The sequence below is a fragment of the Temnothorax americanus genome, unplaced genomic scaffold (genome assembly GCF_048541705.1).
Source record: "Temnothorax americanus isolate GAGA-0224 unplaced genomic scaffold, ASM4854170v1 Scaffold28, whole genome shotgun sequence".
NCBI lineage: Eukaryota > Metazoa > Arthropoda > Insecta > Hymenoptera > Formicidae > Temnothorax > Temnothorax americanus.
The window spans coordinates 2,071,140-2,959,770 of NW_027509421.1; the positions used below are offsets into that span (position 1 = coordinate 2,071,140).

General features: G+C 38.2%; 19 protein-coding genes and 3 long non-coding RNA genes across 56 annotated transcripts; 14 read left to right on the forward strand and 8 right to left on the reverse strand.

Moving 5' to 3' along the window:
- The first annotated feature begins 253 nt into the window (after positions 1–253).
- LOC143899646 (uncharacterized) lies at positions 254–249,397 on the forward strand. Of its 3 annotated transcripts, none has more exons than XM_077410063.1 (12): positions 254–271; positions 60,749–60,810; positions 131,594–131,754; positions 185,524–185,662; positions 187,428–187,492; positions 190,976–191,227; positions 197,385–197,708; positions 205,370–205,667; positions 208,384–208,529; positions 244,417–245,385; positions 246,624–246,872; positions 248,263–249,397. In XM_077410063.1, exons 3-12 carry the CDS (start codon positions 131,667–131,669, stop codon positions 248,352–248,354), a joined length of 2,622 nt encoding a protein of 873 aa, XP_077266189.1. In that variant the 5' UTR covers positions 254–271; positions 60,749–60,810; positions 131,594–131,666; the 3' UTR covers positions 248,355–249,397. The 3 variants fall into 3 exon arrangements, with proteins under 3 accessions (XP_077266189.1, XP_077266187.1, XP_077266188.1); XM_077410061.1 differs by lacking the exon at positions 254–271 and adding an exon at positions 7,780–8,815 and having other exon boundaries at positions 60,749–60,826; XM_077410062.1 differs by lacking the exon at positions 254–271 and adding an exon at positions 7,780–8,815.
- On the reverse strand, positions 110,405–294,419 carry LOC143899659 (uncharacterized). 2 transcript variants are annotated; one of them, XR_013257565.1, is made up of 5 exons: positions 294,278–294,419; positions 141,466–141,651; positions 134,009–134,301; positions 132,668–132,828; positions 110,405–111,486 (listed from the first exon to the last, which is right to left on the reverse strand). It is a non-coding gene; the product is annotated as an uncharacterized LOC143899659 (long non-coding RNA). The 2 variants fall into 2 exon arrangements; XR_013257564.1 differs by lacking the exons at positions 110,405–111,486; positions 132,668–132,828; positions 134,009–134,301 and adding an exon at positions 136,502–139,935.
- On the forward strand, positions 272,482–294,390 carry Ctns (lysosomal cystine transporter cystinosin). Of its 4 annotated transcripts, none has more exons than XM_077410080.1 (11): positions 272,482–272,630; positions 273,136–273,461; positions 273,910–274,009; positions 288,927–288,978; positions 289,071–289,161; positions 289,656–289,847; positions 290,626–290,866; positions 291,070–291,189; positions 291,276–291,564; positions 291,677–291,779; positions 292,352–293,003. In XM_077410080.1, the coding sequence occupies exons 4-11, from the start codon at positions 288,939–288,941 to the stop codon at positions 292,392–292,394; spliced, it is 1,119 nt and encodes a 372-aa protein (XP_077266206.1). In that variant the 5' UTR covers positions 272,482–272,630; positions 273,136–273,461; positions 273,910–274,009; positions 288,927–288,938; the 3' UTR covers positions 292,395–293,003. The 4 variants fall into 4 exon arrangements, with proteins under 4 accessions (XP_077266206.1, XP_077266207.1, XP_077266204.1 ...); XM_077410081.1 differs by having other exon boundaries at positions 291,868–292,418; XM_077410078.1 differs by lacking the exon at positions 292,352–293,003 and adding an exon at positions 294,045–294,390 and having other exon boundaries at positions 272,483–272,630.
- On the forward strand, positions 294,150–296,216 carry Mrpl55 (mitochondrial ribosomal protein L55). 3 transcript variants are annotated; one of them, XM_077410085.1, is made up of 2 exons: positions 294,150–294,685; positions 295,484–296,216. In XM_077410085.1, exon 2 carries the CDS (start codon positions 295,485–295,487, stop codon positions 295,812–295,814), a length of 330 nt encoding a protein of 109 aa, XP_077266211.1. In that variant the 5' UTR covers positions 294,150–294,685; position 295,484; the 3' UTR covers positions 295,815–296,216. The 3 variants fall into 3 exon arrangements, with proteins under 3 accessions (XP_077266211.1, XP_077266213.1, XP_077266212.1); XM_077410087.1 differs by lacking the exon at positions 294,150–294,685 and adding an exon at positions 294,718–295,023; XM_077410086.1 differs by lacking the exon at positions 294,150–294,685 and adding an exon at positions 295,078–295,347.
- A 3,318-nt stretch (positions 296,217–299,534) lies between these two features.
- On the forward strand, positions 299,535–324,032 carry LOC143899644 (uncharacterized). 2 transcript variants are annotated; one of them, XM_077410059.1, is made up of 8 exons: positions 299,535–300,826; positions 317,049–317,289; positions 317,701–317,900; positions 318,251–318,454; positions 320,120–320,347; positions 320,447–320,772; positions 321,064–321,198; positions 321,500–324,032. In XM_077410059.1, exons 1-8 carry the CDS (start codon positions 300,772–300,774, stop codon positions 323,444–323,446), a joined length of 3,336 nt encoding a protein of 1,111 aa, XP_077266185.1. In that variant the 5' UTR covers positions 299,535–300,771; the 3' UTR covers positions 323,447–324,032. The 2 variants fall into 2 exon arrangements, with proteins under 2 accessions (XP_077266185.1, XP_077266184.1); XM_077410058.1 differs by having other exon boundaries at positions 299,536–300,826; positions 317,046–317,289.
- A 263-nt stretch (positions 324,033–324,295) lies between these two features.
- On the reverse strand, positions 324,296–353,757 carry Cdi (serine/threonine kinase). The gene is made up of 5 exons (XM_077410060.1): positions 351,719–353,757; positions 334,992–335,113; positions 328,872–329,418; positions 328,080–328,619; positions 324,296–327,919 (listed from the first exon to the last, which is right to left on the reverse strand). Exons 1-5 carry the CDS (start codon positions 353,021–353,023, stop codon positions 327,407–327,409), a joined length of 3,027 nt encoding a protein of 1,008 aa, XP_077266186.1. The 5' UTR covers positions 353,024–353,757; the 3' UTR covers positions 324,296–327,406.
- A 6,936-nt stretch (positions 353,758–360,693) lies between these two features.
- Positions 360,694–484,703, reverse strand: LOC143899657 (uncharacterized). Of its 8 annotated transcripts, none has more exons than XR_013257559.1 (4): positions 480,481–480,947; positions 480,179–480,268; positions 479,812–479,861; positions 360,694–361,480 (listed from the first exon to the last, which is right to left on the reverse strand). It is a non-coding gene; the product is annotated as an uncharacterized LOC143899657 (long non-coding RNA). The 8 variants fall into 8 exon arrangements; XR_013257557.1 differs by lacking the exon at positions 480,481–480,947 and adding an exon at positions 484,562–484,703 and having other exon boundaries at positions 360,695–361,480; XR_013257560.1 differs by lacking the exon at positions 360,694–361,480 and adding an exon at positions 369,224–370,920 and having other exon boundaries at positions 480,481–480,948.
- Positions 361,333–364,314, forward strand: Ns1 (Nucleostemin 1). Of its 3 annotated transcripts, none has more exons than XM_077410065.1 (8): positions 361,333–361,547; positions 361,783–361,887; positions 361,969–362,330; positions 362,433–362,820; positions 363,072–363,423; positions 363,500–363,722; positions 363,812–363,983; positions 364,063–364,314. In XM_077410065.1, exons 1-8 carry the CDS (start codon positions 361,535–361,537, stop codon positions 364,152–364,154), a joined length of 1,707 nt encoding a protein of 568 aa, XP_077266191.1. In that variant the 5' UTR covers positions 361,333–361,534; the 3' UTR covers positions 364,155–364,314. The 3 variants fall into 3 exon arrangements, with proteins under 3 accessions (XP_077266191.1, XP_077266192.1, XP_077266190.1); XM_077410066.1 differs by lacking the exon at positions 361,333–361,547 and having other exon boundaries at positions 361,751–361,887; positions 361,969–362,180; positions 362,259–362,330; XM_077410064.1 differs by lacking the exon at positions 361,333–361,547 and having other exon boundaries at positions 361,751–361,887.
- LOC143899643 (fatty acid synthase-like) lies at positions 371,199–391,876 on the forward strand. Its single transcript, XM_077410057.1, has 21 exons — positions 371,199–371,336; positions 374,935–375,039; positions 375,143–375,336; positions 375,689–375,936; positions 376,170–376,401; positions 377,715–378,133; positions 378,301–378,594; positions 378,948–379,155; positions 380,494–380,654; positions 380,812–381,129; positions 381,241–381,734; positions 382,135–382,439; positions 382,726–383,124; positions 383,192–384,216; positions 384,283–384,521; positions 384,743–385,436; positions 386,668–387,496; positions 388,466–388,941; positions 389,088–389,342; positions 389,760–390,011; positions 390,105–391,876. Exons 3-21 carry the CDS (start codon positions 375,174–375,176, stop codon positions 390,237–390,239), a joined length of 7,146 nt encoding a protein of 2,381 aa, XP_077266183.1. The 5' UTR covers positions 371,199–371,336; positions 374,935–375,039; positions 375,143–375,173; the 3' UTR covers positions 390,240–391,876.
- Positions 394,828–401,573, reverse strand: LOC143899650 (uncharacterized). Of its 3 annotated transcripts, none has more exons than XM_077410075.1 (9): positions 400,417–401,573; positions 399,886–400,005; positions 397,645–397,762; positions 397,253–397,520; positions 397,048–397,164; positions 396,872–396,962; positions 396,575–396,720; positions 395,834–395,966; positions 394,828–395,748 (listed from the first exon to the last, which is right to left on the reverse strand). In XM_077410075.1, exons 1-9 carry the CDS (start codon positions 400,582–400,584, stop codon positions 395,695–395,697), a joined length of 1,215 nt encoding a protein of 404 aa, XP_077266201.1. In that variant the 5' UTR covers positions 400,585–401,573; the 3' UTR covers positions 394,828–395,694. The 3 variants fall into 3 exon arrangements, with proteins under 3 accessions (XP_077266201.1, XP_077266202.1, XP_077266203.1); XM_077410076.1 differs by having other exon boundaries at positions 396,589–396,720; positions 400,417–400,667; XM_077410077.1 differs by lacking the exon at positions 397,253–397,520 and having other exon boundaries at positions 397,048–397,252.
- Positions 403,846–406,758, forward strand: LOC143899654 (uncharacterized). Its single transcript, XM_077410083.1, has 4 exons — positions 403,846–404,331; positions 404,567–404,748; positions 405,296–405,456; positions 405,922–406,758. The coding sequence occupies exons 1-4, from the start codon at positions 404,034–404,036 to the stop codon at positions 406,121–406,123; spliced, it is 843 nt and encodes a 280-aa protein (XP_077266209.1). The 5' UTR covers positions 403,846–404,033; the 3' UTR covers positions 406,124–406,758.
- Positions 409,598–412,608, forward strand: LOC143899655 (uncharacterized). The gene is made up of 4 exons (XM_077410084.1): positions 409,598–409,802; positions 410,013–410,194; positions 410,677–410,840; positions 411,197–412,608. Exons 1-4 carry the CDS (start codon positions 409,619–409,621, stop codon positions 411,393–411,395), a joined length of 729 nt encoding a protein of 242 aa, XP_077266210.1. The 5' UTR covers positions 409,598–409,618; the 3' UTR covers positions 411,396–412,608.
- On the forward strand, positions 414,392–490,062 carry Ccap-r (Crustacean cardioactive peptide receptor). 8 transcript variants are annotated; one of them, XM_077410072.1, is made up of 9 exons: positions 414,393–414,531; positions 414,601–415,113; positions 423,034–423,607; positions 465,994–466,129; positions 471,682–471,879; positions 474,309–474,403; positions 474,709–474,961; positions 484,594–484,774; positions 485,139–490,062. In XM_077410072.1, exons 3-9 carry the CDS (start codon positions 423,422–423,424, stop codon positions 485,332–485,334), a joined length of 1,245 nt encoding a protein of 414 aa, XP_077266198.1. In that variant the 5' UTR covers positions 414,393–414,531; positions 414,601–415,113; positions 423,034–423,421; the 3' UTR covers positions 485,335–490,062. The 8 variants fall into 8 exon arrangements, with proteins under 8 accessions (XP_077266200.1, XP_077266198.1, XP_077266193.1 ...); XM_077410074.1 differs by having other exon boundaries at positions 414,392–415,113; positions 485,149–490,062; XM_077410067.1 differs by having other exon boundaries at positions 414,394–415,113.
- A 3,061-nt stretch (positions 490,063–493,123) lies between these two features.
- On the forward strand, positions 493,124–499,155 carry LOC143899584 (uncharacterized). Its single transcript, XM_077409953.1, has 6 exons — positions 493,124–493,379; positions 493,533–493,626; positions 494,212–494,369; positions 495,835–496,036; positions 497,347–497,429; positions 498,924–499,155. Exons 1-6 carry the CDS (start codon positions 493,207–493,209, stop codon positions 499,153–499,155), a joined length of 942 nt encoding a protein of 313 aa, XP_077266079.1. The 5' UTR covers positions 493,124–493,206.
- A 3,339-nt stretch (positions 499,156–502,494) lies between these two features.
- Positions 502,495–511,319, forward strand: Prd1 (pleckstrin homology domain-containing protein pruning defect 1). The gene is made up of 9 exons (XM_077409955.1): positions 502,495–502,942; positions 504,814–505,009; positions 505,421–505,608; positions 506,087–506,281; positions 506,371–508,074; positions 508,171–508,395; positions 508,618–509,199; positions 509,300–509,419; positions 509,495–511,319. Exons 1-9 carry the CDS (start codon positions 502,595–502,597, stop codon positions 509,609–509,611), a joined length of 3,675 nt encoding a protein of 1,224 aa, XP_077266081.1. The 5' UTR covers positions 502,495–502,594; the 3' UTR covers positions 509,612–511,319.
- On the reverse strand, positions 511,306–513,374 carry Mrpl47 (mitochondrial ribosomal protein L47). The gene is made up of 5 exons (XM_077409956.1): positions 513,148–513,374; positions 512,605–512,772; positions 512,312–512,526; positions 512,028–512,187; positions 511,306–511,920 (listed from the first exon to the last, which is right to left on the reverse strand). Exons 1-5 carry the CDS (start codon positions 513,357–513,359, stop codon positions 511,779–511,781), a joined length of 897 nt encoding a protein of 298 aa, XP_077266082.1. The 5' UTR covers positions 513,360–513,374; the 3' UTR covers positions 511,306–511,778.
- Positions 513,375–515,260: 1,886 nt separating this feature from the next.
- On the forward strand, positions 515,261–522,642 carry LOC143899579 (ATP-dependent DNA helicase Q5). Of its 3 annotated transcripts, none has more exons than XM_077409947.1 (16): positions 515,261–515,731; positions 516,000–516,050; positions 517,028–517,468; positions 518,223–518,347; positions 518,491–518,655; positions 518,834–519,010; positions 519,089–519,268; positions 519,337–519,442; positions 519,522–519,633; positions 519,708–519,935; positions 520,181–520,375; positions 520,477–520,597; positions 520,663–520,752; positions 520,835–521,026; positions 521,238–522,360; positions 522,451–522,642. In XM_077409947.1, exons 3-16 carry the CDS (start codon positions 517,381–517,383, stop codon positions 522,498–522,500), a joined length of 2,952 nt encoding a protein of 983 aa, XP_077266073.1. In that variant the 5' UTR covers positions 515,261–515,731; positions 516,000–516,050; positions 517,028–517,380; the 3' UTR covers positions 522,501–522,642. The 3 variants fall into 3 exon arrangements, with proteins under 3 accessions (XP_077266073.1, XP_077266074.1, XP_077266075.1); XM_077409948.1 differs by having other exon boundaries at positions 517,095–517,468; XM_077409949.1 differs by lacking the exon at positions 520,835–521,026 and having other exon boundaries at positions 516,000–517,468.
- A 130-nt stretch (positions 522,643–522,772) lies between these two features.
- Positions 522,773–563,219, reverse strand: LOC143899580 (scavenger receptor class B member 1). Of its 2 annotated transcripts, XM_077409951.1 has the most exons (9): positions 563,035–563,219; positions 561,316–561,462; positions 536,796–537,051; positions 535,208–535,349; positions 528,990–529,190; positions 528,406–528,630; positions 527,658–527,820; positions 526,641–526,885; positions 522,773–526,407 (listed from the first exon to the last, which is right to left on the reverse strand). In XM_077409951.1, exons 1-9 carry the CDS (start codon positions 563,060–563,062, stop codon positions 526,105–526,107), a joined length of 1,710 nt encoding a protein of 569 aa, XP_077266077.1. In that variant the 5' UTR covers positions 563,063–563,219; the 3' UTR covers positions 522,773–526,104. The 2 variants fall into 2 exon arrangements, with proteins under 2 accessions (XP_077266077.1, XP_077266076.1); XM_077409950.1 differs by lacking the exons at positions 561,316–561,462; positions 563,035–563,219 and adding an exon at positions 549,638–550,549.
- A 5,271-nt stretch (positions 563,220–568,490) lies between these two features.
- LOC143899677 (uncharacterized) lies at positions 568,491–572,165 on the forward strand. The gene has a single exon (XM_077410137.1). The coding sequence runs from the start codon at positions 568,633–568,635 to the stop codon at positions 571,993–571,995; it is 3,363 nt and encodes a 1,120-aa protein (XP_077266263.1). The 5' UTR covers positions 568,491–568,632; the 3' UTR covers positions 571,996–572,165.
- A 128-nt stretch (positions 572,166–572,293) lies between these two features.
- Positions 572,294–577,337, forward strand: LOC143899678 (uncharacterized). The gene is made up of 2 exons (XM_077410138.1): positions 572,294–574,396; positions 574,881–577,337. Exons 1-2 carry the CDS (start codon positions 572,627–572,629, stop codon positions 576,450–576,452), a joined length of 3,342 nt encoding a protein of 1,113 aa, XP_077266264.1. The 5' UTR covers positions 572,294–572,626; the 3' UTR covers positions 576,453–577,337.
- A 265-nt stretch (positions 577,338–577,602) lies between these two features.
- Fas3 (fasciclin 3) lies at positions 577,603–709,279 on the reverse strand. Of its 5 annotated transcripts, XM_077409941.1 has the most exons (12): positions 709,237–709,279; positions 605,405–605,725; positions 604,359–604,493; positions 603,750–603,932; positions 603,266–603,450; positions 600,538–600,679; positions 599,581–599,631; positions 598,296–598,409; positions 583,391–583,421; positions 583,058–583,138; positions 579,898–580,072; positions 577,603–579,190 (listed from the first exon to the last, which is right to left on the reverse strand). In XM_077409941.1, exons 1-12 carry the CDS (start codon positions 709,262–709,264, stop codon positions 578,996–578,998), a joined length of 1,641 nt encoding a protein of 546 aa, XP_077266067.1. In that variant the 5' UTR covers positions 709,265–709,279; the 3' UTR covers positions 577,603–578,995. The 5 variants fall into 5 exon arrangements, with proteins under 5 accessions (XP_077266067.1, XP_077266068.1, XP_077266070.1 ...); XM_077409942.1 differs by lacking the exon at positions 599,581–599,631; XM_077409944.1 differs by lacking the exon at positions 583,058–583,138.
- A 55,237-nt stretch (positions 709,280–764,516) lies between these two features.
- Positions 764,517–855,465, reverse strand: LOC143899578 (uncharacterized). The gene is made up of 4 exons (XR_013257544.1): positions 855,365–855,465; positions 851,003–851,118; positions 788,546–788,617; positions 764,517–765,555 (listed from the first exon to the last, which is right to left on the reverse strand). It is a non-coding gene; the product is annotated as an uncharacterized LOC143899578 (long non-coding RNA).
- Between the last annotated feature and the right edge of the window lie 33,166 nt (positions 855,466–888,631).

Below are 888,631 nucleotides of genomic sequence, written 5' to 3' on the forward strand. Positions count from 1 at the left end.
CTCTTATTCGCACGGTAATGTTACTCGCACGATTTTTCGAGCAAGTTAATGCGGAAATATAGAGCCGCGATTGTTTCTTGTATCCTAGCGTTTTAAAGTCAGATATATTAAAATGACGTTTTAAAAATTTAACGGGCGCGATATTTACTTGAAGTATTATTTACTTATCGATTATATCTCTTGGACACTTCTTTAATGTAAAAATATTTTTATGTTGCAGATCAACGCAGGACGCAGAGTTACCTCCCCGCTATTGCGCATCTTTCGGCCGGTGAGTTATTTTTTCATTTCAATGTCGAGACAACTCTGTAAAAGTATATTACAAATAAACTAAGATAATATAATCCATTGCTTTGAAATGGATGGACTCCCTCTCTCTAGAGCCTAGAAAATATATATATACTTTTATAATTTGTAATCCTCTCCCTGCCGACTTTTTATTTACACAACGTAAATGGGACCGCAGTTTCTCCGATATTCTGATTGATAATTGATAACTATAAAATCACGGTTCGGTATGCTCAGTCGAGCTCTTACTCCGTTAAATTTGCACTACTTATCAAATTATACTCAAGCTTGAATTATTTTTATATTTCTATAGGTCGCTACTGCTCCTACTTAATATATTCGTTTATTTAATTAAAACAATGTCAATTTAATTAAACTAATGGAGTTAAAGTAATACTGTTTTGTATTAAAATATACATTTCGATACACAAGGCGGTTAAAAATAACAAAGTATTATTTTACTCAAGTTATTGATTTAAAAATTTTATTCTTTAATATTCAATAGTCTGTCCGACTTTTTGTTACTGTTCGAATCTGCGTTACCGAAAACAGCGTAATTGTAAGCTAAAATTATATTTGAAAAATACGTTAGACCAGTTTAAGGAAGTTGAAGAATTCTTTTCAAAGCTGAAATAATTTTACATGTAAATTTCGTGCGTTATCATAAACAATACGTTGAAAATAGAGACAGTCGTGATATATATAATCGCGTTCAACGAACGGATCACTCTTCGACGAGCAATTTTTCAGACACGCATTTTTCCCCCAATTTCTTACGTACCGTGTTTACGAGAATACTTTATTATTATTCTACAAACGGAATTCCATCTACGGATAGTCAGGTCCGTTTGATTGACGTACACGATTGATTGATATTTTATGCAGCATTTTATACAGTTCGTCAAGAATAGATTATATACTACAGCGTACCGCGATACGCACCGAGTATACACGCGCTGAAATACAACGCGACGCGTTAATAATGCACCGCGAATCTGTTCCGCGCTTTTGTCCGCGTTCTGCGTTCACGGTTAGAAAAACTAAGGTAGATCAGCAAATGTGTTCAGGTTTAATTGGACCATACGAACGCGTAATTGGTAGACAACATACTGTTACGTATCAGTATTATGGTATACGTGTAACAAGCGTATAGTATCGAAGGGAAATATAGCGGATCACGTCGCGGAATATAGGAACTGATCGATATGTATACCTACGCCTCTCGGTCAGCACGTCACAGTAGGATAACGGAAAGTATAATAGTAATAGGAAACACACATGTACATTGGCAAGAATCAAATTACGTCCTCCGGATTTTCTCGAGAAAATCCACGAAAATGGCGGGTGATACCGTTCGAATTACAGGGACGGGAAGGGCGAGGGGGAGCGATATTATTTACCGATAATTTACTGCGGTCGTGTTATCCTCTTGCCCATCCTGCGGCTGGATATATAGGGACAGATTGATATATCCACAAAGCACCCGTTGGGAATGTTGTCTATTTCGTCTTACGCCTATATCGTGTGTATCGAGAGGACCGCGTATATATACGTATTGCGAGAATGATATAGGGTATAGCAGATACACGCGTCGTGTATACACGTATTATCAACGTATTTTGCACCAGAGATTCAAAGTCGGTTTCCAATAAGATCAGATTTCTACGACACCCCGACGCGAAGATCTCCGTGTTCGATGGTAATGAAAATGTCGCATAAAATACATTTCTTTGTGGCAGCTTTTGCTCATCCAATTAATCAAACGATTTAATTAGTTTTACTAAATATTAAATTATATTAAATTTTGTCTTATTGGTTTAGAATTAGAGATGATAACATTTCTTATTTAGGGAAAAAATGAGAATATGCATTTTTGCTTCGAGAAATAGTATGTTAATTAAATGTGCGAATTATATCTTGAAAGATGTCGTTATTGCTAATAAATGAATATAAATAAAGGAATCCGAGAAATCAGTGGGATTAAATTTGTTGGATTGAAACGAAATCGACACGTATGTGAATTCGGTGTTGGTGGGGTCGTTTTCGCGATAATTTTTTTTGTCTTACAATTAGTCGTATATTTGGACGGCAGGCGATCCCAGAATTGCACGTGCACTCGTATGCGTTGCGTTAAGACACACAGCTGCGATTCATATCGATATGGTGAAATCAGTATTCAGCTAGGCAGTGACATACCATATCGCGTGCAACGTGACACACGCGACAAATAGCTAACACGGCCGTGTTTCGTTCGGATGTACCTTTATTCACGCTATGTGGCATGTTTGAGGGATATTTACAACGCATGAGACGCAAATTGCACGGCCGTGTACTTATACAATGCCGTAAGACGATGCATTTTCGCTGGTGGCAAATCCGCGAACGTTAAGTAGCGTATATTCTTAACGAGACGAGCGTGAACTTGTCTGGATATTTAGAATTGCCGCGAATAATAAAAAATCGGAAAAATTAATCACGAAATATCAGTTCTCGGCAACCGTAAAAACACTTAAAAGAGATCTTAATTTTTTATATAATTATTATTATTAAATATAGAGCTGTATTTAATTTGATATGATGATATGAAGAATTTGAAGAATATTAATTAATTAGTGGGCTTGACTCGTTTTTTACAGTTTTTTTAGCTTTTTTTCTTCGAACTTCTTTGAATTTTATAATATTTGCAAGAAAAATAATGTTTCGAAAGCTCTGTATCTATTTCCAATTATATATTTAACGACTTATAAACAGTTTTTTCAATTTTAGTCAGTGTAAATCGGGGTGTAAATATAGTCACTTTAATTTGCATTGTTTAAATAAAAACTAAAGACATTACGTTTTTTATATTTAATCTTCGTATTTTTAGTTCAGTTAAATGGCAGATAGAGTTGTAGAAAATTTAATGAAAAAGTCAATATAGTTGAAAAGTTATTAAGAAATAATTATTTCCTCTTCTTTTTTTAATCCGTATGATTGATCGGTAATTGAGCGGTGAGATAAAAAATTAGTTAACTCACGGTGTGACTATATCTTTTTAATTTGTCACTAATTTAATTACTTAAGTTATATTTATGTAGAGTTAATTTAAAAAACTCGATAATGAGAAAATTTATTGAACGTAAGACTTTTTATCGACTGAATAAAAAATTATGTAGAAATTTATAAATCTAATTATAAATTTATAATTAGAATGCGAAAATTCGTAAAGTTTCACGTAAACCTTCTTTTAATTGTACAACGACGCGGTAATTTATAGGGAAAAATTCGTAAAACGGATTTGCTGTCTAGGATCTCTAAGGACGATGTATCTCGATGCGATCCGGTATCCCTGCTGGCCGTGTGCGTTGTAAATCGATCTTTGCATGTTTGCGTTTGCCGCGTATCGAGCACTTGCAGACAGTTCTCGATTCGTCGCGGTTAATGCATTCCCGTGAACTAGCGTGTAAATCAAATTCGCACAAAGCGAGAACCGATTTTGCCGCTCGCAATACGAACGGTTCTTGCTCGGCGCGCTTTTGATTTACGCGCGGCTTCGGATTTACACGGTATAGTTTTCGGGCACGCACTAACCGTCGGAGCCCCGAGTCTGGGGGAACCTGTACCAGCAACATCGCGTGCAGTTTTCACCCCCCGAGTACGTAGGTGAGAAAGTACGTGTGCGCAGGTGCACGCGCGCGCTCACGCTCGCCGCTGTGCGAGGATCCGGCCGCATGCGCGCGTGCACTTACACGTGCGTGCCGTATACGTGTACGGGTTACGTGCGGCGTATGTCGATGGGTTGCGGTTCGACGTTCGACTCCGGTGGCTACCGGATAGGCCGCCGTTATTATCCGTAACTCGCGTTGCGGTGAGAACGGAGCGAACGCGCCCGAGAACCCTTCACTTGAGAAATCCACGTCCGCGACGATCTTCGTTCCTTATTGAGACCGGTCGCGTTGTTGAAGAAACGAAACCGCCTTTTGGCACTGAATGAATGATGTCTTAATCAGTGATATGCAAAAGCTTGAAAATCACGATTATCGCGTTGAAACCTGCGAGTTTTGCCACTCAAAAATGTTTTAGAAATACCTTTATTGCTGCACTGAAAATTACGAAGTCGCAAATTTTATGATTTCTTTTTATCAGACATTTCTTTTTATCTTGTATATTTTTTTTCTGCATTTTTAAATTAAATTGAGAAAGATGATATTTGTATTTTAGCTTCCGCAGCGTTTCTTTATGAGATTGTGCGTATTATTGTAATTTAAATAAGTGATATATCACGTGGGAAAGCAGTCTTTCCGAGAAATAAGCTCAGTCATGGAATCAAAAATGATGCCAAAATATACAATGCGTGTCCGAGGCTCCCGTATCGGTATTCGGAAGTGAGCGATTGAATTAAATTCCTCGTTGAGTGCTTCCGCGATATAAGATATGCGCTCGGGTTTTTTTTTTTGGAGAAGGGGGTCCCGGGTCTAACGTGAAATATTTTACTATTCGACGGAGGGCTCTCGTCCCTTTTCATCGTATTCTTGGGGAAAACTGATAAAAGGATCTGGAAGAATATGGAGGACGGGGGTCGGCTCGTAGAGAAAAAGAGGGGACTCTCGGTTTAGGGTTTAGGGTGGGCTTTCGCGTATCCGCGGTAAAGCTTCGACGGTGCGCCGTGGAAACGATCGGATTACCATTTTTTAGCGCCCACCACCCACTCAGCGAGAAAGCGCGGTCCCTCCCTCTTTCTCTCTCTTTTTCTCTCTCTTTCTCATCCACCAACAAGTAATTCCGTGTTTTCAATCTTGGCGAATGACGCGGAAAGAACTCCGAGCGCCACTTCCGCGCCGGGTGAACAGTCGTTCGGTTTCTGAGACAAATGTCGTTGGACCATAAACTAAATTAGCACTCTGCGCTGAAACGAAATAAATGTCTAGCCTGATGTCGTTGAAATCTCAGCTGTTTACGAACTTGTGCCCAAGACAGATAAACTATCAGGTTCGATTTAAGTCTATCGTATATTAGCAATGTGAAGTGAAACCAAGTGAAACGTGTTTAAAAGTCGGAGTGCAAAAGAGAAGGTAGGAGAATTTTAAATGTAAGTAAATAAGGGCTGTTATGAGAGGATTACGTCAAATGACTGCGGTCTCTGAAATATTTAGATGAGCTTTTTGATAAAAGAATCTTGATAATAAACGAAGCATAAGCATTCAAATATACATATTATACCTGTGATCTTGTCTATGTTATATTACTTGGGATAAATTCTAATTTGAACTTAAATATACAATTATTTAACGGTTTTGCACGGAGAAATATTATGTTATTTATTTTTATTATTGTGTTATTTATAAAAATCAAAAATAAAAATGAGCAAGAAAGAATTCGATTGATATATATAGACTAACAGTTATTAAATATATACTGGTATTAATCAATAATTTATTAAATAGACACAGTTATATATAATACATAACTATGCGGGATCATATTAATGCGCGTTTCTATTGCGCGAGAGATGCTGTAAAATACGACTTGCGAAATATTCTTTATACATTCCTCAACATCATTCGTGGCTCGTTGCAGCAGTACAATTTGATTCTAAGAATTTTCCTACGAAATACCAAGGATAGATGTTAGCAACAGACGGGATGATTTTTAGTCTTTCTTGTTGCTGTTCGAGGATGCGGTCGACAACATTCGAGACATGGCTCTTCGAGAACCTTTATGAAAACGTGGCAAAGCATACCTGGCCTGAAAAGGCCAGAGATTGCCCGGCGCGATCAGGTATGCCGAGAATGGACTGCAATTCTGCGGAGTGAGAGGGTAACGTTTTCGAGGGAAAGGGATGATGCTTTCTCGAGCTATCTCGATATCTTTCCCATATCGAACGCTGATATAGTTCTCTTTCCTGCGCGGGGAACATCGGGAAAACCAAAAGCGCACATAATAAGGTGTAACACATTTGTGCCTGACATTTAAAACCCTACTGCGACAATGTGCCGACAGAGAATTTCGAGCCCCTTTAGTATAACATCATTTCGTAGCGTAATCTTCTCTTAACTCGCGATTTTTATAGGTTTGGGGTCAAATTTAGTTCTGTAAAATAGAGCGGTACTTGTCGTATTTTTTAAAAATCTATTGCCATTTTTTTAGTATACTCAACTTAAAAAGGAAATAACTTTACTGATGAACATTATAAATAGTTATTTTCAAAAAAACCTTTTTTATCGCAAAAGGTGCGTCGTGCAACGCGTTTGGTCATACGATTTCTACATGTCAAATGAATAAATCTTGATGTTCATGTTAGATGTGTGCAGCGATATTGGAAAACGTTGTTGGAAACTGGAAAATTATTTTTTCATGTAACGTTTTTTTTATAACGCCCCGACTTTTAGGAATACATTTTTGAAACAATTTAGCGCCTAACACAAATAAAAAATGAAAAATTAGATAAAAATGTTAAAAGCCATCTATTAAAATTGTTCATCTCGCGGATGGATAAACTTTCATGAGAGGTAATAATTTAACGTGGTAAATAGTAGAGATAGTAAATGCGTAAATGTATACACAAGTATACGCTCACGCTTACGCAACAGCTTTTATCGCGCATGTTATCGATTAACATTATTATTTATCTATTTCCGCCGGTTTCATGAACATAACAAACGCATGATAGAATCCCCCCATTTATATAGAAATAACTGATAATAGGGAATAATATTTATCTACTACCGCTATAATAATCTGTACCATTGGGTGATATCTCTAAGAAAAAGCCAGTATTATCATTTAATTTACTTAAAACTTATTTTTGCAAAATTTTGAGGAGAATTGTTAAAGATATTTCAAAAAATGAAATTTAATCGATCTTTGTTTACGAGAGATATTTATATCGTACAAATAATGCAGTTATTTTGTGTAGTTATAACATTTTTTCTCTTCTTCCTCGCTTTCCAAATTAATCGTATAAGTTTTGAATTACCGATAAATTCAGTTATGGATAAATCTTAAATATTTTAAAATTTTTTGTTTTAATTGACAAGTTTACTGTTTAAAACTGGAGCATAACATAATATAAATGTACGCAAAATATTTGCGACTGTTTCAATAAAAAATCTATTAGTTCTATTGAATATATCGAGATAAACCATTTTCCGCGGGAAGATTCTTCTGTACATTTTTACAGTGCACATATTTATTTAAAAAATTTTATTGTCATATATAATTGTCATATATAACTGTCATATATAATTTGTACGATTTAAATTGCAATTATATTCACATCTACCAATTTGCGATGAGAAGATCAGCTGCATCAAGGGATGTTGGTTCGCGGGATCCGAAGATCCAGCCCGGAGTACGGCACTGGGCGCGGTAGGGCAGAAGAACGAACGGTGCCGTGAGGGGAGGTAGGTCGCGCGCGACAAGGGTGGGAAAGCCGAAGCGTGGCTCCTCCGGGTGGGGGAAGACGGTACCTCGAGCGAGTACGCGGGCCTGTCGAACGCCCCACCGCTCAGTCCGACCCGGACGTTCGAGCGAGACGCGTTCGTCTTCCGTGTTACGTACACACACCAACCGTACGCACGTTGTTGTGACCCTTCCTCGCTCCTCGTTCGCGCCCGTATTCGTACACTCCGAGTCCCAGTTACCGCCGACCTGTGTGCTCGCACAAACGCATAAATTTAAATACACGCACGGGGACGGGAGAGGAGGGAGTAGAGTACTCCGAAACGATCTCGTAGTACACGCGGTACACGCGGTACACCCCCCTCGGAGCGCGAACGGAGCGCGCGTTCGCTCACTCGAAGCGTAGACGGGATATTTAAACGTGTTGTTCGCGGGGGGGAAGGAAAAGGAGGATACACGGGGGAGGGAGGGAGAGAAAGCGAAGAAAAAGCTCTCTCTGGGCCGCCTCGCCGCCGGCTTTCCACGGCCACGAATCGATACCACGCGACCGTCGTCGTCGTCGTCGACGTCGCCGCCGCCGCTGCCGCTGCCGCTGTCGCTGCCGCCGCCGCCGCCGTCGCCGTCGCCGCGTCGGTCGTTCCTCTCTCTCTCCCTCTCTCGCGAACGCGTAAGCTCTCTCTCTCCTTTTGTTCCTCTGCCTTCTTCCCTCCTCGTTCCTCTCGGTCCGGAGAAAGCGGAAGTACGCGCGCCTCTTCCGCGAGCAACGCGGAAAAAACGCGCGCGTTCAGAAGGACGGCGCTCGTCGACGGGTGTATCCTCACGACGCGACGTCTCGAGGTGTGCGGCATAGCTGGAAGCCGTCTCCCTGGAAAGGGATAACGGCTTTAGTGCTCGTCTATTTGCCCGGAAGTCTGTTCCCGGAAAGCGATATTGTTTTTCCTCGGACAAGGACAGGGATCACCCGCGACGAGAATCTGCAGCAGGATCGCCGGTGTAAACTTGTATAAGTGGCGGTTCAGTGACACGTGACGTTGTCTGTTCTCCGCTCTCTTTGGTGTTCTCCGCTCTCTCGGTGTGTTCTATGACGAACAAGTAACGCTGCCGGTGTGTCGACAACTGATTGTCTCCACGCCTCGTCGTCGTACAAGTAAGGAAAAATTAATGCTTCTCTTCTTTTTGTCACTTTCGTCTGTATTAGTTATCTATTTACATCGCGCGGCATTCTCGGACCGAATTCAGAAGCGAGCGAGAGTGAGCTTTCGTCGCCGAAAACGCCCCCCGCAGGCTCTCCCATCGTCGACTTTCGGAGATTATACGTCTGAATTATCGCGCTTGTAAATTAAACGCTTGGCCGCTGACCAAATTGCCGACACCGCTAATTTAACACCATGGCTTCGTTGCAGCGCTCGCTTACCCCGTTCTCTCGTTAGATTCGTTGATCGCGAGGTATTCGCGCGAACGTCGCGTGCTCCGATACCGCCCACGATCGCGGTAGTACTTAGCGACGCGAGTCGATCGCGCTAATTAACTTCTCGCCGTAATCTCCCCTCGAATAACTCGGCTGTTAATGTTCTGTGATGGTGTGTTGACACTATACTATAACACTTAAAGAACTGCAAAACTCTCTCTCTCTCTAGTTTAGAGGAATATTGATGTCGAAATTTCGTTTAACAAGACGGCACGTCAAGTTGATATATTCTTTGTTAATTATCTTAATATTAGTTTTGTTATTAACACTATTTCTGCTATTTTATTATGATTATATCTTTGGATACGACAGTAGAATCCATGCAATTATTTGGGAGTTGGTCGCAATTTTTTTCTTTTTAATGAATTGTATGTGCTATATATTTTAACGTATTTTTAGTATAAATTATTTTGCGTTTTAATTTTTGGCGATTTGCAGAAATTATATATATAACAACATTAACATATATAATTCATAATTATAATAACGGCTAATATTTTTCCTCCATTCACTTTGTGAATATACATATTTTTGTGTATTCATATTATATCTTTTCCAAATTTGCGCTTTTAATTTCCAACACCAGTCACGCAATGTATCGTTATTCATTTGCGCACGAATTTATAAGCATGCTTTTCGGTCCCAATAATAACGAACGTATAATTAATCGAAACTTTTAACGTCGAACGAGTTTTTACACATCGAAAACATTTAAACGTCGAAATTTTACACATGGTCTCTTGTATTCCTTTATATGTATTTTATAATTCGCGATCGCATGCAAGATCCGTTTCCGAAAACCTGTATTTGCCCAGGTTCAACGTCCTGAAAAATCTCTTGACACACTAATGAAAATCGTGCGTCGGGGGAAACGCGTTTATTTCCATTGTCAAAAAATTAATCGTCTTTAAAGGGTCTAATGTTAGAAATGCGCCGACGAAACGGACAAAGCGAGCAGTCGTCAAACGAGAGAACTCGTGCGGGTACATTCTCCATTCTGGTATAATTTATGCCCCCGACATACCGGACGCGACGACCGACGCGGACTGTCTCTAATATATTTCGGAGAGTCTCTTTATATTCTCAAAGATGATCCGTCGACCGTGTTAACTCTTTAACAGGCAGTTTGCTTTGTTCAGTGTTTATAGCGTATATTAAACGACAAAGATGAATTGCATAGCCATTGTTATTGCCATGCACTGTTCTTTTTTTAACACAATAATCCCAGATTGTTTTATTTATTTTTGAATTAATTTTTTATTTTATCGTTAATGTTGAATTTTATCTTCATTTTTAACAAAAGTGAGCGTTTAGCTTGAAAACACAGCAAAATTTGGATTAACTGGTGTAAATCACTGGCTTTTGTGTTAATATTTTAAATGGGGAGAGAGGATTTAATTATAAAAATTTTTATATCTTGTAATTACATGTATAACAATATTATAAAAAAATCTCGATTACACGCTCGACGAAACTCCATATCATTTTATAACGCGTATCATTTTAGTAATGATGTATATTTATTATTTATTTTCTGAACGTTTCATTAATAACAATCTTGGCGTAAATTATTAATTTTATGTTTATAACTCTAATGACATTTTCATATAATTTTCAATTTTAATGGCAGTATTGAATATCACTCTCATTGCGACTGATCGTATCCGTATCGGTTAAAACTGTAACATATATTGATGCTGAGATAATAAGAGAGCGCCGTTTCTGTGGGAAAAATTCGAACGGTTCATGGAATCGAGTGTCGCTCTGCGTAAATAAATGATCGAGGATGAAAAGCCGGGGAGGAAAGTACACAATAACAAACCTATAATTTTCCTCGCTTGCCTATAGAGCCGGCGCGTCATAGAACCGGTGCGACAGATATTACCGTCGCTACTGTCGTTCCCTCTTCTCTCGAAAGGGGGAACCGAGAGGGGGGGATATAAGTGTACATTCCGCTCATTATTGTTCGTTGAATTAATTACGAATTTATGAAGGAAGTTGCAAAAGAAACGGGAAATTCTTGGCTCGATGCTCACGCGCGCTCGAATACGAGGCTAGATAAATGTCCGCTCGTCGGAAGCATCAGGAATTCGGCGAGCAGATACAAGTGTACGTCTTATTCTTACTTCCTTCCCTTCCTTTCTCTGGCGTCCAAACTTCCCTCGAGAATGATATACGTATACACGTCGAGGTATATGAAGCTTGCGGTGCGCGGAGTTGATGTCCTCATACTTTAGCCGCCGTTTAATACGGGAGCATGTTATTGTACCTTCGGAGTTCTTGCTGGGAGATCCGACAACTTTGTTTTCAAGGATTGTCCGAGATACCTATGGATTAAGACGCGGTGAATATCGTTTAAAGCGATATCAAGAGACTTAAGGGAGATGAGACGACGATGAATACGGCTTTTCGGTCTTCCAGTAATGCCTGTAACGCTAATAAAATATAAAATGATTACTTAATTTGAGTACACGTTTATTTTTGTGCGTAGTTGAGAAAAGTAGCGAGTAAAGTAAAATTAAGTAAATAAAATATTCAATATACAAAATGTTTCGTCACTATCAAGTGTGGAAATTTTGCTAGTTAATGAAAATATATTGTTGAATTATTAGTATAAGGGAAATTCTAATGGTCGTACCGCTCTGTTCGAAAACGATTTTTCTGCCAAAACAGCTACGCTTGAGAACTTGTGGGCGGTACTCGCGCGTAAAGATGTTCTCGCCTTACTCCAATATACCTTCGCCAAAATACCTTTGGAAAGGGGTTCCCTTCTGCCGTTGCCGTAAAACAGAAAATCTCACCGGCTGCCTTGAGCGGCCCCGATCGATCGTAACCTTCGCAACGTCATGTACACCCTTTCCCTTCTCTCTGTAAACCCTAGAAAAAGACATCGGTTCGACTTATAGACCCATACGGTTCCCCGAGCGATGACTGCGCGGGTGCATGGCCGCGTACGCTTATTTAAATACCAAATAGACCGTTCTCCGCACGGCGAATCCCGTGGTCTGTGATTTTCGTGCCGCTCCATCGTTGTCGTCGTCGTCGTCGTCGTCGGAGGGTTGGGATCGTTGCCGCGTCGTCGAGGGTGTCTTGGGGGAAGGGCTGCTTGGACGTGCCCTCAAACGAGGCATAAAATCGGAGATGAGTCTCGTCGCGGATGCGAGTCGACCTGTCTAGCAAGAGCGAGAGCAAGAGAGGGGGGCGAGAAAGAGCGAGAGAGAGAGAGAGAGAGAGAGAGAGAGAGAGGGAGAGAGAGAAAGGAAGGGTCGCGAAACTGTTTCGAGCTCCATGGGGCGCATTAATCAATGCAGAAGAATAGCCCCTGTTCGCTCTGCCCACCCCTTTTGTCCTCCGTTCTGTTGTTAGTGCGTATAATCGCGAACGTATATATTTTGTCTACGAACGCGAATACCGGGCGCTTCTGGGGACCGGCGACATCGGGGATGAAAGAATTACCATACAGAGCGCGCGGCTATCGTCATTTTTTTCACCTGTAAATCTCTGCTAGCAGCTTGGAGTTGATCTCTTTTTGCGATGAAAATTTGATTACGGATATTAGCTGCTTGCGCAACTTTTTAATTTGCGATATTAAGTCCCCTGGCAACTGACTTTCAAAGTAAGATTCTTAATTAAGGTAAAGTGCATTTGCAACTAATGGAAGAATAAGATTTTCTACTTGCACTTTCGAAAATTCATCGCTTGTAACTCGAGCACTATTATAACAGTTTAACATTTTCTTTGAGGAAAGATTCAAAATGTTCCAAAGATTTGTAGATGAAAAGACGTTGGTTTATTTTTTTTTATAAACAGTTAAAAATAATAATTTCAATTTAAAGTTACTCGGAATAACAGTATAAAATTAAATATCGTTTCTCTAAAAAAATAAGTTCGAAGTTTTAAAGAGGTAAAATTTAAAGAAGATACTGAGAATATTTACGCGCTATTTTTTCTTTCTTTTGCTGCAGGGATGCTATTGAAATATTATAAAAATATCTTCAATATCATTTTACGACTTTATATTTCTCTCTGATTCAACTTTTCGCTTTTATTACTCTCTCGGTCACAGAAGTAATTCGCGGTACACCAAGGCGAATGCTTATGAATTAAAAGGAAGCTCCATCGAGTCACTTCTAAAGAATCAATCGACATTGTCCTACTCTCAGTAGAATCTGGAGAGAACTATAGTGCGTTTTCCAACAAGCGACACAAGTCGACACAAACGTCGCGTTTTATCTTTTTTTTAGCATTCAACGAGTAACAAAGACAGAACGACATTTGTGTCGACTTGTGTCGTTTGTTGGAAAACGCGCATAATGTCGCGCTCGATAAAAAGTGATGCGGTCGTATGCAAAATTTCGCCTCGTTTCTTTTCCCTCTCCCCATGACGGGATGCCGCTTACCGCGCGAAACGAGCCACACGATGATGACGATAACTGTAGGGTGATTTTTTTACGTCTCTGTTTTCCTCTCGGTCCCGCGACGCCTCTCGGTGCCCTTTCACCTTCCTCCTCGGGAAAGCCGACGTACGAATTAATAAACGTTCCCGACCGTTGCTGCGGGATTAAAGTATCTTCTCCCGAAGGGGTGGATTCCGCCGACGACGAATCCACAGGAGGGCGACGCGGCCAGATTGGCCGCGAGAATTAATCACTCGTCCAATCTGCGCGAAATCACGCCGTGTAATCGCTCGCCCGGGTTCGTTATTAACGCTCGGAGCGCTATAAAGCGCCCGCGTTGTATTGTAGTTTCGTCGGTATAGTTTGGCGGAAACGACGGCAAATCGAATGTTTCGATTAATTGGTGCCGATCGACCTTTTGGCTTTTTACTCGCGCCCCGATGTTCTTTGGAATGGAACGTTGCTAAGACGCTGTTTCGTTACCATCGAATCGACACCATCTTACTTTCGATCGCGTATCTTAGCGACTTCGCTAAGCAAGAGCAAACTTAGCAAACCGTATCGTTTCGTTCCTGTAAAAAATGGCAGGAAGAGGTACTGAAGTGAGACTTTTCATTTTTATTTTTTTCTCAGCTATATTTTTATTTTTAAACTATTTTTAAGGTAGAATTTTTTATGAAAGAAAGAAAGAGAAATATGTTAGTTTTTAGTATCTTTTTTTTGGATTATGACTGATTATAAAGATATCATAAAAATAGAATCTAGGCATAAACAAGAATATCCTTCATTTTTTTATATAAAAGAATAAAACAGATAGCCTCTCACATTTGTGATTTTAATTCGAAGCAACGCGCATGTTTCGTGACGTGCAGCGGGGTAAATACTCGCGGGTATAAACGTCAGACAAAAGCGCGAACGTGGAGTAGCGTCAGTAGCAGGACTCCATTTCGGACGGGGGAATTCTAGAGGGACAAAGAGGATAACATTAGAGTCCTTCACGGTGAAGGAGCGCATGAGGGAAAGAAACGGATCGGACGCGAGACGCGAGAAAAAGGAAGGAAGGCGGACTAAGACTGATAAGACCTCGTTATGGATTCCGGCGGCGTACCGGGCAGGACGTCCTCATTGCCCGAAGTGTCCTGCAAGATACGAAATAATGTCGGCGCGCACACGAGCACGCGGAAACGCGAGGATAACTTATCCCGTCTACGCCCCATGGAATTTCTCCTATCTGCCTCTCGAAACTCGTATCTCCGTTTCCGTGACTCATCTCTCTCGCTTCCAATCTCCTACTCTCGGGACAAATCTCGTTCCGGAATCGTGACTATCCTTCCGAAAGTAGCGTATATCTGGGCGCGATTAGGTCCACGGACTTCCGAGGGAACGTTTGAAAAAATATTGCAAGACATTTCGTTCGCGAGAAATATTCCTTCTTGTTACGTTATATGCGACTGTCGTGTAGCGCCGCGAGAATCTTTCAGCGCGATAACATCACAGATGCGAGACGAAAATACTTAAATTTCATTAATTATTATTATTTTTTTTATTAATAATTCCGATTAATAATTGCCAGCACTGCTTTTTCGCCAATAATGTTAATGTTTTTGACATTTTAAAGAAATAATTATAATGGTTTAATTATGTATTCTGTATATTTGTATTATTAGCAGCAAATGAGATTAATTAAACTGAAGAAACATTGGAATTAATTATTGTTTTTACTCTTTTATTAATGTCGATTTTTTAAATAAATACGGGATTTTTTTCAAGTGTACAAATGGTTTGTCAAAGATTCTAAATATAACGAAAATCATATTTTTAATTGGTATCAAAACAGTTCTTTTGGAAGCGTTTCAGACACTAGAAATAAACTTAAAATAATTTTAGTAAATAAAAATTTGAACTACAATTGAACTGCGGCGATAAATGGAACCGTGTATCTGTGTTTAGAGGCAGTATAAAAACGTGATACGATGCTGTATTGTGGATGCGACCGCGCTCGCAACAATGGTAGAAGATTTACGGTGCCCTCTAAGCGCGTGATTATTTCTCGGTGGGGATACTCGTGACGAGGGTCGGGTCGAAGACATCTTCCGGGGAAAACATTCGGCTGTACCGGAACTTTATTAGGCGCCGCGTCTTATTTCTCCGCGACGGACCACCACCGTCTGCATAGTTCTGCGAAGAATTTCGCAGCACTCTCGCTGAGGCAACACTTTGGAAACTAGGTTCCTCGTGGCAGAGAAATATCCCGCGTTAAGGAAAACCAGTGTGCGAATATGATGTAAAAATGACAGGTGCGGTTGCGATCTTATGACGTATGCTCATAAGTTTAGAAGTAATTTTATGCTGCTGTTGCGCCAAATAGTATACGAGCCAAATTTTAACTTTACACCCACTTTCCACAATATTTTTCGAAATGACGATAAACGTAAAAATTGTGTGCAATATAAAACGTTTTTCTATATAATCTGCAGTTAAATACCGTAATTGATACTGTATATAACCGACTGAATATTATTTACAGAATATTAAATACAGTAATTGTATTTAACACTGATTATTATATAGAGAGAGAAATGAAGAAAATTATTTGAAATATATTTATTATTCTTAATAATGAATTTTTATGCAAGATCGATATTTTAATATCTCTTGTCAATATTAATTGATTAATTATTACAGAAAGTTTATTTGGGTTTCATTTTCCACATTTTATTTGCAAATTAATATTTTAATATTTTACAAATTTTAATATTAGCACAGTGTACTCAAACATCGAATTGGAAATTATTAATATCTCTTTAAAAACACATGCAATACAAATACTTTCGTGAAAATTAATTTTCTTTTAAAAAATGATTCGTGCATGCAATTTTCCGAACTGAAATGTATTATATTTTATTTCAAATCTATCTTTACTGTTGGAACAAATATATATATATTTTCTTTTTTTCTTCGTTACAATTAAACAAAACTGCTCCTGAAGAGATTAACGGCCGCGGATATTGGAAAGAGCATGTTTCTCTAGCTTTATAATAACATTGCTGCGGTATACGCGTGCATCATGCATGCGGCTGTTTCTCGAAGCTACGAAAGTTCGCATCGCTCACCGTGGACGATTTCACCGACGGTCAGACCGGAACTTCTTACGCCTGATGCTTGTTACATCCGTTTGACGGTGGGTGGAGAGAAGGACCGACCGACGTGGAAGGATGGGAGGAAGGGGGAGGACCGAGGACGAGAATCTCGCGAGTAGCTCCCGCGACCAGGACTTGACTCGCACCGATGAAAAATTCAAGTCGACGATAACTCGCCCGTTGCATTTTTCATAGCGCCGCGAAACTTTCTTATCCGTCGCTTATATCCGGTGTCGTTCTCGACCCGTACCGGCGGCCACGTGCCTCTGGAGGCTGATAAAGGTATATGCGCTCGCGCGCGTTTGTTCGTTCGTTCGTTGCACTTCCGCCTTGATACCGTCTTTTGTCGTTTTTTTCTTTCTCTTTCCTTTCTTTCTCTTTTTCCTCCGCCTTCTTTCGTATCTATAGGATTATTCGGCGAACCGAAATTTCCTAGCGTCTATCGTCGGAAGAGTTCATTTCTCTTATGCACGCGTATATCGCGCTGCTGCGGTACTGTAAATGACGTGTCGAAGAATTTTCGCAGTCACCGGGAGAAAATTGATCTGCGATTCCTGCATTTGCGTAAAGTTTTATATTTCAATTCGTTATTGTTGGATAAAAATGCAGTGCGTGAAATCTTAGATGCGTTGTTTGTTGAAGGGTTAAATAAGCTCGAAAAAATTTTTAGAATAAGTACGCACCACGCGCTTCATAGTAGTTCTCTCTCTTTCTCTCTCGCACACGCTCGCACTGCAAATTTCACTGTTTGTGCGTTCGATCTGTTCGAAATCGCACGCGTTACTAAATACGGATTTTTTTTCGAATTGTCTCTCAGCGGCGCGTGCCCGGAGCGGTCCTTTTGCACAACTTCCGTCGTTCTCATTCGATAGATGATATGTGCCAGCAGCGACGCAAATAGACATGTCGCCCGGTTTTAGTTGGAACGATTCACTCGCGCGAGACGTCCTCGTGATGACAGTTCGACGTGTTACATCCGGGCGTCCCCTTTTTCACTATAATTCCGTATCTCGGCGTCGCGCGCACCGCGCCGCGCCGCGCGGGAAAGCGATGAAAAATGTGAAAAACGAAAAGTCCTTTCACATGATGTCGCGTAACTTTCGTGTAACGTTATGTAACTGCGAGATCTCGTCCCCGGCGTCGTTCGCACTCGAATCGGAGATATTCCCTTTACGACGTGATCATAACGTCGCATTAGGTTTTCCGATACTTTTTTCTATTATATTTCTGACAAGGACAGTCTCTTTGTTTGTCGAAAAATTGATGAAAGATTCTGCAAACAAAAGCTAAATTTTAAATGTGGATATGAAACTGTGTTCTCTTCTTGAGCTCCGAGTTTTATTTAAATTGATTGATTATCTCATTGCATGATTTTAATTATGCTGTATATATTTTCCCCTGACTTTAGATATATATCACTTAGAAGAGATTTAAAAAATTAAAAATGATAGATGGGGAATTGAATTTCAATTTATACCCACACGGGATTAATTTAAACTTTAAAATAGATTTGCATGGATAAAAGCATATAAGCAGTAAAATGGTAGCACTCGCAACGATAAAGTTTAGATTCCAAAAATATATATAAGAATTTAGTTTATGATATCTTTTTTTTATGTTTTTATTGGAGTAATAAAACTTGTTTTTTTTTTATCAGAAATTGTTTAAAAGAAAAGGAATTATCTTTTGTATTAATATATAATCTATATATACTATTTTCTTTTAGCATATCACGAAGAACAAAAATAATAATAATTATAAAGCCAATCCCTGAATTCAAAGATTAGGAAATCTAATTTTGCTCACAGACAGGATTTCCCTTAATTCACTTATTTCTGACAGAAAATATTTCATATCGGAAAACTCTCTCTCTCGCTCTCTCTCTCCTTCCTTTCTCCCCCTCGCACATTTTTATCCGATAGCGTATGCAAGCGAGCTGCTTCTCTCAGTCTCGGAGATTCACTGCGCGTCAGATGGAATCTTTCCGAAAACTCCTCTCGAAGAGAGATAGGGCGCCGTCGATTTCGGATTCAGCCGGTGCGTATATTTATCGCGCGTCCCGGCGCGATTAACTCTTAGAGAAAGTGGATCTTAGCTGCTTTTGCGATTAAATATGCACGATTTCAGACGAATATAAAGTAGCGGTGAGAGTGGCGAGGGTCGCGCCGTGGGCCGTTACGTTAGCGATAGGCGCATCACTCCCGACTTTTTAGCTTAGGGTTCAAGAGCGAAACCATCTCGCGATCCGCAGGAGCGGCAACGAGTTTGCTTATATATATTTCTCGAGAGCTCGTAGACGTTCCGCTTTCGCTTATGAAGTCTGATCGTGTGAGATCGCTTCTTGTCTCTTTATTGTGGATTCACCTTTCTAGGGTGCGAAGAGGGTCCTACTTAAATGAGTTTCTGAAGCAGTTGTTATGAAACGACACCGGTGTCAGGTATTCGACACTACCGAGGGCGAAGGAGATACGACTGCTTAATTGAAATTTAGACGGGGGCACGAAAGTTCCCCAGGTAGGCAGATGATTGTGTAGGTTACGCCGCCGAGTTTCGTCTTTTTTCTCTTTCCCCATCATATTATTTATGATTGCTAAATATATTGTTTTAACGTGCGCGTTTTTTTTAAATTAAATTAGAGCGCGACGTTCTATCCGCTTTATTTCCGAAATTTTTATTTTAGAAATTGTTCAGATATGTGTGTTTTACACATCTATCTCTAAAATAAAATCTCTTGACGTCAGCCTTATTATTTGTTTGGTGATATTGATAATTATATAGAAAATCATTTTTTATTTAAGTTTAAAATGATTGACATATGCATATTATGAACTTTTTAACTTGCTGATGTTACTAAGAAGAAGATCGTCGTTCTTGCTCTTCTAATATAAGATAGGACAAGTGAAGGCGCTTCGTTACGTTTGAGCTTTGTAAAGAGCCGCCAGCTCCTTTTATATGAGAACTAGTTTCACTTTGAATCAGGCACTGATATGTAAACTGTATTTCACGACGGGCTTCATTATGTGTCGCATACGCGACAGCCGGAATTATATTGATATAATAACGTAACGGGTCTAATTATTGGGGAATAATTCAACGATCTGTAATAATAATTACTGTAACGCCGTTGTAGCAATATTCACGAAGAGAGAAGGCAGGCAGTGTAGTATTAATCAGTCAGGATGCTGTTGGGAGGTCCGCATTATTACGTACATACACACAGGATAGGAATTATATATCTACGTGTTAATTCAATAACCGCTGCTTTAGTTGACCAACAAAAATAGACCACTCAACATTAATGGCGTAAATTATTACGAATAGCAAATGTTCGCTGTATTAAATCAATCATTTAGATATTCAAAAACTTGAAAAGTACGAGGTCCGAAAACTAAACAATATTTTATCTATTACAAAATAACACAGAAAAGAAATGTGATCCTTTACAACATATATGATTAAGCATGGCATTATTTAAATTGAAGTATGTATCATTAGTATATAATAGATGGGAAAATGTGTGTGTGTGTGCGTTTCTCTTTCATTAATTTTCTCCAAATTCTAATCTCATGACATATATGTATAAAATATGTACAACCATCACGGATCATATAATACTTTCAAATTTTTTATCATTAAAGGCTTGAATTAGTCTTTTCTTCTGCTTATGCTGGGGCTCTTTTTGTAATCTTAGCTGGACGAGATTTTAAAGTATAAGCGTACGATCATGCATCATTATGAGATGGCAAACGATCCTCGGTTCATACAATCCAGAATAAATACCGGTTTCGCACCTGCTCGAGGGTTACGAGATGGAAAAGAACGAGGTGGAATGTGGGGAACGCGCAGACCTCATCGTTGAGGGGATCGCCGAAAAATCTCGATCCCTCATCCAACTCATTAAGGATACGGCATGACGTAGGGCGTTCACCTAATTTAAATATTTCCCCTCGGTCCCTCAGGGGTCCCGAGAGTTTTCTAATTTAACCGCGGCGGCGCGGCGGTGGCGGTTCGCGTCTGTCGTCCAACCAACCTCTCCCTCGTTCGTCGCGCGCTCATACCCCGGGACTCGTTAAAGTCCATTAAGCGGTGAAGAAAAGACGGGCGGGCGAGGAAGAAAAAGGAGAAGTATCGCAGGTGCCGGCTCTTACGGAGACGCAGGTGCTGCCAGGCATCCGCTCTGACGTTCGCGTAAGATTGCATCGGGCATCGTGTATGTCTCGCGCGTCATCCCGTGACTTTTTTTTAACTTTGCGATTTTCTGCAGCGCTTCGCCTCTTGTCATTCTACGATGAATCTGAAGTTCAGCAAATTGGAATTTCGCGCCACGAAGCATTATTTAAAAACGAAAAAATATATTAAAAAATAAAATGGTTAGAATATATTATCTTTTCTAATATTTTATGTAGGAATATACAAGTTCACACTACTTGGCACACAACAAGACAATTTATTTAATTACGACACACTTTTATGTCATACGTACAATTTTGAAGCTTTAATACTAATAAATAAAATTATTCGATTATTTTATTTAGTTGATTCGCCATTTCCATGGCAGAATACGTATAATATATTCAGATGAGTTATCCCATTTTGGAATGACAGAGAGAGATAGACGAGAAACCATATAATGGTTCGCTTCGTAACGATTTCTGGCCAAAAATAGCTGGAATTTAATGAAGATATTGAGTGTCCAGACAATTCATTTCGAGTGCGCTCCCGATCGACGGAAACGAAAATGTTGGCACATATTCTCCGATTTCTTTAATAATAACAATCATTCGTATAATATATAGTGCAGCTTTGAAACAACAAGTTTTTGACTCTATATAGATTATACTTAGACTTAGAAAAGAAATATCTAATAGCAAGAAAACTATTAATTTTTTATAATTATTCATTTTCTTCTCTAATTTTTATACATTCTGTGCAAAAATATATAAAATATTATACATAGTAGTTAAAATCGTAATTGATCATAAAAGCATATTCGAAGTTTGATCATAATCGTTCATCAAATCTCTTTTATGAGCTGTCGAAAGCAAGCGTGAGGGTCACCCCATGAGTGTTTCCAAGTTAATTCCCCTTTTTTCTTCCCGAAGTAGTCAATACGAAGATTAATATTGGCGATCGCAAGTCGTGGTGACCGCGTTTTTAGCCACGAATATCTGCATGTTTCGCGCGCCATCCGTTTTGTCAGTCTCTTCAATCTATCGCGGCATTTTCGAAATTTCGTCCGCGCGTCCCCTTCATGCGCGAGAATTTCGTCGCGTCATCCTCGCACAAACGAGCGCGGTTTCTCCGTACACGGTGAGCGTGGCGCACAATGGCCGCGCGCGGTCGTGCAAAATACTATGTGTACAAGGCGCGGAAATGCGGCGGGTGGAAGGAAGCAGATTCCATTTGCGGCTAAATGACTGATGCGCCCGCGTGTTGCGCGTCACGTTATGACTCTGGACGTGCGATGATATATCGCCGTAACCATCGCGTACACGCTCGCGAGCGGGCAAGCGCGCGGGTATAACGCGCGGACGTGTGCGTTACACGTGGCGCGCGGGTGTGATGCCGGTGCCGCCGCGGTGTGTGCGTTAACGCGTACATTTACGGGTAAACCACGAGCTCGCAGGACCGTAACAAGAAGCTCGCATTTCGGAGCGTTTAATCATGCTGAAGTATTTCGAAGAGTTTAATGAAGACAGATTAGGTATGATATTGTTTATTCGGAAATGCGCGCGACGATTAATGCGGGAATTTAGGCGCGGCTGCATGGGTAATTAAAAGGAATTTAGGCGTAGATAGAACCAGATGGATGATTTTCCATTTAGATTTTTCAAAACGATAAAATATCATTCAAAGCGATATTCATCACGTCATGTATGAAATTAAGCGTTTCGTAAAATTCAAGGTTTAAAAGCAGCTGGTTAAAAATTTATATGTTTGAAAATTGTGTATTTATTTCGAATTAATTGGACATTATGTAAAAAAAAAATCAATTTTCTCAGCTCTAATAATTTTAAAGAAAACGTCGATTAGACTTAAAAAAGTCTTTTGTGTTTTTTCACCATGTACTTTTGCAATACAACGAGCTCTGCCAGAATTTCAGTAAATGAGATTCCATTTTACGAGGCCGGTTAAGGGTTAATAAACATAAAATCTTGGCCACCACTGTATAGATTGGACAGTTTTCGTATCGTGTGCGTCGCGATGTAGCGCAACACAAATGCTCCGGGTTGCATTATGAAATTCATGAAAGTAGTTGTATCGTGTCGGGGGTCGGTCCGCGCCTCATATCGCGCAGACTGCGGGGAGTTTGGTCTACGATATCGACGACGTACGGTGTTGGCTCTCGCTGTTGACCGGAAGACCCCCGGTATACGACGGTGGCCGGTGTATATACACACGTAAGAGACGCGCAATTTGAATATCGGTCTCGGTAGTGGTGCATCACAGCGAGATTACTCCATTATACCTCATAGACAATGAAAACCGCTTACGTGGCCGTAAATGGCTTCGTCTATACCGCGAGAAGACAGCCCTACCGCGCCGGTTTTCGCCCTCTGGCTCTTTAACCTTACGCCGCGTTCTCTTTCACCGTCGCTTTGCCTCCCTTGTGCTTCTTACACACACATTTGCTCCTCTCTTACATGTCTTCACTTATCCTATTTTTTCGCCCTGCCATTTCTGGTTTTATTTGTTGTTTGAACATATACTTCGTGCGACAAACCGGCGCGATAAAGTTATTTATATTATTTTATTTAATAGCTTTCTCTTGCTCTCTCTCACGATATAATTATCTTATCTTATACTATTAGTTCTTTTATACACATATGCATCTAATTTTTTATGCACAGTGTGAATAATAAAGACGTGTGCTTTATTCACTTTATTGTAAAATGAAGATTAATAGAAATCATGGTATAGTTTGCGTGAATTTTTATTTGCGCTTATCAATTTATTAAAGATTATATATTCGATATATATAATGACAAATAATTGATTTTTAAACGCTGTTGATTGCAGTTTACATATACACATCAATATTACATGTCAATTTGTACATCTAATAATCTAGTATTACACGCGAAGCTGTATTAATATTTTAATTGATTATTATTTCATATTAACATTCTATAATTATATCTCCACGACGAAATAAATTGTAGCCATGTAACCATATGAACAAATATATAGAACAAATAACAATATATTGTATTATTTACCATGGAGTTTGTGTCAATAACAGCAGCATTGTAAAATTTTAATAAAATTTTTCTCGAGTCAGGTTCGAAAAAATCGTTTAAAGCAGTTTCCTTGTATATATCTGGACTCACAATCAGAACATGGTTGTCAAGTGCTTAAACGTCACATACATATATGCATCTGCGTGCGTATACACCATACATATATGCGCCTATATATTCTTTTGTGGTTCCCACGAGTTTCGTTTTACCGTGTCGAATAAATCGTGCCTTGTCCCATTCTTGAACGGCGGTCGCTCTTTCATCTAACGACGTTCTCTCGCCGAGCCCGCCGCGCTCCGCGGTCTCCCGCTTTAACCACCCTCTCTCCCTTCTTGTCGTATATTCTCTTTCTCATCGATCGTCTCTCGTCAAAGCTTCCCTTCCCCATCCGCCCTAACATCGTTACGATATCGTCGCGTGCTCCCAAGACACGTTCGACACGGGTTTGGAGTTGTTCGAAGGTGTCTGGAGCGGGGGCGAGCGGCGAAGGGACGGAAGAACAACGGTAATCGGGGGTGGGAGCGGTTGTAATCGTGCGGGGATGCGACCGCACCCCTCGACGATGTAGCCTTGGTGTGCGATTGATGTGACACACACGCTAGCTTCACGATGACGGCTTAAATACGCCTTCTCCTTTAATTGAATCGACGTTAAATTTCGTATCAAACGTAGGAGGAAGAGATACAAAGCTACGAGAGGTTTATTTGATCTAAATAACTTTCGCACTTGATTATGAATTATACGTAGAATATTATAAGAAGAGAGATTAGGAAGATACGACGTAATAGTTGAACAATTCTAAACTAACTTGTCCTCCTTTCTGAATGATTTTTATTGGGCTGAATCTGTTTGTTTTTGAGCGGTAACGTTTCGAAAAAGAGAGCGGTCGTATGCATCTTTGACCGGACTGCTCGTGAATCGTTGATTAGGGTTCGCGATATTTCGACGTGCCCGACGTGGAAGATCGAGAGAGCGTGTCGCAAACTGCAAGTCCCGAAACACGCGTCGCTACTCTCAATCTGCCTCGCAACGAACGGAGAAACGTGCCGCCGTTAAATTTTGTACGTAATTTGCGGCTACCCTTCTACACACGCTGTCGGCCGATGCACGGCATAGATCTTCCGGTGACCTCGCACAACGAATGCTGTCCGGCCTAAAGCTATATCTTTGTGGAGATAATTCGCTTTCACTGCGACTCTTTTTTTATAAAAAAGCTTGCTTATATAGGAATAGAATTATTATTGAATTTTAATCAATTTTTATCATAGTCTATTCTTTTAATGTTTTTTTATTGCATATTTTATGTAAAATAAATGTATTTTCATTACATAAACGTGATATAAAATGAATTTTAAAATGTTTGCAAATGGTTGACATTTCAAGATTCAATATATATATAGTCTGATATTCTTTATTAAGATTGAAGTAGTGAAATATCGAAAATTACGTGAGTTAATTAAATTTAATCAATTTTGATTAAGTGGATTTATTCTTCATTTGTCTGGATTTTCGATTTCTAAACTTTTGCGTTTTATGACTTCTCACGTTGCCTGTCGCGGCAACTTTTGTATCAATAATCAAGACGTTTCTTCGTTACTTTGAATTTATTGTCCCGATGTCTCATATTTTTTTCTTATTCAAAAGTACACGCTGCTTTCCGATTCACCTCGTGAATTTTTCGATATTGCCTTGAGATATAAGTACTTATATTCTTGGCCTATATCATTGTAATGGCAGTTTTGACATTAATAATCAAAGCGTGTCTTTGTCCACCCTCATAAATTCGCTGTCGTTTTTTACTTATTCAAAAGTCCTCGCTTGCTTTCTGATTCACCCCCCTGGACGGAGATGCTGCGCGGAGGTGTACGCCACTGCGCGGACGTGGCGGCTGCACGGGGGTCGTCCTGGTTGTCCGTTCTCCTGCCGAGTGCACGGGCCGGCGCGGTGCGACTCGGCGTCCTTCTGGAATATTAATATGACGCGAAATATTATAAGCCACGACAGTCGACGTCGTGGGAATACTAAATATTATCCCGCAGAAGCTCCGGTTGGCTGGCCGGCCGGTTCTACTACTCCCGCCGCGTGGTGGCTGTATTTTGCTCCTGGCAGCAGCCCGCAGGACATGCAGCGGTCACGAAACGCGGTGATAAACTGGCTTTCGCGCGTCACGACGCCTCGATGTGGCCGCAAAAAGCGTGCGTGCGAGCGAGCGAGCGAGCATCTCACGAACCCGATCCCGCAGCTTCCGCTGCAATTCTCGATCAAGCGATCCTAACTTCAGCTCGCCGCGAAACGGCACGGCGCTTTTTGCGCTTGTCATTTGCGCGGGGATGTGATTTATCGTCCGTATTTTCCAAGCCAAGCTCAGGGCACGGAGAGCACCGAACGAATCCTTCGTCTCTTTTTACTGTTCGGTTGTTCGTATCGCCCGGTTTCGTATATTATATCTGCTATAACGATGATTTCGATTTTGCAGAAATTAGATACTTTACTCGCGCACGGGTTGTAGCGGTGAGTGAAACTGTGCTTTAAACAGAGTTGTTCCGTGAATTAATTATAATTAATTCTATATTTCGCTTTTTTGTACACCGGAAAAAATGTAAATCAGATGATTACGTATTGAGAAAAAAATTAAGATTTTATTTTAGATTTTAAATTGCAATTATAATATATTTTTTAAATACTTAGCAGCGATATAATATCACAATTCGTTACATATGCTTACGGAGTAATCATATCGGTATTTTAAGCAGAAACTTCGTTTCTAATTTTCTTTAATGACTAGAAGCTATTATAGGTGATAGATTTGATAAATATAATGCTTTTTCACGACGCATTTTTATATTCACTTGTAACTGAAACTCTGAAAGAGTAGCTCTGACATGTTGCTTAGCATAATGACATGAATACGACGTACGACCCCGAACATTGATCCGTACGACGAGATAATCGGCAATAACGTTACGCGGGCAAGATGACAGAATGGGCGCGTAAGTTAGGCTGACGCGCTAACGCGACATTTATTGGACGGCGGTCGCTATCGTTGTGCATACCTCGGTTAACAGGTCGTTTTCTTTAATGGCCAGATAAACCGACGAACAAGTGATTATTGCCCTGCCTTCTCGCAGCCACCAGCGCCAAGGATAAGGCGCAAGGCGCGTCGACGCTTTTATCGATCGTTTCGTGTTTAGTGTGCACGCGATTTTTATATTTTCTTCAAATACCCTCGATTAACATCGTTATAAATGATAATTCCTTTGTTTTTCGCAGCAAACGTGACATAATACGCAATTGTTATATTAGTGAGATATTTTTTGTTACGAGAATAACGTAGAATTTTACGAAAGTTGTCCCGAAATATACAAAATTATGGATTTCGAGTATTCTTTTTCTTCAATATCTTTCGAAATATCTCTCGTATTACAATATTATTTATTACACATATTAAATATATCTTTGTATCATTAAAAATTATTGAACTGATATATTCAGAGATCCCTCTTGTGCTGGAATATATTTAGCATCGGAGATGCTCCCGTAATATTTTCCATGTATTTGTTCCATAATCTGTGGCACTCATAAATTCGCAATGTACTATAAGCGTCGAGATGAAATTTCCCTCCGATTTTTGGCGCGAGGAAGAGGGTAGTTCGCCGCTTGTGTGGGGGCAGATAGAAGAATCGTACGACGTGTCATAATTTATGCTTCGCCGTTCCCGGTTACCCGCGTTAGATTTAACGAAAGAATAAAGTAAGATAACGAATTTGACGACACGAATCGGAATTTACTGAAGATTTCGCCGCGATAATTTAGATTTGATTATCAAAATCACCTAATTCTTCCTTATACTTTAATCGATTTCCCGACGCTGTCTTTTTTATCCACGCTATAGCATCGTTGTGAAGATATAAAAGTCACGCCAGCATGATGTATGGGTGAAATATTTACAGTCTTGTAAAAAAAAGCGTGGAGGTATGTTCCGTGATGAATCTGAATCTATATGTAGCTTGTTCCGCAACTTAGTTATGTCTTATCTGTGCTCAGTTCGCCGTAATAAAATTATGAGGACTAACAAGATCGATTTACTCCCGCTAACTGATGAACGTTCATGCTTTATTAATGGACGCATAAGGTTCATGCTTTATTAATAGGTGCAGATAGATATGAGATACATTACGAGAACTATCAAAAAGAAAGAGAAAAGAGACTTTAGTTTATCTACATTTCTCTGTGCAGATAAATATATATTAGAGAGTTTACTAGCTAAAAGACATTTTCTCCACGGGAAATTTTCTTTGTTTTTAAGTCTTTTAAAAACATGTGATTTTACGTTACTTTATATTTTCCTTACACGAGAAGAAGGGTCAAAGCACATAACATGGCGTAGCGATATACGACGGTCGTAGTCCCCGACCTGACAGATCAGAATACGCCAAAGCTTGTGCGTTACTTACGTCCACGACTATACGACTGTCATATGTACTTTGGCCCTAACCCAGTGCAATACTTGATAAAGCTGCTATAAAGCAAAATATTTTTTTAAAATTATATTGTTTAGATTGTGACCACAAGATGATCAATGCGGGAGATACAAGTAAAGGAAAACAATACACGAACGTGAGAAGAAAATTTGAGACGATCATTAATATCGCTGACCACGCGGGTGTCTGGTAACGACATTTACTCGGAAAAATTTCAAAGAAAATAACACGAAGGAATGAATTTTCGACGTATCTTTCCCGATTTAACGAATTCAATTATTGGAATCGCGCGCATACTACGATTACATCAGATTCTCTGACGAAGTCCGAGCTGAGTGTTTCTCTATCGAAAATTTGATGAGAAACCTAATAATAGAGCCGTGCGGGTAGACAAATGAGTTACATAAAATTAGAATTTTTTAAAATTAGAACGTACGTTTCGAAGTTGCTTTTTTAACGAAAAACTTCGTAAGGCGTAATTTGTCATACGCGTAATTTGTGCTCCGACCGTGCGCGCGATTATTCCGATCAAATAACACACTTTATCTCGAAATTGTCGAGCGGGTGGAAATATTATTGGGCGAGCGGGACGATTTTCATCGCTCGCGCGCAAATTGTAACGTCGCGGCGTCGCCAAGTGCACGAAACTTCGGAGCGTAGGAGCGTGTTATGCAAGACGCGGCGAGAGGGACGTGTTGGTTGGAAAGAAGCTAGCATTGGCGGCATCAGGAACGGCGGGTGCTGGTCGTTAGGTAGCGCCGTAGTAAAATTAATTACGCCTCGAAACTGTCTTAATTAAAAATGTGTTCGCCGTCCGTCGGCCTCGCTCGCTCTCCGTCGCCGCCCCTCTACCCCTTTGTCCCGCTTGTGCCTTAACCTCCGTCACCTTTCGTTCTCTTCCCACCCTCCCTTCCGACCAGCGTAATATTCAGCCGCCGCCGCCGCCGCCGCCTCGACTTGGTTCTTGGTTCCCATCAAGGGCGAAGATCACCCTCGCCCCGCCGCCGCGCCGTTATACCTCGTGTTCCCGCCGTTGCAACCCTTATTACCTACTCGGTCGCGAGCATAAGCGTACCGCCATGAATATTATGTCATTATGCAATCTCGCGGCGCATGCAACGCGTCGCCGTGTCGTGTGCCTCCACGCGGCTGCATCTTGCGCCGACGACGCGTTGCACCATTTCGCCATTACCCACCGCGCGATGTAGTTGCCAGGTATTTAGGGTTGGTTTTCCGTGTTTACTATGACGCTCTTGAGTTGAGGCGCTTGTGAACCGGTGAGTACCTTTAAATCCACGTGCGTTTGCGCTATATGAGCGCCGTGCACCTCGGGTTACATTACTTTCTTCGCGCGCAACAGTTACGCGAAATCCTCTGCTTAATGTATACTTTCCAATTCTGTGGAAAATATATACATATATATACGTATATAAAATATAGAATTTAGAATTATATGTTGAAATCCCTGTATTTATATTACTTCTTAGAATTTATTATGTATTACAATTTTACTTTTAATGAATATTATTATAGTATTTTTTTGACGTGTCTTGAATCATTAGTTTTAAAATAAAGAGAGATCCTAATGAGATTAAAGAAAATATGTCGAACGCAAACGGCGATGCATTCTTTTTGATACGACAGACCTTGATTGGACTTACGAGGAAAGTACCTTCTAGCAGAAATTACCGTAATCGCTGGCGCGGTTGTTTAAAAAAAAAAAGCGCTTGCGCAAATCTTTTTTTCGTGGCGCAGAGGCAAAGTCACGCGTCCATGAGAACGTGACCACGAGATCCGCGATAACATTGTGACCACGCGAACCACCCATGCGGTGCTCGAAGCTCTTGCGTTTAACGCCTCAATTGAAGGTATAATTTTTCAACTACGATCGCGAAAACTTGAAGCCGCACTGAGTTTTCGTTATAATAGAGTCTACATATTTTCAATCCGAACACGGAAAGGCGCGCCCCAACGTTTCACCCGTAATTAACGCGGCGCCGTTAATCATGCAATTTAGCGTGCGACAATTGCTTATATTTGCGGAATTATGATCTTTCGGCGAGCGCACTCGATGCAAAAGCGCTGCAGTTGCCGGTGGATTTGCGCGCGAGAAAATGCTTGCCGCCAAATTCCGCGAACAAATAGTGTTATTCATCGTGAGCGAATTATATCATAATTTGCACTTCGGGCATTTAAATCGTAATTTTCACAGCTAATTCCTCCGGCGTAATGATAATGTATGTATTTGATGTGGCTGTAAATATAGAACGACCCGCGTTTAAACGAGGGCGCGGATGTAATTTATTCATTTAAATTAGACTCTCGCAAACACGAGCATGCCAGAATTAATTGGAAAGTACGGATACCCGGCGATAGTTACGTTCCCGAAATTACGCTCTCTGATGCGCCAACTTAGTTGCAAGCCTTTTGCGTTTTCGAGACCAAAATAATTGTCTGAACAGTCGATCGTACCGAAACGCGCAGATGATGTTGACGTATAAAAGCTCATACAATGCTGGAATTCACTGTATTAAAGGTTTTTCCTACGTCGTGGAAAGCGCAATTAAGAAAACATGAAACATGCACATAAAAACTTAGCATTACATTAAATTAAATATCATAAACGCAAAAAATAAGAAAACGTTAAAGTCTTTCAAATATTTTTATTTTATCGATAATCTGGAAACGAGAAATTTTAGAAGATTTATATAGTGATCGACTTTTGATAAGCTTACAGTTAGTACATTTCGATACTTTTTCAGATTTTAGTCAATCTAAATTATAAAAATACATGTATAGATAATTTAATATAACATTAATATATGAAGACCAATGATTCTGACGTAATTATTTTTTTGTCGTATTACCGAATTAATCGACTCAAGTTTTGAGATAATCACACAGAAGCTGGATCAAGCTTTTGCTGTCGAACATATGAATGGTAGAAAACCCGAAAATATGCGTTTATCTTTGTTTATCATTATTGCGTTCCTATATTTTCCAACTGCATTTTTCCGCAAGGGCAATGCACACAGCTATTATATTTCCCGCTATGACGATAAAGGGAGAATTCACACACACACACACACACACACACACACACACACACACACACACACACACACACACACACACACACACACACACACACACACACACACACACACACACACACACACACACACACACGCACACGCACACGCACACGCACACGCACACGCACACGCACACGCACACGCACACGCACACGCACACGCACACGCACACGCACACGCACACGCACACGCACACCCACACGCACACGCACACGCACACGCACACGCACACGCACACGCACACGCACACGCACACGCACACGCACACGCACACGCACACGCACACGCACACGCACACGCACACGCACACGCACACGCACACGCACACGCACACGCACACGCACACGCACACGCACACGCACACGCACACGCACACGCACACGCACACGCACACACACACACACACACACACACACACACACACACACACACACACACACACACACAACAACACACACACACACACATCCGACTTCCACTTCAAATATAGATGTAAAAACGCTAATAAATTAGAATTTACCGAAATAAAATTCATACAACCATTTTCAATATCGCGGAAAACGAGGCGAATGTAATTCTACATTCCAGGCCGAATCATATTATTTCTTCTTTTTACAATTGCAATAGCACATTTCGTAATAAATGAATTTCATAACATATCTGAAATAGTAACTTATTTTTGGCAAAGTGTAATATATTATTCAACTACTTTGCGGTACCCCTCTCAACCTTTAAATAATATTATCTTGAAATTGATTTAAAAAATTTATCCGCTAAAGAGTGGAGGATTTTAAAAGAGATTAGTGGCTAATACTTAAATGTATACTTAATATCCGAGTGAGGCTTTTAGGATGTGAGGCTTTGGATGAATAATTCTCATTATTTCCTACTAAAATCTTGGCTATATATTTAGCATTTTTTTTTAAAGATATATAGTTTTAATACATAATATATATGTACAGTTACTATACAAATACATAAAATCTTTTGCACCAAAATGCTACGAATAATGCTACGTGTTACGGTAGCATCGTGATATCGTTCAATTTTGCTTTCGTGCCAATCGAAGCTTCGTGGCAAATGGTAGTTTCCACAAAAGGCACGTCCATAATCCAATATTTCTGACAAGAAGGGAAGAGGGAGCCTATACGTGCACGCAGCGATTATCGGCTCGTATACTAAGCAGGTTTTAGCCTAAGGCGCAGCAGTCGTTACGCAACGCGGCTTATTTAACCGCGAACATCATTATCGCCACTCCGAATACCGTGGGAGAAGGAGGAGGCAGAGGGGTAAACATAGGTGTTCCCATGCACCGAAGGGGGCGTAGGCGAGGGGCACGCAACGGCGTGCTATGGAGATTTAAATTGTGCATGAGTGACTTTTGCCACGAATTTCCAGGTCGTTTCGGGCCACTTATGGCACCTCGTGCCATAGCTCGCGCACGAACGGCGCTCCATCGCCTCGATCAAAGTGGGAGGAAGAGAGAAAGAGTGGATCTATGCATGCACAACGGATGGAGTCGCGCCGCATTTCTGAATTATTGCCTCGGGCGCGTACTCGTCTTTTGTCGCAGATGCAGAGAGCGCGAAAAGATCTCGCGAAATATCTCGAGGAGGATGGAGGGATTGATGTATCGAGAGTCCGTTCCTCTCCCTCGATAATACGCTCTATAGCGAGAAATGTTCGCTCTCGTGTGACAAATCTCGTACACCTCTCACCTCACCAGATTTGCGTGGCACGACGTGTAGTCGCGCGATTCCGCCTGAATTACGACGACGCGATCCCAGCTGAAACGCCATTCCGGGCCTAAACGGAGAATATCGCCATTTAATCCTTTAACCTCTGGCGCGACAATTTGCGGAAATACGATCGTACACGGCACATGCAGGTACCCCGATTTTTCACTGTTAGATTTTTTGCGAACGCTCGAGTGTTTTATTCTGCCCGTTTCTGCTCCCTAAAGAGCACGCATTAAATTGCGTGAAAGTTTTAAATTCGAAATTTGACGTTTATGCGATACAACATTAATACCTAAATAAATAAAACACGAAAAATCACATCGTGATAAATGCATTTAAATATCTTGTTGTTATAGTTTCTTACGTATAGCATTATTTTGACGTTATATTTTCTCCGTCCCTAATCTTCGTCTTTTGCGCTTGAAACACGCTTTACATCGCTCATCATCTTTCACAGTCGGATTGCCACTCGAGAATGCAAGTTGCAGGCACTCGCGCGATCAATGGTATAGGTACTCGCATAGAAGGGGATCGCCGCGCCGCGGGCAATCGTATTGCCCGTCGGAGTGGACCATTAGCATCGTTATACTTCGAAAATGTAAAGGAACCCGACATTGTGTGCTTACATGCATGCGCCATGGATATGCGATTCACGCAGTTGCAAGAAAATATCCGTAGGAGCAAATATCGGATGACCTGGTATTTCGGTTTCGTATAGTTTTATGGCAAATCATAAAATTTCTCACATTCGATCATCGTTATTGTTACGTATACGCATTTTTACCTCTAGTACCTTGTGTCGTTGTTATTAATTTGGGTGTTTTCTCATTGTTTGCTCCCATATCTCTGTAGCTTAAATTATCGGAATCATTTTTAATTTTTAACGCTCCAAAATTGAATTCAGTCGTAAACAGACGGTCATAAAAAATGGAATTCTACCACGTTCTATCGTAAAATATTCGCGATTAATATTGAGGAAGGAAACCATCATGCGAGCAAGAAGGCTTTATCTTATAAGTAAATATTCTCTAGGTGCATTCGTGAGCTCTGTTGCTTTTATATCTCGTTATTCATTTCGTTATATGTCATAATCTGAACACCATTTGCTATTCGATAAGATCTTACGACGTCCGCCGAATCGGAAATGGAGTCCCTTTACGACAGTAACATGCGATTCGCGCGCGCATCTCTGTCGCCCCGCCGCTCCGGTGCATACGCCGCGTACGCACGTGAATAATAATAAAAATATCGCGCGCGCATCGTACATGTCGTATAAACTGCAGTCGGTTGGCGAATCCCGATATGGTCTCTCTCCAAATGCGCGACACAAAACGCAAGTACGAAACTCGCGGGATATCGTATTACGCCGCCTTTTGTTTTATGCAGAGTGTGGTGTCTCCCCGCGCGAGTCACCGACGTCCGGTGCAGCGCGCGCGGTGCATTTCGTACATGTGGGGGGGGGGGCAGGAGGGGACAGTCGCGTTTTCCCTCCGCGATAGCGCCAGCCTGCGAATTACCTTTTCTGGCTGCCGCCGACTTTTTTTTTCATGCCCGCGAAACCGTGTGACGTGACGGTATTAGGCGTTGGTAACATTAATAAGTACGGTCACAATGGCGAAAGAAATTGTGGCACAGTTTTTGCCGGATAAAAGTCGAGATAAAAGACGTGTCCTACGCGGAAGAGACTGCCATTGTTCCACCGCTATACAAATTACCCAAAGCAACTTGGAGGAGAGTTTATCGATGGACTTTTTCATAACGGAAATTGGACGGGCATTTTCATCGTATCGATCGCAGCGCTCCTTCACATTGGATATATTAAAATCTTCCGCGGTTGGATGTTTATCAAAGTTGATTTCAAATTAATTGAAGGGAAAAAGTTTTATTACTTTTATACAAGAGCGCGCGAAGTTAATTATTTTTTATTTTAAGTATACATATCCACGACGTCCGCGAAATATTTGTTTAGGAAAATTTGTGCCGTCTTACGAAACTCTATTTATTTGCTCGCTGGCACATTCAAGTATCACCCACCACGCCCTAAACATCGAGTCGCGGGGGGGAGGGGGGGAAGCGGATCCTCGCTCGCGCGAGCGTGCAACTCGCGTCGGCTCCGCTCACGGCCAATTCCCGGATTAGTCGCGGCCGAATTAATCCCCCGTTCGCGAAGTATGCACGAACGATTCGATCATGCAGCGATGCGAGATCCCGAAATCTCTCCGTGGCAGAGTTCGTGCTTTCGACGTCCGTTGGCAAGGGATGGCTCGGCAATGGGGGTTTGCAGCGGTGGCGGCGGCAACGGAGGCGGAGGAGGTGATGCGGAAGGTCGACGAACGCGGGAGCGCGCAGGGGGGGAAGTGTATGCCGGCAATGCGTACCTGTCAAGAGCAGAGACTCACCCCCCCCGCGCGCGCTCTCGCTCGTTCGCTTACCTGCTTGCGCTCTCGTTTCACCTGGCGCGCACGAAACGTCCGCTCGCGTGTCGTTCAAGCGTATACCGCGCGCTGGTACTCTCGCGCCGCGACGAACGCGCACGGGGTTGCATAACCGGTCACTCTCTCCCTCACCTACTTCCCTTTAAAAGACAAAACGGATTACGCTGCAATTCGTCCAACCAGAAGACTCGCCCTCGTCGTGTTTGCCTCGTCCCCCCCCCCTTTTTGAATTTCTCTTCACGTTATCGAGAAACGGCTGTTTGGCACGTTTTTCCTGGATGATATATCGGACAAACGCGAAATCATAACGAGCGATTTTACTCGAAAGCTAATAACAATTCGAGTTTAATAGCAATCGATACTTGATTATAATAATGTCGGGCGTACAAGTGCCCTTTCACGTGCGGTCGGTTTTATGAGGTGACGGGAATAAAATTGGGGCGAACTGCGGTTCAGAATTTCGCGCGGTAGATATACTTATTTTTGCCAGGCACACGGCGCGTAAACAATGCGCTGTCATCACCCGTAAATCCGATAAATATTAAAGAGCAATACATAAAAGTCTCTACTTGCATGCAAATGTGGGGTGTACGAGTGTGAAACGTGTCGTAGAGGATATATACAGTTGCGCGTACTCGCGCAATCGACTTGCACATTGCTCCGGGTGTATGCCGAAACGAGATTGATCGTTACGATTAACCTTTTGTAAAGCGAGATAAAAGAGCCCTTCAGACTCGGGCTTCAGAGTTTCCCAGAAATGTATGAAAATTGAAACCGCGAAATATGCAAAACAGTGTAAATCCATTATATATAACTATATCATTCGTTAAGTTTATAGCTCTCCCCAAATATTATTGTATAAATCCACAGTTCCCTTGGTAAGATGCTTCTTCAAAATATCAGTACACACCCGATATTGTTTCAATAACAATATCGGATATTTTTGATTCTGAAACAATCCGCGCGCCAATATCCTGTCAGGACCGGGTACTTCTCAATCGCTAACGTTATAAACGATGGCTCTCTGTCAGCAATAAAGTAACGCTCATCCACACGACACAACTGGCGCCAGCAATAAACCTTCGCCGCATACGAGATCGCGCGCGACTATTTCGTTATTCCCTCGGATTTCACCAGGCTTTCTCATAGCGCGCCAAGTCGGTTGGAGGAAGAATTAAGTCACTCACACGAGCGTCTGACCGAGGGTCTTGTTCGATAATCCGGCGGCGTCCGGTATACGAAACGAGAGTCGGTTATTGTTTCCGTCTCCTAACCGGTCTATTCGGGAAACGCGTACCGTGGGGATCGACAGATTTCTTCTTTCGCGCCAAGAGACAGAAAACATGTCCATCGTGCGAGGCTTCTGCACGAGAGTCTCGTTCGCGTCCTCGGGAGAGAGCGAGAGAGAGAGCGAGAGAGTCGAAACCGTCGACATGGCGAAGGGAGGAGGGATGGAGAAGGCGGCGAAGGAACGTCGATAGAAAGAGAGAGAGAGAGAGAGAGAGAGAGAGAGAGAGAGAGAGAGAGAGAGAGAGAGAGAGACGGTATCGGGAAATTTCTGAAATACCGTGGCCCGTGAAATGCACTCGCTCTGCATTCGTACTCGGTCTCTTCTCTCCCCGCGAGGCGGTGGTGGATGCGCGCTCGCACGCGCATCGACGCTTTCTGTGCTATTACGTTTGTAGGCATCCTAATACGGTGTGTAAACAAAAAACGCGTCAGGCAATACCTGAGCGAAGTTTCCAATTCGAAGGAAAGATTTTTATTAATTTTAGATTGTAATTTTTGTTCCGCTACTTGCAGTTTCTGCACTCGCTATTCACGTAAAATTTAATCCTTCGCGTTCTAGCATTTTGAGATAAAAAATGTATCGCGCATATAGAAGGTGCGCAAACTCGAGATTTATATTTTAAAAAATTCAGTAAGGACATCCATTAAAAACACTGCGTTCAAATATTTCTTTTCGCAAATCTTTTAATTATTTGTAGACCATAAGAAGCTTTTGACACCAGCTTGCGGTTGTCAATGCGTTGTTTAGGGCGTGAACGTCGATGTCACCGTGCGGGGTCTTCTGCGAATTGATACAGGCCTAAAGCTGGTAGGGTATATTAATCTGGGTATTACGAGACATTCTGTATTTGAGAGAGTTATCAAAGAGGGTATTAGAGGACTGGAGTTACACCCTTCCTTTCGCTCCGATAAGTACCATTCGCCCTTCCTGTTTCTTATCCGCAAGTTTTCTCAACTATCTCTAATACTAAAAATAAACACACGAATTAAAATTGTTACACAAATATTTCTTTTGAATTTATTTAATGATCAGTTATTATCTAAACAATTTTTATTAATAAAATTAATTAAAAAAAATAAAAATGTTACAAATGATTTCTCTCAACATTTTAGCTATATTTTTAGCAAATGTTTGAGTATACAAAATGTTATGCGACCCTCGCAGATCTCTGTCCGCGATATTATCAGACGCGGATTTTTGGAGCCAATGGTTTGTCCGTAGTCCGTATTCACCGTATAACCGGCGACATCATTCCGCGTGGTTGAGATATATCGGAAATTCGTGAGGTATCGCGGTCTGGCGCGTAGAAGAGAAAAGGGAGAGAGATTTAATGTTGGAGGAGACGAAGATTGGGGTGATAGCCTCGAAAGTTTTTCAGACGCGCTCTCGCACGCACGCACGTTACGTGTGTATTGGTAGGTCGGGACGATCTGCCGACGCACAACTGTTGGCGTTCGGTGGTGGACGATAACGGTAATCCAATTTTTCGGAATAATATTTGTCTTGAAGATCGACGACTAACATCGTGCGACGCTGATGTATACACGTGCGTATTCGTGTGTGCGTGTGCGCACGCACATGTGCGCGCTGTATGAAGCGTTCCATTCCATTCCATTCGTGACGTCTCTCATCTTTTCGTCTATATTCTGTGACGTTCGGAAGCCGAGTTGAGAAGAATAGCAATCGTCGCAGATGTCGAGACACTAATAATTACGGAGATATCTGCAGGCATTGAGACGATTTGGTAAAATTTCGCGAACATAAATCAAGAAATCAGAGATACAAGTAAATTTGTTTCTTAATTAATTTATCAATTTGCATTTACATCGAAGTTAATTGAGTTCAATTCTTGATTATCAAATTAATTTATACGCTAGCATGTTTATAAATTACACGAATAGAATAAGACCAGACATATTAAAAATAGGTTTAATTTATAAATCATGTTTTCTTTATTGTTGCAATAGTTAAGATAAATTTTTGGTAAAAGTATGAAATGTAGAGATGGAGGGAATGAGAGAAATGCATTTACATATAGAATAACTAGCTCTTCGCGTGATGGATTAAATGAAATAACTTGGAAATACATGATGCTTGCAGAAACGCTTTTAGATATTTTTCTATACGGAATATTATTTTACGTAATAGTTTAATACTGACGAGACTTTTTATTGATAGAAATTTATCATGAACGCAAAGAGTAATTTTCTACTGACGCGCATAGAGAAATGGAAGAGGAAAGAAATTTATAGATTTTTGCGCAGCCAGTCAACAAGTCAAAAATAGTTGGTCTGCCGTTTTCTTGGTTCGGTGCTCTCACGATGTGATAGATGGCCATTCTCGGACGCATTTCGCGGTCCTATCTCAAACAGTTTGGCGAAGCATTGAGAGGAATAATACGCTCCGCCATCGAATTTTTCATGAGATTGACGATGGCGGAAACGAAGAACATTTTTCTCCGGACTAGCATATGTAGAGGTACATGTACATAAAAATATAAAGAAAATGTCAATTCTAATCCATGAAACATTTCAGAAATATATATACGTGTCATAAATCTCTTAAAAAACGTAACGTACAATTAGGAAAATGTGCTTCTTTTATGTAACGGAAATAGAATATATATTCACACACACACGCACACACACACACGCACACACACACACACACACACGTACAGAATTGATCATTTATGACGTAATAAGTAAAAAATAGAACTAATTCTTTTAATATATGTACATATATATATATATATATTGTTTCAAAGTTTTACATTTAGATTTACATAACCTTCACTATATATATTATATGTCAGCCATAGCATGTGTATACGTTTTAAATATAGCGTTAAATATTTTTTAGCGAACGATCGCGGGCTTGTCTGTTGACAAAAATGTATAGCACTTCGGTCGATGTTCGCCTTTGGTGCCGATTTCTCGCTTCTCAGCTCGTACGCGAACTTCCCGAATAAAATTATCGTTAGGGAATTCGTCAACCGATAGAACCGACGACAAACGGGCAAAGTCGAGTGTTAAGTCAGTTTCTCGCCTTCAGTGAGTTTCCGTGAGTGCGCTACGCGATTTGCATACAAAGACGGGAATTCACACCAATCTTCGTGACCCAGGACCCTTCGTGATCCTGTATGTCAGACGAAGCGGGATGTCGTTTTGGTCGTACATCGATTTTAAAGAGATGTTTTTATTGTGACCGGCACGAATCGGCTGCGCGGCATTATTTTTGGTCGATGGTACTTAGCTACGAAAGTGATTTTATCCGATCAAATAAAACAAGAATTTTGTATATATGCATATATTATATTATATATTACATTCCTTAAATGCCCCGTGGGGTCCAGCGGACCCCAGACCTTTTACAATGATATATTTTTAAATGTTCTTGCCAAAAATGGAGCTCATGCTCCCATTGATGATAGTTGAGTGCGTGACCTACTCGCGCGTTTGTACACTTAGCAGTACTCAGTTTACTTAATTTTTTATACTATGTTGAAATTGAAATTTTAACTATATAAGCATTTTATTCTCTTTTCTAAGCCTTGAACAACATTGAAAAAAATTTTTATAACTAAAGATCAAAAAATCAATGAGTAAGGAGACATTTTTCATACTGGGGTCTTTTAGACCCCTCATGTCATTTACGAGATTCTTGAGAGGTGTGGCATTTAAGGGATATATATATATATATATATGTATGTATATAAAGTATATGTGTGTGTGTGTGTGTGTGTGTGTGTGTGTGTGTGTATATTGATATTAAGAAGAATTTTATGCGCGCGCATAATATGAAAGCATCGATATTTCGTTAATTCAAGCAGTACTTAATAAATGGAAAAATGTTAAAATCTGTGACTCAAATGGTTATACTAATAAAAATTCTTTAAAAATTAGTCCAGTTAATATTTGTCCAGCTAGCGACACTATGACATTCATTTCAATTTACTTGGTAAGATTTGTCTCGTCATATTCATTTGACTTGTGTGTGAGTAAAGCTTTATCAATATTTTTAGTCTCATAAATTACTCTCGAGTTATAAATTTAGTAAAAGAAAACGATAAAGAGTTTCGCAACAATTAATGGACATATGAGAACACCTATAATATGAAACGTTATGAAATTTGTTTATTATAAACATCAAGACTAACGGCTCTAAAATGTACCTCATTAATTCATGCAGCCTCCACATGACATGTACGTTAATTTCCTGTTTGCTGAGTAATTATGTAAGTAGCGTAAATGGCACATGTACATACGAAAGGATAAACAATTTGGAGGAAACAATGCGTTAAACTCATATATTTTCGTACCGTTTTTTTTTAAATTGCAAAATTAATAACGCAATTCCCATCAAGCGGTTCGCTCAGGGATCTTGTAAATTTCGATAAACAGCAGTTCGTATTTTTTTTTGCAACATTACATTTTTATGAAAATTGATTATCCATCAGTTGTGTTTTTAAACCATTCGGGGATTTTTTTTTGTCATGCAAATATATAGGTCTTTTCGATAATATAAGAAAGGAAATTTATGAAACTGTTCAGGACGAAAAATATATATAGTTAAAATACGAATAACGGTCGATCGGGAAACCCTTCGAAGTCCTTGAATTCTTGTGATACATTCGCTTCGACATTTCTCCAATCTGCGGAGGATCCCTCCTACGCATTCGCGCGCCATGTTAGGAGCGACCCCCGGTAGTAGTGCCAGAGGAAAAATCGGATCCGGTACGTGCTCGGCCAAGTTTGCGCGCGCATTTTTGCGGACGTGTGTGCGTAAAGGGAAAAAAGGACGGCGAGAGATTTTCAACGGAGGGACGCGCTCCGTCGCCGTTCGCAGAGTCTCGCAGAACGAAAAGACACGCTCGACTAATTTTCCCGATGCGCTCGGCTGGTCGATCGACGTCGATTTCGAGTGGGCGGGAACTCGTAACTTTTACGGGAGCGCGGCCCGCGTCGGAGAAACGGCCGAGATGGAGGAGGGGACGTTTGAATTCATGACTGTCGTAAATATGTTAATACTTCGTAGCCACCCCCGTTGTTGAGAGAGGGTGATTTTCGAAGACGCGGGGGCATCTTTTCTATGGGTATATTTCTTATCCTGAGAGGCATTGTGGACGGGGCGAATTGCATCGTCAATATAACGCCGCGGAACATCGGAAACTTCTTATGAAGTTCGGTATTTGTTGCACCTATTCAACGCGCGCTCATCAGAGTGATGCGCTCTTTGCATTGTTGCTGATTTATGTGACTTTTTTCTGCGATATACCGAGCATGTTTATGGTGCGGTATCAATTACAGTTGAAAGCCATTATGGTTCTTGCATTACATATCAATTGCTGCTACGACGCATAAATGTGAATTACAGTGAACGTGATTAACGTGAATAATAAGCGAGAGCAATAATAAAGATTTATGTAGTAATTAATTGACGCATTAATAAAGGATCGGGGTAGGAGGGATTCGCGAGAAATGAATATTTCTCGATTACAAGTAATGTGCAATTATTCATGTTAATTGATGGTTAATGGCGGTTAATACAAAATTGTGTTGCTGTCCTAAATTTGGCCGTTGGGTCCTAATGGATTTCGATTAGCGATCAATCCATTAGACGTATGCTTTTTTTTTTTTTCATTTCCATCTCGCGAATCATTCGTACGTCCGACGCCCATCAAGTCGATTTGCGTAATGTAATACATTACACCCTGCATAATGGTTTTGACGTGGACAATCTAAACTCTCTGGATGCTCGCAGCTATTTCTAACGATTGATAGAGCTGTAATTGTATTGGCCGTGCCTACAAATAACGTGCTTGTACCGCTAATACACTTTAGGACTATGGATTTAATGGCCCGTATTCTGAACGGATCGCTTACAAGAGCAGTAGCAGTTATTAGCGGCAGGTCATTAGACGGTTTGCGAGGCCAACGGCCGACAGGTTCGCTGAACATGGTCGTTTATAATCGTTAGGCTGCACATTGGTGCTAATCGAATGTCGAGATAATAGCACGTCGAGGCGAATGAAAAATCTCCAAAATTTGGTCGACCGCGCGAATAATTCGATTGTTATATTACTGATTGATATAGTAATATTAGTATAGCAAATAATAATTATTGGAAATATTCTCTTAACAGAGGCATACAAATTCTATGCGCCCTATATCCTTCCCTATTGATGCATATTATGATTATGATTGATCCTAATTGATCAACACTTATCTGTTTATATTCTACAACGGATGATAAACACTATCAAAATATTATCGTATTTTCAGTATTGTTACGCTTTTGGTTTTGAATGATCGTATTAATTATCGCGTTATCAGAGCCGTGAAAACGGTTTTCAAAATATCATTCTATTTCACGATAAATATGTGAGTATTTAAACGATATCCTTGTTTATTTTATGCAGTTATCTCTCGCGCGTAAACTTCAAAGGAGCCGCTAAACGAGGTGGCATAGTATAATGAACGACGGTGTTATATCTTTAGCATTTAATCAAAGTGCAGTTCGGTCGCCATCTCCGGTCGCTGTACCTGCAGAACCACACACCGTCGCCACAATAACATCGATTTTCCGTAATGCGAGATACCGGCGTCTTTGATACACCTTCTTTTTTCCTTCATCCTCCACGATGACGGATCACCCTTTGTAACAACATACCGAGTAAACAACGTTCCTGTTTTTATGCGCACATACACTCGCGGATGTCGCTCCTACGTATAAAAATAGTACTTTTATCTTGGCAGATAGTTTGTGTCCAGAGAAGTCTTTAAATACGATCATCGAATAAATTATGGTTTTTGTTAGTACTTATACATATATATATCATTCGACGGAATTAAACAGGCCGCGGCCACATTTACATTTGATTAAGGATGTTTTTTTAATTTTAAGGCTGTCGTCATATGATTGGCAGATATATGATAAAATTTATATTATTTTTATTTGAAATTTATTCACGCCGGAAAGCGGAGCACGTTGTGATGCAGCTAGATAAATTAATCTAAACATGCATCTAAATTATACTACCAAGCTTAATTAACCTAAATTTCATCTACGTTACGCAACAGTTAATTATATCTTATCTCTCGAGCACGTGTTATACGATCAAATTAAGTTTTTTCGAGTACAGATTTTTCACTTATTATTATACATTACTGTAGATGTATTTGTACATTTCTTCTCAGTTTAGTTTTAAATCTTTTTAGCTTTAAATTTCGTGACTATAAAAGTAAAAACCTTTGCATTTTAAAGGGTTAATTACACGTGTATTATACGTATGTGTATACATATATGTATATAAATTGGAGTGAGTTATATACATATACGAAAGATATATTTATAGGAATATACGTAGGTTTACTCAGAGTAACGCGAGAGTTAGTAGTAGTTGGCGAAAAAGAAGGAATGACGGAGCGTACTCTTTCATCTCCATAGCAAATATTGGATCGTCGGATATATACTGAAGATTTTGGATATTGCTGGCAGTGCTGGCACAACATCCTCCGGCGTAGCTCTCGGTGTTCCAAGCATGCGATAGAATCAACAACGTTATAAGGTTGACCTCTTATTTTATTACGCCCAACGAGGGACAACGAAAGTGTCAATAATCACGATTTGACCAGGTGCGGGGAAAACATTATTTTTTTTTTATTTCAGGCTGATTCATAAAACTAAAAAATCTGAAAATTTTCAATTTCGACATTCTCATCGATTCTGCGCCTAAAAAATGAAATGATCTGAAAACTCCTCATGGAACTCATAAAAATAGGAACAGCGACAGTTCTGGAGCATAACCCGTATATTGTTATAATATTATTGTATAATCAATTACAAACTTATTGTTGTCTACTAAATATTGTTTTGCTGAAAATGAGATCTATTACGAGTATACGTAACGAGCATATGTATTGAATATGTAGTTATTTCTAGTTGAACGATTAATTTGGTAATTATTTGCGATATCACTTGATTTGTAACGCACCATTGTCGGCTAATTAAGTTCTCTCGTTAAAATATCGTATATCTGTTTCGTGTGACATGGCCGCGGCTTAAGTCGAATAATTAATATTTGGCAACCGGCTGCGTTAGTATTTATACGTGTGTGTCGGTGCGTTAATTAGTCCAATTTAATAGGGAATCACGCTTGTTAGCGGCGCTGTATCGTTGGTAATCGATTATTTTTTCACGCGTGCACAAATAATACGTTCGATACCGTCATTTGAACAATGGTGATTGCGCGCGCTGGTCTATATATAATTATATTAATACCCGCCGTACCCTTCGCTCGTTACGCATTCATTTTCAGCAAGCTGATGTAACGCAATACCGTGTATCGCCGATATTGTTCGATCTGCACAATTAACGTAAAATATTACACTTGCCCCCGTAGTGAGTGCGGCGATTTTAGTCATGGAATTTATGCCCGTGATAGCTCGAAGGTCCATTTCGCAGAACGCGGGCAAATAACAATCGAAGTCTTTCTTCTTTCTTCTTCCTTCTGCGCGGCTCTCTATATATCTACATTATGAAACAATTGATGGTTTGTTTGCTTTCTATTGTTTTCTGATTGGCTTGACAATCATTTTTGAATTATTAATGCGACGTGCCTTACTTTATTCACACATAATCAATTAGAGCTTTAACGCTCAGGAATTCCTTCGAGTGATTCTCTTCGACAACGCGCGGCATAATTCCGCGGCTTTGCTATCCGGCAAATACACTTTCCGCACAGTTGAATAAAATCAATGTCATTAGCAGGAGATCTCTCTCCGGTGAGCCGGAAGAATCGATAACTTACGTTCGCGCGTCATTCTACGTTCGCTCTCACATTCAGAATGCGCGAAGTGCATCCTGCAAATAATTCTCTTTTCTCCGTTTTGTTACTCGAGAGAGACCCTCGTTCTTCCTCCGGCGGTTTTTCTCCACGTCTGAGGGTTCAACACCCCGTCCCAAGAAACGCCCTTGCACTCTCGTGAGTGTCCGGCCGCGGCACGTGACACGATGCAGAAATGCACTTTCGAGCGTGTCCCCCTCCAGTAAATTGCAAATTGATTTCTCTCGTAGTCATTGTCCGGCCTACGCGCCGATTCCGCACGAGTAAATCCACGGCGTGGCGCAAAACACAAGTGTCGTCATTCAAGCTCGATAATTTATCGGCTTTACGGTCGGAATGAAGGCGCGCGCGTGCTTCGTAAAGTCGGAGAAATGACGCAATGTTAGAACTGTCGGGAACTGCATTTATTCCCTCAAGAAACGTTCTGTCAGATATGATTTGTCTGTGCGTTAGCGTGGAAACGTTTTCATTGAAATATTGCGCGACTGTTTGTTTTAACGTTTTCACCGTTATTGTTACTCGCTGTGGGAAAACGCGCGGTGAAATGGCATTGACATTTTTGAACGTGAACGGTAAATATTTGCGGCTAAATGTATGCGCACAATTACTATTAATTCGAGACTTTTCCATCCGCATATTCAACGTTGTCGCCGTGTGTGTCGCGCGCATTGTGCAACTTTAATTTTTCCAATAAATGATTTTTTGGATTACACGGATCACTCTTTGTAATGACATTTTATGTAAAATCGTTTCTGTTTACCCGTGGTTTAAAAACAGTTCTCGTCCCGCGATGGTGATATCGAGTCTACCCGTGGTTACCCGAGAGACGTGAATAATGAATCTTTAAATGGCGTGACTCGAGCTAGGGACTCTTTGATATTCGAGTAAATCGTACCTGCGCTCGAGAGCAGACAAAAGCGAGAAAATAAACGATCCTTAGAGCGACGTCGTTAAAATTATTCCTTAAAGTGCGCCGCAAGAAATTCGACAAAATCGGCAGTGGAAATATCAATGATGGTGAACTTGAGTCTCGTCAAACATAGATGAATAAAATAGCTTCTTGAAGTGCCGCGAAAGGAGACGGAAAGAGAAACGAGAAGAAAAAAAGAGAATGCCGGAGTGAGAGGGGTGGAAAGGGAGAAGCGAGAGAGAGAGAGAGAGAGAGAGAGAGAGAGAGAGAGAGAGAGAGAGAGAAATGTGGAAGTCCGAGAGAAATATGTTCTCGTCTACCGAGAGCACATCGCGAGACACGAACGATTACCGAATTTTTGGTGTAAAAGCGGAATACGAGCATCGATCATCTGGCGAGAACGTAATAATTTAAACGGCCGAATGAGCGTAGAGCGACAGTCGCATTTTTTATCCCCTGTCAGAAAATACGACTCTAAGCACGATCCTCTTCTCCGTTTTCGGGACACCTGTCTGTTCCGTGTTTTCAAGAGAAACGGCGCTGCAAAATCGGCAAATTTAAACGGAACATTTCAGTATGACGAACTATCATCTGTTTAATTTTTTATAATAACTAAACTCTTTATTTATATACAAAGCGGCAGTAATTTACATTATTTTATATTGAACAAATTAATCGGTGCAAAAAGAAAAATATATTTTTATAGCATAAAATGTTATATGTGATTTAACAATCGGAGTCGATGTTTTAACAAGTTATTTTCGTCTAGAATTTTAGTTTTACTTGCATTAGCAGAAATTCTATGTGGCAGGCTCCCCATGATGTCGAGTTGGAATTTTTCCGGCTTATTTTATTTCTTGCCATTTTATTTTGATCCAGGCTCACAAATAGGCCACATGTAGATTATGTATAGTGGTACATTTTACAAATTTATGAAGTCCAGCGTGAGGTCTGCGACAGCTTTCGGTCATGTATGGCCGGCCGACGAAAGAACGAGAGAAGGACGAAAAAGAGAAAAAATCGGAAGAGAGAGAGAGAGAGAGAGAGAGAGAGAGAGAGAGAGAGAGAGAGAGAGAGAGAGAGAGATGGGGGCTAGAAAATAAGAGAAGGGAATGGAGTGCGGTATGAAAATATAAGGTGGGATGTAAAGACTATGATTTCTGGGGCTTTTGTTCTTTCATCTCGTTCTCCTGCGCTCTCGCGTATGAGAAAATCCACAGGCTTAATGGTCTCGTTTATTATTTCTTATACCTCGGCCGTCGTCCTCTCTGTGAGAGTCCGGCCAAAAAGTCAGCCACTTCCCACCCTCTTCTCACGTTTTTTCAACTTTCAGTCTTTTAAGCGGTCTTTCTCTCTCTCCCCCTTTTACCATCTTTATGATGTATATCAATTGAAAAATGGGCTTCGCAACTTATACGTCGAAGTATTTTATGTGTCCCAGGTTGTCCCCCGCGGTGTATTATATGTAATTTTCTTTCGAACGATTAATCATAAACTCGTCTGAAGACCGCGAAACACGTATGGTTGTTTTAAGAAGGGTTTCTTTCGAGGAAATAAAAATTGAGCTACGGGTAAAAGATTAGAACAGGTAACGGGAGAGTGTAAGACAATTTTTCGGACTGCTTGACACCCCTTGCGAATAACGCGAGCGAGAAATTTTCTGCGCAATTACAGATTTTTGCCTCATTTATTTAACTAGATGCACATGACACATTTACATTTTTGAATTACACCGCGCATAAACACGGCAAGCTTGGGCGGCGTAGTGGACGTAAAATATGATGCTCTCACGTCGTGTAGAACAGACCGCGCGCACGACGGCGGCGCCGCCTTTAAATTTCAGTTCAGGGATCGAAGAGTTTTCGTGAAATCAAGCGAACGATTTTGCAGTATGCAAATACAAACCGTGGAGGATGTACGTGCTAGCCGAATTTAGGAGAACAAAAGGGAAGGTGAAAGGGAGAGAGAGAGAGAGAGCTCAAGAAAGAGACAGGGATGACCAATGTAGAACAAAGAGCAAGAGAGAAGCGGGACAAGAGCAGGTTGGCGGTGGGAGGAGGCGCAGAATAAGGTGCTTTGAAAAATGGGGTCGTATATAAAGCATTCTCACTCATATCGTATCTCTTCTTTCTCACGTCCCTTCAACAACGCGTTCGCACACATATTCGCACCGACGTCTTTTCAACCCTTTCCTCCAGCTCGGGTGTCTTCATAGCGATAACGGGAAAGAGGGAAGGAAGGGGAGAGTCGGGGAGAGAGACGCCGATTTTTAATTTTCGCGAGATTTTCATACCGGTAGAAGACTACCCTTTTGTCGCCTCTAAGAAGGATCGCGCGACGTCGGATTCTTGCGAGACGGAATAATATGCCCGGTCTAGGCCGGGTTTTCTTGGGAGAGAGAAAGAGAGAGAGAGAGAGAGAGAGAGAGAGAGAGAGAGAGAGAGAGAGAGAGAGAGACAGGGTCATAATAGTCTGGTTTCTCCGTTGCGGGATGCTTTTGCCGTATATTGTTTGCAAAGCATGTCGTAAGATGCTCGGCGCACGATGAGAAACTGTCGTGGTCGCGAACACGATCGATACGCGGTCTGACGCGTGAATCCCGTTTGATAACGTTATTATAAAGCATACAGCTGTGTTCCAGAGACTTATCGAGCAATGATATTGTTTGGTTCATATAAGACTAAAACTAATAAACTACGTTTTTATTTACTTTTCAATTAAATCAAAGCCGATTTTTAGTTTTCAACAAATTTGTTCTTATTCTCTCTTATAATGTAACGTCAAAAATTTTTTAGAATATAAATTACAAAGGTGAGATACAAACAAAGGAAAATTTACATTTTAATATATTTTCCATTAATAATTTAATTTATTTGATTTGATTTAATTTAATTAAATTAATTTTCCATTATTTTTGCAATTTGGCGTTCAGTCATGAAAATATTTAAGTTTGGACATGAAAAACTTTTACTATGACCTGAAATTTTGACGTAAAAAAAAGAATTTTTTCCAAATAAAATGTATAGATGGAATATTATTCGCTAGATCTGGAGCATTTTGTATAAATTGAAAAATCACAAAACATTGCTCAATACATTTTAATGCGCGACGTGCTTGCCGGATACGACGTTTGAAGGATCAGGGCAAGGTTTTGTTTTCTTTCTCATGCTCGATTCAGTACGGCAGCATCCGTCAATGCGCCTGTGGTTGAGATCCGAGCACGAGTCTGAAGTTTTTTTTATTCCCAGTTTTGTTATTTAATGCGCCTGAAAATGTGACTTTGCAGAAAGCATTGTAGGTAATATAATATAAGCGCGGTGTAATAAAATAGAATATATAGCTACAATAAAATATTACCAGCATGCTCAAAGCGTGGAATAAATGGAACTCATATTAAAATGTATATAATACTAAAGTGGTGCACGCGAAACTGAGTTTTCTTATTAATATACAAAATACTGCTGGCATATTAACCAAATGTTGGGGTTGAAATCATTTATAGATTTCTATCGTTTTTTTCGTTCTTTCCCACGAAATCAAATAGTCAGAAGAATGGCATGTATATATACACGTTTTACAAGAAGGTATCTTACATAGTATTATAGTACAGAGCTTCACGTAATCTAATGTCCGAATTTTAGTCTGTGATTTCTCACTGTCGGCTCGACTTGATAAGACGCTCACGATAAGACGTACGCTTCGAGGCTGCACGTTTCAAAGTCACTCGATGGAAACGTCAGGAGTCACATTGAAACGTCTTTTCTCCTTGAAACGTCAATTAACGTTAATCACCTGTGTGATTATCGGCGGAAGAGGAGGGCGGAGATTTCGTTAGCAGCGTTTCCTGAAATTGTCTTGGTATTCATCTTACGCATCGCGATGGATGAGCATCTAGATTTTAGTTAAAATGAGGATATTTTTAGAAACGAGTTCATTTCGAGCATATATTTCATTAGAATAAGGAAATGTTCACTGATTTGTGTGTTGCAAGATTCGGTCAGATAGAACAACGGTGATTATAATTATTGTAATTACTTAAAATATACTTGAAAATATATAATTTGATATAGAAAATTTTGTACCATTCCAGAAAAGTTGTTTTCTTGACATAGTTTTTTTTTATATTGCATAACTACATTTAGTTTGCGGCGAGGACTTTTTTCTTTATGTAAATATCATGTAATGTGCGCAACACATTAAGCGTCGTACTATGTTCGCTCAACGAGGAAAATAGTTATTCTAAGAGCCCGTGCCGTATATCTCGCTAGTCAGACAAGAGCTAAGGAGGCTGCGCAACGATCCATTCAGAAAATACGCGACACCGTAGTGCTTACGGTAGCAGCGCTTATAAACCAGCAACGCCAACCGCATTACCGCCTTGCCATCTCGAGACATGCGCATTTCCCAACGGCGGCGGCGTCTCGTCTTAAAGAAAATGAAGGACGTGATTTATTAACGCTCTCCAAAGTTACCGCTTAGGCGCCATAATGGCATCGTCGCAATTATTCTAAATCAGAGTTGCTCAGCGAAACGCTCCTTTCGCTTCTCCCAGACTCCCAGGTATGCGCCGCTACGTTTAAATCTACGTGAGATTTAACAACGAGTTAAAAGATCGCCACGATACGTCAAAAAATTTGCAATGATTCGTGAATCCACTTAATGTCGATTTCTATAATACATAATTGTTACAAATGTTTCATTATTTTCTCTTTTATTCTAATCTACAATTTTTGAAATCTATTTCTTAAGCCGATTTTTATTTAATCTTAGATGATATTAAGATATTTCCTAATTCCAGAAAAGGTAGTTACTTCAAGGTAATATTTAAACTTGCAATATTGAAATTCGATAATGAACGGGTTAAGCGTTCGAGTTATACGCGCTCGGAAAGTTTCGGCGCGTAAGGACGCGTTGAATGCGCGCCAGTTCGTAAGTTCTCGTTTTGACTGGGGCACGTGTCTCGTTACCACGGAGGAGGGGAGGGGGCGGGGGGCGGGGTGGATCGTCGTCGTCGACACGCTCTCGTATCCGTATTCGTCGATAACTCCGAGAAGCGTGGACGTGACTTAAATCGCGAATCCCCTCGTCGCCGATGATTTTGCAGTTCGCGGATAAAGGGCGGCCTCGCCCTTGGATTTGAAAGGGCGCGCGCGCCTTCTCTATCCATAGCTTGCGCGCGACTGCGAAAGAGCGTGCGACGGTTCACGACGCTTGCACCTGTCGACCCTCCGTTTAATAACTTAAGCCTATTAGCAGCGAGTGCCTTCGGTCTTGTCCCCGCAAGAGAGAGAGAGAGAGAGAAAGCAAGTGAAAGAGAGAGAGGCATAGTCCCCCCCTTTTCGTCTTCTCTTCTTTTTTCGCGGTAACCACGCAAACACTACTTTCTTCCGGTTGGGCCGCGGGAAAATACTCAATTGCTCTCTCCACTCCGTTTTTCTCGCTCGGCGCTTATTAGCATCCGGAGCGCAAATTATTCGTCGGCTGTTATTACCGCTCCCCCCTCCCTCCCGCTTTGGTCTTGGTGTCGCCGGGAATGTCTCCCGCGATTACCCGGATTATTATCATTATTTAAAGAATGTTTCGCTCTTTCTTTCTTGGCAACCACACGCGGATATTACTCTACATCTTGTGTTACTCTACGCCTTTACTCTCTGATGTTTCTTGCTGGCGCATCAGCCAAATGTATAATTTATTCTTTTTTTTCTTTTGTGACGAAAAACGTGTTTGCGGAAGAAAAGAACAAAAGTTTAACTTGAACCACATCTTTGTATATTATCTTTTATACTATCTTATTCTACACGGAAAAATATAATGCTATGACAGCATTAGATTTAATTGGAAGTAATCGTGTTAATTCAATAACAGTATTAATCTTTTTTACAAGAATTAAGTAAATGAATTGATTTGACTGAGCTTTGATTATGTCGAAATCTTGTAAAATTCTTAAAAATTTGTCTTTTTTATAAAAAATAAATGCACGTTAAATTTATGTGTATAATTAAACGTTATAAGATGTATTACCAAAAATCTTATCGAGCACACACAGGCCCTATAAAGAGCAGAACTTTCTTTCTAAATCGACTGTTATTTTTATAGTGTTGAAATTTTCGCTGTATATTACATCTTTTTAGGTAAATTTTTAAATCTTTTCGTCGATTTTCCATGTACACGATTGAGACCTTTATCATACGTCATCATATTTCATTTATAATGGAAAAGAAAAATGAATTGCGAATTATATACAACGCTAGTAAATTAGATGCTAGAAAAGATTTATCAAAAAGCTATTTCACATTTTCCGGAATTGCCACCATTTTTTTGGCGCGCGAACATTATTCTTTTCGGTGGTAACGCAGTCTGGGGAAAAATCATTGTTCCCTTTTCTCTTCTTTTCTCTTCGTGTACCGCGTTGATTAGCATTTGCGTAGTAATTTACTTTTGTGCTTCCACCACATACGCTCACTACACACGTCCACTCGCTTTTTTTTCTTTTTCTCGTTTCTTTTTTATGAATATTCGTCATCGTTAGTTAAATTATTATCGTTTTATGACTATACATTTCTGTCATAGTTCCAGTACGCTGTATATTCGAGGTGCCAGCTTTTTTTTAACCTTGGCATGCATGGAACATGTTAAAAAGCGATATTTTTTGTCTCTTAATACACTCTGTACGTTGGTTTCTGTATTTGCGAGTATAATTAAAAGATAATTAAAATATATGTCGCGGCATTGCCGCGAATGAAAAAATGTTGTTAGATATATATATACGGTTTACTGCAATTCTCTATATGAAACTGAAGAAAAGTATCGCTGCGTGGGAAACATTTTTACGGCAGAAACATAGCTCTGATTAAATCTCGAAGTCGTCAGATTGACGGATGCGGTAAACGCACTCGAAGAACCTTATTCCCCGTAACAGCTACGAAAGCATTTCTCCCTCAAGCTTTAAGCTCACCGGGATGGAGAATCGTCGCGGAACTCTCACGTGATAAGGCGATTACTCTTTTTATTTTTTCTGCTAAATTTATGCCATCAGCGCCGCGCCGCCGGCAGCAACAATATTTTCATTGTGCCACCGGCAGAAAAGCAATTATCGTGCGGCGCGCGCTTTCTTGGCGCCCGGGCTACAAAGCGGATAAGGATCTCGGCGCTGATTTCCGGCGCGGGAAGGGTTTTACGGTCTGTCCCGCTAATTGGAACGGGTGCTTTCTCTCGCGGATGTTAAACACGACGGGTAATGGTTTCTTACGCGCGAGACTACACGATCTTGGTAATACGCTCTATTGACATTCGTGCTGTTTAAATGCGATTTCCCTCTGTGACATTTCTCGTGTCGAGACGTAACCATCCGCCGGCGTTAATATAATGTAATAATGTAATAAATAAAGTAAAATCTTATTTTTTACGTTTCCGTGCGAAAATGGCTGGATGAATTCTCATCAAATTCTGCGTGTGCGTTCCGAAATTATATACATTTGCGTTACGCGTACACTTTATACATTTCTGCACGTAATTCTTTTTCTTTTCATAAAAGTCGCGCGTTACTTCTGCATCGTTTTAAATGTGTAACGTGCGCATGAAGTGCGAAGGCAGACCTATTGTTGAACGATTTGACTGAAGTGAGGAGGTTTAAAATTCTCTTTGATGTTTAATTACTCTTTTTTCTTTTTTTAAGCATCTTTCTTCTTTTCTTCTTAGAAGTTACTGCAATTTCGTGAACGAATTAAAATTTTGAATAACGTTATTAAAGTTTCCAATTATGTTAATTTTTCGAAGTTGCCGATTTTTCAGTTTTTTGAGATGGAAGACATCTTGTAGACAGTTGACGATTCCTTTCCGAGTAGTACGGCTTATTAAAAATAGAACAAATGCGAAGGGCGAGTTACCGTTGCTAGTTAAAAATAAAACATCGTCTTCTTTTCGCGAAGTAGCGCGCGAAACGGGTAATTTGCACGTAGAGATATATAACACCAGCTCGGCAGCATTGACAATAGGACGAACTGGATTATGTATATCTTGTAACAGAGACGCATCCGCGACGGCATGAAATTTACGACGGGCATGCCGACGCCGACGCCGACGCCGACGCCGACGCCGGGTGGATTTTATTTTTGTTCGCGCTTGTAACTAGGAATTTATTCCGGATTTCATCCGTTCTGGCCGGCTGCGCCTCGGAACAACGTGGAGTTAGCGGCGTGTGTATGCGTGTATATGTACGGGAGTACAATCGAATTATCAGCAACCATGGGGAAATCCTTTAATACCGGCACACGAATTTACCCTTCCCGATCGATTAATTCCCTATGAAATCACCGGCCATCCTCGTCGCGGATTAGGTCTCGGTACAGGCGCATCCACGTACACACATACGCACACAGAATACTTGCAGGCGGCAGCACATCATCATCGTGTGCTCGGGCCTGTACGCACGATGCATGCGGAACCTCGATGCAAAATTAACGAAGAAGTCCGCGCGCCCGAAACCGAAGGGACGATGCATCCTGCATAATCTCGTTTCACTCGCGCCGTCCTACATATCCACTCGCTTTTGGCTCGGGACTCGGAGGCCCGGTTTAATGAAGTTATAACATTCAATGAGAAGTTATGTGCGCGATCGCGGGGAATTTGTTTCGCGCGGTAACCGGTTCCGGCCGGTCTCGCGGATATTTGATTATCCGCTTCCGCGTTGGCCATATACTGGGAATTCGCGCTGCGGGAGAATATATATAACTCGGGCTTGTCCCAGACGTCGAGCGCTCTGAACCGCAGCCGCAGGAAGTCGAGTCAGCCCCAGACAAGAATGACGATTGTTTTAGTGTAGGTAGGTGAGATCGATGGTGCTCCAATTGCGCGATCGAGCATTGAAGGGACTTTGCGAAACTATAAGTTCTCAGAGGGATGTGGGTGAATAAAACATATACATTTAAGAATATTTTCTCAATAGAATTTAACAAAGTCGAGGTAAAATCTAAAGTGAAAACCAGTTAACAATTAAATACGAATATTTAAATGTCCCGATCGAGATTTCATTTTGATCTCATCGATTTAGGTCGTCTCGGCATCAAGAATATCTCCGCGGCATCAAGAATATCTCATTAATTTAAAACAACGTTAATTTCGATTCCTTCGGAAAAGTTTCGGTGACTTTACGAGAGCGTTATACGTTATACGTGACGACTCGGAGAATAAAATCGGTCATTTCATTTGTTATAAAATCCCCAGTGATATTGAGAAGTTCGGAAATAAACCCGGAAAATTTACAACGCTGGATACAGCGCGAATAATTAAACGAATCGGCTGGCCCCGCGCAGTCGTAAAGGAAGAACGTTATCGCGTCTATTCGGGCAGAAGTCGTGGAAAGATCAACGGGAGAGAGCGTGGGGAGAGGCGAGAGCGAAACGGAACGTCCGTATTTGTGCCATAACTGCACGCTAGGCGCTACATAAATGTGGATATGCATGTTGTGTGTATGTATACATATGCGTGTGTGCGCACTTGTGGCTCCACGAAGAAAACAAGGAGAGAGAGAGAGAGAGAGAGACCTTCTACCAAGATAAATTCGCGCGATTAAGGACAAAAGAAACGATAGCGGGTGGACGATAGGACGAGGAAGGGGGAAAAAGGGTAGGGTGATCGAAAGAAGAGAAAGTCGAGTTAGAACCGGAGCAGAAGAAGAGCGTCCGATGCTCAGGCTAAAGCCGAAACGCGAAAAAGGAGCATGCAAGATGAAGAGATAGAGAGAAAGGCAGTGCAACGAGACTCGAGGAGGAAGAGCGAAGAGGAAGAAGCGAGGGGTGGCGAGTAAATAAAATATTCAGGAAACCCGGAGCCCCGGGCGTTCGGTCGTGGATGCCGAGGGTGTCTGCTCCAAGTGGTGGTCGGGAACCGCCAGGCGCCCGAGGTGGAGGGAGAGGGGTCCGGGGTTGGGAACTGGTCGGACGCTCATAGACTCGGTGGGGCTGAAAGTTCGGCGGGATAAACGGACCGGTCCAGACGGAGCGGAGAGAGCCGCTCGCCGCGACCGCGTATAAAGGAGAGGAAGAGAACACGGGCCCGAGCTTGGTTTTATCCCGTGGGATTTGGCGTTGCCCGAGGCGGGAAGGGGGGAACGAAAGAGGGGTATACGTGTTTACGTGCGTCGTGTGCGGCGTTCGAGCAGCGAACGGTTGCACCTGCGGTTCGAGACCATCTTGCTCTTACCTCCGCATCTCCCGGATCGTCCGACGCCTCGCGGGGCTCAGCTTCTCGCTCCCCGGCACACTCTCTCGACTCTGTAATGGAAATTGGGCATACACGTTCTGTGTAGCTTATACGGAGAAGTCAAACTCTATGGTAACGGCACGTGCAAGTTTTATGTCTATTAATGACGCGACGAATATTTTTTTTCGCTATCTCCGTAATTCTCTGAAGGCTTTTTAAGTTTTTTTAGTGAGAATATTATTTGGCTAAACAGTGTATGAACTTTAAAAAAATTATAATTTAATCAACAATCTTTTATTGCTTTTAATATATTAGGAAGAATGGAAAAGCGAGGAATTAGTAAGATATTAATTAAAATTAGTAAAATATATTGTCACTTGTAAGTAATCAATCACATATTACTGATCAGTTTTGTTACTAAGAAAAAACTATTTTTGAAATATTTAAATGAATCAAATGCATTAAATTTGGCGCTAGCGACATATCGGTCAATTCCATGATCTCGAGTTCGCATCTGCGGCAGGATTTCTTGACTTCGAATTTCACGCCAAGCTGCCGGCTTAAAGCACCTCGACACGCTGCTCAGCCATCTTCGATCCTGCATCTCCCTTCGACTTCGTCCTCTTACATAAACACCGAGAGAGAATCGCGGAGTAGAACGCCGGAATGACGATCTTTCAAGAGAAACAAGGTACTTCGGCACCGTGGTTCCGAAGCTACCGACGGAAGATCAACAGAACTTAATGAAACATTAATCGAAAACGCACAGATTAGATACGCTTGCAAATCTTCCTGCAAGTGCCAGAATCATCCTCGCAGTAAGACATCGAAATCTCTAGATTTAACGTGTCAATAAATATGCTGAATATATTATGTCGGTGTTAATTAGATTTAATGATCAATTAAATTGGAAGTAGCTGCTACAGGATGTACGTCGTTGGGTTTTAGATACTATATACAAATTATTTTTGACGCTTTCAGTTGCGGTCAATTTCTCGATATACATCACGACGGAATAAGGAAGATTGATCTTGCGAAGAGAATCAAATCGAGAGAAATCAAATCTTTTATTACTCGGCGATTACTTACATTTGCGAAGAGATTGAATCCCGGTTATGCATGCGGTATATAAATCTTCATTGTAAAGGGGGCGGTCTGTGTAAATGTAAATCACATACGTTCTGTTTTCGCCTCTAAAATATGCAACTATTTCGTGAAATCGCTTTTGGGCCAGCTCCGAGTAAATATTGTATTGGAATGGCATGGCGAGAAGAGTATTGCGGTCTCTCGTGAGCAACTTTGTTCGACGTTCGAGTTTCCGACTCGAGCCATGACTCTTGATGCAACCGCACGATCTCGTTTGTGGTCACGAGTGGGATCTAAATTAATGGATTGGAGCGCAGTACATTTTCTTGTAAAGGACAGAATGGTGGAGCTATTGATCTTAAGAAAATCGCGACTCCGTATATATATCTCTCTTGTGTACTTTTATTCTCTACATCCATTTGCTTCATTAACTTGAGTCAATTAACCAACTTTATCTTATTTAAATTATAAACATGATACGATTAACGATATTGCTGTAGCGACACAACGACCCCTAACAATTCGAAGTCATTTTTTAATGCGCTCGTCGCGGATACTTGCTTGATTTTCGTGGGAAAGATAGAAATAATTTCGTTTTATCGCGCAAGAGTGCGTTTGAAGTGGCGCACATTTTCTCATGCGTGAGAAGGTATAGCATTTCCGACGGACTTAAAAAGAGCGCCGCCGACCGTGGAATAATTCGACGACCTCGACATACCGTACGATAATCCGCCGTGTCACGCGGCGCAGGGGGATGAAAAGGTGAAAGTACCGGGGTAGAGACAACGCGAAAGGGGTGAGGCGGAGTATAGGCACACCGTATATACAGCGAGGATTATAGTAAGCCGTGCCGCGCTCCGAAATTTATTTCGTTCTCCATTAATAACGGCACTCCGGAGGCCCGAAAGGGCCAGCGTATACCAGCACCCTTTCGCCACGCGACACTCATTACTATACCATCGCCCAGGGTGGTGCTTCGTTCCCCGAACCTGCCCGTTCACTTTTGAGACTTATTGTTAGACGATTATCGAAAACGATTTTGTCCTGTAATTTCGCACGAATGTAATTCTTAATAAGTTTTCTTTTTGCGAATAATTGTTTTTCGAATTGCGCTAAAAGTGTTGAAAATATTTTTACATCCCAATCGCATAAAATTTTTTTGTCAGCGCTTTCTTTTGACCCTATTTTCTTTAAAGAAAGCTTTTATATATACATATATACATTGAACTTTAACAATGTAAGATATTATTTTTCAAGATGATCTGAAAAGTTTTCGTGGTCGTGATTCGTTGTCGATTTGTTGGCAACGTCGTTATCTCGCTCGTTAATAATCCGATCGACGATCGGCTTCATTTTCAGTGGCGCAAATACTTCTCGAAAACGATCTCGTTAGCGTGTGCCGATCGTTTCGCGTTTCCGCAATCGAGGTATCGCGGTCAACGTCGCTCGTTAGAAGCGCTTTTGCTTCTCGAGTAACGTTCAATCGTCTAATTAGCCCGTCTACTCAGCTAGGATGCTGAGGAGTACTCGAGGCGGCATCAACCGCATTTTCGATCAATATGTCTCGGTACTCATCCAAGTAATTTACTTTCTGTATACCGACGATGATTGCGCGCGACTCATTGTCCGCGCGAGCGGAGCGATTTCGCGTTACGCAGTCCTTATCTACCAGCCGAACTAGTACGTATCTTCGAGAGGCAACCCCGGAGAGAGGGATGACGCATTAGGGACGGTATAGGACAATGGAGAAACGCGAGAGTTCAAGTTGTTGAACTGTAATGCCGATCGCAATGTGTTGTGGTGGCGAGCGTGGTATATATGAGAGGCGTTGATTGCGATTACTCTCGCGGGTAATTATGCAACATGGTACGCCCGCGAAATGCAAACGCTCCTTTATCGTTGCTCTGTTACAGCCAATCCATGCATCGCGTATCTCTGGAGTGATAATAACTCGGCGCGTATAGCGAGTGGCTTAAGTTCTAACCGATACGGTTCCTGGCTTCGTTTGGGAATGTACATGGGTATTAACGGATTTACCTATCTACTGATTAGCTATAAGTATCTTAACTAAATGTGTTTCCGCGATTGTGACGCTTACATTTGGCTTCGAACAACATCTTTGGGAAATGTATGCCAGCATTCCGCAACGCTTGCAATTCCAACGTTCTTCAGCGGAGAACGTGCGCGTAATTCATACGATTGAAATTGCAATTAAACGTTTGAGGGAAAGAAAGTTTAATCCTGCCCATAACGTTTAGTTTCATAACAGATTAATAAAACATAAGATTCCATAATTCTCAGTTTTCAGAGGTTTAGAACGTGAATGCTTCTTACATATATTAAAGCTCTGCGATCGTTGGCTAAAGCGATTAACTCGGTCAATTCCGGTTGTATTATCACTTTTCAAGTATCTCAATGGAACTAGTTCATTCGGCAGCTTACGCCTCGTTAGTACCGAATAGGCAGCAGCATTATGAAGCAGAACGCTTCAGTGGAATTAAGTGTTTGCAGTCATTCAGAATGCATTCATTCGATCTTGATTAAGTAGTAGAATGAATAATACTACATATGGTATTGAAATATAAAAGTTGAATAGATGAGGCTTAAAGGAGTAGGGATTTAAAAGGAAGAAATATATATATATAAGCTTTGCAAAAAGAGATTTTTCAACAAACCGTGTTGCTTAGAAGTCGGATTTGTACACGATATTGATATTTATGACAATAACATGAGATATTTCTTGTTTCAGTGTAGGAGAGCCGGTTGCGGAAGAAAGTTACGTCCGACGAATCGAATTCACGGTGCAAATTGGTGCGTTGGGAAACAGGTATTTATAATAATAGAGTGTAATAGCAAACGTGCAATTTGCATGCTGCACGTTATGGGCAGCGAGAATGCGAGGCATAATGTATAAACTTTAATTACGTCGCTTCAACTCGAAATTAGAATTGTACTTAAGTTTTAATTGGATCGATTGTCATTGTTGCAGTAAGGCAAAGTTGTGCATCATGATTGGCTTTTCAATTTTAGAGCACTCCAATTGCGTTTATATTTCACCGAAACTATTATGCAGTTAGCGGAGTTTATAATAAACGTAATAAAGTTATACGAAATGCCGGCTCGCCTTAAAGCGTCTCGTAACGTTATCGCGCCGAAAAAAAGTAACCGTCATGAAAATCGTAGACTTCGCAAACTGAGACGTATAGCAGCGTCTCTCTCGTCTGCGAAGAAATTTCCTACATTTTTCACACGCGCCAACACCATTCTGCGCTCACGTTGGTTTCCGTCTGCATGCGGAAAGATCGCGCAAGGCATCAGAAAGACGTGTTTCATTTTTCGATCTAAGAATAGGAGACTATTTTGAAGCCGTACCGATTTTTCTATTTGCGCGAGAGAAAAAATGTCCAAGAAAAAACGCGTTTTCGCTTCTATCCAGCTACGTTCATAAAACTAGAGATAACTGTATCTCTAAAAAGGTGATTACTGATCTAGCCAAATAAAATAAAAGCGATATAGCTATTTTTATTTTCAAATAAACTCCTCACTATTATTTCGTGCGTTAAGCACACGGGAGGGCCTAACACTTCGCTTCGAGAATCAACGATCGATTATATTGCATTTTTCTATTCACGCGCAATGCGGAAAGATTCGCGGTTCGTTTAGCGATCGATACTGCTAGGTACCGTGCGATTTTATCGTCGAAATCAGAGGCGCACTTTCGGTCGCTTTCGCATAACGCGATCGCCAGAAACGTGCCGCCGTAAAATACCGCGAGAACGCCGAGCTGTCTTACGTTATTGCACATGACGGACGTGTTTCGCCTGGCGTTCTTGCGGCATCGCCGCTTCACGGACCGACAGATGCACACTTGCGTAGATATTGTCTCGTGTCTGAAGCAGCTGGCCGGGAATATTGAAATATTAATAGAATATCGATGAGGCGGAAGGTACGGCGCGAAGCGGCAGAGCGGGAGAGCCGCCAAAATTCGGTTACGGCGGCTCGCCGCGGGCTGGCCAGTCCGCAAAATTTCGGACCGTGACGATTATATGACCGACAACCGTTCTGCATAGACTACGCGCCATGGCGCATTTCGATCAAGCCGCATTACAGCTCTCTTTCTCTCTCTTTCTCTCTCTCTCTTTTTCTCTCTTTCTCTCTCTCTCTCTCTCTTTTTTTCTTTATCTATCTATCTATCTCTAATCGGATTTTTTAGACAGACGCACACTTGTTGCGAGAGCATTGTTCGCGGCAGACTATGCGGAACACCGACGGCGACGGAGGGCTAGAATGCAAATCAGGTCGTCGCTCGCGGCACTCCGATTAGCGCGGACGATCGATCGAGCGGGTTTTAATTATTAAACGCGCGTTTAGATCGCCCGTGAATAGTCCGTACATATCATCGCGGGAGAACCTTCCAAGTGCTGTTTGTTTGCGAAGAGCACACTTTGCATTCACGTTATGACGGCGTTCGGAGGCTAAAGAGGAAGGTGATGAATTCGTGAAATCCGCTTGCACAATGTTAAGTAGCGTGAAAAAAAATGGTTTTTCTATATAAAATTCTTTTATAGAACTAGTCCAAGTTTTACGGCATAATTAATGATTGCTGCGATTGATAATGACGAGAGGGCTGTAATTAATGGTCGGCTATGATGAAATATCGAAAAAATTGAACATTGTGACGCGAATAATGTTTCTTGTACATATATTATGTATAATACGTTCTAACGTCGGGGATTATCGCGAATGTCGGGAGAGACTGCTGCTTGGACACCATGTACGCTCGCTGATCAGCAAGCGTGAACAATGCGCAGATGGTGCGATTTCCGTCAATGGATAATCTTGTTGATTTCACAAGATACTAGCGTAATCGCGCCGTGCACATTGCAGACGGGAGAGGACTCTATTGGATTCGGCTATATCCTTTGTTTCCCCCGACTCGCGCGCATATCCTCGGGACAAAGAACCAACTGTTACTACTTTTTACAAGTGCCTTTAAAGATCCTAAACCTATTACTTTGCACTTGTAAAACCATTACTGTCTCTACATCCAAGAAAACATCGTGCCCAATGAAATTTTTTCTCGGAAAAATTCGTCTCTAAATTAGTCGAAGAATTTTTCGACATCGTGTACATTATTGCCAATATTTTGTTACAGATATTTTATTACGTGGAAATTACTGCAAATGAGCAGGATATATATTTTTTGGTAAGCATAATTGTTGGAACGTGCTCACACAATTCACAAACTTCACTCTCCCATCACGAGCATAATTTTTCTACATTCAAACTTGCATTTAAAATGCAGATTTATGGTAAAATCCGTGTATAAAAAGAAAGACGTAGATGCAACCTGATTATCTCGATTTACTTAATTCCATTAACGATTTGCCTCTATTCAGACTATGTAATCTAAATTATAACGTAGAATGAAAAAATAGAGTCGGCACTACGTCCTGTAATTCGGACGAAAGAAGTAATAATATCGAGAATATCTAATAAAAATTAAAAAAATAAAGGGAATAAGGAAGAATAAATTTTGACAAGCACGTACGTACTTATAGGGCGCATAGATATATGTATAGGATGTTTATCCATTATAAATCGTTTCTTATTAAATACGCACGCGCTTCGTTAGTTTTCCAAAGAACTGTCGCCTAAAATTTTCACAACCGCCGCCACCCGCATCGCTGTAGCGGCCGCGGCGGCACGGCGTCTTCCGCAAACGCGCGAACGTCCCGCTCGCTCTTCCTTCTCCGCCACCCCATCGTCACCCCCGAGAGACCTCGATGGAGAATCCTCTCTCGCCGTCGACTCGTGGCGAAACTCGCTCGGCATTCGGCGTCACCGTCTTGAATGGTGACAAACGGCATGCACCGCGGAACACACAATCGCGCCGTGGTGGCTGCGACTGCAGGTACGACCGATGGCGCGGGGGGTAGACGTTGCGGGCGGGAAGAGGAGGGTGCGGAGGCTGACTGCAGCGCGCGAGCAATGCGGCTGTGCACCCCGGTAGCGACGTACAGTTGACAGAAGCGCTTACGGAGGCGAGAGATCGTATAGTATGTTTGCTTCTCTCTCTCTCTCTCTCTCTCTCTCTCTCTCTCTCTCTCTCTCTCTCTTTCTCTCTCTCTCTCTCTCTCTCTCTCTCTCTCTCTCTCTCTCTCTCTCTTTCTCCCTTCCCCCTTTTCTTTCTCCTCTCTTTATCTCTCTCTCTCTCTCCCCTTCCCTCTCTGTTTCTCTTTCTCCTCTCTCTCCTTCTGTCGCTCTTTCTATCTACATCCCTCTTTGCTCCGTTCGCATTCGCTTCGTTTCCACGCTCGTGCGTGCTTGCGTGCGTGCAATGCGTGCGCGCATTCAAGCGCATGTACTACGGGGTGGCGGGTGTGTGTACGGGTCGATTCGTGCGAACGCCCGTACGCGTAAATTGCAGGAGTAAACGCGTGTGCAAGCTGCAAATTCTTAAGAAAATTACATCGTAAGGTAATAAACGCGCGCGGCGTATCTTTTACAGCTTTGTCTGTCTTTGTTTCGAGATTCGATATATTACTCGATGTTTTTTTTTATTCCTTTATACTTTTTTGTCCACATTGACAACCAGACCGATCCATTTCACATCGCGGTTGCAACAAACAAACAAGAGAAACATATGAAAAATGAGATGGCTGAAAAGCAGTAGTGTAATGAAAAGTAAGGAGTAATGGACGAGACAGGCATTTCAAGAGGGATCAGGGTATAATATGAAAGAAAATAATATTTCTTCAGTGACATATCGTTTTATTCGCGTATGTACATAAGTAATGTGGATTCACATTCATAGTTCGCTCCGGCTGTAAAACTCGGCAACTATAATATCAGTTTAATCGGGAACGCTTTCGCGGATTGGCGAAATTCGTTTATCAAGCATATACAGGCATTGCAATTCCCGACGCGTAATTTTTATTAATTAAAACTTTTGGCGAGATAAATTGCGAAATGCTTAAGCACAAGTAGTAATAAAACGTTGCGGTTGATGCTAATGAAACACGCAGTGGAACAAACATTCATAATAAGCGAGCGGTAGCCGCCCAAAACAGAGCGCAGCGGACGTTGTACTTGTTACTTTTGCGACGGTATATCGCGAAATGTATTTTACTAGTCGGAAGATATTAAATATTTTGGTCCTTTACCGTTCTAGGACGTAACCTGTAATTTTTCTATATAACGAGCTACCGGGAGCACGCACTCTCGCGGACTCCACTTTCGAGGATGTTACCAGAATTATATTTTTTTTATGCGTAATTAAATCTTTCAGAATTTGCTCAAGGATATCGTTTAAAACTCCGTGTTATTGAAACATTTTTTTATGTAGTGCGATGGCAAAGTATAAAATGGTATTACGGTGGCGTGATAATTGCGTTAACAACGGATATATAATTCATGTCGTTTTATCTACATTCTGCGCAAATATTCAACTGTAGGAAAACCGCAAATATTAGCGTGATAATTAAATATAATTTATAATTTTACTGTCGTCAAGTACTACAGTGATTGGAAGATCGCGTTACGAGTCAAAATTTAACTAAAGTCCAATTTGTTTTGATTGAGTTCAATCAGATTTATATTTATTTGGAAAGAAAATGTTATTAAATTCTACTGCTAACTGCAGTATTGTTGAATCGACAGAGAATTATCACATTCAAAATTTATTAATTTTGGAAGAACTCACCATTTGTATAATACGTAACAAGAATATATAGATAAGTCGTTTTATTTTCGACCCAACTGGCCAATTGAAACAAGATTGCACATATAGATATTCTTCAATTTGATAAAAATAATTAATTAAAAATACTGTAAAATAATAAGCTAAATATATAATAAACAAATATTTACTATACAAAAATTCAACTGGCAAATACTTTCTCCGTATAGCCTTTTATTTTTTGCAATCGTTTTATATTAAAATTTAAAATACGTTGAAACTTATTTTGCTATACTTAATATTCTCCTTGCTATAACCTTTTTTTGAACCGTCATTATCACCGACGTACCCGAGCGCGAATAGCAATTCCAAAGCGAGCCGAGTAAAACTATAAATCGGACTCGACTGAATCGGATGAAATCCAACACCGTTCGAAGTACAGGAGTTTCTAAGCATCCAGTTCTCTTTCTGTTCCGCATCTCCGTTTCCCCCTTTGCTCTCTTTGCGCGTTTGCGGGTGCGCGTGCAAGCCGGAATGGTGATCAGTCCGCAGATGTCTTTGCATGCATACGCATATCCCTGGGGAAGAGTATGCGCACGTACGTATGCGTGCGTATGTGCATGCGTGTGGGCATTGGGTTTTGCGTGTGCGTACGCGAAGAGAGAGGGAGGGAGGGAGGGACAGAGAGAAAGAGAGAGAGAGAGAGAGAGAAAGGCTACAGAGCAGAGCGCGGAGCCCCGAAGCATAGTCTCGACTCGACTCGAGCGGCTGAATCGATCCACCAGCCTTCTCCTGTACGCTCTCTGCGCCCCCAGAACCAGAGCGCCGAACGAACGAACACCTACCGTCCCGCACCGAACGCCCAACCCCTTTCTCTCTGTCTCGTTCTCTTTCTCGTCTGGCTTTCACACCATTTCCCGTCTACCTTTCCCTCTCTCTCTCTCTCTCTCTCTCTCTCTCTCTCTCTCTCTCTCTCTCTCTCTCTCTCTCTTCCTCTCTCGCGGCGCCAAACCATCGACCAACCTATAGTCACGCGAACGCCCGGTTTCAAAAATGCTCGGCTCTCGGCGCCGTACGCGCGAACCTCTTTGGTATTTCTCTTCCCTTGGCTCCGTTTCTCTTCCGCACTCGATCCTCCCGAAACTCGTTCGAAGAATTTTCGCGGCTGGCTAGCCCCTACGCCTATGAGTGTTTCTTCGAGTTCACTTCTATTAGTCTTGTCCGAGATCCGAACGAGCGAATAGTAAAATTATTTCCTTGCGCGTCAGTTGGTTGTAAAAACATGTACGAATGTTTGCATTAGATTTACAGACTCAAGATGAAGTTTAATACATGGAACTGTATGTCTTTAATGATTTTTAATTGTTTGATATTTTGAGGATGTTTTTTTATGCAAGAGCAATCATTGTCTTTCATTGATCGTTTTTTCATTGTTGTTACTATTTTTAATTAGAATTTTTTCCTACGTGTCTATTAACTTTCGTCAAATCCAATAATTTTAAAGCAAATAAAGAAATGATAACTTTCGAGGAAATTTTTACTATTTCTGGAAAAAATGTAAAAGGTTAGAATAATCCCTCCCATCTTGCTCGTGTCATGAGAGATATAAAATAGCCCCATACTTGATCCGCCTGAGAAAATACCGATGCTGGAAGCATATTTAGCTATTATACGCGGAATGGAAATATTCGCGCAGAGAAAATTTTTTTTATTGAATATTACTTTCGCGAAAAAGCTCGCAGAGTATTATTAGCATACCCCGGTCATGCGAGTTCTGCATACTCGGTCGGTGCTATTAACATAATCCAGTTAACTGAGACATTGTAATAAAAAGCACTTAATTGTAACGCTGAATGAGACCAACCTTTCCACGAAAGCAAATTGTTGCTTCATTTGTCCGTTTGTTGTTTGAGATGCATCAGTCTCACGAACGTAATCAGTTACGTCGCTTATTGCAATTTACGCAAACAAGGAGGATTATGCTAATTACCGTGTAATCGTAGCACAGGACACGTTAATGAAAACATATTTCTTGATAACAGCATTTTATTATTCAGAAAATGTGCACTTAATCGTGCAGTGCTTTCGGATGTATATCACAGATGTAGAAAGGACGATACATTTAAAAATTATCACATCGATATATCAAAGGCAACAAATGGCAAATTACGAATTAATAATGAATATTTAACAAAAATTTAAACAATAATATTTAGTATGGAAAATGTAATCACAAGTAGAGAGTTGACGTAAAAATAGTTTAAACTAATATTAGTTTACGCATAACGTAACGTTTGATGCTTACATTTCTGATTGACTTAAAAAAATTTTCTATAATTATCTTATAAATCCACGTACCGTGGAAACGTTAAAACGTGAAATCAGTTCGTAAAATATAATCAGTTTAATTTGACGAAACCACTTTCTATCAATGTTGGCGGTGTGATTTGCGTCGCAATCTGTCTATGCGCGTGTATCGAATTGCATGTGCATTTGCAAATTGTATACATACCCGGGTGTGTGTACGAACAGACGATAACTATGCGGTGCAGCTATACGGCTAGGATATTAGTTAACATATTAGTGAAACACATTACGTATACAATATATATTACATATTGCATGTGTCCCAGATTTACGGCAACTCCTATTATTGACGGAATCTGGATCAATTTCAGGCATATACATAGATATAACCTTTCCTTCGATGGATAAACAATAATTATAATATACAATTATTTAATACATAACGTTTAAAATTATATAATTTCTATACCTTAGAAAAGATGAAAGTAAAATCATTTTTCTTATCGTAAATTTCTTATCAAAGCCAAATTGTCCTTATTGATAAGACTTTATTCGTATTCACATGTCCTCCTTTGTGTTGATGCATAAATCTTTATATCTTAATAAATAGCTGCACAAGTGACTTTGATCGGAGATACGGATAGTTTGTAATAGACAGTTGCGAAAGTCGTTAACTGCTTAGCCGGCGCTGCTATTATTAACGGACGCTGTTATTGATATACTATAATCATTGCTATTTGACAAAAAAGTTGAAGCAATAAAACGGAAATTATATTTTCGACGATTTTATTGAATCACGTGTAGAGTTATAACGTCATATGATAACGCCACACACGCATTCATCGATTCAATTACGCGCGTATGTCATGGAGGCACCACCCCTCGGTGTTGTCCCTCTCTACACCGGTGATTTGTGTCCCTCGTCCGTCTACGTGCGTGTCTCGGGCGCCGCGTGTGCATTTGCAAATTGTATATATACACCTCCGTGTGTGTATATACGTGTACACGGCGACTCGGTATTTGTGTTTGAGCATACCTAGACGCGGGCGTACGCGTGCGCTTACCATGCCCCTCTGGCTGGCTCCGTTGCGGATATAGGGTGGTTAATGGAGAAATTCAGCCCGCAACGGAAACTGTGATATACTCTCGTTTCTCCGGTCCCGCCGCCCGTAATCGTAGCCGGTCGCCTTCTCTATTTAGAGTCTATTTGATGTGGATCGCGCCAGCGCGAGCGACAGTCGCCTGGGATACGTCTCTCTCTCCTCTAGCCGGACAGGGCCAATTTGAAACTTTGCCGGGCTATATACCGGGTAAGGGATCGAATCTTGGCCGGTGATACTGTGTTTGGATCGTACCAGGTTTGCCTTACGGATCGCGCCCGTTCCATGTTCGAGTTTCGCATCGGTCTCGCTCGCGGTGCATCAGCCATCGGGAATTCGAGCAGAAATAAAGACTGATGGTTTGCCGGGATTCGCGTTTGACGATCGTATCGGAAGAAGAGCGAGGTCTTCGTGGTGTTTTCCTTTCTTCTTTTGTGATATTCCGCATGTAACTCAAGATTTTCTGAAAACATGAAAAATATTTTTAATGACAAATATGTCATTGGAAGAGTGCAATACAAAAACGATTTAAACACATATAAGAAAATTATTAAGATTTTAATTTGCGATATCGTAATGAGAAAAAGTATTCGATTGAATCGATTTTAATGGAAATGTGTGAAAAGTTCCGCTATTTTAGAAAAATCAATATAACTGAAAGATACAAATAAACGTGCAAATGTTTACGAATATAAAAGTGTTAGATTTGATATATTTTTCAAACCTTCGAAAGAGAGTAGGATTGACGAAAGCGTTTTTGTATCGCGGGAAAAGTGATGGAAAAAAAAAAAAAAAAAAAAAAAACGAAATCGAGGGTGTACGCAGGACGCGTCGGGTCGATTCTCGTATCTTCGCTCTCCCAGCGTGTCCATTTTAATCTGTTCAATTCCGTGATTTGTGACCTCTCTAATCCTCCCTTACTCACAAGCGACGTATCTACCGATATAAATAAACTACGGATTTTCCTGTCGATTTCGCGAAGCCGTATAACATCGTTCGAAGACTACAGATACTAGTGCTGACGTTAACTTTCCCTGAATTCGATTTGCGAGTCGTCACGCATTTCATTGCATAAGATTCGAATAAACTTTTATGGTTCAATCAAAAGTGCGATTCACACTTTTAATTTATATATATAATTATTTTACATATATTATCACATAAAACAACGCTAATAATCGCAAATTGCAAACGCTTCCTGTTTTAAATATTTTAAATGTAAGAAAGGACACGTTCTTGATGCTACTTTTTCGACTCTGTGTGAGTATAATGAATATATTTGCAATCTGCAGAAACGGAGGAGTGGACTGCTATGTTAGTAGCCTAATCGAGCTTAAAAACACGCTGTGCAACAAAACACTCTTAAAAATGTCGTATAAGATTCGGTGAAATTGCAGTTATTAAACGTCAATTTTATAACAGCTATACACTTACTAAACTACAAATCTTATAAATCCCTTAGAAAGAGAGACGCTATTTAAGATTTAGTCACGCTACCGTCGTAAAAAAAAGTGCTTTATTCACCATTGCTCGCAGACGTGTTGCAGCGAGCCGGTGGTAAAATACACGCGTCGTTCCTGTTTTCTTTCATCGTATCGCAGAGCGTTTGTTCTATGAATTGCAGCGTGCAAACTTTCGCGATAAGGAGCGTTCGTATAAATTAAGAACTTTTTATGCAGAGCGACCGAAACTTAGCGAGCTCTTATACCGTATTCGAGCAATTTTGGAGTCAATACTTCCCGAGTCATCTGTCGCAAGTTTCAAATTTACAATATTAAATTTCGCCGGCAGTTAATCTCTGCTCAGATACGAATAAGGATATTTTATATTATCGACTGTTATCTGATACGAATAATGATTTGATCTCGAGAATGAAGCTTCTGAAACGTCTTCTCTTATTCGTACGGCAGATACGTATTTGTCCACGTCATTATCTGCGTAATGTCGTAATAACGGCCATTTCCGCGTGCACGAGTGGCGTCGCACACGTGTTCTCGTGTGCGTGAATCTACGAGTTCACGAATGGCGATTCCCATACACACGCGTGACATGAGAATCGTAGTAGTCCATGAACGGGCTTTCATTGCCGGGCGGTATCTAATATAGGCTAGGTTTGCATCGGTGCATAATGACTAGAACGATTGAAGCGAACTGAATATCGGCGGCACTCCACGCCAGCGGCGTGCATGTACGTTTATGGGACAATCGATGATGTATTAACGTCATAGGCGCGCCTCTGCCGACACACGAGAGGGGGGTGGGAGGGTTTTCGTACCTATTTCGCCAGCTACGGGCATTCATCCGCTTGATACAGACAGCCGCTCGTATACGCGCCAATTTGTCACGATGTCAATCCCGCCGTTGTTAAGAAACGCGCGGCGGATTATTCCGTGTCGATGCGCCCGCGGGACATCGCGATATTCGCTGCCATTTCGCTGAAAAATCGGATTAAACTTCTTTTGGAGGAACAATCAAAATTTTTCACTATTTCTATTTTTATTATTTACTCGCTGACAAATAAAACCGAGAATGACAGAATAAACGACTATATATATTGACGGTTTCTGAATTAGATTATTGTTAGTTTCGTGATACCAATGATGATTTATCGGATAATAATCGGCAATGCACATCTGCTTCAACGACAAGGCGGTAAATATGAACAGAAGCAGCTTCATGGAACATTGCGTTTAGGACTAAGATGTTCATGAAATGTACCGCGTTTCACGATAAGCCTGCGACATATAAGACAGATATACACGAGGACCACAAACAGGACCGGGAACGTCGAATCGATAGCCATTCGAGGAGAACAGATGAGACAACCGGGCGTCGACATCGGATATCAGCGAGGGTGGATATGGAGGGAGTCCGATCGACGGGCCCCTTGGCCTAAATTTCATAGAACTTGAGAGACCCAGGGACCAGTTTTTATACCGTACATTGCCTCTTTTTCGTTCTACGCTCTTGAGCATATTTTTGCACTCCTGACGGTAGCAGCATGTTGAGATGCATTTCACTTGTGTGGTGCTCGGACACGCGGAAGAGCATCCATCATGTGTTCGTATGTATGTAGGTTAGACGTGGGTGGTAGCGAGGATTGCCGAACCCGTATGTCGAATCGATGTGTGCGCTCGAGGATAAGAGCATTCGGATATCGGCGACGCGCGCGGTGAGCTAAGTGCCAGACCTATCGAATCGCGGCGATAGTCGTGCATGTATCTAAGATCATCGTATCTTTACATTTAAAGGAACGTTGTAAGAGAAATTTTATACATGGCTAGTTTTACATGACTATAGATAGAAATAAGCGTCCAAATTGCGCGTAAAGAGTAGCACTTCAAAAGAACGGTTTTGCTGAAATATCTGAAAATTTAGCTAGATACTGGTCTGAAAATAATTTTGTTACACCATCAAAATAATTATGTAGAACAGTTAAACTGATTGCTAAAATGTCAAAATTTTTTACAGCGTTATCAATAATTTTGATGGTGCAGCAAAATTAATTTTAGATCTGTACATTTAGCTACATTTTTAGATACTCTAGTAAAATTGTTCTTGCATTTTTTAAATTTTAATTTGTGACCGTTAATCGGCAGAACTCTTTTTATAAACTGTAAGGAATTTTTAATCTTTTTAAAATAAAACGGGAAGTTTTATCAGAACTATACGAAATTTTAATGTGGGGTGCTAACTTCACACACGCGTCCAAATTAGCGAAACTGAATCGATCGTTTGAGAAAAAATGTAGGTCGTAAGCGATTTTTCAGGCAGAAGAAGAGATGGTTGCAATTGCTTTTAGCATGCCGTTGCACAAAAATTATTGCAGATGTTATCTCGAGATACTTTGGCATCGCGGATATATAGTTTGCCGTTATAACTTAATAATTGTGTGAACTGAGGAGACACATCTAACGAATGTTACATGATAAGACTGATTTTTCCATGTTCTCCTTGAAGTGGCCGATTCAATTATCCTTTTGGAAGCGGAAATTGAAAGTAGGCTGAATCTCCCCCCGCCCTCGGACGTTCTACGTACGTCATGATTTCTCGAGCCCGTTGATTTCATTCTCACGACGATCGTGCGAGGGGCCAATTAGGGACTCGCAGTGACTCTTTACGGAGGATAAACGCTCGGACGATTTAACTCGCAATAATAAGGACCGGCTCGTACCGGCTCGTATAATAGCCGCTGATTTAGCGCTATTTTGACGCGCCGCCGCACGCCCGGCATAATCGCGCGGCTTGCGATTTTTGAATCCGCGCGAACGTGCGGCGCCGGCAAATTAACCCTCTCGCGATATTCACGTAAACCAAACCCGTCACTCGCACTCTACCCGAAGGCTCTCTCTCCCATCTAACCCCCTACCTCGCTCCACCAGTTTTCCGCCGGCGAGTCGAGGTAAATGCTGAGTATTTAGGATTCGCGAGCTTCGCCGTGTAAACCGAGGCGAAGCTCGAGTCGTGTAAATATTTGATTCCTAAGTCCCGATGAAACACCAACTCCCCCGCACGCTCTCGCGCGTCCCTCACTCGCCCACGGCTCGCTCGACCGGATTATTAACACGATTATTACACGAGCAAATACAACGTGGGAGCGTTGTGTTGTGTTGCATTGAACAACGAGACGTGAGGTGAAATGATCCGCGCGTGAGAGTATAATTAACGCCGTGGCTGAAAGATACGGTCGGAATTGCGAAAGCGTGATCCTATATTACGTGTAATTTACACTGTGCGGAGAGAGAAGTGCTCCGTTTAAAATGAACATTTGATCGCGTTGCATTTTCGCGGAGATGGATGTACGCCTTGTTAGTCCCAATAAACGTGACGTGCCACTTTCCTTGACGCGATGCTTAATCGAAAACCACTCGGTATTTATACTCGTGCTCTCCCTCATCTGGCTCTCCCCCAATTCGCAGGAGGTAAGAAACTTGTCAGAATCTCGCTTCTCTCTCACTCTCCCTCTCTCTCTCTCTCTCTTTCTCTCTCTCTCTCTCTCTCTCTCTCTCTCTCTCTTTCTCTCTCTATCTCGGCCGCTTTCAGCGACTCCTTCGTGAATTCATCATCGCCGAACTTATATGATTAAAACCGTTAGGGCCCGCAAACTCTCGGCGGTCGCGTTTCGTCGTCCCCTTAATCATATCTATTTTACACTATCATCGAATCTGTTCGAGGGGGGGGGGAGAATGGATGTAGGGCCTAAACCCTCCGTCTCTCGAGGAGCACGCAATCGGTTCCGCACGAAGACGCGTTGAACGACAGAATGAAAACGGGATGGGACAGGATATGGCGTGGCGGTTTCAGTCGATGCGAATGTCTCTCCGTCTCTCTCTGTCTCTCTCTCTCTCTCTTCTCAATTTTCTCTGTCTGCCTCTCTTCCTCCCCCTTTCTCCCCGAATGCGTTAAACCGAATTAAACAAACACGGCCGCCGCCACTGCGGCGTCCTACGGCGTATAACATATTTCAGAGTCGGCCCTGCGTTAGTTCATCCTCCTACCACTCCGCACACTCGGCTTGATTATTTTCTACCCCTTGCCCGGTCACCCTATGCGTCCGCGGTATATGGACGACGGCACACACACACACACACACACACACATACACACAATCTCGTTCTCTTTGTTATCTAAATGAAAGCGTTGCGTCGTTACGCGAGTGCATACCATTTGATATCTGTATATTCTTTTATGTCTAAACAACGCTTTTAGCCTCGTGAAAAGAGTTTAATGAGAGATTTATGATAACATTTGTGCGTTTATCGAGAAACATGATGAATACGAACCGGATTAAATATTAGCCGATAAATTTAATGACTTTTTGATAATCTTGTCGAAAAGACAATAACCATTGTGGTCGTTAACGGAAAGTATAATATATAATACCGTGATTTTTTAATGAAATTTTCGCTTTTGACGTTTTAACACATTGACACTCTAATGAATCATATAGAGTATATAGACTATTCCAAACGCTATATAGTCTTTTAGATGCAAATACTGTCGGAGATAGATGATGACTTTTAATATTGAGATTTTAATATCATATATATATATATATATATATATATATATATATATATATATATTATATACATTTTATAGATATATTAGAGAATCTTTTGAACAAATTAAAAATATATTTTTTGATTATTTTAAAGTTTATTGTAGAACTTTATTTTATTTTAAGAAAAATTTGATTTAGTAATGTCGAATTTTGATTTAATTCAATATTATTAATATATGATTATATATACGTTAATCAACATTTTTTGAAATATTATACGATTTAATTTGACCACGTATTTTAATGCATTTTAACAAATAAAAAATCGGTGAAAATACTTGATGTGCTAAGTTGTTTGTAATTTTTCCGACATAAAGGTACAAATTTCAGTAGATTTGGTTCGCTACACGCTTATAGGATTCTGCATGCTATAAGTAAGGAGTAACTTCCGCATCGCAACGGCCACCGGCGGTAAACTAACATTAAACGAATACTACCGAGTTGCGATCTCCACCGTAGGCAATACGTTTTATAGCCGATTTTGCGAAACTAACGCATCGTTCGCCCCTTGTGTACCGCGTGCGGATGCGTTAATACCATACTCCCGGCTAACCCTCGCGGTTGAATGCGCCCAGCTAAAAGCTACCACCACTACCACCACCAGCAACGCCGCCGCCATTCATCCAGACGCGCGCTTTCTATCCCCTGCTCTTTCCCGCGCGCGTTACTCTCCCTCGAGCTCTACTCTATCGAATAGCCGCGTCCTCTCGTTTCCCCCTTTTCCACTCCCTCCGACCCTCGCGCGACCTCTCGAGAGTACAATAGATTCCTGTAACTACCCCTATCTACGGCACGAATCGAATGCCTGTTTGTGTATTCGAGTGCACGGTTATTTGACGGACACCGAGATGATGTACACACAGAGATTCACCGTGCCCGTAATCCGCGTGTGTGTGTGTGTATGTGGCCGCACACCGCGGTAGGTATCAGCGTGCGACACGGTGTAGTGGCAAAGAGACGACTCTTAAATTACCATTTTCGCGTTAAGAACTCGCGAGAGAGGTCTCCACGTAGATCACACGTGTATACCGATCATTCGTTTGTTCAGGCCACTCGAGCCAATTTTCGAGAAGCATAAAATTACAAAGGGAAGAGACAAAGAGTGGAGAGAGAAAGAGTCGCAATATAAAACGAATTTCACTTTGATCGCTGTTGCTCTACATCGAACGAGCTTGTGTACGATACTGCAGCGACAATTTCTAAGAAGTGGATCAATTACACGACACACCAGCGGCTTCGGCAAAATGCCCATCAGATTTTATACTGCAGATTTTCACGAGGCTAATTTCATGGTCGCTGCAACAACACCCAGGTCCGTTTAACGTCGGTATTACGGGATGACGGAAACTTCACCTCCACGCAGTGACGGCAGGCGACGGCCAATTACAACATAAAGTTACGGGGCGGGACGTATACCATGTGCCAGTTGCAACGACGGAACTAAACAACTTGACCCGATTCCACTTTGATATTCGCATATATGCAACGGCTCTTTCATAAGCCTCGATTTGTGTGCCATTAGCGCCGTAAATTAATCCATCTCGATCTGCGGCAAGACAAAAAAAAATGTCCGCTACAACCCTGTTTTAAATGGTCAACGCGCTTAAGAGAGTAAATCGATTTAACTCGTTATTTCATAAGAACAATCTATTAAGTAGTTCTTAACTTAATTGTGCTGCCGGGACATTTGACCCTTCTGGATAACGAGCGAAGAGTCATTAAAAGGAGGAGAACTCTAATTGTAACTTAAGTTTACTTGCAAGTTGTACACTTGCCTTCTCGAAGAAAAAACGAAGAAAATGATAATTTATTCAATAGTCACGAATTTAGCCGTATCACGATTAAATTTTAATATTATTGAGAGGACAATGGAAAGTGCTATTTAACTTTCTTTAAATATGCTATTATTTAAATCAATTAGCTTAGTATATACATTAAGATTCTAAACAATATTTTATCAAAAACGTACTAAAAATTCTAAAAATAAAAGAAAAATTAAGAAATTTAAGAAACGAAGGAAATGGTTTTTTAATAGTCACGAGTTTATTTATATAGCGTTTAAATATTAATTTCCAGGAAAACAAAAAGTGCTAGATTTAATTTCCTTCAAGTTTGCTATTTAATTCAGGTAACTACAGTTAGCTACATATTAAGATTCTAGATAATATTTTATCAAACGCATTGAAAATGCTAGGAATAAAATTTAAGAGAAATTATGAAAAATAATTAATAATTAATTATTTAATATTTAACAGCAAAAGAGAGAGAGGGGCATGTCAGTTAATAATATTAGAGACATTTAAGTCCGCGTTTTACTATGATTAATCATCGATTTGCATGGTACTATCGAGTTCTCTAAATGCAAACTTATCGCATTATTCAATCTTCTGTCATAGTTACTTTTATAGACTCCTCGCCTGCCGGTGAATTCGAGTTTTTGGTGTGCGTTGCAGCCGTACCATCTATCTATCCCGCTTTCCCGCGCAGCTTTCCCTCCCCTTTTATACTCGTTTCTTTGCCTTTCATCCCTTTTACGCACAGCTGTGCATTTCATCTTCTCTAAGTCTTGTACCCTGACATATCGAATGCTATACTTACGAGCCTTATTAAAACATTCTGTTTGATGGAAGCTTTGTATTTCTCCATCTTTCTCTTCCTTTCCCTATAAGATCATTTTATTATTATATTCGAGATTCTTAATGTCACATCGCTTATAAATACTAAGATTCGTTTATTGGCACAGGAATATTATTTGCTTTTTTATTTCACTTGCATAATTTTTGTTTTGAAATTAACGTTATAGAAATTAAAATTGTCCATTTTTAGATACGTTAATAAAGACCGTCATTCTGTATATTGAGCTGTTCGAATTGCTTTTTTTATTTGAAACAACGTGCGAACCAAATTAATCCCACTTGCAGCACCTTAAATCAAAGCGATTCATGGTGGTTGCAACCTGAAAAGAGTAATTGGAAGGTTCGATGTCTAATATGACTGGCCTATACCTATATAAAATTAAACAATTCCGATCGGAACTACACACGTCTCTCGCGTGTAGCGAAACTAAATTTATGGAGAATTAAATATATGGATCGTCAAATGTTTATTTATTAATTTTTGTCGTTGCAAAGATAAATTTCAAAAATTGTTAGTTTTTTCAATACATCATTCTGTTAGCTTAACGATAAATGAAATTACATCTCAATTTTGTTACAACGTAAGTTACCGCGTTTGTGTGATTTAAGCTTCTGAACTGTGAAAACTGTTATAGTCGTGATTCTCGTATCTATATCTTTTTATACTGAAGCCTCGCGCAGTCTACTCTATATACGTATTAGATATCCGTATTAAGTCCATAAAGTCCACAGTAAGCAACGCAACTTTCTTTCATATTTTCGCAACTCAACTGGTCGCTGGCTTATGTGGAAGCCATCGATAACGAAACGTCAAACTTTTAATATCCTATCCATCGAGATGTCGACATACAGGCCGCGCGATGGCCTCGGTATTGATTATTCTGCATTATAGCAAGACTATGGGGATATCATATCCGTTCGTTAAAAATGACGTGAAAAGAACAAGTGGGTATATCGGCTTGCTGCTGCTGCTGCCGCTGCTGCTGCTGCTTCGAGAGCGAGCCACTCGGGCGTGGGAATGAAAATAAAAGTGTGTATTATCGAGCAGCCCCTGTCTCTATCGGCGGTACAGTAAAAGCTCGAATAATGGAGGGAATAAAAGTAAATAAAGATCGGTGGAGGACGCGGATGAAGGTATATCACGAAAATCGAGGCTGACGAATAGCTATATAAAAGTTCTTGAGAATTATTGGCGGTAACCTATTGACGAAGAAAACGTGATCGATTTGTTATAAGCCACTGTACATTTTTGCACATCAATCAGTCCACTTCTAAAAAAGGTACGTCAAGTCGATACTCGAATCTATATCGAATCTATCGTTTATCGTTGTCGCTTTTCCGCGATGCCGATTGGTTCTCTCGCTGCGCTTACTTCTTGAGCAGCTGTAATCGTATATTTTGACAGTTGTGTGTGTATCGAAGGGTTAATAACGTAACAGTAATAGTATAATATATATGTTAAAGCTTAATAGCGCGTGCGAAGCGCGCGTCTGTGATATCTAGTTTATACATAGGCGACTTGATAAATTCAAATTAATGTCATTTAGTTATTGTTTCTACGCAGATTAATATATATAATGATGGTCTTCTCTTTTAATTAATTTCTATAGTTGAATAATTTTCAAAGGATTTATATGTATTATAATCATATTTTACATATATACACATATTTTGAAATGTAATTAGTCAAAGTAGCATAAGTACTCGCGCGCGCTTTTCGTCACGAATTATGTTACAAACAACTGGAACGCGGTCGAAGGCGTTTCGCCGGTATTTTTCACGTCGTTCTTCTCTGTATCTTCTGTTTGTTTTGTTTTCGCGCTCTTCAGTCAGTCAAGCGCGAGCGCAAATCGCTTGCAAAAAATGGCCTTAATGCTTCGTGTTTTAAAATTAAACTAAGGTTAACGAACCGATCGCAGACGCGATGCTCGGTTGATTTAATCTTCCCGATTTGCTTACGCTCGAAGAGACCCTTGTCCTGCAAGACGGTCTACGTGAAAGAAAAATAAATAAAATACGTAAGATGTCACAAACAGCGGACGAGCGCGGACATTTTCGATGGCCGCGATATGCACGAGTGGTGTAATATTTATAGGATATGAAAAATATAATAGAATCAAAGTACTAGACGTGTATTACGACTATTTAAAAAATAGACAGCGATTATTCGTAATTATATGATTAAATATAAATTATAATTTTTATACTTGAACCGTTAAGTCAACAAACACGAAAGAGTTCACATAAAGCAGGCTTTAAGGTGAAAACATTTTTCATGTATATTAATTCTCCATGACCGATCGGCATGCTGTTCAAACAAAGAATGTTTTTATGCGTACATCGAATCGTGATTTTTCTAAAATGAAGCAAATGTAAAAAAATCGGAAAGCCACGGGGGGGATTGTCACTTAACCCCCCCAGTGTTTTTTTTTATTTTGAAATTGAATTGGTACGGGACAAACGGAAACGAAATAAACTGGCCTCACTTTCACGCTCGCCCGCGGATGTTGTGGCGTTGTTTACAAAATAAATAATACTATATACATATGTGTGCATATGTGTCGGGCCTCTAGCGTGACGGGGTGTTTTTGCAACGAAAAACCATCACTGATTTTTGCAGTTTTCCGAGGTCGGGCTTGGTCAACGATCGATTTCACACGACGGCGGTTCTCTTATTTACAGCATAAATTTTTATTTTTTGGCCTCGAAATAAACCTTGTAATAAGCAATTACTTGAATCGCATCGAATTACCGATTGGAATTAACTCTTGCGACAGATATTAATTGGACACTAATTAAAATTCACAAAATCACGTGATCACGCTTCACATTCTGGATTTTGCTAAAACAATTAGTATTTCAATATTTTTTATTAGATGCTTTCACATTTTATTTATTTTATGATGTACAATCTCGATTGCATTTAACGATAAAAATAGAAATATATGACGGTTACACATGCATAAAAATACGGGAAAAAATTATAGAAAAAAATAATGGAAATGAGGTAAAGAATATATGTATACTATATGTACAATATTATGTTGCGTTTTATATTGCTAATAGAATTAAATTGCACGTGTTTCGAGTGTTTAGTTTCTATAAAGTATCCGTTAAAAGAAAGTTTTTTTTATAAAGGACAATTAAATTATTTTAAATTTATTTCAACACGTAATTCAAGAGTCAAGATAATATTCTGCATGGTGATCACGTATATACAAGCATAAATTTATTTACATTAATAAATATTTTCTTGGCTATATTTTCTCTTGACGTTATATAACAAATACAAACATTAATTAATTAATATCTGCCGTTAAATTTTGGGAGTAATTTATATATTTTTTAAATCTTAATATGCATATACGTATGTGTATATATATGTATAATTTGTTTTATTTACAAAACGTGGGACATGGCTTTAAAAGCTCTACCCTCCAATATCAAACAAACTTAAATGAAATTTATAGAAAATGTATTTATACGTAATTCAATGTGCCTAATGTTTATTATTAGCTCTTTTTGAAACAAGCTGCGCTATAAAATGTATAGTTGTATATGCTGGATAACAAATTATTTTATAGACTAAGAGGTATTTATGATGATTTGTAAATATAATAATTGATTAAGAACGAGCCTTAGTGCAGCGCACTCAGTGTGCACTAGTGCAAGCGCCCGAATTCGCTATAAGTCATCATGGATTTTAGCGAACAGCAATAATGTTAGCACGACTCGAGCCTTGCTTTGATTTCTACGTAACTATGCACGGTGTTGCGATAGGAGAAGGAAATATATTCGATAGGATAAGCAGCGACTACGAGTGTATAATGGTGACTGGAAGCCCAGTGGGGTGTCGATTCGAAGGAGGAGGAATTCGCCCAAAGCAATCCGAACCCCTGCCGAACCCATGTAACAGATTCACTTACCTATTCGCCCCTACGTTTCCAGTCTCGCTTTTACCCCCTCGGAATCCTTCGCGAAACGCATCAGTGACGCTCAAATTGTCTCACTATTGCGCCAATGGAAGTCACATCGGGCACATTTGTCGTGAAAAGAAGATCTTTAACTTTTATTTAGCATAATTTTTTTTAACTTTCTCTCTCTCTTTCTCTCTCTCTCTCTCTCTCTCTCTCTCTCTCTCTTCAAACGAGTGTTACATTGTATTATTTTCAATATTTACTTTTTGCTCGTGTTCAGATATGTCAATATATTGCATGAAATTTTATATTTAAGTTTTTTGGTGTGCTTTTTTATTTAACAATATGCCATCATGTAAGAACTTTTGAAATTTTTTATAGAATTATTATTGAAAATTATAACAAACTTATAGCAATTGAAGATTGTACTCCCTGTAGCAATTTGATTTAAAAACGATTAGCGAAAGAACTGGAAATTGTGAACCACTGTCCTAGGCGCATGTCGAAAGAGACAGGCAGATGCGAGAGAAAGCGTAGTGAGAGTGAATGAAGACGTTGAAGATAGCGTGAAGGTGGTGAAGATAGAATAAAGATGATGGAATTCAAGGTTCACAGCCCGTGAATCGGATGCAGCCTCGGGATGTCGCTTGTAACGTGATGCGTGTAATGTAAGGAGGATGCGTCCTGTATATTTAAGATATATATATATATATATATATATATATATATATATATATTTAAGAAAAACGGAACGAAAGAGGTAAGAAGAATAAAAACGAGAACTAAACAAAAAGGGATCAATGTGAGAAATTGGGAAAGAAAAGAAACCAAAAGCGAAATGTATCGCGGGCAGCAGCAGCAATGGAACGAAGAGAGAAAATAATCCACGTACGAAGTGCGAATGTCAGAGATGGGACACGGAGAAATGAGAGCGACTGTCGTTCCGTTCAAAAGAGAGAGAGAGAGAGAGAGAGAGAGAGAGAGAGAGAGAGAGAGAGAGAGAGAGAGAAGGAAACAGAAAAAGAGAAAGAGGAATGAGACCGCGACAAAGGGAATGCGCGAGAGGGAAAAAGAAAGTTGCGGGGAGGGGGGGGCAATACGATGTAAGCAAAGATGTGATGAGAGAGCGCAACGGTGAGAACGAAATGCGATGCGAAAGAGAGGGAGAGAAAAAGAGCGAGCGCGAACTGATGCGTGTAAGGAGCAAAGGGAATGAAAGAGAGCCCGAGTGCGAGAGTGCGAAGACGTGATGCGGGGGCGGAAAGTGCGAGCGGGAAGCGGGGACGGGATGGGAAAGAGCGAGAAGCGTGGTAAGAGACCTGGGAGAGAGGTATTCGACCCTCTATAGGGAAATATCCATAATGCGCATTTGCAATTTCAATGCCTCGCCGAACCCCGCCAAGTTGCCGAAGCGCAAGCCAGCAGCCTCAACCCTTCGTGCCAATCCGGAGCATCGCGGTTCTTCCCTCGTTCATTCCCTTCCTCTCCCGTTCTCTCCGTCGTGTCCCGGGTTTCCGCGTTCTTCCCTCCCCCTTCCCCTCCCTTTTACTCCTGCGCGTCCGCCTTCACCGCTGTCGCCTCCATCGCGGAATCCCATAACGCCTCGAGCAACCTCTTATGTGCAACAACCAAATCCACATACTCGAACGCGTCGCGCTTCCCTCCCGCGCGATCAAATAGATTCCGTCCGTGTGTCGTCCTCCGGACTTTTGTTTTCCGATTTTTTCGCGATTGTCAAGCATTGGTGTCTTCGCCACCTTATCGCCACCCGCTCTCGTGGCGGATTGGTACCGCGCTTTCGAATAAACTGAAAATTGACATCGTCGGAATATCGACGGTGCACGATAGAGACGTAATTCGTTTGTCGAGGCATATCTAAATGTACACGGTAAAGTGTGCGACACACTGTCTCCGTTCGCCAGTTAAATGATCGTGGATGAAAGTGGCGGAGCTCGTGGAACGGAGAGCTCGAGACGGAACTCCCCTGCTTAGCATGCCGAGGAACCGTAGAATGTTTCGGAAGCCAAATATATATGGGGATTATCGTAACGTGGTACGGTGATAATAATAACTATAACAATAATCTTACTTGTGCCTGAAGTACTAACCGCAATTGTTGCGGGAGAGTAACGTTACTGGCTGAATTTTATCCCAGCTTTACATTGAGCCGAACTGTAAGCTCTAAAGGCGGAACTGCAGCATGCAGCGGCACAACTTCCGTATATTGTTCAACAGTTATGATTAATAAACAGGGAGCGAGTATACCGTGACCGAAATCATCGGTTTCGCGAAATGAAACACGTAGTCCGCAAGCATTATCCAGAAATGTTTTACGATCGCGTTGGCAACCAATCCACGTCACTCAACAATAGCTTCTTTAATTATCAGCTTTGTTAATTCATACAGTTCAAAACTGCCTCTCTATTTTCTAATTAGGTATATATTCTTTATTTACAAGCATTTATTTTTACATCGAAAAAGCAACAGCATTTGCGTTGCACTTTATTTATACGGCCCTATATACATGGGTCGAAATATTGAACTTACAAAGTAATAAACAACTGGCATCTGGTCGATATGGCCGACTATTCCTTCCCCTAAACCAGGCGCGTCAAATTCAGCTTTTACAGGACGAGAAAGTAAAGTTGGACCGCACCCTATATACATTCGAACTTTCCAATATTTTTCCCGACGCATATCGCGTCGTCGTGCCCAGTAAAATATCGACGCGTTTTGCGACAACGGAGCGAGGGCGGCATATTTATGACCGGGCAGCTCTACTTATATTAGTCGATATGATTAATACCTAAAGAATCGTATAGGCGCGATGACTAAAACGAGCGGCCGGAGCAGTCGGATCGAGATGGACGGGTTAGCTGTGCGGGAGTTAAAACGGGACGTGGGACGCGAAGATGAGATTCGCGCGCGCGTAAACGACACATGACGGACAAAACGGAGCCGCCGAGCGGGCAGACAGCTAGGTAGCCGCGAGAGACATGAGACCACTTCACGAAGTGGCACGTAACACGCGCGCCGACCATTTCGTATGGCCGGGCGGCGGGAGGTCGATAAATCTGACGTCGAGTGAAATATTGCTTTCTTCGAAATCCCTCACAGCACCGATTCCGGCTCACGCTCCCGCACACCTCTACCCTCCTTTTCCGCGCCTCCTGCCTCTCGTTCGTCCCCCCTTCGCATTTCTCTGTCTTTCTCGCTTTCTTCTCTTCTGTATTTCTTTTTTTTTTCGTTTCTTTTTTCCGCTGTGTTTCCGCTTCTCGGCTATATAGCTTCTATCTTTATCTCTCTCTCTCTCTCTCTTTGATCCGACACACATCTCTGTCTCTTGCCTCGTTTCCGTATTCTTTCCCTTTGGTTTCTTTATCTATCATGTTCTCTCGCATTTCATTTTTTTTCTTTCTCTTTATCTTTCTCTTTCTCGTTCTCATTTTCTCTTTTCTTTCTCTCTCTCTTTCTCTCTCTCTTTCTGTCCTTTCATGTGACACACGAAAAACGCATAACGACAGGACGAGAAAGGGGAAAATAAATTCCAGGGAGTGAAAAGTAACGACTGCGATATGAAGCTCGGGGTGAATTTTATTCTCTCGCCTCTTACAATAACTCTCCGCTAGCTTTCCTTCTCCCTCTCATTCCACTTCTATCTTTTCTTCGTATTTCGTTGAAAGCTGCCGATACATTTATCGTCGAATATTTATTAGCTGCTGGTTATTATTAGTATGTGTATAGGATACTAAAAACGCGCGTGGCCGCACGCCCTTGGGATCCCGCCAGGATATTGTCTAACCGCAAATCCAATTATTCAGCTAACGAAGTAGATAATATGATAAAACCTTTCGAGACACCGGTCTCTGCGTATAACATGCAAATGTAACTTCCGCCCACTGACGCGAATTATTTATCTTTCTCTCTTAAAGTTTTTCAAAGAAGAGTCCCTTTGTTAATTGAGTTTAAAAAGTTGCTAAAGGAAGAACCGCGTGAAATATATGTCTGATGATACTCTCAATTTTATTTTAAGATTAGTCAATATAATCTGAAGAAAGTTATGCTCTAGTAAATTGCATACTGCACGTTATTCTATATAGCAAGTGACTGTCAGTAAGCGATAAATATTATCTCCATTAAATTAACATAAGTCTCTTACGTGCTACATTAAAGCATTTTTTAATATAGTTTTGAATGTTCCATGCTTAATCGGATTAAATGGATTACAAAAAATATGAATATTCAAGGGTTTACTCACGGCGACGCGTTATAGCGTTTGATATTTGTGCTAATGAAATGGCAATTACTAAATCGCGATTGAACAATATGCAGGGATAATTTGTTTTCCCAAACATTTACATATTTTTCTTGTCGGTGCCTGATGAATTTTCCTCAGTCGACGCAGCTGCCGCGATTCGTTACTAATTGTATCCTGCGCGACTCGTTGCCGCGAGCACGTGCCACTAATTAGCTTTTATGCCATAAAGCAGCTATATTTTATGGCCCCAGTAATTCCGACGCGAATTTTCAGCACTAATTACCGCGCGAGGCGGCACAAATCCACAATTGTGTCTGATTACATACGGTAAGGTTTTCCCTTTTAGCCCTTCCGTTTGTGTACGCGGATATACGTATGTACGGCGTGCATACGCATGTCGCGTCGCTACACTATTGTTCATAATTGGAATGCCCTCTAATCGTTTACATTTTCCCGACGAAATCAATTTACTCGTGCACGCCTGATGTGGAGCAAAATAAAGTTTTTATCGTCAAGCGGTCCTTCGAACTCGGCGAGATTAGCATCTCATTTTCATTTCAATATAATCGATAGAATTTTGACTCTTTTGTTCCCCCCTTCCTTTTTAAAAGAGTTTTCTAATTTTAGAAATAGTGATTTGGCGATGAAATTTAAAAGTAAAAATAAAGATGTGACTATCAAAACTTTACGTTTACATTTTGTTAAATAATCAACTTCGATGCGTTGATATTTATTATGGAAATGTATATAATAGGAAACAATTTAATAAGATTTCGTATATGGATGTGTATTAATTTCATAGGTAAATTAGATTTTTAATTAATTAATTTAGATTATTTACACGTTGGAAGATTGTACGTGAAATATTTTCTCACTCATAGATTTGTAAATATAATCCGCATTCAGCATAAGAATGACCGTGTAATTGCCAGCGATTACATTGTACGCGTATCTTTATTTTACATATCACTCTGAATTTACAACTGGATTCTTCGATCTGCGTAAATCGTTCGATCTGCAAACGCGAAACGAATTAGGTATGTAAATCCGCCGGGACTTACTGTATGTTTGGGAGCGCGAACTTGCGTTAGCGGTAGTGATACCTCAGCACCTCTAGAGCTGCCTGTGGACTAGGAGGTGGAAAGTTTCACCGAAGGGCGATCGATAAGAAAGAGTTATTAACGGCGTTTCACGACGACTACAAACTCGTCGTCGGCGGGAAAGTTAAAACATTGCGGTTACTATACGCACGATTGATAATGGAAACGTTATTAATTGCTTCGCCGTCGTCGAGCCGTCGACGTTCGGGCTTACCATATGGCACTGATTAATTACTCTGACCGATATCGGTAGAGAGAGAGCCCGTGTTCGCCCCGTGTACTTTGCCGAACGGGATTAAGTTGGCAGTGCCAATAGTACCGTACAAATTGCTCGTTCTTCCGAGCCCGCGCTGTGTTTTACCTTTAATTGCGCCGGTATCGCTCCGCGCTGTTTATTCGGGAATAACAACTTCGCCGCGGATCGCGGAATCGAAAGCGCGCTCGCGCCCGCGCGACGCCCGCACGCTATTACGAACGTTATACTGCGTTATACTTAAGAACCGCGAACGAGTAAGTAGTTGGCCCGACGATATGCTCCAAGTAGCGAGTAGCGGAAAGAGCCGATTTGTGTCTTTCTATATGCAGTGACTCTCGACCGTTATTATGGAACGTTTTACCGGTTATTACAAAAGTTGGCGAAATTCTCATTTACGAACTTCGGGAACTTTACGACAGGCAGTTTCGTTAACGGGATAGGACACACGTTGTCGCATGCACACCCTCAGAAAAGATTTCTACATACAATGCTATTACTCTTGAATCTATCATAAAATAGGATCGAAATAGGGCCAATCATATTTAGTATTGAAACAATAATATTTTAGTCTTAACTAGAAAATTTCTTAAGTCTAGAATAAAATAATCTTGATACTATCCCTCTTAACTTTCTCAGAAAGATGCAGATATTTGTGACAATCCTATAATATTCTTGATTCAAGAATAGACGAATCTGAAAGAAATCTTATTCTATTCTTGTATGAAAAGAATTAAAAAAACAATGTTTTCTTTTTAATTTTTAAATGGTTCTTATTTTTTTTCTAATATTTTTATAGTTTAACTTGACTTGAGATTAAATCAATAATTCCTATTCTCGATCTTTTCTCGAATAAAATAAGATTGACTTAATAATCTTGAGACAAGAATAACATATATAAATTTAAGCTTATATATATGTTATTCTTGTCTCAAGATTATTAAGTCAATCTTATTTTATTCGAGAGAAGAGAATAGGAATTATTGATTTAATCTCAATATTGTTTTATTTTTATACTACTTCAGATTGTGATGAGATTAAACATGTCAAGAATATTTTTTGTCTTGTTATTAGAAATCTTTTCTGAGGTACACACGCGTGCGCGCGCGCACGAGTTACAATGTTATTAATAAATTATAGTTACGTGCTTCGTCGATCGAAATTAGGTGTACGTAATAGCAGCACGCAAAAATACGAGGGCGGGAGCCGAAAAAGGAAAAAAATAAAAAGAATCGATCGCGCCTTTGGACCTACCCGAACCCTTTGTGTGATCTTCTCTTCTCGTGGAAGGCTTTAAAAGAACTTAAAGGACTTTAAGGTATAGGACGAGGATGGAATTCGTGAGGCTCTCGACGATCATCTCATTATTGTCGCTAATTTAATATCCCCGACTGGCAGGGTGGAAACGAGAGCAGCGACGCGAGCAAACGGCGCAGCGGGTCGAGAGAGCAGGAAAGGAAACATCTGACTTGTTAATTTTTCCCCCGCATAAATTTCAGTCGACTCGCGAGCTTTTAATTGATTCGGCCGAGGCCTCACTGACAGAATGGTTGCCGCCTCCCTCTCTCCATCCGTCCGTACAACACTCGACGATCTCGTTTTTCATCATCGATCGGTGGTTTCTCAAAGTCATGATGACCGCATTCTTGCTCTTGTTACGCCGACACGACGAGCGTGCGGGGAATTAATCGATTCTGCGTGTCGCTCTAATCTTACGGGAATTCCTGCGCCATGTTTTTTAAATTAAATATACGTCACATTAGGCGCGTAAAAATGGTATGTTGAGGAAGGGATTTAATCAGATGATTGATATGTCAATTCGGGCAATAGAGTTTTTAGAGATATACATAGATATGTGCAAGCATCGCTTTGAAAAAATCTTTTGAAGACACATTTGACATATTTCATCGTGATACTATTTGTGTACGTATCATTTATACTGTTATATATGAAATTCACAAGTTTGTAATATTGCAGTTTTTTTATTTTTACAAATATTATCGGGTTTTTGCACATAAATGAGGGTCTATATTTTTCATATCAAATGAAATATGATCAATTGATGTGACACAAATTATGGGTCAAAGAATATTTATGTTTAAAGTTAGAGCTTAAGGCGATAATAATGACCTGATTTACAAAAATTGAAAGGAAATAAACTGACTGTAAAAATTATTTTAAAACTGCAGTATCTTATTTTCGCGAAAACAAACTTTTATGAGATAGAAGTACATGTTGCATTTCGAGTATTTTTATTTTTGGCATCAAATTGAATAACGAAATGGTTTAATTATAATATCTGTGTAAACTGATTTATACTTGAAATAATAATATTACCTTGACAGTTCTATTTCTATTATATTTGACTATAAAATGAACTACATAATTATACGAATCAATTAGACAATTACTATCTTTTAGGATTTATGCGTGTTTCAAATTGGAGCAATTTTAACGTTTATTTCTAGTCTGAAAATATGCGCGATCGTACATTCGACGTTCCCTTTAAAACAAATTAAAATTTATTTGCGCAAAATAGGTTAGTCCATTGCTGCATTGGACACTGTTGCCCATTTTTAACGTTTTATAAATTTTACTCATGTTTTATGTGTACATATATGGGAAAGTATTAATGAAAAAATCATTTTTCATACATTTTATTGATTATAAGAGGAGAGCACATTTAAATCTAGACATATAAATAACAAATTTTGATGGAACATACTAAAGTTACATATATGTATATGATTCGTGATATCATAAAGCGTTGATAAAATTATTACGGTTATTAAACGAGCCAATTTATTGCGACCGTGCCTGCGCTTCAGACTCCTCTCTCTTGTGATGAGGTTATTATTTTTCCGCCAATATGAGTGGCGCACGGTACGGAAAGAACTCTTCAGGCACCACGAAGGATACGAAGAGGGTTCAGTAAGTCTAATTAGAGCGTGGCACCGAGTATTGGGAGGGTGACAAAATGAGTGGAGAGAACTAGTCGAGGGGTGTAGAAAAGAAAAGAGCACGGTAGATTCGAAATATGCAGCGGTACGCTTATTCAACTCTTTCGCGGGCGCATTCTTTGCACGCGTTCTATTTTTCTCGAGAGTATTACGGTCTACCGAGCTTGAAATTTCGAATTCCTCGTGGTCCTTGAAATATGTAAATAGGTTCTGTGCGGGGTCTCAAAAACTTGCTCTTTTTTTAACTCGGTACGACATCGTCTGTCGATTGCCATTTTCGTATAAATATCTGTATTGAAAATAATCTTCCGCGTTCCCACTCATGCTAGAATCGACCACGCTACGTCATGCTATACGTCAAATGACAAACATATATAATCATTTCATATAAATTCGACGATGCATTTTTTATTAGAATATATTTCTATATTATTTAATAATGAAGAAATATATCATTACATATAACACACATTGAGGAAATTTTAAATATAAAAGAACAAAATAATTCACATTTTTTCATATTTTATTCTTTATTGATGAAACATGTATTATTAAATTAATTAATTAAGTAATTAACAAAAACATTAAGAAAATTGCATAGTGGGTATGAGAAAGGTAAATGAGAAACCTAGGTCAAAACATTATTTATAAACGTACACATTTTTTTCACATTTAACATTTTACTAACCACATAATACGGATAGACACGTAGAAAGAAGTTTCGTTCTCGTGTGTCGTGAGCATACGCGATGAAAATTGAAACACCGCCGTGTTATACAGTCGCCGACCGACGCGACATTATTACTTGCGTTATCGAGTTCATTAAAATTAAAATTAAAATTAAACGCGGCGTGACTGTTATTTTGGGAAATAAAAAGAAAACGACGATGCCGCGTTCGGTCGAGCGCAGTCGGCTTGTGCTGCGCGCGCGATTATACCGTTTTCGCGCGCCGCGCGAGGCTGCGAAAATATCGGGTCGAAATATCTTTTGGGGCAAAAAAGTTACGAGTTTTCAATTAAGCGTGTCTACATTGTTCGCTAGTTCATTATGTATTGATCGATCCGCACCGTTTGCTCGCCGTTACCGCCCGTTATAAACTTTTCAATTTGCGAATGAACGGCGAAATATTACCCGGCACATAGACGCGATAGGGGAGAAGAAAAAAAGGAGAGGGGGCGCTCTCCTCCTCTCTTACCTAGTAAAAGGGACTCTCCCAAGAGTAACGTCGAACGAATACCTCTTGCTTCCCGGCCCCCGCAACCTGTCTAGGCGTCAAAAAAGCTGAAGAGGAGGCGGAGGATCAAGAAATAGTAGGGAAAAGGGCAATTCGTTTTCATTACCCGTCCCACCGTAGCAACAACTTCGATGCTGCCCGTAACGCACAAATTTACATCAACCTCTCGCCTTAGTATCTCTCGCTATCTTGTCCTGGCGAGAAGCGCGTAGGAAGCGAAGACGGAAGGCGAGAAGAACGCAGGAGAGCGCGCCGGGGGCTGCTGATTTCTTTTTATCAGTCTGCCGTAACTTTGATATCGTCCTTTGCACGAGCTTCATTTATTAACGAGCTTGAGAATATTCGCCCGTCCAGGCCAGGTTGTCCGGGCATAATCAAGGGATAATTTCATTAGTCTGAATTATGAATTTCTATTAATGCTTCTGACGAAGTCTATCTTGACGCGCAATCTCTCTTCGGCCCCCCGAGTCACGCTTATACTCGGCTCATTATCGGAATTTATGAGGCGTAAAAGTATCTCCACAAAGAGGACTCGCGTGACGGGTCCAGTCGAAAATAGGAAAGATACGCGAATGTTTATTTATCCGCGCATAGACGTGTACGACGGTGTCAAAAGCGAGATTAAAAAATATTAATAGACAACGTCACGGTGTCTCGCGTAGCGTCGGCCGCACCGTAATCGGAAAAATGATCGCATTAGGCTCAATTAGTTTTCCATTTAGCGTCGGCGAGTTTCAGCGGGGATTGGGAGGGGTGCGGGGGGAAGTGCAAAACACACCGAGGCTTTTCGACAAACGAGACTTTCGGTGTGTCTACCTGAGTAGACGCGCGGACCCTCCGTGTTTCGTTCCGCGGGAACGTGTCTGCACGGCCGGGGTGGAGGATGGAAAAGGGCGGGCCGTGGAAGAAGAGCGATTCGTTTTCATTACCAGGGCCGCAGCAGCGAGTTCCAACGGATCGGTAGGAGGTTGCTCTCCGGGTATGGCGGCGGCCGGGGGGTGGTTTGCTAGATGGCTGGGGCGACTAGATGGCTGCCTAGCTCGTCGGCTGGCTGACTGGCTGGAGCGGTCCACGGGAAAATTCCACTTGGCGAGTAAGTACGGGAAGAACGCGAGGTTGCAGTAGCGGAGGATATCAACGGAGTTCCGCAGGGATACGTGTGTTTCGTGCGCGTCCGTGCGACTGTGCGCGTGTAGACACGCTGCGAAGCTACGCGTGGCTCTCTCTCTCTCTCTCTCTCTCTCTCTCTCTCTCTCTCTCTCTCTCTCTCTCGACGTGTGGGAGGTGGGATCGGAGAGGGATTACACCTAAACGAACGCGGCAATGTCGACGAGGCAGCGGTTGAGGCAGTGGTTTCCAAATCATCCCGACTTCCTCTCTCTTTCTCTTGGGAGATCTTTAATCAGATTTAAATATTTTCGCGCGGAGTGTCCAAACTGCGCGCGGCGAGATGGCAGGTGAATGTTGGATTTCGAAATTGTCGGCGGTTACTTGATTAAAAGATTGAGCGTGCGAAATATATTATTTCTATATAGTTAAATCGCGTCTCGCGCTTACTTAACAATTACGCGTGTCACTGCGAATTCAAATTCATTCAATCGGTTGGTTATAATGAAAATGAAAGTCGATTGACATTGTCGCATTAATTATGTACGAGCAAGAAGCTTTACGAGATTTGCTATTCCAAATCGCGCTCAGATCGTCCGCTAGTAATTGCACTCTACACATTCTTGCTAATAACACATGTGTGATAGTATTTATATTATGCAAATTTGTATTCATTCGCATGTTTTGCGCGTACAATATCAAAATTATTATCACGCAGACGAAGCATTTATACGTAATTCTGAAATATTGAGACCGTAATTCGCGCTACAGTGGCGCGTGAATTACGCGAAGAACATTACTGTGAATAACAAATTTTACATCTGCAAGAAAACATTATTACGCATTAGTACTTTCGTTGCGTGCAATTTTAGACGTGCGAAATTTATAAGACTCGCGATACGCATAATTATGCGGATTCGAGTTATAATACGCACGGCTCATAATCGTCCGAACTCTCGCGCGCCGGATTCTGAAAACCACTGCTGTACAGGGTGGTAGCCACAGTTCAAGCGTACCTCTGGTAATCCTACAGTCCGACCGTCAGCGAGAGGTGGGCCAGCGTTGGAGAGGGTCGGGAGTTCGCAGTCACGGGGGTGTAAGTGCTGTTTCGTGTACGACCAGCCCCGCCACCCACCCCACCTTGGCAGACCTCCTCCCGCACCCTCTCCGAGGGAGAGCCATAGAGAACCAGTGGAGTGAAACAGCCACGCACGCACACACACAGTTTCTCTCTTTCTTGTTCTCTCTCTCTCTCTCTCTCTCTCTCTCTCTCTCTCTCTTCGCTTCTCAACGATCTCGCGTTAGGTACCGACGACGAGAATAGTTTGCGAAGGCAGCCCTTTCTTCCTTTCTTGAACAAGCGCGACTTCGGACCCGCCCTTCCTTCGTGATTGTTCCTTCATCTTTCTGCTTTTGCTGCACTTCAAGGACGCGCCGCGCCGTCCGCTTCTATACATCCCTCCTTCAGTCTTCTGTCCTCATTTTATGTTTTCGACCAGGACCGGAGGTGATTACTCGCGTACAACGTCGAGAGGTTTTTGTCCTCCGGGAACGATACTGAAATCGCTACTTCTTTGAGCTTTTATTTCAGTTTATTGATATTTTGCTTTTGTTCTCTTCTTTTTCCCCGCTTCATGTCTTTTGATCCAAACCGGATATTTACGTCGGTTACCTAAAGTTGCCTCCCTCGAGAAGATTAGAGGCTACGTCGTCGGTGATTCTGCCACCGTGATTAATTCCCTTCACGCACCTTTGAAAATAACTCCGTATCCCTTTTCGGGTAAATGAAATTGAAACCTCTCTTTATTCGAGCGTTATTTATCACGTTTATTTTTCTGTTGCCTCTCCTCTGAAATCCCACTTAATATCTTATCTCACAACAACTGTGCCTTTCCGCTAATCGATATTCTCTTATTGCCGCAGACCATTCCTGTTTTCACTTTTGGCAGAGCATCAGGAGCGATAACTCATTCGGGACGTAAGCCAGCACTCGACCGCTAGAGATATGTTTGAACTTTGCAATAGAATGAAAGTGGTGATCGATATGTTTGTCGAGTGTGCGCGAGTACGTTGGAGTCTTCCCACAAAGGGACTGTTTCTATTCCCGGAGTGGCGATTGTTTCCGCGTCCCTTCATATATGTTTCAGAAAATCATAAATGAGGGGTGGCTGTTGGCTAAAAGCTATAGGATGATATTCCGTGTAATCGCCGCCGTGTATAGGAAGGGAGCAATTTTTAACACATCGCTCTCTCTCCCGTAACGAGAACGATCACCGCGGTAAATCCGCATCTCACCCTCGGAACATTTCCCCCCTTCTTGCGTTGTTTTTATCCGACCGAGCGAAGCGATAACGGACGAGAGAAACGTAAAAGTCATCTTTGCCGAGCGGTTCTGATCTTTTCCAGCGATACGCCCGACCGCCGCGCTGGCGAGATACCCTCGATAGATCCGGTTTGCGCTCGTCGAGTTTTCTTCCTTACGGACTTTTCGAATAAAACACTTGCGACAACTTGGCGTTCGGTTCCGTGGGACAAATGCCGTGAGTTACTTCTCCGGCGGAGTATTTTCGTCGTTCGGGGTGAACGAGAAAATTGTTACTCGCGGTCGTCGATGGACGCGCGAGTAAGCGTTTATAGAGTTTTCCACCTTTTTTGCTCCATTTCCTCTTGTCGACTCCTTATCTGAACGACAAATGTTACTGCCGTTTTTAACGCACGCAATGTATCCGCATTTAGCACAGTATCAAATTAAGCGTCGTAATTTTCATAGCAGTCAATAATTTAGCTGTTCGGCCAACAAGACTATGGCAATTACTTACTTTCCATTCACAAATCAGTTCTAATAAATCTAAAAATTTCTTTTGTCGTTGACTTCTTCCATACAATCAAAATAGTTACTTATTTTAACGTAAATTATATAATGTAATTAAGTTTATATAATATAATTAAATATTTATTTCAATATTTAGAAATATTTTATAAAATTTAGAGTATGTTATTATTATTTTAATAATAAAATAATAATAAAATAAAATATTATTTTTTTTAATACATACGGAATTTTTTAACAATCTAATTTATAGACTGAAAGTAATAGTAACACATGATTACACGCCTACTGTGTACATGAATCGGTATTGGTATAAAGGACGATCCGGTCTCATCCGAGTTCGCCAAATGTCAGTAAACCGGAGAATCAATTCGTAGTCGAGTTAATAGCAGGTTACGATGGTCTAATTCTAGGTAAGGGCAAGCGTGGTAAATCCATGGTGAACATCCGGCAGTCCAAACTCCAAAATGTGAGACTTGGGGGCCGGGAGGAGGGTAATCGGATCATGCACCGGGTGTTCGCTTTGAGAGAGTCTTTAATGATCACACTAGAATCAAGCTGTTAGTGCCACATGGGGAGAAGGCAATACGCATAATGGTTCGAGGAATATCGACATTAGCACGAAGAAAAAAAAGGCTAACTTAAACATTATTAGCGAGGCCGTTCTGAGGTGTTAGAAAGTCGCGTGAAAACTCTTTCTAAACGAAGAATTTTCAATTCTTTTTTTTATTTAAACGGCAAACGAATTTTCAGTTAGCGATTGACTCTATTCGTGGCGGAATAAATTACGTTATCTTCGTACGAGCATTTATTTTCTTTTATCGTTTTATTTCTACCATTTTTTCCCGTGATTTGATTAAGCTCGACTTATTCCATCGTAATTTTGGCAAACCCGCGTCAATCTCACCGGAATATCGGTTTTATTTTCTTTTCAAACAGTGCTTTTCGTATATATATTTCACATTAGATCTATATTTCGATTTGTTGGACAAAGCTGTTCAATATGAAAATAACTTCAAAAGCTGCGCGGCAAAAATCTTTCTAGAAATATTGTAAATAAAATTCTATCCTGGCAAAATGTAATCCAGAAAAGTAGTCTAAAGTAAATTGCAATCTATGTTGAATGTTTTCCAAATTGACACGCTACGTTTTATCAAGGAAACGCAATGAATTTTTTAATTCAGGAACAAGAACCTCAAACTTATCAATCACTTACATACCGCGTAATTATGTTCATCATATTATGTATGACGACTAAAGAAACATTAACGCTTAACATATTAAAGTTTACTAGTCATGCAGTTATTGGTCATGCAGTTGAATAAGGCGTTAGTGATATTTGTATATGATATTCGTATATTATCATATATCATGTCGAATATATATTTAGATTACGCGGCAAGAGTTTATCACTGGCGAAGTTGTGCAAACGCGCGTAATGGAGAACACGCAGGACACATTTATCCTCCCTTTTTTTACCTTTTTTTTTTTTTTTTTTTATATAGCAATTGACGTTTAGGGTAGTTTTATTTACGACAGCTATACATTCCTGGAGCTTAAAGCTCCCCCGTCTATATAGACGTTATCGCTTTGCTAGCTCCGCATTTAAAACCATGGCGTGTTTCTATGCGTGCCTCGACTACGGGATTTGATGTCAAAGTTATATCCAGGACGTTAACGAGACGTATGTACGAGCCAAACGATTGCCTACGTGGCGTTCACCTAGTAATTTAAGCTAACTTCCGTGTTATTTATCGGCTTCGCCATACGTATGCATTTTGATTTCCCCGCACACAGCGGGGCTCGCGTATCCGCTGATTTCATTGCCCTCCATTAATCAAGTTACGATCACGGTACTCTGCGAAGGTACGTTTTCTTCTTCATTACGTTGCGAAATAGAGAGGGAAAGAGAGAGAGAGAGAGAGAGAGAGAGAGAGAGAGAGAGAGAGAGAGAGAGAGACAGAGAAAGAAAGAGAGATGAATATAAATACTGGTAGAAACGTTAGATAAGTTATTAACCTCGACCCACGTTATTTCGTCGAGAGCTCGCGCGAAGACGAGCTTAACGCGTTTCGCTGCTGTATAATCACGTTCTTGGTGCAGCGCGAGTATAAAAACCGAGCGTGATATAAAGTAATTTTCCCTCTATGAGCCTATAGAACTTTTTCTTTTTAATATCAGAGAACCGGTCTTAACTACGGCATTACGCTGTGAGAGAAATTCTGCGAAATTTTTTTCCACTTCGCATATACAGGTGTACGTATCGTCGTTTTCGAACATGAACAGTACGTCATCCAAAAGGGGCTGGATGGGAGCGAGCGGGGGGAAGGGATCGAGGGGGCAGTTTGCGAAAAGTTAAAATTAATAATATCAAACGTCAAAGGCTCGGCAAAGGAGTCTGAGCTTCAGCTCCGAAAAGAATTGCGCGAGTTCTTCGAGTAACTTGGTAAAGTCGGAAAACTTGAGTCGATTCATTAGCTCTTGCCGCAAATTCGCGGTGGTCGTCAGGTGGACATTCATCGAAGGGTTTAAATCGCGTCGGGTTAAAATCCCCCGCCCTTCCCCGCATGCCGCCACCGCCGCCGCCACACCGCCACCGCGCCGCCCGCGCCCGCTGCGGTTCCGCATCGCGCGCGTCCTCCGGGGAACGGGTGGGAGGGCAGCGGATTAAGTCGGGTTCGGTGATAAGTGGTCGCGGTACCCGGTCGGAAACTCTAATTAATACCTCGACGCTTCGTTTGAGCCCGTGACTTACGGGCCTGTCGACCGGGCGCGGAATTACGACCGAACTACTGCGGCGCGCGCGGCGCAGGCGGCTCCTGCCGTTGTCCTTCAGGGGCGCGGCGCGGTCATTTGTTATCGTGAGAGAAGGCCTGGAGGGAACGTCAGGAACCGGGCGAACGGGCTGAACGCGGGCACCGAGTTTGCCGCCTTCGGCACGCCAGGATTCAATCGACATACGCTGAACGCTGAACGCCGCCGCCGCCGCCGCCGCCGCGCCGCCGCCTGATGTCGGGCTTAACGAGTCGACGAGTAATATCGATGAGCTGGTTACGTTAATTGTACGACGGGCGATGCTGTTACCTTCCGGCGAGAGAATCGTGGGAACGTGAGGATTTGCAGCCCGAGAGCCGTGAATTTTTGGCGATCGCGAATCCCTAAAATCACATCGTGCGAATTATACCGGCTTGGAGTGAAAATTGATAATGTTCGATAAAATATTCATGTATACGCAAATGTGTGTTACGTTTTTTATTACAATGTTAGATACAAACGATAAAATCTCACTTACAATGAAGACTTATTTAATGTTCCTGAAATTCTGAAGCTGCACGTAAAAGATGATATTATATTATAAGATGCAGAAAACTTATATTTAGGAGAATAAGGAAATCAGGAATTACACGTATACATAAAAAATTTTCTTTTCATTTTCCTTTAGAGAAAGTGTAAAAAGCGCGGATTCAGATTAATAGACTAGGCGAAGACGGAGAGCAGTATTATGAGCCGCGTGAAGAAGAATGAGTTTCCGTAAGATTTCTCCAATAGTTCGAACTATTTCGTTCCTGGCGCGAGAGAACGGATAGAACACGGCGGATCCTTTACTTTCTCGAATTATCCCTCTTTCCTTCGAAGTAGACTAAAAAGAAAGAAATTAAAAAGAACCATTGTCGCCATCGCGCTGTACGCACTTGCGTTTTATTACGTCCGCCTGAAAATATTCGCGCGGAGCGAATAAAAAATGATCCTCCGCGTTTACTCTCTCGCTTCTCGTCCCCAAACTCCGCTTTTATCGTCGCGCCTTTTCTTTCTTTTTTTTTTCATGCTCCACTTGCCGCGAAATTCCGAGCGACCGAGCGAGTGTCCGTTCGCCGTAATAGACGTCGCGCCCGGCATACAGCTGCATCGCGGCGGCGACGACGACGCCTCGCAAATGGCTCATTGTAATGGAAGAAAAGACGACAAACGCCGCTGAATAAAGAGCACGGTCAGAAGTGGATGGACAAAGTCACGCGAACCCTCCCCGACGCGACGTGTTGAGTGCGCGCGCGAGATGGGGTAGGAAAGAGGAGGGAGGGAGGGTGCACTCCTGGAAAAAATTTCCATCGCTTCGCGCGGCGGCGTTCGTCGTCTCTCACGGCCGCCCACTATTTTCTCCATCCAGCCTGTCTACCGCGGACCACCCTCGCCCGCGCCCGCCCGTTTTTTTTTCTCCCACCTCGCCGCGGCTTCGAAGTTTTCGTAATCAGATGCGCGCCGTAATTTAATTCTACGCAGGAAGGGAATAAAAAAGCGCCATCCGCAAGAGAGCGCGCGTAATAAGTTGATGGCGGGCCGCGTTAAACAAACGGACAATTTGATCATACATTTTCTTTTCTTCCCGTATCTTCCTTATTACGCTGGCTTTTTTTGCGCATTCAGTTTTGGCTTCCTGACGCGCGCGAGCGCGATATGTTACCGCGTAGATAATTGAAGGGTTAAAATTTGCGTCGGTCCTTTTTTTGACGATGAAGATAATCGTATATGTATATTATATATAGGTAAGACTAAACGCAACGGGTGAGCAAGTGGAAATGCTGCAAGCACGATAAATACGTCGGAGTCGCGCGATACTTTTTCTCTTCGTTGTCATTTCTTTTTTTTTTTTTACTCCGTCCTGGCCTGTCCCGTCGTTACTATAGCAAAATACCGTCAGCCAATTCAGCATCCAACTTCCACGACGCTGAAGAATCGTATTCCAGCGAAGTTCCATAAATAACGTTCTAACGAAAAAAATGGAGGAAGTAAAGAAAAAAACGACGGTGGAAAAGCGAAGGCAGGCGGCGAGAGCTAGTGAAGATCGTTTATGCGAACCAGCGAAGGGCCGTAAAAAATGTCTTCTTTTCTTCTGTCGTTATAGTCATAAGTCTCCTTATACTTACTTCGCTTACTCCCTTTTATTTCCACATTTTTTTTATTTTCTTTATTTTGGCTTTATTTTCGCGAGCCGCAGAGCATTTTACATTTAATTAACTTGATTTTTATCGACTCGCGCTCTCTTTTTCGATCGTAGATACTTTTTCTCCTTGTTTCTTGTTTGTAAGATAAACTTTTGTTTCCGAGAACGCTTTAAAACATCGGAAGCGATCGAAAGAAAAAATTTTTATTGAAAGAGATGAGCAAGAATAATTTCTATCGGGGAAAGTAGAGATTAACGATAGAAATTTACCCCTTCGATCAATCCATCTTTGGCATTTATTTATTCTTATCTTCATTATCACTTTTTACAAATTCATACTCGCAAATAAAATTCTTTTCCGTTTCTATTATTCATTACGAAACTGGTATACGTATAAACAGTACGTTTTGCTTCGATGATAGTGGAACGATCGCTCACAGATAGACACGGTGTAAAAAGACGGAAGTGATTGGAGCATAATCCCCCCCCCCCCCCCCCGAAGCCTGCAAGCGAAATTGTTCGAACGCCGTGGCCTCAGTGTCCGCTTTCTCAGAAGCCGCTTGGCCTCCCGACCTGGCTGGCACAAGATCCAGAGGTGGCGGTTAAATGCGGCCTGCCGATTAAGACGTCGATAAATAATATTAATTGCCGGCCAACCCCAGACCGAAACCGCCTCCCACGGTCGAAAGGGACGGTCGAAGCGGGGGGGAGGAGGCGACGTGTTGCGTTTAATCAATACCCACGTAATGCTGCGGATGGATGATGGCGGTGGCGGCGGCGGCGGCGGCGGAGGTTGCCGATGGTGGTAGTGACGGAGAGTGGCGAATGGTTGTCGAGGGGGGTGGCGCGGGCGACAGCGGCCGCGGCGGCGGCGGGTTATAGTAGTGGTGCCGGTGATGGTGGTGGTAGTGTGGTGCCGGTAGTGGCTGCTAGCGATGGTGTTGCTGTAAGTTTATTACGTAAGGCAGGTCTACTCGACACGGCGAACGCAGCCGGGCCGCTCCGAGTTGTGTAATTAAAATTAATAATTCCACGACCTCGATGCAGCCTCGTCAGACGACTCTATTTACCACCCCCCCCCCCCACGCCCGCCCGTTCGCTCACCGCGACTTCATACCTTCCCATCGTTCTTCTCGCACTCTCTCTCTCTCTCTCTCTCTCTCTCTCTTACTCTTACTCTCCCTTTGCGCAGCCTCCATTTACCGCACCCTTCTTCTTAATGCTCCTGATCGCCCGAACTCGTGTCGAAATCTCCTCTCGGAACGGGACGCGGCGTGCCGGATAATGATGCAGATGCACTTAACGCGATGATAACTATACCAGGATGATAATGAATTTTATCGTTCTCCGAGGGAGATTGTTTGCGGACTTTTATTACATAGGTTTTTAGGCGTGGCAATTATCCCGCTCGCAATGGACGTCGCGGCCGAGGCTTTTTCCCCTTCGTTACATTCATGTAAAGTGATGTAACTGTTACAGAGTTCGCGATGATGAAAGAGAGTACGTAGAATGGCCCAGAAGAACGAAGCGCTTTTTCTGAAATACAAAAATGCTGCAGGTGATATTAAAAAAGAAAATAACAATTGTTCTATAACGTCAAAATATAAATACTTATCGATATATATATTATGTATATCATATTTTTGTCACACATATTGAAAAGATAAAAGCTTTATATTCTACGTTATAAATTATGATCTGTATATTCATGTTCTATATACTTAGAGCTCTAAGTGTTTTCAGAAATGCAGATTCGGCATCAGTTAAATTATTAATTGAGTTCACGTAAATGCATTTAAGTTTATTTAAAGATCACATTAGATCGCATTTTAGCGCCACTACACTGCAAATCCAAATGTGTTATCTTAACCAAAGTTCTTTTACACATTTCTTACCGTTTTAAATTACGTCATTTGACACAATTGAACGTATTAACTTTTAATTTAATACGATTAAACGTACGTGTTACTTTAACACGCAACGAAACATGTGAAACGAGTTTCGGTCAATTGTGTCATTTTTAGACGTTTATGCGTGTAGAAATAACACACTTGGATCTATAGTACACGTACTATATCAATACCGAACATATCATCCTATATATTTTGTGTTTTCGCGTGGAGATGATAGATATGCTAATTGATGCGATATTTATGAATAATCTTTCCGCTTTGCATAATTTACTGATTCGAAATAGCAGTTTACGGAACGCTTTATTACTCTGTCGAGAGGAGCGAACGGAGACACTTGGCGATCGTTCGATGGACCGCAAATCGCCGCGTTCTACGTTATCTCTATGCTGCGAGCATTTTATTCGCGGGTCACGCGAAACGGGCGGGCACGATTATAAACCTTTAGACGTGTTCGCCCGGTTCGTTTCTTCCACAGTCGTCCCTCGTTATTCCGCCCGCCGTGTCGTAAATTCGTCGCGTATATACGTGCGTTACGCGCACATACCGCCGCACATTCGCGGGTCCTAGCAGCGATTTCACGGCTGATGAATGCACTCGAGACGAGTATACTAGAGCAGGAACGAGCACTCGCACCCCCGACGACGACGACGACGACGGCGACGGCGACGCGAGCTTGAAAGCACTCCAGCGAACGCTTTCTTTTTCCGTCAGCAGCGACGCAACGACAACGACAACTAGCGCAGTAATGGAGTGACAATTGCACTCTGGGATGGATTTTAGTCAATGGATGTCGGGCGCGATGTGCCGTGGCGAACAGACTAGCAGTGTGGATATTGCGAGGTGCAACTTCGCTTCGTGACAGCTGCAAGTTGCGAGTTGCATCGATTGCAAATGCAGTTTAAAACTCGCTAATTTTAGTTTAAAATTAAGAAATATCGTAAATAGTAATTTTTTTACTAGTTTATAAATATTTATTTTTTAAATCCAAAAATTTGCCTCTAAAGGGTCACATTGTAGTTACCAATCATTCCGTCTGATTTACGCAAGTATTTGACTCGTTAATACTATTATATATCATAATAGTATAACAAGGTTTTAAGCTAAGTAATATAGTAAAACTTTAAATAAAATATTTCAACGCACGCCATCGTTGCCAAATATTTTCAATCGTCGATTCTGTTGCGTCGTATTTTATTAATCGTAAGTTATCACTAGATACGGTTAACTGTGTTTTAATGAGAATTATTTACATAATTAGCCGAAGTGTATTGCGAAAATGTATCTTTCGCCTTTCTTTTGCCTATAATACGATCGGTAAGAAGCAAGGACTCGTACGTGAACCATAAAAAGTGAACAGGCATGGGCAGGCGCACCGAGCCATTTATTGGCGTCTGTACACGCCGTGTTATCGCCAATAAATGATTTTACGAGCATTTATCGCGATACTTTACCCGCACCCTCGTTGTGTCAGTCGACGCGGCTGGTCTCGCCAAAACAAGCAATCCGTTATTAGCGATTTTCGTAAAGTAACCGTACAGCAAGTCCAGTTTGAGCAATACGATATTTTACTCCTACTCGTACCGAGACATTTCCGCTTATCGTCGAATCGCATCGTATTTCCTTCTTTTGATAGTTACCATCGCGACAAAAAATCCCCGTCTGTTCGCGGGAATGACAAGAAGGCGATCCCGCAACGACCTACATACGAAAATATTTCAAGGATATTTTTCAATGTGATTAAACGACCGGATGCTGAAGACGCTCGTTATTAAAAAGGAAACAGGGAATCATCTTACAATGTTAATCACTCGCGAAGATCTAAAAATGACCGTCTCCCCGATTCCCTCCTCTTTGTAGAAGTCGGGCGATTGAAAAGTGCATTAATTAACGAGAAATGTCTGGTGAGCGGAAAAATGAATGAGCGAGATGGCATTACACAGAGGAGAATTATTTTCAATAAATTTCAACGATCGCTAAATACTTTCGTCGTAGACTCGAGAAAAAAGAGACGAGGACATACTGAGGAATTTTTTACGACACACGAATAAGTGACGGCTGAATATTTAACGCGTGAGCAAAGTGATTTATTGATAAGTTAAGTTCATTGGATCGCACCTTGAATAATATAATATTGCTGTGAAGAGATATTATCGATCCATCCATGAATAACGTGAAAATAATCTCGACGAAAACAGAGTTGATTTCTACATAAAGTTAGCTCTTAAATAACTTTGAAAAATCCTCAATAATCTCAAAGTATAAGATTGTGTACCTGCAAAACTGTAATAACAATAGTAACAAACTTTTGTTCAAACTGACAGTTGTATTTACATTCGGAAATGCAACGTTTCGAAATTTTGACCGGCAAGCTGTATAATAACACGTTTGAAAATACGAGATATAAATATAGAAACACGTCGCGATAAATTGTCGTCTTTCACAATAATTCTAGGGAAAAATTAAGTTCGGATCATACGCGGATGAACAACCGTTGCGTTTATCTTTCACGGAACACCCTGTACACCCCGCGTATACGTGTGCGCAAACTCGTTTCCGCTTGCATCATCGTTCTCGCCTTACCGGCGCGACTTGCACGCGAAAGTTCGGGTTGAAATATTAATTGGTCGTGCTGCGCTGTGTAAATCTATGTATACACCTGCCGGGATCAGGAAAGCCGCGGGAGGAGAGAGAGAGAGAGAGAGAGAGAGAGAGAGAGAGAGAGAGAGGGAGACAGAGAAGGACCGCCGCGAATGGGAGGACACCGGGCGAAATAATTCATTATGTTCTGGGACACAATATGGCCCATCCGAAACAATGGCATTGCAGATGAGAGAAAGTGGCAGAATAATTTGCAAAAATGGAATTCTGCTGGTGGTCGACGGGCGTTGGTATGCGTATCGCATAAACGTCGGGACGGCGAACATCGGGGCATAAGGCTGAGAATAATTGCGATTCGCTGTACGGTCTTGCTTGACGAATGAAATTCCATGGTCGAAATAAAATTCCAAATTTGCAGGCGTGGACGCCGCGTTGCACCCCTTCCCTTCCTCTCCCCTGCCTCCCCCCTTTTCTCTCGGGGCACATTGCGGTTCAACTATTAAGTTATTCATAATTGCACCCTAATTGCAACACATTCAGTATGCGTTGAATTTCATTCTGCGCATTCAACTCGAGAGATCTCCGTGAATTAGTGCGCTAATTTAAAGCGAAAATTTAGCGTGATTAGCAATTTTGTATAGCGTTATCATATCGCGCTGTTACACAACGCCGCTTTTGGAACTTACATTTTATCTCAAAATGTTCCCTACTTTTCGAAAAATATGTTTAGAGGAATAATATCATTCATATAAATAATTTCAAGATACGATGTCAAAAAAGCAAAAAATACTATTGGCAAAACGCGAGGTATTTTGTCCATGCGACAGACTTGTTCATAGGAAGAAAGAATTCATAACACTTTTTCTATATTATTAGTATATTTTATTTACAGTTGCAAAATTTAAAGAAAACGGTATGATATTTGTGCTTTGAAGATGACAGGCGGACGAACAGAAAGAATGAAGGAAGGAGAGAAAGCGGGATGCTCGGGAGAGCGAAACGATATAGCCGGAGAAACAAGGAAGAGCGCGGTATGTAGGGAGGATTGAAAGCCATTGAAAGGGGAGGGATGGCGAAAATGAACACTAAATCAGCCGCGAGGGGCTGTAAAATCATTAGCGCTAATAACCGAAGGTTCGAAAGAGAACGACGGTTCCCGATATTCAATTATGTTTCTGCGGTTTGCACGCGAGAAAGGTGAGACGGTTTATCTCTGCTATTGACATTTCAGCTTCGATCGGCTGTACTCACGTCTCGTTATACCTCGCGCGGGCATTCGACACTCATAAAAATTATCGAGGCGCGCGGTTGAGCTCGTGCCCGGATGATTTATCGCTTTCCGATGGCTGGCCGATGATAATGACGGTCTATTATACAGGCGGCAGCTGGAAAATGCGAGCGATCTTCGCACGCGCTTTATGCTCTGTCGCGTAAGTATGACGCACGGGGCGCGGCGCGATCGTGTCACGACGTCTCGTTTCAGTATTTGTGTCAAACGCGTCGCAAGAAGTCTCGTTTCTCATCTTCTGATTTCTTCTATTTCCGTAATGTATCTTTTATTATGCGAAGGCAGTACGCCTGGAGCATTTATTTTTGGAGCAATCTAAAAGAAACGTTTCGATATTAAGAGATAAATATTATATAGAATTAACGCGCGAAACTGTTACAAAATTCTATATCAATTTGAGGACGTTCATGAATTTATTATTCGGATTTTATACTACAATAATATACACATTTAGCAAACCATATAGATATTTTTATACACTTGCAATTATCTGGAAAAGTTACATTTGTTAAGCAATGAATATTTTTGTTTTATATATTATTTAAGTTTATGTATATATATATATATATATATATATATATATATATATATATATTTAACAGATTAACAGAATTTTAACAATATTAGGCTGTTAGATATCTATAGAAACTATTGGAGAGTACAAAATGGAGAATATTTTTTGGTACTGGACGAGAAAGAATTTATAGTTTAAAATACTGTGTAAAACAAGTACTTTCGCTTTTGGATTATATTAATTAATCATAGTGATGCACATGAATTAACTTCAATCACATGCATAGTGGACAGCCTAATTTCTGCTTTTGACGTTACGCTGTTATAGAAAATCAATGATCTGAAATTTGGGCTAACGTCGGGGAGCAATATGTTCTCTGTCGTAAAAATAATACGCTGGGATTAATGTTGCACCGACAACGATAATGTGAGTGTAAAATTTTCAAAACGATAATATATCCATTAAGTATGCGATTAAGTTCTGCGAATTCGTCTAATGTTGGTCAATCATCACTCATCGTGCATTTCGATTATCAACCTCTGTGTGCCTCCTTCCTCTGTTCTTTTCATCTCTGCCGTCGGCTTTCGCGAGTCGGTTGCAATTAGCACGCTCAACTTCGACAGTTTAATTAAGCGGTCTTTGACTCGTATTCCCGCGATTCGGGGGCTTAAGCCCGATCTTAGACTAGTTTAATTGTGAACTTTCGCCATTACTCTCCAACGTTATGCTTGGCGTTGATCGACGCGATGTAAGGTTCAAACGATAATGCACGCCGAAATGCTAAATATCTTGCGGAAGAACATTTCTCACACAACACTTTTTGAGCATTTATAGTGACATTATCTCGCTCCCAATTGCACACTTTATTTGATTTAACAATTACATTTGAATCTATTTGTTCATATTTATTATGTAACATGAAATTTGCACGTAAGAGTTCCACAATCATTTATTACCATTATTAGGTCTAAGAACAGTTTAAGGTAGAATCGGAAAGTCGGTTGAGGGTATCGTAGTTTACGCGATAATATTAAGCTATTAAAGTCCACTATAGCAACTTTACATTTTTTGGCGTGATGCTCATAATTGCAGGCATTTTCCATAAAATATATCGATCTAGGGTGTTTTATGTGCCAGAACAACAAAATCTTATAAAAAATTAATGGATTGATATCACGCACACAAATTAAGCAAGCGGAGTTTGATATAACGTTGGAAAAACGTTAGTTTAGAAATTACAAAATATTCACACGAATGTCGGAACGTTTGGTATCGAAATTTTATTCTCTCACATGATTATTGCAAGTTGGTCTGTAAGGTATATGTATGTTTGAGAAATAAAAACTACGCTTTTTTGCACGACGCACTCGTGCAAAACCATACAGTGGTCAAACCAAATCTAAGAAAAGAAGCGCAACTCTCGCGAGGCTGTTAACAGTATTCCATGCTCGATCGGCAAAGTGCCTAAGTTTACGTATTTGCGGTAGACCCGCGAAGCTGGGAATAGTTATCAAACGCCGAGGTTATTGCGCGCGCGCCGCACCTGCAGCCTGTCTGCAACTTGGCGGCGCGGCGTGCAATGACGCGAGAAGGGTGTTGAGTCTTTGTTTCCGGAATAATTAATCTCGACGAGTGTCAACGGGGGAATACCACCGAGTCTCCGAGCAACTTCCTTCAATGTCTCGATGTCACTGTAGTTAGTCGTTTTCTTCTGGAACGACCGACTGCATTATAGTATCCGCGAAAGTCGAGTATCCTCAATTGGATCCTTTTACGCGAAATCCTCACTCGATCAATATAAAAACGAATCTCTCAACTAATATGTATTATTAAGGTTTACACATTTTCCGTTTTTTTCTTATCATCCAGAAAATTTCTCTATGAAATAATCAATCTTCTGCAGAGGTTTTTGTAATTCAAAGTGAGATGAATAAGCTATAAAACAGACAGCATGAATAATGAAATAAATTCACTATCCTAATAAACCATTTTAATCTTATATATTAATCTGGCTTTTGAATTATTGAAAGGTATAAATATCTGACACAATATACCGTGTCCCCTCGCATTCATCTTAATTAATAATTTCAATCATTTTCAAAAAACGTTTGCCTCTGTCACTTGAGAAGCGCGACTCTCTCTCTCTCTCTCGTTCTTGTCGAAAAAGCTCATCCCCGCTCGCTAAATCGTCCGCGTGATGAAATTTTGTCGTTGTTCAAAATTAATAATCATCCGAGTTTCTCCCCGCCACCCCGCCGCGCGCTCACATTCGTGCGCTTATTCCACAAAACAAACATTCCGCGCGTCTGCCAACGGACACGCGCATTAATTCCAGTAATTCCAGCAATTAATCGTGCATCGAGGACGCGTAGCGTAATTAATAACGAGCGTTTGTCGCCGACGAAAGGTCGCTGTGGAGCCTAAACGTGTGGTGGCGCAGTCGACGACGACGGCGAGCGAGCGACGGGAATGTTAGGCTGCCGGGAACTCCAGGCCGCAGCACCCACCGAAAACTTATGGCTCGGCAGGACGTGTAATTTCCTGTCTACTAGACCGACTTTACGCCCTCTCCCCTTACTTGTGCTATGCCCCTCTCTTTCGCTCCCCCTTGAATTTTCTTGCCCGTGGAACGACGATCATTCTACAATCGCGACGTGTATGCGCGCCGACGCGACGCTTACAAGCTCCCTTTCTCTTTGTTCCCTTTCTTTTTTTAGACCGCGATAATTCCTGCGGGAACCAACGAGCTTATTAAGCGCTCGAGTATGCGCATCCTCATGCCGTGCCACTTTCTTTTAACTCGACGGGCCTCGCGTCTCTTAAATTAATGGCACTCATGAATCAGACACGATACGCGAGCGCGAACGTCACACAAGCGAGCGACTTTCCAGACCACATCTGAGAATTACGATATTGCGAAATGACACATGATTTTAATATTTCATACCGATGACGAGACGGGTGGAAGATAAAAATCGGTAAAAATAACATTATCGAGTTTTCAAAATCACTTATACTTGTAGCATAATTATCTCGAGAAGTACGTCCTTAATAATAAAATAATAATTGAGCCGTACCTCGTGCATTGCTCTTCGGAGGACCGATATTTATTAAATATCGTACACCGCCGGGGGGGGGGGGGTTCATAAAACAAACCGCAAAGTTTCCAACCCGATTTTAAGAAGAATTAAAAAGTCAATGAAGCATGCAATGCACATAAATTATGCATGAACCATAGAGTTTCATACTTAATAGCATAACAGCAAAGTTAGTAATAGGATAATAGCGAAGTTACTTTAGAGATACGAAAATGACATTTTACGTCGTCGCACAATATTTATCATTCTTACTAAACAGCTTATGGTAAGACTCTCTGTACCGTGTAAAGCCAGAAAATTTTTCAACGTTATTATTTGTTATTTGTAATGCCCTTTGGAGTGAAACTTCTCGCGAGAAGCTTACAATCGCGAGTATCAAGCTTGATTCGATGCCGGGGGTCTCTATACGCTTCTCGTAGCCTTCTAAAAATTAATGAAGCTCATGCGTCATTACACGATACCTGAGTCTCGTAACTCGACTGTGGGTTAGATCATTCGGGAAACACGCGGGATCGGCGGAATGCAATTACTCCGGCGCAGCGGAGGAGGAAACGTTTGACGAAAGCAGAAAAATACGGACAGGAAATGAGGTTAAACCATGTATATATACGCGCGAGATTTTTATTATTGCACGCGCCCCGCGCATGCATACGTGATGTCGTTTAAAGTTAGTTTACATTTAAATTTCGTCGATCGCCTGCCCGTTTTCCAAATTTGATACAGTTCTCATCTCGTAACGCGCGTATGTAAAATAGTGATAACGGCAAGCATATTTTTCGATCGGTACACGGCAGAGGCATTATATTATTTTATTTCGCGCGAGTTTTTGTGCGGGGCGCGAGACGCGACCCGAACAACAAATACCGACCTGCATCGCCGAGAGAGAGACGCAGTGTCTGCGCGACGTAATTATGTACTGAGGAGTTGCAAGACTTGCAAGAGTTGCAAGAGGAAGAAACAATCTCGCTCCAAGATCGATGACGTCGCTTGTTCCTTTCTCTCTGTTTCCATTTTTCAGGCCACGTTATCTTGTCGCGCGTATAGCACCGTGAAAACTGTGTAGCTCGTATCGCACGACGAATGCCTTCCATGTTTTAGACAAACTTCTTTCCCCCCCATCTCCCCCATTATGCGAGAGTCGCGTTCGTTAGCGTTCGCATTTTTCAGCTTTTAAAAGATTAAGATAATCTCGCGCTCTACAACACCGGCGAGCGCTTTTTTTTTCAACGCGAAGACGTTATATATACTTTTACGATGTACGCGGATGATAAAATATTTCTACGGCGATTGAGAGGGGCCAATCGTTCGGAATTGGCCATTTGAAAGATTTCCGGATGTACAATATAATGTCACAGAAAGCGTCAACAACGCGCAGATAATGATTTATTTGTTATAATTTCTCGCAAGCGCTATCTACTCGCGCCGCTTGAACATGCAAAATGTCAACAAGCCGGGGCACGGATTCAACGTTTACGTTGTCGCATGCGACGAGCGGAGATTTGGCCGGCGCGGCGGGCGGCAAGCCGGCAGTTCGAGCTTCGACTTGCTACTAATCAGCTTAATTTGTAACTTGTAAAACACACAAGCTGGGTCCGCGGTCCTTAACGAAGTTATCCCTTGTTAGGCATCCGCTTCTCTCCTCCTTCCAGATCTCGCCGGCTCGGTCGTGGCCCGCACGTTCACCCGACTCTGGCAAAAACAGAAAAAATATATATAGAAAAAAGCTGCTCGGACATGTTGCTCGGAACAAAATTGCTACCGGGCGTTGCCGCCGACACATGGCCATCGTGACGGTTTTTAAAAATTTTTACCGCCATTATTTTTCCATTGCTCTGGTCGAAACGTCACCGTGCTGCCGCGCGCCGCCGCGCCGCTATTCTCCCTTTCTCTCTCTGTTGCTGCTCGGGAAATTTTCCCTCCAAAAATTGATTTTGTGTTACGTGTCTGTCTTCATCGTTGTTCAAGCATTGAAAGTTACACGCTACACAAAGAACAAACTAATTCATTTTTCAACGCGCCGCGCACAGGTTTTCGAAAACGAGCAAGCCGCGTCGCGCCGGGGCTTCGGCTCTATCGCAACGCGATGAAACGCGGGAGATTCGACGGCACATGGAAACCCGTTCGTCGGAAATGTTTCCCACGTTTTGGAAACATATAGGCCTGGAGAAGAGATTACGTTTATTTCAACGAGCACCACTCCAACTTGTAGCGACGCGATTCAGCAGCATATAGTTTGGGAATAATTCAGCCGTAACTGCTATGATAGCTCCTACGATTTAGTCGCTCGTGAAATGGAATGAAAATAGGTTTGTAGATTTAGTATTTTTGTTGCAATATGATTTTTTTAAAACTTATTTCGTCAGAATATATGTGCCTCGTGATCCGTAATTTTACAAAAAGATTTATTAAAACACGCGTTAATTTTTGACCGAAGCAAATCTTAAAAATAATAACGCCGCTCCTAACTTTCGCGACGTAAACAATCGTCGCAATTTTTAATACTGATTGCAAAAAACAAATATTATTTCTTATATATCCATATATATATATATGTATATATATACATATATAAGGTATATTTATTATTTCTAAGATATCTCTTGATATTTGTGCACATGTTTGTCCTGTCACAGGTTGAGAAGTTTAATATTTCACTAGTCATGTGAGAGCCGTTTGTCACATAAACGCGCACGAACATACATTGCGTGGTCACGACGCGACGAAAGGGGCGATTATTCGCGTCACGTCCGGCCACAAAATTCGGCTTCTCGGCGTTTGTTTAAGATAATGGACAGTCGGTAAAAAGTTTTCCAGCCAAAAACGACTCTACCCTCGTGAAGTCGTTAACAAAAAGCGGACGAGCTCTCCCGGAACTTCGTTAACGAACGCGGAGGGACAGGTATACGTCGTAAGCTCCGCGTAAGTCGTCGCAGAAAATAATGACGTGCGAGGGCGGCTGGGAAGTGATTTCCGCAGGAACTACAAGAGACGAATTTAATCCGCTGCAATTATATGCACCAACATCGGTGTGGTCGCGGGGAGGACATGACTCCGTGCCAGAATTTACCTCGGGGACGAGCGCTTCAAGGTGCTCCCTCGAGCACGCGGGATGTAATTTCGATCTCCGGAATAAAGTAGACTGATTCTCGCAGTAACCGAAAAACTGCTCCATCTGTTATATGTCTGGCAGCCGGCGCGCGGCGCCGGTAAAAAATCGACGAGGTGACTCTAAGAATATCAACTTAACAGCGCTTCGACGTTCCTCTTTCGTGAATCTCTTTAAATAAAACTCCATGAATATTGTTTATGCTTGTATTAAAATTTTTTAAAGTGTATCATGTAGCATTGTTTTCTATTTATATAGGAAATGAAGTTTGTACTTCGTCGAATGTCATAACTTTAATATCGAAGAAGAGAAAAAAAGGAAAGAAAATAGAGGTTTTTTAAAATATGTTTCTTTCCAACACTCTACGATAGTTTCGAAATTAGACAACTGAAAATTATATACCTATCTCAGAAAATTAGATGTCTTAATGTCTTGAAAATTCTCTTCCAATTGCTTATTCTTCACGAGCTAGGTATTTTTTACATATTCAAATATAGTACACTGTATAATTTCAGAAATATTAAGTCCTAGAAAGATAAATATAAATATGATTTATATGTATCAGAATATGTTAATTACACATATATATATGTTTATTTTATTATCAAGTTTTCTTAGTTGAAAAAGGTTCCTAAAATAATTCTTATAGATATTTTAAACTTGCATAATATGGAATGATTAAATTCATTTCAAATGTCTTACGATTTATTGACTGAAAAATATGATTCAAAGTATACGATAAAAAATACAGAGTTCATGTTATTAATATTCATTAATTAGATAAGTTGATTATAATTTTAATGATCCTTGACTCCGTTTTCTACGAGAAAATATCATCGCAAGAAATTTCTATTTTATAAGCTTTATTTATATATTTGTATTTCTGAATTCTATATAAGGAAGCGATACAGCAAAAACTTTCGGGAAAAATATGAAGGAATTCGTTTTACGTTAACGTCAATTGATATTTTTCTTCATCGAGAAATGCGTTGATACAGCGATCAACGAAGACGAATACTCGCGAAATTTTGCTTTCGCGAAGCGTCCAGTATATCGAACTTTCTTCCTTCTGTCATCGCTTCTGGTTCTCACACGTACGCAGTTATGAAACAGTGATTTCGGAAGTACGGTACTTAATTCCGTCCAGTGTAACGGTCACTTTGATTTACGAAGATCGTTTCGCGCCGCGCGCCCAGGACGAAAGTCGATTGGGATTCGATCTTATTCCAAAACTCATTTCGCTCAGCAGGCGTACTCGGCTCGATTTACGACTTCGTCTCGTGGATCCGAAGTAATCGTCGGATCCATTTCTCTGGAGTCGACGAGTACTCCGTCACGGGGTTCTCAAAGTCTCGCGGCTTTCGGTTTTCACCCCCCTTCTTACTTTTCCTTCTCCTTACTCCCCTCTCCCTTTCCTCCCCCGATTTCCCCTCACGCGGCCGAATCGCGTCGGTATCCTCCCGTGATTCACGTACGAAGACTTTTTTACGTGACTGCCCGACCATCCGTCCGTTAAATTTCCTCATCCAATTAAATTCGATCGTCATTAAATTTCGTTAGATACGTGCCGTTAGCTTCGCGGCCGTCTCGGCTGAAATTCAATTACTTCCATTATCGAAGTTTTTGGGCGCTCCCTTACGCTCGCAGTATCAAACTTTGCCGATCGCACAGCGAAATGTTACTAACGCGATGCCCCGAATCTCTATGTGTGATTCCTCGATCTTCTTCCGATACTTCCCACGTCCTATTCGTCGGCAACGTTGTGTTTAACTGGTTTAACACAACACGAATTTCTTGCGAATTTCCAAACGAGATTTTCAACCGCGAATCATGAATATTATATTAACGTCAAAACAGATTATTCATTAAATAACATGAAATCGGTATCGTTCTAATGTTACAAATTAATATCTCATCTCATTACACGTTCAAAATTAATCGCTAAATTTTATGGCAATATAAACTCTCCGTATCTTGGGAAAATATTTCGATCCGGTTTTGCTGAATGGATTGATTTTAATTAAATTTAAATTAAACTTTCTTTTCTCTGATCGCGTTGCGATTTTGAATTTAAATTTAAAACACGTTTACCTTTCGCTGCCACGATAATCGTGCGGAGGATAGTGCAAAAAACACCACATTTTTTTAAACAATATGTATTTTTCTCTTCATTGTGAACATAAAATTGCTTTCTTGCAGTTTTCAGCGCTCTCCGATATTCCTTATATCAATGAAATGTTATTTTCCCTTTTGTAAAACCTTCAATCCCAGCTGTATCTACGGCGTGTGTACGGAATTGCGGAGTCGATCTCTCCGCTTTAGGTTTCGAAATGTGTATACACCGAAGCTGCTTTTTCTCCTCCGCGAGCGAGAGACGACGGACGAGCAACGCTCGCGCCAGCCTCCGCTGCACGGCCATTGTTTACAGTTGCATCCTCCCGCGCAGTTGCACCCCCGGTGCAGCGTCGATATTCACATTGATCAGATTTTGCTCCCTTCTTGGAATGCGTGCGCGGGCGTGTGCGTCGACCCGAACCAACTGCGGTTCGCAGCCGCGATTTCGATTTTTTGTCGTCGCCTATACGCCGTGAGTAGCGGTACCCGTCCATGTAATCCACCCTTGTTGCGAGCTTGCGGTCGTATGTACATATATATACGTTGTGTTTGTGTCCCGGCTACGAAGTTTACCTTCTTGCAGCCGAACGAAGTTATAGGTCGGATTACCACGCTCGACTAACACGAGTTTCAACGACAATTTGCTCGCCAACTTGGATCGCTCGATTTGACACCGCTTCGACGTCTCGCGTTTTTTTTCCCCTACAACACGTACCCGGGAGACTCCTTCATAGTTTCTATCGTGAAATATCTTACGTATAAATTTCGATTGAATACTTCAATTAACTATAATTAATGTGATGCGAGATGTCGATATTGTCGAGTCACTTGGATTTTTCAAGGGTCTTAGGTGTGCTGCAAAAAGCTGACACTGAATGACAATTTCTGTAATAACTATACGAGATTGGGGGACATAGAATTTTGATGCCATTTCGTTCAACAATTTGGATCACCATACTTTTGCATCGATTGGACAAAAACGCGATTTTTCGAGCTGGAATATTGCTTTAATTGAGATCGCGATCGCGTGAAATTACTCAAACCATGAAATTCAGTGAATCTTTACGTTTTCGATATATAGGCTCTCGCGATATCTGTATGACCCCACCGCGCTCCCAATGAATTCGATTCGAAATCCGATTTTTTGTAATGAATCCATTCAGTCGAGCGATTTGATGAATAAAATTCCTAGAGTGCTGCGCGATCAGCATGCCTTTGAATTGGGAGTTTGAATTCGATGGTTTTAGTAACGACTTATTTTTAAAACCGAGCGCAGCGAAATTTTATACATATATATATATATATATATATATATATATATATGTTATCAATTAACGGTAATGTTGATCTGTGAAAGGGAGCAATCGACAATTGTCGGCTATCTGACGTTTTTTCAACACTTTGAAGTTAATACCCGCAGCATATTCTTCAAGAGTAACAATGGCACGGCAATCACGAGAAAATTGAATAAAACTTTATATAATTTACGCATACTTTTAAGCAAGCAAAACGTGTGAGGGAAGAGAATATTTTAATTGTAACGAATTAAAAGAAAACAGATTGTTCTATCAACTAACGAACTTAATTGTACCCCATATATAACTTCATAAAATCTTCTTTAAGTAAAATAGGTTCGAAACTTCTTCCTTTACGAGCATTACTCACTTTAGAAACTTAAAACTTAAAACTAGTTCATGTAGAAACAGTGACCACCGAGCAGGATAAATTTTCTCTCCAGTTAGCCAATATTTTGTCGCCCGAGAAAATAATATCATATGTACGCCTTTAATACACTTCAATAACGTCTTAATATCTTAAAATAACTCAACTTTATTTACAGTTATTATCGCGCGCGCATTTGTCACGTATATGAATAAATAAGACAACAGTTTTATAGTCGAAATAGATAAGTTTTGTATTATTCCTTAAACAATATGATAGATTTTGATTAATTTGTTGCGATAAATACACGGGAGCCCCTGAATTGAGAGAGAATTCTTGGTATCTCAGTTTCGCATCATATCTCTCTCTTGTTTAACTAAAATAACTAAATGACAGTTACGCGAAAGTCCGGTGACAATAAAAGCGATAGTCGGTCTTACAGGAATAAATACAGGATTCTCCGTATATATGTATGAGGCTCGACGGAAGAGAAAATTTTGCGGTGCACAACGTATAAGTTCGCACGTCCTCGACTACCATTGGACGGAGAGTACCTAGTCACTTTTCCACGGAGTCAGCAGGTCGTTCGATGCGGTCCGGAGAACGAAGTGGGTATTCCCCGCGAGAAAACCTATAAAATCGGCTTACTTCGATACAACCCGCTTCCGACCTCCGCCTCCGTCTCTCCATCTCCGGCCACGGTGTCCGCGCCGGATGTCTTCGTGTGCGGAAGGCTTAGGTCAAAGTCCCTAGGTTTCGTTTTATAAAACAGCACCGCGCGGCGGTTGATGGACTCGAAAAAAACTTGACCGGAGGCTCGATCGCGTCATCCATTGCTGATATCAGTCTCGCTATCGAATTGTAAAGTTTGGCATTTTAATAATTTTCAAGGATTTATTTCAAGGAAAATTTTCATTTTCACCTCTCACTTCTTTCCCATCGTTTTATCCGCTTATTACGCGGTATTATTTTTGGTATATTTCATCGAAATAAAAAAATTCAAATTTTTATTAGCGAATATCCATATAACCATCTCAAAAATCGCGAATGTATTGATTTATGGATTTATTTATTACACGTCAGCCGCAAATTTAAAATCATGTTCTGCCAAGTCATAGATAATTTATTGCTGCATATGCATGCGATCGATAAATAAATCATCAGAAGTGAAAGATGCAGCGAAAGATCCCCAGTATCTGTCTGCGTCCGCTTTGTTTCGTAACGCGAGGCGGTCGCTATCGAGCACCAGCTGGAAATCGGCTTACACGTTCTCCCATCGATCCTTTTCCCCGTCTCGAGCGCGGGCGAAAGGCAAAGCTCTCTTCGTGATTTCCTGCAGGATACCTCGAGCGCGGTTGGTAACCGCAATTTCGACCGCGTGCAAGAGGACTAAAGACGAGGCGAAAAGGATCTACGGAGCGTGGTCTGGTTTGCGGGACAGGACGAACTCGCGGAGAGCGAAAGAGGAAGAGAGAGAGAGAGAGAGAGGGAGAGGGGAGAGAGAGAGAGAGAGAGAGAGAGAGAGAGAGAGAGAGAGAGAGAGAGAGAGAGAGAGAGAGAGAGAGAGAGAGAGAGAGAGAGAGAGAGAGAGAATGTGTGTATATGTGTGTGTGGTGTGTCCGATTTCTGCGGTAGGGTGGAATCGGTGAGAGAGCTGAAAAAGCTGGAAAAGCACGAGAGAGACACAGACTGGAGACTGAGGACGATGAGAAGCGGCGGCGAGAGGCGGTGGACCCCATTGTTGACTCCTAATTCCACTTCGACGCCTAATTAAGTCAGCGCGCTGATTCTCTTTCGAGCCCCGAGGCGATGGCGAAAAGTCCCGCACAAGAAAAGATCGAAAGAGACGGAAAATTGGGTGCGGAGGAAAAATATAAAACTTATTACTTTTGCCGCGCCGAATGATGCTGACCCGCGAGTTCTGGCCGAGTGCGAGAGAAACTTTTTTTTAGAAAGATAATTTTTAACATTTATAGAGAGATAAATGCTTATTATTAAATGATTCGATTATTAAAATCATTTGACGTACGTTTCTAATTCAACCGTGTAAATGTATAATTAAAGAACGACGAGTGCCATCGATAAATAATCGATAAATAATCGATCGCACAACTAAATGGCAGATTACCTCTTTCTGAATGAGGATATATCCTAATACAATCCGCATTCCGCATTGAATGAATCACACTTTTATCGATTATTATATTTAAAAATTCAGATATTTTATTCCTCATGATTAAGAATAACGGTGAGCAAAATATTTTTTTGTTATTTGCAACAAATTCGTCTCGTGATCTGATTAATGTTCCGTACTTTCATTTTGACGTCTGATTAAGTCAGTGGGTTATTTCTCTTGACTACCTTCCGAGTCGATGGCGTTAGGAAGGTGCCGGGCGGACGGAAAGAGACGGAAAATTGGATAGGGAGAAACTGCGGAACTCGTTACATTTACTGACACGAAGTGCCGGGCTAGTAACACGAATGTTGTTGGAAACTTCGGAAGTTCCTGGAATGTTTTGCGCTATTTCTACATAGGTAGTTACATAATTCTCGCAGTTTGATGCATATTCGCGCGTCTTGCGTAGCACTACCCCGCGTCTCTCTCCCCCCGAAGTTTTTATCCTTCACCATACATTAAGCTTTAAATCCGATAGCGGGCGAGAGCGCGTGTCGGGCAGTGCTCTTATCTCGCCACTGATCGCTTTCGGGTAGCGGTATACGTTTTTAACGGCCTCGTAACATTATTATTTTCTAATTTTAGCCGTCTGCCGGTCAAATTAGAAAGTTGATTAGAACATTTGGAAACCAATCCCGGTTTCCGAAGCTTGATACAAGCTGAAACGATCTGCTTTAACAGAAACGCGCGGATGCAGCTTTTTTTAAATATAATATAAAAGTTTCATGTTTTTATTGACGCGACTGTTTCTCTTTAAAAATGCATAGTGTTAAATATATTACAAATGCGACAGCGGAAATTTTCAGAGTTTTACTTTTTACTTTAATGGAACGGCCGCCCGGCTGTATTTTTCTCAATGTAATACAAAAAATCAATATGTAGAGCATAAAAGCTTTTATTAGATCTATAAATAAGTATTGGTGATAAATGTCCTGGATGTTGTTTCTCTGTGATATTAATAGCTCTCTCGCTATTGATCCGGAACCTTTTTTCCTCCGCGAGCGTTGCCCCCGTTGCTACCGATCCACCGAATATGCGATGCCGGCGGATGCATGCTGCAGGATCGATCGTGAGATATGATTTTACGACGGCGAGCCGGGAGAGAGAGGTCCGCTCGCGCGGTGGCATTCGAACAGTCGTGGATCGTAATTCGAATCGGACGTCGTATCAGCCCGGAGCGTATTCCAATCCGCAAACCGAGAGGTACCGAGCAAGAACGGCCAAGGACGATGGCAACTGAATCCCCATGCTCGCCCGAGCCAGACGTCGAAATCAGCTTACGCCTACGCAAATCAGGCTTTGTAGATTGTGGAGCGGCGCGAAAAAGAGTGCGATGTCCCAATTTACAACGGGCTCATGCCGGATATTTGCAATGATTTTCCCGTATTCTCGCGGCATCGCGAAACTTTGATTCCGTTTCGCCGCGGCAGATCGGTATATGCTCGAGGATTGCCCGCGTGAGATTTGGAAGAAATCTTGAATCGTCTGATATATTTTAAGAATATATAGCGCTTCGAAATAGCCGACTACGTGTTAGCTATTCGTCGTTTTTATTACTCCTGATGAATGTATAAGCTAGCTTAAAGAACGATTTACGGATCTCGTTACACATGATCGGCTTTATCTCCAGTTTCGCATTCTATTGGCTTGTAACGCTTATAACGAGAAATCTGCATGAGTTTACAATTCTACCGCGACTATTTCTAAAAATCGAGTTCGGCGAACATTTTGCAAAATTTTCACGGTTATCGCCGCGATGGAAAGCGGCGATTCTGCCGTAGAGGTGTTCACGTGGAAACAGGAGGAAGCTGCAAGACGAAGAGCTAGAGTTTCCTGGAACGATATCCGCGCTGGCATCGATCGCGCCAATTGTTGTAGCCAGATAGTTTACGATAGACCAAACCCTAAGAAGCTGAGCCAGTATCAGAGCACGATTATAGACGTGTAATTAGCGTTTTTAGCGTAAGATTATTGATTCTCATTTATTCAAACTTTTTGAAAGAACAATTAATAATGGAGGAGCGTAAAAATGTAAAAAAAAAAGAAGAATATAAATAGAGAAAAAGAAAAAAGGAAAATAATATGACAAGATATATGATAGAGAGACGAGGGGGAAAGAAAATGAATCGATCCGGAAAAGGAAGGGTTTGACGGGTTTTGGGGAAAACGAAAAGTGGAAAAACGGATGAAAACGAGGAAGCATCGAGATTTATTGAGAAATCGAAGAGTTCCCGGCGACGCCTGTGGCGACGAAATCAATGGTGCCGACGTCATCGTCGCCGTCGTCGCCGCCGCCGTCGTTACCGTCGTATCCGAGCATAACGTCGCGTCGCTCCCGTTGGAAATGCTATATAAGATCTGGACCTAAAGGAGATAACACCCCGTGAAAGGGATTCACCGAGATTAACCTTCCGGACAGATAAGGATTTCGAGTCTCGGCCGATAAAGCTACCCTCCACGCCAACGTCCATCCGTCTTGGACAACTGGTATCAGTTTCCGAGACAGTATCCGTATTACCGGACTTGTGGTTGTTGATGGCCGTGGGTCCGTGCAAGAAATCGGGGAATCGTTAATGATGGAAGTCAGACCGCAAGATAATTGGCGGTCGGAGTCGCCGATATATACGTCGCCGGTAAGGTGGTGAGAATTAATGAGACTCGCGCAAACGAACCTGAGTAAAGTCGTATTTGACTGTCGGGCGATCGATCTTCCGGGTTATCGCGTCGCCTGGATCGCCGCCGCGGCGTTTATAGATGCGCCGCGGGAATTGGGAAGAAGTTTGGAAACATCAGAGACGCGTCGGAGAATAATATGCTGCTGAGAGGACCGTGTCGAGAGATGGACGGGGGATACGGCGTAGGAAAGTACGGGGCCATCGTCGCTATATGAATTCTTTATCGCACATGTGCGGGCATAAATAATAGACAGTAACATCTGCAACTGCGCGACGATCATGCCGAACTTTTTGCTTATTTAAACATCCACATGCGCGATATATCATATATATGGTTTTTTTAAATAAAATTATAAAATGTTTCTTCGTAATAATTAATATGGCTATAATAAGATATTATGTAGGACAACTTCGCGAATTTCCTGCAATACCTCTCATACTTTTGATACTTATTAATTAAAAGGATAACGTTATACTTGGATCATTTTATATATATCAAGCGATTCTCTCTGATGTCAGCACAAAGCTCGAACCTTATTTCTGAGGCTTCTTATGGGGGGGGGGGGGGAAATGCAGCTATCGATAAAATCGTCTCTTCCGGTCAGTTCAGTCTTCAATATCCGGAATACAGCGAACGCTACTTCCTCGAAAATGTCCAGATTAAACCTTCTTAATTATCGACGACGTCGATCGATCGTGGGGCCATTAATAACATTAGATGCGGTTCGCGATAAGTCAGTCGAGAGATCGACTTTTTTTTACCCTCTCGATAGAACGGTAACGATCGTTAAGACGTTGCTGCAATTAATCTTGGCGATCTTGCACGGTAACATTCTAATTTCATGGGGAAAAGGGCGGTCCCCGGACAACGCGGGTGGATGTTCCGACTTATCCCGACAAGAGATTGTGCAATTGTAAATTCGTCCTAGATGATAACCAGCATTTAGAATTGTAGCTATAGTCGCGTTCGAAAAGGGAACGATGCTTTTCGTATATGCTGTCTGCTTTCGCGAATCTATAGTTAATTGGTGCCGAAACTTCCGCATTCCAATTAAGGATGCGAGTGTCACGACAGAAGCCCACGACGCGTCTCCGTCTACCGACTTACAATTTCCAGAGACAATATTAACGTTGCAGAGTCGGACGACAACGACGACGACAACGACGACGAGGACGATGACGATTACGATGCAGCACGGTGCAATATAGGCAAAAGTGGCTCGTGATTTGTTAAACGCGCAGAAATATGGAGGACCCCGTGCCTCCCGTGCTGGAGGCCGGTGAGTAGTTTTCGCTATCGATCGCGCGCGGAAACTAGCACAGCATTTGATCAATATGAACCACTCTCCGCATCGCTCCCTGACAAATTCGACCGCCGTTTTTATTATTACTGCGAACGTGCAGGATCACGAAAGGCGCTTGACTGGCGGCCGAACTCGCTGGTTCGTTTATCTTATAGTTGAACGAGTTATGACGTCGGTATATGGCAATATATATGAGGGGCGGCTATTCCATTAGTTTTATAAAGTTTTACCAAGTTTGGGAAATTGGACGGGGAGAGAATATCCTTCTCCCTTTATGAAACTCGAAGTTAAAATTATAAGCGTAACATCTGCATATATAATATGTAATGTGGTTAAACGATGGAGGAATAATAGTGATATATTCTGAACTTGATATTCTGAATATTTGACAAAATAATGACAATAAAATGTTAATTATCCAAAACGACGATTGCGAGAATATTTCATTTGCGGCAAATATAATTTTCATATTACACTAAAAAAAAAGACTGGTAGATATATCTAAACATATTTCGTTCGGAAGAATTGCAAAAATTATGTGCTATATAGATATAATCTTCAATATTTCCCTTAATATCGTAATTCAAATAGTATAAGAAGGGAAGATATATTATAACTATCATAAGCCGCTTAATATCTGCGTCTCGCGGAAACTAGATCTCAAGAACTTTGTTTTCGGTTTGATTTTACATGAGAGGTCACGCTCCCTTTCTCGGATTTGTGTATCCAATTATACCTGCATTTCGGGATCGTGCGTGCGTTCCCGTATATAGCTAAACAAGCTGATTGCCGCACGACATCGCGGTCAATCCCTGGCGAGAACGCGAGAACGCCAACGTTCGGACGAGCGGCGCAATATGCGATCCCGAAGAGACGTTTGTTAAATGACTCGGCGCACCGCGCGCAGACGGATGATGGATGAGGGGATGCGCCCGGGGTTTCTTCGCCGGTAATTCTGAAAAACGGCGCCGCCCTTACGCGGAATCCAATAAAACGAATTGGCGTGCCGTACCCGTACAACTTCGATCGGGACGGAAATAAAGGATCGAGATAAAAGCCGCCTTTGACGAGGCGGGTAAGCTGATCGAGCGCGCGCGAGTCTGCCTCTCCGAGACGGTCAACCATCATTTTTACCACCGACTGTATATCCGTCAACGACCGCGAGACGTCGAGTCGAGTTGTCGATTCTTAGGTTTTCGTGCTTTCAATATACTTGAAACTGATATTGAAACGGAGAGATCGCTTAATTTCGATTTTATTGGACAGTTTAGCCCGATGACATTTTACCATTTCTGTTTGACAGGCAATACAGAGTGTAAGTGTAATATAGGTGAAATATTTGAGGTGGATTCAGGATCTGGTAAAAAAGAAGCGTCTATACAAATATGTGTATTTAGAAAAATGTTTATTTATTTTTTAAATTTATTTAAAAGAGCGAACGCGGAATTAATTTATAATAAGTGCCATGCTTATCAGATTATGTTAAAGCGGATGTGGCTGTCTTTTATCATGGTAGTACCATAATATTACATTAGTCTTGCAATGATATGTATTGCAGTGAATTTAACAATAACGTGTGCATTGTTTCGATTCTGCGTTGAATCCAATAATCACTTTCTCGCCATTGTACTCTGCAATATTTCGCGCAATAATTACATAATATATCCTATGAGTTACTAGTTACGTATTATTATAGAATATTATAATATTATGCTTTAATTTGTCAAAATTGGCGACCATTTTACATTGGTGTACGATAGTGCAAGAGTGCGCATACAGTGCAAGAAAGCGTTACGAAAATCCAATTTTTCCATGGATTTTATATACTTCGAGGATGTGTCACTAAATGCATCAACGCGTAGCAGTTGATTTCCTCGCGCGTTCCGACCCCTATATTGACGCGTCTTTCAATAAAACGAAATGATTTCTTGCTCAAGGAATATATCGTGGTCGAATTCGACGACAGCGGGGCACGTACGAAGCAGCGCCGTTGTGCCCGCAAATTCGCGAGGCATTTCTTAAGCTACCAGGATTTTTACTTCCTTGCGCGCGGCGTGGCGTGCGAGCGTGAGTCCAAGCCGCAGGAATACAATCACCACGACGTCCATTTTCGTGAATTAGATTTCCGTCTACGTCAACGGGGCCTTCTTTTTGTTTTGCCGCGCGCGCATGAAAGAACACTTCGGTTGAAAAGTAGAAGAGGAAATGGCGCGCGCGCTTCCGCGTATCCCCCCCTCCCCCTCCCCCTAAATGCGACGGCAAGACCTGGAGAGCAATTCTCTTGACAATTTGGCCTGGCGGTTCGCCAGCCGAGACCAGTCGATTCAACTAATCTAAGTTGCTTAGCACGACTTCGTTCGATTCGCCTCACCACACACCGCCGCCGCCGACGCCGCCAACACCACCCTCGTGGCCTCTCTCGAAGACTTCGGCTTATAGCTTCCCGTGTCGAAACCACCCCTGCTCCACCGTCGGCTCTCCTCTCGCTGGCTGTCGAGGGAGCGCGTACGAGAAACACGGATTTTCGCGCGTTTCCGCTTAACTACATACGTGTTCGGCGTTTATCGCGTACCCGAAATTGAGGAATATATATCTGTTTTAATTATCAAAGAGAGAGAAGGCGAGATATGTGTCAATTACAACGCGATAACAATTGGAACACAATAGTCCAGTCATTCTGTCATTCTGAATTTCCGGAACAAGAAAAATATATTTATTAAATGTTCTTGACTCTGGTATACTACCGTTTTGTATGCTTCCGACGTAGGTTTCTCGGTTTCTCTAGGAAGCTTTCCAGTCGCTCCAGACCAACAACGCGTCTTACAAATAGAATAAGTTTGCAACCGAACCTTCGGGAGAGTCCTATATATACCTTGCGAGACGCCACCGTAACTCGCCCGAGAACGCCGTTTTTTACGACATAATTGGTTAGCGCGCGGAATTGGTTTCGTATCTCGTTCGTCAGAATCCAGGGAACTTTATATAGCGCCCTCGCGACGCCGTGCATGACCCGATTTCTGATGTACGCCTGTTAATTCCCTGTCCGAATCAGCGCGGAGGAACGCAAAGGGATGTTTGAGAAGAAGCTTTAGTAGCGATTACACGTGTAAGTATAATCCAGTCGCTCTTGGCACGTTGTAAGTTAGCTTGTTTCTCGTTAAGTATCGATTAGAGAAAAGGCATATATATATATATATATATATATATATATATATATATATATATATATATCAACCGCGTCTATATTCCAACGATTCAGTATATATATTTCAAAAATAAGATTACGTTGTTATTATTATTATTCGTCAATTTGTCTTTAAAGCCCCCGAAATTGGATTCTCCTATACCACGGTTAGAGAAGGGTTGCGAGAGAGTTAGCGTCGTATCGGACTCTCGCAATTTGCACAGTCGATCCAGGAATTTCTGGCCGCTCTCCGCGGTGCCGCGCCGCCGTCCCTTTATACGCGTATTGGTGGATGGAGCGGATAGAGCGAGCGGTGGTATGCTTCCAACTATAACTTGATATCTCTTCGTCCCGCAGCGCCGTTATCGCCAGGGATGTACACGTACCATCGAGGGAGGTAAGACTACCTTCCCTCGCGCTAACTGCTTGACAAACTAAGTTAACGTTTCTTACGATGTAATTGGCTCCACACGGCAGCGGAGAATCGCATACCTCGCGTCGCCGGTCTAGTACGAGGGACGAGAGAGAGATAGGGGATGCTGCGGGAATCACGAGACGCGACGGAATCGTCCTTGTGATGTGTCCGGGCGTCGATGCCGGGAGGAATTCTCCCGGTGGTACAAAACAACGTGATAAAAGAGGAAGGGAAGCGCGTGCGGTAAATTGTACGTTTATTTGCGCCGGGATCCGGGCGGTGTGCGAGAAGACGACGAGGAGGAATAATTACGGAGGTCGAGAATGCGCGCGCGTGTTAACGATTGGAAGGCGAGAAATCACGATCGAGACGATTGCGACTCGCGACAATTTTTAAATTGCTTCGACCTCGGGAGAACTCGCGTCACGAAACACACGCCTCTCGCTTTAAATCTTCCGCGATACCGTTACGATCGTTGTAACGTCTTACAATACGCAGCGTGTCATTATCTTCACGTAATCTGGATCCAAACAATGTCTCGTCGAAATTAAGCAATTATATACAATTATTTTTGTAGACATGTTTTATACTTACTTAATACATGATTTAAATGGTTTCATCTCGATTCGCGTTTTCTCGCGTTTATCTTCCATAAGAGGAAGGCGCTATTTTTATGAAGCACGGTGAAAAATATCACCGAGCGGAAGCAAGGGGTCGCATACTGGAAATATAAGTTCACACAACTCACTCTGCGCGAGGCTTCGCGATCGTATCTTTTTTCAGTTCATGGAAGTACGGCGGTCCAGCCTCATCGTCGTCGAATCGTCCATCAAAGTTCCGACCAAGTTTGCGTCCCGCGTCACAATATTGTCGCTTTTTCCCTCCATTTCCCGCTCCTTCCCTTTCTCGATTCTTCCTTTTCCCAACAAGGGAGAGAATCTGGGATCTACTACGCCTACGGGGTAAACCAGTGCGATTCTATTCCCTCTTTCCCTCGCTTCTTCATCCTTCCATCTTCGTCGAGAACTGCCTCTTTTTTTTGTCTTACCTCAACTTCTCCCGTTTTTATCCCTTCCCCTCGCGCGCGCACACACACACACACACACACACACACACACACACACATATTGATTCTTTTTTCTCTTCATCTATACGCTTCGGCGATAATAACCGGCGAACCAACGGCGCAAATCTTCAATCTCGTCTGGCAAATGGCCGATCTCGAGGCGCGCGGTGCTTTCGCCAGACGGGACAAAAGAAGAAGAGGTCCTTCCATATATGTCCGTATAGCTGTGAGCCGCGGAAATTTTCCGCTGGATAAGCCCACATTGTTTGTCCGCATGGAGCTTCTCCTGCGCGTTATTTTCTTCCTTTTTATTTATCTTTTTTTTTAGCGCACATTGCCGTTCCTCATTGCCGTTCGACATCGTTTACTCACCGCCCCGCGTTCCGGTAAGAATCTGCGCGGAGAAGGGAGATTTATAAGCGATGACACGTGAAAGTGGTCCATTTGCATCTCGCAGGCCGCTGAGCGTGGCAGCGCGTATCGATTGCGCGTGAAACATTTTCCTCGATTTTTAAGATGCGCCCGCCCGCTATTTCATACCCGCGATCCTTATAGAAAGTTCGCAGTGGACAAATTGAGGCTCTTTTTGAGCGAATAATACGCGGTGTCATATCGGGCAGCTTTCGGGAGAAAAGAAATTTCAAGATTTTTCAAAGAGATTTCACGACTTCGAATATAAGGTAGATCTTTATTCTACACTCTTCCCGTGTGTACACGGCGCAAGATATAAAAGATACACTGTAATATTTCGAGTAATATATGTCGATTTATCGCGCGGAAAAGTTAACATGGGAAGAAATATCTACGGTAAAGAATTTTGCATTACTCGGCGAAGTATTCGCTGCACAACGAGGGTTTATTTAGACGCTCTCTTCACTCTCTTCACGAATTCTTCTAGGTCTCCGTTTCCAATTTCTCGCATCGTCCTCGACAATATCATCGCAATCGCGTCGCGCCAATATTGCAATCTCTTAGGTTCGAGGAATACAATTTGTGCGATCAATAAGGGAAACCGTCAAAGCGGAGGCTTTCCCGCGCGAGCGAAGCTGGCTTTAAAACGACAAGGATGTTCCGTGGGAAGAAACAATGTTGTTGGATGGTCTTATCTCTCAACCTGTTATTCTTTGTCTTCTAAACATACGACACTGCAGGTAAAACGTTGAACCAACATTGTAAATTTTTGGTGTGTTGTTTGGAAGCCGACTAGATCCTAGAATCCACCTGTATTGTCACGTAAAACGAGAGGAAAAAGATGTTGAGCGTTTAAAATGTCGCGGGTGTATCGGAACCTCGATCGGAACTGTTAGCATATCTAGCGAAAGATGAAGCTTCGGCAATTTTCTGATGTGCGCTTTTTATCAGGTATTTGATAGATAGATTCAAATATTTTACACAATACTTTTTTTTAATCTTTCCATCTATCTTTCACGATGGATGAATTGACCATAAATATTTACGTCATTTACGAGATAAAGTCAGATATTTTTTAATTGACATTTTTTAACGTTAAGAGATATCATTTATGAACACGAAATTATTATTCGATGTATGCAATCAGTAAATAAAAGCAAGAATTTTTACGTATATTTCTATTTGTGCTGCATCATGCTGTATCGAATATTTTGTTTTTTTCTTTTTCCGTCATTTTTTATCAAATATACAATATAGCATGAATTTTTCACAAGACGAAATCTTTTCTCTAATCTTGGTCGTTTTCTTCCATCTTGTTTGTTGTACCACGATGAAAGAGTGTCTCAATTTTCATGTTCATTTTTGACGCATAATGTCGGGGGAAAAGCTGGAAATGCAATGGTAATGACTTGTCGCGAGTTGCGGTTTAAATTCGTTGTGCTTCGAAAGCCATACATTTTTTTTCCGCGCAAATATTACGACAGCGAGAGAAAGAGAGAGAGATCAGCTCTCTGAAATGAAATTAACTTTCCATTTCCAAGTTCCACCTTCAGTTTCCCCGTTTGAGGTTCTGGCAGATGTTATCTCAAATTTTAATTGAACTTTATTATCGTATTAATTATTCGCTGCATTAGTTAGTAAGAAAATAATTTATGTCGCGCGCTTCGGATGTCAGAATTAGTTACTCGGAAAACGATTCCTATTTGACTTGGGATATTATTCAGACTATCTTTCTTTCTCTCTCATTTTCTCGTGATATACGTTGAGTGACATATTCAATTTTTTTTATATACAAAGATGATACGATACAAAGTAAATATTATTTTTTTCCGGTAATTAGCGTCGATCTACATATAATATTTGCTTTAATTGCCGGAAGATTACTCGATCGCGCTTTCGACGATATCGGTATTGGATATTTACCCGCTATGATATCTCAAAGCGAAAGCAAAATATGGAGCGCATATTTTGATATCGTCCTGCGTCAAAGCTACAAATCTAACGTCTACTCGAAATCGATCAAACGCTTATAAGTTGCGAGGAGAACTAAAAAGGATCTTTAAATTCCGCGGTGAACGCATCGTCGTGAAAGCGCCGCGCGATATACAGCGAGCTGCAGTAACCGTCGGTAGCCATGGCGAAAAAAGAGAACTCGACATGAAAAAGCTCGTGGTACCCAAATAAAATTGTTCGCCTGTAATCGAGTCCTTGAGAGGAAAAGCTGCGTCGTGGAAAACCTCGAAACGCCAATATTCGTCGGTTGTGCATACGTCGCGTTTTCCTTACAAAACTGCCTACGTAGAAAATCTCCAGACGTACGGAAAAATATTATATACGATTGATATCACGCTTAATTAAATCTTCGTTTAATCTTAATTTTTGATTAAATTTCTGGATATTACGTGGAAAAAATTTTAATCTTTGATATTAAATAATTTAATACGCTATATAATGTTACACTCTTAAATTTTTCCAATAAGAAAATTTGTCGAAGGATTTAGCCCGTAAAGATACACGTTGAATGTCTTAACTCCTATATAAACTGAGCATATATAAACGCATGTGTATATCCATTAAATATCCCACGCAATTCACCGTCGTGCCATATGCTGTTTTTCGCGGAGAACCGCACAAAAGTCAACGTGGCGCAAATGGCGTTGCCGCGTAAAAAGCTCGAGTGTCAGGCTGGCTGGCACTTACGTTGCGACGACGGTGACGAATTCGCGGTGACGGGGATACAACGCGTCAGCGGGATCCGCGGGCGAGAGAAGAGACGACGGGGGCGCGGCGCGCGGGCAGCGCGTCTCATGCGCGTGCACCACCGGGGAGAATACGGGCGAATTTAATTTCTACGTAACATTACACCTTAGGAGCCTTATACCAGCGCCATTGTGCGCCTCCGGGGGCGGCCGCGGAGAGACACTCGATCGCAGGACTCCATTTGCGGTTTAGCATAATGGAAACCCAACGCGCCCCGGGGGCCGTCCGCGTCCCCTGTCCCCCGACGTCTCCCGACCCGTCTTGTCCCGCCTTCCGGGTCTACTTCGTTCTCGTATTTTCCACCGTTGTTTGCGACCAACGTAAGAATGGGGGCGAAAAATAAGTAAACCGAGGAAACACGGCGAGGAAAGATAACCCCGCGTGTTGCGTGTTCTCGTTGGCGTGTACCCATTCAACGCCAAACACGGACCGTTGGCCATTTACGTGCGAAAGAATGGAATCTCGTTCCGCTTCTCGGCTGAAGAAGGCAAATCTCGGTTGACGTCTATTCAAAGTGTGACTTCGCATGCAGAATGCAGACACTGTTCCCGATAAAAAAAGGATAGATCCATCCACGTCTGATATCTCAGATGTTTTATCGATTAACCATTATCACACCGCGCGGATAAAAATGCCACGCGGTGTTCAGTTATATAGCACTACCTTTTTCACCGCTAAGCTACCTTACGCTAATGACACTGGTCGTTTCAGTTCCGAGATATATTTATCACGACGTAACGAGTGTCAGAAATGTCGTCGAAATCACCCCGCGTAAATGCGCGTCTGCCGCGGCTCCCGATGGCTCTCCCCGTCATTCGTCTGACGGGGAAGCGCCGCGCGGCTCTTTGCGAGACTCATTTTCGTTGACGAAACCGAGCCCGAGTCTCGCGTCTCTTATATTCCTTATCTTTTATTCTTACAGGGAGGCTGTGATGAGGGAAGTCGGCTAAGAGGAGCCCGTGTCGCGCAAGCGCCGGTAGAGGAGTATAGGAAAGATGCCGCTTTCCTCGAGAGTCTTATTAAGCCCGCTGCTGCTTCTAATCATCGCAGGAAGCACCGGCGCCTTCAGCTCCCGCCAAGGAGGTAAGAAACCTTCGTCTTGAACGACGTTTTGTGCCGGCGGGTAGACAATGACGATGATACCGACGAAAACGACGACAACCACGACGACGACGACGACGACGATGACAGCGACGGCGACGATGGTCGTTACGAATTCCGCCTTTTCGTGGCTACGACGAATTTCCACGAGAATAGTCGCGCGGTTTTACTCTTTCTTCCCCTCCCCCCTCCCTTCCTCTGTAAAACTCGTCGCTAGACATACCCGTTGTATTCTCGGAGTTTTTGAGACAGCGCATATTTCCGTCCCAACGGAGCATCCGACTGTCAATTTCACGCTATTTGCACATTCGCCGACAAGCGTGAAAATACGTTATCGCACGTTATTCTTTCGTTTATTTCATGCATCCCTCTCTCCGACAATCAGAAGGTTTCGCTCGATGCATTTTCGGTATAATACAGGAATACTTTTAACAAGAGGTTCGAGAGCGCGGTTTGATTTCGCATTTCAGTTTTTGAACTATTCAGAAGAGATGCAAGTTACATTAAGTGACTTTATCTATTTAGAGAGGAGCTCTATCTCTCTCTCTCTCTCTTCGGATATATTTGAAGCACTGTATGCTATATATATATACACACAGATATGCGGATCGATTTTTATACATTTTTCTTCGAAAACATGCGAATCCGGATGAAATCACAGTGCGCGACGTAAGGTAAACCACCTGCAGCGAATATTTGGCGCGGCGTATGTTTCAGCAGAAAGAGGAAACATATTGCATTTCCGATCTTTTAGCCACTTGTAACTTTGCACGTACGTGGACTTATTTCGAGGATCGTACTCGCGGTTACTCAGCCTCTCGCGTATGTTGACAAAAGGATATGCGCGTGTATGTGCACCACTCGGGACAACGATATAAGCAAAATATTTCCACACCTTTCATCTTCAGCCGGTATCATCCATTTCTCTCATCTTCTCTCTCTTTCTCTCCCTCGATCTCTCTATATGTTTCTCGTCTTCGTCCTGGCCATGTCTCTTCTCTGGCTGCATTTGTAGAGAGAACGCCTCTTAGTGACCATTTCCTAGATTAAGGTCACCTGGAAAGCAAATAGTTGTTAGGAGAACGTAGACACAGAGAGCGAGTGAGAGAGTGAGGGAGGGATAGACGAGGAGAGGAACTTGGAGTAGTCTCACGGACCGACGAACTTCCGGTGTATATACGTATCCTGGAAAACTATTATGCGCGCAGGTCCGCTGCATCCGAGAGAAACTCGACGCAATAGAATGTACGAGCGAGCGCTGGACAAATTGTCGTACGATCCTTGCGACTCGCCAATGACGGTAAATCCTTCGTCGCACTTCGTAGAATGCGTTCGATCGATACGATATATATACTGGATCAGTGGTTTTCAACCTTTTTCATGATATAAGTTCTCTCTCTCTCTCTCCCTCTCTCTTTCTCTCTTTCGGGTGATAAATATACTTTCCAGGCGCAATCGTTAATTCTAACGTTCCGCCATTCATAGTATTCTACATGCGCGTGCGAATTAAAAATGTGTCCCCCATTCTTTTAATTACGGTATAGCTTTTGTCTAATAGGTAATCGTTTAAAGAAAGATAGTGAATTATGCATTGCAGTATTTAAAATGGAATATCGCAATAAAGAATCTTTGAGAATTTTTATCCGAACATCAATTTACTTGACATACAGAAAATTCTGACCGAATAGTTACGTCTCTCGCAACTCGTCGTCACAGATCTTGTGAATTTTTAATTTAAGAGATTTTTATCGCCGTAATTAAAATTGTCAGGTAGACGTTGGAAAATTATATTTGCGTTGTCCGGGCACGATCGCCCGGAGGAAAATTTAGAAATCTCTGACTGCCAAACTTCGTAAAATCGTAAAACGCAACTCACATATGTTTTTTTTCATATTTGTTTGGCTATAAATTTAAGTAAACTTCGCCTCCAGTGTTTGCTTTTAAATTGTTGTACGAAAACATGGAAATACACCTGCAATCGTTGTTTGACATCTCAAATAGCTCTGAAAATATTTGCCCGTTATAATTTTTGGCGATGTTGAAAATCACTCTTTTCTCTCGGTTGAGAGAAATATTGAATCTAAAAAGAACGCGCGCGTGAATCTCATGCACTTCTCGAGATTGATTTACAATATTGAAGAAATAGAACGAAATGTTGATTACGCGGATAGACGGACAAATAGATTTTGAAAGTCTTCGAAAACACCACCGAGAACTTTACCAAATTTGTCTTAACCTTTGTCATCATTTCGGTCGTTTCACGTTGACATGTCTCGCCAGCAGTGATCAGTAAACTGATGGGTATGCGCACACATTTCATCTCACATTTGCGAATACCAACGTCACGATTTCCCGCGATTTCCTAGAAAACTTATCCGACTTATATTCGATTCGATTCCGCATTCGGATCAGAATCCTCCGTGGCCACTTTCGCGAGCAGAGGGCAGAGGGCGAACAATCTTGATTAACTTGAAATTTATGCTCCCTCGAATCGACGTTGACATCCGACGGCAAATTCGTGCTTCCTAGCTATAGGAGAGAAAGAAAACAATATGGTCAGAGAAGAATTTGATTGTTCTAATCGTGACGCAAACAAGATTATCTGATCGAATTTTAACGGAGGCCTCGCGTGATCTCCGGCGACGAGCCGAAGCGGCTTTGTCGCTCGACGAGCGCTCGTAGATACTCGTACTGCGGACGTATACGTTCGAGCGTGTTTCCGTTCAGCTTAACGAGACAACGTGGCGACGATGACAACGACGACGACGACGACGACGAAGACGGCGACGTAGACGATCTCAAGTGACGAATTTACAGCGTATAAACACGTTGTCCTATAGTTATATCTCGCTCGTGCTTTCGCGCGGAACCTCCTTTTTTATTACATTTTCCCTCTCGCTATTTGTCGCCTTTTTCTCCGTCGTTTGACGCCGCTGCCTTATCTTAATATTAGCATATTTAAGCGAACTCGCACGCGTTCCGCTGTGATTACTTTCGAGTATCATAAAGGTCGCTTAACGGAAGGAGATTTTATATATCGATGGAATAGATTCAATAGATACTCGACGTCGTTAAGTATATTACGAAATATTATCACGTAAATCCTGATAGAATAAAGTGTAAAGCTAAAAAATTATAATATTTTTTTTTTAAACTTAGCAGATTGTACTTAGGAATGAATTTATATATTTGGGAATTTTTACGTAATTTTCTCAATTTTGTTTCAGTTCTATATATACGAAACTTTAGCATATTCCGAAGAAAGCTCGTGAATTCAGGCACATAAAATTTAGAATTTCCACTTTAGGTATTTTCATATACTTTCTTACAATACTTAAGTGTCTGCCTTCTGCAAAATTTACACTGCAAAATTTTTTTAATGATCTTATCTATAACTATATGCGATTTCGTGATGCACGAATTTAATATTTTGCAAGAAAATGAATAACGAGAAAGAAGATTCTTGGTGCCAGCACGTCTAACGTCAAAAGATTAAGCTATTTCTTCTAATAGCACGAAGTGCGCTGGCTTCAGATTTAAGGGTAGAAAACGAAACGAAGCGAATTATAATCGCGACGAGGTAATTGATAATTATCGCGGACGTAAATCGCTCGCGGGTCGGCGACGATGTGATAATTTTGGTCGCGGCGGAAAATACACACACACACTCTCTCTCTCTCTTTCTCTCTCTCTCTCTCTCTCTCTCTCTCTCTCTCTCTCTCGAGATAAAGCGGTTTGCGCCGCGGGCGACGTGGTGGGCCCCCGCATACAGAGAAGTACAAGTATACAATTAAGCGAATATCACGGCCAGCATCCTCGGAAAAGCTCCGTTTGTCCGTCGCGACAGGCCCCACGACCCCGCTTTGATCTCGCTCTGGGTACCAGAAGGCGAGACGTTGCCACGACGCGACGAACGGCGCACGGCGCACGGCGCATATCCCGTTAACGAGATCGCTAGAGCGCGGCCCTTGCATCTCAAGCGCGACAAAGGGCGAAGGGAACGGGAGAAAAAAGGAAGGGAAAATGGGAGGGATTGGGCCATACCCGACCAAGTCGCACGTTTCGCGTCACATTTCGAACTTCACCGTCCGCTTTCTCCTTCCTTTTCCCCGACTTACTTTTATTTCTTTCTTTTTTTTTCTTTTTCTTCCTCCTCTTTCTCCTGCTCTTTTCGCGACGGTTTCTTTCCCTATCTGCCAGTTTTCCGCGCTCCTGACTTCCCCTCTCTTTTGCCCATGCATTCGCCAAAGTATGTTGTCAGATAAAATTCCACGGCGAGCGAAGTCCCAGAACGCGCGGAGTTCACGTAACCGCGGAGACGATAAGACGATGGATGTTGCGAAATTTCAGAATAAGAAAGACAAGAGAAATGTATTTCTTCCCCCTATCTCTCGCCACACCTCACTGCTGCTTCTTGTTCCTCCAGCCGATACATTTTTTATTCTCGCGGACGCTGTTTGCTTCGTATATGCGATTTTTCCCCGATCTTCTTGAAAGATAAACGCCTGTCTTCTTGACAAGCCCTTCTTTATTTATCCTTGATATATAGAAACTTACCTCATCAAAAATTGCAGAGAATACGACACCGCATTTTCTGATCACCGACACGAACTGTCCAAGTTAAAGAGTACTGGGAATATCTTAGGATAGTTTTCTCCCAGGATGACTATCGAACCCGATCAAATATACAATTTTCTGTTAAATATAATATATTTGCAAGAAGTGCGAGTACAAACTTATTAACAATTTAATTTCATGGAATACTAACACTGTATAATAACTCATTAAAATTAGGAAACATAGGGATAACAAATTATAATTAAAAATCATAATTATTATAATGCGCATTAGGGAAACATGTAATATAATGATAATAAATCTAATTAAGTTAATGTTCGCATTATGCTGTGCGTCAATATAGTTTGCGCTACGCATGATACGTTATGATAAAATGGATGGTATATGTTATGCGCTTCTAGATAGAAACGTAATATATTGATCATTGAATAATTACAAATTATTAATATGCCAATCGTTAATTAGAAATCACGCATTATTGATATTCAGACATATAATTACAAGTTACAGATTATTATTAGATAAATCTACAATTATAAACTATAGATCAATAAGATATGAAAATCTATTAATTTTGCAAATTTTGAACTAGAAAGAATTTTTTTAATACAATACATCTCTGAAAATGATCAGCAGTCACGTACAAATAGCTAAAGCGTTTAATTGTATTGTTAATTATTGATTTTTGTATAATTTATAAGACAGAAAATATTGTAAATTATTTTTTAGATAATTAATCGATATATATATATAGTTCACGTTTCATGATAATTCAAATTTTGCAACCTGTCTCAACTTCAATTAGTAGCGTAACATATATTAAACGACGCTGGAGATAGGCGTGTTACACGAGAATTATGTCTATCGCAAAGAAAGACAGGGATATAATAAAACTGATAAAAGTGACGAGCCAAGGGGCTTACGACATACATATTTCAGGTAAAATTTAACGTGGGTACCGACCCGTCATCATTCACTTACATCCGCCGTGTCGCTGCTGTAACAGCTGCCTGATCCCGGATACCAAAATTTTCGTGTTTCTCGTTCGGTCGAGGAAACCGACGGGCGGGGGTAAGATAAAGAATGGGGACAGAGACACAGGGGGAGCGGGAGCACGAACCAGAAACATTTAATTCTGTTTGCGGCGTAGAGTGACGCCTGTGCCAGAATAGAAGATCGGAGACAAATGGTGTCGCATACTTAGCGGGCACTTGATTGTGACAAACTATCGCGTGGACACGAGCATGTTGCGCACACACACGCTGGCCATGGATATGGCTTGTATGCACACGCATGTAGCCACGCAATCGCGCGAAACATCCTGCTGATGCTGGAGATGGTTTAGCTTCGGTGAGCATTTGCATTCGTAGGAATCCGGGAACGGTGCCCCGGTGGCCCTTTCCTCCTTTCCCCGTCTCGACGGCGCGGTTTTCACCAGGCATCGCGGCATCGGCTACGATCTACTTGCCCGTTGAAAACTTTTTTACTTCCGAAGCGAAACGTTCCGCTCTCGAAACGTACTACTTGCCGAAAACTATATGCGAATATACGCTAACACCGAGCTGTCTTGAGAACTTCTCTAAGCTGAATAATAAATGTTGAAATTTTTGCTATTGAATGTATGGCATTGAATGTATATTATTGCGTATTTTTTGCATAATATAAAAGATAAATATATGCTATTAATCCACCAGTACTATACTAAGGTGAAAAATAGCGTGATTACGAAGATGGAGTTTATAAAACCGGCCCTAATCTAAGAGCTCAAGTCGTAATAACATGTAATTTTAAAAATATTTTAAATTAAATTAAATTATTTTAAATTTGGCTCTTGGAAATTATATCAAATCATATCAACAAAATCGGAGTTGGGTCTGAAATTTATAACTTTTTTTATTATAATGATAAAGCAGTGAAAAAATAATACTATATTTATTTCCTTGAGGTTTGTCATAATAACGTCCGTCTTAATAACGCGTAATTAAAATATTGCACGGCGGTTGGGTACTTGATATGTATGGATTTTATTTCATAAAGATAAAATTCGGAAAGAGATTCGGAAGACCAGCATTACGTTCGATTATTACGTTCGTCACACCGGATCGAAACGAACGGCCGTAAAGCGCGTTATTGTGCCATTCGGTGAGACGTGGAATTATTATTCTTGTTTTTTCTCATACGGCAATAAAAAGACCAGTTATACGCCCGGCTTCGACGAGATTACGTATCGCGATAAATACCGTCCACTTGTTTTACGCCATGCAATACAAAATTCGTAGATTATTGCTTCGTATTACGCGACTCGCCTTTATTGCACGTGTTAATTCCTTTTTTTGCTATATAGCCTGTATGCGTCGGCGCTAATAATTCTTCCCTTTGCTCAGCCTCTCTCGTGTGCGCGTTTTGTTGTTTCGGGAATCGTGAACCAGAGCGAGCTTTATCCAACGCGCTTCCGAAATTTTCGAGGAATAAACAACGATTTTAAACAGTGGCACAATGTTTTTGCTGTCCGAGGGGACAAAACGCAGAGATGCTTGATGGAAAACAAAAGTTTTGGAGTAAAATCCCTTTCTAAAATGGTCGATCTGAAAGTCTAAAAAAGAAAAGTCTAATTTACTATGTATAACATGCACTGATATAACACTTTATCCACCTTTATTGTTATATTTATTAGCAGAAACACGTACAAAAAAATCTCTAAAAAGTTTTACGCAGATTAATTATATCATCCACGTCAATTACTGTGTATTTTCCATACATATTAGTGAGACATCTGATAAACGATAAATAAACGAATGTGAGGAGTACAACTTATCGATCCTAAAATTCTTGTTTATCATAATTCGGTTTTAATATGATTTTTTTTTATTAAGCGGTCTGATAGATCATGCCATGGCGTACTTTCTTTGTAAACTTTTTGAATTTTTGCAATATCTTCAAAATTGAAGAAAATATAGTACACGAAAGTGTGCTGTGACGTCATACTTTATATAAGAAATGATGTCATACCTTTTGCCGTCATCAAAGAAACTTTAGCAAGCTATAACTTTCTCAAATTTAAGTTTTTTTTTAAATTCAAAAAGTACTAAAAATCGGCTTAGAGTCTCTACATTAATTATGGATACCGCGTAATAAAAAAAAATGGTAAAACCGAATTGAATTATAATAAAAATTCATGTTTGGAACGCGAAATTGTAAAACTATGGAATAAAATGCACGTAAGGCATAAATATGGAATGCGTTGAACGTTTGTGTCACGATTTAGCATTTATTAGATAATTTCAAATTGAAAATCTTTAGTTGCAGTTATTACAGAGTGTCTCGGTAGTCTAATTTCTTTTCTGTACGGTTCCGTGAAAAATTATTGCGATCAGTAATACGGGCAAAATCAAATGAAAGAATTCTCGACCGAGTTGTTTCGTTCTTTGGAGCAGTGCCAGCGATCATTTGCCTCTTCGCCCTTTTTCTCCATTAAAAAAAGATATCACGGCGAAGGGATCGTTCGACCCAAAAATACAAGAAAAATCGGGCCATCTGTCCGGTTCACGAGGAAAAAGAAAAAGGGCTGATTTTGCCATTCGCCATCTAGAAAAAGAGTACCGCGTAAAATTCCCAAATTCTTTTTCGACACATAGTCATCAGATACGATGTACTTCAACGATATTACAATTAAGGGGAAAGCCCAACGTTCTATGTATAACATGATACATCACTTTATAGCTCAACTATTATTATATTTATTTATAGCAAAAGCACGTACACACAAAGAAATGTCTCTAAAAAGTTTTACACCAGATTAACCATCCACGTTAATTGCTGGTGTATTTTCCACACGTACATCCGTTAAGTAACGATAAATAAACAAGGAAAGACCGCGCGAACGTAAAGTTCTACGCAGGGGTACGTTAATTGCGCGAGGGAATATATAGGAGGTAGGGCGAGAGGTAGGGGCGATACGAATGCGAGGCGTATACGGCTCGGCAGTGTCGTATTTAAAAATCCCCGATAATTACCCTTCATTAATGGCAGCGGACCTGTCTCGCAGGCTCCGCTAATTATTATTGTATTTATCGCGCAGCTCGGACGCGACGGGACGAGTTTTTAATTTGCCCAGCCATGCGCGCACGCTTTCGCACATCGGGTCGGCCCGTGCTTTTTATTTTCGTGCTCCTTGTTTCCCCCCGCGCCGCCGCCGACGCCGCCACAGTCCCGCTATTTTTTTTTTTTTTTTTTTTTTTTTTTGCGCCCATTTAGCGAGGGAATTTGTCGGACGGTGAAATATCTCTTTTGTTCGGCGATGCGACAGGCGGTTCTCGATTATTTCGCCATCGGGTCGCACGCGCCGCGACGCGACGCGACGCGACGCGTCGCTTCGGTATTTTGCATCCGTCGCTCGGCATGAGGAAAATCGCCACTCCGAATCGCGGAAATGTTCGCTGCCGCATGCTGATCCGTTTTTGCCAAAAATACTTTTGCCTCCGAGCTAATAAAATCGACTGAAAATTATAAGGAAGTTCGGCCATTCCATCGGCAATGGAATAAAACCGAAGGGCGGATTTTCCGTCCGAATTTTTCCGACCAACTCATCCTTGTGAGATGAAAAGAGCTCATTATTTCGTAATGTGGCACAAAAATTTATGTGTAATAATTTTTTCGCGGGCTATTTAAAATAATAAGAAAATTATTTCTTCAAAATTCAAAATCTTTGACAACCACATTTTACAACTTTTGTAAATATATAATAGATCACTAAAAAATTATGTATTATAGTAGTTTAGTAGTAACAGAATTACGCTGTGTGATAACGATAGAACAATTATGATTAATTATCGAGTATTCAATTACCATTACAAAAATAGAGCTTATTAATATAAGTGAAACTTTAATAAGTTTTAAAATTGAACGTTCCTTAATTACACTATTACACGCTATTACACGTATTGAATTTCTATAAGAATGGCCGTCAATTAGACGATCACTTATCACGGAGATTCCGTGGACTAAAATAAGCCAGCAATTAAAGAGTAAAATATCGTGTTTACGTAAATATATAATCACCGAATAATCGGAGATACTCTCAGGTAAATTCTCTCGAAACCCATTCCCGATACTTGCCGTTTGGAGAAGCGCTCCGCTAATTGTTTTAAGCCGTGTAATATCTGTGTTCGCGGCGCAGTCCCTCCGGCGGAAACGACGTGGCGCTTCGTAATGCAATGAATTCGCATCGATCTTCCCTCGGCGTGCATTCTGCAGTCCGCGGGGCGGTGCACGGGCCGGACGCAGAGCGCTACGCTGCAACGGCTGCAACACACCGCGGCCGCCCGGATCAATTCAAATTTGCATTATTGCCGAGAAGCCGGGCGGGCGATACACCGGTCGATCCGACACCTAATACTGGTAATTCCGGTTTATTAGGTTGAACCGCATTAGGTTTCCGGTTTATTAGGTCGATCCCGAGGCCCATGTCCAGCGCATTACCCCGGGCGATCATTCATCGATACGATCTAACCCCCGCCTCCATGTTTAATCGAATAATCCTGATCGGCATTGTTGCGCGGCCGCGTCATCGGGAAATGACGCGCGAAACTGTATATTTAAGATCTCGCTTTCACGCGCGCGAATCCCAATCTCCGCCCTTGCTTATCAACATTTTGATAACCCGACGATTCCGCGATCAAGTATGGAGATGGCCACGAGATTAATACGGTAAATTAATAAAATTTCCAATTACTGATGTATTTTATATTATTATTAGGGACAATAAACTCTATATGCGTATCTGCCGTGTTATATTGAGGAATCACGCGAAACTTATGCCCACATGTTTATCAAAGTGAATGAATTATTTGGTCATAACAGAAATGGATCGGACAATAATCGACATGCGCATCAATAACAGAAAAAAAGATAATAGTGTTCGAGATTCAATGAGTTATTCCCTCTTTCTCCACTTTTCTATCCGTGGTACAAGTTGTTAAATAATTCTCGGGGTTTTGAGAGGGTTAATATACTCTCGGTGTGACTACATGTGCCGTGTGAGATTACTCCAAGTTTCTCCGACAAGATCGACGACGGAACTTGAATAAATGGCGCCGCGTATTGTAATTTACATGTATATCGCTTTACGAATAACTGGGCTACACATAAAGTTTGTACGAAAGGAGAGGGCCGGAGGACAAAAATTCACTCACGAATTACGATTTGATAATAAGAAGATAGAAAATACAATTACCTGTCGAAGAATTACGTCGGAAGTATTAAAATCTCGTTAACTTGTAGTTTTATAAAGTGAAATTACGATAGGGTTATATTTTCCGCGCTACGAAATTAAGCTCTCGAGATCTCAAAATCCTATCGATGAGGTTCGTCATCTTTTCATCTAACGGGTTTGTCATTGATTCGATTAGGGCTTATGTTTCTGACGAGGATTTGAATAAATCCTATCTCATTAACATGCCTGCGAATGACATATTGTGCAGAATGCGGGCCGCGGATGACGTAATTGATGTTATATAATATCGGTAATCGGAGGGAGAGCTCATTTCACTGGCAAAACAGCCGAAATATAACGCTTCAGAAATCTCATTCGGTCCTATTAAATTAATCTTCCAGAAAAGCTGCAATATCTTATTGCATAACAGTTCTAATTGTTAAGCCTTTAAACCGAAATTTTAGATTGTTAAATTCGACTGTTCCTTTGCTTTGTTAAAAAATCTTGACTGATATAGAAGATAAAATCAATAATTTATTTTATTATTTATTATTTTATTATAGGTATACATTACACGTTATGTTTGCACTTTATATTAAATGCATTTATTGGAGATAAACTAGATCTTTCCATGATTTATATTTTATTTGAACTTTTATTTTTAACTCTACATTTTTATAATCAAGTCATTTTTATTTAATTAGAATTCTTCTTTATATTTTGAGTTGTCGGTAGAACAACACGTCGAAGTATTCAACGACGTTATAGCCTATTGGAAACTTCCGTCTTCCGGATCTACAATAATGAAAGCAAACCTTTTCATTTCGCGATTATCGTTCCATTACAACATTATCGGTCTATTAGCCGGGATGAAGCATTAAAACGATTATCTGGATCTATCGATCGGCGGCTAGTTAGTTGGCTGTTCCTTCCGCAAGTAGCTTCCACGGCAGAAGGTCAACGGCTGGGGAGAAAGTAATTTCTTGGCCAATAAACGGCAATGGGGGGATGCGGACGCGAAGAGGGGAAAAAACAACGGGGAGGGAAACCGCGCGGGTAAGAAGGGGTAAACTAAGCGGCAAGCGCGACGAAACGAGGGAGACTTTTTTTTTTTAACCTCTGCCTTCCTCCTGCGCAGTCAAGATTCTTCCGGCGAAAAGATCGACTGTCGTTCATCATCCATGCGGGAAGAGGAAATTCGATCGAAGACATAAACGCAACAGCATGAAGGCGAATGTATGTCGCGACAGAGATATTTTATGCAGTTAAACGCTCTCAAAAGCGGAATTCTTTGGCTGTTTTGATCAATAACGCCTATCAATTTTTCTCTAATGGATATGCTTTTCTATTCATGTTCATCGAGCATGAAATTACAACATTAATTTGTTGAGATTCGATTAATTATATATTTCACATGGATGGCATATATTGCGTCTGTTCGAGAGAAGACGGGCGAAATAATCTTTCTGTGCATGGATGCTTGAAAGCGTTCGAGATAAGTGTCTTATTTATACAATTAAATTCATTAGTGAAGTTTATAAATTTGCAGTTTTTCGATTTTATATATGTTTGATAACATAAATAGCTTTACGCGTGTTACATAAATGCAATTCTTTTTCACGTACCTAATCGTAAATATTAAAACAGTTGAATAGCTACGACATTCTGAAAAAGTCGAGCTTTTTTGCCTGGCTTCCACCGCTGTTCGAAGTAGCGTCACGGACATTCGAACGCGCGTGCGGACTCACGATTAGATCTGTTTTCTCAGCCGCGAAATGAGCGTCCTATATGCCAGGTCTAAATTTACGGATCGCCGACGCGACGCGCCGCGCGTTCTCTGTCCTTTTAGTCTTAAGCTCTCGGTTCAGCGGTTGTCTCCGCGTGTTTTCCTGGACATTCGGTAATTTTGGCACCCGGTAACAATAACGAGACGTCGTCGCACCACGACCAACACGTCGCGGTCCGTTTTAGATTCCCAGACGTGCGTTCGCTCGCTCTCTTTCTGCATCTGCTTCTCCTTCGTCCTTTTTCTACCTCGCTCTCCCATCTCTCACCGCCGCGCCGTGAGCTCCGGAGAGCACGCGGCCGATGTTTCACTATCGAACACGTGCGTTATATATCGTATGCACTTGGATTAACCTGACATTACGGACGCCACGAGAATAGAATGCATCTATCTAACTATCCATCCACGTTCTCACACGTATACAACAACGTGGAACGTTTCCGACGAAATAGAAAAAATATCGAATTTTGCAAATCATTTTATAAAGTAATTTGTCATCGATATCGAATGTACAAATGCCTGATACAAGTATACACAGGTTTGAATATAAATCATTGAAGTTAAATATAAATTTATTTGCATTTGCTAAAATCTATTTTTTGATCAGCGAAATACGCGATGCGAACGAGTGAAAATCTACTTAGCCGCTAATGGGTACCTTTTAAAATATATATACACATTGGTTTTTGTATTCATCATTTATCTCATTCAATTTTCAAACATTCAATTTTTATTTTTTTTAAGCGTCAATACATGAGCCATTTTTTAACGGGTATAAGTCCACTAAAGAGGACAAAAAAGTGTAAATAAAAATACAAAAATCTATAGAAGAAATAAGCTTTAACTCATCTTTTTTTCAAAATTGGACTTATATGTATTATAAAAAAAAAGAGATTTACATATATATATTTTTTAATAATCATAATTGTGCCAATCTCGTTCTGCGTTTCGCATGCAAATAACATTTACACGTTAATGCACGTGAGTCATGTTCTCTCTCTCTCTCGTCGCGGCTATATTCTCCGCTATTCCCGGCCGTCAGCAACAATACGATGTCGCATCGTTGAGCGGCGTGGCTCGTTTTAGATTCCGTGAGACGCCAGGCTTTTCTTTTTGCTCCTAACAGCCCGTATTTAAGCCGATCTCGTTAGCTGTGCCCTTACGTGTCTAAATACGACGGCTGCGACGACGCAACGAGCGACCTTTCTTTCTTTCTTTCTTCTTTTTCTTTTGTCCGACGACAATCGTTTCGCGCGCGCCGCTTTATAACAATTTAATTACTCGTTGTTCGAAAGCGCGATACGTTAATTACGGCCGATCGGTCGCTCGCGTTTCGGCCGAATACGCGCGTTTTTAATTACGCTGCCGCACGCCGCGCGCCGGAGCGTCGCTACGCGTTGCGTTATTTGTTACGTTATTATCATATTATCGGCATTCATGCATATGCAAAACGCGTATATAATGTCTCTCTCTTATTTATGAAGTGCCGATTAATTAATTGTTCTTACTTTTACGCGTACTAGCGGACTAGCAAAATCGATTTATAACAATCGACATCTACATTTTGTGAAAAAGACAACGATCTGAAAATTCATATCAATCAGCAGACTCGTTACGTTTATATCATAATTTCACCTTTATCGACTTTGCGCGTGTCACGTATTACAAGTTTGTTACATGTTCGTGTTATGAAAAAAATTAGTGAGAATAAATGTCGTTAATAATTTTCCGACATGTCGCTCATATTTATCCGTATTTATCGTAAAATGTAACTTAATTTATCTTCCCTTTAACATACGTTTCATCTAGATTGCACATCTTCCTTTGTCGAGAGAGAACGGCAGTATAAAGGCGCCGGTTCCGTTTCTTACTTTTCACGGTGGTCTTTTTCAGACGGAATCGGGATGAGCAAAAGACGTACTCTATAACTGTGGAACGGAGGCGCGCGACTAATACGCGTTCCGTGCGTTTACGGGTGACTATTATTAGTCTTAATAGACCATGTGTCACAAGTGGAAGCGTCTCGCCGCGGCCGTCCTTTACTCGCGAGTCTCTGTCGCCGTTAAGAACAATGGCAAAGGAATAAGCTTCGAAGGGTCGTGTGCAAGTCTTGAGCGAGCTCCTCTCGAATCGTTAATCCCCGCGGCAGTCGCGTGGATTACATTTGTAAACCTTGCAGTAGTAGCGTGGATTACATTTGTAATCCAGGTAAAACCTTTCAGCCAAGTCTCATTTTTTTTTCTTTCCTCCTTTTACTTTTTCTGTCTTTTTTTCTCGCTTCGTTACGTATGGCTCAAGTTAAGAGAGGGATTAATTTCATCGCCAACGAAGATCTTGTACCTCGATTGTGCTTGAATTAAACGTATTTCAGTATAGAACAGAAATGGATATCGGTTACCATTGTAGCTCTCTCCGCCATCGAAAAATAATCGGGTTTCGACTACTTTCAATAAGTCTTATTTGATACAGAAATACTTCAGCGAGATATTTCACAATCAATCTTTATCGAAGCCTTTTCTATGCATCCATCGTGTTATAATCTAATTGCGCGTGTGTAGAAATAACAAGAGAATAATTAAAATTCAAACAAAGCGTACGAAAAAAAAAATTGAGAGTTGGTGACAAAATTAAAAAAGTCTAGTGAAAACAAGCGCGCACAGGTCTCTGGGAATCAGAGCGATTTCTGGCGCGAACGGCCAGGAAATGGAAAAGGAGGAAACGGAGATTGAAAAAAAGGGCGACTTTGTCGCCAATCGCGCGTTTTCGAATTCTCGCCCGAGTTATATGCCTATTTTCTTTCAACGCTCTTATCTCGTCGACATTCCTGACTGGTTTTTCCTCGCGCGGGCTCTTTTGACGTCCCGATATCGCGCGCGCATTGACACAAGTGCCAAAAAAAGGAACATCTTCATTTTTCTGCGATATGATACATCGCACGATGACTTTTCGAGGGCCCACCAAAATCGTGATTTATGTTATCGGTTACCAACAAGAGAGAAGAGAAAAAGAGAAGCGAATAAAAAGCTTGTGTCACGGATAATAATGGCGTTATATAAATATAATGTTAATGTCTCGTCAAGACCTTCGGTCATCGCCCTCTCGCTCAATCGTTGGAATACATTAATTATATTGTTATTCAACAAAAATGCGAAATTACGCATTTACGTCGAAATACCTGCCTGCAATTATTTTACGAGATTTCGCGAGTGAGAATTCGAGGCCGTTTCTCCGTTGAGCCGCGACGAATTGAACCGAACGTGACAAGCCGTGGCGAAATTTTGTCCCGCTCCCCCGTTTCTGTTCCTCTACCCTCATTTGTACAGTACACGAGCTTCAACCCTTTGCTAACCCGCGCGCGATCGCGCGGCGGTCGCGTTTTCACCGTTCGCATCTCCTTTCGTCGAAATTTATTACGGCCGAGCGCGCGACCCGCTTTAGTGCGGGGGCGTTTCGCCACCGTCGTCGTCGTCGTTGTCGTCGTCCTCCCTTACAGGACGCCGTCCCACCCCCGGCGCAGCGTCTCGCGCTCTCTACCCCCGTCTCTTTTTTTTATCCTTCCGCCGCCAGGACCGCCGCTCCCCTGCCGTTTCCTTCGGCTCTACGAGCCGCTCGGCGCGGATTACAACGTGTAAAAGGGTGGCGTCGGTCTGGGGGGGGGGGGGGCAGCGGGATACGGGGCCGCGCCGCGCCGCGATGGGAAACGCTCCCAGGGGCTCGACGGGCGATAAATAATCAGATTAATGAAAAATATTTCCTGCCGCACGCGCGGGGAGGAGCGGGGCGTCTGCGCTCGAGTGCACTTACGTATAACGCCCGTTCGTTATCCTGTGTGCGTGCGCGGGGTAGAAAGGGGATGGACGGACGACGGTTAGCGGGTGGGTTTATTTGCAGAAGCGTTACGTGGCGTAATTTCGTCGGGAAATTGCGAGTTGCCTCGGCATCGGAGGAATTTAGAAATAATACGGGACTTTGTATTTTATACACGCGTCCTTTGTCGCGCGCGTGCGCGCGCGTGTGTGCTGTGTGTGAGTGTGTTTTGAGTGTGACGGATGGTCGATTTAGATTCGCGACACAGTTTCGCCGTACAACAATATGTATAAAGTAAACATGCAGAATAAGACCGCGCGGGTATCGCTGGAATCTATGTAAAAATAATTTAAAGGTTTTATGCTTTTATCTCGATGTTTATTGTGACACGAAATCGCTGAGGCAGATTCAGATTTTTGCATATTTCACACATTTCCATACTGATAGCGATGAAAGACTGAATTTAGTGAAAATTTTATAGCTTTAAAATTAACGAAAAGATAACAAGGGAAAAAAGGACTCGAAGGAAAAAAAAGTTACGTTATTTTCATTTTATAATGAAGATAGATCGCGCAGTTTTACATCGCGGTAATTTAATCGTGCTAAAATTGGTAAAAACATATAATTGACAAGAAATATTATTTCGGTATAATAACCGACAAGTAATTTATTTTATATACTCTATATATAATTTTCTCCTTTTTTAATTTATAATTTAATTTATAAAAAGGAGTAATCCATGACGCAATTATCCTCGAAATTTGTGTGTGATATAAATTTCCCGCAGTAAATGCAATAAAGCAGACGTGATGTTACAAGCTGAAAATATCTTAGAAGTTTTGTACATCTCGGTATTTTATGACGGGGAAACGGTCGCTTTACATCCGTGCCATAATTCTGTCACGTTAAAATGAATGTAACGAAGAGATATATCTGTTACCATCGTGACTGCCGTGTTTCAGCAATTGCATACGAGCAAGAAGAGCCAACCCCGTAGATTGCCTCTTCTTCGTTATTTTAATATACTTCTATCTAAATTGCAAATAGACGTTAACAATCCGCGGTATCAAATTACTCCCCCAGCATTTGCATACATTGTTTTACTTTCCCCCAAGGAAAATTATACAATTATCCGGGAGCGCGTGTAATATTTTTCAACCGGTGATTCAATTTTAGATAAATAATGTTTTGTATATCCTTTCGGTCCATATTGAAAACCGGACTATTCCCCCGGACCGAGTTATCTCGGTTAATTATAGAGTGAATTTAATTGGATTCGTCAAGCTTTATTTCTTTCACCGCAAACCGATCCGGGAGCGAAAACGCAGGCGATAACCGTCGCGCAACCCGTGCAGAATTTGTCGGTGCGGTAAAAAACGCGCGCGCGCGTGTACGCCCGACGCACGTACACATTCGCGCCTTTGTCGAGCAAAAGTTTTTAATTAATCGTCTGTGACCGAAGTTTTTGATTGTACTAACAGCGCCGCGGCCGGCCGAGGTGAATAAGCGTTCATTCGACGCATTTGAATAATACCTCCGCTCTGGTCTCGCGTATTTTCTGCCGCCGCGGTTTAACCCATCGCAATATACTTGTGATTTATAAATTCCGCCCGTCGAATTTACGCGATTGTTACACGCGTGATATTGGTTTATTGGTAACCGGTCGATTGGTACCGAATTGTACGTGAACATCGGTTTTTCCGCGGTACAGATGTCAAAGCGTCGAAAATCCGAATAATTAAGAACTGAGAATAGAGAAAATTCGTGCTTCGCTATAAAGAAAGGCGAATTCCGAATTAAGTCACAGCAGTTCACGATTAAATTAATGATTTTGCTCGTATACAGAAAATTGCAATTTTTTGCAAGTTTTTTTGCGCTTTTATTATCTCCGATAAAAATTATGCATGCGCGCTTAAAATATGAATTCGCTGAAATTATATACCCGTCTCTGATTTTACGTAAATATTTTTGTTAATACGGGCGCACTTTTATTCGTAACGACGTCACGAGCGGATGCGTCTCTTATTTGCATCATTGCGCCCGCATGCAGGAGTCGTATGTTGCGGCGGAAGTGCACCCCGCGTGTATACGTAAAGATCGCCGCATGTATATTTCCCGGCTCCCGCGTTTTATTCCTCGTTCGACCGTAACGAAGGACCGTAACGAATCTAAACCGCGCACATCCTTGTCAACCGGGTCTCGTTAGAAAGTCCGAGAAGACGGCGCTTATTCACGGGACTGGAAAATCGGGAAAAGCTTCCCGGGGTCAAGTGGAATGGATTGCGCTCGCTGACCAACTTGCGCCAACGGCGCGGTCGTAAAAGGTGGACGTGTGATTAGTTTTTGCAACAGTGGACGGCGAATGAATTTAATTCTCTAGATGCCGAAGCGCTATCTCGCGCGGTGGAACAATCCCGAAATGCGTATTGCATGTAATTCTTTGAAGTACTCGGGCGCTTTGAGACGCCACTTGATAGCGCAATTGAAAGAGATACCAAATCGTATAATGATCTTGGGAGAATTTCAAGGAAGGCTAAAGTCTGCACACAACTCGTAAATTTTCTATTTTAAGATCTATTATTGTAAGATTCGTTGCGAAATACCATCTATATATATAAAATATCTTCTGTCTGTATATAGAGAAGACATTCGTTATCTGTTAATTCGCGAGACTGGTATATGTATATAGCATCTCGCAGCAGAATCCGAAATCGTCGTTATTTTCGTTTCGGTATTTCAAAGGAGTCTTACTACTGTTCAGTTCCCATTTCAAGCTCCGTACATCTTGCACCAGGTCTTAAATTCACGTTAAATTTCGTTAAGCTCCACCCGAACGGGCGCACTCAACCCGCTATTCAATATTTCAGTGCAATTAGGTGGCAATACGCCTTCGCCGTACGGTGAATTATTCAGGAAAACTCCAGAGTGAAAATAAACCGACGGTCCTGCGGGGGCTCCGAGGGCCCGCCGCCCGGCAGGGGATCATCCATTACTTAGCGCGCGTTAACGCACTTTGCCTGTAAAACGCACCGCGCGCCCGCGCGCGCGCGCTCGTCATCGTTGACGTTAATCGAGATCGAACTAGGGTCACGGTGCCGTCCCCTTAGGAATACGTAACGAGTTCGCAGCGGAATGTGTATTCACCTACGTTATTAATCGGCCGTCCGGTGCCATTACGTTGTTGACAACGTTTGAGGGCGGCGCTCCGCCGCGCCGGCGCCGCGGCGTTAACTTTCCAATGATCGAGAGATGGGGATCCGCAAGAAGATTAAAGCCTCGCGAAAATCTTACTTTAAATGGGACAATAGTTTTCAACATTTTTTGACTTTTTATCATTGAACTTTATTAGAAGCGAACTTGCAGAAGAGCATGCGGATCTCACAGATTCGAACTCGATGGATCGAAGATTTTGTAATGATCTGATTACGTTATACATCAGCCATAGTTTTCACGTGTTTTCTTCCAATTACAATGAAAAGAAAATATTATTGTTCACTTTGGTATTATGATACTGATAGATTTGGCATGTAAGCAACACAAAATCTTTTTCCTCTTAATTTAATCTCGAACTTTAATGTTATATACGATTTTAATTCCGCGACATTTTCGGGATTGTTCGTAAGACACTCCCGCCGTCGCGAGACTACAAAACTGCAGACGAAAATAAATCATGATGCATTTCCCAGAAGGGAAGTGAGATGTAGTATATTCATTATAAAAGTGTAATTAATCACGAATGTTCCGTGCTATTAAAAAAAAAAGAAGAAGAAAAGAGACGGAAAAAATGGAAACATCAGGGGCAGCGGGATTCACGCGCCACTCAGCGGGAATAAATATATATTCTGTCCATTCGGCCAGCACAATTTTCCTCTCATCATTCTTGCCGACAAGAGAAGGAGGACGACGGGGGGCGGGGGCCACTGACGTAGTATTAGTCCTCGCGATCTATCACTTAGCGCGAAGCAGGAGTACTACGCCGCGTGCCCGTCTTTCGTCCCCGCGGGACTTTTACAATCGGGATCCTTCTTTCACTTCGACCCCTTCCACTCCAGTCGGTTTTTTCTCATCCTCGTCACCGACGCGGCGCGGCGCGAACTGGATGTATGGCTCGTGATTGCGGAGTGATTGTACGTATGTACACGCGCGCACACACTCAGAGGCGAAGAGAATGCTCGGTGTCCCGGGGGAGTGTGGCCGATGTGGTGTCCCGTGAGAAAAACTTTGCAGGGTGATCTCTTAGTATACGCACACGCAGGCACGCATCGAACCCTGTGTTGCCTTTTTTCACTCGGTGCCTCGATCCGTCGTCGATGTATCAATTCCGTCGAACGTTTAACCGAGAAGAAGATACAACGTAGTCTCGTGAGGCGCGAAAATGGAAAAAGATCAGCGAGTCAAAGGAAGAAAAAGCAAATACGCACACGTGAGCAATGATGAGTCGTATATTATTATAGCCCCTTCGATTGCATGATAACGACAAATGGGCGAGATATCGATTTTTCGAACTGCCAGTGACACCGATAAAAGAATTAAACTAGATAAATTGCAGATAATGTACATATATATATATAGAGTTTAATTTTTATCATATATGCATATATAAAATAAAAATTAAATCTATATTAGTTTATTTAGTTTAAAAATTATATAATATAAGTATTTAATGATTTTAATTTAATGATATACATATATCGCCACAGAGATGAGATTAACACTTTGCACGTTATTTGATTTCGCCGATATCGGGGACATATACCTAGAGATTTTTTCTGTTTTTATACCGATTACGGCAATTAAACGTATTCGTTCGATCGCGTTTGTAGCGAGTCGTCCCTATCTCGCGCCTATAAAATCCGAGCTCACTTTATGTTTCGCGCGCTCGTTTCCCCATTCTTCGTAAGCGCAAGACACGGTCCTCTCCACACTGTGTGCGCAGTGCGAGATACTTCCGCTCTGATGTTTTAATAGAACGCTCCGTTCGGGTAATCCGCCGTCGTTCTTACGTACGAGCGGTCACGCGGGCGGACCGACCGACGGCTCGGCATAATTACGCGCTTTAATTGTTTAATTAATCCTGACGACGTTTTAGGTGTTTTATCTGGATGCTCGTTAGGCGAAGCAAGGCACCGTGCGCGTTTGCTTCTGTATAATGCACGAGAACGCGTATACGTATATACAATGCCATATATGTATGTACAAAAGTCAAAATGACCGCATATACGAGCTATGTATGTAAATTTTCGAGCCCGGTACGTAATCTTGCAGAAAGCATTAATAAATTTGTCGTTCTCCAAACTGGATTTGTTTGCAGGACCACATGCTGCTTTCTCTCTTTCTCTCTTTCTCTCTCTCTCTCTCTCTCTCTCTCTCTCTCTCTCTTCCTTTTTTTTTCTTTTTTTTTCTGTCCGTTTATTTATACCACATACGTGACCGCGAGCGAGCTCTCGTAAAACAAACAAGATGAAAAATGACACACCATCGATACGCATGGCTTTTAAAAATGCGAAAGAAGCCGGCGGGTGTTTCTATTAAAAATAATATTGGAAATGAAAAGAACAATAATATCATAATTCAATTGTCAGTAAAATATTACGACGTATAAAATATATATTGTTCCAAATTACTGCTTATTGAAGAATAAATTTCGTAATTTCCTTTCGCCACTCAACTGTAACAATAATTGAGGGAGATCGAGACATTCTACTTTTAATTCACGACTGGCTGAATTCTAACAATAAACAATTTTTAGCGATGTCTCGCACAACAGGTAGAATTTAGCTAACGCTGCCGCGGCAAATGCTAAGCGTATACGCGAGGCAAACGCGCGCGGCGCTTTTGTCCAATAAGTCGCTTCTATCTCCCGAGCGCATTAACGAGGACGAGAAGCCGGAGAAATTGGGATTACCTTTATGCGCATCCCCGTGCCTCTGGCATGGCGGGGCGACGCTTTATTACGGACGCAGAAGCTACATAATTATCGTAATTATGATAATCGCGATAATAATCGGCCACCGGTCGTGTTGCACCGCGCCGCGCCGCGTCGTCGTGCATGCGCAATGATCGCGCACACTACGTGTGTCGGCTAAAGTTAACGTTATATCCCTGCCGCGTTCGGAGGAGAATTAAAACTCGCGGACGCTAATGACCCGATCAATGAGTCGCGGAAAACCGGGGGAGAGCACGTCGTTTCTATATGCGGATTGCGCGAGACAAAAGAAAGATCAACGCAAGTCGATCAAATAGAGAAATTCCGAATTCTAAATTGTATTCGGATCGGAATTTCGCAGACAATTATAATCTGCGCCATATTAGTTTGTGCTAATTGAAAATGACTTTAATTTCTTTTTGTTCGTTTTTCGATATTTTCCGTCTCTTAAATTCTGTCTAGCTACATTGAGAGTAATATAGAGTTCTTTAACCTTCTTAAGCTTTTTAATTTTCCATATCAAACAGCTTGGCAGTTAAGAAATTTGTTTAAGCGAAGAATTCACCTTGGGCTATTTTAACAAGCAGTGCGCTGAGAGAAGTCAATTAAAAATTTCTCCCGTAGAAATTTCTAAAGTGTATCATTAGTATTATCCACACGCGTACACGCACACACACGCACACATACACATGTAAATATATATGTATAAAATGTCTGACATAGATATTATCCGGCGCAAGAATTTAAGCTTATATAAATCCTGCAACGCGACGCGCTAACGCGATCCTCACAATTAGGAACTAAACTGTACCAGGTTTCACACAATCCTATTTACATGTCCGCATTATTCATTAGGGAAAGCAAGATACATAGCCATTAATGACTTTATCACCGCCCGGGAGGAACTGCAGTATTTCCGGCGCGCGCGGCGAACGAGCATCGTGAGATTTAATCGGGAGGGTATTTTATGGTCCGCACTGTCAACGTGAAAAATGATTACGTATATACGTTATATTACTTCGCTACGAGATCAAGATTTATGTAACTTATTGAGAGAGATTTTTGGAGGAATTTTCCGGTGAAATAGCATTTTAACGATCGTTACGCACCACATGTCTCTTAAATTCTATACTTACAGCCGATTTACTTGTTTTGTATACGAAGCTACTTTAGAGCTTCAAAGAGCTTCGAAAAGTTGTACGTCGTGAAATATATCTCATTATTACGCGCAATGAGTAATTATTTTGAAGACACGAAGAGAGGGAATAAGTAATTCCTAACAATTATTTATAATTGTTCCTTAAATAATATGCCCTGCAGAGGATATTGTGAGATGATTATACACGTATAATCTTTGCGTAAACAATTCTCATATCCCGCTTATTCCCTTGCTTATATCTCTTTGTTTCTTTGACTGTAATCGATGTTGCTTCTACGCCATTATAATCCGCAACTACTCACGTAATGAATCACGAGTCGCCAAAGGCAATTTCAGTTGCTTTAGATTTAGAGCTTTTGCCCGTCGGTGATGAGGTCGCCGGGGAATCAAAGGGTCTAGGATCGATCTCGCCGCAGGTTCGCCTCTTATTTACGCCGCGCTGGTAAAATCAAAACGGGCGTATTGTCATATAAATAAAACCGAAGTTTATTAAATTGTAAGCGCCGACACGCGGGCGATAACAAGCGCGCGCCATCGGGATATGCCGTTAAAATATTGTTGCAATTGGCACGAATATTTGCCATCGAAAAGCACATTCTGACGGGCGCAATAATTGGATCCGCACGATGCAAATCGACCCCGCAGGTGCTCGTCGTTACACTGGAAGTAATCCTAACGTTAAATATAGATAAAACTCGTAATATACCTTTGCCGCGTAATCAATGCCAAATATGTGACGACAATACAGGTCGGTACGCCTCTATCAGTTTAATTCGCATTTTTCATTCTTGGGTGATGGCGCAAATTATTTTTTCGCATCTTATATCGTATATACGAGCAACTAAATATAAGGATAAAAAATATGGGAGTAAAGGAATTTTTATCGGATTATCCAAAAGCTTGAATTCCACTTTTAATTCAAGCGGCGGTGCATATATTCTAAAAAAAAAATATATATATATGAAATATATGAAACATTCTTCCTTTATCGTATGGGGGAGCGTAAATTTTCCGAATTATTGAGAAATACATCGACACGAAAATTATCATTCGACGCGATATTAACAAACAAAGTGCTTAATCGGTAGAGATGCATTGGAGTGACAACGGCATAAAGGGGTTGAGCGAGATACATGGGGCGCGCGTGTGGCGCATTTGTCGATTGCTCGTTACATGATGTAGCGAGCGTTAGTAACGCATTCAGCGTTAATGGTAGCGGCTATTTTTCCAGCAGCAGCGCGTCAATATTCGGGCGAGTCGACGGCGACGGTTGATCTATGGGCGACGATTGATTACGAGGTCGCCTATAGAGGCTCGCGTGCTGGACGCCCGCGATGGGCATTCGTTCCTCGAGTGATGCACCCGCGCGATCATTCCCGCGTCGATTCGACTGGCATGGCATGGGCCCCGAGTGCCATGCCGGGGCACACACTACCAGCGCGCGGCGTATCGAGAGTGCGGCGCGCTTAAAGAGGAACATCCGCGCGAATTTGTCGCTCGAGAGCGACGGATCGAGGAATCGAGGGACGGGACTTCGTATCTCCGACTTTGCCGGGCGGGGATTGTTCACGCGAGTCAGTTATTGCGCGGACGTGCGTCGCAGGAAGTTGAGTCACTCGGTTGAGTCTAATGCAGTTCTACAGAGGCATTTCTCTCTCTCTCTCTCTCTCTCTCTCTCTCTCTCTCTCTCTCTCTCTCTCTCTCTCTCTCTCTCTCTCTCTCTCTCTCCCTCTCTCTCTCTCTCTCTCCCCCCCCCTCTCTCTCTCTCTCTCTCTCTCTCTCTCTCTCTTTCGAAACGAGTGGCTTCAGAGATTTTCCCCGAAGGATCATCCTGGGACATTTAATGGACTCGGAACAAAAGCGAGCTAAGTCCATAATTTACACGGTCTACTTTATCTAAAACTCTTCGCGTTTTAAAGAAAACATTATATGGATTTGGCCTACTTTTTATTTCAAACTTTTCGTTGAAGGCATTTTGCTCATATCTACTCCCCTTTGAACTTCACAGTTTTTAAATGCGATAACATTCAGCGATCACTAAGGCAAGCATTCTCAAATTTTACGACCTCGTTAATATATTTTCTAGTATTATATCAAAATACAGAAAGCGCTTGCATATTCAATCAAAACGATGTTTAAAATATATGTCAGGTGCCCTCATTTGCCCGGGCATATAAAATGTATGCAGCGAATACATTTTATATGTCGATCGTACCAGAGTATAATTAATAATTCACTTTTTGTTTATTTATTTTTCATGTGCGTTATTCCTTCGCTGGAAATAACGTATTCAAGGTGATCGTCAGCAACCAAGCGAGAGCTGCTTTACGTTTACCAAACGCGATGATTCCACACACGCTTGCACGCGTCATCGTGTGCCAGCCTCCGATCTCTGATATTGTTATCCGCTGCACGCGCGTGCATCGAATCGGGCTCGTCGCTGAAGAGAGTCACGATCGATAGCGGGTTCCGCCACGAATTCGACGGAGGAAAATAGGTCGAACACGGCGCGGTTAGACTGATATACCGCTTAGTTTCGACAAGTAATCCAATATGTTAACGCATTTCGCACTCGTACCGCCGACCCCGATAAGTGAACGAAGACAGAGCGCTCCCTTCTTCCGAGTTTGAAATTCATGAAGAAATTCGTCATATCGCTTACGGTCCGCCCTCCCCGGAACCGTTTCTTCGTGCGTGACATTTTTCACACGGTATAACTTCTGTGTTCCCCCGGTGCCCACGGTGAAATATATGATGAAACTCGATGGCCGGCGCAACGCGGCGGTGTAATCTAATTTGCTTTATTGCGAACATCCTCCGCGAGCAAGTCCGGAACATACAAAGGTAAAATGGACTACACCGTCATCATTGGGATATTGAATTGCGTTGTACACGCATAATCGATACCATTTTTCAGGCATCGCCGCGTAATTGAACGACGAGCTTACAAGCCCGACAGCCTGCATTAAATTGCGACGCGACGTAACCCACCGATGTCGTGCATGCGCGCCGACTAATCATTTGCAAACACGATGCACTTCGCGGTACATGCTTTTGTTATTGCGATATCGCGCGCTGTATAACCGTTCGTTTTTCCGCCCGCGTTTCCTGTATCCTAGAGTGATTGGAGAAGTGGCGTTTCCACGCGATATCGATTAGCGTCCATCCACGTAACCATCTACAGCTACAGCACAGTTCAAGAAGGTTCTGACTAGCGGGGCACTCCACCAGATTACATTATCATTGTCTTGCTTAAATTTTTCATTAAGATTGCTATATACGCTCTTTGCTACATAAAATCACATTACGATTTTTAATTTATTCTACTACGCGCTACTGGTGATTTTTATCAATTAACGTTTCCATCAGGACAATCGTAAAAGCCGTTTTGAAAAGCTGTCATGTATTACGTGCTGTAGTAGAGGATTCGATAGGAAAAGTACAAGGTCTCTATTTTAAAAACATTTCATTTAATTTTAGAGCACAAAACCTATTAATCCTATTCACATCAGTAACACTTATATATTGACAACAAGATTAAAGCAGAAAGATACACGGAAAGAACGGTTTTGCTGAAGTATCTAAAAAAGCTAGATACAGATCCGAAAATAATTTTTTTGCGCCATTAAAATAATTATGTAGAACACTCAAACTGACTGCTAAAATGTCAAATTTTTTTATAGCATTATCATCATACTTTAGCGACCTAATTATTGTGATGGTGCAAAATTATTTTCAGATCTGTATCTAGCTAAATTTTTAAATACTTCAGCAAAACCGTTCTTTCCGTGTATCTATATATATATCGAATACGGAATAAGATCCAGTTATAATTATAGTTGTGATATTTTTCTATTTAATTTTCACACAGATTTTTTTCTGTAAATTCATACTTATAAACCGTCATATCTTCTTGAATAATACCCGCAAATATAAAAACTGATAAATTTTGTAAATGTATGAGAGACAAAATTAAAATACGGCACGGAAATTGCCAGGGTAACTTTATTACTCATCCTCTCGTAACGCGAGAATTAAAATACTGATATCTACTTTGTGCTTATCCGCGAAACGAAATTTCGCTCTTTTTCTTATCGCCATACGCCGTGCATGGAAAATTACATTGTAAGTCGCCGCGGTATTGTTATACGGTCGATGGAATAATTCGAATTATACAGACTTGAACTATTATGGCTCTCTTGGCCAGAATTGATTACCGCGCGGTTGAGTTAATACACGATGTAATTATGACGTTAAACTGTTAATTTTTTAAATGGTCGATAACATCAGCATGCCAATCAGGGTTTGATTAATTAATTATCGCGCCTCGGTGTTATATACGTCGATCTATATCGACGAAACGTTTGCCAGTATTACGAACGGGTTGTCAGGAGAAAAAGCGAGCCGTGGCGTGGCAAAAAAAAAGACGTCTCGTTCGCAGTTCGATGGACAGAATCGCTCTGCTGGAAATACCTTTGTCGATGTCAATAAACAGTTCGTTAATAATCAATCGTTTGTCGGAGCGATTAACGCGCGTTCATATTATAATCAGCGCTTTAAACTGCACGAGCAAATTTCTATGTAAATATATTATTTATCCACTTATCTGTTAAACGAACGAGCGCGGCAAGAGAGAGCTGATATCGTAATGAGTGTTCAAGAAAGCATTAAATAAACAGCCGATAGGAGCGGCATGCGTTTTGCGTTTAGCAAAAAATATACCTAACCGAAATAACAAATATGCAAATGTGATACAATTTACAAGTTATATACGGCAAAGTTGTATTTTCAGCACGTTGAACTTACGTTGTATAATAAACCGATAAGTATACGTGAGAGTAAATGCTTAAATTGTATTTTTTTCATAAATTTTTTCTTTAACTGTATTACTTTAATTAATGATTTATTGTATTTAATTAAAAATGTTCTGTCGAGTTTTCCGAAATGCATATAGGCATATACGTGCGAATGTTACATGAGTATACGTAAACTATTCATCGATTATTACGAGGTAAAATTTAATGCAACTCAATAAACTATTCAATAGCTTTGCCAAAAATAAAAGAACGCTAATAACATTGTGTGAATTCATATGAGAGATAATGGATTGTTCGTATTATGTTATCGATCTCTCGATAACTCAATTTACAGCGTACCCATGAATAATTCATCTAATTTCTAACGGAGAAACAAGCACTTTTTTTTACATCGTTAATAAATTACGTCGTAAAAAAAAGTATTCTCACAACTGCGGCCAATTTGGGTTGAAAAAATATTCCCGAGATCTCGCAAATTCAGCTGATGCAGAATCAAAGATTGAAAGCGGTCAATTTCGGTTTTTTACATTTTCGGAATTCGCGAGCAAACGAAAATAACGTCTATGTTTGTCCGTGATAATGAAAGCGACGATCGCGCGCACATTTTTCCACATCTGCAGTTTCGAAAATTGAAACTTGCCGAAAATTATGGCGGCTCCGCGTGCGCTGATCAGAATATATCGTGAATAATAATGATCGCGCGCTTGACCACGAACAATGAACTGACAGTTCGGGGGAAGCTTGTTCCGCATCGGGAAACTTTTCCTTTGTCATCGGGATGTCGCTTCGAGTAGCAAGCGTTCGTGCCGGTCGAAAGCAAATCCGTGTTCCTACACTTTCCAATATGAAGGGACGCGGGATAGCCGCATACCTGGAAACGGCGAAACAGTAACCGCGCGATTCACGAAAGTTAGATTACGCGAGTCGATATTCCCTTTCGCGGTATTATCCAGTGCTGCGTCATGTTTTTTCGTTTCTCTCGAAACGTCGCGAAGGCATTTCGGAAATGCCGGTCTTCGGGATCTTTGGAAACGAACGAACGAATAACGAACGGAAGTAGAATCGGTCTTTTCCGGAATGATGATTCCGGGCGCGAGCAGCAGCCGAAAATGTGATTAATCGGTGGGCGAGAATTAGTTCGGCCGTCCGAAAGCCGCGGTTACCTTAGCATCGATCCTCGTCCGCGCGAAGCTTCAACGGCTTTCAGAGTTATTCGCGGACGTTGAGAGCAAATTCGTGTTTTGGCGTTTCTGCGTTTTCGAGTGCGACTCTCTCGCTGCCGTAGTAGCCGAGGCACCGAACAGTATGCAACGTTGAAGGGGAAGCCACGATTTGTTTTCGTTAATGTAGCCCGACCGTTACGGAAGTCTACGAAGTCTTCAGACCTTCATCGAGGCTGTTTGTATTTGTAACTGCAGAACTGCATTGTGCTTCGTTAAAATGAGACTTTGATCTTGAAACAAGAAGGAATCGAGGATTCTTGAGTTTTGCTGCGGTACTGAATGGAAGTCTAAATAATCTAATCTTTAAAAATGTTGAAAAATTAGTATCTATATTAATATTTTTAGTATAATGGTAGTACTTTTAATTAATATTATATTTTACTATGCTCTCTATCAGATTTAACGGTAAAACGTCGTTTAAATTTGAATTGTGGGATAATATTCGGAAAGGAATTAGCATTTCATTAGCTAATCCGATGGATTGATGGTTTCCATATCTCAATCGAGCGGTAGTTACTTTTTGCTCTTCGTATTTGGCCACATTTCGTTTCCGGATAATTAGTGATTTCATGCGCCGGCGGAATAACTTTAGAAAAAGCACCTAAAACGCGAACGTCAGAACCCGCGTTTGCTCCCGAAATGTAGAAATAACTCCGAAAACGATTGCAGTTTCCACACGGTCGAAGAGATGATGGCAAGCAGAGATCGTGTTCCCTGGCCAGTGCTCAGTTCCGGCACAGTTTACGAGTTTCTCTCGTCCAATAAAAGGTGTACGCACACACGTACACCTCGAAACAGGGCGAAGGAAGGAAAGAGAGCTAGGTAAAGAGAGAAGAATGATAAGAGTCTCGCTCGACAATTTGAGGAAAACTCACTATCTACCTCCGTTCTTTCTCTCTCTCGTCTTTTCTCCATTCTCTCTTTCGTCCTTATCCTTCGTCAGACATTTGCATTTCTTTTTGAGTACCTACATGATTTTTATCTTTACCGCGGAAAGCCTGATGTGATTGATGTAACTTTAGATTTAATATCATTATTTCGCAGTACGTTACATCAGAATTATAGAGAGAGAGAGCACAGATACATTAAATTTTTAAATATTCGGATATTTAAATACTTTATATCAGCAATTTGATACTCGAATTTATTTTAATCATTCGAATAATGCAACTATGGTCAATTATTTGCAGCTTTCGATTTATAGGATGGAGATATGAAAATGTACAATATATAAATTACAATATGTCCCTTCCTAATACATGCACAGATACGTCTCAAGTTTTCAATTAAATTAATCTAACTTATCGGTATGCTGTGTCAATCATCCGAATCAGTATTCAGACAATAATGTTCCGATTCTGTACAGTTGCGAATCGCGGGTTGCATCGAGCGAGTCGCAAAATTATTACGCTATATATCGAATGTTGGCGTTTTGTATTCCGTTTTCTCGCCGAAAGCACTTTCCGGCATTCGCGAAACCGAAACCATCGCTACAACTGGCATTATCGATAAATCACGATGACATTTCGCAAAAACTGATCCCTACCCACCGTCCCGATTGAGAGTCTAAATAACCGCGCTAAACGATTTAGCGGCTCGCGTGATTTCCAAATATTTGCGCATCGATCATGCGGCGGTGCACGCAATACAGGTGAATTAACATTTCCGCGTCCGTTTCCCGGGGGCTTTCCCATCTCCTAACCCAGACGCTCTCTCAGCTTGGTCGGGCTTCATTTTCCAAATGGACCAAACTCGCGGCTCGTTCGTCAGGAGTTGCGAGTTGGCGCTTTCGCACGACAGGAGGAGAAAAAGAAAAAAAAATAGAGAGAGAACGGCCGGAATGTTGTATAATGCCTCGGGATAATCAAAAATTGCGGAACCCCACGTTGTAATTAAACATGATTGAAGTTAATAAAATTTTGATGTTTTTTTACCTATTTATTTTCGTGATAATTATGACTAAAGAATTATTAATTTTAAAATTGTTATTAATTATGGTTAAAATTCATTATTTATTAAAAATAATTGAATAATAAAAACATTAAAACATTATAACGTTATAAAATTATGTAAGATTATTTGTGGAAAGTAATTGTAACAAATTTGAATAGAAACATAGAAAAAAAATTGAAAATCCGAGGAAATACTATGTTGATCATTTCATTTAAACCAATTTATCCTTGTAATTTTTGCACGTCATTATAATTTCTTTGAGAAATGAAATAATAACGGGAGGTATAAAAATGCTTTGTGAATAGCGTAATATAGCGTTCCGTACGTTATTTCTGTTACGCAATTGCAAATTGAAATATGGAAACTAGGCGCGTATAAAGCCACCTATTCAATTCCAACTAAATGGCTCAAGAAGATAAAAGTGGGGATTATAGAATTTATCGCTTCTCCTGGAGTACATTCAAAAGCCCTCAAAACGAAACCGCTGGTAACTTTTAATGTCCCATCGGGCGTAAATGTAACTTTTTGGCCGAAAAAGATTTACGACGGAATTTATGACGGGCAACGACGCATCTCGCATCGCAAAATGGGCTACTTTGTATCCGTTACTTCGTATTTCGATGGTCCGATTAACTTTTCGGAGTAAAAATCCTCGCTGGACACGCGAGTCGCGCATGGCTGGAAGTTTGTTAGAAACAGGCGGAATCATTAATTGCGAACACAATAATGCGCATCGAGCCGTACGGAACGGAAGAAAATGTTTTCACGATCCTCGAGGACCATCGTGAAAGGAAACGTTAACACTTTTCAATAGGGGATAAGGGGAAGCCCCAATTAAAAAGTTGAAATCGCCATCCGTCGGTCGATACTTGTGAAATAAAATGCGAAGTGCTAATAGAAAAGTTGAAAATGTGCCGGTATTTCTAATTAATGGTCATATATAGCTGCTGGAGTTTTTGTTAAAAATTGAAATAAAAAAATTTTTTTTTAAAGAGAAAATAAAGAAAGGAATGTGTGTGTGTGTGTGTGTGTGTGTGTGTGTGTGTGTGTGTGTGTGTGTGTGTGTGTGTGTGTGTGTGTGTGTGTGTGTGTGTGTGTGTGTGTGTGTGTGTGTGTGTGTGTGTGTGTGTGTGTGTGTGTGTGTGTGTGTGTGTGTGTGTGTGTGTGTGTGTGTGTGTGTGTGTGTGTCAATGCGCGAATAGTTTTCAAATTGGTCGATTAAATGAAAGAGTTGTACGAAATAAAGTTTTTTATTTAAATTCTTTGATGAATAAAAAACAGTCGAATGTAGAAATTTGATGATCAATGTTCGACGGGTTAAAAGTCCGGCATTTCGCCGTATATGAAACGCGTATATTATCTCGCTTGTATACACTAACAATAATAAGTCATTAATTGATTCGCTTCTTGATAGCGTTATATTAGCGAACAAAACAGCATCTTTGGAATAGATCTCAAGCTTGGTCTTTTTATGGATGATTAGTTACAGTTATGAAAGCGTTATCTGCTGAAGTCTATGATAGTAGACTAGACTATGAAATCCGATAAGTTATTTGTGAAATAGAACAAGAATTTCAATATATAGAACGTGAAGAAAGACCGAGAGAGAGAGGAGGGGAGAGGGAGGGAAGAAAACGGAGGGGAGAGAGAGAGACTTTCCGATAGCTCTGATCGTCCGAAAGTAATATTCGAGGATAAATTAGTCCCTTCGGAAAATTCACGTCGCTAAAAGGGTCGGCTTCGTTGACGTTCTGCCTTATTAACCGGCGGTGGGTATATTATTTGCCGAAACAATGCCCGCTCTGTCTCGCCCTAATTGACATATCGGACCGGTGGATTGTTCAAATTACGGGAGCAAAAGTTTGCGCACACGTGTGTGCACAAGGAGGTCCAGGAGGGAAAAACCCGCAGGAGCGAAGGGCAGGCGGGAAAGAGGGAGAGGAGGGGAGGGAGGGGCCGGCCCTAGGACTTAATTAGTCAAAGCCCTTGCTAGCTTACTCGCAAGTGCCTCATTAGGGTCGATGTCGCGTTTCGTAATTGGAACGCGCGTCGCGACTAATTACGCGCGGGCTGCACACCAGGGGGGAAGGGGGGAAGGATGAAGGTGCACGACCGAAGGGGCGAAACTTAAAGAAAGTTCTGCCTCCCCGCTGTCTCCGATACGTCTCAACGTTTTTGAATTTCTTCCCATTTCCTCTCCCCACGATCCGCGATAAATTCTACTTTGCTTAAATTTAAAAGAATTCTCTTATGCGAAACTTGGAAGAAGAAAAAGCGCGTATATCATACTCGCGGAGGAGGAAAGACTTCTTTGGTCAGGAAGATCGATTTTAAGCTTTTACATTTGTACTATATTATATATATATATAGGACGCGCTTCCCCTTCGCATCCTTTATACGTTCCGGTAAAGTTTTGCGATTTAAATCAGACAACGATTTCACGGCATCTTAATGGAAATCGTAACAATAATTTTACCCGAAAGTTTTTACGAACTCGCAAAACTTACACGACGAATCGCGGCGTTCCTATCGTTTCGAGTTTTTCAAAATTTTCCCTGAATTTGATTTTTGAAATGTAGCAGTGTTATTTCAACGATGTAGCATCGAACTTCTTCGTATAGTTTCTCTGTTTGCAGGTAACAGCGAATCGATTCTTTTTCACAGCTCTCTCTTAAATTATCCTCTATTTAAAGATGTTACGGTACACCAACAGCATATGTGATATCGCGACGCACGTTGATATCCTGTACTATAGGCGATGTCTATAGGAGAGCGTATGAAATAGGAGGAAAGTATGGAAGAGTTACAATACAGAGGCGCGGTAAAACATTTGTATTCAGTGTATAGTTTCTGAAACAGAGTGATTCACTTTGTTGTAAAATGGGAACGCAAGTAATATCGCACTTACTATTCGACGCAGTCGTCGAAACTTTTTGAACTATACCGTTCTCGCTCGCGTATATAAGGTATTAGCCGCTCGGTCTTGCCTTTCACAATTGTACGTGAAAAATGAGACAAGTTTTTAATGCAAGTGTCAATGCAGTTATTTGCCTCGAAGTATAAACAACATGACGCAAAATAATTGCGACCTTCCGTTCTCTCGCGACGTCGCAAGTTACGAGCTAACTTTTTGCCAGCGCCTGAAAACTCGAAGAGAGATCTGACGAAGGATTTTACCAAGAGTGGCAAAGTCGAAAAGATACACCGCTTTATTATTTTTGCAATTACGCGAAACGCTTAACGTTTCCTCAACTAATTACGTATATATATATTCACGGTTGCACTTTGAATTGCGGTCATTCGCGACTACGGAGACTGCAATTTGTCAAATTACACGTCGTCGACGCAAATCCCACTCATTTATTGACTTTCGACGCCGGCGCCGAGAAGCCCATCTTCGCGTGCAGTGGAATTACCTTTTCGACATGGATATTCACGCGAGGCCATCGTTACCCTCGTTCGGCGGTCTTTAATTATTCCCGGATTGAATGGCTTTTTAAGGATGTTACCGCATTTCAGCTGGAATTTTCCCATCACGAATAAGAGCCGCATTCTTCGATCTGCGCAACTTTCTTCGGGAATGTCAACGTACGCCGAGACACGTCCTAACTTCCGTAGAAACGACGTTAAGGAATGCGAAAATATGTCCGAGTAATTTACGTGAAATGCAGGTAAATAAGCAAACAAAGAAAAGTTCTCCCGTGCGATACCTATAGATGATACGCGCGCATTCATTCAAGAACGACAGCGACTAAAGTTCGCAGGCAGTTTGTATGCGCATACAGAAAACTACGCGTATAAATATAGCCGCAGTGTTGCGGAACAATGGCCATTCTTTTCACATAGGGATTCCTTGACCAAGTTGGAGTATCGATTGTTCCTCGATAAAAGTATCGAAACGTAGGTGTAGTTTCCAAGTCCGCGGAAGAAATTGTGAATAAAATCGACGAAGAAATAGACGAATAAAACAGAGTAACGGACTGCTCAAGGTGGTCTCTTTAATTGTAATTTTACTTTAATTTAAATTGCAGTCATCTGAAAAAATAATTTTAAAAATAAGATGTCTAAATTTTTTTTAACGAGAAATTATCGGGTCAAAACTGACCAAAAAATCGTTGTTATGTATGTATTAAAGAAAAAGAGAGGCAGTTAGGAGTCACAAAATACATATAGACACCACGCAGTATACATTTACGTAATTGAATTTGCAAGTATCAGCGTGTCTTATAATTGAATAGGCAATTTCCCGAGAGCTTACATCGCCAGTACTTTGAAACTAGTATGCGCACCACCTCTGAGGAACATCCTCGAAGCCCTTCAAGGAATTCGAGATCTTAGACAACTTTCTGTAAAGGGCGATATAACTAAGGGTGGGACCACCGTGGTATTTTATTACTCAAACGTGGAGGGAAAGTGGCAGCTGCCGTAGACTCGTATATTACCCTACATGACGTTATTAACCTGTACGAAAATTTACGAATGATAATATCAGCGTTTCACGGGCGAGAGGGCTTTCGGCGAAACGATGACTTTATTTTATTCCTTCGAGTTCTGGAAACAGCGGATGATAATTAGATATGATGTTACGCGAACGCGCGACTGTATCGCGAGGAGGGAGAAAGAGGAGAGAGAAACAATTTTTTAAATAAATTACGTTTAAAATGCAATTTTGCACGCGTGTGTCGCGCGGAGACAGTTGTAAATTATATTAAAAAATTTGCGTTTCTCATTTTCCCGCATACGCCGTATCTATTTTAATGTTGCGCGCTTTCTCTCTTGATTCAATATCTCGCCGCCATAAAGCTAAACTCTAAGTATACAGCCGAGCGCGTTGTTGCCCGCGACAGTTGTTGCGCCGGCAAGTGCTACTCATAGCGTGCCTCGGTCGGGTTGTATCAGGATTCACAGCAATTTTCGCTGATTGCGAACTGTTTCACGGATGCGCGTACACCTGCAACTTGCTATTAACAGTTGAACTCGCGCGAAAATTGGCACGAGTAACGCGCTATTGAACGCCCGGCTATATAGTAGCCATATACGAGGCCGATCCGGGCAGGTTTGCAGGTATATACAGTTGAAAGCGTTATTTGTAGGCACTGGCCAGCTTGACAAATGCTAACATCAATCTGTATTACAAGATCAAAGAGGCCATTCGGTCCTCTAACGAAATCGTTTCCGTGATCTATCCAATTATTTGCAATTTATCGCGGTGAAGCTAAACGCAACGGCGCAAAGAATGTAACTGGTGCAATAAAGAAATTAATTGTATATTTTATGTGAGAGGCACATGACTATCATGTTGCATTTTTACGTATAGCGAACCACCATTATTTCATATATATGTACTTTTTTGTTGAAATTATTTTGCACTTTCGCAATTCACCGATATAGTCGATAGCCGTAACAATAACCTTATTACATTTATCACAATAAATGTTGGAATAAATGATAAATAAAGCTTAATAAAATGCGCCGCAGTAGGTAAATGAGAATATAATTGAAAGTATAATTTGCATAATTAAAATTGAAAGAATGTTACCGCGCGGCATATCTTGCGCGGACGTAACAACACACACCAAGCATCATATATTTTAATTAAATCCCTTTTTCAAATTTATACCGTTGCGGTAGCATTGTTCCGCGCGTATACGCCATATTAAACTGAAGTAGCGGTCTAATTAAATTAACACGCGTGCCACACACCGCGGACAGCGGCACAGGACACCGCTCGTGGGGCCTCGAGTTCTTTATGGTATCCATAACACAGCTAATAAACTGCCATTAATAGCGCAACACTTCGGCCAAGTATCCACGCAGCCCTTTGCGGAATTCGAGAACTCCTGCCGGACAATTCTCTCTCTCTCTCTCTCTCTCTCTCTCTCTCTCTCTCTCTCTCTCTCTCTCTCTCTCTTTCTCTCTCTCTCCCCCGGTAGGGTCAATATCATCGCGGAAGGGTTCTCTCGCCGGCATTTTATTGCTCAAATAAGAGTCGTCGGGAGTGGGAGGAATGAAGGACGAGAACGGAGACGGGATCCTTGGAGAATAAAAAATCGATGGGCCGGCCCCGTCCCGAGAGCCCTGCGCGCGTACATTTGAACAACGGTAATCCGCAGTCGAATGGCAGACATTCTGACGGATGACGATCGCGCGATGAATTGTACGAGGAGCGTGTCCCGCGCGCTGGAAAACTGCAAGCGAAACGCTTTTGTCGAACACTCCACAGCCGTCCCTAAAGCTCTGGACGTATCATTGGATTGAATTGTCGGTCGGGACGAATTAACATTTCCTCTTTGTCGAAGTCGCGCGCTCGGCGCGATTATTATTAACTAAGCTGTGTAATTATTAACTAACTGACAAAACGTTATCCGCGGTTAAAGCACTCAAAGCTAAATGGGACATTTCGCGATCGTGTCATTACGCAAATTATTACTTTCAAAGTAATGACACACTTTAATGTCCGCTTGATCATCCTGCTCTACAATCCTAGTAATTTTGTTGTACAATGGTACCTTCTTCGTTCAAATGTATTATTATTGTTATTGAAATTGTTAGAATTAATTGTAATTGTAAGAATTGCCACGAAAATTGTGATAAAAATAATTATTACAATTTATGCTTAAAACAATTATTTTGTCGAGCGAAACATTTTACTTCAATTCTATAGGTTTTTGGATAAAATAATTTTCTGTAATGTATTTTTTATTATTACAGATTACAGAATAATTGTCTTATGTCGAATGACAATGTTTTGCCCGAAGCGATATATATAGTCTTTAATCTCACAATTCGCCATTGCTATTCTGTCATTGTTATTAACACCTGTACTATCGTGCAATACGAGCTATAGCGAGAGCAATCGATCTATTTCGTGTATATACCACGGTAGGACCCATCTTTCATGAAAATGACGGTGTAAATCACGCTATCGGCTATTAAAACAAGTATTGTAGTAGAAACGTCCGTTTATAATCGACCCTCCCCGGTTTAAATATACTTATTTCTTATCACCGAGGCGATGTTCCACCTCGCGAACGTGACAGGACTTTAATAAAATATTGCAGCGCGCGAAACCGCAGCGCGAACGAAAGCGCGCTCGAATGCTGAAATAAAGGCTCGCGGCCCGAAGAATAGAGACGCGTGGTCGCGGGGGAAGGGAGAGAGAGAGAGGGAAAGAGATGCTCCGGGGGATGAGATAAATTGAAAGAGCTCTCGAAGTTGTCAACCTCCACCGCTGGTCGATTCTCGCCAACTTCGCCGACCACATTTCTCTGTCTCCGCATTCTGCAATAACGCGTTCCGCATGTATCTGTGGTATCTGTGTATGTGCTATGGGTGCGTATACATGGCTGGTAGGTGTGTATCTATACATAGCGGTGTACACAATATTCACGTAGGCGCGGGTATCCGCGTGTACAAACGCACAGCCACCGAGCGTACAGTTTTCGCCGCGCGCCCGGGCGGTTCGGTTATTTATTTATTTATTTATTCAGAACGGCTCGAACGCTCGTCACTTCATGAATACAATATTAGGCGCTTCCGCGGCTGTATTTCCGAAGATTCCGCAGAAATCTTCCATTCCCTCTGTCAGACTTTGCACGAATTAAGTCTTATACAAATCTCCTCGGCGTCTTTCTCTCTCTTAAAGTACAGTCGTCGAAATTAGTAGAAGGTTAACACACGTTCTATCCTTTGCAAGATAAAATATTTTTCTTTTGAACTTTTTTTTAGTTTAAAAACTTTATTCTCAAAATTCACGAGTAATTGAAAATTGCAACAACGCTTAAAATATTTTATTAAATTTAGCTGTTTTAAATCGAAAGAGAGCGGAATTACGTCGTATCTGCTGTTTTATTAGCGAGAATAAATTATAACAACGGTTATCGATTTTATCGGGATTTTATATGAAATTATATAATCCTTTGCACAATAGATAATTAAATATTGCACAAGATTTGGATATGTATTCAAGCATTCACACACAATAATTAAAGAGAAACACTAACATATTCAAAGATATTCTCAAAAAAGTCCATCTTCGATCCTGAATCGTTAAGAAAATAATTCATTTTTATTATAAATAATTATATTGTAGGTATAACCGATATAGACCTTTTTTATTTAACATTTTTGTACTTGAGCAAAACTTAATTGTATTTGTAAGATAGCACTTTTCGGATATTTTTTCGATATATTTATTGAATATTCTTTCTTCCATTTTTTACATCTTGTTTTTTAAATATTGCGGGTTTACTCCAAATCACTGCACATATCACCCGCATTGCGGTATAGATACATATATATTATATAGTCGTAGCGCATTGTCGAAACCTGTCAATTCTTCAGGCATTTATACCCGCGACTGTACCAATTTTCTCGCTCTCGCGAATGCCTCTGGGATAAAGTTTGTGCGGGTGCAAAGTCAAGCGGCTTTTCTTGAATTCCATAACGAAATCCGTTCTTACCACTCCTCAGGCGGAAACTTCGCAATTCCGACTTCGATGACATCGCCGCGGGACGCCCGCGTTCATGATGCGTTCCACGTGCGTAAATAAAATTTACAAATAAAAAAACGAGCATTGCTACAAATGTTGATAGACGCGGATATTCAGTTTTTATAATCCGAAAAAAATAGCGCAAAGCGATACCGACTTTTGAAATAATTTATAGAATTAAAAGCAAATCGCGCTTTCCGAGTATTTGAAATCAAGGATCAAACAGTTATTTGCTTATCCGTCGAGGGGTAGAACTCATTGTCAATATACGCGATACGGCGTTCTCCTTTAAAACCGCGATTCGTCATCGCATTCAATTTGCCGTCGCTCGATATTACTTCGATTTACATTACGCGGTCGCGTCGTTTTTTAATATTTTGCCCGTAAAACGCTTCGAAGAAACCAAATCCGGTAACTAATTCAAGAGAGATGCAAAAAGGCCGAGTTGTCCCGGGGAGAGACGATCCTCTGTTGACCTTCGAAATGAGTTTAACCCGAGGGTGAGGCAACCTGATTGCTACGTCGATTGCGGGCAGTATAATGAAAATTCTTGCATTATCGGTCTCGAAGGACAGTTAAAAAAAAAAAAAAAAAAAAAACAGACTGAAACTGCACTTTGTCTGGATATTTCTGATCTTATTGCTTCTACAGATGCCGACAGATTTAGAGCACGATAAAGATTTAAAGTTGAATTGACGATGAGCGTTAATTCAGAATATCCAGATGAGTAATCGGCAGAAAAAGGAAAATTTATACCTTTAAGATTGCATCGAATATTTAGTTGCGTATAATTGTATAGAATTGGGTCTTTTCTTAATTGATATTCTTTTGCGGCTGTCTTGGCAAAAAGCTTTGTTGTGACTCCGATAACGATAATCAATCGAGGGAGGTCGAAGAATATGTGATCTGCCTATTTTTTTCAGCACAAACATCAGGCATTAATTGACGTATGTGTTTAACTCCATACTTTGAACTTTATTTGCATATTGAAGTATGGAGTTAAATACACGTTTATCGCGTGTTTAATCGATTTTATCTAAAATATAGCGTTTTACCAAAAGAAAACGCTAATTGAGAAAAGTTACTAAAATTCGCAAAAAAAAGTTTTTCTATCTCTTAAATTCCCCGTATAATTCTTCAACTCGACAACAAAATGCACTCTTTCGCAAAGAAAAAAATTGAAAAACTTTAAAATTAAGAAAAACCCCAATTCTCTAAATAATTATTATATTAGTTGTTTTCACAGACAGAACACTTGAAATAAAAAAGGAAAACTGATCGAAATTGGCAACAATTGATCATAGCCGTCCCAATTATATTTATCTAGCTTTCCATGCACACGCGCGCTCTGACGAAGACATAGATTGACGAAGAAATCGGCAATAGAATTAATTCGCGAAAATCCGGGCGCAACTTACAGATCACAGCCGCGCAAGTGAAATAGCGCCAGGGAAATAAAGCGACACTATATAAAATTTTGTTTCCGCGAAAGGAGCGTTGCAAGAAGTCGTTCGAAGTCCCGCACTTGCATTGTACTTCGCACTTGGCGCACGAATATGAAAACCGTGGGAGATTTTCGCAGCCCGCGAGAAAACTCATCTTTAGAGGTATTTACTTGCCGAAATTTCGCGTGTGGGCGTTTCGCCGACGGTATATATAGCTTCGGCGTCCCGCGAGGATATACGACGAATATAGAAGAGGAAATATATCTTCTTCGGTGTATGATTAATCAATATAAAATTTATAAAATTAATATATATTAATAAAAATGTTACGCGCTATATAACGTAACATTGCAAATAATGTGTGCGGATAATACGCGAGTGAGCAACGAAAAATATTTCCTGTTAGGAGCCTTAATAATTTCTCTCTCGAGGAAAATCGTATGACATATCGCGCGGCATGATTTTAATGCCCGCGAAAGAAGAAGGATAAAGAGGTTGTAATCTTATACGCTTTTGCTAATACATCATGCAATATTTCTTTCTCAGGACGGCAAAGTACATGAAATATGACGTACGTGCTTTCAACGTGCCTTTTTTCTTCTTCAAGATTACATCTTGCGCGTACTTGTAAAAATTTCTGAAAGTTAAATTAGTGTACGTGTCAAATCTGTATTATATATTTCTTTTATGTATGAAACATTTTATTATGAAATTTCTCTCAATTATATTAATCATTACATGTCGAGTCAATTACTACAGACGCAGGATAGAAATATATATGTGTATATGTAAAACTCAATTTTTTTTAAAATTATTTTCTGTATTATTTTCCCGCACGCAATGTAGCGAGCGGCCAACGTTTTTTAACGCGAATGGAAAGGGATATGGAGAGAGGAGAGACACAGAAGAGAGATAAAATTGGAGACTTTGAATATTTCGCCCTTGGGAGCAGTGGCCATTTTACGCGCGCCATTTCAATCTGTGACGTCGTCATCGAGAACGAGCGCGCGTTGTCCCTCCCTCTCTCGCGTGCTCTCGATATAGAGGAGAGAGAACTTCATTTTTTTTTAATCCTTTTTTCTTTCTTTCTTCAACGATTCGTCCCGTCGGAGTCGGAGTCGCGAGCGCGCGCGCGCGCACACGCTGAAAATTAAAGCGGCGATTATCGAATTTCCTTTTCCGCGCCATATCGCACCGAACGGATTGATATAATAAGCCATACGTTTAACTGAGGTGTTTGTGACAAATACCAAAATTTTTCGACCGACGAACGTTCGTTAAAATCTCGCACTGAGGTTAATATCGTAAAATCGCGATCACGGCTGTCAGATAAAAAAAAATAATGAACGCGGCGATACAATATGTATTACGTTACTCGATAAATTATTAAATTTCTTTTTACGTAAAATGCAAAATCGCGCATTCGCATTCGCACATATCCGCGCGATCTCGTCACTGTCAAATAAAAAATAATGCGCGCAGTGACACGAACTGTATTTTACGTTACTAAATTATCGAATTTCTAAATAAAGATATCACACAGGGCTTTTTGAGCCCTTTTCGCGCGACAATTTTATGAAATATGCTTCGGCAGTATATAGTTTAAGGCACGTACTGAAAACGATGAGAGCGCGCTCGTCAATATTCTGTAACCCCGATTATCGGCAAATGTCTCGCGCGGCCCATTGACACGCGCCGTATCGGCGGACAAAAAAGTGACTGACGTTTCTCGATTGGTAGCTGCGAACGCAGAAGTAATCTGCACGTTCGGCTTTTGCTGCGGAGTTAAGTGTTGACGCCGTGCGTCGCGGCAACGCGTTTCGGTCCGGCCCATTAAGCATTTCACGATACATTAACATCAAGCGGTTTCAAGTTGATTATCACGATATATACTGATTCCCGAAATTTGAAAGCGATCGCGCGATGTGTGAGGATATGGATCGCGCACCCGGGAAAGCAGAGATTTCATAATTCGGTTGAGACAGAATTAAATCGTTGATCCAGCCATTAATCGATTGTTCCGCAACGAGAATTTGACGGATGATGGAATTAGAGCAGGATTTATTTTTAACGTTGGCAATAAACAGTTTTAGCAAATTGAATTTCAGGACTTTAAGTAAACGATGGAAAATCGCTAATATTAATTTTAAATAAACGATTTCCGCTTCATGAAAGTTTTAGTCTGTAACGCAGCTACCAAAATACTTTCTCCACTTGGAAAACATCTAGAGAAACTGCTTAATTTGAGATATTACTTGTATTTATAATAAAAAAGCTCTTATATATTCTTTGTAGAGATTAACTTTTTCAATATGTGGCAACAAGATTCCATTTGTTCGTACGTCATATCGGCGAGTACATTAGTTATCTCCAACTAAATGCACGATAAAGAGAGTGCGTGGTAAAAGAAAGCAAGGCTGCGATGAAGAAAGCTGCAAGCGCAGCAATATCAACTTTCGTTCTCGTAAAACTTTCCAACTGTGACGCTTGACAGCTGTCAATGAAAGGGCGAGGACGGTCGCGGTTTTCCACCCTCGGTCACCCTCGCTCTCATTCCAGGGACTGTCAAAGTGTCAAGAATCCGCGTTGCCATTCTTCGCCCCCTTTCCCTTTCAATAAAGATAATCAGCTGTTATGCGACACGGCGCGATGTTAATCACAATGGTAATGCGGCTATTTTACTACCAAGTTTGAAGTTTCTCGACTGGACTTTCCTATTAGCGAGATATAATTAATAAACTTGCAAAATCATCGTATATTCTCATTAACTCAACTTTTGAAGTTATAAAATATTATTTGTGGACGCTTTCTATTTTTTTTCCTCGGAATATATTAACAATTGTCGATATTTGTGTAAATTTTAAATGTATAAAGCTATATAAAGTCGCCTATTTTTAAAACAATCCTAATTGTCGCGAGCAGTGTAGAATTGTTGACGCGCGTATCTTGCTTTCGGAATTTTTGCTCAGTTACGCGAAATTAATACTGCTTTCAGAGGTCTATCGGACGTTTCGAATCGCTTCGCGTAAGCTCGATACTTGTAGATTGTCTCGCTATGATTGCAAACGCGCTCGACAAAAAGCGGATTGCCGCGTTATCTGCAGCGAGAATCGATGCCCGGCAAAATTGTTGGGACACTTGGACAGTTATTCAGTTAAAGTACGGGGGGATACGCAATGTTAAATTTCTCCGAGCACCGAGTGCGTACGTGCTAATTACTCGCGCGCGGGGGGAGGGGGGGGACGAACGCGATTAATACCCGGCCATCCATTAAAACGTGCTCGCGCAAATCTATATTCGGCCGAGCGAATATTTTTTTTTTGCTGTTACCGATCGTGTGCCCGCGTTTCCGTCCGAGCGGCAGATTTTTCCGTTACGCCGACAACGAGGACAATAACGAGATTACGTTACGTTCGATTACGCGCGGCGTTACCCGCGTGTCGTCTTCCCATTCGCGCGTATATCGGTTTTTTTTTTCCCGCAGCAATTTTCCAATATTTCCAACGCGAAATTCGTATCAGATGCAAAACTCCAACAAAGTCATACGCAACAAAAATACTTGTGGCGCGGACGCGTTGCTTGCTTGTCCGTCGGGCATGGCGCGCGCGCGCGCGCGGAACAAAAATCTGTATCATCAGAAATAACCGCGGTGATTGTGCTCGTTTGGCAATATCCGCGCGCTCGATCTTTGTCCTCTGCACACCAACGTTTTGAGAGAAGAATTTTGTATTGGCCTTTTGAAAACTGTGCCGGTGACTGACATTCATATATGTATCTTTTACAAGCTGAAATATTGCTTTATTGAGAAATTTTTAAGGGAATAGGTATTGCACGCTTAGCGCGCGCAGAAATAAACTTTTTTATCTCTCTTAGTTATCCGGATTTTTTAAATTGCCTCGAGTCTTTTTCATAACGCGAATACGTTTTTCGTTTGGGTTGCTCTGTATATAGATACGAATAACGAATAGATTAAAACCGGTGTATAGCTGAAGTATTTATAATTGACGCGCAACGCAGCTATCGTGCGCGTAATCGTACGTTAGGTCACGCGTTCCTGTCTTAATCAAGGAAATTTCGCGTCCGGTCGCACGACGGTCGCTTTATCGAAATAAGGGGGCGCGTAACATCGGCGTACGTTGTCGCGAACCATTTCGGAGGGTGACTTATGGCCTCGCGGGGGTCGTTTACTTCCACGTCGAAAGGGGGAGAAGACACGGAGAGAACGGGCGAGAGGAGACAGCGCGAAGGTAATTTAGCATCCATGTGAAAACGCATCTCCTTAAGTTCGCCCGATATACGGAACGTTCTTGCTCTTGTGTTTCGCGGCAGCTCTCTTTATCGATTTCCACAGCTGCACACCTTATTAGGTCCAGCTTTCGATTGTGAATCAAGAGATATCTGGGCGAGATATCCGTTCCTTTTCCGTACCGATAAATTTTAAGTTGTCATTTAATTCAACGAAATTATCAAAGGAATTTTTATTGCGATTTCACCGTACTCGCAATATCTCTCTGCTCCTCTTGGAAAATATCTTGCTTACCCATTAATCTCCGGCATGCTGACGTACATCTTTTTCGAGAAATATATTGCGATCTCTCGCAAGCTTCGTTATCCCGGCGCTGCAAAAGGATAAGTACGGGAAATGTAATGTCCGAGGGCGCATATTTGCAACGTATAACATACATACATTATGCGTTTTAAAAACTTTTTGACGTACATCCGCGTATATCCCGGTCGATATGCAAATTCATTTAGAAAAGGTAATTTGTATAAACAAAGTTAATATTTAGATAACGTGCACGCTAACGGGGATTATTTGGTAGCTGCATTTAAAACATAAAAATATACGTTTAATATTCGAGTTAGCTTTTTCAAATCAACTGAACTCCGTAAAACGGATAAAAAGCGTTGTAAAGGCGATGTTATAAGGGGATTATATGAAGAAATTCAACCTTTATACAGTCTCAATTAGATTCCTTTTTCAGATATTCAGCAAACTCAATTTCCCTACATTCGAACGAAGGAATTTTAAATAGCTTCGACTAATTAAGAGTATTATCATCTTCCACGTCGTGGACAGGGACAAGGGCAATCTTTTGCAATAAACGAGATCACTTCCGGCGCCGTGATTCTTCTCATTACTGTAGCAATTATTCTTGTCGCTATTGTCCTTATTATCGTTGTCCAATTGGACGACACGGGTCATTTCGGGGTGAAAATTATACAGGCTCGCGAGGGATCGTTACCCGCGCACGGCTACGGAACGAGGAGGAGCGTGGGGGGGAAGGAGAGGGAGGGGAGATGGAGATGGAGAACACAGTGGAAGAGGGCAGGGTGGGTAAGGAGGTCGCGACGAAAGTAATGACTCGTCCGTGAGAATAAAGCCCACATAATTTTGCGTTTCTCAAATCCGCGCTCGCGCGCTACTGCGGGCCATTCGGATCGTTTAACGAAAAATAATGTCGGGCGTCGGTGTCGAGAAGTAGGTCGTCGCCCGGCCGCCAACGTTGTCGGGTAACAATCGCGATATTCGAGCCGAAAAGAGCGTCGTCCGTCATTCTTTGTATTCGATGTAACGATGTGACTCGTGTGCGAGCGAGCGACGACGGGGTTTAAATCGCGGTTGTTCGAAGAGGATCTGTCGATTGTGTCGAGAAGAGCGTTCACTTCCTGTCGATACGTATCTCTGAAAAATAAACGAAAGCGGCAATGTCTTTATTCATATAAAAGGTGCACGCGCGTATAAAGGACGCGCGATACGAGACGTCACGTCGGGTCCGGGTGAAATTTCGGTGATAAAAATTCCTCGACAAACTCGACTCGTCTGCCTTTACAAGCGAAACCTACCGCGCCCTGTGTACGCACACACATATATTTAAATGGAATAATAATTAAATTATATACGTGTGTAATATGGAGACGTAAAATATTTCAACAAACAACGGAGACCAGCGGAAGAGTTTCTTACGCGACAAAATTTCTTGCACGATAAATTCCTAATTTTGCTAATTTCCACGCGCGGGAATTCCAACTCCGTCACTGTCGCTATAATAATACACGGCGATTGTTCTTATGCTTATCGCTTACGGGAGCAACGTCGTCGAAACACGGTTATTTGTCAACGAAATTATGTCGCGCACGCGTAACGTTTTGTCGGCAAACGTGCGCTGTTTTGAGGGGTGAATTACCGGTTCGTGCGCGAGGGATCATTGTACGCGCACAAAAGCAGGGTGCGGTAACCATTGGACGGTGCGGCGTGTAGAGAGGGGTGTCTCGGGATCTCCGGAGGGAGTAGAGGGGAGATAGAAAGTAATGTCCTGTCTGTGAGAATAAAGCCCACTTAATTGCGTGTCGAGCACACATAAGAACGTTTCTCAACTTCTCGCCGCTACAGCGATCGTAACTTACGCGGTAAGTAACGTCGTCCGAATCTGGAGGGACTCGAATAAGCTCGCGTGATGACCCCGAAAACAGAGAACAATGGCATTTCGAGAATAGTACGCGTAATACGTACGCCGCGGGAAAGCCATGAATAACGTTGGACCGTCAGGATTTAATTAACTTGCCAAAAGAACGTCGAAAAAAGGTATTTCCTTATTTTTATCTAAAAAGGCTGTTTTGAGTTATAAAATTACTTAATTCTATTGATCGCGTATTTTTGCGTGATATAGGTATGGCACGATCCTTTGAATATAAATGCTCGATAAAAATAAGTGAAATGTATTACCGAAAACTAATATTGTAAAGAGATTTATACGTCCATTTTTAGTTATTTATTTTTGCAATTTTTAATTTTATTATTCACTTGTCATAAATTTTGTTCGAAAATCTCATCGCTTTTATCAATTTCAAAAGAGTATAGCTTTCTTATAAAATATTTCATTCTCTATCTTGTTAATAGTAATTTATATCAATCCCATGCTATATAACCGAGAAGACCTGAATAATTCTGTGAGAGATATTTTTCGTGAACGATCGCTTTAACTTTAAAGCGAGGGAGCTCTGATTCTGTAGCTTCGTCGCGCGTATAAAGCACATTCTTATCGGCGTTAGGCTATAAATAGAGACTCTGCTACCTGCTATCCAAGAATCACTAATAATCAAAAGTAACGATACGGCGTTATTTATTACGACGAAAGTTTTATCGTTATTTCATCCGCAAGTTAGCCTACTCACAATCTCTATTCATCCTCCCTCCCTTATTTTCTTTGCTATCGATAAAGTGTTCTACATCACGGTATTTCAAAACTGTAGCATATCCCGACCAAAATGTTATAACTATAATATTTCAAACACAATGAACAGATTTAACAAACAACGATCTCAAGTAGTGCAATAATTTTCTTTTTTATTATCTATTAGAATATAAATTTGCAACGTGCGGTTTATTATACAAACTAAAAGTTCTAATCAAATAAATGTAATTAAATAAATTGTCATAATTCGATTCCTTGTTATTACGATTTATTCAGCGACATATAAATCTGCAGAGATCATCCACGAAACTGAGAAGATCATCTCGACCATTTTTTTTTACGCGGCTATATTCGCGAAAACGAAGGAAAAGTGAAATCATAGAACGTTCGATACAACACGAGAATTGCAGTGTCGATTCATTCCCTTACTGCTCGAAGACGAGATACTCCGTACGTCATGGTAACCGAGATATGTGTAGAGGTACACATATCGCGGTTATGGATTTCAATTTACCGATATCCCAGGCTAGATCGACACGCGTATATCGACGCCGATATCGATTTTGTCCACTCGGTCGGAGTTTTCCTAATACCGAAACCGGCGGATACATGTAACCCGGGCATGAAGCATAAATATAAAATTTCAGGGCATTCCATTTCGCCGGTGTGGTCGAAAAGCTCCCGCTCTCGCCCCTTTCTCCATTCCACCGCCATTCTCCGGCATGGAAAATCTTTTGTTGTGCTAGATTGACCGAGAGCTCGCGCTCGCGTGTCTCGATTTATCCGCCCTCGCGATCGGAAGAAGCTTTGTTAGCGCGTCACCACCACTTTTAATTGCTCTTTAAAACCCGTAACGTTCAAAGCCGAAGATTTTGGCGGAAAATCAAAACCGCTTTTATAAGCGATGAGATTAATTGATTGGCGATATACAGACGTGAGCTATAGAGACGTTTTGATTTTTAAAAATTGATTATTATTGCAAACAGCGGGCAAAACGATTTAAAAACAGTTTAATAACAAAAAGGCTAATCGAAAAAATTCACGTAATTGTTAGATTGTTAGGCTCGTTTTATGTAATGCAAAGAGTAATGTGATAAGTAGGCCAACAATACGAGCTAAATAAAAGAATGTTATAAACTAATATGATAATCAACACATAAATATAAAGAATTGATAATATAGAAAATCACTGTGTACATTTCGGCTTTACTTAGCCTTCTTCAGCATCAAATTCTTAGAAATATAAATTAATTTAAATAATAATTATAACGGGAAAAATTAGAACGGCGAATATTATTTGTCGTTCGTTCGTTAAATAGATGGTAAATAGAATTGAAGAGTTGTAAGAATAATATTTAAAAGAAAAGTTTCTATGAAATTCACGTAACGTTCGAAACCTGAACAGCAAGCTCGAGTTATATCCGCTGCTTTTTTGCCCCAGCTCTTTTCCCGCGGTTTCCCTTCATTCTCCTCTTCCTCTCTCGCGATGGTGCTCCATCATAGTGGGCGGCTGGTGCGAACTGTGATTACGGATTTCGAGTCTCGCCCGTGGATTTTATAGCCCTAGCGCGACTCGCGGGATCTCACCCCTCGCGGGTACATGGCGTCGCGTTCCTCGACCTTCGGGAGTCCTTCTCTCTCATTTCTCTCTCTTTCCCCCTTTCCCTCTTTCTCTCACCCTTCCGCTCGTCGCGCCCGGGGAACGAGGCAACGTGCGGCATACGAACCGCGTGCAAATAAATAAATGCTTGGGGTGGCCGCCGCCGACGTTAAAACGCCGATTGGCGAGGGAGATGAATGCGAAAGAAAGCAGCTGACGAATTCTGGGCCTCCCCCCCCCCCGCGCGCGTCGTATCGATCTCCATTTCGCTAAACGCACCTGTACCCGTCGTTCTTGAGTGTTCGATGATTTTTTCATCGCGTATAATCAATCTCTCCTTTGACCCTCCAATTACTTCTGTTTGCTATATGAATGATGCAAAATAAACAGCGAGCGACGGTGCCAGGTTAATCCCGTATGTTCGTTTGTTGTAAAATACATACGTAAAATTTGTTTTACGGATATGAATGTTTTGCCGTCGTAAAACGCTGTTGTTTTAATAAAATACATTTCTCTTTTCTCTTATTTTTTGCGAATACTCTATATTTATGTGTTGTAAACACGAGATCCAGAGATAAAAATTGACAAATTGTTAAATGCAGTTTGCAAAAATTAGAGAGTCAATTCTCTCGAGGAATCATATTTTGGAAGAGAGTGAATGGCAGGATTTCTGGACAACTTTCATGCAGCAAGAGCAACGAAACACGCGGTGGATCTTCGCGCGCGCGCCTTGGCTTTCTCGTTTATTTTTATATAAAAGCCTTTTTAAACTCATTAAGAAACGCGGTCTCTCTCTCTCTCTGTTTCCTTTGTACAGAATAAAGAAGAGGAGCGTTATGTAAGTTATGTTTGTGCAAACTATAATAAAACCTCGAAGACTTAACGTGTCCAACGACCATTCGTGCGCGCGCGGAAACGAGGAAGGGAGGATACTTTAAAAGGGCAATCTCAACATTCAGCGCGGGGAATTTGTTCGCGCCTTGTTATTACAAATGGCTAGTCAAAATTTGCGTTAGCCGGGCAGAGCTTCGTTCTTGATGGGCCGACTATTTACCCCACGGTCGGGTAAACCATTCAACCAACATTTAACAGTCTCTCCCCCTTAAACAGCTAAAAAAAACCTCTCTTCAATTAGACGAATCAACATCGTGAGTCAACTTTGGGGAAACCATAACAGTCTTGTCCCGTTACAGGGACTCCTGCTAAAATTTCCCTTTGTTACCGCCGCGCGAATCCTTGCGAAAATATTTATCTGTGTTGAATTACTTTCACGCCGCGCCGTGCGCCAAGTTTCGCGTCCGCCTTTCAATTACGCTCGCCGTTACCTAATTAAGTGCATTAAACGATGTCACGGTTATTCGATACGTCTTCACGCGACATTTACTCTTCTTTCCACACTTTTACCTGAAAACTATATATTACGTGAAAATCGTACAGTGTACCTTTGTATAAAAGTTATTATTAGTAAATACATGTAAATTATTGCGTAAATCAAAATTATGAGACTATTAGTTTTAGCGATTTGGTTAGTGCTGCCTTATACATGTAAAGGGAGTTTAGGCAGTTACATCTGATAGGATATTAACGAAGAATACCTCTGCAAGCGAATCGGTGCGGTTCTATGTATAATAAAGTTAAGCTATTAAATTAATATCTGATGTAAATTACATCGGACATACATAGAATGGTAATTCGAATCGAAGGTGAGATGAAGACATTACGCGATATTCCAAGAAACGATTGCTACTAGATTAATGGAGATTGTATGTAGTAATTTCCTTGGAAAATGTGAAATCATAATTATTCGATTAGATTACCATTTAAGTTCGTACACAATTCATGAGATATGACTCGTTAAACATATTACATACATGTATAATATATGTAATGATATAATATGCCTATAATAATATAATTGTTATACATATAATATGTATAACCATTCACATGCGCGCATGTGTAATTACACACACATACACACACAAATTACTGATATAAAGCACTGATTATATCAAGTTTATCGTTCGAAAAAAATAATGCGTTTTATACACTGAGAAAAAAGTTGTTAACTTGACTAAATATTTTCAACTGATTATAATTTTTTTTATTGAAGTATTCAAGTATTTGGGTCAATTTACGTCATGTTAGATTTAATATGTCGTATTTAATTAAAATACATAAATATTTTAATTAAAAAAATAATAACCAGTTGAAAATATTTAGTCAAGTTAACAACTTTTGTTTTTCATTGTCAGTGTATAGAATTATAGGAAAGCGATAAGTATCGTATACGTGAAGGAAAGCAAGGATACATCCGTCATTCCTATTTCGTAATTTTCACCTCATGTTTGGTCCAGACATCATCTTGTATCGCTCGTTCCTCGAAAATGGATTCCTATTCTGCCTCGTCGAGCTCAAAAATACGCCTCGCTATAGCGAATACCCCGTTTCTACGTTCGTTTTCGGTATAGGTGAACCTACGCACTGGAGAACGAGGCACGAGGGACTCCTCTGGATTTCGATTATCGTCGATAACTCGGCTGGATGTATCCCTTCCATACTAGCAGTAGTTTCCGGAAATTCGCCTCGCCCTCGGGATTATCCCGCCTCTGCAGGAATTCCCATCTCGCTACCGACGCTGTGTCTCCCCGATCTCTCTTTCTTTCTCTCAACTTTCTCTCCACTCATCTACCCCTGAATTTCTCTTTTCTCTCTTTTTCTCTTTTTTGATATTTCTACTCCTTTTCCTTCTTATCTTTGGCCTCGGATTCGATTTGTCCTGAATTACTTCATTGGACATATTACATCTCTTCGTTTCTTCTCGTATGGCGTATAGCACGACGATCAGATACATCTCGCCAAAAGTAGAGATATTAAGTAAGAATTTTGAAAATGTGAAGATTATCATATTGCGCGAATACCTGTTGATTTTATCGCGCATGATTTTTAGATTTTTCGTCAAAAATTGAAGCCACTTTCAATAATTAAATTTTTAAATTCGCGTTTGAGATTCAACGTAGATTTTCACGAAATAAGGCCTTGGCATATATATAGAAAAACTTAAGCAGTAAAACGTTAGCAGTAAGAAAACCAACAGTTTGGATTTGTTATCACTGAGAAAAAAATGTTTTGGATTTTAATAAATATTAGTTTGCATACAACTGTGACTCCATTTATCAAAATAAAGAAAATTTTCTTTTTTATTAGTACAGTGAATACACATATAGGAAAGCGCCATATTATGAGATAGGATCCTAATATGAGATGGCGGGGTTTTTTCATGATATAATAAAAAGGAAAATTTTCTTCATTTTAGTAAATAGAGTCACATGCAAACTAATATTTACTAAAATCCAGACCATTTTTTTTCTCAGTGTACCGCTTACGTTATGCTTTAAGTTCTTCACTGTGATTGGCTGATTCGCTTACTGCTTAAGTTTTTTGTGTGCCACGACCCTAAATAATGATGATGAAAAATGTAACGCGCACACATTATTTAGCATATTAAACGCGTCGTGAAACAATTTATAAACCTTGATCTACCTTTTGCCGTTTCAGAATGCTTGTTTCCAGCGAGGTGGGAAGGCACGTGGTTCCAAAGTGGCGTGAGGCAATCAATATTAATATCCAAGAACGAATTATCCACCAAGGGCAGGTGTCTGCACAACGAAGGTGACAAGTTTCTCCTGGTAGATCAGTAAGTAATCCAATTCATTTTTTTCCCTATTTCACGAAATTATATCTGTTATATGAAGTACTTGAAACGAGATTGTAAATGCTTTTGAAAACTTCATATAGGATTATTTTGAAAACAGAATATTTTATTGTGATTTTCTATTGTATATCGACTTATCTTTAGATAACAAATAATAGAATAAAGCACGCTTTTCTACCGAAAATGAAAGATTAAATTAGATTATCTGGATCTTCATTGTTAACAATTGAAAGTATTCTTTGTCTTTGGATATAAAAATTTATAGGTTGTTATTTTCGTTCTCGAATTACACCGTAATAAATAACCAAAAGCAATAAAGGATTAAAATAAATTTTGAACTAATCCAATATCGGTTTCTTCGAGTATCGAAACAAAATAAAAAAGTTATCGATATTATTTATTTACTCGTAACGTGTTCATTTTAACCTCTTTGTGTATCGCAAGCAATTGTAGCGAGACAATTTCTACTCTGAAAATTTCTACCGAGCTATTTCTATATAGGATTCAGATAACATATACAGTTCGTGTATTCAACCGATCAAAGCTTTAGCTGCTGAAGCTAATATGGCGAAATCAGTCGACCGAATAACCCGGATCCCTTTTTTTTTTTTTTATCACGAGTAGCGGTTTATTCAATTCTGTAAAATTGGCTATATCGTTTTAAAAACGTGCAGCTATATACCTTGAGACTTGTTTTAGTTCAAAGAAATTCGATACTTAAGATAATACACAGAAGAAAAAGAAGTGTCAAATCAACACCGATATACTTGTATATACGCAAGAATGTATAATATATCTTGAAATGAGATGATATTGCGTTAAATGAAGAAAATGTGCTTAAATAAAGTCATTTATATCATATTATATAGTAGTATATTAAACAAAGTTTTATATAGTTCGACCAAGAAAAATTAGTTAAAATAAAAAGTTAAAATTCTTATAAGATTATATATATTCTTGCGTACAAGTATATCAGTGTTAATTTGACACTTCTTTTTTTCTGTGTATAAGAAGATAAACCTGTCATCATGTTATACCTTGAATCTTTCATTTAAAATTAAATAATGCTTATTTAAGTAAACTGCATGCTTTTATCAAAAGATAAAAATTGTGCCACGCGGTCTGTATCGTTGACAACGGTAGACACGATTTTTTTGCGATAGCTGAATGCAATCTCTTCTCTCGAAAACGCAAAGAAAAGACGCGGTCCAGAGACGTAATGAGTCTAATGAAGCCTCGACGGAAGCCGAGCTTTTGTTTCGCCGTGTAATGCTCGTGTCACACGAGCCAGCTCTCCAAGTTTTTTGCGAAGATCACTATCAGACTTGTAAAAAAAGTTGCAAAAGAAACGCGCCGTGAGAGACACGATAGCAAAAATTGAACGTCACCGCATCCTTTTAATGTAACAAAATTATACACAATTAAAATACAACGAAACTGTAGTAATGTTGACGTAAACAATTATAAAATTCGCGTTGATTATTGATTAGCAATTACGAAAATCAGATGCTTTTAGTTCTATAAGTAACGACTATTTTTTCCATTCTATGGAGAAGTATTGTTGATGGTTGGTTGCGATTTTCGCTTACATTTTTGACAATTAAAAATGTATTATTCAAATCGTTCCATTTTACATGTCTGATTTCAACACGAGAACGGAATCAAATAGGATAACGTTCTCTTATCGAGGCAACGTGAAATGAAACATGAATTAAGGCAGACCGCCTCGTTCAATTTTCTGTTTCAGGAAATCATGCTACCGTTGCGTCGTCATTCACGAGAAGCATTCCAACGTTCTGCAGTACAAAGAGAGTAAGTACGAAAAAGTACCTAAAAATAAACGCGCCACGTGCGCGGCACGGTGTCGTCATTATTTCGCCGGGTCGATAAAACGATTCGCCGGTGGCCCTCGAAGAGCCGGTTCGTTCATTAGAATGCCGATAATTAAAAGCTGACGCGATGACGGGGTGGGGGAGGGAAGGGAGAATGCCGAGAGTGAGTCGTAGCGTCTGAAATTATTCTTGGACGGGAGACTTAACGATTTTCCGTGTCGTTGTGACGAACGACGGGCGCGATGAACGCCGGAGACATTTAGAAGAAGCCGTTGCGCGAAAACGGTTTCGCTAATTCCGTTCCGCGAGTACCAATCTCGTTTACTGTATAAAAGGCGATCGAGAACAACCCTCCTCTTCCTCACCGCTATGAATATTCGTTTTCTATCTACCTCGTTAATGTGTTCATCCGAGCGAGAAGCGAACTCGCCGAAACATGATAATAATTCCTAACGAAAACGCTGCCGTACTTATTTCACACTCTGCACGTTTGCGCCGGATTGAAGTGCGCTGCGCCTACCAGTTTTCCGGTTAGCGACTGCCGACGCTAATGCAAGTCTCCCTGCAGATTTCTATATGTTAAATAGTTACAAATGGAATAATTATTCAGCTTCATCTAATACTAATTGAAGAAACAATATGGTAACCGTTTTTCTCTTTCGAGCTATACAATCAGTTCCCGCTTTTGCGCAATTATTCTTAAACTTAACTTAATCTTTCAACCTAATCTACGATTCATACATTATACACATTACACTTGGGAAAAGTTTTACAATAATGTAATTTACTCAACATTTTTTAAAGTTTTTGGATTTATTTATTAAATCGGAAGAATTAAATTTTAAACCATTTGTGACGAAAAATTCGCTCCATCTAATTCTAATAATTGAAAAAACAATAGTAACCGTTTTTCTCTTTCAAGCTACGATCAGTTCCCACTTCTGCATAATTCTCAATCCTAACTAATCTTTCATCTTAATGTATACGATTCATATACATTATGCTTAGAAAAAGTTTTACAATAATGTAATTTATTTTTTTAATTAACATTTTTTGAAGTTCCCCTAATTTTTGGATTTACCTATTAAATCGAAAGAATTAAATTAAACTGCATTATATGTAAGATATGTACGAAAAATTCGACAATCTGTATTACACGCAGAGAGAAAAACTCGCAGTGCGGAAACCAGTTATTTTTTATGAGAAACCGCAATTACGCGACGTCGCGAGCTATAATTATTGAACTTTCCGGAGATTGCGACGTAGTTGACTAGTTTCGGTACAACAATTTTGAACAATTCAGAAATGTATCTCCCCCTTGCAGTTTTATCGATTATCGAGCGCGACGATACGAGCCCCAAGAAGTAACCCGAAGTTTCGCCCACCGGATGCGATATAGGGATAGCGCGGGCTACTACTGCCCACGTCCGACTCGCGCAGCTCGGGGTTAGCGAGGAGAAAAAAGCGTATATATAGGTCAACATGTACGAGCGGAAAAAGCGCGACAGCGTCCGCGCTGTGGATCCGCCTCCTACGTCTCGCGTCGGCATTTTTCGACGATTTGTCAAAGTCCTCTCTCCCCCTCTCCTCCTCCCCCGTTTTTCTTCTCTCTTCTCGTCGTTTTATCGGGCTTTAATCTGCATAGTGTCACGCCGCGGGTATACCGTCGCTCGCAGACTGCCTTCGTTGAGCACAGTTTGTCGTCGGGGAAAAATGGGAGAACGGAGACGAAACGCACGCCGCTACTCTCCTATATCCTTCCGGCGCGGCGCGAATCCAGAGGTAACTCAGTTGCGAAACGTCAAAAGCGCGGATGAATGAAACGTCGAAGCGAACGCAATATTTCCACATACGACGTATATTTTATTAAAGAAACGCGAATTTCGCTCGTGTGCGGCGCCAAGGAGAGACTCCATCTTCGCCGTACGTGTCGATAGATACAGGACTTTCTCCATATTCAATAAGTGTGGCGTGCACAATTGAATAAATATCACACGCGACGTACCGTTAATTCGACACCTGAATCTTTTATTTTAGCAACACATCTGTCGCTGCTAAAATATATATTACTAAATAAAATATAATAAATATTTTTTTTTGCCGAAACTAAAGTTGGCGTACGTTACGAATTTCGAACAATTTCGAACAAAAAATCCGTCGAAAAATATTAAAATTATAAGAGAAGCTTCAAGAGATCTGAAAACTCGGGGTTGCCGCCAATAAAGAGGTAGACCGGAGACAAAAGTCTTTTGCTCGATTTTTCGCTGGCCGCGGGTAACACCTGCGTGCAGAAAAGTTAAGTCTCTTTGTGAAGCGAAGTCTTTCGCGGAAGCTTCCGCCGCTTTCCTGCCTACCGGCGCGGCGCGGCGGGGGCCGCGGGGAAAGAAATCGGAGGGAAATATCCTCGGTTAAACTTCCACCGCGGGTATATGAACTTGCTACTCAGGAAAGATTCGTCATCGTCCAACTCGACCTGCTTCTTCCTCTCTTCCGCCTCCTCGTCCTCCCCGTCCTCCGCGTCACCGGCGATATAAGAACTTTCCGTTACCCCGGCAAAATTTTTATTAACGTCGTGATTCCCCGGAGGATAGTCCCCCCCGTAAAAAGAGATGTAACTGCGATTATCGTTGGCTCGCTCGAAAAATGATACGTATACGCGCCGTAGCGAGAGATTTGTTGCCGCGGAAAACTTTTCCGTGGGCGAAGTGAAGCAAGTAATGGGAAATAGGACGACTTGTAGGGGCTTTTATTTACTTTACGCTGGTACGAGTGATACGTTATCATCAGCGAAATCCGATAACGGCAATATTGCGTTCGAGAAAATTGAAGTTTTCACGATGTTACACGGGAGTCCTAATCGTAATCTCTCGAGTCGATCGTAACAGTATCCCGTCTATAGAATTCCTATGGACTCTCTTGGCCGAATACGAATGCGGCTAAAAATACAAGCTCCGAATATGTCATCTAGGTGCATTTGTCGCAGAAAATAACATCGCCTACTTTTTGTATAACTATCGAAGAAAATGATAATCGTAAGAGATAATTGGATTTTTGTCATGAATTATTCCCAAGTGGTTTGTCTTCTGACACGGAAAATTATGACTTTATACCGCCGTGCCTGGCGATAACGTTTAAAACAAACGCGCTAAATATATTTAACGTATCTCTCATTTATAATACATAAATTTTGGGTCTTTTCATTGAATTATTTAACATACCTACTTCTGTCACTCTCAACGCCGCGGTTTAATGCACGATGTCACATTTCCGGGTAACGAATATATACGTTTCGGGAAAATTTGGGTCGCTGATATGAAACACCGGCCGGATATAAGAATTATTATTAATGTAGGATATATTGTGTGTGTGGTGTGTGTGTGTGTGTGTGTGTGTGTGCGCGCGCGCGCGTGCGAGATAACGCAACCGGGACGCGCATTTAATCTCAATTAATTTTCTCTTGCAGCTTTTTGCCACAATAGGAACTCTCTGGCGTCTCTCTGCTCGTATATTACGGGGGATGCGCTGCTATACTCCATGTTCCGCGAGGAAGCGCCCCCCGTCGCGTGCCCTTTTCGCGGCCCCATGACCTTTTCGTACAACCGCGGCCACGGCACGTGCTCGAACCCGCCGAGCAACGTCGACACCTGTACAGATGACAGCAGACTTCTCTTCAAATATCAAGCCTGCCCCGACGTACCCGCTTCGGAGAGCGCAGGTAAGATACTCCTCGGTTTATCGGAAAGTGTTGTCTGCGTTTTAAGCAGTGTGTCTACAATGAGAATTTAAAACGTAAAATTTAAGCTTAAGCCTTAAGCCGTAAGAAATTGATCAATCACGGTCGAATGTGAGAAGGATACTCGACTGTGATTGGTCAATTTCTTATGGCTTAAGGCTTTTATCGAAATTTCGGAAAAACTTAAGACTTATTAAGCTTAAATTTTATGCCTTAAATTCTCATTGTAGACTTTACAAAAAAAAAGCGCAAAGTGCAGCCAAAGGAAAAATCCATGCACAATTTCTAATTCGTCTAAAAAACAAGCTACAAATTATTGTTCGGCCTCTGAAAGACAGAAAAAGTGTGAGTAGTAGCGTGATACCAAGCTTTTTCTTTTTTCTTTCCTCGCGTATTATTTTTCACCTACGTATTCTTTGACAAATCTGGCGTGCATTTCGTTTCAACAAAAATATTACCCATAGCTTTTCCGTTATATATATATATATATATATATATATATTTCAAAGATTAAAAGTCTCTGTGTTTTTCATAAGCTTCACACTTTCATACTATTGAAAACACGAATATACATGTAAATTTTTTGTAAAATTTAGTTTACAACATGTGTACGCTTTGCAACACATTCAGGATGCGTCGAAGCATTTGTTACTACGAATTATGCAAAACGCGATAATCGTATTATTGCAAAATTATGCAAATACAGGTTTTATAATCTTTACGGTTCTTTGTCAACTGCGTGCGATACTTTACATAATTCGTCGTAACGTAATAAATGTTACGACGTGAAATTCTACTTGCCTTCCATGCAGAAAATACTCTATATTTTTGTATTATTAGCATCAGCTTTAATTTACCTGTAAGTTTATTTTTAGAAAATTGAAATTAAGAGGTCCATTAGTTATCGAGGCAGATCTTTGTTTAGCGTATGTATATATCTACTGTTCAATTGGTACAGTTTAATTTGAGTAGTGCAACTTATTAGTTCGATTGATACCTCATACGCGAGCATGCAGTCACTTCAGCGACTCCGGTAGACAGGCCTGGCTATCACCGGTTTGTATATCTTGCGCGCTTCAATTAAACGCTCGTTATTCGATGGATTTGCATTTAATAGCGCGGCACAGCGAGATTAAATTTGTAGTCAATACGGGGTTTATATGTCTATTTTTGACCGACGTGTGTTCAGTTTAATATATTGCGGTATAATCGATACCGCCGATAATCCGTTTCGAAGCAACGGTAGCGTTGTCAATTATACCAAGTTACATTGCAAAATGTGTGGGCAGCGTCTAAATATTCATCAATCCCGTCGATTCTGGGGGCTGCTATTAGGGGCCGTTATCACCGGCCAGATGATAGGGGATAATAGAATAGAATATTCATTTCTCTCCGCGAATGTCCTTTTGATTTAATAATTTACCGCGAAAATTAACAAGATACTCGAGTTTGACGAAGTCAAAGTCAAGATTTGTTCATAAAATTGTGTGTTTTACAAAACGATTTGCATTTATATACGTACACTGCAATTATGTGTATTTCGAGAAAAACATCAATGTACGCATAATTTTCGTTTCGTGTACAACGTAGTTTCTATTTTATCGCAAAATCATAAAATACGAATAATTTTTTTCCAACAAAAAATTCATGCTTCTTGCTCGTCTACAAAGGGAATAATAAATTTTTATTATTAATCAAAGAGTGTTGTGATCCATCACGCTATGTAGAAGAGAATTCAATGCTGCAATTTGGGGAAGCCATCGATTTTATAAAACTTTGGAATATCTGCGTATATATCGTTGATAACAGGGCGGATTAAAAGAGTCTATGCACATCATGTAAATACGGTGGACGATGTGAATAAAAGAACCGACCGGCGTTCGTGTGCGGCTTTTATATCCTGCATTTTCTTCCATTTTCCTCATCGCGTTTGATCGGATTTACTTTCGATGCGCTTTGGTCCCGCGTTTTCAAACACCCACTAAAATGGAAACGGTTTTGTTCGAAATCTAACCGACGAATCGCACCTTTAACTAGCGCACTTTGCGGGGGAGGAGGGGGGAAAAAGTGATTGCGAGTCGGTCAGGCGGCAGATTTTTCAAAATTAAATCGACGCAGGGGTATTACAGTTCTTTTATCCCGAATCCCACTATTCACGCGAAAAGGGACGTCGTTAACGCCTTTCGGTTCCCCAGCCCCGACAACCTGTTGAGAAACCGATTTATTGAGCGATGTATCATCATTGACGAGCGCACAGCGCGGAATAGATAAATTTTTATCCACTCGTTTGAAATTTTTTATAATTCGATGTAGCGATTTAAGCGTCTCGCGTAGAGAATCGGTTTTCATCGTTCAACTGGTATGGTGTTTCCGAATTTTGTGACAAGTAATTTTTATTTCCGTAACTAACGAACAAACATGCCACCTTTGTTCACTGTCGAATCGATTTCATTAAAAAAAAAAGAAAGGCACAACGCGTATTTGTATAATTATTCAAATTTTGTAACGCTGGAGACAAATATTGTTACCAATAGTTTTCAGAAAATTTGATATTTAACCCTCGTTGGTCAAAGTATCCTCCCAACCATCTTTTAAACATCTGCATGCTGTTTAAAAACTAACAGGTTAAGTGGTTCGCAAAAAATTCTAGAATTAAAGTTTAAACATTGTAGAATGTATTAAAAATTAACTTTTGAGTGGCATCACGTTCAAAAAAATCTTATAAAGAAATGTTCAAAAAAGAAGTGTAACCACCGAGGGTTAAAAATTCATCACTGTTATTTTCGATTCCTCTAATAAATCCAATAAATGATTGCAAATAGTTTACAACTTTATATTATTGATCAGTCGGGTTGCCTATTCATCTTTCAACGCGTGGCTGACACTGACGTTTCAGCGGAAAAATCCGAGTCTTCGAAGAAACGCGAAGGAAAAAAGGCGATGGTGATAGCACAGAAGTAGAAGCACCTGGAAAAATTCAGGAACGGGTCTTTTTTCCAAGCGTTACTCTCAAATTACTTGGAGATCAAAAAACCGACTCTCCGCGGCGCGGCGGGCGGTCGAGCGAGAAGATAAAAAGGTGAAGAGGCGCCGGTCGCGAGGGCAGTGAAAGAGCGAGCCGCGGCGAGAAAGAGCCTTGGAAAAAGGGAAGGCAGACTTTCGCGCGCGCGAGATGTGATTTAGATACGCGGCCCCCGGGATCCCACCGCTTCCTCTATTCCGCGCTCTAGAAGGGACTAAAGGCCGGAAGAAAAGGATGGAGGAAGCGAGAGAGAGCGCGAGAATGGTCGAAATGGCAAAGCGGAATAACTGAACGAGCGGAGCTTGAAACGATAACATCTCTCGCTCTTTGCGCGGTCTTTCGGGCTGTACGTCGAAGTCCGGTTCCGAACCGATAATTGTCGGTCTCGTCGGTCGCGTCGAGGAAGCCGAGGGATCTCTCTAGCGGCGACAGAGCTCGGACAGAATCCCGGGTATCGTTTTTCACACGGAAATCTCCTCCGAGCTCTCGCTCTCGCCAAGTCGATCGCTCGCTCGCTCGCTCGCTCGCCGCACCGTCAGGTCGCTTTCCGCGCTTCTTCCTCGTTCATTCGTCTTCCTCCGATCATCCCTTTCCGTCTGTCGTTGAATGCCCCGGCTCTCCTAATGGCGCTTTAAAGAGCGCTCTGGGAAGAGCGTCTTTACGGCGACAAGCGTGGTCGACGGCGCGTCGCGCGCGTCCGCGGTCGCCGCGCCCGAAACATTTTTGTCGCGAATAGCCTCGGCTATATACAGAGCGATACTCTCGTACCCTCTGCACACGCTCCCTCGGATCTATCGGATCTTTCAACCGCCGGTCCTTTTTGACGAGTTTTAGGTCAGCGTTTTCTTAGCGGGAATTTGTATACTGAAATAGTTTCCCATCCTACGTACAAAATAAGACTTCGCTGGCTTCCAGAGGAAAAAAGAAGACGCTTAAGTCAAAGCAAAAAAGCTTTTCTTTGCTTATCGCGCATGTTATGTGATGCACAGTTGAATCCGTGGACTCTCTTGTATGTTACAAAATTTAAAACCTAATACGGTGTAACGCGTCAAAGAAAATGAAAGATGACTTTTTGAAAAAGTTGACTTCTTTTTCAGTAACATGAGTCGATATCTCGAGAAACAATCTTCTAATAGATAAATCTAGTAGAAATTAATTAGTGCGGCGTTTTAAATTAGCAGATATACAGCGATTATTCGACTCTCGTGATGAAGCAATATATCCCTTTCATCTATTTTCCCCGTCAACCATGAATTGCTACGTTTTCATTAAAACTGCACACGGCGAATAAAAAATCCAGCGGCGAAGTGAAAATGGATATCGAAGTATGGCCGACGGGCAACGGTCAGTAATCGCGGTAACGTTTTTCACGTGGAAATCATGGCGGTGGTCCGTTTACGATCGCTGGAGGACGTTCGCTCGCTCACTCGCTGCCGTCCGGACGTTCCTCGCCTCTCTCGTCTGATCGCCGCTTTTTCTCGAACCGTTTGCATTGGCTCATTCCTTCAATGGCGTGTTTTCAGGAGCGCTATCGAAATCCTCTTTACGAGGCGGTGCTTCTAGCCACTGCGAATGGCTGATAATGGGGGCACGTCGAAAGAGTTTACTTCAACGATTTGCCAAATCGAACGTTAAGTTTTAGCCGCGATGTATATCGATATTTTCGAGCTAGAGCGCGATTAATATATGTATTTCGATGAGGCAAATCAGCGATGGTTAGGAGGCATCATTTCTGTTTCACTCGCGCATAATATTGCTGCGCAACTTTAATTTTAATCGATAAAAATAAAAAAAGATCTTAGAGCCGCAACTAGGTGTTCGTGTCGATGTTAATGCGAATTAAATTTCACAAACGTTTCGGTCCGTGTTCAGACCGTCTTCAGTGTAGTACAATGAAACATAGTTACAATGAAACGGTAATTAAAAATTACAGAAGCACGCAAAAACGCAATCTTCTAAAACACAAAAGTTCTCTCCGTGTGGGCACGTCGTATTAAATACATCGACACGAACACCTGGTTCTGGCTCTAAAGCGTTTTATTTTATTTTTATTGATTTTTAATTTTTGAGCCTCTTTATATTTAATTTTCATATTATTATCGGTATGTAGAATTTACTTTGTCGAAAAAAGTAAATAGAAACAGTGAGACCCCAGCAATTGTGATGCGAATTCTATGATGATATCATTCCCAATCGTTTGCTGCAGATACTGTAAAGTTTCCGCACTATCCAAAGGTACAAATGTTACGGAAGATTTTGCCCCGACAGCCGCTTTCAAGCAATAGAATCGTTAAGCAAGCGTCATTGAGAGCTCTCCCCTTTCGATTCTTTAGCGAATGGTCTCGCACCCAACGTATACGGAGTCGCTCTCACAGAATAAAACTTTGGGACGTATATCGAGCCGAAGCTACGGCGGCCGTTCCTGAGAACGAGTCTAGCGTGTAAAACGCTTCGAAACTTCGAAAGCATGTTTATAGCGCGCTCCGCGCGCGTCAAACTCAAATTCATTTAATTTTGTTGCTCCAGACAGTTTAAACATAGGAGCGCGCGCAGTTTCAGGCCGCAACCGTGCTTCACCATTATCTTGTAACACGCTTCGAAACGTTAAATGCACTCTCGAAGTTTCAAATGCTTTACGCACGCTTTCTGCGCCCGTGCGCGCTGTAAGAGCACACGGTGCTCTCGGATCTATAAGCAGATCTTAACACATCGGGGCGCCGTTGACAATTTGCTAGTTTCGCACGTAGAGACTTCGCCGATATCGCGCTCGCAGAGGATTAAAGAAACGCCGGTAGGTCCGCTCGGTAGTTGTTTCGAGAGTTTTTAAGTAGCCGCTTTATTAATAGATAACGAAGAAAGATCGGTTCTCGAGGATTGTTTGTAGAAATTACTGTTCGAGAAACGGTTCGCCAGTATTGTTCGGATTTTGTGAGACATTCCGATACATATCGCCATCCGAGAAGGCGTTGAAAGACGTTCCGATCTTGCTACTCGTGCGGTCTCGCGCACTATGCCACGCGAATGCTATACGGTTTTGCGGAAATTTGCGCTCGCTCGAAACTAACCGTTAGCTCCCGATGGTTTGCTCAAGATGGTATTCTCTTTCGCGCGTTTCAGTGGAGGAGCTGGAATGCCTGGCCACCTGGAAGGAAGGCAGCAGCCGTTACTTAGTCGGCCGTCTGCATCACGGCCACGCGTCCAGCAACGAGGATCGATACCGGTGCTTTGTCTACGAGAAGGCAGGGCAGCAGACGGTGCAGAGTAACCTGAACAGGGCGGCCATGGGCATGGGCACCATGGACCACGAAGTCGCTTTGCCGGCCGGCGGGCCGGTGCCCGAGGGCACCGCCGAGGTGTACCGGGTGGCGCAGAGCGGCGACGCGACGTGCAATGGTCTGTTCAGTCCTATGGAGGGTTCCCGAACGATGACCCTGAGGAAAGGTGAGTCCCGGTAAAGCCTTGACAAATCGAATTTTCATCTGTCATTCGATGACTTGTTGACCTATTTCTGCTTTCACCGCGCGTTGTAAAATGTGCGGTATGTGCACTAAATGCGTTTGCAGTTATTTTATTTCGTAGGTTTATTTGCGAAATAAAATAACTGCAAATTTTAGAATTGTTAGATCCCAAAACTGATATAACAGTAACTTTTTTAATTTTTTATTCTGAAGCGATGGCATGTAAGCGTTGAACTCGTCTAGTTCAAACAGTCGCTGTTTCTATGTTTATGATCCGATTGTATCAAGAAATATTCGAAGTCAGTGTGTAAAAATAGATATCCGATTTTCATTTATCAGTTGACGTATTCCAAATTAATCTGAGTAGCAAAATTACTATTTTCTGACATGAGTGTTTTTATTTAATTCATCTCTGACGTTGACGTCGAATATTAAAAACAGAATTATTAAGATAGATTGACCAAGGAAAATATTCAGAGAGACTTATCTGTTCTTACTTACACATACAATTAGACAAATCATAAAATGGGCACAAATCGATATGTATAAGAAAATAGATCCATAAAAAAATTGTAAGTGTCCGTACTAAAAATCTAAAATGGAGCAAATTTGCAAACAACGTCGGAATAATAAATCATTTAAAATAATAATTATATTTCAAAGTGTAATGCAAATGGCTACAGGGACGTCTTAATCTCGCTCATTCGTTTCTTTGTCATCCACAAAAGCCTCGCCTCACCAAAAAGCAGTCTTTCAAAATGAACTCCTATTTACTACCGCGCGCGCTTATTTCTATATCACGGACTATTTTTTTTTTAGTGGGTCGCCGTTATTGTATTTTTATTTTACATTAGCGATTTGCTACAATACCTAATAGAAATTTAAATCGCCATCGAATAACCATAGCTGCGCCCTGCGATGAAGATTTCGCGCGGTAGCATAGACATTATAGCGGATGAAAAAGAGCTATGGTTGTTAAAAAAAAAGATTTAATTATCGTAAGATATTGCGCACGGTAATAAATCGTATCAGCGATTTGCAATCTCCCGTTCAGTTGTGTGATTCGTCGTTAAATTTGTTTCATTTGCATCGTACTCGTAAATTTTAATTATTACAGTGTAAATACGTGCTTGACGAGGATTCCCATTGGGACGCGGACGTTTCAATTTATCGTTATTTTTTATCTGGTCGAATTTTTAAAATTTTTTTGTACGATCGTCGCCGCCCGCGCGCGCGTCGTTACATCCCCCCAATGCCGCGATGCATGTTGCATATAACGATCTCGCGCTTCCCACGTGACGTCTTAAGTGAAATGTCCGCAGCACTCAACAACATTAAATTACAACTTGTGCAAAATGCGAGCGGCGGAATGCGGTGGCGGTAACGTGAGCGTATACTTTTAAAGAATTGCTAATCAACGCGCGTACGGGTTTTTCCATTCCATGAATAAGAAGAGCGTGTTTGCACTACGTCTGGCGGGGTCGTGTTCTACATCTCCCGTCCCTCCCATCCCTTACCCCGCTCGCGCATTTCCGTCTTACTCGCTTTTCATCTCGGGGCTCGCAATCCCATTTCGCTCCGTTAATGGATTCATATATAATTACCGGGGCTTCACGCTCTTGCATTACGCTTGATAAATATCATTGCGAAAGGAAAGATATGAAATTCTCGGACGATGAAAGCGGGCTTTAAAACCCGTGGAGCGCCCGTGGGAGGGCCCGGCGTCGATCGGCAACACCATCCCCCCTCGCCCCCCCTCTCACGCTTGGCCGGGCGTACGTTTTTCCGTTCTGCGATTTTCCGGATGCCCGGCCGCGCTCTGGAGGATAAATAACGTTGGATTAAACAAACATCTCGTAATACCCGCTCTCTCCACTCCCGGTAGTCTTTTGATCCGAAATGTACACGCGGATATTTCGCAGTCGTAAATATCCCGTGTTTTCTTAATTTCGTCCCCGTTGTACGTCCGGGAGGGTCAAGCCGCGATACTCGGGCGGGCGTAATAATGAATCGCGGGCCGTGATGTTATCGCGATATCCGCCGAAATTATCGCGCGGGGACAAAAGCGGCCCCGGTGATAAACAGGGTTCGGACGTTACCGTCGCCGCGCTTATATCTGAGGCATGATCGTTAAAATCGGTGGGGGTGCGAGTGGTTGCGCGTACACGCGCGTACATACACACGCGTCACACGCGGCCGAGCAACGGCTATACAGCTATTTCCTATCCGGTAGTGAACGTCACCGAAAAATAACCGATCCTCTATTGTTATTGCCGCGTAACAGCCAATCTCTCGCATGCCGCACCTCGCGCGCAGCGCGGTGCCATTATGATGGCACGTGAGTTGACGTTTTGTTACGTTTAGTTATGCTGTATTGTTGAATGGACAGAGGTGGCGTAGCGCCCGATTATGCTTAGATTTATTCAAGTGATACGAGAAAGATTTTTATATTTATTAGGCAAACATGCATTTAATTAGAATGAGTTCTGAATAATAATTTCTATCAAACCCCTTTCTTCAAAAATTTCAAAATTTTCATGTCGCATTATAAATAATTTATATAATAATTGACGCCAAAATACAGGCGGTGAACATTGGATACTCACGAGTAAAATGGGAAGCATGGCAGTGAGTTCTGAAGGAGATCGATGGTAACGCTATTAATGCTATTATTTGCATGATAAAGCTCACGTGACGCGATAATAGGGTTTCCCGCAAGCGATGACAAATCCCGAGCCCCGATGATGAATCGCAGAGCCGTCTCTCGTTTGTCTCTTCTCTTTTTAGACTTGTTTCTTGCAAAACGAAACTGGCACTCGCGCGCAGGCACGCGCTAATCGAACGTGTCAACACGCGCGCGCCCGGCTTCGCTCCGCGAGTAAGAAGAGCATATTTGCACGACTTTTCCGCGCTCGCGTTTTATTTTTCCCGCCCTGGTCCATCCGTCCCCCCCTTCCCCCTTCTGACGTCTCCATCCCTTACCGTCCCGTGCTCTTGAGTTTGCAAACCTGTATCTTGCTTCGCGCACAGTCTCGCAACACTCCGGTGGATTTTCGCGATCCTCCCGCGCCATCTCTTCGGGGCGCGCATCCATCAGTGTTTCCTTTTCTCCTCTCTCTCTCTCTCTCTCTCTCTCTCTCTCTCTCTTTCTCCGCCTCTTTGCCGCGCTCATCGCGCGCCTCTCCAATTGCCACTTTCTTCGGCAAATCGTTTTAAGTCGAGCGGGAGTCACCGACACGCGCATAAAACTCACCGAAGAAAAGAAGAAGAGAGAAGGCGCGGGGTGGGGGAGAGGAAAGGAAGGAAGAGGGTCGGGAAAGAGGGAGGCTCAAGGACGCAGTCAGAGACAAGCCTTGGAGGGATGCTTGTAAGCTTCGCCGCCGTTAATATTACGATCCGCGTCTAGGAAAAAGCGCGAGGTAAAGGCGGAAGGGCAGCCAGGTGAAGGGACGCGGAAAAATGGATTAACATTGAACCTCTTTCCCGCCTTCACCCTTCAAGCCTTCGCCTGGGCTCCTTTTGTTCCACTTCGCTCCCAGTATCTCTTCGCGCACGTATCTCGCCCTCATCTTCCGACACTCGCGAGCCCCTATTAACCGCGGTCCGCAGCCTCGGTCGAGATCCGAAGTTTGTTCAATTAGCTCGGCATCTACTTCGCCAGAGTAAATATCTGGGGAAAACTGCGAGACTGCGACCCGAGATACTCAGACCGGTTGCTCGGGGGTTGGAAGAAGAGTCAAGTAGTTAGGCGAACGGGGAAGGACAAATTGCTCTAATTATCCGATCGAAAAATTTCAGGAATAACGTTATTTCGAATCGTTATGAAAAGTGAAAAATATATTGACGTTATTATTAACAGTAAATTAAGAAGATAATACAACACGCATTTTGTAGTATAAATGAAAAATGTGTTATAGATCTATATATTATACAAATTGGACAAACATTAAAAACGGTATAACTTCATAATCTTTTGTTAAATTGTGTGGATTATTTAAATAAATGGTACACTGAAACGAAGAAGGGAAAATGAAAAATATAAGTCGCTAAAGAGTCGTAACATATACTTTTATCTTCCTAGAATAGAGATTCAATTAGAGACTAAATTTTAAAAATTTATTTGAGTAAAAATTATTAAAATGAAAACGAGTATAGAAGGATGTAAATGTTAGAAAAGTAATGAATGACAAAAAAGTCTAGGATCAGGTCGGAAGACCTGACTATAGACGTATTAGTTCATTTTGCGATTGTGCGCGATTTATATTTCGCTCTGTTCCATCTCGGATTGTCAGCGCGGCCGAATCGCTTTAACCCAATTCGGTCACATCTACAAAAGAATATTGTGGATAGTACAAATGTTCAAGCGTTTGTCAAACGCGATTGCCAGTAACGGTATAAATGTAATATTCGCACACGACGAAATCGACGTAATTCCTCGCACGTGCGTACGCGTACATCCACTCCATTATTAATTCGTATATAAATTTATAATCATGACATCACGCATATTCCACCGAATTACCGTCGCTTTATCTGCATTACAATTATTTGTAATTCGCTCAAAATTGCACGTAGGCTCGATTCAGAGCGGTTAAATTCATTCGGCCTATAGTCCCCCATCGCGCCGACATGTTCCAGGGCCAATTTTGGAAACTTAATTGCCAACGGGTTTTAACGTCGCCGTCTGCCTTTTAATTTTAAATGAACGCGATTCTAGATTAAACGATCGGGATGCCCGATATGAAGATCTCTAATAGAACAAGACCCCTTAAAATTGGGGTGTTTTTCTTTATAAAAAAAAAAAAAAAAAAAAAACTAAGCCATAGATTGAACAAATTTTATGACAAGCACTAGATTATTGTATTGAGAGTAGCTGTAAAAAATTTCATGCAAATCGGTCCACTATATAGTCTCCGAGATATTTCTGGTATCGATTTTTAAAACACTATTTCGGGAAAATAGCTGCCAGGACCTCATTTTTTGACATTTTTTATTGAAATTTTCAGGAGATGTTCTCAAAAGACTACTTTATAAGATATGTATATTTATTTTAAAAAAATATCAAGAGACACGGTAGTGTCTCGCGTCAAATATACGCGAAGCGAGACCGCACCGTGACTCTTTGACGCGACGCGACGAGTTGCGAGCACTCGATATAATTTTACCACAATAAAAATTCATTAATTTCGACCTAGTTTTAGGCCTGTCAAACGTAAGTAACCTTAAAATGAAAATAATCGCGCAAATGTAGGGCATTATTACGTGATTATTACACGAGATTACGTTTCGCCGTATGATACTGTCAAAAGGGCACACAGCGGGGAGGCCACGTACTATTTGTACTTTATCGTTTTCTGCAATTAATCTAAAAGGAACGAAACTGGGGCAATATACGTAATTTGTATTTGTAGTATAAATCATTTGATGGGAATTTAAACGCGTTTCACCGAAAGAGCGTGATGTAGGTCACCGGCACATGTGATATGTAATATCGTACCTTTTGTTTTTGTTTTTTTGCGCGATACGCAATTTAAAAATTTCACGTCACGTCTTTTTCACTTTCACGTTGTGCTGTTAAGGTGGTTCTTTCGTGAGAACAAGTATTAGATAAGTACCTAAAATTGATACATGTTAAATATACAGTAATAAGGAACATGTGTACGAAAAATCAAGTGAGGTTACCGACACTTTACAAGAAATAAGTCGTTCTAAATTTGCATTCGCGGATCGTGCCATTGTCATTCTATCCTTATTTACATCTATAATGAACGAGAAAGATAGAACGATGCAAATCGCCACGGCCGAGGTTTTCAACGAATAATACATGTACTTAGCGATCAGATGAATACATTATTCATGTCTTAAAATATTCCCTGAAGTTTCCGGATTTCGTACATACCTTGAAAATAAGGGCTTGCCGAATGTTTTGCTCTGATATATGAGGTTAAATAAGTAGTGGATATTGCTTTACTCGTACTGTCATGCCTGACCTAACCTAACGCGAGTCCAACCGCACTACTATTGTGATATTTTTTTAATTAGTAAATAATTAAATACGATTAACGCGTGCGTGTAAAATCATGTTATATTATTATAATTATTGGAATGCTGTGTGTAATGTTTGTTTTCAATTACCTCATGACGGACTGTTACTTGACTAGCTGGGTCCGCGAAAGAACCACCTTAAATGAATAAATTACGTACGTAATAGTTTATCCTGACGTCCAATGAAAAAAAAATACGGACCAATCAATAAATATATATCAACGAATAAAATTTAAAAAAAATAATAATAAAACGGGGGAAACATCGACGCGAATCTACAAATCAACAACTTTATCAACGTTATTAATTTCTAGCGCGACGTGACTGAAACGAACGAATAAAATAATGACGATAATAACAGCGTGATCGTTCCTAATCTTAAAGGAAACGGGCGAAAAGACACGGCTCGACGTTTACGATCGCGGGAATTTGTATCTTGGCCGTGGGGCATCGCGCGAACGTGCTTATCGAGCCGCCGAGTCGTTGAATTATTTCCATTCATTGCCGCGCCGCGTGCAACAATGCCTTTATATGCCATAAAACCGACCGTACGCTCCGCGCGCGCTCCGTCAACCCGCTCGGTCGACCTTTCGCCCTCGACCGTATACCCCTCCGCGCGCCGTGAGCCACTCGACGCGAATCGGGTGACCTCTTCTCGGTGACGCTTCGGTTTTACGTTTTACTCGGACCGGAAGTGGGACGGCTGTGGCGTATGACACACGGAGGGGGTTGGTGCCATCGTCAGTGCACTCGCTATTGTGGGATGAAAACGAAACGGACGGCGCGGGGCGGCGGGGGGAGGGGGAGGCTGCTGGATAGGCGTATTCGTTGGACCGCGCGATATCCGTTATACGATTCTGCTCCACTGTCGGGGGAGTATCGACATCGTCGGTTTATCGACTGTCGTTCCACGATATACGAAGGACTTTACGGCGAGCGGCCGTGGAGCCTGCGGAATTTTTCGGACGGTGCCCGCGGTGCTCTCGGCCGACCGGCATATCGGTTCGACGTAGCCGTGCCGTTGACGTCGAAGCCGCGGCCTTTACGGACGACGAGCCCGATATATGTGATGGGACGCGTAACGATCGTCTGGAGAATCATTCGTTTTACGAGAATCGTGCGGGGAGAGGTTCCGAGTGAAGCCGCCTTTGACCTAACCTAACGCCCCGATAGAATTCTCTGGTTAACGAGGAAACGCGAGGCTGGGTCGCGTGTTGCTAACGAGGAAATCTAATCAGTTTTTCGTTAGTCGAAAAATTCGCACATTCAAATATAAGAGAGTTTTCTCAGTAAACTCTCTTACCGCCCCGGTAAGAGTGTTTTAGCATAGATGGATGCAGACATTTGATCCTAGAATTATAATAATTTCTTGATCGTTATAAGTGTATGTCCTTAAATCGCGTCAAGAACGATGAAGCGTCTTGCGTCGAAATATTCTAGAGATAATAAGTCTGTTTCTCGATTTTCAGTCTGTTCTACTTGTCCGAAATAGAATTGACTTCACAACGCGATACGGTGTGGCTATATTTCTTACTTGTGATTTGTGATCAGATGCAAAAGCGCGTTAAACGACTGAAAACGTGGTGTTTCCTATTTCAGTCTCGTCCCCGGGCGAATGTCGATTCCCAAATTGGCTGACTGGACACTCGAGCGGCGGACTGACCTGGCACACTCTGGACCTCGGCAGATCCTACACGTTTCATTCGCGAAACGCGTCTCTGCATGTCGCCAGACCAAACACGACTTCGTCGAGTTTCGAAGGCGGGTCCATGGACCTGCAATACGTGCCCGGGCCGGAGGATCAGGACGTGAAGATCCTTTGCAACAGCATAAAGCAGTCGAATGGCGCGCAGACCATGACGACGATGACGCTGGTGGCACACTTCACTGTCGGCTGGTAAGATTGTCTTATTTCTGTGTATGTCTCATTTATTCTGCTTTACAATTGTACATTTTATATATGTGAGTATTTATATTGAGGAATTATTTAGTTTTTATAATCTTTAAGAGCGAAAAAAGCGAGGATGTGTTTATAATTTATTTTTATTCAAATATTATTTTTTTAATTATAAAAATACACGCCGCATGTGTGTGTATGTGTGTGTGGAAGATGTGAAGTTAGCGTATCATTTTGTGGAAATTCGTAAAGTGCTGAGAGTTCTGGCTTTATTTTTAATAGTTCTATACTTCTTTATAGGTTAGACAAATAATTCTGATCATTAAAACACAAAAAATGCCTCAAGACAAACTGAGATGCCGGTTCTCGCTGAGACGTAGCGTCTCACTTTATCATACAGGAGTTTTCTTAACATCATTGCTAGATTTTAAAAGATTTACACAAGTTCTACATAAGTTCTGAAAAGTTCTGGCGATAAATATTGTTTTTTTAATTTTAAATGATTTTTATCACTCGAGGGGGGAATGGACAATAATTTCAATTATTCTAAAAGAGTTCTCGTGCAGTTCTGAAAGTATTTAAACATTTTACATAGAGATCTGAAAATAAATATTATTTTTGAATTTTTTAAACAATTTTTATCACCCGACAAAGGCGCCCTTACATGAATAAACGTGAACGATTTTCGAAAATTCTATATATTCATTATATCTCTAGTCTCTACTATTATATAAAAGGGAAAAGTTTGTACTGTTGTTCGGGGTAATCTTAGAAACTATTGGACCGATTTTGAAAGTATTATATATGAAGTAGGGGTAGAATTTCCCGGGGAGTGCTATAGGGTGTATAGTTTTTCGTTACCAATCTTTATTGGAACCGGTATCTGAAATTTTTTCAATTTTTCGGGAAATAATTGACGAATTTTAAAGAATTGTATTTAAAACAGGGGTAGAATTTTTTAATAAAGGGGTTATCGATTTTGGCTTTAAAAAATCTACGTAATTGGTCTGATTTTTGCAAATTTTAAGATAAGCTAATTTTTTTATGGATAGAATATTATTATATTGAATTTGGCGAGAATCGGTGATTACCGATTTTATTCCTTGGTTTTTTAATTGAAAAATCGAGGTTCTGTATACATCGCGAGCGAGCCATCTCAAAATTCCCGAAAAAACGCCTGGGTAAACCAAGTGATGATGTCGCTGATCGGTAAGTGAAATATCGGAAAAGCGGAAATGACTCAATAGAGTGTGAAATTCGAGTAGAAAAAGACCGGTTACGACATGTTTAATCCAAGGAAATATTTATGCGGTCCGATTTGAAATTATACAAGCATTTAGTTATGATTCAAATTACGAATATCAATTTTATCCGAGTGTAATAATTGGGAAAATGGATGCAATATATGTGATCATTGTCAAGTAAAAAAGTTTAAAACTTAAACACCTAGAATGTGTTATTCATGCAGAAAAGTTAAACTACCATCTTTAAATCAACCACCCGACACACTCCTTATGTTTGTCCACAATAAGGATATTGAAACACAAATGAAGTCGTTTCAAGAAAAACGACTCCCGGGCGAAGCCCGGGTAACTAGCTAATAATAGAATATGTCTCATGTAGTTCTGAACGTATTTTACCATATTATTCTGAGTTCTGACAAGAAATCTTATTTTTTAATAATTTGGATCGCTCGAGAAATGCAACGCTAGGAGGAGCATGGAGGTGAAACATGGAGGTAATATTCGAGAGTTCTATTCATTGTAAAAGGTTTCTCTCGTAGTTCTGTATTTAATCATTTTATAAAGAGTTTGCAAGAAATGTTATTTTGTATTTTTTAAATAATTTTGATCGCTCGAGAAATGCACTGCTAGATGCATGAAGGTGAAACGCTGGTCGATATTCGAGACTTCTATTCACTATAAAATATTTTCCGTGCAGTTTTGAACGTATTTAATTTTCTAAAGTTCTGGCGATAAATATTTATTTCTCATTTTTTAATAATTTTTTGATTGATCGAGAAATCCAATGCTATAGGAGTATGGAGGTGAGACGAGGGAGCTGGTCGATATTCGAGTTTCATTTATCATAAAATATTTTTCTGACACTTCTGAACTATTTGACAATTTTATAAAGAGTTTGTAGCACAAAATGTTATTTTTTAAGAATAATTACAACTATTTAGAATCGGTCAGCATTCCACCTCTGTCCCCATAAAAATAAATTCCTCGAGTGATAAAGATCATAAAAAAAACAAGATTGCCATAATTCTTTCCAGATCTTATATAGTGCTATAAATCTTTTGAAATCTAGCAATGAATGTTACGAAAAACGCCGTGGGGCAAAGTGAGACGCTGCGTGAATCTTTGTGAGAGAGACATTTTTTGTGCTTTAATGACCAAGACTATTTGTCTAACCTATAGAGAACTCCACAAAATGATACGCCAACTTCACAAACACACACACATAGAAGATAAGACATGAAGAGAGTTTATGAATAATTATTTAAATAATAAAAAAAAGAAATTGTCGCACGGAAAAAAGTTTTACGGGAGAATCGATTCACGTTCACGAAATCGCGATGATACTTCGTAATTCTAATCCGTATCCGCTCGTCCGTAAATATCTGTTCGGATATCTACAGTGGTCGCGATTAAAGCGACAGGAATATGCTCGCCCCGATCTTTACGGATCTTCGCGCCCTTCTTTTTTCCAGTCGGAGCGGTTTTATGTGCATGACATTCTACCGAAGAGACGGCCACGTGATCGAGCTGCAAACGGGGAGCGCGGTATCTAGACCGGAAGAAGCATGCAGCCCGCCCCATTTTCTGCAGCACAGTACGCCTTTTCTCACCTTAGTCAGTGAGTACAATTCTTCTTTGTCTCCCCCTGTACGTTGCGTTTTCCGATTTTCGCGATGTGTCTCGTCGACGAAAGTTCGGCGCCGCTAGTCTCACGTTACCGAGACATGCGATGCATTTTTTAGCGTTTTCACGTGAAAGTATTGCGATTGTTTGCGATCTGCCGAAATTACATCGACGGAACTCGCGACGTTATCTCCGACCGAAAAACCCGAAGACCTCTTATAAGGCGGTCACATTTAGCGCGAGAGGTACGAAACGATACGGGTCTCGGTTATCAATTCCAACGACAAGTACGAAGCAATTGCTAAACTATCGGATTAACATAGACACGATAAACCTTATCATCGTGCGAGGAACCCTTTCGCGATATCGGATCCGCTTGATTTTTTTTTTGCGTGGCTATGGGGTCTTATCTGATCCACGTAAAGACGACCGGGAACGAATCACTGGCGGGGAAAAGAACGAAGTCGAGACCCTGGATGGCGGAAGGGGAGGCAAAGAGAAAAAAAAAGGAGTTGCCAAGTAAAAACTACCCGCACTGCCGATAAACCCGAGAAAACTCCAACTTCGCGGAGGAAAAAGTTTTCGCGCGGCATGGCACGAGGATTTAGAGCGCCGACACTAGGAGGCGGCTGGATCAGAGCGGGAAAGAGGAAACGAGATGGTCGGAGGATGGGCCAGGAGAAAAGAGAAGCTGAAAGAAAGGAAAAGAAGAAGAAGAAGAAGAAGAAGAAGAAAGAAGAAACGGGATGAGAAAATCGGGAATTGGTCGGGCTCGGACGATTTGTCAAAATCCCGCGAACGACTTATAAGTTACACCGTATCGTTGGCCGGTCTGGAACGCGGCGGCGCCGCGGCGCCGCGGCGCTAAGTCATTTTCGTTCGTTTATCGTTGCTCGCGTGCGAGCTGCGAGCTCGCGCTCGCGCGTCGGCCGTAAGAGATCGGGAGATCCGGGCGCCTCGAGAAATTCAATTTGCCGGGGAACGCCTTGCGAGGCGCGTCACGGAAACCCGTTTAGTCTGACAAGTTCGTGATTGAACAGCGTATTTTCTTATCATTTAGCGGCAAGTGGCTTGGCCGTTTGCCGTTTGTCCCGGCGCGGCGCGACCCGACCCGATTGCCCGCGCCCCAGGGAGCGATATCGTGTTCGACATATAAAAAGCGGCGGCAATTATTGCGATCGCGCCGCAACGGATTAATATTGTCTACGTGTCTACGAGTAGGTAGGGTATATATCGGGGCCTGCGAATTTGTTGTCTCTCTCTCCCTCCCTCCCTCTCTCTCTCTCTCTCTCTCTCTCTCTCTCTCTCTCTCTCTCTCTCTCTCTCTCTCGCTATCTCTCTCTCCGTCTCTCCGCTCCCCGCGGAGCAGTCTCGCATCCTTTGCCGATCCAACCACTGTATCGGCTGATACGAATGCAGCCCGCGCTGTTTCTCTACATTCGGGTCGAGCTCGACAAAATATCGCCGTCTCCGCAAAGAAGAAAGCTGCCAACCTCCTATACCCCCTTCCCACGGACGAGCGACCACCTTTCTAAACTTCCCTCCGACCGCCGACCCCCTTTCTTTTCCCCTCCTCCGCTTCATTCTTCCTGTCTCGCGTCTCACACCCGCCATCTTCTCGGAATACGATCGGTTCCCGTGGGCCAGAGTTGTAATCCCACGGGAGTTATTGGATTCGGCTTGATCCACTGGTCGTTCATCCCCCCTCCCCCACCGCCGCTCCCTCCTCTGTCTTCTTAGATCCTCTTTTTTCCTACTTTATCCTTCGCTCCGTATCAAAAAGCTCGATCCGTCGATTCGCGCGCGGAACGGAAAAACTGCAATCCTCATTCGGGGACCAATGGGGTTGTACGTTCGGCGACTTTCGGCAATGAATTGGGGGGGAATATCGGATAAACGAAAACACGCCGCCATTAACGGTACTATAATAATACACAAACAAGATAGCGGCGTTTCGCCGATAAAAATCACGATGAACGATAAATTGATGGGGAATGCAGGCTTACTTGCGATTTCGAGCCGCGATAAATGGCGCGAAATAAATATAATGGAATATAAATTAACGCTGCAAAAGTTAATAACGCGCATCAGGGTTATTGGATTCGAGATCATCGGCGGTAATTAACGAGCTGTAATTCTCGGCTGTACGTGCGTTATCACACGCGAGCGTGACGAGTATGTGTGTGTGTGTGTGTGTATAAAAATCGAATAAGCTCCTTTGAATTATTGACAAATGTCGGTTAATAATACAGAAATGTCATTTTCGAAATTCGAAAACGATACGTAGATTAGTTTTCAATTATACATTAGATCCATTCCCGCTTAGAAATCCTTCTCCCTTTCTCCTTTATTCGCCTCCCTTTTCCGATTAAAATGCCACTTTGTTAAATCTCACACTCACTTACGTATAACGTTTCAATAAAATGTCAAGATCGCTTTCTCCTTTGCGAAAGCGTATCCGTCAACGATTGGTTGAAATTTATCGATGATGACTCGACTCGGCGAAATTTACAGCGAATTATTTCTTAAATTAAAGATGAAACGTTCGATTCGTACTCGACCTGTCTACGATCTTGCCGCCGGTATCTTTCGCGATTTTTTCATAATTCAAGGGAAATATTGACTTCGATTTAATTCACTGCTCGTTCGCAGTTATCTCTCGTGGTTATCCTTCTCGCGGCGGGAAAAAGCATCGAAAAGCTCAATCCGCCGCTTCGCAAGAAGCAAGGAGCTATTCTCCGGACTGAGTCACGTATACGGTTCTCCGGGGAGCCGGCTCTCTACGAGAACGAAGGATAAGTATTTATCATTCCACGCACGCGGTGCACGAAATTTACAATTCAGATGTAAAAAGAAGCGGCCTCCGGAGTTTCGTATTAAAGATTGCAATCGCAATCGCATAAACAATGACGTGGCGTAATATCACGATAATACATATAAACAGCGAACTAGCGCAAAGAACAACAAGAGAGGAAAGGTAGAGATATTGAAAGATTATTTTCCTCTCTAAATTATATTGCATTGCGTACAATACAAAAGAATTTTGAAAAGGATCTCGCATGATTCTCATGAAAAACAACTGACAGTTTTCGGTCACTTTGCTTCAATTTGTGATATATTGTAGTTTTTGCGTCCCTGATGAAGAGTTTTAGTCAATAAGATTTTTAAATGCCCATAATTCAAAAACTAATCAGAAAGTTGACGAAAGAAACATAAGAGAACCACAATAAATCATAAATTCAAGCAAATTGACCAAAAACGTTTTTCTCATCAGAATCGTGCGGATTCCTCAATATAGATGTAATCGTAAAACACAGTTCGAGTATTTTATAATAAGAAAAAACGAAAAATATGTAAAACTTGTCACCGAGTTAGAATTTATCTTTAAACACACGTTATTAAAGTAATATAATACTCTTCTTGGTTGAAGTTTATTTGTGATAAAAAAATTAGAGCAACTTTTGTGGTACGACAAAAAATTTCAACAATATAACAGCTGGTTTTCTATTATATACATAACCACGTCCAATTAATTCTATATGTACCCTCAGAGTGAATTTGCTCTGTTTTATCGTTCAACATTGAATGAACGGTAAACGATCAATGTATAAAAATTCATTTTGACTCTCTCGCCATGCCAGTCAATATGCGGATCGAACGATTGATCATTCATTCACGAGCGAAAAGCTCTCCATCTTCTTCTCTTCCTCTTCTCTCTCTTTCTCTCTCTGATCCAACCAAAGCTGCCGCTCTACCATCCCACCTTCATAAGCTATATAATGTCCAACGCCGCAATAAAGTAGACCATCTACGAGCTATCCGTCTTTTTTCTTACCTTGCGAGATTCTCATTCCATCTCCCTCTCCCCATCTCTCTCCCCCTATCCCGAACGGGTTTTCCTCTAAACTTTTATGACCACTCACGGAGAGAATGGAGAACGGCGAGGACGACGATAGAGAAAGGCGGCGGCGACATTGGTATTCCGTTGACGTTCGCGAATTACACCCCGAAGATAGACTCGTCGGTGGTGCACATCGAGAAATTTTCACGAGACAGTACGAAGTTAAGGGAGGTATAGCAAAGGGAGAGCCGCGGATTGATCGCGCGAAAGTCTGTCGGATAAATGCTGGCGATACTGAGTGCCAAAAGCGGCGAGAAAATCGTAACAGACTGACAATGAGAATAGAAAAGACTACTTTGTATGAAGTAAAATAGCTTTCGTGAAGCGTAAAACATTATAAATGATTATAATTGCGATATACCAGCACCGTCTTTAAATTATTTTAAAACCGTGTGAATTATCTTTTACAAAATATTTCTATAAGACCCGAAATTAAAATTTATTCAAGCAAAATGGCAGTAAAATTAATTTAGTTACGTCCTAGAGAGGAGAATTGGGAAAATAGTATTCCGAAGAGACATATTTAAGAAGAATTGTTGCAATACAACGATCGCTTTCGATACAATGCCAAAGTATTTTTTTATGATGTTCTCTTCCGAATAAATTTTTGCCACGAGACTGATTTTGAGCGTTTATTGTTTGTACACGTATTGCGTGACCATGTTCGCTCGAACCTCGGCTAAGTATTCGATGACGTGCGGGACGCGTACAATCGTTGAGATCCTCGGCGAATGGAAAGGTCGGGTAAATTTCAGCTACTAAGCGAGGAGGGAAGCCGCGATCGCCTTAAGATTCCAACGACGACGGTGGAAATTTCGGTTCCGCGTGGTAAATGGCCGGGGAACCGAGTCGCGAACTGGGTTAGCGAAACCGCGTTGTAACGGACTATGTAAGCGTACCTGAGACACCGGCCATAACGAGCTGGAATCCCTGAGCAATTAAGCCGCACCAGCACGCCAGGCGTTTCTCCGTCTCGTCTTCGTACCGCCGCAACATTGCCGAGTCAGGTTACCAATGAGCTTCCCCGGTTTGTAAATAAATAACCCGAACTATAACGCAATGAACCTGAATGCAATGTTAATGGAAGTAAATTAATTCTGCCCCTGAACTATATGCCTGGATTTTTTACTCGCGTAGAAATTGCCTGAGTTTGGTTTTCTTTGACAACTCATACAAGACACCTCATTGTCTATATACGGTTAATATAAAAACATAAGTATAGTATAAGTAAGTACGTATATGTATTTAGAAAAACGTGTACATTCTCCGCAATTGTTTTCGATCGATGTTAACGGGGCGTGTACGCAAGATAAGATAACGATCGGTTAGGGCCTCGGCGTTGATAAAAAATTCTGCTTGATATATACCGAAAGTTACACGAATACAAGGTACGAGTCGCAAAGTTTCGACAATGTCACGCCATCGAGATCCGATTTGGGGTTCTGTATTAGCTTTCGACGAGTTGCGTCACGAAACGCAATCGAGATCTCGCGTGTCCGCCAGAAAACAAGAGAACTTCAAAAGCTTGTCCGTTACTTATTTATGCAAAGAGGTAATAACTCTTCGTAATTTGGCCGGGTTAATTGCAAATTCGATAATCAAAAGATTCAGAATTAATTCTCTCCCCAGCTTGACTCTAGAAAAATTAACTAAACTTTCGAAACGAAGTTTTTTCTATCTAAATAAAAAATATAGGATTATATTGTAAATAAAGGTACGTTAATTTCACGTTTTGTGAAAATCGATTCTACGCATTCTCCTCCCGCGGCGTATTCATTCAAGAGACGATATCACGAGCATGGTTAATTTTCCAACGCTTGCATGCGATGGTGGATAAATTTTGCCGACTTTCGTCGGCGTATGAAAAAAGTGACAAATTAAGTATATTTACGTGTATTACACGCAGCCCGGCCAAAAGCGCCGCGGTTAAAAATCTCTTTGACGCGGTTTAAAAGCGGGAGCGCGAAGATACAGCGGTTCGCGGGAATCGCGGGGAAAGAAAAAAGGAAATGTCCAGAAAACACAAGAACCACGCGGGAGAGGAGGTCCGGCAACGCGGGGAAATATGAGATAGGATGAAGCGACGCGTGCGAGGGATGGGGCGGAGAAGAACGGGGACATTGGAAGGGAGAAAGAGTAGAGAGCTTTATACGGGAGACTATTATGGTCGGATAGCTAAACGGTGCACAGAGCAGCGCGGCGCGCGCGGTCAGCCGTTGAATATATTATATTTTTAAATCACGAATATATATACACGGCCGGGGGTGGCGTACCGAAACACACATGCACCATGCATACGCGACCCGTATGCGCGCCCTGTACGTGCTTATAAGCCGCACATCCCGTATACATCCACATCAGCCACGTCGGTACGTGTCGTACATCGCGAGGCGTATACATACACGGTACCTAATGTCCGTGCGCCAACACGCGTGCACCCGTGCGGCCATAAACACGCGCGCGATTGCTCGCTCGCGCGACATGCACGCCCGCACACACGTCCGTCGCCGCGTGCAAGTGCAAGCGCCGGATTACACGATCGCTTCGCGTACAGGACGGCCCCGGCGAGGGGTGGTCGTCGCCGACGTTGGCGTTTGATGAAGTAATTTGAAGTTGTAACCGTTCAATTTTCATCTCGCCAGACATAACGTAATGCGGAACGTGTAAACGCGGGACTCGGGACTCGTATAGTTTGCGCGAAACACGCGAATCTTTCAAAATCTTGAGTACGTTTCTCGAAACTCGGTATTTTTCTGCTAATGTCTCCTTGCCGTCTGATTTTCCATTCAAGAAATACGAGGGAAGGATTTCTTTTCGAAGATTTTTTTAAATTAAAAAATTTTTATGATAAATATGAAGTTGTTTTAAGAGCCATGAAATTTTTTAAGTACTTGATGTTTTTATAGGATTTTTGCCAATCAGTCTGAAGGTTATATATTATAAAATAAGAATGTCTTGCCATGATGTTTCAATCTCATCTGCATAATCGCGTAATAGTAATAACATTTATTGTCATCACTTTATTATTATCATCAATTCTTTAAGATGATGAAGAAAAGATCGCGACTCATAGAAGAAAACATAAAGTGAAATACGAAAGACGAAATATAAAATACAAAAGAGATAACAAAAGATGTCACATTGTAAAAGTAAATATATATGCAATAGGTTGATCAACCAGAACGCTCCGACGGATGTATTTATACGATTATATGTTGCCCGGTCCTTTGAGAATTTGCTCCGGTTTTCCCACTGGAACGTCCTGTATACCGCTGATGTTACACGAGCCACGTAGAGGAACGTGCTCGTTGTCAGGATCAAGTTGATTAAGGCTTGACGTGGGACTTGATAGAATCGACCTACTGATTATCCCCGCGCGCAACAAAAATTGGGGCTTACGAAAGGGAACGACGCGCGTTCGTGCTCGCGGGTAAGCGATTTTCCCGGAAATTTCTTTGTCTTTCTCGAAGTGAGAATCGGAAAATGGTATGAGATAATACGGAAAAAGGAAAAGCGGTCCGCACTGATGTCGGATGACGACGGACTTTCATTTAAAGAATCGTAAATTTGCGGGAGAGACTCACAATCGCGCGCGAAGAATTTCGGTAACGAAATATCAAGGGAACGAGCTAACGGAAGCGTTAAATGAGAGGCGCGCGTTTTCTCATTCTTCTTTTTTTCTTTTTAATCTGAGACAACGGCATTTTTCTCCAAAAGATTCGCGTTCCTCAATTTACCGAAATAATTTGCGAATAACTTGCGCCTCTCTTTACATCCTCGGTTTACCGTTCAACACGAACTCTATACGTCTTTTTGTCCAGAATTTCGTGCAAGTACTTTTGTGCAAGTACTTTCGTGCAAGTACTTTTGTTTCGCGCTGCGTAACGCTATATACACGTGTACCGTTGAGTAGCAAGATTTTAATTACGAGTTACGATTATAAGAATTTATTATTGCCGTGCGTGTTACGTCGTTTAGTAGACGGCCATAAAATAGTGGGCTAAATGTATGCGATATTATTCGCGATTTATGCGAGCATAATTACAGCGGAACGTGAATGGGGAGCGAACAGTCTAAACCGAGCTGTATTAAGAGAAAAGTCTGAATTTACGTGAAATTATTTTCACGCACCGTGTTAGTCTTCTCGTGATATATAATCCGATGTACTAATATAATTTAAAAAATTCATCACACATTGTCACACAAGGATTTTCTAATGAGGAAAAAAGTAAAGTCGTTGAATTAATTACAGGAATGTTTAAGTAAAATGATTAGAACCATACAAGATACACCTTTAATTAACTTCAGCTAGCTTTAAATCACATTTTTTATGAAAGACAAAGACAGATCTGTTTTCTCTCCAGCTTGGAATTTCTTCCATCTAATTTTCGCTCACGATATAAATTTCCTTGGAATTATAATTTAATATAAATAGTAATAATGTAATATAAATTTTTAATGAAATCCATGCACCTATTTCGCTGGTAACAAATAAACGTCCGGATATAAAATTGCGCGTCGTCGCAGAGCAATAACGGTCGCTTGCTTTCGAAAACGGAAAGGCACAAAGATGGAAAATGAAAAGAGAGTCTCCCGCTTTGTCAGATAACGAAAAGCCAGGTCGCCTCGCCCGTTTGCAATTTGCCGGCGCTCTCGGAACGACCTCCTCGGCCGGTTCTAACGTTAACAAATGTCAGATGCTCGTGTCTACCTCGCTAAACACGCCGAGTGGCCGCGGCGCGGCAAAAGCCAAAGCAAGAGCAAGAGCAAGAGCGCCCGGAAGCGAGCGTGACCTCTACGCGGTGGCGTTTAAAGTGTATACGCCTCTCGGGCTGCCGACCTCAACGCTCGTTTTCAGGGGTTCGCGATTAACCTCGTTAAAGCTCGGAACGATCGTAAACGTCTGGGCCAGCGCGAGTTATCGTACTCCCTGCGCTCCGCGGGACACCCGTGACCTTTCCCTCCCTCTTCCCCCCCCACCCTCACTCCCTCACCCTCTCCTCCCACGCTTTCTGGGGACGAAAAGTGCGAGGAAAGAGAGCGGATAATCTCTGGCGGTAATAGCCGGAGTCGTTGGAATTTTGTCCGAGAGGAATCCTCGCTCCTCGGTCCAAGTATAGTCCCGGGCGAGGAGCGAGAGGGGTGGGATCTCCGGGAGTTGCGGCGTGCTGCGAGAGAGGACCCTGTAATTCGCCCGGGTTCTCTTTTATTGGATTCCTTGACACCGCCCGGCGGAACTCGCGCTCCGCGTCCGCCGGCATTTATACACATCCGAGGAAACACAGCCGGCTCGCATTAAGCTCGAGGAAAGTCCGCGTCGAATGCGCCGAGCATTTGAATACAAGCGATGTGACGCGACGAGCAGCAATGCGGCGGCGGGGAGTAATTTCGCGAGAGGCTGCAAAACTGCTGTCTCCGCTGCTCGGAACATATCTTCCGGTCGGTCTAGGTGTCGCGTCCAGATGAAGAATCCGAAATACTCGCGATCGCGATTTGCGCGGCCGAGCAACGTAAATCCCAACGTAACAGACACGCGCGATGAGCTTTTCACTCGTTTAACATTTTTAAGATGCTGCCGCGCGCGCGAGCTTCGAGCTTCCGGCGAAAAAGAGTCGTGAATCGTGAGGGAAGGGGTGAGTCTGTCGGTTCACGTTTTCACGCGTGTTCTTTTTTCTCGTTTCGTTTTTTTTTTTGCGCGCGTTTGCGTGACTCCACCGTGATGAATTATGAGGCATAACCTCGGGAGACACGGTGGCACGATGCATATGACCTATATTTCACGTTCTTACTACGAAACGTGCGATATCGTGCGGCGTCCGTGTCATGGTAGCGCGATCTAACTTGGCCCAACTTAAGCCTCGCATCAAGCCGAAAACTAGAGGCACTAAATATTTTTATGTATATTCATTTTTTACACATTTTTTTATATTCTTGAACAGAGCAAGCTATATATTTTTAAAGACCCAGCTTGGCCTACTTTCGACTCAACGTCAGAAAAGAAAAATATAAAATATCTTTTTTATCTATCTAGCGTTTATTTTTTAAAAACATGATTTAGCGCATCTCATACTTTTTATTGGTGTGTGTGTCGATTTACTTGTTTTAATCATCTCTATGTAATTCTGAATGAGAAATTGCATTAATGACACATATTGGCAATTACAAGATAAAAAATAGCGAAAAGATTCGTTTTATCATATTATTATAAGATTATTCGATTATTCGTGAACGAAAGTTACTGTTTAATAATTACTATATATATGGCTCTAAATAATGAATGGCACGATAATTAATTTCTTACGTATTCTAACGAAATAAATATTCCTTTTTTTACGCCGGAACGACATTTATCCGAGCAAACTTCTTTTAAATCCCATCTTTTGTGTCCAAGTTGTTCTCGTTTTGAGTTATTAGTATAACTCCACGTACATTTATATTAAATCCGGAAGCTCGCCAGCCGACCAACAATGCTGTTTGCTTCCGCTCACCAATCGCGGAACTTTTAAGATAGAGAAAAGAGCAAGGAGCAGCTGGGGGAGATAAAAAAAAGAAGTTATATCGATTTTCTTTTGAAAGCTGTTGTGCCTTTAAAGTGTTTCCTTAGAAATCAAGGAAATATGTTTTCTTACATTTAGCCGTCTCCGATTTTATCGTAATAAACTTCAGTATACTTTATTAATCAATCGTGAGCATTTCTTTTTACTTCAAAAACACATCATAACAAGTGCCTTAATTTAACTTCTAAACTCGTGTTTAAAAAACAAAAATATAGTATCAATAAATTTCCCGTGGAAGATACTTAATTAAAAGTAACACTGTGCAAAAACTGTTTCAGAAAGAGTTGCATCGAGCAACATAGATTTGAAACCGCGCGGTAATTGTGTTGACAATTATTTCGTTAAATGCTTCACAAAAACGTTACGCAGTTCTTTACTGCACAAATACATCGCTTCTTTTCTACTATTGAGACAATAAAAATTTTGTAATAACACCAAAAGAGCGCAGCTTTTAGTGCCAATTTAGTGGACAACTGCTGCGACGAAACTGGCTTTCTTACATTTGCTCGCGCGACTATACCGGGTCAAGAATTAAATACGACATACATAAAAGAGTTAGGGTTTAGTATCTCTCCGGAACGGTCCGAAGACCGTTTTAACTCTTCGACACGACCGGCAATAAACTCTTACGCCGTGATGGCGTAGCGGCGGGACGGCGTGGAAGTGAATTTAGAAAAGCTTTTCGAGCTCTTCGGGCGAAAAGAGCGCGGGGGAGGGTCGCGCGGGTGGCGAAAGAAAAGGGAGGAGAAAGTGGAAGCGCCGCCCAGCCAGACTCATTTTTCATAAGTTCGAAAAACACACCCGGGGCAGTCGGTGCGTAAATTTGAATTTCTCCGCGACTGCAGCCGAATGGGATAAGACGGGGCGCGCGGCGCGGGGTGACGGACGTTCCTTCGAGTACGCTCGGATGGTAGTCTGGAAGTGCCATCGAGCATATGACGCGGAATTTCGAGGGACTCCTTTTTTGCCCCGCCCGACTTCCGCCCCGCCCGACTTTCCTTTCTTTTTCGTCGCGGACCCGCGACGTCGTCGTCCCCCGGAAGCCGGAGCCGGAGTTGCGCGTTCCGGGAAACTTCGCCTCTCCTCGTTCGTCCGGAAATGGCGCGACGAAACGAACACGGGAGAACGCGCGCACGTGGTCACGGTGGCACGGCTGAACGGCATAACGCACCCGCGCCAGTAATTACATTGGACGATCGATTGTCCTCGAAACGCCGCCACCGCGAAACCCAAACGCGAGCGGGCGCAAAACGACGGGCGCTTAAGATGAAAAAAGTTTCCCATTACCATTCCATAGAGCGAAAAAGAGTTGAAAGTTAAAGAACTCGAAAACACGCCTGAAGGGCGTGAGTCCGTTTTATTAAATTTTTCTAGGAGAGATAAGTAACTCATTTAAAGGAGGAATCCTCATCCCTTTGTAGAGGGCGGATCCGACTTAATTGGCTACAAAAGTAAGTTGGCATATTGCTGATAATTTTCAGTGCTTTTCTGTGAAGAAGGATTATAATTTAGCCGTAAATAGAAATTCCGCTCTTGGAAGAGCGTTGCTTTTTAAATGATTGACGAAAGAACGTCGGCAACGTGCGAATTTATCCCCGTAGCGCACGAAAATTGTGGTCGCTTCTATAAACAGTAAACTTTTATTATTTTTGTAATTCTTCTTCATAACGTATGCTTCGAATAATATTAATGATGAAAATTGATTGAAAATTAAGAAGGAAAAGGGAAAATTGTGAGCGAATTATGAGATTGCAGTATTAAGAATTAACACTGCGGGGGAACAATAAATTTGCTGAGCGCATTAAAATGTATCACATTGAAATATTCTTATCTTTTCGTAAAAAAATATCATGACTTTAAATAGATAAAATTTTTAGCGCGAAAGGATAAATTATAGTATTTGAGTAAAAAAATACGCATTCGGCATTGAATGGCGCAAAAATGTTTCATGCATAATTTTCTTTTAGAAAAGAATAGTACCTACCTAAACTATCAGGGAAAAGACAAATTTTATGAAAATGTATCAATGATATCCTCTAATCTTCCGTTACAATAGCTCGATTACTGTTACCAACGCGACGCGGCAATGACTCTCAGACTTTGATTTCGTGTCTAGGCAGTCGTCCAAAGTACCTACTAATTAAATCGAATAGTTCACACTCTGGATCCTCACTCTCATTGTTAGGCCCAGACTTTCCGTCAGCATCTTCGCGTCCGAGCGGAAGACCACTAATGGCCGACTCTTGTTGGCAGACGTACAATTTCGGGCCTCCGTCGGTTCCATGCATTTTGCCGCCTCATCCAGTCGTGTCCAGAAATCTAGAGACTATGATTGCCGCGCCGCGCCGGTGGGGATCGGTTCGATATTAGCGCGATGACATCTCGAGCTATTACACCACGAGAGAGCGTGTTACATCGAATTTTAGCGTGCCTCCGTCGACGACGCCCGGTGTATATATGTGTATATGTACGCCTCGCATTACGGATGCAACCGACTCGCCTCGTAATTGGTGATTTTGGATCGTTTCCAATCAAGGGGGGTGGGGTGCATCACTCCGTAGCCGGTACACACCGCGGTAACGCCCACACTTATGTGACGGTGGTAAGATATGCGCCAATCGGCGAACATGCCCTGCTAATTGCCAGACTGGTTCCAATTCAGCGAAGCACATGCGACTCGAGAATCCGGCGACAACAACGATATGACGTCGCATATATAAATGATTACATGGGATTTTAAATAGAGCCGTTCCCGTTATGCAAAGTTTACCGGAGGTGAAGTTAATAAATCACTTTTTAGATACAAAATGAAAAGGGGATTTGAATTCCATAAATCTTTATATAAATGCATCCGCTGTCAATAGCCGCATCAAGTTTCAAGAATGTAAATAAAAAATCGACCATTTTTACCGCATATAAAAATATAAGAACTATGATAATCTGCTGTTACACATAGAACTTTTTCTATCATAGAACGTTCTATTACACGAACAGCTTTAATGAATTGACGTCTTCCTTTTTACGAATACTTCAGCAAGAGGTATTAAATAATATCTAATGACAGAAAAAAATTTCAGTGACAGAACGGCAGAGCAACTAAAAATATCACGGTCGTATATTAACGCGCCAATTTTCCGCGAGAAAATTCGATTTCCCGTAATCGGATCGATTAGAATTCCTTCTCCGGGGAATTCGCGCGCATTGCGCAATTCCGAAAAATAAACTTTGAAAGTAATCAAACAAGCATGAATTCCGCGAGGGACATCGAGCGATAGTCAACTATAGTAGAACTGGTGAGATTTGGAAGTTCGCCAGTGCACCGACACGGTTTTCGACGAACGTTGGCGGCGGCGCGAACTTTGTTTCCGAGTTTTGATGCGCGTTGTAAATTGCTCGGATCTCGTACTATGGATCTTTCTATGGTACGACACGCTCGAGTACGCGAGCTTTCTCTCCGCTGTTACAGAGAGAGAAAGAGAGAGAGAGAGAGAGAGAGAGAGAGAGAGAGAGAGAGAGAGAGAAAAGGGAATGTTTTTGTTTTCCGATCGTTAATCGTCCAACACGCTACTCGCGCCGCGGCCGTATATCGCGGTCATATCGTAAGAAACTCGCATGCGCTGATGAAAGTTGAAACGTTTTTTGTTTTCTCCTCTTTTTTTCTTTTCTCTTTCTCTTCTCTCTCTTTCTCACTCTCCGCCCTCCGTTCTTCAATCCAAGTCTCGGGTTTCGCGCGACGTTTTCAATAGCGCGAACGTGGCGCGAGTTAACGTTAGGAATAATGCGATCGGCAATATTTCCGCGCATTCACGGGCGTTGGAAATCTTCGAGGAATAAGGAACGGCCGGGGCACGTTCGCGAATGGCGATTGCACACAATGCGCCCACGTAGGCGCAGCAATCCCTCAACTTGTCACTTACGTTCCGCTTGTAACGGGCGGTCGTTCCCGTTCTCGCAACCCCCCTCATCCTCGCTCCCCCGCCGTCCCAACTTTTACGTCAGCCCCTTCATTCTTATGGCAGACGATGGCTCTTTTCATCCGGCGAGGCATTTTATTCGAGAAACTCGTCGACGTCGATGACGAGAACGACGGAGAATATACGGTTAGGAAGGACAAGTTGACCTTCGACCTTTGTAAAACTTCGGACGATTCATCCACGTAAGCTTGTCTAAAAAGATTGCATCTTTAACGCTGCGTTTAATAATATGATCTCGCGTAAAGCTGTTTGCAAAATGTATATCGAGTATTTTAATTTTTCTTGTATAAACTTTGTTGTTTTATTACAATCTATTGTCCTACAGATTGTAATAAAATATGCGCGAGAGATGAACGAAACTGTAATCTGTCGTAAAAAACCAAAGAATAAATAAATAAATAAATAAACTTTATTAACGGGTAATAAACCCTTTAGCGTCTTAAATTACGAGAGTAGATGAGAAAGATTTCGTTTAAAAGTTGATGCAGAGCCACCAAAGTCAACCTTATTGGAGAAAGAAAAGAAGCTTCTTTTATATATATATATATATATATATATATATATATATATTGAAGCTTGTTATTTTACAGTCTATTTTATATTTGTATATTAACTTATTAAGTTATTATTAATTGGGCATTATTGCCGCAAGTGGTCCAGAGAGATTTGCGTCTTCGTAAATGGAAGTAACTCGCGAAGCATCGGCAGAGCTAATCGGCACCAATTTCAATTGTTTTGAGCAAATTGGGCAATTTTCGTTACGATCGATACGGTTATTTCCTGCGCGAGTTTAGGCTCGTAAACTAACATTGAATGTGTTTGATAATCGCTACTATGATTATTAATGATCAGCGCGCGCAAAGTTCTCGGGCAAGTAATAACAGGAAGCACGTCGAATTTGATAGTCGCCACGGGTTCGTTAATTATAAATACTGATAGTCGATAATTAGAAGCGATTTCCCCGCGATAACCCGGCCGCGTCCGTTCGGCCAGTACGTCCAGTCATTATGGCGAATTCCATAATCATGTAATATCTAAAATTATACTCGCCGGAGTTTTCGCACTGGCGCGCGCGCATGAGCGGCGCGCGCATTAGCAAATTGGCGGTTAAATAATTAAATAATGCGGTACGGCGACACGTGATCATTTTAATACAAAATCATCATCGCGGAAATTGTCCTTCTCGTCATCATTCGCCGCGACACTGTGCTCCGGGTCGCGCTTCGAATTTAATTATAACTTCCATCGCGCCCGCGCGCGCGCGCGAGCGCGCAACCGCGGCGCAAATTTAATGCCGCTGTTAAATCACTCCGCAATAAACTGTTCTTCCACTCGCGCTCGCTATCAGCAGCGGCCCTGCGTCCGCATATTTGTATTTATCTCACGAGGATCTACGGAAGACTTCTTCGACGATGACATTTTCTCGGTCGCATTTCAGATAATGACTTTATTTCGTTATACGTTTGTAATCGTCTGATCTCGCGACATAGAATCTCGGAAGCCGTGGAACGTTTAAAAGCACTTATTGAACTTATATACCCGTACCGATTTAATTCCCGGATACACACGCGAGATATAGAAACGTCACGTGCAACGAACTCGTTTTTTTTTTTAATGCGGAAATTTCCGTTCCAGAAAACGCTCCTCTATGAACCGCGCACTGTTTTTAAATCGATTTTACCTCCTCCCTTTAATATATTCATTGAATTATCTTCCGCGCGCTTTATTTTCGTCCTTTGCTCCTACTGTGGCAAGATAGAAACGCGCATGCTACATTGGGATTACAGAATACAAAATGCCGTAATAGGATACAATAGATAATTAACATACTCATTTGCTTTACCGAGATGCACGCGAGCGCTCAAGGCGTACTTCTCGCATGTGCAAGCCGTATAATACTCGCCGTAAATATTAACTGCGCAACTGAAAACCATTCAATCTTGCGAATCTACGCGATATTTTGTTTCATCAAGTTACTTACTGTACGATACTACGCGATCATATATATATTACATAATTTCTATTTAAGAATCAAAAGTTTTCACACATTTATATACTTATAATATATCGTTCGTTTAATACAAATATTGGAGAATGCCGTTAATAAATTAATTTAATAAATCTTCATGTATAAATTACAAAAAAAATCTGTGGGGAATCTTATATAGACTGACAATTAATTTTAAATTTTTATTTAAATTTTGATTTACTTATTAAAATTTGAAGTTATACACACTAACATAAGTTACTTGGAATTACATGACGGAAAATAAAAATCCTACAGTCTACTCTCAAATGTTAAAGTTTCATTTGTTAAAAAAGTTTAATTCCGACTTCATCAGGAATTTATAAATGAAAAAATAAATAATTTCTGAGATACTCTGTCATATGTATAACGCGCAAAGATAGACTGACAGGTTTCATTTTTCTCTTTGCATTTTCTGTGTCAATCAAAATTCAATGTCTGAAATGTAACTGTAATGCTGATTTGCATGCTAATTTTGACATTTATACCACGTTGCTTGTATCATCTATGTTTAACTCGCATCTCTTAAATCTCTGACATATAGAATCGCATTTTCTTTTCATTCGTGTCGTAATTCCGATACCGTTGTGGAAACGGCCAGTCTGATTTAATCATACCGCGACTACTGTCGAGATGCGTATCCAAGTAGAAACGGACGGCAATGTCAGACAGAAATGCCTTTGGCGATCGTTAACTGGAAATGACGCGATGTACCAATAAGACGAATATAGGAGCACTAACGTTCAAGTCTAGCTATTTAATTCTAATTGTGAATAGCGTAGATGGATATGAGTTGAATATTTGAGAAAATTGAATTTTTTGGGGTCCAGGTATAGACATAATTCAAAAATACCGACATTTACTAAAAATATTGCTATATATATATATAACAGAATATCTTAATGGAATATGCTGCTGTGTTAGAAATGAGAAGAGTAGAGATATTAAAAATACGTAAATTTTCACAGTTAAAATAAGAAGGTGGGAAAAAATGAAATATTTTATATTATGATCACGAAAAAGGAATAGCAAGATGTATACACCGAAAATACACGAGCTAAAATTTGTTTCGTCAGATAGCAGGATTTGGCTTATCGCAGCAAGGGGAGATTTATCACGGATTTCTAATCACTTACGATGGTCATGCGACAGAAGATGATAAACTCTCTCTCTCTCTCTCTCTCTCTCTCTCTCTCTCTCTCTCTCTCTCTCTCTCTCTCTCTCTCTCTCTCTCTCTCTCTCTCTCTCTCTCTCTCTCTCTCTCTCTCTCTCTCTCGCTCTCGGCCGTGTCCCTCGATTGATAATCGTCTCCTCAGATTACGACTCTCGATTCTCTCTCTCTCCCTCTCTCCCTCTCTCTCTGCCGACTTCTCGAGAGCGAAGGTGAGAGGCGAGTTAATTTGAGGAAACTTGGGAACGAAGCACGGCCTCTAGACTATGAAGCAATGTCGGCGTCGGGAGCGGATATGACGAAGAGGACCGCGCGCGCCTCCTCGTGTCTGACTTCTCGATCGGACGCGAGACACGTGACCGACGTAGCTAATCATAACGGCGTACTCCGGCTAAATTAAAGGAAAACAATTGTCGTGTTGTAACCGCTGGCCAGATCTAAAGCGGAGTATCTCGCGTTTCGGTGTCAATTTTGCGAAAAGGGCTGGGGGAAAGGCACTTATGCACAGTAGTACGTGCGTACACTTTCGCGAGCGCGAATGCGAGTCGCGACACGAAGGAAACCAGCCGGTCCTGACGATGGAAAAACGTTTTCCCCTCGCTGCTCCGGCTCGCGATGAAATAACGAGACACGGCTGCCCGACGGCTGACGTGTATTCAGTTCTCGGCGCGTGTCTCGTGTCTTTAGGAAATTCCGGCAAATTGCCTCGTGATAAGAGCACGTAGAGAGATAATCGAAACCATATACACTCGCGCGGTCGAGAAACCTAAGGCGGATAATCCCCGTTACCGGCGTCCGTTACCGTTTGCTTAAGTCCTATATAGTCCTATATCCGCTGTACTTCGCTACGTCGGGGCTGCTTGAAAATTTTACTTAATCGATTTTTTACCGTCTAAGTGAGATAAAATACGACAAGTGTTCACACCGCGCGCGTCCGGTGTTCTGGAGTCCAAAACTTTCATCGCGAATTTTGAACCTCTGGAACGAACAACAAGGAATGTATATCAGTCATACTTTCTTTCGTACTCGGGAAATAAGCAGGTAATGCGTTATGTGCGTCGAAGGAGGAAGAATATTTTGCGATATTGTACGAGACGTTTAAATGACTGTTGCGGAATAACTCGCAGCATTCGAGATACAGCGGCGAACGAGATGTAATTTCGACGCGGAAAATCCTTGTCACCCCGCCGCGACACAACGCGATGGGAAACGGAGTTAGGGAGAAAAATAACGTCGCTAGGGAAGAACGGCATCGCGCGATATTTGCAAGTGAAACTCGAATCAAATGCAGGAAGTAGAAATGAGAAACATAATTTTGTTGCGAAGGATCCTCGGTAAGCGCCCGGTCGTAACAAGAATTTTCTCAAGGAAAATAAGGATATGTCCGCGAGCGGTTAACAACGCCGCGTAATTTGCAAGGCAGATTCCGATGGCATATACGCCGAGTGAGAATGAAAAACGTAAGTTTGTTACGTTTGCCGAAGGAATACGCAAATGAGTTGTGTTGCTTCGGAAGAGAAAAACGTAGACGCGCTTTCTCCGCTTGTTTCTTTTTTCTCGAACGTAATTACGAATTAGCGCGCCATCATATAGTAATCTTTTGAACGCGATTGCGAGCGGGAACATGTATGTATGCGATTATGGACGTAAAAGTCAATTTTTTTTACATAACTCGTATGAAAATTTTGAAAAATAGCACATTCAAATCCTACTTGAAATACAAAAATTTTTATCTATTTCCATGTAACGAAAAATATATTGTCATATCTTGTATTTATATTTTAAATTTAATCAGAACATTTTTCTGAGACAATGAGCTTTAAAACTTTGCGACAAGTTTGGAATTTTATCAATCATATTGATATTCTAAAAATGAGATGTTAACATCATTGTTAACTTTACAGGAGTAAAAACCTAAAAATCATGGAATGTTTCTTATATTATACGTTAATAACCACGTGGAAATGCGAATCGCTGAGAAATGCATCCCGAATACTTTCTCGCGTGAGGAAGGTTTGCTCGCGTCGTCCAGGGGCTACTTCGCCTACGTTCCGTGAAATCCGAAGAATCTCCTGGATGCGGTGGAGGATGCGGGACCCGCGGGCGACGACGGGTATATACGTCGCGCGAAATTTGCAAGCAAATTGCCAATTCTCAGACGGCCCATGGACACGGTCGGCTGGCGCGCGCGCGTCGATAGAACCGGGGCGAGCCACCTGCGACCTGTCTGCCAGGAGCCCAGGAGCACATCTCGTGGACGTACGCGACCTGAAAATCTATCACACGTCCGAACGCGACAAGATCCGATATACTCGAGGAGTATACTGACAAGGGCTTAATCGGCTGCTTGATTTTCCGGAACCCGGTACGACAGTCTGAGTTTCGTACGATCCGATAGAATGGGGTTGCCGCTTGCCGCGAATTTCGCAGGTTACGTTTCTGATGGAGTCATTAATGCCGTCTGTTTAGTATCAATTACAAGAACCGAGTTTCAACAAATGCTCGAAAAATCACGCTAATTTTACGAGTATGAATTTTCTAAACTTGTGATTTATCGTTTCTAAATGTAACGTCAACATTTGAAAGATCGAAAGCAGGAAATGACGTTTTTTATGATATCTCTGTATCGGAAAAATACAAGGGAATAATTGCAAAGTATGCGATTTTGAGATATTTATATAAGGGAGATAAGCTACAGAGAATGCAGTAAATAGAATCAATAACGTTTTCAAATATGAACATTTGAAGAACATAAAACGCGCAGGAAGAGTTTGCGCTATAATCAAATATTAACGTAATTTCATTTTAATTAACAGTTTCAAAATGTATTCGTATTATTTGAGATAAGAAATATTTACATGTAAACACCAAAGTGCGCGTTTTATTTTGCAAGCAATTTTGCATCCTTAATTTATAAAATGCAAAGAATCCATTTTGTATCGCACTGAAAAAGCATACGACAAAAGCTCCTTTCAATTAGCAAATACTTAAGTACCTTCTAAAGGCGCGTCGTCGCGCGCGCGCGCATTGGTATATACCGTCTTTATACACGTCGAAAGATTCTTCATTAACTCGAAGTGAGATCCTCTTTCATTCTGTGCCTCCTCCTGCAGACGGTCGTAAAGTGTCTTAAGATCGGCAGGGATCTGAATGCCAAGCTTCTCGGAGTATCGAAAGAGGTCCAACGAAAGAATGAACGATGGCTCTCAAAATATACATACTTTTTTCCCAATAGTATTTATCTAAAAAGTTTTCAAAAACAATCCGAAAAATCAGAGAAATTTGAGAATAAACTTTTTTCTCAATATTACTTATATACTTATAAAACCAATATATAATAATAATATATATGTATATATATATATTACCGATATATAATTTAATATAATAATACATGTATATGCATCCACACTCTCATATAACTCTCATATAACTCTCTTTTATCGATAAAAGCGCATTTATTTGTGAAATGTTACATATACTATAGCATTTTAGAAATAAAAGCGCGTTTATCGCTAAAAGAGAGTCGAGAATATGAGCCTAAGAGTATAATTATTCAATTATTATGCTCATATTCTCGACTCTCTTTTAGCGATAAACGCGCTTTTATTCTTGCATTAAGAATTATAACTAAGAAGTCGCATTGCAACACATTGTCGCGGGACGACAAATACAAATAGTTACATCGTGAGCGAACAAAACAGCAGTCGCGATGCAAGAAGGGGAACAAAACGACGCAACGTATTAAAGTGTCGGAAACCTTAACGAAGAACGGGAAGCGATACACAAGAAACAGAGACGCAGACCAGAGACATGAGCTCGGACGGGCGGGGGGTAGTATCCATGGTTTGGTGGGCGAAAAAGCTTGCCGGAGGCGGAAAGCCAAGGAGAAAGGGACGAAGAAAGAAGGAGGAGAAGAAAAAAAAGCGACGAAGGAAGAAGGAGGCAGCTGAAGAAAAAGAAAAGCTGAGAGGGTGGAGGTGGTGGGAAGAAGCGAAGTGTGTATTATAGGGATGGGGGCAACGAAGCCGAACGACGCGCGTCTCTCAGTGTGTGTGAGCGAAACGGACTGCAAAAACCGAAACTGCAAGATGTGCAACTGCTGCCGAGCTCTCCTCGGGTGGACGAACGCAGGGATTGCCGGCGACGTCAGCGGAAGGTCCATCCCGAGCCGGCCAAGGCTTCCAACCCTTTTTTTCTCCCGTGGATCTCGTCCAACTTGAGCTCGAAAGGGAGCTTAAGAGAGAGAGACCGATCCTCGTCCGTGCCATGCCCACCGAGGGTTCTTTTGAAAGTGCAGGGAATCCGGTGAGAGACACCGAGAGGAGGATATCCCAAGCGTTCCGGCGCGGCGCGGCGGCGCGGCGTCTTGATAGCGAGATTTTCGTACCGATCGTTTGTGTGTGAACCGCGCTGCGGCACCGCGATTTTAGGGAATCGATAATTCAGGAAAACTGGGAACGGTAACGACCGCGTGTCCAAGAAAGCGTATAATTTTTAGGCGGGCCGCCTTTAGCAGCGGCGACGATGTTTATGGCTTTACGAAAGTTCGCGCGAGGATATCCATTGCGCCCGAGTACGTTGGATCGAGCGCACCGTATAGTAAATAATGAAACTTGGAATTTTTTTTATAGGTACGACATTCACCGAACGTGATCCAGTGAGATGAAAAAATTTAGATACCCTACTTATACGAGAGATTAAGGCGGCGGAGGACTGTCGATAACATGAAATGTTCGTTCGGCGGAAAAAGAATATATAATAATTTCTGAAAGCACATCTCAGCGTCACGGAAACATCTTGCATCACACTCTCGATGAAACGGAACACGAGTCTATTAAAGACTATTAATATTTCAGAGCGATAATAACGACATCAACCATTTTCGCCGTTATCGCAGAAATCTATTTCCAATTACTACTCGCCAATTAACGACTCTCGCCCGCCTTTACAACGCGCGATATCGGTTAGCCTCTAAAACACTCAATACTTTTCATCCCCTTAAACGGCACAAAGCACACGATCCTTCCATCTTTTCCATCCTGGCCTTACCTCATTCCCTCGCGTATTTCTGCCGGAATAAACTTCCCTCTATTTCGTTCGCACCCTCCTATCGTCGTACTCGCGCTTCCGCCGACGCGTTCTCCCGCCCCTAACCTCCTCTTCTTATTCCTCTCCTTCACCTCTCTTCTTCGTTCTCACCCTCGTATATTGATTACATAAGCTACCGAATATACTAACTCAGCTAAAAACGTCCTCTACCCCCGTGTGCCTCTCCTACCCTCACGTCGCGCCCATCCTCCCCCCCCCACTCCGAAATGTCGTTTATGCCGGGACCATCTCCCCGGCTGCATCGTCATAGTCAAATGACTGCGGGAGGGAAAGGGCTGCAGTGCATTAACGACGATTTTACGAATCCTCAGCACGATCGACGAAGCGGACTATCGCAATCACATCGCGCAGCGCGATAAAGGTGGTCATCGATTACACGTACTTGTGCCTTGTGCCGCACGTACCCCCGCACATAAGATGCATACATAATGTTGACCGGAAAGCTCTACGAGTCCGGGTTCTCTTATCGAGCACCGGTGGTGCCTAAAGCCTACGAATTGTAGAGGCTTGCTAGAGAAAATTTTCGTGAAGGAATAAGAAAAGACGAAAATTTTTATTTAAAGATAATCACGGGAAAGAAAGATTATTGCAAGACAAGAAATTAATAATGAAACATGGAGTTTATCATCTTGATTGACAATATAATTTTAAAATTAAAATAAATTAAAGTCGAAAAAAATATTTTATCTTCTGTTTAATAGAATTCGGAATTTGATTTTGGACTTCGCCGAATTATTTTTAATTTTTATTTTATTTTATTTTATTTTATTTTTTATTAATATCTATATGTTAGACTTGTCTTAAGAAAAAAGAGATTCGTTTATTGTCCAATTAAATTACGGTAAAAATTAGAAACTCTTAACTTGATATTCAAAAGCGGAAACGCGATTCAATTTATAAGTTTATTTAGATACAATTAATTTACAATTTTAAAGTAATGTTTCTATCGTTTAATAAAAAAATTTTGAAAAAAAATTATGGAACATAAGAGACGGAGAATTACTGATATTTTTATCTGATCTTCGCTGCAAAAGGTTGTTTTCAAAATTGCCGGTAAAGTAACAATCGTGATTTGTACCGTGGAAAACCTTAATTACTTCATATACAATTTTTTCACGAATATTTGTATAACGAAACATGATACGAAAAGCGGTGCATAAAGCATCGTTATTGCGGTAGAAAGTTCAAGTAATATATATTACACGCTCACGTTCCGAGTACGCGTAATTCATATGCTCGGAATGCATAATTGGTATTGCCGATAAAATTAAAGTACTTTCGGCGAACAGTAAAGCGTCCATTAAAACTTTTCAGAGGAAGGATCGCATCCCCGTTCGCGGCGATATAGACCACGTTTCGCTTTTGAAGCCTTCTCTCTAATAGTTACGATCCTTGCACGCTTATAACGTTTCAGCTCGCGTAGTCGTTAAAAAGGCCTATAACTTTGACCACTGCGCCATTTCACTTGTTGAAAATAATGTATTGTCTAAAAAGTTACATGTGCACCACAATTATCAAGGTATTATTATTTAAGAAAGGAGAATTTTTTTATCGATGACTGTTGTCACATTTTAGATTCGATAATTAGAGTAGAGAATTTCCTACGAGATATAATTACGAAGAACGGAAAAATAAACAATTTTATCTGTTAAAGAAAGCACATTAATTTCTCGCGCCGCTAAGTAAGTTTATTATCTTGTCGCGTTGAAAAAATTCGCGAAATTTTTTAATAGATGAGCTCTCTTTATAAAGTTATCCATTGTTTCGTAAAAAGTTATCTTTCTTTGTGAAGCTTCAGTAACATTCTTCTGGAAAATATCGGTCAGAGAGGTAAATTTATCAGCAAACATCCATCTTCGTTCTCAATCGCGAAACTGCGAGGCAAAAATTCGTATAATTTTTGCCGTATTCGTCGGACGTATAGGGGAAATATAAAAGGTAAATGAGAGAGAGAAAGAGGCGAAACTGGGAAGAGTACGAGCTAGGAGGAGGACGATAAAACTATTAAGCAAATCCCAATCGAAATTTAATAGCGGGCTGCAGTGTGCGTCGGGCGACATAAAATAATCGAGTCAAATATGAAAATGCCGGGGCGAACGGATCGAGCGACGACGACGGGAGATTGCCGAAAAGAGTAAAAATTGATAGAATTATTGAAACAAAGGCCGTGGGCCTTTGGAGCCAGATCCTCGAGGACGCAAACACGCGAATTAATTTGCCTGCGACGCGCTTTTTTTTTCCACGCTGTAGAAAGGACACCGGTCCCTAGGCTGGAAAACTCAATGGGGAACGGAAAACTTCTGTAGCGGCATAACGAACCGATCTAACCGGGCCTGAGAGAAAAACGCGCTGCAAAGTCGGACATAGAGGGGCCCGGAAAAAGAGAGAGACAGGACACACACCGGGCACAATGAAGTATGAAAAAAAAAACGCGTGCCAAAAATTCCATCTCGTTGGACGCGCCATTTTTACGCGTTGCCGCCCTTGGGGAATTGAATTTCTATCGGGCGCCGCGCTTGATCGTTCCGACGAATTATTTGTCGTTCTGACTTTCGTCGACACGGCGACATCCGTTTTCCTTTTTTGTTTCGTTCCTCTTTTTTTGCCATATATTTTTTTCGGAGGCAGGCGAGCTCGTATCGCCACAGTTGTTTCAGAGCCCATTGTTTCTCTATACGAAGTTTGAGCGACCCGCTAACGCCGTAACCGCAGCAAAGTTATGTGAAACGAACAGATTTGTTATCTGCAAAGAACCATGGGCTTTCAAACAAATTTCTACTAACGGTGTGCTTGTTCTAAAATTTGGCTTTTATTTAAAAAATTATACTTATTATTTTATTATTCAAGTCGCACGCTATTAATTTAATTAATGAAAGCTGTATTATTATATTATGAAGAGACGTCCAAATTATAATTTAATGATAATTCCGAAATAGGCCGAAATGATACTTCGTATTTATTTAATCAGTTTGGAGTTTACTTTTTTAAATAAACAATTAGGACAGCAATAATGGTCAAGCCGACATACAATGTGAGTAATATTCAAGTCTTGCATTCTATGAAGTTAAAATTCAAATTAGCTTTGGTAGTCTAATGCGGCAAGACTCGGCAATGCCGATGTCGTTAATGATAATCTTATAGGACAGAAATTTTACGTAGAAAGTTATATTCATTCATCGCGCTCCAAGCGAGATGACGTAAGTTCATCAGAAAAGTTCTCAGTCGCGACATTGGTCGACATTGAGGGGTTAGTCGTGAAAAAAGGAACTCGTGCGCCGGCAGACGTCTCCCGAGGGCGTCGGTTTGCTTTTCGCGCAGAAAAAAAAAGGAAGGAACGGCACAAAAAGACGGCGGAGGGAGAGAATGAGAAGGAGAAGGGTGACAGTCGTCTCTCACTTTCGTGAGATATTAAATTGCGAATTGAGGAAACGGAAAGAGAGAGAGAGAGAGAGAGAAAGGGGGGAGGGCAGAGAGACCGCGCTGGCGAATACTGCCGCGATATGCATTATACAATGGACGCTCGTTTTTCACGCTTAATCTCATTAAACTCCACCGTTCCGCCACCGCTCCCGCGGGGTATTGCCCGTTATAGAAGTAGAAAATCAAATCTGCGAAAATATACGCACGCCCGCGATGCGGGTGCAACGAACACGCCGTCACGTATAAATACAGATGGGCTAACGCGATTATTGTGTCGTGCCGATAATCCTTAATGCATTCGTTAATGCAGAAGTCGGCGCATTTCGTGCTGGCGCGGGTTCCGAGGTGCCAGCTATAAAAAAGGTATCCGACAGAGGAGTGGATAATGGAAAACGCGATTATGGAAAAGCGCGCACATCGACGGTCGTCAAATGCGGACAGATATATGTATGAGCGGCCGGGGGACGTTTCGATTCATCCTCTCTTCGTCCTCCGTACAACAGGAGGAAAAAGAACCGTGTATGGTGTATGCTCTCCTCCGAAAAAAAACCAGATCATAAAATTTTCTTTTTTCCTCTCTCTCTCTCTCTCTCTCTCTCTCTCTCATCCTCGTTGAAAAAATCCTCCCGAAAAGCGTAAAAACGAACGCGTTAAGATCGTCGCGTCTATCAGTCGGAAACCGGGATTGAAGTCGCGAAGAAATAATTTCTGCGTCGCAGGAGCCTGGCGTTTTCACGGTATAGTTCGATCAAGGGGAACCTCGTTCCACGGCGGCCTCTCTCTTTCTGGCGGTAGCAGCGGCCTTTCACGAACGCGGAATAAACGTCGGTGGCGGGGTTAACATTAGCGTCTTTGAACTTGACACGGGTCACCTGACTCCCGCTAGTCTCTTCCTTTGCTAACGTCCTTCCCGCCCGAGCTTCCTCTCCTTGGTGAACTTCACTCGGCGGCGAGTTAACGGTGCGAGTCGCGGAGTCTCTCCTCTGCGATCTTTTCCTCTAGGATTTTCTTTTTGGAGTATCGTCATCGCGCAATTATTGATAATTTTAATATGGTAATGGCCGATCTTTCAGCTGAAGACGTAGCACCGTTCAAAAGAATAATATCACAATCAGAAAGAAAGAGAGAGAAATAAAATAAAAGAGTAAATTTTTTATTATATGGATTTCTACTGAAAATAACTGAGGATTTTTAAAGTTTTTAGAAAATTATTATTATCTATAGAATACCTACTTGCAAATAAAAGTTCTACTTACTAACAATAACAGCAATTTTGTCCACGATTTATTTAAACAAGTTTAGTTGAAATTTTGTTTTAAAAGTTTTAATAAAAGGATTTATTTGGTATCTTCGTCATAAAAAATACCATTAGACAAAAAGGAAGAAAAATTTTAGAGTAAAATTCTTATAACAAAATCAAATTAGTAATAAACAATAATATGAAAGACATAACTAAAATTTTTGTTTCATTTTTCTTTGAAAAAAATTTCAAACAGAAAAATATTTTATTTATAAATAAAATATAAATTTCTTTTTCTGGTTTGTAATTTAAAGTTTAATTTTAAAAATACGTAATAAAATATGAAAATTGAGAAATCGCAACAATTGAAGATATTCCTCAATATTTTTTCACTAACAAAAGTATAAATTTACTTCAAAATGATATACACAAAAATGATATCTTATTCGGTTTGGATAATACATTTTGTAAATAAAATATATCGTAATAATAAGTATATATCGTAATAAATAAAATATTAGTTCAGATATATATATGTCTGAGCTAACATTTAATTTATATTTATATTTAGGCTAACGAATTTCGAATCTTCAACTTGTCACAGATTAATGGATTGCACGAATCTCGTGTTTATTTTCCTCTCCATCTCTTTGTCCAGTTTTAATGAACCCCGTTCCGCTCGAAACTATAACCGCAACTTGCCGCACTCTCTCCGAGTTCTCCGATACACTCCTTCTTCACCGAAAGTTTCGGTAAGTTCATGATCTAGCGCGACTGTTCCGCTCGAGAACGATTCTTCTCGGTTCGCTGGTGAAGTTGCGCTTACAATTAGTGAGGAGCAGCCGGAATAATCGGAAGCTAATTCAGAAACTGCCTCGGAATGGCGATAATTAACTCGAGAGAAAGAGAGAGAGAGAGAGAGAGAGAGAGAGAGAGAGAGAGAGAAGACGCGGCGGTCGGTTACTTAAAATCTCAGGTGATAAATCCGGCGCGTGTCGTTCGCGAGACTCAAAATGAATCCCTTTTATTTCTTTCATCTCCTCGATTCTTTTGCGGCTGTTTCGTAATTCCGCCGCGTATCGCCGCCATCGCCGGTATATACCATCCTAGTGTTTTATAATACAGAGAGCACCGATCCTCGCCGGACGGTTCTCTTTATTTCTCTATTATGTCCGTTCTGTTTCCTTCGCTTCCTTGTTTTTCCTCCCGGCTGGCACTTCAGATTTTCTCCGGTTTGTTCGGCTTCATGAAACTTTTATTGCGAGGCAACGTTGTTTCTTACAGCGGTACTTTGATCATTTTAAATCGTATAAGTACATCCAGATTAAGCGAAAGAAGCCGCACGCGTTTATTCTCCGGAAAAGAGAGAAAGGGGGAGGGGAGAAGAGAGAGAGAGAGAGAGAGAGAGAGAGAGAGAGAGAGAGAGAGAGAGAGAGAACGAAAGAGAGAACCAAGTGACGCAACAAAAAGGAAACATCGTTTTCATTTGAGTGTCTTCCTGATTGCACACCATGCCAGTCCACTAATTGATATCTATATACTTTATTGCGCAGTTGTGTGCAACGAGCGGTTATTTCGCAGCTAAATTAATTAAGTCGAATCAATACAGTGTAGCTGGAATAATAAATGATGAATTGACAACCGTTGCGGCGTGTGGCGGAATCCGATGGAATGGGAAATTTTAAATCATAATATTAAATCGGGCTATATTAATTAATGAAAGAACACTCACTCGACGCAATTAATAAAATCACATCATGAAAAACATGAATTGACCAAGTTGGCTTATTATTGCAGCCGCGTTCGAGAAACACGCAACGTATTATGGAAATAATTTTATCTTCCAAAAGGGGCGGCCTCTCTCTCTCTTTCTCGCGCGTTTATTTCCGCACACTCGCGGAAATTTAATAAAAGCGAGATTAATGAAAAACGGTATGCTCCTTTTCATCAACTCGTATAGCATTTATAATAGTGCCTCTCTTAAATCCAATAATATTAATGCCTAATTCAGTCTGAAAATCTCAAGTAGAGCCGCTCTGAACGGACCTTTTTAACAATTTTCTTATTTTTATATTTTGCAGCGATTTTTATAGTGAATTTTAATTCTTAAAATGTAAAAACAAAAAAAATTCCGCGAATTCAAGATTATTGCCGCATGTTTCCAATCTCGTACATTTTTAACGACGTACCGTTGCGCGCTTGCATTTTATTTATTCTCAGTTTTAAAATAAAAATAAAAAAAATACTTTCCTCTCTCTCTCTCTCTCTCTCTCTCTCCTCTACGTTTACCGGAACACATATTAATCGTCAACGGCAAGTTTAGTTATTAACTCGTAACGTTCGTCCCCTGCTTTCGCTCGCCGCAGCCTTCTGTTTATTCCAGTTTCTGACGAGATACACGGTGACGCAGGTATTTCGATTAGTTCGATGAATTTTGCGGGATATTTCACGAGGGCGAGGCGAGACCGCACCCCGGGATTTATACCTAACGGTTTAATATTCGCGACACAAAATTATGTCGGCGGCTACGTATTCGGACGGAATCAGGTTGAAATGTTGCCCGGCCAATAATAATCAAGCCGGTAACGATCGACGTTCTGCCGCGCACTCAGGTTTAATTACACCAGTTGTCATCCGTGTTTACTCACGAAGATATACACGTGCGTTTCGTTTCGATAAAACGCCACTGACGGCGACGGAGAATATTATTTCCGAACTACTGCGCGGCGCGTTTTATTTGTAAAATAGCATCGGACGATGCGAATACGCTGCGCGGAATTGACGGACCATTTTTACTCCTAACAGCCATTTCTGCGTCACACCTTAAATATCAGTTTATTTCTCTACGCAAGATCAAGATAATCCGCTTAACGTATTTCGGTGTGAGACGACGTTTCGTTGTCGAGAAGAAATGTTCTTGAATCCGCCCGGGAGAGGACGAATCGAAGATGATTTATTTTACAAATACATAGCCGTAATTTATCGAATCGACGTAAACGGATCTCTCGAATCTTTCGATCTACCTTTTTTTTTTCCAAACGAGGACGAAACGCGGTTGTTTCGAGGAGGGTCTCGCTTACCCTTCCGCCCCCTTCCTGTCCTCCTTTACCGTGTACTCCCTCGCCTCCATCTACCCAGCCAAAAGTTATTTCCGCTGGAAATTTATCGCTCTGGCGAGAATCGAGACGTCATTTCCGGGCGAACGAAACAAAGAGAGCGCCGCGCCACGCCGCGCCGGGCCGATCTCGCTTTTCGTTCGAAGAATAATTGGCGCCTATTTTTATCGCCTTTCTCTTTAACCCCCTCCCCCCCGCCACCTCCGCTCAGATAAAAGTATCGCGAAACTCGCGAATGTAAATCGTCAGCTAAAAGTACGTGACGTATCGGCGTATCTATCTTCCGCGTCGTGAAGAAAAACGCGCGCTAACGGAAGACAAGAGCGCCGGTGTCTCGTTTTCTTATTTACAAACTTCTCTCCCTTGGTCGATACATTCGATTTAACTTTCGCCGACGATAAGCAACTCTTCCCGAGCGTGCATATACATATAATGAGATATGAGATTTCATTCACTTTCAGCAGACGGTCGTTTTTCGATAGGAAGCGAAGCTTTAGTCATTTCCATGCAAAACTGCGGCCAAAAAGAGGCATATACTTTGAAGAAGCCAAAGCAACAAGAATACAGACATACCCTTTAGGATTTTTTTCGCTAACAGAAAAAGGGGGATGGTAATAACATCGCTAATTAAGAATTAATATGCAATGTGAAGGGTATTTATTTCAACCATTACGATCGCGGAACGTCCCCATACCATTACGTCATTCTCGTTGGCCGCATGATGGTGCAAAACGAATGAGACTCCAATGAAACGCCTCGGGAGCATATGAACGAGGCAAACTAAGCACGCGATAACGGGGCGAAATTTCCGATCCGTTTCCCTCGTCCTCGCGAGATCGATCGTTAGGGGCGGCCGTTTCGTTCCCTGAAAAGGATGGAGAGGGAGGGGAAGGGGACGGTAGAAAGCAAAATCGAGGGAGGCAGCACTCGACCGATTAATTAAAACTTGGTACTGCCGTGTCAAGAAGCACGCTCCGCCAGGAAACGACGCGGATGTGACAGGATAATGCCGCCGGTGACTAAGCGGTACCGGTTTGCCCGCAGGACTTTTCGGGGTCAAAACTGGCGTCATAATAAGACAGCGTAAAAGGGAGAAGGAGGCTGATGTCAGTGATTGACGCGAGTTGTTGTATCGCGTTCTCTTAAGAAACAAGAAAAACATGAAAATCCGTTTTATTATTGAACCCCATTTTTTTTTAACTCCAGATTTAAACACTTGAAAATCTTTAATCATTGAACGCTCCACCGGGCACTAAATGAATCTTTGTTTTTTATTTTCAATTTACGGATTTTTTCGTGAATGATACATGAAATATTTGAATCGACGAAATATTCTTTCAAATAAATTCCCTATAAATCGAAATTGCTTTGAAAAAGTGATTTTAGTCGAACGGAAACATATATAAAAGCGATATGCAATTTAAAAATATTTTTAGATCAGGAAGCAATTTGACAACAAAATCGTTAAAATTTTTTACATAGAAACAGAACTTTATGCGAATAAAACAGTCGAACTGATATGCAAATATCAGCGGGGTACCAGACTGTCCCAATTTTATTTCTGCCGTTGCGCGATTCCGAATCGCGATATCGTGTCGATTTAGAGTAATATGCTTGTTAAAGATGAGCGAGGTCGCGAACCTGATGCCCCGCCGCTGGGACGGCGCAGGTAATTGTCACGATTAATTATTCTGTGATTTTCTTTATTCCGAAAGCGGATTGGATAGCTAGTTCAGTTCAGGTTAGCGGAAGTCGGAAAGCTGCCGCTGGGTAATTTAGTGCTTGCGGTTGTTATCGATTATCGAATGCGCGACTCGTTGCCAATAAGTATTTGCGCCGCGGGACATAAATATATCGCTCGCAACGGAAAGCTGTGATTTGAGACTCAGCAAAATATTATCGGTCACAGCTAAATATCGCGATATCACATTGACAATATCTTGATGCTCGATGTAAAAGAATATCTTTTCTCTTAAGTTTTTTCGGCGTTAGCAAACAAACAAAAATGTTGAAAAATTAATCTCGCTTTCATTCGCAACAGATTATATTAATCTAACATGTGTACAAATATATGTTCTTTTGTTTTTATCTTATATTAACCTCATTATTCGTTTCAATATAACGTAAAATATTTTCCAGTTGTTACACACACATCTGCAAGGTATAAATACATTCAGTGGCCCGTATAGTTACATCCTTGGAGACAACCCAGACGCTATGAAACTTCATTGTTACGCGATTCTCAGAGTAGATTAAGCACATTGAGATAAGGAAGGATACGTTCCCTTATATGTATACCTACCTCTAATTTGCGATTTGCGACATGCTGCACCGATAACATATCGTAACGTTAAAGCAGACCGATCTTGTTGATACGAAATATATAAAATGTTATATAGTAAGGAAACATATATTATTCTTTTTTTGTTTTTGAAATATCAAAATAACGATTTTCATCCTTATTATCAGGAAATATTAAATAGAAAAATGTTAAGCCACTAAAATGAGAAGATTGCGAATTGTAAACTTTGTAACTTGTAAATTTTACTTGAACACGCCTTATTATTGAGAAATATGTATGGTATTCTGACAAGCTACAAAGCCTTGCAGCATAAATAACGATCGGTATAGTTCGCGATTCGCCCTTCTGATCGAACACAAAGGAATCTGGATGGACCAAAGGGACTGACTCCCAACCTCTCGTCGATAACCCGCCCTTAACGTACCGTCCTTTTGGGCAGGTCCTTCGTGCCGGGAATCGCCTAACGAGTCGGAAAAATCAAAGTCGCTTTCGCCGAGACCGAACGTTCGCTTTTGCGTTGCCGTAAAATCGTGTCTAATTAACCGTAAAAATAACGAGAATTTTGCGATATCGTCGCAAACTCTGCCATTAAGATCGATTTATAAAATTCGGAAATGCAAAAATGGAGCAGCGACATAAAAACAAAAGTGGAATCCCTATTCTCGAAACAAGAACAGAAATGAGACTGAAATTGATTTCCTTGGTAAATGATTAAACCGAGAACCTTCATTAATATGTGCGTCTCGCTTCGCCAGCCTTTAAGTATTTTCCTATTTTTGTAATTAAGATGCGAGTAAATGAAATAAAAGTATCGTTGTTAAAACGGATCTTCTTGAGACTTAATTAGAAAGTGAGATCCTGTTACTTTTGTAACAGAATCTTTCTAATTAAGAGTAAGTAAATGTAAATTTTTCCGACTCCTTTTATCCGAACTTTTCCAACTCTTTCGACGTTAAATAGCAATTAAACCCTTCGTTGTATTTTCTCTGCAGGATAATCGATATATATATATTTTTTTTTCTCTTTCTCCTTTTTCGCGAGCGCCGTATTTCACGTGCTTCCAATTAATAGAAGGCACATATTATCATGTAAAACACAAAAAAAGTGGACTTGATTGTTAGCTTACTGAATTTTGAAGGCTTGATGGTAGCGAGATAAAACGATAATGCAGCTTATCAAGCTGGGAGGGAGAGCGGAACTCTTGGCTCGAGGGTGCGTCGTCAGATTTGTCTCGTTAAGTTCGCATTGTGTCTGCCTATAGTCGATTTACGCTCTCTCGTTATAGCCATTCGCCGTTTTCCGTTACTTTCTTGGGCCTTCTAAAGGCTCCTGGCATATTCTTTCCCTCCTTTTCTACGATCTAATGAGCTTCCATTAGAACCACAATGCGTTTCCGTTATTTGCGTGTGATTGGTGGTATTTATTGTGGCTTACATATTATATGTACATAAAGAGAAAAATCTATTTGAACAGAGGTAAAATTGAAGAATGTTAAATATACGTACATGTTTAAAAATTTTTGAATGTTTAATAATCGATCTAGAATGTAAGATGAGATTTGTATGATATTAATGAGAATACATTTCAGAAATATACTGTAAAGTTTTGTTTTATAAAAATGTTACAGAAAATGACGTTACGTTTTTTGCGTTACTTCTGGCGAGCAAACTGTGTAACCATGCTTTAAATTAGCTACAACTTTGGAAAAACGATTAATCCAAGTCCTATAAATTTGGAACCATTAGATAACATTTGCAATTATACCTTAGGGTACATAAGAGGTATAATATGATTATATATATGTGAACTCTCTGAATAGACTCGGACATCCGTGGCTCTTTTCAGAACTTTTTTCCCCTTCCCTCCCCCTCCCGGGTTTAAAATATATACCGTACTTTCTCACTAACAAGAAAGTATCATTAGCAGGGATCGATAACCTTCGTCGAGCTTCTTGTCCCAACTTCTAAAGTTACGGCATTTAAAATTCCGTTTAAGACTCAACTTCAAAGTTTCTTCTTAGGCCGTAGAAATTACGAGCATATCGGTACTTTACTTTTGCAGATAGGATCATTAATTTACAGCGACTCTTTTTCATCTATGAAGCTATTTACGCATTAGTATTTACGCCATAATCACGCATTTAACTCGTGATATTAATAATAGTAATAATAATAATATCGTTGCATAATATACGTTTGTAATTTTGCCATATTCATATAAAATTCTAGTGGTTCTATTTCCGAATATTATGGTAAAAATTATTGTTTGAGGTAGACGATAAATGTTCATACGTTTTTATACGTTTATCGTGCTGCCATTTTTCATTTCTCGCACATGTCGTGCAATGTAAATTAACTCTTTTATCGTAAATATAAAACATAATCGTAAATCGGGTTATGCAGCGTTATATTAATGTTTCAAATGAAGCAAGCGTGATATTTCATGTCATTAATAATACTGCAAAATTTATCCTTGTTCTGTCACATCACAAATTCTCTCTGCCCACAATATAAATATTATATCATCATATATTATGCTATTGAAGTAATTATTTATTCCGGAAATCAAGCATGAATTTAAGAACGTTTATTGCATATAATTATTATCTTTGAGCTCGGTACGCAATACAATTTAAAGCATTAGAAATTAAGAAATAACTTTAACAGTACTTCGAATATCCGTTGATTGAAAATCTTGTGATTTTTTAAATAATACTTTTTATAATATTTTCTGGAATTCTATATTTTTTTAGCTTATACCGCTACTAAGATAAGAATTGTGATACATGGAAAAAATTTTAGCTAAATTTAGTCATAAAATATGGATAACTAACATTTTTGCATTGAGAGCTATATTTTTTGCAGCGAGAGCTATGATCTAGCAATTGTAGCAAAACCTTTTGTTCTCGCTGCAAAAAATGTAGCTCTCGTTGCGAAAAATGTTAGTTATTCATATATTAGTTATCCATATATTTTAGCTATAATAGCTAATATTTTTTTCCGTGTGATTTGCGATATTCTCGCGGATACTTTGTATAAGGTTTGCGTCTGCTTTTTGTCGCAGCGAGCTCTCCGGAACCACGTACCTGTCCGTACTTGGGTAAGTTCACGGTAACGGACGTGAATCGGAATCAACGGAATACGCGTGAAAGCCGCAGGAGCCAACACCAGCAGCAGCAGGAGTCTCTGCCGATCCGGCACGACGGCGAGAAGGTGCGGCACGCCCAGGAGAGGAATGAAGACCGGCGGGCTCGTAAGCTGGATTACGAGGTCGAGAAGAGGCGGGCCAACAACGAGTATCTGGTCCACGAGAGGATGGGTCGGCGGGCGCGTTCGAATCGCGGCGGCAATCGGAGCCGCAAGGACTACAGCCTGGAGGAGATCCCGTCGAGGAGATCCTCCGAGCTGGAGGAGACTTTCCGGGACCTGCGGGAGCGCGCCGTGCGATCGAAGGTCCGACGATCGGGCGACCTCGAGCAACGCGGCGCTAAAAGCTCGCGCTCCAAAACGAGGAGATCGCGCGCCGTCGAGCATCTCGAGAGAGACACGAGATACACGACGGATCGCGGGAGAATTGACAGAAATGAGGGCGAAACGGTCGAAGACGAAATGAGGTCGAGAGACGAGGCGAACAACAGATCGAGAAGGGACCCGAAGATAGAAGATTTCCATCTGTACGATGTCGATGTGATCGGACGGTTTTGGGCCACCGATCCGGACGGCAGCTGGACCTCCAGCACGCTACAGGTGCGGGGCGATTATTTCGGGGATTATCTGGAGGTCGATAGCCCGCCGCGAAAAAGGTCCGCGTCGGGGAACCCGGCCGACAAGGGTATGACCTATAAAGATCTCCTGAGGATGAAGAGGGAGCTCGAGGAACACGAGAGGGACGAGGATATCCCGGAGAAGAGGGAGAAGAGGAACGAGGACGACTCGAGGTGCAGCTCCGAGGTGACGACTTTAACCGTGGGCTGCTCCACGGCGGACAGGATGGAGTTTCAAAGTGACTGCGTTGACGACGACGCTATCACCGGTAATTATCTGCCTTTTCTTCCTCTTTGTCGTCTCACGCCGAGAACTTTGTGCCGCGCTGTGACTCCTTGAAGACGAGCGCGGTGTCGCGAGCGACGAAGGAGAATTATTTTTTTCAAGGCATTTCGAGCGTTGAATTTGACACTGCTTTTTTAATACTAGAACGACCGGCGATTATAGTCTAGAGATTGGCGTTTATTCCAGCAAGAATTCTCTTTATAAAGAAAAAGGTTCTACTATTTCTTCACATATCTTCCAAAATGTTTTTTCTTTTTTTTTTACTTTAATTCTGTATTTTTGCTAAGAAAAACGTTGATTCTAAATTCAAAAAATCACGGTTTCAAAGGATTCGTAAATAATAAATAACTCAATAAATTTGAAATAATCTATTTAAAAGTAGATATGAAAGATAAATATTTTTTAAAGAAAAAAAATCTTTATAATGAAACTTCTTCGCAACACCTCCACCATTAATATCAATTAAATAGATATAGAAAACATGATTGATGACAGTTTAAAAACAGAGAGAACGTGCATGGTTAAACGGTATTCTCGCCTTTTTTTCAGTCTCTTTTTTTACACAAGAAAGAAAGATTAACATCTATCCAGAAAAACTCCGCTCTGAGATAAGAGATAACAGCCGTCCATCAAATAATCACAAAGTGTTTTCTCAGAAAATTTGCATTGATATTAATTAAGTCAGTGTTATTAGCAATAAAGAGCTTATCAACGACGCAACGTTTATCGCGCTTACGAAAATATTATCCCGAGACAGTATGACGAATTTCGTGCCTTTCAGCGTTAAAGCGACGATATTAACGCCGCGCGCCTCTTATCGAGCCCGAAACTCTTGCGCTCCCCGTTTATCAATCCCGGTAATGTCGTAACTTCATTACAACGGTCGAAATGATACTCGAGCGCGCTCCCCTGCCGCGATTCCGCATCAAGATCGAAATGCCTAAATGTTTGAAAGAACCGCGAGGCATGTCCGCTCCTCGCCTCCCTTCCCTTCGCGTTTCCCAGTCCCGTGGGATATCCTCTCGATCCTCGACACCGTCGAAGTTTATTTCGAGGGGGGGGGGGAAATAATGGCACTCGAAGGGTAACGGCCGTCGAGACGCCAACCCTCCCCCGCGCGCCCGCGACTGTTATTATCCCGAAACTTTCTTTAACCCAACCCTCCCGTGTTTCGCGAAGAACCTCTGGCTCAGCCCCGTGCTCTCTCTCTTTGCCTTCCAGCCTATTCCTGCCACGGTAGATGGTTCGACGCTGAGGGCACGCAGTTCGTGATCGCCACCCCGTTGGCGCGCAGAACAGCATGGTCGAACAGCGAGAACAACAGGGCGCAGCCCTACAGGAATAGCCGTAGACTGTGCTTCATGTACAAAGAGAGCGGCGGAGTTGTCAGTTTGACTGCCAGCCACATAGCGTGTCAGAGGGGCATCCCACCGCCTGCGCCGATGTTGGCCTTCAACGCTACCAGCACCGGTAAGTGGCAACCTCCGTCAACCCTTTCGCTTTCCGTCGCTGCGCTATTTCATCCCCCGGATTAGCATTAATCCGAGAACACTAGACACGAGTACACGCAACGTAATTATATCTGGCAATATTACGTTAAAAAAGCATAGGTGATAATTTTACATTCGCCAATACTTTATTAAATATTTGTTATCCAAATGCAGAAAGTATCGCAATTTAATTACAAAAGTAATGCAAAATTTTATTTAATTATTTATTTTTAAAGCTATAATATCATTTAATAGATTTTCATCTCATTGTTCTTATGCATCGAACATAAAATATAAAAAAATTCTCCACATATATACTCATTTTAAATTGTAAAGTTATTCCATTATCCAACTCGCCCACAGAAATTTATTTCAACATTCGGATTGTCAAAGAAAGAGAAATTATATATAAGTCAAGACAAGAGAGTTTCTTGATGTCTATTAAATAAATGATAAATGCATGTAAATTTCATATCAATATGGGCAAATTTTTGATATCACGCGGGGACTTGGCAAACTCGTAGCTATGCCCGACCAGGAAAACGTGACGAGATTCTCCGTCTTTTCGCAAAACGTTCAGTATACTCCAATAACTTCCCCGTGACGTGAACGCTGTGCCATCCAATCGAAATCGCAGAGTCAGCGATTGTCATCCATTGCGCCGCGCCGCTCGAAATCTCGTCGCGGGGGGCGCGTGACAGCCACGCATAATCTAGCGCGACATTCGCGTAGCTCTCTGTGACAAATAGACTGCGACAGCGCGTTGATAAACGCTGAGTTATGTGTCACTGGACCTAAGGCTATCTCGTGGGCGCGAAATAACCGTTAAATATATTGCGTTAAACATATATATTATCCTAACATTAATTATACCATTCGCGTGTTTCACTAGCGGCCTCGATTTTGGTCCAATCGAATGTTATTATGCTATATGGAAGATATTGCCTTTATTATCTTTACCTTGGATTTTAAACCACACAATATTGTAACATTTACACTGATCATAATTAGAGAAAAAAAACATATTGATTTATAAAAAGACATTGAGATAATTAATTTCGATATCGTGTACAATGCTAGAGTAGAATTTTGTATTTTGTTAAGAAGCCTATAGATTCAAAAGTTTCGATTGATTTTATACAGTACAACTACGTGTAATGTTACATTCAGTACGTATATTTTCGAGGAAAATATTTAGCACGTACTTGTAAAAATATTTTTCATTTATGTATGAGAAATGGATGTTAAGGTTGACTAACCCTAACTAAATAAATGCCGTTTAGCTAAGAAGCTAAACACGCTTCTATCTCGCATGTAAGTGTACACGTACAAAGATTAGTAAAAATTGCAAATCACTTCTATCGTTGCAGGCCAGTGCATGGAAGCGAACGGCGGACAGATCGGCCGATCGACGTACCTGACGATCGTTCTGCTGACAGCAGTCGCCGCGATATTCAGGTGATTCTAATCGAAAGCGCGATTATTCGAAATAATCGAAATCAATTTAAGAAAATCAGACTCAAACGCGGTGTCGGACACTCAGTGAGATCGTTATAAAGAATATTCGCGACAAAGTGATCGGCCGTGGCTCGATCGATCCGAGCGCGCGCGTAAAGTTGCAGATGAATGCGATCTTAGACCGTGAATGAGAGAGATGCGGGGAGAAAAGGGGAGCTTATCGACCGATTTAGCACAATCGTGCTCGTAGCTCCTGTTAGTTTCTTCGAGCTGTCGGGAAAAACTCGCGTTCCCGCGATCGTCGTTCCGTGGCCGAAGAGGCGCAGCCGCGTCGTCGATGATGAAACGGATAAGAAGTAACGAATGACGGACGACAGAATCGCACGAAGGATCATCTTACGAAGAATCGACGGAAGATCTGTAAAGAAAGTTGGATTTCCGCGACGACTTCGACACGCACGATCTCGCAGGAAGAGACAGGAATCGAAGGGACATCAGCGGCGTATTGCGCGATCAAAGCGATCGAGAGAGAGGGAGAGAGCGCGGACTCGTTGAGCGTGAGTTTTCCCTGATGGCCAGTAGATTTTTTTACCGGACGTAGCGCGTAGGCACTAAAAGATTGAGATCGGGCGGAAGTTGACGAAGTTGTTTAGGCGATTTCTATGGTTTGGCCATATCACGATCGGTATCGCGACGTACGACGCGGTCGACCTCGGTCGAGGACGAAGGACCGCGATTCGCTCACGCGGGATCGATCGTCCCGGACTCCTCTCGTTCTAGCCGATAAGACGCGGCGATCGTTTACTTTTTAGGAACGGACAGAAAAGGATGACTGCTACGAAAGAGAGACTATATCCTCGATAAGTGCAAAAAAAAAGAGAAAGGGATGAAGAAGCATTTACTCGGTAAATATTTTCTTCGCCGGGTGCGCGTACGCTCATTTCTTTGCTCATTCTCGGACATGTACCCTCAATAAGTACCGAGTTAATCGACGATACGCGTAATAATTAATATCGATTAATTACAAATAAATACACGCTGTCATTTTTTGACGGATCGAGGCGGATCCCCGAATTTGTTCTGTGAAGTGACGCCGCGAAGGATGAAGGGAAATGGATCGCGGGTGAGTCGCTCGTCCTCCCCGGGACGAGCTAGCCGAGCGAGAGCGGTTTTTAGCTGAGCGACGAACGAGAATGAGGACAGTGACTCTTGATTAATTAGCATGGCGGAGTCCTCTAGCCGATAAGAAACAAATGCGTAATATTATTTCACCCCGCGAACCAGTCGAGGATTAAAGAAGGTCAAGAGATTATTGAACGAGACTATAGGGGCTCCGTTCTGGATGTCACACCATGGTACACGGTACACCGGTGTTCTCTCTTCTTCGGGGCTCACACGGCTCACTACATTTTTCTTTATTCATGCGTCGAGAGGGGAAATCCGCCGAGGAAATCGCACGACGCGACGCGTCCCTACGCGCGCGCGCGCGAGGCAGATGACACGGGTGTGATCCTTTGATCTATATTTTCGCTTCATTAGCATCTCGTTAGCGACGCGACGCGCAAATGCAACCCCCGCCTGATCCTAAGTTTTTATTCGTCGAGGATAAAGATCGCGTGCGATGTCACCGTCAAGTCTCGGGGAGGGAGAACTTGCCTTTAACGTTAAATGTGCGGTGGTGACGCCGCGCCGAGGTCTTTGTCTCCTATGAGCAATCGATTAGCTTAATTAACGATGGGATGCCCGCGGACGGATATCTCTTCGGTGGTGACCCGCTCGGCGCGAACGTTAATGTTAAGCAATAAGCAATAAAGATACACAAAACATGTATACAAAAGACGTACACACACACACAAACACACACACACACACACACACGCGGATACATACATTTACGTGGCAACAGAAACGCTCGAGAACGGTGATAACGAGGCGGATGTGTTGCGCTTAGAATCGAGCGTGAAGGCGTTATAACTCGAAGAAGGAACTTAATCGGTTTCGATTTTCGTGATTAATGACGACAGAAGAAGGCCAGACGCGACGGTGTAGGACGCTACGATATTATTGTAACTAATACAGAGTCTATATTATATATATTATTGTACAACCATCTTTGTAATAATTAAGCTGTAATCGAGTGACGAGAGATAGTAGAAGGAAGAGACAAACACAAAGGGGAAGTTAAGAGCAACAGAAAGAGTGTGTGAGAGTGAGAACTAGAGCGCGTGTGTATGTGTGCGTGCGAAAATGAAAGAGAAAATTAGAATGAAAGAGTGGAAGGGGTTGGGGGGGGGGGGTCATGAAAAAAAGAGTGAATTATAGGAAAAAGCCAATTGCTATTTTAGCACTTTTTCAATCGCGTCGTACGTAATTTCTACGCCACTAAGATTTTTCCGTCGGATTTTGGTTTAATCAATCAACGACGTCGGCGAGATCGATTCTTGAGAAGGAAGCGAGAAACTCAACGGATGCGATGAAAATCTCATCGAGCCCGTCATTCGCCGTTCGTTCATCCGCGCGTCCAATTATTTTTGTTCTTTCTCTCGTCGATCTCGATCGAAATTGCTTCGCAACGCTGACCAACCAACGGTGACCGACGTTTCGCGAGGATTTCCATCGATCCGTCGCGTTAATTGCGTTACTTATCCCATCTTTGCCTTAGTCGATCGTCAGGATCGTTAAGCGTCGCATGTTATTTCACGCCTACTCAAGGATCCTCTCGGACAACGCACTTCATCGGGCGGCAAGTGTCTCCGTTTTCAGGGTTCTCAGAAGAGAGGGACCGATCGATTTTCGTTCAACCTCTCTCTCGACGAGAGTGGTATACCGTGAAGATAATTATTGTCAGTGCGCGCACAACAATTGCGAGGTAGGGCGAAAGCTCGTGCCATGCGGGCGAGCAGCGCGCGTTCTCATTTTTCACCAACAAGTAGGACTTAGGCTACTTAGGACACTTAGCAGTTATCAGCATTAGAAGCCATACTGTACCTACGAGCGCAGCGTATACATATATATAGCGTATATGAAGTAGTATGTTAATATCGGGTCTAGCCGTTAAGATTTCTCTAGCTTCTTAGGGATAATAAGCTCATTGTGAACAGCAATCAGGTGTCTGATCCAGGTGCCCCGCGGTCACGAATCACGTGCGTTACAATCCTGATGAGGCCCGATCGTCAATCTCGCGTCTAACGAGACGACACGACTTCCGCGACAGCTAAAAGTCTCATATCGACGGAGCGTGCGACTGTGAAAAAGCAAGAGTTCGATAGTAATTTACGCTCTATCCTTTTCTAGAAATTTGAAAAAATTAATCTGAATTAAATTTTCTCAATTTTTTAATGTTAATTCTCGCGAGCTTAAACAACGAAATAGTTACACCCGATTCAACCCTTACAGTACAAAACATGGGTATTTCGGGTCCGCGACCACTTTTTCACTTATTTAAATTTTAAAGTGGTTCAAGAAATCTCTAAAAATTTATAAACATACTTTCAAGTTTCTAGAACAAATACGCTTTATTTTTTACCGAATAAGATACCGTTTTTAATTGTACTTTAAGGGTTAATTCGACGAATTCGTAAAATTTTTTACGGAAGATTAGCATGATCCGAGAATCACTCGAAGTCTCTCCATATTAATTAAAATTTTTAGAATTTTAATGAAATCGCTCAAATAGAGCTCTGAATTAGATCATATCATGTATAACTGTGTTGTCAATCGGAGTATCAATTGTTTGCTATCCGCTATATCGCGGTCAGCGTATTAAGAATAAATATTTATTTTTTTTACAGCGTTGTTAGAACGCGGATGATCACACCCGAAATCATTCAAATTCCGAGTCCGCGATTTTTTTTTAATTATCCCATTTGTATTGCCAAACAAAACGCATATTTCAATCGTATATATTTTGCTCCTATACATTTTTGTTTGCTTTCATGATCCCCGCTATATGCGAAGCTATGGAATGCATGCAATAATCAGATTAAGCAAAGCTGATGGCAAAGAGAAGAGCGGGAACGCGGACGGTATTAAAGAATAAAAATGGTTATTTGAACATTTCTACGCGCGCTTTTCACTTTTTAACTTACCCTCACGATTGACGTTCGAAAGCGAGCGTCTTAGAACGACTCGTCCTTGAGCTAAGCTCATCATCTCCAAGGATTCGCGGTCTCATATCGACATTATTATTGCAGAGAAGAAGATACCGCAATAATGAACGCGCGCGCGCGCGAAGCTAAAATATTCGAATCATCGATCGCAAATTGGTTCCTGTAAGGGGAAACTTTACGAATTTTACATAATGTCGTAGAATTTTCAACGATAAAAATAACCGGGTTTCGAGAACGGAAGATGCGAGAACGTAACTGATGGGAAAACGCTCGAATATTCTATTATTTTCGATTTATCTGGCGCAAACAACGTCGAGGGATTCAATAATTATCGGAGCATCCCCAAACATCGTTACTAACCCCGACCGACTCGATCCGCTTGATTCGCTCTTTCTCTATCTCTCTCTCTCTCTCCTTTCTCTTTCTCTTTCGCCCTCTCCCTCTCTTGCCAAACATTATGCGCGGCATTTAATGAGATTGATGCAATCGTCCGATGCATTTAATTCTACCAATTTACATTGCGCCCTAATATCGTGCGCGAGCATTCCGCTAATGGAGTCGCTAATGAGAAACAGAAACATTCTCCTCGCTCGTTGTTGTTTTCGATAGATTAGACAACCACCAGCAGAAAATTGCAAACGAACCGTCCGCTCCCGGGAGAAAATTCGTACTTCATTTGAGCGCGCTGTTCGCTTGATTTTTGTCCTATCACAGTGGGATTTACGTTTGTATAAAATATTTGCCACAGATGAGATGCAACTGGAAATTTCACATAATAAGTCGAAATCAAATCTGATCAAATCTACCTTTCCGAAGAAATCGTTGAACTTCGATTTATAAGAACAATTGTTCCTTCTGTTTTTTTTTCGTCCGTTTTTTATCCCGGAATTTAAATATGCAAAATTTTGAAAGAATCATCGACAATTTATTTTCGCTGAGGAAACATTGACTTATGTAACTCGGAGGAGAGTTGTTGAAATCTCTTTTTTGGCGGATAGCTCCGTTCAGCGGAACAAGCCCGAAAGTTATTCGTATAACAACTATAACGTCAGTATTTTCGTTCGAAGCACCGCTCGATGAAACTCGTTTGTTACAACAATCTCCCGGATGTAAGACGCGCTTCTCGCGAACGCGTTGTGCGCGGTTGATTTCACCGCATCGCACCGTGCGGATGTGGCTTCGAAACCGATGTGAATACCGAATCGGGATTACAACAAAGCGCCGCGTGCGTCAGCCGTCCGAGTCTGCGGCGGCGTACCGACGATTAACGATTTTATGGAAGCTCGTCTGATAGGATTATCGGATTACTTCCGTGTCGGCGCGATCGAGTACTCCGCGCGCGGTATATTGCTCTTCCGCGTCGCGGATTATGTTCTCATTCTTAAGATCGCCCCTGCCACCGACTGTGTCATTCGAGAGATTTGGGATACGTCCCGGGCAACCAACTCACGACGAAGTTGTCCTCGTGACAAACGGACGCTTTCGAGTACGCGGGATCATCAACCCCGCTTTAATAAATCTAATCAGCCGTTTTGGCAGCGGCCAGATAAACCCGTAAGTTGAAAAGATTCAATTGAAGAAAAATGTGTTATTTCTCTGAAATATATAAATATCACGTTTATATTATCCAGATGACGTTGTTTTCATACGCGCAATAAGTTCATGTTCCTTTAATCTTAGAACAAATAATCAGAGCCTTTAAATTAAACCATTGACTCTCCTTCATATCACTGCCCTTCGATCAAATCTGTCTTACTGATTATTAATCTTCAAATTAACTTTTAGCTATTTTTCTGCGTTATTTGAATCCCATTTGTCAGAATTATTTTTCTTATTTTTAGCTACTGCATTTTGTTTTTATTAGATGATCATACATTTGAAAATAAATACATTTTCTGTGAACTATTTGTATTTTTCTGGACTAAAAATTCTAGATATATTTCCAAAATAACCGATCTAATTTATTTATGAGCAAGAAGATACATATTAAAACATTGGATAGAAATAATTGTGTGAAATGTCGCTTCGATATTCTGTTAATTTTTTGTCTTTACTGATATCAGGATATTTTTACGTTATGTGATATTTATATCGCTCTATTTTTGTTTTCATCATAGAACATATCAAGAATAGATGCTTAAGAGACATATATATCGTTTTCAACGTTATTAAATCCGATTTCCTGTTAAATAATGATCTTATTGTTGCTGTTATTATCACTAGTTATTATTTTTCGACTGAAAGACGGCGCAGCGAAATACGGAAAACGATTTCCGGTTTTCCCCTTTAAAAAAAAGAAGTGAAAAAAGCAACAAGCATGCTCGCGAGCTTGCAATTTATATCGCCATAAATATATTTACGGTTATGACTCCGATATCGCTAAACGCACGACGCTTTATTTCATAGCTTCCGGAAATATTGTAGATTCGTCGACTTCCCCCGCCCCTCCAGGATCGATACTCCGATAAAATCCCGCCCGTACACGGTCGTTCGAAAACAATTCCGTGCTTATTTCCCTTCGCGAATCATACGCATATCCGGCCTACGAAAAACCGGGGGATGTATCGAGATATCCGGTCCGCGGCAACGGCTCCGCATCGCGTATCAGCGTCCTTCGTTATCAGAAACGATCCATCCGCGTCAGGACCGCCGCAAGGGTGAATCTATGTTGCATATGTTGCATTAACAGCCTCAGCCATCGCGTGGCAGATCCTAATCTTTTTTGAGAATTTGAAGAAATTCTTACATACCCTTTTATTTTAAATAGAAAATTTTTAACTGACAAAACGCACAATATTAATAATATTATAACTATAGACATTAACAATTATATTAATACTAGCTGGTTACCCGGGCTTCGCCCCGGAGGACATATGTAGTAAAACACGCAAATAGTCTCTCTCTCTCTCTCTCTCTCTCTCTCTCTCTCTCTCTCTCTCTCTCTCTCTCTCTCTCTCTCTCTCTCTCTTTCTCTCTCTCTCTCTCTCTCTCTCTCTCTCTCTCTCTCTTTCTCTTTCTCCCTCTTTCTTTCCCTTCCTGTTTATATATACAATTCTTTGCGATTCGGTCAATTAATTCCCGAAAAATTGGAAAAATTTCGGATACCGCTTCCCAAGAAGATCGGTAACGAAAAACTATACACACACTCTATAGCACTTCCCGGAAAATTTTACTCCTGTTTCATATATATAATTCTTTAAGATTCGTTTGAAAACTGTAGATTTGCATAGCGGACAAACATACAAACATACATTTATTTATATATATATATAGAGATTAACTGTCGTATCATAACGTAGTTATTTATTGTACAAAAAATATGAAGTAGAGAATATATATTTTCTTCAAAATTTTCGCTTGAGTGCGTCCTTGTTAAAAAAAAAGAATTAGTTTTAGATTTTGAAAAGTCATCACTTTGTGTCGGTCCTGTCTGCGATGGGAGACGCACGCGCGCGAACGACGTCCACGATTGGAAAATCGTCGTCGTCCGGAGATTAGAGTGCTTCCAGTGCCATATGGGAAAAACAACGAAACTTCCCCCAATCTGTAGGAGGTAACGACTCCCGCGTGTGCGGGGATGAGAGCCGCGATGCGTCTCGATTACGGGAGTACAAGCGGGAGGAAGGGGAGGGGAAGAAAAATGCGGCTCACTGATAGCTCGCGTTTTTCACGGCCCCGAATGCCGGAAAGTTCTTGAGCGTTATCGTGCTGTGGCTTTAACTCTCCGTAGAGCGAGAGAGAGAGAGAGAGAGAGAGAGAGAGAGAGGGAGAGAGACGAAAGCGGGCGAGTTTTTTCTAATTTCGCGCTAAATTCTGATCTTCGCATTTGCCGCATGCCACCTAAAATAGTTCTCCCAACTTGCCCGATCATACCAGAGTTAGCCGATGAACTCTTGGCATACACGGCAGAGTGGAAGGAATATTCTTAATGTTCCATTCAATTTCATTTATTATACGTATACAGTGACGTAACGACAAAAAATTGCTATACTAGAAAGATATTCATATATCGATGAAATCCATCTCTGCTTGTCCCAATGTTATTAAAAATAACGATCCAAAGTGATTCTTACCGTTTCTCGTTATCCCTACCTAAAAGAAATGTATTCCCGACGGACGATCGTGATCTTTCTTTATAAACGCGAAAGTCAGGAAGATAAGACAGAAATGGATTAGTTGCCATTACGGCTCCACTTACCAAATGTGGACCCTACCATATATAGAGCGCAACTTTGCCCTACGGAGGTCAATATAAAAAATGCGTTCTCTCTCTCGGAACATGCGGAATATAGCTGCGCGCCGCCGCCGCCGAGGCTTTCGCAAAACCCGAGACACGCCGCGCCGCACCTTCCTTCCTCGAGTACAGCACAGTCGCACCCTCCGTCGATTCGAGGACGTTTTCAATCAAGGGACAATCATCCCTCGACGAGCAATCCAAGTTCTATCGGATCAATCCGCCGTTCCGTCCCCCGACGAGACACGCGGTTAGATTTGTCCCCTGCCCTCCCCTCTATCCTACCCCTCCCTCGTTCTTATATCCGAACAACGACAGGAATAACTTCCGCTACACCCTCAGCAACGGTTCACCCCGAATGTACAACACGCTGCGGATGCGTGCGCGAGATGCAATTACGCTATATCGAATAATATTGAATGTTTCTCGCATCGAATTGATTCCCGATTGGTTTCCTCGTACTGATCTCAAAATGACTTTTTTTCGAGCTTTTCATCGATAAGGGATAAAATTATTTTCTCATATTATTAGGTATTTGATTCGAAACTATATTTATTTAAACGATACGAGCAAAAAGACTTACATAAAACAGATGATACTTTTTTTCCTTTTTGTATAAGTTTTTCTCATATATATAATATATATATAAGCAATATAAGCACAATACATTTAATATGAACGTTCTTGCGGATAATCAAGATTTAGTTCATAATTTATGGAAATAAAGCAATAATGATTTTATTTGAGGCTGCTGAACGATAGTGGAATGCTCACGTTACGAGATCAGCATGAAAACCCAAAAAGCAATCGCTAATTTTTAAATATCGTGGGGCACAGGATGGTGCAATTAGAACAGGTTACTGTTGCGCGTATAATGCGTCCAAGAAAACGCACGTTCGTGAAACGAGCGCGAAAAACCGCGGGGCAATGTGTAAAAAGGGAAACACCATTATCGCCTGGTATTTTATACTCGCACACTCGAATACGAGAATGAGATCGAATCGGATTATCCGACGCGAATAGTTGAAATGGAATCGAAGACTATTCTGATATTAATGCGAAATTTCGACAAATGTATTGTAACGCGAGTTCAAAATTGCCGCTGAAGGCAAATCCCATTTCATCGGAATAACGGCGATGGAGCATTATAATTGCATAACTTTTTAACTTTTTTAACGGAATATTTCGAAACTTGGAATCGAAGAGGAGAGACACACAATACCTGAAAGTGATATAAGAGAACGAAACAGTACATTGTTATTTATTCTGATTTTAATATTTTTAATACTCTGTGTAACATTTTTTAGTACACCGTTTTTGTTTGTGCTTTTTTACGATTATATAACTTCTTTTAATTTTTACTAGAAATAAAAATTATAAAATATAATATCGTTGTAACTTTAAATAATTTTTGCAGTATAATGTCATTGTATGATTTTAAAGGGTGCTTACAAAAGCTCGTTTTATTATAAGTTTATTTTTTTTGTCTCCGAATATAACATTTGTCTCTCTGATATTTCGGTTATGTCTCTCCTCGAGCCACTGTCATATCTAATTGATTTGTGAAACGATATGAAGACATGAATGGGAAATCGGATCGCCCAATTTTCGGGTTAGATAATCCCTTGCGAGCTCGTTAAGAAGTTTCGCCATTGGCGCGACGGGAGGAAACTGGATACATGATCGCTTTGAATTTGCATACTTCCTCGTAGTCCTAAACCTCATTTGCTTAGGCGAATTGTCGAAGTAAAGCGGCGACGATCGGTCGACAATTCCTGCCACGCAAGCGGTTCTCCCAGCGATTTACCGAACCGGAACCGAATCCAGGTCAGATGAGCAATCGGAAAGTCTGTTTACTGAATACGGTATATGTTCATGGAAATGCCGAAACAGCATCAATAATGGAATAAGCAGCTATTGATCGACAAACACAACAAATTTTAGTAAAAATCCGCTTAAAGGTTTCTATCGATAATGATAAACGGTATATATAAAATCATGTCCTCTTTCAAAGATTAACATTTTCGATACAGGTGCAGTGAAAAATTAATCCTCCGTCTGTATACGTGGGTCTACGGCGTCCGAGCCAAAATAATATCTGCTCGTAACTTGCCAGAAATCATTAAACAAACGATGTTTATCAAAATAACTATAAAATCGTCAACTACAATGTAGAGCGATGTTTCATGAATTTTTTCAGATTTTCAAAAATACTTTGAGGTAGAGAAAAATAGCGTCGAACGTGACAGATCCACGTATACATTGAAAAAAAAAAACGTATGCAGACGGAGGATTAATTTAGTCACGAATTAATTTTAGTCAATTTTCAAAGAGAAAGAACAAAGGAAAAATCGCTCACGATAAAACGACATCTTCCATATCAAAATGAAGTTTTACAAAGTTTGTTAAAGATTGACTTTACCCCATTTTGATCTGTGTAACGAACTTATACTGCAAATACATGTCGCGCGTCGATTTCTATCGTGTACGAATACTGAGTCGGTCTTTTCATGCGCGCGAGCGCGAAACGAGCACGTCGCGCTGCCATTTACGGTCGCACAATTTTCCGGCACCTCGGCTGCCGTTTTTCTCCGGCTTTAATCGCTTGCCTCGACATCGTCCCCGACAATACGAATTGATGATCGAACGTAAAATCGATCGCTCACGTCGCGTGCCGAACGCCCGGCTCAGCGGAGTCCATTAAGATCTCGCATTATGTGTCGCGAATCATGCCGCGAACGCTTTAAATCGACCAGCTCAACCTGCTGTAATTTCGCCATTACACAACGGACAATCATTTTACGGACTTTCCGTCGCCGAGATGGAGTTTTCGATATCAAGAAACAGATGCGCGGTGTCATCTTTCTGCGAATATTTATTCCTTTCTTCAAAGAACGCTTCGCATTTTGTTCACGATCGTTCCACCTTCGGTTTAATTACGGTGTCCTCAATTATAATGAGTTTTTAACGTCAGATCACCGAATATTTGTACATATTTTTACGAAGCATATTATGTTTGTGACCTCAACGTTAACTAATTGGACGGGTTGCAATGTTCGCGCTGTTGTGGAAATGTGAGCCATCATTATCCAATATCATCCTGGACGTATACGCCGCCGCCGAAAACCAGGAATCGAATGCGACAATTCGCGATCGGCGAGATCGGCGAAAAAAGAAATACGATTTAGTAGTTTGTGTCGAATGAATGGCAAAAGCAATACTGAGTGTGCGTGGGCGCGTGCATGATATTACCATAGGGTGTGAAACCGGTGAAGAAAGGAAAGATAAGTGTGTAAGCTACCTGTGCCTTGTAACAAACTATATATGTATGTATATATGCAACACACACACACACGAGGAAAAAAAAAGAACGTAAATACACCTTATATATACATATATATAGATAAACTGACGCGTACACATATGCACACATACATACCACACAAATGAGATACTCTTATACGATAATCTATTTAAAACCAATCGTTGCCGTCTCTTCTGAAACAGAAACCCCCTCTCACAGAATTTCATCGCAACGCCCGCAGAAAGAGAGATAAACGGAGCAAAAACGACGAAGAAGTAAAGGAAAAAAAAAGAAAGACAAAGATATGTTGTTGAATAAAATAGCAATAATCGAATTTCAGACTGAATTATGATTGAATATTATACCGCAAGTCTTTGTTGTCGCGGCGGCGACGCGCGAGTGTGTTAATTATTATAAATACTGTTACAGTGTCTTGCTACAACTGGGGAGATTAAAAATAAAATCTCGAAGCTCGAAACATCTTTGGGAGATTTTATTTCTTGCCTATAAAAATTTCAATCCTCAAACGGCCGTTAACAATTGCGTCCCTGTCATTAATAATTATAATTGTGATAACGATCTCTTTAATTGATTCACGATAGCGTCTTAATAAGCGTACGTGGGGACGAAACTGGGAGACAGCATTTCTTCGCCTGGAGCAGAAAAGAAGCATGGGTCTCGCGATCGGACTCTTTTTCTTCCTCGTGCCTTGTCGGATTTATCGCCGCCCGTTGTTACGTTGCCGAGCGGCCAATTGGCGAAGAGCGATGCCCCTTTTTGATTTAAGGTTTCTCTTTCTTTACGATCGCGCAGTCGACTGTCTCGCGCGCGCGGCCATAACAGCAATGCACGAACACATAAATTCTTTCTGCCGGAATTGGCTGGCACGTGGCAAGATCGAGATTCGGCGTGCGAGCTTCCGCCGTTATTTACTGCCATTTGCACGGGGTAGCGGTAGGAGGGGGAGGAAGGAGGTGGCTGTTTTTGATGGATGTCGCGGGATAAGTACTTTTTCTTCGTCCCCCCGAGATCGTTTTGTAATTTAATGAAAATAAAAAAGAAATCGCGCATCTTCCTTTTCCGCGCGACGGAGGAAGATACATCGTCACGGATTGCGGATCGGCGGTTACGCGCGTCGCATCAGCGAGACGTCGCTGCATCTCCCGATGAGATGTCCAAAGAACAGCTTCAAAAAACCAGGTAATGTATACGATACTGTTAGTTTTCTAATTGAGATTTTTATTGTATAATATATTTTTATATTTAAAATATTTAAAATATTATATATTTTTACCCGTTGAATGTGTTCTAAAAAATTATTAATTGTGAAATATTTCTTTCCCTTGTGAATTTATGTTCTCTAAAAAACGAGTTGCTTATTAATATCAGTTTGGATGTATTCATCTTTACGCAGCGAAAATTATGATCGATGAGGATAGAACATTATTATAATATTTTCATACTTGTTTATCATACTTCTGCTTATAATGGATTCATCTATATTCTCCGCTGTTTTCATCGCGGATTTCTCATGAATTCTTATATTAAAACAAGCACGATAGAAATTAAAAACTGAATAAAGATGAGATATACTTTTTAGACCTGATTTGCCAGCTAGAGAGCAATAATAGCAACGATGAAAGCAAAATAATACAGTGAAATTACAATACGAAATTACAATAAAAACAATAATACGATGAAATTACAACATAGGTATGTATCACGATGATGATATATCATTGGTGTCATAATAGTTTCGTGGAAATACATAACGATCTTTCTGCACATAATTCCGTGGAAGTAAATGGTATAGCGGCTACGAGGAATCGTATTAGATCGCTCGCTCAGCATGTCACACAAAAGAAACGAAACTACCCGCCCTCGTATCAGCATTTTATCACCCATACTATCGACATTACCCCTTTTCGCGGCGCGACACGAATTCCCGCGCAAGAGGAATACGTTTCAACCGCATTGCGAAATATATGGAATTATCGATTATATCGCGTAAACGCTGATGTATAATTTTGTACGTATGGCAAAACCCATATTACTGCATCTTACGCGAAGTACTTTATCTTCTTTGAGCTGCATAAGAAAAATGTTCCCGTTAATGCCCGATTTTTTTCACGAATCTGAAATTACATCTTTTTTTTTTAGAACTAAATTATTGGGAGAAAATCTTGATAAAGCGTCTTGATAAATGTCAAGAGCTAAATGTCAAGAGTTAAATGTCAAAAATGAAGATAGATGTCTCTTGAGTTCAAAATGTATTTTCGATTTAAAATCGATTTAAAAAACAAATATAAATATGGTCTCACATTTAACATTCGCTAAAGAGAAATTAATTTTTAAATAATGATTGCTGTAGGTGTACAACTTGAGTAACATATGTTTTGAAAGACATTTATTCCGTGATTTATTCCGATTATATTATTATTTAATAATCATGAGACGGTATTATTATTATCAACATCATTAACTAGAATCCAATGCTCTTTTTATTGTCAAGCTTTCGGTAATACGTTTCGTGAGCATCTCATTGATCAGCAAAAATAACAAATAAACGAAACACAATGCGTGCGCGGAAGACAATGCGATTTCGGGAAATTTCACTGTGCAACAACGCGCTTTTCATACTGAAATGTCTAATTACGGCATTTTGTCGCGCGATAATTAGGTCTCGATATGAAAGATTTTTATAATGCATATACAGTGTACAATAATATTCATTTACAAAATTCTGTATAGCATTGTTTCACTCTCATTAACGAGTATTTATCGAGTTTAACGAATATATTTCAGAAATATTTCTCAAAAGCAATGTTCGCGGCTATTATATTGCGGATAATAAATAAATTAACTGATTGGAATACAATTTCTTTCCACATAAATATAATATCCCGTCAAGTATCCCGTACAAAAATTAGACATTTATTTTACTCTAAATTATATCGATGACATGTATAATTTTTTTGTTAAATCTTTAAGATGTGGCAATATTAAAATTTTACTTCGATACAAGATTTCATTACAATTACTTGATTATTCCCAGTTTCATGGCGATGCGTTTATCTATTTCCTCATATAAAACAAATCGCGATAAAAAATATTTATTACAGGAGCGAAAAACGTTTTATAATTATCAAGTATATTGTCGCGCGTAGGAAAAATAAGATCGTGCAGATATATTTGCGATCGTACATTCCTATCGTTCTAAGATCGAAACAACAGGATTTCCTAATGATTCTTGCAATCAAGAGCGCGCGATAACATCATTTTATTTTTATTGCTGTACGTGTTATATGTATGCGTACGTATGACATCCGGTTTCTCTTTTGTATCGTATGACAAGCCTGCGCTATATCGAATACCGAATTGTAAGAAAACGTTTTGAAAAGGCTTGCCGGCGCATCGTTTATTGAAAGAGGTGGACAGGTATCCGTTTCTCTCGCAATCGAGCCCGCAATTCGGCTCATCGCGGCGCGAGCGAGATCGATAACGCCCAGTATTGTCGGTCAACGCGTTGTTCAGATTGGAAAATAACCTATACGTCCCACTCCATCTCTATCTGCCCACGTATGTTTCGTCGTCGTGTGTGTTTCGAATATATCCTATTACCTAGCACGCTAGCATCCTGCGTAGAACAATTGAGATCGCGTGACGGACGGCCGTCTCTATCCGGTTAAATCAGATGACGCGACGCGATGCGACGCGCGGAGAGCGACTATATGTGACCAGACATTCTTTTAATCGCGCATTACGCCCACCATAAATCTCACCGAGCGCCGTTATCATGCTGAATGAACTGCCCAAGGACCATATTTCATTGCCTAAGACGCATAATGCGATGCACAGTATTGCGTTTCGGGCCGATATATTTCGCGGGGAATATAATTTATATATGTCGGTACATATCTGTGCGTATAAAGATCTCCTAAGGTTTTCTCATCGCGGCGTGCAAAATTTCGAGCGATACAAAATTTATCTTATTTTCCGATTTTCGCACAGGTGATGTCTGTAATCGAAAATTTCTGAACCTGAGAGCGACAAAAGATACGGGCACTTAAATGCAGAGCGAAACGACTTGTTCGTTACGAGTCTCTCTCTCTCTCTCTCTTTCTCTCTCTCGACGACCACAGTTTATCCTATCAGCTTGTAGTTCTCTGTCTAATTAATTGCTGTTTGACTGTAATCTCATCGCAGTAATCCATTCATCAACGCTTGCCGGCTAGAATTTTCCTCTTACGATCGTATTGCCAAGATCTATCTTACAGCTTAGAATTTCTAGGACTGCAATACAAATAAAAGTCGCTCTTTGTACAAAATTCGATAAAAAGCTCAATTAACAGTTTCGAGAAAACACATTTAGATCTACGTTAATGTCAATTTTTAGTATCGAATAATCATATTTAATGAGGCAAGTTTTCAAATTGTAATATAGTATGATTAACGCAATTAGTTTTTAGTTACATTTTAAAATATGTAATTTTATTATACCTTAACTTTGAAAATTCTGTAATTTTGCGATAAGTTTTGTAAAAACGACCCTCAATATTTTAACGGTCTCTCTCATGGAAAGTAAATGAAATTACATTACATGAGAAATACAAGCATCAAATCAGAGTCGACATTTATCAATGCTGCAGTGCTCTAATTCAGTTTTATTTATAGCGATCGGGGTTTCCTTCGTTGCCCCGCAGAAAGCAACAAGCAATTACCGTCTTCATTAACAGCCCGTGACTGAAACCTTGAACGAATTTCTTTTCTTGCCGTTTTATCTTGCAATCTATTAATTACCAAGAACGCTGTTCACGGTTCTGTTAATGAGTACTTTGAGTTAATTCACAACTAAATAATAATGCTATACTTATTCGCATTTTCTCGAGGCGGTATATATGCTTCGCAAAACTCTACTCTATTTTCACGTCTCATCCATTCGGTACAGTATCACGGACGATCGCAATTGTCCAGATGCTTCTTCAATATTGCAATAACGCTAATGCGCGTGCGTAAGCTGTATCTACAGTTGTACGGCTTACTTTTAAGGAGTCGCCATAAATCTACAAAGAAGCCGTAAAATGATTATAAACGGCCGAAGTTGCACTTAACTGCGCGCCGACGTTGATTTAACGCGGGCTTTACGCGGCCGAAAGTGTATATTGTTGCGGGTGGCATCGCCGCGCTCAAGTCTTTCCCTAACGAAGTATCGCCGGCGAAATCTAGTTTCAACACTTTGTGCCATAAGCTCACTACGAAGCTTGTTTGAAGGATCTTTCAAGAACGATTATGGAAGTAAACCGGAGGTGGCCGGGCGGTCGCGTGGGAGGAGGAAGAGGAGGAAGAGCAGGAGGAAGAAGAGGAGCAAAAAGTTTATTCGATCAAAGCAATTATTGAAAATTGCCGTACGGACGTTCGAAAACTCACCGTAATCGACTCGTTATTACTTCCGACTCTTTGAAACGTTCGATGTTAATTTAAGAGATTAATTAATGGCTCTCGAGATTTCTTCGCGGCGCATCAACATCCTGTAGGTATCTTTTTCAAGTGGTACATAAAATTTTACCGAAATTTTTAGGCAAATATTTCAGGACTAAGCTTTTTTAAAAATTAAAAATTATAAAAATTTAAAAAAATTTAAAAAATTAAAAAAAAACCGCTTATATAAATATATGAGCGAATATTGATATAAATATTTTTCTCTCGTTAAATTTACGGTGACAATAATTATATTACAATAGTCTCTTATGAAAACGCCTTTTCTATAAAAACGTGCGAAAACAATTAATTAGAGAAGTGAACTTTTATTTTAAAGTTAATTTTCGTTCATCTTATTTTTATGGAGTGTCGCGGTGTCGAGGAACGCTATGCTAATTGTATAAGTGAAAACAGATGCCCTTTGGTAATTATAATTTTTGTATGGAGGACACTTTCCTCAAGAGACGAGGGGAGGAACAAATTATACACGTATAAACGGGAAGCACTCCATGTTGGCAGACGAGACGAGCCGAACCCGTTTCAAGACTCGATTCCAAGTTTCCGGTAACGAACGGTGCAACGTTGATTTCCCCCTGTTTTTATCTCCCTGCAACCGCCGCGCCGCGCCGTCTTCTTTTTATTTCTGAGCACTGCAATCTGGCCATTTACGGACTACAAGGAACCGAATTCTTGCTCTCTTTACGTCGGTGCATCGAAGAGGCGTGTTACCGCGTGCCATATAATATATAATGCAATTTATCGGCGCAAATCGCTGTGATCGTGGCGAATTTTGGCATTCGTCCTGCCGAGATTTAAACACTTCCTCGAAAAGAAGAAATAAGAATTTTTAGTGCGTCTCTCGTGAGCTCACCTGCTGTTTGTGCATAAAATAGATTCAAGAATGATTCTCTCTTTTAATAAAAAAAAAACTTTTATGAATTTAAATCAAAATTTTAACGCAAAAGGATTGTCAAAAAAGAAATATATTTGCAATGCTTTTCTAGAAAAGAAAATAATCAGTAAAATAAATTATAAATTCAGACAATTTAACGTGAGCAATTACATAATATCGGAATAATAACGCCAAGTATTAATCATTGTTCCAGTATTTCCTCGCGCTCGTCTTCGCGCAATTTAGGCGAAAACATGCTGCCATTTAATCACTTAGGAACTACCAGGGAGCACGATTATTTTTCTTTCGTATCGGCGCGGCGGAGCAGCTGCAACATTACAACCCCGTAGTCATCTATGATGTCATAATTTATCTCAATCTGGGAAATATGGTATCGACTTTCAAGGAATTGGAATTTTTATCGGGCAGCTGGCGTCCTAAGTGATGTAGCTGATGATGAAGCTGCAGATTAAACATGAATCACATAAACGGGCTCGTTATTTCTGGTTTTCAACCTCAGAATTCTACATATTTTAATATCTTATCGGTAATTCCTATTTCTATTGCATAATTCGCGTTATAAAATTGTATTCATTAAAGAATATCTCTTTAATATTCGAGAAAAAAAGCCCGACTCTGTCTCAGGAATTTAAAAGATATATGACGTATGTTACACAGAAAAACGGTATTGCTAAAGTATTTAATTTAGCTGTGGATACAGATCTGAAAATAATTTTGTTGCACCATCAAAATAATTATGTAAAACACTCAAGCTGATTGCTAAAATGTCAACATTTTTTACAGCGTTATCATCATACTTCAGCGATTTACTATATTTATTTTGATGGTGCAACAAAATTATTTTCAGATCTGTATAGCTAAATTTTTAGATATCTTCAGCCAAACCATTCTTTCCATACACTTTTATAGCAACAAACACATCTTATATATTTATTTGTTATAGAATTCTCTTTTATCTATGTTAATTACATTCAAAAATTTCATTATATGTTTGTCCCCGACATACATGAGACAGACCGTTTTATATTGCATAACAACTCAGTAGTTCCATGACCGCGCGACGCAAGTTGCGTAGCCACAAAGACACAAAGACGAATGACGTAGCGTAGGCGATGCATAAAAATATAAGTCGACCAACGGGGTAAAAGGAAGAAGGCCAGTTCGCTAAACATCCCGCGGAACAAACCGGTATTCGCGTTTGCATCGTGCAGAAAATTAAGCGAAGTGCTCAACAGACAAGAGAGAGATATATCTGTTCGCGTAGTTAAAACAACTTTTATCGCGGCCCTTTTATTATCTCGTCGTACATGATACCCTTTGTGTACGATGCCTTTCAGTGCGTTTATTCTCGGTGCGTCAGATTTGTTTAACGATTATGCGAGATCTAGACGTTTTAAGAGTCTATAATTGCCTAAAAGTCGATATACTAAGTTAAGTCAGTGAATTTATTTCTTCGATTCAATAGCGAAAATACTTCTTGCTTGCGCAAGAAATAGAACGAACATGAAAATGTGCTCGACACTTTTATCCAAATCTAAATGATTATACTGCATTGACAAATTCAGGTACGTGGTTTAATTTCTGTACCATCAGACGCTGATATGAAGTCTAGACGGATCAATAGCGTGATTAGCGAAAAAAAAAGATTTACTAGTAAATGAATTTGCAATATGATTTTTTTCACGAGCAATCTATAAATGTACGGATAATATGATCATGAAACAAATAGATTGGGCCACAATTCCATTTTTTGACGTGATTCGCTTTCCCGACGCGGCGTAATGGCAAAATGATCGCTTATCGAGGGTGGAGAGACAGAAAGAGAGAGGCGGGGGAGGGAGAAAACTACGTTATCGAATCAAATTTGGAATAGCTAATTATATGGTACGGTATAATCCGTTAATGAAGCTATACGTTAACTCGACATAGAACGAGTCTCCACCGAAGCATTATTTATAACAAACGCTGACAAATCCCCCGCCGAAAGCGCGCTTGATGATCAAATATTTTCCAATGTTTGGAAATTATGTCTACTTGGCTGACATGTGACACATTATCATTTCGTGTATCATTTTTTTATGACGCACGGTACAATTTCGAATTCATACATTTTTTAATGTACAAGGTATACCGCGGTAGCGCGTTATAGGTTCGATCGCTGCATCATTTTGGATCGGGAAATTCAAACGGTGCGTGTAGTTTGCAGTAACCGAGAAAGAAAATGAGATATTAAAGAAACGATTATACAAATGCAAAAAATAAAATTCTGAAGTAGGTAATATAAAAAATGCGAATTCAATGGAGCATTCTTACCCCACTAAAACCTTCGCTTATAGACGAATTAATTTACATCTCGTATATAGTCATATCGTTAAACGTTATATATAGCCTGTTAAATTGCAACCGCATTTAGATGGACAATTTAGGTCAAATTTACAATTATTTAAAAATCTCAAATAAGAGTTATTTCAAAGTTGGAGCGTTCTACATTCTATTAATAGGAATGCCATATAAATTTGAGTCTCTAGCGATGCAATTAACGTCTCTCATCAAATCTGTTAGATTATCTGTACACAAAAAAAAAATTTCATTTCTTTTATAACCACTGTTAGATGTATAAAGATGTATTCGCCGAAAGAAACTATATACATATGGAGAAGTTTCTTAAAGAAGTTCGTTTACCGCTGCATTTCTTGCTTTACAATTCCAATAAGGAGCGTGTAGTGCTAATTATTGTAGGTAACGAGGCTTTTATTTGCATACTTCTAAAAATAGCATGCTCTAAATCATTTGTATTCACGATTAGAACGTCATTAACTGAAACCGTGAAATGTGACAGAATAAGAACGTTTATGAATTATTTAACTTTGTTGTGCTCGCGTTGCTTATTTACTACTTTCAAAATAGAATTATTATTTGTATGTGCAAAATATTATCTTAAAATTAGAATTGTGAAATTTTAATTAATGAAGTTAGTGCTACTTTAGTTGGCTTGTTATTTATAGTAGAACTACTACACACTTACGTGTAGCTGATAATATGGTCTACATGGTCTACGTGCGAAATATATCGTATTATTAATCGTATATGTAATCGGATTACTTTGTTATTCCACGATTGTCGTGTCTCCTCGAAATCGACGATCGTCACGAAGGTAAGATTATGGAGAGGCAAGGTCGCGCGCCGCCGCGCCGTGCAGAGTCTCGCGTCTCGCGTCGCGTCGCGTCGCCGGTCATTCATCGCACTCTTGGAATTCGTGTCAATCGCGTGTAATCCGGACGATCTGGAGGATCTAAGCGCGCGGGGGAAGAACCCGTACAATGTGCCGTGAGGTACGTCATTCCGCGCATTCGCTTCGTCATTCCGTGACATCACGGCACCGCACGTGTGTGCCGGCGAACATCCCGCCGTCATTGTTCGGCGTAGGTATCGCTCACGTGTGACTTATTGCACGATAAACACATCTGGTCCCCCCTTGTTCGGACAAAATTAGCTCCTTTGCCCAAGTCAGTGTCAAGGTGATCGGTCGTTTAGATCCCACCATCGCCATCGGTCGTGCTGATGGTCATATTCATACACTACGGCGACATACCCAGCTCGACATTATTTTCATCGTAAACACCGCGGTATTTGACGACAATATATTAAACGACATATGTAACATTTCCCATCACCATCACTTCCTACGCGTCTTAAAATAGTTCGATGATGAACAACTTTTGCCAAAAGTGATAAATTTTATTTTTTATATCGAAAAAAGGAACTTGCCTGAATCGATTAAGCCCAGAAAAAAGATAATTCACCGTCCCGTTCTCAAAATATTTAATTTTAAAATTAGGTGATTTTAATGATTTTAACATTGGTCTAATAGGAAAAGAGGTTATTTTTCTATGAATAACACAAGTTTGCGAAAAATCTTTTGCCAAAAATGTCTGAACAATATATATCGATGGAAAGAGGACACTGTGAGGAAGCCTATAGTTGAAGGTGAACACGATCCACCGTACAGTTTTTTTTTAATTAATAATTAAAGTTGAAAACTAGTCAAGCGTTAACACACCTTATTTAATCTATTTCAGGCAAAATATTATTCTACAACGTAAAAATTATTTACTAATGGTCTTTTTACGTTGTTACGAAGCTTCGCGATGCGTTATTCTATTTTTTTATAATTATAAAAATAAAAAAATTATAAACATTGTTTTGACTTCGGTTCTTCATCATCGAACTTCTTTAAAAAAGGAGGTTTTCTAGAAGTTTCTAGAAACGTAGTTTTGCCCATCTGGGCCTATCAACAGCCGTCCGATAACACGTACGGCCGTATACGTAACAATATATATAGACCAATCATGATAGTTCATTAATTTTACAAATATGTCTCGATTCGTAATACAATAAAAAAAGTTGTAATGAAAAATAGGTTTTAAGAAGTTATGCCAATTTGGTTTATTTCACGATTTAGTGCATAATAATCTAAAAAATAGGATCTACGAATGTAGAATTCTCTCTCTCTCTCCTCTCCCCTTTTTCTAAAAGAAAACATAATCTAGAGAATGCTATAAATATATGATTTACTTTGACATCATTAAATATAATTTTATATTGCTGCTGTTCTCGGGATTTTCGTTAATAATTTTATTAATTGACATTTGTATTCATTAGACAAGAACAGGACACTCGAAATTATTTCAATAATTACTTATAAGCACTATCATTTTCTCATCATTGATCAACGAATGTAACGATCATGTTTTAATAACTTTTATTGGCCGCAACTTGACGAACGTGCAATGGTCTCAATTGAATTCAATAAACATTGATTAATCTCCTGACTTGTTGCTTTGTCATGTTGCTATTATATACATGGCGTGCGAATAGTTCAATACATATTAATAACTCAAAAACATTATGTCTTGTGTCATTTAAACAATTTTTTTTTTTCATTCAACCTAGACGATATATTATGATGACTGCACAGAAAATACAAACCGTTCGGAGTTGTATCTATTATGCAATCCAGTTTCTCAGTAACATAGTATATTGGATTGTCATTTTTAACATGAATTATACGAGGCACGAGCGTGTAATTTTTAACGATGACTATCAAGAAAAAATATTATAAATATGGAATACAGCGTTGGAAAAAAAAACCAAAACAAGAAGCCGAAAATGAATTGATTTCTTTTATTAGATAATATACGTGATAAAAATTCGATACAGAAGGAAACAAAATACTCGAATCTAATCTGTTTAGTACTGTTATCTAGAGCTGAAAAAAGCGGATCGTAAAATAATCATCCGGAGATAACAAAATTCTGCAAGTCTCATCTAATACAATAGCCTCCTAGGACCGGTTGTTCCAACCTGTTGGTGAACTAACTAATAGTTAAATCACATATGTGTCTTTGTTTTTCCTTCAAATTAAACGAAGATAGACATGTGGTTTAACTATTAGTTTAGTCTACCAATAGGTTGGAACAACCGCGGCCCCCTAGTCATCTAATGTAAAACAATCAAGTAGAGATAAAAAACTGATTTAAATAATTGATTTATTAGCTTATCACTTTCTATCGGAGATCTATAACATTTAAGGTTGGCTTTAAAAAATATTCATTAATTTTATTTGTCTCAACATTTAATATGTATTAAAATTAAAAGCAATGTCAATATTTTTGAATTTTTTTCGTTTATGAACAAAAGTACAGCAAACGCAGCTTTCTAGGGAAAAACAACGTAAAGACCAAATCAGAATTGCACAGGGCAATTTGGGTTAAATCCACGTGAATCCTACGTGTCTTACGAGAAGATTGGGGCCGTTAGCGATTAAACCGAATTAGGGCGTCTATTATGCAATATCCAGGTTCGTGCAATATAGAGCAATTATACAAACATGCAATGTTGCAATTATATAAACATTTGCAACATCGGGACCGCGAAATTAAACGATCGCTCACGCAGAAACAAGCAGCGAACGATCAGAAACAGGATGGAGGTGGAGGGGGGCACACTATGCATGGGGGGAAAAGATTTTAGTATGAAAGGGGGGGAAACCCTCTTACAGGATTTATATATACGAGCGATCTTGCGCGCGGGGCCTTTTCGAGTCGCGTCGTACGCTCGGCCGAACCGGTCGGTGTGATCGTCACGGTCTCGTCGCGTTTTCCGCGGGAAACAACAGTTTGTTCAGGGAGAATCGTTGCGGATGCGCCGATTGTTATCAGCATAATTTGTTGCTTCTAATGGTGAGCTTGATTTTTCACGCGATAAACATGAAAAAAATCATCGCGACGGTTGACAGCTACGAGTGCCTTGAGCTGTGTCGATTTGTGTGAGCTACAATAGACATAATGTTATCACGTGGCCTGTTCGCTTTATCGTCGCTCACTATTCTTATTACATTATAGATAACGACATTAGATAAGGCTATCGACAGCGAAATATTACGCGATAATGTTCCATTTCACTGAAAGAATCATTTAAAATTGAAAGATGAGTTGGATAATTTATATAAAAAAATATGTATATGAATTGTGGTGCGTATATATATATATTTTTTTATATATACATTATACATACCATAATTTATTCAATTTGTAAATAAATACGCAACACGATTTTCGAACGTAAGTGCTTGGGTGCAAAAATAAACTCGAATAATCCTAATATAATATGATTATAATTTGCGAGCATTACGAACCTTATTCTTTTCAATTTTAATTTAATTCTAAAGAATTATATTCCCTTTAGCTTCTTAAACTCCTATTACAATCATCCGCAACGAAACCGGAAAACTTCATGAACTCAAGATCAAGTTCAAGGACTCCAAGCATCGGAAACCACGGGAAAATTCAGTCGACAAAGCTTCAATTGGAGATTAAAGTCGAGATCGTTGCTCAGTGATTGCATTTATCAACAAAGCTGGATTCCCTGCACGGTGCCGAGTCTGTGGTCGAAAGTGTTTGCTCACCGGGATGATAACAACGTGATTTTAGATGTAATAGGGATCGAGAAGATCTTCAGATCATTTATTCTTCCAAATTCAATCGGATCGATCGATCGATAACGATATAGTGGTATGGTTCATAATTTTATCTCGAGTAAAATTTTTTTTAAATCAGGCTTGAATATGTAATACAATAGTAACAACAATTTTTTTTAATCTAATTATTAAATGAGAAATTTTTAATTAATTTGTATATTTTACAAGTATTTATAGGATTTTTTTTACCATGGACTATTTAAATAAGAAAAATAACACTTGAAAAATTTATAAACACGCTTTAAATAGATAGAAACAATTTTTTTTTCCTTTTTTTCCTAAATGTCTTTCAAATGATATTTACTTTGAAAATTAATAGCTAACGCAATGAAAGAGACAATATTGAGTCACTGTCGTTCAAAGTCACTCAAAGAATTTTTTCTGTCAACGAATGAAAATTTTTAACGTGGGCTTCTTCTCTCGATTTCTGATTACGAGCATGCATATTTCAGCGGCCTTTAATAAAAAGCTTCTCGTTACAGACGATCTCGTGAAGTCGGTTGTAACGCGCAGAGATTGGATGTCTCTGCGCCTCTCGATGGGTAGATTTTAACTGTCGCGGCTGAGAGCGAAATTTGACAGGTGAGTGAACGCTGCGGCGCAAACTTTTATCGGTAAATCAAGGACGGTATACCGGCGGCGGAATATGCATCGTAATAATCGTGATTGCTCGTGAAACCAGCTGAAATAACGCTACGGATAATGAACGGCGCGTCGGAGATAATGCCGGAAATATATAAGCCGCAGCAAAGTGAATTACTACGTCTGATCTAAAGAACTAACTACGCACCTAATCTGCAACTATTGCGCTGCTACCTTGTAACACATACACGGAAAGAACGGTTTTGCTGAAGTATTTAAAAATTTAGATGGCGGGGTTTTTTCATGGTGGGATTAACAGATGGGGCCTATATAGGGCCTTTTAGCTTAACATATCTCATATTAGGATCCTGTCTCATAATAAGGGGACTTTCCTCTACATATATGCGCTTTTTTCTTTTTAGATTCAATATAGTTGCAGCAAACTTTGATGTGCCTTTCATTTTTTTTTTCGCTACTTACGATATATTATTTATATGTACTAGACATCACAGACGCGCGCTTCGCGCGCGCTATTTAGCTTTAATATTACACACAACTGTCAAAATATGCTATGACAGCCGCTCACGAAGTTAGCGCAGCAACAGAATCAATCAGCATCGCGGAAAAAAACCAACAAAGCAAGTCGAGACTTTCGAGAAGACTTCGAGAGATGCGAGTATCGATTTAACATGCCTTTTTTTAGAAAGGATATGTATTGTGGATTATACGTATAAGTCTCTCTCGCGTGTTCGTTGAAAAGGAAACGCGAAAAGGAACGTTGAAGTATCGTTAAATCATCTCCGTTTGGGGGGAGGGAATGCGTGGCGAGAATTTTGCACCGCATGAATTTACGACAAAGCGATCCGTTATTTCTGTCGATCGCACAATGATTTAATTTTCACGAAACTAGCCGTGAAATCAAAATCGATCAGCGGCAACGGGGAAAGGGGACCCATCACTCGGTGTCGCGCGATTGACCATCGGCAAACGTGTAGTTATTCGGAACCAGGAAAAACGAGGGCATTGAATGCGGTTGCAAATATAGGCCGTAAGTCATTGGCACAAAACACACACACACACACACACACACACACACACACACGTATTTTGCACATATACAATAAAACGCGCGCCGCTTTCGTAAATCGCGAGAATTCCTCATTCAGCGATTTCTGTACGCGCGATCCTTTTGTCGTAAATATTAATTCGTAACATGATTATCGAAAGAATTGAGCGACGTGTCTCGACGTTAAGTAATAAATTAACTGTCAATCGGTTTTTAAATAATATCTTTCTCGTGTGATACAATTAAAATATTTCCAAGTATATATGTATGTATAAACCTATATAAGAGAGATCGTATTCTATGATATAGTTTTCAATGGTTATGAAAGTTAATTATTTTAAATTATTTATATTAATTGGAAGATAATTTTAAAATACTTTTACAAAAGTATTTGACATCTGATTGTATGATAAAAAATACATAATAAAGCTTGAATAAAATATGTACCTATATATTATAAATTATAGGATTTTACGGTAAAATAATATTTTAAATAATGTCCGATATTTTTTAATAAAAATACAGTGTATTCAGAAATTAAATTATAATTAAAAAAAAATTTTTTTGCACAATGTACACACGTTAATTTTTATTTAAAAAGAGCTTAAAAAATAATATGTGTAATAAATGTATAATTACATATAAAACATTTTCGAACGGAAGTGTTCGATCATTCTGTCAAGTCTCACAATCGCATCGCTGAATCGAATGAAGCTTGTTATCGTTATATCTCGACCGAATATCGCGTCAATGTATTACCCAGCGACACTTGCGCTCTATATGACGAAGAAAGAAGAAATCAAATAATATCGCGAATCTCTACGAGCATATCACACGTGAACAAGTTATTTAACCATGTCAATCGGTAACTCGTTATCGTCGATAAAACTGCAAAGCAAAATCTTTAATATTTAACAACACGACGTATCTTACTGGTAAAAGCATTGCAATTTAAGTTGCAATTCCAAAGTTTAACGTTGACAGGTATTTTTTTTTCATTTTAGCTACGTCAGGTATTACGTTTCACTGGTACAATATCGTTGCTGTCCGTATGACCTTTTTGAAAATGGAATAAAATGGCAAAATTTTTCAATGAAGCCATTTATACTATTTCGCAAAGAACTGCCGGACGTGCGCGTCAAATGCCATTGGAAAATAAATAATTTCGAATCAGGCGAGAAAGGGGGCCACCAATTGTCAGCATTACCCGGCAGCGCGCTGTGAACGTCACCAAGAAAGGTGCATAAATATTGGCCATCGTGCCAGTCGATTAATCCGCGATTGCGTCGATATTGATATTAAAACTCAATAAACTGTGAATTATTCATGAACGCGCGCCGGATCGGGCATACGGAGCTTACGCGAGCTTTTTAACTTCTTCATACTAGGTGGAACGGCGCTTTATCGACGGCCATAGAATAACGACAAAAAGCACACACGCGCGCGCGGGTGAGCACATCGCGCACACGGAATATAACGTGTTAACGACGCAAGTTGTTTTTGTTGAAAATTCCGCAAAATCGCCTACAGCGTATCGTAAACAAAACTGCGCTACTTATCCGCAACAAATGGAAATTTCGCAATACGGATCCGATATGCGATGCACGATTTGCGGCACCGTTACGAGCCGCACCGCGCGCATTCGTATTCTATTATTAATAAGCAATGAGAGAGAAGATCGACCTAGCTGCATTCGCTGCAGCCTGCCCGCCACCGAGAAGGCGACTTGAATTCTCTCGAACAGTCAAGGTAAACGGACAAATAGTAACTACGGTAGCGACGATAAAAATGTTATTAGCGTTCGTATATAGCATTCGTTCTTGATTAGCGTAGCGTAGCGGCGCGTTATTGCGCGCGAGCTGATGCTGGACATTGCGTCGCGGCAAGGAATTTTCTCGTATCAAGCCCGGGATATCGCGCGATCCTTTCAACGGAATGGAAATTCTCTCCCGTGAAATTTTTTGCCAAAGAAAAAGAGAGAGAGAGAGAGAGAGAGAGAAAGAGAGAGAGAGAAGCGCTTCGGATTGAAGAAATGCCGATTCTAAATTGATCAACAAAGCTGCTCTGAAAAAAGTAACGCGACAAAAGAGGGGCTGCAAATACACTGGCGACAATGATGAGTAATAAATAAATAATTCTCGAGGTCTTTTATTAATATTGCAAGCTTCTTATTCCTCGGCGCCGAGGAGCACGCTGGATAATTCTCGCGTGCAACGCGCGAGATGTCGGTCGGTTATGGGACAATGATCTTGTTATCGATGCACACGTGATTCACAAAGCGTGTTCCTCGTCATAAATAAGACAGTCGAGTCACGCGAGCAGTTTTCTTCGTCAGTAATCCACGCGCTCATTAGCCGGACACACACGTAACGATTAATATTTCTTAAATTAATCAAGATATCTAACATATTAACGATACGTGCCGTGCGCGTCACGTGATTGATAACATTTATTAATTAAGAATGATTAAGAATTAATTCAGAATATTAATTAACCTTGAAACGGTTATATCGATTTAAAATTAAAGCGATAAAACGATGATACATGTACAAATCAGATGTGCCTTTAGGAAAATTCGTATACCTTATCTGAAGATGGTAGATTAGAGAGAAATACAGCTTGCTTTATCGACGAGATATTAATCGGCTTTAATTAATTTTAGAAAGATTACAGAGAAATGATTTGACGAATTCAACTGCGCGGTATCGCAAATCTAATTATATTCTAGAGAATTAACCGGAATTTATTTTCAAATAAAGCTTTACACTCTTCCTGGAAGTTATTCGCGTCGCTTGCGTTGATATCAGGGGAGCACGAATTTTATTCCATTTCCATTATCGTGATAAATAACGTTAAATAAAAGTACAACGGCAACGCCACGAAGTCATAAGCGTCAGAGCAACGATAAAATTTGACCGTTATAATGAGAAATGTAAATATAGCTTAATACACGGCCGCTTATTGTTCGAGGATATCGGACATTCGGCTACGCGAATTAGCGACTCGGCGGAATGGAATAAACAAATGGCGTAATTAAGGTGGTACTTTCGCGGACCCAGTTAGTCAAGTAACGGTCCGTCATGAGGTAATTGAAAACAAACAGTGACACACATTACACACAACATTCCAATAATTATAATAATATAACATGATTTTACACGCACAATTTAATTGTATTTAATTATTTACTAATTAAAAAAATACCACAATAGTAGTGCGGTTGGACTCGATTTATGTTCGGTCAGGCATGACAGTACGAGTAAAGCAACATGCGCGTGGATCCACTACTTATTTAACCTCATATATCAGAGCAAAACATTCGGCAAGCCCTTATTTTCAAGGTATGTACGAAATCCGTAACTTCAGGGAATATTTTAATACATGAATAATGTGTTCATCTGATCGCTAAGTACATGTATTATTCGTTGAAAACCTCGGCCGTGCAATGGCGATTTGCATCGTTCTGTCTTTCTCGTTCATTAGATGTAAACAAGGATAGAATGACAATGGCACGCTCCGCGAACGCACATTTAGAACGACTTATTTCTTGTAAAGTGTCGGTAACCTCACTTGATTTTTCGTACACATGTCCCTTATTACTGTATATTTAACATATATCAAATTTAGGTACTTATCTAATACTTGTTCTCACGAAAGGACCACCTTAAATATTCACTCCCGTTCTACCGGTTTGTAAACCGGATTTCGTTTCGCCAACGGCATACGACACTATTTTTATTTATTTACGCGATGACACGTTACGAGCCGCGAGCGGAAATTGCGTATTGCCTATATCTCATGTGTGCGCGCGCGCGCGTATGTATTTATATTATATTTCGCATTACATTGAATGTTACAACGCGGCATCATGCGAAGAACGGGGATATATTTATTTGAACGCGCGCGCCGCAATTAATTCGATTATCTACTTAGGCCCAGTTTCACAAGTGTCGGTTAACTTTTAATTTTAGATTAACTCACTCTTCGTCTCTTTCTAAGGGGGACATTAGAAAGAGACGAAGAGTGACTTAATCTAAGGTTAAAAGTTAACCGACACTTGTGAAACTGGGCCTAAGGGTTGGTTTATAATAGCCGTAACCGTTAATTTAAGCCGTAATCTTTAAGAAATTGACCAATCACAGTCGATTATTCTTCTCACATTCGACTGTGATTGGTCAATTTCTTAAAGATTACGGCTTAAATTAACGGTTACGGCTATTATAAATCAACCCTTACGCGTTATGTACGTGCGCTCTGGTTAACTGTCATAATTTGTATACGCCAGGAATTTCTACTTTACACTTTGTAATTCTGCCAGCTAAAGAGATATAATCACACTTGGCAAAGTGTAGTCCGCGCATTTCTCTCTCTCTCACAAGCGCCGTACATATTATACAAGAAGTCTCATACGCAGCTCGCTAAACTCCGCAGGCGTATTGTTTGTGGTCAGTCAGTCCTACAAGCGGAAACGTCGAAACGTCAATCTGACCTATGAATAATCACAAAACTCTTCAGGAAGTTGTGATAATTAAGAAGAATCGACCTAAAGATATACCTAAACTGAGTTCCATAATCACCCTGCGCGTTTTATGATCCCCCTGTATAAGAGTACCGGTTTTCCCATTTTTTAATACATTTTATCGGTATCTACATCGTCATACATTAACTACTTATGTATAAATAGTAGTCAAGTATGCATTACTTGTGGACCAGACGTGGAATGTTGATCGTTATACTTTCCTCCACCGAGATTATTAATAGAATAGATGACTGTGTATTCTTCACCGGTCGAATATCTCATCTAATCAACTTCTCGATCGATTGATCGTCTGTCAGAGACGATGCTATCTCGTTACTATCACTTCAGCGATAGTCAATGACGGACTCGCCATGGCTTTTCCCAAGTGAGTCTCGTTTAAATATGCCATCACTCAATCAATCTCAACATCTAGTAATTACATCAATTAACGATGAGAAATTTCACAATGAAATTCGAAGCAGGTCAAGCTGCAGAAATCAAATCGTAATTTATTGACATTTTGATTAATATTTGTTTGATGAGTAACAAAATTTTTTGCTAATAATAATAATATATAACAGATTAACAAAAATCAAGCAAAAGAGGAAATGTATTGGAATAATTAAACAGTTTATTGGTTTAATAAATAAATTAAAAGTATGACCTATACGACTTGAAAAATAATTAATATTAATTAAATAGTAGAATAATAATGTAATTAATTAAAAGTTCCAGTTAGTGGACTTTACAGTTTGTTTTTCGTACGTTTTATTTAAAAAATTAGGGATTTCTAATAATATGTCTCGATAATGTCATCCTTTCCATCCTATTTTTAAAAGTATGCAAAATCTATCTAAAAAAGTTTTAACTCCCAGCATGCGTAATGAATATTAGAGTGCCGCGCGCTATTTTACGACATCATAAACTCGCGGTGGGAATCGAATTAGAAACAGACGACCGCGCAGAGTAACAACAATGAATATATTTTATGAAATTGAAATAAAATAACCGGCACCGCTAAATAAAACAAACTAAGTAAAATAAATAAAAAGAGGAACGGGGCATGAAAGCATCGCACATCGCGGATTTGTATTATCCGTTTTTTACAAAAACAAACCGAGAGAATACTGTAAACTAGCGACGATGTAACATATATACAGCAATATAAGCTATCTGCAAAATGGCAATATTAATAATCCATATTGTTGATTTTTACTGTTATTCTTAATTTATTATTATTATTTATTATTTTTTAAAAAATCAAATATATAATCGATGTGCAAGAGAGATATTTGAATGAAAATTTATTCTTTTGTATAAAGATTTAAAATTGTCGAATAATTAATTTCGAGAGAAGTGTACATAACAATGAACATTATACATTTAAAAGGAAATTCACAAATTAATTCACAAATATTAAATAAAATTTGAGATATGTAGAAACAGTTGAAAAATATATATATATAGATTTTCAGAAGACTATGATTTAACCATAAAATCTGATCTGTTTTCATTGCTGTGTTACGTCAAACCCCGGAATTTGTGGAATATTATAGTTTTTGAAGGAAACAAGGGAAAGGCTATTTAGAGAAGGGGGGGATAAAAAGACATAACTAGATCTTATCTCGGGTGCAGGCTGGAAAAGGCGCGTGCCTCGAGACGAATGCACATTTCGGAAAATTCCAGTCGTGAGCCAACCTCCAGAAGGGACGCTATTACGCCTATACTGTGAGTTTCGTGCACTCGTGGTCCTATTTTTGGTCAAGGAAACTAATCCCTATAACCAGGGATCGGACTGCGTGCGATTTCAGAGAGAGCAAGGGAGCTGAGGGCGAGGTCTTATTCTAAGAAAAATAAATGGTACTAGGCTTCTTTATAATTAATATACATTTACTAGTAAGGAAAATAATTTTAAACATTTATTATAAAGAGAAAAGAATTTTATATATATATATATATATATATATATATATATATATATATAATATAAATCTGCGGTAGAGTTGAGACGAAATTTGAGAAATGAAATCCGAGGATCCGAGAATTCGATAGACTTTTTTGTGACTTTTGGAGAAAAGGTAAGGATGAGAGAAAATTTGAGAATTTTGATATCGTCTTTATATTTTATAAATATTAGCAACATATTTTTTATACTATTTAAGCGATGCTTTCTCAAACATCTCACGAAATCCGATATTGCGATACGATCAAACGCGTTGGACGGTGATATTAATATTGGAAACCGGATCTACGATAAAAGGTAGATCGGCAAGGAACTCGTAAATTTACGTCGATAACCGACTATAAAGCACACAAGAAAGGCGTGAGGATACCGTAGAATAAATCGTACGGGAAAGTATAATAAACTACATAAAAGAAAAAATACGGTTCTATATATACGTATAAAAGATTTAATTTTTGATACGCAAAGTCGGAGGTTAAGATTAATCAAACTTAATTATTTCGATATTGTATTAATAATTGTTAATATCGTTTTCGTATAATACCTTCACGATTACAGCTTCATAAAATTTATCGTCGAACGAAAAAAAGATAAGTGATGTTCATCAAATGTTTTTTAGTAGCGTCGAAAATGCCGCGATATGTATTAATAATATTTTTCAAAAATGAACTACTATTATATCATTGTGAGAATAATCTCGCGCCAATAGTCCGCGCTTAAAACGTGTGCCTCCGTCGCCAGCCATGAAATTCACGCTTCGATGGACAATGCCCATCAATATTCATACGATAAAAGCATGAGTGCTCAAATTTCGACGTAGCTATTACAAGCTGTTTTCGCGACCTCCCCTCTTCCCCCTGTCCTCCCTCCTCCCTTCGCACGTATGTATGTACATGAATCCTGGCAATCGTACGGGTTTTTTTTTGTAGAAAATGATAGGATACGTTAATGCATCCGATTGTATGCACGACGGCCACGGTGCACCTGATGATTTACAATACGTGACTGCAGCGCGCGCGACTCTATATTTGCGCGCCTATAATTTGTTTTCGAATATACGTAATAAACCATGGGATCAAACAGAAATTAATGAAAGCTAAATTCGCTTTTTTCGCGACTGTTAATTTCGCGCGAGTGCAACCGCGCTGAATGGGAGAAAAATCGCGCATGCGTTACAATGAATAATATTGTTGTACTTCACATTACAGGAAATGCGTTATAAACACACGGATACGGGTCGAAACTGAATCTTTCATTATCAAGCAAAAATCGCGCTTGAGCGAGTGGCGCAGCTGCTAAACGAAGGAAAATTGCGTTGCGGCTGTCGAATATTACTCCCCCGCTGCACGTTGTGTGAGAATAAAATCGATATGTAATTGTGAATGTGATAAAAAATTAAATCAGCAAAATTGTGGTAATTAAAAGACTATGAGAGCACAACGCGGTTGTTGGTGCGTATATATAATTTTTCATCAGATTACAAAATTTATTTATTCAACCTTCACGGTATAATGTTCCAAATTATCTTATATTTCTCATCTATTGCGATGTTTCAAGATATTTAAATACGTTTTCGTATTTTTCGATCACGATCGCGACAATATTTGCGAAGCATGAGTGAGCATGATTATTTAAGACGTGAATCGAAAATCCGAGTTCAAATCCAACCAAGAATCATTGAAACAGAAATTTATAAGACGAATAAAAATTCAATACTGTAATAGAAATAATTCTTAATATGTATAAATGTAATATGTGACATAATTATTTCGTATTAATATAGCGACAATTCGATGCTTCTACTCGAGATAACGATTGGCAATAGGATGATTTGCTGTGCTCGCACTAAGCCACGTGGTTGCGTTCGCGAGTAAAAGTGTGTGACTCTGCTATTCGGTCTGATGATCGGGCTGTCATTCGGTAGGGGCTAATCCTATACTTCATATTTCTTCCTAATAACTGTGAAACTTAAGCGAGGCCGCCACAGAGTCCAAAGTCTTTTTCTCTTTTTATCCAAAAAATTAAATAAATTACTCTACCTATTGTTAGTCATGTAAATGTTTCACAATGTGCAATCGAAACGGGTGATAAACAATGGTAAAACGTAAAAGGTTTTTCGAATTGATGAATAAGAGTAAATTAACAACGACCTCTTGATTAATTTGAGTTCCGATGACCAAAATAAGTAACGATATCTACCGACGTGATCATTGGATAAAGATCATCTCTGAATTTCTCGGGAACAACGTTACGTGTCCACTTAACGACGGATTCATGACCATCATATATCTTGAAGTCCGAGAGCGCGTAGAGGCTCACGTGCTCATACGTGTAAGTCGGCCGGTCGCGCGTGCAGCGCTGGCTTCATAAAAAAAAAGGAAAGCCTTGATAAAATCGGGAATAGAGCCATAAAAAATTTCTCGACGACGCGACGGCCAACGACGGACGGACGGCGGAGAGTGGCCGGCGGCGGCCGCACATTTCGCGCTCCATCGATCGGCCGAGAGGGCCCCGAGCCGGCGACAGCGGCGCGGCGCGGAGTATTTAAAACCGTTTAGTCGGCCAGTTAATTGCGCCAATAATTCCGCCGATGGAATAATAATGCCGACCGTCGAGTCGCGGCGTGCGGCCCGATAAATCCGACGAGACGAGAGAGAATCAGAAGGGCCGCGCGCCGCGCGCCGCTCGAGTCATCCCGACTATAGAGCGCGCGCGAGACTACGCACATCCCGCGCAATGATATATTGAGCGACGCGTGGCTGTAATGTCGACATTTTGCCTTAATGTATCGCGGAGAATAATACGGTGAGAGAGAAAGATAGAGGGAGAGGGGTTTCTCTAAAATATCCTCACAAATATACGAAGGTGCGAGACATTCTCCACCTCGATGACGTCCTGGCGGATATTAGGAAAAGAATTATGCCGTGGGGTGTGCTGTTGCCCTGGGTGTTATATTTTTCGGCGTCTGATGCAAATTTCGCGAGGCATAGTTTTTATTAATTTAATTATATGAATTTTCAACCGCGCGCGAGATATACACCATTCATTATATATTTACTTAAACTTATCTCATTCGCTCTTAAGAGAGTGAATGAGATAAGTTTAAGTAAATATATAAGTTAAAACAAGACCATAATACATAATTTATTCGTATGACATAGCTTCCGTCTATGCATAAGCTAATGATGTAAGCCTTCTAAAATTTGTAAAAATCCAGAAGCAGAGAACACGATCGGGTCGGTATAATGTTGTGTCTCCGAAATATTAATGAGTCATCGTGTTAAATTATATTATACTTTATAATCGGAACGTTAACCCACATTGCGCGCGATTAAGTAATTGACCGTGATAAGAAATTAGCATGAAACGGGCATTAAGTCGATCCGACAGCGCCCGTTCGATGTATAATTTTCAATTTATGATAATTGTTATTACACTCGCCGCAATTTTAATTCGTGCAAATCGTTCGCAATAACATAATACAAATTAGGGAATAATACACGACAGTGCATGCGGAGGTAACATTATTACAAAAAAAAAAGAAAAGAAAAAATAAAAAGTACTTCCCTGTATTGCGAGGCTAAAAATCGTCTGTTATTCTCGTGCTTAATTAAATTCGCGGTATAAATTATTAGCGATTACGCTATTAAACGAATTTACCTAAATGCGAAATAAATGAGCGGTCATTTTTATTCCCCGCGCGTTTCTGCCTTATTTTTATGAAATAAAATCGTCCGTCCCTTTAATCCGGCTCTAATTAGGATCTTTTACGACGTGGAGTTACGTACGTTTTTTTTTACGTCCTTTTTTGCGCATTACGTGCGCGTATCTCGGCTCGAATGAATCCGCAGCGCTAGATATCAAAAATAAAAATTCAACTCTGTTCTCTCTTTCTCCCTCTCTCGCTCTCTGTCTCTTTCGCTGTTCTCTCGTCCTCTCTCGCTCTTTCTCTCTTTTTCTTTCTTTTTCAAGCTCTTTTGATCGTGATCCACAGTAGGAAATACATTTCACATTGCGAATCAGTACACACACACACACACACACACACGCGCGCGCGCGCGCGCGCGCGCGCGCGCAAAAATTTCACGAAAGCATATTTATTCTTGCTACATGTAATAGAATAGAAACATGACAATGTGTTAATATAAAATACGATTTTACGAATAAAAACGTAGGGAACAAAAAAAGAGCTATACGAGAGAGCGAGAGATATCGGCAACATGCCAAATGTGAGCGTTCTAATAAAAAAAATTCTCTCGATTAGATTACGTTGTAAAAAGAATTACTCGATTTATCGATTTTCGCGCAATCCGGCTTATTTTATTATTAAGCGTCAAATCCTATTGTTCTTTTCGCTGTACGCAAAATCTATCTTTCCCTTTCATCACTTTTTATCATATGAATTTCCTGCGGCACGTAAAAGTAAATCTCGTTTGTCTTCGTCATTCCGTAATCGCGCGTTCGACATATATTGTTCCCTTTTCCTCCTGTCTTTCACTCTCTTTCTCTCTTCCTCTCTCTTTCTCTCGCCGAGAATCGTTATCATACTCTTTATATCTTTTTTTTTCTATTTTTTGGAATACGTGCTGGCCTTTCCGCAATCTCGGTGGAACTTCACCGAGACTTGACCCACTAAGGCGTATTAAGTTTATCGTCGACTAAGCGCGCTAAACGCGAAAACAGAGAAAAGGAAAAGAGCGAATCGAGTGTGTGATGGAAATAGTGGGCGAAATCGCGTGAATTAACGCTAGCCATATAATACGAAATTCAACCGAATTTTCATTCTCCGATATACAGCACGAAAGGGACGAGCGACCATTTAAATGGTCAAACCAATCGGTGAAATGACCCTTGGACGTTTAATTAATCGCATTAATGTTAATTAGTAATTAACCGATTTGTAATTAGTTGAATGTTATTTCTATATGTCTATATATATGTATATATATATATATATATATATATATATATATATCATTAGATGCATTGGACGCGATGCAAAAGTCAATTTTTACACGCCTGAAACAATTCGATATCGCATGATCGATATCGCTTATTACGAAAAGTTTTCTTCAGACGCTTTTAAAAGTTTCACTGTTGCAATTGAGCGTACATTGCATTATAGGACAACACAAATAAGTTTCGACGAAACGTATACATGCACGCGAATAAAAGGAAGGAAATTTTTGATGGCCAGAAATTCCCTGTCGAGGAGTCTTGCATGGAAATGCTTCTTTTGCTTTTAAGAAAATAATGAGTAAATATGGACTTTATATTGTCGGGCGCTGTGAAAGTTTCTCTTCGAATAAAGTTCCCCGTTATTTTCAATGCGTTGCTATAGGAGCGTCACGCATTTTACGATGATAAAAAAATAATTACCTATTCGAAATTTTAGAATAATAATAATTGTTAAACAACAGAATTTTTGAAGCGAAGCAATAATATAATAAGTAAAATAAAATAAAAATGAAATTCACTGAGACTCACTCGATATGAGATAAGATAAATCGCTTTTATCACTTAAGAAAAACATTTTCTGATTAAAAATAACACACACACACATACAAGACAATTCTAAAATTTTAACAAGAATGTTATCGCGGTTCATGATTTTTATATATCTCGCTTATTACTTTGTAAGGATTTGCGCAATATATGTCGTCTGGTTGCGCAAAAATAACGTTACATTTGGCAATTATACATAAATTGCAAGTTATTTCTGTAGAAAGCTATAAGAACGTTGAGAAACCCCGGTCTATATTGCAAAAAAGACGTTGACATTATATTAGCCTGCGAACGTATAAATTTGTATTCTTCCTACGTATTCTCATTGTCAGTCTTACAATTAGTCTTCCAGGTCCTTCCTATATTGAATTAAAAAATGACATTCCGTTACACTTCGAGAGAAAAAGTCCTATAATTTAAACTTGTATCAGACTCAGACAGCTGATTCTTCAAACAATGACATAATTTCTTTTTTTTAAGCTTTTGTGGTGTCAACTTAATAAAGTTTTTTAAAATTATACATGTATGTAGATTCAAATATTTTCTTAATTGCATCCCCTTGTTCTTAATTATATCTTATATTCTTCTCATTAGTCTTTCTATTAAATTAATAACATTCCCAGAAGTGTCGTTATTCTTTTAAATCGATTGCGCGGGTCATCGCTACATGAATAGTGTCATAAGTGTATTGACAAGTGAATCACAGCAGAGCTCTTCAAGAAACAGTATTAAGAGTTTCATTATAACAAAATATCTCGTAACTATCACATTAGTTATCTCACAATTAAAAAAAAAAATTAATTAAATTTGTTTTTTCTCTCTCTTAAAATTTTTTTTATTTTTCTCGGGGTGTGATGTGTAGACTTTCTTAATTGAATCCTAATTCTTAATTATATCTCTCTTACATCTGAAACATAATTATATATTTACATTAATATATTTTGCTTGTCCGTCTCTCTCTTCAACCATTCACTATTTTTTACAAAAGCACATTGTGTGCGTGTGTGTGTGTGTGCATTTTTCGCAGTGTGTGAGCACGTGGTATACGCGGGTTCGCTAAACTCAAATGACTGATGTGCGGTTCAGTCATCCCGGTCATCCCTGTTCCCTGTTAAGCCCCTTGCACGATAGGCGATAGCGATAGCGATAGCGACAGCGACAAGGTTGCCGACAATGCTGTACCTTTGTCGGCAACTTTGTCGCTGTCGCTATCGCTATCGCTATCGCCTATTGTGCAAGGGGCTTTAGTCTTTCGATTTCTTGCCGCCAAGTGTCATTCCAGCTGTGGCGCGTCACGTGCTCATTGTTGACGTTGCACGTTGCACAGCACACATCTCAATCGTTCCTTATCACATTTCTAACTGCGAAACGAGATAGCGTCCGTGTCCGAAACGTCGCGTTCGTGTTCGTTGGCCTCGTCCTAGCACACGTGCAACGGAGAATTGAGAAACGGCCGTCAACGACGACGACGACGACGACGACGAATGGCACTCCTCGTCGACGTCGTCGTTGTTGCTCCGCGCTTCGACAGCCGCGGAAATTCGAGGTATCCGCGAGGATACGAAACCGCTTGACGATCTCCCGATCATCGAGACCGTCGACGAGCTGGCGACTATAGCGAGATGCGACAGCGCGTGATGTGTCGTCGTGTCGCACGAGTTATCGCGATAACTCCGCGCGTTTTGAGGTTAAACCCGTCGTCGTTCGCCCCATTGCGTCTCGGAGCCCTGATTCTCCGGACACGCCGCGTGACGCCCGCGAAAGAGCGTTAATATGGCGTTCTTTAAACGATGACTGCGATTAATTGCGGCTTCATTAAGGAGCGATAACGTCAGTCTAAATTTGGCACAACGTCTTGTTTCAGTCATCGTCCAACATGGCACTAATGCGTTACTCATGGCTCCTGTTGCTACCAGGTGAGACGCGAAAGAAGTCTAGAGAAGTATGCCACAAGTGTCTCCGGTCTCGTTCTTGTATGTAGATCACATGTCGCCTTTCATATTTGCAGTTTTAACGTGCGTCCAGGGAGCCCTTAGAGCGTCGACGCAGGATTTAAAAGTACACGTCAATCAGGAGACCAGGTTCAACTTATCACTGACGTGAGTTATAGCTTGTTATGCGCCGCATAACTCGAGCCCATTATATGGAGCTGCATGGATATCGCGTCGAGTACTTATAGATTTTATTGGCTATTATGTCGGAGTCACGATACTCTATTGCTTTTAGGAGGGGGTGGGGGGAGTGTATGTGCTACTGTACAGTTACTACTCGCGACGAATCAAGTTCATTGACAGGAACCTTTGTTGCATAGACGAATAACGAAAAATGTCATGAAACCAATATGTCTACGTTTTTTATCGCTTTGATCCACATTCCACATGTATCGCTTAATCCCAGTGACATAATTCGCTTTAACTCCTTTTATCACACGCTCTAAAAGCGCCGATAACACAAGCTGGCATCTAATGATCTTGAGATGTAACCTCTGGACTTTATACTTTATGATTCAATTACATTCGCTTGGTGGATGATCTCAGCGTGCTTGGATTAAAAATGAGATTACTTGTTATCAGACACATCTCTTATCTTGCAGGGAATCGTTACCTGACGGCAGAGATGCACTAGTTACGATAGCTGCGCAGCATCCCGATCTGCTATCTATAAACCCATCTAACTTTTCCATCGCACCGGCGGACTCACCGAGAGAATGGATTGTTTATGTTAAAGGCCTCAATGCAGGTCATTCGATCGTTAGCGCTAATGTGACTCCTGGTGATATCACGGAGTGAGTACATGCAACGGAATGTTTTATAGAGATTTCACGAGCTTCTTACATTTCGATTTTTGTAAACTCTAATCGGTTGTTGATGTTTTCATAACGGTAGATTACGAACGTATTGTATATTATTTGGCATAAGTATCACTCGTAATCAAATATGTTGCACAACATTAAACATCAGCAAAGAGCAGAGACCTATGGCACCGATGCCTTCCCTCGCTCTTCTCTGTCCTTCGTGACTAATTCTGAAAAGATTCCGATCGGTATTACATTCACATTCCATTGCACCAAGACTGATAGCTAAGACTGCACAGATAGCCTCTTGACCTAGACTCGTCAACCGAGCTGAAACTTGAGGTTTCGTTAGTCTGTGCCCAGATTTGGAGCAGGAATTACTTCCTAGTTCAATCACGGTGTCGTGTTCAAACTTGTTTATAAATGATTTTAATACTTTTGTGATATTGAGAAATCAGTGACGAAATATGTATGCACACTCCGGAGTTTATACGGTTGCGTTATAAACTTAATGTGCCCCTTAATATTAGATCACAAAAAACACTGTGTAAAACGAATTTATCTCGAAATTTGTAACAATTATAGAAACTGTTGAAAAAGATGTCCATGTATAAAATTATTATTATACCGCGAGATCAGTTGCATACTATCGATAATTTAAAGTGAGCAAATTATATTTCTGCTATTTTTCGTGTGCGACATATTTTTCTTTAAATAATATTTCAACATGTAAAGCATAAAAATAACTGTCTTGCATATTTTCTTTTAGTTTCTCTCAAGCATTTGTTAGAGTGACGATAGAGAAATCAGATGCATTGTACCACATCGGTGCTGTGGTCGGATGGATATATTTTGTGGCATGGAGCGTGAGCTTCTATCCACAAATCCGTATTAATTACAAACGTAAAAGTGTCGTGGGTCTTAATTTCGATTTCCTGTCACTGAATCTAGTCGGTTTTATTATGTACGCGTTGTTTAATTGTGGCCTCTACTGGGTACCTGAGATTGAGGTAAGCTATTGTCGTGTTTGTTTCTATATTTTGCAATGAAATAAAAGCTACGTATGTGTACAGAGAGAGAACACTAACTGTGAAATAGTTTTATAGATAAAAATTCTCTGATAAGAATGTGCGCAAAAATGCACACGCGTGTGTATCGCATGTGTATGTGTATGTGTATGTGATAATCAATTAATTTACTAAAATAATTTCAGAATCAGTATTTCGATCGATATCCAAAAGGTTTGAATCCCGTGCAAATCAATGATATATTTTTCTCGCTACACGCAGTATTTGCTACTGCGGTAACTGTTGGGCAGTGCTTTATTTACGAGGTAAATAAATGTGATCGAGACAGCGTATGTTTTCTGGATGGCCGGCTATAGGAATTGAAGTGTAATCGTATTTATTTTTACCTCAGATTGGCAATCAAAGGGTGTCAACGACCGCGCGTATTATCCATGGGATATTCGCGATTTTTATACTGATATCTTTGATATTATCTTTCGTCAAGACAATCCAGTGGCTAGATTTCCTCTACTACTGCAGCTACGTCAAGCTAAGCATAACGCTTATTAAATATGTACCGCAGGCGTTTTACAATTATAAGAGGAAGTCCACCGTCGGCTGGAGTATAGGAAATATATTCTTAGATTTTACCGGTGGCATTCTGTCAATGCTACAGATGATACTCAACGCTTACAACTATGGTAAACATACGAATGTACTAGCTAGATTCACCTCCGTCTCGCGTATACTCAGAATACATACTATCGAAATTTAATTCGTGCGGAACATTAACGTCACAAATTTTTATCTCAGACGATTGGGAGAGTATTTTCGGGGATCCGACTAAATTCGGTCTTGGATTCTTTTCCGTGGCATTTGATATATTTTTCATAATACAGCACTATGTCCTGTACAGGTACGTATACATGCATGCTTCAATATTGCTTGCGCTTTGTATCCGATTTTTTTTTTGCCGCATGCCACTCTATCGAATAACTTTTTAGGTATCCTGAGCCCGTGCCACTAATAAAATAAAGCTATAGCATCTTGCGGACTAAAGTTTTTACATTCAATGAATGTGTGGTGATATTTCATGCGGAAACTGGGGATGCTCACTGATCTTTTTTTTATATTTTATTATTTCATGTTAAAAATAAGCATGATCAATGCATGATTTTACTAATCGTTAATATAACAGTTAACTTACTTCGGTATTTCACCACGTTAATTTAGTTATATATACCTAATTGTACATATATTATAAATAATATACACACGCACAATGAGAGAGTACATTAAATATTTTTGTACGAGAATGGGAATATTTACGTGTGATTGGATTTTCATAATCGCATATATATATATATATATATATATATATATATATATATATATATAATATATATGTGTGTTGCGCCATTTCGTCGTATCTATTTAGTGAGCTACGCAATTGTAGATGTGACGTAGAGCAAGACTTTGATTTTACAGACATAGCGATGAGAAGGTGATTGACCTGAACGGCAGAATATAGCGACTCTACGACGAGGACTTAATTCTCCCTCCCACAAAAATCCTTTCCCGATCCATACTTTATATAGATGTTTTTATATTCGCATAAATCTCTGCATGTGTATATTGTGTATCTGCGCACAATATAAATATTTTTTACTTTTATAATTTTCATTAATTAACTTCATCAGTTAATTCTATTTCTTAATTTTATTTAATTTTAAGGCAAAACGTACATGAATTGATATTATAACTACGATTGTTCGTATTTTCTCTAAAACATTATTTTTTATATTTCCGGCTAGGTTATTTAAATTAGGAAGATAGTACAAACTATTAACGTAGGACCACAATGAACAATTCTAATACGAATTTAAAAAAAAAGAGAGGAATAATGCAATCTCAAGGGGAAGTTTGCACAAATAAATTACACGTTTGACAGTATTGCCAAGTTAATTATAGATGATAAAGAGTATTTAGCAGTTTATGATGTAAAATAAAAACACTATATATTAGAGAAAGGATGGTATATAGACGGAATATTTTTTAATGTAGCAAAATTTCTGTTGAGACCAATCAGACAACGATTATATTAACGTTGTTACAATAAAAATATTTTACGGAGTCGGTATTTATCTCGATATACGAGGCCTTCATTTTCATTATTTTCACGGTTTACCATTCTGTTCATTACGCATCGGATTGAATCCCCACCCGAGATAATTACAGATGGTATTTCATTTAAATATTAATGTCTTTGAGTTTGCGGGGTAAAAGTAAGAATCACGGTTCGATCACGCATGAGGCGCATGTCCCGCGTTGACGCTTATCATCGTAATATTGTTATCCCGTGCATCTCAGATTCAATTGTCGCGAGTTTCGCCAATTGCCCGAATTGGTGGAAAGACGATTTCCGGCACAACTTGGGAGGCTAAATATCGTCCCGAATGGATTTGGATGCCAAAATACAGATTTTGCGTGTGCGTGTCGTCTCGTGTCGAGTGCGCCTGATTTTGTTCCCGCATTAACCCGGGAATAGACGTCCACCTATTTTTTTTTCTTCCTCGTCTCGAATCGATGAACGACGCGCATAAAAATAGCAATCCGCAAGGCTCATCGTTATTTCTTACGTGACGTTCGTTATTCCCGAGATGCAGCAAAACAAATCGATGGAAAAGTTTCGCGACGGGAGCTCGCGTCGCGAAATTAATCCTCGTGAGATTTTTGAGGAACGGAAGGGGGATTAAAACTCGCCATATTTAATCTCACGCTTTATTTGATACGCGCGATAATTATTCGCGTCGAATGATCGAATACGTATATGCGGAGCTGGTATAATGACAAAATAAAAAGCGCAACCAATGCTCACCGAAAAACTCTCCCCCCCCCTTCCTTTTAATCCCGTGTACGCCAGAAAAGTCGGCTATTTTCCCAGACAACACCATGTTCAAAATTGAGACATATAAGACGTTTCTTTGGACATGCGTGCCGTCTGAATTGATTCCCGGGTCAATCTAACTCGCTAACTCGATACTAACTGTTACTAACCGGTCTTTAAAACGACGATATATCCGCGGCGAGAGATACTCGACGTTAAGGGCGATTCGTCGATCTCCGCTCGAAAGAAAAAAAAAAAAAAAAAGAGAATGTGTCGTAATTCCTTTCCTTTCAGGAATCGCGCGGAGTACGCCGAGCTGCCGGGCCATTGCCAGGAGGAGCCCGAGGGCGCGTGCACTGCGTGCAGCGCATGAAAACACGTGTCGCTTGTCGCATCGCAATATCGTCCCCCCGTCCGAGCGCATAATAATACGAGCGACGACGCGCCGAATGCGCGTCGCCATTACGCGCCCTTCCCCCGTCGCGCCTTCGCGCGCGACACGAACACGAAGATCAATTATTGCTTACCCCGTGCCGCGTCTCCCGGTGCTCGCGTCACCGGCGTCGTCACTCCCCTCACCGCCTTGTGGAGACGCACGATCATCAAGCTGCACCGGTCGATCCTCCTCGTAGGACGACGAGTCGCACGCAAAAAGCACGCACCGACGCCCGCGCGCGTCCGCCGCACCGCTCCGTGTCTCCGTGAGAAGGAGAGAGACGCGTGAAGTGCGCGGCGATTGCCGCGCATTTCTTGAATTGGCAATCTCGATAATCGCAATTCGATTGCACCCCCGCCAGCGCGCGCGGCCGCCGTCGCCGATTCGTCGCGCGGAAACGACACCACACCACGTGACCGTCCCGAACGTCCGAACGTCCGGCTGCGCAGAGCTTCGAGTCGTTGCATCAAGTCGCTCGTCACGTCGATCGCCACGGCAGGTAAGCTCTCCTTCGATCGTCCCCGCGAGATTTTTCTCGCCGTATTACGAGCGTAGACACGGTGTTTCAATGTGGTGACATAATCCTGAGCGATCGAATAAATGACGCGTCGTGTTGCGTTCGATATTGCCTCGGAGCAACGGGCAACATAACCTAAAAAGCGTGATACTCTTAAGGTCTACAAAAGTCTAGAAGGATTGGAAAAGTGCTGTAAAACGAAAATAAGAAGAGCAGTTGATAGTAGATTTGTGTCGAAGAAACTGAAATTTCCGATTGGAGACGTGACGATGAGCTCGGGCTTATCCTGAACCTGTGAAAAAAAAATATGCTCGTGTGATGTGAGATATCTAAGAAAAAATATATCTTTTCGCTTGTATCGCTTGTATTATCGTAAATGAGAAGATTATATTCGACGAGAGTGCTCTTTAAAGTTATCATTTATAGCTGGGACGGGTTATCTCTCGTGTTTTGAAATCGTTTTAATTGGAGTAAAATTATGCTTGTGGGTGATCTCTCGATGAAACTCTGATCGATTTAATCAGTGATTAATTTAATTGGCAGAGCTATACTTCTAGCTACGTGATTTGTGGTCCAGATCTTTCTTTCCCGTGCATTAAGCAACGAGAAATTGTTCTTATCTGCGGTGACAAAGTATAGTACAGGTATTGTTTAATGAGATAATTGCTGATTAAGTTGATCGGCGTTTGGTCGGAGTTACTTCTTGCAAATATACAAGACAAATTTATACTCTGTAATATTAATAACCTTTTAAGCTACAGAGACATTTACTTATTTCAGAATGATCGCTTTGCTCGCCCGAATTGGCAACTCCGCGACTGGTCTGCGCAGCAGAAATCTCAATTGCTGGACGGCGGCGATTACGAGGAAGCACAGAGCGGTATACGAACGGACGTATCCTACGACGCTCGTCTTTTCCGACGGTAGCAGTATAGAGATCCAGTATCATGAACCGCGGAAGATAATAGTCTTACCGTTGAATCTCGCGGAACTTACGGAGGCGGAACAGAAAAAGAGACTCGAGATGCGTAAGCCGAAAACGAAAGTAGTTATAGCCGAAGAAATTGAGGATAGCTTCGATGAGAATAGATATCTCAATTTTAACAAGTGATTGCCTCGGCGTTTCTGAAATTTGTATTATATATGTTATATTTGTGCAAAAATATATGTTAATAACTCTTTGAGACTCTAACGTAGAAGGTTATCTTATTTTTTGTTTAGTATAATGTTTTTAATAGTTATGTGTTCATTTTTTTCTGTAGTATAAAATATAAATAAATGTAAATACTATTACTATAAACTTTTGTGATACGTATGTCAAAACGTAGTTGTAGGAAATGAATATAATTATAGATTTTTACAATTATTGAACAATACTGTGAATTGTATGATAAATGCCACGTATGAATACTGCGCACTAACATAAGCATTGTCACAGTATTGTTCTGTGAACGTAGAATAATTTCAAATCTTTATAATAACACAAAAAATATATTTCTATACAGCGCACAAAGATGATGTAAATTCCCTCTTTACACTCCATCTCTTATTCCATCCTTCTGTCTCGCTCTCGATTGCTTTTGATTGAAATTCCGTAAAATAATACATTTTACGATACAAAGATAATTATGCCCGCGTGAATCGAGTATAATAAATCCTTAGTTTTTGTCGGAAACGACCTTGAACTTGTGAAAGAAAGTAGACTGTACGCCACGGAAATCGAATCGATTACAGTCTTCGCGTCCGCTTTCGAATAATATTCCTTTCTCAATGGGCAATAATCGTTTGGGTAAACTCGTTTTCACATCCGGATGCGTAGCCGCGGGTGAGGTGAAATTCCTCGGCAACGCGTGACGATCGTGAACGAATTGTAACACGCACACCTTTCCTCGGGTAAAACATAATTTCGTCGCCTCGCGTTTTGTTTATATTTTTACAGTTGTTTCGGTTTATTTTTTACAGCTACGCCAGATAATTGAACGTCTTTTTTTCAGTTTGTACTATTTGCATCACGAGCGTGACATTCTACGGGGACTCGGGAGGGAGGGAGGGGGAGTCGCGATTCGCGATTTTTGATTACCGGTCATTAACGAAGGAACCATGATTTTTTTGCGCAAGTAGCGCACGTGCGCTATCATTTCTGCGGTATGTCGCGTGACGAGAGGGGCCCCTTGCGACCGACGTCGTTTGTTTTAGAGCGATTTCCACCGCGCGACGACTTTCACCGATTCTCGCCTTCGCACTCCGACACGCAGTTTTCGTCGTCCTCACGCTAACCGTAAATAATTACCGGACGAAACGGCGGATGAACTTTCAACGACGTGCAGGGACTGAAAGTCCTCGTCGTCGTGGCGGTGAAGACGCGGGCAAGCGAAAGTGATGGATTAGTGCAATGCGGGCCATTATGATCGATGATTAAAAACACCTTTGCCTCGGGAAAGGCGGATGTAGCACTGTATAGTAGTGCTGCAAAATTGTCATTATTTTTTCGACTGTCAGACAATCCCCGAGAGAAAAATGTCTCAGAATTTTTCATACCGTTAATCAGAATTTCTGTAAAAATGTCCAAATTTTCTTAGAATGCTCATAATTTTCTAGATTTTTTATACAAATTGGAACGTTTTTTCAGAAAAACTCATACAAAATAAAAATAAAATATTCAGATTTTTCCCGCCAACATATCTTTGAAATGTGAATAAATATGAGAAGATCTATGCAATTTATCAGAAATTGTTATATACGGATACTGAATGTTCCAAAGATCCTCATCCAATTTATTCTGAAAGTATTTGAGAAATGTTATATATTTTTTTTCAGAATTTTTCACAAGTCCCAACTCTTACAAAATTTCTGAGAAAAGATGAAAAATTTTTTTCACCAGGGAAGTCTACATGAAGCTCAAACATAGATAGTAATGTGCTACATTTAAGCAATAAGAATATTCGTGGAAACACCGATTATTGATATCTTGAGAAATGCGATTGTTTCCAGCTATATAGGTACTTGCGAAAGATTACTTCTATTAGATTTCGCAGAGCGTTTTGACCGGACTATTCTCGGCATACCGTATTATTTCGGTGAACCAAGGAAGCGTGATCTAATGTGTCGGCACATCGATCCGGGCACAATTATGGCGAGCACTTTCGGTCACGGTGAAATCATCGTTGCGACAGAAGCGAGAAAATTTGTTATTAAGCAACAATAGGATACACACGTCGTTTGTAAAAGGCGCTGGAACGCGTTCAGCATACGATAGCACCGTCGATATGATTCGGCCGGGTGTTCCATTACAACGGATGTTAATTAAATATGTTCGCCGCACGGGGTGGGATCGATTAGCGGTTGGCGACGTCGCGGAAAGTCGAGCAGGTCGTTATCATCCTTTACTGATAATAATCCAGGTATCGCACCCCAGTGTGGCAAGTAAGGGTTAAACTTGAAATAACAACAATGTGACCTTCGATAATTTTCATAATAACTACCCTGTAATTATAAGTAATGATGGTAATGATTTAGACAGAAAATGCCACGTGTGTCTATCTTTTAGCTTGATTGACAACCAGTTGCCAACTTGTCCACCAATTTCGAAATATGTAATACTAAAAAAGAGTTTTCTTACTAGAATCAAATTGTAATAATAAAACGTAATACAGTAATAATAACTGCTTACAGTGGTTATTATATAAAATTGATAAAAATTTGTCAGATTTTTATTTAATGTTTTAATAAAAAATTTCAAATATTGCGTTTTTATTGCTAAACATATGTACTATATATATAAATGTCTCTGAGAGATATTTATAAAATATTAATCGTACTAAAATAAATGCGATACGATGTATGATTATCAAAAAAACTAGTTTAAGTAGTTCAAGGTGAAGCTACAAAGAAGGATGCGGAACGTTTATAGGTATATACTTTATATTACTGTAGCATATAAATTATTACTCACCTTCTGCACAATTACCTGCTGCTTATCTTGACATATCAAATGTCAGCGATTAAATTGTAACGTATGTTTAGTTCTCTCTATGTATATGTAATGTTTTATATCTTGTCCATGAAATTTTTTATGCGCTGCAAACACAAAAATAGGGCTTTAAAAGTTTTCCATGGTTAATCTTGTATATGTATAATGTAACTTTATTGTATCTATCTTGTAATGCGTGTCTACAATTATATATTAATTAAACTCTTATCATCAACTTTTTCTAATAGTTGCATTGAAAACAAATCAAGATGAAGAAATGTATAATGAATCTCGATACGGCGAACTTCCTGATTATTTTTGCATTCATTTAGTTTAATATCTAATTTCCTAATCTGATTTCCGCAATTTAATTATTCCTATCAGAGTTATCAAATACCGACTGCTCAAGTCTTGCATTGCAACCAGTCGTAAATTTCTCTAAGCAAGATGTTTTCTAATAATATCTTCAATAATAAAAGGAATTATATTTTTTATAAACTAAAAATATATTTTAAGATTATATTTAAGTTTTCAATCCTTTTTGAAGCTTTACATCTATTTGTAATAATTCTTGTTATATTACTTTTCCAAGTTATAGTAAACATCGGTTTAAAGTACATATAACGATTTCAGTATATTAATGTATAGATAACGCATATCAACTTGTTTGTTATGTGTTAAACTTCTCAATTTGATAATATTTTGGATCTCAAAGAAACAAAATTTTAATTAATAAAACATTACTTTGAGTTGTATTTAATACCTAATCAAATTTTATTTTATTATTGTAAATAATATACGTTTTATTTAATTTATTGACTACGTTTTTACTATACACTTTACAATATTAAAGACCTTTATGTGTGATTTATGACTAATTTTAAATATATTATTAACCATGTTACGTTAAGACCCAGCACATGCGTTACCAATCCATCAGACTCCATGGCCCGTTATACGTTTTACTCTTTGAATTTTATCGCATTATTTTCTTAACTCCTGAAGAACCCTCTTTCCAGTCCTGTAAATACGGTTCCCCGGTGTCGTCTTCGTGAAGCAGTGGAGAGCTCGTGGAGTGAAGGAACCGGTCGTCGTCGCTTTTAAACACCGTTCGTTGCTCGTGACAGGTAAAGAGACGGCGTAACGCCACGGTGGGAGTCAGTTCTGTTATAGTAGGCCACGAGGCAGCAGCAACTCTCGTGCTCCTGCAGGCCTCGCTCGCGTACACAGCGCACGTCGGCTTCGCTCTCTCCTCGTTTCGGCGCGCGCGAGTATCATCGTACCTTTAAAAAAAAAAAAAAAAAAAAAAAAATCACGTCGCGCGAGCCACGCCGAGATTAATTCGAGAGATTAATTTCAGACGAACATTGTCGTGTTGGTGAATTTATTGGGGGGGAGGGGGAAAAAAAGAGGAAGAATAGCTGGAGACTCATCGACTCGTTGACTTTTGTCGCGCGTTTCGAGACTGAGGAACTGGAGAAACGCGAAATCCGCTTCCTCGAATGCAGTGATCGTGCATTCCTCGCGCGGACATGTCAGAACAACGTCAGTAACGACAAGCGAACTTGCGCAAGAAGCGAATTCGGAGCCCGATTTCTTTCACGGCGGAGAAAGCAGACGGCTGATCGAGTCGGACAAGTATAAACCGCGATGTAGCGGCCGTTTCCTGCCTCTATATCTCAACCCGCTCCGGCCCCAAGAAAATAAACACGCGATGAAGAAATCGCTCGCGTTTTACGATTTAATCTTCTTGCATTAATTGCAACGACCTAGAACTATCACCTAAAAACTATCGCTCTTCGATCCGAGTTCCCGTCGCGTTGGCGATTTCTTTAATGTCACTGAACTAGAAAAGGCTGAACAAGCGATCCGGCCTTGCAGGAATAATTGTCCGGATCGAAGAAGAAAACATCAATTCTTCTTTCAATACATAGAAACTCTTCTTGCCGGCTTTATCGCCAAGCTAAAACAACAGGATGCAAACTTGACATTTACATGTCTTCCTGATGCGATTTTACCGTGGAACGATGGGTTTCTAACCATCCACAATGATGGTAGACTTTTAAAGAGGTTTTCCGGGATTGTCCAGAGACGTGAGATGATTGGCAAACTTGTTCTGGCTCTTTGGATATTACGATGGACCAGTTTTATCGGTAAGCAGTATTTTAATAATTTCAGATAAGTTATAATATGATAACATTAAAAATAATGTAAATAAATTTTACCATTATTAAAATTAAAAGATTAAACTGCAATGATATTTGCGACTAAAAGGACAAATAATGGACGGAATTTCAATTTAATGATAAATTTAAAAAAAGGTCTCTTTTTTAAGGATCATTTTGCGGTTATTTTTTTTGAACGGTTTCTACATAATGTTTTTTAAATGTCTCTTTTTACGACACAAATATCTATATGCTATATCGTTTAAATATGCATACGTTCGCGACCCGAATTTATCTCTTGGAAATACCGGTGTTAATCCTTAACATGTGTGTCACAGAAGTATTACTAAACAACATCGGCACTTCATTAAAAATTCTATGTTGGTAAATCCACCGAGATTTAATAAGTCATTCGATTAACATCTGTTGGCTGATGCTATTGGCGCTGTTGCCAATAAAATTAATTAAATTTTTTCCCTGATCTGCATGCAACTCTAAAGAAATCTCATGATAAAAAATTACTTGGTTAACAAAAATTTCTGCCAATGTATTAACTCTAATATTTTTTAATGGGAAAGCTTTCACCTATTTAGTGAAATAGTCAACGAAGACTAATAGGTAACGATTTCCGGAAGAAGAAGTAGGAAGAGACGTCCTTTATAAAAGATGAGAATCACCTAATTTAAGGTCGAATATTCTACAGAGATTATAGGTATATATATACCGATTCCCGGTAGTCGAATGGAATTAATTAATTTTAAATAAATGCGCTACTTATATTATATATACTATTCTTCTATCTTCTCTTTCCCTTAGCTTTCCTGTATTAATTACTAAGGATAATAGCTTACATAACGTAATTGTTTAACTTGGGAGAAAGACGATTACCCATAAGTTGGACTACTTCGATCGAACCTCACCGTTGGTTCTTGCCATTGTTCTCCGATAGTGCATTCTTGGCATCCTCCGTTGTTGCAACAAATTTGTTAACATGATTACTTAACCGTGTCAAACACCGGTACGTTGAGGTCGGCGGTGCGACATGTTTTTTAAACGTATTTTCCAGACGTCGGGCTATGACCGCACCGACACGTCCGTTTTCACTTAGGCACTTCGCACGAGAGCGGGCCGAGGAAACGAAGCGCTCAAATGTATTTGCGCAAGAATTTGCATCTGAATAGGCAGTTTCGAATTTATGCGGAATACGTCGGGAATACATTTCGCAATATTTGTTGACATTTTTTTTACGTGTACGTATACGTTCGAGTATCAAGCGCAGTTAACCCTAGCTCTGGTCTAATGGACCGCCGACAGTTTTTTCGGTTTTCTAGTTTTCACATAATAACATAATTTTCTAATTTTCTTATAATAGGTTCAGTTTAAATTCAAATCATTTTCTTGACCTGATATTATCCTAAACATCTTATTCAGAGTCTGTATTACCAATTTCTACAGTACAAGCTTAAAAATATTAATTAGGATGAAAATCACAATGCGACAAAGTAAAGCGGTCTCACGGACCGTAGTGTAGCTGATTAAGGACTGGAAAATATGGCTAGCAAGGTTAACATCGATTTGCGCTTAGGAACATTACCGCACAACGCCCTTGTCTTAATTTTCCTTATGATTTCAAGGGCAATTTTGTTATCACAATTGGAAAAGAACTTTAAACGCACTTTAAACACGCTCGGTTAAGCGCAAAACAACGTTTATCTAATCTTATACAAGATGTTTTCTAAGTAAGTACAAAAAGTTGGAAAATATTCCGGCTTATTTTAAAAAAAAAAGGTCCTATAAACATATGCCTTAAACTTCTTTGTTTTCAAAATACAGGGTGTCAAAGTTGTGAAAAAATATGAAAATTTCAAAAATTTGGAAAACATGAAGATATTTTATTCTTTGGTATTAGGAACTATTTTCCAGTACCGATAAAACATTTTTAGATCCATCAGGGGCGTGTGTAGGGGTAATTTTGTATTTTGAAAACGAAGCAGTTTAGGGCAAATGTTTACAGAACCTCTTCATCCTAAAATAAGCCACGAAATATCCTCTTCAATTTTTCGTACTTAATTAGGAAACACTCTGTATATGAAGACAAAAAAGATAAGCGAAATATTAAGTACAAGAAAGACGAGAAACCAAAAAAGATGAGCGCAAAATATTACAACATGCTTCTCTAGAGCCATTAAAGAAATAATAAATACAAAAAGGGCGAAAGTCCAAAAAAAAGGTGAGCGTAAAATGTTGCATGCTTCTCAAGGAGAAGACTCTCTTTCGCGCTGCCATTTGCTTTGTAAAATTACTCCGTGCTCTCTAGGGTCATTGAAAAAATCGACGGGAGAGAGATTTCAGGCATAATGACACGGGTGCAAGTTTCACGGACACGTTGCCGCAAGAAGCGGCTTCGGAAAGGTTACACCGACAGCAGTGAAAGTAACGTTTGCCGCGTACTGATATTATATGCATGCACGTGAGAGAAGTCATGGATTAATGCAATGATCTCGGATGGGGTCTCGCGCAATGACGCGACGAGCATCCGCACGAGCGCGCGACCAAATTTCCGTCTTCGCCGCGCCGGCGCGGGATTGCGCCTTCCAATTTATTTTGAAATTGACTTTAAATCTCGCGGAAAACACACCGCAGTAAGCTGGTTAATCGATGATGAATACGGTATTATTCGTAACTCGATAATACCATTATTACACCAAAATTATTCAGAAAGTTAAATGAAACTAATTACGCGCCGTCGCGAACGTAACATACAATTTCAGTGAGACGTAACAAAGAATTTGAAAGCTCTGCAGACATTTCCTCGAGGTCTAATAAAAATTCGTATCTCTCTCTCTCTCCCTCTCCATTTCGACGTGAAAGTTGAGTCTAATCTTCACGTTTCTATCGTGCCAGCGTGAACTGAAAATTCAAGTACCGTAATTCTTGGGTTACGACTCTTAAATGAATTGTTCCTTTCCGATTGAGGAAACAACCGGAAATTCAACGCGCGATATCTTCGCGGTCTCCGTGAAAGCGTTTGTATACGGTCGTGCCCGTGAAACTGCGGCCAATTACTTTCATCGGTTATGTATCCTCGGCGAGATAATTTTAATCAAATTCTATCGTGTAGCCATTTGCGTTCGTAAAAGCGCAATAAAGACAGAAAAGAAATAGGAACTGTCCTTAACGGCTCCAAGCTCCCGGCTCGCGACGCGAAGAAAGCCGGAGCCTCGTTATAATTCTCGCAATACGTGACATTTCAATTACGCTAAAAACATTGAAATTACCGCAAAACATGGTTTTTAATTAGCAACACTCTCTCTCCACCGTTATTTATTCTGATATTTTTCCTCGTGTGATTTATTTAAAACAAATTTAAGAAGTATATTAAATCACTGCGGCTTCGTTAATTGGCCGCTAGATTTTATGTCCTTTAAAATAATAAATACGGATCTTTTGCATATATTCATTTATTATTCATAACCGGATTTTATTGATTCACGAATAATATTTGAAGATCGAATTCCTCTATGAATCATCAATCGACCATCATCGCGAGTCATCGCGGACTTAACCCTTTTTTTTTGCAGAGTGCATAGCTCAGAATCACCTTTCTCTCCAAGCAATTAATTTCTCTCTGTAACGCGAGAGAGGAACATAGAGACGAGCGGCACGCACGAGAGATCGTATCTCTTCGGAGTCGGAGAGCATCGTTTATTTTCAATTAGGTCGAGTCACTTTTACCCGATAGATGATCGCCAATCAGCACGTCGGTTAAGATAATGTCTCAAGCGAAAAATACCTTTGTACGTTCAATCGCCAATCGGTAATTATTATTAATGCGGCATTCAATATAAATACCGCTATATATTAATACCAATACATTAATATGGAATAACTAAACGATGTGATAAACGTGATTCTTAGATCGACGCAGATATTGTAATCAATTATGCGCGATTATAATTAGCCTCGCAAATAGAAATACGAATATATTACCGGCGGGACTTACATACCACTGTGTACGACGTAAATTCAAAATAAGAACTGTTTCACGGGATCGAGAGAGAAAGTTTTCCAAAAGCATCGGCTGTTTCCAACTGGGCCATAACGGTCATTGTGCTCACAATGAATAAGCAACTCGAAATAGCTTTCGAGTGACAGAATAAAGGAGTTGGTCGAGTCTGTTCCCATCACCTATTTGGTCGGCAGGATCGATTTCGCGAATTCAAATCCACGCTTTCAAACGATGAAATATTTTGCAAAATGATAAAAATATCAAACGCATTTATGTTACGCGCGATATCGAGGCTAATGGCCGCATCGTACTTAATTTTGTTCTCTTTTGCACGTTGAAGAAACGATATCCTTTAACCAATCTCCTTCAAATTTGGGTCGCCGTTCCACTTTAATCCACCCACGAGGTCTTGTGGAACGTCGAAGTTGATGAAGAGACGAAGCGACCGATCGGAACGAGACGCGCGTCGGTGTCGCAACGCGACGACGGTTCGGCGGGCCCCATCGTGCCCAAAGACGCAACTTATCTTCCCAGAATCATCATCGATGGTCATTAACTCTTTGGTACCCCCGTGATTTAAGAGTGAAAGGAACGAAGTTGGGGGCCCCATACACAACAAAGACTGTTGCGCAAACTTGTTGGCGCGACGTATGTAATGCACTTCAAAGTGGCACGACGTGCATGCGCTAGAAAAATTTTGTGCAACGGTAGTTTGCGCAAGTTGTTATGCAAGAGTCAAGATACTCATGGGGAAAACTTAATTTAATTTCCGTAAAATAGATGGTAATATATAACAATGTAATTACGAAGACTTCGCGTTTGGTAATCGCAGAAATAAGAGCATCCGTCTCTCTTCCTTTCTCCCTCTCTCTTCGTTTCACACGTTGCCTCAGTTTATTAATCGCTCTAAAGGTTCAATAAGTGGTGCCCAAGTTTCATAAAAAAAAAGCGCGTCTTTAGAAAAATTATGGGGCGCAGAGCGCGGCGCGTAACAGTCGGAAGGAGAAGAGCGTTGATTATCGTATATTGCATCTGACAGCCGGCGATCGCGAAACGGTCCACGGAGGAAAGTGGATTACATCTGAACCTAAACAAACCTGGGAACCTGGGAACGTTTGATTATCGAATCACCTGCGTAATAGCAATTTTACCGTCGCGCCAGCTTCCTACCGCCGCGCACCGTGGGCCCATTATGCCGGTCAATCATATCGTTGTTTCGTAATTACGCCCGATGGGGAGAGAGAGAGAGAGAGACTGGATTCCGGATTACGAGGAAGCGAGGTGACGTTTTCGGTCCGTTGCTCCAGCCGCGACGACGACACTGAAATCCGGCGGCACGCGGCGGGGGCCGGGGGCCGAACAACGCCGACGATGAGGAGAATAAGAACGCGGGCAATTATTTCCAGTCGCGGCGCGATGTCACGTTGTGACAGAACGGTGACGGTAACCGGTCGCGAAACGGTATATCCCGGCAATTTCTTTGTTGCCTGCGCGAGGATGACATTGGACTTACGATTTATATTTGTCCAAGATTATCTGACAGGCACAGGAGACATGATTGACCCGGAAACGTGACGTCTTGACGAAATATTCTGGTTTTTTTTTTTAGTGTCGTAATAAGCGCGGTGTCATCCTGAAACGAAGAAATACCTCTTGCGGAATACCGTAAAATTAACCGAAACCACTTGGCGTGGACGAATGGATGAGAATTATCGTCCATACTTTCTATTTGAGTAGCTTGTGACCGTCATGGACATACAGCGACATATATGTATATATATATATACATATTTATTAATTCTTTGCTGCAAATATAAAATGCTCGATTTACGGATACTTTCGTTATACTCGCCGAACATTAATTTCTGCGGACAGGTTTAGGATAAAAAATTTTTATTTCTCTCAACATGGATGTATTATACATTTTATCGTGGTCTCTAATCAAGTCTATATAATGGCGCGCTATAAATTCTCGTATGCTACATATCGTACGCGTTTACTACCTGTCCAAATATTTAAATTTGCAGTTCCGAATTAATGAAGTACCGAAGAGAGAGATAGAGAAGCTATATGTACATCTGCGATAAGTTTTCTAAATAACCCGCAGTAATTGCTCACGTGAGCGCGCGTGTGCGTTTCCTAATGTGCGTAGGAAGAAGTCCGAGAAATTCTAGAGCCGATGTTGGATACTTTCTCTGGTAAACGGCCGTTCGTTTCCTCTTTCTTTTTCCGTCATGAATCCTCTCCATTAACGGCGACCCAGACTCTCTAAGGAGCTTCCTGAATAATTATGACTCATAATTATCGGATATTGAAAATGCAATTTTCCATCTGCTTATACTAAAATATACGTTTTGCTTATCTTTAGTTCTCGTCTATTTTCTTCTCGACGAGACATATATATTTGCGTGAAACATCCGCAGTCTGTTAATCGCTACTCCGATCACTCAGCAATCACGCTCATTAATTCAGTTTGCGCTTCGTCCAAGCGCTGGACACATTTTGCGATCGGCAATTAAATCGGCAATTAGATCTCCCGAGCGAACTCGGAGCAAAGCAGATAATATGACCGAAGATATTACGAGTCACGCTGCGAAAGTTAAAAAGACAGAATTATTAAACGGCGGGTGAGGTAGCAAAATTTTATTCCGTGCGTCATGCCACGTTGAAAGTTAAAGGAAGGTAAAATTACTAAACAACAAATTACGCAACGTGTGCATTTGAGTATTAAATTGGTAAGTCTAGCAATTTATGGCTTGAATGGTTTCGACAGATTTCCTCTGAGAGATGTCAGTTTAAATTATCTGCCGGAAGAAAACGCCTCGTTTTCCGCGGTCGACGGTTTGGGTGTCTGATCGCAATTTTGCGCGTAATATTTTCGCAAGAGGAAAGACTAATGTCACGGGTAGGCGCAGAAGATATTTAAAATACTTGCAAATTTGCATGTAGTCACAGTTTTCTCGGTTCCATACGCTTCGCTTAAAATAACAACCATAATTTTTTCCCCTTTGTTTACCGTCGATACTTTTGCATTGTTTTATTTTTCAATAAATATGTATGCCAAATGAGAAAAATGATCGTGTAGCCTTATCATTCGGAACAAAAATAATAAGCAAGCAGTAATTTCTGAACGCGCAACGCTTGAGAAGTTTATTCTTGAGTTTGAAGACAGATCTTGCGTGAGATTTTTCTGAGCAAAATATTATTCGGAAAAGTTCGGAAAAAGTATATAAAATATTATTAGACTACCAAAATTCAGTCCGGGGGAACAATAAGTTTTCCTCATTGTAAATGATGTTTTTTTTTTCTCTAATTAATTGTACATCACGGTCCTGTTTCAAGTTTTACTTAAGATTATTATTCTAAATATAATTAGTATGCAGATGTGTAAAAACTATATTTTTCGAAAATCCCGCTATTGTCGGAATCGAGAACTATGCTTCGGTGCCTCGGACGTTTATCGGAGCGCGCCAGAAAGCGATCGTGCGCAAAGTTTCGCGAGCGCAAACGAGTCTCGGTCGCTATTATTCGACCGCTAAACATCCATTTCTGTAATGTCCCAGTTTGCAATTTTTTCTCCGAAGCTTTGCGCACGCAGATCGCCGATTACGTTGCGGCATCGGCCACAAACCGGAGACCTTGAAAAGAGGATTTATCGTATCCTCGCCCACCTGCGGTGAAACGCGCGAGAGGCAGGCGCAGCTGCGAAGAATCCGGTGACTTTCATCGATGATTATCACGGCGCGCCCACATTTACCGCGAGAAGAGAGAGAATTCCTCTTTTAATATCAAACTGCTCGTCTGTCCGCCGTCTGTGGCGGCTAATACGAGATGATTCGCGGATGCTTAGTCCCACGCTTTGACGAGACGTCATTCCCGCCTTTCCTGGAATTTAATTTCTTATTTCAGCTCGGCTCGGCTTTACATTTCAAACACATATATACTTGGACTTTAACTTACGGCTAAGGATGTAATTTTAATGTGTATACGGTTGTTTGCGAGTTAGCTTCAGCTGGATTTGCTTCGATCTCTCGTCGGCGTGACCTATGGAACTCTTGTTTCTTTTTCTCTCATTGTAAAAACGTAAATATGTCAATGAAAGTTTTTATCAATTTAGCCTCTTTTGCGAGCGGACTTATATAAGTCTGGCAATTAAAATTTGAAATTCTCAAAGTCACCAAGATATTTGTACTCGAAGAAGTCGAACCTTGCTCGACAGCAGGTGCATGATCTACGTGGCCCGCTATTACGCTAGCGTGCCGAGCATTAAAAAACGGTCTACTATATAATAGATAAATGCGTAATCGCAGCATGTGCTCGCATTTGCATGTGCACATGTGCGGCCAACATTGTGCCCGTAAAGCGCATCAAAACACTGATAACGGTACTTCAATGCAACCGCGTATATATATAACGCGCGATCCATAGTGGTTCAAAACGTTCTCCCCTGCTCTCCTACACCTTGCTCATTTGGAAAACTCTTCTTATTTAATGTTAAGTGAATTTTATTTACTTTTTTTTATTTACTTTTTAGAACTATGCACAGACAGCGCCATGTCCAAAATCGGGACATAAGACGTTTTATATTCCCTCCGAGTGATTTCTTCCAGCGAGTCGTGATGCCTAAGCCTCCGAAACCTCTCACACCTATCACGTCAGACTCGCTAATAATTAACACTCGGAATATATATATACCGCTAAGGAGAAATCGAATGCAAATCACCGAAGCAACAAGGTCTCCGCAGCGGTGTGTAAGGCGTGTGTTTTAAAAAGCACGCCGCCGTTTGTAGAGCGTGTTTGTTGAAATTGCTCAATAAATCTGCAAACGAATGGCGAAAGGTGGCACGGGATAATCGAAATAATCTATTTTGACGTCCTCGCGAGGGAGAAAGAGAGAGAGAGCTCCGCGCGCGCGACGGAATCCCGCCGCCGCGCCGCGCCGCCGGTCGTCATCAGGTGCACGGTGCACGCGGTATCGGTGCAGCGCGAAGGTGTCGGCTCGATCACCTTCCTCGAGTTCACTCACCTCGCGTCACTGGAATCTGTGTCAACAGCCGATTTTAAGATTCCTACCAGCCCCGACGCCTCTCCTCCCCGCGGCGGCCACCAGCCTGTTCTCAGGGTTCTCACCGTGGGACAATCCCCGCGTCGTCGTCGTCGTCGTCGGCGGCGCGGCGAGCCGGAGACAGGCTGATTAGCATTGTTCTCGGCGCGGAGACCGCGTCGCGGAAATGCTCGCGGCTAATCAGAGCCTTCGATATGACGGCTCGCTCGGAAATTGTACCGCTGATTACTGAGAACGAGATCACGCGACGCGGGATCACGTTCGTGGCCTGGATCACAGAGGTGCGATAATTGTCCGTGAGCCGCTCCGAGCGCTCCGAAGGTCGCGTAATTCCTATTATTCAGCTTCCGATGACAATTTCTCATCCCGAATATTCTCGATGTTGCGACACAGTTGATATCCACGTATGTAGGCTGGCCCACTTCCGCCACCCACGTTATCTTCTAACGACATACTCCTCGGTTAATTTCGATCTTCTCCCGCCGGAAGTGCCGAGGCACGTGTAAATCTTTCGCGTAATTAATAATTGAGGATAGAAACTGGACATTAGAGTACGCTCTTTTTTTAAATCCTATTAATTTTATTTGCAGTACTTAGGTTTAGCCATACCTGCATTTACTTTATTATTAAATAAATCTTGAGACGATAATTTCTAATGGAATTGGAGTACGCTATTTCCAGATTTACAATAATATGAAAACTTTCAAAAATCCCATTACGCATGATAACACAGAAACATTGAAAGAGATGCAAATGTGCTCTCTATAATAAGTTAATATCTACCCCTTAATCGAAAGATCCTTCATGTAACCTTCTAACGTCCCCTTTAGAAAGAGACGAAGAGTGTGAGTTAATCTAAGGTTAAAAGTTAACCGACACTTGTGTGAAACTGGGCCTGGGGTAATCGAGATCGAACTCATGATCCCTGGCATACGAGTCTATCGCACTCACACTGAGCTACGAGACATCCCCTGGACATTAGACGAGAAAGATGAGCGACAAAAGCGCATTCGTAGCACAGCTCGCAGCGAAGCGAAAATTCCATTTGACTGGCCCGGTATACCGGCCAGTCCTTCTCCGGGATTCTCTCGGTACTTATATAGGATTGTGTCATCGCGAATTTAACGGTCTGAAAATGCGACCGGCGCATTTCGAGAGGCGAAATGTCTCATGTGACGCGTTTCGCTTTCCAAGGACGATGATCGACGGTGGTGACGAAACGATCAATGGATCGCGTGTCCGTGCTCTTAATGATACCGCGCTCCGTACTGCCACTTCTGATTCACGCGAGGGGGCCCGTTGGGCTTACACGGGCGATTGCGCGTCTCGGACGTGCAAGCGCGACGCTGAATTTTCTCGGTATCGTCATCACGTCTGCTGTAAAAGCACGAAACAAATATTTCTGCGAGTCCCGTTGCAAAGAGCCGCGCGCGGCCGGGGCCCGCCCTTCGCATTCCCGTACCGTTAACCCTGCTCCTCCTCGTCTGATGCGATCGTAATCGGTCGGCCGTAGTTCACCTAATCCGCTTCTCCCAATTAGGAATGTTTGAGCGTGTCGCGAGTCGTCGATTTGTAAGAAACGGAACGCTCTCCGCAGATGCTATACCGCACGAATCACGCTTCCGTTATAGCAAGGTTCGCCCGAGGTAAGGTTTCGCTGCACTTTCGTAGAGACCCTTTACTAGAGACTGGGCATTCGCGCGCGCGCGAGGATTCCGCGTGATCGGTGCACGTGGCTTGGGCCCACAAGATGACAGCGCCAATAAAGAACGCTGCTGACCGAGCGCAAACGGGTATAAAATTTGGATTGAAATACGCTTGTACTCTGAATGTATAGTGCTATCGCTGATGAAAATGATGTATAAACTAGTGTATAAATAATTATGTAAATACATATGATTATAGTGATGTATAAATGTATGTCCTGAAAAATGTTTCGTAAATAACATTGTTAAATAATAAGGGAATCAATTGATAGTAATTACAAATAATATAATGCCGAAAGAAAAAATATTGTTTGGTAATTATTTTTATTTTTGTTTTTATTATTTTTATTTTTATAACGCAGGTACAATATATATGTAAAATAAAATATAATCTAGTAAATAATTATATATATAAATTAAATACATTAAATAAAAGAATACAAGTTTAATTTTTCAAATGACAAAGTTAAATTAAATATTTAATTAAACTCTTTTATACATTTTTTTTTATTTTCTTTTGTATATAACTATAAATAGTTAATTAAACTACCGTACTATCGCATGCATAGCCATGGTTTTACTATTGTAAACTTTGTTCGGTAATTGGACTTTGGAATTATTTATTCGAAGTCGAAACCTAATGAATTGCATCATTATTTTAGATTGTATGTTATGACAGTTTTTCAACGCATCGCATTGAATGCACTGCATTTTTTCTTTAAAAAAATTTACCATATCATATTTTTTCGCATCAAAATTTTTCTTTAAGTATGGAAGATATTGCCTGATAACAATTTCCATCTCATAAAAATATTCAAAGGTTCTGTTATTGACAAGAAAAAGCGTATTACGTCAAAAACATTTTAACCGAACGAATTTTGTACATTCTGAAATCGGTTTGTATGTGACAGATCCAGCGGAATTTAAACACAATTAATTCACACACAACGTTATATATATTAAAATACGGGAAAGAATATATCCGGCAATGTAGTATAACACATTTATTTCAATGTTTCCTAAGTTTATGACCTTTGTGGAAAAATCAGGGACAAGTGGTATTTTTTTGTAATTTCTTTTGTTTTGGGTTTACTTAAAAAATCACCAGCAATAACTCTATCATCTTCTTCATAGCTAGAGTTACTTACTGGCTTTAAATATTTTGATATGGCGATAATCTTTAAATTTTGTTTAAATTGCAAAGCATGGCATTCGGGCTAGGTTGTTTAGCTCTAATAGAAGCGCAGAATTCACGTGCAACGGATGACAGCGATAAACAAACGCGCGCTGCGCGCACACATATATCGAGTTCATGTATTAACATACACACATATGACTTCGCCGCCATTTTGTGGTCGCATTCCTAAAATTGGCCAGTCTCTAGTAAAGGGTCTCTACACTTTCGTAACGTGATAACTGTAACTTCGAAAAAAAAAAAAGACAATTCTTGACATCCTCGCGGATGGAATTTCCTCTTATAATTAGTTTTAGTCTCGGGTCAGTCCCATTAAAAGGAAAGGCGGTGAATCTGGGACGTCTTGCGCGCAGGATACCTTTCTATGAAGCCCGGTATCTCTGATAAAAGATTTCACACGCGACGCTCGAGTGTCGAAACTTCGACCGTATAGCAGAGCAACAATGCCATTGTTCGACAGAACAGAAATAGGCAATTTGTGTTTTATGCACATCAGCTCAACGAGTGAAATTAGATTAATTAACATTACCGTCGGGGAAAATACAATTGTTATAATGATAAGAATCAACATTGGCGCTAATGATTTGTACACGCCAGAATTCTCTAAACAATAAGTCTTAGCACACTTGGATTCAATAAATGAACGGAAAGTAATTTATCTCATAAATAACGAAAGAGAATAAAGGAGACACGGTATTTAGCGGTTCCTCAAGTTCGTGCTAAGAGGTAATTATCACAAGTATCTTGCGTGATATCATCGTGTGTGTATTTATCGGATAAGCATAATGATATCCACTAAATTGCCGATCGATTAAACTTTGCCGCGATCGGAAACTTAACGGCACTTGAAAGATTCCGCTCCTTCCCAGCGGATTTTCTTTACACTTATAATCAAGTTTTCGTTTCTTTCTTCAAGTTAATTGGGGCATTGCGCATTGATTGCGAAAGTAAACTCGATTAAACGTGATAGCATGACTAAAGAGAAAAAAACCTAGAAACAACAAAGCACGTTCCCACGAATTACGGTCTAAATAATACCAAAATCATACGTTTCACGTCAGAAAAGAGTATAAGAACTTTCTTGCTTCTATTATAGAGGTTTTTCTAATGACTCGGGGGACTTGTTCGTCAAGTTACTTTTTCGCGAAGAAATAGTATTTTATCAGAAAATAATAAATCTCGCGTAGATCGTTAAAATGCCGTCTCTAGTTCTTCTCTCCGCCTTCGGTGATTTCCCTTTTCCACCGCTCTTCCTCGCTCGCGCTACCGCTTTATTTTGTGGAGCAGCTTTAGCGAGCAAAAAGCCGAGCGGCACGCTCACCTAAGTGACCATCGCGCGCGAACGGCTGGTATACTCCTCCGATCTCCCGAAGGTCTTTCCGATTTTCCTTTTGTCAGTTTCTCCCGTCGCGGTCCGGCAGACCAGTCCGACGACGGCGCGGCGAATTCTCGTGCCTCTCCGTCTGGTTCTTCGCAAAACGAGTATCAGCCGGTGGATCGGTGTCGCTTTATTTTCACGAGTCATGAGAATGTACGTAAATTAACTCTTGCCAGCTCATTTCCATAGCTTCATTAAGCGGCCCGTACCCGCGGTCGTTCTCGTTCCCATCCTCTTCGATTTAGAGGTATTCGAGACGAGACATCCTGCGCCGCTTCTTTTGCCTTCCACTTTGACGTGTATAGCGTCGGTCAGAACTGGGTCGTAAGGTCAGGATATGCTCGCCGACCCAATCGCCGACTGCTTGGCCCGTAAGGAAACGGGCATTAACCTTGTCCAAGATGGTAAAGAACAACGGTAGACGGAATGACCGAGTATGCGGTTCGTCTGGGAAGCGTCATTCGAAATACCGAACGTCGAATTGGAACTTTGTCGAAGTTATAAAGCGTTCCATTGAACAATTAACTGAAAAATACGGCTTAGTCTGCCACTGAGACCCGTTACCTCTGAACGTTAATGGAAAACTATGCGTGCCACGACATCTTTGTTGAGGAAAAATCGCCTCCAAGTTGGCCACTAAGTTGGTCTGTCGTTAAAAAATAACGTGGCCGAAGTGGGACGCCTTGTATGTACGTGACGCGACATAAAATGTCACGTATAGTCATTGCAAATACAACGTTCCCGAGACCAGGTGCTAAGAGGGTTAAAGTGTCACCATTTTCCAGTTGATTCCGCGCGGCAATCTATTGTACATCACAGTCTACTTCCTGTCTATTTTATATTGCGGGAATATATTGGGGGAAAAAACCATAAATTGCTTATGACGCTATTAAAAAGACATTTCGATCAAATGAGATGAACGTGGCAGTTTCGCGTTTCAGGAATCCGACAGATAAGAAACGATTTAGGACGACGCGAATGACAATTTTCACGCACACATCGCTCTGACTGTCGCTAAATATAAAATTATCTTAAGATTGCGTATATATCCGTGCATAATGTTACAAACGCAGGAATCTTCTGAATTATTCTAAACGATTACAGTATTCTTCAACGAGAAAAGAAGGACGGGAATTGTGAAGTTTAGTACAGTATTCTTTTACGTTCTCTTCGCGCAGAAACTGTACGTGATATCGACGTATCTCAACCATCTTGAAAAAGACACAATAGAATTCACTCATAAATAAACATAAGAGTGTCTTAATTTTCCCACAAAAAGTTTAGTAGTTATATGCAAATCTATGACCCGTATATTTTTAAACATATTCCAACATTACGACGAGCTGAAAATTATTTCAATGATTTTTACTGTATACTGTTTTCCAAGCTTTAGCGGTGTTACAAAAATGGTATTTAAAAAATAAAACATAGAATATTAAATTACTGAAACACTCGTTCTCTAATTTAGTACATTTTATTTTCTATAGAGTCTCTAGATTATCGTGAAATTTTTTATATTCTGAGTTTAATACAAAAGCGATTAAACTTTCTTCGTAGTTTTCATGAAACGCGGTCTCTTCATGTATCACGTTTAATTAAACCTTCCTTATCGATGTCCTCGGCGAATTGTATCATTAATTTAATGCTTTCTTTTTAAAAGACTAACAGTTCTAGTTCTCTCACGAAGCCTTAATTGCGAACATATCCGCTCTTGGACACGGCATTAACTGTCTTCTGCGTTAACATTTTCAGTGGCATTAAGTTGTACTTGTAAAAGGAAAAACATGGAAATCACACCGCGTATTTAAATTAAATACTTTCACAGCGAATGGCACATTTACTGACACGCACGACTGCGGTTGCGTGTTCTGCCAGTCGCAATATTTTATCGATCGCTTTTATGTTATATTATATGAATTATGAATATGCGTGCAAAGTTCGTATATAGTTACGGGCTTTTAACACCGCTGTAACGTTCGAAGTAGGTTTACAATGATTGAAGAAGATGTTATCACGTTTGTCTTTAGCCTTCAGATATCTAAAACTATATGGAATGTCATTAAATGTTTTATTACGCTAAAAATATCTTTGCGGCTTATCCGATTGCTTTTTTGAAAACTATTTTACGATTTTCTTTTCTGATGAAGAGAAGTAAATAAGTTTTTTTGTCTAAAGCTTTTCTCGTCAAAACTCAACAGCTATCATTTACTACATTTACTACTCTGTTAAAAAAAAAATGGCTCGAGATCTGTCAAAGAATCGCAGATTACATTTGTCATTTTCTTTATCCGATCAACAGAATCTTATCTGATGACAGTCCCCTGAAAAATCCGACAAGTGGTCTCCCGGGGGCCTCAGTTGCCTGGTCGGCGAAAGAAAATCTGATGACAATACACTTGCTACCGATCATAATTGAATTCCGGTAGAACCGGTAATATGAGCAATGAAGTCTAAAAAACGGGAATACCTATGATTTTATAAAGTGTAAAATATTGCCATAGCGTTCCAGGAAATTGTTATTCAGGCGTTATACTAATAATGATAACGGTCGCGAGCCGTGGACCGGGAAAGCCGTTATAAGTATTCGCATTAACGTACTGAAACGCTCTTTTAATCATTGAATGAGCCTTAGAATTAGAGAACTTTAAGTACAGCCTCGCGGAATATAACCGACAATGCTTGCACCTCGAATTAGTCAAAACCCATTAGCTTTAATAGCAAATTATTCCTTAATTATTTCAATTTCCACATAATGTTAATTAATTCTGTTTAATTAAATTTGCTAACTCAAAACATGACGCAAAGCGAAATTTGTTTATATGTATCTTTTTATTATATAACAATGATATTTCAGCAGAACCCGTTGCGGGACAGGTGTTATCGTCCTTCGACGAAAGTTTGGACGAAAGGAACGACGCGGAAATTTTTCGCGCGGTCGTCGAATCAATGCGACAATGGACGCTTCACAAAAAGCTCAATCACAGAGGAAAAAGAGAGGTGTCCAAGGTTTGCTACGAGGACATCGGGTGCTTCGAGGATACCGGGCCCTTCAGTTACCTGGAGATGCTACCGTCACCGCCAAAGGACGTTGGAACCAGGTAAGATAGATGAGAGAAGACTATACAGTGGGTGTAAAAAGTATTCGTACACTTAGGAATTTTCTGAAGATAGTTTATTTCTGCGTGATAATAAATAAACAAATAATTTTTTCATATTATAAATAAGTCTTACCTTCTTTAAGATTATCATTTGTTTATTATTTATTATTACACAAAAATAAACTATTTTCTGTAAAAATTCTTAGTGTACGAATACTTTTTATACCCGCCTGTATCTGATAGCATCTGGAAGAGACGCGATGTTTGTGCAAACTCTGTTACGAAAAGTCTGGTATTACTTGATGTTATCGCGATAACGTTTTACGTGAGACCGTGACCGCAATATAAAATATTTTTATATCGTATATACAGAATTGTATAATCGCGGGTATTCATTCATCCATTCAATAGATTCATCGTATACGGAAGTAGAAAGGCAAGAGCGATCCCCATGGAGGTGCCTGCCGACGACATAGACGACAGCGTCCACCGTGCCATAGATCCTAATCTCCCGACGAAAGTAATCGTACATGGATTTGGAAGTGACTGCAATCACTTGTGGGTTTACGATATGCGATCCGCGTTAATGAGCATTCACGATTGCAATATAGGTATTTATGTAACAAAATTTACGTAATTATTTAAATGGTTCGTATGGAAAAGATTCAAACCTGGCATACATCTTTTATATCTACGCAAGAATTTGCAGAAAGTCCAACGATATAAATGCTGCTTCTATATTTATCCCACAGAATAAAATAAAAATACATCTTCCACTATGTGGAAGATGTATTACGTTGTTTGCGCAATAAGATATAACAATAATTTAATGAATCCGCTAATATTCACTCTCTCTCTCTAATAACAATTAAATATATAATAATCAAATAATCGCGATTTCATCTTAGATATAATTAGATTCTCCATCAAATGTTAATTACATAACTATGTACTATTCTAGTTTGCGTGGATTGGGGACCCGGTAGCGCTGTACCCAATTACGTAAGGGCAGCGGCCAATACACGACTAGTCGGCCGACAATTGGCAAAATTAATTCGCAGCTTTGACGTGCCGCTGGAAAAAGTGCACATGATTGGATTCAGCCTGGGAGCCCATGTGGCCGGTTTTGCCGGTGCTGAGCTTGGAAATGTGTCCAGAATTACCGGTAAGTCTCGACGTTAAATACTCGTGAAATATTCGACGCATGATTTTAAGATTTCATCAGCTAAAATTATGTAAAAAAATGATATTCGATAGTATATAAATCGACAGATATATAAATAAATGCGTTTTTCATGGAATTTGCACGAATCAATTCTTCGGGTATCATCGCATGTGATCTCTCGTCAATTTTGAAATAAGACTAAATTTCTTTCTAAGTGTCTATAAATATCGGAATATAGTGGTAGTTAGTAATGGAACAGTAATCTTTGCATAATAAGCTCCACGAAGAAACTTTGATTTCTATAAAATTGCTAAAATATTTTTGACCGGTTTAATTGAGAAAGAATGTTGCGTATACCGTATATATTTCAAATTAATAAATCCTCTACTTTAAGCGACTATTTTTATCTAATAAAAAGAAATGAATTTAAACAATACATTTCTTAATCGCGCATTCATCATGATGCATTTATCGCTCTATCAATCTGTCTATTTTGGTGGCATTTACCGTGACAGTTACTGTTTCCGCAACGGCATTGTAACTCGGGTTCATTGTATTCGTCTGTATTGATTTAAAGCGGCGATTGGCATCTTACGCGTGAATGTCTCACGCGTAAAACACCTCGCGACAATCCAGCCGATCGGGCACGAATAATCGAGCCGTGTATAATCGATTATTAGAGAGTAACTGTAACAAGGTCCCGCTCTCGGCAACCATTTCGATGCATTTAAATGCTCGCTGCATTCTCTGCCTCTTACCTCGACACGCGCCGATGCCTTTTCAATCGAATACCAGCACGGTGAATTGTCGATCGTGCGTCTTTTTTATTATGTGGCTTCGTGTAATCGGGCCTTCTTTCCCCGACGTCTTTCGACAAAATAAGATTTCTCAAACCTCGGATTATTATCGGAGCAAACGATATTCCTTCCGCCGACACGTTTCATGCTTTTTCGACGCTATTTCACATCAAATTAAGAAACAATCCTTTTCGTAATTCGACCCTAATTCGTCGTCACGAACATTTTATCGGCTTCAAGGCGAATTGTATTTTTTAATTGTATTTGCTTGTCTTTTTACGCGATCCCCCATAATATTTTTGCGCGGATTTCGACAAAGAGAAACGAGCATTTCCCAACCTTGGAGAAATAAGTTATGCCCTTCTATCAATATTAATATTTAATGCTTTTCCAAGGCTGCTTATTTAACGTAAAATTAAAAAAAAAAACAATTTTCGCAATTTTGATTCCGATAGGTACGTTCACCATCGCGAAGGCATGTATAATAAATGAATAGCCGGTTGCGCGTGATGCGTTATTAAGTAAAAGCGTTTCTATAATGACTCCGTACCTGTAGGAGTAACCGGTTGATATTTTTACCGTATACGTATTTACTATATTATTTAGTATATTCAGAATCCGAATGCATATCCATAATGCTGGCGGACTCTATTGGAAACTGAAATTAAATTTCTCCTAAAATCTGATATGATAACGATCTTAGATCGCGGAGACCGTTATTTCCTACAACTTTTTCCAGATCAATAACATATCTCTGTTTTCTATAGTCTTATGTGGTCACTATCTTATTAGGCGTTAAGTATATCTCGTAGAGAAACTCGTAGATAAGGGTTATGAAATAAATTTCGCTTTCGTGCGTAAAATATAGGTTTAGATCCTGCGGGGCCGCTTTTCGAGTCGCAGGATCCGAGGGTTCGCCTGGACGCGACGGATGCGAATTTCGTCGACGTTATTCACAGCAACGGTGAGCAGCTCATCTTGGGCGGTCTCGGTTCCTGGCAGCCCATGGGCGACGTTGATTATTATCCGAATGGAGGAAAAATGCAAAGCGGATGCTCGAACATCTTCGTCGGCGCCGTGTCCGATATCATCTGGTGTAAGTTCACTTCGGGGTTCGACATCGCGATCAAGAAAGATTGAAAATATAAAAAAATCTCTATTTCTTGATAACGCGATCGTTATATATATTTTATAGCGAGCACGGTCGAGGGCAGATCGTTGTGCAACCATCGGCGGGCGTACAAGTTCTTTACCGATTCCGTAAGCCCGAAGTGCCGATTCCCGGCGTTTCCCTGCGACCACGGTTACGAGGGCCTGCTGGCGGGTGACTGTTTCCCCTGTGGCACGGACGGCGCGGATCGACCCTGCGGCGACATGGGCTATTACAGCAACGAGTCGCCCGCCAGGGGCCAGCTTTACCTAGTGACGAGAGACGAGGAGCCCTTCTGCGCCCATCAGTACCAGATCAAGGTGTACAACAGCCGGAGCGAGAGATCCGCCAGGAGCTACGGGAAGCTTCAGGTGAAGAGTCTTTTTTTGGCGAATATAGCGACGAATAGGGGATTCAATTTCTCTCCTGTGAATTTATCATAATTTATTACATATTTATTGTTAGAAATTAGAAATTGGACATTAGAAATTACTCCCGTTTTGTTTTGGATACAAGCAGCTTTCACGAATCTATTTCTCCAAAACTACGGCGTTTCTTGTCTCGTCCTTTATTAATAAAGGATCGAAGCTAAATTTTGAAAGTCCTAAAATCTTTTTCTTGGCAGATGTCTCAGAGTCTTACGCGGATTTCCGTTCTTTCAGGTCATGCTTGTGGGAAAAGGCTCGTACAACGACACGTTCGCGATGACTCGCAAGGACGAAGAGCTCTTGGTAGGAGCCATCCTTCAGAAAATTGTCGTGCCGCAACCCGCGGTTACCCATCTCGAAGCGATCGAAGTAAGTATGGTGAATAATTATATTTTCTTTCTGAGAATTAAATTTTGACGCAAATAGAAAATAATTGATATTCCTGCGCTGACCGTAATCACAGTTCTATTTTAAAATCACTATAACCAATTGTTGGTTTATATTTGAGGAGCCAGACACCTTTATCAAAATAATCTATTAAATTTCGCATTCTTATTAAATCAAAGTTGACAATACAAACTTGAAAATGCCGAAAACAGCAATTGGCTCTATATTACGTAACTATGTATCGAATTATTATAAAATTATTTCAATAATGTTACGTCAACAGATCAAATACACGGCGTATAGCGGCTGGATATCGTCCGGCTTGGTGTCCTGGACTATCGACAAGGTGGCCATAACCGACAGTTTCGGCAAGGTCCTGTCGGTCTGCAAGAAGGGCTTGATCCTAGAATCCGGCCGGCCGGTCTACCTGCCCCTTTTCCCCGGCGAATGCAACATACCCTTGGACACCGAAAACTCCACCGCGTCGTCTTCCGCGGTACCGACCCTCGAACGCGCGGAGATTGACGACAGGCAGGGCGGCATAGGACCCTTCACGAAGGAGCAAAACTACGAGACGAAGGATCCCGGATACTCCGCGGAGATCCCGCCGACGGACAGAACGTCGCAGAGACGAGGTGGCCTCGGTCCGTTTACGAAGGAGCAGAATCGGCGCGTCGGCGCCGAGGTCGAGACGGCGACGACCTTCAACGAGAACGAGGAGAGCCGGCGCAACGTCGCGAACCCGTGGACCGTCCTGGACATATCCGGCGACGGCGACTCCAACTCGCTGGAGAACAGCGAGTCGGAGCAAGGACGGAGCTTCTCGGGCGCCGCGAACCTGATATACCGCACCTCGACGGCGTCGGAACGCGTCGCCGAGACTACCGCGACCACGGTCCCCACGACCACGGAGTACCTGCCGGAGATCAGGGAACCGGTGCTGCGGCCGAGCAAGAAGGACGCCGGCCGATCGCTCAAGTTGCCCGAGATCACGGAACCGATCCTACGTCCACGCGCCACCAGGCACAACACGCGGAACGAGGTGGTGCCGCAACAGCAGCATCAGCAGCATCAGGAGAGGCAGCGCGACGAGATACAAGAGACGTCGTCGACCTCCACGAGAGCGTTGTTCACCGTGCAGTTTCTACCCGAGCGACTAGCCGGGATCCTGGCGCAGGCGGAACGATACGCGCGGCAGACCCTGCTGCCCTTTATCTCGCAGTACACGCCGAGCTTCGTGACCGGTATTCGGCACGAAGAGCCCAAGTATTTTCCTCTCTTGACCGACCTAGTGCGTCCGAGGAGCGCCGACAGCACCACCGAGACCGGCAGGACGACGACCAGTCCGCGACCGAAGAACGGTGACCAAATTTCGCGAGTGTACATCGGCCAGCGCAAGTCCGACAAGTCGTTCAGCATCAAAGACGGACGTAACGAGACCATCTCAAGCGCGCAAGTGGAGAACGGCAAGAACCAGTATACCGAGTCGAGAGCCGAAGTGTCGCCGGTGATAGTCGAGGCCGTGTATCCGGAGAAATTAGCCAACGCTAGCTCCACCGGTCTCGAGGCGAAAGCGACGAGCGAGGGTACCGATTGGCAGCCGATCGGTGAATCGACAACCCCTTTGAAGAGCCCTCCGTCCCGAAGGGAATCGAACTTCTCGCGGTCGCTGGACTGGTCGGCCGACATCAGCCGCGACTGGACCTCGCGAACGGTGAACGGAAACGCGGAAGCTGAGGTCAAGTCTGATGACGACTGGATACCGATCACGATCAAGAGCGACAATGTCTCGACGACCGCGCGGGCTGCGACTTTGGGCGAAGAAACGGCGGCGAAGACGATTCTAGCGACCAAGACCGACATCGTCAACAATTCGCGGAAATCCGCCGAGAATGGTGACCTCGATGAAATCGAAGAGGAAGCCACGACCGTCGCGAACACGTACGAGAGGAAATTCATTCCTCTGGTTGACTCTGAAGCGACGACCTCCGATAGCCCGCCCTCGTCGACCGACGCTAACGACGTTCCGGGATCCACGACGGCCGCCTCGCATATCCAGAAGATACCGCGATACAAGACGACAGTAAAAAGTGCCAGAACGATAATGAACCCCGTGATGATGTTCCCTTACGCCTACGAGCGGAAAAATGATCCTAGAACGAGATACATACCGCTGATCCCGGAAGAGGATATGGGCAGGGCTTATCCGATGTCCGAGAGAAAGCGTTAATAACACGTTCGTTTAAGAATGATTAAAAAAATAAGACTCAAAGATTTTTTTTTTATATTGAATAATTCGCGAAACGCAAGATTATATCTTTTAAAAGCTATTCGATAATTCGATATTGTTATCACGATCGGAAAACGAGCTTCTTATTTCTTCGGCAAAATTCAGAATTATTTTTATAGGGTCATTTTGTCATTTATTGTAAGAACAATATGTCAAGAATCCGGAAATCTATGAGATTTGAGGAACAGAAGATCAGTCGTAACTTGAGATTATTTTCATCAGACAATAATGTTTGCATGGTTCGTATTTTTAAAAGATACGAGCTATGCGTCGTTTTCCCGGTGAACAAAATTGCGAACCCTCAATACTACTTGGTCCAAATTATAAGAAATTGAAGCTACTACAGAAATATTTTTTTATCGATGTTCATTTCCTAGTCGGAAATGATATGGTTTAATTTATAATAAAATTTTTAAAGTAAATTTTGAGATAAAATTTTGTCGCTAAGTACAACCAATAGTCTGTGATGAGAAATAATGCGATTTAAAATCAGTATTCGGACGCTCTCCTTATCTCTTGCCTCAAAATTAAACGCGCTATTTCTCGTGTGACGGTGATGAAATATTAGATGCAGAAAAATGCAAGTGCAATTTTTGGCAAAGTGAAATATTGTGCCTTATGATAGTTATTGATATCAAACTAATGCTTTTTAACGAGTTTTATAAATAACCCTGTTGAAACTGCAAAAATTAGGATTGTTAAAATTTAATAATTTTAGAAAAAATCTTTAATAACTTTCCTTTTTCTTTTTGATAAAAATTGGGAGCCCTTAACTTTATTATCTTTGTATATATATATATAGGAATTTTTTACATAGCTATATATATATATATATATATATATATATATATATATATACACAACACACATATATATAGCTTCGCCTTTTACTATTAATCATTATAACTATTATTATCATCGCCGTCATCGCCGCCATTAATTCTTTTTTCACGCTTATTTATGCCCAATCTATGAGTAATGATCAATGATCACGAGAAAATCGGGTATTCACAGCGCTCGTTATTTTATATATATATAATGTAACATATACATATGCATATATATAAAATTTATATTGTATATATCTCGACGACCAACGCGGAAAGCCACGAGGAAACCCGAGATATCGCGCGTACCCTCTTCATAGTATAATAATAATATAAAGATCTAGAAGATACGGGACTACATCGGTAGCAATCGTAGATTCTAGACAACAGTTGAAAAGTATGGAAGAGACGATGTAGTTTTGCGTAGATTTATATATATAGATATATAATCTTTAATATAACTGTTTTTACTTAAAATAAATAACCCATCTTTCTTTTTTTTTTTTTTTAAATGCGCCTCTCGGTCCGCTAACTCCGCTCTTCTCTCACTCTTTCTCTCCCCCTCTCCTCCCTCCTCACTCTCACACACTCTCGCACTCGCAACATATATCCCATAACTCCATTTACTCCATCATTCCGTAAACCACGCATTTATTGCCCTTTATCGATCAGGTTGAATCTCAGGATATGCCCATATTCCTGATATGTCCGCATGCTTAAGAACTAACTCGTTCGCAGTCCTTCTTTCGCTTCGATTGTTCAGGTACCGATTGACGAATCGAGGAAAAGACGAAGGTCCCGATTCGACGAGCGAAAATTAAACCAAGAAAAAAATATGAAAGAAACGCAAAGAAAAGACACACGGCGCGCATCCTATTGTACACGAGGAAGAAGAGACTGCGAATATCGTTGACGCTATTTTCTATTTGCATGCGACTTATTACATAACGAACGCACAGTCTTATGCAGTAAACCCGTGAGCGAACTTCGACAAGTAAAAAGATATCGTCACATTAGTCTATCACTCTACGATCGTAGATTTGGTTCGACTCGCTGTCTAAGCGACAAAACGATTCACGTTATATATGCGAAAGTCGTAGCTACCTACATAGATATCGTTTTTGGACGTGTACACTTCCTTTCTGTAACGCACACATACACACACACGCACACGCATACGCATACATACCGATGCGGTGCACCTTCATTCACTCTGCCTCGTACGCTATCACTCTCACTTTTTCATTGTATAAATATACCGTAAAAAAAAAAAAAAAACACCGCGCGCAATCAGAGTACCCGGTTTCATCTCACGCTCACTTCATGCTCGCCGTTTCAATCTTAAACACTACAAGTTTTAGCGCTACAACGTACAAAAAATAAGGCCGCCACATTAATACACTGACTAGATCAGTTTCATATATTCTATTTTCAAAGTGGACAAAACTCTGTCGGCTACGCGCAACACGTCAACAAGAATATCCAGGACACGGTACCTCTGCCAACAAAAAAATATATGTATATATGCATTATCGTTATATATCTCCGGCACTTTGTATCGCGCATCCCGAACTATTAACGCCATGACAGTCATGACACGCGAAACTGCGAATCGTTGACCAAGCACGTAGCAATGTCGATGAACTTCGCGTTGCGTCGACGTCGATACGTCAAAAGACAAAATGAGAATCTCGCGAACGCGATGTAGGCCTCTGTAGACGTGGAACTTAAGAGCTTTCGCTTGATCTCTCACTGCAACATGCTAGATAACGAATATCAAAAAGAAAAGTTACACAAATCTCTCATCGTATATCCAATAAATATCTGCACCATTGAATAACATACTCAATAAAATAAATTTCAATAAAATAAATATATATTTTCTTACCTAAATAAATACCTAAATAACTATATTTCAATTTATACACGATATGTATTGACAGAAATTCATTTTTTGATAGTTAATCAAGATTTATATACATGATATTATTTTATTAATTGAAAAGAGAGATTTCAAAATTCTATTAAATATGAATGGTTGGATATATATATAGTAAAACTCAATTCATCTTGTATACATAGAAAGACTAAATCCAGTATGGCTGCAGTAACAAATCAGCGAACCCTTATGTACAAAAATAAAAATTAAAAATTGATAAAACTAACACATTAATAACACGTTGTGAAAGAAGAAAAAACACAAGACAATCCGGCAAAGTTAACCGTATCTTCAAAAAATTAAGAATGGCGAGATAAGAACCTTTGGCTTGTCGACCCGCCTATTCGACTTAAACAAAAGAAGTCATATCGCCCTTATTCGTCGTCGATCTGTGTATAGCTACTCTTCCGGTGATCGGTAATACCCATGATTCGTGTGCATAAGGACGGAGATGGCTACTAGGAACTGCGAGGCACTGCAAAATGTGTGTCAATCGCGAGCAACCGATTAGCGTTAACACTCGGCGCTAATCTCGAACGCAGTTTTCTAACGAAATTCTCGCCGCTGCTTCGTTCTCATCCCTCCCTCCCTCTCTATCTTTTTCGAACGGCGCATCGTTGTAACCAAATTGCATGAAACGCGACTCGTGTTGCGTATAAAAGATTCTGTGTTAATGGCTCCGCCAAATTTCAGTCGTACAGCTCAATAATGTATGTATGTAGATTATCAAAAAACATCACAGTCAGGTTACTAGGTTTTTTTTTAGAGAAGTGTCTGTAAGCACGCTGCACGCGCGTTATCAACTATCTTGCCTACGAAGTCACGAGTGACGCGCCGGTACTATATAATTGCCCTTTTCACCCTCTCTAATCTTTCATGCGCAATAAGACCGATTGCTCCTATCTTTAATGTGACGTAACTGTCTGTTCTTCACTCTCAGCTACATGTAAGAAACGCTAATCACACGTAATATCCCAGAATTCTCGCCGTCTTCACGAATGACGGCGAGCCCCTGTCGAATCCATCTCCAGGACCTGTATTGCGTTTCATTGTACATACGATTCTTTTCACGCGGACGCTGCTTGAACGTCGAAGAGAAACGATAAGAAATTGCCAAGAGCCTCACGCGTAATATCACTTCTTGTCGAATAACGCAAGTTTACTGCGCACGGCACCTTCGCACACGACTAGCCGTTGCGCGGCCGAGATGCTGCTGATGGGCACGGGCCCTTCTAGACTGGCCCGTAGCAGGGTCAGGCGGCTAGGACCAGCAGCGTCGCCGTGATCGCCGAGTCTACCCGCTTGTTTCCTCTCAAAGTACTCGACGATCTTCGAGATGGTCTTGCTCGACGAGCCAATACCATTCAATCGGTCCTCCCAGAGGGAATCGCCGCCGCCTAAGCTGGCAATGTCCTCGGAGGAGTCCGTGTAAATCGAACTTGTCCGATGGTCGTCCAGCAGGAATAGACTGCTCGCTGCCGAGCTGCTAAGGGTCGATGTATGCCGTCGATTCGGCGGCTCTGGACTCAGGTCCTCACCGACGCAGCTCCAGAAGCCTGATTCGCAGCTGCCGCGTCTTCGCGGCTCCCAACCGTCTCGGAAGAGCGGATGGGCGAACAGGCTCGCGGCTCCCACCTTAGTAGCAACCTAAAAACATACGTGTACATGCGTTAGTATATATAACAGCACAATATCTTCAAACGTTTACAATAATTGAAACTTTAAACTTGTGTAATACAACAAAGTGCTTTTAATCTAAGGATTACGCTTAATCATTTATGCTCTGTGCATCAATCTGTACACCTACCTTTCTCTCCCATTTTTTTCTGGCAGTAGGACTGCTCGGTTCAGAATTTGGCTTCTTTCTGTCCAGAATTTTAGCAATGCTATCGTTTTGCGCCGGCTTGAACTTGCTGCACGCGCTATCGGTGACGCTTGGTCGCACGTCCTCCAACGAGGGCAGCTCCAGACAGCTGGAGAACAAGTCGCCGAGGATTTTCTTGACGCCGCCCAATGCGTGAAACGGATTCGCCGTCATCGGCCTGTAGTGCGGATCGCGGCGGCTGGCGAGCTCGCCCACTCGCCTGGCGGAATGGCATCTCGCCTTATCTGACGGCGTCGCATTGTCACAACCTCTCGCGTCCGCCGATTGACTTCTGAGTTTTGCGGTACGCCGCTTCATCGTGCGTCCTTCCCGCGCAATTTCGTCCATGCTGGACATCAGCGTTGGATCGATGGTCGACTGCCGTTTACCGATGTTATTCTTCAACTCCTCCTCGCAGGCCGCTATCATGGTTTCCAAGCTAGTCATGATTTCCGGAAAGGTCGGCCTGGACTTGGGTTCATACTGCAAATAAATGATCGCACCATTTGTAATCCGTAATTAGTAACTACAAAATTCAATTAGTTAAGACTTCATTTACTGATTGATATAACGAATAATAAAATTTAATAACTATCTGCATCAGATATTTCGTGCGTGCATGTGTGCGCGCGTGCGTACATCGTACTCTCAATCTGGTAAAAGCTACACTAATCTCCGATCATTCGCACCGTATCCGCATTGCATGCCTTTACAGTTAGATATCATCATACTCACCGTGCAGCAATTGAAGGCGAGTTGGAGGAAGGCGGGCGGTGGATCAGCCGCCGCGCAGATCTCCGCCACGGCCAGGTAATCGAGGCCAAAGTTATCTGAGCGTGGCAGAACGTCCGGATCCGCTGGCACGCGGCCGATCAGCTCGCACACGACGATGCCGAAGGAGAATACGTCGGATCTGTGATCGTACCACTGGCCCTTGAGGCACTCGGGCGACATCCAGTAAGGGCTGCCGACGGTGCTGAGGCGGTAGCCTGTGCTGGGATCGGGTATCTTCGCGGCCAAACCGAAATCGCCCACCACCGCTGTCATCTCGTTGTTGCACTCGTCCTTCTTGATTAGCACGTTCTTCGACGTGAGATCGCGATGGAAGATGCCGCGGCTGTGTAGATAGGCCATACCGCGGGCTACGTCCCTCGCCAGATTCATCCGGACGAGATGCGGCAACGACGTGTGTCGCGACATGATCAGCTGCTCCAGGCTGCCGCCGTTAATGTACTCCGTTAACGCATGCAGCTGACCCTCGTGCACGCACACTCCCATGAACCTGAGAAGAGATCGACCTTCAAAAGTGTGTCCTTTTGAGAAAACTTCCAACTTATTCTGACGAAAAAACAAGATTTTTTTCTAACATTATCTAGAAAAATATATTCGAAATGAGTATGTGTATCTTAAAAACTTTTTACTTCCGTATCTAGCGTATAAAGTGATTAAGATAAATGATAAAGATAAAGCCGATGCTATCGCGACGATTAAATTACAATAGGCGTATCAAAGACCGCCTAGACTCTTTAATCATTTAAAAAATGTAAAACACACCTGCGACCTTCAGTTTTACTTATATAAGTACTTTATCGTAAATAGTGCGCGCAAAGTAAAGTGATAACTCGTTTCTAAATGACTATGTACTGATTGACGTATTCCTCTTGTAAACAAAAATCTCGGTAAGAAATTGTGATTGTAATTCTATATTTAATAAGAATTAATGATCTCTCTAAATGTGCACCATTACGGATCACACACAGAAAAAAGAAGAGAGTACGAGAGGTTTCTGGATGAAAAGTGGCCCTTTGCTTCAACAAAACTTAATAAAATTTATCTAAAACCATATAATGTAAAGAAAGGGTTAAAATTTTATACTCGCTAAGCAAAGGTCGGACCATTAAACGTTTAAACGTAACGCTGCGGCAATATTCTTAAAATGGTCACAAGTAAGTGGCATTTGTCGCGTCACGTTCACGCAAGCGCAAACGAATTCAGAACTCGTCGCTTTTATCAATTCAGTGATTTCCAGACGAGATTAGATAATGCGAAGGTGAACAAAAGAAGAATAGAGCAAAGTTGACGAACAATGTTAATAACGTTACGTGTCAAACTTTAACATCATACGCTTGCTTTCTCCAATTTATGAGATACGACAATAAATAAGACAAAATGTGCAAAGATATATATATAAAAAGATAAAATAAATATAAATAGATAAAAAATACGCGTATACACGATTTATACTCTGGAGGAAAACAACCTAAATTATTGAAAATGTAATGTTACACGATAAATAATAATCTAATAAAAAAAAAATGGGACATAAATTGAGCTAAAATGCAAAAAAACATTATTTATGGATAACATTGTCGAATACTGTTTATTTATCGCTCATTTATTGAATAATAAAAGTGTACTATATTTTAAAGATGATTAAAAAATCTAGATATGTTTAATATGCGTGTCTGTGTACTGTAATTTAATCGTCGCGATATCATCGGCTTTATCTTTATAGCCAGTACATATGCCAGATTAAATCTTAAAGAGAATTAAACATTGCCTTGTTTCAAAGAACATCACGGCCTCATTTATCAGAAAATGCCTTTAAGCAAGGTACTTAACATTGCTAAATAATCAATATACTATTCAATGACAATTAAATATTGCCAAATATCATATCATGAATGTTTTAGCTTTATAATTATATATACATGTAACGAGTAAACATTTCCATTAATTTTACCATGTATATCGATGCATCGATATATCGATAAGTAAAATAAAACAATAAATTTCAATGTATGATTTGTATTATAAACCATAATTAACTTCTAAATCACAGTATACGAGAGACAATATTATATAAGTTTTTACGATTTGTTTGTTATTTCAGTAAATAGCGAAACCACAAATGAGAATTTATTTCAAAAAGATACCAGAGATTGCGATAAAACAACTTGATTATATATCCTGTAAAGTACTTTGCTTGCATTTCTCCCGCAAGTTAATCGGTGAGTGCACTTTGCGTTATCGCGAGGGTAAAATCTTGGCACAAATGGCAGAGCTGAGGAGAAGAAAATCGCGAGTTGTGTGCCTCGTGTCGTCCCGATTTCGAGGCGTTTCTCGTCGAGCATGTCGACGAGGCGTTTCTCCCACAAGCGACAGGACAAAAAAAAGGAAGAGGACGAACAAAACCGCGCGAGCGAAAGAGAAATTTCCGGCGGAGAATTTTTATCTCGGGTAAAACGCGGGCGCGATATGCATGGCATGCACGATGCTCCAGATTCATTTTTTTTGCCGATCAGATAAGAGGAGAAATTGTCGCTCGCCTCCCGAGGTTTGTCGTTCGCGCGATTGATCACAGTAGAAACATTAATTACGTCGTGTCACGTACGTCGAAGAATTCTGAGCACTAAATAGACGTTTGGCATAATGTACCAACGAGAGGAAAAAATATTTTTCAAGATTATACATCTGAGATGTGTGAAAGTCGAGATGATAAGGCGAACGAAGCGTACACATCAATATATAAGCGAATAAAACAAAAATGATTTATTGGCAAGATAATTGTAGCTAATCTTATAAAACTGCAATGCCGCTCTCTTTTAACCCTTTACTTTTTTCCGGCCATTCTACTTCCGCTCTGCATATATTCGTTTTATTTCAGATTGACTAAGTATCTTGTCTTATTTTACAGCGATATAATTCATTCTCTGTTGATTTCGATTCAAATCATAATACAACCGCGCACGATGCACTTAAATCGAAAGTCCGATGCCAAGTGCACGGTGGTCGATACGAGTGTCTGACCATGCCGCGTCATTATCTACTAGTCGAGCGCCAGAGCGGCGTTTTCTCTTTCACCCGTCTAGACGAATTCATTTTCCGCAGGCCAAATATTATGTAAAAGAGCGTTCTCGCGCGTGTAACGAGTATCCGCGAATCGATCGGGAGCACATTCGAGGGGAGACAGGAATCATGCGGAGTTCTTTAAGACGCGGGATATTTTCGGACATTATCCGATTTTTTTTCGTTTCAGTCGTGAGAGCGATGGCGCACCAATTGTCTAACCCACACAAAGTCGTTCCAAGCATTATGATGCTTGAGATGCTGCTGTAACAATACTACGTCGAATACTCGATACGCCTGACGTTACAATACCGATGTTTACGGGCGATTCCTCGAAAGTATTGCGGTATCTGATGATTATGCACTACAGCAGTGAGATGTCATAAAAAATATTGTGTCAATAATATATTATTAAAATATAATGACTATATTACACAACAACAATCTGTCAAAAAAACGCTATTATGTTTTCTTGAAAATAAATATTAGTTACTGATAGATTGAATGTGGCAATAATCGTTGATAAACGACATGGTAATGCCAAAGTACTTCCAACTGTACTTTTAACGAATCACGAAAAATACTTCAAATTAGCCGAACAATTGAAAGATTTGTGTAACACAGAACGCTTTACATTTCAAATAATTTTTAATATTTCAATATAACTATTTATTTATTGAAATTTAAGAGAAATTTAATTGAAGTAAATCGAACACACAAAGCGGATGTTTATGTCGTGTTATTGCTGTCAGGCGCTGTTTAAAAATACCGATGCCTCTTTTTAGAACACCTTGCGCAACGTAAACACTTCCTGAAATTAATGCAAGGTATCCCGTATAGACGTTATCGCGCTATAGCAACTCCGGTTACGACGCAACGTAACGAGCGCGCGGGTGTCATGATACACCCGCGGCAAATGCCGCAAGTGAAGATGATAACTATTTTTACGGCTGAGTCAGCCGGGTTGCCGCGAAGCGGAGGATCCTGAGAGGACCCGCGGAGTTTTCGCGGCGGCCTCGCCGAGGGAAATGCCAGAAATAAGATCCGCTAGGTCCGCGACGGGTAAACACCGTATCCGAATCTGGGCCAAGCCGTTTATAACGTCGGAATGCGTTGTCGTCGTGGCGCGTCCCGTCAAACGCGTCGTCGCGCTATATAGCAAATAGCAACGGTTATGTCATAACCGGGAGGCATTTGATTTCCGAAAACAAAAATGGAAAACCGAAAAGCCGTCTCTACATTACGAACTTTTCATATCCCAAACTATGAATTCGCTTTTATCTCGCGCAGTGGACTTTGTGATGGATGCTCGCAGAGATGCAGTATCAATTCCAGTTCTGGCAAAAAGTAAAATTGTTCGAACGCATGTCGAAGTTGGAAATTAATTAACAAAAGCATCGAAATAACAATATAATTTTCAAAATATATATATATTAAATAATTAATATTTAATATGTAAATAATTGAAAATATTTTTTTAGCAAATTAAATTTTTGAAGCAAAAATAATAAAATATTATATTTAATGTTTCTCGTAATATATATATATATATATATATATATATATATATATACAAACGATTACAATTAAAATTAAAAATGTAAAAGATGAAATGTCTCTTCTCGAGATATAAATATAAAATGATATACAACTATTGACATAGTTTAAATGACTACACACCTAATTTCATTAGTTATAGGATGAAAAATGTTAGAATACGTGTAATGCATTATGCACTTTGGATTCTGCTCTCTGCTATGCACCTAGCAAGAATTTCGCAACGGGTACAACGTGCCGAGCTAAACGCCGTTACCGCTAGGCGACGTATTATGTCGTAATTCGTAACGAGTGTAGTTAAAGCGTAATACCGTTTTTTCTAATTTTTTGCCCATTTCAGCGATCTTCCAAGCGAGAGAAATTCCAACGATATAATCGCCCGACGATAAATCAAACATACGATAACACCATTCTACAATTTGGATTGGTGTCGATTACGACGGACTACTCCAAGTACACGGTCGCCACGTGCTTCGCTAACACCGTGGAGTCACTTGATACGAGAATCTTGTGCCAGAATTTTGGCACGATGCCGGAAAGAAGGTCTTAAATTGATTCGCGACAAGACACGAAACAAATGTGAGGCGCAAACACGAGAGTTTTGCTGTAAACAGGCCATAATAAATAGTGCAATTCTTGGAAAAGTATGAAGAATATAGAGAATTTTACTTAACGTATCAAAACTCTATAAATGAGACTTTTATATAAAAATAATCAGTTATAAAGAGCAAAATAAAATGTAGCATATCTTAATGATTAGTGTTGACGTCGTTGAATCTACACATCGCATCCCGAGGAGAACACTGTCACAACTAAAAAATATACAATATTTAAGAAAGAGGAAAAACAAATATTGAATTTCTTTTAATTGTGAAATAACTAACGCAATTACAATTACGACATTTTGTTACAATGAAACTTATAAGAGGTCTGCTGTGATTCACTCGTTTTGTGACACTATTCATCCAGGAAACCGGTTTAAAAAAAAAACGACATTTCTGTCTCCTGCAGCAGATTTCGCATAGACTTTTGTGACACTATTATAACATGCAAGAAACACCTTAGGCATCATCATACTTTTTGCGGGCTTAACAAAAAAATCGAAATTTTTTGAGTTGTGACATTATTCTTCTCGGCGCGGGGTATGCGATATATTGGAAAATAAGAAAACACATTGCTATATCAAAAATACACAACATCGCGCATGTTTCTTATCGTCTATCGTTCTGAAATTTTGCTCGAATTGAAACAGCTCGCGTGAAAGAGGGTCGACGCCCGTTTGCTCGCAACATATATAAAGGATTAAGCGGGCAAGCAGAGCGGGTAGAAATTCATTTTATCGTCCTCATCGAATTCGGCACGTACGGCCGAGCGATTTTCTTCGATCGCAAAACAGAGTTTCACCTGTGCAAAAGTGAACCGGATTCGATTCTCGCGCCTCAATTATACCTGAGTATGTTCGGATGGCTGAGCTTGTTCATGAGTTGGACTTCCTTCAGCATATTCGGCCTGTTCGCCGCCAGCTGATTCATCTTGAGCACCATCACCTGACTCGTAACTTTGTGGGTAACCTGGAAAAACGAAGCGAGCACAAGGGTTAGTGACATGTTACGCTATTATTGACATTAGATCCTTGCGTTACGAATTTTTCCGAGGTCACAAGCGCAAGAGCGCCGTTCCTCGACCGGTATTGCGCTATCTTGAGACATTCTATAAAACCTTCGCCAAAGTCTTATATAGAATTTAGGATATTTTTGCCGAATATATATATAAAAATAAAGATCAGGCTAGGTAAAAGGAAATCTATTAGAATTCAGAATAAAATATTTCCGGCCGATGTAGATAACAAAAAGATAAAGTTGTGCGTAGGACTTGGCACGTGGCTTTGCATATATTTTATTTGTGAGCAATGTCATAATGTGCTTGTATAGGGTAAACTCGGGTAAGATGGCCATACAGGAAAGATGGCCAACCTATATTCTTTCAATCTAGCTCGCCATGAAACATCGAATGAACATGAGTTGGCCATCTTTCCTGTATGGCCATCTTACCCGAGTTTACCCTACCCGCAAGTTAATTACAGGATGTAAAATTTCTATGATTCACTAAAGCGCGATTAAGACAAAGGCCTACATAATTTGTAACCGCATTTCCCAAGAATGACCTTAATGCGTCGAAGTTATCCATCGTGATGATTGTGCGAAACGTTTGTACGTTTCTCGCGAAACTTATACATCATAATCATTTAATAATTTAACGACAACTATTATATAACGGAATCTTCTTCTTTAAATATATAAGAAACTATATCATCTTTTTTATAATTTCAAGTGTCACACTAATTAAATTATAAATCAAAATTCCGTTACTTTAAGACTTATTATTTTCTCATCATTAATTCAATATAAAAAGTCGATTTTTCTTCGATTCGGTAAAAAATTTCTATCTTGGCACATCTTGTACAATACTGGTGAACCGCTCGAGTATTCAAAGACGACGGCGACAGATGCGTTTCTCATCGCTTTGCCAACGAAACGAAGATGATTCCCGGTCGTCCCGGTTTCACGTGGTGCGAGTAACACGCAACACGCGCGAGAGAACGCCGAAGCGATATTATTCTCGCGAAAGAGAAACTTATTAATGAAACTGTGGCATGGCATCTGGCCGGCGTAAGATGCGCTCGTAAAAGCGCCGGCCGTGCTGCTGCTTGCAGCATCGTTCAATGTCGGAAAATGGACATACGGGCCGCAATTCCTTCTATTAGCCTTGAAAGCTGCCGCGCGGTTGCCTAATGAGTGCAATCACCGCAGAGCTTCGCTAGCAACTTTGATTATCGCGGAGGAAAAGCGACCTCCGTGGAAATACTATTGGGAGAATTGGATTTCACAAGTTCCTGTATATTACGCTACAATAAATTGAGAAATCGAGTCCACTACAAAATTATCTAATAGAAGCACATGAAACATTTACTAAGAAGATATTATCATCGATTCCATCAAGGAAACTATCATTAACATATATCTACCAAACCTGTTACTAGAATCTTTTACGTTGATAAGATATATGTACTTTATGTGTGTGTGTGTGTGTGTGTGTGTGTGTGTGTGTGTGTGTGTGTGTGTTGCACGCTATATACATCACAGGCACTAAAAGAGTAAATTATCTTTCTAGTTATCGTAAGCAATTCCTAATTAGAGAGTCGCCCCCACCGAGCCGCGAGAAACGCAGTCGTAAATTTTTCGAGCAGTGATAACGCAAAAGTGCGATCTCACATTTATGCACATTCGAGAATTTGACGCGCGTTATTCCTCGTGACGCGCGGCGCGAAAGCGTCTTCCGAGAATCCAAGAGATGCGAGACGCCGACCAGGGTTAAGGACCACTGGATTACATCAACTCCTGCTCCTCCAGCCGATCCTCGCGGCGCTGAAAGGCGTAATGCGCTGCTTTACATTCCAGCGCTCGCGCGCGTTTTACCGTTCATCTCGAATTTCGTCTCGGCTCGAAAAAGAAGTCAGCCGGAGATGAGGCGGGAAAGGTGATGAAAATGGAAACGCGAAACACGAGAGAGAGAGAGAGAGAGAGAGAGAGAGAGAGAGAGAGAATCGAATCGTTATTTATTACACGCTCTGGGATACATCCCCTAAAGCGTAGAAACATATATGTACAGAAAGTAGACGTAGTGTAATAATATATAACACAGATATGACTGTAGTCGCAAAAACAAAAAAGAAAAGATATAAAAGTAAAATAAAATAAGAGAAAATTAAAAATAGGGAAAGAAAAAAACAACATTAAGCGCACAATCGGTATCAGCCGTGGGTTCGTCCAGACATTGCAAGTAGGTGGTTGTACAGTTTTGATTTGAAGACCGGTAAAGAAGACGCATTGCGTATGTCCAGAGGTATGCCGTTCCACAGTTCCGCGGCAGAGCCACAGAAGAAACGCTTGTAGAACTCTGATGTGCGACACTGCGGAAGGATCAAGGTACCGAGCGGAGCCCTTATTTCACGCGTGACTCTGTCATGTTTGAACACGAAGTTTGAAAAGATGACCTCGGGTTTTTTCTTCGCTAGCACCGAAAAAGTTAGGCTCCCCACGAAGTACAAGCGTCGGAAACTGATCTTAAGCCAACCAAGTCTGTCGAAGTAAGGCGTTATATGTTCGTTCCACTTGGCCTGGAAAATAAAACGGACGCATCTATTGTAGGCTCTCTGCAAGCGAAGATTTTGTTCGCCCGTGATGTTAGTTAGGATCGTGCAGCCGTAGTCAAGTATAGGTACAATCAGGGCCGAGACCAGCATGATGCGAAGAGGAAGCGGTAGGAGATGCTTGCAAAGCTTCAGTTGATACAACGCCGAGTTAACTCTCGTTATTGTTTTCGAGATCTGCCTTTCCCACGACAGCGAACAGGTTAATGTAACACCCGAGTCCGAAAAAGGTATTATGGAGTCATTTACATAGATGGATGGTAACGCGTCACTCTCCAGACTACTAATATAACGCAGCGTCCCCACAATAATCGCTTGCGTTTTCTTAGGATTAATTTTGAGCCCATTTTCAGTAGCCTAGCAAGAGAGAGAAAGAGAAAGAGAGAGAGAGAGAGAGAGAGAGAGAGAAGGGAGAGAGCCTCTCTCTCTCTCGCAGCCGGCGTCGACGGCGCGCGAAATGGAAATTTCGGGGGTTAAAAAGTCGAGAATAATATCCGAGAGGAATCTGACCAGGATTCCTTGACGATGCCTTGGCCGGCTCACCAGTTGGATCGCGGCCAAACTGTGACGAATACGAGAGACGGAATCCGAGAGTCCGTCGTAAACAGAACGACTGCGAATCGCGTTGCTGCCTCGCGACAAAAGGAAGAGAGAACGTGAAAGAAAGCGCCGTTTAAAAACGCCGACGATTTTTATTTTCGCTCAAAACTCCGCTCGGACGAAAAATCGAACGTGTCATACGTCCGTTCACGTCGCGCGTCACGCTCGTTTTCGCCGTTTCCTGAAAACCTCTCACGCCGTTTTTTTTTTTTTTGCAGAACTCGTTTCACGAGTTTTTCTCCGTGTAGAATGTATATAGGATATTCCAACGTACCTTTCGTTTGGAAGTTTCGTTGATCGATTTGCGATCAATCTTTCCTTAGCAAAATTGTTCACAAGAGTCATGCACCTGTTTCGCGAGTTTTCAATATTTTATATTAAACATCGAGCAAAGATTACTCTTTATTTTAAATTAAAACACCAGAGGATGAGAGAATATTTAGCATTTACATAATCGTAATGCTGTGGCGATCTCCAGCGAATAAATAAAAGTACCCAACATATAAATCAGTTGCAATCGAAACGCTTCACCGGTTTTCTTCACGCAAAAAGTTAAAGATCCTCTATAACTTTATCATCGAATAAATACTCGTTAATATGTGACACGCGGAGACGCAAGTCATGGGCTTCCATTTATCTCTTCATTTATTTCGTCGCAAATTGCGGCAAAATTGCAAGCACGTAATTGATCCTGTTCGAACGCGCGTGTAATAAAACGATTGGATCTGTAATACTCTGGTAATGAGGCACGTTGCATTTGCGGATCACCGGTGTACCCCAATTTCTTCGCCAAATATGAAAATAAATGTCGAATGTATTTATAGCGGTACAGCGACGTTCAATCATTCCAATACGTTTACGAGTTTAAATATACGCTCTACGTTACGTAATTACGCCTCATTATCAGAAATTCATTAATCATAATTATATTGGAGAAAAATTCTATGAAAATCAGAATGATCGATGACTCGTGTATCATTTAATATTTTCCTCTTTCTCTTTGATAGATGTATACACATACATAAAAAAAAAGAGAAGATAAACATAGAAGCGCGGATGCAATATAGATATAGCTAGTGAATCAACCGATAGGAGGATCGGACGATGCTGCTGGTCACCTGCGCCGATTCATTTGAATAATTCCCATTGTCTGGAAAGCATCGGCCTTGCGTTTTCTACGCACTACGCGCCATTGTGTTTATACGACCGCGGAGAGAAAGCACGCACGGTAATTACATTGTAGCGAGTGAGTGATTAATGCCTCCTTGGAGCGCCGCATGCGTAATGCGAGACACGTTTCGCGCCTTTTCACCCGCACACGCGGAGGAGGCTGCGTATAAGGACGATCGGTGTACACAAGAGGAAAATTAAATAAAACGAAAGCTACTCGCCGTTACTTGAAAACGAGATATTGAGATAGTGACTGAGAGATATGTCAATTTAGAAACCTGAAACAATCAGCTTCGGTTCTCTTGTAAGTAGAAGCAAGAGAACTATTTTTTTCACATACCGCGTTTTCATCGAACCTGACGTTTCGGAGTTCCAAGGTAACATTGGCTATTTTTATCTCAAACAATAACAAATAAAATGCTGATGTATTATCAGACTGACTAAATGCAAATATTTCATAATTATTTTCTTAAAATTAGAAAGCTGTAACAGAGTTTCAAATGGTTAACTTTCGTTATACCTCTGCAAACTCTACAGAGAGAAAGAAAGTTTTATTGAATAAAGTTATTGGTTTTCAGATGATTCAGTCACTGAAGGGCTCGTTTCATGAGAACGGAGAGAAGAGCAAACACACTTCATCTATCAAGTATCGTTCCGGGAAGCTATGGTGCAATTAAGAGCAGCGAACCAATTAGCAAGCGCACTGCTGGATTTTGTAAGCTCGAAAGCCCTCTTTGCAAAGGTCTCTGCCTCGTATGTTCGCAATCACCGTCAATCATCGCAGTCAACCGTCTAATTATAAATGCGCCCAAAAGATGAAAAGCGCTAAATAGGGGATGCAGAAACGAGGATGGAAGCTCGAAGGAGAATACGTACTTGAACTTTCGTTTCTATTAACTAACATCAGACTAAATATTTGTAAATTTATAATATATGCGATCTAATAAAATTTTGTTTAAATAAATATAAAAAAGAATAAAAACTGTGTGGTCTTTTTCACTTTGTATATAATAAACATACAAATTTAATCACAGTAACACACAGTAACACGACTTTGCTTTTTCATTAAATCACTTTTACTAATATTAATTTTAATTCAATTATATGACGTAATAAGAGGCGTTAAATGTTATAAGAAATGTAGATATTGCTTAATTAATTATGATACATACCACCTCGCATACCACACAATACGATTTACTTTTCTAAAGAGAAACATTCGCTTGTTATCTTCGAAAGGCAACTGCAAAATAATTTCTCCAGAACAAGAGCAATATAAAAATATTTTCATGAGATTCATTTAATTACGCGTTATAACTGACATAACATTTTGCGAAAATTGTCGGTGCGGCACCGAGATTTGAGAAATTCGTGAAAATATAAATATTTATGAATCCGCGAAATGGCGAAAATCGATTAAAAACTATATAAGCAGAGAAACCGGACGTGCGCGAGGGACTTTCTAGGCTCAAACTTTTTCAGGTGGAAATCCATATGCCGCGACCGCTCGCTAAAGGTTAACTGCACTCACATGCAAATGCATTCTACGGATTAGCACACGAGCCATAACGGCACGACGGCTATAATTTTTTATCGTATTCCCTATCGCCAATTTTAGTCAGAAATATACAACTTAAGTGATACCTATTTACAGCGTTATAGACTTCGTGTTACGTAAGTTGCGGCGATGAAGGAGGAGAGGGCTTTAAATTTTAGAAAATCCTCCCTAACGGCTCTAGATCTTTCCCTCGCCATATGTCTTCATTTAACGTTTATTGAAGTACACGAGTCTTCGTGACTGCTAACATCCTCTATGATTACGGAAAATTGGATTGCATGAGAATGCAAGTCTGCAAAATGCAGTAATACATGACTAAACTTTTATGCGGTGGCATAGTCGTGACTACTAAACATTATTCCATCGATAAGCGACATATAATAGAGATTGCATTTGAAAGATATCACTTGGCTTCATATTTATTTTACATTGTCACGTATTTATTTTACATTTTACATTTAGTTTACCTTAATATTTATTTTACATTACCGTGTGCCAACTAATATAACTTAAAATTATTTTCACGAAAATAAAAGTTTTGTAAAAAAAACCAACCAAACGACGCGTATTTCACGAGACTTTCAAACATTGAACTATTCAGAATCCAACATTTGATACTCGATGACCATTAGCGTATAAATTAATTTAATATAAATCCGCCAAAAAAACGTAACTAATTAAAATTTGATCGGACACGGAACGCGCGTGCTATACATAAGCAGGAAAAATGTCTGTCAAAGTGGATTTTATTAGCTGCGGCAGTTGCGGCAAAGGTCAACTGCACCGCTCGCTCAGCGCGACCCCCGCGTTGCAGACTCTTAATCCCGCAAACGAGAAACGCGCGGCGATTTTATTCACAGCCCCGTGTCGTGACGTCGGGAATAAATGTCGAGAGGAAGTGTGATAGTCAAGGTCACGACAACGCACAATGAATGAGAATTTCTCAGGCGAACGAACGTACGAACCAACGCACAATGTATCGATCGATTTCTTTCTCACAGCGCGTGTCTCGCGGGACTTTCTCCTTATTTCTAAAGATCGCGAGCGAGAGATAGGACATTCTCGAGCATTTTCTTTTCTTTTCTTTTTTTTTTTCAACGGCAGATATACCGAAATGTGTCTCGCGAAACGCATACCGCGCATTCTGCTTCCGTCTAATAACAATTAACAGAAACCTAGATATATCGCACGCAATGCAAGCCACACGGATATATGTATGCGTAATTATGACATGTGAATGCAGAGGTAAGAAACGTTTTCCATACATTGCTGAAAACAATTAAACGAGCATTCCGAGCATTTTAAGTTCTGACATGTCGCGTAGCAGGTCAATTGTTGAGTTTCGTATTTACTTGAAAGTACCGCGACAATGCCAAATGATTTAAATTTTACAATGCGGTATTGTTTCCGCACTAACAATGCGCTCAGTAATCCCCAAATAAAATCAAATAAAAAAAATTAAAAAAATACCGCAAGTATAAAAAAAAAAGATTTAAACAAAAAGAGAAACAAGTAGCGATAGAAATGATTAATATATCGTATCGATTAATATAATGACAATTTCATCGTGTGTCGATTCACGATCTCGGTAATTATATAGGAAGGAAAGAGAAGGGAAGGTATATGACGCCGGTCAAGCGGTATATAGTGAAGAGAACTTGTTGTCACGCGCGCACATGCACATATTCGCCGCGGAGAAATTTACCCCACGTCACAAGTACATTTATTAAATAATAAATGACGATTTCACGCGCTCTTTTCCCGTTTCTCTCGCCGATCGCCGTCAGTCGATTAGATATTAATTAACGACTATCTCGCGCAAGTAATAATCTCAGAATTTCAAGATTGTCACTCCCATCTACGTTTCCTCATTGCGTACGCGACAGCGAGATCGCTCTATAATTATCCGGAATAAGTAAAAGAAAAATGTGTGCAACCTACATTTAAATGACGTCAATCTCAGTCCTGGCTCATTGACAGTTAACAATTATGAATATCAGCTTGCTGAGTTGAAAAGCCTGCAGTGACGCACAAAAGCCGATATCACAATATTTTCAACATAATTCAGCGGAGAATTGGTTACTTTTTCGCCAAAATGTGTCAGAGTCTCGTAAAAATTTGTTTCGCAAATAACGAAGAGCGACCTTTTATACACGTTACTGAAATAAACTTTATAAAGGTAAAACTAAATTTTTTTCATTCTTGTGTAACAAATCGGAGATTAAATGTACAGGAAAACCGGAAGAATAAACCTCTCCTCTTTAAGAATTGCAGAATAGTTTTTACGAGCCGCAGACGAACGCCTCCGCGCGCGAATACGACTTGCAGTCTTGGCTGCGGAAGTATATGCGGGAGCCTCGACACGCACGTGTGTCGCGCAGGTGGGAACGGTAACGAATCGAATCGCGGGGAAGGCAAAACGAGCGAACGACCGAGCGAGCGAGACTCATTAGAGAGTGTACGTACTCTCCATGGCCAGCGCGCCGTGACCGGCTTTCTCATTTACTTCCAGCATATTCTCGTTCGGCGCGAGGGGGGAAGGAAATGCCGGTGTTGCCTGCGAACTCTTGAGTCACAAGCAAGGTCGTCGTTTCCGACGGACGAGGAGCCGATGAGCGCGGCGGCGGAGGTGATATGCCGGCCGAATCTCCGTCCGCGCTCGGCCGCTCATCGCCGAAGTCGGAACCGTTAATCGTTCGTGAATTATTTATTATTCACGCGATATGGACCGTTTCGATATTTCGCGCAGTAAAAATCTTCTAATTGATGCGCATAGTTTTACATGGAAACGAAAGTTCCATGAAGAAAGAATAATAAATGAATTAAGAAGCGCATCAATAACAGTTATCATTTTTTTCTCGCCTTACTTTTTCATAACTGTGCACCAGTATGACATTTCATATTACATCGAAAAGTATAAATTATAAAAAGAAATAAGATTTCCTTTCGCGTTTCAGATTTGTGTAAAATAAACATTAGATTTCTAAAGAGAAGTTAAATATTTTCACAAATTTTATCATTTTTCTTCAAATAATATATAATAATAAGAAATTGGCAGAAATATGGTCCTCTCCATTTTCTTTCATCGTTTTATATTTTAATTGATGCCAGTTAATTCGGCATCTTGGTTACGGTCGATAAAATTTTATTTTTCGTAATTAAAACATCCGGAATGTCTGATGCCTATTGTCAATTATAATTAGGAAGAACGCGAGTTCGCAATTAATATCGTCGTTTCCGTGAAATACGACATTTGCAAAGTTTCCGCTCCACATATGGTACCTCGTAATCATAAAATTTTAATTCTCAATTATAACTGCTGACTGATTAATTCCATCGAAAGTTAAAGCAAGACCGACCAATAGTTTGACAGTTCACGCGGTTAATCTAGTAAACGACATTTTGCTTTAAAAATAATATATTTGAAGCTACAGGCTTTTAAAAATCGCAGGAAATGTTTTCTGAGATACGTTGAACCTAAATGTGGCAAAAACGAAATTTGAAAAACTTAATTATATTATAATCTGGCTCTCTTAATGAAGGTACAGCAATGATTAATAATTGCGGATAAAAATAATTGTATTATCGATCGATCTCGCTTCCCTATGGAACTAATTAAATAGCGCTTCTTTTCAGGAAGTTTCTACTTTCCGTTTACTCACGATTTCACAAGGTGTTTCAAATTAATTATAAGGCGAGAAATTAGGAGAACGCAAACTGTATCGCGATTTTCATAGCGGCGATTACGTATATGGCGAACGCGGCGAATGTTTCGACGCGAACGGCTGAAACGGTCAGGCAAATGGCACGAATGACGCTCTTGGAAAACCGTTGCTTCGACGATTCGCCATAAAGTTGAGATTGCTACAATATCAACGCAACCGCGCTATTATATATCGCTATTTTAATCTCACGCGTAATCTATATAGATTATATAGATAATCATATTTCCAAATAAGAAAGATAATAAAAATCGATCTTCTATAACAAAAAAAATATATAATATATGTATATTAATCTCTATATTTCGCTGTAAAAGATTCTCCTATTTTGCTTCGCGATCTCGTGTTCTTTACGTATACGAGTTTGCCAAAGGCAAATAATAATGATAATTGATATTTCGATGTAAATTTTCAGTGCCTCCGGAGCAAATAAATCAATTACACGAATTCCAGTTGTAATTTTGCGAATCTGTTCTGGGAATAAATGGAATACGGCCATTTGCGAAATCGTAAGAAATATTACCGAGCGATTAACTAGATTACGAAGCTATATCTTCAGTCATGTTGTATCTATAGCGGACTGGACTTTCGCCCATTACTCGCGTAGACACTCGCATATCGAGTCATCGCGACGTTCACGATGTTCGACTCCGCGGTCCCGATCATCACGCGCGATCGGTGGAGCGTTCATTCTTAGCCGGCTCTTCCATGTCCGCCGACTCCCCGAGCAACGCCAGTACAACCGCGTGCTATAACCATTATGCGTGTCATTATCGATAATTCACTGACGTTTTCACTGCGAGCGCAGCGGACCCGCTCGCTGTCGCTCGCGCATATACCGTTCCATGGAAGCTTCGGCGCGGGGATTATCGGAGTGGATAATTGCATTCCGACGACGCGACGCGGCGATTTGTCTGCGTCGGTGGTGAGCGCGATTAAAGAGAATTCGCGAACGGAAGGATTCCTTCCGATCTTCCCGCGTCGAGACTTTCGCCCGATCGAGGATTAATGCCACCGGCGCGAAATCACGATCGGGACAGTCGCGTACAAGGTGTACGAGAATGGAGCTTCCTCATAGTTAATGATTTCTCGACGAAACTGATGTTTTTCTCAGCGAGCAAGTGGGAAAGTTTATCTTGTTTCAAATACCTATGTTTAATAAAAATATCTTGCGGTAAATAATTACAGAAATAAACGCCGAGCTTGGAAAATTCTAGCCGGACGTTGAAAGCAGAGAGTCACACGAGATTCACACATGGAACGGATGCGATTCTTATTCATAGAAATAGATAAGTCCTAATTTCGTGATGATGATTACTGTCTTTTTTCCATCAAGTGCGGCCGGAGCGCAGAATGAGAGCCGTATAATTGAGCACGTATAACGAACGGTGATATCGGAGGAGAGGCCTCTCGGTGAAGGGAAATTCTATCGAGTCTGCGGGCGACCCGCATCAAAGGATTTAAGCCAGCAGGAAGGATGGGAACGCGCGTGTAGGTGGAATGAACGGCGGAGAACAAACGAGAGGAAGAGAGGCTTGCTCCTCCTCCTCGGCGGGCTGCTGAGAACATCTCGCAAGACTCTTGTTTCTCTCAACAGGCCTCGTTCGAGCGAGAAGGCGCACCACCTCGTTTCCTCGCAACAACGACAGTTTCGCAATGGACGGTCGGGTCGGTCGGTTGCGTAATGCGCAATTGCTCGCGAGACGATCCTCCGGGGGCCGAAATGCGCCGCGCGATAAGCGACGTCGACGGAATGCGCACTTCGGATGCACCTTATGCAATATTCATGCGAGGCATCGCGGTTAATGGGAAAAGATAAGGCAGGCGGACCGTTCGTTTCACAGAATTGTGTCCTTCGATGCGACACGAAACTTCGAACGGTCACACGCCGTAATCCACAATACGGCTTTGTGTTGCAAATTGGCCCGCTGACCGATCGGCAAGAGGTCGTACGCGCCTGTACGATATTTCGCGTTTTATACACAGAATATCTCGTTTCTACCGAGTCAACAGTCCTAATAATAGAATTTTTTAAGTTGTAAAATATAAATAAAAAATTTTTCGCCCACGAAGCTTCAAAGACGCAAATAGAGCAAGCTTAATCTTGGCACAATTTCAATTTACAACTTGAACAAAATTTAAATGCGAGATTTGGTTACCAAGATATTTCCAAGATACGTTGGAAAAAATTTAAAGCTGTATAAACAAAGCTTATTCAATTTTTTCACTAAAAAAAGATCGACTCTAAATATCCATTTAAAGAATATGTTATATTAATAAAATAAGGGTTTCCACATATATAATGTCTATATATGCTGCCTAAAGAGAAACAACAATCTTCTTATATATTGTAAAGTCAGAAATGTCAGAATTACATTTGGCAACATTTAGAATGGTGTAACGTGCATTCTACAAATTAATCTGGATAAGAATAAGTGTTGATATAATATCTGTAACCTGCTCTAACAAGTAAACTTGGCTCGATATTCGGCCGAAAAGACTCAACTGACTTGTTATTCATCGTGATACACGCATTATGATTCGTCGCGATACACGAAGACACGACTACGCATATGGAAGCTCCGTCGCGCGGTTTAAAAATAGATCCCCAGCATCTTTCGCTTGATCCTTTCCTCCTATCTTGTTTTAATCCTTCGTGAATTTCACGCTATGAAGAGACCCTCTTCTCAATTTTCTTGTAAGTTGGAATAATTTCGAAGCAATAAGTTAATCAAAATAATCAAAATAAATCTGTGCTTGAGAAGCGGAAGCGATTTAAAAATTAGATTATTCGTTATCTATATTGTGGTCGATAAAATAAGTTCAACAAATGCAGCATTTACTGTCGTTTATCGTTGTTTATCGGCGGTTTATCACCGGCCTTTCTGGCGATCGTTATAATGTGCAATTTTTGTCAATGCCAACTTATCACTCGTTCTCCTTTTATTGTTCGAATTTTGCAATCAAAGAGTTTGCACAAGAAAAGAATAAAAAAATTGTATCCTCTTCATTAATTATCGATATTGATATTTAATGTTAAATTAAAATATCTGAAATAAATTTCCATTATATCAATACAGTAAACTTTTAACAGATGTATTTTATACTCATTTAAAATAGTATACTGTAAATGTTACTGCTAGCTGTCAACGTCTAAATGTGATCATATAAGATGGAGACGCACGCGATTAATCAAATGTCCGCAAAGTTTAAAAGTTTCAAGAATTTCTATCGATAGATGAAAACTAATTCACTTAACCCCTTCACTCATTTACAACAATTTGTCCGTGAGAACAACAGTAACGATCATCACTACGCGACTCTTGACGCTACTCCAAACTCTCCAGTTTCATCATTCTTAGAGCGAGAAATCGCGGAATCTTGCACGAAGCGGCAGCTTAATCGATCAACTTGACAAGCGAAGATTGAGACGTAGATGTAGGTACTACATTGCTATGCATATCTAATATCCGTAGTTTTGGATAAATAACGGTACCGAATATTCTATTGAGATTCGCATACCCAGGCAGTGCAGTATATTGTATACTTAAATGATGGTCTAAACCTTTAAATATGTCGTGCCTCATTTTCCTGAAACTTTCCCGAATTCTATTCTCACCGATGTCTTATATTTTATTTACACAGAGAACACACTTGATTCCCTCTTCTATCTCAGGTTTCTTATATCTGTAAATCTATATATAGAAGAAAATCTTTAAGTATAACCCCTTCATTTTCCGCCAATTTCACAAATTCTAATTCTGATTTTGGCGATAATCCTATACGTTTAAGCTTGATGGGATCAAACGAACCGTCCGGACGCGGATTTTGTAAGTAAGTTGGTTCGCGGTTGGTGATTAAAGAGCATGCGACCGCATGCTCGGCTAGAAAATTGATGTACTTGCTCAAAACTCTTGGCACGGCAATTGCGCTATCGTGCCAAAGAATGCACGACCTCTGGGCCCCTCTGACCCTAACTCGGCTGGCGATTAACTTTCGAAATTTTTCGAAATGTTTCGGTTTTATCATAATTATAATAATTTTCTTTCGAGACTCGTATAATTTATCCTTTTTACAAATTTCTCGTTATGTAAAATAGATCTCAACAAAAAACTTATAATCCAAATAAAAAATGAAATATAAAATAAATAAATATATAATTCTTTATCTGTACGTTATTTTAATCAACAAAATCATAAAATTTAATAATTTACTTAATTTTTACTTTATTATAAATTAATTATTATTTTGTCTTATTGTAAGATTACTTATTAGGATTTAAATTTCACAATATTTAATAAGTTGATTAAGTTATTTAACTGATACGAAATATTTTTCAAGAAGATATGTCACTCATCTTATCAAATTTTGTTTGTTTAGATTGAAATTATTACACAATGTCTACCAAAACTTATGCATGTCATTTGACAATATAATAAATAGCGAGCAATTATATCAATAGAATTATATGACAGCCTCTTACTCACCCAATCATTAGTCATCCTTCCGATTAATAATATTAGTCACATTCGAAAGGAGATTGCAAGTATAGAATTTGACCTACGGCACAAACGACAGGATCGATTCTGTCCGCGATAACATCGAGAAGCACGAGTTTATTTTTAAACGAGGGTCTCGCTAATGCGCTCAAGCAGAGGTGCGCTATCCAACATCTGGCGGAACAGAAAAATATTATCCTTGCCGGAGGCAACGAAGAAAAGACGAGAGAAAGAGCACGTTGAAATTATTACGCGGAGCTCGAAATTCAAGCTCGTAAGAGTGAAGTGGAATCATTTGGTTGTTACAATTAATTTAGTCCGATTTAATGACTCTCGGATAAAAATAAAATAAAAATGCCCAATTAAAAAAAAAAAAAGTCACTCGTGACGGGAAGTGTCCGAAGGGCTGCGTAATCGCGCCAAGTCCGAGGTTTGCGCACCGCTGCGTCGCGCCGGAGGAATCACCGTAGTCACTACGGAGCGTGCTCAATTTCCTGTTGACCTATTTATAACGCGCCTATCCACGCCGGAGAAGCCGCGGCATACTTCTCAAGGTCCCGGATCGGCTCGGCTGACTTGTGGTGTAGGTAGGTAGGTAGGTAGGCAGTCCAGCGCAGCCGTCACCTCGACGCGACGGGCGCATCTGCCGCAATCGCCGGCAAATGCGCAAAATTACAGCCTGCACGGAATGAATATCGTGGAACTGGAGCAGCTTTCCGGCCACTTTTACCATGCGCTTGCACGCGGTGAAGTTAGATCGATAAAGAGAAGGAGGGACAGAGAGAGAGAGAGAGAGAGAGTGAGACGCGTGCATAAATCTCCTCGCGAAACGCAGAATGCGGCGTCGCGCGACTCGACAAGCGAATTTCGATCGATTACCGCAAAATTGCTACACGACTCTATCTCGCATCAACATGCCCGTCTCGTCGATTCATCGTTACGATAATAGCGCGATAGATAAAGCGATATAATTTATTTACGTCCATTTCGTGATGCTTACGAGACTTCCGCTTGCTAATTCTGAGTGCCACTCTCTATATAGTTGCGCATCTGTTACTTCTACATTTATGTCGTACACCTCGTCCAAGATTTATTTCGAGAATGTAATTTTTTCATGTAATTTTCATAACTTTCATTTAAGATACATGTAACTGTGTCTTAAACTCGATAAAAATGTTTTTTTTTTAAACGTGTCTTATTCCCGCAAAATCCTAAATAAACCAATTGAGAAATCTATTTATTGAAGCAAGTAATTTTTATAGAATCCTGATATCAATAAAAAAAAAATGAAGTCAAGGCTGGAGACCCTACAAATAATTACGTGCTTCTGCTCGCTGCAAATAAACACAATGATTTACGTAAGCTACTGTGACAGTATTCTTAAGTCGCAACGTCGCTTCTGCGTTCGCAAACGTAAATGTCACCATGAGAAATTTTATAGAAAAGTGCGTTTTATAGCAATTGGGCTGCACCAAATAGTCCGGTCCGCTGAAAATATTTTCAGTTGTCAAGAGATCTCGTCGGTTTAACTTGAAACGGTTTAACGTAGAACCGCTATCTTGCCAATGAAAAATTACCACCCAAGTGGTTTCCTACTTTTTGTGGCAGCACTTGGCGTAGAATTTCGTAACGCGAAGACAGGTAATAAGTGGATTGTTTTTGTTTTTGTATCTTCTATTTACCCTGAGGTTTTGCGCAAAATATTTACCAACACTTTATTTTCTCCTTTCGCTATTTATGCGGTAAAAGTTATATCTTTATCGTGTGTTATAGCTTCGTGGAGTAATATATCGCTCAAATGACTCAGAATCACTGACTCGCGAATGAAAAATACCCTCCTCCGCAGCTTCCACCGTTTCGCGAGTAATTGTACAGAAAGCGGGGGGTTTTAATGCGGCAAACGTTCCCGGAAAACCGCGCCGGGACAAAAAAAAAACTGTTTTCTGATCGCTTGTTACCGACGAGTAACCGCGTGATTACGAGTGGAATTAATTTTACGAAGGCTACGCGTTCGTGCCGGCGGGCAGGCGTATCTAATCTCTACATCGAGATATTAATCTACAAAGATAGCGCATTCCACACAGCCCGAGAGATACGGGCGAGCGTCCGTTTCGAATTCGCGATTGTTGTTTACGAACAATGGCGCGAGAATTAAGAGGGAGCACATTGCCATACGGGAGAAAAACTTTCTAACGAGCCTCCTCTAACGCGATCAAGTATCGCGAAATCTGATAGCGTCCTCGATTGGTGTACGGCATTGATTGATTTTCGTTCTACCATTCAATCAAGCAAAAATCGCTTATTATATTAATTATTTAATTTCAAACAACGTACTCTTATTATATTCGAGATATTATAATACGTTTTGTACGTGAGATTCACTCGCAGGAACATTTCAATAAAATCTATCGTCTTACCTTGTAAACCTCCGAGAAGAAGCCCGCGCCAATCTTCTCCATGTAGAAGTCGTCCAGGCGATTCAGCGAGGCGACGGCGTGCCTGAGCGCCTGACAGGACGCCCCGGTGCGCCTCTTCGAACTCGAGTCCTGAAACGTCTCACCCGAGCACACCGTCAATCCGTGCACCGCACCACTTTCCGCCATCTCCGTAGGCCGCCAAAGAGAATCGCGACACTTCTCCTTGAGATCCTTGTAGTTTCTCGGCGAGGTGGACGACTGCAGTTCCGTGGGAAGATTCTGCGGCAGGCAGGACACGCAGCTCTGCTGCACCTCGTTGCTGACCCTCCTCAACGTCCAGTCTCTGGATAGCGTCGAAGTGGTGAAGTCGCTGTCGCAGGTGTTATCCTCGCAGGACGCGACGGCGGTCGCGGAATCGCCGGCGCCGTCTTTGACGTCGATCATCTTCGGAACCGCCGGCTTCTGATGCGCGTGCAACGACTGCTCGCTCACGACCGGCACATTAGACATCGCGCCATTCGACATCGCGTAGTAATTCGCGCACGTGTCCGTCAGGAGGTCCTCGTTGCTGTACCTTTTTTCGCCTGGCAGCGACGTGTGGTGAATCGTTTCGGAAGATCTCGCGGAAGACAATTTGGCAGCGACCATAGCCGCGGGGGCGTATCCCTGCAAGCACTTGGACTGCTGCTCGTTACACGTCTGATGCGGCTCCTTGCCGCTCGGAGGCTCTCGATTAACGGCAACAATCTTCTTCGCGGTTTTCGCATAATCTCTCGTACACGACTCGACGTTAAAATTTCTCCCGGTCGACGTAGACTGCGGTCGTCTCGATCTACCGACGCCGGTCTTGGAATAATTCGAGCAGTACTGACCGGGACACTTCTGCATCGCGTTGGCGTGACTCCTGCCAACTTGCGACGGGCCTTCCTTGGGTGAACACTTGGCCGGGGTCTTGGTACAAGCGGATGCGCAGGTCGTCGTCGTTTCGTCAGTCCTGCAGGGCCTAGGCGGCTCGATCGCGACGAAAGTGGCGTCCGTCAAACTGGCGGGCGGCTGCAGGGAGTTGCTGTAAGCCTCGGAGACCACAGTGGGCGAATCGTCGGAATCGTTGTCCTTCATCGGTCGCCAAGGTCTCACCTTGTCGTCGGCGCTCACTGTCGGCGTCTCCTCCACCGAGAAGCACGGCAGACAGGATGCCGTGCCCGTCGTCGCCGGCCTGATGCACGACGACTTGGCTGACGCCTGGCCGCCGTTATTATTAGGCGGACCCGGCGTGTTCGACGGCGGCGGCACTTTCCCGAACATCTTCGCCGTTATTGCGACGAGGCGGTCGCGCAAGCTGACGACGCGAGACGACGACGGTAGCAGCGGCCCAGCGTGCGCCGCATCACAAGCGGCCGGCTCGGTGACGCGCCTCTCGACAGTCGTCACGGCGTCGTTCTGCCGTATCCCCGCGACAAGCGAAGTCTTTGTAAACTGCTTCAACTACGAATGAACGCGGTAACGATCCCACGAAGCTTTCGAATGCGTTCGGGCGATGACAGCGATAACAAGGCACCTTCGTTTTTTTTTTTTTGCAATGTGCAGCTTTGCCTTCGAATGCGATTCGGATTAACGTAAATGTCAACAAATCGCGATCGCGACTTGGTCAAGGAACATTCTCGGAGCACTCGATATCGTAGTTGTCTCGATCGGTGGAGGAGTCGAGCCTCCTTTCTTTCTTCGTATTTCGTGCTTCAAGAGAAATTCAAGGAAGTCGAGGATTCTTCTGCTTCGCCGATCAAGGGTATTGAAATTCGTAGGAAGACATAGGTATCTCGGAGCAAGACAACGGCAAAAATCGTGTCATATATGTTTCTGGTACAAACGTGGAAGACATTCGTCTTCGACGAACAGATGGGAAGGCAAAGGAAGCGGAGACGAAGAAAACGCAGGTTCGCGATCGACGCTGGTTTGTTTCTTTTTTGGCAGTGGCGTCACGCGTCGAAAATCACAGTCGGTAGGTCATAGACGGACGTTATCCCCGTAGGGTGGCTCAGGATAACGTCACAGATTCGAAACGAAGCGTAGGAAGAGCGCGGTACCACCGGAACTTGGCACGGTCCTCCCCTCGTCGCCAGCGGACGACTCCTCGTGGGCTGACTCAGATCTTCCTGAAATAAAGTTGCACCCGACAGGTGATCGACGAGTGTCAAAAATTGCGACGAACGTTGATGTAACGGGAAGGACGTATGTACATACGCAGCGTTTGGGAACACACATTCCTGAATGTCTAGAAAATGTTCTTTGCGACGTTACAAGGGTATCTTGCAGACGTCTTCGACTTAAGACGCAATTAAGACTTTAGAAACCATCGGTACTTTTAAGATAGTTTTTAAAACTTTTTTTTTAAGACTGCTTCTTCAAAAGACCACTCTTTAACATTTTTTAAATGCTTAATATGAAATCTTTTCTTTTCTGAATTGTCAAAAAATCACGTGAGCAAAACAAAATCTTCGAATCCTTTTAAACTACTATTAGTGGAGGCAAATTAGACAAAAAAGTGCGTTATCTCGAAACCGGTTAAAACTACTCAGATTTGAACGTTTTTTTTTTTAATGTAGGTAATTAAAAACACTACAATGTTTATGAGTTAAAAATTGACGCTTTAATTTACTAAATAATTATTAAATAAAAATTTATTAAATAAACAATTAGCGTCAATTTTTAACCTATAAACATTATTGTAGTGTTTTTAATTACCTACATTAAAAAAAAAACGTTTAAATCCGAATAGTTTTAACCGGTTCCGAGATAAAAACCTAATTTGCCTCCACTATATGCAGAAAAGTTAATTTAATTTACATAACGGTTTCATAATTATATACGATCGTTCCTCATATGTAATAATAATAATAATAATTTATAACTTTTTGTATTTTTGATTTCGGCATACATAAAAAATAAATTAGTAAAATTAGGTCTGTATGATACAAATAATGATACAAATAGTTCACTTTTTGTGTAAAAAAATAATTACTTTAAATTTTAGAATGCTTAAGGTGATCCTAAAGCCGTGATCCTAACCGGTTTTTTTCTTAGCACTAATCTTTTAATTGGCTTTATAAAAAACAAAAAAAAATTAATATTTTTTGTTATACGTGACGACCACCACATATAAATTCGACCACCATTATCTAGATTTTGATGCGTACTTTAATTCTAGGCAAGAATTTTGCATTTCTACAAAGCCAATTAAAAGATTAGTGCTAAGAAAAAAACCGGTTAGGATCACGGCTTTAGGATCACCTTAAGTTAACGATTGCAATGACGATTTTAACATATGTAATTAAATAAGGACCAAACATCGTCGACTAGGTACGTAAAAAATGTAAAAGTTTTTTACTTCTATGATTAATAACACTTGAGAAACAGTGCGAAGTAAAGGCCATCTATTAGCGCATAATAGCTCTTTGAAACTCGTGTAATACATTCAGAATATTTCATTTAATCACAGTTTTATTTAATGACAAAAAGATTACACTGAGGCAAGATGCCTCAGACCGTGTCTGATCTCCGAAGTGGTAACGGGTTTCCGCAATTTGGAGGCATCGTGACGCAGCACGCGCGCGTCTCTAAAAGCTATAAATCACGAATAACTAAAATCGATTTTCCCCTCGTCTAGCAAATAATCACATTTTCACACGTAACGAACATCGCGTAAATTGCCGTCGTAAATTGACATATTTTCTACGTATTTTTGCGGATATATCTCAAACCTGTCGGAGAAATCGCAAGTAACGAGAGAAGCGGACTATAAGCAGGTTATAATGAACTGTTTTTCATTTATCAAGCAAATTACAGCGCGCATTTTGGAGCGATAACGAGCAGAATATGTCAACTTCTCGTGCGTCAGAAGAGATAAACGTTTTTGTGCCAAAGACGTTTTCAACAACAAAAAAAAATTGGATTCATGAATTCAAATATAAATATTGAATCGCACGCAAGAGGCTTGGAGGATTTCTAATATCGTTGGAAATCTTGGGATTGTAAACGCAGACCGAATAAAGTGAACAAAATTTCGAAATATATCTGCCTAAATCTCCTTATGTAAATCTCAGCGATCATAAAAACGTAGAAATTGTTTTCTTTTTGCGCCCACACCGGTGACGCTGCAATTGGTTTTTACACATTCGCGTCACTGACACTCAAGGACGATTTTTCGCACCGGATTAATCGCGCGTACTTTAAGAAACCATTATTTAATACTCGTAGTTTTCTAACAATTTAAATAATAAAAATAAGCAATTTTAAAAGCATAATTAAACTTTTAAAGGAGAATTCGATAGCGTTTGATAAATGAGTTTGAATATTTTTTTAGAAAAAAACTGATATAGTTCCTCCTCTATTGAAATCAAACTAAACGCTGCAGTTTTCGGTTTTTTAGAACTTAATAACTACGGTGAATCATATTGTATTGATCGGCAATCATAAAATATATTACATATCGCGGTTTATTTAAAGTAATCTGGAGAACAAATTTTCTCATTTCCGTTTCTAGAGTACGATTTGCCGCGAATACTCCGCATGTTATATTATACATTGTGCGACCGCAACACAAATCAGGAAATTTTCCTTTTACCCGACGGCCGAAGTCAATTTCGCACAATGCGCTAGTCTGATAGTCAAGTGTTCGATAAGGCCGAATGCGCTACACTTACGTGTGACGCGTTTTTACCGCATTGTCACATTGCACGATTACGACACAGTATACATATATATGTACGCGGAGTATATCGCCATCCACGTGATGCGTTCGTATCGACTCGCGGCCAATACTCGGCTGAGCAAACGTATACAGGTGTAATCATTTTAGGACGCGACAAAGGCGGCGCAATTTGTGAACGACGTCGCCGCGTCGCTGTAAAAGCAGTTCTTCCACGATTCGCGAACATTAAGTTAGCTTAGCGGTTTCGTGGATATTTGCGACGCGTTTTAATCAACAGGAAAAATCATGAACTATCGTTAAAAAAAAAAGCCGTATACGCTCGTAGACGCAAAAATCGTTAATTTCAATTATTATTGAAAAAAATTATTGTTGATCATCCTTGTCGCTTACTTCTTTTGTACCTTCGTCGTTACCTCATACACTGTTGTTATTACGTAGCTTTAATTTCACGCTTGACATTGTACGACGTCGATGTAAATAACTGGTGCGACATCGGTATTAATATCGATGTTAATTTTGTAACATCTTGTGCTGTATAATAAATCTCGAAACGTGCAACGATCCGCGCGATTATTAATTCAGAATATTATATCGCGTATCAGCAAAAATCTTTGCGGCCAGTTTATACCGCACAACTTTCTGTATATTAATCTAAAACGATTCGTGAAATCTATGGAAATAAATGCGATTAATTACAGCTTCTCCGCGATATGATACATTCATAGTGATGACTGTGATACCGTAACAAATGTAACATACGTAAGGGAAATTATGTCACTGTTGCAGCCGACATTTTAATTAATTTGTAATCATAATTAAATCGTCATTATACACCGGGAAAAGAATGTCAATCTTTTCTCGACGAAAACGCTCGGTCATTCCCGTACAATTATAGCGACGGAAGACAATCACGCTCTTATCACGAGGTAAGCTTCGGGAATGTTAAACGATAACAAAAATAATCATAATTCTCCAATTAACTTGAAATGGACTCTGAAATATCATTTCAACCCGAGGCCTAGATAGGAAGATGCACTAACGAGTGATGTAGAAAGTTGGAAAGTTACGACGGATGAAGGAAATCAGCGGAAACGTCCAGAGATACGTCAATAAACGTTTCCACCGTTTCACGGGGAAGATTAGGACCAGGAATAAGCTCCCGTTTTCGATACGTCGAAACACGCCTAGAGGGGAAAATAGATTAAGGCGTCGCTGTCGCGCAGACCAACGTCCATTTCTACCAATGCTGATCAACTCTAATCTCGATTTAACTTACCCTTTCATCTTTTTCTAGTTCTAAGAATTAAAAAAAAAAAGATAAAAGGTAAGGTCCTGCGCGTTGATAAATATTAAATATCAGGCGAGTCGGAATTAGAAATAATAATTAAACCTAACGCACAATGGAAAAGGACAAAATATAAATTTAGGAATAATCCCTACATTTACATTTCCTGATATTTAATATTTGTTCTCATTCCCCTATCTAATCTACATTGGTAGAAATGAACATCAGGCGAATAAATCCTTCGTAGCCAGATTTTTTTTTTGCTTTAAAAAAAAAAAGAGATAATTACGCAATCGTGAAATGGGACAAACCCTGATCAGATCGTTGAAAAACGTGTGAAAATATAAACCGGTATGTGCATAGAAAAAAAAACGAAAACGTTAAATCAAAACTTACATACTCAAATTAACGCGTCAGTCATTGTTGGGGTATATACGCAACAATCTATAATCTTACAAGAATTTCAACTTTCTTTCTGTTATTCTTGAACTGAAAACGACTTCATCAAGCAAGTTTCTTCGTTTAATCTCATTTCAAGATTCCCGTCGAAACTAAAGATATTTTCAAATCAAGAATCTTTTTTTTTTTTCTATGTGACTTCCAAATCGCATAACGTTTTAAGCCCGTGTCACACTACGTATCGCGGACACGGATCGGATTGGGATTACGGATCGCGGATCGGATGTCAGCCAATCACAGATGAGCTGCTCGTCTATGATTGGCTAGATTACGATCCGCAATCTCAATCCGATCCGCGTCCGCGATACGTAGTGTGACACGGGCTTTATAGGGGGATCGGCGGGTACTTACGGTGCATCGGGTTTTGGCGGACGTCGTCGTCGCTCGAGGGGACTGCCCGACGAGTCTCCCCCGCGCACCCGGTATCTCTCTCTCTCTCTTCGATATTCCGGGATGGAAAGTCTCGGCGACGCTGACAGCTCTCGCGGCCGTCGTCTCGCGTCGCACGCGCGTATATACACACGCACTCGCGACGCCCGCGAGGACGCTTTAGGACGGCCTTGAACCACGTGAGGAAGAATTCGAGGGCCCGCCTGGCCGCGCGGCCCTACCGGACGACGCCCCTTCCCCTCGCAAACTCACGATTCTCTCGCCTTCCTTCGGACTGCCGGACGAGTCGAAACGTTTTCCTCTCACTCGCGCACGCTGTCACTCGACGTGTTTACCATCACTCGACGGCGAGAGGCGAGCGAAAGAGCGAAGGAGAGAGGAAGAAGGAGAGCCCGCCCGACAGACGCGCCGTTGCGTTCATCGACGCGTCTCGCGAACGGACGGACGATCAGGTAGTAGACGCGGGACTGGAGGGAGGCGAAGGGCCGGAAGCGCGCCGTCGCGGATTTTCGGACGGGTCGCTGACACTCTCGACACGGGTCACGCGCCCCGGGTAAACAGACGGAGGAAGAGAGAGAAAGAGAGAGAGAGATGAGAGACGTGAGGCGGGGAAGGGTGGAGGGGTAAAGCACAACACACCGAGGGTGTATACCGTGGTATGTGGTGTCGCTCGTTTTTAAATCGCCGCCGGTGCGGGGAGGAAAGAGTCACGCGCGAAATCGCGCCGCGCCGAAATGTGTAAGCCTCTCACCGCCGCGATCCGCTCTCTCGCAATATACGCGAGATCTCGTGGGCTCGCGACCCACCGACGGACGCAGCTTCCCGACGCAACGCACAGCTACTCGCGACGGGCATCCGCACACTCACTGACAACGCCAGAGACGGCAGCCATTACGGGAATGGAATGAGTCGTCTCGGTCTCGCTCTCGCTCGCGGCGGATGCGCGAACGCCACCGCTCGGCGAGAGCCCGAGTCCGAGCCGCGTTTCCCCCTCCCACTGCCCGCCGTCGGTTCGACCCCCGCCACTCGGATTCCGCGATCGATCCGTCGCGTCGATCGGAAGCGCGCCGTTTTCAAATTTTGAATATCCTCAGAAGGGACGCGTGAAAATAGATTTGTACGCGTGGCTTGAAATTTCTAAGGCCGGTACTCATAGTCGGTTCTTATATTTAACACCGCCTTAAGTACAATCTTAAGATGTCATTAACCAATCACAAAGCCGTATTAGCATTTTAAGATATTACTTAAGACGGTCTTAAAATAAAAAACGACTATGAATACCGGTCTAAAAATTTCTGCACGTAAAACGAGATAAATATTGGGCGTTGAAGAAAGAGAAAGCGAGGATTATAAATGCAAAAAGTACGAGCAACACGAATGGACAATATGTGGACGTAAAGGCCTGTTCTTTTTTAGCTGAACTTTTTGCCACGGTACAGCTTTTTTCTTTTTCTTTTCACGTTGGACAGAAAAAGAGAAAAGATGAACCGCGCAAAAGGTTCAGCTAAAAAGAACGGGCCTATTGTGTTTCACGCCTTTCACTCGTGCCGCGCTAAAATATAAAACATTAAAATGCATTCTAAGGGGAAAAAAAAGAAGTTTATTTGACAAAATCTATAAATTTCCTTTTCGTGAATTTTGCCACCGACGTCGTGGTCTTTAATTCGTAGATCGTATTCCATTTTCATTGTATTTCGTCGTTTCTATCGGAGCAAATTCAAATCGACGCATTTAAATCGCCTACTTTTCGTGAAGAAGCGCAACCGGTGAACTTCACCGATCGTCGCTTACCTATATAATTGTTCGCTTCACGGAACGACACACACACGGCGTGGGAATCGGGATAGGAGAAACTGTATCACTCTCTCGCGATCTCGAGTATATTCCGGGATGCGCGTTAAAACTAATTTATGGGAATTTCTATTCCGCCTCACGTGGCAGCCATCAGAAATGGCCTTGTCTTTATCGCGTCGAACTTGTAAAACAAGATGAAAGTGTGAGAATTGCGCGTGTCCTCGTATGCGTATATGCCTTTCACTGTCCGTCTTTCGACCAAACTGCGATTAACTTATTATTTATAAATATAATATTTATTTTTACCTTTTAATAATACATAGTACTTTATTAATATAGATAGAATTATTATAATTATTGTAGTTAATGAAAAAATGATTATGGAAATGCATGGAAAAAATATATATCATTGCAATAAATTACATAGCTGAAAAAATTTTACTGTAAGCGGTTCTGCCGAATAAATTAATTAAATCATTGCGTTAAAATGTATGGATAATAATATTAATTTTTTATAGTTTAAAGTATCTATTAAAAACGTAGATTGAAAAAATTATATTATATATATGAATTAAACACCAAGATTTTAAAATAGGTTCCAATTATAATGTAATCGATGATTAACTTGCCGAGGAACATCTACATATATATTTTATTAGCATGAACAAAATTAACAACGTTTTTCGATGCTTTTTTTACTTAGAAAATAAAATTTTTTAAATTACTGAAATCCAAAACTGTGGAAATCTTATTAATTTGTTGGAATTTCATATTTTTGCTACTTTGTTACATAATGTAAAAATCGCGAAGCTAGTAATTTATTCTAGTAATTTATCGCGATGAAATACCTGCGATTGTGTGAATAGCTTCCCTCATTCCCTGGGTTGCGTTCCAAAATTCACTTAAAATGCTATAGTGTACGTGACGTAAACTATAGATTTTAGTTACCCAGAGTAAATTTTGGAACGCAACTCTGTTAGCGCTGATTTCAATGCGTATGCGCATACTCCGGAAGCTCCGGATTCCGGATGTTCTCGGTCTCGGCAGCGTTCACTCTTCACTCTTCACTCGCTCTCGGTCGTCGGTCGACTCGGTGTGACTCGGTGGATTCCACGTGGTTTGGTTGCTATAATCGTGAAAGTATCGCGATTATTTTAGTGAAATTGTAATATCAGCAAGCATGAAGCTTCGCAGTAAGTGTATTAACCGTATCATCGAAAATTTGGAATCTTGCGTACTTTATAGAAAACTGAAACAAGTTATATTATATTTGTTAGGTTATGTGCTTTAAAATTGTTTAATTCATTCAATACTGTCCATATTTTTACAGTCAATAGCAATTAATAAAATATTATAATATGCATTTGACGTTTGTTATATTAATATAACCTAAAGATAATTTTCTTACTTTAATGTCATTGCGAATAGATAAGCAGAGCAAGCGCATGCCGGCGCGGAAGAGGTACAAGATCGAGAAGAAGGTCCGCGAGCACAATCGAAAAATGAGGAAGGAGGCCAAGAAGCATTCTAAAAGTCAGTCCTTTAATTAGTCAATATACATAGATTTATATTTATAACGTTCAATTTTATAAGTGTATTTTTATTTTTATTCAGAAAAAGCCAAGATGATGGAAATACCGAATCAGTGTCCGTTCAAAGAAAATATACTGAAGGAGATAGAGGTAATGAGGAAGCAACAAGAGGAAGAGAAACAGAAGCAGAGGGAAGCGGCGCGTGAGAGAAAACGTGAGGAAATCGCCAAGGGTGGTCTCCAAGGATTGGTTAACCAGGCCGAGAAGAAGCAGTTAACACACAGACCCATGGAAGTAGGTTCTGATCAAGTAAAAAGTGCCGTTGCTAAGGAAGAAAATTCGCTCAAGACTTATTACAAGGAATTCAAAAAGGTTTTGGATGCAGCCGATGTCATTCTTGAGGTTGTGGATGCTCGTGATCCACTGGGAACACGATGCAAAGAGGTAAGTTTCATAAAGCTTTTATTTCAAATATAAATATACTAAATATATATTAATTACTTATATATAATATCTGTCATAAATACTTGCTAATTCTGGATGTAGGTAGAAGAAGCAGTCCGATCTGCAAAGGGAAATAAGAGACTAGTGTTGGTTCTGAACAAGGCTGATTTGATTCCCAGAGACAACTTAGATCAATGGTTGAAATATTTGAGGGTCAGCTTGCCTGCTGTGGCATTTAAGTCATCCACTCAAAATCAAGCAAATCGATTAGGTAGAAGAAAGTTAGGAAAGAAAACGGAATCCATGATACAGAGCAACACCTGTTTCGGGGCAGAATTGCTTCTGTCGTTACTTGGGAATTATTGCAGAAACAGTGACAATGTGAAAACAAGTATCAGAGTAGGTGTTGTTGGTTTGCCAAACGTAGGGAAATCTAGCGTTATTAATTCTTTGAAACGCAACAAAGCGTGTAACGTGGGAAATACACCAGGTACTTAATTATTTGCTACTAGGTCTTGTATCAGCTGCGCTTTTTAAGCCATTCATTTTAGTAATTACATTTTTGAATTTGTTAATTCTTGTCTCTAATTTTTTCTACAATTATTTTATAATAATTTGTAACTAATGAAATATCTGTATTATAATTAAGAAGCCTTGTTATTAATTTATATATATATACATATATATATACATATATTTATACACACTTGGTAATTTAATTTATGATTTTCTTAATTTCAGGAATAACGAAAACGATGCAAATTGTTCAGTTAGATTCTAAAATAAAATTATTAGATTCTCCTGGTATAGTATTTGCTAATTCGGATGAAAATTCCGATGATACATCTGTAGCTCTCAAAAATGCAGTGAGAATTCAAGCGTTGAAAGATCCTTTTGCGCCAGCAACTGCAATTTTAAAAAGAGTTTCGCGACAACAGATAATGGAATTGTACAATGTGCAAGATTTTTCTACGCCGGATGAATTTTTCGCAATGAAAGCAGCACGAATGGGAAAATATAGGAAAGGTGGAGTGCCTGATGCGACTGCTGCTGCGCGTGGCATTATTGAGGATTGGAACTCCGGAAAAATCAGGTTTGTTTTGTTACATTTATTCCGGATTCTTGCACAGTGGTAAATTCTACTATTTAACAATTAATATTTTTCTTAGATATTATACAGTACCGCCTGAACAATCGGTATGTCACATATCCGCCGAGATAGTCAGTCAAATGGCTAAAGAATTCGACATCGAAAGTTTTGCTGCGGAAGAAAGAATGATGCTCGATAATTTCGCAACGGATTCTGCGAATAATCCCACCACAGATCCTGTGCTGATCAATAGTACAGGGCCTGTCACGGCGGCAATGGAGATCGAAATGCAAAAGGAAACGGTGAGATGCAAATACAATATGTTGGAAATTTATCGGAAACTGTGCGCGCAATGGATATTGTTTTGTACAATATTTGACTGTTATTGCAGGAATACAAAGTGCAGAAGAAATTAAAAAAGAAGTTGCAAAACACAAAGAAAGATGTGTCTGGTGAGAGAAAGAAGAAACCAGATCCACTTTTCGAGATAGAAGGCAATCAAAAATTGAACAAGCTTAAAAAACTTCAATTCAAGAAGGAAAAGAAAGCACGAGTGAGAAGAGGTATGAGGAAAAATAAGAAAAAAGATTCAGTGTTTCATATAATATTAAATTGTTTCAAAACGTTCTTTCTAATTTACAGAAAAAGCTGCTACTAAGCTGGCGGGACAGCTTGAAGGATTTAAATTGACTTCCAATGATTATGACTTCAATACAGATTTTACAAATGCGTAGATTATTTTCAAATGTTTTTCGTGTACATCATGAACGTGTATACGTGTATGTATACAGTATACATGTATGATGTCTATATCACATATATATTATATAATAATACGCGTATATGTATAAATATATTATGTGAATTGTAAATAAAATAAATATTACTTTGGTACATGAAGTATATTTGCTATTTTTCCATATAAATTATCCTAATTTACAAAAAACCGCAATCCGCGAATTATAAAAAAAAAAAATATATATATATATATTATTTGTTTAGCAATGCCAAGTTTTATTGGACAAAAAATATTATGTTATTTTAATAGGCATAACAATAAAAGAATTAAATATTATGGTAAACATAATTTTTCATGCTCATTAACAATTTTTTTTAAATTAAATATTTTATTATTCTACACTAAAGTACGATAGAAGAATTAAATTATTTATGTGAGAAAGAATTACATTTTATAATATGTATAAATTCATGCTCACTTGGCATGATGTCTGATATCACTACTTTTATGGCAAGAATATATTAAAACAACATTGTTTCGTGCAATAGCTACGCACAATAGGGCGCGAACACTTGGCGCCCTTTTCTTACTTTCTTTTAAAAAGGTGCTTTTATGGTATATGACGCATTTTCCCAGACAGCACCAATATCCTATATGGATGTCCATATTATGTCCAGAATGTCTATGGACACGTTATATGAATATTTATAGGATATTGGTGCTATCGGGGTTGCAGTATCCAGCGTCTAAGCGTCTTATATGTAATGTGTTAATTTTGTATGGATGTAATGCAAGACATATGACTATAAACAACTGACAATATACAAATATTATTTATATGTTTCATTTAATATATATATGAATAAGTATACAGGTATAATTGGATTGATAAGGTTATTTGAAGCTATACTGGGGAACGTGCGTTAAGGTTTATTAAATTATTTGGAATGAGCGGTGTGGATTGAGAGAATAGATGGGTGAGAATGTATTTAGGTAGCTAAGGTATGAAGGACTTATGTTGAGACGTTTTGAGTTGTATTGTAATGTTTTTGGAGTAGGAGTGGGGTGGGGGAGTGGGGGTGGCGTGGTGATGTGTATGAGTGGGTAAGGATATGTTAGGCTATGTTGAAACGTTTCGGGTTGTATTGTGGTGTTTTTGGGGTGAGGGTGGAGTGGGCGAATGGGGGTTGAGTGGTAATGTGTTTGGGTTTGCAAAAATGTGTTGAGCTATGTTGGGACGTTACGAGGTGTATTAAGGTGTTTTGGAAGTGAGGGAGTGAGGTGGGGGGGAGGTGGGGATGGGTGGTAATGTGTTTGGATAAGTGAGGGTGTGTTAGATTACATATTAGGGACGTGTCGGGGTATATTCAGGTGTCTGAGGTGGGTGGGGGAGGGTGGGGGGTGGTCAGATGAATGGTGTGGGTGGAGGTCAATAAAAATGTGAAGGATGCTTGGGAGTGTGTGAAGGTGTATGCGAGTATTGAAATGCCGATTTTCGAACTGGACACGTGGACAATAACAATTTCCAGTATTGCAATAGCACTACATGTTACCTCCATTATTCAGTAGCGTACAGTCAGTACAATATGTTATAGTTGATTAACAGACGGTGGTCTGGTAAACATCAAGCAAAGGTCAGCGCATAATGTTGAAAAAGCCTGCGTTTCCAGGACGTTTGAACAAAGTATTGTTACGCTCGTCGAGTAAGCTTGCTGCCGTAACACTATTGCGCACTCCACACTCGCGCACGTATTTCGCGGAACTCGCAAAAGGAAAGAAAACTCAAAAGAACTTAAGAAATGCGTTTATTCCAAGCTCGTAAAACAGAACGCGTGCGGATTCCAAAAAATCCGCCAGACAGAAAATCAATAAATCCATCAACAAACTCCCGTTGTCAATCGCTGGGACGTGTGCGGCCACTGGTACACGTTTACCTTACTGTCGCTATATTTGTTATTTGTCGTTTGTAAAACCAATTTGAAATGTGTATTCTTTTTTAATAGGTTACTCAAAGGAGAACTTCGTGGAAATTATACACGCCATGGTATATCATGGCGTGATACATCAGGTTTTAAACTTTTAGACGAACTATAGCTGGTCAAGCTGGTGTAGTTTATCTATGCAGTTTACCGGATCAATGTATGAAGGTCAGACCAGGTCAGACCGACCATTTCCGCGAAAGACATTTATGCATTGACGTAGTTAGTTGTTTTTTTCCGTTTTGACATCGCTTGACATTTGTAAATTATTTATACATATGCATCTGACGACATCAAAGTTTAACGGATATTATTTCTATTGTGAATGTGTAAATGCGTGAATACATTGTGGAAAGTAGACATAATAATGTCTAAAATTAATATCAGTACCCGGGAAAAAAAGATTATATATAATTGTATATAAATATATATGACTAGCTGGTTACCCAGGCTTCGCCCCGGAGTCGTTTTTCTTAAAACAACTTCATTTATGTTTCAATATCCTTATTGTGAACAAACATAAGGAGTGTTCATGGATTAAACATGTCGTAACCAATCTTATGTGGTATTTGCGGAAGACAACGTTTTATATACAAATTCTTTAAAATTCGGTTAATTATTTCCCAAAAAATTGAAAAGATTTCGGATACCGATTCCCAAAAAGATCGGTAACAAAAAACTATATTTTACCCAAAAAATTCTACCCCTATTTTATACTTTTATCGGTCAATCATTTCCCAAAAAATTTGAAAAATTTCTGATAGCGGTTTCCCAAAAGATCGATAACGAAAAATTATACATTTTACGACACCCACCGGGAAATTCTACCCCTGATTCATGTACAATTCTTTAAAATTCGGTCAATTATTTTCCGAAAAATTGGAGAAATTTCGGATACCGGTTCCCAAAAAGATCGGCAACGAAAAATTATACACTCTATAACACTCCCCGGAAAATTCTACCCCTATTTTATGTACTTTTAGTAAAAATTCGGTCGAATAGTTTAAGAGTGTATAAAGAACATATATATACATACATACATATATACAGACATTCTATTTTATATATATAGATTATAAATTATATATAATTATATATAATTATATATGAACATATACATATAATGATATTATATAATCATATAGGGTTATATATACTTTCATATGAATTTTATATGGATCCATATATGAGTGCATATATGATCTATAGTTATATTTGGAATTATATATATGTCCATATATGGACCAATATATATATTTATATATAGAGACAAAATTCATATATAATCATATATAATCATATATCTAAACCTTGCAATACTGCTCCATCTTGCCTTCTCCAATCCCTTTTCTAGATATTCCGGAATCCCGTCTTTCCTTATAAACTTGTACCACTTATTGTATTTAGATTCGGATCCTTTCCATTCCTTCGCGTCTTTGCTTCGATTTCTCATTATATTCTAATACCTCCTTTTCCAACTTCTCCTCCCCTCCAACTTCTACACCGATCCCTTCCAAGTAGTCTTTTCTCTCCTGCTTCCATTTGCCTATAATCCTTTCCTTTTTCCATCTGTCTTTCATTTTTCCCAAACATTTTCTCGCTATTTTTTCTTCTTTACCTTCTTCCAGTTTTTTTTCGAACTTCTATGCCCTCTTGCTTGCTCTGGCTCTCATTTTTTTCCTTTCCAGTTCATCTCTAACCATGTACCCTGGGGTCCTCCAATTTAGTCCAACTGTCTATCTGAGATATCTCTCGTGTATCTCTTCTACTTCCCTCCTTTCCCTCCATCCCAATATTTCTTCCCCGTATCCCATCACAGTCCATATCAGGATATCGTATATCCAGATCCTTCTTTTCTAATCTTTTTTCCACATCCTCTTTCCTATTCCCCAAACTTCCCTCATTACTCTCTCTCTCTCTCTCTCTCTCTCTCTCTCTCTCTCTCTCTCTCTCTCTTGCCGCCTTCCTTCTCCTTTCTTTAAAGTGCGCCTCCTGCCCTCCATTCTTCTTCAATGTGTACCCCAGATATTTGAACTCTCTGACCTCTTCTAACTTCTTTCCCTTTCATCTCCAATTATACTTCCTCTTCTTCCCTCTTCCTTTCCTGAATCTCATTATCTTTGTCTTTTCTATACTCAGCGTTAAATCCTTCCTGTCTAAATACCCCTCTAGCCTGCTTATCATAGATCTCATGTCCTGTTCCTCCTCTGCTAGTACTGCTATGTCATCTGCATACATTAAAGTGTATATTTTCTCTCCTTTTAATCTCACACCTCCCCATCCACCCTTCTTCATGTAATCCTCTATGTCTGCAATTAGTAAAAGTTAAGCGGTATCGGGCTTAGCGGGCATCCCTGTTTTAATCCAAATGGGTAAGTAATTAAGAACTTGATAATGGAAAACCACTGTGACGGCCGGAAAAAATGCTATTTTCATGAATTTTTCTTTGCGAGAAATAATAAATTTAATCAAATTGGTTTGTTATTTCTTTAAAATACATATATTAAATATATTGTAAAAAAAACATTAAAAAATATTAATATTTGCGCCTTTAGCGTGTGATGCCGTGTACTTTCGCAAAAAAAGCTGAGCGGTCGCATATCTCGGTCAATTTTTATCCGAATGGCATAGTTTTAAAAAAAAATTCGAAATTTAGACGAACATTTTGCCAAGTCATTAGAAATTGACCGAGATATGCGATCGCCCAGCTTTTTTGCGGAGGTACACGGCACCACACGCTAAAGACACAAATATTTTTTAATGATTTTTTTTTTACAATATATCCAATATATGTACTTTAAAGAAATGACAAACCAATTTGATTAAATTTATTACTTCTCGCGAAAAAAAATCATAAAAATAACATTTTTTTTGGCCGTCACAATGGTTTCCTCCCTTGACAAGTGTAGCAAGTAAAAAGATTTGAGACACGGTCAACAGTGCGTAAGTTAACGTTATATCAACCTTTAATAACTAATAAGATAACATAATTATAATACCTCGGATGTTTTGGTTCTGTTTTGAGTCGTCTTCAGCGATGCACTAACAGTCAAAATCAAAGAATAATCAGCAGTGAAACTTTCCACGAAAAAATTTAAGTAAAACCTTATTATATTATAATCATAGTTTGTGATATGCTCGAAACAGAAATAACAGTCAGGACAAAGGGAAGCAACATCACACACTTACCAGAGTTCAGAGAACGCAAAAATAAAAAACATATATTCGTAACTTTGTACCTTCGAATTAGTTTTAAAGTTTAGTTTTTTTTATTTTGGCTACAACTTATGAGTTAATATATCATGAATATTCAATTAGTGAAAAGAATCCGAATAAAATCTAAATTAGGGCAAATACAATGCGTGTGTGTGCGTTCGTTTTGTACAATAAGTAGATTTACGCTTGCCAGCATATATTCTAGCTTGTATATATCTATATTTAAATTGAAAAAAAAAAAAAAATATATATATATATATATATATATATATACATATAATTGATGTGAAATATATAATAAAGAAAACATTTTCTTTTAATAAACTTAGAATGTTATAATAAATTCCAACTATAAGTTCATACATTTACGTGAAAATATATTGTATAATAATATAAATAATAATTATATCTTACATATTAGATATTTAAAAATAACGATTGTTTTTTACTTTTTTAATTAAATTATTTCACAACATATATATAAAACTCACACAATAATAATACTCACAAACATAAAATGATAACACATATAGTAGGGGAGCTAGCTCCATTTTTTCGTGATTATTTCGGTACTTATGAAACTTTTTGTGGTGATTCAAAATGTTATTTAATGATCAAAGCTGCGGGGACTGACAAAAAAGTGGGTCGCTTGTGAGTGTAGGGCCGCCCAAAAAAGTCATTTCGGTATGTCAGTCATTTTGCAACATAATTCTTTGATATATTCTATGACTATTAGCATAATTGACTGACAAAAAAGTGAGTCCCAAAACCCTCATAAAATATTGTAAATTCCACAGTTTGCGACTTATGAATTTTTTCCTTCTTTGAATTCACCATTGATGATCATCAAGACTCATTTTAATTCTTATTGTCTTTCCATTATACTCAAATAAATAATTAAAAGTACAGCCAAATTGTCACATCTTTTTCACTCCCGGAGCGGTCCCGGTCATGTGACAAATCAAAAGGGGGAAGGAGAGAAGGATGATAGATAGGCCTCTCCGACGATTCTCTCGCACCTCCGACACTCCACTAACCGAATTTGATTGCTGGGCGCCAGACGCGTAAATTCGCGTCCGCGAAATCGCGAGAAACTAAAGAGAGACGCAAGACGAAATAAGTTTGGTGCGCGAGGAATCGAGGAATCGGCTAACTCGACCTAATAGCAGGACGGGGTTGATGAAGGGCAGCGCGATATCCGGCGGGGTGACACATAAATCATTAACTCAGTCAGCTAACAAATGAAAAGTAACATTTATTGTAGAATAACTTTCGGAGAAAATAATACGGGTCAATCCGGCTTCCATTAAAGCAAGAATTACGTTAATTTAGTAAACGCGCAGAAGGCGCCGTTAAGATAATACTATAAGTACATTGTAAACTGAAGCCAATATCTTTTTTTATGGTCATTTATTATATAATCAAAACAGAAACATTAATGAAAAATAGCTGCATTGAATCATCATCATAAAAAATAAATAAAAAAACTATAGGAATCTTTTTCTTCTTCTTCTTTATCACAATCATTTAGGTCATCTTCATCCTCAGAAAGGTCGTCATTCAATTCTGTAACATTATTTCAAAATCATAATATGATTGTTTGACTACTGATTTTTTTTTAATATTTTTTTTGTAAAAACACGTATTTTATTGTCATCGTCACGACCACAAAAAACACATTTAGATTTTTTTTCTTTCTGAATTTATTTTGTTTCTACGTATTGGCAAATTCCTCAATAATTCCCACGATTGTGTGGCAAACATATCGTAATGGCCTGGAAGCGTCAGCTACTCAAATATTTACAATTTTAATCGGCTTCATCATTATCATGCATGTATTAAAAATAGAATACACATATATATAACACAGAAACTATAAATAGAGGAGATTTAGTTTTGGCTTCACTCGGTCACATATCGCCACGGTGGAGCATACTCAGTCTCGCATAGCCAAGCTTCCTGTGATTCAGGTAACTTACAAGGTAAGTTCAATATTTCCAATCGATTTCAATGCCTAGCCGAGACGATAGAATTTCTTGAGAGAGAGAGAGAGAGAGAGAGAGAGAGAGAGAGAGAGAGAGAGAGAGAGAGGAGGAGCAGACAGTACAGTTAAATAACGAACATGTGAGTAGAAGATTATTTGATCGTGACGCGGCATCGGTAGCAAATTTAGAAGAGCCTAATATAGAAAACCACCACCAATTTACTTAGCTTCAAAAATTAATGACTATGCTGAATTCGCGAATCAGCTAAAACAAAGTGTTGGCAAAAATTTCCATCTAAAGTTTCTAGGCAATCAAATTAAGGTTTAGTTTTTCAAACTCAACGATTATATTGGATTTAAAAATTTTGCGATTGATAAACAGTATACGTTTGTTGAAATTAAAACTAGAAACGCAGTGTACTATTTAAATTTAACAGTTTAATCATTCAATCGATATATCAGTCTTACAGAGAACAATGTAACAGATATGACTCTACGTGTAAATGTTAATATCTCATAACTCATACATTAAATCAGTATTGAGCAACACAATAAATATTTGTAATAAACACATAGTACTTACATATCTATTATTAAGGACTTATCTGAATTATTGGATTAACTCTATCGACCGCGTGATGAGCTCACCGGGATCCGCCGTAGAAAAGGGAAGATCATTCCGTTGCTATGTACGATATTCAGACGATCGATTTTTACGTACAATCAAAATACAACTTCAACTAAATGCAACTTCAAGAACTAAATGAGATTTACCGACCAACAACGTTTCATACATATATTCACTCCCAGAAGATAAGACTTTTACAGTCACTCTAAAAAGTCTTCCAAATATTCCAAACTTAACAGTTTCAAACTAAAACTAAAAAAACTTGGTATAGAAGTCAACTCTTGCTCCTAGCTAAATGATGAAAATAGCACATACGCGACTTATAAGATCAACTTGTGTGCTAAATTCTCACTCACTCAACTTAGAAAAATATGTTATTTGTTCCACTCGAGAACATATTGGGATAAGTTTATCAATCGCAAGATTATATGCTACCGATGCTACCAGGCATTTAGTCATACTTCCTCCAACTGTGTTACAAAAGACCTAGATGTGTTAAATGCGCAGAAAATCACCTCACGTCAGACTGTAAGAAAGATATTAATTCTCCGGCAAAATGCTGTAATTGCTCAGGGGAGCACCCTGCGAGCTAACACGAAGTGCCAGTCATATATAAAATTTCTAGAAAAACGGACGGCATCCCGTCCGACTCGCTCGGCTTTACATGAAATAAATAAAAACTTGCATGATAATTCTGTTAAAATTTATCTTGCTGGTCACGATGTCCCTTTGTTAGTCAAATCAACCGCCTCAGCGAACAAACATGTTTATACACCTCCCAAAACATACGCTGAGGCCTTGAAAAACTCCAACGAACAAAACAATATAAATGACTTTGCACATTCCAGTGACATAGCTGACTTTAACAGCTTAATATACGAAATTAGAAAGCTAAGTCAAATCGTGAATATTAAATCAATGTGCAATATTATACGAGAACTTAACAAAAAGTTAAAGTTAGCTACGTGTATCGATGGTCTCAGTAAGTTACAGATGTTCGTTGAGGCACGTGATCTGATAAATTAAAAATGATTCCTTCCTCCTCTCCTCTAAAGATTTGCTTATGGAATGCCACTAGCATTAACAATAAAGAATTGGAATTTAATCACTTTATTTGCTCTAACAATATTGATATAGCCCTCTTGTTACGGAAACTTGGCTGCATCCTAGCACTAAAATAAATTTTTCCGGTTTTGACATAATACGATTGGATGCTACCCGTGTTAAAGCGGGAGGAGTTGCAATTATAATAAATAAATCCCTTGGCTCTCACACTCTTCCTATACTAGACGTAGATGGTTGCGAAATTTTGATGATATAGTTGCTGTCTGGCATAAATCTAACTCTAGGTGTTACGTACATCTCTCCGAGCGTCAAATTCGAGTTAAATAAATTGGACGTAATCTTTAAAAACAAGTACGGTAAAATTTTAATCGGTGGAGACTTTAACGCCAAGCATCGTTGTTGGAACAATTTTAGTAATGATACTAGAGGCATCAATCTTTTAAACTATATAAAATAAGAACAATCTCAATATTATGCACAGTGCTACTTTTATTCACACAAGGCGCCCCGTAGGCGTCCTTCCAATATCGATCTGTTTCTTACTAAAAATCTGAATTGTGACTTTACGTGTGTAACAGCAAACAAGCTTTTTTCCAATTACCTTCCTATTCTGTTAAACCTGGAAAAAAAAATTAAGAGGAATTTAAAACAATATCAACTGAGAAGATTTTACGATTGCTACAAGCAAGTGGAGAATTAGACATGGCCTGCAAAATCAGGAATCGATAGATTGATCGATAGAGATGCAAACACATAATTTTAATCATGTAACGTCAGACCCTATACAGTTGCTTCAGAAATTAACAAGCTTATAGCGCTACTATCGCTATATATATATATATATATATATATATATATATATATATAGTTTTTATGTTTTTTGCTATAATACAATTTCAAATTTGTTTTTTACTCTGCCAAGTTTAGAGTTAATTTAATAACAAAGGCTTCCTATAATTAACACAACGATCGTCGTCGTAAATTTAGCCCAGTAAAGTGACTCGAAATTTGTCGATCTTGAGGAAATAATACTGACTGGGCTGAAACTTTGTAAACAGGCTTGTTTTAGGGTACTATTCAACATATTAAAAGTCCCCACGTGTAGACGCTACGTTGCGGGAAGGGGAGGGTCTAAAAGGTCTCAAAAATCAGTTTTTCGCAAGTAACTCGGAAAATATCAACTTTACAAAAATTTATGTAGATATAAAAATTGTAGCTTACAAAATTCCGCACAATTTCGTTTTTTATTCAAGTCTGTACGACCAAATGGAGCAGAGATAGAATTTTTTTCAAAATTTGAAGGAAATAATACTGACTAGGCTAAAACTTTGTAAACAGGCTTGTTTTATGGTACTATTTAACATATATATATATATATATATATATATATATATTATATCCGATATGTGGATCACACGTACGTGGATATTTAATGGACATCCCTGGTGGTTATTTGTGATAGATATGGATATTTTTATATTTAATAGATATCTATTAAATATCCCCACCATAGATATATATATATGGACTTATATGAATATGTAGATCTCCAGTGAATATCTATTAAATGTTATGCTCTGTGTGGGGTATGATTCTTAAAGCATACAATTATGATCATGATAATCCCCTCATTGGTAATACGGGCAATTACAACACAAAAGAAATTCCTCTTACTATCAGGTGTAAACTTCCCAAGCATTTCTTAGATCCGGTGTGACACGCACATATCTCCTCAAGTCTTTGTTCTCTTTTCCTTCCCCCTCGTTCTATCAATTATATTATTAACAACTATCAACTATGGGTTTTTTGCAAGTTTTTCCTCAATCTGCTCACTCGGAAATTAAACGTTTTTTCCATAAATTACTTTGTTATGTACATTACTAATTATATATATTTTATGCAGGTAATAGGATTGTTCCTGGGCACTGCAGAAAAATACATTGGACCTAAAAAAAAACGTCCTCACTCTTGAGTGTTTCACTTGCCACGGTGCTTCCATTTCCTATTGGTTCGTATATGTAATATTAAATTGTATTTGATTATTTTTTAATTTTACATTTATGTCTGTTTTTTTTTTTTTTTCAAAAAATAAATAATGACATTTGTTGTAGAATTTGTCTGTTTCGAAAAAATAAAGATACTATGAATCGACCGAACTTATATATCAGCGTCGATGCTGAAGAAGAAATCGTAATCTCTGGTATTGCTGGCCGATTTCCTAATAGCGACAATTTAAAAGAATTTCAAGAAAATCTTTTTAACAAGGCGGATCTTGGTTCGAGCGATCATGGACGGTGGAATAGCTGTAATAATTTCTGTTTTATATGACCTCATTTTCGCATTTTATGGACTGATGGGTGATTTAATTTACTTCTCTTGTCGTTGAAGTTCTCTGACTGTCATTTCTATTTTGATTATATTATAAACTATGATATTATAAGGATAGGCTAAGAGCCTTCGTAGAAAGAAATTATTTTGATTCAGTTGTCACCGCTGAAAATCTGACTATTCAAAACAAAGCCGAAATTTCCGATGTATAATTATATATTAGTTATTATAACGTTAACTTACGCTAACGTACGCTTTGTCAACCGCATTGTACTCTGTCAAAGCCTTCTTTTACTTGTTACTTTTTAATATATTTATTTCTTATACAGCTTATAATATACCCCATCGAATTGGTAAAGTCAACAATATCGAGAAATTTGATTCAGAATTTTTCAATATACCCGCAACAGAAGCTCATATAATGGACCCTATGACTAGAATGTTACTCGAGCATACTTATGAAGCAATTATCGATGCGGGTGTAAACCCAAAAGAATTACGGGGAACAAAAACGAGTGTTCTTACAGCAATTTCTCAGTCAGAGACTCGAGCATATTTTTCTTTTAAGAGTTCTGAGGTGTGATATTTTGAATTATCATATATAAAACACAATTAATAGAAATTTATTTAAAGAAATGATAATTATATGTGTCAAATTTTTGTGACAAATATGGAAATCTGTTTCCTTAGTATGTAAAGTTTAGAAAAATTATATACAACAGTTTTTAATAATTTTACAAATAAATTTGGCTTGTTATTTATATATTTCAATATTTCCAATATATTTACAAACATGTATTGTGATTATAGTTAGCTAGTTTACCTATGACTGGATGCAACGTTTCTTTCGTGGCAAATACAATTTCTTACTGGTTGGGCATTACTGGACAATCGCATAATATTGATACTGCATGTAGTTCAAGTATCTCTGCTATAGTGAAAGCTTACGAGCAGATTCGATCCGGAAATTGCGATGCTGCCATTATCGCTTCCGCCAGTTTATGTCTCAGTCCTTTCGTCCAAATGCAATTTTGCAATCTAGGTATGTATTTATTATATCTTATTATATTGTATGTTACGTCATAAAAATTATTAATTATTAAGGTTTTATTTGTCCGTTTGAAGATAATGAAAAGTTCGAGTGGATTTGATTTCAACAAAAGAAACTTTATTAGGGTAACTCCGGTATTTACGCCGCGCGGGGATTTATGCCGCAGAAGTAAGAAAAATTTCTATTTTTGAATTTCGAAGTATAGGTTTCAATGGAAAATCCATACGAATAAACCGGGCTAAAATATGTAAAATAAAAATATAAATAAAACTTTTGCGAATCATTTACCGCGTTGGTTCTTAGTTAGCCCGGTTTATTCGTATGGATTTTCTATTTTTGATTGGAATGAAGATATTTGCTCGCAATCACTCTGTTATATGCCTTTATTTATGCTATATTAGTATTGTGTTGTAATGTCAGTTCTTTAACTGTTAATCCTTTGAGACTACACTGGGTGGCGACTACCCCACAAAAATTCAGGGCCCAATATTTTTAAGATTTAAGCTTTATAATCAGTGTTCCTCTACCCAGGATCTCTTGTTTGAGTCCTTCTCTTGAAGATCCGTGCAGTAGAAAGGTTTTAAGCTATGTCAGTTATGTTTGGCAAACATTTGAAAATTATTATTGGGATAGTGACCACTCAGGTGTGACCTTGATATATATTTTTTATCGCGATCAAAAATTACAACATTTTTGTTCATCGAGCACATTTCAAGTTCTGCACCATACATTTTTGAACAACACTCTATTTTTGAACAACATAACCGTAAAGCACTTCACTATTACTCCTACAAGTTCCTTAAGAAGAGCATGTATATAATATTTTTGAAAGCATTTTCGTAAGAAATTTTTGAAGATGTGAACAATTAGATATATACCAATAAAGCAAAAAGTTTAAACAAAGAAAATGAAACAAAACACAAAATATTATCAAAATAAAGATATTTAACCGGTAGACCAAATCAAATTGTACGACAAGCTATATGCGTGATTGATGTAACTCTATTAAATATTCTCGAACAGTATAGAACAATTACATTATTTCGTTCGGATGCATTAGCACAAATATTTCTTTTTGTACTGTCTCCTGTGAAATCAACAAACTCTTGTTGTTGTGTGTGAATTATATTAAGATTATGTTATTATTTTACGTTTTTGTTTATTCAATAACGTGCTCTGTGAAACAATTGCACTCTTTGTCTGTAATGTTCAATAAGCCCATGCTTCCTTTCTATCCTTACATTTAGAGATTGAATCGAAGCTTGAAGAACTTTATTTAATAACATGAATTAATTTCCTTCTAGGGGTTCTATCTTCTGATGGTTATTGTAAACCCTTTGACGAGGAAGGCGCCGGATATATGCGTGGCGAAACGATCGCGGTAGTATACCTGCAAAAGGCAAAAAATGCAAGAAGAATATATGCGACCATCGTACACGGTAAAATAAATTGCGATGGTTTTAAAGAAGAAGGTATTACCTTTCCATCGGTCGAAAAGCAAAAAATATTGTTGGACGAATTTTATGAGGAATGTGAGATCTCACCTAATGAGTTATCTTACATGGAGGCTCATGCAACTGCTACTCTTGTCGGTGATCCCATAGAAGTTATGTCTATTGACCAGTCTTTATGCGCTAAAAGAAACACTCCTTTATTGATGGGCTCGGTAAAATCGAATATTGGGCATTCCGAACCCGCCAGTGGCCTTTGTCAAATCGCAAAGGTAACATTTGTAATAAAATGATTTAACACTGACTTTGCTTAAAATGTGATTACAACAATTTATATTTTTTTATATTGTTACAATTATAATACATATATGTATATAATACATTTATGTAAAATAATTACTATAATTACTGCTATTAAAAAAAATGTGATTTTTTAAAGGTATTATTAGCGATGGAAACTGGTATAATTACGCCTACTATACACTTCAAGCGTCCGCGAAAAGAGTTAACTGCTATTATCGAAGGAAGAATAAAGATCGTCACTGAACCAACAGAATGGGAAGGTGGTTATGTAGGTATCAATGCTTTTGGATTTGGAGGAGCTAATAGCCACATATTATTAAAATCAAATCCTAAACAAAAAATCAGCAATGCAGCTTTGAATGATGACTTACCTAGACTTGTAGCTGTGTCTGGACGTACGGAAGAAGCAGTTAAAATCATCTTAGATGATGTAAGCAAAGATTATATATAATGGCTTATTTCATTTATTTTAGAAATAATTTTTGACATTAGTCTTTTGTATTATCATATAAATATAACAAATATAACAATTAAATATACACACGTATATTTATATATAGTGTCTAAAAAGATATTTGCGTACATAATCGCTTTCGAAATTATTTCGTACAAAAAAAAGTCAATGTATTAAATATATATTTATTTAATATATTAAGTAATAACACAATGCATTTTTAATAATTGTTAAAATAAAACATTGCAGAATAAGATAGTATTATTGTCCTTTTTTGTGTAAAATTATTCCAAGAATTATAAAATGTACATTTTTGTTACTGAATGCAGGTGCGGAATCGATCAACAGATGCAGAATTTATATCCTTATTACATCATATTCATAATGATAATATAGAAGGTCACCTTTACAGAGGGTACATGATAACTGAGTCTAAAATATTTCATAATACAATTAGTAAAATAGAACATACTTCATATGCGAAAAGACCAATTTGTTTTATATTTTCTGGACTAGGATCTCAATGGTTTGGAATGAGTAAGTAAATATATTATTATAAAATATTTTAAATGTATATTTTCAACAAAGAAAAATTTTAAGTTATAGGATACGGAGCATTCCATGCCAACTCAACCAATGATTGTCTCTGACCATTTTTGATTTGGCCAAAATTTTTTTGTGTTTTTGTACTGAATGAAAGTAGCTTCCATGATTTTTTTTAAAAATTTGATTCGCATCAAATAACTTAGGATAAATTATGGATAGCCAATCCTCAAAACCGATCCTCAAAAAATTTAAATTCGAAAAACCAATTTTTCACCCCTTTCTTCCAAGATGGCGGCCGAAGCACACTACGGGGGAGGTCAAAAACTTAGTATGTCATTACTGACACCCAAATAAAGAGATTAAAATTTTTTGCAGCTTTGTCCTAATTAGTTGATTTTTAAATGTAGTTGCCGACTGGACTATTTACCTATAGATCGAAATTTCAGGATTGCTGTCTATAAATTTATCAAATTTTTTGATAGCCATCGGTAAAGTCTATCTTATTTTTAAAGAATTATTTTCGAAAAAAAAAAAAGAAAAAGTCCTTTAAAAAATCGAAGTTATTGGAATCCCATTTTCTTATACGTCTTAAAAATTTCAAAATTAAGTCTAGAATTTTTGAGATTTTTTTGAAAAAAATCAAAATGGTTGCACTGCGAAAAACAAACATTTTTTACTTAAATCCTAAAGAAAACAGTCATATTGACCATTAAACATTTTTTCGATATTTTCTTCAAAAAGAGTACAGTGAAAAACGAAAAGAAAGACCACCTTATTTTTTATAATATCTTTTTTCTTCTTAAAGTTACAGGCATTTGAAATTTTCCAAATTTTAAACTGCATTTTTTTTTTAAATCTATAACTTAAGTATGAGTAGAGATAAAAACCTAAAAAAAATCATGGAAGCTACTTTCATTCAGTATAAAAACACAAAAAAAAATTTCGGCCAAATCAAAAATGGTCGGGGACAATCATTGGTTGAGTTGGTATGGAAATGCTCCATATATAAGTATACAGAACATATAAATATGGAGAGTTACGATCACGATCATAACATATTCTTATCTAGTATGTTATCAAACTTATAATAATATATACATAAAAGTTTGATTTATATATTACTTATTATTTATTAAGAACTTAATTTATTACAGTTAACAAATAAAATTAAATTTTATCCTACAACCAATATTACAATATTAGAAGAGGCTAGAGTTTCTTACGTACTCTTACCGATAACTAAAAAAATCTAATTATTATCTAAATACGCAGATGCATGTACATATCTGTATATTGAAATTTAGAAACTGTATATTAAAATTTTAATAGGTCGCGCTCTAATGAAATTCCCAGTGTTTGCCAAAGCCATCCAGAAATGCGATACCATTTTAAAACCTTATGGCATACTACTTACAAATATTTTAACAAGTGATAATAAAAATATTTTTGATAATATCATTAATTTTTTATTGAGTCTTATTGAACTACAGGTAAGAAAAAAAACTCTTTGTTTGGCCTTCATAAATTATACTATATATATATCATATATTATAAACATAATTTAAAAAAAATTATTTCATAATTACTTCATAATTCTAATCTTTATTTAAAACAAATGGGAAGCTATTTTTTCTATATATATCGCAGATTGGATTAGTAGATCTTTTAACATCTATTGATGTAGTCCCCGATTTTATAATCGGTCACTCCATTGGTGAACTAATCTGTGGATATGCCGATGGATGTTTAACGGCCGAAGAAACGATTCTGTCGGCATATTTCATCGGTTTAGCCCTTCACGAGTCGAAAATAATTAATGGCTCCATGGCTGAAATTAACCTCGACCTTGAAACCTTAAAAGTTATGTGTCCTTCGGATATCGATATAGCTTGTTTCAATACTTCTTCTAATTTTATTGTAAGCGGACCAACGAATTCTATAAAAACATTCCTCACCAAATTGCAGGTATATATATTAATGGTTATAAACAATATAATCTTTCTTCTATCTAGTTACTTTAATTGTTTTGTTAAAACAAGCAATTAATAATACTTATGATTTTATTCATTCTTTTAGGCAAATAGTATATCGATAAAAGAAATTTCTTGTGGTTATATACCTTTCCATAGTCGTTACATCAAACCTGCTGTAGCCAAGTCTGAAGAATACTTGAACCAAACATTACCACAAAAAAAGTTTTATAGCTCAAAGTGGCTGACAACATCCTCTCACGAGTACTCCAATACTATACCTTTATGTTCAAAACATTATACAAATCACTTGATGTCTCCGGTGTTATTCGCAAAGACGATACGTTCAGTTCCAAGAGATACAGTGACGATTGAAATATCTCCTCAGAATATTCTTCAACACATTTTAAACAATTATTTATACTCTACAGTAACAAACGTAGCGCTATATGAACGAACCGAGGATCATAATAATGAGATATTTTTAGAATCAATCGGAAAACTTTATAACGCAGGATTGCAGCCACAGATTGCAAATCTCTATCCAACAGTGGAACTTCCTGTAAGCCGCGGTACCCCAATGATTTCTCCTCTCATAAGGTATGCATATTTTTCGTTTAGGCACAAATGGATAAATTATTGAAAAACAAACATTTTCATAAATTTTGAAATATTTAGGTAAAATATAGTCAAAAGAGAACATCATGTTCAATATAATATCGAATTTGAACTTTGAACTCTTTTTCGAACTTGGTTAGTTTTATCATCTAATTTCAAAATCACATCTCTTTATTTTGAAGACATTCTATCACCTTACTTATCTCAAAGATAAATGTATTCTTATGCACATGTTAATCCTTTTATGCCTATTACATAGAGCAGATAACAGTGATATTTTAGAATCTGAGCTTCAATTTTACATCATATCTTGAATTGAGTAATTTCTACAATTAATTCGTTTACACGAAGATTAAATAATAATTTTTAATGACGTTTGCAGATGGGATCATTCAGAAGATTTTTATGTAATACAAAAACATATAAAAAAATTAATTGGCAAAAGAGAAATGGTTGTCAATATTAGTACAATTGAAGAAGAATTTGTGTATTTAACGGGCCATGTCGTTAATGAAAAAAATTTATTTCCTGCTATGGGATATCTTTTTTATATCTGGCAAATGATCACATCGATAAAAAACCAAGAATATACCAATACACCAGTTGTATTTGAAGACGTTAATTTTAAGCGTGCTACAGTACTATCACAGAAAAATAAGATTGAATTAACTCTCTCGATCCAAGAAGGTAATATTATTACGTAAACAATTAATTTTCTAGCGTGAGTTTTTTATTTTTTAATTAGATTTTAAAACTTATGCTACTTTAATGGCGCAATATGTAGATACTATAATTAAAATGTAAAAAATATACAAAGAAAATATATGAGAATAACTAATCTTAACGCGGAATCTTCTTTCGTTTCACAAGTCAACTGCTTTTGTAAGGTCCAGCCCCATATCGACATATTTACATTTAACTTTGACTTATTATAACATTATGTTACGTTTAATGAATTTACACCTATATCTAGGTAGCAATAGGTTTGAAATAATGGAAGAAGATAATGCTATTGTTACTGGAATAGTACGAATTCCAACCAATATTGAAAATGAAAAAATATCAGCTAATCTTGCTGAACGTATCGATGATGAGGAAGAAATGTATATAAAAGACATCTATAAGGAATTAAGACTTCGCGGTTATCAATATGCCGGCGCATTTCGTGGATTAAAAAGCGCATCGGTTACTGGATCAAACGGTCATATCGCATGGACATCTAATTGGGTGGCATTTATGGACAGTATGTTACAGATGATGATTTTAGGACAGAATTCAAGAAGCCTTTATGTTCCAACAAGAATTCGCAAACTGACTATCGATCCGAAATATCACACACAGATAATTCAGGATTGTCCAATTGAAGATAGGCGTAAGTAAAATAAGTGATATAATGCGGCCAATTGCCTGACAAATAAATTTCATTCGCTACGTTGCAGAATTCTCTGTTCGTCGTTACAAGTCCTTAGACGCTATAATATCTGGAGGAATAGAAATTCATGGCATTGTGGCTACACCTATACCTCGCCGACAAAAAGTAGTTAATACCGTTCTTGAAGAATACAAATTTGTTGCTCATCGTGATTTAGGTACTATGTCGTTGCAAGATGCAATACGAATGTCGACGCACATTGCACTCGAATGTTGCAATATGATAAATATTAAAATTATCGAATTTGTCGATGATAGTGACAAAGTGATACCAGAAGATTTAAATTCTCTACTTATTAGTGAAATCTTAAATGATTTACCGCAGATTCGACACCACACTAAACTCGTGACGAGTCACGAGAAATTCCCAAATATTTCTTTGCCCGACAACGTTTCTGCAACGGAAATTACTAAGTTATCGAAGGACGAGAATTGTTTGATAGTCCTTGGTTTCGATATTTTGACAAAAAATAGCAAAAAATTATATAAACAGTTGCTGTCTCTGTTAATGCCACAGGGTTTTTTAATGACTTTGGAGAAATCCGGTGCGGTCTACGATTATTCATGCCTGAAAATGTATGAGTTGGATATCATACTGGAAAAACAAATAAATGACAAAAAGCTTTTGTTATTAAGAAAAATGCAAAATATTGCGAGAAACCAGCGGATTGTACATGTGAACAATTACGAATTTTCATGGGTAGATGAACTGAAATCAATCATGAATGTGCAAAACGAGACTGGTACAGATACGGAGATAATTCTCGTCTCGGAAAAAGACTTTGAATGCGGGCTACTCGGTTTTATTAATTGTTTGCGAAAAGAACCAGGCGGCGAAATAATTAAAAGCGTATTTATTCAAGATGACAAAGCGCCTACATTTTCTTTGCAAGAACCATTGTACGCGAAGCAGCTACAGTTGGACCTACCCATCAACGTTATACGTTCCGGTAACGTTTGGGGTTCATACAGGCATTTACCATTACCATCGTTAGAATCAAAACTTGTTCAGAGGGCTTACGTTACGCAGATGGTATGTTAAGATGTTCTATTACAAATTTTATAATAAACAATATTAATTAATGTTTACTTATAACAGGTACAAGGAGATATGAGTACTCTCTGCTGGGTACAGAACAGAATGTCTCGCATTAACCATGAAAATGTCGTTAATGTAACTTATACGTCTATTAATTTTAGAGACATAATGGTAGCTACTGGCAGACTTAATGCTGAAACTATCGCACCGTTTGAACGCGGTAACGACTGTTTCATTGGCTTAGAATTTGTTGGTTTCAATACGCATAAGCAGAGGATAATGGGATTATGTTCACACGGGTAAAATATAGAGTATTAAAATACATATGCGATAGAAAGAACTTTTTGCAATTGACAGTATTAATTTCTATTTTATACGAGTATTATTAATTAGTATTAATAATGTTTTAATTTAATTAAAATAACATAAATTTAATAGTAAATTAAAAATATGCAAGATATACGTTAATTTAAAGTAACGTTTAGATAAATAAATACATTTTCAAAATTTTTATGCATAGAGGAATGACGAACATTCTTGTGGCCGATAAATATCTCAGTTGGATTATACCTGACAAGTGGACAATGGAAGACGCAGCAACGATTCCGTGTGCGTACAGCACATGTTACTATGCTTTATATATAAAAGGTAAAATGAAAAAAGAAGACAAAATCTTAATCTATTCTGGTACTGGAGGCATTGGTCAAGCTGCGATCCATCTTGCGCTTCACGAAGGTTGCGAAGTGTTTACGACAGTTGGAACTGTCGAGAAACGACATTTTATAAGAGAAACGTTTCCCTCCATTCCCGAAGATAATATCGGAAACTCTCGAGATACAAGCTTTGAACAAATGATTATGCAGCGTACAAAAGGTCGTGGGGTGGATATCGTATTGAATTCTTTAGCCGAAGAGAAATTACAAGCATCTGTTCGTTGTTTAGCAATTGGTGGCCGTTTTCTAGAAATTGGAAAATTTGATATGTTTTCCAATAATTCCTTGAATATATCTATCTTTTCTAAAAATATCAGCTTTTATGGAATTTTATTAGACAAATTATTCTATTCAAACGCAGAACAAAAATCAAGGTTGTGGAAAACAATAACAGAAGGTTTAAAAGACGGTGCTATTAAACCACTATGCAGAAGAGTCTTTGAAAGAAATGAAATAGAAGCAGCCTTTAGATATATGGCCGCTGGAAAACATATTGGCAAGGTACAATTATTTTTTAATATACACAGAAATATGTTATTATATGATACAGAATATTTTATCATATCAAATTAGAAACAATTTTTTGTTTTTAATTAATGCTATAAAGGTAGTAATAAATGTAGGTTTATTTAAATAATTAGAGGAAAGTACCCGATTATGAGATATCATATCTATTTTGTGCGCGATGTGATTGCCGGAAGTCTATGGGCAGAATTGAAAAATATAGTAGGTCATTTTGGAGGGAATTTAATAAGCTTTAAAATGCTAAAATGTAAAATTTAATTTAAATATTAATTTTGCTAAAAATTAAAAAAATGTGAAAAATGAGCTTTTGGCAAAATCGCAAAAGTGTGCTCCTAATATGAGAGACCCCGGGAAATCGCTAATAAAGTGCAAAATAGATCAGTATTACTATTAAAAATCTTTATTTAATGTTTCTCAAATACACATGTGATGCAGAAGCATATTTGCGACAATCGTAAACCCACTTATACTCAATATTGTACCTAATCTTCCCTCTCCACCCTTCCCTCTCAAATCAAGGTCAGCACAGTCTTATAAATTCGTATAAACCTTTCCTTAACGTTAATATAGTATTTTCTCTTCTTTTATTACTATACAATAACTTTCATACTCCAGCAACCCAGGAGTATCTCCCTGAGTATCTCATGTTACGAGCACCACGCCTTGCGGTTTCACGATCACCAAATCTAATCTCTACAATTGAGCAACTAAACATATCTCGTATTTTCCTATTAATACGACCTTACTCTATCGCTGCATGCAGAACTTATTGTCAAATATTTATTAATTATATAATAAACAAGGTTTAAAGACTCATATCCATGACACTTGACAACATCCAATTTCACAATTTCTTTCTCTGCAACGACTACACGCACGATCAAACCATAAATTTTTCACTAAATAGGTTTTACCCCAATAGCAATAAGTTCATGATGGAACCAACAGATAGGTAGGGCCAATTAGTTTAGCAGAAACCTTGCTGTCACATATTAGGAGCCTATCTCATAATGGGGGACTTTCCTCTATATTTGACCAAGAAACTTTTTATATTTATATTAATAAATAACGTTAATTATTAATTAATTAAAATTAATAATATAAAATGCAAAACAATATCAATAATAAAATAAAATATAAAATCTTTGTTATTTATAATTTATTACTTTATAGAAAAAACGATTGTTTCTTAATTGCTTATTCGCAGATAATTATTAGAGTTCACAAAGAGGAAGAGCCTTTGGATGCTCCACTACTCGCTCATCCACGATATTATTGTTTGGAGCATAAATGCTACGTTATTTTGGGTGGACTGGGCGGATTTGGTTTAGAGCTAGCTGATTGGTTGACTCTTCGAGGTGCAAAACATTTAATATTAACATCACGAACTGAAATGAGAACTGGTTATCAGCAATCAAGACTAAAACTATGGCGATCTTACGGTGTGGATGTACAGATTGTTACAGTCGATGATAATTTGAAACATGAAGATTGTGAATCCCTATTAAAATTTGCTGAAGAAAGAGCACCAGTGGATGCCATATTTAATCTTGCAGTTGTTTTAAAAGATTGTATATTTCAAAATCAATCACCTAAAACGTTTGAAGATTCATTCAAATCAAAAGCATGGATGACAAAAAAAATGGACGAATTGTCGAGGAAGATCTGTCTGCAACTTCGACATTTTGTCGTTTTTTCCTCCGTGTCGTGTGGAAGAGGAAACGCAGGTCAGACAAATTATGGGATGGCTAATTCCGTAATGGAGAGAATTTGTGAGAAAAGGATGGAAAAAGGATTACACGGTTTAGCGATACAATGGGGTGCCGTTGGTGATGTCGGACTCGTGGCAGATATGCAAGAAGAAAATAAGGAATTGGTTATTGGAGGTACATTGCAACAACGAATATCTTCCTGTTTGAAGACATTAGAAGTATTTCTGTTACAAGATCGACCTGTTGTAAGCAGTATGGTTGTTGCTGAAAAAGCAAAAATTGGCGGATCAATGAATATTTATGAAATAGTTGCTCATATAATGGGTAAGCAGTTTTATGTGCAAAGCTATATATATAAAAAAAAAAAAATACTAAATACATACAATAGCCATGAAATAGAAGTGAAATCAAAATGTTATTTCTATACAATTATTTGTTAAAAAATACGCACATAAAAAAGATAATTATACTGAAAGAGAGCAACCGCACCGATTTTAATAACCTTAACATATGTTGTCAAGGGCGTGATCTTGAATAACTTTTCCTTATAACTTAATCGGCGGTCATTGTTTATTTAAAAAAATTAAGAAAAAATAATGTAACTAAAAAATATAAAACAGTTTATGTCAGTGCTAAGGGAAGTAATTTACTGATATGTGTGTATAGACAGTATACATATGTAGGCGGGGGAGAGGCTACTCCACATGCAGGGGTAGGTGGGGAGTGGACCTCGGTTCGCATGGAAAGTTGAAAACCTGAATTGTACAATGATATACTTTGTTTTGCCCTATAAGCAGGGTGGGGTAGGGTGAACTTCAATGTAATCAAATGTCTGACTCAACCCAATTGTTGTGTAGGTGAGAAACTTTCCACGCGAACCAAGGTCCACCCCCATCCACCCCTGCTTGCGGGGAAGAGGCAGTAGCCCCTCTCCGCCTACACGTGTACTGTCTATACACACATATCAATAAATTACTTCTCTTAGCTAATATATTACTTTATAATACCTAAAAAAAGTAATAAAATTGTGAAACTTTAATTTGCTATATTTATTCTAAATCAATGCTCTCACTTATTTTTTGCGTAGAATTACTCAGAAAGACCCCCTTTTCTTACAACATATTTAAGTGGCGATAAAATGGGTCAGTGCTGACTTTTTATACATATTTACCAAAAAATGTAATAATTTGATTCTTAATGAAAATTTTTGTTGCATATCTAATTTTAAAAGATTAACTCGAATAACATAAAATTGATTTTATTATAAAATTCTTACTTTATTTTATAAAATAGGATTAAAGAACATGAACACAGTGCCACTAAACGTACCACTGGTCGAAATGGGTATGGATTCGATGATGGCAGTTGAAATTAAGCAAACGTTGGAAAGAGAGTTCGATATTTCCTTGACAGCGCAAGACATTAAAACTCTAAATTTTGCTAAACTTCGACAAATGACAATTACAACAGAACAAGGAGAGATACACGATACAAATGAAATTGAGCCGAGTAATGTGGAAGGCTTTGACGTGCTGATCCGAAAAGTGAAAGACGCCGATTTTGTTCCAGATATTATTGTGGAATTTGATACCAAGAAAGAAATTGATCGGGGAAATATTTTTCTTTTACCAGGAATCGAAGGATGTTCAAGCGTATATAAAACTATGGCATTAGGAATTAAATTTTCTGCAACGTGTTTGCAACATGGTATACTTAATATTCCTGATGAAAGTCATTCAGTGATGAAATCAGCCGCTTATTTGCTGCCTGTAAGGAGATTAAATTTAATTAAAATATATATTGTGATTATTTTTAAATAATTTATAGGTATACATATAAGTATTATTTAACAATTAGAGGTACAACTTTCGTATTATACCACAGCTTACACATACATTTATATTTATTTTTTTAGCACATATTAAAGAAAATGGAAGATCAAAGGAAATTTCTAATAGTGGGTTATTCATTTGGATCCTTAATTGCCATTGAATTAGCAAGATTATTAGAAGCTAAAGATTTCTCAGGACGGTTAATATTAATAGACGGAGCTCCCGATCTACTGAAATTTTGGACTAATAAATATTTTAACTGTACTTCGCCAGATGAGTTACAAAATGTGATATTACTTTGTTTATTGGAAATGTACACTATAATTAACAAGGAAAAGGTTAGTAAATAATAAAAAAAACACATTTTAATTTTTTATTGTAAAAGCTATTTATGTAATTTTATATATATAATCTTATATAAATTTAAATAAATTAATAACACATAAAATAATTCATTATAACATAAATATCTTCAGAGATTGTATTTAAATCTTGAAATAGTAAAACAAATTGTTTTACGTTCTGTTTTGTATGTTTGTGTATGTCATGTGATTATATATATATATATATATAAATGATGATAATAGTTTTATATTATAATATTTTTATAACAACAAATTTTATGGTTTAAAAATTTAATAAATTTTTTATATTTGTATTAATAAAACGCATATGTTACTTTGGCACAATTATTATTAATTATATACATTATATACATATACATTATTAATTATAACATTTTCTTATATTTACAGCTTGCGTTAGAGCTGAATAAATGTAACACATGGAACGAAAAATTGAAAATATTTTTCGCTTACTTCCCAAACGAGTTAGATGTATTGACCACTAAAAATAAAAAAAATTTATGTTTCACAGTTTACAATCATATAGTTGCTATACAGGATTATGATATTTTTTTATTACCTCGCCTTAAATCACCTATAACATTGCTAAAACCCACATTTCCAATTGCTTCTTTTACTGAAGAGGATTATGGTCTACATAAGGTAAATTTAATTTGGATACAGATATTTTTGGAATATAAGACTATATAATTTTAAAAGTAATAAGAAGCTTTATAACAAGAAACTTATTTCCAGGTTACCGAAGGTAAAGTGCAAATTCATTATGTGGAAGGTAATCATATCACAATGATGGACAACAAAAAAATTACATCAACTATTAATGAAACATGGATAGAAGATAATAAGATAGAAGATAATCTAATACAATAAAATATAAATATATATATATTTTATTGGGACGTGGTGACATAATATATACCCTGGCGGAAAAATTTCTACAAAATCTAAAAAACTATAAAATATAATTGCCAGAATCTATTAAATTCTACATGAATTTAAGAAGTACTACAAAATCCTACATGAAAATGCTAAAATTGGAACACTTTTGTAAATTTTTGTAGTATTCTACAAGAGAGAGTAAGCAGATGTTTTAATTTTTTAAGATTTTGTTTCTTCTTAAATATTTAAAATTTGTAGATTTTTGTACTATTTTTTATAAATTTTAGTTTTTTATAAAATATACTACTTGCAATAATTTCTTGATTTGAAAACATTGTAATTTGTGGTACTATTTCGTAGATATTTCTACAAAAAAATAACCATTTCTACAAAAAATTAAATATTTCAACAAAAATGTACAAATTTCTATTTCTAGTTAAATTTTGTAGTTATTTATAGAAATTTTTTCCGCCAGGGTGTGTATTGTACAAAAATATTATATACATGATATATATATAATATACCGGGTGTTTCAGAAAGTATGGGACAAACTGTATGGAATGATTAAAAGAATCAATTTTTTAAAGGAAAGTGTGAGTTGCTGCTTTATAAGCGATTTAAACAAGGACATGTAGTTCCTCAAAGTTGCGCCAAAGAACATGGATTTCTTAAGAAAAATTGATTCTTTCGGTGAGATCTACAATCTTCTAAAGCATGTCTTATATTTCTTCTAAAACTGTATAGTGAAATATAAATTTCTTATTTGCCACGTTTGAATGAATACAATATAATATGATTTATATATATATATATATATATATATATATATATATATATGTTATGCATAATATTTTAATATAATATGTATTATGTCTTAATATAGTATACATTTATTATTAAAATACTTTAACAATTATATATATACATATATGAAATATAATATAATTTATACTTTATTCAAATATGGCCATATAATAAATTTAAATCTGATATTATACATATACTTGTTATTTTCTCAGTTAGCAAAATTATATTACTATTTTGTTGAGAAAAAAATTAAAACCATAAAGTGTGTAATATGTGTTTTTAATAATTTTCAAAATAATTGTTTTATTTGACCTGACTGACTTACATTTATTAAATCTTAATTTTCATAATCATTGGTTTTGACCATTGATTTTGATTCTTCATAAGTGCTAATTTAAGTCATAACAAAAACCTATGGCTATTTTACAAAAAATCTTATTCATTATTTATTATATGAAATTGGGCCAAAAAAGTATCATTGATATGGCTATTTTACAAAATAAATTTTAATTCAAAAATTAATAAAATTACCTAGTATATATATATATATATATATATATATAAAAGTAGAAATTATTGTATATTTAAATTATAATTTATCTCTCTCGGAAGAAAGTTATTAAGGTTGAAATAAATTAAGTTGAAAAATACATCTGCCGTTCACAATAATGTCAAAATAAACTGTAACACTCTTCTACAACGTACATTAAATTTAGAAACGCATAATAATTGTAATAAATTAACGTAAGTAATTGTATTATTACCTTTGTTTCGTTAAATAAATAAATTGCATAAAAAATATATCAGAAATGTAAAAAACACGTCAAAGGTATAGATTTCTTTCCATTAGAGTAGATTTTTTCATTATAGTAGATGATTTTTCTTAGATATAATACTTCTACTATTCTGTTTGTTAATATTTGCTAAACACTATATAGAATCAATAGTCATTGTTTTGAAATTATTCACTAACGCACATTAATCTTCCTCTTTCCACATACTTTTTTTCTCTCCATATGTGTTATCTGCCATGATAACCGCTGTCATAATATATCTCCCGACAAAATTAATTGCGAAAATGTTATTCTTTAATTATATGTTTGAATAAAATACAAGGGGTTTGATTGTCCATAATGTTTATTAACAGTACATAACAATTTCTTTTTCTATATGCAAGAGGTCTATAAATACTATAAAAAAATTAGAAATATGAAATATTTATTCTTTGTTTTTAATTAGAAAAATTTTTAAAAACCCTTTCATTTTTGCCCATATAACACATAGAGGTGGGATATGTGTCTATCCATGGATAAAATATACACCTTATAAAAAATTGCAAATAATGTTTATAAATAAGGCAATAAAGTGTCATAATAAGTTATAAAATGTAAAGTGTAAAAGTTTATTAAGGTTTAAGAATGACCCAGTGAGAAAGCTAATATCGAAACGATGTCGAAACGACGTCGAAATTAGCTCGATATCGCTGGCAAGGGTAAAAAAGTCAATGTTTGTTTGAATTTCGACATATTTTCAAGTAACCTTAAATAAACTGGTATGAATGATAGACAGCCACTCCTGTTACTGTTTTGTTCAATTTTACTGTTGTCGACATCGAATTGACGTCGATTCGACGAGTCATTTTTTACTTATTGGAATAATGATTTCGAGTTTTGTTTTTTAGTTTTGCTATTGCACTAAGATCATTCCTTATAATTAACGTTGCTGTCTCGCTGAAATTTAGAAATAAATTGTGCAAATATTGATAAATATTAATGTGTATATTTCTTATTGCGACCAAAAATTACAACATTTTTGTTCATCGAGCATATTTCGGGTTCTGCATATTTTATTTGAACAACACTCTTTTAAGATGTTTCATGAATTTGTACGTGCACATAATTAAATTGGAGATATGAAACTGAATTCATCTGGGTGCCGACCATCCAGGGCTGCGTTCGGAAACGTCACCCAGGTATACACGGGTATAATCCCTTCTTCTTCTAACTCGCTGAGATAGAAAGAGAAGGGAATATACTCGTGTACATTCGGGTGACGTTTTCGAACGCAGCCCTGTGTGTTCGAAGCGTATTAAAAAAAGAGAAGCCACATATATACGTGTGGAATAATATCAAATAAAAGTATTTTTCTTGATCGACAAAATATTCGGTCGTAATAAGCGGCAACGAAGGACGTGATCGAGTCCCGTTTTTAAAAGAACAGGATATTGAAAATGTACGGACAAAATAAATATAAAGTTAAAGAAAGTGCCATGGTCATGACAAGATCTAAAGAACGTTTAAAAATCAATATACTTGATAAGTAAAGTTATTATAACTTCAATAATTAGTGCAAATATATAGTTGCGTGTAATAAAAGCAATTCTCTTACATAATAATACAACCGTGTAACGTTTCGCATAACTACCGTACTTTTCTATGATGCCGATTTCATTCTTGTCAGATAGCTCATTATGTAGATATGTTATTGCAGTTGCTTCAACAAACATTTTACCTGTTGTTTTAACAAGATTTCATGTTGTTGCACGGAAGACATTATATTTATATCGTATTAAAATATATATTTTGAAAATGTTTACTTATGTGTGCGAACAAAGTACATAATATATATATAAGAATCGTTTTATTTACGATCTCAGTATTAATACTAAATGAAATGTATTTAATTGCAAAAATAATGTACATAACAATGCAGAAGGGAGAACCCTGATAAGTAAATCCGATGTACACTTTACAGTCAATAATATCATAAACTAAAAAAAATATTTTTTACAAATTTTATTAAAATTACTATTTTTTGTTGGATTAGAAAATTGCTTGTCTCGTAAATCACCGATATTATATATATATATATATATATATATATATATAAAATATTCGATGATTTTAACTATAAAGCAAATTGCTGTAAACAGAACGATCGCAGCAATAATATTATAATTGCACTATTGTCTGTTTATCTGTCAATATCTGTTTGTAATGTAAAATATTGCTACATATTGAAACTTAATATTTTATTAATTAAAAATTACAAAAATGTACCTGAAATATAATGAAAGTTGCCAAAATGCCAAAAAGTAAAATTAATTGAAAGTCGAACAAATTTAGATTGTTGATAAGGACATAGACCAACTACAAGTAATAGAAGCCGATTGAGTCTGATATGCAAACAGTCGATACAGATCATTTCTTTATTGAGCATTGAAATGCAATTGACGGAAAAAAATTGATTCGCTTGTTTTTTGTTTACTTGCCGATTGAGTTTTCTTGTTTCCTTTTTTTTTTTTTTTTTTTAATTTTAATTCAACACAAATTGTCTAATTTAATGTACACGCAAAATATGACAATATACCACCGTGTGATCAAAGTACCTTATGAAACAATTTTTGCTGGCTATTTACACCTTTTTTTTTAGAGAAAAGTGTGTGGTGCAATCGATTGATTTGAGTATGGCAGCAACGTAATAATGATAACAGATGTTTATTTCCCATAAAGAAATTCACTTCGTGAAGAGTCTTGCGTGACAGCGGACTGCGCAGATGCGATTCCACCCCTTATTCCAGCGCGTTATACTGTAACGTTCCTCATTCTATAGTACTCGCTGTCTTGAGTTACGGTTATGTCTTCGCAATGGTACAACTTGCACTTGAAATGTCGACGTAACGGTTGTCAATATATATTGTTGATAAATGTTACATATAATTCTTTCTTGAAAATATCTTTGATTCGAGTAGATTTGTATTTCCTAAATGGTGTTTTCTTACTTTTGTTTGCTGATTGAATATATTCTATAGTTTTGTTTCTTTTTTTATTTAAATATTCAGTTGAGTTGCCTAATTTTATTGACATGCAGTGCATAGTGAACGAAACATCGCCGTGAGATCAACATATTTGGCCATTTACATTTTTATTCTAGAAGGGATGCACAGTTAAGTGATCGATTTTTATGTGACAATAAATTAACAGATGTGTTTCCATCAGCAAGTGTTTTGTTGAGGGACTTGTGCGACAGTTGACGGTGCAAGTGCGGTTCGACCCCTTCCAGCGTAATATATTTTATTTTAACGTTCTTCTTTCTAGTGTGTGTCTTAAATTTTGTCTTAAGTGTTGACGTTTGATTCTTGAAGAAGAATCTTAGCTCGATACCTTGACGTAATGATTATATATCAATATACATTGTTGGTAAATATCAGGAAATTTTCAGTAAAAATATCTCTATTTTATGTACGTTTGTGTGTTTTCTAAATTTTATTTTCCAAAATCTTACATCCATATGTGTTCAACATGCTTGATATCTGTACGATATATTTTATATTTACATTTCGGATTTCATATCGCAATATCTCCGTCCGTAGGATACGTAGAAAAAAAATAAAAACATTTTCTCCTTATATAAATCGAACCCAAGCTATCGATTGAGCTTACTTAGAACTTAATCGATTTATAGCCAATTTCTTCACCGTTGGATAACTCTATCCTTCGATTAACCATAGTTAACCGCACTCTTCATTTTTTTCTGAAGGTGCAGTTAGAAAGAATATTAACTTTTTAGATTATAGTTTGTAATTTGTTTTAATGTGCTAATTAGTTTCTTCACTATCATTATTTCACTACACTTTACATCAATTCTGCATCGAATGAAGAACGGTGAAATACGACACTGCCGTGCTCAGTAACTATAATAACACATAACTTTTTATTTTTATCTATCTATAAAATATATTTTACATTTAACATTATTTTGAAAGATATTCTTCTTACCGTAGCAGCACTTTCTAACGATCCCACGAATAGTCTAGCAATATTCATAGTGAACGCCTTGGTACCTTTTTGCAAGAGAAACAGGATCATTTTTTGTATTTGCAACGGAGTAACGTACCACTGGACATTGTATCTACATTATGATAAAATAATTAATGATTGAGAAAGATAAAAAAAATCTGCCAATAAATTTGATACACGTTAAGACTCCTACTGGCTTGATTGCCAAATCTACGTTGACAGTACAAACAGTGTTACACGTTGCAAAATTGTGAACTGAAAAGCGTAAAGCTAAACTATTCTTTCGACGTACAACGTTATTTTTTGTTTTAGTGCAGTAATTTTATATTTAAAATAATTGTCGTAGTGTGTTAAGTATAGGTACCAAAGACTCCTGTTTATAATATGTGAAAGTAAATATTTATTTCAATTTGGCAGCTATCGGCTAAGGATGGCTTGTTTTCGTCTTTAATTAAGTACAATTCAATTCAACATGTAGATTTCGCTAACAAAAGAGGAATTTTTGGTATATTCTATCGATTACAAACATTATCTTATTGAAAAACATTTTTATTTTAATATACGTCGTAAGAATTTTCATGATACACCTATTTTTCTCGCTTTTGATGTCATCAATTCAAGATGGCTGCAGTGAGTGAACAGAGGCCTTAACTGTATTTTTTTATTGCATTGATTGATATAAATGCGCATGTAATTATATTATATAAATATTATCCTTACACGGTGGTAAATACCTCATTATTGTGATTCGTAATTTCCTGTGCGAGAAAGTTTGCTGCAAACATGTAACAAAAATGGATGATGAAAAATATTAATCGTAACAAAAGTTCTTTAACGTCACAGCTAAGGGATACCATCTGAAAAATCTAAAGTACAAGTGCATCTTAATGATTGTCGTAAAACTAAATTAATAACGTCAAACCAAATAATAATAAATTAGAACTCTTAATGGAAATTTAATAATAATTGGTCTCGTTACTGTTATTAAATATATTATTAAAAGAAGGCGATACGTACCCGAAAAAAATTCAGACTCGCGCAAATCACCCCGACTATTATCAACAAGGAGAACATTACTTTAAATCTAGATATTGTCGATTCGGAGAATCTTCAAAAGAAAAAAAACATTATTCTATACGCGATATTATCGATTATTATAAATGTTGTATAATTACTGTTATATGAATACCAACTTCATAGCTTTGCGATGCATATCCACGGCATAAATTAATCCCTTATAAATTAAATTCTTATTCTTCAAGCTGTTTTTTTCCAGAATTTCAATTGTTATTGCTTGTTTAACGCGATAACTGCGTGATTTATTTGCCATAACTATATAGGTCTCTTCAAATTTACGATAGAGTTTTCTTATATTTGATTTTATATTTATATTTTTACCTGGCAATTCGAAACATTCCACATGCATACTGTAAGTAAACTATGAACATTGTTCCTGTCGCTAACATTACACCAATTCCTATGGTAAAAGCCATATTTGTATGCAAGCTAATTAAATAAAAATACTTTTCTTGGTCGATAAAGTATTCTGTTACAAACAGTGGTGAAATATGTGGTCGAGTTTCATTCATTATAGGCAGTAAGATGTCAAAAATACGCGGACAAATTGGATATAATAATAAAACAAATACGAGCAATATAACAGACACTGAAAAATGTTTAAAAATCAATTTTTTCAAAATTCTAGGAAAATCTATTATAAAATCGCTGGTTAAGTCTCCAAATATAACAAACAATTCGCGTTTAACAGAAATCGAAAGCAGTTATCTCACATGTAAATATAGCCGTGTAACGTTTTGCACCGCTGGCGTACTGTTTCATAATGTTGATTTCATGTTTATCAGTTAGTTCGTTACAAATATGCTGCAGTTGCTCCAGCAAACACTTTATCTGTTGTTTTAATAATATTTCATGTTTTTTTTTATCATGTTGGAAAAATATTATCGTATTTATATTATATTAAAAATTTTATCTCTCGGAAATATTTATTCACATACACACGTGAATATAATATATAATATAAAGGATATTAATCGAGAAATTGCTGAAACTAAATAGTTATTGTTTTTGTAATGAGTAAACAGAATGGAATAAATTGAAACTCTGGAATCCTATATAATTATTTACGGAAGTGCGCATCATATGTCCCATGTAGTGTGTGAGAATTTTTATTTTTAAATATATAAAAAGACATTATAAAAAATAAAAAAGAATCTGGTTGATTGCAGGATTCAGCGATATACGTATAATCATGAAGGTTTAAGATAGCGAAAGCATAGTTATAGTTATTAATGTTAGATAGCGTTCATTTAAGTTTAAAAGTTTGGAAGAGCGTTTCGATTATTATGTCAGTTCAAAAATAATTATTTTGAATAAATCTTTGAGCTATGCAATCAGTCGAATTGTTGGCCATTCTTATACATAATTAATATACATATTTATTTTTACAAATATACATGTATATATATCAGGGTATCTCACAATCATATAATACTTTAATACTTATAATAATTTATTATTGTGTTCTAAAAGTAAAATAGATTTAAAAATTCTAATTCAAAAATTTTGAGACTGCAATAGTTTTTGAGTTACGAGCGATGAAAGTTTTCCAATAATATCACGTAAAACTTGCTCGCTCAGTCCAGTACTTACACCTACACGGGTATTGATTTGTCATCTGTCATTGATTTTCTCAAGTCAGGTGATATTGATTTTTACTGCAAAGCTGATTTTATTTTGTCATTTCCTGTACGTGTGTATTACGGCTACATCGTACATTATGGCGATATAGGCTAATATTAACAAATTATAAATCTTATACAGAAAACATTTATATAATATTCTAATAGATAATATTTAAAAAATTAAATAAAAAAAATTAAATAGATAATATTAAATAATATAAATATTAATAAAAATAATCATAAATATTATTATTATTACTAGAAAAAGTGAAGTGTATACGTATAAGGGAGACCGGAGCGAAGTCGGCCGTATTTTTTCGGTGCCGATATTTAACAACAAAATAAATCATTTTAGTGAAATATAGTATACCATTATTGTAAAGAGTGAACTCTTGGCTACAAAATTTATATAGGCATTTTTGGTCTACGTCGCTTTGTTCAACCGGTATAGAGTAAAAACAATAAAGATGCAAAAATCGAAAAGTCAAAATTTCCGGTGCGGAGTCGTGTCTTCATATTCTCGGACTGGATTTTGAATAAATAAAGATATACATAAGTTTGATCATAAAAATTAATAGAATAAACTTTATTTATTGTTTTTTAGTAGAAAAATGAAAAACAGAAAATAATTTCAAGAAAACAATTTTTTTTCGCTAACAGTTAAAGCATGTAAAAACAGAGTCTGACGAGCCCACGCACTCGTTGTGTGCCTTACGCCTGCACGAAATGCACTGTTTTTCATCGGCTCTGTTTTCTATTATTTCCAAGCATACGCAGCACATAATATTATTTAGCTTTCTTGACTTTGTTTTAGCTTGGTCACGACTTCGCCCCGAACACAAGTTTTAGGTTTTATCGCTTATAAAATAATAGAAATCAATGAAAATAAAAAAAATTGCACTGGATTCGTGTTCACAGCATGCATTACTCTTTAGAATCATTTACTTTGAGATTCAGAGAAACAATAATACTTAAGATATTACAAACTTTCGACCTGCGAAAACACGTTTGCTTCGATAAGAATCACAACATGGCACGTAACCTTACTAAACTCTGTTGGTCACGTGGGCACCATCAATGGCGAGTTCACACAACATACAGATTTCGAGATAATTGCAAAAACGACTCCGCCCCGGAGCCAACTTTGCCCCGGTCTCCCCTACACATATATACATATATGCATATATGTATACATAAGTATATATTGTATTGTGTGAAAATGAATACTTTTATAATTTAATGTATTTGATTTATTTTATTCTGTTTACTCAAAATTACATCTATTTAATTTTAGCAATTTCCAATCGTCACCTTGTATGTTTTACTTACGACTTCAAGGTTAATACAAAATAAAATGTATTTAATCACAAAAGTAATAAAAAATAATGCGGAAGAAAGAACATTGATAAGAAGATCCAGAGTACATTGTGAAGTCAGAAACGTTGTGAGCTGCAAAAAGATTATTTTTATTTACCGAAATTTCTATTAAAATTACTATTTTCTTATGCAATTAGAAAAAGACCCCAAGTCATTAATTGATTGTTTTTCAATATGTAATAATTTAAATTAGAAATCTATTTAAATAATCAAAATATAAAATTATAAATTTTGTTTTTTTCTGTAATACACACATGCGCGTGTGTATTATAATATTAATATTGATGTGTAATATACACAACATTGAGTTTGAGTGATATAATGGTTTTAATATATGTGAAATTGCAAAGTCAATTGCTAAAAATAATTTTTCTTATTTTGTAATTAAAGTCCCATATTATATGGAATTAAAACTCTTTTTCTCTCCCTCTCTCTCTCTCTCTCTCTCTCTCTCTCTCTCTCTCTCTCTTTCTATTTACGTACCTGAAATAAAATAAATGTTGCCAAAACACTAAAAAACAAAACTAATTGGAATTGAACGAGTTTAGATTGCTGATAAGGCCATAGACCAAATGTAAGTAGCAGAAACCGATTGAGACCAATATGTAAAGAGTTGATACAGATCATTTCTCCACGAGCATATACTTGCATGTAACAGCGAAAGGATCGGTGCGTCTATTTTCTTCTTTCGACTAGTCTGCAGTTGCGTGTTCTCTTATTTATTTAGTTTAAATTTTAATGTAAATTGCCTAATTTAATGCGATGTAAAATGCAACAAAATGTTACCGTGAGATCGGAACACTCGCATTTTAGCAACGTCGGGACCTGGGAATACCTAGGTCGACGATTAAGCGATCAATGTAATTTAAGGTAATGCGATGTAAAATGCAACAAAATGTTACCGTGAGATCGGAACACTCGCATTTTAGCAACGTCGGGAATAGGTCGGCGATTAAGCGATCAATGTAATTTAAGATAATTGAACGTTTATTTCTTAGAAAAAAAAAATACTTTTCTAAATGTATCTTCTGACAAAAAATCGCGCAGGTGTATTTTCAGTAGCGCGTTTTGTCGTGTCTCATTCGTTTCGTAGTGCGTAAACTCATAAGTTACATTTTGATTTTAGGGGAAACGATCAGTTATATACTTATCGATATATTAGCCAGTATTATTACTGTTATTAAATACACTTTTCAATGTACGTGTTGCTATAAACACCACTTACTTTAGATGTTTTCACATTTTTCCAACTTTTACATTCTCCTCAGAAGTATCGTTATATTCTTTTAAACCGATTAAATTGCAATCGCTAAATGAATAGTGTCATAAGTGAATTGAAAAGTGAATCACAGCAGACGTCTTCAAAAAAACAGTATAAGTTTCATTATAACAAAATGTCGTAATTGCAATTGCGTAAGTTGTCTCACAATTTAATAAAAAGTTGAATTATTTGTTTTTTCTCTCTCCCGAAAATTGTGAATTTTTGAGTTGTGATATTGTTTTTCTTTATGGTACGATATATATATCGATATGTATATATATATATATATATATATATATATATATATATATATATCAGCATCTTCTAACGATTCCACGAATAGTCTAGCAATATTCATAGTGAACGCCTTGGTATCTCTTTGCAACGGAGTAACGTACCACTGGACATTGTATCTACATTATGATAAAATAATTAATGATTGAGAAATATAAAAGAAATCTGCCAATAAATTTGATACACGTTAAGACTCCTACTAGTTTGATTGAATTATATATAAAGCAGGGGTATAATTTTCCGGGGATTGCCATGCATAAAGTGTATAATGACAGAGAGACATACAGACGTCAGGTATTTATACATATAGATAGGGGTAGAAAAAACTAAAGAATGTAATAGAATTCGAAGTAAAGGAGTTTCCAATTTCTGTTAAAAAAAATGTACATGATTGCTCCAATTTCTGATGCAAACTTCGAGATATCAAGCTGAAATTTTTTTATGGATAATTTTTCTTTATGGATAATTTTTATGGGTAATTTTTATAGATAATTAAAAAATTATATATGAAGTAGGGGTAAAATATATATATTTTCCGGAAAGTGCTATAAAGTGTATAATTTTTCGTTACCGATCATTTTTTTGGAAACCGGTTTCGAAATTTATTTTACTCGATAAGGATGACCCAAAAAAGGATGTGTGGTGAAGGCCCATTTTGTTTTAATCTTTACTGTTATAATAAAGAGACAGAGTTTGTAGCCTTTTTTTGGTTCGCTATGATCTCAATGGACCGAATTTTTACCAAAAGTATATGAAATAGGGATAGAATTTATCGGGGAGTGTCATTATGTGTATATTTTTATGTTACCGATTTTTGGTAACCGGTTTTTTTATTTTTTCTAATTTTTCGAGAAATAATTGACCGAATTATAAAGAATTGTATATAAAACAGGGGTAGAATTTCTCGGGGAGTGCCATAAAGTGTATAATTTTTCGTTTCCGATCTTTTTGGAAACCGATTACAAAATTTTTCAAATTTTTCAGGAAATAAAATTGATCAAATCTTAAAAAATTATATATAAAATATAGGGGTAGAAAAAAAAAAAGAACTAAAGAATGTAATTAAATTAGAAAAATTGCTAATATAGTAAAGGGGTTTCCGATTTCTGTTAAAAGAAATGTACGTGATTGCTTCAATTTCAGCAAACTTTGAGATATCAAGTTAAATTTTTTTTATAGATAATTTTTTGTTATCAATTTTTTGGAAACCGGTTTAAAAATTATTCAAATTTCGAGAAATAATAAGTATTAATTGACCGCTTTTCTTGAACCCAATACCAAAATTTTTTAAATTTTTGGAAGATAAGTTTAATTTTTCATTAATGGATAATTTTTTATTAATGGATCAATTTTCTTGAAACCGGTGCCAAAATTTTTCTAATTTTTAGTTGATGATTACCAAATTCCCCCAAAAATTCCAATAAAACAATAAAGAAGTAAAAAAAATATTTTTAATACTAAAACGTGGCAATAGGATCGAGATATAAAAATTAATCTAAAATGTATATTATATATATTCGATACGAATAACAGGAAAAAAAATGGAAGCAGAAAAGTTAAAATTATTTTATCTTTTCGGCAAACTATTTAACATAATTCTAAGGCATATTTTTTTCTATCTTCTCCTCGAAAATTTTAGAAATAGGTTGCTCTAATTATAGAAATTATCGCGTATGTTGTAATAGCGTGACTAAGTATTAAGCTTATAATTTTATTACAAAATTAGCAGCACATATTATACGTACATCTGTACCAAACATGTTACATAAATACTCGATAATGTTAATCTGAAGAAAAGGAGTGGAGAACGGCACGTGCACGCTGTGATAACGAGTAGATAAATGTTTTAGCACCATCAAGTATTTGTCATTCGATTAATATGAGTTAACTATTCCAAGAGAAACGTATGTATTACTATTTTTTATTATAGTACGACTATATAATATAAAATATTAATACAAAAGCAAACTTTTAAAAATTTTAAATATATTGCAATTTCGTGCGGCATATATCTTTATCATTTTACTATTTATTTATAAATTACAATCTCGTGATTAGTATTATTATTTATTTGAAAGTTTATTATATTTCTAAAATAAATATACAATGTTTTTAAATAATATTTAAATAAGTGATAATATTTAAATAAGATTTTTTAAGATGCAAATAAAATTGCTTTTGTTTTATATTTTTTTACTATTATGGTAGCTTTTTTAATTTGTACTATTCACACTTAAAATGTTATAGTTTATCTCATATTTCGCACCATTTTGAACAACAATAATGTTATAAAATTGCAGCTATCGCACGAAAACTATCTGCTAAGAACACATCCACAAAACAGATAAGGCGAATGCAGAAAAAAAACGCATATGTACAAATGAGATAGACAGAAAAGATGATAACATATTTTCATTATTGCGATAGCACGTTACATCCGTTATTCAGTAGCGTTCAGTCAGCGCAATATGTTATAGTTGATAAACAGATCATTCGATCGACGGTAGTCGTCTGGTGAACAACGGGCACAAATCAGCTCATAATAATGTTGAAAAGTCTACGTTTCCAGAACGTTTGGACAAAATATCATTTAACACGATTTTATACGCAGAAGGTGAGCCTCGAACCCATCGGAGCAGATTTACAGAAGAAGATAGATAAAATGCCGCGCATCAGACCGTCGAATCAGTCACCCAAAGTTTGGAAATTGGTCGAGAAGATGGATAAGGATGGGAAACCGATGAAATTTACGATTCAGGAAATTCCTGAGGACCGGTACGAAGACGCGGTACGACACATGTGCACGCATTTCTTAGCCGACGAACCGACCTGCCACTGTTTGAGTAAGTGCAATGTCACCAATTGTTCGATAACGTATCTTTTAATATCGATCTTATTCACCGTTCGCGGATTTATGATAAAAAAAGTTACGATTGGAAAAAATAAAAAAAGATCTCGCAAGGACTACTTTTCGTTTTAGAATAATTTCTAACGAGGCCGAAGAGAAATGAATATTTTTTGTAATCATGCGCTGCAACTGTTTTTTTTTTGTCACTTTTTGATCTATTTTATTTACAGATGCGAAAGATGACCCCGTATTTGTACGAGATATAAGCACGATCTGGCGCTTATTACTCGCGGAAGGCATATCCATAGCCGCATTCACCGACAATCCTGACGGTGGGAAACCCATAATCGCCGGTATGAACGCTCTGGGTATTGATAGTAAAAGTGAGAAGGATAGCATTTCCGGTTACGAGGTGAGTTCTATTAAGTTTTGTAAATTTGATTGCTCTGTTCGAGTCCATTCTTTGCGTGAAAGCTTTATTTTGAGTGTTTATATATAAGTGGATATAATATAATTATAGTAAATACATAATTTTGTATAATAATGTAATTATACAATTAGAATGTAATTAATATAATAATAATATTATATTAGAACTATAAGCTTTGTCACAGCAATAGTGTCATAAACATAAGTCCACCAACATCAGTATATAAATATTTATGTCAGTATTGTATTGATCGTCAAGTGTTTTGATCCTCTTATTGGCGTCCTTCGCCTTTTGTCGTTATTATATGCGTTTGCGGAGCGCGCTATTAGCGTTAATGCGCTATTGCTATTTTATCTTTGTTTTAACATCTAATGAGCGACAAAGATAGACTGATACAAAGTAGCGCTAATAGCGCACTCCGCGCACCTATCGTGTCAAAAAGCCTTTTTGTTTTCTTTGTATGTGTTATCAAACACTATTATCGCAACGTATATAATTAACAATAAGTTGGCATTGATAATTGTTACAGTTTAAGTCAGAGAAATGCAAAAATACGTTCGACATCATTGGTAGTGCAACGAAGGTGGTATACGAACGTTACGGAGTTGACAAGTATCTGTATGCTATTGGGCTTAGCGTAGACCCCGATTACCGAGGATACGGATTAGGCAAAGATATTCTGAAAATCAGGTATGTCTTGTGTTAAAATATTAGTTCACAGAAAATTGAACAATTCAGTAAGTTATCGATTTTTTGCCATTCCATAATCCAAAGTTCTTTAAGATTACATAAAATCTTTTCAAAACAAAGTATATAGAGCTTCTCTTTTTTTTTTTTTTAAGTTTTGTATTTGAATGATGCAGATTATCTATCAGACTTAATCTTTCTTAACTTTCTTAACGTTATAATTGTACATTTAATATTATGACAAAATATTAAAAGTTACAGTTAATATTTTTAAGAATATATATAGAATTTAACAAATTCCATATAGATCAAGGTCTTACTAACAAATTGGCCTCGTTAATATATCATTAATACGCGAACTACTTATCATTTCTTATATTAAATATCTATTAATTCAATATTTATCACATTAATATCACATTCATTTATTTATCAATATCTCACGTAACAACTTAAATCTTGATCCAGAGATCGTATTGGACCTATGTACGGAGTCCCAGCGACATCCACTGCGTTCACATCGATAATTTCGCAGAAGTCAGCGGCAGGTGCGGGATTCGAAGAATTCTCGAAAAAGAACTTTACCGATTTGGTGGACAAGAACGGGAAGGAGTATTTTCCCGGTATTAATTCTAAGGAATTTAAAATTATGGGTAAAAGGTTGCCTTAATTTATATAGTCCGGGAAGAGACATTAACAAAAAATTATGAAAATTATTTAACTTCGTAATCTGGAGTAATTTTCTATTGCGTACGGTTCAATTATATTTCTCAACATTACCGTGATGCGTTAAAACAAATGACAATTAATGGTATCTTTTCGGCGTATTATTATCGGGTTCTTATCGAAATGTATAAGCAGGCATACCTTCCGTTCCGATAAACATGCATCTGCAACATATACTGACGCACTCGAAATAGGTATTATAAAATTTTAATGACATACCTCGTGTATGCACGACAAAATACAGGTTGCACATACTTAATACGTCGAAAAAATTTTACGGAATAATGTATAAAAGGGAACAAATGGTAGATTGTTAATTTTAAGTTTGATATAAAAAGCAATGAGAGAAAGTAATCACATTTTATTTGAAAATAAAATTGCTACGACTCCATTTTTCGAAACGCATGTAAAATCATCTATTCACTGCTTCATTTCCTATTTTGTAAAATATGGTCAAGTATTACTTCGGTTTTTTTAAATGAATTGTCACGAAAAACAATGTATACATGTAGAAATAAATAACTTTGTATTGTAAACAAAATGAACAAAAATAAAATTTTTTAATAAATATATAAATAATGTTTTTGAACTACTTAAGATTAAAGATCTTAATTATCTTTTATTAGCAACTTATCTTCTAGTCAAAATTCAGTTTAAAAAATTTATTTAAGGAGACAAACGAACATTTTGTTAATTATTTAGTTTAAATTAAAACTAAAAAAGATAGAGAAATTTGCATGTATTACACTAAACAGCCGCAGCTTTTCCTCGATTTATGTAATCATCTTACAACATCGTTCCTTTTTCTTTTCATTCTTCTTTTCTTTCTTGACAATTTTGATCGTTACTTACTAGCGTAAAAGAACAAGTGTTTATATACATACATACATACATGTACATATACATATACAGGTAAGATCCGTTTTACGACAGGATTAGATTTCAGGAAAATAAGTCGTAAAATAAATTTTTTGCAAGTATGTACTAATACTGTTGTGCTTTTTAAAAATAATAAATTATTTTAAACATTTAACACATATTTTATTTATACTTTTTCTCCCATTTTTTCCATTTTCATGTAATTTTGAAAAGAATCGTTAAAAGGGGGAGACTCGTATCTTTGACCCCTTTTTTTTATATAAATTTTTTATAAAGAACTGAGAGTATTTATTGAATCCTAATAAAATACATGATAATGTTGACGATCAAATGTACAAGAAAAAAATTTTTTATAGTAGAAAAAATACTCGCTGCAGCTGCTCGAAGTTGTCTAGATTTTGCGCGGGAGAATTCCCAGGTCTTTGTAATGAACTGAAATCAACGAACCAAAATTATTTCGTCATCAGCAACCTGAGACACCTAGACATCAATTTCAAGGTATTAATACACGTAGACACCGAAACTACGGAGCGCACTATGCGGACCTCGTCATCGGCAACCTGGGACACCTTATAGACATCGAATTCAAGGTATTAATACACCGTAGACACCGAAAACTACGGAGCTCACTATCTAGACATTGTCATCGGCAACCTGGAACACCTAGACATCGCATATCAAGCCTACTTAAAACTTGATCCGTTCACTCGTTATATGCGAGATCTCAACATCTCGAGTATTCGCAAATCGTCGCGTCGCGTAAAAAAGTCACGGTCGGTCTCGCTCCGCGTGTACTTGGCGCGAGACACTACCGTGTCTTTTGATATATAAAAATTATAATTCTGTTTATGGTATAATTTTATTATATTCTATAATATATTACGTTCTTTCTAATTAAGAATTACGCGTGCAATATACGTGGCAATCCGTTCCGCGTTTTTAATTTCTATTTGTTTGATAAATTACATTTAAACGGATAAAAAATTTAATGGGCGATATATAAGATTTATTCTAGTCAAATTAACATTTGCGCATAAATTGCGCAATAAATAAATAATTTTTAATTCTCAATATTCGTATTTATTAAAAAGAAGTCGCGCAAAAAAATCGCTTTACTAAGGCTGCGATCCGATTCACGCTCACAGCGTTGTAAGCAGCATTCTGTCTTCGTTGAATATCGAATATCAAACGAGATAAAGCGATGTTTTCAGCGCCGTGAGCGTGAATCGGACCACAGTACCACAGCCTAAATCATTGTCGGTATCACCGGAACAGTTATCATCGGAAATATCCGTGACTACGTAGTTTAAGGTGCACATTTTGTGAGGCGCCACTGGACGGGTTCTGGCTGAAACGAAAATACATTCACGCCGTTCAAAACTTAGCAGCGAGCATTATTTTTGCACATTATTTCCATGATTTTATTGGCTAATCCAAGTGTTAATATATAAATTGGCGAAAAATAACGTAAAAATTTACATAACATATGGGACAATGCTAAATTGCATTGTTTTATCTACAAACAGAGGAAATTCTACATTGTCTAACTTGTACGTAAAAAAATATTTTATCCTCGTATCCGTAATATTATTCAATATTATGCAATTTAATATATAGACTCTGACAGTTTGCTCACTGATCAATGAGATAAAATGAGTAAAATGAGAAAAAGTTTTTTTAAATGTATTTATTAATCAACGTGCTTAAGGTAAAGAAGCTCGAAATAACTGTAGAAAAAGAATTAAAGAAAACAGAAATTTATCGAAGATTTTGAAAAATCTATTATATGGATTACATAAAAGATGCCAAAATAATGTAGTTTGATCGACTTCTCGATAAGTAATGTAGGGTAACTGGGGGAATATGCCACACTTAATAAAAAAATAATTTTTTTTCTACTTTTTTTTCTCTTTGAAGACCTTTGCAGGTTTTTATTTTCCTTCTTTTATCTGTTATTTATATATGATTTTAATAAAATATTTTGATTGTTTACTATTAAAAAGAAAGAAATACAAAAGTGTTGCAAAGTGTTATATATATTACCCAACCATACAGGTATATAATATGCCACAGTATAAGATAATATATGGTTTAGTTTTGGTGTTAATATTTATCCATATTTAAATTGTTAGATTACTTGTTTTTTTTCCATTTTAAACAATAATCATTATTTGACAAATTAATTATTATTGCATCAGAATTACGTACTGAAAGCATATATACAATATTTTGGAAATAAAGCTGCAAATGCAAAAAACGCACGTAATGAAATAGAAAAATGATAAACATGTTTTCGTATAATATCACAAGATGTCAATCATGAATATCAAAACGAGTATGTTATAGTAGATAATAAAACAAAGGCTATATAAAAAAAAATCGACAATGGTGACAACGTCTGGTGAACAACTGGTAGAGATCGTGACATACTTAATAATGAGAATCATACAGTTTTGTGACGTTTGCGCAAGTGTTATTTGACACGAGCGCGAACATTAGAATAACATATAAGAAGCTAAGCACTTCAATCGGAGCAGATCTATAGAAGGTGATAGAGAAAATGCCGCGCATCAGACCGTCGGGCCAGCCACCTAAAGTCTGGCAATTAATTGAAATGATGGATAAAGATGAAAAGTTGTCGATCAAGTTCACGATTCAGGAAATTCCCGAGGACCGATACGAGGATGCGATTCAATATATGTGCACACACTTCTTAGCCGATGAACCGATCTGCCAGTGTTTAAGTAAGTTTTATCACATTTCCGATTGATATAGCTTTTTCATCGTTCGCGGATTTAAGATAAAGGAAAAAGTAAAAGAAGATATCGGAAAGATTATATTATTTTTTTTAGAATAATCTTTATCCGACAACACATTGTCTTTAATTTATCATGATTTATCATGATCCGCATTGCGATTGCTTTGTATTACTTTTTGGTCCATCTCATTTACAGATGCGAAAAACGATCCTTTATTTGTACAAGACATAAGCGCGTTATGGCGCTTATCACTCGCACAAGGCATATCCATAGCCGCATTCATCGACAATCCCGATGGTGGGAAACCTATAATCGTCGCTATAAATGTTCTGGGTGTTGAAGTTAACAGTCAGAAAGGTAGCATTTCCCATTACCAGGTGAGATTAAGCTTCGTCAATAAACTTGATTGTTCTGTTCGAATTACCACTTTACTCTATCATACAACCAAGCACAAACATCAAGTAACATATACATCTTACAACGTGTATTGCATTTACGTTGTTGAGTAAGAAATTAGCATGTAAAGTGCGTGTTACTTGGTGTTTGCTGAGAAGCAAATTTTATTACAGTGTTTATAAAATTATAATATTATATATAGTAACATAATTACAAGTTTTCTCGCTGTCTGAAAGTATATTAGAGCATTCCTATGAAACCTTTCGTAAATGCGAAGTGACGTAAAGCAAAAGCAGAGAATACTTGCGTGCGCAGTACCTATATAGCAGTATAATCATTTTTTTGTTTTTTATTTTATTATACATTATTAAGTACTGTATTGTAACGGTACATATATATATATATATATATATATATATATATATGTACGTAACTAAGAACTTCGAATTGACACTCGTTACAGTTTAAGTCAGAGAAATGCAAAAAGACGTTGGAAATCATATCTAATGCAAAGAAGAAAGTGCTGTACAAACGTTTTGGATTTGACAAGTATCTATATGCTCATGGGCTTAGCACACATCCCGATTATCGAGGATACGGATTAGGCAAACATATGCTGAAAATCAGGTATGACTTACGTTAAAACATTATCTCGCTCATGATAAATATGCAATAAGTTATCGATACTTTATGATTTCATAATTTGAAGTTCTTAAACAAGGCTACATAAATCTTTTCAAAGTAGGTTTTGTGAAGAGTTTTATATCTAAATAATGCAAATTATAATTTTTCGTTGTAATTATATATTGATAAAGTACTATAAAGTTTAATATTATAAAATATTTATATTTATCATATCGACAAGTTGGCATCATTGATACGCAAATTAATTTTTAATTTCTTATACTTAATTTCTATCAATTTTACATTTATTTATCAGTATCTCGTGTAACTTATTGTTAGTAAATCTCACCCTATAATAGAGACCTTATTGGACCTATGTACGGCATCCCGACGACAGTCTCGGTGTTCACATCGATATTTTCGCAACAATCAGCAACAAAAGCGGGATACGAAGAGTATCTGACAAAAAACTTCTCCGACTTAGTGGACAAAGATGAAGAGGGGTATTTTTCCGGTATTGATGTCACATTGAAAATCATGAGTAAAAGATTGCTTTAATATGATCCGATGGGCGAGGCGACACGCAAGAATTACACAGTATATATATATATTTAAAGAATTACGTGATTCACTTAATTTGTACCGTGGAGTAAGTCTTACAATTTCTACTGCGTACTGCTCAATATTCCTGATACGCATCGTGACGCATTGGAACGAATGACAATAAAGGGCGCCTTTTCGCCGCGTCGAGCACATCATTATCGACTTCTTTTGTCGAAACAGGGCAGGCGTAACTTCCGTTCCGATAAGTGCATTCGCTACATTCGGATGCACTTGGAATATATAGATGTTGCAATACAAAATTTTAATGACACACCTTCCGTGCATATACGCGGCGAAATGCGGGTTGCACATATTACGCGCCGAAACATGCACCGTAATACCATGCCGTTCGCGTGGCCAGAATTTAAGATTACGGTCTTCATTTACGATGTACCAAAAAAAAAAAGAAATCTAGATTAAAAACCTTGCGGAATAATATATATTAATCCCCTGCGAGATAATAAATGCTATAGATTATTATAATTTTCCTAAGTTTGATTCGAAGAGCAGTGGAAGAAAATGATTACATTTTATCTGAAAAATATAGCTGCTGTAACTACACTTAAATTTAACGACTCAGCAGCCTTATATAGTCTATTTTTTAAATATTACATCACAAATAATAGAAATATTACCTTCTTATCGATATACATTTTTTTTAGCTCAGCAAATTGCGCGTCGAATAATCGGTCTTGAAACACAGTCTCAAGCTAAAGCCGCAATAGTACACGTAATTAAATTAATAATTAATTTAATAATCATGATATATGCTAAATAAGCATCTTTTAGAAACAAACTGTAAAAAATGTATTGCTAAAATGAATTGCAAAGAAATGTATACGTAAAAATGTTATTAATATGCACAAAAATCCAGCCCGATCGTAGAAGGTATATTTCTATTATTTGTGTTATTTTCATAAACAGCCAAATTTTATTATTGTTATTATATATCTATACTTTTTAGTAATGCAAAATAAAATGTATACAGAAAATGCATGTGCAAAAATAAGTGCCTTTGTATCATTAGCGATGGCCAAAAAATAATATTTTATCGCACTGCGCCTAACAAACTGCCACAGAATTATATGGAATTTGAAACAAATGCTACTTACTTCATCAAAAAAATGGAATAATTGTAAAATGGAATAATATACTTAATTAAAAACTACATCGATGTTTACTCGATGGGGATTACGAGAATTTTGTGCAAATTTAGTGACGTATCTATAGTTGCATGAGAACTTAATGCCAATAAATAAAGCAAGCTAAACTTAAACAACAAGTTTGTTGTACACTTTTGACCTAATATTAAAACGAAGAATCCATTGACATTTCAAATTGTTAAATAAGTATAATGATAGAGTATTATAATTTTGTTATCTCGCGTTAATTAAAACCCCATAAAGGTCAAGTAAAAATTATTTCATTTTCTATGCTAGGCAATAATTGATGCAAATCAAGAAGCAATGCAAAATATATCAAATCGGTCAAATTAATTGTATTTAAATTGCAAAATTTTCCTATATATTTATCAATAATAAATTTTGAAAAGATCAATACATATTATGTGAAGCACAATTATATAATATTAAACTGAAACAAATGAAAGTGAAAAGAAGCGAGAAGAAATAATTAGTACCGGAAATTCTGTATATAATAATGGACTTTCTATAATTTCTACAGACAGTCTGCAACATTTTTTAGTAACTCAAATATTTGTTTATTGGAGCTGTTTAATTGAAATATTTATATAGCAAACACTGACGAACATGCGTGTACGCGTGTATCGGCATATTTGCCGTTTCTGAATAAATATACTTGTTACGCCAACAAGTGGTCGGATTTTATTGAGTTTATCGTTATTTCTCTCAATTACGATTAGTTTATTGCTTTAATTCCAGTCAATTTCGATCAGTTGCAATCAATTTCAATGATTTTAACTCCCACCCGATATCGCGAAATCTCGTTTAGCGTTAATTAACTTCACGGATTATCGAGGATTATTCTTGTAACCTATTCAAGCCCAATGTCCCGGAAACAACCAACTGTTCATACGCATGATCGTTTATACGTCTCGTTATTGCAATTTGAATAAGTGTAATGCAAATGTGATACGTTTCTAATAATTTCGATTATTGTTTAAAATAATGAATATAAGAATTTACGTAGCTATTTGCTCCAAGAAAAATTTTATTTAAAAATATGTAAAAAACGCTATATATATATATATATATATATATATATATATATATGTATACGCATAGTATATTCTTGTATTATAGTCGATTTCTTCTTAATATCAATATGGTTAAAGCAATTAAAATATAATGTTAGCGGTCTCAGAATGTTAAAGAAAGTATACATAATCTGAAAATTATAAGATAGGGTCTGAAAAATATAGGATCTGAGAGACAATGTTAAATTTATTGACAGAAATTATCAAGATACTGGGCTAATTATAAATCTTACAATATTTTCTTACAATACTTTTAAAATCAGAGATTAAATATCATGCATTTATATACTTTATTTAATACAAAATTAGAATAACTTTTTATTCTAACGCTGGTTTACCATTGTATTGCATTGCTTTTAAATAATTAAATTTGCTTGAATGGAAATAATTTTATTGGAAAATTTTACGTTAATTTTGTGTATAAATTTTCTCCCCCTCTCTCTCTCTCTCTCTCTCTCTCTCTCCCTCTCCCTCTTTAACCCATTTTCTCTTAATCAGCAAGCTTCGTAATCGTTAAAAGCTAATGTCATGTCGTATTATTAATACCTTACGGAGGTGTATATTGTTTTATTGTCCGGGGGTAAATTTGCGAGTCTCTCGACACGTGCGCGAGCGTGGGCGCGTGCGAACACGACGCCGCGTCCGCGTCGGGACCGGTGATTCCTTCTCTCGGCCCGGCGCTTGGTTGGACGCGCCTTCAGTTCAGTCGCGTTCCGCGCGTCGTACGAGCTAGTGTGTCTTTACTCGCATTCTCTCCGTTGGTCCATTTCTACCCTTTTACCTATCCGTTTGTCCGAATACGATACGTGACGAAATGCAAGTTTGAGACCAATGAGACTGAAGAACAAAATAAACGTATGAAACACGAGCTGCGTAATCGTCAGTAGGATGCCCCTCGGAACAGCGTTGAAAACTGATTTTCAGAAAGAAACTACATCGATGCTCGGATCCATCGATCGAGATCGCTCGAGAAAGCGATTTGATATCGCCGGTCGTTCGTTTCGTGTACATGTGCTGCGAAATAGATCGAGATCGACAGACAGTGTTTTTTACGTTTAGCGGGAGAGAAACGGGTTTTTTCCTCAGGTATGATCCACATCTCTCCCACGGACATTTATCGCGATGGATAAATTTTCCCATGATTCGCACTGAGGCGAATCTATCTAATGCGCCGGTCGATTTTTCGTGAGCATCTTCGCTAAGATAAATTTGGAGGAAACAATGTAACTTGTGACGGAATGATATTGAGATACTGTTAATGCCCGTGAGATCATTCTTCACCAGTATTTTGCGTAAGGGCTTCTTTTCTCCCTCATGAGGGCGAATGCCTCGCTTTTCGATCGTAACGCTACTTTCCGGACGATTAGGATCAGTGCGGTAACGGAAGTAAAGTTAATGTATTACGATAAAATGTAAGACTAATACTATCGTCAACAGGTATTTTATTCTCATTAGATATAATTTCACTGTAAATATATATATTTATATATATATATTTTTTTAAATAAATATACATACTTTATTATTTAAAAATAAAAAGAAATACATATATCTTTTTTATATATCAACTAGAATGCCAGATTTGAAGAACAAATTAATTTTATTACAGTAAACCCCTATTAAAACAAAAATTGATAATTAATTAGTAATTATAATTAATCTTATTCATTGATAATTGAAATCTGGAAATATATTAATACAATATTATGAATTAAAGAGCTAATTACATTAAACCTCTAATATCTTTGTTCAATTATCCAATATTACTTTGTCCGTAAAAAAATTATTTTTGCAATAATTGGTTTTAACTTTTAACTTCTAATCAATTAAATAAAATAATTAATACCTTCTTGTATTACTTTTATCTAAGAGAAATTTTTAGGACATTAGTTATTTTTCTCCCTAATTTTGCGTACGTAATCTAGTTGTTTTACCAATTACAATTCATATTACAAATTCATAGAGACGTGCAATTCATTCTCTCAGATTCTCTTTTGTTTGCAATCTGAATTTATCATTGGTTTTAAAGTGTCGATGATAGATTTTGAAATCGGTCGTAAATTCAGACTGAAAACAAAAGAGGAATAACAAATCCATAGAGAGAGCAATTTAATTTTAAAGTCTGCATGGTGTCCAAGTTTGCTTTACAAGTGTATATTTTTTTTAGAACAAAAGAGGTGAGTGACGGTACTCCTCTTTTGTCTTCATTCTTGTCTCAATGCAATAAATTTACGATTCGAAATAACTATAGAAATTTTTACATCACGAGGACAATATTTTTGTTTATCAAATGTGTATCTCTTTTACATTAGAGATTTTACATTACCAAAGACATCGAAAATCAAAGTGCAAAATTAAAAGAAAGCGATATTAATTCTTGATTGACATGCAACAGTCTTACAGAACGCCGTCTCTGTTTCATTTTTCACGTTTTTGTTTGTCTTTTAATCTGAAATCCGGTATCCCCATTTACTTTCTACGTAATAATACTTTAAGTGATTTTCTTTTGCAAATAATCGCAAGTCATGTCGCAATTAAAGAAAAGAAGTGCGGCACGTTAAGGAATTAAAAAGAAAGAGAAGAAAAATTATGAAAAACGCGGTCATCCTTCGCTTTGAGCTTCCAATAATAATATCTCCGTAAATTGCTTCAATTAACGACTGCATTATGTTATTGGTCCTTTGCCATCGATGTCGTGCGTCCCTTTGAACATATAGATCGTGTGTATATTGTAAGTTATGCAATTGCGTCGCTACACGGGAGATCAAAGAGAAACCATCCATCGTCAATATTATCTTTTTAGAATCAACAGCTCGTAATACCTTGTAACATCCTTTACTTGCAGCGATTAGAAAAAGCCCGGACACTTCGGATTCGCGCGGTGAGTTACTCCTTCGATATATCCGGTATCTCAAAAGAGCTTCAGAGAGCAAGTCTTCGAGTACACCGATAGGTTACTTAACTAAAAATGCAATATGATCAAGACTATTTTCTGCTGTAATTACCGCGCTAATAATAGTAACAGAAAGTAAAACATACACTTCTCTATTTTAATAGAATATATACTTTTCTATTTAAAAATAATAAAGAATAGAATATACACTTTCTACATATCACCCGACATTCTCTATTTCTTGGAATTTTCTGAAAGGAATAAAATTATAGATATACTTGAATATTAATTTTTGACTCTTGTATGTAACAAACAATTTTTTTAAATAAATCCTTTTTGATATAATTGAGTTTGAAAAATGCAAAATTAAGAAGAAATGTGTAGCAACATTTTCGTGAAAAATTTTTTTCTTTTTACATAATCTGGAGCAAGCGTATTAAAATCGATGATATATATTAGATTCACATTAAAAACAAAAAAGAACAACCTGAGATTTAGTTAATTAAATTTTTTCTGAATTTGACAATTAAAGACAATTGAATCGTAAAATAAGCTCTAAAAAGATAATAAAATAACTGGATGTCTTAAAATTTTATTTGGGTAAAAATAATGCAAATATAGTATTACACACACAGATATTAATTATTATATATAAATTTAATTACAGCAAATAAATAGTGTAAAAAATAACACAATTACATACTAAAATAATTTCAGAAGTTATATAATCGTATACAAGAGAGTTTATAATATTCTGAGATAAGTACGTAACAATTAATCGTAGCTTTATTAATCCTAGCTTTACTTTCCATATTTTTTCGTGGTTTTAAAATATCTATTTTGAAATCAAAACATATATATTCAAAAATGTATTTTATTTTTTTTAAAGGTAGTACTGTTGATGACACATAAAATATTTTTATGTACACACTCGTGTGAAAACAAAGATAAATCGCGAACAACTAGATGCGTTAGTAAATTCGGCTAAAGATAAAGCGACTGTTTCAATGAACCCTGCGAAAAATATTGCCCGTATTCCGCGGGAGAGAACAGTACAACCGGTCCTAAAAATTCACGTCAGCATCAGAAGCGTTTGCGCATCACGGCATTCGAGCAGCGTTGCATGTCCATTCTTTTTCCAACAATAATGTCACAAGACGCAATTTTGTTGAAAAATAAGTCACTAGAAATATTTTCTTCGCCTTTCTTTCTTGCAAAACAGAGTAGCATGAATACCTGTGCAGTAAAATGTCGAGGCAGAAAATTTTTCCTGAGAAGATCTCCCAATCTCACAATGTTAAACGAATAATTGTGTTTCACGTGAATCGTTGATTCGTTTAGCTACTTAGAACATGCATATATGCTCGAGTATCAAGCTTTGCTTGGTGGATGTTAATCCTATTTTGTTGGAATGTATCAATAAAATTCGTCACTTGTTAATCATGTTTTAAGGGCTTATGGATTTCTTTTATGTGATATTAGGTTTAATATTATAAGATTTGATATTAAATTTAATTTATAGAAAAGATACTTATATATTTGGTTTACGTGTAATCAACACATACATACAGATTTTATACAAATATATATATTAACATAATTAGTTAATTTATTGCTATAAATTACATAGAGCTTTTTTCTATTATGTTGCATCTAATGTCAAATTATCATATATATAAATCTCTTGCAGAAAAATAAACTCTATTATCACGATTTTTTTATAGGACAGTATTTTAACTTTAAGATACTCCAGCTGTGTTTAAATATGTAGAAATACAGTGTGTCAAAGTTACTTATTGTTAGTATCAAATTGACGTGTCATACATATATGTATATGCTGCTCGCGTATTTAACTTTGATATTAGATACAATGCGGGTAAGCGAAATTATGTTTGATGAAACGTAGTAGGCTTAACGTGTTGAACATGAAACGAATAAAACTAGAATCTTTCGCTGAACACACTGTTATAGCACATGGAAGATGGAAATTGCAATCGGTATAGTTTTCTGGGAGTTTAGATCTCGACAAACATCTAAAATTGATCTCTATATTTATGTTTGTAACAACTCAACGTGATGATATATCTAGTCTAAAATATAAGTCGTTTTTACCAAGACTCTATCTTCCCACTGTTTAGTTATAACTCGTGATGATATAGATATATTAATTGTAATATTAATAGCACATACAATAGCTTTTTATAACTTTACAAGTGCGTATTCTTAAATCTTATTTTTTCTTCCTTTCAAATCTGTTTTATTTATTCTTATTTATATTTCACAAGACATATGATACGTTTCAAGTATATATCCACACTATTCTTGTATTAATTACAAATAAATCGCAACGAACAATATATTTATTAGTTTTTATATCTATTTTTTATCGTTGCTAAAAGTATAACATCATCGAAAACAAATTATGTACATTTTCAATTATATTATCCTTGCTCTATAAATACGACATTTATCAATATCGCACAAGGGTTAAAAGAAACACAATAATGAGTGAAATTTTTACCAAATACAATAAAATATTTCTCAGTTAGATTTCCGATGATATTCACTCCGTCAGTCTACGAGTCTTCCGTTACGATCCATATACGAGCATCGACAAAAATTTATGCAGTTGTTTCGTTTTTTAATTAATATATTCTTTAATTAATTAGTAATAATCATCGTATGTTTCCAATTGCATCGAATGTTCTTGTAAATTAGCAGCATGCGTAAAAATTATTAACGAACGTTTGCACATGCTAACATAAATAATAATAATTCTATTTTCGTGATGTGAAAACAATCGCGGGCCAAACTTTCATCCTAGGGATGATACAAGGGGAAGAGGAGGAACAATCTGATACAGGCCGCGTTCAAGAAATTATTTTTGGTCCCGGGAGAGTAGTAATCCTTTGCTCGTTACGCGCTTCACTACCCCCCTCGGTTAGTGAAGCGCGTAACGGGCAAACTCCCTGTTCCATTCGTGTCGGGAAACGCGAACGGTTTTCGATTTACATTTCAGAACTTCTCAAAAGTTGCTTCGTCGGCGTGATTGCTATTATATGTCGATGCGCTCGACAAAGGTATGACGAATATCCGCGCAGCACGTTCATATATTGAAATTAACCATCAACTTGGAGACAACAGTTTGTTTATAACAACGCTCGATTGTTTACGCGAAACGTAATTGAACGCCAAAAATTAATCGACTCGTTTTGAGCGAGCGGAGACATTGAGAAAGTAGAGAGATTTGTTACAAAATCGATACAAAATAAAAGAAGTGGCTATATTAACGTCTCCTGCGACGTAATCTGCTCTGCTTGATAAAGCCACCATGTCATGATTCATATTTAAAAGCCGGAATGAATTTGGCCCTGCATGCAAAAACGCCTTTACAATGATTTTAACATTTTAATTAACAATGTTCGTTATCCAATTAGTTGTCCATATTTTGCTTGAGACAAAAGATTCATAAAATGGAATAAAAGAATTCTATAATTATTCGAATTGATTTGGAATTGAAATCTAAATCTTCTAATTTTGTTAACTTAATGAATGTACATTTATATTTTAAAAAATTGTAAAATTTTAATAGAGGAAAGCGCCCTATTATGAGATAGGATCCTAATATGAGATGGCGGGGTTTTTTCATGATGGGTTCAACAGATGAGGCCTATATAGGACTTTTTAGCTTAACATATCTCATATTAGGATCCTGTCTCATATAATAGGGCATTTTCTTCTATGTAATTTATAAAGTTACAATTCAAAGATAAAAATTTTAAAGCATGTAGCAGATGTCTTTTAAGGAGATTTGCCTATAAGAAAGACTCCATTTTCAATCTATTTCCGATCTAAAGTATTGTAAAAATGCGAGTAGCTCTAATTCTCTTCGGTTTTCTTTCTTTTTATTATAGGTACCGAGCGACGTAAACGTGCGCGTTAATGTGCCCCGGAAATACACGAAATATATCACATGGCGCGCCAAGATTTAGTACCAGCGGATAATCAAAGCAAACGAGCAGTCACCTAGAAACAAATGTTCCCTCAAGATCTGTTTCGAAAATATATAAAATAGAAACGTCGCGAGAAAAATTCCTAATTAATTAATAGCCAACCGCACGTGTCTACCAGTTTCTCGTATTCGAAATGAAATGACACGCTAGTCGGCCGAACCACTAAATTAAATAGCACCGCGGAGAACGTATCTTCTACGTCCCGGACTATAATACACGCAATTTTCAAACATATCTTAATTTACTCATATAATGGCAGTTGTTTTTATATGTAAATTTATATGTAAATTTAAATTTAGTGTTAATTTATATGAAAATTTCAAGAATCTCTTTATAACACATAGCATTGATATTATTAACGATAAAGTTTATAATGTGTTCTTTTTTTTCAAAAATTTCTTGCATTTAAACAATAATTTATTTCTTGTATTACAACAAAATGTTAAAAAATGTACAATTTGATATACAAAAATGGAAACAAACGGTTATTTAACATGTATCACAATTTAATAATTACTTAATGGCGGAGTAAAATTTTGTTTATATGTATATCTCGTTAAAAAGCAATTCAATGCACGTTATTATTAAATTATTATTATTAAAATTATTATTAAATTTACAATGTGCGCTTTTCGCAAAGCACATTATAGTGTTATAAAAGCAATTATTTATAGGATAAAGTTCATTCTAATAACGTTTACAGAAATGACAAGAATTTAACATTTAAATTGTTACGTCAAACAGCGAATGCAGGAGAATTGTTCGTATTACTACACAAACGACCGTCCTGCGGCCAATTTAATCAGCTTGCTCATGGTAAAAGACAAAATTACCGGAAGAAATTTATGTTCCATCTGTCAAAGCGATGCTTCGCGACACAGAAGACTTTGCGTAATATCCGTTAGCACAATGGCTGTTTGTCCAACTGTCAACTCGTGTTGCTACTAATATGCGCGCGGTAATTCATCGCGACATCATAGGAGATGTATCATTGGGCGGGGTTGGCATATTCGCCAACTTGTAGAGGGCCGGATCAAAACAAGCCGCAACGTTCGTTCGTTCGTGAGCGAGCGAGAAATTGACCACGGCGTTCCTCGATGGCGTACAAACGAGCGACATCGGATTTCCCGTCAAGTTATCCCGTTCTGCGAAAACGGAACGAAAAGCAAAAATCGGAGTTGTAATTCTTCCGCGCGGCGAATTTCTTGAGCGGAAAATATCGTAGCGCACACAGCTCTTGGCGCACAACGAGGCGATCCGAGCGTAAATTTTCGCGGTATCGATTTCCTTGTCTATTTTTCTTGGCCGCTATTTCCGCGATACGATCAGCGCGATTAGGAACTGGGCTGATCGTTAAATATGGTTTTGTTTTTACTTAGAAGCTACATAGACGGAAAGACATCTAATGCAACACAATATATTATGTGTATGCGATGTCCTGAAATTGTGTTAACTTTTATTGCATTATTATAAGTTGCGCTAACATATTTGAATTTCATAAGTATTTATATAAGTATCGACATTTTTATCGCAGCGTTTTTAATTTTTACATTGCTTTCGACAAAAATATATGAAAATATTTAGACTCTTTAATAATTAATTAGATATTTATAACAATTATTATTTAAATAGTAGAAATAATAATTACCAAATTGCAAATTTTCTAATAATAAATTATTCAATTTTCTTAAAAATGTAATATATATTACGTATGATTTCTATAATTAAAATATCTGGTTGATATTTTTCCACTCTGGTTGATTTTCTTCCACTCGGCTTTTTCGTACAATGATGTGTATTTCATTATTTATAATTAATATCTCTCGATAATCAATTTTACTTGTATTGTTTTATAATTACTGCTTTTATTATTATTTAAAAAACGAGATTATACGTAATCAGTAAACATTTATTTTCTTTACAACTTCAACTGTGAATATTCAAAGTTATACTATCTCTTGACACATGGACTTAACACATAGCATTAACGTCATTCACATATGAATGACACTCAATTTCATGTAAAACTTTCTAGAAGCCAAACGCATTTACTTTCACAATTTATTTTTTTCTGCGATAAAATATTATTGAATAACAATCTTCTTACGAAAATTTGGTGTCATTTATATATGAACGTGTTAAAATGTATTATCCTTAAAAAATAAACTTTAATTAGACCAAATACGTACAAGATAGTTAAGTAAAATGTCAAACATCAAACATTATTAATGTTTGATGTAAAGTTAAAGTTGAAGCTGGTTAAATTACTATTTACAATTGAAAACGACCTACAATATTATTTGAATTCTTTTTCGTCTAAATAGACGGAATTTATTTATTATCTAATGCAATTACTTTATATCAGGTAAATAAAGTTCGGATTTCCTTGGACGGCCATTGGATGCCTCCTTCATGCAGAAAGAAATGAACTATCCTCTTTTTTTTTTTTAGAACTTAAGAACTCGGCCCACCAGTGAACGCAATCAAGTAATGTTAAGTTTCGTGCAGCGATGGTATCCGCGCGGGAATATATACACGCGTCTTTCCTCCCGCTTCGAACATGCTCGAACTGAATCGTTCAATTGTTCCTTCAAATATTCCTAGCGCATCGAGTGAGTCGCGGGAGATCAGAAACGGGACGTTGCGGATTTCTCTGTACTCTTTTAAGTGCTTCGTGTCTCAGGATAACTAACGGAAGACAAGTTCAAGTCATTGCGAGAGTGTCTCAAACACGAGGCCGGCCAGCATTTAACCGACGACACGATGACCCTTTCACGGCAAACACGCGGAGCAAAAACCTGAGCGGCAGATCGTGTGGATATTGTCGATCGGAACGACCATGTCCGGGGACGCGAACCAAGCGCGGACCGACGATTGGAATCTGACGGCCGGTTTCGATCTGGTGAGCGCCGGAGAATTGGGGAACGTCACCGACGAGCTCTATCCCTTGCCGGATTACATCAACGTCACATCGCTGCCGGACGTCAATACAACGGAGAAGATTGACTCGTTTTACTTCTACGAGGTGAGTAGAGCTTCAGCACTTTTTCGGTTTTATTTTTTGCGTTCTGCCTGGCGAATGCGCGGAAAATGGAGATACTGACAATAGAGATTGCGCGTATATGGTGATTCCTGGTGCAGCTGTCGTTTTATAATTCGTCGCGCGAAAGATTTGTGACAAGCACGTGTGGATAAATATTTTTTATCGAATTTTTAAGTATTTACGTATAAAATATATATTGCTCTTCAAAACTTTGACGTATAAATTACTCCAATAAAATAATTATGAATATTTGAGTCTATAAATTTCTTTGCTTCATTCTTTAATTTAAGGTTTAGATTTCTAAAATATTATTATTTTATTGCTCCAATTTAATATCTTTTTCTAATAACCAAGTAAGAAGTAGCTTTTGAGGGTTTTATTAACTTCGTATATCGCAATTTAATTGCAGTTTTTAAATTATATATATTTTATATATTTTTTTTTACACATACGCATACGAAATGTTGGGATAAAATTTAAATCGAAATACACTTAACTTTCTTTTTACGCGGTAGGTATACGTTCCGCGTAAGAAGAAATCGTGTTATTTGAAGAAATGACGTAAAAAAATAATACCCTTTTCGATTGAAAGTGCATGTGCCATGTGTATGATTTGTGATCTTATAAAAGAAAGAAATATGCGCACACTATTTTGTATTAAGAGCTACTTACATCAGAGTTCAAAGAGAATAACAGTGAACGATTAATGTATTGATATTCGAATCATGATTGACAATATTATTTATCAATTTACAAAGAGTGTCAGTCTCATTCCTATCAATTATAATCTAATATGTCTTGTTTAGTAAGATCACGTTAATTCGACGTTATCGATTGACATATGCTTCCTCTATATCTGCGTGTTGAATCGAACTGCTGAAATATGATTGAAAATATGGTTATACGTTATACGACAATGACGGAAAAACATAGTCCGTATAGGATGTTACTCGCTCTTTTAACATGATAAAATAGGGGGACACGTGTCCGATTAATAAATTTTCATTAATTCATTATTAGGAATTAAAATTAAGGTTTGTATATATATGTATACATGAGAGATTACAAACATTTTTCAAAAAAAACGTGTCATTTAGAAAAACCGCGTAAAAAGAATTGAGTAAAAAAAAACGTACAAAAAACTGCGTAAAAAAGAGTGTGTATAATTTTTTGGGAATATTTAGCCTTACAGTGGGCGTATATGACAATGCAATAATAGAGCTATTCAAGGCATGAAATGATGGCATATGAAAACATCGTTTTTTATATCAATAAAAAGGATTTCTTTTATGTATATTTCTCAATGGACTTGCTGCTGACATATATATTGTTTACTATAAAAATAAACAAACACATGTTGCACTCGTTTTATAGATAATGTTATATAAAATGTTATCGGGCGGTTTGAATCACAAGGCAGGTAAATTGTACAATAAAATACGATTGTGCGTATTTGCAATCACATTTTTGTTTCTAGCAAAATTGTTCTCGCCTGTAGTCCAGGCAACGTAAACAACATTTTGCACAAAAGTATCTTCTCTTTAAACTTGGAGAGTGTTTAAGTTCTGATGCAAAGCCATGCTAAGACGTGTCTTGATGGAAAATAAGTGTTGAAAAATTGAATTCTGAATGTCATTTCATACGTTTCATTATCGTATTCTATTCAAAACATTCACAAACAATTTTTCTCATTTACGAGCATCGCGTTCGCGTAACGACGTCATATTACAAAACTTTGCTCTTACGTCGTTTCTTTTTTTTCTCAGGCGCGCCAGAACGCGCGCGGAGAAAGAGCGCGCAGCAACTTTAGTTGCGACACTTTTCAAAGAAGCGTGATGGAAAATCCCGATAAAATTTAAAACTGCTTCTTATTTTTGCATGCTCCCCTTGTAGCGCACGACCGCACACGGGAGCGACGATTGTTTCTACCTTTTCTTCTCATAGTTTTCGCTCTTATTATACAATTAGAACCGTTAATACACACACGGCATTCTTTGCGCGTGTGGTAGGCTGACAATGAGAATATTGGAGTACACCGTTCTTAATTAGCGGACAAAAGCGCTCGCATAAAGCGCAGAATATTTCGCGATGCAATTCAAATTGTTATATGCAACTCGTCATCATTATGCAATGCGCTCGTTTGCATCTTTCAGTTACTTATCGCAAGAAAGAAAACGAGAAGAGAAAAAAAGGAAAGAGCGAAGAAACACGACAATGACCGTAAACATCGCGAGTAATGAATATTCTAAAGCGGCCACTTATAAAATGAAGATTACCCGGTTGTAGTGGGACTGCTTTAAGGCTGATCTACAATGTGCTCTTTGCTTTCTGTTTTTTGCTCTTAACCTCTTTGCGACTATCCCGTATTTTGCAATTCCGTCGCGTAACGTGATGTTTTTTGTCTCTTCTGAAGTTCGTTAATTTTTATCTTAGGCGACAGAGAACAAAAAACATCGCGTTACGCGACGCAATTGCGAAATACGGGATAGTCGCAAACAGGTTAAGAGCAAAAAACAGAAAGCAAAGAGCACATTGTAGATCAGGCTTTATAATACATATGTAATTCCTTGTTTTACACAAAATATGTTTATTTAACGCAATTTGGAAGAAAGCTCTTTGGATTGAATTAAATTGTAGGTAATTATACATGCAATTTCCTTCTTGCCTGTTAATTTACAACGAGATATTGCTCGGAGCTCCATCGGAGCGACGCGCGCGCTGTCGCTCTCATGAAGGAGAGAGTTGGTTTTGTGCACAAAACGCCAGCAGTGAATCTCATCAGGAACGATCGCTCCCGCATGTGTGATCAAAGTAACTCCTACAATAACTTACTTTATTTTTTAATTAAGAGACATACAATCAAAAAGAAAACTTTAGCCTTTATTATCCTTCCATTTATGTCGAACGCGTATATGGGTCTTGCTTTTATTTTTTGTCCTCTCAATATTCTTAAATTATATTGTTCTACTTTGGTTTTACTTTTCCGCAAATGTTTGTTGTTGCAAAAACGTGTGTGTATGAGTGTATATACGAGTGTGTAAATGTATGTGAACGTTCGCAGTATATTGAGCTCGGGTCCGTGAGCTTGCTAAGCTCAAATGACTGCGTGTAGATCAGTCATTCCTGCGGAAGATAATTACGCGGCATCTGTATAGATCGTGTTCCTTATCAACGATATTAAGATAGAGTTAGATGTCGGGAAAATGTCATAGAGCTTGCGCTCTCACGGCGCGACCGGTTGACAGTTATTGCTCGCTTTTCAGTCGCAAATCGAGAACTTAATCTATATCCGTGCCGTGGCCGCGCATATACAGGGCATCGTGAAGGGGAAGAGAAAGAGAAACAGAGATGAAACGTACTTTCTCCGTCCTTTGCGCCTATTACTATTGCGTCTGACAAAACTATCGCTGTTATTGGCACTCTTGTTAGATAAAAGCTTCCATTCACAATTTAGCCTCGAGTAGTCATTTAATCTATGAAGCAAAAATAAAGAAAGGATAAGAGCAAATAAAATTAATGATAAAAATAGAAATATGTATTTCCATCGGAAATGGAAACAAAATCGCTGAAAAATTAAAAAAAAAAACAAGCATGTGTGATGTCATACTATTTTAAATATAAACCTCAAGATTTTTCTTAAAATTTCTAGATGTTTTTCCTATTGTGTTAGTCGGGCAGAAAAAGAGAAAGAAAGAAGAAGAGCAAATAATACTAATGACAGAATAGAGATATGTATTTTCGTCAGAAATGGAAACAAAATCACTGAAAGATCAGAAAAAACCAAGCATGATATCTCGTATTATTTTAAATATAAGTTTCGATATTTTTCTTAAAAATTCTAGATATTTTGGATAAAAATATTAACTTTCTCTTATATTGTGTTTCGCGCAGAAAAAGAGAAAGAATTATAATCGTGCTTTCTGATCACATGGTGGTCTGTGGTGGTCTTTACACACGAGATTTTCCTCGTATTGGTACCTCCGTTATTCGTCTCTCTTTCGCAGTCGCGTATAGGACGCATCCTGAAGCCGGTGTATTGCGCGCATTGAAAGCATGACGACAACGACGACGACAACGACGACGACGACGACGGCGTCGCGTCGGTGGCGGTGGCGACGGAGGTTCCCTTCTCTCGCGATTGCAGAAACCACGCTGGAGGAACTCGCTTATTTTTACTAGGAATGCGCCTCGGGCTAAGAGAAAAAAAAACGTGGCGAAGAGAAAAAGAAAGGGAGAAAGAGGGGGTCGCTGACACGATGCTGGAAACAGGCGTCTGATAAAATTAAGCCGCTACAGAGCATGCGAGCAGCAAATTTTTTTTCCAATCCAAATCTCTTTTCCTTTTTTCTTTTCTCGAAGAGCTGCCTATTTTCCACGCGAGATAATTGACGTAACGAGAACGACGATTGCATCTGTACGTCCATAAAAAATATTAAAATTTCTAATTAGAATTTTTTGCGCAACGCCATAGAACTATATTTACGCTCAAGCGTTCAACATCTATAGCTCGATATACTTTGCATGCTTTTTTATCTGATCTCAGCTGGCATTTCTATTTCCGTCATTTAGTGCCAGCCCGTTCTTATCTTCTTTCTGTATCTCCACTTTATTTATAGATTCATTGATGAACGCGGGATAGCTGAATTTTCCCAAATAAAAATTTTTTTTTGACACGTCAATAGTGTTCTTCGTGTACAAAGTATAATAATAACTGTACTGGAAGTTACTGGAAGCTCTATACACAGGGGATGAGTTTTTAAGCGCAAGAAGACTAGTCCTTCCTTTAATTTTTAAGCTCATTTTACTTTAACGAGAATCTTATTCCTTAGTTAATTGTTTTACTTTTGTAGACGGCTTGTCGGTTATTTAATTTCATTTCTCTTACTAGAAATTGCATATTTGAGGTTTGCGATTATTTAGATAGATATATTTCAGTGCGAGAAAATGAAGACATTTAAATGCCAAAGAGATTCTAAATTGATCAAAGAACTTATGGCTATCCGATAGAGGGAACATCCCGTGCAGCGTTGTCTCGCGGTGGTCATCCAATTTACGGCTATCCGGTTTCTCTCGCGAACGTGTACGAATTTAACTGCATTTACTGTCGGTATAAGCTGCATTGTATGCAGCTGCGTTGTCGGTTAAGCTTATTTGAGCGCATCTGCACCATGTTACGGAACAATACCTGTTCCGCCGCACTTCGTGCATTCTTCAAAAACTACCGAACATTAGCTAACATTGCTTTCTCATTAACGCCCGTGGCATTACGTCTACCCGTCGATCGCGCATTTTTTCTACAAATATAGAATTAATGAATTCCGAGTCGATCTCCAAACTGACAGACCCTTTTCCAAGTCACGATACGTTAGGCGCGAAAGTTACGCAAAGTGACTAACGTACAGTGATACTCCACATTGACGTGACATCAGAGAGTCAGTTCACTCGAACGTAATATCATAAAGAACGTAGCGACTTTTCTGCTTCCTTATATGATAATCGATGGCTATAACGCAAACGAACCTTTCCTCGTCGCCGTAACTCGTGCCGCTCATAAAAGCTAGCATCTTCCGCGAGTATGATTGAACGTTACGGGCCGTCATGCATACTTGTTGCGATCGCGAACGGTCGGCTCGGTCACGGCGATATACGCGATAATCGCAGATTCGCCGCGGAGCGTTGCGAAGAGATGCGCGGGCTCGATTTTGCGAACCCCGAGAGAAAGCGATGCGACGAGTTAGCCCTCGAAATTGCTTCGCAGAAAAATACTCTCGTGCTTCGTATAATAGCGCGGCAAACGGACACACAATGCGGAGCCAAAAGAACTCTCACGAGAAAGTCCCGTCTCGACAAAGTGGTTTCACGATTATCCTCGTCGACGCAAAGGATGTCCTGGCGGCAGCGGCGATTAGCCGTCGCGACGCTTTGGCTCGTTCGTTTCTGCACGATTTATCGGATCGTTGATCGAATTGACTTCTGTAAAATATCAGTCGAGACGAGGAACTTGACTTTGCACGAGCCTGACTATCCGCAAATTTGCGACAAACTCTTCCCTGATTCAAGTAATAATTAAACATTTTACAGACTTCTCATCTTGTATTTCTTCTAAATTTAATACGATGCTCGTTCGAATGCGAATAATGCACTTGCACCAAAGTGCCTCGCTCCGATCTTATTTTGAACGATATTATATGTCTCGAATAATGACACATGTTTGAACGGTATATAACATTAAGAAAATTATCGTTCTTTGGTGCTCGCCGTACATGGGCACGCACATGGCGCGTAACGAGTAAAACTGGCAATTATTCGACGTTATCATTCCAGAGATAAAATCGGAGTCTCTTTTTCGCGTGGACGCGTACTTAAAATCGAAGTTTCTCTTCCGGCGTGCGCGCTTAAGAGCGCCGCGCCGCTTGTCGTTCGAACGTACGAAAAAGTGCGGCTACCCGATGATGGCGCTTGCGTTTAACGTTATAGGAGCGCGTAAGTGAAACTTCTTCTTAAACGGATGCAACGGAGAAAAAGCTAACTCCCCGCGTGTGACATTCCGCGGTCGTGCTCGTCGTAATTGCAGGCGGAACGGGCGGCGCCGCGGCGTAACAAGTTGCGCGCGGATCGCGCGTCATGAAAAACAGCCTCGTAAAAATCATGTTCCCATTAGAGCGCGCGGCTTGTTCTCTTGATAAATTTTACGGTAGACGTACGACTTGGCACGTACCTCCGTCTCGCGAAGAAAGTTATTTCCACGGCCGTATTTCATGCCGGGGTAGAGCAACGTTCCTCCGTCGTGTATATATCGACTATATACATTCTGTCCCGATCGCGGCAAGTATTTCGGCTATTTGATAAACCAGAAACCGCCGATGTTGTGATTTATGACACTCTTCGAGGGCCGATCGTTAGAGCGCTTAGAGTAACCCCATGATAAAATTCTCGCGAAGACACGTGCATCCAAAGAGAAAGTCCTTTTAATTTAGCGAAGCTTATTTTGGACATGATTTTCTTGTAATTATTGAGTTAAACTAATAGCATCACATTATAATGATTTATTCTAGAGGTTACTCCGACTGAAATAGAGTTTGTCTATATACGTCTTATTGCTAAACTTGTAGTCGAACGTTCGAAATGTTTATTTCGAATTTTTTCACATATCATTATTATATGTTAAAAGGCAATGTAAAGAATTTTGTTGAGATAGCGTTTTGTTGTTATAATTGTATAATAGCAAAGTTCGTAGATTGAAATTTTTATTGCACCAGCACAGTTCTTTTAATCTTTTTTTGCGGATAGAAATAATATTAACAAAGTTCTCGCGAAAATTAAACCAAAACAATGCGGTTGTTTTGCTGCTTTTATCTATTCGCAAGACCGGCTCCTTTTTTGAACGACCTTTTTAGTTTTAGTGCTAGAACATTTTTCTCCTTGTCAGTGAATTGAACTACGAAAAAGACGACGCTACTCCAGCGCCTAATATATTAAACTTCCGGTCCCGGAAAGGTTAAACTGCGACTATATACGCAGTCAATTACCCTATTGTGTATTACACTTGCCGTTTTCATGTTCCTCCATTCGACAGCCACTTTGCCGAGTAGATGGCGAAATTAATTACAACCCCCCCGGATGCTGTGCCTTTTAATTAAGTGTCGCGAAGCGGCGCAGATCATTAAGATTAGATGTTCTGTTCGTTTATCTCTAGTCTCGACGAAATGTACCGTGTGCACGGTATACATCGAATGCAATCGAACGTGCAAAAATAAATCAATTTTTACATTTTTGATAATTTTATTCAAAATATTCGAATAGGATAATATCAATTTTTTTATCCTTTTTAACAGCTTAATTTATTACATTCCATGATATTTTGACATTTTTAGCACGCAATCAATAAATTGTATGCTACAGATATATCAACCTTATATTTTAATTAAAAATTATTAAATAAAACGGGAGAAATATTATCTACTACTTATATGTAATATATTAAAGCATGAAACACAAAGTGTAGATGCTGCTTTTTTCCATATTTCATTTGAGTAATAAAATAAAGATATTTTTTATGTAACCGTAAACTCTTTTAACGGTTCTCTCCTTTGTTTATATATTCTTTATATAATTTATTATAACTTATTGTAATTAATTCTTTATATTAATTCCGATATAATTAAATGTCTTAATTATATATTAAATTATATACATTTTAAAATATATTAGAAATATAAAGATACTAATTTTTACTTGGAACGATGGAGAATAAAAGATATATTTTTTATATATGTAATGTTAAATAAATATAATTTACGAACCTTTCAACACTTAATCCATATCTTCACTAACTTTTGTACGTTTGTGATAAAAGAATCGGATATTCTATAAATTTTTTAATAAAATTTATCAATTTATGAGAGATTACTTATTATTAACATACTATTGCTGTGAATAAATATTACATATAATTTGCCGTTACTTAATCGTACAAGAGTTTCTTTCTACATTTTAAATGTTGTTTTTGAACGATAGAAATCAAGCAGAACTATTTGAATTAAGTTCATTGCGATAATATAAGCCACATGTAATAATTTTTTATCACTTACGTATGCACAAGCACAAGTAATGTATTGTTCGTTAATAAATTGATATTGCCGCATTAACATTTCAAGGAGAAGAATAAAAATGCGCACGATAACACACGCTGCGTTTTGCGATTGTAATTCTGCGCTAAAGTTAGACTTTTGAATAAAACATCAGTTAAAAAATTGTAAAACAATAAGCATTCATGGTTGAATAAATTCGAAATGAAGAGACATTGCGAGGAAGAATTGTATTTAAGCAGAAAATTATAATGGACTTTAAAAATACTTAATTATTATTACATATATAGAATTATATTAATAATTGCACACAATTTTTGTGCCACGTATTGACTCGTTTCTTCGCAATATATATGTGTGTCGATTTAGTGGATCATAAGAGAACTCAGAAATATATTATTTCGAATAAGCTTTTTTTTTAACAAGAATGCAATTTTATTTATAATTTTTAAAATGATCGTTGATGATATAGCCCCGCTCATTTCTGCTTTTTCAACTAACCTTTTCCTTTCCGCAGGCGCAAACTCGAAACGATCACCGAGATAATCACTTGGAAATTAATTAGGTATGCATTCGGATAATGACGCTTACATTTCCCCGAACGAAAATTGTTACGTTGCCGTGGTGAAGGTAACTGACCATTAATCAATGTCAGAATTTTCGCAATAAATTACCGTAACGAGTTATATTCATCTCAGTTTACTTGATGCTTTAAATCATCAGAGCTCCAGAAACTTTTTCAATAAATTTTATTGCGCGTCTTTCTATAAATACGTTGCCTCTACAGAATATTCGCAATATAAATAAACGTTGTTGATTTTATCTCATTTCACTTTATAAAATCGTTAATACATTTTAGCGTTGTTCAGAAGATTAAGCTCGAACGTTATGGTATCATCCCGTATAATTAAATCTTGTTATCTTATAATTTTGCATTTGTATAATTAAATATTTATATTCCGACTTGCTCCATTTCTAAGAAAAACTGAGATAAGCACATTTTCGATTTAGAAATATAGAAGATTATCATACACGAAAACGTAGATCCTATTTTATATGGAAAGAAAACGCTCGCGTGTTATTTTACAATGCGTGAAAAAGCATATGGATTCAAAGATGCGCCAACTATATCCGTTTATAACTTTTTAAAGAAGTACAGTACAGCCACACAAAATGCGTATTTATTTCTTTCAAATATAATTTTGATATAAGTTGCAATGCAAGAAAAGCCAGAAACATCAAATAATTGCCAAGCCAGATAATAGATTAATTTTATATGGCTGATTAATTTTATGTGCACTGTTAAGGTCTTCTTTTAATTGATATAATACTTTATTAAAATGATTTAATTATATATTAATCTTTCCTCAACAGTTTCATCGTCAGCATTTAATTAATTTATTTAATTTATTTAATTTTTATTTTTTTTTAATTACCGTGTGTATGATTTGATAATGTCCTCATTATTGGATCCAAAAGCAGCAATTATCATTTGATCTTAAAATTAAATTTCCCGCTATAAATTGAATTCGGTTATTTGTTATATGTGTTATATAATATATATATATGCAATACGTAATATTGATTAAAATAAACACAAAGAAAATGTATTCAATGGTGATTGGCACGTTATTAATTATGTTGAAATTTATAAGTGGTACGCTATCATAGCCTAATTGACATCGGACAAACGCAATAGTTAACGTATTTATCAACTTAATGAGATATTTATGTAATAACTTCCTGCGTCGCCCAATCAGAATCGCTTATAGCCACAAACGTAGCATGAACATCGATCGAAATAATCTAATTCTATTGCGTTGTCATAATTTATAGCTCTTTAGCCGTTTAATCACCGATTACCGAAGTCAATACGCGTTGTTACGCATCTAAATGGTAATTGGCTGACGATAATTTTCGCAAACTACCGCGTAAATCAACTGAACTGACTAATCTATCTCGATCTCTCACGAACAAGAAAAATATTGAAGTTGCAGTTTGAAACGTTTTTTGGTAATCGAGAACTTTCAAATTTTTACATGTGCTTCTTGTACACATTAAACGTTTGTGGACCTCCCCTTCTCCGATATTTTAATTTTCGATTTAAATTATTTACAAAATAAAAATATTTTAATAAATAAAATCATTAAGCTACTCTCTCTGTTAAGGCCCATTTGAAACGATATAAAAACGAATGAGATCTTTTATACTGTTTTTCCGGGTTTCAAAAGTTTGATTCTTGGAACGTTGTTTATTTTCATTCACTTGCATATAACTTAATTACTTATTGGTTCTCGGAAGAAAAGTTTTAGTGCCCCATTCCTGTTATATTAAACTTTAACTCTACGTTTCCCAGCAAAGTGCTAAATAAGAGCTCTCCACAAGTTTTCGAATTTTTATATCGCGGCGATAATAGTAAATTTTGATACTGCGAGAGAATTCGCGTTCGATAAAACACGTAAGCAAATTTAAAGGCAAATACGTGCCAGAAAGCTGGAGATTAATAATTTTATAAAATTGAATAAAGATTTGGGCAGAGAGAAAGATATATTTGACGGGACACTAAAAAGAGCTAGAAGATTTTTAACGCGGTCATATCTTCTCTCCGAATGCACAATAGCGTTAAATAAGATACGCTTCTGGGTTATCCTATTGAATAGCGGGGTTATACGCACCATCGAGCATATGATTTGGTCATTACCGTGTTACCGTGTGACACAATCGCTTCCATATCACATCCACAATAACCATAACAGTCGATTCGATGGACGTGCCATCGTTACTGCCAGTTACGATCGCCCCTTTATGCATTTGTGCTGATAGGCGTTTTCCTAGATTTTCAGCAGAAAATTATGACTCGGACAGTAGACGACTAAAAAAATTAAAGAAAAACGTAATATATATCGGAAGACTAGATGTGACGATGACTTTCTACTTTTTTCCCCAACTTAAACCGCTGCGATCCTTTGGGGAGAAGCGCTCTCGACGAACGCGAGCTCATTCGAACGAGTTCAAAGTACTAGATGAGAAAATATTCCTATGGGAACCATGATCTGGAGTATAAGGGCACCGGAGTGACCCGAGCTTAAACTGCAACCATTATTTTTAAATTTTGTCATACAGTGTACACGGATCTTTCGTTGAAGACATAATTAAAAAATAAATTATTTTTTAATTACTGTGTAAATTCTATATAAAGAGTTAAATATTGTAAATTAGTTTAACTGGACTCGCAATATTGTTGCCGTTTAGACACGTACGGAAATCCAAAACAAACGTGTCAATTTTTCAAGTATGAAAGTTACAACTATCGAAATGAAATTTTTAGATCGTAACTGACATTTTTTAATTTTTACTGTCAGCGACGCAAAATCCATTATCGAGCAATGTAGGTACGTTCTTCAATGCGATTGTGACTTATATCTGACAAATTGTTATAGATAGATTATTAGATTTTCCATTTTTTATTGCACAAAAATGGATTTTAATATATTATGAGCGTAAAATTTTCAATGCTGGAGATTCGGCGGTACATCTGCCAAAGAATTTATCAAGCGAATCCGACATATTACGATATGAAAAGTAAACTAAAATGAAAAATGAAGCATCTACATATACATACGCCCATGTATACTTAGTTTTTGTATATACATATATCTAAATTTAACTATATTTTATCTCAAAAATATTCTATAACATAAGATACACAATATAAATTTTTATTTATAGAAAATAAAAATTTTAAATTGTTGTTCTCGATGGGTCTCGATGCATTTTATATTTTTGTCACGTGACTTTAACTTCATATGCGACGTTTGTTGCCGATTATACCTATATACTCGCTCAGGAACTGTCACAAACGTGCTATACGTATGTAATCAATACTAATCAAAACGTCAAAGCTCGTGGCACGAGTCTCTCTCGTTAGGATGCAATCTCGATCAAAGTGTCGTGCATGACAAGTTCATGCGCTCTGAAAAGTAGTCATGACTTGCGTTATTGCGCTCAGCGTTGACATGTCGCGACAACGAGTTGTCGACAACTGCGATAGTTCGCTTTACGTATGTCGCAAAACAATCGATTGTCCTTTTCGTTATAGATTCCTTGATTACCTCCTCAATGAAAATGTTTTACGAGGCATTTATCGTTTCTTTTCTCTTTCAAGCCATTTACAATTAAATTAATTTCATAGATAAAACTTCAAGAAAGAAGCCTTTTATCTTTTCTTAAAAGTCCTTTATCTTTTTTTATTTAATGTCAAACAGAATTTGTTTCAATAAAGTTCTAAACAAGGCTCAGTTAAAACGTTACAATGTGAAAATTGAAAAAAACAAAATAAGCAACCTTCAATAATAAAAAATCGTCCTCAAATTGACGGAAGAGGGAAAACGTCCGGTGGTTCTAGGACATTTCGCACGTAACTACGATTTAGCGGCTTGTCCGAATATGGCTCGATCATTATTTCGCGTTATAGCAGTCCCGTCCCGTCGTCAGTGGCGCGCCAGTTTCTCCATAAACGGCACGTCTATCGATCCTCGATGTTCTATTTCGCGAAATAGATTTACGACGGTGATTCCTCTTTAGGACTTTAAGGGTATCAGATTGCGCGGCGATAGATCTCCAAGCTCAATAAAAATTCCCGTCAGACGAATCGCGTTGTTGTAACGAGTCCGAGTTTCAGCATCGGAGGTACGATGGTAAATGTGAACGTCACACGGCAAATGCGATAATGACGCTTTGCGCGTAACGGTAATAAATTGGCAGCCGTCACCATTAACGCTATCGCAGACATTGCATCTCCGAGTCGGCGCTGTTGCATTTTTAAGGTGATCTGAACGCGAAGAATGCGCTTAAAACTGATCAAACTCTGTACCTTGTTCTAAATAATATATCATACCCGCTCGCGCGGAGAAGCGGATAAGCTCCGAACCGAAAAAAAGTTTCCTTCTATTCATAATGTGTGACTGCTGGTCACTCTTACTCAATAATCATGATCATATAACGCTAATTATATTTTGTAATTACATCAGTAATTAGACGATGTTCGTCGGCAAGCATAAATTTGCAGTTTCGCACGCAAATAATTTCCGAACATTTCACGAATCTGGAACAGACACCTAGACTCTTCTGCCCGTTTCTCGCTGACCCATCAGCAGCCACCCTCATTAATTTCAGCTATGTGAACAACCTTTTGTTTATGGTATACGTTATATTGGTATCGGGAGAGTTCAATGTAGATGTGGATAATAAGCGTAGATAACATCGCGCAGAACAATTTCAAGCGGTGCTTGAATTGAATTAAATATAAGCGGAATAAGATACGAGGAATATGCGTTTTCTCGATATTATTCGAATCGCCTAAAGAGATAATTGTTTGTAATTGATCAATCTCTTTCGTATACAAGATTGATGATGTCCTGCGTTAGTCAGATTTCAGACTCCAGCAAAAACGGACCTGATATCTTCATCCCGAATAATTCTTCTTAATCCCCAGTCTTTTTTCAATTTTAGATAAATCCCTATTGATAGAGAGAGGGTAATTAAGAACTACGCTGTCTTTCCGTGACATTATATTTTTTTGTCATGGGACGAAATTAACTGTCACAGTGAGATAAATGTAATAGCCGTATTTTATAATTAAAAAATTTATAATCGTCATTTTTGCAAGATATTATCTTGATTGTGAAAGAAAGAATCTTAAAAAATGACGCAATATTTTCTTATAATTGTTCATTGTAATTTTAAGATTGATAATATGTACGCTAATAGCGGTTTACATTACGTTGTGGCATTAATTTCCCGTGTTACTGCTAGTTTATTAAGTGCGCGAACAGTAATAGCGCACTGGAAGTAATTCTGCTTTGGAGAACCACGGTCCAGAACGAATTTTGGACCGTATTATATTCTCAGAAGGAAGGGAATGTGAGAGCTCCAACTTCGCGGTTTCAAGTTCAAGAAAACCGTAACACATAAGGAGTTGCAGACAGACTTTTGGCCATCATAGCACAGTAAATAAATATAAGACGCATTATGCACTATTGTAACCGTGTTTATAAACTTATCAACTAAGTAAGAAGAAAGGTAAGATTATCAATGCGAATGGCTTTAGTAGTTTACGTTAGTTTAACATTAATTTATCGTAAGGGAGTCGTAGATATGTCTTAGAAGTTGGGATTAATGTTATGGCATCTATTCACACTCGAAATTTAGTGCCAAAGTTTTCATGAGGCTCTCATGTGGAATATGATAAATACGTTTAATGTTATCGCACGGCGGAAATAAAAATCTAGACTACCGATTATTGGTTTATCAAGATATAGAAAGTATTAAAAAATACTTCCAATGGAAAGGTTACTTACAATTTGATTCTTCAGACGTTCAATTAACTTTTTAATTTAAATATTAATTTAAGTTTAATTAGCTTTTTATTTTAAATTTAATTTGAGGAGAATTAATTTATAAAAAGAAACTGTAATGACATATTAAAAACCGCTACATATCGACTTCTTTATCAGAAATTTTATGTTCTACAAATTAATGATGCAAATCAATCATATATAGTAAATCGATAAATGAGTAGGAAACATGGACGTTGTATGGAAATGCAATATGTATATACTACTGTTTGTACGGTATTGTACATCATATTTGCAATACACGAAAAGCAATACGTGCAAACTATGAAATCTACTCGCAAATATTTACGATACATGTTTCGCCACAATGGAGGAAATTGTAAGAGCGGTTCGCGGACGAAGGATCGAGAAACCGCACGATTTCACGAGCTTTTAACCGACACTTAAGTGCGCGGCGATTTTGTAATCTATGATGTATGACGCTTCCCGCGAGAAAGCCTTTAACCGAAAGCGCCGTCATATTTTTCGTCGACGTCGAGCGAAAATCCACTATAAATCCGCTGGCGGGAAACGACGTGAAATAAAGAGGCAGATAATCCAGAGAAACGAGGTAAGAATTATGCTCCGAGGAGTTATGTATGTCCAAACAAATGTCTCAAGTCTGTATTTATAGTCGTTACTTGAATGTCGTTTTGAAAGTGTATCAAGTGAAATACACGGTATAGAGTTACACGTTTTGAGACGCGGATAATAGTAATAACATTTTAATCACGACTCAATTATTAAGGCTGCGCTCAGCCATGAAAAATGGAACGCGCGCTTTATTCGCTTAAAATCAGATAATTGTCAAAATATATGATTGCGACTGTAATTGTTAATTGAAGATTGTTCTAACACTACTGAGATAAACGTTCTCTATAATATCAATATTTAATATATACATACTATTAAAGATTAAAGAATTCAGAAATGATATCATGAATGTCATTTTGATATTATGCGATACGATAAAATTAATAAGATCGAAGTAATATGGTTATATAGAATTAACATGCAGCCGATATATATAAAAGCAAAATTTAATATTCAATTTCATCCCAGCGATATAATCTCAAGAAACATCTACATATAAATAACTTTGTTCCTTTAAAATAAGCGATTCCATTTTTACCGGATATTGTCCAAACATGAATATTAATATGTGTGCAAAAATAAAATTAAAAAATAAAACAGTAATGTAATTCCATGTATTTTGTGACAAACTTGCTGCATTTGTCGAAAGAGAACGCGAAAATATCCTTATACTTATATACGAAAGAAAAAAGTAAAAAGAAAACAAAACTTTAAAATCCTTTTGATTTTTTAAATTTATATTATTAATTTAATTAACGTACGCCTTTAATATAATAAAAATTATGTGTTATTCATGTAATCAAAGTTAACAACTTGTTAATTGTTCATCTAACAATAAAGTCAATATATTCTTAAAGCTCGATAAAATTGAGCGATTTAATTCGCATTTTTGTAAGCTATGATAAGGCAAATTGCGAAATGTAGAAAAATATAAATACGAAAAGTGAAGCATATATAATTGTATGAATCAAAGAACGAAAATCCAATCTTCCGTCGCGATTCGATTTCGCGTGTTTTGTATAGAATATGCTCGGCGGAGTGATATTTCCCGGAAGAAGACGATTTCCGGTGGCGATCCCGCGGGATATATTCTACGAGAAGAGCCTCTCCCCGAGCCGTGCCATCGTGATATCGATTTAATAAAGCCTGCACTTGAGATGGGCACATATTTATGTTAACAATCTGCGACACGAGCTTCTACTGCAGATCGAAAATCTTACGGCCGTATCCCTGCGCATACACAGATGCAAGGCAAACATCGTCCTCGATGAGAAGCAACACATTTGCACAAACAGCGAGTGACTGATATTCTATGAATTATTGCGCTTCGATGGAAGAGCGATAAAAATTATCCGTGATGATGTTTTTTCGTTGGAGACGCGATCACAGTTTTCTCAAGCTACAATTTTGGTCTCAAATCGTTGATGTGACTGCATTAGTAAACCAGTAAACAGCTAGCCAAGGAATAGATTGTTAAAAAATTTTCTTCTTTTTTTTTGTTAAACACAAAAGTAGAATAAAGCGCTTGGTATGATAAAAATTTATGGCGTTTAAACTCGTTTTTTTTTTTTTTTATTTCTCCCAGTCATCATCTAATAAAATTCTCCGGACTTTTTCTCGAAAGGCAGCGGTCAAGTCCATATCTATCGGTACATCGGCGACCGATAGACCGCGAGGAATCCCGCCGCGATTTATCGCTCCCCGTGGAATCGTATCCGAGTATCGATTTGCACAGCGTCAAGCACTTTTTTCGATTATGTCGAGGACCGGTCTGATTCTTGAACATTTATCCGATTACATTTCGATCGATGTTAACCCAGACTCGGTATTTCCGTCGTGAACTCAATTTACTCAGTGTTACGATTTTTCGAGGAAATAAACGCTCTAATTATTTGCTCGACTTATAAAGTTATTAAACGTCCCCATTGTTCATTTCATTCTTAAATTTTTGCCAAGTTGCTTGTGACCTATATATCGTTATCGATGCATCATTCGAAGGATGAACGAATTAACTGAGCTCGTAAAATGTAAAAGATCACTTTAAGTATGCAATTGTATCTAAAGTACATACATATATCTTACAAATTATAGACTTAATCCAGTTTTGCTCCGAATTCGTTATTTCATGATTATATTAAGTACGAGATATGATTTTTGGCAGTCCTTATCTTGCGACTTTCGGAAATTGATTCTGTCATTTCATCCAATCAGCGCTATCGATGATACGCGTTATACGTTATTCAAGCGTGTTATCTATCATAAATAAAAAAAAATGTCCCGCAGAATAGAGGGAGGACGACGAGGAGAGGAGGAGTGGGGGAAAAATCATATTTCATATGTTCACTGCGATGTGCTTTTTGCCGATAAAATTCCTCGGTTTTTCTCTACTGCGTCAGGACCGCTTCTTGTTTCCCTTCCTATAGCGACCCGTCCTATCCGCTTGGGGTGGCCGAAAAATAGCGGCGGTTTAACGGGAGACGAGATCAGAGGCCGATCGAGACTCGAAGAATTCTCCCCCTTGATATCTTTTTCGTCGCGAAGGCAAAGCGACCATAACCAGGCGGCGTCATTTTAACGCGACGTCTCACTTTAGACATGGGAGAGCAAGTCGTTTTTATACGGCCATTCGTCGCGTCAGGTAATACGGGATATATGGGACTATATTTACTCCCGATATCCAACTGATATCAATTTCAAATCAATTATCCGCCGGTCGATTGAACGTATTTACATAATAAAAGTTAAGTGACTTTAGTTTGTACAGCTGGAGTTTATATCGCTATATACTGTGTGTAAACTTTAAAACGAGATTATATATTGTTGCGCTCGTCCGCGCGTTCGCTGCTCACTCACTCGCGCACACACACTCGCGAACGCGGCGCGCAATCCCGTCGCCGGGAATAAGTACTCTCGGATGGAAGAGAACTGGTTTAATCAACAAATATAGTTTTTACAATAGAGCTCGTGAACACGTCCGAACGGTCCAGCTGTTCAAGAACAAAACTATTAATAAGTGTCACGTTGTCAAGGGACGCGCTTCGACTTGAAGCTTCCGCGGAGCGAAGTTCAGGCTTCTCGTGAGTGAACTAGTTCAGCGCGCAACGGGTGTCTCAGCACGGGTGCAACAATATATTCATGTACCGATTGATATTTACTGATGCACTGACGGATAAATTTCATATTTATTGATATTACGTCAAAATTCATATTCCGTACAGATTACCTGCGACATTGGCGTTTTATTTTAAATTATTATCTTGGAAAACAGTTGAAAAACAATAATTTATAAAAATTAAATCTAAAACTGTGTACGTTTGCGCAAACTTACACGTAATAAAATATTAGGTTCTTGCAAAAATGAAAAATGGCGGTTTTTGATCTTTTATTTGAAACGTTTATATATCTCGTTCTCCAGATTTCTATCAGATAGACATTGAGGGACTCGTGTCGCGTTGGAAGAAGTGTTGAAGGAGATGGAGACTATTTTGATTAAGAAAGTATGTATTAAATTTGCAATATAAACTTTTTAAATAATAAATAAAAAACCGCCATTTTATTTGCAACAACCTAATGACTTGATATGATTTAAAAGATACGGATTTTTTTATTTATATCCTCTTTTCAAATACTGCGTAATTCGATTACATTTTTAGATTACGCCCTTTAATCTCGTATATTTTTAAAACATCTGCAACATGCAATTTTAATTGATATATATTTATAATCTCGTGTATCAATGTATGATCCGGAATATGATACGCAATTGCTGCATTATTTGTGTCATAGCTAACACGTCGATTTTTAAGTGGAATTAATTTTTATAATCTCACACGCGAACGGATTTTGAAATGAATTGGACCGTATGTAAAATTAATCGATTATTTCTCGTTCAGATAACGGAAATCACGATTACATAATGGAAATATTTTATCGCGTCAAATCTCATTGGCTTTTATCGGGAGAAATTGCAGAAAACAGACTCATGCTTCTAATACAATTTGTGTGAAAACGTGCTACAGAGTGTCGTGATTAAATTTCCAACATTAGCCAACGAACTTCTTTCTACTGTGACAACCATGCTTCTTAGAAAATTTTTTCACGAAATCGGTAACCAAGTTAGTGTTTCTGCTTCTTCATCTTTGACAGAGTAGCGATTTCAGAAAGTTGCACGTAACAAACCACTCTGCGCTACTTTGTAGGAAGCTCTTATATGCGGAATGAAGCCGCGAAATTTCTTTATAAGGTGGAGAGACCTCGCTGCGCACGACGCCGACGTGTTAACATTTGTTGCAACTTCGAAATGTGTTCGCGAAGTTAATTTATTTTAATATAATTCAATATAACGTGATATAACCTCACCTTTCTCTTAGCTTTGTTATTATCCTATTATTATGCGACACGTTTCAGATATTTTTTAAGCTAAAAATTCTTGAAATAAGATTCCTTATATATAAGCTTTCATACACTAAAAAAAAATTGTTAATCCCAAGAAATATAGTCCGATACGTTCAACTAAACATTTTAGTTAGTTAACTAAACATTAGTTGTTTCAACAATTTATTTAGTTGTTTTAATCAAGAATTAATTAATTTAACTAATGTTTAGTTAACTAACTAAAATGTTTAGTTGAACGTATCGGACTAAATATTTCTTGGGATTAACAAATTTTTTTCTCAGCGTATGCGTATATTTTTTTTGTTACGGAGTAACTTTAAAAATTTATTTTTGCGATTTAATTTCAAGTTTTTTTAAATCTATGTATATATAATAAATTACATAATTAATATATTTTTGGCAATTTTTACATTCCCTTGTTACACTATATGTATATAACTACAGAGATTACAAGTACAGTAATGGTAGAAATTTTTATGATTTATATGTATATTATATAATATGATTTTGTTCGAACAAATTCTCAGTGAAGTACTTTTCATAGGGAGTCAAGTTTATCAAAACTCAAATCTTTATTCCTCGTCAAAAGCATTTCTATCGTACGGCTCAGTTGTAATGCTATAATTACGGTGCAACAGAATATCCGGGATTTTCTGTTTTTCTCTGACCTCAGTTTCCCTCTGATCGCCATCGTGTCGGTTCGGCTTTCACGCCGCACTCGGAAGCTAGGGTATAATTTAAAAACGCGGAAAATCACTTTAGGATTTATCAGAGGCTATGAGATCGGCGTGAGATAAAGCGTGATTTTCTGCGCCTCAGTAACGTCGGTAGTAGATATCCCGCCCTTAATTAGTGGCCATCGCACCAACTTTATTACCGGTCTTTAATAAGCGTGTACGCTTTCCAAGTAGTTCGTGCAAACGACCCCGCCGCCGTCGTTGACGCGACGATAACGTAATTTACATGTTAACCCGCCCCTAAACCATGATATTCCCTCCGGGAGCATTGGCATTTACTCTTGAGGACCGAAGGCTTTCCCCTCCCCCTCTTCCTTCTCTTTGAAAGAAGGAGAAAAGGAGAGACCTGAGAAACGAAGATATTGAAATATTGGTATTTCATGGGATATTAGCCTCGTGTACACAAATTTTACACGACTCTCGTAAAGGATTCCAAGAAATAAAAAAATAACTAATTACAAAAATTTAATTAGTAGGTACCCACAAGCTTTTGCTTTTCCTACCTTTCGAAAATGTCGAGATATCAGTAACTTGTCGACAAAATATCTGATTAAATTCCGAGATTGAAAGCTAATTAATTTTGCGAAATAATAACCTACTATGTAACAATTAAAAATTTAGTTATGAAAATTAATGTACACCAAAAGTTAAATTAGATTACAAATTGCGGATTAATTATAACAAACTAAGAGTTAAACATTATATGCATATAAACTGTAACGGAAAAGTGTTTAACTTGAGATTTAATATATTATCAAGATATCTTAACTTAATATATCGAGATACTGATTGCAAATATGGGAAATTTACGAAGATTAGTGAGCGTTTATTTAAATTTTTAATAAGAAAAAATCGACTAAGAAAATTCCTTGAACAATCTATATAAATATCGTCGGTCGTTACAGGATAGAGTAGGACACTGTCTGTAGACTGAATATTATACGCAACATCATCCCGACGTGCTACACAGATACAGAACTTAATATCACGGTATACTAGTATTGAGATCTTTGACATCGGTATATAACGCAAGATATTGATCTGCGGATAAATAAGTTCGTAAAACAGAAGTAGAAAATTCTTGCGAGCTTTTGCTGGACCGGTGAAACGTAAAATCTAATCCTAGAAATACTGAGAGCACTCTGCAGTAGGAGTTCAATAGCGTAAATCCGAATGTAGAAATATTCTAAAGAAATCTTCTGGTGTGTGTGTGTGTGTGTTTCCTCGGAATAATTTAATTAAATACAATATAAAAAAATAGATTCACTTGCAAATGCTGTTTATATTTAAAAAATATCAGAGTTTACACGAAAAAATATAAAAAAAAATTTGGTTTAAAAACAGAGCTCATTGATATAAAATCGTTTTCTGTTAATATTTATAATGTTATCACACACATTATATATTTGAGCTTTTAATCGGCTATAACGTTGTTTAACGAACATAAATTTTACAAGCTACTTGCAAAATCCAAAGGTATGTTAGAAAAGAATTACAATAGCACTCTCGTTTAAAAAGCTTTGTTTCTCGGAAAGAAAAATATTTCGGATTACAATTAAAGGCTACACGCCACTGTCCGCAGCATCTTCTCTATACGCGCATTAAGTAAAACAACCTTTAAGGCGAACATTTAATTTAACTGTCTTTATAGAGACTTCCGCAGTTCGTTTTACTGCGCTCTATTTTACTATCGTGTAGTATTTTATCGTTCCCCCCTCCCTCCCCCGCTAACAATGCGAAAAGGCTGCCAAGGATCGAACGCCTGCGCCAGAGGGTAGCGTATCACTCTTCAGAGAAGAACATCGCAATCTACTACCCTTATGATTCGTTACAATCGGACCGCAAAAATTGGCACGATATTCGCAGTTTTTCTACCCACATCATGGATTCCTTTATCTTTCGTTGGCAATTAAAGGTAATTAGTAGAAAGATATGGAATAATTTGACAATTTTCTTTGGATATAATTCACATATTTTCTCGCTAAATTGTTTTAATTAACAATCGATTGGTAATTAATGATTTGACTTTGATCAAACTTATTCGCAATTATAGTTCATTTTAATTTTTAAAAATTTAAACAAACTATTAAAAGATACAAAAAAGCTTCAATATAAGAGATTGATTCTTTTAAATTAACATTATAACATTTGCAGTGTCTTGTAACAGATCTAAAATTGGTTTTAAAAAACTAGCAAAATATCAAAAGTTGTTTAGAGATATCATATATATAAAAATATCGTCTGCTAAAGTGGCTTTTAAAAAAAATAGAACAGATTCTGGAATTAATCACCTAAAGTATCGTTTATTTGTATTTTCAATGAAATCATCTGATTTTATGACAGTAACATCATTATGGGTTTCGCCCATTTCCACGAATCATCAAAGAAATATCGCATCAGTTTAAACTAAGACAAATTGCTGCTGCGTAAAAGCCGTCCGATTGCCTTATACAATCTAAGATTCCAGCGTATAAAAGAATTAACGGTCCACTTTTCGTGACAGCATGTCAGGACGATAAATATGCGCGGAATTGTACGAAGCTGCGACTTTACTATAACGATTCGTGGCACGTTTTCGGTTTTCGCAAGGCGCGCTATGCCGCGCGGCCGCCGCGCCGCCTTTCTCGGCCCAACCCCGACTTTGCGCAACGCCACGATGCATAAAGTACCAGTAACTCCCGGTACTGTAACTGCCCCTATAATTGGACGCTGGAGAACGTCTTCCGTTGCACTCGGGCACCGAATTCCATGCACGTGCGTGCCCCTGGGTAACTCCGTGAGTCCTATATATATATATCGGGATATTCCGTACAATCAGAGTAGGAAAGCATTATTTAAAAAAATCTTGGCGACTATAAAATAGCACGTAACACTAGGCGATATTGTGCCAGCCTGAGAAATCGATATCGCTCTAATTATGATGTTTTTCACGTCAAAGATTAACTTATTTATAAGGCTGTTCTTTTATTTTAAACAGAAACGCTCGGTCGATCGATCCGATAGCGCAACATTACTTCACCGCCTGCGCGATAATTACCGCGATAATGACACAATCTGGGTCGGTTTTATGCACCAGAATAGCCGCCGCTTGCGGCAGAATCGGGATATACTACGAATTTTTATGTCCCTTGATGCGCGCCCCCGTGGATTTTTATGTTCTGATGTCGCGATTGCGATTCCATGCGGCGCGATTAATGAGAACGTAAAATCGTGTCATTTGGAGTCGGTAAGACGATCGGCAAATTATCGACAGCTCGGCATTTTATGTAAAGTTTCTTTACGATCAATATTTTCACATTATGATATTAAAGGGTCGACGTTTATTACGCTTGGAACGGTATAGGCCTACCGCTGACCATCACTAACAATCAAATTTCCACGTCAAACTCTATTTTCAGTTTGTTAATTTGCGTGTTATCGCATGTTGAAATAATGCAAAAGCTTTTGTTTGCCGATTCGGATTCAGAGCGCAAAAAACTATAAGAAAATCACCGTTTTTCTCTAGACTGCAAAAATGATGCAGACTTATGTAATCATATGCCGGGTACTCACTAGGACCGTGCAACGCGACGGTTGCTGCAATTTTGACACAATGTGTTCGTTTCGGAATAAGACGTACTCACCGGTTGCAGCAACCGTTACACGTTGCACGGTCCTAGTGAGTACCTGGCAATTAGAAATTACTCGCTTTTGAATGAGAATTATAATTTATATTCTTTATTATATTTTGTGTATTATATATAGTATATAAAAAATAAAGCATTGCAATAATTTTAATTTAAACGCGTTCGCTGTTAATTATTTATTTTGTAGCGTTATATGCATTATCAGTTATTAATACATATCATTTTAAACGGTACAAAAATCGGTTATTACATTAAATTGTTTCTTGCGCGTATCAAACTGAATAAAACATGATTTATTAGCCAGTATTTATCGAAAACATTTATTTGACAGTGACACACGTTCGTTAAATTGATGCAACGCTCTTGTGTCGTGGTCATACGTAGTGCCGGCAAGATAGCCGACAAGTGGTTGAGATGTCGAACTGTCTCGCCGTCTCGTTTATTACGAGGAAAGGGAGAAGCAATTCGCAGTGCAAGAATGACTCTTAAACTTTTACGATCGTCTCGTCCGCTACAGTACTTAAATAAGATTCCTTCGCAGGTTTCTTCTAACTTGGGCCGCAAATAGAGATTCTTAAGCCAAAAGCGTATTTTAAGTGTCGAAGTACTGGTAATAAAGACAGACCGTTATGTTTAATTGATTAACATCACATCACGTTCACAATTATACTCGTTTAAATTTATGTTATATAACCCAACACAGAGTTCTGTTTCTTTGCTTGTCACAAGACGAGAATTCAATTATAACATCTTGTCGGATCAAGCTATCCATTTAAAATCTAAATAAAACACATTTACAAGTATAACGTTAAAATTTCGACTCATCTTTCTTGCTTTAAAAATAAATAATGCCGTTATTATAAATAATTATTAATGGTATCTATAACTTTCATATACAGATAAATTTTATAATTTTTACAAATTTTAAATTTTGTTTTCGACATTTAAATATTGGGAATTTAACATCACAAGATTCTGTAGATTGTTTCAAGAATTAGCTGTCATCCGCAATGGTATCCATGTATCCACAGACGTTCGATAAATCCTACGACGGGTAAAGTTCACAGATTACAATTGAAATCTCACGAGATGCACTTGTCGCGGACATCACCCTGCGCTCGTAGCCTCAAGTTCCCATTTGTTATAGAGAAATTAAGGTGGTCCTTTCACGGACCCAGCTAGTCAACAAATTCCCGCACTTGTTACACAAATAACTATTAATTTTTTTTTTAATCTCGTTCGACAAACACTGACAAACATGTATAACACTTTCAATATTGACTGTGCAATTTATTTAATATAACTCCTCTATTTTTTTATTTTTTTTCGTACACTCTTGCGTACGCGTTATTTTTTTACGTTTCATTTGTTGGCGTCCAAAATGAAATTCACAAAAAGTACCATATATATATGCCGTGGTATGGAAATAAAAAGTGCAATGTGAAACTACGTTGCTAACAGTCGCATATGCGTTATCCACTTTCTCGTCATTTTATAAAGTAACACATGAAAAATTAAAGTTATCATTATTGAGATAATTAAAATCGCATTACAATCTGTAAACTTTACGGAAAACAGCACGTTTGTCTGATCAAAGTAAAATTTATCCACGAGGTGTATAATCAAATACGCAATCTCGTCTTTACAAAAAACATCAAAAGTGAAATAATCTTAGAATGTACGAGTACGTTAAAACGGATTACGCATGTACATCCAAAACACATATTATTAAAACCAAGATTAAAACAATTACACAAGTTTTACAACTGAATTTCTTTTTAACTAATTATTCCTTATCAAAAATTTAAGTTTTTTTTAAATTATTTTTATCAATTCAATAAAGTAAATACTAAGAGCCTAAGATTTGGATATACATGCGATAAAAATTTCAACTTTTTTTTACCTATATGTGCGAGTTTACTATATGTGCATACAGTAGACTTTTATCTGATAACTCGATTTCTTTATCAAGGTTTTTATCAGTCGGTGGCTGTAATTGAATCAAGCGGAACTAATTTCCTTTTTTTTTTATCAATCATGTGTTTTCTCTTTCTTACTTATTTTTAAACATTACAATTCCCATAAAATTTATAACACTTTCTTCTTTAATATTTTCTTTTAGGTCGATCATGGTTATAAAATTCTAAACATCTATTATTTTCTTTATGAAACTGAATTGCTTACACATTAATCTTGTTAATAACAGTCAACTATAACACATATTTTATTGATATCAGCACTTTATAAAGGGATTTAAAGTTAATATAACATAAAAAACCCCCCAAAAAATGTAGAAGTGTGAAACATTCTAATTAATTGTGACAATGCACTGTTCATAATGTGATAATTGCATAATTAAAATAAATTGGGATTCCTATATCGGGCATTCTTTCTAAAAAGGAAGATGCGCTTATTAGGATTCGCGTATACACGTTAGCATGCATTCTAAAATAAAGCGCGTCCCGTTACAAAACCGCCGCTCACGGTTACACGTTGCGCTTCTCACGAGACACGAGTCATGCATTACGTATGCATGAAAAACTTTTTTATCAGTGCGGAGTATCATAATAACGCGAAATAATAATTTTCAAAACGTAGAAGTGCACTCGATGAAACGTTGTCTGTTATTGCATTATGCATTAAAATTATTACACGAGCTTCTCAACTATAATTTTAATGTTAATCACAATCTGTATCAGCTACTATTAATTAGTGACTTTTAACTTGGACAAGTTCTTTGATCATTTTTATTCGAATTAAAAAGTTCGATGAATTTGTATAATTTTTTAATGCTTAACAATTAGAAATTACATTTTTTGGTAAATATATATTTTATATATATATTATATATAATTATATATATATATATATATATATATATATAATATATAATTATATATAATAAGATCTATTTATGTATTCATTTATATGCAATTATATCAAAATATTTATAACTCCATATCAAATTATCCAACACTATATTACAATTCTTTTCTGAGTAAATAATTACATATAATTATATCAAGATATGTATAATTCCATATCGAATTATACAATATTATATTAAAACTCTTTTTTGAATAAATATTTATATGTAATTATATCAAAATATTTATAACTCTATATCAAAATATTTATAACTCTATATCAAATTATGCAGTTATATTAAAATTTTTTTTCAAGTTGAGATACATCAAATTATATACAAACTTATATATAATTGCGCCAAATTAGATATAATTATATATATATATATATATTTATATTTTAATGTTTGATTGAAATAAGAAATAATAAATTTGCGTAAAAATACCATTTTTCTAGTAAGAATAATGTATTAATTTTATTTTCATATGTATGTGTGCGTACACATATATTTTATTGTTCACATAATAGAATTTATTAAACTTGGTGTGTTACAAATATAAAAAAAGATTATATATAATTATATATATAATAAAATAAATTATATATAAACTTTAAATTTGGATTATCCGATAGATGGCATTCGATAGGATTCGTTTCTCGTATTTAAAATTTGACGAACAGTAGTATAAAAACGGTATCAAGAGACACTGTCTCAAGCAGTGCCAAGTTATAATATATGGAATAAATCATTTTACTTTTGATTCTACATATATATTTATCACAAAAACAGACCCATTAAAGATTTGATCTAACTGTATCTAAAAAAATATATAATTATATCTAATCATTTATATATATATATATATGAAGTATGCATAGTTTGATCTAATTAATTACATATAATCATATACAATTTTATCTATTTATATATAATTAGATCAGGTCAAAATCCATGTATAATTATATCTACAAAGTTATATATAATTAGATAAAATTGTATATAAACATTTTTTCCCGGGAAAGTTTCCACAAATCATAAAAAATAAAATTTTATTTCGTTGAATGCGCACAGTTTTATTATTCTGCGTGCGTTTCCGCGTTAGTTCAATACATTTCGATTTACGAATGTAAAATCGATAAAAATAATGTGAAATAAACGTAAGGACAGAAAAAAATACAATCAATATTCTCTTGCAGTTTTCATTTCATAAATAATAAAAACTCTCTTCTGCAAGTTCTGCATCATAAAATTTCATCAAAAGCTATATCTTTTTATGGACGAAGTTTATAAATCGCAAATGTTAAATTGTTCAAATCTATGTAAACGAATTCAAGAAATGTCTTGTAAAATCGTGACGAGACAATTTACGGAGATTTACTAATTAAAAAAGGAAATGCAAACAAGCATGTCAATTTCGTTTGTTGGATAGTGTAATGAGTTTTTGCGCGCACCGGCAAAGTAATCAAGGTATAAAATGCGCAAAGTCGGCGAGCTGGTGAAGTAACGTCGAGGTAAAATTATGCCACCGAAAAAAAAGATTAATAAATAAATAAAACGAGATGCGCGTCATAAAGAGCAGCGCACTCCGTATAACAGTATAGTCGGTAAATGCAGCGCGGAATAAAGACGCGAATGTGCCACCACGAGAGGTGAGTACCGGGAGGGTGCAAAAATTTACATGAGCCTCTGCGCGAGCCTGTTATTACGCTGCCATTTCGAGACCGCGTGTCGTCGACCTTATAGAACGAGCCGAAACGGCTCGTTCTGCACAGCGTGCTCGTCATCTCGAAGGACCTGATGAAACAAGGGTGTCGCTACCTCGTTGCCGTTGAGATTGAGATGAAAAGTCAGTCGTCGACCGTTTTACGAACGCTCCTCCGATTCTTCATCTCGCCTCCTCGGTACCTGCGGTCTCACGAGATAACCCGATCTCTTTGCAAGATTACATTATGACGAAGAGTAATCCTTAATTCGATTAACCGTTACAAATTTTTGGAATAATAATGTTCAATATTTTATTTATCGTGTCAATACAGTGCTGTACTGCTTTCAACTTTTTTTATTAGACATTAGTTCAAAAAGTATAATGGTGAAAATTCAAGATACTCTGCAGAAATTAATATGTTACATTATACATTCGATAATTAAATCTTGATCAACAGATGTATATCTTTTTATATCTTAGAAAAATTGAGGTCTGTTACATGAAAGAAACAAATTCATGAACATCATTATTATCCCATCATGGTAAGATTAAAATTCTTAATTATTTCCCGTCGAAACTTTTCTAAATACAATTACAACGCTTTAAATGTAACACTCGTGAACTACTCTTTGGTTTAACAAAATTAGTAAGAACAAGCTTTCAAAATGTGGATTTTATTTCCAGCGAGAAAATATAGAGGATAAACGATAGATTTTAAGTACGTATAAGAAACGTCTTCGCGCAAGTGAGCAGGATAAAACACAAAAATTTTAGAATGCGAAGCAACTTGATAGTAGCTTTCAGCTTCTTTCCAGTTTCTATCCCGAGAATTGAATCAAATCCACGATGCTGCCTTGGATCTAGCATCTCGTAAACTCGAGGATATCGCGAAGATCTCGTCCGTGAAGAATACGAATGGGCACAGCATCGGTGTTCCGATGGCACGCATATCTCACGATTACGTCACTTTTTCCCTATTGTCGGAAACGCACCGTACAACATCCTCGACTGTGTTGCGTTCAGCGCGGAAAGTTTTCTATAAAGCCATCTCACAAACTACGATAATTTCCTAACTCCAGAAAAAAAGTACTAAAATAAAAGAAGATTGCAATTTTCTCGAGAAATTTTTCTTGTTTATTTGGTTGCTCAATATAGTTATCGCTAAGGTTCTTTATACGAATACATATACTGTTAGTAGTATATATGAATTGCTCGCTTTACAGGATTTTCAGCAAGTTATGATGACAATATATAAAATCTTATTTTTCTTGACCATTCTGTTTTTTGTTGTTGTTTGAATCTACAAGAAGATAGTGAAATAGAATAATATATAGTAGGTGGACTCAGATAAGAACTGGCAAATAAAAATGTATCAATTTTATCTTATACTTCTATTAGACATACATCTTAATATTCCTAAAATATCTTTTTTTGCATAGATTTAATCTTTAAAGGACCGCGAGACGTTATAACGTTTCTAAAAATTAATTAATTCTTTTATCTTTATTTTGCAACGTAATTAAATAATCATGATTGTAATATAACCGAGAATTGTTTTTCTCTTTAAAAACAAACTTTATTTTTAGAAATAAAAAAAAACAAGTTTTTTTTTCTAAAGTCCATAACCCATGAATTTTTCTTCTTTTCCTGAAGCTTATCTCGAATTCCATATACGCGCAAGACGGTCGTTTTTCTGAGGTCCTAAGCCCTATCACGACAAAAGTGCTGCCGTTTTATCGTGTCGCGAACGAGGAAAGAAATTCAGATAAGATGTTTACATATAGCGTGAAAAGGTTATAAAGCTCTCTATATCGAAAATTTGTTTGCTTGTATAGATTGGATTCAGTCTAAAAATCTGCCTGTGCAGGCAATTTAGAATCATAACACTTTGTGAAAATGATTTATAGTTCAATGATCCTTTTTATAAGAAGTTATCATGTTAGAACGCAAAGTGTATCAATTACGATTATGTATATAATTTTGTCATCGCATATTCATTTTGAACAAAATTAATGTTTTTTTTCTGTTTCAACTTCGCGATGCATTTACATAATTGCATTATAATACACATAATGTCAATTTAAATGAACCGTAAAAGCTTTATTTTCGAGGAGTGTACATTCCGTAAAATTGCTCGCAAATATAAAAATTGCAAATACGTGGAAAAAATGCATAACAAAATTAAAATGTGGCAAAACAAATATGTAACAAAATAAAAGATGCGTTTTTCATATTTTTCATATTTTTAATACTTATAATGTCATATTAATCAAATTACCGATTAAATTAATGTGTTTGCCTAAAAAATTATAATATTAATTACAAAATTATTTGACCTTTCTTCTTTAATAACAAGCATTAAGCATAAAAGAGTTTACCAAGGAAAAAAGAATTTCGATCATTTGTCTTTTTTACGACATAGAAAGAGGAACAAAAATAAAATAAAATATTCTCTTGCATTGGATTTGTTTTACCTTAAAGCTATAGTACATCTGTATATATTATACTATTTTGCTAATAGTTTTTCATAAATAAAAACGGATAATAAATAATAAAAGAGGTACTAAAGTAAAATAAATTCGGTAAAATAAGCAAGAAAAAATCTATATCGAGATAAAACTTTATCTTTTTTTAATAATTTAAAAAAAAAATATTTTGCAGTTATATAATAAAGTTGGAGATTTATAATTTTTTTTTAAATTACATTAAAGAGAATCAGAATTCTCTATTTATATGTTCAGAATTTGCAGCATCTATAAATGTATCATAAATATTGTTTAGAAAAGTTAAAATTAAATTAAATGACATTCTATCATAGTCAAAACTATTTATTCAATGGTTTACGAGTTTTAAAAACGTTTTCCCGAATAAAAATTTGCCGGAAAATAAACGAGGTGAAGCATGCCAGAAGCAGCGGAAGATGCTCGTGTCGCGGAAGAGAGAACGTAGTTTATATGTCTCTTTGCTCTGACTGCTATTATATTTCGCACGGTTAAAAGTTTTATATTTTCAAGCGCAATATTAATCATTTTAAGGAGGCTCTTACCTCGATCATAAAACAACAGATCTTTATGAAATTAAATTATGTTGTAAAGTGAACCACAACGAACCGATGCCCAAAACTTTAGCATAGGTTGACGATAAAAGTTTTAAAAATATCAGTATTGAAATTCGCATTTTTTATACAGGGCATATGGTAAACACTAAAATTTTTACCGGAATGATGTATTTTCTTGGCAAGTTTGCGAGCCAGGTAAACAAAAAACTAAGGAATTGTAGTTAAAATAATAATCTTTCTAATGATAAGAAGAAAACTTGGTGTTGACGATGAGTTATAAAAGATATTGTAGTTTTAATATGACGTACGACAGGTTAGGCGAATGATCTTCCGAGTGTCAAAATCGCGCGAAGTTCCAAATGTTGTATTACAAATGTTGTATTAATCCTCTGCATGCAAACATTCCGGAGAATTGTTTTGTACCTATATAAACAATAAGTTTCAATTATTTGCCAATCAAACCTTGAAAATCAAAAAGTAAACAATGTTAATTATTCTTTCTAACCTCACTTGCACATGTCTTTTCTCTGCGCGGCGCTGTATGGTAGCGACATAATTATTCTCTCGCGCATCGACAACCTTTACTTTCGAGAATTTTCCTATCATTTTCCCTCTCAGCATTCTCACGTTATATCTTTCTTTTAGCTCCATCTCTTCATCGCATCAATCGCTACAACGCTACACGGCTTCACCTCACTTAGCTGCAGACTGCTGCAGACGACGTTGTAACACGAGCATGTTATTATTCTGCTCTTTAGCACTGACGTAGTCAACTGACTTATTGTATAAATTTTAATATTTACACTAATAGAACATATAACTTACTCTTACACTATGTAAAAATCATTATTTATTTTTTTATTTAATTTTCCGATAATTTTATAATCAATTATTAATGATAATTTTTTGGTTGCTACATTGATTAGAGCAGCCGGGTGAGAGCCTCCTTAACATGTTAAGTGGCACTTATTATTTAAAGAGATCTTTATGTTTTATGCAATGTACGTAGACATAAATAAAAACCAAATAGTAATTGCAATAAAAAATTAGTAAAAATAAATAAAAATAATATACAATTTTTTGTTTCACGATTTTTGATCAACGATTTCTTGATTTTTATTAACAATTAATGATAAAGTATATAAATTTCTATGTGTACTCATACAGAAAAAACACGTAACAGTGACAAATTAAACAAAGTTCTAATATGTATATATTTATATGCAGAAAAAAACCACGCAACCAATAAACTAGACAAATTTCTATGTGTATCTATGCAAAAGAAAAAATATGAAAGTTCAGTTTCAGTGCATGGCTTATCAATTCTCTTAAAGATATACAATATTGTAACATGCATTACAATAAACTGCAGAATAAATATTCTATCACAAAATGCGAACAATTTGTCGGCTGTAACCATAACTGTTATGATTCACAGCGCAAACACCGCACGCGATTTGGAATTAATTCTCGAAAACTTAGCAAACTATATGCAAATTGACAATTGGGAAATCATTGTTTTTTTCTTGCTCAATGCAATTTTCTCAAATGTATTAATTAAAAAATTCATAAAAACACTGAACTTGCTTTGTTTTAAACTTTTGAAAAAATCGATCTTAAACGACTCAATTAAGAATAGTTTTCTCAAATTCTTAAAAATGTGTGTTAGGTCATTATGCCATACTAAATCATTGAATTTTATCATTAGAGCAGATTTAAATTTTTTTGTAGCTTATATTAGCATCGCTTTCAATTATTTGCTTTTTATGTTTAAACCACCGATTCGCATATCGAGTACTAAAAGCCAATACTCGTCTATTAGGGACTTACTTATGCAAGAGACTGGCGTATTATCCAAGAGTGCATTCTCCTTATTAATACAAGTGAGCGACATCGTTAAGCTTATGCTTTTTTCTCAGTCGTTACGAATCACAAATTACTGCAAGCGACTCGTTATTCTTCACATAACCGTCTGCAGTGGTTAGAGATCTTTCTCGAAGACGGTATTATCACGGCTGCCGCTCGACGACGATTTACCGTAGCTCGTTACGATTATACGACGCCGCTCGTTATACATATATATTAGATATTTCTGTTGTTGCGCCCAGCGTAACTATAGCTATTCCCACGCCTGTGGCAAAATACAATATTGTACCCGTTTCCCGAGAGCAGTAGAAACAACATTTCATGTATTAAAATTAAAACAGTAACTCAGCCGCTCGAAAAAAATATGTGGACAAACACTGTTAAGTATTTTGAACCAGTACCTTGAGTTTACACTTTGTTAACTATCACGAGTGTCGAAATTTATTATTTTAACGCAAAACAGTATTATTTTAAGTTGGTTTAGGTTAATTAACACTGTTTTAGTTAAATTAGCGACGTATTGAGTAGGAACAGTGGCGGCCTATGGAAATGGTTAAAAATAACTCAAATTGAGTATAATTTGACATTAAGAATTTAACAGTGTAAACTGAATGAAATTGTACTCAAATACTTTCGTAATATTTTAATCTTTTCGAATTTTAATAACTTTCAAGATATTACAAAAAAACTAAAAGCATTGTTTTATGTTTCTAAAAAAAGGAATTATATTTTATCTCTTAAAATGGCTTTGTAAGTTCAACGAAAAATTGTGGTAAAGTTTGAATTTGATTTAAATTGCAAATTAAAGTTTAAATTTATTTTAGATTAGATTTATAACTATTTCACTCGTAAATTCAAAAATTTTTTGCATATTTTATTTGTTTCAATTTTCCGTTAATTTTTCTAATTTTGCCTTGAATGTTTTAAAATATTTTTTCTTTTCTCAAAAGAGCAGACATAAACACGTACTTCCTTCGGGCAAATAACCTACTCGTTCTGATTACAGCACTGCACAAGAATTACGCGCTCTGAATTATAAGTGAGTAACAAGAGGAAGAGAGAGAATCGCACATGCGAACGACGTTGTTCCTTACGACAGCTCGTAAAAACCCAACACTGTATACATTGTAAACTCTCTTTGAAAACAATTTTCTCTCGTTATCGCGGCCTCTCAATGCCGTCCATAAAGCAGCAAAACGCACCCGCTTGATGCGATTGCACAGATTTAACAGATTTTCACCCAGGCAAACGTGAAAACTTGCGTTTGAATAATCGCACTCAAAGCTACGATAAATTCTATAATTTTAATGATGATTCTTATTTCTCTATTTTATTATAAAGTTGTAGATTAATTGGAACTTATTCTCACGTGCATTTGGTATTAGGTATAATTGTTCGATATTTATATCTAATTAAATTTTTTATGAAATTGGCAATTGACGGAATAAGGAAACATTAATTAATATAACTCGTTAATATTATTATATATATATATATTAACCCAGAATCAATCTTTTGTACGGATTACACTTATCGGTGCTTCACCCATGTGTGCTTCGTAAAACCGGCGTGGAACCACTTAACAGCGGTTTGCCACTCGACGGGTTATACCATCAACGCTCAATTACGCGCAACAGATTTTTACAGGGAGTAAAAACGGTCCGTTTATGGTAGATTAAATGGGTTAACGTCGCAGCTCGCCGTTAGCTTTCCTTCACCGGTGCCGTGTGCGAAAAGCGCACAGCGCACAGTCTGTCGGCACGTATCCGCGCGGCGAAACGAGACCGTAAATCAAGGTAATTTTTTACGATCGACGAAATTACGCTGTAATATGGCTAAGTGCTTTATAAAGTACACGGGATGATGGTGGGAATCGCGTGGATGAAAGCCTGTCATCTCGTTAGTGCCATTTATCCCCGTCGTCCGTCGATGAAGTATCGTATGGATCTACTTTAGACAGTGTCGACATAGCTGTTATCGATTGATTTGTATGGGCCGGTATCACAGTCTCCGATTAACGTGATTTTCCGATTAAACTCACTCTGCATCTCTTTCTAACTATCCCCCTGGAAAGAGACGAAGAGTGAGTTTAATCGGAGAATCTAGGGAGAATCACGTTAATCGGAAACTGTGATACCGGCCCTATATGTCAGGAAATATCTTGTGGCTGACACGAGATGCACTAGAACTGAAACGCGTCTTTTCACGTATCTTCCGTTTCACGAAAGAAATGATGGAAAGCACCATTATCTAACATTAGATATAGATGTCATTAAAAGCAGAATTAATTATTTGGTCTGGAATAGAACATCCTTGATACATAATTACGAAATGGAAGATATTTTATGTTTTCGTACGGATGAGTGCCCCTTTTTTATTGCATATTTTAATAGCAGTCTTTGACCAAATTAAAATCTGTTTTTCATCGATAAAAATTTTAAAGCGTCAACAATTTTTGAATAATTAATTAGAGAAAATAAAAGCTTTTTTTTAAAAATAGATTTTATAAGATAGATAACGAAACCATATAAATCACTAATCAATATACAAAAATTAGTTTAAAATAATTTTAATTTGTGGGATATTTCGCATATTTATAAATTAAACAATTATAAATTATAAATTATAAATATTCTATAATTAACTCAAGAATTTCATCAAATTATCATTAACGCAATATTAAGTGAAACATTCTGCATTAATTTTTGTTTTAATATTCAAATTTTTCTCGGGAGAATACAATATTCATGTTTTTGATGTAGTCTGTCAAAGTGCATATTTAAATAGATGCATAAAGTGACGTACAACGCTTAAATTCCAAATAAAATGGTTAATCTTCTTTGACTAAAAAATAATAGAGAGAGATGCTTAATTTTTAATTTTTCGCTGCATCTCAATTTTTCTATATCATTATTGACATTTTGAAGTTAAGATATTTTGTATATATAGACACGTGTGTTACTTTAATATTTTAGATCATAATACAGAATCTTAAGAAAATTAGGCGCAAATTTTTTCGTATAATCTACTTCTACTAGAATTCATATTTAACTAACAATAAACAAAAAAGACGCGCATGTTTAACGTAACCCGTAATTAGTATCAACGATTAAAAGCCTCGAACTAAAGTATAATTTTCCTGAATTTTTGTAAAAATATATTTTGAAGTGAAGGTCTTTTATTTAAGTTGAATAACAAAAATGGAGCGCAAGAACATCTCAAAATATATTATATTATGACGTGGAGTTGCACATTATTGTAACACTGATGTTATAGCGAATTCAATTGGACGCACTAGTGCGTACTCAGTGCACATTAAAGCCGTCGCGTACACTAATTTAATTTCTAACATTTAAAGTAAAATGCAAATATATTTTGACTGATAAATGCCCAATACATATTTTACCAAATAGTACAATAAAGATAATTGAGAATTTCGTGACTTAACCCGTTTATATTAAACATACATTTACATTACGTTAATTCGTGTACAACGGCTTTAATGTGCACTGAGTGCGCACTGGTGCGTCCAACCAAACTTGCTATTAGATAAAATTTAATCTTCTATTCTTCTATTTTATAAGAAAATTAAATTTGATATTCAAGCGTATCCGCAGTTCATCTGTCGAGTTAAAGAAACCCATTCTAATTTCAAACAGTTATATAGACATCAAAGACGCGATATTATCGCGTTAATTTCGATGATGACCGGAGTGAAACTGCGAAGCTGCCGGTAGCGTGTTCGCAACTTCGCTTCGTGCGCGCGCTATGAATTATTTCTATCAATCATCAAACTTCTTGTTCGAAACGGGCGTCTCGACACTTCCGACAAGCACCGTCTTGCAGGTCACGCGATCCCATTCGCGCCCCCAGTCATACAGTAATAAACAATCGCCCGGCGATCGACGGCAGAACCTTTACCATACACGACGTACATGCAAAATGCGTGACTTAAGTGGCCTCACGCATGACTCGCGACGATCAATCGAGTGGAATGTAAAACGATGCAAATTAGAGAGTACAAGAAGATTATTTTTCGCGTACTTTGTGTGAAAAATTCTGATAATGTAAAGATACATAAATTAAACAAATTGTTCTATTTTAATTTTGTTATTAATTAAAATAATGTATCTATCTCTGTATCTAAGATGCAAGTACGCACATTTCGGTACTGTATAGTGTTAATTATTTATGAAGTATAATCATATAAAAGAGGTAACATTTCGGCGAAAAAGAATTTTTAAGTTTTAAAGCTTTCCTTTATTATAAAATAAATAAATGTGAAACAGGATTATTTGAAGTTAGTGATGATTATTTAAAATAATTAATCAAATTTTCAGTGATTCTTTCAAAACTAATTTAAATATACAATGTCAGAGATTCATAAAATAAATTTTAATATATTTTTAGCAATATGGATCTTTCATCTCGCTTGGCTAATGATTATTCTCCGCACGTTTTGTACTGCAGTCCATAGTAATGCAGTAATACCGTACAGAATGATGGAAGTGTAACCGTCGAGGTCGCGAACGCGGTCCAAAACTTTACGTATACGAATCTCACGCTCGACAAACTCAGAATCAACTTTATCGGATGATCGATGTTGAGCTTGCGGATGATGCGAGTAATTGCATTTTTGCATTTGGTATACCGGAAAACGGCGCAGACCGGATACGAACGGAAAATCGCGATTCGCGATGTACGCATGGTATTCTGTTACTGACATTGTGCCACTTTCTCCCGGCTCTTGGTACCGCAAATCGAATTCAATCGATATCGAGGTATATATAGTTTATGAGCAACAGTAGTACACATGGAATACACGAAATGAATGGATATCATAGTATCTATAGATCCTGTAGCACTTTGCATAAGCATTTCAAAAACAAAAGCTCTGCCGTAATAAAATTAATTATACGACTGTAATATATATAGAATCTCCTTTGTTTAATCCAATTATTTTGGACAAATAATTTTAAATATGTTTAGTATCCAATCGATTACACATATTTAATGTTTATTATTTAATGTTATAATGCATAATTATATTCGTCTATATTGCCAACACACAATATGCTGTAGATATGTATTTTAATAAGTTAGGCAGAATGCGGGAAACAAAAAAGTCTTGGAACATGTTAAATACTATCATTTGCAACGGAAAACATTTTCAACAAAATGCGAACAATGCTTCCTATTATATAAAAACTATTTTTGACTTATCTGTGAACGTCCTTCTCTATCACATCAGTTTTATTGCAAAATTTTACTGACTTTTCGTGCAACTATACTTCTTGTCGTTCCATAAAATCGCTTCTAAGTTCGATCTCATAAAAAGATTCACTAAATATTTATCTACAAACGCAGGAAAAGGATTGAAATTCAATTCAAACATCACTTTGCTGACTAATTTAAATTACGTGATATTAGAATTATTATATGTACGGATATATTATTAAAAAAAGTGTGCAAGTAGAAACCTGCACATTGCTTCCTCATAGTTTTTAAATGTGCAAGTAGAAACCTTTGCTCACAGAGCTTCCTCTATTTGTTTTGGCCTACTCATAGAGGAAGCTTTGTGAGCAAAGGTTTCTACTTGCAAAAAACCCCTTTACCGATCATCGCCAAATTCAATACCGACCTTCCTTGAATGATACTCCATTGATTTTAAAAAAAAACAGCGATATCTCAATATTTGCGGAAGTTAGAGCAACTAGTACTTGCATCTCGTTTTTAACTTGAATATAAGACCCGACTATATGAATACCGGCATTAAAGAACTATATAAAATAGAAATAGAGAGAAGACTGAAAAATATAACAAAATTAAAAATAAACCGATATCTTAAAATTTACAGAAGTTAAAGCAATTACAAACATTTTTCTAAAAATTAGGGACCTTTGATCACGTATAAAGCTGAGTCTAATCAACCAAATCTTAAAGAATTATATATGAAATAGGGGTAGAAAAGACTGAAAAATATAATAAAATTAGAAATAGATCGATATTTCCAAATTTGCGGAAATTAAAGCATAAACAAACATTTCTGCAAAAATTCAAAATTTTATTTAAAAAGAACCCCTTGATTATTAGCAATTTTTATTAATTCTATTATATTCTTCAGTCTTTTCTACCCCTATTTCATATACAATTTGTTAAGATTTGGTTGATCAGTTCTGGAGTTATAGAAATTTCGGTAAATTTGGCACAGACATACACACATACACACATACACACATACATACACACAAACCGACATTTTTTAAAATAGCAATTTTTCGACGTTTTAGAACATTCTGAACACATTGGCAAAAGCAACTAAAAAAAAATTTTTTTTACGAAAACAAAGCTTCCTTTATGAGGAAGAAAAAAAGTCAAAATATCATGAATGTAATTAAGTAACAACTTTCACCAATATTTCATACATTTCGAGATTATTGTCTTTAATGTATTAACAAAATTTTATTTTTTGAAGCGTTTTTCAAACGTTTTATGCGTGCCCCATAGATCGAATTCGTAAAGCCTATTGGTGGATTAGTTACGGTGGGGAATTAGTCGCGGCCAAATGGATAACAATTTATGCGGATAAACCCGCGGACGCGCTCCGATGTCATATTCGATACACCCGCGATTCCCGGCGAATCGGGAAATCGAATGATCTAAATTGTCTCTTTCATAGTTCGCAGTTTGCCGAACAGAAACACAGATTTAGTGCTGAGTGCGGAGAAAAAAGAGAGGGAGACAAATGGAATACGCAGTTTCGTGGTCCACGATTTTCGTCGATTCGGCGACATTTTCTCCGATGGGTGGATACCAAAGTAATTCACACACCCATTGGGAAAGAAATACCAGTGCCAGTAAATTCTCTCGGACCGAAAGGCACAATCCGTATTGTGACAAGCTAGACACTGAAAACGAGTTCTATTCATGCGTGTTATTTTGCTAAATTTTACCCGTAAAATAATTCACGGTACTATAAGATCATCAGTTAAAAATTCAATTGCTTTATTTAATTAATGTATATGGAAACATGTGTGTGTGTGTGTGTGTGTGTGTGTGTGTGTGTGTGTGTGTGTGTGTGTGTGTGTGTGTGTGTGTGTGTGTGTGTGTGTGTGTGTGTGTGTGTGTGTGTGTGTGTGTGTGTGTGTGTGTGTGTGTGTGTGTGTGTGTGTGTGTGTGTGTGTCTTATATGTCCATCAGTTTTATTCAAAATATGATGGCATGCATCTATTATATACATAATTCCGATGTTACACGTCATCTATATCATTCTATAAAAGTCTATATATAATAATTTAATTACATCCTATTTTTATTATTTAAAAGAAAATATTAATAGAATTATTTTATTATTTAATATAACACTATGTTCATTTTTTTTAAACAAAATAAAAAGTTTAAGATACTAAAATGGAGCAGTTGTTTCCCTGATATCTTACAGATGAATTTATTATACAATCTATTTTTTTCTTGAAAATAAAAAGTGATAAATTGTTTTTATTGGCAATTACTGCAATTGTCTTTGTGCCAGTTAAAATAATTAGATTCAAATTGCATTCTCAACCCTTGTCGATTTATTACTATATATACTTTAAAATGCAACCGTTTATCGTCGATTGTTACTATTAAAATAAAATGTGCAAGCGTTAAATCGCAATTAAAAATTTATAGGGATACACCCTGCTGGTCCATTTTCGTAAAATCATGTATCGTGTATCATATTGGTCGCCTCTATGATCGAGCAAATCAGTTTGCTATTCATATTAAGCATGGTATATCATGCAAACGATATTGAAATTAACACTCACACATTTCTCTCGTTACATAGCAACATATTCGAGGCCACGCAGGCATTATCTATATCGGCCGTCAAATCAACTGTTTACCCGGTATATGCAAATCAGTAAATAACATTCTGTCACATCGACATTCAAATTGTGAAATTTAATCATAATACAAATACACACACACAGTTAAGTGTCAATTTATTATTATATTATTTACGAAGATTTGAATTTACTGGGAAACTGTGGTTTCGTGTGCGAATATATAATACGCATGTAGACGTCACTATAGAACAATTCGCGATCTGAATAATTTGGATTTCATTTAAAAAAATAATTCAAATCTTTCAAATAGTTTTCGTAAAATTAAACAAAAAATGTGTGTAAAAAATTAATGTTTTATTTTCAAAGTTTAGATATAATGAATTGAATGTTAATTCTTTCCCAAAGAGTTTTGAAGAAAGGAAGAAAGAAAAAAAATACCTATAAGTTTTTAAAAAAATTTTGACAATTAAATGTAAAAGACATAAAAATAACTGAAATCGATTTTAATTAAAATAAGAGATTATTACGTATTTTTGTACAACAAAAATTAAACTGATACTTCATATATATCTTCTTCTAAATCTTTTTGGAAAAGAACTAGAACTCTGCCAATATATTAAATTAGATAAAGCCGCTAAATTACATAAATAAAGCTGCTAATTTTACAGAATCCACAGAGGTAAAAGAAACGCTTTTCTTCTTACAGACGGAGCAATTTGCGGTACTATGGCTACTATTTGCAGTGATAGTCGCTGGTAACACTGCAGTCCTCGCCGGACTTTTACTGGGAAAACGTAGAAAATCTCGGATGAATTTTTTCATCATGCAACTGGCATTTTCTGGTAAGTGTCTTTATTTTTAATAGCGTATAATTAAGAAAATTTCAATGCCTTGATATCTTTTGTAAAAACACATTAGATTAGATAAAGAATTCCACTACGCGTGTATTAACGTAATGTCTAAAAATTCTTCTACAACCAATGGAACTAGAGAAGATAATAATGCGGTTTAAATAATAAAACAACGTATCTCGATCGTAATTCTGTTTCATTTCCGCATTATCAATATTTGTCTAAAGGAGAATTGTGGACAGACTACTGTTCGTCTCTCCCAAAAACCTTCGCTCCCGATATCTGCCCTTCAGGCTCTGGGGGTCCTGGGGGATACGATAGCGCGTTCTCTTTCATGTACACGTTTTGTAGATAAACATTTATTTTTTTTTTCGCTGATGTATCTTTATGTGCAGAATATAGGAAACGAACGATATCGCACGTATGTGGCGTAAGATCTTTTCGTATCCCAATGCTGAGTACTATATATTTGCATGTATTGATCGAAGATGTGTATATGTGTATTGTATTTGTCCTCACAAGCAAAATAATATTAATAAAAATATATTTTCTTTGCAATATCGCGGTAATTATGTGAATGATTAAATATTACACCAATTCCTTTTTAATATTTACACAAGTGTTGTAACATTGACTTAAAAATACAAGTATACGCATTGAAAAGAAAATTTTATGCATTTTAGTAAATATTAATTTGCGTACAGCTCTGACTCCGTTTACTAAAATAAAGAAAATTTTCCTTTTTATTAGTGTATTTACCGAGAAAAAATATACCAATAAAAAAAAAAATTTCTTTATTTTAGTAAATGGAGTCACAGTTGTATGCAAACTAATATTTACTAAAATGCTGAACATTTTTTTTTCAGTGTCTACTTATAATTAACGAGAACAATCTACATTTAACATTTTTCTAAAATTCTGCACTGCGAAATTGGTATAACATAAACCAACTTGAATGTCCAATAACGAAGTTACTGTTCACATACGTCCGCTAATAAAAGATATCGGACCAACTATAATGTCTATATTCATACTTGCGCCAGAAAGCATTCAACGATAAAATAAAAGAAATAGATCGTCTTTTTTACTATATCACTTTTTTATCCCATATATGAAAACACCGTCAGTTTGTCACATATATATGTTATTGTGGTCACGTTTTCACGAAATCTCTCGGTATTATATTACGGCTAATACTGCCTATTTTTCTTGCAATTATTCGTATAATAACTTACGACAGTAAAAGCCGACAGCAATGTATTTAAGTTAACGTCTGACGACGTTAGAGACGGAAGAGAAAAAATATCTTTTATGCATATAGCATAAAATAATATGTCACAGAAAATACGAGGAAAAATATGCATTTGATAAGAGGCGTATTACAAAGATGTTTGTTGGGTGACACTTGAAAACACTTTAAAGTAAACTTTATATATGTACAGCTTATATAATGTTTGAAAATCAGTTGTAAGAAAATATTTTACTACTGTCACATAAACATTGTTAAAAACATTTAAAACACTATACGTAAATAAAAATAATTAAACTATCATGAGAAAACAACAGGATATATCCTAGTTAAGTAGTAAACTCGTCTTTATTTCAAAATATATAAGAAATTAGTATAAAATATATATATATATATATATATATATATATAAAGAATATATATTTAAAATATATTAGAAGATATTTTTAAAAATGCAATAAATATTTTTTAAATTGTTGTATTTATTTAAGAATTGATACTAAATGATTTGAAAATCAGAATTTTAATTATAGTTATCAGTTATTCAACTTCTTACGAAAGTGTTTGTACAATAAAAATAATAACAAAACATTATAATATGATATTTTGCTGATTTAGCGACAAGGAATGCCTATAGAAATGTGTAGAATCTAGAAAATATGTTTTTACATCAAGCTGGATTTAAGAATACCTATTGGGATATTTCCAACAAAGATTGTCACTACAAACGTGCTTCGCAATACACATGCGACATCGCCCTATTCCAAGGGAAAAGAGTCTCTCTAAGTAACAATGTTGAATTCTTGCGCGACAAAAATGTGAAGCATACTTGTGAAAGAAATTGTTTGCTTTTAAAAAGATACTTTGATAAAAAATATTTTACGTAATATATAACATACATGCATAAGAATATAGAATTTTTATTTGTCATTATCATTTTTAGAAACTGTCTCATAAAGAATGCAATTTCTATGTAATAATAATTATTATAATACACACCGTGTGCATTATAATAACATAATATTATAGCTCTATATTCTAATAATGTACATTTAATTAATATCTAAACAGAAGTTATTTTTATCACTCGAATTTTGTAGCCTTTTTCTGTAAAGAACTTTGCTCAATAAATTTTTAAGTGCAAAAATATAATTTCTAAGTTTTGTAAAGATGATTTTCAAGTGTCAACTAACAAATTGCTATTAAGTTATTGTCAATGCATAAACTTTATCATCAGTCTTTTTATTCGTGATCTTATTACGTTTGTAAACTAAGTTATCGAAGAAACGATAAAGCTTCGCTAATGGACAGTAAAATTACAATTCCATCTTTTTCTCCCATCTTCGTCTTCATTTTTACGAGAAATCAATTGTGCAAATAGATATAATACGAATCTTAATAAGTCAGAAGGTTCGAAATGTTCGATTGATAAAAGGCGTTTTTAATTTAGTATTAATAATAACAGTGACTGAAAAATGGGTTTATAAAAATTAAAAAATAAAAAAAAAAGATATTTTTGATATCTTTTCAAAAACAGTTTTTTTTTATAATTATTTCTCGGCAGAAAGGTTTACGGGGTCTCAAATGTTTATTTTAATTGCATTGTGAATATTTCTATATTAATTATTATTGTTGTCATTTCAGTGTATCAACACAAATAAAGAAAATATTGAATCAATTAAAATGTATTTTTATTAAATAATAAAATTCTTCTGCTTTTTAACCAGTCGTCTAAAATAAGACGCGAGTGATAATCGACAAATAGAATTTGAAAAAACAAAGTTGAAAAATCCGACCACAAGTTACGGAGTACAAAAGTATTAAAGGATAGGACGTTACCTAGGAACGGTGTCGGAAATATATGAGAGTTTCGCGAAATGCCATTAAATCGAATAAATTTGATCATTCCTAAAAAAGATTTTCGGTAAATGTTTAGTATAACGCTCTTCCGTCCGATTTTCTTAAAACTTTGTAAAATTGTTTATTTTTGTGAGTAAAAAACATTCTGAGAAGGAAAATCGTCGCTCAGGTCTCGTTGTTTTTTTAAATTTAATTTCAAAGTCGGTAAGGTAAGAAAATGATAATTTACGTTTTTAACAGGCGCAACTTTATTTGAAGGTCACGTGACAACTGTCTGCTAATTAAATACAAAATATCTGCTTAAAACATGTGTGTGCCCTGCTTTAACGAAAATCACAACTTTTATAAAGCAGTGCATACACCAGGTGTGTGCCAGCTGTTTTAACAAAAATCACAACTTCTATGAAGCAAGGCATACATACGTGTGTGTGTGTATGCCCTGCTTTAACGAAAATCACAACTTCTATAAAGCAGAACATACACACGTGTGTATTTTCCTACCTTACCGACATCAAAACTTTGAAATAAAATTTAAAAAAAAAAACGAGACCTGAGCGACGATTTTCCTTCTCAGAATGTTTTTTACACACAGAAATAAACAATTTTACAAAGTTTTAAAAAAATCGGAGGGGAGAGCGTTATACTAAACATTTACCAGATTTTCGTAAATGGAAAATGTGCATGTTCTGGAATTTTTAATCAGAATATTCTTTTGTTAACTGATATCTTGAAAATTGAAAGTGCTCAGCGGCATCTCGACATTAAATACACCAAGACTTATATTTATTACGTTGCGTAAAGCACATAAAATATTACATATATTTTACATATGTTAATGTAAAAAATAGGATTTATATAAATTTTGTATTAAAATCATTAATCATTAATTTATCTCTAAAATGTTTCAAATTGTGAAAATCGTAGATAAGAAAATTTATATTTTTGATGAAAGAAAATATCAGTCATTTATGATGTATAGAACTATTATGCTGTGTTTAGTATTATTAATTAATGACTAGAAACTGTGTGTTTTCTGATGATTTAATTTATTTCTGGCATATTTCCACAAACGCATATATTTACGCTGAAGCAATTATTCCACAACTTGGGCTTTCAATTTCGACATTAATATCGCGACCGGTGTTATCGAGTCGCAAGGATATAATTCGATAGTAATCGATTTTCTATTTTATCGATAAAATATGAGCAATAAAGTAGGAGGATGAGCCCTGGTTTATTTGGAAAACTAACGGTATTGAAGCTGTGCACTCTCTTTTCCGAGAATTTTTACCGATAGCAATTCCGGGAAGCGTTGATAATATATATCTTTTGAAATTGGTATTAAGAAACTTGTGTTCTGCAGAATATTGTAAATTCAACGTGCCACTTGTTTTTAGGAACGTTACAAATCCATAAATCCATGCTATCCGTCAGTAAATAAATTTCCCAAAATTATCTCAATTCATAATTAAAAATATATTCCAAAATGGATACTATAATATTATTTGAAAAAAATAAATCTAAAGGTTCCGTATATATAATATTGACTTTTGTATTCTTACTTTTCTCAGATGAACCTTAAAAAAACTTTGCGATTTAAAATATTACAGGACATGGCATACACGACGTGATTATGCCTTCATGAAAAAATTTACACTACTTCAATAATTTCTTATTATCGCGACATTTATGATACAGATGTCGCAACACAGAAATCGCCGAAATAACCAATGTACATTATTACATAACATTTGATCCTACTTTACGTTCCGCATGATAGTTCTTAAACCGTGCGTAAATGCAGAGCGACGCGACGTAAAGTATCGAAACGAGCTATAAACGGTCGCATATCTGGGAGTTTATTTCGCGGTTAAAGATGGTATTCCATAAACGTTTTCACGAGTTAATTAAGACTACGTCTCTACAGTTGCAAAAATCTCACGCTCTCAATATATTAATTATTTCACATTAATTAACTCCAAAAATCACGTAACGGTTTATGTAAGTTTATTATACTCTCAAAAGGTTTGTATTCTCTTGAAATAAAGATGTCGACGAGTTTTCTACGAGTTTAATGATCAATTCTTGTAACAATGAAAAGAAAATACAAGCTGCACGTTGTCTGTCAACTTTCTGTCTAAAGCTGCGGTCCACTTGACGCTACAAATGCTTCGAAGCATTCCTCTTCTCTTTTCTTTCAATGAAGAAAGAAGGAGAAGAAGAACGCTCCAAAGCATTTGCAGCATCAAGTGGATCGCAGCCTACGTCTGAACGAAGAGATTCTTCGAAATATTAACGAGGTGGCCTGTATCTTGATCTAGACTATATCCAGGTATCATATCCAGCAATTTCTCGGAACTAATAATCTTGGATAATTAGTATACTCCATTCGCAAATGGTGTATCACACTTCGTCGCCATGTATCTTGTTGCAGATCTACTGGTCGGTCTAATATCCGTGCTAACGGACATAATCTGGAGAACGACTGTTGCGTGGTACGCGGGTAACATAGCTTGCAAACTGATAAGGTTTATGCAGGCTGTAGTAACCTATAGCTCGACCTACGTCCTCGTGGCTCTATCAATCGACAGATATGACGCCATTACCCGTCCGATGAACTTCTCCGGCAGCTGTGAGTACATTAGCGCGCATTGGGCCTTTAATGTTGGATCCCTTTACAAAGCGGTATCGACGAGCTAAACTCATTAATAATAGTTCGGTTAAAACTCCGTGGAATATATTACAGCGTGATTCGACGCATGAATAGTAGTATTCAACTTCTCAAATTCAAAAGAAAAGACTATCTTTGCTTATCTGCCCGGAAATCTAATAAATGGAGAAAAAGAAGAAAAATGCTTGGCAGCTTAACGCAGTAAATTGTCACTGCAGAATTATGTAAATTTCATAAAAGAGAGATTTCTATGAAGAAGGACATTATTCTGAAGAATCTTGCAAACCGAATAAAATGTATTAAAAGAAAAAAAAACAACTTTATTTTAAACTTTCAGTTCAGATGTTTAAAAATTAATATAAACAGAAACGATATTAACGTAAATTAAAAAGAGAATAAAGTTTTAAAGCAAGGTATGTAACACGAAACAAAATTATAGATCTATAAATTAGCAATACGAAAAGGAATAAAATAGTCGGGCACTAGTTTTACGTCAATCTAATCATAACTATGATAGTGGAGTGATTTCTGACACGTTAATATGCGCGATTTCGTGTCAATATGTGCTCGTAGCAAGTCAAAGACTATTTACCGATATCTATCAGCCAGATCGATACACTAACGGGGTGAGTGCAGTTCACCGCACGGTGGAGTGTATCCGCCCTCGTCTTTTATATCACTTTTGGCATTCTTCGGCATTCCTTTATTCTACTCCTATATTTACTGTCAAGGAATATTGGTTTCTCCTGGTGTGTCAGACGTCACACGTCTATCTCTATACTCAAAAAACTCGTGATAGAATTACTGAGAAAAAAGTAGAGATAAAAATCGACGCTATCCGAGACTCTCTTCAGAAATGTCTCGTGTTCTCCATGATAGCGACACTATCAATATATTGATTATGGATGGCCTGATTATTTCATGATATGTGACATAATATCTCCACCGTGCCTTTCAGAATTAATATCGCGCGCTTTGACGTCGATCGCGCACGTTCTCTTTTCTTTTTTTATTGACTACTCCTTTTCCGCGACGAGATAAAAAACGGGGGAAAAAAAAGATAGCGTCGCCGGTTCTTTTATCTTTCTGCTGGTCGTATCGTCTATCACGCGGAGGCATCTCGCACGAATCGTTACGGGTATTCCACCCTAGAATAAAATTTATCTTCTACCTTCTGTACATCGATGTTCTCGTGGCTTGTCGATAGCTGGGAATTACAGAAATTGGTAGGTGTCTGAATTTCTAGAGTATCAATCACGCTCGACCGTCGCTCGATACTTCATCGCCGGCGGATTAATACAAGATTTATTTTTGCCATTAGCCCAATCTCCAATATTACATCGACCGGTGTAAATTAAAACAGATTCAATTTGTTTGGAAAAAAATTTAAATCACGCCGTACCGTAAAAACGCGATACTCACTTCATACTTGCGTTATTAAAGAGATACATGAGATAAGATGAAATAAATTTAAAGATAATGTTTAATAAACGAAATGTATACACAGGCGAGGATTTACTTTTTGAGCACTTTTTATATTAATTCATACAAGCTTCAATTATGATTCTGATTAGGATTCAAAGTAGGTATAGCAGTAAAATTAAGTCCATTAATGACAACCCGTGCGCTTGTTTCTCCAATGTCATTAAACAGAGATTAAAATGTCCGTGGGGCATTATCGAAGGGCCACAAGAGAACATCATTAAACTGTGGAACTATTATAATATTCGACCGGGATTTGCTTTAATACCAGATCTATTCACTGCGTTATGAATTTCTATACGTGATCATTCTTCCAATTATCGGCAAATTACAATTATCAATTGCACACTGTAATTATAATAGCAGGATTAATGGACTCGATGATTTACGTTATATGTAACATCTTTTTATATCGGTCTCAAAGCCAAGAAAATTGCTGACGCTGACGCTGCTATAATTACATATTGTGGAAAAATGGCAGAATAAACGACGTTCATGAGGATAACGATAACGTGTCGTAATATAAAATCGCCACGTATATATATCATTCCCTGGCGTCGCTCCGGGAAGCCAAATAAATGATTCAGTGTGTTGTAATCATATCACGCTACACTGCTAATTTAGGTTTCCTAGCTTATTACAGCAGTATAACATAGACATTTTCGTCCCAATTTTTCAAACCGGTTTTGCGACCTGTCACAAGCACCGTTCGCTATATGGCGTTTCCTTTTTGTTTTTTTCGAAAATCGATTTTCCGCAAAAAAATATATGTTTTTATCAAAAAACAAATTTGAAATAAAAATTTCTCGTCACGCTTTTAATACTCGTTGAGCACAATTACTCTTGCCACAATATCTTTTTACTTATTGATTACAAAATTAATTGACAGTCATTAATTTTGATCGCAGGGTGGAGGGCTCGAGCTTTGGTGATTACGGCTTGGACGCTGTCAGCATTGTTCAGCATGCCGATCATATTCCTGTACGAAGAGACACGAATACAGGTACACGCCTATTTCCTGGGTGTATCGAAACAATTAAAAAACTATTGCCATTCTTTTACATTTTTGTTAAAGAAAAGATCAACTTTGAATTTTAAGCTTGAAAATGCTCTTGTACTTTTGAATATTATATTTTCAAGGCGCTGTAAAGAAAATAAAGCGTATGTATTGCTATATAGATAAAGTGCCAACGTTATGCACAATTATTTTCTCATTTTTTAAAAAGATCCTTTGAGAATGCGAAAGATTAAGGATGCAAAAGCTTTTGCGCTCACAAAACGAGCTAATCGCAAACGATCGTTTTGTAGGATACGACGCAGTGTTGGATCGATTTGGGCCCGATTCAGTGGAAGATCTACATGAGCCTGGTGAGTTTCAGTCTCTTTATAGCGCCCACCCTGATAATAGGAGGCTGTTACACGGTCATCGTGGTCACGATATGGTCGCAAGGAGCAGCGCTACGTCAGGGACCTACCAGAGATACTCGGAGGGCGTCCTCGAGGGGACTCATTCCTAGAGCGAAAATCAAGACCGTAAAAATGACCTTCGTCATAGTATTCGGTAAGATATAAATCACGTTTAGAAATAGCATAAACGTAAGATGTCGTCCTTACATATAATACATGATATTGAATTATATCTTTATAAAAAAATATGAATACAATTTTTAAATTGTTTCTATATTCGGTCTAAAAAGTCGCATTTATAAAACCAAGCGGCAGAAATAATCGTACCGGAAAAATCAGGTTATTATACAATTCTATTGCTGCATAAAAATATTTGTTTTAAAGGAAATTTATCAGGTTTACAAGAAAATATTTTTAGTCAAATATTTATATAAGCTTCATAAAGTTATACTTCAACGTTTGGCGCATGATTTTATGATCACCCGTTACTCCTTCCTCAGTTCGTATAAGTATAAAGAGAGCTTTTAGGTCTTGACAAACCATTATATATATATTTTACTTTGAAGTGTACGGATCTTTTTTTTTTCCTTTGACATACAACACGAGTGCTTCGTCGTAAACGACAATAACGGAAAGACGGCAGGCGTCTACTTCGCGGCAGTAAAAAGTAACAAGTTTCTAGCTCCTTCCACGTTTTTGATACGAAATTGGTGAACCGTTTTATTTGCATGGCATAAAAGACGCACCGCAGATATCCTTGTATAAATCGAGCAAAGACGGAAGGGATCGTATATACGAATTATCCGAGAGAATCGCGCGTGGGCTAACCTAGATATAATAAATAAAATACAAGCAAAAAATATGAGATCTATTCAATTATTTCACGAAAAATGAGACCCTCTTCAGTTTAATTAACTTGATCAATTCAGTAGTTAAGTAATGGACAATTAGTATAAAAAAGAATTGCTCTAATGTCCGCGATAATAAGAATCTCATGAAAAAAGCTGCTTTTCAAAAGAATTTTTTTTCAAATATATCTAACAAATATTTTATTAGTTTTGTAGTATGACGTTTGTGTATATTTTAAATCCCATAAATGTTCTCTCATAAACTGTATCTATAACATTTTTATAGTGCTATCTGTCTTGGCACGCGGAATCTCAGTATGAAGTTATTTCGTAGAAACATATAAAGTTCCTAGCGAAACGATTATGGTTGATCGTATATTATTCAGAAACATATTACGACGATTTTTTTTAACGTGAATTGTTCTTGATTACAGTATAGTGTATCTAATAGCACATACACGCACGCAACCATATACTAATATTTAAATTTCTGATTTTTATGACAAAGATATATTATTTCTAAATTTAATCGCAAAATAATCGCGCTTTTTCTTTAACAATTGTCACAATTATTCGTTCTTTTTACTTCACGTTAATAGCATTTTGATCGCAGTCCTAATCGTATAAGAACATCGATGAGCCCTTTCCGCGCAAGTAACATACCTCATTCCTCTAACTCTGAAGAACGTGCACAAGAAATCACTAATCAGATTTGTATTCTGCGATTGGCGACGGTGAAATTTCTTTTTTAACTGATGAAGATGCGAATTTCGACGGCGCGATAGAAAAACCGGTGAAATTCCTCTTTGGTATTTTGAGATCAGAAAATCTCTGCGAAACAAAGAAAGTTATACGTATTGCTGCGTGAATTTGTGTGCAACGAACGCCGTAACGTATTCTTGTTTCGTGATTTGAGATTGCTATGCGCATAATATATTGCGTGTATTGCAGTTGCGCTCGATGCGATATTTTACTTTCCATATCTCGAAATAAAGGAATCGTATATTTGCATATTTTGAGAAATTCTTCTATTTAACTACAACAGAAAGATATGTAGAATTTTTATCTCATATTATAATTGTATTAATATACACGTTACTATTAAATTATTTTCTTATTACTGATAGCTTGTGCGAAATTAGTAACCTTCTTGCTATTGGAATAAAAAAAAAGATTCTCTAATAATTATATATATATATATATATATATATATATATATCAATCTTTAAGAATTATTACGATATTATAAATATTAATACCATTTTTTATGGAAGATATCTAAAACTAAACTACATCATACATTTTCGAAAATATCGCAAATTATAAATTTCCTACATTTCTGTTTTAAAATTTCTCGGCACTCATTTTTCCAATTATTATAATTTTAGAGAATTATCTTTTCTACCTTAAAATTGATAGTTTTAATATCTTGTTATTATGCGGGTATAAAAATGCTTTTCTCTTTTTTATAATAATAAAAATTTTACTATAAAAATAAATATAATAATATATAATAATAATAATAATAAAAACAATAATAAAAATTTTATACTAAATAAAATACAAGACTCGCGCGTATTTTTAAAACTTTATGCTCGATAAGAGCATAAAAATTATACGCGTTTTTAGTTTCTATGTTAGTTTCACTCCGGCGTTTATGAATTTCTTGAAGAATAAAGTTTTCACGTAACAAGATAAATCTTCTTTTAACTACTCATTTCAGAACTGCTAATAAAATTAGTACTATCAGATTAAAGAACTGCGCTAATGTACGTATATTATATTTATATTTATACGCCGAGAAAATATATCGGCTCTTTAATAACAGTTACGTTTATTCATTGTTAAGGAAATGCACAATGCAGTTATTTATTGCTTCCTTTTAAAACGTTCATATGTTCTGATCGGTTATTAGAATGGTGCGCAGTGCGCACTCATCGCGAATGACGAATCGAACAAGCTGTCCGATTCATGTTTAATCGAATTTTTCGGTTGTAAAATCATCGACTGTAACACGGTGAAAAATACCACACAATTTCTAATTTAATAAATCGTAACGAAATGCGAGAATACACGATAAAATATTTCTACCGAAAACTTTCCATCGAGAGAAGTGGATGGATATGCTATTAAAATTCCAGGCAATAATTTTATGTATTAATAAATTTAATAATTATATCTAATTATTTAAATTCGATTGCTAATACGCTTTAAATAAACTGTACATACAATTATATATTTATTAAACAATTAATATAAGAAATATTAGGTTTTTCATATATATTAAACCTGTAAATATATTCCTTATATTATTAAATAATTATATTAGTAAATAATTAACCTACCCCTTTCACACATTAACAAATATAAAATTATGTTGAAAAGTTCTATATTCATGAAATCAATTTAAAAGAGCTAAAACTGCTAAAGGAATGGATTTCTTTGCATATACAATCTATAAAAGTTTTTTAAAGAGTCTTTTTATATTACTTTGCTAAAATCACAAACTAACGAGTGTAAACTGTATATATATATATATATATATATATATATATAAAATATATATAATGTCACTTTTTCAACCACTTTAAAGACAATTTTCTTAAATTATTCTGCCGGATCACAGATGTGGTAGCATTCCCGAAATTATACATTAATGAATTCAATTACATCGTTTTTCACTTCTTTTTTTATTTGTAGATCGTTAATGCATTAGCCATGTTATTGGAAAAACAAAGTTCGCGTAAGTGTTCTCAAACAAGAAGTGAATTAGCCATGAGAGAGAACCGTTTAAAATTACTTTGCTTTTTTTAAAAAAAAAGTTATTTCATCGTGTGTCAGATGTTCACCCATTTTCACGTTTGACGACTTTTCCCTGTTCGTAGTTTTTCCAATATCGATGTTACAGAAGTACACAGTTCTTAACTCTTTTTTTGGTCACGGACGTATTAAAAAATGAAGGAAGGCTATATATCCCGTCCCGAATGATATCTATCAATATAAGACTTTCTAACAACTTCCGATTTTAATTTCCGCGAGAAATTGTCTGATAAATTTAAAGTGGACTTTTCTTTAGCGAAATTGTATCAGACAGAAGTTTAGTGTTTCAGCTTCAAACGGAGAAAAAGAAAAAATCCGAATTGATTTTAGCACAATTAAAATTCTAATAAATTATCAAATGTTTTATGCTATTATTATAAATAATCCGGCATAGTATAATCAACAAATACTTCGTTTTATTGTCTGTAGTTTATTTGATAATTAAAAATAAACAATAATTTATTAATGTATCGGAAACCGACAAAGGCGTTGTCAAGAAAAAAAGAGATTTGGAGAAAACTTGAACTCTTTTATAAGGTTCGAACGTTTTATCGCCATAGTAACCAATTCAATGGATATATTTTTAAATCGCGGATGTAAAAAGCGTTTGCAGAGATGAATGCATTGGACGGATTTACTTTTTATCGATCCGTTTGCTGAAGCGGCAAAATGTTTGAATCTATTTTTTTTTTTTTTTTAAATTGATGAGTTATAAAATATATTTGATATTAAAACATTGTGCAAATAATCTCATTAATATATCTTCATGGTATTCGTTAAAATTATGTAGTAAAAATCTTTTCTGTATATAGAGTATTTGGCAAAAAGTGCAATAAATGTGACATCTTTATCAAATAGGAAAACTTCCCTTTTGCGCGAATAGTACTTTATCATTATTTATCACTTTTTGCTAAGCTTGTTCTATTTATGAAATATTTCCTATAATTTTTTTATATTTATGCTTGCGAGTTTATCCCATAAATTTCAAGCGACCGGTGTATCTGACAATTAATAATCTGTATCATAAGATACCAGAATGTGTCAATAAATGTGTCGCTGAATTACAGACCGATATAATGAGTCTATATATGCGCAAATGCATCCTGATACGCACGATAAATCGACGGATAAATGTGCACACACTCCAGGATTAAATATTAATACTGATCTCGCTATTCTAGCCCATCCATTTTTAAGTATACAATGAATCTATGAGCTATATATATATATTTGTAATATTTTATATTCTAAAGTTAATACATCTATATAAATGTCTAATAACTCTTTTTCCATAGATCCATTATCCCAGATTAAAATAAAGAATTATTTCACTCACCCATACGATGCGCAACGGCGGAGTTCGAACTATGTTGCAACTACGTTGATCTGTAACATGCAATTATAAAATGCAAATTATAACAACATCCAAAAAAAATTTACATTGCTAAAAGTAATTATTGCTCGCGTGAAATTTTTTGTTCGTCTTTCAAAAGCATTTAAAAAATAATTGCGTAATTTAATTTTCGAAAAAAATGTCTTCTTTCCTCTTGAGTACCAACTTTCATATGATTTCATAAATAATAGTCTTTTTCCTTGCAATTTTTATTCGCGAGAGTTGTCCAAGCAATAAACGATTAATTAACAAGAACATACAGGAATAAACGACTAATCTCGCAAGTAATACGCAAATAATAAATGCTCACCCGATGGTTGCTCCGCCGTCGCCCGATGCCTCCCTGGGCCTCCGCCTTCTCTCATCGTTTTTCCTTCTTGTTTCTTGTTGCTCACACTCACTGCGGAAACACAGTAAATTACGGTCGCGCACTAATTATTAGAATACGATAATTGCGCGATATTTTGTGCAACACTCCCAACGTTAAACCCGCGCGATGCGCGCTTTATATATCGCGACAATAAAAAGACTCTAAGGAAGTACGATCATTGCAAAAACTATGGCCCGCAACATTTTATAAATTAACGCATAACTCTCGCGAAAGACACATACCTACTATTAATGAACAACGGATATATCGATAACGTTGTTCGTTCGTTCTTTATATTTTTATAATACATATTCTGCCCCAAGCTAGTTTTGATGAACGGATTATCATCGCTTTTCGTTACAAATCAGCATTCGATAATTCGCGTACCACACTTCGCGCTTTGAATCCCAAAATGATACGGAAATAAACCGAAAATATCGAAAAATCTGAAGCGCGATAGAAATTACATTCGAATCCAAACGTTGATACAATAATCGTCCATGCATAATATCATAAGGAAACAGTTATAGTTCCATCCACACGCGATTTACGTATCTGTAACCGACAAGGCGACAAGCAATCGGCGTCCAGATACATTCAAGGATCGTAAGAATTATAATCGTGGTAAGTGATATTAGTTAATCATTCGCAGGAAGAGAGCGCGTTTGCGATAGAACTTGTCTCGCACGCGTTCCGAGCGATAATAATATACGCAGGTCGCGCCGATCGCGGAGCGGCTCACGCCTCTGTCTACGTCACGACGCGTCATCGGTGTCGCGCGACCGCGGCGATAGCGCGGCAACCTATAGGTATAAACACAGCGCGCTCTGAATGGTATAAACAATTACCAAGGCCAGCCGCGACACTTTCGTCAACGTGTGTATTTACGTACTTACTTTTAAAATATAATATCACTTCGAACATACTACATTCTTTCTTCACTCGTTCTTTATGTTCTTATTATAATTACATCTTTCTGTTCTAAGCTAGTTTTAATGAACGGGTTTATATCGTCGCGTATTGCGCGCTTCGTTTCGCACATTCATCAATCGCGTTAAATAACGTTAGAAGATTATAATTCCGCTTGACTAAGAATCTGATTAATAAAAAAGATTATTTAATAATAATCTATATCGAATAGTTAAAATTTACTTTTAATAAATAATATTAGAGTTGATTGTTACAATATTATATTATCGATTCAAGAACCCACGCGAAATCAGCTGGGCTGAAAAATTAATAGATGCTGAATGATGCATGTAAATACGTAAGAACTTTATGTGACATCAACTTTGACTGTCTATAATTTAAAAACTATTGTTCGTGATTGACGTATCGACATTTTCATGAATTTTAATTAATTTCCAGGATATTCTATAATATATTACAAAATTCTAAAGATTAATGTATACATGTATACAGCATATCAAATTTTAATAGCATATTCTGAAAATTAATTAAAGTAAGAAATCAGCAATTTAATATTACTTTGCGATAAAATTATTATAAAATATTGTCAATAATATTGATAATGCAGCACAGTTAATTACGACATTAGCAATATTTTATAATAATTTAATGCATTCTAAAATTAATATTTTATATTAATCTTGCAAATATATAAAAGTGCAAACTTTTTCCATTTTTTTAGAATTCTTAATAATAATTACTTTATTTTATTTTAATTACAAAAATAAAAGTTTTATCTATATTAATTGTTTCTCTTTACATAACTAATATTTATTTTACTTTTTTAAACATATTGATGGTTATGTATATACCACAGATAAAGAATCCATTATGTATTTTTATATTTTGTTGCTTAAATTTATGCCATAAATACACTTCTTTGCATTGTTCCCTTCCTTTCTGTTTCTCTTTTCGATTTTTTCGAGATTTCGTAGTTTTATTTCATAAGCTTTTCTCTTGCACATAAAAAATAAAAAGCATCACGAGTAGGTACGTGTTATCTCTAAAACGGAAGCCGTCACATAAATCAGAGCGGGTCTCGAAAGAGACAAATGGAGCGTTTCGTTATTTTAAGTTCGTTAGGTTCGTTATTTAAAATGGAATTGGCGGAAACTTCGAGCTATCGCTTTGTCAGGATTTTCGTAGTACTCCCGTAATTTAAGGTAGAAACGGTAACTTTCAACTGAAAGCGGCGCGAATAATCGCGTTTTATTTGCAGCACACTCATTGACGTTACAATTATTGTTGCATTGTGTTAGATTAATTTATTGCATAAACGATTATGAAATTATTGTTTTAATTATATTATTGGTTTGGAACTTTACTTTTTAACTTTCCTCATTTTTAGCCATGTGGTAAACAATAAACATTATACATTCTTATCCTAATATTTCTGCAAACTGCGGTTAATTAGCTGCTCTGTGCGCGCGAGACATAATAGTAGGTGAGCCCAATAGGGGATTTTGTGATTTACTCGAGCGCGACAGATTAACGGATATAAAGGGATACCTTGCATGCACCCTGTTGAGTACCTCCACTTAAGAGAGTGGGAGGGTCACAAACTTGCAAAAAAAACGTCACTTTGACATTCTCGAGCGCGGTCGAATTTTTTTTTATTTTGAAAGAAATAATTCAAGAATAACGAATAACGAAAAAAATATAATTTGCCGATTTCCACAAGCCGAAGTAGCACAAATCGTCAGAAAAGTTTAGTGCGTGCAGCTGCAGTGAAGCAAATCGAACCAGACTTGCAGTACGGCGATAATTCCACGGATAAAGATAAAGATTTAAAAAAATATTTTAATAGTTTTTTTTATTGTACTATTTTTTCTGTATTAGAAAAAAGTACCCGATTATGAGATACCATATCTATTTTGTGTGATTGCCGAAAATCTATGGGCAGAATTAAAAAATATAGTAGGTCATTTTGAAGGGAATTTAATAACCTTTAAGATGCTGAAATGTAAAATTTAATATAAATATTAATTTTACTGAAAATTAGAAAAATGTGAAAAATGAGCTTTCGGCAAAATCGCAAAAGTGTGCTCCTAATATGAGAGACCCCGGGAAATCGCTAATGAAGTGCAAAATACATAATATTGCAATTAAAAAACTTTATTTAAAGTTTTTGAAAGACAAATGTAATGAAGAAGCATATTTGCAACAATTGTAAACTCACTTATACTCAATATTGTACCTAATCTTCCCCCTCCACCCTTCTCTCTCAAATCAAGATCAGCACAGTCTTATAAATTCATATAAACCTTTCCTTAACGTTAATATAGTATTTTCTCTTCTTTTATTACTATATAATAACTTTCATACTCCAGCAACCCAGGAGTACCCTGAGTATCTCATATGTTACGAGCACCACGCCTTGCGGTTTCACGATCACCAAATCTAATCTCTACAATTGAGCAACTCAATCCCGTATTTTCCTATTAATACGACCTTACTCTATCGCTGCATGCAGAACTTATTGCCAAATATTTATTAATTATATATAATAAACAAGGTTAAAAGACTCATATTCATGACACTTGACAACATCCAATTTCACAATTTTTTTCTCTGCAACAACTACACGCATGATCAAACAATGAATTTTTCACTAAATAGGTTTTACCCCAAAGGCAATAAGTTCATGGTGAAACCAACAGATAAGGACTATTAGTTTAGCAGAAACCTCGCTGTCGCATATTAGGAGCCTATCTCATAATAGGGGACTTTCCTTATATATTATAATTGAAAGAAATAGATTGTTTTATTTGCATTCTATTTTTCATGCATTTTATTTGTCACATTTAGTAATTTAAAAAAAAAAATTTTTATTTAAAAATTTTTTTTCAATTCGTCAGATTTAAAAAATCCCTCCAAATAATCGTCAGATTATGGCGATTTTTTTGCATTATCAAGAAGCCGCCATGAGCTTGCGTCATGTCCGAATCGTCAGTCTTTTGAATGGGAGCTTCTTTTGGGTTCACTTAACATCCCCTCTGAATATCTGACGCGCTCGAATAAATTTTTTTTTCCCGTTTTCAACCGTTCCGTACAGCCACCCTCACCATGCAAACCGGCAGATTAACATACCTCATCCAATATCAGAGACACGTGGGGCATACACACTATCAATATCTGACGCGCTCGAGTATTTTCATGTGACTATTTCTTTTTACATTTTTGAAAACCTGTAGACGCTTCCCCCACTGGTGAAAGGGTGTACATTATATAACCTTTTTTTCTTTCTACCATCTAATCTTCAAAATCCAATAGGTTTCTACGACGCTCGAGTAAATCGCCATTTAGCCTTCTGGGCTCACCTACTATAAATTATATAATACATATAGTACTCACGCGATATAAGCGAAAATAATTCTGTGTTTCAGTATTTATCCTTTGCTGGAGTCCATACATAGTCTTCGATCTCCTTCAAGTTTATGGGCACGTGCCAAAGACTCAGACGAATATCGCGGTCGCTACTTTCATACAAAGTTTGACACCGCTTAACTCGGCCGCTAATCCAATAATCTATTGCCTCTTCAGTACTCCTTTCTGCAAAACCGTACGGTGAGTATATGTTAATTAAAATTGAATTATGATGATTATAATTATTTTATACGTGTAGTATAATATATTAATCCTCGCGCGCTCTCCGGATTTATTTAAAACTTTAATAGTGCTTTTCTTATTTAGATGTAAAACGTAAATTCTTAAGATATGTACTAATATTATAAGTAATATTAAAATCTTAACGATATAATTCTGTTTTATAAAATCGATCAGAATATAGTTATAAAATTTATATAGATTTTCTCTCGCGTAACGCCTTAAGTTTCACACATTCAAAGTGACTTCCGCGGAGATGGCGACGTTTCCCCAGAAACTTTTCGCCGCGGAATTTCTCCGTTAAACAGCAATTGTTGCTCGGTAGGAACATGCAGGCAATCTCCTGGATTTCGGGATGGTGCCCGACGAATTCGCATCACTGCTTCGGTACCGGGGCGACGAATAGCAGCACAAGGACGACCGTGACAACATCTTTGACGGCCAATTCCTCTCGCAGAAGCGGACATTTTACTATGTTGCAGTCTACGTCGCGAAAACGCGTCATGGTCTCTTTAGTTTAAAGATCATGATTTTCGGGAAAAAAACGATCGCATTGATTTCTTTGCAAATTGATATTCTAGATCGGTATTAGGAGCGGACTTGGTATTAGATAATTTGCTTTTGCTAGCGATTAAATCAATTATTACAGAGAAAACACAAGTCACTTTTTTTAATAATCCAGAAAATTTATTTTCCGAAAAGCTTTATTTAAAAATATATAATGAATATATTTAAACCTGATTTTCCTTATAATAATTTTTGTAAAAAAAAAAGAATAGAATAACAAGCAATTGCAAGAGCTTTCTTATCATTGCACATTGAGAAGTTTCTACTTTTGTGATATATGCTTTAACGTATCGCTTTATGCACATCTTTTTCGCAAAGACCGATTTTCAAGGATTGTAGAAATCTATGTACTTCTAATAATGCGTGACTATCAAATGACAACGTATAACTTGGCAACGACTATTTTAATTTAAAAATAAGATTAAATGATAGTCTTGAGTTGACGTAACTTTTTAACTCAATAATTGCATATACCAATAACTTAATATTTCTATACGTAAATATTGATTATAAATCTCATGATCTCTCATACTGCGAAGTTTTACATAACATGATCATTTTATTTCCTTTATTAACAAAAATGAAAAGATTCGAAACATATATTATAATTATTTCGCAAAAATCCCTCCAATTGGTTTAGAAGCTGTCAGTGATAATATTTAACTAATTGAAGATGAAATAAAATTAAAACGGCAAATGTCTGTATCCATCAAACTCAATGTCTGTAATTTTAATTTTTAGAAAATATATACGTATATGTATATATCTGAACATGTATACGGGTATCTCAGAACTATTGTTATTATCGAAAGTTATAAATAAAAATTAAATTTAAAGAACGCTATGTGTATCTCGCATACATTCGTAATCAAAGTCATTATTACTTTCAAAATTATAAACGGTTAAAAATGTACAATTCCTTATGAACTAAGTTTAAAAGTTATAAATAGGTAACGCACACACAAAGCCTTATTAATTTACTCTATATTTAAATAGATGTTGCATGTTGCATCAATAAATAATTTTAATTTATAGAAAGCAGTCATGTGTGTGTAAATATTTCTAATAGTCGACATTATAAAAAGTTCTAAATTTCAAGAAGTTTTCAAGTAGTATAAAAAAAATTTAAATTTTAAGGCAAAGTTAAAAATTTTCAGATTTATTTTAATAAAATTTCTTTTAAGAGGTCATGCCTAGTTGGAAGTGCATGATTTTCGGGAATTTTTATAACAAAGTCAATTCATTTTTTCTTACAACAAAAAGTTGGCATCAAAAGTACATATATTGAACAACATTCAGAATTTTTTCCGTTGAAAAATATTGTAAATTAAAGAAGTTACGGGGCCACTCCTGATTTTTCAGAGGTGTCGTGCGGTGACCACCATAACTTTAAGCCAAATCATCTGAAATCAAAAAACCAAAAGGATTCTGTTAGTATATGAATATATCTTGTTCGTGAACGAAGGGTTTTTTTTTAATGAAAACTTTTTTTTATTGAAGAAAAACGAAAAATTAAAAACCTGAAAAATTGCGTTTTTTCTTAAAACGGCCGCCATTTTGTCAAAAATTATTTTTTTTTTTAATCCTTCGTTCACGAACAAGATATATTTATATACTAACAGAATCTTTTTGGTTTTTTGATTTCAGATGATTTGGCTTGGAGTTATCGTGGTCACCGCACGACACCTCTGAAAAATCAGGAGTGGCCGTAACTTCCTTAATATGCAATATTTTTCAACAAAAAAAATTCTGAATGTTGTTCAATATATGTACTTTTGATATCAACTTTTTGTTGTAAGAAAAAATAAATTGACTTTCTTATAAAAATCCTCGAAAATCATGCCTTTCCAACTAAGCATGACCTCTTAACGAAAAATCAACTTTATACGAATTACAAATTAACCGTAGTTTAAAGAAAAGATATTGTTCTGAAATACTTAGTATATAGAGTTATTGGACATTACGTAGTAAGTAGAGAGAGAATGATGAAAGAGATAAAGAGAGGAAAGAGAGAAAGAGGTTCAATCTTGTAACGATTAAAAATTATATAAAAGCAAATGAAACAACAAAAGCTATAGCAACTATTTTTTCATAATATTTATCTGCGATCAATTTCCTATTATAACTTCTTCACACCGTCCAATAACAAAGGACTGATAAAGCTAGGTCTTTTTTCTTAATATATAGATTAATTCACAAAGCGCGCAACGCAAATTATATATGCTATTCACTATCGCGACTTCGTCATTGTGCAATAAAATAACGCATATATTTTCCGAGCTTAAAAGTTACTTGAAAATTAAAACTACTTTTCCCTTATTCGAAAATGTCGTAAATAATACAATTTTACATGTATATATGTATTAAGCACTACGAGAAAGCAGTTTAAGCTATTTCGTTCCTAATTCGAACTGATTTAATATTCTAAAACGTTTGTAAATAACGCCAGTATACTATTCGTCTATTCTATTTTTTTTTCCAATCACAGATATGCGTAAACCTGTATTGTGAGTGTGTATGTATATGTGTGTGGAGAGATGTATAAATCTAAGCGCCTTTTTCAGCAGAAAAAGCAAGTTTCAAGAGATAGACCAAAATCACGTAGTTCCGCACATATTATCAAGACAAATTAAATAAATGAATATAAATAATAGATCAAATTAAAACTAGTAAAATAGCATACAACTCTGATGTTCAATGAAATAGTTCTTATCTAAAAAATACACGAATTATTTATTTAAAACTATTTTTTTACCGCGTAACATAGAATGTATTGCATTGTTGCGATAATCGTAGTACCGGAGCCTGAATCTAACTGTATAACTCAGAGTTTATTTTCTTGACTACAACGATATAAAAAAATGTTAAAGTAGGTCGTCATTATCTTCAACTATCCTTTTCTATTTTTTTTTCACAGAAATTAGACTTAGGAAACTGCGCGTAAGTAAAAAATAGTCATGAGATAGTGGTAGTCTAAAATGACTGTGTATGCGCGTCAATGTCATAATCATTGATATCAGTATTAAGAAGAATACTTGAAGTGCGATAATAATAAATGTATATATTTCCCGTTACTTGTGCGATTTATTAATTAAATTAGATAAATTTATTTTTCGGGCTCGATTGATTGTCAAAGATACCTTTTATCCTCGTCTGTAATTTTTGATATATTTCATTTGCTTATACTGGAAGTATGTGATAAGTATCCTTTCTCGTGTATTTTAAGATCGCTTGAATCTGTTATTAAAATCAAGATAGTGGATTCTGGGATATCCTGCATGTATGAATAGAGACTTTATAAAAGAAATATATTCAAACTCTTAAGCAATATTCTCTATGGTATACGCGTTACACAAATCGCGCGTGTATTTTAATAGTAATATATTTTTTACACATTTTTTTATATATTCCTAAAGAAATAAATAAATATTCTTCATGTTTTTAAGGAACCAGGGTAGAAGGTATCTAACTAGCCATCGAACAGCCTATGTGGAAAATAATACGCTCAAAGTATATACGTGTATATACGCATCTACGTGTATAACGCAACAAGCTAAACGAAACTATCGCGTGTATATATAGTATATCTCCGTAATGTAATACATGCATAATGGTGTGTAATATATTAGTGTGTAATATATTCTTCTCGCGAGAGCGCCATGACCGTTTAAAACGTCAGAACGTGATTCTCCGCATGATCTCTCCGCGTTATGATTTACGCGGTGGTCCACGACGCACTTTTCCGGTAAATTGACCGGATTTGTACGGCAAAAAATGATGGGATAAGTGAAATATGTATTATGATAAAATAGAGAAAGATGCTTATAGGTGTGTGTAAGAGATTATACATGAATCTGGAGCATAACGTTCTTTCCTACGAAGTTATGTTTCCGCTATTATAAATGATCGCATGTGTACGAGTATAATTATAACTGTTCGATCGTCAGTGTGTCTTACTATTCTCTCATATAGGGTGAATTTTCAATCAAATCTGTGCGAAACTGGGATATAAAAAAAACGAGAGAAATTACATGAATATCCTGTTATGTGACCATTTCCAATTAGATTAGAGGGACCGAATAATTATTACCTATACTTTGTTTGCAGTGCCTGAGTAAGTACGCGACGTACGTTCACACCTAATCTTTTAATACTGGTCTAATAAACTTAGATTTTATAATGTGAGAGACAAAAAAATGTATTACTTTATTCTTTGCTAAGACTGATTTTTGTAAGAATTCCTTATGTCTTCTTATTAGTTCGTCAATAATTTGATGTAAATGCAAAACTTTTTATGTGCGATAACACATGTTCCGTCTGATCTATTTGCGTGCAAATTTAATTTGCCGATCTTATTTATTGCTAATTACAGAAGCTCTTTGCTAAACCTTGACTGTTAGTCGTATCGCAAAACTAAGATTTTCGTGCCAATGCGCGAATTGTACGTATACAATGAGTACAACGATGTATATGTAATGTATCTTTTAAACGCGTAAATGTGTAGACTGGTATGTATACTTGTAATTCTACTATTATTAATCACATCGTGTAAAAAAAGAAGACATAAATTATTATGATATATATTATTGCGCAATGTGACATTGTTCGTATACACATCGATAATGGGTACTGTTTGTAGATAAAAGTGAATAAAGCTATAAATTATTTAATGCAATCTTTAATTTTGGTGTATGATTTATAAATTGTACTCTTCTAAATGCATTATTTCTTCCCACTCTTAATTATAAAAATATTCTGATGGAGCATTTGTTAACCAATAATTTAATATGTCTTTTTATCGTAATGACAATATATAAATGATATGTGATGCAGAAGAACACGCACAGCTAATTGAATTCGATACCTTATAGAAATTTAATTTAATTGAATTAAACAGGTTCTTCATTGTTCTCAAAATTATATATTAGATAAAGCATTTCACGTCCTTTATTGTTACTCGTTACGTATCACATGTATACTATAAACGCAAACAAAAAAAATAAAAACAAATGTTTTAAAGTTTTTAAATATATCTCTTAATTATTTGTTTAAATTTTCGTAATATCGTATATAATATGCATTTTGCACAAATGTCTTAAGCGTCTTTAATACGTATTACATGATGGCGTAAGCACGGATAAATGCTGCGTGTATATTGCTCGGCCAAAATAAAATTTCTCCCGTTGCTTTCGTCTCCTTTTACGGCTCACATAATCGTAGCTGTAAAGACGAACGGCGCCGTGTAAGTCAAACGCGGTCGGAATAATCGTTTCACGCTCCTCACTCTGCAGAGAAATATTTGCCTCGCTTCATTTCGGTGATATTATCTACGTGCTCTTTATGTTTCGAAGAAACATTGAAACTTAACTTTTCCATTTTGCTTCATTCGGTATATAATTCTTAGCCAAACTTTAGTAATTCTGGATTATTTACGAGCACGAATAACATGCGATTTGTTTGTACAAGAGGAGATGTCTACGGAATATTTTGCATACAAAAAATATCATTTCTCTCGAAATAATAGTGGCAAAATATTAGCAGGGGCTTTTATCACAGTATAAGTAAGAACAGTAGGTTCACTCCGTGTCAGAGCCTTTGTTCTTCGTGACAAACATCCGCCATGATGTTAATTGTGCGAGTGTGTTTTATTTGAACCGCTTACTAGAAACCGCTTATAATTGTATAAGTGAAAAAAAAAATATAAGAAATATATTAATTAAATATTCGAAGCAAAAATGTTGCAACACATACACATAAGTAAAAAATACATGCGCGTTTTATTTGAATAATAGAAACCGCTTGTGAGATAATTATATAATTCTTACTTATACTGTGCTTTTATGCCAAGTTCGCCTAATATCAATAGTCACGAACTCTGCCGCGAAAAGTATTAAAAAACAGATGAAACAAAGGAAATCTAGTAACCAATGGCCACGCAAGGGATTCAGCGAAATTTCACGGCGGAGCATGCGGCGAATACGGCTTACGTAACGTATTCCTTTCATTCCCATCCCCTTTAGCGGGAATATGTGAAGACGCGAGAGAGAAAGGGTTTTCGGACGTTTAGGTCTGTGGGGGGACCTGCCGATTCCATGACCAGCCATTTGCAGTAATCATTATTTACTGCTCGTGAAGAAAAGAGGGACGAGAAGAGGTGTCAGCATTCTAGTCAACGTCAGGGACGAAAGTGCGAAAGTTGCTTTATTCTCGGCCGGACGGAATAAATTGGATGGAATAAATTGGAAACGCGGCTGAACTCCAAGAAAATCGTTAATCCGAATCATTGCGACGTGATTTTTGTGTTTTAGGTTTTTGCCATTTTTTAAAATAAAACTATTAAAATATGTCATCGCGAAAGAAATAATAATGCATTAGTAAAAATACAAAAAAACAAACAAAAATTTTTTTTTCTAGAATAGCAAGCAAAAAAACTCGAAAAACCGATGGGAAAAAATCACTCTTGAAAGAGGATCATATTTGCCAATATAATTGACGAGAACGCGAGAACGTGATGTCCTGCACTCGTTATCGAATAATGGACCCACCACGGCAAGATCGATTACACTTCGATTTCAAGTATCCTCACAGCTGTTATACGACAACCTGCCATACATCTGCCGTGAAAAATCCCTGTTCTGAAGTCTGCAGCAATAGTGCGTAATTTCTTACATTTCAAAAAATACCTAATTACATGGAGAAGTGATAAATATATAGAAGCAAAATTTACGTTCTGTCCAGAATTTATATACTACAATTAGAATTTTTTATGATAAAATTTGGTTAAATTACTTAGACTTTATCATTTCCAAATTGAATTAAAATCGCTAAATGTTTATTTTATTATATGTATATTTCTAGAATATAAGGATTTTTTATTTAGATATATGCTGAACATAGAAACAAAATAAGATTACATTTCTGATTTAATGTGAAAAGAAATAAGAATTTAAATTTTGTTATATGTACTTTTGTCCTCAAATAAAAGATGTAATATTCTAATCAATATGTTGAATATATGATTTAATACGCAATATTTCTTGGTTTGGATTGGTAGTTTATTTTATATGCAATCAGATAGTCAAATAAATTTATTTATCTTTTAGGAAGTTATTCTGGAAATCATTCAAATTGGAAATCGTCCAATTTAAGCAGAAAAAATGAGACATTTAGGGAAGGTAAAAAATGTTAAAGTCTAAACATGCACAAACATATTTCTGACAATTTGATAAAATTAAAAAACGATTAGGTTATATTTACTCTTTTGGAGAAGCGGGACAAATTTTAAGTTATGTTTTTGATTTTAAAAGCTTTAATAGAAATATGTGTGTATCATGCTTACTGGACCACAAGGCAATTCTGATCTTACAATATACAGAGTGTGTCCCAGACCTGCCGTGCCATCCATTAATGACAGATACCTGAAATTTAAGACAAAAATCCTGGCACGGCAGGTCTGAGACACCCTTGATATATTAATCATTTAATATATTAATATGCGAATAAATTATTAATGTTTACTACATTGTTATTTAATTGCATTGTCAGATTTATCTACAGAATGTTGAGTATATATTTTTATTAATCAAAATTTATAAAATTGGCAGAAAAACAAGATTTGATGAATATCGCAGAATTGACTGACTCCTTTCTTTAACTTATCAATTCCTGCAACGAAACTGCCATTTCTCGGTCTTGCTTTAGTCGTACATTTTGAACAATGCAACCCAAAGCGTGTCAGTCGCAGAAACGTACGAATATTAATTTAGCTCGGAATCCCCCGCGTCGTAGGCAGGGGCGATCCGCCGTTTCCAGACTCGAGCGTACAAATGGGGAGAATTGCGAGTGCACACACGTACGAAGCGACGAGGCATCGTGAATCGGCGCCGGTGGTTTCGATCGAGAGAATGCAAATTCGTCTGAAGCTCTTGGAAGACAGTAACGCAACGTTGACTCTCAGAAATCGTGATCTCATCGCGGAAAATAAGAGCCTGACGAAGCGGTGAGATTATCACCGCGATTAATTAATTTATTAAATTATGTGTTTGCTAGATAAAAACCGATGTAATAATATCACATATATACAAGCGAGTTTATTCGCATTTCAATAAATATCAAATTTTAAACAAATCCTCTGAAGATAAACGATCTGCAGGCTGGAAGAGGACGCGACTAAAATGGAGAAACTGCAAGAGAACGTGTCATTATTGCAAAACGAACTTGATGAAGAGAAAGTCAAGCTGACCGAGGTATTAATGAAACAAACAGTAAAAACAATATTTATTAAATATAAGGAAAAAAAATTTATAAAATACAATTAAATATTATATATGCAGAGATACTGTTCTAAATCTTCAATGTTTAGTGCATAGATATTGTAATAAATAATAAATGACGTGAGAATAAAATAGTTACATTATTATATAATAATTAAGAATTTTTAACTAATAAAATGTTTAATTAGTTTCCTAAATTTTTTTAATATTTATTCTTTCTGGGTATAATAATATTTTATTATACATTATTATATTATTATTTATTGTTATAAATTTTCTCTTCTTTTAATTAGAAAATGCAACACGTTTGAAGATTTATAATCAAATTTTTTTCATATAAAAAGTTTTTTAACTAGTATTTAAAATTAAAATTAATAAAGTTATAAAGAAAAGATGATAATCACAAACTATCCAACACAATTTCAGGAATCCAAAACTTTAATTCAAAACTTTGTTATCGCTTCAGTTTTGCGCGGACATCTTACATAAAATATAAGAAAGTTTTGCACATTTTTAAATGTAAAAAAAATTTAGCCTGTCCTTCCATATAAATTTCAGAAACACGACGAAAAGTGTCTAAAAAATAAATGTACTTCCTCGACGAATATAGTTTCTAAGACTGATCTCGGATTACAAGTTTGGGAAGCCTGCAAAGATTGCCATGGAGAATTGGAGGGATGCCAAAGAGAATCACTTACGCGGATCACTATCACGAAGTAAGTTCTCCAGCGAGATTGAATTTGGGTGAATCTATTTCATGTCTCATGTTATTGAATGTCTTTGTGTCAAGCAATATGAAATAAAGTTATTAATAAACAAGATTAGATGGTCTATAAAAAAAATCAAACGTAATTACGTTCAACAACATAGGATCTAATAATTGTCTCATCACATATCGTAACAAGCAAAAAAATTGTGCAAATTAGAAATTCGCACTTGGCTTCCTCATAGAGGAAGTGATGTCTAATACGCACATTGGCATCGAAAACTCAAAAAACAACGGTTGATTAGTTTTTTATGCAAGCTTTATATGCTCTAGCTTTATATGCGAGCAAAATTATGGACCTTTGATCGCGTATAAAACTGAATCTAATCAACCAAATCTTAAAAAATTATATATGAAATATAGGGGTAGAAAAGACTGAAAAATATAATAAAATGAGAAATTGATCGATATCTCAATATTTGCGGAAGTTAGAGCAACCACAGACATTTCTAAAATAATTCAAAATTTTTTTCAAAAAGAACCCCTTTACCGATCATCGCCAAATTCAATACCAACTTTCCTTGAATGATACTCTATCGATTAAAAAAAAAACATCCCGATATCTCAATATTTGCGGAAGTTAGAGCAACCACGGACATTAAATCTGACATACACACACACAGACATTTTTTTAAGACAATATTTCAATGTTTTACAACGATCTGAACATATTGGCAGAAAAAACTCAAAAACCAATCTCTTCGTTGGTTTCTTCTACCTCTATTTCATATATAAATCATTTAAATTTGGTTGATTAGACCCAACTTTATACGCAATCAAAGGTTCATACACGAAAACAAAGCTTCCTCTATGAGAAAACAATAATTAATTTTGAAACGCTCCATATTAATTATATAATATCTTAGTAGTATCACACAGATAATTTGCAGAAGTATTATAATTGTACTTTTTCGTTGCTGGTTTTTTTTACACAATCAACTGAATATACTAATATTACTTAATCAGAAATATATTAGTATTACTGATATTAATTAACTTTAATTGAAATGCAAAATTGTCAAACTATCTGTATCTGTATCTTAAGATGAAACTTCATTCTGAGAGTATCTCATTTAATACATTTTTTAAATATAAAATTCATGAAACTTAAACCACTTTTGTAATATTTTGCATTTTCATACAATTTGCTCCAAGCAAATTTACTTAAATTTCCGTCGACTAAGAAGCTTACTAAATAAATAATAATGAAGATAAAGAGCGTATAATCTCTTTTGATCTCTTCTTCTCTTATGGAAGGCAATCAGTAAGCTGATAAAAATGTTTTGAGAGAGAGATGCTTGAATAAATTTTGAATAAATTATTTTTATTATCTTAATTTTACTGCTGTATACTCTCGACCTTCCGCGACTCCACCTTCGATTTTGTTCATAACTCGCAACTCTTATCGCGATTAGATCCGAGTTTGAGTTACTGGAGAAAGATATGCGGACTTTGAGGGACGCCGTGATCACCCGGGAAGAAGCCTGGGATAAAGCGGTGGAGCGCGAGCGGAATTGTCAGCAGCAATTAGCACGGCTCACCGCGGAGGCGATCACCGCGCGTCACCTTTGCGAAACTCGCCAGGACGAACTTCGCGCGGTTATGGATACTTTGACGGTAATGCCGATAACCGACAGCTCGATAGCATATTGAAAAACTTTTAGCGCGCTAAATTGACGTGCAGCGTGTCGCGTTGATGACGTGTGAACCATTTTATATCGAGAAAGATTTGAATTAAATATCTCGGATATCTGTAACTCTCGGTCTTAATATCCCTAAAGCCCGTATCAGACTATGGATTGGGATTGAGATTGGATTGAAATTTGACCAATCAGAGCAAAGTTCACTAAACTTGCGATCAGTTATCTTTATTCTGATTGATTAAATTTCAATCTAATCTCAATCCCAATCCGTAGTCTGATACGGATTTAAGAGCACAATACATTGGCAACATGTTGGCTGAATGTTGATCGTGTATTGGGAATGTCTTGGCCAATATTTCCCAATGTAAAGTTAATGTTCGTTATTAGTAAAATGCAAGTGCACTGCTAATATTTGCTAAAAAAGAAAGAGCGCCTATACTTTACATTTACAATGTATTGTATAGTACCAATATGAGAAATTAGTCTATATTCAACATAAAAATTGGATATTGTTGCCAATATTGCTGTAATTAAATAAAGTTGTGCTACTAGGGAATATTTAATTTACGCAAGCAATATTTATAGAACTTAATTAATTGTTTATATAATATCTATTTGCTTTGGGGTTAACACGTTGATTGCCGAATACGGAGTTAACTCACAGCAATCTACAGTCGTCTACAGATAGATGCCAGTTAGTTTGCCGATTCGATTTCTTGAAGGCAAAAGTAAAAACTTTACTGTTTTGATTTAAAAAATAAATAAATATAATAAAGCAGAATATTAATATAATGCTGAAAAATGGACAAGAGTTATTTATCTCTTCGTACAGTAATAGTCAACGTGTTAAAATGCTTTTATGCATTTTTATAGACGAAAAAATAATGTATTAACATTATTAGTCCAATTAAAAATAATTTTGCCAATTTAAAAACAGTACTAATAAAACAAATACGTCGTGCTCTTATTATTCTAATAAAATGTTACTTGTTTCATTAATATTGTTTGTAAATTAACAAGATTATTTTCAATTAGATTGCTGTTAGCTAGCGCTGAAAAAACATCTTTTTATTATTATTATTATTGTGCCTCGCTACGGGATTGGCGATCACACTTAATACGCGATACTTGAAAATTACAGTGATTATATATTTTTTATCGTAATATACATCGCATCGTGATATAATAAAGCTCACATGTAAATAATTTGCATGTTCAAGAGAATTTTAATTAACGCAAAAACAAGCGGATTTTTGTTTCGCATCACAGACCGTTTATTTCCAGGAAAAAGAGTCGGAGCTGAAAATGATGCAAAAAGAAACGCAGTACCTAAACAAATTAATTGCGAAGCTACACCGACGTCAGAGGTGAGCTTCTACTCAATTATACAGTTAGGTATTTTATTCATAATAAATCCGTCTACATCTCTATTATTCTCTCCATTTTTCGTTGTACAAGTTATTTGTTGCCCAGATGTACGTAATGCTGGCGCTCATTATGCGCTCATTATGCCCGCAGCGAGCTACATTTGCTCGGTAAAAAACTGATGTAAAATATCTTATACGGTCGATATCGCGATGAATAAAAAGCGCGAGCGATATAGCGAAACGCACTCGTAAATTCATCGCGAACATGGCGGACGCGTCGCGGTGCGGCGCTCCGGGAACGAGCGGGGATCACTTGCCTCGATTAATTCGTTGCGACGGCCCATCGGTCGCGTACTCCACGCTCTTCGCGTCCTAGGCGTCCGGGGGCGTCTCGCGATGCTCGTCGGACGAAGCCAATAACGCGGAATATACTCGGTAGATCGTTTGTTCGATCTCGCCGAACGATCGGTGATTCCACTTCGATTCGCCGCAGGGGACCGTCGTCACCGTCATGAAGTTGCCGCGGTCGCGGTGACGTCGCGTCGCGGCGGTCGCGTGACCGCGCGCGCCTTCGCGCGCTTTAAAAAAAAAGTCGAGAGATGAATAAACGATTTTCCAGCGCCAGCATAAACGTTTATATCTCTCAGGTAATATTTTGATCGCGGGTGTCGATGAATCTCGCATCTTTTATGTTCACTTTACGAGGTAACTTTTTATGCCGTTTGTATAGTCTATAAAGATAAAAAAAATTGCCGCAGTGCAATATGTCAAATTGCGGTGGTTATGTGACCGCGCCCTTTAGGGCCCGGACACACACTTTTTCGTAACAGTATAACAGTAAAGTTGCGACCAATCGCGTTGCTCGAATCGGGAATGTACGGCCGTACGTTCCCGAATCGAGCAACGCGATTGGTCGAAACTTTACTGTTACGTTACGAAAAAGTGATGGTGTGTCCGGGGCTCTAAGCGGGTTCTACAATCAATCGTATGTCGAGGTCGGATGTCGGAACGCAACCGATAGTCCAATGAGATAATTTCTTTTTTGAAAACGAATTTTCCTCATTGGACCATCGGCTGCGTTCCGACATCCGACTCCGACATACGACTGATTGTAGAACCGGCTTAAAGAAAAAGTTACCGCGAGAAAATTAGAAAATAAGGACGTGATAAATGTTTATCTTTGAGACGATATTTCGACCGAGGAGGCATCGATAAATCTTGCAGCTTCCGTGCCTATTTTGCGAGATAAAGTTTTAGGTCATGCATTTAGGTGTAGCGATGTACGAAGGTAAAGAAACGAATATGTAATCGTCGAACAATCGAAGATTGTTTTATACCCTACTAATTCGATATGAGAATCTATAATTAAGGATTAATTAAAATTAAATTCTTTTTACGATTTATGGAAAGTCAGTCTTTTTGCTGACTCTAACAATATACAGTCTCGCATAACAATGCGTTGCTCGATTTTCAAAGAGCTCGTTATTATTTCAGAGAGCTCGAAGAATACGCGAACGGCGGTGTAAGTTTCAGCATTAGCGAGAGGGATCAGAGATGCATCGAAGAGATTGCGCAGCGCGTGCGAAATTCCAAGAACAAATCGAAGGCGAAGCCCAAGTGCAATTTAGATAAATACCCGCGTTCGAATTCGAGCAGCCCTCGCGAGAACAAAAATGGGCAGGATCAGGCAGGTTCCTCGGAAGATCGTCGCAAATTAAATTTGTAATTGCAATTTCGTAAAATTAGTCGAATCGTTGTTTGTTTTACATATAGACTTACTGCAGGCTTCAAGACTAAATTAATATATTCGTTTGATTGTGAGTTCTTTAAATATCAGTATCACGAATCTTTTCCAATCTTTTTCATAAAAGCGGACACAAACGATCTCGATTTCAACACGCTGCCATTGTATAATTAAACAACTTTGTTCACGACGCTATTTTTATATCAACATGTTATTTTAATATGCTATTTAATTATATTTATTCTTTATCGAAACTCACACACACACACACACACAATAAATTTTGTATTTTCTCTAAAAAATTGAATCGGCAAATAGCTGACATCCATTAATAAATCGCCAACAATTAATGTACTAATAAGCTAAATCGTTTCGTTTACGCACGCATGACACATGATATCCGTGAAGATGTGATCTTTGTAATTTGCTCTGGCTGTTGAAAAATATGTACGAGACGTCTCACGAAAATTTCGCAAAGACTATCAATATATTCAGAAAACTTGAAAAAAATGCACATGAAATGTTTAAATATAAAATAAATAATTTTCTAAAGGCGGGCTCTGACGTATCCATGTTTACGATGAGAGGGACGTTTCCGCCGGTCGAAATTAAAATTAAAATTGAAAATAATACCTAACTCAATGAAAACTCGTGAGAACTTTAACGATCTGTGCTATGTTCATTTCTACCAATGTGGCTTAACTTTAATCTCGAGTTGACTTACTTTTTATCCCCTCTTTTCTAGTTTCAAGAATTAGAATAAGATAAAAAGTAAGTTAAACCGAGATTACACAAAGTTGATCCGTATTAGTATAGAAACGGACACTAGACTGTACGTGTACCAGATAGTGGCGAATAATTCACGGCGAATAAATCGACGTTTTGCAACGCTGAGTCGAAATATTTGAATCGTGAACATAAGCGGTATGTATATACATATTTGAATCCATTGTACATCCGCTGCATTTTGATAAATCGCCAAGAGCAACTTTGTGACGAATATCGATTTTCTTTGACTGCCTATAAACATTTACTCTATCGTCCTCCCCCACTTTCTACAATCGTTCCCTTGAGAATAAATTTTTAATAAACATACAAAAAATATATATAAGAAAACAAGAACGTTAAGTTAAAAAGGGGAAAATGTAAAAGTGTCTTTTCTTTTGGAATTTTTCCCGATCAATATTTCATCTCCAGTCATTATTGCGAACAGTGGCGTCATCTGTGACGCGAGAACTGAACGAAGATCTAAAAATTTTGACGTTCGTCCGGTTCCTGGGTATTTATATATGTAATAACAGTTGGGCGTGAGATAAAAAAAAATATTCCTCGCACCCTCTATTTTCTTTTATTTTTCCCACGATTTTTCTCGAAAAAAAATTTACTGTATTTTCATGATTATTTCTTTTTTTTTGTGAGCACATAGAAAAATTTCGTGCATCTCCACAGTGTTTTACGGAGGGATTTGCCTTGGCATTCGAGCCGGAGTGACGAGCTCAAAATTAAACTTGTGGAATTTAATCGAAATTCTGTGGAAATTGCAGAACTTGTCTATGCAGATTCTCGGCAACAGAGACGCGAATAAATAAACCAACATCTTTTATCTCTCTATGTCTGGAGAGCGTCGCCAGCAAATAAGTCCTAATGACTATATATAGCTTAGCTGCCGATAAACAACGCCAGAGATTAAAAAATCTGGTCGTTTGACGTGACCGGATGTTGACAGATTAATTATCACGTTAATCAACGAAACTGTTTCTCTCGCGAGAGAGAAACGCGTCGTTGGTTAATTTTTTGTATAAATTACGAGGTAGTTTATTTATTATATCATCTAGTCGCTAAAAATGCGGTTAATCCTCAAATCGAATCGATGCACGGTCCATATAATTAATATTTGATATTTTTTTTCATATTTTAATCATGATTTACTGATAAAATATTACACAAAATTTGTTAAACACAATTTCGAACTCAAATGCATTTAAACTCCAAAAATAATCGTCTGTGTACTTAAACAAAAAAATATTGTGTAAGTAAAACATAAAGAATTGCAGATTCAAATAACTCATTCTGCGTATATAGAAAGAAGCGTGTTAATCTTGATTTTCTAGCACGACGGGGCTTATGTCGCTTCGACATGACAATTTTTTGAAGACTGCGTTCGAAAAACAGTACGAATGATTATTAAAAAGCCAGACACTGCGATGTGACCGAGACAGATTAATTATCGCATTAATTAATCGGTTCTCCAGTAGAAAGTGCGTAGCAATATATATCGCACGTTTAGCTCGTTGTTTGTTAACTTTTTTTGTAAATTACGCCGGCCGGTGTTCGGCTCGCCACGATGCGATTAATCCTCAAATCGAATCAACGCAGGATTTATGTTATATTAATATTTAACAATACTAGCAAAAATATATTGCATCTGTGAAATATATGAATTCCGAACTCAAGTGCATCTTTGAACTCCAAAAATAATCGCCTATATATATATGTAAACAAAAAATATTGCATAAGTAAAACATGAGGAGAAGCAGATCCTAATAACTTTTATCTTGCACAGAAAGAGCGGTGTTAATTTTTTTTCCGATTTTTTAACACGATTTATGTCGCTTTGTGTGGCGATTTATGTGGCAAAGGCGATTTTTTGAAAGCTGCGTTCGAAAAACAATACGAATGATTATTAAAAATCCAGACACTCGATATATGACCGAGACAGATTAATCATCGCATTGATTAACGAAATCGGTTCTCCAGTAAAAAGTGCGGAGCAATATCGCATACAATTAGCTCGCTCTGTTCGTTAACTTAAATTCTTTCATATGCAGGATTCACATTACAGTACTCGATAATACTAACAAAAATATTGCAAAATTTGTTAAACATATATATATATATATAAACTCCGAACTCAATTGAGCTCAAAAGACCATCATCGTCTGTGTAAAACAGAACACATTATATATATACATATAAGTAAAACATATAAGGAATTGCAGAACTTGTAGAAATAAACCGTGTTAAATTTTATTTTTATCAATTTTCAGCACGACTTATGTCACTTGGCACGGCGCTTTTTTAAAAAGCTGCGTTCGAAAAATAGAGTGGAAAACGATAAAGAGCCAGCGGATAAGAGCAGAGAAATGAATGGAGAAAACCCGCTCCCACCGTCTCTCTCTCTCTCTCTCTCTCTCTCTCTCTCTCTCTCTCTCTCTCTCTCTCTCTCTCTCTCTCTCTCTCTCTCTCTCTCTCGCGAGATAAAGGCCGGACACTCGCGGAGGAAGTGGAAGAAAAAACGCCGGCATATAAATGGCATAAATTAAGACGTCGAGAGCAGCGCAGCGAAGACCACGTCTCGTCGACGCGGTCGGTCGCAGTCGTCGCTTGAAAATCGCGGGTGACCTGCGCCCGGGTAAAATCAATGATGAGAGCGTACGGCGACGGGACTGACGGGAGTGACGGGACGAGTGCTGACGGCAGCGCGACTCCTCCACCGTGCGACGACACCAGCGAGCGCGTCGTGGGTGCGGGTGCCGCTGCCGCTGCCGCCGCTTGGTCCGCCGGCCCGTCCGGCTTGCTACGTCGTACCCCCGGCACCGTTCTCCGCGGCGTGTACGAGCCGCTCGCGCGTCATCGGCACCGCGCGGAGTGTCATGTAAGCGCACGTGGCGGCGAGATGCCGTCCGGCTGCGAGGACATGGATCTCTGCACCGACAAGGTCCTCTCCAAGGGCAGGATCCTGCAGGAGCTCACGAAGGCCGTCAAACTGGTGAGCGACACCGGACACCCGGCTTCCCCGGCGGTCACCCCTCCGACCGACGCCGCGCGCCGCCTTCCCGGTTCCCGTGTACACGCATTACACGCTCGTTGCTCGTTGCTCGTTGCTCTGTACTGTCGAATTGTGCAACGGCAGCTCCTCCTTTGCGCACCTTTCCCTTCTCTCGAAAAAGCATGGGTATATCTCCCGCAGCCACGAGAAACCGATATGAGTTAACGATCAGTCGTCCGTCGCTCGGACGCTTAATGCACGCAGAAAAGAATTAAAACAGTGGGGAATGGGACGGTTGTAATCTCGGTGAGTTCGACCTCGGACGCTTATACATAGACGCGTGGAGAAATGTGTCTTTTAAACGACTCTTACGTCAGTTGTCAATCGCGGTCTCGTGCGAACGGCTATAGAGAGTACTTACTTTCGCGTGACTATACGGCGAGGCACCGGAGTTCGAACTCGTCGGCTCTGCACCGGTCCGTGCAAGCCTGTCATTCCTGACCTAGTGCCAGTCGCTTAAATTCTTCCTGTCAGGAAGATAAACGTGGAGATGATTTTACCACGCTCGAGATCGGAGCTGTCGATATAATCATGTTGGTTTTTGTCGAACAGCCCGAAATAAAGTGCGCACGCATGCTACAATTATTATTATTTCCGTAACGTTTAGCAGCATCTCTATATATATATATATATATATATATAGCTCGGAACGTTTCGGGATTCGTTAAATCCGCCTGCTGTCCCGGTTTGATTAGATTTAGAAACGGGTTCACACATGGATTTTCGTTAATTCATTTTGGAAAGTGCGACAAAAACAAGAACAAGAAAAAGACAGCCCGTCAAAGAATCCGTCGAGAGTTAAAAAAGAAGAGTGTTCGCGAGAGAGTAAAAAGTTCAGGCTAGTGACCAAGCGGACGCGAAGTTTCAATTTCGTTTCGGTGACGTTTCTTCGCACGTTGTGCACGTGAAGAGGGAGAAATCGGAGTACGTGTTCAAAGGTGATGTAACATATATATACAATTCGTGACGTTGTGACCTGAACGGAACGCTCGCACACAAACGGACAAACGCGAACGAGCGCTCGTGCTCGTTCGCAACGTGAATGTGAACGCGGTATATCTCTCGATGTCGGCCCGACGTATGTACCTTTGAACGCGAAATTTCTTCGCCTGGCGAAGAGGCGAGAGGACTTGGTTCGTTTCGCTTTTCCGCTCGGTAGCGACGAGCGACGAGGCCGCGGGTCGCGACGTGTGCCGAGGAGCGTCCAGGAGTGTGAGTCACACTTTCGCTGAAATCGACTGGCCGCCGCGCTGACATCTCTCATTGACAGCCGCGCGGATGTGCGTTGTTACGGGACAGCTGATAAAGGCTCCGTCCTTTTTACCCGAGCTCCCTTTTGTCGCGTGTCCTTTTCACTCCGCGAGATTATTGATCGCGCGCTCATTCCATTCTTGTTCGTGCTAAAAACCTCGTGTCGCTAAAAAAAGAACAGATCTAAAATTGACTCCTATATACAGTTTTGAATCACTTCTGGGTTGCGTCGGTAAAATTGTGAGGCGAATGGTGTTAGCTAAAAGCGGGTGTGCTCGTTTGAAAGTAAAAGCATCGTGAAGTGTGTGTAAAAGCATATTTTATGTTTCGCATATACGCAACAACCCTTTGTTTTCACCGCAAAGAATTTTGTGTTTGCGAGAAGAGAATCCATATGTCTCTGTAAACTTTATATGTGTATTGAAAATATTAAGAGCTTCGAGATTCATTAATGTTTCAACCATATTCTTGGTGCTTCGGCTCGATACATTTTTATTTTGTGTTATACGTACATTTCTGCATATCGATAACATTAACACGTATGTACATGTCTTGAGCAGGTCTACGCCCAAAGTCTCTATGGTACGGTGGTCTTGGACGGTGATTCCTGGCTGGTTTACTGGCTGGATCGTGCGCTGCGTCACGGACTTCGTGTAGAGAGACATGGATATTGGGGCACAGCTAGAGAACTTAGTCATCAGGACACGGTTGTGGTCATACACGCGTTGCAGAGTGTATTAACTTCTATAGGAAAAGGTATGGTTTTTGATATCTCGTCGCAGGAACAATGTATCGAACAATGGCTTCACGTCTGCACTTTTTGCCGTTTAATCTCTTTGATTAAAATGCACTGCGATAGAAGTACAATCGTGACTTTATCTTATCGTAAAGCTATATTGAACAGATTAAAAGCAGCGATGCCTTATTATAATTAAATCATGTGTTTTTACGTTATAGAAGTAAATATATAATTATTAAATGTGCTTAATTTATTTAAAATTATTTGACTTGGGAAAATGGTTTGTGATAAATTTTGGAATTTATCACAGAATTTTAAGCGTCTTTATTTGGGAGTATACGTTTGTCTACTTATAAAAATGCATCTAAACATAAGTATACTTTATTATAATTTTTTAAAATTAATATTCTTGAATCTTTTATATGCAGGTCGAGCATGGCTCTACCACACTCTAAGCGAAGGCAGTTTTGAGAGCTATCTGGCCTGTTTACTGCGAGACACGAAAACATTAAAGAAACAGTACTTTCCACACGCACTCGTGAGAGATGCTGATAAGACCAATCAATTGGTCAATCTTCTTGCCGGTTTGGAAAACGTGTCCTTCACATTGCAATTGGTACGTTATATCGATGTGATGAATAACAACTTATAAATAGTCTACAAAATATTTAGCATTTTTACGCAGAACCGCTCTCTCTTTCTCTGTTTAGCGTTTAGCATGTCGCATTATTTTTATTCCATTATCCCTTTGCAGATACTAATATCACCCCCTGGTTACACTTATCGCGCTAATGAATAACATCAATCACACAACAAGAGTCACACGCGTATATCCAGTTTGATAAATTGTTGTATTTAAAGTTGTAAAGGGCAAGAGTTTATCATATCATTTTATTTGCGAGTACACACTTTATTTTGTACGGCGCTACATATCGCTTAGTTTGCTTATTCATGGAAAATTTCAGCATAAAATACCGCTAGAAGAAAAAGATATTTACACAGAATTATCTGAAGTGGTTAGATTAATATGAAGTTGATAACTGTATGATGTACCGTGTAATAAAACTAATATTGTGTTATATAAACGTGTATAGGATGTGACATATCTGGACATTTGCAACTACATGCCACAGAGGCCTATGAGCGTAAATCCGTCTGGAACAGTCTTATCGTTGCATCTAAGATCTTCTAGCGTTTCATCGAGCCTAGCTTCTCCGGGCGACAGTGGCGTTGCGTTCGATAGTGACATGGATATTGCAAACGAAACTGATGGAAGCAGTTACAAAGAGGTAAGATGTAGATTGAGTCAAAATTGTGCGGAAAAAAAACTTCATAAACGTCGAATAATACACTACAATAAGTATATGAATTTCAACAGGAGGATTATCCAATGGATGATATTCCTAAATATCGGAATAATAGGTACAAGACGATTATCGACAATCGCATGGAGGACAATAAGAATTTTGGATCTAGTGATTCAAGCGAGGACGGTAAAACGCCGACACAATCACCGGCGATTACTAAATTTCAAGCTGCTATGATGACAAAAAATGATATAGTTAATCAGAATGTAACGCGAAAACTGGATGACAATGAAATAAATTGCTCTAGTTTAGAAACTCTTAAAGACTACGAATTCTACAACAAGAGTCTGGGTGAGACAAAATTGGATAAAACGAACAAAATTGATAATGGCGTAAAAGATTTCAGTAAGAGAAGCCCCTACTACAGCGACAGTCCTGCTTATAGCTTTAAGAAGAACGTGGATCCTCGTAATTCTTATCTAATAAATAACGATACGAATCTATTAGAGCTGAGCATGACAATTTCTGACTGTGACAACATGGATGCGCCTTATGGCATTCTGAACACGATCGATATGACCGACACCAGCATTCTATCTTCCTCCAGTTCAGAAGGCATTGTACAACGTAGGCAGCGCAAAAAGAAGCGGGGCGAAAGCAAGAAGCGAGTCAGCTTTCACGAAGATATTCTGAAAACAATGAAGCTGGAAGATGACGAGAATTTTGCCGATTTCTCCATGAGTTTCTTGCTGCCTAGTTCCGTTCTAAAGAGGGACGCTCAGAAAGGCAGATACAGTTGGTGCGCGCACGGAGATTCGCCGTATACGCAGAAGAACATGAATGCCGGCAGAAACGTGCACTCGGACTGCTACTCGTTCTCGTCGTCGTCGTCGAGCGCCTTCGAAGGCGATGGAACCGATAAGGAGTTGTCGAAACTGTGTATCGACATGCCGTGTCAGCGCAATTGCAGGTGCAATTGCAATTTATCGTTGTCGGAGCGCGGAGCGCCGGAGGGTCAAGAGGATCCGGGCAAGAGTCTGAGGCCTAAGATGGAAATAGAATTGGGAGAGAATGAGGCCCAGGAAGCCTACATCGTCGAAAAGGCGTACGGTAACATCGTCGAGGATCCACCATCTAAGCTGGAGATGCCGCAGTCGGTGAATCCGAAGAAATATGCCAGTTCGAACGATTGGTCGGACGCGGACAGCGTGACATCCGAGTTGGATGAACGCAAGAGTAGTCGACACTTGGTCTCACCGTCGAAGAAACGCAATATGACGGCGATACTAACGGGTGAGAGTAGCAGTAAGCTTTTAGCGCCGCCTTTGCGTCAGGCACCGTCGAAGACGTCGTTACTGAGCAGATTTCTAAAATCGATCACCGAGAGAAAGTTCGAGGTAAAGAAGAACAAAAAATCACCGAAGACGAATACTTTATACATCAAAGGAATCAAGATGAGCTACGATTCTTTCAAAGATTTTAACGATAATCTCGATAAAGAGATCCAAGAGAACGTGGCTGCCGAGAAGCAGGAATTCAGCGGCGAGAAAGTAAGCCTAAAGCTACGTGAACTTTTCAAGAGACATATCTATCGTGACAAAACGGAGGAGCTATATAAAGTATACAAAGTGCGAAGTTCGTACATGACAAATGGCGAGAGCAAGCCGATGATCGCGTTATTGACGGACAAAACGCTATATCTAACTGGTTCGAAAATGGACCATTCGTACAGTAATCAGTTCGTTATTCCTTATAATGAACTAGATGTTATTATGGTAAGACATGTTTAAATTTTAAATAACTGTACTTATTTCTCTTGACGTATGCGTGTACTTTGCTAATCGATATATATTTGTTTTATACATATACAGATCGGCCCGAATGCACAGAGTATTTTAATTTCCAACGCCGATTGCGAAATGCAATATCTATTTTCCACTGGCAGCTCGCAAACTACCTCAGAATTAATCGGCCACTTAGAGATGGCCATGAGACGATCGCCGACAAAACCAAAGCTTCCTGCTGTTAAAGAACTGAATTACGAAGATATGCACATTCTGAGGAATTCAATTCTTACTGATACAGCCGTGCATCCCGTACGTAAATTTATTTTTAAAAATTGTGAAAGCGTAGTTTTGTTCTTTGAAAAATTTCTCAAAATAGATTAGAAAAAAAATTCTAAAGAAGAGTCATCCTTCATCACACAACTTTTGAAATATCGTTACAAAATATTCCTTTTTTTTATATTGTTGTTTTATATGTTGTTATTTGTGCATTATTATAGAATCTACTTTGAATGTTTTCTATTGTTTTCATAGGATGAGAAAATAGAACATTACAGTCTTATTTATATGGAAGACGAACATATTTCGCCGCCTAGTACCCCGTGTGGGCCAATGAAAGAGGGCGATCTCATGTTCCGGCCACATACTTACCAGCACTTGCATCCGAACGCACCCACGAATCCCTGGGAGGCCGGCTATTTCGTTTTGAAAGGCGGAGTGGTTTATATGTTCACGGATTCGAATCAACGGCTTCCCAAGCGTGCTATACCGTTAAAAGGCGGCTTATGCCAAGGTTGCAGAAGGATTCCTAATTCTCATCGACCGCACACTTTCGAAATACTGCTGAAGCCCAACAAGTCGTACCAATTTGCTGCCCCGGATGAATACGTTGCTTCTGAATGGTTACAGAGCTTCGTTCAGAGCGCATCGGGTCTATTCGATAGTACGGAAAAGAGAGAGCCATTACCTTGCACTCTTGTCACGACTACGAAACACTTAGTAGCGATGAAAGAGGTCCATCCCGGCACGCAGAGAGGCCAAACACTCTCGTGCGCTTCCATCAAGGATCTAGCGGCATTTAGAGTGCCGTTGGTACAACAATCATGGTGTATACTGGTAAATATATACTAATCAAGAGTAAAACATGCATAGATTGTTAATTCCATGTCTTTTCACTAAATGGAGTTTGCCAATAAAACTTATGATATGTCTGCAGGAATTCGCATGTCGAGAGGTGCACGAAAGTAGCGGCGATTGGGTCATATACTTCACGAATTATATTGAGCTCTGTGCTTTTAAAGAGGTCTTGGAGACATTGTGGACAGACGCAAACTTGGTAGGATACATCTCGCAAGCGGTGCATCGCGCAATGTTATATGCAAGTGCTAACATAGTCTCTCAATTTTCACAGGGTGAGTTTCCTATGGCGACACTTCCACCGGAGGATAAATTACAGCGACGTTGCTCGGATGCCAGCAGGGACTTGGAACACGCCTGGCGGTACTTGCTGCCACCAGCTTTAGAATAAATGGAAACTGTACCGGTAGACAATATATACACCGTCATTTGAGAAATTATTTTATTATATTGCCATAAAAAAGATTCATAAAATATAACATAAAGCAAAACTCTCGTAACAACGCATGCGAATATCCAGATCACTATATCTGAGAATTCGAACACTAATATACGTATGCCAAAGATATAAACTGCTTACAACATAATATGAATCTTATTTGCTTCTATTACAAATTTAAATGCCATATATTTATCTTGGAACTAGAACAATTTATTGATGTTATTTTGTGGCTTATAAGTAGAATCATAGATATATATCCTTATTTGGGCTGATTTATGGCATATAATATGATAAATTTCTAATTTCAAGATACAAATATATGCGCAATATAATCTTGTTATATTGCGGTGTTGATGAGAGATTGAGCATTATCTTGCATATAAGATGTAAGTTGCCTCAAACGTATAGATAACTATTTAAGGAAATCGCAAAACGGTGCATTATCTTTCTTGTAGTGTAAACCACCATAATAAGCTACTATTAATTTAAAATGACGCAAAGTGTAATATAATGATAATTGATAACTGTGAGCCATTATTGATTACTATATGAATGTCTATATATTCACATGTATTGAAGAGATGAACCAGTATGCATTTGAATACGCACGATTGATATTAAAGTAGATATTTATCGTCCGAGATAATATTATAAAATTCAGAATCACTTAAAGCAGCTTTGACAAAAAATAATAGTACTTTAGAAATCACTTTTTAAATTAGGTATATGATTTAACATTCCTGCTGCTATTTATAAATTATAAATCGATTTTACTTTTAGTGTCACGACTTTCTACATATCACCTTGTGGTATGTCCTAAAGTCGTAAAATTTTAGTCTTTCAATTTTTTAAATGTACAAGTGAAATATGAGCATAATAATTGTATTATATGCATTACGTATTAATTTAGTTCAATATAATACAATATTAAATTGTTTCTCAAATATAGGTTGTATCAACTTATGTTGCGTCATACGTTGTATTAAAATTTTTTAATAATTGTTATTTTATGTAATAATAGCGAATTAAAGTTACACAAAGATTATACCAAAATGATTATAAATAATTTACGCTTCAAAAATTGGTTAGTTTAAATATGCTTATACTCTAATGATATAAAAGATGCAATATATAACTACGATATATAAGAAAAGCTGTACATGAAAATGAATTTTATTTGTGATATAATAATAACACATATACATATATCGATATCGTTAACGGGAATAAGATATTTGTTATGATCTTTTTAAGTTATAATTTTGTGTTACCAAAGCTACATGAACAGATGCATTCCGAATATTCTTGTGAATAAATATTTAAGTTCTGCATTATTTCATGTAGCTCTCTGTACGTGATTGTGATATGCTGTTAAGTAATACATGTCAGCTGTTGTTAAGTTCATGAGATTCCTCTGTGAGATTTATGTAAATTAAATGAACAAGTACCACGCGGAGATAAAATCGGTTTTATATGTTAGCGCTGTGTGAAAAGTATGCGGAGTTAAATTTTCTACAAGTTAGAGCCAGCATGTTTTAAATATTATATCCGTATACCTTTCACATACACAAAAAATTCTGTATCACCATACACAACTTGCAAGTTATGATAAATAGAAAATTAATAAAAGTATATAAAGAAAATTTGTTTGAATGAACATATTTTATTTTGTTCACCTTTTTACATTACGTGGAAGTACGATACATTTTGAAAAGAGGAAAAAGAGAATAAAGCACCCTAATCGAATTCATAATTTATATACGTTTCAGTAGCAGCAGATATTTAAAATCTTTTACTTTATATATTTTTATTTTGTACCATATTTTTAACTCTATATCTTCATTTCTATATCTATCCATTTTATGCATTATTTAAGAGGTTTGGAAGTTCTTCTTAATAATATGATACTTTTTTCCTAATTATACAGTAAGTAGTATAATATAGTTTTGCAAAGGTAATTAATGAAATAATTTGAATAAATGTAAATTTTAATAGACACGATGAAAAAAAATACTAAACATATAAACTTATGAACTGTATTAACGATCGGATATCTTACATTCACAAATGTAACAGATGTTCAATAATTTGCTGCCCTATTAACAGGAATTGCGAATTACACAGGTACAGTATGGCTTCTTGCTCTTTTAGACTCTTTTACCTTTTCTACATTAACATTCGGAAACTGTTCTTTCACAGCTTCAAGATCCAGATTCGGGAATTTTTTCATTAACATTGCGACACGATTATTGTCACGTCTGAAAACGAAAATTATTTTTTTTTTAAACGAAAATGAATAGATTGAGAGACATATCACGGTGCGTGCATATGCGTTAAGCGGATAGAAAAGACAATTGTTACGAACGTTATCGCTCTGCGTTTCTTATTCCAAAGTTGCTCCCTGTACAAGCGTAAAAACTTTCGAGTCGCGTATCCGCCATAGCCAAACATGTGCAACTTATGCCATTTCGTGTTTACGAACTTTGGGATGTTATGCTGTCTCATTCGGTAATAAAACCTTAAACCTGAAAATAGGTAAAAAAAAAAGTCAATATTACCATTACAATTTTTTTCTAGGAGCAAACTCCTTTTTTAACTCTTAAATATACATGGCAAGCTATAATTACATAAATTGCACGGATTTTATACCTAAGATATTGTAGACCAGTTTTCCAGGACGCTCTCCCGTCTCTCCAGTCTCGAGCAAGTGATACGCTCTGTTTCTTTCGCGAACGACTGACTCCAAGTTACTCATGCTGTCCTGAACTTTGTCCAAACGTTCGGGATTCGGGAAGATCTCGAATGCTCTATTGCACGCATTTTCCATGGTCATAAGCATGTTACGTTCCTTCAATAACACGTACCTAAATTTAAACAGATTAAATCCATAAGACATCTAAAGAAAGTTGACAAACAAGCAACTCAGGACAAACAAATCTCACCATAATTTATGCAAGTCGGAATTGCTCTTCAACCTCAATTCATCCTTCTTCCAAGACCGACCCACTCGCACCTCGTTCTTTCCCCAATTTTTGGGATCGTCAAAGAATTCCATCAAGTCACGGCGTCCCGATGTAAGATGTATAAACGCGCAGTGCAAAACTGGTGCGCTGAAAAAAAAAAAAACACATGAAAAAATCGTTCGAGACTTGAATCTTCATTCTTATCGCTATTTGAAGCAACTCCTGGCGCCGAACACGTGCTCCAGTTTCACTTGTCTCACAACATCAACAAAGATGCCACGTTTTACCGCCAAGTGCGTGCGGTAACAATTCCGCAAATCTCGAGTGTCAAACGATAAAGGATCGCTCGGCAAATAATTCGTATGTCATACGAGAACTGGACGATTACATTACACGGCGAAAATATTTCTAACATTCTTACAAAGAAGGAAAATCGCACTGCGGACGCAGGGAGACCGGCGGACCGGACGAAGTAACACAAGATACGAGTGTCGCAGCTCTCGAGATGGATGCGATACGAACCTGCGGAGAAACGCATGTTTGGCAGGAGTGATGACACCCGGAGCCAAAGACAGATTCGTGAACAGTTTTGTTATGCCGTTCATGCTCGTGCCGGCCTGCACGGCCTTTATAAGCGCCGCCATCTTCTCCGCACTGCTCTCTCTCTCTCCCTCTCTGTCGCTTTGTTCCACTATAATCTCCGACATCTCCGTGTTCTGCTTCAATTTCTGCATCGAGGTACACTACCGCTAGGTGGTACATACGTCCATTTTCGAAATTGGTACTACGTAGCCACGTTCATTTTCCGACACTGCCGATAAAACATCATTTTGGTGCGCGTCCGTGCTACATCTGTAAATGTATATATACATATGTAAATCTTAAACTGATCTTCAATCAATTACAATCGAGAATATTTATATCTTACATGTATTGATAAATATTAATTTATTTTATATATTTATATATTATATGTTAAATATCTCTAATATAGCCCTAGCTCTCTCCCTCTCTCACTTTTTCTTTTTAGGCCTTTATTATGAAAAATTTTGTAAGCAAAACGAATAATATTTGGGAAACAAGCGACAGAGCACGTTTTTTAATTTTTAAATATCTTGACAACGACGCGGTTTATCGTCTTTTACGGTATGCGCGGTCACCGCGCTGCAAGAACAATCGCGACGAAATTTTTACAAACGATACAATTAATGTTAATTTTCTATAAAGTAGAAGTTAGGAGGAATAAAAAAGCACATACAAATAAATTTAAAACATTAGTAAACGTAACGAATTACATGAACGAGAAATTACACCGTCGTTGAAGTCGTTGAACGTGCGTCGACTGTCGCGTTCTATTTGCGCGGCGCGCCTCCTGCCGCCGTACGGTCGGGAGAGAGGTCGAACGCGATTGGCTCGCGAGTCGAGTCTCCGAATCCGGCCAATCACGTCTCGCTGCTCCGAGCCGCCGACTCGGTGGCGCGGCGCGGCGCGGCGCAGGCATACAGTGCAGTCAGTGCAGTCAGGCAGCGGCATACCACCAGACGCCAGGCGCAACGCGCGACCGTTGAACGTTGAAACAGCGTACCTTCGAAGTCGGCGTGCGGCCTTGCCGCTTGTTTTCTTCGATGTTCGGGATACCGTTACCTGCGGGAATCATTCGGTCATTCTCCCGGTAAATTTCGGACAGTTGTGAAGTGTTTCGTGCTCCGTGCGCCCGTCGCCGTGCTCCGTGCTGTGGGCTCTGTGTGTTTTTCGGAACGCGCTTTTTCCTGCGATTGGCACTCCTGCTTCTCGTTTTGCGGGAATAATCGACTACGCGGGTACGCGCTCAAAAGTTCGCAATGTATAATGTATCAAGTGTCTGTCGGACAGTGTCGCGTGATGTGAATCGCTCGAGGCGGAGACGTCGAGGCGAAGGTACGGCAATTGTGATCACGTGATTTGTAAGTGTGCAGTTTCGTTGTGCGGCGCATTCGCGGGCGATGATCGTTCGTTTCGCGGTCTCTCGCCATATATATCTGAATTCTCGAATATAATGTCGTGCTTTGAACGCTGTGCCGGAATATTGCGAGCTATCTCCGATTCTTTTCGAAGGGGGAAAAGAACAACGCGAAATCGTATTGTGATTCGAGTGATAGCACGCGCCGTGATACAACATACACCATCGGTTCGTTAATATTTCTTATTTTCGTGTATTTTGTGCCGCGGTAAATTAACGATCCGCGACTTCTCGTTGTGCAAAGTTATTAATAGTGCAGCTTCACATCCGCGTGATTTATCGTGCTCGATCCCGTACTGTGTGCGTGCGATATTTAATTTTAATTGGTATTTTTTTTCATTAATTAACTGCGTGTCTTTACTAGTCGTCCACTTGATTCGCGTGGTGTCGCGCCAAAAGTTATCGACATCTTTCGATTATTTCGTTGTCGTTATTAACACATACGCGACGCGCGGTGATGAACGCGGAACGAATCAGAACAATATCGGCGTCGCGATTCTTTCAAATTTTCACGAAAAATCCGTATTAGAAAATGTGAAAATATTTTGGGAAATATCTCATATTTATATAATTTAATTTTATATTCTATCTGCTTTTTATATTACAGAGTAAAGTACTTTCTTCCCATGGGGGTACGACCTTGGCGAGATGGAAGGCCCAGTACCCAGTACGAGGAATTTATCCAAGCAGAACTCGAGAGTTCTGCTTGGATAAAAATCCAAAGGCGGGGAAGCTAAAACGTACCCTCCGGTCCGTCGATTTAATTGACCAAACGAACCGCAGCCGGTTCGTCGCGTTTGTTTCGGGAGTGACGTACAAGTATTCGGACAAAAAGACCTTTTCAAAGTCTATTTGAAAAATATTACGGCGTACTTGACGGAACAATCTTCTCGTGGGCTTTTTATAAACGGGAATGCCGTTACAGTATCGCGCGAAAAAGACTTTTATTGATAATTAGTCCGCGCGCGATTGTAATTTATTATCCGCGAGTGTTTCTCGCGATGAGTGTCCTGTGCGGCGAGAGGAGGAGGAGGAGAAGAGACCTGACGCCCTGAGAGGAGGAGGAGGTCCGAGAGAGACATCGGGCACCGGCGGAGCAACCTTGGGGTGAGTATCATCTCTTGGCTGCATAAAATTAATAATTCGTTTCCATTTGTTCGAATTGTTTTATCTTAATAAGTTAAAAGTAATTAAAAAAAAGAGAAATTATCTAAAATTTTATTCTTGTATATAAAGATCTTTTTCGGTAAAGATAATTTTATTGCTAAATATTTTATTGAAAGACGAATTAGAGTACGTGTAAGAATTATCTTTTGAAATATGTTGATCATTTTGAGCGCTTCTTTAATTTAAATTATGTTTGTATATGTTACAGTATCATCGTAGCTACGTGGCTGAGTAACTCCGCCTGTTGCGCATCGGGTTGGTGAGTCAGAATTTCTTTTTTTACTAAGCGGATACTTAAACCTTATCAAATACTTAATCCGCAAATCTATCATAAAGTCATTGTAAGCATTACATTTGTACTCAAAACGATATTCTAGTTTTGAAAGACTTGTGTGTCAAGATGTTTAAAAACTATTAGTAAGAAAAAATTATTTGTTGTAAGAAAACTTACTCAAAAGAAATAAAATAAAATAAGTAATTGCTAATTCCATGGCTGTAGAATAATTAATTTTATGTGTGTACAAACTAATTTGATATATTTGTTAATTTGCCCAAAGTATAGGGATATATATATACTTTCTTTCTATTATATATTTCCTCTCGCATATGGCGAGATTGGATAAACCCTAATTAAATCCCACACAATCGCGCGCGTGTTAAAATTCCCAATCAGGTCCCTTATAAATTGCGTCGCGGAGTCGCAATATTAGATTTATATTAGATTGTAATAAGGGTAGGTAGGGGTAGGGAAATGAATAGGTAGGACTATAGATCGGAATACGGGTAGGTTACACTGAGAAAAAAAGTTGTTAACTTGACTAAATGCGTTCAACTAATTACCATTTTTAAATTGAAATATTCATGTATTTAAATTGCGTCATGCTAGATTTAATATATATCATATTTAATTTAAATACTTAAATATTTCAATTAAAAAAATATAGTAATCAATTGAACGCATTTAGTTAAGTTAACTTTTTTTCAGTATAGAGACAGGAGTAGGTATATAGGTAGGGATACGGATAATGTTGTAAAATAAATTATAAATAAATAAAAATAAATCATAAAAATGTAAAAAACGGATTCTAAAGAAAAGAGGACCGCCGATCATCGGCGGGAGTGGTGGAGGGCCTCTATAGCTTGATCTCTATAGCTTGACCTAGGCTGTTTCTATCGGATAAAATTTTAGTTAAAATTTGAGCACGGACGCGCACCAGAATGATGTTTTATCGACAGTGTCGGAAAATGAACGTGGCTATGTAGTACCAATTCCGAAAATGGCTGTACTGGCGGTAGTTTACAGGGGCTTCTCCGACGGTCCTACGAAATAGCCCAAGCCCAAATGGCTTCTCATGGCTTCTGGCTCAACTCAACGTAATCTAACCTAACATAACTCAGGCTAACCTAATCTGATCTCGAGTGGCACTCGATGTGTGTCATGTGGCGCGTGTTCTCGACGAACATATTCGTGCTTGTCGAATACGCAAACCGGCCGGAGAAGACGCGAAAACAGGAGGTGTACAATATTGCAAGGTCTGCTTGCCGTTTTTAAAAGCGGCCGAATCGCCAGCGACCAGCGACCAGTGAAAATGCTGCGGAGCGTCTTGAAGTCCAAGTTCGGTTACGACGAATTCAAACATGACATTCAGAAGCAGGCCACTACTGCCGTTTACAAAGGTTTTTTCTTTTTTTTTTTTATAAAATGTTCATCCTTTTTTTCGGATTATCGCTCTTAGTAGCCGCAATACCTTTCTTCCTCGTGCAGCTTTTCCTTTCCCTGATAGACAAATGTCTCAGAATTTTTTATATCATTAATCCAAGGGTCTGTTTTCTATTGCTGAACTGCCTGCACTAGTTTAAAGTTGATCTTTTTCCTTCCAATGTGGAGTAAAGAGGGTTTGTTTTCTAATGTTGAACTGGCTGCACTAGCAAGTTTATCTTCTTTACTCTACATTGGAAACAAGAGGATAAACTCTGAATTAGTGTGCAGCCATTTTAGCAATAGAAAATGAACTCAGAATTTTTATAAAAATTGTCCGACTTTCTCAGAATGTTTAGAATTCTTCAGGTTTTTTTTAAATATAAATTGGAATGTTTTTAGAAGAACTTGGACAAAATATTAATAAAATATTTCAGATTTTTCCTGCCTACACATTTTTATAGAAATCTGAATAAAATATGCGAAAATCTGTGCTATTTATCATACGTAGAAATTTCCATACGTATGGATACTGAAATATTCCAAAAATCCTCATCCTATTGTTTCTAAAAGTATCTGAGAAATTTTATATATTTTCATATTTATTTTTTCATAAGTCTTACAAAATTTTTGAGAACATGTGAGCAATTGTTTCCCTATCTTTCTTTTTTATTCATGAGCAAGTATTTCATAAAAGCTGAATGATAAACCATGAAACGTTGACGATTCTAGGAAAGCAAGATATATTTGTGTGCATGCCCACGGGTTCTGGGAAGTCTCTCTGTTTTCAATTACCAGCAATAATGAAGGAGCATAAAGTTGCAATTGTCTTCTCGCCGCTCCTGGCTCTGATGAAGGTAGTGTTCGTACATTGTCCGTACAAGATTAGTCCATATCTTTTCAGCATATATTTCTCTTGTATAAAAAAACCTACCTGTAAGTAGGGAAAGAGAAATTTCGACACTGATTAAATACTTGAATATTGATTTAATTTCTGCAGAATCAAATAGACTTTTTGGTGAGCAAGAAAATAAATGCCTGCTCTTTGAACTCCACTACTTCCAGCAAAGAGAGGAATTCCATTATGAAAGATATACTGTCGGATGCACCGAAGATAAGATTATTGTACGTCACTCCTGAAATGGGAGCGCAACATCATTTTCAGGTATTCTTTTGTTAATTGAAAGAAATAACTGTATTTACTTTTTATTGCTTTATATCTATTGTGTCTGTACGCATGGTAATTAAGGAATAATCATAAATTATTTCAAAAGATGTACTAAGATTTTGATTTGGATACTTTAATATTTTTCATCACGATATAATTTCAATTTAATTTACAGGAAACCATAATTCAAATGCAGAAGAAAAAAACGCTTTCTTATTTTGTTATCGACGAAGCTCATTGTTTAAGTGAATGGGGTCATGATTTTAGGCCAACTTATAGACAGTTGGGAACGTTTAAAAAATTGTGTCCCAAGATACCTATCGTTGCATTAACAGCGACTGCTGCGAAACAGGTAAAACTCTAAGAAAATATGAATATTTACAATTTTGGTTATTACTATATTATTCTAACACGTTGAATATTGTTGTAGGTAAAGGACGATATTATCCAAAGCTTGCACATGAAAGATCCAGCGATATTTTCTCAACCGGTATTTCGTCCTAATTTATATTACGACGTGTGGTTTCAAGAAATGTTAGACAAACCATTTGTACATCTAAGAAATTTTATTTTGGACACCCTTGGTCCCTCAGATATTTCTATTCCTATGGTGAGTTAAATTCTTCATCCGTAATATTCTATGAACTGTACAGAATAATGGATCCTTCGTATTTTTAGCACAAAAGAAATTGTGGTATCATTTATTGTAGAAAGAAGGAAGCAACTGAAACTGTTGCGCATAAATTGACTCTCGCGGGTATTACTACGCTTGCGTATCATGGAAGTATGTGATTTGTATAGCACGCTTTAATTTAAACAAACTTGCAAAAAGATGATACTATTTTATTTTAACATTTGAATAGGCTTAAAAGCTCAGGAACGTAATGAGGTACAAAATAAGTGGACAACAGGTGAAGTACCTGTTATCGCGGCAACGTGTAGTTTCGGGATGGGTGTTGACAAGGGATCTGTTAGGTAGCTTCGACATTTCCGAAAAGCAATATTGCATGCTAAGAAAAAAAATATGCTTATTATATGAATATGTATAGGTTTGTGGTTCACTGGACAGTACCTCAGAATATTGCAGCGTATTATCAAGAATCAGGAAGGGCTGGCAGAGATGGCAATCCTGCATTTTGCCGCATTTATTTTAGTAACGAAGAATATGGGCCTATTTCGTTCCTTATCAAGGAGGAAATCTCCCATAAGAATACGGAACTTGTAAAACTTAAATGGCAAAATTTTGAGAAAAGCGTTGCGTATTGTTTAGAGGCAAAGTAAGATCTTTATTCTTTCTCAAGAATTAAATTATAATAAATAAGAATGGGAAAATATATACTTATTTAGAAACTTTTAATATTGCGTTTCTACTATTTTCTTCTATTTTTAAGTAAAAAAGATGTAGATGTTTTAAGTAAAATATATTAGAAGTAAAACAGTAGGACTTGAGATACTTCAAGAATCACTTGGCATTTTATATATACTGATATACCGAATAGATATATTGTATGCTGTTATACAGATGTCGACATGCGGTATTCTCTAAATATTTCGGGGATTCTCCGCCGCTTTGCAAAAATAAATGCGATGTTTGTAAAAATAAGGATGAGGTACAAGCGAGGATTGCTCAATTTGAAATGTGTCAGACTAGATCTAAAACACCCCGAAATAATATGGGCAGTGTAATGCAAATGGGCTGCAGTGATGATGACGAAATGTATGTAAATAATTACTCAAACAATTTTATATTTGCAACAAATATATTTTTGCATTATGCAATGGTGCTCACAAGTGTTCATAATTGTACAATAATAATAGGGATGCATTCGATGAGTCAGAAGAATCAAGGGAGAAAATAATAGCGGCTGAAAAGCGAGAGAGAAGAGAACTTATTATGGAGCAGTTTGCACTCCGACGTGGAAAATCTAAGGAGAATGAAGTGAGTTTGTGAGCAAATTTTTTTTGTACACCGTTGTTTTCTATCTTTTTATTTATTTCTTATAGATAAGGCGACAGAATATGAAGGATGCGAAAGTAGCGCATGTTCGTGCAGCCAATAGTACAGATAAAAAAATTAAGGGTTTAACTGTTCAAGTAAGACATTACGCATTAGTTTTTTGTATAAAATATTACCAATATCTTTACACAATTCTCATTATTTTTTCATTATTTTAAGATACGCGAACACTTTTACAATGAATTAAAAACAGCGTTACTTGAAAATTATGAAAATTTGCATACGGAAATTGACAAACAATTGCAAGAATTGCAAGAGGAAAATATGCACGATGTAGCTAATAGTATAGAATACAAAATATTTTCCAATTCAAAAGTACCAAATAAATACAAATTTGATATATCTAAATTGGTATGTAATATTTTCCATAGATATCTTTATAAATGCTTTATTTTTTATAAAATCTTTATACTAAAAGAATTAAACGACTTGAATAAACATATCAATTATTTTAGAATCAAATTTTCTTGTACATGGAACTATGAGATTGATTATACATTTATTATTATTATTATTACTATTTTAAATATGAATATTTATTTTATTTTCTTCATTCATACAGATTTCGTCAATACGAAAATGTACTAATAGTAATACTATGTACGAAGCGATACGTGACTATAATGAGACTGAATTTCATAATACCGAATTTAATTCTGACAGTATCGATATGTCCAATAATGAACAAATAATAGATGCAGTCGAAACAGGATTTACCGGAAATGCTTGTCTGTCAAACAGTCGTAAAGATACTTTCCCTTCCGCTTTCAAAACTGCATCAGAGATTATAAATGAAGAAAGATTACGAGTATCTACGTTAGACAAGGGTAAAAATGCTCAATTTAAAGAATTATCTGTTAGTAATACTGCACAAAAATATACACACGAAAATGATAAACCACAGATGGAAATATCAAGTGATTTTGTTTGTGCGCGAGAAATTCACGAGAGCAATGTGATTAAATCCAAAACAAGTTCCTCTAAATCAAAAGTTCGCAGAAGTAAAGCAGATAAGAATGTAAAGAGAGCAGATAAAACAGTTTATGAGCAGATTTTAGCATCAGCGTCATCATCATCCAAGAAGATTATTGATGAAACAGATTCTTTTGAAACAGAATTAAAAGTAGACAATATTGTTGATTCTATTAAAACTGAAAATAAAAGTGAAGATGAAAGTAAAAATAAAAGAGGCTATGAATCTATTGAATGTCACGAGGATGACATAAAATCTGCTAAGAAAATAAGAATTGTACGTAACGAATACATCGATAAAACTAATGATAATGTATCCGATAAAAATATTGATAAAAAAATTGTAGGTGACAAAATTGACACGAAAACGAAAACTAGAAAGAGCACAGATACAAACATTAATATTAATGCTGTAAATAATGATTCATCGAGAACGACAAAAAATAACACAGAAAAGCATCTTAAAATAAAAGCTAATGTAGAATTAAAGAAAAAGGAAGAAATCGCACACACATCTCGTTCAAAGCATCACACGAATAGCAATAGTAACAGACCAAAAGTATTTGCAGATAAAGCTACACAATTTAAAACAGCAGAAATTTTAAAGTCGTATCTAATGAAATACTACCCATCAAAACGTCTTCCGGATAGGGCGACATTTTCAAAAACTTGCAGAGAAATGCACTATGATATGCTGCAAAAGAAAATATTTGGTATGATAGCTTAAAAATTCATAATATGATTTTACAGAATGTATTTAAGTTTTAGAACTTTTGTCGCAATTGATAAATATTTGATTTCAGATAAAGAAGGAATACACGACTTTGTTGTAAGTTTTATGAGTCAATCGTAAAAGAATGTTTATTTCATGTTTCCTTTTGTGGAAGCGACAGGAGAATGATGCTGTTTATAATCAATGCATTTAATTATGAATAAATTTCTCATATGTATCTGCAAATTCTCGTATTGTATTTATTAAATATATTTTTATTACATATGGGGCTAATATACTACCTGTCCATAGAGTTACACAGAAATAATTTCCTTGAGATTTTTTGTTGAACCATATGATTTGTTGTAATTAAAACTTTTTCTCATAAAATGTAAAAGATATTAAAACAGAAATAAATTTTGTATAATATCAATATGTATATTTTATTAGCTTGATTATCACACATTTGATGGATATTTTTTTTAGGAAATTCATAACATTATCACACGTTATAAATGTAAAAAAGACGCTTTTTAAAATTTACGTCATATTCTACTCGCAGGTTATTACGAAACATATTCTTATTTCTAAGTATTTTATTTTAAACATGTAATTGCGAGAGCATATACTTAACACACTTAATATTAAATTTATATCTTCAATATTTGTAATAAATAAGGCAAGATATGTCAGAGAAAAATATTTCTCGCAGAGAACTATCGTTCGTGTACTTATATATTTATTTATGATCTATATGCACTAAACTTTTGCTACTCCCCTATTGTGCTTAATTTCCTTAATTCGTATAAGAAACGTATAAAAAGTTCGGTTTCTTTTTACAAACGATAAAGATAAATGATCTTATTTCTATTAATTTTTTTACAATTTGTTTTTAGTATTAAAGACACGTATGAAGTTCTCAGTAAGTATTAACATTTCAGTGCACATTACACATTTAATGATTCACTAATTATTTACATATTTACAATGAGGTAAAGAAATCTGCAATGCAGATTATAAGTATATTGCTACATATAGTACCACGTATATAGGGTCACTAGCTCATTATGTCATATTACGGAAATAAATAAAAGCTATTTTAATTTTAGGTGATGAATTAAAAATTTTGTACAGCATGTTGTCCGGTTAAAACTCTTAGCTCTAATAAGATAATTGATTTAAAAAGGAATAATGAAAATATTAAAAATTGAATAATTTGACGAATGATATCCAAGTCGGCTTGGGATTCTCTCCACATTTTTGTCACGATCGAGTTCGTGTTATAACAATTGGATCGCTGTCTATGTGAAGAGGAAAGTAACCCATATGTGACACGTATATCTGAGATCTCTGGATTATACAGAGTAAATCGCTTAATACTACTACTTGGAATATCTCTCTATGGAATTTCGGAATTTTACCGACTATTATTTAATAAATGGCAAGTTTCCAGCAAATGCGACTTTCTTTATAAAATAAAAAAGAAGAAAATGCAAAATATCAAAATTAAATAAATTAAAGAAGTTAAATGATATTCCAAGTGGTAATATTAAATATAGACTAATTTATATAGATATTTACTTTATGGATGTTCAAGTACAATACGTATACGCGTTTAAAAAATGATCGATGATTAATCTTATTCATTTCCATATGAGGAATTCGAATAGTTAAAAATTTACAATGACTTTTTAAATGGAATTTTTTTTGTTTTGTTAACGTTATTAAATTATTTCTATTTCTAAATATTATACGTTATATAAAAATTGAGCAATTGTCGATTTAAGGGGATCCTAAAGTGAAGGCTGAACTTCCTCGACGTCGGTAATGTCAACATTTCTAATCTTGTTTTCTATGTCATATATCTATATCTGTCCTTGTTTAACGAGAGGCCGCTGTCCTTGTTTCGCGTGCTGCGCCATTTCTCGCTACACGCAATGTCAACCTGAATGTGCTTTTGCACATATAAAAGTTTATTTAAACTAATCTTTTTTTCTAGGCTTTCAATCTTAGATCTAATTGCACGATATTGTTCTTAAATGTTGTCCCTATAAGTCATGCCGGTCTAATTTTGTGGATATTTATTGTGGAATTTTTGTACAAAGCAAATATTGTCGTCACGTCGTATACCAAAAATTAACAAAAATATTAATTTTTTTCTCGTTTTCGATATAACGTCGACCACCATGACCTAGATTTTGATGCGTACTTTAATTCTAGACAAAAATTTTGCATTTCTATAAAGCCAATTAAAAGATTAGTGCGAAGAAAAAAAGATCCGTTAACTGTTCAGATTTGAGCTTGGCGACGAATGTATTCTTATGTATATGTTGATGCAGTATTCTGTGTTATATCTATATTATAGAAGTCCGCTATGTTATATTTTAAAAAAAATACTGTTCCAAAATAAGAGAGCAAAGCGACATCACAGACATAATTATTAGCATGTCATGTTATTTGATGTACAGCAATTGAGGTTTACTTAGCAGTAATGAAGTTATTGGTATATTTAACATGAATATATGAAATATCTTCATGACATAATCCTCATCAAAGAGTTACAAAAATTTCTTCAGATGAAGTTTATGCAGATTACAGCTTATTTTTCTAATTCTTTAATGAAATCTCATTCATTTTATTTAGAAAACTTAATGTATTTTAATTAATGTAATTTCTGAAAAAGGATAGAAGTGGAATGAAAAATGTGTGATTAAAATGATTCCGACTATGAGATTGGAATGATATGATTCAGCGTTTATAGATAGTGATGAAATAGCTTCACTGGTAATAGCAACGTTATATCTTTCTTCTTATTTTTTCTTTTTTGATTCTACTTTTTTGTGACTTTTTATGCATTTATTGCGCGTAAATAATGTCTTTTGCTATTCTCAGTTGTCTTTGTGCATAATTCTAATATAATAACTGATCAAATTGCTTCGGTATTAAATTGTTTCTTTAAGAAATATGTATAATGCACGAATCTTAGGATATCAAATCGATGAAGCTAAATGTCTTGATAAAAAAAAACAATATATTAATTCTTCTCTCATTAAAAGTACAAATTCAGTGCAAGGTACAATTTTGTAAGAATTTTTTATAAAGTTTAAAAAAAAAATTTTTAAGAGAAATTTAATTTTTTTTTTAATTTCTAGTAAAACATTACAGTGATGCGAAAAGTTGATATTTATATAATTTGGCATATGAGAAATCTCATTATATATATCGAGCTATATACGTTATGAGGAAAAAAATAGCTTTGCTCAATACTAGAACGTAGATAAACATTGCTATTAAAACTTGCATATCTCTGTATTAAGTTTATCCTATATATAAATTAAGAAACAATTTTGTGCAATAAAAATTGTTAACGATGATTATGGAAAATATGAAGTACCGAAAAGTTATCGGGGGAAAATATCGGGTGTTATTTTCATTAATTATTAACAACACCAGTTATATCAAAAGTATAATGGAAGCGCGCGCGTTCGTGAATTGATCTAATCGAAATTGATTTAATCGAATGATGTGATTCCGGATATCGTGACATTAACACTTTAACGATAGTGTAATTCGGATATCCGGTATACAGTAAGAATGGCAGTATATAAATATAGCAAAATATTACTTTACTGTATTTGCACTGTTTCGCCAATAGCAAACTAATAAGAATAGTGGCCAGAAAGCTATTGAAGAAATAATGTCCTGCTCGTTCTCATTAAAGCTCGATCGATGTATTGGTGTATAATTACGCCATTATTAACGTCAGATTCGGATCGGCGGAAGTCAAAAGCGAGCTGTACGCCTCCATATCTTTCGCCTTCTGTTCGGTTTGCTTGTTTGTCTGCGCCTTTCGTCGCTGCCTTTCCATTTCTAGCCATTCCGACGACGATTTCTTTGTTTGGTAAAACAATATCCTCATGACGCTCCAGACGAGCAACATTGATCCGGAAAGGAACAGCACATACATTATTATTTCCTCCATGACTGGCATGACATTCAGGTAAAACCAAAAACGGATGTTCATGCTTTTCGGCAGCTTGTACATTCCCTGAGAAACAAAGAATATCTTTTATTGTCTCACATCGTTCGATGCAATTTTATACGATCGAGTATAAAATGAAGAAGAATATATCGCTAATATTGCGAATCAATATACGTAATTTATGTGAAAGTAACGAAAAATCACTCCTTCGACTGATTCTTTAGAAGACAATTTTAAAGGAACATTATTAACTAAATTCTGTCCTGATTACTTCGATATTTGCACTTAGTGGCACTTACAATTTCGAACCACAGCAACGGAAGCGTCAACTCGGAGAACTTCTCCACTCGAGCCATGTGTTCGATATTCTGTAAAGCCATATTAATTTGGAATCGGGCTGCCAGATCCACGGGTATCCCGGACTTCGGCTGAATGAAGAAGTAGGATTCGTGCCGCTCCTTCGTGGGGTTCAATCCGTCGACCGCTTCCAGCAGCGACGGGTCGCTCTGGTAAAAGTGCGGGTACGACAGGGCGATCGGAAATCCTGTATAAAAGTCGAGGAAATTTTACAATACGTCAACGCAATTTTGTTTCATTTGACAGGTCTAGTTTAAACACGAAAATATAGGTATCCGATTGAAATTATCGGATCGCAATACGAGACACGAAGTCCCTTAAGATGTTGCGTCGCGTCGCTCGGATTACTCAGTGGAAATTAGCTTCTTTTTTTTTTATGACGTAATCAACATGACATAAGTTTATTATTATATCACGCTGTGAGATTCTTGTTGCGTTTTATCGACACAGAGGTACATGATTAAGGTGAAAATTATCGCGTCGCATTAATTCCAAAGACAAGTCTGCTGGATCTGATGTTTGTCGAAGAAATGATTCCAAACGTAAATTATCTCTAATTGCCAAGCGTATCGTTTAGGTATACGACTGCTTTTTTTTCCTTTTTGTCCTTCATTCTCGTCTCGAATTGGAACCGTTGATTTTTATAGCAACATGATCAAAGCAATCGGAATCTTGCAACACCACTTCGGAGACAAGTCGGATGGCCGCGACCATAAATAGCATGCGACGCGATAATCATCGATTTTGTGATGTATATCGAAATTCCTTTTTCTTAAAAAACACTCGGCAAGATGACTTAAGACACTCAGCAAGTTACGTAAGAGCCGAATATATGAATATTGATAACAATATGTACTGAACAATTAAATACGCATTAAATTTAATGATTTATTCACCGAAAGTGTTTGACTTAAATTTTACTGAAATTAAATTTGCACACTGATGCCTAGATATCTTACCGTAATAGCAATTGGTCACATCGATTAAGCCAGGCTTCAGACAGACTCCTTCACGACAGAAGCATTTGTTTTCTGGGTTCACTGCGCCGTTATCCAATTCGTTCTCCATGAACGTGTATTGGTACGTATCCAGGCCCTGAATCACCTTTTCTCCGACTCGTATCTTTGGAAGAAATATTATTATAAAGGGATATTCTTATTAGAGAAGAATTGTTTAATTTCTACATTTTTCGAAATGAGATACTAGCACTGACATTATTACACATTACAACACGCATTTCCAATATTTTGTTTATTAATTACGCATATTTAGAAAACGTTAATGCAAAATTTATATAGTACTACAAATAAATCCAGATTTTGAATAACGAAGATATTGAGATAGATATTTTAATAATTTCTACATAAACGTTTAATAATAAAAGATTTTATTTCAATTGCGTTCAAGTTTACTTTACAGATTTTTAATTTAACGAACAGCTGTGAAGTTGACTTCTCAATGTTAAGATGTAAAAAGAAGAAAAGATATAAAAGGAGAATTCTTCCCAGGAAAGCTTGCCGAGTTACTCGACAGGTAGATCTGTCAATAAGAATTGCATAAGAATAATTTACGAGCATTCTGTATAAGGGAAGAAAGTTAATATTAGAAGAAAGAACGTTACATACAAATCGCATATGAGTCGGCAGAAGGTTCTTGACCGAACTGTTTAACCATTTCGTCGTGACGATTGCAAATGATCAGACTTACCATTCGTTCGCTTCGGCAGAGGCTCTTGCGAAAGAAGAGGATCGTGTCGTTAGGCTCGATGTAGCTCGGGAACTTAACGCCGTCGCTCGCACCTTGCACATTCGCGCATTTACCAGTCCACTGCGGCAGGTTCACGTCCCCATTATACGTATCGATCAAGCCTGTCATTCGGACATCGGTCTCTCCCGTGTAAATCGTCTCGTAATCACCTTCGAAATCGTACATCTGTGAAGCGTAGCGAATGCAAGATTTGTATTATATCGTGAGGCTTTTGCATCCTAGACAAAATGTACATTATCAGAACATTAGAAAAATGTCTGCATTAAAGACATATTAATATATAGAATTTGAAATGTTTTTTATTCGATAGTTGCAAATGGATGAGCTCTAAATTTAATCGAGTTTTATACATTTACGGTAAAGAATGCAAATAATTAAAAATTTTTATGGCTATCTTAAAAAAAGCTACGTTGGTTAGCTTGGAAAAAGAATATATTATTATAAATAAAATCGCTTATATATATAATTGCGATCACTACTATATATCTAATGTACTTTAGAAGTCGCTGATGCTTATTCCTTACCCTATCGATTAATCCCAATTTATCGAACTTGATCCAGGCGGGCATTACGTGATTGCCAAGGGTAACGAGAGTCGATTGGTAACCGAACATAAATTCATGTGCGGTCATTTGAACCAGGGGATGAGTATCCGTCCGACGGATCAGCGTGTTGAGGCCCCATCTGGATATGTATGAGGCGTCTCTCATCACATTCGTGATACTCTGCAACAATAGACAGAAAAATAAGAGATAATAGCACGTATAATGGACCTGGCAAAAACACGCTATTATTTGCTTAATTGAAATAATTGATTTCATTATAATAAGCCGACATTGAGATTATATAATTGCATTATACTTTGCGTACTTATCGCTCGCGTGTTGCGCACTGACTTAAAAGATCAAGTTGTTAACTCCTTAATTCATCATTTGATTCTTATTTTCATCATCCCGTTAACAAAGTGAAAAGTGATTTTCATGCGATAATTAGAAGCAATATTATCGGTTAATACACAATAGAGAACTGGGTGTTTATTTTTTATTTATATATTCAAATAACTAATATAAAATTATATATTTTAAATTTAAGTTACTAGAAAACTAATATTATTTTTAAAAAATGAAAATAAGTACGAATAGATGTATGTATTCATAGCTAATTATTAAAGTGTAAATTATGTGATCCATTAAATTGCTGGATCACCGACGTGTTTTATTGACATTTGTTGTCCGTTGACATTTATTGTGTGTCGTTATAATATGTCGCTCTTTATCAAATTAAGTATGACATATCAATATCTCTCAACAGAAGAAAGAAAAATGCATTTGCAATCTTTAGACATTCTTCATCCACGCGATTGTCAGGGTCATTGACTTTACTGATAAGAAGACTCTAAGATAGTAATAAACAATAACACACGTGGTTTCTATCTAGAATATCCTATATAATTCTAGAATGTTTGTTCTATCTAATTAACCAGTTTCTATCTAGCATCTTACAAAATTCTGGAATATTTGTTCTGTTCGAAATTGTATTATATATGTAGAGAAAATAAGCAAGAGTTTAAATAAAAATAAAAAATAATACTGATTTGTGTGCCTTGTAAAATTTTTAATATGTTTCCGATAATATATGTTCCAATGGCAATATAACAAACTACATTATTATAAATTATAGTACTGTCGTTAAAAATTAAATTTTTGAAAACTTACTATAAGATGAGTCCAATAAGATAAAAAATAAAAAAAAAATTGATTTTTTAAGAACACAGATGAAGATTTGAAGATTTAGATGAAGAACTTTTTTATTTTTTAATTATTTGTTTGATAAATATAAATTTTAATAGAGATGTAAAATGTAATAATTAGAAAATCATTTTTATTACATCTCTCTTAATTTTAATGCCATTGAATTTTCAAGAGACTCCATATAACTCGGTAGTAATACTAGTAATTAACGTCAATAAATAATGGCTACTGCATGCAATAGAAAAGCTGAACATAAACGAAACGCTTTCTCTCGTGCGACCTTTTAAATAGATAAGAGTGTTTACGGCGTATCTATTACTCTTAACTGACGGCTTTTACAATTTGCGTGCCCACGAGGAATGTATTGCTTAAGCGGATTCTTCGCGAAACACGGTTCACTGCACCTCTTGCACGTTAAACAGCGAATTTAATTAAATGTTGAGATTCTATTTCTTCGTAAACGCAATAACTTTTAAAACAATCACCGTGTCGGCACAACAGGTGGATTTATGTAGCACGTAAGACGCAAAGAGGACATTGTAATGTACCAATCTATTTTGCATAAGGATTTTTGTAAATAAGTTATGATCTAATAATTTAGCTCTTAATCAAATCGTCGAGTCACGTTTGTATATATAGCATTGACTTGAAAACTATTTTATAATAGCCGCGCGTGATTTGTGATTGCGTGAATTGCCAAAAAGAAATTTTACATAAATAATTCTATAATTTAATTTAAAATTAATTTATTTTGTCAATTAATTTTACGCTTATAAAAATATGACATGTTTAATTAATTAATTTCTTAAATATTGGTATATAATGCTTTTATATAATAAGAAAAGATTAATCTCGATCAATCTTTAAAAGGAATTAGATATGAAAAAAATGACATACGTATGGTTTTTTATCTTAAAAGTATTGTGTCATTACACTCGTGTAATGAAAAGCTCATCGTTTTGCATGAATTTACATAATTGGGCAGTAAAGGCGATTATTTGTCATGATAAAGTCAGCTAATGGATATAAATGGATTTTGAGACATAATGCACGTTTTTTCATTAAGTATGGTATTAATATGACAAGTTTTATGAATAGGTTAATAATAAGCGCGTTACATCGTCAATTTTGCGTTTTACGCATCATCATTTGCATGTTCAAACCAGTACAAATGAAAGTATATATTTACTTGCGTTAACAACGCAACTATTAATTGTTTTAGATTAACTTTTGTTTATAGCATAAGTGCCCCTCAAGATTGCTTTTTACCATTCGATACTTTAAATGTTGACATGGTTCTCGAAAGTTTTAAGTTTTTATACGAAATTGTTTTACAATGAGACGCTCCGCCGTGTACGTCTTATTCTCTTTAAATATCTGCATGTAATTAAACGGTGTCATGATTCGCCGCATCATTCATTTACACGATGAAATGTGGAACGCCACATTGTGCGATTATTTTCGATAATGTTAACAATGAGAACAATGAGTTTTTTATTGAAAGAACTGTCGAAACTACGATACTTGACAGTAAGAATGCACCCATTGTTCTCATTATAAGCATTTTAATTATTGAAAGTATCAATTGAAGATTTGTACGAGAAATTATATAAAAATATGTAATGTAATGTAAAAAAAAAAAAAAAAAAAAAAAAAAAAAACAGAGCAGTATTTGACACCAATCGAAAAATAATTAAATTAATGTCGAATTTGAAAGTCATGATTGGGAGGGAGTCTTGCGCAAGCATCGCATTGTGCAAACATTAATAATAATCGAATTTCTCCGAGGTGACGATGGAAAGAGCGTTAAGCTTGTGCACTTCTTAAGTAGCACCGAATGCGTCTTCCTGGATTCTCTCAGGGCTGCTTGACCGCGCCAGGCAAACGCGACCGGTTTCTCCAAGAGATGCATTTCTGCATCTTGCGAGTGGAAACTTCGGCGTAGCGCGGCGACATATTCTAGAGAAATTTGCATCGCGTTGAAAGAATACGTCAGAATATGGAAAATATTTAATTGCCGTTTCGCGCGCGCCGCGGTATAATATTACGTAAATAAGTAGTCGGCAATCGGAGTCAGCGCGAGTTCTTATCACTTGCAATATCTGGGTTATTAACTTGTGTCCAAGTCCACAAGTTACAATTCTATTAATTATACGATCATATGACATATATCACGAAAATAATACAGTCCACTGGATTTTCTCGCACTCCAGCAAGATAATCTCGAGAATAACCAGTCAGCTGCGAGCGCGCGTAAATATTCATGAGTAAAAACTCGATCGCTTAATATTGCGCGTTTAATATTTAGTTTTACCGGTGACACAATGAGGTATAACGCGGGACGCGTTTGCCGGGAGCACCTGGTTTTTCAATTAATAAATTAATCGTCGCAAAAACATATGCATATCCGAGAAAACGCGGCGGTGTCGTTAGTATTATATAAAGATATGGAATGTGTCGTCCATAAACTGACGCACATAATAAAGATTCTTGAATCTCGCCGGGAAACGGAGGGTCTTTGCGAAATCGATCGTAATTAATGATTTGTTGTTAAAATTTACGACGTGCCAGATCGTGCCATATCGAATAAATGAAATGGCATAGAAATGTCGCGGGAGAAGTCCGAGTTTCCAATAAACTTCGCTTGCATCAGCGTAGATCAGCACTAACTCACAATCAGGATTAGATTGCAGACGTTTAGTGCAAGTGAGTCGGTGACTAAGTCGTCTTATGTTGCAAATCGAAAATTTTTTTATATTATTGTTTTTTGTATACGCATCATATTTTTGTTTGTCAACTGATTCTTACGATTACGATACGTTGCACTGCACGCGATATTAGAATATTTAATTAAAAAATTTAATACTTTATTATAAAAAAAAATGTTCAAGAATAAGTAATCGTTGAAATCGTGAGCAATATAAAAAGAAAGGATTTTGTTACATACATATCCATTGACCTATTAAATTAATTAATAATTAAACGTTATAATTTACATATATCACGGACATCCATTAGATATCTAATACCATTAGTAACAAAAAGTTTCTATCATCAGTATTAATTAAAAGTCTGAATATAGTAAGTTGTTTGATGATTATTTAAAAGATATATATGTGCACCAGGCACACTCCGATATCCTTCATACCCGTAAGAAAAACAGAATTAATTAATTGTAATCTGATATTACTAGTATGTTAAGGTAGGCGTCTTGCTACGTGCTGGTCATGTGACTGTTGGTAGGTTTTTACGTTCAAAAATATATTTCAGGCAATTTTTGCTAAGGGAAAAATAATTTTATGACGTATGGTGTAAAATTTCATACGTGACAAAGTATGTTACTTTTTCCAAATTACGTGATTTTTTTCATTTGACTCCGTTTTGATCAGCTGATCATGCGAGTCGTCGAGAAAGGTTACAAGTGAGAAAAATACTTTTCGATTGAATTTTGACAATTACTGAGAAAGGGTTTCAAAACGCATGACAGGGGTGTCAATCACTATCCACGTCGGCTAAGAAAGACGAGTCCCATAACCTGCAACTACAGTGATTAGCCAGCGGCGTTGCCAAGTCTTCCCAACCTCACCTCGACCAAAAAATGTCTGCTCGATTACCGCATTTTCACTAAAATAAACTAAAAAATTAGCAGCGAAATCTCCGGTAAACTATATATTTTATGGTTGCATCGGATTCTTCGAAATCTAATGTGCAAAAAGCAATGTTTTTTCTCACTTCATCTAATCGAAAAATGCGAAAATATGTGATTGAAACCGTGATAGAGCCTTCTTTTTCTGGCCGTCTGTATGAAGTAATGCAAAAGTTGTGATTTTCGAGATCGATTTTCTAGAGTAAATAGTTTGTAAGGAGCCACAGAAAAAATCGACTGCAAAGCTGATCATATAATTTGATATAAAATCCGAAATCGAAAACTTTATCTAATACATGCCCTGACGAGACAACTACCTTAATGTAAACGTAGTGCGATAAAAATATAATAGTTTTTGTTAGTCTCTGTATTTATTATTACGCGCATTTACTCCTCAATTATATACTATTTTTACTCGAGCTATACGTCATTGGTTAATAGTCATACGTCAGAGATATTTGGGTTTCTTCCATTATTTATCTGAACAAAGTTTACAGCTCTGTTACATATTATCGCTATTGTCACGTCTTGATATGCGCGATGTTGAATAATACTCGATAAGTTTTCGGTAATCCTAGATATCAAGTCAGACGTGTCGAACGTGTCACAAATGACGATAATAAAGCATGTCCCTCGATTAATTGTATCATTCTCGATAATTAAATGTTTCTTTGAACCGCGTAATAAGAAAATTTCGTTCGATTTTTCATCGATTTATACGTTAAGAGCACGCCGTAAAAGCTTAACTTTTAATCAGTTATTCTGTCCGCAAGTTAATTATTCTTTAATTAACGTGTATCAATCACCGTCTGAGATCGATACAATCTACGATTTTCTTTACGATTAGTATAATCGATACAATCTACGATTTTCTTTATGATTAGTACAAATTAATTCTAAAGTCTGCTCTGTAATTAGCCGTAATTATAGACGGAATAAGTAAGATTTAAAAGATCTCGAATTAGTACACGATTGATATATTTTATAAAATTGGAGATCTCGCCTTACATATCTTAATTAATTTATCTTAATTAACAAACGCCTCATTTATTTTAATTAATAAACAAGTTAATTTTCAATTAACTGCAGAATTCAATGTACAGAAAAAGAAATGGAAAGTAATCGTTAATCAAAATCTTATCGTATTATATTTCTAAAATTTTTTCACTTTTAAAACAGGACCGGCACGTTTCACAGAGTGAGCGACTAGTCATTTTTGCACGAACGGGCTCGTTTATCAGAACGAACGTGCACATTAATCGTGGTCTCGTTTACGCGTCCGATAAGGTATAAGGTCTCTCACCATATTATTTACGATTTACAAGAGCAATATTTTACTACTTACGAATAGCGCGATATTCGGCATTATTACGAGGTCCTCTTCCGTGCCGTTGCTCATTTCCGGAATGTATATCAGTGGATGCTTTGGTACCGCCGATAGCGTACCATTGTCATTGAAAACTACCTTTGCGTGCTCGAAGGTTTCTCTGCAACGAGAATTATGGTATGATGTTAGCCATTAATTTATTATTATATTCGTGCAATTATATTAAAATACATTCTTTTGCATCTTGCGTACAATTTTTGAAAATACACTTTTCGGCACGGCGGCGGCGGGCCAAATGTGTCGTCGTTGTGCAATTAAATTTTTATTATATGAAAATATCTCATTGATAAAAAATATTTAAAGATAGAGATTATATATTTATAGAATTATAGATAGAGATTATATAAGATTATATTTGAACACGATGTGATTATGTATACCTAATAGAAAAACATTACTATTTACACAAAAAAAAGTTATGTAAATATTATCGGAATAAAGATATTATTGGAAGATATAAAAATTACTTTTAGATAAATATCTATATTACAATTACAATTAGAATATAATTCTCTGCAAAATTTATTTAACAAATTATTTTTAATTCAGGCATATAATTGGATAAAGCTTTATTTGTCAATTTTTTAAAATTCAAGTTTTTGAAAGAGATTACAGATTTGTACTTCTTTCTAGTTATTTCTATTCCTTTCAATTTTATTCTGTTATTTTTATGTATGTGCTTTTTTTCTTTCTGTTACTCTGCTATTAATTTTACAAGCGTTTAAGGAATAATTAGTTGAAAGGTTGTCGATTGATAATGAATTGGTGTGAGCTTGAGTCATTTCAGCCAAGGACAATTACATTCGATCGGGCGAGTGCAATACATTATGCAAATTTACCTCGTTTCAATGCCGGGGATGAAAAATACGAGTGCAATTGAACGACGGTGATTTGTACACGGAATAAAACTAGATCGTGTGAATTTAATAAATATTATTTACGAGATGACTAATTATTTCTTCTGCGCTCTTGACGGCCTTTACTTTCCGCGATATTGAAAAAAATTCTCTTTTACTACAGGAGTATATATAATTTCCACTGCGTTGGAGTTTTCCATTCTGGCTCGAGCTACCTTTCTTTAACATGCAATCGAATGTACTTCTTTAAATAGTCATATAAGTCATTTAAATGTCATTTAATTCAGAGGTATTTCCTTTTTTTTATTCTATTAGATTCTTTATTTAAGACTTAGATATCTAAAAAGAGCAAGAATGTTTTTGAAACAAATTCGTGACGTAGTTCGATTCAGATGCTCGATAAATGACAGAACACAAAATTATAATGATAACAACGAGACATAGGCCGGTATTCATAGTCGATTCTTATTTCAAGACCGTCTTGAGATGCTAATACGGCTCTGCAGTGATTGGTTCATGACATCTTAAGATTGTACTTAAGACGGTTTTAAATATAAGAACCGACTACGAATACCGGTCATAGGTTGAATGAATTGCGGTTCACGATCTGTTCTGAACTCGAGCTATAAAACAGCGATTATATGGGTGTTCTTATGAACAGGATTCCATAAAATTATTATGCTCATTACTTGTACACGTAGGGCCCAACTTCTTGGAATCGTAGCTTGCTTTCCTCGCCGCTCAGGTATTGGTCGCGATTTGTTACGTTAAACAGGTAAACCTTGAGGTAGAGGTCGACCTCGGGTTTTCGCCATAACTCGAAGGTCTCGCCGCCATCGCCGAAGGGCAATTTCCACTTGAATATTAATTCATAGGGGTGATACAGCAGGGTAAGATAGCCGCATACCAGGCTAAGTAGACCGAGAGTCATCAGTATGAAGGTATCTGTGGGCAAAAAACGGTAAAGGCGTTATCCAAACGAGCCGTTAACCGACGATTGTGGAATCTGCTGAAATTATAGCGAAGCCATAAAGCAGCTGTAATCAGATATCTTTTCTAACAAGGCTGCTTTTACTCTATTATTTCTCATACCTGTCTATACGTACTCTGATCTTATCGTCGAGCGATCTTCTATGGGATAAAATTACTTCCTTATATATAACAGAGAAGATGCGCGATATTATATTTGCACTTCTGCATCTTACAAATAGTTCGAGAAGATGTCTTTATTTTTGCATCTTACAAATATTTTTAATTGTTCTGAATAATATACGTTATACAACATTCATTTAAAGATACCGAAAATAAGGAGACCGTTGCATATAATCTTTAAGATCAGAGAAGTTTTATTATTAAATGTTATAATATATTCTGACAAATATAACCATACAATTTCCATCGCCCAAATAGAAGGTATTAAATATGTTATAGCTAGCGCAACGGAGCGCAGTTGTGAAATATAATTAATTGTTTTCTGCGAAGTGATTTATCGGGGCAGTAAATATTACTGTTTCCTGTACTTTTCTATCTTGGTTGCATTTACGAATTTATGAGCTTCAACCCAGATCAAAATTGCTAATCTTAGCGATTTTGATCGCCAGATAAACATGACTTACACGAATATTGCAGCAACTTTCATAGATATTTTCTATGGTTTCGTAATTTATGCGCCCGCCGAGAGAAATACCCTGCTTTTCTTTGACCAGTGACTCGTGGCATCGTAACTTTTGCAGCGGGCATTATTGCGATATTGGAATTACAATGGAGGGTTAATCGAGTGAACAAATAATCTCTTGATAGCGCGTGGTGTATTGCGCGATCAAGAGATCTCCTCTATAATTTTTCGCCGCGAGGATGAGAAATGGTACTCGACCGTTTACGGTGGTTAGCGATGAGTGCAATCGAGCAATCACTTTGAAACTGAGATCGACTTTTCGTTTAGCTATTATTTTATCTTCAACATAAACGAAGATTGATGTTAATTTGGTCACTTATGTAAGTTATGTAACAATCAATGTCAGTATAATGTAAATGTATAATAAAGTCATATATATATATATATATATATATATATATATATATATACACACGCATACTGTACAAGACACACACACATACTCATGAGTAAATTTTAAATATAAAATATAATTAAATATAACTTCTATTTAGGCTAGCAAATTCTGTGTTTTGCTTTCTCATAGAAGAAGCTTTGTTTTCGTTTGCTTTTTTATCTTTCTTATCAGTAAAACTTGGAAGCTTTGTATTGTTTTTCTTATTTTAATTCCTTATGTCTAACACATTTTTATTACGGATACCATTCCGAATAATAAGCTACTAATGTATTAATATATAGAGAAACAAATCACATTTTTAATCTAATAATCTAATATTCCTTTATGTATAATTTTCTGTAATTTAATAATCAGAATGCGAATAAGAGAATATTAAAGTTAATAGAAAAATTAAAATTGTGCGAAATAATTACATTAATTTTCAACTGATTTCTTTCCATGCAATTTCTGTTCTTATGCTTATACTGACGTATTTTTAAAGATATTTTTGGAGAAATAGTTAAATTCATTAAATCTCAAAAAATACTTTTTAGCAATTGATACTATTAATTATACTTAAATTCTTGTCTGGTATTTATGGGTGTGTTGCTTATTGTGTGCAACTGTCGTTTATATGAAAATAGGCGTATATATTACGCAAATCCCTGGATTATTACAATTTATCACGCAGTCATCAAGAAAAACAATATTAGCAGTGCGAATGTCTACGCATTGTTATCGTATAATTCATCCGGTTCAGACAAACGATACGAGGAAAAAACCTTGGATCTTTAAGATTAGATGCAAACGCCTCCTGATTTTGCTTCCGATATCTTAGACAGGACAAATTGTTACTCCTGATTTTTTGCATGAATAATTTGTTTTTTAACGCAAAACCACTCTGTCATCATCAAGTTTAAAGTACGCAGTTAAGTAATTCTTAATATGATTTCCTTTGATGTTCATGTGGCTATTTTATTTCTTGTTTTTTTTTTGAAGTTTACGATTATAGCGCTTGCTCGCTTATACCGCATTATGTATAATGTTATAGCATTATATATCCTGTTTTAGCTACTAAATACTAGGATCTCTTTGACAAATTGATTGTTCTTTAGCGGCGTAGTAAAAAAAAGCTCTTGTTATGTTCCGTGATTCTCTATTTACTGAAGAATGTTTTATTATTTATTTGTTTAAAATTTTATTTAAGAGCTTTATTTTGTTACTTATTACTAAAAATATTAGTACATGAAAAAGTGATTTAGCATTATAGCTTTTTCATTTTTTATGTAGCTCTCGATCGTCATTTTAATACGTATCATATTAAACGTATCATTTTAAACGTGTATATATATACTTATTAATATTAATTAAACAGCTAAGAAATGACTAATTAGATTCGTGTCAAAAACCTCCGTCATCGATAAAAAATAAATCAATGCGTAACATGATCGCGAGACGCAATTTAGAACGTAAATGTAGGAAGTATTCTAAAACCAAAGATATAAGGATGTGAATTATTAGCAATTATTAATTATTATCAACGCCAACGTTTGTTATTGCAAAATTCGCAGTTGATATAGCCGTGCGTTGTATGTCGAATCCGAGTGTCTTCGTACTGGTATATTCTATCGACTTGAACGACATTTTTTTGTTCCAGCGCGGGCGACTCTGAATGACTGTCGAACGCGTATCGCGGCGCCAATCTTTTTTTCCTCGATGCACACTCGATGACGCACAGCGCGCGACGCGCGACCGTGCTACCGTAACAGTTAAGTAATCCTATACAAGATCACGCTCAAGATATGCCGATGTGTATTGCGGAAGTATAATGTAGTCCAGTCAAATTAGACATTTGAGCTCGGAAGTGAAGCGGTATCAATGAAACCTTTTTAGGGTTATTGGGGGGATGTAGAAGAGCTTATTTCTGAGTTGTCGGGTTAATCGAACCGATGGGTTTTTAAGGGGGGGAGGGGGAATGAAAAATTTCGTTTTTTTGCAATAACTCGGCGAATTTTGACCGTACATGATTTACTAACCTCTCATTTTGTAGCTCTTTTAAAGCCCTACAATTCATTTCCTGAAGACCTTAAATTAAAATCAATATTTGTCGAGTTCTAGCGAGTCCCGAGCGCACTCGACTCGACATGCGACGCGCCGTCGCATGGCCGATCGTCATCGCGGCGGCGCGCCGCGCGTTAAAAGCGCGACTTCCAGAGGCTTCCCTGGGCTCAATTTTTAACGAATCTAAACGACTGACCCCTCGTTTTGTAGGTCTCTTTAAGCCCTACAACTTTGTCAGTAGCGGCACATTTCTATCTATTAATGGAAACGAGATAAACGCAAAAAACCGCGACAAAATGCATTTTTTCCCACTTTCACCGGCTAGAACTCGACGAATATTGATTTTAAGTTAGGGTCTTCAGGAAATGAATTGTAGGGCTTTAAAAGAGCTACAAAATGAAAGGTTAGTAAATCATGTACGGTCAAAATTCGCCGAGTTATTGCGAAAAAAACGAAATTTTTCATTCCCCCTCCCCCCCTTAAAAACCCATCGGTCCGATTAACCCGACAACTCAGAAATAAGCTCTTCTACATCTCCCCAACAACCCTAAAAAGGTTTCATTGATACCGCTTCACTTCCGAGCAAAAGCCTTTTTTTTGTCTAATTTGACTGGACTAATGGGAGATATTTATTCGCACGCTTCTCTGTGTACGAAGAACATCGGGCACTGCTCGATATTTATCGATCGAGGATTATCTCGCTGCGCCCACGCATTGCTATTTCCATACAAACGATCCTTAGATTTTATAATAGATATACACAATCGCAAACAGAACATATTTTAAATGTCGTATAATTCGCAATAGAGTTATGTAAGCTCTTTGAAATTGTTACATCGAATCACGCTAAAATATATTATTGATATATACATATAAAAATATACATATAAATATTATATATATATGTATATAAATATATACATATGTATATCGAGCAAGTTCTTCTCGATGAAAAATATATGATACATACTTTAGAAAAAAATTGTTTACTTAAATAATATAAAAATTATTTAATGTCATTAAATATATAATTGTTAGATTTATATATTAATTCTTCATAAATTAAACGAAAGAATTACTGTTTGAGAAATCGAAGAGTTCCTTCCGCGAAGTGTTAGGTTACGTAAAGATATATATTTGTGTGATTATTGATATTGTGTATAATAATATTGTGCCGTAATTAAAAACTGCGATTAAGAAGCGAAAGTTAAATTTACTGGAGTACAATTAAGCTATAAACGTCCACGCGTTCGCGCGTGTCATATATTGTCATAGTCGTCCAGGCCGTAGAAAAGGCGTTCTGCTCGCCGCCTGTTGCAAGATTGCTGGCAACGTACTACTGTGTCGTAATGATTTTCCGGTGGTAATCGAGACGAGACTGTAAATGCATGATCAAATAGAAAGTGCATAGTTACGCCGCGTATTCCTCTATTCTACATTGTTTTACACTTAGCATGTACCGCGTACGGTAGTTGCGTCCGTGTGTGTCAGCAGACACGCGGCGTGCGTCAGCACGTGGATACTTTGTCAACCTTTCGATGACGTTACAGGGCAAACTTGACACGTAAGGTATTATATTGGCGAAGATTGACTCGATAAAAATAATGGACAAGCCGGCAGTTCATAAATGTCAGCTTCTGTCTGTAATCATGCATCTAACTATCAATTGATTAACACCGACTGTCAATCATCTAGCAGGTGTTAATTAAGAGTGGATAAAAAGTATGTAAATCAGGGAGCTCGTTCGAGCGATTTCCCGCTGGTTCGCGATGACGTTTCGACTTTGCGCAATGTAGATAAGTAGTCGTCGGTAGTTTAGCCCTCGCGGTTTTCACTGCGACGAAACACAATCTAAGAAAGCGGTGCGAGAGTTTCTCTCGCGCGCATTTTCGCCGGCTGTTGCCTCACGTCGTGCTATTTGCAATGAAAATCAATTTGATAATTCTACGGAGTTAGTTTGCCCGCCGGATTTTACTGCGGTTGATTTTATCTGCGCGCGGTTTGCGGCAAAGCGCTGTTTAACTGTTCGCGAACTGGTTCCGACCGTGTTCTCGTTTATAAACCTCGCATTCCTTCATCGGACCTACAATCCTCGTCATCGGGCACTGTTTCGTTTCGATCGTATTTTCCTCGGCGTTCTTTATTTCGCGACGGATCCTTACGTAATACGCCGATAAATCCTCAAATGACGGTAGCGCAATGGTGGTATGTGCGAGAGGGCCGTTTACATAACTGCGGCACCTGCTGACCGTTTTAAGAGTGTCAACTTCTATCTTGTCGTTCGTTAAATTCGATTCGTGTAGGCGTTAGTGGCCGGTAATGATTTTTGTTCGTACGTTTATACCGACCTGCGTATATGTGTATAGGCGCTTTTTCGGAATGTCGTCTTTATCTTACTTCCGTAACAACAAGAATTCGCCGTGCTCTTTGCATTTAAACAAAGCAAGAAAGCTGATATGTCTTCGACGTGATATAATGCAAATTATAGTAAAATATCTTGAGGCATTTGTCTGTTTTATTACTGAAATTTTGTCGACGCAACTTGTTGACTTTGTTTTTTTTTTTTTTTAATTATAATTAACACGATCATAAGACGGTATCGTATACGGGCTTCTGTATCACTAATGTGTGCTTGGCTTTCAAAACGTATACTATTATCCAAGTGGAATAATCCCGGGATCAGATATGGTAGTCAACAAAATAGTTTTTATATATGTATGCATGGTAATTATAAGAAGTACACGTTTGCACGCATGTATATACCTATAACAAGCGGAGAAACGATCTGGAAATTTCTGCAGGATTTTGCCGTCACTTTGTAGCAAACCGGTTCTTTGATCGATCCTCTTTTTTTTCTCTTAGGTACAAGTTTCCAATGCTATCTCTGTGTAAAATATTCCATTATATTTAATGCGCATTTGTGCGTCATCCGGTTTACCGTCGGTTTCCCGTCAATTGTGCGAAACTAATTATAATTAAATACGGACGCATATGTGTCATATATGATGTTCGAGCCGAACAGGACTTTGTGCGATCGTGACATCCCTTTCGTTTTACGAGGTACGAGTGCAACGTATCATTGAAATGTTCTTTTGTGCGCTTCCAAATTCTTGTGTAAACTAATTTTAAAAGATTTTCCGTTCGATCGATTGGAGATTGATTCTTTTTTCGCGAAAATCTGAAAATTTGGATTATACTTCATTTAAAATCTTCAGCTTTTAATTCATCACAAAAGAATTCAGTAATTTAAAACTATAGATTACAAATCTGCCAAAACGTCAAAAATTAAAGTATCACGAGAAGAAATGGCATTTCATTACTGCATGGTTTGATGTTGGAGGAAGAATCGATTTCGTACATTGGTATTCATAGGGAATTTCTACGTTCGTATCCGAGACAGCCACGCTATCTGATAGAGCCGATCGCGCACTTTCGTATAAGCATTTTGTATATGTATATATAAGCCCATAAAAATGATAATTAGGAGGATAAGTGCGAGCTACCGTCTGGGACGAACGGCTGTGTCTCGTTTTAGGTCAACGGTGGAGTCGCGCATTGTGCCACGGGATGAGAGAGCATTATAACCGTGGAAGATATATACATCGCGTCTGTAACTCGACAGCTGACTGTCCGGTCCATTCATGACTCGTCGTATTCCGTTAACGCGGATCGCACAAAGCGAAACTTCCTCAGGTGCGACGGATGATACATTCCTCGCGCGCGCGCGTACGACCAATGACGACTCATCGCGGCTGCCTGTTACGAACAACGTACTCGTGATCTGAGTGCGAAGATGATATAGGCCGCATTTGGGCGGTTTTATTTCGGCGCGTCCTACCATCGTGAATCACGTCAATCACGCGATCTACGTCTCACGAATATTTAAACGCATGGCCGTTCCCCCGTTTTGCAGTTTTGAAAACTAAACAATCCGACGTATTTACCGCGGGGATATAATTAATCCGCTTCTATAAAGGCAAACGGGTTAAATCAAAACATGATGAACATAATCTGAAATCTGGTTCCTGGTCCTAATAAAAGAATTTCGACGACGCAATTATTAAATCAGAATTCAGGTATACTAGACAATCTTCTTCTTAATTTGTATATAGGATGCAGATTTTATTACAACTTAATAGGCGAGAGAATATGCCGAACGGATTTTTTGCGGTGATCATGTATTTTTCAGCGACACCGTCTTTTCGGTTTGATGATCAGTTTCGTACGTTTAACGAAAATTAATCGGTTAATTATTTTCGTTATTCGTTTAATAAACATTTTTTCGTACGAGTATAAACTTTTCTTTTCTCGTAATATCTAAATAATTTTCCGATAAAGCCTCGTAGAGCCCTTGCCTGTCAAGTTTTGGAATAAAACAATCGTTAAAATGCTCGTATTGTACATTACATACATATTTTATTCGCAGGGGCCTTCGCCGAACGTTCACATCTCACTCGGACAATAAACGCGCGTCGTTAATGTAAAGAGAATCCGTACTCGCGCGGAAGTGTTTTATGATATTTTGACGGGTTGTGGTACACGGTTCGTAAAGTCGCTAATTATTGAGAATCCAATGTCTATACCATTACCTACCTTAACGCACTTTCTTTATCTTTTTTCACAGCCCATCGGTCGTTGACTTAAAGCATTGCGTTTACCGCTCTTTCGCTTGACACAGTTATCATGTAGTCCAACGGATTTTAAGTCGGCCGACGACTTCTTAGTCGAACGAGAGTAAAAGAGTGTGTCACGTGTGCCCGGCACGCTTTTGACCGACTTCCACTTTCACGCACGAGTACGTAAGTAAATCGTTCACGTGTGTGCGGTAATATTCAGCTGATTTCCCTTTCGTGCGGTATGTCGTGTGCGCGAGATTAAGTACGGTCGAAGCTAAGAATGACCAACCTGTTTATTAATTAAATAAAAACACATTTTAATTTTTCGCGCGATATCTCTATCTTGTCGGTTAGTTCATTCTTAATCACGTTAATAACGACACGAGGCTATTACTGCTGGCCGATACAATAATAAATCAATGTCCCTCCCATAATCGCCCATCAGCGCTATTTTAGAGACAATGTATTCTAAAGATTTCGTCATTTTCGCCAAGCGGCCTAAAAAACATATATTATAAATTTGTTCATAATTTTATTGCTGCATCGAAGAATTCATTAATAATCGGAATTTGGGCGCGGAGGAATTTTAATGCAAAATTTACACACGTATAGATAAAATTTTACTACATGTATAAGTATTGACAAGAAACTTATTGGTTTAATCGAGATAACTTTCTGGTCCAGTACTAAAACTGGTCGGGAACCAGAACTCTAAATAATTCCTGTCGCAGTATACGGAATTAATTTTTATATCGATACATATTTGCATTAAATAGAAAAATAGACGTGAAATGTGAAATATGCACAAGTAAATCTACCAGAATTATTATATTTACGCATGTCTCGAAATGTCGGATATTTATATCGATTATCGTCTGATATTTGATAGCGAGATGGGCATAAATATAATAATTCTGGTAGATTTATTCGTGTATATATTGTTTGATATTTCGAGACGTGCGAAGTATTATATAATATTATCGGAGAAAAACGCAAAGTCATTGTCATACGATGCTTCGAAGATTCTGTGAACTGAGAAGCAATTGGAAATAATTCCAACACTATCAATTTTTAGACAATTATATATGATTGCAATAAAAAACTGTAATTTGACTAAATTTATTTATTTGTTTAAAAAATAAAATCCGACTGAATTTATTTACACAATTAATCTTGAAACTGTTATAATTTTACATTTTAGCCAGCCGGCGGCCTTTAGAAAAAATAAGTCTCTGAATTTATAGTTTCTCAACTACAGAATTGTTTATAAGATTTGGTCGCGACTCTCGATGAGACGTGTGTCTCGGGTAACCAAGCATGAAACGTGATTTGCTGCCAAATGGCTCATCAGATGAGGGCTTATAAACAACGGACCGCATTCTTTTGTTTCGGTAATTATTAGGTATATCTGTCGATTGCAATCTCTTCCGTGAAAAAAAGCGACATTGCGTGAATCAATAATTGAAGATATCCCGAATTGTATGCGTATCGGTGAGTTCTGGGCCGAACTGTATATAACAAAGATTGCTTTCGCGCGAATCAAGCAGCGGCACGTATTGCCGCGCTATCAATACGCTCGTCGGAATTATCAGCGTCGCTGCTAATTGTAAGTTTTCAATATCAAGATATGAAGGATAAAATATTTTTGTCGTCGCAAAGATCGACTTCTCGTACAGATTATTAATTCATGTATAGATTCGTAAAATTTTGCACTTACAATAGAGAGATGATATATTATTTTTTAAATATAGCGTAATTGCAAATTAATGCTATTAAATAAACTCAATATATTTTATAATATATGATTTAATTTTTAAAATTTTTATACATCAAATATCTATTACGCAAGAATGTTGATTTTGAAAGCATACGACAACCTAATGTAAATAATTATTTGTAGTGTTTTACGTATTGCGTTAATTTTGATTTACTGCACAGCAAATTTCAATAATTTACATGTTGCTGAAAAAGAAAAAAAAAAGATAAAACTATTAGCGGAGTTGCAAAGTGGCAGGAAGATAAATAGACTTCAATCATACCTCGTAAAAGTTAATAATAAAAAAAACATACACAAAGATTAATTGCATTGACGTCAAAATAAAATTACTTTTAATGATTTTCAAGAATCGCGACACAGAGTCGCGGTAATTAATGAAATAAACGTGATCTCTCTACATATATTTTGTCAATCTTGCCTGCGGATTCTGTATATTATTGTTGTCGTCTCCTGCCGTACGAGGTAATCAAGTGCCAGCAAGTCGGAGTATAAACCCGTTTTTCAAAGATGTGTAATACAATACGAATTTAAGCGTGAAACGTAGGTCAATCAGTATAATGATCAGTAATCAAGGTGAACAGTATCGATTGCGTTCATGGCTTGTTAATTCATACTTGCTTTTTACGTGATTCTTTTTTTCTTATCGATTCTTGTGATCTCATACCAGTTTTTTATTAAACATTTCTTTTTTAGATATGGATTCGAAATTTATTTCTTATTATAGAATGCTATTTTTAGAATATTCTTTAACTATTTAACTACCTATTTTTAGATCGTTTTAAATGCAATTACAATCTTTTCTTTAATGTTCCAATATTCAAACAAACGTTTAAATACATGGATACGCTCTCTTTCATTGCGTATCCCGTATTTTTATTGCGTATCCCGATACAAAAGATAAAATATATATGCCTTTTGGCGTTCGGCGTTAGATTAGACGTAGAAGAAATTTCGTTTCGGTATGTTTAAATCGTGAAAGAATTCGACTACCTATTTAATCCGTTTTCCGCTCTTTCTTTGAAATAGAGCTATTATAGCCACAAATTATATACTGTGGATTGAACCAGCGCGCAGCGGTACAAGTGCACTTTGTGATTTAAACAATTACGCTGGTACGTATATCTGTGCGAAAATTATTGCCGTAAAATTTTCAATGTTGCAATGTGGAGGAAAGTTAATTATCTTGCGCAAGGCTAAAATGGAGCGATTTGGTCGACAACGGCCGTAATTGCAATTTTCGGTCCAGCGGTCCCTCGTCTTTTCTTTGTATTCGCGTATTATATCGTACACTATTAGAACCGGTTTGCTCGACTTTATCACGCACATCTCAAATTGCTCGATTTTAGACTCAAGTTTCTGAGAACATTGGAAAAACCCGCGTTTTTTACATTGAAAAATAGATTTATTCTCGATACACGCGAGAATATGTATATGTATATATATAATACATATTATATATATATATATATATATATATATATATATATATATATAATCGTAAAAAACGAGACGCATTATGCTTTCTTTCTCCAGGATCTTTCGATTTATCTCCGAGATAAATAATATACGCATTTTAATGCAACAATCTTTCCTTTTTTATATATATACACAAATATACGTATGTTGCGTTTTTTAAACGGACAAAAATTTTTACGCGACTATACGTGCCAGCGTAATTGTTCGAATCGCCAAGTGCACTTGTACCGCGATGGTTCAATCCATGGCACAGTATATAATTTGTGGCTATATAATAGCTCCATTTCAAAGAAAGAGCGGAAGACGATTGAACAAATAATCGAATTTTTTGTACGTACAATTTTAAAATGCAGAATGTAATTGGAGATCTGGATCGTAAAATAATATGTAAAATAATGATTAAATTAATCTAATCAATTAATTACCTCGGAATGTATCTTCTTTCTTTAATGCTAATCATTTATTTATTATCGCAAATGCAATATTTGATTTAAAATCTCTTACATTTGTTTGAAATCACTAGTTCATTAACTACATAAATATAATTAATAGTTCAATAATTATCTTTGAACTCCAATAGCTCAATTAGCTCGGAAGGATTGCGTGTACCGCGCTGATTTCTGCGCTCATAACTGCATCTAAATCATAGAAGAGGAAATAGATCGAAACGCGTTGCGTGCTTTCCGTCTATCCATATCATTTTTTATGCTTTCAGTAATATTTGGTTACGATAAGTTATTATGCATTTATTACTGCTTTTAGATGGCATTAATCTTTTGCTCTTTCCAAAGGTCCTTTTTTATTTCTTTTATTCCCCTCAATTTGGGATTCGATCACGAGCTAATTTTTTGTTTCGATTTAGAGTCCGTCTTGAACGGTAAAAGTTAACAAATGGCCAATTTCTTTGCAAATTTATTCGGGACACATTTATACAGCTTTCTCTTCTTAAAAGATGAGAATAATTCTAATGTCACTATCTTTTTATCAAAGATATTTAATAAAATTGCCTATAATATTAATAGCCTATAATATTGTATATGCAATTTTGGAATGTAAAATATAACCTGAGAATCTGGATCAAAAAATATGTAAAATAATGATTGATTAAATCTGCTCTATTAATTTCTTCGGAATATATATTTTCTTTAATGCTGTCATTTAACTATATCATCGCGAATGCAACGCTCGATTTAAAATCTATAACATTTACATAAAATCGCAGTAAAATCGAAACAAGGAGTTTGCAATAATTATAAGATGTCATTCTTCACGGATCAACATCCGGGTACGCAACTAAAGTGAATTTCGTATTTATGGAAACAGCAACTGCATTAAATAACTATACATTAAAATTCCAAGTCTGACTCTTGTTCTCGATATTCTGCCTCCGTATATTATACTTAAAGACCATCCTGTTATCTTCGCAATTTACATAGCGCAGCCTCGAGCCTATACTCGATGTTGCCGGGTTTATTGTCTTCGCGATCGGAGGAATAAAATAATGGCTCTCTGTTACTCGACACCGAGAAACGAGACTTCCTTCTACTTACGTTTCGACCATCTTTGTCTGCCATTGGCACCCACCGGTAGAGCATTGAAGAATTTATTCACCACCACCGAGGACTTTCTTTGAAGGTGCGCCAGCGTTCGCGTCTCGTCCTGCTCGACCTGTTTATCGCCATTGGGGTTGTTGTTCACTGACGAGTATATTTGACGGCGCGACAAGGTGTTCCAGATCACCATGAGATCCTTCATCTTCGGCAAGTTCAGCCTCGGCGCGATATTAAAGGGGAGGCTTTATCTTTTTCGCGACGAGACCTATCGTCGGCGATTTCAGTAGTAACGGCCAGGCTCTCTCGCGGCTGACGATAAAGGCGAAAAGGCGGGTCTCCACTTCGGTGGCACACGGCTTGATTACGGCTTGTGCACGTCGCGATTTACAATGCCGTGTAATTTCACGACGAGAAAATCCGCCCGCCGATTATACGCGCGGATATTTCAACACTCTCGATTTTCGGCCTTTACTTTAAAGGCCCTTCACTTTTTCCCCGTGCGGGTTCCGACTCCGACGTAGACTTCCTCGCGTCCTTGCGTATACGATCGCAGCCTTCGACCGACGTTTCCGGGACCAAAAGAAATATCCGCGTGGAATTCGGTTATACGATTTCCAGAGTCAACAACGCGCGCTTCGAAGTTAATATTGCTCGGCAAGTAATATTGTTTTCGCCTTAATTCCGACGGATGTTTCGGATGAGAATGTTGCACGAGGAGCTCTCGTGGTACCTCGCTGATCGCGCGGAATCGTTTAACTTCTGTAAACCTCTTCCACCGCCTGTCGTATGTCTGATCCCCGATGCCGGTACGATATGTACGTGCGGCATACGTCTCGGTGCAAGAGTGGCGGCGCGGATCGGTACAGATTTGAAAAATATCGTGCTCCCACTACACATGTGTGGTCGCGCTCTTGTCGCTTAGTAGCCGTCGCGGTGGCGGCGGTGGTGGTGACCGGCAAGCACGTGGAACACCATCCAATCGAGTCACGAGATCGCAGTCCCACCTCTAGGAGCTCGTGGTACCTGTTAAGCCGTAGCTTCTCGAATCTTCGATCCAGGGGAGAGGAGGCGATATCCCAAGGTTATTCGTTCAACGGTCAACAGACGTTCGCGTTTCAGGATATACCGCCTGCCCTGCCCTTTGTGGCCGCGCGCTCGCCTTCTCGGAACGGATGAATTCACCGGGATCGCCCGTATATGCGTCGCATAGCGACAGGGCCGAGCGCGCTGCATTCGGATTTGTTTATGATTCGAGAGTATATAATGCAGCAGCACACTCTTTTATGAATGAAAAAAAATTATAACAAGGAAAGCGCCTTTATGCGCGTTATAAATTAGAGACTAGAAGACGTATATATATGAAGCAATTACGACCGCAACATCAGACGACACGATGTTGCGCGCGGTAATCTTGAAAACGCTCGCATACTCCGGAGAAAGTATGAGCCGATTGAGCATAACTACTTCCCGACGGATTGAAGGTATTACAAAGGGAAATTGAAGTGAGCGGCCAAGAATTTAATTTAAAATTTGATTTATCTTCAATTTTATTCACTTGGTTATGCCCATATAATATCACATGAGTTGTGTTGCCCCCTCTCTCTAAGTCCTTAAATAATACAATATACCACTGTTCAACGTCATATGTACAGAACCAAGTTTATAAACATATTATTACATATTTATATAATATTGTAAAGCCGCACTGTTTTGCTTTATATAGAACATAAAAAAGATTATTTTTAATAAAATTTGAATAATAAGGCAAAATCTGTTAATACTTTTAAATCAAAAGAGATGAATCAAATCTTATCTTTCACGTTACAAATGTTATTAATGTTCGCATTTATTACAGTGTTTTTTTATATAATATACATAACAAGATTAAATGTCATTAAAACAAGTTATTTATGAAATATTTGTTGCTAAATATATTATATATATATATATATATATATAATAAGATCCAATAATATAAGATCACTAGCGAATTCTGACGTCGATAATGTTCAAGAGGGGGAGGGGTGGTGTTTCAGCAAAATTATCTAGTTTGATATTTATCTTGGTATTACACTTAGCTTTTACTCCAGGATCAACGACAGGGACGTGGTGATACTTCTGATCCCATTTTCAGTTTTAAAAAATTTTTTACATATTTTTGGTTTTTTACGTGATTAAAAATTTTTTTTACATATTTTTGTTTTTGACGCGCATGTACTAAATGGTTGATTGGAGGCGTGTACATGGTCGGAGGAAACGAGCCCTCAGTACAGGCCTCTCAGGACTTGGTCCACGAGCGTTCGCGTTGATAGGCCTGCTTTAACGTTTAATGCATTTTATTTCCTATAGATTATTGAACCAGATCAAGTTAAGTTGATTTCTTTTTTATTGGGGAGGATCCGCCAGTGACGATCCAACTACTATTTGTATATTATAATGCGTTTCTTCTTCAGATCGTTCAACCTGGTTCTCTACCGATCGAAGTTTCGCGATGCTGAAGGCAAGAAAATCAACACTGCAATCTCTCAAGATGCAGTCGTAACTGTTCGATAGCACTTATTATGCAATTGGGATCGATTACACGCCACCAGGCGCAGCGAGTGCATGCATTATTATAAATAAACATCCGCGCTTCCGCATTTTCTTTTACGAGTGAAACAGTCCCGACGCAACGTAGGTGACTATTCAAGAAAATTGAAATAGCAATTGAAGTATAGTTCGACTGCCTTGTTGGGGCGACGATTGCTTTATCACGGTTGCAAAGGCTCTTTAAACGACATCGCGTGTTTTGCCGCTGGGTAAAGTATAATTCATCCGCGAACAACGCGTGCAAGATCCACGTCCTTGCCGATCGCCTGTTCTCGCAAGTTCGTATAGTCATTGAACGCCTATGTTAAATACGATGTGTCACGATTTTTTACGATCCGGTAGTGTCAGTCGTTAGCGGCAAACCGGTATCGTTCATGTCGGGGGATTCCGCGACCGGTCTCGCGCGAATCCCCCGACATCGCGCTGCGCTGGAAGGGAGAGGGGGGGAGGGAGGGGATTCTCCAACATTATATACTTAATTCCCCACCTCGTTCCCCACTTACTCACCGGTATTTACCGTTTTATGAGACATTTGTCCGGAAATTTAGCGTATGCTATATTTTTCCACTCATTAATATTCCATTTGATCATCGTTGTCTTAGAACACTCGCGTGATTAATTCGAACGTGCTTTAAATACTTGACGATGTAAGAACATTTATCAGTATTTTTTGTTATAACTGAAACATTCGTTAACGCAAAAAATATAAGAGGAAAATTTCTGCAGTTTATAATAAATCTTTTTTTCTGCTCTTTTTTTTTAAGCAAATTAATAAATCTTCGTTAGATTTACACAATACGTGACAATACGTGTAGAACGAGAATAATAATAGTTATCTAGATTGTAAAATATTGATATTCTTATGTAAGTAAAAATTACATAATATACAGGGTGTCTCATTTTAATTGAAGACGTGGAAAACCGTTTTAGACAAAAGTTGTAGGATATCAAGGGAGACAAATAATGGCAAAATCAAGTTTTGATTTTTTCCTCCTTTGATATAATATAACTTTTGTCTAAAACGTTTTTCCACATCTTCCATATTTTTCGAGATATTTTTATGGGGCATTTAAAATGGCATATAGTATAGTATAAGTAATTACTATTTTATTTGTCGTGTTTTGTATCTAATTGTGCGTCGTATTTATATTCATGCGAGTCGCAGCGTCTCGTAGGAACATCAGAAGCTCGCACGGCGAATGGATAAAATTAGATTTACCATATCTGATACAACCAGATACGTTGCCTATAAAACCTATACATTCGCGAGAGGGACGAGTGTGTATAAGTTCGAGACTTGAGTGAATTTCACCGGTTCTCACAGTCAACGGCCTTGTTCCGTGCTCAAGGTTGAAAACTCCACACAAATTATTTTGCGATACGCAAAGTATTTCCGGTTTTTTGTCGCCCCGCTTGCTTTCCTACCTTGAACGAAAGAAAGAACGGTATGAATTTTTTTCCCTTATTGTCAAATTATATAAATCAGCATCTAATTTACTATTCAGGAATTAAGATCGATTAAGATACAAACTGCTGGAATATGTCGATAAATATTTTATAACACGTGGTGACAAGCCACTTAAATGACAGAATTTTATAATAGTATCATCTTTATTGCTTAACGAAAAACGATACATTTCAAGTTAAATATATCGAATATATAGTTATTGCGTTCCAACTTCCGACACATAGAAGCTATTGAATTATAAATAATTAAACCTGGCAAAAATTGATCGAGTTAATTAGTTCTCAGTTAGAGATTTAAATCGACAACGAAATTCTGACGTCGCTCGAGTAATTGTAAGATTATAATTACATTTTCATATAGCAGCACGGACCATCGTGTCTTAATTGATTCTCACACATTCATCTCAGAATTCGCATTGCACTGATTAATATCTTCTCTTTCGGCGTGTAATCGTTTAATACACGTTGTCACGGACTATGAGCACATTGCCGACTGTGCACACGTGTAATTTTGACTTTCGACGTCCCGTTAACCCCGTATCGAAACGTATTCGCAGTCAACGAAGCTTGAACACACGGCCATCTGCATTATCATGATAGCGGGTTTCCCGATTATCCGCCCGTTGTATTCCTGCGGCATCACCGATATCGATTATAGCGACATAATCCGGCGTCACTAATTTGACCCGGAGCCATCGTCGTCGTTTCCATTTTCCATTCCCCCGTCGCGTCGTAGAGAGGAAAGACACTCGATCTCTCGGAGGTAAAAATAATAAAATCGTGGTTTGAGGCGGTGTAACAATAACTCTAAAGTCAATGTACCGTATATAGTAATGTTTGCATTTCAAAGTAACTTTTTCTTCTTCTCGGAAATACATGTCTCGTATGCAAATAGCAAGTAATGCATTTCAAAGCTGGAAATATTTAGCGTCTTTTTATATTTCTATAATAATAAGCAATAGATAATACGCGAACATTATCTGATAAGTTTTAAAAAGTGCAGAGATATTAAAAAACGATATTTGCTTGCGAAATCTACATTATTATAGAAAATTTTCTGATCTCTTTCTTACATTAATTGTCTGAATAAAGATCTTATTATATTTTAACAGTAAAAAAAATCATTTTTGTGAAATGCTTAAAATGTGGGGAGAAAGAAGTTTGTATAAAATTTTCAGGGATCGAAATGTATTTCTATTTGAGTCGCGAGGAATGAACGCATAAATCAATACATAAAAATCAAGATTTATGGCTGTAATCAGTGTTAAGGTCAGACTCGTAAATCGACTTATCGTAATTAAGTAAACGCTGCGCTTATTATTACCGTATCGTCTTGCGCATCCGTCTTATTGCACTATCATCGTTCTTATAATTATAAATTAGGCGTAAGATTCTTATAAAACTTTATATTGATAGTTCCGGTTCAACACTATTTTGATTGACGTATCACCAATCGTCATAAAAGTTCGAAGGATTTAAAATGCGTTTTGACGCAAACAAGTGTGCAAGAGTATCTCTCGAATAAAGTAGGTAGTTACTGAGAGAGCGAAAAGAGATGTTTGCTTCGAATCTCGCGCGTCTGAAAGAGTCAAGTTCGCGATAATCGGCACAAAAATCGGATCGACTTCCTCAAACATTTTTTTCAGCAACTTAATCAATCGTCGATAACGTCAGTTGTTTTTTTTCTAATTTCTCCGGTATTTGCAGTTTATATAAATTATCAATCTGCTTCCGTTCACCATTTATTTATGCGCTATCATGGCTGACTAGTGATAACTGTTGCTATCATACGGGTGGTCTATCATATACGCACGTGTTTCGATCACGTTTCCGTCCGCGTTGACGCGCACGCGTTAATTCGCATTCACGACGCTAGCAGACGATTTTAAAAGGACGCGGAGACATTGCAAGATCACGCTATTTCGCTCTTACGTCACATTATTACGCATTAAGTTGGTTCAGATATTCATGTATTTATTACGCAGTCTGCGTTTGTCAAGACCAATTTTCTCTCACAATACGAAAGATTGCCTGTGATAAAAGCCAATTGTCGAAGCATTTTATATCGCAATATATCCATATATATTTTCTTTGTTTCAAAATTTGGCAAAAAATTAAAATTAAATTTTATTGGAATTATTCATAAGTATGGTTATTCATAAGTATATATTATTCATAGGTAATTATTCATTGATTTCACAGCATTTTTTTTTTAATATGACTCCTCTATATATATTTTCCGGTAAAATCTATTTTTTTAGATAAGAAGTGAATTGTTACATTATTAAAGAAACCGGTTACACACATTTTGATAAGTTACTGCATATTCTTTTGTATCAAAGTGTTTTAAACAATCATAAAAGAAACCGTAACTGTGACAGCTAATTGAAGAATATATGATGCATAAAAATTGCGTGTTACGATCTCGCACTCGAACAAGTATCTTAATTGTACGAGATATATCTTACGATATGTCTATGACCTAGTGTCACGAATACGATAAAACGTAATTAATGGCAAAATATATCTATCACATGCAATGTCATAAATGCTCTATGTGACCTATGATTTTTCTTTTCCTTGACAATAAAAGCGATTGTCAAGTTTAGTACATATCAAGTGAACAAATTGAATACACATTAAGTAATACGTATGAAGGTAATAGTTCTAAGCTAATAAGAATTTGAAGATTTTTTAAAATGGAAAACGGAATATATCTATCGATTTGAACTCAATTAATTTTAATTTATCATTAAAATTTAAAAATTTATTTTATGTGATATATTAAATAAATATAAAACCATTAAAAAATAAGATCTATGTAAAATTGAGTAAAAGACAAAGTTTCGAGGCATCTTTTTGCAATTCTTGATATTCATTATATGCGAAATCTTTATTTTTCTAAATTATCTAATTTTTCGTCTTTGTTAATTTGTTTTTAATTTATCGAGCAATTAAATGGAATGGCGTTGCGCAAAGTTCGATGTATAGACAATTTATAAATATTTCATGAAAGATTTCGATATTATTAAAGGTTAACATATAATTTGATATTGATATATTCTGCGGTTATTGGGACTTTCCAATCTTGCGATTTTAAATTAGCATCGGTAATATAGCCCGCACGAAGTCTATTCGCAGACATTAATATTTCGTATGTGGTGTCGCATTGGACTTTTTGCATTTTATCTCCGATTTCGACGCGAAACAGTCGAACGATCGTGACGGCGGGCCAAAAAAAGAAACCGCCTATGTGTATGAATAATTATGACGCGCAAGTATGACGCGACTGAAGACGATAGCTTGCGGAAGTTTAACGACCATTGTGACATTCCTGTTCGGCTTGAATTATGCATCGGCAATGCTAATCCATTTAATTTTGTCTCAAGGATAAAAAAAATTTACAGTTGTCAATAGTTTTTTCGGCAGATAGACCTCTTTCCGTTAACTTACTTTACATACAATACTGTACTATTTATCGCGCGTAACTTGAAAATAATCATTCGATAAACGTGTCTTCAGCAATGTTTATCAGTCTAATTAGGATTTTTGTTTAGCAAAATAATAGTTGAATGGTATATGTATAATTACTTCAGCAATTCTCTAGCAATTATCGAGCGATCATTAAAATTGTGGGAAATAATAGAATAACTAAATTGATATTGATTCATTCGTCTGTGCTATACTTTTCCCTTTCCTTACAATATACCTTGATTAGATAAAATAACATTGTTGTTTTTATATCTTCCTTTTTTCCCTATCTTTTTTTATATTCTAAAACTGTCAGATCTTTTAGAAATAAATTTCTATATGCATAGTTGTAAAGTTGAAGAATTATTTCTAAGAAGATAATGGCAACCCACCGAGAGTATTTTGCCATGAGAACTCTTCTATAGCTGCTCGGTCATCAGTGTTAAATTGTAGATGCCATATATCTGACGCACACAGATATATCGCAGAGGGGTCACGATGTTCGAAATCGAGCAAAACAACATAAGAAGAGAAGGTTGAAGAATGCATGATTTCGTATTCTCATTTATTATGCAAAAGAGAACGAGCTGAAAAAGGGTAAATGCCTTTGTGGCGTCAATGCTTGATTAGAAAAGGTATTGGTTTTGAAAGATTTTACAATTAAGATTAGCCATTATCAGCTCGCAATAAGTGACATGTTGCAGATGTTGCTTTTAGTATATTGTGAAGGTCTTTACTGCTTTTTTGTAGGTGCACAGGATAATTTTATGTCGTTTTTTATTAGAAGCTATTCAGAACTTGTAATTTATTTTTTAGTGGAGCTACTTAGAATTGATAATCCAGAATGTTTGGAACAAAGAATGTGTATTAATTTATACATTTTAGTGTTCATATAGGAAGCATTATCTATAAATAAATTCTAAATATTATTGGATAATATTTATCAATAAATATTTTGACATTCTGTCAATCAACTTTGCGTCAGTCGGATTCAATCATTTTTACGGAGAAAAAATAAGTCGTGTTGCAATATTTGATAGTACTTATCATAACGTATGAACAACAAATGAGAAAGTCATTCGTTAAGAAAACAATTTTTTTAACAGTTGAGAGTCTCTTGTTGATTTATGGTTCTCACGTGATTCATTTTGAATCACACGCTTGGGTTCATTATAATTAATGAGAATTCTTTCAAAACCAGATTTCGAATTTTTGCTATGTGTTTATGTCGGAATCGACATGTTTATGTCAGAGCGATATGGAAAGTACATTCGTATTTATTTTAAGATACATAATTAACCATCTATTTTTCTGTAATTGCAACACGCTGAAAAAAATGCGGCATGTGTTGTTATTCGTTTCAACAGGTTTTAATGAGATTTTAAATTTCAGTGCGCTTGCAAACACAAAGTTATCGCATCGCGGGGATTGCGGCGTATCAAGATTCATCTTACGCATCATATAATAATGGCGCGCTTTCGACGCAAATGAAGGAAAAAACGATCTTGTTTTATGAAACACTTCGTGCAATTAATATGAAATTTTACATAATAATAGCTTATTAATTCTCTTCCAATAATTCGCGTGTTGATCTTATATTCAAATACCGGATTGTGAAGGAAACCACCAGACGCGTGATTAATTGCTATATGACGTAAGATACTGTAAGATACTTTTCCACGTTATGACTCTTCGTATATCCACGTTTGATTCATTTTTCGTGTAATCATTTGTGAAACGATCAAAAGATACGATTTCACAAAGTCACGAGTTTACATTATTATTCGTATACGGCACACGCTAAAGTGTGACAATATAATATAATTTAATTTGTGCTAAAATAAATAAAAATAAAAAATTAAATTTACTGCAAAGACTTCTCAAGAAGATTCTATAGAAATGATTTAAATATGTTTAATATTTCTTCATTGCAGAAGAAACTCTTATATATTTACATAATTATTTTGCATAAAAACTGACGGAATTCTAGTTTCATATTAATTACAAAATATGCAAACATATTTTTTGAGTTATCTGATTATTCGATGCCAAACTAGAAAATTATTAAACTTATAATAATTAAGACTCAGTAAATTGGTTCAGACAATTTATGTAAATGTTACCAATATACTACATAAAAATTTCTTGGGCAATTATTAAAAATAAAATCAAGTTTATGCGAGAATTTTCGAAGATAGTTTAATTTTTTTATTGCAATTTTTATATTTCCAAAAAAATATTCTTTAAAGATTAAGCATTACAAAAACTACAGAAAAAAGTAATATTATTAACAATGTATGAATGTTTTTTGTTTGTTTAAATTTGTACTATATGAACTATAAACATACTACTCGAATCAAATATTTTCTTTGACGTAAATATCACAAAAGAATTTCCACGATATTGTTAGGATTGTGCAATTTTTCCACTCATAATTTCTGCTTCCTCTATAATCGAGGAACGCGAGAAGAGATCATTTTTTTATAATAATTATGCTATAATTATACGGAACATGCGCGTTATCTGGCTTTGGTCTGTGGAAAATCTGTTTAGCTCGACTGTTTGTGTGTGATTAAGATACGATAATTATAGTACGTTTGTCATAATGTGACAGCATTAATTTAAAAAAAATGTTTTTATCTGATTTTATACGGAAACAAAAACGAGCAATTCATGTAAAATACTTAGTTGCGATATAATACATATATAAAACAAAAAAAGGGTGCAAATTACAAACTTGCACATTGCTTCCTCATTATTACAGGAAGCTTTTATTTTATTTAATGTATAATTATTAATATTTATTTTTTTGGCTTCCTCATAGAGGAAGCTTTGTGAGCAAAGGGTTCTACTAGACAAAATTCATATATAATATTGCATGATATATAATCTTTTACACATATATTTATAATTTTTTATATATATTTATTTCATATATAAAAAATTTGGTTGATTGACTAAACTTTATCAGAGTTCTATGTATGTACGAAATGTCTGTAACTCCAGAACTAATTAACCAAATCTTAATTAATATATGAAATAAGGTTAGAAAAAACTGAAAAATTTAATAGAATTAGATATAGATTGCTATATCAAATATTGAGAAAGCTATAGGATAAAACACGCTTTTCTAGATATATAACAAAAAATTCGAATAAAATCTATACCGGTCAACCGATTTTAATAAAATTTGAGGAGAACATACTTTCTATGATACTCTATCGATTAAAAAAAAAATGCATTCTGATATCTAAAAAATTATAGAAGTAGATGCGTGTACAAAAAATCCGTACACACACACACACACACATACATACATACTTCCGGACATTTTTTACTAATATGATTTCTCGACATTTTGGAACATTTTAAACCTATTTCCATCGAAATCTCGAAAAAAAATTTTTTCACCATCACAAAGCTTCCTCTATGAGGAAGCAAAATAATAAAAAATCTAGGTATTATTTGAGAAATTGGACAGCTATAGTTTCTGATGAAGATAAGTTACTTAAAAATTAGTAAAAAATTAACTCAAACATCATATTTTTTAGAATGTCATATATCAATAATACATAGAATTATTATGTAAAATATATTAATTACGTCAATTCTCTTTCAAAAGCTGTGAGAAGCATTCGCTTTTTGTATTATAAAATCAGCTTTGTATAGTCTGAGTTTATTCATATTAATATATAATATTATAATATAAATTATAATATTATAATATATTTATTATATTATGATATAAATTATAAAATATATATAGATAATATCTAATAATATAATATATAATGATTTATAGTAATTTATAAGTTTGTGCAATATATGGATAATAATTGTTTTTGAAGATATATACGTGGTTCATCAATAACGAAAAAAAATATTATACAAGCAATTTCGCGAGAGAAGTTCTCGCGATTTTTTTTATCACAAACGATTTATCGGTTCGAAAAATAATAATGATGAATTACGTACCTAAGTTCAAGCGAGCGCTGCGCGCCAATAATGGCTGCGTTGCAAAGCAGTCATTTTCTGCGAAACGCAGCCAATATTTTTAAGTAAAATGTATGAGTTAAGGCCATCACCAGTGAGCAACCAGAAACAACCCACAATACATTTTACAAGTATTGATCTTATAGTAAAATTACGTTTTGGTCGTGTCGGTAATAAAACCGGTGGCAGATCCGCCGTGTCCTCCGTGATCTTCTCTATTCCTTTTCTTACATACCAGGCTTCTTCTTGGTACCATTGTCTGACTACTTCTACAACCCTCCTCATCTCCATTGAGATTATACCTGAAAGATGATTTCGCAGATTTCGAAACTTGTTCCTTTGATGGGTTTTTAAAGCGCATCTGGCCCAAACAATATAAAAAGCCACAAAAGTATCTAAAGACACGTTCAAGGAAAAATTTTAATCTTGCATAAATTTAGATACATAGATTGTTTGTAATTTAATAGGAACATTTTGACTTTGTCGAGTTTACTGAGTCTATCATATCTATTTCTTAATATACGTTTTGATTAACTGAATAAATTAATTTTTGTCGATTTTATATATTGTTTTGTACTTATTTCCTTTCATTATTTGCAGTTGATCACAGTATCCGCTATAAAAATAATTTATTGTTTAATTTTTCTTGTACAATACTTAAAAAAATAGTTCATTTTTATCTATTTAAGTTAAATGTTATAATACTTATATCAAATTTTGCATAAAATAAAAAATTATAAATAAAATAAAATAAAATTTTAAAATTACATGTAATATATTATACTTACTATTTTCTTTCTCATATATACAAACGTTACGCTAACAGAATGTTCTCTTAATAAATAGAAATGATAGATTATAAACAACAGTAATAATGAAAATCTGACCAATTAGCTATATTGCATGATATATTTTATTAAATACGATTCCGTTATTTTTTCTACATTAAAATCAAAATATCAGTGAGCGGCAAATATTGCTACTTAATCATCGCCTAAACGAACTTGTTCGAATCATACATGTTAAGCAAGAACGATCATGCATAAGCAATGATTTAAAATAAATAGAAACAAAATTTGTTTCCAGTTGGTTACGGTCTAATTGTAACGGGATAGCAGATAATATTCAAATATTCTAGGTAAATAAGCTAGGAGAGTTATTAAAGTGTCATATAATTGATAACGTACATAAATTGTTGTACAATAAAATGTAGGTATTAGCAATCTAAATTTTTCTTATTCCTTTTTGCCTTCTAACGGGCTAGGTACTTAACAGTCTATTTGCATTTAATAAATCTATCTGTTAATTCTTACATTGCTAAATAAATTTTATACAAAATATTAATTTTACACACAAAGTTTTCTAAGTGGGACGTATTGCACAGTAGAATTTATGAAATGCAGTCTATCTTTTCTTAGATTCTGTTTTTGGAAAGAAATCAAAATTATAACAAAAAAACTCCATTAAACGGTTAGGATTGGATCTTGGTTACCCAATAATGTTATAATATTAGAGTGAATTTTACGTACAATTCTTCACGGTTTGCTAAGGCAAAAAATTGCACGTAAAATTCACTCTAATAATATTATTAGACGACCAAGCTTCAATCTTATCGCTTAACGGCGGTTTTTTTTAATTTGATTGTATATCATATATTCCACTTAGTTAATGTATTGGAATAAAAAGACTTATATAAAATTATTAAAAATAATTATTAAACTTCTCAATTGGAAGAATAAGCTATTAGATGTCGCATTTGATATTTACACCAGGCGTTATTTTTTGAATTAAAAATGGCGTTAATTGTGAGCAAGAAAAAGTTTTAATTTCATTCAATTTTATTACTATTATCATACAAGTCGCATTTTACTCACGGATAATTATTCTAATATACATCAGCATTCTGAGAATTTGCGGATGCACACACACTATATACACAGTTGAATCGCAGAATATTTGCGACAAGTGAACGTAGAACGCAATTCTTGACGGCCAACGTCTCCAACAACGTCTGTTCGTCCACTGTGAGTGCAGGCCGCAGCTCCCGATCCTTATTCACAGCCGTTCCAACAAAATCTTCGGGTGATAACACCACTCAAGCCGCTAGATAAAGACCAAGATCGACTCAAGTGACCTATTATTTGTTATGGATCCGTGGGAGAAATTGATACCCTGCTGTTTATCGACGATCGCCGATGTACCGGACGGGGGTTAAAAATGTATAATAACGGAAACGTTCCGGTACATTTCTTCCATATCCTTATAAAGTTCAATCTGGTTTAAAATTTTTCAACGTGCTTGCAAAGAATTATATATTTTATTTCTATGACATTAGTCACTATTTCAAGTATAGCTCTATAGAAGATGTATGAAAGTCAGTAGGTACGCTCTAAAACCGAAAATTCCCATTTTTATTATCTTTTCAGCATTCTATTTTCTAGTCTTTTTGGCAGCAGAATCTGAAAAATATGTTTAAATCCGGAATATTTTTATAAATAAACTTTTAGACTATTTATTTTTATTAATACTTTATAATTAATGCTATTAATTATAAATTAAATGATAAATTAACAATCTGTTCTTAATATAATACTGTACTAATTATTCACGGATAGAACCATTAGTGACAAATAGGTGGACGATATATTTTACCAAGCCGCTATGTCGTCTAAAAGATACATAAAATCCTCTTACAAGCAATACATAAATTAATTAATTAGCATCGGTATAATTAATCTAACTACAAATTCTATCGCGCTGCTTTGAAATTTATGAGGATGTTCTGCAATTCTTCCTAATATCGTGTTAACCCTCTTATCAGACGAGAACATAGGTCACGCGTTTGATTATTGTTACAGTTTTATCAAGTTTAATACCATGCACATTACAAGCGATATATACAGAACGTGTTAACTCGAGAGCGTGTTAACTCGGGAGGGTGCAGATTCGACTAATTAGTACATGCCTCTCATTGTCAGTCATTTTGATAAAAATTTATTTTTGTACATTTCTATGCATCGTAATTAATTAACGGTTGACAAAAACATCTTAAGAATTAAAAAATATATATGTAGTATATATATATATATATATATATATATATATATATAATGAACAACGATAATTTTATTATATTTTTTTCTTCTCTTTTCGTCTCTCTTTTTTTCTTCTTTTTTTAAATATATTATTTTTGTTATATATACATTTATTAATATAAAATAAATTAATAAGATGTTAAAGTATTTTTTTGTTTATTATTGATTAAATTTATTAATAAAATTTATATATTTTTAAAATTTGTATAGAACCAGAAAGAGATACAGTTACAATTCTGTAATCCTAATAATCCTGTATTGAGATAATTAATTTCCCTCTCGTTATGTTTTAAAATTAGTTGATATTATTTAAAAAAATCTTTTATTGCACGTTAATTACAAATATTTATTATATTGGAACGTGAGCAGTTTTAAATTAATACCACGTGTGTATAGCTATATAGCTGTGAAGAAATATATGTGTAAATTTAATGCTTATTGTAATATTATTCAGTTTATTAACATAAAGAGTCTATTAATTTGTGTATTTCGGAATTTCGTAAACTTAATTCCGAGGTAAGAAACGAATATCGAAGAATGCACAAAAGTCGCATAAAGGAAAAGACTCGCAACTAAAATGCTGTGTAATTGTCTTATAAAATCAGTGAATAAGTCCGTCGAGGAAAATATTACTTAATTATAATTGCTTTACGATATTGCGATTTCATCATAATATGAAATATCAAACGCAGGATACACTCTCGCAATCAATGTGCTCATCCTGTGTCCACGAGAGAAACGCGAAACATTCTCGTAATCAGGTTTAACAACGAGAATGTATTTCGCAGAAAATAGGTATATACTGGTTTCAAACAAAACATTTTAACATAACTTTCCATGATAAATTAATTCGTACTCAACACATTTCTTAAAATTAATTAAAAAAAAAAAAAAAAATCACGTAAGTTTCCTTTACCAATGTTAAGATATTAATTTCAAGGCTTATATATATTATAGCATTTTTATTTTCAGTGTCAAAATAATTAAATATTTATAAAAACTATTTTGTTTTATTTTAATATATTTATTATACACATATTTTTAATTTATAAATTGTTCTATTTCTTCTGATGATTATAAAATTATTTCCTCCAATGCAATAGTAACTTTTATTTTATATTAAATTAGTATCAATAGAATAAGATTTTAAAATTTACCCATTAATTGTAAATATATTTTATCAATTCTTTTCTTTATATCTTGAGTGACGAATGTTGTCTTTCATCCTTTTCTCGCACAAAATTTTATCCTGTTTACGTTTTCCTTTCTTTTCCGATATTTCTATCAACTTCTTGCGTCATTTTTTGTTTATCTTCGCTCTTATTAATACCATTCACTTCAATTGATTTCTTTATTTTGCTCTTCGAAATATCTCTTCTTTCTTTTCCCTTATCTAATGTTATCATGCATAAAAGAAATTGCTCCTATATAAAGGTATTAAATTAGAAAGCCAAAAGAATTAGTACAGACAAAGCTCACCTTTGGTAGACGTGACGGAGGAGACGTTACGTCGACGTTGATTAATAATCCATTCTCTCTCAGATAATGAAGGTTGAATTTTCTTTAATAATAATATATTGACCGGTGAAGTCTTTTTTAATGATTGTAAGCGTTGAGTTTCACGGCTCTTTTGCTTTTTATAATCGCAGACATTGTTGCCTAAAAAGCTCTTATTTGTTTGGTCGCGTTTCTTGCTTTTATTATCGTTGCTGGTATTCCCCATCTCAATTTTTCTAAAATTAATAGTAGTTTTTTTTTACGTCTCTTTTTTTTTGCCTTCATGATTTTTTTCTTTCTTCCATAATTTAATTATATTACTAAACAAATTTTTGTATAAATTTGTAAAATATTACAAAAGTGTAACGTGCCATTTAAAGCTATTAGATTGTATACATAAATGCGAATTTCGAAAACTTTTGTTTTAAATATTTATAAAGCAAATCGATGCTTATCTCTGTACAAAATTCCAAAATTAAATATGTAATATGTATATAACAGCATTTATTTTTAATCAATAATATTTAATTAAAACTGTTAATCAAAATAATTAAAAGGAGATAACTCATAGAATTTTAAACTTATTTCTCAAGAAACTTATTTATTATCAAATGATATCAATACATAAATTGATATAGCATTTATTAATACCAAAAGCTATCTGGCAAATTACTCACGTAATTAATGTATAGAATAACGAGTTTAGTTTTTAAAAAACGTTTTTTTTTGTATCTTTTGACCTTAATTTTATTCGAGATCAAATATACGCGAAATATTTATGCTAAAAACGATGTTTGTAAAGCTAGCGCGGTTGACCTCTTTCTTTTCGCTGTTTTTTGAACTCTGATCACTAGCAGGCCTTCGACAGCCGATCTCTCCCTTGCCAAATATTACGTGACCCAATCACATGACAACACGCCTAGAAGTTATTGCAAGGAGACGCGTGATCAGCTGTCACGTGCGAAACAGTAAGTATTTGAGTCCTTCTCGAAAGCACGATAATCACAAGTCAAGACCTAACCGAAAGTAAAATATAAACATGACTGATAGACACATTATGACAAAGCAAATTAATCCTACATTAATTACAATTACAATAGTGCTATTATTATGCTCTTTAAATAATATTGTATATAATTTAATTTCGATATGTAGTACTTAAATAGAGTTTTATCGTAACGAAGGTTCGTCGAACCTTCGACAAGTTATCTTTCTGATAAATTCCATGCATTTCGTAATAGAATCTATTGTTGCATACCTCTATTACTGTTTGATTTTAAACGATTGATTAAAGTTCAAGACATTTTTATGCTTTTCTAGTTTAAAGCACTGTCAATGTACAATTAATTTATCGTGTCAAATGTCAAATGTTAAAAACGTAACAATGTATATTAACATTCTGATCGCAATATTTTTCTATATCGACTTAATCCGTTGATAATTTCATTATTTAGTTTAATTCAACATGCAATTAATAACTTGAAATTTAAATCTAATCGTGTACTTTGCCCAGCCTGCAGTCACTCATTAATAGCCGAAATTTACATGTCAGGTATAAGAAAATGTATACACAATAAGCTGTTAATTAAGCGTAATCTTGTATGTTGCGCTTATGTCATTTACTATAATGAGGTTAACTCACTTAATAAATATTTAAAACTTTACTAAATCATAATGCAAACATATTATAACGTTTGACTAATAATACTTTTATTAAAAGTTTATTCAGAAATATATAAGACAGAAACATGGAACGTAACAAGGAGACAGCATCCGATTTGAAGAAAGAGAAAGCAAGATCATTAAAGATGAAAATAAGGCAGTTTGCTAAATGCAATGAGATAGTCTCATCTACTGTCGGAGATGTTACGAGAGATATGGAAATTGACAAAGATGATACGCCGAGCAGCGACGAGTTCGATGAGGATCTGGAGGAAGAATATCGGAATTTGAACAGTATGCTCGATTTACCGAACGATACTTATTCTCTTACTAAAATTACAGCGGAGTTACCCTCATGCGTTAAATACGGAGTTCGTTCCGGTCTGATTCACTTGAACATGCCGCATTTCTCACCGTTATCCAGAGGTTATCAGGTAATCACAACTGACCCATGAGCCAATAATGAACTTTATTTAAGGAATACTTTTCTTAACGTCTTTTCATACCAAAGCAATAATTACATTAACAGTTTAATGTTACATAGTTAAACAATTATTTTTGTTAAATATTGAGTATAACACGGCTCCTCCTTCAATTCTTTTGAAATTTTCAAATTCTATATATTTTGGGTAGTAAAAGAAATTCAGAGAAGGAAAATTTATCGCCCATTATAATTAATACTTAAAGTATCACGATGTCGATAAGTAAAGAAATAATAATTTATATTTATGGATATATATTTTGCTTCTTACTATTAGATCATCTGTTATTTACAACTTCATTCAATTACATATTTTTTAAAATTATAATCTTTGTTAAAGCAGAGAATAGTAGAAAGCATAAATACAGAGTATTCTCTGCTTTATCTAATCATAAACAAACGAAACATGAGTGACAATATTTCCTTCTTAGAATCTTTTTTACGATCCAAAATACACAAATTTTAAAAATTTCAAAGAAATCGAGGGGGATGGGGCGACGTTATTTATACTCAATATTTTTACCTTATTTTTTTAAATATTATTAAACGTTGCTTTGCAGTTTCTCATTTCGCAGCTCTAATAACAGGGTGGCGCTATAGCGATCGCAGCTTTTGCCACGACCGCGATTCACAAATCTCGCTGCTGGAACGAGGCGGTGATCGATCAAATTGTCGAGGACGGCGACACTTTTTACTGCGAGTCCTACAAAGACGTGAACACGAACGATCGCCGAACGATGACCATCCTCGACTTGAAAAGGACTCTTCTCCTGCAGAAAAAGTTTAATGTGAAAGTTAAGCTCGAGGATCCGGCGTACGCCGGCAAGTTTCGTTCGCGCGATCCGACGGAGCTTCATTTGGCGAAGGCGTTGGAGCTGTTTTTCGAGCGACACGACGCCGGGATCTTGACGTCGCCGGTGCTCAATATAGCGATCTGGCGAGACTCGAAGTACTACAATATATTTGACGGTCAGGCGCGACGAGAGAGCGGCGAGCCGGCGGCCGACGGGGTCGGCGGGTCGGCCAAACTGTTTTTCGTGAAGGACCTGATAGGGCTGCTGTTCATCATCCTTGAGAAAAGTAACGTGCGAAACGAACCTTTCGTGATTTACCCGATATCTATCAGCGAAGTCGAGACCGTTTCTCCCGAAGAGCCCGAGAAGGCCGCAATGGCACTCGAGAAGCCGCGAAGAAGACCGAGCGGTTATAAAATTCATCAGCAACATCGAGCCGTGATACAGGGCTCTTATCATCTGACGCATCCTGCCGTACAGGAAGCTCTGCGAGGTAAAGGACACCTGATCGTAGCCGTGGCGGCCTTGATATATTCCCGACTGATCAACGCGAACAAATGGACGAGCGCTTTGCTCGACCTGATCTTCAACCAGTCCAACATCTATCTGATCGATCTAGCTAGAGTTCTCGAGAGGAAGCTCGACGACGAGTTCGAGCTTCGGTTGGACGACTTGATGGGCGACGTTGTCCTCGGAGTGTATGCCGCCAAGATAAAGGTGGACGCGAATGTAATGCCGAGTCAGGCGCAGAAGGGTAAGGTTACCATTGACAGCGGCATGGAGCAATTCTTTGAGACACAGGAATGCGGAATACTCGAGATCAAGAAAATCTTTTACGCGATCTGGAAGGACGGTAATGCATACTACTTTCTCGACCCGTTTGTTTGTGACGACGAGGGTTTCAGGGTCGATTACAAGAAACGTACGACGGGCGATACCATCAGAGAAGCCGCTTGCGTGACCATGAATAGCACTTTAAACGAGGTGGTGGAGACGGTGCTGGAAAATACCGGCAATAAAGAGAGCGATCCTTTCTCGATACACGGAGTCAAGGTGCTTTATGTCAAGACTGGAGCGATGACGCCAGGTGGTCCGCTCGAAAAAGTGATTTATCGGGAGAGCGGTACGAACCGTAGACCGAGGGTCCCATCGCCACCGGCACCGCTGGATGTGACGAAAACCGATCTAATCGACACGACGCCACGTTTACGACCAGACTCGCGTAAATTCGCAGAAGTGTCTATTCAATATCCAGAGATTATGCGGAACGTAGATCAATACATGACGACGGCTGACGAGCCGACGACTTTTATATATGCGCAAGAGAAAAGAAAGGAAGTAGACGTAGAAGAAGATGTAGAAGAAGAAGAAGAAGGGGAAGAAGATGTAGAAGAAAAGACGCAAAATAAAATAGGTTATATCATGGGATATGAAATGATAAATGCACATCGTTTTTTTGTTCGTGGTACCAAGACTTGCATGATGATTACATATCCGCGATCACAAGGTAAACAAGGATTAATAATTGGCTTAACTGCGTTGGTATATAGGAAATTAAAGGAACCGGCCCGCTGGCGAAATATAGACGTGGATCAAATTCTTGACATCGGCAACGAGGCTTACGAACAAGTTATAATGTGGATTGAACGAGGCCGACCAGAAATAAAAGAAGTGAAAGTGAGAGAAAAAGAGGGAGAGGAGGAAGAGGAGGAGGAGGAGGAAGAGGAAGAAGAAGAAGAAGAAGAGGCTGAAGAAGAAGAAGAAGAAGAAGAGGAAGAGGAGGAGGAGGAAGAAGAAAAAGAAACTGTCGCTCGGAAAGTTACACGCGCTCCGAGTCATTTAGATGTCTCTCTCTTACCTCCCAGATTGAAACTAGCTGAGAACTACGCGTTTTTCAAGACGAGTATGAACGTTGTCGACGGAGACGCGAATCCGTTGGCTAATCTCGCGGAGGCTCTCGAGTATTACTTCGAACGATATTCCGAAGTAATATTGGAAAACAGGAGACTGATGTACGCCATTTGGAAGGAGGATGACAAATTTTTCCTGTTCAATCCTTACGGTAGTGATTCAGAGGGATGGCGTATTTGGAATTATTCATCAGCTTTTATCGTAACGGACAGTCTCAACGAACTGGTTGACCTTCTTTACGGTGTCTTAGAATACAACGATCCGCGTTTCTCACTTCATTTCGTAGCTCTCGACGCGATAGAACCGGGAAAGTACAAGTCACCCGCGGAAATTATAATTCCAGATGGAAAAATGAGAAAAACGTTCCAAACAAAGTTCTTGCCAATTACTGATGACGATTTAGTGAAGCTCGAGGAGAAGAAGCCGGACGTTGTCGACGTAGAAGCGAAAGATCTTGTTGATAAAGAGGATGTAATAGAAGAAGAGGAAGAAGAAGAAGAAGAGGAAGAAGAAGAAGAGGAAGAAGAAGAAGAGGAAGAAGAGGAAGAGGAAGAAGAGGAGGAGAAAGAGGAGGAGGAGAAAGAGGAAGAAAAAGAATTTGAAGATATCGATTTAGAACCGCTGGAAGATCCTGTTGGGGCAATCAAGGAATCCGTACAGCCCGACGCACCTTACCGCTTAAACTTGGCTCTCTTGACCTCCACAGTAAAAATCCAAGATCCGACCGAAGAAGAGTTGAATGGCTTGCCTGAGGAAGTGATACTAGAAAAGATGAAGTACGATCACCCACCGCCGTACGTGATGCCGCCGAAGAGAACGCTCCGCATTTTGCTGGAGGCAAAATTGGCAAACAGGTCGATCTCATCGCTCGTATCTAGATTTTCGATCGATTCAAGGCTGAAAATCAAGAAGGGCGATGTCTCCGTGGAACCTATAACAACTGCGATCGTGCCGTTGCTGCGAGACACGAAACCTTCGAAGATGATCAAGCTATCTTTCGGGAGGTACTTGTACTCGAGATTGCCTCCGATCCGTATGGTGCCTCTAAGAGCTATTGACGAGGGTTACATCCAGGACGAAGGAATCGATAAAGCGATTGACGAAAAATATCGCGGACGAGGGGAGCTGGAAAAGAAAGAAGACGAAACGTTAGGGAAGTTATCGAGAGTGTTTTACGCCGCGAGACTAGAACTGATACCACTTGGACCGATAATTAAAACTCCCGTTTTAACGATAAAGCACCTGATAAGTCCCGATGAGCGGAAACGAAAGATCGTGCCGAAGACGAAAAAAATAGTGCCTGCTGTCAAAGAGAATCTCCGCGATGCGGAAAAGCTACTATTCAAATTAATATTCCCGAAATTCCGCCCTGAGCTGCAGGTTAATTTTCAATAATTTTCCAATAATTACAAAAATATAATAAAAGAACGCACATTATTATACAATATAGTCAAAAAATTGCAAAATTATCACATTTTTTTTTATTCGTATAGATATTATTAGGTACTTATTATATTTTTAATTTTTGCAAAAACTTTTTTTAGTCTAATTAAGTTTTCTTTGCATTCAGCCACCGGACAAGAAAGATGATGTCAAAACGGTAGAGATGCAGAAAATGATAATTAGTGCAGAAGATTTAGAAAGAAAAGTAGAACTTCCATCATCGAAAGTTGTCGGTTTCCAAGTAATTTTAATACATTCTAAATATGTCACGTAAGCATTCGATATCTCATATCACGAAAGTTTCATAAACTAATTAGTATCTGTTCTCTATCATTTTTTCATGTAATTGGATACTTGATAAACCTATTTAGCGCGCTGTTGATCTAAATATTACTTCAAGGTTGTGGATAAAAACGTGGAGATAATACGAGGCAATATCAGTCTGCTGGATCGCGCAAGAATTGATTCCGCTTACTTCAAACCTTGCTACTACGCGGCTATATACTGCATTTTGACGAAAATCGTGCTGGATGTAAATCGCTTTCCCGCTAACGCTCTGGATCAATGGATTCGCTTCGCCGATATGCTCGACCAACATGTCGGTAGATTACGACACAATGGGTATAGAACGTTTGACAGGATAAACATGTTTGGCAGAAGTTTCAACATTGTTCTGAAAGAAATCACCTGCTCCGACCTCGAGAGTTCCCCAACCGACGAGCTTGATATTATCGTGAAGAAATTTCTAGAAAAACATCAGACCGGTATATTGGCGTTGACAAATTGCGCCTACGCAATCTGGCAGGCGGACGATAGTTATTACGTTTTCGATCCTTATCCTTGCGACGAGAAAGGTCAGGCGAACGAGGAGGGCTACTGCTGCCTTATGAGGTTCCGCGATCTCAAGTCCATGCTCGATAGAGTTAAAGAAAACGCCGGCGAAACTGCGAGAGAGCCTTTTCGCCTCTACACCGTATTAGTCACTCACATGGAAATGACGAAACGTAAACGTAAACGGAGGAACGTCAAGCGTCGCGCGAAGCTAGAGGAATCGGAAGAGTCGGTTCGCGACGACGTAAAGTTGGACGTGACAACGCCAGCGGTCGAGTCCGAAATGTCTCTGATCGAGTTAGCCGAGTGGGTCGCACCGGATCCGGAATTGGATCCCGATCGTGACGTCACGGCCGTAGGTTTTACGCCGATGCGGTATCACGAGGCCTCGATGCTCGAGGCGATTGTTTTGGAGAACGACATTACCGCGCCTGTATTGACGCCGTTCAAAGAGTCGTCGGAGATCGATCGCGATCGGGATCGCGAGGAAACGGCGAACGAGCGAAGAATACCGCCCGAGAGGATATTTCGTAACCATACGGCCATCGCAATCCCCATCGATCTCTGCATCCTGGCCTGGTCGTTGATCCACGACCCTGCGTCCTGGTCGGAACGTACTATCAACGGCTTATTCGAGGCTGCCGTCGATTACGCCTTTGACAACGCGTTGGCGAGCGAGGACACTTCCGTGAGCGATATGATCGATGGGGCACTGCCGGAATTCGAAATAGCGAATTACGCGTTTCGAGCGGTATTCGCGCCGATACACCGCGGAATCCTGTACGCCACGGAGGGATGGAATCTCGCGTCAACCCTGAAGAAGATATTCGAGACGGCGATCTACACCGGCGCGATCATCGTTTGCCGTTACGCTCACGTGGGCATTACGAAGCGCGGCAAGAATCACTTTGCCTGGTGGACGGTCACGGGGACGAAGAGCCTGCGAATGATCGCGTCCAGCAGCCTGGGCGAGTTTCTCAAGCTGATCGTTAAGGTGATCGACGAGCCGCGGGAGACTGAATTCGCCGTGAGAGCGATCACTATATCATATGCGCGAAAAATGGCGCCCGATTACAGCGATGTTAAAGGTCTTCACGAACCGACGACGACGTCGTCTCTACCGGAGATTCACCGAAAGGAGCTTCCGGAGTCTTATGACGTTCAAGCGATTTTCAAGTCGATCGGCTCCGCGTCGAAACCGATCTTCGTACTCGGAACGGTGGCTCTTCGCGATCGCGACAGCCTGCTGGAACCGCTGGTGAAACGTTGCTACTTCGTCGCGTTACTGGCTGTCGTGGTAAAGAGGGACATCGTTCAGTCTCCGCTTTCCGGCATGATCGACAGGGTCCTCGAAGTCGCGGAGAATTTGTATAGAAAATTCTTCGAGCCGAAATTTCATACGGAACATATTTTACGAAATGTCCCGCTGATGAACAGGCTTTTCGATTTTCGTGACTGCGCGTCACCCTTGGTCGTGCTAACAACGAATTCTCAGACTGGCAGAAAGGATTTTTACGCGCAAGTGAGTGCCGAGGATGAGGAAGAAAATTATTCTTTCTAAATCTTTTTATTATCTTTTTATAAGAATAGAATTAATTCTCCGATTTTTTACTTTCTACAATTTTATCTGACACACACAGTTATTAATTTTTTAAATGTATTTATAAAATTTTGTGTTATTTTTTTCTACTAATTATTATATTTCAATGTATCCTGTCACATAGCTCTATTTACTAAAAGGATTTTTAAAAATATATTTTATTTTTTTATTTTTTTTATATCTTTTTTGTGCTTTTTATTCTATCTTTTTCCATTTTAACATATAAGAAAAGTAGATTTTTTTCTAATTATTCTATTTATTTTTATTTATTTATATTTATTTATTATAATTTGCCTAATATATAAATAGCATAGGTCACATTTAGAATTTATTGATGTTAATATTATACCTCTTAATATATTATAATTTTAATTTTTAAACGTCATATCTATAATCGTTGGTTTAGGTGAAACAGCATCTGAAAAATTACTTTAAGACGTACACGAGCGGTATACTGCACTTTACTAACAGCTGCTACGGCTTTTGGTACTCGAGAGCGACCAACTGCTACTACTACCTGGATCCTTACCAATGCGATGCGAGAGGCAGAAAGACCCTCGCCAACGGCAACGCCTGTCTGTGCATCTTCTCCTGTCTGCGTCAAATGGTGAAGCACATGTGCCTCAATCAATACGAAGGCACGACCGGATTCTTCCTCCATAGAATTCACGTGAATTCCATCGACGCGCCGGCGTTCGACAAGTTCCAGGAAGATCCCATGTGGGTCTATCTCGACTATCAGTGGAACTTCACGCATTCGATTATGAGATCGCGTAAGAGAGCGAAGGGCGGCGACAGGTCGGATCCATCCAAGTTCGATCGGCGATTTTGGAACAACTACGCGATCGAAGTGATCGACCTGATTTATTCTATCTGGGGCACGATCGGCGCGCACGATCGTCGATTCGGCGAACGAGCCGGGAAAAACCGCGCCGCCATATGCGTCGCCGTTCTAGCCATGCAGAATCTCTGTCATCCTTCGCGGTGGAGTCCGGCCGTTCTGGACTCGGCCGTGATCTGCGGAGATTCCTACTACACGGAGAGCTTGAGGAGCACGATGCGGAAGTGCTCGAAGCAGCCCGAGAACAGGTTCGGCCTGCAGACCTCCTTCAGGATATTCCCACACTCGTGGACCGTAGATTTTGGCACGAGTGTACACGGGATTCTGTACGGCGATCGAAATAGATTGACGTTAACCGACGCGCTGGCATTGGCCTTTGAGGAATCTCGCAACGTCATCGTCGAGTGCAACAGGATCGCCTTGGCGGCACTGGCGGCTAAGGACGCTTATTACGTCGCCGATCCCTGCTGGATCGGCCCGCCGTTGTTCGCGAGGAATCGCGGCGCGATCTACGCTCTACGTTGCAAAAATATGAACGCTCTGATATACGCGATCACGAAGATGTTCAATACCAATCAGAGACTCGGCGTACGCGTCACGCCGTTGAGCCTCTCGTTCGATCGAGAGGACTTCGATGCCGATCTCCGCATCGCGCGAAGAAAGATCCTGCCGAGATCTCTGCGGAAAGCGCCGGGAAAAATCGAAGACCCCGGCGCGCCTATTCCCGGAGCGGTCGCGGTACCCGACGAGGATTCTTATCCGCGGTATCGACGCCGTCTCGCCGAGGGTGCCACCAGAGATTTTCAACTGGAGAGCTTGCACCTTCGTCATACGGAACCCGCGTTGAATCCCGAAAATGCGAACAACGCGCTCGTGAGCACCAAGTGTCGTTTGAATCTCGGTCAAGCGCGTCCTCGAAAAAGGCCTAAGCTACCCTTCGACCCTGTCGAGACGAAAGATGATGTGTTGGCCGATTCTTTGACCGATCTGTACGAGACGCGAATTTCCGTCACTGGTTTGATTACCGCGGATCGTTATCCGAGATTAATAGACTTTGCCAGCGACGATCCTCCACCCGGGATAGAGTCGTTCGATTATGCGAACGTAGCTTCATCAGAGGACAAAGATTTTGCATAAACGAGTCGCGGAAGTGTCTCAAAAGATCCAGTAGCTATCGGCATCGTTTATCTAAAAATAAAAGAACTGTGCGTCCTGTAAGATAAATGTATACCAATGCCTGGACGCGTACCTATGTCTGGACATTTTTATCATTTTATGTCCTTAAATAAGAATTAAAAATCAAAAATCAAAAAGTGTTAAAAATATTTTTCTTGTATTATATTTTTATCTTTGATTTTAATTCGCGTTATTTAAAAACTAAAATGATAAAGGTCTAAGACATATGTCTTAAGTGTCCCGGCGCATTGGTACGTATCTTAATCACTGCTGAAGGAGACAAAGCTGACAGTACATTGGACACCTGTAGCAAAACAAGCAACGTAATGACCGACGTAGTAGAACAAGGATGATTGAGGCCGACGTCGGAATTTTACGGTAAATGAAGAAAGATGATTCTAAAAGTTGATTAAGAGCATAAACAGACGTTAAACGTTCTTTTTTCAAGATTCTGACGTAACGGTGGTATGATGATGGAGAATAAAATGCGACTGACTGCGTTCTCGTACGATTACATATCAGCATTATGCAAGATCGATTCATTTGGAAATCTACTAAGGTTCTTATTTTATTTCTTGGAAAACAACGCTGGGAAAAAACTTAATGACTCAATAAACAGAGAATAAATCTAGAATATTTCCATTAATTATAAGATTATTATCTTCTTATATACAAATTAAAACGACATCTCGTAAATAGCATAAATTCGCATCTTACACCTTTATGTCAGTATATTTGTAGGAATTATATATAACATACATATAAAACACGCAATTTTTTACACGTGTATATGTAAAATTGATAAGTGATGGAAGAATAATCAGTTATTAAACAATTATTAACGATATTAAATATCTATTTGTAATCAAGTTACAAATTTGACTAAAAACGATAAAGTTTATCACAATTATCTATATTAATTTATATTTTTTTGTTGCATATGCAATTTTATTGCATGCAACATGCTATTTTCTTAGCCTTTCTTATCCTTTTTGAACATTCTCAACAAGAAGAATATTACATATAATTGAAGAAATTATGAAAGAAAATTTAGATTTATCAAAGATTTATATTTGTGATATAAGGGAGAAGAAGTAAATAAAGGCTTAAATTTTATATAATTTATTCACATATATTTTACGCTTACATCTAATTGTTAAAATAAATGCGTAAAAAAGTAACTAAAGTTGTTAGTAATGGACGGTGAAAAACGCTTGAATCGACATAATCCTAGGTTTTGTACCTAAAATATATAATCGAACTAATCAAACGGAATTTATAATTCATTAGTGATTAGTTTAATTAAGTGATTAGTTTAATATAATAACACGTTCAGCTTAGATTCTTGCAAAAAGTGGTACATACTTATAAATCACTTAAAAATAATGCAAAACGTGATTATAATACGTAAATCTTACATAATGCAATTATTAGTAAATGCTTGCGTATTCAATAAAAAAAAAAGACACGATATGGCCTAAATATATAATTTTTAAGCACATTAAACTTTACAATATATAAAAATGACTTCGTTTAAAAATCGTTTCTGTAAAAACCATTTGTTTGGGGTGTTATTCTTTTTTTTCTTTTCTAATATAACTAATATTCTTAAAATCCTCTCCATATTTTAAGTGATTAAATTGTTTAAACAACTTTTAAGCGTACAGCTTGTACGCGATGCGATTATTATTGTTAGGCTTATGCATTATTTAAGTGGACAATAACAACATTAAAGATAATATATTGCATTTAAGTACGTAGCGCGACGAAAAGCGTAACGTTACGATAATCATATACGCTTAACAAAATATTTAGAAAAAAAAACGGAAGAGATATGTATGTTTTCTCACAGAGAATTTTCTCAAAAACAAATTAGTACAAGGTTCCAACGATAGAAAAATTTCAAATAAAATTTTTTAGCTAAGAACTCAGAACTAAAATAAATTGGACGGTTAAGATCATACCTTCCATAAAATTCTCAATAAAACAACAAATGCAAATTACGAAAGAACATTACTTACGGCTAAAATTTGCACATACACCTTTCTGAAACATGTTATGAACTTATAGCAATCACGCGCCACAATATGTATTACGGTTTTCGATTCCAGTCAGTAAAGGTTTTTTCCTTGCTCCCGAATTCGATAACGATCGGTTGTGATTAAACGTAATATCGAAGAACAAATCGGAAACACTGATGTCATGGAAAAAACGTTACAACGCCTACCGTACAACAAAGTATCACACGTACGGAGACATATGTAATCACGGGGTTTTAATTAACGAGGAACGCCAACCGTGTCCATTTATATATGTGCGATCGCATGATAATTGCAACGGAAAATTCAATAACAAGCGATGCCTTGGAATATTTTTCTCGTTTTAAATTGTGTATTCGTTTTACTTCCTCTGTAGAAAAAATTGATTTTGCAAAGAGATAGGACGTCGCGTCGTCCTGAAAGGGGGAACACACGATCGTCTTAATTGCATTTGCGGAAATGCGGTTATTTGTCTGCCGTTTCCTCGGTTTCTGGTTTCGTGTACAAGATTTCGGCGTACTCCGTTTTGTCCTCATTAATTCGGCGAGGCGCGGCGCCTTGTTGCTGCTGCGTGAGATCCAATTCCGCGTACACTATTCCACCCTCGCTTGCCGGAGGATTCGTTCTGCCTTCTTGCCCGGCCGGCTCAGCGGTCTGCAGCTATATGTCATGTTTTTCTCAGATGTACAAAAACCGATATAGAACCTTGATTGCGCATATTACCGCGATGACGTACATTTATATTACAATATATAGTTTGTAAAAAAAAATGAATAAATGAATCCTATAATAAGTAGTTCTTTTTTTACTCAAGCAGAAAAACTAACATGATGTCTGAATTTTATATTCACATAAAATTAATTTTATATTTTAGATAAAAACAAAGAGATTATTGATTTAAAAAACTCGTTAATAATCTACCGCATTCGTTATCCACCATTACAGAGGCAAACTCTAAGGTTGTGGTATTTAGATTTATAATTTATAAGGAAATATTATAAGGAGAAACACGTACCAGGCACGTGTTATTTCCTTTCTAACTTAATATTTAATTTCGTTCAACTCGAACAATCCAAAATTTTACAAGGGAAAAGTTTGATATTACTCATAATTTAATTTTTTATATCGGCTTTTTTATGAGTTGATAACGAAGATTTGCAGAAGTTCAGATTTTGCGTTATTCTATTGCAGCATTAATTAATCATTAATACCTACACAATTAAAAAAAAAAATTTTTCGACATGTATTATTGTAAACACCGAAGATAACGAATTGGCGCTGGCGTAAGAAAAGAAATAATAAAACATAACAAGCATAACGAGTTATAAATACGTCAACCGCGTAGAAAACAAAACAGCAGCGATTACCTTCTCGTCGTCGACGGTAACGACAGTCTTCATGGTGTCCGTATCAGCGCCGGATACTTTATCTTTGTTCTTTCCAAAGAATCGGGACAGATTGATCCTGGGTTTCCGTTGTCCCCGGGACGACGCTCCGTCCACTTCTGATCGGGAATATCTGCCGGCGCTCTCTGTGTCACTTCTATGTACATATATAATGTATGTATAATGCATAGAGAATTAAGTTGACTTTTTTCGCGATAAGACACGTTTCGACATGATCACGCAACAATAGTTTCACGAAGAAAACAAAACGTTAAAAACTATGCAGCGCTCATAATGTTAACTTTTCGATATTAGAGAAGAACAAATATTTAACAAGTTCGTTTTGCATTGAATAGTTACTAATCCCAATGAAGATGTACAAAATTACTGCACGTGTTTGTACGAACGTATATGTATCACATTTGTTTTTTTAGTTTAGCGGATGATTTAATTTAGCGAAAGATTAATGAATGTATGTACTATTCAGAACGTTTATAGTTACATGCATAAATTGTATGTAATTAACCTGTATCTTCGTGTCAAGTACGACATTGATTAAGCTATTATAGGTTTTCTTTATTTTTTTGTCAATTTGCTCTTTGTCTCTCCTTATGCGTAGCATACAAATGTGTATCCGTAATTAGAAAAAATGACCGATTGAAACTAAATTAAAATGATGATAATGTAAAGAATCCGTTATGAAATATTTGAGAATACATAAAAAAATGCGTGATGCTTTGCAAAATTGTGTTTTTTTTTTAATTCGTGTTAGATATTTTAGATCATATTTCACACATAGTCACATGCAGCGAGAATTGTAAATATTGAAGTGAAGTTTTTAGAAAGTTTCACACGTAACGTGGCGAATGATGTGATAATAGACACTATTTCTCCATGTCGCGCGCATGATGCAATTGATTATCCAATGGAACTTAACGGCGCGTTAAAAAATTAATTGACTTAGCGTTAGCGTTAGTCGTTTGAATGCTTAGGGAGTTTTTACTTCCGAGAGTTACAACATAAGCGCCGCGGTTAACACAGATTGCCTATACGTGAATTGCAACGAAACAGCCAATGGACACAAAGCGCACGCATAATAAGTATGAAGCGTCAAGTTTTTCACGGTTAAGATTACAGAGACGGGATATCATATATAAGCGGCCTTGAGATCGGTCGATTATGAATGCGCAATCTTCTACAAAAAATGCGAGAAGATTCGCATGATAAGCAGCGTATCACATATTACATGCCATGCGCTGCCACTAATTAAGCGGCGTATTTTTTTCTTCCTTTTTTTTTGTTCCACGTTCTGTTTCCTCACGACCAAATTATCGTCTTCTTGCTACAGGTGGGATATCGCGTAGCAGCAGCCATCTTGTTGACGCCTCATCTTTTGTACCAGTTTTTTTTTTTACGTTTTTTATAACTACCCGGAATAAATCTTGTATATATAAGCAATAAAATTATTATTATTTTCTTACTCGAAAACTGTGAACTTTCGTCATCGAAAAAAATGTGCAACGATAGTAATTAATCATGGAGTTACAAGCATCTTAATGCGTTTTTCGGATCGTATTTTTATGGATCGTTAACGTCGTAAAATCTTAAGTCTCGAACTAATTGCTTCGAGATATTTGCAAGCGAAATTCTCGATTCCGTCACGGTATACGACCTTCAGTAATTGTAATAAGACAGAATTATAGAAGCAAAAGTAGAATATAGAATAAAAAATCCGATATTGCTACGTAGAATGAAGGAATCGCTGAGACTGCTCGATTAAGAGTTTTAATTGCTTGGTTATAAATATCTCGCAATAATTAATCTATGTAACGCGATTACGTAAATACGACACGCAAAGTCTACCCAGCCGTATTCTAACTTTGACCTCATTTTTTGATTTGTTTATCTCATTGATAAATGTGATACGAGAATGAGGTCGCTTATACCCATATCATTTATGGCTGTAGACGGCATTCAACGTTATCAGGAATCTACCCCACAATAGATTTTTTTTTCGCGGTTGTTTCTTTTCATATTCTTAATTATTTTAACTTGTACCGATATGTAGTGATTTTTTAATTATTATGTCGAAAAAAACCACCCAGAGAACATCATGACTTCCTAAAGACGTCTGAAAAACGTCTTATATAAAACTGTCAGAAAGATAATAATATTATGACGTTTTTAAAAGGTCTTATGACCCGATTCATAACGTCTTTTAGATGTCTTGTAGACGCCTTATTTTAATTAATTTAATCGATTAATTTAACTATTTTTAGACATATTGCAAAATAAAAAATAATAATGCGCAAATACGTCAACGAGAAGAAAAATACGAAAGAAGAGCTAGCGTTGCTTGCTAAATCGGTGTATAAACAATTTAATATTTACATAACTTAGGGCAATCTATATGTAACAACGGAGATCGCGGTTTTGTCATTAGCAAAGTTATGTAAGTATTGAATTTTTAACATACCGATGTGTCAGTTAATTCCAGTCTCTGTCTTGTATTTTTCCTCTTAATTGTTTTGCGTTTCCAAACATCTCTCCGTTTAAATTATGTTGTTGTAACACTAAATAATGCAAAATATCTAAATACCAAATTAATTTACCTGGCGGTAAATTATATTTTTATAGTCTTGATTTTAATTGATAAATGTTACAGTAAAAAAGAAAACAAAAATAAATACCTGTGTTTGTTCCACGAAATGTCTTATAAAAACATTCGGAAAGTTTTAAAGACGTTCTTAAGACGTCTTTAATTAAAGTCTTTTAGACATGCGTGTTGTTTGAGCAAGAGATAATTGCCGGATTTATTCCCGCAACTTATATTGATGGTCGTAAAAAAGTTGATTAATCCTTTCGTTACATTTTTCTTTCAGTTCGTGAAGTAATAAGAGTTTTTAATCTATTGTCACGTAGTATTTATTTTTGCCGGTAACACAGCGAGACGAGGAACAGTTCCCAGTTTGATCAAATTGCGCAGAAAACGGGCGGCGAACAATACTTTGTTGGCCGCGCTGCTTTTCCGGGGCAATTTAATCCAATTAGGTCCGACGAGTAAGAAAAGTGAGCGCGTCGACAGACACATATCCGCGCGACATTGCGGGAAACGAATAAAATAAAAAAAGCTGCTGCTTGCCTTTTTCTAACGACATCGGCCGTAGTTTTCGATTTGCCGAGGTGAAGAAGGCTAACGCCCGTCGCTGGGTCCGCGAAGTCTCTGAAAATGTGCATGCTTGGCAAAAGTTCTACGGAACGACAAATCGAGTCGAGTGACGGAAAAGCGACGAAGAGGGATCTCTCGCTCGTTCGTCTCTGAATCGCGTCACACGGCTAAATTAAACTAAAGCACTACGAAAGAATGAAAGTATTAGTCATGACGCCGGGTGCGAGTGCGATAGATATTGGTAAGCGAGAGTGCGATAATGTGGAATTGATATAATAACGTATATCGTAATTTCGGTATACTCACGACTCCCCAAGATTCCTGGTGGACGAGTGACCTGAAAGTAAGGACAAGTTTTGCTTTAATCGGACGATTAAATATAAAGTGCAATGCTTTCGTAATAAATGCAAAACTTAAAAATTTATTAAAACTTAAATAAAGTTTTAGAAATTTTTATTTTTAATTGAGATACGTTTTTTAAGATTAATTACTGTCAATAGTATTTTAAATTGTATTATGTATTATTATTCATTGAATGCAATCTACTCAAAATTATATTGTTTATTTCATATGACAATATTGATAATATTTTCCTATACAATTTTTTATATAATTAAAGAATTCACTGACTAAAAATGTTGTTAAAAATGGAAGGAAGTTTTGTAAGTAATTTCAAGAATTTATGCTTTAAGATTATAAAATTCGCTTGAAGCGATTAAAGATGTTGTTAAAAATGGAAGGAAGTTTTGTAAGTAATTTCAAGAATTTATGCTTTAAGATTATAAAATTCGCTTGAAGCGATTAAAGATGTTGTTATATTAAAAAATTTATCTTTAATTATCTAATTCCTTTATCTAGCTACAAAACAGCATCGTCAGTGGTGTGACATGAATCGCTAACTTTTGACACATGATGTCAATCATTATCAGTCAACATTATCCATATCTCTTTTCTTTTACTTCTATCGCAACTGACTGCAGCTGGTGACTACTCACGTAATCTCAAGTTAGCATTCTCAATTATAATTTCTCTATTAATAATATTATAAGTATTAATAAATTAATCTCTTCGCACTCATTAAGTAAAAGATATATAAATTATTTAAAAAAAGCATCATTAATATCACAATCACAAATTAAAGATTAATTACCGTCGTGCTGATTTAGCTTTTGTGTTCAAAAGTCTGTATTTTGCGCTCTAGAAATGAAATCCTGAAGTTACAATATCCAAAATAAATATAAGCTTAATGATAGGACGATACGATCTCTCAACATTTTATATATTTAAAACAAATGTTTTATTTCAAAAATCATACGATATCTAAGTATAATATCATAGCGACGAATGAACTTATAATTAATTATACATACAGCTCTCTATATATTAATTTCATTTGAATCCTTAGATATACTTTTCTTCGCCTATCTCATTGTATCTACAGGTAGAGATACAAAATGTGTTATCGTTTCTCGCGCGGACGCGGCGTGGCTAGCTCATCTTAATTGCGATCTGTGTAACATCATGTTAAACCGTTTTGCCTGCTTAATTAAAGAGTCAGCGATCTCTCTGGACTATTCCTGAAACCGATCGCCAACACGGCGCCGTTTCGATTGGGCCCTTAATCGGAAAATGACGAGATAACGATGTCGCGCAAACGCAATTTCTCCCGGTATAACCGCGATTTCGCGCGGCATTTAATTAGATCCTAAAAAATGCTTCAAAGAGAAGAGAACACCAATTGCAGGTATTTATAATATAATCTCGCGATCCGGCGCGAATCGGCGCCGCCATCGCGTTCATCATCTTACTCTAGACTTACGTTTTAACATAAATATATCTATATAATATAATATATATAGTATATATATATACTCCATTGTATGGCCAACGATCATGCTCCTTAATAACGTATGTCATCTTTTCGATTAATATTATACGAATTTTACAAATGTTCATTCAATCTCTAGTTGTCGCAGGGCAACGAAAAACGCGATCGAACGCAAATGTGTGTATATACGCGTACATCTGCATGTCTGTATGTATATATAAATATATATATATACATATATGTATATATATACATGCACGACTGTATAAACATGTCTTGAAAGCATGATCATCGAGATTTAAGTTGTACACATTAAAAGTATTGTTACATTACAATTAATTTATTATAAGACCCTTACAAAAAAGTATTACTAGCTGGTTAGTAATAAATACTTATTTTGTGTATTAATAATACTAAAATTAAGTATTTATTAGTACTTGAATCACTGTGATCCAAGTATTGCATAGTATTTTATTACTGGTCAGTAATTTATGAAAGTAGTATTTAATACAGGACGAGTATTGAATACTTAGTATTAAATTTCTGATGAGAAAGCATTTAATACTAGGTGAAAAATACTTGTGTAATAAATACTTGTGTTGAATTACTGATGAGTATTTCAATGTTAGTACTGAAGTACTGAACCAAGGATTCCATGTGTAATAAATCACTGGCCAATATTAATACTCAAGTACTGAACTGAATATTCCATGTGAAATTAATCACTGACCAGTACTACAATTTGTATAGAAACATTATAATGGGTGTGTAATTCCTGATAATATTAAGGAAAAAAGATAAAAGTAAGGCACAAATACATTTTATATGAAGGTCTGTACTAATTCGTCGTGATAAAAGTGTACAATTAAGTTTTGAAATAGTACTGAAGATATCATTTTAATATCCAATTCAAAATTTTATTACTCTTTTTAAACTGAATTTGTTTCTTAAGATGATTTTTGAAAAATTATATATTTGTGCTGGTTATGACACATGTAGACTATATATAACACTTACATCAAATTAAGAAGTAGTCTACCACGTAAGGCAGTTGGCTCACGATCCAGAGGTCCCGAGTTCGATCCCACCAAGGTAAGTGTGTTTTTTAAATACGAGAAAATATTTATAATTATAGACTGCATCTTAAGAAACAAATTTAGTTATAAAATAGTAATAAAATTTTGAAAAAAAAATAATTTTTTTTTATGTCGGGTAAATATATCGGAAATCGAAATATCGGTAGGTAATTCAATACTAAGCACCAGTAGTTCTGTGTAGTATTAATCACTACCTATAATATTTATCACTACCAGTATTTTCCCAGTATTTCCCAAATAAATATTGACAGTATTAAATCACTGAGATTTTAAGTATTTAGTCAGTAATACTTTTTTGTAAGGGGAGTGAGAATTACGCACTAAATGTATCAATATCAATGAAACGTATTAAAATTTATCGGGAGATTTGTACGCAAGTGGATTCACGTGTATAAATAATTTCGCGTCTCCTTTCTGTTCTTCGCATTATACCGACGACAAGATTATGTTTAACGATCTCTCGATCGGAATAAATGTGATAAACAGCGCCATAAATCGGAACGAGTCGCAGTCTACGACGATACTTGCATGTTACTAACGCATTTTGTAAACACCGATAATTTTATGTAAGCGAGTGTATTACGGTTCACAAGTAATCGTTCTTATCGTTTTCAGATTCGTAACTTATAGATTAAGAGTGAAGATTGTACGTGACATTTTTCTCTTATGGCATTTTGTAAGTATGACAAATAATTCTATGTATCTGTATTTTTGGCAGTGTTCTTCGACGTTGTTCTCGCTATACATACTTCCGGATCTGTTTCGAGCTTTTATCTAATCTCGTGAGTTTTATTGAAACACTTGTCATCGTGGCCTTATGTAAGTTTAAGTAACAGCGACTGATTGAAATGTAGAACAGCTCACAATCAAAACAACTCACAGACAAAACTAAAATTGGGTAAAAGAATAAGTTATTCTTGTCCTGATAGAGATTAAACTGCAATGAAAGGCTTTCAACACTCGAGTTCACTAAATTCGAAGTTTATTTTAGAACAAATCTGGCAAGATCTTTACGACAATCTCTGTTTCGCTGGTTAAAAAAATTATTCTCCTAATAATCGTTTAATTAGTCTCCAATTAGACTGTTACTATTTGCTTAAGAGTTTTATGTGCTGAGAGCGACTTTCAATTAGTAAAAGTTTCCGATAAACTCGAGAAAGAGTCTCGACAGAGTCGTTTATTCACGCGCGTATTATTTTCCGATAGTGAGGATTTCGTGTATATAGCCTAGCCTAAGACGGAAAAATTGAACATTCATCAGTTTTCGATCAGTTCTCTCCTCGCGTCGTTCCTTTTTCGGGAAACGACACGTGACCTCTCGCTTTTATCGGAATATTGTAAAACATTTAAAAATCGGATGTGTGACCACATACATTACTTATTATGTATAATATAAAAAATTCGGGTCGCCCTAGTGCTCGCTCTTGCGTTCGCACTCGCTACAACAAGATCGTCGCGATGCGTAAAGATATCCAGATATCTTCCTCCATCCATGTCTTTTTTTTTAGGTAAACGCACAATTTTCCCCTTTCCCCGTTTTTCTCTTTTAGGCTCTATTATATTTAACATACTGACATTAGTATACATAATATATATTACCGTGATTATACATATATAATGCATAAATTATACACATATATATTTATACTATATATTATATATTATATATACTAACACAAATCTCGATATACTCGGGGTGAAAACTGATGCGAGGCAGCCTCTGTGTGACGGCGCGAACCAACGTACCCTCGCGAACGGGGCCCGCCCCCGTTGGCAATGTAGCCGCGGTATGTCCAGTAACTCGCAAGTGCAACAACCGACGTCATTCTCCTATACGGTATCTTACGACACTTTCCTCCCTTCGCTTCCAATATCGCTGGAAAGCGGAGAGAGCGGAAATAGCGGAAGAAACTTTTGCTATATATATATATATATATATATTACGGAGAAATATAGACGGGAAAGGGAAATAAAGGGACGAGCTTACGGCTGAGTAGGGCACGCGAGAGAGAGAGAGGCGGAAGGATAAATGCCCTATAACTGAACGCGTAACATTTCCCTCGTTTTACTACGCGAGCCGTATTAAGGGAAAAGCTTGTACCCTCGTATATAGAACGCGACGCGTAAAAATGACGTCGGTCGTCCCAGTTACAAAATACTGACGTATCATTATCGCGTCTATCCCGCGCGCGCGCGCGCGTCGTCCTTTTCGGAAAAAATGTTCTATCAACTCCCGTTAAGTAAATCTCACACATTTTCTGCCCCCTCCCCCCTCCGCCGATAATATCTTTCACCCTGAAAAAGTTTCACGGATAATAACGACAGGTCGACCCGGCAATTGGAGTGCAAGCGCGGATATAAGTGTGTCACTTAAACTCGATCGGCGTTTCACGAGTTGCAAGCCAAGTACCCCCGACGCAGAATATATAATACCGTCTTTATTCGCGACTCTCGTACCGTTATATTTATAATATATATTTATATTTATATATCTTTATTTATATTTATATTTATATCTCTATATTTATATTATTTAGAGTATGTACAACACGCAGTAGAGATTCGACCGTCGACCGACAAGTTGCACCGGCGTTTCTCCTTCCAAACGAAATTCGATCAATTCTTTATCAATATTCTGCTTAATAATCGTATCATATCTCTGACGAGAATCTCGATGATCCCGTGTCGGTCTCAGCACGGTTCTTTTCTTGTATAAGTGAAAACACACGAACGCGCATCCGGGCGAAAAAAAAGAAACAGCGGAGGAGCGTACGTGCAGAATTCGGAAATGTATGAATCGATGGTTCTTATTCGATTTTCTTTTTTACGCGATGCCGACGAGACCTACGTTATGTATTGTGTGTGTGTGTGTGTGTGTGTGTGTAAATATGTGTGAGTACCTCATTTAAAATTGCACGATTGCGTTTGGTGATTAGCTGAGGAAAAGTCACCTGTACAAAAGTACAAACAACACTTATTGTCGAAGGAAACAATAAGAATTTACCTTCCTTTCGTAACGTTATTGATGCGCCGCAGAAAGTATTTCCGGTAAATGCGTATAGAATGTCTCCGTGAGGTTTGCATCGAAATAAGAGCATATTCTCTTCTACGAATGAGGATAAAAGCGGCGGAGAATTATCATACTTGATGAAAGTTCGTATTTCTTAACGTTAAATATCTCGATAACTAAAAATAAAACTGTATTAAATTAAACTCGATTTAATGTTAGAATAGTAAAATATTTTTGTTCGTTTACAAATATTGAGAGCTCAATCTGCCAGGAATTTTTCGAAATTATTCAGAACGTAATTCTATCACAATTTTAATTCTCGCCGAAATCTACCGCTTCAAAAGCTCGATGCAAACCTATCAATAATTCCGCAGGATGTAAATATCGTTGGATGAAAAATATATTTAACGTACCGCTGACATATTTAACATGAAAGTGGAATCGCACCGTGAAACATCTATCGCACAAATTTTTTAATATAACAAGCTTCGAAAATTTGATTATCACAATTGTTATAAAACTCATATAATTCCCCTAGATACGATTCAATTTGTATACACAGCGCATTAATTATACTTGCCATCCAACATAGGTTGTGTGTTGTTGAAAAAAAAAAGTTAAATTTACTGAGTAACTAAAAAATATGTCTTTTTTCATATAAAAATTCTGCAGTTATTTACGTAACCACAAATGCCGCTCTTACAAATAGCCGTATACATGTATTGTAGAAAATATTGTAGAATGAAAAATTACGTCAAACGGAGACTGTCGGTGTTGATATACATATAATACTGTCTAGTGACGCATGGAGGGATATATAATTTGTTTTATCGTATATATCGTAAGAATATCATATATAAATCTTATTGGCTCGATTATATCCGTCAATCGTATGATCCACGGTCGGATTCGAATGCATCCTTCGTATTTAAATGCCGCATATAAAATCACACTTTTTATATATAAAACGCAATAATTATTACATATAATTCGTTTCGCAAATGAGATTCTCTCTAATAGTAAGTGGAATTCGCATCTTATAAAGTCGCAATAATCGAAACGTTGTTAAACGTTTCACTGTAATTATATGTACAGAATGTTTCGTAAATTTCAGGAAAACAGGAAATGAAACTAAATAGCAAGAAAAGTCCAATTTTCTAATAGAGCATAAATTAAAAGTTCAAATGTGTATTTTTGAGATTCATTTGAGATTCACGTTTTTTTTTGGACAAATCGATAGACTTCTCCTGAACAATGTCGTTGGAATTAGATGTAACATTAGATGCATTCCTGTTTAAGAATTCACGCAACATTCTGTATACTCGCGCAATGATCTTATTGCTCTCTATGTGTATATGTGTATATAACTTGCAAAAAGATATCTCGCTGATAAAATGCATTTAAGTTGTGGTGGCCGCGTGTGCCTCTATATCGAGATGGCAACCCGGCACCACACTAATTAGCTAACGCGCTTTCTAGCGAGCGCCGTGCCGACTAATTGTAAGTTTATAAACAAATTCCGGAAAAATACTCGTCGCACTTATCGGCCGATCGAGCTACCATCGCAACAGTCGAAATTGAGGGCACGTACTCGGATGGAATCACCATTCGAGTCGCGGATGGTACATTTGGGGATCACATCACACCACCACACGTGTACACGTGTAATCCCAAAAAGTAAAGCACAACAGTAAAACGCCAGGAATGTTACAATATTCATAAAAACTTTACAGTACAAAAGACACTGGACAATAACAGTTCTGTAGGACAATATAAAGACACGATCACACATTCGATCTCGATTTTCGCGATCTAATTTTCTCACGTGTCTCGCGATTGTTCCTATTGTTCGATTTGCTTTCGTCGTATATATGTAAAAATTTGGAGATCTTTGATTCGTAATATCTCGTGGTCAAAATTTCGTAGCTCTAAGATCAGAGTGCGTTGAGATAAAAAAATCATTTCATCGAAATTCGACCGTTCTCGGAAATCATCATCGAAAACATGTTATTGCATGTCGCAATAGAACGGAAAGATGTGTGATCACGCAGTATTATACGTTTCCTACAAAAATTCACGTTTATGAAAACATTTCTAGTGAATTCGGAATATCTTAAGGAATGTGGTTCTTTCACCTTAGCGACAGTAATACGCACATACGTGTTATTTAATGCACGAATATGTCGCTAAGAAGCTTTAAAAGTGTCTTTATCTCTGTCAAATTGAATATCAATGGTAGATTTTCAGGATAAAAATAGGAGACAAACATTCTAATATAGGATTATCTGACCAAACAAAATTTTTGTATTTAAGATTAGATTTTAGAGAGAGACTTTAGACTTTAGTTTTTTAATTTTATTTTTTTTAATTAAAACTTTTTATTTTACTGTAAACAAATTTTACTTTGATTATTAACTCCATTTAATTTAAACAATGTAACAAGTAATAATTCCCCGTTTTCGTTAAAAATTAATTTTAAAATTCAAAGATTCTGGGAATTGACGATGGATTACGGACAGAAATAGAACACCTCGCTTTCTTTACAGACAAGATTACAGCGTCTGTCAAATCATTCGGTATACACGTGCAAGTATTTGCCGAATTGGATGCGTACGTGCGTATGCGTAATGTTTCGTCGTCTGTAACAAATGTGTATGTGTGTACGCGTGTTGTGTCATTATTTATTGTTGTTATATTTATAAAAAGTTCGCTCGGCTGCGCAATTTGATTTGTTCCGGTTATCGTGAGTGCCTATCGTGACCCGAGGACGGCGCGTCCTCGCGAAATTTGTTATAGCTACTTCATAATTATCGCTAATGTCCAGCATGAAAAATCACATGCGTCCAGTGGCGACTAAATCGCGGCGAAAATCTTTCGATCGCCATTCCGTATATCTCGACACTTACAGATCCGTAAAAAAAAAAGGAAAAATTCAAGATTCACATCAGATCCACGCTCTAGTTTTTTAAAATAAATATTTTGTATAAAATATTAATGTATAAAATTAGTATAAAATTTATATAAAATATCTTATATAAAACGAATAATTTATAATCGAAATTATATATAATCGATACAATCGATCAGAGTAATAGTCGACTTCAGTTCTTGAAATCTTAACATCAGATACCAGCAAAATAAGGAATCAAAAATTATGCGCGCGTGTACGCGTATCAGCAAAATCACGTGTCGCATCATTTTGTGATTTTGTTAATACGCAATACGCATAGATCATAAAAAGAAGGACACAAAAATCGGATTCGCCAGACAATTTTGTTGTTACTGACGGTTGAATAAAGGAGATTCGGAACATCATAGCCGAATATATCGACGGATCGAGAACCAAGCTTCCTCGAACGCGAACACTTACGGTCTTACTCGAAGGCCTAACCAGGTGCCGTCAGAGAAAATGAGAAGACGACGCACGATTAAAAACAGAATTCGTTTCCCAATTGGAAATTTAGAAAACCATTCTCTCGCTGTCGATCGATTTGACGCGCGCACAGATTTACAAGTGGCTATAGTTTTCGCGATCGTTTTATATTTAATAAAATGACTATCTCGTACGTTGCAAAGGCGTTCGCAGGTTGAAAGGCAAGTGTATCGACAATAGAAAATTTGGGATTACCGGGATTACAAGTGAGAATTGAGAATTAAAGAGTTCAGTCTTCTTCGCTGCAGCTTCTAAGAAAGAAAAGTTAACGTATGGTAAAAGAAGAAACTGAAAAAATTTATGGGAAAATAATGTTTAAAGTTTATCGTCTTCATCATCGTCGTTTGTTATAAAAGGTCTCCTACAGCTTTAAATACTTTTTCTCAATCGTTAAAATAAGTATATTAAATATCAACAACTTGTAGAGAGCATTGTCAAGATAGGCAATGCGTACTGCTTTTTAACCCTCTCATCTCCAAATTACCTTTACATTTGAAAACCACTTTTATACTTATATGTGTATCGATTATTAATACAGTAATACAATAGAATACACCTTGTCTTATATATATATTTCTTTTAATTTCATATAATATATTTTCTTCTTTTCTTTCTCTTATATAATCTCTTAATCTCCTTTTCTAAATCCACCGTTATACAATTTACCCTAGGCATTTCAGAGAATCACATTCAAACAAGTCAATTGCACGACGAAGCCGTCGTTTTACGGGAAAATTTTTATATAATAAGTCTCTAGTTTATGTATACTCTTACATCGCGCGTAATCTCTTAATACGCTCTTCCGGCTCTACAGACGGAGAACGAGAGGGTTAAAAATTATTCTGTCTTGCTCGCGTGAGAATGGGAACAAGTAAGCAAGTGGCTAGTATATACTCGCGCCGCGGCTATATTCGCTCCACGACGATCACTTTCCGATCGCGGGACGCTTAACAGAAGTGTCCGCGCGTTTTGCGATGTAAAAACGGAAATCACCGGAGGGAGAAACTTGGGTCGTTACTGCTAAAGTCCGGCGTGGCGTGTGGTAAGGTGCGACAGCTCGGTTTTCCCGTACGAAGGAAAGAAAAGGTAAAGAGAGATGGAGAGATAGACAAAGAGAGAGAGAGAGAGAGGGAGGAAACGAGGCAAGAGGAATGCGTCCCTTCTCTTGTCTTTTTTCTTTTCTGTTTTTCTCCTCTCTTAAACGGGCGTGTCCGTCTTCTCGTCCTTCTTGGTGTCTTTGACGTCCGTACGGCCGTTCACGTACTCGGTGCTCGTGTGTATCGGATTCTCTTGGCCACCCTGCGGCACCTTCTCGTCGATGATACGCGGGTCCTCCTGTTCCTCGTCGTCCTCGTCGCCGGGCGTGATGTGCGCCTCGCTTCCGGCGCCGACGTCACCCGCAGCCTCCTCGTCGCCGCGACGCCTCGCTGCAACAAGCAACGCCACGATCGGTCAAGGCAAATGTGCGTGTGTGGGTACTCTATATCTTTTTCTCCTCTTTTTTCCCTATTTTTTTTCTTTTCTCCCGCGAACGCTTTTGCGAGATCGCCCTTTCGCGTCGACGATCGAGCGCCGTTTATCATGTCAACGAATCGATATTGTCCGCGGTGTCTGTCGCGCGACGTCTTTCTCGCATGTATTTCCTAAAGCGAATATTTTGTTCCTGCAAATCGTAATTTATATCCCGCCGTAAAATATCTCGATCGATGCAGTTTACTACGCGAGGCTGCAAGATGGAAAGCTCGAGGCATCAATCTTTAACGTTCAATTCGCGTATCAACAAATTTTTAGCGATGTCCGTTATCCTAATTGAACGAGAAAATTGAAAATTTTCGATTATCAAAGATTATCACGTGTGTCCGTCCGTACTTTTCTACCGAGTAAAGCACTTAATGGCGCGCTCAACGCGAAAGCATCTAATATTCATCGCGCGATTAACGTAACAACTCGTGACGCAACTGCACGAGGCACAGTTATCACGCCGCGTTTGCGTCCGTTGCGTTATTCATCAACGCGACAGCGCGTATACCCGAAGGTACATACATCGAAATGCGTATCGAGTGTGTACGGTGTAAATGTCATGTGCCCGACACGTAAAAAGGCATTACTCTGTATCTAATTATCTATTTGCTACTGAGATGAGACATTCAATTTGCATCGCTCGTGCGTTACATATATGGAAAGTACGAGTTAACGACTGTTTGCAAAACAAAAATGTATATTGTCATAACATCCACAGGCATGGTCAATCGCATTAACACAAATCTCGATCCAAGCAAGATAAATTTCGAGTAGACTGTATATCGTCGCCTCTCAACGCTAATTATGCAAGTATATATAGCAAAGGATCACTCAGTCTGCGCTTGAGGGGGAATGTAGATAAACAGCGAGGGGTTGGTTTCTCAGGTGACAAACATGCTTTGTACGATCAGAATCCAGAAAGAGGGAAAAATCGTAGTCTCCGTTGTAACCAAAAAAGACGCTAAAACGGCGACGAGAGAGCGGTGTCAGAAAGCACGCGAAAATATAATTGATATACCGGGCGGGCCGGTCGTTTCTGCTCAGGACAATTTCACCACACTTGCCTTTGCCGATTGCTCGTCGTTGCTTGTTGCGAGAAAGAAAAGAGGAAAGGAAGAAACGCTATCATATGTGTTCTCGTTCAGCGGCTCTTGCAGCGTGTTCGCATCACTTGATTTTCTCGAACGGTATATCGACTCGATAAAAAAATCATACTCTATATATACAGCTTTATATTGTGAACCGCACAGATTTTGCGGGCGGTTTACTGTCCGCAAAGTGCAAAAATAAATAATAATACGTGTCGATTGTTATTAACAATTTCGTAATACAGAGTCTTGTAATGTAAGCAATTAATGTAAGCGATTATAAACCGATAACATGCTAACAAAATCACGTAGGGTAAACATCAGGATATAAGGCTCGCATGAGAGACGTACAAGATAATTGTAAACACGTTGCAATAAATATGCTTAAATTATCGTTAATTAGCTATGGAGCAGATATACTATTGACATGCAGATGAGGGTCGATGACGTGACTGTGTATCAAATAAGATTCGGGTAAGGAATATTAGCCATCGATTCGATATCGATGACGGAAGTAAGTCATAGCCGAAAATAGTTTTGTTGCGCTGTAAAAAGGAAAAAGGAAAATATGGCACATACGTGGACTTTTATACTAAATTTGTTTAAATATACTTTCTCCATATATATTTCATAAAAGAATTAAATAAATTGTATAATCGCAGAATGACTATTATTCCAGACTTTGATCGTCATCGCGTTTCGATTATCAATACTTCGTTTATCAATACGCGAAACGGAGGGTCAATTCATGGAAATACGTGGAAATATCCGAATGTCGCGAATTTATTCAGCAGTTCAGGGCTCATCGGAATATTTAAATGCATTCCTATGAAATAATAACGCGGGGATGAAATATCGGGAGAACATGATTTTAATCGTCCGAATATATTTTTAATTGCCTGAAATAGTGCTGACCGTAAAAAGTCCCGCTCTTAAACTCTGCGGTCTTCGCGGTTTTCGCCGGAATCCTCGATACTGTGAATACGCGCAATATATTGATATATTATTTCGCTCGCCAGGCCGTAAATTGAGCCGTAAATTGGGCCTTACTAAAATAGTAAGGGAGAATATAATACAGAACTCCAAATATTTCTCGTTGAAAAAAGTGAATTCTTGAAACTGCCAAGCGCTAAATTGGCTTCGATCATTTTTCATACGAAAGCGTCTTTCGTATGAAAATATATCCTCGTGAAAAATATTCCTTTCTCTGGCTCACTGGGGTATCATATTTATCGCACATGTCTTTTTAAGTCTCCACTTTTTAAACATAGGCAAGATAGCAGTTTGCGATATTCCATGCCAAAATAGCCGTAAAACCATGCGGAGGAGAAGAAACGGGCAAAAATCTCGTGCGCGTCGCAGCCTCGAACTCGGCCAACGAAAGCGAGAATGCAGCTCCCGGAGGCGCGATCGATTAATCGGATGGAAACGGGATATTTATCGGGCGATATAAAACGCAAGCCATAAATCGATAAAACGTTTCGGTATCGACACACGGTGCCAAATAAAAATGATGGTGCGGCGTAAAAATTTGAGAACACGTCGGGGGGTCTTGCGAGACGAGAGAGAGAGAGAGAGAGAGAGAGAGAGAGAGAGAGAGAGAGAGAGAGAGAGAGAGCAGGAGAGAGCGAAAAGTGTATTAAATTTGAAGGGGGGCGGGTCTCCACCACTCAAACGAGTAGACGGGTCGTGGTCGTCGATAATTCGGGCGCTGAAGGTGATGGCGCGAGAGAACGTGAGAGAGGGTGTGTCGTGATAAAAATGATCGCGGCGAAAAAGAGGTGACGAGAGCGAGCGGACGGGTCGATGATGAACGAGAACGAGCATTGTTTCAAAGAATTGAGACTGGGGGGTTGGGTGGAGCGGGGGGGGGGGAGAGAAGGTTGTTTCGCCCTGCCTGAGGTGACTTACCCCTGGACAGTGTCATGCCTAGAGTACGGAATCGTAAGGTAATCGTTGGCGTATCTCCGTATTCTTTACTTGGCCCGACTCGCATGCTGTCCTATATCGGCGTAGCGGCACAACACATAAGACATTTGTACACGTTCAGATATAAAAGTAATATTTATACACATATGTATAATATATATATATATATATGTTACTTATATATAATATATATTAAGGTATACACGGGGGGGGGCGGGGGGTAAACAGAGCATTACAGTTGCTTCGGAGCGTACTAATTAAACCCAGTATACGTACGTTTCTACTGCACGCGCATACTGTGCTACCGCTGTGATAATTACCTCGCGTTTAGGCTAATCGCATACTGCAGACATTTGCGATCCACGCGATCGTAACGCCAACGTTAACGGAAACAATAGTAATGAACTATGTGGTAATAAAGTAACAGCAACAGCGACAACAACAATCACAACAAGAAAGTGACATATCTATATAAGTCGTTGCATCGCATTTCAAATTTTACGTCGAGCATTATTTCATTTCCTTCTGTTTCCAATATATATTATATATTCCTCAAACATCTTCGGATAGATGAATTTTATCCTTGTTATTTGTACATACTATACCCACTAATGGATATCATACGTGTGAAGTTTCAGACATTTTCCTCGTGAATTACGTGAGACAAACGAAGAGCTTTTATTGCACGTTTGTCACATTTGTCAAATAAATTAAGATTAAGACTAACACTAAAGCTGTAGTCGTGAATAAACTACGGTAACTTTTTATTTCTACCTATCGCATCTGGTGATTTTATTACACTTAAATTTTGACATACTTAATTCGGTGCAACGTATTATGAATTTTTCGTTTAGTATTATTTTTTATTGACCTATTTTTTTCTATTATTATCTTTATAAATTTATTCAGGAGTTAGAAAGTGGAAAATATGTAAAAAAAAAAGTGGAAACGGAGCAAGTTATTTACTATCAAAAAGATTCACCTCTTTTAAGCTTTGCTACTCGTCTTTCCCAACTCATCTTTCGTATAATTGGCTGTATACAATCCCAATAACTTTAATGGGCTCGCGTTTATTCCAAGAAGTTACTCGTTCTGCGCAAACAACGCCTCTTATTCAAATTTTACGGTACTTTCGGTTCTACTGTGTTTGCGCTCTCGACCGTACCCGCGTAACCAAATCGTTAGGGAGCGCGAAAGAAAAATAGTGAGACTGACATATATATATATAATACGTAGCATATATAATTTAAAGAGAGAGAGAGAGAGTCTCTTTTACCGAGTATCTACATCTCTAAATCGACTCACCTGCAAAGCACCAGCGGCCGGTCGCGCGTGCAAAGATTACGAGGAAAATAATGAGTACGAGCACCAGAACGCCCACGACGATACCGATGATGGATCCAGCGTCCAAATCAACGCCTGCAAATCGTAGAGAAAAGATGCCACGTTATCTCGTAGTTCTTTGTGTATCTCTGATGTCTGATGTCATATCAATGCCTTGGATCGGAAAACAATTAATAGAATAATTCTGATATAAGTAAAAAAGTAAAAAAAGATGAGAATGTCGCGTATGAAACATTAAAGATCAACATCTTAAAGCGTAAAGACATCAGCAACGAATAATTTTTGGCCGCAATGACGGAATGTTGTCAGAAACAAAGCGAGTTATACGTAAGTGCTAAATAACATTCTAGAAATTATTTATAGGATTCTTTTAGAATATTTTTTGTGTAATTTTTAATCTTACTTACTTTATTTGCAATTGCTATAAAATATTTTTCTGCGATTTAACATAAATGATAATTTAAGACCTTTTTATTTTATATTTTTAAAGTTTTCAATATTTTAGTTCCAAAAAAAAAAGGTACTGATATATATTATATATATATATATATTGACGATACTTATATAAAATAAATATTTATTAAATATTGGTAAATATTGGGGTATAAAGATTGGTAAATCTTTCCGCAATTTTAGTTATTCATATATCTTTTTATTAATATTTTATTATCCAAAATGTCAGAATCAATCATTTTCAAAAAATCCCAACAAAATCGTATTTTCTAATTGATTTCAAGTAAATTTTATTTTTTCGCGTAATTTTTATGTTACAAATTAGAATCTTATAAAAACAGTGAATTATCTTCGATATATAGTTTTGCTAAGAAAAATACTTTAAATTAAACCCGACAGACAATCTATTATTAAAGATTGCAAGTTGTAAAACATCTTGTACAACTTGTGCCGAAGTAAATAACAATTATATAGTGCGACATGAACGCATATTTCATTACGCAGCGTTTCGTGCGATCCGATCCGACCCACGTTGACGAAATCAAGACTGTTTCGCGGTCGTGCGCCGTTGGAAATTGGTAAATTACTCGTCGCTCGATCAATGTCAACGTGTTCTCTCTCGTGATCGACGTACATTACGCCTTTAGCCAAATAGCGGTTATTAATTTCCCGGCGTGATCATCCCCCCCCCCCTATATTCTTTACGGAGTCGAACCGCCCGTGCACGGAACGCCGCGCGTTTACGTGACTACACAGACTACTTACGTATAGTAATTTGAAAAAATGACATTACCTAGTGCGTGCATGTGTTCGGAGAGCTTACCATAGAGGCTACTGAGCGGTCCTGCGTGAGCATGCGGTGAAGGATCGATATGGTTAGACACGCACATAAACATAAATGGGAACGTATTTTCAAAGACGCGCGTGTGTATATATATATATGTGTGTATGTGTGTGATATGATCGGTGGGCGATCATCTTGTGGCGATTACGACTTACGACGATCGATAGCCACGATTTTACGTGCGAGATCGCGGTGACATGATTATGATCGTGATGTAGTGGGTGATCAGTGGGCAGCCAAATGTGAACGTCGGTTGATTCAGGCAACGAAAGAAAAAAAAAGTGTGAACAAAGCGTGTGGTGGTCCATTGATTGCTCGCGTGTTACCTATATCGTCCGCTTGCTACCATATATCGAAACTTGAGAATATAATTTAATTTGAGCAAGGCATACATTCGAAAAATATCCCGTAATTATTATTTCTAATAAAATCGAATTTCAAAATAATCCAGATAAAATCAATTAAGAGGTTCTTAACGAGTTCTATTTAAAATATGTGTGACTATATATGTAAATAAATAACAGAGTTAGATCTTTTAATATATATTTAATTAATAAATTAAATAAATTTTACTTCAAATAAATTCGATTAATAATTTAATTGTTAAGATGAGGACAGATAAAAATTTCTACTAAATTCTTTATAGAAAAGATTGTATCCGTATTCACGAAATCTCTGGTGTTGAGTCAAGATATATTATAAAAGCTAAAAAATTGTGTATTCCCTTGAATTGATTAATCAAATTGTTAGAAACGCCACACATTCTTGTGCCGCCAATTATCACGGTATTCGTGGTGCTCCAATTATTTTCGATATGTACAAGATCTGTATTTACTAGGTGCACGGTGTGTGACGCCTTCAATAGAAGAGAACTTACGTAAAAATCGGATTTGTCGAATAACTTACCCGCCGGTTCTGAGGATGTCGACAAAACGATACGATATTCAGACGATCCCTCGCTGTTGGTCGCCTCCAACGTGTACTCCTTTTCCGTATCGGATTTCTGAACGCTGTCGATCGTCAGAATTACGCTCCATGCTCCTTTCCCCTGTAAAACGTTGCTTTGTGTTAACGGACGTACATCAATCCGATCCGGTTCCGGCGTGCTCTTAATTTTGAGCGCTTCATCGCTCATTAATTACATCCTTTAATTAAGCCCTTTAAAGTGTCGTCGCGCTCGCGTCCACTATAAATTATTCGGGAGCTTTCGCCATTAATCTACGAGTTTTTGCGCAATCTCTCTAATCCATATATTAAAAAAGGGGTACATTGATAATTATAGCGCTCGTTGCGAGGGGAGAAACAAAGAAAGATGAATAAATAAATTCGCCACTTTTAAAACAAGGTTATCTAATTTCAAAAAGACTCTTATTACCACAATTTTGTAGTCGAACGCTATAAGCTATAATAGCTTCATTCTTCTCAAGTTAAATGAATTTAACGTCATAAGCTGTAAAGCTTCGTTCTTTTTAATTTCTGTCGCATTTTTTATATCAGTTATACTTTCCGCGACAATAGAAATATTCCGCATTTGTTTTTTTGGAAATTCTATCAATTTTATTAAACTTAATTTTTCGCTTTGTCCCGGCAGTTTTCTAATCGAGGAAAAATCCATTTGGCGGATCTCGATATCGCGTCGAGCGTTGTTCTCGGGGCGCTATTATAGAAACGAAAGAGCGGTATATACCGAGCCTTTCCGTGCTCGCGCCTCTCGTCCGGCTCGCCGTTAGTAATTGCGTTTTCAGAGTGGAAGCTGATTCGTATTCGTCGATGGTGCGGCACGTCGCGGCGCTCGCTCGGTCGGCTTGTGCCGTTCAGTAATCCGCAGCAAGTTGCTTGCAGACTTGCGAGGGCCCCGCACAAACCTATTTGAAAGCCATTCATACGGCGATGCGGAGCCGGGTTGCCGAATAGCGCGGAGCCGGTTGCTGGCGGCACCGGTGGCGGCGGCTTTTATTGGTTCTGGCACACGCTGCCGTTGTCTAGAGCGTTACATTCGCGCAAGTGTGCTTCCGTTCGCACTGAAAGTTTGAGCCCGAATCGCGAGTTCCCGACGAAATCATCGGACGCCATTGAGATCTCTCTTCCCCCCCTCTCTCCCACGGAATAGCCCGCGTCATTGAATGCACTCGGCCGGCTTTTGCCGCGCGCGCGTGCCGCTCGATTAACGCTTCGATCTTCCTCTCGCGCGTTCCAAATCGCGCGCTCGCCTATTTGTCCGAAAGTTCGCAATTAAGCCAGCTTTTCGCAACCTTCCGCCGCGAAGGGAGCAGCTGGCGTCCGACGATAAAATTTTGCCAATTTTACATAAGTGTTGGAGACCGAGAGAAAAAAAATTAAATAAAGAGGGGGAGAGAGTGGAAGTTTTGAAACATTTCGACCATTTGCGCATCTTTGTAACGTAAGAGATTTATTTCCTCAAGAACAGAGATCTGATTCTAAAAATGGTATCCATAAGGAACGTTCGAAGTTTAAGTTCGGCAATATTTCACGAAGCTTCTTTCGGGCCCCTATTCTTTTTTCTTCTCCTAATAAATGGATTCAGAACGACAAGAACGGGGCCGGTGTGTTCCAGGAGCGACGAACGTATTCGTTCTACTTCCATTCGCCCGTTCGGCCCGGCCCGAACTAATTGAAAAGCGCAAGTTGCAAGATCGGCAAAACCATTTAAACCTTAACTACGGGATGAACAAACCGCCTTTTGTTGACGAAACAATGGATCAGGAACAAACGCCTCCCTCGGCGAACGCTCGAGGGGCCTCCGTGCGATCGCGCGGCGTCCGATCGATTCCGCCGTGTCTGAATTCAATGGAATTTCATTACGGCGCTGCACTCCGCGCGCGCTTGTCACACAGGTGCATGGAGAATGCATCTGGGCGAACGGTAAATCGAAGCTCGCCGCCGCCGCTACCGCCGGAGTCGCACAGCGCAATATTGGATTTCTGCTGTTTCATTTGCCTCCGCCAAATCCGGTTGCTCTTCCCTTTCATCGCCAATTATTTCTTGGGGGCTCGCGCGTTTCTTTTCCCTACGTTTTATCTCTGTCACCGAAGGGAATGGCTCGAATCTCTATATATATCTGAACGAATCACCGACCGACGTCCCCGGATGCGTTCCGCTCAACGTTTCGCTGAATTGAGTCGCCAAATGCCACCTATCTGCCTCGTTACGAGACATCGCGGCGCGCGGCGACGATCGCTTTAATTAATAGAGTAAACCGATGAAACATGTGGATCGAGGGCAGTGGTATTTTTTGGAGAGAATTTTACAGATTATTTCTTCTTAACAAAGAATCAATCGTCAATATAATTGGTTGGAGAAAATGATTTAAAATAATAAACAACTTTTCTTGATGTTTCTAATTCGGGACTGCCGCGAATAAACGTAATAAAGTTTTTGTTCTTCTTTGTCTGAAATTGGTTTTTGTAAATCAGATAAAAGATGTTTAATATTAAAGAGCAGAAAATAATGCAAAAGAAGAATATTTTTATCCCTGGACTGTGAGATTTTATCGGCCAGTCTACGTAACTATAAATATTTGAAAAATTAATATTCTGTAGACATATATTATATATAAAGGAAAATGTGGAATAATTTGATCAATGACATTTTATTTAAAGACGAAAAAAGTTACCAAATCGACGGCGGTTGAAGTTTCCAATCGATTACTCTCGTCGGGACGACCTTCGTCAATTTTTTCATCGTTCACTCGCCATGTGAATCGCGGCCTAGGATGCGCATAAATGGTAATATTGATGATTCCCTGTCTACCAATCACGTATCCGAAGCGTTCAAAGGTTGGATGTGGCTGAGGTGGATCTAAAAAGAAAGATAGTTTTTTTTTTTACGAAAAACGTCCAACGCTTAATTCAAATAACTAATTTCTTAATATATAAATTAATTCGAGTAAATTGTTATTCCATTATTAAATATAGAGACACACACGAATTCTATTAAAAATTAACGTTGAAGAAAATTACAAATTCTAAAATGCAGAGCAGAATGAGAAAATAATTGTAGTATATATGAAATAAAAAAGGATTAAAATAAAATAGAATCTTCGAAGAGGGCAAATATCTATAAGTAAGAGACCGCTGCTTTGTATTATAAACACTTACAGAATACTTCGAGTTGCACAGCCATCTCCTTGGGCTTTTCGAGGGCGATGTGATTCGCTACGCATCTTAATGTTTTACCGTTATCTGTCCATTCTAAACTACGCGAAGCGTTCTGCACTGCCAACGAGTCGTCGTCTATGTTCGTGTCATAGGTGTTCCTGTCCTCGCCAATTGGTTCGTCGTCTAAATATATTCAGAACAAGAACAATCTTATATCTCTATTATATACTGTAGTCTACACATTTATCTATATTTCACACTCTATTTAATATAATTAATTGTATCTTATGGATAGAGAGAATGTTAATTTATTATTTATCAATCTTATATTTTATAGGAAAAATTAATAAATATAATACATTATTAACCCAAAGATGTGTAAAAGACCTTACAAAATTTGCTTATATTTGCAATATTGTTTATCAAATTTTTAAATTTTCTCATTGTTTAATCTTGAAAGATCAATCTTTAATCTGTTATTCAATGGTTCAATGTCTTAGCTGGTTATATTATCTAAATTAAATTCTTTGAAACCATTTTTTTTCTTGGTTTCTGCAAATCGTCGTTATAACGTCTCTCTAGAGCATTAAATAATATAAATATACTAACCGAGAAACAGGGACACATTCGCTGCTGGCCGTCCAGACAGGGCGCTGCAGCTGATTTCCAATTTTTCGCCCCTCCTGAATCGGGTCCCGCCAAGACTTCCGCGATTCGTACGAAGATCGGGGTTGTTGGGCGGTCCTGAGAAATTAAAGTGGGAATTTCTTTGGATCGCCGCGCCATTGTACATATCGATCAGATCAGATTGAATTAGAAGACAACACAGACGGCATTTTCTATATTTCATTTATATATTTTATCATTTTGTTATTCGAAGGAATCTGAGGCGATAACTTAATTTTAACTTTTTTTCAGCATGATGTTTCTCTGCGCTAAAATAACAACAGATTCTCCTAAGATATTCATGAATCACGCCATTTATCTTTATCGAGTTTATCTTAAACGATAATTTTGCTCCGGGCGCTTATTTCAGTCTCCGTAAGCAATTTCCTTAAGGAAGATTAATTACTTTTCGAACACAGCTATAGAGCGACTGGAACAAGCGTTAGCATTCTTTTTTTTGCCTCTTGCTCTAATTAATGTTTCTCTTTTCATCGTAACTTCTTTGTCAAAAATATCCTACCTCCTATTTATTTATTATTTCGTATATAATTCCGTTTACATTACACTTGTTTTTAATTGTTATGAGTTTATATGTAATATATAAAAGCATTTATGCGATCGGAAACTAAAATGTCATTAAGTAAAAATGAAATTAAAGTAAAAGTTACACAACATATCACAAAATTTATGGATAAAATATTAAAAATGATTACACGTTGCTGTTCTTGTAATTTGGAGAAAAAAAGCATAAGAGCAACAATTTTCTTAAATAATAGATATTTTAACATATAGAAAAAACACGAATATATTATCTCTGTAAATAACGTTTATAGTTTCTTAAAGCGCACTTAGTTTCGGAACGTATATCTTCTTAGTAAAAATATATGATTTAAAAGTACATTTTCTCTACAATTTTGATATGTCAGGTCTATATCTGACGATTTCGTTGAGCTAGAATCTCGTCGAATTAAGAAAGAAAGTGAACTTACTCGCAACAATGATCTTGAGAGAAGCAGTCGACTCTTGCCGGGCTTTTATGACCGTCAAAGAGCATTTGAAGATGCCATCGTGAATTTCCTTCACCTTAGCGATACGGACGCCGCACTGGCCATTATTTAGTCCATTGCCGTAATACTCGATGCCGTCTTCCGACGGTTCGTTCGCATTTAGCACAATGCTACCCTCGCCGGGAATTTCTACGCGACAAACGCGAAGTGGTTGTTGGGCGCTGCAGAGAATCTGCAAACTCTCGCCTACTCGCACGGCCGTCTCTTTCTTCGGATCGATGTCTATGAATGTACTCGATTTTGCTGAAAACAGAAAAATATTTGAGTTTAATAATGGGCTTGATGAATCACGAATCAATTACGTGAGTTTTCTATTCAAAGTTGTGTCAAAATGTAAATATATAATACAAGAATCTTTAAAAATTAATTTAGATTCATAACTGTAATATGTTTATATAATTATTTTTAACGTAAATCTAAAAAAATTGTGATTATCGAGTTTCCCTTGTTACAGAATAATAAAAATTTTTTTATTAAATGTACTAAATATTAAGCTTTAAATTAAACTTTTTTACGTTTTACTTAAAATTAAACTTAGTCGAAGAAAACTACATAATTAATTTTGACATTGCTCAATATTATTCAATGAGTTTTGATATTTATGTTCAATATCACTACACGCGTGTATATTCCTGCATTTAATATCAATATTATTGTAAGATATTTAATTAGAATTGAATTTCCTGCACAATAATCGTATGTTATATAAGTTCCCAGAAAAATCGAAATAATAAAAAGAAGGAGAAAAGAAAATATTTTAAGCAGCAGTAAGTTTTAAAGAACACGCGTTTGCCAGCGTCTCTATAAAAAATCGAGAAGGTGATTTGCGTGAGCGAAGATGCCGCGTCTACGAAGATTTACGGAGATAAAAAGAAAAGTTGATTAAATCCCCACCTGCAATACCTCTATATCGCCCTTGTGTATCTTTCTTATACTAACGCGCTCTGCATCGGAAAGGGATGTAGCCTTTTTCCTTTCCCTATCCACTCTTTCGTCACTGTAAACTCACCCGACAGGCTGGTATATTTAATCCTTATATTGCACGATGACTCCGATATAACTATATATATGCTTTTTGTTTTTTTTAATTGATGTATTGTAAAATAAAATGAAAAAGAATTTTTCCAGAAGGGTTTAATTTGTATTCAAATAATGTCCAATAATACATATGAAATAAATTATATTAAATTCAAAAAACGGAGAGAGAAAAAAGTGTATGATACAAATACATAAAACACAATTAAATATATTCTAATAATAATAATAATTTATATACGACTTTATGCATGCGTTACTTCTTAATTTTTAATATTTTATAATATTAAATTTATAATATTAAAAATTAAGAAGTACATATGCATATAAGAACAGAATGCATGTAAGTAAAGATTAATGCAACGATTAGAAATTTTCATATTCAAATTTTTCTTATTTATTTTTAATTCGAGTAAAACGCATTATCATTGGCAAATTAAACAATACCTTATTTTAAATAAAAGATATGCATTTCCTATCATTACATGCCGATCCGGATATTAATTGTCGCGCGTGAAAGTTTTTGTAAATAGTTTTCAATTAAGTTTTTATATCAATAAATGTATTTTCTACGACTTCGCAAGAGTGTTTATTCATATAATCGGTACTCATACTCAGTCGTATCTTATTTCAAGACCATCTTAAGTAATGTCTTAAGATGCTAATACGGTCATTTCATTGGCTGGATGGAGTCTTAAGGCTGCCTTTGCCCAGACTTGAATATACGATACTTGAAGACGATCTTGAATATACAATCTGACTATGAATACCGGCTAACGTAACGGAAACGATAAATAAGTTTTACGCAACATTCAGCACGCTCTAATTATGCGAGATTAAATATTGATACTATTAGTATGCGCATATTTGTTGCAGTATTGTTGAAGTTTTATGTGACATAATATTGTAGTCGAAGCTGTTAGCATGATCTTAGTATTCATATACCATATACTTTACATAATATGCAAGATAACAGTTTCAGATAACTCCCTGTACTTTACAAAAAGAGGGCAAACGATATTCTGTAATTATACGAAAAGATTATATTTAAATTTATAATCGTTTTGAGACCAGTTTGACGTTAACTCAGCAGACAATAGGCAAATAAAAAACCAAGTCATTTTTCTCTGCGTATATCGAAAATCTCTCTCTTTCATATCTTTTGATATATCTTTTCGCATAGAAAATATTATACCTATTTTTATCATTTTCCCAGCAAGTAAATTAAATTCCCGCTATGTAGATTTATTTCATTTTATACACTTCACCGTTCGAATGGAAGAAAAACAAATTTTTAATAACTACTTCTGTCTGCTGCACACGACAGAGCACAATCGCCATTCAAATGTCACGATCATTATCGCTGCCATTTGAGCCTGATGATGATGCGCGTTATTGAGATAATGTGCATCTCGCCCCGACAAAAAGTCCGCGCTCTCCCGCCCTTAAAGAGCTCTCGTCATAAGGGTTAAATATAGACGTTTGGTTTCAAGTTTCCTGCCGGAGAGGCGAGGCGTCGCGGCCGCGATGGCAAAGCGACGCAACGCGCGCTGGTCGCATCGATCTCCGCGCGCGCCAGTTTGGGACGTGGCATGTCATTGGCGAAACGACGAGGCGACCGACCGATCCCATGCACGATGCTATTATGATAATGCACTTCAAGAAATATGATAAACTGGGCGTGGCGCGGGCAACGACTATATCATATTTCAACCCGCGTCGACCAGGCTGGCTGGTCGATCGCCGGAGCAGCTTCGAGAGACAAGTATAACTCGAAATCTAGCGATTTTGACAGATTCGTGTCAAATGCGATCGGGTGAACGAATTGCGGAAGCTATGAGATGAAGCAAGTCCAACTGCAGCTTCTAGATGCAATCTGTTGCTTCCTCATAGAGGAAGCTTTGTAATGGTGAAAATATTTTTTTTCGAGATTTTGATGGAAATAGGTTTAGAATGTTCTAAAATGTCGAAAAATCATATTAGTAAAAAATGTCCGGAAGTATGTATGTATGTGTGTGTGTGTGTGTGTGTGTACGGATTTTTGTATACGCATCTACTTCTACAATTTTTTAGATACCAGTTTGAATTTTTGCACACAAATAGAGTATTATAGAAAGTATGTCCTCCTCAAATTTTATTGAAATCGGTCTACCGGTATAGATTTTATGCAGATTTTCCTTTTTTTGAAAAATGTGTTTTACGCTGCCGCTTTCTCAATATTTGAGATAGCGATTTATTTTTAATTTTATTATATTTTCCAGTTTTTTTTCTACCCCTATATTTCATATATAATTCATTAAAATTTGATTGATCAGATCTCGTATTACACACATTTGAAATTTCGAAGAATTTGTACATACATAGAAGCTTTATAAAACTTGATCTGATCAACCAAATTTTAACCAATTATATATGAAATAGGGGTAGAAAAGACTGGAAAATATAATAGAATTAAAAATAAATCGCTATCTCAAATATTTATAATATCGGGCTGATTTTTTTTATCGATAAAGTATTGTTTTAGTTTTTAAGTGGACAAGTATTTTTAGTATTTTTTAGTGAATGTATATAATTATTTACGCAGTCCCCAAAAGAGTTAAGTATGAAATCAGAACCTTTGCTAACAAAGCTTCCTCTATGAGGAAGCCAAAACAAATAAATACCGATAATTATACCTCGAATAAAATAAAAACTTGCACACTTAGGAACTATGAGGAAGCAATGTGCAAGTTTCTACTTGCACAATTAAAACTACGAGGAAACAATGTGCAAGTTTCTACTTGTTTGAAGATAAGCGGATGAGTAACAGTGATTATAATTTTACACAAATAATCCGCATCTGTTTTCCGATAAAAATCAAACGGGAATATATTGTCTATTTTATATATGTATACAAAATATCAGACTGATTAAATTTATTTTGTGTAAACTTGAACTTCTGGAGAAAGCGATCTTCTGGCGTTCTGTTATTCAAAAGTAATGAAACTATATTGAACCGATTCCTCCTGATTTCTTAGGTTTTTATTATCGTTATGCAACACAAATGCGGATTTTTTTATTCGTGTACAGAGATATATTTTTCCGCAGGTGCATTCAGATGCATTTTCGGTGTACGCGCGCCGATATGGTCATATGGATTCAATGGGTTCGTTAGAATTGTTGCACGAGTTTATATAGCCACGATATGAACTTTAAATGTGCTAAAAGCACTTTCAAAAAAACGGTGTTACCTGGCATTGTTTTTACTAGGTAATTTTTTTAGATTCCGATATACAGGCACTGCGCTTTCATTTCCGTTATCCGCGAAATACTTATTTATTGTGCGATATAATTTAAATTTTATCGTGCGTATATATGGTTATAATTTAATACGATTTATTACATTTCATTAATTTTATAAAATTCTGTTTTATCTTATTAGCTGTAAATAACACATTTTCTACCTAATTTTAATACAAAATTTGCAACCTTGGAATTAAAATCTTTCACGTGTAAAAATATAAATGCACGATCGAATAATATTTGATATTATTTTCTCATTTTCCTTTTGCGGTTTGTGGTGGTGATATTTTCTCTCGATAAAAAACTAATTATTGAATAATTCCGATAATTAGTTTTTTATCAAGAGGAAATATTATTAAACTCAATTAGTTGCTAATTCACACTGACGTACCTATCCCATTCGTTATACTTTTTTGTTCTCCCTGACCCGCTGAAATTCGCGTTGATGCTGAAATTACGTGAAAATTCCTATACATGCTTTCTGCGCCACCGGGTTCCGTGCGATTGCAAATGTGGCGCGCCATGTCGACCTGCCAGGCGATCGCAAGACCATAAATCCCATTTCATTTTCCACTCATCAATTTGTTACATAACCGACGTCACGATCTAATTTGCCCGTATATACCCGGATTTGCTCGGAGAATACGACCGCTCGCATCGAGGAACACGCATCTCCCCCCCCGAAAGCCGCAGCAACAGATGCGGTGTGATTTGTGAACGTCGCCCTACGCATCGGTGCGCACTATGAAATTGATGTGCGGACGGGTGTTAAAAGCACCGGTTTTATCTCGGCTTCTCTCTCTTCTCGCGATTCCGATATAACTAATACGATTCACGTATAGACACTATATAAATTTCTAGTTATAATATATAATCACACAGTTATACATAAAAATACCGATCCACCCCGTGCGCCAACGTTGTTTTTTATATTTACGATCCGTTCGGTGAATTCGATATTTGTTCGAAGAAGATACGCGCGCCGGGGGTTCTCGGCTTGCCTACAAGCAGCTTTCCGTTCCTCTGTGTACGTACATTCCTCATATATACGTGCCACATATCGCAATGGTATGATACAACACGTAACGGCGCGTGTATCCGTTTCGCGCACATTCCGCACCTCGGTATTTTATGTCCGCTCGCCGTTATTGACTCTCCCGCTCTCTTCCGCCGTCTTCTCTCTCTTTCTCTCTCTCTCTCTCTCTCTCTCTCTCTCTCTCTCTCTCTCTCTCACACACACACACACACACACACACCCTGCAGTGATAACGCGGCGAAGATAATCTTGACTACCCGGCATGCAACCTGCCAGCGCAATTTCGCAGCGATTTCCAATTTTCTTGACTCGCTTGCATCCCTCCTTCCCCGCCACCCCCGCGCGGCCTCTTCCGCTCGCGGAAGGGAAGTGCGAAGGAGATGTGGGCTCGGAACAGAAGAAGGGTAGTGAGAAGGAAGGGAATCGCCGGAAAAGAAGAGAACGCGCGTGCTAAGCTACGTGTACTGTGCCAACGAATGAGTCTACGGACTCGTCTTTATTGGTTCGTTTGTTATTCTATGTTGACGCACAACTTTCGCGATAGATTCAGTATTCGTTATACGTAGTTAAATAAAACAATTAATTAGAGAAACAATGCCATGAGCTGGCCTGGATTTTGATAGTTTAATAATAATATTGCGTGAATTTTGTATACTTTTTCAAACTCAATGATTTAATAAGGATGCTTAGGGTCATTTCGACTAAGCTCCGATTAACTTAATCTGTTTAATGAGCAACGGCGATTGATCATTTCCAATGGACTAATCAACGATTAAGTTAATCGGTGTTTGGTCGAAGAGGCCCTTATTAGCATAAAAAAATTTAAATCGATTATCGATTTTAGAGTACGTGGATTTACTGCTCCAATAAAGAGCTGTCTTACATTCTTAGGTCACGAATTTTTGGATCTTACTACATATTTTGTAAACTTTGAATATTGGTTACTAATATTGTCATTGCGTCTTCGCTTCAGTCTACATCTACTAAAATATAATCAGCTAATATTCGCTACCTTATCTAGTATCTTTTTTATTTTACCTGCTTTGAAGTTGTTGGCGCGTGTGGCGCATTTTTCACGCTACTTTCTAGTAAGATTTAGTGATCTTTATAGTGTCTCGCTGGTGCGCACCCTTAGAACGACGCGGCGCGGTCCACTGCGGTTAGATTGCGGTGGCGGTTTTACGATGCAGCGAGAGGAAGTAATCCCAGCCGGCACTTCTCGTATTAGGATACCGCGATTCCCTAACGCTGCTAATTTTGCTCGACGGGCGTCGCGAAACATGCTCGGCCGTGATACGTTACGCTCGGAGTCGCTCGCGCGGATCGGAGGGAGCAAAACTCGATTTTCGTCGCAATCAGATTGAAATATTGGAAATTAAAATGCAAGAATTTATCCGATTAGGCTGCGATTGATAACATAATACGATAAGTTGACGTCTGATCGACTATTATCAATCGCAGATTGATAACGCGATAACGCTGGGCAATGTTGGATCATTGACCGGTTGATGATCGACGAAAACACCCTAAAAATCCTCGAAATCTGTTTTGCAATATTTTTCGCGTGGTGCATGTAAAATTGTAACTAAAAAATAAAAACGCGGACACAGTGTGTTACGCGATTAATTTGTGTAAAATGAAACATCGGAAATTTTCTTTCGCGCCTGGCATTACAAGAGCGGTCGTTAAACGTTTAACTGATCGATTGACTTTTGGAAGAAGCGAAGCGTGTGTTGCGGTGCATATCGTATTTGGGGCGCATAGTACGTCAATTTTATGATGTTCCACATCTCTTGTCGATAGCATTTTTCGGAAGCCACCGAGCTCGACCGAGTTAACTTGATATTCGTTGTGGCCGCTAACGGTCGGACAAAAGCACTAAATTGCTTGCAAGCTTGTTTCCGCGTTATTGGATACGTTCATCAGAATCCCATAGCTCAAAAACGATCGAATAACGTTTTAAATCTAATTGGTATAGTGATATCGTACAAACGAGCGATAAAGTATGATTCATTTTTTTCCCTTGACCCTCCGTCTGTATCCGTGGGTCTACGACGTCCGAGCCAAAATGACATCTGCTCGTAACTGTAAAACTTGCAATCCCCCCTGCCAGAAAATATTGAATAAACGATGTTTATCAAAATGACTATAAATCGTCAACTATGTACAATGTAGACAGACGTTTTGTGAATATTTTCAGATTTTTTTAAATACTTTAAAGTAAAAGGAAGAATAGCGTCAAATGTGACAGACCCCACGTATACGCTCCGAGGTTGCAAAAAAAACCTATACAGACGGAGAGTTAATTATTCCAAACTTGTTTAGTGTTCGATGACGTAGTCGCGTTCGTGCCGTGACTCTACAGTCAGAGTAAATTCAAATACGCCTGATTTTACATAAATTTCGCTGTATTCTAAGAGCAAAGTTAATTATGTTCTACGAGTTCTGCTGCACCGCGTTGTACACTCACTAATTAGTCATTAATGAGCAGCAACGTGTATCACCATTAGTCGTGGAAATCAATATATAACGATGCACCCGCGAGTGTGCAATTACACAGTTAGGCACAATTTTGACCGGCGGTAGCAAATATTTGCAATTATAATACGGTAAATCCGATTAGGCGGTTTATCGATCGGACAAAAGTTTGTAATTCACACAAAATGGGATATAGTTAGGCCCTGGTTATGGCGCCGCGCTGGCGTGAAGCGTCCATGCAGTGAAAAAGCGTCGCGTGAACAAACACGCTCGTTCGCAACATCGTGCGCACTTTCAATTTGATTTATCGTTCGTATGCATGACGATCGGAAAGTCGGATAAGAATCCGAAATGCACAATAAAGGAATGAAACATTTCCGTGTGTCGGCCGGTATATACCTTGAAAAGAGTCCGAGGGGGCGGTCGCGTGTAATTTCACCATAGCTTTTATGATGAACGAAAAATATTTCTCGCAGATGTAGCTCGCAGATTATTTCTACCGTGGAGCAGTTTAGATCCTGTTACGAAGACAGATCGCAGAAATTATAAAACGCGAGCGATGAAGTCACAAATGTAAAACTTTCCCAAATTATTTCTTTTTTCTCTTCGTATAGACTTGTATATTTCTTGAAGCGAGAATAATTGAAAATAAGTTTCTCTACAAGTTTTGACGACACGATAAAGGAAAACTATACATTGTATTAAGAAGTCATACTTTAACATGTGTTTTTACTTCATGTTTGAACAATTTAAATGATAGATTGCCAAGTGAATGAAAAAGTTAATTAGATACTGAAGAAAGGGGAACTATTTCCAGTCATACTGACATATTTTCAAGAACGGCAGCCTTAATGGACTTGTATGGAGTTTCGAAATTCAATAAGTAGATTACAAGCGAAACTCTAAATTGAAATTTTATTCGTGTCGTAAGCGCATAGTATTGAATCCGTTTCCTTTATTGTCCTATGTTCCAAGCTGAATAAGAATCCGCGCTTTCAAAGTAGATCACGCGGGAGTTCCTGCTTCTCAAGGTGAAAAAAAAATTGATTGAGGTCGAAGGACCTGCTGACATGCATCCACGATGGGGTTTCCGGTGCGTCGCAGCGAACTTTCGCTCTTCGAGAGAAAACGCTTTCTGTGAGTCTCAGTCGGACGCCAATTTTGGTCCGACAGCCGTAAATCCTCGACGAGATTAAGGACGGTTTACACGGCAGTAAATCAACTCATCGCGCCGCTCCGCTTCTTCCTTCCGTCCTCTTTTTTCTACTCTCGGCTCTGCCTCTCTCACGGCGCGGCGAGGAACTTTCAAAACGAGGAGCCACCGGAAGGATGCGTTTTCGCCACATCGATACTGGTCAAGCGTCTCTCCGCCTCTTCCTGCCATCGACGAGTAAATCGACTTTTAGTCGGTTGATGATGACGTTGGAATCCAGTTACGCAAACTGAATTTCGTATTGAATAACTGTCGCTCGATATCCGCTGCAGGACTTCGGGGCTGCTTCGGCAATTTCTAGTTAACGCGGCGTCGAAAAGTGTTCGATGAGTAATGAGAGCAAGATGTCTCGGAGAAGCACCATGTAATAACAATCGTAATTTCTATTAATATAAACTAAATTGAGTAAAACATCAATGAGATATCGATTAATACATATCAAGAGAGCAGAATCAAAATACGCGTATCATTAAATATAGGTCGATAATTAAATAGACACTATATTATTTATATATTTAAGAAGAATCGTCGCATATATATATATATATATATATATATATATATTTTAGAACATTGTATAAGATATTTATTGAACGTTTCTAAGAACGATCGGTTATATTTTATAGAATAATCCTTAATAATATTAATGTTAATTCTTCAAATTAATTAATAGTCCTTAGTAATATACTTTTATACTAATTGCACTTTATATAATTTTTAATTTTAGCCAAAAACGAGGTTGGCCGTTTTTAGATTTCTGATAAAATTTTCAATATCATCTTTTGTGATACACCAGATGATGGACGTCCAATATGTGTCTCGACGATATTGTACATTTCACACTCTCAAGTATCGTTGTCGTGCGCGACGATATGATCTTCATTGTCATAGAAGTTCGAAGCGACCGCATAGAACGTGTGTCTCTTCTTATGAAATGTTATCACATCGTCTACTATCGTTTCATCGCAATGACATCACAATGATAAGGATGATATTTCATAAATAGCATTCGTTAAGCGCCGCTGTCTGCCAATTACGTACGTCCGATAACTTCCTCAGAACGGTCCTGCAATGGACGTTTATGTCACAGAGGTTTATTGGGTATACAATTCGAGTAACAGTTAAATGTGTAACATTTGCGTCGTATTTAAAAAAAAACGTACAAATTATTAGCATCTGAAATAAATTTTTTTAAGAAAACTGTGACATAAATAAAAAGGAGTGCAATGTTGAGAAATTGGAGTAAGATGTAGAGGGATATTTATCTCGTTGGATACGATCTCTCGTCGTGAGTGTGAAATTATGTTGTAACGTTAGAGCCCTTAATACTGGAGTGAAGGTGTAAACACGAAACCGCAGGTTATCGTTAAACCCACGCAATGCGGCGGTCGAAAGTGGACGCGCTGGAAAATGATATGATTATGACTCGGCATTTCGCATCAAATTATCCACGGTTATCCACTTTGACGCGAGGCTTGTGTGTTGAAATTCCAAGTCGCGTGTGTGTGAGAATATGTCATCGAATTATCCTGATCTACTTTTTCTCCCAAATTTCCGAGACAGAAGATACAAATGTGATACAAATGAAATAAACACGACTAAAAATTCTACCGTTTATTTAAAATTATAAGTCGCATTAAATTAAAAACAGTCGTCGCTTATTGAACTTGTCACAATGTGAAACCGATCAAATAAAATATAGAAGACGCGTTCGCGGGGTGAACTAAATAATCGGATCGTACCAGAAAATATTGTATCGAAATTTCAATCAAATAAAACAAATTATTTACAATAAATCACATTGTGTTCAAAACTTTAGCTAAGATAAACAATATGGATTATATTAAACAAGAACGAAATATGCTAGGCGTGAAAACGGTATTTCGATACAAATATCGGGAGCGTATCAATAAACTGAAATACCGTGATCCGAGTTATATATAAATTGAATGTTGACCTATAAAATTAAATCATCCTTTTTTTTTAAAATTCAATTGAGCTGAGCGTACTATTAATTGAAAAAAAAAAAAAATGCGACTTTAATATAAATGCTGTAATATAAAACTCGATACACTAAAGTATTCGATAGAAATAATATCAGATCAGTATAATATCAGTTCAACAAGTTGTGCGATGTGAGCAAAATCAACCGACGTCTTAGCTATGCTATAGTCAAAGGGCTTTTGGTAATGGCAACGGTATTGTCAAGATGTTGGTTTAGGACGCAGCTTGTCTGAAGTGTACAGAATCTAATGCGGCGTCTCGCTGCTTATTCCGGCGCTATTATGCGGTCAACCGATATCCCAAGTTGGTCGACTTAGTGGCAAACTTTAGTTCAACATTTCAGCTTTAAGTCGGATTCGTCGCGCAAAGCCGCTTACACTTTTTTACCAGGGAAATATTATCAGGGATGTTATATATAAGTATAAATCTTTCAATTTAATAAAATTTTATTTACGTTGAGCCAAAGATAATCGTAAGTAACTTAAAAAATGCACGCGGTATAAATCGCTTGAAAGATTTTCAGAAATACTCGGTGAAGTTTGCGCCGCGACGCGATTGCAGCTATTTTTGTTCGCGCGCGGATCGATTTGCGCCGCATATTCTATACGAACTCGGAAAGAAATATATCCCGCGGCTAAAGTTTCGTCGGGATCGAGGTAAGACCGGTGGGAACCAACTTTATTAGCTAAGGCAAGAAACAATGCCGTTTCTACATTCAACTGAGTAATCCAAGGTGTTACCGCGGATTACTGATGTTTCCTACCCGTTTTGTTTCCTATCTTCCTCTCCTCTCGTTAGCGACGGAGTGCTTCCCGCGATCTCCCGAAGACGCGATTCCGTTATTAATGTTCTCGGTATTGTTTCGAGATACAACGAGAACAAATAGGCGTGTCTATACTTTCTCGAGAAATTAAAACAGGTGAAAGTTATTGAATTCAATTATTACCTTTCTATTTTTATGTGTCTATATAAAGATTATATATATACTTAAAATGAATTTTTATTATTTGTCCTGCAACTTTCTCTTGCTTTCACACAATGTGTCCTTAATTTTCAAACAAACAATGTAACATCAGAACACGGAAATGATATTTTTTTAAATTTTACGAAGGGAATAAATATTATTTGTAAGAATAAAAAAATTATTTTAAAATATTTTTAATATATAAAATGTTTTTTACATTTTTTTATTTTTTTAATGCACTAAACAGATGCATTAAAAGTAATATTTTTTATTGAAAGCATCAAAATATTAACAATTATTTTTTTTTTCAGTTGAAAAAAGCAGGGCATATATTAGATATATTTTACGGATTAACGAGAGTAAATCAGTATTCTTTGCGACGCAAACAGGCAGAATTGACGATCGGATTAGTAAAGGAGGGATTTTACATTGTCGATGAGAATATACTTAGGCACGATTTGAATTTCAAGCTGTTCGAGTACCTGGCATGAATGGAAAATAGGCGAATTAAAAGAGATTGGTAGGAATATATATTCTCCGGTAGAATTAAATTCCGAATTTTATCAAGGCAGGATTTTTTTTCAAATCTTTTCAAAGTTTCAGTCAAAGGAATTGTTTTCGCTGAAGTAATTAGTTTCAGAATCTTTCAACTTTTCCACACTTAATCTTACGAGAAAGAAATTTTCGAAAAATTCTTGTAACCTCTCTGTGTATATACAATATGCACAGATATGCAGATCTTAATTTTAATTCCTAATAATAAATTAATGAAAATTTTTCAATCAACCCATTCATGTCGCCCCCATATTATCCTGTTAAAAAAGCAAGTAATATTCTGGTTAGACTATATAGACGAATAAGTCACAATGTGATAATAAAGTTTATGTAACACGTGCATGGAAAGTGGCCCATTGCGCACGCTACGCGTGCGTGATAGACCACTTTCCACGCACTTATTGCAACATAAAATAGGGTGTGCAAGTCGTGCGTAAAGATTCGGCTCGTGCGTCAACTCCGCACCCGGGAATTTTCATCTTACAGCACTTGTTGCACAAATAACTATTTATTTGGTTAATTACAAATTACATATATCTATGTATCTTTTCATTTGAAGTTCCCATATGTTGTCAGCACAGATTCTGAAGAAGTAAAACATAATCTATTTTTTCATATACATATTATTACAAGGTTTTTCTTTTATATAGTTGACCTAAATATAAGCACTTTTTTACACGGTAGATGTATACCGAGTGAAAAAGCTATATATAAAAAAAGAATCAAATAACATTATTTTTTTACACGGGGTCTCGAAATAATAAGATTTTTCTAAATATAACGCGATTTATTCTTATGTGGAACGTATCCACCGCGTAAAAAAAAAATTGGGTGGGTATATAAGAAGGTATTATAAGATTTTGAAGCAAAGCTTCGATTTTAAAACTCAATTTCGTGGAATGAATCCTTGGCAATGCTTCTTTATTTCGTAAATCTTTTTTTAATAAAAAGTCTGTAACTGCAATAGGCGAACGCGAAATCTGCATAATGTATATGTAATATGACGCATTTGTAGGTACATGTATGTTTCGTACAGTTTGCGACGGGGCGAGGAAATTGCTAACAGGCTGACCTTCCGCACGGGAATGTAACACTAATTAGTGACTCTGCTCCGTGAAACGTAGTACACATAAAACGAATCGTCGAGTATCCTCGAAAACATCCACGAAAATCCGCATCGCGTTGCGCACCGACGAATGCACGTTTCTGCCGAGTAACGTTCATGAAATTAACGGAGAGACTATTTTCCTACATTTTTATCTTCTCTTTCCCTTTTTGACAGATCACTGGAATTCTGTCACAATGAAAATGGTGATAATGCCGATTTTTAACACTTCTCTTTTTACCGAAGAACATTGTAGAGGAGAATATGAATCAAATGAAGAATGAATAATTTTCGCGCTAATGTAGTTTCAAAAATGCTGTAACTTAAAGATAAAAGTAAAGTAAAAAGTTATAATAAAAAAAATGTAGATAATATTAAACAGGTAAAAAGTAATTACTAATAATTTGTATTTTAGTAATTTCTATAATCATCGTATTACGCCCTTGTTTATAATCTTCAATATTATTTATTTCAATTTTGTAAAATTCACATAGTATCTATATATTTAAGCGATATAATATATATGCTACGTTAATTTATTAACATATTTGTTTCTGACTAAATGAACGTGATACCAATAATAGAAAATTAAGTGAATTTCAGAGATCGATTCATTACTGTGGTTCTATCCTACGGGAGAATTTCTTCCCGAATTTAATAAAACGGAGGCGTTTCATTTTGTTTGGACGGTGTCAAAGGGATCAAAAGGTATTAGGGTATGGTTGGTCGCGTCTTAGCTTTTGCGGAGGATTTCGTTTACGTCGGTTCATTCGTTCGTCACAGAAGCACATAACGTAAATTTGCGCCGAGTCATAAGTGGAAATCATCGAAAGTAGCGGGTGAAACGCGAAGAAAATAATATGCATTCGTTCACAGAAAGAAAAAAATTTGCAGCGGATTTTATGCTACACACACACACACACATGTATTACCTTCTTCGTACTCATAATTCCTTTTGTAAAAATTTCATTTCATGTCTTTGTACATTCTATGCTTAACTCAAACATAACTGATAGCAAACACAGTAGGTACAAGTCAATCTCTATCTATTTATCTTTCACCACGCGAAAATTCGCGTAACTATTTGATTTCTTAATATTTCCAGAATCGACGTAATATCTTTCTTTACCTTTAATTAGGAATATAATCTAAAATAGAAATAAAAGCTTTTTCTTTTTATCTACCTTTATCTTTTATGGAGTCATCATGTCGGAGAAATTGATAGAAATTACCTCACGATTGATCCAATCGCATCCCTTCGTTTACTCGCGAATTCACGACAATTGCCGATAGCGGGCGGATGTCGCGAGGCCATCGGGGGCGGCGCGTGGAAAGAATAGGATATAAAAGAACGAACGAACAAAAAACGGATCAGCGCTGCCGCGACATTGGTCGTCGTCGCTGCGAAAAGGACAAGACCTCAAAAATCACGACGTATGCCATTACTGCCGACTGCGGATCTCATTTGAACACGGCGCAGGGCCCTCGTAGTCTGGTCTCTCCTAATGAAGGCGGCTTTTTCTTCTTCCCGTTGTTCGTCCCTCCACCTTTCATACCCCACCCTAGTTCGCCCTTCTCGGGCCTATCATTTCTTTCTCTCTTTCCCTCCCTTCCTTTCTCTCTGTCTCTCCTTTGTTCCTTACTGCTCCTTTCGCCCTGCATCGCCCTATTTCAACTGCGTTCTTGAAACAAGACGGTGATACTATAAGAATATATAGCACGAAATGAATGTTATCATTGCACCACCAGATGCAATGTAAAATGGCAACGAAAGGAGCACTATAGGCAGATTATCCGGCATAATTAAAACTTGTATTGTTCTGGCGTATATATTTTTGAAAATTATAGATATATATTTAGATATACAAAGAGAGTGTGGAACGGGCTAAGTATAGATATATATTTAGATATACAATATGCAAGAGAATATTAAATTTTTTAATTATTATTTGAATTATTAAAAAAAATTCTCCCGTTTTTATTCCATAAGATTTTTATTTCATAATATATTTCCACATAAAATTTAATTCCTTAATTACCATTTCACATCTAGTAAGGTATATGTAACGTTACGTGAGCTCACTGAGTAAAAAAATTTCAATTGTTTGGAAAGTCCATAAGTAAATTGTATCGTAAAATGTAAAAAGCCCTCTCTGGTAACCACAGATGTTCGCGGAATTTATCAAAGAATAGCTGGGGAGCGCAAATGATAACACGGCGCCGGTCACTCTGGTAAAGAGCACATACATCCGGGAAGAAAATTTAAAATTTTAAATTAATTTTAATATTGAAGAGTCTACAAAAATATTTCGCCAAAGTATGAATAATGGACGTGTTTGCTTTGACAGATCTGCATGAGTAAACCGAATTAAATCAATATCGCCAGCTACATTAGCTATACGAAGTCGACGCAACAAATGAAAAGTGCGGTCCAGTGTATCGCAAAATATTCACTTAAAGCGGATGCATTTCGATCCCGGCGGCACGTAACGCCCCAATTGAAACGGAACCCGACTTGGTAATAGTTTTATCGAATCGCGGCCGTATGTTTCACGTAATTAACGCGTTTATCGCATGGGCGGGGTACGTTCGAGGGAAAACTCGATTAATTGCGTGCAAAGCGGCAATTTCGACATTTCAATCGCGATAAAGCCCATCGAGCCGCGAGAGTAAGCCGCGCCACGTCTCTGTTATAATTTTTAATTAACTTCGGAGAATTACTTATGTCCCCTCAAATGGAGTAAGGGAATTACTATGGCAATACAATTTCGCGCTCTTAATCCCTTGAGGAAATATTTGATGAGCTATTCACAACCTCATAAATACCTGATTTATATCAGGAATATCGTATTACCGTTGAAAATGTTGATACCTTTAGTTTGTAAAATTATTTTCTATTACTCGCATCATTTCGAGAAATACAAAAAGTAATAATGTTCGAATAAATTTTACGACGTCTTATACGTAAATCATGATACAAATGTTATTTAATTCAAGACTTCAGTTTTATCTAAAAGAAAATTAGTAAGTTAATTGCTTTTACTCTGAGATAATGGAAAGAGGAACGGCGCGGCGCGATGATATCTCGACGGTGCGTTAAAGAACAAATCATATCCCCAGGAGACGCCTCGGCGAAAGCAACGCCAAACGGGACGACGGCTTACCCTCCAGCGCAATCTCAATAAAGCACGCCGGAGTTGCCGTTTATTTCAATTCTTCAGCGGTTAAGACACGTTAAAGTAAGGTCGGGCACCGCGCGCGCGCGCGTAAATACGGCGATTCGCAGTCGACTGATTATTTGCAGCCGGAATCCTCGGAAAGCTCGCCAAATTGTACACCCGGGAATTAAAACCGTGCCGCTTTCTTTCTTCCCCCCCCTCTCTCTCTATCTCTCTCTCTCTATCTCTCTTCTGTGTTTTCTTTGAACTTGACGAACGACGAGAGATAAAATTGCGAGGAACAAATTTTTCCGCAGTACATATACGTACACGTATAACAATGATGTAGAGTACATATAAAATATACGCCATGCGATAAACGCTACGGTATACGGAAAACGCTTTCGAATCGCGGCAAACTTTTGGGCGATGATACGGGCGAGTTAACTCGTTTTCGCGTCAGGCACTATCTCTGCTTCACTCGCCATTAAACGGCACAAATAAGGCCAGAAAATATTCGGCTCGGCGCGGAGTTTTCCCCGCGTCGACGTGTTTCTCTGCTACTGTACGTGGTTGACGTTATCGCGCACTTTTACTAATGATCCCCTCGCATAATCCCGCCTCTCTCCGCCCTCTTGTTTGTTCCGCGAAACGTCATTAGCATCTGCTTGGCTTGGAAAGGGGAAGGAATGCTTTCTGATATCTTACATCTGGCGAACGCTCGGCTGCTGAACAGTGCCAAGATATTTTTCGCGCTCGTCTCCCGAATAAGTAATTAATCGATCAGATCCGCATTTTAATCCCATCTCATTATACGGTGAATTTCGAATTGACTTGATGAGAAAAGTCGTTTTACGTTAATAAATTTGAATATTTCTCGTCCTATTTCAGCAATAAGACATACGAAAACTATCATTTGTGTAAATTATACAAAAGGATAATTAACATATAGTTTCACAACGACGGAAATGCTGATCGAACGGAAGCGATGACGCATTACTGCAGGATCGTTATCTATCACCGCATGCATGCGATGTATTGAAAACACGTCGTGTACGCCATGAATGCGACATGCGACACGGAACGTGCAGTTTAATTTAATTGCATTTTTGTACCGGTCCGGGGTCGACCGTAGGAACGCGCGCTCATTTTCCGCGTGGCACACGTCCAGCGAGGGGTAAATTCGAGATATGAGTGTCGACGTACGCGCGCTGATAAATGTGTTTGCGGTAGTATGGAGACATGCTCAGAATGTGGGGCAAAAGATATACTATCAGCATAATAAATCGTTTCTCTCGCTTGGCACTCGCTTTGGCGTTTTGGGACCAATTTCGGCAGGACACTTAAATGTAGGTTGCATATTTGAACATATTATACGAGCATTAAGGTTTACGCCTTGAATTTGAATATAATTTTAGCATCTTTCAATTAAAGATATAATATTAGTAGCATAAAGATATAATTGTAGTAATACTATACAGTCATTGACTTGTATTATTTATATTTAGAACGTATAAGTAGTAAAATGGTATTTTATTAACTGCCAGCAGTCCCCTATTACTCCGACACGATTATTATAATTTAAGTTCTCAGATGTGATAATAATGTGTGGTTGTTTTGCTCCGATCCGGTCAAATTCAGTTTACTAATAAGATTAAAACTTGTCCATTATACATACGGCTATTAAAATTACATATTTAGCCCATTTATCCAATTAAGTAATTTCGTACAAATCCGCGTGTGACTGTGCTGTTTCAAGCGAATGATTTTCTCGATTTGAAGAGTACAATATAACGACTCTATCCGCGCTATCTAAAAATATAATACAGCATTCCAACATAAATCATTACGACAAGCCGGAATTTTTCCAGTGGAATTCAACGAAATTTCGTAGTCAGTTGCGTTTCGCAAGGACGTCGATTTGCACGCTCGTCCTGCTGATCCCGGAAAATCTGCGTCTCGCGATGTTGACGTGTGTCCTTGCCTCCTTTCTTGTATCTCTCTCTCTCTCTCTCTCTCTCTCTCTCTCTCTCTCTCTCTCTCTCTCTCTCTCTCTCTCTCTCTCTCTCTCTCTCTCTCTCTCTCGCTCGTTCGTTTGTTCGGTCGCTCGGGATCGGATTGAAGCTTATTTCGATGCGAATCGAACACGGATTGAGGATATCAACGTCGGGCGTTCCCGAATGAAATTACCATAATAAAGCGTCGTTGGCGGAGCCGCGCTGCTCTCGCAGACGAGGAGGACCGCGACCGTCGCTCCCAGCCCGGGGAAGTCAAATGAATTATCGCGTCGAACGTAGAAAATCACCTGCCAATTTCTCATTCGGGCGTCCCACAATTTTTCATCGTGTCGCTTCCCTACTTACCCCGGGCCCACCCCCGCGTTCTCCACGAAAACGCGCGATCGCGACGATAAATTATACTGTGTACTTTGGTATCAAACGCGCGAGTTTCGATCCGCGATGCTGGGTTTGACTTGGGGCCATAAAGTAATTCACCAATTCCCAATTCGGATCGCGGTCGAATGTTTGAATACGACTGCAATTTGAGGATTGGAATAATTTTAATGAATCGTATCCGAATGAAACGAATAATTAAATTAATGAAATGCTCTATTACGTTGAACCAAAAATTTCACATACGATCTATAAATTTATTTAATTAAATTATTTGAATAATATATATACCACTATTCAAATATCTATATAGCCTTCCCGAAAATTCTTCACAATCCTGAGCGTTTCGTAATCTTATTACTCCTATAAAAAAAATATTAATTCTATAAAAGAATATATAATTTTCGTATATGCTTTTTAGACGTGCTTATCGCTACATTAATAATTGCTATAATATACTAGTTGTCTAGACATTCTATTCATAAAATATTGTTTAATATTAATAATTTATCTAATAGTCGTGAGAAAAATATTACACTAACGTAATGATTATGATAAACAGAATACAAAAAGTTTTTATTGTTATTTCTTTACAAATTAGTATTTATGATACACAAATGTTCTCCAAAGTTTCGCTCCGAAATTGCTAATTTTATCAAAGTATTCACGGCCGAGGGAAAAATCGGTTCCACGCGAAAAAAAGCCCTACGACACCCTGTTATACAGTTCGATGGCCGCGACACGTGTAACCGAGACCATGCGTACGCTCGACTGCGAACAAAAGCCGAAAAGCCTTTTAGCCTTGAAAAGCTCCACGCTCGAGCAATGTCAATGTTTTCGGACTTGGCTCGCCGATGAAAAAAGTAAACCTGACGCGCGAAGGCTACCGCGCGAGATATGCCAGTCCAGAAAAGGGTCAACCTCGCAGAAGGTACGTCGATAATCGGCCAAAGACCGGGGCGGGGGGAGGGAGCTTTTCACCACTCGTGAAACCGCTCGTCATGGATTCCAGCTAACGCGGGTGGGTATTAAATCGACGTCCCCTTCGCCGAGTGGTTTTTGCTGACGTTGTGCGGCTTCAGCGACGCTGCGCCGGCCGTCGCCGTCGTCGTCGCCATTCAAAGCCGGTTCTTCACGCCTATGCGCCGAAACAATTGCAAGCTTCGAAGCTCGTTCGGGCGTGAGATAAACCCGGGACCTGTTGCAGAACGAACATCCGGACGAGAAAAAGTGAAGAGCGGAGGAGGTTTGATTTTTCGGTCGGTTCATCGAGTCGCAGCACGTGTAACCGTGGAATTCGAGTACGGTTCGAGGACTTTGGATTTTCAGAGCCCGAGTTCGATAAAGCGCGCGCTTATAATCAGGGCGCAAACTCTTCGCAAAACGTTGGGATAAATTGTATATGTAACTCGACGAGATTAAATAGCTACTTTGAATCAGTGGTAAAAACGACAAAATATAAAATTTACGTAACTTTGCGAAAAGTTGTCGTAAAATTATTTTCAACGTTAAGCATTTCAATTTTATTTAGAGAAATTACGATATCGGAATCCCGATAAACCGTATTAAAATTTAAATCTTTTATATTAAAAATTAATATTATAAAATCGAAGTATTCAAAAATATTTTAAACTTATTAAACTAGCATCAAGATTAACCTGACATTTATTTTGATATTTATTACAGTTTCGTACTTCTTATTATAGTTTTGCGAAAAATAGTCGTAAAATCATTTTCGATAAAGCATTTTAATGTTATTTAGAAAAAATACGATATCGAAATCCTGATAAGCCGTGTTCAAATTTAAACCTTTCATATTAAAAATTAATGTAAAAAATCGAAGCGTTCGAAAAAATTTTAAACTCATCAAACCAGCATCAAGATTAACCTGAATAACGTTTCGTTTGATTTTTATTATAGTTTCATAGTCCTTATTAAAGTTTTCATTTCGCTACATCTGGCATTAGCCACGTTATCGTACCTTCGTGTGTAGCAAAGTGTCTACTATTTCACATAAGACAACATTTCGAATTCAGTTTGTCACGAAGACAGACGTAACGCTATTTGAAGCGACTCTGGCGCGTGTAATATCGGTGCGGGCAGGCAGTGTCCCGCGCGTGAATGGAGTAGAAACAAACCGCTCACACCTCCGCAGCTGCAACACCGATCTTCCGCCGCGATAACGAACTGAACGAGGCACACAACCGCTTCAGAGCGAGCTGCCGACATAATGTCGTACGCAGCTGCGTCGTGTACTAAACTCGTTCGCGTCTGTGGCGAGAATCTAAATTTGCACATTTGCCGCGCGCGATATCGTCCGCGTCTCACGTATACGAAGATATAATTAAATCGAAACGCGGCGATAATGTCACGTGTTGACATTCCGATAGAGAATGATATCCCCGAAAAGAAATATTTCGTTACGAACGAAATTCGTCTTTGATCCATTCGTGATAATCGCCGGAAAAAAATCGACCTAAGTAAATTTGTTTCAAGGAAAAGCGACGTCGTGACAATCGTGTTATCGCGAGACGTATAACTCCGCCGAACACGTCTAGTGCAAAATACTGCGGAGCAAACGCCCGAAGGATGTGCGTGAGCAAGTGCTCGACATATGAAGAAGGATAATGTCGGGAACCTATCTCCTATCTGGGTTCATATGCGCGACGACACGTTATACGGTTGACGAGGACTCGCATACCGATCGGTGGCGTGATATAGTCAGACGTGAAAAGGCGAAAAAGCGATGCTTGCGCTTCGCATTAAATATCATGAAAATTATCGGAAGGATCGTTCATTTTCAAGCTTCGATTTTGATAACAATTTACGACGATAATTCACGATAATAATGACACGCGAATTATCTGCTGGCTTATGTTTAATAATTTATATTGAAATATTGTTTAACAAGCGATCGAATGAGCAATAATTAATTGTGTATTTTCATGTTTACTACAACATTTTAAATAGTACATCTATATATATATTTTTTTTTGTGTGTTTGATACTTTCCATTTTAATTATAACTCACGCAATTATTTTTTTACGCCTTCTTTATATTTCTTCTGCTAGAGTAATGTTCTCGACTCACCTGTAACAAAGAAAATACATACACTATTAGATGCGATGATTAAAAACAAATGCATGTTATTTTGTAGTATTATAATATATCTATGCTATAGATTGTTATTGACTCTTCTCCTTGATCTATGTTCCTATAAACAAGTAGAAAAATAAAAAGGTATTCGCAATTCTTATCAGTATCTTTGACATTTTAAAATCGATTTTTCAAGCTACCCCAGTATCGTTATTTGAAATATATAATATATACCATTGTATAATATATAATAAATACACTGTTCAACACGAAATTTAACGTAATAGCAGAAATGAAAAAAAAGGAAGAAAATATATGACACAATTTTACAAACTAATATCAGTTAAGGCTAAAATTAGCATCCAATTAAAATCCAATCTATAAAGACGTTTAGACAGTATATAATATTTATATCTATATTTATACACATTTTTAACGTAAATTAATCCACGGACGCGGTACCTATCGTGTTTCGTGTATCGATGCATAGGTCAGCGTGGAGGCTATCGACTATCGGCTCGGTAGGATAGTCAACGGCGGAACGCGACCTCCGGATTGTCCCGTGGCGATGTATGTATCGACGTGCGGCAGATATATCGGCGTCCGCGCGAGCCGTCACGGTCCTTCGAACGATGCCATTACACGCGCCACGTGTTCAGAATTGGATCTTCGGACGTCGTGGGCTCGCGTCCCGTAATTTATCAGGGAGTCGCGGTAATAGGGTCACTTGCCAACAAAGCGCCCGAGCCAATCGTTTCCGGCCGGCCCGATCGAGTCCGCGGGAGGATTTCGCGATTGATCGTTAAAAAGGAACGGGAGCTCCGGTCTTCTCCTCCAGGTCGCGCGGGACAGTTCTTTACGGCGCGACCGTAGCGATTCTCTCGGCGCTAAATTGTCGTTAATGCGAATCGTTAGTGCCTTTCTTACCGCCATCGCGTTTTTCGGACTCTGCATATATCCTACGTCAATATGTCCCAAGTCCATTTGTCGGGACAAGAATCTGCTGTTTTTTATCCCCTTTTGTATAAGTAGCATATTTCTCATATCTTCGACTTTGCATCAAAAGGGTTTCAGAATCTTTTTGCTCCATTTAAGAAACTTGCGCAAATATAATAGGCCTTTCCCTTTTTTTCTGAAGAAACTCTTGCAAGTGAATTATGGATCCCTTACCAAAAAAATATATATTGTAACGTTTAACTTGCACGAGCGATCGTGGCGTTGAAATTATTGCGCCCGCCCGTGTGAACAATCATGCACGTTTCGGATTCGAGATACGTCAAACTCCGAGATAATCTGGCACGCGGACCCTCATTGGCAAGTCCTTATTGTGTTTGCGCATCGTGATGTTAGACTATTGTGGACTATTGCCCCAGGTGTTTGATGACCCGGGCGGTCTTTAGACGTCACTCGATCCATAGCCCAGTAATTCATCAAAGGTACTGTGCGTACGCTTTGACGTAAAGCTGATGGATTGACGTGTACTTTGTAGCAGAATGTTTCGACTACGTCAAAGCGAATGTGTTTAATGAAGGGGTAAAATCAACTTTAGTTTCAGCGATCAGATAGCATTAGAATTAATTTATCAACAGTGACCGATCCTTCATTAGAATCAATCAATGATTAAAAAATTGAGGATTTAGGAGCAATTAATTAATTGTATAATTAATAGCTTATTTATGAATAAAATAATTATAGATTAGATCTGCAATAATCGTATCATGAATAAACACTTATGATAATTAAACGATTAGCAAACTTACAGCAAAATTCGGTAATTGTGTAGATGGAGGTCACCTTGGATGACCTTGATTTTTAAGTATGTTGTCAAGGTCACCCTCCTGAGTGACCTTCAGAAGGTTTCAGCCCGCGCTCGTTGTTTATTGAAAAATTGTTAACAAAAAAAAATTGAAAAATGTAGCAGTTATTTTGAGTATTAAAAGGCACAAATGACTAATTTGAGATCTCGGGATATTTTACTTTAATCTGCGCTAATTTTGGGCGTTAATACTTTCGCGAATTCAAAATTTGGTTCGGCGCAAAGCCGCGATAATTAGTTTCGGAACATATCGCAAAGCAATTTCCAAATGCAGGATATGCTTGCGCCAGACTTGTTTGCGACTAACGGGAAATGTGCGTGCAACGTATTCGCTCCCATTCGCTCCGTGCGTTTCAGCGCCATCTACCGCTATCGCCATATGCAATAAAAGTGGAAACAACGATGAGATATGAGATATGTTTATTATTATATGTTGATTATTACCAAAGCTTCTTGTGCAATAGATGCAGTGTATTTTTTTACATTTTACTGTTAATAATTTCGGTAAGTAAAAATTGCTATACGCGCATAATCTATGATTGTTACTATATAATTGGAGGTTGACTGCACAGCGGTATTTATGTCACTTTAATTACTGGAACTCCTATTTTTTATATCCGAAAACAATAAATAATAACTACTGCTAATTAAATATTGCTTTAAAAAATGTCTGTAATAAAAAGTAAAAAATGTAGATTCAATAAAGTTACTTTTTCATACAAGTTATTAAAAAAAAAATTTTTTTTCAGTTCATTATTCTTACAACTTCTGACGCAACAACTACGATGACCCATTTTTAATAATAACACGTCTAGTTGAATAGGAAAATATTCCACCCTGAGTTCACTATTCTCTCATCCGAGCACTTTCGTAGCTCGTGCTATCCCCTCCAACCAAACGCACAGAGCGAATACACGGGATAAATTACACTTTGAGCATTGCACTATGACACACCATATGCTGCGTGCTCTGGGTATGTAGCGTTGCATTATTACATTTATATGATTTGAGCAATCAGGTAATTACCGAGCTGCCACGATTTCTATATGCCAGCTTTACGCAATTATACGTTTAATAAATTAAATTGGATATATGTACCTGTAAAAAGTATTTTTTTTTAGCCTTCCGCCTTTTTTTTATCGCTATCTCTCCTTCTCTACTTTTTTATCTCTTGTATTCTTGCAACAATTTCACTCACTGTGACGTGCATACTACGCATATTTGATTCTATATTATAAAGATTTTAATTAATTCCATTTAGATTTAATATTATTGCCGTTTCGTAATTAAACAGTACAAATTTTACAAATAATAAAATTTTACATAAAACTTCTCCATCTGGTTCTCTTTCCTAACAATAATGTTTCATTCATCAAATTATAAAATTCATTAACCAAATTAAATGTCACAGGACGCTTTAATTCATCTCGAGAACGATATATACGAGATTTATTTACGCAAAAGAGAAAAAGAGAGGGAGGGATAAGGGAGGAAAGAGTAAATATCGATCCACGATTCTCTCTCAGGATATCCTGTCGCGTAACTTCGCTTTTCTGCATTAAAGTCGGTCGACGTTACGGAGAGAGAGAGAGAGAGAGAAAAGTCGTATAATTCTCTCGTATAATCCATATATCCGCCGCCTATCTATTCTCGGATTGTTATTCCCGGACTTCAAGAACCGGGAGTACTAAAATCGGTGTGGAGAGATATTGCGCCTTGTAAATTGACTATGTCCTGCCGGATGGATTATGCGCGTACTCAAGGAGCTTAAGCGCCGAGTTAATAATTCAAGTTATAAATCACGCCGCCGAACGAGACGGTTCTATATCGCGTCACTTCTCTAATCGCCTCCTTATTATATTTGCTCCGTTACAAGTTTAATTACCGAATCGCGAACACGTTGATACGGACATCACGCGCAACTCACTCGCTCTGTAACAGTTTGTGTGATACGTTATTACGAACATTGGGTCGCATTTAAATAATTCCGCATTTTACATTGCAATTCAGTAATCTATTAATGTATGCGCATTTAGTAAACGCAACTTTGTTGAAATATATTCCCTTATTATATACCTATATATCGTATATATTATCATGTATATCATGTCCGCGTGCACATCATGTATATTATCAACGTTATAATTAATGCGTTAACTATTGACACGTTGCGCTCCATTTTGCGGCGCGCTATTACGATAACGAAACGTGGCCTTAATTCATAATCCTTATTTTTTATTAGAAATTTATTTGAACAACAATGTTCTGTAAACAAATTTTACTGTGTAGAGAGACGTAAAGAATTATTATTATTATTATTATTATTATTATTATGAGAATTATACTATACATAATTATTAATATTAGAAATTTATTCAATCTCAAATAAATTTATTATCATGTTAATCATGTATATAGATATAGAAAGACGTAAAGGAGGAATTACTTCGATTGCTAAGCTGCGCCGCCTCTCTCTTCTCGTTCTAAACTCTCGCGGGTACTTAAGTTCGCTAAAGTGCAAATATCGTAAAGCCAAAAGGAATATCGTATTAGCTCGGAAAGTTTTCGTCTCGCGGCCGGCATAAAGCAAAGCGGATTCACCGCTTAAAACCGATCTCAGCTGAATACAATTATCCGCGACGCGAGGATGGAGAACAGTAAATGTGATTCTTTGTCGGGGGGAATTAATGGCGAAACCTATCATCTTGCTATAACGGGTGTTCGAGCCCCGTAGGAAAGTTGAACCGAGGTAGTGTTTCGCTTTCGAACAAACTGCTGGCGCACGGTCGCGTATATCGCGACTTAAACATCGAGTATCGGTATTCTCCCTCGGATGTGTATCACAATTTTTGCGCTGCCACCATGTGCAGCGCCGCGCCGCCCGCGCGCCGGTGAAAGCGAGCGGTAAATCATTTGGACAGCCATACAATACGTCATAATGATGGAGTTTCAGAAAATTTATAAATTCGTAAATCTCCACGGAGACACCTCGCGCAATTCGTCCAAATTTCCACGCACGTGTTATCTCGTATTTAAATTTTATTTTAGTGAAATTCATCTACAGAAAAGAGTGCCCGAAATAAAATTTTCATTTTTCCATTTATCTGTGTAAATAAAAATAAAAGTATAGCTTATATAATTATCATGAAACGAGAGTAGAATTTAATTTCTTATTTGCTGACTGTTAAAATTAGCGAGCACCCTGATGGCGTGCCGGATATGGGGAAATTGTTCAGTTCCGATTCGTTTTTAAACGGTTTTATCCTGGACAACCCATCATATCGATTGATATACCTCATCTTATCAGAGGGCCCTCAACCGCCCGTCGGTTTAAGCTTTCACGATAGACTGGCAGATTGAATTAATGCCTCCAATTTTCGACTAATTGCGCGAACGCGGAACCGCGTAACGCTTTTACGCGGAATATTTCCATACGTCGTCTCAGTAATGCGTCGCAATAACGTTACCGCGCAAAACGGCGCACAGACCGACCGGTGAATAGTGCGCCGACGCGTCCCAGGATACGGAATAACAATGATGACGAAGTTTCGTCCGATTAAATATTACGCGTTATACAACGCGCCCGAGTCTGGCGTCACAGCCGCGTTACAACTCGATTCGCCCGCGTCGTCGCGCATATGCCATTTTCGCCCGGCGTATAAAACGTCGGCGTCGGCGTCGTTCGCGGGCGAATCATTTTTCCGCTGTTCCGGGCGTTACCTTGTGCCGATGTTTTCCAGCCGAAGAAATTGCCCGCGAAGCCGCGTCTCGCGAGCGCGAGGATATGCGACGGCACCGGAATCGATGCTGCGATTCATAATCCGCTCCGTTTATTTCATTCGCATACAACGCGTTTGACATCGAGCGATCGCGCATCTGCGGCGGATCGTTCCGGAACTGACGAAACATGCAGCGAAATTCTTTGTGGAATAATTGGAATCGATGGAATTGATAGATGTGTACGTCAAAGACGTATGTAGTCGGAACACACACAAAAAAAAAAAAAACTCACGATGCGTAAAACCTAACTTTAGACGCAACTTTATATTTAACCCCTTGAGTACCACACCATTTTTCTCGAGTGATCCTAAAATGCCAAAAACAAAAGATTCCAGAAAATTAATGAAAGTTGACATGTAGGGTGCGTTTCGTTTCATGCATTATGCGCATCATGCGTGAAGTGGAATATACCCACAGAAATATTTTTGATGGCGCTGATAACGAATTTCAAGCTAAATAAAAAAAAAAAATTTTCGGTCAAAATTGTAAACATTTTTTTTTTAATACTTCAAAATCTTGTTCAGCACATTCAAAAACTACTAAAACGTATTTATATAACCTTATTTCAATCATTTTAAAATCATTATAAAACCAAAATATCTGATGACGAAAAGATTCGAAAATTTTTATTTTTCTGACAGCCATATCTCTTTTCTGGAGGTAACATTTTGTAAATCGGACTCAAAAATCATGTTTAGCCCACCTAAAAACCTCTTACACTTTGCTGCAAAAAAAATTACTTAACGGCTTTAATGAACGCAAAGTTCGAAATAACTATTAGAATTCTCGTCATCGGCACTCAAAGGGTTAAAATAGTTCCTACAAATTGTGGAGCGTATACAGTTCATTTTTGCATCGCTCTCTTCACAGATCTCGCATAAATAATTCGATCCGCAACGATAACGCGTACGATACGCGCTGGCTTTATGGAGGATTCACATTGCGTCCGATCACGTAATTATCAAAATCGCATATCGTGTCCATTGTACGAGCGGGAGTCACGTGATTAAGTTGATATTTCGGAGAGACGCAGTTTGGCGAATCCGATTTGCATTTAATATTAGTCGCAAATCCGCGATATGCCGTTGATTACCTGAAACTTTTACCATATACCGGCGTCCAGCTGGCGTCAGAGCCAATTACGTGTTCCGGCCAAGTTTACGCGATCGCGTCCGTCGCGACCCCGGCACACATCCCGGAAAGTGATAAAGTTTATTTGTCCGTTTTGCGATAGTATGTCGGACAGAAGGGGGGGGGGAAGATTTGAGTCGCGTAAACTTGTGTAACTTGTGTTGTCGCGGTGTAATAGACAACGTAAAACCGATAAGATTCATATCGCCAAATAGGGACGGTTGCCAACGCACGGACGTAAGTAAGAAGAGAGATACACGCTATATGCCGCGACGATAGCGCTTTCCTTCCTCGAGATAACCCCTCTCGCTCCCCTCGCCTTTCCCCTCGAGTTTCGGCAATTTCCCACGGAGAAGTTTCGCTAAAGCACGAGCGATTATCCGAGCTGTACCCTCCGATTGTGGCAACCATACGGAGACATGAATGTACGAGCATGTCCCGTCATGCACCTATAAACTAAGTTATATAGGTATCTGGTAGAGGGGTGAGAGGTACGCGACGTGCAGCGGGAGAAAGGGGGGGGGGGCGCGGAAGAGTGGCAGACATTAAGCTCGGATTACGTTATAGTTTAGCGCGTTTGATAACCGCGCGGGCTATCCGCGTGGAATACGCCGCGGACGAACTTTGACGTGACGATATCTAAAGGCTTCCACAGACCGAACGCGTCAAGCGTCAAGCACCGAGCAGCAACCAATCAGCGAGGCGATATTTTCTACGCCACTGCTGATATCACTTCGCCGATTGGGTTGCTGCTCGCTGCTTGACGCTTGACGCGTTCTGTCTGTGGCCCCCTTAACGCGGCGGGGAATGAAGAAACGCGGAATGAAGAATCCCAAGCCCCGCCGCGCACACTTAAATCTTTCCACTCGAAAGTTAGAGAGACGCGTGGAACCCTTAAAATATATTTCCACTTCAAAGTTTAACTTTATAAACGTTCCTTGAACGTCACCCGGAGACATTTTACGTACTTTTGTACGGGGGAAAAAGAAGGAGCGCGCGGTTATAGCCGCGCGCTCGGGAATAGTCGGACCGCTGATAACCGACGATTACGCGAGTATGTGTGGCTCTCTAAGAGGGTCAATTTGAGTCTTAAGTCGTTTCAACCCCCCCCCCTCCCTCCGCGCGGGGACGGCATTAATATATATTAAGTTCGCAAAAGAATTAGCGTGTCCCCGAAGATTTTTAACGTCGCGCCGGATTTCGCGCAGCGCGTATTTCAGTCGTAACGGCGCGGCGGATAGGACGGCGCGGTTAAAAAAAAAAAAGAAAATTTTACTGATGGCGCGCGAGCGCGACATTTGCATGCAAATCGTGCATATATTGTAGTTTGTCACATGCGGGATATGGCATCAGGCGCTCGCCGGGGCAGGACGAGGGAGAGTGAGGAGGAGGAGGGGGAGGGGCATTAAGTTTATGCTCCGTGCGGAATTACGTAGTTTAACACGTTTGATAACCCCGCCGCGGAGTCTGCTCCGCTGCTTTAACCGTAAAATGTGGACCGTATACCGCGGCCCTTTCCGACCCCGTCGCGCACTCGCCGATCGGCGATGACTGCATTCCACGTGCACACACGCGCACATTTAATTCGATCTAATATGGGATTTCGCACGACAGGATTATGCGGTTAATTCCCGAAGCTATCTTTTACCTAAGTCCATCAAATATTAGGCTTACCCATTCATAAACTCGATGTATTTTTTGTCTGATCGAGATAGAAAAAAAGCATAAATTTTTTCCGCTATATCTATTCACGTTCTCTGATATCTGTTGTTAATTGGATTTCCTGATTCGCGGATCAATAATCTTCGCTTTCTATTTACGTTACCGCTAGAAACGAGAAGGAGAAATAGAGAAGGAATCGAGGAGAAAAGAAAATAATTAATCAGGATTATAATTAGTGTCGATAGCAGATATCGTTTCCGCCACGTTCTGATTTCATGTTCGCGAATCGTTAATAGATCAGCGTGCATGCTGATGTTAATTAGAAATAATTAGATGTACTTGGCGCGAGACAGTACCGTGTCTCTTGATACCTCCAGCGGAGTATTTCGATGAAACGGGGTTTCTCTGCGGCGTTCGATTTTCGCGGATAACACGAATACATTTTAGCCGCGAGCTAACGAATCGTTTCTCCTCGCGATGTTAAATTTATCATCGCCTTTCATCATCCTTTTGCTCGCGCGCGGTTCCGCGTAAGTAGCCCGCGTATATAATCGATGATTACCGGCCGCGCGATATATATATACACGCCGATAGATCGTTTCGCCGAGTAACGAAATCCCGGCAGATTGCACGTGGAGGCGCATGTATATATTCCGCGGCATAAATTGGGAGCGGTGCGATGAGAGAAGCCGAGTGCCGTATATCGGCCGCGCATGCAGCAACGGCCACGTTGCGTACTTTGCACTTCGTGTCCCGAGGGAAATTTTCATGGCGGTCAGTGTAAACTATATACTCCACGAGAGAGACTACTCTCGGTCATCGGAGATATACCTCTCTCTCTCGTTGATATCGGTTTTGATATTTGTACGTCGCATTCGTCAGCAATTTTCACCGCTGGCGTTGAACGTCAAACTAATTCCATCGAATTGCCCGATTACTTATATATTATTCCTGGCTGGCGCGCATAATCTCGCATGCGCGCGCGTTCGGGAAACATGCGATGGTAATTGGTTATTCGGTTAGATCTGGGTTCCCTGTTTAATCCTAGGATTTGCGATATTTTAATAAAAATACGTAGGTGTTAATTGGAATAAAAAGGAAAAATAATAAAAAAGAAAGAGAGATATACAATATTAAAGGATTAAAGATTATTAAAAGAATTAGAGATTTATTTTAGAAAACTTACTAATATAAGGATAAATACTGGTCATAAATTATCATAAATTCTGTAAAAATCTAAAAGAATGTAGACGTTCTATTGTCAAATGGTTCCATTATTTTTCGCAGATTCGCACATTTCTCAATTTTCCATCAGACGAACGCGAGTTATCTCTGATCGGGTTCCTACGGGTTTGCGCGACAGTCTGATAATCCGATAGACCAACACTTCCGGGCCACTCTCTTCATCTCCCTTCATGCCCCGACATACCAGTACGAAAGACCGTTGACCTATATCTATTCAGTCATAATAAATTGGGGCGGGGAACAAGTCACCGGTTTTCTATAGCCTGATCGAAATCGATCAATACCACGGGTTGCGCATTTAAAGTCCATAAATTATGAGGAATCTCGACGTACCTGCTCAAATCAATTTCCACACCCGAAAAATAACTAGCTCGCACCGTGCTCATCCTGGAGTATTCGCGCGCGAATAAAACTTTAGCATTTTTGAGAGAAGCTTACAGAGTAACTTCTTTCACACGCTCGTGATATTATCGGATGGAAAATCCGCTGGGAAAGCAAAGTGCGACAGCAAGAGCAAAATAGAGATTGCCACTGTTAATAACTTTGTCAAAATTATTTGCGTAAACGGGCAAAACAATTTTATTTTTTAATTAGTTTTGACTGGGTTTCGCAAATTAATTCGCAGATTAATTATTCAGATGTCCAAATTCTGAAAACTGAAAATCTTTAAAAGAATAATGGAGTCCTGCGAATTGCGCCTGTGGTGCAGAGGACATCCTGATATATCTTTGAAACAGTTTGGTATACACATGTACACAAAGAAGATGGATAGATTTTATTATAATACAGAGTCTCTGTTTGCAGTCATGTTCGTTGAAGTACTTACGCCACAGAACTCGGAATTTCGCTTTGCCGCGACGTAACATAGAAATAAAATGTGAAAAGTAAGCAGAAATGGCCGCCATATACAATGTTTAGCGGAGGAAGAAAATTCGGACGGGTGAGATTGCCTCGCGCGAGCGTTTCCGCCAAATAGGGCCTTTGTTCCCTGTTATTTGAAGCTTTGCGATATAATCTCGCGGAGATATTTTGCCGGGCACGACGAAAGATCGATCTACATATACGCGAAAGCGTTTATCCGCTTTCGCGATTGTCCGTACCTTGAAACAAAAATATTTTGAACTTTTTATACGCAATAAAAGCACCGTAGATAAAATCAAATATTGCTCATAATTTATTATTATTCTTCTTTAATAACCATTTTCTTTTATTTTACGATATTAATGTAAATATTATCGCATTATTTATCCAAAGACTTTGAACATCAATGTTAAACATACTTTTGACAGACACGCCTCTAATTGGAATTTCTTTAAAACACTGGATACAAAGAACCTCCTCGAAGCAAACTAAATCTAGAACTTTATCAACAGACTTTTGAAGCTCTTGAATCTCTTGAAACCCGTCGCGTCCCATCACTGGTGTTAAATAACTTTCTAATTAAACATTGATCGTTCTCCGAAAGTTCTGAAAAAAAGAAGCACGTTGCCGCTATTGATCGCCGCGCATTTTGTCCCTATTCTATGTTCATCTTGTATATTTTGCGCGAAAATTTCTTTATCAGCCTCGTCGCCGACGATGTTTACAACTTCCGCGTGATTGCGACGACAAACGAGCTCCACTCACTTATCGGGGTGCAGCTCGCGCGCGTTCTCCCGGAGCGGGAAAATTCTCCGGAAGATCTATACTCGATCGCGCAGGCAATCTTTTTCCTATCGTAACTGTTCCCGGCAACGAAATTCGCGCCGCCGATACGCGCGCGCAAGGAAAACCCCGGATAGCGATCGTCTGCGGCTTAAGGGATCGTTAGCATCGTTGTTCGCGATGTACCGAAGAGTCCCCCGACTGTCGCTACTCTGCCATAACTTTGCCATTATCCGACTTGGCAACTCTCGACTCTCGGTCGCTCAGTTTTCCCTGCGACTCCCGCTCTCTATCTGCCTTGTCTCTCACTTCTTCCTTTTCTCTCTCTTTCTCTCTTTCTCGTCAAGCTGCGCGTTAAACGAAGTGGGTTATAAAGGGGACGTTCCGATCTCCCAAACTGATAATATATAGGCGTTCGACCATTGTTATGAAAGTTACGATATCCGAAGAACTCCGTTTAGATAGATATAGTTGTTTATTTCCGCGAGGAGACGTTAAGTCGGCATATATCGGATCACAATTACTTTTCTCTTTCGCAAAGCCGTAATCCGTGCAACATCCAGATATTTGAAACGTGAAATGCAACTGGGAGTAATTTAAAAGTTTAGAAAAGATAAATACTTTCGTGTCAATTTCCTGCATAATACGATTATAGCATTTGAGTTCGAAAGCCACGCTTCGGCGTTCTAAGAATAATAATGAATGCCTTAACATTCGACGTCTCGGCGGTAAGTGCGCTGACTTGACGCCGCACACGGAGATAGGATCCCTAATCCGATTTTCTTTTCTCACTCTCTCTCTCTCTCTTTCTCTCTCTCTCTCTCTGGTCTTTGTTCCGGTCTTCAACCTCTTGGGCACAACGCATCCTTCAACCCACGGGTCCCTCCATCCTTCAAACACCGCTCTCCATATCCCCCAGTCCTTTGGCTCCTTCTATTTGCTCACCTCTCGTTCTCTGTTTGCGCGACCTTAATATTTCCGTAATACTTCCACGGCGCCGCCTCGTTTAATAGTACGCCTAGCTTTATGTTACATTCAACGATAAACTCGGGAAATGATACGTCAACAAATGTTAACGTTGCCGATGCAACCTCTTTACCCGTGTTCATCAAGAAACATTCTTGCGTACACATTTTTGTAATCAGCCTGTTCGAAAATGCAAGCTAAAACTTTCGTATTTTACCTTGATTATTATGTTATTAAAATGCACACGAAAAAAACAGTTGGTTCAACAAAATAATTTAATATCGTACCATGGAATTAAAATGGTGAATTAAAATTTACACAAAATCTTGCAAATTGATCCAAAATGTTATTTGGCTAATTTTTAATTATTTCAGAGCGCAAATTTAATTTTTGCAGGATTCAATTATAAATTAATTAAATTATATATAAATATATAAATATATTGCATTTAATATGTAAAAGTAAAAAACTATGAGCAAAGTTAATTAGATATTTTTAACATGCTAAGGGTGGGGAACAGACTTTCCACGAGTATGAAAATTTTTACTACACATGTTTTTTACAGAGCCCCGTAAAGTTATAATGTTTAATAAAAAGGTAATAATAAGTTACAACGTAACGTACATTTCATTAATACATTGTTCTTGCTTATTTCTCTGTATAATATTAAGATAGCGCCAATATTTTATCGTATCTCTTATCCACATCCATTTTATTTTTCAGCCCTTCGTATTATAGAGATCGTAGATCTCTTTCATCGCGATATTTTTACTACTTATCGCATTAAAGCGTTAAAAGCATTTCCCTTTTGAGAAAAAAGGACACTTAAAAAAAAAAAATAATGCAGGCGCAAAGTTGCAAAAGTTTTAATGCAATATCCTTTATTTTAACTTCTCGTTACAACCAAATAAAATCTGATTGACATGTAAAGCTTCTCTCCAGCGTTTTCATGCCATATTGCGCGTATTTTAAGAATAATTATGCAACAAATATGGTTAATCGTTAATTTGTTCAGCGAGATAAATTTAGAGGTAGTAAACGATTATATTAATATCTGCCACTCACATTGTTTTGGTTCCAATATGTCAGGCAATATCGATATATTACATGTGCAATATACGACACATAAAACAGTAAATCGTAAGCAAAAAAGAAAAAACGTAAGGAAGGATCCTACCTCCTTTCTTACGTTTTTCTCCTTCTTTTATGTTTTATACTCTCATGTGTCTTTTAGCGTCACTATACTATCATCGCGCTTAACGCGTCGGTTCCTTTCGCGACGAACAACCGCAAGTCCCCCGATAAGAGACGAACTTTCGTTGTGACGTCCTGTACGATAGCACAAGCTCGCGACAACATTTTCTCGCGCAATTCTTATCGCCGACTCTACTCATCGTCTTCTTTTTCCTCGCGCGTTTTTCGACGAACCGTCGTAAACGAAGCAACTGAAATTACTGTCACGCGAAGTCTGATTATGAAAGGTGGATCTAAAACTGATATTTGATCCCCCTATTCGTACGACTTATAACAGTATAAATAATCATTATGAATTCGTTTCTTTCGTGGATATCTGTGGCAAAGTTATTTTTTTCTTACTTAAATATTGTATTATATAAATACAAGCACTCATAATTTCTTCCAACTCGTTTATGTCGAAGAACTTGAATTAAAAATAATTTCCTGTAGATCCATCTGATCCATGAAACTGCAAATTCGCTATTACAATGTTAAAGAGGAGCGTATGTTTCACATTGTCGTTCCTTTTATAAAATTTCCTTGAGCTCTTTAATAAAATTCAAGAATTATTCATCACAACAATCATAACAAATGCTGCTGTATCAAATATACAGTCTGTGACTGCGAAATACACTATTAAGCATAGATCTTTTATTTAAATCGAAGAGACGAAGAAACAAATACATGAAAACCATCATTTATTAGCGCCAATCAATGTTTAACAGTAAATGTTAGTAATTAAACTTGCAATTATTCTGGAAATAAATAATTTTGATACCACACAAATAATAAAATTATTAACGTATGATAAAACGTTTATTTTTAATAGCTTGTAACTCGAAGGCTGTTGCAAAAATTAATTTGCAATTAATAAACTGCTCAACGTGAACAACGTTCTTCCTGTTACACAAGCTCGCTCTTCGGCTTCGAGCAGAGTGTCACGGCTGATAATAAATGATGCTCGAGATCTTACTCCCTCCGCGTCTTTAAGAGATGTTTTTCGGCAATTTCGCTATCGATCCCTATAGATCTTCCGTCGCTCAGCGTCAATTATCCGTGACGTTATACGCCGCTATCTGGCATCTAGCAAGCCTCTTCCCTCAGGGGGCAGTGTTGAAAAACACATCGAGCGTTTTATGATATTTGCCCGGGTATAGGAACGTACGCGGAACGAGAACGGGCGAAGATATTGTCCGCCGACGAGCGTCGCCGACTCGCAAGTTCGCCAACTATAGATTTCCACGTGTAATCTGATTTTTACCGTCGTCGGTGCCGCACAAACTTGAACATTATTGCCGCATTCGCTTCGATGCGACAACGCGTTTATTCCGAACCGCCGCGTCGACCAAAAACGCCGTCCTCACGGTTCTACGAATCCTGAAAAGCGTCCGTTCTTTCAACGCGTCGCGCACGAATTTATATCCAAAGGTTGCCACGTTCTCTTTCTCTCATTCTTTTTCTCTCTACCTCTCTTTTTTCCCTCTTTTTGTGGTTAAACTTCGACAAGAATGCGAAAAATTGCACGAGACGGTCCAAACGTTCGATTCGTGAACCGATATAAAGACGACTGTTCCTTTATCGCGCGCCTTCTTTGAAACGCCGTGAAACGATCGTCGCCGATAGCAGAACTTGCAGCGTTTCTATATATCGATCGACAAATTGTTTGTAAATTTGGCGTATAGTTTCGCTTCAGTTCGACACATAATACCAGCGACGTAAAATATCGGAAAAGAAATATCGCGTAAGTAAGATATTAAATGTCCGTACCATGTAACGATTTAGCAGATTTTTCGTGTTCATATATAAAGAATCTGATAAATTTACAAAATAATATTTTTTTCCTCTTATAAGAACTCATCGCGGTGCTACAAGTTTTTGATTTCTTGGCATCCTTATTGCATTATACCCAAAAATAATCAACGAGATACGTAATAAATAAATTAAGAGACAAATAAATAAAATTATCATTAATATAAAACGAGAAAGTTCAACTTCCAACGCATAAAATTCGTAATATTACTACAAATAATCCTTTCGATAATCCCCAATGGAATTATTAAAGGGGTCTTATCACAGCGCTATATTTTAGCGAAAGCTATATCGATTACTTTTATCGTCAGCCGTGCCATATTTTTGTACGGATTGAATAATCCATAGCCCGTCTATCAACAGGAGAACCTCGCCGTGATAGCCTATCAACTCTAAGGAGGATACGTCAGATGCTTCCTGGCTTTATTCGGGCCACCCTTTACTCCTGAATGGGTAAGGACACGTCAACCCGAAGAGCTTATTCTTCTGCCATAAACTTCGGCTCACGTAGCCGAGCCCATGCCGTACCATCTGTATATAAGCCGTGCGCTCGTCTATCGTCGTTCGCGATCCATTCTAGCCGTGTGTGATATACTATACGTCCGAAAATTTCAAATAGAGAACGGGCACTCCTCTCAATGCACGCAAGATAATAAAATAACGTCCGTGTAGTTTTACATTGAGACTGGGAGTCGCTAAAATAAACAGTGCTACATATGGAAAATATGGTTCTAAGTATTAGAATAATTCGTTTGTTTTAGAAATATATTGTACTTCCGCTAAATGTATGAATAAACGAGGTTTATGTATATAAGTAAGGTAATAATGATGCGGTTAGAATTATGATGTTATATTTTATTGTATATACATGTATATATGATGTCCGTAATGAAATAATTGTACGCTACTGTTGCGAATATATAGTACGCTTTATATTTGTATCATATATACTATAATGTTCTCAGTATATTTTATTAGTGATATAATACTTCTTTTGTTTCGCAATGCGCAAATGCAAAATTTAAAAGTCAGGAATAAAATCGGAAAACGCGTAAATACGCAGATTTAAAACAGGCAAATTTATATGAAATAAATGGAAATTTAATGCGTGACTTTTTTACAGATTTTTGTATATTTTATTGCCTTTTCATATAAATAAGTTTTAATCGGTAAAAAGCAATTGCATTTAATTATATTAAAACAATACCTTTTATTATTTAATACATTACAAAATATTGCTCGGCTGTATTTAATGAAACATTTAATCAAACAATGAATCAGAATTAAAAGTATTTTAATTCTAAAATGTTAATTTAAACTCTTGATTATTGATGTGTAGAAAATATAAGATAATTGATAAAGCAAAGATAGCTAAATAAATATTTCCGATTATGCAAATGCGTTCACTGATTACGGGAAATCAAAGTACGGATTTTGGCATGTACGAAATTAGTACTAGTCAATTCACGATCGGCTATCGAACAAATGGCACTAACGCGTGATTGAGGTTTCGCGGAGAACGTGGTGCCCCACGAACACGTGCGGCGAATAAATGTTGCCCGGAAATTGCTGGAAAATGAATCTCGCGCGCGCGCGCGCGCGCCGCACGAAAATATAATGCGATTTCGGGTATCCGGCCGCGGAAAGAGATAAATACATCGTGCTAATAATTCTGATCAATTTCCAATTCGCGTTTCATTCACTTCCCATATCAAAAATTTCACTTCTCGCAACGCGAAAATGCCACCACCGGCTCGCGAATTCTCTCGCGTGAATTTTTCAGGTACTTACCTACGCCGCCAGTCGCAAATATACATATATCAGCTTAACATCGATACGTTTCGCGCGAGGTGACTCAAATGGCTTCCGGCGGCGAGGTTAAATCTTTGATCGCCCGCCCGGTATCGCGTCGCTTTTATTTTCTCAAACGTGAATTTGTGTGCTTATACGCGGCTGCACAGCCATTGTTTCTGGAAACAAATCTCCGTCCCGCGGGAAAACGTGATCCGTTGCCCTGATGCTACGGAGGGGAGGCGCAGAAGTACGCAAATCGCACGAGTTAAGGTTGATTCACACTATACGGCACGGACCGTCACGTTCCGGCAACGACACGTACCGGCACCGGCACGACAAATTTTACGTATATTCAGATTGCTTCGGCACTCGACCGTCAGTTTTATAACCGTCATCAGTTTTATAACCACAAAATGGATTGATCATCTAGCGATGATGAATTGGCCCTTCTGGCCTTACTTTTAGACGAAGATGAAGGCAAAGTGAAAAAAATGAAGAAAAAGAATCGAAAATGGGTACATCCTATATTAAAAGAAAGAAAACTTGAAGGAGAGCATTGGACATTATTTCAAAATTTATTAAAATATGAAGACAAATTTTACCAATATTTTAGAATGCCGCAATGCAAGTTTTTTGAATTATTAAAATTAATTGAACCTGCGAGATTATACAAAAAGAAAATACGTCGTTTCGTGAGGCAATTTCACCGACAGAAAAACTTGCAGTTTGTTTAAGGTAAACATTTGTTATTAAATTTACATTTTCTGTGTATAATCTGTTTGTTCACTGAGATGTGGCATTGGAATTGACATATCGTAATATGATGGCGATGAAGTTGGAGCTCTTAAAGATGAAGGAGATGCTGGTATAGTTGACATTGACGGTGACGATGGTGATGATGATATAAATGATATTGATGATAAAGGACGTGATACATTATACGGCCTAGTGTGATATTAAGCTTGATTCGCACTATACGGCACGGACCGTCACGTTCCGACAACGACACGTACGTTTACGTACGTTAGACAAGGATGTAGACAATAGGTATCCTTGTCTAACGTATGTGTCGTTGTCGGAACGTGACGGTCCGTGCCGTATAGTGTGAATCAAGCTTAATTCGGCAGGCGGCTGAGGGTTTTTTCCGTGTTAGGTTGATTCACACTATACGGCACGGACCGTCACGTTCCGACACGGACCATCACGTTCCGACACGGACCATCAAAACATTCTTTGCGATAATGTCTGTCAATGTCGGTACGTTCCGTTGACGGAACGTGCAGGTCGGTGCCGGTTAGTGTGAATCAACCTTAAATTGTAGTGGAGAGAGGACGATGAAAGACAATGATGATAAAAAAAAAAAAAAAACAACATATCTTTTCGCGCCGGCTCCACCGTAATCGCGATGGACAACACGGGGGAGAAGCGAGGTTTATCTTTGTCGCGCGTTGGCGCCCGAAACTTTCGGAATTTTTGCCAAAATACCGCCCCCCTCGAGAGCCCGAAAGTGGCCGTTTCCTGGGGCGATAACGATAACGGCTCTCGGCGCATCCTCTCGAAAAGCAAACAAACGGTCTCTTTACAGTCGCGCAATATTGCATTCTGCCAGTGCGTGAGCTGAAGCGCTCTGCTCGCCCCCGCGTAAAAATGCGCGTCCGGCACGCAACGAGAAATTCAATATGAGGACCATTTATTTTATGAGAGCACCGATGTCTATTACGGCCGGCTACGATTCGCAAATTGGATTTCTCTATCTAGTCCCGTGACCGGGGACTATTATTTGACAGATAATTAAATGGGATTGTGTTTTACGCGTATCTTATATGTGAACTCCATTTTCTTATTAGGTCCAATGGACGTATAATTCGCAAAGAAATATATTACTCGTTAATTAGTCATTAAAATTTAGCGGATAGACATGACTATACGGAAATTAATATTACCGTTAATGGTATTATATATTATTATCTTGTTAATTATTTTAAATAAGTGTTTAATAACATTACTGATATTAATATTATCGATAATTCTATTACAGCGAAATATTATTATTGTTATTACTAACTAGCGAGTTTTTGCTGAACGTTCTAAGTCTTTAATTTCCGATATCTCACAAAAGTGGCTTAACCGGCTGAATAGGAGATCAATATTCGGTAGCCCACGACGAATGCGGCGCGTTGCAGCCTGCAGGCAGGCTCATCAGCTGTCGCTGCATACTTAAGTGCCAGTGAACCGCGATTATCGGTATAGAATGCGCATTATTTTGGCATGCTATACGCGATCGAACAAGTGATTTATACGGACGCGCGCACATCCATGGAAAATTCATTTGTCGAGAACAAACAATATTATATTGTACCTAAATAGAGCGATTTGCATTATCCTCCCTTCGTCCGAATTTTACGTGCGGTAACGTTGTAAAACCGCGCACCGCGGCTTGCATACATATATATCCGATCGCGAATTGAGGTGGATGTTTGTTAACGAATGGAGATAAACGTGAAAACCGAGGAACGGTACGTTTATCGTGATAATGGCCATAACAAATTTATCTCCTTAATGCCGTGACGTTTGTCACAAGGCGCGGAAGATTAAATGGCAGAGTTATTGTTGGAAATGATCGAATCTGTTAATTATTAATGACAAACAAAATGTACAATTGCTCATTCGAATATGACAAACGTATACCAACTTCTTGTCATTATTAATATGCAGATAATACATATTTGTAGCTCATTTCCTAAACTTTTCTGAATTATAATGAACTATTTTTTTATCGAGTCTCCGCAAAGAATTGCGCCTGAAAAGATCAAGAATTTAGAATTATCTCGCAAAGTCCTCAATTCAGAGGAAGAATGAAATAAACTGCCAAATTACAATTTTGAGTGAGAATTTGAAATAAATTTTATATATATAGACTTACTATACATTTTCACTAACAATAAGAATCTTTCAAGAATATGCGAACATATTATATCAAGACTATCTCTGAACGAGTAAAAGCCTCCGGGAGATTAGAAGCCCATGACACATGTTCCCAAAGGGTTATCGGAGCGACGCAGATTTATTGCGCGGAAACGAGAATCTCGCGTTCATTTTCGGCATTTTGACCAACCGGCGACCGCAGAGCCCGACGACGCGGATGGGGTCTCTTGAAAAACCATCGACGGTTATCCGGGGCTATCGTCGGGGCTCGTCGTCGCGCGAGTGCGCTTGGAAAATTGGGAGAGCCGCCGCGCCGCCGATAGGGGCTGATGATACGTCCGGGCGCGGCGCATGCATGGATCCATCGGCCCGGCGCGGCGACGCGTTCTCGTAACGGCGCGGCGCGGTGCCATCGATACCACGAAGTGTCGAGAGAAAAACGGCTCGATCTGAATTACAACCGGGCCACGAACGACCGGGACGCAGAGCGCACTCGTACGCCGCAATCATTTCGCGGCGTATATATGCGGGAAACGCGATCAATCGCGCGATGGGTTTAATTAACGATCCCGGAACACCGTGCGTATTACAGAAACGCGTAATCAGAGAGGGAACACCTACGAATTACAATATTGCTCTCTGAACACTCGACGCGTATTCGCCGTATAAGGTTTCCCCGTCCCGTTAAATTGTAATTGCTAGATCGCACTATGACGTCCAAAGCGAGAAATCATGGATAATTTCCTCTTGCGGCTTATATCGAGATAAATGAAGCTTTTTTCCAGTTATGCCAGATTATTCGCATTCGAGGAATACATTTGTAAAACTGGCGTATATGACAAAAAGGAAACGTTATAATGACTACATGAGAAGAACGTTTTTAATTAACGTACATGTATCATCAATATGTTTGATAGTAATTTAATATGTAATATTAATATAATTAATATTTTGTAAAATTTTACTTAATAAAACGTCAAAAAATTTAAGTAAATTGCTAAAATGAAGGGGAACGGGATTATGAAAATTATCAAGATGGTTTAAAGCTGTACGATTCACGCAAATCTAATCATCGTAGCAGGAAATGCTGGAATACATATTTCACGCTACATATATGCGAGTGTCTATTATACGCTGTAACAGTATCTGCAATGCTAAGCGTAATAGACAATTGCATATGTATGTATATGTAGCGTGAGATTAATATATATACTTGCTATTTCGCGGAGTGAGCCTTGAAAAATTATGAGGGTCGTGTGATACAATCGGCGCGGGTCGAAATTGGGAAAACTGCGGGTTGCATTCCACGCTCCATAGATGTAAATCCGTCAACTCTCGTTACGTAAATTGCGTGAAAATCGCGGATATTGGGCTGACAGATAACGCGAATGCGTTCCACTCGTTTCTATATGTATAACATGATAACGAGTCGATTCAATATATGCTTTCAACGATATATTGACGATAAACAATATATTTAGAGATGAATAGAATGTAGAATGAGTTAATTATCATTAAATCTGGTGGCACTTCCTTAAGGGAACGGCCGTATTTAAGGGACGGAACATACTACGATAATAATATTCCGAACGTTCTTAATATACATGTATATAGTCTCTTTGTTACGTGTGCCACATTCGATGGTTCGATGCCGACTAACTTTCGAAAGGCCGTTGTCTATTATGAAAGTAAACATTTCGCAGATGTCACCGCTATAATGATCTGGGCGCGTGATTTAATGTTTAGTTAATTTCTCTAAGACCGAACATATAATATGTATATGTATACCGCGTTGTCTATTAGATTTCTCATAAATCGCGTTGCCTATATACGCGAAAAATTCTGTTAACTTTAAAACATAATAAACAATAATAAATATTTAAAGAACAATTTTAGCACATATATAATTCTTTCTGATATAATCATATGTATATACATTTCCTCGTTTATAGTAGTATTTGGATGTCGGTAAACGTGGATACACACACAATTCTCAGATAATTTACATGTGCATCATGTGTTTTGTCACTTCATTTATTCAATCTGATGACGTGACACGATTTGGATCGACTGCCGCAAGAGTGTATATATTTTTAAGTAGCACGAAAGAGTTGGCACGAGAGCGAATTTTGGATCGATGGCAGAGAAAATTAACGATTCGGGGAGAAACTCGTTCGGATAATGGAGTTACGTCGAAATAGCGTTGGGGTTAAATCCTCCGAGAGCGATAAAACCTCCTTTTTTTCTCCCCCTCCTTTTTACACGCCAAACGATTTTAGCCATTAACTATGCGGCGCAAGACTTATGAACTCTAATTTCACCTCGTCGGTGAATTAATCTCATTGTAGCAACGGCGAATTAAAAATTGATATTACAACGATTACTAGTGATCGAGTTTACCGGAACATAAAAACTCGGACGTTAATTTGTATTCTCCAGAGGATTTGTTGCGATATTGCGACACGTTTAGGTGAAAATTTTATGAAAAATACCAACATTTGAATTAAAAGTCCGGAATATCATGCACGATATGTGTTAACACTAATATGCCTTGATTAAATACAAATTATTAAATGGTAAATTAAAGATATTACATTTATGCACATAGATATAAACATTTATTTTGCTTTATACGTACTCCATTCACGACTAAACCGATGAAGAATGTTTAAATAAAATACATGGCCATTCGGGAGAGCAGTCGAACAAATTTAAACGTATCGAGTGTAACATACATTTATAATCAATTCGCAAATAGATAAAGTCTGAAAGCAAGCGACGCAAACTCTGACACAAATTAATATTAATCTCATGCGCTAACAAAATAATTTCTTCATATTTCAAAATATCAATTATCGGTATCGCAATTTATTTCGTAGTGTCGGAATGAATCGCGTATACCTATTTCCCCTCTATACACCTGCACGTTATTAATATATTTAATTGAAATATATACTGTGTAGGTACCTGGTAATAGCGTTGTAAAGAAAACCCTTTAAAAAACTATTAAAAAAAAAAAATAAATAAACTCCACGCACCCCCCGTCTTCCAAGCTCTCATCTCATCAGCTATAACCACGGCGTATTTGCGCTCGGTAATTCCAGGTGTACGCCCTAAATCCGCGAGTAAAAGCCGCGAGCGTCGCAATGGCTCGTTTCTCCCGGCGCACTTCTTCATTTTTCCAGCCCCGCCTCGCGCGCCACTCGTCTCACCTGGAGGCTGTGCAGAAATATGGATGCGTTGCCCCCTTCCCTCTCCCCCTTCTTCCTGCTCCAATCTCCTTCACGACCCGAATGAGAAGTAGGCTCGGGAGAGAACACATATGGCCGGGCCCGCCGAGCGTTTTCATGCCGGCCACGCAGCCGCAACCCAGAGACTTCGCAAGCGCGGCAGGATGTAGTTTGTTACGGGCGTATTGTGGATTTTCCGGCCTTTCCTCATTCCGTCTTTCCTTATACCGCAGATGGGACGCGGCCGGCGGCGCCGTTCGTATTCTTCCTGGGATAGCCATAAATCGGAGCGCAGTAATGACCGGCACATACGTTCGCGATTTCTCAGCAGTAAATTCGTCGCGCTTTCCCGAAGGAAGCTCCTTGAAAAAGCCGATACGAGATACGCGCGATTGCCTCCGCTCTGTTTTCTCGAAGGTCAATCAAAAAACACTTTGTCCTCTTTGTTATGATTTTTCTGTCGTAGTAAGTGAAACCGCGATGAAATTTATCTGCCGCAATGAAATTTATCTGTGCCAGATGCAATTTAATTGTCGTAAAAGCGACGTACTCCATATTGATATCGATTGTTATAAAATTCGTCTAAAAATCTCTTTGGCGAACATTGTATGTTTGCCATGATGTCGCTTTTACGAGAAATTCCATTTTAAAGTGATTTCCGAAGCATTTTTACATCTTCTTGCAACTGTGGCGTAATTTTATGTTTATGAACTACACACATCGCACGATGGATGACATAAATCGCTTAACAGCAGCAATAAGGATAGACGACGCTCCCTAGGTGCGGGTTGCTAAGTGTCGTTCACGCAAAATTGATAGTGCGTGAAGCTCGAGACACTTACGCACGCGATCTACGTAGTCATAAAGCGAATCTCTCCATAAAGCGTGTCGCGAAATATGCACGAGAAGATGCACAATCGGGATTGTCGTCTTTGTAACGTGATTTTCCTAATTTCACGGGTGCTGTTAGTCGCGACTTATTGTCAGATCCATTTTGCAGGCTCGTCCCGCGCGCTTTATTTCCGAAATAATCTGCGATAATGAACTATTCGTGTTTGAGATTGAAAATAAAAGATTACACACACATACTTCTCAAATACTTATACAAAGTGTGCAAAATAAAGAAGCCTTGGTCAATATTGGTTTTGAAGTTATCTCATACGATAATATATTAGATAAAATGAACATTTAAAAGATACATTTCTCAGTCTTGATATTTTTGTGCAGATTTAGAATGTTTGATACGTTACTGAAAGGAATGCAGAATTATCTATCTAGGATATGATGAACATCCGGATAATTATAAATTGTATTCGCATTATCAATTACATTATCAAATTATATTATGCATTAAATTATTTACAGACGGCTCTGTATGCATTGACGAGGACCTTTCAACTGAACCATCGCGGAAGCCGAGATGGACGAGGAATCGCGCTGTCCAATGACAGCGACAGCATTCCTGTTGTCAATTTTCGGGCTTTAACGACGGGAGCGATCTCTCGCTCGGTTACATTCACTAGTATCCCGTATACATCTGCACGCGAGTAACACGGACGAAACGTAGGCGCGCAAATGGCGAGCCATGAAGTAGCCTGGCTCGGCAATTTGTTCAAGTTAAGACTTGACGAGATTCCGTAATGAATACAAAGCTGAAGGTGAAACCTACTGCCTGCCGCTGGTATTCCACGGCGCGTCTTCCGCCGCGGTAGACTGAGGACGGGACGCGACGCGCGGCGCAACTGGGAGAGATAATTGGAAGAAAGAAATATTTAGTTCCCGAAATTGGTGTGCTTAAGAAAAGGGTCCCGCCCAGCGTGGCGGTCGGTGTCTTTCTCGCGAAGATAACAGTTATTGCTTTCCATTTACATCAAAACTCAGATAATTAATTCTCACTTGTAACGTCATAACTCAGTTAAATACACGTTCTTTTTGCATGCTGGCAAGTGAGATTCAACTGAGTTTTTATCCACAATCGAGACCATGTGCTTTAATGAATCTAAAATAAACTCACATTAAAAGTGAGGTATGGACCTGCATTATTATGCGATAGCTTTGTCACCAAAATAAGCAGAGAAATACAAAATAACATATCTTACCTGAGTATGAAATACTCACATAACTGAGTGACACAGATCACTTTAGTGTAAATGGAAAGCAACTAATATACCTCAAGAACGCATTAACTAGGATTTGTTTCGACCTTCCTCCTTTTATTTATAAACATTCCGACTAAATCGACCACGTAAAAAGGCGATTTTTTTCGCGAGAGATGCAAAGGAACCGTTTTTCCGTTGTCTCATTAAAAAAAGGCTCGACATTTGGATGTCCACTGAATTACAATCGTTGAATGATCATTAAACAATTATCTCGACGGAGAAATAGAATAATAAAATTTTTTAGAACAGAAAACGATGCGTTACATAAATTATATCACAGACAATTGTATCTGTTATAGTTATATAGGTTACATAATACTCGAATATAAAAAACTTCTTAGCAAAAGAGTATTATTTTTTATTCCTACAAAAGAAAATCATTTTTGCGCATCGTCTCAATTAATATCATTTATAAAAAGCTTCAAACTAGCCTTACAATTTATTCGCAATATTATATAATTTCTGTTATCTCTGTAAATTTTATGCAAGCGTCTTTATTGTCAATAAAATCGCGTTAAGAAATAATGCGAAAAAGTCGAGGGAGAAGATTGAAAGAATAATGCTTGGTATGTCGATGCTTAATGTCGCGTCCTATGAAAATTCACAAGGAAGAAGGAACGCAATTGTCCTCCGACAATAGTCTCGATATGGGCGTCAGATTAAATAAAAAATTCTTTTGTCCCACGAAAATGTCTCGTTAAGCTCGTAATGGTCTTTAGCGAGACGTTTTATTCATGCGCGCAGAAGGTTATTTTAGCTCGTCCCCTTGCACTTTGCATTGTTCTAATTTTAACGACTATTGCTCCTGCAATTGTATCGCTACAATAGATTGTTAAATAATTAAAAGGATAACATTCTTTCGAAAAAGTTGCGAAGAAGAAGAATATATTGATCCGTCTTAATTAAACTAACTAGTCTTCCTGATCATTCAGATTCATGCAGGTTTCCAATCTTTTAGATTTTCAATTCTTGATGCATATTTATGACAACTAAATAAATATTAACTTAGCATTAATTGCTAAAAAGAATTACACGCTAATCATATGATGTCACATGTCTCTTCACAACAATATGTTATTTTAATATAGGTATAAATATATGTATATTTATTCTTTTTTATAGGTATGTTACATGCACAATTGCGTTCTTTCTTCCTTGTTGAATTTTGTGCTCACACAGAGATAAAGATGAAATGTAAAGAGTAATATTTGGAACAAGCAAACACGACTTCGATATCTCAGTTATCTCGGTAAAAGAGCAAAATATCTGGAAATATCTATTCTAATTTTACGTCTCGCTAAGAGTTTCCTTTGAATAAGCTTCCTTGAGGCCATCGATCTCGGCACTATTTCCTTTTCATTTTCCCGTTACTTCGTTTCGTCGTCACCTGATACCATTTAATTGCATTCGATCGTCTAACGAATATCCACTGACATCAGAAGTCTACTCCAATTTATTTTTCTCATTAAAATAAGAATATACTTTCTTTGTCACTACTTGAAAAATAAACACAACTAAAGATGCCAATTCAGATATCGCAATTTATTCCGAAGTTCGAGTACTTTTATTCGTTCTTTTAGGACTTCTATAGCACTTCGTAATAAATTTGTATATTTATTTTCTGAAATTGATTCCAATGGTAATTAACATTTAATTTGTATCCTGTCTCTCTACGATAAAACATTTCAAAACATTTGTGTACGGAAAGAAGAGATTAATTTAACAGCGATAATGCCCGCGAAATTTTGCACAATCCATCAGTTTAATGTATCTCAGATAACTATCGAAAGATTAAATCAGTTTATCTCCATAAGTATCTTCAATTAATAAATCATACTATGAATAATAAATAACATATTACGATATACGATGAAAAAAGTTATGAAATAGATTATAATTAATATAATAAATAATAGATATTATAAAATATTAATAGCTATAAATATATAGCTGCGCGATAAAGAGGAGTCGGTTCACAAGTCGGATGCGCGTATATCGCGCTATCGGCGGAAAGCAATTTCAGGACAGGCAATACGGTCGCGCCGTAAGAAATCGTGCCGTTATAAGAGCCCGAAGTAGACATTGAAATAAACCCGCCTAGGCTCCGGCTTCCACTTTCTGCTACCCAACAGCGTGGAAGCAACCCCCTTAGAATACTTCCGACGCGAGCAGTAAATTCCATCCGCGGCTCCGCCATGTTTCCGCTTCTCCTCCCTCTCTTCCATTTCTTCTATTTTCCTCCCGGCCTCTTTTTTTTCTTCAGGACGTCCCCTCACTTTTCTCAGCAAAGCGAGCGGACGCGAACCAAAGTATCATTAATGCTTCGTCCCTTTAATGATCGCTGTCTCACCTTTCATCTTTCTTATTCCGAATGTTCCCGAAAGCGACTCTGATTTCGCGGAGATTTCGCGCGCCGAGTAATACGAGCTTATTCATTTAAAAATTGACGTGGCTCGTGGAACAATTTCAAGCAAAGTGCGGAATTATATTTCCTAAGATTTTAATTACGACAGAGAATAAGCAACTTAATATTTTGTCACAAGACTTTTAAGATTTTATATGACTTCGTCTAACACAAGGAAAGTTTTAGAATGAGCAGTTTAACATTTTGCTTCACGATTGTAACGTTATAATTGTTGCAGTGATGAAGAAATTAAGCCCCTTTGACGTCTATTAATCTACTCTTATAAATCACGAGTGCTCGGCGAGCAAATTAATGGATTTAATTATAATATTAATTTACTCATTTCCCATTTATGAAAGATTGGAAAAGGCAAACGTCGGGAATCGTCGGCGTCGCATAGACGAATCTCCCATTCCATTGCGCTGCGCGAATAAAGGGCCGCTCGATTATCGCCAGTAATTTTCAAGTCGCGGGAGAAAGTCGAGGTCAGTGTTTTTTTTTGTCCGTTACATGTCACGGCGGTATTCAGTAATGAGCTAATAGCGTCACGTCGTGAATTAGTGGCGTAAAACGTGCGAACGGGTAATTTCCTACGCTGCGGTATTTATTGTGCGCGGTCGATGGAAACGGACGCCTGGCTAACCAGCGATATTGCCAATTCATTCTAGACAATTATCGAGAAAGAATGACGTATCTGTCGTTTACGACGTTACGTTAATCATCCATTCCCTGCGATTGCCACGAACAGTTATTTGTACGCGCAGACATTCGTAACATTCGTTTGTGCCAATAAAAAAGCCTTCTTATCACGAGCGATTTATGTCATATATCTGATGCGAGTTCTTTTTGCTTCATTAAATTTGCTGTTATTTCACTCTTATTTTTATCTCATATTTATTATTATATAAAAGCGAACACATATTTTTTATTGAAAAACACTAAACCAAAATTTATTAACTTAATTGACTCGATTTTATGAGATCAAATGATTTAAATAATAATAATCAAACAACGTTTTTCACTTTTTCACCAAATTTTATTGTGCATGAAATATCGGCGCTTATAAAAAAATATAGTCACGTTTTTATGGTATAAAATAAATTATGCATTAAATTTCAGCGTTTTATACTAGCATTATCAAAATTGAACGACTGTTTTCTGGTTTATTACATTTCTTTCGACAATGTTATTTATTACCAATAATTAGACGCATCAAGTTTATTTCATAATTATATGAACTTAAAGTTTATTTTATTAAAATAAGAAATTCGCCTGGAGGCGAATTATATATAATTGATATAGATCGCTGTATTAACAATAGTAATATAGAATATTGTATTATCAATGGCGCGTGCGTGTGATACCAAAAAAATGCAGTATTACAAAAAAATTCTAAATCCTCTTTATAATAAATTTTATGTAAGATATTTTTAAATAATTTTAGTTATAATAGTCATCACCGATAGCGCCACAGGCGAGATAAAGACTGTGTTTCGATATTCTTTCCTAATACTGAAAATCTATGGTTTACGTCACATGCACTATAGATTGTCAGTACTGGCAGTGAATATCAAAACGCAACCATAATATATTAAAAACGTACAAAAATTACGACATTGTTTTATTCGAGATTAATTGGAACTTTGGATATTTTCATGCGTACATTTGACATACGATTTTTGGTTTTAATTCTATCTTTATAATCGCCGCAATTTCGAAATTTAATTAAAACGATGTAGCGGCAATCTGCTATATTAATGGGGTTACATTTAACGCCAGTAATGAGAAAGAGATTGCTCAACGACACGAGGGGTATTAAATAGAGAGAAAAGGAAGGGAGGGGAGTGGGGAGCAGGAGAAAGAGAGAAAGAAAGAGAGAGAGAGAGAGAGAGAGTAACGCAACGTTGAAATTATTTCGCGACATTCCGCCGGATTTCGGGTGGAGATTGCGCGCTTACCAATTTGCGATCTCTTGTCTACCGAGGGCAGGGCACGCTTTCGTGCAGACAAGAAGCAGAATCCGCGGGGTGGTGTTGTTCGCGCTCGTGCGAACTTACACGAGACGTAGCGCGCGCTCTGGCGCTCTCGAGACCTCGACGACTCGGCGTCTAGAGAAAGCCCCGTGTTACGTACGTCTGTATCACACCTGTCGTCGGGTGAAAAACAAAAGCGCGGGGGGGGGGGGGGCAAGGAAAATTCATCGTCTTGACTCGACACCTCGAATTAATTACGAGTCGAGCGAGCGTGTGCGTGCGACTATAGGTACAAGATACGTCACGATATTCGTATGTGAGAATGGCGCGGATTCGCGAACGGATGAAGGAGTTTATGCTGAGAGTCGTACGAAGAACTTCGTATTTAATTTTGAATAGAAAACAGTAGAAGTACAATGTATTATTCGCGACATGACAATTTATATATATTTTTAAATTTATTTGTTATTAATGTATTCATGTAAATGTAATCTCACTGACAGTGTTGAGTTGAGAAATGTATAATACGTATACATGTTCTATGGTCTTTTATTTCCTCATATACGATCGCCATTATTCTTTCTTTCAACTTTTATCTGATATTCCGGTGGATGGAATATAAATGCTGAGTCTGGAAATGAATGTTATCACCACGCGCGTTCAAACGAAGCCACTTCTCCCTATTATTGTATTCAGCGGTGCTTCTATAGAAAAGAGATACTATAGTTTCAAGTATGGGCAAGAAAATACCCGTTTTTATACGGGCAGCAATATATCTGCAGGATGAATCGTAGATATAACTGAAAGATTGTAGGTCATGATTATTAAGTCGCCAAGGGCTTTCCCTCTCTGATGAAAGTGTATGATTTATTTTCGTAATATTTCGTTAGAGCTTTTGTATAAAGAAAACATTGTCATCCCTAAAAGATTCACGAGACCGGACATGTGTTAACCATATTTCCTCATTTCGCTCGCGAATATAATTCTTTTATGGACAATGAAAAAAGCAAGCTTTTTCAGAACGTATTTTTTTAAAATAACGTCCATTATGGGACGCGCAAATATTTCCCTCTGTGTTCTACATACGTCAGATTATGCGTACGCGCGTTTTGCAATTCGAGTTGTAATACCGTGCTAAAAGAATAATAATTTCGGATTGGGCACGATTTAGCACGAAAACATCGTGGCTCTTCGAGCGCGAGGAATTAAGATATTATTTTAAATTGCTTACCAAATGCTCTCTCCCCGTTTAGTAGGGAAAAAAAGAATTTATTTGACTTTTCTCGCGTGGTTCGCGCGTCAAAAGCTGTATAGTACCGCCTACGAAAGCATTTTAATGGCGGAAAAAACGCGCTTCTTGTTTCCTCACCGGTATAAAGTTAGCTCTCGACGAACTTTTTGAGCTGCGATTTGAGTTTCCGCTTCGTGTTTCCGCGCGTTCAGGCGCACGCGCGGAGGAAGTAAAAATGTATCTTTAAATACGGTACGAGGCTCGAAGAGTTTTTCTTGATCAAATGCATCCCTCCGACCGGGATGTCAAAGAAATCGGTCCCTGCAGCTCTCTTTTCTCAGACTCAATCTTTTCCACGCGCGAGATATCTTTCAAAGGGAAACGACGATACGATGTAGTTACCGCGCGATCATCGCGGAGGATCCAACAAAATAAAAAAAAAAAAAAAGAAAAAAATGGCAGACGTTTATACAGAGCCGCGTGTAATTAAACTTCCGCTCGTTATCATGACGTATAAAGATGTACTATATATAGAAAACGGACTTTCGCACCATGCACCGTTTATAAAACTTGTAAAACGAGATTTTGGAATGAAAGTGTAATAGACGAAATGTTAAAGACATAAAAATATAGAAAATATATCTTAAGTATATAATGTTTCTCAAAAAATAAAGATCAAATAAGACTAACCGGAAAAAAAACTTTACCGATTAATATATATCCTTATTGTCAAATCTTCAATAGCAGATATTATATTTAACTAAAATTAAAGAGAGCGCAAAAATGAGACAACCGAATTATTTTCTCTTTCTTTCTCTTTCTATGGAAGATGTGTTTAATCTCAAAATTCAACGGATATAAATGTTTACTGTAAATAGTATTCTGTTCTTTTACACTGATGTGATATATTTTCTCGATATACCTAAATCTTCTTGATTAAATTAATCAGCACAAATTAAATAATAATTAAAGAATAAAAACGTCAAATAAAGATTATATAAATTATGATAATCAAAATGAACCAAATAGACTTTCGTAATAACGGATTATAAATAAAGCCCTACATGCGAATAAAGACATAATTATAAAATCGTACTCGTCACGACGGTTATGAAGTCTCGATTAGCTTGCAGTGAGTAGTAAGAGAGTACTTTGTTGGGGGCAACGTCGCTGCCGTTATTACAAGGATGTACAGAAATAATTAATAATCATCCGCCCCTTTGTATAGGGCTGGATCTCGTTTGCATGCGGTTTTCCTTGTACAACGATTCTTTATTGAACGATCCGCCGTAATTAAATTTCGTGTAATACCTTCCTTAATTACTATCGCACGTCGGAGACGAGTAATTATTAAGGCTTCAATTTATGAGAGTCTTCCCGAGATTTTTTTACAGAGAATTTCTTTATAAATAAGAACACTGACAATGATAAATTATATTAATCATCGCCGTTCATAAACAAGATGCACAACAGCGTTCGTTATGATAAAACAAGCGCTTTCCTTGTATTTATATATAAAATTAAGGAGAGAGAGAGAGAGAGAGAGAAAGAGAGACATAAAAATAGTTTTAAACAAACTAGATAAAGTTTCGGTTTTAGACCCTATATACTGTAATGAAATAAAGCGCACTGCTTTTGTGTTTACGAAGGAAAGAGCTTTGAAAAACCTTTCAGCAAAAAGAAAAGCTTTATTTGATGCTGAAAGCATTTTTGCTTCGATCTTATTTACGCATGGATATATCAATATGTATATATGTTTCTCTCTTCTCACATTTAATGATTATATTAAACAAAATTTCTCTTGATATTAGTACACGGTTAATTGGTTCGAAGAAACCTTATCTGATTCTGAAGTTACGTTTATTCCGAGTCTCGGAAAGTTTCGCGAACAAGCCGCCATTCTCGTCGGCGGCGGCGGCCGACTCCCGTCGAAGCAACACGCTGACACAAACGCGCCGCAAACTGTAACGAACGATAATGAAATGAATTGCGTTTCCACGTCGGACTTTCCGTCTCGCGTTTAGGTTTACGTCGGTCATCCGGAAATTTGGTGGCTTAATAAGCGTTCGCGTAATTCGCAAGACGTGCGATACCGCTAATGGACGGCCGGGAGGCGCGTCTAAGCTAAGCTGTCTCCTAATGTATTCTCGTAGGTACTAATGAGCGCCGTTTGCATCCGGGTAACGTTTTGCCCTTTGAGTTCAGCGTGTCGTTACGTACACGTGCACTGGCACGAGTATACGCAAACAGAATGTGTGCCCCAAAGCGCGATTTCCTGACGGAATTTGTTTCTCCGATTATACGGAAACAGCATAAATCTACGGAATGCGTTATGTACATTAATAACATTGCTTATGTCCTCGAAAATTGAGCGTTTTTTTCATCATTGAGCGCGAAGAGATCAATGGTGATTGTTTCAATCATAATCACAAAGATGACATCTAATATAGTTCCTCAAATCGTACAATATCGGATTTTTAAGAAAGGAATGGCAAATTAGACATCATATATAGAATGCTTTTGTTTCTTAGTTAATTTGAAGTAAACTTTATCTCAAAATCTTTTGTAATAATATTATTATTATTTATACTTCTCTCCCATTCGCGAAAATTATATTTACGGGCGCGAATAGACTATCATAACCGTTTAAACAGAACAACAATGGTAATGTTATGTTATATTGTTCTGAAAAGCTTGATGATGTAAACGTATTCATTACCTTATATACATATATATAATGCATTTAAATGTTATTCTAGTGCGTTGCTAATTATGGGAAATAAATGACTTATTCTATCGCGCAGGTAGAGCTGCATTAAATGCGGCATTTAAACGTTTCAATTAACTATGGCGATCTGTTAAATTCTTATATTAATTTTCTAATTATTGTCGGTAATTAGTGTCTATTGTAGACGCACTGACAATCGACGTGAATAGCAGAATAATGGCCGTAAACGGGTACAATCGGCAGAATTTAATCAATGCGTGATGGAGAATTAATCAATGGGATAACAAGACCATTTCGACGAGAGGGCTTGGTCATCATCGTTCATTTAGTCGGGTCGTTCTCATTAAGCGCTGCCTTATTAAAATTTAAGCCTGTACATTTGCATACGAATACGTTACCAATATTATTATAATATATTATGTTACGCATAAGTAACTCGCATAATTCTCATTAAAAAATAAAATAAAAATTTAGCCTTTACTATACTTTTATCTGTAATAATAATGTCATCCTCTTCTACAATTTTTAGATTTCAGATGTTGAACATTTTGTGACCAAGTCTAAAATTTGTTAAGATTTCCTAAATAAAGATCTCTTGAAATTAACTAAGAAGCAAAATTTCCTTATCTATAATATGTGCTTACCCTTATTAGCAAAAGCTTTAATTTGCGATGTAAAGATCGTTAATTATATGTTTCGGTTCAAATAATTACGAGGAACAGTCGACTTATAGAACTTGAATTTATCGAAGAATATATTTTTAAAATACTTAATGTATGTTTCGCGAAACAGCATAATGTATGTAAAGTAGAAAGTACTTAGGTAAAATATATATATATATATATATATATATATATATATATATTATTGTAATACTATTTAATATATAAATGTAGAAACTCCAATTTATATATTTTTATTATGAGAATTTAGTTATTACATGAAAATAATATAAATTTTCAAGCAACGCGGTTTCAAAACCCCTTTTTAATTTATATCATAATTAATTTTTCATGTAAATCCAATAGTAAAAGTGTTACGTCCTCCCAACCTTCAAACAAAATTAAAAACGTCCCCCGAGCTTTGTAAAACGTACGAGGATCAACGACTAATTAACGACATAACGAGGGCCGCTCGCTAAACGGCTCCGGGTTCGCAAAATTGCACGTTTACGCTGATCCCGTTAATTAAACGGCTCGCAGAGCTCCTCTTCTTCGTACCATTCTATTCGTCGGCGTTACTCCCTCGCCGCCGATTAAGAATTTATAGCAAAAACATACTTCCTGGCTACGCTGGCATCTATGCGTTAAGTAGAACCCCCGTCGAAATCGTACAAACAGGCTGGAAATAGTAACAGGGCGCGGATTATTGGGCTGCGTCTCGGTAGCTAGTTCCTATCTCTCGAGTAACTAGCTTCCAAATTGCGCGGCTAAAGTACCGATGTCAGCCGCGTGTCGACGACCTGAATTTTAATTGATATCGCGGTCGTTTGCGCGACGCGTAGGTCTTCACGCAGACCGATTACAATATTACATTAACAAACTTCATGAACTCCTTTTACGAGCCTTTTAAGAAGCAATTTTGTTTCAATGAAAATCTCAATTTTTATCAATAACTAACTGAAGGTAAAAGTTTCTTCCAGAAATAATTCGACTCTTTTTAGACAATGCATATTTTATATATGTTAATTAATTGATCAAAGATAAAGGTTTTTTTCGCAACATAAGTTTCGGAACAAGTTCAGGCAAACTAAGTGAAGAATAATTTATTATTCATTTATATAATAATTCGAAACTGGAAAATTACTTAATAACTTCACTTAGCTGAACTTACTTAAAAATTTTAACGCCGCGCTTACTTAACAAACTACTTCGTGATTTCGTGTAGAAATTAAACGAGAGTGAAACAAAATATTTACTTAATAAATCTTTACAATTTGAAGTTTTCAATACTCCCTTCGCAATAACACAAAGCATCACATTTGCATCTGCAAAATTCAGATTATTATAATTTCTGTTGCAAGGCGAAGATCATCACTTTACGTATCATGCGTGATATAGTTCATACGTAATTCAATCATACGGTCTGTTTTTACGACCAATCCTCGTGGTCGCGACGTGAATAACGGCGGAAAGGCTAACTGAAATAGTTGATCGAGTCGTCGGGATTCGCGCAAAGTGCCCGAGAAATGCGAACGAGCGATAGAAGTTCGCCAACTGCGACGTAAAACTTCATAGCGGCCGGTTCGCGGAGAGTAGGAACAAATCGCTCTAAAATTTTATGAGCGGTAACGTTACCAGCCAGTCGAACCTTCGCCTCTAATATCTATCGCCCCTTCGAAAACGTTCTCTTAAGGTCGTTAAAGTACTGGCAAGGATATACACTCTTTTACTCTTTCTCCGCGCGCTCTCTGTTACGCTAAAGTTCTCACTTATTCCGCCATCGTTTCGATCGCGAAACCAACCTGATGGGTAGATTGCTGTGTGGCTACGCAAACACGATTTTCTCGTACGATTCGTTACACGAATTCGATAAATTTAAACCTCGAAGAACACGGGGGCGACAATCTTGTGATCCGCGAACAAATAGAAATATCGGTGAAAGACATAATTTTTGCTTAATTTTAATTAAATTTAGATTTAAGATGCAAGTCGGTCTTTTTTGTATATTTTTATCTCATTTCTTCATTTTTTTATTGTTACATATTATACTTTTAATAAAATTTTTTCTCTCTCTCTCTCTCTTTCAAAATTATTTTATTGACTTTTTAATAAAGGATTTTTAACCCTAGGATTAAGAAACTACAATTTCTATTTTGTCCTAAAAACCTTTTCTTATTCTTTTAGGTAAATTCACTAAACGACGAATTTTGATTTAACAACAATGTTTACTTTTATATCCGTCATTACATAATCAATTCCTCGTCTACATTCTATTAGACTCTAGTAGTCCAAGACCTACTCATAAGCTAAAACGCTGTTGATTACTTTTGGTTCAATGCGACGTTCGAGTACACGTCGTTATTCTTACTAAGAAGCGTCAGAGAAGAGATCTTCCTCTCGCGCGCCGCGCCTTTGCATCTCCGTCGCGTGTTTGCTCACGATCGATCGTTATCAGCTTAAAAGAAAAAAAAAACCCCAGCGTCGTAACTTCATCACCGCGACCTCCGCTTCCGCATTTCACGATCGTTTGCCTAAGTCGCTCTAAGACGAAGAGTAGAACGCGCCGAGGAGAAACGGTCTTTAACTAAGGCTTCTGTTCTCTTCTAGTTGACCTATCTCAACCTTTCTTCCCTAAAAGCCGCCCTCCATCTCCTCGCCCCGGCATAAAAGAATGCAAGCGAGCACGTCGACGAGGTGGAGTAAGGTGCGCTGCCGGTGGGGAAAAAGGAACGGAGATACCGGCGAAGGTAACTCGATTTACCCCCGTTGAACTCTACTTCCCTTTATTACCGTCACCAAAGCGATCTTATCGCACGGGAGGGTGGAGTTCGCCGGCGACGTGGAGAAGCAAGAGACTCTCCTTCCGTTTTTACTCCTTTTCTTCACGGAACGAAATACGTTTCAAAGGGGAAGAGAGGCGCAACCGAGAGGCAAGAGTGAACCACCTCGTGAGGCGTTCGGATACGAGCGAATCATGCTTTATCCCAACCAATCCGAAACTATCTCGGCTCGTTTTAATTTATCCTGTTGACTATTTTTGCCTACCTGGAACACCTTGGAAGCTTTAAATTTGCGTACACAATCTTACAGTCGGTTACAGCGTATGCATGTGCGTGCCACTATATTATTTATCCGTTAAAGTTCAACTTCTGTTCTCTCAAAAAGCTTACTTGAGACCGCGAACGACTTGAACTCTTTTTAAAAGCTTCTTAAATTCTATTCGGTATTCTCTTAAGGGCACTTCACGATAAAGTCAAGTGTGACTAACAGAATTTTATTTCACGGCTATTCGTGTTATTATCAGATTCTTATGAAAACTCTAAATTAATTCATCGATTAAATAATTAGTATAACTGCATTAATAATTTAATATCAGATGTCTGCTTCGTGTACGAATAATTGTAACCTGCATGTGAATAATCTATTTGCGAAATCAAGTGTCATATTACAATTGTGAATTTAAGAATCCGCAATATTTTAAAGCATCGTAATATAATAATGTACTTTGTCATTTTCACAGCTATAGCGTGCGTTCATTTTAAACTTGCGCATATTTTATGATTACTAAATAAAACGCTGAAACGTGGAATTGCATTAACGCGGTACGTAATACATTAATCCCAGGATCCATGCGGCAAAAGCCCGTGTAAACTGTGGTGAATCTTCATTATTTCTTTAACTTATCTTAATTCCAGCATCTTAAATGCAGTACATACAAGCGTTGTTATAGAAAATCTTTTTTTTAATAAATCAAAAAATATCCGTTATCCAGCAATTATTCTTTTCTACGAGTAAAAATAAACGAAATGAAAATTCTCTCTATTATTTTTTCGCGAAAAGCACTCAGATTGTTATATATGTGTAACACCAATCGATATAGCATTCGCGTTAAATTTGGATTCGATCCGCATGCAATTTTTATCCTATTTCCGTTTACCGGCGACAAACTCCGCGCGCTACCGGCGGAGGTTTATCGTTGGCAGAGGCCGTGATGTCTCCGCATAGAAATCGCTCATGCAGTTACACAAGATTCGATTCTAAGCGCTCCGCCATAAATTATGCGAATAATATCGTTTGTGATAATGGACGATAATCAAGTTCTAGCGTGCGGAACGACTATTGAATTACGATGCGACGTTGCACGGAATATAATGGCCCGTTTTGCAAAATCCTACAACTTTGCCAGCTACTAAGCGCCCACATATTGAAAGCAACCGCACTGTGTCACGCGTATAACGCTCGCGCGCGTAGCACCGCGCCTATTTCCAGTAAACAAGAATGCTATAAGAAACTGCTATAAGAATACCGCCGCTACCTATGATGCCTGTGCCGAAGTATATGACGCGTAAGTATTTGCTGCGAAAATATTTTTCCCTAAAAAAAGCAATAAACTAAAATATGCTTAAAAATGGTACACCGACTGTGAAATAATTGGAACATTCGCATGTGATTGAAAAATTCCGTGCACACACAGCAGTAATCTAATCTAATAATCCACTTTTTAAAACTTTTTGAGAAAGAGTTCCTTATCTAAATTAAATTAACTAAATCTAAATTCAACTTTCGTAATTACAAAGTTAATTTTGCGAAATATTAGAATCTCGATTTCTCTCTGTGGATTTTTCAATTTCTTTTTATTTCATAATATTTTATACGTCAAATAATAAATCGTGCGGAAATAATAGTTATCATTTGATTGACATTGCTGACGTGACATATATTAATAAATTTCATGCAATAAATTCTAAAATTTTACTTTTAATCTGAATTGAATTTTTATACAAAAGAAGTTACGGAAAAGTTAGCATTACTCTGATAATATTACGCTAATGGGAGATGATTTTGCCGATACAAAAATATCTCGAAAAGTAAGTAACATCACAAAAATGGAACAAAAAAACTCGCGAGTTTGATAAAATCGCGCAAAAATTGTAACTAGGACGAGAAAATGCCGAGTTTTCCTCACACTTGTTCCGTAGAATTCCATTCTCGATCTTGTGAACTTTAAAAGCTGACAGAAGCGCCGGTCTACAAAAGTCAATGGCATTTCGAGCTCTCGAGTTTATGGCGGAGCGTGAGGTATTTCGCACAGTGAGATTTTGCTGGAGTAAAGAAAAAAAAAGAAAATAACGAACTAATATCTCGGTGTTCCGTCACGTAGAATTGCTCGTAAAACTACGCAAACCGTCGTGCTCTACAAATATACCTGTTTCATGAATACTCTAGATGCATCTCTGTAGAATTTTAAAGTTCAAGAGCTTCTTGCAAGCAAGTTATATATATAACTTACACAATTTCAAATCGTTTGCATTATAAGATATATTTTTTACAAAAGATTTTTTAAATAATCCATCGAATTTACGAAAATTGATTTATTCCATTTAAAAAACCGTGATATTTATCTTATTTCCATTGGCGAGAGACGCGGGATATTGATTTAAAATTAATTTCGCTAATCAATCGCTATAATCAATGAGAGATAAAGAGGAATTTGTAGCCTCCCGCAAGTGCTTCGCGGTGAAAAACACGTACTCCGCAATTTATGTTTAAGTCGATGAGCGCTCGTTAACGACTTTGAGAGGAGCAAACACGTTCGTTTCTGGGAATTGCCAATTTCCACTTGAAATCTTCTCTTCTTTGGTCGTGCGATCATCTCGGAAGAGCCCGCACGATGCCCGAGGAAAAAAAATCAATAATCGCGAGCCATCCTAATTTCCCAAGTGTACGTCGACCGTGCTAGTGCGACGCCATCCATATATCTATATACGCGGATAAAAACGCAATTTAGCCGGGAAACGGCGAGAAATGACAGTAAGTATAACGATTGAAACGACTGAAGGGATTGTCACCCCGTGAGAAGGTGACGAGGGGAGAAAGAGGGTTTCTTCCTCGATAATTTTAGCGACGGAGTTAGGCTCAACCTCGTCGATTTCAACACGGCAATGTAAGCCCTCGGTCTTATCTCTTGCCCTCAACTGTCTTTATACCTTTCCCGCGCGAAACGATTTTTCCAATATACGAGTCAGATTGAGATTACTTCGACATATATTCAAGCAAAGAATAGGTACTTTTATTTCTGAATAAAATATAGCAATTTACAATAAAACAATAATTTTCTATCTAAGATAAATTTTAAAATGTGTATTGAGTTATTGATTGGAGCAATGAATTGGAAAATAATTTTATTCTCCTCACAAACGTATACAATAGTTTCTTTTGTGCAGCCTTCTCGCGTGCGCAGAACGTGCAAAAGATGAAATAATGTTTCGATAAATAGAATAATAAGCGTCTGACAACGATCTACCGTCGGAATGTTCAAAGTTGCCCGTTATTTATTTATTGCGGAGCATTGTCGGTTTACCGTGCCGCCGCGCCGTGCCGCCGTAAATAACCAATTTTCAACTTTCACTTTCCTTTCAGCGCGTTTGGGGGTGTCGCGGTATAAATACAGATACCGATAAAGAAAAGCAACAAAGGGAACTAAGATGAGCGGAACGAAGTCGGACAAGTATAGAACGGGGGACAGCGAGGGGACGGGACGGTGGGACGGCGAAAAAGTGGAAAGAGGGAACACACCGTGGGCTTCGCGAAGGCGAGTTTCAATGATGGAACTTCGGGATTAACTTGGCTACTTCCCGTGTGTCCTGCCGGCTCTCCGTCAGCCGAGAAAGGGAAGCACCAGAAATTCCGCGCTTCTCTTCTTTTCCCCCGTGGGAAGAAGCGACTCTATCAATGGCCGTCTAAAGACACGAATTTATTAGACCCGACGGTCGCAACTGCGCGCCCGCGCCAACCCGATCGCGGATCGAGAACTTCGGAAATCCTCCACGCTCTAAGCTCCGCTACTTTCGAACCGTAGACCGTACGGCGGTCAATAGTTGTGATTCCAACCAGACCCGGCAGCCAGAACCTGAAATGGATCTCACGGAATCCGCGGAGTCACATATTGGTTGAAGCGAGACCGTCGAGTTTCAATAGACAAGTTCTGAACTCTGAGAAGCCAGATAGATAACAACAAATGCAATTGACGTTGCAACAGCAAAAAAAAAAAAAGATAGAAATAATTCGGGCAGAGAGTAAAAATCATTGTTCGAATATATATACGACATTATTACTTATCCTTATCGCCTAAAATAAAATGTAAACGCGATAATACGCAACTTTTTCAATAATAAAATTTAATAAAAACCGTAAAATTATTATAGAAAACGGTATTTGTATTTGTGACGGGAATTATCTATTACAATTTTAATAAAGTTAATTACAATTATTTTATTTCTTGCATAATTTAAAATTTAAAAGCTTTCTTTACTCGTATAGGAAGTGTTTTGCGATTACGATATTTTGTTATAAAATAAATTCTATTGTTACTTAAGAAACGCGACAACGGGTCACCTGTGCCGCCGAACGAAATGCTGGATGGCGAATCGTTGATCGTATTTCTTTCGCGAAGTCCCCCGGATGCGGACATCGAAATGGCAAGTTTGCGAGGTCAACAGTTTACAAAGCAAGAGGGAAAAAGCGAAGGGACAGTGTGGAGAGACAACGGGAAACCAGGAGGTGTGTGCTCTACCGGAGAGAACGAAGAGGGATAAAGTCAATTCCGAAGCGCATCTCGCAGTTTGCCATCAAACCTGGCAACGCGCCAGTGCAACGTAAAAACTTGGTAGACCCGCTTGTATTGTCCCTTGCTATCTCCGTTGAGATTGGCTAGGCGACGAGGCAAAAAATCAGCCGCAAATGTATGTATGGTTAATATATTTGAAACGAATATATTTGAGTCACACATATATTATCGCGAGAAAAGTGTTAATTCCTAAAGTCAAGCGACTTTTCGACGACGTTTCTGCACAGAACAAAAATTAGTATCAAATCAACACTGATATACTTGCAGTATATACGCAAGAATACATAATCTTCTTATAAGAATTTCAACTTTTTTTCTTCATTGAACTATATAAAACTTCGTTTAACTGTACAAATGACTTCGTTCAAGCATCTCATTTCAAGATATATTCTTGTGTATACACACAAGTATACAAGTATATTAGTGTTGATCTGACACTTCTTTCTTTTCTCACGTATTAGAGTTACACAGAGCTGTAATCTCACGAAATTGATCAAAATACACGTGATATAAACCGATTGGACGCGAGTCGCAATAAGTTCGTTTCAATCGAGCGTGACGTTTAATCTACACTGGTAGCCGTCTTGCGATCGATTTTCTTCGCAAAACAAACGGACGCCGATGTCTTTTTACGTGCGAAATACGCGGCGTACGCCACGGGCGTATTTCCGACACGCCGTCGTCTCGTCTAATTTGAGTTCGAGTGGGGACACTTTAATTTGGACCAGGTAGCTCTCGCCGTTACTAGCGAACTTCGTCTGTAATTTACGGCCAACGCCGGAAGTGTTGGCCGTGCCCAAGGCGTAATATGTACCGGAGGTATACGTCGAGATGTGCCTGATGAAAGGCAAACGAAGTGTGTCACTGCATTAAGAAAATTGATATGGAACGAAGTAAGTGCACTCCTTGCTTAAAATAATATACCTGTTAATTATCTGCGCCTGAATAATTATTGGCGTGTCAAGTCTGTTAAAAAATCAAGTCTAATCTAAGATTGGCTGAAAAATATAAGAGGTATTGTTATTTAATATTCCTAAAAGCCTATCACACACACACACACACACACACACACACACACACACACACCACACGCACACACGCACGCACGCACGCACGCACGCACGCACGCACGCACGCACGCACGCACGCACGCACGCACGCACGCACGCACGCACGCACGCACGCACGCACGCACGCACGCACGCACGCACGCACGCACGCACGCACGCACGCACGCACGCACGCACGCACGCACGCACGCACGCACGCACGCACGCACGCACGCACGCACGCACGCACGCACGCACGCACGCACGCACGCACGCACGCCCGCACGCACGCACGCACGCACGCACGCACGCACGCACGCACGCACGCACGCACGCACGCACGCACGCACGCACGCACGCACGCACGCACGCACGCACGCACGCACGCACGCACGCACGCACGCACGCCACGCACGCACGCACGCACGCACGCACGCACGCACGCACGCACGCACGCACGCACGCACGCACGCACGCACGCACGCACGCACGCACGCACGCACGCACGCACGCACGCACGCACGCACGCACGCACGCACGCACGCACGCACGCACGCACGCACGCACGCACGCACGCACGCACGCACGCACGCACGCACGCACGCACGCACGCACGCACGCACGCACGCACGCACGCACGCACGCACGCACGCACGCACGCACGCACGCACGCACGCACGCACGCAACGCACGCACGCACGCACGCACGCACGCACGCACGCACGCACGCACGCACGCACGCACGCACGCACGCACGCACGCAAGAACGGATTTTTCGTCGATTATAAATCCCTTTTCTCTCTTATCGCTCTTCCGCGCGCGCACGCGGCCGGGCAATCTTCGCGGTCGGATTGAAAAAAGTACGCGAATATTTATGATTTCGCGAGTTTACGAGTGAAATTGATGCGGGCGATTTCAGTCCATCGTCTGCCAGAAGTTATTTTGGTTATTCGCGTATTTTTTGGATCAAAATACACCGCATGTGTATTTTGACATTTATAACATGTAAAATTATAGAATTTGGAATATTTCAAAAGATTATTTTTACCATAAAATTGTATTATAAAATTTGTATTGTAAAAAAAATATAATGCATAAAATTTTAGTTTACAATATACGACATAGGTATAATTAGAACGGACAAAAAGATGCAGGACTCGTGAAAACAGGATGCGTTTAATATTTTGGGAGCAATTCAAGATTTCCATAGACTGTACAATTCCGCGCAAGTTTTAATTGCTCTTCCAATGAGCTTCGTTAAACGTTAAGTAAGACGATGTATCTGATATTTCAGTCATATATATAACACGCGCGGCATCAGTACACCGAGTACTTACTTATCTGCGAGAACTCATCGCGGCTACACGAACATGCTGGATTTCGACAAATGTTGAAGCAGTTAAAACAGCATTTGAGGTAACAATTTAATACGACAATTTCGAACAATTATATATTTCGAGTGAGCGAGGGAACCCGTGGCAACAGACACTAAATTAAGTTGGCGCTAAGTTAATTTAGGAGATTAAGCTTTCGTTATTGAAGTCGCTCTTTGAGACTAAAATTCGTTCTACTGCATGACATTTCGTTTTGTTTTATACCATTCGTGCGTATAATTTTATTACAAATATCGATCGAACGTTCGAGTGAATTTATTTCGTCAAAAGGTCCGTTACGTCATTTATTTATTTTAATATTAAACGAAAATTTATTGTAATTTGACAAATATTTCGACAATCGGTACGCTACTCGGAGCTCGCATTTTTCTCGAAGCTCGATAAAGTTAGCGGCCTATTCTTTGATCAGCGACAGCGAAAGAAAGGTGACCGCACCGCTCGCCGTTCTCATCATTCTATTTCAGCAGCTATCAAACTGGTGAGTGCTACAATTACGGGGAGGGTTGAAGCGGCGCCGAAGTTTGCTTTGCTTTCGAGTTTAACGCTTCGGCACGAGGTATTAAAAGTTCCACGTCACGCGAACCCGCCGGCGAATCATAAAATTCACGATAATTTTCGACATTTACACGAATGCATGTGTGTGTAATCCCGTTTCTCTCTTTTTTCAAATTAGACACGTCGGGTTTTGAAGAGCGGCCTGCTCGAGAGGAAAAGCTTTTAAAGAGCATTATATTTTCAGCGAGATTACGTCGATTACAGGGTTCGGCGCGATTAAGGCGCGCACGTTAAAGTACGAAATACGTGGAAATCGGTGTGCATATACATATATATACAGAGGCAATCGTTATCATCGGCCGACTTATTTGATCACGCGAGAATATACGCCCGTAATGCTTTATAAGCGGGATGGAAGCTACGTGTTCCCACTGACGAAACCGGTCTTTTCATCCCGTCGGATTTAAAATGACCGATATGACGTTGAGCGCATAATCGCGATAATCCCGTCACGATTCCGGACGAGAGCAGCTCGGCGCGGCGCGGCGGTATTGCGGAATCATATACGTGCGGCTTCTCGGGGCCGCGCTCGTATTTGAACAGGACGTGAATAATTAATAGCGCGGCGTTTGGCCCGCTTTTTTCCCCCCTCCCCACGCGTGTACACCCGCCGCCCGGCGCTTTTACGTCAAGACGACACGTGTGAGCCGCCGGCGATTTATCCGCCTATTTTTCTTAACCGCCTCATATAAAAGGGAAATCCAACAGACGGCTTTTCTCTGTCGCGTCTCCTTCCCTCTCGCCGTTAATCTTCCTCCGTACCCTCCGCCGCACAATTTGCTCCCGCTCTTTTGCGCATGTATTTCTAATGCCAGCAAAATACAGCGTCGCATTGCATCTGTCACTTTTCCCGACGCCGACGGTCAGGTGCATCGATATTAGTGGATTATTTATAGGGGGAGTAAATAATTTCTCGAAGAGAAGCAGCGTGAAGCTTATACTGAGAAAAGTGACATTATCACCGACCACTCGAATTTCTCCTTATATCTCGTTTACGCATAGTATTATTCATAGCAAAGTTTATTATTGCGTTTTGTACGAAAAATGTATAATAATTTTATTTCGTCGCGATCACTCGAAGAACGATGCACGCGTTGCATTACGTTGTTATGAATAACGCAACGTGGTTGCGTCATATTTTATCGTTCTCATAAAAAAAATACCTTCGTGGCAGAATCGCGCGGTTTGATTTATTCCCCATAGTCGGGGGAAAGATGAGCAGCGAATGTGGTGGAAAAGGCAATTTGTAAAAGTGACGCGGTAGAGATCCGAAAAGTATCATAAAAAGAGATAATACCGGCGTTAACATTTATAAATCATTCATTTTACAACAGCCGAGAATACTTCTTTCGCAAGTTGATACGACGTTGAAAATGAAACGAACATTGAATTAAATCAAATTTTTTTAGCTTTTCACTTCTCACACATATGTACTATGAAATATTTCATTATATAACAATGACAGTCATAAATTTTGAAAAAAGCTTCTCCACGATATTATTCAACGGCGTGTTCAAAGGCCGCAGGTACTTTTAATCGATTCTTTAAACATCGATCTCAATTTGTAAGAAGGAGACAATGCTTTCATACTCGACAAAAAAGATGTTCATTTTTAAGTAATATATCACCGTAATTTTCTTATGTAACTCCCTCTGTGTTTGCATTGCGTCTCTCGCGTAATGTTATCTTTTGCTTCGCCAGTCAGTTCAGATATCGATCTGTAAACGCGACAGCTTGCGACATAGAAGTTTTACAACTGGCTGCAAAATGCGCTCACCGATACATAGCGGTACCTCGCTGCAGTATTATATTGCACCTTATAGTTAAAGCCGTAGAGATCAATAGAGATTTGCGCGAAAACTTTTCGAGATTTAATATATAATATATTGTCCAAATGTGTGTGTGTCCATTCAATTCTGGGTATGGAAAAGAAGAAAGTGTTAAAAGTTCCGGGCAACAACATGTTGTTATATAGGACAAATTTGGCGAGCGAGTAAATAAATCAATCACAAATGAAGATATGCGACACATGACTTTTCCAGCTTAAATAAAATTATTTAAATCACATGTATATATACATATTTAACTTGAAATGTAAGGACACTGATAAATCATCTTAATAATTTCCATTTACATTTGCGATATATTACATGAATAAATCATATCGATAATCTATATACACGTTATTTGCTTATCAAATCGATTTCAATCTTCGTTCATTCAGCAGAATGGTGCAGCTGTTGTCTTATTTGTATATATTCGCCATTAATATTTCATACGTGCTCGAAAATGTAAATCTCTCTCTGCAAGTCCGACGTGATTTTTAAAATTCAATATTCAGCGCCGTAAAATTACACAAAACAATTACACGTTATCGCACCGTCAATTTTGCTGCGACGAGGGACGAGAGAAGGTCGGAGAGGAGAAAGCAGAAAAGAGCGCCGGAGCCACTAACATCAAAGAACACGGCGCATAAATTTGTAATAAAGCGCATTAACGGTCGCATAATGGCGTACAATGCTATGGGCGCCGGAACGTACAAGGCACGACGGTAATTTGAAAATTGAGTGGCTAATTCAGAATCGAGTAGACGCTCTGAATGTCTCACCTATACGTATACACTCCGGGATCTCCATTAAAATTTCCATAAAGCTCCTGCCGGCAGCAAAGGCAGAATCGCGCGACTGATACGCTGAGATTGCATGTTTCAAACAAAAAAAAAAGGGATCGTTTTGCTTTTTCTGTTTGGTCGCAGCGCGACGACCAGTTGTTTCGAGTTCTGACATAGGTATACGCCGCGGAAAATTGCTGTCGTGCATCTTACGGCATTCGCGCGCAAAATTAGCCCGAGGCAATTTTCCCCTTGCGCGAGATTTCAGAAAATATTACGTTATTACTAATATTGCGTTAGTCAACGCATTCGACGTCATTCAGCGCACTCCTTGTGTTAAGAGAATATAGTAATTCACAATGTGTGTGTGTGTGTGTGTGTGTGTGAAATTGCCCAACAAGATTAATTTTTACCGAAGGAAAAAAGCAAAACATTTATGACCGTCTAGTGTGTAATCCATGAGTTTTAGTTTTATAGGCCAGTCATATTAGACATCGAACCTTTCAATTACTCTTTTCAGGTTGCAACCACCATGAATCGCTTTGATTTAAGGTGCTGTAAATGGGATTAATTTTGCTTCGCATAATTAATGCGCATTAAAAAGTTATTAACAATATTATCAACAAAAAACGCGATTTTTTTTATTTTTTCTCAAATATCTCGAAAACTAAGCAAGAAAGGGTAACTAACTATACGTACCTTTTTTGTAGAGTTGTAGAACGTAAAATTATCTACAATAATGATCTAAACAACATTTATCGTCAAGTCAGTCGTTTAGCTTGCACGCGCCGTCAAAGTCCGAGACTCGGATCTCGAAAACCCTCGATTTCATTGTTTTTTTGATATTGCGTCGGTGATTTTTTTCAGTCATTTAAAATGGAATTAAAAATTCACAAAAAATCACACATCATCTGAGAACTACAAAGAATACTTTTCTGGGTGTAACCGATTTTTTAAACCCTTTGTCTTTAGTTTGTAGCTATGTAAGCAAAAAATTTTGATTTTTTGGACTACTCTTAGTTTTTCGCTGTTTTCAGACCTTAGAATTTATTTGAGACGAATTTTTTCGTATGCATCTTGTTGTGGACAAAATTTGCAACAAAAAAGGACCCTTGTATTTTTTTCGTACGACGAACGCTGATTTTTTTATTGACGCGCAAAGTTAATCAAAAAACGATGAAATCGAGGGTTTCCGAGATCCGAGTCTCGGACTTTGACGGCGCGTGCAAGCTAAACGACTGACTTGACAATAAATGTTGTTCAGATCATTATTGTAGATAATTTTACGCTCTACAAAAAAGGTACGTATAGATAATTACCCTTTCTTGCTTAGTTTTCGAGATATTTGAGAAAAAAAAATCGCGTTTTTTGTTGATAATATTGTTAATAACTTTTTAATGCGCATTAATTATGCGAAGCAAAATTAATCCCACTTACAACACCTTAAATCAAAGCGATTCATGGTGGTTGCAACCTGAAAAGAGTGATTGGAAGGTTACCCCCCTAAATTAGTCTAATATGACTGGCCTATTAATGCCTTCGAAATTTCCTTGCCTGTTGATTAGTTTCTCGAACGTTGGCAAGCTCTGAAAACTTTCTTCACCGCAGTCCCAAGTTAATTATCTTACAGCAATCTCGTTGCGACTTAGATGCTAGGTAGAACGGATGATTTTCAAAAGTTATCGCAACATTAACAGATTTATAACTTCACATCGGACTGCGCCGTGTAACATCATCGTTCAAATATTCACACAATGTTGTTATTCGATATCTTCGCTAGCGTATCATTTCCGCATATTTAAAATAGTTATAATTAATTTCTGTTGACAATATTATGATACCGTAATGTTAAAAAAAGAATGTTTATTAATTAAACTTCTCTCTTTCAATTGCACGATTTCCCTTTGATAAATTTATTTTAATTGGATAATTTCGCCGGCACATTTTTACGTATGCGACGTTATCGTTTGCATTTTCATATAAACTTATTTCGTTTTTATAATATATATATATATATATATATATATATATATATATATACATTTTATATTTCGAACGCGTATGCGCCGACGAGCGTACGCAAAAATATGATAGCAATTTTATATAGTTGTAGGCTATACGTGATAGCAATCGCAGGCTGTCGATGCTCTCGCAAACGTTCATTAACGTTTTCACCAACGAATTTGCAACGCCACTTTTGTTTTACTATAACGAATACGCAGACGCACCGTTGAAGCGTGAACCGTTGCGAATGCAGTCAATGAGATTATCCTTTGAACTAGAAAAAAAGAATTTCAGCTATATCAAAATAATTTCGCTTGCATGTTGCGCTTTTAGGAAAATAAACACGTAACGCATACGATAGCAGCAAAATAGCAATCATATTTTGTTCGTTGAAATTTTGTATTTTATACCAATGATTTAATATAATCGGAAAGACGGAATTGCCTCAACGCAATGTTATCAATGCCGCTTTATAAATAAGGATTGGTTTGTAATCTTGTATTATTAAAGGTTTATTTTTTTATATATATTATGTAGCAAAAACTGATGAGTAATGCAAAATACACTCTAGAATTAGGATTGTGGAAGTCGTTGATGGAAATCGTCTCAACACGAAGAAATGTTACATGTGGCAAAGAGAATAGAATGGATCTTAGCATAAAAGTATATTGACGCCATTCTTTCGTTTCATCGTAAAAAGGGCTTCGAGAAGGATCATGCTACGCGAAATGCGATTTCTTCGCGCGCGCTTCTCCTATCCATTTTTCCTTTACTCAGCGCGCAACACGAAAGATCGGAAAAGTGGAATGAGGGAGAGAAAGAAAGAGAGAGAGAGAGAGAGAGAGAGAGAGAGAGAGAGAGAGAGAGAGACTTCGCGCGAAGAGAAGGGGCAAAAGGTATCCTTGATCCGTGGCTTTTAACTTTCCGGAAATCACTTTCCTCCATTATTTCCCGTGGCTCCCGCTTCCCAGACGTTGCTGGCAACTTGCTTCAGACATGAAGCTATATATACGGTGTTTGTGTGCCCGTGTGTGTACGCAAACTCGCAAAGTTGGCCGTGTATTTATACGACGTTCGCGTATAATACAAAGCCACCTATAATATGACACGTGCAAGACATGCCTGCAATGTATGCGGGCAAGTAACGAGACGCTCCTCGCAGATTTCGCAGTATTTTCTAAATTTTGTATGAATCTTCAGGACGCGTTCGCAAATATACAATATTTCACAAAAGAAGCAAAATAATTAATAATGCTAATTTTGTCCTAAAATAAAAATTTTTAAATAAAAATTCTCCTCGGCGCACACGCGTTTATATTTGTGATATCGAGATTTTTTTGTAATTCTTTGCAATTTTGTAATCTTAATTGACAGTTTGTATCTCAGTTCTATGTTCTATGTCTCAAATTTTTTGGCTTAATTTTATACCTCTAACTTTAAGACATACACAAAGTATATTTTGTAATTTATTTAATTTTAAATTTTAATTAGTTATTTAGTTTTAACGTTAAACTTTACAAAAATGACGCAATAAATGTGCAAATATTTTGATTTAAAATTTAATACCGATAGTTAATGCCAATATATGTTCTATAGTTTACTATTCTCAAGAGAATTTCTCAAACTCAGTCTCATCCTAATGATGCTTATAAAGTCAACGAAGTATGTGCGACTCCTGACCCGTTTCTCTTTTGACCTAAACAAGTAACTCGGCTCCCGGTTCTTTGATCCGACAAGTTAGGCGAGATTCATTGAACAGTATCAGGATACTGCTCGATACTCTCGCTATGGTATGCCACGTACACATCAAAGGGCGTACCAGGTTCATCAGAATTCTCTCGTAGAAACGGTCCACTTATTTTCTGGCACGACACTCCTTTCGGACAGAAAGTTCGGCCAATGTCGAAATTCTGCTTCCCACAGCGAAGAAATCAGTTCGATCAAAGGACCGCACCGAATAACTTTTTACTTTATATACATGTATGTTGGACGTGCGGAAAAAAATTTTCCCGATTGATAAGTGGATCACTCGCATATCGCGTAATTATTGCGTTATACAATTAATCATATACGTGTTATATACGTACACATATGTATATATATATTATATATAAATTGAAACTTATATATATATATATATATATATATATATATATTTATCAGGAATCGGTTTCCAATATCTAAGAAAAGAAATCTCAAGTCAAAGCATGGCTATATATAGTATCGTAATTGAGGTGATAAATATAAGTCATCAATCTCACAAGGCTTTTTCAACATACTATTGTCTCAAACTTCCGAACCTTTCGAAAAGAAAACCCTTTGGACATAGAAAACTTTTATAACCTCGATGTGATCATATAAAAAGGTGATGCTCGTTGTAATTAATCTACTAAAAACTTATTTTCTTAGATATTACAAATTGATAGACTAATGGCGTCTTTCAATGCAGAATAGTTTTGTAATGTATAACAAAATGTTTAAAAATTACAAATACATAACTATTAGATAAATGATTGTAAATTCATTCAAGTTTGCGACATATATTGAACTTGATGGCTAAGAAACATGACAGGAATAACTTCGCAGGTAATTATATTTGTGTAATTCTAAAAATATTATAATTCAACGAAGTATTGCATTATTTCTATATTGTAGGAAATCTGGTGCCTTCATTAAATAGAATTTATCACCGTGCATAAATGATTAAGTGCAGCACCAGCCGAGATCGCCGGTTGTCCGAGCTGCATTTTCTTTCACGGCGGGATTGCATGCAAAAATTTACAATTGCCACGAAATTCGGCCGAACGCAAATGGCGCGGAATGAAAAATGTATGCACGTGGCAGACGCGTGTACGCGCGTATGTACCGATGCGCAATAAATTTGATAAATTTGCTCACCACCCCCGCCTTACGGTCCAGCGCCTGCCGACCACCGTGCCGACCGCAAAACGGAATCAAATATGACGCGCATGCGGCATATTATCGAAACACAATACGCGATTTCAGCCGGGACGAGGGGGCCCGCCAATTTGTACCAAAATCCGCGCGCGCGGTATCGTCGCGTCCAATCACGGTGGGGCCGTGTTGCGAATTTGGTGTTGTGCGGAAATTATATCCGTAGCTATAAAAATTAATATTCACATCCGAATATCCATGCCCTTGTATTTATCGTTTCCTATGCAGCTGTTGTGTCCGGAATAAAAATCGTTACTGAATAAAAACCAACGCATTATTTAAATAAGCGTGCGCAATAGTTTTCATGGCTATAGGTATACGTGAGAAAATTGTCAAAAGAATAACAATTAAAAGTTTTTATCTATTAAAGTAATTGACCCTGTATACAAATATTTTTTAAGATGTTTTTTTTTTCAAGTATATAAAACAAATATGATATTGGACTGATAATAATAAAATTGAATAAGCATTGAACGCTGTATTGTTTACGGTATTATATACGGTAATGTATTATTTACAATTTTTCGCGAAGCTGAACGCATTGCAGCATTAAAATAGAATGCGATTTCTAGCGCTTGAGTCGGGCAACAAGAAAAATGATTTGTTGGCGATGTCGCAGCGCAGGCAAGAAGAAAACTCGCTCGATTTTTTCGTTTTATTCTCACTGTCTTGGCAAGAACGATAATAATGTACACGGGAGACATATGCACGGACAGATTCTTTCAGCTTTTCGTTGCGAAACGGGGTCTAGTTTATGGCTGCATTTAAGAGTCAAGCCTGCATAAACGCACGGTCTCAGGTGGACTTCCGTAAAGAACGGCCAATGAATTCCTCCGATCCGAGGAAATTGCACGGGGCGCGTAAAGCCTCGCGGACACCTTCTTTACCGCGTGCCGGGCGTAAGAATCGATTCTCGTCCTCATGGACGTAACATCGGGTTTGCGAAAATGTTGCTTAGGAGTCGCGAAGGGTCGGTATGGGCCTGCAATAAATTTCACCTCTGTTGCTTAAAAACTGCTGAACACGTATAAATATCTTCTTGAATTCAGAAAGCGGCTGAGATGTTATTTTCTAAAATATTTCGGTCCCTCGATATTTTTCTTTATACCCTTATGCGAAATTCTACCTCTTCAGTTATGAGTTCCCTACGTGCGTATAGTGTTTGCGTGGGAACCAATTAATCTTTTTCTTGACAAAAATGCAAAGATATTTTTTGGTCACATATATTTTTTCAATATAATATAATATATTATTTTGCCAATTTAATTAATAGTTATATTTTACATAATTATTAGAGTGATTAGCAACAGATTAATTGACAATGTCTTTAAACACATAATTTTTCATATTTATATATATCCCATCGATATCTGTATCTGATATACGGATATATAACTTAAAGACGTCAGCACAAAACAATTTACAGGAAGGAGCGGAGATAAGCTTTCGATAAGCGCGGTTGAGAGTATAGCGATGTCGCTTCGAAAGTCGAAGAATCATGGTTCTATAGAACATAGCGTGCCATTCTAAGGGATTATGCGGCGATTTGGACCGGCTATCCGGTCGGTCGCGACTGAATTTTTATCCTGGCGAGACAAAATTCGAAGTTTCGAAGGACGAAAACGTCCCGCGGTGTTTAAGCGCTTCACTGAGCTCGCGAAATCGATGGAGAAGAGCTTGTGACACTCTCTCTCTCTTTCTCCCTTCCCACACCACTTCTGAAACTGCGACATCGATTATCGGCTACCGATAGACATTAATGGAAAAATACAATTCACGGAAAGTCCGCGGACTTTTATCGGCTGTGGCACACGGAGTAATCTCGATTGTGTACAGTAGTAGCACAATATTTATTTGAATTGCGGTAACTTTAGAATTACATAAAGGTAATAAGGTTTTATCTTTCTGTCTCATTATATCAACAGAATTTTTTTACACAGTTTATAATTTACACAGTTTTGAAGTGATGTATGAGTATCTTGCTTTTCTCTCGTATTTTACAAATTGCAGCAATGTAACTTGAAATTAAATTTAATATTTATTCGTTATTTATTTGTAATTAAAATTACAATTCAACCAAATTTGATCTTTGATGTCATTTACTGGTGTAAATTCCGCCACTCTTGAAGTAACTATATATTGTCTCTCTTTATGCATAATTTTAATAATATTAATATCATTAAAATTATGCATAAAGAGAGATAATGTAGTTACTTCAATATTATTCAATATTATTCAATATTATTTAATAATATTAATAATATTAATAATATTTAATCTATGTTTTAACTTACGCTGCTTTATTTATGTTATCGTTATTTATATGGACACTTGTTATGACACCGACAAATCACATCTTGCTATTACCGCGAGGATTTGCGAACGAATTATTGCGCTGAAATTAGAAATATTACACAAAGCATAACTCGCGGGGCGTAAAACAGCGCACGGGTTATAGCGGTATTCGTGTTACAAAATACTTCAACTCCCCGGAATTCGTTCCATCGCGAGGTACTCGAGAGCTAAGCTATACTAAACAAAAGAATGAAGCGTTGATATGATTGATGGTGCATCTCGTCAGGGAATCAGCAGCTGCGGCTCGCGAGAGACTTCGCTGAGTAATTCATCGCGTATACACGTTTACCTGCTCGACGAGAGAACACGAAGTAAACGAGGGCGAGAAAAAGAGCCGAGAGAGAGAGAGAAGAGAAACGAGGGAGATGAGCATCGATGGGAAAACACAAGAATGCTAATTGTTCGCTCGACCGACGTCATCCTTTTTCTCTTTTATTTTTCAAAAAAAAAGAGAGAGAGAAAGATATACTGTTTGCTCAAAAACGCCAAAGAACTGCAGTGAACGCGTGTCCAGAGCAGATCGATGTAAAAAAAGAAAAAATCATCGCACGTTGCAAAGTTGCCACTTCAACGCTGCCACCGCATTCACGTTTCACACGCCAGTCAAATTCAGTCAGAGTGCAATCAACGTGCTCACCACCTGAATACCCCGCTTATTCGTTCATTAATTAGTTAAGTCGATTGATAAACTTGGAACAATGGAGAAGCGTAAAGCGAAAATGCGAATGAATTTGGTTTTAGTGAGCGAGGAATAAAATTAATTTCACCAGCAACTAATGGACGTGATAAATTGCACTGTTTAAAAAATATACATATGTTTGCGATGATAATGTGGATGTTCGCGAGCTTGCGTCAGGCGCAGAAATGGATAATGAGAGCGGCAGACGGATTCATCAAGTTTAGAGTTCGCATAAAACGCACAATATGTTCATAATTAGATGTTAACTTTTGAAATAGACTTTATACAATTTAGCGTTCCGCGAACAAAGAATTGACACACGAAGATAGATATGCGTGACGGAACTAATGACTTATTGACGATTGACTTGGAGGACGCGAGGTTCCGACTTTTCACGATTCAGCATCATTTGATCATAAGATAGTTGAACAACTTAATATTTTTAGTGGGCTTATGCGTTGCGCATGTGTTGTAAAAATTTAATATTAACTAAAAATTTAGCGCTATATATATAATTAAAAAAACCTGCCCAACGAGACAATATAACGATAACGAAACTGTCGTCAAGAGTTACAGAATAGGCCCCGCAGGTATATACGTTCGCGATTCACTCACAAAATCAGTTCGCATTGGCTAAGTGACAAACAATCGCTGCGCGGTTTATCAACCTGTCTACTTGGTAATTTGAAGGCATCGTAGTCACCGTTTCCGTTATGTCCTGAAATCCCTCCGGGCTGAAACGGGACTTTTTGCTCGCCGGACGGCCGGAGACAAGTAACGAGACTTCTCTCGCAGAATCATTAATTCCGATGACGGTGGATTGGCGGAACGTAGGACGTGTCCTGACCGAGCTGTCGGCCAGCCGAAAGGAAGAAGCGGGATAGAGGAGGATTCGCTTCTCGCGGGGGAAAGGGACGAGGCTGTCATTGATAGTTGTGATTAATGTGCGATGCGTCGCCAAGATAACTTGATTATGCGGGTGGACGGCGGCGCCCTCCCAGGCCCCATATCTCATGCTCCTTCGCCTTCTCCTCTCGCTACTTCGATGAACATTTTAATCTCTTTATCGCGCGCCTTCGTGCTCCTCGATTCGAATATAACCGCCGTCCGTTTCCCGAACTTATTTAGTCAAACGGCGTAAAAATGCCAGCATTTTCGAAGAGCATTTGCATAAATTTTTCTTCCGCATTAATATCTTACCGACTTCGGTGGAGATATATTTGAAGGAAAATGCCTCACAATTTTAACATAGGACAATAAATACGAAAATCTCAATCTTCCCTATAATAGAGACTTGGCAACAATGCAAATCTCAAACTTCGTTTAAAATTGTTTTAAAAAATTATCTCACAACACAGAAATAATTCATACGCGAGAAATGTATCTATCGCCGGTATTCATAGTCGGATCTTATTTCAAGACTGTCTTAAAATGCTAATACAGCTCTGTGGTTGGTAACATAACATTTTAAGATCAAACTTAAGACGGTCTTAAATATAAGAACCGACTATGAATACCGTCCTATATGTAATATATAACGCGTTAATATATATATATATATATATATATATATATATATATATATATATATATATATAATATATATATATATATATATATATATATATATATATATATATATATAAAGCAAAATCACGAATTTATCTGCATTTTTGAGAAATTCTGAAACGTAGCGAATAAAATGTAATTAATAAATTGTATTTCAACCACAATACTCTTTTATTATAATTAACCCGCTACATAATTTGTTAGCTTTTGCATTCCAAGCGTATTAGTAATAATAAATAAGAGTGAATTCGTGTGCTAATCTGATAGCCGGTGTCTGAAAGCTCGAACTTAATTTGAGCAAACTTTAATGAGAGGTCGCGCTTTTCACAATAGCGCTTTTCGACGGTATCCATCAGGTAATTCACGTGCCGCTGATGGAATCCGATAAAGTGTAAACTATCTGAAGGCATCGACGGCCGATTCGCAGCCCACGCAACTCGGCAGAATTCAGCCGAGCAATCTAGTATGAACAATTTGAGAAGTTCTTGATCAATTCTCCCCTTCTCTTCTCCCCCCTCTCTCCCCCGAGCGTAAATAAATTACGCAGCCAGCAGCGAGTATAGCGATTTCTACAATTCGCCATGGACAGTCAAATAGCCATTAAGTCGCAGATTATCCCGGATTATATAGCGGGCGTCCATTATCATCAGGCCCGTATTCTGGTCTAAGTCGTAAACCTCTCTGATCAGGAGCCGCGACACATCTGACAATGACGCTTGTCCTACTTTCCGAAGCCGGATCGGCCATGTCAACGCCCTATACGCCCGCCTCTTTGACCGATCTTCGTCTTCATCGCGGCGAATAATAAGGAATATCAAAGTTTGCACAGCTGCCACGGCAGATAGGCGGCCTGGTGTTTAACTTGCAAGTTGCAGCGCAGTAATATTGTCCATTGTAATTGAGGAGACGAGTGGATGAAAGGCCCTTGATTATTTCCATTACATATGGCGGTATTGGAGTCGAGCGTTAATATCGAGAGAATTAACGTAGATGTACCGGCGCGGCGCGGGCGTCCCGGCAAAGATCAATACAGAACCGAGAAGGTACTCGGAGCGCAATTAATTTACGCGTGAAGGCTTTGTGCCTCTAAGGTGAAACTAACGTTCGCGCTTATTATACAGTTAGTGATTGTTATATTAATGTCTATTCTGCAGCACTGTAGACTCGCCCCGGTAGAGACGAGAGTTTGGCAAAAAGCAGATTTTCGAAGGAAGACAAGCGAAATCATGAGCTCGTACATCGAATTGATCTTTATTATCGTTTACGTAAATTGCTGAGTCACTTCGACGTACAGATGTTACCCTGACAGACTGACAGCCACGAACTTCCAAATCAGTGAATGTAGCGGGAAAGTTTCGGGCGGCGGCGGCGGTTGTTTCCGGACTATATATGAGACGTCGTCCGTCGACCAAAGTTGACCGAGGAATTTGAGTTTTATACTGGCTGTGTTATACCGGAATTCGAAGTTTCCACCGTGTCTTATTTGATCCGCTTTGCTCGCAAACGTCACGTCGCGAGAGATGGAACTGCGCTGCTTTAAAAGAACCGACACTGCCTATTGTTGATACTTTCTCGTTCGTTCTCGAGAGAAAAAATCTTTAGAGAGTTATATACAGATTTTATGAATAATCTAAAACGCTGTAAACGTAGAATATAATATATAGATAAAGAAAAAAGAAACCATATGATTGATTTAGTAAGAATAAGTTAATTCTTTTAATCAGAGATAAAAATCTTGAATTTTTTCGATCTATTTAATCATCGAGTCGATTATTTAATCTTGGAATATCGCTAGGTTTTTTTAAACGCCGAGAAAATATTAATCCAAGTAGCAAGTTCAACGATACTGAAGACGAGAGAGCGAGTCGAGAAATATGTGCGCGCTTAATGCGCACAGTAACAGGTGCCATAAAATAAGGGACAAATTAAATAATCCGCAATGGGGCGTGCGACGTTTTAAAATAATCCCATTATCGGGCACGCAAACACGATTAACGCGAGGGCGTAACAAACTGCGATCGATTCGTACTATATACAGACGCGCCTCTGTATGATTACGCGATAATTACATATTTCGCGCGATAATTAGACGTCACGTGCCGCGTCGTCTAGACCGATAGCGTAATTGCCGAGTCTGTTCAAGATTTAAAGTCTCGAACTGTTTCGCCGGATCGTTTCGACACGATGATTACCGTATACGTCCATGCGGCATAACATCGAGATTACCACCGAGTCTAATAAAGCAATTTAATCGCTCCGCGAATGAGAACGCGATTCGCAATTGCGTTTCCGTATTACCGCCCGCGGTGCGAAAACCATCGTGGTACAATGATGTCGGACTATTTCACAAATAGCTGATAAAAATACCTCTTCAAGAAGTGGGAAAATAAATGTCTAGCGCCACAAGTGAGGCTACGAGGTAATTAAGTTCGCGCCAATTACCGTTACCTCCAGGAATTGGCCCCCGCCCTGGGTGCGTATAGTTATTTGAACCCGGAGACGCAGGCGGCGACGAAGACGCAAAACGCGTGTCTCGGCACGCTTACGGAAAACGAAACGATGGCTAAAGATAGGTTCCGAAAGAAGGGTGGATATGTCGTTAAAAGCAGAAAGAGTTCGCGGAAGGCAGAAGATAATTAGAATGCGCTCGTGGGGTGGTCGAGGCGGATACCATATTCCTGGCGATACTCATTAAAACAACCGTTACGTGCTGATAGCGACTATTAAGAGAACTTTCGACTCTACGTTTCAATTACTTCGCGTGTTTTAATTGCATCCGTCTATCTGCGGATCAAGCCGTCTCTCCGCTCGAAAGTCGACGATACTGAAACGTAAACGTCTATTGAAACGTAAAAAAAAAAAAATCAGATCATATCGCTTGGCGTTGCCATTCGTATCGAGATTTGTTCATGATCAATTTGTCTCAAAAACAAGTAAACATATCAGCAATAATTAAGCGTAAAATTAACTTTCGGTGACTGCCTGTGTCAACGACACCGTTTGTCTTCTAGCAAACGGTTCCATAATTAGGTCACTTAATTGAGCAATTTGCCACGGGGAGTACTTGCTTTACGAGCGAAAACATGCGCAGTTGGTCGGCTTTGACCATTTCGCTTTAATTCGTTGAGTAACGCGTCACTTTTTTCCGCTGACGATCGCAAGTCTTTCATTTTCTCTTTGTTTCGTTGTTTCGTCTCATTGTTTTCTTTCATTTTCTATCCCCTTTCCTTCTGTCTCTCGACTTTCTTTTCCCCAACTTAGAACAGCTTTGACCAATAGTCCCGTAATGAGGGCAATTTATTATATCAAAGGTCACCGGGACAAGAACGAGGGAGTTTTCATTCTTCTCTCCGGTAGATTCTTTTCCCCGGCGGGTTTAAACGGAAGAGAGAGAGAGAGTTTCCCATAATGGAGAGAAATTAAATCGTCTTCGCGAAAGTGAGGCGAAGCCGCCTCGTTCGATAATACGAAGATACCTCATCTCGAGATCGGAATAGCTTCAAGTTATCGCTTCATAAATCGGTGAATCGAGATGAGATCCGGCTGTAGCTGTGGTTGATAATGATCCGCCGGAATCGCCGGATGCCTGATGGGACGGTAAACTCGATGAGCACGGACCCGCGGCGAATCAGTCAAATCGGAAAGTAATTATAGATTTTAATTGAGATTATTAAACGCGATACAGTATGCGCACCATCGCGTTTATCCGCGAGCGAAACCTATAATTCAGCACGGCTGACTTGCAGCGTTTCGTACTCCAGTAATAATTGCAGCGATTGCATCTTAAATTCCATTTAGATAAATGTAATATCGAAAATATCGTATATCAGAAGTAAATATCTTTCTATGAGGCGCCTAGAGGCTGTCTAATCCATAATTTCTAATATTTTATTATTAATGTTTAAATTTTGAAAAGTTTTAATTAATTATTTAGAAACACACACATCATATAATAGTTATGTAACATTAGTAATTTAACAATCGGGAAACAAAAAGTAGATGAAATTGGCTATATTACTGAACAATTAGTTTTATTTTATTTGCCTTTTTCTCAAATGTGTTAGATAATTATCGCGTCTTTCGTGTCTTAAGTTGGTAAAGATAACTGAAACGAGATTTGATATAGTCAAAATTCAGAACGATCAAAGCTGCGGTCGTGCTTCGATCGTACTCTAATTATAGTAAAAATGATAAACGTGTGATTAAATTAACATTGTTACTGCATATGCAATGTTTGCTGCCGTTCTTCCGATTCAGCTTTCACGTCTGTCGTTCCCCGCGTTTAATCGTTTTCTGAAACAATAACCATCGCCTTCCGCGTATCCTCTTCTACGTTTGCCTAGCAATTAAGTTCCGTTCTCCGCGCACGTTTATATTTTCGTGGCATTTAGACACGTTGACACAACGTCCGTTTACTTATAATTGATTTTCAATTATATTCGAGTTTGTGGAAAAATATACAGAAACCAAGTTAAATAATCGGAAAGTTTGAAAAGGATTATTAGATTAAATCATTTCTTGTCATTTCAAATAACAAGTGCGCGCGTGTGTGTGTGTGTGTGTGTGTGAGAGAGAGAGAGAGAGAAAAACGCTAATAATAAAGATATAAATAGTAAATGTATGCATTTATAATTTAACTTTAGAAAATTTGAAAATTTACAATTGAATGCTAACATTAAACAGCCATTAGGCAGTTTAATATTATATTGTTTAAACTATGTTGTGAAAATTAATAAACGTTTAGCAAATTACTGTTATTTTATCTTTCATTGTTTCGTGTTAAATAATAATAAACGCTGAGTGAAAAAATTAGTAATAAACTGTAAAATTGTTAACTTGTTAATCAATCAACTTTAAAATGATATAAAAAGTCTGCAGTAAAACAATGAGAAAACAATTTAAGAGTAGTTCTAAAACCCGTGCAGTATTTCACGATCACTCTTTTTAATATAATTGAGAACACATTTTGTGACTGACACATTTAATTACCGAAGGTAAATGTTAGCCAAGCAAATTAAAAAATTAGCAACAAGAAGATATCCAAGGCTCTATTGGGTCCCAGCTAAACTCAACAACCGTCGTTCCTTAGCCACTGTATGCGGATGATCTAATTAGTTAGATCAACATGTAAATCTCAAGGATAAACGGAACCATCACGAGGATGGCGCCTTGCGGCAGAGGTAGTTAATAAAACGGTCTTGCGATCTCCGAAATCCCACGACGTAACGATCGCCCGTGTTTTGCGTCCGTGGGGTTCGTTGGCGAAAGACCAAAAATCATGTTATTCCCGCTACTCGTTTCACTAACCCCGAAAACGGAAGATACTCGGCGGAGTCAGCCACTTCGTCGTTTATTTATTTTTTTTCTTTTAGATTACGTGGTGATTAATTAAGAAAACGTAGTAATTAATATTAAGACCATCTACAGAGTTATTCATCCGTTTCGAAAGTTTCTTATCCCGTCCGCCCGACTCCTTGTAACCTACCCAGCTCTCCGTCGAGTTATTTTATTCGCGCGCTCCTTATTTCATTAAGTCCTCGCGGCGGCATTCGAGCGGGAAAACTTAATAACCAGACAGCGCCGGCGTTCGAACTTCAAGTTGATGCAATTAATATCTCGCCGCGCACGAAAATGATATACCTCCGAATTTAATCCTTCTCTTGTTACGTTAAAACGTGTAATTGAATTGACGACCCCGAAAGAAATTCTATAAAGACTGATCAAGACGTTACTTTACCATAAGTAGAAGGCGGTTAACTAAATATGTAATTTAAGATGCACTGACACTTTTTAAAATTTCATATTTTAAAATATTAGTCTTACAATAAAAAAAATACTAGCAATGTAAAACTTTTTTTTTCCAGAATCATAACGAATGTTCGTCGAGTGCTATCTCAGATGTGTGAGAATAAGAAACGAGATCCCTACCATTTTAAGTTAGCGATTAATCTTCCTCGCTACGGTCGATCGATTATTTCCCATCAATTCAACGTTGAAGTTCTGTAATTTCGTTGATGAGATTGGGAGATCGAATCGCCGCGGCGCGCGGCGAAAAGGGCCCGGGACAAAAAGGGGCTACGATTGCTTTATTTCACTGGCGCTTGTCGAAGATCATTATTTTATCGGCGCGGCGGTACGGATATCTCTGATTCCGTGAACCGGAGACGGGGGGAGGGGCGAGGGTTGAGCGGGGACCGGTCGAAACCGGCCAAGTGCCGGAGGAAGGGTTGGATTGCAGGTGTACGCTGCGGTGTGTGGTCAGCATTACTCGCCCTGAGCACTGTCAGCATCCCCACTAATCGCCGTGTTTTTGTCGCCGCACCTACCATTTCTCTTCCGTCCTCCTACACAAGCCCGACTCTTCGCTATCTCGACGCGTCTCTCGCTCCACGCCGCTGCCTCGATGCTTATATGCTCACGTTGTTTATGCTCACGCTGTTTATGCTCGCGACCGTCTCATTGTCAGCCCCGTGTCTCTTTCCACGCTTTATTTATTACGTCGTCCACGCCCCAATCCATTGTTAACTATTTCCCGCAAACGCTTTCTCTTACGGATAATTCGTTTGATTAAAAAATAAATAAACGACTAAAGCGCCCAGCTGGCGAATATATGGAGAAACTCCGTAACTCCCGAAAGTGCGTTTTTTCCGACACGAGCATGAGAATAATCTTTAATCGTCGCAAGAAAATTCTCGGTATATGTCTCCCTGATAAATGTATTGCAATCTAGCGTTGATTCCAAACTCTAATTCCTTCCACTAATAATTATTATGCAATATTAAATAAAAGTGGCTGATGTTGATTAAGAAAGTTAAATGAGAATAGAGTTAAATTAAGAGAGGCTATCATTTCTCTCTCGAAATGGCAGGTGTAGTCCAATGAATAATTACAAAATTACCTCTACGCAGTTACAACGCAATTATATAGATTACTTATTTATTAACTCACGCGAATCTTTCGGAAATTCGAAAAGGGAATATACGGTGGACGAACGAGCGTCTAGGGGACGTAGCCAGCTGCGTCGATCTGCGTGATCCCAAGGGCCATCTTTCTGCCCCGCGAATGGGGAACGAAGAACGGCTTACCTGAAACAGAGAGGATGACGAAATATTAATGACGCTCGTAAAGGTTACTGGCGGTATCGTGTCGTGCCACACTTGACCTTATAAATCTTCCGCTCCTTGAGGCACACACAATACAAGAGTTAACATTGACGCAACTTGCCACCCGGTGAAATATTAAAATGGGACGTCGCGGTGGCGTCGTCGCAATTTTGGCGATTATTCCTTACCGTATATATAATACCTACACACATATGCTTGATATACTTGTTCCCTCCAAACATACGAAGATATGTTTGCCGATAGAATCCTATAGGTATAACAGTAAGTCACAATAAAGTCAAAAGACGTTACAGTAAAATGATGTTAAAATAAAAAAAATCGTCATTTTGACATCAATTTTATTGATTTTATTGTGACTTGCTGTTCTATAATACCTGAGATCTTACATCGTATACGATCGAGCGAAAAGCAGATAGCCTAGGATTAAAGTTATCTTAATAATAAATCCAACGTAATAAATTTTTCTTTTCGTCGATATTAAAATAATATTATATCTTATATAATTTATGGTAAGAAAAAAAATATTGCGCGAATTTTCACTCGCTATTTCCAGTCAGCGTCGTGCTATTCGGCTTAATAATTGCAGTAACTTGATAACAGTCCTGAGATCGCGTCACTCGAATAGAGCACTCTGATAATTCGAAACAATTTATGAAGTGTAATACTAGTTAAAGTAGCAATTAAATAATTACGCAATTAAACAACAACTGACGACTCCATTGCGATGCTGTACCGACAACAAATTATCTTCATTCGTTGGTATGTTGACATCAACCAATGATATTGGTTTTGCGTGAAAAGCTTACGCTTTAGTAATTTTCCGCTTCGTATATCAAAGGTAATTGGTACAGATAATTAATGTGAAATGCAATAAATAATGGATGCGCGTTCCATCGATACCCTGAAAATAAAAAATAAAACATTGCAACTAGTTACGTTTTAGCTGTAATCATCGGCTAATATCTCATTTTTAAAACATTCTTCTGATTACGCCAGACTGCGAGTCAAATTAACGAAAAGTTTAATGAAATAGTCTACCGTTGCTCGATTATTGGCCCCTCTTCTTTCAATTGTCAATTTAATAAAATAGATCAAACCTAATTTATTTTTATCAAGTAATTCAATAAGCGATTGCTATAATAATTGACGATTGTATTTGCAAATAACACGCGGATCATTAACATGAGGTAGCTTAAATTACGCGAATATGTCTCTTCATCAGCACGGTCGGAATCAGGATGTCCGAATAGCATTCGAGAATTAGGAACGAGGGTCAGGAAAGCGACGCTGGCAGCCCCGAAAGTTGCGATGCAAATCTTACGCGAAGATCCAGCCAACTTCGCGAAATTGAAGCGACCCTCCGGCGATCTCTCCGCCGCGCCGTATCGTCTACGAGAATTGCAAATTCGCGTTCGCGCGAGAAGGAAATTCGTTGGGCCCGTCGTCGACGGCTGCTGGATATTTTGAAAGATTTTGGCTGAGGTCGACGCGTCGGAATAAAATCTCGCAAGGCAAATATAATTTGTCAGCTTCTGGCGCGCCAGTTTTTGGCACAAATATATGCAATCGTGCAATTAGAAAAGAAGCATTTCGTCGCTGTATGTAAAGAAATAATAGAATATTATATTATTCTTCAAGTGCTTTCACGTAAACTTCCACAGAACTTCAATTCAAGCATTAATCGTAAAAAATACTCTACCTCTAAAATTAAAAAAATTATTATTACGCGAAGTAATAAGTCTTTCAATTTTCTCGCTGTAGAAAAAGGTACGACTTCAGGTACGTCAAAAAATCTACCATTAACGGATTGATCCGGTAGAGAGGCGAGACATTCTGTAGATTTGCCAACTAAGAGAAAGTACTATGTTACGGTGAGCAAACACGGAAAAGGACCCGGCGCACCAATACTTTCCGCCTCGTTATTAACGCAGCACGCCTTTAGTTTTTCAGCGCGGTGAAAAGCCCTCTTGGGTTTCCACTCTCGCCGCCCGCGCCGTTTCGAGAGCCGAGCGAGCACCGGGCATTTTCGACTCTTGAAAGGTAGAGGCGAACGGGTGGCGACCGGCGGTGGTGGTGGTGGTGGTGGTGTGCCGTCATCGGGGTTGTGGCTCGTGGGGTCGTGGATCGGAGAGACGTAGACGAGAGGGAATGTAGCGCCGAGATCCACTTGAACCATTTCCACGTCGGTCGGGTGGCTCTACTTCGCTGCCAGGCAGAATGCCAGTTGCGAAAGAACGAGAAAAGTCGGAAAACGGGAGCGCAGGCAAAGGAGAAAAGGTGTGCGGGAACGAGGGCGACGAGACGCACGGCTGATGAAAATATAGCGACTTCATAATTTCGAGTTTCTGCTTTATGACATTAATAATGATGTACGGATAAAATATAGATTTAAGTCAAACCGAAACCAAGCTTATTCTCCTCAATTTCGAGTCTAGAATATTGATATGTTCTGCTGGATATCATAATCTATATATAATAATTTTAATTATTACTATCATTATTATATTTATTTATTTATGTTAATTATTTATTCATTACTCTTAATCATTATTAATATTATCATTCATTAATAATTCTGTAACGAGTATCCTTCTTGGAATTTCCATCTGCTGCTACACGTCTGACTACATGCTGGTTTTTCTACTGAAAATGTCAAAAAAGAAAAAGTCTTTTGCCTCGACAAGATTTTTGCGGACATATATTTATATTTAAGTTTTTTTTTCGTCGTTGCAACGAAAGAACTGAGAAAAAGAAAAACCTGAAAAATCTGCGGTAATATCCATATAGTTTTGACCTCTGTATCTCGTATTTCCATCGGGATGTACGACGCGAAATTGCGTCGTACATCAAAGAGTCCGAGAGAGAGATTCACGTTCCTAGTAATCCGAGGATCAAGGCGGCTCGAACGAAATTACAACGAGCCCATAAATCTCGGCGCATAATGCGACGAAATAATAATGACAATGGAAACTTTCAACAATAAGGCGGCCCGGAGGAGGACAATCGTATTGAAAACAGTGGAGGCAAGCCGCCGTACAATAGACGGCCTCTTACGTGCAATACCGGGCGGATAATTATTGGCCGCGTTAACTGCGCACCCGTGGCCGGTGATCGGCCACTCGGCACGGTCAATAGTTCCGCGACGTTGTTGTTTAGTGCTTTATTTCGTGGTTGAACGCGCGATGTCAAAGGGGACCACCGTTTATGTGCTCGCAAAACTTTCGGTGGCGGGTCTGCTTTTTAACGAGGTGTTTGTAACGCTACCGTGAAGAAATATTGCCATTTTAATCAACCAGCGCGAGTTAGAACACTTAAAAGAACGAGCGGAGGTTCGCTCGCCGCGAAGTTGAACTGGCAATTTCGGTCGTTCGTGGCGTTTATTATGAACCTTTAACAAAATCCGACTGTCAATGAAAATATATCTATGCCTTTCATTCATATCATCTTCATGCAACTTTATTGCGTGATCAATTCACGAATGTTACTATATATGGGGATAATTATAATGTACTTTAATATTTTATAATGCAATTTATTTATCACCAAAAAATCTCTAAAATACCGAAATAAAAATTAAAACAAAAAATCTTGAAAACTATATTAATGTAGCAATATTTGTCAATATTTTAAAGCTACTTTAAATAACGAGATATTCAAATCATTATTTCAAAATTGTTATTAAAGAAAAACTGATTCCACTGCAAATTAATGAATAAACACTAATTTGCTATTTCAGAAATCCCATATATGAAGAAATATAATTCGCTTCGGATATTTCAATGAATATCGTCTAACTTTGTCTATAAAAATGATCCATCGTATGCATCTACAGTGTATCTGACACAAAAGAATGAATTTTTTCGCCCTATAATGGCCGCTTCGATGTGCGCGCTCTGACTTCTTTTCTTATGATCCAATTAATATTTACTTTAACTACCAGTTATATTCGCTTCATGCGCGCGTTGGAATGAGCAAAAAAATTCAATGAACGTATTATTCAAGACTCGCGTGCGCACAATGAAAGAATATCAATTCTTTCGTTTGTCCACTGCACTGGATTTCTCGCTCTGTCTTCAACAATACTATAGACGAGGAGCAATTCAATGCAGATTCGGGCGAATTGCTTCCGGAGCAGTCCATCGAAATGGGATATTTCTGCGAGAGTTCCTTCGTCAGCTAGCGGATTTATTCGAAAATCGTGGGACTATCGCTGAAACTTCTTTCGAGCGATTTAAAGAGAAAGATAGAAAAATCTCATTCTAGTGATGGTGTGGTTTAAATTTGCATAATAATAAAACCTAATAGTCTAAGAAATTTCATAAAAATTTCCGTTTCTTTGAAAAAAAAAAAATTGTTGGAATATTTCAATTGATTAGAAAATATATAATCAAAATTAAAAATAAAATATGTCGGCATACGTTTTGCTATCCGATTATTTAAAGCATCATTAAAATAAGAAAAGAGATTTGTTCTAAGAGATTTGAAATGCACATGCGTGTGAGAAGTTTATTAGATTTCGGCATATCCCCGTTAACTTAAATAAATGGAAGTGATAGACGCACATACACAAGCTTATCTTCTTTTTCTTCATTTTGCCTCTGTGCAATTTTTAAATCTCGCTTAATCTCTCTACATTGCCGCAAACATTTTTCACGTTTTACCTCATTTTGCATGATTGACATCTAGATATCTCGACTGTACTCGGTTGCACTTGTTGCTCGTTTCAATCTGAACTTCTCCCGATTCACGTTTATATTGCTCACGTTATAGAATTCAAAAACAGTTATGATGATCATGATTGAAATGTATCGAAATTTCTTAGCGCGAATCATGTAAGTATCTAATTATATTGTTGCTATTATGTATCGCAGCGCAATGCTATGCATGATACAAATAAAAATAAAGCAAATACTAATAATTAATACTATGACATTATTAAAAAGAATATATAAAAACATTATTTTAAGATAATTATAAATATACGAAACGTTCTGTACAAATAAACTTTGTTTCTATGAAGTATTTGCATTAAATACTAATGCACATGCCTATAGATCTTATACCATAATCAGAATAAATATAATACGTAATAATAAATTGTATACGAATATACATATTTCATTCACGAACATACAATCTTATAATCTTTATTTTATTTATATTTTTCTTCTTCTTTTTTTTTCTTTTTCAATGGCACTACAGCTCAAGATCGAACCATGACCTTTTGAAGTTTAGCCTTCATCAAATCCGAGGTCTCTCATCTTCTGATTTTTTAATAATTTCTTTTTAATGGGGCACGTTGTTAGTTTAGCGCTCAACTCTCAACCTGGAAAATCAGTCCTCAAATATAAAAGGATACTTGTGGCGAGAAATACTTTCGGTGAGTTGCTATATACCTTTTGAGAGGTGGTGATAAAAAAAACCCTGATGATTTTTGGTCGGATTTAAACTTGGATCTTCAGCTCGTTATGTTAGAGCGCAGATCTTCTTGCGCCATAATCGTCACATTTTATATATTATTATTTTATATATATATATTTTTTTCAACAGTTTCTATAACCTTTCATTATGGAAATTTTAACTTCAAAACGATATCTAATATCTTATCTTTCTAATATATTTCTTGATGCATCTATGTCAATAAATAAAAACATAAAAATTCTTTGCGCCGTTTTATTCATATATATATATTGTATATATAATTGTTTTCATAAGAGATTCTTCGAAATTTTTCTTGCAACAAATAGAAGCAAGAACAGTCCACGTTATTCTATTTATATAAGTCTTTAATGACACGTTCACAAATAGCTGTTAAAAGAAAAGACAGACACTTTGTATTACGCCCTCCAATATAACATTATATAACTTTATCAAGTATATTATTCGGTATATTACTCTATGCAATATAAGTATATGTGTGTGCACATCGTCTCCAACATCCTTTCCTAAGAGTTACCCCACTTTTCATCGCTTTTTATTACCTATCTCGAATTCGACATGCTTGTTCCCCTATCTAGCTCGAATGGATACGTCGTTTTTCACGCGCCCCGGTGTATTCCCAGGGTACCGCAAAAGAAAAAAAAACTATATCGCGATCGTGTCCCGCCCGAACTTTTCTCCTCCATTTCCTGTCTTTCCGCATCCGTCGCCGGGACCGCCGGGCTTCTTCTCGCGCGGTGGCGAAGTTTCCGCGGCGGGGAGAGGAGCAACGAATAACGTCAGCTATGAATTCCGAGAGGCGACGAGGGTAGGATGCTTTGCGAGGATCGAGCCTTTGCTATATTGGCAGACGTTTTCCAACTTTACGCCAATATGGCCAAGTGCCGCCAGTCATTTTGCGCTTATTTGCACCCCGTCGCGTCGCGGCGTTATACGTTAGGTAACATACATATGCCCACCGTCGAGTCGCCTGACGGAATATCGCGATAGAAGCCGGTGCTGAAGTGCAAAAAGCGACCGCGAGGTATTCCGGTTGTTGCGCTCGATTTTCGCGCCCGTCCGCCTCCGGCAGAGCGATCTCCCGTGATTGCGATATATTTCGAGACTGCTGTTAATTCGTCGCTCTCTGATCGCAAGCGCGTACGGAATTTCGGATTTGAACCAACATTGCACGATTTCCGCGAACGTATAGCGTTTCTCTCGAAAAGATATAACTGCAATGGTTATAACCGTTAAAAATCGTTTACTTTTTTTCCCCGGAGAAGTATTAGACCGAAATTGAAAATGTATAGCGACAGGAATAATAGCCAGAAAATGAGATACCTATTTCGCCGATTTATAGGGAGAGAATCTTTTCAAATAGATAAGATTAAAGAGAATTCGAAAATCCGAATCCCCAATTTGAATACTGATTTACGGGATTTCTTTTATCGCGTAGAACTGCAACCGCCGAGAAGGCATTTACTCCATAAATTCAGGGATTCATATGTATAATATGTATAATTATAGCATTCTCTGTTCGTGAATTAATTTGATAAAACCAACGTTCGCGCGCGTGGTTCGAACGATCCTCTTTAACGCTAAAGCTGGCATTACCATCGATTTGCGAGTTAAGGAAGAAGGAAGACGAGCTCTCCGAGCTCGCAGTAACGCAGCCAATCGATCCGCTTGACGCTGATACCATATCGAACATCGAATCAACTACGTCGACGGTAACGCATAAGGACCAACAAAGAGGATAGAGAGCGGAGAACGGCATCGGCGGAATAGGCGTTGATAACGCGCGTGGCAATAACGATATAAAAAAAAAAAGAAAAATACGAGGCCTGACGCTTATTGTTTTCCGGCGAACCTGCATTGGTATCGCTGGTAACGAGAAAAAGGAGGGCAGGCATACGTACTTTCTGGAGGACGCCGGGGGAGGAAAGCAGAACGGCGGAAAAGTAGGCGGTGTGGTCTGTCGCCGATTGTGTGTGGAAGGATGAGAGGACCGGCTTGCGAGACGGAAACGCGCGCGCGAAGGGAGTGTGCACGGCCACGCGGTGGAAAATTGAAAGTGTGAGACCCCGCGAAGGAAAGTTTCATTAACCGCAGAGGGTATCGCAGCCAGTGCGCGATGCTTGCCAACTTTGAAATTACGTTTCGGCGGGAAAGTGGCGGCGTTAAGACCGCGCGCGAGGCTGGCGGCTGGAGTCGTTTGCGCGACCTTCCTTCCTCCTATCTTTTCTCTTCCACTTCCACCCCCCGAGTCCCAGTCGCCCCTTCGTCCGATTTCTCGTGCCACCTTCGTCCTCGCCTCTCGTCCGGAATCGTTATTTCGTCTCGAGCAACAAAATCAGATATGGGGAAGAGGGCGGAGGGGGATCGTTCGAGCATCGATTTCGGTTTTCAACTTGAATGCGATTCACTGCGGAGTGCTATGTCCGAAGCCTCGACGGTCATTACATTTAAGCAATTCTATTATCTTAAATTTTTACAGACTAATATATGTTATACGTCTCTTTCGCTTTCCCCAAGTCATATCGCCCCATCGACATTTTAATTATATCTACTTATGCGCCATGACGACGTACTTCTTGCCGCGTTCTGGGTATAGATTTCCTATGAAGCAGTACACGAGCGGCAAACTCAATTATTGCTCTGAATTTAATGGCGATCGAGTTGCTTCTCGCTCTCGCTCGCTCGCTCACTGACGCAAAGGGGCAGTATCGGTTACGCTTTTATTAGAGTTCATAAGCTAATTACCTAACGCGAACGCATCGCAAAGGTCAATTCAAAAATAATTTATAGCAATGCTATGCCCAAAAAGTACTGGTCAGAGTAAGAATTCTCTGTTATAATTTATGTGATTTAAATTTTACGCGATATTTGCTTAGATTATTATCAAGAATTAATTTAAAGAAATTGATAAACACAGTCGATATTAATTTAACTGTTATACAACACGGAAATATTATTTTAATTAACGCAATTATTATATGTAATACATATTTTATTCTCTCCGACATATTTTGTTATATGTTGGAGATGCATATATTTAAGTCGTTTAAATGTGGCAAATATATATATTTAATGTGAATTTCTGTCAGTGCAAATCAACATTAATCTCGGTCTAACTTACTTTTTATTTTTTTCTAAGAATTTAAAGAATTAGAGAAAGATAGTATAAAGTTAAATCGAGATTAAAATTAATCTACATTGGTAGAAAAGGACATAGGTCGCTTAAATGTAACTTTCACTCAAATAAACTTAAAGTTTCTTTATAGAAATAGAAAAATTTTGTACTTATTCTCTCGTGACATGCGCGGTACACAGGAAACAGCAGATATAGGAACAGTCAAAGTAGCTTGACTAGTATATCGCTCACAATTCGTCACGCACTGGGTCGTGAGAAATCGAAGGTTACGCCCATCGCAGTGGAATCACCCAATTTACCTTTGTTACCGGCGTCGTCACGGTGGACTTATCTCGCGCCGTATAAGTAATGCACTTGCAGCTGTCAACGGTCGCCATGGCTTTCTATACGGAATCAAGCGTCGTTAAAGATAACAATCTTAAATACGATCGCCGAGCCCGAGACCGGAACGACGTGCCCGAAAAGCCGGGCCTCTCTATGTCATCCGGTCCGGAGAACGGGACGGAAAACTCGCGCGCGTTATTCAAGAGAGATTCAAGGGAGAGATTTTACTACCCAAGTGGACCAAACGAGCGGGAATTTCGCGGATAAATTGCAACCCCCTCAGGATGTCTGAACTCGGATGTTTGCTACTTTCAGAATTGACGTACGTCTCGAGTTATTCGTATTCAGCGGCAAGGCAAAAGCGAATGAACGAACGAACGGCTCGCGCTACCACTCTCCGAGAAAGGAATTCCGAAATTTTCCACGCGCGGTCGTATGGAACTGGCTTGCAGCACGGTGTACACACAAAATACAGACATACCGGCGTACTTTGCGCTCTCGCCACCCGCGTCTCCGTACGTTCGTAACTTTCCTGCCGAATAAGCCCGGAGAGGTTCTCCGGGGACGCGAAACGCATAACTCGCCCGTGTACGTACGTGAGTTTCCCCGGAGTGGTCATAAAATTGCATATTCATATTACACGACTGCCGGGTTCGAGTGCGGTAATGAAATGGCGCGGGCAAGACATCTCAAATAAGGTTGCGCGCCGACAGTTTGGATATTTTCGGTTTTTCATGCATGCCTAAAGAGGCGGCAGGCGCGAGGAGCGTCATTGGCGCGCCGAACGTTTGTTTCAAAAACATCAACGGGGTCGCATCCGGTTTCCATATTCATTTCTTTTCGTCGCAGAGAAACGTGCAATTGTTCTACATAAAATTCCATAACATCGCATTTATAATCAATAATAAATCAAATATGATCGTTCCACAAATAAAATTAAAAGCAAGCACAAATATAGAACGTTTTAAACTTTACATCCCCGTATAATTAAAAAATAAAAACGCTTTTGCGAGCAAAATAGAAAAAATGTGGATACATAAAAAAGCGTGACAAAGAAGAAAGCTCTTTTCATTTGCATTTAAGTTATAGTTATAAAAGGCATACTTTTTTAACGCTTTAAGTGCAGAATGGTACTGACATCAAAGCGTTTAAACGCTTAAGGAACTGGCAATGGCATATCGTTACCAAGCACACAGAACTGTGAACTTCGTGATTTCTTTATGAGAAAGTTCGCTCTGTTATCAACGTAATTTCTGCGACACGTTATATTTTTTAACACTGCAACTTTGATGTTAATGCTGCTTTTTGCAGCGACATTGTAATGTAATGTCCGCTGTCAGATTTGAAAATCAAGATTTTAAGATTACTTAAACGACAGCAATACACATTGGATCAGGGAGAACGCTTGAAAAATATTTCTTCTATGTTTGGATTGTTAATAGATACGCCCACTCTATTTTCCTGTTCGCCGAAAGGATTAATGACATTTCCAGCTAATTCGTTAAAACGCTCTGCTTAACGCGCCAATAAATTTTCCACGAAAATTTCACTCCAATAAGATCCTATACTTTCCCCCGGTTGCGTTGTGCCGAATAGACAATTCCTCCGAGACCTTACGCAAGCTACAGTACGCTTCTGTAATATTGTAAAAGAGGAAACAAACAGCTCACGGGGGCTGCCTACGTGTTGCCGGCACCGCTCGCGGAAAGTAGTAGCGCATTTGTTGCACTATGCAGCCCGGGCTCACGCAGTCCGCAGGTGTTTCGTCGATAAATCTAATTCGTTCGGAACAAAGAGAACATTTAGAAGTCGGCTCGTCTTGCATTCTAACGACTCGATCTACAAAGCAGCACCCGATAGGTTGCAATACCGTTACGCGGCCGCTCTCGCGCAGGTATCCCGTTGTATCATAGTTATTTTCCGCGGCGATGCGTCGAACGAGTTGTCGCGTACTTACAGACACGCGGACAATTTTTGCAATATTGTTCCGTAATATATCTATTCAGAAGAAGCGCAAAATCATCGGATATAATTATCCGATTGAAGCAGAAATCGACTATTATTATTTTTGAACATTTTGATTCTGTATCGTACAATATATTTAGTTGAATCATTTGCTATCGGAGAAAATATCGTAGCTGAAAAATTAATTTAATTCTTCTACATTACACGATTCCGTTCAGTTCGTTCCTTCCTGCATGCACCGCGGCGAAAGATTACTTTTCATCTTCGATTCAAATCATACACGCTCTCCCTTTTTATATACACATGTATTGAAAAAATGAAAAAGCGCATTTCTGAGGAAAAAGAATTCTTCGTTCGATACAGAACAAAGGAGGGTATATATTTCTATATGAAATGTGATTCCCGAAGTATCATATATAGAAAGGGTTGTAAGCAGGTAATCAACGCCGGACATATATATATATACGTCAAAATGTTCGCCGCAACGTAGCACAATGGTGGTTATTGAGCCAGTATAATTACTAAGCGAGACGCGAAGCCGAGTTACGTCAAAACGGCGCGCGTGTTACCGCAACGAGCGAAGTAAAGATCCTCTCGTCGGACTCGCGAATCCGCTCTGACGCGAGCGCGCGCGCGCGTAAACTACCCTCACGACGGCTTCTCACATACATGTAGAAACGGTCGAGAAGGGAGCAAGGATCATGCGTGACGTCGTGCGTAAACATCCATTATACGAGAGCCTCCGTGTAGCGTGTCGCTCGCGCTGGTGCCAAACGCGCAACGAACGAAAGGAGCGGCACGATCATTGTTACCCGACGCGCTCCGTCGAATGCCAACGACGACGATGGGATACGACGGTGACGGTGTCGGCCGTGAATCGTGGGAGAATAATACCGAGGAAAGAGAGCGACGGGGCTCGCTGTCATCGTCGAATGATTTCTGATCAGCGGACGCGCCATTATACGCTGTGCCAGAACGCGCTCAGATCTCTCTTCGTTTGTTTAAACTTTAATACATTAGTCACATTTATCAGCAACGCTTCAATTATTACTCCAAATATCGTTTGCTGTTTTTGATAAGTTCGTAAACTTTTGGGTGAACCTGATATTCCGCTTATTTTTCATTTTATGTAATATGCATTCGATAAAATATACATGGACTTATCCTTTATATAAATTTGATATTTCGATGAATATATAGGAATCAAATGTATAGAATATCCGAGTAGAATATGCTGCTGCGATATAGCTTACATCAAATGGATTAAGGGTCTATCGTACTCGTGTTTCAGATAGGAAATTGGCAGTAGCATGTAGCTCAATAGAGTAATCATGAAAGTGATGGTGAGACAATATAATACTCATCAGTAATAAATTGCATTAGTAATTATAAAAACATAATTCTAATTGAGATATGTTTAAGATAATTAAACGTGCAATTAAATGCTAATAATATTAATATTTTTACCGCGGCGGTTGTTGTTATATTGTTACTCTTTCAATATATCGCCTTATATATGTGTCGATACATTTATGTATTCTTTTATGATTCATATTGACCTTTATCTATAAAAAAAATTTAATAGAAAGTTTTTAAATTCGGAAAGAGAGATAAAGATGTTAATAAACTAGAAGAGATGCCGTTTTTAAATATTTGTACAAGAATTGAGATGTTTTTTTTCAACTAGGACGCAATTTTACAGTTTATGCACACTTACTTAACTCAATTCATAACGGATAAAGCAGTTCCGCAAGTCATCATATAAATTGAACGGCGTGCTATCGGGACATCGAAAACTAATAGTGTTCCATTGTCGTGATCACAAGTATCGCAAAATTTAAAGTCACATGCAAATGGCTTTACGGCTTCGTTTCATGAAACATGCGCGCTAAGTGTGACCGCCTCAATCGATTCTCCCTTGGCAACCTTTAGCCCTTTTGTACTCGACGTATCTCTATAGCGAGCCGACGATTAACCTTCAGGATAACGTGGGGCAATTTAATCGCTAAGCTTTATAATATCCTTACATCTTAATATAAATGTTACCATTAATAATAAGACTTAAAGAAATCGAAATAAAAGATAAATTCTATAGAAATACTCATGATAAGAATGTTCTCTTTGAAATATTTAAAAAACTTCATTACTATATCAAAATAACATGACTGAAAATATATATGCACGCGTCATATCGAAAATTTTAAATATATAATTTTCAATGCAATAAAATCGCAAGATATTTGAAACATTATTTTTATACCTAATTTAAAAGACATATTTTTCCGTGCACATATTTTTCGATTTGACATATTAACAGGCTTGAATTTACAGATGTAAATCTTCCTTATGTACCACGAGAAGAAGATTAAATAAGCGATGCCAATGTCACTTTAATGGAAGAATATTTTTGTATCGTAAAATTCGTTCTCGTTAAAATTTAATGAGGTGATGTGCATTCACGCGTAAAAAATGCAGAAAATTGTGACGTTACTTTGAATGGATATAGTGGATGCTCCTCGAAAGATGCTTAAAACCAGTTTTGGTTTACGCGAGGAAGCTTTCTATACGAACGTCGGTAGAAACGAAATTACGGCGGGAATGCAGCATTTGCGGCGCATTTTTGAAAAGAGGGATATGTTTGAAAGGGCTACGTAGACGAAGGATGGGTTGCTTCCCACTCCAGTCTAAATAACACGCTGAATAGCTGTTGTTCCGCCATCAAAAACGCGGTACAAAATATTGCAACTAAAAATGAGAATGGCTCCACCATTCTCAGAAGAGAATAATAACACTGTAACTTTTACCGAATTCCCCGATTATATTCATGAACGTACCGTGTACGTCCCACAATTGCGCGCGCGACGTGTAATCGCATGCATAATGTGTCTTCGCAATTAAATGTATCTCTCCGAGAATGCGTCTCTGTTACGCCCCAGTTCTACGGGCTAAATATTTTGTCGAATGAATAAGTGATTCCCCGTGGCCACAAAACGCTAATTTATACTCCCTCGCTGCGAGATGTGCATTTCAGTGCCGTTTGCGTCTTCCGCTAGTGAAATAGCACGGTAAATATTAACTGAATTTTCCCCTATACGAATTAATGTCGTTTGTTCCGCGTATAGTTAGCAAGAGAAGTCTCTGCAAGATACTGATGCAAGAGAAATACCTCTCTCTCTCTCATTCTCTCTCTCTCTCTCTCTCTCTCTCTCTCTCTCTCTCTCTCTCTCTCTTTCTCTCTCTCCCTCCCTCCCTCTCTCTCTCTCTACTTCCTCAATACCGAAAAATATTCGGCAGCTTAACATTCGGCGGCTTCTAATTGTCACCATTGATCTTTGCTTAATTAGTAAACTTCTGATTCGAACGTGTCCTAGCGGAAAGGTAAATATTAACTCTCAATTTCTCCTCAAAATTAATATCAGTCCGTTCAACCGACTATCAAATATTTTACTATAATTTCCTCATATCATCGGAAAAGACTTCGCGACCAGCTTTCTTAATTACTAATATCAATCTTAGCTTAATTAATCGACCTCCCGCGTGTTAACGTGAGTTAGCGCTGAAATTTTACATTCGCTAGGGTTGAACAAACAGCTTCGCGGACGTTGCTTATTCATGCAAATTCGAAGCGAACCCTTTCGCCACCGAAGTGGCAGCTTGTTCTGACAATGCTAATGCATGCAACCGGTTGTGCTTCGCGTATAGTGTTTCCCTGCCTAGCCACCGTCCTAGGTTGTTTTGGCGGTTGAAAGTTTTCCCTCGTGCATCGTTGTGATTTAAATTGCGCGGCGTATATTTCTTGCCTGCATGGATATCAGAGCTGGCAGAAGGTTTCGCGGAGCAACGTTTTCACAGCGCGCGGATATTTTCTGACGCGCGTTACGAAATTGTCGTTTTTCGCCACGTCGCTTGGATCGTTACGTTTTAAGCTTACACGAAAATATGTTACTTGGTATGCATTGCGCCGGAGAAATATTTCCAACAATACACATAGTTCACTTCCTACAGACTAAAGCTTCAGCTAAAGAGTTTTTAACGATGTCGAAATTAACTTTTCAAAGTGGCAGGATGTGTATCAAAGCTTTCTAATTTTTTGTATTAAATATTTTTAAACCCCCTTTTCAAATTATGACTGTATAAAGTAAAACTCTCTCTCTCTCTCTCTCTCTCTCTCTCTCTCTCTCTCTCTCTCTCTCTCTCTCTTTCTCTTTCTTAAACCTTATTTTGTTGTTCAATTACATTTTATTTCGTAAAAAGCACTTTATCTTTTTCGAATTTCTATAGCTGAAAAGTTATTCATATTTGAGCATTTCTCTCTATATTCGAAGATTTTTAGTTAATAAAAGATCTATAAATGTGAAATGAAAAAGAATATAATATAAATTTATTAATATAATAAAATAGAATAGTTTTATATATATTTTAATATAATTTTTATAATATAATAAAATTATAATAGTTTTCTATATATATATATATATAATTTATGAAATACGGAATTGCAATCTACATTCGTTCATTTCAATCCCATTATTATCCAATCAAGGAAACTTGTGAATTTCAATAAATCCTATATTGTATGCAAATCGGAAATCTATTTTGGCTACACGCGAAAGTACGATGAAACTTCAATTGATGCATCGACGATAGTCAATCGAATTGATATGAACATAGTTCTGTCATTAAACAATGTAATTACGAGATTCCTGACGACCCATCATATTCTCCTCTTATTGTTAGACGTGCACGCTGATATAGTCACCGGATTAAATTAAATCTGCAAGCAGATCTCGGGCGAGAGTTAGCTAAATAAGCGGAGCAACGCGGCAACGCGCAGAAGTCAGGGCTCGAAACTTCGGCGTATGACGTGCAAGACTCAAGTCGCCTGCACGTAGTTGTCTGTCAAAAGCACGAAAGCACGAAGCTGCGCATCTGTTTGATGTTTACACTATATTTTGCGACTAGCTTATTGTCGGATAAACTACGCGTTTTTATTTAAGAATAAGCCTGCAGCCTGGAATTACTACGAATCATATGCGGATCTAAAAATTTAACTAACTTTCTACGATCATTTGTGAGTAATTGTGATTGTTTTTAAATAGAATATCTCGATTTTTAAAGTTTTTCGATAATTCGCTTTATGCTGTTATTTGTCGAAATATATTTCATTAAATTTAAAAATAAATGTATTAATTATTACGTATATTCGAACAGCTAAATTTTCACTTACACGCAAAATCATTAACACGCATCGGCGGTTTTGATCCGATTTTCATTTCGCTGAAGTATATGCGGTTGAAACTAAATAGCATGCACGCTAATCAATTGGGGGTATACCGCAATAAAGTACAAATCGGATCGTACCGTAACTCGTTCGGAACATCGCAGTAAAATGTAAAACACGCTCGTCTCGGCAGCGCGTCTGCGGAAAAAAATGAAAGCGTTTTCGTGATCCTTCGAGCGAGCTTTACGATCGACGTGAACGTCATCGCGCGCTGCGTTAGAGACACATCGATATTCGGCAATACTCGTAAAGGCTTTAAGCAAGTATTAAGTAGACGGTGAGAAATGGCTGCAAATGGTTGTGCGGGATTAACGATCTCTCATCAAGCATCCTTAATAGCTGCGGTTACAGCCAATTATGCCGGGTTGTAAAATCCATGCACGGCCGCGAAGTGGACTTTTACAACGATGAGCAGCCCCATTTTTCCAGTTTCACGATTCTGCTCTGTCGATAGAACGATGAGCTTTACGGCCTGCTAACTGGACGAATGAAATGCTCGCGAGGGGAATACTTATCGGATGATTCAATCGGATATGACCTATAGATACTTCATGTTTCGTAGGCGACTACTGAGAATGTCATTCTTTCATAAGAAAAATGTAAATAACCAGAGAGATATAAAAATTACTTGAAAATTTATCACAATCTTCTGTCGTTAGCATTATTATGCGCAATGAAGAAGTAACGACTTTAAATATAGCAACGACATTATAAATATTAATCGTGATCTCTAGATCATTATTGCTGACATGACATATTTCAAGTTTATGCCCGAGTTGTTTCAAAAATTGTTATGTAAAAAAGAGAAGATAAAAAGAATTTTAGTAATTATAATTAAGAGAATCTTATATTGAAACGTATCAAGTATCAAGACGATATATATTCATAGCAATTATAATAAAGTGGGCTTTATATAGTATAAAGCTATCCGTAATTCGATAGAAAAATCTTGACAGTATTTTATTATCTCACCGAAGATTGAATAAAATGAAATATTCATCCACCTGCCTGGTAAAAGCAATCTGCGAAATAAAATCTCACCTGAAACAAAAAAAGAAACAATTTATTAGTTAGATGCCATAAATCTGTCACTAAATATCATCGCTAAAGCTATTTTGCGCTAAATTGACCCACATTATTAACTTAGTCAATATAGCAACGTAAATAAAAGTTAATCATACATAAAATTATAAATAAAAGATATCACCAATCATGAACTATTTGGAAATGACGTTTCTTGGTGAATGAAATAATGAGAAAAATTCTTGCTACTCTTGTTTCTGATGTTCAGTCGTTATGTTTAGTCTTGAAGTTCATTTGACACAAATTAATTACAACATTAAAACATATCTCACATATCATTATTGCGCGACTTTCTATACAGTTTTTCTACCGCTCTAGATTCTTTCATACGTTCCCTAACATTCTACCTTGGTTGCTTTTATTTCTCCCGCGTGTCCTTCACTCGTCTCCGTTGTCTGGACGGATCTTCGAGCATTTTCCGCTTTCTTCCGTACCTCATTTATTATTCTGCCAAGTTGTGTTATTTGCGTGCTTTCACCCCGCGTATCCTTCCTTTTCATCCCCACGAAGCATGCTTGGGATGGATAATCCGCAGTCCGGGGTTTTGGTGATCGATATAACGGCTGGCGAAAGCGAGAATCGCTCCTACATTGGAGTTTGCTCTAACTCAAGAATTACGACAGCTTATACATTAGCAAGCGCGGAAATCCAATGTCCCGTCTAATTTACACTCGGCAAATAATAATCATGGCACTCGACAAATTGTATCTAACGATATTCTGAATAGTCGATTTCCGAAAGAAAATATACAGAATTAATTGGAGATTAGAATCGATTTAACATAATAAATATTAATTATCCACAGCATTTCATCCATTAAAGAAACAAGAAATGCATTAACTTGAAGATAAAATTGATAATCTAATTGCCGGTAAAAAAAAAGAAGCAGTATAAAGATATACATATACAAGAACAGAATATAATATGCATACGTATGTACCTCGATATATACAATATATGCATACATAATACAACGTTGTCAATACATTTCATATGTCAATTTCAAAAGTTTATCATGCAGGAATATAATTAACTAATCAAATTGTTTGCCTACATGGACATTTCATTGATTATTCTATATTCAATGCTATAAATACCATCATCCAAGGTTCATTTGTATAATATGAGGATAGCATTATGCGCTAATATCTGAGATTATTACATTTAACTGACATGAATACGGTCTACAGTATTCACACAAGGCTGTGCTTTTGCTCTGAGCGACGACGCTTCTGATGCTTCCCGGCAATTTAGCAATGCGCGATAAAAGCATCGTTGTAACTCAAATCATCCTATGTATCGGCGATGTCAATAATGTAACGAATCGAGTCATAAAATTCCGTAATATCGGACAATCTGAAAGAGCTGCATATTTGCATGCATAGATCTTGTACAAGAATATATCGAGAAACATTAAAGCGAAAAATCAATAAAAACAATGTTAAAATTCGATTTGTCATTTTTATGTTTTATGGTTTATTTAAATTTACTTTCCCTACGAACGTAATAATGCCAGAAAGTTGAATTGTTTGGCAATGAAAAAAATTATAGGCACTGCGCAATTTAAATCTTTATTAACGTGTTTCGATATTGACAATGTTGTATCCGATAATCAAGTTATAGAATTTCGTAATATCGGACAATTTCGAAGCGACGATGCACTGCACTCGATGTATACATTGCTAAACATAGACGCACTTATAGACATAACATATCGCTCGATGATGCAGTTCCTTCACTGCTCTGCTCTTTTTCTTTATGAAATAATTCCATAAATTCACATTAGGCGGCTCGACATTGGAAAGCTAAAAAATTGCCCGGCATTCTTGAGAGATTTTTCACCCGAACACGCAGCACGGCGCAGTACGCGAAAACTTCACATATTAATCGCGAAACAATCGAATTTTCAATCCGGCATTATATTCACTTCACGTACGCGGCCATATCACTAGCTCCTATTTTCTGCGCGGCCGCGTCCTGCTACGTCATGATTTCCAATTTTCATTTTAATCCACGTCACGTCAGGGATATGAAGAAACAAAATAGTACATCCAAAAATATTGGAAACAGATTTACCTCAAATTGCGCTGAGCTTTCAAAAGAATTAAGTCCATTAACGAGATTTTCTGAAATATTGATTTGCGTGTCGCGCTTTGTAATTCCATTCTAGTTGGTATCGAATCGTTATTGGTCATGGAAGTAATCAAAATGCTAATAATGTGATACAACATTAAATTAGTATTAAAAGATAAAAAAACCTAAAAAAAAACTAGAAAAAAGTGTTTGAAGTTTGAATTATACCTACAACATGTTAAATTATTTTTCTCTTATATGAAAATTTAAAAAAATAGAATGATGAACGAAAATAGCATGCTAACTACGTCATCAGATGGGCAAATGTAAAATTGAAATAACTTATTCTTAATGCATTACGAAGTATGCGTTCAGATATAAGCACTCTTCGCGGAGATAAGATGGAAAAAAAATGGAAGAATTCAAATGGCCTTAGTTTTACTAGCCCCACCTCATTTCCTTCCTAATTTCCGGCCTTTTACGGGAATTATGTTTTCGAAGTAAAACGCGCGCTTTTACTACTTCCCTCCGGTATTTCACTATTAAACGAATTTTCTCTATGACGTTAATATCCGAGCACAAATTCCACACTTAGTGATCCGCGTTGAAAAGATTTCGATCATACTATTAGGGCGGCATTATTGTCGCGGCGATAAACACTCGGCTGATGCCGAGTATTCGAAATAATCGAATTACATCGCCCATTTATTTTCAAAAAAATACCATAAATTTCAACTCGGGTCAAGTAATAAATACGCCATGGAAGAGAAGTGGGGAAACGGCAATAAAAATCATGCGAGAGTACTGAAATATGGCTGGCAAAATATTCTCTCCTCCAAGAGAAAATTCCTCTAGTGCATTTTTTCCCCGCGAAATATCGTAACGAAATTATCTTTATCGATAAAGTTACAAATGTGTGCCCCGTGGAACACACGAGGCATGGACAAGGAGAATATATTACATCGCGATGTAACGTGTAAATTTGTAATAGTCACTAATAGTGTTTATTGAGAAATTTGTCAGTAGATCATGTTCAGGAACATGTGAAATACGTCATGTAACTTTAAAAGAAAGCTTTAAGAGGGTTCTAAATATCGCTGCCCCGATATCTATCGACAGAATCGATTGTAGTCGATTTTGTAATATACTCGGTCACGAGAACATTTAAACTTTTTGTAAAAGTTAACAATTTATTACGGAATCGAATTCGCCCGATAACGAAGTTTCTTACCCACAGTTTTTTTTTTTTTTTTTTTTTTTTATTTACAGCGCCTTCGACCTCCCCGAGTCTTCGCTTCGTCGTATAACTTTCTTGTTTTCTACAATCATATTTGCCTCCGTCGTAGATTCCCGATAAATGACGCGGTCGTCGATAAACAAAATTGGATCGCCGAAGAAGAGTAAAAATAAAAATGGCGTCGAAGATAGAAGCATCAGAGACACGATCTTGAAACTTAATTATTTTTGTTGCGGATGTCCGCTTCTCTTTCGTTTCACGTTACTAAGATTACCACAAAATAAATTATAAAAAATTTTAATTACATTTTTTTCGTTTCTTTCATCTTCTAATATATTTGATTGCAATAAATCAAGATATCATCCACAAATTACGGTATTTAAGCGAGAATAATGGAATTTAAAAAATAATGAGTTTTTTAATAACGTTAAAACTCGAAACCTTAAATTAATCGAGAGATCTCGTCGGAAAATGGAGAAGGATTAAGCTGATGAGCTAGGCTGGGAAAATTTTTCATAAATGTAGAACGACGACGTCCGAATTCTCCGTTGACGCCCCATTAAATTCTGCTCTTTTCTTTTTTCCTTAAGGCCTCATAACCACCCGCGATCAAATCACGATCAAATCAGCATATAAAAGGGAGGCAGAAATCGCGAAAGGTATAGATCCGTGCCCGTCCCTTTTAGAAATAATCCTCATGAATATAAATTGTTACGTCCTCGAGCGGGATGACGCGATGAGCGGGAAAAAAGGCAAGGACAAAAAGGAACGGCAAGAAACTTCCCGATACAAAAGTTCAAAAAGTTCTGTCCACTTGCTCGCTCGCGCATAATTCTTAGCGTTTTGAAACATTTTCGCTCGGCCATTCCGCGCTTAAATTGCGAGCAAACTTGCAATTTTAAGTCTCGTTTGAAATCAAGCTAGCCTCGATATTTAATATGAGATTTAAAGAGCGATTAAATGCGAGTAGAACTTTCGACTAAATTTTTTTTTTTTTTAATTACAATGATTCACATACGTATTGATATTAGATCAAAAGCGGGCGAGTGGTACTTCTCTCTCCTATTCCTTCAGTTCCCTTCTATTAATTAATATATATTACCTTCGCGTTCAATGACAAAGGTATAATCGTGGCAATTAAACATAGTATCGAAACGACTTATTGGGGACCCCCCCAAAGAGAAAACTTACCTTTGATGTGAGGCTAGCCTATAGTCGAGCGGTAACGTTACATCCTTATTAATTCACGAGACACGTGTTGTACTGTGAAAGATAACTTTATGACCCCTTAGAACCAATGTCGCGTTTGATCCCTTCTTTATGAAATTCTTATTGTGAATTCTCGAGTGCTTTTACTCGCAGTTACAAAAATATTCACCACTTAAAAGCGCGTCACGACGGTGCATCTAAAACAATCTTAATAAAAAATTATATCTCCGTTCTCGTGCTGGAAACTATTTTCGCGCGTATAAAATGTTATTATTTACGCTGTGTGATGAAATGTAATAATATTTTTAACTTACACAAGTATTATAAATTAAGTGGACAAGAACATTTTACGCGGTCGTTAAAAAAAAATAAATAAATAAACCTACACCAGAAAATTAACAAGACGTGATATGAATAAATTAACGAAGCTTGCAAGGTAAACGCTTCTCCGGAGGACATCGTCGTCGTTATCGGAACACGAGGGATGGTTCAATCGTCACGATCGTGTTTCGCGCAACGAGAATATATAGAGACAGCTAGCCAGATAAGATGACCTCGTATGTAAATACGAGCGTCTCCTCCCGGTTCGCGTATGAGGTGGCAACGATCCCGGTCCCGCGGGAGCCGTTCGAAACGGCGTCGAGTTCGTGGATCAAGCCCCGGGATCATCAAGCGAGAGACCAGTTTGGCAAGTTAAGATCCCCGAGTACGAGTCATGAAACCGTCGCCGTCGCAGCGAGCGCGGGGACGCATAGCCCGGCGAAAAATCGAGAGATGGCGGCTGTGAACGTCCACGAAATGTAGATTAGCCACCGACTATGGGGACTTCACGAATGGAGCGATTTCAGAATCGCGTCTCGCGATACATCACGATGAGCGTTTCTCCCGCTCTGTCTTTCCCCCCTGGATCCCAGATCCACATTATCCGCAAGGATCCGGTCTTAGAATTTTAACGAGACGCGAATGGCAGACTGCGTCAATACCGTCTTCGTTTTTTTCATTCGATACTGAAATTTACAATTTACGTCATTTTTTAAATACCTTCTGTGTCTGTCTCTGGCAGGGTTATAGTATGACATTGATTAATATCTTTTTTCAAAATTATTGCAATTAATTATTAATATTTATAATTTACGTTATACGCATGCATAGATAAATTTTAAAAACAATTCGTTCGGTTTTTTTGTCCGTTTATTATTTCCTCAATTATTAACCTAGTTTTGTCACAATTCACTAAATCTAATCTTGCGTCATATCTATTATATCCAACTTTAAAACAATATCGAAAGCTTCTGGTTTTATTGAGGTATTACGAGTATTCCATAAATAGTTATCAATTTTTTCTTTTATAAACGTATATGCTATATTGATTCTGCCTACAATATCGAATATTAAATTATATCGAATATATTCCACAAATTATAAATCTTTCAAATGAATTGTCGGTCATTAATCCAATTCGTCACATCGCATAATTTCACTTGATAATATTGTATTGGACATTGGACTTCATCATCACGCGATTAGCTTTATCGGGCAACTAAAAATTGCGCGACACGATAATCTCTCTCAGCACAAATTGTTGCGATCCATCATGTTACGAAATTTATCGCTTGTCGCGCCTCCTCGTGAAATTTTTCACGAACAATTTCGTCCACGCTTCGTGCAAAATAATTATGCCATTACGTCCGACGTACGCTGTCGCACGGGGCGAAATTCGCGTATCTTTTATTTCCCACTTGCTCCTTCTGCAAAAAGCTCCGGGCGATTTAAATTTTGCCATTAACTTCGCTGAATATTTAACGCGCTTCATTCGGTACAGACGCGCGTTGCGGATGCATAATGGACTCGTAATGCGTTCTCGCAATCAGACTCAAAGATATAATAAATTTATATCATATTAATTCCATTGATGTACTCCGTAATATACACAAATCGATATGTAACCGAAAGATGATCTAAAGAGCATTTAGGAAGAAAATAAATATTTTCTTGCTGTCGCGTAGTTAATGGTGCTTATGATAAAAAGATTGTAATAAATAAAATAATGCAACAAAATGTAGAATTGCACTATTTTTTTCTTTCACTTTAATCCATTATTTTTCTACATCGTTAGAAAATCATAACACGATCATGTCACTTGCAAAAATTACGTTCCTTATTCCGGCACCATAGTCGTTAAATTTGCTCCTTATTTTTATTTTCATTCTACATCCTCTCACATACTAATTTCTTGTTCTTCAATTTGTTTCCTGAGTTAATATCAACGCTTTATTACTAAAAGAGTCTTTACTATCACAACTGAAGAAATATAAATGTAATTATCGATTTAAGTACGAAAAAAGAGTTTTTGAAGCAACAAGTGAATGAATTTCAATACAAATAAATTATATAAAATTATAAATCTTCTACAAATTATTATTGTCTTCATTCAATATTTATAGCGTGCATATATGTATGTGTAGATATTTTCGGTTCCATATTAAATTTCCAAGTATTAAGTCGTACAAAGAGAAGGCTTTCACTCTCATTTATCGAAGCAAATACTTCGAAAAGCAGAGCCATTTTTGACTGATTTCATTGATATCTCCTTGGATACAAAAAGTACAACATTACATACCACGTTTTAATTAAAATTATGTGTCAATGCATCGAGATCGCAATATTACCCATGGAATTTTAGCGCTGAATGGTTACAAAAAATCTAAAAAGCGTTTCGAACTAAATACATTTTCATGCTTTTCGATCATTTCCGCGCATGTAGGTACGTAATTATCACAACGAGTACATTCCCGCAGTCAGTTGAGAAATTTTATAGACTCCTATCAACCAACGAACATGGGATCATAGGTATGTAAAAACTGTTAATGGAAAATTATTGTTAAAACGAATGGGTAATTCTGCTGTAAAAGCCGTTTTTGCTACGAACGAACGAAGATGCAAGATGACATCAGAGGACAATTTTTTTGCGAATCTCGAACGTAAAATATTTAAAAAAAAGAGTAGGTAATTGACATCAGATGGTAGAGAACGATCCCGAGTGAACATCACGATTAAACAATACAAAGAGGTACAATCCGCTAATTGTCGCGTCGCAATGAAGTCGGCAACAATAACATTATCGATTCTTTCTTATATTTCCCTTTCTCGTAAACACCGTCGCGACGTTTAACTAAATTATTGTCGTTCATTTTGACGTCATTTTGAACCGGGTAGCACCGTGTTAGAGCGCTAGACTAGGGGGTCGGATCTGGGTTAATTTAAACTATTAGCAGACATAGACCGGAAATAGAGTGAAGAATGGGAGCAGATAACGAGACAAAGGGGACTGCCAGGTGCAGACGACGATGATTTGAAGCGTGACAAATTATTACGCGTTGCTTTTCCCATTATTTAAGTTTCTCTCGAACTTCCCAAGACAATACTTATAGGTATATTAGACGGAGTTTAATAATAAATTAACTGTATCGATAGTTCACTTCAATTAATTCGAATTATTATTAGCCCTGTGAGACAGGCGGAAAAGTTAGTATTAATTTGTGCAACAAAAATCTAATCAATTATTATTTATAGATATATATATATATATATATGTTTCATGTTTTAAATATTTATATGCTATTTTTGTATCTATTTTCTTCTATTTTACATTTTATTTTACTCTTTTCTCTATATCATATATGTATATACTTTTGCTTGAGCACATTATTTCGGGCTCCTTCTGAAATTCTTCTAAAATAATTTTCCTCTTATTTATCGGAATAACAAAATGCATCAGGAAATAATTAGACGGAGGAGTGTCATAATAATAAACAATAAAATCCGTAACAACGCTATCTCGCGAGCATTACACAGAGCGTACTAATTAAAAGACTAATTAACCGATTTCCCGCGCAAGCCACGCATTCGAAATGCGCGAGGATCGCAGTTGGAATCTGATAAACGAGAAAGATATCGCCACTTGTGGGGGTGTTCGAAGCGGCGTGCGGTTCGTGATGGCATTTTGACAACAACCGCGCTTTTGCGTCATCATCACACACCCGTTTTACATGTCGATGCGTTCACGCATCCGTTATATGCGGGTGGCATGCGGCGCGACGCGTACCCCGCGTCGAATTACCTGCGGGCCGTGCGCGTTTCCTGCGAGTGGGACGAGGTTAGTCACAAGTGTGATCAAGATAGATAACAACCGGGTGCAAGCACATTCGCACCTGCCGACTGTGACCGGCACGCTTCGTCGACAATTAAATTATATCCAGCGGCAACGCCAATTATAATCCACCTTTGTTAGTTCAACGAGCGCACTTTTATAGCGAATTGTGTAAATTGCGCTTCTCCTTAAGAGTATAGGGATATATGTATATAGGTATTAGTGCAATAAGGTACATTAGCAATAAGCTCGTAATTATGTAATGTTCGTCCGAGAACTCTGTAGCAGAAAAATCAATATTTTATTATAGGAAATTCTTTATGTGTTTAATAATTTAATTATCGGGATAATATATATGATAGATTAAAGTTATGAAGAGTTGAAATTATATAAAAAAGTCATGTTTGGCATAATGATAATAATATCTGTGAGAAATGTATGATTATTATAATAAAATTTTACACTGATTATATTGATTTAGGATCATGAAGTAAATGAAAGAAATATTCACATAAAAGTCCCTCTGAGGATTTTAATTAAACAAATAATAATTACGTGCGTCATTACTTATGTGTAATAACATTCGGTAAAAAATTGAGACTTGTTCATTGCTATATAATTAAGGAATCGCGCGTTCTAATAGCAACGAGCTTAAGTGGAACGAAGTCGTTGCTCTGTCTACAAGATTAATCGCGCGTCCACTATCCAGGGAAAAGTATGCCAGCTTACTTAGCCCGTGATCCTTCACGTAGTATTTTACTTCCTCATTCGAATAGTGACACACCTATGGCGTGACCGCGAGTGTACGCAGCTTACTTAACGCCATCGGTTCCACCTTGTAAAACGCGAACGCCCACCTTATATACACAACGCGTGCATCGCCGTGATGTCATTGACCACACCTTTCTCCCTGGAGTATAAATTAGACTCATAAAGGACAAACATCAATAATTTATGTAAATGCAAATGGAAAATTAATTAACGGTGCATTTTTGTAATAATGATTAAATTCCATGTTTCAATCCTAAATTAACTCTCAAAATAAAAGTTTTATGATAAACTTAACACTTTACACTTTTAATCACATTTTTAAGTAATATTAATAGCTTTTATTCAGAATGTACGTATATTATTATATATATATATATATATATATATATATATATATATCTTGCTGTATATTTAAATAAATTAAATTTGTATGTTTTAGGAGAGTATTTTTAAAATTTGAGATTTCTTCGTATCTTTATGTATTCTACAAAGAAATTGCAGAATTTGTTCGTTGTCGTTGTCATTAATTTTTCCAATTTTATGTAATACTGTGCACAATATCAAAAGTTTGGCAACGTTTGTTTAATTTTACTCGGAAGAAATGCTGTGCAACGACATTATCTTTAAGAAGAGGATCTCCAGATAATCAAATACTATCCATGACAATCCTCCTCGAGTCCATTCGCCGGCCCTCCAATTATTCTAACTGTACCTCGGATTACCGGTATCTCGTTGCATGGACGAGCGTTCAGATATCCTCTGCGCAAGCATTACATTAGTAATATATATCATTTTGAAACAATTATTAGTGCCGGATTTCCCGGGAACAGCGATAATTAATTCGACCAAGCGTGAAGATCAAAGGCGCGCGGAATGATGCATCTTTAAAGCGGACCTACAGTCGATCTGCGGAAGCGAGTTAATTAATATCCTCCCGACTAGAGTAGGGTCGATCGAGGCGCAGGACACAACGTTGCGGCAGCTTAATCGGGGATTCGTTTGACGAACGAGTATACGCCCCCGTTGTCCTCTCGTTCGTGCCTGTGCAAACAAAACGATCGCGTCAACGTCATAAACCCTGTTGAACTTTGCGGTCTAATTTCCTCGTGTAACCGCTCCGCCCGTTCGTGTACCACCGGTGCGGTGCGGCCACATTGTTGCATCTCTTCGGCGCCACGGTAACCAATCCCGACGGAGCTGTTCAAGTTACTAACGGATAATATACCTGTCCATTGTTGGCGTTAACTCTTTACACACAGCGAATCGCTTGAAGGGTATATGAAGAATCGTCCCGAAACGCTCGAATCGGCGCGCGTTTCTCGCGGATGCACGGTTTATATATGTATGTTACGCGTGTGGAAGCGCTATTACATCACGACGGGCTGCGTAATGATGAGTGATGAGATACCTAGTTAACATACGCGCGACTGAAATCGCAGCGCGATTAAATGGAGAGTAAATGGTTGAAATGAGAATAATCGATGTTGTTTTACGATTTAAAAGCAGAAAGAAGAAAATGTATGCGTATATATATACACCTAAATGACATTTGTCGCGTGCATTAATGTAAATTGTAAGTTATAGGCATTAATCGTTTTGATTTCGAGATATCGCCATTGCATGTCGATTACTTCAAACATAATATAATATTAGAAAAGGAGAAGAAGAATTATTTTATTTATAGAAAAATAAAAAAGAAATCCTTAAGAAATGAACTAGAACGTCGAATATAAACGTTTTGCAAACGATTAAAATTAATAAAAAAGATATCAACGAGATGTCATAAAATTGCTGCTTCGCGTCGAGCGCGATCGTTAAACATTTTGTCAAGTGGCACCGTGATCGCCTGTCAATATATTCACCGCGGTTATAAAATAACCCGCTCTCGTCAAGGCGAAACAAAAGTCATCGGGGGCTTCTGCTGCGATATCGATAACGCGAGGCCCGACGCCCGACGCCCGTATAAATCAAAATGGAAATAAAAGTTATTTACGGGGACGCGCGCGCGGGCGAGCGCGAGCGCGCAGATCAGGCGCGGCTTGATAAAGTGGAAAAATGCAGCCAGGAGGCGGCTTTGTCGGAACAACGGACCGGCCATCCCTCAAGCTCCCGGCCACCCGCTTCAACCCCCGAAACCCATCAGCTCGGTGCTTGCCCGGTTTTATCACGGCGCCGTTTATCACCGCTTGCCTAGACAATGCCGTTGTTGTTCCCATTGTACGGCCCACGGGGATGCCGTCGTGACCCATATCCCCTCACCGAACACTCCCACGGGGAGAATCAAACACGTCGGTACGACTGTGAACCTTTCCGCACGCGAGAACGGTACGCGTGAAACGTCAAACGGAAGGAAGGAAGGAAGGCAGCTCTCTCTCCCAGAGCGTTCCTTCCCAGAGCGGCTTTGCGCGCGTCGCGCGTCGCGAACTTCTATCGCGCGCGCGCGCGGAAACAATCTCGCTATTATCGTCAAGAAAGATCGAAGTCTCACCTCTCGGTTGGCGGCTGGCGGATCGAGAGAGTTTGAGATACGGGGTGAAAGACGGGTGAAATGGCGGAAGAACGGAGAAAGTGTTCCGCGCGCTACAATTACGGTCGTTTAATTGCCTCCTCGAGAAACTATAATAAAAAGTATCTCGCTATAGACTTGTGCGGCATCGAGAAGGATCCGTGCCCCGCGGGTTAAGGCCAATTTACGCGGTTTTCTCTTGACGAGCGCGAATCGCGTTTCCGTCGAAGCGAAAGAACGGTGATTCACGTAAACGATGTCTCCACAAAAATAACTCGCGCCTCGAACGACAAAAAAAAAACTCTTAAGAATAATATACTTGTGTGTTTTTGGGCACGATCGTCTAAAATGAAATATTTCAAGTGACTTACGCTTTACCCTAAGTGGCTAAGGCTTATTCTAATGGCATTAGCTCACGTTTCGCGGGTTAGGTTTATACAAGATGCCCTAGTTTTTTCTACTTCCTTTCATCTCTCTAAATTTCATCGTTACGAAAAAAGTCATTCCTTGATAAAAATATTAAAAAATCAACAATTTTTAAATTGTATAAGTTATGAAAGCCCGGAAATTTTTGTGAGCAAACGGACGATAAAATTATATTCTTCGTTTTACTCATCGTTCGCAAAGTATTTCTTTGCTGATGTTACTTTAAAAGGGAACCTGTATGCGCGCATCTTTGATAGTTTATCCGGAATAGATTGTATATAAATTACTTTCCGACACGAGTCTACGAATGCGTTACTTTCTGATTGGTGGATTTTGCAAAGAACGTATAGAGCGCGAAGAGAGAAAGAGAGAGAAAAAGAGAGAAAAGGAACAGAAATTTCCAACGGAAGGCGACGCGCGATATTACAGTTTTCTTTATTACAATTGGTAACGCCGCATCTTATCCGTTATCCGTTACGGATTGCTTGCATGCTCTCCTAAAGCGGAGGAGTAACAAGTATTTAAGGATGTATCATCGATACAGTCTTAGATATATAGGACATAATTTTCAAAGCGCTACCAAGTAAATAAAAATTTGTGAGAATATTCTTTTAGTCTTCCTGATGTGCTACAAAAAAGTAGAAACGAATCCACTAAACGGTTGCTGAGATTTAACGATTTTAATTCACTGATTTTACGTAAAATCTCAGCAACCGTTTAGTGGATTTGTTTCTACTTTTTTGTAGCACATCAGAAAGACTAAAAGAACATTCTCACAAATTTCGATCCACTTGGTAGCGCTTTGAAAATTATGTCCTATACATCTAAGACTGTACCGATGATACATCTTTAATAACCACACTTGTTCCATTTCTGTTTCCTTTCGCCTTTGTTTCTATATTGTACTCGAGCGTCTATCGAATGCGCCCAAGTGTCGCAAACATCTGGATTATTGGATGCTGAAGCGGTTCACGATGACAGTAACAGATATTAATGCAACCGCGATATTATAGGCAATAAAAATGCTTTAACACGGCTCCATAAAATAATAATAAAACCGTAATGATATTGATATGTGTGCGAATAATGCTAATGAACACTCTGCTAAAAACGGTATATAACACGGTCTCATATTAAATGTATTAAATAATAGTAATAATAACCGCAATTGAGATCGTTAATAATGTGTAAAAATATAATATAATTATGTTTCATACATAATTATTGAAATTAACCGAAGCTGATATAAATTATGAAAAAATTGCATATTAACGGACATATTTATACATGTGATATTCATATTATAAAAGCATTGTTGCATAAAATTTTATGATCTCAACAGGAAAAATGTCAATACAAGAATGGAGTAATTCTGCAAAATTATGTTGTCGTAATTAGGGAAACAATTTAAATTATATCTTCTTTTATTTGTTCTGTAAAATAGTGTGTATTATTGAAAGATTGTTAATATTTGATTACTTTATAATCGCTATCTGTTTTCATCTTTGAATAATACCAAGTTAATAAGATAGCAAAAAGAGAGTGCAAAATAGAATGTTGAACAGAAATGGGGCATATATACGCTTATTAAACACTTGTTATTCCGTTTTCGCGACGATCGAACATCAATCCGAGAAGAAAACGAACGAGCTCGCAAGATGTATTTTAAGAAGGAAAGGTAATATTAAGGTGTCAGTTAGCTATTTTAATCTCTTTTCAACGACTAGAATGTTTCTCGATATCCTGGATAAACTGGTTATAAAATAATTAAAATCTACTATATTTTCTCGATATAATTCCAAAAACTATTATGAAAACGAAGATCATCTTATATCTTGATCAAATTAAATCGATGAGAATCTCGATTATCTTCTCATGTTCGGCTTTAACACAAAATTTCATTTTCAGATTAAATTAAACTAAATATATTTTCACGATACAAACGTTTCCGCGAATGTTTCACCTTTCCCACGAATAAAACGTGAAGTTTTCATTACTTATTCGATTATTATTCTTCGACTTGCTCGTGATGGCTTTCATATCAAACCTCTCGCCGCATTGACAAGTCGGAAAGCACTTCGCGACGATATAGATTCGCATCGCACGTCCACCGGAATGACGAACGATCCGTGGATTTGGCTCGAACACGACGGGAGAGCAAGATAGGTGCACGGAGATTTAAACCGACGGGATAACAGTGGTGCGAAGTCGCCGGCATACGTCTACGACTGGCACAAGATCGTTGTGTATTCGTGATAAATCTCTCGCGCTCTGAATATTTCGTCCGCGCTCCATGAAATCCTCTTATCCCAATCTACTTACCTTTCAACCTTTACAAATTGTAAGCACTTTATACGTATCCTGATTATACGTCCAATCGGGCAAGGGACAAGACACACGGAGGGAGAGGGAAAACCTGTCGTTTTTATATGTGCCTCTTAAACGCGTATACGTAGGACTCACGAGAGGAATTCGAATTTAATTAAGCTGGAAATTTCAGCAAAGAAATATACCTCTGTGTGCATATGGGGTTTAATTTTTTCTCTATTTTTAAACAAAAAGCGCGCAGTCGGACTTTTAAATTTATTGCCCTTATTGCTTTGTCAATTATCAAAATTAATATTTAAAAAAAGATTAAACGTCAAGCAAAAGAATTTTATGCTTGACGTAGATTAAATTCTGAATTTAATGAAGACAAAATAAAGAGTGACAAGAGCAATTAATGTGGAATTTTTGCTGAAAATGTTAATTTGTTTTAACGTCTAGATATTCTCTGCTTTCGGCTTTCTCGCGCGGATAGATATGAGATATCTCCGATGCTCATTGGGATGATACCATCGCACCACGTCGTAACAATTTAAAGATATGAAAATCGAAAAGCTCTGCAATAAAAGAAGAGAGAAGTTTGCCCGTGCTCCTCTATTTTCCTCCGAGTTCTATACCATCGACGTCCCTTTATTTCTTTGCCGAGACTTGACTTTCCTCGTTCTCGCAAAGTTTATCGCTTGACGGGGGCAATTTTAGGAACACGGCTGACCCGGAAGTAGCAAAGTTCCATTGGCGCCGCTTATTTGCCCCGAGGATCTCGGATATCTTACATCCGTCTACGGTTTAACACCGTCACCCTGCTCGTAGATATTGAACGCGAATGATAACGGAACGGCTCATTTTCTGACTATTTTTAAAGCAATATCATTACATCGTGCTGCCGAGTGCCCAACTGGTATGTACCGTTTCTCGACACGATATTGTAACAATAGTAACGATATTGTAACAAAAATGTACCGCGCCGTTTACCGTTTCTCCATTATTAATGGTATCCGCGCAGGATTGATAGAATTTTCATTGGAATTATAATATAACGCGATATATAATATGACGCAACGTATAGATAATGCGTTATTATAATATGCCACGTAATACGTTGTGCGTTGTTATTAATCGAGCACTTTACCTCTCGGATATAGATAGTTTGATGAGTTTGGAATTTAATTAGTGAAAATTTAATGTAGAAATTACGATTATAAAGTAATTCCAACTAAAAAGGCTTCAAGCAAATTAGGCTATATTATAGTATAAATAAATAACAAGAACTTATTTTTCCGTTCAAGCAAACTTTATTTTAACGAAAACTGCATTGTTACCGCAATATTCGCAATTATCGAATGTGCTGCAATATTGAAGAATAAAAATTGCAGTCCTATAATAAAATTCGCTGAAAAATTAAAAAAAATTTTTTAATATGTAGTATATATATATTTTTATTTATGGTATATCGCGATACGCGCTGTATAATTTTCAGTGCCGTTTTAAGTCTTTTGAATTCTCGCCGACTTCAATGCTCGTATATTAATTCCAGAGAGTTTAATATCGTTTGTGCGTGTGCAATTGTTGCCAATTGAAAGCCATAATTATCTAACGCAGGCACGATATGCTAATTTTCGCAAAATGACACTCGCACGGTATCCCGAGATTAAACCAATTTCTTACGCTGTACCGACACCGGTTGCTCGCACGAGCACAGGCCATTTATCGGTTTCTAATTACGTTTAATCGTTACGATTTCTCAGGATTAGCCGAGGGGAAGCAGTCGAATGAGACGCCGCGATGGCACGTCCGCGGCTAATCTTATGGCTAATTCGAAGTTAACGCCAATTACCTTGCAACTTTCTCTGACTATCGTTGCCATTTTGGCTGGCTTATATAGTAGCTTTAATCAAGACTTTACAGTTAATTTGTTCACGAAATCCTACGCCGCACTGTTTCAGCGCGGATTATTTTATGCAGAAGCACTTCGGCCACATTGCTGAGTCAATTAAGCCATTTCGGATAACAGGCAGAATTATGTAATATAATATCTAAGAAATGTAATAGATATTTTAGCTTTTTAAAAATATCTTTACTAAATATTTATATTTTTCCTTATAAAAAAATTATCGAAATTAATGTGTACCTAAATAAATTTATTATTAGAGATCATTGTATTCACTTCATTATCCAATTTGTCGCAATTAACCCAATCATTCTATTTATTAATATTATACATGTCTATTTTAATTTTTCATATATATTATGGTAATTAGCGAAATATTCCAACAGAATTTGGTCGCGTGTTATTCGAGGAAGGCTTGGTATTAAAATCTTGCTCATTACCGCATCGAATAGCACTCCAAAAAGATGAGCGAAATGGTGAATTCACAGCGAAACAAAGCAAGCTCCTTCATTTTCAACCTTTCGACAAGCATTCCCGCAAAGCACGCGGAAGGTATTTCCGCGCTACCGTAAAATTAAATGCGAAGAATCGGATTACAGGGCGCGGTCTGTCTACTCTTGACGTGACTCTTCGAAAACAGCCGATTGTCGTCTAACAGTCTGACGCAAATGCATTTAATAAAGCTAATATCTCGCATATATAGAATAACTGAATCCGCGTGGTCGATTTTTAAGAAGCTCTGATTACGTATTTATCAAAAAAGCAGAAACGAGACAAAAGAGAAATGTGTAAGAGAAAATATCTAAGCGCGCTCATCTATTATTTTGAACAAAAGCTCGAATATATCTTTCTATCGAGTAAAATATACCGTAATGTTTTCCTCTTTTGACTGCCCTGTTTCATTAGATTAAATTAAACTCCAATTTATATTTCAAACTGTTTAATTAAATTCGCGATGCAACGACCTAAAATTTATTCCGACTAGTTAATGAGCGAAGCATTCAATTAATCTGTTACTGTCATTGAGCTTATTCTAAATTGTTCAACCCTTAGGTCTTCAAAATATATTTTTTATCAAATTTTCAAATCTTTCAAAATTTCTAATAATTGACATATAAATTTTTTTTATTTTTTAAATAAAGCTCAAAATTAATTTCTGAATTAAATTCTTATCATTATGCCGAAAAGCTAAAAAAATTTACCAGATTATGCACACAATTCTTTTAAAAAATAAAATATTTGCACTAATAAATTCTGTTCTCGAGAAAAAAATGTAAGAAAAATATTAATAAATATCAAAGAAAGATATATGGAAGATGTTAATAGAATATTAAAAACCGCGCTCTTCAAAGAAACTAAAAGAATAATTATTTTATTGAGTGTTCGAACTTTACATCTGACACAAATAACGTTTCCGCGTTATTGGTAGTAACCAACTCTCTCTGAGTTTTATTTGCATGCTTTTCCGACCAATCGGTTCGAGGATTTCCAATCGACCGGCGTTGTATCAAAAAAACGAATTCTATCGTTTCACTCGTGCGTACGATCGGATTTACTTTTTGTGTGACGTAAACGTTAATTGGATACACAGATTTTCGATTTTTTAGTCCGCTAATGGTAGCATTGATTTCCGCAATTGCAAACGTTGCATTTTATTGAGATATAAGATTTAATATAATAAATATTAGTAATGGAACTGTCCGAAAAATCGTACACGGCCGACAGTCACCGTGTGATTCGTTGTAGTATTCGTCGTGGCTTAGAGTCTCGTGTAATAGCGTTTTGTGTAACCATGGTGCGTAATGTAGCGAGGTGTCCTTCGCGCGCGCCGAGGCCGAGGTGGACCGTATTGTCGCAGAACGGGGGAGGAATGTTCGCGCAATCACGTCCCGGGGCGTGAGACGCCTGTCTTGGATCGTTGGTGCTTTTCGCGAAAGGCCCGCGTCTAGCCATTTTGGGACCATTCGCGAGACGTCGCGCGGATGGTTATTCGGTCGTTGGAAAATCGTCGCGCGTAGGTATCGTGTCTTGCGTTCGTGTAATCGCGTATTGTGTATTGCGGTCGTGTAACTGCGTCTCATAAGTTGCGTCCTTAGGCTAATTTCCGCGTTATTGTATCTTATAGTCTCCGCGTTCCGCAGAAAAATATCCGAGAGAAAAATTGTAATTTACCGATTTATTTTAAAGAAACCTGCCGATTTATTCTGAAGTAATCTTCTCTCTAAGATTGTAATTTACCGATTTAGTCTGAAACAACTTGCTGATGTATTCTCGCGTAATCTTTTCTGTCAAATACATTATATTTGTGTTATTGTTATTTGCGTGTGTTAACTGCGCTATACGTTCCCTCTCCTCCTCCGACCGCGATTACCCGAAGAAACTCACACCTGAGAGAATTGCGATCTTGTGGATCGTATGGTGCGAGGAATCGCACCTGGCGCCCAATATTTCGAAGAATTATTTAGTCGAGCTACCATCTGGGTTTCTGAGAGTCTTGTCGTGATTGATTTGTCGTAAGATCATTAGTGAATAAAGCGACGGCGCGCTCCTTCACGGCCGGCGAGACCGCGAGGACATCGTCGTTGTCGTCAAAAATTATCATTAGAAAGTACCCATTGTTACTTAATATTAAATCTCGGTGTGTTATAATTATTCTAATTAACTCTATCATTGTGTTAATTTATGGTGTCAGAAAGAAAGGACAAATTCCATATAACTACAGTATATAAAGGACGTATAATATATTCCCACGAAACAGAAATCAATGACTGATAGTCACTGCGATCGTGGACCAGCTTATATACCACAATCGCCAACCGATGAAGATAGATTGCTGGGACGCGTCGTTCGGGATCCGATATCTGCTCGCTAGCAGTCGCGCTTATCTATTTTATCGCTGCGCAATAATTCATGTAAAAACGTAAGCCGCCCCGACAGTAAACCCTCATCGTTCCCAGTTAATTCCACGAATTGTTTAAAAAATTCGATTATTACAAACAGAAAAGATTAAAATTTATTCTATCAAACAAAATGTTTTAATTCACTTTTTTGCCTAGTTCGAAAATTATTCATGCGTTTACATTTAAATAATTACCTTTCCTTTTTTAATTTTACACACATATTTATACTTTAAATAATTGCAATTCATAATCGCTTTTAAAAAGTTAATTAAAAAATTTTTTGTATGTAAATAAATTAAATTCTAATTTAGATATATCATACCTAAAATATAATCAATTTACTAACGTTATTAATTTTCAACTTGTATCTTGCAAACTCCTCCAGCAGTATGCACGAATTAGGATAGGACCGTTCTACTCCTCGCTTAAATTCATACATGTTAACGGAACATTTCCGCCTCAGCTTTAGATAGGAGCATCTTGAATTTAATTACGCACAACAAGAGCGAGTCACGCGTAATACACATTAAGAGAACTTCTAGAACTGCAAACACAAAGTTAAGTAGCAGCTAAGCAGTCTCACACGGGCTTTGTCGAATTAATCTTAATTAACTGACTTCGCGGGGTCGATCGATAGCTTGCGCGGAATGCTTTTGTCAGAGCATCATCGTAACACGTCAAGTATATAGCTGGGACACGTTCGCCGTCGTCAGTTCGGCGAGCAAGTCCGCCGGATCAAATATGTTTGTCAATTGAGAATGGGGCGTCGATTCGGAACTTCATATAGTCTCGCTTCATTGTCACGCACGAATTCTTTGATCTTTGTCGAAGCATAAAATTCTAACTGACGCAATAATAGAGTGGATATCCGTCGATATCCACTCGGGGGGCTCTCGAAAACTCGCGAAAGTTATAAAATCTCTATACGCAAAAGTAGCGAATTCGTACCTTATTGCTATTATACATTTAATTTTCAGGTCTAAATATCCTCTGTATAAGCGATTAAAATTCTTCACTTCTTCATTTCCGTTAATATATTACAAGCAATCATGCATGTATCAATGTAATATTTGTATAAGATACTTCTATGTTGAATTTCTATTTAAGTTCAAAATTTACTTCATGAATTTGATGCGTTCGTGTCTCTTAATGTATGGAATGTCAATAATGCATCAATATCTTTCCACACCGACGCTTGATATTAAGGATGTATTACCTATACCTTCCCAGCCAAAAGTACAGTAATCTGAGAAATCCAATATATATATCGGTTGTATGCATACTTTAACGGCTTACTACTATTTAATATCATAACAAGGACATTAATGTTACTGATTTAAGTGATTTTAACAAGTTTTTATGATTATTAACAGCGTATTTGTAAATATTCTTAATAGAGGCTCAAAACTTTTGGCTGGGAATCTTCCCTGAATCTAACTGCTAGAAATAAAAATCATACATGTATAATATGGATAAAGACAGAAAGTAACGGTTAAATATGATCAAAAATATCACGCAATAGTATATAAAATATTATTATAAAATGAAAATAATACGCTAAATACGAGAATAAAAAATATAAATATCGAGCAATTAACACAAGAAGACGTGGCAACACCGCTCGATTTTAACTGTTGGCTGCACTGAACGCCCGACTGCTATCACATGAATGTCATAGTATCTGTTGTATATTGACAGCCGATTATTAGAAAAGTGTGGTTAAATAAAAAATGTTGAAGTGAATAAAATCCCGCTTTTAATATATAAGGGCAAGTGAATTTCAGATCCTGTATATAAACATCGGTTGAAAATGTCGGAAACCGGCAAAAAAAGGCGAAAAATATCCATATTAGTTACCGATGAAACAACGACGTTGCCACGTCTTTAGGCGTCTTCGGCGTCAAACGCCAAAATCTGCGAGAGTGCTGCAGTTTTTACTTTTTTTCTCAGAAACTAGTCAGTGAATCATCGTGAAATTTATAGAGAACCTGTGCAAATGTATCCTCTATACACCGTAATTTTTTCGAGATTTGTTTTCGATTTTTTCTTTACATTCTGAATGTATATGTTTGATAAACTGTCAATCTCCATAAAAACACATACAAAATTAAAAAATTAATATCTTTTAAACGAGTCAGACAATCAATCTGAAATTTAACGCAGGTTTTTAAAACATATAAGTGCACAATCTCTGTAAATTTCAGCTTGATCCCTTTATTTTAACTGAACGGACATACATCCTTAACGGAAAAAGTACGTTCTCTATGTATCGTTGCACATTGCAAGGTACATACTTGATTGTGACGATTAGCTGAACCCATGACGGAAAGTTTCCCGTCGTCGAAACTTGGACGACGACGGCGCAGCTGTTAGAAACTATGCGACGTCGATTACGGCAATCGACCTCGGATAGTTCGTGCAAGAGACACGGCCGGCGAAATTATATACGTCGCGGTGTACGTGTTCTTTTCTCGAACCGCTGATCCATACCGGCGAATCACATATGCGATTGGACGGTGCGCCGGTGATACTCACCTGGAACAAAGAAAAGAGAAAATCATACGTTAGAGAAATACCAGAGGAAACGTTCGAATGATGTTTCGTTGAAATATCCGTTCTCCATCTTTATCTCGATATACGAAAATATCACGGATATCACTCGAAGGTGAAAGATAAGTGTCCTAAATATTTATAATTGGCGCCTGAATGATCGAAACACTCTAAATTTCAAAAATAATCTACGTGATACATATATGTATCTGTATAATTATATAGATGTATACTACATATACACATACATTATAACTCTTAAATACATTAATATAAAAATCTTGTTTTATTTTTGCCCAACTTCTTTCTCCTTTCAAATGTTTCAAATAATATTTTTAACTCTTATTTTAAAATATTAATGGAAAAAAGGTGTAGGTATTATACCTATTATTCTTTAACTCTCGCTTCATGGTATTCTGGATTACAATAGCCGGTTTCGTTTCTATGCCACAATATTATTTTCGCTATACAGTTTTTATTTTAAAGTAATATAATTCAACCTATGATGGCTGGCAACTTATTTTTTTCTAGGTCATTGATCACGTTAGGTTTTATATTAACAATATAGTTTTTAAATTAATATTTTAGTTAAATATATATAGTTTAAACGATTAAATAATAATAATAGATCTATTAGAAAATTCATTCTTTTCTCTCTCTCTTTTTCCGTAAAAAAAATATGCTTTGATATTTTAAATATATTAATTACTGATGTTAATATATGCATGTAACAATATAATTATAGAAATATACTTTAATAATTTTTTTAAATAACAATAATTTCTTTACAAAAATATATTAGGAAAAATAAAATATCAAGATTACATCAAGAATCAACATGAAAAACAATGTTGCCACGTGGAATATTGAAACATGCGAGAATATTAATGTTTAAATCGTTAATACAGGCTATTATACATTTATATATTATTCACGATTGTATTGCGTTTATCGCAGTTCCTGCATAATCGACTCGTGAGGCATGAAAGGGTTGTCAGTCATACTGTTACAGAGCAATGTGTTCATGCGAACAATCTATAGCCGGTGCACCGGAAGGAATCGGACGAGGTAAGAGGTAACGAAAGCGGAAAGGAATAAGGAGCGCAGTGACGTGAATAGGACTCTTAGCGGCCTGCAAAAAAGCGCTCCTCGTCGTGGCTTCGCGAGGAAGATAATTTATTGGTTCAGTGAGCTCTCCTATCTTCGAGGTCCACCAACGCGTTCAATCGTCGTCACTTCGATCTCGTTGCCATAATATCCGCGCGAGCCGCGTAGTCGGCTCCAATTATTGGTCTTCGAGGGTTTGTATTTAACCAGAATGACTCTTTTTTTCCACCGTCCGTTACTTAGGTCAGTTTTGCGTCTTTTTCTCGATTGGCTATAAAAGTCAATGACGTTACGGGGAAATCTTGATAAATATCGCTCAGAAAACTAATATCGCGAATACTAGGCTCGCGCAAATACTCGTAAAATGTAAACCGAGTTATATCCAAGTTTTCTCTACCCAACACGAATCCGATTATTCGATAAATTTGTCTATAATACTTAAATCTTAAATCATCAAGCACACGAAGAGAAAACGCCGAGAAATATGCATAGTATTATACAATATTCATTATAGGTACATATAGACGTATGGTTGATAAAATCGACATCTGATGATATGAACATTTATATATTCATGCATTCATTTGTATTTAGCAGCAATGCTGCTGATATATCATTGAGATATATCACTCATGCACGTAAACATTAGGTAAAAAGATTAATGGATGATAATATATTCATTGCAAGATGAAAACTGAAACGAAAATACCTAAATTACTATCTATCAGAGAGAAAGAGAGAGAGAGAGAGAGAGAAAGAGAGAAGAGAGAGAGAGAGAGAAAGAGAGAAAAAGCGCAATTAATATCATGGCTATTATTACGTTCATGATGCTTACAAATCATGAATCCACGGAAATTATTTGTCATATAAATCCGTTTGCTATTGCCGTTTTGTCATAATAATGTGCTCATTATTGAAACAATAACGTCATTTCAGCGAGGATTTGATATAAATAATATCCTAATTTGATATAAATAATAAAACTACAAAGTAAGAAAAAATTAGAAAATTCCTGTGATCAATTAACTAGTTCATATTATAATTTGTTTTTTTATTCTGTAATATATTAAATAATAAAATATAAAATATATACAACACGCTCGTTATGTTCAGAATTCAGAGACGATAAGCGAGGGAAGAGTGCAGATGGGATTCGGAAGGGAATTGAAATTTGAATCAAGATATACACGGCGGTCACACCGGACGTACGGACATGACGGTCGAACACTCTATAGCCGCGTTTCTAGGATACATATTCATACACATGCAAGCGAGCATTTCGACAACTTGCTCAATTAAATGCGCGTCCCTCATCCGATTAGCGATGCACCTTTGACGGTCTTATCGACATACCTCAAACGTATACCCGCTCGAAATCGCCCGCAGAAACAGATTGGTTAACGTAGTCGAATTGGCAAAATCATTCGTCGCGAAGTGATAGCGGGTGTAAAAATCTAGAAACACTTCCCCGAAGTTGAAAAATAAAGTTCTACTTCGTAAAATATTTCAGGAAGAAGGCCGAGAGTTATGTTACGTGTTTCTCTCGGATAGAATATAAAATAGGCGTCTCGTACGAAAACTGAAATTACGAAAGTAAAGTTACGTCAGTCAGAATATAAAGTGCTAAATTAGATACGTCATCGTTACGAGAGCAATGCCATCCTTGCATTTTTATGACGGAAACAGTGAGACTTTTGTGGTGGAACATTTTCGAGAAACCGAAGATTCTCCGCCTCTACCGCTTTCCTGACTCGAAATAAACGGCGTGTCGCGATATTGCGAGACTTTTCGTGATCTCTCAGCTCTCGTTTTCTCGTTTTCTCGCGCGCTTTTCGATTTTCTCGTTTTCTGGCGCGGGTGTCGTCTCTCCGTCCGCGCTCGCATCCCGGCCGTCCCGGAGCGCCCCGTCGCGTCGGGAAGGTGAGAAAATGGAAATACGTAGGGAATGCGACGGGGGAAAAAGGAGAGCAATAAACGGGATTAGAGTCAGTCGCGTGCTTCGCATAACTTGCCGGTATTGCGTAATTCTAGCATGCACGCGTGCGTATACGAAACCACGCGGCACGCGTATGAAGCACGTGCGTGCGCAAACGTCCTCCGCATGACTGCGCGCGTGGCTGCACGCGGCGAAAATGAAGACACGAGAGTGTCTCTCATCCATTTCCCTATCTTTTTAATTATATTACGGGGAGTAACTGGAATATTGTTTTACACGAGAGTCTTTGAAAATCCTCTGTACCTAGATATTTTCTGCAGAGAAAATATCTATTTCTATGCCTCTAGGTCACAAGTATTCCAAATGTCCATATATTTGTAGCTATAATGCCGAGTCGGTTAATTTAAACAGTCCTATAAAATGTATCGATGTACATACAATACAGGATGTCTCGTAAAAACCATAATAACGCTTAAGTTCAGATTTCTGAAAGTTTTTTTAGATGAAAATCTCGATACCAAAATATAGAGACTGTACAATGGTCGAAACTAAAACTAAAAATATATTATAAGATTATACGTTTATTTTGAAAATAGCGCTTATTACATTAACGTCACTCATTTATCAAATTATTATTATCAAATCAGTATCACTTGATTTATTACATTATTCAGTTAGAAAAAACCGATATATATATCACGCTTTATTAATTTTTACTTTTCTAAAATTAACATCGAGATTAACATCGTTCCACAATTTACGACATGAGATAAAAACCATTATAGACGACATAGGTATTCAATTTGGAATCGCTTGAAAATAGAAACTGTTATTTATCCAATGCGCTCGCAATATTCTCGCTGCAGCTCGAAATCCTTGGCACGGCAAATGTCGCAGGGGATGCTCGACACGGCCGAAACGCTTGGCACGAGAAGCCGAAACGATTCGGCGCAGCCGAGCCATGGATCAAATGCGGATCGAGCGGCGCGTGACAACTGGATTTCGTGGCCTTCGTGTCCCCGCGAGAACGGGACGCATTTTATTCCCCGCCGGTAGAAAGCGCGCGGTAAGATTTCGTGATTTCGTGCCGAGAAATCGAGTCCGACCAGGGAGTTGATAGGCGATGAAATATGAGGCGCCGGTAGAAGGAAAGCGCGGGGTATATTCGACCATCACGAGAGAGAGAGAGAGAGAGAGAGAGAGAGAGAGAGAGAGAGAGAGAGAGAGAGAGAGAGAAGCTCACTTTTCGAGAGCTTGCGGGAAAAAAGCTGTGGGAGGGTATGTAAACGTCGCCACGGCCGCCACGGGGAGACGTGACGAGATGAGATCGCTCGTTGAATGCGAGCCCGAGAAATTTCTGGGACGTCGTCGACATACACAGTTCATCCGCGGAGACGCGTCAACGGCATAACTTCGCGCTCGCTATTTCGCGAGAACAATGTTGAATGTTTACGGGGACATCGTGGTGAAACTTTCGGTTAATCTCTGCTCGCCTCTCTGAGCTGTCTCGCCACGGAATCAAGAATGCTCGGATTTCTTTGAAAGGGATTCTAAAAGTCTTGACAGATATCTTCCGACGGCATTGTTTTGTCGAGTTTTTTCCCAATAAAGGAACGAACGATTCGTCTCAAGTTTAAATAAAAACCCACGTATTCTAAATACAGATACATCAGATATACAGATCATTGTTTGTAAAAATTCATAAACATTTTAGATAAATTAGGACGTGTATACTGGCTCTCTTAAAAAATACATAATTAAAAAAATATTTCTATTTCTTCATTTTTGCGCCTTTGCGAGTTTTACATTTTGAATTAATGTATAACGTTCTCTGATCTTGATGAAAAGTCACAAGAGGATTAAAACTGTTATTTCATAAATGGTTTTCACAATATATAATGTAGTCCAGCACGCCTTAAGGGGCGCGTTATTGGACTGTTTATCCTCTACACACAATACCCTAGCAAGCCCCCGCAATATCCTTTACTATACGGCAGCATGCCGGTGACACGTAATAAAGTCCAGCTTGTTCCCGTTTGACGCGCTCGCCGAAGCGGCGCGATCCAACCTGGGGACATGAACTTTAGATGCATCGCTGTCGCGCAGCAAAGGTTAACGAGCGCTCGGGATACCACGGGTTTCGGTATATATTTCGCTCGATTAGGCCACGCACAGTGGATTTATGAGCGTCTCTATAGTAGCCCGTAGGCCGTAGGCCGCCATTCGGGACGTCGCGGATGCGCGGGTAATATCCGTCATTACGCAACGTGCACGACGTTCTTGTCATTTTTACGAGCGAATGTTAACGGCGCATTTTTCAGTTCGGAGCAGCAATGCGCTCTCACATGTCATACTTATCCGCTCCAATTACCGTCTTCCTCATTTATATCTGTCTCGATGAGTCATTTATAAAGCGACATATCGGTGTCGCGACGTCTGCGCACTCGAGTAAACATCGTGATTAAAAGAATGGCTTTGAAGAAGCGATGCGACAGCGGAATTTAGATCGTCTCGTTATGAATGCCATTACAGGATCGGCAAACGGCGCTGAAAATTATTCGTCGGAAAATGCATCGCGTCTCCTTCGAGCGCCCCAAAAGCGTCCTCCAAGATCCCGTAAGGATCCCGTCGTCGCGGCTGGTCACGCGAATGAAGCGGTGAATAATTCACCCGGCTCATGCAGCGCGATGACGTTCGCCGACGAGAAATCGTGACATCGTAATTCGAGCTGATGCCGGGAAAACCCACCTACCGTGTCGCCCATATTCCGCGCGTTTCCATCAGGGAAGGATCGTTTATACTATCAGTCCTCGCCCATCGCGGCGGAGTCTCCAATAATGCAGAAACTCGAAAAACGCGTTTTAATGTTCATCAAGTCGTTCACCGTGCATAGAACGTAGTATCTTCTTTTTTCTTCTCTCACAAGCAGCTCCGGATCTTTATGGCGTATAAGTTCGCGGAGGCTTGTCACGTCGCGTCGGTCGGCTGTTCTCGGCAGAGTGGTACGCAGGTGTGCCGGAAATGGCGGCGATATTGCTCGTTTATATAGCAAACATAATGGAGTACACCGTGTCGTGTAAAGGTACTCTTATCTTACAAGATTATTGACTTCGGTAACTTATCTGCCCCCTTAATCCCTATATAATAATTTTGCGTTACATTATTCATGTTTCTTAAAGCACTTTGAGAGATTTCGAATTTATGATATTCGTTTAAGAATTCAGAGTATATAAATTCAACTGCTTAAGATATTTCTTGTATCGTCTTTTCTTAAAATCAAATTCGTTCCTCGAAGCCTGAATTAATATCTATTGGGAGTTCGATGAGAAACGGTCTTTTTAATTCAATCAATAATCATTCTTCTCGCGATATCTCGTTTAAACCAGTTTTTTTTTCTTAATTTAACTTGAGCGAATATGAATCTTCAAAAATAACCGGGAGAGATTATCTTTATTCGCTTTTATTTCACGTGTCTACGTATACAAGATCGTTTACATACACCGGACGATATCGCCGGAATCCCAAACTGGGAATTGAGGGATATCGATTTTATTGAACTACCAGATATAAGTACGATAATACCAGAAACTGTTGTATGCATGCCGTTGCACTTTAAGATAATGGTCCCATAGAGCAGACAGCTTCTGTCTCGTATTATCTTCTAAAATGTTGTATTTATAAGTTGCATTCTTATCATTTGCGATGCAACGGGTGTTGGTACTCGACTCAGCTATGCGGGGGGGTGGATAAAACGTTTTATGAAAATGTCTACGTAACGTTGAACGAAATACAAGAACGCAATAAAAAAACGTTAGTCACACTTTCTCTCAGGTTTTACAACGTTTTACTATCATAATTATAGACCAGTAAATACAAATATCGTTATATGGTTTTATTCGTTATTCCTTTTTATATATATATTTTCAAAAATGCAAATCAAATAAATTGTATTAATAAAGCTGTTCCGCGACAGAGGAAAGTTTTTGCGGTTTCTAATAATACTTTAAACCAACCCGTAATCGAATAGCTTTTATAATAATCAAAATAGATCGCAAAAATCCATTCCTTGCTATTATCTAATTTATAAAAACGGGAGAATAATTTATTGATATTTTCCTTTATTTGTGTGTGTGTGTGTGTGTGTGTGTGTGTGAAACTTATTTTCATGCAAGAGCAAATAATTATCGCAAATTGCTCGCACGGAAAATAAAATTTGTACTACAAAGGAGAGAAAAAGAGAGAAGTTATATAGTTGAAAAAAAGATTCTCTCTAATGAAAGTAATGAAATGAAAATTTATAACTTTGCAATACTTTATCAAATTCCATTCTTCTTCTGTAAAACAATGAGTATATTTTTTAGCGTATCCCGGAATAATTTCAGTGAGTAAAATATATTACCTGCAGACAACGACAGAATACTGCATATTTCGTAGGGAAGATATTACACAAAGCAAATACACAGATGCGAGAGAGAATCTGTCACGAGGAACAAAACGTAAACATGCAGCGCAATATTTTATCGGAAACAATTCTTTTATACGGTAATACGGTATCTTTAGTGGGTATAACCTCTCGGTTGGATATACATATATATATATATATATATATATTTTCGTAAATATAGTAAATATAGATATCGATCGGTATTGCCAAGGATCTAGCCACGCAAATGCGATTCAGATGCTGCATGCGCCGCGCGCCGGTCGAGAAACAGACGACCGCGCATTTTCGCGAAACCGGAAAACGAGTTTTCTATTCCCCCTCGCTGTCTACCCGTTTACGTATGCGACGCTGCTGGAAGTATTAAATCTTAAATATTTAATATCCTCAGATTTTCGCGTAACCCCGACGTTCTCGTGTATCCTGCCACGTATCCAGTGCGGACCCAAACTCCCTCCATCCCAAAGTGTGAAGCGTGTTGGCAAGTATTACAGCGAGAAACGACATTCTTTGTTCTATGTAGACACGTACGACTCGTACAAACGCGACTGGTTTCGTTATGTGTGTTATAAAATTCATATTCTAGAAAGAAACAGAAGTGAAACTTTCGTCAAAAGATGCAATTTTGAACAACCGAGATGAAAATAGTTGTCTCGTAAATTGGTTATGATTGAAGAAGAGAGTAATGATTATTGATAAAAATAAAACTATATATTGCTGTCATTTACATGCCCACTGCAGAATTGTTTTTCCTTGCAAAAAGTGAATAATATCTTATTTCTGACGTATAAAGTTTAGAAACAATTATTCCTTAATTTGGATCCCTAATTATTAAGCGAGGAATAATTATTAACATTGTGACATTTTCACTAATAAAAATCGACATCAAATATCAAAGAAAAGTATTCACGAGAGAAATAATTAAAATTATTGTACTCGATTTTTCTTTTTTTTTTAACTACACACAGCATCGGAAATAAGTAACATCGTATTTCAGTGAAACCCGGATGAAGTAAAAATATATTCATTTAAACATCATATTAAAAAATATAAATATCCTGCGACAGTCAAAATACTTTTATGTAGATACAAAAATATAAAGGCATATACATCCTATATATCTATGTATTTTTTTATAAACTTTTTAATTTACGGATTTTGTTGTGGACAAATTCCATGCCGTCGAAATGTATCTGCGCAGAGACGTAGAAAATCGACATTACATTCCGGCTTAATGCCAGCTCTCACTATTCGATATTCTCTCGATACAAAATTGCAATTGTTATACGAATGAAAATAAAACATCTCCGAATGTATCTGACGGCAAAGTAATTTTTCATCGGATAATGGAATCGCGAGGTGGGAACGTATAAAACGCTCGTCGCGATGCTCGACAGCTAGCCTGGCTGATTTGACATTAAGTTATTATTTTAAATTCAAAAATAAAAAATTTATCATCGCATTTTCGCCTGTTTTTAGCTTCAAACTCGGCGAAATACGATGATAGAGATGAGCACGAAACTTGTTTATTCCATTTTTTCTCTCTCATTTCATTTATTATAATTTCATTAATTATAATTTAAATGTTACAAGTTACAAGTCTAAGCCAAATATAGACAAGATTATTTCTTCTCTAATAAATAATAATAAATTAAAGATATTCCCCTTATTTTTTAAAGGAAAATTTATCTCGTTGAACGCGCGAATAATATTATAGGCAAAGATATCTACTATTATTTACGATTATATCCTTCCAGCACTCAAATGGTACAAGTGATTATCGCATCCTCGTATAGAGAACCACCGATTCAATTCCATGCACAGTCCAACCAACACGTAGAAACCAATAATTGAGAGAAGTAGTTTGCCTTAACTATTAGCGCCCAACGTATCTAACTATCTGCGCTAGTGTCCGATAACGAAGACAGTGCAGGGCTGGACAGTCGTTAGAATTAATATCATCCGTTCAATTTCGATTTACTTACCAAATGCATTTATCCCACTAGATATTACATTAGGAAAAAATATCGCGAAACAGAGCGAGACGAATTAAATCTTAAATGGATAATTTAAAATAACTGAGGGAATGGCTCGTTTAATATATATATACAAATCTTCGCGTTACATTTTATTGAATAGAAGATTAATGAAAAGAAAAATCGTACACTCGCATCGCCAAGAAACATGGCATAATTGAGTTTTCTTACGTCAAGTATCTTCACAACTTTCGATCACGTATAGACATTATATAACAGTCCGATGAAAAAGTGTACTCGATTATCGAGCGACGCTGAATCCTCGCGCTTATCAGTAGTCGCGCAATGATAAGAGATATTCGCGTCCAGGCTGGATGGCGCATCGCCGCATCAGCGTACAGTTTCTATCGGTGCAGTGGAAACTTGAGAAGCGACGTGAAGAATGTTCGCGTCGCGACAACTTTCTGTTTAAATTGGATGGGAAATGGAGAGGAAACTGTAGAACGGCTCGGGTTGGGAGGGAGGGATGTAGGCACCGCTCACGAGGGAACGATTTCAGGGTAGATTTCGTCCGCCTCGCGTTACGACCGTGTCTCGCGCGCGTATCGACGAATGCATCGTTTAACAGAGAGCGCGCGCCCACGCACTTCGAGGAGCGTTCGAAGAAAAATGAATTTATGTCTGCCTATTCTGCCGCGCCGTCTCTCGAACTGAAGGTTTAGCGAGAGAGGAGGCCGCTATACATATATACCTCATCGGAGTGTGTGTTGATAAATGCGGAGCCTGAAATTCATCCCGCCGATTGCGTGCCTCGCGCGCGATATAACGCCAAGAGATATGTTTCGTTTCCGTCCGAGCGTTCGAAAGACCGGGGGATATATAGAAGGGGGAGAGGGCATTAAGACGAGCCCGCCCGTCTCTCTTTCTCGCGCGAGAGAGACAGCGATAACGGCGAATAATTTCGCGCGAGATAGACGTATCGAGCGATTTCTCCGCTATCAGTTCGGGAAGAAACGCTATTACGAAAATCGAGCGGAGAAACTCGGGGGTAAATTGGACCGTAAGAGAATCGGAGAAGTGATAAGGCATGTCCGTCGCGTATAACGCGCTTGTGAGTACTTAACGATAAAGTTGATGTCGTTGGAGATTCTCATTTCCCGCTTAGATCATCGTCGGAATAGATATGCTCGAAATGGAGATAGCGCTTGATTGATGTACGATTCGAAAGGCGAGGAGATAAACAACTGACCAAAAATTAATTGCGCCAAGATTAAAAGAATGGATAATCTCTGTTAATGATATGCTATCAAATTATTAATAATGCTCGCAGTAATTCCATTGTAATATATATTTAATTGTGCGAATTATTTTAGCAATTTTCTCGTAAAATCGGATTTTGAAAGGCCAGCAAATTATTGTACAGAAAATTAGTAGAATCGCAAATCACACGCAAATTGGAATTATATTTTGATTAAAATGACATTTTTTTCGTTTCCTTTCTTTCACCGAAGACAGTAAAAATGTGTTAGACAATTGAGCAATTTTGTACAGCTGAAGGTCTCATTTTAGAAGAAGACATATAACTTTGCAACTTCTTCCCGAGAATCTTGAATATTCCAAAACAGACGCGCGTGTTATTTTCACGCAGCGCGAACTCAGCGGAGATGGTCGAAAATGATTTCAGAATGCTCCACGGTACACTCCAAGTTCAATTTCTGCGAAGACAAAACTCGACGAAAGTTTCAACGAAGCGAAAGGCTTTCCTAGACCCGCGTTTTACGCGGCACCCACACGCAAAGGTGCTTCCAACTCGTTTCGATGAAACTGCCGTTCTATTATTGCTCCATTTGTAGTATGCCCAGAAAACTGCTGTTTTTATTCCGCGGAGAAACTTTCGCGAATTATCGAGACGCGCCTTTGAAGTTGTTACGATCATAAGTGAGGTCGTGTTGCGCTTGTAATTTGCGCATGTATAACTGTGCCTCCCTTGTATATAATGTGTTTTGTTACGCACGTACTAAGCAATTTTCATTCTTCAATATCGCGCAGCTTTACCGCATTCAAATACATTTGGAAAGAAGATTCTAATTTTAATTGTTTGAAATAATTTGACGCTCAGCGGTGACTATATCTTGAATATTTGCAGAGATTTTTTGCGCCGATTGTAATAAGGGCTGCTTCGAGTCGAGCTCTTTGTGCACTTTGGAATCGTTCTGCCTCGCCAGAAAAAAAACCCATCGCGATGACATCACGGATACGCTCTTTACGTACCACCTTCCGTGCAACCTGAATCGGGAGTCTTTTTCGCGCTCGGTCGGGGAACCGTCTCATTTCCGGTTCGCTTGATCCCTTCGCTTTGCGCCCGAATGACAAGTAAAAAATGGAATCCACAAGAGCATCTTAGGCCGGCACCATGGCAACGCATCGCTATTTCGACACGCTCGGTTAGCTCTTCCCAGTTTTTGCGCTCGAAATCGCGAACGAGCCAGTAGTTTCGCTAGGAAAACGAAATCGAGCTTATCCCGCGATAAAAGACATCACCGCGGACGCATACGATTTCCACATGTTGCTACATCGAGTGAGCCGAATTGGACTCTACAGTCCTTAGCGCGAATAGTTTGTAAAAATTTGCAGAAAATGCAATTTTAATTGTTCATGTCAATGTAAAGGTGTAATCGCGATTAAAATAAAACAAAAAAATGGCTTTAATTTTGGCGAACAAAACGTCAAGTACTATAAATCGTTCCCTGCAGTTTCTATATATTTATTATAGTCAAACGAAATAAAGACTATAAGAAATATTATAACCAATACATCCATTTATATTAGATCAGCTTCTTATTCGCGATACGTGCAATGGCTAATTCAGGCAAGATCACTCAACATAATCGAAACTTGCATTGAGGTATCGTCGAACAGAACGGCGTTACTCTCTCTTTCTCTCTATCCGTTTATTTCGATCTGATAACTACTCACCGCGACGTCTTTCAGCCCCTAAATTCTGATATACATGCAAATTTTCCGTACCAAGGTCTACGAAACGGAACTTTGACCGCCATTACGACGTCGGATATTGAATATCGTAATGCAGTACCTCCGTTCTGCTCGGTCGTATATACCAAGAAGGAATCGAGCTACGCCCACATAGAATTTCTGGAGAAACTTTACGTTCTTATAACGGGTGTTCCAGGCATATCGCGAATATTTAAGGGACAAAAGGGACACGAGCGAAAGTATAATTCAATATAAAATCAGAAATACTACCAAAAGCATTCTAAAATACGAACTTGAAAAAAGTATTTTACATGATAAAACATTTTTAGCATTGTCGGACTATTATTTCCAGATTTGGTTTAAATTGTAATCGTATAACGTATATAACGTGTTGAGAAATAATGGAAAATTAATAGAGAAAATATTTTCCTATTCTAAATATTGATCATCCGGCCTGAATAAATTGTTTTAACTATAAAGCGGAATAGTTTGGCGGACACTGGCAGAGATTTCAATGTATACCCTGTGTATCCCTATATAAGCGATATATCCATTTCATTGGAATCTACCGCAGCATGTATATATCGTTGTTGACCTTTCTGCATCCGTGCACTATAAATTCAGAACTGAATTTTTGCAGGACATCTCGATATGGATTCCTCCATGTATTGCGCTCGCACTCGTGTGTCAACAGTTTCGCACGACCGAGACCAAAAAATAGGCAGAATAATTTTCGCAATGATTATTGGATTTGTACCGTTAACCTATACGATACGATGATTCTGTCCCTGACCTCTGGTCTCGAAATTACGCGCATAATAGCGATGACGCCCGTTGTCCTTCTACCGTCGTTACATAACTCCATATAACTACAGCGCCGGCTGTAAATTTGAACTGTCTTGGGCACGAATAGTTAGAGATCTACTACACGGGCGTCTTGCTGCTGAAATCGCCGAATGGTCGACCATTGTTATCAAACGACAAATCCGTTTATCAAATACGACGTTTAAATTAAAATTAAATTTGGATTGAATTCTCTTATGTGCATTCTGTATATCCTGTGTTTCGGACATACGAAGAATGTGTAAGGTAATAACAAAAAGATTCGATTAAGGAAAAAGTTGCTATAACTATAATATAGAAGATTAAAACGAGCTACAATATATCAGCGTAGTTTCGACGAAATATATTCATATTATTTTCTTCTTGACATTTTCACAAAGATTCGGCAACTTAAAACAATTTTTAAAATTGTAAAATATACATTTTACAACCTATATATTTCTTATAAGAGATTTCAATTGTATACAATAAGAGTTGAGCCATAATATTCTGCATACATATAAAGACAAAAGACATGTCAATATTCAATGACAACTGTTTCATAATATAAAGAATATCGAGAAGAAAAAGATATATCTATATTTATAACTACAGATCAAAGTTTTTGATCAGTATGGACGAAACAGTTCCTTCTTAATTAAAAATGCCTACTGAAAATATTTAAAAAGAAAAAGTTGTTTCATAGCTGAGAAAGAATTAAATTTTATTGCGCCAAAAATACCACACTTTGTTCATTTTTAGATCGATTGTGTAAGTATACAATTAAAAATCTCTGTGTCTTATTTAACATTACGCAGAATTGCGAGTCGAGAGATTGGCTTACGCGGAAAAGTTCGCGAAATCACCCGGTACATCGAATCGGTTCGAGAGGGCACGGGCAAGCGCGAATTCAAAATAAACATGTTCGCTTCTATTCGGGAATTTGCTTTTGTGCGAGCGTACCGACGCGAATGTCGGATGCGTGCACTTGTCCAAGCAAACAGAATTTGACTGCGGCGGCATAGCCCAGCGTGCGGGCGAAAAAACTTTAAAACCCGGACAAACTACCTATTCACCGACTGTCTATCCGCCTCGAAGTGGGAATGAACAGATCGCGAATGGAAGGAGCACTTCACTGAAGAAGCTGGGGAAACGCGGGTGCCGCGAGTAGATGTTTACTCCTTCGTTTCTCGACTCTCGCGGCGCTAGAACGGTACCGACAGTATTCCGCGCTAAAAATGTCCATTTGTAGCGATCGCCCTGTAATTTTCTCGCGTTCCGCTCCGCTTCGAAACGTTTACGAGTTCGTGAAACGATGTACTTACATTTCGCTGAACGATTTCGGAGAGCGGCATCAAACGCGAAAATTGGGTTTCCCGTAATATTGTGCGCGCAAGAAAAAAATTTCTAATTTATTTATCAGTTCCGCGAACAGAGAGAGGAGAGAGAGAGAGAGAGAGAGAGTTTGTAAAATTTTTTTAGAAAAAAAGAAAGAGTGCAGAAACGTATTTATTCTATCCTTATATAAAATATTGTTAAAATGTCAGACACTGCGATACGCGCAATTAACGTTTGGGGATCTAATTAAAAAAAAAAAGATCTGCGTGTTTAACGTTATGTTAGAAATCTGCGAAAGACTAGAAACATTTTCCAGTTTTCACCACAAATCCTGATGGAAAGTACAGAAGATGCGAACTTCGCTACTATATCTCTCGTATATCGTATATTCTCATTTATATAAGAAGGGTAAACCGCTAGGGAATTTTGATGTAGGAGGTCAAGTAGGAATTAGTGAGTATATTACTTGAACAGAAGGTTATGATGTAATAAGCGCAGTAATTCCTATATTTTGGTAATACCTGCTTAATCTTTTCAACAACGTACTTGATAAATTTTGCAAAATGTTCGGTTTTAAAGAAACATTGAGGCGACTCCGACCAACCATGGAATGAGATAACTATACAAAATAAACCTATTAAATTATCATCATTATAATTAGCATTATTAATGAAAACTAATAGCTACATAGAATGTTCTCTGTTATATAGTGTTATTAGTTCGTATTCGCTACCCTGATATTATCAACATTAATATTATTACTTTTTCTAATTTATTGCAATATTATATTATTAAAATAAGAGACAATTATAAATAACAATACAGAAATATAATAGTATTAATTTTTTATTAGGGTTTATCTCATCGGGATGTCTTTCTCGCATTCATTAACTCCATTACTTACAAAATTATACAAAAAAATCTTCATAATCATTAGTCACATTCGAGATATACGTAAAAATATATTTTTTCCTCTATTCTTTTAGAAACCCCAAACGATATCTTATTCATTTTGCAGTTAAAAATGCATTGGCACCATCACTTCTTATTTGACGATTTCTGCGGGTCGTGGCGTGAAGGAAAAAATATTTATATAACAGAAAAACATGATTTTTATGAAAGAACCACGGAATAAATAGCTGAATACCAACATATCAATTTCTTCTTATTTACCGCGCGTTCGACATATGAACAATCAAGTTCCCAGGAGATTCGGAAAAATGCCGAGTTGGGAAGGAAACGTCGAGACGCCGCGCCGTCTCGAGCCAACGACATCCTGGTCCACGTTCACTATATGCCTATTGTTGGGGTTCGATCACCTCAGGGGACCCGACTCGCTTCTCCGTCCGCGTCCGCATAAGCGGACCTAGGTAGGAGCCACGAGGCATATAGCGGTGCATATACAGGCCGATACAGGTGCATGGACATCGTGGCCGGTGCAGCCGACTGCGAATCGCGGGGGGGCGACTCGTGAGCGTGAGGGAGCCCGTGAGAGAGGGATCGGCGCCGCCCGCGCTGGGGTGGCTTTTGAGATCAGGTAGGCAGGTTGACAGCGCGGCGAAAGGGAAAGGGGGACACGTTGGAGGGCGGTCGTTCTGCAGCTGGATGGTTGCTTTCTGTCGACGAGCATTGTCGGCGCATTGACTTATCGACCGGGGGATACGAAGCATAGCTCTGCGCTACGATGGATCGCGGTTATGTCCGTTGTTCCGGCATAACGAGGGTCGCCCTTATCCTGCCGTCTCTTATCCGGCGTCCCATCGTATACGTCTATCTTCGTTGCTACTAGTAGGGCCGTCAATGCTCGTCATTATCTGCCAGCGAAGACGAAAATACGTCTGACGATGTCTCCAAGTGAGGAGTAGGTAACTTGCGGGTAATGGAGCAGTGCTTGTTCGCGAAGGGTCAATGGTACCGTTGCGGTTTAAACGTATAATAATAACGGCTTCTATATACCGTCGTTAAAATGTTTGAGTAAGCTTCCAAGGGATATTTTTTAATTCAGAATCTATTTCTGTTTAGTAAAAATTTCAACCATGAATAATCTATAGATATAAGCAAAAGATTTTTCGAAAATTCAGCTTGGAAACAAAAATAAAAGTGATAAAATATTTCGTATTTATCTTGATAAAATATTTCGTGTTTGTCTTGAAGTCTATATTTCGAGTCATTTTAACAGGGTTTTACTTGTTTCAACGTATACGCATGCATTAATCGAAGCTGCTACTATAAATACAATAAATAGCATTTCTCTTCCTTATGCTAGCAAAATTCGATAGAATTAATTTACCATACACAACGCATCTTTTAATTGACCGACTGCATTTAATCGATCCTGCGCGCGCGTCACCGGGGTTTTTATATCAATCCGTAAATGTTTACAATATCGGGCCGAACGGAAGACGAAGTAAATAGAACGTCATCGTGGCACCATTCATTGTCACACGTCGCGCGGCGATGTTTGCAAATGCGAAAATCTTTAGACACGTGTCACGTCAGAGCATGTCGCGCGGCGTGGAAACAACGTACTTATAGCCCATTAAAATGGATGTAAAAACAAGGGATCGTATATATGCATGATACCGCGGCGCCGCCGCGCGGTACCGTGTCGCATATGTATCAAGTGGATCTCAAACTTAAATCTGCCTTTATCTTACGCCCGTTTCTAACGGAACGACGAATTCTTGTCGTCGCCTGGTCTCAGACAGAAATACGAGGCGACATTTCGAAACTAAAAATACAGTTATGAATAAATACAAGATAAAAAGAACCGATCGTACAGAAAGATCGTGCAAATGTGCTGCAGGTTTGATTTTTGAAGAGGTGAGAGAGAGAGAGAGAGAGAGAGAGAGAGAGAGAGAGAGAGAGAGAGAGAGAGAGAGAGAGAGAGAGAGAGTATAGGTATATCTTATTATTATATTATACTTTAAAGTAATTGCTGGACCTCGTGTTATTATTTCATTTTGTACTTTAGAGTATATAGTTGCTACGTAAATACGTTTATGTCAATATGTACCTGGCCAGTAGTAGGTATATATCACTGTTAAAATATTGCGCCCAAGTCATATATTATAAATCGTTATTGATATAAAATATATTATATTATGGAATATGAAAATTGGTGCGGCACAGCAATATGTTGCATTTGCTTCTTTCATAACACGAAGATTATTCTGATTCGCTCGTATTAAGTGAAGTTACTTGCATTATTAATGTACAAATTAATGTATTTAGATCTGAAAAAAAATAATACATATTGCATCGACATAGGTATTATAATCATCAAATATCCTGATTTTCTTCTGTGGATCTTCGTAAAGCATCAGTTGAGCTCAATTATCGATGTATTTTTTTAAATTAAAATTTGTTAAACTTATTATAAAACTTATCCGAGGAAACTAAAACTTAAACTTATCCAAACGCTAGAGTTTTATTCGCGTAGATTCCCTGTAGATTATTTACGAAAATAACTCAAATATATATAATTCTGGAATCCAACAGATACGTAACTGAATGTAACAACGGAACGCGCCTACATTGTCGCGATAACGAGGTACTCCTTCCATCCGCTCGCATCTATCTGTCTCAGTCCTATATAACTGCAGCTAGCAGACAGAGGCGATGCACGTCATTACCTGCCGCCGTCAACAGAGTATGTCTGATGTCTCTCTGAGAGGAAGGACGACGAGGCGTACGGAGAGGACGTGGAGGATTCCCGGGTTCGCGCTGACAGGATTCTGTAAATAAGGCTGTCCCGCCATCACAATGGTTATCGATGCCAGCTCGATGATCGATGGAGAGGTTTGCCGATTGAGAGACCAATATACATCTCGATGGAAACTCAATTAATCCGCTTGTTGCAATTAAATGTAATAGGAGAAATAATATAGTTTGTGTGTATGCGTGTGCGTGATTGGTTACGTCTGCACGTGTGTGCAGATATAATATTACTGGACTATCTTCTAAAGTTTAATACATATATTTTAATGACACATATTTATAATAATGTCAAAAGTTGTATTGCATTCGACTCAAAATTGATCTTTTTAAAAGAAACTTCTTGCAATTTCAAAATTAAGAAAATTGGTTGACTTAAAGATCTCCAATCGTTGCTTTACACACAAATTACATTTATCTTGATCGTATACGTGGAGTTTGTAAAGGAAGCGATAGATATTTTCCTTTGAGTTGGCGCCGTGGTTGAGACTATCTCTATTTCGCGATACACTCTTCGGTTTCGTGGAGTCGATAACACCGAGGAAGTTATATGCGGATTTCTCCCTCGCCCATGCAGCGCCTGATAGGGATAAAAGCAAGTGCGGGTGCTGTTACACGGAGAGCAAAGTTGTCGTATTTTCCCAGGGAACGACACGCAGCTCCCGTGCGAATAACGACGACGATAACGGGAACGTCAGTGTCGGCTTTGAAATTTTCGCTCGCAGATTACGGGTTAGCTTATCTGACGCAATAGAAATGCGGGCAATTACTTCATCCCTGTTTAAACTATCCTCCTACTTAGCATTAAAAAGTTATTCCAACATTATTTGTTAATCTATTCGCAAATGGTATAATCGATGTGGAGTTAGAGAAGAAAGCAAAAACTGCTCGTTATTCTCGTAATAGAATCATAAATTCATTTATTGTAAAACTCGGCAAAATAATTATACCGCGATAAAATATTTGTATTTTTATTTCAATAATTAAATAACAACCCGTTTATTGTATTAACAAATTATCAGGACACATTGATCAAATAAAAATCTAGAACAGAATAAAAACAAATGTTAATATTTTCTCAGTTACGTCATCTGATAAATATTCAGTGGAGATACGTCACTTCGCGCGGATTACTTCAAATATTAGCACGAATAAATTATTGCGGCTCACAGTTACTCTGGGCGGGCTAAAGTCGTCGTATCATTCGTTTGAAAGAATCTCCGAGATCGCTATCTTTCAGATAGCGCGGTATTCATCCTTATACCCCGATATCTCGCGAAAGGGTCGCCATTGAAGAGCGTCTCTCTCTGCGTGCGGGGTCTTTATTCCGTCTCTGCTCACGGTACAGACCGAAAATCGAGTTTCAAGTATCCTTTCGATTCCCCATCTACCTCGGATGCGGATTAAATCCCGGCGGGATCACCGATTGCCGGAGGGAGGTTGCCGGTTGCCGGATACGTCAACGTTACTTCTAAACAAGGAGCAGCAACATTTCTGCGACGAACGAGGGTAGGATAACGAGGAAGAGCGCGGAGAAAACGCGCGCCTGGATCGTAATGAAATTTGGCCTGCTACCCGAAGGAAAATAAAGACGCGGCGGCTTTTCCTCCCCCGCCGGCCACCGGGGAAGGAAGCAGGCGAATGACAGGCGAGATGTCGCTATCGGCTGTTTCGAGGGAAAGATAGAGGGGAGTCGGTAATCTAACCGACGCCGGAACCAGGACCAATAAACGAAAATTGCATTCGAAGTTTTCCGCGCGGCGTGGGAAGCGTTTAATTGTTTCTCCATGTCGCGTCGCGGCGCGTCGCATAGTTTCCTCAAACCTGTAAATCCCGCCCGACAATGCAATTTTCTCGAGCGCGCGGATCGAGACCGACCGCCCCCCATCCTCCCCGTCGCGCTCCCGACGCGACGTGAAAAGACGGTCGTGCGCGGAGTGACGTATATTAACAGGAACGCTATACGACGGAAATAAGAATTCTCATTAATTTTCTCGTGTGTGATGTAACGACGAGACATCGATATTTACTCGCGACTCAATTTCTCACCCACCGCGGATGAATTTGTGATTCTATTATACGGGACGAAAAGCTGTCGGACAACCTAACATGTTATTCTTAAGAGGAAAGCGTAATCTCTTCAAACTCGTAAATCCCTCGTGCACTTCAACACCGTTATGGTTTATATAAAAGGTGGGGAACGGTTTATCTTGGAATGACGGGAAAAGCAATGTGCGCCTAATTTATGTCGCAAAAATCCTGCAACTCTCTCTACGTGTAAATATGCATTCCATTCTAAAAAAAATGGCGTTAAATATTAACGGTTTAAAATTTAAACGTAACAACTATTTATTATATAATTTATTTAGAATAATTTATTTTCTGTTATCCACAAAAAAATCTTCCACGTTTGATCCATGAACTAGACCGGCATCAATCCCTTGATACAGCGCTGCACCTATGAATAAAACGAAAGAGAAAGAAAGCCGTAACAATTCAAAGAAACAGTACGATGCGCTCATGCTCGCTTGCTCGCCTTATATTCGCGATCGCGGCGAAATGCCGAGATAGGTACTCCGGCGCGCATTTTCGCCTTTGCGCGAGTGGATGAAGCGGAATCGGTTACCCGCCGGCAAAGCGCTCGGAAAATCCATCGTTGATCGCCTTTTGGTACGGACTACTGGCCGATTCTGCACCGAGAAAATGAGTTTTCCCGGGTCGAGCTACCGTAAGCTACCATAAGCTTTTCTATTTCCCACCGTTTTTCTTCTTCTCTTGACAGCCCCGTATACAATATGCGAGGGAAATTTAAAAACGTGCTATAGCGTGACCGTGAAATTCGATACACCCGACAGTGCAAAAATGTTGTAATTTTAGTATAAATAAAAGTATCTTTGTCACAAAAAAATACTAATAAATATGTGCGAGCAACTTAAGATTGTTTAAGAATTAATGACTCTTCAGACTTCAATAATACTTAAATAATACCAAAGTTTGAAAGAAATATCGAACATCACAGAAAACTTTTTAAAGTTTCACACATATGCATTATTCGTTACTTTGTCTTATAAAAAAAAAAGCCGTAGGTACGCGTCAATTAAGTCATAAAATTTGCGGGCGGACTTATTGAGTTTCGGTTACGTGTCCGATATATCTCGCGCGAATGATCCGATTTAACAGATTTTCCCATTAGCCAGTGATTGAATTTTTCATCAGACATTTTGCACGACGAAAATGTTTCGACGGAAGGTATGGAACGGTAGCCGAAAAAAGCCAACTTTCATTTCGGACAAACGGGATTTAAACGAAATATCACTGGCACGCGGAAGCGCGACTTAATGGAAAAAACGAAATATCGTTTCCGGTGCTTTAATGGACGCGCGTGAAAGATGAATCGGCGGGCGCGTGTTTCTTATTGTACGAACAACTGGCGAAACAGCTAGCGAGACGATGATTAAAATCTATTATCGTCCCGTAAATGGCAGCCAATTTACGGAGCTGGGGGAGTTAGTTGCACAGCTCCTCCGCTCGCGCACGGCGCGGCGTTTCCAAGAACCGCGCTCGCGTTTTCTCGATTTGAAATAAATCGAGCTATCGGGGAACTTAGCTAGATCGCTAGTACCTGACTAAGCATAACGTGTAATGGGATTAAGATCGTCGCTCTCGTTAATCCACTTATGTTATACGCGGCGCTCTGCGAAACTCGACGAGACGTCACCCCTTCTTCTGAGCCTAAACCCATTACGCGAGTGTGTATATATGCATCTATATATGCACCCTCGTCGGCAAAGGATTAGGTATACGCCCGAGATTCCGAGGGAAAATAATATTTAGGAAACCGCCGCGTATGTGTATGGCGTTCTCGTTTAGGGACAACGTTCATGAATATAAATCTCCATGTGCGATGCTGAGCAGTAATCCCTTATCGATAGCACACACAGGGAACTGGCGCTTTCGGTGAGATCGCTGGTACAAGATTGCTTTTAGAAAGCAATTTTGATCCTGTATAATATATAGCAATTAATCATAGTGCTATAAAATAAGAAAGTATGTACACCGTAATGTTAATTACATAATTAGAGAGAAAGTGGGCAGAAAAACTAGGACACGATATGGTAAAAAAATATGTAAATCGCATTATTGTTGAATGATAAAATAAAGTATGAAAATGAAATATCTATTATATTATTTTTCTCTCGCAATTTCTTTCCGCGATAAAAATTGCTTCTGATAAAACGCTAACCATTATAGGATAACCAACGCTGTTACATAATTCGATAATAATTATCATAACCGTTTCTATACATTTACATGCGAATAACGTGGGAGAAATCGGAGAAAATTGATGATAATTCCGAATCGATAACCGGACAATGTATATACAGCGAAGTCAAAGCGCAATTTTCGTTTTGAACATTATTCGATATCTCGAAATGATCATGGACATACGAGAATTAAAATGAACGTTCACAGAGTTCTGCAAGAGGAACAGAAAGAGAAAAGGAGGAAAGAGGAAGAGACAGAGACAGAAAGCTAATTGGGTCGTGCACTTTATGCACATTCGCGGAATCAAAAATGTCCCGTCTGGATCTCCTGCGTCTATCATTTTCAGTTCTCCCTCCGCCAATTAATTACAGCCAAGCTAGAGAGATTCCACAAAAACAGATCGCGCCGTCTCGTTTCTGCCCGCTCGCTTTCCCGCACCTTTTTACCGGCTTTCTTCTTTCGTTCGCGCGCGGATTATCCCCGTGACGACGAGAGGAGGGGCGAAAGGCCCCGAGACACTTCTTTCGCCAGCAATTATTCCGAGAAAATGGATTTCGCGATGTGGCGCTGGTTGCGAGAGGAATACGATCGTCCGAGAACCACGGCGGCCGTCTCCCCAAATCCGTTACATGATTTTAATAACGCTCTTTCCCTGGTGCTAAATACCAGCGAAAATCTCGGCATCACATTCGCGCGCCTTTTGATGAAGTTTGCGCAAAAATTCAATTTCCACTACGTTGCGCCGAGTCGAATTCCAATAGATTAGTTTCACCCTATTTTCGGTGTTTTCTAATGCTTTCTATTATTAAGTATAACGAAGCGGATTATATACGGGATCGGAAACGTTATTCAATAAACGTAATATTCATCGGGCAATAGATTTCATTAACCCTTTCGGTATTTCAGTGGAATCGAAACGCGAATTGGTTATAATTGGACGAGACTCGTAATACCCAAATTCGTGTATTAATAATAATATCCAATAGAACGTTCTAAGCGCTAAATTTCATGTTATTGTATAATAATATATTAGTAACTAAAAATATATCGAGAAATTTTGATGTTCGTGATAATTTTACAATTTGACATTTATCCAAAATCTAAAAATAAAAATAAAAGTTTACCATAGACGAAAATAATAGTATTACTGAATTAACAATTTAAAAATAGTGACAACTTCTATGTTAAAAAAAGTTAAATTTACATCGCACTAATAATACATGGAAATTATATTTTATTTATATATCTACACGATAAGAAAGACCGAAGTGTTTTAGCAATCCCATCCTATATCTATTTTCGCTAATTCTTACCAAGTCACTAAAAATAAAGCTAGCAAAGCTCGCCATAGTGCTTCAAGAGCCATTTTTATTGCCTTATTTTTGGTGTCGAAATGTTTATTTCACACCTAGGATATTTTGGTGCCGTGGTTCTTTTTTATGTATGATACATGCAAATAAATATTTAAACAATTATGAAAAAAATATGCGCTTTGATTCCACTGCTAAAATTATATCTCACCCTGTAAGAAAATTTCAAATCTAATGTAGATTGCGCGACATAATTTTTTCTGTGATTTATTGGAATACCATATTATGCATTCGAATCGTCGTAGTGATGACTGGATACGTGCTTTGTGACGTATAAAACTAAAGAGATTTTCTTTAAAGCCATATAAAAAACTGTATAGTTTTACGACAATCATTAACCGCCTGGGTTCTTCTTATGTATGTAGCTGCAACCTTTACATCGGAGTTGGTTATGGCATTGTAAAATTATACAGTTTGCATTACGTATACGGGCGGCACGTGCATACGCATTATCGAATATGCATTATGCAAAATTTTATTAAAAAAAAAAAAAAAAAACAATTACCCGACATCGGGCGACTCAAGAAGATAATTTAAATAAAGCGATGCTCCTCCTTACGTGTTAAGGCGTTTGAAATGCTCTAAAAGCGTAATAGGCAGATACATTGCGCTTTAACAGTAAAAAAAAAAAGGAATGTTCTGAATGTCATTGTCGTACGCATTAGAAAAATGTTATCAGCACTTCGTAAGATATTCTCTAAACTATTTCTATGACAAACCTGAAGCATGCATCAGGCATTTTCTTTGTAAAAATTCGACTCACAGAGTGCAATTTAACATTAAAAAATAAAATATAAATTAATTATTTGGTAATCACGCTACAAAGAAACAAGCAAATAACGGAATCTCAAATTCAATAGTTTAATATTTTTTAAAGCAATTTTAACTTTAAATAATTGGATAAACAAGGGACTATCGCGCGATAATGAAATTAACAAGTAAAAAGAGGCTTTGAAAGTTCAACGCGGTTGACGGTGCGTAAGTTAACGTTATATCGATCTTTAATAACTGCTAGGATGGATAATTATAAATCCGGATGTTTCGGCTCCTCTTTGAGCCATCTTCAGCGATGCGTTAACAATTAAATCAAAATGATCTCACGTTCCTCCAGCGAGAAATGAGGTACTCGAGAATTCTACTCACTTATTTCTCGCCGGAGAATAACGTAAGATCATTTTGATTTAATTAATTGTTACCGCATCGCTGAAGATGGCTCGAAGCACAGCCGAAATGTCCGATTTATAATGTACTACTTATGCACCGTGTCAACCGATTGAACTCTCAAAGCTCCTTTTCACTTGTTATAGTCTTGACTTCAACAAAATTTAATATTAATTCCATCATTGCAAAATAAGTTCCTAATTAAATTCTCGCTGGATAAAATATCTGCTAAATCCTAACGCAAACGTTATGAAGCATCAAGAGCACAATTATAATTCACCGTTCCAACGCAATATCTTCTTGATACTAGAACTAGATTATACCCCGTCACATCGTAAAAGCAAATGCATTTAATATTGTTAAATTTAGTATAGAGAGTCGTGACCAACGGCTGTGATTCACGTAAATTCGTGAAAGGTAAAATTCACGGTTGCTCGGCTATAAGAGGGAAACACTGGCTGGCGTAATTAGTTACATGCATCATAGAGCTTCGTTCGAGCATGAAGGGGCGATATGAAACGAATTCTTCTATCCGATCGACCGCGTTTGCGCAAAGCAACCGCAGCAACATTTATGCCGTTTCCATTGCGATATGCTGTTGGCCTTCTGTGATCCCGCTACTTTTGTATCGTTTTCTGCTATCCCGCTCCGCGCTTCGATCCGCGAAAGTTCACGGGGTATTGAGCGAAAGGAACGCGTAATTCCTGAAGATTAGTGATGAGTAGTAAACGCGCGGCTTTCAAAACGCCACGGTTAAAAAGCGGGTTTACGGCGCATCGATATGTCGTGCATCAAACCGTACAAAAAAGCTATATATAGCTTTGAATAAAACCTCCGTTGTAACGTTAAATGCGCGCAAATGTAACCGACCGATTAATATCTTCAATGTTTCATACGCATAATTTACGGACGATCTCGGTTATCGGGAATAAAGCGTTCCTCGCGCGGACTGTTCGCGAATATGTTCTCACGAGAAATACATTTTCAGTTACAACAGCGTCATAAAACCATCGCGTTTCACAGCGACGTTTTTCGCGCGGTAACTCAGTACGTGTCGCCAATATATACCGCGTGATTATATACTGCGTAGAAAAATGAAGCTGAGACAAAAAGAAAAATCCGCGGAGACATTTCATATACCGTATTAATCTCGGCATAAAAGTACTTGAATCTCTCCGGCGATTTCGTTGCGTAAATCGATAATGTAACAACAATAATGGGCGTTGTTACACCTCGTAGAAAATTTAATAGTTACTCTTTGCTCAGAAAAGTTATTTTGTCTCTTAATAAATTGCAGCACAAATACATTACACGCGCGGTGCGGTGGTACAAAAATATTTTTAAACGTTTGAAATAAATTTAATTGCATCATCGATTATCAAAGGATATATAATAATGGTTTTATAGGATGTATAATAATAACACGGTTTGAGAAAAAGATATAAAATTAAGAATGTTAATTCTTGCAATGTATGTTAATGTGTGTATTAAACACCTTCCGTCTAAATTGTGTAAAATATATAGTAACTAATTAATTATACACTACAATATAATGTTATACATATATATATAACTAATTGAATATATAAATTAAATATTATAATATAATTAAACTTTTTATATAAAGTAGAAGAAAAATGAGAAAAATTTCGATTCAATTACATCAGCCTTTTCTATTGTATTACAATCGGAATTTTGTATAACCGGCAAAGGGACTAAAGAACTCACGGCACATCACATCGAGGGATCGACGCCGCAATGCGATTGCCGGGAAAACAATCGCCCGGATGCGAGATCGATGATCGTAGCGCGGTAAAATCACGCGCTCTTCTGGGCTTTACGAAGCCGCGATGGTGCGATCGACTCGTGCCTAGCACGCTTCGCGGTCCGGCCGCGCAGTCGTAAATCGGCCGCGATACGGCCGCGAAATTACACGGACGTATACCAGCGTTACAGCCACGGGAGCCCGCCTAACCCGGCAGATTCCATGAATCCCGATCGCATAATTCATCTCGCGGGCAGCCGTCGATCCCGCTGAGGCGTTAACGTCAGCGCCGCGCGTTTCATTCCATCTACGCCTATATCAGTAAAATTAAATCTCTTCGGCCATACTCACCACGGTACCACGTAAAATTGCAAATATTTGGCAAATTTGAAAGATATTTCTCGGATAGCCATCAAATAGATTTTGTGAATTGCACGAAGCGTTATATAAAGACAAATATATACTCATCTCATGTATAAAATATATAAATCTCATCATAAAAAAATCAATCTCATATATAAAATCTAAATCTAATTATTTTATATAATATAAGAACTTCCAAAATTCAATTTTAGAGATTGTGATAACAAATTAATAAAGAGAGCGCAGTCTAACATTTTCTCGCTAGTCCTACCTATATTACGTAAAGCCCAGAATATTCTCTAAAATTATCTTATATGATAAAATCAATATCTTTGGACGCTATTAAAAGCGTCGTGTAGTGAATCACAGAATTAAATAACCGGAGTATTGTCTTACGCGCGTGATTAAATGGAGAATTTATGGATATCATCTACTTTAATTGCAACGTCACGATTCTGTTTCGTTTTCGTAATGCCTCAAGTTTAATAAACCCCTTCATCGCAGCTACTATACGCATCTGAATATTGAAACTCGCATATCTCGTTACCTTCGCTTACGTGCATAATTAGCGTTAACCGATGCGCGTGCATATATATGCGCGATTGGTTGCTTGCTACAATAACGCGCGTATCGCATCTATTCCAAATATTAAACACAAGACATGAAAGCTAATTGTAACGACACTAAATAATAAATATAATTTTAAATCACAAACGTTGAACTACATAAATAACAAAAGTTTATTGGCACGTGTATTCAAGCAAATGTTATACTTTTATTGTTAAATATTAAGCAATTGTGATAATTGAAACAGAGATTATAGACACACAAATCTGAGAATATGGGACTAAAGTTTCTCCACGAGATTGAATTTTATTAAATATCATCTCCATAATCTTTCTTTTTCTCGATTCAACTGTATTTTTCAAAAATTTTTTCTTATATTATACTGCAATATAATGTGCCAGAATAAAATTCGATTTGCGATACATAATGTTTATTCGTATTAAAAAGAGATTAATAATTACGATATATATATATATATTTTTATCTCCTCGGAAGTTATAACTGCGATACAAACGTCGATGATCGTCTCAAGATGATTCATTAAACTGAGATTTCCGAAAATGCGGCGCACGAAAGCGCTCGGAAACTGGATCGCGCCGCATCTATGAGTATCTTCAGTCGAGGAACTTCACAGTTTCTCTCAAAATTAGCGAAACTCGTTTACACCGCGAGACAGGTAGTTTCGAGACAGGGCTGTTATAACGACGAACTCGACAGAAATGGTATACACGCGTCTACGTGCTCTTGGTGCAAGAAGAACAGGACAGGAGGGAGAGGGAGGGACAGAGGAGAGAAAAGGGGAGAGAGAGAGAGAGAGAGAGAGAGAGAGAGAGAGAGAGAGAGAGAGAGAGAGAGAGAGAGAGAGAGAGAGAGAGAGACGCAGCGACAGAGAACGGCTGATGCTCTAAGATACTGCAATTTCGGAGGAGCCGTTAACAAGGCACGTCACCAAGCACCGTTTCTGGTCGGTTGAAACTGATGAACATTCGGAATATTGCTGCTTTTCAGCGCGTATAAATTCCTCTAAATTTATCGAATTTGACATACAATTTGTCGGCTGTACTAAATTTACATCATCGTAAAAATATAAATCTAGAAATCTCTGAGCTACATATAGGCGTTCATATTATTAATTTTAAATCCCATTAATTCCCCATTCGTAGCCGTTACGTACATCAAAAACCGTATAAGTGAGAATAAAATTTCGTATCTTGAAACGAGTCAAGTTATATTTATAACAAATGATCAATTCTGTAAGTAAGAAATAAAATGAAAAACAGAGGTTTACTCACACAAATCCGTATTGTTGCTCCACCATCAACCGATGTTTTTCCCGTGCTCCTCACAGATGTTAATCGCACTCATACAACACTCATTCGCAAACACGATTAGCTACGCACTCTAATCAAGGCCTTCACACATAAAATCGCGTAAGGACGTAAAACGTGCATGATACTTTCGGCACTTCCACACACGACACGAATTTTACTCCGCTACGACGGAGTATTGTAACGTAAAATATTTACTTTAATGAATAATCGTTATCTGGATATATGTTTACGAGTCGTCAATTGTGGCATTAGCTAAATTCACGGTACGATAATTTGATAATTATATTAATGTTAATGATCACGGAGAGTCGTCGTGCTCAGACATCATGTCGCGATCGCGTTTTGAACGATAAAGGCCGATCTATGCATAAGACGCAGGACTTCTGGAGGCAGGACGCAGGTCGCAGACATGAACGCGAAATGACGTGTTGTCACACGCAGCGTGCAGCGTACACGTATTCGCAAATCGGCCAACGATTGCGAATGCGTGCACGGTGCACGCACGCTGCGTGCGATAAAACGTCATCTCGCGTTCACAACTGCAACTGCGTCCTACCTCCAGCGTCTTATATGTAGATCGGCCTTTAAATGCCACGACGGAGCGGGGCTGACTACTTCAAGTCTCGCGAACATAAAGCGAAGGTTGTATGTTGCAAAAGAGCCGTCGATTCATTATCAGGAAATGTTTAATACAAGAGATAAAACGTAAAATACATGCATGCTGTTTCTCGAGTGACTTGATTTGCAAATCGTGAGTTACTTCGCGTTTTCAATCTTATAACGACATGCCGCGGCAGGAGAAAATTACATTTAAAACGCGAAAATTAGAAAATCAACGAAAAATATATTTAAATCCGAATGTTGCGAGAAAATAATTATCACATAACATATGTACATATAAGTATTGAGAATAAATAATTTACAATTCCGCTGTCCTTCGGTTTTTATCGCAAGCAAATGAGTTTCGTGAGATATTTATCTGTTAGAAACTCCGTCGTTTCAATAATCGAATCTACGGAAATCATGCAAATTAATCGATTGTAGGGAAGAGATGCTCGTATAGGAAGTGATCGCGTTTACGCCTTGTACCTGCAGTGAACACGTCTCAAGAGATAATGTAATACGCGCCGGAGCAGCACGCGCCGCTACTTATCTGTTCGAGTTCGAGTCCCGACGCACAAATGATAGCGGCTGGCCTTGGCGCGGGGCCCGAGGGCGCGGAAGCGCGGGAGCGCGGCGACTTTGTATACAACGCGTTTGTACGTTGTACATACATAATGTACGTTATGTTATAATAACAAAAGCCAACGCTGCGTACCAGAGGAGTTCTCTCTGTTATCGTCTCGAAATATTTAATGCTTTATAAAATCCCCAATTATCCTGTTCGCCGCTTGTATTTTAAATTAAGCTCGATAAATGTGCTATTTTGAGACATCGTATATGCTTCGTTCTATGGACTTATTAATATTGTCGTGGATGATGATTAATTTCATTTGATCGAAAGAACGTTCCGAATGGAAATATTTTATAGTATATCGAGTATTAAATTTTCATTAAATTGAGAATTTATTTCAATCTGTTTGATACATGTATAAATGTATATTATTGTTAAAAAATTTTAACCGTTACGTGAGAATAATTTATGTTGTTTTTAATAATAATTTAAATACTTATTTATTTATTTAACCATTCAATTTATAAACATTAAAGATAAAATATATTTTTGTTTTGATCGAAAAACAATTTATAAAAATTAATTTATTCCTCAATCAAATCGCAATTTACAAATATAATAAAACAATTATCAAATTGATCTCAAGATTCGTTAAACTGTACCATGTCTCAAGACTGGTTTAGACCTCTTGCTGCGTTTTCAGCAGAAATATGACTATAAAAACTTAATATATTTATTTGCATTGATATTATTAATATTGATCTGTATGCATTTTGTAATTATATAATCTTACTGCATAATAACGTATTAAAGAGATTAAAACACAGAAAAATTTAATCTATTAAATTGAGTTTTGCAATTATATATAGTTCTTAGAATTATTTGTACAATTATTTAATAAAAAAAGACTCCTAAAATAAAATAAAACATGCAAATCCGTCGGTCGTCGGAAAACGAGTAAAAACGAGTAATGCTATACGGAGGTACTAGCATAGCAAACGAACTCGATTATAAATAGGGATTCTATTACAGCGGCTCGTAGGGCTTCCCAGAGCGTTGACATATACTTGAAATACAATCCAATTTTATGTTGAGCGCAGCAAGAAAGTTTTCCGTACGTCGCGTCGGCATCATTTCGAAGTAGATTACTCTCGGATTCGAAAACGCCGCGCATTTTACTTCGTTCTCTAACATCGACAGATTCTGATTGTCTGAATTCTCCCGGATTTGTCGTGATGTGGACGCTATACCCTATATCTAATAATATTTTGTTATTTTAGCTTTTCCCCTACGATCATTCATCATTCATCAGAAAATCCATTTACCTAATGCTATTAGAATAGCGCACGATCGATCGATAGCATATGAGGGAGGAGACCACGCATTATTGCGATTAATAATATCACCCCATATGCTCAAACTGAATAATAAGATCGACATTTTGTCGCGTTTTAATTTTAACTTTTAGATTAAACATAATTGCGTAAATTTTAATTTTACCATACTGATATTATCATATAATAGTAAAATGATCAATGTCTGGTAAATAAATATCTCATAGTTCTTGACAATAAGATAGACAGAGGCAAGACAGACACATTTTGCATATTTTGCATATTTCGCAGAGTGCATTAATGCCATGCGCAAAATCGCAACTCGAATTTATTTTACTTTGAAATAGACGCGCCGGGGGTTAAATTTAACAAGGGAAGGATCTCTCTTTCGGTTCGTCCTGCCTGGATATGGATTCATCCAAACGGCGCGCGCGCGCGCGCACGCAAACGATTTGCCCTCTCGTCGAGAAACTTTAAGACAACTCGTTATACGAAGCGACCGTCGTCGTTCGCCGATTTTAACCGGCCTGACTGTTTCGCGAACGTCAAATCCTCGGAGGCTGTAAAGCAGACTTTGCGCTTCGCGGGAGCACTGTTGAACGACGTCATAATAATGATAATTATTATTATAAGTTTGCGCAAGACGTCTGCGCGTCACCCAAAGTTTGACGTTAATGCGGCACCGTGCGGAATTAACGTCGACTTTTGGTCTTCTCGAGACTTGATTCTCTGAGATTTGCTCTCGCAACGATCCGCGCGAAGATATTCCGGTTTAGCGAGTTAATACGTAACAACTAGTTTCCATGACGAATTTAGTTTGTCGGGCGTTCAACATATCCGATGGTGAAAGAAGCAAAACTACGAAAATTGTTTGAAACTCGCGACATTTTCAGCGGCCATTCGAAACTCATCTAGCACGCACGATAAAAATAATATCCCGATCTTTTTAGTTGAAATATTACTGAAATTGTCTCGCAAGTTTTATTCTATAAAAATTCAGCAGATTGCACCCGATCAAATAGAAATATTTTCATCGTCCGCTGCAAATCACGTTTATGGACTAAAAAAGGAGTTAAACTCTGCGGTTGAGATCAAAATGGCTGAAGTGGATATTATTTCTAGCTTGAGAGCGATATGATGAAAAATAAACTGGTATATACGTTCTCATTGCTGTATGTTAAATCTACCGTGCGCCTCCCGTCATTTTCTGTATCTGTAAAACACGTCGCGACCAATTGAGTTAAACTACAGATATGTCAAGCACACGTTATTCGCCGTTACCAAATCGCGCTTATTATTAGTGCCGCAAAGTGCACGGTCAATAGAGAGAATTTACACCGAGCGCACACCGAGCTTCGAATGCATAAATGAAGAAATTAAAATAAAAGAAAGAAAAGAAAACCGATTTCTTTCCATATTATTACGACAAATTTCGATTGAACGACGCCATTACGAAATTACCGCGGGCACATGGTCACTCGCCTTACCATTCGGAATTATCCGTTAATGGAGTGCGCGAGCTTGCGGTAGGTCTATATACACGAATGGCTCCTGAATGAGTCGAATGCGCGCGTAATGATTAAAAATCCGCGCGAGGCGCCGCCGCGCGAAAATAAACTCTTTTTGCGACCTATTTATATTACTCTAACAATCTTCTCTCGTTTCCTGCGCCGCACGATCGAGCCTGCTTCTACGTTCCAGAACCGATAAACTCGTCTTGCGTCACCGATAATTATCTCTTCCATTACCGCAAAAATGAATAATATAGTTCCACTATATCGGCGAGGCATTGTCCAGTGAATAAAGTGCTTGCAGCCAGACAGACCTTGATTAAGATGGCTCGATAATTGACACGAGGTCTACCTTTGTTTTTTGCCAACTGAATAAAAAACCGGTTATAAAAATCTAATATTATAAAGTCACGATGAGGAAATGAGGATATCCCGCTGTCCACAGTTAATTTAATTTCGCTCGCTACATTTCCTCGATTCATCGCGCGATCCGGCGATAGTCGTGAGTCATCGCATAGCTGACTATAGCCGCTCAGAATTATCGGTCGCACGAGGCATTATGGAAGCCACTGCGCAAAACATTAAAGTAGATAATTCATAATACCGTGTCGACTTGAGGAAAATTATATGAGTTCTGCGACCTTTCCTGTATCGATCCTAAGACCACCGACGGCGACAGTTCGTTGGCGCTAAAATATTCCGCAATAGTGACTGGGCAACAAAATCAATTCAGATCCGAAAAAAAAAGATCCATTTTGTATGAATTTTACAGTGTGTTACCATAAATAAGTAAGTATAACTTGAAATTAACACGATTCTTAAGCAGAACTGCTCTTCATAGTTAGAAGAAATAGGAATATTTAATTATAATTAATTTATCTATCTTAGAAACGTGTGAAATTTTCCAACTTTCACTGTCATAATTTTTTTTTTTATTATTCCGATTAACGTACCACTTTCACAGCTTCTCTTGCTTTGCGCGCGGCTTTTTTTAACTCACCTGCAACAGAATAAATATTCACACAGTTAGACACAGATACATCGAAGGTACATATATATTTTTTTAAATTGTCGAGTGTAATCCAGATGTATTTGTGTTTGAAAAAGAAAATTCAACGTTACAACACGCGAATATCCACGTGATCCATCAACCTTTGTTTTTTTTTCTTAAAAAGCTGTCATTTTCCTAAGGTTAAATAACGTTTTAGTGTGGACATTTAACCCCTCACATGCAGCCGCGCGTATATATTCTACCCGGAAAGCCACAGACCGTTCTTGAATTTCAACTCGCGTCGAGCGTATTATCGTGCGCGGCGCGTTGCCGGCACGTAGCAACCCCCCACCCCCCGATTCTTATCGCCACCTTGTAACGTATTGCGAAACTATAATAATTACACAACGTTAAGCTAAAAGCATGAACTGTTAGATATTTCGCGCTTGCACGATGCGTTTAACGTCCTTCACGCGATCGATGCAATCTCCAAGAAGTTCCGTCTAATTCCCGACGGGAAAGTCTTCACTCTCTCTTGACTCTCTTCACTCTCTCATCATTCAATTTTCGTCTTATCTATAATAAAAGATAAACATAACGTCTTCTGAAATGCATTGGTCGTACGGTTTAATACGACAGCTATAGCTCAAGATAATCTAGATAAGATGGATATGTCTAAAGTCTAAAAATAAATAAATTTAATAAGTTTTTAACGATAAATGCGACGTAATAGAAAAGTAATAAAAAATATGTCGTATATAATATATTAATAGTAATTATTTTAAAGGTGACTTCTTATTAAAATTAAAGGAATCTTGTTAAAAAAAAAAGAAAATATATATGTTTTAATAAGATTCTTCAAAATTGAGTGGTCATTTTTTTAAATAATCGCTTAATGTATCTACAGTTTTTTTCTAATTATATTTTGTTAAAATAATTTGACTTATCACAATGTTTTTAATAAAAGACCCGTATGTATATATATATTATTGTATATAGAAATAACTAGAATAATATTTTTACGAAGCACGACAAAACTCCAATATAAATCTGACGAGCAATTTAACCGCGTTCACGAAAAAATAACGTGTTTTTCCACGAGAGCATTTTCCTTTTGCTTTTCGACGTGATTCCACAGCTTAACCCGCGTTGCAATATGCAATGCACTTGGGTAACACGTCGCCGGCGCGGGTCGCAATAGCTGGCGGCTGCAAGGGATAGTAGCTGGCGAATGGCCAGCCTCCCGATATACCGCGCGTGTTTCTTCGCCAGCATTTGCATACCGGAACCCCTAAAGTGTGAAACTATTGCCGGTAAAGCCGATCCGCAGATTGCAGATTAAACGGATGTTCGCGCGCGGTTCTGAACACGCCGCCTTCTTTTCTTATACTGCCGTAAATGATAAGCGACACTCAAGCCAGACTATTTTGTTCCGTTATTTTGCGCCGGCACGTCGATCGTTATACCGCGCATTCGTGAGTCACATAGCACGCTTCGATCGACGGTGAATATCGTTGTTACATAATTTTCAACTCAAAGTTGTAACAAACGAAAAAAAGTAAATACGATCTCACTAACTTTAATAATGGAGAGATGCTATTTTGATAATAATAAATGGTGGATGTTTTTATAAGCAAAGAGATCTGTTTCTAGTAATATACTGGTAAATATAAGTAAATATTATAATTAAGTTTTGGTATTTAATGCTAAAAGGGTAGACACAAACATACAAGTATGATGTCGTGATACGTGTCTTAACATGTCGATTATATACAATATCGTAACTTTACTCGTCATACGCGGTGCATCCGTTTTGGTTAAAGCATTACACCACCTAGACAACATTAGGCGAAGTTACTGCAGAGAATTCACGGAGTATCCATGTACCGCAACCTCAATTTTGCGATGTGATTATAATCGCAAGTTCGCGCGACGACTAAGACGACAACGACGACGGGCGCGATACGCGCGCGAATTGTAATTCAATTAGCAGCTCTAAAACTTTGCCCCGCTCGATGCAACTACCGGAAACATTTTCGGCAAACGACCGAGAAGCGATGAGCTCACTTTGGGGAGATACGTGGGAGGGGTAACACGTGTTACCGTTCATATTCGCTGAGAGACAAGCGCGAGTTAGCGGAATTATATCGGGACCGCACCGACCGCGGCGTGGCGGGGGAATCTTCCACGGTTAGAGCGCCGTTGAGTTATTAGCTGTTTCCCTTCAGAATTAGCACCAAATTAGCATACCATTAAAGCTGCCCGCACGCACGCAGGTTACTCGATAATCCCCTAATCCCGGAGTTTATCTTCGCGTGATCCTATTACCGCCAGTGAAATTCACCGCGAGAAGCACCGACGGAGTCTTCGAGCAGCGCGACGGGCATTATCGTTTTTGAAGGCACGTACTACGCGCGAGGTATATGCACGGGAGACGCGCAAACGGCGCCCACTTTCAATTATCACGCGTATACGTATGCGTGCGTGTGTGCATTGCTAACCGCCGACCGGGCCTTCGCGAAGCTTCGAGAATGCCGGCGGTATTAGCGACTCTATTATTTTATGCGACTGAACGCGCGAAACGGTATTTGTCGAGCGCAAACCTTCGCGGCCGCAACGAGCTTGGGTATAACAAAAAAAGACTTTCTCGTTAATGAGAACAAATTGCGCGCGATACTTTCAAGTACTCGGTGCTGGTGTTAATTACGATGTCATAATGATAAAGATGCGCGGGTGCGTCAAGATTTGCTGCAATAACGAGCTGATCCGCAATTATACCGCTTATTTGCGCATGCACGATCCTCGAGTATAATTATGAGAGAATGTACAATATACAGAGAAACTTTATTGTTCATTTTTCTAAATTGGATGGTAGAAATATACAATATGAGATAAATTACGAATTAAAAATTGTATTATCTTGAATGATAAATCTTGATTGATGCGAACAGAGAAACTTTTAAAAATAGCAGCGTTGAAAAATATGTGGGATCTTCGATAAACATATTTAATAGTAGAATGTTATTTCCTTGTAAAGATTTAACTGACTTTTAGTTGTAATTTTTAAAGTTTAAGCTTTGATTTTTAATAGTTTATACCTCAAAATGTGCTAATATATATTTTGTGATATCTTTCCTGAACAGAAATTATTTCATATTTCGAATAATTCACCAAGGAATAATTGCCCCCGGAAGGCAAACTACTATTTTCATATAACTATGAGTATTAGATAACATAAAGTTTATGACCAAGATCAAAGATTTGAAAATCACTTTGCGAACGATACGTCCGAGACACATTGCTCAGCGGCTATTTGATGTTCGGTCAAGATTCATCCACTGGCGAGCATGCCCCCGCTGCTCCTTAGCTGGAAAGCGTACTTAACTTAGGATTATGTACGAAGAGGTCCTTGGTGTACGAAATGGATGCACTCCGGCAATTCACTTCGTTCCTCACTTTGAGTGCAAAGGTCGTGAACGAGCCTCTGGCAGTACGTCGGGAACCTGACCCAGCGGCTATATCTGCCGTAGCATTAAACGAGGGTGCTAATTTCAGGCGGAAGCCTTCCGGCAGAATCTACTTGCTTCCCCGAAGTTTCAAGGTCTCCTCCGGGAGATCTTCCGGCACGGATATTAGGCGCGGGCTGCGCATCCCACTTTGACGATGATCCAAATGTGTCTAATGAGATAATGGCGGAAATAATGTAACGCACGCGACAATGTTCGGCTTATTAATTTTCGCGGCGGGATGAAATTCGTCGCACTTAAAAGTAAAGCGGAAATGCGAGCGCGTTAAGATATATATAAGATACGGTTCTACAAAAGTTCTCGCGGTGTTTCGCGTTACGGTAGCGACTGTGTTCGCGCGCTTTTCACACTGCGGCGAAATAAGCAAGCCAAAAAGTTTCCGGATCGCATTAGAAGTCGACCGGTTGAGAGTGTAGGGCCATCAGGCTAAGGCGTTAATTCTACCACGAAGTGGAACGCCACCCGGGGGGATGCTTTCGAGGACGAAATGGACGCATACCCCCCAAATCCTGCCCCGGCAGATCCCGACGATTCCTTTGCTAGCAGCAACATTTAATCCACCCCGCTCCCGGAAGTACCTCTAGTCGTCGTCGCTCGGCTCTTAGCTCGCAGTCCTTAGAACGGAGTTTAGTCCTGGGTCACGTCTAACACGCCTCTGGGTCGTCGTAATTAGGATTCAGCCCGGTTCGGCTCCGCCCCTTTCTAGATTTATCCCTCTTTCGGAGGGCCTGCCCTCCGCTCTTTGAATCCTTGGCACCAAAGTTTGCACTTTCCTTGCAAACGCGCGCCACCGTTCTTCTCGCGTCCTTCGAGTGGTGTGTGCTCTCCCTAGGCGGGCCGTCAGTAATCGAACGCGCTTATCAGGAAATCACGTAGGGTGAGTTTATCTTATTCGCTCGTTATCTCGAGCATTAGCCGTGATTTAAAGCCGACTTCGCCGATAATGCGAGATCCCGACTAAACGCTAGTTTGAATTCAAAGACGAGCTGTAGGTTTCTCCACATGCGGTTTTATTGGAAATACATTAATAGTAATGAACAAAGAATGCAAACGTCTTATAAACGCGTTTTTCTATGTTACATTTTTATAAGGCAATCAAAGAAAGTTTAACACTAGAACTACCAAGGGAGTGAAAATAATCCGTTTGACATTTTTAAATAATTTATTACTCATTTTTAAAACATCTTAATTGGTGAAATGTTCCCTGACTTTTATTGAAATTACGTAGATAATCAACTTTATTAATTTGTTTTCTCTTTTCTATTCTAAGATTTCTTCGGTAGAAATAAATATAGATTAATCTCCGGTAGTTCTATTGTTAATGTTCTCTTTTTAAAATTTAACCGTTCAAAAAAATACATGTTTTTCGAGCAAACTTATATATAATTAATTTACTAAAAATTAGATTTTCACACCTTCTCTTCTCTTGATTGGTTTGTATCAATAATACATTGATACTAAAGGTTACTATACACTGTTAAAGGTTAGAGGATGAAATTTAAACCAATACCATGAGTTAGATTTATCTTGTTATTTTTAACTACCATGTGCGTCAAAATTTATTAGTTTGAAACAAAATAGAATTATTTCAACTCCATTGCTTTAGTCAAATTAACATTGTTTTAGTTAAATTAACTACATATTGAGTAGGAGCTGTGGCGACCTATGGAATAGTTAAAAATTACTCAAAATTGAGTTTAATTTAACTCTATGAATTTAACAGTGTATGCTATCTTCAGTACCTATATAGCATATTCGTTTAAATTTTTATTTACTCCCCAGTTTTCTAAATAAATTTTTGTAGTCTGCCAGTTTAAAAAATAGAAACCTCTATTGATTCCTTTTATTATACTTTATAAAAGCTATGTGACTTCGCAATCGAGTTTCCATGTTCGATTGTGTACAAGCATTCTAAATGAGTCGCGAAAACAAATCGACGAGCGCAACACGCTGGCTGCCAGAGATTTGAATTTCAACGAAAGCATCTCGGACCGGCGCGGCGCGTTCACCTATACGATACGAGCCGCATAGTAAGAGGATTCACTACCCTTCGCCCGCTATCTCGACAATCGTCGGTTCATCGGAAACAAATAGATCTCAAGCGCGATGGCGCGGTTTCGCAGCAAGTTCGGCGATGGTTGCGCGGCTCTGTCTGATACCGCGCGTTCACGGTGGAGGTATCGACTTATCCAATACTCCCGTCTATCGCGATTTAATCAAAAGGGGAAGCGCGCATACGTACTCGTCCATTCTTCGAATATGAGTGTGCGAGTCCGGTTTGAGAGAAACGGAAAATACAAATAATAATAATAAGAGAAATAGGATCGTAACGATATACAATCAATCAGAATCAACAGCCATGCGATCCAAGCTTAGGTCTTTGACAGCCTTATATTAGTTTCTGTATACATATATGTCTATATATATACATATAATTTTTCCAACAAACTGCGCGCCGATTATTTGTCGGACTTAAAACACACAGTAATTGTTAGAATTAAAAACCCTTCCCTCCCCGGAATTAAATCGACTCGATTTAATTATCTAAAAACTGTAAAGAAATTTATTGCGAAAAATATTACCTCACCCAGGGTTCGAACCTGGAACCTCCCTCATTCCGTGTAGGGCGTCGTACCAATTTCGACCACCGAGACATGTGGTAATATTTATCGGAATAACCGGTTAGTAATAGTTTGAAACGTCTTTCTCAGGAAAATACAAAGTCTGTAAAATACTGAATTTCACTATTCAGACAATTGCAAATATATAAATGTAATAAAAATTAATTTAATGGACATCATTATATTGTTAATACAGTCCTGCTCTTAATTAAGTATAATGCAGCTATTTATACCTCAAAGAAAAAATAGCGTCTTTGAAAATACATTTATTACAATTTCTTGATTCAATAGAAGGAATATGTTCAGAAGTTATTTGATCACTGCGATTGTATCATATACAAAATATATCTTAAGTGAGCTTTATGGTGCTGAATAAATCACAATTTTTAGATTAAAACATTGTCTAAATCATTTCTCTTCGCACATCTGCGAATGCCGAGTTCGCTATAATTTGTCGAACCTATATAAATTTCCGAAGCGATCTGCATCAACCTGACTTCTCTCCCAGATTTCTTCTCGAGAGAATTGACCCAGGGCATATCCCGAATCGCGCAAAATATATTATCTTTTATGGGTTGCACCTAAGCGGCTCTCTAATGCATTTTATCCGATAAAGGAGAAGGGAAGAAGGGAACGAAGGGATAGCGCACGCGAGGTTAGGCAGAGAGAAAAGGTATGCTCGAAAACTGCCGTAAATCGTCGAATGTGAAGTCCACTTGAATTTGGCGGTGAATTTCCAAGCACACACTAAGGCTCGCAGTAAAGAATGAAAAAAAGGAGTTGAACGTTTCTGGGATTTCCAATGCCCAATCTTAAAGCTGGTTGGTGTTATTCAAACCCAAGTGTAACATCGAAGTAACAAATAATGATTATCCTACATAATTCCCTTTTTTATTAGTATATAAATAAAAATTAATTATATATAACAAGACTGTTTTTTATTTTTGAAGCCCTTGAAGTTCATGAAACGCTTCTCCTTTATTTATAATTTTTATATTTTCTAGTGGTAAAAATTAAGGTATTCCTTTCATGACACCAAAGTCTTAAGAATTAACTAATTTTTTGGTACGTGAAAGTTAAAATGCATATCTTTACGCCAGAAGAAAATTAAACCACATTACCGAGCATATAAAGAAGAATTATGACTTTGAAAATTCGATATTTTATATGTGACGTTATCGAAAAAATCTATTTTCCACATTTCAATGCAATAATTTGTTTATCAAATATCTTGAAATATTAAATATTAACTGCGCTACACACACATATTCGCTAAACTCTATACTTTCGATAGTGCCGATAAAAATAGAGAGTCACCGAATATTTAAACAAAATATTTATGTTAATAGTTGATTTGAAATGTGGTTTGTAGATAAATATTTTTAATGGCGACTTTCAAGGAATTATTTGGCAACGCTGCAAGCTGTGCGCTCATATGTCACACTTCAGTTCATCACGTACGGTTTATTATCAACTTTTTTTTCAACCGTGTCCCTTATTTTTGCCCACATTACTCCTCACTTTATGTTTCTTATCACTCATTATTATTATAAAATCTCTCTTTGATAAAAAGAAAATGTCACAATATTCTTTGATTAATGAACGTGACAATTATATTGACACTTTTGTCATCAACTTCACATTTTACAATCGGCGCCCTGAAAAGCGCAGCGTTGCCATATTGTTCTGACAGTAAAATTTACCAAAAAAATAAAAAATTTCTAAATACATATAATATTTTTACTTTTTTCTTATACGTAAACATAATAATCACGTATAACTTGATTTTATATAAGTTGAATGCAATATACAAGAGTTTGCTGAGGCCCTGCTTAAGCGCCTACAAAATACGCTCCTCCGTAAAAGGAATACCTTAAAAGTTTCAAAATAAAAAAATTAATTTAGAAAAACAGTTTATCAGCTTCCTTATCAATTAAAAAATATATTTCAAAAATTTTCAATCTTTTTCCATATCTGAACGTTTCAACCTCGGGACACGTAATACGAAATATGCGAGAAAATGTCAACTGCAATAAGAATATCGATTTCGATATGCTTATCATCGTTTATCGACAACGATATACGCAAAGCTGCACGTCAAACTCGGTTGTGAACGTTCTTTGTTTTGAGTGAAAGCTCGCCCGCGTTTATTTTCAGCATCAACTGTTTCGGAATTCGCTGTATGTATGTACCAAGCCCTTCGGGATGTGGTTGTATGCGAAATCACCTAGTCAGGTATACGGTACACGAATCTATACGTCTTTATTGAAATAACACACGTAGCTCGTGCTACTTTCTAAAAAAGCTCTTCGAAAGCCATCGTCTACGATAGTTGTTTGACATACTGCACTTTATTTTATCTGATGTTTTCAAATAATAGTGTTACGATAGGAATATGTCAAAGCAAATTTCGTCGCGCATATTATCTATAATTTCTCACGAGCGCGTCACAGAAAAAAGACAGATTCTTATATAAAAGTTCTTCAGAATAAAAAGTTGCAAACTTGTGAAGAGAAAAAACTACATCATTAAAAAAAAAAAACTTTCTTCTCAGAATAGATATGTGAAAGAATAAGAAATCTTAAAAAATGACGTTGATTTTGTCACGCAAGAAAATTGAGCTAAAGAATTAAATATATCATTATACCTAATTTGTTAAATTATATTTCTGTTAAGATAAAAAATATTCATTTAATACGTTCGCTACTACGGTAAAATTGAAAAAGCCTCAGCTACACTTTTAATAGTTTTATCTAATATAGTCCATGTTTAATTATATACGCATAGAATGTATTGAAGAGGCCAGCTTTTAATGTCCTAAATAACGAGTCGCACATGTGTAACATTAGTCTCCGACGAGAGATCGGTGCGTCACATATGTGACGCATGGTAACGAATGTTAAAATTAGACGGAGGATAAATAGTTGTAAGGAATGTGAATTTCGTGCATCAACCAGCGTTGTTTTTACTTCCCTTGCACATTCGCATACATTCGAGAATATACAAATAACATATCGGAATGGTGCATGTTATACATTTCTTCGTTTTGAGTGGACATGTGTCACTGTTGAAGAGAGAGAGAGAGAGAGAGAGAGAGAGAAAGAGAGAGAGAGAGAGAGATCTTGTATTTTTAAATCATAAAAAAACACTCGTAAATATGAATAAAGCAAAATTAGAGTACACGTGGAAACACGGTTTTACAACGGAGGACGCTAACTGCGCACGTGTGAATTTTTATCGTTTCACCTTTCCACGAATAACATAAATCCATAATGTGCATATATACATATCGTGATATTTCGCATAAAGATGAGAGGATTTATTTCCGTGTTACCATAAGATCTATTTATAACGCTCGTTACTCAGCAAATTCATTAATTCGTTAATGATTCAGTATCCCGGATTAATGGTCTTCTGCGCAATTTCGTACCTACAATAAAAACATATTCGTTCGGTGATCAAGGCTGATGACAGTGATAATTACAACGCGACAATATGGAAAATAACCTGCAAAAGGGGTAAAAGTTGAAGGTATAACGATGTTAAACGAGCCGATAACATAGGTTGATCATGATTGAGCGATTTTTATTTGCAACGTAACGGAGATGCCTATATGGAAGAGAGGTGATCCAGTTATGTTTTCCGTTCTTCATCAGTTTGTTTATCACGACAGCTTTTCTTTCTCTTTCTCGCGCGCGCTACTTTCCGCGCGTTTTCTCGTAAATCCTATAACCCGCGATGTGGTGCCGCGCGACTTTGCACACTCGCGTGCACGAAATCGTACGATCGAAAGAACCGTTTTGTTTTACAAGGCTTCACGTTCGTATACAAAATGTATTACGGATACATATATAGACGTACGCTGCAGAGCTTTCGCAGACGTAAATTAACAACCGAATTGAAAATCGCGTTTTCGCGCGTAATCCGACAAGGGTTAAAATTACGACATTCGACCCGCGGCGCACGCTCTTCGTTTCCGTGGACAGATAAAGGGAAGATGGGGGTCGGTCAGCCCTCTATTCACGGTATACGCTCCCCCCGCTGTAACGATAGCTATGCTATGCAACGGCGACACAGTTGCATCCGCGCCACGTGCAACAATGCAATCGTACGCACTGGTAATAACTGGACGATATACGAGCCCCGCGGTCTCGCGTTACGCATGTATGATTACCGCGGTAAGCGTTGCGTGGCACACACTCTGTGAACCAGCCTGTGACGCACCTCCTGACTCCGCCGCCATCATCCGCTCCCTTCCCCTCCCATCCCTATACCGCCTGTAATTACTCACGCGGCCACTGTATTTCCATCCCACGGGCTGATTGTGAAAATCGCGCTGGGAATTCAGCAGAAGGACAATATCAGAGAGGAGACGGCGCTCATTTTATACGCGCGCCATCCTCACGCTCTCGCGAGCCGACAATTGTGCTAATATACACCAGAGGTATACATAGGTATCTGTATAAAACAAGGCGTAACGGATATCTCGTACTTTTATATTCATTAAAAAGTGCATATTTGCGCGTGATTCGCGCGACTTTAAATATTGCAACTTGCGACATTAATTTGTGTGCTTTTTATATCGTAACTGAGAATCTGTTCACGCTATAACTATCATGAAAATTATTATATTAAATTGTACGATTCGTTATTTAATTTCCGATTTTTTTCGTTTTCTAAATCACATAACTGCTTGTTTTGTCGAAAAATTAGATTATTAGTTATATTATTAGAGCAATAAAGTTTGTTGCCTGATGGGTTAGCTATTACGTTTCCGGATTTAATATGCATTAAAGCACTTACCATTTGTTATTTGTTTGTTCAAGGGAATTAATAGACCATTTGCATAGACGGTAAGGATGATAGATGGTCGAACAACTTCTCCCGTTCAAATATTTAGACGCGCGATTAAATCATTTGAGTATTAATATACCGATGGAAATCTGTCTCAACCGTAAAATCCACAATCGCATTTTTATAGTGCGTTTATTCTGTCGCCGCTGCAATAAAATCGGCGAGGGTAGACATATTTTTGACAAAAATCGAATAAATTGCATCCGTCTCTTCGCACAAAAATACAAGCGGTCTCAAAATCGGATAAAAGCGGGGAGTATCATCAGACGCAAGTGGCTTTTGAAATAGACAATGAGGGGCACAATTTCCCTCGCGCGACTCGCGGTTACACTCCGCATAAAATCTGTTTACACAGCTGGGAAACACACCCTCTGCGCTCGGTCCAAGTGCCGCGAGGGGCACTTCGTGGACGCCGCGACACCGGCGCGGCGATCGACCAACATCCTCGGAATTTTATTAGCCGGAAGAAGAGAGGCAGAGAGCTCGAAGATTCATCTTCCTTCCGGGTTTACCCGGGATTGCCCCTCTGTGTTTTATAGATATACGCCTCTTGGATATACAGCGCATGGAGAACATTCGCCCAAGTAACAGCAGATGCATCAATTTCGAAAGATGCTCGTTTTTATTATAATCAGCCGTCTTCCCTTAGTCTTCGAGGAAGAATAAATAAAATATACGTATGCGCATGTATATTTCTCATGTTTTGTCAAGCATCATTTAGAAAAATTTTAATGCACTACTGAAATCGAATCATTATAAAACTGAAATTTTATTAGCAAAATTGGGCAAATTTACTTAGAATTTATGTTATAAAGTTATATTGTAACACTTTTTAAATCTCACATAATGAAAATCAAGATTCAATAATTATATCGATGCGTGTAATTATTCTCTCGTGGACCCTTTTGTGTATAGCGTGTTGTATAATGCATTCGTACAAAAGTTACGACGAATACGCGGCATCGTATACTTTCGAGTTTTATTGGGATGGAAGTGGAAGAATATTAGCATGAGAAAGTTCAGCTTCCGATCTCGCGAGCACCTCGCGATTTGGCCCGGGAAGAATTTACGGGCTTCCACCGGAATTGTTAAGTCAGAATAATTTACCGCGTGGATTTACGATTGCGAAGAAGTTAATCGAACTCTGGATTGTGTTCTTTATCTTTGCTTTATTACCGGCCGGCTCACTCAGAAAGGCAATAAAACTTACATTTACGTTGACTACGATTCTCCCATAAGTCATAAAACTGTCAGAATGATATGTCAAATGCGATGGAACGTTTACGTTCCACTAAATACGGCTTAGAACGAATAACGTTGTCATTAACGTCAGAAAATTAATTTCGTAAGCGTAGCGACGTATAATATAGGATGTATGTGTGCTCTTTAGCCCAAGACAAGGGTTGTATTTTATTAGCCGAAGAAGATGAAATTTGCATGAGATCCCTGAACTTTCGTCCACACCGTCTCGACCCGGCGATTCTACCTTTGTGGACCGCAAAGTTGCTCCTAAGTTACGACCTAAACTTTCGCGCGAGTTGACAGATTTATCACGCGCGTAGACGCAATAAGAAGCAGGTAAACGCGAATACACCGACGTCCTGCTTAACATAATATAAATCTTACGCGACATGGATATATTTTATACCGCTTTGATTCAATATATTTTCGAAAGGAAATGCACTAGCACCTGAATTAAGAGATGCTGCAGCACATCTCTATTTCTCATACCAAACACACATGATGCATGTACATGAATATAATGAATTAAATTTTTCGTGATGCCTTCCTCGTAGTAAAAATTACACATTAACTTGACATTTTTTAATATAATATAATGACTTATAATTACAATGTGTGGTTGATACAAAAATTAATAATAATAAAAAGTTGCAACGCTATCATATAATGTTTTACCCATCAAAACAATCTAATTTTGACAGACATACGTAATACATAACGATGTATTAATTTGGTAAATAATTAATTAATAAATAATAATCTCTACGATCTATATGTATTTTTTCATCATGGCAAATTGAAGGTTTATATTAATCCTTAGGACATATTTCAGCGTACATATTTTATTAGATATCTCCTGATAAAAAATATTTTTATCTTTCCTCCCGAACAGTTTTTGTTGAAAACTACGACGTGTACGTATTATGATATGAGATATTTATCTAATTTTCCATTAAATTATCAAATATATAATCTACATGAATACTAGCATACCTTTCAATATTTTATGTTACGAAAAAAACATAAAATATGAAAACATTTCCATGATCATGAAAGTTGTATTCAGAAATTGCATTCAATTATAATAACAGAATAAGTAAAATCTACATGAATTTAAATTGCAGTTACGCATAGTAATTTGCATTAGCGCACCGTTCTTCCGGTTTGGAGGGACATATCCCGTCGTGCGTATTCGCGTCTTGCGGAATTACGAGAGCGGAAGATTTGTCCCGGGCGATAGATTTATCGCGGACGTACACACACTGACGGTGTGGGGTAATTCCGAATGCATGGTCGAGCAAGATTAAGGGAAAATCCCGCGCGGGCATTCGCAGCGAAGGGTGCGCGCCCCGCGCGATTCTTTCGCGCTTGTTCCGCGCGACGGCTTAAATATCCATCAAAAGGGTGTTTCGAGATCCATGCTCGCCCCGAGGGGTTGCGGAAAACTTCCGCCGGAAGCTGTTTAGAGTTCCGACGAGTGTCAACAAAATGGACCGAATCGACCCTGAAGAAATCCACCGAAAAGCCAACAGCGGAGTAAAGAGCGGGCGAACCGGATTCGTATATACTCACTGATGTTTACTTCGCTGCCAGTACTTGCGGGATTTCGCCGTATACTCAGTTTAGGGGCCACTTATCTGACTGGTCTCTCTCTCTCCCCCCACGGCAGAAAACTTTTCCGAAAGCGCGCAGTTAACTCGTCGAGTAAGGAATGGTCACTAAAGATTTCGAACGTTTTTACGTCTGCAGTTTCTGTCCAGTGAAACGCAATTATACCGAAATTATTGTAAGATACTTGTAAACAAAATCGTAAGATATTTTTATTTCATTCTCTATTCAAAATTCGCGAAGTTCAAAAATTTCCATCATTCCAAAATTTTGTAATACAAGTTTCTACATACCCAAAACTTGCGATCCGTTCGAATAATTTTATCCGTCAACTAAACGAATTCACGAATTAGATTTCCCGCTGGAAAATTCGACCTTCCCTCGGTCGAATTTTTTAACGAAACGGCACAGCGAACGGCGGGTCGCGCACCAAAAGCGATCGCGTTCATTTCGGGCGCCGTTCCTCTTTGTCGCGTCACTCGGCGCGCAATTGGCCGAATAAACGGGGATCCTCCTCGGCGTTCAATTTCATCAAAGCCCCGGCTCGCCGTGGAGAATGCTATTTTCCCAACGAAAGTTCGGGCGCCGGGTAAACTTTCGTCGTCGCCGTTTGGTCGTCGATGCTCGATACAAATAAGCCCACGGTCGTTTTGTCTTTACGACGCTGCTCAAAGACGAGTGCGACGACAGTCCGTCCCAAAATCGGACATTTTTTCCCCGGTACAGCTGACCCATAAACCCCACCCTGTCCCCTCGATAAACACGTAATGCCGAACTGCGTCACGTAATAAAATTCCACGTGAAATCCGCAACGTGGCATATGCGTCGAAAGCGCACGCACGCGCAAGTTATATATGCTGATTTTACGATGGACATTGACGCGAAAGTGCGTCATGTGTATCGCGAAAATATCTGCGTGTATCGTAAAACGATATACCGTTACATCGATTCTCCACGTCGACGAATCCGCGGAGATAATGTCGTCTCGCGCGCGACTATTGCGATTGTTTACAACCAATGTGCCCTATTTATTTCGCGAATGCGAGAAATGTGAAAAATGCCGAAAGAAATAGGTGTATTTTAGCATAACATAAAATTTCATCTCTTCAATCTTCGAAATCTGTATAGTTGTTAGGTATACGCATATATGACTCAATAAGGAAGCGAAAAGGGAGCGTAAAGTCCAGATTTCTGTATTCTGATTTTCCGTTTATCTAAACGTATTATCTCAGCATTCAACGATACTTCTTACTTTGACGTGACATTTATATGTTATAATACCTTTCTGCTTTCGAATCGCCTTATTTTCATGTAGCGGGGGCAAGCAGTATCGTAATTTCGCTGTGCCATCCGTTTCTTGCGCTCCACCCAAGTTAGAGGGATGAGAAACGGGAAGGATTGTCGATCTTCCTCGTCGCGGTTTCATTTGTAAAATTTAAAAAACACTGCACCGAGACAATGAGCCTGTCGCGCAGCAAGCGGAAGTATAACCTCCCGTTAAAACGAGGTCAACGCCGGCGCCGGTCCTGCTGGCTGCGCACACCGCGTGCCACGTGTGTCGCATAAATAACGTCGGTTTACATTTTTACGACGCTCCCGAATGGATGCTATACGCGGTCATTTATCCGTCGAGGGTTCTCCGCGGGATTACGACACCAGCGCGCGGGACAAGAGAGCGGAGACGTAAGAGCGACTCGATGTAAGTTGTTGCGCTCGATGGTTACCGAGATGTGCGAAACTGTTTTAACAAATTAGAAACTCTTTGAAAGAGCTACGAAAATTTTGCAAAAAGAAAATATCCATGTTCTAAGGAAAATAAATCAAATAAAAGAGTTAATAGGACAAGCAAGCCCTAAAGAAATTATCTGTGAAGCGTTTTTACAGAAAAAAAATATTGTATTTAATATGACTGCATTTGTGGATGTTAAATTTTAACAGTAATAAAATATTAATATTAATTACTAGTGGGTATAGTATAAAGTATTATTGTTCCTTTATTATAATGATTTTTATTTGCAAGTATTTGTCTCTCTGTTTCCTCAGATTAATTAAAGAATAATTATAATAATTTCCAAATAATTTCCATGCCTCGGAAATTTTTAAAATTATGAAGATAATACACCAAGAGAACACGCGCGCGTTATATGTCGACGAAAATAACTTAAACTCGCGGAAAGTGCGGAAATATTATTTACGGATAAAAGCTCGGGCAGAAGCGCCAAACGGAATTGTGCCCACGGCTTCTTTATGTCGCTGTATAATGACTATCCTCCGTGCACGGAGAGAGAGAGAGAGAGAGAGAGAGAGAGAGAGAGAGAGAGAGAGAGAGAGAGAGAGAGAGAGAGACGCGACTTCACCATTATTACTTCCGAAACGTTCGTATATACGGATGAGTGTTTTCTGTCGTTACTATCCTGCCATTGTCATCTAGATTTATTGAAGTATTTGGAGTCAATTTTTTCCTGTATAATTTCCTGTTAAAATCTCCAGATTTTGCACTTTTCATATTTTCTCATTAAAATTAAGCACTTCTATAATTAAAGTTTAAAAAGTTTCAAACAACTCTTTTTATTGATAAAAACATTGCGACAAACTTTTTTTTTCAATTATTAAGTAAATTATTAATAGGCAAATATTCGTTACACTATTATCGCGTGTCTTTTCTGCGAATCTTTAAGAATCTTGAGTGTCACAAAATTATATCAAAAGTCATATTTATTTCTCGCGTAACGTGACAGGTGAGACACTGGTCTTCGTGTAACTATAAGCTGCATAATGCCCAATATGAAGTGCAAAAACTGGATATTTTGCGTACTCCGAAAGTTCGATACTCGCAACGACTCGACCCTATCGTCCGCAGCGTCATACATTTAAAGTTTAAGTAGCCGGTATCTCGGACCCGTAAACGTAAATATTAAAACGATTTAAACCGCTTAAAAAATTAACACAATTGACCATTCTTTACCGTAAAATAATCTGTATTTAGTCTTATATCGAGTATTTTCCATGTATTATTTGCTCACAGAATAGAACGCGTTTAATCGAAAAGATTCGCTTGCATACATGTATTATAGTTTTCAGAGAGTGTGTTTCACGCAAAAATCTCCAGTGATAAATCATTGTCATGCGCGTTCGCTTAGCACAATACCATTTTTTCCTTTTTTTTTTGTAAAATTGATCGAACGTTATTTATAAAATATCGTAGCCGATAACAGTGGCGGACAGTCGTTTATATTCCATCATCGTCCGTTTATTTGCACTCGTGCGAAATCGCAGTTATTCAAACCGCAGATTATAGCTTATCGCGAAATTTTGCCGACAAACGATATACATATATATATGTTTGTTGTGTAGCAAGGCGACAACGACAAACTTTATTCAATTGTGCAACTTTATTCAAGCAGGCTGCAAGGCCTCATAATTAAATAACATAATTAAGTAACAATGTTTCATGACAGATAAATAAGATTCTGCAACTCTCTTCCTTATTAACATACAAAACCGTGCAGTATTACAATATTGTTATACTTAAAGTTTATACTAAAATTTTTTTAAAAATATTAAAAATAAAGATATATACGTAGTTCTCTTTTCTCTATATATTATATATTGTTTAATATTATATTTTTTAATGGAATATATGATACGATAATATTCAATTATGTAAGAATTTAATGCATTATTTAGATGCTTAGACCATAATTTAATATTGTATTTCACGCGTCTGTATAATATCGGATTATATTTGTGCATCTATATATTAATATTTAATATTTAATTTAATATTAATATGTATAATTACTCGTTTAATTGCATTTATATTCGCGCGTTGCAATCTATATTAAATCGCGAAACCACTTCGTCATCGCATAATTAATCGGCGAATTACAAGGCGACTTGATAAATCCCGATTTACGTTGAATCCTCTGCTATTTTTTACACAAGATTTCCAGCAGAGCAAACGCAATTGAAAGGATATGCGTGGCCGGCGCGGCGGCGCGGCGCGGCGTGGCAGACACACGCGTCAAAGCCGGAAGTTCACGCGTACGTGGATTCAAATTAATTCCCCGTCGTGCGCCGGCTCATTTCACATTCCAGCAGAGCGCGTGGACGCGAATCGTGGTGGCCGAGCGAGTGCCGGAGCCACCTAAAGCGAATTCCCCGCCAAATTGGATACCTCCCCCGGATTTCATAAACCGACTGGAAAAACGCGCGCGAGCGCTGTCCGTTCTTTCCGTTCGCTTTTTCGCATTATTCGAGAGAGGAGAGTATCATCCTGACTGACCGCACTGCATTCAGAAAGGAAAAAAGGGAAAATGCCCCGTCCTTCGACGACGAAGCGACCGATCGGGCATCGCTCGATTGTCGCCATTCAAGCGCGGATTTTTCATTGATTCCCGCAGACCGAGGCGAACCGATAGAATAGCGTCGAGCACCACCATCCACGTAGATGGCACATGTCCATCTCTCTGTTTCAATCCGGACACTGAAATCCCGTTGGACATAATTTTGGCTGAGAGTCAGCGTCGCCGGGTGCTGGAACTTGTTCCATCACGACGAAGATTGAATTTGATTTAATATTCGTAAAATAGTACGGAGGAAACGTAAATTCTTCATTTCGACGCACACGATAATTACAGTGTATATGCTCGTTATTGTAATGCGTTTAATAGAACTCGTGCACTCGTAACTTAACATCGTCGGACGTATTATAGCGTACGTTACGTAAACGATTATCGTTTGTAAAGTTAACTAACAAATTGCCGCAGTTTTGTTAACCCGGATGAATTTAATAATCTTTCGCAGCGCGCAAGCCTGTCAATACTTATTTTCACTGCTCGTTTGTTTGCGTAAGCCCTGCAGTCGATAACCTCGTCATTTATGCGGGTCTATGTTAATCTTCGGATTAAAAGGTATAAAGGAGGGATTCCAGCGAGTATCGATTCCTCACCGACGCGTGGAAAATTATACGCGACGTTGAACGTTGAGGAAATAAGGTCTGCTTCCGCGGAAGGAACTCCGTGGAAGAAAAGATATAACGAGTGACTATATATATCGAAAAGGGGGAGCGAGATAATAAAAAGGGACGAGAGAAAGCTGAAAGCGGTGATTGCGATTGCACAAAAGAATTCCGTGGTAATCCATTGGCGAAAGTCATGTTACGTCGTCTGACGAACGATTTTCAGAAGCCGCGCAAAAATTGCGTTCAGTCATGTAGCAGTCGTAATAGATTCAGTCGAACTAGATTTAATTCCCTCTTCAACGTTCTCTTCCCTTCTCATCTTTCACGATATCCTTTCCTACCAGCAGCTCGAAAATACTTATTGAGATTTTATCTTATGCACATAAATCAACCTCTGTAATCAAGTAATGGTAAAATATATAGAACAGTATAGTTATCAATAACAGTATTAATCGTATAGATGTTGCACAAGTTTGTAGCATAACAATCGTTCGTGAATAAAGTTGTATACGGATATAAATCTTCAAATAATATATGCAATAGAAAATAATATATTTTTCTTGTAAAAGTCGCTTATATGATAAAATAAAATTTGGATAAAGGGAAAAATAGGACAAAAATAAAGATGAAAATTCACTGTACAGTAACAACGATATTAAAACATGATAATAATTAAACCAAGATTTTAAGATTTTTAAAAGTTGGGCGGGAGATCTTTTGGCGCGGTAATAAAAAAGCGATTTCTCATCGTTGAAATACTCGTAAGAATCCGTATTTAAAATTGCATAAATTCTGTGCGGATGTACTTGGGTAAAGTTCATTGGACTAACTATTATGACGTCAAGAAATATGGAAATAATTAAACTAAGATCAAACATTTCTGTAACTTGGTCGAATCTTATAGAAAAAAAAAAACGCGGTGATGAAAAAGCAATCTCAGGGAATTAACCGATAGGCGACTGACAGAGATTTCCGACCTAATCTTTAATTAACCTTATCTATAGATTTTCCAATATCCGGAATATTAAAAGTTTGGCAGGAATGGCGGTCGACCGAGTGATGTGTGATTAAATATGGAGCTGATCCCGATAGATTCGTGCGGCTGAATTCATTTTCTCTCCGTCGCGTCCGTCATCTTCATATCGACGGGCTGTCTTCACCGGGTAGCCGCGACAACCGGGTAAAGATCTCCAAGAAAGAGAGAAAGGGGAAACTATACCGGGACGTAAGAAAGAGCAAAATTCACGATAAAGATTTTACGACACTTCGAGAGGACACCTATTAAGGAACATCTTCGAGTGGCATTGAAACGCTTGCTTGGTCCTCTCGATCCATCGGTGATTCGGACTTCAGCTCTCGTCGTCCGCGAGGGTGTTACGTCCTGGCGGCACGAGCGATCCGTTACGGTCGATTGCTCTCGATTGAAACTTTATCAAACTATCGGAAGTAATTAATGTCAAGTTCGCGTAATAATTGTCCATATACGCGATATAAAAATTAATTAATCCTCGGATTCAAGCGGTTCTACAGAGAAATTCTTTCCTTTGTTAATTGCAGTAAAAGTAATCCCGCCGTGATTATACGAATTATTAACGTGCAAAAAATGTTATAATAAATATTAATTAAACGGATATTCTCCACGTATTCCCGACTTTGTCGATTTCCAAAAGAGTGTAATAATTTTAAAACCTCTCTTCCTTGTTGGTTAGACTTTTATTTTTTACTTAATATTAAGATTTTCTCTTTAAATCAATTCGTCTAATCATTCGTGTAATATCTTATTAATATATATAATTATATCATATGTTATATGTAAAATGTTTCAGAAATTCTAAGAAAAGTTGCTCATTATTTTTATTAAATACAGTTTAAACTGTGATGCTATAGTATATAGATAAAACGTTGAATAATAATACATTTTCTCTATAATAATGGTTATAAAAAAATTTTCATTGGCATGTACTACATTACATTGCGCAAACAAAGAATTGAAAATGATTTTCAAAAAAAAACATGGAAATACGAAAATGTAATTTTCGACGAGCACGGAGCGCCTTCCAATGTCGATAACGATCCCAACTGGTGATACAAAAGCGCGGACATGTGCCGGCATGAATCATTATTTAATAACGCGCGGCGGGAACGCCGAATATCGCGAGATGAAGCGTTCGACGAGCCAATAGACCGTAAAAAAATCGGGATTCTAGCGCACTGTTGTACCCGGCAACGGCGAACCGCGATGCAGCCGGCGTCGATTATCGACAACCGACGATAATAAATCGCTGCCGCTGATGCTTTTCCGTCCCACGACGTGTTGCGCGATGCAAGACACGCTGCGTCGAGCGCGGTATCATCAATTATTTCCTGCCGAACGCGTATATAAACGCGCGCGCCGCACGGGCATATCCGCGCGTATTATCCGCGTACGTTGCGCGTCGAGAAGTCGATGAATGCAATTGAGTGGTTTCAGTCCCGAAACGAGAGGCGAACGAAGGGCGACGAAAGAAAGAAGAGGGGATCGGCAGATACGATGATCGGAAACGGGAAATAAATCGAGGGCCGCGACGGTGAGAAATTAATACGCTTCGTTGCTGCCGCACTTTCGTCTGACGATCGCGGAGCCATTTAGCTGGCACAAATAGCCAGCTGCCCGCAAAAAAAACCACCGACCAACGAGAACATCAACGACCGATCGGAGCGACCGATTAGTTTCACAGACGCCCCGGGATTTCCGTGAGATTTGTCTGCGTTTCTCGCAGTGGCACCTTCCAAGAAATCTCCGCTTGGACCTGGATCACGGTTTAATTGAATCATTCGAAAAACAGAACGCCGAAACTCCATGTTAAGGGAAAATAAAAGAAAAAGATTTATAGTAATTGTTAGTTAGGCGCACATATGTTTTTGCAATTTGTTTGCAATTTACGATTTGTAATTGCAATTACTAACAACTGATTGTTAGTAATTGCATTTACAAAATCGAGAAAAAATATATATATATATATTATTTTTTGAATGTACATACTTAACACAATTGCATTTATCGTCCGTTCAACACGTTCGTAATTTATATAGTGTCATTATTTTATATATAATGCACATCATTATATGCATAGTTGAGCAAAAAGTATAATTATTGTCAAATATCAATAAATAATTGTTGCGCGATGAGTCGAGGCACAAAAATGGAGATAATTGGTTAATTTATCTTAAAATTTATTATTAGTGTTTCACGCGTTGTTTTGTTGCTAGATAATGAATAATTCTGTGTAATTCAAACCGAGCTGGATAAGAAGTTTGGAAAGTCAATGCCTGATGATAGTTTTCCTATTATAACACCATTGGCGTAATTATTGTCCGGTGATTGTTTATGATAATTTGCAAGGCATCATATTTAATAATGCATTATTACATCATTGCATCATAGGATTAATAAATCGACATCGACGAACGCTAATAACGTTGCGTTTAAATTTTCAAAAATGTACTATCTGAAAAAAATATAAAAAAATACTTTTGAATTTTTATAAATTACAATGAATATGTATACTATATTCATTATAATTTCTATCAAATAATTATGCTTTATTCCATACATGTCGACGAGATCATTCAGATATTACGTCGTACGGTCATATTAATATTAATATTAATTTGTAATCGCTATGTTGCCTTTCCAAAATTGAATTGAATGCGTATGTATATGTACATGTAATCAGCAATGTGATTACTTTGATTTATTATGGAGATTATGAAATGAGTTTAATCTCACTTGGTCATATACCGCCACAAAGAAATACATAAAATTCTCTGAAAGATATATTGTGACTTAAAGAGATAAGATAGCTCCGCCAAATAAATGAAACTTGTCGCGAGCAGGCGCCGGTGCGGAAACTTTAATCGCGGATCACAGGATTCGGCGGCGATATTGCTATTCGTCACGAAAGCAACGTGAGCAACGCTATCTTCGACGCAGTTTCGCGGGGCATAAAGGATGCGACCGTAAATCTCGGCGGGAGCTCATTTCGCTGGCGCAACACCAATAGTTTGGCGATGCCGTTGGCCAGAAGTGTGCTCAAAAGGGTACCCGGGAGTACGGCCATTTTATTGTGATACGATTTACGATTTCTCGGACCGGCTGCTGAGTTTTCCGCGTCCCGCGGTACGAATCTTTGGAATTCACTTACGTGGCTTCATACGGTGAACGGATCCGCATCCGCAAGTGTCTCCGTCGCAAAACTTGCGTTTTGTCCGCTTACCTGCAACAAGAAAAATAAAAAAAGTTATGTCATGAACAAGAAAAAATATTAGAATTACAGGGTATTATAGATAATAAAAAAATGGAACTTTTGCTAAAAGCTACAATCTGCTAAAATGTTTTACGTTCCTCTCTCATGTATCTGCAATGTGCACCTCACTTATACATTGAAAGAATGTATAACTAAAATATAACCAAATAAAAAATGTATAACAATTAAAATATATTAGACAAAATGATATGAGGTTATTATTTTAACTAAAAAGAAATTTAAGTTATAAAATCGAATTTAGAAAAATTAAGTAGATACTGTAAATTTTTAATTAGTCAAAAATTCACAAATGTGAAATTTTTAGGATTTTTCCTATCTATATTTCCGTAGAGCTATTTTATTTAATATTAAATAGAAATATATATTAAAAATTAAAAATTGGAAAAATAGTTAATGCTTCACTGAGAAAATATCGTCTACCTAATTAATTTTTCAGCCTTTGCAGGAAATACTGAAATAGATTGTAAAATAGATTATGAATACCTTATTTAGCCCAGTAGAATGACTCAAAATTTGTCGATCTTGAGGAAATAATACTGACTGGGCTGAAACTTTGTAAACAGGCTTGTTTTAGGGTACTATTCAACATATTAAAAGTCTCCACGGGTAGACGCTACGTTGCGGGGAGGGGAGGGTCCAAAAGGTCCCAAAAATCAGTTTTTCGCAAATAACTCGGAAAATGTCGACTTTACAGAAATTTATGTAGATATAAAAATTGTAGCTTACAAAATTTCACACAATTTCGTTTTTTATTAAAGTCTGTACGACCAAATGGAGCAGAGATAGAATTTTTTTAAACACTGGTAGTTTTGCCTCAATTATTCGAGAGTCCATTTTCGAGATATTAGCAAAAAATGCGCGACGCGCGTATGCGTTAGCCTCGATTCGAGAGTCCATTTTCGAGATATTAGCGAAAAATGCGCGACGCGTGTATGCGTTTTTGTTGCGTCGCAAAACTACCGGTATTTAAAAAATTCTATCTCCGCTCCATTTGGTCGTACAGACTTTAATAAAAAACGAAATTGTGTGAAATTTTGTAAGCTACAATTTTTATATCTACATAAATTTCTGTAAAGTCGACATTTTCCGAGTTATTTGCGAAAAACTGATTTTTGGGGCCTTTTGGAATCTCTCCTCCCCGCAACGTTAGCGTCTACACGCGGGGACTTTTAATATGTTGAATAGTACCCTAAAACAAGTCTGTTTACAAAGTTTCAGTCCAGTCAGTATTATTTCCTCAAGATTTTGTCATTTTACTGGGCTAATTGTCATATATATACTATATATCATTTATATGCCAGTTATATGATAGAGTAACATTTATATAATACGCATATAAAAAAATCTTTTCAATATTCAATATAAATTCAAAATTTTGGCATTTAAAATTCTAAAATTACATATTATTTATATAGAATAAATTTACATATAAATTCTACAAACTTGTCAGAACTGGTTTGTCGAATGCTGGTACAATATACTAATTTAATAAATGTAATTATAATCAATTATAATTTAGCATACACATGATTTTCTTTTATATAGCTGCAATTATAACGAATATATATTCCCCGACGATTACATACCACACCGAACACGAAAAGCGCTAATTTGCTGGTTCAAAAGTACCCGCTTTTACGTAATGCTTCCCAGTATATCCCTTTAATTATACTCAGAACCTTCGGCGAATACTTGTACAGCCGTCGTCCATATTTCTCCGTGGTATAGCGGCGGCCGTCGGCTACCATTTCGTACCGTTGCTACGGTCGCCGGTTTACGAGTATATTTTTTTCCTCGCCGATCTCCGCAACGATGGCACGCAACAAAAATGTCTACATAATTACGCAATACGAGGAAAACGGAGTGCGCAAGAGAAATAGGGTAAGGTACAGTTAGAACGAAGCAAAATTTGCTGCATATTCCAACCAAGTTCTCTTGAGAGCATTGCGCATATAGTACATGATTATACACGGCAAAGAAAAAGGCAATAAAAAACTAAGTAATAAAGTTAAGAAGCCAATAAGACGAAATAAAAAGTAATTAAATGAATACAAATATAAAAAATAAGAAGAGGAGTGTTTCAAGTTTCAACGAATGTTATGAAAATAAAAAGTTTGTGCAGACAAGTCATTTGCGTCAAATTCAATACTGAAATTGAGAAAATTAAATCAATATTTAAAACAAGATTAGAGGGAAAGTAAAAGAACATTTATCCAGAAAGTCCTCGGTAAGATAAATATAGGTTCGATGGATTTATCACGATTAACTCTGTCGAAATAATTAAACATGACAATGGAAAGAGAGCGGGTAAAGAGAAAGAGGGAGGAAGAGAGAGAGAGAGAGAGAGAGAGAGAGAGAGAGAGAGAGAGAGAGAGGAAGTACGAGGGTTGCAATTAACTCGAAACCTCGCTCACGTTCCTGGTGATTCAGCAGTTAATCACCCAGGAAGTTATTCGGCGTTGAGGGTCTATGTCACATCCATCCTCAACCACCCCCTATATACGTATCACCACGTTGGCGGACCCTTCCGTCGTCTCCTCCTCCCTCCCGCGCTTGCCCTCGATGGCGCTTCATTAGGATAGCATTTATAAACATCCATTTGTCGCTGCGACAATCGTTATTGGTAAATCACCGGTTTGCACACGCGTCTAATTAAAATACTACTACGCTATCCCCTTTCTCCATTGCCGTTCATACATTTTTCTTCAGATTCTCGCCTCTCCATTCTTTCAGCGCGTCGCTGATTTTTATCACGCCGTAATTTGATGTCCAAACGCGGCGAAATTTGAAAGTTCTGTATAATCTTTGAAAATTACATACTCGAGAAGAATTAAGAAGTGCGTTTTTAGACGGGCCTAAAAAATTCACAGCTTGAAACATAAGCAAATAAATGAGAGGTTCGTATCTTCACATTTTTATCGATGTACGAGAGTACAGATGTAATAGAACGGCGTTAGCTAATAGTGGACGATAGCGCCCATTTTCATTGTAAGCGAAAGATTTATTGTGACGGTCGGCGCGGCGGCGAGTTATCACCTTGCAACACGAAAGTGTGGATAATCGCGCCCGACGCTGATGGAAACCTGTTCGCGGCCTTTACTCGCCCGACGATCATCCGATACGCGCTGCATCACGGAATTGCGAGAAACCCCGTAATTGCAGCTTTTATGAAGAGTTTTCAGCGTTGTGTGTGTGTGTGTGTGTGTGTGTGTGATCGAACCCTTTCCAGTATATTGAGATGTAACGTCATTTGTTTCAGCATACAACATAGCTGGCACGATAGAAAAAAATCTCACAACATGGATTTCAGGATTTATTTGACGGCGGCTGATATCAGATATTGCGATAAAATATAATATTAATCAGCAAAATAAAATCCGCTTAAACTTCATCAATCCACTTAAAGAGTATGCTTAATAAAACGGAATGCAATAAAAATATTAAATTCAAGAGTTGTGGTAATTATACCAGAAATAAGCAAAATTGATTTTATCGTCGGATTTATTTCTCTCTATTTAAAAAGTAGACTATAATTAAGCTAAAAATAATTTTAAAAAAAGGATCTAACAAGATATTTCGATAAAAATTACAATATATTTGCACAAAAAATAACTGTGATATATTATCGATTGGCTTTTGTATTTAGAGAGCAGTATTTTGTGTAAACGTGGTAGCAAATACTGCGAATATCTCAGAAGTTCTCGAAACTTTCAATTTGTCGGCGTGGAGTGTGGAATTCTTTTCTTCAAAAAGCGTGGCCCTCTCCGTACGAAAACTCCTCGAAAAACTTCAGCAGCCCTTCCGCAACTTGGCAATTTCATGGCGACGGGGACGGGCCGCTCGCGTGCGATCGTGCCCACAGCGCCAGCACCGTTTCGTGAGCGCTAATGGATTAAGGCGGAAAACGCAGTTAAGCCGAAACCGCAATCCCTTATCTCTCATCTTGCAAGTGTACGGTGGACGAGATGGAACTATAGATCCTTTGAACATCTTCGCCCGTAGACTTATTCTTTCTTCTTTTTCTCGTTGTATTTCTTTTCGCCGCGTGTTACACCACGCCGCATATCGGTGCATTCGTGTCCGGACGATTTTGCTCGCGGACGAAATTGCAGTTCGCGCTTTCGAAGATGTGAGGCGCGTCTCCTGCGCGATATTGCACCGTGACACGCACGCATGTGTTCACGTACGTTCGTACGAACGGTAACCTAGTCGATACTAATTGTGAGAACTATATACGCACATATTATCTTCAGAGACGGAATGTGCCAGGAACATGCTTTTAATTATAATATGAGGATTATAAGGGATTTTATACTTTTCTCGTAATATAGATTATGCCAAATAAACTGCAAAATTTTTAACAGCACAGTACACTCGTATCTTCGTGGAAGAATGATTGAAAGTTTAATTTAGCTCGTATAATTATAAGATGTTCTTGAACTGCACATTGTTTGCTGTTCATAAACAGCTGTTAAAATAAAAGCAATAAATTACATAATATTTTTATATACGTTGCAATTGTTAAGGAAAAAGTTATCACAATTGTCGATAAGAATAAAAGTGAAAAACTCGCAAGGCTGATTAACGACCGTGAGTAAGAAAAATTCGTCATTTGTCGTCGACTCAACGTTTCGCGGGGTCTTCTTTCCGTACTCCGATCGAAGCCATTGAAAACTCGATCGTCTTTGACGTTGCAGCGACGACGGTGACGACGACGGTGTTGCGACTACGGGCGATGTAAGCTACGCGGATCGATGACGACCGAGACGTCCTGAGTTTAACGACTCACAACGACGAAAGTAATCGCGTTATTTCCGCTTCGTTAGAGGCACACTCTCTCGAAGTAACCGTTGCATATTCGTGTGTGCGCGCGTGACAATAAAGCCGCGCGCAATCCGTAAAGCGAAAGTTTATATACGCGAGGCGACCGTGCGATGCTTTCTCGAAAGCTTTCATTTTTCCGGGAAACGCCTCGGTATTACGGCTCCGCTTCTTAAAAGCGTGGGGCGTTGCGCAACACCGAGATTGATTCCTATTATCTTCTTATCGTTTTCTTGCGTTACGTAAACGTAAGCTTCACAAGCGGCATGTTTATGCAAGCATGATTGATACATTTAGTGCAACAGTCAGTGACGAGCCAGTCTCGGGGTCCCTGGATTTTCCATAAGCGTTTCCAAGCGTCATGAAAGACTTCTTAACGCATCCTGCCGCGATCCATTTTCGTCAGACTCTCAAATGCATATGCGCATCTTATCTACATATTAAACGCGAAAGTAATATGAAACATGAACTGTTGACTAGGTAGGACGCATACATCCGTCCCGCAATGTTCCGTGATTTATTGAGCGCGACAAGCCTATGCATTGCATTTTAGACGTTTCTATATGATTGTAAACCGGAAATATACAGTAAATCTGCATTATAAATACAGCAGGGTGAAAAAACGATTTAGCTAGCGACAACGATTGAAGAAAACTAATCCATCAGTCAACGGATCAAATTAAAAATTGTTTTCGAAGGTTTATCCAAACCAGTTTGTAAATTATTATATGCGCAATGTTACCTTGTAATAATCTTTGCTTGATGCGAGAATATATCGTATCAGCATTAATGCGATTTTGTATGCTAATAGAAAAATAATTGACTGCTCCAAAGATGAGAAAAATGTCTTAATATAAATAAGAATTTTTCTGAATAACGCTTTGAAGCAGAAAACATTAATGTGTCAATGAACAATAAATTAAATCGCATTAAAAACTGCCGGGAATTTTTATATTAACGTGTATTAACAATAATGCATTCAAGATTAAAGAGATAAGTGTACTCATCCGAAAGAATATTACATACAAAGAATATTACTACTATCTTTGTCACTCTCGAGAATCGCGTGCGATAAGAAACGTGAATGCAGCATGATCGATACATCGCCGCGTAGCGCTTTCTCCCGTTTGAATTCAGACGATCTAGACAATTCCCCTATTGTGATTTAAAAGGGCGCCGCAACTTTCGAATCGCGGCCGTTTTCCGGGACGATCGACGTCACGCGCATGTTGCGCGACAAGAAGAAGCCACTTTGAAAAACAAATTCGCGCGAGCTCATCCGCTTGCAAATTCGCGCCTTTATCGCGGGATATTGCATGAAATACACGCGCAAACATACACACATACACGCACACAACCCTGACGCGCAACTCCCAACGGCTGCGTCGTCACTTTGGTTACCGTATCGTAACTATGCTACGCGAAACCCTGACATATTCGCCTCTTGCGTTATTCTAACGTTCGCGCACGCCCGCGCGCGCGGAATAATATAGTCGACGACGCAGCGACAACGACTTCCTGCATGCTCGCTGAGATTGAGTCACTTAGATGCCGCGTGTATATGTCATGAAAATTCAATAGACAACGTCCCCTTGCATATGTCCGCGCGCGATCTCTCGGCGAAGGAAGAACGGGGTCTAGCAAGGATGGGGACGGTGGAAAAAGGGAGAGAGAAAGAGAGAAAGAGAGAGAGAGGAGGGATGGAGGGAGAGAGATTCGCCGGAGATGCAATAACGGCGCCATGGGACGCTTATCCTGGGGATCTTTGTGCCTCGTGTGCGGCTTCGCCCTTTGTGCCTCTGCGCCTCTTATCGCGATCGTCGACCTCTTGGCCGCCGCTTTCGAAAGCTACCCCCGAAAGCAGTTCCTACGCTCCCCCCCCCCCGAGGTCGCCGTCGAAAAGACGCGTCGAGTGGCCGCGTATGTAGCGTAGCCATGCACAAGCTGCTGTTGCAACCCCTAATTGCTTAGGGTGCAACGAAGCGTAATGTATTCGCACTCTAATGGATTCTCTGCTTCCTTTGTAGGCCAAGGATAAGTTGTTTAAGAAGTCCGCAATAACATTAATTAATTCATTATGTTAATGAAGAGCTGCTCTTTCATAAACGTGGTATTCAACATCTGGCTTGAACGTTTCAGTAAAACAAGAAACTATTGCATTATTTCGATTAATTCTAAATTTTACAGCTCTAAATTATAACTTGCAACATAAAAATATAAATGAATATTTAAAAAATTAATTATTGCTTTTCTAAATAAAGGAAAAGAATTTCAAGTTTGTTTTGAATTTCTTCTAACAAAAGATGAAAGAGATGTGTCAAACAAGAAACACGATAAATCAACGCAGTGCATGTACATCATGCTGTTTGTATTCCAAAGCATCATAAACTGTTTAACAAGGGACAGGAACTAACTGCTTATCGCCACAAATATTCCCGCGGCAAATATTAGAAAAGGAACGAGCGACGCGAACATAACGCGATGGGCGTTGCCGCTTCTCGCACAAGTCGAGTCACGAAACCATAAAGCGGCACTCGTTTCGCCTTATCGTTATCGGCGACGGACGAAAATTGAATAAGTGAAACGGGGCAAAAAGGGAGAAATACGATGCCGTGCTTCGTGTCCAGGTGATTGGACGTGTCGGGCGCTCGCCCGTGTCGCATCCGGCAACCTAGATCGGTCATATAGGTGCAATATATATTACCTTTATCCGACAGTATCTACGGACAGTGCGTGCACGCGTGCGTGTCTGGCATATGACATACGCGCTTATCGGTCCATATTCTGATTGGCTCTATCGGCTACGTGCGGTGGCAGTATCCCGCCATTTGGTACTCGAGCGCGAGAGTTCTTTGATCTTTGGCAAATCAAATCCGATTACGCGTCTGCGTCCGGCTCTTCTCGTTTCTCTCTCGTTTTCCGGGTGTCCTCCACCGCGCGGTAACTGCGCGTGTACTCCCCTAACCTTCATTCTCCGCGCACCTCGGTATAACGGCATTAAATTCTCCCGCGGGCTTTTTCCGCGCCGGGCGTGTCTCTCGTAGCGAGACAACTTTATTTATTCATTCAACGTGGATCGGACACGCGTCGTGTGCGTCGCTAAAAATCGCACCCCGCGCCAAGGGGCGATTCGCAACGGCTCTCGCGATCCGTAGGGACCGCGCGCGTTTCGCGTTAAGCTCCGCTTGTGTGTAGCATCGTGCTCGAAGATAAGATTGATTTACGTAGATGAAGGGGAGACTTGAGAATCGTTGTGTCGTTTAAGCAGGCGTGACAGGACGGGCTTCCAGTTACAACGAGATAAAAAGAGGAGCCATACATAGTATTGCAGCTAGCGTAACGAATTTATTTTCATTAATGCTCGTGGAAAGTTTCGATTGCCTGGATATCATTTTATCCTTCGGCAGTGTGTGGCTCTTGAATCGTAATTTATTAAAGCTATTTTAATTTGTTGAATTGTTTACAAATCAATTAAATAAATAGCATTCCGAAATAACGGGTAAAAGTTGAAAGGCAGAATTATTTCGCAGAAAAGTGAAATGAGGAAGAGTTTTCACCTATCGCTTAATTATCGCACTTTGCAATACTTAAGTTCATAATATATCTAACAAGTGCGTGGTTTGAGTTTAATTAACGAGCGCGTCATAAAATTCATGAAATCGCGTTCATTAAGCGAGACACCCCGGAATCGTTCGCGGCGTAACATAAATATTCATTACGATTACTTTGTACGCGAATGTGCGTGCGCGTGTCTCGTGCGCCGCAAATCTAGTAATACGTGATTAATAATTTTGAAATTCGCCAAACTGCACTGATATATCTAGCGGCATGTGGCATGCGCGCCCCCGCGCGCGCGAGCGCGCACGTCTCTAGTGGATTTATGGCCGTCATTGATTTAATTACAGTCTGGTTAACCTCATTCAACTAATCATGAGGTTTATGTCGTACCGAGCTGCACAGAATGCGAGATCCAAATCGGTGCGCCTTATGCATATATACTTCACTTGCCATAAACCGTCACGGTAATATATAGTAATTATCAGCAATTCCGTCGATATTAATAAAGTGTCATTCCTGTTCGGCGCATATAAACTACCAATTTCCACACCTGTAATCTTTAGTTACATGATCGATATAAGATAATAACACGTATTTTCAACATATATGCATTTTTACCGTAATTTAAACTAAGTTTTCTTCAGTCAAATGTCATACTTTTTGAGTTTTTATTCCTCTGCTTATATATGAATAAAACCCGAGATATCAAAGCCTCATTCAAATTATCATTAAAAATATTAGCAAAGTTGACAATCATTTAATTGATGTTCATATGTGATAAGAATGGTAATTTTCTTGGGAGATTCAGCAATTAATGCTATTTAAGAAGAAGTTTTGTTGCCTCATAATTAAAGAAATTGAAATTTTGAATAACAATTAACTGCGATAACAACGTAACTTTGAAACTTGAATAAACAATCCGTTGGTTAATTTTCTCCAACGATGAAACTCTCGTAGATACTGTTGCAACTGTTTTTTGCTAAAACGTTTTGATTGTTGACAATTACACCTAATTGGCATCAACAACGCGCACATACGAATGTTGAAATGGGAGGAAGACAGGAAATTATTGTGTCGACAGAATGGCCCCGACAAAATACCCTTCCTATACCATTTTCGTTATTTTGTGATTCACCTAGCTATAGGAACGATCCGGACTACATGCGTAATTGCGGCCGGTGTCGCGATACACCGAATCGCCATCCGTGTATCTCGCGTGCCGTCCATTTCATCCAGTTAAAAGGTTTCGGCATTTGGTTATTCGACACGTTTGTATCTCACCGTTCCACTTTCAGTTCGTTCCCCTCGAAATTTGTTTACAAATGCGCCTGAATTCGTCCGGTTCGTTATCCGTAACGCGAATAATTCGCTGGAATGGATTCAAGAAAGAATAACAAACGTGATAAACGCGCACGGTATATACGTGATCGATATAACGCAGCTAAATTGCGACGTGTTGCAAAAAGCACTGAGCAAAAATATTGCCGGGACATGTATAATTGTGAATTGTATAAAATTTTTCATTAAATAATTATATTCTCTGTATTTTTATAAATAAAATTATGATTTGTATAAACTAATTTATTTTCTCGGTACATGTTACACGGTCGCGGAAAATATTATAGGTAAAAATAAGCATAAGATTGTTACAAATGAATTTCACGCTTATTAAAGTGCACTCCATTATGTATATGTATAACGTAATCATTGCATTCACACAAATTACTAATAATGTTTATACATATAATAATATGGTTTTATTTTTTATCTCATTATTGCTGTGTTCACGCTATACATGAAATACGAAGCGATGCAATGAGCTCCAACCTTTCGTACACTGTATTATATTACCATCATGCAAATTTTTTTGCAAAATTTATTGCATCGCGCAATTTTTGCAACAGTCAAATCCTATACTGACAAATAATCGATTGCGAAATTTGATACTGTTCGTCGTTAGCTAGATCGTTATTCAGCCCTCGATGTACGATGCACCAGAGATAATAAAAAAATCATACATAACAGGGACATTTTCTCCACCGCTCCCCAAATTACGAAGGATGCGCCTTCCGGCGGCGGTACTTATCGAGGATCTACGATTCGAAGGGGCTATTTACGGTTCGTAGGGTGGCTCGCCGACCTTTCCTCCCTCCGTCGCACTTTTCCGCTGGCCCCTGTCGATGCCCTTTCTTTGCCGTAGGAACAACGGCTTCGGCGAACGATAAATCACGACATGCTCTCTGTGGGAAGTTTTCAGACCATTTCCGGATGGCTCGGATTTTTATGCTAACGCGCGTCGCGGACCGATATCGCGTTCTGTATTATATGTCGGCCGCACCGTTCGCCGCGATTCGTTCATTTTGTTGGAACAATATCGAAGGGTCGAATTGAGACCCATGGGGCAACGGATGTACATTATAGTATCCGGTAAGGGAAAAAGACATGGCAAATCCTTATCGCTGAAAGAATGGCGCAAATTCTGCATCTTGGCTGGTTTAAATCGGTGATAATCGTATTATGATGGTCTCAATTATTGTTTTTTCCGATAACATTAATATAGATTTTGTGCTATATGAGAAAAGATACAAAATATTATCGACTAAAACAGATTTAAATTTTATATAATATAAATCCATATAACATTGTAGATTCCATTCATATTTTACATTTTTCAATTATTTTCGCTTAATGAATCAAAATCCTAAAAATTGACATTTCATTCCTTGTTATTCCTATAATATTTGTTGAAATATTTTGTAATAATAGAATACAGTTTGTATTCTATATTTGATGCTATACCCATAATTTTCTCGGCTATTATATGGACGTGCTTTTACGAAATTACGCACTAATTCAAGAGAAATTAGCTTTGAAAACAGGGATGCGAGATGTCTTTGTGGACGAACGGGATTCCGCCAAACCGACCCTGCTGTCGCATAACGAGCAGCTTCGGAACGAGAGAAGGGTGCAATTCGGTCGACAAAGGGCCATGGAATATCTACGATCAAATCCCGGCTGTTCCAGCTTGACGGACTATATTTGCGACGTTTTTTTCGAGGGGCGATCAGAGCCTCCCGCGAGGATCGTCTGCGCAACCCCCCGCGACCGTACGGAGAGACCGCCCTCCGTCAGGTTCATCCCCTAACTGAGCTAATAAGCAACCCCAAAGAGACGTCGAGCGACAACTGTGACATATCTATATACATACATATGCACGTATTCCACTGGGGGGTTGCCGGAGGCTAATTTGCATTAATATTTGGGATGGTAATTAAGGGAAAGGTCATAATAATCGTGATACTTGGACGCCCTGGCTACCCTATAATAGATCGACTCTCCGTAGCTCTAACTTCGACAATAATACTACGAGCAGGAACTGCACTGCCGACCCTTTGTAACGTCTGCTCCCCCCCCTTTGGACGATCTGTTATTTTGAACTTTCGACAACCGCATCCGGATCGTTTCTCTTTGTCGAGAGAATGGCTTCGGTCACGCTGGATGGAGGCTACGAGAAATGTAATGGCGATAAGGGATGTTCAGCAAGAGGAGCAAATTGAACGTTTCTCTATTCTGGCAAATTGAATTGTTTTCTCTTCGCGGAAAGATAACTATTGTTAAACAGTCTTTAATTCTACAAAACTCGTTTATTCCTTCCTTTCGTCAAGTTCTCTATTAAATTTTATTAAAACTAGATGCTATTGTCACATTGTAAAATCAAACACGAAGTAAATATCTTTAATTGTGTACGAATTTTTCTTGTTTTGTTTGTTTCCGTTTGATAAGATCTCCAATCGACAAATACACGTTACGACTTATATAAAAATGTGCTAATGACGTCGTCGACGAGATACATTCGTCCGCATTTCGGGACGCGTTTGCGTCAGGTGTGCAAACAGAGTACTGCCCGACGCGTTTGCATCTAAATTCGAGAAAAAAAAAACCAAACCTCGCCGAGCGAAAAATACCGCTACACGAGCCATGCAGAACGAATGTAAACCAGAATGTACAACGCGCTTGCTACGCGATTCCATACCATCGAGAGTTCCGGTAGGTAAATAATTATACGCGCAACGGTTTCGTGAAAACGGCCGTTGGAAGAATCGGAGAGAGCAGTTACAGTGGGATCGCGTGATTTCCAGCTGGCAACGTTAACACATGGGTATTGATTACGCATTCCTATATATAGCATAAATTATTATGCATATAATGAATGTCAAGCAGGCGCGCCGACAATGTGTATGTATAACGAGTAATGTAAACTTACTCGTCGCCGCTGTTTTAATCTCGAATGTTTGCCATTAACATCGATATTATAACGGCGACAGATCGACAAATCAAGCCACATTATCATAGAATAAACAACGTTAAGAGAATCAAGAATAAACAGTAAATGCGTCTGGTCTGTTAATCACTACATGAGAGAGAAAAATAAAAAAGATAAAAGTTTGATACAATGATTTCATATATCGACATTCAATTCGTTAAAAATTTGAACATAAATATTAATGTACTCTTATATTAATGTACTCATATTTTTATCTTAAAAATTTACTCACGCATCTCTCTCTACGTTCAGTATGTCGAATCCTTAAAAAGTCTGTGTGTCCTTACCTGTAACAAGAAAATGAGATTGTTAACAACGGACAAAAGAAAATATAATTGATAATTCCTTTCTAAAAAAAAGGCATGTTAAATCGATACTCGCATCTCTCGAAGTCTTCTCGAAAGTCTCGACGTGCTTTGTTGGCTCTTTTTCGCGATGCTGATTGATTCTGTTGCTGCGCTAACTTCGTGAGCGGCTGTCATAGCATATTTTGACAGTTGTGTGTAATAGTCCAGTCACTATGTACATTTAAAAAAGACATAATTCTGACCCAGGATTTTTCTTTTTGGGGGTGTTGGGGGGATCAAGAAAAGCTTAATCTCAAGTTTTCGACCTTTGTTTCCCGCTTGCTTTTTTTACGGGAGTAAAAAATGTGAAAAATGGTTTTTCCGCGATAATTCGGTTTCTAATAAAGTTACAAGGTCGAATCGGAGCTCATTTTAAAGTTTTTTTTACGCTCTACAAATTATGTCGTATGACATTTTTACGTATGATCGATTGTTTTCGAGACATCGAACGAGAAAGGGAAATAAAAAAGTATGAGAGATATTTAGTTTTTTCTTTTTACTCATTATTGTCGTCCAAAATTGCAAAAATGCTTCAAATGAAACTTGTAGAGCGTAAAAAACCTACAATTTTTATTTGTTATTCATTTCATTTCGTTGAAAATTACGCCTTGTAGAGCGCCTCAAAGTGGAGAGTCGTCGCCATCGCGTCAGCGATAAAGTATTTCTTTTTTATAAACTTACTTCACAAATATTGTCACTTAGATATAAAACTGCACGCTTTCATGTATTCTTCAATGAAACGGTAAGTGTAATTAAGAAAACTTGACGGTTTCAAAATAGCTACAATAATTTCAGGCTTTGCAAGATTTATTTGCAACTTTGAAGCGTAGTGCGATATGGAAATTTCAACGAAATTAAAGTAATAAATAAGAACATTTTACGAATTTTATTGCTGTGCAAGTTTTATTTGAAGCGTTTATACAGATTCGTGTGCGAAAAACGATAAAATAGAAAAAAACGAACAAAAATGCTCAATTTTTCCTTTTCTCTTTCGATATCTCGAAAACTATCGATCGTACGCCAAAATATCACTGAACGTAACTTGTAGAGCGGGAAAAATCCTATAAAAAACACCTATTATGTTACTTATTTGCGTCAATGAAGTCGGAAATCTTAGCGAAAGCGTTCGGTGCCGCGTATCGACGTAACCAACGCGCCGCTAACGCGATATGACGACGACTCTCCACTTTGAGGCGCTCTACAAGGCGTAATTTTCAACGAAATAAAATAAATAACAAATAAAAATTGTAGGTTTTTTTACGCTCTACAAGTTTTATTTGAAGCATTTTTGCAAATTCGGACGACAATAATGAGTAAAAAGAAAAAACTAAATATATCTCTCTCATACTTTTTTATTTCCCTTTCTCGTTCGATGTCTCGAAAACAATCGATCATACGTAAAAATGTCATACGACATAATTTGTAGAGCGTAAAAAAAGCTTTAAAATGAGCTCCGATTCGACCTTGTAACTTTATTAGAAACCGAGTTATCGCGGAAAAACCATTTTTTCACATTTTTTACTCCCGTAAAAAAAGCAAGCGGGAAACAGAGGTCGAAAACTTGAGATTAAGCTTTTCTTGAGCCCCCCAACACCCCCCAAAAGAAAAATCCTGGGTCAGAATTATGTCTTTTATAATCCGTTTTTTTGTACATAGTGACTGGACTATAATGTTAAAGCTAAATAGCGCGCGCGAAGCGCGCGTCTGTGATGTCTAGTATGGTAAAAAAAAGATAAAAAGAATAATTTACGTATATTTGATTAAGACCCATCTTTAATAAATACCAATTTTATGTTGGAATACGCTATTAAAAATAAAATCGGCTTTCTTCCTCTGTCTTTTTCAGGATAATTAGAAATTAATTTTTAATGCGACTTGCTGCTATTTGAAAAACATGATTACTTAATGCTTAATGGCAATTGTGTTTCTCGTCAACGCCATGCGATGAAAAATATCGTCAGTAGTGGGAAAACGCGTTCACGCCCCGTGGCATACGGACGTCAGAAGCGATTTAGGGAGCTGGCACTACGGGTGAAAGTCAAATAGAAACCCCGCCGCGTTGAAATACGACATCAGGACGTCCCTCGGTACGGTAATGGAAAGAGTCAGGTCGCGCTCCTGTATACAGGGTGTGCCGAAATAGGTGGGCAGCTTAGTAAACGTCAGGCACAGTTATTAAGATACGTTTTCGCAACATATGGCGCGTATAAACAAGAGAGCGACACGTTACATTCCGGGAAAATAGGCGCTCGATCAGCCCCATCGCAACAGCAACAGATTTCAATTCGTGGCAGCGAAAGCGCGTGCCGCTATACGAAACTCGCGCAGTCACGATACCGTGCTACGTGCGTGCTTCGTGTTACTCAAATACTCCGTGTTAGGCGAAACTGTATCAATATCTAAAAAAAAGACCCGAAGAAAAGCTGGAAGGACCTTCCTTGGCGCTTTGCCCGCCCGAGAAAGTTAATAGTCACGCGCACAATCAAAAGATAATTTCACTTCATTGTAAAGAAATACCACAAGCTGTTATTTAATCTGCTAATTTACATTACAACGTTACAAGCAATTAAAATCGATTATATAATAGCGTGATACGACTATAAATATATTTATTACATTTCGTTAATGAAGAATGTTGTAATCACGAATAATTCGCAGATGCGTTTCATAATGTATGTGTAAAAAAAAGGGGTAAAGAATAAAATAATTTTTATTACATGTTAGAACAATTATTCTGTCAGAGACTGGATAATTTGGACAAGTTTTGTGATAAAAGAATGGAGCGGCGATTAACTCATGTTACCTAAAATATCGTCACCTTGTACATTATACAATAATGTCTATATGCCGGCGCGAACCCTCGCACGAGCGATTGCGGTCGGTTCACGAAGGGCAGACAGGGATGTCTTTAGGGGACAGGCTCTTTACGACATTATGTATCACTTAAATACCCTCCCGGCGACAAATAGCCTGACTCATGGGATTTTATTAGGCCACCGTGAGCGCATTCTATCGCGAGATAATGGCGGGCGCCGGCCGAGCGTGACACTCGGTTACGGCCGTACGAACGAGCGTGCCCATATATTCGCTATGTATAGAAGTGATGAGATGTCGCGAGAAGGAAACGTACGTTTGTGGTGGTGGGCGCCCGTGTTGACCATTAGGGGGAGAAAAAGTAAAAGACGAATTAAACGGGACGTCCCTTTTTCGTTAATCAGCCACGATTTATGGACGTCAGTGCGTCGCTGCCATTAGTCGCAGTCAGCGACCGAGGAATGCAGTAATGACGCGGTCCACTGTTGTTACATATATTAGAACGCACCGGCTGCACCGATGTTGAACAGATCGATTGGTCGCGCGCTGGAGTTGTCGAGAATTTCTCTCTCTCTCTATTTCTATTATCGCTGTTATGATTTAAAGATTTAAGTTTACAAAAATTATACATAATATCTTTTTCGCTTAAAATATAGCTTGTGCATTACAGTCGTATTAATATTATTATAGATTTATATAATTTATTTAAAAAAAAGATAGGGAGAGACTCAACAAAAGAGAACAAGTCAAGTAAATTTAGAAGCATCGATTTAATCGTGAGCTATAGTCCGTCGTTAACTGTTGTTCCTCCACCCGGATTACAGTCAGAGCCAGAAAAGTGTAAGGGATCGTCGAGCTAAAGTTAATTTGCGAAGGCTGTCGGCGCAACTGTCTCCTGGCGACATAATTGCGCGAACGCGGGCCGTAATAGTCGGCGGAATCGAATTACATTCGGCGCGATGAAGAAAATGCTTCGCGTTAATATCGCGCCGCGTGTCTCGCAGATTTTAAACGCTCTCCGGCATAAACAGTTCGCTCTGTCACTCGACCGAGTAATAAAGTCCCGGAAACGACGATGAAGCGTCTAGGAACAATCTTCAAAGCTTTTCCCTTACGCTACAATCTCGCTATTTCCTCGACGTCGCTCCGAGACGAACTCATAAGGGAACGGCCCGGTAACCGTTAACCAAGAACCTCCGACAGCCTTCGTCTTCAGATTTCCTGCGATGATCATAAATCCCTATTAACGAGCTTCCTTATATATCAGTGGTCCAAGACACGAGAAGCTCGCTCGCAGATGCTCTGTCGCGCGGACAAATCGAACGTCCTTAAATTAATTCCGTTGACTGCTAAATCGCCTTTCGTCAGAAAATACATAAGGTAAATGTATATATATATACCAATGGCGGGACACTTAAGACCTATTGTCTGGACACCTTATCACTTTAGTTTTTAAATAAGTATAACGCGAATTAAAATCCATGATAAAAATGTAATACAAAAAAAATAATTTTATCTTTAATTCTTTGATTTTAATTCGCGTTATAACTTATTTTAAGGACTAAAATGATGAAAATGTTCAGACATAGGTACGTGTCCAGGCATTGGTGCATTTACCTTAAACACAAAAAAGTAAAAGACAGCCGTCGCGTTCGATTTCCGGACGCGTCAAATTTATATTTCAGGTACATCAGTTTTAACGTCGTCGGCTCTTCGAAGTTATATAGCCTTCCGACGAAGGGTTTTCGGAAAATGAATTTCACGTTACACATCGTGCTGCACGTCGATAGACCGAGCCGCAAGGGACGAGGATAAAAGCCGACAACGAAAGGCGAATGTCGTTCAAAGCCCTCCAGTATCTACAATGTTCTTGTAAATTCACTGCGGGACGAAATCCCCTTAAACCGAAGCGCGCGGCGTCTTTGTTGATTAACTCAACGTTCAAAGTTTGAATATTTATAACTTGTGCAGAATGACGAGAGACCCGAGTCTAAGAGTTTCAGAACGAAGCGGATACATAAAGTGTTGTCTCGTCGGTAAATTTCCGGCAGTCGTCGAGTCGATCCGCAAATGGCTAACGCGACTTTTGTTCGCAACAAGAACAAAGACGTTAAAGAGAAGATAACAATCTCTGTTATGACACGACGTGTCTATATCTATATCCCGACGTGTTTTATCTATATCAGGAAGAAGGAAAGTCTAAAGTAATAAAAATTTGTAATACAATAGATGCCGAGTACCACATCGAAAAAGGAATATGTATAAATAGAGTGATAGTAGAAAAAACGAATATTTTCAAAAGATTCGTTAAATTAGATATCAACTACCACGCGCACATTTATATATATATATATACAAAATTTTCAAAATATGCCTTAAGTCAAGTGACCAAAAATGTTGGATAATTGATTGTAAATAACTTTATCCCCTATATGTATCATGTTGCATTTAAATTATAAACAAATCACAAATAAAATGTGTGAATAAAATCAGTTCGCAAAAATAAATTATCGTCTTGATTTACCCTGCTTTAAAATTTAATAATCAAATATTTTATTTCATTGTTACAATTACGGTCGCAACATCCAAGAGAGTGTACCAATTGAAGAATTCAGTACCACTGCGTATTTACGGTTTCGTTTATGGCCGTAACGTAAACCGTGTAGCGCAGTACAGGGCAAATTAAACGACGATCCTCCCCAATTGTCGGTGTAATAACGAAAATCGATTGCAAAACGCGCGATATCGCTTTCTTCCGCTGTATCGGCTATAATACAGCGGGCAATTCCAATAATCCGGGCTCCTATGAAGCGAGAATCCGGCGGACTATGTAACGCTATTATAGACGGTTCAGGTGTAACCGATACGGGTCAACCAGTTTGGCATCTTCTGCCGCAGCGGCGATGCATCGTGAATGCATTAATTCGTAAGAGACTAGTAGTTTAGCCCGGCTCTAATCGGCATATACTAGTAGTTTCCCTTGACGGATCTGGCGGTCCGTTTAAGCGGAAAATCGCCATGGGGGCGACTGTATTATCGTATAACCGTACGCGCGTTATCGTCAACAAGTTCTTTGCTACGCGTTGTTCAACTTTAGATCCGCTTAATGCAACGCAATCTAATTCTTCGTCGATGGACGTAATACCAATCTCGTCTATCGTGTAACTTCTCTCGCGCGAGGATGATAATTATACGGGACTACGTGACGATCGCACGCGTGTATCACCGAATGAAAGTCAAAAGATCCTATACGTTTCATTGCTAAATGCACCAGAAAACAAAGTACGCGCGACATTAACGTTCGACCTACGCTCTAGTGCGACTTTCCACCCTCCTCTTCTATTCGCTTCCTTTCAACCACTTTCCATTAGCGCGCGTTTTCAATGATATTGGTCGTTCCGATCCCGTTCCGGTCGGTAGATAATTGCGTTCCCTCCTGGTATCACCTGATCCAATTCCGAACGCGTAACGCTTTTGCTTAGTTACACGCTTGCGCACAAACAAATCTAACTGTACGCTCACACCGTAATACGGTGTAACACCTGAAAGAGACCGGGGGTATCGTATAGGCACGTGTATAGAGATACACATCAACCATCGCGTACGCGCGCGTATATATGAATGTGCAATGCGTACGAGCCATTTCACGCATTTCCAGCGTCACGCTGGAAAATTCACACCGCCAAAGCAAGGCAGTGGAGGCGAAAGGAGGGAAACAGAGAGCCCGATTACATTTTCCATTAGCGGTCGCGCCGTGCTTTCTTCGGGTTCTCGTCGCACACGTTAGGGCCGGCACTCGTGCTGATTATCAACGCATGAGGGTTTGGGTCAGGTTGCCATTTTTTTCTCTCCCTTTTTCCCTATCTCCTCCACGCCTCATTTGCTATTCTCTTACGCGACAAACCTCGCGTTGAACTCGGTGTATCAAGCCTTTGGCGTCGAGAGCGCGTTACACACGTTACTATATATGTGGATTATACGCGGCGCCGCGCCGTCGATCGAAATGCAAAAGTTGTCCCGTCCACTCTCGTCCACGCTATCCAAGTAATAACGAAATATTCGGATTGATGTCGTTACGTATCCGCATCCTAGATTTCGCGGATAAAATAAATGGACGGCTCATGGCGAACTGATTACGATTCAAGCTTTGCGATATTTTTACAGCGCGTCCCATAAGATTGAATGAACAGAATGCTGTAACGAATACATGTGACAATATACGAAATTAAAAATAGACATTACAGGCGCGCGCTACGCGCACGCTATTAACTTTAATATTTCACTGTTACTATTACACTATTAACCACACAACTGTCAAAATATGCCATAACAGCCGTTCATAAAGTACCTAAGCGCAGAGAGAGAACCAATCGGCATCGCGGAAAAACGACAATAATATTTCGATAGATTCGAGTATCGATGACATGCCTTTTTTAGAAGAGGATAATACTATTATTATTTTTACATTACAAATTTAATGTTGGATTATTGACTGGTATTATGAAAATGCTATTTACTCGATTGTTTTCAATTAGCTTTCATTATACCTAATTAATGTTTAATCGTGCAATAATAACTGTTACTACATTCGTACATACGCACATTATACATTTTAACGTACGTTTCTATACTAATTTGAAAGCATTAAATGGCTCTTACGTAACTTCCGCAAACAATCTAAAGTTTTATCGGATTTCAAATAAAATAAGCAAAACTGAAAATAAAATTAATTAATTAATTAATTTCATCTAGAATAAATAATAGCGCTTGCCGTTTGCCGTAACTGAGTAATTGCAATGCGGCAAACATTATAATTTTCGTATAAAACACGTTTCAAAACGTTATCGCTCGTGCAATTCGATCCGCAAAGCTTTCCGCAGAAATTTATTCGCATGTTTGCAGATTGCCCAATGCATCTACTCGGCTAATGGTTTTCTTTATAAAGAAAATTTAATTAAACTCTTGCTGGTAGCTTATGAATAAAATTTTACAGAGATCTAACACGATATTTACTGGCAGACGCGCGCGCAAAAAGGTATGCAATATCGGCCCGACGTGTAATTCTGCGGCTCGTATCTCTAAACCCAGACCATGATTAATTTCGCGTTATTGCCGTTGCGCATAACGGAGCGCGGGGCATAACCGAACGCGCAGAAATCGGAAATAACGGATTTACCGCCCTAGGGAAAGATTCCGCTGATTTTAAGTGACGCGCCCCGTTTGGCCGTCTTATACGCTTGGCGTACGGTCTTTCGGCTGCACGCCTGGATGCATCACCCAGGTGTACCGAAGCGAACAAACTCGCGGAATTTTCGTCGTGGAAGCTGGAGCGCGGCGGCATTAAACTCGTTCATCGAGTGGCGAGGTCGGCGATGTTAATTTCACGGCGAAAGATACAACGAGAAAATTCGCCGCTGGCGACGAGATGCAGACGACCTCGATAGAGATTAATAATTCCAGACTGTATAGTAAACGTGACTAGGAATGCGGATCGCGCATTAAGACTACCAAAATGTATTTCCCTGACGAAAGTCGAAAGTCGCATTAATCAGAAATTCAGTACAGGTTGATTTGAAAAGAAAAACATCGTTTCGCTGTCCATTACACTTGAATTTATCGCGCAACATTTGAACTGTCAAACCGTCACAGAGCCGGATGAATAATATCGCCGATCCACCGTGACGTTCTATCAAAATGCAACGTTATCGAGCCAGCTAGAATGTAACCGCTCGCATGTGCTCACGGTCGCTTATATAATGGTAACGTCAGCGTTGAACGTTCCGTTCCGTAAACGTCATATCGCGACGAGGAGTATAATTCGCAGTAGTAGGGCGGACAGAACGAGTTTCCATCGATTTATCGCTAATCGGCCGGCGCGAGCAATTAGAGATAGAGGCGGAAGAGCAGCCGGCGGGCGAGCACACGGGGCGGGATCGTTGATTTTAATCGGCTATTCATTCGCGGAATGCTCGTATCCCAAGGAAAACCGCCCCGCTTCGGCCTTTGTGCAACGAGAACAAGCGGAGGTGAGCATCGGAGCACGTAATTTTCATAACTTCTCGCGGAGACAATAACCGCGTGCTTCTCGGGTACCATGCACCTTTTGCTGCGAAGAAAAGGGTAGGACAAGCTAAGTGGCTGGAACCCGGCGCGATCTGTTCCCTTTTCGCGCGCTTCCCTCTTCCCTCCCCTTCTCTTCTAATCCCTTCGGCCCTTTCTTCCCGCTTTTCACACTGTCTGTCTCTCTTACACTCTCTTTGCGTTTTCCGATGCAACCCGCCCTTTGCCTTCCCTTCGCTTCTGCGATCCGCCGCTTCTTATCCACGCTGAGGTACGCTTTGTAATATGGCGAACAAATCTAATTTGTGTATTTACGAGACTCTTGAGCCCATCCGTTCGCGCGAGTCACGCAGCGTCCGATGCAGCGGGATATTCGCCTTATCGTCTGCTCCCGAGATATAGGACTCCCCAATGCTTATCGGAGAATCGGTCGGGGACAGCTAGACGCGAGAGGGCAGGTCGTAAAAGCTTATCGACGGGTATCGAAGAGTATCGAAGGGACCTGTAACCGTTTGTATTATAGCGATAGATCAACACGCTCTGACAGTCGCGATGCGCGCGAAAGACGAAGGGAATTGTACGAGTGTCCAGGAAAGACCCTCCAATTCGTCATCTCGTATACGATCGCGTACACGGCTGTAGAACTATCCGTGTTTTATGTTGTTCCGGCGACGTGCATCGATGAGCATAAAGTTCCCAAAGGGGGACACGGACCGGGTTTTTTGGTCTACAAGCAGCTTCAGTCCCGTCTCGAATCTTCGCGCGCAGCTATGACTTCTCTCCTTTATTGCACACGCTTCAGCGATCACAAAGAAATCAAATTACTTCCGCCGTGCGCGAGTTTGTGCGCGCGACTTTTCCGCAAATATATATATATATTTTCGACCCTGCGGGCGTTGCGGCCCGCCCGTCCGTCGACGAACTAAATGTTTGTGATTCATAAAGTTATTGAAAACTTTGTGCGTCATGTATATACTACTACTGCATCGAATCAAGAGTTCACGACAGACTTTAAATAGCGACCGCAAGTAAACTTTTGCAAATACATTTCCGACTTCGTTTGCGTGTAGCTCCCTGCTTCTAAAGAAAGATTTATCTTGATGTAGAGAAGAATAATGCAAATACCTATAGAGAATAATACAAACAATAGTATATTTATGACATTAATATGTAAAAATATTTTTGATTAATTAACATTATCAAATCAAAACCAACACGATTCAATCAAAATAATTCAAGAAACATGAAATTTATGTGTAAAATTGATATGACTAATAATGAAAATTTAATATGTGTACAATCAATTATAATATATGTTTGATTCATCTAGGTTTTACTTTTAAAATAGATTATTTAATTGCATAAATTGCATAAATTGAATAAAATAGAGCGTATGCTAATAATTATCCATGATTTCAAAAAATCGAAACGACATCGATCGAAAATAGTTTCCTAAAGCGATCTTTCCTAAAGTTCTCTTTCAAATAATCATATTGCATTAAGAATATATTTCACGAATTATATATTCGTCACGTTCCACTCGAATTACAGCTGTCTTATCTTTGCAGCCAATATAACATACATTCGCGCAGATTAGATTCGCTTTCTCCCTGAATTATCCATCTAATTCACATATTGCGTTAGACAAACGGAAACCATCTTCGTCTCTTCGTATTAAGAACCGTGCATCATCCGTCAGCCCTCTTTCATTATATTCGCACGAGCGGTCACCGAGGGATCAAATTAACCGCTTTTGATGTCAATCCAGCGAGGTGGATGTGCAATTCGTTCGCGGCTCGAACGTGTCTTCCGATATACGAAGCAGGGTCTTGCGCGCGTACACGAAGTAGCCGCGAGGGGTTCCACACGCAAACTTCTGAAGAACGAGCGTGGGATCGAGGCGGAAGGGTAGCGCGATGGGAGCCGGATGGAAGCTACTGGCTCTCATTGCAGGCCCGAACAGCCGGAGGGCACGGCGAAGTCTCTCACGTGCGGATGGCTCCACGTGTTATGTAAATATGTTCTCGCGCTCGTGCCTCCTTAACGAATATCGCCAAAGTTTTGCGATTACGGGCGGAATGAAGGGGCTCCAAGATGTGAGAACGCTACGGCTCGTTGTTACATGATCCGCATCGACTACGTACGGTCTATACGTACTGGTATTAACGCTCGATTGATCAGTGCCCGGAGCCGCACGGATTGTCATCGACCGAATCAAACGAGATGACGATTTTCTGACAAACGCTTGCGGGTAAAAGTAGGTTGTAACGATCGAGTACGGATATCGTTGAGACACCGATATCTCTGTTATTTTAATTAATATTAGATAAACTTGCTATTTTAACATTTAACGGCGATCTTGCGCTACTTTAACATTTCGCTATCGACCATAATTTTATATAAAAGGAAATTACTTCTTATAAAAAAGCCTTATATAAATATAGATTCTACAAAATAATTTTTTAACTCTAAAGAATATAACAGAAAAACTACAATAAAGAGAAACTAAGACCTTCCCCTCTCTACTATATGATTTTATCCTATAATATCGTATGCACTTTTACAGTTAAAATATCATAAAAATATGACATAAATATTTTTAATAATACATTAGTAATACACATAAATTTGAATATAATTTCAATAATTATACGATAGAAAAATATTCTTGAAATTTGAGAGGAAAAAGTATTTTGCTACAATAACATCGCGCGCGTACAAGTGATGAACAAAATGAGACAGAGTGCCCGCAGGAATAAGAAGATTACTTTGCACACTGAAACACAGATTTATTATAAACGGTACTTCAAACTTCTGCCGCATTTATATGCAAGTATATCATTGCGCTTAAGCAACGTATATATGTGTATTCTTTGATCTCTTGATTCAGAGATAGAATAGTACATGCAATCTACGGACATAAGTGGAGTGTCTCATATCAAAAAAGACATGCAATTATAAACTAGAATTCTAATTATCTTTTTAATTGTAATTTCAAGTGTGAATATAACTATTTCTTAAATTATCAAGAATATTTAATTATCCTGTAATTTTCACAGTGTTCTTTCTCGATAATTACAGATAAGTATCGAAATAAAAATAATGACTAAGATAAAATAATTTATATTAAAATAAATGAATAACCTTGATATTAATATCAAAGAAATTTTTTTATTTTATCTCGTAAAAGACAAAAATATATTTACGTAAACATTTCCTTCGTATCATATTTCTTTCAAAAATTATCAAGAGTTTCTCTGTTATTATTTTCGGATTTATTTTAATTGTTATTATTTGGATAATTTTCCGCTTTATCGCCAATTGTGTCAACAGTCGGTTTTTTTTTCCATCAAATGACGAGCGTTTCTAGGTCCCCTAGTTAGATTCCTAGGTAGATCCCTCGAGATCGGCGACATAACGTCGACGTCGTGAAAAAGCGCCCCTGATTAATGCAAACGACGCACGCATATACCCTATTCTCTTATCTCCCATACGCACACACACCCCCTGCTTTGCAAGGGCGTGCGTTATCGGCGCTATCACGCGGGTACGACGTCGTCGGTTTTGTAGTCGTCGCTTCCGCTCGGGCGCGATGGATCGCGTGAGATTGAAAAGCCCGTCTCGATTCTTGAATTACGTTCACGATCGGCAAACACTTTGCCTACTCGGTCGAGAACTCAACACGGTAAACAGCATTTATCGATTAACCGGTGCTGATTAAAGTTGTTCGCTTTGTTTATCGCGGGGTGAACTGCAGTAAATCGACATATATGTAACAGATCCGCGAAAAAAAATTTTCCACGGCAATTTTGGTTGATGAGTATTCTCATTTAATGTAAGATCTTTTCCGTACGAAAAATTGTAATAAAATTAAATTGTGGGAAATGTCTTCTCTAAACGTAAGTACAGTTTGTAACGGTTAAAGAACGAAGAATCTTTTGAAGTTAAGGAAAAAAAATTAATTGTAAGTAATTATCTCACGAAAAGAATAAAAAGATACATGAATTAATCAATCATGTCGTAGTGCGCGATTTGCAAATTGCAAGATATTGCTGATTATTAAAGCTTAATTAAGTAATAATCAAGAATTTATATCAGATACCATGCAACGGCAATTGGCAAAGGTAAAAAGGTGCAGCTAATTAATATTTTAATAAATATTTTTTTATAAACAACACACACATACACCACACGCACTCTTCCTCTACTCTCTCTTTTTTCTCAAACTCTGTCAATTCTTACTACTCATTTACTGAGATACTGAGCAAATAGATGTGTTTTATCATATTTGCTCGAGGAAATTTGCTCACATCATAATATATAGCGGTATTATTTAATTTGCATTTAACGACATGCCAGTTAATGCATCAAGAAAGGACTAGACGTACGTAGAACAATGATGGATCTGGAATATTATCAAGAGCAAAGAGTTAATTTAGGAAAACTCGTCGAAAAATGGAAATTCCGTTCGGGCCTCACTGGACGCGTTATACGGTTCGTGTTCCACGTTATTTTAAGCACATTATCATTATCCCATAAGAGTCAGCGACAAGAAATTACAGTAATTAACCCAATTAAAAAAAGGGATGTACTAATCCACGTAATGAAAACTTGATAGCGCATCGCGTGGCAAAAGCTACCATTCCCGCATGTTGTTTCCCGATGGATTACATTATAATACGCGCGCTTTGGCTTTTAATTCCACGCAACGTTTATATTCAAGCGGCGAACGAGCGAGCGTTGCAAAACGACGAATGGTCTCTACCTCGTCTTCGTATACGTTTTCGCGTTAATTAACGTATAATTATTTGTAACACAGTGTGTCATATGCGTTCTCGCGCGCGGGCCCACGTCGCATCTGCATACTCTCGTCCACGAGATGCGGAATAGCGGCAGGCATAATTCATGAATACATTCCCCGAGGTGCGGGTACAAAAGCGAGTAAATCGTTACGGGCTATCCTTTTTCCATGGAAATTTACGTGCGCGCGCGCCGCACGCGCGCACGTTTCGGTTTACTAGGGTCGAGATGTTTTTCACGGCACAGTTTTCCAAGCTTGCCGCCGCCGCCGGCGCCGCCTCCCATGAATTATAAACGTCGGGGAAATGAGGAAGTTGCTTAAAAGGATTTAAATTCTGACGCGCGCCGGCCCGCCGGGCGGCGTCGCCTACCAAGTTTCTTCTTTCAATCTCCACGCGTCGTAAACTCCTTTCTCCCCGAGACGGAGCGATATCATTTCAACTTTTGCGCAAAATTGAAAGCGGGGCGGAACATATCGCCCGAGAATCAACGGCGCGAACGTGGCATGCGCGTCATTTCTTTCTCCTTTCTCCCTACTGCATCGCATTTCATTCCGCGCCTTCATAAAACATACGGGTTATCATATACCAAACGTTGAAGTGAAAATAAATTGGCGGAGCACGCGCGCGCGCGCGCGTCCCGAGAGTTTTCATTAGATTTTGCGAAAGGAGAAATTGTTTATTGACACTTGAAAACGAATGATAAAATTGAGAAAAGAGTTGCAATTTTTCGGACAATTATATCAATAAACGTTTAAGAGATTGTAAAAACGTTTTAGCAGATCGGGGAATTATTTTTCTTCCTCATATGAATATATAGCAAGATAAAATATTTCTATATAACTCAAAGAAGGATTATATTGTCATATATAGCGAGCGCAGCACGTTCGGCTTGAAGAACTTGAAAATTATAAAATTCACCGCACGACCAACGTCTGTAATTTCTTACAACTAAGGCAGAGCGAAGAAACACTGCAGATTCACAAAGGTTTGTCACGGTATTTACGACACGACGTGATCCCGAAACAACAGCGAACCCCGCTATTTCTTTTCGTTCCTTTGCATCCATTGTACGCTCTCCCTGTTTCGAGGTAACGAAGGGAAAAAATGGGAATGTGGAGCGAAACAGAAAACAACGAAAAGTCTAACAGCTATATACGAGAAAAAGAATTCCTAAGTAAATTACAAAGAGGGACGTATATGCGGAGAGCGCAAGAGCGTAGCGGCGAGTTGACGAGCATAAAAACTTGCATTACTGTCTAACTGTTCTCGCAAAAAATATCCGACTAGGAAATAATTCCGTACTCTATTCAAAAATTCCTGTGGCCTACATTCCATTCTCCGTCCGTCGTACCTACATGCAGCGGAAGTCAAAAGTTTATGACATCAGCTACAAATAATATAATAAGAATTATTGAGTTAAATCTGTGCAAAATATCAAAGAGAATGGATATGTAATCGATATTAGATAAGAAAACTTGAGACAACCTGATCTGAGAAGTTACAAATATCCCAAATTTTTTACTCGCACTTTTCATTTTAACTCAATTTGCGTGCTCATTTAAAGTTTTTAAAAAATCCTTTTCATCATCCTTAAAAGACGTGAATAATAATTCAATCTTCATTAAATATCGCCTTGAGTATATATACGACCGTCGTAATTAATCCTTCACTGTCTTTCCTAAAAGCATTTGCTATTGCATTTAATTTGCTATTAGTTAATTTTCCATGGCATTTATTTCAATTTGCTTAAATCTAATTTCACGTTTACACTCAACACATAATGTTTCTTTCAGAAAAACGCGCATTTGGAACAATCATTGCCATCAAATGCAGAAGAGACCATAAAATTGTAATATCGCTCAGGGGACGAAAAACTGGGGGATAAATGTCGTGACATCCCACGCGACATGTTGCAAAACCTCGAACCTAAATCGGAGGGAGCTCTTTGTTTGTTTCTTTCTCCCCCTCCCTTCTCACTCTGTCTCTCTTCCTTTCCCTCTTTCTCCAACCCCAGTGTATTTTTCCACATCGAGTGGTTGAGCAGAAAAAGCGGAACGTCGTCGAAAAGAGACGGGCCGCGAAGAACCGGCACCCTCGGATACACGAGCGATAAAGGCGCGCAACACAGTCAGCATTGGCAAATAAGGGTGTCTCGTCTTTCTGATTGCCCTTGAGACCGTTTGTACGCCTCGATGGATTGAGAAGGAATGAACGGAATGAAGATTGACCCCACGACGCGCACGAATAAGCCGCGCATTCGCACTGACGAAAATCAAAGACAGACGCGACGAAAAGGAATATTTCCCCTTGAAATTGACCCGGTAAGTAGAAAATTTAAGAATCTTGGAAGAGAAAAACGGTTTCGATAATTGCGAAAACGTATTTCTAAAATATAATTGTTGAAAATTCACTTATCGTATAATAATACAATAAATCTTATAGTTTATTTCTATAGCGGCGTGGCTTATAGATGCCACAGTTCAAATGACTTCATATACTAGGTCTATTCACCAAAGTTGCATCTAAATGTGCGACGATTTAACCGGTCATCGAGAAATCTTCCGACGGCAATAATGTATTCCAGCCGTTACAAAGATGGACGACTGTAATTTAAGCGAACACGCAACAGTTTGTGATATTTACAGCCGTATTAATGTTGAGCTGGCTATAAATTACTCGGCTACTATTATACTTGCGGTATAATAATATTATAATATTATAAAGGAATCCAACTATTTTACTACAATATCTGTCGTTTGATATAATATCTAATCTCGGAATAATTTAAATATATTCATGAAGTAAAATAGATTAAGGAAGTTTAGAATCAATTTAACAAAGAAACATGCAAAATAATATAATAAAATTAAAATATAATGAAATATATATATATATATATATATATATATATATGAAAGAAAACTGATAGAAAATATGTAATAGTTGCACACATACATTATGGTGCAACAGTGAAGGAAACAATAAGTTAAACATAGCAAATGCCATAGATATTGATAGATTTTACTTATATATGCGCTCTCGGAAAAATGCCAAACTATAGGTCGTGGACGTGAAAAATCGCATCAATTTAGCACGGATCGATACACGGAGCGAACCTTTATTAAAATCGAAGTTGCAATATTTCTGCTTTAAGAAGCACATCGCGACTATCGATTTCGCGATACCGAATAAGATGATAACGTCTCAGCATTACCTGCTGAAATGCATTACAACAAACATTAAATAAAGATATAATTATGACTTAATTATTATTTTCTACGTTCTTCCAGAGATAGTGGCAGAAAAGAAAAACTATCAGTTGATTCACTATTAATCAATGTTGGCGGAAATGATTTGGGATAGGGGAGACCGGGGCTAAGCCGACAACGGGGTAAACTTGACACTAGGCTTTTTACCAATTTAAATCTATCGTAAAAACTTGCCTTTCCTACTGTATATAAATGCGTCTTTATGTGCCAGTATTATCAACGGAATTTGGTAACATTCTGAGTTATAGTGTAATTTTTAACGCGACATAAGCGTTTTTTAAGTAAAAAATGATTTTTCTGATCTCTCGAAAATGTCTATTCTTTCATCGAGCTTTACTCTTGCGAATCTACCGGTAAGTGATTTTGAATTTTGATGGGAAATTCGATACTTTATACGAATCCGATAATAATATTTGCATATTTTTGGAGTAACAAAAGTAAAAAACGACGTTCGGGGCTAAGTCGACACGCTGTTTTATTGGTTCCCAATAATAAACGATGCTTGTAATGCAGCATATGGCCCATGACAAATGTGTGCGCACGTGTAATCGCGAACTTACTTGCATAAATTGTTTTTCAGACATGAGTTCAGATGAAAATAATTGAATGTTCAACAATTTCTCATTATTTCCAATGATTGTTTTACTTAATTCTAAATTTTTGTACTTTCTAAATACATGATAAACAAATGTATATTTAGTTTCAGACAATAAAAAATAAGTTCCAAATTGTGTCGATCAGGCAAAGTGTCGAGTTTACCCCGGCATTTTTCAATTTGAAAATTTGTCTTCGCGTCACTTTTCCTTTCCTGGCGGCAAAACAAAGCGACGTACAGCAAAACTTCCTGAATCAATTTTGTACCTGAAGAAACACTCTTTAAATATATACCATTGAAAAAATTTGCCTAAATATTTTAATTAAATATTAAAAATTGCCTTTGAAAAAATAGTGTCGGCTTAGCCCCGGTCTCCCCTACTATAATTAATTAGACAAATCGATAATAAATTTGAGACGGATTAAATGCTCACCTTGACATTGGCAATTCGCTTCGTAATTAAAAATGTAATTTTTGTTATTTGCAAACTTGTTCCGCGGCGCACACAATTCAAAAGTAAAAGATTGTATAATAATACACGATAATTTCGTTTGTTTGATTATAGCAACCGATAATGAATATTGATAACAGATAATGCAAGCAAACATGATATTTGAACGATGCTCGAACCTCTTAACTACGATTAAAGAGACGTAATGTCATCAAGTATAAAATTTATCATGTTTTATTGTTAGGAAGATATTTGGTTACTTCGTTCCTGTTTTACGTAATAAATTGTGTATAATCTATACACATCTGCTGTATGTGTGTGCATTTTCTTAATTCTTGAAACCAAGTTCCCTCATAACTTCGCTATTTTTCCTCATCCCGTTGACTTTTGCTTGATTTCTGGAATTCTCTTTGCGACCGATCTCTCATTTCCCGCGTCGGTGATCAAAGTCGATTGCTCGCTTCTACTCGCCTCGAAATAAAAGAATAAAAGGTATAACATTTCGCGCAAAAGCGGACGATCTTGGCTCTTCGCACCCTGGCATCTGTCTAATATTTCTCGCGCTCACGACGACGACATCTTGAGGGTCGGCAATTATGGAACAGAAGGTAAAGAACAAAGCGAGTTTCTTCCGAAAGAATGCGGTATATATATATGTGCACAAAGTACCCCGAAAAATCGTGATACAGTCACGATAAGATGGTTTCTTGTAGAAAAAACTTATTTTCTTCGAGATTTTCCGGAAAAATTAATTTTAAAAATTTGAGAATCAATTAACAATCTTCTTTTTTTTTAATGTTGGAAAATCTTCAACGTATTTTGTGTGTCACGAGCTTATTAAGGAAGTTGAAAGTAACACAAGGTTCACTAGAATTTCTTTAAGTATTGAATTTTCTATTCAACTCAATACCCGTTTGTCTAATTACATCGTCTGTACTTGTGTTCATATATGTTAAGCTAAGGCCGAGGGCCGATAAAGGAGTAGAAGAATGCGACGTTAGTGCGGACCATACCGCTGCGAAACTGCGAAACAGACGCCATGAGAACGGCAGTGAAGGGCTCCGATGGCAGTGGAGGCGGAGGAGCGTGAGTTACGTATCGGAAAAGCGCAACGTGGAATTCACTGATTTTACACACGGAGCTGGAAATATTTCCGAGAATTGTGCCGGGTAACGGCCGTGGAAAAGCCACCACTGAGGTACTACCACTAACACCGTCAGCAGCTAACACCCTCGCGAATACCGACGCGACACCTTTTCTCTACACCACCACCAACTACTGCCGCCACCAAAGTAATGCCGTTTCTTGCAGAATTCGGGCCATTCATGAATGCATTACCGTCTTACTTTCGCGCCATTCCTGTTTGTTCCGCCGTTTCTGTGCAGAGAGTCATACATCGGGCTAAAAAAACGTACGTATGTCAAGAAAAGATTTTTATCTTCGTTAGAAGTTAGAACACGGCAGATAAATCCGTAAGCTATTTCCTTTAAATCCGAATTACCTTTAATAAAGTGTAAAAAATAATTAATCTCTCTTATTGAATGTTTGCACTTACTTAAGTCTTTCTAACACTTTGATTATAAAATTATATAATATTCATGATATTATATGTGAGATTTTTGATTTTTTTAAACCCATGTAATATTCATAAAACGTCGAGCGTTAGCGATTGATATTCAGGATTTAACAATTTACATATATAGCCCACAAAGCGAAACTCCACGACGAACCCTGATCTCATGCAAATCTTCGAACATTCCGCCGAGCAAAAGTGCCCACTATTTCGGAATAGGGGGATATTCCTGCGCACATCGCGCACAAATCTGTAATAGCGCACCGCGATCATCGATGAGCAATGATACTGCGGCGGTTCCTAAACGCGATGCTTCCGCCGGAGCTTTCTTCGTACATCCGATATTTTGTGACCGTATACGGATTACGTCGACTATGCAGACTTCGATACTGGCGCGAGCTCGTATTCCGGTGGCTGCAATGGTAATACGAGAAAGATCCCGCTCTGGTAAGTATGGCGTGGATGGGGAAGCATCTACGACTCGATTTAAGCTCGTTTTCAAAATACTCGCGGATCTTTCGGCGTAAATGGATTTAACGGAATGGAAATTATTCGGCTCTACCGGGACGTTTTATCCGAAACTGTCACGGGGATAAAAGGTCCGGCGGTCTATATGTATACGAATATCTATACGCACGTATACACACACATTACATATAGGGACAGAAATCCGCTTCACACGCTCTGGCGCAACCGACACAATCGTTAATTTCAAATGTTGTCGACGCGGTCCACCGCATCGGCTTTATTGACGATTTAATTTTCGGCACCTGGCCGATATTTCTCGTCGCGTAAGCGCGATTAATTAAATTTCGAAAGCGCACGCGCTATCTCGAGATAAAAGAGACAATAATTCGCATTTACGTGATTTTCACGACTCGTGCTATTTTACTGCGGATTAATTGGCACGAATTTATTTTGAGTACTTTAAATACTTTGAAATTTATCAAGTTCATAATCAGACCTATGTGATTTGTTTAGCATAAAAACTTTCCGAGATAATCTTCTAAGAAAGACATGTTAATTAGTTAATACATCTCATGCTATAAAATGTCACACACAATTGCAAGGCGTTTTATTTACATTGTTAATATGTTAGAAAAAAATATATGTCAGATCAAAATTATAATTAAATTGAAAGTAAAATAAGATTCTGATAATAAAGAATAAATGTAATCTATTCTATTAAAAATAATGACAGAATCTAACATGTTAGATACTGTTATAGATATAGTATCATTCCACCTAATTGTAAACCTAATTTAAAAGAGCAAATTTAAAATTTTTTATTATTCATACATGCATATAATTACAGAAATTCAATTAAGATTGCATATTATCTTATTATTTTTTCAGTTCGTAAAAATCGATGGTTTGATTATCTAATTTTTATTTAATATCTAATTTTAAACGATCGATGGCGATGAACATGTAATATAAGTATATGCAACGACAAGCAAATCGAAGATTAAAGTTCAATAAAGTGAAAAGATTCATGTAGAAACGCAAACAAGAACAAAAGTAAAACGTGCTAAACTTACACGAGCGTGCAAGTACATAGATATACGTCAGAATATGAATGACATGCGGCACGACGATTTGAAAAGCGTTACTCGGCCGAGCGACGCGGACGAAATCAGATTTTTGTTTGTCGTTGTGTGTTGTTCGCTCCGTAGTTTTCATCTCCATAAAGATTGCGCGGCGTAGCACACAGAGCTTTTTCAATTTTCGATAGGAATCAAATTCCTGTCACTCGCGCTTCGAGGACCATACGCCTCTGCGTGACAAAACCATCTAATAGGAACAGTTCGTTTTTTCTATCATCGACAGCGCGATAAGCTACCGCGGCGCGAACGAAACCATCGAAGCGTTCGCAGATTGTAACTCAATTAGACCGAACTCGCATATGTTACGCTATGCAAAATACGGCAGTTTGGTTAAGTAAGAAACACAATCGCTGACACGCTGCACAGCTATAGCTGTACCAGAAGTTATCGCGCCAGATTTCGGCCACGCACGCTATACACGCTGCAAATACTTATTTTTATATCAGATAGCATTAGCAATTTTAAAATTCTAAACAACTGAGAATTAATGTAATAATTTATGGCAACTTCTTAATGAAAATGAGACAATAACAATTATGTTTTATATAAACTTTAGGAGCTTTATAATTACAATTTATATCAAAGATATAAAAATTATTAATATATAATGTTCAAGACATATTTTAATTAACAATAAAAGATAAAATATGCTGCATTATAAATTATCTTATATTTCCAATAAAACTTGTGCATGTAGTATTTAGTAATGGAAAGTTTTTATATTGTTGAAGTACAGATAAATAAATTATCGCAGAAATTAATTAAAATTAATTAATTCAGAGTGTTCATTATTCCCTCGCGATTTTTTCAACGAAAATTTTGATGAGCTTATTTATGATATTCGAATTCGCCGGCTTTTAATCAGTACGAATATATACGCGATATTGCTAAAAATTCTTGTCCGTAGTTGGATATTACTTGGTTACATCCCTACGAAGCGAATTTAATCACCTCTCAACGTTATATCGACAAGGAACAGAATTGCGATTCTTATCGCGGCGAGCTGCTTTCCGACAGATTGAAAAAAACTCCGCGCGGCGCTCGAGATCCTATGCCTCCGTGCTTTTTATATCCAACCGTGTACGCAACGAGGACTCCGATGAAATGCTGCTCACGGAGATTATTTTTGCTTATTACGGCACCGGCGAGAGCGAGGAAGCTAAGAAAACTACGACGAGAATTCGTCGGTTCACTCACGTCAGTCAGCGTTGAAAATACCGCCGCGCCGCGTGTATTCAGGTGTATTCAGGCAGTTAACTTCTGAGTGGTCCAGGTCACGCAAAATCACGTCGTTGGACATATATGAATGAGACACCGCGCGATACCTTTATACAGAAGCTGTATAACCGCGAGGTTTTACAAACATACAAAAAAGCATTAAAAAAACACTTCTCAATTAAAAAATTATTCACGAAACGTTGAGTTGAAACACGTCTGAAAACACGCGCGATTCGTTGACTCCGCATATGCAGTTTAAATTAGAGGCACGCCGTTTTTGGCGGCGGAGATCGGTTTATATCAAGGTCGGGCAAGTTTTAGATCGGGTTACATCAGTGAGGGAGGTGTACACTGTAAACGCAGTGAAGTGCATTCGCTCTAAAATTCTGTATTTTTCATCGCTCTCAGCGTGTTTTGAATTCAATCGGTTTTGAAGCGCTTCCGAAACAAAAAGCTATTAAATTTTTTCCCCCTCAGTTTTTTTAGCGTTTATTATTTTTAGTTTACGGTATATAGTTTCGCTATAGTTTAGCACATTTTAGAAAATATTTTTTTCTTATATTCTATATAGAGGTATATAAAAATGTGCAGAAATTACAACCGCCGGTTTGTCAGAAATTTGATTGCTGATTTATGGAAGATATGAACATTGTTGAATAGAAAAACTCTTGAAATTTCCTGCAATTTGTAACGTGTTTCAAACGTATAAAGCATTCCCGTGGAATTTTGTCGCGACAAATCTTTATAGTAAATTTGCACCAGGACGTCGACCATGTCATTTACGATGTATATGCAAAGGAATATCGAACCGCACGCGACGGTTACATTTTCACGTGTGACAGCCGCAAAAGCCACGGTTCCTAGACGAAACTGGAAGACTGGTTGCGGACGACGTGTGAATTAGTAACTAATGCCCGTCGTTCGAGTGGAGGATTACACACCTACGCGGGGGACACATTGCGCGATTCCGCATGCGGCGGAGCGCACCGTTGAAATTTATATTAATGCCCCCGGGGTGTGTCTATGTGTGTGTGACTCAAGCCTCCGTCGACCGACCGATTCTTCGTTCAAACACGTTGGGCTATTGCTTCTGGACGATTTCCGTGCGCGAAGCAGGACGGCGAATACATAATGGGCCGCGTGGGAGTAAGGCGCGCGGTTCAGGGGGTCACGCGCCACACAATTAGGCGCGTTAGTTGGAAGGTCTAATAACCGCGACCACGGAATGCAGCCTTGGCGTGTCTCCAGCTCTTTCATACCCGGCGGATAAAGTATTAAAGATCCGATTAGCACAAACGTACTGGGTATAATTAGGAATATTTTTATTTCGGAATTTCATGAGCCATTGCAATTCGGTGCTCGCCTAAAATTACAGGATGGCACAGAAAGATTAATTACGATATTCATTAGTTCCGACTTTCGCGGAAAACAAGATGTCAGATAATTGGCCGGAGGAACAATGAAAAGGCAATAACTAAATTATCTCCCGGATGTTTTAACAAAGTTTGCATTGCATCGCGGCGCTATTTCAATAATCCACAACGTTTATTTTCACGATATCCTATAGATTATTCAAAATAATAATCCTCAGTAATTAAACCGAACATTCGCATGTGGAAATAAACCAGTACGGAACACGACGAACTTAGTTAACTGTCGAGCTATCAGAAAATTTTCCCCTCGTTAATATTCTCGTTCGTTACGATGTTCGACTGCGAAATAATAATAATACCGAGGTATTGCGCGCTAAAAAGAACAATGAGTTAAATATACGAACTGCCACGTTGCTCGTTGTTATCCGAATTTACGACACGGCACGTACGACATGTTATCCGCTTCCAAGCCCGAGAAGGGTTAAAGGGTGCACTTTCGCCGAAGAATTAAATGTTAATCTAGAACTAGGATTTCTCCAGTGCTACTAACGGTAATTAAGCTTTACCGCTTCCACCGCACATTCGCGGGGGTTTATTCCTACGAATTTTCCCTTTTACGATTTTCCGGAACGTATGCGAGTACATCAGCATTCTCCGCTTAAGTGCCAGCAATTTTGCCGGGTTTTCTTGTAAAACGCCGAACTAGCCGCGTCTTCGTTCCACTTCAATTACGCAAACAGAATTATGGCGTTTCGACCGTGTAATAATCAGTAATCAAATAAGTAGTGTAAGAAATATTTCGAAATTTAAACGCACCGTTAACCTACATCCGATAACAAAAAATTGCGATATTTAACTTTCAAATATATCACATAAAAAACAAGCTATAATTTCTTGATCATCAAATAATAAATTAAGAGAAAATGTTACATATAAACTAAAAAATTAGTGATAATTTAGCATATTTAATACTCGAGAGATTATTTATAAACTAGAAATGCAAGACATTAAAAATAAGTACTGAAAAACAATTTTAAAGAAACTAAAAGAAAACTTGATAAATAAGAAATACGCATATATAATAATGTAACATAATATATAAATAATAATTAAAATATGATAAAAATTAAAAGATAAGTCGGTGCGTTGTAAATTACTGTATTTAAATATTAAAAAAAATGGAAGATAAAAAATCATAAAAAATGTTATTTATATCTACATTGTTTTATATTTTAAATCTAAATTCTAAAAATTAACGTTATTATTTCGAGAATTTGAATGTTAAAACTTAATTTCAAAATAACAATGAAGAGAGAAATGCAAGTCGACTATCTCATCTGATACTTATATGGAACTTTGAAGCATCGCTTTTTTTTACTTCAAGAATGAGAACTGGACGAATTATAACGCTCCAATTTATAATCAGTAGCTAAGATAACGTAAAATGTTACGTTAGAAGTTTTCTGACAGTCCGAGTTACATCTAGTGGATTTCTGCGGTAGCCAAGATATTTAAAAGAATAAATTAAATGTAAAGAGTTAATTAAAAACTAATTATTTTCCGTTGATGAGTCTACAACTTTGATCCTCGAAAGCAGAAAGGAGTAAGTTCAAAACTATCGGTTTCATTCAGCTTCTAACGTTTTAATTGGGAAAACAAACTCCGCGCAAGTTATTAAAAAAGTAACTCAAACTAGATTTCCCTATAATATATATAAATATTCTGATTTAAAAACTATGTATATAGTAACATAATAAATCTGTCACAACAAAAACACGCTTAAATAATATTACATTTACAATCCAAATTATATATAATATTATTATACTAAAATTTAAATATATCTTTAAAAATAAAAATATTTAAAATATTTCAAACAAAAATGTTAAAAATCTACGTTATTCTACATTATTATATATATTTTAAAGCAATTAATTATCTTAAAATACGCATTTACATTATTTCGGATTTTTGCGGGCTTCCGTTAAGAAGATAATAAGTTTCATACGTCCTTCCGCCTTTCAAATATGAAACTAAAAAGACAGTCGACTGTTGGCTATGTAAACAGATCGAGCTACTTATGCCCAGTGATAGTTTGCGGGAAAGCAGAAAGTGACGGAGCGAGCCCTGTGAAGGTAGATCGATATTACAGCGGCGAACTTGGATGAAATCCGAATATAGAGATTCGATATAATGGCAGTAGCCGATCGTAAACCGTTTCCACTTCGATTTCAGTCACGCTCGCGAACTTCCCAAATCCACCAACTTACTCGCAGCGATTTCATGGTGCGAACAAGCGCGAAGGCGAACCTTTAAGAGATTAAAGTGACTCGCTGGAATCAGTCCATTTAAAAGATTGAACGTCCGAATTTGCGGCTTGGCTTCCCCCAGCTTCCCCGCATTGTATAGCGATTCCTTTGTAATAGAAATATATATGTATACTGCACTTTATAAGTACTCGGTACAATATTTTGATAACATATTTTAAAGATTAGCTCGAATAAAAAATTATAAAAATGTCAAAATTGATATATAGTTTTCAAATTTTTAGAAAAATATTAATATAAAGATTATTTTCTCAATTTTAAGATTGCGATTCTCAAGTTTCTAAAAAGCTGAGTTAAGTAAACCGCTGCCACGGTGAATCCATAAAATCTGCACCCGCCGCACACTATAACGTGCCAAATGTACATACGCAATTTCACGGGATATTACCGCGATAAAACTCCACCGCGCATTCGCGTTTCACGCTACAATTTTATAAAAATTACGTTCCGCTCAACACTCTCCTCTCAATTGCGAGCTCGGCCTCTAGATCTCCCATCGTTGGGATCGCGTCATATATATACTCCGGGAGCAAGCTCTCGGAGAAAAAAAAATCTCATCTCGCAACCGAGACGCCTCCGTCGCGCCGGCTTTCTCGCGCAGCCCGCAGTGCCGGCCGGGTCGGAGAAATTGCAATTTACGGAACGGCACCGCCGTTAAACAGTTTTAAGCTCGATATAGATGGCGGAGGTTAAAAGGGCTCGTTCGCCCGCCCATCCGGAATCTTTCGCGACGGTCGAGAGAACGGTGCGTTGCCCCGTTTTCGCGCGTATATAGCCGGCCGGCGCGGTGATTTAACGCGGATATATACCCAACACCCCGCCTAAAACGTGGTCGCCGAAGTTGTCCAACTGTTGTTCGCCCCGAATGCGAGCGAGCGAGCGCGTATACTCGCCGCGGGGATAGCTGCGGAAGAATTATTAAGGCTCGCTCGATGACGAATTGCCGTCGCGCGTTCCGCGCCGCGGCAAGGAATTTCGCGAAACAACACCGTCGTACGACGCGACAAATTAGCGCAAATCACCGGCGCGACGCGCGGCGCGCCGACGTGAATGCGTGGCCCTCGAATCGGGAAAACGATGACCGCGGCACTGCTGCTGCTCTCCCTTTATCTCGCTTTTCAGCTTTACATGGCTTGACCCGCGGCGCGACTGCGACTCGCGTGTTATTTTCGACCGAGCTTTTCACCGTCTTTTTTGCGTACTGCAGAAGCTTATCGCTGAAAACGTTGTAGCGTATACCTGTATGTTTATTTGTATATCGCATTAAGCAAATCTCCTCTGATGAGTAATGTCTCGGGCGCTGCAGTATTATGTATATTCGTGTCGGCACCGTTGCACAAATTGTTCGAATAATCTTTCATAATAGAGTCGTTTAAAAGAAAATATTTAAAAAATATTTGCAATAAAACACTATTAACTGATAAATTAATTTAAAATGAAGCAGCTATATAATACGATATAATGCGTGATACTCTAATTGGTGTTCGCTGTAATTTTCAAAGCGAATAAAGATGCACCGAATTAACTGGCACTTTTTATCGCGATAGCGTAAAAACTTCGTGGGTTTGCGTTGTGAAAACCCCCGGACATTATTCATCGAAAGAGCCAATATTTCTCTACGTAATGACCGGCATCTCTGCCTAAACATTTCCCTCGCCTCGCAGCTAGCTGGTATCCATAGTAGCAAACGTAATAATCATTTCTTTAAACATTTTAGCGAGACCGGGCGTCCCTCTTCGCGCGACAGTCGTAATCGAGTTGCGTTAATGCGCCATTGACTTCCGTTCAATTTCACGCCCTCTCCGTCCGCCCCCCCCCCCATCGGACGGAGCGCCGCGAATCGTCGAAGACGCAGCAGATGCGCGAATCGTCCACCGTGTACTTATCGTACAAATTGCGCGAGTAGTTGGGGAAGACGGGATGAGAGAAGGGTGCGAGAATGGAAGGCGTAACATATGTCACCGATGCATCCTCGCAGTCGCGACCCGGCCGACAAAGACGCGAAATATCGGAGAGACGCAAAATTGGGGCGCGCGAATTCAATGAGCACGATCGAGCGTGAAACGAGGTAATATATAGGGGGAGACGGAAACCTCTGTCGGCAGTTTCGGATGGCGATCTTCGATCCCGGCGACGCCCTTTAACAATGACCTACGAGCCCATCGGAAAAAGCCATTTGCAGTATCGCTGCGTTAACTGATTAATTAAGATTATCCGTTCAGATTTCTAATTCAGTTGTCTGCCGCACATCATTCACATACATGCGTAACAGTTTCATTCTTAACATTTGGATGCCGTAACTTTTCTCATTATTTTTCTCTTTCTTCATATGGAAGGAAATAAATCCTAAAGAAATCTTTGAGAGAAGAACAGTGCGCGTGTAACGTACACGTATTGCAATATAAAGATACCTATTTTACAAAATACCTGCGTTTGTTCGGAAGTAGCGTAACGGAGAACCAAGAAGGAAAAGACCGAACTTCTGTTTATGTGCGCTGTTCGGTATACAATATACAGTTTACGGTACAGCGACAGTGCGACAGACGTAGCGGCCCGTCAAAGAAGCTGCAATGTGGACCAAGGCTGCATCAGAGTGCAGATTACACGCCGCAAGATGATACGCCGTCAGGACAGACTTTGCAAATGCGTTGCAAGATTCTTGTCTTATAGAGTACATTGTATAAATCACGTCTATTTTCTTTTTAAATTTTCTTTTCTGTTTCTTTTTTCGCGGAGAACTATATAGATATGAAATAATAATGCAACAGTTTCTACAATTTCTTCTCGCTCTTGTCTCGCGTGTTATTCTCGCTACTTGATTTTCTTGATGTTATACCTAACGGCGTACTTATTCAAACGTTAATTTTTATCTTCTTTTTTATTATAAGATTTGTTGAAGTATGATTTTCTCTTCGAATTTTCTTCTCTATTTTTTATTTTTATCAATATGTATTCACAAACGTATTGATATCGATGGAATATCCTGCGTATATACTATATCAGAGACGACTCACGCAAACAACCAACTCCGATTCTGCTCGCCAGCGACGGTGGACAAACTTGTATAGGCAAAGGAAGACGGTAACGGACGCGTTACCGTACAATTTACGATGCGATCTGATGCGCGAGTTTGGTATACGCTTGTATGCGACATATATGTGAAATCACGCATGCATTCGTGTGTGTGTGTGTGTGTGTGTGTGTGTGTATGTGTGTGTGTGTGTGTGTGTGTGTTAGCAAACCATAAGGAGTCGGCAAAGGAGGCAGAGCGCTTGAACGGCGTTATACGAGACAAAGCCACCGTCTCGGTATTGTCTGGACCAAACCGAGCAAATCAACCGCCAACCGTCCTCGCTTTGCCTCTCTGTACGTATCTATAACCACCCTCTCCTTCCGTTCTCCTCGACCAGAGAACATCGCGGACCATCCTTCTTCAGGTACCTATCTCGGGGGCGCGCTGTCATCGTCAAGTCATCCAATCCCGTTTCTGAAAAGGACTATTGAACGAAATACCGGCGGAAATTCGCGACTGAAGGGAAGATCGTGAATCCAAAGGACCGACAAGACGTAGGAACGATAATTTCGTGTTCCTTAAAAATCTGCATCCCGTTCGGTTACGGTACTGCAATAGAAACGCGATTTCATATTTTCCAAGTTAAATCGAGGAAGATGGAACCTCAGAACTGTAATTCCTGAAAAATTTTTTTGTGATTTTAATTGACTGTTATATGTATATATATGCCATAAAGATAATTTATAAAAGGCAACGTTTATCGCAAATATTATAATGTACATTAATAGGTGTAATGCCAGGACTAGATACGTCCTGCATGCAGAGATGACCCGAGATGTCCTGCTTATATGCGGGCAATCTGTCGCATTGCGCGGTGATTGGTCTGCCTTGATGTAACCTCGATCGATTAGTTAGCCATTAACGGGGCCATTAATTACCGTGACGAACTTGAGGTCGCGCGAACTTTCTCACGACTGTACATAAATCATTGCGAATTTGACGTTTATAGTATGTCCGCCGAAATGCAAGCAAGCGAAAATTACGAGAGGCAAGTAAAGCACCGAAGTTCGACTTACTTCCCAATGCAAAAATCTGAAATATGTTCATCGATCCATTCGAGAGATTTAAAGATTTGAGAGAGATTGCGCTAGATAGAGAAAGACAGATGTCGATCCGACATGCGTCACACAGGGACGTTTACGCTCCGCGCAACTCCGGCTATGTGTTACGCACGTTCCGCCTTGCGAGTCACGCTGCATATACACCGCTACTGCAGTTACGTGTCAGACGTTCGAGACACGTAAACACTCGGAGATGCGTTGGAGAATGTCACCTTAGATCGACTGTTATTTAAAGATAATAACGTGTAAATTGTGTTTGTGAGCGTCACTTGGTAGTAACATTGCTTCCTTAAATGTCTATTAAATATTTGTATGTATAAAGTTGTACAATCATAAACTTGGTAATTATTTTGTAATTATATTAAATTGTGAAATAGATCTCTGTATGCGTGCGTGTTTTCTTCATTGTATCTCTTTAAATTTGATTGTTGCTGATAAAAGAGGTAACGTGCATGTTTGTTTAAATATATAACTGAGATATCAAGAGATGTATCAAACGTATAAAATATAGAAACTCTTTTTCGCCGTCGATATTTTCATTCTTTCTCTTCACTCTTTTTATCTCGTTCATTTTATACAGTCTAATATCATATGATAGTTATATAACTATTTTATGAACGCAGTCGCAGTGTAGTATGAATTACTCTCGCGTACGCCAAATATGTGTCAGGCTGCTCCGTACGCATTTCGCGTTCGCAATCCCATGGATAATCCAAAGTATACACGCACTGACGGTCACGCACGCGTGCGTATGTATTCAACATATGTACCCTGGCGAAAGGGTGGAGATCCGGATTCGAGGGGTGGCGACGCCGACGTTTGCGACAAGGGATATACCACCGCCGCGCCGGTTTGCGGCTGATCATGTGTACCATGCGGATTCGTCACCAGGGGAAACAGGGTCAGCGTGTTGCGTGCGAATAACGGGCTAATCGCTGTCTAATAAGTTTGCCCGCATAATCGATAACAGACATTGGCCGCGCGGTGAGCCCGCGGCGTTATTGCCCGGGGAATATCCGGTGATTTTATCGGAAAACACTTTGTGAATGAAATTTGATTAAAATCGCGCACGCATATATATATATATATATATATATATATATATATATATATATTGAGCGAAGTGTACGTTTTAAAATATTAGGCAATTAAATTGTCGTGTTTTATAAATTTTTAAGTTCTTCTAATTGTGATATATTTTTTTCATAAGTTACGGTATTTCATAGATACTGGAAAGTTTCAAATTAAACTGGAAAATTTGGTACTTAATTATATCGTTTATCTTGTTTGCAAAAAACTATCGAACTGTTCGTATTTCATTTGTTGGACATATATATATATACTTAAAAATTTATAAAACACGAGAGACAATTTAATTGCCTAATAATATTTTAAAACGTACACTTCGCTCATTGACTTGATCCAACTGAGAAGTCTGAGATTCTTTTAAATTATAATATTTTTCTCCACAAAATGTGGCATCGTAAATTTTGTTTTTTATATTAATCGCCAGTGCGACAATTAATTATTATATTCGTCGCTTTTTTAAATCTGTAATAACATTCATCTGTACGTGCTTCATCCGTTTCACGTTTCAACGTCCTCGCGTGGACGATGAATATAACGCTACCGCTATAGGATTACTACCGGAAATCCGTTAAGAGAAGTTTCTAAAACGCTGCAGTGCTGTTGAACGGAGTACCATATTCTTAAGTGGGACCATATGTCTACCTGTTACGGATCGTAATTGCGAAAGTTACCACCACGCTGGTGTTATTGTCGCGGATAATAAAACGCGACGTTGTCCTCTATTGCATCGCTGCCGTGTTCTGCATACTGAATCAAGTCACAGTCTGAGAAAATAATTTCAACGAAAGAGACGACGAATTATTCGAGATGCCGGCGTGTTCTCTCGGTACGGCTGTCACGCTATTTTAAACTACATCGAGCAATGTCCTATAATCGCTCTTGTATTTAACGAGTCACGCACCAACTTGTATACGTATATATACTGCACAATCTTCGGCACTGTTGCAGTTTAAAATAATATACGAATATATGCCGTGCCGTTAGATGCAACAAGCACATTATTTTTTTACATCAATGATAAAAAAAATAGCAATTAAAATAAAATATTATTATTTCAATAATAATAAAAATATGATAAATTAAGAGAGCGAGAGAATTGACCTAAGCTATTATCCAAATAATTATAAGACATGCGTATGTATTACGTAAAAAATATGTAAAATATAGTGATGTATAGTTTAGCGCATGAAAAGAGTTGAATTGGCGATTGACAACGGCAACTGATATTTACGTATTCAGCGTATTCAGCAGGTAAAAAAAATAGGCTGCAATGTACATTATTGATCTCTCGGATGCGAACTGTATGCCAATCTGTAAACACGGCGACAATCCCTTTGCACTGGCAAAACGCCGGCAGAACAACGGCGTATTCTCCGACGATATAAGCCGATCGTGACGTAACAACGAGACACGGATACGGTATCAGCGAATAGTAATCATCGGCGATATCGAAGCCGCATCGGTGGCTTCAAAACCATGCCGGGTCGTGCACTCGGGATTGAGTGCAGGCACTGTTTGCGTTCCAACGTACGTACATATACGGTAATTCCGCAATAACGCTGAGTGGCACGGTACTCTCTGTATAACCCCTCTCTGCTCCCCCCACCACTGTCGATCTCTGCTCTGCCTTACAATAACCGGCAACCTGTTACGGTTATGTAATAAAGCTGCACGTTTGTGACCCCTTATCCGAACCCCTCCCTGCTTTCCGTCCCGCTCTGCATGGAAAACGTACACGTATTCGTTGATCACGAGGAAAAAAGTGAGGCGAAAGTTCATTCCGCGCGAATTATTAATCTCCAATCAATCGACCGAGAGGAAATCGAATACGGTGAACGTGAACGATCGCGTGACGAATTTTAACGGCGACGGATTAAATTTCGAAACCTGTAAATAATGTTCTCTTTAATACGCTATAACGGAATAAACCTATAGCTCGCAGATTAATTTGCTCCTCCGCTTCGCGGATCGACCAACCGCGATGGATCGATCGCCAGTTTTCACGGATACTTTATATACATCTTATTCCGGAGTGCGGTATCGTTCCTGAAAGCAGCTCGATCGTCGCGTGGGCGCGTCAAATGGATACGCGCGTTCCCCTCCTGCTCGTTCTCTTTTTCGCGCATTACGATGAAGGTATATGATAGACAGAGTCCGCGTCCGCCGTCCATCATATCGTTAATGCACGTCGTTTTCTCCCATGCACCTTCCACCTCCGCTTCGTCGATCCCTTTCCTCGCGTATCCCTCTCCTCGTTCTCCTTCTCTCGCTCCGATCCTTTCTGTCGTGAAACACGACTCTATTCGTCTTACTTTCCGCGAGTGTCCCGTTCCACCAGTTACAGGCCTTCGTCGCCTCTGCCACCGCTTCTCATTTTCCGCGCTCCTCCCGCGCGAGGCTTTTCGCGAACGGAAAATACGTCCCCGGAGAACCGGACCGTCGTAGCGAGCCGACCGCATTTTCGCGTCGGTAGTTTGGAGCACTCTCGAGTGCAAGATAAGACCGGCTAATCGCCCGTCGGCATTGTATGGTTGCGCGACGCCGCAAAAGCCAGTTGTGCGCCCAGAATTTCCCATTAGCCCGTCCCTTTTTTGTTTCTTTTCAAACATTCACGATAAAAACTATTTCGATCGGCGTAACATTTCGATTGCGAAAATACGACAATTCGTTCTTTATTCTTAAATTGATAATTTCGAGAATTAACGCTGTAAATGAGTACCTATATATTATAGAAATTTATTTACATGTGAATAAAATAACATGACATGTGAGTAACATGTGAATATAATAACACTAATTTTAAAGTTATACGCTTTTGATATTTTTCTATTTTTCTATTAACGTGTTGTAAAAATAAAAAATTCATAAAAATTGTTCAATTTAGCATTAATTTAAATTTGCATTACATTTTCAAATATCCTTCTTGCTGTATCTAAAAGTATCAAATTTTTTATTTGATATTTTTGCAACAATATATACTACTTTTAGAGACAGCAAGAAAGATATTCGAAAATGCAATGCAAATTTAATTTAATGCTAAATTGAACAATTTTTATGAATTTTTTATTTTTTTCTGTCTCGGAAAGTTAAGAATTAATCTTACAATTAGAATCAATTATTAATAATTCCATGCTGGATATTACTTCCATAATCACCGTTAACACGAACGGCTAAATACATCAGTTGCAGTTGCAGCCGTTCTCGGCAAAACGAAGATATTGATCGTATTCTTTTTCAAGTAACGGTTCGTGTCCGTTGCTTATCTGCCTTTTTCTAAAATTTCGTACGGCAAACTACTGTTTGTATCGCGTTGCGAATAATTTATTTATTCATTAAGATGTTCTATAGCGTGTTTGCGCGACTACCGGTCGGCAGAAGCTTTCTCTCATCAAGACCAGCTGTACACTCCATTTCCAACTTTCTTATTACATCATCCCCGACTGCGTTGCCGTAATTAGTGGGATAAGCCAGGAGAGATATTCTTTCTTCAATTTTCTTGTACGCGATCTGGAATAACTAATAATTTAACTGCGTGCGCGTTATTCGTATCTTGATATATATGACCGCGCGCGGTCGACGACCTTCCTCCTCATCGTTAATATAACTGACCGCTTCTGTATTATCTGAACTTAAGCGTACGATCAATTTCAGATGCGGCCTTATCAATTACTCGGTATCGAATATCTCCGATATTGACAGATCGATAAGAATTCTTTATCTTTTCGAGGAATCGAGGGGAATCTTTTCTGCGATTCCGAGGTTTATCAGTCCGGCGACGGTTATCGAGGAAGCGAGCTCGACCACGTCGATTGCTAAGGTCATTGCTTGTTCTCCCCTGCTTCCGGAAGTCGCGTATACTGTAATCATCATGTTGACTTGCGTCGACACCCATGCAGCACACTCGAAAAAGTCCGCGACAAAGTTGCATTTCTTATTCGCTAAGCAATTACAGCAGGATTAAAATTTATCGAACAACAATTGTGTCCAAATAGTAATCTTACGGAAAAATTAGTCTAATTTTTTGTACTACAATAAATGATTCGATATTGCCTATCATTACAAACAATCAATTTTGTAAAAAATTCGCACTTCGGGATGTCAACTTCACAGACCTCGCCTACACGGAGAATATCTCACAATTAATGATACAGTATGTACACGTACCTATGTACCGATGTCGCGAACAACCACATTCGAGTAACTTAACATGAGTTACATGAGCTACTTCGGAGGAATTGGAGAACAATATACTTGAATCACTTAAATGTCCTGAATGCAAGTAACAAAATAAAATACATTTTATATAACTCGCACTAGACAAGAGTATATAGAAAAAAAATGTAAAGGATTAAGAGACCGTAGATTGTTAAACTCTTTAACCTGCACTTGTTTATTTTTTCTAGCATAACACACGAGACTAAATCACGACGCAAAGTATCTTCCGACGGTCTTGCGCGAAAAAAACCACGATATTATCCGCACGATAATAGCTGGCCGCGCTACCGTAACAGTAATTAAAAGGACCGTGAGACATATAATAGCCGGAAAATCGAGACGGCGGGCTAATCTATTCGAAACGATAAAAATTGTACGGGGTGTCGTTCCTTCGATTTTCCGCGAGGGTGTCCCACGTAAAACGGCCCCCCCGTTGGCGCTTTTTTTTTTAGTGCCTCGGCAAACTATCCCCCTCACCCCCGCTCACCGTCGATGGTATTTACGTTGATTAAACCGCACCGATGTTTTTTCGTCGTCACCCCGCGTCGTCGGCCGCAGGTAAATTAAAACGTTTTTCCGTTAGCCTCTGCCCACCGCTACCGTAACGGATGTACTCCCAGGAGCACGCAAAAACAAAGAATTACTCTCTCTCTCTCTCTCTCTCTCTCTCTCTCTTTTTCTCTCTCTTTCTCTCTCTCTTTCTCTCTCTCTTTCTCTCGCTATCGAAGATCGCGGTCAAGCCCGCGTTTCGTCGCGTGCGATGAAACTTCGCACTTCGGGTCCCGTGACGTGATTTACTTTTCGCCACTTGGCATCGCACTCTAATTGCGGAGCATTTTCCAAAATGGATTACCGGCCGGGAGATAATTCGCTCGTTACAAAATATGTACAGCGAACGGAAATCAGAATTCAATTATGCACACCCACGCGGCATAATTATACCGCTATGTGGCACAATTATACCCAGCATAATTGCGTTCGACGTGATTATTTCGATTTAAATTGCGTATATTTCTATATTTATGGGAATTATATTTACGGTGATCTATAGCCCGACGTTAATTTATACTATGCGTTACGTTGCGCTTATCGCATTCGGCAAACATATTTGTAAAATCTTTTTATCAGTTTTGTTATTTAGCTCCCACAAATTTATGAATTACACGCGACTCGTAACCTAAAACGTTCTGTGATAACGAATTGCCCAGACATTCTAGACGCCCGTCGTTAGCAATTTTATTCTCTCCTATATACGCATAAGGAAGCTTTGACGACAATTTCAACATTGCGTTGAGAAGAGCGGTAGCTTCCCTTGACGCGGTTCGCTGGAAGCCTTCGGGCGGTTCGTCGGAGTCTAGAGGAGAAACGGTGCTTTTGTCTCCGCACAGAAAGAAAACGTTACGCGTATTTCTTTTTTTCTATCTCCCCCCGTTTCCTCTTTTTGTTTCGAGGTCGCGCTTGCGGCGAAACGCGTCACATAAGGCGGAACCGCAGGTCGATCAACCTTTGCGTGCTGAAATTTCTGTAACTGCGCTCGCACTTCCTCTCGATCGATGCGGTTACCCTTTGCGACGTAGCTTAAAGGCAAAAGAAAAAGACTCTTAAAATACACATTTTCCTTCCCGCCGTCAGTAAAAATGCCGTTGTTTTTTTATCAATTTTCACCGTTATAAAAGGTTCCCAGGCGGCACACGATATTTTCTCCACGGTGAGCATCTCTGAATTTTAGGTATATTTCAGTGAACCTTATGTAACGTCCGTTAATAGATATTGTGTACGTAAACGTATAACGTAACAATTACAATCGACAAACAGATATCGATACACAGGAGAATTATATATTTACGGATTTCAAAATCAGTATCCAGGATCGTATCGAAAAAGATTTCTTCATTTTAATAAATTTTTAGCCAAAATATGATTATAAAAGTTATACCATATTAGAAATTAAATGTATTGCAAATAGAAAAGATAAATAGATATGTGTAAATAAGAGAGGTAAATAAGTTACATGAATTCTCTCTTTTGCATTTAATATCACGTGAACTTTATTCTATCGTCGTTTCAATTTCACAATCAATTTCCGAGACATCTAATTAAAAATTGATAATAATAATGCAAAGGAAATTGACGTCCGGGCAAATTTTTGCTCGTGTTCAAAATCATTCACATAAATCACTACATGAAACCACCATTAATTATGAGTGAAAATATTTTATGTATTCCTTCAATGAATTTTACAAATGATATATGCTAGTCGTGTAGCTTACGAATCATCGTGGAAACCAACTACTTACTGAGTGACCCATCGCGAGCAAACTATAACGGGACGTTCGTGTCCATGAACCACGACGAGCCTGCTAATCGCTTGTTCGGTAACGTTTCTAAGGTCGGCGGAGACAAACGTCAGTGGACGAGGCAATTAAACGCAAGTTCGCATTACGGGATAATTCCGGAGCGTAGAACAAAGCTGACCGACAATGTCGCGGCCGAACATTCGAGAATACAAGCCTTCTGTAAATTGGTCAACTTGGACGTACATATGTCTTTTAAAACTAACGACTTTACAACGGCACAATTGAGAGAGAAAGAGAAAGAATTAGTAGTTAATGATATAATTTATCGTTTTATTTTTTACTACTTATTAACCGTCATTTTTTGTTTCGCGTGATTTCTGCGATTTAAGAATTTTGCTTAATTATAGCGAGGCGAAATACAAAAGAGAATATTAGTTGAGAAGAGAACGGCTCAGCGTGCGCTTCATGTATTTTGATGAACTACTGCAAACGTGCGTCCGAGGTATATATAAAGCCATTTTTTTTTTTTCAAATCCACCACGCGCAATAACGCAGCTTTCTAAACGTGCTGTCGCGTCGCAAAAAGGGAGACTCGTGACTAGAAACTTTATTCCTGCGAGGGAAAAAACATAACGCGAAAGAGCGAGCATCAACTCGCGATTCTCAACTGGCACGTGCGAATTTTGATTGGCCGTTCCCCGTGCTTCAACGTGGCGGTAACGAGCCTGCCAAGAGATCGGTCGCGAGGGAACGCAATCACAGAGGTAATGAATTCTGGTAATTTCTCACAAATTCTCTACCCGAAGTGGGTGGATCCCCATAGAGTTCCGTAAAAGCAGACACACTTACGACCGGCAACTTCCTACGCCGCTGGTATGAATCATGCGCGCGACACCCAACGGTACATTACTTCAAGCACATATAGAATATATGCATGAGAGCAAAAGTTAAAGGTCCATAAGTAAGCTAATAAATAAATGGATTTTAAAAGAGATAAAAATGGTTAAAGCGCGGAGCACTACCCATGTGGAGCAGTGGCCATTAAACGCGAGTGCAGTGTCTTGGAAGTTTGAAAATAAATGTGAGTTTCTACGTAATACTGTAAAATGAGAATAAGTTGAAGCGTCTCAAGCTGTTTCAAGAAAGGCGTACTTGGCGAATATTTTTCGTAAATATATCTTTGTGACATAATGGAATTAAGATAGCTTTTGTAACCAAATATATAATCATTAAACAAATAAAATTCAAATAACCTACATGTTATTATTAATTAATTACTGTTCAATGATTAAATATTTTTCCAATCACAACAAAATTTGTCACTTAGAAATAATGCGATAGCTATAAGATATCTCGTACAGACAAATTTAAGAGTTAAATTATGATAGTTTAACCATAAAAAGAAGCAAAAGCGTGCAAAAGAGTTGAATCCGCGAAGGGTTAAATCGGACAAAGTTCGGGCGAGTTTGAGCGACTTAGCTCCGAAGCTGAGAAGAAGTGAAGAAATGTCTCCCTTGGCCTGCGTCTTACGCCGTTTCGAATGAAATATGCATGTACAAGGTTAGTGGCTATACAATTTTCAATGGAAAATAGCTGTCCCTTGCGCTTTTCTTTCGGCAAAACTTCTTCTTTGATCAAAAGTACAAAAGAAGATGCGCCCTAAGTCTACAATAATCTTTCTTCTATGCTAAACATGGAAATCAGTTATACCTACTTCTATCGTGATAAAACGGCACGTAATCGCGCCGTCTTTGAAACATCGCACGTTTTGCTGACATTTTGAAAAAGTTATACGAGTAAAGATCCAAAGATAATAAAAGTTCTAAGACTAAAGAGAATAAAAAAATATAATATATATAGTCCAAACTGAGCTAAAACTTTCTATAGAGATGATCAATATGCAATATCCGTTAGAAAAATTAAAAAAAAAAGACTATTGTTTTTCAAATGTGTATTAAACTAAAGAGTCAACTTAGTGAACGGAATAAAAAACGCGACTGCATTAAAAAGAAGCAATTACAGATCCGCGTAACGTATTTGTGATCGTAACAGCTTGCGCCGGACTCGGAATTTAGACGCGAGCGAAAGTTATTTCGGTCCAATCCGGCCTAGTGCTCGCGGGATATTCCGATATGTAAATGCCAGAGCCGTAAAAAATTCAGGGGACCGACCGATCGTAAAAAAAAGTGCGCGCAACGGTAACCCGGGCACCAGGTAAATATATCCGCGGCCTGTATCGGATGTGTCGATATTTTAGCCGTTTCGAGATTCCGTGGGGTTTAAATTCCGTCGAGTGGAGCGTCGCTGTCGAGCCGTTCGCGTCCGCGTCGCATTTCAATTTCGTTTCTTTACCGTGCAAAAATTCTTATTTTTTTCGGCGTAGCGCGTAAAACGATTCTACCCTTCGTTCTCTCTTCCTCGTTCTCTCTCTCTTTCTCTCCCTCTCTCTCTCTCTCTTTTTTCTCTCCTTTTCTCGCTTCGGTATTCTTCTCTACGTAGAAAGAATTCGACGCTTGATTTTCGATGACAATGTCGGCTCACTCGCGAAAAGACCCGAAAAACGACGCTTCCATTATCGATGCACCAGACATGATTGCTATAAAGAAAAGAAGGAAGAGCAGTTTTGAAACGACAGACCAGATTTTCTTTCGAATTGATTCTGCCGCTTCAAGATTTCTGTACATTTCTTCAGAGAAGAATAAACGAGCGGATAATATATATATATAGAATATATATATAATAGAAAAGTCGTTTAATCTCGGCAGCCGAGAAATACATTGCGATTTGCAGAAGCAAAATATACTTTTCGAGTGTACAATAGAGCGAAATAAACGCCTGAAGAAATGTTCTATTTCCTGTTCGAAAGACATTTAAGTGAGTTATCAAAAAATTAATGAAATGATTTTTAGTACGTAAAGATGCGATCTGGTATTAAACAAAAAAAAAGTATTAAAATTTAATTTTTTAAAAATTATAATTTTGATACACATGGCTTGTGCAGCATATGAACATTTTTTTTTCTTTCTAGCTCGATGTGATATCGATGAATTAAATAAGACAACGAAAGTACGCCATTCTGGCACAAGAGTGAAAAAATATTATGATAAACTTAAAAGAAATCTACATTGACCTTTCATAAATTAATTTTTTTTTTTAATATCTTACAAAAGTGCAAACCGATAAGAAGTTAATGCACTTTGTACTATACGTATTTTGGAAAATAATTCGTCCTGTATTTACGCTGCAGAATACATATAAGCACGTGCGCGCATGTCCTTCTCCCACATTACCGTTCCTTCGTAAAGATAATTAAAAACTTTGAGAAATGGTATAGACACGGTGATTATTCCTAAGAACGTGGTAATGAGTAAAATCCGATTAATTCATCATGCGTCAAAACTAAGTTTTAGAACGAAAGTTCCTAATTGTCTCGAAGAATGTTCGTTAAATTAAAAGGGCGCAGTGTAGGTGGAATTACCATCTGTGTTTTAATGTTTCTCTTCTCGCTTTACTTTCACGTATAATTGATTAAATTTTATCCCGAGCATACTTAACGATCGACGTGCCGATAATGTAAAATAAGAATGTGCAAAAGCGCTATCACGCCGTCCCTGTCTTCCTGACTATTATGTAAAATAACTAAAAAAAAGAGGGGGGGGCAAGTTTCACGCTACATATTTCTCTCGATTTAACATACTTCGTTACGCAGAAATTTCGGCTCGGCGTTTCATCGAAATTTAATATAGATAGATCCGAGAAAATTCGAATAATATAGGAGTAAATTAGATCCTTAAATAGATTTAACTTAACTAATATTACTATAACTAAAAATGCATAGCAAGCTTTATAATAATCTCAAATTTCATCAAAATAAATAAGCAAAAAGCAAAGAATTCATTCTCTTTGTCTATAATAATCTGTCGCATTTAACAATGCAATAATAAATCCTTATAAAAATACGAAAAGAACGGTGTTTTACTGAACGGTGTTTTATTATACCTAAAAATTTATAGATATAGATACAGATCTAAAAATAATTTTGTTGCACCATCAAAATAATTATAGTATAGGTCGCTGAAGTATGATAATGCTGTACAAAATGTTGACATTTTATATAGCAATCAGTTTGAGTGACATAATTATTTTAATGGTGTAACAAAATTATTTTCAGATTTGTGTCTAGCTACATTTTTAGATACTTCAGCAAAACCATTCTTTCATGCATAAAAAGACAGCGAGAAATAATGCAATCTAGATGTTTTGTAGGCTATTATAGATCTCAGAGAACGATAGTGAGTTCATTATGGGACAAACGGTGACTTGGAAGCATATTATCGAGAATGGGGGTCGGATAAAAATCACGTATTCTCTGTTTGCGACGTACTGACCGCTGTATTAATAAATAAAATGCCGGTGCCCTTTTTTATGGACTGACGCACACGTGGAGTCATAATGAATCTCATTTATTCTGCGAATAAAGAACGCAGGACCCTGGACGTGGTGATCGATGACCCTGCTACGTACGCAGTAACCGTAGTACTTACTAACTGCCCTTCCGCGTAATTTAAACTCGCCATTCGTAACTCTGTATAGCCCGATAGGCTTAAAGCACAATGAGACAACTGCAAAAAAATTGCTTTTGACAATATTTTCATGTATCGTTATGATTAACATTTTTATGGATCTGATCTTTTGTCAAACCTCTTTGTAAGTTTTGTCATGTCTATATCTATAAAATCTAGAATTATGTATTTTAGTGGATAAACCAGCAAAATGTATTCTATTATTATACAAATATCTATTGTTTTTATGGTTAAATAATCGTTACAATTATTTAGAATGAGTTTATTTAATTTAATCAGTATTTGCGACGAGTAGTATATTAATATTGCAGGACTTTCGCACTTTTTTCTCAATGTTTTTTTTTATTAATTTAAAATCTTTTAACAAATATATATATATATATATATAATATATATATATATATAAATCCTTTAACAAAAAAGATCAAAATTTTTAAATTGTAAAATATTTGAGCAGAAGAATTTTAATGCAGTATAAGTACTTAAAATATGGCTGCAAAATACTGTTCCGTGTTCTATTTTCAGTAGACTTTATATATTTCAGCAGAATTTTAATTTAGAATTTTAATTACTCCAACAAATGTAATATTAAAAATAAATTTAAAAAAAAAATGCCGTAATCAAATTTTTAAAATTTGAATAAGGTTCATATATACTAAAAAAAATCCACGGATCAAAGAAAATAATAATCCTAATTTAATAAAAACTTATCATGAGATCTTGCAAAAGTAATAATAAATTTTTTTTCCGTCAAAAAATTGTAAATGAATATTCACTATGTCTTTTATTATTAAATTAATCAAAATAAAAAAAAGTATCTGGAAGTTACAGCCGTTAAACTATCAAAACTCCAAACAAATTCCAAAAAAACGACATATTACTATATCTGCAGAAAATTTTTGTAACGACGCATAGATCTGCTTTTGCAGTTTATTACGCTTTAATAGCGCACGCCAAAGTAAAAGTCTGCGTGAGCAATTTTCTTCTTGACGTTTGCTGAAGTATTCGAGCGTTCCAACGAAGAAATCTCGAGACGCCGGAATCGCACGGTTTTACAAATGCTTCTCTCAGAATTTTATAAAGGATACCGCCGTCTCGTTATACGGGGTACCGCGGCATAGTTCAGGAGCACCTTGTATATTTGATACGTTGATGCACTCGCTATATCCGCAAATTCTTTCGTAAAAGGCACCGCCAAATGCGTGTTGCATTTTTCAAGACCGGGCGATCCGTTATATTATTACGTGACTCAACTACGAACAATGGCAAGACCGGGAATCAAGATTGTGCACATAGACCGATGCTATATAATATTATAATTCAAGAGAAAACACAATACCCTTTAACTTAATATGGCAATCAGGACGAATTTACATATGTATAAGCCCCATGAGACATGATAAATATTACCTGTATATCAGGCTTTATAAAGAAAATAAGGAAATAAGGAAAAAGAATTTATAAATGTCACATCTTTATAATAAACACATATGTTTTCATTAAAACTTCAAATTTGTAATATTTTCAATATTTGCAATTATTTTCATTTAAATAGATTATATTGATATATATTATATTACATTATATATTACATTAAATTATATTATATTAATATTATTATTAATATTTTAATATTCATAATCAACTATTAACTCGCAATCAAACTCGCAATGTTACTGCCAACTTCTTTTGTTGTTTCATATTTTTTTCGTTTACAGAAAGAATGATAATCATGGTACTATCGATTAATAAGTATCTTATCTGTACAGTGTACATTATAGAATTAAATGAATTTCCAATACTTCTTTGTGACTGATGTTTTTATATTAGTCATAATGTAAACTCGATAGATTCTATTTTAAGCAATGTCAATATTACTGATAAAGTAGACAAAGTGCATAGATTATACTTGCATTGCATAAGTTTGTATCAGATATAATAGCTCTTTGACAGGAGTTCGCGGCGGGGGAACTCATTGTCGCAGCAATATCGCGCTTTGTATTGAGGCAGTTATCGAAGTTACCTGTGACGCTAATTTGATAAATACTCGCCGCTTATTAGAGGTTACGGGATGACGGGCTGAAGTTCAGTCTAGCGGTATAATACGGTACTTCATTACTCCGCGATCGCGCCAACTCACGTTGACTACGCGGGAAACGCAGTCGACATCATTATAACCCCGTAACGATGCCGTAACGTAAAATCTCTAAACGCTATAGACCGACTAAAGGTGCGATTTCATTGACGCTAGAAACCAGCGGCAGCGTCAAGAAAATGTAGTGGGAGAAGAAGTTCAGACCGTCTCAACTTTTTAGCGTACCGCAAACGTCAACGAAACTTCTTCCCCCACTACATTTTCTTGACGCTGCCGCTGGTTTCTAGCGTCAATGAAATCGCACCTTAACGCCCGAGTCATTCTGACGTGTAGCGTCACGGGACAATTCAAAGTACGACGATGTAGGCATAGTAGTGCGAAATCGCGATCGTCCGCATAGAAACGTAATGGATAACAATACACTAACGATATACGCTAATGATCGCTCCCGTTTTCTATATATGTATGACATAACTATATGTTACCAATATTCAACAACGTTATAACAATTTATAAGATTTATAACGTTATTTTCTATTAAAAATCTTGTCTTTCCTTTTTCATGAGCGGAGATATCAGAAGATATTTAATTTAAAAAAATTATATACAACTGTGGTGTAAATAATTGTACAATGATTGCGTGGAGTAACAACCACTTTGTTCCAGATCGTGTGCACGATGCCCGTCTTTCATCATCAAGCAAATCGGTTGGAAACTTTTGGTCATTGCATACATACGACCGTGACACGATTAACGATAGACGCAGATTTCGATTTCGCATATCGACGCGCAACGATAATCGTGCTGACTCCGGCTGTCCAGTAAATGCAATTCGCAGTCGTAAGAGTTGCAGCGCATTCGGAATGCACGAAGGTCGTGCATTATTGGGTCAGGAGCAATCAGGGCGTAATATGTGCGGTAATATCGGACGCTAACTTCTCCAGTATATACGTATGACGCGACTGACGATCGACGTTCAATCCTCGACGTGATGTCGAGATTCGACGCGAGTTGAGATTTAAGCGGTGCGTTACACCGATTTCCCGCACAACTCGATTTTGCTTATCTAACTGGATAGAATCCCAACAGCGTCAAAATTTTAATAAAGATAAACGATGCCTGCATCGTAGGTGGCCCAAAAGAAAATCAGATTTTTTTTTCGTATTTCAAATTTAAAGAAAATTGCATAACAGGAGCGTGATACGTTAAGAAATACGAGAGCGGAGCACTTAACTGTGTGTACATCGCCTGTCGAGCGCGTTAATGATGGTCAACACGCATGAGTGCGTCAACATCGAATGTACTACTCTGATTCAGATGTAATCGACCGTTCGTCAAACAATTTCTGTCCGCTGTCAATCGGACTCGTTTGATCGCGTGTACGCTTTGGCGTGAAACAATCGATTTGAACGATTGCTCAGTCGATTGAATGGCGTCGATACATGCGATGTAACAATTGCAGACAATAGTGAAGATAATGAATAATTTTTGCGCGTGCTTCTATATCTCATTTCTAGCGGATGATGTAATATTATTTCATTTTGTACTTTGTTCTATCGGGTTCCCGAATATTAATGCAAATGATTAAAATGTGACATAAACTTATAACAGTATTAAAAGCAATAAAAAGAAATAGAACTAAATATTAAAAACAATAATCAATTATTTAGATGTATAAACATGTGCAGTGTAACAAAAATGCTATTGTACGTATTTAATAAAAAGCTCGAAAAGCACGATGTTCAGTGATATGATATTAAGAGCTCTGATGTTTATTTTTTTCTCGACAATCTAAACATTTTGAAAATGTTATATCCCATTGATATGTTATTAACTGTCTATAAATTATTAGGTAAATTTTATAGACAAAATGTTCGCAAAAGTTTATATAATATTCAATACAAAAATATTGCTAAAAAATTCGGCAAAATTTTAATAAATGTCAACAAAATAAAATAAAAAGCACGAAATTAAAATAGGAATTTATTGATAACTGAATAAATTATATTTTGCAATGTTATAAAAAGCACACGAATTTGTGTGATAATAACGTGATGTGTTATCAGAATCGCCATATAAAGCAAAATTTTTAATAATAATCATTTTTAAAATTCAAATGTTAAACTAATGGATTGCAATAAAAAGTACATAAACGTATATATAATAAAAACTTAATTTAATTTTTTTTTTCCAATAAATGTTTCAGCTATTTGTCGATTTTCACATTTGTCGTTTAAATTAAGATTATATTCGGTGGCTGTGTTTGCGTAACGCTGTTACGCATACTTTGGACAAAACTTGTGGCGATCCTAAGTCCCAGATAAAACAAGAGATAATTGAATTTCATTGCATTAGAAATAAGGTGAGAGGATCGGTCGGTTAAGAAGCACCCCGACGGCATTCGTGTTCATTAATATTCGGTTCGTGTTCCCGAAACTTTTCGATTGCGACGCGGGTGTCCGGCCGGAAATTGAGTACCTGCACGTAATCCGCTATTAATATCGAGCTTTAAACTTGTTTCCTCGTGGTGGGGGGGAAGTTCCTACCTACGGCGACACGCCGGTTTCCAGTAGATTATGAGAGCAGAGTGACGGGCGCGGGTACGATTAATGCACTCTCGCTGCTGTCCCGGACGGGAAGAAATCCGGTGCATCGCGAGGGTAAGGCGCACCTGCGGCGCCCCGTGCACCTGCTCGCGCAGTTGCACGAACTTTCGAACCGACGACCGGTGATTAATGATTTCCACCGAGTGGAGTCTCCGCTTTTCCCCTGCCCCCCCCCTTTCCCGCTAAAATCGCGCGACGAATTCGATTCAGACTGAGTTTTGCCGGATTAAAAGTTTCACGAGCTCGGTACAGAACGCTGCTCTATAGTGTCTTACCCGGGATTGAACGGTGTTTGTGCTATCGCGTTTCAACAAACGCGAGAAATTAACTCTGCAGATATTTCCGTAAACGTAAGATTCGATTAATTCATTAGTATAATTAGCGCAAAAATTTCATAAACGGAATGCGTGAAATTAGGAACGTATACGTATCAAGTATTAAATGTCAGATATGATTTTGATTATGTTTAATCAAAACTAGATATATCATTATCCCAATGCATGCGATTGGTTAATTCTGCGTTGTTTTGGAATGTATGAAATCGCTTTTATTGACAAGAAAACGATAGTTATGTATTTATATATATATGTATATATATAAATATATACAATATATATACAGTTTTTGTAACATATAATTCGAGCAAAAGCGTAACCTGTGCAAATAATACTTCCAACGAGTGTGCTATCTTCTGCTTTCTTTTGTTTTTACAACCACTTTAAAACCATTACCCTCAAAGAAGCTGAGATTCATTTATATTTTCTTTGTATTAAAGGTACTACATTATGCAATAAAGTCACTCTTGTAATAAAAGTTCATTCATAATTTCGAGCTCAATTATGCTTTCTATCTTCTGTTTATCTTCAAAATCTTTTCTTCGGGAAAAATTAAAGCTCAATCTCAAAACTATATATTTTTTGCGTACCTAAAATAATTTTATGATAAAATACAAAATTAAAAAAAATTCGCCTATTTTCTTCATTTTCTTCATTTGTTTATACGCTCAATATAAGAAACAGTTCCGTCTATTCCTCTTATACGGTATACGGTATCTGAAGAATAAATGTAATTTCATAATCCGTAGTACAGAGAGACGCCGTAAAGTACGCGAAACTAAAGAAAACGAGATTTTTATCACGACAGAAAAATTGGTTTGCATCATACGACGAATACCAGGCGCGTTTACCGCGGTACAACGTGATCCATTGTTTCTCAAGAGCTGTTCTCGTAGAGATGCAAAAAATTGCTAATTTATCGCCATCCAGCGCCGGTCTCAATGAGTCAAGGTACTCGGACGTAGCAAATTCTCCGCAAAAAGCAATCAATAATTTATCGCGATCGGCCGGTACCAGGCACCGAGATGACTTAAAATATTTCGTTTTAGTTAGTCGCTGCGCTCGCGCGAGTCGCTGGCACAGCGAGGAACGCCGCAAGAAAAGCATGGCAGTCGTCTCCTCTTGAGCGAATGGCGAGGAACGAAAAATATTTCTTGTCAAGATAGCCCAAATATTTTAATAATTACTGATATCGTGATATCACATATATATAAGTTCGGTCATATATAAAATTATTCTCTCAATATTATTAATACCGTTTCAGACCTTAGCAGTCTTTCAGTTATCAGTAACTTATTTGCATATTACAAATAAGTATTGTTATAATCAAATATAGGTACAAGATTTCTCGAAAGTTACAGTAAATTTATCATATACGTTTTTTAGCAAATTAAAATCACGTTCAGGAAATAAAATACCACGATTTATTGCACCTGTCAGCGAAAGATCCAATATAAAAAACATATATAGGATGTTTTAGGAAGATGTAAAACTACCTGGGAAATTTCGGTAGATATGTCTAGAAAGATTTAACGGCGTTCACGGACGCAAGCTGCTCGGCGTCACGTAGCGAGAAAAGTGAAAGAAACAGAACATTCCGCGACAAAAACTACCACCGGGACGTAGCTAGACTTGCGCCGTACATTGCGAGTTTTGAAGCGTCCCATGAATTATGAAGCGGGGACAGAAGAGCGGAAAGGACTTACGAAGTGTTTAAACTTTAAACGGCCGGAAACCATTTTAGGAGTTCAGGCTGCATAGCCTGCGCCTCTGCTCGCGAATATATACGGACTCTTTTTTTTCGCGTATATCACAGATGGAAGAGCGTATATATACTTTACCGTCTTGTCGAGATCTCGCTTGGACGGTGCAGTTCTAGTTGAGCGGAGTTCGTTTTGGTTTGGTATGAGCGACACGCGGCTTGATACGGGCTTGTTGTATTTTCGAGGAGACTTACCTGAAAACAAAAAGAGAAACCGATTATTATGATGAACAGGGATGAAGCAGAATTCATCGAATTTTTAACGGCACGCAAGTTAGTCGGCGAACGCGTCATCGCGTGAGCGCGCGTGACGCTCATTATCGAGCGTGTAACTTCAAGGACCAGGGGAAAGTTATAGTCCTACTGGAAATCGCCGGGATATTTATAATTTGCCGCTAATCCTATTGTCGCGACGCTTTTATTGCTTGATTTACGTAACGACAGAACGGGTCGTTTTAACGGCCCGCTGCAACGCGAACGCAACGACTCTAATTTATTTGGCGTTAGAGGGTCGTTTGCTTAACGAGTTGTACCACGTACTGCTTTAATAACATTTGCCCAACTCGTTCTTTTTGCGGACGAGTTTTAGTAGCCCGATCGATCCACTATTCTTATCCATAAATAAGTATAGTAAGTACCTACTAAGTACCACTTTAGAACAATGTATTTTTAGCACAGAATGTCTATAAAGATGCAAAAAATAACATATAACAGCCTCAAGGACATGTATTTCTACAAACTGTAAAGTTTATATTTTGCTCATAATCTTGATAAAACAAATTACTTTTTTAATCAATCTTGTAATATAATTTTTTTATCGTAAAAAGTATAAATTTATGTATACGATTAAGCATTTATTTATTCAAACATAGTTCATATAATAAACTATGTACTAATATAATCCATATTTTTAATATAGTAATTTTGATAGCTTAAGTCAATTTCGCACCGTATACATAACATCTCATTAAGCTGCTCTCTGACTAAGTACCCATCAGCGAAGTTGATTCAAAGTACCTGGTTCCCGTTATCTCGTGTCCGCAGTATCGGCATAAATATTTTATCAGGATACCTTCATAATTACCATCTCTATTAAAAGCGACTTTTCACCCGATAACTTGACCGAAAGAAGAAATCTGCGAACGACTCGCCGCCGCCGTGAAAGGCCGCCGTGGGTAGCTCGCGAAAAGCAAAGGAAGGACAGGGCAACCTCCGTGCAAAAACTTTTCCGCGCAAATTCAACTCGGAGGGAAGAAGCTTTCAGGATATCGAAAAACTTCGACCAACACCGCTCGCGTTTCCGCGAGGATGATTAATTGCACTACGATTCGACGACGAGAATGCCTATGCCCGTTTCGTGAAAGAAGACTGCCACTGCCTGTCGACAGACGCCCTCGTCGGTTTTTCGATGAAGACTTCATCCCTGTCAGCGCGCGTCTATTTTTTTTCATTATTTTTTCTAACTTTTCAGAGCTATTTTATTCATCCTTACGTATCATGTAAATTGTGTATCGCGCGGTTCTCACGATTTTTTTTTTATATTTACGACGAAATAATATATATTTTATACAAATACTGAGTTTTCTGACAAAATAATGTTTATGTACATTTTTTAAAATAATGTATTCACAAGATATGAGAAATGCGAATTTCTCTCTGCAAAATAGTGGCGCTTTTTCTAATATAAATTCTTATATAAAATAAAAAATATTATACACTTAAATCTCTCTCTAATATTTTCAAAACGCTATAATATTCTCCAATATCTTGATACCAGATATGTGTACAGAAATATCGTCCATAAATAATAACCAGTATTTTTTTATATTTACAAGAGTTATATTTTTTAAAGTTATCATTTTTCATTTCAATATAAAACTTCTATCACTGTCACATTATCTTCCGAGTATTCCGACATATTTATACGTAAAATATCGTATTTTACTTTGTCAACGACGTTACATCATTTTATTCTTAGAAAGGGAAGGAAAAACCGGATCTTTACAATTACTCATTCTGCCGCGTTGTGTTGCACGATGAATCACTAAAGATCGCAGAGATCCGGAGAGAAAGATGAAATAAAGAATAGAGAACAATAAGGTAAGAAAATCGAGCCAAGTATAGATACACTTCCTTCGCGGTCGGACCGAACGGGGTCAACAACGGCGGAATAGAAAAAAAGTAAAGGCTGAACAAGAAGAAGACCCTCGGGACGCGCAAATGAGCAGCCGACTTTAATAAGCGGCGGTGGAAAAGGCGGAAGCGGTAGAAAAGCGAGACGAACTGATAAGATCTGTCGACCGAAAGGCTACGGGCGAGTATTAATATTCACTGTGTCTCCATCGAGAGTCGTCGTGTGTGCGTCTTAAAGCGCCGCTGCTACACTTTCAGCGGCCTTTCCGCATGGATAACATCGACAAACGTACTCGAAAAGAACGGCGTACAGCTCGAAACTTCGCCGAGAGCTGCACAAGGAGGAGATCTCAAACGTGTGCCGGATCTCGAGAAAAACCGCGGAAGCCGCTCAGTAAAGAGAAAGGCTTCTTTTGTTCTTCTTCCTTGTCTTCGCGAATCTAATCGCGCGCCACTGCTAATAAAGGACGATTCGAGTTGACCGCGGCGAATTAAATAATTACTCTCTAGAGGAAGAAAGTAAAAAGAAACTTTCTTATATTGGAGATCGCTATTTGACATATGGCTTCGCGGTAACGACACAAATTCCACAGAGACTTGATTCCGTTAAATGCTCTTGCAAAATGTAAGAAGAACCATGCAGTTACGGAAGAAGATAAGTACGAAGACTACACGAATATAAGTCTCCTCTTAACGGCATTTCAGTGAATCAACCATTCTGCTAGTTGCATAATATGAATTTCCTGGATGCGCAACGAAAGACGCTATCATCATCCACAATTCGCTTATTATAACAACTGGATTTAAAATAGCTATCTTATTGAAGCTTTCTTTGGATATCAATGTATTGAAAACTGCATGAAATTTTCAAAATAATTTTAAGTACAAATTTTTCTTGTCCGTAAATATAATTCAGAGCTGTCTAACCTGTCTAACATCACGCGAGCAAGCGAGTCAAGCGCGAGAGAAACGCGAACATTCAGATAGGTAACCTCCGGTATAATTAGATCAAATACCTTTTAATTAGCGGCTTTGTACCATACCGGTTGGATTAGTTGTCAATACTGAGCATTGCGAGGATTATCGAGAGCTTCCATCTGTACTCAGAAGCTTTATCGTTTAAACGCCATTACGGGGAATTGCAGATCGGCATCAGATGTTACATAGCATATATAGATATGGGAGATATATGTATAATACCGCGAAGTAATTATTGACAGATCGTGTAACTGGAGCCGGATAATGGCTTTAGTAAGTTAATCCTAAATGTAAGTGGATTAATGGAAGATATGAAATAATACATGCAGAATATCGAATTCTTTGCAGAATAATTGTGAATGCCTGCTTCGGCAAACAACTTGGATATCGATTATTCTTATAATTTGATTATATCGTTGATTGCTAAATTGGATAATATCGCATTGTCACACTTGCATAGCTACGGATCCTGTAAAGTGTAAATAATGTGAAATCGATCGTATTATACAATTTGGAACAATTATACGAAAACTGTTATACGTACACCACTTAATATCTTACAATTAGTTTGTAATATAAAATATCAGAGAAAGCTCTAGTTATAAACTATTGAAGTATTAAAGTGTCAATCAAATCAAATGTCAATCAAAAAATGTCAATCAAGTGTCAATCAAATGGTTTTAATTCTAGATCTATATAACGACATATTCGTTAGAAAAGAGATATTAAATTAATCAGAGGATCGGTTTAAAAATAGAGATAAGTCGATAATAACGTTGCCATCTTTTACAACAATGTTCGAAGACAAATCGGATAAGCTGAGTAACAGGTGGCGTACCTGCCACCTGCCAGCATCTTATCATTCCGCTCAGTCATTATGGGAATATCATTCAATATTTCAACGCCTGCTTATTTGCACCTATAATTGCCCTCTTGACCTTAGATAATGTATTTCGTCATTCGAAATAATTAAATCGTTTGCTATCAGACCACAATTGTTTTCAATTAAATGGTTTCATTGTGCATACCTAATATCATATCGATTGCTTGTAATGAATACAATTTTCGATATCTGACCTGTTTGAAACCATTATAGCATTAGCAAAAGCGATTCCCAGTAAACATAATGCATATTGTATCACGCCATGGCCGATAAATAATAAATCATTAAAATTTGGAAAAGTGCTAAAAATATAATCACTTTGTTTAATTCTAATCGACTAATAAATGCTTAAACATAGCCTCTATGAAATTATTTTAGATTATGTGTTACAACGTCAAAAATAAACTAAAAAATATTCGTTTTATAGCAATTTTATAAGAGTCGTACCTGCATTTCCTCTTTCACATGTTTAATATGATCATATTATGCCACTTTCCGTTTCAATAATACACTTTCTAGAAGTCACACACGGTGATCCAATGCAAACCTAATGTAAAAAAAACGTGTAGCGTCACTGAATGTAGACAATCGCGTTTTTATTGCATTTTCACTCGTTCCGCAAATGACTCACTGTGCTTCCGGTATATAAGCAGCCATGACTAAAATAAGCAACGTTCGCACGCGCCTGTACACGCACATAAATTCTGAGGTTTTATTTGCCTTGGTAGTACATTTATATTTATGTTAAATTCAGCGAGACATAGCCGTTAATAGACGGTAAAAATTCCGCTCACGTTGCAGTCCACTACTATATAGACCGCATATACGGTATTTACATGATGCGACATATATCCTGCGAGAAAATAAATAACAAAAAAATTTCTTCATATGTTTAAAAATTACGGTTATAAATTTAGATTTTGCCAGACAGGTAAAAAGTGTTAATGTGCTTCAATGCTTGTTATCAACAAGTATAACAATTTCCTGGTTCATATTGTACATGTTAAATGAGATACAATTATTACTTTCAGTGGATACCGTCCATTATATATCCACTTGACTAGGTTAACTGATAAAACCGTTAGTATATACAGCGAAGATTTGCGGTAGCAAATAGCGCAGAGCAAGCACGCGCGCACGGGTGAGGCGGCGCATTAACGTACAGTTGCCTTAATTGCAGTGGCTCCCCGTGCATAACCACTTTCCTGTAACGAGTCGTAATTTATCCGGAACAGTTACTTCCAGTGAAAACAGTTATCTCTCGGGAACGAAAACGCACCGCCGCCGCTCGCGAATTGACTATAGAGATCGCGCCCGAGATTCTCTGGATGCTGTGGAAATATCGCTATAAGGTTCTAACGGCCGGCGGCCGTTCACTCGCCATCGACCGCATTGCCGCATTGCGAAATATTGCTTTCGCCACTAAATTATTCTCCGTTATCCACGTATCGCGACGAGTACGACGAGAGCGGAGGAGCGGAGAGCGCTCTCTGGCAGAAAGAGATCCAGAGTTGAGAGCACGCATGATGGGTTATCAAAAATGCAAAAAGGAACAGACAGATGAAACGCAGTTCGCGAGGGACGACAGGATTCGGCGTTGACACAAGGAATGGCAAAGTTACCTCACGTTATAAATATTTATGCTCGGCATGCACCAACTGCAAGCAAGCGAGCGAGAGAGAAAGAGAGAGAGAGAGAGAGAGAGAAAGAGAGAGAGAGAGAGAGAGAGAGAGAGAGAGAGAGAAAGAGGGGGGGTGGAAAGGAGAAAGAGAAGAAATGACATCGTACACATTCGATGCGTTGTTCGAACGTTATTGTTACGTGTTGCATTCTCTGCCGCAACTGCGCCAATGCAATCTACATTCTCCGCAGCGATTTTTCGGCGGTATTTATTTTATCTTCACCATGTAACTCTCGTAGCTTTACCGGCGGAATTACCGGTCCGCAGCTATACCATGCGCATTAACGGTCAATTATATCGAAATTGCGATATGTGAATTTTCCTAATGCCTAATGCGGTGCTTAAAAGTGCACGCGAGTGCATGCGCACTCAAGCACGTCTTTATGCATGCACAACTATAACGAGACGGCCTATCGTAGATCTCCTTGACATCGTTTCAACATGATATTTCTCGTACAGTTCACAATTTCGCGATTATTAGATACGATATGTTGAGCTACAAGAAACCCGTTCAAACCATAAGGTGTTTCTCATAAAGTTATTTGTGACACGTTACGATTCAATGTGAATTTTAAATCAACTTATCATTAAAAAAAATAGTTAACTATTTTTGTAGACATAAAATTTTTGCTCGTTCAAAAATAGATTTATCAAAAAATTTATGAGTGTAAGAGACAAAAAGTTTGCTGCTAATAAAAAATATTTTATATGCGATACAATATCAAATTTTACCTAATTTCTCGAATACCGTATACGTTCAAAAAGTTTATGTCGAAGTGAAATCAAGCGTCGCAAAATCTTACGTTGCGAATTTTTGACAATCTTTGTTCTTATTCCTTGCTTTCCAATCGCGGAGCGATTTACACGACCATTTTTCACGCAACGCCGCAACATGTAATAAAAATCATAAAAGCGTATACTTAAAATCAGTATTACAACCGTGGCGTATTTTTCTTTGCCAGTATAACCTACGGTATAATAACTGCACGGCAGTTCGTCCAGTTCAAGCCATCGATCTCCACAGGTCTGCGTCTCAGAGTTTTGACTGACGTGAAAAGAAAAATCCTGTATTTTTTGAAAAAATATCTTGTTATTTAGAGAAAATGGACGTATTGGAATGCTTTGTTCACGACAGGCGGGCTTCTACATGCATTATATGTTTATTCCAAGAAATTCCTCAAAAGATCTTCATAAGATTAGTTTTTGTTGATTTTATACGAAGAAGTTTCTTCTCAAAATTCTAAAATTATTTGCTGATTTATACCTGGCGCTTGTACGTGCCAAAACAACAGTCATTTCGATAGAATCATCACGACCTGTGAACTGACCATTTTCTATCCCGCGCGCCGCGGCGTTTTCGTACCCTCTCTGTGCTGATGGTGGCTCGACATTGTGTAGTAAAGAGAATTTAGGATGGTCATCGTGGCGATGGCCAAGCAAAGTTGAACTTTTACGTTCCTTCTGCCCCGATAACGCTTTCGAACGGCTTATGCTTTAGCCAACATAAATCGTGATGTAAGTTAACGATGAATTGCGAGTAAACGGTCTCCTAGCTGTCCTCATGTTCACGCACGAACGGCATATAACGCAGTTCTATTAATTCGCGAGCGATTTCTATAGCATTGTCCGTCTCTTCCTTTCAGACGATGTCGTCCGTTCGCAGCATGAATTCGCGCAAATAGACAAAACTTGTTAAGTGAAATAGCTGATTGCTTTCAACGCACAGCATATTAGTTTTTGAAAACGTCTTTGCAAGACGACCTTTCCTTTCTGAAGAATTTCTCTTTGACGAATGCATCTATAATTAACTATAAAAAAAATTCGCATTTCACGATAATAACGTCTTAAAATGCAAGGCATTCAAACCAGTTGTGTAACCTATCAGAAATATTTTTGTCGTGTAATACTTATTTTCCTCGACATTGCTAAACAATGAAAATAGAGCGCCAGGATTTCTCATTGATGGAAACGAATGAATGCAAAGCGATGAAACGTTATAACGCTACAATTTTCATATTACATAAAAAATTTCAAACGCCTGTTTTTCGCGGAATATATTATTCTCTATGTATATATAGCTTTTTCACATTTAAAATTATGCATTTGTAAGCTATATATTAGAATATGACAAGTATTTTTAAATAGCGTAACAGAGGTCAAAGCCACATAATTACTGTACACAGGTATAAGCACACTGCTTGCCGGTTTTTCGACGCGTGACTGATCGCAGATAACCACCGTGCAACATCCTTTCTAATTCACAACACTTCCCGTTTATCCACATCTACCTTTTCGTTGAAGTCAGTACGCATACCATTTTATATATGTTATATCATAATTTATGTTCTCAAATCTTAATGTTAGCATGATTATTTAATGTAGCAATGTCAAGAGCATTTGAGATTAAAATTTGAATATTAAAAATAATTTGCAGTTATTTCGCTGAAATTTCTTTCAAAGAATAGAATCTGAAGAATATATAGAAAGCCAATAGAAAGAGAGAAAGCATTACGAAATCCTAGTTCGTGAATTTACAAGGACTACAAGGTGTAGTCTTGCGTCTTGGCAATGAGACGCACGCTGCACAACGGAGAAAGATCCGTCGGCAGGAAGTGCGTTGAACCGGAGCGTAACCTTGGTGCCGTCACGGGTGCTGCATCCCGGTTGGCAGGTGTAACAGCAGCAGCAGGGGAAAGATGATCTATATACTGCAAAGGTCAGCAGATACTGAAATCACCCGATATTCTCTATGACAGCTTCATTCTTCTACCTTGAAATTGCGTGATCAAACGTTAATTGACTTTTTTCATTGTCTAATCGATTCGTTTAATCTCTTACATATATAAACATGTTTGAAAAAATGTATTTATATTTTAAATAATTCCCCGAAATAGTAGATTTATTGTACATATAAAAATTTATCGGATAAAAAATGATCGAGGCGCGCAAGAAGCTAAAAAGCCCCATGACTCGAAAAGACCCTCCCTGAAATTGAAAAGCACCTACCTGTCTTGAAAATTTTTTATCCGATTTTTTCGTTAACTAATTCAAATAGCCCTTCCTTACCTAATAGATGTTATAACAGTAGAGCCTTTTATGTTATTTTAAATTCGATTAAAATCTATGTTTAGCTAATTTTTAAATGATAGTTATTGTAAGTATCATTATGTCAAATAAAAATAATGGCGCAATACATGTAACAATAATAATGACACTTTCTGTTTCTATTGCACCACGATTATTGTAAAATAAAAATATTTACTTTGACTCGTAAAATATCGCATGGCCTACTCTCACAAAGCGAAAGAAACAATTTTCTGTGAATTGTATTGTAACGCCTCTATTTCTTCCCAACAAATAACTTCCTTCGGCTTATGCAGTTACGACAAAATGACACACGGCTTTCTGATGACGTAATTGCTTTGTAGGATTCTTATTTATAGAATAAGAGCCGTTTTTTTCTCAAAAGCGGACGCCGTTTCCTGCAGTATTCCGCGAAAATAATAATGAGTGATTAATGCATAAGTATGCGTACGAGATTGCAAGCGTTATTGCCGACAAGTGTTTCAATGATCATAGTACGAACTTCTCTCCCATGATAGTTTCTCAAGTTTATACGCGGTGTAGAGCATACCGCGTAGATTACTGATAAAACGATTACATCACTGTTTAACGACAAAAACCGAGACTGTGAATAGTAAAAATGACATAATTACATTGACGTAAATACATTCTCCGTATTTTTTTCTCGTAGATATGCAATAAATAACGTAAGGGTCGGTGACACCAATATTGCTTCAATAGTTAAATAAATTTTCTTTTACTATTAAATTTTCATAATTTTATGATAGATATGAATTCTCTTGGATAATTATATTACCGTAGGTGTGTGCAACGTTATAATAAACAAAAAAAATATAAAGAATCGGTCTTTACGAAAACTTTACAGAAGAAGAAACCTTATTTCTAAGAATCCTTATTTCTAAAGACGTAAGAGATTGTATAATGAGAGTCGAGATCTGTGACTATAGGGAACTTAAGTGTACGATAAAAACAGAGGCTTCGACGTAAAAGACGAAGCAATACGTTTTGACTTCTTAAGTCGACATTACGCTGCTCGTGTTATCCGTATATTCTTTCTCTGCTTCTCTCTCTCTCTCTCTCTCTCTCTCTCTCTCTCTCTCTCTCTCTCTCTCTTTCTCTCTGCCTCTCTTTTTTTCCTTTTCCCGCGCGTGCATAGTCGACGGGTGTGTGTTCAACGGCTCGCTGACCTGTTGCATGCTCTTTTGTCCGGGACCCAGTGTGCCACCGGTTTTCTGAAACGACACTTATTCTTTCTGGCACTACTGAGCGACACCCGCGAAACAAGAAACCCGTATTGTTCCCGTTAGAAATGCTGTAATTTCAGTAGAACGACATTGCACGCGCGTAAGGCCTTGCGAGCTGCCATTCTCGTGTCCACGATGAGCTTGATCGGGTTTTCCAATCCCTCGATCAGAACCACATCCTCGACACCATAAGCCGGCCAATGGCATTAGATTATATTGTCATAGTGCGTATATATTGATCCCCTCTATGATTCGAAGACATAAATATATTTAATAGAAATGTCGGATAGAGAGTGAGAAAATTTAGATCAAAGTGGTAATACAAGCAAATAATTGGAAATTTTTCTAAATGTGTATGCAAAGTTAAAATTTTAGTTTATGTTGCTAACCAAGTGTTAGCTCAAAATCAGAATAATGCATGCCTAGAGTAAATTTATACAATTGTTGTAAATAATATCATGTATATAAAGTTTTAAACGTACCACCCTCCCCCACAAAATGAGTAATTATTAAATACTAAAAATTGTCAATAGAAACCAAACAGAAGTATATGAATTCAATAATACACAAATGTTTTATGATACATATGCAAAAAATGTATTGTTATGCCTGGTCGGTCGAATATTCTACACAGGAAATATATAAGCGCGTTATTATACCATCGTGCGCGCAACGTTATACGAACTCCACATCCCACATCCCAGATCTTGCATTAACATCTATGATAAATAGCGCATAGATATTTTTCGTAATGCAGTAATTCTTTCGCCGGGAAACACAGCGCGAGCTTCAAACAAAAAAATCTCCTGAAACAATGGCGGTGATTCAAAATATCGGTATATGAAATGTGTGCGTGTGCGCGCGAGGCTGAGGCTCGTTCGATACAGCTTTGCCTAAAACTGTTTTTATTACTTTTTTATTACACGTTTGCTCGTCTGTAAATCGGGATGCGTGAATAAAAACGGCGCGCGTATGTGTACGGTTGGAAAAAAAATTCATCGCGCAACTCTCGTTGAAGGTTTGGAGACATATGTCCGCCGTTGCCTGCGGATGAACGTCAAAAGTGTTTTAAAAATTCATTTCCCCCGGTGGAAAATATAGCGACGGAAAAAAAGTCCGCTTTTATTCAGCGTCGAATTACCCGCGCGGCGTCGTTAATCCCTAGTCCGAGAGACAGAAAATGGCTGGAAGATTATACGATGTGAATCTCCGATTACAATGTATGGCTAATCAGCGTTAACCCTTGCCGCGCCCTCATACGCCAACGTGATGAAAAAACCCACGGAATAGGCGGAAAGTAGAGTAATTCAGGTGACATTTAAAAAATATCGGCGAAAGTAAAAAAAAAAGCCGATTTATACTTGGACCTCCAGTTCAGCAGAATCTACTTTTGTGCTCTACATAGCTACATATAACGCACTGTATATACACGTATATCTCTCTCTCTCTCTCTCTTTCGTGATCTCTCTTCAATATATCATTAGCTGCAGTATAGTCTTAACATAGAGAATCGTTCGTTTATATACTCACGAAAAAATAACCGCGAAAAATGATGCATCTATCGTTAACATGCATCTATCCGCACGCGTATAAATCGTTTATTTTATAACTTTCTAATGCTATAATGCTTTCATTGCTGTCGTCGCTGTTATTATATACTCTCGTAATAAACGATATAATATATGTTCCGATATCGGCTATTCATATCCTTTATTCACGGATGATCGATATTAACAGCGATATAAACGTCAAAAGTATCATATAATATATATTGGTCTTTCAAACTTTCGCTGACTGCACGCAAGTCAGGGATGATAAGAGACTGAATGTGGATTTTAATCGCACCGTGATTATCACCGGAGATGTGCGCTATCGCGTATCGTGATGCTTGTACAATGAGTCACAAGCACGGCGACGAAGGTAAACCAGAGTTTGCTTTTTTTTTCGAAGAGCGAGATAAATTCTTCCTTGTCCACGTCGAATCAACAGTCAGCTGTTTTTATAACTTGTTAAAGCTTCGTCACAATGTAGTAAAAAACAACTGATAATTAACATTGCTATTAATAGCGTAAAATTGCAAGCAAATTGTCCATTTTTATATTATTATTCGGCATTATTATTGCAATTATTATTATAAGCAATTTAATTTTATTTATTGTTATTGTAATTCCATATTTTTCAATATTAGTAATGCTATTTTTATGATATTTTTCTTTCTCATTTTCTTTTTCTCGCTTTAATCAAACATACGAAATATAAAATCAAATAAGATCAAAGATAAAAAGCATATTTCAACGTCATGTACCAAATGTTACTTTTTATAGCGAGATATCTGTTTTTCTGAAATTATATATAATATAACCAACCCTAAATATGAGACTGATATTAAAGATTGATTTTTAATAAGTGTCATATTTAAATCATATACGGTAATGTTATATTCAGTTCCTCCAATCTTCCTTTTATCACTTCCGCAAACTATGACTTAAAAATTCCTAAAAATTGGAGCTTAATTTAAAAAAAATTATATAGCATTTAATAATTAAATAGCATTTTATAATTATAAAATTTCTTAAATTTACTCAGAATGTTCAAAATCTTCAAAATACAACATGCCATTACCTATACTTTATTTTGTCAACGACTGTAATATGCTCTGGAGATATTGCATTTTAATGTGTTATATCTTAAGTAACATCAGGTATTACGCGTGAAGATAGAATTATTGCGGTATAACTGTACCTATGTAAAACCCAGTAGTGCATGGATACACGAACAGGCTGGTTTCAATTTGGAAACTCGTTATCGTAACTTTCGTAACAGACACTACAGCGACACGGTAGTTTCACACAGTACAATGTTTCGGTGTATCACCGTCTAAACGATAGACCTAACTTGTATCCGATCAAATTTTGCTGCGCGAGCAGATTCCACTTCCGTTAGAACTGCGCACAAACGCGTAGATCCCGTTTTTCTCGGAAAACTATATAAAAGAAAAATGAAGCTAGTTCAAGTTTGGAAAAATGATCATTCATAATATTTCTAAATAACGCTGAATTTTATTATGTTCGTGTCAATACTAAAAATATTGAATATAGAGCTTGCCGTTGGGGTAAATATTGATTAAAGCCTTAGCTGGAATATAAAAATTCTCGGAAAAAATTGCAGGCTATTATACTTATTTCCCTTAAATTCCCGAAACTATGGAATCCAACTCAGCGATCCAAAAAAACCCTTACATATGATATTTTAGCGCATAAATAGTTTCAAGTCTAAAAAGAGGCTTTCCGTCCGGCTTTAGAGAAAGGTTAAGGAAAACATAGGAAAGTTACAATAACAAAAAGTTCATACATATACGCTAAAGTACATGCCCAATGTTATCATTTAAAAACCATTTTTCTTATCACATACATACTTAGTGAAATTATTTCCTACGATGCATTGGAAGCAAAAAAGACTATATGTAAGAAATTCTTGTTTCGACAAATGTAGGTATTTACATTAAAATATGTATGGTATCTTTTCAAAGTCTATGAGAAACACCTACGACGACCTACGTAAACATAAATTATGTATCAATTTCACTTTAAATTTAGATGACAACATTTCTTTATACTTTTTGTAGTTAATAAATATTATTTTTTGTAAGAATAAAAAATCAGCCTTATAATGTCACAGTAAATTTTTAATATCTTAAATTCTGTTACACATTTTTCCTCTCTTTTCTTTTGTTTTGCCTCATGAGGCGGTGTATGTGGAATAATGGAACATCAGATCATACTCGAAGCGTGGAAAACAACGACTTAACGAAAGGAAGCACTTTCTCACTGCTTCCACTATAATAATCATGATGTATACAATATTATTAGCAAGTAGTACAGTCGAGTAAGAAAATTGGACGACTTACAAACAGTAAACAACTTTAAATCATAAATATAAAATATAAAACACACACTTATTTATTGATAAAAATGTTTTTAAAGCAAAATAAACTACGTTGTAGACGTTTATTTTAATCAAGTTTTAATTCAGTATTTAAATGTCTTAAAGACAAATGGCTAGTTTTATCATGTTTATCACAAGTTAATGAATATAAATGTATTTTTAATAATGATTATTGATGTCTATTTTGTCAACATAAATATGTCAAAATGCAATTTAAAATATTAATATTAATGTTGAGTAATGATGGTAATATGTTTTTTGTATATTATAAAAAATGTTACTGTATTAAATTACCTAAAATATTGCAATAAATTATTTATAAAAATAATAATAAAATTTAATTTTATATTTTATGCAGTTATATTAAATGAAAAAAATATGAAGCTATTTTATATTAATGAAAAAGTTAAATTAGCACTTTAATTGAGTTAATTAACACAGTACTTCTTAATTAATCGCGTAGAATTTTCTATAATTTTTCAATCAACATTATTAACAACAAATAATAGCAAAGTATAACAAATAAAATAATGGAAATTATTTTCTCTTTTCTTAAAGAAACAACTGCCTATTTCCAAGATACGGGAGATTTTATTGTTCCATATTATAATAACCGCCGCGAAATCTCGGCCGTTCTAGTATTAAAATCGGCAAGTATTGAGTGCATTTCAAATGCTGGATTTCATGGTAAGCTAACACTATAACGATCGCTTTAAACGAAGCGAAATAATCGCGCGCGGCGAGGTATAATAATATCGCGGGAAGTTTCTATAACTCGGCTGATCCGGTTATTAGGCTTTGTCTCTCGCTGTGTAACCCCGATGCTGGTGAAAAGTAATCGATAATGGACAGAACACGGTCTGTCGGCCGTGAGAACCTCTTCGCAGAAATGGTGGAGCGTGACGCCTCGTCTACTCTTACAGTCACCACGGCGGCGCTCTGGCAGGTGGAGAAACTATAACGGATCTTTCCACCTCCCTCACTCCCTCGGCTTCCGCTATTCGTAGTAAAATGCGACCGAATGAAACTTCTTTCACGGTATGTTGTAGCGCCTTAGGTGTGTCGAGTTAACCCACATGCGAATAACTGACTGAATACATATTGGATTTCAAGGAGAACGCGTATTCCGACATATCGATCGTCAGTCTATCGCCAATTCCTGAACTGACAGAAAAACTGTTTATCTTCGCTAAACCGAAATTATATAGAGCACGTGCCCCGTGATGTAGGTATACCAAACAAATTTATTTACAAATTTTTTGCATATATTTCTAAAAAAAAAGTGAAATCGCTCGAAAAGTTCGAAAGTGAAATTTAATCGACACATCATAGAACGTTTTGTACTTATTTTTACATTTATTTTTTGTTTTATATTTAATATTTATATATGTGACACAAATTGAATATTATACTAAGATTAAATATACAATACTATTGTAAATGAAAAAATTCTCGAGCTTTCAGATTTCATTGTTCATAAATGTTAATATAACTATTTGCTTCAAATATTATGCAATATTTCTGTAAATACATGATTTTCCAAGAAAGAGAAAAAAAAGAGGAGTAAAACAGCGACATATATAAAATATTACTTTTTTATGTGTTAATTACTTGAAAACCTAAATTGCGTTCGACTTAATAGCATGAATATTAATATTGTAATATATTTAGTAACTATCCAAGAAAGGTGCATGAGTAAAGCGAATTTGTTGAATTTGTCAAAGGGAAATATTCCTTTCACGCGGATCCAACTTGAGGTGTGTTCATCGAGTTTCCCGCAATTCCTACGACATCCGACCTTGACGAGGCATCGACGTAATGCATAATTCATTTGCATGCAAGAAGGACGCGTGAAAGATCAGACGACATAAGCGTCACGATGATGGTGGACGTCGAAGTGATCGGTCGCTCGTGAACGCCGGGTTTCCGCCGCCTCGCCTGTCTATCGACTACTAACGTCAATTCGGAAACTGGCGATCTCAAGCCCGACTGCAGAATTTGTCAGTCAGAAATCGTGAGAACGTGCGAGTAATACAAATGACGATTGCTGTCAAATGTGGGTGCCTCTGCGGCGCCATGCGGCCACGAACGCCGTCTGTTTGTCGTATTAAAGTCTGCGTCACGAAAGGGAGTACGTATTATACATCCAAAATAATGCACAGGTACATCCCGGCATTTTATGGATGTATGACAAATGTGTTAAAATTGGCATACGTTTATATTCTACGTGAGAGTCTATTTAAAAAATAATGTAATATCAAAACCCATTAAATTGTGACGTCAGTATTTTCTCACCATGAAAATAGCTGTTATCATTTAAAAATTATTAAAACATCTCTCATATATATATATATATATATATATATGTATATGTGAAATTGATAAAGAGATATTAACGACTGACATACGTTCGCTGCAAGAAGCAATCAATAAACAATACGTTTTCTGCAGATGCATTTAAAATTTGTGGAGTTATAGCTGTGCCATGAAATCATATTTTGTCAGATAAAGTTTCAAGTCGATAAACAAAAATATTTCTCACATGTTATTTTTTCATTTCTCTAACGTAGGTTGACTAATAGAAAAATTTTCGCAATTTTCCGAAAGTTAAATATATTACATTGTTCCTTAAATGACAGAATTCATATCTCATCGTAAAAGTATAAGTGAACCGCGGGAAAAGAAATTTTCAGTTGGCACTATAGCGTTATCGCTTCGACACTATCTTGCTACGAGCAATATTTCCATATTTCCCGACTGCGCGCCGTAGTCAGACATTCCCCCCTCCCCCCGCTCGCCGACGGAAAAATGGATGTATAAAAGTAATTTAAAGTTCGCGAGTGGATGCCTCGCATCGCCGTGATTTAAGTTCGCTTAAGACGCGAACTACACCGTTGGCTCGTTTCGAGCGCGGAGCAGATAACACGAGGAGACATTACGCTCGAAGTTATCTTTCCGAGATTGCAAAACGCGAATAGTACAAATATTATATTATCCTTTGACCGCGAAAAGTTGCAAAATACTTCTCGACGAGCAATTATAGTACGCGCACGGTGCAGTGTTCCCACGATGAAATCTAATATCCATATCCAGCCGCGTCGAGCATCAGTATTATTCTGTTCGCATTAGCATTCGCGATAATCTTGAAAACACGCCTGCAGCATTGAAGTAATTACTAAGACTATTATCACGCCCGTTGCAATTTAACGTAGTCGAAATGGCTATAACTTCGCTACGACAACAACGGTACGCACCCAAAACTTTCTAGTGTAGCAGAATATGAAGATTATTGGAGCGATGATAATTATTATGAACCAGACACCAACTTCATCCGTTTATAATATACTCGATTGCAGTTAAATCGAGCTTTCAGTATATTTCTAAAGAGTCAACGAATGTTCAATTTATTTCACCGTTTCACCCTTTGCGTTACTCGTAAAATATAAATCTCGACGAAATCGATACCTCGTAACATATAATACTTATTTTTGTTTAGTCGATTTACTGGCGTTGTATGATACATCTCGAGTCAGTCGAAATTCGTACATGCTAAGTAAACCGCACAACGAGCGACTTCATAAAGAGAAGAAAAGCGACGAAGAAAAGCGCGGATATTTATTTAAGCGGATTTCTGCGTTAATGAGAACTGCGCGTCGTCGCGGCCAATTATACCGGTTTACATAAACGAATAAAGTACCCCCCTCAGTCGAAGAGAATTTTAATATATACCACTTTTCGCGTCAATAAAATACCTCTGAGATAAATCACTATTATTACGTATATCCTTTCGTTTCAATATGTACTCCACGCTGTAAGCAACGCTCCTATAGAGTCGATGCTGTATTTCTCTAACGATCGACCTTTATCGCGAACACCATGCGCGCCAATGATCTGGACGCGCATTATCGGAGGGAAGAAATCGCTCAGGGAAAAAAGAGAATAAAAGAATTGTAGAACGAAAGATCGATCCTGCCAAAAATACGGCAAGGATAGAGAAAAACTCGTCGAAACTCGTTAAACTAAACCGATACTGTGGTCAAGTTTAAAGCTTAAACGGAAAAGAATTCACAATATCAAACGCAAGTAGATTTAACATTTCTGTACCAATTAATCGATATACATACATATATACGATATTGTCGGAATATATATCGTCACCGATTAACGAAGAATTATACTAACAAAAGAAGATTCTTCTACACGAAAAGAATATCTTTTTAGTTATTTTAGTATATCATTTCCGTTTTCGATTTTTGAATAAAAAATATAATCAAACATATGTATCGTGTTCTAGTCTCACACACACATGCTATTTCTTTCCATTAGAAAGTTTTTTCACAATGTTATACTTTTTTGAATATAGTAAACGCGAAAATCCCATTTTACCGCGGTAGCACACAATTTTCACTTACAGTCTTATGTTACTACTCGCTGCGTATGACTTCATCCCACATTAGCGTCCGTTGCGACCCGAAACATGCTTTTACAAAATGTTGCTATTTTCAGTAACTACGGTAAGAGCATGCAGCTTCTCAATTCGCGTCAGAAATCTGCTTCGTGTTTTTTACCAGAAAAATTTCCTCTCATGACTGTAATTACAAACCTTAATTAATACTTGCACTTCTTAGCCGGGACAAATATTTGCACGATTTTTTCACAGAATAAAATGATAAAATTGCAGATGAAACTTTCCGCTCTACGCGCGAGTCCGATTGAAGAAATATTTATTCAATTTAAGTTGCATTCGTGGAGCTCTCTCTCTCTCTCTCTCTTTCTCTCTCTTTCTCTCATTCTCACTCAAAATTACATTGTAATTATTATTTTTTGGCAGTTCGCATAACGATCGTTTCTTGCCCTGCAGCAAAGACCGAGCCGAAAATCAATGTCTCTATTGCTTTTGGCCGGGCTCTCTCACAGGCCGGTAAACCATAAGTATCTGCGTTAAAGAGGGGAAAAAAAGCCTCTTGGCTCTTGTGCACGTCGTGCTCAAAGCACCTTGTAAGAACGATGCCGGGTTCACCGGGAGTCTAGTAGCGTGTTCTGGGCTCGCTTTTGCCGCCGGGCAAGGAACGCGTTCATCGGTGTGTGTCTGATTGGCGGACATGGGTATAGTATATAGTGCCGGACGGGTGCACGGAGATGCTCAGACTTCTCAGCCGACAACTCGCCAACGTCCGTCAAAAAAGGAAGATATCCCCCTTTTCCGTCGGCAACGCCGTCATCCAGAAGAAACGTTTATATACAGCGACTTTGGCACATCTTCCGAAAAAGATGGATCTCCGTCTCTCGCGGCGATCCGGAAGAGGGGTTATAAGGCGCGCATTGTACTCGAAATGCTGCTATCGTCGCTGAAATCGTTCTTCGGAAAAATATACCAAAAAGATGTTCATAGTCATCGGATATCTATATGAAAACTATATCTTGAAGCGGTTTAACTATATATTTATATATATGCCATATCTTCAAATTATATATTGCGTCGAAAATCCAGCAGTTTTTTTTAACTTAATATTTTCTCGTCTAATATGACTGTCTCGGCATGAAGAATTTCAAATGATGCTTACGTAATGCAATTTCAGTCGTTACTATTTTCATGTGACGAAATGTGAACTTTATTCGTTATATTAAGACTAACACATTTTTATTAAACCATGCATATTGTATACTTACACTGCAAATCTAAGTGTTTTATTTTACACTTTTTAAACGTTCACTTTAAACGCTTTTTCGATTAATTATTAATAATTATTAATAATTAATAATCGAAAAAGCGTTTAAACCGTGTGTCAGTCTTAATATAACGAATAAAGTTCACATTTTGTCACATGAAAATAGTAACGACTGAAATTGCATTACGTAAGCATTATTTGAAATTCTTCAGGCCGAGACAGTCATTAAGTAGACGAGAAAATATTGAGTTAAAAAACGCTGCTGCATTTTCGATGCAATCTTAAGCAACGTGTATTAGCAAAGTAAGTATTTTTTTATGGTATACATTATGCAAGTTAATGTACAGTCATTCGTACCGATATTTAGAGACTTGTTTTAAAAAAAGGGATATATAAATAAGAAAAATATGCTTAGCTATCAAACCTAAATCTCGAAAATTAAAAATGTTAATATTTTCAAAATATCAATTTGTTAATTACGAATTATCGCGATTTTTCCAATTTAGATGTAAAGTTCTAGTTTGCTCAAATAGTTGTCATTATCGGCTTTAAGAAGGCGTTAAATTATTCCAAGCGATGTACAAGGGGCCTTTTAAATATTAAATCGTTTTGATCGATGTGTTTAAGGAATCTCTCGGGTGCTCGTTAATCGTCTTATAACCGAGGTTTAAAAATAGGAAAAAATACTGTGTACCATTGTCGCTGCTAACATGCAAGCACCGTTTTGCGTTGCGCCTTGGCGCAAATTCCCAGTACGCGAGTACGCGACTACAAATCGGCGGAGGTGTCCGGGGCACTCTCGAGAGTACCAGGCACCAGGCAGTGCAAAACCGCGCGTAAAGAAAGAGGCTAACGGAGTAGAGGCTTTCGCCTACTCGACCCGAGAAACCTGTTCGACCGGTCTTGCTTGGCCGACCGCTTTTACCCCTCTCCCGTTCCTTCTTTCCGTCGCTCTCTCTCTTTGTCTCCCGCGTCGTCCTCCTTCAACTTCAGTCCGATTCACGTAAACGCACACGAACGGCGCGGCACGTAAACGAAAGGACTTGGAGCCGAGAACGCACGCGGTGTTCAAGACGAGAGTACGTCCGTCCTTTGGAATTTTCTCGTATCGCAAATCGGCACTCTCAAGATCCGCACTCGCCGCTGTGCCGATTGCCGAGCTACGAGCGGAATTTTATGTTCGTTCTACATGCCGGTTGAGAAACATATCGCATACAATAAGATCGCTGCGAGCACAATAAAGAACTGTGGATATTGCAAAATTCTTATTGATTGTGAAACACCTTTGTTTGATTAATAACTACTTAAATATCATAAAAATAAATTGTAAAAATATTTTCAGTTTTAAATTACTTGCCGAATTGTAAATATGAATTTCTAATGTCCGTTTCTATCAATGCAGATTAACTTTAATCTCGGCTTAACTTCTTATCCCTTTTTAGTTCTTAGAACTAGAAGATGATAAATTGAGTTAAACTGAGATTAAAGTTAATCTACATTGATAGAAATGAACATATATCATCCATTTCATTCGGCAAATTTACGAATTATAACTAAACTTTCACTGAAGCAGAATTTTGTATTGAGAATCATTGATATCGATTCACGGATGCGACAAATTTTTATATATCAATGACTTAGTGTTCGTGTATGCCCACGACTCAGAGTGACGTAGCAAATCGGCGATAATAACACGTTACTTCATAAGCGACCATAACAGACCCTCGTAAATAGCTGATGATGCTCTTTCGAGCTCTCACTCTCAGATGAAACACCTCCCTCAACGTGGATCGTTGAACCCCACGGGCAGCCTTGAACCCTTCGACCGGCTTTCCTTGCTCGTACCTTGGCGCGAACGTTCTAGGAAGTATAACGACCGCAAGTAAAAGAGCCCCCACCGCCTCGCTCTCGCGCTTTGTTCTTTTTTTTTCTCTTTTTTTCTTAGGTTCTTAGGCGAGGGTCCGTTTCTCGTTAGGGTCAGCCCAGGGCAAATAGCAACGTGGATCTAGAGACGCTATTCTGCAATTTACTTCTAAAGAAACGAGGGAAAAATTCTCCCTCCCTGAATTATGAATGCGAACGAAACAATCGACGATCGGATCGCAACACCCACGCGGTTAGCTTTCAATTCGCACAACCCCACGATAATTTTAAATAATATATATAAGTTTATTTTTTTCTTGATACGCTCTATTTCTCCGTGCAAACTCAATACATTCGAATTATATCTTATACAATTAGTGATATTACATAGCGACCGTACTGAATGCCATTAAGTAAACCAAGAAGATTAGATTCCATTTGGAATTATTTACCGGGTCTCAAGTTTTGAGACTGAATAAGCCAGAATGAAGCAAAGTAACCTAGATTACGTCAGATTGCACCAGAGTAACCTAGTTTACGTCAGCCAACATTGCAAATCCGCATGGCAAGATAGATTGTAATAGACAAATTGCTTTCGATTCTTCTAAATAAAACCTATTTAAAATTAACCGAAAAATAAAAACTAGATTTCCATTATCTATTTATATCTTCATGAAATTTGATACTAATCTCTGACTTTTAATCGCTTGTAACTTAAAAAAGTCAGTCTTACTATTTTTTTAAATGTAGTTGACAAGATCTACGGTTTAATGCAACATCGTGTATCTATATTAAAGAATTGCCGATAGTTATATTGACAATAAATATCTATCGTCTATGAGTTCCTTTAAGAAACATTCTGATTATTAACGTCATCCATTTCGGAATCATTCGCGTTCTTAATTCGTTCGCGTTGCGATGCATGCACGGCACTGAAATTCGGTGTGAAAGTGTCGGATCGGCTCTGGCAAGGAAGTGGTCCCGGGAGTGCACTAGCGACGGGGTAATTACGATCGGAGCATTACGTCTCCGTCGCCAGTGTAGGTACATCTATGATAGCAATGGATGGCCATGAGAGCGAGAGAGAAAAACATGATGCAAGTGAGTAAACGGGGGAGGGGAGGGAAGAAAGATAGAAAACAAGAGAAGAGAGAGAGAGAGAGAGAGAGAGAGAGAAAGCGTAAATCGGAGGAGTCCTGGCGAATCAAAGAAGAATAGCACGAAGGATGGAAATTCTCCAGCACGAGAGAGAGGTGGAAGACAGAAGATTTTATTAACGTCCGAGGAAGAAAGGACCTCCGATTGGAAGACGAAGGATACACACAGCGGAGTGAATCGACGCCTACGCCATGTACTCCACCGTCCCTTTTCGTATAACGGATTCGTCCCCTCCTCGATTCCAAGGCGACTCTGTTGGCTCCAGTCCCAAGACGAGAGAACAAAGCTAAAGCGTCTTTTTATGCAAGATGTGAAAATTGCGTTCATCCACGAGAGAGAGAGAGAGAGAGAGAGAGAGAGAGAGAGAGAGAGAGTGTGTGTGCTTTAAAAATATCTGCAATTCTTGATGGTGACAGAGCTTAAATTTATAATGCTCTTCCTACAGCAAAAGCCGCTCAATTAAAATTGACTCAGAACTAATTTTAGAATTATCTTTTACGTATAAATCCTATAGTTAAATGTCATAAAGCAATATTTCCAATCGGGAATAGTTTATACGTACTTAAGCCTCAATATTACGTCTATAGTCTATCGCGATTAATGCTATTATCGTATTTCACATCTACGTTCGATTCTCTTGATTGGTAATTCGACTTCATCATCGTTCTCCACACTCATTGTCAGATAAATTGTAATGGGAAATTGCCTCACATGCATGATGAGACAAAATGTGCATTGTGCATTCCAAGTTTCATTCCTGGAACATACATCTGATAACTACGCACGTCGACTCCTTTGTCGAAAGAATTGCATCATACTGTGCATGCTTGGAGACTATTTATAAAATATATTTTATAAAAACTCGTATATAATATATAAAATACTTCAATTATTTGTTACTTGAGATACTATAATTTACTCATATATCAAAAAAACAATAAATATTCTGGAATAAATTCTCGTTTAGATAAGTAACGTTTATTGTAACATTTAATGAAATAAAAGTAAAAAGATATATTTAAATATCATTCATATTCTCTTTCTGCCTCCATTCTCTTTCACGTACGTGTATAAAAATGTAAGATATTATTCCAAACCTAAAGTCTAACAATATATTATCAGAGAAAGCATTTAAATGTAAAATTATTTTTCTTATAACATCTTCCGTCTTTTTTAACGTTATATAATGTATTTTAATACTTTATACTTTACTTTATGTAAAGTACTATAAGCCGATCAAATGAATACAATGCATTCGACTGGTTTAGTGCTGCTGAACTTTATACAAGCGGCGGCCTTGAACGCTGGATTCCAACGGATTAAACATCATTGAAGTAACGATGTCAGTGTTATCGATGTTCGGTCGGAACATTCGGACGTGGGCAGAGAGCAGCGTTTCATTTCGAGTCTTTTCAGAAGTCGTCGAACGAGGGAACGATCGATCAACCGGAGGATAAAAGGCAATTATATCCGATGAAAAGGTAGACGACAGATTTTACCTCGGCTTCGTCTGCTCGCGTATATCGACGACGACAAACGAGGAAGTATCAGAAACAGCCAAGTCACGACTTTCTTCGCGGCATCTGGTGTACGACGAGATGCACCTTGCACGCTACAACGAACGCTTATACAACAAACGTTGCAACAACAATGTATCGCGTTGTTTTTACCTCTCTCATTCATTATATTTCCTACTTGCGCACTACACACACTCTCTCTCTCTCTCTTTCTCTCTCTGCTTGCACATTTTTTTCCTCTACTAGAACTTATCCAAAGTAAACGCGGCGCAGTTTAACAACGTAACGGCGCTGCTGGCCGCCGCTAATTTATCGAATGGAACTGGCGCGAGGGAATCGACGCTCGAATCGCCAAACGAAAAAGCTTTCAATTCGACAACGAACGAGCCGGTTAGCTACTCTACAAACTTTAATTGCGCTGCATCTGCCCCGCGTTTGCACACGCTACGTATGTACTTCGAGTGGATTTGATCATCGCAACCTGCATTTCGGGACGAGGAACGTACATGGCGACGAATGTATGTGTATGTGCATATATGTGTCTGCCTACAAATTCTTTTATATAAGAAAGAAAAAAAAATTTAAATAAGTTTTCTCTGAAAAAATATAAAATAAGAATTATTTTTGAGCTGTGACTAAATTTAAAAAAAAGGGATTTCAGCAAACTATGCTTCATGTAAAAAAATTAATGTTAGAAACTATAAAAATGTAATATTAAAATTGATAGGTAAATACTGATTAATTGGAAAAATAATTTCAATTTTCTAAAAAAAAAGTAATGCAACTTTATCAATTGAACCTATCATGGAGCATCCTGTTTATCTCATCCTATTCACTATTTGTAAGTTTTACACTGCCGCAATCAACTGAAATTGCCAATTCAGATAGCAGCTGATTAAAGTAACTGTCCACGCATGTCGAGCAATCGTGTATCTTCAAATAGGAAATATTTGTAAACCCGCATTCGATTTTTATTGGAAACACGATGTTTTTGCACTAGATTGAAGTTGTTGGTTTGATTTTGACACAAATTGGCTGATGTCAATCACCATTTCAGTTTACGTGCGAATGCTGCCTGCCAAAATATAACGCGATATAATGTATTATCTGAAATCACAGCGAAACTGACTCTTTTTGCGAGATAAGAGAGGAAACGGATATATCGCGGAACAAACTTGCGGTTAACGTCGGTATGTAAAAGCAATTTGTCGGCACACACGTACGTACGGTTACGTATTATGCAGACCGTATTCTACGATTTACTGGCGAAGCCCCGTTGCCGTGCCGTCAGTCCGATCGATTTTCTGTCCGAAAAATGATATTGATATACGAGAGAGCCAGTCGATTCCAATCCTCCCGGGAGGGATCGGCGGCGAGGCGTACAACGCCAACGATGATCCGTACGTCCGCAGCACGTCGTTGTGCATCTTCCCCGTGCTTATATATAACGCGCACGTGTACATATGCAGGGTGTCCCGGAGTTATCGCGTTTCCTCCCGTCTCCACAGATAAGGTCACCGTAATGAAAAATGATCGTTGTGGGGTCGAAGCAGAAGCGACATTGAAAACTCAAGTACCACATTGGGGGTTTTGATAAATTCAAAATGTTTGAAAATATATATATAATATATATTTTCTTTATATATATATAAGTAACACTTTTTAGTCTTCAACTATTTTCAACGGACTTTGTTTTCGTTAAAATCAGATTTAACGTTGAAGGTCAAGAAAATAGATTCCAATTAAATTGCCAAATATTAATCCATCTCCTCGGAAAATGATGATATTGATTGAGATTTAAATTAGCTATAAGCCGCACTTAGAATGCGTGATAGTCCTGACATTCAGAAAACAGTTAAATTATACCTGAAAACCCCAAGCATTGATTTTGTTCAAATATTCAATTCAATCCACAAATCTTTATCGTTGAACTTATATATAGTTGATCGGTATATAGTTGATAGAAAGTGCAATCATTTTAGAATCACCCTGTATGCTCGCACACGTTTGTCATCATCACGACGTGCTATAACGTGAGACGATGTATGTAATGTAACTATGTTGCGAGGGGCTCGGCTCATGTTCACCGGGCGACCGCACCGTCATAGAACGTCGAAGTGGAGAGTACGCCGACGAATCACGCGACTACAAAGCGTAGAATTCAATGTGATTAACGGTCGTTAGGGATCCTAATTAGCGAATCGTGATTTCGTCCGATTAGACACGGCCAGAATCTATCAGCGACGAATTTCCGGAAATATCTTCTTTAAAATCCTTATTGCTCGGGGAATCTGAGGATCCTCATTCATTTCATTCATACGTTTGTATATTCGTCCCGTAAGTGTAAGTCGATATTACTATCTGTCGCGATGGCGCAGTTATAATCCACGGTTATAAGCGACAAAAGTCACTTGGTGATCGATCGACTAAATGTCGAATGATAAAAAGAAAATATTGATTTTTATTAAGACACAGACATTGAAGTTATATATTTTCTCGTTAATGTGTACGCATTTCATGATATTATCAATTTTGTATATACATATAAACGTGGATATCTAATATTACAATCGAAACATAATCACTAATTTTAATCGTTTGTTATTTACTTTAATCTGGTTATATCGCTCTATATTTGTACAATTTTTATGTTGCCAAGAAAATTCTATATAACTTATTTTCAACCTCTCTCCCGCTCGTTCTTTTTTTAAGTGAACGCGCTCAAATTAGCAGGAAGTATTAAACTTTTCGGACGGCTGCTGGCGGAGATTAAATTTCAATTAACTTATTATTAGTCCAAGTGCAGCGCGGCCCGTTAACCCATATTGCCCGCTTAACGAAGCTCGGCGACGCTTACGGGAGCAATGCGCTCTGGCTGCATTCCCGTGGAGGGTAAATTCCACGACGATAAATGCTAAAAACGCATAGATTCATCATATTAGAGATTTACAGTGGCCGTACGGCCCAGAATCATATTTTCTAGTATTAGGAGAAGATGGGCGAGGCTCGTTTTCCCTCAGACCAGCGTACACATACCACACAGTACACACATCGAAATACCTACACATATCCGTGAATTTGGAACGAGCCCATTATGACCTATAGTCAGATACTTTATGACGACACGCAACAGCATCCCGTTATAAACCGTAATAAACGATACACGTATTATAAAACGAAATCGACGTATAAAGATAAGGATGTATTTGGGCCAACAAATAAGGCTGAAATTGATTTAAGATATTTCGAAACCATCTTGTAAATCAGATTTGATATCCGTGTACGTAGACGGTACCTACATGATAATTATTATCAGAAATCTCGCAATATTTATGAAAGGCATGTAAATTTTGTCAGAAATTGTAATATCAGGATAATTTTTCAACGGTAAATAATATTTGTGCAAATCAAGAAGCATATCATAAAGCAATTAAAATCTCAAACCACTCTATAACAAGTAACAATTAAATTTAACTATAACAATAATTTAACATACTTTATAATATAATTTAATTAATAATAATAAAATTTCAATACAATATAATTGTAACTTTAATTCTTTCATGAAAATCAAACATTTACTAACATTGCATTATTCTCCAAGGTACACATAATTTCATTTTTATGGTATTTAATTATTTATCTCGCGTCTCTGCAAGTTGCACGAGAAACGTTTCATGACAGAAAAATAATTCACCGGAATGTGGTCGATATTTTAAAATCTAACAGACTTTCGATATTGAAATACGAAGAGTGTAGCGTAGTAAGTTGGTGAGGTGCTCGAAATGTTCACGCTTTCGATCGGCGTGCGCCTATACGGCGGTAAAAAGGCGCGTCTTCCAAATTGCATTTGCAATTCAGACGATATAACGGTGATGTTTATCTCGCGATATATTTTCAATATCGACCGGATGAAACCCGGATATCCTCAAATTCGGAGCAGGCTCACGTTTCGTGTGTGACTCGCTCCTTTTATAAATTCGCTCGATATATATATGATTACGCGATGATATAATCCAACGTCATTAAGGTCGGATCAACAAAATATTTACCGAAAAAACGGAAACATATATCAGCTATTATTGTAAATAATATGTACACATATTGTTATTCAATGTACACCCCTCTATTAAAAAGGCATTATATACGTTGACACGGAAAGGTAAAAACAGAAACCGGCGAAAAAGACGGACGTTACACGCGACATTTCTACTTGGAAACAACGAGTTATTATACTAATCCTGTAATAACTCGAGTACGTTTTTTTAACGTAATTACGTGCGTGACAGAACTAAAAATTAGCATATCGATTTATAATTAAGCAGTGCGAAAAGAAATATATCCATCAAATAACGAGAGAGAGAAAGAGAAAGAAAAAAGGTATAACTTATGTAATTTCGGACTCTAAATATATATTTTTATCTACATTAAAAAAAATGTATTACTTGCAAAAAAATAAATTTCTTTGAATTTAATTTTCTTTTCAAAGAAGTATTGGGTAGATTTAAGAAAACATTTTTCTGAGTTTAAAATATTTTCTCGAATCTACTCAATATTTATTTGAATTAAAAAGACTAAATTCAAACAAATCTATTTTCTTGCAAATAATAAATTTTTTTCAGTGTAAAAATATTATTATTAAATTCTGTAAATAAAAAACATAAGGATTTTATTTTTACGTTTATCTTATACTTATCGCAAGATCAAAAAGAAAGATCAATCATGTTGGGAAATTTATACCTATTGGCCTACAGAAGTAATATTACGCCTATGAATCAAAGTTAATACTCTCGTAAAATAAAAATAATCAAATCATTTAAATTTCCAATCGCGCAAGAAGATCTTAGCAGTTTGCCCGTTCCCGATGATGTCCGCGCGATATCGAAAACATCGCGTCGACACCTAATTGCAAAAGTTGCGACAAGATCATATTCCATTTTAATGAGATGTGCAATTAACTTTATCCGCGATTTTTATATCGAACGAGCTGTTGACTGCCAAGCCAGCGACCAATCATGCGAAATGCGACTTAATTAACTCGCATCTAGAAACCGGCTAAACAACAATAGCTTCGAGTAAATGTTAAAGAGAAAACAAGACGTATACGGAATCATTACTTCATACACCTGACCTTTCTTAAAACAAAAAAAAGATACATTACATATTGCTCAGACAACGTAAAGAATTTACAATTCGTGTACTCAATGCTATTGAGATTTAACAAGGTATAAAAAGAAATAAAAAATTGCCTTTCTATAAATCAAATATAATAATGCAGTAATCATGCCAAATGTGAATAACAATAATTATAATAATTCGAATTTTAAGTGTTGAAAGTATAATGATAATGCTGTCACAAATTTTGGTGTATCCCACGATTACAATTTCCTGTTACAAAAGTAAATTGGCCGAAAGAGAAATAAAAGAAGAGAGAACATGAAGTGTTCGTCATCACGGCGGAAAAATACGCTGGCAACGCGCTGACGCGCGTGCAACGAATGCCGTTGCGTAATCATGGTGGAGCGAAAGTCGTGCGGGCGAACGTTCGGCTAACTTGCGTGCTGCTCTTTACGAGGTCCCTTTCCGTGACCATGTGCTCTTTAGACCGGGTCAATATCCTTTCATCTGCTCGACCACGTACAATTAAGCTCTACGCAAGTGCTCGTTGATCAGTGAAGACTCGCAGTATCGCATAACCGAGTTGCTGAACTTATCTTCAATGGCTATGAGCAGCGGCCGCGGCGAGTTTCTTGTCGATCGAGTTTTGTGCTTTCGTATACTAATTTTTCTCGCGTTTCGACGTACAAATTACAAACTGTAAATCAATATACGGCGTATCTCATGTTGGCGATTCTTTATTTCGTCGAGAATAAAACCAGGATAAATAATTAAGAAAATATCCGTGTTTGAAAAAGTTTCGTAGATATAGATTAAAACAAAGAATTCTATTACTATCATAATGTAACATAATAATAATCACGTTTTCTTCAGAATAAACTTAAAAAAAAAAAATCATACCTATTCTCTATTTGATATAAAGTCGCTTTATTCTTTTTATATTAAAAGAAATTCTATTGTAACCTGTGAAATTTCTACTTTTTTAACTATGTAAATAGATAATGTTAATGAGTGAAATGTATCTAATAAGATAAGTCGTATTTTATGTTCGATCGTGTTTTCTAGCACAGAGAGATCGAGAAATTAACAGCTCGAACCGTTTCCCCAATAAGACAAAAGCGCGCGCAGTCTACATTGCCGCGAATCTGAATCCATTAATTATGCGTGGTCGAACACAGCGCGATCAGCGATAGTGCGTGTTTTCGCATCGATTCTCGAAGCTCTCGTGATGCATTAGAAAATGCTGCTGCGCGGATGTGAAGGTATAAATATGCGATATCGATGCGTAATCCGCTGCGCATGCAGCATACAGATGTATCTAGATATTTCAAGCATCGATTTGTGCGCACACAAATTTATGTGACTGTATAATGTATGTCTATATAGTAATCTACGCACGTGTACGTTAAACAGTATATTTGCAGGAACCGTAAACGTTTTTAAAGCGCAGCCAGCCGGCGCAGGTTGCGATACATTCGCCAATACTTTTCACTTTGCTATACTGTATATTGATACAATTGTAAATCACGGTCACATCCTACTTATGTGACATTTCTAAGTATAGACTACCGAGATCGATAATAAATTTCATTTCCGTTTACCATACAAATATTTAAAATAATTCAATAAAGTGCAGCATCCGTAATTTTGATATTTTCAATTTTTCAACAAATATGAAAGATTAAATTAAATGGAACGGATCAAAATATAATATAATAAAGTTTCAAAAAAATTCTTTGGATAGCTCACAAAATTATAATATTTATTAGAATTAGAGATCTCGTCGTACTTTTAGTTTGTCTCGAAATATAAGCAAAAGAATGAGAAGTTTTGATGGGCCCCACAAAAAAATCTGGGATATACATATGTTCGAGTTACATCACGATTGTTTCATTTTGATTGTTTACGTTCCGTCGTTAAAAATATCGAAACGAGCCTGCAGTCGAGAATGAACAAAGGAAGTTAAGTGAATGGAATAAGAGAGCGTCCGACTCTTGGTAATTTGAGGAGTTTAAATGACGATAGTGCCGCCTAAAATAGTCACTGAACCTGTTCCAAGAGGTTGGTCCTGCGAACGTGCGTGTATGCGGACGTATATATGTATTCGAATCTACATCACGTGTGTAGCACTTAGAAAGCACCTGCCGCGTATACCTTTTCTCATGACGGGACGTTTCGCGTTCTGAATCGACGCATCCGATTAGGTTTACGCCTCATCGATTGCGGTCGCGCAAGTTATTTGACCCGCTTCAGCGAGATTTAAACAAAAAACATATAATATACAAATATTTGAAAACTATTGACACATACCGACCAGAAATAAGAAATCTAAAGATTTTAACTTAAGGATTTTCTAAACTTTGAAAATATGTATAATGTACAAGAGAGCCATAATTTTAATTTATTTCAATTGAGTTGTTAAAATGGGGAAAGTTTACGACAAGTAATTAATCGCCGTTATACTTCTATATAAAAAGATCGAGTGCAAATTGACTTCAAGAACATAACATGAAAACCGGTATAAATGCGATGGTCTCTTCGTACGCTTGCACTTAGCATGCACTCAGCGTCCTCATCCATGTATTGCTTATGCGCTGAGTGCAACCGTACGAACACCATTAACACGCCCATCTGTACCAATAATTTTTTAATTTTCTATAAAAATTTATAATTATGTTTCTATGTACTCTCTTTCGCGTTATCTTTTTCTCTCTTTACATAACTATCAAATATCTAATACGTATAATGTACCATATCATAAATGCACTCTATACATTTTCCAAAAAATCAAGTTTATTTATAATATTTTGTCTTATGGTAATTAAAAACGATGAATTACTTGCGTAAAGTTCACTTGTCTCTAGACTCTATCGTATTCAACTTTCTTAGCAAATAAAGATAAAAACATGACGCATATTTCAAAATAGTTGTTATAGAAATGCTAGATATATCACGATTTTGTGGCAGCAATTATTAACGATTTCCGGATTCGTCATTAATGCATACATTACAAAACTATGCGTCAAAGTGTTATTCATTGGCGGCCACAATTATGCGGTTCTTGGAATCGTTTTATGCACAGAAGAATACTAGGAATCTACAGAAACTCGTGCTTCGAATAATCTTGATTTTAAACACGATATGTTCTATATATATATGTCTACCTTTTTTTTCAAATTACGATATCGTAAAATAGATGTTCGCTGTACATAGTTGATAAATCATATTCACGCATGATAAAATCTAAAAAGAGAAATAATAGAATTGCACATAAAAAGAATGTATATACAGGGTGTTACCTAAGTAAGCACACAAACTTGAAGGGGATAATCCTTGGCTTATTTTAAGAAGTAAAGGTTTTATAAACATGTGTCCTAAACTGCTTCGTTTTTAAAATACAGAATGTCAAAGATGCACGCTCCTATGATGGTGGATCTAAAAATATTTTATCGGTAGTAGAAAAATGTTTCTTAATATCACATATATACGCATACTAAATTTGAATAAAATATTTTTAAACGTTTTCCAGATTTTCGAAATTTTCATTTTTTTTCACAACTTTGACAAACGAAGCAGTTTAGGACATGTTTATAGGACTTTTTCTTCTTAAAATAAGCCAAAAAATATCCCCTTCAAGTTTGTGTACTTACTTAGGTAACACTCTGTATAATCACTTACACAATGAGAAATATATATTTTTTCAGAAGTTAATTTCAAGTAATATTTAAATATTAGGCAATATGCACTCACTTAAACTGTATACAATTCCTGTTTCTCTCGGATGCTCGGATTATGAAGGGTATTTCGGTTAATTAGCATACCGACCTGTTTCATAACGCGACCTACATTCTTCTACACTTAAGCCACCGTGCATATAAGATAACTGAGCGTGCAACGACATTACGCTTATTTAACGATCGCTGACATCAGCGACTTCGATCTTTTTTCTTTCTTTGTGATACACTCGCCACGCGTCGATCGTTTAAACATTTAAACGATCAAACTAAAACCGTATTTTATGTGGTTTTTGGTTTGCACAGTTGGTTTATATTTGTTTTCTATTTCATGTTTGTGTATCTATTCTACATATTATTTTTTTATTTTTTCACGATGCATATATTTCACACCGTAGATTTAATCAATAAATGTTAATGTAAGACACGTCATCGTCCTCCTATTTTGCATACAGACGCGAATCATGTAAATTGAGGTTACATAATCAACATCATGTAAAAGTGATAATAGTATATAGAAACGACAGGAATTTAATCTGCTATAACATCGAAATACATCAGTCAATCGAAACATAAACAAGTGATAGAAATTATCTTGCCGTAAAGTTTCAAATTTATTCTTAGCTGATCTATTTCGCATGAAACAATTTTAATCTTATTACAAAAGCTAAATATATGGCTAGCAATGTAGTCGGTTTTGTTGTAACAAGTGTTCCGAACGAGAGTAGTGCGATAACGCACTCTGCCTCGCCTCTCTCTGCCTTGAATAATATCTGATAAGATTATATATACTCAACAGAGTGCATATCGCGTTTGAAGTTCATGAAAGACTCGCTAGATATTTCATCCGAAGGAAAATCCTCAAAGCGGAGAAATGATGTATTTTTCGTAAAATCTGGAACCGACTCCCACCTTGTAACTTCGTGGCGGTTCAGTTTACAAAGCAAACTTGGAGCTCGACCGCATTCGGCTGCAATCGTATGTGTCCAAACGGAGACAAAAAATTTTCACTCGGCAGAGCCGAATCACCGCAGGTTCTTTCCGTATTTATCCACCCAAAGGTACAGTTTTGCCAACAACCACGCGCGTATATCAGGTATCGAATTTAAGCCCCCAGTCACCCATTTCCTCTTCGTTTCGCGAACAATATCATTCCTATATATATCACTCTCCCTCTCCCGCTCTTTCCTTCTCTCTTCCGCTCCTTCTCGTCCGCTCACCTTCTCTCTCTCTCGCAATCCCTTCCCACTCTTATACTGTTTATATAAATATTCTCCCTCGACCAAACGAGTATTTTTTACCGACTATCGAAAATCTCTCTTCACCTTCTGCTATATTTTTGCAGCCACTAGCGGTGGCCGACAGTCTCGCGCGCTCGCAAATACAAAACACGCGTCTCGACGTAATGATTTGCAAAAAGTATCCAGAAAATAACGAAAACAAATTTTTACCGTGAGCTTTTTTCAGCCATTAACGTTTTATATTATTTTACGTAGCAAAAGATAAAACTCTTAACAGATGCTAAAAAAAATACAAGGAAATTTTAGAAAAACAAAGTAACAGATTTATGATTTCTAAAATAAGAAATGTTGTTTATTATATTTTAACGTAGATATTCAATCAATGTTTAATGGATGTTGCATGTCATCGTATCCGTTTTTTACATGCATATTTGCGTTCTCAAAAATACACAGCTATTTAAAAAATGCTTCTGATATCATATTTATCGAAGAATATTATTTACTAGTTCTATTTTGAACGGAAATGACAAATGCATAGGTACCACCCACACATGATTAATTCATATCATCCACATAATTACTCAACTCATAGAATCGATATGAACAGGCTATATTTACCAGAGGCTATTATGTGGAGTATTACAGTACTGTGATCTGAAAGACATATTTCTTTCGGTTAAAGAAAATAAAAAAATCGATGACAATAAATATAAACCACGAATATCATTAATTATAATCTTAATTTATCTACTTAGGACTCTGACAAAATGCTTTTATTCTTAGTAGTATTTTAATTTTCAAAGCTTAAGTAATAATCATATTTCAGGTGAAATGTGCATTGTGATTAGCTCGATTTGAAATTTATTATTTATCGTAAAATAATAATTACCCTAAAAAAATAACTCGTTAAAAATATTCTATAAAGTAAAGAATATACCTAACTGAGTTCTCATTTTCGTTAGGTCACTACGACATTATCGTCCGCATCCTACGTGAATGCACGTTGCATTTAAGATCAAAGTCAAAGCATACCAGCAACTCGACATTCATCGATTGACTGACTCACTCCGTCTTCGGAATTAGGTTACGACATGCATGACCGTATCATAATAATTCGTCGGTGAGTGCATGACGTCATTTGCAACAAGTGACCTTATGAAATTACATCTCCTCCCGCCATGACGAATCCGCCGTCTCCGCGCGAAATAAGTCTCGCCCGGCGCGGGAGCGTTATCCCAGAAATGCGAGTTGCACGAAGGAATTTACTTGGAATGCACCTTGCGTCTTATTGCAAATACAGTTGACGTCCCACGCCCAGTATTCGCAATTACGTCAGATTTACATCGGCCTTTCTTTACAGCTCAAGGTGAGCACGAGTTCAATTTGAACGGCATTTAAGCGAGAGAGGTAAGTTTTATCACAAATACGCCCTCCCCAAAACGTATTTCAGATTATTTTATGATGGCGCACACGCGATGTTGATATATACACGTGATATTTTTACACCACATCATTTTCACCGAAATATATACGTCGCAAGTGTATCGATTGCCGCGACACATTTTCTCGAGGACGAACAGTCAGGGATAATGTTCCGAATATGTGTTACGCGTTCAGAGAGAATTATATTAAAAGATTTTCCTTTTAATTTCCTATTTCAAGAGTTTTTATTTTTAATATTATTTTTTTAATCTCTAAAAATCGACGCGAAAGAGTAAATATCGTAAAGCAGATTAATTTAATGCAACATCAATATAATACATATGAAAAGCCCTTAATATTTAAAGATGTGTGTTGAGAGTTGAGAACAATAAAATTCTTGGATTAACGGTAAATATCGTAATCTATGCAAAAACTTCATTCCAGTATAAAAACGGTGTTTCTTCGCGGATTATGTCGAGCAGTTAGCAAATAGAATAATGTTAATATCGGTCGTTGGTCGCGCAACTTAAATCGATAAACGCCCGGAGTACTGGATTTGCTTTATACCCATGCTTTGGACTTGTTTTGTCGCTTTATATAGCTGTGAACGAGAAATAATATAAGTAGGTAAAGAGGGAGGTCTAAAAGAAAACTTCTAAGCTGTATGGTAATCGAGAAGCAAATAATCCCAAACAATGTTATTAATTCTTGGAATTAACTCTAATTTATCGACAACACATCTTGATTAATTTATAATTTATATGAAGCTTCGAATTTCTAATATGCTTAACCAATAGATTTAATTTTTCAAGAGAAAAATCATATAGTTTTACAACAAAAATGTTCGATAAAAGAAGATAATGATGATCAAACCGAGCAAAACTTATTGCATTTTTATAAAATTATTTCACTTTTATAAAAAATAACAAGAAAATAATTGTCCTGTTAGGAATTAATCTTGTATCGCGAGAAATAATGTAACTGCAGTTTCGGCGCGCTCTTAAATAAGACTACTACGATAATTGCAAAATAATCAACGTTCCGGTCTACAGCCTTAATAGGTTGCGACAAGTTACTCGCGGGGATAACAAGAAATTTTCTTCAATTACATCACGATATTAATTGTTCGTCCGAGCGACGCTTCCCTGCGGACGATCGACTGTCACCTCGTTCGCTAAAATTTCATGACAATTAATTGGAAGTAATTTAATATTAAAATATTTAAATAACGCAAGGCGGCAAAAATCACGTACGCATCATCACGATATACAGGAAAAGCATGAGTCTGACAAAAATTAATGATAGAATTCTTTAATAACGAGTATAAAATTGACCTCTTTTTAACACACAAATTTGAAAAGCTATTATTTGTAAATTTTCAAATTTTTGTATCAAAAACGTAATTATTGCTCGAATCAAACTAATCTTAACAAAATTTATTTCTTAAATTTAAATAAATCTTTAAATTTTATTATTATTCTTTCCTGAAGTTTTTATATTGTTAGAAAATAATATAATTTTCTATCATTTTCATCTTTAAAATTTTTTTATATGCAGATTTGAAAACTATGATTTTTTGACTTGTGGTTTAAAAAACAAATAAAACGTATTTTAAATCAAATTCTGTTTTCCCGGTAAATCTTTTTTTTTTTCTAATTTTTTCAATGTTTATAGTTTTAAAAACTTCGTTTAATTTTGTCTTTGTCAAAGAATTATAAAAAGGCATATATTTTTTTTCAAATGAAACAAAGAGAAAAAGCATTTAAATAAAAAAATACAATTATCCAATTTATATTTAATGTTCTTAATTATTCAATTGCCTTTGACTAGAATACTATTATTATATTATAGGGCGAGCAATCAGCTTTTAAAAATTTCTCGAAGGTGAAAGGGGTTTCGCGGCAATATCTATCTCCGCTTGTCCAATTTCAAGAAAAATAATTTTCCCATCCGACTCTTCCTATTTCGAAGAAATATAAAATTTTCTCAGGAAAATTAAACTTGCGATAACCCTTTGGGTTTTTAAAGTTATTTGATA

Coding starts and splice junctions, on each gene's coding strand:
- LOC143899646 (XM_077410063.1), top strand. CDS start 131,667: ATGCCGCTTTCCTCGAGAGTCTTATTAAGCCCGCTGCTGCTTCTAATC. Junction 197,709..205,369: donor AACGATGACCCTGAGGAAAG/GTGAGTCCCGGT, acceptor TTCCTATTTCAG/TCTCGTCCCCGGGCGAATGT. Junction 245,386..246,623: donor TGACGACGACGCTATCACCG/GTAATTATCTGC, acceptor TTTGCCTTCCAG/CCTATTCCTGCCACGGTAGA.
- Ctns (XM_077410078.1), top strand. CDS start 288,939: ATGGCACTAATGCGTTACTCATGGCTCCTGTTGCTACCAG. Junction 288,979..289,070: donor ATGGCTCCTGTTGCTACCAG/GTGAGACGCGAA, acceptor TCATATTTGCAG/TTTTAACGTGCGTCCAGGGA. Junction 289,162..289,655: donor AGGTTCAACTTATCACTGAC/GTGAGTTATAGC, acceptor CTTATCTTGCAG/GGAATCGTTACCTGACGGCA.
- Mrpl55 (XM_077410085.1), top strand. CDS start 295,485: ATGATCGCTTTGCTCGCCCGAATTGGCAACTCCGCGACTGGTCTGCGC.
- LOC143899644 (XM_077410058.1), top strand. CDS start 300,772: ATGATTGGCAAACTTGTTCTGGCTCTTTGGATATTACGATGGACCAGT. Junction 300,827..317,045: donor ACGATGGACCAGTTTTATCG/GTAAGCAGTATT, acceptor ATGATATTTCAG/CAGAACCCGTTGCGGGACAG. Junction 320,773..321,063: donor GGAGCTACGGGAAGCTTCAG/GTGAAGAGTCTT, acceptor CCGTTCTTTCAG/GTCATGCTTGTGGGAAAAGG.
- Cdi (XM_077410060.1), bottom strand. CDS start 353,023: ATGTTCGGGAAAGTGCCGCCGCCGTCGAACACGCCGGGTCCGCCTAAT. Junction 329,419..334,991: donor AGCCATCCGAACATACTCAG/GTATAATTGAGG, acceptor ATCTCTTCTCAG/GTTCATGGGAGTGTGCGTGC. Junction 328,620..328,871: donor TCGCCTTCAATTGCTGCACG/GTGAGTATGATG, acceptor ATTTATTTGCAG/TATGAACCCAAGTCCAGGCC.
- Ns1 (XM_077410064.1), top strand. CDS start 361,767: ATGTCATTGCGAATAGATAAGCAGAGCAAGCGCATGCCGGCGCGGAAG. Junction 361,888..361,968: donor GGCCAAGAAGCATTCTAAAA/GTCAGTCCTTTA, acceptor ATTTTTATTCAG/AAAAAGCCAAGATGATGGAA. Junction 363,424..363,499: donor TGGAACTCCGGAAAAATCAG/GTTTGTTTTGTT, acceptor TATTTTTCTTAG/ATATTATACAGTACCGCCTG.
- LOC143899643 (XM_077410057.1), top strand. CDS start 375,174: ATGAATCGACCGAACTTATATATCAGCGTCGATGCTGAAGAAGAAATC. Junction 378,595..378,947: donor TTAAAATCATCTTAGATGAT/GTAAGCAAAGAT, acceptor TACTGAATGCAG/GTGCGGAATCGATCAACAGA. Junction 389,343..389,759: donor CTATAATTAACAAGGAAAAG/GTTAGTAAATAA, acceptor TTATATTTACAG/CTTGCGTTAGAGCTGAATAA.
- LOC143899650 (XM_077410075.1), bottom strand. CDS start 400,584: ATGCAAGTATATGCTCGTGGAGAAATGATCTGTATCAACTCTTTACAT. Junction 397,763..399,885: donor TTTGTATTAACCTTGAAGTC/GTAAGTAAAACA, acceptor TTAAAACAACAG/ATAAAGTGTTTGCTGGAGCA. Junction 397,165..397,252: donor GGAATGTTTCGAATTGCCAG/GTAAAAATATAA, acceptor TAAATCACGCAG/TTATCGCGTTAAACAAGCAA.
- LOC143899654 (XM_077410083.1), top strand. CDS start 404,034: ATGTTGAAAAGTCTACGTTTCCAGAACGTTTGGACAAAATATCATTTA. Junction 404,332..404,566: donor ACCGACCTGCCACTGTTTGA/GTAAGTGCAATG, acceptor TTTTATTTACAG/ATGCGAAAGATGACCCCGTA. Junction 405,457..405,921: donor AAAGATATTCTGAAAATCAG/GTATGTCTTGTG, acceptor ATCTTGATCCAG/AGATCGTATTGGACCTATGT.
- LOC143899655 (XM_077410084.1), top strand. CDS start 409,619: ATGCCGCGCATCAGACCGTCGGGCCAGCCACCTAAAGTCTGGCAATTA. Junction 409,803..410,012: donor ACCGATCTGCCAGTGTTTAA/GTAAGTTTTATC, acceptor TCTCATTTACAG/ATGCGAAAAACGATCCTTTA. Junction 410,195..410,676: donor GTAGCATTTCCCATTACCAG/GTGAGATTAAGC, acceptor CACTCGTTACAG/TTTAAGTCAGAGAAATGCAA.
- Ccap-r (XM_077410072.1), top strand. CDS start 423,422: ATGTCCGGGGACGCGAACCAAGCGCGGACCGACGATTGGAATCTGACG. Junction 471,880..474,308: donor GATGAACTTCTCCGGCAGCT/GTGAGTACATTA, acceptor TTTTGATCGCAG/GGTGGAGGGCTCGAGCTTTG. Junction 474,404..474,708: donor ACGAAGAGACACGAATACAG/GTACACGCCTAT, acceptor ATCGTTTTGTAG/GATACGACGCAGTGTTGGAT.
- LOC143899584 (XM_077409953.1), top strand. CDS start 493,207: ATGGGGAGAATTGCGAGTGCACACACGTACGAAGCGACGAGGCATCGT. Junction 493,380..493,532: donor AATAAGAGCCTGACGAAGCG/GTGAGATTATCA, acceptor AACGATCTGCAG/GCTGGAAGAGGACGCGACTA. Junction 497,430..498,923: donor AAGCTACACCGACGTCAGAG/GTGAGCTTCTAC, acceptor TTATTATTTCAG/AGAGCTCGAAGAATACGCGA.
- Prd1 (XM_077409955.1), top strand. CDS start 502,595: ATGATGAGAGCGTACGGCGACGGGACTGACGGGAGTGACGGGACGAGT. Junction 502,943..504,813: donor TCACGAAGGCCGTCAAACTG/GTGAGCGACACC, acceptor TGTCTTGAGCAG/GTCTACGCCCAAAGTCTCTA. Junction 509,420..509,494: donor TGTGGACAGACGCAAACTTG/GTAGGATACATC, acceptor CAATTTTCACAG/GGTGAGTTTCCTATGGCGAC.
- Mrpl47 (XM_077409956.1), bottom strand. CDS start 513,359: ATGCAGAAATTGAAGCAGAACACGGAGATGTCGGAGATTATAGTGGAA. Junction 512,527..512,604: donor TCCGACTTGCATAAATTATG/GTGAGATTTGTT, acceptor GTTTAAATTTAG/GTACGTGTTATTGAAGGAAC. Junction 511,921..512,027: donor AAGAAACGCAGAGCGATAAC/GTTCGTAACAAT, acceptor TTTCGTTTTCAG/ACGTGACAATAATCGTGTCG.
- LOC143899579 (XM_077409947.1), top strand. CDS start 517,381: ATGCTGCGGAGCGTCTTGAAGTCCAAGTTCGGTTACGACGAATTCAAA. Junction 518,656..518,833: donor GAGCGCAACATCATTTTCAG/GTATTCTTTTGT, acceptor TTTAATTTACAG/GAAACCATAATTCAAATGCA. Junction 519,443..519,521: donor TACGCTTGCGTATCATGGAA/GTATGTGATTTG, acceptor ACATTTGAATAG/GCTTAAAAGCTCAGGAACGT.
- LOC143899580 (XM_077409950.1), bottom strand. CDS start 549,842: ATGAAGGATCTCATGGTGATCTGGAACACCTTGTCGCGCCGTCAAATA. Junction 528,631..528,989: donor AATTGGGATTAATCGATAGG/GTAAGGAATAAG, acceptor TACGCTTCACAG/ATGTACGATTTCGAAGGTGA. Junction 527,821..528,405: donor TCTGCCGAAGCGAACGAATG/GTAAGTCTGATC, acceptor TTTCTTCCAAAG/ATACGAGTCGGAGAAAAGGT.
- LOC143899677 (XM_077410137.1), top strand. CDS start 568,633: ATGACCATCCTCGACTTGAAAAGGACTCTTCTCCTGCAGAAAAAGTTT.
- LOC143899678 (XM_077410138.1), top strand. CDS start 572,627: ATGCTCGACCAACATGTCGGTAGATTACGACACAATGGGTATAGAACG. Junction 574,397..574,880: donor GAAAGGATTTTTACGCGCAA/GTGAGTGCCGAG, acceptor TCGTTGGTTTAG/GTGAAACAGCATCTGAAAAA.
- Fas3 (XM_077409941.1), bottom strand. CDS start 709,264: ATGAATATTTCATTTTATTCAATCTTCG. Junction 603,451..603,749: donor TGTGCAACTCGAAGTATTCT/GTAAGTGTTTAT, acceptor CTTTCTTTTTAG/ATCCACCTCAGCCACATCCA. Junction 583,139..583,390: donor ACCAGGAATCTTGGGGAGTC/GTGAGTATACCG, acceptor GCACATTTTCAG/AGACTTCGCGGACCCAGCGA.